We start from the raw sequence: 1153433 nt of genomic DNA, 5'->3' as shown, positions 1-1153433 counted from the left end.
AAAGGGGGGGAAATCATATAACCCCTAAACTCTGAATTTTAAACCATCACTGTTTATCCTCCATATAGAACACAAAAGTCTTCTCTGATTAAGTGTCCAGGGCAAATGGATTTTGAGGAGGGAGTTTCTCTTCATTTCTCTGTTCTCTTAGCTGTACAAATTGTAGCATGCAATTATGTGAGAGGAGCAGGTACTGCCCAGCAGCTGGTAGCCTACTTACAGCACAGTGTCATCTGCCCCCAGTTTCCAAAACCTCCTCTCATCCTCCAGTGGCTTAGGTGATAGTTAAATTGCCCTTTCATGTAATTTTTATTATTTAGAAAAAGGCAGGACACAGTTAGCAGGGTCTCCCAGGATAAAAGTTCTGTCATCTCTATTAATATGATCAAGGCAGTGGGAACAGTGCTATCTGTTTCACTAAAGAAAATAGGTATGGCTTACCGACAAGCAGTGCATCTTGTGCTTTTGCTAATCATGCTACAGTGTTTTCTTGATAAAGTTGCCATAATAATGGCCAGAAGTGTTACAGAAGCTAGTCGGACTCTGAGCTCTGACTTACAGAGCTGAGGCCAGCAGACGGCAAGATGTCGAATCCATCCCCTCCCCCAAACCCGATACATATTGGTAAAGACCAGCAATGCAACACTGGGCACTTTTTATTCAAAACAGTTTGAAAAGGTACCAGACTGTCAAAAGGGACAGATCTAGGAATGGGTATGTGTGAATTTGGTCCCAGAATTGCAGTTGCAGAGAGGTAAGGTTCACAGCACACCAAAAGAAAAAAAATTCACAATGCTTATCGCCTACACACACAAAAAATAGAACAGAGTGGGTAGGGAGGAGGAAGCAAACTTATTGAGACAGATATAGTAGAGTACTGAATATGCAACTGCTAAAGGGGTCATGCTTTTGTGCAAACCAAGCAGGTCACATAGGCAGGTCTGGGAGAAGCTATTTCTGCTGATATTTAAAGCCAACTGTCCATTTCAGAGCATCATTCCCTTGCTCTTCCTTATGCCCGTTTGCACAGAGACTCTTCTCTCCGTATTCTGCACTTGTAATTGTTTGTTGTTTGATATCATCACCTACTCACTAGAAATAATAATAAATAGAATACATAGATAAAAAAAAGCAAGGCTCTTAAACCTGCCAATTTAAATTAAGTTAAGAAGAAGTGTTCCAGATAAGCTAAAAGCAAATTAGATGAAAGCCAAGCTCTGCCCAAGAGATTGCCTCTGCACACTAGAGAAAGGAGAGCCAGCTCACTTCCCCCAAATGAGGAATCAGCTCTTATGCAGTGGCCAATATCACAAAATTTCTTTTTTCTGTCTACTTCTTAGGAAGATCCTCACCACTTCCCACCAGGCACAGATGTAATCAAAGAAGTTTTAATCTTTTCTCATAAGCCAGTCCCTTCAGCAACCACTAGCACTTCTTGTCTTTAAATTCCCTTCCAACTGCTCTGCAACATTATGGTAAGAGGTTGTCCAGCCCTGTACACTGTCTTCTAAGGGCCAGCTCCCTTCTGCATCAGAGGGTCCCAAGGATGTTCGGTAGGAAATATTAAGCATCTCGTGTGATCAACCAAGATTTTTCATTTCACCATTCTTAAACAGAATGGGATTATTGTTCCTTCCTGAATAAAGGTATGAGGGTTCTTCATCTGCAGACTGAAAAAAGAAAATAAAATTCAAAAATGGCTCTTTTGCTGTGATACTGCATTGCAGATTCACATCTAATTTTCTGCCAATATTATCCACTCAGTCTCTTTCAACATTGCTGTTTTCCAAATTTTTCCTCCCACTGAATCTGTATGTTTGATTAATGTTTTCCCAGATGTCTGAACCTGGGGAAAAAAAGCACTTTCAGTCTCATTTTGTTAAGTGCTAGGAATCTCTTTGATGATCCATAACTAATTTTACTGTACTTGTCACAAAGCAGATGCGTGGCGATAGTCCCCTAAGCATGCTGCATTCAATCATTACTAACTCCAGAGTTCTCTTTTCTTCCCCCCCCTTTTTTGTGTTTATTTTTCTTTAGTAATTAACCTTTACAGTTTATCATATTCTTTTTCACCAGTTTAATGAACATATTTGACACATGAGTTATACAGTTGGTCCAACCACATTTTATCCCTCTCTTTTTAGTTTCATCCCTTTGTAGAATATCAGATTAGGATGCAGTTTCAGGAATATAACAAGTCTTCATTTTGGCTGTTTTATCTCAGTCACTTAGTGCATTAACTGTCATTTCTAGTTTAACTGAAAGATTTTTGCATTCAAAAGATGGAGAGTCTTTAAACGTTAAGAAGAGGAACTACTAAAATGAAAGACTGTAAATAATTCCTACTTAAAGAAGGTATACTCTGTTATCTCTCACTCAACATCCATAGTTTGCAATAGCTTTAAAGCTCACCTTTGTTTCAGCTCTCTCTCCTGGAAAGGTAGAAATCACCTCTGAATTGTCCCTCTTATTTCTGATAAGCTTCAGCTATTACAAAACCAGAGAGATGACTGATGTTATTGAATCTGACAATGGAAGGAATTCATGGAACTATCTAAAAAGAAACAACCCCTTTGTGACTGTACAGACAACGCAACTATTTAGAATCACAGAGTAGCTGAGGCTGGAAGGCATCTCTGGAAATTGTCTAGTCCAACCCCTCTGCTCAAAGCAGTGTCACCTACAGCGGGTTGCTCAGGGCCATGCCAAATTGGGGTTTGAATATCTCCAATGATGGAGACTTAACAGCCTCTCTGGGCAACCTGTGCCAGTGTTTAATCACTCTCACAGTAAAAAAAAAGGTTTTGTTTTTTCCTTTTGTTTGAAAAGAATTTTTTATATTTTGATTTGTGCCCATTTACTACTTTTGAAAGTCACATCTCATTACACTGACAAAACAGGTTTCTTGCCAGAGTATTTTCTGCAGGAAAAATAAATCAGCTACAAATATGCATCTACTTTTCTGCAGAAGTTGTCAAAGTGCAATCATAATACCAACCTAGATATTTGTGCTACTAGATGTATCGATGTCCTTATGAAACAAAAGTAGTATCTTATTCACTGTAATGCATATGACAAATACACTGGCTATATACAGAAGTGAAGGAATTATTTGCCAGTGACTGTTGGAATAGACGACACAGAATAATTTTTAGTATAGTAATATCAGTATGTTTTAAGCCAGAAATTAGAGTATTCTTCTTATCCACTCTAAAACTATAAGAGAATTAGCTTGTTTAGTTTTTACTATTAGATTCCATTTTAGTGTATGTGAGAGGTGTGCATGTGCATGTGTGTGGTTGCATGCACGTTAGGTCTCTGAAGAAAACATTAACTGCAAACTTAGATGAATTTTGTGTTTGAATCTCAAAACTGGATGTTGGAGAATCCATCAGGAGTCTATGGTATAGAATTTGAGCAGGAGCATTGTGGTGACTATCAAAAATATTATCTGGGTGACACTCAAGCAATTGCAAAACTAAAACTTCAGTGCTGTCACAGCCATTGCTTCTGGTCTTTTCCTCAGAAAGTCCTTAGTGCCCAGCTGGCCACTTACATAACTTGCATTCAAACTGATTTATGTAAAGGGGGGTTCTCCTTCCTTTAAGGGAGATGAAATACAGAATATTGACCATCTGTCTGATGAAGTGAATTGAACCTGAATTTTTGTCAAGGGTCACTCTGCTGAACTTCCGCAGGTGGATTGCATTGGGCAGATGTTTTGCAATAAATGCCCAGAGATCCCACCTGGTCAGTACCAGGCAAAGTTGTTTTTCTGTTTAAGGTCCACATGAGCTAAAAACTCACTGGCCTCCCTGGGACTGAATACTAGTGATATTCGCTTTCACTGTCTACAAAATTTTCCTTACTAAGGCTTGTAAAGCTATGTCTAACCCGGGGAGCACTGCAGTCTTCTAGCCCTTGGGTCTGACTAGTCATAGCCCCACATTTGGGTAATCCAACAGCCCCATCCTCTACACAGCAATACTTTGTAGGAAGGGAAGCAAGGAGTACTGGCTGTGTTCCCCCGTCTGGATAACAGGGCAGGAGCTGGACTTTGAAATATGCTATCATGTATACCTGTTACTCAGCCCAGACATGGCAAATAGCTGGAAATGAGTAATTGGTGTAACGGGCAATTTAATTTTGGCAAATAAAGTTGGTGCTCTGATGGGGACCAAGGTATCATCTTCAGTTTGGAGATTCGTCAGGTGCAGGATGAAATTTCTCTATCAAATAGGAAAAGCAAACCCACAAAGATGCAAGTGGCTAACTAAAAGATCTTTTTGCCAGAAAGAGACTTGAATTTTAGGTCTCTCAAATCACAGATAAGTTCCTTGACTTGGCTATTTGTAGCTGTGTTTATCCTTATTTCTGCCCTTATTAATACCCTTTACCGTCCTGATATAAAATGGGATTCTTCATGATATCTCAGAAACTATGGTCCAGGATGCAAAAAAACTGTTTCCTGCACAGCTGTGCTCTGAACCTTTTTGACAAAAAAACCTTGAGAGGACATGTTAGAAAGGGAAAGCATTACCACTTTTTGCTGGTTTTCTTCTTTTTTTTTTTTAACAGTGGATTTGACAGTGGGTGGAAAGTGGTGACTTAGACATTGTCACAATGTTGAAACTCATCAGGCTGGAAGGGTGCTCTGCCATGTGCTCTGGGAGAAGGGAATGGCATGAGGGAGGGAAGAGGAGAGAACAAGGTGCCATTTCCTGGATTAGAGCATTTGTAAGCTTCCAGAAGAGAGGAAATTCAGATGTTTAGCTGGCAGCAGTTGGTGGTGAGGGAAGAGCCCTGGCTCAGTTCCCTGTTGGGCGCAGGGAGCAGTTTCTCTCCATCTGTTAGGAGCTTCTGATTAGATGAGGTAGGTTAAATCTTTTTTCCCTCTGCTCCCCTTTCCCAACGGTTGTGAAATCACTTATTTGTGTTGCTGGAAGCAAAGAGAAGAGAAATGAGACCACAAAGCCAGTGCAGGGCTTTTTATGCTCTTTGCAGGCTGCAGAGGCTGGAAGGAGATGATTAGAGTGATTGAAGATTGATGGAAGTGATAAGATGGGTGAAAGGGTACTGAAGGGAGCAAGGAATGATGTATTTACTTAATGGGATATCTTAAGTTTCTCTGTCAGGCTGCCTTGTTTACAATCTGTTTAATACTTGCTCTTACCTTATAAAGAATAACGGTGGCTTATTGTACATTTTCTAAAACTATTTTCAGAAAGGACATATTCATATCTGCAAGTGTGTGAATTGGTACAGGGAAAGAGGAGTTACTACACACTTTCTGTGTGCCAGTATGGCTTGTCTCGAGGCCATGCTGAAGCAAAATCAACTGCATCCTGTTACAGTGATGTTTTCCACCTATAGGCACTTCTTAGCTGACTGCCATAGTGATTAAACTGAGATTGTACAGGATTGGAAATAGAGGCCAGTACAAGCTCTTCAGGCAGCAACTCGCTGACATCAAGCTCTGGCAGGTTTCAGAGCAACAAAACAGACACACGATTACAAAAATAAATAAAAAAAAAGAGACCCTGGGAAAAGCCTTCCAGCAAACCCCAAACATACATAGGCACACAGACCAAATCTGAAAGAAAAGAAAAAAATAAAAAGAATATTAATTCTGAAGGAGAGGAGGAAACTTTCTTCCTTCCTCTTCTAGCCTCTTCTCTCCCTTCACTTTTTGCCTTCTGTGACTAATCTCCTTGAATTCCTTACCTCTCCCATTGTGACATTGATCCATCTCCTGTGAGGGCATTAAATTGCATAACACACCAATACAACAGGCTGCTCTATTTGTGTAGCAGCCCCCTGTTAATTCTTCAATAGCTGGCTAGCCTGGCACAAAATAGTAAAAAAAGACAGCCACAAGCATCCCACAGCCCAGGGCAGCGTCATTTCACTGGGTGTTGCCTCACTGCCTCCCTCTGCTTTGCCAGCCCTGCAGTTTGCATTGCTGAGTCTGCCTGCTTTATCCAGGGGTTATCACAGGAGTGTAAATGACAGCAGCCTCTTTTCTGTAAAAGGAAAAATGAATTCTGTGATGTGGATTCTATATCAACCACTAAACCAGCAGCTTTCCCTTTGGGAGCTGACCAGAAGATTAGGCTGAGATTATACAAGGCCCGGTTAAAGGTGGTTGCTTTTGCTAAATTCAAATTTGTAAGGTTATTACAGAAAGTCACAAGTTTGCTTAACCAGAAATCAGAAGATGCATTTTTTCCTGTCTTAGCGAGTGGAAAGAGGCACTTCTGCAAAGCCAAACACTGTTTTCATACAATCATAGAATCACAGAATGGTTTGGGCAGGCATTGACCTTAAAAATCATCTGGTTCCTACCCCCTGGCCATGGGCAGGGACACCTTCCACTAGATCACGTTGCTCAAAGCCCCATCCAGCCTGGCCTTGAACACTTCCAGGGAGGGGGCATCCACAACTTCTCTGGGCAACCTGTTCCAGTGTCTCACCACCTTCACAGTAAAGAATTTTTTCCAATATCTAATCTAAATCTACCCTCTTTCATTTTAAAACCATTACCCTTCATCCTATCACTACACTCCCTGACAAAACATCCCTCCCCATCTTTCCTGTAGGCTCCTTTTAAGTACTGGAAGGCCACTATAAGGTCTCATAAGGTTTTCAGTTAAACACTCCTCTCCCCCCAGGACTGGAAAAGCAAGATGGCCAAGAAAGCTCCCATGAAGCGTTTTTCAGACGTGCTAATTTATAACCTAAACTAGCTAATTTACATCTCAATTTACATATATCCTACAGTACTTTATTCCATTGATTAGACATCAGTACATTTACATTTCCATCACTTCCACATTAACAGCAGTGGTAGGTCACAGTGACCTTACAAATATCTTGTCAAAGCCTTTTGTGTCAAAACAGCCCAACCTCAGAAATGCACTATCAAAACATCCCCATCATCCAATGTCAAAACAGCTTCATCACAGAGTTTAAGCACATTCAGATCCAACAAATTAACATATCAAGGCTTCATTGCTTTAATATCCAAGTAAAAAACAAAAACCTAATTCCTTCCCTGTGAAAAGAAAATTGTTCTTACTCCCATTTCCCATTGCTAATTAACAAAGTTCCTATCTACTGGGGTGTCTCAGGAGTGATTTTTTTCTGACAGTGCCACTACAGTGACCGACATTTTCATTTAGTCAAACTTGCAAAAGTGGCTGGAAGATGCTTCTGGGGACTTAGCCTCAGTGATGGTCAAGTCAGTACAATTCCTGGCTAGATACAAGACTATTCAGCAAAGTGAACAACACAACTGAAAAATTTTGTAAACAAAACCAATACACAGTTCTGGACCATCCCCCATTGCATTTTAATTATCTCATTGTTCAATTTTCAGGCCAAATCTATCTTAGTGCTTGGCTTCACTGCAAATGACTAAATGAATGGGGAAGGGGGAAGCACACAACACACTTTTTTTTTTTTTTTTAATTTAAAGGAAGTAAGATAAATAATCCCCAAAGATGAAATCTGTTTCTAAATCATAGTCTGAGTGGTTCCCTTGCTCTCCTGCACATCTGCATACAAGGCAGAAAAAGTACCTAACTCTTATGCATAATCGCACAGTTTCACACCAGTGCAACTGAATCCAAGTGAATCCCGTAATTGGAATTGTAATGCCTCCCCACCTCTGCTTTGTGAGTGGGGTGTTTATAAGGGAGGTTTTCAGGGACAGATCCCATCACAGGACAGTGTACTTGAATGTAAACGTACATGACATCCAAATATAAAGGCAGTCAGGACAGCAATGTTTAGTGTATTCTTGAATAAGGACATGCATAAACCATCATCTGAAAATGCAATAATACAGTAAACTAGTCTGGAATGTCAGCACTGTAAATATTCCTGTTCAAGCATCACTCACAATTTCAGGCAATGACTTTCTTAACAGGTAAAACTTTCAAATAGAGAATACATAAATATAAATCAGCCTGTTACATTCTTTCCATTTTTTTTTTTTTTTCAGGATATTAGCTAACAACCAAAGCAATTAAATTTACAGGCCAGAAGAAGGTCATAGGCAATCTGCTCTTAACTGACCTTGTAGTAAAGACATTGTATTCACCCCCGTTTGTACTAGGGCAGGATCTGTTGCATTTTGCTCTGTTTCCCACGAGTTATTTCTGTGGCAGCACAGGGTGATACCATGAATTCAGATTGATTATATCAAGGCAGAACAAATCAGAAGCAGCAGTTGCAAATTTGTAGAAAGAGACCTGACTAGTGTATTACTGTTATCCCCAGGAAAAGCAAGTGGGGACATGACCACATACCTTGATCTTGTATAAATGCTTCCTATTTAATTTTTCAGATTTGGTTCACTCTGAAAGTCATTCTTTCAAAATTCATGATTTTTTTCTTAAAAGATATACAGCAGCTCCCATGTAAGCTCTCTCCTTAAAAAGGGTGTCTCAGTATAGAAGATATTCCCTCTGTTTTAAATGAGAAGACTGTTGCACAATTCATGAACTTCTTAAGTGTGACTGATGTGAAGAGATAGAAAAACAATTCTCTCTGCTATAATTGTGTCCTTTAGTTTATACTTAACTATGCTTTAATGGATCGTTACATTTATTCATACTTTTCTTTCATTTTCTAAAAAGTAAAATACTGATTTCCAATGTGTAGTCTGAGAACTAATCTCAGGATTTCAATGACAAGCTTCACAGTAGTAAAGTCTCTTAATGTTAGTGCTTCTTATTTTCATCTTCTTCTCCAAGTTCTTCACTGAAAACAAGATGTACAAAACCAATTTAAAGTCAAGGGGGGAGGTACTTTAGATGTCTCTGGTAGAAACTTCTGCTGCCTGAGAGCTGGAGAGGAAATAGGAGCTGTTTTCATAGGTTGATGTGACCTAGGGGAATTAGACAAAGTGACACACACATATGAAACAAAAATATATGGAGAAAGAGGAGCACCATGGGGTGCTACAATTACAGAAGGGAATAGAAAAAAAGAAGTGAAGTGGTAGGGTGAAGAATCAGAAGAGAGACATATGTATGAAGGAGGAAAAAGACCTCATGAAGTGGAAAGTGGGGCCAATTTGTTCCTACATAACTTTGATTCCACTCGATTTCTGCTATCCATAGCAACAAGGATGGCTGAGGGACCCAGGCAGGCTTGACATGAAGGACAAGAGGAGGGGCTGCTGCCGCCTTACGGCTGCTTCTGTAGAGGGACTTCCAATGAAGGCAGCTGAAATGGTTGCTGATGGTGGAACGGTAAAAAGCTGCTGATACTGTGGGACGTCCCAGAGGAGTACTGAGAGAAAGGCTGCCTCAACTGGACAAAAACTCAATTCTTAATATATCCAAGGGAGCAAGAATATTAGGGATGGTAGAGGAAGAAACCTACTTAAAATTTACTTGATCACCTAAATTCTCTGAAAATTTACAGTAGGAGTGCCAGTACCCCTCTACAGCTGCAGCCCTTGGGCCTAAGGTTTCAGCACTGTAGGAGTCATTCTGTGACAGCTCTGAGATTGCTGTAGAAACACCAGCCTCACAGTGCTGTGCCAGAGCAGAGAATCAGCCCTTGACATGAGAAGCCTTCTTGGCAGCAAGAAGCCTGGCAAATTGAACAGACATTTCCAGCGTTCTTGTAATTTGTGGTACAAATGACTTCTACCAGAATTTATTCCAAGCAGTTGAGGGGCTCTATACACAGGGCACCTGTGTGTCACCCAGCACGTATATCAATGCTGGCATAAAACACCTTAAGATTCACTTTCCAACTAGAGGTCAGCTGCCTCTGTGGAGCCCGATAATCACCACAGCCGAGAAAGTGGGAAATGACTCTCAGAATAAATGAGCTTTCAAGATCCAGTTTAGATATGTTGTTGCAAATTGCAATTGCTCCTTGATTTGATCATTAAACTGATAACATAACTGAGAAACATAGTGTCATCTTTCTGACCAGTTCCTCTGGATTGCCAAGAAAGTAAAGCACCAGGCAAAAATATCTCAGTAATATAATCCTTTATCAAAAACTTCTCTGCCACGGGAAATAATTCCAGTGGAATACAAAGATGGGTGGTATTTCAGATGACTAGCCTCACGGTAGTAAAATACAGTCCTCTTGTTTAAAGGTGTGGGGATCACACTTTACATAGTGTTATTATACAATGAGCTGTTTGCTATTGCCACTAGTGAAACTCAGTTTGAAGCAGCAGTAACATTACATTATTTCCATGTGGCAGTCCCGAGCAGAGGGAACCGTGCCTGTGCATGCCACTCTTTGAGGGCTAGCCGCTTTGCCACCTCTTTACAGAGCCAGATTGTCCCAAAACACTGGCAATGGCAGCGAGGTGCAGGGATAAACAGTGTGGACTGAAGTAACAAGGAGAAAAAAAACCCACAAAAACTTAAATACAGAACACGTTTCAGTAACATTCAGCCATCATAGCTTTTGCAGGCAATTTCTCTTTTAGTTCAACATTTTAGCTCAACCTGCTTAAGTCTTCAGAGCCTGCACTGACAAGCAAAAAGTCTAATTACCATGTTTAGTTTGCTCTTTTTAGCATGCTCTGCAGGCCTTGTCATCATTTCACTGTGAAAAGAAGTTTGGTTTTTTTTTTCTTTTAGCAAATTCTTCACTACTATTCTTGTTAAAGTAATACTGCACCAGAGATTCCTTTGATTCTTTGGTTATTTTAAAATTGCCGTTACTGTTGTTGTTCTTAGAAACTTCTTCCTATGGGTTTATTTTTATACATCTGGTGGAGAACTTTATTTGCTTTTCTGTTTGTTTACTATCACACACAAGAAAAGCATACATAAATCAAATGCTTTGTCCTTCAGGCTTCACTTCTCTTTTCTTTATGCTGTATCAAAAATTTCAATAAAACCTGTTAAGTAATAATCCTATAAAAACATGAAAGTGGAATGTGGCACACTGACAAATCACTGGGGGCTGGATATACAAATAATCTTTTTGAAAAAGAGATGAATTCTCATTATAGTTAATTTCTTCCTTATTTATTTCTTTTTCTAACTTTAAGTTTAGACAGTTTTTATTTACGGAATCATGTACTTGTGAAACAAAATCTCGTGCACCACAGTAAAGATGGATAAAATCTGTAAGGAATATAAAAGCACTAGTTGTATCTAACATGTACTTTGTTTTTAATCTCTCAGTAATAATTTATTCTTATTACAAAAGAGCTACCTTGACAAACACTGACACTTGCACTGGCAGCAGACAAAGATCATCACAAGACAGATGTCTTAGTACAAAAAATGGAGAAAAAGAACACCTAATTGTATATTATTGCAGATTGCACATCAGTGGGGTACAGAATTGCAGTATGCAAAATATTGTTCATGGAGAAAGGTATGACAAAGAGTATTGTGAAGGGAAGGAAGAAAAAAACATCCTAAACTTTTAAAGATATGAAGTGAGAGAGGTGTGAAATAAGAAGCACTGAAATAACTTTGCATTTTCTTCTGTGAAATCCGAAGACCAAAAGCCTAATCACATTGTCAGGCATTAACCAGTCTAGTGCAACATGGGAAAAGCTGAGATGAGAATGGAAATTTTAACAATGGCACAATGTCTTATAATTTTATGGATCCTTTCAATTCATCCAACTTTCATCTGACTCTGTTCTTTCTAGTCTCTCTACTTTTGTGGGTGTTTTGTGTGTGTATGCGTGGTTTTTCTTGTTCCGAGCATTTTTGCATGAAATGCAACATGGCTTTTCTACTCTTGTTGACTCCTCCATCCACTGCATGTTTCCTGGCTGTACAGTCCCAAACCAATTCAGTTTCAACTTTTACGCAGCACTGTGGCAATGACAGCATATGATCCAAGAATTACAGAGCAGATATGGTAATAGTGACACTACTGTTGTTATTTATTTGGGATAACAGTAATAAACCTTACAGTATCACTACAGATATAACAGGCTGTTTTCTGTGATATTAAAACCACACACACTATTTCCTCTTTGTCTCTGTGGTCACAGATTGAGAACTGATGCAAGGGCATTAAACCCTATACTGGAAATTATGGGAACAATGGCTTCTTTTCAGTTCAGCCATGCCTTTGATCAAAACACTTATATTTGCCTTATTGTAAAAGCTTATTACAAGCCACCACATCTATTGCTTCACTGCCATGCTATACACTTTGAGAAAAGGACTGGGATATCCAACCAAAAAAAGAAATTTTGCATGAAAATATGTTGCAATAAATACATAAACAAGTCAAATGCAACAAAAAGCTTCTAATGGAAGTCAAAGCACTGAGCAATCAGCATCCATGGCCGAAAAGTTCTTTCAAAGTTTCACTCAGATATTTGCAATGAGTTTTCACTGTTTTGTGTATACTCTTTTCTTCTCAAGAGCAGGCAGGTGATGTCTTTGTTTGTTTATTTGTTTTTAAACTAGAAGGGATGTCTGCAGATAAGAGAACTCCCAAGTTCTCTCTGCACCGTTTGGCAAGGTTATTTATTCATTCACTGATTTGGATGTTTGTGTTTGGAGCTCTTGATTGGTCATCCAGTTGTCACCAACAACGCAGTATGAATAAGAAGTGTCAAAGAAATGTCTCAGACAGACCTGTGTGCATGTGTATATATTTTTAAATGGCTGAAATCTTATTTGAAAGCATTCAGCTTCAAAGATCCACTTACCATTCAATGGTTGCATTCATATGAGCACAGTTTTAAGCAAGAGTTCATTCCTTATTTTGATGTAGGATCAGTCCTGCTGTTTCATCTAAACCTTATCCCTTGTCAGGTAGTAAAGTTGACAGGATGACAAAAAAGACTTTAGTGCTAACAAACTTTGTCTGTTCCCTCTTTTGACTTCCCAGAAAACATCTGGCAAGTGTCACTGGTATTTATTTAGAAGTGGAAGAGATCAAGCACATATAAGATATTTAAAACTAACAAGCTGTTAGGAAAAAACGCCAAAAAATGCAACCCTGTGCTGTTTGCAAACACTTTTACCCTGTGAGCTATGAGATCTGGCCTCAAAGGAGAGCAATAAATCATGCTTCTGTGAACCCTTTCACTCTCTGCCTTTGAGAAATGGAAAATTAAATGTTAAAGATACCAACAAATAAAAACAATAGAGAGAATGCTCCCCAGATCTTGCCCTCTTCTCCCTTCTCTGTCTCCAGCCTGGACCCAGCAGAAGAAACAATTGCGCATGCTGTGCTCCTGCTACCCTGGCTGCTGTGGCTGCAGCCCTGGCTTTGGCTGCAGTGATCCCACCAGCTCAGCCAGAGGGCAGCCCCCAGCAGCACCAGGGGCCCTCTGAAAAGGTCTTTCCCTTGGAAAGGAGACACAAAAGTCAGGAGGCACAGCAGTGCTGTCGGCTGTAGAGAGCAGCATGACATGCCTCCTTGCTGAGGCCGAGTGCCTGATCCTTGTTCTCAGGAGACTGGAGCTCAGATGACAGTTTTTGAAAGTTTGAAGGTGTTTTAAACTGTCCACATAGACCAAGACAGTGAAATAGAAAAGAGGTAATGTTCATCACATCAATTGTGTATTACATCTGCTAGATGGCTGTAAGCTCAATGAAATGCAGTGCATCCATCTAAACCTTTAATGGCAAGCCTCCCTCATATTCACCATGGAAAATGGGGAAAAAGAAGCTTTAAAATGTGACTGAGAAACTGCAAGGAGAAATTTCCTTCCCAGCACAAAGTACAGTGATGGTGACATATATGAAAGGAATTAATCCCTATTTCACCTCATCAGTGGAGACCGGTGGGTGACTTCGGGAGCATTTGTTTTACTCTCCTCTAGGTTGTTTCTAGCTGTGCAGGCAGAGAGTACAAAGGCAGATGGTTTTAACAGAAGGAAAACATAACATCATTTGTAATGTTACCTGTGATCTTAGGCACTGCTTTCAAACAGGAAGGTTGATGTCAGGAGCTAATGGATCCAACTGACTGCCCTTAAAGGGGAATGGAGGATATTCCAGCTGCTGGCTTTGTGTCTGGCTGGTGGAACAATTTCTCAGGCCCCATTTTTCTACACTCTACACTATTTGAAAATAGAATATTGTATTGGGTTTGCGTGGCAAGGTTTTGGTAGCAGGGGGGCTACAGGGGTGGCTTCCGTGAGAAGCTGCTAGAAGCTTCCCCTGTGTCCGATAAAGTTAATGCCAGCGGGTTCCAGGATGGACCCGCCGCTGCCCAAGGCCGAGCCAATCAGTAACAGTGGTAGCGCCTCTGTGATAACATATTTAAGAAAGGGGAAAAAGTTACAGGGGAGTTGCAGTTGCAGCCAGAGAGAGCGGAGTGAGAATCTGTGAGAGAAACAACTCCGCAGACACCAAGGTCAGTGAAGAAGGAGGGGGAGGAGGTGCTCCAGGCGCCGGAGCAGAGATTCCCCTGCAGCCCGTGGTGAAGACCATGGTGAGGCAGGCTGTCCCCCTGCAGCCCATGGAGGTCCACAGTGGAGCAGATATCCACCTGCAGCCCATGGAGGACCCCATGCCGGAGCAGGTGGATGCCTGAAGGAGGCTGTGACCCTGTGGGAAGCCCACGCTGGAGCAGGCTCCTGGCAGGACCTACGGACCCGTGGCCCCATGGAGAGAGGAGCCCACCCTGGAGCAGGTTTGCTGGCAGGACTTGTGACCCCGCGGGGGACCCACGCTGGAGCAGTCTGTTCCCGAAGGACTGCACCCTGTGGATGGGACCCATGCTGGAGCAGTTAGTGAAGAACTGTACCCCGTGGGAATGACTCATGTTGGAGAAGTTCGTGGAGGACTGTCTCCCGTGGAAGGGACCCCACGCTGGAGCAGGGGAAGAGTGTGAGGAGTCCTCCCCCTGAGGAGGAAGGAGCGGCAGAAACAACATGTGATGAACTGACTCAAACCCCCATTCCCCGTCCCCCTGCGCTGCTCGGGGGGAGGAGGTAGCAAAAATAAGGAGTAAAGTTAAGCCTGGGAAGAAGGGACGGGTGGGGGGAAGGTGTTTTAAGATTTGGTTTTATTTCTCATTATCCTGCTCTAATTTGACTGGTAATACATTAAATTAATTTTTCCCCAAGTCGAGTCTGTTTTGCCCGTGATGGTAATTGGTGAGTGATCTCCTTGTCCTTATCTCGACCCACGAGCCTTTCGTTTTATTTTCTCTCCCCTGTCCAGCTGAGGAGCGGGAGTGATAGAGCGGCTTTGGTGGGCACCTGGCATCTAGCCAGGGCCACAAATATAAATACCGGCTTCTCTGAAGTTAACAGAAGTTTTGCCGTTGACTTCAATGGGGCCAAGATTTCATAAATATGTTTTTTTTCCTTGTTGACTAAAGTGTTATTATTGCTTTCAACATGGCACTTTAAGGTTGGTATCTGGACCCCTTAAGATTAAATGGGCCTCTGCATTGTACAGAGTATAACTTCTCATTGCTAGCCACACTGTCTACTCTCTCTCACATCAATGATCAGAGGAGTAAGTACTGCTATAGCAAGTTATTTTGCCCAGAATACAAATGCCTTCAACATGGCAAGATCTTATGGGAGAGGGAGTGTGTTTTATTGGGCTGCCATAGCTGAAAAGTGATCAGATTTTGAAGTGCACAAGCTCTTCTGCTCTGATGAGAGCAGACACTTCTCATATTCTTAGACCAACATCACAGCTATGTACAAAACCGTAGCATGTAGGACTACACTCAGGAAGAAGATGATCCTATTAAAAAGTAACAAAATCAAATCACTGTAGATCTGTTGGAAGAATAAAGGGTGCAAAATAAGCTTAAGATTGTGCAATAGCTTTGCAGTTAGAGAAGTCTTAGACTTAAATCTGTGAGCTGAAATTTGGTGACCACCTTAAAGAGAGGCAATAGGTAAGGGAAATTAACCATTAAATTATTGGTTGCTGGGAGGAGCAGTCTGCAGATCAAAGACTTGAAGTTGTTGGAAGAGAACTTTCTTTTACAAACAGTCAGAGAATGAGACAGAGGTGAGTTGCTACTGGCCCTAGTTAGCTTCAATCCCCCAAGAAAATTGCCCAGAGTCCTAAGGACTGAGAGGCACTTGGCAGTAGCAATCAATATGATGCAGTGGTTCTTTGATTGCTAGACAAAAGTTCAATGATTAAACTTTAATGCAGAATCTCAGAGCAAATGTTGTAGAAATTTTGATTGTGTTAAAAAGGATTAACTAGAAATACTGTATTAAATTTAAAAAGCACAAGGATGTAGAAGTAGGCCGGAATGTATCTAAGTCAATTTTATTAAAACTGCACTTACAGGCAACTCATTTACTTGTAAGGACTTTTTTTGGGGGGGACAATGTTTTAAGAGCCACAATTTAATTACTAAGCCACAATACGAGTTAAGTGTTCACTTTGCTTTTCTCTATTATTACTCATGTTGCATGTAGAACATGACTTCATTTGGCACCGGTAACAATTCCTGGAAAGGCTTAGATTCCCAACTGCATTCAAATTTGTTTAGTGGACAATTTATTACATTACCTATGCTAAGCAATGATATTGTATTTGTACATCTGTGTCTACCAAAGGATGTCCTACCTTTTGTTCCTTGTACTTCACTGGGGTCTCAATTATTTTGATGTACATTCTTAACTTTTAATAAATCAAAGAGAATTGTCTACAACCACTAAACCCAGAACAAAGTAATTTAACTTGGCAGTTTCATCACCCATACTGCACATTTCAGCTCCGTTTGCTTCACATTTGTTTCCCCTGGAACTCTCCCATAAGGAGAATGAAAATTTCAAGGAAGCAATAAAGTAATAATCTTATCAATAGTAAAAATTAAATTTTCTGTCTGTGACACTGTGCATGTCATAGAAACATTATAATGCCCAATAGTGTAATTTGATTATCTTGTAAAGTAATTATACTTAAAACTTTTCCTCTTTTTTACCATCCTAACATGCTGCTGATATCTACTCTCTTCATGACAAGGCATATATAATGACAGAAATGATGGCAGTTGTAACTGATAATGATGCCAGTACAAAATCAAACATGACTCCCTGCAAACTCAGGCTGAAGTCCACAGCTGGATCTGTGCAAATGTTTCTGCTGGAAGTTGACAGGAACTTCTTACAATATACGTATCCAAGGACAGAGTTTAGCCCCGGTATTAGTAACTGTGTTGTTTTGACTATCTAGATCCTAATTACAAGTCCTGCCTTTAGTTTTCAGCCAATCTTAAAGCTGCACAACATTTGTCATTTTAGGATGTTGTTTTCATACTCATTTACTTAACATCTCCCAGGCTTTTGTCACTTAACGTGAAATTTTCCAAGCTGCTTGTGTCTCCTTTGGACTAATTTTTGGGGTGTGTAGGGGTCTTTGGAGTGAGAGGGAGAGGATTTTCAGACAAATGATTTTAGCTGTTTCTAGGGGCAGGATAAGGTTTTCTTACTGTTCGGTTGAGAAGCTCTAAGTTTCATTTGCTCTGCAGAAAACATTTGGCAAAGTGGCAGTAGTAGCAGATGGTATAGAGTGGGATGAGAGAGACAGTCACCTTCATGTCATGGACATTTCCATGTTGTTCCCATAAAAAAGACTCATAACTAGACAAATTTTAATATCTGAAAAATCTCAGTTTTGTATAGTCAATGAGCAGTTTTTAAGGGGAGACAAGGAATAGAGGTGGGCAAGGAAAAGAAGACAGCAATAGAGATAGAAAGCACAAAAAGCCTTCAGAGGAGACAGCAGTTGTTAGGTAACAGTGGAAGACAGTGGAGGAGGCTAACAGCGTGGTACTCTAACATAACAAAGAGCCACATGAGCATATTGAGGGTCATCTAATAATTTCCCTTAAAATCTGCTTCACAGATAATGAGAATGAGGAAACCAGAGAGGCGAGTCATGAAAGGATCTACTGGGTGAACTATTTGATGGAGGGAGGTATGAGTGAGATGTTTTATGGCCAAAACCATTTTGTCCTTGACTGATAAACTAAGTGATGCAGAAGCTCTCAGCATGGCAAAAGTAATGGCCCTAAAACATCGCACAACATCTTAGAAAAAGGCAAGCTGACTTGTCTGAATGGGAGGGAGATCTGCTCTGGTGTGCTTGAGTGCCTGATGACTGTCCTCAGAACGCTTGATGAATCCCCATGCCTACCAACACATATCCTCAAAGCATGAGCCCATCTTTACTCCAGACACAGAGGGACTGGGAGCTCCTGAAAAATAGCTGGGGGCCAGCTCAAATGCCTCTCTTTCTGGGCTGTGAACTTCTGTCCAGTGAAATCTCATCAGGAGCCCACACATCTTACCTGTGTTGAACACTCTCAGGAACAAGGTCTGACCCCTTGTGTCAAAAATGTTGGAAAGAGACTCAGAAAAGGTTTTTCCAGCTTCTATAAGCAATACAAGCTCTTGGTCCTTGTCATGGTTTAAGCCCACCTGGCAACAAAGCACCACGCAGCCGCTCGCTCACTCCTCCCCCCCGGTGGGACGGGGAGGAGAAAATACAAAAGGCTCATGGGTCTAGACAAGGACAGGGAGGGATCACTCACCAATTATGGTCACAGGCAAAACAGACTTGATCTGGGGAAAAATAAATCAATTTAATTTGTTACCAATCAAATCAGAGTAGGATGATGAGAAATAGAACCATATCTTAAAAACATACCTTCCCCCTGCCCCTCCTTTCTTCCTGGGCTCAGCTTTGCTCCCGATTCCTCTACCTCCTCACCCGGCAGCGGCGCAGGGGGGTGGGAATGGGGGTTGCGGTCAGTTCATCACACGTTGTCTCTGCAGCTCCTTCCTCCTCAGGAGGAGGACTCCTCACACTCTTCCCCTGCTCCAGCGAGGGGTCCCTCTCACGGGGGTCAGCCCTCCGTGAGTTTCTCCAACTCAAGTCCTTTCCACGCACTGCAGTCCTCCGCAAACTGCTCCAGCGTGGGCTCTCCCACGGAGTCATGACCTTTTCCAGGCCCAGCTGCCTGCTCCACTGTGGGGTCCTCCACGGGCTGCAGGGCAATCTCTGCTCCGCCATTAACCCTTCATGGGCTGCAGGGGGACAGCCTGCCATCTCACCACGGGCTGCAGGGGAATCTCTGCTCCGGCGCACCTCCTCCCTCTCCTTCTTTATTCCTGTCTGCATGGCTGTTTCTCTCACATCACACTCCTCTCTCCGCTGCAGCTCTTTTTTTTTTAGCAATCTTTCCCGTTCTTAAATACGCTATCCCAGAGGCACTACCACCATTGTTGATGGGCTCAGCCTTGGCCAGAGGCGGGTCCGGGTTGGAGCCAGGGAAGCTTCTAGCAGCTTCTCACAGGAGCCACCCCTGTAGCCCCTCCCCTGCTACACAAACCCAACACAGTCCTATGTTAACAAAAAGCATGGTGCAGGGACCAACCTTGGCAGCTTGATAACATGCTGTACAGCAGCAGAGAACCAGCTATTGCCTGGGAGAATGGAGCAGCTCCTATCAACATCTGATCAGCTTCTCTCCAGGCTGTTTGTAGCACTGGAAACCAAGCCTCTGAAAGACACAGGCAGCAATGCAATGCTTTTTCTACTTCATTTCCCTCAGTACCCCAGAAGATGTCTAGAATGTTCTCAAATGCACAGACACCTGTGTCTCCCTGAGAAAGCTTGCTGAAGACACAGATGTAGCCACATGAGATCAAATAGCAAAGACGCTTAAAGTCAGGCCCAAGGTTCTCCTGTAACTCCCATTCTTGAATTCAAAACTGATAGTCTGTTGGCAAGAGTACCTGGTATGCATTCATTATTGTATCATCGTCTTCAATTACACAATAAAATTTTGTTATTTTCCATTAGTTGTTGACGTGAGGGTTTTTTGATTACAGAAACTACTGAGATCATGCTAAAACTGGGTATCTGACTAAATCAAATAAAATGTTCTCTCTATTCTCTCTTGAACTAGAAGTTTTCCATTACTAATTTTTGCCATTTCTTTTCTCTGTTATGCTAATTTCCCCAAAAGCCAGTTCCTTGTAAATTCTTTGAAAATTTAGTTCTTTGAGGTTATGGGAGTGGGACTCACCATTAGCAATATTACAGTTACAGGCCTTACAATAATATTTTCTAATATTATGGCTGTCACACAGACTCAGGTAGACTGAAACGGCTCCGAAAGAGCCTAATTGGCTACCAAAAACAGTTTAAAGTGTGTTTTAAAAGAATTATCTGTGATTTTGTTTGTAGAAGATAGCATTAAAACCATACAATTAAAAAAAGACACATTAAAATGACATCATTTAATGTGATTTATGCGTGAAGCATACATCTTTGCAATTCTTTAAATTAATACACAAGAGGTCTGAGTCCCCATAGACTAGAATGGTCTACAATGAACTAAGACAGTTTTTATGATCATCGCACTAAATTTCTACCTGACTTTGGGTCCCAAATATGTCTCAGTGTTGTAATATTGATAACTCATATCCATGGTTTGACTGTCATTTTTTGATAAAATGTTAGTGTTGTATTGTCATTACTGCTCTGTGGCAAGCAATCACTCGTTGAAAGAGAGAGTGAAATGACATTATTAGGAGCCACTATCTCAGAATCTGTTTCAAATTTGTATACAAAGCCATTTTGTATATGCTCTGACTGATGTGGTAATGTTTTACAGTACAATTTCATCTACGGATGTTGCCAAAGGACAATATTCCGCTAGATTGACTAATGCATTTCTCTGGAAATAACCTTCTGATTTTAGTGGGACTTGATGCTGCATAAGATGCCATTCAGCATGAATAAAGGTGTCAAAATATGGCCCGGAGTTATTATCCGTATAACCTAAACCTCAGTAAAGCAATGAGATACCCAGATTAATGGCTAATGCCTGGGATGACATTCTTAACCCATGCTGTCTGACCGAAGGTTAATAATAACATGTGCATAGTATGTCATCAGACTCCGAAATACAGTCACAATAGTATAAAATTTCAGAATAAATGTCTGCCTTCATTCTCTTTTATTCCCCTTGTGGATTTAAGTCAGTTCCTTAAAATATTGTTTAATATGATTTTAGAGATTTAATAACAGTCTATTGACCAAGAGAGGACAAATGTCAGTTCTCTCCCCAGCTTGTTCTCTGTGGCATAAGTTTTTTTGAGAATGTTTTTTCTTTTGGTCTTACATTAAGAAACATCTTCTCAATTACCTTTGAAGCCATCAGACAGCTTTTCCCAGTTAATGGAAGGTCTTTAATAATACCTAACAACAACACGTTCTATAAAGTATTTTGGGATGCCTTGAATATAAAAGGTATTACATCAAGCTGGATTCTATTTTTATGCTGTCTTGTATCATTTTCCACACCAGCTGAATTGCTAATAACAGCAAAGTCTAACTCACATATGCAGAACATGAAAAAAGTTTGAATAATAAGTGATAATTACATTATTATGTAACTTTGAATGCTATGTGGACATAAAACAAGAATGTATTTTACTGATTCCATAAAGTACTCCAGCACTATGAACTTCCACTCACAGCATATTTCTGAATATTTTAATTGAAAAGAGAATGAAATTAGTTATCATACCTTTGGCACTTCAGAGTCTTTCACCATTGTTTCTATGGCAGATTTTCCATGCTTGCACCATTACTTAACACAACACAAGCAAGTCTGGTAGAAATGATGGTCATGTCCATAGTTCTGCAATCTGGGCTTCTCACTGCATTTCCAGTGAATGTGTACAAATAAAAGGCCAGAACAACCTAGTGCTAAATTTTGTATTCATAAATCCAGATTAGGTCCAAAATTCTCTCCTAAGTGAACAGAGACAACGAGACTTCCAATTAAGAGTGAGATTCATCACAACCCAAACAGCGCAAATGTTCCCAAAAGAAATGCACATTTGAAATGTTGTCTTTGACTCAGGGCTATAATCTATATAAGACTGGGATATGTATCCAGGAAATGTATTCCTGCATTTAGGCGCAAAGTGAGTTTTTGAGGAGGATGACTGGGGTTTAGGATAGTAGGACAAGAAGAAGGCGTATCATCACTACCCTACAGTTATGCCAAGATAAATTTACCTGAGATTAGAAGTACAATTCTTGACCTTCCTTAGCCAGAAGTACTTTAAGTTCATAGCTTTGACCTTCCTGTATGATGTCCTAAGCAGTTGGCTATCTGTTAGACTGAGGCAGAGAAAGACTTCATTGCCACCATACTGAAAAAAAAATCCAGGATTCAGAGGGCCAAACAGACAATAGAGGGAAATGAAGAAAATTGTGATTCTAATCATTAATGAGGATGCTCATCTGGTAGGAAAGTAATATAGGTTTGAACTTTCTGACATTTAAAAAGGTAAGTCTTCCATTTCTCAGCTGGGAGCCCATGTTATTAACTTGTTAAAAAATTAGAGAATGATATCATCTCCTCTGGTTGCATTTTTGACAGAAGTGCCCATCAGTGCTGTGATTGCAAAGGCAATACACTGAATTTGCCCAGCAGAACAGACTTCTCAAAGCATAGAAAATGGTCTTAAGGCATGAAATTGTTGCCATTAGCTCAGGCGTGATGGCTGTGCTACTGGGTATATACATTAGCAGAACTTGAACAGCTGAGAAGGTAAAAGTGTAGGTGCCAAGGGGATCTCACAGACTGAAATGGACATTTGGGGATTTATGGTTCAGATAGATTGTAACTTGCAAGTGTTCTTCTTACATTGCCCTTAAGGATGTCCAGCAGGGTACATGTCACAAAGGCATTTTTTTAATTTAAAAAAAATTGTGAAGAACTTAAGAGAGAAAAATAAAATTAATTCAACTTTAAAGAAATGCACATGTTGACACCTTTTCTTCTGCCATAACTTTATCACAGGAGTGTAGCTCATGCAAATACACATGCAAAAGTTTCCTTTACACTGGCTTCAACTGTGGGAGAGTTGCACTCAAGAACTGAAAGGTCATCCTTCTTTAAAGGTGTAAAATATGCACAGCAATGAACCAAGCATTTAATGAGCATTTGGTTTATATATATGTGCATGTGTGTGCTTTACTATACTTATATGTATGTGTATATGTGTACTGACACACAGTTAAAACTGAAATACAGTAAGCAAATTTGTATATCTAGTAAACAGATGTGTTGGCAGTAGAATTGCAAACCACACAGATAAATAAATAGTCTCCATAATTACAAAATATAAGCAACTCCATAAAAAAGAGTTTAATTCCTGCTAAGCTATCTTTGAAATGAGATGTGAGTGTAATTTGCTGAACGTTTTTGATGTTGATAACAAACAATTGAAATTGCTCTTCAATTGAACATCACAGTAGGAAAGAAAAAATTCTCTTACGTTGCAGATTTCAGCTGCATCTGATATGATCTATAAAGCCTGAGGTTCATTGACAATTGAATACCCTTAATTTGGTGGAAAAGTAACTCAAGGCAGTCCTCATTGACTTTTGATGTAACACATTAGTCGCAGTAGTCACAGAAGGGAATATTTTGGGTATCTAGGATCAAGCCTGATGACTAGTCCAACTAGCTGGGATCACTGACTTGTTAGGGCATATTTCAAGGGATTGGCTCCTTTTTGTTCTGGATTTTTGGTTGGTTTTTTTTTTTTAATTGACTGACTGACAAGATAGACTATTTCATACACTTGAGATACAGAATGAGCTTTTGATGTGCAGAACATGATCACGAAGCTCTGAGGTCTTGTTTTAAAAGTATTTATTTAGCTTTTCTTGAATGGCATTCTGAGAGGGATTATGGAGGAAAATCATTATAAGGTTGCACATCAGCCACGATATTTTCTGCCCCTTCTCTTTGATTTAGACATACACTGCCAAACAAATCAAAGATAACACTTAGGAGATGCACGTTGCTGTGATGGATCTCTGGAGAGGAAGAGAGAAAAATGAAGTTAAAAAAAAGAGGATGAGAAACACGAGGAACAAAAAAAGTTTCAGCAAGTGTTGGCTCTGCTGTCAGTCAAATGAAAGAGAAGGGACAATTTGATCTATTGCAAGCTAATAGCCAAGAATGAAGAAATAGAAGTTCTCCCTGACAGAAACAAACAAACACGCATTAATTTTGGTTCACTCAGTTGTTTGGGTTTTATTGTTCTTTTATAGACAACAGCTTTCTCCTTGTTCTGGTGATATGCCAATGCACCAGCATAGCGTCTTGATCACACGTAATGCACACATTCCATGACACCAAATTATGTCCTGAAATTGGTAAGGCTCAGAAATGAGAAGCAAATAAGGATGCTTTCCATTCATTTCAGAGCTGTTAAAGGATACGATCTCTTAATGCCTCAAAAGACCTGACTATTGAACTTTGACTACAACTACCACTAATTAGAGGTCTGCAATGCTTGGTATGCCTTCAGAGAAAAAAAATTTCCACAAACCAGCTTATTAAAACTGTGATGTTAGCTCACTGCAAACAGCTGCCAGAATGGGAAATTTGGGAGTGCATGTGGAATGAGAGGGGAAAAGCTGCTGTAAATGCAGTCAAAAGAAGGGGATACATCAAAGCAAGCACATTGATTTACCAGAGGGTGAGTTTATGGCAGAGTTTCTAAAACTTCTACAGCTGGAAATGACAAAAGTAGGTAAGACACCTAGCTTCAGGAGTCGCCTCTGATAATTACATGACATTTTCCCCTTGTGTAAAGTTTTCTATAGTGACAGGACAAGCATTACTTCAAGCTGTGCTCTTGGAATTAGCTGACTTAATTGCATAAAACTGTTTTTACCTGTGACCGTACACAGCATACCTTGTACAAGCTTCACCAAAAAATGTTTTATGCTGGAGTGAAGGGGCTGAGGGCAATATGTGGGACAGATACACATACAAGTCATCACAATAGAGTGTAGACCAAAAGCAATGTTTTCCTCAAGATACCTAAATAAACTCTACAAGATCAAAAAATTGTCATTAAATTGCCCTCCAAAACCAATGCAAAACTAAAAGCGATGCTAAAAAATATATCTCAAACTTTACTTTGCCCTAGTAGAGTTGTGATGTTATAGCATGCTCAGATTGATAGTGGAAGCATCTCAATTTCATTTTTAACAGGCTGCGTTATGGAAATCTGTATTTAAGTGAGAGAACTCATTAAAAAGTGTAGCAGAGAAAAGTGTTGAATTAATCTATGAACTTTTATTCATGACTATCTGGCCTCAGAAGATTATTTGACATTGCGTATGGATGTCAAATACTTGCAGACTGAACTCTATTGCATATAACTATCGCTCCCAGCTTGCAGCTATGACCGGCTTACACTTGAATACTTTCCTAACTATACATACAGTTTAACCATACCTTTATACATCTAGACCCTGCATGCAGAAATAACACTATGATATCTTTACGGAAGTGCATGTAAATTCTAATTGAGTACATTTTTTTTCTGCATTTGAACATGTATCTCCCTAAAAGCAGAACATATGCTTTGAAGTTGAAAGTGGTGTTCTCTATGTGTCCAGTGATAGAATAAATAAAATGCTAGTATTTTGTATCTGTGTGGGAGAAAGGAACCTAAGTGAATTTTTAGGTAAGATTATTACAGCTGGTCTAGTGAAATCCCAGATTTGTATTCAGTACAACAGTCCCTGGTAACAGCTTAGTGCAAGAAGTGCCTTTTTTTAAACCTGTGAACCAAACTTCAGTGTGGGATTCAGCTCTCCTGACTGAAGCAAGATTAAAACTGGTTGCAGTGGTGTGGTCTGTTGCATTTTCAGAATTTGTTCACTACATCTAATATCCCTGAAAAATAATATACGCTCAAAACCATGTGTCTGCAAATAAAACTTTACCTGTGTTTTCCTTAACCTGGAAATCTCACTCCTTTAAGTGAGACCAGGGATCTGTAGGATCCCTGTACATGAATCTGCAGGATTCTGTCCCCACAAAACCTAGAAAGTAGAGAAGGATAAGCCCACTGGTGCTTATGAGACCTTCTGCATGGCTGCCTTCTTGTTCCTCTTGCTCCCTCAGGAAGTGTCCCACTAGCTGTAGACTCTGACCAGTAGTGGGAACTCCTGCTGTCGTACATCCTCTGAGAGATACATGAAGTGAATTCTCTCTTGCAACTGTTCTTACTGGTGTTATTGTCACCTCAGAGGTGGATGCCTACTTAAATTTGACCTAACTTTATTTTCTTGGACACAGAAAGTTTATTTCTCCTTTTAAACTTAAAGTGAAATCAAATTTTAAAAGTTTGCCTTAACGAATATCAACCTGCAATGCTTTCTGACCCACCCTTTTTTTTACCTTAAAAAAAGTGAAGATTTCAAGAAGAATTGCTGAACTTAGATGAATGTGCATTTTTGTCAGAAGAAAAAAAAATGTAAAAAAACATTTTCTTAGATCTAGTCTGTGTTCCTTGTCTCCTCAAAAGCATTGTATAGCAAAAGCATGGATCCACTTCCTTCTGACTTTATACTGATTTACAAAACTGAAATAAGGCTGGTAGGAGGCTTCTAGGAACTTGACTGGGATTTTCAAAAGAGGGTTTTTTTAAATGGCTGGTGTTTTATTTACATTTTTAAAAAGTAGATGGGGAAATATAATCTAAGGATTTCTCCTGCATCTAAAACCATGAAGCCTTTATGTATATGTGGACTTAACATTCTATTTGTTCCAACTGTATGTTAGTAATGTACAATCTGGGAATAACGTTGATTTACACACATGTAGTCCTATCTCTTAGAACAAATTTTTGTGTGAATAAGTCTTTTTTTAATCTAGTTTGCATGAAATAAAAAACAACATACCCTAACAATAAATAGAGATTCAATTCACATAAAGACTTCCTCTAAAAAAGCAGACAAGTGGGAGCATTTTATTTACCCAACATCCCTATATGGCTTCACCAACAAAAGAAAACATATTTTTCTAAAGATATCTGCATTGATTTTAATTATATCAGATCACCATAAACCAGTTCATTTTCAATAGATACTGACATTCCAATATTCCACAACCTATTGATTCTGAATTGTTGTTTGAGCAGTTACAAAGAGAAAAGAAAATGCAACAGAGGCATGCAATACAGTCTGGTCTACCGAACCAGGTAAATCACAGTTTGCAAAATCATTTTCCCCTCTAATAGAGTCAAAAATGGTTATTATGCTTTAAGGTTGCTGCACTTTATCTAATTTATTCTTCCATTCCCTAACTGCCTAAGCAGTTTTTTCAAACGTTGCACAGTCTATCATATGTTGCCTCTATTTTCTGTATAAGAGAAATTGTCTTGATTTCCATAACAAAATAATAACACTTTGTGCTATTGCGATAACAATACTGCAACAATCTGAGATACCCACTAGCATTTCCATCTCTGCCTTTGTGCCCAGTAAACTGAGATTTCATCAGCACCATCCTAATCCAGTAAACTAGGGATGAAGCACTGGTCAAACAGTATTTTACATAATAACAATGCTATTCATATGCTAATAACCATTCTGTATAGAAGGACCTCTTTCCTTCTTGCATCAATAACATTTTAGATCAGAAAGATGTGATAACTGATCTCGTAGAATGTGGCTACTGCTCACCTAGCCATGAATAGCCTAGGCAATTTGTTCAGATAGAACTTTCTCAGTATTGCAAAGAGTCAGTAAAGAAAGGAATTGGGCTAGCAAAGTATTTTTCTGGGTTTGGTATCGCATTAAAGCTTGAGTTTTTTGTTGTGAATTGTACTTCCTAAAATGGCCATCTCTGTCTCCCTACCCAGACCTCTCCTTTGTACACTGTCTGCCAGCCAGACATTTTCCCTCTTTCACTTCTCTTTCTTTCTACTAAAACTTCCAGCCTCCAAAACTTCAGTACCTTCTTAGGAACATCAAGTCACTTGGCAGGCTAATTGCTTTTCTGCTAGAAGAAGTTATCAAGTGAATACACTATTTTCTGTAGTAATTACAGAATGACCCTAGGGCAGAATGTGTACAACAATAAACCTCAGTAAGAAGGCAGATCCCTGCTATTGTAAATGGATAAAACTCCTCTAATGTCAATGGGGTGGTATCTATTTCTATGGGCAGATAATTTGGCTTGCATTAGTAGGCCGTTGGCGGATACTTCCCTTGTCTTTTTAGGAAGTATTCCTATATGAACTCCACCTGTCATTGCAGGAAGGCAATTACACCTTTGTTACCTCCAAGGTTATGATGACCAATACTCTCTTAGAACCAACAGTAGCAAATTTAACTCAAATCATTCTCTCCTTTGCCAACACATGGATCAGTCTGCTCACTTTCATTTTGAGAATATTTCAAACTGCTGCTCGATAAAATCCCCAGATGGCAGAGCATTTAGCTTTCCTTCCTCAGTCAATAACAAATGTATGCTCCTTTTATTGTCGCTATTAAAAAGCTCAGGTGCAATTACATTAGAGAAAATTTTGTTCTCTTTTTCACATACTCAGTTAAAGATGAAATTTCTCTGCGTCCGTGGCTACGAGGACAAGGACTTTAATGCTACAAGGGATGTATCAGTCTGTCGCTTGTTCAGACTTGACTGCTTGTACCAGTGTGAAGCAGTAGCCATTATTGGTCAGGTGAGGTCATGAACATAGAAGGATAAAAAAAAAATGCCTGTTACCCTAGTACAGTCCATAATTTATATGTTACATAGCGAACAAAAAGTAATTGTTGTGAATTTTCTGAAATGACAGCAGCCCTAAGAGCTTCTAACCTTGCCCTTCTGCTTTCTTTCTTTTCTCCTTCCATAGTCAAACTGCAAATAACAACTATTTTTTCTTTTTTTTTCTTTTTTTTTTTGAGGAAGAGGCTAGAGGAAAAGGTCTTAAACAATTAGCCATGAGCTCAGGGCAGGACATATATCTGAAGACAAAGCAGGAATGTGTTTTTGTCAAGCAAGGTCTCAATTCTTTCATAGCTATTACCTAATATGTAGCATGACTTGTTTAAAGATGTTTGTTTAATCATTTAATTCATAGCTTCATTTCTTTCCTTGCAGTTATTTTGCCTACAGGAAAAACAATACTGTGTTTTATGAAGGCTGCCATTAACTCTGTCAGTGCCCTGAGAGACAACAGCAACTGCAAAAAGTAAGCTAAAGTCAGAGTTGTTAAGCTGATTATGGCAAGGAGCTTAATCCATAAACCCATCTTCACAGCAAGGGATGAAGGCCACAGGGATAAAGGTGATTGCTGGTGGTCAGATGCCTAAGTGAGATGCCTTGGAAGAAACCCTGCAGGCTGTCAAAAGTAGAGTTAACCCTGAAATTGCAAAAAGTTTTTCTTCTCTCGACTGGTCCTATTTTTAACAATCCTAGAAAAAAGCATCGCCTGGCAAGATAAATGATGACAGAGCTGGATCTCAAAGCCTATGTCATAGTAAATAATCAAATTAACCTGCATATATCTGTCTAGTTTATATCTCCAGAAAACTGTGAAGTGTTTGAAAATCCCATAAGCAGAAACAGAGAAAGATCTGTTGTGTGAGCTCCTAGACTTATAAACAAACAAATCAACTCTTTGAAGAAATAGCAATCAAGGTCCTTAAAGGGAATCTGCGTTGACTGAGATAAGTGACCTGGTGATACTATCACATCTTTTTGACAAGCATTTTTACAAAGATTATAACACTGCCAAGGCAGGTCCCAGTATTCACCATCAGAACCTTGACACATTTTGATGCTTTTTTTTTTGTTTAAGTAATAAAAGTAAAAAATACTTCCAAGGAAGACCCATGGCAGTACACTAAGTTTAAACCAAGAGGTAAATGAATCTTGGCTACATGTATTAAAAGAAATATTAAAACTGAACCTGTACACATTTTCAAACCCATGTTCTTCTAAATTCTAGATTCAATACTGTAACTTCCACTGTTTAAATAAAAGTTCAAAATTTCCCCTATGTCAAAGAAAAGGAAATATTACTCCTGGGTGCTTCTCACTCTACCTCAATATTGAAAAAAATTTGCAGTTGTTTCTAATTATCAAGATTAATGTTGGTAACCATTGCTTCTGAATACATTTGTTGTAGTCAGTTGTCTGCATTTCTGCTTCTCTAACAACAGTCCAAAAATAAGCCTGTTAGATTCATTCCCTTATGTTCAAACAGCTTTTTTCTGTTCCTCAAGTCAGGTGATTCTTGGTTAGTTTTATCTGCATCATGTGTGATCTGATTTGAAAAATGACTTGAAGTATACTATGTCTTTGTCTTTATTTTAGTTTTGAATATGGATTTTTGTTTTTAAGTGACAAAATTATTGTATGTTTTATTGGGCTGTATCTTGTTATTTTAAAGGTTCTCATGTCATTTCAGATACTCTGATGGCCATTTCCCTCAAAGAAAGATGGCATTTACTTGGAAAGAATTAAGTCACTGACAGCTACCTGGAAGACAAGTACAAATCTGCCATGACTCTGACCAGACCTGTTTATTTGTTTACACTTCAATTTCTGCCAGCAGTTCTAGATACATTTACAGTAAAAACACTACCATGGTCACCAGAAACAAAAGGGTGTTGATGAACACAGCTAGCATTAATGAACACCACCAACAAACATGGGCACGACTTGAGAAAAAAAAAAAGAAGTGAGAAGAGAGACTTGGCAGGTTACCCAGAGAGTCAAATCCATATAGGAAGAAAATTCGGGCTAGAAGCCCTTGAGCTCTCCATGAGAATGACTGGTTTCTTCCCTTGAAAAGTTAAGTACATTTACGTCGAGATCCCAACTGCCTGTAGTTGTGAAGTTAAAACTTGGGGAATGATTTTGTTGTCAACACCAAAGTTTACAGCAGAAAAAAGAAGCCCAAAAAGGTGCTCACCAGAAATCCTGATGAGCCATCTTAGGAAGTGTGTTTCCATCATTTTTACATCTCCATAACAGTAGTGTTTATAACATCTTGATCAAATCCATCTATTCAGCATGCACATAGATTCATTGTTCATTATCCTGAGATCACCTTTTAATCTCCAAGTACTTCACAGTCCTGACTATTCTGCAATGACAATATGTTTTGAAAGAAAGACAACAGAGTACTTACTATTTTCATTTTGATTTGCTAAGTGAATTCGATGATAAATAATAGCCCTTTTCTCTATGGTATGAATATATGACTATTAAAACATATCTCATGTTGAAGCAAGGAAAGATTTCAGTCATGCTAATAATATTCCAAGTTTTCGAGCATGCTAGGTAGCAGTTTTCTCAGATATTTGACCCCATAGAGTGTGTATCTGTAAGCAGTACCTGAATTTCTAAGCAGACTTTTTTTTCCCCAGGGAACTAAAGTTTCACTTCAGAACAGCAATAAGTCCTTTAATCTTCATAAACAAAATAAAAAAAATCTAAATGGTTGCCTGCTATTTACATTAACCTTTTAAAAGGTCTTCTATGTTCTATTTTATTCAAGACAATTTTTACTCTTATCCTTTATCTGAAAAATTCAGATTGATACTAAAAGCTGTATATTTCCAAAATGGTATCACTCCTCATAAATTATCCTTTTGCACCAAAACAGCTGTGTTGAGAGAACTGACATTACAGGAACCTTGCCATTTACAGAAAAAAAAAGATCAAAAATGAAAATGAAATTGAGACACTATGGTTACCAATATATATATATCATCCCATTATAAATCACTCCGTCTGAACATCTACATTTAAATACAAAAGTTCCTAAAAATAATGTCCTTGGGCATCAGATGCTTTTAGAGTCCTGGGTTTAAAAAGTGGCTGAGAACAGATACTCCAGGAGATGGGTGTAAATTTCAATTCAGCGTAGTCTGGCATTTCTGAACCTGGGAATAAGATGCCTTTGAAAATTTTATCCATACATTTTTGTTTCCATACTTTCCGTACTTTTGTACCCATACCTTTTTTGTTTCCATACTCGTCATACTTTTGTGTCCATACTTTTTTGTTAGATCCTTCTTTCATACATTTCTTTCTTTTCATTTATATTCTTTCCTTTTTTATATTCTTCCTGTTTTGTGTGGTTAGAATCAGTTTGCAGTAGAGGCTTTAGGAAGAGCTCCTTTGAATACCAGAGAAAAAGAATGTGGCCTTTGCCAGTTCTTATGTGTATGTAAGATAATGCCCCAGTACAAGCACATAAAGCAATTAACATTGCCTCATTATTGATTAGCTTAACTGCTTCTCAGAGAGTGGACTCCTGACATATCAAAAACTTGTAAAGAATTTAATCTGTATTCTAGTGGTTTCCCTAACGGTCTAGAAGCAATTTCTACTTTTCTCCCTTATATCAAGAAGGAATTTCAAGCCAGTAAGTGAAGAGTTCAGAGTAGGAGGCATTACAGTCAACATCACTTAAAAACCATTACACATGCAGTGAAAATGCAGCTTACAGATAGAATGCATGCTTTGAACAATTATAGCCAAGAGATTTTTTTCAGATAGCATATTCTTTGTGATGTCTCATTAAATTGACAGCTGCTTAGACAAGAGAGAGCAATTTGAATTAATATATTATGCGTTATAGATATATTGCCATTTGGTTTCTGTAATTCTTAATGAACTAAAATTAAAAGCTTAGGTTATTTGTGGTTATAGCCAAAAGTGAATTTCAAGAGAAATGACTATGTAGCAAATCCTTTTAAATTAATGAGACATTGTGTGTATGTGTGTGCAAGAAAGAAAATGTATGTTACCAGTAATAGGAAATCTTTCGGTACACTAGTAATTAATTAAATATTTTCATAGACTTCCAAGTGCCTAATATATAGATTCTTTTTGAAATTTCATTGATTAACTTTTGCCTGTAGCAAAGACTGATTGATTGATAAGGATGTGGACTGAAGATCTATATCTCCATGATGACAGCAGAAGCATATGCTCTAAAAAACTCAGAATGGCAGTGATTTAATTTATTGCTTCTGACTAGTGAAATGGTAGGTGTGTCTATTTTACACAATGCATCTCAAAGCAGATTTCTTCAAGCTACTCATGAATGTGTGGTATATCACCAAAACCAGAATAAGCACAGAAGAGAAGGACTTACTTACTACTTTCTCTGAAGAGTTATATTGTTACAACAATTTTTTTATTTTTATTTATTTATTTATTTATTTATTTTTATTTTTTCTTTAAGAACCAAAGTAGCATCTGCAGCCAGCACAAAGCTGAGATGTCAGGACACATCTTCCAAAACGTGATAATTTAATTTATTCCTTCTTGATTTCCTTGTTGTCTGAATCCACAGACTTCAGAAACAATGTCATACATTGTGCTAATGTCTTATCTGATATATGTTTATGCCCTCATTTCTTTCTTTATTTATTCTAAGCCTTTCCCATCTGTAATAAATTTTTGTGCAATGCAATAAATTCCTGAGAAAAATAGGAAGGTTAATTGTTACTTTAACTGCAATGTTAAATGATTTCATAGGACATGTGTCTCTCAGAATTAAGATTACACAGTTTTTATTCAGAAAACAAACAATAGTAGCTTATATTATAGGCTAGAGGAGGAAGTTTATATCTAAACAGAATGGATTCACTGAATCTGTTGGAGTACTAAGAAGAAATATGCTTTTTTAATTTATTAAAGTGGTTTATTTAAAGCAACCTCAGCTATCCAGAAATGAGAGTTTACGAAAAGGCCCAGAGGGGACAAGAGGATCACAAAATGATGATGCTTCCAAAAACCTGTGTATAAGTCTTCTTTTAGTCTCAAAAGGCTGAGGCTTAAGCTGAGACGAGCGCACATTTATAAAGAAGCTCAATGGCGTTATCCTTATATCCCTATACTCTCCTAACATGGAAATATTTTTAAATGTCTCTAGACAAGTCTAATATCCTTTTTAGGGGAAAAAGTTCATTGGTGGTTTTTCCTTTGTCAATCATGCTGTTTTTACCAATGCCCTTTTTTACAAGAGAGATTCCTCAGTAAAACATTGCAAGTCATTGCTGAGAGGGCCCTGCACACCAGGAATTCCCAGAAATTGTATGGGAGGTCACAGAATTTTCTGAAGAAGATCTTTCCCTTTTTCAAAATAGTATTTTCTCCATTGGACCACAACTAAACTAAGTATTTTCAACTCTGGTCTTTCCTTGTCTCCTCGGTTCTTTTCTTTTTCCATTCTTCCACCTCTTTTTTCAGTGATACGGCTCCACTTTCTACACTTCCCTCCCTGCTCTCTTTCTTTGTTGCTCCCTCTTCCCATTTATTTAAAACCAAGGCAGGTGCTATGTAACCCCACAGGAGTACATTTCTCACCGTCCCTGAGTACTCTAATAGCTGTTTCTACCAATGCCTTATTTCTGTGCTGAACTTTTCCTGTGCCAGCAGTCCCACTGAGTTTAGTGCATCTACACACTCAAGTGAAGTTACTGAAAAACATTTTGAAGCATTTGCTGGATGAGAACCTGCAACTAGATCTAGCATTTTTGTAGAAATACTCAGTATGTGTTCCACTCACCGCTTAAATACCAGGAGAGCCCCTCACAACAGGATTTGTTGGACTGAAGTGATGCACAGACCTGTCTCAGGCCTTCTCTCTTGTCTGAGAAAAATGACAGGAAGAGCTGAGCTCTGAACTATGCTCAACCATGTTGGGGTGAAAGTGATAATGACTCAAACATCCTTGGGCAAAATTTGTGAAGACTAATTCAGAAAATTGAAAGTTTATTTATTAAAATTATGAAAAGTACAGAAAATTATAGAAGTACCTGGTATTCCTCAGTTCTGTGCACTTCTATCACATAGTAGTATAGCAGAAAAGTGAAAAAAAGAGGGATATGTTTTTGCCCTTGAGAGTAATAATATGATTACAAGAAGACACTTTCAGATCTATTGAATATTTTAAACCATTCACTTTAATGTGTGTTTCATTAACTTTGGGGTGGGAATGAAAAGAAGGCTCCTTCATGTTGTTTTTCATACTGTTCCACTTCATTATTAAGCAATGATGCCAAGCTGTTCACCAGGATTGCTGCTAGCAGGCTTGAACAGCTTCTGCCAAGTGTGATTAATGCAGATCAAACAGAGTTTATTCAGCAGAAGAGATTGGCAGATAACATTTATCATCTCTTAAGAAAGTTGGGATTTCCAAACTGACGTCAGGCTGGTGATAAACTTAGAGGCTGAAGGATGTTTGACCCAAGTAGTTTGCATATACTTTAGAAGAAAGTTGCATCCATTTTGATTAGATTTGAAACCTGAAGAGAACCTCATTTACATGCAAAGCCTCTTCCAGTGGTTAACTTTGTTTTTAAAAGGACAAGGCATATGGAGACTCTTATCAGGGATTATAAATTTTTTCATAAGCATAAGAACTATGTGTTAGACTATGTGTCACTCACTTGCCCAGAGTAGCCTGCTACTGGCCAAAACAGCATCCTCAGGCTATATGTAGGGTGGGAGAACAAGGCAGCCTGGATTTAATTCCTGCATTTTCTTTCTTACCTTGGGTAATCAGGTCCTACTGTTTTTTCCTCTTTCTGTCTACTTGACAGTATAAACTTTTCAGAGGCCCAGGCTCAGAGGACAGCTGAAATACAAAACAGCAACTTGCTGTCTTAGGTGAACATCTTTTTAAATAACGAGAAGATTTTAATGAGGAAACCGAAAGATGTTTAGTCTTTACCTTTCTCAGAAGTCATTATCTTCAGGTGAGTTTCCTGGGTGCTGAGCAACACAAAAGCTGTGTTGAGAAACTCATTCAGTTTCTAAGATCTATTGCTTGGCCTTGAACCTCTAACATGAACCTCTGCACAAAGATCTTCTCAGAATAACAGTTTTCCACTTCCTCCTCCTTCCTCAACCAAACACAACCCTAATAGCAGTCAGCATAATAAAAAATCTCCAACACATAAAAGTAACTTACTAACTGTAGTCAGCTAATCTCCGAGACACCCTGTGTTGTCTCACCTATTCTGAGGCAGCAAAAAGCTCATTAGTACCAGATGAATCATGTCCCCAGGTTCAGCCAGCTCATCCCGGGGTGGTTATTGCCCATCTAAAGCTGTCTTGGGCAGAAAGACCTTTGCTTCCTTCCCATTTTGGCAGTACATTGACGTAACCTATTCTGCCAGAGCACGTATTTCTCTGCAATGACAAAAGTCCTTTTTGATATCATTGTGACCTAAGACCTCTGTTTCTCACCACCTATTTCCATAGACTTATTCTCTTGAAAGTGTCTTAGTTCCCAAGGCTCCAAATGATAAAGTTTATTTGGTTTGTCTTTTTACAGGAAGGATACTTCAGAAAATAAACAATAATAGTTCAGAACAAGCACAGTTTCTTTTCTATACAGGAAAAGTAAACAGAAAGAAGTCCATTTTCTTATCTCACTGTATAGGCATTTTTAGCTGTTGCAGGTAGTATTTTTGGCGTAGTGGTTTCCTCAGTATGGCTGAGGCTATGGCTTAGATTTTCCATTCCTAAATGAAAACCTTTTAAAGGTGCCCTTTTTTTATTTGTTTATTTTCTGAAGCATTCTGAACATCTCAGTACATTTAAGAAACACTTATCTGCTATTGATAACTCACTTTCATATTGATAACACAAGTTTAGAAATATGTTCTCTCAGATACCCTGTGCTAGTCCTAATTACTTTCTTTGGAGTCTCACCCTCAGCAGTAGCTTCGGCAAAGAGGCATCGTTTTATCCAAGACCAAACAGCAATTTTAAAAGAAAATAACAACAAAACCCAACAGCCCAACACGTATAATCTAACACTGGAGTTTATGCCATGGCTCATCTGGCAGATGTTCTGAAGCGTGCGCCTCTGACTATCAGAGCTCTGGTTCCTGTTCTGTTCACAAATGATCATTTCTGCTTTCAGTGGTGGTTGTATGCCAGATCCCTCTGGGCAATAGCAATATGTTCCACTTTTAGTTTCAGCCTTCACTAGCTGAATATATTTTTAAAGTAATAGTAATTTAGAGTTATGACCAGAGTGGTAATATGGCTGTACCCAATCTGCCCTTGGGGTTGTTTGCAGACAGCTTAGTTTTGCGCTTAGTGCTGGAGAACCTCGGCTCCAAGGCCTCCATAACATCTTCCTCGGTGAGATACTGGAGGATTTGCAATCCTTGTCCTTTGCCTGCCCCCGCACAGCAGCAACTTTAGGTTGCTGGCTCAGGCAACACCACAGTTACACAAGTTGCTGTGTGAAGTTCATCATTCTGTTTTACTTCTTCGGATATCCTCCAGAGCCAGGAGGTGCGACACTGGTCTGCTTCAGGAGCTCAGAAGATAATAATGCCAGCCCTGTGCAATACAACAGCTATTTCTGCCTCTCTCTTGCGAGCTCCTTTCAAAGCTTCCAAATTAAATTTGCTCCTCTTTAGCTCCCTGCAATGCCACTCTGAGAACTGCAGTAGCTCATCTCTCCTCTGGCAGATGTCCAGTGCTCCACAGTCTCCCTATATCATAGTGAGCTGCAGTAAAGCAGCTATAGGATCTTCTGATTTACATTTCAGGATACAACTGGAATCAAGCCAGTTCAAGGCTTTCCAGCAATACAGGCAAAGTCACTTTTGCCACGGGAAGAATAAGGGCCATGAGCCACATCAAGTGGCTCCTGTTCTTGGTAAGGACAACTCAGAAGGTGGCATGGGGCTTGTACAGTGAGGTGGAGTTTTTGCCCCTGTCATCTCCAGAGGTGAGAGTGTGCCTACCTCCCAGTCACCATCCCCACCCTGCCCACACCACTGCGGCAGCTATGCTGGGGGCTGCTGGAGCCCCACCTTCCTCAAAGGAGGCAGCTGAGACCACGGACAACCATTTGCCCCTTCCCTGCACAGACCTACCCTAGGAACCTGCCTGATTTGCCTGTGACTACAACTAAGCCAAGGAACGAACCCCTCACTTTCATCACTAAGCCTGCCTTCAGCGAGGAATGGCTGCAGCCCTTCCTAATGATAAACCAGCACTGAAACACAATTCGAACGTTCATAATCTCCTATATCAGGTTCTCATACCATTAATGCCACCAGTGCTGTGACCTTTTAGCAAGATATCAGGTACTAGCAGCAGGCTCAGAATTGCAAACTTTAATTAAAAACTGTATTTTAAAATAAAACTCAGTTTAGGTGCGCTGATAAGTGATTTTCACCATGTGAAATTTCAGAGTGCTTTACTGAGAAAAAATCATTGCAAGCTTCCTATTAATTTCTGGTCTAGCTGGGTTTCAAGGACAATTTTATTAAAAATGAGCAGAGCCTTATATAATAAACCCTTTGCAGTTGTTATGACCACCTGTGCTACCTCCCACCCTGATCCACCACGTGACATAGCACAGCTAATTTTCCCACTTCCTAGCAAGGAAATTGAGCCGCTCCAATTTCAGACTATGGGACTCACACACACATATTTTAGACTTCATTATTTTTCTGTATGGCAAGGCTGGAGCTGGCAGAGGTTGTGTCTAAACAGCTTTAAGAGCTCTTTCTCTGTGCAGAACAGTATAAAAGTTCAGATAAAACCATTAAAGTTTCTGAGTGGGCGTGAAAGCAAGAAACAAAAAGAGGAAAAAACCTGGGTTCCTAGTTGAAGTGCAGAGCACTGACTGTACAGAAAAGGTCTCAAAGGAGACAATCTTAATGGATTACTGTTAATAAACATTACAGTTTATTAAACAGTTTATAAAACAAACAACAGGATGGCACTCATCTGAACTGAAACACAAACAGGGAAATTATGACTCTTGAGGCTTACTCACCACAGATAAATTGCTTCCTGCTCTCTCCTCAGCCCTAGGTCTAAGTTTTATGAAAACACTAATTGTTCCCCACTGTCGTTCTTAACCACCAATGACTCAGTGAAAAAGAAAAAAAAATCAAAAAAGCATACACCAGCTTGATCAAGTCCCCGTGGATCAGCCTTTTTGGGTTGTGCCCATCTCTTCTTAATTTCATGGGGAAAAACCCTTAGTCTTAGCCACAAACAAACACCAGATGACTGCTCCTTTTCCACACAGGAAGAGCAGGACGATCCAGTTAGGGGAGAAACTTGGCAAGCTGAAAAATGGAAGGTAGGGGAGGAGATTATAATTAATGTATACGGGTAGTTTACATGCTGTCTCCTCTCCATGGTGAGAATGTAGCAAGCTGTCTAATCGGAGCCTGGTTTTTGGCTCCTCTTAAATTCCTCAGAAAACATTGCGCTTCACAGTCTGCATAGTTAGATTTTGTAGGTTTTGGCCACAGGAGAAGCCTAATAAAAATACTAGGATGAAGAAGGCAAGCTATTTCAGGCATAACATTCTGGAGCAATGCAAAGAGGTCACAACTGGTGAGAATCTGCATGAAATTGCATTAGGCACAGATGAAGTGTCCGGTCATCTTTCTGCCCAAACTCATAAATATATTAGCACACACAACCGTCACAGTCACATCCTATTTTTATACCCAGCAACTGTCCTTTTCACTGGTCTCTGACAATTCTGATCAATTATTGCTGCCCTGCAAAAGAATTTTTTATTTTGATTTCAAATCCTACCTGTGGTGTTGCCAGTGGATTTGTGTCTAAAAAGGTGCAGTGACACTGGCAGGACAGTAGGTGGACATCTTTCTTGCATTTGCTTAGAGCCTGTGCAAGACCTACAAGTGAAAGCTTGATTACCCAAATATTTGCAGTTCAATTGGTTATTTAGGTTTGAAAAAAAATTCCTTAAGATTTAATTCCCAATATGCAAAAACTAATGTTAAAACGGCAACAATGCCTACTAGTTTAGCCAAATAAAGTGGATACCTATCCAGTAAATTATGCAGCAAATTGCAAGCTTTGTGAGGCAGATCTTAAAGATGAAAGCCTGGAAGCCCTTAAATTTTCATAGCTGACATTCAGGGGAGTGAATTGATTGAGTGAGGACAACACAGTCACCTGGCAGGGAAATGGAAAGACTAGTCATGAGTGTTGACATGAGCTGTGTCACTGTGGACACCATCCCCAGCTTCATGACTCTCTGTGCCTAGGTGCTCCTGTGGCCTATAGCCAATGAATAAGAATAATTTAGGTAAAATATAGACTAGAAGAAACGTGCATCTTTTAGTAAAATGCAGTTAGGTATATGACATTTCAATTTCAACTTGGTGTTTTAGCAAAAAATGATGCGAGCGTGGTGGATTGACCCTGGCTGGATGCCACGTGCCCATCAAAACAGGTCTATCACTCCCCCTCCTCAGCTGAACAGGGGAGAGAAAATATGACAAAAGTCTTGTGGGTTGAGATAAGGACAGTTTAATAAAGCAAAAGCAAAGGTTGCATGCGAAAGCAAAGGAAAACAAAAGATTTTATTCTCTACTTCCCATCAGCAGGCGATGTCCAGCCACTTCCTGGGAAGCAGGGCTTCAGTACATGTAGCGGTTGCTCCGGAAGATAAACGTAAATAACGAATGCCCTTCCTTCCTCCTCCTTCTCCTAGCTTTTATTGCTGAGCAGATGGCATATGGTATGGAATATCCCTTTGGTCAGTTTGGGTCAGCTGTCCTGGCGAGGTCTCCTCCCAAGATCTTGCCCACCCCCAGCCTACTGGTGAGGGGGGAATGTTGGAGTGACAGCCTTGATGCTGTGTAAGCACTGCTCAGCAGTAGCCAAAACACCGGTGTGTTATCAACACCTTTCTAGCTACCAATACAGAGCACAGCATTATGAGGGCTGCTATGGGGAAAATTAACTCTATCTCAGCCAGACCCAAACCAGCGAGTGACTGCTTTTGAGTGAAGTTAGAAAGTGCAACTACTAATGAAGTTTAAGGAAAGACCACTCAAAGAAAATGGTGCACACAGAAGGGCAAAGCTACAGCTTCAGACACTGATACGGAAGTATCCCTGCTCTGAAACTGTTTACTGAAGTCACAACCTTTATTAACTGCATTCCTTTTCTCCTAAAAGACAGAATTCAACTATAAATTATTTGGAAAGGCCAGAATCTCCACATTAATTTACTGAGTCTTTCATCCTTCTGCACAGCAGTGTATTTTTTAATACTGCTCAAAAGATATCAAGTACCTTCTTTCCAACCTATTCACCAGCTCTAAATGGGATTTGACATTACGAGGTCAGCTTTGCTTTGCCTCATAGATGACTAACAAATTTGCAGAGACATAGGTTCACTGTTCTCACATGGATCACTGCTCAACAGACCACTGGTTTTTGATGGCAAACATTTAACTTTCAGCCATTAAGTAGAAGAGGAAATTCAGGTTGTAACAAATTACCTGGCATCTAAACAATGTTAAAGTTGCCCATTAGGAGTGCCTTTAGACAGTGGAACAGCACATTAGTTTTAAATTGCAAAGTTCAGTCAATGGAGTGATAGAGTTCAGATCTGAAATGTTTTACTGAGCTATTGAAAGCCCTGCACAGTGAAATGTATTTATAATGAACAAGAGTAGAATGGAAATCCATTTCTATAGTCAGAAGAAGATTGCAATCCCCCATGTCCTCTCCTCCCCCCCCCGCCCAAAGCAAACAAAAATACTGAAATGCACTGTAAAGTACAATGGTAGTTATAACTGATTTGTCTATTAAGTTGTCATATTAAACTTATTTCACTGTGCTTTAAACTGTGTGGGCATCCTGAACAAAATATATTTTCACCATGATGATATTATAGTATGTTATTCCTACCTGCTATGAATTACTCTTTTCTCATTTATAATCATGTCGCCTATATGGCCGTTCACATCAGCTTCCAGTTAGGAGTGTATTCCATCTTGAACAAGACTGGAAACCCATATAGGGGAGAGGAATACAAAGAAGGAATATATAAAGAAGGAATACAGATAGTGGTACTGTTTGGGACAGGGGAGTAGAGATGAGATCATTTAACACTTTGCACTTTAAAAAAAAGCTCCATTGAAAACTTTTTTGGAATATTTGGCAAATTTTATTTACCAGTTACTTTTTACTATATCATGGACAAGGGAGCACAAAAAGTATATCTCATGAAAGGTTGGTGCAGAAAAGGTTAAAGGTGCTGGTGAGAACAAGCTTCCGGAACAGATGGGAAGTGTGGATTTGTTAGTGAACTATCTGGAAATGCAGCTACGGGCATGATGCAGGAAGCTCTCAAACAGACCATTTATGGGTATGTGGTTGATTCTTGGTGTTTTCCTCCTCAGCCTTACTCCCTGCTTTGAATTTCTCTACTCCATACTTCCTTGGCTCTCAACAGAAATCTCTTGTATTCATCTCGACTTTTAACCTGTATTGCAGTTGCTTGAATAATCACATCCTTCTGCTGTACCAAAGATCCTAAAAGGAAGAGACCTGAATGGAGAAGAATCTGAGGGTTTTTTAAAAATAAGTGACAAGGTGAAAAAAGAATTCATATTGCCTGCAGAGATAACGAGAGTAAATCATGCTTTTCTGTTTCCTAATGCATGTGTTGAGAGTGTGTGCCTTGAAAGGAGGACAGCTAAACATAGGGAGGCTGTCTTTCGAAGAAACCTGAGACATGCAAAGGAGAAGAGAGACCGATGGAGAAGAGAACAAATAAATGTAAGAAAAAAGAGCATCAGGAATGATATGGAAAGAACCTGAAGGAACTGGAAGGAGAGCATCAACAGGAAGGGAAAAGAGATTAAGGAAATTATGCAATTTATTATTTTATAGAGTTTATTTGGTCAGCCCATCTAAGCTCTCTTTAAATGATCCCATTTTGTTCACAGCGATACCTGGAAATTCACCAGTTTAACTAGGCAATACTTGGTGTAACAAGGCTCATTACAGAGTTGTTTATAAATCTATCATCAGAGACATTGGTTGTAAATGTATCAGAGACCTCTATGTATTTTTACTACTCAAGAAAATTGCATAGTTTAAAAGATATTGCATTCACCCATCAGTGAATGGATGAACAAATATCAGGCAGAAAACTCTGCCAGCTTGGAAGTCCAGCTGAACTCCGCCTACATGACTGTTGTTACTTGCTAAGACTGTTACTTCTCAAGAACGCAGGAAGGTATTGCCACTTGGAACTCAGTGAAGAAATTTACTCAGCTTCACAAGTCTAAAAGCCAAAGGAAATGAGTACCATGAACACCATGTCTCATTCGCCTTCTTCTATAAGGACTGGATAATTTACAGACCTCCTGATCATTTTCTGCAATCATTGTGGCAATCAATCCATTAACACTGAAAAGAGCTGATCACTTTAGATATCCAGTATAAATGTTTATCTTTCCAGAAGTCAATTACAAGAAAACTGCATAAGAAAAAAAAATTCTTAAAAAAACCCCAGATGAGCAAAACCCACACCTGTAATGAAAATTGAATTAAAATTAATTAATTTAAAACATTAAAATTGAGTGCTGTATAACAACTTTTGAAATGAGCCAAAATAACCCCCAAAATGTCAAAAAGTGTAGCTACTACTCACTGTGGTTACTTGATCTGTCATCTTGGAGTATGAAACATTTCACAACTGAAGGCCATAAAAATGTGCTCAGAAGGATATACTTATAGGAAGTGTTCTGGGTCCTCACTGTTGTTTGTGTGGGAATTATTGTGACAGACAGTTCTGCTCTTTGCTTGTAACTACTGTGGCAGCCAGTGCTGCTGAATTAGTGCTCTTACTTTTATGAAAAGAAAAATATTGTTTCAACATTTCTTCAGGATTGAGGACACAATTTCAAATCTATGAGGAAGAAAACTGACAGTTTAAACTTCAACCTCCAACTAACAATGAGTTAGAAGAAGAGAATATACAGCCTAAAGATCATAGAACTTCATTGCTATACATGCAGTCATTATTATTTTACTTTATTTTTGAAATTAAAAGACAATTAAGACATCTTTATTAAGATTATTCTGTGCAATTAGAACAAAACCCATCTACCCTGAATGAGGCATTTCAAAGACTTTAGAATTGTTAGTACAATAATGCTTAAGTACAACATAAACATATCATGGACCAAATCAATGATCTCTCTGTTTTTCTTTTCTATATACCAAGTATTTTGAATAAAGGCATAAAAATTTTTCCTGTCTTGAACCATGAAGCCAAAAAGTCTTCATATATATTTATGTTACTAAAAATAGAAAACAACAATATACTATCTAAATGGGGAACTGCCTGTTTCTTTTTATACTTGCTTCTACATCAATATCTCTCTGTTTATTCATCCTGTGGCAATGAAAGCCAAGGTCAGTTTAGCACTCTGATAAAAAAGCCCATGTATAAATTTAGGATATCTTGTACTTCTACTTTACTGTGTGTGACATTTGTTGACTCCCTAATGAACTTGTTTTTTTCTACACCCATTTTTTAACAAGTAGCATGAAAACTACACAGTGTTTGAGGTGAATAGTCAGCATTCATTCGGAGCATTAGATACTTTTTTCTGTGTTACCAGTTCTGTTTTGCTTTCCATACCTCCTAAGTCCTGTTACTGATTGAGCTGTTCACAACATCACCGAGGTCTTTTTTCTCAGTGGCTACAGGGGCACAAGAAGGCTTAAAAAATTTCTTAACAATATTAGGATGTTCAGCAGAGAACAGAGCAACTTGGCAAGATCTGTACAAGTTCTTCCTCAATCATTTCACACTTGTCAAGGTCAAGTCTTCAATTTCCTAGTTTTCAATGTCTTCTTATTCTTGACATCTTCAAGTTATACTTCTGCCTTCACAATCACATCATGCTACATAATTACACCATTCTCTCAAAAAATACTCCAGCAAGGAATGGGAAAGCACCCAGTCTCACTACTTTGAGGTTTTTCTCCATCTCTCCCTGCTCTGCAAAGACAATTTACATTAGTTCCATGCAGAGGGTGGGAGCAATGAAGTTCTGCACTATGTTTTCCCAAGTGATATCAGCAATGAAGAAGAATGATGGTAACAGATGTGGCAGAGCAATATTCTTCCTATGCTGTTTTCCAGTAAACCTTACAATGGTTGCATAAATTAGAATTGTTTGACAGTGTGTTGTGTTGGGACTGGGTAGCTGAGAGACTGGGTACTGGATCAGCTTTCATCTGGAGTAGTAATTCTAAAAGCAGTCTACTGGAAAATGTTGCCCTAGTGGTAGAGAAATCACAGTTGAGATAGACATAAAAAAAAGAAGCAATTCCTGTACACTTACGAAAATGAGGGGAAAAAAAGGCTTCAGTAGTCAGCCAACACCTAGGGTGAGTTAGAGAAATAACATATTCTCAATATTACCTTGAGGGAATCTTATTTTTGGCAAAGGCAAGGATGTCTTGCCTGAACACCCATTGCATCTAAAAAGTGTCGCCAGCTAGGCTCAGAAGAAGCAAGTGCTAAACTCACCTCTGCTGACCTTGGTATTTACATTTTAAAAAGAAAACTTGTGTCAAATAAGAAACTCATTTTCTTCCTTTTTTTAAACGTTATTTCCCCAGTGGAAGCATTTCAACATAACCCATTTTGACCAAAATTTTCCACAAATTACAGATATTTCAGCAAAATATCAAACACCAAAATATTTCAGTGAAAAGTGGCAAGGTATCAGTTTGCAAAAGCCAAGGCACAGGCAACTTATTGAATAAAACTGGTAAAACCCCAATCTCTCCCTGACCCCAGGAAAAATGCCCCTACTCTAATTTCTTTGTGAGGTTTCTCATTTGAACCAGTTCTTAATATATTTCATCAAAGTTGCAGCTGGTGCTAACTTTTACACGTAACACAAGGCCATATGTCAACTGCTATGGCAGTCCAGTGGGAAATGCAACTTTTAAGAAACTTCCTCTATAATACATGCATTTCCCACGGATTTAGAGTCAACTAACTAATAAAAAGCACTGGAGAATGTAATTTTCTCCATAGGTCTTTAGAGGTCAAAACTGACAACATTATTAATTGTACTACCAAAGAACCCAACTGTATAAGCAATATAAACATCACCAAGCACTAAGTAAGGAAGAAGAAGGTTTCCAGCCAATATCTATTCATCATGAGTCATCTTGATAAGACAGGTGATACTTCCAGAAAAGCCTGCCAGGCCGTTACCTGTGTTTATAACACTCTTGGTTTCTTCACATATGCATTTTCACATGGTGCATTAAAGTTTTGCTGTTCAGCTTTAGAGAAACTCATCTACTACACAGTGGTGCTGTCTCATCTGAGTTAAAGCCATATGGTGTTTCCTTACAGATAAGTTGTACTGTCAGGAAGATAATTGTATGTAGAGTGGCGATACACATCCATTTTGTGAAGTCTCTTAAAACTTACTTGGATATCAATTTAAATCCACCAGGTTAAAACATCTGTGAGAAATTACAATTGTAATCGACTGTCTTGGATAACGTGCTGTTGTCATGAAATCCTAATGCTACTTTCCAGTAGAGTAATGCTTCCCAAAGAGAAGCAAAATGTTGAAATGAATGACGTGACAAAACTATCAATGTTAAAAAACCAAATCCAGAAAATAATAATTTTTAAATTCTTCAAGTAGAAATGTGGTAAGTTAAACATAGGTAATACCAATATACTGAGAGAATATGTACAAAAGGAACATTTGACACGGATATCTAATATTCAAACAACATGCATTTTTGTCCTTTTGAAAAATGTCCGTGTTCAGAGATACAGAATAGTTTTATTTGTACCCAACGTTAATCCAATAAAAAATGTCAGGAAAAAGTATAGTCTGCCTCTCACTCTTTAAACCAGGGACCTATACCTCACTGCGAAGTCAGCTGCAGTTTTAAATTCAATTCATAGAATAATGCATCTCCAAGTTGGAAATTTTTCCAGCTTCTGCATAAGTGTTTGAATAAATAACTCCTTAAACTTATTAAGTCCCTTGTCTAAGAAACATAAAAGCAGGTATTTTTATGTCAACTACTGTTCATGTTTGTATACCGACATATTTGCCAACCTTGAAGTAATAGTGTAAAAATAGCTTTTAAGAAACATTTAGATGAAATGTCCTGTTTCAACCTGTAATAAATATTTTCCATAATGTCTCACAGGTTTGTAAGAAAACTAGCCTAGGTATCATATCTTTCCTTGGCTGCTGAAGGAGATGCGTAAGGAATGTGAAATGATACTGGCAAATGGTCTCGGTAACCTCCCAGGTTGTCAAATCTTAGACTGCACAAGACTAATAGCTCTTTTATAAAGCATCTCTCTTAGCAACACTCCTCAAGCCCAAAGGCTCAGAACACCAACTTTTTAAGGGAAAAGTGATAAGGCTCACTAACATTGATAAGCTGCATTTTGATCCAGAAGCAAGTCACAGAACTCATTAGCAGGTAGAATTATAAAGATAATAGACTAGGACTCCTACGGCTTGGTCATATGGAAGCTTAAAGTATTTAAGTCCATTTTGCTTTATTACAGGGTTTATGGTAATTTGCAGTCATGGTCTGCAGATTTCTTCTAAATGCTGTTTCTCTGCAAAGAACCCAAAGGGAGACACAAAGAGCCACAGAATTTATTTTAGTTCTCTAAGTTGAAAGCAGGAGTGACCACTCTATGGCTCACACACCACGAGGGATGCTATACACTCTCAGCTGTGACAGAACTCATCTCAAAGAGAGAAAGAATTATAAACCAGTGTGGCACTCGCAGAAAACAAACCTGTAAAGCAACAAAATTCAAGTAGCAAATAACCTGAATGAACAATTTGCAGTCAGGAAGACACCCAGTGATGAAAAGTTCTGCATGTAGTCACAGCGGCACAAATCCTTAACAGCTGCCTGCGGGCCTGGCATTGCACAGTACAAGGTTTGCCTCATCTGTGACTGATGACGCTTCAGAAAAAGAAAATGATAAAGGGCAAAAAGCCCTCGGAGAATGCAGCCAGGGTCTCACCTGCCTCATTTTATAAAATAACTTCAAAAGTTACTTCAAATTTTGTTATAAGTGGGTATATTGTGATCATGAACAGGAAGACCAAAACATCACCCCAAAAAAGGAAAAAAAGGATGATGACACAGCAAGGAGGAAAATTAATACAATATGGGGAAGCATGTCTTATTTACAGACTGATTTTCAGCCTGTTTGGCTTGTAAGCCTACACCCACAAAGAAGTCCAATAAAGGGTAGCATTTAATGGAAACCACAAAGAAATTATGCCACAGTGTCTTGGCAAATGTGTTATGTGATCAACTCTCATATCTGAAAGAACAACAACTGCTCAGTAAAACATTCATTTGAAGTTCATTCATTCTATAAACACATGCGCACACACAGATCTCTCTCTCTCTCTCTCTGTACTTTTACACACACACATATATATGGATGTAGATATATAATGGTGTAGGATACAGACACACAAAGACATACCTATACATATAATATATAATAAAATAAAACATAGTCTGTGATGATGACATGAAATAGCCCTAATTCCAATTTACAGGAAGCAGTAAAGAAGTGAAAGAATGAGCCAGCACTAATGAGCATAGCAGTAACCCAGAAAAAGCAGATAACAATTGATGAGACTGTACTTTCACATAATATAATGATGAAAAGGATTTGAGGAGGTGCCCAATGATGTATCAACCCAAATTGCTTTTTAAACAGCTGCATATAAATAATTTTCACTTGCAAGTCATAAGAGTTGTGATTCTACTGCCACTATACAGCTAAGTGTTTTTGCTCAGTGTATGCATGGAAACTGCCATAATTGAAGAACGGCCTTTGCTCACTTTCTTCTACCAACACTGCCCAAAGTTTGTTCAAAGACTCAAAAAAATGTCCTAAAAGTGTAACAGCTATTGGAAATGGTAGGCTTGATTAGACAGTGTATGCTGAAATGGGGCACATACCTTGATTGGTGAGAAGAACGGTTGTGCTGTCTTGCTAGAACATGCAAGAAGGAAGGTTTGTGTTGTCAATATAAGTTTTTCAGATACTATAATGCTATTCACCTAAAAGCCCCATCTAAGTCAAAGACTTGACGTAATTTGTTCATGTTAAAAATTCTGCTCTTTGCTGCATCAACTAGGTACATGCTCATTAAATCACCAAAGCACTCATAACTTGTTCAATGAAGAAGCATGAGACAATATTCTGTTGAAGTGCTCATTGGCTGCCAAAAGGTAAAGCCTTTCAGAGGTTTGGAAACTATCAGGCTAAAGTGTTTGCAAGAGATGTGTGAAGACTTGTTCATTAAGACTGCAACCCATTCAAAGACAAGGCAAGGACTGGTTAAGTGATCTAGCTTTTCTTACAAACTCATATTTCATCTCAACAGCTTTACTGCAGTTTAGATGTCACCACAAACACTTAGGAAAATCCTATACTCCATTGCTTTGTCCGTACTGGAAAGTCCTTAGGTGAAGAAGCCCTGAATAGTTTTTACTTTCCCTTCTATCTAAAATGGTAACTTATCTTCCATGGTGTTACTATGTCTTTGGAAAAATCATTGCTTTTCTTTCCTTCACTGCACTGGATTTTTGGAGCAAATTACTTTCATACCTTGGTCTTTTTTTGACAGTATTAAAGAAAACAAAAACCTCAAATCAGTGCATCTTTCCTTCTCTAAAGTGAGGCATGCCTGGACATTGTAAAACAAAAAAAGAAGGAAGATAAAGAGAGTATTTTCGAAGGAATTCCAGACCTGTGCCATGGGTTACCTCTTACCGATACATAGAAGTTAGGCTGTGTGATTCTGACTTGAAACAAGACTGCTGAAAGATGAGATTATCTAAACCGCTATCCAGGCTCTGAATGACTTTGAATATCTGTTACAGAATGCCTCTACATTAGCATTTCAGTGCAGACCAGCAATTAAATTTTGGTTCTTCCTATTCACCATGACTTGGTCTGCATCACAAAGCAGTCTCAGAGTGCACAAACTGGTTCCTTACGGATCCAGCTAAACCAAAGGATGCAATTTGTGAGCAATCCTTACACACTCAGCCACAACTGGGTGTTCAGCCCATGGGATCAGTCTAGAGCCAGTCCAAAGGAATGCCTGCAGTGTGTCTGCTGGGTCCTCAGCACCATTTGCTTTTCTGCACTGAGCCTCTCCATTGTGCAGCATATCCTGCTAAGATATACACAACTTTGGGAAGGCCTGTAATTTTCCGCTGTGCCTAAATATATCTGGAGAGAAATATAACCAGCTCACAGTTGTACCTTGAATACAATCCAGACTATAACTACAAATAACTTAGACAGCACTGGCTAGAATAATTCAGGATTACCAAGGAAAAGATGAAATTATAGATTTAATTCTGAAATAATGTTTAATTCTGAAATAATTGGTGGATTAAATAAGGACAGCACAATAGAAATCAGTGGAGTTAAAGTTGACTATGCCATCTGTGAACTTGGCTCACAGACTCACATTGCTAGTCGATGTTGGAAATAAAATTGCAATGCACTAATTACCTGCTTCTTAGGATCCCTATAAATACACCGAATATAGCAACAACATGCTTAAGCACCTAGTCCATAGATACTATTAAGAGAAACTATTTTCAGTCAGCTCTGGCCCATTACGTGTGTAAAATAGTGGTCAACCCTGACAACCACAGTACATTAAAAACTCTTGCCAAGTGGCATGTATTGTAACAATGCACAAAATTTCTTAATGTGACTTATTTCAGATTATTACTATTTTCCATAACCTTTTCAGAAGACCTAATAAAACCATTTAATCATTAAAGTTTGGGATCATCAAAATATTTATCAATTTTTTTTTCCTGTGTATAATTTAATTTGTAAACTTTGTAATTTTAACTTGTATTTTAATAATGTAAGTTATAGAAAACAGCATGAAATACAATATTTTTTGCCAAAAAGTTCCAAGACTGATAACTGTAGAGTTAAAAAAGAATAATTTCCTGCCTCTTATTTTATTGTTGATAGACAGATAGTAGAGACAAAAGTATATTACAGTTCCCATTACAATGTTTGCAATGCCACTGAAAAATAATTAGTGTTACTTTAGCATTCATGGAATTCCAGACTCCTGAAGTTACATTAGTTGCTTGCACTGAAAAATGAAGAGCTTTGTGACTAATCCTGTACAAGTGAAGGGTCTCACATTATCTTGTGAATCCAGCTAGCTCTTTCCTCCCTTCCTTATGTATTTCAAGCCAGAATGCTCACAGCCTTTTCCATATTTGGTCTCCAAAGCTTTATAGCGCCTGTGATGTTTCAAATGCATAGTTTCCATTCCATGGGGCCAGATTGCTCTGCCAGGCTGAAGGGCCAGGGTAAACACATTTCCAATTTCAGAGCTGTTTGTTTTGGTAATTCTAGATAGAGAGGTTCTGAAATTGGTATATACTCATCTGTGTGTTTACCAAAAGGCTGTTTCAGATCAGAATTATTCCCATAGCTCTCAACTTGCCAGAGTCCACATGTGTAGCATAATGTCTAACAAAGAACCAGAATGAGGGACTCCAAATATTTTCTAAAGAAAAAAAAAAAAAAAAAATTGGCACCCCAAACTCAACATCCTTAAAACACCACAGACTTCATTCCACTTAAGAAATGGCTCTTGCTGTATCATTGTTTATTGGGGATGAGGGGGAAAGTGTTGTCTCAAAGGTAATTTTAACAAGAAAATTGAGAGGAAAAGGAGCTTTTAAACTGTGTAGAATGGTGATAACTTTGACTCTAATTATCTTTTACATGAAGAGAGCCTTCAAACTGAAGGACGTTTGAGAAACATGGTGGCTTCACATTACTGTGGTAAACTAAACTGAAACTGGGAAGATGCCTTGGATTAGATATTTTGGTTACAAATTTGCAGTGCCTTGTCACAAGTTCTCTGAGGATATTAACATCATTATTATCTTATCTGTATAAGAGTGGTGCCTAGAAGACTCAGGTGAGATCAAATCTCTATCACTGTAGGCATTTTACAAGTGCTCGTGTACTCACTCTCACATAAATACCAATTAAATACAATGCATGAAAAAAGGAAAAAGGCAAAGAATTGGAAAACTAGTTGCTTTGAGTCAAATAGGGCACATCTATTCTGCCTTGCATTGGTCTAAGAGTGGACTCGGGCATGCTGTACCCACTGTACCACACATACCACACTGTCAGGAAGACCATACTGCTAATTCACTGTTTATCCATCTCCTACAACATGACTGCACACCATGGCTGTGTAGAGCAACTCAGTAGGAGATTTATTGAGTCCCCCAGTTGGTGGCAAAGATGTGGAGTTCACACTATAAGCATTTCAGTGGGTTCTACTTTGAGATAACTAGTATAGCCCTGTGGGCTGAGTTCTTTATAGCATGCTGGAGGGCATCCTCCTGCTTAATTTCGTATCAGGGGAATCCAGTTTGTGTGCTCTGAGGCTGCTTCATGGTAAAAACCGAAGTTTCATCACGTAAGTGAGTAAGTGAGGATAACTGGGGGATTTGATTCAAAAGCATACTCCTGACCCAGACTGTGGCACTAATGTACACACATACATAAGTATTGTGGCACTCTAGGAAGATTCTTGCCTGCTATGTCAGTCAGCCCCATGGCATTACGGGATGGGGAGAGGTAGATTCAGCCAGACACAGCCCATCCTCATTGCCAGAGGTGGCACGCTTTGGGCACACTTGGTCAAGGCTTCTCCCTCACCAAGCTCTAGGACACCAACAAGGTCTGCAGCTTAAAACGGGCTTGTATCCAAACACCTTGGATTTGAGCGTCTTCTGGGTCAACCATTTATTTCTGAGAGAACAGCCAGAATGAATAAACCCAGATCCCCTCTCAGCCCAACGGCTTACCATCCAGAGCACATTTTTTTCCTCAGTCAATATATACTCCACAGAAATGGTTGCCATAGCTCAATAACTTTACCATTATAAAGGAGTGAATTCACTCCCCTTCCAACATTTTTGTGTTGTCATAAGTTCATATAAGCAGCTGTATTTTAGAGCTAGCAATATGAAATCTTCAGTGGGACCACTATCCTTATAAAAGTTATTATACAACAGAAGGAAATTTCATTCTCCGGGTAATTCATGTGTGACTTAAAATTTTTATTTTTCTCTTGGTAATTTTTTCCCTCATCAGGACAATATGTTTCATGGGCATATCTTGTATTGTATTTTAAATAACAAATTTTAGTGCATGATATCCAATACCACATTCATTATTTTAAATAAGACTAGGGAATCTAAAACTATAGGAAAAAAAAAGTGTCATGTATGTCTAATCCATAAAAAGAAAGTTTATTAACCACATAAATATTTAAAAATAAGTGCTATATTAGAATTCTGGGAAATGCTGGTTTCTTAAGGTAGTTCTTAAAATCCAAATGGAAGAGCATTGCTCCTGAATACATCAATAGCCAACCATCTGAAACAGATGGTTAACTGTTCCAGAGGAAACCTAACATTATTTTTCAAAGAATCCTACAAATACTTCTATTTATATGAGTGTTTATATATATGTCTACATGCATATTTATGCATACACATGCATGCATACATACCTAAAGTTACTTAATATGCATATACTGAATGTTACATATATGCATAAAAGTGCAAAGCTGGGGCCAAAATGACAAACTGTTATTTAAATATTTTGTTTCAAAACACATTATTTTAGGCTGTACTCTCTGTTGCTGATTTGAGAAAGTCATGCCATCTTTAATTCATATGGACCAAAGCAGCAGGAGATAAATACTTTTTACTTTTACTGAAAACTTTATGACTTGTGTCATTTCTGCCCTAACCTTGACAACACTTAAGAAGCATTTACAATAATATTTAAAACATTTCATGAATTCACAAATACGATCTCTCCTCAGAAATGTGAAAAAGCAATTGGGGAGAACAGAATGGAAATTAGAATATTTACCCTCTTTAACCCAAGCAAGTTCAGCAAGCAGCCAGAGGTGGTAAAATGGCCCATACTGGGGTTCAACAGTCTTGTGTTGCAGAACAGGGTGGGAAAATGGTTTCTAGAACATAACCAACAATGGTTAAAGTAATGAAAACCAGAAAACTATCAGTAAAAAAAATACTTATGCATAAAGATACTATTTCACAGTGCATAAAATTGCAAAAATAATTTCTAATTTGTTCTTGAAAAATAAAAATGGAACTCTTTAGCATTTGTAAGAATAAGTACGCATTTACACAAATGTTAATGAATTTAAAAAATGCGTATCAGTCTAAAATGACTAATGAGAATACCCGGTCTTGTTTACATCTGACTTCAGCACAACTCTATTTAGATGGGAAAAGCCCCATTTGGTATGTGGAAATCAAGGGCACATAAAGGAGCACACACATTTGCATGATGTACAAGACTGCACGCAATAATTGCCTAAAAATATTCAACTTTTCTGAGGGTATCCAGTTCAGCCAATTCATACCTTTGCCGTCGTTGAGCTCTCCAACTGTGATCAACTCAGTGCAAAATTTAATCATTCTGTACTCCAGAATCCTAATACACTACCTTGTCTGAAATATTTTATCTAGTTTAGATAAAATAATCTAGCTAAATTTGTCTACAATACTTATATCATCTCCATTACTGTAACACCTGAGGTCCTCACTGTGTTTTAGTGTGGATATCCATTAAGAAAAGTCATTTTCGCTTGCGGTTTATAGACTGTGAACCTCAGAGCAGAGCTGCACAAGACATTTGGTGAGCTGCTCTGAAAGTCCTCTCCTACCAAAAGAGGAAAGGTGGAGCACAACTTCCAAAAGCATCTGACGAGTACCAAAGTTGTGTATGAAGGAGGAAAAAGTGAGCTCGCGTCCTTTTGGATGAAAGGCACAAGGTTAGCTCAGTCACCCATAAAACCACAGCTTCCAACCCCATGCTGCAGTTCCCAACTTTTAGATTCTTTGCTACCTACTGCAATGCCTTGCTCAGGGTGAGGAGTGCATGCAGCATGTTGGAAGAGATTGGTGCCTATTTATGGGTTTTCAACAACCTCAGCTTGCTGAAGGAGTCAGCTAACCTAAGTAGCCCAAGAGACACAGAGTTACTCTTCTCCAAGATGTGCAGGTGCTTTATGATGAGCTGCAGAGAGGTACCCCTCTTTGATCTCCATTTGGGATTAAGACTCTCTCCACCATCTTGGGATTTAGGTGTCCAGGTCTGCTGTTTGTCACAAGGTAGAGGCTGTGGTAATGGCTGCCCTGTATTTAATGACTGCGTGGTTAGCTGCCAAAGTCCACCACATAGGCTTTCAGAGTCTTCTGCGTACTTAACTCCTTGCATATGCGAAGTCAGGCTTTTGGCATGCCCAGAATACCTTTCCCTTTGAGCTGAACTACCCAGGTTTTCTTCAGACAAATTATTCTTCCAGCCAGCAGAAACTGAGGATTTTGACCATCTGAGCCAGAAATCTGGATGCCCCGAAGTGCCAGACAAATGCCACTGTAGATTCGGGATCAACTTAGAGCAAATGTGCTCCAAGTTCAGCGTGTCTTGGATGCACTGGATGCCACACATTAAACCTGACACATTCTGGGATTGCTGGGCTCAGCAGATGCACAGCCTGGTAGGTCTGCAGACATTTTCAAGTTTATAGACAAAAATAGGGAGAATGTCATTTAAGATTACTTGAACCTGTATTCTCTATCTTCTGAGGAAGGTGTTCTAGCCATGAGTCACAGGTATTCAAGAGTGATCAGAGTCCCTCACTTTCAATGCTAGAAATAGTTCAGTTTGTATTGAATAATTAGCTAGTAACTGGATCACAAAAAGGGAGGGAGGAAGCCAGAGGAGATGTTATTCTTTAGCCTGGTAGTAAGGGAAAATGAAAAGGGGACAGTATGTCTGCCATGACCTGCCATCTTTTGTGTAAGAAAGCGTCAGGTAGATTTTCTTTGACACATGGATTTGGCCACACAGGCGAGATGGGAGGAAACCTTTCTTTGTGGGTTGCAACACAGCTGATCAGAGATAAATCCTTATCAGGATTAGATATTGTGAGGCACACTCACAAATAGATCTTGTTTAAGCAGTTTTACTCATAATAGTATAGACCTCCAATGAGCTAAGCAATGTTTTTTGAGGAGCTGTCTAGGCACCTTGCTCTTACAAAAATAAATGTGAATACAGGATGCGTATATCCTGGTGACTATAGCCACTCACCTGAAAGCATAGAAGATTTCTACAGCTGGGACAGAGCACTGAGCTCGACTGTCTTGAATACCAAACTGGCCCTTAAACAACAGAACTGAATCATGGATCATCTTTAGCTTTGTAGACAGAGAAGTAAAAAACCCAGCAATAAACAAGAGTAATTCAGATGATGTAAGAAAAATATAATAAAATCACAGAATTTATGTCAAGTGGCTGCTATCTTATTAAATTACGTATTAACTGAATTGGATAGCTGTCTGGATTCCCTGCAGATATATTTTGAGCATTTAAAGACAAAAGAAATGAAATTTGAATTAGGTGCTTATTATGATCTTAGTCTCTGATCCATGAAAGCACTGAAACACCTGCTCCAATCCATATTTATTTTACCATAAATTTAAGTATTTGTCTAAATATTATATTGAATGAAGATACTTTCCTAGAATGAGGCATTGGCTTCCCAGGGACACTTTGAAGCTGGCCAAAACTTCCAACTGTATTTGGTTGTATGTCACTTTTAGATCTTTTCAGTTGAATCCTATATTGGAAATAAATTACTATTTAAGGAATATTAAGGATACCAACAGAAGAAGAGGAAAGTCAAAGAGAAACAGGTTAGGCCAGTTATCCTTTCAGTCTTCCACAGTCATGTGAAAGTTGAGATGCATATAGCTGCCCACCACACTCTGTGTATTTAACAAAAACAGAGACCCCCAAGTCCTAAGTCCAAGGAGGAAATTATAACAAGGATAAAAGGGCATTTTTAGTCCCTTTTATCTGTTGCACTGCTTCTCTGTGAACTGAACATAAATTCCTGCGACCATAAAACAGTTTGAGGAGTAAGTTCCAGATCGTATTTCAGCCCCCTGATGAGACATCTCTGTAATTGGAATAGGTAAGTAGTTTTTAGCAAGGGGATTTAACACATCATGCCTCATTCTTTTGGCTTTGAGCTATTAGCTGAGATCTTCAAGTTTTATGCCATAGCCCATTTAAGACATTTCCGTAAAACTCATTTCACATATGAATCACTAAATGCTGGATTTTGAATTTGACTCTTCCCCCACCTTCTTTTATAGATGAAAAGGCTCAAGGCTCCTCAGCTACAAATTCGGTTTTATCCTTCCAAAGATCCTTCAAGCAAATTCAATTTAGCAGCATAAGCAACAGGTGAGATTTGAAGGAGTCACCTGCTGGCAGGTGCGCACAGCGTGGTGATGGAGATTGCTGAAGGGTCAGGAAGGGCACAAGGAGTTGCAAACTGATATTTGTGTGGTAATGGGAATGTAGTAAAATTTTGAGGCTTTCTGTGTGGCAGAAAGGACTACAGGTGAACAAGATGATAGATTTGTAGTGTTATTGGGTGAATGAGAGGGATTTGGGGTCCACAGCAGGTGGGGAGGAAAGGTAGAGCTGGGGCTCTGCATGGAGAAAAGGGAGTGGGAAAGGGATAGAGCATCATTGGTGGGATAACCAGATAAGTGAGGGGAGAAGAAAGCCCAGCTTGGGAATTTCACCTTCATCTTCTGTTGCTCTCCTTCACTTATGATCCAAATAACCCTGTCCCAATCCTTTGCTTACTGCTTCAGTTGCCCCTGGGCCAGGGAGGCAGTGCAGAGCAGAGGCTTCAGGGTAAGAAAGCAATAGCTGCCCTCATACCTCATGCATGTTAGTGTCACCAGAGAGTGAGACTGTAGGAGTACATCCATGCTGACCTACACGTCCTCCAACACAGGTAGGAAAGCCTTTCCCTGCTACAGCCTGCATCCCTAAACTGGTGCCTATGTTTCCTATGCCGTTTGCTGGCTCTGCTCCCAGACGTAAGCTCCAGATTCCACAAATAGATCCACTGCAATCAGTGTGACTACTCATGTGAGTAATGGCTCACAGCTGGATGCAAACAGAGTCATGAGCTCCCTACACTTTCAGTTTTTTAATTTTAGTATTTTTCTTGTGCTTTTTTTTTTCCCTGAGAAATTGGATAAGTAAATTGCTTTTCCTAAGCTCCTCTACGTTTAGGATCACAGTGATCAGCACAGTAAGACAAATAAAAAGGAACCTTATTAAGCAAATTTATCCCAATGCTGCTGCAACTCATAACTTTTTTTGTTGTTGTTCTATCAAGCTCTTTTGCTGATATGGTCTTTAAAAGCACTGAACGACTCTCCTGTGATTTCAAAGCACCCCCAATTCTACTAAATCCAACTGAGGTGTTCAAGAGTTTATCAGTTCAGACGTCTTTTGTGAAATCACACTGAATTCATTTTTCACCAGATATCCCATTGCTGGTAGGATGTGGATTTGGATATGTAGTATTAGTCCCTAATGATAGTGCCCTCGTCAAAAGTGACTAGAAGAAATTGATGCTATTTTATTAGATTCTCTTATTTTAATAAATCTAAAGAAAAGCCAAAAAAAGACAGAAATCTCAGGAGAAAAGAAGAAGATTTTTTGTTGAAGAGCTGATTTTTAAATGCTTGTGACTACAATAGGACACACTTTCAAAAAGTGTTCAGTGTCCAGCCATTACCTCTGCAAAAACGATGTCTGGATTTTTGGAGAATTGAAACAGCGTGCCACTGGCTACTTTACTGATGCCTTAAAATGCTTCAGGTTCTTTTGAAAGCTTGACTGTAAACAGGCAATACTATCTTCTGAAAATCCTTGTACTTCCTAGCAAATGTCACAAAACTCTTTCCTCAGAAGGACATTCCAAAGAACTTCCTCACCGATCCTTAAAAAAGCAAATATCTAAATTAAATCTATTTGAGCTGAAATCTAGCTGAAAATGTATAAAACAATCTTATTCTTTACTGAATTTCTTCTTAAATTCTTTATACAGACATATTGCTTTGTGATTTACTTCTATGTAATTATCTCCCCATCTTCCTTTCCTTGTAGCTACCTTTGTACAGCCTCATTTCCCTAACAGCTACCTCTGTCTCTGGGTTGTATAGCTGATCACTCCTCATTATTCCTGCTGCTAAGCCTGTTCTTTCCTTTGCAATGACTAAAATTCCTCATCCCACTTTCCCTGCTCCTCTCCTCTCCCTGCCTCCAGGACAAGTTCATTTTCCTTTCTTGCTGTAGCTACAGCAAGGTCATACTCCTTTTTTCATGCTCTCCCTCTCACCCCATTCAGTTCATATACTCTACCCTCACATCTCTACAAAACTCTTCCTTTGATCAGAACTGACCTCTTCTTTCCTTATAGTCTCTTACTACACTTGAAGTTCATTGAAGGACAAATATGTGCCAAAAAGAGGATGAGTTAAGAAAGCCACAAAGGCTGCACAGGACAGTCCCACTCCAATTTTCAACATTATCGAGCATTTTTGCTAGTGTCTCCTATTTCAGTGACTCCCTAATTCTGCCCGAAATATGTTTTCAGAACTTTTATTTGTAAAAGTTTTAGCACTGAAGCCCATATGAACAATATTTTATGTGAAATTTTGTTTAAGTCAATAAAGCTATAAAACCTGAAAAGCATAGACACATTTTTTCAGCTATATTCTCTTGCCATAGACGTCTAATCAAATGGACTTTCTGGCAAAACATTTATAAGATGGTGACTTTTAGGCCAATAAGGCAGAAAGATGACTATTTGAAAGTCTTGTGCCTATCTGAAGAGGAAATAACTTTGAAGAGAGGTATGTCCATCCAGCTGGAGGCAGAGGCATGCCACGTGTCTTAAATCCGCATTTACAACACATAGCAGTCTTGCAACATAACAAATAGGTAAGGGTAGGCACACTGGCAAGATAATATCTTCCTTCTTTCAGAGTTTGTACATATCAGGACTGTACTTTTGATGAGGTAATAAGGAAGCACAAGCTGCAAAGATCTGCCCATTGCCTCAGCTGAAAATAACTTCATTTACCACTGTTGGGAGCACCTCAAAAAACCACACTGAGAATATTAACACACACATGCAAACATCAATTGTACTTGTAAACTTAAGTCACTTTCTCTAGGCTGTTGGTTTTTTCTTCATTTTGTTCAGACACAGCAAATAGATGTGTCAGCTTTTTGTTGGTTCAGTAACGGAGAAAAATCTCTAGAATCCGATTATCCCAATTCGTATGTAGTCTGCAGTTATTTAAAAATAAGTAGTCTGGAGATTTAGCTTCGCTTCAGAAATCAAAGTAATCTTATTGTTCCCCAATAAGTATGGCATGAGTCACTCCACTGCAATAGTCCCTCCATATTCCAGTCTTAATTGTCTCCAAATTAAGAAAAGCGTTAGATGCATCTTACTGTGAGAAAATGAATATTTCTGATCCCTGCTGCTAAATAACATGGCAGAGAATTCCTCTGAATGTACATCAGATCAGTTCACTAATATGAAAACTGTCCCTTGAATACATTATTCAATCATTTTTCATTTCAGCAATTATTTATAATTTGTTAAACACGTAGACTAATCTCACAAACAAAAAGTGAATGTTACTTCTTTATCAAGAGGGGTCCCTGTGAGCTCCCAGCCTTTCTTAGCTCTTGACAGAAACTTGATTGCAATAATGAAGCATTATAGCTACAGCTCTGTTAAAAAACACTGCTTTTGTTTTTGAACTAAGTTGTGACAATTGCCTCCCATTTGAATCAATTTTACACAAGCCTCGCAACAATTTTTTACTCTGTGATTATTTATTATGCGTTATTACCTGAGTGCTCAGTGACTCCCATCACTGTGGAGGACTCATCCTGCTGAGAGCGATATACAAATAGATGGGCAAACAGCCTTCGCTCCAAAGCGTTTGCAGTCAAGGGTCCAAAACATGCCATGTGTGGTGACAAGAGGAGCTCCACCACCCGCCCACACAGCACCCAAGGGGACATCAAGGCCAAGGGTGATGGTACAACCCTGCCAGTGACAAGTGCTCTGGTTTTGATCTAGAAGAGCGCAGAGGCACAAGCGTTTACATTGAGTACCAAAGTAGTCCATTTACACCAGCAGCTAACAGGTAGGTAAGTGGTTAGGTAAGGCAGGCAAGCCCAGCAAATATAACTCACCTCACTGGGAGCAGGATCTCCACCTCCACATGTGCAAAAGATCAGACCCGGATGCATAAAGGTTTTCACTTGTTTAAATGGTTGCAGGAAGGAGACCTAGATCTTTATGCAAATGCTTCCCCTCACTTCAAAGAACCCTATTTTTGACAGGTTTTAAGGAAAAGATGTGTTTGTCTTATATTAATGCAGTTTCCACCTCAGTAGATTAATATAGTTTAGGAAATATCTTATTAAAAACAGGTTCTGTTTTTGAATATCTAAGAAACCCTGCCTAACAAATATGAGCTGTATGCGGTTTCTTGTTTTCTTAGCTTATTCTGCATTATCTAACCTACAAAACATTTCAGAAAGAGTATTTTTGTGTAAAACCTGCCAAGAAAAATCAATGCATAAGTGGTAGAAAAATAATTTTGACTACTGCCTGCTTTATCTCCAACACATGAAATTTAACCAGCAGAGCTTGAATTCAATGAAAAAAATACATATTAAAAATTAAAAATAGCAAGTGCAGAAAATTGAATTGAATCAGGATTCTCCTACCACCTGGGAAAGCATGTGGAAAATGTTTTATTGCACAGAAGAGTCCAGACGATATTGACCAAGCCCCTCTTGACTTTCTCTAAAACATTTGTTGCATTAAAAACAGCCCCTAGGAGTAGTGATTTATTTCTGAATTCCCTGGGTGTGCAGAGAGACACAAAGGTCCTAAATCTGCTGACTAAGATAAATTGCAGGTTGGAATGTATTTAACAAATGATAATGCAAAATGCAGGAAAATATACAGAGAAACAGCAGATAGCAGTGGAACGGAGTACATGACCTGCCTGAGAAGTTACTACACACAGCCGAAGAGTAGATATAACTGCAGACGAATTCCCTCAGCTTTCAATCCCTACAGAAATAAACTACTATTAGGAGAACACATATTTCTCCCTGCGAGTGAATCCTTCAACTGCTTAGCAAAGATGACTGGGAAACTGCTATTGCAGTAGGAGAAACAAACTTTTTTTTGAAGCAGAGGAAAGGTTAGGAGAAAGGAAAGTGCTGAAATTCATTTAATGAGTTAAGCTTCCAAGGCAAAAACAAGCAGGAAATAAAAAAAATATAAGCAAGTGGTTATTAATAGACACACCTCCTGCTGCTACGGCTGCCTGCTGCACAGTGCCTTGTTTCACACTTTGAAGCATCTGGCGTTGGCCAGTATTTGAGTTAGGACACAAGACTCAATGGACAAGTGGTCTAATAGGGCATGGCAATTCCTGCGGTCTTGTTTTGTAGACAGGTGCAGTCAACCCTGGGTTTGGTTGGTTTGTTTGTTTGTTTTTTAAATCTCCTCCCCTGTTTCTCTCTGCACATAATGACTGAAGAAGCGTCTCATCAAGCTGTTACTGCAAGCCTCTGGCACACCAAGTCCTACCTCGGGCCAGGGCTCAGCAGCCAAGTAGCAAGTACAGAGCTACAAGAGCAGCTCATGGAGCAAGGCAGGTGAGAGAAAACAGAACCTGCCACTGCCTTGCACTCACCTGCCTTCAATCTTCTCACTTCCCCTACTTCCAGGCACTCAAGAGAGGAATGAGATGCACCTAAGCATCCCTGCGTCCACTTAAGAAAGCAGCTAAGCAAAGTTAATATCAGAGAACTCCAAGCTGAAAATTGACATAGAGAATTAAAAGGGTATATTGGAAGGGGAACTTATCATTGGTAGCTAGGAAATAAGACAGTTTAATTAAAAAAAAAAATCATGCTTATAAATTAATCATCTACTGAGATTCCTTCACATGCTTATTGTTGCATTGTTTGTACAGCACTACCACAGTGTGGTGCACAAACACTAGAGATGGAAATCATTCCACAGAGGATTTAAGGAATTGTTCTGGAATACAGAGCTTAGTTCATCTCCACAGAATCCATGGCAAGGTAGGGATAACACCATTAAAAAAAAAAAAAAGAAAAAAAAGAGACATGAATATAATTTTATCTCCAAATGAGAACTGGCTTCACCAGCTGAGCTGAAAGGAAAAGGGAGGACACAACTAATTCCATGATGAGCAGATCTTTGCAGAGACAGATTTCACTATTCCTCTGTTACCAGAATACTCCTAATTCTGCATATGACTTAAACCCCTATTCCCTGTGCCAACAGGTTCTTACAATTTTCCTTCTTTAGAAAGCCAGCTTTAGCACTCCTCCTAAGCTCTGGATTTACTTAGAGAAGAGGCCAGCGGGGCAATCAACTGTTGACCTGATGCTGTGAATTTTCCTTCACAGGAGCAAGGACTGCAGTTTTTCTCCTGGACGAGTTTTCAAAAAATAGGAATTTCATCTCTGAGATCTCCTAATCCATCTAAGTCTTGGCTGAAGTGGGGAACAATTTCAGAAGTAAGAGGAAGCAGGACTGAGACACAGCAGGATCGTATACTCTTGCTTGCCTGGAAAATCAGGCAAATATTCTGAAATAGAATTATTTAGCCAACTAGAAAGGTATTGATTTCTTCATTCATTTTTCTATTTTTCTAACTTTAACAAAATATATAATCTGTTTTCTCACCCTGGGAAGGTGTGCTTCTGTCAAGAACATGCAGATGAGGAGGGGCTTCCAGACAGCTCATGAAGAAAAGAAAACCAAAAACCTACCTTCTGTAACTAGCTGGATATTGTCACTGACTCATAGGAATGTGTTCCATTAACCCTCCTCTTTTATCTTTCACCAGCTCATGTACTGTTTTATTGTGCTAAAAGAACTATTATTTTTAGCTAATTAAAGTTCAGTGAGGTCCCCATTAAGATAAGTGTCTATCGTCAGATGGGAATGTTCACTCCCACCACACAATTCATGTTTGCAAGGCTATTCACCCACCCACCTATCGGACTGCTAGCTGTGCAGCCTTGACACAAAAACATACATCACAATTTCTTACGCATTCTGTGCTGTAATGACTTACTACACTTCTGAAACACAACAACCATAGAAACTTTCCTGGTACCCATTCCAGGGCAACTCTACCCCTGTGACATGTAAGTATACAGAAACATTAAAGGGCAAGCTCTATATATGCCTTGGTTCTGGCACACAGCTGCATTTAGCAGAGCATTTAGTCGTTTAGTCATGCTTATCTTTCACCATTAAATGTTTTGTGGTATAGACCCCTCACATAGCTCCGCTTAAGCTGGGCTTAATATCAGCAGTCATATCTTGGAAGTCAGAAGGGCATCCCACCAGTGACATTAAGCTTTGCTTTTCAGGGACATGACTAATAGCAATGTCTACCAACTCTTGGCTGTGCAATGCACAGTGGTGATGCTGTAGCCCACCTGCAGCCTCCAAACAGATTTGCCAGGATGCCTGGCAAATACAGCAGACGCAAGTTGAGGTGTGTATGGGGAAAGAGAGGAAAACTTGCAAGGATGTAAGGTCTGCTCTCAGTCCACAATATGTTCTTCCAGGGCTGCCGCTTGATGAGTCCTTTTGGGGTCCGTTAAAAATCCTGTATTTCAAATCATGTCTCAGTTTTGGAAGAGGCAGAGAACAGGTCACTCACTGTTACTCGGGACAACTATAAAAGCACTACATGCTCAGATGTAATCCGAGAAAAGCAGCTGACCTGCTAAAGATGTGATACCTGAAAGTAACAAGTTGAAGAAAAGCAACTGCAACACTCCAGAAAATTCTGAGCAACAAGAAAAAATGAGAGGTCTGCAGTGAGATTGCTCTGATACTTTTTTTTCAATTGAGCTGTACAGCCAACCAGATTTCTCTGCTACCCGTATCTTGTTTATAGATGAGTCATCTTTGTGCTGCCACTGCTCTCAGCTCCTTCCTTCCCTGTCTGTGGCATTTCTTTCATCCTTGCCAATATCTGCTATAAGGTCTGACCAGTCCCAACAATTGATCAAATAACAGATTGTGAAAAATAATCTACAGCCAAGAGAAGATGCTGAAAACTTGTTCTGTTTTACTTTTTCCTCTGCTTTTCTTCACGCATGTTAACTCAGCACCTACACCAAGGCTTCTTGTGCTTTATGCAAAAGACCAGATCCTGGCTACATTTAGCAACATGCTAAAGAAACACTCATTATTTATTGGATATGACATAGCATTTCCTACATTCCTGATTCATTCTTTGATCTCTCTTGACAATTTATTTTAAAGAATTTTGCTATCTTAAAGGATTATAATTGGTACATATTTTCCTTTCAAAAAGGATTTTTTTTTAAAAGAAAATAAATGCCTGAAACATCATTTATGTTCTTTCTACTTTTAAAAAGTTCAACCAAGTTCACACTTACCAGACAGTTAAGAAATATTTATATTTGTTTTCTTTCCCTTCAGCAGCAAACCACTAATGCCTTACGACACCTTTATTACAGCATTCTCCTGTGAACTGCTCCTTTCAGTTCTTTGATCATGAGCCAGCAAAGAGCCTCAGTGTGTCACCTTGGTGTCACTGCAAGTTGTGATTGCAGGGCTGGCTGGTGTTCTTTTGCTCTTATGCACATTTAGTAACTTGTCTTCACTGAAAAAAAATGTTTAAAAGCCTTGCCATCAGATGGGTGGGTTTCTTTTGTTTGTTTTCTTTCCTGGTTGTCTTTTGCTTCTTTTTCTTTTCTTGTATGCTACTCTTTAATAACAAGAAAGGTAAGTTTGATTGATGCTCTTTTACAGGGTGCTAAAACATAAGTTAGCACTCTTCTGTGTATGTAGATCTACATCTCTGCCAAGATCAGCCAAATTTACTTCTGGAAGAAACTTCCAGAAGCTTTATTAGTCAACAGTACTGCATTTTTAGTTGTGCCTGTGCACTTTGGGTGCTCACACTGGCAGTCCTGTATCGTTACTACCAGCTAATAAGCACAACTAAGACTCAGTGCCCCATGACCAGTATCTCTGTGTTCCCCATCTCTTGGGTGGCTCCGTGCCCCAGGATGCACAGGGGTACAGCTGCAGTGTATAATGAGATGCCAGCTGAATGTCAGATACTTTTTTTTTTTTTCCTATCCTACCAGGTTTTCTGAATATTCCTAAAATATTCACCCTTTTGAAAACATCCTAGCATTCCTTCCTACTTTTAGTCTTTCTGCCACCTGCATGGACACTGAACAGATCTGCAGCATTCTTGTGTTTGATCTATAGACATCCTAGGCAATTCTTCTGCATATGCAGAAATTCAACAAGTATAACTAAAGCAGTATTTGAAGACATCAGGAAGAGGATATAGAGTTTACTGAAGTGAACTAGCAAACAATGCTGGCTAGTGCAGGCATCTATCAGCTACACAAGGAAGAATGATACTTCAGGGTCTAAGAAACAAACACTAACTTACAGTACCACTCTTTCATGCAAATCTGGGACTATTGGGAATGGCTGCCAAGCTTTTGGCCGGGAAGGGTTCAATCTAGACTACAACTCAACAGCTCAGAAGCAGAAAGCAAGTTAACTTTGGCAATGGAACAGAGAGTGGTGAACGTCACCAGGAGACTGTAAGTCTAGCTTGTGCCAGGCAGATGCCAGTCACCGGGGAATCAGTTTCAAGTCAGAAAATACACAGAGAAAAGGGCTGTCACTCAAGTATGCAAGGCTACTACTTGCATTTTTCTATACAAAGTCAGAAGGAAATAGCTTTCTGAAGAGCAGTGCAGCCAGAGATAGGACCCACATCCTAATGAGATTTTTTTTCCTATGACTACATAAACAGGAAAGCTGTTAATTTTCTTCAGTTATGTAAGCACCTGTCTCAAGTGGGAACATTTCACTGAATATCTGTGCTGGCTGGTCAAAGGCAATGGGTAACATAACATTTACATCGTTAGGAACGTATATCATTTTCAGAAGATGCAAGCAGGGATCTTTTTTCCTGACGAAGCCCTCCACATTTCTGGAATTGCAATATCAAGGGTAATTATAACCTTTGCTTCCCTCATTTTTGGGCCCATAAAAAAGACATCTGACCAGTACCACAAAGATTCAGCTAACATTTGAGAACATGCACAGATTAAATTTAATATACTTTCAGTTTCCTGAAAGGATATGAAAATGTATTATGAGTCAGACTGATATTAGCAAAGTTAATGTTTCTATTCTTATTGCTGTGTACAGGGTACTGAATCATCTTTGTAAGCTAAGGTGACTATTAGCAGCAGAGGTTAAAAACACATTAAAATTAGAAAATTTGCTTGCTAATTTTCAACATCCAGATACAAAGACAGTTATGAAAATCTACCAAGACTCTGCTTAGATTGGAGAGGCCCTACAAGATCTTAACAGTATGTCTGAGTACTGAATTGCCTGCTTTTTTTACTGTGCATTGGCTAGAATATTGTAATTAAGTGCCACATAAACAAATGATATGAACAGTTTTGGAGAGAAGAGTGCTGTTTGGGCATCTACAATCTTCTAATAAATTTCGTAATAAATGTATGTATTTCATTCAATGCAAGCGTCAGAAAAGGAAACAGTGTCAACATGTGGTGGGTTGACCCTGGCTGGATGCCAGGTGCCCACCAAAGCCGCTCTATCACTCCCGCTCCTCAACTGGACAGGGGAGAGAAAATAAAACAAAAGGCTCGTGGGTCGAGATAAGGACAGGGAGATCACTCACCAATTACCATCATGGGCAAAACAGACTTGACTTGGGGAAAAAATTAATTTAATTTATTACTAGCCAAATCAGGGCAGGATAATGAGAAATAAAACCAAATCTTAAAACACCATCCCCCCACCCGTCCCTTCTTCCCAGGCTTAACTTTACTCCCGAATTTTCTCTACCTCCTCCCCCCTGAGTGGCACAGGGGGATGGGAAGGGGGGTTTGGGTCAGTTCATCACATGTTGTCTCTGCTGCTCCTTCCTCCTCAGGGGGAGGACTCCTCACACTCTTCCCCTGCTCCAGCGTGGGGTCCCTCCCATGGGAGACAGTTCTCCATGAACTTCTCCAACGTGAGTCCTTCCCACGGGCTGCAGTTCTTCACGAACTGCTCCAGCATGGGTCCTATCCATGGGGTGCAGTCCTTCAGGAACAGACTGCTCCAGTGTGGGTCCCCCATGGGGTCACAAGTCCTGCCAGCAAACCTGCTTCAGTGTGGGCTCCTCTCTCCATGGGTCCACAGGTCCTGTCAGGAGCCCGCTCCGGCATGGGCTTCCCATGGGGTCACAGCCTCCTTCAGGCATCCACCTGCTCCGGCGTGGGGTCCTCCACGGGCTGCAGGTGGATATCTGCTCCACTGTGGACCTCCATGGACTGCAGGGGGACAGCCTGCCTCACCATGGTCTTCATCATGGGCTGCAGGGGAATCTCTGCTCTGGTGCCTGGAGCACCTCCTCCCCCTCCTTCTTCCCTGACCTTGGTGTCTGCAGAGTTTTTCCTCTCACATATTCTCACTCCTCTCTCTGGCTGCAACTGCTACTCCCCTGTAACTTCTTTTCCCTTTCTTAAATATGTTATCCCAGAGGCGCTACCACTGTTACTGATTGGCTCGGCCTTGGCCAGCGGCAGGTCCATCTTGGAACCCGCTGGCATTAACTTTATCGGACATAGGGGAAGCTTCTAGCAGCTTCTCACAGAAGCCACCCCTGTAGCCCCCCCGCTACCAAAACCTTGCCACGCAAACCCAATACAAAACACTACACAACAAACAGGAAAAGAGCAATACGTTCTGCAGATACTCTTTCATAACATCACTGGGGAGAACACGCTGCTTGTATAGCATGCGGATACAGGGAATGTCATAGATCTTCCTGATTTATCACTGGCATCCATCTGAAATAGAGAAGGATGCTGGCCATATGTGTCTGTCATAGTAGGGGTAGTACACGGTCTCCAAAAAGTGGTGAGATAATGGCTTTTGCTGATTCTAGTCCATAATAATCTGCAGTACTACTATCCAATGCTTAAGAGTTAGACAGTGTTTTGGTACCTTGCCATCCTTCCCTCTCAGGCCTGCAAAACACATTCATAAGCAACCTGTGGGCAGTACAGGTCCTCTGACTCTTGGTGACTCTTCCAGTAAACAGGGAGGTTACTCTCCTGCCAACCAAATCTACTAGAGGTAACTGTGGAAAGGAAAAAAGTCAATCTTAAATTTCCTACAGCCTTTTCCAATAAATTATTTGAAGAATAGAGAATGTGTTTCAGGGAATGTACCTGAGGAGCCCTGTCACATCAGAGTGAGCCCACAGGAAGGCCAAATCTGCAGAGAAAAAGAAACCTTCTCAAGGGGTCTTAGGTTATCAGGGTGGGAACAGAAGAGCGAATGCCACTAAATTACTCCAGACTTTGATTATGGCTAATGTATTGCTCTGGAGGTTGAAAAGGGCTCAGGTAGGGCAGAAGCTACAAGCAGCTAATGGCACAAGGGTCTCACTGCTGCTCAGGTATTTGCATGAAGGCGCATAAGAGCTAAGGGAAGGATACAGGAAGATATTTGATCAGGATGGAAGAAATAAAACCTTTATTTCTAGAAACCTCAGGAAAAGATTTTTGAGCTATTCCTGGAAAATGCTGTTGTTTAACATGAAGCAAAAAAAGGACATCTCTGTACAGATCAACACAACTATCTCACAAGGAAAGATGAGTTGTCCTTGGCACATAACACTGCAAGACAAAAGAAAGCAGAAGTCACGAATCAAGTACACTGCTATTGTAATTGTTCCTTTACCCTTGTGAAAGTACAGTGCAGGTGTGAGACATTTGAAACTGGCAAAATTGTATTTCTAAATCGGACTACAGCCTTCTGCAATTTTTACATTTCCTGTGTACTAGAGGTTTATGAGAATTTATTCTTAAAAGCTGGGACCTTGGACTGAATCGCCACTACTGTTTGTGAAGTGTGTCTTGATTCAGTCTGTTCTATTTTAGTTACATACCTAGATCTGTACCTTTTTCTTTGTTGCCATGATCTGCATTTTCTGATGTTGTTGCTTTATGACAGCTGAAATTCTACCACTGATATTAAGACATGGTAGATAACTAATGGCTCTAATATTCTCTTGTTTTATTGCTAGGTCTTTAAATAAAAAAGTTATTTTCAAAATCTATTCTTATGTCTTTTGGCCATTAAATGAACACTATTTTTTGAAGAGTGTTTCCAATCTTTTTTGACTGGAAAAATAATCATATGTATTATCTCTACCTTAACTTCCTCCTTTATTGGGCTTTTTCTGGCTTCCCTATGTCTGATCCTGCCAAATTTCAGAGCACTACAAATGCCTAGCAGAGCCTGGATTGCATCCCATGTACCTCTTCTTCCTGGCCTCTGGTGAAGTTATCTTTTTGTGGTACATTAGTGTATTTACAGCTACATCCAAGCAAAAGCATGCTCCTCCTTTTGCATATACAAATATATGTACAGCTATACGTAACTTGCTGTACATACGCAAACACCCCCGTTCACCTCTTCCTTCATATATATATTTAGGTAGGAGGGGACCAGTGGGAGTTAGCAAATGCTGTTCTGGTCTCCTCTACCTTCTGGTAGGCTTGCCAGAGAGCTTTCATCTTAACTTGCTGCTACATCTCATGCCTTTTTTGGCCCTTGACTACTGTCTCTGCAATGCCGTTGACCTGAATATCCCTGTTTTCATTTCTGCCTCGTGGAAACATCTGCTCAGCCCCTTAAACCATGCAGGGAGTAGGATTTTATTCAGGTGTCAGAAAAGCAGCAGGATTAAACTACTTCAAATTTGCACATGGGTGCATGCAAGCCTGAAGAGATAAACTGACAACTTTTTGTGGAATAGAGAAGGGAATAGGAATTAGTGCTTGGATCATAATGCTTTCAGTGCAGGCAACCATAGACCTCACTACCAAAAGAAAAGTATTTGATATTGGGCACCAACTGTGCATTCAAAATAGAAAAGGCAGCAGGCCTTCTCTTGATGAGTTTAAGCATTCAGGGGCACATTCTGTCTCCTTTTGTGCTCACTCTGATTAGTCTCTTACTCCCTTTATATTCCTGCTGTAACTGGGAGGGCAGAATGTGAGCTATACAGTAGCGACGTGGATGGCAGAATGCAGTCTGCAGTAAGCCACAAAAAATACAATACCCAAAAAGAAAACAAAATTACTAGTATGGCAGTGAAGAAAACTGACACTGCATAATCAAATGGCAGGACATAGGTAAAAAAAAAAGGGGGGGGGGGCAAAAAAAAAGCGCCGAGATTAGGTTATCATATTTATCATTTGTTTGCACTCCATTATTTTACTGCACCTCCCTGGTATGTGTTTTATTTCTTAGTATTTGTGGTGAAAAGATTGGATAACTAATCTGGATTTTATCACTAAATGACAGAGTCCTGAATACCTCTTTCCTGTCTTCAGCGGTATAAACAGTTTCCAAGCTCCTCTCCTCCACTTTTTCCAGTGTATTTTCAAAGCTAAATGTTTGTTTTAAGCACACAGAGCTACCTTGCCTGGCTCCTGCACTATGTGGTTTAATGTGCTTTAGCTTTTATGAAGAAAGAATTCTGCAGAATTACTTAAGCTGAAAAGATACTTGCCTGAGCCTTCCCCAAATCTGTTATGACATCGTTAGATACAAATGGACGGGTGTGACAAGAATGTGAATATTCGGGTCATGGGGTGAGTTCAAATAATTTTTAAAGCTCACTCCAAAGTTGTAAGAGCAATCCTATTTAAAAGTGTATGTAAAACTAGGTTACTCTTACAGTGACTAAAACTGTGAGATACAGCTGTCTTTTTAAGCACCACAGGGGATGGATGCCAGCATGGCATCCCAAGGAATGGTAAATTCTTAATGTGAAGAATTGGATAACACATCATTTCCAAAGGTTGGGGGGAGTGATATGAAAGATTGAAAAGCCTTAAAGGACACAACTGCAAAGCCAGCTACTGCATATCCTTGAGATGTTCATACAAGGACTCTGTGATGTACAATGCCAAAGGAAGAGAGATCTGTGGAGTCTGTTGAGACAAGGTACCTCTGTCAACGTTAATAAGAAGCGAGGTTATCTCACTGCTATGTTTGGGTCAGAAAAACACTGAAGTTTCTCAGAAGACACATGGCTAAAGAGATAATGAAGTAACTGAAGAGCTACCACTTTTCCCATCATCTTTCCCCAGTATGAGAAGATTAATGATAGAATGATAAATGGCCTCTTCATCTAAAGGAAGTGAGGGATTCTTTTCTTCTTTTTCCTTCCTCTGTTTTTCTTGCTTAGAATTCAGACACTATTTTAGGAGGCTGTGGAGCTTTCTTGATCTCACTGAGAATGTCATTTTTACGGATGTGTGCAGTGTCCAGACACTTTAAAGTAACACACTTTTTAAAAGTCTAAGTACAGAAAGAAAAAACAACTCATCCCAAAACCTACATGGCTATAGGGATGAACTAAAATTTGCTCAGGACTGAGGACTCTAGTTGGGTCAGACCTGTTTAACTCAGGTCTCCGTAAAAAGCACATGCTGATGGCTCCATATGCTTTATTTTTACGTTTCTACCCATCCTTACCTGGCCTGACTGTGATTTTATTTTTTTTTCTCTGAGCCACGGAGATAACATGGGACACAGAACAGTGGTAGATTGCCACATTGGTGGTTGGATTACCGTTAGCTGAATAATAAAGAGGGTCCCTTCCTCTCACAAAAGAAAGGCAGCAGTGGAGAGACCTCATGAGTGAGCGTGCCTGTTGCAGTGAAACAGGCCCTTTCTGCAGCCACAGTCCAAGTTCTCTTACTCACCATCTTAGCCAAAGCCCATGATGGATAGAGAAAGTATATCCCCTGCTCCCTCTTCCATCTCGCCTCCTGGCCCTTCTTTTTCGTCTCTCTTCTGTCCAGTCTGCCAAAAAGTCAGAAATGTTTTGTTGCATCAGTCAGATCCAGTTTTGCTTTTGGTTTGTTTTTTTTTTTTTTCTCCTTTGTCCCTGAAGGACAGAAATTTTCTATTTTGTTTTGACAGTGTAACCTGAGGTTTTGATTTCATCTCCTGACTTATGTTTTTGCTTTAATACAAGCCAAGACACAGATGATGGTTTTCGAGTGGGATGTAAATTAAAGATGACATTTGACTGGTCCTCTATTTCTGCCCACCAGAACTGGCCTCATCCTGCAAAGTCCATGGGCACTCTGTAAGACCTCTGCACCACAGGGAATGTCTACAAAACAGAACAAAGGTGTAATTGTAGTAAGTGTCAATATACTCCTTGCTAGTTGTATCTGGCTAGAACAGTGATAGCTATGCAGCAGTGATGATGTGCATTTCACCATGCAGTGGCAGCCAAAGTAGGTATAGAAGGTTTCTGGAGCGTTTACAAGCACATACCATTGTACATTGACTGCTTTTTTCAGTAGAGTAAGGGCTGTCAGAGACTGGTCTAGCCCCTTCTGAGTGTCTTGAATCTCCTAAAACTTCAAAAGAAGCACTTTAATTCCTTGTCTTTTAAAGTAGGGAGATATATAAAGAAAGTTTGTGTGTAAACCTTTGGTGTATGCAATATAGCAATATTTCTTCCTTAGCAGAGTCTCTTCTTCTTCCTCCATAAATAATCTGTCCTTTATTCTTCTTGTTTTCCAGGTCAGTTTGACCTAACAGGTTGTTCCTTGTCATATTTTCCTTCCTGTCACACTCCAAATTGCCAGTACCCATTCTCTATGCATCAGCAGAACTATATCTGGAACTTTTATACACCTGGGAAAGACAAGATTAACCATTCTACCTTCTTACTTGCCTACCAGTGACATTATGCCACCTTTTGCCTGATAATCCAACCAATTCCTAATCCTCATTTACACAGTTAGTCAAGAAACTCCTGAACTCTTCCCCTTCCCAAAGCCCTCCTTATGTTCCTGCATCTTCCAATAAATTGTATTTACCCTGCTACAGTTGTAGCCTGCTACAGACTGTGGATTTTACCCCATAAGCAGGAAGAAGAGATCAATTTTTCTTTACTTTCAGCAATTTTTGTGGTTTTAAAAAATATCTTGTGCTCCTCTCCATCTTCTTTTTTTGCTTTTTAGCTATGAAATTCCAATTTGGTCTCTGATCTCAGACGATGGTTTCTAGGTATCTAATCATTCTTGTAACTTCCTTTTAAAGTGTCTCCATCTGATCCAGATCTTTCTTTAAGTGAGGGCCCGAAATTCAATATAGCCCTTTAGCCTTGAGGCCCTTGAATCTTTATCAAAGTTGAGCAGAATGGAATATTACTTCAACTGGCTTGCTGCCTCCCAGTATGGTATTTGGATTCACCACAGCAGTATGACATTTTTAACTCATGACTCATATGTATTAGCTTGTGGTTCAGTACAACCCCGACCCTTTTCTGTATAACAGCTTCCTAGCCAGCTGCTCCTCATTCTTTATTTATGCAGTTGACTCAGCTTGCCTATGTGAAGTACCATGCACTTCCCCCTGTTCCATTTCAGCTCATCTTCCCCAGGTTGTCAAGATCCTTTTGAATTCTGCTGTTGTCATCCAGTGCATATAGCTTCCTCCCTCTCAACTTGCTAACGCCTTGAGGGTGGTGATCATTAATGAATAACGAGCAATACAGGGCAGCTCCATATATCACTCTATTTTGATAGGGAAACTAATAATTACCTTCTGTGTAGAAGTTTCAAACAATTTTGCACACACGTTGTCACAGATCTTTGCAGACCATGCTTTCTTTACTTTTGAGGATGTCAGGAGTGATAGGGTCAGAAGACTTCGCAAAGTCAAGACACAAGCGGTTCAGTGCTTCTTCTCTGGCATGCTGTAGAACAGAAGTAGGTTGGTTTGACACGGTTGTTTCCCCAAAAAATCCATTCTGGAACTATTTATCTCCACATTAACTTCCAAGTGCTTAGAATAGTTGGAGGAGCTTTGGTCTAACATCTTTCTAAAAATTTCGATTACCCAATATAGCCATACTTCACTGGCTCCTTCAATTTTTAAAGAAAGATAGGCATCTTGGTATCCCTCGTGATAACCACCATCTCTGACAACCCCACACTGACCTCATTTCCTACAACAGGATTCAGATCTTGGATACTCAATTTGTATTTACTAAGAGAGAGATTATTGGCAACATTGACTTGAATTATTTAGGGGAACAAAATAAACAAGTCACCAAATTATGATTCTGACGTGTCAGTAATATTAGGAAATGGTGGGAAAAAATCTTTCTATCCATATTCCCTGATGATTTATAATCTTTTTGAATAAAAAAACTCAATTTCAGCTATAGAAATCATCCCCATTTTTCTAAATTTGCCCCAAATTCATTATTATTTTCCCTGAAAAAAGGTATTTTTCAGAAAATCTACCTTTAAGAAAAGAAAAAGAAGCAGCCACTTTTACTCTAGACTGCATAGTCTCAGCACACATATAACTTAATTCAGCATGGATCCACAGTACATTCCAGGCCTATCAAGACAACTTTGTTCATAATGTGATTTTCAGTGTTTGTGAGAATAGGTTATTGGTTAAACAGATGGGGGAAAAGGGGAGTGAAGAGAGCTTTTGAAGTTATGAGATCATAGAAAATTTATTCTGATGGTCGAATCAAGTGAAAACTGGTGATAAAAAAAAGGATTTTGCAATTTCTCATGTCTAGTTAAATTTGTACCTACTCAGGGCATTGCCCTTATACTGCAGCTGAAAAACCTGTAAGACATCCAAGGTTACACTGCAGCAGGTCTACATCCCTGGCTTCTAATAAATTTAAACCAAGAGGCCCCCTAAGATATCGAGACTAAAGCTGAAATAGTCTTCTGTCTGACAGGTTAAGGAAAAGCAAATGATCCTATCTGAAAGGATGCATTTTGCTGAACGGGCACTCAGGATTCACTCTGCTAAAATATATTAAAGGTGATATCAAAACAAATATTCTTATTTGTGTCTGCAATTATGACATACTCAGTACGAAGCACCAGATACAACAGAAGAAAAACGAACTTGAAAAGGTGGGGTATTCAGAAACTGCAGCACCAAAAGGTAACTAAAAGGTTCAAGTCAGTTAACAAATAGCTACAAAGAAAGAAATTAATTCTTTGGGTTTGACTCAGCCAGGTGGCATAATGATTTACTGTGGGCTATCACAGGTCCTTGCATCTAAAAGCCTTTGCAGAGGTCAGCCCCGAGCTCTGTGTCATGGCAAAGCGCCCAGAGCAAGGGGCAGGGACATCGCCACCTGCCCCCAAGATGCTTTGGTTTCAGCTCTTCCCCTGGCTAGCTGTGCACCAGAAACTACAGCTCTCTCCCCCTCAAAGAGGGCCTTTCTCCCTCAAAAGCTGCAGTGGCAGACAAATTGCCTGCCCTCTTACTCCAAGGATTTCCCTTCCTCTCCCCTGGCACAAGGGACATAATTCACATCCTTCTGCATCTGCAGAAGTGCTCATTAAAACTTGCAGTCCACTGTCCCTATGATTATCCCGCTTTTCTAAAATTGAGGGCACACTTCGAGGAAAACAAAGACTGTTCATAGCTTTCCCAGAGCGATAAATACATATGTAAATAAACAGAAAAGACTCCCTCAGTTTCCTTAGGGAATTTCCACAAAGACTAAATGGGTATAATTCTGCTTGCTTGCCCTCAATTAGAAGCAAAATACCCCCCTTTTGTCACAAGTTCAGCATGCTAATGCCTGTTGTCACAATTGTTATCCAGAAACGGAGATGTTAAAAAATGGTTCTAGTTTTGAAAGTGCTGGTATGTGCCAATAAATTTGTGTGTCAAAAGTGACAAGTAAGGGGCTCTGTAAGAGCTATAGAAGTTTAGTATTCAAATATTGCTACAGGTATTTGAATAACTAAATGTGGAGATACATATCTCCCTTTTATCACTTACTTCAACAGTTTTGATGTCAACTATTTCACCCCACTTAAAAAGTCAGACTTGCAAATTTATTTAGCCTCACACATCACATATCCCCATCAACAGCATCAGGGACACATACGTAGCCTGGGCATGTATCCTCTCCAAAACCCAGAGACAAAACTCCTGCTTCTGTCAAAGGGAGTTACACTTCTGTCAAGCTAGTGTTTTGTTTTTTTTTTTTTAGACAAAGAATTCTCACTTCTAGATACAGCTTCACTAGGCCACACTAATGGTAAAACAACAATAATAATAATGATAAAATTCAGCAACGCATAAAAACTTGTAGAACAGTAATAGTAGTGCTTTTGCCATTTTTATGAGGCACTAATCTAGTTGCCTCATAAGGAAGCAGATTATGGTCTCATAAAGCAGCACAACGGAGCTATGGTATAATGACTTTAGTAGGTACAGCAGCAGCTTTACTACAGCTCCTCTTTCGACAAATTGTGTGATGTAGGATGATAAGCATAAATATAAAATCAATCTAAATTTTATTTGATTGTGATTTCCACCTTATCAGGACAGAAAGACATCACAAGAGAGCACGAAGTAGCAAAGACAAATGCAAAAACCCAGCCTACATTAAAAGACAAGCTAACACTTTCAGCTGCCTAACTGTAAAAATATTTCAGCAGATGCCCAGAACACTAAAGGTATTTACACAATTCATACATAGTAACAGCTTTAAAAGCAAGTCGTCAGCTATACAATAGGAAAGAGTAAAAAGGCAGAATTAAGTAAATGGAAGTACTCCTTCAGAAGCTGTCATTTATATCACATCAGTTTGTTTCATTTCTCTGTATGGAAGAATATTAAAAACATACCTTTTAAATGACTATATCACACATTTTATGCCAGCCTAGGAAAAAAGGTAAAATAAGAATTTTGCTTGATTGTATACTTTTTTCTGCTTTGTGATATTGCAAAGGAGTAATTATACATATGTCATTTTATATATTCATACAAAATGAATACTAACAGAATAAGACTCAGTATCCCAGTTATTTACCGTACAAAGACTGATAAACAATATACAGTGGCTGTATGTATTTACCAAGGGCCTGATCCAATGTTCTAAAAGTCCACTGGATGCCTTTTTTCATCAGCTACCAATATAATCTCACAGTACTGCCTCTATTTTTTGTGTGATTTTGAATGTAAAGATCAGACAAGGACCTCCTTTTATTTTAGTGGTTGTACAGTATGTAGCAGTGTGAAATCCAGGTCTGCAATTGCAGTGCCTCAGTTCTAAACACCACTGCACTTCTAAATAAAACCTGAATCTCTCTGATCATCCATGATAGGACCATGAAAATTGAAGTTACTCCCAAATTTTTTTAAACTTCTCATTGGATTTACAGTTCTATTTCAGAGACATTAAAAAGCAGTTTGGAGGGATTGTAACAGAATAGTTATTATTGTGTAGTGCTTCAATAGCATTGCAATTTTTGACAGTCTTATGATGTACAATCTGCAGGTATACAAATATCCTTGCAAAATCAGCCCTACATGGCTCCATTTAAATGCTGCTTTGAGTTTTGGACTCTCCTGCTGCTTCCAAAAACCATTTCCCTTAAACCTCTCCCATGGTTGTATGGCAGGCCCTCATACAAGCCTTGATCAAGCATTCCTCTCCACTCCTCCACTCTGCTAAATTATTGTTTGTGTTCTAGGATTAAGACAGATTAAGACCTGGATTTAGGTGCCAAGAGAACAAATGACAGTACCTGCTCTGAAGAGTCTATAAACTGAAACCTAAGTTTTGCAAATTTCTAATATACCTTGTTCATGCACAACCCTGCGCTCTGAAAATGGCCTCTCAAGCAGCTGAAAGTGCTGCAAGCTTACTCTCCCACATATTTTCTGTCCACACAGCTGCTGCAGGGGTAGCTCCTATGGAAGTGGGCATTGCTTTCCTAAACATGCCAGGTGTTTCACATGGTCTGCAGGATCTCGTGGATGCTCTCTACCTGATAGACAGATAGATAGATAGATAGATGCATAGATGCATAGATGCATAGATGCATAGACAGATAGACATAGTCAACACTTTGTTTCCCTCTTCCATGACTTCATCCCAGCAAGCTCCATGAGTCGACTGCTACCTTGTCTGCTTTCAGCTACACTAGAACAACCATTCACCATTGTCTCCTCGTACTGCCTGATTTTGTCTTCAGCCACAGATTTTTTTTTAATAGCAGCATGAAATTAGTCTAATGAATGAACTGAAACAACAAGTCAACAAGTCCTTTAGATTACAGATGTTCACATCCCCTGCCTCCAGAACTGTGGCTTACAGAGATGAGTAAGATCTGGATTTTTGGAGGGGCTGAATATGGCTGTTCAAGTAGATTTTAGCAAGGGTTTTATTTACTCAGCCTTGCAAAGAATCAGCTTAAAGGTACTGTGATACCTACAGTCATCTGCTACAGGAATTTACCTGAAAGATTTTTTTTTTTTTAATACAGCCCCCTCTGTTGCTGCAGGTTAGAGCCAAAGTGATCATAAAAATGATAGGTGGCAGTTAGGAGGGAACCTTTCAGACATTTTGAGGGTCTTATACTGAGCAGAGTAATGTCAAATAGCATTGTCCCTGGTGAGACTGGGAAAAACAAGACTCCTTAGTTGAAACTGGGCTTGATAACAGCTGTACATGCAGAAGACCTGCTGGAGCAGGACAAAGTGTATCAGGAATGCAAGGGCCAAACATGTGGGATGTTAAAATGCATGTATCCACCAGAATCAGAGATGTAAATAAAAAAATCTGTTTATCAGCAAATAGAAAGCCAGCTAAATATATATATGTCATAAATGACTAAAAGAGTACCTAAAGATCTTTGAGTTTTAGCTGCTGGATTGTCTCTGCCTCTTATCCCTTCCTTACAGTTTCCTTCTCTTTTATATAATCAGAAGTAAGGATACGTCGATTGGGCAGCATGATGTTATTGCTGTGGCTTGCAACAACCAGGCAGCTGTCTAGCAGCAGGATGAACTGACACAGAAGCAAAGTTATCTTACTTTTATGTAAATTCCATCTTTGACCTGCATGCAGCTGGCAGTGCGTATTTTATTGTGTTCACTGGGTTTTCATTACACCCCTTGTCATTTGCTGAAAGGTATTTTAACTTCATTTAAACCTCTTGTGCCTCAGAAATGTCAATAAATGTCATTGTTATCATCAGTTTTGTCCTGGGTTGGCTTTTCTGAGTTTTCTGTCTTTAGATTTGATTAAAATTGGGAAATAAATAGCAAATAACATATAGATTGCAGACTGGAAAAGGTTGCAGATAATTTATTATCTGGTAAGCATGATACTGAGGTTTTTTCTACCAGAATCTTCAGACTAACAAAATTCATTCTGATGGGAAAGAGGGGTTTGTAACTATTCTTTAGTGCAAAGTAGTTTTGCAAGTCTTTGTTTGGTCATCTATAGACCATAAATCAAGTTAAGATCAATGGCAGTTACCCCATACTGTTAGTTTAGCAGACCTTAAAAAAGAGGCTATTAGAGATTATTAAATCTAAAATCAAAATGCCTAGCTTACGGGGAGGGGGGGAAAAGATCAACAGACGTTGTCTGTGAACACTAATCTAAACCATAATTTATTGTATTAGCAGTAATTTCATTATATTGCTTTATCCAGCCTTACAGAAGACTATTTGGAGCTATATGTCCTAAACTGACATTTTTTTGTTCTCCAATACTGCATCACCAGCCAAGAGAATGAAAACTTAACCCGCCAGCATAAGCTTCTGCACTTTTCATCATACCAATGAACCCTCAAGAATCTCCCTGCTTTCAAATCTTTCTGTGACTGGGAAAATCTGAGCGTAACAATGGTGATGATTTAGAGGAAGCAAAATGAGACAAAACTGGGTAAGACATCAGTCAGGTTCTTCAGTCTTTCCTGTTTACCTCTCAAAGAGTACCTGATCTAATGCCCATTTAGTCTAGAGAAGCTCATTCACAATTTCAGTTGTAATTACAGTTAGAGTCTTTGTCTCTAACTGCTGTCACAGGAGTTCCTCTCCTCAGGTCGATCTTATGCCCCTTGTCACTAATGGCAGTGGGAACCACCCTCTGTGACAATTCTGCTCTGATGGCTGCAGGGCCAACATTTTCAGCACGTAGTATGTGGCAGGAGAGCTGCCTTCCACTTGTGGCAGCTCAGGACAATGCCTGGTTCGCAAGTGGAGACTCCAGGTACTCCTGCAGCCCAAATAGTAATCAGAAAACATCTTAATATGTCTGGTGGGCTGAAGAATCACCATTGCCTTTTATTCCCCTGAAATATCAACAGTATTGCAGTTTATTAAGAGTACAAGACAGCTCTGGTAAGCAACTGTTCTACCATGCAATAAGAAATCGCAGAATGCCAGCAAACCCAAGAGGAGCATTACCAGTAACGGAGCTGTTGGTGGAAGCTGGACCTCAACTGCAAACCTCTCCCCACCTTTGGCCCCCTAGAATCACAGTAACTGTTCTGTGGCTCAGATGGACTTACAGACTGGACGCCAATGCATGCCATTGGTGCTAACCCCCAGTAGCACAGGAGAAATATGTGACACTTTTCCAGAAATATCTGAGACACTTACCCCATTTCCATCATCTCTGAGTGCCTGACAATCTTTAATCTGCTCTTTCTCACTCCACTGAAGGTAAGGAACAGTCACAATCCACATCTTCAGGAATAACATTTTGCATCACATGGGATCATTTGCTGAGCAGGTTAAAACAGGTTTTGTGATTACTATAGCATCAAATTCAAGAGACCCTGAATTATTCAAACAATTCTCCAGAGTGGATAGACCTGGCTCCCTGTATGGTAAGTGCAGAGTAGCAGCAATACATAAGCAACTAACACACTAAAAGGCACCAGTTCAGGCACGTTACTCCCTACAAAGCATGCATAGTGTCTGTTGCTGTTGCCTTGTTATTTGTAGAAGGTAGCAGTAATACATATTAATCATCCCATTTAAGAGACATAGATGAACAATACTCAGCAACACTGATATACCCATGTAATAATAGCTAACACACAGTACCTGTCCCTAGCTTCTGATCAGATTTTGCCTGCATCTCCACAGTCAGGAAGGCTGCCACTCTAAAGTGACACTATCAGTCAAACAATGTATTAACAGATGATTAGTAGTAATACGATTTAAGCCATTCAAGTTGTATTGGAAGGCCTGAATTCAGTACCTTTGGAGCATTTAGGACAAAACCAGTATGTGGTAAAATATGAGAAGATTAAACTTAATATTATCTTCTGGGCATTTAGAAAGAATAAACTTGTTTTCATCCACAAACTTCGTGTGTAGTCGGAGAACAGAGTTACCATTTATTACAGGAAATGACTTCTGTAGAAAAGGACTAGCCAGAAGAGCTGTCTCAATGATAACAGAGATAGAAATGAACTGTCTAGAGACAAGATGCCCTCATGTAAGGTATTGAGCTACATGAAATTTGTTCTGTGTTTTATTCATTTGTAATATAAGGAGGTCATGGTGCATTTACTAAGAGCCCAGATGGTTGTATTGCTCTTGAGCTATTGCTTTTTTACTAATGTAAAAACAGAAATACAGAGCATGTAGGAAAAATAGCCCAGATTTGAAAGTGAGCAAAATGGCAAACAGAGCACAGAATCATCCCCTTGCTTCCATTTCAAGCTGAACCATGGCATTAGCCTGTGAACCTCAGTTCCCAACCTCATTGCCTCTGTATCCAGATCCTTTCTTCCACCAGCAGGCTGCTAATGGCGTTGCTGTTAAAGAAGAAACACTCTTACATCAGGTGCAGTCCTTTTGGGAAAGATTTTATAAAAGTAAATAAAAAATAAACATTACTGAAGTTATTCTGTTTCTTGCCCCAAATTATTCAGACAGTGCCAATGAGCCAAGCAACAAAAGACTACTCATTGTCATTTGCAATCAACAGCGAAACATAGACTCTGGAGAGTTATTTAGCATAGAAACATGTCTCATGTTTCATCTTCCAACATTTCTAGCCAAGCTAGAAAGGGATTTTCAAGAATATCTAAGAGATTTCAGCAACACAAATTCCACTGAAACTAATGGGACTTTTGCTCCTAGTTGCTTTTCAGTCTCCTCATTAAGTCTAAGGCATTCTTTTCACCAGATTTGTACCTAGATTACAAACATCTGCAGCATTTCCCAATGTACAATTAGATTTAGTAGCTTCCTTCACTGCCCAAATATTAATACAATCTAGCAACTCAGAAAGATTAAGTCCAGATGCACCAGTTTCATGCCCTGACCACTAAGCTGCCCTCAAGCATTCATACGTGGGGGAAGAATATGTTAACATCTGTGAGAATGAAATCTCACTGGTATGGGCAATACATTTGGCTCATAATAAATACAGAGCATGATCACTAGAATTTCATTTCCGTGGAGTTCACACATATCTTGAACTGCTAGAAATTAGTGTAAGACATCTAACTGAAAAGATAAGCAAGGAAAAATCTTGGAATAAGGGATTTTTACATGAGTATTATTGTTCTGTGTTTCCACTGCAGCTTCTCATTCTTTCCATCATTGTGCTTCAGGCAATGACAAACCCTTTCACCTTAAAAACAATCAATGGGATGTTTGAAATGGTATGTGGGGGAGGGGGATGCATGTATATAATTTTTTTTCTGATTTCCCGTGGCACCCACTTAGCAACGATTCCATGACACTCTATCTATGCACTGGGCAGCATCTGTATTTTAAACTGCAACATTGAACCACTTCAAAGCTAGAATAGATTTGCTCCCTACACTCCCGATTCTCCGCTAATGCCTGCTGCTGACACAGAGGCAATGCCCAATCAACTGACGGAGCAAAGTGTTGACAGACCCTAGGGGTGCTTCTCTGCCCCCTCTGTGATGAGAGGGCAAAAGGAGAAGAAACAGAGTCCATTAACAACTTGAGGGGGATGTCAAGGGATTAAATATTGTTCTGAGTTTCAGTATGAGATATGGAATGAGTCAGAGCTCCAGCTGACCCACTGGGAAGAGAGGAGCGGGCTGCAGAGAGAGATAGGGAGGAAGAGGCTGCAGAGGGAAGGTGAGCAAATGACGCTTCAGAGGAAGAGGGGAAGCCTGGTTCAGTCCAAACCTTTAGGTACAACCCCTGTTGAGAAGAAACATGTAGTCGAGTTGTCTCACACATACCCTCTCCTGTGGCCCTTGAAGGGTGCAATTTGCACTCTTGCAGTCCCCCCTGTGCCCAGCATCAGGGAAGGACTGATCAGGGATGCACAGCCTTCTTGTTTCTCTTGGGTTTCCCTTTGCCCATTGCCAGTGGAAATACCCAGAGCATGGAGGGGCAGCACTGCTCTGTAAGCAAAAGCAGAGTCAGCAGGGGAGGAGAGCTGCACCATTAATCTATCTGCTTGGCTGAGTAACACAAAGTCACAATTTAGTTCCTCGTGACTATCTGAAGCTTGAAGTTCATGTTAGAAAAGGGATCTGGAAAGCCCCTCATCAGGCAGACTGTCTGCTAAAGTCCAGATGTGGCAATGAGCAGAACAACTTTATTACACACTTTATTACAATTAAACATCTGGTTCTTAACACTTCTCTGCCTTCCAGACCCCTGTATCTTTTCATTGTTCATTTCACTAAACCACCTTCTTTTTTAGATAAGTTGTAGTTCAGAAAACCCTTATGCAACTCTGAGCCTGGCAAAGTTTGCTGAAATTAACCAAACTCATTAATCAAGCAGAGAAAATTGCATCATACCTGCACTGTCCTAGTGAATGTCACAGAGTCTACAACAAAAGAAATGTTTAATTACAGTGTCACTAAGGCTTATTCAGCCCCCCCACCATCCTCCTCATCCCAGTACGACACCAATAATCAAGCTAATCAGGAAGTTGGTGTTTATAAATCAATTAATACATCAATTAATGCACTGCTTAATGTGCTGCCTAGAGCAGCTATTATTGGCAGTACGTGTCAGTTAATTGTTTCCTTCCTACCCTACTGGCTCAGTGAGAGTGTATTGGTAGAAGGCATTTCTTATGTTCGTCTTGCTGATATTGAGAAAGATGCTGGACTCTTGCACTTGTGGGTGGTGGGATGCAATAACCAGTATGCCTCCCTGTTTCACTGCCTGAAGAAAAAACTTACTCCCTGACATCCTACCATAAGTAGAGGGTGAAACACATTCCTTTGCAACAAGACATGTAATCAAGGACGTTGCATTTCAGACTGCATCACACCCAGCCCCTTCTCCCCTGGCAGCAGTATCAAGGACTGCTGAGGACTACGTAAGTCACAATACAAGCCTAACAACTGATGCTGTAGGATGTATCTGACATATCAGTAGGGACCCTACACCTTTCAAAAACTGTTAAATGAGTATTCTGTGAAGTAGCTGTGAATGATTGCAACCTGTTTTCCCTCAACACAGCAGCACGCCATGAATCAGAAATTAGCCTCGGAGGTGTAGTCACAGAAGTCACAGAAGAAGTTAATGTCACAGTAAGGTAAGACCTTATGGACTCCTGTCCATCAGTCTCCTATTTTAGCCCTGCTGCTTTTCCTGAGGTTCACTTCCTTTCAATGTTGGTACATGAAACACAGACTTACCAATCAAGATCAAGCTTGATTGCTAGTGAAACTTGACAATACACCTTGTAAAAGTCTATTACTGGTGTAAGATGTTGTCTTGCCTTTTCTCCTCTGATGCAAAGTAGAACAATGACCTGCAGTTTTAAGCAAAATGGTAACAAGTTTTGCACAAAAAATTTTTCACACCACCACACACTTGATTCTTCAGCATTAGTTAGTGCAGCTGTCAGTACCTATTAAGTATAGCTTTGCACTAAAATGGCACGAGGTGAATTATCCATTCAGGTTATAGCAGAGGTTTTTGAAGGGACAAGGTTAGGATTTGGTTCCATCTTGGGCTTGAACTAGAACATTGTGGAAAAAGACTTTTTTCTTTTGGGTTTTTTTTTCTTTGCTGTTGGGTTTTTTGTTTGGGGTTTTTGGGTGGTTTTTTGTTTGTTTTGTTTTGTTGTTGTTTTGTTGTTGTTGTTGTTATCTGTCCATACATACAGAGAAAAGAAACAGCACTGGGTAAAAATAGATTTGTTCAGTTCCAATCTCCATCTTGCTTTCATCTTTCCTTCTTCTGCCTTCCCTTCCTGAAGTATGAAGACACCATCTTAACTTTCATTACTGCTAAAAAAAGGATAAATAAGAAATTTTTCTGCTGTGAGAGGTTATTATAGACTTAGCAATCAACTTCTAATTCTACTTAGCTACGTAATTGTTGTAGTTAAATTATATTACTTTGAGCGTACGACATATCAATTCATGGGCTCTCTATACAATTAGAGTGCAATGAATCAAAGTAATTTGCTGCTATATTACATGCAGACACTTATATGAGGGCTCATTATCTTCAGCTTGCCACAAAAAGTTTTGTACCTTTGTACATGCAAAAAATACATAATAGTATATGGAAATAATTTGCCTAATTTTAAATTCTGGGGTATCTGAGTTTTCACACACATCTTACAAAAGCCTATGTCTTTATAAATATCTCTTCAATAAAAAACAGCAAGTCAGAGACAAACATAAAACAGAGGAGCAACAAGATATTAATGCTGAACATCCTCCACACAAAACCAAGAAAACCTCAAAAAAGCCAAAACAGCAAATGCAAAACAGATAGTGAAGTAAACGCAATCAGTCCAGAAAGTCCTCATATGTGGAGAAACTGACTCCAGCCATCATCAGATAAGGTATTAACTCTGAACACCATCTTCATTAAGTAAGGCACTGAAGAAGAGAAATACATACCACAATGTACTAGAAAACACAAATGGGAAAAAAGAAATTCTGGAGCTGTGAAATTGGTGGTGAATGTGGAATGGATGATACTTTCAAAGGCACTCTATATTGACTGAGCACTGCTTCAAATGAATGGAAAAGAGCTCTCAGCAGCTGAGGGAGCTGAGCTAGTTCAGTGCTCAATACCTTTGAAAAGCTCTCTCTGTAGCATGCAAACCCCAGCAGTTTTCAAACTTGCAAAATATTGAATGATTACATGCACTTCCACTATCCAAAGTCCTGGGTCTTCAGTGCTGGTGCAGTTTGCAGCAGCACTCATGTTTTTAATGAGAGATACCTGCCAAAGAATCCTTTTTATCTCAAGTTAGCCACATAAATACAAAACTATTTGAAACATATGCAGCCTGTGCAATTTCAGCACTGGAAAGAGGGGCAATAGCTCAAAACTGAAGGAGCATGCCATTCCCCAAGCCAAAATGAAGGTATATAGTCATGGTTTGAAGCATGGTAGTTGGCTTCAGATTGCAAGATGTGAAAATAGCTTTAAAGCCCCAACACCCACTCCCTGTTGGGGAAAACACCTTCTCCAGGATTATTTTTTCCAGCTGCAAAAACACAAGGTTGCTTTTAATCTAAAAGGAAACTGTTTCACAGGAATGGACTGTTTTGTATCATGTAGTTTACTTTGTAGTTTTCAAGGAATTTAAACCAAAAGAATTGCCACCTTTCAGAAATACACAAGAGCCTTAAACTATACCAAAAACATCCCTCTGTAGAAATTAAGGCATAGCTATCCACAGATGCACTTCCTAAAGATAAAGATGTAAAGTCTCAGGACTTTACTGTGCAGTGCAGTACCAATAATTCAGTTGAAACCTATGTGAAGAGGAAATGTTACATAGACATTTGCCTTAGATGTCTTGACCCTCTGACAAGGTCTAGAAAGAGTTCATTGCTCTTAAGGCCACGATTCAGCAAAGAAACACGATGAGCTGGAGCATGACAGAATACACAACCAGAAATATTCTGCTCCTCTGTGAGCTTTTCATTAATGGACTTCATGGAAGAGAATTTCCCAAGTCTGGAGATGCAGCTGATACTCAAATATACCGAAGAAATATTGGAGGAGATACTGGGCATGATTCACTGATTGCCTCTGAGCCAAGACACAGAGGGCACATTTCTGAACAGGAACATGAAAGAATGCTAGCAGGGCAATGCTGAAGAACGAGAGCTAACAGAGGAGAAAAGGAATTTGCCATATACCATATTTAGGATGAGAAGCTAGAAGAGGACAGGGAAGAAAAAGGCAAAGAGAAATAAAACTAATTCCAGCAAATGGAGAAAGAGACAACAGTAACCAAGATTAAGGAAAGAAAAGAATGAAAATAAACAAAGAATTGTCACACTTAACTTAGCATGACTATGGGCACCTGTTAGCAAGCCTGTCATCAGTAGAAATGAAAGGAACAGCAACATACATTTTGCTGCTCTGGGGTTAAAATCTACACATAACGCAAACATAAAGAATTATTCAAACAGATTGTGGTCTTAAAAATATTAGTGAATGCTCATAATTTTATAAATAACAAAGTAGTAAGAGATAGGATATGCAGTAAAAAAGCAGACCGATTTATATGCTCCACTGAGAAAGCCTCTCAGTGCTAAGGACAAGAAAAGAAAGCACCAGACTGAAAAAGGACGTGCCAGTTCTATGCAGAAAACATTTTCAGAGTCATGGACCATTACGGTGCCTCCTATGAGGAGAAGCTGAAGTTACACTTTCTTATCAAGCAGAGAAGGTACCAGTCTCCTGGCTGAACTAATAAATTACTTCTGAATAACTCCAAATCTATCACATCACTCTTACCAAGCAGCTCCAAATCCATCACAAGTTACTACTGAAATGTGAAACAGTGAGAGAAGTTTGTTGGTAGAGCCCAGAAGACAGAAAGAAAAGAATGACAGACTGCACTTCCCATCAGCAAGAACCAGTTGACATGTCTCTATAGATGACTACTCAGAGATGAGATCATCAAAAAATACTTCTTCCGGTAAAATGGATCAAGATAATTATACATGGTTGCCTGTTGAAGAGGTTATAATTTTGCAGGGGGAAGAAAAATCCAAACCCACAAACAAAACAGAACACAAGAGCAACAACAAAAATAGCATGTATTAACACTATCCAGAAGGCCCATGGGGAGTTAAAATTGCTTTTATAAATACAGATTGTTCAGTCTTTAATGCTTTAAGCCTGTAAAGCACTATATAAATGCTAAGAATAGATGAGTGGTTGCTCTCCCTATGACACTACTTCTTTCTCCATCAGTGCATAGTTATGCCTAAACACTGACTATACAAAATAAGGTGTTTTTTTCTCCCACTCCTCTTGCACAGGTAATTATCTAGACATACTCTTCAAGGGGATCATCACCATCTCTTATGAAACATCCATTTAGTGTGTTTAAGTCACTAAACACTCACTATTACTGCCACTGGGAAAAAGACCTATTTTTTGTTGTTTTCATTCTTATTACTTTTATTTCTCTAAGTGTTCCTTCATATGGAGAAAGATACAAATAGGAATTTTCTCTGTACTTTTGATTATCCGCTGTTGTAACAAGTGCTCTGAGGATGTTAATTAAAAGCCTTTAAAATGCCTCCTGACCCTGACCAAAGCTGTTAACCTAGCAGAATACACATTATCTTCTGTGTCTCAGAATTGGAAAAGCTGTGCTCATACAACTTTTACTCTTTCTCATTTGTTTAACGCTACTTCTGTCCCCTAAGAAGTGAGTTATTGAAAGATTAAGGCCAATGACCATCATATGTCTATTTTGTGAAGTTGAAAAAAACCCACAAAGAATCCTTGAACATAGCTGCCTTTGACATCTTAATGCAATCTTTACTGTTAAGCTTCCTAACTGATTTCCTATGCAATAGATGTAAGATTTTTATGCAATTCCTAGCTTGTTTCCTACAATACATGAATGACAGCATATCTTAAGTGTTATGTCTACAGAGTGTAAGCCGCAAAGTGTTTTTCAAGTAATCATGAAATCTAAAGTGGGTTGCTTACCATGACTGAGTAATGTATTCTAGAGATATGAGTGCTTTTGTATATTGTGATTTTCTCTTTGATCTCAGCTATCGCATTTAAGAGTATCCTAATAGTGAAGTTGTATAGCTTGTCTTGAAAGTTTATCAAGCAAAGCTTTCTTGAAACATACACATACACTTAGATATACCACATATTCTTATTTCTTCCTTTTGGTAATCATCAGCCTTTTCCTCTCCTTCATGACATTTTCTATCAACTGTCACATCTCTTAACTGTGCTTAAGATAGCTCATTTTAAAAACAGTCACAGTCTTCCTAAACTGTTGTGAATTTTGCAGATTATTTAAGGTAATTAGTAAACAGGAATGGAAAAAAGCGTCCCCAACAATATTATACATATTGCAATACTTTGCTTAAGATACGTGCCGCTATAGAAAACAAGATATTTGCAACTGTTTCAAAATGAAATCTGCTCTGACAAAAGCAGATTAATTGTTTTTAATGAACAAGGAGCATGTCGAAACCACTGTAAATTCAGGGGAGCAGAACCCACATTTCAAACTTTTCTCTCTACTTCTTTTTTTAATGATAATGAGTTGATTGACATACTCCCCAGAGGGCCAGACTTCTGAACACTGATAATATCACCAGCAGCTGAGCAGATTCTTTCACTAACTACTTGAAATTGCTGGAAGATGTAGGGTATTCCTTTGCTAGTGCTGACAGTAATGAATACCTGGTTTTGCACAGCTTCAACCACATGGGGGAATCGCATTTTACTGTCTTCAATTTTCAGCTGGTAATCTCATACATGAGCGTATTTAATACCCTCTTGACTTGTACCAGAACACCCACTAATATCTTCTCAAGTGCACATTTTGGAATCCTTGCACTTGAGGACTTCACAGGTAGGGGGTAAATTGCAAGGATTTGCCTTCTAAAGGTTTATCAGAAGTGCTGTTACCCCCTACATATGTCTCTCTCTGCCCATGCAATATTATAGACCTAGAATTACAGGATCTACCATGAATCTTAATTTTCTGGGCTTCCTCCTGGGAACAGATCTTGCATCTGGAATCCAATACACAGCTCCCTGCAAAAAATGAACATCTTTTCCTCCCCATCACCACCCTGTGTGTGTGTGCGTGTGTGTGTCCAAAGAAATAAAACAATAAACCTCACAATATCTGGCTTGGGGGCTAAACTTAGATGTTTATCCACTGAAGTTTTCACTGCTGTTACCAATGAGCTGCCCGTCCAGGCTTGGTAACTTTCAGTGACATATGCATCATGTCATAACACGGATGGATCACTGAAACTGTAGGCTTGTCTTTGTCACAAAGAACTGTGATGACAGTTTGCATGGGCTCTAGGATCTTGATGACACTTTCAACTCCTGTCAAATCACCTTCAAAGAAGTCATGAGGTCTTATCCATTTCTCCAGACCTGTTTTGACAATAATGTGGCACTAATAGCTGATTTTTGCTCTAACTATCTAGATAACATGTCATAACTTTGTTGGAACATCTGTTATTAATTTACATTGGGAAACAGCCAGCAGGAACTGCGTTTTTTCCAGCACAGTACTTGCAGTGTGGATGCTTTGGAAAAATGATGCAAACACTGCTCACCTGGTGCACATTTAGGCCCTTTTCAGTGACTGAACTGAGAGTATGCAAAGCATCTAATATGAGAGGACAGCACTACTACTTTAATTGCAGTCAACCTGTTAACCACATTATCTGTGGTAGCAGATGGGTTCTGACAATACTTTTTCAAGTCTTACTGAAACGCAACACTAGTCAACACATGAGCGAGGTTGTGATCATTCAGCTATCAGAATGATCTGACTCGTTCACTATCTCATTTGCAACACAAAATCTTGATCTGATGTTAGCTGTTTTTGAAATAATTTGTTATTGTCACTCAAGATACTGTGGCCCTAGAGGTTATAAAAGGTACATCAGAAGCTTGTGATATACTTTGGCCTTTGATTTCTACACAGGCTTATAAAAACATTTGCAAATAGTTCCTCCTGGGAATGTAACACTTGGACTGAATTTTATATATAAGCATCCAAATGCTTTCTTTCAACCACTGAACACAGAAGCAAACATGATGAAGGGTTTGTCTTCTTTGTTATCAACTTCACTCCACAGTTCAGCCCTGAGTTCTGGTACCCTGCTTGTCCAAACTGTATACAAGTTAATTTAATTCTAGCTTCTTTTTTGAAGTCAACAAACCAGTTTCCACCAAACCAAAACTGAGTTGTTCCAAAAACTTTACTCCAGGAACAGTTGCCTATATTGCATTGTGGATAACACTGCACTGCTTTGGTTCTCCTCACCATGTGTAGTCCTCCAATACTACCGCAGTGTCTTCTGCATCCTAAAATCTCTCTATACACTTTCCTGCTGTGTTACAAAGAGTGCAATGCAGACCCTTGGCTTTCATGCTAGAACAAAAATACTACTTTTAGAGGCTGCTTTAACATTATTTCAGACATTTTGAATTAGGCAAGAAACAACACACATAAAAATAACCTTGTTTAAGGTGCAACAGTGGGGCCCAGGGGAGCTCTGGATCAAGTGCTAAGCAGTGCTGAAGCACCCTTAGATAGTGCAGATGTAAGCCATTCTGCACTATTTTGTCTAGAGCCAGAATTATTTCCTGGGATGGAGGACAGTAGCAATGCAAATATAACCAAACACAGCAGTAGATTCTGTAATGTGGCCACATGATGATTTCAGTTTACCTTACACCAACATTAGAAGAGCTGCCTATATAGATTTGCACTATCTTTTTACTTTGGGATTCACGAACTGTCTCCAATCTGACTTCCACAGCAATTCCACATTTTTCTCTTCAGAGGCATCATTACTGTATTGCTGGCTTTAGAACTCATGTTGCCATAGCAAACTGCTTATTGTCTCATTATTATTTGTGCTTTGAATGCTTCCGTATGCAATTATTTCAAAGCTAAGGTATTTGCATTCTTGAGACTGAAATGATGCCGTGGATCTTTGAATTATGATCTCAGTGTGTTTCAGCTAAACCAGTTTTTGCATTTGACCACTGTAGGGGTATATCCTGGTTGCTGGGATGCTCCTGTTGGCAAGATACTTGAGGGTCATTTCTAGAGGAGAGAGATGGTGGGAACTGGGGCCTCCCAGGCCACTTTTGACAAAGAACATGGCAGGAGTTTTTGTCACCTGTGAGAGACAGCAGGAAACCTTGGGATGCTGAACTTCTCAGCTAGTAGAAAAAAAACACACAACAAAGGTATCCAGTTCAGCATGCACACAAGTCAACCCTCCTTAACTCAGCAAGAGTCAATGAATTTAACAGGAGGTTAAGTACCTAATCAAGTGCATTATCATGTGCTGAATAAACTGTGAACAGTGAACAGTTTCTCTGAAGCTAGTAAAGCTACACATATTTTAATAGTAGCAAACAAAGAAAAAAAAGGGGTTTGTGCTTTAGGATTTCCTAACTCTATAACTCCATAAAACTGCTCTTCTCTTGTACTGACTAGAAAAGGACCACATTACCTTGTACGGAGCCTCAGGATCTGCCAATTCTTTGTAACAAAAAACATGGAAATGTGTAAACATCAGGCATTTTCATCATCAGTGTGTTCCCCTCCCTTCCCCCAAATAGCTCTAATACTAATAATTTCTCCAGCTACTCACTTAATATGCAGTGTATGATATACCACAGAACAAGTAGAGTGGTCTCTTTATATGAATGAGAGCAAAAACCTCACCCACGTTTGGTTCCTGTTAACTGTGGCATACTGAACAGGACCACAACTTGGATCCAGCTTAGGTGTTATATTCCAGTCAGACAACATTTTAGAGATGAACACAAGACTAGGAAGCAAAACCTTTTTCCCAGTTCAGTGTTTTTGAAGGTGTTGTGTCATCCACATCAGCTTTAAATACAACCATTAAATTCACCAACAAGTAAAACCAAAAATGTATCAACCTGAGCTTACACCATGCATCATAGTAAAATCCTTTAGATGATCTTCATCCTTTTTTGTTTTATTTCCAACTTTTACTGTGGTGATTTTTCTACATACATTGAGTACAAAACCTATTTTTTATCACTGGATGTGGTTTAGAAAATATTATGATTGTAAAGAGCACCTTAAATTTGTATCTAAAGTTGTTCAGCTGATGATGCAAGCTATTTCTGGAGGGAAATTTGTTACGCAACTTTGCAAGTGACCCATAAGAATTTCTATGTCTATTAGGAAGTGACATGATCAAATAAAATTGCTTTGACAGCTACATACAAATACCTTTCTTTGCCTAAGAATGGATTTATAAATGCTTGGGAGAGGTCCTTAGTTTCACATTTATTAAAATAATCTAAATTCTTGTAGAACTCTTGTGGGGGGAAAAAAAAAAGCTGCTACGCACAATCACTTATCTGATTTCTGCACAAGCTAAGAGTTAGATTTATTTTCTTATTGTATATAATTTCTTGTTAATATTACAATTTTAAATAAAGATACACTTGCAGTGGAAACACGGTTGCTGGGGATTTTTAATGTACTGGAAAGGCTTTGATAGCACTGTGGTTACCTGAGTAGCCACAGAAAAATGGCCAAATTGAAGGCTGGTAGCTAGCAGGAATAATCAAAGACGGACAAAATAAATAACTCTTTAGCACTGATAGACTGTTTGCAAAAGAGAAAACAAGGATACAGGGAGAAAATAAAATTTTAATAGAAGGTTAGTTGAGTGCACTGCAGCAAGGAATTTGAGTGTAAAGGCAAAATCGCATATTGTTTCACTTGGCTTCCACATGCTTTCCTGCCATGCTAATGAGGAAAATGTCTTTAAAATATCAACAGAGAAATATGAGTTTGTACCAGAGAATTAGATTTTGGATGCAAGGTCATAAAATTTAGGTCGCACAGTCCAGTGCACAGAGCAGTGCTGATAAATTCTGACTGAGGTGGTAATCAGTTAGGATGAAAGGAAAATAAAGAATTAAGGAAAACAACAGTTTTCACATGGCTGTAGTGCGCTAAACAGCTTCTATACTCAGATGCAATACAAATAGTTTAAAAGAAAAGGCAACCTGCAGTGTGATGATAGTCATTTAGCCAAATGCTCTGAAAGCTGAAGGGCAATGTTCAGATCCTTTCTGTTTTAATAAATCACTGATATGAAACCTAGGAAAAAGAGGATAACCAGGTGAGACCTATATATGCTTAAAACAAAGATCTCAGATATAAACTAAGCCACCGTATTACAGACTGTAGAGTTTTCAGAATTTGGAGGCTGCTATTTACCAGTATCATGCCAGAGTCAAAATAAGACTACCAATTTCCAGAAAATATATCTGAATTAAAATCCTGGGTAGAATCCAGTACCATCCATGTCCTGCTAATGTTTTCCTTCCTTGTACAAGTCTTCCTCTGTCTCACAGTCTTACAGCCTGGGCCCTACAAGCTTAAACATAATTTGAAATAGGAGGTATGATGGAACATTGGCTAAAGCTGCTGAAATTGTTTTCTGCAAGTACGGATTTTATCAAATAGCAGAGCCTCAACCAAAACAAATATTAAAAGCATGTCATTTTCACAATGAAATACTTACATATACAAACCATCCTAGTCTTTTAAGGTATTTCTTGTTAAAAAACCTTAAAAATAATTGGTTCATCTAAAGTGAAAATGTGTATATATGAAATAACTTTATTTTTTTTTAAGTCATATAATGTAAGAAATTGCTGTATGCACACCATTGGCATGCTGGCAGTGCATGCAAGCAGGGAAGCTGTGCTGAAGGCAGAGGAGCAGCATGTCTGTTAAATCTTGATGTGATGTGATCTGAAAACTCAGCGTTATGATAGGGCTTAGTAAGATAAATAACAAATGCTCTCAATCTAACTACAGGAGCTTGCCCATTTTAGGGCTCGGTAATGTATTGCCTCAGTTTCCCTCCTTGCCAAAAGAAGTTGAGTTGGCAGGCTGTATTAACTGTCTCTTTGAACTTCCTTTTTCCCTACAAAGACTAATTACTTTTTATTTAAGTATTTAAGCTTGAATGGGATTACTTACTATTTCCAGGATCTACTTTGTTTATATAAAATAGCAGCTTATTTCAAAGTCAACACCATTCAGCATATATTCCTATTTTCATCATCCAAGTCCCCCCCTAGGGTTCTACAGTTCTTGTAGTCTTTACCAATCCTTCACAATTCCCTTGGCAACCCTTCTCAAAAACCTATTACAACTGCTTCACTCAGAGAAAAAAATTCTGTGTAGGTTTTTTTTGCTTACATTTCACCGTGACCCTTCCAAGTTCCACAGGAGGTTGGTATCTTCTACCTATGAATGCCCTAGGGTCTCTTATTGTGCCAATGACTAAGATATGATATAAGCTTGTTTTATGTACCTATAGGCAGTCTGGCAGCATCATGAAACAGATCCTGTTCCCCTAGACATCTACATATTCCAGTCTCACTTTCTCTCACAAAACTATAGCTTGAATCAGGCTGGCTGGTCCTCAACTCCCAGTATTCCTGAAATGGACAAGCTGTTTTGTGGCAATAATTTGGTAAACATGCCACAGATCAAGCTGCCAAAAACCCCACACTAAAAAAAGTTAAATCACTGTCCCCATGTAAAGACACCATGAAGTGAGTTAAATATAATGCATTGCCAGAGCACAGTAACAGGAAAATAGAGGCCAAAAGTTTAAAGCTGTGTTGTAACAGGCAGTAGGCACTGGCCAAAGACAAAGCCAGACTCTGCTGCCTCGCTCTGCCTCACTCATTGCTCAGGGAGTAATTTTGACAGAAACAGTGCTGTGACTCACGGCAGAACGTGCTATTTATCATAACTATGTGCAGGAGACTGAGGATCCAGTTTGAATAAAAAGTCTGATTTGCATGTTTAATGTATGATAGTTTATATTTTAAGTTATTAATGAGTATGCTGATCTGAAGAAAGAAATTTGCTAAATATTTAATGTTAAACAAGCATTGGTTAAACAAACTGGAACGGAAGAAATTTCTGAAGTTGCAATCGCAGCATTTTTAAGCCATGAGTTTATCAATATTCAAATACATGTAAGAGATGTCTGGGAATCTAAAACCACATAATGATCTTACATTTCTATAACACCTTTAATTCAAAAGGATGTCAAAGTGTTTAACAAACTGCAGGCAAGGATCATTTCACCTATCATTAAAATGCAGACATGGCTGCAACGAGTTTTGGAAGTGTTTTAGCAGTGCAGAGGATCACTGCACAACAGTATAGGAAAAGAATAAAGAATGCTGCAGCTTCAGAGACTCGGTATCAATAGGGTTTTAATCCTCAAGGTTTATGAACTCATACTGGCATGTCTGCAACTTTAGCTCCCCACACAATTAAAGAAAATACAAGCCATAATAAATTGAGCATATCGAGAGCAACTAATCAAATAGGCAGAATACTGTGGTTAGCCTATGACTATGTTTTGAAAAGCAGGATGAGACTGAGCTCAGTATTTCTTTGTTGAAATACAGCTTTTTCTGTCAGCTGAGAGAGAGCATCTTGGTAACAGACATGTTCTGTCGTTCTGGTCATGGTGTAAAGTCAGTAATAATCCCCCAAAACAGTGATGTTTATCAAGTCATCAACAGCACTTTGATTTTCCTTGCTAGTCTCCCACCCATTTATTCACCCCCCAAAAACTGCTTCTTTAGATTATGAGTCCTGATGGAACAATGTCCTTAGGATATTGGTGCATGAACACTGTCATTGCTTAGTGGCACCCATGGCCCTGAAGTCCTTGAGTACGGTCCTTACAGTCAGCTGGAAAACCAGATACAGAAAGGGCAAAACAGGGATGAATATTCACAAACCATTGCTCAGAAGCAGTTTTGCTGAATTCCACTGGATTTGGTTCAGTATCTAATTTGGCTTGAACTTTTGCTGTTTGAGGTATTTTTGATCTTCACTGAATGGCACTACAGCTCTGTCTTTAAGACTATATGGATTCCTGTTTAAAACCACACAAACAAACCAACAGCAATGATGAAGTAAAAGCACCCACTTCTTCGATCCTTGCCTCAAGGAAGGCTGACGAGAAACTAAGTGGAAGGCAGTCCTTCATAATGCACCCTCGATTCAGTTTTGATTCTAGTCAGCCTATTTTTACCTCGTTCAAAAGAGATTCATGCAGAGCTGTCCCCACTTCTCAGCACTGCAATCTGATCAGCTTATACATTTCACTTAATGATTGAAAAATTCCGGTGCAGTCCCTTGAGCATGGAGCACACCCTTGAACACACTTCTGAGGGAGACCGATCCTCACTGGGTCGGTCACCATTTTCTTAATATCTTTTCCTAGCATCCTGAATCTTTCACTCTGTGGTGCACCCTGTGCCATCTCCCCCAGGAGGTCAAAGTCCATGCTCCTTTCTCAGCCCAGCTACCCAACAGTGTTGCCTTCGCGGCACTCCCAGAGGAACTAGATGAATGGTGAAATGTAGAATTTTTACATCTTTGAACTAGCTGAGTTGCTTTATGAGAACTATTTTATATCAGTCATCTTCAGTAATTCTGTACACTGTATATTAAAATTAAAAATTATTAAGTAAAACAATCAGAACTGAAAAGACCAATGTATTTCCAGTTGCTACCTCAATGGACTTCTGTTGGCTGTAGTTTTGAAAATCACTACCTAACATAACTGACAGATCACAAAAAAGTCCTCTTCTCATAGTTGAAAGTGTGCGACTTCAACTTCAAAAAGTGCTTACTGATGTTGGAGCTTGATCTTTAAGCAACATTTCTTCAGCATGTCAGCGATATGGTACAATTAGTTCCTCATCAAAAAGAAATATAGCATCTCAGAATTCAAATTTTATTATTGCAAGGGTTTGATTTAACATCCTGCATACCTAAGCACTGTCAGGCAGCTGCGATGGAATACATTGCATCGAGATCTATCCTTTTTATTAAAAACATATTATACCTTAAGGGAAGTATGTTTTTCTATAGGGATTGCTCCACAATTTAATTACAGCAGACTATCCTCTCATTTTATGAGATTCATCGGAGCTCAGGAACCACAGTGTGATTTATATCAGCATATCCTGCCCTGTCAGAGCGGAATGGGTAGCTGTGTTCTGTTCAGAAAAATAGTATGGTTGGCAAAAATTCTTTGGACAAACTGCAGAAATGACAGTACACTGTTGCCTCCACAAGGTAACATACATCATCCCACTAACAAACTATTACCCACTAGAAACATCTCAAAAACATGTGCTGGCTGGGGGAATATAGCACCTCACTATATCTTTTTTTCCTATACAAGTCAGGCAACAGCACTAAATTTCCAGGGTGGCTTTTTCTCTTTTTTTTTTTTTTTTTTTTTTTGAGACCATATTTTACAGAAACAGAAACACTGCAGAAACTCTCAGGAGAACAAACCATCCTTTTGACATCTTTAATATGTTTCTTGTTTTTAAATTTCTTTAAGCACTTGTAAATAGTTGTATAACACGTAATATTTTCATTCTCACACACACACACACACACAAAGGGGGTTTAAATACTGCTGAATAAACCAACCCAGCTGAGGAATTCTCATACTATTGCAGTCCTCAACTAAGGAAAGAAAATAGAGAATGTAATCTGGGGAGTACAGCAAAAATTAAATCAAAGTTTGTCATTGCAGAAAACATGCTTCTACTCAGCATTGCATCCTCATCTTATGAAAGGGAACTGACTATGTACACATGTAAGTCACAAGCTCATACACAGAGTGGGGAAAAAGGCACTGGCTGAGAGTGGTAAGAAAGATTTTATTAGTGACATGTTATTTCAAACACTTGCTAGCTAAAAAACTGCCATTCTTGTTTTACAGCTGGGCAACACTTTCATTAAATCAGCAAAAGATTCCAGAAATATAAGCTGAGGGAGCTCAGTCAAGACTGCCGATCTTAGCACCTTGGTGGTCTCAAGGAGTCCAGTTAGTCCTGTTCTTTTTGGTTGGTTGGTTTGTTGGTCTGCTTTTTATTCCTCCAAGTAGTCCTTGGTGCCAGAATTATCAGAATGCATGAATGTATCAGCTATCTTGTTTTCTCTTTAAAACAAATTTCCAGCCTACACATTTTTGAGGACAAGAATAAAAAATGACCATCATGCAAACTAGCAACATAGAAATAAAGAGCAAAGGTAACAAAAAAACAAACCTCAAAATATAATTTTTAAGAAATCGCTTGTGTTTTAAGGTATTCTCAAGATTTTTTCATACTTGGGGTGTGTAAAATTGCTCATTTATTATCTGCCTTATTGTCAGCTATTGTTACTGTCAAGCCATCATCTGGTAGTCGTGTGCCAAGAATCATACGTCCTTGTTTAATACTCTAGCATATCACAACTGACAGATGTTTCTGTCTTCCCAGCAACAGTACACAAGGAAATGCTCTCCCATGCCCTTGTTCTCCTCAAATGGGGCAGCAGGCTTGCAGGAAGGACTGCCTTTACATGTCTTCTTTCTCCATACTGAACATCTCAGACAGCATTTTAAGGATGAACCAAAAGGAAGAAGAGTGAATGCTAGCTCCTCTGAAGCTGGTTTTCTGAAACAAGAAAGGATGTAGTAGGCTGCTGTACAGGTAGTCTTAGCATAGCCAGTAAATAAGTGCAGAAGAGCCGTAGAGAAAGACAGTGGGCTGAGAGGAAACCCCGTTTATCCAGTCCCCCATGACCGTGGAGAACGCATGAAGGGCATAAAGAGTCTCAATGTCCTTTGGCAATGGGACGCTGTGTGGATGGAAGAATTCCTGCTCTTTATCAGGCACAGAGGTTGTGACTGCCCTGCCTTGAACAATGTATCAGGTTAAGGTTCCTTTCACCTGTATATACTTCCCCTAAAAAACATACATAAGGCCCAAAGGCAATCTGGCAAACTTTTAAAGTGATCCCAAAGAAGAGGAATAATTCTTGTGAGAAGCTCCCATGACTTCCATTCCTGCAGCAATAGCATAACTTCTCTACATTTGTCCGTGGGGGCTATCTGATGTGGAATCTGGTCTCCAAGCAATTAAACTGACAGAGGGAAAAATGATGGGGAAATTGCACACACAAAAGAGGGAAAGCTTGTATCTGAGCAGCTGTTTTGGCATCATAGGTGTTGAGCTACAGGCTACTATCAGTAAGGCCTGTGACATGGGATTTCTCTGGGCAAAGACCATGAAATGATTTATAATTTAGTTAAACTTGCATTATTAAAAAGGGACTCTGTCTCTTTTGAAAGATATTTGCGTCTGTCAGTCATTCTCTTGATTTTACAAGGTACTGGCCTAGTTGGAGACCAAGTTATTAAAAAATAATCTTTTTTGTTGTTGTAGTTATTGAACTGATGCTATCAAAAGGACTCTATGATTTATAGCATGTGTCTCTAAGGAGGCTTTAGTCCATATTTTTTTTTGTCTCTCCGTTTGATGTGCATTTAAATTTGCCACTCAGTGAGATTCCATTTCTGTCTTTCCTTGTGTGAATGCAGATGCTTGGGCTACTCTATCATTCACCCTATCATCTCAATTTAAGATGCGTTTAGGCTGTGGTATATCTTTCTTTCCTGTTTGGAATTTTCTAAAATCATTCTCACAATCAGTACTTTGGCGACAATAATTCAACCTAGAAATACATACCAAAAAACTCCATGACTGGTTACATAATCTTCTGTGTTTTCTGAAGCTTTGGAAGCAATGTTTGAATGCTCGGGGCAGTTATTCTGCCTTGTTTCCTTTTGCCACTAACTGTGAAAAGGTCACACGTAGCACGCAGCAGAGCATGGTGAGCACATAGCTGTATTTGCACTGACTGCTGCAAGGTCTGCAATTGGAAAGAGTGCAACTCTAGCAGCACAGCACAGTTAACAGAACAGTGAATCCTATGAAGAGGAAAGGTTTATTAGTCAGAGTGCCTATCACAGCTGCTTGGGTTTTGGGAGCCCAATTAATATCTTTGCATAGCACCATGCCCCATGACGGCTTCTTAAAGCTAGCTCAGGATGTGCAATGCAAGGCTGTTAAGCTGCCCAAAGAACCTCAAAACACAATGAATGTACACACTTCATATGTCCTCAGCCTAAGGGCTAGACATGGAAGGGAATCAACCATTTGCAACCAAATGTCAGTCTGCACTTGAGAGCACAGCAGGACTTTAAAAGTCAGATCAAGACCTAAAATACCTGTAGCTTCGACTCTTGCAGACCTCCACTTTGTTCAACACATGCAAAGTACGGTGGCATTCAATACCACTACCTTCCAAAAAAAAAAAAAAAGTTTTAAACCTTTCCAGGACTACTGCATTTTAAGTAGGAGAGAAACATCTGCAGAAACTCAGAGAGAATTGTTGTCTCGCACAGAGACAGTCAGATAAGACTTAGAGGCCTCCTGAGCTCCCCTGGGCACAGCGAAGCAGGCTGCCCAGAGAACTGCTGATTAACAGCATTTTACTCTGCAAGAGGCAGCCCCTCATGGCTCCCAGTTTCTGATGAGTTCCTGTACCTGGGGAGCTGTTGCCTTTCCTAATGAAAGCTGGCATGTGCTCCTGTGCAAGCCTGTGGTTCTCATTAAACTGGTTACTATACCCTCTCCCCTTTCCCCTAACTGGAAGCATTGCTGGCTGGCCACATACTTACCAATCAAATGGGAAAACAGAAGAAAAGGTCCCAGGGAGACATCAGTCATAAAACTTCTAGTTTCCTGCTCAACTCACACTCCTTTCATACAGTAGGGGAAATACCAATCTCCTCCCAGTGTCTTGCAAAGGAAGATACATGTGGACCACCAACAGTTAAAAGGAAACTTCCTATATATTTTTAGCAACCCAAATAAACAGATGTATGGCATGGATAGTGACTATTTAAGAAAGTCAAAGATGAGAGTCAATATTCAGCTTATTTTTGTGCAACCATCCTACCAGTGGACATTATGTTAGACTTTAGAGTCAACAATCAGTAACTGATTGGCTGATTGGTAACATCATGCACTATATTAAGCATACAGTGATATACCATTAACTAGTTCCCAAACCATTTAAGTTGTTTCACTGTGTTTTACATGTTAGAAGATCTTTGAAACTAATCAGTGCAACGGCAGGCATGCAACTAAGCCTGATATGCACGTGTACAAACACAGCTATTTGGCAATGAACTATACCTCAGTACAGGTCTATATGGAGATGGAATATTCACAGTCAGTGCAGAGAAGCATTTACTTCTAGGCAGTAGCTCCTCTGATCCAGTTTCCGTCACTTAGAATGAATCAAATAATTTCTTATACTGACATTTCTCTCCCTTGATGACAAGTGGAGTCTAGAAAACTAGCACAGATTTAGATATTGTAGAAATCTGAAATTAGATGATTAGATGAAACCCTAATCTTCCCCAGCTTCCTACATAGTCAGTGGAGAAAGTCATGCATATTAAAAGAGTCTCCAAGTTAGGCTCACACACTGCCAAGCACAGGTAAATATTTCTATGGCAGGAAATAATCTAGGCCGGAGACAAAAAGTGAAAAGAATCTTTTTGGAAGGAAAACAGAAAGAAGTATTACAGAAAGAAATACTGTAAAACTAACAGAGTGCTGTGTCAAGCCTTAGGAAGCTCCTCAGGAAACATTTTTCAAAGCAGTCTCATGCCTTTGCCGTAGCCCCGTATCTCTTTTAAGTGTTGCTAACTTAAAGACGAGCCTAAGATATTAACATGAAAAGAAATCCCAGCAGTTCTTGCCACATCAACAATTAATCCTGTACATTATTATGTTCAGACTTTCAAGGTCAATTATCTTGACTGGAAACAACCGATTCATCTCCAAGATTTGTTTTTTAATCTATTTTACAGTATTGGGAAATGTAGTAATATTTTGTGAAGCAGGGACCAAAACCTATATCTCTTTTCTGTCATGGAATGCCTAACCAATAGGCTGTATAGTGATGTTCCTGTCATTCTCTTTTTCTCTGTGGCCCAACAAATCTTACAATCTTTTCTGAAAATTGGAACAGCTTCACCATGAAGCATGTAGCGTGGTTTCTTTCCAGAGCAGCACATAATTGACTCTCCTCAAGGAGATGGGAATATGGAATTGAATTTGTTCAGGCTGAAAAGGAATTGAAATTCTTCCACATCTGGTGCAAAAGCTAGGAAAGAGGTTTCCCAGCTTTCTTTGCTTGGGTATCACTGGCTGTAGCAGGTATCACCACCATCGGCAGTGCTCACTCCCAGCTCTGTGTAGATCTGCAAAAAGGCACAAGAGAAGGCCTTTTTTTTCTCTGTCCTCTCCTTCCCACCTCGCTTCTTTACGCTTCCTGCCAGGATAACCCCTCTCCCTCCCATTATACCTTGAACTGGGGCCCCAAGCTCATGCTACCTCCTGCAGCTCAACCTGATCCTATCCTCTCGAGAGGGACCCTGAAACCAATCATGGGAGAAGCCACAGAGTGAGGTGCTACTGCAGCCCACAGCAGCAACCGGCAGCCGACCAGCTGACCAAAGCGAGCTGCCACTCAGGTATAGCTGCTCCCAGTGGCTGCCTTCACTCCATAGCATAGGCGAGAAACTGCAAGATGTGCCTGTGCGATGGGGCCTTTCTGAGACATGAGGGAGGTTTCTGCACCCAGGCAGGTGCTTCCACAGTCCCTAACCCAGCACAGACAAAAAGAAGCTTCTCAATAAAGTCTACAACTTAGGAAGGACAGAAAATGTTAAAGTAACAGGTGAGAGGCTGAGAATGAAAACCCTACAAAAACTGGGGTTTGGCTTCATCGCTGAGAAACAACCCTCTTATCTACCAAGTAAAATGGGCCCTGAGAGCTCGTCTGTTGGGGTGGGTGAGCACACGGAGGGTGAGGGGCTGAGGAGGGTGGGAAGGTGAATGCTGCTGTCTTGCCTGCTGCACTTTTTTCCACCCCATTCATACTTGAGGGAACGCTTCCATTAATACACGTCTATAGAAGCCACCAGAGGAAGCGAGCCAGACTGTTCCTCAGCAGGAACTGTCTTTAACATCGTTTCCTTACAATACTTTCACTTCATGGTTATTTTAATCTGAAGTTTAACAGAATATAAGGCTGTTTTGGTTAAAAAGCCTCAGTGGACTAGAAGCATGACAAAGGACCTGAGAAAGATTTTTGTCTCCTCACTTCATCTAAAAACTTCTAAGTCTGCTTTTCTACTTCAACATCCATTTTAGATACCAATGTCTATGTCTGAGCTGTTAGTAGTTGATGGATTTGGGCTGGGACCAATACCTATATTCCTTCTTCTTGCCTAAGGTAACCAAGAATTCCTCTTCAATACCAATCACTCCACAGCAACAGCTTCAACAAGCTGATATCAAGCTATTATTAATTTAAATTAATAAAATATTAATTTAACAAACCCTAATAGAGTCTATTAAGTATTCTTAGAAAATTCAGTAAGTTGTACAAAGACAACGTGGATAAAAGGCTGTTTGGATCATAAGAATTATTTGGTATGCCTAAAACACATTGTTTATATTATCTGACATTGTAGGACTTGCAAAACGAATCCAAATCTGATCTGTAATCTTTATGTTAGCACTGCCCCAGTGACCTCCCTAAAGTGTATGGGTGTGAATGGGATAAGCATCAACTCTCCTTTCCAAATAATTCTTAAGTTTCACTTTATCTGAATTACAACATCTACTCAATATTGTGTAAATATATTTCCTCACCTTGACATTCATGACAGCAGACAGAAATCACAACGTCAGCACCCACCCCAAACCATTATAATTCATTGTTTTGATCGAACAATCTGATTTCTCTGCCTTCACTCACTGTATGAGCATGGCTGAGTGCCAGCTGAACCACAATGATGCCCAAGACCCAGAGAGATTATGTGGGTAAAGCACGTACTGCAGCTGTGATGGTATACAGAAAGGGGCTGGATCATGCTGAGAGTCACTTCTGCCACACAGTAATTCAGTAGAATAAACGAATATCCTTTATCTTAAGCTCTGTATGCCCAGTGCTTTCACAGAGATTGGGGGGGAGGGGATTTGGGGGGCGGAGGGTTCTTTGGTGGTATGGGATGGTGCCTTTGCAAAAAAGAGATAAATCAGTTCATTTAAAAGGCCTGTCTGCATCATTTCTGGAAATGTCTTTTGCAACAAAGAAACAAACTGTGCATTGTCAGCACAAATCTGCAAAGCTGTTTCATACAAACAATCACTGTATCTTTTAAAACTTTGAAACTTTCTGATTTCCATTGCCTTTTCTCCACTATTACCTTCAGCAATGCATTCACACTCTGCTCTGAACAGGCAGTTGCTACTACTGTAAATTTGTAAGCAGGTAATGGTAAGAGTCAGCCGTATGGAACATATACATTACACCATAGCTAATAAATGAAAGCAAGGGGATTCTGAGTACAACATCTACAGCATACAAAGGGGCTGATATGTTGCTTATCTGAATCCAAGGCAGCTTTTCTACTGACTAGAAGTGGCTGCTGGCACTTCTGAGCCAGCAGGCAAGAAGGAAGCTATCTGCAGAGCAACTATAGCATCGGAAATCAGTGCAAGATACATCTGCTAGCATTTAGGCTGAAGAAAAGACCATAACTGGAAAAGATTTTCACAGTATGACATTCATATAAAAGTGGGACTACTTTCAGAATTAGTGTTCACTGCATTCGAATGAAATAAGATATTCTTCCGAATAAAGCTGTGAAGTTATAAGAATTATGTATTGATGAAACGTCTAGTGCTGAGAAAAGGAAACAGTCTAACTAAAATTAACAATTATTTTGGGGAGAAACTAATGCAAAACAAAGATTTGAAAATGCAATAAGACAAATATTTTTGAAACATAGAATAGATAAAAATTCATCTGGAAAGAATCTCAGTATTGGATGAACAATGAAGTTCTCAAAAAACCCCATATCTCAATCTCTGTTTTCACTAAGATTTGAAGAATGTCTCATATGTGATCTCCATCAATGCACTGGGCTGAAGGGGCATCTCAGTAGCCACATACTTGTAAAGCACAACACAGGGAATATTTGAACTAATAATAATTAGAGACTCGTTTGGGGACAGAACTCATCTCTCTCTCAGACCTATGTTTTGAAGTTTTCTATTATTACACCCAACTTTGAACACTTTGAAAAATTAACGTGCTGTACAGGGATACAAGGTTCCGACATTACAATAAGAAATTAAATGGCTACACTTTTACAACAATATTAATAGCATCTATCCATGACTTGGACAAGGGCATAAACATATTTGAATTTGCAAAGCACAGAAGGGTTAATGTGTAGCAACGAGATGCAGCAGATTATTAAAGAGTGAAATGAAGTTCTTGGTTAAATAATAGTGGTCCATCAGTATACATTTTAAGTCAGCCAAAAATTCAGGGTAATACCTAGAGACCTGGATTGCAGGATATATGTTAGACATTGGGGGACACAGCCTTGAAAACAATGAGTCAGGTGAAGACGAAGTCAGAGATTGCCTGTTCATGAACTGTGAACACCATATTACTGTTAAAAGGCCTAATGAAGTCCTTGGAGACAGAAGGAGATGAGTGGTCCCAACGTGGGTGAGACAGCTATTGGAATTTATGCACCTAGTTCCAGTGCATACTTCAAGGCAGATGTAGAAATGCTAGAGATACCAAAAGGAAGATGTGTGGGATGTGTGACAATGTTTCACATAAATTTGTTAATTTATTTTCAAAAAGATTAAGTTCTTACAACTTCTATGAAAACAAGAAAGTAAGGAAAGTGATCCTACTGAAGTTCCTGCTGAAAGGCTGCAGCATGGGTTCAAGCCACAGCAGGCTTCCAAGAATTCATATCACAGGACCCCTTGTTTCATAAACTGGTGAAATGCTAACGTCAAGGGATATGCAGGTGGTCAGAGCTGGTGATATAATGAGGTCTTGACTTCTAGTGCAGACCCTGAAGAAGAGAGTTCTAGTGAGGCTGAATAAACCATTTGCTATCAGAACCTGTCCTTTGCTACATTAATTAACTTTTTGAAAAATTACAAATTTCTAGTCATACCTTAAAGATTTTCTATAAAGTTCAGACATGACTGACATATCTGACAGAGATAAAAATGTCTTGGATTTATAGGCTATCTTGAACTGCATTTTAGGATAAAATAAAAGCTTTCCTTGTTCTCTATCCAGCCAGAAAGTAACAGCTGCAAACAGTGTTAGTGGTTCTCCACTGCCTTTTTTACTTCATCATGAACAAAACATTGCTGCCTCAATAACAATATTAATAGTAGCAGCAGTGATAATAATTACAGTCCAATAAGATTCAGTTCTCAGGATGATAGTCAAACTTTTTCATAATTGCAAAGATAATTTTTTTACTCCTCACTATTAACTATAACAACATAACATTGCTTAAAGCTTTTTCTTTACTAATTTACTTTCTCATATTGAGTGTACACAATGGTTAGTTACTAGAGAGCTGCTCATTAGTGCTGAACTGTTGGCAATAATCACTGGAGCATTTGTGTTTTGACTAAAATAAATAATTAGCAACTGTGCTAAAGACATTGGATGTCGGGGAAAATGGAACAAAGAAGGATCAATATGTTAAATCTTTGAGAAGCTCATAGGCTGATGAATGACCTCAGTGGTAGAACACCATTAATCGCCTTATAATATAGCTTGTGCAGATCGGGGCTTATTTGTTAGTGGAGAGAAGGGGGTTTTTAGGAGGGAGGAGCCCACACAAAGTCATGGACAAGTCCCCTTCAGCATTAGGCATGTCATTAATCTGACAGTGTTTATTTTTGTCATAAATATGTATGTCCTGTTTTCTGAGATGATAGTAGTGTGCTTGAATTACTGTTTTTAAGATTAGCAAAACTTGTTTCTTGGCTTCGTTTTCCAGCCAAATATCTGAGAAGAAAGTTGAAATCAGTGCTGAGCACAAGCATTTCTAAACCCCAATCTATTTTTTTTAGATCTCCTAGGTTGAAGTCCTTTTTCTAGACGTGCACAAATCTAGTGTCTTTTCTTCAACTGAAGTCTAGACACTCTAACCTTTTATCCTTCTCTTTGCAACTGATAAGGAACACAGTATTCTCTAATCGTATTCTAATCACCGCAGCAATTTCCATCCACACCTCAGTTAGAGGAGGCTTAGAAGATTATTACTCAATGATCGCATGTATGATCTCCACATGAAAAGGAATGGCAACATTTTGGGGATAATCCAACATTGTCCAATGAATTTTTGCCTTTTTAAAGGGGAAGGAGGACAGCAGGTAAATAATCTGATATACAAAAGCAAAGAGGACAAATTAAGTTAAAGTCCTCTTAAAGAAGCACAGCAAAACAGCTTAAGAAAAAAGAAAAGAAAGTCAAAGCACCTACGAAGCAGCTTTTAGTCCTTTATCCAATGGAAAACCAATATTTGGAAGCAAGTGAATCCCTCCTTGATTGACTTTAGGTTTCTTAAAATAAGATTCTAGTATTTTACGTGCAGCTGTAGTCACAGAATCAATATACCAGGTACACTAAACCTAGTAAGATTTTATGCAGGAAAGGTCAAAACAAGACAGGCAGGTGTTTTGATCCCATGTGAAAAGGAGCACTTTCTAACTCTAATTTGACACTGAAGATATTAAAAAAAAAAGAGAAAGCGAATGTGAGGTGAAATATAAATACACAAGGTTTTCATCAATTCATCCCCCAGGAGAAACCAGTGGGGCTTCTTGGCCGTGACTGGCCTATCGGCCTATCCTCATCCACAGTCTGTGTGAAGGCGACATGAGAACTTTCTCTCCCTCCCACTCCTCTTCCTCTGCCATGTCTCCAAAAATTTAGATTAGTATAAACATGAAATTTGCCTTTTTTGCTGGAGAAGTCAGTAAGCAGCTTCCTCTGAAGCCTGTCAAGAGACTGGGCAGGAGACCACTTTTGAGCACTGAGCCAACACTGCAAGTGAAGCCTCAGAACTTGATTTTCGTAGCTGCAGGTCATCCCAAAAGCATGTGCATTCTGCCAGGCATGGGAGCAAGAGACCTGAGGCCACGCTTCAGCTGAGCACCCCTTCTCCACCAAAGCAGTGCTGTTTGCCAAGCTGCAGTGCCAACAGAGAGTCCTTTTTAGACGAACTGTAGTGTTATCTCTGTGAGCTGCCAATTCTCTGAATTCCTCATTATCTACGCATGAAATCCAATGGGTGCCTAATGCCAGCTTAAACTACAAATCAACACATTACTAGCAACAGGGTAAGTAGGTGCCTTGAATGTATACAAACATAGCATTATAGGCAGGCATCTGTTTATGCTAGTGTGCTGTTCCACTTTTGCAGTTACCTCTGTTACTTATAAAGAAAGTTAGAAATCCAGAGAAAACTATTTTTCCAAGTAGAAATTGACAGCCTGCTTGCTGCTGCCCCTGCATAAGCATCACCAGTTGCACTATTCGTCTTCCAGACAGAAGCACCTTTCCATAGTATTTTAATTAATTCTTATACTTCATATTCTTCAGGAGCTTTTGGAGTGCTGTGTTAACTGGAATAAATGTGAAATGACCTCATTCTTTAACATAACCTTGCAAGAGGACTTTCCATTGAAATGGGACTCGTTCTTGCTCCTGTACATAAAGTTCCAATGCACGTTGCTCCCCTGGGTCTCTCTCCAAGTTGCATTTCAGCTCTTATCTCTTGAATAGCAGAGGAGTGGGGTAGAATTACTCTCTATGAAATATCTATATTTCCTCTGATTTTATGTTGTTCACAGATGCTCCCATTAATTATATGTCTTAAAAATACATGTCCCTAAGATTAACCTGCAGAAATGTAGTTTACACACATACACGAGGCTTCCCTTTACCAATAAAATAAAATAAAATCAATAAAATGCTGTATCTTGTGCCATGTTAGCAGTTAACTAATGGGCACTTCACTGACTAACTGCCTTGAGAGTGATTTTGCTTGTCTCTGCTTCTCTTGCTTCCCTCTGTGTTTTACCTCATTTAAATTTTGCCTCTCTTTCTAAGCAGATTAAATTTAATCCTCTTCTATTATTTGTGCCAGTGTGTGCACAAAGAGAGGCCCATAAATTGTTTTGCTCTGGTATCCCCAGTTTTCTCCCTCCTTTTTTTTGCTGACAACTCTGGGTTTCTTCTTAGGCTTCTAAATAATAACATTGCAAATGGAGAAACCTGGGGATAATCTTTGCCACAGATACTTAAGAAAGCAGAAAATTCATGACCTTGTGACCTTAGCCAACAAATACCTGTGCTTTTTAGGCCTTTTTCAATGCTAATTTTCAAGTTTGATACTACTGCTGCTTAGCTTTTCTTGTGAGAGCAGGAAAAAGATGCCCTGGTAGGAATTAATTATGGGGCAGTTAGGGCTAATTAAAGCCTCTATAGCTCCATTTACAAAACTCATAATGCTTGTGGTAACCACTACACACACGAAAAAAAAAACAGGGACAAAAATGGAGCATCGTGCCACTTACCTATTCCACAGCTGAGAGCTGTGTGGATAATCTTTAGCCTTTTTCCATGTTGCGCAGTGAGCATGATAGCCACTGACAATCTCCAACATGGGAATCTAACTTACTGAATGCCAAAAAATAAGATAAATAAATCTAGTTTTCAAGGTGAAATTTTCTTCTGTGCTGAACAGGGTAGACCTGTGAATGCTCATCTTCATCCCACAGCCAAGATTTTTACATACTTGGGTGCTCAATAATCAACACATCCAAAATGAGTAATTGATGCCATTGTTTACTCAGTAAAAGTTTAGGAATTCACTTCTCATTGAGTAAATTGCCTATTCAGAGGTCTGTAAAGTATCTTTCCTCTATTCTGTTTAAGAGAACAAGTCAAGTAAATGAACAAACTAAGCAAATCTCAGGCTGTGATTGTGGTAGCATTCGTATCTGAATTGAAGAAAACGTCTAGATATCAGACTTAGCCATTCAGATTAGGTAAGGCTCATTAATTTGATTTGGAGTCAAAAGGAGTCTGAACAACCAGCTCCTGTTTGATGTGCTTTTCTGAAAGATGGCTGTAGATAACACAGGGTGGGTGCTGTTGCTACATCCACTCGCATTCCTTTCCTCATTAGTAATGTTGCTTTCAGGACCCTTGGCCCAGTTCTCTGTCTCTTTTTTCCCAGAAGGGACAGGACAATCTTCCTTCCCAGTTCACTTTCTCTTAACCCATCCCCTACTCCAAGAGCCTTTCCAGACCCTTTGCTCCCACAACCTCATCTCATCTCTGGACTCCAGGACTTCTTCCCATCTCCCTTCCCTATTCCCTCTCCTGGAATCAAAATCACAAAACAGAATTTCATTTGCAGTCCTGAGAAATCTTGAATAATTTCTGTAACTGACAACATAATACAATATTCCAATTTACAATAGCCCCCCAAAACAGTGGGAAAGACTGCCCACAGTTAGACCTCAATATGCATTGCATATCTTAGTAAAAAAGATATTGTGTGGAGCTGTTAGAGGTGTCCAATAATTTTTCCGTCATGACAAGACAGGAATTTAACCTTGACGATATTTATCCTCTTTTTATCTTTTTTTTTTAATGTGCGATGAGATGGGTAAGCAACAGAGAAAAAACTGGCATCTTCGCTCTACTTAATTTTTACAGAATCTGCACAATGTTCAGGTTTCCATACGTTAGCTCCTGTGGGGGATCCCCTCTGGAATCCCTCATATTTATAGCAATCGTAGAAGTCTCTGTGGGTCTCCCTTGCTGAATACTTTCCATATCCCTTTTCATTTAAAGCTCGTTTATGTACAGATTCAAATTAACAAGAAATCAGCTGATTATAATTCTAGATACTTTTCACTAGTTCTACTACAAATGGATTAATTTGAAAAAATACGTAAACACCAGTTATAGGCTACTCTATATATCTGAAGAAAGAATTAACTGTTTGTTCAGAATTTGTCAACAGATTACTGGAACAGTCATGGCAACTGGATTTCAAACAAACTGAACGTCCCAAATATCCAGAGCTAATGGCAAAGTAAATATACAGTTTTCTGAAAAACATATAAACCCTCTTAAGAAACACCTCTAAAAGAGCAGGAAGAAGCCAGAATATTTAAACAGTAGGGTTTGGGATATTATAAGACATCCTTCAAATATGCTGAACCCTACTAATGGAAACACACAGACACACACACAAAAATCAAACTGACAGACTCGATACAAACATGCAACAAAAACTAGTAATAAATCCTTCCTCCAACAGGGACAAGAAACCAACAAAAAGCCTGTATGACCAATAAATGATAAGGCTACAAAAAGTACACTCAGAGAAGGTGCAAACATAGCAGAGAAGCCAAATTAATTTTTTACACCATCGTTCACTACGGAAAGTACTATAGATTCCCATGCTGTAATCCTTTTGCCCGGGAGACTTGTCAGAGGATTCATATGAAATTGAAATCATTGTAGAGAAATTCATGACACAAATGGGCAAAACGAACAGTAGGAGCTCACCGGGACCAGATGGTGTCCACCTAGGAGTTTCAAGGGAGCTTGAGGATGAAGCAGACAAATAGTTTGTTATAAATTCCTGCCTAAAACTGTGCTGGTACCTGAAGATAAAAAATATGGTGTCATTAAAAAATAAAATAAAATGAAGGCAGGAAAAAGATGCCAAAGGAACAAGATGGAAGCCTCATACCTGCACAGGGCCAGTTAGTAAAAGCCTTAATAAAAGACAGGATGAATAGAAACTTGGATAAACATGATCTACTTCGAAAAAGCCAACATGTCTTTTCAAAGAGGAAGCAATGCCTTAAAAACCTATTGGGGTTCTCAGTGTTGGATTTCAACAGAAATCTAGATACAGATCATATATAACCTATTTAGTCTTCCAAAAAAGTTTTCAACAAATTCTTTCACTAAAAGCTTTTGGAGAACTAGACAGCCATATGCAAGGGAAAAAATCCTGGCTAGATAATTGGCTTAATGATGGTATAAAGAAGATGTAATATGACCGGGTCTCAAGCAGTGAAAGAAAATCATTGGTGGCGTTTCACTGGGACCCCTGCTGTTCTATATGGTCATAAATTATAATCTCTCAAAGGGAGTGAGTGGTGAGCTGACGAAGTTTGCTGACGATACTGAGTTATTAAAGTAGGAAGGACAAGACTCACGAAAAATTGCAGAAGGATCTTATGAGACTAAGAGGCTGAGCAATAAAATGTCAGATGCTGTTCAATATAGGTAAAAGTACAGTTAGTCAGATGGAAGAAAAATAATCTCGAGTCCACATTTAAAGTGATGGCTGCTGAGCTGAGCGTTACCGCTTCAGAGCGTGATCTTTCGATTGTGATCGACAATTCCATGAAAATGCCTGCTCAGTGCTCAATAGTAGTCGAAAAAGACACATCATATGTTAGAAACTATTTCAAAACGAAGAGAGAACAAAATGGAGAACTTCATTATGCCATTGCATAAATCCATGGTACATACATATCTTGAATGTTGTGTATTCCTTAATCTCAGAACAGATACAGTAACATGAAATATGTGCAGAAAAAATCAGCAGAAAATCAAAGGTGTAGGACAGCTTTTGTACAGAGCACAACTAAGCTCACAACCTCTGGCATGGAAATGAAGTGACTGAGGGAGGATATGAGAAAAATTTACAAAATCATGACTGGTATGAAAAGAGTGGATAGGGATGAACTGTTTAATTTCTCCTCTACAGTATCAGAACTAGGGGGCATCAAATTAAGATAGCAGGAGCCAGACTCCACACACACAAAGGAACCAATTGTCTATGCAGTATCTGGGACCCCTATGATGCTCTGGGTTGCAAAATCTGGGTTCAAGGGGAGACAGAATATAGAAGAGAAATCCACTGACGGCTACTAAACAGAAGGAGATCAGACCTGGCATATAGAATTCCCTGACTGAAAACAGTTCCCTGACTGAAACAGCTCTGACTGAAAACAGTTGGAGACCGGTAAAAATACTGAAGGGAAGCATCCTACATCCTTACTCTGCTTTTACTCTTTCCTAAACATTCACTTATAGACTCCTACAGAGTCAGAATACAGCATTAGATGGACCTTTTGTCTGACCCACTGTGATTGTCTTTATGTGTTTATAGCTTCAGGATATAAGGCAAGTGTCACCTGCAACATACTTATCTTTTCCCCTGTGGATTAAATACATTACAACTGAAGAATGCAAAGTTATTTATAACTTCCTCTTACACTCTTGGTACTGGGTTCTGTCCCATATCCTGTGCTCAACCAGAAGGAGCACTGGGCTCTTCTGCTGTAGTTCCTAATCTGCTATCTTTCTGTCACATATAGCCCAGCAACCTTAATGACAGATCTTTTTAGTTTTTACTAGCAGCAGGAGAAATATATGCTTAATCTGTTATTTTTGCATGGAGTATGTCAGAACATTTTCCTTTCTTTTTGTTATATAATGCAATGGCCATTTAGTACACTGCAAAGAAAGAAAATGCTAGCGATTATGGCTGAACTAGTTTTCAAAAACAGTTGGACAAAAAATATTTATGTTGAATAGATTTCACATTGCAGAGCCTGGAATTTAGCAACAGACATTACAAATCATGAGCAATATAGAGGATACAGAATTTAATTAACAAAGCTAAAGATGGAAAAGAAAGCACACTGATATATGTAATATGGCTCTCAGCTTCAACATTCAGCAATAAAAAAACAAGCCAATGCTTCTAAACCAATCTGAAATGAGTAAAAAACAGAAGCAACATAGTTGGAAGGTTATATTTCAAAATGTAATTAGTGTCAGAATATTTCAGATCTGCTAAAAGCAAATAAGTCACCAAGTTCAATATAAAGGGAAGCACACATGACAAAGAAGTAATTTAGAGAAGGAAACATACCTCATTATTTTTATTATTTAAATCTAATCATCATCAGATTAATTTAGAGGAAATCAAAGGAAATGAAGGTAAAATACTACATCTTCATATTGCCAAATAATTGGTGTCAAAGAAATTTTAATTTACTGGAAACAATCCCTTCTGTGCAATTAAAGAGAAAAAAACCTATTATGTATGTTAAATAGCAGCTTTCACTGTAAAATATAGCTCTCCAAAGATTAGCCATGGTTTAAATGAATGGCCACAGAACATGATTTCCTATGTTCTATCTTCATGAAATTAAAGATGACTCTGAAAAAAGGCCTATGTGGGTATATTCAACAAGAATACTGAACTGTAATTTATTTATTACTGCACATTAAGACATCTTTCGGACAAAGCTAGTATTTTATTGTGTAAAATACTGAGAAGAACTTTCAAAAAACACGTTCCAGCACAACTGACAGGTGGATGTTCACTTTAAATCAGAATCCAAATATTTCCACAATGTTCCCATAAAGCAGCAACGCTGAGCATCGCCAAGATGTCATTTATATGACTGAGCAAGAAGTACCACCTCCCTTTGGCTGTGATATGCAAAGCGGCCACACCACCAAGCTTGTGCAGACATCTGAGCATGATGAGAAAACACTGCAATGGCACACATGGCGATTTTCAGTGCTCCCAGACTAACCTCCTCTACAGAAACTTCACAGACACTTCAAAAAACCTTTCAGGGATAGTGATGTTACTGGCAGTTTTCTCTTAACTGCTACAGGTTGAATACTCTGAAATAGAGATGGGCAAACGTTTGGATATTCGGATATGTGGCTAGATTCAGAGAAAAATGCCTCTTGTCTAGAAACATGTCTGGTGATAGGAAGAGAGACCAAGTGACTTCCTTTCTTTCCAGTTAGCCGGGAAATGTGCCATCCTTGCACTGTCTTTCAGCTGTTTTGCTGCAATCAGGAACTACAGACAAATGTTAATGTGTAAGAGTGAAAATAATAATAGAAGCTTTGTATTGTTTTGCCCCTTCCAAATTCAGGCTCAGCTTGAGGTCTGTGCACAGTCAGACCAGTTGTTGTTTTATCCAAACTAGTTCATCCATCCCTAATCAAGATGCTAGCAACCAGCTGTGTTGATCCTCTTGTATTCAGCACACAGCCTTTCTGTGCTCCGCAGAAAAAAGATCTCACTTTAGACTATGTTCAGTCAAGAGTGTTTTTCCATCAGGAATCCACAGGTGCAAGCTCTCTGGCTTTGGCTTTGCTCCGCATGAAAGCTAATTGCATACCCCTTGGATGACCATTTAGACCTACGCCTCTTAACCTCCGTACCGCTGAGAATAAGCACCGTGTTCAGCACTACAGCACAGAACAGAAGCAAACTCACCTAATTACCCCTCCACGCTTCCTCCTATAATGACGTCTTCCAGCGCACTGTTCCATCCTTGGCGCTGAGCCTGTGGTCTTGCTACTAACTCCTCCCTTCTACCTCCCCAGGGTAAAGGAGGTACCTTTTCCCAGTCCAAAGGAGTCGTTGCATACTCCTCTCCTCAGGTTTCTCTCTTCCTAAACCCTTGGGTGGCTTTCTGGTATAATAGAGTACTGGTTCCTGTCCCAAGGCTTCAGTCAAGTTATCTAAAGGAAAAGCATTAGCAGCTGGGAAGAAGGGGAGGATACAACACCAGTAGGACTACACAGCCAGCTATGTGATTGTCTGAAGGAGTTCAGCCAAATGGGGCTTGGTACCTACAGCAGAAACGTGGAGCACACCAGGGCTGGGTGACAGCTGTGCACTACGGCATGTTCCAGGGTCTTGGTGATTTGTCATGTGGGTGAGGACCTGAGCAGAACACAGTGTGCCTACCATTCAGTCCAGATACCTGTATTTCTCTACCGTTAATCAGGATTCAAAAGACCAATGCACACAGACCCACGATGATGAGAACATCCCTACCCTTCGCCCTTGAGTTAGGCTTAGCTGAGGAGTCTGGGTTTAATGGACTACCTGGTTACACCTAGCAGTAGAAGTCCATCATGGATTCCAGGTCCCCTTGGTGGAGGTATCAGGTTTTGCTTTGCTCTTGCACGTGTGCAGTACTCTACAAAAAAGTAAAATAAATAGTCTTTAAACCACCGCTAGAAGGATTCTTTTCTGGTTGGTGTCAGCAGAACCAGAAAAGTTTTACTACGACAGAGTAAAAGGTGACTGTGCCCTCATCACCCTTTCAATCACAAAAACAGAGGAAAAGGTTCACTACCAGGCCTTTGCAGGGAACCATGCCACAGAAATTAAAGATTTCTGCTTTGCATAGTTACACTGTTGTAAAATTCGTTAAAATAAGCGTACTCTTTCTTAGCACCTATTAAGAAAACTTGACTAACTGACAAGACAGTAACCAACAAGAAGGAAATAAGGGAGCTGGCTGTGAGCATACATATGACGTACATATTATGACGCACATATATAATACAGGCAAGACTGCCAAAAAACAGTGGGCTCAGTTTATCACTGTCTCCTTTTTTTTCTAAATATTAAAAAGCCAGCAGATAGCCTTGTCCAGGGAATTTGCTGATGAACGGGCTTCTCACAGATCTCACAGTATGGTGGGCTCTTTATAAAACCCTGTGATAGCCCCAGCAAAAGGATGTATTGTATTAGTACAGTGAAGGTGGAAATAATGAAAAAACAGGCAACCACAAAGCTGTCTTGGGGCTACAGGCCCTCCGAAAGCAAAAGACGATTTTTTTTTCTGCAGCAGAGCCTAGAGTGGCCCTACAGTTTTGTTTGATTTACCTGAATTTCATTTAGATTCACAAGCATCCACTGCCCTTGAACAAGGGCCATGTCACACCCAGAACTGACAGCTTCCATGGGGGTGTCTGAAGCGCGTTTTGGAGCTCGAGCTCCTCCAGTAATTACACTGTGATAAGAAATCATATCTTGTAAACTTCAGCCCCAAGTAGCTGACCATAGTCCATTTGTGACAGTGTTTGTTTTCCCCACTGTAATTTTTCAGACAGCGTCACACTCTATTTACTCACATTGCTGTAGCTTTTGGAAGACTTAATTTTAATTGATATTTTACTGTTCTAAAGTAATTCTACAGCATTATTCAAATAATATATGTGCACATGGTTTTGTTGTAAATATATAGTCAGATACATCTGTTATAATATTGACTCCTCTCAAATTAATTTTTAGATATTTTTAATGGTAAGAATACCACTGACATGTATTTATGGACAGAAAGGCATAGTACAGCCTCCACCCATCTGAAATAAACCATTATTTATTCCTTAAAACAATCATTCCCCACAATTGCTGTTTAATTAATCACTCAGTGTCTGTGCTCTGGGGATACTTTTATTTCGTTTATTTTATTGAGTAAGCTCTGATATCTCAGTCAGTTTAGTACAATACCAGTAGGTGGAGTAATGGTAAAGCAAATATCTGCTTCAGTTATTTATATTTTTAAAAAGCCATTTTTAATATCTTTTGCCGAGATTTGCATAAACCAGCTGGATATATGTCAGAAACACCTATACATATAAATATGTATTACTTACATGCACACACTTAAAAACATATAGGTTAAAATAACTTAATACCTAAGTGATGAAGCATTTTTTTATCTTAAATCTAACATTCTATGCAGTTTTCCATTTCCATATATTGGGTAACACATATTTTGCAAATTGTGCTAGAAGCCCAAAACCCTACCTTCCCATCCGCTTAAAAAGAACTGATGAGCACCTGAAGGGAGTAAGGACTCGCTGCAAGTTCCACTTTGGTATTGAGGTCAGTTGAGATTTGAGACACAGCTTTGGTTAATAGTGTCATGCCCTTGCCAACCTGCAGTTGTGTAGTGTGCCCAAAGCCTTCAGTACACTGGGTAGGAGCAGCATTAGCAAGACCTTTGTCCTGTGTCAGGGTGGAGGATAGCTGTCATGGATGAATGCACTTATGTAAAGAAAAAGTTTCTACGAATGCAGCGGCTATTCTTCATCCTCTCTGTTGCACAAAATTCTCCTAGATATTCATCTGGACTTCACATAAACACTAGCAACTTCCAAGCATTCAGGTAGGCAACAAAGCAGAGGTATGCAAAAAGTATGCATTAACAAATGCATAACAGCCCAACACCACTGCAGCAGCTTAGTCTCCTAAAGCAGTAATTTTAAGCTCAAATTTAAGTCACTCCCATATGTGCTATCAAAATATAGAAACTTTCAAAAATGAAACAGATATGCACTGAAAGAAATCTCATTTGGACTGCAGCCTGTAGTCTTTGTTCAGGCAAAATGCCTACCAAGGTCAGCTGCAGGTTTTTTTTCTTTCTGATAAAACAAGCAGGCACAAGCCCCTCGGTCACTATAAAAAGAAAAATGATCAGTTAGTATTAAGGTATTTATTGAGTCACTGCGTGCAGATAAGGAGGAGTGCAGTACACTTCTGTATAGCTATCTATCTCAGACTGATGTCTGAACCATAGTGAAGATGATACATTCCCTAATATTAGTGTTAATTTTATAAGTAAGATGGCTGAAACTGAGCTTTGATTGTGAGCAAAAATTAAAAACTTGGTCAGGTTATCACCATCATTCTTTAGCTATGAGATTTGCAAGAAAAAACGTAAGTGCAGGAGCTCCAGTTTGCTCCTAGTCATCATATTAAATTGCAAATACCAATACAAAGGGAAAAAAAAGAGGACAAGATTTCCTCTGTAAAATTAATATAGGTCTAAAGAACTGTAAATATCAGTCTCAATATATGCACTGCTGAGTATAGGTAAGGCTATTATTACCCCTATCACCATTTGTTCTATGCAGCTATGTGGAGATTATTAATATTAAAGAAACTCATTCTCCCCACCAAATCCACAAGTTCAAGAAAATATTTTCTCATATTCATTTTAAAATACTGAATCTGTCTGTACTACCTTCTTTAGGATTGTTCAAGCTCATAATAATTTTGCCATGATTTTGTTTGTAAATTACTTCTGATTCATTTGGGATTTTTTTATCCTTTTGGTATGCAGTATTCAGTAAATCAAAAATATTTGTACTCTTTCCCCTACCAATACAAGCATTGCAGTATGATCATCTTCTACTTCCCTATTTTTCTCTAGGAGAAAGGGGGGGGATGCACAGGATAACAGATATCTCAAACTAACCACCTATTTTCTGTCAGACAAAATATAGTCATATCCCTGAAAACAAACATAACCTCAACTTATACCAGAGAAAGCAAGTGAGCAAAAAATGAGTATAAAATATACCACAATCATTCAATAAAAAGAGCTGTAAGATTAAGGGAGTCGTGAATTAGTGTGATCCCAAGAGATCACGCTTGTAATATCTGACATGTTTTGACACGTATGGAAAGAGTAAATGAGTTTTAAAGCTGAAGAAGAAAGGAACATTTTACAGAGCTGTTGCCTAATTAGGGCTGTATTCTTCGAGCTGCTGTGCACCTCCAGCAGCCCCTGCAGCCTCGCCAGCGAGAGGAGTCGCGGCTGGGGTGCACCCCGCACAAGAGGCGAGGCAGCCTCCAGCACCAGCCCTGTTTGGTAATCGACAAAGCAGAAGATGAGGGCCCCCACGAAAGCTGAGGCAGCACAGGCAGGTGAACGGCTGCGAGGATGGGGCCACAGTAGAGGTGGATGTGTCGCACATGGTCGGCATGCCCTTTTCTCAAAAGGTAACCCCAGTTCACCCTCTGCACTCCCCCTTGCCGGCTAGTACATCGGCTGTTCATTTCTTCTTGCTTTGATGCAGTAAAAAGTATGACTGTCTGGGGAAAAAAACCATACACCTTTTTTAGCAGCTGAGTGCATGAAATTCAGTTCACATCCGAGCCTTTGGAAAAAGGGGGTGTGTGGGGGAGCAAGCTCATATCTCACACACTAGCAGTCATTCTTCTGCTGCCTCGCATCTCATACATCTGGCAGAAAAGGACCTACTACCTGAATTTCAGACTTGTCTTTTCCAAAGGAGACAAAAATGGCTTTCTTCAGTCCTTGTTTCTTTCTTAATTGAGACCAAAATTGTTTTCTGCAGAGGCTTTTATTCCCATCTCAGGAGGATTTAGGCTGAACAGGAATTGCCCCAATTTTCAAAATGATTGCTTACTGTTACTCAAATGTTACAGGTCAAGAGCCAAAGAAACAGAGATAATATTTTGGAAAAATCGTATTCTCTGGTCTAATTTTCTAATTAGTCAATGTATTTGTCCCCTTTTCCTTTTTTTTCTTCCTTCTTTTTAAGCTAGCACAGTTTGGATTTTCACAGATTGTTTGGGAGAAGGGCACTGACCCTTTACTGCAGTCTTCTTTCTACTCACAAGGAATCCTGCCCATGGAAAAAAAATCCTGACATGGGCAAGGGCTTTCGCCACTGATGACAAAAAAGATGAACCACGTCAGTTTTGCACTCATCCTTAATCTGACTACACAGTTTTCAGATTAGGTGCTAGTTTGTCATTCACAGTTATCCACAGTATAAGGTTGGGAGGTCTGACATGAGGGGTTAGGGGATGATTTAGTGTATGAATTTGCCCTTTTGATATGTTTCTTGACATTTCTGAGTCTAGGGAGCCCCTTTGCATAAATCTTAGCTGATGCTGCCTAGAAAGGTAAGTTTACAGTATAGTCCTTTCTGCTGGTGTTATTTTGTGAAACTGCATCCCATTTCGGTGATTGCTAGGTGCTGTGTCTCTGTGTTATGGTTTGCAGCATTTTATACATTACTCCCTGGGCTCAGAGCCACAGAGAAGAGGGAGTCTGGAAAGCAAAAGCAGAAAGGGAAGTGGGTCTTAGTCAGATTTGCTGTGAGGCAGAAATCAAGGGCAAGTCTGGAAGCTCTTGACAGAAAATGAGACAAGAGAAAGTAAAGTGGTGGCAGAGGGACACAAATAAAAAACAGACCACTTCTGAGAACTTGAATATACTGCAGACGAAATCCAATATTTAGCTGAAATGTTTTGCTTCCCTAAAAGGACTGTAAAAAACTAACACAGATGCAAATCTTAGACTTATAGATTAATTCAGGTCAGAAGCGACCTTGGGAGGTCATCTACTCTGACCTCCTGCTCAAAGCACGATCAGAGCTGAATCCATTCCCACTATGCATTTGTGAACAGACATGTAATGAATACTATATCCTTGACGAAGTGTCCTGAACTAAGAAAAAAAAATAGGGTATCACCTCCTAAAATAGCTTGACATCTGAAAGGTAAAGAATGTATCTAGCAGTAACTAACATAGGTATTCATTACACTACCACTTCAAAGCACAGCTTTCACATGTTAGCAGCAGCCTTGTTACAGCTTTGCCTTATCTGCATTAGCACTAAATCTCAAGTAACATGCAGAAAAATGAACTACAGTAATGCTTCAATGGTAGGGGGATCAGAGGAAACCTAAAGAAAGATGTAAGGAAAATGTCTTTAGAGTCTTCCTAAATTTTCTATATAGAATGGCAAAACATGCTATAGCAAGAAATAAGATCCCCACAGAGTTCATGTAAATGAGAGCTCTAAAAATGTGTGCTAGGTACCAGAGGATTTGTTCATTATTAAACTTGTATTGTGTTTACCTGTGTAGTGCAAGATTGAGGAAGACTTATTTGCATACTATGTCCTTGCCCTCTGACCTTCCTGTTAATTACATTTTGCTATAGTAAGAATTAGATGCACCATTTTCTCTTATTTCCCTAGGACTGAGACAGTTATTAATTCCTAATAAGCTTGCTTTTTCCATCTGCAGAAGGCTATATTTTCTTTTCATTGCATGCACAGTACTCCCAGAAGCTTTTAATTTGCATATATTGAAGATCACTTCACACATTTAACACTTCCAAAGTAAACTTGCTTAAAGCCACCATGTGGCTGTGCTCTGAGGTTTAATCTCCTCCTGGTCTGTAATCATAACACCCACAGAAATTAGCAAGATAAGGAGGAGAAGTATATATATATATCTATCTCTCTCCTCACACATATTTTGTGAGTGTGAGTGTGCACAAGGAGCATGGCTGCCTGCTAGCTTCACTGAGGTTCATTTTTTGAAGTGTTAAATGTAAAGACTGATCTTCAATGTATTTCCTACTCTCTCTTCTATGGAGCTGTTATTGCCATGTCATATGGCTTAGTTTCCAACAAAGATAAGGTTCTTCCCTGAATCAGTGAAGATTTTTTTTTAATCTTTGAGAATGTTCTTTTTATTTCAGATGGGATATTAATTGAAATTATATTCTCCTCCCATCCTCACCTACTAGCTTAACAGTCATCACATTGCACAAATTATTTTTAATACCTTGAAAAATTCATTAAGTGAACAAAAGATCCTGACATAAGTCATAAGATTTTTTTTTTCCTCAAATGTGAAGTTAATAAAAAAGGACTCTAGAATATTAAGGTCTACTTTTTAAGCCACTTTTCTTCCCATTTTAAAGAAGGGTCTTTCTGCTTATTTCCAGCAAATTTAGACACTAAGCTCTGACCATAGATAATCATTAAACCAGAGGATTTTAACATGTGTGAACCTTCCAGCAAAAAGGGAGATTTTCAGAACGAGACTTGTTTTCTTTAACAAAGAAAACTGAGCACAGAAAACTGAGCACAGAGACTGAGCGCAGAAGGCAGCAGTTAAGCCTCTTCTCAGATTTCAAGCAGGGTAAAAACTGCCATTTATAAGAGGACTTCTGTCCTCAGAAAAGTCTCTGCACATAGGCAAGTAAGACTGGATGGAGAGGGAAAGAGAAAGTATAGTCTATGTGGTGACAGTGGAAGCATCGTGCCCTGCTGGAGCATGTAGAAGTGCTGGAAGGGCTAAAAATAAGTCGATGTCACAAGCACAGCTCAATTTCTCTGGACTGTCAAGCATGAAGTACGTATCCTGTCTTCCTCAAAGTTCATGGCGGTTCTCCAGTGCTGGGGTATTCAGCTGGGGTTATGTCCATATGTGTTTCATCTCCTCACCCCAATGAGCCAGAATTATTATCAGGCTCCCCTGTTGATACGAAAAGACTTTCTGACTTTTGTTTCAACTTCTCTCACTGTTCAGCGAGATTTGGAATTTGAAGGAATTGATCCAGTGAAAGCCTGCAATAACATGGATTTGGGGTGAGGGACCATTTCTGTTTTGTGGTTATCATTGAGAACAAAGCAGCAGAGTAATGGACAGATCCATTTATTCTCCCACAAACACATTTTGTCCAAGCCTTTCCCAGCACAGAAAGCCATTTTAATGTAGTATCCCACTCCCTAGTCACTGGTACTTCTCGCACTGAAGAGGGTTTGTGGTCAGAGGCGGATTGTCATGCTGTGCAGGTTCACACAGCCAGAAGGAGGTCAGCCGGTACCTGGGATTATTTTGTCCAACAGGAAACAACCGGAGCGATCAAGCTGTGCTCTGACATGGCATTCCAGTGCAACCTTGGAGAAGGCTTTGTGAAAAAGAGCTAAGCCAAGAGAAAGACCAGGGATAAGCCTCACCCAGGTCCCCCATGCACATGATGGCCCTTGGCTCTGGAGCTGTGTTTTCACTCAGGTCCAGCCAGCCCCTTGCTGAAGGGACACTGCCTCCCTGGTCGGACACTAGCCAGGACTGGGGTGGCACCTGGGGGTGGCCAGGCTGCGATTGACCCTGTCACCATCCCCTGCCCAGCACAGCTCGCCTTCCTGGGGGCTGCAGGACAGGGCTGGTCAGGGAGGGAGGGCACCACACCACCTCACCCCCAGGGCCCCACCAGCAGTGCACCTGGCATGGTCACAACTCTGTGCACTATTCAAACCCATGTTAGTTCAAAGTCATTTGTGAAATTACTGACATTGGAAATTTAGTCCAGGTCAAGACTTGACAGACTTGCAATACCAAAAGAAAAAATTTACCTTTTTTAGAAAAAGCTGTTTCCCTTTACAGTTAAATCTGGCTTTGCACATAGCGTAAATATCTAAACCTGCATATGCCTATTTACTAGGCATTTATTTTCTAATTAGTTGAGATTTTCAAAGATGACTACATTGGTCAGAAATCAACAGCGTTCTCCACAGATGGACATGTCAGTCATTATGTCATATCTTCCAATTACTTTTGATGCTATTTTTCTCAAGTTGCTCTAGATTCATCCAGTCTACTTGACTGGTATGTAAAATTATCCAAGAAGTCATGGGCAACTGCAACAGAAAACTGCTCACCCTTCCCAAAACAATGCGCTCTCAGTACATGCTTGACTTGAAGTCTAGTGGGATTGAACATATGTTTAAGTACTGTTTTATGTGAACTGGCACCCTTGGTAGCTCTCAGAGTTTCACGGGCATATACTTGTCTGGCTGTCTAGAGCAGAATTGGTGGGAAGACTAAATAAACCATCTGAAACTTCTTTTCTTTTGTTGCATTTAACCTCCACTAAGATGTAACCAAGCCTTTCATAAGCAATTACTAGTTGGTTGATTCTGACACTGCTGTGAAAATCCTTCTACAGCTCATTTTAGTACAGGACTATCTGTATTCGAGATATTTATCCAACTTTGCTAAACGCCCCATCTTACCATAAATGGTTGATTAACCAAAATCTTTTGTAACACGGTAACATCCCAGACATACACTGGAGGTAAGGCAATACATAATGCATTGCAAGACCCTGTAGAAGAGTTAATGGCTGTTTCCAAGAGGCAGCAAAAATAGCAAGTGTTGGCAGTGAAAAGTTTTTAGACATATAGGAAGAAGTGACATGAAATATAGTAACCTCCCCAGGTTTCTACAGAGTTTACTGAGTAAAATAATGTACTCCAATAAAGAATGATACCTCTTTTTCATTGATAACTGTCTTCCAGAAATTTTCAAAGCATCTATAGTTTTCCATTTAAATCTATGGATTGACAATAAATTAAAAAAAAAAAATTCTACAAGGCTTTTTAAAACATATAATGAATGTACAGGGATTTTAAACCCTACTTGACTGTTGTATGTATATTTCACATTGTAGAGGAGAATCTAGCAACCTAACGTGATAGGATCTTGAAAATTAATTAAATCTTTGGCCTTTCTACTATGACTTCCAATTACTGTCTAATGTAGTGATCATATTCTGATATGTGACTGAAGGAATTCACTATTGTTTCCCACTAAAACAAATTTCTGCATAGTTAATCAAACCAGGTATACTCAAAGCAGTTTGTTTGATTTAGACTGCAGTCCACAATGATCTCTGAAAGCTTAGAGTCAAGAAATTTCATCATGGAAAATAAGGCTGAAGCTACCAGTTCAAATAGGCAAGAGAATAACACAAAGTTTGGTATTTGGTGCAGCAGCATAGCAATTAATGAACATATGAACATACTACTACCATTATCATCTAAGTCCTCCAGGCTTTTTGTTTTGGTTTGGGGTTCTTTTTTTTCAATTCATTCATGGGTGGCATCATAAACTTTGCAGCTGGAGGCCTCAGCACCAGGTTAAGAATTGCATAATGTAACCAAAATTGTCGCTACCTTTGGCATTTACTGCACACAGTCTTAAATCCAAACAGGATTGTTAAAGATTAAAAGCAAAACAAATGGTCTTTTAAAGCCAGATAAGCTAAATTATTACAAATTATACATGTCTCAGTTCAAAATCATTAACGGCTCTCAGAGTAAGAGATTAAAAGACAAAAATAACCTAATTAGAAAGGATTTACAGTGGGGAGTTGAATTATTTGTGCTCAGAGCAAGGCAGGATTGGATCTGAAACACAAGACATGGTGCATTGGCAGTCATGACGATGATCAGGAATGTTAACTAGTACAGTTCTGCCATAAACCAGTCACAATTGTGTGAAGAATCACTGAAAACAATTTGGATACAGTATCTTGGATAAAATATTTGAAAACTTAGCCCACTTCGCATTCTCTGAACAAAAGGAATGGTTAATTATGAGATTTCAGATATTGCTTTCACCATACCTGCAGTATGTAAAGCAGTGAATTTCAACAGCAATTTCAAACTAAAGCATGTATATTTATAAGCAACCCTTACATTACATTTGTGAAGGTAATACTGAATAAAAGGTAGCTATACCACTGGGGTTGGATGATTTCTTAGCCATCAGCAGGGAAGCTGCAAAATAATTTTAACTGAACTGAGCACTCAAGGGTAAATTCAGCTTTCAGTTACCCATGTGTAATGCCAGTGATTTGCATTCAAGAAACTATGGGTAGAATTTGGCCTCAAGGAAGTAGCTTGTGTTAGTGCCATAACCTTTGTTTTACAGGGAGTACAACATTTGGCCCAGAGGAGAAATACACCTCTTGTAAACCAGGTAAGCAAATGGGCACAAACCTGCTCAAGACATCACCAGCATAAATCAGAAATAATTTTATTTCCATTTAAAAGGAAACTAACACTGTATGAAACATAAATCTGCACATTTGTTCTGATTCTGGTCTTACAGAGGGATTTTGAATTGCACTCCCTGGATGGGTGACCCAGGTCTGTCTTCTTCATTCAAATTCGTTTGTGATTTACTTATTAGATGCTGATAGTTGGAATCTAAAGAACTTATTGCTGGATTTCTTTAGAGATTAAATTCTCCAGTAATCTGCTTCACCCACACATGGCTACAGCAATACTGCTCCATGCTAATATCATCAATATCTCCGCCTTCATTAAAAATCTGAGAGTGGTGCCAGAACTTGTCGCCTTCCTGATTTCCTTCAGCTCTCTTGATGAAAGACAAAAAGTTGTATATGTTTCCAGAATAGTATACCTGCATATGTGTTTGGAAAGTATACCTTCTGAGTAGAGGACCTGGTGCAGCTCACACCACAGTGTGGTACCTTGTGTTCCCATTAGCACCGGAGCTCTTCACGCTCCCTCTACCTTCATTTCAGCAAAAGGAAAAACATTTTATATGTACCAGGGGTATGCATAGGGTACTGTATAACATCCAGCTGTGGATTTCAATTAAGTTTCATATTTAAAAAGAACCTATCTTCTTGCACACTAAACTGCTATAGTAAACCACAAAAAACCCCTTTTGCTTGATTAGAATAAGATTTCCATATGACTATCATCAGCCTACCAGTAATGTCCTTGCCTAAAAATTATTTAAATGTGACACTGTCAAATAGAAAAATCTTGGGGAGCAGATAATCATATCCTTAAGATTAACATATTAAATTATCAATGCCAAAAATGTGTTTACAAATATATTTTTTAATTCTATTTTATGCAACATTGCTTACATTTCTGGTAGTGTCTATGCTTTCATCATTATTATTCTGTTCTGCATTTTCATAGGTTCAGTGGGTCATTTGCAGCCCAACTTATGCCCACTGCATAACACTATGGTAATAAAAGACTTACTTAAGAGCAAGACTGAAGAAGCTCAGTGTACTCTTTACCCCTGCCTATAGCCAACTGGCAGAATAACTTGCTGGTCAGGGGACAGCCAAGCCACATTAAATCTATTGTGTATTTTTATTGCTAGTTCTGGCCAGAAGGTGGTGTACGAAGATGACATCTGTTGCCTTATCTAAGTGAAGCTCTGTTAGGAATGAGTAACAGAAATATCCCTGTGGGCACCCTTCCCCTTGCTAGCATGCTGCCTAAAATTCCGACTCAAAATTTAGCTGGTATCACTGTGTTTATTACATGTTAACTACAAGTGAAACACTTATCTAATTATGCTAGCACTTCCTCCTTATTTCCTCTAGTTAAATCACCTGTAAAAAGAAGGTAAAATTTCATTCCCTAATCATTCTCTAGCTTTTCTCTAACACTGCTAATCTGTGCAAGCATATGACTTAACTGTCACAAGGATTTTATGCAACCTTAAACGCTGCTGTGCATATTTGTCTTCTTTCCCAACTCCTACCAGATTAACAGGCAAGGCTTTAGGTACTAACACAAGGAATGAGTTGGTAACCCATTGTAAACACAGGGAGGAGAGTAAATGTTCCAAAGAGGAGTTAATATTCAAACCAGTTTGAAAACAATGGAAATAATAGATCTGCAAATATTGTAATTTTTTGTTTTAGAAAATCTTTGGGCAGCAAACAAATGGACATTCTATCTGAATAGAGCTGAGCAGCCATAATATAGAAAAAAAACCAGAAACTTTGATTTTATTGGTATCTCTGGACTCGCTACTACATTACAAAAAAATAACAATACTTCAGTCCTTCTACTACCATGCTAGAGAAAGAGCAATAGGGTATTTTCAAGTTGCTTTAAAAAAGACCCCAAACTGACTCTGTTACAATAGCTTTAATACTTGTATCCATATGTTCATGAATGACTGAACTTAAGGTAAACAGAAATGAAGTCTGCATTTCAAATTCAAAAGCAAAACTCACAAAACAAATTTTGCATAAAATTGCAGCCTTAGAGGCTAACTAGATGCATATTCTCCTGCTAAGTTTCGTTCCCAAGCCAAGGGCATATCTTGCTTTCAAACTTAAAGTACAAATAAAATACGTTTTCATGAATTCAAATCATAACCATCCAGTCTCTGAGAATTGAGGAAGCATCAATTTGTCTTGTTTAGTCTATTCTAAAGCCATAATATTCCCATTTGAAGGAGATGCATCATCTGTGAAGAGACCATCTAGTCCCCATCTAGTTCATCATTCAAGAACACTAGCATCTTTCCGTTTTCACTAAGTTGCACAGTTTCTCACACATGCCATGTAATGCATTTCTGTGAAAGAAAAATCTACCATCAGGAATCCTGCCCTACTGAAATGGTCGTCTGTCCTCCACTAACAAGTTATCTTTGTACTTGCAGAGGAATACAATTTAGTAGGTTTTTCTCATTTGTACCTAACTAATGCAATCCCACATGCTTCACCACAAAGACTGTGCAAAACAGTTTCAGCTGACAAGGGGGCTCTAGCTTGCCAGGCTGACTGGTTCAGTCAGCACACAGCACTGATCCCTGGGCAGTCAAGTGTAAATTTGGCTAAAGAAGTTTCTTCATGTGTGAGGAGGCAAAAGCATGCACCCACTTTTTCCAAAGCACAGTGAGCTAACCATTTACTGCTCAGCTCCTGCCTTGAGAGCCCAGCCTGGGGGACGTCTCCAGCTGGGGGGGCAACCTGGGCAGCTGCTGCCTATGATGGCACTGAGGGGACACCCTTCCCCTCAGCAGCTGCCTTGCTCAGCAAGGCAGATTAGCCCAAGCTGAGCTCTGGAAGGTTGTAGGTATTGGAGCTGGCTAACTTAAAGCTAGTGGGGGCACCTTTGCCTTGCAGCCCACTCACTTGGCGCCTGCAGAGCAGAAGTTCTCTGAAGATGACTGTGTTTTTCAGGATGGCTGTTATTTTTCTGTTCTGGTCATTGAAACTTAAATGATAATTAAGCATGAGACAAGTCACTTCAAGACCAAAAAAGAAAGCTGTATATCACTTTTATCCAATACAATAAATACAATTAAAAGGAACTATTGCTGTCTCTCTTAGTTTTCCCCCATATATATCAGCTGTCATTCCTTGAGCTTTAAAGTGCTTGAATAATAAACCTGCACAGAATTGAATTACTTCAGTAGCAAGTTGATTAGTTCCCACATCCAATAAAATGTCTGTGGTATCTCATATATTTGGCATTTAATGTTGTAATTAATAAGTCTTGATCATGTGCCTCTTACAGCCACAGGTCAGTGGCAACAGTGACATTCCCTTTCTCAGCAGGAAATTGAGCCTCCAAGACATTTTCCTAAGACACTTTCAATTATGATAAATCGTCAGATTTGCTTCAGTCATTTTGAAAACTACTTCAAGTATATCTTCCCAGGTAAAAGCAGCACAAAGATATAAAGCAGATTTTTTTTTTTTCCCCTCCTTTGTGCAAATCACATTTTGGGGAGTATTTCAGATTTTTTAGGATCATTATAGATTCCCAAGTGAAAGGCGTACTTTGAAATGAACTGATCTCAAGTACATATCTTTCCAACTTAATCTAGCATTTCCAATAGAGGGCCAGATACCAAATTGCTTTAAATCTGTGTGGCTCCATTGATTTCAATGGGTACGTGTTCAATTTATTCCACACAGGGATTTGTCCCTTTAATTTAAAATGTTTAAAAGGCAATGTTGCAAAAGCATTTATACTCCTTTTCTTTTTAATGATGTATGCAGGAGACGATTTTTTTTTTTAACCTTAGTTTATTAAATATTAGGATCTTATTTGCTCTGTTTTTTCATAGTCATGTTGACAGTATGCCGGGCTGATGATGAAAACACTAGTAGACATAAAAATGTGGAACAGGTAGAGTCATTTTTGTGAGTTATCACCTAAAAATGTGAGATGTAGTCTAGACAAAAGTTTGGGAAAAAAAGGAAAGCAAAAAGTAGCAATGCCATGAAACCGACATTACTATAGCTACTTCTTTGGCACCCACAGTAAAGGTACACTGTTTTTCCTGTTCGCGAGGCTACCAAGGTCACCTTGTTTACAGAAATACAGTTTTAAAATAATGCTCCTGCATATCAAAAATTTTAAATACTGAAGGTAAAATAAGGCTATTACTTTCTAATTGCTAGTAAGAGTAAAAGGTTGCAATAAAAAGGGGGAGAAAACTTTGCACCTAACCCTTCTGATGCAATATGCCAAGGGGAGAGGGGGAGGGAGAGGAGGAAATAAAACATCCTTAATGTTTGATTCCCTTGCCTGGAACTTTGTTCAGTTACGTTCTCTGATCAAGAAATGTTTCCTCTGAATTGAAGACAAATAGTTGACAACTCTCTAATTATCAACCTGGCTGCACATACTCAGCATTTACAGTCCCATCTTGCTGTTCACATGTAATGCTGCCAAACCTGACATTCACACACCATGGCTTAGACTCCAAGATATTATTCATTTTAAGAAGTAACATAGTTTGGGTCCTCTTCATTTCTGTCCTAGTTTTTCTTTTAGTCTTCAGGGAGTGACTTTATCAAGGTTTTCTTTCTTTACAACCACAAGAGCTAGAAACTTATTTCAGTTAAAGCTGAAATTTGTATACAGTCATGTGTCTGCAAGAGCTGGGATGTTAAGAGAAAAAAGAATATGAAATATCATGAGACCTGCTGTTACTGCAATAAACAGTAAGAACTTATAAGACAGTGTGATACAACATAAAATAGTCATACTTTCCTCAAAAAGAAGAATCCCCCAAGCTTCAGGAAGCAGGTTATTAGTCTTCTAAGTTTTACAGACTAAAACATTATGATAGAGAGCTTAGTGCTTTGCCCAAAATCATAAAGTCAATTAAAAAAAAAAAAATACTGGGAACTAAAGGTCCTCAGGTTTATCACCTGTTGACTGGGAGTGAAAATGCTGTCTCTAGCTCTCAGCCTCTTGCTTTAGACGTGGAGTCAATACCCCTTGAGGAAATAATATGTTACTTGTTTTAGGAGGCAACCATAGGCAGTGGAGATACCAAGCACTGAGAAAAGGCAAGTGAGGAAATCCAAAGCTTTGTAGCAGAGACTGAGTTACTGCACCCCAGCACAATTTTCAGGCACCTTCACACACCTCTTCTTTCTTATGTCAACACCATGCAGCAGGGTGCCATGAGAAGACCTTTCAGTTAGCACCCGCTGACGCCAGTACCCCCAAATGGCACAAGCCAAGGCTGGACATACCAGCTCAGGTTCAACTGCAATCGATTATTGCCCCAGGCACTGTGCCTAAGTGACAAAACTATTCTGCTTCTGGACACTACATGGGAGACACAGTAATCCCCACCTTTTCTGACTTTGGAGTTAGCTTGTGCAGAGCCAGTTCTGACAGTAAAGATATGTCCTCAGTCTCGTATCTCAGAGGACACTAACGTTTAACACAGAAGCACGTGTATTGCAGCTAGGGTTCGTGCATTTTTGAACAGACAGTAAAAACTTATTTTAGACTGAAGAGTGTCACCACAATTTTCTCATGTGTTTAGTACATACAAAACAGACACAAGTTCTTGTGTCTTTTGCTGGTCTCAGACCCTTCTCTATACTTAAAATACTACACAGTGAAGTTTGTTTTGACATTGTTCTCTAGTGAAAAAATTTACCGGTAATGAGAGTGTTTAAGATGACCTCCCACTTCCTCCAGATTCCACAGTATATTTACCATTGCTCCAGAGACGTAGTCATTGTACTTTATAAATGTGAACTGTAATTCATTTAGCAAATTAAAAAAAAAAAAAAAATCAGTAAATAAGCCTGCTGAAACACTTTAAAAAGAATTATATTTGTATTACGTATTAGTAAGAAAGATTCAGAAAATTTGTAGGAGACTGAAACCAAATATCTCCTTGGAAACAACCAGTAAAGGACATGGACACCAACATTAAAAAATTCCAAAGAAATTAAAACAACAACAAGAATATTTAGAAGGACAATTGTTAAAATGATTAAAAAGGAAATGAGATAAATGTCATAGACTGGATACAATATAGAGAGAGCATAAAGAGATGAAAGGCAAATGAGGGAAAGAGAACAATAGCACAGAAAACATTCACTGTAATAGCAGAAAAACATGAAGAAGAAGCAGTGAAATCTCCTTTTCCACCCTGATTCTTGTAGGTAAACAACCTGACTGTTATGCTAAGATCCTACAATTCTGATCTGCAGGAATTGCACCCAAAGATGCAATTAAAGGAATTTCTATCCTTTGGCTTTATAATGTGCTGCTTTCTAATTTGTATGATTCTTATTAAATTCATATGATAATCCAAGTTGTTTAATATCTCCTGTTTCTAATACACAGAACCAAGTAAATAATTTTTCATGTAACTAAAAGGGTCTCCATCTGCCAACTCTCTAAATATATTGGTTATTTGTTGTTTAAAAAAAAAAACACCCACAAATGGAATGATTTCTTGAAAATGAGGAAAGCAGAAACTATACAGAGGCTTCTGTTCTATCTAAACCAGAGATCTGGCTGTTGCATCCAGACAAGCTCATTAACTTAAAACTCATCAGGTTTAAAAGAAACGTGGAAAGGAGCTACTTAAAAATGTGAGTAATCATAATCCTTGCTGGCTGTGCGCAAGGACTGTCCTTTCTTATACAAAAAGCCATTCCTGGTGTCATTTCAGACACATATACTTCTCACAACAAACTTTGTCTACCGAAGTCATTTCACATCCATTTTGCCCACACCAGAGATGATACCTTCATCACATCAATCTTCACTCACTGCTTTGTCATAAAAACCCTGACTCACTCCTATTCATCTCACTTGTCTGACTCACTGACTAGCTGGGACTAGGAATTTTACTGTGACAAGCATATGCAGTGGAAATCCAAGTGTCTTGCCTAACCCAGATGCTTTATACAGGAAAATCTCTATTATGTCAATGTTTTATGTTTTCTTTTTCAGGATGGAAGGAAGGAAGATTTACTTTGGAAACCATTTGACTTGAAACAAAACAGTGTTGCATTTTTAAACCAAAGGATGCCTCTTCATTTTGGGCTGGATCCACCACCACTCTGTTTTCCAGAGCTGCCACGGCACCTCACAGGAGCAGTAGTTTGCTCCTTCCAGAGCTCACCTTTTCCCTGTAGGCACCTTTGTTGAACTACAGCTACATTTACACACCATAACATCCCCTCCAATTAAACTGTTAAACACACCATCTGAGCCGCAAGACTACAGTGCCTGATGGAGGATGTAGTTTGAGCCCGTATCTGAGCCAAAGGAGACAAAGAGCTAAATCTCAGTTTTCATAAGGTGCTGGTCCCACTCAGGAAGGCACAGTGTAATGTCCAGCCTAAAAACTTTCAAAAGTTCAAGGTTTTTTATCATTTTCCATTCTAAGAAATATTGTATTTTCCTCTCAATCCAGGGAAAAATGAAATATTGAAATCACAGATTTTCAAACTCTTTCACACCACCTTGGTTACCACCCAACTTTCATGTCCCTACTGCCATTCTCAGTGCTCCTTAACACACCCATCCTTTTCTGTCCCTTCTGTCCTCCCAAAATCCATCCATATGCTTCTCCCACCCACCTTCTCGCTCTTCCCAGCAGGGCTTCCTGGGGGTTGAAGCAGCCACAGTCAGCAACTGTGGCTGCCCCTTAGCCTGAGTTAGGGCTCTAAGTCAAAAACAGTTACAAATCTTGGGCCCAGCCTGCTGGGGGAAAAGGTAAAGCTCTTCCCCCCCCCCCAGATTTGGGAAGATGACTAGAATGAAGAGGCCGGAGTACGAGGCAACCTATTAGAGGTACTCTCACGGTGGGGAAGCAGGTGTCCCATGGGCTGAACCTCAGCTGGTTGCAGCATGAAGAGAAACCGGCACAAAGAAGAGGCAGGAAGGATGAAGTAATTGCTGATCTTTACAAGCCCTATGTAAAATACCATTCATAATGGTGATGACAGTCACTTTCTGCACACAGGCACAAAGGGCTTTTTCTTCCATGGCACTCTGACAGTTCAGGCAGGAAGAGAGAGGTGGCTAGTGGAAGTAAATTGTCAGCGATCTGTCACCGAAGAGCAGATTGCTTTTCGCCTCCTGAATTTTCCCTCCTGAGTTAAGATTAGTCTCTATTGAAACCTAGGGTTCTGTTCATCACCAGCCAGCACCCACAGAGATGAAATTTCTTTATCAGATCTCTCTAAATAACCAGTTGAAGCTCAAATCATTCTGACCTTAGGAAGAGGAGGAACGTTTGTTGCCAAAAACTAAAGAACAAAGCATGCTGTAAAATAAAGCTCCATAACGAAAAATCATTAAACCTATTTTTCTACATGCAGGCTGCTGTAGTACGAATTAAACCCAATGCAATCACAAGGGAATTAAGGCCAGTAAAATTATCGTAAATAAATTACTAGTCTTACAACTACTTCGATTAGTCTATATTTAGCCACGTGTACAATAACAGAAAGTAATCTGAGAAGAAAAGATTCAGTTACACATGAAATGCTGCAGAGTACCAGGAGTTTCTGAAAGCAAGGGAAAGTCTCCTTTGTTTTATTTGACTTTGTTTTGATAATCGCTTTGCTGTTTACCCAGGTATAATGTCATTTTCTTTGCAGAATACTAAGATCCATGTGGAAAACAGAAATGTCTGCTAATTATTTCCTTCTAAAAGCAAACAAGAGAATGAAATGTCTTGTATAATTGAATTTGAAAAATGCCAAGAAAGTTTGTTCTCTTTACAGCCAAAGTTAAAGCAAATTATTTTGGTGACGGCTGAAAGAGGGGGCGGGGGGAACCCAAGTTTCCATTTAATTTCCAGGTGCACACACATTTTGTCTTTAGTTGTCAAAAGGCAGCCTTTCCATAACAGGCCACAATAAATAGATGAAAAAAAGCAAAGCCTCTGTCACAGGGGCTCTGCCTTTGTTCTGTATTTGTGCAATGCCCAGAACACTGAAGCTCTGGCTTCTAAGCCAGATATAAATAAACATGGAAGGAAGTGAAAGAATAACATGAGAGAAATCAAATAGATGGGTAACTTGAAAGAAGAAATAAAATTGTATTTTTGCTGTTTAACCCTTACTTGTCTAGCTCTTTATGCTGCCTCAGAAAAAAGCCATTTTATTACAAATCAGCAATATTTGCAGCCTTCTTTACAGCACTTCAAAGATAGCACCAATGGAACATTAAACACATATATATTTATATAGCAATCACACTCTGTAACATAGTAGCTCAGTTTTTTCCTTATGGAGCATGGCCCACTTTTACACAGTGGAGCCCATGAGAGCCCCGAGTTATACAGTTCAACATGTTGAACTTCTCTAAGTATTGACACGGAATCGTGTCATTTGTTCTCGCCAGGTAGCGTGGCAGTCTTTGATATCAACTTATAGCCTCCAGAAACCCAAAATGTCTACTTGATCTCTAGGACAAGAATGAGAGCAAGGTGCCAGCCCACCTGCAGGAGAGGTCCCTGCTGGTGGCCGATGAGCTGCTGCTCACCAGACCCAGCCCAGCGGCCTCTGCAAATACTCTGCCTCACTGAATGGACCCTGCAAAGTTGAATCAGACCCTTGTAGCACAGCACAACTGGGATACACCATCCATGGAAACAAGACTTAACAAGCTTGCCCAGCTGGCTTCTTTGCAGAGGTATTTGCATGGTACGTAACAACATGTGGCAATTAGATACAATACTTAGGTACAGATCTATGCCACCAACCAACGATGATGTGTTGTAATGAAGGAGGGAAAATACACTAACTTCATTTACATTCAACAGGGAATATTATGAACTGATATGTAAGACAGAACAGAAGAGCAAATATTGTCCATCCAGGGCAGAGTTTGTCCTACATGGTGTGATCAATGGCTAGACATGTAAAAAATATTGTATTTATTGGACTAGTACTTTTCAATTGGAGATGACAGCAGAAAGAATTAATGGGATAGCCATGGTCATCTGCATATTTTATATTGCAATATCTTAAGCAGTAGTTTCAGATTTTGCTATGCTTTAGCTGCTTTGCAAAAAAGATAACATGAAAACATAGACAAGAGAATGAAAGATGGCTGCATTCAGAGGGGTGTATAGATGTTTTTGTGAAAGTATGGCAGGAAAACTTTGCCAGGTAATTGTACCAATATTGCCAAGAAAGGACAGAGCTACAGAGTACAAATATATTGGTATTGTGGTTTTACACTGTCATGTCCCCTGACCAAGAAACGCATTCATGACCACATGCAGGAGAGGTGGAAAAAAAGAGACAGTAATATCTCTGATTTCACCAGATGACTGGAAACCTACAGAAAGGAAAGGTTAAAATGTCACAGGGGCTTTTTTTTCTGCAGAGGAACCTGGCAGAGGAACTTTTGCTGTTGGTACAATTGCTGATGTGATCTGGAAAAACTGACATGAGGTTCCAATGGAGTTATTCCCAAATCATTCATGTGCAAAGAAAGCATCTGTGTTCTGTTTTCACCAGACCACAGTGCTAGTAAGCTAGGCGCCAAAGAAGGGAAAAGCTGTAGCATCATCATGTGGCATTGAAGACAACAAGGCTATTTCAGAAGACAGCAAGCCTGATATTAGTTCATATTATAATCAAAACAAATCAAGCATGGACAATTTGGATCACCTAACCAGGCTTTATACACGCAAGAGGAAAATTTGGTGGTAGCCAGTGGTAATACGATTCTGATGTGCTGTGCCGAATGGCTGCATGTGTCATTTAGTATTCAGAGTTCCCAGGCTCAAATTCTGCAACGTCCTGTGATTGCTGATTGTTTCTGTACAATTAGTCAACAACTTAGCTAAATAAAGAGATGATAATCCAGGAGCTTTTCAAGCTACAGCTTGTACTGGATTTCAAGCATTTGGGATGGAAATACCAACCTACTTGCAGCTGTTACACTTGTTGAACAGCAGAGATCAACAAAGAATTAACACGGTCACTTGTAACCACACAGCAACAACAGAAAAGTGAAGATGTCCACCCAAGTGTCATATTAAAATAAAAAAAAAAGGTTTATGAAATTTGTTGCAGAAATATAAAATAGCCTAAAAAGCCTGAATCACGCAATAGTTCAACAGGCACAGTTACATAAACACAGCCGTAAAATCTGTTGTAGAGAAAAAAAAAAAAGACAGATATAAAATGTAGGTCTCTGCATTGATCCCAGCTTAAAGCAAAGAGAATAACCCAATTATTTTGGCCTTATGGCTAAAGGGGAGCATAACAAATGACAACAAAATAATCTATACAAGAAAAAGAAACAGAACTAAGGAAAGAAATTAATATAGACACATAAGAGATGAGAGAAAAAGATGATAAATGAAAGAAAGGGCAAATCAAAAACCTGCACACAGATCTTTTAGCTTAGCAAATTTAATGAATGTCTTTGAGTTTTCTGTGTTTACCAAGGAAATGCTGCTGAACACCTGAGATGAAAAGACTTCTAATTTGAGCATCGGAAGTATATTATAGGACCAAATAGTCTGAAGGAAACAATAGAGGAAGCCAACAAAAATTCACCGAAATGCACACGGAGTCCTGCTAGGAGCTGCTAAATGGAGCTGGAAGCTTGATCTGATGGCTACAGCACAAAGGCCTTAATCCACATTTATTGATGCAAGTCTTAAATTCTGAGTGGTGGAGGCTCAGATCATTTGTCTGGCTCTTTTGAAATTTGCAGTGCCAGGCTGTGGGCCTCTGATCAGTCAGGGAATGGCACTTTTCCCACTGAATCACTAAGCCAGTGACCCATCATCGTGTCAGGAGCAGGGAGGGGCTGGTGCTGATGGAAGGCATGTGTGTTTGGATTAAGAAACCCAGCAATTTCCCCTCAAAATAGATACATTGGCCCAAACGCTCTGGCTAAGTGCAAGTACCACTACGTTCTGCCTACCTCAATTTTCCCTGTGGTTTTAATTGAAAGCTATATTGCTTACTGCCCATCCTGAAATGTTGACTAATTCTGCCCTGCCTCGCTGGACAGCTGCTGTGTTATGGTCCAGAGGTAAGTGATGAAGTGATCCCTCTGTACCCCACACTAGCTGTTTCACTGGGGTACAGAATGTCTTACTTAACGCTTGTAAGGCACTTGGAGATCCTTAAATGAGAGGCAAAAGAGCACAAAATACCATCATCATTAGCTATAAGGGCCACTGCAGAGCAATGGAAAATATTCCTTTTCCCTGCCCATCTGGGGTTTTGCACACTGCCTAAGCAGTGCTCCCATCCCCTGCCAGCTCAGAGAGCAAGAGATCAAATCTGCGCCTCTGGCATAATAGTGCAGAGTGCTAATTACAGAACTACTATAAAACATCTGCTGTAATGCATAACTATAATTCCTTGGCATGCACAAATACAGCACCTAGATGCTCAGAGCATAGCACTGTAAGCAAATCCCAGGAACCGGAGTGCAAGCAGCCCTCAAGTGAGTCTCGTCCCAGAGGAAGGGAGGCAGAAGAGCATAGAAAGGCACCAACCCCTCGCGCACTCCCTTCATGCAAAGGAGTCACAGCTGCAGGCTCTGCACTCAGAGAAACGCAGGAGCAAAGCCATTGAAGCTGCCATCTATCTGCTCCCAGAGCAAGGTCAACTACCTAAAAGGGAAGGAGGACTGTACTCAAGAGCATACAAATAGGCACCTTCCTTTCACAGCCCGCGGTGACACAGAATTAATTGTTTGCGAGACACTGTGAAGCCTCGCCCCACCATGGGAGGCCTCAGAGAGGTTATGTCTGAGAATGGCATCCCCAAGACACAACCTCTCCAAGACCTCCCATGGCCAGGTGTAGCTTCCCAGTGCTTCCTCACTGCCACTGCAGAGCTGTGTATAAATAGGATGTCTTTGTTCCAAGAAAACACTGGCATAGACAAACAGGACATTAAGAATTAAAATGAAGCTTCTGTTCATACTCATTTGGAAAGGACTACTTCTCATTTATGCTTTGAGTCAGCACTTACTGACTGCAGGGACCAAGAGTACTCATACACCAAATACTATGCTTTATTGTTTTTAGGATTGGAGGGATGTACACACTGTCCTTCCAACATGGCGCTCTGTCTTAAAGGACTTGGGATGGCCTGTCTAAAATCTCATCCAATATATCAGGCTTATAAACTGGATGATAAACTCCATCAGGATGGTGTTTCAAGGAAAGTCATCAAATGTTCCCTCATTCCCAGCTGATGTGCATGGACTTGAAAAAGTGACACAAAAGGTGCCTGCGCTCTGCACCAGGGTCACAGGGAGAAATTATCTGCTGGAAACTTTTAGTTAGTGTGAAGCTTCTTTACGCTGCAGCCCTGATGTGTCAGAAAATATGTGCTTCAGTGCCTGTAGGAAATACATGTTCTAGCCTATTACAGCTCTCTTTCCATCAAAGAGGAAACAGTTGTAGTAATCATTGCTATCATTTTAAAATATTATCACATTTTAAGCATCAACATTAAAGTAAACCTATAACAGGGACCAAACCCAGACCTTGCTTTGCAAGAAAGTAAGGGGCAAATGAAGCCATTAATTCCACAATAACAATTTATGTGCTAATGTGACTAGCCCTGAAGACAATCAGGCCAACATGAAAAAAAGAAAAAAAAAGAAAAAAAGCCATAGAATTGCTTTGCAGCAGTTCTGTGAGCAAGTGCTATGGAAATGCAAAAGTGCACTGAGCTGTCCTGCTAATATCTTTACAGTAAAGTTGGAAATGTAGACACTTCACTTATTCGTGCACAAAGGTACTAGAGGAAATGAATAAGAAAGACTCTTCAGCCTGAAATTGATAAATGGACAAGAAATACTGCTTTTGATGCAAGGCTAATCAGACAAATTGGAGGTTTTCATGCTGAGTTGCTTGGATTTGTTTTGTCTGTGTAGAAGCACCTTTAGAAATGTCAATATAAAAATAAGAAGCTTTCACAAACCCAAAATTCAATATCAAACAAGACTGGCACATATGTTCTAATCTCTGTGCTAGCTGTATCGTATTCATCTGAAAAATCTAACTACAAAAATTCTACCTACAAGATCTGAGGAGCATATCAGACATGTGAACAGACCCTTACCTGCATTACACTGTCAGTGCATCTAGAGGGGAGGCACTGTGGGGAAGACAGGAAAACTTCAGTAATAAGTTGAAACTATATTTGCAACTTGATGAATAAACTAAAACCAAGCTTTCTGTAGTTGCTACAGAATGTTCATTATTTTCATTCATGTCTCTGATAAATTCATTTTCACTTGAGAAATGTAATGTTCTCTTTCTCTTTGTTTGAGGCAAAATAATATTCTTAAATAGGAGACCTTCATCAAAAAAGAAATAAATGTGGCTCCTCAAGACTTTTCTACCATCCAAATCAAAAGTATCTAGAAGAAATTAGGCACCATCTTTGTAACAAAAAAAAGCTGTGACATTAATGAAGGGAAGCCAGTAACAAGTGCAGACAGAAAATAGTAAAATATAAATGTATTTTTCTGCTTTCCTGAGAGAGAATTACTGGTGCTTCCTGAACACTTCTCAGTTTATTCTGCTGACACAAAGGTCTTTCCCTTTCGTCTTTTAATATTAGATTTTGGGAGATTCAATTGACCACAGTGCTCCATTGCCTAAATCAGTCAGCAACCTAGCATGAAAGAAGTCAAGAGAAAAAAAGATTTTAAAAGGTGTTGCTTCCATAAAAGCCAGAGATAAAGAGATTTATTGCTTCTGTCCTCACCACTGACCCGATTCTATCAAAGACTGGGTATGATGGTACATGTGTGTACATGAGAAAAGCAAGAAAGAAAAAAGTTCTTAGATAAGTATGTGTAGAAAATGCATTTGGAAATTGTCAGTTGGGACCGTATAGATTCACAGATGTCACTATATAACTTATTCTTTTTTAAATTAACCAGTGAAATTCAGTAAGTTCTTCCAAAAGAAAGAATATACTGAAGAGAAATAAGAATACCATATAAGATGGCTGCATTAGAATGAAAAAAAGGAAATCATTGTTTAAAGTATCTCGTAGGATCTCTGCTTGGTAATAGGATGTCAAACTGTTAAGGCCACAGACCATGCTTTGCCTGAGGTCTTTGGTATTCTTCAGACACAAGGAATTCATCAAAGCCTGCAGAAACTGCATATGCAGCTTGACACTGAACCCTGTGAGCTGTTGAGTATTAAGGAGACCAGTACATTCCTTAAAGTTACTTTTGTGAATTTTTTATTTTCTTTACAGAATATAGAGAAAACAACTAAAATGGTGAGTGTTTTAAATACAACTCTAGCCAGAAAGGAAAAACAGGTAAATAGAAAGTAATTTGGGACAGGATAAAATGGCAGGATTAACTGTTCTTAGAAAAGGAAGGATTGAGAAGAACAACAAAATAAAAATAGCAAATTTCATGAAGGAGGCTAATATATTCAGAGAACTGGTAGACCATATCCTCATAGGGAAGAGATAAGCCTAAAGAAATTCTGGAGAGCTAACAATTCCTTAAAGAAATTACAACAAAGGCACAAAAGAAAACTAACCCAGTGTAAAGGAGGGACAGAAAATTTAATTAGACCCCCATTGGCTAAATCACAAGCTCTTCATTGACTCCATTTTAGAGGAAGCCACACAAGATTGCTAAGGATGGGAATAAAAGAATAATGTTAGTATATAGGGGCAACGTGAAACACAGTTTACTAGCAAAGAATGTAAAAGATAACAAGAAATCATCCTAGAAGTACATTAAAATAAGGCTAAAAAAAAATAAAACGTTGACCTCCTCTTCAGAGAGAGAGGATGTGCACAAAGTTGAAGTACTGCATGCTTTCTTTGCTGTCAGTCTTCACTAGAAAAATGATGCACAACTGATGTCACCAGCAAAAGGCTAGAGTAGGGAATAAACAGCTCAGAGAGACTTAGGATTTGTTTTCAGACTCCATGAGCATGATAAACTTCATCTTGGGGAATTTAAAACATCTGAAAGTTCTTTCACATTAACAGCTGGTTTTGAGAATCTCTGGGAAATGGGTAAAACTCCAGAAAACTGGAAGAGATCAAATATAGCATGTATTTCTGAGACAGAAAAGAGAAGTTGTAGAAATTATACGTCAGTCACCTTAACCTAGTACCTAAAAACTATCAATACTATCAAACAACTTTGAAGAACTAGCAAGGAAACAAGGACATGAGTAATTGTGAAGAACAAGTTTTATCAAATCTATCCAGTATCTTTTTATGGTGGGCTAACAGGTCGTCTGACCTTACCCCTTCTGTGATAGGGAGACTGGTAAACATCATGCACTGACGCTGCGCTGCTTATGAGAAAGTCACAGGCAGCAATGAAGGGAACCAAAGTCTAGATCAACAATACGTATAACATTTCCTGGGCTGTCTTCAGAGTACTTCTCAGGCGTTCACTCTCAAAAATCAAAAGATGAATCAGGATTAGTCCAAAGGGTACCAGTTTTGATTCAATATTTTTATTCGTGGTTTGAGTGATGGAACAGAACTGGTCAATTTGTTAAATATAAAGGTGACACCAACATGAGAGAGGCAGCAAGCACAATACAAGAGACCATGATTTAAAATTATCTTGCATATTGGAGGGCCTCTTTTTTTTGAGAATGGCTTTCCACATACCCAACTACAGTTAGCAAAAAAAAAAAAAAAAAAAGGTTGCACAAATACAGGCTGGAGAGCAACCTGCTAAATACAGACAAATACATGGTATTACAGTGGATCACAGAAAGAACATGAATCAACAGTGTCATTCTCTGGCAAAAAAAGTTGGACATTGAAGCAGGATTATAGACAACAGCATAAACTGTACTGCTTCTGTGTTTCCTAGCTTTCATCAATTTTGCTGTAGTAATGGATTCAGCTTTGGGTATTGCCCACCAAAGCATGTGGGTTGCTTGCAGAGATTCCTGAGGATCAGAGATCTAAGATACATAACCTACAAGGAAAGACTGAACAAATTGGGGTTGCTAACTGAAAAAGTCTTCAAATATGTTAAAGGCTTTTGCAGAGAGAGAGAAGGAATAATTTATCCTCCATGTTCGTGAAGGAAAGAACAAGAAATAACAGACTGAAACTGCGGCCAGGGAAATCCACTTTCCGTCACCAGAATTTTTTAACAGGCAAGACAAGCATTTTGGAGGAAATGCAGACAAAGTTTTTCATGTCATTTTCTGCAGTGTCTTCCCTCAGGGCATCCTGAAATCCCTTTAAACCCTATAATGTATGATTTGAAGTCAGTTCCCTGCCCATTCAAAATATTTACTAAGTCACTGTATTTCCTTTCCTACTCTGAAAAAATGTGGTGGAAACATTTTTGAAAAGGTTATACTTTTTGGTAACTACTCTAATTAGTATGATTGTCAAATATGAATAAGACAGTATTTGCTGGAAGTATGACTTGGGTGTATGGTCTGTTCGTGATGAGACTTTCCATTTCTACTGTGACATTTTCTAGTTGAGAAAAAAAAAACTTCATAAAAAGAAAAAAAAAAAAAAGAAAGCAGCATCTTTCAAACATTGATCTCATTGGCCTCAGAATGCTTTTTGCTCCTTACAAAGGCAAAAGCATTGGCCCTTTCAACTCCTGTAACCAAATATCTGTTCGCTGTTGCAGGAAATAGTTTATAATCAACAGAATTTATTATTTTTCTTACTATTTGAATAAATTTTCCTCTGTTCCAGCCTATGGTAATCACCCCATAGTCCTGAATATTTCATGTAGTCACAGAAGCATTGTCTAAATGGCAGCATATTTTCTCCTTCTTATCATTTAGGTTGAAGCAATACCTAACTGTTCACCTTTTTTTTTTTTTTAAGTTATTCGTATGCAGAAACCTAAAAGACAGGTCCACCCTGAGCACACCACTACTGGCTATCTAGAGATCTGGTAAACAAAACAAAATCAAATTTACAAGGAATGGAGAAAAACAATACACACCATGCCAAATAGTCTACTATATCACTTGCCACATGTCCTTGTTTGAAATTTTCCATTCACAGCTTCTAAATACTACTATTGGGTTTTATTACTAGCATATTGGTCTGTACCATTTTCTTCCCCCTCCCCTGGAATTTGTCTCAATACACATGGTAAACAGCTCAGGAGAGTTTATCCAAAGTATTTCTCACGTGAAAGAAGGAAAACTAAAGAGCTCTAAGAAGAACAGAGCTAGCTCTCTGCACAAGAATGAGTGTCTTTCACACAAAAGCAGATAATGTATACACATGCTTTTAAAGAATTCCTGAATTTAAATGTTCTGGACAAATTTCTCACATGCAATGTTTTCTTAGAAGGTGAAGAGAATATATAATCAGTAACATCAGTATGAAACTTCTTCCAATTCCTTCCTGCCCCAAATGTCTGTTTTAACAAGATGACCTCTTTTACCACAGTTTACCTATGAATATACACCGTTCTTAAAAACATATAATATTTATGTATGTGCAAAGTTTACTTTAAAATGTATCATTCTAAAAATCTTCAAAAACACTTGAACAACAACAAAAAATTCCATTTAATTGTAAGAAAATATTTTGTTCAACCCAAAATAAATGTCCTATGATGAAACTGTCAGTTATTTAAAAGTTTTGATTTAAAGTTGGAGCATAAGCAAAAGTACTGAAAAGAAAACTATCTGCACTCTTCATATTCGCAGCTACAAATGTAGTAGATTGCAAATTCGGGAAACCTACCAGTGTCAGGCAGCTCGTGGGCAAGTATGGTAGCTGTCTTGAGCCATATAAGATGACTCCAGGGTGGTGCTGACTATTGGAAAACTTCTTAACCTGCCTTTCATTGAAATACAGGTATTTGGGGAAAAGGTCCTGAAAATGGTGCACTCCTACACTAAGAAGAGTTTCCACTCCTAGTCGTTAACTGAGCAGCTCTTCAGCTGGTCATTCCAGCCAGGGCAAAAGGACCATCAGGATCCAGAGACTGCGCCTCCTGCCTGTCAACTCCCACAGTGGTACTGCACTGAGGATGTCTCTATCAGAAAGTCAGCCTGGCTTTTTTGATGTTACCGTACCTCATTGTATCTTAAGGCACACGAAGGTTGCTGGAATGCAAAGACATTCAGCAGGACAGCAAAGGTGCTGACAACTGGACTGGGATGAGATAATGTGAAAATTTGTGAAACCAGTGAGTGAGATGTGGTGCAACAACACTGGCAAATGCTGACAGAAGAATATATTTGCTGAAAGGATACGCTTGCTGAAACAGTGAGTGACAGGATTGCCAAGGAGAATTAGATGGCTGGGTCACTGACCAAACAACAGGAAAGTTTCATGGCTATAAGATTACGCATGACTAATGCTGAGACGGGAATGGAATTTGCTCAAAAGGAACAGTGTTAAACTAGCAGGAAATTAGGGAAGACAGCAATGGCACGCACCTGTTCAAGTTGCAGGCTCAGAAAACTATCAACCAACAATTTATTACTTGTTTATATAAAAGATGAAGCCAAATAATAACCCAGAGGTACTCAGATTAAAATCAATTTGCGATGAGTTTCTAGTCTCAAGAAACTGTAGACGAGAAGAAAGAGATGAAGATTGATCTGGCTGCTTTAGGAATGTAAAAGTATTAAACGGAAAAGGGAGATCAAGAAATATCAGACTGCAACTGAAATAGCCTACATCCACCTTTGGTATTAACCACTATTAGTTCTGCCAATGTCAGCATACACTGGCTATGGTGCTCCATTGACTCTTACTGCCCTATAAAGAGCCCATCAGTCAGGCTCTTCTGTTGGAGGCTTGATGCGAGAAAGAAACAGAGGTTCTGGTTTAGCTGCAAAAATTAGGCATATCAGACGCAGCAAGTATATAAAGAACCTGTACTTGCTTTGAGACAGAGGAAATGAGAAAAACTTTGAGCTGGGGACTGTGCTGGTGCTAGAGGTGGTTTGCTTCATTAACCCCTCAATGATGGAAATGGTGGGCGATAGCAGAAAAAAATGTAAGTTGAAACAGCTCAAGGAAAGATGACGAGAAATCAGAATTAAGATGAAATGTGACAGGGAAGATTTCAGAGAAAGGAAAAAACTAAGGAAGGAGAAGATGCAAATAGGAACTGACAGCGAGGAACTGCTTGGGATCGTAAATGAGCTCAGTGGAAAGCAGTGTGGCACTCACTGGGCTGGAACCACTGAATTACAGGATTACACTCCCAGAACTCGGCACCGCAGCATCCTTTCCCAGCTACCCAAGCAGCTCTAGATTTATTATACTGTACAGTTCCCTGCCTTTCCTAGCCTGTCCTTGTAAAAGCATTGAAGTCAATGCTGAATGGAAAATTAACCAACCCCTCTCTCTTCTTGTATTTTTGTTGCTCATTAAATTAGTGAGAAATGTAAATGTTATTTTCTCCCTCTCCGTCTCTCTCTTCACCAATTGTTGACATGTCAGGAGCTAACAGCGAGAAGATTTAATTCAGAGCTTTGTGCTCTTTCTTCAGAAGCCAGTGGCCTTCACAGGTGCTAGTGGGAACTATTAAAACTGCAGCACTTTTACTTCCAACTAGTGTTGTGACCCATGTCCATAAAACACAAAGGAAGAACTTAAAATGAAAGGCAACAGGGTGCTTATGAAAGCATTTCTTTCCAGGGTTGAGTAGTATTCTATGCTAAGCTCATATGAGGGCAAACCTTTCCGAGGACAATTTCATAAAACTCCAACATGGAAACTCTGGAAACACAAATAGAAAATTCACAACGCTGCAGCTGGAGTTTGCTCCACATTATTCAAGAAAAACCTTGGTGAGCCCTTCTCTTTTTCAAGTTGGTGGAAAGAAGGGAGGGAGTTTGGCTTAGTCAGCCTTCAGTGGGTTTCTTTGTTTCAGATTTTTGTTACTGAGTGAGATTCTAAAAATACTGAAACTGCTCAAATACAGAAAGCAGTGGGGTTTTAGGTGCAGTGGGGTTTTAGGTGCAGATATTGAACAGAAAAGATGCAACAGAGATGCGTTTTGTGGAAGACAAAGACCGTGCTCACTTTTCCTTCACCTTGTTTCTGTATTTCATCAGGTCTTTTCTCACAGAAATAAAAAGTATGGACACCACCTGTGTGGTTCTTCTGTTTTAGTATATTATTTGGCCAGGAAAAATAAATGGTATGAGACAAGTCGTTTCATTCAGCTGGCTACCTCCATTTTCACGGAGGTGGGATCATACATTTAGGCGTGTAATTTCGGACCAAGCATTCTCACATCCATTTACTGTTTTAAGGAATCTAGGATTTATTCAATGTCATTACTCTCAGCCTCAGGACTGAGGTTTGTATGATGCCCTGACTCTTCCTCCTCCTTCCCTCAAAGGATCACATGCTACAAGATGTTTTAAAGCAGAAGTAAGTAACTCACCATTCCCAAAGCAAAATCCAACTCTTACAAAAAAGTGCCAGATTTGATTTATTGGAGTGCAGTCTGAGACAACCACAGGGCACAGATTTCTACAGCAGCCTGGCTTTTAGCAGATATGGTACTTGGCTCTGCTGTTGTCTCTCTCTCGCTGTGCAGAGTGCTTGAAGTAGTGCCGTACAGGCTATGGCAAAATATACTTTTTGTTTCACGGCTTTTCAGTGCGAAGGGACCCCAGTCAGAATTCAGCAGGAGCCTCAGTGCCCACCAAGTCCCTGCAAACATAGCAGATCCAGAACTACTGCCTCTGTGGGGGCAGAGGGTCCCAGCCCTGCCAGGGCAAAGCATGCTGCCTTATGCTGGGGCCCATGGTCCCAGCTGAGATGCCTGACCCCCTACCTTCATGTCCCAACTCATCACTGTCTCTGCAAAACACTTTCCTTGGCAAAACACAGCCAAGGAAACCCTGTTTTTTGTTAGAACTCAGAGTCCACCTTGCCCAGCATAGGGATGTGGTTCTTGGCTGTATCAGGATGCTGAAAAATGCCACCTGTAAGAGGCTAAATCCTCCTGATCCAGCTCTCAAGCAGGGAATTGCCAAAGGTGATGGAGCTGGGAACGTCTGGGTGCCACTCTGGGCTGGGCACCCCACATAGGTATGGTTCCTGCCCTTGCCTAGAAATTATGTGGTCTTTTTCTCTCTTCTATATTTTCCTCTAAATTTATAAAAACTTTATTCTCTCTGGTTCCTCCCCAGAGCTCTGGAAGGTCTGCTCCTGTGATGACGCCCATGGAGTGACATTCTGGTACCATGAAAGTCAACAGCAAAACTCTCAGTGGCTAATTAGAATCGGCATTTGATTTAACTTTTACTTTACTTTTAGTAGAGAGTAACTCTCTACTTTTTCAGGGGTGGGGACAGCAGGGAACACAAAATCCCATGTTACAGATACTTACACTATCTTCTTATTGTACAATTTGGCAACAAGGAAAACGTAACTCTTATTTTCCTTCTGTTTGCATTCCCTTCAGATTCATTTAATCTTTTGTTGTTTTGGGGTTTGGTTTTGGCTTTGGTTTTTTTCAGACTGCAAAACCTCTTCTAAGTAATCATAAAAGCTCTTGAAGAGTGAGGCTCTTTATCTTTCCACAGAATTAGTATAGCACAGGTTGCTTTCTTGTGCAGCTGGAGGCATCCACTTAAAACTGACAGAGTGGCTCATTCTCCTCAGCCAGACAGTTCTCAGCCAAGAATCTAACAAAGGGAAATAATTTTTGTGTTTATTTGAAATGTTATTCCCTACGTTGCATCACATATTCACATTGCTGTATAGGACCAATAGAAGACAAACCCTGCCCTAGGGAAATTAAAAACAATGCTTTCACAGTTCTTCTCCCCCTCCCCAAGAATTGCACACTAGTTATTACAGAAAAATATATTAAGAGCTAAACATTACAAGGGGGAGTCAGGTTGAGGAACAATGCTCTTTCATCTGCCCACACACCCTTTTCTGCTTCAGGGGCAAGAATACCTACTCCCATCTCCTGCTGGCTGTGAAGAGAAAAGAAGGGATATAAGAGGGAAATAGAGCCTGTGGGATGAACCGAGCCACTCTTTCTTCCCACCTGAGCTACAGAGGTGATGCTACGCTTGAGAGTTGGGAGGGAGCTGCAGAGAGAGCCCTTTGCCAGCAGGTCTCTGGTCCCTCTCTGCTCCCCCTCTCCCTCTGCCTCTGAGCACTCATGCACTCGTGGGAGCTGGTGCCTGCAGACACCCGCATCAGGTCATTATCCGTGTGGGAACAGGGGCAGCAAATCTGCAAGGAGCAAGAGGGAAATCCTGAGGGAAAGAGAAGGTGAAGAAGAGATTGAGGGCAGGGGAAGGACAGTAAATGCAAAGAGCATCAAGACTTTCAAGATAAAGAGAGCAGGATAGACTGAGTGAGAATAAGGGGAAAACATGGATGAGAATAAGGCTTTTGAAGGGTGAGATATGGAAGAAGAAAATGAGACAAGGCACACCAACAGATCATGAAAATGTTTCAGAGGGTCGAAGGCCTTTCCTCACTCCACCCCCCTCCTCCTTTTTTTTGGTTTTTGTTCAAGAAATTATTACAGGAGGAAAAAGACAACTTTTGGGAGACTGAGTAGGAACAAATTAAAGGTCATGACATAAAAAAAGAAAAAGAAGTAGGAAAGGCCAAAACATGGCTTTCTTAAAGAAGATAGTGAAAAATAAACTTGTGGAGTGCACCAGTGGTCCAGGGTTCTTTTTACCTACTGACTGTATGATACATCCTACTTACTATCCACAAGCATTTCGGCCAAAATCATTCCACTGATGCAAAGTGGTTTGTGTGATAGTAGATGTTATCTGCACTAAGGTCTGACAACACTTTAACATGAGTTAGCCAGCTGCAATCATGCAATGGATAGGAATTTACATGATTGAACCAGTCACTTGAAAACATTGAAAGTACTATGATGGACATCTTTATACTTCTTTTCCTACAGGCTGAGCAGTTGCATATAGTTGCAGAAAGGCATTTTCTCTCTAACTGAAAAAAAACCAACAAACATAAAATCAGTAGGAAAAAAAAATTCATCGTGCATTCTCAGCTCTGCTTGTTTTTGGAATAAAGAGGTAATAAAACACAGTACATAATTTCTGTTCTTAAGAACAGCTTTTAGTCAGACTCAATTCCGTCTCAGGTTGTACAGTCACACAAGGGAAATCATCCTCGAGCTACCTGGCTCATCAACATGTTTAAGAAGAGAAAAGACTACTTGCTGACTCTCCCCTTTGCTTCCCCTCTCCAAATCACTGATGAAAGCAGCTGAACAAACGGGAGTTGGAAGAAAGTTCGCAATTTACTACAATAGGGTAGCAGTAAATCCTTGTCCTCTCCAAACAAGAAAGATGAGCAATGATTCAGAGAACTGTCTAGACCACAGTGATTCCTGGACCTTCTTAGTCATACAGTACTTCAGGCTACCCCTAAGATGTAGCTTTTTTTTGCTGAACATTTAGATCAATTCCATTGTTACTCTCTTGAACTGAGATAGATAGATATGTTCTTTGATTTCTTGCATCAGGCTACTATATAATATAAAGAAACTCTATATATCTCAACAAGCAATGAGTTTGAGGTCATTATTGAGATGCCAGAAGTAACTAAAGAGATTATCGAGTGGGCATGTATCTTTGCCTTATTTTGAAAATCGTAAGCAATTTTGTTATGCTTATTTGCACAATAAGTGAAAGCAAATGTGAAATGCAGTAATAAGTCTCATCTCTCTGCTAAAAGGAATAGTCACTCTTTTTTCCTTATTTGTTCAATCTGTGATTAAGACTTTTGTCTCAAATTTATATTTTTTTTTCTGGATGAAAATTATTATCAGTTGTATTAACAGAACATTCACTGTTACTTGTTACCTGCTGATATTAGGTTTTAAAAATATATTTATGGAGCTTTGGTGAGTAAACAGACAGATTTCCTTTAAAAATAAAAAAAAAAAAAAAAAGGAGAAATCCTGCAAATCAACAATCAACTGCAATTAGAAATATTAACTGGAACCAAAGCAATGAGTCTTCACAACCAGTTAATGTATGCCCTAATGACTTTTTCACAATATTTTTAGTATGCATTACAATAGCTTACTAATGCTGCATGATACTTTTAAATATGAAAATGTATATTGAGATGACAGATAAAAGTGTTACATGACATTTGTCCTTGGATTAAAGGTTCCTTATTTGTTTGCAATGACATGAGAAATGATAATGGCTCCTGAAAAACTGATATTGTTTGTCATGTCACAGGTCCATTGAGATTTTCCTCCTTTCTGTGACTTCTAATACAAAGGGAGACACAAAATTGCATTCAATCAAATCTTAGAGGCTTAGCTTAAACCTTAAAATCAAAATAGTTGACATAAGTCTTGATAAGTCTTTAGATGTGGGCAGAGCAATGCATAATAAGCAACAGGTTTGGATCTCGTATTCAGCTTATAAATGACTTCAAGGTACAGTCCCATACAGAGTACATTAACATTTAACCTTCAAGTAATAAAGGCGTGAAGCCTTATTATTCAAAATCAGCTTGGAAGGCAAACATGGCAGTTGTCATCTTGCAAGGCAGAAGTGGAAAAATTGGTACATTTAGCATGCAGGATCTCCCATTCTTAATCAGCAAAAACATATGCTTAAATTTCCATTCACCTTTCCATGCTGGGAAAGAGCACTCCAATCGCATTAATGCTGACAGGAAAGATGAAAGACTAGTAGTGTCTCACCTGGAAGACCTACACGCTGCAAAAGTACTAGAGTCTGGCATTTTCTTTTGCATAGGAATATGACAATTCAAAAGGAAATGTTAGGCTACTGAATTTGAAGCCAAGAGGACTGAATTCATCTAAACAAAAAGGTTTATTGATATACCTGGAAGACTCTGTGAACATCGTATCCAGTAACACAGAGAAATGTGAGACAAGAAGTTATTAACCCAAATTTGGAACATTGCAAACACCGTCTTAATGGCAAGTCATTCTGGCTTTCTGTCTTTTGCACTTGTTGTTGCTCACTCTTTGTTTTTCTAAACACCCATGAGACTTAGGGCAGACATGTGGAAATGAATGCCAGTGTGCTTTGGCTCAATTCCAGGAATTGTATCCTCTGGTTGCAAGCCTCAGGAGTTGCCCAAAGCACTACCACAGTCCTCACAGATTAATTTTTGGCTAATTAATAATCTTTTATCCAAATCCTCATCTGGACACTATTTAATTCATTCTACTAGCCTAACTACGACAACAACTTGCACGCTGTCATTCCATGTCTGCTCCTGAATGCTCCTACAGCATATTCATCTCTAGCAAGAGAGATGTATTCTGCTGCAACTCCTTGAGAGGGGATTTTCGGAGAAAGGGTGAAGAGTGAACCTTGCTCACAACTGCTTTTGTAGTTTCCCAGGAAGATAAGAATATAAAATAAGAGCTATCAGAAAAGCATTCTTCCAACTCAGCTAACGCAATATCTGCAATAGCACTTACACGCACACAGATAGTGTAAAAAGAAAAAAAAAAAAATTATCAACAAGCTATCCACAAATTGAAAGGAATTAGCAAAACATTTTAGTTTTGTCCCATAACTGCAAAGTTAACAAAGCATGTCATTCTCCACCAGGTCTTTCCATGCATTTACAGGGGCAGGAAAATTAAAGTAATTCAAAAGATGCCGTCTTTGTCCAGGCAAGAATCTTCTCAGTGATGTTCTACACAAAAAAAAAGAGATGTGACAGAGGGCAACAGTTTGCCAGCTTATCAGCATTGAGGCCTGGACCTCATAACAGTTTTTTAAAATCTATTGGTGTACAGTACTCTATGAGGAAAGACTTCACTTCCCCGTTTCAATGGAAGTGGCTATTTTGGTCCCTCTCTCAGCAATTCTGTCTTCAGAATAAGAAGCAAAACCCAACCACGTAGCCAAGCTAATGATAGCAAGGATTTGTCCATCAACCTCTTGGAACAGATGTTATGGTAAAAGCACAAAAACATTTTTGCTTTTCACACAGCCATGGCATATAATTTTTAAAAGCTATCTATATGTCACAGTTGGCTGGAGTCAATGTAAGACCCCCATTGCTGGCACTTTGCTTGAAGTCAGTGAGATAATGGATGTGCTGAAAGACCAACCGTGTTTCTAACTGTTTATAAAGAAAAAAAAATAAGATCAACTGACTATAAAGAAAAAAGGGAACAACATATTTTTCATAATGCCGAACATCAAATTCAAACTAATTGGCTTTTAACAGTGTAGATATCAATAATCAGAAGATCCTCTCTGACGTAAGAGGAAAAAAACAAAAAAGGAGAAAACATGTAAGAACAGTAGTAGGGTTATCTGCATTGTTTCCCGCAAAACTTGTAATGCAGTCAGGCACAGAATTCCACAAGCAAAATCCCACACGTTTCGGCCATACCAGAGATGGTCTGAACTTTGTGTAACACAAGCATACACACACTAATCTGAAAAAACTCTGCACAGTTAGAAAAACTGTTCAATAGAAGTCAATCTGGAAATCAATTATAGCTAAAACAATACATACTGCAGGAAAAATGGCAACATTGTGTCTGGTAATAATTGTACCTGGATGAAAACCATAGAAACAGGACTTCCTTAACCCATAATTCCACAAAAATAAACTTCTCAAAATATGTTTTTTCATACTATATATTATGTTACATACTATAATGAAAAAAACCAAACCTAACTCCAAATAACCAAGACAAGGTGGAAAAAGTCCTCAGTAGTTTGAAATTCATTCTTGATTAAACAGACATTTTGGAGGTTCACTACACTTGTAATTACAGTTGAGGTTGGTAGTCCCAGTTTGTATAAAAACATCTGTGCAATTAAGTGTATTGTTATGATTCCAAAAGTTACATTTTTAGGTTTAAAAGACATGAAATCAAGTCATACAGCCTGGAAAAATAGAAAAAAAAAAAACCCAAACCCAAACACCACCACAAAAAAAAACCCAAAAAACCCAACCCCCCAAAAAAACAAAAAATACCCAAACTTACACTGAATGCTTATTTTTGTTATTGCCTAAGTTAGCTAAGAATTATATCACAGTTATATACATTTTTGCACTAGCTACATGTGATTTTCTAAAACAGAATGAAGTAATAAGGGGAAAAAACCAACAACAGGGTTATGAGTATCTATTTATCAGCCTGACTTGAGATAATATTACTTTCATTTGCTCTCCTTTCCTCGTTGAGGGTTGTTGGGAACAGCCCTAGTTTGTGCCCAAATGTCAATGACCCCTAACAGATGTTTTAGTAACTGAGAACAGCAAGAGCACATTAACAAAGCAACCCAGTCATCTTCCCTGCTGGGGATGCTGATGAATGCTGATATAAAACTACTTTAGTCCCACTTCACCTGAGCAGCACAGAACAACAATACTCTGTGGACTGATCTCAATCTCCTACTTCCTGAGCTCCTAATGCTGTTGCTACATATTTCTATGTTTTTTGAAAGAGCAGAGACCTACCACCAGCTAAAAAAAGAAGGGGGGAGGGGTGCATCAGGAACAGTGGGGAAGGAAAATTAAAGTATTACTCATTCAGACCCATGAAGGTCAGGAGGAGACTTCAGGAGAAAAAGTTTGCTGAATTTGGGATTTGACTGTTGTGGGGTTTTAAGTCATGTGTGTTTCATACAAGGCACAAAAAGTTCCTTGCCTAATGAACAAAATAGGCACAAGTAATGGGACAGAATGTCTTTTCTCAAATATTATCAGTCTTTGAACAGTTTTTGCCAGAAAGGATCTCCATAGGTTTGCTTTCAGAGTCAGTTTGCAAGGACCCTTCTGCCATCCTCAGATCTTTGCTGACTTCTCAACAATATTCAGGCTGCTGCACTGACTTCTCCACTGCACCCAAGGACTGGCTCTGCTGCTGGTATTTGTGACAGGATTTAGCCTTCTGTGACAACAGAACCGTCTTTGAAGGGTGAGGAACTGCTGGGCACCAGCAGGATGCCCCTGGCAAAGTGGGGCAGGCACACCCTGCCTGAATTGGGAAATCCTGAGGGAGTCCAGAGATGAAAAGCAAGCACAGGGGAGGTGGGAGCAGGGAAAGGCTACAAAAGAGAGATCACCCATGTGCAAGGTTGGATTCAGGATGGGCAAATCTTGGCTGGAGCTGAAACAGCTGACCGTTGAGCAGGGCAACAAGGAGGGAGTCTACAGGTACCTTGACAGCAAAATCAAGATGCAGGAAACTGTAAGCTTGTTGCTGAATGGGGAGTTGGCCTATATAAGAAAAACATGGAAAAGGCCAGGGTACTTAATACCTTCTTTGCATCAGTCTTTACTGAGGAGGTCTGCTCTCAGCCTCAGTGTCAGCTGGGGTAAACAGGAACTAGCAGACAGGAGAATCAAATTATGGGATGCTTGAGTAAGCTAAGTGTATACCCGTCCATGGAACAGGACAAAGCATACCAAAGCATGCTGGCCAATATCGCCATGAGGCCATTCTCTATCATCATCAAAAGGCTGTGCTGACTTGCATGGTCCCCAATGACGAGAAAAAGGCGAATGTTACTGCCATCTTAAAAAAAAAAAAAAAATCGGAACAGCAGGACTAGGATCCAGGGAACTACGAGCCACTAAGGCACCCTTAAGTCCCTGGGAAAATTATTTATTTGGCAAGTCCTCATGAAAGACACTTCTACGCATGTGAAAGACAGGAAGGTGATTGGGAACAGTCAGCACAGATTTACAAAATTGCACTTGAGCAGCGTGATTACCTGCTACGATGAAATGACTGGCTCCGTGAACCGGGGGACAGCAGAGAATGTCATTTACTTTCAGTTTCTAAAGACTTTCACCAATGTCACCTGGCAGATAAGTTACAGTGACTGGGACTGAATGGGTGATCTATGAGGTGGCTAGACTGGCTGGACTTTTAGGGTCAACAGTTTGAAGCCTAATTGCCAGTCATAACTTTTTTTTTTTTTTTTAATGACCAGCATATCTTAAGGTTTGATAGTGGAGCTGATAGTGTTAAATACCATCACCTGTGAGCTGGGTGACAGAGGGGGACTGACCCCTCAGGCAGTTTGTGGATGGCACCAGGTGGCAGCAAGGTGCTGGGCTGCCACCGTGACAAGGTGGGAGAAAGGGCCAACAGGAAAACTCAGGAGGTTCAACAAGGATAAAAGGAAATTTCTGCACCTGGGACAGAATAACCCCAGGCAACAGTACAGGCTGGGGGTGACAGGCTAGAAAGCCGCTTTGCAGTGGAGGCGACTTACATTATTTACAGCGTAGCAAATGCCTCTTCCATCTACTACCAATAAAGCAGGCCTACTTCATACACCAGCCTCAACTTTTCATTCAATTTCCCAGCCTAAAAATAAGTTGCAGTAATCTGATAAGGTGTCAGAAGGAAAATGAATATCAGAAAGAAAATCTGTCATAATACAGAATAGAAGCAACTAGAGCAATATATTTCCTAGGTTTTCTTCCTCTCAAATTCTGAGGCTGGTCAGCTGAAGTAGTCAGAAAGGGGAACAAAAAACAACAACCCAAAAAATAACAACAAAAAAATCTGATGACCCGTGACAACCAGAGAGATAGTGAAGAAGAGGTGAATGAAACATTTATCAGGTGCCAAATGGTAGACATGCCAGATACTTATTTGAAAATAGGATCTTATCCTACTGTATTCCGTTGACACCATCACTTTTATAACTTATCATTTCTATTAGACAGTGTATACCTGTCTTTTACTTTTCATCTGAGAATGTTTAATCAACTTTGACATTTAGAGAAAAGAGACTGGGCTGACCAGTTTGCAGTTCATAAGCTCTACTAGGTTTCAGTAGAAATTTTATACAAATTTATACCTATATTGTACTGAATTTTGCATGCTAGACAGGTTAAGTTCATGTTCTGTAAGTTTTCCAAAAAGCAGAACTAGCATCAAAGTAAAAAGTGCCCAGCTTCCTGTTCACTTTGTAGTAGATTTGCATTTTCAAACACAGTGCATAACCATAAGTGAAAAAATAGATGGAGTCAGCCAGAATTATTTTTGTAAAACAGCAAATTATACACAGAATTTCCACTATAAAGAGAGGGGGCGGGGGGCGGGGGGGAAGGAAATATAAGGAAAAAATTACAGGCTCTCCTTATTTTGGAAAAGAGTACAGTATAAGACTTCTTAGAATTCAGCTCTGTAAGATTTTAAGATATCTATGCTTGTCTTTATGAAATGTATCTTAACATGAAAAGAGAACAGATAAAGAGACTTGACCTGGAAGTGCTTGGAAACCACGAACAAAACACATGGCCAAAATGCAAAGCGTAGGTTCTCAGTTCTCCCAATTAAAAACAACTTTTAAGCATTCCCCACTATAAGTACCTGTGCTTTCCAATTGTTTACAAGCCTAGTGATTGGAATCTTGGACACCATCTACATTTGAATGAGTTCATCTGCCCAGATAAACCAACACAGCTCCAATAAAGCAATAGAGCCAAATGAATTTAGAGCCACTGGGGACTTTGTCTCACCCTGCGACAATCAGGAAAAGATGGGTTTTTTCCTAATTATCTTTGGAGGCTTGACCATGCCACCCTTACGAAGTACTTTTTCAGAATTGTTTGGTAATGTCATTTGCTCAAGCAGAGACCGCACCGCATCGAAGCCTGCTGACACCCCCGGCTGCGCACAGGCTTTGGCCAGCGGGGATGGCAGCAGAGATCTCTCCCGCCCTCCCTGACCATGGCCGGCAGGGCAGGGAGCGAGGTTTGCCCACAGGCTTTGCAGGTGCCAGCGGAGGAAAGCAGAGAGTCAAGGGCTGCCGGCTTCTGTCAGGCGTGACTGGCCATTCCCTTCCCTCCCTCTCTCCTCTGTGGGCAGTGGCCATGCAGCATTTCACACCCCGTGAGGCATGGCAGGGGCACGCTGTGGCACAGTGGTGCAGCTACAGGAGGCAGAGGTGGGAGAAGAGGGGAAGAGCAAGCTGCTTTTGCCCAGCGCAGCCTCTCTAGTCACCCAAGCCTGCAGCAATCCCCCGAGATCCTGGTATTCCCATTTCCAGCTCCCCTCCTGTGCGGGGAGGCTGTTCTCTCCCTGCCAACACTCAGGGACCACCGAAAGACATGCCGGGGTCCTCTCCTCTGAGGCCTGACCCTCTGCACACCAACTGCCCAGCCCGGCCAGGGCAGCGGTCAACCGGGAGCGATCAGCCCAGGCGCTGCCTCCTGCACCTTCAGCTCCCGGGGCTTGAGAGGCAGCCATCTGACCACAAGCTGATCTTTTCTGGAGCATCAGCCACGGAATTTAGATATTTCCCCTGAGTAAACCCAGCAGGTTTCTTCCCCTTATCATAGGGGCTCTGTAGCTTCTCAGTGAGGTGCTTGTATTTAACTTACCCAGAGGAAAATCCTGTGTTTTTCCTTTTAGGAACAACATATATCATCTGAAACTTTTAAATGCAAACACACACACACACATTAATCACTCTAAAGCAGATGCAGGTCTTAGAAACCTTCAGTACGACTCCTAAAGTCAGAAGTTATATGCAGGTGAAGACAGGTTTTTCCAGCACAAAGCCATCCATCCAGTTGATGGGCAGCACTACCAGCTCTCCTCAGAAGTCCCATTCCTTTCAGTCTACTTATATTTCATTTCATATGTATTGGGCCAAGTCACATTATTTTAAGCTTCAATTACTCATGTCAATTCTTTATTCGCATAGCCAAACAGTCTTTTTAATAAAAGGAAGGCTTGCAGTCCAAGACACACACTGAATATTTAACAATCATCAGAATCAACCTGGGCAAAAGCATGAAAACAGTTGAGGAAGCACTGCAGTCTCCTCACTGTGTGTTCAGAACAGGAGTTAATAGAAAAGCAGCTAGAAACGCTCCCCGAGCACTGCAGTTATGAGTGAGTGCATAAGGCAGCAGAATGCCAATGCCACTGGGCGGCTGCTGCCGCAGAAGCTCCACCTGTGAAACACACTGCTCAGATTACAGGAGGTCAAGCCTTCGCTAGGCGACCATGTCTTTGGTCAGTGTACATCCTAGTCCTCAGAGACTCAACTTCTAAGACCCAGGTCTACACAGCCCAAGTCATGTTTACTGTATGACATCTTGGCCACTCTTGCCTCAGGCCTGTTTATCTCTGTTTTCCGTTCTTGCCTAAGGAATCAGACTAAATGCTTTCTCAGTAATGGGAGTTTTGAGAGCTTGCTTTCAAACAACTAATAAAATTCAAAACAAGTCTTCCTGATTTGTTTCTTTGGTACTGTATTCCCACTTCAACTCCTGCCAAAGCTCCCCTCCCAAGGCAGGCAAAAGTTTCTTCCAAACTATCTTCCTCCCATATATTAATAAAGCATTACTCCCAGGTCTGTACTTGCAGCAGGCTTTCTTTTTGCTGACCTCAAGGTAATTGTATACAGATTTCCAGTCAAGCACTGTTGCTAGCTTAATTTTTGTTTTCTCCACTTAGGGAGTTCAAATTCACAGAGGTTATGCCATGCCTACCACATTATAATACACGCAGTACACTACAATTATTCTGCTAAAACTTAAACAATATTAGCATATATAATTAGCAAACCCTCATATTACCATGTTGTAGAATTAGCAAACAATGTGTAATCTGAGAAATTTTTTTTTTGTCTGGTTCTTTTCACCCCCTAGGTGTTGCAATTAATTACACCAGTGTTTTTTGTTTTGCAAGTATTATTATAGTTAATGATGATTAGTGTAGATAATTTTGTTAGGTTCCTGTTTTCTAGCTTAGGGGTATCACTTTCATTCTAAAGTGTTGATTGTTTCTTATCTAACTTTGAAATTGAGATTAGATACATTTAAAATGATGTTTCTTATATTGTCTAACTATGCAGATTTATATGGTAATTTAAAATCTGATAAGCTATGAGTGGCATAAGACTGTGTAATAAAGCAATCACAGCAGTTGACACTTCGGAGAGAATTAAATTGAGTTTTGCTTCAAAAGAGAGAGACAAAAAATATGTACCACTACATGCTGGGGACCAAAGTGCTGGGGGAAACATTTAGGGCTAGAGAGTCATTACTTAACTTACATGCAGGGCCCTCATTTTCTCTGCATGACTGGACAGGTGCATCCATTATGTGTTATTTCAGGAGGAAGAATAAAGGAAATAAATGGTCAAATACCAGGAGCTGCCTAGAATGAGATTGACTCGCTGAGGATTTCTGTGATGGAACTTGGATTACAGGCTTCTCCTAATGCAGTTCTCTTTACGTGCTGTTGTACAGGCATGGATGGGAGAATAATAAGGTAGGAGTGACCCCAATCCAGTGGATGCAGTTTCTTCTAGAAGAAATTCAAATTCTCCTCACAGGTGGGGCAAAGGAAAAGGAACTCTTTTGCCTTCAGATTTTAAGGCAGCTTCTAAACCAAAATTGGAAATTGAATTATGCATAAGGACTCTGCACGGAAATGCCCTTTTCAGCATATATGAAAGGGAACCAAGAAGTGAAATGGGTGTTTTTAGGGAAGGATGATGCCCCTGGGGACTGTTAGGTGGCACATGATTTTGCTGGATGGGAAGCTGCACACTGATTTTCTTCTTAAAAGAAGTCACCCTAGTATACATTCTTAGATGTTAACTCAGGGCTGTCATGCTGCAGCAGGAAGGTGGTAGGACAGAAGAGGGTAAAAGTACAGTCCGGAGTGTGCTAGGAGAAATGTCCGTTTGAACTATAGCTCTTGCACACTGGAAACACGATCTTGGAGCCTCCAAGGACTATAGCATGGGTTGCTCTAAATAGGTCTGAGCAGTGCAGTGACACCAGGCCATCACCACTCCCAGACACTCCACCCAGGCACCTTCCTCTCCCAGTGAAGGACACAGACCCCTCTCCTCCCTAACTCAGGGCTTCAGAGAAAGCTGGCTCTGATTACTAGCCCTCTGCATGAATTAGCCTATGGCGTAGCCAAAGCATGTCATTAGGAGGGCAGACTGGTGATTGGAGAAGACTACAGTTGCAATGCACGACCTTCCTGGAATACATATTAGGGGAACTTTGAAAATCTGCATTATGATGGCAGAGGGAGGGATGGGCTTTGCCTTATATAAATGATCTAGTTTTTAGCAAGACAAAAAAGAAATGCAGATACATATGTCAAGCCAATGCACATTTAAGAGCAGCTGAGTCTCGGTCTGAAAAGCAGAGCTGTGATCTACTTGTTTTAGTTATACAATCCATATTTTATGACCGAATTGTGATCAAACACTATTATAACCATTGTTCTTGCAGATTTTACATCTGAATGGTAGACACTGCTGTATCATCAGACAGCTGAGCCACAACACAAGACACTTCCCTTTCCTGGCTGCACAGAATAATTAGCTATCTGAAATAAAGAGGATACAAGCCCTGGGTGAAAGTAGGTGGTGGAGATCCTTTGCTCTGGAACAGGATCGTCCTGAGTTAGTAAGCAGAGCTCCCACGGGAACCAAGAGACGAGATTCGCCTTCGCTTTTAGAAGACAATTTTATGGCATTTCCCACTCTCCTTTTCTCTCCTAAAGTCCTGTGCATGGCTGGAATAATTTGGAAAAGGGCCTGGAAGGTGCTGCTGAACTATGGAGGAATTAATGTGCTCTCCATTTGCTTTAACTGAAACAAAAATTAATCGAGTATCGCAAATGTGTCAAGAGATAAATTAAAAAAAAAATCAACAAAAAAGTGTCTTTTCTATGTCTGAAAGAGTTTAAATGCTTCTGTGCTGCTATCCTCAGTTAACCAGAGTTTTGAGGTATGAATGCCTCTTCTAAAAAGCAAGCGCTAACACAATGTTTTATCAGAGCAAACGCTAGATCTAACAGCTCAGATCTGCCAGTGAGAGACTGGTTGGCAAATCATTTTATTCTTGGCTTCTTCTGCACGCTGTGTCCTCTTAGGCTGGGCTGTTAGCACAACTGTGCTTCTGCTCCCCTAAGCAATCTCCTTGCCTTATTCTGCTTTCTTCCTCTGTCCACCTCTTGCTCTGCCCCCTACACAGTCCATCTCCCTCCAAGCAGCCCTGCGGTTCTTTGGGGTGAAATGGCCTCCCACCCTCCCTCCAAAAACCATCGTGGAGACACAAGGCACCTCAGCCAGGCAAGAGCTAGCACCAGGCACAGGCCTCCCACCCTAACCTGTTCCCAAAATACAAAGTAAAGAGTGAGCAGATAAAACCAATATCCTCCTTCATAGTCTCAAATAGGTTGTGAGCAACCAAAAGATAAAAGACTTCTAGCAGAAAACCCAGAATTAAGAAGTAAATGTTACCCAGAAAGGGATAAGCCTCAACTCTTAAATCACTTAATGCCTTCCCTGAAGTCACAGATCTACCGTGGACCAGGGAAGTCAAATCTAGTCTGCTCCAAGGGATGATGGCAAGGAGGGGCACTACAGGCAGGACTCAACTTCCTATCATGCCCTTTCATCTTTAGCAATCCATGTTTCTCATGTGACACATCTCTGCTACAGACTGCAGTGCCTTTAATACTGGAGATTCAAGCAGGATTTTTTGGTGTCAAACCCACAGCAACAAAGAGTTCTAACCATTTCTGGGAAGTCTTTTTCTATCTCCCTCCCCCCCATCAAACTCTCTTAACAGTATCAGTTAAACAAAGCTGCATAAATCCAATATAAATCAGCTGTTTTGCTGCAATTCAGCTTGGAAATCTTTAACATTATTGTGCTTTCATATTGCTCCAACTCAGCCAAGCAGCAAGTACTATCTGCTAATAAAATGTCTTTTTTGTGAGGTGCTTATAGAATATCTCTGTATAACCAAGAGCAAAAACAGTTACATCCCTTCTTTTGGCAAACGATCAGCTAGGCAAGATACTTAGACTAACCAAGCAACGTATACTAACACCACATGTTCAAAAGTATTCATAATCATGCAAATATCTTTGGCCCATTGACTGAGTTTCTGCAAGTGAACAATTAGTTTCTCCTCTATAAATTTTAATAAGCATAGGGCAAACCATCTATGCTGTAGCTGTTAGCTTTCTCCTCATCTCATTATTACAGAAAAATCCATTTGGCATTTGTCAGCTTTCTCTGTATATCTTCAGAAGAAAATCATTCTCAGTATTCAGCAGCTTCCTTTTTTAATACATTGTCATAAACAAAAGCATGTATTCATTGCTCCTCAGATTTCTCCATAGGACTTGAGAAGAGAAAGTTTTACTTGGCGGTTGTCATACTTCAGGATATTTTTCATAAGCAAATCACTCACCATTCATGAGCTTTATGTGGATCTACTAAAAAAAGGAAGTGCTTGCTCCACTTTTCATCGACACACAGATGCAACCTCATTATAGGTCCAAGGATGAACAACTCTAGATGCATAAACTCATAACCAATTAGCATTATGGGGAGATCTTCTGGACTTTGAAAATACAATTTGTGCAAGTAGTTAGGGAAAACTTCCCTGTGGTTATTAATTAGAGTGGGTAATTAAGACTATTAATCTTACCAACTTTTTGCTACTAATTCAAATTTACTTGGGAATAAATAACTATGATCTTTTGGACAATTCTTCTTCCTGCCTTGAACAAGAAGTTCCTTTTCAGAGCAACAGTTAAGCATGGAAAGTGCATTCTCTATAGCCAGCACAAGCAGCAGAGGGAAACAAAGCCGAATTCAAGCATCTGAATCAAAGACAACTGAAGTAATTTATATTACTTGCACCTGCAGCAGGTCAGTAGGAACCTCTTTACTGCCCTCACATACACACTGGTCTGTTCAGCTGATCCCAGGACAGACACAAATGACAGGTAACGGGGCAGAAAGAAGAATTCCCTAATTTTGTCAGGGGAGGGGGGGCGCGGTAGGGTTGTGTGTGGAATCTGATGCATAAATACACTATACTACGCCTTTAGGTCTGCAACTGCTGCACTGGTATGAGGTTCCTGGTATTATGACAGTGATTGCCACAGAGCCCTGCTGCCAGTTTTCCAAGAGGCCCACCACTGGCTTGTTTTATATATCTAAAGGTCTATTGCAATACCCAAAAGCAAAATTCTTTTTGCCATCTGCATTTAGTGAAAATTTTGCATCTGATTTGTGGTTTTTTTCATACAAGCCTTGTACCTCTGTAATGCTTAGCACCTTTCAGAAGCACACAAAGCACTATCTGTCACAGGCAGCTGTTTCCTTCCTACACCTTCCCAAGAGAGCCCTGAATAGGGATTTTATTAGCTGGCTCAAAATGCAATAGGCCAGGTGTGGAGAAAATATGACAGCAGACACTCACTAATTTAGAGAAACAAACAAACAAAAAATTCTGTGATAATGCAGCCTTCTGAAGAGAAGTTTATTGCTGCTACTGTACCGGCAGGAGGGGTGGCACAAAGGGTCACGTAGCTGTGGCTCCATCATTCACTAAAAAAGGACCAGGAAACAAGTTTAGGCACTGGACCCTGATCATCCAGACTGGCTGTTTCCTAGCTGTTTTGACTATTTCAACTATACCTCTCCATCACAGTGCCCAAGTCCATCTAGACGGATAGCTCACTCCAGAGCTGATATAGATGAGACTTCATACGATCTGGATTCTTTTCTCTACACAGTTATTTATTACCAACCTGGAAGGTTCATGACAAAGGAAAACCACTCTTCTAGGCTGCTACAAAATTTTTGAGGTGATATGAGATGTTTCAAACTGAGAAAACCACACAAACTACTTCATAATAAAGCAGTCTTGGGGACCCAGAGGAATCCCAGGTTCAAGGACCACTTAAGTGCAGATTTGGCCAATCTGCTCATGCAGTCTGGACATACACTGGTGGATACCATACGGCCTTGGGGTGAGGGACTAGTCCCTGTTATTCAGAGCTGTAGATGTAGCATGTACACTCATATGCCATCAGGGTGGATGATGATTACCCACCTGTAGATATGCTCGGTGCTTTACAGACACATATTAAGCCTGAGCTCCATCTCTAAGAGTTTACACTCTGAAAAGCATTTGAAGTTTTGAAATAGAATCCAAATAGCCCTGAGGCTATTTAATTTTTCTTTCAAGGTGTTGTGAATTTATACTTAGGCCCCTTCTTAAAAGACCATTTTTGACCCAATGGCCCATGATGGTTTCTTCAAAGCAAGCTACAGTCTATCAGTCAAATTCTGTTTAGTTCACAGATCATTGATACAATGGAATTTAACAGCTGCTCAGGAGCTATTATAGTCTTTCATGTCAATCTGGTTGTCAAGGGTGTACAGCAAATGTCAAAAATCTTCAAGAATAATTTTAATTGATATTTACTGACCATACAGAAGAAGTAAGCCTTTATGCCCCAGCTTTTTCTCCAAAGGGTAAAGCCAAAATACCTTACAACCTGGGAATTAGAGCTGCCAAAACAAATTGGTCAACACAGTAAACATCAGATATATTCTTAAGCTGTAGGAGCTTAACAGCACATTTACTCAATAAATCCCTGCTCTTCATTTCTCTCCTATAAAATAAAACTAGCTAAACTTCAAAAAGAAGTTAAAAAGGGAATACTTTTTATTAAGACTTCACATCTGTTTTACTATAGGTCTGTTGTTTACAATCAGCACTTAAAATGCTATCCTCAAAATGTCATGAATGTATGAAGCCTCAAGAACTAAAAAAAAGTTGGGTTGTGTAGAGGAACAATCTTTATAGGCAGAAAAAAATAGTTTGTGAGGTCAGATATATCATTCAAAGCTTGAAATATAAATACATACATAAATTAATGGGAGAGAGAAAACCCTTATGAGTCAGATGAAAATAAAAAGTCGCCCTTAAAGATCTCAAATTGCAGCCCTGAAATTCAGCCCTCAGAAATCACCTAAACTTGCAGGCCTCTATATTACATAAAGGTCATACTTTTTAAACTGCCCAAGCTCTAATTTTGCACATGAATTAAAATATGGACAAAGGAACAACTCCTTTGGAGGACGCCCCTTGCCAAGCAGCTAAGCAAGCTCCTCTGCTCCGAAGTAACCACAGTCCCAGATGCCCAGACTGCCTCTACCCCTTTTTTCTCTGCAGATAGAAAACTCTCCCTCCATTCTCTGCCGTGGTTTTGCAGGTCCATCTGGCCACCACCTGGGGCAAAGACAGATCACCCAGGCTCTGCCTGCTACTGGTGCATAGAAAATAAGTACTGCAGGTGCTGGGCAGACTGGAAAGAACCATGAGGATGGGTCATTGTGAAAAAGGTGAGGGAGTGATGCAGTCCCAAGAAAGTATTCTAACTAACTGGCAAACACCATCCTGGACTGAAGACACTTCACACAAGGACACACATGTGATGGGAAAAACAAAGTCTGCAAGTTCCTGCTCAATGCCAAGAGGTCAGTGGCGGTTAACGGGCAAAGAGAAGGGCTGGAACGTGAAAATATGAGACAACAGCCATCTTCCTCTTTTGGAAAGGGCAATACTCAGTTTTGTCTATGTTGGTAACAAGCCTTAAGACAAAAAAAAAAAAAAGTGGTCTCCATTTTCATTACTAAAAAAAAAGGGGGAGAGGGAGAGATGCACTAGACTAGTTGCTAAAACACTCACAAAAGAAATGCTTCCATACCTTCCTTTCAAAAAAAACACAACAACAAAAAAATCCTGTTGCTTCCCTAAAAAGTGTCCTAATCACTAGGCTCTTGGCTAGGCGTTTGCTGAACCTGAGACACCAGTTGGAATACAATACCTGGAGTCAAAATTACAAATAAACAGTACTCTGTCCTGTAATGCTCTTAAGGGATGAACTTACACGCATGTGCATGCGTGGGTAAGCCCATCTGTACTCTGTAGTGGAGGGAGAGGAAGACAATGGGTAATTTGTGTGTCTCAATATTTTCTCAAAAGAGTTCTATATATCATATAATACACATCAAATGGCAAACAGCCGCTGACCAGGAACCTAGGCCTTTTCACTTCCAGGAAACAGTTTCCCACAGAGTGACAGGTTTTTTTTTTTCCTGTCTCAATGGATTTCGGAGATGTGTGGAAAGGAATTTGAAAGGAAGAGTTGCTACTAAAGCAGCATTCTGGTAAAGGGTAGGCATCCATTTTCATTTCTTCGGACAGAGGATGACAATACATACTAAGTTACTAGATAGTAGGGAGTGATACCATCCACCTCCTCCACACCTCTTCCAGTAGATGCCTGTTAAAGTAAGAGCAGTCTTAGTCAAGAACTGTAAACTAAAGGTTTTAAGAAGTTGGGACTTGGTCGTTTGCATATGAATCACCATGATTGCTCCCTCAGGTGTGTATGTGGCACAGAAGGGCTGGGACATAAGGGCTGATCACGTCTTCTGAGGTTTCCATTTGCTAGTAAAAGGCAGCTGCATGTCCAGCATGCCAATTTTAAGTGGCACTAAGATGCACAGCTGGCTCTGTGCACCCTATTTGGAAGACGGTAACCCTGCGTATTCACTTATCTGGGCATCCACCACACGGCTCTAGATTATAAATTCAGAGCTGAGGAGAATATGCTTAATTTTCAGGTATATCAGTTACTTATTTGATTTAGCCCTCAGTTTCCTTGTGAAGAAAAAAAAAATATTGGAAATTCAAGTCATTGCTGGGAGATAGCACCCCTTGCAGAGACAGTGAAGATTAATTAGGTAGCTAGGCCAATTTATTAGCAGGAAACTGCAAGCTCAGTCAGCATTGCCAAGAGGAGAACTTAGAAGAATGAAATGAATTTGAGGCAAAAGAAGAGAAACGAAAGGGGCAAATTTACAGATTAGAAAGACCAGATACAGGAAGGCATTATATATTCTTGATACAAAGGAGTAACTGATAAATTTGAACAAAAATAAATTCTTAAAGCCAACGTTTTTCTAGTTTCAAGGTCTGAGTGGACTATCCCTTGCACTCAGGGGCAAAACTGAGACAAAGTGTCTAAACAGCTGCTTAGGACTAGGAAAGAACATCAACCCACTTCAAAGTATGTCGCTTAAAAATAATAAAAGACTAGCTATTAAAAAAAAATTTCTGTGGGTTTCTATAAAAAGTTTCCAAAGTGTTTGTTCAAGGAGTTAGATTGCCATGGATGCATTACAAAACTGTTGATCTATATTAATTGACCTGTTCTTTTTTCTAAGGTCAGAAAAACTGGGAAGTTTTACACATAAACTTTTTTTTTTCCTTTGCTGGGCTGTTACATCTCTCTTGATCTAGGAGGCAAGAGAACATGCCTGCTTATAAACTTCCGACTGCTCTTCAAGCTTATTCCTGAATAGGCGAGTTTCACCCATATCTAAAATGTCTAGGCTCAAAAATAGAGAATCTTCTGAAACACAGAAATGAATGGAAGTAGACTGATCTTTTCAGTATCAAATCACAAGGAGAAATGAATAAGGAACAACAGCTGAAGACTGAGTAAAAACTTAGTATTCACATGCCTGTGCACAGGTGGATGGAAGCACCAAGTATCAGGTAGCTATTAGATCAGAGCAATCAGTAAGACATGTTAACAGAAATCACTGTAAGAAAGCTGCAAAACGTCTGTTGCTTTCAACTCTATGAAATTTGGGTCTTCAAAACAAGCTGAGCTCCCACTTTTTGGCTCGATAGTTCTTTCCAGAGATGAACTTCTGTATCCCTGCAAAATTAACAGGATGCTTTCATTGTCCCACGTTTGCATCCCATTTTCCCCTAAAGGAGAGACTGTCTGGGAGGAATCCAGGGCTTTGTGCCAGCCCTTTGTTCCGCACTAGCCACTACTCTCCGCAGGCAGGAAACAGCCTTGATGATTAAGTTATTTGTATTCCTTAGAGGTTTACTACTGCCTGGGCTCACTCTGCAGTCCTCTAACAGAGATCAGGAACAGCTGAACAACTGAAAATAGTTCTGGCTGTTATATGCCATTAAGATATAATGATTGTCTTACGAGCACAGAACAGCAGCACACATTTAACTTGAGCAGCAAACTTTGGCCTCGCTTTTCATTACACCAGTCTACCAGAAACAGCCGAGCGGGTTTACAGAGAGAGCTCTGATGCGCAGACAGAAATCCCCAACAGGACACCAGTCCTAAACTCTCACAGTTTACATGTGTCTGTTGCTCCCTTTTGACTCGCTCTCAGCTTTCAGAGATGCCTACCAACTGAAAATATTTCATTAGCGTTTTATAGTGTGAATCAGTACCCAAATATATAAAACTTGGGCTGGAGGAGACAAGGCAGCAGCAAGAATAAGTTTCTCCTCGATCAAATGGAGAGAGGGCTAGGCATTATGTACTACAAAGATATAATGAGACAAAGTGTCTACGCAGCTGCCTAGGACTGACTGCAGCTTGTAAAGCTGACTTTCCAGAACTCTACTTTTCTTTCATAAGGATTCCCCGTCCAACTTAACCAGGTTAGAAATATTTCTAGCTCACTTATGCTACTTCTATTTTCTGCATCGTTGCAGGTAACACGGCTGAGGATCATTGTAAACACAAGTAAGTGCAACTGAGGAAGAGACTTTTTAAATAAAGAAGCAAGTAAAGAACTGCTCGGTGTTCTGATACAAGAATATGATAAAAATGTAGTTTTCTCTCTATCTTGTTACTTAATTTACAGGCCCACCCTGAGAGAATTTAAGTTTAATCAGTACAAGTAAACATGGTAATTCAATGAAGTGAATGAGTAAGAGCGTGCCACTTTCCTGCAGTCCTGTGTTTAACTAGTTTGAAAATACACACCTAAAATGATTTCCAAAATGCCTTTACTTTTGTCCTTGTTCCTTTCCCTTTTAAACAGAGAAAATAATGAACAAATATTATTTAAACTCCAAATACATTCAGGGCAATAGCTAATTCTGTAACCAATTAAAGGAAACTCTGGGGCAGAGAGTAGAGTTTAGAAACTGCTAACCATGAAAAATACATTGTTACGTTTCCCTGCAATACTTTTCAAAAGAATTTTCACATGTGTCATTAGGCTCATTATTTCTTAAACACTGCAGATATTAGCATCACCATAATACCACCATTCATACATCTTCCTTTTTTCTGTCTATTCCTTCTCTAAACTTTCTATCTTCTTCAAAGCAAATTTCTCGTACTTGAAAAAAAAATCATTCTCTCTTGTCAGCAAAGCACTCTCATTCTCTTCCTTCAAATCCCTCCGTATAACCTAAATTTCACTAAGATTGACAGTAGTGCTCTAAATGCTGTCAGTATCACACCCTATCTTACAATTTTACTCTTATCCTGTGTATCATATTCTTCTAAAATCAGATTCTAAATTGCTTGGGGCTTAAAGTTGCCTCTCTACTTTCCTTTATCTTGAATCATTCAAAGGGCCAAGCGCTTCCCACCCTGACTAGTTAATTTGTAGGAGCTATGGGACCGCTTCACGGCAGCTAGAAGAACAGCTGAGGTTACTCTACCCACGAACTAGGAATCAGCTGACCACATAATATTCCAGCTTCATGTTTTCCACTCCAATGGACTACATCACTGGCATAGGACTGGTTACACAGCATTTGGAAAGTAGATCAAGGTCAGCTTGTGTTGTTCATTTTCAGAAAGCTATCTTGACAGAGTTGTGAATCTGCTTTAATATACTTCCATTTTTGTAAGCTAACATTAAAAAAAATTCAGTGACTTTTAATTATGAATCTCACATATATGATAATGTCCTTAAAATTATACAATAAACTGAAAAGTAAAAATGATAATCATAAAGTCCCAACAGTAAAGGATCTAAGCATGGCAAGTGAACTGAGACTGTGGAAAACAAGATGCTCTGTGATAAACGGGGGGTGCGTATTAACTTCACAACAGCAGAGCATGGCAAAGACTACGCATTCAAGACTAAATATAGAACGGATGTCTTCAGACAAAAAAAAAAGACAAAATTCAATCTTGATGTTTAATGCAATAAAATGTTAAGCTTTTTAATGAATAAAGGAAAACCTTTCTTTGGTGCTAATTATATGAAGTTAATGGAACTTCTCCCTGTCAAAATATTAAACCCAACTCACCCCAGGAGTCCTGACTATCTGAAACATACATCTTTCTCTACTGCTTTTGAAGTATCAGTATATACCAGTAAGCTTTCTAATTGACAATTTTTTAAAATATAGAAAGTCTTCATAAACATAAAATGAGCCAATTTAAAACCTTAATGGTCTTTGCACTGAGGTGTTGATGAGATAAAAAGCATATCTGAAATACAGAAAGCATAGGTTTTTAGAGAAGGTTAAGAAGCTAAGAAACTATTCAAATCATTTTTGCTTAGTGATTTCCTATTTCAAGGACAGAAAAGCCGTTTTACACTGGCTTATTGTTTCCATAAGCCAGGGTATCGCAAGGGCCTTGGTCTGCTTTTGTAGCAAAATAGCCACATTCAGCTCAGGCACAGGAGCAAGCAAAAACAGCTTTTAATCACACTGCAGCGTTCTCGTCATCACAACACGGAGACGTTCAGGCTTGTTGTAAGTGGCAGCAGCCACGTGGCTCCTAACGTATCCTGGTGGAAGAACCACAGAGCTCTGTGGTGCACGAGTGAGGCGCCTTTTCTTTTGCCCTGCTCTTAACCGGCTGCCTCCTGGAGGGACTTGCAGGGAAGGGGGACTGAAGCCCTCACATCAGCGCTGCTGGGAGCTGGTCTCTCACCCTGGGAGGACCCCAGGCCAGAGAGCTATGAGCACTGTATGACACTGAGGTGGCACAGGTAAAATGGGAACCAAAGTCTGGTTCATAGTTTTCATAAATTGGAATTCGGAAGAAAGAATCCATTGTTTGGCATCAAAGGAAGAATACACACCTAAGTACAAATTAAAAACTAAAGGCCATCATTTCTTTCAATTAAAAGACACAGCAGAGGCAATTAAAAAAAAAGAAAAAAGAAAAGAAAGAAGAGATAATTGGGACATGCTGTTTGGAGAGTAGCTGGAACGCTGTGCATAGCAGCAAGGACGGCTGCCTCAAAGCAACTGGGCAGCACAAAGCACCAGCGGCCCGTTGCCAGACAAGCAGAACATATACACCCCAATTTGCAGCTCTGCGTTCAGCTCATACTCTGCCTCACAGGAGAAGAAATTTAAAGCCTCAGCCCTCAAGAACTGCAGGCTCTGAATCCCAAATCTGTCCACAGCCACGCTCTAACAAAGATATCTGCCCTGTTGTGGCTGAGCAGGCACCGGTAAACCTCAAGTGCAAAAATACTGGGATATCTTGGAAGCTGGTCCAAAAATAAAAACTTGTGATCATTTTCCTACAGAACGCAACACCTGTAAGGGACGCTTTAAGAAGCGTCTAAAACATGGATCAATATTTGAAGCTCGATATGGCCTTGGGGTTAGCTTGCTTTCCTGTACTTGTCTGCCCTTTTTAATCATGTATTCCAAGCAAAGCTTCATTTCTACAGCAAGGAGGATTCAGGTCCTTGCTGTATTGGGGAGTTACGAATCCGCAAAACAATTTTAATAGAAATACTGTAGCGTAGCATAGAGGTAAGAAAAAAAGCTAACCAAGACACTACATCTGAGATGAAAAGTTACTGATCCTAAAAGAGAAAGCGAGTCAAGAAAGTTACAGTTTAACATTCTCTTTGATCTGTGTATGACTTCGCCGTTTAATTTGCTTAAGCTTGAAAAAGGTGGACAAGGAAGAGAAGGTTTTATGAGAGAAATGGTTTCACAGCAATCCAACTTCGTTTGAGACTTCTGAAAAAGCATTAACTTATATACTATAAATCTGTCTCTCTCTTAGGCTTTTTTCCCCCCACAGTTTAACACAAAGTGAAAAAAAGGTATTTTATATTCATATGGCCCTTGAAGTGCTTAGATCATCACCTTATACAGGAGATGTGTCTCACTAAAGGTGAGAACCTTTTGAATAAGATTACTAATAAAAACCTCACAACTGCAAAATTTACACTTGAAATTAGCTCTGTATTTATGAATTTTGAAACAAATAGATAATGGATGTGAGATGGACTGATACGGAACAATGGTAATGTGGACTCCTTGAGACACACTGCAAACATTGTATAATAGATCCGCACAGTACATAATGTTGTTCAGAGGATTTTCAATGCCCTATTGAGAAAAAGAATAGACAGTAGCATCACAGCCTGCAGGTCAGAAGGATTTGGATGTCTGTCTATGAAGGCACTGGGGTGACCCCATTTTATTGCTTGCACCCAAGCCTGTGCCACAGCTTCGGGACTGATAGAGGGATTTGAGAATGAGACCAAGTTCCCTCCAGCTTCTCCAGCATGCCACTCTCTTGCACACAGACCCTGGCAACAACCATCTTTCTCACTGCTTCGCCACTCGCCCTAAGCACTGGTCAGCACCACAAACGAAGCTGTTTTTCTACCCTAGAGACTGAGAGGTCGCCATGGGCAGAGTGCTCGTGCTTTCTCCTGACCAGTTTCCTTCAATTTGGCTGACTCATTCCTCAAGGTGGGAGGGATAAATGAGATGTAATACAGGAACTGGCCACCACACGGTTGTGGGGCAGTCCACTGACACTGTCCCAGCATCGTGTACCAACCGCCCCCAGTACATTACAGAAGCAATAACTAACTCTGCAGCTGGGGTGCTTTGCTGTGTTTTACCATACATCTTTACAGAGGAAATCACTACCCCGATATTGTCAACTGTTTCTTCAAATATCCTTTCTACAACCTAATGCCAGCACAAATGTTACTGTGAACATTAGGGAGGCATAATTTGATCCCCAGAGCCCCTTGATCCCCTTTCCTCCTTCAGCCTTCCAGATAAAGAGTGCATCATGAGGTGTATTGTGTGCAGTTTTTTCAGAGGAGCCAGTAAAAGCCGGTCCCACGGTCACATTAAAGGCCCAGGGTACATCTTGTTAGAAGAGAATAAGGATTTTTTTTTGTGCTTTCTTCAGCCAAGCACTCTCCTCCCAGGGCAATGTACTAAGTACCTGCCAGCTGTCTTCCATCTAGCAGAGGGAGCTGAATGCTTTTTTGTAATGAAGGCCACTATATACATCTAAGCTATTAATTCAAAGACAAACAGGCACTTCTTTGATGGAAAGATGTGAGTCTGTGAGGTAGAAATGGGTTAATAAATGTGAAAATCAATCTTCTAAGGATAATGTGCCAGTGTCAAGTAGCAAAACAGCTGAAGCACTGTTCTGACATCTCCTCAGGACTCATGATATTCTCATAAAATCTGGGCAGGGGAGAAACATTTGATGTCTGGCCCAACCATTTATATTTTTAGAAGGCTACACAACAATACTCTGACACCCCCTGAGGTATCTAGTGGTTCAACAGTCCTGTACAGCTAGGTTCTGCCTCCTTTCTAAGGCACACAAATCCATAAACCTTCACTGACCTGTAGTGTCGGTATGTTCCTGCCTGCAGCCCTTTTTTTCTGCTGTGTTAGAAAGCCTGATGAGACTGCTTATTGAATTTCTTCCGTTCAACATCAAAGATACTAGCCATGCTCTCCAATTATTTAATAGATTCTGCTACAGTGGAGATCACTGATTCATTTTCACTAGAGATATCCAGTCATTGTAAAGAGCAATTATACATAATAACAGCCTGGCAGTTCTCAAACGTTCTTTTATCAAACACACAGTCCAGTGATTACTGAGATGGGCAATGATCTGATATTGATAATAAAACTTAATGTCTTTGGTGTTAGTTTTACCAAAATATCAACGGCTTTGCTCTGCAGACCCCGGCACTCAAAATGCAGCAGGACTGTTTGGACTGCCTTTTGCTTTAACTGTTATATTTATTTCATGGTCATTCTTTTTAAGCCTCGCAGAAAGGTGTCTCTGATTTGTTTTTTTGCTGCTTGGCAGTGCTGTCTGGAGGAGTGACACAGGGAGATGGGAGATGCTGACTTCTGAAGCCAGCTCTGTTGCTGCGCAGCCTCGGGCAAGATGTTTTGTCTCAGTCTTCCCATCTGTAAAACTTTCCTACTTAACTGCGCACAGGGGCTGAAGATCAATTTGTTAATGGCTGTGCATTAGCACTCTGCACAGCCCTTTGAACATATAATATGTCCTAAAAATACTAACCCTTTTTGCCCTTATTCACAGATTACTTTCCAGATCTACAGATTAAAGTATTCTTTTTCTAAAACTTTCCCTGAAATAAAAACTCGGTGATAGCTACTTACTGAGCCCTGTCTTTCAATGGCTCTGAGGCGGCAAGTCCTCTACTTGAAGTAAAAACTTTTCCTAACCCTTCCTTTTACAACTGTGATAAAACCAGAAGCAAAATTAGAATAGTGAGGTTCACAGGGCTTGCTTGACCTTGAAGCATAAGTTGTGAAGAGCAAAATGAGAGCACCCACCTTCTCCAGACTGGTTTTGAATCCAAACAGTTGACAAAGACTGCGGTGATGAAGATAATCACAGTCTTGAGCAGGTTTTACATCCCCATCGATAGAAGGCAGTGGTATGTGTACAAGTTCCCAGCTCTAGAAAGCTGTTATGTCCCACAGGCAGTTTTCATGCATTTCAAATAATCTTTATTTTAGTTAGACAAAATGGTCCTCTATCTTTTATACCCTGTCCTTATACCCTTCATACCCTGTAAGGCTACACTAGATATAAGTTTCCCTTGACATGTTCTCTTTTTCTGCCTTAAAAATCAGATCCAGGCAGACTGTGGCCATTTGTCTGCTGCGTAGGATATGAGCACGGTTCCCACTGGAACAGGAATTGCAGCCATCACAGATCCTGCCCACAGCATGTGCACAGGCGAATCCTAGGGGCCACACACCATAAGGGTGACATGCTTGTGCATGAAAGAAATTTATCTAGGGCACTTCAACTGCCTAGAGCATGCACTGTTCATTCCCTGGATCTGGGAACTGCTGAACATCTCTCTTCAGGATTTCCCAGGCAGAAGCCTTAAGGAGACAAGCTGACTGGAAGGTGCTACACACAAGTACACATGTTAGCAGGGAATAAAGAGCAAGAGCTCTCCTGGGAAGAGCATGTGGGTGGGTGGGTGCATTTATTCTGTCACGTTATTTCATATCTTGCACTCAGACCAGAGCCCCCCACAGTCTGCATGCTGAGTTATCCTCTGGCTTTAAGCTGAAGCAGGTCAAATCTTTCATGAAGCCTGGCAACCTGGCCATAGCGGGGGGGCCCTGACTCACACTATTCTGCCTCTAAAGGCAGCAAGGCTCAAGGGGGGGATTCAGGAACATGATATGGCTCTACAATCTTCATAAAAAATTCAATCCCACAGACCAAGGAGACTACAGGTATGACCACCAGACACCAATCCCTGTGGGGGGACACTGCAGGGCGCCATGGCCAAGGTCTCTGGCAGTTCAGGGACTCTGCAGTGCTGCCAGATGAAGCACTCCTAGCTGCCACTTCAGCTCTGTCACCCCTAGTTTTGGCAAAGTAACTGGCCTAGTTTACCTATTACTATCGACTGTTCCAGCTCTGCCTTTTAATTGGAATTCATATCCTGCAAAAGCTAGAGCCTGCAGCTAACAGATACAGCAAATTATTCAGCATTAACCAGCATAATCTGTGCTGGTTTTCATGGTGCCTGTTTCCCACTTCTCCCCAGTCACGCACAAGCTCTCTCTGTGGGCATGGTGGAGCACATGTGGAGCAGCCACAGCAGCTGCAAGGGCAGCTGGGGGTGGGAATGAATTTTGCTTGCCCACATGGTCTCTCTACTTCATATTCTAACTCCACATCCATTTTTTTTCCACGCCAGGCAGCTGTGAGGCTTTGTTAATATACCACCTGAAATCTGTTTTCATCTAGCATTCAAAACATGACTGTAAATGGTTTATTGTTGTCATACTTTTAGATTACTTTAACTTTAGGAGCACTGCCTTTCTCCTCTTCATTTTTCCTGGCAATACACACTGCTTCTCTTCTTTGTAAGGTGAAAGATGTATAGACTGCTAGTTGTCAGTGCTTGCAAGTAGCCATTTAAAAGCAGATATTTTTTGTCAGCATTTTTATTTGTGAAGCTTCTATGACAGATTTGGAAATTGAAGCCCTTGATTTATCTCCAGGCTGAAAACTAGACAGAGGCAAGGACACTGTGAGCCTTAGGAATGAAATTACAAACATGTCATTACCTCCTTTAATCTGCTCTTGTTTCTGTGAAATTGCTCCAGACAACCCCAAAAATCCATGCGCTTTTACAACAACAAAAAAAATCCTCTTTTCAAGCTATTTTCCACCCATATTATTTGAGGCCACTCACTGTTCACTTGTGTAAAAACAAAGGCTAGTAAATATACTGCTTTTTAACATGTGTAGGGAGCTAAGCCAACAGACCCAGCAACATACCAAACAGTCATGTCTAAAATCGCCCCTCCCCCCCTTTTTATTTTCTTTTTTTTTATTAAATCTTGTTTTGCTCACAGGAGAAAATGGTCTGATAGTGAGTCACGCTAGCACTCAGTTCAGGCCACATTTGGCATAACATAACATCACATCTGGCACATTGAAACCATGACTGACAGACTCTGATCAAGATTCGCGTGATGGGAGTAGCAGGGGTTATTGCAAAGCAGAAGTGAGAGGCATCGGAGGAGCTATAGTGAGAAAGTGGCAAAAAGCCCAACTCTCCTTTGCCTGCTCAAGCATTTCTATTAGCTGTTATTTTTCCACTGCACTATAATCCTACACAGAAATTAGAAGAATGACTACACATATTAGTCTGTGTTGTTACTCATGTGACAACATCCATGGATGACTGAAAAGGATCTACTGTGATAAGAGAGGCTTGAATGGGGGTGCAAATGGTTGTATAAAGTATAGCCCCTTTCCTGAGCCAGTCTCTAAGTTGATGCTGGCACTAGTTGTAACTCCTAAGCGAGCAGTGCCAAGTGGAAAATTCCAGCTGCCTGAGCTGGGTGTATAAAACTCCCTTCTCGGCAGGCTAGTGTGTTTCCCGTGTGAGAAGTACTCCGGTCACCCTTAAGCTATTCACCACAGAGACGGTCATCCGATGCCAAAAGAATGGATGGCCTTGTGCTTTGTACATTTTGCTGAGGTGGAGAACTGGTGACAGATCTCATTTTGTCTCAAAAATCAGACAGAAAACAACACCAACGCTGCCTTCACATCTTATGTAGGTCTAAATGGGTAAAGAAGTCACCTGCTGTGGAGGAGACCTCATTTTCCTTCAGATCTGGTAGAAGGCAACTCCACTTGGGGTAATTCAAGCCCACATTTTCCAGCACCTGTGCAGCTACCACATAGCTAAATCAAAAGCAGTGCTGGGGAGGAGGAGGAGTGTGTTTTTCCCCTCCTTTGTCAGGTGATTTGACTTTGCAGAAGAATGAGTTATGTCCCTAGCTGTTAACCTCAAGAGTTATTCTCATCATCATTGACCCAGTAAAGTTGTAATCTTATTCTTCCAAGAGTTGGCAGTGGTGACAAACAAACCCTGAAGCAAACGTGGGTGTCTCTGCAGCCACATCACTTTACAGGTGAGCACTCATGCCAGAACTGAAAATGCTGACACTGGGGACCATACAACCCCATTACCCTTCCTGGTAAATCTGCCGTTTGACCTGATTTCTGGAAGAGGTTCAGGTAAAAGGTTCCAGTACTGAGCCCAAATGAATAGCTGATTTATTATAGGCTCAGCTAATTTGGCAAAGCTCCAGAGAAGGGTAGAAGTTCAGACATATGCCTTTTGTAAGCATCTCCTGCTGTCTAACACACCACATCGATTTTAAATGCACCCATTTTCAGCGGACTAAGGCTGAGGATCCACATCCTCAGCACCCAGATCCACCCACGTAGATTTCACGCAGATCTCTGGACTCTGCTCTGGCAGGTAGGCACTAAAGGTTAGATGTCATAACACATAACTTTCATCCTTAAACCCCTTTACCAGTCCACCTCTTTGTGTTCAGATTCCTCTCTGTGACATGAAATCACTACCCACCCTTTATCACAGGCCTCTTGTGAAAATAAAAGCAGTAATCTCTGACAAAATTTGGATGCTGTGCTGAATGCAGGTTATTTATACTCTCTGTCATGCCGCTCAGCTGCCGTTCTCTGTCTTCGGATGTGCTATCACAGAGAGCTGGAAGTGGGGCAAAAGCCCATTAGTCAAGAAGGCAGAGAGTAAAAAGGAACCGACAGCAAAAAACAATACCCAAACCCCAAAGATTCAGTAATGATGTAAAAGCAAAAAAGACACAGGAGAGAGGTCAGGCTCTTCATGTTGTAGAAAGCTGTAGTGAACAGCATTTGAAGAGGAGTGGGCTGTGGGCAGAAGTAAGAACTAAACAACTGCTTCTCCTCCCCTTTCCTGCTCTCCCATACCTGCTGAAGAGTCAGTGAAAAGGGAACAGCTGAGGCCAAAGAGAGCCAGGTGCCAGACAACACCATGGCAAAGGCAAAGCCCTGCCTCCCGATCGGAGAAGCCGATCAGCCAGACGAGCAAGTGATGGGCAAAGCCTCTGTGGAGGGAAGGGAGGACTGGGCGTTACCAGAGAAGAGAAATGGTGCCCAAACTGTGAATTCCCCCCCTTTAAAAAATATCACTATCAGTAGGTCAAGCTTCTTTTGGGAATTCAAATCTGTGATGGAATCATCAGGGGGGAAAAAACTGTTAATCATCAAGGACTAACAAAAGCCACATTGTCATTAGCCAATGGGGCCTTCTTAATGACATTTTCTATTATTAGGTACTTAGGCTGGAAGTTGCCTTCCCACTTAAGATCTGTCTTTCTGATGAATGTATCAATTTGCTTCATAACTTGACCATAACAATGCAGAATTCTAGCTGTAAATTACTGTTTTAATCTTTCACTTATGGCATAAATACTCTTTATTGCACGATATGCATAGTTTTGCATATTAACTATGTAGTGGCATTTTGCTATGGACACATAATTTCACCATTTATATGGTATTTCATATTATTTGGGAACAGGTAAATTTAAAACACATTGTTACATAATGGCCATTTTGGAGGAGATCTTTTGAGATAAATACATCAGACTGTAATTTCAGTACTTGGTGCTAAAATTAAATCTTCATCCACTTAAATGTATGGGTTGTGAGTGCAGCAGAACCATTCTCGTGTCAGTGAGATGAGAGTCAAGTCCACAGTATGGAAAGATTACTTAATCTGAGATAATTTTTTTGTTCTAGAACCTGTGATTGACAGACTACCTTATTACTCTTCCTTTTTTTCTTAACTTTAAGAATATCTAATGAAATTAATCATAGCCTGGAGGAGACAGTTTGAAACCTGCTAAGAATTATATATGTCAGCGCAAGCTTTACAACTCACTTGGACTAATTTGCTACTGGCAAATATATCACTGTCATACACTTCTGTAAACTTTGCATTTGCAATCTTTTGAACTAACCACACGAGCTGAAGCTCTAGTTTTAAAGTCTAAGAGTCTGGTAGAAGTGTTGATGCAAGGTTTCTAATTCGGCAGTAGCTCCAATAAAGAGGTATTGTTACACTCCCATGTATTCTAGTAATACTTATTGTTTAGTCCATATCAGAGACACAGACAGAGTAGGAAAAAATAATTTGACTATTTCTAAATAAAGCAAGGAACAGCTACAGCGAAAAGACAGAGAAATTAGTCTGTACAGGAACTCATACTGTGTGCAACCAGGTTGTACATTAGTATCAGGCACTATCTAAATCATTAATATTATTATTAATTAACTCACCCATTAATTTATCTTTCTTGGATGGACAAAAGGAGTTGCATTACGCTATACCCAGACCATCCAAACCTTTTATAAAAGCAGCAAAAGTTAGAGGAAAGCCTCCAGTAGTTTTTGCCACTTCAATACCTGTCACTACTGTCAGTTTCCTGTAAGCTATTGATTTCTATTTGAAACAAATACCAGGAACAATATCTATGCTATTAAAACTCCTGCGCTAAAGCAAAACCTTAATTACGACCTCCTATTCTCTTGAGTCAAGATATTGACACATCTGACTGTCACACAGCCCATCTGCTTCCAAAGTTGTTTTGCTTTACATTGCTGAAGACGCAGTAGACATTACAGCAGGAGATGAGTTGTCCTGTGGAGGACACGCTTTTTCCAGTGTTAGGATTCAGAGATACTTGCTTATTTCCAGACTAGGCACTGCAGTTCCAGCTCTGTCAGATATCTGAATTGGGATTATTAGCAAATTCGGTAGATCCTGCTGAATTCAGTTTCTTTCCGCATCAGTGGTTGTCACAGACATTTGCTTTCCTGATACCACCTAACACAAGTGCAAATCTAATGGGATTTATAATAGGTGTTAAACTAACATATTAGTAAGAGGCAAAGGCTAATTTTTAACATGACAAACTTTAAAGTACTTTAAAAAAATGCCCAAAGTATTACCTCCATTTCATAGATGGAACACATGGAATGGATACCAGACTTGCTCAAAAAACTAAAAAACAGTAAAACCTAGGTATCTTGGTACTGATTTTGCTCCTGTCAGTTAAAGGGTTTTGGGGAAGAAAACACCCCCTAAAGTAACTCCTCCCCCCCCCAAACATGTTGACAACAAAGTGTATTTGCACACATAGAGTCAGAGACAAAAGGATTTTTCAAAGATGCCTAGGGATTTGAATAAATATATTTAGAGATATCAGTATATGTATCTCGAATACATTTCGAGATCAGATCAGATACGGATCTGTATTCTGTAGCCACGCTGCTATGGGACTTTTGGTTAACAAGAGGCACAGGCACATTAGTAAGTGAGGCAATCCTTGGCCTCATTCATCACAGCTCAAGCCCCATCTGAGATGCTGTTTTGCAATATGCGTTTCGTCTGTGTGAATAGACTTTCTAATTCATTACAGTAGGAAGCGATAAGAAACCCAGGTACTTCCAGACTGTATTTGTGTTTAAAAAACAAACAAAGAAAAAAACAAAGCAAAACTTTGCATACCATTTAAACCCTTCTTTCTTACCTTTTTTCCTGTTTTTTTGAATATCAGATGTTTCCTAAAGAACGTTTCCTGGTACAAATAAATTTAGAAAAGAATAGGGAACATTAAGAAGCTAAAGGATGACCTCAAGATTTTTTTTATGCTTTTATTAGTATTTTTTATCAGTTCCTGGGAAAGAGAAAGTCTCCTGGTGAGAGATGATTTGCAAAGGGACTTTTCACACAGGAGTCTTAGAGAGACCCTTTTGCTTTCAGTTCAAAGCCCAGTTCTCCACTAAGGAAATGCTGCTGTAATCCTGTACCAGCCAGATGAAGTTGTTAGATCAGTCCCATCGTACAAGATTTAGCTGGTTCTTGGTGCCAGCTTTGAACCAGCAAAGGAGTTAGTTTTTCATAGCAAACTGAGCATTAGAGTGGCTGTTTGGCCAGCAAGGAGCAAGGGGACATGGGTTAGTCACACTGTACCGGGCTCTGCATTCTTTAGAAATCAGTCATTTGCATTTCTTGGAGTGTAGCACAGCTACTGAAAGCAGCTGTGCCCAGTGAATTTTATGAGGACATTTAATTCCCAGACCTTTCCCTGCAGGCCCACAATTCACTCATATAACAACTTCTCCTTAGGAATATCTGCTCATGGTTTTCCTCTGTCATATTTGCCAAATCCTCCTGTAGTCTATCACAAAAAAAACCTGCTTTCCCATGACTTCCAGTAAATATATAGGCCTTCAGAGAAAATAAACAAACAAGCAAATACCCAGTCCCTCCATTATTTTCAGGTTGGGTTTTTTTTTTCCTTTTCCAGCTGTAATTGCACATTTTCTAACTTGAAACATGGACAATTCACTACCAGTATATGACTGTGCCAGACACTCATCCTTCCCAATATCTTCCCACTCCCTATTTCTATGCATTAGCATAGAAACAAGCTGTATAGCTGTCTCTGCTTCTTGGAAGAGGTCAGTGCATTAACACGCTACTGATTTTTTTCCGAGGCTAGACAAGGTGTGGGGCAGAGTCAGCAGGACTGTAACACTTCCTGCATTGTTTTTTTGGATGTCTTTGATGCTGCCTAATGAGAACTTTGACATAAGAGGTCATTCAAAGGGGAAAAAAAAGAACAGGAAAAAGAAAAAAAAAAGCCTGAACTAAACCTTTCTTTGGTCCTTGCCCCAGGATGACACTACATCCAGCCCTTCGCAAAAGCAATAATGGGGTTCTATGCCTACTTACATCAGGATGAATCAGGAGTAATTTCACAGAAGTCTAGGGAGTTAGGCTGATTTTAAACTGAGCTAGCTTTGGTATAATTCAGTCTTATTTCTGTGGTTCTCTGTTTCACCTTGTTTCATACGTATGTGATGTCTGCCAAATCATTGTTGGTTATTAGAAAAACTAAATCAAACAATAAATTAGCTCACTTGTTAGGGATATAGGGCAGCAAGGGCTTTCCTTTATCTTCGTATATAATGATCCCAGTTTCTACAGAATACTTCATTTCCATTTGCAAGAGAATTTCATGACTTGTACAATGAACTCTGTGGCTCATGAAACTCTTGACAATGGTCTTCACTCCTTTCTTTTGGTTAATTGTAACAAATTTCATTGCCTTGTTATGAAGGAGATTATTTCTGGGAAGGAAATTCCTGCCTGAGGTATACAAGAAGGTGAGAGATATCCAAGTTTTGTCTCTTGAGCATATTAATAGTGCACCAAGGTTTAGCCTCTTTCAGTATGAATTTAACAGAGGGGTTTTAAAGTTCCTTTTAGCTATCAAGAAGTGAGAATGCCTCTGCCATTGTCAAGAGAGTAACCGTCTGTCTGTCTTTTTGGCAAGCTCCCGAGTAAGTGGGTGGCAGCTGGTGACAAAGGCTCTGACTGCACTTGCCATTTTCTTGTGATAGCTGAAGCAGAGCATTGGCCTGAAGCAATTGCTGCTGAGTTCCTTATGTCTCCAGTACGGTTAGGGAGGGGAGTTATGCAGATTTAAATATTTATATCAAATATGCTTGTTCCAATTGAAGCTGCTAGTATACCTTTACCCCAAAAGAACAGGGAGTGCTTTAGACAGTATCATCACTTCCCATTAGTTATGGGGAGGGGGTCTCTTGCAGCTACAGGAACCTCAAGTGATTGCCTTCTGCTTTGTTGTCTACTACATATTTTATGCTGAAGGTGTTGCCTGTAGGTGACCTGCTCTCTCTTGGACTCCTGAGTTCAGTGTGTGTTTTTAGCAGTACCCTTTGATCAGTTCGAAGGCTGCCTGTGAGTGACAGTGGAAGTCCTTTCTGTCGGGAACCTGATGTGATGCCTCCTCAGTCCCAGCTCTGGGGACTTTAAGGCATATCAGCAGCGCCAAGTGTCACTCTGTCAGTCTGCCTTCATCTTCTTTCAGAGGCCTTTTCCTCTCTCTGCCTTTGCTTTGAAATTTCTTTCATTCTGTCCCTGAGCCCTTAACAGTTTTTGTAGTCTTATCTGAATCTTTAGCTACGTGTCCCTTCTTTAATTGTGAACCTCACGTTCACGTTTTAATTGTGAGACTCATGGTGCTGGGCAAGGTATTGCAGCATTTCCTCCTCCCAACACTCTTCTTTTTCTCGCTTCTGTTGTATTTCTTGTTCTTCTCCACCCCATCCCACCTATACAATTCTCTTCCCCCTATTCCTAGTTCCTTAGAGGACCAGTGATCTGTTAGCTTTGTGCATTAAAGGGAAACACCATATGGTCTGGTTTTGCCCTACAGCAAGGCAGGATGATCATGATTCATTTCCCCGGGGGCATTGAAACAAGCCACGCTATTTCCCTCCCACTCTGAAAGAAATAAAGAATGATGGTGGCAGAGAAAAGTATGTGATTTGGTGGTCAAATGATGCCCTGATCTGGTGCTTCTGCTGACACACACGCTCTACCAGGCTGCAGCAGAGCCAAAAAGCAGTGACATAACCAACAGCTTCCTTCCCATCCTGGGTGCACTGATCAGCAGCTGCAGGGACCGATGTTGAATCACTCTCTTGTTTCAGTACATATGGCCTAGCTGTACCGAGTACAGTGGGAAAATCCACAATGTTTCCCCCCACCCCCCTTTTCATATATTAGGGCCTCCTTTAGAAAGCCTGAATATGCCTCCTGGTGAAAAACTTTCAACTAAAGTTGCTGATCAATGAGTAAACCTAGAGTTAGTTTGCCCATGCCACACAAAGCATTACTGGCAGCTGTACAGGTATAAAACAAACATGAAAAAGAGAAAGCTGTGTCCTGAGAGACTGTGGTAGATATAAAATCATGAGCTTGGAGTAGTAGAGCAAGTAGAAGACATCTACTGGGGTAAGAAGGCGGCATAGAAAAATACACGAAGTAAGTGTTGTGCTTATGTGTGTTTATGTTTCTGTGTGCCCGTGTCTGTGTGTTTATGAGCTCATACAACCTGAAAAATGAAAACACTAAATTATAGCCCACCGCTAATTTCATACAGAACCAGAAAAAGACCCTGCGTTCACGTTTCAGTAACCTGTGATATTAAATGTGAACAGACTTCTTACAGTCCCTAAACCACCCGTCAGAGGAGAAGCTTATGATGTGTAAATGAGACTCTCTGTAATGACCTAGTGACCCTCTTCCCTTCTACTCTGTGAAATGATGTAGCTCTCAAAGAGGTTTTCGTGTGCTGCACAAGGGTTACTGTAAAAGGGGAAGGTACTGACAACGGCTTTTCTGGCATGAGGCACCCAAGGAGTAGTTATGGGAAACCATACCTCCATCTTGCAGCTGTCCAGTCCCAAGGGATTAATCCTCTCCTGCATCAGCTTCAGCTTCCCCATGCAGACAGGAGGCTGGTTGGTCAGATGCAATCATGTGCTAGCTGCATGAAGAGGGCACCAATCTCAATTGCGTCCAGGTAAATAACATTTAGGGGTCAGTCTGCCTCTGGGGAATGCCAAAAACAAGCCCCAAACTGACACAGTGGCATTGCTACCCTCCCAAGAGGAGTACTGCTACCCTTCTCTACAGCAGCCGCCATGACCATTGCTTTTTACCACCTTTAGGCAATAAATGAATTTGAAGGTGGTGGCAGCAATTCATCTATGTCACCTCTCAGGTGGGCTACAGCTGTGCAATATAGCTGGCCATGAAGAATGTCCTCACGCACCCTCAAAGGTGTGCAAAACTTGGATGCATCTTCTTAGTAACAAGCAAGCTCAGCCTGCTCCCTGCGGCCTACATTGGCTTCTTATAGGTTTTGGAATTTAGCCCAAGGTCTTGGACTTTATTTTAAAGGCCAGATTTGAGTGCAGCTGAAAGCTTCCCTAGAGCTCATAAATGTAGACCATCATCAATATCTTTATTCCTCTATCACACTGAAGGTTTTACAGAGATAATTTTCTAAAACTGGAGCACTGAATCTCACAGGAAGAAGGGACCATCACAAACTGTATTGGTTTCTTCTCCAAGTACAAAGTGCTTTTTTAATCTAAACTTCTTACATAAACATAGGGGAAATATGAAAATAGATAGCTAGATAGATAAATAAATAAATAAACAAACCACAATGCTTCATTGCACACACACTCCTCCACAGGGAGTGGATGAGAAAATAAATATGACAGCTCTTAGTCATGTTGCTTACTGCTGTTCTGGAGGGTAATCTCATACTACGTTAGTGAGTGCAATATAATGATGTACTTTAACTGGATCACATCATGGTATATGCACTTTTGTCTCTGAGGTTAGCATTAGATGCTCCAGAAAGAGTGAAAATGCACTGGAAAAATTACAGAATTATACTAAATATTTTCTTTGTCCTGAGACAGACCTGGCTAATACTCTGATATAGAACTAAAAGCCTTGCAAAAGGTATTTTTTCCATTTCAATTGCTTGTACTTTCTATCCAACTTCAGCTGTGAAGGTCCAAATTCTGATCTGCTTGTTTCTTCTTCTTCCTTTCTTTGTATCTTATAAGTCTCTCTCTGTAAGTTCAATCAACTCAAAGCCCTTGAAATGGGAAGCACTGCCTGTTTGCCAGGTGTTGGCATCAGTGTTGTGGAGAATGTTTCTTGCTGTTCAGTAGCTCTGTGATTCTCCTGGTTGGACCAGTTTCTTTTTGCACCCCTTTTAGCTGAAGCTCTAGAACCAAATACAGACTGAAAGGAAGAGTAACAGGCTCCTCTTTGGTCCTACACCTAGAGAAGGACAAAGCTGTCTCCCATGCTCCTGGCATGTGCACAGCTTTGCCTCCTCTCTCCGCTCCCTCTCTCTTTCATCCAGCCAGCTGGCACAACCCAGAGGATGTACTCCCCCACAACACACCAAGCAGGGATGGTTACTGTCCTTACCAGCTGACATTAGTGCTAATTTCCTGTAAGTTGCCACAGAATAAAGAAGAGGCCTCTTTCTAAAAAATCTTTCCGGCTTGCTTAAAAACACTCTCTGTCTTCTTTTCTTCCTGCATGCAGCTTGCAGAATCAATAAGGCCCTAGCCTCTTAGCCTTGAGCAGCAGAGAAGCTATTGCTACAAACTCAGCAGGAGCAAGAGCTAGGGCAAGTAAGTAGCCCAGAGCTAATCAGAAGTGCCCTCCCATGGCTCAGGATGTTGCCAAGTGCTTGAAGCAGAACCAGAAGGCAATGTACTATGACTCTTTTGTCAAGTGAGGAATCATCTTCATTATCCCCACTTGATTATCTCTGAATTTCACTAATTGCACTTACCTTTACCTTACACTTACCAACAGAGCTTGGCCAAGTGTTGCTTTATAACACTACTTTTGAAAAAGTGTGTATATCTTCATATAGGTGCCTGATGACTATTAAAAGGGGTAAATAGACTCTCTTTCACATCAGTGTATAATGCTGTGACAGTCTGGTACAGAGATTGTGTATTCAATGAAATTATTCTCAGTATTCAATGAAATTTCAAGTAGCCTTTACAGTTTAAAAGAAATCCTGTTTTTTCCTCACAGTATTCCTATTGCAAAAAAAAAAAAACCAACCCAAACAAACAAACAAAAAAATCCCCCAAACCAACCAACCCAACCCAACCCAACCCAACCCAACCCATCTGAAACAAAAACCCAGACAAAAAGGGACTCTTGTCTTTTATTACTACAGAAGGTGGGGAGGAGGGCAGGTATTTTATTGGCTGTTGATGAAGGAGATCCCTTACCAGCATTTATAGTTTTAGGACTCTTTTTTTTTAAAGGAATCATGTGAGGGACGTACCAGGTTAGGGTGATCACTGTAAGAATCTACTCTTGGCCAGGGAAAGGCACAGAGCAAAGTGCAGTTACCGTTGGGGAAAATTCTGGCTGGTGAAGGAAAACAGGGCAGTACTAAAAGAATTACAGCTTGAATGCAGAAAACTATAAATCCAGTGGTGGATTGTGTAATTTGCTGGACTGTGTCATTTTCCTTCGGTACACTGTAGATTTTCAGCATGCTTTGCCCTGAATCATGGGCATATGACTTTGAGGATCATGTAGAAATCTGCATTGTTGCTGTATCTAAAAAGTATGTTATTGCACATTAAAAATTGCTTAAGGTGACATATTTTGGTTTAGTGAAAAGAGGTAATAAAGATAAGAACAAATCTGGTGAATCCAACAGGGTTGTACATTTGCCAAATGCATGCTTAGTTTAGGTCATAGGAAAGCTCTGCCATCAGAGACGCGCAACAGCACTGGGATATCCTCTGCACAGAGGTACCAAACTCTGTTAGTGTCTCTTTCTGTACCTGGGACTTGTTTCTTTTTCATAAACACAGACCCTCTCAGAATTTCCTCTTCCCTGTGACATTTGTCTCTCTCCCTTTGAGACCAGTGGCCTTCTTGCCCTTTATAACATCAAACCAAGCACAATAAGTGGTGTAGAAAACCTTGCATGAATTCTCTAGCTCCTTCAGGAGGGCTAAGCCAACATTTAAGTCCCGCAGGCTTAAATGCTTTTTCAGCACTTGACCTCTTCATAAGGATGAATTTCTCCTATAGTGAGGACAGCATCCAAAAGTTGTTACTTTGTCAGTCAGAAGAAACTATAAAGCAATACACAGTAAATAGTACATAAACATCAAATAAAATAATAGAATTTGTAATTATCTGTAAAATACCAGTGTCTCAGAGATTATTTACTTGGATAACTGTTTAAAATCTCAGAATTAATATTTCGAGAAATATATGATTATAACAATTCTACTAGAAACAGCAAAATCTGCTCAGTGAACAGTCTGTATGTACAGCCACTGGTCTAAATCAACTCCACTGCCAAACTGGAAATATATTAAATGAATAGACAATTCAGAAATGTCCAACAGATAACTAAAATTGAAATTTTATTTTTTTCAATAATATTCATCAGACAATTTTCTGACAAGACTTCTCTGAAAGATGAAGTGCAAATGGGAACCCTGTAAGAATGTTTAGAAGAATTGTACATGACATTTTTTAAGCGCCACTAAGTACACATTGAATACTTTGTAAGTATATAGGCATAGCAACATGCAAGTGTCATGTACCTAACATTACAATATGCATTTTGTCTGCTTAAAGTTATTAATGAGGAAATTAAATGAAGTCAATCTGTCTCATCATCAGTGCAATATGTTTAATTCCCATGGATTTTGTTTACAGGTTAGTGGTTGTATTTCCAAACCATTCAGATATATCCTTCCCAAGGCCATAAATTGCCAGTGTAAGAGCAGAGTACACTGGAGTTCCTAGGAGAATACACTTACACTGACTATGAATAGATGAAGTTGTTATAGTCCTTTCACAAATTATGCCTTATTATTTATTCTAGGAAACTTCCTGCTGAACTGAAGGTTTTTTGTAGTTATAAAATATCTAGGCTAAAAGTAAAGGATGCACAAGGATTGCTTTGTAATTCTGTTGGAAAAGAGCTAAATAGCAACTCAAACATGTGCATTAAGGACTTGAGCCTTGTTCTTGAAATCAATAGGCGTATTGTACCCAACTTTTATGGAAGCAGGACATATATGAATCCAGTAATCCATGAGTTCACTCTCTTGGCTCCCTGATTAGGCAGAAGCAGATGATTGTAGGTCATATTTGCATATTTCTATGGAAGCTATATGGGGTATAAGCAAACCTGCTTTCACTGAAAAAGGACCAACATGTGCGACTGCGTATTTACTAACATTAATCAATATGCATAGAAATGAGAGAAAGAGGAAGTGATCAAGAATTCAGTCCAGCAATTAAAGATTTTCCTCCTCTTCATAATCAACATAAACAGTTGATGATCATCATTATTTTCTTTACAAGTTACTACTTTAAAACCCCTCCTTTTGAACCTATTATGAAAACCCTTCAATGATTTCATTGTAGAATAAGACTAAGAAAATTAGCATGTTTAGAAGAAAATAGCATCAGTGATTTTCAGCACTATGCATAAGGGCAGGGTAAGGCTGTCTGTAGCTTGTGCTGAAATGTGAGATCAGACCTCACACATGAAACACTGCTGGCTTGACCCTGAACACAGGGAAAGTGTTAAAGTGCTGACCCCAACAGGCTTGGCTTTGCACCTGAAATCTTAAAAAAAAAGAAGAAATAAAAATCCTTGAACTTTTCTTTAATAGTAACACAGACTGCTCCTTTTAGAGAGACTTTTTTCCCCTACCTCCTTTCCAATTAGACTGCTGCTTTTAGCCCAGCAGAGAATAAACGACTTAAGACACAGAACATGGAGACCAGATCTATAGTAAACACAGAAGCCATGAAGAATGTTTTTTTGCCATCTACTGAGAGGCTCTGGAAGGCCCTAGTACTGTAGAGTCATCATATTGGCTCCACACCGCCTTCTGTCTGGTTGTGAGTACATTAAACATTGCTGAAGAAAATGAACATGGCTTGGCAACAAGATGATTCCTAGATGTTGGAAGAATTCCCTTAAGGGCTGCTGGAAGCGCACAAAGCTTGGAGCATCCTGAGGATGTGGAGTGATACAGAAGTGTGCTGTTAAACCATGTTTGTACCCTTATTTCCTCCTGAGTTAAACAAGTGCAGAGTGCTGGGTTAGATTCATCGATAGCAAGAAGGAACCATGCTAGCTTCTGTTAATGCCAAGTAGACAACTCCCATTTGCTTTAGAGGTACTAGGTCCACTCTGAGAAACCATGTAGGAAGTCCTGCTCTCGATAAGAGTTTCTACTCTGCTCTGTTGACATCAAAGGCTGCTCTATCCATTTAATTTTCTCTTATTGTTTGCAATAGTCCTTCCCTGTCCCCCATGCATTGAGTGTTTTTAATGTAAACATGCCCTGGCAATATTACGTTTAAATAAGTAAGAGACATGTCAGAATATCTCAACAGTATTGGTATTGCATATTTAATTCAAAAGCTTGCATGTGCTTTTAAAAGTTTCTCTTCAAAGCTGCATGCCTTACTGGAAAGAATTGTGTTGCAGTTGGATTGCACATCATTATTTAGTGCTGACTAAATATTGATGTGTTATCGCAGTTTATTTTTAAGCTGTTTGGGATGAATCCCCAGCCAGTCTAAATTGGCCCACATTTAAGGCAACAGAGTGAAGCTGATTTATACCAGCTGAGGCTGTGTCCTTATGCCCTGTTAAAAGCTCAAACTATCCCAAAATTAGTAAAGAACAGAGCAAGAATTATGAACCCAAGCAATATTTTTTTTCTATTTTTAACAGAAAAAAAAATACAGTGATCTCATTTCAAGACTACACCAAAGATTCAGAAGTATTTAAAATGTATACAAATATCTCATAGCTAGTATTTAGACTAAGAGGTAGATGTCATATTCTAGGAATAGTATAGTGTGGAATGATGCTAATGGCAGTAGCTAAATACATGTATTTGCCTGTTACACAGGACACAAAGGAGGGTTATAGCAATGGCAACCACAAGAAGGCTTACGATATTCTTTTCTTCTTTTGCTATTCTATGTTATCTGTCTTTCGGTGCATGCCTTCTGGAAGGGTATGATGGAAAAGTCGCGAGAAGTAAAAAAATCAGTTATACAAAACTTCACGTTTACAAAACGTTAGCTTTATCATTAAAGGCATCCTCTGTACTTTGATGGAAGCATTTTGTACTTACAATTTAAGATTACCTGGCGTTACTGAGCAAGTAGTGGAAATTCCAGGTGAGGTGATTCAGCAAAATAGGGGTCAGAAGAATGCAGCTCTCTCTCTCTCTTTCTCTGTTGTTCATGCTAAAAATACCAGGGCATATGGCAGCATATTTCAGCATCTTAACATACTAGGCTACCTTGAGGACAGAAAAAAAGAGGAAACTTGTGCTGTTGAGCCAGAAATAGATTACAGAACAGTGTTGCCAGACATACAGAGTGCTGGCCGCAAAGCCATTAGCCGAGTCAGTGTCTTACTTTGCCTAAAGGTGTGTCAGTGATATTTAATGGGCCTCAAAGAAATGGAAAGCAAAGCTAGTGAGAATGAGGAGTGGTATAAGCATTTTTATAAATTAGTTGTCATTGTAAGTAGAGGAATTACACATATTGCATTAGGATATCCACTGCTTGTGTATGTACCTTCCATTTTTTCCTTGTGAATGTTAGGGGTCATCCCCCTGCTTGAAATAATCAAAATGCATATTATAATTACACGGTTTTCCAATATCCATACACAGCAAGTACAAGATACTTACATGTAAGTACACTGTATTTACCTATATTTTTGCATAGTTTTTAGTGTGTACTTTGTGCCACTTAATAAAAAGCATTACTCGTTATTTTTGTTGTTGTTTGTTTTTCTCTGTTAGACAGCTTATTCAATTAAAATTGAAGTAGCTGGATTTTTGGTATGTTCATCACAGATTACCAGTTCCTAGGAGTGTAGAGATTAGACACTTGGAGGAGTCTGGGTAAGCGGTGGGGGAAGCTGCAGTGTGAACATGAAGTTTTAAATCACCTCCTTAATTAAGAGATGCAATATCAAATTTATGGTGCTAATTTAGTAGACTTACCTTTAATTTGAATGGAACTGTAAAGGTAAGAACTCCATTTTCCTTTTGGTAACACTTTACAATAAGTGGCACTAAATTACACTATAACTGCTATGTTACAGGGAATTACATGTAACTACACTGTAACTGTTCAAATAGCTACTGTACATGTGCGTACATGGTAACTTCAGTGCTGTTACAATCATGAATTACATAATTACAGATGATTCTGTCCTTTCTTTTCATTGAAATAGTTATATATATATATTATACTGCAATGAAAATACACAAGATGTTAACTTTCATGTCTTATTTAGAAAAGTTGGTTTTCTTCATGTATTCCTTTATAGAGGGAGTCTCAGTGCAAGACGAACCATCCTTAAGTAATGTGGAAACTTTTTAAAGTGTTCTAGCTTAAATTCTGAGCCTCAAGTTAAACATCAGGTTCCTTAAACTGTTTCTTGGTTTGTCAGATGACACTAAAAGAGTGGGAGGATGCACCCCTTGTCTTCTGATGCACTGCTTTCTTGTTCAAATCATGAGAATGTTCTTGAAGCATTAAAAAAAAAAAATCTACATCAAAAAGTTTAAAAATAATCAGCAATCGACACTGTAAACAGTACACTGGCAGAAACTAGCTACCTGGTCTTGAGAAAACTACTCTGCAAGTGCGTGTGGGAAAGGATGTCACATACATTTTAGCGAGGGTGGTTCCCACTCAGAGCCTCCATTTTACACATTCGCTGGATACCTCACGCCATAATAAAAGCGGTATTTCAGAATGAGATCTTGGACAAAGGGAACGGACGACCGGCTTTTAGCCTACTGAATGACATTAGTGTTGAGCCATGGTTCTGCTTAAAAAAAGAAGGATGCCTCTTTACACCTAGTGTAGTAATTTAAGCCCGTGAAGACCAGACAGGCCTGCAAAGTGCTATCCAGGTAGAATGCTCGGTGTGGGGTTTTTCACACCTGCTTTGCACAGATGCAAGGGACATGACCAGGTGCAAGATAATGGAAGATCAACTGCGTTAAAAACAAGCACATGTGAGAAGTTTTAATTGAAAACCAGTGAAATATCCTTTTTTAACGCTACAATTAATATCTCCTTTTGCAAAGTTTAAATGCTGTTTCTATGCCACTGGAGAAAATGGTTTGAAATGGTTACCCCAAGGGCAATCCTGCCTTTGAAGGTCCTGCCTGACCTTGGTTGGGTAATGGTTCAAGTAACAACCCTACTATTAAAGCAAGCTGGAGTTGGAAAGAATGAAAAAAGGCATAAACACCACGCTGGTGGGGAATTCCACTTGAGCAAATAAGGCCCTCATCCAGGGAAGCACTTATTTTTAAGCATATGAATAGTGCCTTACAGTCCAATGGAACTTCTCCGACGCCTGAAGCTGAGCATGTGCTTAAATGCTTAGTTGAACTGGGCCCCAGGTCCTGAAATAAAACCTTGTCGTATGTGATACTGTACTCTAGCTAATGTAACTTACTGTTGTGACTAGAACCCATATTTTTGGTATTAAACTGAATGACTTCCTTTGCCAGCCTTTTACATGTGTATGTTTTGAAAGACATGAATATCTTGTAAACCTATACTAGTTTTCAATGTGTCTAGTAGCACCTACCTGGTTCTCTCAAACTACCATATTATATTAACATATTATTGCATTTTACCACAGATGGGTATGGAGTGAACTGTAAAAACAAGCATGCAATCACATCAATGCAGACTTATTTCTTTAAAATGTCATACTGTATCTGATTTATTATGTTAACACTCAACCACATCATATTATTTATGTCTGTATATTTTGAAAAAAAGTGCTGCTTTGATTGACGTCACCCTTCTTTCTTAGAAATTAACAAGATAAATGTTTCAACAAAAACAATTAAAATACTCTAATATTGTCCTTATACTCTTCTGATAAATAATCTGACACAGCACCTTTATCTTCCATTTTACCATACTACATGATGTCATATTCCAAACTCTCCCTTCCCCACACAAAAATAAAATCCCAGGAGAAAGTCCTTTACAGCAGACCATCATGCTTTTAGGCTTCACAAGTGCAGCAACCAGAGCGAAATACTCTTTTGTCAAAGGTGCAAAACTTAGGAGCAAGACAAGCTCCGCCTAGACTAACTTGCGTTCTCCAGTGTAGAATCATTTCCAAGAGCTGTTATGGCAACCTTTTTATTTCATTGGAAGAGGAAATAAGCCGATGGGCTTACAGTGTTTTGTTGTCATATTTAAGAGCATGTGATTTTTCAGCTGTCAATTACACAAAAAATTTCAGAAATAATCCAAACAGAGACTTTCACTGTGGAGCTAAAAGCATGGCAGGAATTCTCTATCATTCACGGTGACATAAGTTTGTACCTCACAAAATGCATAGACAGGAATTTAATATAAAGAATTAGTCCATTTACTGTATACACAAAACATATATCTTTTGTTTTAACACTTCTATTTTTTTCTTTTTTTTTTTTCTTTTTTTCTTTTTTTGGCAAACCAACATAGAGAGCAGCTCTGGAACTGCCAAATTAAAAATTGAGAATTTTAGCAACTCAATAGTATTTTTTAAGGATAGTAATCAAATGTGGTTGTAATTTAAAACCTGAGGCTGTGCACTGGTTGTTAGCTTAAAACTACCTTTCCATATAACATTGTGCTTCCATTGTATAACAAAGAAAAAATTAACAAGAACTAGAAAAGTTTGCTGCTGAACAGTGCTAGGACATACAGACAAAAAAATACTATTACATGTTATCTATTCAGAATATTGATTTGAGTCATATCTAAAGGGATATAATGGACATTAGAAAATGCTTACTTGTGACTGACGTAGCTACTGCCAAAAAAGTTAAATATGTATCAAATAATGTTTGATTGAATTTATTATATGCACTATATACAGATACTAAAATGCCTTGCAGTTGTGCCCCATGAACACTTCAAATTTGAGTAGGCAGGTGAGTTCATGTGAAGCAAATAAATTATAAAAACAGAAATTACTCAGAAAGTTCTCTAATATTTGCGATCCCAAAAAGCAGTAAAAGGGCAGGACAATTTTGTTTCAAATGAAGCACTATTATCTAACTTTGCAGAATCTGTATAGCTATTCAGCATGTTTTTACCACTGAAACATGGCACTGTTGTCAAGGTACCATTTAAAACATAACAAAACAAAGCAAAACAAAACAAATAATTCAGTGGACTGACAGTTTTTTCCCACCAAATCCAAGCATACAAGAAACTATACTAAAAAGATTTCAGTTTGTGTTTCCTAGGGCATAAGTTTCAAAAACAAGTTGCTTTTTGAATTATAGATAGACATGTATAAAACATTCTTTGTAAATCTCTAATCTTAGACTTAACATTTCATGTAAGTAAATTAGGTCCTTACCTAATAGCGTTTGTTATGAATATTGTTCTATTACACACTAGTAGGGACATGATAAAAGAAAACTGAAAAAGAAGAAAGCTGCATAACATTTAAAATGTAGAAAACTTGGATTAAGATGATGATTAACATTGTTAAGGCTGTATATTCAAGCACTGTATGTTAAGAGAGCAGTGGATATGAATTTTAGGCAATAAGAAATGTCCTGCTTTACACATGATACTGTAATTATAGAATGATGATGTCAACAGCTGATTGCTGGCATAAACTGGCTACTTATAGCAGGTATGTGAGTTAATAAAGATAGCAGAAGATGGCAGAAATGAATTCTGAGAAATGATAGCCAGTTTTCTCCAGCAGTCAGCCTGATAAGTAAAACTCCAAGATTCTAGCTCTGCATCTAAATGAAATACTCTTTTTTCTCCTCTGCATTGACTTGGCTGCCTTCTGCATTGATAATGGCTGTGTCGGCATCAGGTGCATCTTCAGCTCCTTTTGCTTCATTTGTTAAGTACGTTCCTATAGGAATCAGTACAAGAGAAAAGAAAAAAAAAAGAAAGATTAGGGATTTTTTTTGCTTTACACTGCATTATAGGAAGTACATTTCTAACAATGCTCCAACTGCTTCATGCATGGACAAATATTTTTACACAATTTTAGTATACATCATACAGGTATGTTCAACTTTCTGATTTGTCTAACAAATATTTATAGTATTAAAACTGATAATGCACATACACAAATTCCAGTATATCCACAAGAAATTAAGGAAATCTTTTAATAAAAATCCACTTGATCTAACTGCAGTAATATGCAACATATTTTGCGATTACAGAATAAGTGATAAAATCTTGGTTATTTCATGGAACAGCTACCCATAAAAAACAAACCAACTTCGAAGACTTAGATATTCATAAACACTTTTTTTTTTTAAATGGCCACTGATTATTTTTGTATTTCTATTTATTCTTGATCGTATCTATACTTTACTTTTACAGAATTGTATCATAGTCATTTCCAAGAATTACAAAATTGAGGTAGTTTTATTAACTAAACCCACTCACATCATACTATCACAGGTATTTTTATGCTCAGAATATGAATAAAAAGAATTGTGCACAATAGTCAGTCTTCCCTTTGTGAAAAGCATTCTTTATGTTGGCATAAGATGTATAACTGTTCATTCAGGAAAGTAAAAACAAAAGAGACACACTTTCACTAGCTCATTAAAAAAATCTTGTTTTTCCCCCACACAGTCCAATCAAATTAAAAAGATGTTTTTTATCAGCTTATGCCTGCCAGCCATATGATTATCCTATCTAAAATGAGATTTAATGAGTTAATACCAACACTAATCCTCTCTTCACTTTTTTTTGGGGGGAGGGGTGGGTGGGCAGGGAATCAACCAAGTTTTAACAATAGGTCTACAAGCCATTCAGAGGTTAAATCTCGAGAAATTACTTTAGAATTAACTAGGTCAAAATAGGATCATAGAGAAGCTTAGTCAGAAGTCAGTGTCACTCCATCCCTGTTACCTCTAATAGCAAGGGGGATTGAAAATGAAGGGAGTAGAATTCTTAAGGTGAAATCTCTGAATAAAGTAAAGCTTGGCCCAGGAATGAACACCTTATTCCAGTGGGATCATTGGTAAAAGTCACTGATCTGAAAACTCACCATCAGCTTCTAATATTATCTTTTAAATACATACTTAAAGTATTAGCACAATTTATTAAAATGAAAAATGTTGTTCACTCAATAGATACATATTTTCTGCTGAATTGATATACTAGTTAAAACTATGAGATCGTGTAATCAAGTGTCTAGAGCTAATGGCCAAAACCAAGGGGCAATCTTACCTCTTAGTCTCTCTAAATCACTGACTTAAGACATGACCTTGGGCATGTAACTAGATGTCCTTTGCCTCAGCCAGTCCACTGGAGAACTGGGTAAAATTCACAGGGACTTCACTTGCAACTGGACTGAGAACTGAGCTTTCTTGTCCAAATCATTTAGCACATGGGGGAAGGTGAAAGGGAACAGCACTCCCCGGTGAAATCATGCCTTGCTTCCAAAAGTGACTGAACTTCCATGAAATCTGTCCTACCTTTATGTCTTGCCAGGTATCGACCGAGGAGAATTATAGAACATAGTGTTACAAAGACAACTACAGCCACTATTCCTCCTATAAGAGCATGGTCAGGTCCGGTCTGTCCAGCCAAAGCATTTGGATCTAGAGGGAGAAACAAAAAGATAAAGTGGTCCTACACAGACAAAAATTGACAGGAAAATTCACAATACCAAGTTTTATACCGATCATCCTCAAAATAGGGCATTTCCCTCTTTAATATTCAGCATGGTTATTCCCACTTTTACTACCAGTATCTTATCAACAACATAGTGCTGCTTGTATTCCCAGATTGTTAAAGCCCTGAGGACACCACGGTTATGAAAAGTATTACCTTAGTCTTCTTTGGCAGAGGTTATTAAATGGGAAAGGTTTCTGATTTTGCCCTCATCATTTTACAACTGAAAACCTGGCCATAGCTATTCATAGAAGGAAAAACAAGGAACTGAGAATTGGGGATCAGATAGCATCAGCAGAATAGTGTCTGCATAATACATAATTTATAGAACTGATTCTCAGTGGGGAACCCTTATATATTCTCTTCCTCGCATTCCTATCCTATTGCACCAGAAATAAAAAGGCAGATAAAGTGCAGCCGTGCCAAGTTCCTCTGCATATGGCTAGTCTGCATGAATTTGGTCAGATAAAGGTATCAGGCAACCTGAAAGATCATCACTCAGTCTCAAGCGTCAGTTTGTGAATTTACTATGAATACTTGATTAACACCCAACGTGAGCAAGCTGTAATAGATATAACGATGTATTAGCAGGTTCATTTTACTAACTCTGTGCAGAGCGCTAGTAATACTGCCAGATTCAAGCTTTCTGTGCTGGTCATTTGCCTGTTCTGTCGCCTGGTGCTTCACAAAAGTTGCAAAGAGGCAATCATGGGAAATGGCACTACTTAGGGGTGAGTAATTCTTTGGAGCTTTTGAACAATGAACCAGCAATCTGTGACTGTAGACTTACCTGAAATATGCAAAAGAAGGTAAAAAATCAATCTAAGAATCATGGTAAGATTTCTATTTTAATGAAAGTGCCTCTGCTACGAAGTAATAGTAATTCTCTGAAGATGCTATTAGCATGTACTGTATGTTGCAATCAGTCTACTCTCACTGCTTCAAGGGCATTTCCCTTGCAGGAGCTGTTTATATTCTACAAATAATTTGCAAACAACTTCTTTGCTTTGCAAAAGGGAAAGGCAGGAAAAATATTTACACAGAAAAGAGGGCAAGTCTGCAAAGACAATAGAAGGGCCTCTGATAATGCCGAGGAAGTGTGATTCCATGGTACCATAATTACATTCTACTGACCAGGATCATTGTATAACAGTAAGATGTACAGATACATCTACATACACACAAGTGTGCATAAATATAACGTTATATAGATGAAATAAAAGAATCATTTTTTCCCCTCCTTTTGTAAACTGTCAGGCATACTGAAACTACACTTTCAGGTTTGCTAGAGCACAGAGTGGTATGGCCACTGTTACAGATACAGTTCTGCTCTTAACAGTCACTGAACCTGTCAGGCATGGCTTTGTCACTTATTGCTGGCTTTCTGAGCTCCCACATCTTTCTCTTCTGGCTGCTAAGAGGACTTTGGGGAAGCTGGCCACCGCACTTCTGTGGACTTGATGGCAAATAGTGGCCTCAAAAAAGGTAGAAACCCCTTGTAAAGTCAGCTGTGCCTGCCCCCTCCTCTATCTCCTGGCATGGTGCTGCTGTTGGTGGCACTATGCTGAGTACACAGAATCAATCCAAGGGGACATCGGCTCTATTTTGGTGATCAAAAATGACCCCGAGTTCTGTGTGCCAGCAGTCTCGCAGGGAAAAGCAAGACAGCTGAAGTCTTGCCTCCCCAAAACAAGAGCTTGGAGCACGCAGCCATCCTTTCCCACGCCTTGCAGAGGTTTTCCGAGGGGAGTAAGCAGGAGGTGACTGCTCGCTTGAGAAAATGGAAGGTGACAGCTTGCTGCAGGATTGTCAGCCTGCTTGAGCCATCCAGCAAATTCCTCCTTCTGTGGCGCCTGTAGCAATGTTGCCGTGAACTTCCTCCCTGCAGCAAAAAGGTAGAGCCCGTTTGGGCACTAAGGAACACCAATGTCCCCAAGTGCTGCGTGTGACCTGCAGGAGATGCTCTTCCCCAACACTGGACCAGGAGCAGCATGAACATGTTTTCCCACTAAAAGCTAACTCCTGCTAGCATACTAGCAGTAAAATTAAAGAATGAAAGGAGTTATTTTAAGGGATAATATACTTCCTGATGCAGAGAATAATCCAGAGAAGCGTTAGCACAGCACTTTACCTAGAGGCATTTTTTGAAAAGCTGATTGCAGTGTACAGCCTTAGCTCAATACCCAGATTTACAACGTATCTCCTCTGTGAGCTTTAATAAACATTATAGATAAATACTGAGATGAATATGCCTCTGTGTTTTCATCCTCAGGTGATTTCCTATATATAGCTCCTCACTCCTCCTCTGACATACCTGATGTGACTACATGAAGTGACCTAAAGCCAGCATAAATACAAGGTTCCCACCTATTAGTGTGGATTAATGAGATTCTACTGCTGCTATAGGCTGAAATTTTTAACTTTAAAATTAATGTAGGTATTCATTGGAATGCCAAGGTAGTATTGTATTTCTGCTATAATCTCTTAACCTTGGTAGCAAAGCCAGATTATATTGATAAGTATTGCTAGACAAGTTTGTCCATAAAAAAAACTTGTACAGGACCTATTACCATTATATTACCAGTGAACAATTTATTTGTTAAAAAAAAAAAAAGGGAAAGGAAGGAGAGGAAGGAAGAGATGGAAGGGAAGGAAATAAAGAAAGATCGTCACAAGTGGCCAACATTTTCTTGGGAAACAAGCATTCTTTCATCTCAAAATGAAAATCTGTGCAACATAAACAATATTCTGAACAGGAAGTGCACCTCAGAAATATTCTCCTCATAGAAAAATAATGTTAGCATTAAATATAAATATGCTCTACATCATGCATACAGAGTAATGCACTATACTTTTGCTTTTCATGAAATGACCTAAGCCTCATGAGTGAATTATAGATCTGGGGCTATCTATCATTGTATAAATAATTACTATGTCAAAAAGTGCCTGAACAGTATCTGAAAGATAGAAATACAGGGGTTTGGAAACTATGCCATTTTTTTTTTAGGTATTTATACAGTGAACATGTATAATTATCCAAGCGTTCTGGGCATTTGTATTAGCAACTCCCATTAAAGCTCCTGAAAGTGCTAAGTGTGTATTTGGGCACTGACCACTCCACAGTTTGCTTTCCAAAAAACAGAATAGTATTCAGATTATTTTTAGATTCCCATTATAAGCTTCATGGGGATTATCAGGTAAATCCTACCCTGCCACACACATAACTCCAGCAAATGAAATCTCAAGTATGCAACTATGCAATAAATACTTATAATCCAGCTGTTTCCATTAAAAAAAAAAAATTCGATTACTCTGTTCCTGGTTTAAATATAGACTGTTTTTTTACTGCATGAGCACAGGCAGCTACAGTAGTCACGGCCTGAAACAGTGAAATTAAAATTTTGTAATCAGATTAGATCTTCTTCAAAGATCAGTTCTTCTTCTGTTTATTTCATCCTTTGATGAGACTAAGGAAATCTTATAGCAAGATAATGACACAAAAGCTCATAATTCTCTTTTATTTGTTTTTGTCCTAAATTTAGGAAGCCTCTTCAAAGTACTGATTACTGACGCTGTGAAGTTGCACCCATTTTCAATTTCTGGGATTTGCCCATTACTGTTTGTTTACAAACCTATAGAAATAACACACTTAAAATGACTAAGAAGAAAAAAACCGTATCATTCATTAAGAAAGGAAACACATCACATAAATCTTAGGCCTATTAAATAAGTAGATATGTGCTTTTTATGACCTGCTGACAAAGCTTCAGTGTAGAATATGTTTATATGAATTCACATGTTAGTTAAGCAGAGAAATTTTGGAACAGTTTTTCATGCTTTTGCATAAAGTATATGTTAATTATTAATCTAATTTCATTTTCTTCCTGCATAAGTTTCCTTCTTATTTATGCATAGTTGACTTGACTGAGCAGGCTGCAGGAAAGGGTCAGATAACCCTTTCCTGAGCAAAGGGAGAACAAGCATATTTGTGAATGCTGAAATGGCGTATTTTGAGGAATATATGCTCAAGTTGCCCCCTTTATTGCAGAACTTTGTTAACGTATATTTTTTGCTCAGGTGTTGAAGTTTTAAAAAATCACTCTGAGCATGAGATGTACCCAGGTTTGAGGCATCCAACATAATAATTTGTTTTGACCATTTCTACTAAAAGAAAAATTGGAAATAAAGGTCCTAACTTGCTGTGGAGCTTAAATAGCATTCACAAAATGAAGACGTATTAAGCTGATGTATTATTCATAAATTACTGTTCCTTAAGGCTGGGGAAAGAACAGGGATGTCCCATTTCTCAGAGAAGTACTGAAACCACCAGCCTACAGTCACTTTTACTGATTTCATGAATAATCAATTGCTGAGGCAAAGTAGAACCGCTCCAGCAAGGGAACCTAGGGCATGGCTCCATGTTACAATTTCTGTGGCAGAAAAATCTCTTCAAGTGACTCCTGCTTCTTTCCCCATATTCAGGGACTTCTTGTCATCCCCAGTACAACTTTCCAGTACTTCATAGTTTTGCAAAAGCAACTGTTTGAAGGGCCTGGCTCAAAATCGGATTAGTAAAGCAATGTGCATTTTAGGGTGGGGAAACCCAAAAAGCACAAAAATCAAATTGCTCTGTCATATTTGAAGGGCTGTTGAATTGTTGCAGATGATGGCAGGGTGAAAATGAGTGGTGGGAGCAAGTGAATGTTTCTGGAGAAAACCTAGCAAGGAACCACAAATCATGAGACATCTAAATCTGCGCTACTTTTAAGTGCCTTAGCCAGAGGAGAGCAAACTGCAAAAACTATGGGAAGCAAGTAGTTTTGGGTTTTGTGAAGTCCACCAGTGATGTAAGTTAAATTAGAAATATTACCCATTGAAATTTCTCTGCATTTAAGCTTAATTTCCTGAGGAGAGATAACTTGTGTGATCATGCTCTTTCATTCCATCCAAATTACTTAGGAACCATGGATCCATTACAACGAGTTTTAAGAGACAGTAAATATCTCAAGATTATTGTTTTCCTATAACTAACCTGAGAGGACAGGTTGCTGCAGGAGCTCGGACCTTATAAAATATCAGAGAACCTATGGAAAGGATGCCTTTAGGAAAACCCTAGCAGAGACAAAAGCTTCAGTCAAAATCTGTGCCCAAGAATCAATTTTTCGTTAGAGGGTTTTCTCCATTGCGAGTACTTTGGTGTCCAATATGGCACAGATCCTGTTTGAAGCTTTTCGCATGGTTAGGTGACAATAATAACATCTGAGCCCTTCCCACTTCACCTTTTTCCCCTTCCCCACTCTTCCTGCTTCTCTTCCTTCTTGTCTCATAACGGGTCAGCTCACACTGCAGTATTTGTATAATTCAGTTAAAAAGGCAGTCAGCTATGAGGCACAATCTCATTGGAAACCAGAGAAGATTTCTTTCTGCAGCTTATGGAACAAACTTGTTTTTTAAAATGTATTTAGGCTAATATAATTTGCCAGATTTAGCTATAGGGTCCATATAATTTTTAACTGTCCCATAAATGTAAGCTTTGGAAAAAAATTAAAAATTTTTAAAAAAACACCAAAAAACCTCAATGATTTGTCTAACATCAGTAGGAAAAAAAAGACTAAAATAGGAATTTACTCACAATACGGATAGGAGGTAGGACTGAAGTGATAGCTGACAAGGTATTTGCTTTAGGAAAAATGGCAGTAGTGCTGTCTGTGATAAATGCTGGTAAGTAGAATTTACTTATTTTAGCATCTTAATTTGGGCACCCCAGAGTTCAATTTCCCTTGCCTGGCCTGGAGTGCTGAAACAGGTACTTTTAATCTCATTTTGTAATATACTGCTAACCACTAAAATATATGTATGTGAAACTTGTGAAAGTATTGTTAAGGGGGAAAAGAAAGTTTCTGCACCTTCATTTAAATTGCAAAGAGTAGCTGCCCAAAGGGGCTGGTTGTGAAATTTGTTGAAAATGTGTTTTGTTATTAACCAATTCTGAACTTAAAATATGTGACAAGCTTCTTTTTCCTTCAGTGCCTGAAGCAAAGAAGAACAAAACAGTGTACTAATATACAGCGTATATAAACTGCTATTTTAATAGTAGAACATCATCAACCATAAAGAAGACAGGCAGAAAAAAAGTTTACTTGTAAACCTTCAAAGAAATTGATAGCCTTTTCTTCCCGTGTTACTGCAGTAACACATTTGGCCCATTTTGCCTCTAAGTGCTTTTTTTCACAGTACTGAATTATATACCTTCCTATTAAGAAGAGCCCACATCCCAGAAGGATAGAAGTCCCACACTAATGTTCCAGCAGCTAAACCTACAGCTCCTTTTGAAGACTTCATGTTGTCCTCATGAATCTAAGACTTCTTTCAGTGGAGAGAAAAACCCAAATGTCTTCTGATGTGTATTTGTAAGTAGGTGGCCCTTGTCAAAAGTAAATAAAAGCACTACCCATACCGATTTATTCTGTAAATGTATTTTTTGCAATGCTAGTAAGAGAGCTGTATACCTACAACATTAAGACAAAAAGTTTAACAATATTTTTCAGGGTCCTTAGGGCCTCGTTCCAGATTTTGTGCCTTGTGTCATTGACATAGTTTTTTTTAAAGTTTTTTTTCTTTTCTTTTCTTTTTTTTTTCTTAATGCTGCTTTAAACTTTCCAGTTTTCTGAAGGGAACAGTTCCTCTAGTTAGAGCGCATAAAAGACTTTTCTTACTGACAATATTATATTTTTGTCCATCAATAAATTCATTAATTGCCTAAGACTTTGTCTTAGGAAAAAAGAACTAAAATCTGCAAATTTTTGTCTTCATTCTATTTTCTGTAGAGGATAATTAAATCAATTCAGGGTTTGAAGAAATACTGGCAACCCGTTCAGCTATAACTTCTGGCTACTGAAACAGGAGGCTGTAGGGAAAGAGACAACTGGCACAGATGACTGTAGAATTTCACTGTTAAGTTTCTTTCCCCGAATGAGTCGACTGTGGGCTGCAGCAACAGGCAGATGATGCCTTAACTCTGCTTCCAGCATTTTAATTTTCGTCTTCTTGTGAAGTTCCAGAACGCTCAGTGCCTCCATTGCAGAAAACAAAAGAAAGCAGATTGAAGCAGATTGGAAACTTCAGCCTATTAGATAGTTTAAAAAAAAAAAAAAAAAAAAAAAGGAAGAACCCATCCCTACCTAGAAAATCAAGATGCATGACTTCCTACTTTCTGAGAAAATACACATTTCGTAAATGTCATCTTTCTTCTGATGACTTTCCATTAATAAATATAGGAGGATCCCTGCTCATCTTGGTTTTCTTCATCAACAAAAGGACAGGCACCAGCTGGAGTAGGGGGATGTGTGTATGCACAACTCCTTTTCCTGTCATCAGAAGTTAATTTCTATACAAATAATGAACCATTCTCTAATTAACACAGAGACTGGAGATGCACTGTACCCTTCTTCTCCCTTCCTTGTAGTACCTTATAGTTGTGGCTTTTGGTCACTTCCTACAGACTTTGTTCGGTTTGCTAGAGAGAATATGAACTTGATTGTGTGGGAAGGGAGCATGGAGCATGTGCTCAGCAGAGTTTTCTGAGTGTAGGCATCTATTGCTGCCCGCTGTCACAGGGGTTGGGGCCAGGCACTCAGATAGTCTCTGGCAGTCTTATCTTTCGCATACCACGAGAAAGCAATACATTATCACCGCTACTACACATCGTGAACTATGGTGAGATTGCTAAGAGAGTAATTGCTCAAAGCATTTAAGAAAGTTATTCTGCTAACCTTAAGGAAGTCCCAATAGCTTAAGCCTACTAGAAAGTAGTACAAATGTTTCCACAGTGACTTTTTTGCCACTTTGTTTTTATGCTATCTGTTATACAAACTCCCTCACAGATTGCTTCTCAGAGCTAATCAGTACCACTGCAGAGCTCAAATAATAAATACTACCTCAAGTAAGCAGTGCAAGAAAGACATGCTTTCAGCTGAGAAATGGTATGAAACAAATTGAGAGGTTCAGTGAAGTGTAGAGATAGACAAAGCTGTTCCTGACGGCAGAAGCTAGGGAGAAGTCTTTCTCACCAGTAAAGCAGAGCCACTGACATAAAGTTAGCCGAGAACATGTATGGTTGTATAAGGATCAGAGAGGCATGAACAGATTCACAGTTGCACAAGGTGCATTGTACTGAATATGATCATGAGAGTTTTAAAACCAAGAAGGGCAGCTTTAATTTAATTGAAGAACAGCTCTAATTAAAACTTACTCTGTGGTGGAAGAAAACCTATTGTTCAAATGAATTCTTTATGCTTGTCATACTAATTTTTTCTTACCAAATCAGATTAGAATAATTATAAGCCTATAATGACATCAAAACACCCCAGTAAACCAGCCACTTACAGCCAGAATCTGACACCTTATTCATGCTGAATAGCAATTTAATCTGTCGTGGGACTACTCAGTATGAGTAATTGTAACAGAATTTCCTCTTTGGCAGTTAATAGCATATTTTATCTGTCAATATATCTCTAGAAGATTAGCCAGGCATACTTGCGGTTAGGGTAACTGATCCAAAAGAGGCTGTTGACTGACCCAGCTCATCTCAGAAACAGAGACGTGAGAGACATTAGCAGAGACAGTCTGTTGTAATGCACAGAGTAACAGAAAAGAAGAGTAAATTATTGATAGGAAGGTGAGCATCCCTGTTAATATGTGAGGCATCTTTTATAGCTGTTTTAATTAGGGCATAAAATCTTATGTAAATTCTTTGGGACAATGGCAATATCCATTAGTGAAGTTTCTGTCCAAGCAATAAAACTACCTTCAATTTGTTTGATTTTTTGCCTGTGGTTTAATTGAATGCTGTCCATTCTTTACGCCAACTCTGTACTAATGGAAACAACAATATTTTGCTCATTTAACAATGACATGCTTGATGGAATTCAATATCTTAACCAAATTCTCCTCTGGGAACATTAAGACTTTGTTGTTTTCAGATGCCTTAAAGTTAAATACCATCCAGCTATTAGTAAGAGACTGTTTGCTCTTAACACCATTGATTGGTAATGGATTTGCTAAGAATAAGGTTGATCTTTGCTTTCCTAAAGGCTTTTTGTATTCATCAAAAAATAAAGCTACACAGTTTTTGGTTTATGGGCCTATTTTTTTTAACTTGGCAGCATGCATTCATTTCCAGCAGCACTCATGATCTCTATTGTCAGCACCGCTAGCTGCAATACATCCAGATTCTACCAAGGGGGTCACATCCACACCAGTTTGCAACTGACAGATTCATTTCCTACCTTCTCTTGAGACAGCAATGAGGACTGAAAAAATCAGAGGTCCACTGTAATTACTATGTATATTTCAGATTAAATAAACGTGATAAAAGCCTCCATCTGGCTGTTGATCAAACGTGCAGAGGCAGGCTGATTTTCAGTGACATATTACAATATGTCTCTTGTAACAGTCCCTAATGCCATCCTGTAAATTACTTACATTTGGGATTACTTGACTACGGCAGACAGAAATATTACTCACTGTTTAAGTGCTGCCTACTGGGAGTATGGGAGACGCGGTGTAATCTTAAAGTTGTTAAGCAAGGCATTAAGAAATAATGGGGCCATGTTTATTTTACTAAATGTCGATTGTGCTCACACTATTTGAAGATGGCAAACCCAATTTAATAGTAGCCTGAGCCTGTTCCTGATGCTGGAAAGCTGTAAAAAGTCTAACGCTGGGGAAATAAGCGTAAGTGGTGTGCTAGAACAATTCTTGAGGAGAACTTTAAAAATCAGAAGAGTCCTGCAAACTATGTCAATAGTTTCAAATTATACTCTATCTGCTGAAAAAATGCAGGCCTCTCTGAACAGAAATTCAGATATTCAGGGGCTTTCATTAAAGAAAAATCCCAACCAGCTACCCAAAAAAGAAACAATAGAAATTTCATGGGAAAAATAGAAAATGATGCTGTCATTTCTCCATTTACTTTACACCTCTCCTTGCAGTGGTGGTTGCAATATGTGGAGAGTCAAAATTTACTACATTACTGAAGGTCTTTTAAAAAAACTTATAATAAAAAAGAAAGGCTGAGGAAAAATGTGTGTGGGATATTCACAGAGCAACTAATTGTGGTTAGAAGGGCTGTTCTTTCTTATGATTTACAGCTCCTTGAGGTTTACAACTCACGGAACAACAATAAAATTAATTCAAAATTGAAAATACCAATGCTTATTTTTAAAAAAAGACAAATTTCCTCCCCTAGCCAAACTACGGATATTTCTGGTCTACCGTATCACATTTGTACTTCTTGTTGAACATTCATTCTGCCCAGAAAGTGTACCAGGACACTCTGAGTAAATCAAGGTGCTGCCCAGGAAGGAGAGCTTTGGCCCTTTAAATTCTTGTTGTAAAGCCCAGCAGAAAGCCCTTGTTGCTCTACAGCTCTTAGAAGGACAGCATCTTTGTACTGCAGTGGTTAAAATCAGTTTCCTTCTAGCCACTGGTCTGGGAAAAGGTCTTGGAAGCATTCATGAGCCTAGGAAACATCTCATGGCATTTTTTGCTCTAGAAATATTCTGCTCATCTCCTATTTGATTATTTGATCATTCCAACAAGTAACTTTCCCTTCCTTTCCCTATTCAGTTCTTATTCTGTTTTCACTGCATGAGATTTTCCATATAATCCCTTCACCCTAAATTGTCTCATTAGCCTACATCACTTGGCATCCACTCTTACTTAACTGAAGTGGTTCATTAAATGACATTTCCTCTTAAAAGGCCTCTGAAAACTTAGTCCTCTCTTTAGGAAAGCACGAACACAAAATGTGAAAGCAAAAAACAACATTCCAAACAAAGCTGGAATTAACATGACTCTTCCAAATGCCACCTCTGAGCAATTTTTCTTTATCTCTTTCCTTTTTCCCTTCTTTCCTAATAAGACTGTTCCCTTTACATTATAGCCATGTAGGGGACATGATGTTTCTCTCTGAAGCATTCTCTGTGCTTAAACTGATTAAAAATAAAGGTGCACTCAAAAAATGTGATTCTGATCATTATGACATTCTGTTCAATGCAGAAGCTTTTATTAGTCAGCAAAATTTTAGTTATGACTATCTCACATCTATAACAGTATCATTCCCAACATGAAGCTAGTAGCTACTACATTCAGCTGAAAAACAGAGATTCTTTCTCAAAGGTTGAGCACATGAAGCCAAATGTGGATATTTCAAGCCTTCTGGTGTTACAGCCCTTAATTCAGTAAAACAAGTAAGTAAGCAACAAATGGGACTTAAAACAAGATTAAGTGTTTTTGTTGAGTTGGAACTGGAGCGTTAGATCCCAGCTTCAGTTTACAAGACACTGGCTACCAAAGGAGACACAGATAAACTAAAGAAGGAGCTAGGATTCCTTTAGCTGTGACAAGCAGTGTTTTTAGCCTTCCTTGCCCTCTGGAAAGCTTTAGCAAGCTGCTCCTCCTCCTGCGGAGGTGAGATTCATGAATTCAGAGCCCATTGTGACAGCTTCTCTCTGACACCAGCATGTCTGGGTCTGGCGCCAGAAGCAGCAGCGAGCCCGTGGCGCTGGGCAGCGCATAATCAGAGAGTCCCCCTCGCTGGTAGCAGCCTCTCATCAAAGCGCTGCTCTTGTCACCTGGGCCAAGGAGGCAGCATGTGGCCTGTTCCTGCAAAATCTGTTTCAGTACTTAAGGTGGAAAGGGTTTTTTCACACCTTGCAGTCCAGCAAAATCATAAAAATGTACGCTTGCTCTGCTTAGTGATGACTTAGTCTGCTCATAGCAACGCGTAAGGCCTAGAGGTTGGTGAGGTGTCCCTCCAGGACACCATGCTGGTGACACCCCTTGAGAGGAAGGTTAGTTTTTCCAGGGATAAGCATGGAAAATCAGGTTTAAATCCTTGCCATGCAACAAATACCTGGGTGTGCGCTTTGGCAAAGTGTTTTCTTTATCTGTGCCTCAGTTCCCCTAAAATTGAGACTCATGAACAATGAATGATCTTGACTCATAGAATGACTCATAGAACAATGAATGATTTTGAGATACTGCGGTAGTAGGGGTAAGGCAGGTACTTCACCTGTCCTTACAAACAATATTCTATATAATAGTATTTAAAAACATTTGAAATGGCATTTTGTGCGTTTAATTTTTACTAAGCTTTTGTTGGATATATTTTTGTTCTTCGTATAAAAGCAGACTGAGCATCTATTATTATGTGTTTGCGTAATGAAGAAATTAATAGCTGGATGCCTTTATTTCCAAGAGATGAGACTGAACAAGATAGCCTTATACAGCTACGTTACTAAAAGTAATTCACACTAGATAATTGATGAAGACAAAAATAAACAGAAATATGGGAATAAGCCAGAAATAGGATTAATCTACTTCCAGACTATGGAAACAAACAAAGAAGTATTAGGGATGTTGTTAAACATTGTTAAACAGGTCGACATGAACCCTTGGGTTCATAAATAAACTTGAATTTAACAGGCAAAGTTGTTCCATTTCAATAATAGAATCATTGAAGATGTATGTCAGCTGATACAAGAAGGTAGCAGAGTATTAATGTTTAAAAAATGAACAGCTGTAGTCTCCTGGCTTCAGTTTTCTTTTTCATCCCAGTAATGTCTACTTTCTCATAAGTGCTAATAATTTATGCATTACAATTAAACTTAGAAAATTATGATTAAAACTTCTCTATATTTAGTTACACTAACTTCCTAAAATCTCAGGGGAGCATTTAAAGGTTAGTTCCTTTATCTGTATGTTAATCAAATGCAACAATACAGTTTGGAACTTTAAAATTACATGAAGCAAGCAAACCTGTGTCTAGCTGTCAAGGTTTCAGTGAACGGTATTACAAGGTAATCCTACCACTTTTGTGACAACTGAGAAGCAAAAGCAATCACAATAATCACAGTAAAAGATCCATAAAATGTTACTGTTTTAAAATAATGTGTGTACAGGTACAGTGATTTCTCTTAATAACTTTAGTAACTGTTCAAGCACATGAACATGTTAGATATCTGTCGTGGTTTAACCCCAGCCAGCAACTCAGCACCACGCAGCCGTTTCCCCCTCCCCCTCCCAGTGGGGTGAGGAGGAGGAAAGGAAAAAAAAAAAAAGTAAAACTCGTGGGTTGAGATAAGAACAGTTTAATAACTGAAGTAAAATATAATACTAACAATGGTAATAATGAAATATAATAATAATAGTAATGTAAAAGAATATAACAAAAAAAAAGGAAGGGGGGGGGAAGAAAAAAACGAGTGATGCACAATGCAATTGCTCACCACCCGCTGACCGATGCCCAGTTAGTTCCCGAGCCATGATCCACGCCTCCTGGCCAACTCCCCCCTCTTTATATACTGGGCATGATGTTCCATGGTATGGAATACCCCTTTGGCTAGTTCGGGTCAGCTGCCCCGGCTCTGCTCCCTCCCAGCTTCTTGCACACCTGCTTGCTGGCAGAGCATGGGAAACTGAAAAGTCCTTAACTTAAAATAAGCGCTACTTAGCAACAACTAAAACATCAGCGTGTTATCAGCATCATTCTCACACTAAATCCAAAACACAGCACTGTACCAGCTACTAAGAAGAGAGTTAACTCTGTCCCAGCCAAAACCAGGACAATATTTCAAGGGACATTTGTGCCTTTCATTGCTGCCATAGGGTATAAGCGGTTAAATCTTCATGGTACTATAAACTAGTATTGTTCCAAAAGTTACCATGGCTCTGCAAATATAAGTCATAATATAATATATTTCACATATGTTAAGCATGACAATCCTGGTGAATGATACACAAAAATAAAAGAGAACAGCAAATTCATACCCTGCAGAGGTCAGCTAGTTAGTGGCTGCCTGCACTTATAGACAATAAGGGTCAACAAGGTGGCTGGGGGCTGGAGCACATAATGTATGAGAAGATACTGAGAGAACTACATTTTTTCAGTCTTAAGAAGAGACAGCTAACAGAGGAAACATTATTGCTATTTCAGCTACTACATGGGAAGGAGAAGAGATGATCGAGCCAGACTCTTATTAGAGGTGTGCAGAGATGAGAGGCAATGGACACAAGCTGGAACATCGGAAATTCAAACTAGATATTAAGAAATTCTTTTTCACCACAAGGATGGTCAAACACTGGAACAAATTACCTGGAGATGCTGTGGGTTCTCGATCCTTGGACATACGTAAAACTCACCTGAATGAGGCCCTGAGCAACCTGATGTATGGTGGCCCTGCTCTAAGCTGGGCTTGGACCACATGATCTCCAGAGGTCCCGTACAACTCATATTATTCTACAATTCTAGGAAATGGGTCATAAGCCATCAAAACGAAGAATGCATGGAAAAAAATAGATAAAGAGCTTTTCCAGATTTTTGCATCTTAAAATGAACAGAGTTAATAATAAACCAGCATCCAGCAGATGGATGCTAAGATCCTACTATTGCTTTAAGATGTACTGTTCTTTCTGTGTTGTCTTACATTGTTGCCATCACTGTTATATCTGTAGTCAAAAATTCAACAGGCTCTCCAATTACTTTTCTCCTGCCTTCTAGTAATGGACACACTTGAATCAGGGAGCAGGAGTTCACATAAAACCTTAGAAATTATACCACAGAAAGCAGCTGTATGTTGACAGAGGAAAACTCTATGTGATATAAAAGGCCTTGTCTTCCTCCAATAATTTATTTTCTCTTGAAATAATTTTTTTTCTTTATCTCAAAAACAAGGTCACAGCAGGCATTCTGAAAAAAAAATTCCATACTAGATTACTTTAGATAATGTTTTACAAACCATTATACATAATAAGAACGTCAAAGATCAGCAAATTGTTCCAATGGACTTTCCATCAAATTATGTTTACAATTACGGAGAGGTTAGATTTGCAAAGAAATGAGCTGACATTTCAGCATTCTGTGGCAATTGCAGTATTTTCAGTCTGAGGATTTCAGTTTTATTGCCGGCTTGACAAAAATAGTGTAATTCTCTTTTTCTCAGGTATAGCTAGGTTTATTTATAGCAAGGTCGACTCATTTGAAATCTCTTCTATCTCTTTACTCACTAGAGAAATTGTCATGCAAGTAAAACTCTGGATGGTGGTGTTTCTCTGTAATAGCAGAGTAAGAACCAGCAACCACAGAAATTGTTTCTCTGCCTGTCAGACTTGATATTCAATGCACAAAGCATTTTGTAGATAAAAATATACTGCAGCTTATCTCCATGTAATAACAGTGAGCATGCATCTTTCAAAGTACACTGTAGGCCTCAAACACAGCAGGGGCTCTGATGGGACTACCACACAGAAGCCCTCATCTAACAATCTGACAACTAAATATATGGTCCAAATCTTCTCCACAAACCTGCGGAGATAAAATCCTGCTGCAAAAATTCTGATCTGGAATTTTCCTCTGTCCCCAAATTCTGTGGGAAAACATTCTGGAGTGCATCAGCCATCTCTCTTTTCCTCCTGCTCCCCCCAATCCCTTCCTCTTTGGTAATTTGACTTCAAGGAGAGGAAAATTTCTCAGAAAATCTGCTATATATAGTATCCCAACTATAATTAGGAGTGTGCTTCCACACAGTTTTCTGGGTCTCCTGCCTTCCACAGCTCTAGCACCATCCTTCTTCTCTGCTACTTTTTCATGAAAGATGCTCATACAGCTTCAGCAAAACTGTTATTTAAAAGGACTTCCCCAGTGCCACAAGCATCTGCATAAATCCTGTTATTGCCTTGCTATTGTGTTGTTGTTACTTCCTGCTATTGCTTTGGAAATTAAGAAGTTTTCCTTGTCCCAAAAGTAGGTTCCATGAGACCTCTTGCATTTTTTTCTATTCAATGTTACTGTGCACTCAGGATGAGAACCAAATGCACATTTAAATATCCTTAATACTTCTTAGGTCAATTTTGAGCAACAAAGTCATTAAGTGTGTTCACAAAAGTGTGGCTTAAGCTATTTAAAGGACAGTGAGACGAATGTGTCCCTGACGAACATATCCTTGGATAACTAATATGCTGTACTGTGCGTGCCTAGAGGCAGCACTGAGTTTTTGCTGAGCTGATCAACTGCATACCTGCCTGCCCCATAAAGTTGTTTTAAATTCACAAAGCAGGTGTCTCTAGCCCTAAGTTGCCTGAGGGCCCAATTGATTTGTTTTACCTCGAGAATGTTAAATACACACTTGAAAACACTGAATTCAAATCAAATTGTACTAGCCACAGACAATTTTATTCAAGATGCAACATGAAGAGGAGCAGAATCATTATGTCTCACTAGGGGTGTGGAGATTAACAGGGAATATTAAAATAAATACAATTCTGGCATGCATGAAAGAGGGTGAAACCCCCTGAAAATCATGAGGACGTCACCACAACAAAATTACATGCCGTGGCCATGACCACATTCGCACTATGAGACAGAAATGAAGTCAAGTCCCCAGAAATTGATAGTCATGTTATCTCAGAGGTAGGGTTTTGTGACCTTAATTTAAGAAAACACCTCTTTTGAATGGAACTGGCTTGGAGCGTAGGTAGAGTGAACACATGAGTTATTGTATCCAAAGAACAGCTTGAAATGTCTAATTCAGCCTTGACCTCCTCTTCTATAGCTGACTGCCTAACATCATGCACTGAGTATCAGACTGCCTCTTCTTTCGCCTTGTTCTCTGTTGACTAGGTGTCCCTAGAAAGGCAAATTCCTCCTGGGCAAATAATTCAGAAGATGGATGCAGTGACACAGCTCTTGTCTCATCTCCCTTTCATGCATGAGCAAGTGTATGCTGACCAGCAATGGTATGATTTGGCCTTGGGCATGATCAAAATGTTCCAGCACTCCTAATAAGATATAAACTACTTTCAGCTGGGTAGTTCCTCAACAGCACTTCATCTATGAATGAACTGGAACACTGTATTTGAATACATCATATATGAAGGACATGGTGTCACTAACATGTTCTGCTGCTTTCTGTAATGATTAGTTTGGTTCCTGACTGTATGTTCAATAGAATACAGATACTCAGTTAAAATATCTCTCTCTCTCCCCCCACATCTTGCATCTCTTCAGAGGTGTGTACTTCTGACACAGCAGTTGATTAGAACATAATGTTTTTAAGCACATTCACATTTAGTTGATAAGGTACATTACTCATTTACGTTCACAACTATTCAGTTTAAACAATTCCATTTTAGCATTTTACGATAGGAATTTATAGTTCATTGACTAATTTTCTATACTGTTAACATTTTTATGGGAACATAGAAAAATCTTCTTGGAAAGTTTTCTTCTAAGCACTGCTTTTTTTACAGAATTTATTTTTAGTTATTAAAAGAAAATCTGTAGAAGCTAAGAAGCACAGCACAGTTAAACGTATATCACATTGTCTAATGTTGCTTAAATTTGTTCTTTGAAACATCTGCTTTTCAAGCTTTATTTACCTGTCTGGTGATAGTCAGACAAATTACTGCAAGACTTTTTTGCCAGGAGAGATGTCTGTCATTTCAGAGAAAGATGCAGAGAAAAGAAGTTGACTCGCCTTTTCCTGAAATACGCTGGAAACAAAACTTGCCCAAACAAAACAAATGCTTTGGTTTTCCATTATGTCCATGAAGAACTACACCAGCCAACCCTTTAAATAAATACTATCATGACTGAGCCCCTCATCAGAGGCTTAACCATGAACAGTTTAACATTATGTGTGCTTCATGCTTGCTTTACTTCAGTATCTCAGGATGCAGTCTTTCTCCCATCTGACTTAATGCACATTTCAAGCTTTTAAATATTTTAAACAACTTAAAATGACTACTAAGGGTTGTTGGCTGACAGAGGTGTTTCTCAGCCAATACAGACTACTTCTGGGACCTTCTTTGTGTGCAGTATGGTCAAAGATGTGTTTCTTCTTAATACAAAGAATACAGAAACCATTCTGAAAAGCACTAAACAGGTATTTATCTCATGCACATATTTACATCGTGGCCTGACATGTATTTAAACACAGTATCATCAAGAAGACTTCTTGAACCAGATTTATAATCTTTAATGGAAGTCTGTCACATTACCTCAGAGCAGAGAACAAACTCGAGGAAGTACGTGCAGCCTGGCGGGAAAGAACAACCCTTGTGCTGGTACATCCCCAGCGGCCAAACCCAAGCAGTAGAATTTCAGGAAGGATAATATTTATCATTTCAAATCACGTATTTTGGCATAATGCTTTTTTATGGACTGGTGATTTTTTAGAGACCAGACAAGCTTTATAATCAGCTATTACAGAAATTCTTGTCTAAAATGCTGATATGTGAAGGAAAATATTAAAAAAAAATATTTGCTTAGTCCATAGACTCACACACAGAAACAAATACTGAGGGAAGTGCTAAAGAAAGTCTCTCCTTTTAACTTCCAGTTCTCAGAATCTGACTTCAAATTATTCCACCTCTTCATATGCCAACAGCAATATGGATAGGATTACCTGAGGAGTAAAATACCACACAGTGTAAGAACTTCAGAGTATCGTCCTTTAAAGAAGCAGCAATGTGTATGGGATCCATGACACATCGAAAGTACCAGTTCAGGGGGTTGCTTAAAGAGAATAAAATGAATGCTATGTAATACTCCAATACAACACTTTGAAATGTCTCATATGTGCCTTTTGAGGAAACATAAAAAATGGTGGCTGTGATTGCTTTTCATAGCTGACAACAGCATTTTGATATCAGATGTTCCTTTTTGAGGTAGAACCTGTGTGAAACAAGCAGCTGTGCATCAAAGCCAAAATATTCTTCCAAAGACCTACAAGAAAGACCTAAGACATAAAAGGACTGATAATTATAACAGCACAAACATAATGAGCTCTGAGTGTAATTGATGGTGAGTTGAACTGTTCTTTCAAATCAAAAAATCAAACTTCATTTTCAACACGTTTAGGAAGAGTTATTCTAGTGCTAACATTTTAATAGTGTTTTTACACCTAAATTGTACAGGAACCTTTTGTTCCCAGAACACCCTGAAAACTAGATGACTCATTTCAATAGGTTACACCTCGTGAAATATTTTAAACAAACTTGAAAATCAGTTATAATGAAAGAGATGTTATGCTAGTTGTGGAAATTTTGGGAAAAGCAAAGCCATGCTTTTCTTTACAGCATTATGTGCTTATTAACATCTTTGATACAAGAACATAAACAAAATATTTTAAGAAATTTTAAAGAAACAGAAGAGACTGGAAAGACTGGGAAAGGGAGAAAAGAATCTGCCCTATGAACACAAACCTCTTTCTTTCCATTTTTCCCATTTCATTCACTTTCATTCATAAACAATGTTGAATCATAAAGATGCAGCCATGCTCTCTGATTTGTGGTACTTCCTACGTGACAGAATGCTCTAAAATTCAGCAGAAAGAGTTACTGCGCCAGTGGATGAGACCAATCAGGACCAAGAAAAAGTACTGGATACATTTGTTCTCTCTGTGTGGTAGGGATGGGGAAAGGAAAGGCAGATTTTCAGAGGTTCCTTAAAAGAATAATGAAATAAAATGAGCTTGCTCTTCTCTTAGTTATTGCTATTAGTAGTAGTAGCAGGAGTAGGAGTTTCAGTTTTATTTTACATATATAGTTCTCTCTATCATTCAGGGAAATTAGAATTAGTGTTATGAACTGGTCTTGTGCTTGCTTCCTCCAAATGCTGTCTCTTTACACATTGCTTAAAAGAAACTATAAAGGATTCTTTAAATAGTGATAGGAAATAAGATACATCTTTCCCTGGATTGCACTATTGCCCATTTCTATTCTTACAGCGTTGAAAAATAGAAGCATACCAACAGAGAAATAAAATACATGCTTGTATATCCCTGTGCATCTTTGATTTTCTATGTGAACACCACTAAAGGAGAGACTGAGCTTTAGGAAATGCTCCTGTTTCCTTGGTGCACAAAACACAGCCTGCTGGTGCACAGAACTGCTGGGTCCCTTCGCCACACTTCGAGAGCTGCCTCCTCCTCGTAGGGAACCAGCTCTGAACTTTGCCCTGTTCATCAGTCATAACACTTAAAACAGCAATGGTACAACTGAGTTCGTGGGTTCTGCTTCATATTTTGCATGTGTTCCTAAGTATTTAATGTTATCAAAAAGGGGATGCAGAGACATGAAATGACATTCTTTTCGAGAAGAGTAAGGATGGGAATAGCTACAACGGTGAAACTCAGCCCCTATTAAGTCAGCACGAAACTTCAACTAGCAAAAACAGATTTCAAGCCAGAATACTAGCCAATGCTCTATTTACTGTTGTATGATTAGCAAAAACCAGATGGGCAAACAATACATACTTTAGGATGTTTTTTTCCTTTTTTTCCTTTTCTTTCCCCAATTAGTTCGTTGCTTTGCTGTTGCTAAATTCCTTTTGTTTTCAAAGAATCTCATTTTCTGTCCATTGAAGCAAAACTGAAGAAAGAAGTGAGAAAATGATGGGGCAACTAGGCAGGTAAAATCCTTGTAAATCCTACTCCGAACTGCTTAATATTCTGCATCCCTACTTCAGGGAGATGAAAACCCTGTTGGCATAGTCTGAGTTGCACTGATGTCTGAGCAGGAAGAGTTTACGGTAGATTTGGAAGCTTGACTTGTTAAAAACAGGAAAAAAAGAGCGAGAAATTAAGATTCCTCTGTTATGCTGGGGTTTTCTACAACACAAGCCTCACTGATAAACAGAAATACAAACAAACAGAAATTATAAGCATTAGAAGTGGTCACAAACTGCTGAAGGTCTCCATTTAATTAGTATTCAAACTACTAGTGAACCATCTAGCTCATTTTGATTCATTATGAAACATTACTGGAGAAACAGAAAAATAACATAATTCCTAATGATTAAGACTGCCATTATGTATATTTGTATAGGCATCAGATTCTTTTCAAGTTGCTGGGACCAAGCCAGGATTTCAATTTTTGCCTGAAGCAGGCAAGAGACTCTGCTGAAATGAAACTTTAACATCCCTATTGCAAACAAAAGTATGCCTTGAGAGTTTATGCCCAGTTCAATTGCCTGAATATACACACAGGGGCAGAGTCTTCTCTGCATCATCTAGTGGAATAGAAGTGCTGTTATATGTTTGCTACATATTCTTTAATATACTTCAAGCATCTTATGTATTACTCCAGCTGTAGCACTGTATTAAGCTGTGGTATCACTTTTTTTTTTTTTTTTTTTTTAGCAAAAGAAGCTATAATTAGGACATACTTAATGGATGGACCAGGAATCAACTCTATACCTTCTTCACCCACGCACCCACCCTAACTTCCCCAAACAATCCAACTCTGAATATTCCCTCATGTATTCAATGTAACACACACAATATTTCATACATGGAGTAACTCGGTTAGACTCATAGGCCTTGAGCACTGTAAGCTACTGTTATTCAACAGCCTTCGCTGATGTGTAGTAGCAAGGAGCCTGCTCAGGGTATGTAAAACCAGATCATTTGGATGAAAATGTCTATACAGATCATTAACTTCTACCCATTGACGCCTCTCTAGTTGTTTCCAGTGATTCTTCTCTCACTCATAAATGGGTGAGTATTGACAAAGGAGATTAAAATCCAGAAACTTAAATTTTCAGGGCTAAAAGTCACTCTTTCTAATTTACGACTGGATGTGAATTAACTGTGCTTTCTCCTGCCTATGTATCAGAGGGAGTAGGGTAGACTGACCAGGATATGTATGCTCTTAGCAGCTAGATTTTCACACCCAGCATTTCAGTAAAAGCGGAAATTGAAAAAGGCATGCTAGCGAGTGACAAGAACTGCAGCAGCTTCATTTCTGGTCTACAGCGGGGGTACAGCTTGGGACCTAGAGAGCAACATGCCTCTCCTTGCTCTCTGTGGAAAGAACCAGACCACAGCTTCAGTTGGGTGCCAGTTTCCAGTGCTTACTCTTTCAATAAGTTATAAAAGCTCTGTTGATGCACCTCAGGTCTGAACAGCATCACCTTTGCTGCATGATCTTCCTAGGAGTGCTGCTGAACATGAAAATCAGCCTGAAATTTATGTGTATCACCAGAAGAAAAAAGGCCAATGAAAAGTCGCTAATTAGATAGCTCTTTTTCCCAAAGGAAAAAAAAATAACACCACAAAACACCACTATATTAATTATTTTCTTTAATCCACTGTATAAGATCCCTATTTTTATGGCTTCATTCATGGATTTTGTAACTTCTGAATATAGAAACATGTGGGGATTTTTGGCGGGAAAGACAATGCATACATATACATTATTCACAATGTACTTCATGCTCATATAAATCTGCCCTCATTGGTACTACACTCACATTTAGATTTGTGTAATGATCACCAACTTACTCTGATTTCGTAAGAATTGTACCAAAGCTTTTACCTGTGTTTGCTGTGGTAAATGAACTCTGATATGGATAGCAGCATATTTTTGTACATCAGTAAAGTTTTAACAGCAAATTATACTGCTAGAAGATCTAGTTTAACTACACTGGATTAAGGTAGAGGGCTATTACAGTTGTGATTTAATCATCTTGCAATTTTTAGTATTTTTATCTGTGGTTATAAAACCTAAATTTGTATTACCCCTCTATATGCTTTATGTTCCCTATTCCTACCATTACTATAACATATGGTCTTTAGGTTTCCCCTACTGCTTTGGTTAATTGTGGAACCATTACTGCTATTACAACCTTAAGCCACCCGTACAATATTTCTTTACACATACATGGTATTCGAGACTTGTAGGTTTATAGTAGTGTGATTGCCAATTAATTGATAGTCATTTTACCACTGAACTCACACAGTAGCTGGCTGTGGAGAAACATTTTTTCCCTTATAGCAGTAAGAGTCACATCTGATGAGCATTATCTGTGTTATAGTACCTTTTTTTTTTTCTGATAAAGTAAATTATATAGCAGGATGAGTAAATGCCTTTTTCATCTGTAATTTGTATTTGCATTATCAGGAAGGAGGAAAACTCATAACTTGGTTTTTATGATTTTATAATTTCATTGAAACTGTGGGACTTGGCAATAAAGAGTCTAAATTTGTAATTCATTTTGTTAAGATGTGTTACATCACTATTATTTATGGCAATAATGGGGGAATTAAGCTGCACTTTCAAGCACCTCTGTCTCCTTCCTGACCATTAGACTTTTATTGGGCTTGCTTACAAATAAAATCTTAAATTTAGGGGAAAAACTTGCAAATTCTGTAACAGTAAAAGAAAACACACTTTATTCAAAAGCATCCTTCAGGAAAGCACAAAGTACTTTACTGTTATGAGTACATGCATAATAAGTTGCCCATTTATTTTTATGCTTTCAGGGTTGAGGCCTAATTAAAATACACCATGGCACCTTTAAAAAATTATTTTCAGTGACAAAAAGTTCCAGTATTTGCTGTTTTTCACAAGCCTTCAGACTCAGCCCTGTCCTAGTCTTTAAATTCTACACAGGTAGATAAATGTAACTTTGTAAAAATAATCTTTCAAAACATTATAGACTACTTAAACAATCTAGTTTTACTAGTTTAGAGCAAGAAAGACTCCAATTGAAACTGTAACTCCTTTTTCTTTTTACCAGACAGTAAGAGAGCAATGGTTTTGGTTTAGAGTTTCTAACAAACTATGTACTCAAGTCACAGATACATTTTCCAGGTACAGCTAGAGCCACAGCGGGCAGGACAACAAAAATGTTCTCACGTTGCATAAAGACATTTCTCCAGCAGGCTTTGTTTCTCCCTGCTAAACCACATTTTGCCAAAAAATGACAGGAAGCCTCTTCTAAAACTATCATAAGTCAACACAAATTTCTGAATGGCCAGTTCATGAGAAAAACAGGGACACAGTAGTTCTTGAAAATGTTGATGATTTGTGTAATGATCACTGACTTCGTCTGATTTCGTAAGATTTGTATCAAATGATTTTTACCTATGTCTGCTGTGGTAAGTGAACTCTGATAGGGATAGCAGTATATTTACATTGTTCGTACATCAATAAGGTTTTAACAGTAAATTATATTGTTAGAAGATTTACCTTAACTAAACTGGATTAATGTAGAGGGATATTACGGTTGTAATTTAATCATCTTGTGATTTTTAGTATTTTTATCTGCAGTTATTAAATTAATATATTCAAATTTATTTTTCTTAACATTGCAACAAAAATAGCCTTGTAGTCTACAGTTGTCTTAGTCAATAACCTAACAGTTATAAAGACCCATTTTAACAATTTCATTATTTTTAATAATAATTAAAGCTATGATTTGAGGTTGATATGTTTTTATTCATTTAAATTATGATCAATATGAGATTTGTAATTTTCTTCCTGTGCAGAAAAATCTCAGAACATAGGAATGGCTGTACTAGATCGGAAAACACCACCATCTAGCCCAATTTTGTTTACAACCAGATGAAAAATAGAATACATAAAGTTCCCCTTGTCCACTCATCCATTTTCTGACTCCAGAGTCTAGAAACTTTCTGCATTGGTGACGGTATTCACATCATTCACTTTTTTCATGTCATTTCTAATTTAATTTAACTGCTACCACCTCTCTTTCCAGCTATCTCTTTTCCAAGCTGAAGAGTGCTAGTCTGTTTAATCTCTCTTAGCACAGACACCATTTTCAAACACCAGTCATCCTTCTCACTTTTTTTTTCTCATTTCTATTATATCTTTTTGATGCTGGATAACCAGAACTTCATGCAGTGTTTCCAATGCAGAGGTGCAGTATTAAGCATGTAAGGCACCACCATAAGGTGCACTATTTAAAGTGCACCATAGATTTATGCAATGACATGGCAATGATTTCTATTAGGGCTTCTACTCCTCTCCTGCTGGTGCCACCATTTTACCTGCCTTTCTGTATCGTCACTGAATCCTGACTTCTTTTCAAAGAACTAGCTGCAATGATCCAACATGTCTTTACAAAGTGTTATCAGCAGCTCATTCAGACCTCTCATTCACTGTTCAAATGTGTACAGCTGAATTGGTTTTCTAGAACCAATGCATCCCTTGCATTTATTAATTTTAGTATTTTCATTAGATTGCTTCTGCAACTGTGCATTGCGATTCTACAAAATTTTTAAGTTAGTTAAATGTCACATGCCCATAACGATCACGTCTTTTTGTTCAGCAGCCTCCCTGTTCAGTGTAATCCAGCTCTTTCTCCTTCTCTCTCTGCTTGGCAATTGCTCCTTCTCTCCCCAGCAAAGAGGAAGAGCATTGTGGGGTCAAATGACTGTGTCAATGACACAGTAGGGCCCTAGGACTTGTTTCTTGGTAGTGAAATAACTAATACCACTTCAAATAACAAATGAAAGACTTTTGTACTATTCACAGTCTTGAAAAATCTCAAGTTATTTTACAAGTGGCTTGTGAAAATATCACTACTGGGCAGGAGGGGTAGGGGGGGATTATCTCCTTAGTATGTGAAGGAAAAATACACATAATCTCTGGTAGACTTCTATAAATACTCCGACACTGAAAATTAAGAACCTTTCATGATTTTATCATAAAAGTGATTTCAAAGGTTATGTGAATTGCAAGGTAATCACGTATTTTTGTTAAATACTCTCACCATGTAAAAGATCTGTGAAATGAGAATGGAGACTGTTCAGCATATGAGTACATAGTTTTAATTTATTTTAAATTTCTGTCATAAAAATACAGTTGCACTATTGCTGTGTAGTAGCAGTAATATTTAGCATTATCTACTATGGTACTGCAGATGTTTAGATATATATTTTGAAAACAAGTGAAAATTTGAAGTCCCATTACTTTTTCTTTCTTTGAAGCAGGTTCTGTGGACACTTCAGACAGAAATTGGGTCTTATCTTAATATTCACACCTTATCAAATTTGTGAAGTGTTACATAAAATGAGCAAATAGAGTAAATGCTTGATAAGTGCATAACAATATAAATGCTTTAACTTTATCATGAAAATTATTTATCTATAATGACACAGACTGAGTGCCAAGAAAAAAGAACAAACCAAAAACCTCATTTTTGTTCTACTTGTCTCAGTATGCAATGAATAAGTGAAAAAAAAATCGAATTAATGGAATATTTGGGCATGATTATGTTGCAGTGCCTGTTATACAACCTTCCAAATAAACTTTCTTAAATGAAGCTCAAAGAATGGGGTTTAGCCCTAATGTTAAACATGGTCCTAATCTCCCAAAGACACACATGCATTTGACTTAAAAAACAGACGTAGCTTCCCTGGTTTCCATGGGATTGCTCATACTGCACAAAGTGTGCAGGTAAGCTTTTGCAGGATCAGGCTGGTATCTACAGCCTGATTAACGACATTTGTCCAGAAGACAAGAAATCGCAGATCACAGGAAGGCACCTATCAAAGTGCTAAAGTTAACAACATATTGCGTGATTATGTAGTCACAAACTAATTCCATTAACATATAATTATCATGTATGTTTAATGTCATGTAAAACTGATGAAAAGTTCTTAAGATTTCAGTACAGGCCTGACAAAAAGATACCATCTATAAAGTTTAGACGGAGTAACACACTGCTAGATTGCAGGCCCCATTCTTTCTAATGATTTTGCCCTACGATGTACGTAAGCAGTGCTTCCATGCAGCACAGCTCTGCTGCTGATACATCATTTTGGTTTTGATTGCTGAAAGAACAGCTGTGGAATGCAGTCAGGATTAGTTCACATTCCTGCAATGGTTAATGGTCATCATGTATTTAATGGCACTTATTGCCACGATCTTATAAAACCACTTTTTTCAGTGCTACATACTTTTATTTCTATGTTTTTATCTGTATTTTTCTTTCACTAAGATACAGGCAATGCAAAGACAGTAATTAATGCTAATGAAATATTAGAGGATAAAATTGAGAGATCTTAAAATATAAGATGCTGATGGAAATAATAAATTTATTGACAAAGGTAAATTAATTAAAAATTAAATAAGGAACAGGCTTTTTTGACAGAAAAGAAAAAGCATCTCATGATAATCATCTTGGAAAATTCCAATGCATTTACTACATTCACTGATAAATAAATCATCCACAGTTATTTTTGACCAAAATCTGAAGTTAGAAGTTAGGTTTTACTTGATGTTCAGGACTAATAAAGCTGATTTTCGGAGTTTTCAACTGACCAAGACTAACTCTGACAACATTTGACTACCATTTTCATTTTTCCCCTTTCCAGAAGACTTCCTTTTAGCATACTGTTAATATTGCAATATGGCTAAAATAACTGCACTTTTCCAACATTAGTCTTTTGAACACAGTATAAATGATCATCTTCCAACCCTTACAAAGAGAATTAAAACAGCTTTTTGAAGCATTAAATAGCCATGTATTGAAGGAATCCAGCAACAGATGGGAAAACCTATGACTGTAACACCTCTAAATGTTTGAGTGTCTTTTTTAAAAATTCTATTAGATTCTTTCATAACTTGAATCCTTTGATTATAATTTATTTGGAAGGAAAGATGACCTAGATTTTCATGTGTGATATTAAATGTAAAACTTAGATCTTTTCAGCATCCTATCTCAACTGGAGGTTTGTGAGTTCTAGTGCAACATCAGGTATCTGCTGTGGCTACCATGATATAAATCTTAAGGATGAATAGAATAGAATAGAATAGAATAGAATAGAATAGAATAGGAGTAGAACAGAATAGAATAGAATAGAGTAGAATAGAATAGAACAGAACAGTTGAGGTGGAAGGGACCTACAACTATCATCTACTCCAACTGCCTGACTGCTTCAGGGCTGAAAAATAGTTAAAGCATATTATTAAGAGCATTGTCCAAATCCTCTTAAACACTGAGAGGGATGGGGCATCAACCACCTCTCTCTCCAGGAAGCCTGTTCCAGTGTTTGACCACCCTCTCGGTAAAGAATTGTTTCCTAATGTCAAGTCTGCACCTCCCCTGGCACAGCTTTGAACCATTCCCACACATCCTATTACTGGATCCCAGGGAGAAGAGATCAGCACCTCCCTCTCCACTTGCCCTCCTCAGGAAGCTGCAGAGAGCAACGAGGTCGCCCCTCAGCCTCCTTTTCTCCAAACTAGACAAACCCAGAGTCCTTAGCTGCTCCTCAATTTGATGAATTAATGGCAATTCTAAGACTGACTGAATAGAGCAGTTTAAATATGGGCATATCCAAAATACTTCCCCAAGTAAATTACTTCCTTTTTAAAAGCAGGTAATCAATAATAAAAGTGATAAAAATAAAAAGCGTGATAATAACAAAAAGTGTGATAGAGAAAGATAAGGCTGAAATGGACAACAACAGGGAACTTGGAGAGGTTACTATGCACAGAAGATTTTCATGAATATGAAGCCACTCATTTTCTTTCATTTTTCCAGCTTTGTTTCTCCTATTGCCTTCCTCAACCATCTGTTTGGCCAATGACAGATGCATGCAATTTTAGACACCTGTGATTTTAAACACTCATTAAAAGTTTACTGTGGGTTCTCCACTAAAGTTTGTGAAAGCATGAAGAATTAGCAGTACCATTCTGTAGCCATCAAGTCAAAAGAGAGGGAAGGGTTTAACATATGTCCAATCCTACAAAACCCTAATCAGATGATCCCCAATGGAATGAAGACTGTGTTGTATATGATCTCTGTTTAAAGCACGTGCTAGCTGTTGAGCATGTTTAATTTTCATTTACATTGAGATAAAAAAATGTGATTTAGGCTAGTGCTTGAATACAGAACTAAGCTCAAATGCTGCCATGCATCCACCATAGATTCAGAGAATTCTTCACAAAATGGTTTAATATGTTAGGATTTTGAAAGTTGTTCAGACAGACTAGAAACTGAGACAGTATAAACAGGGTTAGTAGATTGTAACATAAGACAACTCAGATATAGCTTCAACAGTAAAAAAAATTAAAAAAAAATTAAAAAAAAAAAAAATCCTGAAAGTATTTGAGCAGCATTAACATCCAAAGCCCTGGAATCTGCTCATTGTGTTCTGTCTTCAGAACATACAGCTTAACAGTCCATCACTTTTTTAATAAAACAGACACATTAGAAAATGTGTTCTAGACTGACTCATGTGTTGTTCGTATTATGAACATTTTTTATTCTGTTATTATATACAAGTGCATGCAAGCATTGCCTATAAAAACAGAAGAAAAAGTTTCCTGCCCTTGAACTTTCCTGATGTTCTTAATTTCTCCACAACACTGCAAATATACCAAGAGCAAGATGTTTCACACTGCATACAACCCATCTATTTTATTATGGTGCTGAAGGCAACCCCACACTACTGTGAATTTCTCTTGTGTATGAATTATTCCCCTGACTTTATTTGGTTGAGAAGGATTTAGAATTATGTAAAAATCCTACAGTTCATTCGTATTTAATAATAAATATAGAGAAGCACATTCTGCATGGAAAATCGAAACTAAAATCTCTGAGTGTCATAGTAGCAATTTGCAGCAAATTATTCCAGAGAAATGATTTGGTAAGAATTAGTGGATACTACTCAAAAGCACCAGGAAGTAAAAAAGCAGACATTTCAATCACACAAAAACAATTAGCACACTTCCCCACAGTCATGCTATAATACAGGGACTTATGACAACAATAACAACAAAAAAGTCCCATAGGGACTGGGAATCTATAAAACGTCTCACAAATTACTTGGCACAAGGTCTTGTGGTGGAGGAGAGCCAACCTGATTGTAATAAAAGACTAATTTCTTCTTAGCATTACTAACTCCAGAAATATTAGGAACAGATGCTTCAGAGATGAACTGGAGGGATAGGGCTCTGGAACTAAGCAACCTTTAAAGACTTAAATAACCCAGGGCTGCTATTGTTTTGTAAAACACACAGCTTATCTGAAAAAAAAAAAAAAAAAGACAATCTGACATATGGATATCCACGTACAATAGCAACCCAGCACTACACTAAGAAAACTGCATTGTAGGGGATAAACAAGTTCAGGATTGATGGCAGTAATTGTGCCAAAGAATCTCAAAGTGTGACCAAGAATGCCATTCAGCCCAGGAACAGAGCGAATTCCTCCACTGGAGACAGTAATTGAGTCAAACTCAAATTTAAACATTAAAAATGTTCCTCTTAGGTCTGTATTGAAAATTACATTAAAAAAAGAAAAAGAAAAGAAAAAGTGGAAACGCTTTACATATTAACCTTTTATGATGTTCCCATTCTCTAACAAATTAATATAGTCATAAAAGCCAGCTTCTGTCAAGTATGTCCAGGGACATGGTCCAAAGTCAATGCCAAAGACCGACAGGGCACTTCGAATTCATTAAAATGAAAGTTGTCTCTTCTCTGTAGGGTGCTGAATGCAGTTCATGACCAGATGTGCATACAGTAGAGACTTATTAGCCACGAGAAAAGATGCATATAAAATAAATAGAATGGCTTCCTTAAATTGCCAATCTTGGGGATTTGTCAGTCTTGGGGATTTTTCCTTTTTTATTTTTTGACTACCCATAACATATTCCCATAAAGATTTATATTCTGGCCTTTGTTGCGCAGGATCCTTGTCTCTTACCCTTTATGCTGGAGAAAGAAACTGTATATTAACGTAAACTGCTACTCCTGATACTTCTTTCCCTTGACTGATGATTTTCTATTACAGGCTTGCAAGAATTCAGGCTGGAAAGAAACCCAAGCATCTTGATTGAAAGGATTTGATGCATTCTTTTCAAATTCATGCTATCTAAATCACAGCAGAATGACTTGTAATCAAAGTTTTTCAAAAAGAACATAAATTTAGGGAAAAGGAAAAGGGCATTCAGCCCATTGCAAGTCATCTTGGTTAACACAGTTCCTCCAGAATAGTATCTCCCTTCTTCTTTAATGACCCCAGTGCCTCCAATTCCAAACTTGGCTCAGTAGGCTATTGAAAAATTGTATTTCTCTTTGAGTGAAAAGTACTTCCTTGTGTTGGTTCTGAATTTCATTTTTTCAGTCACTTCCATTTGTGCTTTCCCGTTCAGTCTTTTATACTCAGCCAAACAGTGAGTCAAGTGTTATTGAATAAGGTTTTCCACCCTGTATTTCTCAGAGTAGTTGAGTTTGTAATTCTCTCTCTTTCTCAATTTTTACGATGAAAAAAGCGAACTCAGCTGTGATTAGGTACAGCCATTTATGATACCGTACACTTCAAACCAGACTTCTCTTCTGCTTCTTTCCTCTAAGGTGTGTTTTAAGCTAATCTTTTAAAACATTGGTATTCGATTTTTTTCACCTTTTTTCACTTCACCTTTGTTGACTCTGCTTTTCTGCACCCAGTGTGATGGCCACACTGCAGCAAAATATTAGCCTTTAAAGATTTTTGGTTGAGAGTCTTAAAGTAATAGAACTATGGCAATGCTCTCTTTGTATTTCTAGTCTCTATCCTTCTCTTAGTCGTAACAAGGAAACATATTTTAACCTTACTGCCAGAAGCACAGTGCAGCGAGACATGCACCACCGCCACAGCAGGTCCTGCACCTTCAGCACTTTGGCATGGTGCGCTGAGATGGGCAAGGCACACACTCAGCATTCTGTTCTAGAAACACATCTGTGTCGTGCTGTTACTCAGCCCTTTCATCATTGTGTCCACTGCGCATTGACAATAACCCACATAAAGTACGACAGCCCATACGGGGGCCCCAGATGGGTCTGAGAGGAGACCCAGGCCAAGTACTAAGCTGTACTGATGCTTCTGTCGGCTCCTGAAGGAGCTACTCCCGTGAAGCGTGCACACAATCCAGCCTCTCCAAACACCACGGCACCCGGTTTTCTCCATGGCGCGGTCTCTGAAGTCAACACAGAACAGACACCCCAAATCACTAATGCAGCAAAAAAGGGGGATGGCTAGGCAACTGATTTCAATGCTCCAAAAAATGCTAAAATATTACCTTAAGAATACCCTTTTTTGTATTCACTCTTTGAATAACCTCACATGCAAAAATTAATAGGTCAGATTAAATCATCTCCAAAGTCACTCTTTGTAGATTTTGCTTTTATTTTATTGTTCTAGGGAATGCTGTAACTTCGAGTTTTACCAAGGTCATCTTTCATCCAAAAAACTTAATATAATTAGTATCAATTCTGTATTTTGTGAGGCTCACACTGGAAGTTATTAACTGTGTTTCAAGTAGAATGTCAGAAAAACCAAGGGCAGAGAGAGTAATCTTTTCAGCTTCAAAGGCACAGTTGATGACTTTAGTTCACTGGTTAGTGAGAGAGACGTGCATTTTTTATTAAAGGTGTTAGCAATAAATTTGAAACTATAAGCATTTTTCTCTCTTTTTCTTTTCTTTCCTCAGTTTTAGACCTTGTCGGCACCATTTCAGTCTTTTTTTAACATCCTACATGACATTGGAACAGTTGCTTTAGTTGTCCTTGTTGTTAACTGTAACGATACTTAGTTGTATACTTTTGCTTTTAACAGTGAAGCACTTCATCAGTATCCTGACAGCACAGAACTTGCCAAAATCTGCCTTATGCAGTAACATCAGAAAAAAAGATCTTGGTTTTTGCTGGTACTATCTTTAAATACCGTAAACATCTCTCTAAATAAAACAAAACTGTTAGCCTTGTGATTTAATATAAATACAGCAACAACGAAACATATTAAACAGAAACTATTTGCCTAATCTTTCTCCTTGTTATAAGAAATGCATTATATTTCCCTTAAAACTCATCATTGAAGATACCCTTGACAGCACCTTTAAAACAAACCAAATCAGCCAAAAGTCTTAATAAGATCCTAAAGATCATAGATTCAATTCTTTCAAATGAAGTCTAGCAATAAATTTGGAAGCATATTTACAGAGTCTTCTTTACAACAAATATTCACTTTTGAGAAGAAAATACATATGAAATGAGAAGCCTTTTTACTGGAGAAAGGTTTAACAAGAACCAATGTATGGTTGTTAACCTCAGAGAAATTTAACTGAGAAGGAAGGCTCAAGTTTGTAACAATGAGGATAGTTAACTGCCAAAGAGAAACACCAAGGGAAATCGTGGATTCTCCATTTCCTTAGGTCCTAAATTAAGTCTACATATGTTCTGGTGGATGCTCTTTAATAAAATAAAGGTTTCTGTTCCTCATTATAAATCTATGAGAGTGGAATCTATACAAGAATTTAGGCTAAATGACCCAGTGGGTCCCTCTGGACTCAGCAGATCACAGATTTTATCTGTGAATAACATACTAAACTACATATAGTCCCACTGAAAATTAATGAGCTCATGTATATGTAAGGTATTACATAGAAGAAAGGACATTACAGCCTGTTCTCCTGTAGAGGAAATTCTTCACATATCTGCAGGTCATTCTCAAGCTTATGGGGCACCGCAGGCAACACTGACAACACACTAAAAGTAGTCTGTCTCTCTTTGGATCGGAAAATCCAGATTCATCCAAACCTCAAAACTACCTATCAGCTAGATGGGATAAATACATTTAACTAATTTGCAAGCCAAACTGCTTGTAGAGCTGTAAATACTTGATCCCAAAAGTCTCTTGAAATCAGTGGAATTCTGGCTTTTAAAGCAGCAGGTATGAATATCTAAAATTTTTTTATTATTATTTTGAAAGTCACAAGATTATTAAGCATGACTGGAGTATGAAGTTAGTATGAGTAATATAGGTTTCATGACTTGTTTACATCTGAATGTTGAAAATGACTACACATTAATAAAATGTAGGAAACGTTATGACTGAGGCCACCACTCAACTAGAGGTCAGATGAAAACGGTCAGTGTGGTTACAGGCTTCAGTACACACCGACTTTGATGTTACACTTTACATAGAGGCGGTGATACCGATGACTTCAGTCCTTCCCACGTACTTTTTTGAAATGCCTGTGTTTCCTTGCTAGTTACAGGCGGAGGCTGGGCAGGAGGAGTGCTAAAACCCTACAGTCTGTGGCACCTGAGGGAAAGTCTCAGGATGAATTCAGAGCAAAGGACGTTCTTTGCAGGCAGTGAGCATGCTGCCAGCAGAAGGGACTCTTAATTTGGAAAACCTCTTGTATTGCTAGCTCACAATAGAGACTGTTAGACTGCATAATTCATATGCAGTAGAAAAAAAACTCAGTGTGATCAGAGCGCAGGTTAGGAATGTTTGAATTCCTGATGCATTGCTGAAGCCTCTCCGGAGCTCAGCTATATAATGGAATCTTTATCAGACCATCAACCAATTGTGATACTTATCTGTACAGCGTTGCATTTTGGGTTAAGTGATAATCCATCAAGGCTGGAAATCATTGTGTACTTTTTAAGTCGCATACTTCATTACTGCGAGCTGACAGCTGGATGGATTTGTTAGCGCTAGAAATATTTGTTCCAGACACAAAGAGCAGGTTCCTAATATATGATATTATGATATTTCCTTTCCTTTCATGTATTCAGCATGCCTGTGTTGTAATCTATGTCTCGTTTATGATGTTCATTTACATGGCAAACTATTCAGAGTATGAAATCTGTCTTTATTTGTTCCAGAATGCAACAGACTCATTTCATGAATAATATGACCAAATAACATATAATAATGATGACAGTCTTCATCTTACATCATAATAACTGTTAAGCAGAGAAAACTGCAACTTTCTAAATTGTGTATTTCTTTGCTTTAGCTTGTAAAAGATAAAAATTGAAAAGCCCAAGTAAATTTCATGGCAATCGAGGTAAACTAGCATGATGTGGGTCATGCTGCCAGAATTTTTTTTTGTGGCTAGACTGCTTTAGTGCTGTGCATGTTGACTCGAGGATTACTCTTGGATTGATATTACAACTTTAAAGCACCTTTTAAAAGTATTTGAGAACCGGGAATTCCACACAGAAATATTTGGATTTGATTTTGGTCTGCTCACAATATAAAAATCAGGATATTTCCATTTTTTTAGCATGTAGTGATAATGCAGTTTCACATTTAGTTTCACACTGCATGAAAAAGTACTTCCTTTCATAACTGCAATCTGATGCTACTTACTACCCTGTTGTCCTATTTCCTCTGAGCCACAGGAAGATATCTTCTGTGGATGCAACAATATCCAAAAATCCTAGCCTTAATTTCAAAAAATACAGATTATTTTCATACTATGTTTGTACAGCCTCTTGCTTGGAGCCAGCATGTTTTTGGTCTATGATCACCATGCATGTGAGCATGTACTGTTTGTCATGATTCTGATTCTCTGTGGACATACTTAGAAATCTGTAGGAATCTAGCCAGTAAAGTAAGAAACTGCTTGAGTTTGGGGGTGGGGGTGTTTTTTGTTTTGGGAGGTTTTTTTGTTTGAGGTTTTTTTGGTTGGTTGCTAGAGGGAGATACCTTATACCATGAGGCTAAAGCATAAGAGGAACACCTGAGGACTCTTAATTTTTTTGCGTCAATCATATCTGTGTACATGATCCGCTGCACTAACATTCTCAAAAGCCACTTTCATTATATTATAAGAAGGCTTTTCCTGGCTGTGTATCTATCAGACCTAAAAAACAAAGAGTTCTTTGAGTTAGAACAGATGCTACAATCTCCTCTGTTGATCTTAATTTTGTGAGCTTTGAGAATTTGCAGCATTAGTTGTACCACCAAGCTGGACTAGCGGGATGAAACCCTAATTTAATGTTGCTTAGGGAAAGGAAAAAGTACTCTGTTTCCCCTAAAATGGGCACTGTGGACTACTAAGCTTCTTGAAAATATACTTGTAGAACTTCAGGAACTCCAAGTCCTGTTCAACACATGAGGAGCCAGAGAAGGCACAGACACATGAGGATTGGGCAGGTACAGGTTAGAAGAATAATTTCTTGAGAAAAAGCTGGCAGAATAGACTTAAGTGTCAACACGATAGAGCTTTTTTTTTTTTTAAATCTGTTTTAATCCTATTGTTTTTCTCTCTTTCCAGAAACACTAGAAATCAGCAAAAGTCATGCAACTTAAACAGCAAGTGAAACCAAATGAGCTGTATATACCAAACGAGTCAGAAGAAACATGGAGGGATCTACAAAGAAACAGACAGAACTAATAACAATTCACCTTCCTTGCTCATGTTGGGCAAAAGTATTCTGGATTCCCTTGCGCATGACAGTTCTTGTGCATTCTGCAAGTACCACAGGAGAAGAGAGGAACACAGGACTGTCTAATTTTTTTTTTTTTTTTAAACTCTGGGTTCTAATTTCCTCGTATTTCCATAAATACCACGTTTGAATCTCACCACAACAGTTATATTTCGATATAAAAAATTCAACTGTTTGATCCTAAAACAACAACTCTCAAATCCTGCCATCTTGCTCTCTGCTCTCCAGGTACATTGGATCTCTGCTTTGGGTTTGTCCTCCCGGTTGCACAGAAGCCTAGGAGCCACATGCCTGCTGATGAGCTGAGGCCATACACAAATACAGCTGTGGAGTTTTTCTTCCAATGTTGGAGCCCTTGGTAGCAGAGAGCACACGGAAAAGGAAGCACACAGTGTTACACTCCTGCATCTCCCCTCTGCACCTGTTAGCTAGTAATGGATCTTGGGAAACTGGGCACCGTTTCTCTTCCTATTCTCCTCTATTTAGCCCATACGAGTGCCAAGGAACGGAAGGGAGCTTTCTGTTCCTGGCCTTTCTATCAGCTGGTTGCAGATGCTGGCTAGGGAAGCTTTCCCAGCTACTGCTCCTCTGTAGCTTGTGGATGTTTCACCTGGGTAACAGATAGCTCTGACCAGAGACAGCCCTGGAGGTTTCAAGACTTAGGGAAAGAGGCTTGGAAAATAGGTTTGGGATTTCATCATGGTCTAACTTAGGTTTATCATGATTTATTAGCATACCTTTTAAACAGCTGGGAAAAAAGGAGAATGAAAAATAAAGGTAATGAAAGAAGTCATTATAAAATCAAGAGTTGGCAGTTCTTGCAAGATGGGTGCTAAAGGCTTACTTGAATGTCTGGTGGGAAAAAAATAATCTAAAGAACTGCTGGTTTGAACCTGAAATTGTTTGGCTTCCTGGGAAATCTAGAAGTTGGATAAGCCAGTAGGAGATTATTCTAAGAGACGGGAAGATGAGAAAGAAGAAATAAAAACCAGAAAGTTGTAATTTTCTTACCTGGTTTGAGTAAAACCTGACACAAATGAGATTTTATGTTACTGCTACCGCTATAAAGTAGTATATAAAACAACTAGCTTTTAGCATGCTGTCATATAAAACTGCTTTTAACATTAGACAATAATATAGACTCCAAGGTAAAAATGGGAGAAAAAGAAAGTATTGTAATTTTTTAGCTAAGATGGTTGAAATTTATGCTATTAGAAACAGTCACACTTAAATTAAATTCACAGTAGTTTTCAAAATGATCACATCCTCAAACCCTTCCTTAATCCACTGTAAACTCTTCTTCTAAATTTAGCTCCACAGATCTCCTTTAAGAAATCTTTCTTTTATACCCGAGTCAAAACCAATAAAAGCAAAGTGGATTATAATAAAGCAGGGATTTCATTCACATATAAATGTGTACATTCATTGGCTTTGTGGTCACCCTGACTATTAAATAAACTCTTGAACTTCATAGTGCAGCTGCCTGGGAGCAGCATCATATCTCTGCTATACGCAATGACTTTTGGAGATGTTTTTAGGCGTTGCTATATAAAGCTTTGAACATTCTGGCACAGTCATTATGCAAGTGAGTCAGCTGAGACTGAATCACCCTGATACGTGCAATCAAACTGAATGGATGTATCTTTTGAGTTTGGGATGTTCTTGCAATGTTAATTTTGTACCTATTTGGGGGGTGGTGGTGAGATTTCAATCTTCAATAAGAAGAGGTAAAAATTACCAAGTTTTATAACCTCTTTGACTTTTTTTTTGACAGGAAAAAGATTAAATAAAAAAATCACAGGGGGTGTGTATGTTGGTGATTAACATAACGTCAGCCTGTGGGAGGGTTTTATGTACATTTGTGTGCACAAGCTTTTCTCCTCTGTGAATCCAGAAACACAGAGCTGTTCTGAATTGAGGTGGCTTCTCCTAGACTGTTAATCACACTCCCTTTCCACCTACCGGACTTTGAAGGATTGGCACAGAACCATCTAATTTAACTTTATGCTAACAAAGAACTTCTCCAAGGAAGGCATCCCTTGTTTCACTACTGGGGGCAAATCCACAATCCTCTTGTGCCTCTTCCCAGTCACAAAAGGGAACACTAGCATGGATCCATGCACAGCTTTCACAAATAACATTACATAAATCTGATAGAAAGGAAACTACTTATACAGTGTATAATTATTCTTTCTGTAGTCCTGTAGAATTGTTTCTTCTTATACATTTTATTCTCATTTTGTCGTACATTCCTCATCATCGTTATTAGGCTTTAAGATACCCTTGACAAATATATAAAGGGCAATACTCTTCCCTGGCATCAAATTGTGTTTAGATTTTTTGAGTTAGCAGGTAATGTACCAGTAAAAGAATAATTAATTCCTGAAGGACTGAGCACAAAAACAAGCATACGTTTGTCTGAGAAAGTGAAAAGTTTGACTAAACAGGATGTTTATGAATTATCATGCTGTCATCCAACTGGATCAGTAGGTTTTTTTCATGTTGTTTACTAAATGCCATGCAAATTAAGACAGAGATGGGTCACACAGTTCCAGAATTAACTGATGATGGTTTGGAGAATTTTTTTTCCCCATTAATTCAGGCTTTTGGTAATGATGAGGTACAATCATCATAATGTAAAATGCCTTAGATTTACAGACTCTCTGAGCTCTTTATATCCTGCATCATATTCCTGTAAAGACATCTCCTGTGACTGGATGTGGAATAACATATCCTCAAGGTGGACTATGTAAAAGTCACAGAATAGAGGAATGTCTTGTAAAATTTACCTGAGGTGATTCATCAGTATCAAGTCATAATTTTGGAACAGAATTAGTGAAAACCATCCAGCAAGACTGTTATGTCAGCTATTGGAAATCCAATTCAAAGATATTATTAATTAGTATGTACTACCCTATGATCTGGTGCAAACTTCTGGTTTTTTAAGGCATGATCAAACAACATCCAATAAAGTAAGATAAAAAGAAATGCTGCTTCCAATGTACCTGGAAGCCAAAACACAACAAAAAAGAATTGTTTTGAAGGTTGAAAATATATGAATAGCTTCTCAACTTTATGTCCTTATATACTCCTTCATGTCAAAAATCTTATTGGAATAAGAAGCAGAAGTGTCAAAGGAAAATATGTTTATATGGTACTTTTTGCTCAGCCAGACACAGATACTACTGAAAATCAGATCCTCTCCAAAATGGCTCTTATGCTGTTTGTACCTCTGGTGTGTAGGTGCTCTGACAATCTAGATAAGGTTCAGTCTAGTATTTCAGGATGGCAGAACTCTGTCTTCACAACATTCACTGTAAGTTTGTGAACATTATTTGTTTATGGGTCCAAGGAAGCTAGGAGAGGAAGAGACCTAAGGAGAGCATCTTGTCCATTTCTCTCTGCCATGGATCAAGCATTTTTAAAGAAAGCAAGGATCAAGGAAGGCGTAGAACTTCATTAGCTACACTGCGTCACTGCCTCCCGTGCATTTAGTCAGTTTCCCCACTAAATGCCTTTGCCACTGATTCAGTGGATTCATTTTCCCCACTGAACTTGGAAAATAACTCTTCATCAGAGTCATACTGACTTTTATTTTTTGAAAGCAAAACCAAACAAACTGACGCCTTCAGCTTCCTTGCAGATCATATCTTTAAACTTCCTGTCCTTGTTCTTTGATCTGTCTCTATTTGTGGTCACCTTTCAGTGTGACACCCCTATTAGAAACAGCACTCCAGTTGTCATCCATTGCTGGATAAAACACCGATTACTTCAGCCTTGCCCTAATCATTCATGAATTGGATCACTGCGTTTCTTTATTTTTGTCTTTCATCTAATGTATTTCTAAACCCTTTTGTTAAATATCTCACACCTTGCTAGTTGCAATTACTTTTGCATCTGGTTGTTTCTGATTTTATGCCTGGTTTCCTGTTTCTTCCACACTGATATACTGATATGACTTATAGTAATCTTCTCTTGTTTTCACATTTTTGTTGGTTTTGATTTCTTAGATTGTTAGATAGACAACTTCATTAGTCAATTACACGTGTCCTATTTTTCCTCTGCATTGGGATAGACTGTCATTTTCCTTTCAATACAAGCTTTTCAAGACAACAGTCTTCGCACACTCCTTTGTCTCTTAGATTATCTGCTCAAGAGACCATATCTACCAGTTCCTTGAGGTTGAAGTGGTCTCATCTTCTCAGCCATTTTGCTGCATTCACTTCTTTTTCTGGGAAAAGTGAGTGCTCATGTTTTAGTGATTCACCACCTTCACCCAGATTTCCTTCTTTTACTTTCTCTTAAAGCGGTATCTCTTTGTTACTGTAGCATCAAATTGCATGCATTCTCATACGTGTTAGAGCTGAAGCTTAGAAGAGGGTTCTTTTCCAGATCTCTCTCTTGATGCTGGGCACACAAATGGTGAAAATGAACACTTCAGAGTAAAGGAAAATGAGGTCCTAAACCACACTTAGGAGGTAACACAATGCCTTAATAACATTGGTACACTAAATATACAATCACAACAGTGACACAGTTTAGTTATGACCACATAACAAGAAGAAAACATTTCATTAAGGACAGCAAACTACACCAACATGTCACACTAAGCACTTTGTCCTTCCAGTATCCAAGCCCTCAGAAAGCTTGGAAGCTTCTGCTGCTTGACTCAAAACACTCTTTTATAAAGACATGATCATTCCTGTCATTCTGTTCCTTTTCAGGGAATGTTCTTCTTGCAGCTACTCAGACCCATGAGCACTGGGCTGTTTTCCATGCTCTATCCTTTTTTTCTGGAGGCAAAGGACTACTATAACATTCTTTCTCTTTTTCACTAAAACAACAATATTTTTTTCACACTATAAATAATATTCAAGCTTAAAAATGTAATTTCATGTTTGATGTCAGTTTATTACATGAAGGCCACAACATTAAAATACCAATGCCCTATGGAGGAACAAGTTGGGTGATCTGATACTATCACAATCTTTATACAATGGACTTACATTTAGCTCAGCTTATTCTTGCAAGTTAGGCAGGTCACTACAACTGACTTGTAATAATGCTTCCAGAAAGAAAAGATTTCATAACTCTGTTTTAACTTTGCTGGGATCATTATACCTCATCATGTGAATACTTGCAGTGTGGTAAGTGAATATTATTTCCTCTCTCCTTGCACAATGAAAGCCTTCAACAGACCACATAGGAACCTTCTGCCATTTCACTCACTGTGAGAGATTACTAGCTACCCAGAAGATGATAATCTGCGAAACCTTGCACACACGTCTTTGCTACTGAACAGTTATCTGATCAGTCACTGAATACAACACTAAAATTAAGCTTTATATTTTGCTCATAACAAAGCAAAGCATTACTAGAAATGTTTAAAAAGGTGTAACAGATGAAAACCCAACAGGATGGGGGGCAGGGAGAGGAGAGAGATATTTCAGCTCATTTACTCTAGTTCTGGTAAGATAAAGACACCCCTAAGTTAGGAATATCTTAAATTGTAAAGGACTAACAAGGGTGATGTAATGCAATGCCTCTTTGTTATCAAGCAAGATTGCACCAACAGTAATTCCAATGCCGAGACACCTATCTTGTTTTAAACATTAGCACCCAAAATAACCAGTCTTAAAAGGTCATGTTTATTTAAAAATAGCTTGCTTGCATTTTACATTAAAGTTAATTTACTAACCTTAAAAAAAATTAAATGCAAATGTATACAAATAATTTAAGCATCCTGTCAAAGTTCACATACACACTGCTAGAGCAATGAAAATATTCAAGGTCATATGAAATCTTTCTTAACCGTGTACCACCCTGTGAATTATTCTATTAAATATATATATTGAACTAAAGTGTTTGAACCCTCTCTTTAGCAATTTCTATCCTTCTTAAAAAACAAACCTATAATTTCCTATTTATAATGTGCTTTTCAGGCCATAACAAAGAAGCATACTGTACCTCTGGCGCTGATGGCTGTTGCCGATGTGGTTGTGCTGGTTGTTAAGGCTACAGTGGTTGTGACTGTTGCAGTGGTAAGGGAGGGGATGACAGTAGTGGGAAGCAAAGTGTTGAAAACATCTGGTGAGTGGAAAAAAAAATATAAAATAAAATCATATCATGCAAACAAAGGAGAACCATAATAGTGGTTTAATTTGTAAATACAAGTATGTCGAAAATGACTAAATTAAAACATGATTAACATAAATTATTACTGGTACAACAGAGTACCTTTAAATTCTTGACATTATATCACTCTCAATTTTTATAGTCAATCTTCGAGCATACGGAATTTAAAACACTGTTAAAATGACCAAGATTCCACAGATCTGGAGAGTGACTGTTTAAGTGACAAGAATCCATTTCTTCACTGAGCCATTTTAAATGTCTCATATAGTAGAAACCATATACGGATGAAACATGCTGTGTCAGAGTGGAAGATGAAAAAAACAACATCATCATGCTAAAATAAACACATACATGTTAACGAGAAATGGCTGTATGTTAAAACACCCACTTTCAGACAGACTCAATGGAAGGAAAAAGGGGAGAAAATGCTACTAACTATAAGAGCTGCTTTTTCCGGATTGCTTTTCTTCTTCCCACACATTTGTTTAAGACACAGTTGTCTGCTAAGATCCAGAGCAGAGTATATTTCAAAATCTTTACCCTAATTAGCAGGCATAGTCATCTTTCAGTCATCCTTAACACTTAAAATTTATTGTTAATACACGCATCAGTATTTCTCTAAAACAGCTTAGAACTAAAAATCAGAAATGCTAATAATATTACTATTAAAAAACCTGTGTATACATGTCAGAAAAAATGCATAGCCCTGATGACAGCATCCTACAAAACCCTTCAGCTTTCAATCAAGTAACTGCAGGTATGCCAGGCTTAGGTGTGCCACTGCTTTGTTGCAGAGGAACCAGCAATGTCTGTTGCAAAATGTTCCAGTATAGAGCGGAACATAACCAGATGTACAGATAGAAAATACTTTGATTACACCGCCAAAAGCAATAAAGACCAGTATCACTTTGCTTATAAGGTGATTGCAGGTTTTAAAGAACAAACAAACAAAAGCCCTGCAGAGAACTAGAGAAAAGCACTTCCATGAGGACATAAAAAGCACCTGACATTTTTCAGAATATTTATATCATGGGTTTAAAAGGAAAGGACTAGTTTCTCAGTAGTTGATGGTGAGTAACCCAATCCACACTGATTTCAGTGAAAATATTCCTGAAGGGTGCTATTCAATGCAATAAAAGAGTAAAAATCTGACCCACGATCTGTCTTCCCTTGCTGTGGAACAAAAATGCAATTGGTCTCTGAGTGCCATCAATTCTGACTGAAATCAATGGAAGCTGAAGTAGCTCAGAGCTTTACAGTATTGGGCCCTACAGAACACATTACAGACACAGGGTCATTGAGTTCAGCATTACATAATTACTCTCTTAAGACTTCAAATTAGCATGCTTACCTTATTTTCATACTGGATGACAGATTATTTTGCCGCTTTGAAAGTCTCCTTGTCAGTTAACTTCTATGAGTCACCTACAATTTTCTGTATTCCTCTGGTTTTGATAAACACCAGCACTATTCTCTCTGGAATCTATACTTGTGGGATTTTCCACTTTTGAAGCCATCAGAAAATGGCATGAGATCCCTCTTTTATCTGTTGTACACTGATATTTAATCTGTTTCTCAGTACAAAATATTCCCAAGCCAGAAAATTTAAAACAGGCTTTTAAAAAACCCCACAGTGTAGCCACATTAATCACCAGGAAAAATGGTAACATTACCTGGAGTGTGAGTACCACAATAATTAAACAGAACTGAGTATAACAAGCATTAGAAATAAATTAACATGTTAAAAAGATATGTCACGTGTACTGATCTATGCAATTGCTTCTCATAAAGGGAAACTCCTTCCCTGATAAGTATCTGCTAAAAATGAAATCAAACAGAAAAAAATCATCTACTTCATAAGGAGAGTAAAGCCTTGTTTATTAGGAAAGTTTTACAAATCAGTCTTGTATGTAAAACCTAATTAGTGTGACTTATGGTTCCATTAATTATCTTTCTTAAATATGCCGTTTACTTAAGACTATGCAATGGCAAGTTAACTGCAACTGGCAAATACAGTTATGGTTTTATGACAGTGCTTTCCATTCTGCAAACACACTGTCTACCTATTTTACCACATAATAGCTTAAATGAGTCAGTGGTGAATTTAGAAGTTCAATGCTTTCCGGTTTCTCTTCTGATTGAAGTATTTCCAACAAGATTTCTTATTTTAAAAGAAAGGCTACCTAGGAAACAGACTAGTTAACAAGAACTAGGATATATCAGTGTTTTAATACAGATGTGATAGATTCATCTTTTCTGATCAGATTAAGAATAATGAAAACTTGTGCAGAAATTAGTTTCCTGATCAAAGTCACAAACTCTGATGCCAAACATCAAAATGGCATCTTGTCAGAAGCCTCAAAGAAAAACATATGTTCTCAAAAGAAACGTAAATACAAACAATAGCATTGGCTTTGTTTCTCTCTTAGCAGAGTAAGGTGAAATTCACCATGCAAATGACTGCAGTTGGTCTGCTTTGCTCACAGCATTACAATTACTTGCTCTCAAAGACTACAGTACAAGATAGCAACCAGGAATCAGCAGTCTGAAGAGCACTGCATTGCCCAAGCAATGAAATCTAAGTCTGCTCTGGACTCTAGAAATGCCTGGTTCATACCTGCTTAGGTTGGAGGCTCTGTCCAGTAGAATCGCTTCTTTAATGACATGAGAGTGTGCAACAGGAATGTATGTGTAAAGTAACAGAATAGCTCACAGCTCTCCAGACAACACATTTTGGAACTCTTGGGCCATATCCCATCCTTAAACCCTATTTTATACAGCCTAAATCCAGGCATAGATTAGCATTCTGAAAAGCACCCGAGCCCCACATTCAAAAGACTTACATGTACGTGCCCCCCCCCAGTCCTACTGAGTCTGACAGAAAGGCTCCTTATCAGTTCTTCCAAGAAGATTTACAGATTCTCGTAAAACTTTACTTGTCTTTGCCTTGAAAATGCTTTTGCATAAGAGAATGTGGAATATGCACTTCAGAAAAAAGAGAAGTAATATGCAGTGCCCCTCATTCTCTCATCATATATTGCAGGTGTAGGAGATAAGCAGGTTTGGTAGTTCCCAAAATAAGACAGACTACAGATATAAACTGATACTCAACAGCACAGGCTTCTGTTTAAGGCATATGAATCACTGTGTTTTAAAGAGGATGTGCTGTTTCATTTGCATGACAGAAAGGGAATTACAATTTGACCTGTTTCTAGTCCTGCAGGACTTTTTGGTCATTGTTTTTACTGCAAAGCACACCGATCTTATACTATTGGCGAGGCACACGTTATGTTATCCAAAGCTCCTTGTTGGCAGCTGCTCAGAAACATGCTATCAACGGGACTACATAGATTTGTCCTCTTGAGCTCTCTGTCAAGAAGGATCTGAACAGAATGGATTTGCAGATTTCTGCCCAAGAAACCTGTGTTGGAGTGAAACTTAATTCCATTTTCTGGCCTTGCAATTTCTGAATCTAGTTGTACACGATGTTCAGCTGAAAACAAATTTTTGTTTATGACTCTCACGCCACTAAATACTGAGGATCATTATGACCAAGAGACCTTGTAGAATGCAACTTTTTAATTCAAGTAGCCATACCCAAATCAATGCACCAGATCACTATTGCAATAATACTAAGGTATTAATCCTTAGCCTCCTGTGAAGCAGAAAATAGCTATATTTTGCAGATGGAGAACCAAAGAAGATAGAAAAGCCATGCTCAGAGATCTAGAAGTCAAGCAATAATTGTCACCATTAATTTTGAAACCTCACTCCTAAAATGAATGTTTGTTGACAGACAGATATTCAGTCAAAAATTCAATAATGTATTTAAGTTGGTATTCATTTCATCACCTCGCTACCTCTGAAGTACAAACGATTCACAGAGAATTAATTGTTTCCATAAAAGATGCTGGAAATACAAAAGGGGTTAGACTTCATGCCAAGGGGAGTTACTGACTCCAGTCCCAACTCTTTTTCATGTATGTTCCCACAGGTTATATAGGTAAGACCTGAACTGGATTTTCAATGAAAGAGATGGGCTCCTAACCTCTCTCTAGTGGCACAGCGGGCTTGAGCTAAGCTGCAAATGCTCAGCCAAGAACTCTCTTTTCAGTAAGGACCTGATGTAATGTCACTGTTCAGTGGATGCAAAGAAAAGTATGGGGAAGGTTTTAGAAAGGCGTTCTTCGTGGCCACTACTGTCTGTTAGCATGCCATCAAGCTACATGAGCACTGGCAAGGTGAAGGCAGACAGCAGGTAATCTGATGGCTGATTGCGAGCAGACAGTGGGAAAAGGAAGAGCATGCAACGCTTGGTTTGGTCTGGAGGCTGCTCTTTAACAGAGGCACAGACATCGTCTGTTTATGACTGGCAGAATAGTGTTGTACAAGATCGGCTCAAAACACTGTCAGGCCTTGCCTGATCGAAATTTCCTGTTCGCCTCTCCTTCTTTCTTGAATTGACGCTGCATTCTTCTTACTAAGGCAGAAGACATTCATCCATTTAAGTGCAGGGAGCCTGGACAATTTACTCTCACTGCCGATTTGGCCCTAAGCATTTTTACTCTCCATTTCCAAAGAAATGAGAAATGGTTCTGTTTGGTTTAGCAGGCTTATGTGAAAGATAGATCTGACCTATTGAAAATATTTGACTTATTTGGTAAAAACACAACCGATAGTCTGAAATGACTGAGCACGATTCAGACAACAATAGCTGCAGTTGATAAAAATGTAAAGGCTTTTGTTTCAAGCTTGACAAAGGCTGACAAAAAAATTAAAGGACAAAGTGATAATGATGGATGGCCCTTGCTGTATTTTGACTGAGAATGAAAGAAATTTTAAGTGGTAAACTGAACTGAGTGATGACCTACCTGGGAAACAATCTCACTACTCTGTGCAAAATTTAATCAGTCTGTGGTATGTAGTACTAAATAATTTAGCAAGGTTTTAAATTCAAAGGGAGCTGCATTTAGCCTTGCTCCGAGAAAATGGGATTGAACAAAAGGATCGTTTGGCTTGAATATCATGTGCCAATAGCTCCTTAGCACTTAGACTGAATGATCATGAAGGCTCCCGGACATGAGGTCAAGGGGTTCTTTTTACTAATTGATTCAGATTTATGAAACTCCGAAATGGCAATTATGTGCTTAACATTTTTGCTAGCAAATCAGATGTCATTAAAAAACATCCAAACCCTTCTAACAAAAGCTCCATGTAGGTCTAGATCCCTAGTTAAAACCATTAGAGACTTCTGGTGGATGAGTTCATAATGCAAGACATACAGCTGGGCTAAAATGGCTAGGCAGCTTAGAAAGAAAAGAAAATAAATTCACATCGTCCCGTGATTCTAAGATTTTTCATGGGTCTGTAGATGATATTAAATGTTAGAAGATGTGGGACAGCTCATTAAAGTTTGATTCAACATGGTTTGCTTACACAGTCAGGACAGAGGAAAAAAAAATCAAGTGTTAAGAGATCCTAGGATTTTTATCTCATTGTTCTTTTTTCCTAAGTTAAGAACTGGGAGGAACAATAGTTCTCTCTTCTCGTAGAAAGTTTGATAGTTTGGTGGGTTTTTTTTTCCTATTTCGAAAGCAATAGGTTTCAGTAGCAAATGAAGGAGGACGAAAACTTCTGTTTTCAAAGAGCCAAGCAAAAAATTGGTATCTACACATACCTGGCCCAAATTCTATCCTTAGAAAGTTAAGAATATAACTCAAAAGAACAAAGCCCATTTCAATATTAGTACTTAGTATTGGCAGCATGGTGTCATCGCAAATCACTTAAAAGTTCATCCTTTAAAATAAGGACCTGATATCACACCATGGCACATTTGACAACACATGATCTGACCAGAGTTGCTTATGACAAAATAAAAAAATGTGATGAATATGAAAAAACAAGGTGTAGTAGCAAGTTATTTCTGATTATGCCATCTCATTTGACATTGAAATATGAAGAAAAAGTTAATTGCCCTTAATTGTCTTGAAAAAACTCCTCTGTTGAATTTCTCATTTATTTCGTGCACCAGAGCAACAGCAGGACTCACAAAGACTAGGGGTATGTGAAAGGCTGATTTTCCACCAGTAAAGCCAGGTCGGGCTCCGGACAGGTGTGCAAGCTGTCAGAAAACAAGGAGCTGTGGCTCTCAGGCAGGTGACAAGAAAGAAGCAATGGGAAGGAAGTGCCTTAATGCGGTAGGAAAAACTTGGTAAAGGAGGACAAGTTCCCAGGGCTGAGACCAGTGACCGCTCTGTGACTTCCCTCCCCCCTGCCAGGTGCGGCTGCCTAGGCACAGGCCAGCTCTCACGCAGTGCTGTGGGGCCCTGGGTCGGGCAGCTGGGGAGGGATATTTAGATAAAACCCACCTCTACCACCTTCTGTGGGGACTCTAACAAGCAGAGCAGGCTGAATGGAGGCAGCCCCCACCCTTCCTCTTGAACCTAACCCCTTGCACAGAACAGAATTTGGGATTTAGTGGGCACTGGGTCTATGCATTTTATAATGCTCATGAGTACTTGCTAAAATTCAAAGAGTAACAGTAAACACACACAAAAAAAGGCATTTTTCATTTTTTTTTCTGGCTAGAAAAACATGACCTTTCTCCACAGCGCAGATGTTGCCACAAATACGGCTTTGTCACCTGGAGACTAGTCTGTTGCACACACAGTTCGTGGAGTTGCACATAGGGACCACAGGAAACCTGAATCAAGCATTTCACAGGAAAGCATCTAACGTGAACATTTAAGGATTGCACTAGTGGCTGATAACTTTCAAAATGTAGGGTTTGACCTTTGAAGCCCTCGGTGCTTACTTTAGGGATCGTTTTGCTCCCCACACCACTCCACTGAATTTGTGATCAGCAAAAGCACTCTAGCTGCAGCTCCCTTGAAACAGAAAGAGAAGTTTGCAATGAAGGTCCTGAGATGCTGGAACGTGCTCCCATTTCATTGTCCATCAGACTCATTGTTTGTCACCAGTCTAGCCATTTAAAAAGCTCACCGTTCTTGCTCTCAGTGAAGTAGAAGAATAAAAGGTGACATAAGTTAGTATCTCACAATACATTTACCTATTGCTGTTCAGTTTTGGTGGCGCAGATTATACGAATTGCAACATTTGTACTGTAGAAAACAAATAGGTTGTAATGCATTATTTCTTAATTTCTAATAGTGCTAAAACCAGGTGATACACAGAGAACATAAAAGGATAAATTTGATAAGATAATAATTTGACCTGACGATTAGATATTGAAGATTATCTTAGTACAAGGAAAACCTAAATTCTCAAGCAGGCATATTCTGTAATACTGAAGAATCTGTTTTCAAGTGCTCTAAGTTTTACTTTATTAATGGTTATTAGTGCAAGATGTACCTCTAAGGACAAATCAAAACAAGTATTCAACAGAAAGATTAATCTTCCATGTTCTGGAGTTATAGGAATACAATATGTACTTCAGATTACTCCTAAAGTATACTGTATGACCTATTTTTTCCCAAAGTTACCATAAGTTTTGCTAGTAGTTAAAAAAAAGTCCTTTCCCATTTAATAGTGGTAATATTAATAAAGCCTATTATTTTAAGGGAGTCATCCTATCTCATATAAAAGCCCATCTTTCTAACTAAAGTAGTTACAAATACTGCACTGAGCAAATCACTGAAGCTTATGCAACTTGCCTGAAAGAAATCAAGTAAAATTTGCAGAGCATGCAATAGGCTAAGAAAAAGAATTTTGTAATTCAACATTTTAAATAAAAAGGTAAAGTTTTAGAGCATTGTTTGAGACTGCAGCCTCCAATGAAGTAGCTTTACTTATAAAAAGATATCTATACACGTCTTGATTTGTTCACCACTCTACATTAACAAATATATATGCAGTAAAGAATGGATCTCCGTCTTCAGGTTTTGTAAGATCATTATTTAGACAGTACAGACCAATTGTTAGGGAAAAGGAAGTAGCATTATTCCCATTTCACAGCTGGGGAAATGAACACAGAAGAATTAAGCAGAATGTCTTATATTTTACAGACTTCTGAGCCTGACAGGGGAGTTCAGAACGGGTCTCCTGAGTCCCATCTTAATCCTCTACTAAAAAAATCAAACCAATCGAAAACACAAAAAACGCCAAAACCTCTTAAAATTGTATTTAAAAAAGCAGTTGTCCTTACACGTGAAGTGCCAGTTTCACTGCATGCAAGACAAAATGTTACCACAAAAGCCACCAAACATCTTGTATGAATAAAGCCAGCACGATTTGCCCCAGAAGTGCAGCATTTTGTCATTATTAGTATGGTGTTCTAGGCCCATTGCCACTGCTTAAAAATCACATTACGGCTGTGATGTTCATTTTTATTCTTTTTAAGTAAACAGACAAGCCATATTTCCTTGTTTCTCCAAGCCATAAAATAGGAGTATTGAAAATTAAATGAAATAAAGCACCGGCAGCTGGCCCTTGAAAACCCATAAGGAAAAGCTAATGTACAATACAAATTCAGACACCAGCAGCCTTGAACAAAGATGACAGTTTTCTCAGAATGACACTTGACTCTTTCTGTGCAAAAAATTTCAAAAAGCTCAGCCAGAACTGCATTAGGAAGAAGAAAGAGGCCAAGAAGAATTTTCTAAAATTTCTCTATTAAGGAGACAAATGTTGAAACTAAATGGAGGTAAACAGATTGCTGATCTCTATTTTATTATGGTTGCTACTTTCATTTCTCTGAGAAATTCAGGACAAATCACTGAAGTTGCTTAAACAACTCAAAACTCACTGCAATAATTTTAAGGTTAGTAAAAAGAGATAACAGAGAATGTTATTTATTTTAAATTACTTCATTTCAAAATAAAATCAAAGGGGTCCAATACTAATCTGAAATGCTTTATCACAGTGGAATAGCTGTATCCCATTGAAAATCACCTTGGGCAAGTTAGTGGCATCTCTGCAACCTAAAACATGGTTTATTGCACTTCTTTGCACCGTCTTTGACTAATACACTTAATTCTCACATTCTTATCACCATAGTACATTACCTGAGAAAACAAGGCCCTATCTTTCTAGCTGTCAATCTTTTATGCTCTGTCTTTTTTTTTGCTCAAAAGAGTTCTATACATGTAGTTGAATTCCCCCCATGACTCTTTGGCTTTGAATAACACACTACTATGAATGGTGGGACACATGCAATATAGTCAAGACTTAATTAAAATTATCCAGCTTCCCTTTAGGCAGGCAGTCATTTGGTACCTTAACTATTAAACCATCAAATAGGACAGTTCACCAATGGAATATCGCAGTATTTGTTATAAAGAATGCTTGGTCATATCTGCTAATTTATTTTAAACAAAATTATATACAAAGCAGTGCAAAGAGATTTCAGTTCCTGCTTGTGAATGATGAAAGCTATCCAGAGCTCTCCTCAATCAAGCAGTAAACTAGCACTTCAACATGTCAGCCTCCTTCATCTCCTCCCTGCCTCCTACCAATCAAGGATTAGGAAACCTGCAGAAAATACAAAACACAGAAACCACAGAGGGAAAACCAAATCCACTAGTGCAATGACCCACAGCAATATCTAAAGAATAAAACACTTTACCCACTCCTACAGTTTTACACTGCCAAACTTTTTTTCTGTCCTTCCTCCTCTCCTTTGGTTTGTTATTTTCCTCACTTGCCATGAGGATTAATATGGGTAGTTTCAGCTGAAAGATATACCCTCCTCAGGCATAAGGTTACCAAGCAAAAGCAATTTTTTTCTTCAAGGGCATATCTGGGGAGTAAACAAGCTGTGTGGATACCAGTGAAGGAAAAGTAAAGGAAATGCACGTCAGAGTATAAAGTAGATAAAGAAAAAAGAAATTAAAACTTTAATTCTTCTGTCTTTACGCCTTCTAACAAAAGAAACGTAATCCTGAAAATTGTTTGGACCACTCTTCTCACAAATGACACGTCACCTTACACCATAATATGACCTCCATCAGTCGTAGCAGGTATCTGGAGACCTGTTCATAGGTACATGCCAGGTAAGTTTCTTTAAAAGGGGGTACAGCTTTCTTAGTGCTAGTGAGGGAACCACAGCCTTGTGAAAGAAGTCAGAGTGTTGTGGGAGATTCCCATATGGCACTGGTCATTCCAACGAACTTTATCAACTTTGGTAGATCCATATTCATACTTGCTAGCAATCTTTTTTGTGGTTTTTTTTTTTTTTTTTTCCTCCCTGCAACTTGAGAATGGTTTTGAGATATACCCTTATTGTCCTCCTGGCTAGTTTTTGCTGTCTCTTCCCCTTTCCATGGGAGTCATACAGAAAGATCGATGCAATGAGCTTTCTTGAAAGCTGTCAAAACAGTTCTGAATCCTTGAGACAAAGTCAAAGTGATTCACAGTAAGGCATAGCAAGACAGAGGAAGATCCAATGCAGAAAGGCTATGATATGATTTAGCAATAAGAAATGCGACTTTAATTACAAAGCAGAGAGAATTTTGTTATACTGGGTCAAGAATTCAAGCAGTAAGAGCTAGAAAAAAGTTTGTGATTGCAGCTTAGAGGTTTCCCTTTTGGAGGAAGGGCCAAAGATGCTTTGGGTCCCACCACAAATTTAGACTGAATCTATGCTGTGAAGAAAGATGTTATGAAGATTTTTAAATTTTGTTCAGAGAAACTTCAAATTTTTGTCAGTTTGATCTGTTTTTTAGTTGGAAGAATACTGAAAACAAGGGGGGGAAACCTTATTTGCTCTAAGTAAAATACTAATAGAATACTGTAAGAAATATTTTATTGAATATTTTCTCCTTTATACAATATAGAAATGGAGGCTAAGGTAAACTCCAGAAAAAGTTCACAAGTCATTAATCATTAAAATTACAAATAGCAAAAATAGAATAATCAGAACTAATAATTATTAACATCAAATTATGGATGTTAGAAATATTAGTGGTTTGAGATGAGCAAATTTTTAAGTGTCTATTTCCCTCTGAGCCTCTATGCTCATGTTCACATGTGATCAGAGACCTTAGATATGGAACTTCTCAAAGCTCTCTAAGGAAGATACGTAATTTTTACAGAAGCTTTCCCTACGCCTCTCAGACTCAGGATGCTGTTTACAATCTCCCCCAAGCATTTATATCTATCTCCATTTGTTCAGAACCAATGATTTGTGCCACCTTCCCAAGGTTTGTAATCTCAGTTGGAACAAAACATGGTACTGATATATCACCAGGCTAGCATCATCAGTTGACGTTTTAAGCAGTATCACTACATAGCGTATCATTTTCCTGTCTTGAATTGAGTGAAAAACTGAGCAGCCTATTCTCAAAAGAAAGGTAAGTTATAGAAGCACCATATGAGAAAGACAGAGACAGGACACCCTTATCTGCATTCCACATAGCACCTAATGGTGCAGGAAAGACTTCAATTTAGAAAATTACTAAGTGACTTTAATAATTTCTTTATGGCTTGAGTTTTGTGAATAATAAATTATCTAGATGGAAACAGATCACTAGCAACTGTTAGACTATAACTTTGTCATCAGTATCAAGTGAAATTCTGTTAACAGTTATATTTTCTTCGTGAAGATTGCATATGATGTTCATAGACACGATAATTTTACATTCTGACCCCTCAAACAAAAAAGTTCGATTGAAGTAAAGTTCAAGAATGTTAGAGGTATAAGCAATAACAAAGCATGAAGTCCGGAAAAATTAGAGAGCAAGCTGTGCTACTACAGCAAATCAGTGATAATAAACTCAACAGCACTGTTTTAGAAATACATGTCACTTAAGATCAGTTAAAACAGTTCTTTTCAAAAGAGCAACAGCAATATATCTAGTATACCTAGTTCAAGAAGTACTTTATTGTAGATGCTCTACCCATATACAAGCATCCAAAATATTAACTTTATGCAATTATAGTGTATGGAGCAAAAAACTCATTATAATTCAAAACTAACACGCAATCTTTTCCTTTTCAGAAATCACATAGGGAATCCAAACCAAGAACTATCACATTAGCCAATTATATATGGACGTAGAAAATTAAATATTTTCAAGTGTTGTGTGTTATTAAAGACATTAACCAAAACTACAGGTTTTTAGAATAAGTACAACTTCTATTCAAATAAGAATGAGCTATATGTGTTAGAATATGTTGTTAAAGGTTGGACCTGGAGAGAGATTCGCTGCATCCACCAGGAGGGGGGGAAAAAAAAAGTAAAACCAGGACAAATTCAGATTTAATTCAACTGAAATACTCTGAATTCAATAATTTAAATGAGGACTCCAGTATGGGGGGGGGGAATTCCATATGTTATCTAACAAAATCACTTTATTTTAAAAGTTTTCTTTCATCAAAAACAGTATTTTAATGTAAAAATGTAGAAGTGTCAAACAGATTCCCCAAAAGCGTTATTGTGGTTTGGAATGTTATTTTCTTGACATTTCCAAAATAATTTTGAGTTTATCTGAAAAAAAAAAAATGTGTATCTTATTTTGTTAAAGTCACCATAAATGAAGAAATATCAGTTCACACAGCTCAACTATAGACCCCACTATTCAAGTATTTATCAACAAAAAGCAATTTCAAAGTAGCTGCCTTGAGAGTGTTCAGGGATAATAGCTGGACAATTCATCCATAAAATTAAGCCAACAATTCCACCATAAGTTTCTTGACAGACTTCTCATACCTGAAAATGTCAACTAAACATTATTCTTCTTTAGTCCAATAATAAAAGCTATATTACACAATGATTTATTAATTCATCTGATTGTGCAGCATTCATCTGCATTGTGCTTTCAGGTCTGGGCCACCTCTTTTAGCATAACCGAGAGTCCTCTGGAGAAGTTAACTTTAATATTATGATAATGATTTAATACCTTACTGTTACTTTAGAACATTGATGTATACGCAAAATCAAAATATTTCAACACAATTTCAAGGGCTATGCTTTGCAGAATAACACGTGAATGAAATTCTCTGTGTGTTTGTAATGCTACCTTTAACATAGGGTTATAATGACTTACTTTCTTAGGCCTGCCACAGTGAAACCTCACTCCTCCACATCTCAGATTTTGCAAGAAAAACATCCAGCTGCTGTGGATTTCAAAAGATATGAAGATGAAAAAAAAAAAAAAAAATCTCTTCCTGGATAAGTTACTAGACTTCTGTTTGTTTGTTTGTTTTTGTTTGGGTGTGCGCGTGTGGGGTGTGTGTGTCTATGCATGCATGCGTAGCAGGGAAGGGGAAGAGAGAAAAAGAAAAAAAGAGATGGTTTGGGGGAAAGGAAGGCTTTTGAGAAGGAGAAAGACTTCAAGAGCATTCTTTTATTTATTTATTTTTCAGCTGAAAGCTCAGGCTCCTCTGTCTGTGAGTTGTCTTCTGTACTTTTTTGTTATTTTTACTTTTTATAAAACAGGAATAGGAGAGACTTTTCACCTCTGTTTTAAGGACTCAAAACTGAGACACCCTCTTTCTTTTAATTCAAACACAGATTAAAAAAAAAAATCTCAAAACTAAAAAGAATAGGTATTCATATGTACATGATTTCAAATGAAGTCCTAAGCAGTCTTCTGAGCCTCATATTCTTGATATGCCTTGATTGCTGTAAAGGCAAGGTTCTTTTTTTACTAAAAACACCCTCTATTGTAGCCGTACATGTTATTATTGTTCCATTACACCACGGGTCTGCTCAATTTTCTTTTCGCCAAGCCCAAGCTTTGTTCACTCAAAGGGTAGGATTTTCCCATAGGCAAAGAAAGTCTTTTCTCTGAGATGTGTCTGTAAATGAAACATTTCAACTCAGGAACTATAAAGGAGGGAACTTTAGAAATTGTCCAGCTACCTCAATGTCTAGGGTCTTAACACCAAAACAGAGGGCAACTAGATTACTGATAAGCGTGCTGCTCCACATGGATGCTGCTTCCTTTCCTTCCCACCTCCCCCCTGCCCCTTCAGTGAATATTTTTATGTGTTTTTTGATATATGTTTATGAGGATAAGGTGTCCAAAAACAGTGCACAAGATTTATCAGAGGCCTGTAGTGAAAATATTTGCAAACCAGGAGATCTATTGCCTATCCAAGAAGCTCAGTTTTCAAAGAAAACAAAAAAATCTCACCTCCTCAGTTTTATTTCAAATTACTGTTCTACCCAGTTTTTACTTTCATAGAGTGAGAGATGTGCACAAGTGAATTACAGAAATGAAGGAAGGACAGGGGCCCCTATGAGAACATCACAACAGAAATGAAACATAATAAAAATGTGATAGTGGGCAAATGAACAGACAAAGATAAAGGAATCTAGAGCAGATACAGGTAATGGAGTTTGTTTCATTTCATATGTGTTTTGGATTCCGCAGAGTTTCTACTAATTTAAAAAGAAACTTGTATAGAAGTAAAAGTGCATGGTGCTGGAATTATGGGTGGCCACAGAAGGTGAACCTCTATAAATGTATTTGGATGCAGGAGTTAATAAACTAAGGTGTCTGGTGCAAATTTGGCATAGTGCTGTTCCAGATACGGAGAACAATCAATCACAGAAATTTACTACTAGACCAAAAATGAAGAAAAAGGTGAAAAAGAGACCACGAAAGAAGGAGAGTGGATACAAGGGACAGGAATCCAGGAAATGTAGAGTCTAAGATCATAATTAGTGAGAAATTGAGTGCAAGGTGGAAATACTTAAGAATCTATTGAAGGGAAGCAGCATGAAAATAAAAGTGATTTTAACTGCATACTTACAGCACAAACAGCAAAAGAGGCCAAATAGATTGGAAAGTTGGGAAGTGAAGAGATCAAGCAGCAGGCTTAAACAAACAAAAGAGAATACTTTTCCCTCAAAGCACATAATTCAATTCAGAAACTTGTTGCCACAGGTTATTGTGAAAGCTAAGATGATAAATGTTTTGAAATGGGACTAGACAAGCAGGTGGAAGATAAATACATTATAGTCCAAAGGAAAGGTGCAGTGGGACCTTTGGTCTTACACATTGTAGGAGATCTTCTGTTTGAAAGTACATTTCAAAATATTAACGAGGATGTAACTCAGTCTTTCAGTTGCCTTTATTTGCAAAAAATAGCTTGTCCAAGAAAAAAATACAAAATAATTGAGAGGCTGAAGTCAAGGAAATATGTTATGCCACTTTTTATTCTCCAGAGATACTGAGTTCCTGGCTCAATTGCTTTCTACTGTATGTATAATTGTGGCACTAAGAACTTCCTTGACCATCCACAGATGCTGATTCATGTTAATTTCCATATTGCTTTGATAGCTAATTGATGCAAGACACATTATAGCTCTGAATAATTCAATTAATTGAATGCATGTCTTTAGACTGGCGAATCAAGATATTTCACGATAGTACTTTATTTCAAATAGGTCTGCAAATTATCAAATGCTGCTGTTTCCACTAAGAAGATTTCCCAATGATGTGGACTTCTGTCACCCACTCAATGGGATGTTGAACTAAGTCTTCAGCAGTGACATCCAGAGGTTATGAACTACTGCTACATACATAACAGCTGTGTCTTCAGTTTGGTTATGATGGACCACATCCTTTCTCAACTCCAGCTAAATCAATGCAGTTATTACCTAAGCTTTGCAAGTAGAATCTATGTTTTTGGGTTGAGCATGATGAGTTTGACAGTTAGCTCTGTTTACTGATGATTAATGACTAGTATTTGGACAAAGGTAAACAAAAATTCTTAATAAATTGTAAGAGAGTGAAAATTGCCTGGGGCCCATTACTAAAGAAAGAGTGTAATATATCTAGCCAGAACGTGCACTTCTAAAGCACTAAGCTCGCCAATTAGAATACAGAAATGACAACAGCTACAGGCATTAAAGCTTGTGCCTTTGTTACTGCATGAGACAAATGTTTGAGCAAACTACGTCTTGCCTTTGTACTGCTGCCTATAAACTCTGACTTTGTGCCCACCTTCCTGCTTCATGCAGTGTTTTCTTGACATTTATTATTAATAATAAAAGTTAAGAAAAATGAAAGTAGCAGCCGTATTGATTCAGCAAAGCAGCATGAGCATATTTAATAGCCCATGCCTTTTACCTGATTCAAATATATTCAATTTCTCTGAAGTCTGATTTCTTTAATTATACTACAAATCTAAAAAGACTTTTTATGTTATCAGATACTAATTATATTAGACGGATTGCCATTCATCTACTTATAGCAATATTTATTTCCACTGCCATCACTTAACATCAAAACAGTATTACCTCATCATCATTTACAGTGGAAAAAATACTACTTTTCTGTATAATTTTGTGTCTAGGTTGGTCCAGTTAAAGGCATGAGACATTCTTTGCTTTGTTTGTGTAATTAATATGTATAAATACTTCGCTCACCCTTAATCTCTAATTATGATAAACTATACCTTCCCTTTTTAGGGAAGCTTCTTTCTATGCTAAAGCTGTATAAATCTCCTCTGAGTTAGGAAGATAACTTCAGAAATTGAGAGAATTAGTAGATTAAGTCCCACTGAGAGGGGGATTTCACAGAGGAAAAAAGGAACAGAAGCCAGATGAAACTTTTACAACCTTAATAAACAGACAGAAAATCCATTGAAGTGAAAAAAAGAAAAAATGTAGAGGAAATCACAGTATGGATAAGAAAAGAAAAGCTGTGAATCAGGTTACACTCCCCTACCTCTGCAGAGGATACCTTCCATTGATGTCCTCTGCCTTCTCACACAAGGCTCGCCTGGAAAAACTGAATCAGCCATAGTATCTCTCTAAACTTGGGCACGTGATTATCATTCTTTCCATCACTGCAACTCCTCTGGGCTCAAGAGTTTCCTAGAAAAACTATTAGTTGTTTAACAACTATGGAGCTGGACTTCCAGAGGCTCCATTAAGGCAGTGGCTACTAGCACTCAGAGCACTTATGCCTTACTCCGTACAGATCTGGTAGGTCATTTTTCCTAGACTTTACTTCCTTGCCCGGCAATTTAAAAGAATCTCCTGTAGAGAGATTCTCTCCTCATGCAGATTCCTCCCCTCTCCTCTCCCACATCTTTGTGAATGTACCCCCCCTTATGTTAAATCTGGCATGTATTTGTATTAGAAACCTAACATTCAAGGTAAGAAGGCATACTTATATGATAAATCAGCTCTAACAAAGGAGTAGGACAAAAAAATTACATCAACACATTAAGCACAGGGGAAGGGATGAGAAATCAAAGGATGCTCCCAGATATATTTAGGAAGATATAGAAAAAAAATACAACCTCTATTAAATGGAAGAATGCATCTCAGAAAATGATAAAAAGTAGGTTTGCTAACCCCCCGAGAGAGAGAGAGAGAGAGAGAGAGAGAGAATATTGTATAATTTTGGGAGGATTATGTTTCACTAGAGACATTTGTGAATGTAATGAGCTAAAGAAGGGGTAAGACACTGCTTAAATTGATCTATACAACTGATTGTGCTACACTTGATAAAATAATTGTGTCAGTCTCTTCTGTACTTAAAATAAACTTAACAACTCTGAAATGCAGTAAGTTGTTAAGCACTAAATATCATCACATACTCTGTCACACTACTCTCATTGTTTCAGAAACCTCGGAAGTACCTGACATTTACCTTCTCTAGTTCTAACACTGGAATTGCAGAAATGCAATTAGGAAAACTCTGGTACTCATAACAGAAAAGGTCAGCAATGTGCAAGCTAAACCTGATAACATGCCTAATGTGCTGCTAAACATAACAGAATGCCTTCCTGATAATGAATGATTTTACAGACTGCCATGAAGTTGTTGCAAGATAATCAGATCAACAGGAGGCATGCCACTATGTGGAAGACACATAGGAGATCATGAAATATTCTTTGATAGAGGTACATTGCAAAGTCACCACTGATGGAAAAATCTACCATTATAAAAGACCATGTTTTCAGAAATAATCACATAAATAAATTGGGCAGAAAACACAAACGGCAGAAGTTTCAACATTTGGTAAGCGCAGAAGCCATTACCTCATCAAAGGCAGTGCACTTTGTGCCTGCAGCCAACAACCAATACACCACCACCCTTGGGATGTATAAGACATTTTTTCTTTTTCTTTTCTTGTAGTAATCAATGTAAGTAGAGGTTAGGGGGTTTAGTTTTTCTGTTTGTCTTTAATATAGAAATACTTACACAGCAGTACAGGCTCTGTGTTCCTCATGCAAAGACCTCCTCCTTACTTGTGCCACTAATCCTACATAAACTAGTAGTGAACTTTAAGAAAAATGAAAAGTAATCTAAGGAGTTCTTTTGATAAATGACATTTCATCAACAGTGCCAAAAAATAGCTCATTACTGAAAGCTGAAAGTAGCACTTCGTAGAAGTTTTCTGCCAAACACCTAAAGGCAGGTTAAACCTTTAGTCAAAAATGTTTTTGAGACCTTACAAACACCAAAGAAACGTATATTTGCTATATCTGAATTCATCATGAGCAAATAAAATCTATATAGTTCACATGTCTATTTACAGACTACAATTTGTATTAGATTGTTTCATTTTATTTTGTCATACTGTGCTGGTTTTGGCTGGGGTAGAGTTAATTTTCTTCATAGCTAGTACAAGGCTATGTTTTGGATTTGTGCTGAAAACAGTGTTGATAATACAGGGATGTCTTTGTTATTGCTGAGCAGTGCTTACACAGAGTCAAGGCCTTCTCTGCTTCTCACCCCACCCCACCAGCGAGGAGGCTGGGGGTGCACAAGGAGCTGGGAGGGGACACAGCCGGGACAGCTGACCCCAACTGACCAAAGGGATATCCCATACCCTATGGCGTCATGCTCAGCATATAAAGCTGAAGGAAGAAGAATGAAGCAGGGGACATCCGGAGTGATGGTGTTTGTCTTCCCAAGTAACTGTTACGCATGATGGAGCCCTGCTTTCCTGGAGATAGCTGAACACCTGCCTGCCGATGGGCAGTGGTGAATGAATTCCTTGGTTTGCTTTGCTTGTGTGTGTGGCTTTTGCTTTACCTATTAAACTGTCTTTATCTCAACCCATGAGTTTTCTCACTTTTACTCTTCTGATTCTCTCCCCCATCCCACCGGGGTGGGGAGTCAGCGAGCGGCTGTGTGGGGCTTAGTTGTCGGGTGGGGTTAGACCATGACACATAGTTGTAAGAAGTTGCATTTTTTTAAAAACTAGAGGGAAAAAAAGTCTTGTCATGAACTACAGTAGAGCTTTTGCCTCTATATTCACTTAGGTTAAAATTCAAATTACAGAATTTATAATCTTCCAGGAATTATCACATACATATCTGTGATAAGAGAACATTATGTTTTGAAATTGCTAGTTCCATATTGCAAAGCTGTATTAAAGGCAAATGCTAACTTTATATTATAGTTTCTCCTATACCTGAGTTATATCAGTCTATTTCATGATCACTGTAAAAGCCAGCTATTCTTTTCATGTGACACATATTGTTGCCTAAGTAATTAAGGAAAACAAATCAACTGTAATTTAATGTGAAACTTCCTATTTTTTTATTTCATTAGAAGAAGTATCATGAATTTAGAACATGACATATTTTTGAGGATTGACTGTAATGATAGGCCAGATGATGATCAGCTAACTTGTATAAGCTGAATTTTCTCAGTAGCAGGCTATAACTTGTGTGAAGAAAAGTATCTGATGTCCTCTCTTTGGCAGTCTATAAAAAAATAAACAAAAAACCTCAACCACCCATCTGTCTGGTATTTCCCTACTTCACTTCATATATCCTTTTGTAACCAGCTTTATCTGAACAGCGTGTGCCTGAGGCAAGTATTTATGAAACAGTACCAACATACTGCAAAACATTTTTACAGGTGCTTACTTTGCAAAAAGTTCGCAACATAAGTGAATAGATTTTGTTTAAACTGTATGAAGAGAGGCATGCCAATAAAAGGGAGTAAACACACTCCCCACAACTAGATGATAGCCTCAATAAAAGTGCAATTATACTTCCAGCTTTTTCTTGCTTTTCTTTCGGTAATGATCATAAGCAACTGATTGTATTTTCTTGAAATGCTACTTATGCATAACATGCACCAAAAAACTAATGAGAACACACTCACCATGTACTATCAGGACATATTCTGTGCTATTTCGGCCAATAGGATTTTTTGCTTCACATCGGTATGTGCCATTGTCTGTTTTGTTTAGGAAACTGATGCTTAGGACCCTGCCGTTGACAACCATTCTCTCTGGATCTGGTAGTTCTCCACCATCCTTTGTCCACAGTACTGGTTCTGGCCTGTTGGATCCAAAGCAATGCATTTAATCAGATACATGAAGCATGTATATGCAACATATACATCAGAACAGTAGCGTCAGAAACTTATGAATAGTAACCTGCCATCAAAGAATATTCAATGATCCTTTGAGTTACCTGATGAACTGTCACTATTAAAACCTTACCATCCTGGATGGGAACTACTAAAGAAAGTGAAAGAACAAGCAGGGAAAAGAAGAGAAACAAAAAAGGAAACAGAATGGTACTGATCTTTCCCAAATTAAAAAATAGTTCTCGCAAGGTTTCAGGGCCCACAGTTCGGCAAGATGCTTGGCAAGCTAAGTGAAAACAGCTTTCCGTTTGTGTGATGAGCAACAAGGTCCTGTGTGGCTGACAGGCATCAGAAATCATGCAAGCAGGCTGAGGTAGGTATATGTGGTTCATAAATGGATTCTAAAAGGTTCATAAATGGATTCTAAAATTATTTAGGCTATTCACATTCACAAGCGCACTTACATGCGCTGAGTGTTTTTCCTGAACCAGACATATCAGTCTCAAAGTAGCACATCTTACACACAATCTAAATTTGTTTCTGCTGCTGCATTGTGTCACAGCCCATCCCTTTTTCCACCCTTTCTGCATCCTTCTCAAATAATTGCTTGTTACATATGTTATCACAAGCAATGTAAGATTTGACTTAAAATGCTGGATTTCCTTCTTCTCTGAAACCTTCCCTCTTGTGCCTCATGAACTCTCATCAAACAGGCCAAAGGCAAAGCACTGACAGCGATAACCCCCTAGGCAAGTTAAGGGCACCGCAGAGAAGGGAACTGACCATCTTACAGATTCACATATACCTTCCCACTGGCAGGTGATACCTAACACTTTCCTAAAGACTCTCAAGAAGCTCCACAGATCATGAGATTTGCCTAACAGACAGCAGGATGTATTTATTACTGGTTTGCAGTCTCTACTTACAAGTAACAAGATCTACTTTCAAATTTACATGAGGGAAATCACCAAAAAGACAGGTCCATGACTGGGAATGAAAAGTTGGCTTACTGAATCCTGACTATCTCATAAACAGACAGAGCATCTCAGGTCCTTAGATACTAGTCACTAAAGCGAAATATGTACAGCCTGGGGATTCACTGCTACATTACTTGTATCTGGTAGCTTTGTACACCATAACCCAAATATCAATCCCTTTCTTTTGGGTACATTACTTAAGTAATTTCAGTCAGAAGCAGTTCTAGTTTTGCACATTTATTTGGTAGGAGAATGTTACATTGTATTTTCCTATTGAAGTATGCAGTTGCATGACTAAGTAATAAAACAAAATATAAAACGCTGTTATAAAATCAGCAGATGCAAAATTAGTCACTAGTCTTACTCCAGAAATACTTAATTTCATTAATTTAAGCAGATGTTTAAAGCCTGTTAAATATAATAAGTGTTAAGAATAAGAATTAAACCTAAATACCTAAGGAGAGGCATTTTGCCAAAAAGTGGCCTCATGCACAGAAAAATAGTCCTAATGACTGCAATGACATGATTTTCTTTTAAGTTAGGCAAGACATGTAAACAAAGTGAATTTTTCTGAAATGCACTTACTGCTATATAATTTGTATTACTTTTTAAAGTAAAAATACTATAACTTCTGTTTCTGTTGAAAGGTAACAGATTTATACACATTTTAGTAATATTTGGATGACACCTTGTTAAATTATTATTGAACTTGTTACCTAGACTAGCTATTCTCTGAAGTTATGATTTTTTTAGAAAAACATATACTCAGGGAATAAAACAAGATTCACATAATTTTAAACCAAGGATTAAGAACTGTTGGTGTAATAGGCCTTATTTATACCTTACTGTAAATATGTCTTAATACTCTTCCTAAGTGCACTTTCAGGAACTGATATCTAAATACACATGACACACAATATACACAACTCCTTTCTGCTTAATGCGAGCAGGGCATCTAGATGTCCATGCTGTTGCAGAAACATTGCCCTACAGAGTTCACAACATAAGGTGCGATTTGCTTTGATATGTTAAGGCAGATTTGTTCAGTTTTCTAGCAAACTCCTCATTGTTCCCCATTTACCAGCTTACTGTGAATCTGTAATCCCAGGAGTGGAAACTCTGAAACACTTCTGCTACAATGTGCACCATTACCTTCATAAATGGCATGTTAAAGCAACTTCTGTGCAGTGATAATTTATGGAACTTACGTTTTAAATTGAAATTAGATGGCACATCCTAGGGGAAAACCCATAGGATAACAAATAAGTATGAAATGGAGCCTTAGATACAAATTATTCAGGGAGCTTTGTCCCATTGTAATATACCAACTCTGGTCTTACACAGAGTGCTTAGCTATGGCTGCAAAATGACGGTGGCAGAAAAATCACGGCTTAGAGAGAGGCAGATCTACATACTCTGGGTGTCAGGGAAGCTGCTGATTAACAGTTAATATTAAGCCATCTTGTGCTGGCTTAGTGGCAGCAGCAGAGCAATTCCTGAGCAGCCGGCCCACGGTCAACACATCATGGTGGCTGGGCACAGCTCTCACTCCATCTCACCGCTCTCAAGGAGGATGGTGCCTAAAGCAGCAATTCTGTCACAGCCACAAAATTAAATTTTGCCTGCACTACTGGGAAGCTTTGAGACACTCTAGTCTAAACAATTCATTAGTTAGGGAGAAGTGAGCTAAGAACATGAGACACGCTCATGCACCCAGGTCAGCATGCTGCTGTGGTCAGTGACAGGGGAGTGGCTGTTTAAGGAAAGCATGTGAGTGTGGCCGTTTTCCATGGTCCATTCCCCCTGTACTCTGTCAGCATCCACAACCATTCTGTCGGGGATGCTGGAGGGCACATCTCTTGTTCTCTTTTTTATCTACTTAGTATTTAGACCTGTTGCCTGTGAACGTCTCTAATATTTTTTTGAACCTGCTTATACTGTCAACCTAGCCTCCTGTGGCAATGAATTCTGGAAGTTCCCTACCTGCTGTGCAAAAACATATTTACTTTTATCTGTCTTACACCGATGTCCTAGCAGTGGCAATGAATATTGCAGGATATGGTAAATAATGCTTCTGCATATTATAACCTTGTTCTAAGTTATGATAGCCTTGTACTTAGTAGGCCTCTCTCTCCCTCTTTCTCTATTTGCTTGAATTTGATACCTTCTGAGATTATTGGCAGGGGGGGAAAAAAATTCACAAGAAAAAAGGGTAAAGGAACCGTAAAGGAACCACAAATTTAGAGCATATTGGCTATTCCTTGATAATTGCTTGAGTACCTTCATTGTCCAAAGCACAAACGCAGCTGAAACACTGACGGGGAAGCTTTCCTTCTGTGACACAAGGCACAGAGAAGTGTGAATTCCCCATAGTTTATCCTATTGAAATATGGTCATGGGTGCAGATCCAGACAGAGGTTCTTCCTCTTACTCAGCATTTTGAAAGGCTTCTGGCTCAACTGGGGGATATCTAGGTTTGACATTCTAAAACACCCGGCAAATATGTACACTCCTAATATTTCACATTTTTCTCCATTGAATACGTCTCCAATATTGCGGAATTTCATCTTTTCTTTACATACTAAAGAGTTGCCATAATGCTATCTATTACTGTGTGGACTGGAATAAACAGGGTATCCCTGTACCTTGCATTTGTGCTTACTTCAAGTTGAATCACACTTACCAGTTTAATCCCCATTTTTCTCAGACAATCCTGAAAATATCTCTCTTGGAGCACAATAGCTATAAAGTTGGAATGAGCACTGTGGCCACTAATGCAATTGCACGTTACTACCTTCACACATTTCATGGCACAAACAACCTCATTGACCTGCTCTGTCCTAACAGGAACACACAGCCTGCTAGTACCAATACAGTCACCCAAAGAACAAGTCTGTCCTCCCTTTTTTCTGATCTTGGATGAGAGGTGCTTTTCTATATCCCTGGTTTAATCCCTCCCATGTGGATGTGGTTAAGTGGAAATGAGCTGTGCTACCACTAGAGACCCTTCATTGGGTTGAGGGAGGTAGCAGAGCTGAAGCACCAAGATGCTGTTTTCTTCCCCAAAACACAGCTCTGCTTCTGGCTTACCTATTCTGATTTGCTCCCAGTGTGACACCTTTTAAAACAAAAGCAAAAAAAATTAAGCATGCTGTACTGAAGAAATTCTTTCAAAGACACAGCTCAACTGTGACAGCGCATGCTATTTCTTTGACTAGTATGTATTGCTCTTACTGATTTGGCAGTGCACACAGCTGTCCACGGTGGCACTATCAGAACTGTGTTGAACTGACAGAAGCCAGAGATACTAATCACAAGCATACTAAAAATCCTTAATTATAACTGATGACTTCTCTGCCAGCCCCCCAAAAGAAATTTGAACTCTATACTCTCTCTGAAGAACCGCTAAATGGGCTTAGATTTTGGTATAATTTATGTTTAATCCTAGTAGAAAGGCCCAGAAGCTTTCAGTAACTGACTTGCAAAAGGGAACTGATTTTTGGTATAAATACATGATTTTGTTAACTGTCTTCATGTTAGCCTCAAAACTTGACATAAAAAGCAAGAGAATTTGGTATTCTTTCCCAGTCAAACTGAAATGGGAGTGCAATGAGCATATCAAAAGACTGGTATCATGTCCAGGATGATTCATGTTTTATAGTGTGGAACAGGAGTTTTCTTGCAAGTAACTTAACAAAGAATTTGTAAATAAAGCAAACTTATTTTCTAATCCTGAGGCTAAGAAACCTTTTCTTCCAAAATACGTCAGAGAGAAAGCTAAGGGAGAGCTGGAATGTGTTGGAAAAAAAATGTTTTAAAAACCACAGTCATATTTGATTAGAAAAGAACACTTAGGCACAGACTTACCTTTTCAACAAGTGTTTATGTAACGTGAAAGCCAACAATTAATATTTAAGTCCACTTTAATATTTTTTATAATCTAGGCCTTTGAAGTTACACAGTAGGATTTTAAAATAAGTTCATTAATTTTCCATCCCTTTCTCCATCCTTAACCAAAGAACTGTGATGTTTCAGTGCTTTCCTATAATCCTCCTTTCTAGCGATATCTTTATATCTAACCATTATATTTATCTTAACTTAGTCTTCATCTAAAAATTATACATAGATCTATTGTATCACCTCTTCTTTCTGAACAAAGTGAATTTAAGCAATGCAATCCATTCTCACTTGAAAGTTCTTGACTCTATTCATTTTTGTTGCCCTTTTCTGATTTTTGTGTACAGAAAGGTCATGTATAAAGTGTTCTTCACTGTGATCTTAGTAAATGACACTCAGATAACTTACTGGCCCATAATACCAGCACAGGATAACCTTTTAATTTCTGTAAGATCACACTCAAAAAACCTCCAAAACAACAACAACAACAAAACCCAGTGCCGGCTTTTTACATACTCAGTCTCACTGAAGACATTATCATCCATTTGGGTATCTAAGCATCCTGCCAAAATTTTGTAGCCAATGTGAGTAAAAATAAGAAAGATGGAAGAAGGATTTGTGGAACACTAACAAGACAAGTAAATTCATTATTTTGAGTATGGCCCTCTTGAACAATGCCTTTTACTTCTCCAAACAGGGGCACACTTGTATTTTCTGAAGTCCATAAAAACATAATCTAGTGGATATGCTCAAATGAGTAATGCAAAAGAGCCATTATCACCACATTTATCAGAGCATTTTTTGTTGAAACCCTGGTGCAATGTTAAAAGTCATCTAAGGGAATGATTGCTTCATTAATTTGAAACTTACAGTTTCTCTGTATTGAGAATCTGGATTTTTAGCTTTGTCAGTTAATCATCCAGTTGAAAGTTTAAATCCTGAGGGAACCACTTGTTTATACAAAGTCTCAGTCTGATGAGTCATATTGGGATGAGCTGGTTTGGGAGCATTTCATCTATCAAAAACATCAATATCCACAGTCACTAGCCTTTCATAAAAGGCTTGAATAGATAGTTTGTATTTTATGAGATAAGAACTCTCTGTGATTTTGTAGTTCTGCAAAGCTTGAGTAACCTTCATAGAGTGTTTTTCTCCCCAGAAGAATTAGTCAAGAATATCCTAAGTACCCTTTATGAAGTTATCTTTTTTCAAGAAGGAAGCTTTGAACATCTTAATTGACTATTATTTGTCTCTACTTTTCTCTTTTAAGCATCTCAGCAGACATAATGTAGCCTAAGAATATTTATGATGCCCTATACCAATGTTTTTAAAAAGGTTAAGAATTAAATTACCAACATATGTTAAAAATGAGGTGGCAAAAAAAATATAGAGTTCTACTTTTTATATCATAAAAATTTGACAGGAATTCTCAGCTATAAAGACAACAGGAACAACAAGAAATGTTGAAGACAGTTGCAGTGTATTATGCCTTTGAAAAAGTTGATTAAATGATAAACTTAAAGAGGTGGCAGGAATTTCAAATGGTGTTAGTATTCATCATTTACAGAAAAAAAAGAGAACACAAAAAATAGGGGAAAAAAAGATAGCAGAAAAGGGAAGAAAACAAACAAACCAAACCAAAACAAAAAGCCAAAACCCCTTCATCCCTTACCTTCTGTCCTGGATACAGATAAAGCCTTTCTTTTGTCCGTCACAAATGCACTTGGGTGACAGGCCTCCCTGCCTGTAGCTTGCTTTGGATAAATCAGGCAGTCCTCTCACCTTCAGATTGGCTCACTGGATTACAGTTGCTAACCATGTTGATACGATAGACTAAATTTGCAGCCGAAAGTCCTTTTCCCTCAGCAGCCTCTGACAGCAACTGATTAAAGTGACTCAAGAAGAGTCTTTTCAAAGCAAAGGTATTTACTCTTTTACTCAAAGATACAAAGTTTAGATTGCTAAGGGGTAAAAGAGTAATTTTTCATATTCATATTTCCCCCATCTATACTGTAATCTTTCCTTGCAACCAATTTTAAGGTTCCTTTCAGGTCAGTTAATACCCACCCTTGCCTGTAAGAACCTGACTGTTCTCTTTCTGCCATAATTCTCTTTCCTTCTGTATGTCCCTCTCATCAGGCTGATAACCCATCTCCCTTTATTATCCTTTAGTATCTTTAGAGTCTAGGAAGCCCTTTGACCTAAGGCTTTCAGCCCTTAACACAGCTGTGTAATGCTGCTGGTCTCTGCTGGATAGCTTTTTCCCAATTGATCACCAACCCATTATAATGTTAACTTCTTTGAAACTATTTACCTGTAGTTTTTCCCTTTGCCTTTTGTGCATTTCTTGTGCCCCCCCCCCATTGTTTCCTTTATGTTAGTCATTTTCAAGAAGGCAAGGCAATATCAAACTAATATCCTGAAAGGTGCATAATCCATATATATATGTATGTATATATGAAGTTTCTTACTTAATTCCAGTATTATTCACAATCTTCCCAAAGAAGTATAAAAAAACCTGCTGTGAATAACATTTTGGAGATTGGCTTTCTCATAGTCATGAGACAGATCAAAAAGAGAACTTATGTGAAATCACAAGATACCTTATCAGTGAATTGCATCAGAAATATCCCTTGTAGTCTACTATTGTAAGCAGCAGGGAGGCTAGAGATGGACAAAAAGATCGTCTCAAAAAAAAAAACCAACTTTGTGAGGGAGACGCCATAAGGATGTAGTCCAGAATTTCATTTAAATAAACTCAAAATCCATTGCCACATGAAGGCAGGTGTGGGGGAGTCCCCTAAGCTTCTTCACAAAGTACCATCCTCCCTAAGGTAAGTTTAATGCGGGAGGAAAAAGAGGACCCCAAACTGGTGTGCTCACTGCTGTGGGTGATCCACTGTCTTCCCATGATCCACATTAGAAGTGAACAAAATAGTTCAGAGAATTGTAATTCATTATCAATAGTCACTGTGTGTGTGTTGGAGAAGCAGTGTTTTGTCAGGGTTAGTTTGGTTGTGCCAGCACCGCCAGCCCTTCAGCTTTGAAGGAAATGCAAAATCAGAGAGCTCACAAATGTGCAATATGGCTGATGGGTCAATGTCAGAAAAAGCTTTGTCGCGATATTGTGCAAGACATCAAAACTGAGGTCAAGTCAGCAGATTTTCTCAATAGTGCAATACATAGGAACCCATCACTGTAGTATGTGATAACACAGTTACTTAAATGATTTCTTATGCCCCCAATACCAGAGCATGCAAACGGCCAACTCTGAATAAATGCAGCGAGACATGAAATCAAACTGTGCACAGTTGGTTGCTAACACCATTTATCACCCCAAGTACCTCTAACTATTCAGAGTCAGGAAAACACTTACCTAAAAATGCATCTTCTTAAAAACTGTTCTTGTTATAAAGATTTCTAAGAAAATACTATAATCATTCAGGTTACATGTTTTATTTTGCCAGTTTCAGCAGTGCTGCTCCTAATGCTATTCATTTCTTTTAAGGCTTTTATCTGAACAGCTTATCTGCTCTCCTCTATCAGAAGGAATCTCTTTCTTGTCTTAGAGTTATTAAACTCACCTTGCAGTGAAATTACCATTGCATGCCATAAAAATAACATGCTAACCTCTTACAAATGTCACCTGTCTTTAAAGAATGCAGACAACCTGTTTTGCCTTACTTTTTTTAGTTAGTTCTGAAGAAGACCTCTGTTAAAAGTTCCTCTATGTGGTCATAATAAACTAGGAAAAAAAAGTCATTCTAAGCAAGACTGTCCTCTTGATCTGGAACAGAAATACGGCCTATTTTGTATTTCTCAACTTTATTGATCATTTCCCCTCCACCCGGCTTCCCTCCTCTCCTATTAGAAGCTACTCAGTATGAGGTTAGGCTTGACTGCCAAACGAGCAAGAGAGAAGACAGTTCTGGCTGCAGAGTCCCTTCTTTCCTTACAGACTCCTATCACTTAGGCCAACACCATTAGCAGAGGTACCAGCAAATCCTGATCTACCTTTCCATTGTGACAGACAGCTAAATCTTGTTCTAATAATGGAAGGTTTGCAGTGATGCTCAGAAAGTTAGCTTTTCTAATTGATATTAATAACTTCAAATCCATATATCAATTTATTTGCTGAATTGTACCTTATAAATTGAAAAGCTTATATATTTTTTTCTGATTTACATGAGAAACCCTATTATCCTCAATTTACACAAGAACTAGAAACCTTTTTGCAAGGTTCATAGCCTCTACAAATCACATGGATCTCCTGTAGAGTGAACAAATTCAGATTTTATGTCTTAAAGAGCTTGATTATTCTTAAATGGAAATTAACTATAAACTCCTGAACTACTGACAAAAGGTCTTAACTGTGTGCCAGCGTGTAAAGATAGATCAGGATTGACAGGCATCTGCTATCACTTAAGGCTTACAGTTCATGCTGACTATTTAAATTATTCAGCCTGTGTTTTTAAGTAATCTTTCTATCTTCTACTTTTTTCTATCTTTCAGCAATTATAATTTCTGCAAAATATTTTCCTTTGAATATGCCACATTGAGAAACTGTTCCAAAAGGTATTGCACCATATAGTATGCTTTATTTCCTGAGTCTAGAACTTCCATGCCACAACAGCTCAGATTATACATTAAAATATGAAAATGCATTAAAATCCTAGCCATCCAAATCTAGTATACATTCTGGAGTGGAGCCCTTTCTGATTCATATGAACAATGATATTTTGTCCATTGATCAGTGAATTACTCTGTCCATGTATCAAGAATTAAGCCAGCACTACCATAATGACTTGAGAGTACTGAAATGAGTAAACACTGAGTGTGATTATATAAAAATCCTTAAAAAAGGAATATTAAGTTTTCACTCAACATACTTTTTGTTAGTACTTACAACAGACCACATGCAGAATACTTTCTGCTCTTGAAGTATTAAACTCGGAATTATATTTAAACCCACTTTGAGGATCAACATCACTAAGAACAAAAGTCCTTCAGTTTATATGACAGTTGCCTGCTTCAGCTACAATTTTTGTAGTAATGCAAAAATGTAATACTTTATATCATTCCAATACATAAAACATATTTTCTAATAGCAAGTTCTAGAGAAGGCGAATCTATGAATCTAGTGTAGGTTCAGACATCTGTGTTTCAGGATAAGCTGTAGCAAAATATTTTTAACTCTCATGGAAGTGCAAAATGTATTTCAGTTTTTATAGCTGTTTTAGGAATGTTTAATTGCTTACTGATTGCCAGTCTTATTTTGGTGCAATGAAATCTCTGAATGATTTCAGACTTCATTTCCAAGTTTGTGCTTTAAAACAAGAAAATAAATCCAAATAATATTCTTCTAAGATACTCTAGTTTTACTACTTGTATATAAAAAAGAATTTAAAAATACTTCTATTTTTATTGTTTTGATGAACAATACTCGCATGTTTGAGTTTCATCATAAGACCTCAGAAATCCTTCATTTCTTTATTCCGGTTCTACTTTTAAACCAATTTATTATGGTACTGAATATTTCCGCAAGTATACATCCAGTACTCTTCCAAGCCTGATACTTTCTCTATAGGCATACTTTTTTTTAAAATCCAAAATTATTTTCAAGTTTTTGGGGTTTTTTTTGAGATCTGAACTCTTCAGATGACTTGTAAAATTTCCTACAGTCTTTAAGTGTTTTATTGTTGTTATTATTATTGGTATCCAACCAATTTGCTAATTTCTCTAATGGAACTTCTTCTTCATCACATTAAGTGGTAGATCTTGTGGCTAATTTTATTCAAGAAATTCAAATCTCATTGTCTTTTCTAACAGATTTTTTTCCTTCCTTTTTTCCCCTTGGTATTTAAAACTCACCACAATTTTCCTTACACTTGCTAGACCCTGCCAATATTTTGATACGGCTGTACTTGTGGGTTGAGCTCTTAAATTCAAAATTGCATTCTTTCTGAACAGTCAGACTAATACCATAGAAATGGTTGCACTTTACATTAGATGTGTGTATGATGTATACACCCCATATGTACACCATTTTTAGGAGGAGGCTGCCAGTTTCCATTCTACAGCAGCTTTTATTCACACACTGATGGGACACTGCCAGTAGGCTTTTTAGGCCAGTCTTAAAAAGGAAAAAAAGAAAAATGAAAAAGGGGGGAAAAAAAAAGGTGTTGCAGATCTGTGTCTCTCTTGCACTGGAGCTGTGCACTCCATCTTGCATGTACACAAATGTTCACAGTGAAAAAAGAAGAGAAGAATCTTGTGCTTATACTCTCCACCTTCTTGACACAAATTAAGATTAAAAACATTGCATGCTTTCTAAGGGGCTGTTGATTTTCTCCACCCTTTTTCTTGGGCATCTGCCTCTGCTACTTCCTCAGTCAGAAAGTGGGAGCACTGCAGATGTGCTAATTTTAATGGGCTTTCATAGCAGAGAACAGTAAGTGCCTTCAGCTGCCTGGTCTGTATAGTGCCCATTCTATAACCTCACCTTCTGGTTTTCCATTTTGCCCAAATCTCTCCCACATTGGTCATACACTCCATCTACTTTCAAACTTTTGGTGTCTCATTTCATCCCCTCTCCATTTTTTTGCTTTCTCTGAATCTGACCAACTTCCCAAACAACAGATTGGACTTTTCTACTCCTTTATACTTTCTCAAGTCTTCAGATGTTTCTGCACCGGGCAGGCAATTGCTCCCATGAAAGGCAAAATTTGCTGAACTACTTTATTTCTGCCTTCCATCAGTTATGAATGTAGAAACACAAAATGGAGGAGAGAGAAAGAGGCTGCCATATTTCCAAACTTTCAGGGCCAGACCATCACTTAGGAGCAAACAGGGAACCGAAGAATACAGGCACACTGATGCATACCATGAACAAAAAAGGCAAACCTCTCTTAAATACAGCATTAGAAGGTCAGGGAATAGGCACTGACTTAATTTTTTTCAGATTTATTCTGAAAGAGATCAGCATATTTTAATGCATTTTTAGTACTTCAAAACGCCTAGTATTTTAGAACATTTTTAGTAGCCAGCTATTAACCACGCTTTTTTATATGTATTTTAAAGTCTGAGGCTCAAAACATCTTAAGTTCAGAGAAAACACTATAACCTATACAACTTACAAACAGCTTCCATAAAACATGCACTTTAAAATCTTCTGTCTGTAGAAAACAATGGTATGTATGGCTCTACTGTTCATTTTGTGTTGCCAGTTTATAAATAATTTACATTTCTTTTAAATTTTAACCAGGAAAAGAAAGTCCTCCACAGAAGCGTAACATCTCTTTCAAAAAGATTCCTGAGGCTAAAAAGGCAGGAGAGGTGTAAGCCAGTACAGCAGCAGGAAAAAAAAAAAAAAAATTAAAAAAATCTTATGTCATAAATCCTGCCTTACTTTCTGGGGAATGGAGGCCTTCCAGAAGTGACCGCCACCGTCAGCTAACTGACATCAGCTCAAGGACAAAGTACTACGTAATATTTCACAGGGAATACTGCAGGTCGGCCTGGACTTGACCACAGATTAGATAAAGTGTTTTCCAATTTCTATAAAGTAGCAAAGATGCTGCTTTTGTATCAGAAGTCTTGTACTGAAGGTCTGATATGGACAGATTGCACAACAATGAGCTGTTCAGGTGGATGCACAATGTATTATCTGCCATACAGTCGTTTAACAGCTCTCACAGGCAATGGATAAGATATCCCTAACGACATACCGATAATTAAGGGCAAGTGACAGCCTTGCTTTTAGGAGACTGGGCAAGAAAATGAAGGGGGAGAGACCTTCTCCATAAGGTGCATCTCCCTTTCTGCTGCAGGCAGAGGGGAAGGCAGACTCAGTGAAGTTGCCGCCTCGTCTGGAGAATGGAAAGTCAGCAGAGCCCGAGCTTCAGACTGACAGCCAGGTAATCTCACACAGGGAAAGAAGTGAGGTGCACTCAGGGCTACAGCAACATTATTCCAGTCAGGCCAATGGGTAAAAGATGAAGCAGAGAAACAGTGATGCCAGTGAAAGCTCCTTTTAAATTCTGGAGCTGGAAGTACTCTGGATCAGTACTGGAGCACATCGGTAATACACGCCCTTCCCCTGTTCTGCCTGGGATCGGTGCCATATATTGATGTGCAAATTAGAAAGACAAATCCCTTTCCTTTCAGCCTCATAAGCTAAGACCTACACTCTCAGATAAGAGCCGGGGTGGCGGGGGGGAAAGGAGAGGAGAAACTATATACAGATAAGTGAATATAAAGAATACTTGTCACACCTTGCTTAAATATTTTATTGCTGTTCCTAGGGGCTTTTTCTTTTCTGTCAGAGTACAGCTGAGATGATAAATGGCATGTAAGAATTTCATTCACATGAAAAATCGTTGATTAAACATTGAAATCTTAATGGCCTGGTTTCACTATAATTCTAGTTCCATAGGTTTCTAATTATGTAGTCTGTGTTCAAACAGCTAAATCTTTGGGCTTCTTATACTGCTGTTTACACCTTGTTGATTCCTTCTTATCCTTTAAGAGCTATTGAGAAATTAGTAGATTATTCTTTTTCATCAGCTGTAAGTAAAGCATGAGTATAAGAACAAAGGACGATAGAAACTGCAATGGATTAAATGGACAATATCTGAAAAAAATGTATTTCAAAGACATGCAAATGTCAGCAGTATTAAGATAATATGGTGCTCAAGTGGATGCATCAGAATGGCTGCTGAAAATTACTGGGATTAACCAGGAACTATGCTCCTAATGTTAATGAAGTATTGCTCAGGATAAGAAAGCAGCAGTAAAGCATAATGATAGGATGTGCATACCTTAGTTACTATGCATTTCATAGCACAGAGGAAAATAACACCTTCTCAACTGGCATGTCTTCAGATCCGTTTATAACATTTTGTTTCTTCATGTAAGTTTACAAGCATACTGCATCCCCAGCCAGGACAACAAGAGCTGGGGAAAATACTGATTTATCAGAAATAACAGAAAAATAGCAGAAAGATCTTCACCACCACTTATTTTAAATGTTTTACATTTTCATATTATAGGATTAAAAAAATGTACTTCTTCTGAAACTAGCTTGGTTTACATAGGCTATGCTAAAGTACCACATAGAGATAATGGTGGAGACTGCAAGAAAGAGGAGACAGGAGGTAAATATTGTCACACTGCATTTTCAGTTCCCTTTTCTCTTTTTCGTTAATCAACATTATGTCTGTTGGTGATATCCCCACTGCCAGTTGAGGCCTGAAGGTTATATCAAGGTATTAATGAGCAAAGATTATTATGAGCTTTTTTTTTCCCTTTGACAAGTCAGGATTTTAGACTGCTTAGATATTTCAGGCTGAGACATGCTGATGGATACTCACATGCCTAACTTGCACTGTTTTCAGTAAGTGCTGTCCCCTAACACTCATAAGAAACTCTGTCTCTGTTATTACAATAAGCTGAGAAATTCCTTCTAAGAAACACCAGCTGCATTTTTTGAGCTAAGATCAAATGCTTGCTGCCACAAGAATAAGAGGAAAATGAAGAGTGGCTGATTCACTTCCACTTTTTCCATTAAGTAAACAGTTGAAAATCTCATTCATGGTTACTTGCTTGTCCAAATACTCTGTGTTTAAAATCATTTGCTATTGATGTAAGGCACAGTCAAGGAGAAGCCTCATTAAACTAAAATTTCTTCATGCACTTGAGGTGCAGTGACAACACCCAGAGAGCTGATAAAAGTACCAATGCTGCAACTTGAATGACAAGCAAGGACTATACAGAGTCTTCAGTACCAACTCTCATTAACCAAGGTATGCACTTCTTGACTTTCAATGCATGTAAGATCATGAAGTTTGGGAGATATAGCAGAATATCTTCTTTTCACCAGATAAGATACCTTTAATACCTAGCATAACAATGACATTTCTAAGATCTTTAGTTGAACCATGGGTTCTTCTCAACAAGTAATCAAATGTTTGTTGATATTTATAACAGTTATAGGAGCACCAAAGGAATGGAAATACACCATCAAATTGTTGTACCTCAGTTATATTTTTTAAGCAGTGTCAAAGCTGATGTTGAAGCACACTGTATTAGATCATAATAAATATTAAAATGCTTCATGCTTTCAAGATAATATAATGAAATCTTAATAACAATACACTGGAAACTTATGATTATTTATATTTCAGAGCTAAGTCCTATACCATGGTCTGTGTCAACTTCTTTCACATCTAAAAATAACTTACGAAACAGTAATACAATAAAGGGAAAAAAAGAGACAAACATTATTTACTTACAGGAGTTTGCTTTTCTTCTCCCAAATGTATCCTTATCTCCAGACAGAGGGGAGTGCTTTAGTTCGCACAAACTTCTCTCACACAGAAAATTATTCATTAGTACCTTCGTGGTAATAATTTTAGCACTGTAAAGGAGATATCCTCAAGCTCTCAATGGGATCCATCTCCATTAGCATCTAGTCCTAGCAAGCCACAACAGTCTATGTTCAGTTCTTAACAGCACAGAAACAGGTGTACTGGATCATACTAAAAGTTCAGCTAGCCCAGTGCCTTATCTCCAACACCAGGGATAAACAGATGTCTAGGGAACAGGCCAAGCACAGATGTTGCCCCTGCAAGCACTCCTCTGACCTACAACTATCTCAGGCACTTCTGACACCAAGCACAGTTGAAAAATATTCTGTAAACCCTAAGGATTTTCCTTTCCATGAACTTATGCAGTTTTCCCTTGAATTACCACAAATTTTTACCATCTGCCACATCCATTGACAACAAATTCCCAAAGTTTACCAGTCTTTGTATGAAAAATGACCTCCTTGCTTTGTGACAAAACTGGTTCTGACTAGCTTAATTTACCCTTAAACATTTCTATTTGAAGAAAGAATGAACCAACAATCCCTAACAACTATATCTTTGCCATTTACAGTTTTGGAAACATCTGTAATATATCAAATAGGCCACCACAAGGCATATTTTCTGTGCCCTTCAAGCAACTCCAATATGTTTATAAGATAGGATTTTCCCTTTGCAAAAGGGATTTCCCTCAGAAAGTTTGTTTTTATTCAGATGTCTGCTAATTGTAGTCCTTTTTATAGTTTTTACTATTTGTGAAGCCCAGATGTCAGTTCTACAGACTTGCACATTCTAGGATCTCTCCTGAAGCCCTGCTGTCCCGAGTTAGCAAGGTGCTTTTAAGCATGAAGTTTCCTGTCACTGTTCATAATTCATCAATCTCATCCTTGAATTCCCTTCAAATGCTGGGGTGAAACCATCTGGTCCTCCTGGCTTGTTACTGCTCATTTTGCCCGTTTGTTCCACAACCTCCTCCACAGTCCATTTAAGAAAATCTTGCTGGTGAGCACCTTAGAAGAAAAGGAAGCAGTCTGTAATATACCCTGTTTCTTCCATAGTAAATACGGATGTAGCAAATTCATCTGGCTTCCTCTTATACCTTGATCCTCAGTTGATCTTAGAAATGTACTGGCACACTTCCTGATATATTTCAAGAAAGATTAACTATTACTTTCAATTCCCTTTGCTAGTTACTCCTTAAACTTCTTTCTTTTTTCTTTTTTTTCTTTTTTTCTTTTTTTTCCTTCTTTTTTCTATTTTCTTTTTTTTTGGTGGTTTGGCTTACTGCATTTTCATATTTAATCTGCCAAAATCTAAGGATCTTCTCTTTCCTTTGGAAAACAACTTCAGCTTTTCAAATTATGGCTTCGCAATTTTTATTACTTTGCTTTCTCTTCTATTTAGCCTCACCACTTTCTCCTTCTCAAGTGTTTCTTCTAGGTGGTACGTATTGACCCTGCAGTTCTAAACTCTTTTTTTATTTTTCTAACATAGTCCTCAGGCTGCCTGGAAAGATTTAATTCTCTTAGCTGCCCCTTTTAGCTTCTTTTTAACAAGATTCTTCATTTTTATGTAGTTCCCCTTTTTGATGTTGATTACCATATAATTGTCTAGACTTTGTTTTTTGCCTCTAGGTGCAAACTGCAAGTAAATACATTTTAAAGAACCATCTGAACGTAGACAGTGCTGAGAGCTCCCTCAGACTATCACTCCCCGGGCCAAACCAACTCAATTTGGAGCATTCTAGAAATTGTATGTATGAGGCAAGAAGATAGGCTAGGGATATTTGAGAGCAATAGAAAGTAAAAAAAAAAAAAAAAAAAAAAAAAAAATCACAATTAAATAGCAATAATAAGTAGAAACACTGACCTGTCTCCCACTTACCTCCCTCCTACCATCCCCTGAGGAGCCACACTCCCCCGTAGCCCGTCAGCTTGCCCAGCTCTGGGGCGAGCACTGCTGTGCACTGAGCAGGCGTGGCTGGATCTCCCCCTCCTACTGTGGGGATATCACAGTCCACTCCACTAGCACTTCTTAATCGTTGCTAATATCTTCAAATTTTCATCTTAAAAGTCACCAATGCAGTATTTCTAAGCAGTAATAAAACAAAGCAACGACAACAACAAAACATGTATGTACCTACGGAAACCTGCCATGTGCTTTAACAAGTGGATCCATACTGTAAAGTGCATTACAGAAATCTTGTGCACACGCGTGCCAGTGCAGCAGCCCTCAGCAAGGATTTAGCTGCCCATCCCCAAAGCTCACTGAGATGCTGTACGGGGTGTGGGTGCCCAGGGGCTGGCAGGGGGGGCTGCAGGGCAGCTTCTGTGAGGAGAGGCTGGGGCTGCCCTGTGCTGGACACAGCCGGTTCCAGCCGGCTCCAACCGACCCGCCACAGGGCATGGCTGAGCCCCGCAGCCACGATGGCGGTGCCTCAGGGAAAGCCTGTGTAAGAAAGGGCAAAACGCTGTCTGGCAGTGAGGGGAAAAGTGTGAGAAAGAGCCCTGGGAGCATCGAGGTAGGAGGAAGAGGAGGAGGTGATCCAGGTGCCAGAGCAGGGGTTTCCCTGCAGCCTCTGGAGAGACCATGGTGGAGCAGGTACCCGCACTGCACCCATGGAGGACCCCACGCTGGAGCAGGGGAAAAGTGTGAGCAGGAAGGAGCAGCAGAAAGGAGCTGTTATGGACTGACGACAGCCCCCATTCCCCATCCCCTAGAGGGGGGACATAGAGGAGCTGGGAATGAAGGAGCGAAGGTGAGCCTGGGAGAAAGGTGGGGGGTGGGGGGAAGGTGTTTTCAGTTTTTGTCTTTGTTTCTCACCATCCAACTCTATTTTAACTGGCAATAAATTAAATTAATTTCCCCGAGCCGAGTCTGTTTTGCCCATGACAGTAATTGGTAAGTGATCTCCCTGTCCTTATCTCGATCCACGTCCTGTTGAGGAGGGTGAGTGTGAGAGTGGCTGAGTGGGTGTCTGGCAGCCAGCCATGGTCAACCCACCACAGATGGGCACGTGGCAACTCCCATTAAGCATGGAAGGAGACGCACAGGAGGAAGTTACAGGGTCCTTTACTAAGTAGTAGCTATTTTTTCCATTTTCCAATGTATAAACACTAAATACTCTCATCTTGTTTGTATTATTTTGATAATGAATAACCTGTGCTATTCTTCCTTTGTATAAGACTGTTCTCTCAAGCCTCTACTGCATAATGCACAAAAACAAGTATGCATGCAGCTCAGCACACACATCTGTGATGAAATTTTCTATTCAGAGCCCCATGAGCCAAAACCCAGTAGACTCACCACTGTCTCCCAGTTAGATCATTCCCTGACTGGGTTATCCACCATTAAGAGCCCAGGTGTGGCTGCTCAGCCCCTCAGCTGCTTATAGCAGGTTCTTAAATGAGGGACAAATCAGGCAACCAGCTATAGCAGTTTCTTGGCAGTTCTCTTCTCCTTGTGGTTCTGCATCCTTCCAGTCCACCGCTTTTGCTCTCCTGTGCAAGACTACAAATCACAGACTCAGTCTTTCCTCAGGTCTTATAATATAAGTTTTGGAAACACTTTACAGTGGTGCTTTAAATACTAAGCCTTGAATCTGGAAATTTCATTTTAGCTAGCCAAACTTAGGTCTGAGAAATCTCTGAGATTTTCCTTGTAATAGAAAGACAAAGGCTATCTAAAACAAACAACAAATAATTTGTAATTTACTCTAGTAATAAATGGTGTTAATTTATTTGTTCTCTTACCTGTTTCCTGCTTTGCCTGTCAGAACCACAATCCCACTTACCTTGTCATCTCCGTTTGTTCTGGGGCTCTGCTCACACACCAAAGAGTAGTGTTAAGCTTACATTTTCACACCTAAAAAGGTTGTTTGGATATTTTTCCAACCTTTGTTTTCCAGCCCTTAGCAGGTGGCTTAATTGACTGGGCTAATGCTACAAAGTTCTGTGTGTGGGGAGATATGCACTTCCTTCCATCCATACAAATACCATATATTTTGTAAATATGCCACCCATTTGGCATATTTGTCAAAATATATGTCACAATAGTACTCTCTCAGAGCACCCGAGAACAACTGCATCAAGTGATTTTTCCCAGCAATAACTCTAGGGAAAGGAGAGCAAAGAGCTTCTTCCAAAAAACAATGAAAAAAAGACCAATAATATATGCACGCGACACTGGGAAATTCAATGGGTTTGTGAACAGGTCTCACTGCCTATTCAGTGACGGGGCAAAATCTCTTTGCTGTGCAGGGGAGCAATTTCATCACCTTTCAAAACAGTTCTCTTGGGTTGTCCTGTAGCAAAGAGAACTGCTGCCAATAGAGACTATGAGTCTCAGTTTTGTGAGGAAAGGAAAACTGCCAATACGGTTTTAGAAAATTATGTAAGCAAGCACTGGATTTACTGAATGGGTGTCTCTGGTGCAAGTGCAGTATGAGTACTAAGTGCAGTATTAGGTAGGAACAGTGCAGGGACAGGCTTTAGTGCACTTAAAAAAAAAAACCACCTGCAACTCACTTGTGGCTTCACCTTTCACATATAAGACAGCCATTCCAGCAGTACGCCGACAGACCCGACTGTATTGTTATCCTCCCATACTCATTCCATTCATACCCCCTTTTAAAATCTGCACACTGACTGAGAATTTATAATTCTGGAGAAGGACGATGAGGCAGAAAGTTACATTCAAGTTTGTCGATTAAACTCTTTCTTCCAGTGTTCATTTTCTGCACCTCATTGGCACATTAATCGTCCATGAGCCTCAACTTTGCAATGACTGGTGCACAGGCCAATACCTACACCTCAATAGTGATTCAGTGATTTCAAAAAAGGTTACACTCTGGGCTTGAGTTCTGCATGCCAAGAGCTTGAGATCATAGTAGATGTACAGAATTGATGTATAATAGACCAAGTCACAGAAACCTGCTTCTCCCTGTTTTGGGTGCTTTAAAAATAGGGAAAAAAAATAGATAATTGTAATTTAAGAAAAAGTATGTCTAACATAGTCCCAGAAAGCTAGGGAAGGGTGAAAAATAAAAGTAATTTTTATATTGAAAATAATGAACTGAAAAAGGTAAAGTAACAGTGGAGAAAGGAACAATACAAATGTCGTGGTTTAACCCCAGTCAGCAACTAAGCACCACACAGCCTCTTCCCCCTCCCCCTTCCCAGTGGGGTGAGGAGGAGGAAAGCGAAGGAAAAAAAGTAAAACTCGTGGGTTGAGATAAGAGTCTAATAACTAAAGTAAAATATAATACTAACAATAGTGATAATGAAATATAATAATAGTAATAAAAAGGAATATAACAAAAAAAGGAAGGAGGGGGGGAAGGAAAAAAAAAAGTGATGCGCAATGCAGTTGCTCACCACCCGCTGACCGATGCCAGAGCCACAATCCACGCCTCCCAGCCAACTCCCCCCTGTTTATATACTGGGCATGACGTTCCATGGTATGGAATACCCCTTTGGCTAGTTCAGGTCAGCTGCCCCGGCTCTGCTCCCTCCCAGCTTCTTGCACACCTGCTTGCTGGCAGAGCATGGGAAACTGAAAAATCCTTGGCTTAAGATAAGTGCTACTTAGCAACAACTAAAACCTCAGAGTGTTATCAACATCATTCTCACACTAAATCCAAAACACAGCACTGTACCAGCTACTAAGAAGAAAATTAACTCTGTCCCAGACGAAACCAGGACAACAAACTGTTCTCAATTGGGGAAAAAGTAGCAATTCCAAAATCAGTGTCCAACTTCATAAAGAAAGGTTATGTCTTCAGAACAGGAGATGTGAGTTTTTGAATGAAAGGACACCAAATACAAGGAAGAAATTAAAAAAAAAATATGAAAGCCTAATTTGATTTTAAGGTGCCCTCCTTATGCTGCTATCTAAATGCACACTTATTTTCCTTTAGAAAGATGGTGTTTTACCCTGCTAGCTTACAGCATGTACATGTTCTCAGGGTACCATGCTGCTATAAATGTGGGTTAAAACTGCAGATATGCAATAAGCTGGTGTTCTCCATGACACTGGGTGTTCCAGATCACATCTGCTATACAGGGAACAAATTTTGTTTCTGTAATTGTGTAACAGATCAAACACCATGAGCATGATTTACACTGAAGGAGTTATACTAACGTGTCTCGTGTTCTACTGCTAATGGTTGATTCAAGACTGCTGTAATTTTACCTGTAAGTCCCTTATCTATAGAAACTGACGTATCTAAAAGACTAAGCATCATAACCTCTCCCCAAATTTTTTTTTCTCGTGTTTTAACTTCCAGTTCAGTACTCAATTAAAATTACTCATGCTGTATTTCAATTTTATCTATTATTCTATTCCATGAGCCTTTTTTATTTTAGAATGTGTTCCCACCTGAGAGCGAGGAAAAGAATTATTTCAAAAGGCATACACATGCAAAATGGATTTAATGAGCACTAAAAATGCTGCATTTAGTTGTTTTTCACACTGTACTTTCTGCACCATTTTATGTGTAAACACTGCAGAAAAGGGACACTTAAAAAAGAGGAAAAGCAATTATTGAATTGAGCCTATTAGGCAATGTGATCATTTTACAGAACAATAAAGGGGAAGTTCTTAAGCACTGCAGGAGGCTTTATTGTAAAGTGTAATTTTCAGACAGGCACTAATACTCCCACCTGTTTCTTTTTGTGTCACACTTTTTATAACACCAATTTCCCTACTCCCTGCAAAATACTGGAAAAAAAAATGCATAGAAGGTCCCAGCTGTGAAAAGAAGATACAACCTCCCAGACGGCCAGGATGTTTAACACAAACTGAAATTTAATCTATTAAATATACATGCTGTATCTCAGCAAAAATGTTACCTGCTTCTTAATATGTTATCTACTACATCACGGCATAATTCCACAGTGAAGGTGTAATGTAAATGAAGTATTGGTGTAGAAGGTTACAAGCTGAATATTTACATAATCCTTTAAAATAATTGGCTTTTTCTTGCAAAGACAGACTACCTATCTGGAAAGTTTCACTAGGAAGATTTTTTCTACAATTCATATGATATTCTTCATACAATTTTAGAACATTTTACTGAAAATGAGCACTCATTCAACGTAGCATATAACAAATGCCTACTAAATCAAGGCAGGAGATATCATTAGAATGAACTCCTTCAAAATGACAATAATTTAAAAATTGGTCAACTATCCAAAGAAAGTAATTACAGCAATGATGGTAAAGTACTGGCAAATGTTGCCAAGTTTGGCTTCAATAGAGATTTGGGCTGGCATCAGTGACTATTAACTAGAATTGTTTTAAAAATAAACTGGGCATAGAAGTTGGATACTGAAAAGGTTCATCATTATTAACAGTTATGTATATTCTAATCTACAAAACTTCAGTCACATGCTATGTGAGCAGTCTATGTTGCACATGATATATTTTCTCTTTACCTTCCTGACTGAAAGAGCTTGAAATGCAGTGTTTAATACTGATAAAGCTTTCTTTATATATACACTGCTGCCTACATGGGTGGAGAATCTAGATGCTTAAGTTACAAGTCTGGTTGATGATAAGACATTTCTATGTGGTTGACAATAACCATGGGATACAGAGTGATTAACATTAGCTGACGTGGATTATATCCCATCAGATCAAGTTAACAGTAGGTTGGTTTTGACTTAACAATCACCTACTCAAATATAATCAGTTCCTCTTGGAGAAATGAAAGTTCACACTTCTCCAAACAGAAAAGAATATAGAGAGAGCCTAAATAGGATAAAGATAAAAAGATGAAAAAGCACTGTTAAAAAAAGACAAAGAAAAATTTGAAGAAACTAGAACAAGGCAGAAGAGACAGACAGGACAGAGAAAACTACTGTATTTGTAGGAGACAGGCTCTATCTAATTGCTGAACAAGCCAAATTCAAAAAAAGATACTTCACTTACTGAGAGATGTTAGAGGTCAATGCTAGTTCTGGGATCAAAGCGAAGGTCACCAGTTTGTTAAATGCATAGCAGTTACGACAAAATTCAAAACCATCCACCTTTCTGCTAAGACAAAGACTGTCCAGATCTAAACATAAAACAGTAGAACTCCAGTATATAACTTTCCTTCTTTCTTTTCACCTACTTGATTTCAGTTGTAGGTGGTCCTTTCCAGACAAACCTAGAAATAGACTCCTACAATTCAGGATTTCTTATGAACAAATATGTATGAACCTTAAGGGAGAAATACTTTGATACCACATTCATATTTTTCTAGAGTAATAGTTCATCCTGGATATGGACAAATTAATCCAATTTTCCAAATAATTAATATTTATTGATACTGCCTGAGCATCTAGCTTGGGTTGTGGATTTGTTCTGCGAGGTGATTTATAAACACAGAAACATGCATGCTTTTCCAGATTCATTATGATAATTCATACAGGCACAGTTGATACTAGCATTCCTTTCTAGGCTGCTACGTATTCATGGCACAATCCAAATAGTATTCTATCTATTTATAGTGAATAAAATTTATGCAGAAAATGAGATAAGTTCTTACAGAACCTCCATCTCACCTGCTAGAGAAGCTGGGAAGTGTATCATGTCAAAGTAGGAAAGAAAGAATTGTACATGGACAAAAAGCTGGCCGTTAGACTAATGATTCAGAATCTAAACCTGCCATTATGATGTAGTTTCAAAGCAATATTGGCAAACTACTTACACCAAAATGTTAACAGCTGAATGTCAAGTGGGTTTCCGCAATTTTCTCTGCTAGTTTCTGATTTCAGACTCTTGAGCATAGATTTGTAGATGTGCTAAGAACTCACTGTTACAATTCAAACCAATGATGAGCTATCTTCTGAGTGTGATGCTATGTCACATCAAATACTCTTGGGAAAATGGGGACTGTGTTCAATGTTAAACATAAAATATACGTGATCTATTTGTCAATTTTGATCTCAGGATTTTTTTCTGCTTCAGTTCCCAGCTGTAAACTTGAGGCAATTGAATACCCTAATTGTCCACAGGTGTGATAAAAATAAACATTTAAATATTTGCCAGGTTCTCAGATACTAGGAGGAAGAAACATATGAACACGTATGAAGAAATTATTTTAATTCTGTGTTCTGAGGGCATGCATCAAATAACACCTGAGTCATACAGATCATTCATAGCTACCATTCAGAATTACTATGCCACTGAAGGAGTCAGGAATCCTCTTCAAAGGTTATATCCTGCCCATAATGCCACACTTTTCAGGAAGCAAAGTATTATGATGTTTCTCATCGTGTAATGAAAAGCAGGAAATCCAAATGTGTCCCTTCTAGCATTTCTCAAAATACCTTCCTTAGATTCAGAGGTCTTTCCACTTTGAATTAGTTTGAACTAAGGTAACTATTCAGAGGAAGGAAGAGATTTTCTACTCTTTTCTTTATAATACATTTTATCCTTGAGCCTGTGACAAAACAATTCATGAAATAAATGTTTCTATAATTTTCTAACTACCAAACATGTGAAAACTCTGAAGCAATGACAGGATCTGTAAGATGAAGAAGACAGTGTATGAGTGACAGATGCATTCGACCCCCCCTTAACCAAACCAGCAGCAGTTTGGTTCAGGCTCCAAAGGAGGTAAAGGCCTGAGCTGTAGCCAGGCCAAGAACTCCACTAGGATACCCACAAAGGAGCAGAGCGACACACTGCAAGTTCTGGGCACAAGGAATCTCGTGCATACCTCTCCCATCATATGCAATTTGACTACGAGCCAAATACTCTATCCCATAAATACGACAGCCTAAGTGAGCCTTCTTTGAGCTCTCCCTGCTAGGCAGCGTGGCTGCATGGCGGTGATCTCCAGCAACAAGATCTTTTACCAATGACAGATTGTTGGATGAGCCCAATTTGAGTTCTCCCTGGATGGCAACTGGACTGCACGCCAGGCAACTCTCCCCTTGACCAGGGATGCCTCTCAATGTTCAGAGATATTAGTCATTTAGCTTAAATAAGTAAGTTCTAAATAGAATGACTCACTTAAAGTTATAATGTTGTGTGATTTAGTATGCTGTTTGCTTAGCTTTACTTACTTAGCATCATTAGCTAGATTTGCTGAAGCCTTAGGCCGCAAGCTGTAAACTTTCACTTAGATTTACTGAACGTGAACCTACTTAGTCAAAACAGGGGCCTCCAGAGCCAGCGTAAATCAGAAGATAAGGAGGCTTCAAGGCTACAACCGTCAACAGCACCTGCAACTGGACAAAATAACTAATGGCCTGTCTGGAGACAGTGAAGGAGTCCAATAAGGAGTCGGAAGTGTCAGGCCAGAATCACTATTGGACCAAAGGGTGCATGGAAGGTACGTGAAGAGAGTGTGAAGAATGCACGAGGCGCGGGTGAATAGTCTGTAAGGGTATAACTGCCCAGGGATTTTTTTTTTTCAGGTCTTTCCGTCCTTCCTCTCCTTCTCCTCCTCCCCTCCCCCTCAGGGGCACCCAGCTCAAGCCGACCCTGCTGTTGTACCACTCTATTAAATTATTTATTTTTAGAAGACTCGATGCCTGAGAGTCTGTTTTGGGAAACCGAGGGCTTGAACTTTGGACCAAACTAACACTGGACACCTGGACTGATTGGTAAGTGATTACTAGCATGCTAAACTTTGAAATCCTAAGTGATATAAAGGATTGATTGTGCACATATAATTTCCTTAGCCATAAACTGTTGACCAAGTCTGGGACCAAGATTGGATCCAGCCACACCTAGACTCCTCTCTGAGAAGGAGTTTAGAAAGCAAGGGGGTCCATGCTGAATCTTGTGACTCAACGGGAGGGTCTCCCTTACCTTTTTGCATCTTCGATCTCTGTGCAAATCATGGAAAATCAATTCTAACTTGATCTTCCTTTGTATGTTTCTTCCATGTAGTAGGTAATAGAGCGAACCTTGCCATTGAACTCAGTTAAGTCGCACTTTTGCAGATTCTTTAAGGATCTTAAATCACTCATCCGTGACAGTATGTTGTCTACCTTAACATTAGCAGGTCTTTGGTCACTGTCTCCAATGGTATTCTTTGTATCTAGGCTGGGATGTTACCTTTGTCCTGGATGTGTGTACTACTCAATGGGTGAAAAACTGGCTGGGCCATTGATTGGGTTGAAGGGACACTCTACCTGGTGGTTGGTTACAAGCAGACTTCTTCAGGAATCTATCCTGGGTCCTGTCCTGTTTAACTGTTTAGTATCAAAGACCTGGCTGAGGTGGTGGAATGTGCTCTCATTAAGTCGGTTGTTTACACCAAACTTTGGCTGTACCAAGTATACTTGAGGGGAAGGCCACTATTCAGAGGGGCCTCCACAGGCTGGAGGAACGGGCCAACAGGTCCCTCATGGGAGGCAGGGAAATTCAGCAAGGACAGATGCAAAATCCAGCACCTAAGCTGAGAAGGACCTGGGGGTCCTGGCTGACAGTAGGCTAAACGTGAGCCAGTATGAGTCCAGGCTGCGCTGCTTTCATGTGACTGAATCCTAGTTAACTCTCTTTACTAAGTTTTCTCTTTTCACCTAGAGCCCTGTCAGGTCCTTCTCAAATGAAGCAGCCGCTGGCTGGGGTCACTGACAGAATAGTGTTGTATATGTCTCTGTTATCATTAGTATTTGTTTCCACTAGCCTTTGCAAAATGTTTGTCTCACTCAAGGGAGTCTTCTTTAAATAGTTACTGGAAAAGACAGAACTTTCTGTGATAATACCATACACATAGCTTACAATAGCTTTATAGTACAAGCTTGATTATTTGGTGTGCCCTCATTATTAAAAGTGATCAATTTTTCTGATACTAAAATGTTTATTGACTACACTTTATATTACTGGGAACATACAGTTCCCAGTTAGTGTTTATTATTGATTGTGCTTTTCTCTATAACTTTTTCATGACCTTACGAATAATGTTATTCTAATGAAGGATACATATATGAGTGTTCTCCTGAAATAAAAATCTTTCCTATTTATTTCAAACAAGGCCAAATATTCACTTTACATTAGTCAACCAACTATACTATGATTCCCCTGAGCTGCATGGAATGGAAAGACATTTCTCTAAAGCACACAGGAGACAGCCAACTCTCTCTTTGTTTTCTGTGCCCTAATTATTCCATTATATTTTTACATCCTTTCAGCTGAAATGACACTGACTTAAAAAAAAAGAAACATATTTCATGCATGCTTTGGTGAGAGCACTGACTAAGAATATTAAATATTGAGCCTTTCTTTCATTATGGGGCAGTTTTTGAGTTCACTTTTGGGTCAGTTTTGAGTCACTAGACTATATTGTTAAGACAACAGTGTGTAGAAGCTACAGCTTGCAATAAGAAAACATCGGCTTTTAAAATCTTTTGTAAGCACAGATGACTGTAAATGATCATTTTGTTCTTTGGTTTTTATTTTTTACAGCTGTCTTTTGTTTACTTTAAAATATTCAAAATATTGTCAGGCAATATGACTTCAGAAAAGTCTACACATTGCATATGAGTTCATAAAAAGGATGTCTGATTTCTGAAGCTTAATTACGTTTCCTTTGGAAAATAAACAAAGCCTAGGTAAAACTATATTATGCTAAAAAAGAAATAAATTTTAAAAAGCCACTGACACCTTACAGATGTATTAGGCAAGTTCATTTACTAAAATATTATAGCTGGACAACTGTCCAGGGATCCAGTCAAAAATATTGGAAAAGACAAAATAGTTCTAAGGATTGAAAAGACAAGAGATTAGCTTCAATTTGGTTTGAAACTATACAATAGTATCTCCAAAAGAGGAATGCTATTGAATAGTGTTGTTAGCTACAGGGTGTCTTGACCTAAGTCATGCAGAGAAATGGCTAAATACGCTTTTACCTGCAATTTAAAAAAAAATGGATGCCAATATTATTAAAATTGTCAATAGGGTGAAAAAACCAGCAACTGAGTCTTGCATAAGAAAAGACTAAGCTGACAAACACACCTACTAGAATTTTTCCAAAAGAAAACTCTTAAATTTAGTCTACCAACTGGGCATCGACCAATCAGACAACAATCCTCACAAATGCTATCTCAAGTTCCCTTAAAATATTACAGATAATAGGGTATGTTTCTATAGTGAGTTATGTTTATAAGGTCTGTTTAAAAACAATCTCTGTGGTAAACTGATGAATATATTTCCTCTTTTTTCCTTTCCACCAACAGAAAATTTTAATTGAAAATGTCATCTCTTTATGCATACAATATTCCAAATACCAGCCTTCCACTGTTGTTTGTAACTGGTGCCTCAAGTGCTACACAAACTGGATCAGAACATCATCAAATCCAGAGGTCTATATCCATAAGTGTAACTTGATTTTTTTAGAGACTACTCAAGCTTTGACACTAGATCCTAGAAGCAATAAATTTAGCCAGAGTTGTATATGGAAGCAAGAGGCAGGTCTTTTGGAAGGCAATGTATGAGGAAGCCTCCTCCCCTCACCATCTTACCACTCCCATTCTGACTCAACACTGTGGTCAGTATGTCATCCCACCACGTGGGACTGGTGTCATGACACATGTCCCATCAGAGCGCCTAAGGGCAAACCCAAGGACTGATGGCTCTCGCAGTAACCTCCCCAGCACCTCTCAGGCAGCCTGCTTCTGCTTGAAGCTGCACCAGCCACAACACATACTCTAGAGGGAACTGTGGCAGAGTCTATAACAATCTGTGACACTTTACTAATCCCCCACACGGCCTGCCTCTGCAAAACCATCGCAGAACAGGCAGGAAACCTGGCTTGCTCTTTTTATTGGTATCATCACACTTCTATAGCAGCAATATAGTGCTTAGCCAGAAGAACAGCTCCTGCCTCCGAAGTAATTCCCCTAATAGCAATAAGCACAGGGTGATGACCAGAGTTGGAGCTATCCTCATCCTCTTCCTCACGGTGATGAGCAGAGAGATAAAACAGCGCAGTTACAAAATTTGTGCATCCCGTCTTACACCCGCTCATGTTGCCTCACTGGATCATTCAAAATGGCTCACCCACATTTCCATCTTCCTCTCCACTCCCTCTCCCACCCCACCAACTTCTCTTCTCCCCCTTAGCCCACTCTCAGGATTCCTGTTCCAAGATTGGTATCTCTGCACCAAGACCACAAATGCGAGGCGACATGAACCCACTCATAGCAACTAGCAACCTCAGAGTCTGGGATAATTCCAGCCCATCTCACAGATTACAACAATCGATGCTGCACATGTCCAAGTGGCTGAGGCCATTTTTTCTCTTGTCCAAAGTCATGGCCATCGGCTGGTCAAGCCAAATCTTATACCCTAAACTATGAAACCTTAGCAGGGCCTTAGTTCTCCAGTTCTAACACCTAGTAAACAGTTGTTCCTCATCTCTCTGGTATACCTCTGGAGGATGCAGTTTCAGCAGGAAATGCAGAGGGCAGTTGATTTCTCAGAGGTGTTGGTCTGAGCAAGGCTTCCCTCCCATTCCCTGCTACAAGACAGTAAGTTAGGTAGGGCTTTTCCTTAGGACTGTGTTGTAGATTTGAAACACAGTATCTGGGTATCTGTGATGCACATGGTTTGAGAGACGGAATCCCTGTAAGGAAGGGCTTGGTGATGAGATGTAAGATGGGGTAAGTACATTCTAGCTTTAGCCTCATTCTGCTTTTCCCTTTTGGGAAAGAATTACTCTGCAGCAGCTATCAGTGTCATGAACGTCACCACAGCCAAAACCTGGCTTCATTCTTTCTCCATTTTAATCTCGAATACCATTTTGAAGCTTGTGAAAATTGCTCTGGGATACAAGAGAAAAGTACCTACAAGTAAGTGTTCATTTACTGGTATGATTCACTGCTGCCTACAGGAAACAGGAGACTGTTGTAACTGTGACATAGAGTTGACAGCATATAGAAATTAACCCGTGGTGTGTAAATTGCTATGAAGGACCATGGTTGGCTCTGAGCTCTCCATGAAGCCCACAGTTCATCACTTATCTTGTGACACTGACATATTTGGGCTCTGTGGACCTCTCCAATTTCTCTCTCTCTCTACGAGCCAGAGGGTAATCATAATGTAGGTTGGGAGCATGACATTACTGTTTCTCATGCTAAGCAACTGCACACTGCTCCCAGGGGGATGCCTATTTATTACTGGCTCTGCGCCATGAAAGACTGACCTAATGAAGCAATACGGAGCAGCTGATGTTGGCAGTTCTTGTGACATGGACAATTAGAGGTGCATTTATTGGCAAAATATTTGTGCCCCAAAGGCTACCACATACAGGTGTCCTGCCTTGATAGTTCTGTGGTGTGGAGTTTTAATTTGGCTGCCCTTTCAAAACCACGTGTAAGGTTTGCATTTGAATCCATTAAGGATGCAACTGAGTTTTATTTTAAAAAATAAATAAATCAGTAAACACCTCAATTGAAGCTCCATTTTAATTATTATGTTTTAACTAGTGTCTCCTAATGGTAACATATAAGGTGTATCTACAATATTACGTGTACCAAATAGAAAATATTGTGCATGTCAAGCTAAAACATACCACTTTTATGGTTTTTTACTGCCTTCAGAAATGACTAACAAATACAAGGGTCTAGAGGAAAACCTGAGAGGATTAATTGTCTCTTTTTTTTACAGATTATAACATCTGTGGCATGTGAAAAAAATGTTGGCCCATTTTCAATGAAGATTATGAAAATGTGGTTATAAGTTGTAGGCAATGAGTGAGATGCATCTGATCAAAATTAAACATAGATATAAAATCTGATATAAATGTCTATATTTAGACATCTATATTTGGTACTCTAAAATATAGAGGTAGATATCTGACTGAATTAACTGTCTAACTTCCATGTAGTTAGTGGAGAGAAAGTAGTGGAAGTATGATCCAGTCTGGCTCTTTCTTCTGTAATTGTGTAATGTAGGGCAGACCAGTCATGTCATAATAGTGCCTAAATCTCTCCACTGAATGCAAAGGGAAGCCCAAGTGAGCAGCTCAGATGTAAATATCTACTGTGCAGATGTTTAAAGACAGTTGAAATGATTCCCATACACTCAGAAACTGAAAAGCATCATGCCTCCTTGTTGTAATACTCAGAGGCAGGTGAAATCATTGGAGGACTAGAACCCCTAGTTGGTATTATACACCTATTCCTCCTTCCTCCCCACATACCGATTACATCCATCTGTCAAATCATCCAGCTGTCTCACAAAACTAAAAAGAACAAAAAGAAATCAACCCATAACCTCCAAACTTTCTTGTTATTTAAAGACTCCAAATGTGAAGGGCCAAACTGCCCCCCCCCCCCCCCCGCAACAAACAACAGGTAATTAAAAATACAAAAATACATAATGACTGCCTTACTAATCTTTATCCCTACAGTGAATGCTAGATGAATAGTGAAAATCAAGCACCTGGGGCTAGGATGCCTGAAGTCTATATGCCAAACAGAGCCCTTGGCATGTAGCTGTCACCTGTTAAGTCATGAGGAAAACACTGAGATAGAGAAAATCCTAAATATCATCTAGCCAACAGCGCACTCGGGGCAATCAGGGCTGACCTCTTTCCTAAAATTAAGCACTTGCACATCATCTGCTGAATTTGAAAATAATGGGGAAACAGACTCTGTACCTCCTGATACCTAGAGGAATGCTCAAAGGGTATTAGGTAAATGGATAATTCCTTCTCCTTCAAGTACATTATAAAAGCAAGAGATGGCTTGCAACTGATTTTTGTGAGTTACCTACAGAAGTATCTATCTCAGAAACACATATTACTTCAGAAGTACATAGGTACACAGAAGACCAATTGCATTGAGCACCACGTAAGACTAATTGGACAGACCCCCCCCAGTGTTCTGGTCTCAAGCAGGGTAGAAGCATGATCTAGATGCTGAGTTGCTCAGCCCAGTCAAGATTTGGATGGAGGAGTTGCTTTAAAATGATACAGACATATAATATAAAAAAGAAAACTACTTATGGAGTTTAAATGATGCTAGACTAAACTCAGAAGAGCTTTTCAAAATAGAAATTTTGGACTTAAATGCCTGACTTGACCTAAATCTGACTTCAGGTTCTTACATGAAGCAATTCCATAAAGTCACTAAAGTTATACCAGGGAGAAATTCAGCCCTAAGTGACATGATTTTTGGCATGTAATTTGCACCTTTTCTAGATCCAAAATATTATTGCATTATCATTTTCAAAGATCATTCTAAAGCTGTGTATCACCACTCCATATAACACTATATACTGATCTTTTGAGCAGAAGGTCAATATCTAAGAAACTTGATTCATATTAACTTAATATTAAGCAATTGGATTATTTATGCATCTTTATGGGTAAATATATAACAGCTCATCTGAGAAGATACTGTTTTAAAGAGTGAAGTCTATTTAAAGAGTAGATTCTGTGCAAGAGTTAATCTCTGCAGATCTGCCTTTAAAAAATATTAATGGCAGAGATGTTAAATTCCCAGTAAAACATTTTATATTCTTAAAGCAGGCTACATCTTTTCAAATTCTGGTAGAAACAGGCAGCCAACTTGCACATATCATTAAACTTCAAATTCCCCTGTAAATGACAGCCAAAGCATCCAGAAAGTTCAATATATTTTCTCTGAGGCTAGTTGATATAGGAAGATTTTCATGAGATGTTTTCTCTTCTATCATCAGTTCAATGATGTAAACAGTGAGTGATTAAGCCTTGCACTCCTTTCAGGTTGATATACCTGACTGAAAAAAAAAAAAAAAACCTCACAGCTGGAATTCTTCCTGAAAACTAAAATAGATGACAAAGTAAAAGACCAGTCCTCTATAGACACTTAATGAACACAGGCTTCAAGGGGTTTTCTATACCAGAGATTACTTCACACCCCACGACGGGACAAAACCAGCAGATTTCTGCAGCTGAAGATTGTAATCACAGCAGAATAAGGAAAATAACAAAAACATATTACTCGTTAAATCACTTACACGGGTTTTCCTTTGGATTCACAAGTCAAAATTATAGATTGTCCTTCTTCAGGCCATGAATTGGAAGAAATGATTTTAACTAAAGGTGTATCTAGGAAGAAAAAAAATAGACATCTTGTTGATATAAACAAAAAAGATTTATTATCTAAGAGTACATTCTTCTCTATTTACAAAAGACTACACCATAGATTTAATTTACACTTGGAGATGCTTTTATATGGAGCCTTGTGCAATTTCCATTGTCTTCAGGAAGGCAATAAAAATGACCAATGGAACTAAACCAGTAACTTTTTATATCCCAAGGAAACACAGATAGAAAGCACGTGTCTACTCAGAGGAAATAACTTTTTTCTTTCTGTATTCAATGCAAATACTCCATATGACTATTCCAAAGTCTGATATCTAACAACAAAGTAAGAAATATTGAGGATGAATAACAAGTACTCTGTGCAATTGTTTCTTTGTCTATTTATAGGTTGATATGATGGAATGCTGCTATTAGAGGAATGAATGCAATAATATACATTTGAATAAGAACACTTTTATTGTTGCAGAAGCTTGAAACTCATAATAAGAAGGCTACAATGGGCTTTCAGATAAAATACCTTGTTACAGGCATTTTACAGGATATTATTTCTGAAATGCAATAATGCCGCCCCTAAAACAGAACATTCTTTTTTTTTAAACAAAATTTACAAAGAGAATGTTTTAAATATCTGCAAAAAGCACTATATAAAAGTCTGTAATCTGTCCTAAAAATTTAAAAATATTTTTCCTATACACTGGAATTAACTTTATAGTTTTAATTGCAAAAAGATACACAATATAGCTACTGTGAATTCATGCAAATAAAACATTTGCAGTAGATCTTTAACTTTTAAAAAATTTTGCCAGCTGGCTTGCCAGGATATATTCTCATAATCAAAATATTTCACATGAGTTAGAGGAGCACCTCTTACAAGGAAAAAAAGACCATAAAGAAAGAAACATCTCTATACAAAACAGTTTTTTCCTTAGGAAAAGGAAAAGAGTTCATAGTCCTAGTGAGGAAAATTTTCAGACTCAATAGGAGAATATAAATTCTTGTTTCCTCCACAGTTCCCTAATACAAAACACACGTCTTCATCTGTCGCACAAGAAATACTTTAACCTGCAAATCTAGGGTATCTAAGTTTTGTCTCATCCAATTTGCAAATCCTATTTTCATTAGCAGTGAGGTAGCAGCAACACCACATATATCCTATTATCAAGCAAATGTGAAAGAGCGTGACAATATGACCCTACAAATTCAAATGGGAAAAAAATGATATGCTGTAACAATATAACTTCTTATTGAGAAGCTAATAGTCCTGTTGAACACTAAATGGCATATGAACAATTAAAAATGTCGGAAGCATTTTTCTAACTTTGATTTGTATTTTTGGCATATCATAATGTATCAGCATGGCACAAGACAAGAAAAGGGGACGGCTTAGCGTAGACTTGTCAAAATTCCACTGAAAGCATTGTCAGCATCATTTAGCTTTCAGTACAGCTGCACTAACCTTACACCAGTAGCAAATCTGTTCCACAAGTTCACATTTTTAAGGACCCTGCAAACCATTATGGAGGTGACTAATCCTTTGGAGGTCATGCTGGCATTTGCTTCATTTTTAGCACATGCTTAAGGCACTGACCTCAAGTGCCTTAATAAATCAGGGCATCAAGTACTTCTGTGATTTCAGTGGTGCTATTGAAGACGAATCAATTACTCTCTTGACTATACATTGAACCAGAGGAAAAAATTAGTATCAGATAGGAATACATGAAGAATTTAACCGAGGGAGGGAGACAACTAGTGCAAGGAGATCAAGAGGTTTCCAGAGAAACATGAAAAAGTGCTAAACTTTGATGGAAGTAATCATGATAGCCACAGGTGAAGAAAGAAATTAAAGGCCCATTAGGCTAGCATTACTGGCTTAAATATTTAAGACATGATCAGAATTTTACACGTTACAGTAAATGACCCACATAAAATAGAAGAGGGGACTTCAGACAATTAAGCTTTCATTTGCATGGATCAATGCAGTGCTTTTTCCCCCACCCTGAAGTTCCCATTCCTACTTTATTTAATGCCTCAGACAGCTCTCTGTTCTCCATGCACTTCTAAACAGAGCTTACTAACACAGAATAAGAAAGGTCTTATATTTATGTTTCACTCTCTAATGCACAATAAAGTAGTGTAGGAAATACATTCCGTTGTGGTTTTCTCTACTAATTGACTTGTACACTAACTACTTGTTTCTTTAAAACAGGAAACACAGGGATTAATTCTATATATAGTTTTTAGGGAAGCTTACAAATGACAATTTTTGTATTTTATTAACAGTTCTTTTTCAAAAACTAGTTAGTATTTTATTTCGGGTGCTTCATTCTCAGTGTTATTGTTTCCACTTTATTTTCAAGCTGTGCTTGATTCCTCTCCAGAATTAAAGTGTACACTTACAAGGGGAAAACTTTTAAGACAAACTTGTCCTCCACTTTCACATTCACATCAATATTTTAAATGAGAAGAAATCTTTAGAATAATTGCATCAAAGCTAACCTAAATAGGTTATTTTAACAAAGATAATAAAACACTGCTGACTGACATTTTTCCAAAGCACAAAACACTGTTACAAAATACTACCTCCTGCTAGGACTGTTCATTTTAGAAGAATTTGACAAGTATAAATGTACTCTATCAATACTGTGAGCTTTAACCTGTCACACTCAGAAGTATTAATCATAACAACTGGAACATCACCTAATCTCCAGCAAACACCACCACCACGAGAAAACAAAGTCTAAAGAAAGAAAAACGTATCAAGAACAGCAACACAGTAAGAGAGGTTGATTTATTTTCAGATATGCTCATCAGCTTGTGATAAGTAATGTAAGTATGTCCAAAAAATCTCTACTTTTACAACCAAAACAAACAAAAAGAGTAGGATCAAGGGTTTTATCGTGGGTCAGATCTTCTGTTGCTCCTCCTTTAAAGTCAGTAGAAGTATACCAATTTACATCAGTTAAATTTACCAGAACTCTAATAATTTGCATCTTTTTTAGGATTTGGCCCAGTAATTTCATGGTAATAAAATATTGTAGGTCAGTACTTCAAGCGGAATTCTTATGAACAAGGGACTGGTGACTAAAATTTCATTACAATACCTACAAATATGGCCTTATCCTGAGCAATAAGGACATTATGGAGGAGATAAATATTCCAAAAAGTAAAAGCATTGGGAAAATCCAATTAAAAAACAAAAAAACCACAGTGGTTTATGTGAGTGTAGGTAATACAGCAAACCTTCACAATAAAACACACTGGTTTCAATACCCAGTGACTTGTTTATTTACATGCATCTCCAACAGCGTGAGAGCTGTTTGGCCCTCCAGTCTTTAGCTTGAGTAATGAGGTACTTATGAGCTGCAATTGATTGCTAGCACCAATCTGAACTGAGACTCAAACATGTCTTTAGACACATAGCAAGACATCTTCTACCCCCCATGTGCCAAGAATCTGCCTTTTTGCTGGAAATAACAGCTTAGCAGCGGTTACAGATAAAAAATATGGCATGGGTTTTTTTTATATATCCTTTCCTGTTTCAGCAGACCAAAGGCAAAAGTTCCACAGAGTGACTCTATTTCATCCGTCTTTCTAGGATTTGTGTACATCTCATTGCACAAGACCAGGGAAGCCATTTCAAAGCTTTGGGAAGATCTATCTATTTTTGATCAGGCAATATCATCTTTATTCAGCAACATACAAAATCAGTGAATGCATGTGGAAAATTGCTTTCAGTTTACACTGGTAATGAATGTTATCTGATATATGAAGACAGGAAACACTTCAACACATGATTTTTGTTATACTCTTAGCAGTAACTAACAGCAATGTTAATACCCTGTGGAACTGCTTTACTGATTGATTTAATCTCTTTGAAGATATTTCAAAATAAAGGTGGTTCTTATCAGTCACCAGACCTTTGCTGTTAATCAGCTCTTCAATGTTAAAAGGTTTGGGTTTTTTTTCAAAATACTCTTGCTGTTTTTACATTGCTTGAAGTAAGAAAGAGTTCATTATGTATTTATACTATTTTATCGCCAAGCCCTTATAAGGTTACATGTAGGATTAAATTTCTTCATATAAATTTCTTGACATAAATTTCCTCACATAAATTTCCTCATATAAAGTAATCACATGGAAGCCGCTGGAAGATTCCCATATGATAAGTTACGTTAAACTAGATGTGTAAACCCTTGACAACCACAGCGTAAAAGCAGAAACTGAATTCATAAAAGTAAATAAATTTCCTTAAGATCATAAAGCAGGTCACCAACAGAATCTGAAAATGAATCTCTACTAGCTTCTTCTTAGTGCCAAGATAGTAAAAAAGTAATTTGGCCTCTTTTTCCTATGTAACTTCACAAGTCCTCGGTCCCTTCAGTCCTTAGCACGCTGGATTACCAGAGCTTCTCTGGATACCTTTTCATGGAACTCCCAGCTACTGGTTGAGTAACTAAATCAAAGTATGACCCCTATGCATCCTAGGGCATTAATCAGCAAAAGGTGTGTGGGAATAACCAGAATTCAGAATAAAAATCATTCTGTGAGACAAAAGGGTAGCATTATGATGATGTTATGATAGCATCATGTTATCTTATCAAAAAATCTCTCCCTAATGTAATCATCTTCAGTTAATGTAATTACAATCCTAGAAACAGAAAATAAGACCACCTCTTTTCTTTGGCAGATGTTAGGGTGGGTGGAGTACATACATTTTGTTGAGACTTTTAAGAAATGACTATTGGAAGTAGGAGACTATTCAGGACTAGAAATATTAGTGATCTCATAGTCATTAGAATTCAAATAGTGCTGTGTGCTGGTTTTGGCTGGGATAGAGTTAATTTTCTTCATAGTAGCCAGTATGGGGCTATGTTTTGGATTTGTGCTGAAAACAGTGTTGATAATTCAGGAATGTTTTCATTATTGCTGAGCAGGGCTTGCACAGAGCCGAGGCCTTTTCTGCTTCTCACCCCACCCCACCAGCGAGGAGGCTGGGGGTGCACAAGGAGCTGGGAGGGGACACAACTGGGACAGCTGACCCCAACTGACCAAAGGGATATATTCCATACCATATGACGTCATGCTAGGCATATAAAGCTGGGGGAAGAAGGAAGGGGGGGAAGTTCGGAGTGATGGCGTTTGTCTTCCCAAGTCACCGTTACACATGATGGAGCCCTGCTTTCCTGGAGACGGCTGAACACCTGCCTGCCCATGGGCAGTGGTGAATGAATTCCTTGTTTTGCTTTGCTTGCGTGCGCTGCTTTTGCTTTACCTATTAAGCTGTCTTTATCTCAACCCATGAGTTTTCTCACTTTTACTCTTCTGATTCTCTCCCCCATCCCAACCGGGACACGGAGTGAGCGAGCGGCTGTGTGGTGCTTAGTTGCCAGCTGGGGTTAAACCACAACATGCTGGAAATGTACCTATTCAAAGATGCACGCATCAGTCTTTTCCCCAGAGAACTGAGAGAGAGAGAGAGAGATGTTTAGCTGTAATATAAACAGTAAATGCCACTGGACTTCTCTGCACATTTTGTTAAAAGGTAAATCTCTATGTTGCTCAAATCTTAGCCTTCATTGGGCTTCCAGTGAAAGGAGGATTAACAGAAAAAGTCTTAGTGGTTCTCCTCTGCAGAAACTTACAAAAGATTATTTTATCAGATGTAGAGATCCAGGTCAGGGCTCCTAATTTTCAAGTTCTCTGCTGATTTATAGATATTTTTTAAAAAAATAAATGCAATAACTTACTATGAAATTTAAACTCAGCACCTGAAATGTCTTCCAATGTGGCTAAAGTTTCAGGAAGCGGAACAGAACAAGAACACCTCTTTCTTTTCACTTACAGAGATAGTGTTATTAATCCCTGAAGAAGGGTCCTGTACTTCAGCATTCTACATTTTAGAGGCCTGCTATACCCCCAAGTCTTAGGAAGCCATTTCTATACTCCCTCACTTATAGGTAATTTGATTTCTATGAGAAGTGGTAATCAGCCCACCAAGACTAGTTCTTTAGACAAGTTCTTAGAGCCCATGCAGCGATTTATGAGAAGAAGAGGTTCCTTACTCCACTGAGTACTGAAGTATTCCTACCAAGTACATCAGATCCAGCAAAATAGTTATTTGACAGTAATTCAGTGATTAGAACATTTAACTTTTCAGAGTCTGTGGATTAAGGGTTTGGTCTGATTCAAAGAGTGCAAGGACTTGTGTGCTGACCTCGCATACAATAGCAGAGGTCTACCAGGTAGTCTAAGGTCTCCCTTCCAGTCAGGTTTTGAACTAAGATTTCACTTTGAATCTGAAAAAGCTTTTTTCCTACCTATGTCCTAGTCTGGATAAATCAGGATTTTCTAACACACTAAAAAAAGAACAGGTATTAGAAAATTCTTAACCCATTCCACATTATGAATTAGAATTCCACAAGTAACTCAGTACTGTGCAAATTGTCCCTATTTACATTCAGTGCTAACATAACATGGAATATACCATTCATCTTACTTACATTTAAGGTTTCTAAAGCCAGATTAGGATATTCATAAAACAAAAAACCCATAAAACTTTAATATTCCCTACACATTTCCTTGGATGCTTAATTGAAAGTTCTGTCAATGCTTAGCATGAAATGTCTTTGGTACATCCATTCTTGGGCTTTACATGTAAAAATTTTACTGAAATGTTTTCAAAGGCCTTTGAGCTGGTGCCCTCAGAGTATCCTTCTCACTTGTCAAAGATGGCAACGTTTTCAATGTTTATACAATTTGAAACATTTAAAAAAAAATTAAAAATCACTAAATGTAACCACAATGCCAGAAGCAGATATTAGATATTTTACTAATACCAGCCCAAATTTAAGAAGACCTTTTCCAAACTTGGAACAGATATATATTCAGCTAGGCCATTTATGTTTGCACATTATTATTTCATATGAAGTGTAGTGTCCCTTCAAGTCTTTGGGTTTTTAAACGTGTTTATTGCATGAAGTCTGTAACTCCTACTTCTCAAAGTAAAATGGCATAACAGAAGATGTGAGTTCTACAAAATTTCAGTGACAATCTCCTGTCATCCTGCATGCTATACAGTGATTTTGCAAAATGTTTGGATCTTCTCTTTGTACCTGGCTACAATGTTTTTGTCATGATCAAATTAGTCCAATAATAAATATAAACCAAGTTATTTGCTGTTTAAGTAACAACCAGTACATAAACTACTATTCGTCTCAACTTATAGTGTTGGGAAGGTTGGTTCACATCATTCTAAGGAAATGGGTGACAGTGTCAAGAAGAAATCACATTTCTCTTGGCTTCCACTGTTGTCCGTTCATCAGAGAATGTATTTTTTCTGGTCTGTAGGATATTAAAAGACCTGGCACAGAAAAAAATGTCCCATTTGGTGACAGTAACATATCAGGTTCAATATATATAAGGTGTATAGAGAAAGATTAATCTCTTGAATTACTTTAGTTTACGAGTCTTTGGGGTTCAAAAGGAAAAATCCATTGGTGATGTTCTTTTCTCTATGCACAGCACACATCAGTGTGATATATGCTGTCTAAATCTCTCTTTCTGAAAACACAAGGGATTCTGTGCTTTTTTTATTTTTCACAATGTCCCACTTAGTCTTCCAAGTTCAAACTAGTACCAAAAGAGCTAGACCTAGTGAAAACGGTAGAAAGAAAGGGAGTCACAGCTGTTCAAATACGTTTGCCTGTTGTGAATAAAAATGTACACCTCTATACAATACAATATTACAACAAACATTATTAAACCTCCAAAACAACGCCCTCCCATCTGATTAGTTTCCATGCAACCAAATTGTCAGGTGCCTATTTCAAAATCAGGGCAAACACAATCCTATCCCTAATCATGTTCTAAATAATTGAAAACAGCTCATTAACATCATTTGACCCTAGGCCTCCACTGGAATACTTTGATTCTGATGCATGTTTTCTTTGAAGGTGATTCTCTCTCTGTAGTTTATGCTATGAACATCTCTCCACCGGCACTAAGAAGCTGAGTTCGTTGTAATGAAGTCTGTGATCCTTGTTGGACTTACTGTTTGAGCGCAAATTATGTTAACAGTAATAGGAAAGACACCAATACAGGGAGGGATGAATACATCGTTGCTGAGTTTGTCAGAGCAAGTGAGTGCTCATAATACATCAGGATGTGCTACGTTATTCAAATCCCTCTTTCTAAAAACATTGATACTGCCTTCTTGTTTAATCTCTTAGGATGATGACTAGATGTTTTTAATTACCTTTTGTGACTAGAAGTTTTCTTCTATACACAATGATTTAAGAAGCCTTAAAAGTACTGCTAGTAAGAAAAGGCTTTGTTTAACAATGTAATTCTGCATTGGATCCAATAATATGAAATATGCCATTGGATCCATTCAGGAAGAGAGCTATGCTTGTGTGACAGAGCAATTCTTCCCACTGTGATCAGTGAGCTTCCCACGAATGCCAGGTTTTACCTTCCTGGACCCTAAGCAACACAAGGAACATGTCTTATTAACTACTCGCCAGTTCGGAAAACACTCACTCGAGCTCCAGGCAGCCCATAGAACAAAATACATAGGCCCTACCTATGGTGTAACATCCATGTCATGGCTGCCAGATCATTTGGCAGAGGCACTGGAATGAGGTTTCTGTCCTTCTCTAGAGGAAATTTTGTTGGGATTTCTAGGAATAACAGGAGGATTCTCATCTTCTCAGCAAGCAGGTTGTGCCTTGTTTTCATATATGAAATTCTGCTTTGGTTGGTTGGTGAGGCTCACTGCACTGTTCTCTTGCCATAACCTGCTGCGTTATTTCTAACAAGAGTCCCAATGGATCATAATATTACTATCCTCCTCAGATGAATAGGTAGGTCTCTTTCACTGAGGGTTATTGTTTCAAGCTGTCTGTGTAGCCAGCAATTGCCACTGCCCAGGAAAACTCAAAAATTTTCCTTTGTCACCAAAAGGGACAGAAATGTATTAGCCCCCCACCTTCCTGCTGTTGCCCACTGACGGTTCCCAGACCACTCTAAGTTCTGACATAATCATTTAACTGTGTGCAGCAGCATCTCCTGCCTGGATCTATAATAGTCAGGTTTACTCTGCCATTTTTAATTAATTTATTTACCTTGTTGTTTAATTTTTTGTGCATTAACTACCATTTCCTCTTTGTATCAGAGTCCAAATTAGTATGATTGATTCATTACAACACACTTTTCCTCTTACAAGTTTAGCTAAATTATGAGCTACCAACAGCATGTCTTTACTTCATAGTTTTATTTTATGACCACAAACCTTCTGAATATTGAAAAGCTTCCATAAATTTCTTTGATATTTTATTGTGGCAGTGAACAACAACAGTTCTGGTGCTATCATTTTAAAAAATGTTATAAAAATCTAACAGTCCAATAATAAAAGATTATTGCTACCTGGTAATAAATGACTGCCAGATGATAAGATTTTTTAAGTATTTCCTGAGAGACTAATTCATTTATTTTCTACCTTTTTTTGTCTGTTTTTTCAAAAAACATGTTTGTGAAATCTATTTATGTCACAGCCTTCTACATTTTTCATCGTGCTTTTTCTCTCTTATTTCCTTGGAACCTTTCCATCATTTCCAGATGCAAAGATAAAATAAGCAGATACCTCTGAAAATGATGATGTATCTACTTTCCAGATTAATCAGCACTGGAGTAAGCATAGGACAGGTTAAGGTATCCTTTTTTTTTTTCCCCGGAAACCATGAGAAGATCATAATTTTCATATATGCATAGCAATTACAAAACTCCTTGAAAATTCTGTATTCCTACATGATTTTATTCCTATTTCTAAAAAACCTAAGTAATTAAGCTTAGGGGAAAAAAAAAGACTTTTAAAGCAAATTCCAAGGATAAACCACTCTAGTATGTACAAAAATAAACATCAAATTGGATATCCCAAATGAGATCTGAAAGAAGAGAGAGGAGTGCTCTAATCAGCTCTGTGAAAGTGCTCACCGTTTTTAATAGCTTTTACACTTACCAGCTGCATGCATGCTACAGCTGTGAATCACATTCCCCAAAATTGGGCTTCTTTTGTAAATGACAAGTAGCATGGCTTCTGCCTGTGCCCTATTGCTTTGAATAAGCACTCGCAAAGCAAGTCTGCATTGGTAAACTTCATCAAACTACCCTGGAAGATACAGTAAGTTTGATGCTCTGCTTCAGAATATAACGAATGACTCATTGCTTAAAGAGATGAGAGAAAAAACTCAGTATTATGAATCTTACAAATTATTTTATTATTAGTATTTGTGGGTGAGACAATCTCGATCAAATGATTGTGTCATGGCATTGGTATTTCATTTCAATAAATGTGTTCAACAGTACTGTAAAATTAAGCTTTATAGTATTTTTTAAATACTTAGCTTTGATGAAAGTGCATACTTGGTACCATATCCGCATGGATATTCCTGTACCCTCTTTTTACACTCCTTTAAAAACTACTTTACAGTCAAGCAGGACCAGAAACAGCATATAGTCCCTTTGTTATCTGAGATTCTTTGATGACTATTATGTCATCCTTTATCTCGTCTCTTTTAATTTAGTTTAAAACGATGTTTGTTGAAGACAAAAGTAGTGAGAGTTTGCACCAGAAGAGTGTAAAAACACTCTCCTGGATGCAAAACAATAAGCCAAATACCAGTGTGGGGGAAAAGAAAGCTTGATCAGTGAAATATTCCCTCCTGACACTCATAATTCATGAGTGCCTGAATTCAAGCACCAACCTTGCAGGAAACCCTTTAGGTTACTAATTCTGTGAACACTGATTATCTGGTACTTTGTTAAAAATATTCATAGTACCTGTTTCAACAACTCACCTGTCAGTCATATTAGACTCCTTCACCACAATTGCTAAAAAGAAGAAAAAAAATTAAAAAGTGATAGTACATAATGTGTGGCTTGGGTTTTTGGGAAGGTGAAGGAGAAGATGGAGGTACACTACCAAAGCTCCATTTAAAATGTATTAAAACCTTACCCTTCCTTTGTCATGTAACGTGTTCATTGATCAGTCTTACCTACTTTGTGCTTGGTCTTAAAACTGGCAGAGATAAATGTGAGCATAGCGTTGGATATATCAGTAGACCCTGCTGTATTAAGCGGTAGACAGAGTGGCACTGTCACCACAGTTCTAAATGTGTGCCACTTCATGAGGATATTTAGCACCAGATACAGCTATTCCCCTTTACATGCTTTTGCAGAATGGGTCACTGGTTTCTTAGTTATCCATTAAGTCTCATACACACATGAATGATATGGTAGAAATAATATTTTCTTTGCAACTCAGTTCTGTTTTCTTCAGTGAATGCAAGTGATGAAGCTTAGTTTTACAACTTTTATCTTGTTTAATCATTTGTCATGCCACTTCTTCAGACTAAACAATCTCCATTTAGCCAGTCTCTGCAGATACGTAAATCTCTCTATCCCATTTAACATCTCCATTGCCTTACACTCTGCTCTCGCCAACTTATTTATATTTTATCTCATTTTTGCCATGTCACCTAAGAGGAGTAAAGAAAAAAAGCAAGAGAAAAAAAAGCCTTCTGCCTAAATCACACATGTTATCAAGAAATGCCTAACTCTGAGTCAGTGCATGACCTTTCAATGTAACTTTATCTACTCCATCCTCAGTTTCTTTTGCTTAAGGCCTTCAGTTTTCTGTTATGTCTGACTCAAATTATCTTGAATATGGCTTGAGAATTGCAGCACATCCAAAACTGTTGAAGGAGTAAATAAGAGCTCTGGATGCTCAGCATACCCAAATACCCTTTCAAGCCTTTCTCTGACATTCACATCAGATACTGGACACTATAAAAGTTTAATCTATATAAAAATAACTAAGCAGTAGTATCAGGGCATGAAAATTTGACTTGTTTCTTATAAATATATACCACACCCTCATGAAGGGCAAACTTCTGTTCCTTGGGAGGTCCTACTAACAATCTCTATATATGTTTTCCTCCAAACTGTCTCACCTGCTTGATAGTCTTTAGTTTTGGAAATAAACAGCCCTCCAAACTGTTCTGTAGGGAAGGCCTGCAACAGCTCTGTCCTTCTGTCATTAGGTTGACTGGCTGAAGGTGACCAGATTTGTAACCTGGAGCGTGAGCTATACAGATTCTGTAATTTTCATTGTCCTTCCAAGATGATCCCATTTGAAATAACACCAAGTCTAGGCTAAGAAAAAAACGAAAAAGATATTTTAAGCTTATTTTCAAAGGCAGCATGGAGCTTAATGGATCTTAGTCATGTACCTGAAAAATTCTTGCTCCAATTGGGACCCGATGTGGAATTTCTCAGACGCTGGGCTGTCATTCAGCCACTCAGTCTTTATTGTCCTGTTAGTGTTACCTGATATAAAGTAGTTATAACAAGTATATTTAAATACTTGCTTTCTATTTTTTCTGTAAATTCAACCTTCCACTACGTATATCTAACATAGACCATCTAATATTTTCACATTATATCCACACAGGCATTCGTCTTATCAAATACAATGCAGAGAAATTATATTTTTAATCCTTTTTATAGTAACTGATTGTTACTCAGATTAGGAGCTTCAAAAATCAGTCAGTCAGTCTTGGGGATACTGCTGCTGGGCTGTCTGTAATAGATCATTATTTCTGGAACCTACCTCCTTCAGCAGAGAAAGGTTTATCATTACAGGAAATCAGCTGTACTGCTTTTTTTACACCATTACACTAGTTGTCTGGTCTTTTCAGGTAGATGAACTAACTTGTTCTCTTTCTTATGTCCACCTAAGAATATCCTCTGGTGGCTTGACTGACTCACTGTGGGGATTTCTACTGATGACAATGGCACGTGGCCAGTCGTGACCAAATTAACTATGCGACCTCAAAAGCCTACAGTGAGCTCTGTAAGGTTCTGTCCCCAGCCTCCCCTCCAGAGAGAAAATAGTTGTTAGCCCACCAGTGCTCATTAATTCAGAAATGTCACCACACTGACTGAAGCTAGCATCTCCACATGGCAAAGCACTGTGCGGTTCAAACATGTATTTGGAACAGGTTCAGGGACAACCTCACTGTGCTCCATTTCCCAGCGTAGCCATGCCCTCATGTCTTTTCAGTCCTTTTACCACAGGTTGTCTCTTCCCTATGCCTAAAGGCTTACTCCTCTGAAATGGAATTATATTTATGTTTATTTCCTGAACATCCTACTTTTAATATTATTAAATGTTCCCTCCCAAACTTCCTTTGAAACCTTCTTGAGCCCTCTCTTAAACACATGACAAACAAATGGAATAACCTGCCCACACCATATGGTAAAGTTTCTATGCAGAATAGACAAGCCACTCTGTGGATTTTCCTATAAAAGATTTTAGAGCAAAATAAATTATATTAGATTATATTTCACTTGTAAACCATATTTGAACATAAACCTCCAGATGGGAAAGGTCAGGATTGTACATTAACCCTTTGAACTAGATATCCCCTTTGAAAGATGAAAGTTTGGCAGTAAATGGACCTACAAGTTTTTGAATTATTTTGCATTTAAATCATAGATTTCTTATTTTCATCCATCATTAACCTAATTGATCTCATTTAAATATGCAAATTGTGGCACTGAACTTTCATGTTCACAGATATCTTTCTATACTGTTTACAGTAACTATCCTTTATGTTTCATTTGTTTCAAGCATTCACTAATTTGAAAAGCTTAAACAAGATAATTTTACTTACTGACATGGTGTTTACATAATTATTGAGCTACATAATTAAATAGAATAACTTCTTATTTACTTTTCATTCAATATGAAGAGGTGTACATGTACTGAAGCAGTATCTTTTAATTTGCATTCTTATTATTACTATTTTTAACTGCATCTTACACTGGTAAATATGGAAATATCCCTCCTGTAAGGGAGACAGAATGGAAAGCTGGTCACCAAAGTATTGAAATAACATTGAGATGTATTTATTGTCCATATTAACATTCACACTGTTATTCAGGGATGAAAAAACCCCAACTGTTTGGGTAAAACACCAGAAGAGTATCTCAACACGGGTGAGTCTTGGGTGGAAACCTGAATGTGTATAAAGGGTAAACTTATCTCACAATATAACAGGGAGTCAGCTGGAAGATCTTGAAATTCTCTCATTCTCAAGGTCACAGCAGTCCAGCAGAATATCTTCATTGAAAGAGAAAAGCAGGAACACCACTCAGACAGTTGACCTCTCAAGGATGGGAGCATCAGCCGCAAGAGACGGTACCTCTCTGTCAGACTCAGGTAGCCATTTAAGAAAACATCTAGCTTTTCCTCATGAGCTTCTAAAGGATTTAAACAGCTGGCAGATTTTCACTGAAGTGAAGGAAATCACTGCTTGCTTAGGGTTACAGAGATTGTCTATGACCAGAGAGGGAGGTTTTGTGAGAGACCAAGGTCCTGTCTGCACATCACAGAAAACGTAGCCCTCTTGCTTTTTAAGCAGGAACAAAAAGTGGCTTTAATCAATAAGACCATTGAAATTGTGAGATGAAGGTCGGATAGAGAAACCCACTTGAAAAGCTGGGATCTAAGAACCTGAGGTCCATGCGTCCTGTTCTGTAGAGGTGGAGTACATCCTGAAAACAATATTGCTATAGCCAAGCCCAGGTGATCAAGGTGCTGGGTGGTATCTTACACTAACCAGCTACTACCCTCCATTAACTCTGGGTGGGAAGTATACTTCATTGCTAAGGATAAAGGACACATGTAAAAAAGATCCCTGGGACAGGCCAGTGCTGGAGCAAAACCCAGCACTCTTTGGTGTCTGAAGCAAAGACATTGTTCTTACAGCACCCACAGTCCCGAAAAATCACTCCAAAAAAAAAAAAAAAAAATTGTTCTGGGTTTCCCTCTTGTGGCCTATTATTCATACCTGTCTTTGTCAGGTATGCTTAACAGAAGGACTGATAAGAGATGACAGTCTCATAATGACTTAGTGACTTCCAAAAGGTTGGGTCTAGGTAGCTGTACGATAATGACAGCAGACTGTTTCCTCAAAAAAAGAACACATAGCCTAAATGTGTCTCGTTCCCGGAGCTGTCTAAGAACTCTGAAGAATAAAGCATTAAAGCCAACAAAAGCATTAGGAGTATATCAGTTTGGAACAAAATAATTCTGTTTCCTCAAAGGGAAATTTTCTTTGCCATTTGTTATGAACTGTATGCAATAGGGTGGGCCATGCCAGAGAATGTGCCGCTGCATCTGCGCCATAACGTTACTCTTGAACGAAGGCTTAAGCTTGAGATGTTGGCCACAAGTACCAGAGGTCTCTGAGGTATCACACTTCCCAAACACTCAAATTATTCTAAGATAAAATGGTTATAACAAGAGAGCAAATCGTGCTAATTTGGAATAGAGAACTGCAAAACCCTGAATGTGCAAATCTTACGAGTTCTTTCTTTTATGGCCCTAGAGAATTATGCCCTTGGAAAATCCAGGTCTTTTCACTGTATCAGAACTTATAGGAGAATTGTATGCTTAAGCTTATCGACTAAAGATATAGTTAGATAAACATTTTGTCTCGTGGCAACGCCAAAACAAGTTTCAGTTCTTACAAACACTCCAGCTATTTTCACTCCTGACTCAACATACAGTCTATCTGTATTTATTTGAGCTGGCTCAGTACTTTGGGGCCCTGTTAAAAAATAAATGAAAAACTGGAAGGCTGTGACACCTCATTATCCTAGTTAGTAAACCATTTCCTGACTCTGAGGATGTATCTCTTGCCAGACTGTCCATACAAAGATTGAGGCAGTGTGTAATCATGCCAAATATTCCCAGATTTTACTTTTAGCCAGTGTGTCTTTGAGGGTGTCACACAGCGTAATGAAGAGATGGTCATAAGAAAATGAGAATGACCAATAATGCTCTTGACTGATCAGAAACCAAAAAAGATCAGCATCAGTGAAGGAAATTTTTTTAACTCTCATATTTTCTTCACTTTGGAAAAACATGTTCTCTGCCTAGATAGTACAAGCTACTTCCAAAAAAGGGAAATGTGCCTTTGTTCTTAAAGCATGGGTACCACTTAACTCCTGGGGAGTTCTAGGAGACATACCTCAAGTAAAAAAAAATAATAATAATTAAAAGAAATAATCCTGAGGCCAAGGAAAAAAGGAGATAACTCATGCCGAAGTGCAAGAGCAAAAAAGTTTATTAAGCACAAAGTTGGGGAAAATAACTAAAGTAAGTAAAAAGAAAGCAGCACACGTTAAAATCTTATGTCTTAGTTGAACAGCTTCAAAAAGACAAATGGTCTGCCTCAGCCACACAGTTGAAAGAAAATGAATGTGACACATTTTATCCATTTACAGTACAGAAGGACCATATGTAGGCAACAGGGAAAACTGTCCCTCCCCCCTCATACTTTATCATAGCTAAGAGGTGTCCAATTTTGTGTGCTTTTGCATGGGCACACATCTGCCCCTTCTGAGTTACAAGAAGACAGCAAGTCCATGGTTGAGACAGTCACTCTGAACAGCCACCATTTAAAATGTAACTAATTCATTAGAATGAAACATTAAGATTTAAGGAAGACACTTTTTTTTTCTCTAAATACTGTTCTGATATGCAACTGTAAGTGTTTTAGGCATTCTTCATACACAAAGTGTCTAACAGTCAACTATGCATGATCCTTTCCTTGCCTCTTTTTATAATGCCTTATTTCATGTAGTACTATATGAATGTATATTATAATATATGCTATATTTAATATCTTATGTTTTTATATATTCACATATTCACACACACACCATATATATTATATTTCACATATTTTCACTGATTTTTGTTCAGAACATGCAATTGTAGAAACTGTGTTCCAACAAAAACTTGAAACCAGCCAAATAAAAATAATGGGCTAAACTTTCTTAGTGAGCATCAGGTAATGTAGCTCTTTGATAAAACTACTCTGCTTTACACCAGCAGAAATTCTAAACCCATCCTGTTGTCAGAGAAACCTCCATTTGTTAATACATCAGAAATCACAGTAGTACGCCGTTCTTAGACACACACGCACACACATGCACACTATTTTCTACACGGCTGCACAAGTGCATTGCTGATTTGCTTATCTGTAGCCTGCTGCATTCGAGGCGTTTTGTTTACTTAATTCAAAATCAATAAGTTTATTTCCCGGACAATAATTCCAACATTCTCTTGGAATAGCTGCCTAATTTTAAAGTCAAGTTTGGATGTTCATTGCAAAAGAATCTAATAACAACCCACAAATGAAGAAACAGCCTATTACACAGACATTGTTGGAATAGCCTGTAGAAGCAAGTTAGCTGATGGCTATAGACTTGTCAGACCAACAATTCACTGCACATCTGTGTCTGCCAATATAGAATTTACTCAAAATTGCCTCTCTAGACACTTCTTTACATAACACATATTTAGCTTATTAGTGCTGTCATTTGGGAGTGTGGTCAGCTTTTGAGCAAAATCTCACTGAGTCCGTTAGCATGGATCACATCACAGCTGCCATTTTAGAATCACGATGATTAGGTTTGAAGTTCAAATGATTTGATTTCACTTTAAAGCTTCAAAAGCAGCCCCTGGGGCAGACTTACACAATTAATTTTTACTGAGGTCTGCTGGGTAATTTACTGTAGTCAGAGAATCTTCACTAAGGTAAGGTAATTACCACTGGGTAATTTTATGGCACTCCGTTCAGTAGGAAGAAACATGTTGGCTGGCTTCTGCTCACATAAGACCTGGAGGAAAGTGAAGATGCTGCTTCTGGGAAACAACACGTGTCTGAGACATTGAGGAGGAATGACCAGAATTCACTCACTTCCCAGATGTGGACCAGGAGTTGTACTTGCCCTCAAAATGTCTTTTCAGGAGTGTGCATGAGGACTTACAGTATACAATCTCGTAAATATTGTACTGAGAAGCTTTAAAAATTGAAGTATTGCACCTGTGATTCTTTGATACAGGAACAAAGATTGCATTCTTAGTTTAGTTTGAACACAGAAGTAAACAATGAAATGAAATATCCCTTTGAGATTTGTATTTATCACTTACAAGAAGCACTTCCTAATAATCAGTGGCAGCTAGGCTGACAAGCAAACTTCAGAGCAAAGCCATGGGGGATACAAGTCTATTTTAGGTTTACTGTTGACAGTAAGGGTCAGGGGAAAAATAAACTCAGTGAGCAGTGTCATGCTACCACAAACCTCTGCTGGCCAAGCAGAAACTAAATTACCGCCAGACCTTTCAGCACGACAGAAAGACTTGGGCAATTGGGCTGCCCTGCAGTGCACAGAGCATGACATACAGATGAACAGGATTAAGCACAAGTGAGACATAACATAAATTAGTGATAAATAAAACTCAAAAGATTGGAGGAGCTAATTATCCCACAGTCTGGAGTGGGGTATAGTATGCTTACCCCAACAGCATCCCTATTATTTTAATATTTGAAGTCTGCAAAATTAATCTGGAAAGCCCTATGAAAACAAGGACTGATCATGGTCGTCTTCAAGATATCCTTCTTTTGGTCAAGCTATAAATAATATAGGTGATCTCTACTTCTGGACCTAACCATTAAAAAAAACAAAAAGAGCAGCAGAAGGACTCAGACATTATTTCTATTACATACACATATATATTAAAAGAAAGTAAAAACTTTCTTATCTTAAAAGTTTAGTCCTCAGCTTCATTTCATGTACTGTAATACTACTGGGGAAAGCTGATTTGATTGCTCTATCACACTAATAAAAGCTAAGATTTGTGTAAGGGGAAGAAGAAGGAATAAAGTATATTCCATATTGATATCGCTGCTGATGGCATTACTGGCTTTCGTTTTGTGAAGTTTACTTCCTATTAAAGCTGATGATAAAAGCAGCTGTGTGGACTCATAAGCACCTCTATCTACATCTCTCCATGGACTCATTACAAATATCTGTTTCATACAGTCTCATCCTCTAGGACAGATTTAATTTTATTCTATCTTTCACTAGGCATAAATAAAAACTTGTCTTTCCAACCATTGCATTGCTTTCCTTTTTCTCTACCTATCATCCACTGGATGCAAACACAATCCTGTAATTCCTACTGTTCTGTTGTTTTCCTTTTCTTTGCTTTTTTTTGTTTTGATGAAGCCACAAATGTTCTGTCCATTGTCAGGGGCTAGTTGCTTGAAACAAAGACAACTCCTTTACTTTCAAGCATAATTATACAGGACAGAAATGGCTAGACAATTTATTATTGCCCTTTTTTTCTAACCTGTGATGATACACTGATAATTCGTAAGGAGCATCCATGTACCACAGATAAAATTCTTCAGATTTGAGGAACGTGTTTAAAAACCAAGTGCAGTTCTAGTGGGTGATGCCCAATCATTGTGCATCCGTTCTCTGCCAAACTGATGCTCATCTGTGCTGTTCTGTTTGACCATTTTAAGGTACTTGCTTATCATTCTCCCATAGCTCTCTGCTCATCTGAAATACCCCTGGGACGTTCAGAACAAGTGCCCTATGGAGCAATGCCACACTACTTGGTTGTGATTTCGGAGCCTACAGGACGTCAGATTAACAAATTCTCCTGACTTTTCTCATGGGGTCCCATAATTCATCTTTTTTGTCAGCACTATTTTTGAACTGCTGTCAGGTGGCATTGAGGATATATTGGGTCAGCTCACATTGGGTCCTGTGAGCATGCCTCTCATTAATACAAATAGGATGTCTCATATATGTTTGAAGTCTTATGGATTGATGGAAAAAAGTCGGCAGCTTCCAGTGACTGCAGTAATACCCACAACAATGGTGAGCAATACCAGGAGAATAAAATCAAAGGGCCCAGTTCCAGTGTGATGTACTCCATTCAGAGTCTTTGGGATTGCTCTAGTAAATTATCTTTCTCCTCTTTTTCCTTCAAGGCTCCCTGCTGAACCACATCATTAGTTCCCTGAATCACCTTCTCTTTTTATAAAGTTTCCTTTAGAAACTTGCCCAGCGTAAGACTTCTGAATATGTTGACCATGGCGATGTAGGTGGTGAGGAAAAGGACAATAATAGCCTGTTCTTAGTTTCCTTGTCACCAATAATAAAATACCGTTTTCACCATGGTTTTAAATGGTATTTCCACCCTCTCTTCTAAATTTGAACTTTTGGCACGTTTCGCACTTATCTTTCCACATATAATGACTCTATACTAGTGCTGGAGAGTATTAAATTGATTGGTGGAAAATTAATGGAGCAAGCAGGAATGATAGAGAATAATTACTTGTGCATTGTGGCTTTTGATAAGCTGGCAGTCCGAGGGGGCAGTAACATAAAGCACATTAGTAACTGTAAACGCCCAGTGCAGTTTGTCCTTGTTAGAGAACTTCAGTGAATCCACAGAAGAGAGAGAAGGATCTTGTTCAAAACATGAAGCAACAGGCATAGAGAAAGGTGCACCCCACTGCTATTTAGCAAGGTAGTGTCTTGCTACCTAGGGTGCAAAATGGAAGGAAACAACAAATATTCAAGAAGCTTTATATATGAGAGGCCACAGAAAGGCTTCTTTGCCTTACGATCTTATGATGCTTACACAACCAGAATCCTGCCTTTACCTTGAATCACATTACACTGCAGCCACTGTGACCCAGTTTAAACCTCGTATAGCTGTCCTATTTCTGTATCTACTGTTCCATTCAATCTGGTTCATCTCCTGTAGTGCCAACATCTTGAGCAGGGCACTGAAGGAAGAGCAAGCAATTTGGAAGTGAAGGCATGGGCCAGCTCAGTGGCTGATGGCTGTGGGATTTAGAATTCAAGGAAATAAATCTGTTAAGGATTCATGTCTCTAGTTCAGATGCCATTTGAACATGTTAGGCGAGGCAGGTGTTTAGTAGCCATTTGGTGAAGAAAGGCTTTGATCTCCCTCAGGAAAATGATGGGTAGAATGTTTCAGAAAACAGTTATTTTCTGTACATATTACTTGTGGATACTAATCCACATCCTCCTCATTTTCAGACTTTTTTGCAGATGGCATTTTTAGCAATGCTGTCAGCTTCTATGCATGGAGTGCTTTTGCCATTACTGCATTTTACATGTGCTACAAGTCTTAGATGCTTATAGAAATATCCCTCTTTAGAAACGAGTTATATACGCCAGCAGTCCTTGACGTGGTATCTCAGGAACAAGCTGCAGTTACTGGAAGCTTGTCTGCTTTATGGACAAGCTTGTCTGCTTTATAACATGTTGATTACATCCACCCTGGAAACAGATTCATGAAAGGTCTCTCCCCTTCCCCTGGTCTGACTATATTTTGCAGATGCCTGTTTTTGCTAGCTGGCAATCAAAAGCACAGGTGTTCTGCAGAAATCCAAACAGCTGTACCCTGAAGAATGGTGGGTATAATGCAAGGGAATATAAAAATGTCAACTGAGGGTGAAAAGGTGTTCTCCTGAGTGTCTCACAGTTTATAAGTGAAAAAAACCTGACTCAAAGGACAACATGAGTTCAGAGTAGGGCACACATACATAGACAGGTTCATTCAACTTTGAAACAATGCACTGTGGAAAACATCAAGTTTCCAGAAATCCTATTTGAAAAAATAAACCAATATATAGAGATACAAATTAACTGAAGTTTGGATTATCTAGAGTAACATCCTGTATAGACAAGGCCTAAAAATAAATGCTAAAGGGCTTTTCCTCCTGGACTTGCGTTATTAACAGCATTACACAGTTTCATTAGCAGGATTCAAAGTTATTGAGGCAGTCTGCTGCAAACTTTGCTTCTTCATACCCTTGTTTCAAGTTTCTCGATACTTTAAAGGAAAATTGTGAATTACTATGATCTTGATTTTTAAGAACTCTTTCACATAGCTACAATGATAAACAAAAAAGATAAATGCATTTCCTCTCTACCATTTCTCAAGGCAAACCAGGAACTCAGTCCCATAGTGTTTTCACTGGTAAAGCTTTCATTAAAATTTTTAGAGTTACTCCTGTAAAAAAACAAAAAACCCCCAACCAACCAACCAACCAACCAACCACAAACCAGAGAAGCTGGCTAAAAGAAAGATGTTATCTATCCGCACAATATTAGAGATTTTTATAATTTTCCCACAACAGAAACTCTGAAACAAAACAAAACTATAAAAGCAAGCATGTGTAACGTGTATTACTTACAGTGTATTTCTAGAACCTGCATTGCTATCTGAGGTGTAGAGTTTAGGGACTCATGATCTACTCTGCAACTTACAACTGCACCATCATCACTGCGATCTGCTAGGAAATCCAGCGTGCTGCTGACTGTGAATGTTTTACGATTTGCATCTTCTTCTTTTAAATATTTAACATCTGAAAGAAAGAATAAACAAACAATTTTCTCTCCAATATGTTTAGGAAAAGTAGTCCAGCATTAGAGAACTAAATTATTTATCACACTTGTTGAAAAAACAGGTCTTTCATATCTGTATTGATCTCTTTAAAACAAAAGTAATTAGAATGTAGTTATTCCCCGGTTTGCTCTGACTGTCAGAGCAGGAGATATATATTGAAAAAGAAAATTTTAAAATTGGTTACATGATACTGCACTCAAACGGAAATTCCTTTCGTCATTATCTCTTATATGTTTAGGTCCAAATTTGATATAAACCTTCTCTGCAATTCATTAGAAACAATGTGGTCTCCTCCCACCCTCACTTACCTTACGTATTCACAGTGTCACTAAATATTAAATTTTCCAAGTCCATGCTTATAATCTTTCATAGTAATGCAATACATGGATATTACTGAAGCCATGTGAACAAAGGGTTGCATGCATGTAGTCACATTATTCCTGTGCTTACTTTATTCATTGTTTATTCTGTTGTTTGGCTAGAATTATGCTAATTTATGAATTAATTAATGGTGATGAACAACTGTAAAAAGAGCATGTCCTAGTATATACTGCAATCTATAGACAAGTCCCAAGAAGATGAAATAAAATTACTTCAAAAAGACCTTCTACTCACTGCTTTACATCATGCTAAATTGGCCTACTGCTTTTGTACAGATTCAGTTAAAAACCTCTTTGACAGTTTTCAGCCCAGACACTAGAGTGCAGGGAGCCTACAGCTATGCTTAAGAAGTATTCAACTCAGCTCCAGGTTAAGGTTCAAATTCAGAAAGTTTCGTTGTAGGATATACATGTTAGATCAGAACTGAAGATCCAAAAGACTGAGCATTTATTTTAAAAAGTTTTAATGTATTAACTGCAACACAAGATCTTCTTACACATACTTTAGAATTGTTTTACTCGGTTCCCAACTACTCATAATACTTATTGATCTTAATTTATTTCAGCAAAATAGTAAGCTCATTATATTGATTTGTTACAATGAAAGCTTTAAAAGACATATATAAATACATAAACATATATATTAAATTACAGTGAGATTGCATATGTCCTCTGTGTCCTAAAAAAAAAGTGAGAGGTTTCAGTTTTACAAATTATACTAAATCCCATTAGAGAAGAAGATGACCTAAATAAAATTTCCATGAAATATCAATTTTAGAAAGCAAATCTTAAATGGCTTAAGCTACATCTTTTTAGATTAAAAATACCTCTGAAATCAGAAAGGTGGTCTTTTTCGTTGTCTCCAGATAGATGAAGACACCGCATAGTTATATGATTTCCATTTTTCCCTAAGAAATAATTATTTCTTGCATACAAGCATTTTTCTGCTCGTTGGTTGCTAAGCTTTAAGAGATTTCAATTTCTGCCATGGTGACAATTAATATTTAGGGATCAGTAGGCGATAGAAATGTTGACCAGGGCTAAAGCAAAGTTATGATAATCAAACAACAAATGTCTTCACTAATATTTAAAGCAAACACATGAGATTTTGTTCCCAGAGTTAGATTTCCAAATTTAATAATAAGCACCTATATAGATAGCCTTCTGCTTATAAGTAATGTACACATCCCTTTGCTTACTGACTTCAGGTAGAGGACAGACAGCTCCTGAAAACATCAACAACTTTAATTTCAGTGAGAGGTTGTGGATGCTTAATCCTTTAGAAAAACAAAAGCAGTTAATTTCCTAAATGGATGTTTAGAAGCCTTTCTCTAGACATCTATTGTTTGGAAAAGTTCAACTCTTAGAGTTAATTACCTCTGTAAAAAGGATGGTGATGCTATTCTATAAACTGTTGACATCCTCATCAAGAGAAACACTTAGCTTGTCCACTTTATCAGCTGTATCTTCTTAGATGTTTCTTCATAGCAAAATGAAGGTGTGATTGTAATATATGCTAACTGAATGTAAGCCCACCTGGATGTAAGAGCAGTGGAGATCAGGTACTGGTATGTTACTGTATGCTAGCATTCAGGATATTTACCCAGGTTTTTTACAGAATTTTTAAATATGTCTACTGCAGTCCATTATTTCATTTATTTCTATGCTACTCCTTCCTCTCCTAAATAACCCCTTGAAAAAAGGTTTAAAAGAAAAAAAAAAAGATCCATTATAGAGGCACTTTCTCTGGAAATCACTATAATGAAACAGGTTGGGGCATGACTAGACAGAAAGTAGCTTTATAGAGGAGGAACTGGGGGTCTTGAGGGCAGGTTGAACATCAGTCAACAGTGTGCTTTTACAGGGTTGAAAGCTAAAAAGTTACTGCCCTGCATTAATAATAGCATAGCCAGCAAGTCAAGGGAAGTGATTCTTCTCCTCTATTCGGCACTTGTGTGGCTGCACCTAGAGTACCAGGCCCAGTTTTGGGCTTTCCGGTACAAGAAAGATGTCGACAAACCTGAGTAGGTTCAGCCGAAAGCCATAGAGATGGTTGGTGGCAGGAGCATACAATGTACAAGGACAGCTTAAGATAGTTGGGTTTGTTCAACCCGAGGAAGACAAGACTAAAACCAGATCAAACTGTTGCCTTCAAGTACCTAATGCACAGTCACAGAGAAGAAAAAGCCAGAGTCCTCTCAGAGGCGTACAGCAAAAGTTGAAGGGCAATGAACACAAGTTACACCAAGGCGAATTCTGATTACATATCAAGAAATATCTACATATAATGAAAATTCTCCACAATAAGGGCTTTCAAATACTGAAACACCTAGCCCAGACAGACTATGGAATCTCTGTCCTTGGAGATTTTTCAAAATTGAATTGGAGAAGACCTTTGGCAACCTGATCTAACCTTTGAACAGAGGTTGGGCCATATGAAATCTAAGGGTCAACTGTGGGCCCGCTTCTATGACTCTAACAGATAGGTGCACATACGGATATGCTTGTATTAACTAATACTAGTTTATATCTCATAAGTAGAGATGTTTGATAGTGAAAACAATAAATAGAAATGATAGAATGTCTATCATTCATTGTTCATTGTCAACTATTTATAAAAGCACATACTTGTAACATCCATATAGAAACACTCATCTTTTAAAAAGACAGTTTTGCTATTTTTACAAGGCAAATATAATTTTTGTTTACATTTAAAAACAAGTTCTGACATGAAATGGCCTTGTTATCTAAAAAAATTTCATCTTTGTTTTAGAGGTTTATCAAGACAAAATGCTCAGTGCCTCTCTGAGTTCTTTGTGTATATTAAAAATATATAAACTAATTCAAAATGTCTTAATCTCTTGCAACAAAACAAATTAATATTATCTTATTTATTTTTGAAGCCCAATTTTGCTAGGGGAAAAAAAAAGAAAATCCATTAAAAAATATTTCTGAAACCTAAAAATAATTTTTTTTACATAATACTGTTGAAATAGCGTGTAAGAAATTTTGTTGAAAAAAAGGATTTTTTTTTTTTACAAAAATTATATATTTAGCTTCTATTTATGCTAAACTGCAGATCGCTGTGTTAATTTGGTGCATATATGAGAGACAAAACACTAAAGTAAAAGGTATGGTACTCAGTGCTTCACATTCAGTCTCTCTCATTACTAACACTTACTCTATCAAACAGATTCCTTTACCAGATGATGATTCCTTTTTTAAGTAATAGCAATGGAGCTACAATTTTAGAATGGCTTTTTCCCCTTTGGTGCAACTCTGAACTCAATGCATCATTTATATTCTTTTGCACCATGTATAATACACTGTAACACAATTGGATTTACTGGTGCTAGACAGACGAACTCCTAACCTTTAATGTCAGCTGCATTAGCATATAATTTCATATCTATTTTCTCAGATTTATCATTTCACCTTTTACAGTGCACAAAGCTAATGTAACTTCTGCTGATGCCACTGCAAACTGGTTAGGTTATTTTATTTCTAACCTTTGTGAAATGGCAATGTGCTCTTCAGAAGACCTAGAAAACTCAGCTGAAATGAATGTGCTCTGTACTTTCCTCTCATTTCTGTTTGTTGGGTTTTTTTTTTCCTTTACTGTTCTTTTTCACACATCTTCTTTGTTCCTTCCCCACTCCCTTTTTTAAAAAAACATCCCTTTAGGAACTGTTGAGAAGAGCAAATTAGTTAAAGAGTCAAATCGCCAAATTGCTTGCTGGCTTCAATTACATGTCAGCTGAAAGAAAGGCAAAGTTACTACACCAGATTGTAAAATATAATTTTTAAAATAACAGCTTTTCAGATGTGTTGCCTTGCTGTTAGGCCAACTGTATCAGTGGTTCTCTTAAAGTATTGACATTGCTTAGAGTGATTTTCAATCTTTACATGTCTTGAATATATATATTCATCCTGTCATCTTTTCTGGATGACAGAATCTATGCTGTGCCATGTGTGTTAGCTGTGCTGTTAAATTCCTCTTTTTAATTACGTTTGATGAGGAGCTGCTTTTCTTTCAGCAATCTCCTCAAATTTCCCAGTGGCTGGAAAGAATGGTTCTCTGTTTCCTTATTTTCTATCCTTGTTACAAGTGCTCAAACACATTTCAAATGATTCCAGCCTAAAATTCCTGTCTCCTTCAACACTATTCTGATTTTCATCAGAAATCTAAAGACATTTCTAGAATGGACTGAGTTCCTTGGACAATCAACTGCAATCGCCTTTATTTACCAGTTTTATATCACAGCTCTGGTTGTGTACATTGAACTGGGGTAGAGAACAGTAAAGGAAGATTAATGGATTCTGTAATTAATGCTGTAACTTTGCTTGAGGCAGTTTATTGAGCTAACAAAATCCACAATGTCAGACAAATATGAGACAAAGCAGATAAAAGTTGTTGGGGTTTTTTTTAAAGCTACACAGAAAAAGTGGATTTTGAATCATTTATTGATCTGGTCTTATAGCAGAATGAATAGAGATGACATGAATAAATACCAATACATTATCCTTTTTATTCATCTGCTCTGTAATGGGCACCTCAGTTGGCTGTGGTAGATGTGACTAAGCCTTCTGTTATAGGAAGCTCTCTCCACCCACTCACCAAAAAGGATTTTAAACTATCCCAGCATTTATGAGAATATGGACTAGAAAACTAAGTTTTAAGTAAAGAACATACAAAGTGAAAGAGAAAAGGAATAAATAGCTTTTATATGCACCTCTTTTCTATGTCACTGCATCCTCAAAGGCAAATCCTTGCTTTCAGGTTCGGTTTTAGTCATCTGATGACTTTTCAGTTACAGCAGATTTTGTCCAACTCCCCCCAGTCCCTGTGAAGTTCTCCTCATCCCCTTTAAAGTCTGTCTTCTCCCTGCTCCTCACCACAGACTCTCAGTGTGTTTGCCTCAGCTGCAAGTTCCCAGTTTCTCAACTGAGATTCCCTCAATTGCTACATCCTGACTCTTCCTCACCAGAGCAGGCTCCGTAGCTCCCTTTCGGGAAGTGCAATCTCCTGTCTCCTCCAGACAGTTCTGCCTCACCCGGTCATTTTACTTAGAGGAGTGTAACATAAAACTGGCAATTGACCAAATCAGGCATATGTCATATTAGAAAGGCAAAAAGAAATGAAAAGGTAAAATATCTGGGGTGAGTGGTAAGGCTGTGATAACTATCCATACAATGTTTCTCTATGAAGCATCACAGTTGAGTTTATTACACTAAACAGAGTTCAGGGCAATTCAAAACATCAGTTTTTACCATTTGAAGAAAAAATAAAAAGATGGTTATATGACCATTCCGGTAACTTACAATCAATTCCTTATCTATGCACTATCACTGATTCATTTAACGATTAAATACGAGAAACTTTACAAACATGAATTAAAAAATATAATTCTAAATAATATATAGTTTTGACAAATGGACCAAGTTACATCAAAGTCCTTTTAAATACCTTTAACTTCTTTGTCGTTCTTGAACCATCTGATATCAGCCGCTGGTTTACTACCAGACGTCTTGCAAGTTAGCTGCATCCTCTCTCCCTCCATAACTGGTGAGGTAAATCCAGTAATTTGTGGCTTATCAGGAACACCTAACAAGCAAACAAGCAAAATGTCTCTGATAGTGTCAGCTGCTGCCATGAATATATGACCAACTTAAAGTTCACTTCTTCATATGCTCTAAATTCTGGAAACAGAATAATTAGTTCCTTGCCTTGTCAGTGAATCCTGTTTCCTATTGCAAATAAACTGTCAATCTGAACTGTAGTTCATTCTAAAGAATTAAGGAAAACAGAAATTATCTAGTTTTCTAAGGGAAACATCATATTTTATAAACTATCTTACCTACATATATTCTGCATGCACATCTAGTCTGACTTGCTATTATAAGGTTTAAACTGGTCTGCACAGCAAGCAGGATGACAAAGTCTATTAGAAGTACATTTGTGAAAATAGAATGTAACTGGCAACAAAATGCTGAACTGATCTAAGTTCAGAACAGATGTTTAAGTATGAATTATGAAGATTTTAATACAAAATCCAGGGAAAAGGGAGGATGAATATAAAAGCAGGAGTTACTTTATCTTCAGAGAACACATAACCAAAAAACCAATAGGTATAATCACAATTCCATTGGCTATGGAGAATTCTTCAGCTGAATCCAAGTTCTTTGGAGGAGGTTGAATGATCATGACATACTATATACATAATATTAAATTTGGAAATAGTTGTTTTTCAATGAACCATATAAGATTTTTTAAAAATTATGAAAAGAATTGGGAAAAAATTGATCACTACATGTATAAATCCATTTGACTTCTGAAAACACAAGAATAACCTATTTTAAAGTGATACTGATAACTGTAATTTTAAAATCTCTGAAAATGTCATTGTTACAACTTGCATCTGCAGCGCTTTGACGCATTCATATTTGTGGCTAGATAAAGGGATGAGTCACAGTAATTGATCCTGTGCCCTATATTTCACAATTTGGTTTGTTTACATCTCTTTTCCAAAATGACAGATTATGTACATAAAAACCAAGCAGCAGTACCTATAGCATAGTACATTTCTCTAATAAATCTATTCCTCTCTTTCAGGACAGAAAATGGTGTCTACTATAATACCTTGACACTTAAATCTTCTAATCCATAACAGAGCAGTCAATAAAGAGATTATTAGTACATAAAAGGATAGTTTATCTGATTAAAAGATGTAACACATTTCAATGGAAAATATGCCCTTCTCAGATAGAAAGTGTTCCAAGAGTTTAAAATGTTACTTTGAAATAGAAAATTAAAAATACAAAATGAAAAAATACAGGCATCTTAAACCTTGCAGCTTTCTTTCTTGGAAGGTAAGTAGCTGATGTTGGGAAAATTTCATTAAACCCTCTCCCAAAATGAAGGTAAAACTAAAAGGACTGTGAAAGATCAAGTTACTTTGGTTAATAAATACTGGCTAGATGGTTTTTTGTCTTTGTAACACCATTCTATGTCTTTATGCCATTTAAAAGGTTGAACTAGTCTACTCATCTATTGTTTAGAACATGAGATGACTCTCTACAGAAAAGAAGATTAACCATAGGCAGTTGTTATTCCAGAATATTCTGCTTTGAGTGGGTATTTTTTGTCCTTAATGGCAAACTTGTGAAGATTTTTGTAAAACAGTGTCACAGGGACTGAAAGGGAGACGTATTTCATATCCTATGCACAAAACCAATTCCCTGGCTGGATTAATGTGAATATTACTGGCGCAGAGAACATCTTACATTAGTCCTATTAAACTCAACTGTCTGCCTGTCTACATATAAAAATAAAACAAAAAGAAAGAAAGAGTCAAGCTCAGGGACAGAAAAAGGAGAAAAGAATAAAAATAAATCTCTAAAATCATATAACCTCTTAGGTACGCAGGTGTGTTTCAATGAACTACAGCAATTTTGGCTGATTGGGCTACTGACATTCATAGAATCATATAAAGCTTCAAGCAGAAACTTTATTTCCTGGGCATCTCTCGAAATGTATTGCTTTTCTATGTGTATCTATAACCTTTGGGGAAAACAGCAGAGCATTTAGAGGATAAAGCATAAAAGAAGCAGCAAACCCAGTGAAAAGATGCACTTTATAGACAAAAAAAGAAAGCAGAATGAGCCAAGAAAATGCACAGCTAAGGAAAAACGGTAAAGCTCAAAAGCCCGTTTTGATTTCATGCTTTCTGATTTTCTCCCCTTTGCCCTATACAATACATTGTTAGGAGATGAACACATGCACCTTCTTCGCACTTCTGGTGCTTGGGATGTAGAGGTTATGTCCATTTTATGGAGCACTCATACCATGGTATTTGTGTGCTCCCTAATTCATTATCCTGCCACAGCGCAAATAGTTAAGAGGCATGTTATTTTTCAGCACAGTAATATGGAACAATAAACTTTAGGGAAACAAGATCAGACATTTACATTTATCTTGCGCCAAGCTTTAGAAAAGTTCATTCTTATCATAATTTGACAAAGCCTGAGAAGTTTAACACTTGCTTCTTTATGCTCAGCTATTTATACTTACCGAGAACGGTAAGAAAAGCCTTGGAAGTTTTGACAGGCATAGTAAATAAGGAACAGGTGTACTGCCCTTCATCCGACAGAGACACATCACTGACACTGATACTCAGTTCATGCCATGAAGCTCGGACCAGCTCAATTCTGTTGTCCCTCAGAGCTGAAAAACAATAATTCATGTTATAAGGTAGGACACAGCACATTAACAAAGCGTGGTATGTTATACAAGAGCCTCTATGAAGTAGTCTAGTGAAATCACACCCTAGAATACAGGGATATGGACACAGCAGTCTTTATGCACAGTAGTTTGTTTTCTCTGTGGAATAAAGTACAAGAGTACAGCAAGTTTCTGAATAGTGTACTGAGTGACTTGTAATGTATATAAACCTAGAAACTAAGGGACTTCAGTTACCTTTGATCTTCCTCTAAAAAAACCAACATTGACTTTGATTTCTGCCCCCTAACAGCTTTGTTCTGTGCCTAAAATAACGCCTTCCTAAACCCATTTTCTTTTTCATGTATTTACAAATGCGGGTGAATATTGAGAATCCTGTTTCATCTACTAACAAACTATATTTTCAACCAAGAAGTCTAGCATTGCATAGCTTGCCTACAGATTTTTCTCACATCCACTACTACTCATATTGAACTGGAATATCAGATTTCTTGAATGCTGTAAGAGTATTTCTTATTATGAATATATTGAAAGTTCCACTTCTACATGAATATATAATACAATTAAAGATTTGAGGTAATTGAGTATAGTGGCTTTACTTTTTTGATTATGACAAAAATCTGATCTTCTATCAGAAAATCCTTCCCAACAAAATTTTGTTTGCAGCAGGCAGATTTACTTAAAATCAAAATGTCACTTTAGCTAATGCTTTGAAAATTTAAATATTTTAAAGCCTATATATAGATTAACCCACATTTTCTATTGAAAAACAGTCAAAACATTCCCAAACATTCCGTTTCTCTGCAGTAAAGCTGTTTCAGGAATCTACATATATTAATCAAGTCTTTCCACAGCATAGAAATACGAGTATCATAAGTAAGTAAACACTGTAATTCTCCTAAGTGAACAATAGAAAAGCCTCTGTAACTCAACAAATTTCGCTGTATACCTCTAGATTCAAATCTTTGACTTGATAGTATTTGAATCTTCAGTGAGTCTATTTTTATAGTAAGCCTCTGAAAGTCAAAAGTAAAATGGGACTATTATAATTACTGGGAGAGCCATGCTTTGATTTGTGAGAAGAACCGAGATGTTCAAGTCTGTAATGCTGTTCTCACTCACCTCTTTCTAAAGTCCCCAAAGGCTCTTAGATTTGTTTCTCCTAATATTTATATCTTCCAATGATAAAACCAAAGTTTTACTGTGGTTCTTTTGCTACTAAATCTAGATGTTTCTGCCCCATTGCAAGGCTCTCCAGGTGCTGTCAGTACAGGAAGATATACACCAAAGTAAGCAGCTACAATGAAGATTCAGCAAAAATGTCACTTGAATTTGTTGTCTTCTAAGGCTACCATTCAGGTTTCTTTACAGCGATCTCAAGCTGAATTTACTGGTTATTTCAGGGTAGGCCAGCTAAAGCTTGACTTATTCTCTGCAGGGTCTGATGACTGAAAGGTGACAGCTTAAGCAGACCTAACACAAGCATGCTATAAACTGCTCCGAGGCACATCAAAGTGACTGAGGTTGTGCATAATGGACACATTCCAAACATAACTGAGACATATTCTGGCCAGCCACAGCAAGAAATAAATAATTATGTAGCATGTAATATAAAATGCATATAATGATGGAAAATAGGTGCAACATTAAAGCAAACAAGCAAGCAAAACAAAAGCCACAAAATGAAAATCTATGTACATACCAACATGCTGATATAACAGCCAAGAAAAACAAGCTCAAGAAAACAAAAAGTACATAGAAGCAAGCTTCTACCAACCCCAAATAGCAGGCAAAGCTGATGACTGTGGCTTTACTAGCCAAAAGTCCTCAACAGTGAAGCTGTTGCTATCTTTGAGGAAGTAGATGGGGAGTCAGAATTCATTTCTCAGCTTTTCAATTCTAGTCAGATGCAAATTGAGCAGACATAAGAATTGTAGTTTATTCACATTACTGACCTTTCAAAAAAAATGATTTTCAAAATGACCCAGTGCTTCCAAATGGTTTGATTACCACCACACCCATATACATAATTTGGAGAACAGCACAGGAAACACAAAAAAAACGAATAAAAAAACCCTCAGCACCCCATAATTTGAAAGTGGTGATTTTTGCCTTCCCTTAATCAGAAATTATTTAAAAAATAATGCAATATATCATCTTAAATCATATCTTATTTTGTTACAATTTTCAATTGCTACTACCTCGTGATAAAGATTTATGTAGCTGTTGAAATATTTTCATATAGATGGGGCAATGTGCAGAATTTCATGCACTAAAAAGAACTGTAATGAATTCCACTAGAGCACAAATGGTCTACAGATGATGCCAATAGCACACCATTTCAATCCTACTGGTAGAGAAAAAAAGCAATTGAAATACAAACCACCTGCATCAACTACATTCCTACTGCTCCCCTCCCTCATTTCCTCCCCTCCACACCTTTTTCAACCTTTGTACAAAATAGAAGCCTGAGCTCAGTCAATTTTCTGGAAAACTGGTAAAAACAACCACTGATCAAGAGCTGAGATCAGATGTTCCATGTTTCAGCCTGGAGTGAATTTTTATTGAAAGAACAGAAAGAAAGAGTTTTGTAATGGAAATACCAACACAGAGCCTTTGCAAAAAATGCTGCAAATAGCACCGACATAATACTCTGTCGCAGGAAAGCTGTTTGTCAGAAGCATTTTTATAAGTGCTAAGTCTAAATGCAATTAATTATCTGTGCCATCAATTTCAAACCTAAACATCTGTAAGCTTTCCTGTCTACGCAGATTTGAGAGCAAACCAATGAGAAAACTCTACCGTTATTGCTTAGCCAAGGCTAGCGCTTACGTGGAGTCTTTTTAGAATCTTATTTTCAAACATTATTCCTACATCTATGTCTATATCCTTATCCATATCTGTTTAGAAAGACACCAATTCCTCTTATGAAATTGATAGCTGTGAGGGATGCCAGAACTGGTTTGTTTCCATTTTCTGTGTTAGGTATATTTTGCTAAAAGCGTGAAGTTGGATCAGAGAAAAAGTGGCTTCCTAACTGCCTAGTCCTGGCTCCCGCATTCTGGGGCAGGGGGAAGCCTCTGGGAGAGGGCGACTGCTCCCTCAGACAGCAAATGAACAGTCGGCGGCACCGGAGAAGCTGGGACTACTTCTAGACTTCTAGCCAGCTAGCAATGTCCAGGCATGGAGACTGAGTGGAGCAGGGGTCTTGGTGAGTGGCAGAGAGTAAACCCTTGCAAAGCCTGGCTGACGGAGCAAAGAAGCCCGTGGAGCCTGAACAGAAGCCAGCTACTGAAAGGCATCAACCGGCAAGCAAAACCTTGAAGGAGAAGACATACTCCTCAAGGAGCTAGTGGATGGGAAGGAGATTTATTTACAATACTCGATCTCTTTCAGCAGATCTGAGTTCTACTTGTTTAAAGAGCGATCTCATCTAGTTTATTATTCTCTATTTAAAGGACATGAGCCTCAAAAGCTTTCTGTAAGCTTTCTGATTGCTCTTTCTTTAAAGTGAGAATTGCCCCAAACAGGGCAATTTTACCACTAGGTTCAAGCCAACTCGAGGCTCTACCATCATGGTTTAAATAAAGTACCATAAAGTAAAATACAATATGTTCTCTCTTATTTAATTAACAGCTGAAAACAAGAAGTAGAACATGTATGGGGACATTCTGCATGAATCTGGAGTTTGGTACACACTAATAAACAGATTTCCTGTATACTGAAATGTCCGTGCATTGTTCAATACAAACAACAGTAAATATTTCTAGTTCCCCACAAAAGTTAACAGGAAACACCAAGCTTCTTTTTAAAGTGTGTCATACTAAAATACAGCTGCTGTATTGTACTCAGGTGACAGTATTTATTCCTCCACTTTTTAAGAAGGTTATACTGATAGCTCCATTTGTATTCCACGGGTAGTTTCTGAATACTATTATTAGTTGTATTGTGGTAGTGACTAGACAGCCCAGGTGAGCACAGAAAAGAAAGCTTTGTCCTTAAAGACTCTACAAGCTCCGTCCTCACTTGACTTGCATGGTCTCCTAGCCTCACTCCTAGCTCTGCCTGCTCTTTCAGAATCTTCTCTGGAAGCCCTTTCTTTTTTCCATTTCACTTTGTTAGAAGCCCAACAGACCTTTTAAGCCTCTTCCTGGGGATTTTCACCTACATTCCGGAATCATTACCTTATCAATAGTTTGCATACCTACAGTTTTGCATGATACAGAGATGCTAGAAAAAGGGTAAATAAGCAGAATATGTATTTGACTTCTGGGAAATACACCTATGCCAAAACAGTAACAAAGAATACCACCACTGACGTCTCCTTCCTGGATTCTTATGTTGCAAGCACTTATAAAAAATGTAAAATGCAACAAGAAATATAATTGCATAGTAAATTCCAATATGCCCTAAGTACATTATTTCAGTTTTCTGTAATTCCCAGGCACATATGATGTAGTTAATTTGCAAAGTATGAAATAATTATGCATAAAATACTTGTTCCTAAGCAGACACACTTCATTTATTTTATCTGTCATTCTCTTTTTCTGTGGAAAAGATTTCCTTTCAGAACGTTTTCTGACACAGACACAAGCAACCTTGATAATTTGCATAGTTTAGGTTATTATGAGTAAAAGATACAGTCATGTATTTCAGCTGCATTAATTAGCAATTGTTGAGACTGACGACCAGTGCAATAAACCGGTCTCCTTGTTCACAATCACAAAAAGCTGTACTTTATTTTTTGTGAAAAATAATATAATGATCATATGCAGTCATGTAGTGAAATCTTGCAATAGGAATTATATCAAAGAGAGAAAAGAAACTAAGAAATTCACTGTCATGGAAAAAAAAATACACATTTCATAGGGGGCAGAAAAGGCAGTTGGACCTGTTAGATGTAGTAGCCAGAGAGCAGCATCTCTAATCTTATTTCTCTAAAATGACTATATCTTACTAGTATTTTGAGTTGTGTATTTGAAGAATGGGGAAAAAGCAAACAACAAAAAATCCCAAATCCTCCAGAGTAATTTGCAGATGTTTTGACAATACTAACTTGACATATGCTGCCATCCTGGGATTCACTCAACAAAATTTTCTTCCTTATATTAGAGCTGTTCCCTCTGTCATGGGAATAATGTAACTATTAGCTGGAACCAGAAAGATTTCTGATAATCTACAGGTCATGCTAAACTCCCAGAAATTTAATGCTTATGAAACTGAAACAATCCCTCAGATTTTCAGATTGGAACTTTCTGAATGCAGTACCATCATCAAATCTGAAATAGATTTCAAGGGATTTATACTGTGTTTCCAGATATACTTGGATATACTTGAGAAGGCCTTTTGCTTTGTTCCTAATGAATTCAATACAGTAAGATGCCTATAGGGATGATCTACAGCACTCACTCATAGTTGTGCATCAAAATCTGTCAGGCCACAGACTACCACCGCCACCACCAGGGAAAGAGAAAAAGAGACGGAAGGGAGTAAATGGAAAAAACCAAACTATTATGGTTATTCTGTGTTTAGTCTTCTAAGCGTTCATACTTTTTTTCAAAACATTTCCATTTCCTTTAAAAAAATCATGTACTCATTAGTCTCTTACTGTATTAACAGTTTGCCCATTTCCAACTGATACACAGTTATTCTATTGATGCCTAACCTATCTAGTAGGTACTTGCATGGTATCTGAACTCCTAATATTTTAAAACTTCTCCATTATTTGTATGTGGAAAGAAAATCCTTTTCCTTCCTCTTTCATTTCCAGTCATGCAATTTGATTACTTTCATACAAGGAGGGATATGAGGCTAGGGTGGCAGTGTGGATATTTGGTAATCACATGTTTTCTATTTCTGTTTCTGCATGCAGTCAAGCCATGTTTACCTCTCTCTGGAAATGAACTCCATAGCATTGTGTCTGTGAAACTATCACTTTTGCTCTTATTACTAGCTGGTCATGATTCCAACGGAGTCCAAAGGTCAGAAAGACAGATGATCTCTTAATCAGTCTAGAGTCATGACAGATTTCAGTACTGGGACAGAAACATTGAAATTGAGTCTACTTTCCCAGGTAACGCTAATGTAGAGGGAAAAGCACTTGGTAATACATTAGAAGTTTGTATGCAACCTATTAGATTGGCTGACATATGTACTGTTGGAGTCCTTTAAAGGTGACATCATTTCTAAGTAAAACTAGCGGAAATAACAAAAACTGAAGGTCACAGTACTATGGACAGATCTTTGGCTAATTGGCTGTGGAACAGTATTCTGGCCAATTTGCAGATACATGATGATTTTTTTCCCCATTAGGAAAGTGATTAGTAACACAGATGAGTTCAAACAGACATTCCAAACAGCGTCTTTCACAGTTTTGTGTCACTCAGATGCTGTGGATACTTCAACTTCACTGAATTTTCCAACCCATTCATGTACTTAATTAATAAATTCAGGGCATCACTGAGTTTCGTAGAAGGTGCTAAGTAAGGTTTTTGAAATGGAAGAACAACATAACAGTCCTTGGAGATTAGCTTTACTTTCATTCCAGTACATTTCTATTTCTCTTTGAACCCTTCTAAAGTACTTTGTAATCAAAAGGAAGAAACAACGGGGTCAATAGGAGTGTACTTCTTCTACCTCTAATCATCTGGTCATCTTCTACTTTATGCTCTGGCTTGCAATCTAGTAAGAAAAGACTAGATTGTTTTCAGCTGAGAAATACTGCTGAAATATTTGATTAGTTTATTTAGAGAACAATGTTCAACAGCAAGCTGCTTTCTCCTTTTTATACTTTTCAGATTTTTTGCATGTTGGATAATGCATATGTCAAGGAGTACAGCAATCTTCCTTCATTAGAAGAGGCGCTGACAGTCTCACTAACAGAGGCATCTTCTCTGTGCTTGCTTACTGCCTTGAAAAGGCCAAAGCACTGGGGACCCAGAACCTGCCCGTACAACGTTATCTATTATTTATCAGGGCGGTCTGTATTTAAAGAACAGCCTTAGGTGCTTATGAGGTAAATCCAAACAGCAAGCTAATTTCTTCAGTGAAACGACAACAATTCCCTGTTTCCTGCAATCTGGATAAAACGAAAACAGTTTAAGGTGACTTACAACAACGTACGATTTTGAACACATCTGTTAAGTGAGGTTTCTCCAACTGTTGCCAACTGACAAAAGAAGGCCAGGACGATTATATGCCCTTCATGAATGGAATAAATATGGTAAAACTTTCCTGCATGCCAGATTTTCTGTACTGAGCTACATTTTCTCTCACAATAATTTTCTGTATTCTCTTCAGTTTCTCTCTTTTTCAGAGCATTCAAGAAACATGGCAATATGCAAAAAGGGAAGAAGAACTTGTGTTCTAGGGTGTTTATAAAGCCTGTTTCTGGTATTAAAGAGGCACTGCACTTATGTTCTGCTGGTCTTTTGAGAATCATAAGGACGACATGTATTGTCTTAGAAGGTCTGAGGGCTGCCTCACTTTCACATAAGAAATTTAAGTTTCAAATCCTTCCAAAACATACAGGTTTTGAACTATGAAGATGTTTTATTGTTTTATTGTGTTGGAGTAATGTTTAACTATACCTCCAAAAAATAAAACAAAAATCAATTAGTCAGGATGAAACGTTGTCTTACAAGGTCTGTTCATCTGGTTCCTTCTGCAATGGGGAATTACAAGATTTCCTATTATACTAACATAACTGGACATGTGCCACAGCACGGTAGCCTAGAAGATCTTTAAAAATCGTACTTCTCAAATATGCAGCTGCAAAAATTAAAATTGCAAAATGATCTGGCAAGGTTAGAGATGGACAGAATTAAAATAAATGAGATTCAATAGATAAAAGTAATTGGTAATCTTATATACCAAGTTGAAGACTGATATTTTGAAAGCAGTAATGCAGGAAAGAAGCCCTGAGGATTACAGAGGAAATTATTTAACTATATGTTCAAATGCAGCACCACTCTAAAAAGATGAATCCTATTCTGGGTTGTACTGATCCTGGCAATTATGGTAAAATGAAAAAATAATGCTACAATATTCCAAAACTGCATACATCATACTGTGTCATATATTGTAAATTACAGATAGAAACAGGCTCTCAGTTGGGAAGGTAATTTCCAAAGGTCTACCGATGGAATACTACTGCATAAGTAATACTACTGCATAAGTAATACTATGAAAATGAAAATAATACAATGGAGAGCTGTAATAACAGTCCACACATACCTAAGAAAATACTAATAGAAGTTAGAAAAATATTTTTTTTTTTCTATAATTTTGAGGGTAATACTGAAAACAGAAAACAGTATGTTTCAGGCTAAGTAAGAGTTCATTGTAAGTGAGAAATATTAGATAATGGCATTATTGAAGTAGAAGGGATAAATAAATACTAATCCTCTTGCAAACTAAAACAAAGGTACACAGATTTCCAAGTTTGTTCTTCTGTGAAGACCAGACCAGGCAATTTCTTCTCATGCTACTGATGTTGATACTAATCATTGTGTTAACAGTACTTAAATGATTGCTGACCAAGGCAGAGTTAAGCTTGTTTAGGTATTAAAAACTGCCTAGCCAAACAGCACAGAGCTCTACCAAGACAGTCTACATATTTTAAAGAACATCAGTTACAGTATACTACTTTTTCCTCTTCAAGAGACTGCCCTTTACAGTCACTGCTGGTGACCCTCATGCACTGGCTTTAGTCAGCTTTGGATGCAAGGAATCCTGAAGGGTAGGGAATATAGAATAACCCAGCCAAATTTTACAATCTTAGCACCACTGGAAATCCAGTTTCTCCTCAAACCTGCCCATGTGCAATATGTTTTTCATATGTGTCTGCAGCTGACCATGTCTTAAGGAAGCTGCAGAACTGAATTATAACTGTATTTCTCAACCTTGTAGATGGTGACATTACAGTTCTGCTCGTTCACTAGCTAAACTTAATAAGCCCATCACACTGAAAATGTTTTTAGTGGCATGAATGAGTAATACTCATGGTAGAGTCACATTTATGGTATAGCTTCGTATTTCTTGGAAAGTCACAGTCTTCTAATTTCTAAAGAGTGCTGTCCTGTTCAAACATATTATCTCAGCAGAATTTGGAGGGACGTTCTCACTTATTAATGATCTAAAAGAGATCTCTCTCTAAGTGAGAACAGCTATAAGATGCCTCTGTTCTTTCTGCACTTCTTGATCATTCATGTAGGTACATAAATTAACATTGTTCTTCCTGTAGCAGATGGCTACATTGGCTAGACATGCAGTAGGAATACTCATTCGTCCTAAATACATTAAGAAGTTAGACTCCCTAAACTCCTGCTACAGTCAGTGAAGCAAGATAGCTTCCTCCAGAGGCCAATTAAGAACAGGTCACTGCCTTGAAAATATTACAGAACCTGAACAAAACAACAAAGAAATCATCAGCGATTGATGAGTGTATCTGCAATCAATCTAGCAATTGATTCCAGTACCAATGTAGAGTCAAATTCTAATGTATATGTCAATACTGAAGATACTAGTGGTGTTAGTGATGACTCGCAGATCTCAGTATTGAGGGAATTGAAATATGGAACAAAGTATCAGGAGAGATCCGAGATGAGTTTAGTGCAATTCCAGAGAGGATTGTCAGAAAGCTCTTTGGTGGTTTTAACATCTTTTATGACAGAGCCCTTTAAAGTTTTATGATGTCTCTCATATAGCCTAGCAGCAGACAATCTGCCCCTGAACCACAAGTACACAGATGCCTCCTCTTTTGCAGGATTTGTCTTAGTTTTCCAGATGCAGGTGTGCTGTGAAGGAAACTGTGAGAAATGGTGATGGAAACAGATAATTAAGGGATTGGAGCATCTCTCATACAAGGAGAGGCTGAGAGACTTGGGATTGTTTAGCATGAAGAAGCAGCAAATCATGAACTTAATCCAAGTTCAAAAGAAAAATTTGGCAGCAGAACTCTCTAGACCTCTAATTTTCTGAGGAATCTGCTCTAACTGGACATAGTTGGAGAAGAAAGTTGGACTACGTGACATCCAGAGGTCCTTTCCAATGTGAAACATTCTGTGATCTTGCGATTCTAGATGTTTTTGGGGTAAAGAATCTGTGTATCACAAAATTCAGGAATGTGACCAATCCTGAAACACCAACAAAAAAAACCTTTGGTGGATATTCACAAAAATTAATCTTCCTTAGCTTTTCCCAATTAATTTTGTCCCTCATGGAGGCTTCCGATTTGAGTCCCTCAGAAGAGCTGCCTGTCTCTCCCCTTTACAGTTAATGAAAAAAAAAAAGGGGGAGAGAGAGAAAAATTAGCTTTTCTAGGCTACACCTAGTTTGTGCAAATACCCTTCTTGTGCAATTATATTCCATGAACATGGTGACTTCACATGTGCAGCAATACAATATTTGGAGTCCAGAGTGGTGGCCAGACATATTCACCAAGTACTACGGAATATCATTTGGAAAAATAAAACAAATATTTGACATACAATGGCATACTAAGTACTGATAGCTGCACTGAATAAAAACTCTGCTATGAATGAATGCGTTATTTAACAAACAGTAGGTACTGACAGTAATAGATGCGTGGAATCATGCTACTATTGGTAGCATTTAACCCCAATATCTGACATTTTCGGGGCCATTCACATACACCAGATATATTTGAGTATACCAGAAGAAACTTGTCCATGCTTAACATATATGTCTAGACAAAAAACAGCTGAATGCATCCTGGCTTTTTCACTTAGACATTTCTTACAGGCACCTTCTTTTTTAAGAGTTGGGGAAAAATATTATTCTGGTTGTTTCTTTCTGCAGTTCAGATTGTAGCAGTAGGTAAAGGATTGAAGACAGTAATTTGAAAAGCAAATACATAGAGTAACTACCTTACAACTACATAGCTAGAGAATGCTACTTACCCTTCACACTTGCAACAGATGTTTAATAATATTGGTTCTCATACTGCACTTTTCTTAACTGGTGTAGTCTGAAGACTCACTAAGAAACCACCATAGCTAACCTGTCTTCAGTTTATTACTTTTGAAGGATAGATTGGTATATCATGATTAACATACCAAAGGAAGCATTGACTATCTAAAAATTGCAAGGAGTTATTCCAACGTTGACTGCTTTTTGTGGCTATTTTTAATAGACTGTAAATCACTTAAGTATTGGAGATACAGCCTAAGAAGAATTTCTGAATTTACTGTGTACTACTGAATTGCATATAATGGATCAAAAGTGACTCCCAATCCTGCTTCACAAGCTGGCTGAGACATGGCACAAGCAAAGATGGTATTTGGCCTTCAGGGCAGTGAATGTTACTGTATTCTTTCTTGGGCTTGTCGACAAAGTGCCCGTCAAAGGACATTAATTGCACATTTGGATGATAATATGTTCACAGCATCAGATGTAATAAAGAGTGCTGCAGTAACAATCTGCAACACTGGATACGTGAATGTTTTTGGTATATAAGTTACAATATCCCATTTTTAATTATACTGTGTCCTTGATTCCTCCTTCTCTCTCCTCTCTTCACTTTAGAGCTGATTCATTTAACTCCTTTTTACCTAGCATTCATTACTTTTTCCTCTTCTCCAGGCATAAAATTTAAGACCTCTATTTTAAAAAATATTTAGAAAAATAAACCTGTTGTCTATACACCTGAATCTCCTTTCCCATCTTACTCAACTCCTGGTAGATTCAATAGCTCTGGAAAAATTCCAGATATCAAATCCACTTCCTCTGGTACATAATGATATTTTAACACTACCACTTTCAATAAAAGCAGCGTTTTTTCTTCTGTTTTCCATTTTGCTTACAAACTCTGTTTGCCAAGTTTGATGCTTTCCTCAGATCCTCCTCTTGCCCTTCTTTAATCAGGGTGTTTCCAAATTCTTCAACCAAAACTTACTAAATTAAATTTTATATTTAATTTCTTTCCCTATAACAGCCTTTAGTATACTCAATATATGTTTATCTTCCAACAGACAATATTTGTCCTGCCTCACTGATCCCATCCTTGCCTCATTTTTTTATTCCTCTCACTCTTCATCTTCCTTCTTTTTCTTTGAAATCTTTCCTGACTGCACACATATGTGGGTGTCGCCAATCCTTGGAATAAGCTGTCTTTGACTCCACTTGTTCCTCCATCTCGTCTCTTCCTCTTCTCCCCATCAATCTTTAATTGATAAAAAAACCTGTTGGCATCCCTCTTAGTAACACTTTTCCCATTTTCTGTAGTAAATAATTTTGTTTCCTCTGTGTGATACATAATTTCTCTATGAGTATGAAGCCGCTGAAAGAAATCAGAAAATAAGAATGGGCTAAACCAATTGCATATGAAATATACATCAGGAATACTGATTAGTAACTCTTTAAAAGAGAAGAGCACATAAAATTAATTTATTTCTTTATATTTCCAAATATAAACTCCAAAGTACACTTTATCTTTTCTGTAACAGAAGTGCAAAAATGTAACAATTGCAAATTTAAATTGCTTTACACTTATCAGCATCCTGAGCTGTATTAGGAAGAACGTTGCCAGCAGGTCCAAGGAAATGATCCTTCCCCTCTGCTCAGCACTGGTGAGGCCACCCCTAAACTACTGTGTCCAGTTCTGGGCTCACCCAGTACAAGAGAGACAGGGACATACTGGAGTGAGTACAACAAAGGGCCACAAAGGTGATTAAGGGAATGGAACATCTATCATATAAGTAGAGGCTGAGAGAGCTGGGACTGTTCACCCTGGAGAAGAGAAGGCTCAGGGGGATCTCATCAATGTTTATAAATACCTGATGAGGGGAGCAGAGAAGATGGAGCCAAGCACTTCTCAATAGTGGACACTGACAGGCCAAGAAGCAATGGGCACAAACTGACAAGCAGGAAATTCAACTTAAGCATAGAAAAAACTCTTTTACTCTAAGGGTGGTCAGACACCTGCACAGGTTGCCCAGTGAGGTTGTAGAGTCTCCATCCTTGGAGATATTCAAAACCTGACTGGACACGGTCTGGGGCAATCTGCTCTGGCTGACCCAGCTTGACAAGGCAGTTGGACTACATGATCTCCAGAGGTCTCTTCCAACCTCAGCTATTCTACAATTCTCTCATTCATACAGCTTTTACCTGTATCATAATATTACAGAAAAATAAAACCAAAAAAAGTTTTCAAGCATTCGTCTCCTCCTTTTTGGCTTTTAAATTGTTTTCTTATAATTAACAATTGATATCCCGAATAGCACTCTGCTGAACTATACTGAAGACAAGCGTTTGAAGACTATCCATCCATAGATATAAGTCTTACCTGGTATTGTTAAAATATTGACAGATTAATGTGATCTCCTCTGGAAATGAGTGCTGTTCTGAGTAGGCCCTCCCATGAACATGTCTTTTCCCAGAACAACAAAGAATTTAAAAACCTTTGATTGCATCAGTGAAAAAGTTTCCAGTTTTAACAACAGAAAGGGAGGAGCTGGAGAGAAGGGAGCCTGCCAGATGTTCACAGTGAGTATGTACAGATGAGCTCTCTCATGCTCCAGGACCATGTTGTAGGTGGTTGTGTTCTCAGCTGCTTTTGCTACTTGTAGGATACCACAAGCTTGAGCCCTCCAAGAAGACTTTTGTATCAACACTGAATTACAGCATCATGGTCAGAAATAATAATAACAACAACAACAACAGAGTTTTGGAAGCTCTGGCAACTTAGATCTTCAGGGTTATTGAAAAGCCCAATAAATTACCTCTGTACCTAGGGTTACTTTCCTCATTGAGAAAGGATGTTACTGCTAGCTAGAAATTTAAAATGTTTCCTCCTCAAACCAGTAATCCCATGGTGTTATCAGGATTCAGCTGGAGCCAAAGAAATCTATTTAAGAAAATCCCTAGTAGACAAAAAAATGAGTTCTATAATCCAGTTACTAAAGGTGCAGTCATGAAGTACCTGTAAATGCTGACTTACTGAATATGCTTTTGAACCCTCTATGCTTGATAGACAAGAATCATACTGGATTACTTTATTTCCAAGAGGTCCATTCTGAGAGCAGGAAAAAAAAAAAATGAAATCATACCACACTTATTAACCTTCAATTAAAAACCTGAATTAAAAAAAAAAAAAAACAACCAATAATGTTGTAGAAAAATGCTCAGAGCTGATACTTTCTCTAGTGTTTCCTAAATTTGAAACTTTCTTTGCAGATTTAATTTTCTCTAGTTGAATCCTGGAAAGTAGCACCGAACAGTGATAGATTAAAACAAAATAAAACAATCCCCCATCACTGCCACCAGAAGAAAAAAGAAATAAAAAAGAACACTCAAACAGTTTTAGCACAGAAAACTACAATCCTATCAATTTAAGAATACGGGCAGATTTCACTTTACAGCCAGGTGGAGAAGGGTAATCCGAACTATATGGATTAACACTAACTCAAAGGCACTGTAAAGTTCTGTAGGAGACCATAGGGAAGCTCCTACTGTAAAAATCTAGATCATGAGCTTTACACCAATAATTAAAAGAGTCTGCAACCAGGTGCATCTCTGGGGGACAAAGACAAAATGAAATCCTCATATGCAAATCCGTCTTCCTAATTCTGCCAACAGACATAAAACATTAAATGGATTAAAGCCAAAAAGAGGCAAAAAAAGCCTTTGTCTCCCTCAATAGCACTTTAGAGGATAAAGTTCCTTGGAGACTGCTTAAATTCAGAGAAAAGGGAAGGGGGGGAAAGACTGTGGAACTACTTGAGGATCTGGCCCCAGCGTATCTATTTAGATCCAAGACAGATAGCTACAGATGAGCCTAGGTGAAACATTACTGACTGCGATAGACAAAGTAGGATGGAATGATGATTACACTGCTCTGCAATGTGAATTGCGGTAGCCAAAGTGATGTCCTGAATTATTCTATGAATGTAGTCGCTGATCATCCATTTTAAAATAAAAGATATATTGTTCCCTGTGAAAATGAAATCAAAGACTTGACGCTGATCTCCCCCATTATGGAACAAATCAGATAATGTAAATCAAGTGTCATCCTGTAAGGTGATCTCTACTGGAATAAATTTGGCAGCTGAGACAGACATGTCAAAAAGCCACTACAACAATACCCGTGAAACTCACTGGCACTCTGCACCATTATTTGGTCTCTGATATCTCTGTCAATTTATTAAGGAACAGTACCTAGCTCTAGTTGTGGGTGAACTTGCCACATAAAACTATAGCAAACATCAGAAACATGAATCCCTGTGCCTAAGGAAAACCTTTGGGCACTGCTGAAGTCCTTCAATTATGCAATGACAGGTACCTAGCTGAGTTGCTGAGCTCAAGTCTCTCAGGACGTACAAATACCTAAGTGCAACTGCCTGAATTCTCCTGGGTCACTTAACTGCATGGGGGGTGGGGGGTAGATCCTGTGTCTGCATCAGGGCAATTCACAAACAAGGCGCTCCTCCGCTTATTTTACCCATGAGCTCACCCACTAGACATCCTCAGACTGACTTGCTAGATCTCCTCTTGCACAAGAGGTGCAGGCAAACTGTGATTCTCCAAAACCTGCCTATTCACTGTCACCCCCAAACTTCTTGTTAGAGAGCCCTGCTCAGAAGGGGCAGACCCCAGAATTTCCAACTCACTTGACCATCCTCATGCCATCGCCACTGGACTTCTGGTCATTTGCCATTAAAAGTCTCCTTTGAAACTGTCCTACTTTGTATGGATACACACTATACACATAAATATAAATACATATTAATTGAAGCAAAGACTTGAACATTATTTTCCTTTGTTTCCTACCTGCTAGCTCATCTTTTTTCTGCTTCCTACTGTGCATATTTGCAGTGGAATAGCTTCAGTAAGTGAAGGTGCGAGCAAAGCCCATTAAGAAAGTACAGTGGCCAGATGGTTAGGACATTCTCTGAGAAGGTTTGTAGACCAAAGGTCTTATTACTGGTTTGTATTAGAGACTGTGACAGTTAAAAAACTTGTCCCTTCCTTACCCATCCTACTAGAAGTGACTGCTCTAACTACCTGGCTACCAGCTAGACCAAGCAGCCTCTTCTCTGTTCTTCCATTTGTGTCTTTGTTTCCGTGTGAGGAAGATCTGACCTGGTTTAAATGCCATCTTTTGGAGAGAAGTGGAGAATCCCAAGAAGCACCAAATACCTCCCTTTAGGCTGAAGTTGCTTGTCCAGGCTCTATTCCCCCTCATTAGGATTTCCTAATATTTAGCTTACATATGTTCTGCTTCAGCTTGCTGTCTTTGGAGAACCCCACTCTTAATTTGTCTTGCTCTTTCCAGACATTTCTCAGAGAGCTTGAACATGTAATTTAAGGCAGATATTTCCTATAGGTACATGTACCTTTTTGAGGAACCAGTCTATTGCTTCCCTCGTGACAAAAAACTGTAGTTTTCATTAAATGATCATGTGCTACAAAGTCACTAACAAAAGCAAAGTGTTGACTCTTCAACCTCCCACCACACCTACTTGACTGTTTTCAAAAGCCAAACGCCAGGTAAGATTCTCTTTTACTTCATCATATAATAAATGATATAATTAAAGTTAGGTACTGGGCACTAGTTATCAACGTACAGTGCCAAAGTCTATACAGATTCCACAAGAGAGGTATACATAATGAACTTACCTAAACAAAGGTTTTTTTTAAAACATCTCAAAGTTCTTGTTACTTGTAATATTAATGCAATTGATGTTTGAATGTATGAGGTATGAAAAGTTCTGTATAGACCAGAACTGATTGAGTGAGGAAGATGCTTTTTTTTTCTAACTTCTATTTTGGTGTACAGGGAAAAAGGGTGACATTTCCATGGTTGAAGTTAAAGATATCTCTTGTCTGAAAAATGGATTCTGGTAACATCAACAATATACAATCTATACAGGGTATGTGTATCAACTTAGAGGAAAAAATGAGGAAAACAATCGTTAAGACAAACAGCAGACTAAACTAAACCTGACAGGCTTGAGTGATGACATAATACCCTCTTACTCTGTGATGGTGACACAAAAATACCAAAGGACACAAAGCTGTCAGTCTTGTTGTTTATCTTCCATCTAAGACTAATAAAAGGAGGTTGGTGATTGACAGAACAGATGTGGGCACAGTCCTAGGCATACAGTTTGCACTCTGTTTGAAAAATGTATTGATGGTTTTAGGGGTGGCTTATTTGTTATCGCCTTTTTCTGCGTTACCTTTGTGATCTTTCGCAAACTTTTGATATAACTATTTTAAAGCTATCATTGCTTTTTAAAATTCATGATTAGTAGTTATAATTGCTGATATTGCAGTGCCCTAGTAATTTATTAACAGTATCTGCTTCTGGACAAGTGTCCAACTTAGTTGAAAACAAAACTAAGTTTTGCATAACCCCTTAGGTACTATCATGGTGAATAATGGAATATTATCAAACATTTCTATTTTTAGTTGTCTCAGAAAACAAAGCCTAAATGCGTCCTGCTACACAAGCTCCTAACTACTAAAAATGGAAAATGACACAGGTCTCTATAGAGCACAACACTGAAGCAGCACCATCTAATTTTAGCACATAAATCTTGTAAGGCAGGTAAAACTACAAAGAGAGAGAACAAGGAACAGTTTACATAGTGAAGCATTGCTGAAAACAAGTGACTTATTTGGTTATTGCCCCAATTACTCTGTGGGAAACAGCTGGTAGAAAATACTCTGAAATGAACCAAGTATCTTTCAGAGTTCTGCAGAATAATTCAATAGGGAAGTCTGTGTTATTAAAAACACAGAAGATAGCATTTTCAAAATCTTCCCCTAAATAAATGTGTGTGTGTGCATGTCAGGATGCAATGCCAGTAAAACTCAAATGATTCTGCTTTATTACTCAAGAACCTCGTACAATTGAAGAAGGAACCCTATAAAGCCACACTGTCTTGCAATTCATTCCTTTCACTGGAGGGGTTGCACAGGCCTGTGCTAGCAAGTTACATGTTTAAGCCTTCCAAGAGATATCTTCTCTTCTAAAAGCAAAGACACATGATAATAAGAAGGGCATTCCGTTCCTGATTCACTCTTCCTCTCATACAGAAACCAACATTGAGAGGCACAATACTGAGGAGCAGTATGTGTGTTTCCCACTGAGGCTGGCCTGCTCCCCTGCAAAGCACTGAACGTATTCCTGGGAAACACATGATCTGCTTCTGCTTTGGATCCTGGTTTGTTGTTTGATCTTGTCTGGAGTCACTTTAGCTCACTGAGCCTATGATTTCTAACCCCACACTGTGGCAGTGACTTTTCCTTCAGTCTAACACTTGCTGTAAAGTGTTATTAGGGCAAAGGCAAGGTACCTGAGAAAGGTAGAGATTCAGTTCTCATTCCAGAGTGGACTGGAAAACATTCCTTTATTGACACAGAAATACAAATTAGCTGAGTTTTAACAGCTCTATTCATCTCCCAGTTGCTGAGCGTTGTGGCAGCAGCAACAAGGACAGGAAGAAAGTCTTTGGCTGGAACAGTTGAACTGAACAGGCATTTCACTATGCTTTTAAGTCCCACCACCGTATGTCCACGTGTTTGCTACCATGGCGTTTGAGACAGAAGTTTCAATTCTGATCTCCTCACTGACTACAAACCAGTGCATCCTCCTCTCCCTTATTTCAGTGATTTTGACTGATGAGAAAAATATTTTTCAGGTTTCAACAAATCATTTTGCTTTAAGGTTGTGCTTTGGCAATATATTTAACACTGGCCAGTGTAGGCACAACAATTCATCATGTGAAGGATAATTAGAAAACTCCCCTCTCTTTCCTGTATTACAACTGCATTAGAATGCAGTTATATATATTATAATGAGACATGTGTCAGTGTGCACCAGCGTGCTACCGGCGCATTATTCCAGCTGTTGAAGTTATTTCTCTTTGACATCATGTCTCAGTACCTGAATCCCCCCAAAGCTTAGAAATGCACACCCTATCATGTCTTATTACTTCAATAATATAGAAAATCTGTCTAGCCAGTGAAGTAGCAGCAGGGAACTCTTCCTCCATCCCCTTGCCCTGCACTCCACTCACATGTTTCCGGTGATAACAGAGTATTTTATTGTTATTTCAGGTGCAGGAATCTGCCAGTGTTTCAGCCATCTTGTCTTCCTTGGGGCAGGATAAGAGTAAAATATGTGAATGAAATACACGAGTGGAACAGAGGGTTTTTTAATTTGCTGAAGTGTACATTAGCTGAACTGCTTCTTCCTATTGCAGTATAGCTATTAGCCTCCTTAAAGAGATCAGTACCTCTTACAAGCACATCCCTAGAAATTTTATATAGAAACCATTGCATTTTAATATGAAGATCTGCCCTTATTTTGTCTGCATTTTTTGTTCAGAAAATAGGCGCTTCTTGCTATTGTTAATAGTATAATAAAAATCATCTGATAACACTGTATCATTTCGGTCTGATATATTTAAAGCAGTAACATGATACATTGACTGTCATTTAAATATACAGCCACAATACCATATCATTACTCCTCTCTCCATGCCACACTCCATAGTGAAACTCAGCAACAATTAAATGAAAACATTTAAACAAATTTGTGGTTTCAAGGGCAGCCTAAAAATATTACAAGATAGCCTGAAAGCACTATGTTCTTTACACTCTGATGTCAGCCTCCTGTCAAAGTAGCTTTATTCTGACTATGAAAGAATGTGATCTTGACCAAAATAACAATGAAGGGAAGCACTCAGTCAGAACTGCTCAGATGTAATTCCTGCTCTAACACATTCCTCGTCATAAACAGATTCTCAGACGACATTGGATCAGTTCAGTTTCTACCTCAAAATTTTAAGTGCTTTGCTAAAGTAACATCCTTAACAACTTTACGATAGTAAATGGAAATTACACTCACACAGCCACATACAACACCCTGAAACAAACACTAGTACTGGGAAGAGAACAGCTCTTAACTGGACTAAAAGACTTTGAGAAAAATGACACATGAGCAAAATGCCTAGGAGGCAGGAATCGCAGATGCTTATCTCAGAATTTATACCAGCCTCTTCTTAGTCTTTAATAAACCAGGTAAACTTTCTACCTTCTACTCCTATTTCAGAAATGCAGATGATAGCTACTAGGAGCACAAGAGATGCTGAGTTCATTAATATATAAAGCATTCTGAGGAAAAAGCTAAAGAACATAACTTCTTATTATATTCAGGAAAATAAGTGACATTCCCAATTCAATTCTTAAAACTACAATATCATTAATAACATCCTGTATTGGGTTTGCATGGCAAAGTTTTGGTAGCAGGGAGGCTTCAGAGGTGGCTTCTGTGAGAAGTTGCTAGAAGCTTCCCCCATGTCCGATAGAGCCAATGCCAGCCGGCTCCAAGACAGACCCGCCGCTGGCCAAGGCCGAGCCCATCAGTGATGGTGGGAGCGCCTCTGGGATAACATATTTAAGAAGGGGGGAAAAAAACCTGCACAACAGCAAGGAGCGAGAAGATGTGAAAGAAACAACTCTGCAGACACCAAGGTCAGTGAAGAAGGAGGGGAAGGAGGTGCTCCAGGCGCTGGAGCAGAGATTCCCCTGCAGCCCGTGGTGAAGACCATGGTGAGGCAGGCTGTCCCCCTGCAGCCCATGGAGGTCCACGGTGGAGCAGATATCCACCTGCAGCCCGTGGAGGACCCCACACCAGAGCAGGTGGATGCCTGAAGGAGGCTGTGACCCTGTGGGAAGCCTGCGCTGGAGCAGGCTCCTGGCAGGACCTGTGGACCCATGCAGAGAGAGGAGCCCACGCTGGAGCAGGTTTGCTGGCAGGACTTGTGACCCCACGGGGGACCCACGCTGGAGCAGTCTGTTCCTGAAGGACTGCACCCCATGGGAGGGACCCACGCTGGAGCAGTTAGTGAAGAACTGCAGCCCGTGGGAAGGACTCACGTTGGAGAAATTCGTGAAGGACTGCCTCCCATGGGAGGGACCCCACGCTGGAGCAGGGGAAGAGTGTGAGGAGTCCTCCCCCTGAGGAGGAAGGAGCAGCAGAGGCAACGTGTGATGAACTGACTGCAACCCCCATTCCCCGTCCCCCTGCGCCACTGTGGGGGAGGAGGTAGAGCAAATCAGGAGTAAAGTTAAGCCCGGGAAGAAGGGAGGGGTGGGGGGAAGGTATTTTAAGATTTGGTTTTATTTCTCATTATCCTGCTCTGATTTGGCTGGTAATAAATTAAACTAATTTTTCCCCAAGTCAAGTCTGTTTTGCCCGTGAAGGTAATTGCTGAGTGATCTGCCTGTCCTTATCTCAACCCACGAGCCTTTCATTATATTTTCTCTCCCCTGTCCACCTGAGGAGGGGGAGTGATAGAATGGTTTTGGTGGGCAGCTAGCATCTAGCCAGGGTCAACCCACCACACATCCCACATTTTAAATCAAATAAATTAGCAATAGCAGACTCAAAGTAGAAAAAAAGTCATAGCATTGCAACCATCTCGGAGCTCTACGGCTTATTTTCTCACAGGTCAAAATACAAAGATGGAACACAAAATACAATTTAGCATATTTTAAGGATTAGCAAACCTGTACTTTTTCTAATAAAAATTGGGAGTAGTTTCCACAGCCTGGAGTTCCTTGGGGAATATCTAGACACTCATATTCCATTTTTCAATGGTCCATGCCTGAGTACAGGCCTGCAGCTGCCACAGGTTTGCATGGTGTTGTCGAACCTGAGCAACACAGCTGTACCCTGTGGAACTGCCATCCTCTGCTCCCCAGCCATAGCAGCAACATCTCATATACACACAGTCCCAGAGAATAGTTTACTTCTTAGTTTGGGCATACTTGGCATGTGAAATCCCCAATATGATGAGAGGGTGGTGACTCTGAAGGCACATCACCTGAGAAACAATTTATTACTATAGACTTTCTTTGTTATCTGGCCAAAGCATGTACCATCTCATGATCCCCTATGGATACGCATGGAGGACACTCACTGCAAATCTGGAATGTCACTGAACATAGTTGAATGCCATTGTATGAGGCTGGACTAAAAAGAAAGCTAGGCTAAGCTGTACCCAGAATTTAAGTGGCAACAGGATATACTACACAATGAACATGTGCTTCTATGTGCATATGTACTTCTTGGTAGTCACTGTTCGAATTTATGACCTTTTGAATAGTCTCAAAGTAAAGCGCCACAAAGCATGCATTATAATAAGGAACAGCAGTATAATCACCACAAAAGGTGATTCTGCAGTGGACAACGTAGTACCACAATAGGAATATCAAACCTAGCATGCAACTAATGGCATAGTGCAGAGGTATCTGAAACCAGTCCAGCTGCATTAGCTGGGCTCAGCAGCAGTAATGTAAGCACAGTGATACGGCTATACCACTCTGGGGACCTGTGCTGGTATTTCTGCACAGTACTTTGCTTGGCTGCATGGCTCAGTCAGTATGTCTGCCTACTGACTGAGATACAGATATTTTTCAAGACTTCTTGCTAGGTTTTTGTTTCCATAACACAGCAATGCTGAAATTGACTGGGGGAAATTTCCAGGTTTTTCCTATTTACTGAGTTGAACCTGATTTTACTGGCACATTGATTGCTGAAAAAATCCCCCACAAAACAGAGAATTGTTTTATTCTTGTAATTAATAAGGTGTAACCTTCATGTTAAGGAAACCTTTTATCCTTCAGATACTGTACTATGCCATTACAAAGTGGATAATAATAATTTGTCCAGCAGGACTAGCAAGAGTGCATCAGAATTCACAGTAACGATTTACAGGACCATTGATTGCCTAAATATTTGATCAGTCTGTATCATTCATCTGTTGCAATATTTATTCTAGATTTAAGTAGTTTTCCTATGCTCATTATCTCTGCAAATCATATTGGGAGTTGTAGTTCTTTGAGTAAGTTTTTATAGCATAGAATAAAAAGTGGCTCTTAAGTCTATAAGCAGAAAGATAAAACAGAAATTATTTTCTATTTTACATTGCAAGGTGATGTTTTTGCTAATCAGACTACCAGAATCAATGCACCATAAAAGATTGTTTGTCACAGAGAATATACATCACAGATAAACTTAATTACTTTTCAAAGGGGAAAGAAAACTGTTCTGTGAAATAGCAGACAGGTCTCATATTGACCTGACATGAGCAGACAGAGCTGATTGCTGCTATACCATAGCTCAGACATGGTTGTGTTTTACAAAACTTCTGCCAGGCGTAGGCAAGTTACCTACTGTAACAATTCTAGAACTAGTGTTGTTTACACAGATGTCTTTTTACTCTGCACTATTAGATCTGGTGGAAGAGTAGGATCAGTGAGAGCCCTCTAAAACTGACACTAGAGATTTACAGTGAAACACTTTTTCAGTCAAGACAGCATCTGTCACTATTATTCCCACTGAGAAGCATCTTAATCAGCAGGAAACCCCGCTGCAATCAATTATGAGGCAATTCCTGCCTGTGGTAGCCTTTGGTCCAAGCACATCACAGTTTAACTCAGAGGGACGCCTTCACTCACCTCCTGCTCCAAACAGGAGAACGTGGTATTTCAGTAAACATATTCTCAAGGATTCATAGCAGATCCCTGGTCATATCAGCACCATGGCGGGTAGCTTTTTGCATGATTTTCCCTTTCTTATCCTAAGGTAGCCTAGCTCACAGAGAAGAGAGATGGGCCATGTAGCCGTTTACTTAGAAATGATAGTTACAAGTGCCTATGTAGCTCTTCATTTAACTGCCAAGATTGTGTTCTCCTTTCTTGAGCCAAAAGGAAGTGAAAAACATACTGATAAGACTGCATCATTTTTACTGAGGTTAGGATAAGGGCACCATATTAATGAGTTGTAATTAGATTAACTGATGGACAAAGAGAATTTGCAAGATCTACCTAGTTTGTATCTAAGATTGAGACCTGTGTGATGCAAATTTGCAGGGCCACTGAGGAAGACAGTGCATGCTTAGGAGAGAAAACTGATAGTAAACATGACATTATCTTCCAAACTGTAAGGCATAGTAGACATGCAATCTCTCAGATGGGTATATAAATACATAAAAAAACCCTCAAGTACTTGTAGGTGTACTCAAAACAACTTGTTTTCTTGAAGTTAATATCATGACTTCCATAGTTCACATTAAGCATTGGTAGCACTGATTCTGCCAAAAATATTCTTCAAAACACACCTCAGAGGTATACTAGACTATATTACTTTCATTGAATAGGAAGTTAGTGACATAAAATCCTTCATCAATAATCTTAGTGTAGTCCTGTTCCATTCCAATCCAATTTACGTGGCTCAAAAGCTTTCGAGCTACTTTCTCCTTGAATAATGATGCTGCTTCTTTTACTTTGCTCTTTGTGGCTTGCACACCATTTCAGATTTGATAAATCAAGCCCTAAAAATTTTATGATTATTTCTGTTGTTTCAAGATTCCTTTCCACATACTATTTTCCTGTCTTATGTTTTCATTCTCTTCTCCTTTCTTACGTCGCTGTACTTCATAAATGCACTTTGTTTTACAGAGTTTTACTAGTCTGTTTTTTATGCTGCCTCTTTATTATATTCTACTTCTTTTATTTCTTGTGTTTTCCCTTTATCTTCTTTCATGTCTCTGTACTGTTATAGTGTGCTGAAGTACACAGTAGGAGCAAAGTTACCATGCATTCTAAGGATGATGTCTGAATTTAGAGGGGAAAGGAATCAGCCCTAATCTGGGTTCAGTTCCCCCCTTTTTTTTTTCTGTAGTAACAAGGTAATTACTCAATTGTGTTTCCAGTATCTAATTATATTGAGTATTATTTCATTAGCCTTTTCATTTTACTAATCATTACAAGGTTTGTAAACTCTTTTGTATGGTTGTACCCAACACAATGATGGCCATGGCTTACACACTCTCCTAAATAAATTGTAAACTGCTATTTGAACACACTAGAGCGACAGGCACATTAAGAGATAAGATAACATGAAGGGAACTAAATAGCAAATTACTCCGTATGCTTTCTGAGACACTTGCATTAAATATTAAACACGTCTGAAGAACACATAACCTGTCATATCTCAGCTCCCCTGTCTCTTTCTCCTCATACTTTCACATGCTCTTTTTCCCTTTATTTCAATACCTGTATTGAAAATACAAATTAATGGAAATACTCTATAACAAGCAACCAGCCAGCTAGAATTTAAAGTGCATGCTTTCAGATGTTAATGAAATTTCTTATAGCATGACATAGGAAGGTTATGGAGCAATGGATTCAGAGCCACACTGCCTGCATGAGATGCAGACATAGTGATGGCACAGTAAGGGAGGATGGTCGGTCTCCTGCTCCATGTAAGAGCATGTAACTGGTAGGCCTGCACTAATGCTGAATTTCCTCTTTAAGGAGCTTTAGATAGTATTACTTAAAAAACTTGTTTCCTAAAACTACTTCATTTTCAGAATTTGCAAAAGCCAACAATTACCTATTTGGCAACTAGAACAGAAGTAAATCATTGCGTGGCAAGTATTTTAATGAACCTTTTCTCCCTCCTGTTTTTCTCCCTCCTGTTTTTCTCCTGCCCTTCCTTCCCCCTCCAAATATATTTCTGTTCTAAGCTGTCCATTTTGTACATGTACAAAATTTGTGTACATGGAACTACCCTCGTGTAGACTGGAAAAGAAGATTTAGTGGCAAATCATTCAGTTATGTCTGGCTGTGATTTCATATTTATATATGAAGTAGCAGGGTTTTTGTTCTGTTTTTTTAATAACATCATCTCAGAGATACAGTTCTACAATCCATATTTAATCTAGCAAATAAGGAAAAAAAATGGTTTATTAATCAGTTTACAGAAGCATTTGTTTTTATTTTTTGACTACTATTTCTCAGGTTCTCAACTATTACCTGTTTTCCTAATGATATATATTTTGTTAATGCTATGAATCTATAGTTCTATTAGAGTATGAAATAACTGTGGGAGGTAAAGTCCCAGTTCTCTCTTATATTTAACTTTTTTTTTCAGTCTTTTTAAAGTTACTGATAAAATGTTATGAGAATTGACAAGTTTTCTATTTCTGATGATACTTATTCTAGTAATCTAATTAGTTCTTCCTGTTCTGTGATTGTTATGCAATTATATTATGTCATGAAAACAGCATGTTCCATCAAATTGTTCTTTTTGTTTCTTCATGAAGTTTTAGTACATTAAAAACAAGACAAAAAGCATTCTCTGTAACAAAGCCATAAATAACCCCTGGCATCTTTTTTTGTATTTATAAAATTCTTATTAACAAATGAGACCTTCAATTTACTGGAACATATTGAGTATATGAAAATAAAATCTTGCATCATAACACACTATCTTTGAAATGTTCTGTGCCAATCATATCAGATCGTTCTCATTGACTCAATCAGGCATAATTTAATCAGAAATAAATCAGACTTCCTCTATTAGAGTAAAAATAAACACTTGATTCATATTCATTCCCTTAAAATATTTGCTTGTATCCGCAATCGTATAAGGATTAAGGGGCTCAGCAGGCCCTCTGGCAAAGTGATGCATTTTCAGCTAATCCTTTGGTCTGTTTTCCTAAGTACACAACATACAAGACATTATGTGTGATAATGGATGTCTTTTTAGCTGATGACACTAAGATTGTATGAAATGACCAGCTGATAATGTCTCTCTCACTGTAACTATATCTGTATCTATATGCCAGTTCTTTGTTTTAGCTAACCATAGCTAAAATGAGGACTATTTTCTTGGATGAACTACATCTTTAGCCTAAGTAAGAATAGAAGTTTTCCTGAAAAAAAAAAGTGAGTTTGACAACAGAATAGTCTCTGTACAAAAATGGCAGATGATGCTTTGTGGGTAACTTTCAAAATTAAACTGAATAAAATACTAGGAAACTATATCCAAAAAAGAACAATCTTGAACCAGAAAGGAGGTAACCTTCAGTGAAGAAACAGATTCATTATCTTTTATCTGAATATCAAAATGTTAAATTTGTGTGGGCAAAGTCTTCAGTCTCACCAAGCCTGTCTGATAATGGCATATGTGTTTGTCTTTGCCTAGCCTCAGCTAATGCCACAGTTTGCCTAAGATCGTCAAAGACAATTATTCAATATACTACACCTTTTCCTTGTGCCTAAGGCTCTTAAAGTAAGACATCACCAGACTAACGGTATAATCCATGAGAATAAGGTGGGGTTGAGAATCAATACTTAGTCATTCTCTCAGATGAAACATGTAGCTGCCTCAGGTCATACAGAATATGGTCACAGCAATCTGCATCAGACTCCGGGATGGGACATTACAAGCATCTATTAAACAAAAGCAGGGTTGAGGCGCAGCCTTAGATGTGATTAAAGAAAACACTGGAATTGCAGAACACTGAATGAACTGCTGTCCTCTGAAATCCTTTTGTGAAGAAACAGCCTTGATTCATTCTATGTCAGCAAAAACTGTCAAATAAATGACACACTTGGGCATCGAGCATTCATGCTTCACATTGCCAAATGAAAGAAGAAGATGAAAAAGTCCATCTCGATACATTCAACTCTTTCCTTAATGGTTTATATAATGATAAGTATTATGTATCAAGTAGATGGGAGAATTAAAATAGAGGTGACATTTGATGCATATGTTAGCATCTCCTCATTCTCCTGTATGAAGTGCTCCACAAGGTGGGAAGAGAAAGAATGAATTCTTTTTGTTTTCCCTAAATTTCATTTCTATGTGAGAAATCCCTTTTTGTACAAGTACTCTAAATGAACAGCTTATTTGCTGGGGAAGGCCATGATGGCTGGGATGAAGAAGCTCACAGTCACTTTCATAGCTTCCCTTTAGCAAGTAATTTGGATGTTTGGTCCTTATCTCAAAACTTTTTTCTAGGAATGGCCCAAGGCCCAGGGATGCATAACGCACCACTGATGCAAAATCTTTGGAAGACTTGCTACTGTTATCTCCCACAAGCTTTATAACCACACTGTTTTACCGCATTGAGAACTACAAAGTATGGACATGTGACTTTTATGTATTTATAAATACCCTGGCTCCTATTTTTGCTATTAACAGCTGTGACAAGGAAAAAATATATATACATTCATCATTCTCTTGTTAGCCTTTGTAGAAATTACAATAACTACTGCAGATAGGCTTCTAAAATAAATAAAAGGCATGCGCTCTTTTATACTGCTTTGTTTCACACAGATTAGCAGAGCTCACCAGCTAAGCTGTTTATCAATTACGATTTCAGTTGGCTACCATTTAATGGCTTATTTCTCTGAGGCAATGAGAAGGCAATTTTACACAAATACTTTCTACCTCAAGTGCTCTCTCATACAGAGCCCCATTCTCATTCAACATACCTATCAATCAATATATCTATATTTCCCTATGGAAGGTGAGTGAGAAGTGAGGGCAGTGGCATTTTACATGCACAGCATTCAGTAAACCCTTAATATCTTGCTTAGTGTAACTACTGCTGCAAAATGCCTTACCTGTTCTTTGGAACAGAGCCTGAAGGTATAGCTCCTGTCTTTGTAGCTCCAGGCAGGCAGAACTGAGGTAACTGTTGTACCCTCTGAGGAGCACCTGGATAATGTCACGAAGATTGTCCTTGCTCGTTGAATGGAGGGGGCTAGCAGCCTTTTGTTGTCAAAGATTACAGTCAAAAAGATTGTGGAGAAACAATATAAAGGGGTGTTTTTTACTTATTCTTGTGCAGCATAGAGTTTGCCAAATTTTCTTACTGACGCCAGCTATTCTAAAATTATGCTTCAAAGATTTGAGACATACATTTTAGAAGTAGTTTAAAGAGGCAGAAGTATCATGCTGATTTAGAGTAAATTTGCAGTCAGTTTACTTGGAAAATCCTAATCCAGATTACTACAACACATACTATGCTGCCTCATACCCCAAGGGAAGAATATGTTGCCAAAACTGCACATAACTGTCCAGGGATCTCCTTGGCTGTTTGCTAATCTCCAGACGGGAGATAAGATGCGGTTTTGAGCCACACAGCTCGAAGTTCCCTGGGATGCAGACAGCTGATACAGTGTATCTTTCCACGCAAGGCTGGGATAAGCAGAAATGCTTGAGCTGGAAACTGCTCAGTGCAGAACAGTCAAAAATGAAGGGAAAAAGCTTTCCGTGCCTGGCTTTTAATTCTGCAGTTGTCCTTGCCTTTGACCAAAATTGCTGACTTTCAGAACGTGCTGCAACAGCCCTTGTTTGCACAGGATGTGGTGCCACATGAGCTGGTGTCTTCATTTTGGCAATGTTCGTTTACTTGTTATTTTTCACTCTCCTGTTAATCACCAGTGTGGGGACTTTTTAAAAAGTAGACAAGAGGGTTAAGATATTTGCAGAGCTATCTTTGAAAAGGAGGAAGGGGAGCTTCTTTTGCATTTGAAATTAATACTGGACTGTTTGAGTATTTATTAAGAAGGTAGAATAGCTGAATCTATGTATAGTCCAACTGGAAACTTTTTTTGTAAAACTGTAACTGTATCTAAGTTTTGGATACCCAGATGTTAGAGCACACTTAATTTCTGTACAAAGGATATATGAGGGTGCAGAGTACTAAAATAAGAGGAGGGACAAATATAAAATATTCCTATTTTATCTGTATTTAGAAGCATAAATTTCCATTAATACAATGGCTGCTACTTTTTAAAGTCATAATGAGTCACCCAGGTTTTATTGACACATTACATAAAAATTTTTGAAGTCCTTACAAAAGTTAAAGTCATTGTTCCTGAGTGCTTCAGGGGCCAGTATTTTCAACTGAGGTACATTAGTGCCATTCATACAATGGAAAGAATGAAGCTTTGGAAAAGCCTATGGAGTAGTCTTCATTTTTAATCTCAGTCAGCGGGGAAGCAAATGTTTTGACAGCTATTTAATGGCAGAGGATAAGGTCCAAGCCAGCTGTGTCAGTCTTTCTAGGCACATCATGCAAACATTTACTCATATGGATGATATCTTGTTATCACTGTAAGAACATGAAAATGGGCACATAAACTTGAAATATTAAAGTTCTAGAAAAAAACACTAGCCAAAGATGATAACTGAGTCACAAAATGCTTCATAGCCCCAGGGCAATAATCTTATGTCACTGTAGCATAGATTTGCCTGCTTTTAATGCATATTAATCTTGAAAGTGACAACAGTCACCATATTTATGACAAAATAACTTAGTAAAAGTGGAACAAACTATAAACAACATTCAGTAAAGCTAAGCAATATTATAACAGCAAATTCAAATTTGAGTAGTAAACTTCTCAAATACCCTTTGTGAGTTATATTACTTTCTTGTATCTACTTTAGTAAGCTTTAGTAACAAATCTTAAGGAAATGCATATCATAAGAAAAGAAAATGGTCCATTTAATTATGACGCTTTTATTCACTTAAAATATTAATGAATGTAAAAGTATTATTCTATTTATATCACTTATTGGAAAATTACAAGAGTGACTCATTCACTAGACAAGAAAAGCCTTATTGTCTCTAAACTGTTGGTACAAAACATAAACTAGTGTTCTGTAAGGGGAAACGCATAAGAGGCAAAGATGAAGTTTCTTTTGATATTTTTTCTTGTATTGGGTTTGCGTGGCAAGGTTTTGGTAGCGGGGGGGCTACAGGGGTGGCTTCTGTGAGAAGTTGCTAGAAGCTTCCCCCATGTCCGATAGAGCCAATGCTAGCCGGCTCCAAGACAGATCCGCCGCTGGCCAAGGCCGAGCCCATCAGCAACAGTGGTAGCGCCTCTGGGATAACATATTTAAGAAAGGGAAAAGAAGTTACAGGGGAGTTGCAGTTGCAGCCAGAGAGAGAGCGGAGTGAGAAGATGTGAGAGGAACAACTCCGCAGACACCAAGGTCAGCAGAGAAGGAGGGGGAGGAGGTGCTCCAGGCGCCAGAGCAGAGATTCCCCTGCAGCCCATGATGAAGACCATGGTGAGGCAGGCTGTCCCCCTGCAGCCCATGGAGGTCCACGGTGGAGCAGATATCCACCTGCAGCCCGTGCAGGACCCCACGCCAGAGCAGGTGGATGCCTGAAGGAGGCTGTGACCCCGTGGGAAGCCTACGCTGGAGCAGGCTCCTGGCAGGACCTGTGGACCCATGGAGAGAGGACCCACGCTGAAGCAGGTTTGCTGGCAGGACTTGTGACCCCATGGGGGACCCACGCTGGAGCAGTCTGTTCCTGAAGGACTGCACCCCATGGATAGGACCCACGCTGGAGCAGTTAGTGAAGAACTGCACCCCGTGGGAAGGGCTCACATTGGAGAAGTTCGTGAAGGACTGTCTCCCGTGGGAGGGACCCCACGCTGGAGCAGGGGAAGAGTGTGAGGAGTCCTCCCCCTGAGGAGGAAGGAGCAGCAGAGGCAACATGTGATGAACTGACCCAAAACCCCCTTTTCCCATCCCCCTGCACCGCCCGGGGCGGGGAGGAGGTAGAGAAAATCAGGAGTAAAGTTAAGCCTGGGAAGAAGGGAGGGGTGGGGGGAAGGTGTTTTAAGATTTGGGTTTTTTTCTCATTATCCTGCTCTGATTTGTCTAGTAATAAATTAAACTAATTTTTCCCCAAGTCAAGTCTGTTTTGCCCGTGACGGTAATTGGTGAGTGATCTCCCTGTCCTTATCTCAACCCATGAGCCTTTCGTTTTATTTTCTCCCCCTGTCCAGCTGAGGAGGGGGAGTGATAGAGCGGCTTTGGTGGGTACCTGGCGTCCAGCCAGGGTCAACACACCTCATTTCTAAAAAAAAAAAAAGAATGAGTTCAGAGGGAAAACTGCATAAACTTAAGTATATTCTGTCCTTATTTGAGCTGACAATAGAGGGAAATTCAGAATTCAAGAACTGTAATTGAAAATGGGCCAGGATTTTATAAGCTATGTTCTCAGGACTAGGGTATAAACATGTAATCCTATTGAGCTTGGTGGATACAGCTTCCCTGGCAGCTACCTGATGAGCCTGTCCAAAAAATTATTTAAAATTAGAATTTAACCATAAATTTTTGAAGTACCTACAGGGTCATTTTGGGCTCTTCCTTTTCCATAAACATCAACTCTTGATTTTGTAAAATGCATTAGAAATATTGACATTATTTAAGTTATTAAAGTGAATACACCATCCAATAAAAGAATAAATATTTATTTTTTAAATAAAATGATTTAAAGGTAATATCTAATATGACCTATATGGTTCACTTAATAACTGGTGTTATCAATCACAGGGACTTTAAAATGGCAATGACACATAAGGCAATAAGTGTTTTCACATTCAGATAACTGTTTTCCATGGCAGAAGAGGAAAAGATTGCGATGAAATAGTTTGTGAGCTCAGGAAAAGATTGGAACTGAGTCCTGCAGTGTGGTGTAAAACTTAAGCAATACTTTGAATTCTCAATTCCAATCAACTTCCAAATTTGAGACAGTTCACCATCTACCAGTCTTGGACAGACGAAAGAACAAACTATTGTGTGATATCCTTTCATTTTTATGAAGGGTTGATAAAATGAAAAATGGTAGCAAGAACATCAGTAAAGAAAACAAATTCTGAACACTGCTACTGTGCATCAGAGTAGACTGCAAATATGACAATAATCTGGGTATTTAAAATGTAGCCCAAGGCATAAACCTACATGAAGTTTTCATTATCACATATTTAAAGGTAATCTAATGTTACTGTCAATCAGTTTAAGAATATTGTAAAATTGAGTTAAAAAGACAGGTAAGCCTCTCTAAACCACTTAAGAAAGAAACCCCGTGATTAACACTTCTAGAGACAGAAACCCTTGTTACTTGCAGCTTTTACTTGTGGAGTTTAACAAGGTCACAATCTACTTACAGCAGCAGCTGGTAGGACATTTCTCCTTTTAACAGTTTCTGTTTTAATTATCACTGTTATCAGAGATGGTACTTTTCACTGTGGCAGCATATAAAATAACATACAATGAAAAAAAAAAAAACAAGCAAATACTGAAAAGGACCCACAGATAAGAATGAAGTGAGTAGGTTTATCAGAATTTTAATAAACTTTTTTTGTAGTAGAAAATGTTGGGGATTATTTTATGCATACTGCATTCCAGCACCTCCAACCAGCCCACATTACTCTTCAAGCCAAAACCAAAACCACAATCCTCTTTAAAGACTTGATTCATTTGAAATAACAGTAGTAGAAGCAATTCCTCTAGGTCCTGCTGACACTTAGTAGGAGGACCAAATATTGAAACTGTTGAAGAAGAGAACTTTTAAAAAAAGCCTGCTCTACTTCATTACTTTTTCAATGAGAATTGGCATACTTTTCAATGACAGAGACTGCTATTGTCATCCACGCTGATGCAGCAAACTTAACTAAGCAGGAATGCTGCCCCTTCCTGCTTCTCGTTGTCCTTTGTATCCAAATCTTCTCATTTCCTTTATCTTATTCAAAGTCCTTTTAAAATTCAAATCTGCAAAATTTCTTACCAGAGGAAAAAGGGAATTTGTCAACATAAGAAGGAAACACGCAACACATGTTTGAGTTTACTGAACTGTCATCTCCTATGGACCAACTTTCTAGAGATCCCATGAATGAATCCCATAAACAGCAGCTGAAAATATCAGGTGTTTGTGTCAGCACAGAACCCTGACATCTTGGAAGTCACTGAGGTTTAATCAGTTTCTGACCATGGACATAGCTACATTATAACATATCAAACTCATCCTTGAAACACCGCGGAGTATGAGCATTTACCCATTTCCTTTACACTCTGCCTCCCTGAGCACATAGCTAACAGCTAACATGTACTGGTTTAGAGGAAGGATACCACGAAAGCTTTTTAATTTTTTTTCTTTTTTTTTTTTTCCTTTTAACAAGGAGCAGCACTGCCGCATTGATGTTTGGTAAAAGTTTAAGAACTACAAGTAAACGCAGATTGCAGCCCTGAAAATCTAAACTGCAAGAACTGGCCTGAGGCTGGCAATTGCTGCTACCACAGTTTTGGCTGAATGAGCTATCATTTGACCCTAAAGCACCTGTCCAGCCAAAACGTATCAAAGAATGGATGACAACAGCTATTTCAGCAGTATTTGCAGAGACAAGAACACATCAAGAGTCAATAGTGAAAGTAATAAAAAAGGCTAAACTTTCCATTACAAAGAAAAAACAAGAAAACCTTTCTGATCCTGTTTGTACAAGAAATGTGTGTAATGCCAAGGCTTAGAAGTGGAGGGGAAAAAATAAACTCCACACATTATGACTGGTCAAAGTAAAAAAGTATGCCACTATAACCCCCAGAAACAGCCTTCAGGAAAATAAGCATATCTTTGTTTGTGTAAATACTTTTGCCACTGTATTTACAGTTTCTTTGAGTATTTCTTATCTCACTTTATTACCCGTCTCAAAAGCATGCTGGAAAAAAACTAGAAAACCAACTACTAAAGAGTTCTTTCAAAAGCACATTTGCAATTACATAATAAGCATTACTGTCTCTCCTCCTGTCTTTTATCATTAGTAAATGACGAGTTGTTGGAATTGAGTGCTCAGTGCAAAGCTCCATTCAAAAGCCTTTAAACTTAGTGTTGGCCAGACAATATGAAAATTTTAGAACTAAAAGTACCATGAAGTTAGGCTTTTAAGTTATGGTTTTGTATTTCAAGGATCACAAGTTTAAGTGTTTGTGAAGAATGTTATTTTATTTAGTTTTATCTGAGCAGTGTTTTAATTGTACTGGATACTGAGGAAAGAAAAAGATGTCTCCACATTATGTTTTAAAGGAATGCTTAGATTGCTATATATTTTAGTGTATCACTCATAGTTCTACGTTACTTGTCAGACAAGACAGCAGTCTGATTCCTTCTAGAGCTAATATGTTGCTGGATTCTACAATATTAATCAATTAACAAGAGTGGGATGAAACACATGTCAAACAGGGCTAACTATGTCCAAGCTTATCCACCTACTGCTGCTGCCGCTCGAAGAGGAACCACAATTGCATGGACGCTGAAGAGCATGGTCCTCTGACATGAACTGTCACGCTATGCTTCAGGTGCTACCTACCTTCTTTTTTTATACTTGTACTCATTGCAATTATTAACAACTATGACATATATCTGTACCGCAATCTGAAGGCAGGCCTGAGCTTGCACTGCAGTCCAGATTTATTTAAGGTTCAACATAATTGGCCCCAAGCACAAAGCTTTGGATGAATCCTAGAGAAGGAAGGAAGCAGCAGCTTGCTGTCACTCTGTCCCTTAGCACAGGGACTACTTGTTCCACACAGGCGTATGGCTGTAAGAGGGAAGGCAGGCAGGCTTTGGGCTTGCCTTAGATTTCAGGAATACTGCCACATCTTAACTAGTGGAGGATGCTAACAAGGACACTGACTGAGGACTGGGTGGGTGCACCACAATCTAGACATACCCTAGTGCTGGCTACCAAATAGGTGGAACACACTACATTTCATTAGCTATCTCGTCTGTACTGCACTGAGCTGCTTTGACGTAAGCTGAAGGTCAAGACAACTACTTGTACTCTTGAACCAACTATTCCTAAAACCCTAAATATATTTTCCGAAAGTAGAACACTAAATCAAAGAATTTTGTATCTGCATGTACAACTTTCAAGTAATACAAACAAGAAAATTCCTTAGCCCACTGCCTTTCCACTTTTTACCCTGTTTGGTTTTTGGGGAAAACACTACAAATAATAATCTCCAATTATAAAATATACACCTTGAGCATTCAACTACTGCTTGATTTGTTTCCATCAAACAGCAGTTTATCCCATAACTAGTTTCCTTGCATGTGACCTGCAAATTTCTTTTTGCCTTGGGAAAATATTTCTTATAGTCAAATCTACAGTGCCTTTGGGAAAGGGAACACTGGTCCGATATGTATATAAAGAAGAAAAATCTCTGATATGCAAGCAGCTGTGACCTTTAACATACATTACAAACTCACAGGAAGCATTGCAATTAATAACTTTATCAAACTGCTGCATTAAGATTGCTACAAATTATTTACTCAATTTCATTAACAAAAGAGAATTTATGCAACACACAGCCAAAATATCTGTGAGAAAAAGACAGCATGCTGTGTCTGGTCAGGCAGCCAATAAGCCCATTTAACAAGGAAGGGGAAAAAAGTAAAAAGTAAGTGAAAAGTGCTGTGACTGAGCCTGGAAATCTTATTGATGGAAAGTGATCACATTTCAAAAAGGCTGTGATAGAGAAACTGTCATTAAGCAATGCCTATGTGGCATCAGGACGCATTAGGAGCTAGCAACCTGGAATTAGAATTCTGAGAAGGAACTTTAAACACATAGTACATCATGCTCTTTTTTTTTTATTATTTTTTACTCTGCTATTTACAGATTTATTGTCATTTTTTTCCTACAGCTACTTGTCAGCTAACTCTGGAAGAACCTACACTGCTGTCAAGCACCATGGAGGTCACTCCCACACATCTGATTACCTCCTCACTTGATTCATAGGAGTGTTGCTAGACTGAAAGCTAGCTGAACCACTATACTGAAAGCTACTGTGAACAATCAGTTCATTTCTAAGACAGATGTGTGTTACAAAATGCTCTTGGACTAATTTTATGGTTTTAACTAACTAAATTTTATGGTAATAGTATGACTTTCAGAATAGCGGTTCTACACTTTAAATATTGGGTCTTAGGAAAAGGTAGGTATTTTTCAGAATAAGTCAGCAATCTGAAACATTGGCAATAATTTTATACGTGGTGTTGCTAAGGGAAAGACTTCGATGGAAACTGATAAATTCGCAAGAAAAAAAGGTTACTTGTAAAGTCTCATATGTGGAATAAAGAATGTATCTTTTCTGACTCTAGCTACAGAAACTCTGAAACAACCTTGATAGGGAAGCAAACCAGTATTATTAAATTTGTTACAGGTTATCCAATATACTACACACTTTCCACTTGAATAAAGCAAAGCAGCCTTAAAGCCTGCTGGTAGGAAAATAACAATTACTACTTGCTCTGGTTGTTATACAAATACCTAAAACCACATCTTTAATTTATAGTCACTGTACACTAACAAAGAGGAAGACACTCTGCCCTCAAAGGTGTAATAAGCATATAAGGCAAAGAAGAGATAGGAGAAGGGAAAACTTAGATCCTCCAAGCCATAGGCAGCATATAGAAGCTGAGAAAGATTGATGGTCATATTTCCAAAATTGCTTATTTGCCAAAATGGAAACCACAGCTGATGACTGTCTCCCTAGACACCTGGAGAGGTAAGGGTTCCTAAACGTCTATCTAATCCCCACCCCCATGCTGAAAACACATAAAAGCTTATGAAAAACCCTGAACATTCATTCTCTCTGGACCACAATTTTATGAGGGACAGATGCAAGAGCACTTGTTACTGAAAACAGACGATATATTTTTTCTTAAACAAATGATCAAAGCCCTCACAAGCTTTTACCTGATGGTCAAGGATCTTATCTGAGAAATTAAAAATGTACTTTTGAAGTCTTTCAGACTGAAGATGGCATTGAATATTAAATCATTGAGGTAGAATTTATTTTAATGCTGACTCAATGTTTGAACAAGGGAAATGTTACAGAAATATGGCTAAACACCGCCATTGCTTCCATTAAAACAAAAAACGGGTGAGACATGAATGCCTCTTGCAAGGATCTTGTTCGTTTATGAGAGAGAGAGAGAGACTGGTTACTCAGAAAACTTAAACCTTGCCTTGGATACTGGTAGGGCTTAGCTGCTGTAGCTGAGGTAGCTCAGGACATGAACAGAAGTAGAAATCAACCCATCTTGTGAACTTTCCAGTAAAAAAGGTGTGCCCCTATCCAATTCTAGACATCTAAAATTCACTAAATGCTATTTTATGGTCTTGCTTAAGTCTTTCTTAAACATTTAACTTGCTTAGATGTCTCTCCTCTCTCAGTACCCAGGTATTTTTGAAAATGATACTCCATCTTATTTACCAAAGGTTACCTAAGAAGCCTTTGACTGAAGAGAAATTAAAACCACATTTCATGAATCCTAACCCACTGCCTTAAGCATAACATTCTTTTTGTAATTACCCATTTCCCCCAAGCCAGTTTCTACCTCCATGGTATCTTACTGAGAAGTCATTCTGCTACTGAAACCTAAAGTACTTGAAAGTGAATTAAGACTATCTCTTTTCCTGTCCTGTAGTGTTTTTTTCGATGTTCTTCTGAGCTGCTTTGAAGCCATCTATGTTCCTTCTTCACTCCTCAGTTCTCTTCCCAGATACGGCTTCTGCCTCCTCTGTCTCTTTGAAATCCCCACCTTCTTCTACAGAGAGAAGCAACGTACTGAAATCTCACCTCTTGATGTTATTCAAGGACCTTTCCGACACTCATTACTCAAAATCTTGAGTCCTACAGAAATCTTCAGTTAAACCATGCAAAAGTGAAGAGAGTAACAAGGAGTACAGAGACTTCCAGATGATGCCAGAAGTGAGACTAAAAAGATATCTTTCCACCATACAATGGGTTAAAGGCAGTTTGTGAAGAACCAAACTTCACCTATAAAGTAGTGAATCAGGAAAGCTAGAGAATGCCAAGGGTCTAATTCCAAGTCTATGCGTTTGAACTTAAGTTACTTAGGTCTAGATTGTTAGGGTGGGAATTGGTGGATCTCATGAAGTGTCCTATCATTCTCCCCACAAAACATGGCCTTCCAAAAGCACCTGATTATACTTAAAGAATAATGGCATGGGCCTATCACTTTCACAAGCTAGCTAAGCAGTTCACTTGCACATTACCCTACCAAGGAAACAGACTTTCATTTTGATGACATTGCTTTTGTTCTGAGTTGCTTAGAAAAAATGTTGCATTTAAAGTTTGCAGCATGTCTTTGTTTGGATCAGAACTGAAGAATTCTGCTCCTGTAAAAACGCACTGTAAATTGCACCATTATGCAATGCCCATTGGTGACCTTTCTATCACACACCACATGTGTACCCTGGTGAGACAGGAGTACTCTCACAGTTCTGGAGAGAGACAGGTTCAATGATCAGAGGTTCTATAATCTCCTTTAATCATCAACATCAGAATCTTTGACTCAAGTATATTCAGAGGAAGAAGCTGTGGGGGAGTGTCTTTAAAAAGAGCAAGCAAAATAGAGTAAGCAAAGCACAAAACTAATTAAACTTGATGCAACAAAAAACTAAAGCATTTTTGATGCAATTTATTAAGGAGAAAAAGCTGTGAAATTAACAGCAATCAAAAACTAATTAAAGTTGATGCAATAGGCGCAGCCAAAGAATGCCTGATAACATTTATTGAACCAAAGAAACATGGCTGTCAAGTTAAAAGAAATCAACCAAACTCTGTTTTTGAATAGTAACGCAAAGATAATTATTCTCTGGGTGACACTTACAGAATAAGATTCAAGTCATTACCTCAAAAGACAAAAGGACTGACATGCTGTGTTAAACTGCCTGTGAAAAAAAGGATCTTAATACAGAAACTTTATAAGTAATTCCTAGGTCTTGCATACAAACAAATATGACTCATCAATCAAAAACAATGCACTATTATTGTTATATCAGTTAATTCTATAAACTAATATTTGACATTTAGAATACCTTGTCTAACAGGGTACTTACAAGCAGAGACTCCTGGTGTTTTCATCCTAGCTTTGAAACTCATTGCCTCAGAGCCTTGGGCAAGTAATTAACATCTAGGAGTCCATTTGTTTTAGGATTTGGATGCAAAACTCAATTCCTGATTTCAAGCACCATTTAAAATATGGCCAACTGCCAGAAATTCTTTTCTTATAGAAAGTCTTGGTGGTAAATAGTGAAGTGGGTCTGTCGCAGTGAGCGTAAGGCACTTGTATTTCCCCTATGTAGTTGTACATCATCTGTATCATGGTCTCAGATTATAAAAATAATTCAGACAAAAATAGATGTTCACAAGGGGTATAATGGAAATGAACATATAAGTACTTTTTGTCAAAATATTCTAAAGTACGTTAAAAGCTTACTGCTTAACTAAAAATCCATCTTGTAACTCCTGTAGGAAGGGTCACAGTCAGGGTCCCAGTTAAGTGAATCTCATCCAAAATACTCACTTCCACCACCTTTATTATGGAATCACGGTTTAAAATCAATTTGAGGAATTCTTCCCAGTAAATCTCCAACATTATCATCATCCTACTAAATCACCATCACAAGGCTTCCATTCATGCACTGAACAAATAAAATCTATCTTATAAAACATGATACAATAGCCATACATAGCATAGATCCCAAGCAAACTATCAGATTTGTTTTGTTATTTTAACCTCACAAAGACAATCTCCTCAGCTGAGAAGTAAAGTTTTCCATAATTCATTTTAATGCTTTTAAGTTCCACTTCCTGTTCTAATAAAAAACCCTACCTGTCTCTGGTGTACACTATGTCAAAAAATGACTGCTGAAGCCCATTATTCAGTTCCAAAGAGCTGCAATCTGGTATTACTGACATGCTTAAGGAAGATGTCCACGTCACATTACTCTAGTTTTTCATAAACCTAGCATTGTTTTTAAGCATAAAATAGTAAGCTAGTCTGTTTAATGGTGTTGATTTTCTTCTTTACTGCATTTTTACCCCCAAGGATTTTTAGCAGTGGGAGCGATCCTCATTACTCGCACAATCTTTCAGCTCTACTTCTTTTTTTATAAAAATGCTCACCCTTATATGGTCAAAATACCCATTTTACTTGTAGAGACAGTTTACATCATTAACATGGATATTTAATGGACTATTTTTTTCTAGTCTGTTCAGAAATTGCTTAAAATTTCTGAATGAAAGTTTTCTTCTTCTTCATTTTGTCTTCTTTATAGTGAGTCAAGATTTTAAACTCCTTTTTACCTTGGGAATAAACACTGGCTTGCAGTGAGCACTTGCTTGTGCTCATTTCAACAGCAGATCAATAAAGTTCCAGTCAAGCTCCAGTAAAGAGAGCATTTTCATGTTTGTGTATTATAGACTTCTGCAGCCTGGTGCAGAACTTCACTACACCTAGAATCGTGGGGCCAAATTAACTCCTTACATAAGCAAGTTAATGTTACTGAAGTGGACAGAGTTGTATCTGCTACACCAGGTCATGACTTGGCCTGTTACGGACAAAAGCTGTCTGTTAGGCAACTGTTGGTATGTATTTATCCTTAGGACCGAGCCTGGAGTTCAACCTGTTATAATTTTATTTCTTGAACACAAAGAAAATTTTTAAAGTGCTAGCTATTCATGATTTTTTAGTTAGTTGTTCAGCAAAGAGCTACTGAAACCTGAACTCCCAAGAAGTTATACCCATTCTGTTTATACCATAGTAATTAATTTGCCCCTTTTACAAAAATTCTCAGCTTCCTTCTCCATCCTTCCCTGCTGGGTAAGAAACAAATGGGACTTACCCTCCTGGTCTGGAGCTCTGCATAAGTTGACTAGCTGCCTTATTCTCCTATCTCAGCTGCCTGGTCAGTCTCTGCCTCTTCGAGTGGAGAAGAACAAAATTCTACCTGCCTTTCTTGCAGTAGCAGAATAAATTTAGATCACTTTTTTTCTACTCCTAATACCCATGAATTTATACATATTTGATACTCACACTTTCTCTCAAATAGGTTGGAACTGGACAATAGATTCAAATATTAATGAGGGAGCATTTGGAGGAAAAGAATGTGAGTTAACCGATAGTGCAATCATATATGCTACCATTCCCTAGGAATACTGGCTAAAAATGATTTTTCTTCCAATATTTCAGATTAAATACAAACATACAAAATTCCAGAACAAGTCTGAAAAAACTACACTGACAGTACACACCTTGCAGGAATATGACTTGAAAATACCTGCTCATTTCGAACCACTGCAGAAGGGAAAATCTTCGAAGATTCTCAGATCGTATTGTTGCCAGTACCACATAAATTACACCAATTCAATTTCTATTACCCTCTATTCCAGGCCTATTAAATCTTTACTAATAGGTCTCCTTCATGTCATGCCCGTATAGTGAGATGCAAGGCCCTTTTTATCATAAGTTAAACGGTGGTAATGGGGGGATGGTTGGGTGACATACTGCTCTCAGACAAGGAGAGTAATTTCCACATTTTATAATAAGAAATGAATCCTTATCTCCTCTATTACATCTTGAAGGACGATTCTGATCTACTGTGCCTTGATCAGTTTGACATAAAAAAAATCTGTTTATTGTTGGTAGTTAGAAGAAGAAATAGGAACTCGCTACAAAATATGACTGCCTGAATATCTTTCTTCAAAATTGTTACAAAGCACATAAAACGAATAAGGACATTTTCATATCACTGCCATTTGCTCTTTTCCTTTGATACTCCCTCGCATGTTTGAGAACATAAACATAGATGTAGGCTATTTGTCAGTCTTAGGAGAAAGGGGAAGATTCTGTCACAATCTGAAAGAGATAATCTATACTAATAGGGGTGTGATTTTTTTCAGCAAAATGGGTGTGTTACTGACCAGTGTGAAAACCATCCTCTTGGGAAGCTGAAATACACTGATAGATTGTATACAGACCCCTTAACTTACTTCATTACAAATTGACAACATCATTGCCAGCACATTTTGTTAAACACAGATGAACTGCACCTCTTAAATTCTTCAGCAGCAAGGCTGACATTTTTTGGACAGTAAATCCTCTCATTTTTGAAAAAGAAATGATACACACTTTAGAGCATATTGATCTGGAGGATGAGTCCAAGCTCATCCAGGCTTAAAAATCTGGGAAATAGCACAAGCTGACCTGAGTTGCATTAGCTTTTCTGAATTCCTCTATAGGCTCTCAAAAGAAGTGGTTCAAACATAACATGATAGGAAAGCGTTTATGACTGTCATTGGGAGCCTCGTCATTGTGTGTTGATGTGGCACTGCATCATCTTGTGGTGATGAACTCCGGCTCGAGTAGCAGAGAGAGAACAGAAAGAAATATGTTTGGAATGAACTCTTCTTACATCACCTTAACTGGAATACACTCAGACAGAGAATAATGTGAGTAATGAAGCAAGGATGTTGTTTGCAAGATTGGGTAAAATATGTCTTTCTGCTTAGCACACTTTCATCTATAAATGGGTAAAAGTATGCACCTCCTTGGTAACTTCAATACTCAAACCAAGCTGGATTTTGAAAGTCTAACATTACAAAAGTGAGCTATTTTACACAAAACCACATGTTTTATATCATAGTTTTCATTTCCTCAGGAGTTAGGAGTAGAAGAGTTCAGCAAAAGAGCAGGGCATCAAAACAAAGACAGATCTTTTTTTTTTACCCTCCTATTTTAGAGCACAGATGTGACCAAGGTCCTAATTTTTAATGAGCAAGGAAAGAAATGGTTAAAGGACTTGTAAACTGTACCTTTCTTTGTCCCTGTTGGTGCTGCTTTCTTTCTGAAAATAAGCAGAAAAAACCTTAAGATGCCCCAGTGAAGAAGCAGCAGCCATCTTTTCTGCTTCTGTTTCTACTAGGAACGAATCCCACCAGAAAATGACATAAAAGGAATCTGAAATGATCCAGTTATACTACTGTCAGACCTTTTCACAACACGAAGTAATGCTATTTAGCAACGCGTTACCTTGTAACGCTATCCCTTCACTATCTACAGACAGGCATTCACAGGTGTGCCCTAGCCCTCAACGGAGCTGTGATGGAGCAGGGAACTGAGCTCGCAGCTCTCAAACCCAACGGCTTGATCTCCCCTCTGCGAGAACTGGATGTTGCTCTGATAGTAAGTTAATGCTTGTGAGGAAGAGCCATGCTAAGAAACCGGTTGGTCTGGTGGCATTTTGCTCTGTGGTGCCAAGGTTCATGCCTTGCTCCTATTTCCCGAGGGATTGAAATGCAGAGTTTTAGGTCAACTCTTAGACATATGAACCTGATTCTTGAAGTGGACCTTTCCACTGCTCCAACACACCACACCTGTCATGAGTGTGTGAAGTAAGATGATAAAACTAAACCCTATATTAAATTTAGTTTTCAATTTTAAGCCAGTGAATAGAGACAAAAAAATGAATGATGCTTTGTCAATAACCTGTGCAGATGGGCTCATGTGTTCTAAACAAAACTAGTAAAAAACCACATTGACAAAAGCATATTATTCATTGAAAAATACACTAATTAATTGACATAGTAACACCTCATTTTCTACTTACTATTTTAAAAGAAAAATTAGTTGTAGTGATAGGATGGAAATGGAGTATTTTCATTTTAGAACAAGTTTCCATTTTATATATATAAAGCTGAACTGAAACAAACAGTTTATTTAAAATTTTTAAAAAAGTGTTTTGTTTACACCAGGCAATTTCTCCCCCCCAATCAAGTTTAATACTTGATGTTGCATTTTGAAAAGAAGAATATTAAAATGGTGACATTTCCTTCAAAATAGCAAGTCCATATCTCACTCCAGTTAAGTTCTGAAGCAGGATAGCTTTAAAAAAGAAATGAAGTTTTCCTTATTAATGCCCACCAGCTTCAGTAAAGAAGCTTGCAGATCATGAATACACAGCTATGCTTGAAAGACAAATAAAGGCAAGTTGGCGTGATGACTAAGGATGCCTGTTACAGAAGGGGAGGTTACAGTAGTCTGGCACTGTTTTTCAAATATTTTCTGTTCTTCACTGTGAAAGATGTTTCCTTTTCACAGCCTTTTACAGATGTTAATTCAGGGTGAAAGATTAGGCATGTGTCGTTCACCTGAAGCCTTGATATTTTGTTTATAACACTATTCATACTATGGCTGGTGAACAACAAATTTACCTGCAAAATGCACAGGGAGGATCCTTGGCAGCTACAAGGAACTGGAACACATGAAGTTTCTCAAATGCTTTACTAAGAACTAGTGAATGGAGGCTGACACAGGTATTCTAATGAGAACACCCTAGATTGCGCTCGGCCTCCTGACTCAGAGAAACAGCAGGTTGCATGATTTCAAGGCTTCTACTTGCCTCAGCTCTAAGGTGATCCTTCCAGCTGAGTGCAAGAACAATTCCAGTATGAAATTGGACACTGCAACAAACAAAGAAGGAATAAGACCTCCCTTCCATGGCTCCCCACAAGCCCCATGCTAACAGATGCTCATCTGCAGGAAGACAGCCATATGAAATGCAAAAAATTGACCAGGTAGCATCAAAGCGCTGTGCATTGCGAGAAAGAAAATGATAAGCAATTTTTTTTAATGTCAATAAGGGGAAAATGAAGCCTTCAACAGGTCTGAAAAAATAGCCATTCACAATCCTAGCTTATCTGCACAGGGAGAAAATTCCGTGTGTGTGAGTCAGTTGCTAAGAAAGCTCTGACTAATGCAGATACAAGTCTGACTTTTTAAGTTGACATTTCTACTTTTCCAGTGGATCAGAACTGTCAGGAGAGCTCCCCAGGCAGACCAGAGGATTGCAGAGGAGAGTTATTCTGTAGCAGTCTAAGAGTTGTGGCGTGAGTGCTTTGATGGAATTAGCAATGGTGGTTTAAGAAACAGCCTCAGACTCTATTCCCAGCACTAGTAATTACCACTCCCATAACAGAATCAGAACAAAGGAACAGAATCAGAAGGAAACCAGCTACAAATTTTCCTATACGGGCAAAGAGCAAATTCCCTTCTGCCGCTGCTTTCACAATGCCTTCAACTAACATCTGGCAGTGGGGCAGGACAGACAGCTGGAGACAGGAGCATTTAAAGTGTTGCTACTAGACTTGCCAGGAGCTCAGCTGCCAGAGTCCTTACACTGTCTTCATGCCTCTTCTGGTTTTCTCACAAGATGTGACTATGATAAACATTTATTCTTCAAAAATTAAAAATGATCAAAAATGTCTTTTCTCAAGTACATCAGCAGAACACACCGTGCATCTGTAGAGTACCAAAATAGGGATTAAATAAAATTTTGCTAGGTAGTTGGGGAAAAGTGTCTTTAAAGATAGCGTTTGGCATGGGTTAATCGCCTCTTTCATTAAAGAAAGGAATACATACTGAGAACATCTTTCTGCCATCTGATTAAGCAATGAGCCAATACAATTGTAAATCTTCCAGAAATTCCCCATGGTTCAACTCAACAGAGGCAATTCTTTACTTCTCAGACCCTATCCCTCATTTTCAGATAATCATTGCATTAATTGTGTACAAAAACTTTCTATCATGCTGTTAAAAGAAATGGAATGTGACTGTTCTGTGATTCTCCTTAGCAACCTTTGACAATTAAGAGATTGAATTATTCATATATATTTTTAATATAATAACAATTTTTAAGTTTGCTCACCACTCAATTGCTCAAACAGCAAGCAAAACCAGAACTGTTTGATTCTAGTATAAACAGTGCAACTGTTCATTTTCTACTGTTTTAGTGGCTGATACAACTTATTCTATCTGTAACTGAGGTAAAAAGGATTTAAGAGTACTATTCTATCCCCACAATTATATGTTATGAATTGCTTTGCCAGTCATTGGAATCTTTTCTTCTTTTGAATAAAGCAGATTTTACATCTTGTCTGCACTTATTTCTATTATTTACAAGTATTATGAGTACCAGTTCTGTGTAATACTTACCCATATTACATATAGTTTCATGCAAGTCCGATCAAGTTTGGTATATTCATTCAACATGGTTCAGACAGGTTTTTTTCTCTGTGTTAGTAAGCAGCACAACCATGGTATTAAAATAGAAATGATGGGATTTGCACTGAGACACATGATAATCTCATTCAAGATGGGAAAAATACAGATGACACCTGCTTTATTTTTAGGCTGCAAAATTGACTGAAAAATCTGAAGAATATCAGAAGGGAAAATATGCTCTGTATCAAGAAAAACAAATACACATGTGCTAAGATTGTACATTGTGATGCGCATTTTATAAACCAAGCTTTTGTTCACTGGTGTAAATTGAACCACGACCAGATAATCTGTATGGGAAGAACGATCTAGTAAGATGACATTGTATTTTTTCCTCTAAATGTTATTTTGGATAATGAGAAATTCTATTTAAGTTGGTTTTTCTTCCATTTAACATATATTTGAGCTGTCAGTGTAGTTGCACGGTATTATTCTCTTAGGCTGCTACTGGACAATAAAGCTACAAATAGAAATAAAATAATAATAGCTTGTGACAGGTTACATTTAAAATGTTTGATCAGACTGATCAATGGGCCTTTGCTTCAAAAGCTAAGTTGAGGTTCAAGGAAGGAAAAGATAATGGTTGTTCCAACAGTTTGTCCATATCTCACCAAACTGGAAGGCGTTTGGGATGCAGCCTCAGTCTTAATACAGCTGCCACATACAAAAAATGCTTTTTTGCTTCTCAGACTCAATGATGGAAATTCACATCTTTTTCTTTCAAAAAATACTTCTGTTAGAGTCTATACACTTAACTTACATCTTGGTTTTATTTTAAATTTCAGAAGCTTTATTTTTCTTCCCAGTCTTGTAATTATTTTATATTCTTTAAGCAGCATTCTGAAAACTTATTAATATTTGACAATTAATATATAGATAACAATAATTATCAGTCAGTTACTGTAGATTAGCTGTTACAGGTGTGGTTTTTTAATTATTTTTTTTTAACATCTGTTAACACATCATGAACTCTCTGTGTGCTACTGGTGTGTTGTGGTTTTTTTCCTTCTCCATTTACACAATTGCCTTTTGGTTTTTGTGTTTCCTCAAGTTCCTCTTACCCAGAGTACATACCTCTGAAAGTAATCTCATTCAGGTTGATTCAGTTCTCGTTTCTGTTCAATTTAAAGTTATTTTCTTTGGCTCACAGCAGAACATCACACAGGCTCTCACTGAGTTATTGAGGATTTTCACCCCATATCAGCAGCTCATCAGCAATTACTTTTCTGCACACAGATCCTTAAAGATCCAGGACATGATGATTTGTTACACTTTCTGTGCTGAAACAATCATGAAGGGAAGCTCCTTAAACCAGTTTCTACCAGAAAGGGAGTGGAGAGATGAGCATTTCTAATAATGGTAGATCCTTCACTTCCACCTCAAAAATTGAAAATAGTAATATTTTTAGGTCCAGGCACTATGAAAGTGTTCACTTACTGTCTTTATTTAAATCTTTGGATATATTAAAAACCTCAGTTTGCCTGACCTTAATACTGTGGATGCTCCTATAAACTAATCATCTACCTTTTGGATTGGCTTCATAACATTTGATGCTAGATCTGGTAAAATTTGTCGTTAATTTGTTTCCCACTGCCAATGGAAATTTAAATAACGTATTCTATTTTTGGTAATATACTGGGATTTATATTCACATGATAAGGTGCAACTGTAATACACAGGAGGTATTAAAAATTTCAGATTTAGTATGCATCTTTTACAAATTTGTTTCAGTAGATATATTGTACATATTTTTAAGAATTTGTTTGTTTGGGGCTTTTTTTTTTTTTTACAAGCACCTCTTGATCCTAAACAAAATTAGGATTTCTCATTTCATTCCTTTATATCACATGGTGCCAGTCAACAAGGGCTTATTTTTTTAGGGTGACTATTTAAAAGAAAAATGGTATTCTGCTTTACTTTAGTCTTTAAACATGAAGTCCAGTCCTTTACCATTAAGTCCTCCTGTGGTATACAGAGTGGCTGAAATTGAGCCTTTAGTAGTGTCTTCTCCATTTTTAGATTAAAGAAAAGCAAATCCATGCTACCAGTGAAAAAGGACCCAAGCTGTCTTCACCCTTGCTAAGTGTGAAAATAGAAGTGAAGGAAAGCATGCTGCAGAGACATTCACACTCACTGTATGCCAGTTAGCTCTAACTCAGAATTTGTCTCCCCTAGCCAATAAACTCTTAAGCCCTACTAATGCAACATCGTGAGGACTTGCCATCTTGGATCACAGGTAGCTTTGGGACTTCTCTACCATATTTGACTGAGCACTGTGGAAACGCTCACACAATCTGGCAAGCCTCCATCTTCTCAGAGAAGCTGTAATTTCACAAGGCAAAGGGCTGAAGTCCACAGGCACAACTATGTTATCAAACTGGCTTCTGGGGCTGGTTTGGAATCCAGTTGTCTCAGGTCTAGTTAATCCAGACTGGGAGTTCTGTATCATGCTGATACAAAAGGCTTTTCCCATTCCTTTACTATTTTCCTACATAGTAGTCACTGTCCTTCAGTCATATCCTCTGGAGTTGTTTTCCATCCAGTTGGGTAATTCTCTAAAAATATGACTCTTCTGGACTACATTTCTCCTTGACCTGTTGTGTTTTTACTCCTCCAGCATATACTGACTGATAGTTAATCTCCACATTAACCCTTCTAAAAGTAGCAAGAATGGCAGTGACTGTACCATCTGCTGTTAGTCTAGGGCTGCTGTGATTATATTCCATTCAATTTCAGTTTCTTTTTCAAAGTCTGCTTTTGATTGATTGTTTCCAGTATCACTAGCCAGTGTGTTGCAGAACCTTAGATTTCAAATGTGTTAAGCCACATCCATGTTTATAAGCCACGCTAAAAAGGTTCTTCTTTTCAGTTGACCTAATTTGCTTGGAGAAAACTTGTGGAAGCTGGACAGACCGGCCAGCAACATCTTAGCTAGCTTAAGTGCTAGCTCAGATGTCTCTTCATGGCCCTGTGCCATGCAGATATTGTCATAGTTTCAGGGGTTTCTGGTTTGTCCTTGTAAGAGTTTTTTCATCCAGATGCAAAGTCATGACTGTACTTGTGGTGTGGATTTTTTCTTATTTCTATATGCAATATATCACATCTTTCTGTCCTGGGAATATCTGGATGTTCCGTGATTGTCTTTCCCTTTTAATTATAAATATTTTTATGCTTTTATCCTAAAGCATTGTCTATTTCTTTATAATCTGATATGCTATTTCTAAATATTTGCACTTCAACTTTTTCCACTGCTGCTGTTTTCCTTTTAGAAGCATAATTTTCACCAGCCCTGCAAATATCAGCTATTCTTTGCAAAGTCAGTTCTTTCTGTTCTCTGAAGTTAAGTCTTCTTGGATCTAACAATCACTTATACGACAAAACATTCAGCTTTTGGTCCATTCGGTAATTCTCTTATCCCTATGACTCTACTGTACTGAATACACTATGATATAACAATCAGCACTCTTGCCTGTCACCTAGTTTCTTCAAAAAAATAACCTTCACTTTCCCTAAGGAACACTGTTCACCGTGTTCCTGATTAAAAACAAAATGTCTTTTTCTGCCTACCTTCATGTGCCTTATGCTATACAATGTTGAGCTCTACTGCTCCTGGATCTACCGCCTATCATCGTAAGCGTATTCTCCCACTTGCCCTTCTCTGCACTCAAATTGTTCCTCGCTATCATTTGCTCTAAGAGTTGTCTGAAAGAAAACAACGCGTTCAGAATTTAATGTAATAGGTCCATTTTCTTCAGAAACCCCAGGAAGTTTTGCTCATCCACGCAAACAACTAGTGCAGAGAGGCCAGGTATATGAAATTTCTCTTTCTACCTTTTTTTTGAACCTCACCTCCACCCCTCCAAAAGATTTCTCACTCCTTAGAAGATTCTTTACCATTCAAAACAAAAATAGCCACCAGCCTGAGTATCATGAAACTTCATAACAGAGTAATCTTAGCAGTGTCATTACAACTACTGCTTCACTTCATCATATTCCAATGTATCAGCTTCATTCTCCATTTAGCTTGAATGCTGGCAAACTTAATTTCTGCACGTACCCACACTTCAGCACAATATAATGCAAACACCTACACTTTCTAACCATCTCTACAATATGCTCATTTACTCCCTTAATACTGCTAAGAAATGAAAAAATAAATGCTGTAAGTGGGAGTAGTTCTACTAATTTATTGCAATGAAATAATATTCTAATGCACTGTAATACATTTTTAAAATGTAATTTTCATATTCATACAGACAATAACTGTCAAGATATTTTAACAGAATCCTGTTCTCTTTTATCATGTTATCTTTTTTAAGATGCATGAACACAAGCATTCTGGCTTTCAAAAGTGGCAACCTGTGTTTGAAACCTTGGTTTTTAAGGATCAAGTGAGACACTTCTTGATCTCAAAAGCTCTAAGACAACTTCTTTTTTTCCTCCGAGCGCTAAGGAACTACTATCCAAAATCTTTTAAGCTTATTTCCTACCCATGGCTCAGAGGTAAGGTGTACTGGGTCTGGTTGGGATGGAATTAATTTTCTTCATAGCAGCCCGTACGGTGCTGTGTTTTAGATTCATGACCAAAACAGTGTGGATAACACAGCAGTGCATTGGCTATTGCTGAGCCTGCACAGTGTCAAGGCCTTCTCTATTTCTCACTCTGCACCCCCAGCGAGTAGGCTGGGGGTGGCCAAGAGGCTGGGAGGGGACACATTCGAGACAGCTGACCCCAACTGACCAAAGGGATATTCCATACCATATGGGGCTGTGCTCAGCAATAAAACTTGGAAGTTGTTTTCCCCAAGTAGGGATTGCTCAAAGACTGGCTGGGCATCGGTCTGCTGGTGGGAGGGGGTCACCTGCTTTTTTTTCTTTCTGTTTCCTTCACTTATTAAACTGTCTTAACCTTGATCCATGAGTTTTTCTCGGGTTTGCCCTTCCGATTCTCTCCCCCACCCCACTGCAGGGGAGTGAGTGAGCGTAAGAACCCATTAGTAAGAAACAAAATTGCAGCTGAGAGACTTAACCCAGGTTATCTATCCCTATATGTCATACCATGGGCCTCAAAGAAAGATAAGATCTGGTCAGACAGCTACTGATAGTTGTGTAGCATAATTGTGAAATCAACAGATCTGACCTACATAAAAAATTAAACTTAACTACATATCTTGGAAGAATTATTCTAAAAGATCTTCATGGAAAGCCCTCTCTGAAAACCAGATTTCTATCTCCTACAATTTTTTCTTTAAATGCCAGAAACCTCTCAAATGTTTTAAAGGCATTTACAAGCTGTTACTATTCAGCTCAGGGAGGAAAAAAAAAAAAAAAAAAGAAAATCCCATCCCTCTGTATACTTTCCCCCCGACCTTTCCACCTGCAAAGTCATAACTTCAATATTTGTCTGCATAGCTTTCTTGCATTTTTCCCATTGCTTTTCATGCTCTGTCATAGGTTTACTACAAGGTATTATCTCATTTAAAGGGTCTATTAAACCCTAAGTAACAGTGAATCTCTAATTTATATGTGTACCCTACAATGGAGTTAAGCTTGGTCATCATCTATTGTCTGATACCATCTCCACTCAATTATGTAATAGGAAGCAGAGCGTATGAAGGTGGAGACATAAGTCCATTCATCATTGCTACTCGATTTCACGTTACTTAAATGCTAACGCTCTCTGTCCTCCCAAAAATACAGCCTGTCTGCCTCCCTGACTGCATAACTAATCTAAAGCATGTATTATTTCCTACTTTCTTTTCTACTGCAAAAAGAAACATTATTTTCTTTGCTTCTCTGACTTTGGTTTTGTACAAGCCTATTCCTTCTGTCTGAGGATTGTTTGTCTACATGTATACCTACATCTTAAATTCAACTGCTTACTAGAATCATTAAATGTCCTACAGGAAGGAAGTTCACCATTTCCCCCCAATCAGAAATATTCTCAAATGATTTCTGTAACTCACAAGTGCCTCTGCTTGTTTATGTAGGCTAGAATCTGAGGCTGAATCACCACAGAATGGTGTAAGCTGGGTTTATACTTAAATTCAATATCCAGAGTCTGGCTTCCACAAAACAAGTCAAAGGGTAAATACAGCTAACTAGGAATAAGTTGCATGTCTACAACATCAGAGAAACAGGATTTTCATGCCTGAAAGTGTCAGCCTTTTGTATGACAATTCTATCACCGTTTAGTTTTGACAGTGTTACAGTAAGAATTAAAGTTCTCTGCACTAATGAATCCTCCTAAACTGACATACATGACACTGTAATTAAAATCCCATACCTTGTGCACTTTGAATTTCAGAGTCTCCCTCTAAATATCTTTATATTGAGAAAGAAAAAGGTTAGGAGTTGTCTTCATGGAGTTGATAGTACAGCTAGGTATGCCAAAAGGCACGACGTTCAGATTAGAGACACGTCCTGTCTTAAACTTACCTGCAAGTTCTAATGTAATAGTGCCACCCCCGAAAGGGAGCAAATGCAGAACCTTATAGGCAGCTGCTATACCCAGACATGTTTCCAGAAGCTCACCTGAGGCATCGTGCCTATCAGGGAAGCTCTCGGGAGCTTTGCAAGTACAGTGCCCTCTCATAACCCCTGCCTAGTGCACCAGTATCTTTGAAAGCTTTCAAGATGATAGGGAGTTACAAAAATGCCAAGTACTCTTACATGTAAAAAATCAAAGGTCATCTAAAGAAACATATTCTGCTGCTGAGGGATGAATAATCCTGAGGTTGAATACGCTTTCTAATTTTTTAGTAAGACATGAAAGTGCTACTACTTGATGAAAGCACAAGGGACATGTACACATCTACGATTAGCATCAGGCATATGTCTTGTCAAAATCTAGTGTGTCAGTTTGTGTCAAACTTATCATGACCAATGTCAACACAGCACTTGTGTTACTATCAACAGACCTTCAAACTTCCCTGTTAAGGTGAAGAGCAGATATTTTACACTTGCACTTGCCTGACTGAGCAAAACTGTTAGGTATGTATACACCAGGTACCGTTTCTCTTCCTTTTTATAGTCTGATTGCACATTTTTATATTGATGAGATTAAACACCTTTGACATCAACAGCCATCGTTCAGTTCTACACGTCTGCTTTATAACTCAATATCCTGCTCCATATGTATCTATATTCCCTACCAAAAGGGAATATGAGAAGACAGCTGCTATAGCAAGCTGAATGAAGGTTCTTTTCAGTCTTCTCTTTATCAACCATCTCTGTGTTTCCATGCTACACCCTTTTTGCTATACATCTGCATTCATATTTATATCTTTCTGTGTTTATTGCCCACTCAAAATCCTTAAGAAGTACCACCAGTGAAGATAAAGTAAAATAACCTATATTAATTTAAAATCATATCTGCCAGTTCTACATTATTGCACATTGTGCTTCTTCCAAAGGCAGCTATATAATTATAGGTACTTGGGTGCATAAAGTGATACGGAGGTTTCTATGGCAATTACTCATTTTAATTGAAAATTGTGTAGGGAAAAACTCGTTTCATGTGCAGCATGCAATTTGCATTTGTTTCCAAAGAATCTGAACTTGCTTAGGGTGAGCTGTGAATTCATATTTTCCAGGAAGACACAATCTTTAAAATTCTGTCTGGGGGGTGGGAAACCAAGGGGGTCTTGGAAAGGTTGTTAAGCCTATTAAAATTTAAGACCATTTATCCATGTATACAACTAGACTATCTATTTTTTACTGTCAGGTAAAGATTTTATGCTTCCAATGAAAGAGGAAGAGTTAAAAATCAAATTGATACACAATGTCCTTGAAGTTACAATGTAGAGGAACCAGAAATAAAGAAGTACCAGGAAGGACAACAGAGAGACAGCATGCTGAAGGAGACAGGTCATCAATGAGACCAAATCCACAAGATCAAACATTTGTATTTTCACATATTTTAGCTACTGTGTGTTAAAATAATAATGAAGACTAAGTCAGTTCCAGCTTTAATATATTTTAGAGTGTCAAAATAAGAGTTGGAGGGAAGCAACTGTTTTACCATGCTTAGCTAATAAAATAAAGCTATAACTTATTTTTCTGTAGGAAAATAGTATTTCTTTCCTCCACAAATTCCCATCACCACAATGAGTCAAACACATTTTAGGCCTAAATTTACAACAAAAATCAAATCAACTACTTCAAGCGATGAGGACCTGGAAACAACCTCTGAACTGCGGTTTCATATTCACTAAATTTATAGCATTGCCTTTTCTGAAACAAAACTCTACTCATTGTCTATCTATATCATCGTAAGACTGGATAGGCTAGGTGCCAAAAATGTCTCAAGTTAAAAATAGTCCTTGTCTCCTTCATAAATATTAAATAAATATTAAATTGCTGGGAGGGCGGGGGAGGAAGTGTTCTTTACTAGCCACAAAATCCTCCTAACTGAGCAAAATCTGTACTTAAAAACATGTGGCCATGGTAGTACGTCAGGAGAACCAGAAGAATAATTTTAACAATGTAGCTTTGGTATTAGTGATTTGGCTCATTGCATTTCCATACTTATTTAGAATATCTAAAACAGAAGAAGGAAGAATATGACTCCTAACTTCAATGTCAATGATTGCATCACAGTTCAGAAGAAAGCAAAATGACATGAACATGTTTTTCATAATATATGTCATCCATTTTGAACAAAATGCAGATTAATAATAAACCCCTTGTTGAAAGGCACGGGACTGAGAAGCAGACATTCCCTCCATGTGACCAAGTGACTCTTTTTTCCTGGCCCATGGCAAGTTCTATTTTGGTCAGAAAATATTTTTGCAAGACAGGGCAACCAACTTGCTTGAGAAAGAAGCGTGAACATGAAAGGGGTCCCACCAAGGACAATCTAGCGGCGGAGGGCTTTTCAACGCGTGGACAATTTGCTCTATTTTTGGCACCTGTTCTGCCATATGCTGACAGCTGTCATCTCCCTAATCTTCTGCTGCAGTCTGGACCCTCCTTTGATACTTACTTGCCTTCCTTCATTTTACTACCTGACTCTCTCATAATTATTAAAATACAGAGCAACGAATAGAAAGGTTTCCTGAATTTTTTTATGCTCCCAGACACAAAAGAAATATACTGTCATTCCTATGTGTGTCATTCTTATGAGTACATATATAGAAAATAACTTACTGAAGGAAAGTAAAGTTAAAGGCATGCAAATTTGATTTAGTTCTGAACATGGTAACATCCACAGTGACTCAGCTCTGACGGATATAAAGGCTACTGGTGGTGCTCCTCTTCTAAGGTTCTGTTTCCTACACAGAACTTAACCCTACACCATTGTGTACTCTATACCTACTCAACAGTTTTCATGAATTTTCAAGGTTTGAGAAACATAGCTATTAAACAGCAGTTTTGATGGTGTTGAAAGGAGAAGTAAGATCTGAAGGTTGGTTTTGGCTAACATTAAGAGACAGGTTTGAAAAGACTCTGGCTGAGGCACTGCTCTCAATAAATTAAATGTAATGACTGGATCTAGTAGAAAGTTGCTTTTTATAATCAAATTGTATGCCTGGCTGGGAGAAGTGGGAAAAGAAAAAAAAAAAAAAAGAGGAAGCCTTTAGAGTTGCACTTGCCATCATTTACTAAGAAAACCACCAAGATATCAGAACCATAAATATCTCTCTCCATTTTGGCTCAATAACACAAGCATCAAGAGCGTGTAAAGGAAATCTCATTCTTACTTATAAGGACACATACATATACACGAAGAAAAAATTGCCAATGAAAGCTGTAACTTCATTTTCAGAAATGGCAGAACGTTTTCCATGTAGGAGTTGGATGCACTGCTCACTCCCCTCGGTATACTCAAGTCTAGAAATGTCAGACAGAATGCAAAGCTTTGCCAACGTAAGAAAGATTGACGAACCTAAAGTTTTTCTTGACCACATGGAGACACTTTCTTGTCTAATAGATGCACAGTAATCCCTCCATAAAATAAATCATCAAGTATTTCTCGAAGTTTTGGGACAAGCTAAAAGTTCAATAAAGAGTGCAGTCCTTTAAATTTACACACTTCAGCTCCTCACATTTCCTGTGGGGGGAATATAAATTGCTTCTAAGTACTTACTATGCTGCATGCCATTCAAATTCTGCTGCTTCAATTCATTATATTAAAAAGTAATACAAACTTCAATTATTCGTTGTAAAAGTACAGATTTAGCTAAAGTACACAGAAAATTCAATTCACACTGAAATGGCTACAAAGTTCAAATTAATCTATTTGCAGTCCTCCCACGTCCCTCTCAGCATCCTTTAAAATGTCACTTATTTTATAAAAGACATAGATTTTGTGAGTATTGATGTGCTCTATCAACAGACAAGTTCTCTCTGTTTTTAGTTTTGCAGACATTATTTACCCAGCCCAAATCACTAACAATTATAGCTAAAATAAAGGGGTCCATATGAGTAAAGGTTACAGGACCAGACTTACAGCTCAAAAGTTTGCACCTTATAAACCTCTCATCTTCAATCCTACATTCAAAAGGTACTTATGATTTCAAAGAAATTGTAAATCAAATGATTACACGCTACAGGAAATTAGATAAAAGAGAAAGGAACCACTTCAACACCATCAAGAGATTCTATTCAGCTATTACATTAATAGCAAAAAACCATATTTTGATTGCAGCTTCTGCAGGTATAAAATGACAGGTTTTAGACTCTACTTTTATTGAAGTGCATAGATCCACAAAGCATTTTCAGTCCTACAAGGTGTTTTAAAATCTTGTAATCATTCAGCAAAGCATTTGGACAGCACTTCTTTAATTTTAAGCAGAGGAATAACTGCACTTGTTAAAATATGTTCTAGAGTATGTAGCACCTTTCAGAATAAATTCTAGCAGTAGAAATAAGTATAAAATACTGTTGAACTTCTGTACCACTGAAATCAACACCAAAGCTTTTGCATTTTTGAAGCCAAGTGATGTATTTATTCCTCATAATTTTAGTTTTAGTTTCTTTACAGAATCTAATGTAATCTTTATGTTAACATTCTATTATGTAAAAAGTAACGCTTTTTCATTTCAGATTAAGATAAACGCCTTAGAAATATATCCTACTGCAGTGATAATGCCCTTCTTTTTGTAAGAAATGGACATTTTCCTGTCTTTTTTCCCTTCTAATTTAACCAAAATTAAAACTGTGCATGGTATAATTGGAAAAATCAGGGCACTAAAAGTGAGCATTTTTATTAGCTGTTAAGAACACCTACCACAGCAACTGAGTATTGCAGTAACAACTAAACTACAGTACACTCTAAGCAAATAGTGGGATTTTCTGTCTCTCTCTCTCTAAATATATATAAAATATATATATGTATACACACAAACACACACACCCCAATAAAAGCAAGTCACAAGGTTTATGGACTACTTCTTCCCTTGCCAGCCTCTCACCACCCATAAATGCCCTTCCAAGATATTTTGCACCAATGTTTTCCGAATTAGCTTGCAATAAGAATTTCAAATACTATTCTTTTCCTTTAATAATAAAATACAGTTTTATAAGCAAGAGAGTACTTCAGCGAACCCCCCTCCAAAAAAGATTATATAATAATTACAGCTGAAAATATATATTCCTAGCAAATATTTTCACATTAAAATATTAAAGGGAAATGGTTTTAAACATCTGTTTCTTAGAAAAAATGATGCAGACCCATAAGTTCAAGAAATGATTTACCTTTCTTGTCATCGAAGTACAGTGTCTGTTGAGCTGGATTTGACCACTGGAGGGAGGTGTTATCATTTTGATCGACCCTGCAGGTCAAATTTGCTGTTCCCCCTTCAACAACCGTGACGTTCTGTGTAAGTGGAAACTGCCCTTGGCTGCCTGAGGAGGGAGGGGAGGGATAGAGAAGGGAAGAGAGTAAGAGAAAAAAAGAGAGGATTTAAGTTGTAGAACTGAATTAATTGCAGCAACTTCCCACAGAGGACAGAGGCTGAATTCAGTGTGATCTATTCTGACCAAAGAAAGGTAATACAATAAATTGAAAAAAATTACATTCACCATATATTCTCTGTATCCAAGAAACAGATAGATTAATTAAGAAATAGGGATTTTTTTTCCCCCTCTTTTCCCCCCGCCCCGTAAGTCATACTAATTAGTTCCAAAGGAATACTCTGCGATTTTATCTCCTCAGACGTACCCATATATCCAGGATATGCCTCTGCATAAGGCTCATGTGCTACATACCTACATAGATGTCTCAGTACAGATAATATAGTTAAATGGCTGTTGAAAACATCACTGAAAGTGTAACATAAAAATCCACATAGGATTTTTAAAACAGAGGGACAAGGCAGCCTTGACTCCCTGTTTCTTTTTATGCTTTTTAAAGAACTCTCAGGACAATGTTTTTCCTGCCAGGTTTGGAAAGTTGTTGGAGAGCAAATGTAGTGTGAATCTAATACTCGATGCATCCTCTGTTGAGGGAATATAACCTGATCTCACATGAAAATGGAAGTGATGATGTAGTAGGTCTCTTTCACATCTGTGATTCTATCCTAGACCATTATGAATCACATTAAGTGCTTACTGAAAAGCCAGTGAGAAGATTTCCAAATACCTCTACACAATACAGGAGCAGTGTCACCCAGGTCCTTGAATCACAAGCATTTTCAATGGCATAGTTAGACTAAAGTGTTTATGTCTTGTGAGAATAGCACATCCCTTGTCAAACAGCACAACATATTCTGACAAAACAGTATCACAACAAGAAAACACAATAAAAACATGGAAGTCATTTTTAACATGGGTGGGGAAAGTAAGTTCTTCAATAATAAGCAAGACATCATTATCTGGGAGATATATTCATTTTTTCAAGCAGATAATGCAAAAGAAAGACAATCTAATAGTCTAAATCAAATATATGCTTCTTTCTTCCCCTCCTTTTATACAGGTTCTATTAATACAAGAAGCACTCAAGGGTAGGCAGAGCTGCTAGCATAAGAAGTATAATGCCAAGATTGACACTCAAGTGGGATGTGTCAGAAGTGAAAAATCTCTCTACAGTCCTACAGGAGTGAACAAGCTCATAGACATGTCATAAGTACATCAAGGAAATTATATATACAATATCCACTAATTATACCAATACAGAATCACAAATCCAGCATAAAACCTTTACAGAAACATCCTAGTTTAATGGCTCTCATCACAGTTGTTCCCAGCTAAGTTAAACTGAGGCATGCCTTCTACATGGAAGGTATGATAATATAGAACAACTGAACTTCTGTTTGACCTGCTGATATTACCAAAAAAGTAATTCTAGCCAGGTTTTGATAGCTGTCCATTTCCCTATGTAAATAATTTTGATGGCCTTAGGCCTGGTACATAAGCATCTATGTCACTGAAACCATTAGCTTTTAGGTAGTCTAACACTCTCCACTGTCTTGGTTTAAAATAAATAAATAAATAAAGGGTTTCCATCAAAACGCAAATCTGAATAACTGGTATAATTTTTGTATAAATATCAACTTCCTGCAGATGTCTAAAGATCAAAATTTACTATGTACTGATATTTACTATAAGAGGGTATTTACTATCAACAGGATAACAGATACAGTAAACAAAAAATAAGGAATATTGAGAACACGATGGCTAATTTAAATGCTGCAAACAATAAATGCCAAAATTCTCATGACATCCTCTGTATCTGACACTTCATTAATCAAACCCTGCTTCTTGAAAACCACATGTTGAGAAATACTTGATGAGTGAAAAATCATAAACAAGGATGGGGAAAAAAAAAGAAAACAGAAAAGATTTGTCATTTCCTTCTATTTCTCCTCTTTCAATTCCAATGTGTCAAGGAACCTCAAGATACTGCATAAATTGCTTATCGCTTAAATTAGAATTTTAAAAATCCAGAAAAATGCACACAGCCTGTTATTACTTCCACTAAATTACAGGCATCTTACCGAAGAAATAACTTTCTAAAGTATGAGTTGTGGATAAGAGGCTATGTGGACTAAAATAGTTTTTGCATACAAGAAGCATTAAACAAAACCTAGTGCCAGAGATTAGCACAGTGAAATCTGTCATTTACATTAAAGACTAGGAATGGAAGATAGTTTAATAAAGAATTGCTGTAATGATTTAGGACCCTATTAACATGATTTGGCAGATCTCCCCAGAATTACCCTATATTGTCTTTCTGATATTATAGTTCTTATCATGAAGGTATCAGTGTATATGCAGTCTGTCATTTGCTAATGATTGTCAAGTCACAGACTTGTCTGACCAGAAAAGTGGTTAGTAGGTAAACTTTTCTGATCAACCATTTAAAAGGAAACTGCAGATGCCATGATCTGAAAGAGGTCAGAAGAACTTTCTTTTCTCTGGCCACTCTACTGTGTGCTGATGTTTTGGAAGCAAGAATTAATCTAGCATATAAAAGTGAAACCAAAGCATTCATCCTATCCCTTACCCATACAGAAGCTGTGTGGATGTGGAGAAGATGCGCATAGCTTCATAGGAAGCTTGGAGTGGAGAAAGAGGTACAGAGAAAACAAGCCATTTAATGTGGAAACTAGCCCAAGTGGAAAGAAGGGAGCCTGTGCGGAACAGAGAAAAATAGACAAAGCAAGACCAAAAGAATGGATACTGCACACCCCTTAATGAAGAACAAAATTAGTAGTAAGTGATGGGAAAACTAAGACAAATTAACATTTATGAGATTTACTTTATTGTTTGTATCAGCATCTAGCTTGGGTTATTGAAGTAGGAACTTTGGGGCTGGAAGGACTGGAGAAGGTTGTAAAAGCCTATACCAGATAGATGAACATTATAGAAAGCATCAACATCGTGCCATTTAACACAGTATTATAAGTGTCAAAGAAGTGGTTTTATGCCACTAAAGATTAGATCTGGTTCCTGGGGGAACTGACAGTATTTTGTGGGAGAGACCTAATTTCTGTTAAATAGGTAGGTAGCATGTGCCCAGGGAGCATGCCAGCAAAGCTGCCAGCCCATGCAAGTGCTCAGTGGGATGAACCCAGAACATCGGTGACGCAGACAAGGTGTTCTCAGCCACTTCTAGGTACCACCATTGAGCTGCAGGGGCAGCAGCCTCCCGCTGCAGCACAGTGACCCATGGCTGGAGGCCACTGACTGGAACCACAACATCATTGCTCAAGGAACTTGCTTTGGAAAAACCCTTATGCCTGGGATAACTTAATACCACTGCAAAAAAACCATTCATACTCCCAGCATTGAGTACTCTGGTTCTGATCCATGTGAATAGTCTCATTAAATCAAGAACGTTTGGTGATGAGCCTTCAATAAGAAGGCAAGCCTAAAGGCCCTGCCAGATTGAGGCCAGTATGTTAAAAGAAACAGTTTTCATCATCATTTCAACAACTGGATGCTACCACTGTGGTTCTCTAGTATGAACGGTTCTTAATATAGTTATTAAACTCCCATTTCTTAATTTCTTCCTTAACTCTGTGAGCAGAGATTGAACAAGACAACATGCTCTAACAAAAGCATTCCACCTTAAGAAGTCTAGCAATGGAAAACTTAGTGGCACCTTCGATAACTTATTTCAGAGAGCAACAGTCATCATTCTTGAAACAAGAAAACAGGACTTTACTCCTAGTCTGAATTTGTATCACTGCAGCACCTAGCATCCACTGGCTCTTGTTATATCTTTTTCCCTCCTCTGAAGAGCCCTCTATTATCAAATTTCTCTTTCTTTTGTAGGCACTTAGAGACTGTGATCATATCACCCATTAACCTTCTCTTTGATAATCTAAATAAACTGAGGTCCTAAGTCCTTCTGTAGAAATTGTATTTTTCTAATCCTTTAATTAGTCTGTGGCTCTTCTCTGTGCCCTCTTCAATTTGTCATCTTTTTTCTGAAGTGTGGAGCCCAGACCTGGAAACCCCACAGTAGCAGTCACAGAAGGAAAAAATACAAAAGTGACGCCACTTCTCTACCAGCTCTTCATATTCTTGTTTGCACACCTAAATGAGTCCCCTTGGCCACAGGGTCAGATGGGGACCCAGGTTTGACTGATGGTCTACCATGATGCTGGTGTTTTTTCTCAGACACCGCTCCAGAGACAACCCCTCATTCCAGTTCTCCTTCTGTAGCTCTTAGATACACATCCCTATGTTTCACTGCACTGAAACATATCTTTCTCTGAGCCCAGTGACCTGTGCTCTTCATTATTTCATACATCCACAGTCTTTGTGGCACCTGCAAACACTGCTGGCAACAATTGTGCTTCCCAGGGTTGGTTTCTAAAAACCAACCCTGAAAACCATCTAAATAGTACAGTATCAACCACTTTTCCCTATGCAGACAAATGCACAGAAATATGACTGTTCAGTGATGAGTTCTCATTTATCATTACACTTTCACCCTATTTTTTCAAACAGTTCTAATCTGCTTAATGCTTGTAAGGTTGGTTTCGAATAAGTTTTGGTTATTACTCAAGTTGTCATGCTATTTCAAGTCAAAGGCCTTACAGCAGTCATAAAGATTTTAAAGATTACGGTTACCTTTTTCCAGACATAACTGTAATTTAACAGGTCATGAAAATACTAAATTCATCACACATTAATTTATAAATATATTCAAAAAATATTGAAAAGAAATTAATTCCTAATGAAGGTTTGTTTTAAAACAGAGCATGATAAAAGTTTCTTTTAAGGCAGAAAATTTAGCTACAAACTAATATCCGTATTTCCTTTAATGATGGTGATGGCAGTCAGACATAATCCCATGAAACTAAGTGAAATCTCAGATTTCAAAATCTGAGATTTTGCAAATATTTGAAAAACATTCCTAAATCTAGCATTGACTTCTCACATGACCTCAGACAATCCATTTAATCTATGCTTTGCTAACCAATCTACACAAAAGAAATAATGATGCTTATTCAACTTGTAAAAAGATTTGGATTAAAAAGGACACAATTTTTTTTTTTTAATTGTTTATATACATGTTTCCACTTTTTCTCATCTGATTTCAGCCCATACTGCTGCTGATATGGGACAGAGAAATGTCCTTATGGGGATCAGGGGCTCGAAACAGTGGTAGAATAAATGCTTTCATTTGAGTTTATGGATGAAAATTTTTATTACTTCATTGAATATATTAAATCACATGTATCTTCTGGTTTGTGCATATATACTGCTAAACAACACTCCTATACTCATCCTTATTCTACAAATGATTTGAGATCATTTCTATTCTCCCCATCTAAACATAGCTCCCTTCTAATCAAGTTAATTTAAAAAATATATAAAAGTCTTTATTTGTGGAATTTTTTTTATATTGGATGTGTAAATTTTGGACACCATCAAGAAGTATAATCAAAAAGACAGTGCATTTCCAAGAATTTTAAGACAACTTCCAGATTTTAGGAATGAATCCAAGTCTACCTAAATTTCTTTAATTTCTGAATTGGACTCACCAATGTCACAAATACAAAAAATTCTTGCATTGTACTTAATTTATCTTGTTGAAACCCAAAAATGATGATGGCAGTAACAAAACTGCACTCATAGCAATAGCAAACAATACTGAACTAAATTGTTCTTTACTCCGGTAAAACTCCTACATGGTCAGTATGTGTGAGCAGGAAGGTATAAAGAACGTAGCATATGACTTAATAATTAATTATATGTTAAATTTCAACATCCAGTGGAAAACCTCTAAGCACCTCCCGCACTGCTCATCAGTGCATTAAGCACTTCCCAGATACATCACCTTTTAGTCTGCATTGTGCTAGCTGAACAAATCAAGATGTTTTATTTGCCTCTCACTGCACGGCCCCTCTACTCCTGAAACAACCTGGCAGCCCTTCTCTTCCTTGAACACGAGCAGCCAGGACACCACACGCCACTCCAGAAACCTTAGCAGTACATTATACAACAGCACTAGTAATTCCTTATTTCAGGTTGCAGGTATGGAAAAGATGCCCAAATTTGGTACTTGTACTAAGGGCAGATACTGATACTTGCTTTAGGAGATGCACCAGGAGAAAAACTATCATATGGGATTACGTGATGATGGGACACTGGGCTTGCAAAGCCCAGGGCTCTCTTGAAAGTACGCACTCACATGCACTCCAGGCTTTTGCTGCCTGTCAGCTTTTAGAGAATGCAGAAAAAAGCATGAGGCTGATCAGTGCCAGGAATATGGGAATTATCCCTGTTTAGCTGAAGAAACAGAAGGTGGGAGTGTAAGCTGGGGGGGGTGGGGACTGGGTAAGAAGGTAAGATGGGGCAGGAGAGGGGGGTGAAAGTTGTATGTTTCACATGCATTTTAATTTGGATCAAAGAGAAATCCCCCCCTCAAATGCTACTTACTAAGTATTAAAGGGATATTTTATTTTTATAAACATCTAGAAAATGCAGAACATGTAAATAATATGTACTATTCTGAACACAGCTTTTTAGGTAAGTTCAGCGCAATTTACTTCCTACCTTACTATTAACTGAGCTGATTGACAGGTCTGATTGAGATATTGAATGTGACTCAGATGATCACTGTTCTACAGACAGGGCTACTCATCCGGCTTGCTTGCTTTCTTCACAACAAATGGTTGGCAATGACACTTCTACCCTCCACCGGCAGGTCAGGTCAATCAGATACATATATATCCACTACGGTATATACGTTCTGTTCCATGATCAAACCTTGAGGCAAGTCAAACAATTTTACTGTCTGTCTGGACTATACTAATAAAGAAAGAATGAAAAAAAAAAGGTACTGATGGCCCACATTACAATTCCCTTGTATCTGAAGAGGAAGCAAGACATTTCATTGGAAAACACTACAAGGTTATACAAAAATAAATTACAATAAGCAATGAAGCTATTGCAAAAAGAAGGTGGCATCTAGATATCACTGTCACCATGCTGTATCCCGGTCCCTCTGCTCATTTTAGGAAGCTTTGTTAGCAAAATTATTTCAACTATTTTGACTAGATGGAGCTATAGTTAAGTATATTCTATCAAGCGTTGTTTTTGTGATGCTTTGTGGAGGACCAATACTGCTTTCCAGTAGAATTGACAGGCTCATATCTCATTAGCCACAAGCTGTTTTCAGTCAAGGAAGGCTTTTTTTTTTTTGCCCAGAAATCATGGCTCAACTGCTTTTACAGATTTTAAAACTGATTTTTATCTCAGTATGTGACAAGACTATGCAGAACAATTATCATTATTTGGTCCAGTTTGGAAACATTCATCTTGTGAGTTCATCTCATGTTTATTTGTTTATGTTTGGGGTTTTTTTTTACTTTTTGCAATTAAAATAAAAGCTTTTCAATGAGTTCAACACTTCCATTTGATGCTTAGGTTATATATTCTAATCTATTTACCAGGCTAATTATAAATGTGACTTGGTGGCTGTAAGCACCGAGAAAACATAATCCTCTCTTTACTTTTGTTTCGGCAGAGGTCTGTTTTCGTAGGAAACAGTTATGTTATAAATTAAGAGAGTTTCACAGTATCAGTGCAGCAAGCTTTGCTTACTCATGCCACTGTATATCAGAAAGCCATAAAAAGAAATGGGTGTGGAAAGAGAGGAGTGACTGGACAAGAGGTGACAGCAGTGAGTTAGCAATCTTTTGGCACATAGGCTCTACGTTATCCTGTGAGCCTGGCTGCCCAGCGTCCCATGCGAGGGAAAGAATAGAGCCTACAGTTCTATTCATTCTTACACAGAAAAGCTATAGCAGAGATTTATCCTTTTCAGTCTTGCACAGAACCACAAAGCCATGGGTCTTTTATTTGATACCTTTACAGCATGATGTCAGCCAAAACCAGAGCCCATAAAAAAAATGCAACACTGTATGAGAGGAAATAAAGAAAATAAATCTTGAGCAAATTATTTTTTAAATCAGTGATATTTTTTAATATTGACTTCAATAGGACCAGGATCTAAAAGAAAAAAAAATACAGAGTAAATATTTGGGTGAGGAGGCAAGTAACTTACTACTTCAAATAGCAGCTTGCATCTGTAGGAAGAATACATTAATTTTGGCCTTCTTTCTTAGCAAAGGAACTAAAACATTAGAAACAAAAGACAGTATGATGAAACGTCTAAATATACAGAATCAGTTTCATGGCTTTCTCTCTTAATTTATATATGAAATAATGCAAACAGCTCTCCAAGGAGATCAAGTGTTATTAGCTTGTCTTTATCTAATTTGAAGAAAAATGATACTGTGAACTGCATTTCAGCAGGCATAAACTGAGGTCTGCATTACTGTGCAACTAGTGTTTCTTCGAACTTTTCAATAGGAATGAATCTCCTTCTCTATTTTTCAGCACGCATATTGTATAGAAGGTTAATGTCCTGGAAATTTTGAAGGAGGAAACCACAGAAGAAGTTGTTGGCCCTACTATTTTATTTCATTTCTAAGAACAGTCTTAACAGTGTGGTAAAATATTGACTACAGATTGAAGAAGATAGTTTAACTCTTGATACATAACTACCTGCTTTGCTTTATTCCAAAGGACAAGACAACAACGTAGCCTGCATGCTAAACTGTATTCATACAGCATTTTTGAAGAAAGAGAAATTTCCCTGAGCATAATTTGATACACAGAGAGTCTCTGACTGGGTTGATTGACCTTTCCTAACTTGCTGTCTTAAATGACAATAATTTAGTCCGATATCTGGATAGCATATACTTTTTAGAGTTTATGCCCAGAGAAAATGTCCTGTAAATTGTTTTCTCACTGAAGAAACATTGTTTAAAAAATAAACAAAACAAAGAAAGGTGCTCTGGTAACTATTACATGCTCCAGTAACAAAACCACTTGCAGAGAAAATTGGAGTTAATGAGAACACTGAAGAAACTTACTACAGAATGACAGAGTTTTAGGAGAAAGAGAAGAAATAACTCAGAAAATAACTGTTACCCCCAAACTGTGCATTCAAGGTCACAGGGCTTTTTTAAATGTTTAAGAATTACTAAATTAATCCAAAGGACAAGATCATGCTGGTACAGCTGCTGATTTCAGACTATAGAATTTATGTTAGACAGCAATAATAGAGGAGGACGCCTTTGTTCCTTCCTTCACTCCGTGTGTTTCAGTTGTATGTTTCTACAACAGCAGTTAACTCAAGATATAATTGATTCAGACTATATTTCAGTGAAAGAGACTGCAGATATAAATTTGAGAAAATTACATATTGAAGTACAATTATTCCATTAAGATAAACAGGAAAAAGTGTGAAAGAGACAATGGAATAAAAAGTACGCACAAATAGTGCTATATCCTAGGAACATCGCATAAATGACTATTTTTTCCTCTTTTCAGACTATCACCATGGTATTATTTGCCTGTGAATGGAGAAGAGTATCAAGTGATTTTATTTATTTATTTATTTATTTAGAAATGGGAAGAAGGCACTCCCCTCCACCACTCTAAATTCCTGATGGAAATTACAAACCCAAAAATAATTAAAGTGAACTTCATCTTCCCACAACTGTGATAACAGACTGCTGAATTTTCTGGTTCTCATAAGCGCAAATATGGTTTAGAGCTTTGTGTCACTTTTTGCTTTGAAGTGCTATGCTCAATTCTTTGTGCCTTAACAAACTGTAAAGCCCTTTTTCTCTAAAAGCAGGAAGGTACCCAATTCTAACATGAAGAATAAGGAATTGGGCACTTTCATTTCTTTGAGGATCTGGACCTCATGGTCACCACATTTCCATTCCTAATCTGTAAAATGAGAATAATGGCGTTTTCTTACTTTACATCAGTGCTCCAAGGAGAAAACGCACAAAAAAATTACACAGAAGCCAGATAATAGGGCAATGGAAGAAACATATAAAGCTATGGTGGAGACAAATATACATACACATACAACCCTATCAAATCTACCTCTTGCTACAAAGTTAGAACATATCATGTGCTTTCTTCTCCCCCCAAATCCAAGCATTTCATCAAACTAACTGGTACTTCTTGCAGTTAACACAACCGAAAAAAGTACGGCAGATCACCTCTCATAAAAGTCAGTCTAGAACCTCCATTGGTTTAAGTCAGTATCAGGCACTATCAACTTCACATCAGTTATGTACTTGGCCATTTGTGCTACTGAAAGTACTTTCTGTCACAATTTTTTACTTCCCTGTTCAATCTTCTCCTCTGAGTAACAAATGAAATGAAGTTCTGGACATGTCTTTTTAAAAGAAAATTAAAGAGCTGTAAACACATGACTTACCAGGCTTTTAAGGACTGACCAACAACCACACTACACAGGGTTCTTGGAGGTGCATAAGCAGGCAGTATAGCTCAGGCTTTGACTTTGTCTTTGCATTAATGTGTTCTACTGCTTAGAGGCAGGTTTAGGACGAAGGTGACTTAGAGACAGAACTGAAGATAGGGCTCCAAGTTTTTCAGAAATTGAATAATATTTAGGGGGTATAAGGACAAAGTGAAATTCATATTTGGAATGTAAAGCACATCAACATAAACAAGGTAAGATCATAAGCTAATGATGATGTTTCTACAGTGAGTAATGAAACAAACATTGATAAGAAATTTAACTTATAAAATATATTTCCAATAGAAATATACATGACACTCAAGGAATATTAGCCCATCTCAGAAAAAGTGACTTTTGCAGAGAATAGAGGAAAGCTCCTATGTAGGAAAGCTCCCAATGTAGGCCTTCCCCCAAAAATATCACACAGATAAAACAGTAGCCAGTCAGTCTGTACTGCTTGTATTTGCTATGTCACGGTTTTGTATTTTAGTTCAGCATCATAATACAATCAGTTCTCCAGACTGCTATCTTAATACTGTGATTTGGGGGCCTCAGAAATTGACCATCATACTGCAACATACAATCTGGAGGCAGCACTCTGCCCGAACATTGCTTTCTGTCTTCTGATTAACTGCTTACCTACAATAAATAATCAGTTAAAAGTATGAAATACTCTGCTTTGGATACTCCTCTCTTTCACTGCGGAAAGTCTCCATAGCATAAAAGTGGTGGTTGCCAGGTGCCCACCAAAGCTGCTCTATCACTCCCCCTCCTCAGGTGGACAGGGGAGAGAAAATATAATGAAAGGCTCATGGGTCGAGATAAGGACAGGGAGATCACTCACCAATTACCTTCACAGGCAAAACAGACTCAACTTGGGGGGGGAAATATTCCCAGTCAGATGAGGGTAGAATAATGAGAAATAAAACCAAATCTTAGAAAAACACCTTCCCCCCACCCCTCCCTTCTTCCCGGGCTTAACTTTACTCCTGAGTTCTCTACCTCCTCCCCACCAGCAGCACAAGGGGATGGGGAATGGGGTTTGTGGTCAGTTCATCACATATTGTCTCTGCTGCGCCTTCCTCCTCAGGGGGAGGACTCCTCACACTCCTCCCCTGCTCCAGCGTGGGGTCCCTTCCACGGGAGACAGTCCTCCATGAACTTCTCCAACATGAGTCCTTCCCACGGGCTGCAGTTCTTCACTAACTGCTCCAGCGTGGGTCCCTTCCATGGGGTGCAGTCCTTCAGGAAGAGACTGCTCCAGCGTGGGTCCCCTGCGGGGTCACAAGTCCTGCCAGCAAACCTGCTTCAGTGTGGGCTCCTCTCTCCATGGGTCCACAGGTCCTGCCAGAAGCCTGCTCTGGCATGGGCTTCCCACAGGGTCACAGCGTCCTTCGGGCATCCACCTGCTCCAGCGTGGGGTCCTCCATGGGCTGTGGGTCCGAGTTGGAGCCAACTGGCATTGGCTCTATCGGACACAGGGGAAGCTTCTAGCAGCTTCTCACAGAAGCAACACCTGTAGCCCCCCTGCTACCAAAACCTTGCCACACAAACCCAATACACCAGGCAAAAGGAATAATCAGCAATTTCAAGCAAAAGATCTGACTCTAGTTATGTGCACACAAATCTGAACAGTTTACCCAGATGGCTACAAAAGGATGAGATGAACATAACGTTGCTGATTTTTCTAAGATGACTGTAAGAGAACCAGGGTTGTCCACACCCAGCATCTCATCAGTGAGCCAGCAATTCTGTAGTATGTGTGCCAAAAAAGTTTTGACACCAATATCATTTTGATGTGCAACAGGACAGTAGGAAAACTATCTGAGCCTAAACATCATGGGAAGACTTACACTTATATTGTCAATTTAAAAGTAAAGCATGCAGCTACGCACGCTATCTGACTTACATTGTGAGTTCTTTATATATCACATCAAAGAACTATCATGCAGATGTTTAGCAATGATAAAATATAATTTAAAATATACTGTCAGTGTAATTTGAATATAATGTATTAATGCAAATGATCCATTAGCAAGTACTTATAACGGTTCTAAAACTGACTGCAATGAAATGCAATCTAAAGCACACAGTTTTCACACATTTTCCATCCTGTCTCCATGCGATAACTCATTGCAAGCCACAGATGTTTGGCACTGTGATGGCATGACCCAGCCATTTACCCTCTTAAAGTTCACTACACTTCAACAAGTGCAAAAAAACCCAACCAAACAACAACAACAAAAAAAGAAATCAAAAAAGAACACAAGTTTTCTGATGCAGTCCAGCCTGGCACAGCACGGTTCTGCTTTGGAGAAATGGTCACAAAGCCTGAATGAATATTTTGTGTGAGTGATTTTCTTTCTAGTTCTGTACACTCAAAATATCCAGAAAATGCTGATAAGCATCCAAAGGCTTACATGTTTATCTGGACGCAATGCAAACCGTGCCTACTCTTTAAAGTGCACATGATTAACCTAAGTTCCTTTTACTTAAATACGAAACAAAGAATTACTTAAAATGAGATCAATGTGGGTCTGTAGATACATATTTTAATACGCTTAACAACAAATCTTTTCAGTATCTAGAAAGGAAATACTGGGAAAAGTGCCCTGAAGCAATGCCCAAAGTTTACAGCAATACACTGATAATCTTCTTTCCAGCACACTCCATCCAGAAGCAGTTTCACAGGTAAATAAGGGGGGTAGGGAAGAATATGAAATTATCAACCACAGTTCTGCAACAATTATAAATGGGGGAATCTAATCTTTCTCAAAGAAGGAATTACTAGAAAGATGACACAAACATGTAACTTCAAGAATGTCCTGCAAGTTAATTATCACAGGCTCACAAAAGCACTTTATCTTGTTAGAATGCCTTTTGAAAGGTTGGTAATCAAGACAAGCAGATGTCTCTTGCTCCCCTAGCAACAAGAACAGTTGAAATGCAAACAGTTAAAAAATGAGAAAACTACAGTCAAATTGAGAGATGTTCACAAGAAGACAAAGTCACTCGCCCAATCCTAGATTGAGTTATCAGCCTAGAGCAAGTGTTCTGAAAAATGCTGCATGGGTACTTGGACTCTTTAGGATTAGTGTGAAGATTCAGCCCATCTAGGATAATGCAGGCTTTGGGGTTGGGTTTTTTGGTTTGTTTGAGTGAGTTTGTTTGTTTGTTTGAATAGGAAGAGGAGACAGCTAGGTTGCCACATCATTTTGTATAAGTTGTTCTTCCAGAACCTACTAGTATGGATCCACTGAGAACTACAAATATTCATATACAGAGCTTCAATATGGAGTACGTCACAAACAACAGCTAATGTACCAAAGCAGTAAATGAATCCTTTCCATAGACTTCCTAAATCAGATCCACAGCTTTTTACTGTAATCCCATATGCTTCATTTTTTCTGTGAATTGAGAATTTGTGTAAGCTATTAAGTGTTAACAGCTGTCACTGCCTGATCAAACTGTGCACTGGACATTTGCAACCGTTGCTGGATTCTACATGCTAAACTCATGTTACTTGTGTTTCCGTACAACTTGGTAGTGCCTAGCATTGTCTCGGGTGAGCGCTTCTCCACAGTGTGCATGTATCACCCCTTCATTCAAGTCAGATTCTCAACCGATCTGCTTGCAGAACCTGGGCTGATCTCACAGATACTTCAGTAGCCTAATCATAGCCTTTCCCACAACTCTACCCTATTTAAATCTTGGCTTGAAATACTCTGGGCATATATGAAAGCATATAACCTTAATATTGAGAGAAGATATTTTGGAAAATAGTAAATTTGTTGGAAAAAAATTAATGTTTAAGGGAGACTGAAATTAGTAGAAATTCAGAAATAACTGAGAAGATAATTTTGGCTAAAGGGAAAGTAGAGATGGACTGAAAACATTAGAAATAGTAATTTTTCCCTAAGTGTTAAAAGCAAACCATTTTTTTTCAGAAAAATCAAAATACTTTGGTTTTCATTTTTCTAAATCAAACATTCCACTGAAAGAGAATTACACAACCAAGAAAAAAATGCAATTAAATCAGTAGATTTGATTAATTTTTTCCTCCTCATTTTGCCACAAGCCCTTTCATCATTTCCCTGCTCACATCTCTGAAATATTTCAAATCTATTGGAAAAAATGCTCTCTCAAGCTTTCCAGCTATTGAGTCATTATAAAAGAAAATATTCTTGCACCTCTCCAGAAATACAGTTTTCCTTCTTCCTTCATCCTTAAAATAGATGATGGAGTTTGAAGTCCAACATGCAGGTAACCCATCTGGCAAGTACATTATTTTTGTCTCTCTGTTTATCTGTGTTCTCTGTTCAATCACTCTTTCCATCTGAGCAGAACACAATCAAGGTTTAAAATCCTTCCACTCTTAGGTTTATCTCACCACCTTCTGAAATTTCATCCAAAAGAGATGCTAAAAGACAGAAGAAGAGGCAGCTATACAAGTCAGCTCCAAGTAGTGCTGTTCTTTGAATGTTTGTAACTTCAAAGAGTATTCAAGAATCCCCAAAATGCACCATCACTGAACTGCTTAACCTTATTTACAAATACCCCTGGCAAAAGCTTGCTCACCACTTTAAACTTCCTGTGTTTAAACAGAAGCTGGAATTTTTCACTGTACCAAATAGGTGACAAAAGTGAAAATGAAAACTGTTCTGGGTTTGCCTTAGTATGTGCCCACACAATAGCTTTTATTCTTGTTAAAATATAGAAGTAAACGCATATCTTGTACATGTTTACACATATATACACAAACAGGAGGGGGGACGAAGAAGAACAGTGATATAATCATCAATAAACCCCCACTTTTTTCTGTGAATTTAACTTCTTTTTACTTCAGACTGTATATTTTAATTAGAATAGAACATAATTAGAGCGTATCTAAACACTGATCTTACTACCTCTGGTTTGGAAACAAGTCTGAATTAGCATCACCTGTCATTGCACTAGTACATTAAATAAATCCTTGCTACCTGGACTTCCAACATTTTCACTGTTCAGTTTGCTTCAGATGATATGCAATCCTCAAAGGTAAATGAAGAAAAAGCAAAGGTAGAAAAAAAAGATTTTGATCAGAGACACTATATGTGTCTCTGTGTTACACTTATCTGTTCTGATTACCAGATTACCAGTGTTTTTCAGTGAAATACTCTGCAGTTGTAAACAGCCCCAATTAAAATATCTTAGTGGTAAATGGGGATCAATATCAAGAAGTTGGATACTTGAGTTCTGTCAATGTAACACAATATGGACAAATTAAACACACTTTCAAATAAAATCCCTTTGATAACAAATACATTTACTGTAAAAACTATTGTGAAGGCGGGTGTGTGTGTTGAGGCAGTACTGTCTTAAAGGCAGGAAATATCGTGCCTGCAGATAGTTTTGATCTGAACAGGCACTCCCTTAATGACTTTGTGTTGATCAATACATAGATGCATCCCAGCCAACTGGGAACATTCCCTGAAGAAAGCAGTTCTGATTCTCACAGAGCAAAAGCCTGAATGATTAATAGAAGGTTTTCCACTTGTGATCAGCTGTATATTCACAAAGTTTTTGTTACTGGTGGTTTCACCCACCATGTCAATATTTACCTTCTTTGATGTTTGACTCCTTTTCTAGTACAGAGGAGATCTCTGAAACACAGCTCTGTTTAAGCTAATGGAAGTTCCAATATGAAACAAAAGTTTTAAAACTTAGTACTTGATTTTTCCCCCCCCCCCTTTCGATTTACACAATAAAATAACACCAGGAATTTGGTCCAGAGAATGATCACTGTATACGGTTCTAGTAGCTCTTTTGAGCCTAAGTGGCACCAAACTATAAACAACAAAATTACTTAGTCCAGACTACGGTGTTAGGCGCCAGAACCCAGGCTGGAACTAAAGAGATGAAAGGCAGTTTACACCAAACGAGGATGTATATTCTGCTCTGTCCTCTACTCTTGTTGCCACAACACTTGCTCTTTTTCTCTGTTGTGTGTCCTGACACATAACGGCAGATTCCCTTTCAACAACCATCTTCACACTATTTGTATTTCAGAAAGACGGAGGAGGCTTCTTCTGGTGCAAGCTTCTGAGTAAAGGGAATATTTTCTCAAGTGACTACTTTTTGTCAAATTTCATCTGGGAAGCTAGGTGACTTGCTCCTTAGCAGGTATTAGAACATTAGGATTGCACCCTGCTATTCTTTCATGTACCTGTTCCCTAATGAGTCTTGCACGCTGATCAGTTGTAGATGTGGCTCTAATTTTGTGCAATTTAGATATCACTTTATATAAAGCTACACAAGACTTTGGTGTACTTTGAAATAAAATCACTTACTCTACTGACTTTCTTTTTTCCTCCCTAAGGTCTATGAAGTATCTATTGATATGGTGGTGCTGATCTGCAGCAGTTCTCCCTGCTGACTTAGGCCAGCAAGCTGCTCATGAATCTAGCAGATGTTTCAGTTGTCTAGGCCAATGGAAACCTTATGGACCCTTTTTTCTTCATCTCCTCCCAGGAGCAAATGTTAGTACAGCAGATACCTGGATGTGTGCCATGTAGCAACAGAGACAGGAAAAAGCTGCTGTGACTTCGCTAAGCATGGTGCTGTATACTGACTGCATTTTTTTCCAGTCCTCTCTAAGAGAGTTATTTACTAATGTCACACTCCTCATACGTAGCCAAACGTTAAATTTGTTTTTTTAAACGTGTCCCTAGACTTCCCCTGTTGTGCTACTGAACCTTAGATTAATACACAGATGTAAATTAGAAAGATACATCCATGTGTTAGACTTCTTTTTCCCTGCCAATACAAATTTAGAAGTGCCTAAATGCAAGTTGCATTTAGCATTATGTCCCTAATAGATTGTACAGACTGTGTCAAGGAAACTGTTAAGGGGATTTAGGTACAAGAATAATTTAATTTTTTAAAATTTAATTTAAAATAGATTAATTAAAAGGAAATGATATGCCTGAATTCTCCAGCAGCCCTCAAAAATAGCTATACGGAAAATAATTTTTTTATCACTTGACCTTGCTTTCACAGCAGAAGGAAGGAACACTCCCTTATTCAAAATCTCTAACTTTTTATTCTAGAGTCTGTTTCTTTTTTTATCGTGACCTTTGGATCCCTTTTATTTGTGAGAATTTAACATGGGGTCTGTCATTTCCAGTGGTCTATGAATAAAAAGCTTCAACCCAAATATCTTATTTGTCTGAAATTCTGGTCCTTACTGTTCTTAAAGGTAATGAGTTGGTATGAGAAAAGGAATCAACAGAAAAATAGTTTCCAAATTTCTTCACTTTATGCATTCATGAGATGTATTTTTAGATACAGGTATTTGTTAATCCTCTCTCATGAGCCAGTTAAATTCTGGCTCCTCAGAAAGCACAAAAAGGGACAGGACGGGTGTACCTGTGTGAAGCCAATGGCAGAACTAGGAACTCAGTTAGAACTGACTTCTGAATTTCTGCAAGAGGCAGTAAAATCTTACCATTACCTTCAATGTCACCTGGACTGAAATCTTTGGCTCTTTTAAACTACTGTATGTCCAATAGGCCAACAGAATAACTTTATTCATCAATTCTTTTCAATTAGAAAAATTGCATGTTTCTTAGGAAGTAATTCCAACTCCTCACAACAACAGGAATGTCAACGCAACAATGTAAATTTTCTGTCTTCCTTAAAATCGTATTTTGGTATGTCCTCTTTCACAAAGAATCCCTTACAGATCTGGAATGGGATTCAGAGTTTAATTTGATTTTTTGCATTTTGAATGCAGTTAATTTATCAGCTCCATATAAACACTCTCGTATTTTTACAGCTAAGCTCTACTTAAAAAGTTATTAATTTTTATTAAAAAAAAAAAAGGTCGACCTAAGGAGCTACAACAGCTGTATAATTGCTTTAGTATAGAAAAGTTTTAGTGAATTTTATAACATGAGAAACACAAGGGCTCTCTGCAATAACATTTTTTTTAAAAATCCACTGAAATGTAAGAAATCAGCAAGTATATTGATATGTGCATTAAAGTAATTTTCTAGATCAGTGAATCCATGTCAGTAATGGTTGACTAGATTTCTTACTTGGCTGTAAGAATATTTTAGTTGAAGCCTTTTATTTTATAATTTACTGAATTATTCTAAAGGTTATTTGGTACCTAACAAAATGTTGACTTGAATGAGTTTCTTCTGGAAAAGAGAGAACGACACTCATTCTGCACATGGTTGAGAAAATGTTTGCTTGTGTCCAATGTGCAGGACAGCCAAAAATTGTGTTACTGGTCACATTAACATTAGCTTACTTCTTGCATTTTACGTAATAAATTGATACAAATATGGTTTTTTTCAGGATTAAATCACATCATTATTTTCTCATGACCAAAAGGCAGGAGTGCTAACATGCATATCTTTAAAGCCCAGCAAGGAAAGTGGCTGTGGAGTGACCATATATCAGGAAAAAAAGTGCAGTGCAGTTGAAGGCTTGCTTGCTGAATGACAAGCATCTTTGGAACAAGCTTTAATCTTGCTAACGTGGGCGTCAGTAGGTCAGATGACATATCCACACATGGTTACTACCTGAATCAGTGCCATACTCACATGCCCATACAAAAATGAAACTCCGAGTTCACTAAGGGGTATTGCAATGAGAGTCAGGAAGAAGAAAAACGATTCAGCAAGTGAGGATAAGCAGCCCCCTCTTTGTGGCTCAGAGAGTAAGAAGCAGCAATATTCATGAAAGGAACATACGGGGCAACCACAGGTGTGCCGTTTCCTTAATCACCCTAAAGGATGAAACATTTGAAAAACTAACAAAAATGCTGTTATGCAATTAGGAAATGCAAAGAAAGGAAGAATTTCTCAATTGCATCTACTACTGTATAGCTGTCAGGTTAGCAGCCTGGCAATTTGTGAGCTGCACAATCACATGCAACATTTATGTGATTCTTCTTGCAGTCGGTTCTACCGAGTGTTTGTTAATTACATTAGTATTGAACGTTGATGGGTTTTAGTCATAAGAAGAAAAGGCAAACAGAGCACGCGTGGATTAAAATGCCTTAAAATATACTACAAATTCATTTTTGAAAATGTAGGGGCTTGCCCACACTCTGGAAAAAGAAAAATCTCCCACTTAGCAAGGAATTCATTACATGGCAGAGGAGGATATCTGATAAAATTCACAAAACTGATTTATCAGCTTCATTATAGAGAATTTTTTTTTTTAATCTCAGCAGTTACCACAACTAGCCTAAACAGGGAAATATATTTCCCCATTAGGGAAATATAAATGCCAAAGACCACATTTGCATATCAGGGGAGGGCAGGAGAGGGGAGGACGAGACACAATGACTAACATCTGTTGCACAGATTGAGACAACTAGACTTTTTCTGGACAGCAGAGTGTGTTTCTCAGGTGAAGAAATGAAAGAGCAATACACTGAATTAATGTGTTTCAAGGTGGAGTAATGTAAGTTAAATGTGAGTTTTTGAACTTTTGATTTTTAAAGTAAGTTTTTAAAATACATTGCATACAACCGACTCCTGGGTTTAGGTCTTCAGAACGAGCGCAATCATTTTAGCAACTTTCAATCACAGTATGTTCTATATCTGAGTAAAATAAGTCAATTTTTTCTAGCTGGTCTTTGTTATTTTTTTTTAAACCTAAACAGTAGAAAATGCAACATGAATATTTCTAAATCTTGTTGCCTGCTTACATTTAACTAATTTTTTTCTTTCTGTTTGCACAAAGCACCTCTTTCTTGGCATACATCCACTCGGCAATTGGAATCCCTGCCTGAAAGACTATATAAGAGAGGAAGGTAAGAGGAGAACTGACCTCCCTCACCAAGTGCCTTTGTTTTGAGTATCAAGACTTCTGTATTCTCAAGATCATGCACTTGTTTATGTACACTGACAAAGCAAACAAGCAAGAACTTAGAACACAATGTGTTTTATTAACATCGTTACTGCAAATTTTATACCCACACATATCTACGTGTTTGCTGCACAGACTCCTTTGACTGCAGCCATTATAGAGTAGCTGGTTTTGCTCTGAAGTAGTTAGCTAAGAATGTAAAGATTTGAAAATTGTTTCATTTGGGAAGGGAAGCTGATGATGTAGTTGGTATTTTCTGTGATAAAGTTATACCAGTTTAAAAAGAGTGCACAAAGTTCTATGTCTCTGAGCACAGAGCACATGAAACAACAGAAAAGGTGACTTTGCCCATGATTCAAATCTTTTCTCAGTCAATACTCAGCCTCAAGGCATCTGTCACACTTAGATTTTTTTTTAATTTTTTTTTTTCCCCAGTCTGTAGTCCAGTGCTCAGTGCTTTCTCTTCAGAACAGGCTGTGGGAAGTAGCTAACTGCTACAGTACGAAGTCCTACAAGGGCTCATTTATGCTGTTTCTCCATTTCTGACCTAAAGCAAGCACAGCTGTCTCCACACTATACCCCAATTTGCAGTGTAACCATCAGTTTTAGTCATCTTCCTGAGCTTCTTTCACAGAACCACAAACACGAAATCATATCAACTAAATGATTCAGGTAAACTAAATTCTATCACCAGTGTGTATCTTCCATGTCTGTCCTTTGGGCCAGGCAGTTGTGGGGTAGAGATCACTGTCCTTTTCAACATTGTTATATTGCTGTTTTAAAACTATCTTAAATTCAATAGTTATGTATCCCCATTTCAAGAAGATACAGCAAAATCCATAACAATATCTTTCTAAACCCTTAGTGAAAAACTAGCTCTTCTATAGGCTTGTACCTCTTGACATTACAAGTGCTGTTTTACTCACTTTTGGATGTTGCTCCTTCTGCTCAATTCTGAGATCAAAGGAACAGTAAGAATGATAGTAACGAAGACATCTTTTAGCATCATGCGTCATATAAAAAGCCTGAATGAGTTCTCCTGAGCACCACGGAATTAGAGTCTATTACATGCACTTATAAATCTTTCTTATAGCATTCGTTGGACTTTCCTTTCTTCAGTTCTCCTAGAATAATATCCACTGATGAAAACGGATTTATCAACACAGTAATGCCAATATGAGTCAAAAGTCAGGAGAAATGTAGTCCACTGTAAAATAATCCACTTCTAAAAAATCAGGGGCATAAAAGAGGATTTGATCTTCTCAATTAATTTGATCTATAATTAAATCATGTCTAATTTAGATATTCTTCCATTTACAATTTATACTTTCTGCCATCAAAAGCCGTTGCCTTGAAGCCTTTTGTCAAGCATGCTTCTCATGTACGACAGACTTGGATCAGTAAGTCTACCTTACTCTTTCATTGGCAGCAGACTCTAGAAGATCTCTGCTGCTTTTCTCTAGATGCTTATTTCCCTTGCCAAGTTCTGCTTACTTTGTCCTGTGTGCTGCTGTACCGCTTCAACTGTCAGGCTGGCCAGACCTTGAACTGAATCTATGAAATGATTTGGTTTCAATAGTCCCAGGCTGGCTGGCAAACAGCTCAATCAGTGCAACCGAGGTTGTGAGGACTGGAAAGAACTTCTCTGATATCAACTCATAAGAGAGAAAACCGGTATCAAATCACATTCCTGTGATTTCCTGTGTGCAAGAGAAACTTATATGCAAACAGCAAATATGCGCTGAATAACAATGCAATATGATTATAAAAGATGACTCAAAACCCAGACGGAGAGTTTTCTTACTTAACATTACGCTAAACTCACTTACAGAAACAACTTACAATAACATTTCACAAAGGAAGTTTACATCTTTAAAAGACCAAGAATAATTGGTTGGCTTTTACTTAAACATAATTCTGCCCCATGTTCTGAGCAGAACAAAACAAGGCGACTGTTACAGTCTCCAAATAAGCCGCTGTTAGAGTGTCTGTTCCACTGAAAGACACTAATGTTATTTACACTGCTTCTGGGCAATTATTTTTAAATAATAAATTCGCTGTAGCTAGCGCATCTCATTCTCCATGCATGGAAACTTTCCTTTCTAGGACTATATACAGGTCCTCAGAAGATGCCCTCCGTAAAAACAGCTTTTAATGGCTTTACTTCAGGGCAGCAGGGGAAGAAAAAAAAAAAACCAAACAAACCAAAACCAGACCCTGCTTATGTTTTCAGCAAGAACTGCTTATATACAGCTGTTGTAGACCTGCACTGGCCCATAAAGAGACCTTTTTTTTTTTAATTTGTCTAATCTTTGCAACAGGCAGAACAGCTCCATCCAAATATACTATCAAGAAAAAATTGTTTAAAATAAATGAACCTGCTCCAAGAGAGGATGAAAATAAGAAGAGAAAACAAGCAATTGAAATTATGATTTGGGATTTGCATAAATATTTCCAATTTTTTATGCAATGCTATATGGAAAAATTTATATAATCCAGCAATTCCAAGAGCTGGAGCTTCAATAAAAAAGAAAACAAACACAACACCAAACAACATGAGACTTGTCACAGGACAGCAGGAGATAGCAACTGTCGCCTTCATATACAAATGAAAATGTGAAAGAAACAATTGCATGTTGCACCACTGCTGCACTCTGATTCTTTTGTTCCAAAAGCCACACTGAATCCATTAAGCTTCTGCTACGAGAGCAGGAAAAGCACGAAAGCTCTATGCCGGTCTATATTTGAGAACTGGTACAGTGACACAGAAAAATCACTTGCTGTTGACTGCTCTAACTACTGCTGTTACAGATACCGTTGCTTCAGGCTTCATATACAGAAGGACAACATCCCAGGGAAGAAAGAAAGAAAAAAAAAAAAAAAACAACAAAACCAGCAACCTCTCTCGCCCCCCAAAGCAATATCACATTTGTTTATATATGGGAAGTTCTGTTCCAAAAGACTGGAACAAAACGTACAGCAAACCCAGTGCTTGCAGAAAGCCCTCTGAGCCTGTGCAGTGTAACCATTCTGTTCACATACAGCTGATGCAAGGCTTCTGGAAAATGCTTAATATGCTGCCTGTGAAGAGGTCCTGCCCATGCTTACTGTGCATGAACGGCAGGTCTGTTTGGGCTTCCTCCTGTCTCTCAAGTGAGATGTGTGGCCTGGCCTTGAAGAAACGTTGAGCTGCACTGTTTTAAGTGAAGCTTAAGTGGAGGTTTGTGGTGGTAGGGTGTTTCTTTTTTGCTGCCTAGAACACAGTAGGAAAAATTGTCCAATATGAATAAATGTCAATACACTTATGCCCTGGTTTCAGCTAGGATAGAGTTAATTTTCTTCCTAGTAGCTGGTATAGTTTTGGATTTAGTATGAGAATAATGTTGATAACACAATGATGTTTCTAGTTGTTGCTAAGTAATGTTTATACCAAGTCAAGGATTTTTCAGCTTCTCATGCCCAGCCAGCAAGAAGGCTGGAGGGGCACAAGAAGCTGGGAGGGGACGCAGCCAGGACAGCTGACCCTAACTGGCCAAAGGGATATTCCATACCATATGATGTCATGCCCAGTATATAAACTGGGGGGAGTTGGCCAGGAGGGGCGGATCGCTGCTCAGAAACTAACTGGGCATCGGTCGGCGAGTGGTGAGCAATTGCATTGTGCATCACTTGGTTTGTATATTCTAATTATTTTAGTATTATTATTGTCATTTTATTATTATTATCATTATCATTTTTCCTTTCTTTCTGTCCTATCAAACTACCTTTATCTCAACCCATGAGGGTTTTTTTTTTTATTCTCTCCCCCATCCCACTGGGTGGGGGGAGTGAGTGAGCAGCTGCATGGTGCTTAGTTGCCGGCTGGGGTTAAACCATGACAACTTATTATTGCAAAAGATAGATTAAATCAAATTTTTTGCTCCCAAATTACAGAAACCATAGACATCTAATGAAAGATACCACAACATCGTAAGAGCTATGGTGAAACTGTTACAATGAGAAGCTCTCTTCCTCTCCCCTCACTACTGCAAGCAACATTTGCTAGCTCTGGCAGCCAAGAAAGTTAGCCAGGAACGTAAACTTCTTATTTGTTCTCCCTCATATGCTTACAGATGACTCAACAGTACCAAAAGTATTAAAATACCAAATGGAGGTAAAAAGTAGAAGGTAATTTTTCTAGCGCACATAGAGCTGCCCAGTGTGGTTGTGCTATTAAAGATGAGATAGAAAAGCTGTATCTATCCACTAAGCAAGCACACTCCTAATAAGCCAGAAAAAGCTTTGCCGGTGTGTGTTCATCCACAGATTAATGACTATAGAATATAAGTCAAAGAGATGGCAAAAGAGCTAGTTCTACCCCATTCTCTATCTTGCATTTATGATGTCTTTGTAGGCTTCAGTTATTATCATTAAAAAATATCCAGAAGACCATATTATGTAACCCCCCCAACATTTAGAATATTAAAGCCTAACAGCAGAAACGAAGGAGGGACTAAAATGATACAATGTCTTGCAGATGACACTACAGAAATTGAATCTGCTGCAGTGAGAGTCAGAAGGCTTGTAGAGTGGGCAGAAAAAAGGAGCAACTGAATTGGACTGCAGACAGAGAGAATACTTAAATCATTGCTTTGGGCAGACTACCTGCAGATGACTGAAACACTGGGAAGCTGGAGAGAAAAAGATTATGACAAGATGTCTGAACAGCAACGAGCAATTTTTAATCGGTCTTTAATATGCCTAACTTGTCATGTATAAAAGAGACCTAGTTTCCAAAGGGCAGATCTTAGTATTTGCTGAAAAACTGAAAACCACTAGTCAATTCTAAAATTTCTTGCTGACATGGCTTGGGTGTGAACAAGGCTTTTAAAAACAAAGAATGATAATAGGTTGAAGTATAGTGATAACTGGAAATGAAAAAAAAAAAAAGGAAATGGTACAGAGAAAATTGGATCAACAGGGAGAAAGGTGAAAGAACAAACTCCATCAGAAAGTGCCAGTATGTCAGCACTGAAACATTTCACAGAAATGCATCAATTCTGATGACATTCTGTTTAGAAAAAAATAACTTTACAGTCTTTGAAACACCAGAGAGGAACATGGTGAATTTTCATTTAGAAATGCATTTTACATTGTTATTTTGTTTTAAAATATTGTCTTTTACATTTGATAATGTTTAAATTCACATATTGTATAAAGAATGCTAAACAAACTAAAGACAAGGTGTAAAAGAAAACATTTAAGTTTTAGCAAACTGAAACATTTTAAACTGACTTTTTTTAACCCTGACACCTTACTGAATTTGAAAGATGGAATGTATTTTTGTCTAATATGGATTATTTTAATGTGGAACGTTCTCACAAAACAAAACCAGCACATTTCAATGAGTTCCAACACATTCATTTACATTTATACATGGTCTCTAGCTGCATCACAGCATTAAAAGAGGGATTCACAGAACACACAGTCTATCTACATTTTCCTCCTACAGGTCACAAGAAATAACAATAAATTCTTTAAGCAGAAGTATAGAATAGACTGTACTAAGGTTTCTAAACCAATTTTCATTCTACTTCAAGTTGGGTGTGGAGGGAATTGGCTAATAAAAAGTCTTACACACAAAATCCATTATAGGAAGGCTCATTTCCCCAAAAGTGGGTCAGAATCAATTTCAACCTTGTTAACGGGATGTGAAAATGAAGACTGTTGAAACAAGCAATGTAGGAAAGAGACTTTAAAGTCTTTGTTTTGTACCAAACCTCTAAGTTTAACAAACAAATTTTAAGGGATCAAAGCTAGCCTATTATGAAGCATAAAACTACCTCTGCTGAAAACCATAAATTATGTATGGAGCAGGCATATTTACTAGTGCTGCTAGTAATGCAGAACATCTCTGAATGAGCACTGACTGCTGAATGCCTCATGTTTTTTTATGATGAATTATGCAGAAAGCTCCAACACCACAACTATGCTAAGGTGCTAGAGTTCATGTACACGAGTGTTTGTGAGTCATTCAATAAGCAGGAGACAAAAATATTACCTTTTTCCTTTTGCTCAGGTCCAACGTTTTGTGATGAGTAATTGCCACTAACACAAAAATGGATATATTGAAAAATGTCAGATAAAATTATTGTCTTCTCCACCTCCCTTCCCTTTCTTTTTTTTTTTTTTTTCCCCTTTTCTTCTCTCCTCCCTCCCCTCGCCACGTCTCCCTTCTTCAAGTGATGCAGCCACATAAAACTCTGAAGTACTGATTGGAGTGATGCACCAAATTCCATGAACAGAAACGGCATTTGAGAATATAACAACCAGCATGTATGTCAATTTGAGTATTTCCTCCATCATGAACAGTTAATTTTCAAAAAAGCTTTTACTTCTTCCAAAACAAGGACAATTTCAGAACAGGTTCATTTATATTCAAGACTCGGAAGAATTTAAAGTACCAGTGAAGTGTGGGGAATGTCTGTATGGCCCAATGAGGCACAACACATCACCTCTTCCCCCCTCCGAGGCAGTGACATCCAGAAGCCATCTGTTACGCTTCTATCAATATGCCTAGACTGCTTTGATGCATAGCTATGCCCTAGCTGTACTATTTCTGATTTGAGACCTAAGTCAGTATTTCTTTCTGGTAGCCTCGCTGAATTCCACGAGTTGGTATGTGTGCAGGGATTTTTAGTAGACAGAATCAAAACCAAAGCAGAACAAGTACAGGTTTTCCCATCCAAATCTGGAGCACATAAGGAGACAGCAGTCTGCTGTGGAGAAATATGTGAAAGACAAGGAAGTAGTCATCAGGCTCGTTCCAGAAGACTGGGAACAAAAGATTAGCCTAAACCCCCCACCCATACAGTCATCGTGAGCCTGCTTGGTTACCTGATACATGTGTGGATAGGCCACACGTGGCTGTGAGCAGTTGACCATTTCCTAAAACAGAATGATAAAAATCTGTAGGCAAGCTATCAGATTCCACTAAAAATATAGTGAAATATATTTCATATGCAACTTGTCTTAATATAGTATGGCAGGAAAATACAAAGTGCTACTAAACAATGCAATTTTCCCCCCAAATACTTAAAGCGGTTCTGATTCCAACTAAAATATGAAAGTATTTTTAGTCCTAGTGCTATTTGCAGAATCCAAAGTATTTTTTATTTATTTAGACCTGTACAGAAGTAAAAATATATAATTTTCTTCCTCTCTCTTTTCACATAGAAGACAGTGGTTTAGCACACTGCATTTTTTCAAACTTCTCATTTAAAGCAGGTGGTTTAATTTTCAGATCTTCAGGGAAAAATATCCATCTTGGGCTGAAACTTTATCTGTCTCATTTCAGCAGAAAGGATTCATTTTTTCCTCTTTAAGAAAGTTATAAACCTCATCTTGAAGTCTTTGAAGATGAAATGTATTTTCCCTATGCTCCTAACTTCAGCAATGGCCTAGAGATTTAACAGGAAACTAGGTCATTAGAGTCCCTGATACTTTCTTTGACATAGCTAAATGACATCTCTTCTGGAATCCGAATGTCATTTTTGCCCTTTATTCTTAGAAAAATAGATGTCAATCCCCACTAGAAAACACTGCGATCATTACCTTTTGATAGAAACTTTAAATCAATGGGAAATAAAATAAGTTTGAGGTGCTGCTTCTCTACAGCTTCTGTTTCAGATCAATTTTCTAGGCTTCCTGAGCTGCCCAAGCCTCTCTCAGCTGGGCAGTCTCTTCTTCCGATCAAGAATGAATCTAGAGGTATACAAATACAAGGCAGCGTCTGTACATTTTGGAGGCCAGCTCAGAGAGTTCAGTATCGGAAAAATTCTGCTTCGTTTCACACTGGTTTAGAGAAAAAGCAAACCTAGCATTTTAGTGAACTTTCATGCTACAGTCTGACTTCACACTGTAATGCATTCAACAGCAATACAAAGCATAATGAATACATTACCATAGTGTAGATAAGTGAATAGCAATGGGTGAAACACAAAGCTCAACGGGTTTTAAGATTAAATGGCTTATTCCAGTCATAAGTGACACTAGTTCAGAAAGCCTTGTCTATCCTTTCATTGGCATCCTCCTGACACCAGCCCAGATTTCTCACTCCTCCAGCACAGCGTTCCTCTTCTAAGAATCCCCACCTCTCCCCCACACATTTTAAGCATGGCTTTAAATTTTATAGATTGACTGGCGTTTTGTGTTTTTCTATTATGCTCCCCCAGGATACACAATTTATGTCTAATAGAAGCTCACATCACGCACTCAAGGGAACAAAGCAGAGAGAAGCAGGGAAACAATGTGTTGTAAGATAATTTGCCATGAACAGCCCAGCAAGTGCCATTACAGAGACCTCTATAGCTGCAAGGCCTTAATACTTGAATGACAGAAGTGACAGAACAACACTAAAAACGGAAAAAAAAAACCCACTGTGGGGCCTTGTGGGAGGCCAGGGGATGGCCTACCAGGAAAAAGTCTGAAATTCAAATCAGTACGGAAGCTGGAAGATCTGAGTAGTAGAAATATGGTTTAGTTTAATCGATATGTAAAATCTGTATTAGCATTTAATTCAAAATTCTCTCCCGCATATTTCAGAGGTATCTTGAGTTCCTCCTCCCATCACCCTTCATACAGGCCCCGAATATATAAAATTCTTGTTGTTTTACCTTGTTTTCTGTAACAGCTTTCAACCCCCAACCCCAGTGTAGAGAAGTGAAACTTTGGCACACAGGCTTTGACCAGAATCCAGGGAAGGGGCTCGGACAACCTCCTCTTTACTTCCAGCAGCACAGAACGGAGTACTTGCAAACAAGTGAACAAGATCCACACAGTCATATGCACTTGTCTTCTGTATAACTAGGATCCTGCTAATGAAAATGCAGGGAAGTCCTTAAAATGCCTCATCTTGTAAGTTCTCTCTTAATGTTGATCTATTTCATGTTCCAGTGCTGAGCTACTAACCTTCTAGAAACTGATACCTTCACCTCAACCCAAGAAGCTAAAGAAATGAAGCCAGTAGCCTCTCAAAGAAATATGCTTTGACATTAGCACAGCAGATGCAAAGATCACACTGGAATTTCAATTACTCATGTCAAGTGTGGTACTGTGGAAGTGTTCAAGTGCTCTGCTTTGCTAAAAACAAAACCTCTTCCCAGCTTTGACTGCAGCAAGCCCAGCTCTTATCTCACCTTTCAAGGAGACTGTGAAATAAGATTCAAGAGAAAAGCACTCCAAAGCAGCATGAAGCTCTTTGGTCAAGGAGATGTGGGGCTTCAGTGCTCCCTTGGCCAAGCAGTTCAAGGGTTTCAGCTGGCTCAGCTTGTGAGCAGCCTCCCATAATCACATCTGTGGGGTTTAAAACACTGGAACTTTTAAGGTGTGGAAATGCTTTGGGAAATCTGTGTATTTAGAGCTTTTATTTTTCACTCTGGACTTTACATACTGAGCTGTCTCCCAAAAATAATAGGTTTATTCTATCAACATGTAGGATATCTTTTAATACTTTGTACCTGATTGAAAACTATTAATACGGGGTAAAAAGTGATACCAAGATGGATGTAGGGCCTTACTTTGCTTGGCCAACTTAGTTTTGTTGCAAATGTCTTCTGCAATACAAACTCCTTATTTCTTTCTCTATTTTACCTTCAACTCTAATTGCAATACAGTGACGATCAGCTGGAAAGGAGAAAGGTATTTGGAGTCTTGACTCTGGCACCTGTAAGACCTAGCCACCCATGTGCCCAGTTCCGTAGCGCATTCCACATTATTTTTTCTCCAGGTTCTTCTTAAATATCTTTAAATAAAAATGTAAATACTTGTAAAATAATTTTTCTTTAGATCTAGTGACTGACTGGACATTTACCTTCCCGTGCTAAGTTAAAAACAAAAGATAAAACAGCACGTAAGGCATCTGTATAATTTTTTTCCAAGACACATAATCTGATTCACGTTCACCTTTCTCCTTAATAGCTTTCATGTTACGTTAATGCCCACACATATTAAAAGAAAGAAATTAGTTACACATGTTAAACAAATAGTAATAAAAATCCTCTCAGAGCAGGTGACAGGCTGAAATCTGAAGGGTTTTTTTTCTTCTTTTTTGCTTTATGTTCTTCTCAGATACCCATACATTCCTGAAATTTTACTTGTGGTCTTTTCCATCTAGAAGTGCAGACTCTTAGTGGAAACATTCTTCAAGATAATCTGGCTGCATCTACCTTTACACTTATAGTGATTTTTTTTTAATCACTTGTATTTTCCTATTTTTTTTCCCCTTGTCATCTATTATTTTTGAATACAGAAACAAAAGAGAGAAATAAGATTCAAGCACACAAAAATATCTCAACAGAGAATAAACATTTTAAAATGTTCAAGGATACATAATTTTTTAAGTATGGGACAAATTTTATTGTTCTCAAGATAGCAAGGAGATTAAAAAAAAAAAGAGAGAAATTATACCACAGTTTTACCAGCCCCATGGAAAACAGGAAGATACAGAATCTGTTTTCCTAGGAAGAAACATGAGAAATTAGAAAAGAAACATCAAACTAGAGAAATTCTAAGACATTAAAAGAAAATTGGTTAAATGTTTAGCTATTAAATTGGACAAGAAGCCTCCAACTGTGAGAAAAAGTAGTGGGATAAAACCAGGAAGACTTGAGAGATATTTCCATAAATTCATTTAGCATAAGAGAGACCAACAAAGAAAAGAAAGTGACAAAAAAGAGTACAGTTCAGAGGCATGTTTTGAAGGCTTAATTCAAGTGCATACTTCTCAGGAAGAGCATACTGTGCTTATCTTACAACCAGGCTATAAAGCTGCCTACTAGGTGACAGGGATTGCAATTGTCACTAACAATACCAATTTAGACAAGACACTGCAATAAGACGTAATTTTATGAGGCAGAAGTGTTTGTTGCAATAAATAGATGCCGCAACCTTGGGCTAACAAGGGAAAACATTTGAGGGTCATTGGAGGGAGGAAAAGACTTTGATGAATTCTGCTACTGCTGTCTGATCAAGTACTGAGATACACACAAATGTATGAGCTGATTTTCTTTAGTGAGCTAAGAAAAAAAATAACCAAGCAAAAACACCCCACCTTAAACTAACTTTGCAATAAACTCTTTCATTGCATGGCTATTTGGAAAGCACATCTTCTGACCATGAGGCTTCTTTATACCAAATACCAAGTAAATTCAGATAATCTTGTGTGAATTCTGATGCCAGTTTGAAGGCTCTCGAACTACTTTTTGAGCCTCTGTTAGTAATCCAACACTAAGTCGCCAAGCTAATTATTATGAGGCATTTCAAAATCATTCTGTATTGTCCTTAAATTGGCCTGGCTTTATTTAAAAAAGAAACAATCAATCCCCCTCAGGCTTCCCAGCCCCCCACCTTTTTTTTGTGCAGGTAAATTCACTGGCATTTTCCAAAACACTGGAAGCAATGTGCAAGAAAACCTATGACCCAAAGACGCTGACAGATGTACCAGTACAAAAGTTGGCTCAGAATCAAGGAGGCCATTTATTTCTTAGAGATGTGATATAATAACTAAGATATTTCAGATATTTACATTGACTTTACCCCCAACTTTAAATACACAAGTGGACTCACTGACTTCAGGAGAATTACAGGCTTTAAGCACATAAGTAAATGTTTACAGGATTAAGCTTCAAATATATAATCCATACAAGCCTGATGCTTCACTTCGCTACATGAGAAAGCGGTAAAACCTTTCTCGAATGAAATTCTCTGCACAGTGTAGACAACTGCAGCACATTACAGAAGGAATTAGAGGATTGCTCTAGCTGAAGGAGTTTGAAGCTGAGAATGGGAAACTATACATGCCTTTGACATAAACACTGACAAACTCATATTAAATGAAGTCAATCATAGTTAAAATCAAACTGCTCTTTTTTCATATGGAACTTGGTTTATGTTGCTGTAATGTAATAATACTTATACCAGAGATAAACAACTTTTCCACGTTATAACACTTTCTACTGAGTAATAACAAAGTATTTGAAAAGTTATTCAATTTCTCTCCTGACAGTGTTAAACAATGAGGAAAAAGATATAGCTCTCCTAAGCTTACCGAATATATTTTAACATGTAATAGTCAACATTCCGCACTACAAAAATTACTTTTCAAAACATTATTATAGCGAACAACCATACCTCTCTGCACCCCTCCCCATGAAACCTCAAGTCTCCCAAAAGCCCAAATTCTTAATCTTTCTCTGCCACCTGTCAGTTCGCTAACAAATCTTTTACAGTACTGCTGCCTTCATCTCCACCATCCTACCCCAATCAACCAACTCAACCCTCAAGCTGCGATTAATCCAATCTGTCACGTCTTGCACTGACCCATGCTTACTTTCTAAGTCTGCCCTACTCCTGCATCACTGTCATGCAACCAGCACCTGGCTCTGCAGTTCAGGTCTTCCTTGGAGTTCACAGCCTTCGCACCCAGAACCTGCTGTGCATCTATATGCCTTGCCTCCTGGCTTGTGTAGCTTCCTGTAAAGGCTTACAGCAAGGACCTGTTTTGGGACTTCGCTGTCCATGCAGCATATTAGGCATGATCTGCTGGCTGGATATGCCCAGCAGCAGGACCTTGCGGCAGAAGAAAGGCTATTATGCTGTGCTGGAGACAGGACTCAAAAAGCTCTCCCTAGAAGGTATTTGCCCATCAACACTATGGGCCACTTCCTTCCCACCGTGTCACTTAATACTCTGCTCCATGCTTCAGTTATTGGGCTTTGCCTCTTATTAGTATTGGATAAAATGAGAGAAGGCACAAGGGTGCAGAGATCACTGAATGTCATCCAGAGTGCTGGGAAGTCACCTATAGCTCAAACTGCTGTTTGGACACCCATTCGTCCACAAAACTATTTTCCGTTTAGGAATCTACATAAATCAAGGGACATGTACAACTCAACTAAAAAAAAAAAAAAAAAATCATGGCCTTACTATTATTAACACATTAACATGACTAATATATCAAAAGATTTGGAGACCTTACAGACAGTGAAGATTGGCAATAGTATGATCCTTTTTTGGACAGATTCATCTTCTGTTTAATTCCCATTTCACCTGTGAGATTAAAACCTATTCACGGGGAAAGAAAAGCACTGACAATTCATAAATGCATGCATTTACAGAGAAGCAATTCAGAATGCTGACCTATACATTTTTGGTCAAAAAAATAGCTTGTAAAATCTGAAGAATTATATCAAAAGCACATGAACTGTATGCTCTTGTTTCTAACAGGACAGTATTCTTGCATTACTTCAGAAGGAACCAGTAGCATGTCCCTATATAATGAACAGATTGTTTTCTTGTTTTTTCTGTGCTTACGCTTTGAGCACTTTTATATTTACATACTGTTGGTAGAAATTAACACACTGTTAAATATAACAAACAATCATGATGAAAGAGAAAAGGGAAAAAAAAACAAAATCCAAAACAAAACCAAAAAGACATGCAAAGATTAAGAAATCTAGGTCATAACTCTTCCTGTTCTTTGTAAAGGAAATACAGGGGAGAAGCAAGGAATATAACAAAGACAACCAACAGAAGTAAATGTCTCCAGGACTAGACAAATTAAAATAAAATTTTGAATGCTTTCACTGGAAACACAACTCTTTCTCAAAGGACAGACTGCCTCAAAACAGTTTTCTATTATTTAGGCTGAACTGCTCAACAGGAAGCATTTCAGACTAAGAAATGAAGAGAGAAGATCGGGAGATTTTGTGTAATCGCCAAATGTTGGTTTAGTACATAGAAGGAAAGCAGTAAGGACACCACAGTAAATTCAGATTTATCATTGTAGCAGTCTATAAAGATGAGAAAAACAGTCCTAAAGCTGGATATGAAGAGCATTCGCATGCATGAGACATGCTGGTGAAAAGATGTACCTAATTCAATTAGTGAACAGATAAGAAACAAGCAAAATATTTGCATGTTAATGCAAGGAATATGGACAGAAAAATGCAGGAACTGTAGACAAGTGCCTTCTGTTACAGAATGAAGAGAAGTAAGATGGAATAGCAATCATGGTCAGAATGCCACAAGAGTATGAATTTTTCATGAAAGTTAAAAATAAAAGTGAAGTTAGCCAGGTCCTAGTAGCAACTGCATGAAAAAAAGAGAGGGCAGAAAAGATTTTTGTTTGGGCCAAATTCATTTTGAAGAAGCTGGTAGATGGGATTTTATTGGGAATTATTCTAGTTCCTTAGAACTAAATTTGGTTGTGTAGTAGACAGACCTTTTTGACAATGCTACAGAAACCGATCTGACTACAAATTTTTGTGCAACGAGATAATGCTCAGAAAGCACATGGTGCTAACAATGGCAAGACCTCTTAGTAACATGATGCTCAGGAGACCCCCTAAAACCAATAGTGGTGTTGATCAGGATGTTCCTAAAGCAAGGCTCTTTATTGCCAGTTTCACTCTGTAGGTATTGTATTCAACACAAAAAAGAGAGGCAAAGTAGCGCTAATGAATCTAGCTGGAAATTGCATTTAACATCTCTCATGATGTGATATATAAGGTTTCATAATATTTTTAAATGAAGGCTGATGATATTAGTGTAAGTCAACAGACTTTCAGAGGTGGGAAGAAGGATATTCCCAGTACCCTCAGCAGTGCTAAATACTGTGCCAGTAGCAAATCTAAGGAAATAATTTTTATTAGAATGAAATAAATAAGACTTTGGCATTCTAGATTGGAACCACCCATAGGACTTGCCAATAGCTTTTGCTCCTGGCCTCTTTTCTGCCCCAGGCATGGGGAAGGCATCTTAAAGACAGTCTAAGCAGGAGAAGCCATATGTCAAGATCATAACAGATTCCTGTATCGCCTATGAGAGAGGCAGACACAGAAGCTAGCTGAAGCAGCTAGTGTGTCTCTCTCACATATATAATGTATCTCAATACGGTATTATGTTTCATCCTTTCAAAACATTGTTTCATAAATGCAAAACCCTATGTTTTTAAGTGAATATACCCTTTTACCCATAATCTTACATTCTGATAAGCTAAGTAAATGATCTGACAAACAAGACATTAATCTCTCCTGGTCACTGGAGCACTGGAACAGGTGTTGAGCTCCCCATGACACTACACCAAGTTATTGACAGGGTAGCAAGTTGTGCCTCTACAGGAGCAGCAAGTCTGGTTGTGAGTGATACTGCACATATTCATCAGGAAAAATCATTCGCTGGCTGTCACGGGTCACTGTGAAAATTCTGCAACAAGGAGCATGTCTGAATCCCAAGAATTCCCAAGGGAAAGCTTTATAACGTAAAATAATGCAAAAAAAAAGAAAAATATATAATCATTTTAAAGGCCAGCACTGAGGCACTGATGAACTAGAGAGTGTGACTAACAAGCATACAGGTAACAAATTATAGAATAGGATTTATGATATATGTAGCAGGTTGGAAGACTATGGAAGATACACTGTCATGGTTTAACGCTAGCCAGCAGATAAGCACCATGCAGCCGCTTGCTCACTCCTCCTCCCCTCTCCCAGTAGGATGGGGAGGACAATTGGGAAAAAGGAAGTAAAACTCGTGAGTTGAGATAAGAACAGTTTAATAACTAAAGTAAAATAAAATATAATAATAACAATAATAATAATAAAATATAATAATAATAGTAATGAAAAGGAATATTAAAAAAAAAAAAAAGATAAATAAAACCCAGGAAAATACAAGCAATGCACAATGTCATTGCTCACCACTCGCTCACCGATGCCCGAGCAGCGATCTGCCCCTCCCGGCCAACTCCTCCCCTTTTATATACTGGGCATGATGTTCTATGGTATGGAATATCCCTTTGGTCAGTTGGGGTCAGCTGTCCTGGCCATGCTCCCTCCCAGCTCCTTGTACGCCTGCTTGCTGGCAGAGCATGGGAAACTGAAAAATCCTTAACTTAGGATAAGCACTACTTAGCAACAACATCAGCACGTTATTAACATTATTCTCACACTAAATCCAAAACACAGCACTGTACCAGCTACTAAGAAGAAAATTAACTCTGTCCCAGCCGAAACGAGGACATACACATAAGGCATTTGTGGAATTACATGAAAAATCGTACGAAAACCAGGAAATGTCCAATAAAGTCCTTTAAAGATACATAGCTTGACCAAATACAATACTGCTGGATACATAGCACAAGAATTAGTATATGTACTTAGTATACAGATAAAGTAACAAGCCAACTACAAAGTGAATGAAAAATGGCCAGCAGAAAATTGTAATAAGAAGGATGCAAAAAAACACCTATCAGGAAATTATTATATATGAAGTATAGCTGTAATTTAGCATAGATTAGATATAATTTCTATTTTTTGAAACCCACTGCTTGCTGTTTTATCACCACTGAACAGCATTATACTTGCTAAATATCAGTTGTCTTGACTAAAAAACCCTAGCTAATAAATCCACCAAGTCATCTTGTGAAGATCGGGAAGGATAAGTGAACTTGTTCCCTGGAAATGAGCAGGAAGAGGTGAAAGAAGGGATCAGAAACTCTGGCATAGTCAGCTGAGACGAGCAAATTAATACAAAGTTAACAAACATAGGTCAGTCGAGTCTAATCTGATCGCTAAAAGACAATAGAAATTTAGTAGCTTAATCTTTACTTAAATGTGTTAGAATGAGATCTCATAAACACAGCTTGTAAATTACGCAGAAGACACCAGCACAGGAAACGTGGGAAACATGAAGAACTTGCTTATAGGAGATGGTGTCAGGCTGGAGCTGAAAGGAACGAGAGACTTGAGGGAAGTCACTGATGCTTGGGATTTTTTCAAGGACTCCACTCTTTCTTTTTTATATTAATAATAATGTTATTAACAGGCAGCATGAGCAAGTTAATGACAAAATCTTTAAAGGTATCATTCATACAGAAGAGGACTGGTACATCTCACAGAAAGTGCTGGACTACCTTTAGGACTGCGGTAATAGAAATGAGAAAAAAGTCTTGTACTTGGGGATTAATAATTGAAACTTTATCTATACACTAGAATCTCATCAGCTGAGAAAACTGAGCAGGAAGAAGACACATTTTCTAATTTATCATATGAAGCAGCTTCAAAGAAAGCAGTCATAAGACAAGTCAGTTGAAGTATTTCTGGTAGATGTAGGAAGGCTTGATAGAAAAAGCAGAGCGAAACCCAGGTAAAACTGCAGACTATTCTGCTCACTGCATTCAACAGCAGCCAGTTCACACTGCGACACAGGGGAAAAATATAATGTAGCCCAGGCCATCCTGGAGAGAATAGACTGAAAAATATCTGGCTGTCTATCAAAACAAAGACTGAGAGAAGACACGATAGTTATCTGTGAATTACTCATGGAGATAAAAAATGAGGAGGAAGAAGATGATCAGTTTACAATTAATGATAAACTTGACATAAGAAAAAGTTATGCGAATAAGCTGCTTCTAGAAATTAGAAGAGCGTGCCTGACAACTGCAAGGGAAGTATGCACAGTTTCCCTAATCAGAAAATTAGCTGAGGAAAACAAACCAAAACCAAATGAAACCAACCAACCAACCAACCAAACACAAACAAAAACCCCCAAAAACCCAACCAAACAACAAAAAAAACCAGCTTTTCAGAAGAATGCATATATAGAGGAAGTAATATGTGATGCCTATAAAAAGAGACTGGACCTGATGATCAAGAATATCTCTTATAGCTGTCCACATTCCTGAATGCCATGCACAATTTGCTTTTAAAAAGCAGCCAAAGGGCTAGAATACTGTACCTCAAAAAGTCAATCAAATTCATGTGCTTTGGAAAACATGTAATATTTTTCAGGTAAGACTGACAAGTTTACAGCCGAAATCTCTGATATGACATCTTATTTTAAGGAATTGTCATGGGAGATAATGCTTTGCTCTTCAAAGAAGCACTAAAGAAAGTAAAATGTATTTTTAAAAAGGTAAAGTTATTAAAATAGTTGTCACTAACCTACACAAACGACTGAATATATTTTGAAAGATATCTAGATCAAGTCAAGATGGTAGCTGAATATAGGAGAAAGAATAATAGAAGATTATGAAACTGCCTCCTGTGTTACTGGGACATACCAGAAGGGGGGAGGGGGGGCAAAGCAGGAGGGAAGGACCAGGAAAACATGCTATATTGGTCGGCAAGCAAGGTGGATACAATTGTACAGCACATTACCTTGCAAACACTGAGATCAGCAGGGGTGGAAGCTGCCTGAAAATAAATGGAAGGGAAATGTTGGCAGAGTACATTTTGAGTGCTTTTCCCTGATGTTGGAACTTGCTTCCTAGCTGGTATCCCAGAAACCAGAAATTTGTTACCTCTCAACAGTGCTACAAGGCCCACTTTTTCTCCTGAACTTCTGGAGAGAGAAAAAGCCAAAGATCAGAGGAATTTTATTATGTCTGCTCTGGAGAAGCATTTGTTTTACTAGTCTGCCTCCTGGGGAACATTTATTGTTGGAGTGGGATGGGCAGTCCATTATGATAATCATTACAAAAATTAAATTCTGTAAGAGAAGCCCAACCATGGGAAGAAAGCCTATTCATCCTATTCATTTCTGTACATAACATTATCTGAAAAGAATGTTGAATTATTAGCTCATTAGTTTTATACACTTGTAAATTCCTAAAATGTAAATGGACATCAATGTAGGGATTGATATTCTCCCTTCACTTCTGAGCTGTTACATGGGAAGCATTAGCTGACACACTTTACATTTCCAGAAATCAGTGACAAATAAATACAATAAATACTATTCCCCAAAACAAGTGAAAACAAATACTTCTGAAGGAAACTAAGAAAAGAAACAAAGGGATTGCAGATGACAGACATCTTGAATCTACTAAGTATGGCATGAAAAGCAAAAATTTCTACCTTGAGAAACGTATAGTTACATACAATTGTTTCTAAATCCAACTACAATAAATCCTTTAAGTACTTCTGCTGATGCACCACATGCAACATGTATTATGTAAACCACGTGAATAGAAAAGCCACCCCTCACAAATGAAAAAGGGTTGCAGTACTCTCAGCAACAGTTAACAAATGAAAAGCGAGCCTGTAGGAGACCAGTTGGATGTATTGTATTGTGCACAGGTACTGATATAAATCAGGAGTCTATAGTCTTATCTTTGCTTACACAATCTAAACCAGCACAGTTAGGAAAGCCAGAATTTGGCAAACTGACAGTGACTTCTAACAGCAGCTGTAAAACACACAGGGACCTGCAAAGTCTAGGTAGAACCTCTACTGCTGGTTGCTGCAAAGGCCCACTGCATTTGTAGCCATCACGCACGATTCCTTTCCATTGCCTTCTTTCCAGTGTTTCCCTCCCTTCTGACAGCTTCACTTAATTTTATTTTGAACTCCTTAATTCTCTTGCTCATTTCCGTTTGAAAGATTTTTGACAAGTTACAGCATTTTAAAGATTTTTATCATATTTTATAAACAACATAATAAACGTAGAAGGTTGTTAGGTTGCAATCATAACTTTTAGTTTGTTATTAGCTCTTCAGGGAGCCCCTGAACAGAATGCTGATATAACAAATGAAAGATCCAACATTTACAATGTTTTTTCTTTATTACTAAATCTTTTATCAGTTTCAGAGATATTGTCATTATAAGTATTCACCATGAAAAAAAAATCATTTATTTATTATCATTACAGTATTTAGCTTCTGGACCTGATTTCATAGAATCAGGCTCCTAAAAAGGAAATCCTAAGATTTTCTCTTTCCTGGGGTACTGCTACTGACATACTTTCAGCTACAGCAATCTGTGAAGAACAGGAACACACTTGTTCATCTGTTTAGCTTTCTGAGAGCCAGCAACAGTTTCCAAAACATAAATGACATAGGTTCCCACTGAAATTTGCAGTTATTGGTAACAGGCCAAACAGAGTTCTGGTTCTTTTACTTGAGCTGAGAAGCTGCATAAAGGCAATATGATGTTGCTAGCTAGTTTTTGTAAGAGATGAAATTCACATTATCAGCTTAATGGAAAAGGAGTTGGGTGTTCTGAGATCAGGTGAGTAGTGAGTGAAGATGTTAATTCAGAATCAACAACCTAATGCGCCTGGCAAGCGAACACTGCCTGTTTCTCTCCTTAATCTCTAATGATCCACAGGATCTTGTGGTCAATAGATCCACAAGAATAATCCCATAATTGTTTCTAATCAGACCAGATTTTTGAGGTAGTTGTGTAAGAACAGCACAGGAACAAAAATCCCTACATAGTACTCTGCTCAAGTGTTTTCCACTACCTTTCCCTCATATGCAGTTCATAATCTCATTAAAATGTGAGGAAGACCTTGAAGTTATTTGCCCTTGAAAGAATCCCAGAGCAATGCAGAGCATAATGCTTACTTACAAAGAACTTATAGAGATCCTCTATAGAACAATGGCAGCACACATGGAAGTCTTAACTTCTTTTCTTCTGTTGCTATGCTTGAACCAAGAAACCAAGCTAGTATTAATATAAAGCACCAAACATTAGCAGCGATAGTGAATCCTCAGCCATTTAAACACCATGTGTTTCACTGACCACTGTCCACTAAAGTAAAACAAATTCTCTGAAGATCTGATCTCACACGGAGATTTAAGAAGCAAATCTTGAGAACTGAGCTAATGTGGAGAATCAATGCAAGTTCTATGTTTTTCAAAAGAGCATTTGAAAAAAAAAAATCTTTCCTTTTATTTAAAAGTACTCCCTCCACTTCCTTTGGTTATAAAAGCATACTGGAACAAAGCCAAGCCTGAAAGAAAAGCCTATGCTTTAAAAAGCATCTATAATTATCAACAGAGAAGTAAAAATCAGTGATCATGGGTTTACTGTAACCCGTACACCAACTGTATCTTTTCTCCAGTCTTTAGGTATTATTATCAAATTCCTTTTCTCTATCAGAATTTTTTTCTCAATAGAAGTTGAGGCATTTAGATATTTGGCACAAAGAGAAATCAACAACATGCTTCAGAGCAGCAGCTCCATCCAACTGCCAGATATTAGGAAATCATGCCCAGCAATTCCACAGCACGTATAAGATATGGTGAACACATCTTGGGTACTCACTATATCCTTTTGATTGTGCTTAAATTAAAAGTCTAGACTCTGAAACAAAGTGTTTTGTGTGGCTAGAATCTAAAAACTGACTTCACTGAGCCAGCACACAGCAGTATGTGTCTGTGTCTCATGTGTTCATGATACTTTCATATCCGAAATGCAATGCACTACCTACGGAAATTCTTTGCAGATAGCCATAAGGGCTCAATGCTCAATACCATGACCACATTTACAACAGTACATCCATTCAGATAGCAAAGAAAGCAACTAAATTTCTAGCAGAGTTCTATTCAAGTATGGCAAGCTCTCCTAATACACTGCTTTTGACACTCTGGTCTCAAATACTTAACAACTTAACAAGGGCAGACAAATTGAAAAAAAGCAATCAGAATTCATATTAACCATTGTGGAGGGAAGAGTCGCGTATCTGAAAGTCGGAGAATAAGAACTGACAAAATGCTTTAGTCGATGATAACTGGGTCCACCTCAAAAGGGAACATCCTCTCTAGAGTCCCTCTCCCATAACTGTGTTGCACTTCACAAGAATGAAAACAAACATTATCTTACTCCATCCCAAACTCTTCTATACTGGTTATTAAACTATTTAGTCAATAAATGACTGACATGTTGGCTCAGTGTATATGTCTCTGAAATTAAAAGGGCACGTCAACAGCAATAGCCTGCCCCTACCGATCTCTTTTTAGTGAGGCTTTGTACTTTCCTTTGCTATTTCTGTGTTGCTAGAGCTGCTTTATTCCATGGTGACCTACAATTTTAATGAGCATGTTACATTACCAAAACTATTAATGGTTGCTTTGTTTACATCTATTCTGGAAAACATACTAAAATAAAATGTATTAAAAGCAGTAAAGAGAACATACAGGCTTGTACAACTGCTGTTTCCAGTGCTGCTAACGTAGTCCCTCAATCTAAGAAAGGAAAAGCTAATTCATGTTTTCACAGTCTCCTTAGTATGCAGCAGAACTTGGGACCTTGAATGGCAGAAGAATTCTGGCTGAAACTACAATGGTGAGCATTTGGACTGTGTACACACAAAATTATGTGGAAATCTCAGCTGTCTCAATATTGGAAAGATCTTACAGATGCTAGGGCCAAGTATTTCCCAAATATAATTGCAAAGGGTAAAGAGCAGTCAGCAACTTTGTTAAGAACTATTATCATCATTATGATTCCAGCTTTCTCCTTCCGAGGATCAGCTAGAGTTTGTAAGGAAAAAAAATATAGCAACATATTTGGTGAATCTTCTAAAAAACCCCTCAAAACTCAGGCAACTCCTTTCTCTTCCAAATGTCTTTGGACAAATGGCATATATAATATACTGAAGTAGATATATATAATATTTTGAGATTCTAATGTAATTATAACGTTTTATGTTATCTGATGGAAAACTGAAACTGTGAAATAACCTATTATCTTATCTAATGTGAACTTCTGCATTTAGGAGGATTTAAAAAAAAACAACAAAACCCAACAGATTTTTGTATTTAGAGACTAACCATTAAATTGGAAATTCCATATTCTTTTCACCAAAATAGAACAAGAACTGGAGAAACACAGTAACAATTGCCTAACTAAATTAATTTCTCAAATACCTGGTCCTGTGTAAGTGTCGACATCAAAAGTGAGCAAGGAGGAACAATATGTTTCATGTACACCTTCACAGTCCTTCTGCACTCTTAATATGGTCATTTTCAAACTTTTTTTTTCTTTTTCTGTGCACTCTCTTCACAGACAAGCATCAAATTTTGTTCTTCATCACCACTTTCCTCCCCATCAGAACCACTGAATATGACAAAACTCTGGCCTTAAGTGTCATGAGAAATCACAGAGGAAAACTGTGGCAGACCTAGGAATGAAATCCAGACCTTTCAAACTCACAGGTTTAGCCATTGGACATGATTTAAGCAGCAGGGAAAAGCACTGGACCTCAGAGTTTATGTACTGGAAGCAGTGACTAAACTACAGGGGAGGGAATACTGAAGAGACAGTAAAGGAATGGTTATTAAGGCTTCATTAGCTTTGTTGTTCCCCCCAAAAAGTACAATCATTTATAAATACCAAAGGTGCTTTTACTACTTTATAGTGACATATGAAAATTCTACCTTTAGAAGGTGAAACTATATTTTGAATAAAAATATCAGCAGAAGATTTTACAAAGAAGAGCTCCTTTATTTCAATAGCATTAGAATATCTGAAAAATTTCAATCAGGCTTCAGATCATGCTATGCTACTACAACAGCCTTGGCAAGTTTTTCGTAATGACCTTGTATTAAAGGTGGAATCTGACAGGTTTTCATTTCTACATGTCTCAGTGGTAAAAGCTTGTAACCATAAATAAATGCTCTTTCAAACTACTGTGAGTTATGGAGTTTCCCTAGGCTCTATATTGGATTCACACTTTCAACATCTATATACTTCCACTAGTTTGTATTTTTTGCCATAATGTTGCAGTGTGTCATTTTTATGCAGATGATACCCTTAGTTATCTATCCCTCAATAAAGAAAACTCTGTGACAGCAGAGCTAATGCCTGACTGATGTTAATAACTGAATAGCTCAGAACTTTGTGAAGATAATGCAAATAAGACAAATAGCAGTATTTGGGTCTCCTTTGTGTACATTTATTTCATCCTGTTCCTAACATGGACAGGTGCTGTGTTACTTGCTTGATTTCAGCATAATTCTACCTTGAATGAGAAATAACCTTGGCTAATTACATGTACTGAAGAAAGGATCTGAACTGTAGGTCTTCCATACAGGGAATTCTGGTCAACATAATTTATGCTGGTTTGTCTGGTTTTCAGTCAAAACAATGGGATGAATTAAACCTATTATTTACCAAGATGACAAATACTTATGTAGAACAATGCAATAAATTTTATCACATGCTGAAAGAAAATCAAAGAGATGGTCTGGTAGAACATGACCATTGATGGAGATCTGGTGAAGTCTCGAGAAACAAATTGATTGCTAACTAAAAGATAACATGAGTCATTGCACAGCTATCCAGGCAATAACAGAGTATATTTGTACAACATTCTTCACACAATCCCTCCCGACTTAAACTTCAAATAAGCTGATACCAATTTCATTGACATAATGAGAACAAACAAAATAAATCAAGTGAATAAGGTCCAGAGTGATCTTTGCTTCTTGGATAAGATGCATTTAGACAGTGTATCAACTGCTATGATGATTTATACTAGAGATTCAGATGTATGCTTTAAGTAGCATTGTTAAAGCTAACTTTAATCTTACGTTACTGGAGGAAAATCAGTCTCCTCTTTTAAAAGCAAAGCAGAAACAACATACCTCTGCATTTGTAGAAGAGATGACTGAAAGAAAAAAGTGCTTTTCCATGGAACTCAAAAATAAGGACAATCTCTTTGGGACACTGTCCTGGTTTCGGCTGGGACAGAGTTAACTTTCTTTTTAGTAGCTGGTACAGTGCTGTGTTTTGGATTTAGTGTGAGAATGATGTTGATAACACTCTGATGTTTTAGTTGTTGCTAAGTAGCGCTTATCTTAAGCCAAGGACTTTTCAGCTTCCTGTGCTCTGCCAGCAAGCAGGTGTGCAAGGAGCTGGGAGGGAGCAGAGCCGGGGCAGCTGACCTGAACTAGCCAAAGAGGTATTCCATACCATGGAACGTCATGCCCAGTATATAAACAGGGGGGAGCTGGCCGGGAGGCGTGGATCGCGGTTCGGGAACTAACTGAGCATCGGTCAGCGGGTGGTGAGCAATTGCATTGTGCATCACTGGTTCCCCCCCCCCCCCCCTTCTTTTGTTGCATTCCTTTTCATTACTATTATTATTATTATTTCATTATTACTATTGTTAGTATTATATTTTACTTTAGTTATTAAACTGTTCTTATCTCAACCCACGAGTTTTACTTTTTTTTTTCCTTTGCTTTCCTCCTCCTCACCCCACTGGGAGGGGGAGGGGGAAGCGGCTGCGTGGTGCTTAGTTGCTGACTGGGGTTAAACCACGACAGACACAGATGCAATACAACTCAAGAAAAAGATGCATCTCAAAAATTTCCTGGATATCCAATGGGCTACAGAAAATAGTACTGTTAATATCAAACTTGTGAGGCAAGTGAAATAGAGTTAAAGGCATTTACAGTACTTAAAAGTGTAGTATTAAGTCAGAAAAAAGTTTGAAGGTATCCCCCCATCAATAGGACATCCACTAGAACCCACAGAAGTACAGCTTTTACAACAGTTTTGGAGAGAGAATATAGCATAGTGTATACATAGACTAAGTGGGTAGTAAAGTAGTACTTCGTTATGAGAAGCAGTGGGACTATGATATGAATGTTATTTCTCCCTGAGAAAATTAAAAATAGAACTTCATACATAGCTAAAATGGGGGAAAGGAGCATGGCAGAAATAGCTACCAATCCACCATGTTTTTATATAGATTAGATAGTACGAATCTTCCAATGTTAAGGCAGTTACATCTTCCCCTCTGCAATAAGTCTCTTCTTGGGACTTGGGAGTCTTCTTTGGAATTTCACCATTTCTAATCTGTGGGCCTCAGGAGTCTTAGGAACAGGAAGGAATGTTATACTTCTGAACAGGCAGACGATAAGAGATCTTTCACGAGGACTTGCTTTCTCCTCCTGCAACAGCAGTTGGCCTTTAGAATCTCCTTTTTTTTAAAGGAAGTTGTCATATTCATCCACACCATTCCCAATACCAAAAACCCTATCAGAAATTCCAATTTAAATTTTGAAGGGTTATAAAGTCAAGTGTCTAACTGCATGAGGTTAGTGGGGCAGCTCTGGAAATAACTTTTTAATAGCAGCTGACCCAGAGTGTATCAAACGAAGTGAAAATGTGGAGCTCAGAACTCCATTCCTCAACTAATTACATTTGAATGAAGACACTTGGCTTCTCTCTTTCACCTGCTGACTGAAAATTGACACATCATTAGCAGCTCTGATAAGACCACTGAGCCTGGAAACCATTGTTAACTGCTGCCAGAAGATATCTGCAACAATATTCTCATCAAAAAGTCACAACAGCCCTTCTTAAGAGGTCAAGAGGTCTTCAAACTGGTGCTTTGACAGAGGAAATGCTCATTTATAGAGCTCAAGTTGAACAAATCTCATCTGGTGCATTAAGGAACAGTCCTTAAAATATTCATGCACTAAAACAACTCTAGTCAGATAGTCTGAGATTTTCAGGTGGCATCTTTGGTTTCTTGCTTCATCAAATTCAGTGCTATGAATGACCATCTTCATGTTTAATTTTACCCTTTACTCTTTCAAATCTTTCTGAACTAGACTTCTTGGAAATGTCACAAGTATTCTGCCCAGATCATGAGTGCCCTTGTGGCAGCATCTGCCCAAGGTAGACCAAAGCAAGATCCTTCCTTCTATGCAAAATCCCAGTATTTACCCTTTCTGGAGACCACCAAAAATTTTCATGCAGTTTCTTCTAGGTAACAGAAAGTATAAACAAGAAATAAGAAAACCATGGTAAAATAAAGCAATGATAGCACAAATCTAACCTGGAGCTGTGGAATCTCTGACCCTTGAGATACTTCAATTTGACTGGAAGGCTCTGAGCAACCAGATCTAAGTGGGCCTTACTTATGTAGTGGCTAGGTCCAGATGACCTGCAGACCAGATGACCTTCCAACCTAAATTGATTCTAAGTGCCACAAAGTAAGGGTAAACTAGAGAGTTCAACAGCTGCTTAATACACCACTTAATACAAACAGCCTTCGACAAAGTCTGAGAAAATACTTAAGGAAAGAGCATTGAATGCAATGTTTGAGAACAAGGGCTCTAATGTACTGCTTATAGACAATCCCACAAGGAAGGGGGAGGGAAGCTGGAGACCAGCAGGAGTTTTCTCATGCTAACAAAGCACAGACAAAATTTCAAGACAGGTGGTCCCACAGAATATCACCTACTAACGTGCTCTGGAATCCTCAGATCTCAGGACAGGCATGAGCATCAACTTCACCTTGCTGAAAATGGCAGCACAAATTCCATACTTTCAGAAAGGAAAGATGAAGATCCATAAATAGGAGCATAGACATGAGTGCTGGATTTCAGGGAGATAAACTTCAAAAGAGAAACTCCTCCTGCAGCAAAGCATTCCCTCAGTTGTGAGTTGCCGTTTCCAATGACGTATTAGACAACTGCTTGCCAGTTAAGTGTTATACTTCAAAAGGAAGAACAGATCCTTCTTTACTGCTTAGACAGAGCAATGTGAAAAGCAGTAAGATGTCAGCTATGTTATGTCTTCCACCACAGGAGATTGCAAGATGGGTTCTATGCTTTTGGTAAAAGACAGAACTATCGCAGGACTGAATTCCTTGTGGATACTGGGTACCGTCATCACAGGGCTGTTCAGCACCAAAGGAAAAGCTGATGGCTTCTTGAAGGCAGTGTGCAACTGAGCAAAAGAACTCCAAAGATAATGCATAGCTACAGATTATGAGATTTTCTCTTATCACAATGTCAAACCCAGTTTACTATATATAGTTTCAGCTGTTTATTCAATATGCATGTGCACTTCTGAAATAAGGGTATGTTAATGTTCACAGAGGAGTGGGGCCCATGAGTAATTCTGACTCATTTTATGATTCCTGTGCCTCCAGGGCAGTTTCTGTTTGAATGGCAATATATGGGTACATGAAGTAATCGCTGAATATTGATGAGATTATGCTCATTTGTGCTGAAAGTTTGCTTCCGTGGATGTGTTTTGGTTTTGTTTGGTCTTTTCGTTGATTATGAAGGTCTTAAACTCTTCACCACTGTTCCACAGCATCACAGCCAAGTACATGACAGTACACAAAAGAGTAAAGCAAACCATAGCATGCATAGACAAATATCTGAATTCGACTTTATCCACTCCCCTCACTCATGACATCCAATGCATGCAAAGTTTCTGACAAAAAGATTTTACAAAAAGCCATGCAAGGGTTTAAAAAAAGAGCTGTATTTTAATTATTGATTTAATTATTCTAATACATAAACACTATCAGTTGGCTGTGTTTTCTTTGATTATTAATATTGTTCTACATCTTCAAGATAGACAATGTATATAATTGAACAAACAAATATTTGCCTTAAAATCTGATGTTTAATTATCAAACAACTCAACTTTATCTACCAGAAATGTTAGATAAATTTTAGTAAAATGTATCTTTTCAGGATTTTCTATTAAAATATATGTTCATATATATACACATACACACATATGTATATATACACGTATGCTTACGTTTATATGTATATGCAAGTAAAAATATACCCTTCAGGTTACATTTGCTACATCACTGCTTCGTTGAAATTCAGGAAATGGCTTAAGGCACAACTGACCTTACATGATTAGTTCTGAAAGGTTTACTTCTTTGTCACACTGATTTGTGACAATCACCTTGCTGCTCTGAAGTCATAAATCTCTGTAGAGATTATAGTATGCCTCTATATATATTGGTATGCTATCAGAAACAGTGATGATCATTTTATACTAGTATGAAAAGCTGGGGAATGCTTAGGAGACACTTATGTTCATTGTTCTCTGTTCAGATATTTATGACTATGTCTAGAGATAAAAAATATAAATTACATTTACATATTTATGAGCATTTTTATGTAATATCTTCATTTCCATTAAAATGCCATCAATATCCCTACATTACTATAATGCAAGTCAGAAATCTAACTACAATGCACTTGGTTTTATCTTTTTCCTAAAAACTTCCTAAATTAAAACAATTAACAAAATACAGTATGAGTAGTGATGATTGATAAACAATGAAAACACTCTGCACTTAGGTGCAACTACGAAATTGTAAAAACCTAATCTATTATACCATAAGATCTAAAAATATCTTTCTCATTTTTGAGAAGCACAAAAATCCTTGTGAGAAAATACGTGGGCTGCAGAACCATGCAATGCAAATTGAAGAGTGCAGGCAGAAACTCACCTCTAGCTTTGTTCTTTGTAGCAGCCACTGGAAGCAAGGAAAAGATTGCACAAGAAGAAGAGAACAAAGATAGATTAGACAGAAGTTTGAGCAAGTAAGAATACAGAGAAACTTTATCACTATCGATTCAAAGCTAACAAACACCGTTTCTAGGATTATTTGACCTATTTATTTGAGACACTGCAGTACTATGAGATAGTTTAGATCTATGATTCTGTCAGAAGACCTGTGTTGAGAATTTAGAAAATATATCACAAAATACACTCAAAAAGCATGGCAAGGAGTGCAGAAAAATCATGGACCATTAATCACAAATAGACGAGAGCATATGTACACACATTTGTGAATTCTAAAACTTACAGTACCATTTGCCTTGCCAAAAGTACATTCTGAAGTACCTAAATCTTACGTCATTCCCTTGCTCCTATTTCTTGAAACAACATTCTCCTGTGAAGCTGACGCAAACAAACATCAGTTAAACTGCAGCTACTCCAATTATTTATAATCTATGTTACATGATCATTTTTTTTGTCCATTGAAGCCTATATCTTCAGATTGTTCTTGCACCCTAACGGAGCATGCAAAGCAAAAGAAGCAGACAATATTTTAACAAACAGTGATCAGTATTCAAACTCAGAGAAAAAGGGGCAGACAAGGTGCAGACACTACAGCCTTCCTTGAGTCTCCTGAAGCAACACAGTTTCATGCTATTAGTTCTAAAGGCACAACAGGGTCACAAAAACAACGACAGGAGCTTAAAATGTTCTATTAACATCTACACTACAGCCAAAATCAAAAGAATCATTATGTTCTGTTTTCTGAGGCTCATGGATAATGTTGCTGATATACAATATTAATCAGAACCCAAACTGAAAATGGAATCACTCCATTAGCTGTAAATTACACAAAAGATACTATCCACAACTCTTTAAACTCTCAAGTGCACTCCGAAAAGGCATTCATTCAAGACCTTCTTCATAAAAAAAGGTACCTCAGAAAAAACCCATAATTCCTCTTCTGCTGGCCCTTCTTGTAAGGCAGAACTATGTTAACAATTCAAAGGCACCTACACTTGAGACCAAAAGACAGAAAAAAAGAAGACCAAATCCCCTTTCTGCACTCTTTGCTTCTTTGCTTTTCTTGTTCACTCCTAAAGGTTTTAAGTTTGGGGGGGGAGGGTTGTGTGGTTGGTTTTTTCCCTCTTTTTTTTTTTTTTTTTTGTCTGGTCTGATGTCTCACCCATCGGTCTTTACTAAGACAAGTAAGGAGAGCATAGCAGTGAAGGCCAAGTTGCCATATATGAAGAAATTGTTGAAAAAATTAAACTTTTAACTTTATGAATGCATTAAAAAATGTCAATTCTCTAGCTTTTATCTTTGGGTTTTTTTAAATTTCTTCACTGATCCCTCCTCTACATCCAGATGCACCATTCTGCATTGACATAATTCTCCTGGCAGTGAAAACAAAATAAAAAAAGCATTCCCATGATGTCTGAAACCAGCATTACTCCATGGAACAGCTCTGCTTTGGGGAGGTACAACAAATGCAGATGCTTCTGCAGATCTCTTTCCATAAGGCTGTTTAACAAGACATATTCACCTGCAAAACAGCCAGTAAATCTTACATGCACTAAAAATTGCTCGTGTAGTAAACAAAATTAATGGTGCCATTCTAATTTTATAATAAGTGAACAGTTTCTCCTTCATGCAAATATAAGTTGATAATGAATGCATTGAGTTCATCAAGCTGTTCATTTTCTTACGCTTCCCCTTCTTTTTCAGTCCTGAGAATTACATCTACATGAACACATTATCACTTCAAGCCAGAATAATCATTTAAACTTAACTAAGGTCTGGAGGAAACACGCCCCCCCCCGGTAATTCAAAAGCAACAGGAGACTTTATACTCACATTAACCATTCAGAATAAAAAGATATATATGTGTATACATATTAAAATATGTATATGAAAAATTATATATGTACTTTAATTGTTCAGAATAAATATATATACCCATATATATGCATACGTAAATTATATATAATCTATGTGTATAGGTACATATATACATGTATATTAAAAGAATCCAACCATTCTATGATTAGACAGCTTTATTCTGAAGCATGAGCACTAGATAGAGAATTATTACCTATCATGTATCAGTAAATAAAGAGAAGATATAAATGAGGTTGTACACTATAATTGGAAGTAGGACAGGTTACTAAGCTTGTTAGACCAATTATAACTCTCTGCAAATCCACTAACAGAGGACTACACGACAGTAACCTTCTTAAAAATGTCATGTTCAATACTTGTAACTTTTTCCATTGACAGCATGGTCCAATTACAAGTCAATTCGTAAAGTTCAAACTGCACAACAGCCAAATTAGCTGAAAATGGTCTTTCAAAATATAATTCTGTCTACTGAAGGGAACTAGCTGGAGCTGTTTCCATCAACGACCCATCTTTTTGATACCTAGCATGAGGGAAAATTCCCGTTCATTGTTATCATTGAGGTCAGTATTTCTTTTTCCAAAGGTGAAAGAATTTTTCTCTCTTTCCTCTTTACTCTCGTCATTCTGTGTAAAGAGAAGACAATTTTCAACCTATATCCAATACGTTTGAAAATTTTTATCTACCTCTTTTTTTTATTACTACATGAAAAGTCATAGGAGGAGACAAGCATAGATAAATGTTTCAAATGAGCATCATCAAGATTGAAATTTAGCAAAGGGAGGCTGATCTCTTGGTTAGAGCACCAGATATGGGATAACACAGCTTTTTATGCCACTGAAGTCAGTGACAAAAGACCTGTGGGTTTCAATAAACAACTTTACAGTCAAAAGATCTACATTTGCTTTACCTCTTCAGCAAGTCAGTTGATTTCTCTGCATTTCACACAACGCATTCTCTTTTTCCCCACCTAGTCTTCCTTGCTTGCTGACTAAAGAGATAAGCTCTTCAAGGCAGTGAGTCTCCCACTTCTGTAAGTAGTATACTTGTAGGACACTGATTAGGACTGGCCAGTAATAATTTATGGGTACAATGTAATCTGAAAACTGGAATTTACTGTATTTGGCTGGCACTTACTTTATTTGGCTAAATTAACAATCCAATCAGGAAATGGATAAAAAGGAAAGGCAATGACTTCTGGTATTTCCCCATTCCTTTAAAAACCAGAACACATTTACAAGGGCATTTTTTCTTTAGTTACTCTGCCTTGTCTTTCTTAGGAAATTGATTCTGGGTAGGGAGGCATACTACAGGAAAGTGTGAACAGTGACCTTTGTTGGAATTTAAGGAAGATTTTAGACCAAAGAAGAAAGAAAGATGAAGAGGGAAGAAAGACCATATTCTCAAAAGCCAGGCTGAAAGGCATGACAGAGCTACCAGATTTTTAGGTAAGACTGAGAAAAAAAAAAATCTCTTCTATTAATCCTTAGTTCTATCAAGATTAAACAATATTTTATTTTCTGAAGGCTCTTCTGGTCACAGCATATGCAAAACAAAAGGGTTGGCTACTAGGGAAAGGTCCGGGAGTGAGGAGATCACAGGGCAGCAAGAAGTCAAGGTCAGAGTCTCAGGGGAGTCCACTCTGAGGGATCAGGAAAGACGAGGAAAATTGTGCCAAGTCCTGAATCACAGCAGTTAATTTTCAGAGAACTAAGGTTTTTAGGGCATTTTTAAATCAGAAAAGCATTTCTGCTGTAGCTGTGCTGCAGAAACAATGTTTTTAAAAATCATTGCCTGAATGTAAAAAGCTGGATTCAAATTTCAAAAACCTTAATATATCCTTGCTTTCAAATATCAATAATATATTGTGCTTTATTTTTCTGTGATATATCTTTCTGACTTCTTGCTTTTTGTATGCCAACAATTGTTAAATTACATTCTTTGATAAATGGTGGCTACAAGTTGTTCAATATTTTCTCCACACTCAGCTGTCTCTATGCTGTTCAATTTCATGGACATTTTTAGACAGATTTGATATAGTATTTATTTTATTTTTCTCTTATATGTGATTTATTATTCGATTTGGGGTTTTGTCTTTTGTCTTTGGAAAAAACCACGTCCTTTCAATTACTTCAATAGCTCAATAAAAATAAAAAAGGGAAAAAGTATTTCCCCCACATGTCCAGCTTACCTAACCTTTTATTTCAGAAAATAAGGAGAAAGAAAAAAGAAAAAGTGAAAGGTTTGAGGTCAGTGTCTTATTCTCATTTCACCTATTACATGTACTAAGAACGCAGCTAGAGGAAAAAACAGTACAATATTTAAATGTTATAATGACTAAATAGCTCTTTTCCAGAAAAGAAACAAGATGAAAGTCACACTCATAAAGTACATTGCATTGATTTTCTGAATACAGTAACCTACAGTTCCAGCAAATCTCGAGGTCCTCTCATCTTCAATAAAAAATTAAGACATCAATAGTCTATACAATGGACATATTTATTAATCTGTGTTTTTACTCCAGTCTTAAAACCTTTTGCGATCATGGAATACTAAAAATTATTGGAGAAGCAGCATACATAAAAAAACCCCAACAAACAACCCAACCCCCCTCCCCAACACCCCTAACATACAATGCAGATTTCCAATTTTCAAAAGAAAAGGAGTTATTTTTACACTACCTAAATTTAGAATTTTCTTTTTAATTTGATGATGATGATGATGATGACCATAACTGCATTTTTTTCCTTTGGATAAACTGATGGATTATCACTGGTCATTTAGGTCACCTAAATGCCAGCTCTGATTCTCTGACTGGAAAAGCTCCTCTGTGTGACAGAAGGCTTAGCAGGATCATTTTCTCCAGGGTAATGCAAATTATTAGGCTCTCACAGACTAAGAGACCCATTCGAAGCAAAGATACCAGTATGTGCTGTAATGCAGCATGCTTCACAGCCTCCTTTGCAACAACAGCATTTTCCAAAAGCCACTGAAGGAGAAAGAAACCACCGTCATCACCTGAAATTCTTAGTGGGATTTTGAGTCTCCTGCATTCAGGAAGACATTGCTGCCTAGTCTTGAAGAGTGGCCAACAGATGACAGAGAAACATGGGAGTTCTTTTAGATGAGGATACAATTTAAAAAACCTAGATACAAACTCATGGCTAAATTTGTTTACTTCTGATTTTCTGACCTCTCATTTGATTGCCTTTATTGATATGCCTTTGCATTTTATAGTGAATATTCTTTTTTATACGTAAGTTCTGCTCACTCTTCTCATGAAGATTTCTAAAATATCAGTTAGTAGCATTCGCAGATATAATCAGAATGCATATATTCCTAGATAAGTCTTCATCTCTTTATTTGTATAACCATTAAAGATCTGTGCAGTCATGCATATGTAATTATACAGAATTCAAACATGCAACCTTCTATTATTTATTCTATCTTTGCATCATTCTATCCACAACACAAGTTCCTAAGATGACATCAAGTAATTTCCCTCAGAAAGAGATACATTTCACTTACTAAACTCATTGATCAATCTTTGAAAAAACAAGAACCTTTTAGGTTCTGAGAATTTAATACATTTTTTTCCTCAGGGTTTAAGAGAAAAAACTACAAATGAACTGGTATGCAAAAAAAGTACGTGATTTTGCAATGACAAAAAAATTGATTAATTTCTTTTATCGCAACTATAACATTAAATGTGTATAAAATATAATACATTTTGAACATATGCTATATACTAGGGATTATGCATCTACAGTGATTTGTAATAATTTTTCCTCTTAGAACATAAAATATATTCTTGAGGACACAATTGAAAAGTGGACAAAAATGCAAATTTGGAAGGGTTATGAAGAGGTCAACTACTGCATCCTCTGGGTTTGAAGCAGCATGAATTATGTTTGGACCTCTCCTAACAGATTGCCTAACACATTGTTAAAACTTTTGGTGACAGGGACTTCAAAAGCTCTCTAGGTAATCTGTTTTAGTGCACAGTTGTCCTCTCAACAGCAAATTGTTTTCCTGACATATAACCTAACCATCATATGTAGGAGACTAGCCCAATTACTTAACCCTTCTCATACCTTCCATGAGTATAAATAACAACAGAACACACTTCTTCAATGTAACCCTTTGCAAATTTGAAGACTTATTATTTCTCTTCTGTGCCTAAACAATCATGTTCTTCCACTTTCTTAATATGTTTTCCAACTTCCTTTTTATTGTCTTTCCTTTTTTTTCTCCTGGATTTTCAACAATTTATCTACACTGATCTAAAATCAGGCAAGATATCCAGCTGAAGTGGCACTAGTGCAAAGTGGAATAATTACTTACGATTCCTTCCACCTAGCTCTTTGGCTGTGCACTCCAAAATAGCCCTTGGCTCTAATGGAAGAGCATCACATTGTGTTCAAGCCCACAATGGTCCCTTAGTCCTCCTCTTCATATTGTTGTACACCTACCTATTGACCATTTTGCTTTCACATAATGATTTTATCCTTTCTGAACACAGGACTTCACTCTTGTCTTTAGAAGATTGTGTTGCTTTAAAGTTACTTCCCTCATTTATTAAGGTCATCTTGAATACTAACACACCCCTCCAATTCCATGAATAAATACTAACTTCACTGTTAATCTATGAAGTACAAACCAACCTCAAAGCTACATGCTGTACCACATTATTTTTTGTATATCTGCTGCTGTATTGAAGAATATAGTAATTCTTGACAGCAGTAGCAGATGTTCAAATCCAAGACTAACAAGGTCATAAAGGACTTCAGTTGTGTTCAGTGTGTCTACATTCAGCCCATAATTAGCAAAAAAACCCCAAAGCCATAAATAAGCAACTTGTTAAAGAAAACAAAACTAATCCATTTTACGAACTGACCATACATCCTAGGCAACAATAGTCAACTGTTCTGTTACTAAATGACAAACAGAAAATCAAAACAGCAGCTGCTGTATGTTTACTGTGCTCTGTGAGAAAAAGCAATGTTTAGAGAAGTTGCTTTTAAAGGAGACTTTTCTGTAAAGGACGCAGCAACTCTAGAAACTCTATTAAATTATATTTTACTTGGTGAAACTTTGAAAGGCAATGTGACAAAGAAGCACAGGTTCCAGCGTTTTGGTTTACCCCCACCCTATTGCTCTAGAATTCAATGCCAGGTAATGACAGAATATTTTCCGGTGTTCAGAATCTTTCCTTTCCAACCCAATAGAATATAGATTTGTAAAATAGTAATTACTGAACCCAGATAATGAGAAGCAATTCATATAGTGGAATGGAAAAGCTAAAATGACTTTAAGCATCTTTCAAACTTCCTAATATGCTGCTAAACACATTAAATATTTTAAAACTGCAACTAAATTATCACATGCAATGACTTTTATTATGCGATACTAATCACAAAATATTGAAGAACATGCTGCCTCATTTTCTTTTTGAAAAGTAGACTATAAATATAGTAATTTTGTTCTCGATACTCATTATAACTGGCATGATGGAGATCAGCAGTAACATCTTATAATCTAAACATCACTAGAGTTCAGGATTCCAGCTGTAGCTGATTCACATTAGCAGCTGGAAACACATAACACAGTATATTACTGTATAGTGAAACTAGCAGATGAGTATAATCATGCCCTAAAGGCTCCTCTTAAAGGCATCCAGGTAACGCGATTTGCCTGTCCCAAAATGCCAACTTTATGCATGTTATAATACAGCTGGACATGTAACTGCTACAAGAAATGCAAGTTGCAAGTAAGCAATTTTGTGATATGTTGGGTTTCCATAAAACATCACACAAATTTCACTTGCAAATAAAAAATACAGTTTGTGAACAAGAGTAAATACAATTTTTATATTTCATTTTATCAAGGTAACAGAATGTTTTAAGAAGTATGTATAAAAACAACTCCGAAGTAGTAGAAGGGGGCCTACAGGAAAGATGGGGAGGGACTCTTTATCAGGGAGTGTAGTGATAGGATGAGGGGTAACAGTTTTAAACTGAAAGAGGGTAGATTTAGATTAGATATTAGGAAGAAATTCTTTACTGTGAGGGTGGTGAGGCACTGGAACAGGTTGCCCAGAGAAGTTGTGGATGCCCCATCCCTGGAAGTGTTCAAGGATGGATAGGGGTTTGAGCAACCTGGTCTAGTGGAAGGTGTCCCTGCCCATGGCAGGGGGGTTGGAACAAGATGATCTTTAAGGTCCCTTCCAATCCAAACCATTCTATGATTCTATTCTATGATTCTATAATGAAGAACTCTACAAGGATGTGAGCATTGTTATGTTAGGCAGAGATACAAGTACTCAGTTCTGCTCTCAGATCTCTTTTACAGTTATTTCAAAACTTAAACCAAATATTTGAAAAGCTCTGATATTCATTCAGCACCTCAGACAAACTATCAAAATTGTTCATCATGCAAAACGTGTGTACACACATACTCACCCAGCTTCTGTGTTTGTGTTAGGTCTCCAGAAAGAGTAGAAAGGAAAAGATCCTACTTGGATACACTTAGCAAACTACTTAGGCACAAATTAGCTGTCATCACGTAACTGTGATTGGGCACAAGCAGCTGTAAGCAGTGAGCTTATGTTTCTTCTCACATCTGCAGATCAATGCATGCAAAACACCTCAAACTATGCCTTGTCCATTTTGTTCAACCCAAGAGCAACCCGTGACATTCATGTCTCATGTTAGGTTTTTATTTGGGTTTTTTTTTATGTATATGCTCTCCTACATTATTACAAATAGACATTTTCTGAGTTTTATATATGGTTATATGCATTATTTTTCACTCACAGTCCACAGCTCTGATAACCCACAAAGCTTTAAGAGTTCTTGTATTTGAAAATAAGCCCTTATACAGCCAGCATGAAATCAGAAACATTATAATCAAGAGCAAGGAGCTAGGTAGGCAGACAAACAGCTAGGTTTCTCCTTACATTACCTCTACATACAACTTATTCATCTACTGTAAACCCTAAGAAGGTTTTGAGAAGGCAACTGGCTTTTATCGCATGGTAACTTTTTTTTTTTTTTTTTTAAATACCACAGCCCATGGGATCTCTGTATAAAAAGTGTTACATCATATCCATAATAGATCATCTGTATGAAATGCTTTCTTAATAAGGTTAAAGTATGTATTAAGGGCCACTGGGACAGCAATTGAAGCACGTGGAAAGACGCACATAACTTAAAGGACAGAGAATTAAAATCTTGAACAGAAAAGTAGGATTTTTTTTAATTCCCCAATTATTATCATTTTAGGCGTTTCCAGACATTAGAAGACAAACTTGGGTAACTGCCAAGACTGATGAAAAAAATACTATAATAAATTAAGTGCAGAGCTCAATTGATAGGATTTTCATAAGTTTAAATGGGTGTCAGTAAATATGTTCTAAATCCAAGCTCTTCTTCAGCTGGAGAATGGGAATTTCAGATGTGACTTTTCAGTGATGATTTTATTCAGCCATTAACAATTCTACACAGAATTTTCTTCATCACCACTTGCAATCACTGCAGTTGTCATGTCAAGAAATACACTGGAAAGCTTTACTCCTTGTCTTGACCTGATACATTATAGCCATTCCTCTTGAGACCTTCTGGAGAGTAGGTTTCAATATTATAGAACATAATGACTCCTTTGGAACTAGTGAGGCTTACAGGATAATTTAAAGACATTAAAATACCTTCACAATTGAGGGACTATATATAATGGTCCTGAAAATAGCTATTTGTATGTGACGATAATTATCTGGTGAAATTTTTTTTAACTAAAAATGGATCATATTGTTATACATATTAAAAATATACCTTCATTTCTGAAGAGTAATGAAACATTTTTTCTCAGCAATTTTTCATTTATCAAAGCAAATTAAAAATCTTTAAACTTATCTATACAGTAATCAAAATATAAAAATATAATTTATCTCTTTATGATAAAAGTGGTGAAGATGTAACAGCAAATCAGCCATGGTGCTTTGTTAAGACCCCTAAAGAACAAAATAAAACTTTTACTGAAGTAGTACTAACCACACTCAAATGACTCAGTTTCAAATACTTACTTAGTCATTTATTCTCAGAAACAAGGTAGGAAGATACATCGCTTTCCGTATGAATTATTTATTGCATCTGCACCCAGTTTGGATGATAGGGAACTTAAGGTGAATCTTTCAACTTGATCATATTGCTATTACTGAAGCAATATTAAAAAAGAACTTGCATTTTTTTCATGTGATTTACTGCCATTTTTTCTACGTTTTTCTGACAGTTCAAGAAATATGGTTAAACTGTAAGGAAAAAAAAACACTAAGACTGTGTACTATACCCAAAGTTCAAATATTTGACTGTAATTTATCATCTGTTATTCATAATCATACCAAAAATAAGGCTAACTACTATCTTTTTCTTTGTATCTGGCCTTACAAAAAAGGACTCCACTTCAATGTTGGAAATAGAAGAGACTCATTGCCACTCCATTTTGTCAACCAATATCCAATTTGATGCCTACTAGTGCTGTTAAGGTGAAAAGTTGCCTTGGCAAGACTTACTGAGCAAAACTTATTTTTGTAGCTTAGGTGAGACATGTAAATGAGGAATTATTTTTATAGAGATGCACTGCCCAGAGATAAATTTTATCCTTACTGTAGATCTTTTTGACCTTGCACCATCTTTCATTGCATGTTTGAAATTTTACCTGACTACACACATTAAATTCACAACTGACTAGTCTCATTAAAAAACATTTAATTTCCTGTATATAGTCCTAATCTCCTGCTATGGTTTTAAATATATATATGTGTTGAATATACAACCTAATGCAGTACAAGTTGTCAGCTATTCTACAACTTTCCCATAGTTATGAGAACTACAGCTGAAAATTCACAAATTCAAACAATTCATAATTCCAGACTTAAGATTTTACACCCACCCTTCACCCTCTTGTATAAAGAAATACAAGCTGATAGTTCTCTATTAGAAAGAGACTGGACAAATGAATATGCAGAATCCACAAGCATATGCCTGAATATTCAGAATTTGAAAACTCATAAAACAGCCATTAGGTTTTTCAGGCAGAAAAGAAAGTAATATTAAATTCAGAATTTAAAACATTGTTAAAGAAGCTTAAAAAAATAAAAATAGTTTTGAAGAAGCTATAACTGTTCCAAATATGATACTCTTAATATTGACCTGAGCCCTAATTTTCTTTGATCTCAGCATTAAAAACATTTCTATTCCACCTTTAATTATATTGCCACTGTACTGAAATTGTTTGTAGCCAAGGTTCATTTAAGAGTTGATCTACATTTACAGCAGCTATCAGTAGTCCTGGCTCTCCATATTACTCTCAGGTTACTACATGCAATAATATGCCTAAAGTGTTGGTATATAAAAAGCTGGAAGCACTGTCTGTGAGGGAATATGTAATATGGAAGCTTTTTGCAGCAAAGAAAAAAAAAGTGATTTTTAACACTGGGTACTAAGCTGATGGGCTGAAAAGCTCTGCTTAGGTGGTCAGCAATTAACATTAGAAAATTACATTGATATTTAAACTCTCTTCACCTTGCATTTCAGCTGAGTTAGTTTCAAAAGGGGTGGCTCACAGCTTGCCAGTCTAACAAGAACATCCACAGACTGTTGACATGAGCTGTTGACGTGCTTGTTACAGCTTTGTTCTGTACTGGTGCCTTTCATCATGTGCCCTTCACTCTTGGTCTTTAGATGTACATGTTGGCTGTACCTCCAAAATAGACCAGATGCATTTCATGAACTGCTCAGTTCTGTCTATGAGTCAATTAAAATAAGGACTTATTAGAGAACATCTTCACCAGGGTGTGTGTACACAGTCAAAGTAGAGTTAGCATAGGCACCTGGCAAGCAGACACACTAATGATGGTACATGGTCCACTGTAGTGACAGCGCCAAATGCGATCTTCTGAGTGACTGCTAGAAATAACTGAAGTGAGAAAAACAACGTTCTGCAAGTTCTGCCACTTTGGTGGAATGACAATGAAAAGACTGAAGCATCGTAGCTTGTAGATAACACAGGATCTTTAAAAACTGAGTCTAGCAGATATAGCAAGTTACTATACTAAGATGAATTAAAAATGATAATGACAAAAGAAAAAGTTCTTCAAAGGTAACAAGAAAAACTAAAAAACAGGGAGGTAAAAAAGATGAAACCAGAAAGAAGAGGAAAAAAAGCCAAGATTAAGTGAAAAGAAGGGGAGAAGATTAAATTCAAAGATCCAGGTCAGAAAGCTCAGAGAACCAAATGTGTATGAGACATACTATCTATTATAGAAATCTGAAAATTTCAAACTCCAGTCATCTGTATTTTCAGCATTTCAATATTGAGAAAGTATTTCTAAAGTGATAAGAGATATAGTATATAAGGAGATGGACTAAGACTCTACAATAACTGTAAATGAATACTTAATATAATAATATGACAGGAAAGTTTTCATATGTTATTAATAATTACTTCCTTACTATCATTACAATGGTCTCTGCTTGTGCTTCTTCCTTCTAACACTGCCACAAGGCTGTTACATTACTCACCTTAAAAAACAAACCCCCTTTTCTTATATATAGCAAATAAGCATGTTTCTTGCACGTCTCATTTCTCATTTCTTTTTGCTTTCACATCAGCGAAAATAATCCCAGAATTTAAAAGAATATGAATGTATACCCATTTTTATATATAATATATGCATATTATATTATGTATTTCATATTATCTATACTAGATATTGTGTATATATTATGTTAATATATTATTTTATATAACTATATTCTAAGTTATATAAAGTTATGCATTCAATATCCATAGCTTTATATAAAATATAACATCCATTATTATATTCTAGAAAAGAATATATAAAGCAATATACACGTGATATATATATGAATGATAAACTGTATAATAAATAAAAGTGTGTGTGTATACACATACATTACTGCCTGTAAAGTGTAATGCATTTTGGTAAATTTGAACGACGAGTGAAATCAAGTTAGAGTAATGTGTACAGTCAATTGAAAAATGAAAGATGAGAACACTTTGATGGAACAGTTTTCAGAAACTTTTGAATAATATTATTTTAGGAAATTAAAGAAACTAAGTATACTCAAAGTGACTGCTTACAGGAAATTATGCAATTCTTGGGGTAATCCTCTTAATTATGACTTCTGAAGTAAAATATTCTTACTAATTCTACAGTTAAAAAAGAGTTATAGTAAAGAAATGATTTGTGAACCCTATACATTTCTGAACTGTACAACAACTGCACATTGAGTCTTTATAGTATTTTGATTCATAATGTGAGTTTTATAACATCCTGGAGGAACATATACCAGACAAATAATTACCAAGGTATTCCTCAGTAATGCAAACTGAAACCCTTCTGAAAAAAAAAGAAGAAAAAAAAAAAGGAAAAAAACCCAAACACTAAACTAGCCCGCAAGGCAGATAAACAAGTTACTATTGGGTATTTCTAACTCATTCCTTGACATCTCTGCCAACATGCATCTTCTAGACAACATTATTACACAATTACAATGAGCTAAACAAGCATACAAACCCCCTTTATAGCAGAATAGTGTTTATATATAGTGTTTAGCTTCAATCATTGCTGGAAATAGAGGAAACACTTTGAAATGTCACCCATTTGTAGCAAAAACATCGTACAATAAAGGATTCTGAGTGAAAGAACGCAAAAAGGAGGGTGGTGTTGCTATTTTTGTTTTGCTGTCGGAGCACAGCCAAAAGAGATTTGTAGTTGAGTGAATGAGCGGCAGAACAGACTCCAGCTGTGAACATGTGCTCTGTGAGACTCAACCAGGTTCCTAGCAGCTAACTGGGTAGCTCACCAAATTATACTGACATGCTCTTGCCTTGCCCACCTCTTGGAGTATGCCAAAGCAGACAGTAACAACAGAAGCATCCTCATTCTTATCCTAGGAAACCAAAGAAACCTTTCAGGGCCATTCCTGAGAAGTTAGTACACACACTTCTTTCATATTCACTACAACTCTTGCAGTTTAGAAGAAGTTTGCACATGCAGTCACTCACAGCATAAATAGAAACTGGCAACACAACTATGACTACTCCTCCTTAAAAACCTCATAAGCCTTCTCTTCAAAGAGATTTATGAATAATGGGAACTAAATAATTCATGGCACTGCAGATGCCAGTCCAAATAGCCTCTTCCTTTTTAAGGTTTCAGTTTGTAGATGTGTGATCAAAAGCCTTCATCAGTCATGATAGTGGCATTTGTACTCAGTCCAAACAAACCATATTTGCATCTGAATGTTCTTCATTGAAATGAGAGATATAATATGCAAGCCAAGTTCCAACTAAAAGGCATTTTATGCTATTTAAATTCAGTCAAATTAAAGGCTGAATGCAACCTAAAAGGTCTACTCTCAGAACAGTAATTTGACACATCATAAATAAGACGCATTTTTTTGTTAGAGTACCTCAGCACTTGTCTGAAAATTTTACACAGCATCTTAACTGTGCTGCCTCTTGAGGAATAATAGAGAAAAGTCCTGCATGTAAAGTAATGAAGTAAACAGAAACTTAACATGCTGCCACCAGTTCAAAGATTTCACTTACTCGTACACAGTTACATGAAACCAAGTAGATAAAAGTAGTTGCTCTGTGAAGGCAACATTAACCTGGAAGAACTTGTTACTACATTTTTGAGCAAACAGATACATGTCTCGTACATCAAATTCTCACTCTGTTTTATTAAACCTGTTTATTAGTAAGGTGAGGATCATTCTTTGCCAAGTCCATTGCTCAGCTTTATTATTACATTTAAAAGTACCATGAACAGTCCCTCAAAAAATAACAGAGGGAAGAAATCAGTCCATAAAGATCTCAATTATTAAATGTGGAAGAAGTCACAGGAATTTCACCTTGGCAAGAGAAAAAGCAGTAGGATCAGATTAAAATTCTTGTTCTTGCCATGGGGAAATAAATACAACTTTCATAAATTCAGGTTAACACTGATTTTAAAAAGACTATTAAGAGCCTAAAATGCCCTTTTCTTATGAACCTTAGTGGGGATAAACAAGATAATTCTTCTTAATTTTCATGAGGGTTTACTGTAAATCCCTTACTTTTTCCTTTTTTTTTTTCTTAGAAAGTCTTCCTATTGTGTTTAGCAATGACATGAGCTGGTCAAAGAAGGGAATTAGATATTAGGTATGATCCCATATTGAAGCATGACACAGGTCAGTCTTTTCATTTGAAGTACATCTGGGTTGGTGGGTTTGGGTTTGGTTTTTTTTTTAATAAAAAATGTATCTGTTTACTTTGCAGAAAACAGAACCCCATGAATCAGTTATCCAAAGTATATTATATTGAGGTCTCAATTTTCAAGTCCTTAAATTTAATTTAGTACTTAGTATATGCACCATACATGAGATATGCTATGACGATCCCAATGATGTTTATATTCATTCATATACAATCTATTTAAATATTTAGAGAATGCATGATTTTAAGGTATCACTAATTTTGACATGGAAAGAGTTCACATGAATAAAAGTTAATAAAAAGAAGAGGAATGTACTCTAGAAAGCAAGGCTACTCCACAGCATGAAGGTACAGACTTCTCAGGAAAACAATAGGGAATGGCTTGTGGCAGACTAGAACAACACAGCACCAACACTGTGAATGCTAATGAGTAAAGCCAAGGAATAATGCTGGAGCATCATATATTGGAAGATGACACTGATGAGGGCAGATGTAGAAAAATGATTATCAACTTCAGACCCCTAGAGCAGCAGGAATGAAATCACATCCTTGTGTTCTGGGAAATAAAACAGGCAACTTGGATAGAAATAAAGACAGCCTTTAATTATCTAAAAGTAAATTGGGAGCAGCCCATGATAATTCAGAAGTGGCGTTATTATAGAACACAATGCAGAGTTAATTCAGAAATCAGTTTGTTCAAAAACATCAACAGCTGGGTTTAATAATAGACACAACGAATCAGAAATGAAGAAAAGCTTGAGACAGAAGATTATTGAGCAATTTCAATCATATTATTAGATTTACAACTAAACAATGGCAAAGAACCTGTATGTTAGAATTATTTAAATAAAGGAAAAAAATAATTTGGTTTGATGAGCTGCAAGAGTGTCAAAAAATGAACTTTTACAGCGTTATTTTGTCTAGTTGTGTTTCAGAGGTGTTTGGTTATGCTTTTACCATGGCAAAAAGTAACTTTCCCATTCCTTCATTATTTTTAAAATAAAATAAACGCTGCCTTGACACAACACCAAAATATCTTTTGAATGAAAGAAGTGCTTTAATATTAAAAAAGGTTTTAATTACACAGTGCTACATTCTGATATTTCTATTCATATTCAGTAAGATCTCCTGTAAATTCTCATTGTTTTTACAATTCCCATGGCATATGATGCTTAAATTCCATTACATTTGGGAAAGCATGGGAAGAGCACAATCAAACTATCAGATGATTAAAGCCAGTACCACTGGCAAAGCAAAAATAGAGGCTGACTGCAAGTTTAGTTAGAATGATTGGGTATTTTATTAACAGAATTATAACGTTGAACATTGTACAACACGTGGTCAAATTTTACATGTAAAAAGTAAATATGCAAAGCAGATACTGTAGTGCCCTATCTTGTTTTGCAGACAACAGAAATGAACATTTTTAAGTTTTTTGTTTTGTTTGGTTTGGTTTTTTTAAGGGAGGAGAATAAGGCTGTGTTGTTTGGGCAAATCTCAGCAACCTTCTATCTTTTTAGTTAACCAGCTAACCGGTAATCTTTCCAGCTATAATTATACTTTAAAAAATGTTTTCCTGTACATATAGTTTAGCTTTCAATTATCATCTTGGTTGAATTGTTGGTGATGTTCTGTAAACTGGCAAATAATAAGGTGAAAAACAAACATTAGCTTTTCTGCATACATGCATCAGGTCTGCCTAACAGAACAGATTAATAAAAACTAGAAAAATCCCTCAACTGGGTTTCATGATATTGTTCTGAAGTCAGAGAATATATCAAGACAGGCATAGCACTGTGATGCACTGCCTGCTAACACATGAAAGATAATTATTTCTCAGAGCGCATGAACTAAATGTTAAGAAACTTCCTGTTTTCAGGCCTCTCTATAATACATCTCTCTCAATCCCACTTTTCTACAATGGCCCTGTATTATGTTCAGATCAGATGAGGTGAATGAGATTCACCATTTCTGACCTAATTAAAAGCTGTCCTTTACTCATCCAATGCAGTCCTCAGAAAATACGATGCTTTCTCCAAACGCTTACAGAACAAGGTCTCCCACTAGGTATTAGCACTTTGACAGCCATTGAGGTGTTCACAGCACTTTGCTGACAAGTACAAAGTGAGGGCTTGGTTCTTCTCTCATTTCACTATGAAGGTAAAATGCTGGTATCAGATCTGTGTGAAGCTGTCAACCAAAAGGTAACCCAAGTATAAATATTTGGGCTCTGAAACAACTTATGACAAACATACAAGTGTTAAAACTATATTTGACTCAATATTTTTCTATTCTGCATTTCTAATATAGGAACTGGGAATGGAAGTATCATTTGCACAGAGGCAACATTGCATAACCTTCCATATTTCATCATATAACAAATAGTTCTGAAGATATTTTCACTACCAAGTATTCCTCTAGATAAGTTGAACTATGTAATATACAAATAAAGTATGTCTCAATGACAGTCCAACAGAAAGTTTATTGGAGGCAATGCACGAATCCATCTACGACGACACATATAAATATACACATTTATTCATTGAAAGTTAACAATTTTATTCAACATAGTTCTTCCTTCTATGATTCAGACATTTTGTTTCCTTTAATGACAGAAGTTTTTTATTCCTTTTTGTTTTGTCTTCTAAGTAAAAAAAAAGTCTTTCCATTGACTTTCCAGGGCTTTCAATCAGAACTGTCATCTGACATTCAAAGAGAGAGGGAGACGAAGGAAAAGGTTTTGGCCTATGCAGCATGAACAGTATTTAGCTTGCAATTGAAAAAGTATTTTAAGCAAAAGGTGTACATGCAAGAAATAATTCAGGCTGGCTAATGGAAAAAAAATCTAACACCCACCCAGTGAATATGACACGGATATTTCTATTGACTTTAGTAGGCTATGAATCAAGCAATAATTATACCATTAGATTACTGAAATAAAATAATAGTGATTTAGGAAAAATAAACGGAAAAATAGGAAACAGCCCTAGAATGATCTGTATAATCTGATATCAACCTTGGCTAGATTAAATTGCATTTTTCAGCATCCTCTAATGCAGCAATTATCAGTAGTCACATGTACGTATTATTATATACTTATCAGCTAAGATAGGTGATTATTGTACAGTGTAAATCATTGATAAAATAAATTAACTAAGAAATTTTATCAGAGAGAGTATTCACAACAAATAAGAACAATTTCTTCAAAGACTTGCTACCCAGACAAAGTGACGACTCATACGATAAGATCTAGGAATCGATATGCAACCAATACAGTCATAGCAAACAGCTACCTCATGAAGTTAATACAATAAGAAAAAAAATAATATGATGTATCTTAAGAAGCAGAGCGAGCAGCCACAAGACGGTCTGGCTCTTGACAGGTATTATGTGTGGTTGATCTGTTGTTCACATCAGTATGTTGAGGATCAGTTCAACTACAAGGGAACTTCCAGGAAGGTGATCACTGGCTGTCAATGCCATGATTATACTCACAAAACTGCCACATGCCATTTCACACTTTCACCCTACAATTCAGTGATGTATTGAGAAGCAGCACGTAGCTTTATCAGGGAATTATGGTTGTAAAAGCTGCATAGTTCATTCAAGTATAGAAAACTATTTGTTCTAGATTTTTGAAAGGGGTAAACCATCTGCTGCTGAGGAATACAGGGTCCTTTATACATATATAATTATACATAAGATAGACAGATGAAGGTCCTCTTCAAGCTTAATGCCAGGCTGAGTGCACAGTCATCAAAAGTCCATGAAAAACGACATTAACAATAATCCCAGGTAATTTAAAAACATGAAGTTCAGAGCACTGGAGAAGACATTAAGGACATAAAGTATAATAGTAATGAAGAGAATTAAATACCAGAAGATAATAATCTTGACATGATACATTTTTTAACATTAAGCCTTTTTATACTGGAACTATAAAATTTTAGAAAGACATATAGATTTATTTAGATCATAATCACATTTTGAATTAAGTGACCATAAATCTAGAGTGAATGTTCCTGTCCTCTGTCCATCCCCCAACCACTTGCGCAACCTGCCCTCACTTTTATGCCAGGTTCAGTACATTTTCAGCTACGTGTAAAGTCAGATGAAGGAACTGATGCAGCTGAAACTAATTTCTTTGCATTGCTGTGTTTTGGATTCAGTTGTGGTTTGGACTCAGTTCTCTTTGTGGATCTACTTACAACCTACATTCCTTCACTGTATGTAACTATAACTGTTTTATACTTCACTCTCATAAAAAGCCATCCTTCCCCTCACATCTTTAATCTAAAAATATTATATAACATGCATTACAGTTAGTATCAGGAACACTGAACAGCTATCAGATATAATCTACACCTTGTGTCATAAATAGAAATGAATACTAACATGAGAAAAACAAATAAAAATAGCACACAACTTGAAACTTTCAGCATCTGCAAACAGGAGATATTTAAGATAATTAACTCAGTGAATTTGCTAAATTTGACTGAAGTTTAAAGTTTTAGCTTTAAAGAACATACTTTAGACAGATCATAAATATACTATCAGTAATAGAGCTACTTAAGATAGAACATAAGATTACTAACATTTATAGGATTATTACGTATTTAATTTTGGACTGAAGTGGTCCAAAAGAAGGTAAGGGGCTGGGGGGGTAGGGGAGGAGGAAGCCCACTTAATATATGCAATCAGCCAATTAATTTATCAACTAGGAAAAAGTATAACAAAATAATGAAGGACATCGTGAAAACCATCCAATTTCTTTTGAACTTTATTCCCTGAGTGTGAAAAATCTGCTTCTATGAAATGATACTACACTTTCAACTGCAAAAAGGAGCCACTTTTTCAAGGCAATGTTTAATTAATTGATGGAGTTACTGCTGTGAAAGTTCATTGAGACAAATATTAAAGCTGCTTTTTAAAAGGGTTGGATAATTTTCTAATGATAAACAACACTGGCAGCTTTGTAAGCAAAGACAATGATGTAAGAGTAATTAAATCTCATGCTTCAGGGTATAAGCAGAATCCCTCTGCCACAAATACAGCATGAACTATTATTAACATTTTCTTCATCCCATAAATGTAAACTCCTAGGTGAATTATGTTACCTGGCCCGCCTCTTAACCTGTTTGCTACTGCCAAGGGCAGCATATGAGACTAGAGAAATCCACGGGTTGACTCAGTCTGGCAGTGCCTGTGTTTCTATGTCAAGTCCTACAATGCCATCAGAAAAGTAAATGCAGAACTAAGTCTCCCTCCAACTACCTACTACCAAATACCCTTCATCTACTCTAACTACAGAAGACTACACCATCATCAGTATTATCCACATAATGCTATGTCATTTGTGATAAATAAAAGTGAGGATGACAAATTAGCCAATACAAGGAAATGTAGACTCAATGAATTTTACATTTTCCACCTGTCTTCTTGAAATTCCTATATTGTTGCTTATTTTTTGATAGTGTAACTGAGAAGAGAGCAGAGAAAGAATATTATGCAAAAAAGGTGTTGGAAAACATGGAAAATGTACATTGCATACCTACCAAATACTTATACTTAATTGCTAAAAAGAATTACAATTTTTTAAAATGTATTTGGGCACAGGCAGTGTAACATGTATGCATTACTTCCTGCTGTAATATTTCTATGCCTTCCTCTGCGCCCAAACACTTCAATAAACTAAAACTTTAGAAAACATGAATAAAAGCCATTGATCCAGCAAAAACAATAAAAGGGAGAAAAAGTGGAAGGAAGCACACATATGTGGAAAGCCATAAAAAAATTGCACGAAATTTGGCTGTCCTTTCATTATCCAGATATTTAGCAGAAAACTTATGGCTCTAGACAACATATTTCAAAGTATTTCACAGTTAGTCTATTATGAAGACAAGAAAAGCCCACAAAAGTTAAGTTTATTAGTGCGTACTTAGTTATAAACAATTGAAGGAGGATGTCAAATAGATTTACATCCTGATCACTTTTTGGCACCTATTTTCATGTATATATACCAAAATATAAAATAGTAAAAATTATTAGCACCTTTTTTGTAGAAGCAGTTTAGCAACGTTGTTTGAAACCACTAAGGCCTATAAATATACCTTCCCACAAAACAGCAAACACCACTACTAAAGGAAATAGTGAGTAAAATAACATTAAGCCAATAAAGTACGTGTACAGAATCATGTCGTATTTCCCAATGAAAATTTTTCATACTTTGCAATACAGTAACTCTGCAAAGAACAGACAGTCTGCAAAGAACTGCAACCAAAAGGCAGCTGACCTACACCTGAAATCCAGGTGGCCACATTATTGATTCCTTCCGCACTGCCACTGGATTCATCATTAAGGAATCAAAACTGAAAATCCCTGACTACTGAGGTGTCACTGGAATTTGTCAGTGAGGCTGCGGAGAATGGGCACACTGCTTCTGCTGCTTCGTTCTTTCCAATTACTGCCAAGAGCGGTCAGGAGAAATCGAGCCGCACTGCCCGCTGCCCCTGCTCATTTTCAGAGCAAGGGCACGCGCTTCCTCAACCTCTCACACTCCTCTGCTCTCGCAAACAAATGACAGCAGCCACACTGACTACAAACAGGTTGCAGAACCCCTATAACCAGGATCTGAGTAAATGCATTTCAAGTTAGATTCAATATTCTCCCATGCCCCCAGGCTTTCAGGAGTTGCCATCTGCAGCCACATCAGTATAATGTGCCTTTCTGAGTTACTTTGTCCACAGTTTCTGTATTCTATGAATAGAAGTTATATCTATATTCAGAGTTCACATAATAAAAATAAAATAAACAGCTTCTTCCTGCAACAATTTTCAACTCAGCTACATAAACAAAAGTAGAAAACTAAACTGAGAGCTTTTCTGAAAGAGTTCCCTCCATTTTTTACTCATGAATTAAAACTAGTTATCTGCAACAAAAAAACCCCAAACGAACAAATCAAAAACCCCAGCTCCCTCTTATTGTTAACAGCTTTGTGTTATTAACGATAGACTTAGTAAAAATAGATTAATAGTCATCCTATCCATTTGGGTTTAAGAGAGATCTCGAGAATTACTAACAGGGACATGATCATAGAAGACAGTTTTCAACAGATACCCAGATTCAGAGCTTTGATCACTCCGTTTACCTGGCTGCAATTCATGAGCTTATTCAAAGTATTTTCTGTTATACCAGCTGATTATTTCATTTTATTCTAAGAATTCTAAATGACTTTTTTTTTTTTAATGCAGAAGGAAAACATACAGACACTTATTTTTAGTGTCTAAATTTAGTATACCTCTAACACAGGTGTTAGCTTCATAGCTTCACAACTGAACATGTTTTGACCAGGGGTTTAGACCAGATGACCTCCAGAGGTCTATCCCAACCTAAACTGTTCTATGACTCTGATTAAGTTCCTGTTATAATGCCAGACAATTTGTAGGTAGAGGTAAAATCTTCTATTAAAACAGTTGGTAGGCATGGAAAAAATAACATGAATCTACCATAAAACAAAGACTAGGAAATAAAAGTGGATTAGTAAAGTGAGAGTAGCTCAGAGTTTCCACTCTTGCTGTTCCAAAGGCTGAGAGGGCTATAAAAAAAAATTACCAGTGTGCAGTCAGCACAGTGTGGTAGAATATCCAGGCTGCTCTGTGGCTCAGCAGAAAACACTGGCATCCATCCATCTTAACCTCAGCTTTATAACCCTTGTTAAAATCTGAGTATTATTTCTCTCTTGCACAAAGTGTGATGGTGGACAAGGCAGCTTCAAGCCTGGCACCATAACACACAGAGCTAGGAAGTTCCTCATTGCCTAAGAGCAGAGCATTGGAGCCATCACTGATGGCAGCTATAGCCTGGTTTCCTTTAAGAAACTGTACATATATGCTATCATGGAATCCTTTGAAGAGTGAGGAGCTAGTCACTCCAGGCAATCATCACCTCAGAAATGTCATTATCACGGTCTGCTCTTGCAGCAGATGGAAAACTTTCTCCATGAAGGTAGTCAAACACTGGAACAGGGTGTCAGAGAAACTGAGGAATCTTGGTTTCCTGGAGACGCTTAAAATTTGTTCAATTAAGGCCCGTAGTAACCCCATCTAACTTCAGAATTGCGATTGCTTTGCTCAGGGGGTTGATCATATGACCTCCAGAGGACTCTTCCAGCCTAAGTTACTCCATCATTAGCTGCATCAAGAATCACTAATGTTACATGCAATAATCTCATCTTCAAGTCTGCACTCCTAAACTTCAGCTTTATCTTGGGTATTTTATAAGAAATGATATGTTGGGTACATCAAAAGACTAAAAGGACTTTTGATCACAGTAGAAAAAGAATGCTTTATCTCACCATACAATTACAGTTCTTCTAATATTTACTAATTTCCCTGATTCTTGAATCACCTAGAGAAAAAAAAGTTAAAGCCATCCCTGAATTATATTAGGAATTAAAGATGTTATTCTTGATGGAATTAAGATTTGAATTGGCAAGGAACCTCAAGTGGGGCTGGGTACAAAAGGAATAAATTTTTTTTCCTCTGATTGTAAATTAAGAATTTTTATAAGAAGAAACCTTTACTCTCGCATTACAAACAGGTTATTAGACAGATGATATACAGTAAGAGACACTTTGAGTAGATTAGAAAGAGATAAGAATGGTATTAGGTCCATAAAGTTGTAAATATGTTCTCTATAGTTAGAATTTTAAAATTACTTATTCATTTTACATGATATTGTAAACTAGTTTATGTTAAGGGTGATTTATAGGTGCCAAGCAAACACTAAGGCATCCCAAATCCAAGAGTCTGGTAGTCTTAAAACCCAAGAAACTGGAACAGTCTTGCAGTGCCCTCACCACCAAACTTTCCCTCAGAGTACCAAAGTATAAAAGGGTGCTAACAAGCCCGTTTGGATTTTGGTAATGGAAGACTCTGCTAGAAAGACAGTCAAACTTAGCCAGGAAAGCTCTACAGCAGAGGCCTGAAACAGCTACAATCCATGACGTAGTAAATAACAAAGAAAGAAAACACCAAAAAAGTTTACCTACTTCCCCTGCTTTAATGGTTAAAAACTCTATCATACTTTCACCACAGAAAGTACTCTCCACTGTTTCAAATGCTGGCTTAATCCAGCCACACTATCTCAGATACCCACAGAGACCAGCCTTCTCATTCCAGATCAAGACTAGCAGCAAAAGTCCAAAACACAACATTGCTTAACAGTGCCTCTTATTAACAATTTTGTAGGATGTTATTATGCTCATCATCAAATACTTCTGTAATATATATAATACAGACTACTCAATTATTTTTTTTTTAGTGTTGCTGTCAATACATTTGCTAAAATTCATCAATGTACTTGATTTCCATAGCCACTTACCAGGTGTATGGTATCCAACATGTCATGAATTCTTTCCCTTTTGCTCCACTTCTGTCTAAAAATACACCCTTCCGCCATAGTGCCAATTCATATTCTCTCTCTCTAATAAATAACATTCAAGTTCCTGACCTTCAGGGCTGCAAACTGTATATTGCACCATGTCACATGTTAGATTACAGGTGTTAAGACCGTGTTTGTCTTTCCATGTAATTGCAACAAAAAAAAATGTTACAGTTTTAAAGGAATTTATAAGAGCAAGTACAACAAGATCAATATTTTACATTGGAGGTTATTAAATTTCTACTAAAGATCCTATTCATCAAAAACTTCTACACATGTATTCTTCCCATTTTTAATCTCTTAAGACACGCACGGCATTATACGAGTAAGTCAGAAAATCAAAGAAAAATATCCCTGCAAATGGTTATGGGTGGCAGTTTAACATTGGTATTGATTAAGCACCTCAAATATATTGGAACTTGACAGAAAAGTCTCCTGACCCTAGAAATCAATGCAAGATGAATCTGCTTAGACTTTTCTTTGCAGATTGTGGAACTGCACTGTTGGGTGTAAAGACAGGCTCTCAGCTCTACCATGGGGAGGGAGCGCTGCCATGTGCGTTACAAAGCAGCTGGCCGACTGGCACTGAGTGCACCCTGATGTGTCTTCACTGTTCGGCTTCGTGCTTTTCCTGCTTCTTACGCATCCCCATGTAGTGCAACTCTGGCTGCTGTGGAGCGAGGTGCTGGGTTTGGACCCTTTTATGTCAGCAGTATGGAAAGACAGGGAAAGGGGAGTGTCAATTATGTAGCAATTATGTACTCAAACTTAGTCACCTCACTGAGATGTCTGACTTCAAAAAAATGGTGTCTTCATCAGTGGAAAAGCAGAGGGAGTCCAGAGCATTTAGGTTAGGCTTCCTCTCTGACTTGCCCTTTAGAGGAGCCTGTCTCTCCCTCTATTCATTTATTATGGAATCTCTTAAAACTGGTGCTTATGGGTAGGTGACATGGATATTTCCCTGCACATATTTTTGGTGTTGAATTAAAGACGTTTTTTTAAAGGCTCTGAAGACTCTACCATTCGATAACAATTTATAGGAAAGAAGAAAGAGAGAACTTACAAAAAAGTCTGTTGCTTAGTGTCCTGGTTTCGGCTGGGATAGAGTTAATTTTCTTCTTAGTAGCTGGTACAGTGCTGTGTTTTGGATTTAGTGTGAGTATAATGTTGATAACACACTGATGTTTTAGTTGTTGCTAAGTAGCACTTATCCTAAGTTAAGGACTTTTCAGTTTCCCGTGCTCTGCCAGCAAGCAGGTGCACAAGAAGCTGGGAGGAAGCATAGCTGGGGCAGCTGACCCCAACTGACCAAAGGGGTATTCCATACCATAGAATGTCATGCCCAGTATATAAACAGGGGGGAGTTGGCCGGGAGGCACGGATTGCTGCCCTGGCATTGGTCAGTGGGTGGTGAGCAATTGCATTGCGCATCACTTGTCTTTTCTTTTCTTGGGTGTTATTTCCTTTTTTTTTGTTATATTCCTTTTCATTACAGTTATTATTATTATATTATTATTAAACTATTCTTAGTTAGTAGTGTATTTATTTTACTTTAGTTATTAAACTGTTCTTATCTCAACCCACGAGTTTTACTTTTTTTTTTTTCCCTCCTCCTCCCCACTCCACTAGGAAGGGGGAGGGAGAAGTGGCTGCGTGGTGCTTAGGGGTTAAGCTGCGTGGGGTTAAACCACGACACTTAGTATCAGTACTACTCCTGAAAATCTGAATGTACAAAACATGCATGCATGCAGGTTAAGTGGTTAGTTAAACTGGGCTGCAACTTTTTAATTATCTTTAGAGCAGCAACAAATAGCTGGACTGTACATTGGAATTTGGATGACCACGTCCATGAAGAGAACAGAGGATGGTAAGAGTCTTACTATGGTTACAGACCTTACTGCATCGTGCATTATACAAACACTGGAACACACACTCCTTGTCCTGAGAACTGTTAAGCTGCTGCACAAGAGAACCAAGTCAGCAAGAAAGTTGCGTAGGCCCTTAGCACGTGTTGTATGGCTTTACAAGAAAGGAGCAGAATGCATGCCTGGGATAACAAGAAAGGTATTTCTGAGAAAAGGAGGAGTGGATAACAGCAGAGGAATGCTACAAAGCAAAGCAGGAGAAGAACAAAGGCAGAGGGAAGAACAAAAGGAAGGATAAAATAAGGAGGATAAATTAGGCTGAGGCTATTCTGGTAAAAGGATTACAATGAAAAAAAAGACTGAATAGTATTCAGATTCAATAGTGACAAAACAAATGAGAGAAAAAAACCCTCCATGAAATCCTTGACTCAGGTTAGAGCGACCAATGTCTGGAAGCTCTCTTCATGTTGAAACAGCTATCCTTCTACCTATAATTATGAAAAGTGTGAGACTGACTCAAGAGAGACTTAAAATCTGTTCTTTATTCTTCTTGGGAGGACAAGGGTGAGGAGGGTGGAAAACAGGGGTCAGAATAATATGAAATAAATCTCCACACCATTTTTAGTTAGCTTCCTGACGATGTCTTCAACTCTTATCAGAGGAAGTGAGGGCAATATCAAAGCATGAAAATACCAATCATCTGTTCAAATATGACCTTTTCTGTGTGATATTGCAGTGGTTTGGACATATTGTACAAATTAACTTACAGAACAGGGGTCATGATATTCTTGAAACTTCTGAGAAATTGTGTAAAAATAATGAATACAAGTGTAGGTGATGGTGATTTCCATATTTTCAAAATCAGTTTTCACCTGACCAGTGTGTTACAGTCTAAACACAACCATAGCTAGCATGCATTTGGTTAGTTAGGCTGCTACTACAAAATTATCAAAAGCAACAGACACTAGCTCAGCTCTGATACTAATCTGCCATTGCTTTATTGAAATTGTTAGGCAGCTCTTCATGCACTATTTTTTCTTCTTCCCACCCCCGAAAGAGGACTGTTGAGTAGAAACTGGGGAAGACTCAGGAAACAAGTGTATATTCTACCTTTGAGGATGTTCTGTCTTATATAACAAATTGTTTCCTGTAGGAGTGATTTAATCAGCTATTATTTTAAAAATAGTGTCATATTACCTAGGAAATAATATAATAAAACTATGCAATAAACACCATAAGCAAGTAGCACACTACAAGGAGAAACTAGCAAGAACAATGTCTCAATTTACTGGGGAACAGGCAAATGACTGACCACCGTCACCTCTTTGGAAGAGGAAAGGAGAGAGGCCAGTATAGTCTTCCACCGGAAACATAACTACATCAACACGTCCAAGGTGTGCTCATCAGCAGGAAAAAACAACTCAGGAAGAATGCTCTCTTTTTCTGCTCATTTAAAAATATTCTGTTTAAGAAAAGTAGAAGTGCTTTGTTTCAATGAGCTGCATTTAGATTTTGTAACTTTACTTAATGTGCAACTCATTTTTATACCTCCACATAATGAAAATTTAAAAAAAAAAAAAAGGTACACGATTCTGTGAGTCCTTGTTTCAGCTGGGACAGAGTTAATTTTCTTCTTAGTAGCTGGTACAGTGCTGTGTTTTGGATTTAGTGTGAGAATACTGTTGATAACACTCTGATGTTTTAGTTGTTGCTAAGTAGCGCTTCTCTTAAGCCAAGGACTTTTCAGTTTCCCGTGCTCTGCCAGCAAGCAGGTGTGCAAGAAGCTGGGAGGAAGCAGAGCCAGGGCAGCTGACCTGAACTAGCCAAAGGGGTATTCCATCCTGTAGAACGTCATGCCCAGTATATAAATGGTGAGGAGTTGGCTGGGAGGGGTGGATCGCTGCTCGGGCATCGGTCAGCGGCAGGTGAGCAATTGCATTGCGCATCACTTGTCTTGTCTTAGGTTTTACTTCTCTTTTTTTTTGTTATACTCCTTTTCATTACAGTTATTATTATTATTATATTATTATTCTTAGTTAGTAGTATGTTTTGTTTTACTTTAGTTATTAAACTGTTCTTATCTCAACCCACGAGTTTTACTTTTTTTTTTCCTCCTCCCCATCCCACTGGGAGGGGGAAGGGGGAAGCAGCTGCGTGGTGCTTAGTTGCTGACTGGGGTTAAACCACAACAGTCCTTTTTGGTGCCCAACGTGGGGCACAAAGAGTTGAGATAACGACAGATCCAATCAGAGTGTGTTAAAACAAATTTGGTATAAGTATTCATTGTGTTGGTTTGATAGTCACTGGTCACAACGTGGACTCTTTTGCTCTCAAAGTTGGTGTGGTTGCTCCTGAAGTTGCGTTATGTAATACCCTACTTGCAGTATATGCTCCCTGTTGTGCTGTTTATCACCTGTGGAAGTGGATTAGAGTTATCATGCTGTTGTTTGTAACGCTGGCTTACGCTACAAATTAAAGTTTTCAGTTGCTCAAAATTACAGTTTTGGGCAAAGTAGGAATGGTATTCATCCTATGCAAGTTGCTTTTTCTAATGTGATTTTATTCTTAATTTAGAGAAAAACCTGTTTTCAGAAAGGTTTAAAAGCAAGGGGAGGAGAGAAGGGTATTATTCCAGTTCAAAGAAAACTAATGGGATTTTTCTGAGATAAACCTTCACAGTTGTTTTGAGGTACTAAAAATGTTTACATCACTTGGAAGCTTTAAGGAATATCCACTTAATGACCCGAAACCGTGTGAACAGACTATTATGGAATATTATGGAGTCAAAATTAATAGTGTTGACAAGAGCAATGTTTGCTTACCGATGGCACTGCAACTTGTACTCAGTGGCACTCTTGCAGCCCCCTGTCAGGTTAGGAGGCAGAGGGAGCAAGTAGCACCTCCTTGCAAAGGTCTACACAGATGCGCCCTTGGACGAGACAGAAGTTGCTAGTCCCAGGATTAAGAACTGTTAAATATAAGCACATCTCCATTTTGTTGGCCGTACTTTCCTTTACTGCACAGCTAGCCCAGAGGTTAAAAATCAATACATGTATGAATAAACTTTAAGACCTTTTCCAAGTATCACATAATGTAATAGAAAAAAAAACCAAAACCCACTTGTTCTAGAAATACACAGCTTTTTATATGGATTTTTAATTTAAACATTTGTTCTATCGAAAAAAAGTAAGCCAACAAAGCCCAGGATTATCAAACAGCTCTCCTTTTCCTTCAGCTGCTTTGTAAGGGTTTGTCAGTTTGTTATTGTGTACTGACTCCTCTTTAGACTCCTACTTGTATTATTTAGTTTTTCTGCTGGCCTGTAGGTAACAAATCTGTTGTCAGCGTGTCTGTATATGTCCATCAGATATGCATAGGGAATAAAATGGTTAGAACAGGAGACAAAGGGCTATTCCTGCCTGAGAAAAATCATATTCACTAGAAGCTGAAGCCAGCTATACCTCTTACAGTGGCAGCAGGTTGAAGAATGCTTTCTAATTACAAGTATTATGTGTTGCATAGAGGGACAGACATGGCATGACAGATCTCTCTAACGGTATTGTCTTTAAAATAAGCTGTTGCACTTTGAAAAACATAATTTGCAGATACTGATATTTTAATCATCCACAAGGAGGAAATTAAAATATATGTATAGAAAAAAAAAGTCTATGAAACTAAAAATATCAAAACCCCCGCCTTGAATATTTTGCACTTGGTTAAAGAGCATCCTCTTCAAGGACTGCTTCGCAATGCATACAAGATGGAGACATCTGACATCTCTTCTTTATAAAGAAGAGCAGATCACCATACTTAGTGAAATCCATTGAACCTCCAGTGACTGAAACTCCAATGTATTCATTAAATATCACTAGAACTTTACATGTGGAAGCTTCTCTCACTTCACCTGCAGCACTTAGCTGGCAAGATTAAATCAACAGCTCACATAAATATGCTTGCAGTGACATTCAGCTTTGTGCTCTTCTATTAGTTTATTTCCCAGATTAATCAGCATTTGTAATGCACTTCTGACACTTTCATGAACACAACATATTGTAATAACACTGACCGTGATTAATATTTCTTCATGTGTGCTTGCTATTAATGCAATTATTTATTAATGATATACTTTTATGAAAAACACTGTTTCATGTATGAACAGCTCTAAATGATTCCCATATGCAGTGGTAATTATTTATGATATTATGAAGAATTATTTAAGATCTGCACTTAGCCAACTCATTTTTATAAGATAATACTCAATGCAAGGTGCAAAAGAAGACACGCTGAATTTGTTAACTACACTGTTAACTAATTTGTTAACTACAATAACAAAGATATTAGTTAACAAAGAAAGAATATTCAAAGCTGGTTTTAATCTGAGGAAAATAGTACATATTCACACACACTCTCATTGACAAGTATCTACAAAACAACTGACAGGTATAAGTAAGTGGCATAAATTAAGGGCCACTCACAAAGGCACTAACAGGTTATCTACCCAGAAAAAGAAACCCATCATAGGACTAGTAATTTTCAGACTCCAAAGGTTTGGAATTTCAAGTAATTCTTACTTCCTTAAAACTGTATAATCTAGAATACATCTTCACCACTCTTAAGGGAGCAAACAAGGATATATTTCTATTTCAATAAATAGGGGAAAATTTATTTTCCTCAGAATAACTATAGTCAGCAATATTTATGAAAACATCTTTTGGGCTGGAAAGAATACCAAGGGCTTTTCATGGGGAAAAAAAACCAAACCCCAAACTAACTGAGTAGCTATCATCACAATAAGTACCAAATTCCATCATTTCATTATATATCCTTTTCTGAAAGAGCACAGAGTTTCAATTTCAGCAGAAACATGTAGAAACATATTATTAAAGAAACACATTATAGAGAAGCAATGTGAGGTAAGAAAGAAAAACCACTGGAGTGCAAGAACCATCAACCTTAAAACAGTAGCAGGAACATCAGCAGAGCACAATGTTAGTCAGAGAGGTTGTAGCCCACAGCCAGATGGAGACCAAGAGAAGCAGCTTTGAAAGATAACAGCACGGAAGCGTTCCAGAGGGGAAGCGAATGCGTGTCCCTTTCCTGTCTGACGGACAGAGGAGCTCGCACACTTTAGCTAGGAGCTTAAGAAACAGTACCTTAAACAGTGCTGACACCACCTCAGCCCATGCACTGAGCCAAGAGAGAAGAGGAGGAGCAAGAGCTGCCATGCAAAATCCGACTGACACCTTAGCAAAATAATTTCTAGTGTGTGCTGAGAAAGCACTGGCAGAAGGAGCTAAACACCACTGGAGCTGAGCCCAGAAAGGAGAAGATGCTGAGAGCAGCCTGTGCCCAAGGCATCAGACTTAACAGCTGACACAGGAGAAACAGTCAGCAGCAATTCCCTGAAGCGGGCAAACCATTTGCTGCTGTCATCTGCAAGGCATAGGACCCAGTTGTCCCACTGTGCCACAAAAGCAAACCAAAGACCGAAGGATCAACTGAGAACAAGGAATCACAGACAACTTGAGATCGGTAAGGATCCACCAAAGTTAAAACACTTCAGATGCCATCTAAAGGTCTCTCTTCATTTATGTGTTTGGACACTAGACAGTAGGGCACGAGATACAAAGGACTCAGGGTTGAGGAAGTCCTTGAGAAGAGACAGAAAATATTAAAGGCTTACCTCCACAGAAAACAACAAATTGATCAAGGAAAATTTTCTTTGCTGAAACTGTCATGACCTATCAGATCATACAGATGATCTGACAATTCACATTTATATTAAAAGATGTAAACAGTTTAGCCCCTTTGTTATAAGCATTTCAAAGACAAGTTTGGAGTTGTTTTTTTTCCCTCTCTTGCTAGATTATGGTAGTCTCAGCACTACTGATACTAAATTCCAGAGCTGTCTGTTGTGCAGTATGGCCAGAGAGTTGGATTGAAAAGACACATTAGACTTTATGGCTCTCACATTAAGTCTTGCCAGATGTGCTCTGCAGAGAATATCACAGGCAGCAAAATGGGGCATGAGTGACTATGTACCAAGTTTACATCAATCACTCTCTGCCTAAATCTTCAGTCTAGCTTGGGTCTGCTGAAATCTGCGCTCAGCTACGCTGGGCGTTTGCACCACTAGGGAGTTTGTGGGTGTCAACAATGATTCCACCATGCAGTAAGAGGGAAGCCTCTGTTGCCCAGATTTAAGCTGCTGTCTGGATTCTTACATGATATTTTGGCCTTATTTCAATATCTCCTAAGAAAGAATAAAATAATTTTTTAAAAGTTTGTTCCATTCCTTTAGTCCTTTGTTCCAAACTGATTTTCAGTGTATTAAATATGAAAAATAGTTGCTCTGCATCACTGAAAACAGGACACTGAAAATTTAGACAGGAAATTTTATGGGTCTTAGAAAAGACAGGATATTAATCAATATAATGATGACATTTATTCAAACAAATGACCATAGTGCAAGGCAAATGTATTAGTCACCCTAACGAGCAAGATGGACACCACTGAATAACCAAAGATATGTTTTGTTCTTAAATATGATTGCAGAATCAGCTGTTCTCAAAGGAAAAGACAAATGGACAGATTTTCCAGATTTGACATGATGAACAGCTTTTATATCTGGTGTCTGAAGAATGGGTGTGGTGGGTTGACCCCAACCAGCACCTAAGCCCCCATCCAGTTGCTCGCTCACTCTTCCCCAGTGGGACGGGGGAGACAAAAGGGTGGGCAAAAGCAAGAAAAAAATGTGAGTTGAGATAAAGTTTAATAAGTAGGAAGAAAAAAAAAACCAACAAACCAAAACCTCTAAGTGAATCAAAGACAAGGGAAAAAAAAAACAAACCAAAAAAACCCCCAAGTGGTACAGGGGGCAATCACTGACCACCTCTCACCAGCAGACCGATGCCCAGCCACACTCTGAGCAATGGCTACCTTGGAAAAACTTCCCCGCTCCCCCCCCCCCCCAGTTTTATTGCTGAGCATGACACTATATGGTATGGAGTATCTCTTTCGTCAGTTCAAGTCAGCTGTTCATGGAGGGGCAGAGTGAGAAACAGAGAAGGCCTTGATGCTGTGCAAGCACTGCTCAGCAGTAGCCAACACACTGGTGTGTTATCAACAATGTTTTGGTCACAAATCTAAGACACAGCACCATACAGGCTGCTATGAAGAAAATTAACTCCATCCCAACCAGACCCGGTACAAGGGGTTAAAGACCCTATCTATAGTCAAACTATACATTCTTTGTCAGGACAAAAGTGAAATGAACAATGAATACCTAAAACTGATAAAATATCAGAGCCTTAACACCGAGGCACCAGTGAAACTTCTCCACCAATAAAATGTCAGCAAGTAAATTAACAGCTTGGAAAGAGATTTCATTGGGTAAAATTTATGAAGGGAACAGGCTATGGTAGGAGGATCTCTCTTTTGTAGAACGGATAATAAGTAATCTCTCATAGTTCCACCCCAAAAATTCTGAAAGGGGAAACCACAGTGTGTATTTTCCGGAATGTTTACTACAGTAAAATTAGGGGAAGACCCAAACTTATTCATTACTGGAAACGAGATGAAAGATAATGGTACACAAATTGAAAGTAACAAATCAAATTACTTGTTGACTTTGCTCTTACTCATACAATGCAAAGAGAAGGAAGATAAGAAATTCAAGGTAGCAGTAGTTTACTACTTCACAAGTTAGTCACTATTGCATAAATCCCATACTAGTAAGAAATATGAGATGGTGATGCTATAATTGCATAATATTTCTCTTCACATTTGAAGTTCAAATATGATTTCCATGCAGTCAGAGATTGAAGATACAAGATTCCTAAATCACTTTGTCATCTTTCAACACTGGTGCACTGTGCTAAGTGAAAAGCCACCTGATCAACGGAAAGAGAGATGATAACAGTCCACTCCATAAAGACTGTTGGGCTCAGAATACAAATTCTACTATTTGCTTTGCCACTCAGGGACACGAGTAAACCAGAGAGAATTACCTTTTTCCAATGACAATATTTACACTCCACTTGCAACACACTTTAATAAAGAAACTTCTCTTTCCCTTAAGGGCAATACCTCCTTCCAGGTGTATGAATTCACTTCTAATCTTAATAAATTCTAATCTTAATCTCATAGTTAGGCTGTCTATTTCTTTATTCAAGATGTCACATAATTTTGCTTCTGATTGCAGCTCTTTACTCAACTCTTCCCAGTATCTTCTGCCTAAGAGATTCCACTATTCTCTTCTACCTTTTCTTCGATGCTATCTATTTGTGCCTACACCAGTACTCCTGCCCCTTGGCACCACCTAGCTACACAGCCCTTTAAATTTTTCATTAAACTAAACCTTTCTGAGACCTACCAAAGAATTATATAATGTCTCTTTCAGCAACCGATACCTTTCATCTTCCCGGTCACCAAAAATTTTGGTTGCTATTGATTCTTCTTCTAGTACCAGGTCAGACAAAAAAGAGAAACTTTTCTCCACTTGTACTTCTGGTACACCAACAGCAGCAACAAGCCAGCAGTTGCAACAGCCTGCATAGAATTTCACTGTGTATAAAATATATTACAGGTTTATAGTTAAAGGTGATATTAAATTGCTTCTGGCAAGGGATCTTTACGTATAGTATATAATTGATTTTTTTTTTTCCTGAAGGAGACCCTAGATTCAAAGCAGATTTTAATAATACTATAAAATCTTTGACAACTATTTGCACAGGATAACCACAGGATTTAACAAAGATTGTAATAGTATAGTATGCTATGAATTATTTGAATTTTTCCTCAGTAAACGGACTACTGATGTAAGAGCTCAAGTCACTTGATAGTTCATTCTGTAACACATTCCTGAGAACACCATTATCATCATGACCTAAATAAGTTCACAATTAACAAATGTTAAAAAAAAATATTTCTACAGGGTGTTACAAAAAGATTTTTGAGAAAAATAATTACAGTTAACCACTGATATTCTCAGAATCCTAGTCAAGGAAATTCAAACTCTGATTTGCACTGGCACTGTCATCTATGGTAGATACCAGGAAACCCAATTACATTTCAAGAAATAAAATCCCTCTCCACCAAAGATCCAGTTGGATTGCTCTTTCTTTTCATCCTGCATTCGTTCATGCTATAACAGGCTTTTGCTAATAGCTATAAGAACTCTGGATCCAAAAACACTAGGTGGACTTGTTGGAGCATCTACAGAAAAGTTTGCTTTTTTTCTCTGATATCAAAATCAACAGGCATCAGATTTTTCTAAGTAAGCCTGACATTCCTGCTCAGGCATCCAAAGCAAACTTTTCAATAAAAAATACACTGATTGAGGATACCCTCAGGAAAAAAATATTTATGAGTGACAGGAAGCCGACTGCTGAAAACATATATCACTCTCTCTCTCTCTCTCATCTATATACAAACATTCAGAAGCTAGAGAGAAGCTATAAAACCTAGTCTGGGTATTAATTTCCTGTTTTATTCTGAAAACTAACTCCTCATAGCAAGTATAAAATAACAAGTAGCATATCTTTTTTCTGCTTGCTCTATGGTAGCCAGCATATGGGGTCCTGGCCAGGCTTGGGCTGAGGGGGACATACACTATCACCACCTGCTACTTGCCCACTAAACAAAGGGTGTGTTTTGCATTCTTCAGTGGCCTTCTTATTCTGAAATCCAACAAATGCATCTCTGAAGCATTATGTTTATAATAAAATTCTTTGAAATTCATACTCAGAACTAAACAAGTACTTTCAGAGTAAACATTTTTATTATCTGAAAGTTTCCATAACCAGTATGAACTTTCACTAACGGAAATAGGAATATTTCAGCTGTAACACTTTCAGAGTAAAATACATTTTAATGAACTCCTAGAGGCAAGAATTATAGCTCTTCTCTTTGTTTTTCTCCTCTAAGTTGGAGAAAATAATTTGCCTGGAGCAGATCTCTTTTGCCCAGCGACAGAGGAAAATGTGACTATGGGCAAAGGAATCGGGCAAATACTGAGCCTCCCTCTTCAGTGCAGTGAAACAGCAAATCACTGCAGTTACAGCAGTGGTTCAGGTCTCCATCCCCTACCAATGGAACAGCACTGCCGTGCTCAGGCTTGGAACCACTGGCATTCAGCAACGGTCCGTATGTGAGAATGCTCTTCCTGTGTTAAGTGAACGAAACTGGAAAAGGCATTTAAATTAATTTTATGAGATATCTTAATCACACTGTGCTTATTAATAAAAAAAATAGGGTTTTCACTGATGGAAGGAAAAAATCTGACATTTCCAGCTCCAGTAAGAAACAAACAGACATCATCAGAAAACTATGACTTGCCCCAAGACAGCATTAGATTATGTAGTAATTTTCATGCTCACGAATCACACTGAATTTGCAAATGGAGGAACAAATTAAAAAAACAGGAAATCTTGGTGACCTGAAAATATGATAACGACGACCCTAAACTGCTGAAAGATTTGGAAAGCAAAACAACACGTTTGAGAAAGGGCAAGGTTCTTAGTAGGGATAGTGTCTCAGAAACCGGTTTCGACGATTTTATAGGAATAACTGAAAACTCAAAAACACTTACTACTAACGTATTACGCCAAACAATTACTTTAACACCAGCAAATCTGCCCCAGCAACTCTGATGCAAAATTGCCTGCTGTCAAAATCTCAGGCAATCTAGATGCAGTTATCTTATGTGAAAAGGCATTCTCAGTTCTAAAAGCAGGAGTTTCAGAAGAACCAGGCCTACATAAAGCCAGTTGTATTGGGGTGCTGGGAAATATTTATCATAATCAAATTTGATAAAAGCATACCTGTTGCCCTTTCCGACAAGTATTTTGGACATATTAACACAAGTTATTAGATTACATGTATATTAAAAATTCAATCACTGTCATACTTCAAAGTACTTTTTGCTGACAGATAAGAACTACAGGCATTTTACATTTATTCATTATTTCAGCTTTGTCTTCTAAAATTCTCACTTTTTAATATCTGAGGTATTCTGGGTGAGAATGCTGAAACATTCACATTTATGAGGAAAGTCTTAGACCTGAAAAGTTGTTGTTTTTCTGTAGTCTTTGTCTTTAAAACATGACAGACTTTTTACACATCCAGTATGCTACATATATATATGTTGCCCTAATGTAAAGACTAACAGTTACTAGATTTTAAGAGCTTTCAGAATAGTGAGTGGTAAATTCATAGCTGGACCCTCACAGCTTTGTAAAACAAATTCTAGGGTTCATTATTATTGAGGGGTTTTATCTGAACAAACTCCATTAAAAAGTGAATAGAAAAACAACAGATGAGAACATCTTTTTTTTTAAGTTTACACAAATTCTATTTAAAACATATTAGATATTATATAGACTTACACATAAATTGGCAAAGCTTTGTGAAATTGAATTTTAAAAGGTTATTTAAAACACTGTAATAGGAAAACAAGCAAATTTCTTATTAGTCATAGCCAAGTTATTTAAAAAAAATCTTTTTATTATATAAGCAAGATTCTTTACAGCAGCTAGAAGGGCTGTGTATAAAATATGCTGCTAATAAAATAATTATGGAAATTTATTAGAAGAATATAAATATTAAATTCAGAATAATCCTTTTGCTTTCTGAATTTAAAAAAAAAAAGGAACTTTGTGGCTACAATCTGCAACATATTTAAAAACTATGTATTATTTAAAAAAATATGAACCCCCCTCCTTATTCCACAGAAAATTTAATTACTTTCTTGACAGGGCCTTAATTCCTTACACATTTATCTTGTTCTTATTTTGAAGAACACAGAAGGCCACCGAAGAGCTCTAATTTCTGTCTCTGGGAAAGGATATTTTATATCTGCAGTCTTCACAGAAAAAAACTCTTAAGTAACTACTCTGTCTCTCTCTCCTTTAGCTCTCTCCTCTCAAACTTCTGTCTGTCCTTTCAAACTTTTTAAAGAACAAATTAAAGACATTCTTATTTGCACTGACTTAACCAACTACTACCCTTTCCCATTTTGTTTTAATTGCAGCTGTGCCCCTGCGCTCCAAGTTTTTGAAGTCTAGCTAATCTAAATTCCAGATTTTTTTTTAAACCTTGTGTCCCCCCTTGTTTTTTAATGGCTTCATTTCCTTCTGTGTTCTAATTTTTCTTTCAGTGACCTTCAGCAGAGCCTCCTCATTTCATCCCAGCTCTCTGCAAGATTACTCAAGACCATTGTACTTGACGTAGGTCTCATAACTGCATAATCCCATCCACAAACTCAAATAACATATATTCATATAACATCTCTAAGCTCCTGTCTCACCAATCTACCTCTTTATTCTAGTTCTTTTCTACCATGTCCAAATTAAAATCTCATTAGCCTCTTCCTCTGGCCTTTTCTTAAGGATGTCTTGCATGCATCTCAGATATATTATGGCTCAACTGAAGCTCTTCATTCTGCACCCTCCCTTTTTTCCCCCCTCCTCTCTGCTTTTTTAAATCTCTTTCATGACTACTGCCTATAGTAATAACCACCTGCAGCTCAGCCTTCTAAACTTGACTTAAATCACTATACTGATTATACCCTCTGCTAAGTCCTTCACCTTGTTAGTCCACAGATGCCTCTTGCATAGCATCTCTAAAAGATAGCTCTTCTCATCTTTTTATACAGAAAAAAACCTCTTCCTGGCTTCTGCATGGCAGCATTCCTTGTTTTGCCCTAGATAAGCGTAGTTTTGCACTGCTCAAATTCATTCCAAATGCGGCTACCACCAAAGAAAAGGTTTATCAACACAGATAAGCATACTGCAGTACTCCATTAGCAATGGCTGCTACAATATGAATCCTCTGGATCATCTCAGGGAAGCAGCACACTGTTGCACAACTTAAAAATGTTTCCATCCCTTTCATTCTGAACTCCAGTACAACTATGTAAAGCCCCAAGGAAGCTCATCTGTACTCCATCAGCACTTTTCTAAAGCCATTTGTATAATTTTCTTTATAGCATAAACATAACCTTTCTTCATTTCCACAGCCCTCTTGTCCTATCCCATTCTCTACCTCAGCGTTAAGATACCAATTTCTACTTCTCAACACAGGCTGGAAGCCTCCAAAGCCCATTTAATGGAGAAGACAATTCTACAAGCTGGTAAACCTAAAGTGTTAGTCTTCTTGAAACAGCCCCTTAAAATTCACCTTCCTCATGATGTCAGAATCACAACAAAGGCTGTTACAACACTGATACTACAGGCCACTGTGCCAGCCAGGATTTTGACACCATCTTACTGCATTTTATTTCTCTGTTTGATTCTGTTTTTTTGCTTTCTAGTTAGCTTTTCTATTCTTGCAAGGCATGGACCTTCTTTTACCTCTGTGTTTATAGATCAAGTAGTACAGAATGGCTTATCACTTACGCAGTGAATGAATGAAAGATACTAATGTAAATGAATTCTAATTAAAAACCTTACTGTGATGATACCTTTTTTAATCTCAATAAAAGATATATCTAGTCTGGGAAACAGCTAGAGCATGACATATTTTAGAACCACATTTTAAAAAAGAAAAGCTTTATCAAAGTCTTAGATACATCTGTACCAGAAAGAGCTGGGGGAGGGCAGGAAGGGGCATAGAGGGAAGAGTTTTTAAAAACCAAAATTATTCTGTAGCAAAATGATTCTTAAACATTTTCATTTAAAAGCTGTGTCTAGCTGAGAATGTACTCAACTCATTTATGCTCATATGAGAACTTTCTATCCCAAGAAAAAAATTTCTTCATAATATATTTTATATTCTGGTCTCTTGATTATTTAGACATTCAGCATCCATAAACAACTAGCTTATCCCTGAGATCAGCTATGTGATACCAAAATTAATGGACCCCTGAGAAATATCCTTCACAAAAAAAAAAAAAAGTTGATTAGTATGCTTATATTTGGCTTAAAGCAAAGCAGACAAATTGTGCAAGAACACAAACGTCTCTTAAGGCCTCAGATTCTGCAATCATATGGATAAAAGCAACATTGTGTATTTTTGGTAACTTTGCTGCTTCATAAAGTACTGCTCACTAAGATGCAAGTCTATGTCTACTATCAGTGACAAAGGTATTATTTCAAATGCGGTAACTGAAAAGAAACAAAAATAACGCAGAAGCTTTAAACAGTAAAGGACAAATCGTTTCACAAGCCATTGTCAAAATACTCCTTCAAAATACGTCAAGCCACAGTTTTCAGTTGGCAATGCTACCCATTTACATGTCTAACTACATACAGAGGTATAAAACCACATCTATCTAGCCAAACTACTCCTCAAATCACAGTCATTTAAAACAGCAAACATGCCAAGACCTTGCAGCACGCTTACCCTTTCAGCTTGTCCTAACTCTGCAGCCCAGTGTTTTCTATATCAAACAGGACATGGCTTTGCTTTCAAAAGGTACCCTTACTGATTCTTTTCACTTTTCCGCAGATTTGCTGCTAGAATTTATAACTAGCACTTCAAGCCTTTTCTCCCCCTCGTCCACACTGGTTTAACTTCTTTATGATGGCAGATAATTGTTTTGGCCTTAGGCAAGGAATGTGCTCTCTGCTTAGGAAGATGGCTGCACAGCATCTTTATAAAGGAGCCAAATGAGGAAAAATGAGATAGTTGCAGAACATTACATTTCTTTATCTTATCAATTATTGAAGAAAGACTTTTTTATTTAATATGGTAAGAATACTAATAAGAAGTCAAAATATAACACTAGGCTCTTGGTATTAATGGTGATAAGAGTCATGATGGACAACAATTCAAAATAAACACTATTTAATGAACACCATAGCAAGACTATGATTGAACTAACACTTCAACTACAGAAAACAAGCATTGCTATTAAAAGAATAAAAGAAAACAGAAATGAATCCAAGTACTTGAAAAACCGAGGGAAGTCCGTCTTCTGTAGAATCTATATTCACTTGTTTACCGAACCATAAATATATCTTATTTTTACTGTAATGAGTATAATCTGAGATGTTACAGCAAGAAAAAAGTTTATAACACATATCATGTGCATCTATACTTAAATGGTATTATTCACTAACAGGGACAATTCAAAGTTCTGTGTATCTGAAATGGCAAGCTCAAAGATTTTTCAACAGAGGTGAAGACATATCAGATCATTTCCCACTTAGATGTAACCAAGAGAACAGAAGAAGCAGATGCTTAAAACCTTCTTTTACAAATTAAACTGAAGGTGGATTTTTTGAAGGCTGAGAGGTAGAGGTGGGGGGGCCTCTGTACATGACCCAGAATTGTATACTTCTTTATTTTGCTTCCTGCTTCTCTTTTTAATATGATATCAATAATTATCAGATAAGCTGGAATTTTTTTCCTGTGTTGAACCCAGAATGAGAAAGAGAAAATGCTGATCACAAAGCTAACACATAGAAATAGAAATTCCCTAAAAGACTTACAGCACTGGAAAAGAAACAGAGGCAAAGATACTCCTTTTCATCACCTTAAGCAGTTCTATCATCACAGCTATAATTCTTTTTCCTATTTCCTGTAAAAGTCTGCACCTCCCACAGACAGCAAATATCATTACAAGAATACTTGGGGGAAATCTCTCCACTGATACTAATGTTTTCATTCTGCAGTGGGAACACCAAAACCTAAACTTCACAATGGTATGTTAGAACACATACAGCCTTTAAGTTTCCTCTATTTTCATTATTTTGCTGTTCCTTTTTTCACTCCATTCACTCAATACTTAGAGCCCTTAAAGTTACTAAAGAAAAAAAAATCAGTTTGATTTCACTCATAATCACAGCATTACCATAGATTTTCAAATTTCTTTCCCAGTTTGTTAAAAAACTACTTACAAATAATGATGCTCATGAAAATGTTAGTTAAAAATTCATAGTATTGTCAAATGTTTTAAATAGATGAGGCTATTCTTGAATCTCTCTTAAGTGCTTAAAAGCCCGCCCTTTTTGCTGGTATATTTTCTATGTTTTTAAGCAGTTTTTAAATCTAAAAGATGGAGGCTTGATTTTACAGAGAACAGAACCCAAATTGGTTATTGTTAACACTAGCTCTTCTTCCAACATCCTTTCTGAACCTTCTCCTGTAGAGGCAAACCCAGAAATATCACACTGGCAGCAGCTGAGGAAGAAAACATGAGCTATCCTTTGGAGATTTCTGCTGGCAGCTGACTGCTTGATCTATTTCCCACTAGTGTTAAGACTACAATATGGCAGCAACAAAACAACAAATCTAATATGTGGCTTTGCGGACATCTCATGCTTTATATTCAGTTTGGAAATTAGGATTTTTTCCAAGGAAATTTGGTTAACAAGTTTCAGACTGATACATAAACAAGTATCTCTGTTTTAGCTTTTGAGAAAGAGACAAAGATGCACAGGATTCATACAGTTCAAAATTCAGGTATTTTCTCAATCACATACATCAGAACCATAATATGCCTAAAGTATTTTAATTAAGAAGAGTGTACATGGTTTTCATTAATTCCTGAATGACTACATAGTAGCTCTAGTATTTAATAAAGGTATGCAATGAAATCCAAGTGGCTGACATATAAATCTCCAGAGGCAGTACTAACCTGAGGCTGGCAAGCATCTTCTCTTCCGCTTTGGTTGAATGACCTTTTACTTGACCTACAAGCATGAGTATCACTAAAGAATACCAATGAGAAGTGCAAGTAGCCAACTCTCTACTACACAGGTTCCCTGGACAGTGGCTGGTATAGAAGGTAATGTTAAAAACAAAATTTAGGCTTTGCTTTATGGGTATCTGCATTTGTTCTTCCTAAATATTGACAGATTTATCCCCTTCTGCCTTATTTCCCCCTCCCCCCCAAGCCTTCTCTTTTGAAGTTAGGCTTTTCTAAAACTACTGCGCAGAGAAACAAAATATTGACATGGCTGCCTGATTGCCGTGGAATTACTCCACAGAGGAGAATTCTGAATTAACATGCACCATCATTTTAGCTTTAACATTTTGTGGTTCAGTCACTAGACCTTGCAGTTTATTGCGTCTGTGAACTGCATTTGCTTCTGCCAGAAAATAACCTTCTATTTAAGGCACTTGAGGTTGGGAAAAAATTATCCTCAAACAGATTTCATTAATTCAGGCAAGAGAAAGTTAATATCCCATGACACAACTGATTTGTTTGTAGGGGTGTTAAATGCATCATTTCCCTAATAAACTAAACCACTAGAGGAATGTGTAGAAGTTGGTGTTCCTTCCCTCAACTCATAAAAAAGCAGCAGTGTCTGCCAGGTGAACTCTGAGGAAAAGTACTGGATGGATCACACACTGATAAGCATTTCTAAGAGACATAAATGGATTTATATACTTATCTCGATAATAGAAAATATTCTGTTTGAATTCTTTTGAGCGGTCTCTTTTCCAGGATCCAGAAGCATCTCGTATACCTATTCACTAATTTCCTATAATGTAATAGTGCTTTTATTGTGCCCTCGAAAGAAAAAGCCTATTCTACCAGTGCGTTACCTGCATTACAGTTTGAGCATCCAGACTTAGAACTCCGAGTCCCTGCATTTCCATGTTTCTGGGTATCACTTTAGAAGCAATGGTTTTCAATTTTTTGATCTTTATGAAATTCCAAATTATCATCTAATCAATACTAAAAAGGAAACAAAATCAGCCATCTGAATAGCACAGATATATGACATGATTAATTCAGCTTTTAAAAAAGATAGTCTTCTGGAATGGGTAAAATTGATAACATTTGCAGAAAAGAATACACACTTATTTGAGTAAGTGCAATGAGAGACATGCCCTCTCACCTTCACATACCCCACAATAAAACAGATTAGGGTCTTATTCCACAAAGCCTTCAATTTAAGAAATGTGTCCCATCTTGCGTGCCACAGATCAACTCACTTCTGAACTACCCTTGCTGTCTAAGAGCGGTTGGAAAGCCTGCAAAGATTTCAAAGCTTCCCAAACTCGTCCTATTTGTATCTTAAATTCTGTGAGAGCTGGCTCTGTTAGCCTTCTGGTATGTAAGGCCAAATGGCTCTGTCAGCCTTCTGGTATGGAAGGCCAAACATATTTGTCGGAAACAAACAAAAAAACCCCACAAACCAAAAACTTCCCAGACTATATACTTCCATGTTGCTTTCCAAAACCACTGTCCTTAGTCCTTTTAATTTAAACAACACATTCTCATGATGGGAAGATCATAGTCCTTCAGAAAGCTGAATAAATATAAGAGGAAAGCTAAATATTTTTGACGTGTCAAGATATATTTGAAACATATCATTAAGCAAGACAATTGCCTAATAGATCACCATAAATTTTAACATTATCACTCAGAAAAATCTCCACATACATCAGCAGGGGAAATATCATGCTTTCTGTTTTCATCTGTCTTTTCTAGGGAAACATGGATGTAAAAACAATCAGCCCTCCTACAGTGCTCTGTAGTCTCTTTGGTTCTCTACTGAGTAAAGAAGCAAACAAGACCCCTAGATTTTACTGAACAACAGCTGAAATACAAATCTAGTTGCCTAGCCAACTCTCACACATTTTAAACAAGTATGTTTCACTGCAAATGCCTATGAAGACCAAAATCTTGTGCCTTTACATGTTCTTAGGAATGGAATACAGGATTGGTCTCAAAGAAACTGGAGACATCATTTGTACCAAAGAATTTTGTATTAGGTAAGATTGGACTTCGAAATTGTTAGGATTCAGAGACCGGAATGGGCATATTACTTGAAAGTCAAGGGACTTCTATCCAAAAGATTATTAAGTTCCACATGTCCAGACTCCTGGACCAACATGCATGATAATAATCTGTAAATTTTTAGGGAGGTGGACTGGAAGTGCTTACAAGTGCAACAACAGAAAGCCAGATGCATAAAAGACCAAGTAAAAAGATTAGAAACATTCCCACTCATTCCAGCCTAGCTGATGCTTCACAGATGCTTCACATGGAATTTTTGCATTACTTGTGAGACTGTCACGGTCAGCTATTTACTTCCACCAACATCACCAGATGTATCACTGGCAGCAGCATCAGATGTCCAACTTTAACTGCGAACAAGGGAGGCTTTCCTCAAGTGTGTCAAAATGTTCTTCAGTGGGCCAGTCTCATCCCAATGCTGAGACCTCCACAGACAGTGCTGATACCACGTCCAGATGCACAGGAATTCTGTGACTGCTCAGGTGCCAACTAGCACCCTTCACTGTACATGGGCAGAGGGGCATTTTAACCCCATATCATTTTGCTCAAATGTTGGGAAGATCTTTGCATCATACTGGTATTTCAGCCAAAATGCATAAGGTATTGTACAGCTACTTCCACTGCTTGAAGTTTGGTCAGGGAAGTACCAGCAACCTGGCTGCTGTGTGAATTCCTTTTGGCCATTTAAAGTACTCCCATTACAATGCCCAAATCATTCACTCTCTCTGAAGGCTCTCAACTTGCAGCAAAGTTCATAAAATAGTGATAATCCAGGAGAAATACAGCTGTGATTTCCATTAGGATCTTAAGCCATGCAATGATACGGAAGGAGTTACTTCGCTCAGGTCCAGTTCACACTGCTTGTGAGAACTCCAGACTATCAGCACAGAGCCACCTCATGTCCTGTGGGATGACAAGGATCACAATAAACAGTCTCTTGTGAAATAAAGACGACATGACAGGACAACATTTTGCAGCAATAGCCTAATAGCCAGTTCACTTGGCCTGTGGTGCAGCCAGGACAACTGTAGCCACAGCATTACTTCCTAAGGATCCTCTCTGATGAAGACATGTATGTTAAGGTCAGTTATGGAAGGGTAAGCATCATAGTACAGATGGGAGGTGGAGCAAATGAAAGGAGCACGGTATGCAGGGAAGCTAAATCCAGGCTCATGAGGTGTAAGATACAGGAGGTGTGAGCATAATGGAGAATATAGCCATATGAGTTGCTGTTTCAGTCCTCAAACTTGGCAGACCATGGATTTTCACCAAAATGTACAAATGTCATTATATTCAAGAGAACCAGAAATTTTTACTCGTCATCCTGCAAAGTACTTAACTGAACCAAGTGATTTTGGTATCTCATGATTACAGGGACTGAACAGACACTTGTATCCACATGTTGAACAAGCATTTTGTTTTAAAAAATATGTGTTTATACTACTTTATAAACACTAGCTGTGATCGTGCATCTAATCTTACTTTAGCTGTATTTGTCCTCCTTTCACCTAGATGACAATCAAAAGAATAACTTTATCAACAGTATTGCAAACCAATACATATTTTGAAAGGGGTGAATTATTTAGCTTGAGTCATAACATAGTTGCCCATGAATAGTGTTTGACAGAATTGTATGATCCCCAGGGCAGCAATCCAACTTTTAATACTGCTGTGTTACCAAAACCATAAATATTTTTCTGACAGTGTCAGGTTTAACATTCAGCATCGCTCTAATTTCTGCCCTAATCCACGAACAGTTTAAAGGATTTGTAGTCTCTTAATATTTCATCTGTTGTAATCACAGTTGTTTTAATGTGCTATGTCTGTTTCTGCAATACAGTAGGGTTCTTGTTCTCCAGAAAAAAAAACCCAACCCAACAAAAAACCTAATGTACTTTAAAGTGCAAATCAAAACTGCTACATAAATGAAGTAAATATTAATTACAAGACTCAGCTGCTCAAACAGAAGACAATCAAAACTTGCAAAAAATAGTTCAGCTCCATGATTATTTCAATAACCACTATTTATCTGACAGACTACTACACTACTACAATCTGTATACTATGTAAAAATAATGGCAATTAAACAGGAAGAAACGCATCAGACCAACAAGCTTAACTGAAAGTGAGGAGATGCAAAAATCTAATTAACTTTGCAAACTAGTTTTGCCTTTGTCAATTATCTTAATTGTACTCGTGGAGTACAGGTTATGATCTTCACTAAAATTTGAATCACAAGAACACATCTGAAATTGCTGAAAGAAAAACAACTTCTGAATGTTTCTTAATTACGGCAACACGTAGCATGAAGCAGCATCACATCTGTTAAGACACAATGCTTCTAAGGTTAAAACCTATTAAACTTTACCTACCTACTCAACTGGTGTAAATATTGGAAAATTGGGATGTCATTAATAAGTATTTTAATGCAACATGTATAAATAGGAGTTTGGTATTCCCCGAACCTTGGGGTTTTTACCCAAGAGTAATCTTATTTCACAAAGACTTCCCACTGAAACAACAGAACAGACAGGGAAAAGGTACAAGGGATTTGCCATGGCACTACTGTAGCAGGAGCTGCCTGACTGAGGGTCAGCAAGAACAGATCAGACCTTTTTGCAAGTACAACTTCATGACCGCAGCTACAGCTACAGCTGGTGCTGACAATGATTAATTTGCTGAAGGGGGACTCAGTTTACATGGTGAAGTACATATTGAAAACATACTAGAATCAAAAAAAGTTGGAGACTCAGGAAAGGAACGCGGAACTGCCTGTCCACATAACCTCTGCACCTATTTCAGAGGCTTGGCAGATATAACTTAGGGATGGGACATAAGAACTGCAGCCCAATATTGAAGAAAAGATCCTAAAGCACAAAACAGTTATTTTCCTTCCAAATTCAACTCCTGACTGTACCTACAGTTTTGTTTCCCAACATTATCAAAAAAAGAGAGGCAGCTTCCCGTTGACATCCTTATCCTCAAGGCCTGTGAAAGACTACCTCCTTTTAAGCCAACAACTGAAAGCAACTTCTTTCACCTCTATCATTTTGCAGGGGGTCGACCCTGGCCAGCAGCCAAACACCCACCCTGCCTCTTGCTCACTCTCCTCTTTTGCGGGATGGGGAGCAAACAGAAGGAAGGCAAGAAGACTCGTGGACTGAGATAATGACAGTTTAACAGGGAAAGTAAAAGCTGCATGTGCAAGAAAAGCAAAATTCACTGCTTCCCATTGGCAGGCAGATGTCCAGCCACCTTCCAGGCAAGTAGGCCCTCAGCACACATTAATGGCTGCTTGGGAAAACAAACATCATATCCCCGAATGCCCCCTCTTCTTCCTCCTTTCCCTGACCTTTTATGGCTGAGCACAACACCATATGGTATGGGATATCCCCTTGGTCAGTTGGGGTCAGCTGTCCTGGCTGTGTCCCCTCCCAACCTCTTGCCCACCCCCAGCCTACCAGCCTCTGCGGGGGTAGAAAAGAGAAGGCTTTGAGGCTCTGCAAGCACTGCTCAGCAACAGCCAAAACACCGGTGTGTTATCAACACTGGTTTAGCCACAAATGCAAAGCACAGCGCCATATGGGCTGCTATGAAGAAAGTTAACTCTGTCCCAGCCAGACCCAGTACAAATTTAATGGAAAATGCAGTCATGACTCTCAAAAAAGCAACCTATATATAAGAGTAATCTCAAAAATCAGCTCTAAAGACTGCAACTTTTTGTGATACAAACAGCCCAAACCAAGCCGCTAAGATACCTGTGAGACAAAAATATTCTTTAGATCTCTCAATACCTTGTAGACCTCTATCACAGCCTGTAAATTTGCTGCCTGCCAAAAAACTTGAGATTAATTCCAAAGATTTCCTGACAATCGGGTTTTTTTTCCAAACAGCTGACATCAGCAAAACAAATATTTTTGATAAAATAATTCTATCAACAAGATCGAGTGCAAGCACGCAAACAATGTAATTCAGAGTAAAAACTGTAAGCAGTTGGAAATATAAGCAAATAAAGAGATAAAAATCATAAGCAAAAGAAAACACTCTAAATATCAAACATAATTTTAAAAATTAATAAGTTTCAGTTATGTATTCCTCATCCTCACTGTCAAAACAGTATCTTTTATTTTTTGACAAATGTACATTTTCATCAAATGTTGCCTGCCCCACTGCAACACTTCCGAGATAAAAAACAAACCTCTCATCCCTTAAGTGAAAACTCAGTTCTCTGTAACTAAAATCAGCCTTGACACCAACACAGTTAGAACAAATGTGTTGCCTTTACAGAGAAAAGATGGATAATTTTGTCCTGCTTATTCCTGTAAGAACCTCAGCTGAAATGATAAAGTCTAATTTTTCCCCTTCTAAGTGTATGAATTCTATCAGCTTGAAGTTCCAGCTATCAGGCACCTGAATTAAGTATTGGATGGGACATCAGAGAGATCAACTTAAGCCCTCCCATATCTCAGAACACATCATATAATCCCATTCATAGAGCTATCGGCCGTCATCTTTGCTTGTCAAGGATTCCTGCCATTGCTGTTCCTCTTGAGCTCTACCTCCTTCAATAGCACATTTTAGTTGAAGGTAAACAGAGCTTCTTTCAAATAAATTGTGCTTCATTGTGTGGCATGGCTGCACTAGAGGAGACATCCTGTGGTGACATGACAGTTCCTGCAAACTGATGGTGGGACCACTCTTCAGTCCCATGAAAGACAGTCTTCCTAATCAGTAGATGTAGGAAAAGGAGATAGGTACCTAACAGCAGGTTGAATCTGCAGGAGGAAAGGAATCAGGGAAGATAAGCGTGGTGCAGTTCTTGAGAGGTCAAAAAAACCTAAATAAAGCTTTTGATAAAAAATATACAACAGTTCATTCAATAGTCTATACAAGTTTGAAAGCCCAAGAGTAATGTTTAAGGCTACTGACGTCCCCTAGAGAAAGGAAAATTTTATGAATTAAATACTTTATCTGAAAGAGAAATAGATCAGCTGCCATACCACAACCTTGCAGCCTGAGGCAGAAATACTCAATATATTAAATTGCTATATAAACAACCCATGTCTGAGAATAAAGTGCCCTAAAAACTAAAGGAAAAAAAAAATCATCCATTGAAAAGAGCATCCATTTTTTTTCTGAAGTTTGCTGGAATATACTCTGAAATGTAGACTATGCGAGGGATCCATTTGGCTTTCAGATATACAAACACAATGATGATTCAATTTTCTTTAATTAGTGTTTCATACGTAGCATTTAAGAGCAGAACTGGGCTCCCTAAATATCAGCATTTCTGCAATACTTTCTACTGTAATATTACGAGGCTTATCTCTATAGTCTTCTGTTTAATTAAACTGTAATTTTTATTTTTAAGATACTGACACAGCAGTTCCAAAAAAATTAAGCATCTCACACTCTGTTCTGAATTTATTTCAAACCTCTTGCTTTTCTAATAAAGCTACCTCCAAAAAGTGCAGCTTTTAAGGTACTTCAATGGGATTACAGCTGGCCTGCTAATTCTGCCATTAAATTAATTCAGAGAAGCTCTCCACTGCAGTTACTTCTGTAACAAATAAGACTCAAGTACAGAAGATGCATTAAAACGTGTCTTGGTCACAATGTAAATGCAGAGAGCATTACAGCCATCTAATCTCAAGGAGAAGACAGACAAGGAAGACTAGCAAATTGCATACTGGAAAAACATATATATTTATTTTGGGCCCCATACAGATAAAAATCTAACATTTTGCATTTGATTTATGTAGCTAGAGGGGCATCTATTTGAGCACTTTAGACTCCAGCTACATTTATTTTTTCCTCAGGAACTCAAAGTTCAATAAGATGAAAGAACAAAATAAATTATACCTGTTCCACAGAAAGGAAAAACAGTATTGCAGAAATTAAGCAAAGGCAAATGTCCCACAGCGAGTAGGTGGCAGAGATGGAAACTGAACTCCAGCACTGTCAAGATAGCTCTCCCCTTTCAACCTTGCCTGTACTGTTACAGCACATGCATCAATTAGATAACTTTATTGCAGAATCACATGCATAACCTTCACATGTTAATAATTCTGTAACAACACTGAAGCACTTCGTGAAGGAAGAAGAGTACTGGTAATGAAAAGTCAGGTTGTCTGGGTCACGCATATCCCAAACTAGTCTCACAACAGCTACTCACAACACATTTACTTCAAAGATAAAAAGGGATGAAGTCTTCGCTTATCCAGCATCACTTTCACTGAAGTAACGGTGCTAGGGTATTGAAGTAGCTAAGTACCATAAGCAATGATTCTCTTCCCTTGCTCCTCTAACACAGAACAGTACGTTATATGTAGAGAAGAGACATTTCCCCTCCCCCATCATTTAAACTGCATAAACTGTAATTTTAGTAAATCAAGCAAAGAGCTAATCAAGTTTTGATTTGCTAATTACTTCTCAATTTGATTAGAGCTGGCAGCTAATCATCTCTGGAAATGTAAAGTCAATCTTTCACTCACATCTGCAAATCAGGACTTTAGTGTAAAGAAACGGGGATATTGTGCATTATTTCCTCATCTTTTTTTTTTTTCATATTTCAGTGGTTTTAACAATGATCTTGATTTTTATTATTGTGGTAGCACTCTTAAAAACTCTGTAGAATTCTATGTAGCCCTGAGAGTGAGCCATTGATAGGAGCTGTGGTATTACTAACATTAAAGCTCAAGGGGTATGTATGCTGCATTAAACAAATACAATGCAATTTAAAAGTATAGTTCATGTAGGAAAAAAGACATCTGAAAAGGACAAACAGACCCACACAGAATTTCAACAACCAACATTTTTAGAATAAACTTGCAGAAGTAGTACTATACCACATGCAGAAAAAAAAAAAATCATTTACTTTATGTAGAATAAACAAGTTCAGCAGGAATCAAGAAATTAGACTATGTGGTTTCATTTTGTTCTGAAGCAACAGTGAAATGGGAAAGAGAATGGAATTCTGCTGTATTTTGTTTCTCTGAAGAGTTCTTGGCATGGAGTATCTACCTATATTTTTCCTCATCTGAGTTGAGGACAAACAGCCTTCTAAAACCACTAATTCTCTGCTGTTCCTCGCTACCTGGCTGCTGCAGTGTCTTCCTACAGTAGTTATGCTAAGGGACAGATGGAAAGTTAATGCCCTGAAAAATGTCTTTGTTACAGATATCACAACAGTAGTTTCTGACCAGAGTAAAGCTTGAGTATACTTTGGTAGACAAAACTCAGATTAGGCATCTCCCTGCATACTCTCCTGGCTATCCCTTCCCTACAGAAGAAAGCAAGGGCAATATTAGGATGGGATGATCCTGCTTCTTGACTATCCTTCACACTGTTTGCAGCTCCAGTATCACTAAGCATGGAGTCCTTTCCTTCGTCTAACCAAGCCTACCGAGACTGGGCCACTGCTGCTTCTCTATAGCTTCCCCAATATGAAAGGTAAGAAAGGAAGTCACTGATGGGCAAGTACAAGGCTCCCTCCAACCAGTGTGGCAGCCTGACATCTCCCCCATCCAGGCAGTGTCCAGCCTCTTCCTGGACGCCATACACTCTAGTGTCACATGTCTGCAGCACTGTCCTAGCTCCACATCTTCCTTATCCCCAAGCTCTTATCCGTAATATAGTCCTTACTTCCTTACTTGTATTTCTTTAGGCTTACATTTGATGCTTAAGTTGAGTACTGGAGCCTCCAGACTGACATTACTCAAGTCATCCACCATCCTCAAGGATTACCACTCCAGATCCGCATCTCCCCCGGCCACACATTACATCCAGTTCCTTGTGTTACCCAGACTCCCTTCAATTCCAACAGTACCCTGACACCTACGGAGAGCATAAGCAGGGAAGCAGCAGCAGAGAGGAATAAACAGCAGGCAGCAACTCTGAGGATTGCTTCAAAACATTTGGGAGGCATCACAGAGAATGGTACGGACATGTTTAGTGACGTGAAATTCAGAGCACAGCTTGCTTCCTTCCTTTCCAGTTTCACACTTCAAGACCTGCAGATCTGCACCGTGACAGACACAACCACAGCTGTGGGGAAATTGGGAAAGGACAAAGTGGTGCGAGATGACAATCCTTCAACTCAAACTAACAGGGAAGGGGACATGCCAACAGTCATTTATACCTAATTTACTAAAAACTAGTCTTGTCTACCTACCCTATTGAAGATACTGGGACAGAAAAAAGAAAGAGTCAGAAACAACTGAAAAGCTGTCTTAAATAAAGTGCAGCTTAAGTTCAAAAAATAAAAAACATGAAACAGGTCAATTTTAGAGACACATTTCAAAGAAAAAATGCACTCAGAACCTGTCAAAAACATTTTACTTGGAGTTTTTCCTACAAAATACTTGGCTTTTTTTCTTTTACCATTACTTCTCATTTAACATTTTAAAACGTCTTGTATTTGTATTATAGACTTTTGAAAGATAAGATTAAACCAAAATATTTACTATGATTCAAAAGAAATTTTATATATTCCATTTATAATTCATTTAATGAAGAAAGTCAAGTGTTGAAGCTTTGTTACAAACTTGAATGATTTTTGTAGATCCTCCATGAAATAGATTATCTAGCCAGCTATATCTAGCAATCAAAAATAGCCAGTATTAAAAAAGGATGTAAAAATTGTCTCTACTGTCTATAATCTGTGTGTCTATCATAATTTCCTCAAATTTGCTGATTTCATTGAATTACTATTAACTCTTTTTTCCCCAGAAAAGGCTGCCATCTATCTATTCTGCTTTCTAGTTGAACGCTGGAACATTAGAAGAGGAAGTGTTTTGACTTACGAGAGTGAATACTAAAGACACTGTTTAACAGTGTCACCAATTCTTTGGTGTGACAGATTTCAAATTTTGAGTACCATCATTGCTTTAGAGTCTCTCATTACAAAAATGACTGATTACTCATAACTGATATTACTGTCAAAAGTTTTACAAATTCATCATCAGTATATTAATTTTAGAGAACAATTAAAATACAGATTTACAACTGTAGCTTCAGCAATATAGTATTTATTATATTTTAATAATAATCAAAATGTAAAAGGTAAGGAACCCTCTATTCTCTTTACCAATTACTATGAAATCATAGCAAGCATATCTCTACTTGCCTGTTCTTCACTTTCCCCCTGTAAAATAATTATGCATAAGATATATTCTTAATTATCCTGAAATTGAATTTGGGACAAGAAACTAATAAAGGTGACTATGAAACCTTCTAAAACATGGAAATGCAGACTTTGTGACATTTGACATATCCCATATTATACTCTACAGCAGAACATCAGCTATCTCCCCGCTGAACAGTGCAACCACCCTTCAATCTAGTTTCAAATGCAAATGAAATGAATTTGATGGAGAATGTTTTCCGTCTGATATAACGTTCTAGGTGTTGCCCATTAAAAAATAAATGTCATATTTAATTTTTATACTCCGTAATCTAGTATGTTTTTACCATCTCCAATTCAGAACACAAATACCAGAAGCTTTCCAAAACATCCTCAAAAACACAAGATAAAAGGACTTTGGAACCAACACCATAACTCCACAGAAATCTTTAATTTTGCTGTTATCACAGGCACAGTCTAAACTTGGCTATTTGTGATTTTGGCAGTTATTTCAAAAGCTGTAAAGCAGTTAGAAAATTACTTAGCTATTTTAATGGAAACCACATGAGAGAGCACCGCTTATTTTTGCCAGCAATGCTCTTCAAAAAATGTTGTGCCTATAAACTCGTTTGTTATGATTCTATTGATGAAACATCCTGCATTCAACCTAACTCCCATGTCTCAACCAACTATCAATAAAATGTGCCATTTCACATTTAAGTTATACTTAAAGTATAACTTAAAAACTTAACGTTTGCTGAAGTAAAACTTCAGTATGAAATACATTATCCATAGAAAGGCACACTTACAGAGTTTTCAAAGCCTTTGAAACATACAGTTGAGATGATATCTATTTAACCAGCTATTTTTCAAACATCAAGAAAATAAAACTAAAGATTGTTTCTGTAGGAAATTATAACAGTACCACTCTTTTCCATCAAAGAGGAAAACAACTCTGCAATTCAGTTTGGGTAGTAAGTGATTGAGTGCCAAACACTCACCGCAAGTCTTTTAAACACCAATGGTTCAAATCAGTCCATCTATTTGATCTCTGCAACTTCATTCCTTCTTTACAAAAACGAAGGTGTTATGAAAACCAAAGACTTCAAACACACAAAGAAAAAAAAGAAAAAAAGGAAAAAAAAAAAAAGAAAATCTGGTGACAAACCAGCAAAACAGTAATAGATAGGGTTTAAGCTTTTTTCTTGTAGAAAGCCACAATACAACAGAAAGACACAGGTTGCATTTCTTGGGGAAACTAATTTTCCTAGCAAATTCCATTTATTTGTTGAGGAAAACAGTTCTCTCTCAGTCTTTGTTCTAGCCATTGCTCCAATAATTGCCTCTGCCAGTTCACGTAACAAATCACTGGAATGATTCGTATCTATAATTTAATAAAAAATTCATAACTTAAATGAACTAAGGAACCAGGATGTTGACAAGCTTACTTTATGAAGAACAAAGAAATTATGCTAAGGCAAGATATGAACTTCAGACACTTTATCATGAATCATACATCAGATTTCATAGGAAAATCAGAAGTAATGAAGCCTACTATAATTCCCTTACCTTCAAATGAATACTCCATTCATTAGCAATCAAACTGTAGTGAATAAAAATTTGCTAGAGAATTAATTTTTATGCATCTGTGGTCATAAAAATCATGGTGGAATGGCTGTTAATCTTCCTGCACATTTTTTGATACATTTTTGATATATTTGCTGAATGGCTATTTCTGGTAGTTCTGAGAGTTCACCTGCATTTCAAAAAAAAAAAAAAATCCAAATTCTTCAGTGCATCCTGTACTTCTTCACGTTACTCTCCCATTGAGCACTTGCACATTCTCTGAGGCAAAGTGACTTTTTCAATTTTGCAAATATAAATCCTTGCTTCCCAATGAACCTTTGTCAAATCCACAGCTAGTTGACAACCAATTTAGTGTTCACAGCCTTAACCAAAAAAGTGGAAGACTTCTAGTTCAAGATATATATTGGTAATATATAGCCAAGGGAAGTACAGAACATACAGGAAATTGATACAAAAACTTTACATTTAATCTGGAATGTTTCAGTTTGGGCACTTGAGGAAAAGCCATGGCAAGGAGTTACAAAAAAATTAGGAAGACATAAAGAATTATTTTATCCAATAGCAATCAAATTTCTAACGATCAAGTTATCAGATTAGAGTAAGATTTGGATAGAGGCAAATTAACATTTTGCTAGGTTGGTTTTTTTTTTCCCACACATGACAATTCTAACAAGAAATCACAGGTTCACTGTAGCAGGAAATTAGGAAGAAAAGTTTAAGTACTTTTACTTCAACTGAAGCAGTTATTTTCCAATAAGACTTCATCCTGTTCTTGTTTACCTGTTATATAGTGTGGCAGAACATGATGCTGTGATATTGAAAGCTAAGGATCTCCTCCTTAAACAGATCTTTACCTCCTTTACAAATTCATTTTTCACCACACTTGTTAACATAGTAAGTCATCCAATTCTTAGTAGCTATATAAATTGCTTGCTCACATTCATGTTAATCTTTCAAGTGTCTAGCAAGATGCCTCATGTCAAAACAATTTGATCATATAATTAATTCCTGATCAAAAATATTACTGAAAACCATCACAAATATTTTAACTTGACAAAAATATCACGTCTTTATTTTCCATTTAACAAACACACAAAGATCTGTATAATCATACTACAGTAAAATAACTGTCCTAACATGTGACAAGATACTCTGAGTTGAAACCTGCTGTAATTATTCCTCTGTATACAAAATATGTAAACAGTCATTGAGACATACATCAAGAGAATGAAAAGGTTTCCTTATTCTGTAGTAGTGATGCTGAAGTAGAAGTTATAACAATTTCTGCTTCATTGATTTGTATCTACAAGAATGTAAAAGTTTTAAGAGAAGATAGATAGATCACCCAAGCTCAGCATACTTGAAAACATGATAGCTAGGGCACTCTCCTAAGAGAACGCAGATTCAGAATTTTGAATAGCTTTAGGAAAGTGAAACCTGAAATTTTGTTTTAAATTGTGCTGTGCATTTGAGAAAACATGTCTTTCAATTCTCATCAAAATTCTCCCAGCCACAACCCTTTGAAAATATTGTATATCTTTAAGATAAGACACAAATACCTAGCAATTGTAAGCAGACTTCTTGCAGAATTAAAAAGTACAATATCTATGCCTTGGTCAGTCTTACCATGTCCTACTCCTTCCTTTTAGGTTTCCATATACATGGCTTGAATTATAGAAAACTTCTAGGGAACCTAGTCTGTGGCAACCAATCGCTCCAAAACAGAAAAATAAGACTTATTTGAGCAGGAAATTGTTCTTGAACTGCAGAAAGAACTATAAGGAACATTGTTCTCCAAACAGACATCTATACTGATCACCTTAAATATGGGATACATTACTGAATTGTCTAGGGTCTAATCTTGGCTATCTCAGAACCTGTGTCCATTTTCTTTCCCAAGCACAGGTACAATTTATTTCTCATTAATTCATTTCCACAATGATTACTGCTTTAAAGCAAAGCTGAGATTCGGCTTCCTTTCCTTTAAGAGAAACCTGTGTTGTTTCTAGGCATGTCAAAAGAGTTGGAAGAAGAGTTCTAACAGATTAATTCAACTACTATCTTTTGCTTCTTTACAATAGCCTAGAATTTTCTATGTAGTACAATCTCTCAATAACAGAACAAGTAAAAAGAAAATTTAAATACATTGCAGCTTATATTAACCTTCTTACTAAGTAGATAATCACTGTTATTTTGAATATGTCCTGCCCCCCATTTTCTCTCCTCCAAGTCTATCAACTCACAGAAATGAAACACTGAACTCCAGCTCTGGACTATGTCTTGGAAAGAATTAGGAAAATTCAGACAGTTTTAAAAAATATAAAGAACTAGATATTTTTGCTCTGTTGTCAAAACCAAATATGATGCTTCAAGGTAAAATTCTTTTTCAGCGACTCCATTAACCAGTTCTCTGGACATATTCTCAGACTCTCCACAACTAGTAGTATTCTCCCAAATACAAAAAGAGCAAAAGAGCAATCAGAGGTAGCTGTCCCATATCTCCCAGTACAGAAGTTAGTAGCACCTAATAACATGTTTTCCTCTTCCCCATTCTGATTCACTAAGGATCCAAGAATAGGTTTAATTTTAATTTAAATTTATACAGAGATTATTTAATCGTATATATTTTTGCAGTTTACAAACCATTCTTAGTTAGGCAACTATTTCTTTCATCATAATTTGACCAAATAATTTAAAGTATATCCCAGCAGGAAGCTGAAAATGAATCTTACTGGTTCCAAGTTGTACTTCTCCCAGCACTCAGAAGGACTGAAGTATTCATAGAAAGGGCTTACAAATAGGTTATAAATGGACAAAAAGCAAAAAATAACTACATGAACAAAGATGCAAACTGGAATCTTGCTTTAACATTGAACATCAGTAAAAATTTCTGTCACAATCTATACTGGAAATCCCACAGAAGTCTATACTTTCAATAGAAAGGAATTTAAGTGCCTTCATAAAATTCACCATAAATAGCACAACTCAATAGTGCAGTGCTGTCAAAACAAACCCGCATTTTTTCCCTTTACATTTGGGATGAGCAACTGAAAACAAAATGCCATGTTCAATTAATAGTTTAAAAAGTGAATCGTTTTCACTGGATAATGATGCAAATACAAAATTTAAAAATCTAACTACAATGACATAGAAGTTCTTTCATGAACTTTCAATGCCAACATTGATAAACCACATAGTCATCCTATATTTTATTTCCCCTTCTCTAAAAATGAGATACTACTATTAATTTCTTCTCAGTTTTGTTTTTTTCTTGATTAAGAAGCAAACATCTTTTAGGGCAGTGTATGGAGATACAGGTGAGCATCCATCACTCAGATGCTAGCACTGACTGTCATTTCAGGAACACAGCAGTTGATGTGATCTCAGTAAAACTAGTCTTGCTTATCAGGAATATTTTGAAGGACAGGTGAAATGTAGTTTCTTAGTTCATTATTCAATTTATTCTTTTTTTTAACTTTATGCTTGTCTTTCTCTAGCTGGTACAAATTATGTAATCTAGAACTACCCTGGTGGCTTGAAAGGTCATTACAAACAACAATATAGCAGCCTAAAGTCAAAGTTGCTTTTCTTCTTCCAAGTGTCTCAGAAAACAGTACATGTCTGAGGAGAAAATGTTCCTCTACGTGGTTCCTCTACATCAACATAGTTTCATGTATGGCACTGATGTTCATACATTTTAGATAAATTAACAGAAAGAGCTGTTATAGCTTTGAGGCTTTATGAGAAAATTATACCATTTTAAAATTATGCTCATCTCCAAATAGCCAGGCCATAATGAAAGTGCTATGAAATGGCTATGAAAAAAGCATCAGGAAAGCAATTAAAGCTGGATGCACAGCATTTACTACAAGACAAGAAGCAGGAAAAACTGCAAACAATGTTAATCAAAGTTAAGTTTCTCTCCTATGTATCTGCAAGTTCCAGAGGGAGTCATAAATCGAAAAGTTTTTTGAAGGACAGAAAAAGAATTTCTTGTAGGAATGAGGCAACCACAGATTGCTTAAGTTGTTAACACATAAAAGTCTGATAATATGTTTGACTCGCTTGTTTAGCAACAAAAAAATTACTGGAGTTATAAGCTGCAAGACTACCTTTTTTTTTTTTTTTTTTTTTTAACCTCATTTGCCCTTTAGGTAGCACTTCAGCAAAAAACAGTAAGTCAGTTGCTGAACCACAACATCCAAATAAAGGGTTTGCTACTCATGCTACTTCTACATTGTTCCTGAGGTGGGATAAATTGTTAAAATAATGACAGAGAAACATGTACTGAGAAAACTTGAAATACATTATCATGAAAGCTTGGTTTATTCGTGCTGAAAATTTGTCTAGACAATTAAAAAAAAAAAGTTTAAAAATAATACCGGTTGGCTCATTATAACAACAGAAGTAGTTTTTGAAGTTCTCCTATCAGTTCTCTTTATCCAAGATAATTTTAAAATGTTTAAAAAATATTGAAATGTTTATTGTATCATATATAGAAGTAGCATCTGTTACTTCACAAGTACGACAAGAAAGAAATCTAGGATGGAACAATAGTTGAGAAAATGAAAGATAATTATTCTTCATGGGTGACATATTTGATCTATTCCACTGAGATTCATTTAATTTGATCATAAATTATACTGTTTAGTTCAATACTTTGAGCACCTAGTATTGGAGGGGACACCTGGGAAGACCTAGTAAGAGAGTTGCCAAAGAGATAGTTAGAACTTTCAGTGAATTACACAGATTAAATACTGTGTTTATAATTATTTGCATTGGGTGAGTTGTTACTTTGATATCATCTGATCTTTTCTGTTTCTGACCTCTTCTTCCTAACAGCAGGCATGTTACAGGCATACAATTTCTGAGAGAATGTTTTTGCAAGAATCTTTTTTTGTTGAGTTTTTGAATCTTTGTTTTCGTTATAGACGTCCAAGGTCAATATTATCAAAGCAAATATATGGAAATCGAGTCTTAAAAAGACTGCTATCAGTTCCCTCCCTTCCATTCACAGAGAAAGAAAAACAAATATATTCAGCTTTAATTTTTCCTTTCTCATGCAACAAAACTGTATTATAAATTACACATGACAGCTGAACACCCTAAAGAATCTCTCTGGGTGCATGACAGCTGAGTTACATATTAGCCAAATGTGATAGAATTAAGTGTCACTTTATATTACTTTCAATACAACTGATGAATAGATTAAATTAAAAAAAATGCAAAATCTCTGTGAAGTTTTCATTTAGATTGACCAAAGGAAGAAATGCAATGCTGAGGATGCCGTTCTACTCATTTTTTCAATACTGCTGCTTCTAAATATTGCAAACTATTTAAAAGTGCATAGGAAAATTTAAACAGTAATCTATTTGGCACAAGATGTATGCATGTTGATTCTACAAGAACACACTCTATACAGTTAAAAATATAAATGTTACCTCATTACAGTGTCCCCCTAAACAAATCTCTATAAGGAAAGTAAAAACACTCAACATGGATTTTGAGGTAGTCAAAGAGCTTCTTGGTTACTCAGGTCCAAGAAAATCCTCAGTGAAAAGGTGGACATTTGAAGGGTTACCTAAAGTTTATAAAAAATATGTGCTGTAATAGAAGAAAAGTAGGTGCCAGAATAAAGGAAGTTTTGGGGAACTCTTTAGAGAAATGTAGGCTAAAAACCTGTGAGATTTGGAGTTAAAAGTACTTAGACTGATTTAGCACTATATATATTTTGTAGAAGAAATATAATAAATTTTTTTGCTAAAACATGAGGCAGCATACAGAATGTTCTAATTACCCTATCATGAAAGGAAAAGGCATCATTCTGCTTTACTTTGTACTATTTCTTACCCTTGCAACAATTATTGCCACATAGAGCAATCCTTAGAGCTTATCAGGCCCTCTGAAAATACTTGGGAACTTTTATTGGTAATTATCTAGGGAGAACACAAATAACATGAAAAATACTAGTAGAATCAGTTAAAGTTCTGAAAGTCATATGCTTCTCAAGTTCTTCTTGTGTTTTTGTGTCCTAGAAACACTTAAGCTGGTGCTAACACAAAATGTTTTAGTGGGAAAATTATATACCAGTAACAATAAAACTACTAAGTGTGAAATACCTGATTCTTATGAGAAATAAGCTACTGGACTTCATTAACAACTTTTTTCATTGCAATTCCTATATTCTAAAAAATTGTTGGGAATATAACATTGGAAGGAAAGAAGCAGTCTTTCCAGAAAAGAGAATCTAACTGATGTAGGTCAAAACTGACATGCCAAAATTTACTTGGAACTCAGTTGCTGTCTCAACCAGTGCAGAATATAAGGCTGGTATGTTCCAGCCATGAAATAGCATACAATCATTATGCTACCCAAGCATTTTCTATGCTGTAATGAAAAAGGTTGGACAACATGTGTTACCGCATACTGCTTTTTAAAAGCTTAAGAGAGTACTCTGCCCTCTTAAACATAGGCAAAAGAAGTCAAAGGTGAAATACTCTTTTGAGTCTCTTGGAAAGAAAGCAGCAAATACTCAGTGACCTTGTCCATTGCTTCAGGGGTTACACACATCAGCCTAACAGCTGCACCTTAGTCACCAGTATCATCAAAAGCATTAATACGGTCACCTCATCTTTATCCATCAATGGATAAAAGCTGTTTGTGTTCCCAGGAGAATTTTCATACTGAACCAAGAGTTTTTAGATTTGGGCAGAGGTACTGAGAAATCTTAAAACACCTCTGAAATACCTCTGTCGTGGTTTAATGTGGTATTCTCACACTAAATTCAAAGCACAGCACTGTACCAGCTGCTAAGAAGAGAGTTAACTCTGTCCCAGCCGAAACCAGGTCAACCTCTCAAATCACTTTTATTCAAATTACAGAGGTTTCAGTAAGAAATGACAGCTAAATAGATTGCATATAAATAAATGCGTTCCCAAGTTAAGAATCTGTACTCCTTAATGTGGTATCTCCAATGATACAAACGGACATGTAAACATCAGTGACAGTCTGTAGTACGTGAGTGCTGAAAAAACAGTCACAAGATGGGAAGATCTAACAGAGACCCAGAACGAGTTTGAACTAGGTTTATTACTTACATACACCTGGTAAGGTGGCTAGACAGGAGCTAATTTTAACTGTTTAGATATGCAACATCATTTGTGTTTGCAGAATTGAGAATAAGCTGTGAAAAGCAGGCCATTACAGATACGGTCACCAAGAGCTGTTTTCAATTTTCTTCAAATGACTTCTAGATAATTTTGGTCTTCTCCTACTTTACACTTGTTGACAACTTAGCCCTAAAACAGCTTAGGAATTTTAGTCAAAGAGGATCACTGTATTCTAGAAGAAATGTATAGAGGAGAGGTGACAACAGGAGTTTGCCAGTCTCCAAGGCCTCGTCTAGTATTTGGCACAGAAGAAATCTCTCCTGAGCATCCACCTTTCTCCTGTGACAGCCCTTGCTGCAGACTATAGCTTACAATAACTATAGAATCTCATATAGAAGGATTTTAGGTTTTTCCCTTTCTAAATGTGAACAACATTTAATGCATAGTCGTGTATTCGCACTAAAGTTACTATCAACATCTCTCTAACATGTGATGAGCCAGCACATTGCTAATAAAATTTCAGCCTCTGGTAAAAAAAGATGTGTTAAATTTATTAGTAGGAAAGATTTTATGGAGAGATACAAAGATAGGAAAATGTCAAGAAAATACCTCCTTTTCTACTTTGAGGTCATAAATTGTGTGTAAACTTAAGCCTATCTAACTGTAACTGTACATATGCTTATTTACTACTTAGAACCTGAAAGTATAAAAAGGGAACAGCTCATTTTAATTAAAAAAGACTCTAAATATAAGCTAGACATTGACAATAAATCCAGTTATTCTGACAGGCTTTAATAATTCAAAATAGGACCTAACAGAAATTTGATGCTTGCAGTTTAATCAACATAGCTGGAAGAATACTTAGAGCACAGTACTTCTAAACAGTAAGGACAATTGTGAGATACCACACAAAATGGTAATTCAATGATTTTCTTTGATGCAATGTAAGTACCAATCATCCATTGATGTCGTGGTTTAACCCATCAGCAGCCAAGCACCACGCAGCCGCTCCCTCACTCCCCCCCTCCCCCTCCCGTCCCCACTCCCAGTGGGATGGGGAGGAGAATCGGGAAAGAAGGTAGAACTCGTGGGTTGAGATAAGAACAGTTTAATAACTAAAGTAAAATATAATACTAACAATAGTAATAATGGAATATAATAATAATAGCAATGAAAAGGAATATAACAAAAAAAAAAAGAAGAGGGGGAAAAAAAGGAAAAAAACCAGTGATGCACAATGCAATTGCTCACCACCCGCTGACCGATGCCAGAGCCGCAATCCATGCCTCCCGGCCAACTCCCCCCTGTTTATATACTGGGCATGACGTTCTATGGTATGGAATACGCCTTTGGTCAGTTGGGGTCAGCTGTCCTGGCCATGCTCCCTCCCAGCGTCTTGCACACCTGCTTACTGGCAGAGCATGGGAAACTGAAAAATCCTTGGCTTAAGATAAGCGCTACTTAGCAACAACTAAAACATCAGAGTGTTATCAACAGTATTCTCACACTAAATCCAAAACCCAGCACTGTACCAGCTACTAAGAAGAGAGTTAACTCTGTCCCAGCCGAAACCAGGACAATTGCAAACAATGTGCTGTTGGATACAGTATACTTATGTCATCTACAACATAAACACCAAGGTAGATTGTGGGCAATCATATTCAGACATTGGCTTCTAGATAGGTAAATTTGCTGTACTATCTTTTGACTAGCAATACACCACTGATTCTGGTGTTGCTCCTATTATACAGGAAACCTGAGTGATGATTCTGATATGGAATTGAATCCAAAACAGAAATCTGGACCAACTGTACATGAGGTATACATATGTATAAGGAACAAGCTCATAGTAAGAACGAAGGTATGTTTAAGGAAGAACCTAGAACCAGGAATTTTACTATAAATAATCTTACACAAAATTGTCACCTGTATATAGAAAACGAACACCCCTGTCCCCCCCAACACAGCCAAAAGTATATTCAGACATACTACTTTATGGACAGAAGAAAAACTAAAGAAACAAGAACCTTGGGGGGGATTAATGCCACTGTAATTGGATGAAACTGTTCTGTTTGTCTGCAATACATATTAAAAAAAAAGAATGTGGGTTTTTTTTCTGATAAGTTATTATTAGAATAAGTATGTATCCATTTTACAGGGAGTGAGAAAGGCTCCTTCAAAAATAGAAAGTTTCCTATAAAGACTAAAATGCATATGTGGCAAGTTAAAGGGGCCAAAATCCATCAAAATTTATATATTAAAAACATAGTTAGCCTGGAAAGCATAGGCTCAGGCACAGCTAACCTACCGTGCACAGCACTGTAAAACAGATGTTTTTCGGTATGTTGTCTGAAGGCAGTGGTGCCATGGAGGCAAACTAATTGGACTTCCTTAAATATGGACATCTTTCATAGCCTGAAATATTAGATACTGAGATCTTTTTGCAGAAATTATTCTCTTTGTGTCAACATTTGTAAAGTTTCCCGCAACCAGCTATAACAGAGCATGTATTCTTGTCACAAAAAGAGTGCAAAGATAGGACTTCCATTGTTTGATAAAGCATTCTCTTCTTAGAAGAGAATGAAAGAGCATTTTGAAGCCACTACCACCAAGACCAATAGAACAAAACAACTAAAATAATTAAAATTGGTGAAAGTTACTTTACAACTCACAGATGAGAAAAAATTAGATACTTGTCGATACGTGTCCATGCTACACACATAGTGCACTTTTTAATCAGGTAGTTAAAGTTTGGAATTCAGCATACTGAAACAGAAACTAGCATTTGTTCAAACAAGAAATTTCAAATTCAGTAGGCTGACACTTGCACCAGTCAAGACAGAAGTGATCACTGAAGTGATCTGGATTCTCAAAGTAGGAGAAAAAAGATTAAACCAGCTTTGAATATTCTTTATTCATGGCTTGCTGACTGTCTACTACCATATGCAGTAAAATATGTACAAACACCTTTAATTTTGACAGCTTTTGACCAACACAGAGCAGACATTTATTTTTTCTATGTGAGGTATGTGGTATTCCTTGAAGAACACCTAACACTCTCTAAACATAAATGTAAACCCACATAGGAAGAAGCTTTCAGAAGTTCATGTAGGTAAAAATGTATGACTTACAACAGAAGGTTAAAGGAAACCTGTTTCTTTGTGTCTCATCAAATGGTTGTTTTCTAGACTTGGGAACATAGGTTTCCAATACACAAAGGGTTGCGAGAACAGTCAGTCAATTCTTCTCCCTATCCTCTGTTGGAGGACACGAAGAGATGGACTCAGTTTGCAGGGAAAGATTCACATTGACTATCAGGAAGGCACGAAAAGGAAAATCCATCTATAAAAGAACTAAAGCAATGGAAGAGATAATCTCAACCAACTGTGCAATCTCTCCTACTGAATGTTCTTGAAAATCAATATACAGGTTCTGCATCTATGCAGGGGGCTGAGATAGATAAACACTTAAGCCTCATCCAACCCTTTATTTTTGTGATTCAGGAAGAGTTTCAATGTTTGGAAAAAACCTCAAGTAATACCAACAGACTTACACCTAAATACCAATAAACTTTGTTATAAGAAAAATGAATGCTAATTAGCCTTCTACCTATATATACCAGGATTAAAAGATGCAGTAAACTAACTTTGTTATTACTGTGGAAAACGCAGCTGGAGAATACACAAAACATTCCTTTTGTTGGTTTTACTTACATATTTTGCAGCTTCATTTTTTTTCCAAACTGAATTATCCGCATTGCAACTACATTGGGATTCCTTTTGTGTTTCAATTGCTCCATAGCGTGCTTATTTCTCACCTTGTTGTTTACAGCATGTGAAAAAGGTGAGGCAGGTGTTGCGCATAAGGCTGACACTCTGTCAACCAGAAGCTGCTCTCTGGTCAGCATCTGTTTTTATATATGCATGAGGTAAAGTATTACTGTTAGAAGAGGGTTCTAAAGAGATTCAGAAGTAAATTAAAGAAGATACCCAGCTGGTGATTTTAATGAATAGGTAAAAATAATGAGAAAGAATAATCAGACACAGAACATGATTTCATTAGAAGTATTTTCTGATTTTCTTAAGCAAATAAAGTATGCATTTTTAAGGTTAAATAACAAACTAGTGTCCAGCATGAACTTAAAAGTAATTTACTGCTTCTGTGATCTAAAACAGAGCATATTGTAATGCTTTTAAATCCACACTGGGCTGGGGGTGGGGGAACCTAACAAAAACCCAAATTTCTCTCACATGCCTGCAGATGATGTTTCTAGAATACAAAGTATGTTCTACCAATAAATTGATAGGATGAAATTTATCAGAAATCTAATTAAAACAAGTCAAATGTATAAAATTAAAACAAAGAACTAGAAAATCTGTCCAAGATCTTCTTCACCAAATTAAACAGGAAAAAAACCAAAACTGACTAGCATTTGTTATTATTTCCTGTATTTCCTGTGTAAGAACAGCATGAATTATTTTTTCGTCTTGAGAATTCTTTTTGCAGTTAAATTGTGCCCTAACACACAGCACCTTATTGAAAAAAAAAGACCTGGGTCCCTAGTGGACAAGTCAAACACAGGCCAGCAGTGTGTCCTTGCAGCAAAGGAGGCCAGCCAAAGCCTGGGCTGTATTAGTAACAGTGCAGCCTGCTGGTTTCGGGAAGTGAGCCTGCTTTCCTCTCTTCAGCCTCTATGAGGCCACATCTGGATACTGTTTCAGGATCCCCAGCACAAGAAAGATATTGACATACTGGCATGGATCCAGTGGCAGGCCACCAAGTCGGTCAAGGGCCTGGAGAACACAACATACAAGGAGACGCTGAGACGGCTGGGACTGTTCAGCCTGGAAAAGCGATGATCAGAGCATACAGAGAAGATGGAGCTAGACTCTTCTCAGGGGTGTACAGTGATAGGACAAGAGGCAATGGACAAGTTGAAATGTGGGAAATTCCAATTATATGTTAGGAAAAAAGAGGTTAGGGGTTTTTTGTTTGTCTGTTTAAACCATGAGGGTGGTTAAATACTGGAACGTGTTACCCAGAGAGGTTGTGGGGTCTCTGTCCTTGGAGGTGTTCAAGACTTGACTGAACATGACCCTGAGCAACCTGACCTAATTAGACATATTTGGAGCAGGCACTTGGACTACATGACCTCTGGAGGTTCCTTCCAACTTAAATTATGACTCTACTATTCTACTAAGGAAACATCCAAATACAGTTTTCCAGAGTGCTCCAATTCACTAAGGATTTAAACAAGTTTTCCTTGGACAGCAAAACTAATTGTCTTCCTACAGATATGTCTTTCTTACCCACTAAATCTCTTCCCTCCAGCATAAAAAATCCCACATCCCTTCCATGAAACATCCACTGGACAAGAGATACAACACATACCATGGTTAGACAGGAGCTGATTTTCTAGCTGGTGTATTTGTACTGACCAGTGAGCTAGCTGCTTTCAAACAGAATACAAATAATCTTTTTTTCCCCACTACAGACAGTTATTACAATTCTCTTGCCACTGCTGCTTTCTTGGAATTCCGGACACTGAATATCTTGAAGACCTCTAACCTTCTGACAAATGCTTTTGAAGCTATTGGTTCACAAATTCCCAGCGACGGTGAAAAGACAAGCAGTGCACACAGCCTCTTAGGAAACCACGTTCGGAATCACTGCTGCCTGATACACAGGCCAAGCAGCTTGAACTATGACTCCACTTACTCCTTGTACTTTCTGACATCTAGTACTGGCTTTGATTTAGCATCTCAGAAGTGGCCTTTGTGCTTCCATACAAGAAAGAGTAGGATGTCCAAGAGTACGATATTTCCTTACTCTTTCTTTTGCTCCTGTCAAGAGCCAGAAACAAATCCTTAGCACCAAGATTTGTCTTTCAAAATCAAGTTAGATCAGGAATCATGAAGACAGTATTACCAAGATTGCTTTAAAAACAAACACCTATTCAAACCAGATCATGTTAAATCACTAACTTCAGGCAAATAATTTTTCCATAGTGCAGGCAGTGAAAGTCTCTAGGATTACCAAAGGATTGAACAAATGTAAGTGAATCAGCCTACTGCAGATCAAAATGTACAAGCATGGGGGAAATTCTGTGTTCTTCCTCTAGCACATTCATACTATTTCATACTTCTAGCTATATTTTTATATTTTCCATGTATACATGGTATTGTTACATGACAGTCACTGGCTGGACAGCAGTTTATTTCTTCAGCATTTTGAAACGGCATAAAACCATTTTTCTTAGAAATTAATCTCCATCAGGAAAGAGGGATAATTTCCAAGAGAAACACGAAATATCCTTTTTGCTTTTAATGCTTGTCTTGCATTCCTACTGCTTCCTGTACTGTTGGTACATTTCTCTGGATTCCCAATTTGAAGAAAGCAATTTATTAGGTAAAATTTTCATAAAACCCCCACACTTTGCAAGATCCTCACTTAAATTTGAGACTGTCACTTCAAGACTGAGAACTGTTCATTGGACTGGAGATTAAACCTTTTCAGACTTCTCCACTGGTCATAGAACAGCTTTGCTTTGCTTTCCCCAGAAGAGGCAAAGAGACACAGATAATTCATCTGGCAGCTGGTCTCCCTCTTGGCAGTATGCTGTACAGACATTTTATCATCAGGCTAAATAAATATATTTAACTTTCACATTATAAACAAAATTACCGCTTCAGGAATAACCACTGTCTAATATTATTTTATTTAATAAAAGCCTTAATATAACCAAAACTAACGAGAGAAGAAAAAAAAATAATGCAAAAGCACCAAAAGTATGTGCACCATATTTGAAAAAAATACAGGCATAAATTTTTAACAAGTCTCGATTTTCCTGACACAATATTTGAAGTATATGTGATGATTCCAAAATTAATCTTTTTACCTACCCACATTTATTTTTTTAAATCTGTATTTGCTTCTGCCTGCAAGTTTGTCTATGCTTGTTTCCTAGTCCCACTGCCATCCCTTGCAATCTGCAGCTGTGATTACTTTTCACATACACACGCAGCTAGTCTAAGATGGCAAGTAAGTAGCTGAATCTTACTAAAACACCAACAAGCTTTCTCAATACCTGTCAGGAGAATCCCTTAAACTTGAGCAACTGAGACTTTACAAAAAGAAAGATGAAAGAAACCAGAGAAAATGGACTAGAGCATCCTTTTTTTTTTTTAGTGTCATTATAAAGCTTAGGAAGCAAATGCAGATTTTTTTTTTTTTTTCCCTTACAAGCTTCCCTTCTATTTTTTGGTACTGAAATTGAGGAGTGAGCCAGGCCAGTAATTAATATTTGCTACATTAGTGATATACTAGTAATTTGTCAGAACTTATTACTTCTCCAATAACAGTTTTTACCTGCAACAGTTTTGTTGGGTTTTTTTGAGCAAGTTGTGAATCCAACAATAGAGAAATTCTGAACTCTGTATATGGTATTTGGTTAAAGACAGCATTACTATAGCAGAAAAAAGACAAAGGAGAATTAAATGTTAAACTTCAAAACTCTTTTCTGGGTTTAAAATGCATTTGATAGAGACGATGAGACAACTGACACTTGCAATTATATTAATATCTGCTGGCTACTTGTTTTTTTTTAAACTTCATTCAAAAGAGAGAATAATAAATTTTAAAATGCTGTGGAAGTGAAATGATTAGTGAAAACCAGGAAACAATACTTACTGGAGGATGAAAAGGCTTTGATGTGTCAAAATTAAAAACTTTTAAATTTGCTACATTTTTGTTTTGATGTAAGCCAGCATATTAATATTGGTTATTGTACCTGTTTTATACTGTCAGTATGTGCTATTCTAATAACCTGACAGCTTAATTTCCTTGATCTTGTAGAAAAGCAATTATATTATGGGTTATTTGCTGAGCTGGTACTTCCAGAGCAAGCTCAAAATCTGTATACAAGGCCTTATTTCTCTTGCCAGATTGCTTTTTAGTATCAAATGCACTTTTAATGCTGTTTTATGCTTTTCAAATTTTCTGGAGAATTGTCAGGATCTTCTAATATGTTCTTATTAAAAATTCTTCGGAACTGTTTTGCTGTTGAAGTATATTCTGCCATTCATCCATTAATAGAGATCTGTCCACTACAAGAACATCTTCTTACATTTTTGTTTTAACTTGAACAACACAAAACTTGGGTAGTGGCTATTACATAGCACAGATTGCACAGAACACTAACTCTACCTCTGTGTAGATATCAACTTTTTAGTACCCTTCTCATTCTACTGCCCTCTCAAATACTCTGTCAGCAAAATAAGTAATGTCAAGGCAGGGTTGCCTGGTGAAGGTGATTCAAGGTAGAGAAGATTCAAAGTGATGCTATCCTGTTGAGTGCCTACATCACACATCACAAAATACAAATTCATCTACTGGAACAATTGTCTAAATTATGTTTATTTTGCAGTTAATGGAATGGTACAATTCACCATTCAGTATTAAGTACTTTCAAATGCAGTGAAACTTTACTAAATATATGTTTCCAGTTCTAATTGCTTGCAATTTCTGTTTCTCTCTTTTTTTTTTTTTTAAGGAGAGCTTTTTGAAGCGCTCTTTACATCCTTCTTTATGTTATCATTATTATATTTGTATGCAAAACTCTACATATTATAAATGCATGTAACACCCAGAAAGATACTTACATACTTTTCTATTCAGACTACAGAAGTTTTTTGTTTAGCACATCCAGCCAATCTCTCCTGCCTTCAAGTGTAAGTAGGTAGACAGAAATATAAGTTAAGACTTTTCCTGTGATCTTTATTTGGAAGAGTCAGGTCACACCGCAACAAATTATCACAAGCTAGTTATACTAAATAGCGCTTTTAAAAAAATCAGATTATTTCTTTTTAACTATTACTTATGAAACAGATCTAACAGTAAATATCTATTCATACAGGGTATCTCTGTTCCTAGTTATTATACTTTTACTAATTTAGAACATGGGTTTTCTAAAAGCAAAGATCATGTTACAACTTACATTAAAAACAGTATCAAGCAAAATTCTAAACTAAAATTGAAACAATTTTTAATTTGTAATTCAGCTCTTCCTAAGCAATTTTTTGTAATATTTGTAATCCATAATGTTAAAATACACATTTACATCATTTGAAAACAGCACATAGTGTCTCATTTGCTTCTGCTGTATTGCAGGAGGATATCTAAGGTCTGCAGTGATGATCTGCACATATAAAATGTTACACCTATGCTCTTTTTATTAATGCATTCCCATTACAGAACCCATTTGCAGGGTTCTGAAACCAACCTTAAGAAGTTGTTGATGGTTAAGACTCATAAAGAAAGTCTGAACCCAGAGGTTTTTGTTTTATTTTTATCTTGTTACTCTGGAAAAAAAAAAAAAAAATCTTTGCTTTGTTTTTTATTTGGGGAAAAGGAAATGCATGCCTTATTGAAACAACCACAATCTCTAATATAACATCACTGAAAGTAATAAATAGCCAGTCTTAAGTTTTAAATAATAAAACTGTTATCAGATCCACCAATAAGTAATTGCATCCTCTAAAAATCAAGAACAAAGGTGGTGGCGAGCCTCATCGCCCCAAGACGTAATTTCTTTCTGTCCCTATGACTGAATGAGTTTCATTCCCCTATACTTCTTTCAAGATTCTATAGCCACAGCTTCCTGCCTTTTTATGATTTTCATGCTGAAGCTTAAGAGGTAGAGATGAGGTATGAGACAGAGATGAGATGAAAAAGGGGTTCCATGGGAGGAGAAGGGAAAGGGAACCCTTTGGCATTGAAATATATTCTTGGCTGTAGCATTCAGAACAAGCCTTTTACTATTGCACCTCTGGTTAACGACATATCACTGTCTTCTTTTTGCTGTTCTGCTATGAAGATCATCCTTCACACTTCTGATTTCATGAAAGACTGTACTCCCAATATGGACGAACACACTGTTCCCCCTAGAACTTGACTTTCAAGGGAAGTCAGAAAAGAGTCTATAGGCCCTAACAGTTTAATATAGTAAGATCCATCTCTCAGTAGAGATAACGTTAGGAAGAACTCTCTGAAGATAAAGGGTCAGGTTTGTTTGTTTTGTTGGGGTTTGGGTTTTTGTTTTGTTTTGTTTTTCCCCTAGATTTTTCTTGTTTTTTTTCCATCTAAGCGTTATAATTTGAAGTTTCTAAAACTTATATACATGCGCAATGAATATACACACACACACACAATATTCGTATACATATAGCCAACACTGATAATCCTGACAAAGATCAAAAACTACTAATGAAGAAAATGGAAGTGATAGCTCTTCAGATCTTCAAAGCAGTGACTTAAAGTTTTCAATATGAATGCCAAGGAGTAATATGACTATACATTTTTACATTTATTTAAAAGAAGAAAGGCAGAGGCTTAAAGTTATTGAAACAGACACTTTATAAGTGGCTATCCCTCTTTTGAATATAATTTCCATCAGGTACATTTTCCACATCCTGTACTAGCAACAGTAACAGCCAGTTAGAAGCAACTCAGCATCAAGCCACTGATAGGTTGCTGCTAACAAGATGCCTGATACATGAAGTTTCTCCCATATGTTGCTGAATTATCCTACAATAAGGATATTCATTTCCTGAAATCTAAACTGAATATTAGTCAGTATGGAGTCAAAATACCATATCTTAAACTTATTTTTCCAGAGGCATTATAGATCATGCAAAATTGTACCTTCCTCCTCCTCTGTTGCAGTTCTCATTTTCTCCCTCATGAGCTGTCCAATATCTGGCAGCTCATCCCAATCCCTTGCCCTGCAGCTCAGAAAGCTGCTCTAATTCAAAAGCATAGAGAAAGCCCAACGCAGCGGCTCTGGGAAAAAAAGGAAGGTCAATGGCCATGTGTCAGACACAATCATCAGTTTTTGTATGACTTTTTTCCCCTGACTTCCATCATTTGGATAAAATGTCATCACCAATCGGGTACACATGTCTGAAAGAACATGTAGTAGTTAGACATTTGCTGTGTGACCAGTGGAAAGGGCCAGAAAGGTAATCCAACATTGAAATACTAGTTCATCAAATAATGTGCTGTGGAAGTTGGTTCTCACCTCCTCCTTTGTTTCACAGAATGTATAGTGTTGAGTGAAGCAAAAATATTAAAAATAACTTTTTTTGCCATTTCATTTCTCATCTAAAATTTCTCTCCCCTTCTCCAACATTTTCTTACTTTATATGCAGCTTTAATTACAGTGCAACTATTGGCACTTCCTCTATAATCATGATACTGTTGCACTGGTATAAACAGCGCAAATGTCACAGGGCTTGAGGAGATTTTGGTCAAGAACTGCCAAAGAGCATTAGAAGCTGCAATGGAAATTGTGCAAAACCATATTACCTATTTGAGATCACACCTAGATAGTTTCCAATATACTGAGCAATTTGGATTAAAAAAATCTGAGGTAATATTTAAATTATGTGTTTCATAATACAACATTGACAGTCAGGCTTTTGCGACTTGTCTGATTATATTGATACTATGCTGGTGCCCCTGAAAAAGATGACATATACTTTTAAGCATCAGTAAAACACATTAGCCAATCTTCTTCTCATCAACAACCTAATATCTTCAGCTTTTACAACAGGAACACATGCTTACCTGAATCAGCATAGAAACCAACTCTTTCAGTATGATACGAGTTCTTATATAAAACAAATTCATTTTCCAGAACACTCAAGTTTCACCTCCTCTAATTACTGAGAGTTCTTTTTATACCTTTAGAGCTAACATATCAGTTGAAGACATTCATGTCTTACATGAAAGTGAAGGCTTTAGAATATTAGTTACACTGACACCTGAAATGAATGCTGCTTCTAACAAGCCATCTCTGCACTTACATTTCATCAGTTATCCAAACATTACTTCATTGGACAGGAGCTGAAAGTGAGTGTACTTAGGAGATGTGAATTTATTTACCACTCAAGCTTTCTACTGATATTTTCATCTAAATTTAAACTATCTTCAGTATGGATAAGCAGGACTTATTAGTATTTTTAAAACTTCTTTGTCTAGTCATAGGAGAGTTCTCAAAAGACTCATGAAACTCACAGTTGAGCCAAACAATTAAAGATTATAGAAAGTAAGAACAAACCCAGTTAATATTAAAGGATTCCCACTGAAGAAAAAGATGTGACTAACTTCCCTGAATTTACATTTAAGGTTGTAAACACACCACCACCAAAAGTTGGTTTCTCCTAGTAAACCACCTCTCCAGCCTCTCTCTTTTCTGTCTGTGTATCCTCTTAACACATTACAAACACATCGAAATTTTAAATGATTTTGACTCCTGATTTTCACAGTGATGACAGGAACATAGCAGCAAATAATAGTCACACTATTGCTTCCTGATAGCTAATCTGAAATATTTGCAGCTCTTGGAAGTTATTCCTTGTAAACATGTGCAATGGCAACACTAGATAGCTAGCAGCCTGCCTCTTGAAGGCTGAGAGACTGACTATCATGATCTTATCTTGATCAAGATACTTCCTGATTGAGGGTGAGCCAGATCTCTGGCAGCTTCCGCACAGTACGTTATCTGGAATAAAACCCTTTCCCTTGCCAGCAGGCACTGTGCTACACTTCTTGCAGCTGTCTTATCTATTCCAGATTATAAGAAGCCTTTTCATGAGTTAGGCAGGGTAGCAATTTGGAAGCTTTCTCAAAAGCTTGAACTTGTAGACCCACTAAATAAGGCTTAATGTTTATAAACGACATGTCTGAGTAACTCAAAGCCTCTGGAAGAAGCTTTCCTGTCTTTTTGTTAGAGAGACAGTGGCTTTTCGGTGCCTGGCTACAAAAAAGTGATCAATTGACTTCACAGTCTGGAATGTGAAAGGGGTTTCTGGTTACGAAAGGGGTTTGTAGCACAGGACAAAAGCCTCAAATATATACTTTTCTTTTAAACACAAACCCCAAATGTTTTTTGCCACTGTAGTTGAGTTATTACCTCAAAGATACTCTCACAAAAGTAGAACACAACACTTCATCTTAAAAGTGTCACTGAATTCAATGGTATACTCTGAGGACCACTGACCTTTGGCCATCTACCTTTGGAAAACAGTTTTTACTCGCATGTTATTGGCAAGAAAAAAATAGTAAACCAGGGCCAAGGCCAAGCCTAGGTCTGCATTTCCATGAGCAAAATATTACAGCTGCTGGCATATTTCCTTTGATAAAAAGCTAAACTGCTCTTTTCTAAGTTCAAATCAACCTTTTAGTATACAAGTAGTTGGAACCGTAAACTGGTATGAATCAATCAATCACCATCATAACATCCTCAAAGTGTGGTGTTGACGTAACAAAGTCTATTTGTCTTGTGTTCAACATCACATGACTGACGGCTTTTTGGACAGGGGAAGGATAAATACCTAACTCTATAGTGCTCGTATAAAATCGTGAGCCACCACATCAAATTCAAGCAACTTACCACACTTCCCAGTAACTAACCAATTCACTAACATTCTGGTCCTCTGGCTTTAAAAAAAAAAAAAAAAGATCTAGAACTGTTCTATTTTGGTTATTATATTTTAAATTAGTATTTTATAATACGTCTGTTAGGAAAAATGCAATGACAAGTGACAAAAAATATTAATGAAAACTGAGCTCAGCGAGTAAAAATCATTAGTATTGCATAATATATTGTAAAGGCTTGTTCGTCATCAGCCAATTTATAGTCACCAGTGTGCATTAGAATTTTAGCCAGTAGTTTTGACTAGGTATCGAGAGCACATATTTTAAAAAAAGACCCAGATAAAATAGTTTGCTCACTGCTAAAGTATTTGTTATATTTTTCAGTATGAGAGAGTATGATTTCCAGGACTCCTGCACTCCAACCTATGTACATGAAATATTGAGTATCTTCTACCTAACTGTACTATTACTAATGATATTTCGTAGTTTCTATTTGTTAGTGCTAGAGGCTTACTCTATACCACACTTTTTGCCCAAACTTTTCTCATTTCTAATGCTGAATCTGCTCTTGCAAATCATCTGCCACTTTTTGCCATCTTTTTGTATACTAGGTACTAAAACATATTCTCAAAAGCAGTTTAGGAAATTATTTGTCACTGTTTGGTTATTTGAGAGAAATTTCTTTATTTAAGCACATCTTGACAATTGGTGACAAAGCTGACCTAAGCCAGTTCAGTGGCTGAACAGTTACAGTCTACACAGAAATTAAGTAATTACAAAACCAAACAAAAGACCCTGTGGTGAACTAGTCACAGAAATAAGACAGGCTTTTGTGGTTTGCCCAGGAGCAATGGGGAAGAAATAAAGGTAAAAGCTTACTAGTGTCATGTACCCAGCTTTGATCAAGGAAGTTCCCCTGTGTTGTTTTGTGCGTTTTCTGCTTGAGTAATGAAACTGGTTCCAGCAAAAATATAAGCAGAATTCTGTAAGCATCATCAGTCCTTTCTGGCCTGGACAGACATGCTTGCAGCTTATGGCCATCAATGGCACTGAAATTCTGTTTATGTCATCCTGGTTCTTCTGATGCTTTACCAAAGCCACTGTTGAAAAGGAGTAACATTCTATAAAACACAAGGTCGGTCTATTCTATTCTCTCTTCTTTTCCCTCTCCCTCTGCTTCTATAAGCTATTTGATCTAAATTTAGTATTTGGATATGACATATAATCACTTTCAATTAAAAAATTAAAGAGCAATTAGAAAGTATAGTTTACTGTTTTCTACGAAAGAAGGATAATACTCTAAGCAGGGCCCATTACACAGTGCCTAGGGTTACCTTTAACGAGAGGACATCAGAGGCAGAAGGTAGACAGATCCTAGAAAGAGTGAAATAGCTGTGGATGGTCTAAATGGCTATATCAGGACTGTACTTCTAAAAGACTTTCAAAAGATATACTCACGACAACACAAAGGGTCCTATAATTGTTTCTTGCCAGCATTTAGCTATTTTTACTCACAATAGGATACTGTCAAAGAAGGTGGTCACATTCAATATATCCCAAGAGTTTTTAAAAATAAAACTGCCTTGTTTGTGTGTTTGCATGCATACATGGATGGTTGTTAGGTTTGAGGTGTTTTCAAAAGAGAAAGGGAGAAAGGCACATCATAAGCTTATAACATGCCTTCAAAATTCTACTACTTACCAAAGGGCATAACCCATTTCTCTGTATCTATTTTACTTATCTTCAGTAGTCAAGGTGTCATATCAATTGCTTTAGGCTTTCTATATCTCCCAGTATTCCTGGTATAGTCTTTTGAAAATAAGGTTTAGATGCACTTCCTCTTCTTTTTTGTAAGTGTGTCTGTAAGCTAACTCCAGAACTGCTGCTGTGCTAGTCAATGAGAATCTTCTTGAATAGCTATTAATGCACATGCAAGTAAATCTACTGGCTATTTCAGTGAAGTAAGAAAATTCAGTTCAAATATATTTTAAGAATGCAAAATGATCTCTAGCAGATTTACTGCACCAACTATCAGAATCTTTATAAACATGCTCTAACTCTGCTTGCTGGTTTGGAGCAAGAACTGAAAGAGGAAAATAGAAGGTTAAGTTCATTAACACATTCACATTTTTGCTGCTGTTTCAAATTGTTTGGTTTAATTGTTTGTCTTGAACTGCTGCTGAATGTAAAGGTTGCAAGTTACTCTTGATTCAGTCTGATACTCCTTATTTACTCTCCGAACAGGCAAAATATTGCCGATAGTAGTGTGATCTTCCTGTTATCCATATAACTATCTCTACCTAAAATTACTGAGATAATTTCTAGATACTGCATTCTTCATTCTTGCCTCAGAATGAGTCTATGCTGCAGTGTAACAAGCTATCCTAGCCTAGATTAATTTAAGTCACTCAAGTGCCAATAGCAGTCTCCTTTAAGCGGCACAGACTTCAGCACTGGATGAATTTACCCCAGTTCGTGCCAGTGCAAGTCAGCCCAGACTGAATGTTTTCTGCTATAGCTCAGTGAATACTTGTACTCAAATAGCTCAGGACTGTATGATGATGCAGCTATCATACTTTAAGTGTCTTATGGACACCCTTTTATTTGGTGCCCATTCACATTTCTGAGCTTAGCTTTCAAGGAAGCTACTTTCCAGCATTAGATGACTAATTAACTGTATTTAGATAAACCTCAAATCTCAAAATATTCAACTTAGGAAACATCAAAAAACAACTAAAGCACTTGTATGCTTGTTACATGTTTCATGGCTCACCTAACAGTTTCAAAATAGATTGAGATTGATGAGACTAATATACTCAGTAAGGTTTATACAATATTTGTATTACTCCATCTGAACAGACAAGCAATCTTCCCCTGCTGCACTGTGTTTCTTTGTGCTGAAACATTGAAAGCAGTTAGAAAGTATTTCTACTTTTATATGAATACTTATTGGTCATATTTAAGAATAACAATCAGTACCATTTTTAAACAGCCTGCCAAATAAATGCATTATAGAAATCAGTGGGTTACGTTGTACAAACCAAAGGGTTAACTACCAATCAGCTTTAGGTTCTCTAAATATACAGTAAGGTAGGCTGGGAAATTATTGTCAATATTGAGGCTATATTAGATAGGTAATTGAATTCAGTTTCATGAGTTCTGAAGGTTTAGCTTGCTACGTTTTTTTATATTAAAGTTTCTTAATGCTTTAGCAAGTTTTAACAGCTTTTGAAATGACTTGAGTAACAGAACTAAAAGCCAAAGAACAAAAATAAAGCAATAGTGCTCCCACAAACACTCTATGAAACTAAGACAGGGAGCGCATTGTTTTTAAAACAAGGAGTTCTTTGGTCCCAGTATGACTCCGACCTCAGCTTTCTGTAGAATGCTTCACTCACCACACATGCAGAATGCACTTTAATTTCATCCTTGGGTTGTATACACATATTCCTGGTATCTTTAGTAGCACTTTAGAAGTATAAAATCTATTCCCTATGCCCTCATCAATTTGAAATTACCATTTTAAGGCTGATTAAATAAGGATTAGTGCCAATGTTCCACTTATTAGTCTGTGTCTTCAACTGGAACTGATGATGTAGTATTTGTCAATAACTAGTTCACAGCCTTAAACTCCACAAAAAGAAACCTCTGCAAGACAGTCCATCTGTCAGAAGATTTTGTAGCAGGCTCCCATGTAGAAGAAAACCATCTATTATAGGATGATACAAGCTGAAAGTGGCATGTATCACAGCTGTTTGATTACTACCGGGAAGATGACTTGCATCCCCCTTACAGCCTTGTATCAGAATCCAACAGTGATGGATTGAATTTCCCTTGCTTTAGCACGATGATGGATTACCTCAGCAGCATGTGTAAGAAAGGTAAAGTCTGGTCCAAAATTAACATCATGACTAAAAGATGTTGGCATAAGTTGTGATTTCTGGCAGATCTGAATAGCTAGTGAAACATTTTGAAGACCTTTCAAAAGTCTAAATTATGAGATTATAATCTGGGAATTCTCCATAGAGATAAAGACCCTTATTACACAAGCACCTGGAAGACACAGATCAGGCAGCAGGTTCAGAAATTCAATGAGTTTGTTCACAAGGTCTGAACTCAAACATGCTCTACTGTCCAGAAACACACCATTTCAATCACTTCATATAAACAGTACGTTCCAACTAACAAAACATCATACTATGAACTGAGATCTAAATTATCCTGTTGGTCTACTAAGTGAAAAACAAGAATATCAAATCAAAGTTGTTAAATCAGTGTTACTACAAACTAAAAGAGAAACAAACAAGAAAACCCCCAATGATTTAAATCTTGCACTGAAATGTCCTGTTTCACCAAAAATCTTGGTGAATACTAGTATTTCACATACAAATACCACTACTGCAGTATGTTCCTTAAACTCAAACACAATTTTGCCTGTGGCATATTTTAAAGCATTTTGGGTTTTTTCTTTACATTTTGGGGTTCTCGGTGCAATGGACCTGTCATAACAATACAGAAAACTTTGACTGGACTCTATTCTCATAGCACTTGCAAGTCATTAAACACAACTAGTTAATTTAAAACCTTCTCTAAATTGTATTGCATCATATTTCGTGTTGTAATTTGTCATAACATTTTATAGTAGTTATCAAGATAATTACATTTTGAGGTAAGGTTCAAAGAGCAGGGAACATAGCAACATAAATTAAAAGGGTTTTAAATAACCAGATTTTATTTAAATCCCCAACTGTACTAGTTAAACAAGTACACCTTTCTATCCAGAGCAGATCTATGCCTATGTTTTAATAAAATCCTAAATTGAAAACCTTTAATTGTAATTGCTTTTAATTTTTAAGTTTGAGTTTATACAAAGCAGCTGAAAGGATAGGGTCTAAAATTATGTCCTACTGACAGTTTAACTTGGCGGGGGCTGGGGTGGAGAGGATTGTTTTGTTTTAGCTGGGTTCCAGCTTCAGGTGATGCTTTACTAGCATTAAGTTCTGATTTCATTAACAGAGTTCTCTATATATAGGTGTGTGAATATGGAACTAGAGGAATTTTAATAATAATTCAATGTGTCCTTTGACTGAGGAACATTTTCATATGCAAAAGGCACCTAAGCAGTTCTTAAAACTGCAGAAGTAAGATGAATTTAATAGCCATTGGGTCCCAAACTTCACTGAATACTCAACAACCATAGTAAGACACTAACACTGTGCTGGAAACATCTTCCTCACAGCTAGGACAAGACAGCAGCAGCTGCCTCCTGCAGCCAGGAGTCATCTCCATGTCTAAGAGGCAACACATTGCTGATGAGCTGCAGGCCAGGTAACACTAATCCATGAAGTAGAAATCATAAAAGCATTATAAACCTCCCACTATTTGGTTTAATAAAGATAAACAAATTTTGCGGAGTTGGTATAGCAAAGGAAAGAAACACATGCAATCCAGCTCACTTAATTTCAGGTGTCTTGCTCAGACAGCTAAAGACCCCACCTTTATAGAGTCCATGGAGAAAAAACAGCATTTTGGTTTCATCCATCTGACTCATTTTAGGCACCTACTCAATATTGGGATGACTTAGACCCTAAATATGCCTGTTTCTTTCCATTGAATATTAAGGGATGGATAGTCTAATAGTCTATAGTCTAGACAACTATATTAACTGGCATATCCATGAGCTACAGGAGGAAATAAGGAATAGTACTGAAGAGTGACTTGCTTTCTCCACTGTTATGTAAGCTTAATTGTGACAGTACCTAACTAGGCAGTACTTGACCACCTTCATGATTTTTTTGGTTTAACACTGAGCTACATTGGAGGGACAAAAACTAAAATATGGCTGAATTGGGCACATTTAGTCTAGAAAAAACTTTTTTTAACAGGCGTTTCATTGGAAAACATTTACAAAAAGGCACAATAAAATAAACGTTTCCTCCATATCTTCTGCAATACCACCTAGCCGTACTACACAGACCACAAAATTGCGGCATTCCTCAAGTAGTTGTAAACAAATTGTTCGGATGTTATAATTTACTGACTTAAGCACATTATAAAACCTATTCTGATCCAGATGCCTCTACAGAAAATGGATGCTACAACCTGCACAAAATATGGATACTCAGTTCTGAAGAAGGGAAATGCACTTGCTAATTGGTAGGTGTTTACTTGAACTCATATCTTCTCTTCTATTTCATCTCAAATTCAGAAGAGCTACCAAGTAAAAAGGGTAGTCAGCTGTATCCGGTATGTTGCTAAATGCATTTTCAGCATTTTCAAAAGTCTGAATAGAAGGGTTAATACTTACAAATTATCTACTGTCTTGCATACTCCTGTGGTAGGTTATGATAGCCCTGGACTACTGAAGTCTCATGAAATTCATCCAGGTATGGAAACCTGCTCTGGAAAAGCTTTAACATAATTAAGCAACCTATGTCCCATTAAGCAGGAGGTAGAAACAGGTAAGAAGTCAAAAACTAATGGACATTTGAACTGTTCCGATGCATCTAACAAATCTTTCTGATAAAGGAAAAAGGGTAATGAGTACTACTGAGAAATGACATAATTGAGTCCAAGAAAGTACTTCCCCATCTATTAGGATTTTTAAATCCAAACACAACTTAAACTCAGTATTCATAACAAGTAATTTTGTAAATAGCAAACCTAATGAAGCCTGCTTTTCTATGCATTATATTCTATAACTCCAAATTACCAGACAGTAAATGTTTTTATTTTATCTCAGGTCAGACAATTTCTATTGCTCCCCTTCGTCTGTAACACTAGAGATAACAGCTTCACAAACAATAGAAAAGCAAATTTCAACAAGTCAGCTGATATGCAGTTTCACTTTTTTCCTCTCTTTCGCTGAAGTGTGAAAAGTCTTCTGCCAAAACCAACTCAGTTTGGGTACCAGGTCCAACTCTGGAAGGCCAGCCTGCCACTGTGCACAATTTTCAGGATTATACTGTGGAGGCTTGCTTACTCCAGCCATTTGGTGGACAGACAGAGCACGATCAACTGATTTGGGATAGCGGCAATGTCCAGACAAAATTGTCTCTCTAGGTTCCTCTTTCCCTCCCTCTCATTTCCCTTCCTTTGCTTAGTCTGCCTGCTGGGCAAGACACACTATACCTGCTAGATGGCACAGAGCTGTTTATGGTAGAATACCAGGTAGCTCACACCACCCCCTCTCCCCTGCCCCAGTGAGGAATCAGCTGGTTTAAGTTACAGTAAAAGTGAGGTGGTTAAAGAGCATATGCTTGTGCAAATACCATGAAGCACATTACACACCATAACTTTTTTTGTGTATGTTTCCTTGGTTACAATTCTGATATGAGACAGGAAAGCTACCCTTGACAAATCTGCATGTATTTCAGCAAACAGGCAACACATATCAAACTTCAGATTTTTTTTGGCATCAACAGCAAACATAATCAATAAAATATTTAAGATCGTTTTCCTAGAGAAAATCTGAGAATTGGAAGGGCTCATCTTCCAGTGATATTTGTCCTGTATTACATGGAAAACAGTGACTATGCTAGCATATGCTTACTGCTGAAATCAAGAGGTTCTGGGCATGTTTCATGGGGCAGCCCATATGCATTTTTCAGTAACAATACACTTGTTAAGTTGGCTACATTCACATCACTGATAATTCTAACAGAAGAAAAGATGACAAAAGCTCTCCCTGAAATTGGAAGAAGCTATAAGTGTTAAGCACTACAATCTAATTTTTCTACATGCATAGCCAGCAAAAGTTATAGTCATTAAAGCATGGTGAACATGTGAGCTTAGAGTGCATCTCAGTAGGTATATGATACATGAGAGGTTCAAATCTTGCTTTCACCTCTTAAGGACGTTTTTGAAAAAGAAAAATAAAGTAATTTTCTTTAAAATACATTTCCCTTACACTTATTAAGTACTTAAATTTCCAGAAAGGAAAAAAAACTTGGCACCTTATCTACCTTATCTATGCTTTCCTCACTTCTATTTGACTATTTCATTTCCATATCTTCTTATCCTCAGAAACTAAACTAGATGCCTTTAGAATCCATCAATGCTTCATGCTTCAATAACCTTTCCAGTAATTTTTTCCATACATTTATTACTCTATGTGTAAAAATGTTTCACTCGAGCTGTCTTTTTCTCAACCTTTCCTAATCTGTTTTGATTTCCCCCTCTCTTTTCTTCCTGCAAGAATAAAGAGTTCATTTAACATTAGCCATCTTCTCCCTAAACATATAAGTTTTGCTAAAATCACCGTAAAATATATTCTTCTTTTTCAGTCAAAATAAGCCTCTTAATCTTTTTTCATAAATTAAATCTTTGAAGCCTGGTATTATTTTTGTTTCTCCTCTTTGACCACTGAAGAGAAATTATCTAAGAATCAGTACTGAAAACTTCAGCCTGGGATTTGGTCTAAACATTGCTTCCAATAAATTAAGAATTCTGTCTTTTGAATGTGGATAATGCTCAAGGGCAATTTTTTTTCCAGTCACAGTGTTATGTTCTTTATATTGATTTTGCACTGTACCAGACAGGCAAAGAGAAAAAAACACTGCCATTTTCTTCAAAACTGCTGCAGTCCATTACCTCTCAGTTAACTATCTCATAGGAAAGAAAAATTTTAAAAAGGATATTCAGCATAATTGTCCCTATACTATCCTGCCAAAAAAAAGTAATTTTGTTCTTATGGGGACCTTAATTTTCAACACTCTTACAGCTTTATTTCATCTTCAAGGAAGTTTCTGTATCCCAAGTCTCTTCCAAAGAATGTAAATATTACTCTTTAAAAAGTCATAATGCAGTTTTGTTAATCTAGAAGCAGTTGTAACTTGAGACATTTCCCCTGGAGCTTTAATTTGATGACACTGTATTAGACGTTCCAGTTGAGAAACAGTTAACAGCAAAGCAACTGTGTTTATATGCATATTAGTACAACAGGTCTTTGATTGTGATCAAGCCCATGGGCACTACCATTATATAAATACTAAATTGCATCCACAAAATCACATAAAGAGATGGTTGCTAAGCAAAATATTCAAAAGGAGGAAATGCCAGACTGAAGGTAGCCTATAAAATCCAGTTCTTGTATATTATGATACAATTCCTAATTAAACAGTAAAATATTGCCTTTCATCATCAGGACTCCTGCATATTGCAGTGAATGAGTTCACTGTGAACTTATTTTCATCCTTATGTTCACTGTATACCCTTGTACTTTAAAACACAAACCAGTATCTAACTAGTATCTGGTATATAAAATATTGTAAAATGTTTCTTTGTGAACATTTCTACCGTGTTCCACTGATGTATTTAATGACTTCACAAACTCCACAAATTTATTTTCAAACTCCCTTTATGGAATTAAATATTATTCTTGAATCTGTATTACAGTTGTGTTCAAAGTCTCAGTGTCTGGCAGCCAGGTTGGAGCAGCTGCAGGGCAATTTACCTTAGTCCAACACTCTCAAGTCAAGACCTATTCAGTACTGAAAGCCTCCTTCATGAGCCACGGCCATCAAAACCAGAAATCCTCCATGTTGGTCCTTATAAGATGCCTGCATGATTAACTGCTTGTATATGTTGATTATCTCATTTTGCCTTCATTCATTCTCTATCTCATTATTTAATTGCAATGTCATGGATGATTCAGTCTTGTTTTAAATCAAATACCAGAAAACAAAATAATTTCAAACACAGAGCATTCAAAAATAAGTCTTACTGCAGAACTCTCTTGAAGTTATATTCTAGATAGTGAAAGAGGACTGTATCAGTCACAATAAACAACAACACATTCATATAAATTCAAAGCACTCCCTTTCCAAGGATTTTGAAATATTTTAAAGCTTTACTGGATCACTCTTCAAGACATACCTATAGAGACAGTACACCACCCTTTTAACCAAAGATGAAAGAAGCATAAACATATGCCATCAGTTTCCGCTACACTGTACCACTGTAATTGGTATTACTTTAACACTTGACTTTGCTTCAATCATACTTCCATTTGCAATGTAGCTGTTGCTACATTGACAATGCACCAATGCCAAACAAACAGGCAGTACCACCTACTGCCTGTACTTCAGTTCGTTTGCTGATTTTTCTACCATTTTTTAATTAATAATTTCTAAAAAAGGGCCTAACATGTGAAACTGATGGTACATTATGTTAAATAAACAGCTTTTATTTTCACTTTTGCTTTTATCTCAAAGAAAAATGCACATATACAGGTACATTGCAACAAATCAGTTACTGCTGGAAACTAACCAACAATTCTAAACTAAATGGAGGTAAATTACATAAAGTGGATTAGATAACTGGATTTTGGGGTATTGATAGCACTTTACTATCCGCTAATAGTGTTATGGATTCACAGATGTTTAAAACAAATGAAAATAAATAAACCAAATAGCATTACTTCTCAATGCACAATGAACTTACTGAAAGATATTCTCATCTTCCATTAAGTTACCTCTTCTTCCCCATAATGCCCCCAGTTTTTATATAGATTCTGAGGAATTTCACTTGTGTGACTGAAGGTGTTATTGCTCCGAACTATCTTGCAGAAAACTTGGAGGAACATGACTGTCACAACTGAGCAGGCAGCAGAAGCGGATGTGCATCTGCTTCTCAAAGGACTATTCTTTGGTATATTAAACTGTGTTAGCCAGCATGCTCCCCTGAGGCAGTAACCCTCAGGAAACAGCTAGCTGCTGGCAATGGATGGTGGCATTTCACATCATCACTGCTAAAGCCATCAGAATTCACAAGTTAGGATCTTTAGTCATGGTATCAACAGCTATGCTGAGCCATGTTAACTTCCTGTGATCAAAGAAGGCAGCATCAGGAGCTAGTGACACTGTGCTAGACTTGAAGAGTCTGGGAGAGTCTTTGGTATATGCTTGGGTCAGATGATAACCTCTAACACAATTACAGACAGGTAGCCTTACTTCACTTTGTGTTTGGTTTCTTCTCTGTCCCTTAGTATGTCTTTCTAGTTTAGACGGGTTCAGTTACTGTTCTAGAAAATATTTTATGGAAATGTTTTGGTAAGTAAAATGGATCACAGTTATATTGGGCAAAAACCAGCAGAGTTTGCGTGGTGGGGATTTGCAGGGTGACCCATGAGGGAGGAGGCCATTAGTTGCTCCGTGCCAGTCGTAGCCAGCTCCAACAGCGGGACAAACACACCAATGTGGCCAGAACTACTGCCCACAGCACCCCAGCACTTGCATGTGTGAGTGACAGCAGCCACCACAGGGGCAGGAGACATGTGGAAAGAGGTTCTTGGGGAGAAAAACTGAGTCGACACTCTGAAGGATGCTCCAGGAGACACACAGAGGGAAAATCTTCAGTTAAAGGGGACACTTGGGGATATCTAAGAGATTCCTGGGGTACACAAGAGAGAACAAAAGCAACTCCAGAAGAGAGAAAGCAAATGGAGATGCCCAGGGGACCCTGCAGCCCTGCATTCAGGCTGAGCACATCACAGCAGAAATCCTTGTGCTGATGCACCCAACTTCTCTGCCAGACCACCATCTCTCCTGCAAGGCACAGAAATCCTTTAACTTGTAAAAGTCAGCACATGTAATTAAAGTGTTTTCACATCAGTCTCCGTTTAGTCTCCACATTATCAATGTGGTCTTAAATCACAACAGCAGCATACACTCCGAAATACATGGAAGGTCATCTTTTAGTATTGGTCAGATTATTTCTAGAGCACACAGGTTTTCACTGATATCCTCATTACAAAATGGGAATATGTAACTTTCTCCCATTTTAATTAGTTACTCTTTCTTGAAATACACTTCTACCTGTATGGTAAATACAGGTTTTATGTACTGAAGAGGCCTTTGCTCTGACACAATGATCATTCTGATGTCTTACAGGCTTGGGGTGTGTTTCAGATACAAACATCTGGCAAGTTTCACCTTTCTCATGACAGAGATACTGCTGGCACTGTCATGCAGCTAACATGGGTGTACTCCCTCCAGATTTCAAGTTGTCTCTGGAGATCACTGTGCTTGTATGCTTCACTGTTTAATATTATTACCCAGCGAGACTGACTTTTTGCAGATTCTTTCAGTCTGTAGAACCAAAATGTGAATATAATGCCTACCTGAAACATGCTCATGCTGAAGACTGTCTGCATACTGTATTCATTCAGAGATACAAGTTTTACACTTTTCTCACAGAAAATTCTTGTATTTGAAGACCTAATTGGAAGAAACTCCATTCTTCCTAAATACTTATGGGTGACACACTAAAGATTGATTTTGAACTTTCCCCAGGATTGTCTCCTCTCAAAGAGGAGCCTGGCCCAAAACTACTGTCATGTCACATGTCAGTGACTGAGTCCTCACATCAGAGGAAATAGTTTCCCATCACACTGAGGCCTGAAGAAATAAGGAAGTATTTGAGAGGCGCTGAGGAATACCCCTAACATAAGCTGATCCCTGTGTCGTATGTTACTTGGAACAACCCTGCCTGAGCCCAGCTTCTGCCCCTGGGATAGGGAAAGTGGGAGCAGACTCTTCTCTGTTATCACACATTCTCTGCTTCCTATGGCCCACAAGTCTTGGTGTAGCCCAAAGTGAGTGCAGAATACAGAAAGTGGCAAAGCAGCCAAAAGCCTCTGCTTCCCTACCTCTGTTCCCGCACTATGCAGACTGACACAGAGTGCAGGGGCAGTGCTTTGGCTTTATCCAGTTATCCTGCCTTTGAGATTTGTTACATATTCGGGGGGGGGACGGGACACAAAACAAAACAAAAACAAAAAAAAAATAAAGAAAACATAAAAAACTCCCAAAACAAACAAGCCAAAAACCACAGCACACATTTCCCACAGCAAAAAATTCTTATTATTTTAAGTTAAGAGGGAGAGAAAGAGGGAATAGAGAAGGGAAAGCCAAGACTCAAAATGGAAAATGGTAGAAAGAATGAGTATGTAAATTCAAATTATTAAAAGTTTAGAAATGCAAGGGGAAGGATAAACCTTAGATTTTAGCTGACAGGAGGAGTGGTTCCCTAATTCCATTAGGACTGTGAAAGTAAAGCCCCCAGAACATCTGAAATAGGTCCAGCCAACCACCAAGACAGTTTCCTGGCAATTGAAACAGCAGCAGATGGAGAAAGGGCACCATCTTTCAAAACTCAGGACGAGCCTCTCAAGTCAACAAGAGTTCATAGCTAACTTGGGCAAAGCTAGGCTTACATCCTTTGTTCTGAGCTTTCTTTGCTAACTGCTCACTAAAAGCATGAAAAAGATCAGTGCAATTCTTATAGAAGTGGTATGTTTATCTAGAGGAGCTGAGAAAATGCCCTAGCTAGCAAGTTACTTCCTTCAGGTATATTTTCCCAGAACATACCCGATGCATAAATTCACGCTCAGATATTTACCTGAAGTTGCTCATTATTAGAATACAGAATTTGATTAGAATCAAATTTCATACATACCTGTCTCTGGGTGGGTCCTGTATTAGTTCAGATGAGCAGCACTTTCTTACAACAAATCTGATCATTCCCGCTTATAATGTTTTTGTTCACATCTTACAGCAATCTTGAAAGGCACAAATAGATTCTTTTAAGGTGAAACTAAACTAGATGTACTCCAAGAACACCTCTAGTGCTCTCCAACCTCTGACAGGCGCTCCAGTCCACAAGACTAAAGCTAATGCAAAACCAAGCTTTCAAAAAGGCACACAGCGTGGGTGTTGGGTCCTCAGCACCAGCTGTTCCAATCTACAGCTCCCTTCCTCTAATACCACACTACTTGCTAACACAGAGATGGCCTTTGATTTCACAGCAATAATGTGCATAAATTTTTAGTTTGGTCTTTCCTACATGATGTTAGAGAAAAGCTTTCCGACTTCCACCTCCTCACTTAAAACATGTGCCCTGTACATTAGAGTTATTAAAGTACACAGTACTGGAAAAACAGAGACGTGGGCTTTGTGATCACCAAAAGGAAGACCCATTTCCCCAAACTAAACCAAGACATTATCCAAAAGGAACTTGCTAATAAAACTAATTCACCTTGGATTATATTAAAAAGATTATTTTTTAATTGTTATTCAGGCACTTTTCTCATAATACATTCAACACAATTTAATTGCTAAATAGGACATAGGACAAGCTATGAAAAGGCTGTACCAACTAATTTGCATCAAAACATATGAATAGAAAACAAATTATTTAAATCCGTCTGGATGAAGGTTTAGGAAATTGTGGAATATCTTAAATTCTGGCAGCCCCTCTGATTTCAGCTACCTGACTGTTTTTAACTATGCCAGTTACAACCTAAGAAAATTCTCCCCTTTTCCTCCAGGAAGATCCATTACCAACTGCTGCCCAGTGACAACCTTCCTGCTCCTCAACAAATTAATATTAAAAAAAATATTCCAGCTTCTGTTGTCTGGAGTCCACAACTGACATTCTGTACTTGAGATGGGCATGAATCAAATCATGCTTGTCATTACGCTAAAATCATTATACTGAAATTAGTAATTTTTTGAACCAGGTATACTACTACCACATTCCATTAGTAAGTTACTGAGAAAGTCAACCTACCTGACCTGGGCAGCAGTGCAAGTGATCAAATATTAATTTCTCAAGCTCACTGAGAGAGCTCTTTCATACGATACATGAAGAGACGGTTACTTTCAGCTCATCATCTGACCTTTGTTGCTATGGTGTCAAGCAAAGAAAGGAACCATCTCAGCCAGCAAGGAACCATTTAAAATCCCACAGGTTTCAGGCAACACCTTGAAAATGCAGCCAGAAATTACAAGCACTGGCTTCCAGTCATGGTGCTCATCTGATCTCTTTGGAAAGCACGGCTAAATAAAGGAGCATTCATTATCTGCATTTGCATACTTACCACGGAAAAAAGAAAATCTAGATGCAAAAAAGAAAATCTAGATGCTGAGCAAGTTTAGATATTTCTTGCAGAGAGTCTATGAGTTTTCCACATACAAAATGAAATAACTATTCCACACAGTTTACTTTTCTTAGATTTGCCTTACTGATACCAACATCTAATCCCTCATCTGTAGAAACATTATCCATTAACAGCTTCAGTTTACAAACTGCTTAAATACTACCCTTTAGGAACGCCTGTAACAACCAGCTAGAAGAATGCAGCAAGCTAATAGCCATATGGTGTGAACATCATTTGGCCACTGTATTTGAGATTAAAGGTGGCAAACATTTGAAAAAACTTTACAGGAAGTTCTAGCAGTAACAGTATTTATTCCTCCTGTAAGGTCACATTATACATTCACTAATTCACATTTGTCTGGGAAAAAATAGCACTCACCATCCAGATTGCCTGGTAAAGCATGACTGAGAAAAAAAAAATCTCTAGATCAACTCTCAACTCCAAAGAACCTTTTGAATAATAAAAACACAGACTAATCAAAATGGAAACAACTCCACAAGATGTAAAAAAAATAGTTTATATACAGTCTGCAGTAAAGACCATCTTGCTAAGCAGTTTTTATTTTCCTTGTACTTCATATTGCCGTTAGACTGTCTATTAGACATCCTAGTAGATGAACAGCCATGGGTGTACACAGAATTGCTTTATTTGCCTCAGACTCCCCCCAGCTGCATGTGTTACTTTACTAAAACACATTTACATTTACTAGTATGCAGTGGTATAACTGACAATCAACTGACAGGTAAGCAGCTTGTGAAGACAAAGATGCTTGCTTCAATGAACTGTGTTTCAAGGTATTTTGTGTGTGTCAAACTATGGTTTCAGAGACAGAAGAAGGTAGGTACACAGTTGCTTGTTCTTTTTCCAGTAACTTCTGTCCACACAAAATCTGGCAGTATTTGAGTATGTCTACATTTCAGAAGTAAGAGAGTTAATACTTGTTTTCAGCAAACCATTGCAGCACTTTCTTTTTCATTTGAAGAGCTGTATGATTGTTAAAAGAAACATCTTTACTAAACTCCTTTGAAAACACTTATCCTCACAGGAAGAGGTTGTAAGAATCATACGACTTTAACAAGTCACCCAGAAGGTACTGTGTGCTTCTGAAGGACATGTTTTCAGGCTCTCAAAGGACACTTCTTCAAGCTCCTGAAACATATCTGACACTACACAAACAGGGAAAAAAACCCACTTGTTCTGTACATAAAGCATTATTTTTAATATTTTCAGTACCTTAAAATCTAGCTATTATGGCCCTATTATTTCAGTTTCTGAAATGCAGATAAAGTGTGGAGGATAGAAGGCTTTCGCTAGAAGTGGTTCTTTTTATTTTCTAGTTGATGTTCTGCTGTCAAGGACAGAAATAACCATTTGTGTTTAGCAATGATGACAACTACATTAAGTGTCACAGCTTAAAACACAGCCAGAACACCACAGCACACTCTCAGATTGTCACTACAGAACTCATCCCCCGAGATCTTAAATCGTCACCACTCATTTGTGTCATTTTCAGAAGCCTTAGGGGGAGGGGGGGGGGGGAATCAGACTTTCCCATCTGCTGCACCCACATTTTAAGCAACTCCAAATTGATAAGAGTGCCCTCAGTCTCTCTCTTTGTTTACAGAGAGCACCATAATAGTAAACTAACTGAGGATGGAGAAAAGCAGAAGTTGAACAGGAATGATGAAAGGGGATTCAACTTAGAAAATCCTGTGGACCAATAATGAAGACAGCCACTTGATGGGTGACACAGACAAACTGAAATCTGTTCTCTCCCAGACTTAGAGCCCAAGTTTGGCACAAAAATTTTCATGTTTCAGGAAAATATGATGAGTAACAGTACTCTGATGTGAGTCTTTGCAAAAATAATTCTTTAGACCAGTGAGTAGGATCCTGCTGGGGAATGGATACTTGATCTCTAGCTGCACCTACACTGCCTCTCCATTTTGTCAGCTGAAACAGGAAAGCTGGAGATGAACCACATTTCATCTTTCCCTCCACCCTCCCTTCCAGGAGTGCTGCGCTTTCCTCTCTCAAGCAAAACAGAGCTAGCTTGAGAGTGAGATCAGTGTTGGTTTATGGTCCTCAGAAGGAAGTTTTGTTGGGATAAACTAACGGTTACTCCAAGGACGTCAAGAAAGGGAAGCAGCAGCAGGTCCTAACCCCTCTTTGTACTAGGGTGTGTCAGGTACTGATCCCAGAACTGCTGTGCACTAAGACTGCCTGGGGATAGCAAGAGGAGAGACGCACCATTAGCCTTTGCTGCAATGCACAGAAATTCACTTATGCTGCCTAGTGTCGCAATAACATTTTGGCATCAATGTGTAAAAGAATCAACTACAATAACCCATCCTGAAAACACAGACAAGTATTAAAAATATACAGATGCATATTGTACTGGCATGTTCTGCAGTCACAGTGCCTGAACATGACATGTCTTTCTATGTAGTGTTCATTCCAGTAATTTTTTTCTTCAAAACAAATTTTCAAAAAAAATTAAAAAATGATCTGTTTAATGCAAAACCATCCACGTGGTACTTATATGGTAAAAACACTAAATGTGTAAAGATGTATATTACAAAAAGCTTTCTGGTGCAAATTGTGACTATAGAAGAAAAAACTAAGCCATATCCTATAATTTGATATTGCAGTTGAAAAAAATACACAACCCCATAATACAATCTTAATATGTGAAACACAGAACAGTATCAAGGGCAAATATCTATGCCAAGGTTGTGGGTCAGTTCAGAGCAGCATTAAGCAAAGAAATAAATGCAGACATGAGAGTTTAACTAAAGCTCATCCCCAGGTTTTCTGTGTTTTGTGGCATGGGCAATTTATTTTTAGAGTGTTTATTTTCTAGAGAGAGAAAAAGACCAAGCCAACGGTAAGTCTTCCACTTACTCCAGCCATGAAGGACATTAACCTTAAGAGTTCCTGACCAGACCACAGCTTGTGGCGCTAAGTTTGCTTTAAATGTGAAGCTTGTTCTCTTTAAGAACTGATAGCAGAACAGTTCCGTAAGAAGGAAAGCTGAATAGATTTGTTAGTGCTGCTTGGCTGGTTTGGGTGGGGGTTTTTGTGCTTTTATATCTCAATAACTATATTTCTATAGCATGCATAAAATCATAGCGGGAGAAATCTGTTCTCCAGCAAAGCAATTTTTCAATAGTTTTGCAGTGCTATGGTTATGCACAAACATAAGCATTCAGGTAGAGTTGGTGGATTTATTATTTCTTCTCCTGGTACCATAATTTCTTTCAGCACAAAAAGGCTAATTTTCTTCAAATAGGACTTCATTGTCATTCACCTAACAAGCTAAGTTGATTTAACAAACTCTGCTTAATCAAAAATTAAATTATTCAGAAGGGCAAAAGAATATATAGTGTGCAGGATCTATTCCTACATCAGCAGCAACTGCACCGCCAACAAGGTCAGAGAACACTGTTCCAGAAACAGAAGCTACATGCTAAACCATTTACCGAGAGTACACTGATTATTACAGATGTATTCAGTATTAATAAAGTGTTTGACAGCACTGCTTTCTTCACCAGTGACATCGTCAGAAATGGAAAGACAGTTTAATAAATAAAACAGAGTTGTTGGGGAAAGTTTGCGGCACAAATTCAAAAGATGCTTTTTAAAAAAAAATTATTATTTCAGCACTTATTTGGCCCTACTTACTTATGTTGCTGGCTTGGATAATTCTGCCCTTAGAGGTTTCTTCCATGCCTAGTGTTTTGTCTTTTACTGGAGCTAGCAGGCATGTGACGCATTTGGCAGGTATAAGATTCAGAGGACGTAAAATTTTGAATCCTTTTTCCCCTGCCCCCCGACATTATAGGTCTGCTGATCCTTCCTTGGCAAATATTTATCTTGTTTGGTGTTTTATCACTGCTCAAAATAATAAAAACTTCTCACAGGCCCAGCAAGTCTTCTGTGATACTCATGGCCTTTTTGCTACTGCATCTTTGCACGTCACACAGACATGAACTCAAAATATTATGGATAAGATTTAATCCCTTTCAGAAAGTCAGTTTTTGGTCTTTGTCACTTTGAACAGTGGCAGGCCAGAATACGGCTCAAAACTTATTTTTTCTATGGGTTACAGAGCTTTAGCTACTAAATAGTTGGCTATTAAATAGACAAGTCGCCTGCTCCTCCTGTTGCATCCTATGTTTCCTCGCTTAACTGAAGTCAAATTTACAGACCTATGTTCTCCTAAACACAGTTGAGAGCAGCCTTAGGATATTGGAGGCTCAAGCCATTAGAATTTTTTATCACATCATCACAGGATAATAAAAGAGAAAGAAAGCAAAACCAACTTTGCTAAGCCACACATGCACAAAAACCATGACACAGTAATGAGCTGTAAGTAACTCAACCTCACTTTCCCTGAGGCTCATTTTCTACTGTGAGGAAATAGTCGTCCATCTATTTGGAATTCATTGAAAGATTAGGGCCAAAACACTCCACAGCCAAGGCAGGGATGCTAATTCTATCCAACTCTTATATATCACGCACAGTTAGCAATTGTTTCTTTGGCCTTTACAAACAGGTCTGGCTAGAAAATGAAGAAAAATGATTTAAATGAAAAATGAAGAAAATTAGTTTCTGGAAAACATTTTATACTCATGAGATCTAGTTTATTTTGATAAAATTAAATTTTAAAGACCACCTCTTTCCAAAAATGAATTGGTTCCTATGGAGGCAACAGACCTAGAGGGATGTCCTTGAAAGGACAAGACATACGGATAGGGGTAAAGATACCATCTGTACACTACATGAGACATTGTAAACATCTTTCAGTTTAATTATATATTTTACTGCAGATTCTAAAAATAAAGATATGAGGCAGAATACTAAGCCTACTAAAACAGAAGAACACTTCTATTTTATCCAATCATATCTTTTACATATTTTGTTTTGCTTTCTCCAGAAATGCTCGTACAAACCATACTCCCCAAAAAGCTAACAAAAAATATATTTAAAAAAAAAGAAGCAGCTTTGTTTAAAGTTCTGACTAAACTAATTTCATTGATTTTGTACAATGATATCCGGTGAGATGAGACTTCCACTTTTGCCTTTCCACAGTGTTTGGACAGCAGACACATAAACACAGAAGTAAGGAACAGTGAGCAGTGAATTACAAGAGACTATATTGCTGGTAAGACAGCTAGCTAGAAGTGATCCACCTTCCTCCCTTCCACATACTCCACAGAAGTCTGGTGACTTGAAGCCCAGGAGCACTGCACACATCCTAAGGTTTTCAATAATTCAGTATCTAGCTCACAGGAAGACCTTACTGAGATTCATGAACTTGGTGTGTCCTACTCATTCCTTTTGAAGAGTTCAGTCTGCAATGTAAAGGTACTTTTTACAGAGCAACCTCAATCGGCTCTGCTCTACAAGCTGTGACAACTGCTCATTTCTATTCAAACACTGCTATGGCCAGTTCATCCAGCTGTTAGAATACTCAACGTAAAACAGATACCTAGACCTTGGAGCAGCAATAGAAATCTAGGTTCTCACCACTCTGGTTGCACAGTTTAAGGGGTGACCATTACAATCTTTTTTCTTTCTTCCCCTCTGACCCAATGACCCTTGAATTTAGAGAAGCTATTTAAGTGGCCCCAGTCCAGTACTACCTGTAATATCTGTTAAGGCTTGAATCCTGGATGTTTTGCCTCACCAACTATTAGGATATTGTAACAAAAAGAGATGCAAAGATCTCCTCTTCTGTGTTTAAGAAAAGCAAGCAACCAACCAACCCCTCAAACCATTGGCAGCAATAACATAAGAGTTCATTGTCAGGGGAGCATTCCATACTGAGAATCCCAAGTGGAGAAACGTATATCCAATAATGCAAAACCACATCCCTAGAGAACAGCTGTGTACAGAAGTTTCCTGCCTGTTGATTTTACCATTCCAAGAGCTGAAGGGTGGGAGACATTAAACCACAGGGACATCCACAGTCCTGGTTTTCCCTTATCTGACCTAGACTACCTTTGTCTTTTTTTTTATTATTATTATCATTATTTTTAATGCTAGGATAGAATGTTAGTAATACTGTACTGTGACGCAAAAGGAAAAATTGTGGTGATTACAAACTTCTCTCCAATGACCTGTTGCATTACACTGTTGTTGCTTTACAGTCTGGAAAGGTACTATAAATTTATTTGACAAGTAATCTGTGTTGCAGAACATGGATAGAGAAAATAAAAAATACTTTTAAGTAAAAAAAGAAAAGACACCTATCTACTGCAATTTTGTTTCCCCCTTGCCCCCCGAGATTCGCATGATTCATGCAGTCAGCAGCATATTCTAAAACTACACGAGGATAAGACAGCTAGTAGTATCAACCAAATAGCCTGTGCGTATTTCTTGAACTGTGATGAAGTGTATTCATGAATAAAAATCTTGCTTCATTGGACTAAGTATGTTCTTAGAAACTAGGTCAAAATCTATTCACTTTGACACACAGCAGCAATTTTCTAAGGCTAGAAATGTCAATGCCTATCTTGATTTGTAATACTCCAGGCAAACTTCTATGCATAAACAGGTATCAAGGCCACTGTGTGAACTGTAGAGCTCTCACGAATCAAGTGGCAGCGGTGATATATTCCAGCAGAAGAATGAAAAAAGTTAATACATTTCAGTTATGTGTATTTGCCATTTTGACTTGTGCGTGACAATGATACGTATATTGTCAGAGTATAAAATAATGATAAAAACTAATGTTTTCATTAATTTTGGACTTCACTGCTTGAGGGAAGGACATCTATTATAAGCTGTTTAGACTTATAAACATGTATGTTTGTAAGTATGAACATACAAACAGGAAGTGAAAAGGGAAATTGCATCATTGTACTCCTGCTTACAGCCTAATGAGCTTGTCTCATCTCCCAGAGTCTTCCCTATTATTTTTCAATACCCCCTAGCCTGCAAACTGCTTTCAATATTTTTTACCTCTGCTGTTGCTTCATCTTTCTACTACCTGTCCTTGTTCGTACAATCAAATATCAGGTTCCAAGAGTGTTTGGGTAGCAGTCACTTCATGTTACATCTTAATTTTTAGCGCTCCCTAATAAAACTGTTTTTCTTTCTAGAAAATATGTCAAATAGGGGGTAAGCAAAGAATCAGTTTGGACACCCTCCTAAACAACAGAGAAGTAGGTGAGGTTCATCAATATAAGCTTCCAGTACAAACGTAATCCGTACAAGCAGAGGGTACCTAATTTCACCTTACTCACTATTCACCTGGAAAAAGAGATATGGGGCGGAGCAAGGAGAAACAACAGCAAAATGTTTAAGTCATTTACTGGCTGACATACTTTGATAAGTACACGTGTCCATTGCATTATTTCAGGGAAAGGTTAGGAAGACTGAGAAATGTGTAAGTTGAAAAAATTTTCAAAATCTATTACCTCAGGCAGTATATAATAATTAAGGACATTTCAATCAAGCAAAGAAAGTGGAAGCCACAGATTTTTTTCTTTCAGGGGAAAGAAAATCCACACATTCTTCTGTAAAACTCTAATTCCAGTTTAGGCTGCTTATGCATTCATAAATTGAGAACTCTCATACAAAGTGAAATTTTAATTGCTTTAGTATTTCCTGTCTTTAAGTGTATTCCAGTACATTTAAACAGTAATTCCATAAAGAATAAATTATATCCATTAGCTGACTTTATTGGACATACATGAAAGATAATATGATTGCTATAATTGATTTTTTTTTTCTTGCACTGTTTCGATGAAAGCCAATTTAGTATTGAATTCTCTCTAAAAGAACTTCCTGGGTTTAATAGTGCACACTTTGATAATTTTAAAACAAGTACTCATTAAGTCCATTTATCTAAGATTTTAATAAAATATGAGGGACTATATCAGCATGATTTATGTTCCTTGTGTTAATTGTCAATTGCATTCTGGCCATATCTACAATACAAGATTCATATTTATATTCAATAGCAAGTATATTCTGTAAAGCTGCATAGATCTACCCACTCGTTACAGACAAAGCCTTAGCATAGAACAAATAATTTCAAAAAAAAGTCAGTCTGCTTCTGTCCCTGACATTCCAGGTGGAAAAGTAATAATAAATGGAACACAAAACAAACATTAAAAAAAAAAAACCAACAAACACCAACATGGGAACAGACAAAGGCACTATATGTTGCATTCATAAAATAAAGATAATATTATGTATTTTATATTGATTTTATTACAAAGTGAAGTTCTGTCAGCAGAACGTGCCATATCTCCTTCAAAGTCTTTCAAGAAATGAGCAAAACGAAAGTAGAAATACCATGCATACAGTATCATGGTGATCCTAAACTCTCTTGGTTCATATAGGATAATGTTGGATAAGTAAGACATTGTACATAACATCACAGCTTGATTCTTCCTCCTGATCTAGCCACCACCACTTTGAAGCCTTAAAAGTTCCCTTTGGTTACAAACAACATCGGACAGTTTCACAGGCAACACGTTACTCTTCATTTACAGGCTTGGGTGGGAACCTAGTGAAGGACACGGTGGGTAATGTAATCCCAAATTCAGTGCCAGAACTAACAGCCTCAGCTTAAAAAAAAAAAAAAAAAAAAAAAAAAAAAGCCCTCAGCACATACACATGCAGCAAACCAGAAAGAACCCCCAAAGCCATTTAAGCACATACGAGCCTTGCTACTTAGAATTGCACAGGTCTGCTGTCTTCCACATAATGGTTTGATTTGGTAACTTTACTTGTCAATCTAACAGAGACTTATTTTATGCTGTGCTTGTGCTAAATTAGAGTTGCAGAAATGTATTCCACTCCCGTAATACTTAAAACTGTAAGTAAAGCCAGTTGAAAGAAAAATTAATTTCTCCAGGAGTTAGTTGTTCAGCAGCCGAATGGCCTATAGCTGAAACGATAGTCAATTTACTTTCCTATGTTGTTGGACATAATACTAGTTTCTTCAAATTGATGAAACTCATTGTAACCAATTTTCAGCTCCTATCAGTCATATCTGGAGCTGCACTAGTATAGTGCTGGGCACTGGAGTGTAGCAAATACCTTGAGATAGTCAGAGAGTAAAAATATTTACTGAACTTATATGAACAATTGGTCAAGCCAACAGTAACATTTCAATGACAGTAGGCCTTGGGTTTTTATTACAAAACAATTTTGAAAAGTTTCTAAAAAAATATTATTTTTATTAACATTTAACACTATACATTTTTAGTTGCTGCCTAATAAGAAATAAATGCTAAGTTCTGTTTTAGTATGCCTACCAATTCTTTAGCATAACAAGCAGGTTAAATGTTTGTGGGTTCTTGTTGTGTTGGTTTTTTCCCCCCATCACACACGCCAACTGAAGTCTGATTTATTCAAATACTCTTCTGTCTACTGTGACCATCAAAATCTTGAAGTGCAATTCCCAAACATATTCAATTTCTGCATAACTTCCCCCCCCTTTTTTCTTTATACAGTTAAAGATTACAGAAGCTGAAAGATACATCAAGGGAAACAAAAATAATTGACTTATTCACTCAATATCTCGCCGAGAAAAATGGTCTAAAAGAATTATCTGCCAGATTACATTCTGTAAGTGCACACAGTTCTGATCAAGTCTATATCCTTATTGTGCTAACAGATGTACAAACACAGGTTTATGTCCTGAATAGACTATAATCTGTTGTAACAGCAATATACAGCAAGTGGTCATAAACAAGCACAGGGAATGCAGAAGTAAGGACAGGTAAGTGAGCAAGTACAAGGAAGGACAAGCAGTAACTATGTATGCTTGCATAGATGATACAAAGTCATTTTTCTTATAGTCCGTTACGATTAGAAGATACTGGCAACTCATACACATCAGCAACCCCTTCATGGAAGTAACAGTTATCATCTTAAGTTTTGCTTAAGATTGCCACAGACATAAGTAGGGAGGAAAGACAAAAGGAAGGGATGTACGGAAGTTGTGATGATGTGTTCACACGTGAAATTATACAATGGCAAAAATAAAGCCTAGAATAGGGGGGCAGAGAGGGGTGTGACATAGTCAGAAGAAAACGCTATGAAAAGTGGTGTCAGCAGTACTGTATGTCTGATGAGATGTGTAAGTGGGCAATCAGGCCAGAAAACTCTGGAGGCAGATGCTGCAGAAATGAGGCAAAAGGACTCAATTAAAAACTTAGATGCTAAGCAGAGAAGCAAAGAGAGAGCTCCTGGGAACCAGAAAATGAGGAGGCATATGTAGATTGAAGCAGGGGCTCAAGCATCAAACCCAAAATTTTACTATTTTTTCAGGCTGTGGAAAACCCCCTATTTCAGCAAAATTTCAGTTTCATTGGCAAATTATGGTGCTCACCAAGACCAGACCCTTTTAGGCTTAGTATTGGATCTCCCTGAAGAGTTCTGGGGATAGCGCAAGCCAGTGGGTGGCAGATATCTTGATTCTGAATAATGCATGTGGCCCCCATATAAGGGATATCATGGCCATTACTCAGAGCTACCTTTGTCACTAGACAGAAGTTATTAAAAAAAAGTCATTTATAAATAAGTGCGAGCTACGAGAAAAAGGCATAACAACATACTAAACCCATCATTAAAGATTATACTTAACAATGAAGATCAACAAAGACATACTTAGCATCTCCAGCAGTGACTTTGCCCAGTAGCAGTACATCTTGAGGAGCTCTTAGAGCTCTGTCTTTGCAAAAAGGAAGCACACACAAAAAAAAAATAAATTATTCCAGCTACCCAAAGCAATTGCTTTTAATGACCTGCCCACTTAGCATGAGGGAACAGACTCTGCAAGCCCCTAGATCTCTGTAATGGGGAACAGGAATATCACAGGTTAACACAAGTAATTTCCACTCAGCTCCAACTCCACACTCAAACTTGTGAGATTTGTAATCAAGTGTATTCAAGTATGTACTACAAGATTAGTACATACTCTTGATTTTGAAAAGGTGCTTTCCTTTATTTACAGATACCTTAAACCAGCAGTTTTAATTAACATTGCATAATTTCACAAACAAAAGACTGTAAGTTATTTGTCAAGGTTGATATAAACTTTTCAACAGTTATAACATTTCGACATTTATAAACCTTAGCTTGTTACAAACTCTGCATGAAGTCCAAACACTTAAGAATCACTTTGCAAAACCATACAGCCAATCGTGCCCTTCCTGTCACTTTTTCCACACAGACACAGGCTTTGTCAGCACTGGCAGCCATGCCTATCTGTGCATGCTGTGAATGACAGCTAGCAAAGGAGGAAAAAAGTTTATTGTCCAGAAAATTAGTCCTTTTATTTGATGGATTAGTATTTTCATTTACAGCCGATCATTTGACAGTTCACACACATCATCTGTAGAAGGCAGTTCATTAGACTAGCTTTGTGCCTAAGCTGAACACACAAAATCTCTGCATACATCTCTAAATATAAACCAGTTTATATTTTCAACAAAATTCTTAACTTGGTATCTATTGCTCCTTCTTGCTTTATTTTTGGTATAAGTAACAAGCCTAAGTAATATGCTGCACATGCAACTGACAAGTTAACTCCTACAGTATATAATTTATTCCTCTAATAATAATTGTCTAAATCATAATTGCCAGCACCGAAACATACAGTAATGATGCCTTGTTACCTAATCACTGTACTGGAGGATTTTTTCTGTTCTCCTGGTGACAGTGAAATCCCTGTCCAATACAGTTAAAACACTGTCTATTAATAAAGACTAGTTCATGTTTTTAATTTTCCTGTGTTTAATATAATACAAACATCAATACTGTACACCTATAACAAACACACAAGTAACTCAAAGTACATTAAAACACAGATGTGGATAATTATTCTTTAACAAGTTCATTGACTGCAGTAGATTCAGCTAATTACCAAAAGGAGGCAGCCCATGGCAGAATAGAAAATAAAATACATGCCTCAAAATTCTTCTACTTGCAATGTTGCTGTACATAAATTTAATAGTATAAATTGCTTCAACCCACATGCATTGATGTGTCCCAGATTACTTAAGAAAAAAATGTTTCTATCCAAGACTTACCTTTGGCAGTCATTTCTAAAATGAAATGGAAACCCACTTCATTAATCTTGCAACAGGTGCCAAAGATTGAAACCCAGCTACTACAGATTTCAGCCCCTGTGAATATTCTGTAAAAGCCTAGAAGAAAGATTCCTTCTTGTTCTTCAGGGAATGGTGGCCTACTTCACAAATGTTTTGTGGAGACATTTTTTTTTTCCTTCTAAACCAAGGGACCCATGCTGTTTCTTTTCAAACAAATAATGGATAATTTTAAGTAGGTTATTTGCAATAATATAGCTCTCATTTATACAGTTATGAGTGAGACTAACATTTGGATACAGGCAGGCAAAAAAGGAAGGGAGCTTTATATCCACATTTCATAAAGTTGAAACTAGAGACAACATTATATGGTGAACATGGCTTCTTTGGAGAGGGAATAAAGGCTAAGAAATAAAGAATAAAGCTTGGAAGACAGTGTAAATATGGATTAAGAAATAAAGAGTGGAGAATCTTAAGGTCTACATTTTTTTCTTCTTGGTGGACAGATACCTCAGCTCCTTTCAGGATAGCTAGCTGCATCTCAATTTTTCCTCCCTGTGAACAAGGAATTGTCAGTCTCTGATACCAACAAGTAGCAAACTGATACAGAGGGGAGGACTGCAAGAATAGCATAGCTTCCAGTAGCTTTCACGTAGTCTGAGGTCTAAGGATTACCCAGAACAAAGGACACTTTTTTTGTGTTGAGAAACCCTTAATAGTTTTCATTGCCATTATCTGTTTTACGCTTTTTCAATGCATCCAGATTTTGGCCATCCACAGTCCTCTATAGCAACAAGTTGTAACAGTGCCACTTTGAATAATCTGAAAAAGTACTCCCTTTTGTTTTTTCCTAATCTACCAATTTCCTAAATTACCAACAAATCACCATTCACCACCTATATATCTGTACTGTAAAATCTAATTATAACACTATTACTTTTTCTTTAGGAGTCATTATTTTAATATTCCTCTATTTTTGCAGTCCTCTATATTAAATTCCTCCCTCAGTCATCTTTCATTTCTAGCCTACTCCACAGAAAAGATATTTTCCAAGTATTTTTCCCATTGTACAGCTTCCTTACTCATAAGCACATAATCCACCTAAATCTATAATTTCACTTACCAAGCCTTAAACCTCCAGAACATACAGATTAATTGCAAGAAATCCCTTAAGATGACAACTGGCTCAGCCCGTGGCCCAACATACACAAAGCAGCTGTGAAAAGAAGCTAATGAACCTCTCTTAAGAGGGCATTGTCCTGTTTTCGGCTGGGACAGAGTTAATTTTCTTTTTAGTAGCTGGTACAGTGCTGTGTTTTGGATTTAGTGTGAGAATGATGTTGATAACACACTGATGTTTTAGTTGTTGCTAAGTAGCGCTTATCTTCAGCCAAGGACTTTTCAGTTTCCCATGCTCTGCCAGCAAGCAGGTGTGCAAGAAGCTGGGAGGGAGCAGAGCCGGGGCAGCTGACCTGAACTGGCCAAAGGGGTATTCCATACCATGGAATGTCATGCCCAGTATATAAACAGGGGGCAGTTGGCCAGGCGGCATGGATCGCGGTTTGGGAACTAACTGGGCATCGGTCAGCGGGTGGTGAGCAATTGCATTGTGCATCACTGGTGGGGTTTTTTTTTGCTTTGTTTGTTTGTTTGTTTTTTTCCCTTCCTCCCCCTCCTTTTTTGTTATATTCCTTTTCATTACTATTATTATATTTCATTATTACTATTGTTAGTATTATATTTTACTTTAGTTATTAAACTGCTCTTATCTCAACCCACGAGTTTTACTTTTTTTTTTCCCCTCTTTCCTCCTCCTCACCCCACTGGGAGGGGGAAGGGGGAAACGGCTGCGTGGTGCTGAGTTGCTGGCTGGGGTTAAACCACGACAGGCATACACCTTTTTATACTGATCATATACAAGGCACTAAGCCTGAGGGCATAGTCCTCCCAAGTGTTTTATATCACATTGTCCTTTGCCAAGCTGTTGTAATTCCCCTCACCATGCTGTACTGGAATGCCTCACACAACTGTGGCTGAATTGCTCACAGATATCTTCTATTAACTTCAAGAGGCACAGAATTAAAGTTGTAAGGACCTATTGCCTTTGACTTTTTATTTCCTCCTGTCTTGGTTTCAGCTGGGATAGAGTTAATTCTCTTCTTAGTAGCTGGTACAGTGCTGTGTTTTGGATTTAGTGTGAGAATGATGTTGATAACACTCTGATGTTTTAGTTGTTGCTAAGTAGCACTTATTTTAAGTTAAGGATTTTCAGTTTCCCATGCTCTGCCAGCAAGCAGGTGTGCAAGGAGCTGGGAGGGAGCAGAGCCAGGACAACTGAACCCAGCTAGCCAAAGTGATATTCCATACCATAGAACATCATGCCCAGTATATAAACAGGCCAGGAGTGGTGGATTGCTGCTTGGGCATTGGTCAGTGGGTGGTGAGCAATTGCATTGTGCATCACTGTTTTTTTTTTTCCTTTTTTTCCTGCTTCTTTTGTTTGTTATATTCCTTTTCATTACTATTATTATATTTCATTATTATTATTGTTAGCATTATATTTTACTGTAGTTATTAAACTGTTCTTATCTCAACCCATGAATTTTACCTTCTTTCCCAATTCTCCTCCCCCTCCCACTGGGAGCAGGGGGGGAGTGAGAGAGCAGCTGTGTGGTGCTTAGCTGCTGGCTGGGGTTAAACCACGACACCTCCTCATGTTGAGTTTTATTGAGCTACACATCCTGAAAAGGCATATGATATCATTGGGCAACTTAAACTCTGTTAGTGAAAGCTGGTTTTAGGATTCTGTCTGGGTATTCCCGCCAAGCATGTCAGAGAATTTCCACAGAGGGAGTTTGGGAGGGGGAGGGGGAGGGGGAGGGCTCTGGCCCATCTGACAGACAGCTTGAGGCAACTGAAACCACTGTGAAGGCTACCTCAAATACCCAATTATTTCTTTCAGGCTCCACGGAGGGACTACCTTTTTCAAGGTATCACAACCATGATTTAGCTAGTAATCTATTAATTTAAGGTAAAACAAAACCAAACCTACCCCCAAAATATTTAAAACACAGCAGACATATTCCTGGGTTGTCTTCCTATCTAGTGTTTTCAGAATAGGATGGGAACAATCCTAATACAACCCGCAATTCCAAATGTAGAAAAACAACACCAAAAATTGCCAACAGAAGGAAGGAAAAAAACTAATTATGTGATTTCATGATGAAATCATATAAACAGTAATACTGAATGGCAACACTGGCTTCAAGTCACTAAGCTGTTGTGCAGCTCTGTAACCCAGCAAAGTTGTTGCCGCTGCTAATAACAGATCACAAGCTTTGTACTAACTCTGCAAGGCCTCAAGACAGGGACTTGTCAGCTTTAGTCTAGACTTGTTTTAGGCTTGCCTAGAGCATTATTTTAGCATAATAAGCTGTAACAGCAACTGTCTAATTATCAGGTAACTCCCACCTGACCTGATTTGGCTTACCTTTGTACAATGGTGTGGTGTAAACCCTACTGTTATTAGAATTTTGATATATTTTTATAACTAATGGAAAACAGTAGCAAGTTGTTATTTTGCATATAGCAAGCTATCTATGAATCTAGCATAAAAATACAGCATAGAGGAGTGCAGGCATGAAACGATAGCAGAGGCCTTCAAAGTACAGATGGAAGATGCAGGACTGTAGAAAAATCTTCAGTAGTCAATTACTGGTCACTAAAAGATGCAACCTTGGGAGCTGGATCATAAGAGAAAAAAGAAGCATCCAATATTTGTAAAACATACCATCTAGGATGTAATGTGGGGCTGTAAACCAGTGAAGAAAGAGCAAAATGTACAGCGTGTTACAAAAAGATGCTAAATCAGCCTCAAAGGAACCCTTGAGTGAGGGGGAAATAAAGCATTTATAACATACTCGTCCTAGTAAAGGACTTAGGATGCTGATGACTCACTGCAACACACACTTACCTCCGTTCCTGCTTGAGCAGGACTGAAGCTGTCGAGGCCCCAGAGAGAAACTGGAAGGTAAGTAGAACGTTAGAGCAGGGAGGAAGATATTAGGTAGTGTATGTATGTAACAATTTTAAATGTATTATTATTGTGACTTTCTCTGTAATATTGTTCTTCTACTTTATTTTTATGTAACAGAGCTCAAATAATAATAACTATTTGATTAGACTTAAAATTTCAGTTAGACTAACAATGAACTCCTTGCTTTGCACATAAGGTGTGGTTCTTTGGTCCACATAAACTGCAAAAACTGCAATGCAAAACTCTTACAACAAATTGGTAGAGATAACCTTGATTTAGATGCAACAACTGCTAGCAACTATAACAGCATCTCACATGCTTCCAAAAGCAGGATAAGTCTATTTCCTCTTTCCTCCCTAGCTTTTCAACAATTCTAGGTGTCTTACAAGTATATTAAACAAATGAGAACTGTAGGAGTTTTGACACCCCACCACCACCACTAAATGCTTAATTAGTCTGTACAAAGCTCTCTGCTATGAATTTTCTTAGAGCACTAGTCTCTTTGGTATGCATTTACCTTGAAGCTGAGCATTAGGCTAAACCAGTTTCATTTTAGCTAAGCATCTCAGATTGAACCAAGTATCTGTAAGGTCGCAACACTCAATGCTTCAATCCCAATGGAAAGTAATGAAGTAAAAAGCATTTTGTTACACACGAGGGATACATTCAAGTGTCAGGATAGCTGTCAGCTACCATGAATCCATACTATGACTAAGCTAGGCAATATTCTTATTTTAATAGCATTATACAGATGTTCTGAGAAACACTGCCCATATCTAACAATCATTTAACAAATTCAAAATTAGACACAAAAGTATTGTCTTTTTTTTTTTTAGCTTTGTTTATACAGATTTTGCTACTGTTATTCTGAACCTAGTCACATCTTGAATAAGTGCAGTGAAACAGATTTATGAGAACAATGCAAAATATAACTCACTTCTGCTCATTGGGTACCCACTGTGGGGATAAACTGAAACCATCTGTTTGTTACTATTCCTGCCATTGTGAGACCACATACATACTTTATTGTTTCCTATGTACAAAAGCACAAAATTATCAGACACACTGCAGCAACGGTTTCTGCTTAGTAGAAGATCAGGCAAGCAGGCACAGAAATTCTTTATTAGAACAGGGGATGTCTGAGATCAGCAGTGGAGCAACATGAGCACGGTTGTGTAGTCTATGCCCTACCTGGCATGTGCAATGAAAAGGCCCCTCATTTTTCATCAATGTCTTAATCTTCACAAGTATAATTACAGCATTCCTCAGTAATGGTAAATACAAATTATACTCTGTTCTGCAAGACAAAGATAAGCTGGTTTTTATGTTTCAACAAAAATGACTATATGATTGGAATAAAAAGATATTTATCCCAGCCTAAACATTAGCATTATATAACAACTTTTAAAATACCTGCACAGAAATTGAATGTTCTTCAGCTCAGCATCCTAACAATCATCTTATAAAACTACAGTGGGACAAAAAAAATGCTTTTTCTCTTTGTTACAATACTCTTTCAGGGCTATGAAAGATCAGCCATAAATCATTTATACTGTTTTGTTTTCCTTATAGTGTATCCTTTGGCTACAGAAAATTATTTAAATGACATCTGTCTGATACAATTTCCCATAACACAAACAATAGCTTGATGAAGTCTTCACTGTGATTTGAAAGTGTGTGTTAAAGACAAATAATAAATTGCAATCTATTTACTAGCTTAATTATTTGAATAGTTCACCTCATATTTTCTTGGTTAATTACTGACTTCTATACTGCTGTGTAATTGAAACAATAAAGAAAAAATATCCAGAGTGTCTGAAATCACCATGTTAGAAATCGGAAGCCTTTTGTACGCAAGATAGAGCAGCCTGTTGCTTAACAGTTTTTTGGAAACAGCACAAGTTCACTATTGCAGACCCAGCTATCAAGTGAGAAACTTCTGAATTAGAAACTCAGGAGTGTCATCCTTCCTTCCAGAATTATTTAAATGGAGATTTGCCACAGTTTACAGTTTATAAACTAAATCCCAAGAAGTCCTACCTAATCCTCATTTTTTTTCTCCTATAGCTAGCAAAACAAGTTTCAGTCGTGGTAATGTGGTTACAATCTATTTGTATATATTGTTTATCACAACAAATAGCATTTATAACAATGCACAGAGCAAGAAAAATGCATTTTGCACTAGTTTTATATGTTTATTCTTGCTGAGACAGGAAGTCATTTACTCTGCCTTGCAGAACATTTAATCCTTTTTACCATTCAGATCCAACAGGATTTAAGGATGTACAGCATCTCATGGGGCAGGACCTGAGAGCATTCCAAGAAAAACCCTATCTTAACCAGCTTTAGAGCCCCAGCAGGGCTCCACTTCTGGAATGATTTTATCTGTTATTTTTAGAACTGATAATTACTCATTTTCACATACTCATTTCTAAAAATGGGCAAAGAAAACTGACAAGTGTATGAAATATTCTATTAAAAATTAGGAGAGGGATACAATTGCTTCCTCTTATTTTCTAATAGCGTAACAAAGTAGGATTGTTTTGTACAGAGGACATAATTTCTTCACATTCACCAGTTCAAACTGTCAGAGCTATATATACCTTATTTGGCCTTGGTATACTTATTCCTTCTTTCTCTACACATTAAATGCCTTGCAAGTTTTTTAGGAGGTAGACACATTGGCAAGGGAAACGGTGCTTTTAAAAAGAACCACCATCCAATAAAAAAAAAAAATCCCAATCTATCTACGGTTTCGCTGTATTTGATATGAACCACCTACTGTGCACCTCCTGTTTCAAACCTTTGGTACAGGCGTTAGTTAATTCTCTGTGTTGCGTGTAGTTTTAGAAAATATTCTATTTGAATTTGGTACTTTGTTTTGTATTCAGTTTTCTAAACCATAGCACTGAATACATTTAATTTGTCTTTATTTTCATTCTACTAAGAAACAGGTGTTTAGTAGGCACAGGCTGTCTCACAAGGGGGGGGAAAGGAGGACAGCCAAATTAGTTTTAGCTCCCTTGTTGAACTGAACAACAGAAAAAAAAGAACTAAGCTAAAATATGGAGAAAAATCAAAGTAAAAATCCTAGTGTAACCTCAGTAAATCAGCAGGTGCTTAATTGCTTAAAAAGAATTAGAAGGTGACAGACAACAAGTTTATACTAGACTTTCCCAGCACGGCACAGAATTTTGAAGAACACCTTGATCAAATCTCTTGTGTCGGGAAGGCCAGCATTAAAAGGAAGAGTGTTAAAGTCTGAGCAGATGCAACAAGAATACACAATCCCTACTCTTTCAAAATGTAGTTTGTTGTAGCAGATGCACGCTGTTGCATCTCCATCCCATAAAGATTATCACATCACAGCCTGACTAGCCCGAGGTCTGGACCTTGCACCATACTTGCTACTGGGAAGGCAGTTGCGAGAGGGGAGTGTGAGGAAGGAGGGCAGAAGAAGAGATCTGTCTGCCCACATACAACAGGTTTGTGCTCTGTTGTTTGTCTTAGAAACCCATACTGGCCTTGCACTAATCTATAAAAGGTTAGGAACGGAAATATACAAATGACGGATTTCCAGCCATTCATTCATCAATTGCTAAACCATTCTTATGAAAGGGACTCAATACACACTGTTCACATTACACTGTACTTATATTCTTTCAGATTTTGAAGTAGAAATCTGCTTCTTTTGACAAAAATCTGTTTGGGTAAGAAGACTTTTCATTCCCACCTTCCTGCTTTATTTGCTCATTACATTAACATTACTATTTTTTACATAGAAAGACAAAAACAAAGCATAAAAGATATTTACATAATACTTTACATAACAAGCTCCTTTTGAGAAATGAGAATATTAAAATTTCAAAAGTACAGTCACAACAAGTGGTAGGCAAGCAACGAAGATAAATCAAATCCTATTTCTTGCCATGCTGTGAAAAGACGGCTGGCTTTTAATCATCATGATATGCTATATGTAAATTCCATCAAAGAAGAAGTTTGGTAAATGTTATATTTCATAACCACAGGGAAGGAAACTATTTATAAATATCAATGAAATGATATAATATAGTCTAAAGCCATTAATAATAAAACTATTCATCTAGGTAAACATTACTCTTGTATGGAATAGTTTTTGAAATATACTTTTTCAAATGCATATTTAACTAAGAAAATGTTACATTTTTTCCAATCAAGGTCATTCTAACCTGTCTCACAGTTTCTGTGATATGAGTAAGTAAATTGTTCCGGAAAAAAATAATGAACAAAGCACTCATAAACCTAGAATCACTTTCTCAAAAAAACTGGGAATGTTTCAGTCAGCACCTATGTTTTATATGTGGACAGAAATCTATATATGTACGTATGAAACTTAAATGCTAATTCATGTTGTGCTTTGCCAGTCTCAGGAAACATTTGGAGATGCAAATGTCTTCAACAGGAGATAGTAGTGACGCCTAACACCATAAGAAATCTATTTGCAAGGCTCCAGTGGAGTAAAGAACCAATCACTAACAATACTATTGTACTAGAATTGTACATCACTCGCATTAGAAGAAAGCAAACTAATCTGAAAACATTAAAAATTGTTAAGTTACACAAAATTCCTAGCAAGGCTGTAATCATCTATGTCATAGTAAGTAAAGCTTTGGCATAGAACAGTTTATCTACCCAGTCTCAAACGAGTATGGTAAACTGAGACTAAATCTTTAAGCCCTAAATACTGGACTATCACCTAAAAATACCCTTCTTTCACAGAAAAGAAGCTAAATACAACAGGTTTCAAACAGACATTCTACAGCAAAGCTTGAGGCATGGCTAATGACAGCTGGGAGAAGCCTTCTTGTAGTAATGGAACTGACAGGCTACCCACTGGATGCCCCAGGGAACACATGAGGATACAATACTTTACTTTTCTATGTAATGAAGGCATGAAGGAATTTATTTCTTCTCAATAGACATCAGGCTTTAGAACAAAATTTCTAAAAGCCCACAGCAAAGCATACTCTTAAAAAAAACCCAAACAAAACAAAACAAACCCCCCCAAAACACCAAACTTTCAAGATATTCTGTACTTCATTTATATTTTTCTTCTATCTATAAAAAAAAATCAAATCTAGTTCACAGTCTCACCAGAAAATTTATAGAACTCTGTGTTTGTTTTCCGTGACACAGGAACAAACATTTTCAGCTACACATTTAAAACCAAAGGTTTTATTCTAATGAGTTTTGTGAAGGGATAAAAAACATCTCCGTATTTTCAGCACACTCAGCAATGTCTGTGTGCATAAACTGAGACCTGTCATATCTGCCTCGTGATTAGGAGAAATTTAATGCTTCACCTCTTTGTAATGTTTGTTGTTTTGTTATAACTGGTGTGTAGATTGAATGGCAGGTGACATTTCATAAGATTTAAATAAGGTAAGAAATTAATCAAATTAATATATTCCTTTTCTAAAGTATAATGAGTCATTTGCATATAAAATGCCAGAGTCTATAAATACAAAATGAACTCCAAATAAAAGAGGACACCATAAACTGCATTTCTTACATTTTATAACATATATGCGTATATGTGTACATATATATATATATACACATCCATCACAGAGACAGCTTTTAAAACCCTGAAACCCTGGCTAATTTATACAGCAGTTTGGATTGAGGAAGTGATAATGCTTACCCCCTCTATGGATCACAGCATGTAATATACCACACTGCAACATTCTGTAGGGGACGTACAAAGCTACTTAGATATCAGCTGCAAAGGCAGCCTCTGATCTGTCCTTCTAGAAAAGGGAAATTACTTACAATGCCCAAATTATATTCCAAGGGTAAGCTCCAGGTCTCATTCTGTAAAAGGAGTTGAGCACATCCTTATTCACACATGGAATGCCATGGAGATCAATGAAAACCTGGTGGAGGGGACACAATCTTACCCCTTGGCCTCTTGCAGAACTACAGCCTTACTGAAATGTAAGGCAACCATGACATGGAGCTCCATATAGAAAAGAAAGAGACAGCAAATTAACAGATCTACCAGGACTAATAAGAATAAAGAATAAAACACTGCCTAGGCTGCATTAAAAAATACCACAGGAAAGTAGCACTTACAAATTAAAGAGTCAGAGTTTCAAGGCTACAGGCTAATTCTTATTTAACGATATTGCCAGTGTATGCAACAATACAGTGAAACAAAATAAGCTGATTTGGTTAGTCAATAATTGAAAATCTATCTGCCTACAATTGATTTACAGTGTAACAGGATTCAGCTACTGTAATTTGTAACTGGTGCTCCTGTCTACAAAAGAAAGGACAATCTTTTATTTATGAACTGAAGAGAGTTAGAACTTACTAAAGATGCAACATAAAGCTGGAAAATAGGAACTTTAACATATGGTATGAATTCACATAAATACAGCAATTTTAGCCAGCTGGAGCTGAGCGGTAGTACTAACTGCACAGGTTTGGCTTTGCACAGAGGATTCAAGAATTATCAGTATTTTAGTTCACATAGGTGCCTAACTTATAAAAACCCAGAATTCCATCCTCAGAAAGAAAAAGAAAAGTTGAGTAAAGAGCTATGAAATACTACAGGAAAGTATAAAAATAAATAAAAAAAAGGTAAGCTTTAGGCAGAGGAATAGTAGGCAGTGCCTACAAGTGCAGGCTACCTGCAGGAAAGCTGGACTTTCAACATCACTTGTAGATCTGAAAACAAATTCCCTATGTTCCTCACTTCTGGTAGCAACTGCGTGCACCACTCCTTGTGCATACACTCTATGCTAACAGGCTGCTTAAAAGTAAGACCTGAGTATATATTACAATTCGCCCCACTAATCCTTTGCTTAAAAAAGGAGCAACCCTCACTTCCCTCCTGGTGGCAGAAGAGGACTTGAGCCTGATACACTAGGGAAAGCACTTGGAAGTTGAATTCCATGCTTACTTTTCAACGTAACCGTTAGTGCAAAGAGTAACAGATCCTCTCTCAAGAATGGTTACAGGAATAGGACCAAAATCAGTCTCCCACACAGAACTGCTTTTTAAGGGTACTTATGGGTGTATGTCTAAGCATAAATGTAGGTATGCACACACACACACACATACGTATGAGATTATTCAACAGTTAAAATAAACTTTGAAAATAGTAACTGAGTGTACTAGCATTGAGGAATTTGCTTATCCATTTGAGCCAGACTGCCAGTTAATACTTGGGGTCTTACAGACGGTTTCTGCTTGGAGGGGAAGCTGAGTATAGAATCAGTATTTCTTTGATACAGAAATCACTGCTATTTACAAGAAGCATATGAAAAACTCTTTTCTGAATACAATAGGAATCTTAGATTTGGTCTTGAGAAAGCATGAACCAGGAAATATTAATTTGAAGAATTCTTTTAACCTGCTTACAGTAATGTTACAAGTGTTTCTGTGACACTTTGCCAGGCTTCTTTACTAGGTCTTTTGTACTTCTTTTGTAGAATTTATATGCCTCTGTCAACATCTGCCTCTACATTTTCATACAATCTCACTATTACCTCCAAGTTGCGTTTTTTGCAGTGCCTATTATTTCAGCTGTCTCTTCTACAGTGAAGCTTAATTTCATTTCAGGTTTCTTTTCAGTGAGGAATGACTCGGTCGATCTTCAAGGAGGCATGAGGAATGTTTATTCTTTGCCTGTGTCTTTACTACTTCCATCCTATTCTTACAAGTACTCACAACTTTGCATACTGCTTGCTCTGAGTTGTCCTTGAAGACTTCAAATTCTTCTTTTATTTTTAAGCATCATTATTCCACATACTTGCTTCTGAAAGCAAAAATATTTCCTATTATGATTTTAATTCCTACAAGAGATATGCAGCAACTGAAGTATATCTCTATTAATCCTAAGGAAAAAGACATTTGGTGGAAAGAAGTGAGTGTAAACAGTAAGGACAGGGGGAGAAAAATAGTTACATGTCAGCACAGCAGGGACAGAAGCTACAACTCTATTAAACTCTTAATAGAGGTGTTTAAATTAAAATACCCCTCTGAGTGAAATTCTACACTAATGTATGTTACCTTAGACTTCCCCTGCCTCCTTTCTCTCATCCTACCAATGAACCCTGGGAAACATTTTAACATCCTGCAGTGTAGTCAGCAATCCATCCCATGACTGATTGACCCATACCAGGACTGAAGCAGACCCTGTGGGTCAGTAGCATGCAGCAAGGGGAATGATGAGGCACTGAATCTGCGCTTGATAGGCAGATGAGATAAAAGATTACAGACAGAATAAGTTGGATAATAGGCTCAGCTTCTGTCACCTCTTCTTGTGAAGATTCTCAAACCAAAATATTGTTAAGAGTTCTTTTCCATTAATTAAATGGGAGCTGAGGGGATATATAACCTGTCAAGGTCTGAACAGCTCAACCTCCAACACTTTCTTCAAAAGAAAAGCCTCACTGAGAAAATGAGTAAACATCCTTATTAAGCAAACTCATGTTTCCTTCTTCCCCTCCTTCCCCACAGCAACAGACGTGCGCACAGAAGGTGCTCATAAGTACCACCTATCCTGGATACTTCAAGAAGTAGTTTAGACCGACAATGAAAAACAAAGAGCGCTCAGGAACAAACAACATTCCTTTCCATTAGAGGACTTTTCACTACAGGAGTCACTTTGTTTTACTGAACAGACATGCTAAACCTACTATTACAAAGTCACATCATTTTTCCAGAGAACAAAGTTGCTGCTTAAGCTCCATGCACCCATGTTTCTTTGATTGCTCACTTTCAGTTTGCTTTTATCATTAACACCTGGTGCCAGCCTTAACACAGAAATAAGTGACTTAATGGATGAGAGATGAATGTTATATCATAAGCAAACTATTCAGTTGTGCAAAAAAGGAGTTCATGGATTTACATGCACGCTTCAGAGCAGGACAGAGTACCCAGCTTCCTATGCAGTGCCACTGTTTCAGGTTTAGGTCAGTACTTGTCAAAGGAGCAGACAAAGTCTGACCAATAAAACACAGATGGGCAAACGCCTGTGCACTTCTGCATGTGCACGTGGGCACTTCATAACCGAAGAAAGAAACTGGCAGTAAAAGCAGCAAAGTATAAAACTTCTTTTCTTTGTAAACCACAGAAGTTCTACTGCCAAAGCTAGGACTTGCAATGCATTAAATGCTCTGCATGTGAGTAATTGATTTCTTCAGTATTTCCAGAAATGGAAGAGTGTTCCTTAGGCCACAGATGGAAAGCAACATCAACAACAAACAAGCCAGGAAACCAGAATGACAAGACAGCTGACCTCTGTTAAAGCCAAACAAAGGTATTTACTAAGAAAACCACATTATCAGCCACCTCTTGAAGTCTTCACTAATTTGAATAATGAAAAAATTACTCCAGCGAAACCTCTGATTGAGGTAAAGCTTGTTTCTATAAGTGTAAGACATTTCTATAATTGTATTCAGGATACCTAATATTTTCTATTATTTTCAGGAGAAACAATTCATTAAGGGAGTTTAATGAACTTCACTCCAGTTTTTATCAGGTTTTATCTTTAGGGGGAAAAAAAAAAGTTTCGCCACGGGCACTTAGCCACCAGCTACTCAATGGCAAGTCCCAGTAAGTTAGGATCTCTAAATTCATTTCTTCAGAATTACATACCTGCAAACAAGAATGACCTAAATCCTTTACAATTTCTCAGAAATTATAGCCTAATTTTCATCTTAACATATGCTTATCTTTTAGTTGCCCACTATTTTAATAAATCACAAATTATAGGTAATAATCTCAACTGAGAAACACTACAAGATACAGATAGCTTCCCAGTGAACACTGCAGTTTTACAGATTCATAGCATGTAACCGTCTCTCTCACTGTGTTGACTAAAATACAATAAAGGAGCATCAGAAGAATCCTGTGTATACTTCATTTGCAGAGCAATAAATTAAGGAGCTGTATTTTTGTCTACTGATCAGTGACTTGGAGTTCATAATACCCAACTTAATTTTAAATGAAAAGTTTAAAACATCAGCAATACTGAGTGTATAGTAAGACAAGCGATGCATCCATGCTTTATGCAGATGACTTGAAAACAAGTTGCTTCGTTAGAATGGTTTGGCCATACCTGGTGCTGCCACTCATCCTCTAGCTTCACTTAAGCTGTGCCAATTAACACTAAATGGGATTTTGGCCTTCTACACTGTTTATGATATGCACTTTAGGCAGAAGCAATAGCATTCAAAAAATCTACCAGGATTTTTTGTAGAAATATACAAGTGTATAAATTGGACAACAGTGTTTATGATTTTGTGTTGAATTAAGAGGCCTTGCAAAGGTAACAAAATTGTCATTTAATTAAATATACTACTTAAACCATGAATTTTTCTCTGAAAAGCTTTTAAATGAAAAGGATTATTAACAATTTAAGCAGCACCCTAAGGGACAACAGTTAGTTGTGCAATTTAAGTGTGTATGACACACGACACACTTCCATACACACATGTAAGTGTGTATGACAGAGCAAATTATCATATTGTCATGTGGATATAGCTCTTTAAAAAGAACATTATTCTTTTGATAGACTTGCATACTCAGGTCACCTACTGTTCCCAAAGGCTCATTCTCTCTTTTTAGACAGCTGCAGATTTGGCAAATTCTCCAGGTTTTGGCAGAGGTTCATTTTCTACACCAAGGAAGCTAAGGAGGAAAAAAAGATAAGAAACAGGAATTTTGGGGGCTCTGAGGAAAAGCAGAGAGTAGTCCATGCCATGGGGAGTTGAACACTCTTGGGAGACTGAGGTCTTGGAGACACTAGTTTACAAATCAGTTAGGCACAGGGGCAAGTGCTGCTGCAGAGCTGTTCTCCTAAGGTGACTGTGGATCTGGCACCATCCTTAGTTCCTAATGGGAAATTATGTGATTGTTGAGGACGCAAGTGCAAGGTACAGTGTGATGGGTGACCAGTAGACTGGGTAGGAGACTCCCAAGTAGACTTGCCTGCATCTACATGTATAAACTGACCACCACTGAATCAAATACAGAGGACAGAAGATGCCACTTAAAGAGCCTGTGTTAGTAATGCTAACAGAACATGCTGTTTTGCAGCATTCTGCATGTCAAATAAAATCACATATTATAGTGAAATGTCCTTCCAAATTCAGCATGCACAAAAAGGCAATCTGTATTTCTTTGCCTTCTCCAGCTTTGGTTATTTTTCATTGCTGATTCTTCCTACAGTTAAGTCTGAAAGTCATGGCACTTTGCCAAAGTGCATATTACACCTAAATCCATTTAGATGCATATTCTATCTAAATAGAGCACCTGAGGTATTTTGTTGTACTTTCTTTACACAGATTATTGCTATTTGGATTCCGTATGTGCCTGTGCAAACATGCTTAGAAGTAAGAGAATGAAAAGATGTGGAGCAAAACAAAGACTTTACACATGGGGACAAATGTGGATCTAATACATCACTCAGGAGAAAACAAGTAATTTGGTTTTTGGCATAGGCTTTTTTACTCATGTATAAAATCAATTTTCAAAAATAGTGTTAAAAATAACTAAATATCTGGATAAAGCCAGGTAATGATAAAGAGAAGGATCTCCGATTACAGGGTTACATACTAACCCTCTTCCAACTTTTTCTGAATATCACGGAATACGCAATTGTGTTTACTGTGGACAGCTTTCAGCCTCTGACAGTTTGCATCATTATCAAAAACTTTACTTCACTTCTACCTGTTATTAATAAATTGAATCACAGCAAAATTAAAATGACAGAAGAAGATAGACTTAAGGATGCAATAGGCAAACATCTGCTGGACTTATGCAAGAACAGTGAGGGCTGCAGAAGTAAAAAGGAAGAAATAAAATTTTATGAGCTGTCTCTAAAACAGGAGATATTAATTAAGGTTGTAGAGTTATATAAAAAGATAAAACGTAGATAACATATCTACAGACATATTAGCCAATGACTATTATGTGAGGTTTTACTATGCGGCCATAAAAACTAAATGTGGACAAACCTGGAACAGATAGTATGGCCTCTAAAAACTCTACCTCATCATTTCTAGTGATTCAAGAAGTCTACTGTAAAAATGTAAACTTAAATTATTGGTGGTTGAATTTAAAACATGGCAGCTCAATGCCAGACTGCCTCATCTTCCAGAAACTTACCCTCTGGGAGGATAAGGGGAGAAGCAGACACGATGACACCTGCAAGGAGTTAGACTCGATGATCCTTATGGGTCCCTTCCAACCTGACATACTCTATGATTCTACAATCTTACATTGACCCACTGAAGCTCATAACTCATAAAGCAAAGGTTTTAATTCTATCCTCACTACTAGACCCCAATTCAGGAAAGCTCTTCAGTACATACCTCCGTCCATTCGGTGAGCATCAAAACAGGCTCAGGTCTTCTATGACTTCAAGGACTTACTTTAATGGGATTAAGTATATGTTAAAATGAATTGTTGCAGCAGAGCCAGCATGAAGAATGCAAAACACAATAGGAGAAACCTGGGTACTTCTTGAAGAGTGTTCCCTCACAAGCTTGATGTTGCCACTGCGATGGAGTGAAAGGTAATTAGACTCATTAACTGAAAATCATTGAGGAACTTTCATTCACTCCTTTGTCAGCACTTCGTGCTGCACAGTGCCAGGATCACCCTGCTTTGCAAATACCAACGAAGAATACTTAATGAAGAAAGGTGAATAGAGGGTGGAACTATTTTGCTTTTCTTGCACCATAATGTGGAACATTTGCTATTAATTCCCAATGCATATTTTTCCTTTTAAGGAATAGCTGCCACCTTCCAAGTTCCAACTCTTGGCACTTCATGTTATGCCGAGACTGAACTCTTTTTAGGAGAATTTCTTTCCAAAGAGAAATGAACAGCATTTTGCAGAACAGTTTTCAGCAGTGAGTATTCCTGTGACTTTTAGAGCAGGACATAAGAGAAGAAAAAAAAGAAAGGAAAAAAAAAAGAAAGAAAAAAAAAGTAATCCCTTCTACTACTACAAGTGGTAATGTGGCAATCAATTAACTCATCAGATTTTCTTCTAACAGTACAAGGATTTCTGGTAGGTTTTCCTGGAGCCTGACATATTTCTGGTCAATAACTGAAATATTTGGCCAATTATTCAACAAACAGCAAAAATATTCTGGAACAAAAGCTCTGGGTATGTAGACTTACATACTGAAGTATAAAATTAAAAAGTTCCAGGTTGGCTCTCTTACAACGTTTAATTCACTTACTTGTTTGCAAGGGTCTCTTAGAGAGTTTAATTCACTTATTTGTTTGCAACTCATTTTATTCTTCAACTCATCTTCCACATGAACAGCAATAATTGTCAAGAAAAACGTCCTTAGACAATACTGCTAAAATATTTTCTGTATTCATCCACAAATTATTTTTATTGATCTAGCACTGAAAATCCCAAATAATGATGGGAACCTCACTGAACTTGGCATTTTCTAAACTACTATATCAACACTTACTGCTACCAAGAGTAAGCAATTAAGGACTTACGAGAAAATAAATTCCTTTGAGGGAACTGATCTTAACCATGTATTTATATTTAGGCATGAATTTAAGCCTCATTCATTATAAAGAGGCATAAGCTCGTAGTTAAAAATCAAACTCACTCATTAAGTCCTCCTGCACTGCAAGTTTCATAAGAAGGCAGGTAAAACATTTGGTGGCAAGATGAAGAAGCCTAAGATGATGATGGGTTAGCATTAATTGAATACAGAACAACTACAAAAACAAAAACAACAAAATATTTAACTGAAGAGTCTTCTTTTAACCTTCAGACACATAGCAAATACTTATTTTTTGATTCCTACCAAAGTTCTAACATCTGTACTTCTATTCAGTGCTAGGCATTTGGCAATGACTTAGTAATAGGTCAGAAGGAGACAATAAATGTCAGTGTCTACATAAGCCTTTTTGGTTTTTAATAAATCTATAAATGGACAAAACAAATCTAGACTTTCTCTTCCACTACTTCAAAAGTACTTTGAAAGAAGAAAAGAAAGCATCCCACAGAAAGAACTTCCCATTACTAATGTATAGGGAACTTGGGTATCATGATTTTTAGAACAGAATAAATACCCATGGGAACAAGTAAGTTATATTAATGACTTACACGGAGGGAGTCAACATGGTTGACTTTAAGGGAACATCCACAGAGTTAAATGAATGTGTGGTGTTAATGTGATTATGCCTTCTCAAATGATCTTTAACCAGCAACAAAATGTCCAGGCACAGACTTTAACATGGGCTAGCAACCACCATCACATGTACCCACATTGCATGTTTGGCTTGAACAGTTTCATCTGAGATCCGAGACTTCATTACTAGTGTCACCTATGCAGGACTGCATTAACAATGACCTGCTGTTCAACGTAGCAAGAGCACTAGAACACACTATAGTACTGTTCTTTTCTACATTGAACTTTGTCAAACCAAGTGTGCAAAAAAAAAAAAAAAAGAAAAAGAAAAAAAGTATCTTTTATGACTGGGTGACAGCAATGGAATTTTTGAATAGTCAAATCAAGGGGAACAAAAAGAGCACTGATGAAAAGTTGAATGTCTCAGATGAGGAAAAGTTAGTTGACTGTGTTCCACCAGAACTTGCTTTTTGGTTTGAAACCTTATGATCTGGAAAGCAACATATTTGCATTTACTTTTTAATGCATTAATAGCAGCTTAATTTTGAAGGATTCTTGTTAAATAATCTAGTTAAAAATTAATTGGTGTTTGATTGATATGAAAACAGTTTTGATTTAGCTTCCTAGCTTTATTTCTACTAAAATTGTATGATTTGCAAAGTAATATATTTTTCTTTAATTATTATCACAACAGTAGACTAATTTTTCTGGCTTTTGTACTGAATAATTTGATTACTATAGAAAAGAGCTTTACTTCAGCTTGCTATTGATTTGTGTGTACATGCATTAAGATTTTATGGTCTGTCATTACAAGCTAAAATATGAGATTATAATGTGTCCCATGTCAAGGACAATGCAACGTGGCATTGCTTTTAGAAGAATTCTGAAGGAGGATTTTGAGTTACTTTGCCAGCAATCTAAGGAGCAGGTAAATAATTTCAGAGTACCGCCTGTCACAGAATATAACGCCATAGTATAAGTAACAGTACAACATATGAATTCTGTGAAAAATATATTTTCACTTTCATATACTAATATTATTTGCATCACAACTGCAGAAGATGCTATATTGCATAAGGGAAGGAGTACTTACTTATTAAAGCCACATAATGATTACTAAATATACTTTTAAAGGATATAATTAATTTTTTCTCATTGTACATGATACCATAGGCAATTTGGAATTTTGTTCTTCCCTTTTTAATTGTTCATCTGTTGTAGGAAAGTCTTGAATTTGGAGATCGATTTAAGAAATATGCACACAGACTATCACACAAGAACATTAAGTTTTGAAAAATAAAGTACAAAAAGAAAATTTGCAAAAAATACGTTTTCCACATGTGTATTTAATACAAGTGCATGCTTTAACAGCTTAATTTTATATTAGTGTTTCTGCACAACTCCCTCCTCATTCATGGCATTAGACAGTTTATGGGGAGAAAAAAAATCAGTATGCTTTTAACCTGATAAATCTACTTATAGTCCTAAATTTCATTTAATCCCTGCACTGGCAAGAAAGCTCTTAGACTGGAGGTATTTTATTTTACTGGTGAAGTCAAGTCTTGTGTTCAATCACTTTTTTCTAGACTAGGGATGCAGAGGTAAAAGGAGGGATTATCCATTATCCCCACCCATTTTTATTACAAAGAGACCATACCTCCATTCACAATAGGTACAGAGACAAAAATCCAATTTGCCCTAATGTAACCTCACATATAAAAAGACTGCTTATAATGTTGTAGTTGTACGTGAAAACGATATGAAATACCAAGAATCTCTGCAATTCATATAATAAATCACAGCACACACTGTTGTCACAACTTAAAACTGACTGAAAATTGCCTTGGAAATTATGGCTAATGGATTATAATAGCCTTTGTCACAAATTATCCAGAGTAGTTTTGGTTAAGCATTATGTAGCTATATATAACACTATACTGCATTAATATTTTTATGATCAGCTATTTCATCAAACTCCTCAGAAACCTCTATTAATCTTAACGGACCCAAAGAAATACATCTCTTAAGAACTTCGATAATGTCTCTTTCAATATAGATGTGCTGGTTTTGGCTAAGATAGAGTTAATTTTCTTCACAGTAGCTGGTAAGGGGCTATGTTTTGGATTTGTACTGGAAACAGTGCTGATAATACAGGGATGTTTTAGTTATTGCTGAGCAGTGCTTACACAGAGTCAAGGCCTTTTCTGCTTCTCACCCCACCCCACCAGCGAGGAGGCTGGGGGTGCACAAGGAGCTGGGAGGGGACACAGCCGGGACAGCTGACCCCAACTGACCAAAGGGATATTCCATACTATATGGCGTCAAGCTCAGCAATAAAACTAAGGGGGAGGTTGGTGGAGAGTCACTGCTCAGGGACTGGCTGGGCATCGGTCGGTTGGTGGTGAGCAATTTTTTTCATTTGTATCACTTGTCTTTCTTGGGTTTTACTTCTCTCTCTCTGTTATTTTCCTTTTCATTACAAATTATTATTATTATTGTTGTTGCTGTTGTTGTTGTTGTTATATTTCAATTATTAAACTGTCTTTATCTCAACCCACGAGTTTTCTTACTTTTACCCTTCTGATTCTCTCCCCCTATCCCGCTGTAGGGGAGTGAGCAAGCGGCTGTGTGGTGCTTAGTTGCTGGCTGGGGTTAAACCACAACAATAGGTATGGTAGACCACTATATAGCCCAAGAAGCTAGACCTTATTACTTAAAATGCATAAGAGTTATACACAGAGAAGCAGAGTTAATGTGTGTCAAAGAAATACCCACATGAAGCCTGGACTGAGCTCTCCCACAGTCAAAGAAATTCTAGAATTTTCTACTTCTCCACAGAACCCTAAGAAAGATAAAATTCTCAAAGCAGGTATTCCAAACATACTACTGACTTGAGACTTATGGGTGAAGATAGAGACAGGAAAAGGAACTGCTACATTGCCTTATATACTTCCTGTGTTCTCTTTGGGTAAAACATAAACATGCAGAGTTATTAATACTAAACATTCTTTCAGTTATTAAAAAAATTAAACAGAAAAGTAACTTCAGATTGCACACTGGTTAACTAGCCAGCATACACTGGTTAACCAGCCAGCAACATGCAAGCAAACATCTACAGCTACCCAAATTTTTTGTCTGTGTTTGTATGACGAATTTTAACAGCATTCAGCAGATGTTGTCATTATATGAGATTCTCTTGATTGCTGTAGTTTTGTAACAGAAACCAGGATTTGCATACAAGTAATAGCATGCCACTCCTTGAAAGAAGGAAATGGTACTTATAAGTGGACTTATTAATACCAAGAAATATGGAATGCCTGCTGTGTAAACATATTTAAGAGCATTGCATTGTACAATATTCTGGGTTTAATATTCCTGCTAGAAAAGGAACATTTTTTACCAAAAACTTTCCTTTGACTACAGAAATGCTTGATGATATCACCATTTTATTTATCTTAAATACCATCACGCACTTATATAAAGTAGGAAACATTGACTGTCTTAAAATTGTCTTTGTCTAGACCATTTGCCAGCATCCTATACATGCAAAGTCAATTAAGTTACAGATTTCATCGCTTTTTTTCTCATCGGACATTTTTCTCATTACAACTCTTCATATGGTATGACAGGTAAAAACACAGTGACAAACTTTGGGAACAGTCTTCTAGTTCTGATAAGATACATGTCCATGCAGTTTCATTAATTCACCAGGAACAAAAAAGGACGGCTACTGGGGGCAGGGAGAGATGGAAGGGAGAGAAGGGGGGGGGAAGAAAAAGCACAAATTGCCCTACAGTCAGAAGAATTCTGTATGCCAATTTGTGGAATAAATCAGAAACTGTTCCAACTGCCATCCTTATTAAACTTAATGATGTTCTGCACAATTTGCAAATATCAATTTGACCAGAGATACACAATTCATGGTTTCAAAACCTGCACTGCAAATTTACTACCATTCATCTGCTACAGGTAACATGCTCCAAGATTAAAAAAAATAGCATATTACATTTAAAGTAAGAGCATCTGCTGGAAGTACATCGCAGAACAACAGATGTTGCTATATCAAGTAACTATCAATCTTATGCTGATCTTATGGCACTGACAAGGCATTCACGATGCAGCTGGACAAGGAAAGACACACCCTTCCCAATGTTACTCATCAAAGAACTCTTGGTGATTTCTGCTTTAGCTAAATAATCTTGAAATCTCTGGACATCTCACCAAACCCTAGCTTTAAAAAGCCATTTGGATTCATCACAGCATTCTGTCTAGCAGTCAAGGATTTATGCTGTTTACTTGTCTTTGTGTAGCTGTAGGATTTTATGTATCTCAGTATCCAACAGTCCAGATACAGGCAACAAAAAATCTCAGTTGCTGAAATGTGAATACAACATTATCAAGGATGCACCAGCACCACCATTCTTTTTAAAGTTGTATTTTAAAGATAGGATGTAATCAAAGAAAGAAAGACTTCAATAAATGTTCTGATTGTTTTCAAGATGCTACACACAACTCTTGCTGGAAAACTACCATATCAGGGACTGCAAAACTAGAGATTATTTGTGAGGGGAAAAATAGGTATCAATTTTAATTAAATTTTCCAGGAAAATCTTAGAAAGCTGTAGGTGACATTCTAGTACTGAATGTCAGCTGAAGCTACTGCTGACTGGTTAACCACAAGGAATGCATTGTATTTTACTTCAATAACCAGGTTGATAAATGACGTTCAGTTGTCTATTCAAAATACAAAACTCTTACAGGAGTCATATCCATAAATCTTGACTAACACCAAGGATTTAAAAAAAAAAAAAAAGTTGTTTTCCTTTTAAGTTGTCCTTATTCAATATTAACTTACAATCAAAGAAGAAAAACAAGCTGGATGAAGACCTGTTTTAGCACAGAAAACACTAAGGAACACAAGAAAGAATCTGGTAATTTATTTTTTTAACTTTTTTTTTTTTTTTGAGACTTAGTAGATTATAACTTGTGGTAATATACGTATTTTGGATGCCTGAGCACATTAGTCTACACAGCATTGTAAACTGTGCTAATCCCACTTTTTAGCAAAATGTTGGCCTACATATACAATCTACAAGCAGAAGCAAGTATGATGTATCCTTCTGGCACACTGGTATTTCAGAATCTTTCTACTTTAATATTGTGAACTACCTATGCAACTCCATACTTTTTTCCTATTTGCATCAAATTTTTTTTTTCCTTTTTTTCTTTATTTTTTAAATCACTTCACAAAGTGACCATATTGTCTTAGTCTTACTTTGCAAACATACAGACATACCAAATACATCCAGTATGGTAACAACATGAATTAAATAGTTTTCACAGAAGAAAAGTAGAACATAACCTAATGAGACTGTAGCACAGAACATAATTCTTTCTATTAGATTTTCAAGGTTTGCTAAAGATGGCTACTTTTCCTTTGGAAATCAAATCTATTTCTGATTCAGACATTTTTCATATGCAAGAGAATCTGATGTCCACATACATGCACACACAATTATAGTCCCACCAGAGGCTTCAGATACCTGAAATCTTTTACCTTGATGTAGTCTGAATATAGTGAGAAACCTGATATTCTCTTACCTAGAACACAAAAAAGAAATTGTTTTAGATTAATTCATAGCATTGTTCAAATCACACATTTTGCAAATTAAAGAAGAGCTACATACAACCAACAAGTTAGGTAGTCTTTTTAGTTGTAAAATGGTCTTTAGTATTAATACAATCCAAGAGATTTGACAGTGTCTTCTACCACAGCCTTGTCATTTCCTCTTCTTGGATGACTATAAACTGAATCTCTTCAGTCAAGTAAGGTCAAAAGCCAAATCTTGCAACAAAAATCCAAGATCCATGTTTGTATATATCTTGGTATGATTCAAGTTCTCATCTTTCAAACTTTGTCCAGTGTGCATGTAACACCACTTGTACAAATGGACATGTGTATATGATTTTTCTTGGAAAGTATGAACTCAAAGGCAGTTTTTATACTCCTCACTCTACACTGATTTTTTGTCTAATGATACTACACAAATGCTTTGGTGTCATTTTTTCTTCCACTTTCTTTTCCAATAGCCAGCCAACAATGACAAAGGTACCATGAGATTTTGTCAGCAGTTTAAAGTGTCTTGAATCTCAAAGAATGTCTGAAGAAGTAGTGGCACCTTCTGTTTATAAAGTGTATATACTAGGAAATAAGTATGTTTGCAAACAATCTACCCTTTAAATGGTACACATTCTTTTAAGCAAAGTAACTTTAACGATGCTAGCAACAGAGAAACTACAAGTTCTTTCAACTGCTTGAACTATGGAATATATGGATTCCTGGGACAACTGAAACTTTGTTCTACAAGCTGTTCAACACTTGTTTGGATTACTGGGGCCTCAACCAAGACTACAAAATTGTTCACTTTTCACCAGAGTTCACCTTATGAGAAAAATAAAACAAAGTATCCTTTAATTTAGAGCTGTAGGCATAAACCACCAGGGCTCACTGTGCTAGAATCTACATTTTAGGGTGAGGGGGATTGGAAAACATCAACAAATTATAAAGTGCCATCATATTTATGATTTTGCAACAACTTGCATGAAATCATACCAAAGCTTTGAATTTAGTTTAACTTCTCATGAACAACACAGCAAGAATTAATACATAAACAGCCAGCTAAGTATGTCTTCAAGATGCAAATGCTTATAGATAATTTCAAATCCACCACTACAATCTCTCTTCCTTCAGGTCTATTGCGGTCTGTTAGGAAAGCTACTTCAACATTTTTCTTTTCATTCACATTGTCATTACCCCTCCATTTAAGCTGACTTCACTGACGCTATGAAATCCTGTCCACCTATGACTGCCTTGCTGCTGGTAATTTTCAGTTCTGTTCACCTCTCTCCTTCCCCATTATATAGCATCTCTACCTACTTAAAGGTATCCAGTATGTTTTAACAAGCTACCATTTATCACAGGAAGTACCTAATGTTGACCAACTGCTTAGTCTGAAGGCTTTTAATACTTTCCTGTCCAACAGCATATGACAGAAGTGTCCTTAACTACCCTGAGAAACTATTACTACTTCTTACTCAAACATGCACTGTCATAGTTTAAGACCACATTGACAGTGTGGAGATTAAATGAACTCTGGTACAAAAACACTTTAATCACAGATATATGTGCAGTTTTATAAATTACATGACCTCTGTGTCCCACAGGAGAGACAGCACAGTCTAGGAGGAAAGGCAAGTGGGTCAGCATAGAGGCTCTGGCTATGCTTGCTTTGTGCAGCCCAGGGGTAGGACCGCTGGGTCCCCTGGATGCCTCCTTCAGTTTCTCTTTTCTTGAAACTTTTGGGTTCTCCCTCGTGTACCCCAGGAGTCTCTCATATAACCCTGAAATCTCTCCCTCGTGTCTCCAAGAGCATCCTCCAGAGTGTCTACTCGGCATGTCTCACTAGGAACCTCTCCACGTCTCCTGCCACTAGTGGCTGCCACTTTTTCTTTAGCATGTCTGAGCAGGTGCACTACAGACTCCCCGACTGGCTGAAGTTTTGGCAGGCGATGGGGTGTTTACTCCAGTTTCAGAGCCAGCTGGGACTGGCACAGGGCAGTTCACTGCCTCCTCCTGCATGGGCCACCAATGCAAGTCCCCTGTCACACACTCCGTCATTTACGTCCAATACATTGCACCCCTCAGCTCTGTGAAACACATATTTTAAGAACTGTTTGAACATATTTCATTTATAAACTCTACTTTTGACATCATCACAATCTTAATATACATTTATTAAACTCTGCCCTTGTCCCTGGGTCCAAATAACAGCGATTAGCAATGTACAATGTGTATACACGCTCAGATTACAGGGGTTAACATCATCATAGTCTGAACTTTTAGCTATTACAAACTCCACCCCTTACTCCTGCGGGCCAGATTAGGTATCGTTGCTGACATGATCGGCACATGTTGGCAATTCGCTCACCTGACAAACTAACACATGTTTTTGTTGCATTGGATGAGCTGCCTAGATGGGCTTACCCCATTTCCATCTGTGTTCCTCTACATCATCCTAGCTTTCCCCACACAGCATCGTCCACAATCCAGTACCATTTTGTTTCCAGTTTGCACTGCAGCTGGAGCACGTCCAGCACCATCCCTCTGACTCTGCCACTCTCACCACCACACCAACCTCACGACTGCTCCTTTTCCCCTGTTTGCCATTTGCACACTCTTCTCAGATCGCACCCTTCTGGCATGGTGTGGAGGGGGAGGAGGGGGAAGACACCTCAGCAGGCCTTACCGCCCTGTCCCACTCCCTCACCCACAGCCCCTGCGAGGGATCCATCTGCCCTCCTCCTGTTCTTCTTCAGTAACTGTGTGGGGGCTCCTCACCCGCGCAGAGGGAACAAGTCCCCGCCATCCTGGAAGGAGGAAGATCAGAGGTCCTCAGAGCCTTGACACCCAGTTGGGAGCAATTTCGTTGTTTCCCAGGTCGTACTTCTCTTCCTCCAGTTTCCACGCTTTTTCCACCACAGGTCCAGTGTGGAAGGGCACAACCCGACATTCAGACCTCCCATCTGTGGGCCAGTGGGTTCTTCTTTCTCATCCCCTTTATTTCTGCACCCAAACATTTTGCTAAGTCTCGTCCACACACTCACCTTTTGGTCTTTGGGGCTTACCCTGGCGTTTGGGGCCATGCAGGCCCTGGCCTCACTGACTGGCTCGCGATCACCCTGAGAATTGCCAAGGCCTGGGGCGACGGCTGCCATGCGTGCGCTCCCACTGCAGCCCTGACCCCGGGCCTAATGCCCGCCCGCCCCAACGCCGCCACATGGCTGAAGAGCGGGGTGGCTCGGCCTCCTCCCACCCCATCGTCTTGCAGTCCCGCCACCCACCCTGGGCCGGGAAAGGGCTCCTATATCAATAAGCCATTGCTCCAAGTCGACACGAATCAATTAGGGATTCCATTTATAAAACCACCAAGCCAAAAAAAAGAGGAGAGGGTCCACTGTTCTCCCCATCGTTGGACCTGAGCGCTGCCACTGGATTTCAAACCAAAGGATTCAGTTAGGCAGTAATGCTGGTTTCAGATCAGCGGGGAGTCTGGGCAAGAGCACCCAGGCCGTCGGCCACCCTGGCGCTTCCGTGGTCCTGGCCCAGAATTGCCAACGCACCCAGCAAGCGCAGGTTGGGGACAATTTCTTCCATTGCCAGCAACTGCGTATCTGCTTATTTCTTTCTCCCCACAAATGCTGCAGTTTCTTCGCATTCTGTTTATGTGGCCATGCACTGACCCAAAACTGCTTTGTGACATTCCCCACTCTAAACTTCAATCACTTAAAAACTGTTCTCCGTTTTCTTTTTAAACAGGATCGTTTAGACAGATCTGGGTTAGTTTCTGGTAATAGCAAAGCTTGAAACAGCACAACAGAGAGTATGATAACTCTCAGTGGGGAAAGGAAACTAGCAGAGGAACCCAACCTTTCCTTTAACCTAATTCTGTTTATCCATTAGGCGATCTAACTGATTTTCTCAGTGAACGGCTAGGGGACAGGAAAGCTAGCTTTTCTCTCCTGTTATTGAAACCTGTAGAACAGAGCTTTCTTTAAAACAGCTTCTTTTACTGCTTCCTCTGTTGAGTTAATAATTTTTTAGTAACCCCTAAAGGACTAAGTATTAGCTCCCAGGATACGTAGGAACTAGCCTAGGAACATTTCTTTTCTAAATCTATTTTTGTGTATTTTCCTTGATAATTGTGACTAAGAGGTCAGAGATGAGTGATGGTCGGGGGGGGGGGGGGGGGGGGAGAAAAAAAAAAAGAAAACTTTCCCAAGAGTAAATGGTTTCTAGTGTTTGTTTCTGTGATTTTATTCTAGAGGAAAGCTGTTTGGCTTCACCCACGTAACTTCCAATAAGGGGTTTATTACACTGGAAGAATTATAGAATATTCTGGCAAGAATATCAACTATTAGATTTTTTTAAACAACAAAGTATTTAAATTTTAAAATGTGAATGTTTTATTTAGAGGTTGCTAAATACTTTGAAGAGGGATGAAAAAGTGCTATAATCTGAAAATATTTCAAGATAAAAAATCTAAAATATTTCTTTTACTTTCATGACTGAAATAAATTCAGCAAAATGACAATGACTGTGGAAAATGGTCATTGCTGGAATATACAGATGTAATCTTCTGTCATCATACTTGGCCACCCTGCACTACTACAAACTCTTCAAATTCGTTATGTCAAATCCACTAATGCTCATAATGATCAAGAGGCAAAAGTTTCTTTGTTCTTTCCAAACAAACTTTTCTAAATTTGTAGAAATCCTGGCATTGTAGATCTTTTCAAACTGCCTGACATTATTGGTTCATCTACAAGATACAAAGAAAATTGCTATTTGTATCTTATACAGTCCTTCTAGAATATAATTACCAGAAACACCCATGATCCACCAAGCTTTTCAGCACACCAGCACCCTTCCAACAGCATCAAAACCTCCATGGCAATAGCCCTACCATTGGCGTGTTAACTCTAGGCTAGTACCTTTCTGAGCCACAGCTGCCCATGCTGGCAAGTCTCTGGATGCTGCCATCAGTGACCCCTCCTTACAGTGAACATTAAAGGGAACTTCCATGCTGGACTCCCATCGGGGCGAGCAGAGCAGGTTCTCAGAAAGGAAGACTTTGTCACCTGAAAGTCCTGCTACTAACAAGTGTCTTCACAGTTCTACACATCTTCCTTATTCAAACAGTGGTCATACCATTCATCTAAGACATAAAATACAGGAGCTCCAGAGAAATACTCTTTCTGTTGCATCCCTTCTACCCTTCCTTTTCTACTCTTCCTATCAAACTGCAGAATCAAAAATGTGTATTATTCTGTTTTTATTAATAACTATCACAACAGCAACCATCAGCACTGTCTTTCATGTTGCGTGAGAGAAATTTTAAAATGGTGTTTGCAAAAGAGAAACAGATTCTAAGAGTGTGTATGGGGATATATTGCTTAGATCTGAAATACCAAAACACCTGCAGTTTTTAGTAGCCAGGACACATTTTATAGAAAGAAAAAAAACCTTAAAGCATAGGATAGAGTATTACACCCTGTATTTTCAGCTGAGAAACTGAGCAGCAGATGTCGGTGAGCAAGCAATTTAGATGTAATAATTAGTAAGGAAAGTGCTTCAGTGTAGGATAGCAAAATGGCACTGACATGCTCTGATTTGACACAGTCAAAGGGAGCAAAGAAAACTAGACTGAGGAAGAATTCTGTGTAATGTAGACTGAAGAAATAGGAAATAGCATGAGGAAAGAGCATCACTGCAGATTTCTATAAAGGTTTAGAGTTCATTTCCATACGATTTAAAGAGATCAGAGCTTTACAACTGAGATGTAAATTGGAAGTTAAGGGTTTTATGATCTACCATCCAGGAATAAGCTGAGCTCAATAAATATCCAACCAGTTAGCAATCTACAGCAGTGCTTATGTCATGGCACAGTATAAATTAGTAGTCTTGAATAAACAGATACATTGTTCTTAAAAGCCCGTTGGGAAAATCCATTACAAAATACTCCACAGTAACGAAACAAAACATCATTTTTAGTTGTGATCACTACTGATGAGTCAAACCACTATAAATCACAAGCTACTCTAAATTACCTTCTCTTCAGACAGATGTCTTAAATAAGACCTTAAAGCCGGTGACACTATATATTGAATGTTAGCAACCTCCTTCTTAATTTCTTACTATAGATTAATCCTTTGAGCTCAAACCCAGAAGACAAAAAATAAATATTTACATCTTCACCACAGTTGTGCAGACTGCATAGATACCAGAATTGCTCACAGTTCTTGGGCTAATCAGGCCTGCCTGCATCATATGAATCCTCCTTGAGCTCGACTTTGGGTTGACTTTGAAGTTTATGAGCTGAAAAGCAGCTAAATTAAGCAGAACAAAACAAACAAATGACAGCTAAAGAAGCATTAGACCCAAGTCTATCCATTCAATTAATTTGCAGTTTTACCCACTCTTCTGTTTAACTGCTTTGTCAAAATTTTGATAGAAGTACCATATGACTGAATCTATGCTATGCACAATAATAAGCTAAATATCTGAAATAAAGACAAAATAAATAATTCCGCACAACAAGACATAGTAAAAAATAAAATCCCACTCAAACTTTTACCATTTGAGTTTACTTTTCAATGTATGCATTTGCTCCTTACTGGCAACTTTAAATTTTGTTATTTTATAAAGAAAGAAATGAAATGAAGACTCATAAAGAGGCAGTAAAATATTCAAGAACTGAAATAAGGAGCAAATGTATGAATTAGAAAAGCCTTCAAGGGCAAAAGGCATATGAGACTTTCAGGATACTGACAATTCTTCTATCTCATTCAAACGTCTGATAGAATTCATCAACCCAAATAACATGTGAACCCAATTAAGATATGAAATCAGTCACAAACAGGATACAGTGCTGTTTCAGTCAGGTCCAGCAGCTTCATCCTCAATTACTTCAAACAACCCCCACTTGCCTTCTCAACCTTTCAATTCACTTTTCCACTTTAAACATTGTTTGAGATGTACATTGATTGAATGAGAACACCAATCAAAGATTGGTACAAAGACAACAGAACCCTTTTATTTTCAGACAGATTTTTTAATGCAATATGTAAGCTATCAGTAGAGATGACACCTACTGTAACTGCGCATTTCTAACAGAAGAATGTGAGAACCCACTTCTCCCCTCACAAAGCTAGCTATAGTAAGAGCAAAAGCAGTAAGATGAAATGTGTTGGGTAAGTTTAAAGAAGATAATCAATAGGCCTTTAGGAGTATATTTATATAGAAGAGTGCCAATCAGTCTTGAGTCCTGTAGAGACAAATATACTTTGCTTTTTTTTTTCCAGAAAGCTATAGCACATTGTCTATATAGGGTGCATTGTAAATTTATGTAGGGCAGGAGGAACATACAGCCCTACTTCTGCAGCTGTATTACCATTGGCAGGGTGAATCTGCTCCATGTATCTGGCTTGCATCTCCCTACGTGAAGACAAAAAACAAACAAACAGGTGGTTTGCATCTTCTTTGTGCATCTCCTTTAGTAAACACATTCTACTTAAGTCTCCACAGAGTTCCTTATTGTTGTGGAGAGATTCTTCCAGTAATCAAGCTAACTTAGTAAAAAAGTATAGCTTACAACTTTGTAAAACATACAGCTGCAGTATGTTAGCTGCATTGCTGCCTCTAGCACAACTTAGTAGGCTTTGCTGCCTGCTAAGTTGATGTGACTATGTACTCTGCACTTTGAACACAAAAAATAAAGAGCTTGAGCTGAAGAACTTCCAATAAACCCATCCAGGTGCTAATTTTTTCCAAGACATTATATTGGTACTAGGTCTGGACAGATACTTACGGAGACAATAAAATATGTCTTTTGGCCCAAATACAGTCCCACTCCTGTTCTCTAAATCATAGAAACCCGAGAACAATTCAAAGAAAACAATGAGGAAAATTGTATTATATCAGCAATGTTATTCCCAAAATAGCTGACTACACATTCCGTTAACTGTATTTATTTTAATGTGATCAAGGTGATTAAAGTATGCTGAGCACTTCATGAACATAGTATTACAAAGCACATGCAATAATGAAATCTTATTTTCCACAATTTAAATTTAAGCACTGACAGAAGTAATTCTTCTTTAGAAAATGATTTTCTGACAAGTTTTGAAAGCTCGGATGCAGATGTGCTTATCTGTCCTCTAAAGCCAAGATAAACAACAGCACAAGCTTTTTTGCATGCGTAGCTGATTTTCAAATCATGCCTTGAAACAAACTAATAATTATATATAACTAGAAACATAGAAAAATGTCCCTAGTTCACACTACTGACGAAAACCATTGCCAATGACTAAATCAGCAGAATAGTAAAAATACGTTAAAAAAAACCCAAAACAACAGCTTTGATATTTGCATCACAATGGTTTGTACCTACAGTTTGACTTCAGCTTAATTTCCTTTACTTAGAACAATACATCATTAGTGTACTAATCAACTTACTATGCCACAGTCTTGCAAGAAGTGTTAGTATAAATCAGAACCATATATATTTTGCTTAAGGACTAAACAAAAAAAAATAGTTGAGAGTATTTTAAAAGCATATGTCAAGTTTAAAAAAAAAATGCTGGGTCAAACCAAAACATCTAATTTGTCCAAAACTACTGAGATTTTTCTCTGTCCAAATTTCACTCTTGTTCTGTTACACAGATTTTGTGTCCTGACAGACAGGCTTGTAGCCTTGTCTCTCAAAGCCAGAAGGGTCAGATGTAGACTCTCAATTGCAATTTGGGGTAACAACCTAATTTATGTGTTTACAGACATCAGTAATCAAAAGCTTATTTGTGAACTCTAAATTCTGGAGGGGGATTTCCATTATTTTCATGCCTAAATTGTAAGGTGGGCAGATCAGAGAATTACAGGCTAGGATAGCTCTGATACACTGGCTAAACATTCATATATTAGGTCCTATGCCATGAGTTACTTTTGAAATAATGTAGAAATGAAAATAGTGATAATTATTGTGTTTCACTTGTAGTATTTTACAAAACTGAAACAAGTTACTTTGATAAATGGTAGGTAGAAAGTCTGACTATTATTCTACATTACACACTATACCTTAAGTTTACTGTAATTGCAAATACTTGAAAAAAAAATAAGAGGAAATACATGTGTGCTAGATATAGGCCTGGATTGAGATGCTATATCAAGACAAAAAAAAAAAAAACATAGAAAACCTGTGGTGGGTTGACCTTAGCTGGCTGCCAGATGCCCACCCAGCTGCTCTCACTCCCCTTCCTCAATAGGACAGGGGAGGGAAAATAAGACAAGAATGCTCATTTTTTGTTGCCACGGGCAAAACAGGCTTGACTTGGGGAAAGTTAATATAATTTATTGCCAGTTAAAATAGAGTTGGATGGTGAGAAACAAAGACAAAAACTGAAGCACATCCACTTCTTCATTCCCAGCTCCTCTGCCTCCCCCCGTACCTGAGCGGTGGAGCAAGGATGGGGACGGGGCTGTGGTCAGTCCATAACAGCTCCTTCCTCCTCACACTTTTCCCCTGCTCCAGCGTGGGATCCTCCATGGGTGCAGTGTGGATACCTGCTCCACCATGGTCTCTCCAGAGGCTGCAGGGGAATCCCTGCTCTGGCACCTGGATCACCTCCTCCTCCTCCTACCTTGATGCTCCCAGGGCTCTTTCTCACACTTTTCCCCTCACCCCTCACTGCCAGGCAGCGTTTTGCCCTTTCTTACACAGGCTTTCCCTGAGGCACCACCATCGTGGCTGCGGGGCTCAGCCGTGCCCTGTGGCAGGTTGGTTGGAGCCGGCTGGAACCGGCTGTGTCCGGCACAGGGCAGCCCCAGCCTCTCCTCACAGAGGCCGCCCTGCAGCCCCCTGCCAGCCCCTGGGCACCTGTACCCACTACACAGCCACAAAGTGGCTTCGTAACCAGGACTGTCAAGACTGCAAAATTCACTTGGAAAGCTGGGCAAAGTCAGTTGTAATTTGTCAACAGGCAGATGTGGCCCATCTCAGTTTCTCTGTCAGTCTCTGTGCTCAAGGTAGGTACACTAAGTTAGTGCTGTGACTGGTCCTGCAGCATGGAAAAAGGCTAAATCTTGCTATTTATAAAGCATTTTGCTTTAAGTAGACCTCTTCATTTTAACTGAGTCGATTATAAAAGTATGTGTATGTGAAATTTCTATCAATAATATTAAACAGATAAAGGAAGAAGTCATACTACCAGGGACATCAAAAGTGTTTTGTTATTGACATACACAATAATTGATTAGGTTTCTCAGCTTCTGTTGCTAGAAATTCTGATGTATTCCACTCAGGATTACTAGTTCGCTTTCATTTCCTTTCAACTTTTGCCTCTGGATAAGCTCAACTATTCCCAAGAAGAAACACTGATCAAGTACATTTGTCATGCGAACAACTATAATAAGGTAATTCATCATAGTCTGCCAGAGTCTTATTCCAGGAAGAGTGCTGCATTTTTATCCTTACTTAAAAATCTGCTGTCACTCCTGCTGAAAATTTTGGTAGACACATTGGACATGTTTAAAAGCCCTTCCAAACTGATAGTGGCAGATAATTAAGTTATCAGCTATCAAAGTCTTTTTTCACTCTCTGCAATGTTTATGACACCATGAACCTTTCTGGCTGGTTTAATCTGACCTGTTCAGAATGTGAGATCCCTTGTTCCTTCCCTTTTCCTTTCTTAATGGTAGCCAGTGACCAATGTAATTCACTACGACAAATGAAGCTCTTCTGGAGAGTCTAATTGAGCAATTTTGTTTTCTTTTCAAGGCCTGAACTCAACAACATCGCGCAATCCATTCTTCAGCACCGCAGTGGCAAAAGAGTTACTTGAAGGCAAAGCAAGCTAGATTTTAGGTTTCCAAACAGAATAAGAATAAACCAACACTGGCTCAGAGTTGTGCGTGGGTGAAGGTGGGAGTTGTTATTTAGGCTGTCAGTCATGCTTATCTTTTTTGTATATTCTCCAGTCAAAGTTGAACAATTTTTTTGTGCAAGCTTGGCACTTCACCCACATGTTGGGTGCAAAATTTCATGTACTCTTCCTGTATTTTCTCTTACAGCACTCTGTGGATATAAATATTCTCTTTCAAAAAAATTCTGCTTTTTGTTCACAAAAAAATAGGGCATGCAGTTTTAGCACTGGTGAACAATCTCACAAATAGAAATGAACTGAAGAGAAAAAAAATACTGGGAAAGAAGCAGGTTCTATTTTCATCTTCCAGAACAGCATTAACAATAGCAAGGAAAATTAACTCAATCTTGCAGATCTATTGCCTCACATACAAACACAAACGGGGCATAGTTTTAATCCTTGCACCTCGTCCATCAGCAACTTTTATCTGTGACTTTTCAATATAGCAATGCAAGCCTAATGACAAAGTGATCTTAAAAAGCTAGAATCAATTTCCACTTCAGTCACAGCTGTCAAAAAGGCAGGGAGAGAAGTTAGATCTGATAAGCAAAATTAAAAGTAACATCAGTTAAACCTACCAGTAGATACATGCAGTAGATTGCTAGCAATATCGTGCAGTCTGTGTGTAATTGGTTTATTAACAGCATTTCATTTATGAAAGATGAAGCAGAATGCCACAAGATTTATCCTAAAGCAAGGCTTCATCAAGTGTGAAAGATGGGGATTCAGCATTGGAAGATAAATGAGCACTATTCCTAGTACTGTGGAAAAGGGAAGGAGCCCTGATAGCTCTAGGTGAAGGAAGTACCATTCTTAATGCTTACTTGATTTCTATTAATAGGTCTTTTGTAGGTCTTAGATGAAAATTACATATATTACAACTAAGAAGTCTAGGTATGCAAGAAGCCAAGTCAGTAATACTTCAGTCTGCAAAAGACTCCACCTTCCAAGCATTGTTTGTATTTGTCTCATATAGAAGAGATAAAATGAATTAAAAAAAAAAACAGAAATAGACTCATACACTCAAAGATTCTCATGTGTTTGGAATTAAGAACATATGTAAACATTTCACTTGGATTTAGAGTGTCTAAAGTTTGGTTACTGAGAAGATTTGAGGAAAGTGAGATTCGGGGTTAAAATAAACATTATTTTCAAAACCCATATTTAAGTAGTATCATGCTTAGTCCTTTTTCCTAGTCTTTTTACATAAATCACACACAGGGTCACTTCTAATTGTGGCTAAAATGTTACAGAAACAAGATTTCTAGTGAAGATCCTCAAGCAATTACACATCAAAGAATGCAGCTCATATTGCTAATATTAATTCCAAATCAATATAACCACACCATCCAGCACTTTAAAAAGTTTGAGGGACAAACTTTTTACCTCAGAGTATCAGCAGAACTTAGTATTTTTGGCCATATATTTTGCCTTGGTCAGTCTCCTTTCCCTAAAACAGTGCTAAAAGGTGAGAAGAACTAAGAGGCCTCTTGATTAGAATTTATCTGGTTGAGGAGAACCCAGCTGAGACAGATCTGCACCATCAGCCAGTGTGATTAGGTGTTCTCCACAACTATCTTCACCACCCCTCTCTTTTGCCCACACAAGAAGTGTGAAAAAGAGAGCTGCTTATGTCTGATGTATACATTGTACAGATTACTTAACAACAGTACTGTGACTAACTGTCCAACTCTCATGCTAAGTTTTCCCCATCCACTGCCCATGTTCTCCCACCACAAGCTCCACAGCTGGATCACTGCTTGCCCACTCTGTGGTTCCAGGCTTGAAGCAAACAGATCTGCCAGACAAGCAGATGTTCTAAAACCCTTGGCTGTAAATCGCACACCCTCTGGTTTCAGCTCTTCCCCATCCAATAGACCACATGCAGTGGCGTACTTCCCTCCCCGGGGCCACTCACTAGGCGAGGAAAAAGTTCAGAGGTGCAAATGAAAGCAGCCCCTGACTGAGTGTAAATGGCCTTAGCCCAGCATATCCATCTAAAAATGGCAGAGCCTCTCATTTTCAATTCAGAGGTTTTTGTTTGTTTGGTTTTTAATAATCTAGTTGCCCTTACCAGTCACAACTAGTCTGAGCTACAGAGAGTGCTAAGAAACAGAATCAGTGATTTTGGGGACAGATTTCAAAAGACTCAAAGAAGAACTGAGTGATCATATTCCACCTGAAGACAATATCTTACTCTAATTTCTTCATATTCTGAATAGAAAATCTAGTGTCTGCTATGTTGTAATTATTTAGTATTAGGAAAAACCTTATTACTCATATGGCTGTTATGAAAATTTGCCAAGACTCTAATGAAGGCAAAACTGCTGGAGTATGTACAATGAGTCAGAATTGTGAAGAACCCCAATTTATGTTTTCAAATAACATTAATTTTTGGTGTAAAAGCCATATCAACGTTACAGCACAGCCAAGCATAATTCCTATTGCCAAAGGGACCTGGGGTCCATGACAACAAATTTCAGGATGCTGGATTTTAAACTGGAGGCACTCCTATCTCAAAACAATCATTCTATCCAGGGAGTTATAAAGACAACCTAAACAATGTGAGGCCATAAAATGTTTGACCTCTTTCCCACATACCGATAAATCAGAGTGCCAAAGAAGCACAACACTATCAAACTGATGAAACTATGAGGCTGATGAGAAGGACTCCGAATACGACTGGGAAGCATTTCATTTCAGATTTCCAGGGGGAATTCTTGATACCAGATAGAATGAATTCCTACCCAACATTTCTCTGTGTGTGGCTATCATTAGTTTTAATTACTTCTGACATTTTGTCTATCATACTGGATCCTTGGAGAAAAGTAATGAGTCTCCTCATGTGAAAGGTGAAAAGAACGAAGATCATATTAAGATGCCAGAAAAAATTAAACCACATTATCTTACTAACTATAAACCCCATAAAGGATCCCATTAAACCACTTGCAACTACCAGTGTGACTGCAGAAATCTCCTCATTAGTTATAAAAGCCAACTAGCAGCATCTTAATTCTAGCATTTCAATTTCATTAGTTGATTGTGTATGCTTGTTCCAGATTTAATATCAGCAATTGTCAATTGTCTGATAACAATGAGTATGTCAGTAACAGACAATTAATGAGGGCTACTTACCATTTCCTCCATTTGGTTCCTACGTACCAAACAGCCATTTCCTAACTGTTTCTTTTCGAGTGGTTGGGAAAGTAGTTTGTTAAAGTTATCTTTAACCTTTTCCTGAAGGTCATGTTTGTACTGTAATAAAACTTACTCAGCTTTTTGGAAAGAATATACCAATCAGTTCAAATCAAAAGCTTTGGAAAGTACAAATTACATTCTCCCTCTTCACAGCTTACTGGGAGAAACACTGTGTGATAGTCTCAAGAAAAACTAAGCAAAGTCGTCTAACAGTCTGTATTTTCTTATCTTAATAGAATTTTACAACAGCAATGAATGCTTCAGAAATACTACTAAGGAGAAAAGCTAATTGGCAGAAGATTATAAATTATATTTCCATATTCAGCAAAATAAGTACAAGATAATTTATTATTATATTCAAAACTATAATTCAGTGGGTAGAGACAGAAGACTGCAAAAATAATTTAAAATACTTTTCCTCTGAGAAATATTGTTTTATGAAATATTAACATATCAATACATTTCATAAAAAACACTGATACATTAAAATAGCCTATTTTCTCCCTATTTCTACACATAATGCATTTACTAAGCAATATTGTGGATATACCCACCCACCTATATATACAAAGTAGTATAAAATAAGCAAATATGTACTCAGATTTCTACTTTATGAACTAAATTCTCTACCTTCCATTAGCAATGTTCATACAATACCTCTTTTCTAAGGAATTAATAAAGGTGCATCTAAATGTAACCCTTTGAGCAGTTCTACTGACTTTGGCAAATTGAGTTGATTGTATCAGTCTTAACTGATGAGTATGATTACTTCAATCTTGTCCCAGACATGATAAAAGGTGGACAAGAAATAAAATGTTGTAGCAAATATCATCGTATTTCTAGACGACATAAGTCTCAGCACCCAAAGAGTGCTGAGTTCATTCTCCATGCTCTTTTACCATCTTTTACCATTCATAAGTTTCTTAAGCGGTACTCCTGTGGATCTTTGTGTCAGAAAAATATATTAAGCAAATTAAATTGTTATATTTCTCCTGAGGCCACCAGTTTTGCCATATATTATAAAGGGGTGATTATGTTGCCACTTTGTTACTGCCAGACTTTGTATTAAAATTAAGTATTATCTGACATATGCTTTCATAAGTGTTTGTTAAAATGAATTAAAATGACACTAAAATACAGGCAGTAGCACACTGGTGACTTCATGTGCTACTTATGACTGCAGTTCTCTTATTGGTACCTAGCACTGTAGTATATACATTTTTGAGATAAATTTTATTTCAGCTGTCAGACATCAAAGACAACTTGTGATCAAATTTGGATGACCAATTCATGTGATATAGACAAACATGCAATAGAACTCCAAGATATTTTATATCTTCCTATCTGTTCTCTTATTCACTTAAGTTGTCAGCAGACACTTGACCTAAATGTTTAGCAGTAGAATAATTACCTAGCCAATACTGGAAGCAGCTTATAGCAATATATAGAGTCCATAATTATGGAAATAATAATAAATTTAAAAAATTAAAAAATAATTCGGAGAAATTATTCTGCAAATTCTCAGGTAGAGGGCCAGCAGCGCACTGCAGAGTAATTTTACTATCAAACCAGAAATGCACAAAAGGCTTGGGTTTGTATAAATATTTCTGACCATGAAAAAAACCCCACCATAAATTTTTGTCAGCCAGCTTCAGCACAAGAGCCAAACTCAGTAATAAGGTATGGGCGCATAAGCACAAAAATCTGAAGTTTATACTAAAATGCATCTGTTTCCTTCCAGTAGTCTTGAGAAAAAACTAAAAAGCCACATATATAAAAATAAAAGATCTGCAAACAGGAAGGAAACAAGCCATTGAGAATATCTTGGATTTTAATATCATGTCTAGTAATTGTTACAGTGCTCAGCAGATACTGTTGCAGTAGTCAGAATTGGTAGTCATAAGCCCTGATTTTGCAAAATTTCCCTTTCAAGAAATTTACTGAAACTAAATACAAAGTCTTACTTACTTCACACTGACATGAACCCATCTTCTGAGCTAGCAAGCACAGTTCTTTGTTGCACTAACCTCATATTTACATAGCTCTTAAATCTCACTTTGAAGGAAGAAGGAGCAGCTATTTCAAGACTAACAAGTATTGCTGTTGTTGAATAAGCTGTTGGTGGCATGGGATATTAATTACAACTTCTCTCATCACATATACGTGTGCAAAACAACTAGTATTTTTATCATCTGCAGTTATTGAGCTTAACATTCACCATCCTAGAAGCTAATGCTTAACTTTAAACTGGCTTTAAATACTTCCTTAATAAAAAGCCCATCTCTTAATTTTTCTTTTTAACTTGAGAACTCCAATTTACTTATTAAGCTGCCCTTGGTGTGACTTCTAAAACATATAATCTGAAAAAATAAAAGAAATGAAATAGACATCTTAAGCTTTTATATATCAGTATGTAAGTATGAAGGCAAGAAGAGCATTAGGTCTTTCCATCTTTGACAGTTGCCATTAAGAGGTGCAATCTTCAGAAGAAAGCAAGAATAAAAAGAAGAGCATGCCCTAATTATTACAAAGCATGTCACTTTAAGATGTGCAATGATAGTTAATAAGAACAGAAAGAAACCCTGCAACATAGTTTATTTAGTATGAATGAACACGCTAAGTGATTCAATTAGAAGAAAAGATCAAGTACCTCCATTCTCTAGACTTTCTTCTTATAGAACGGACTTTCAGAAGTAGTATTCTTATTGAACTATATTTCAAGATCAGAAGGATCTTTACTCTCCTAACTGCAATTTGAGATAAAGAAATTACCAGAAATTACCCACTCATCTGTAAAGATACTGTACTCCAGAAGCTGTTTTATCCAAAGGTAAACATTTATTTTATGATCTGTGCTCCCAACATAGAAAACGGAAGAGTAATAAATGGAAGAGTAATAGTGGTTCTTGAAAACAAATATTCTCATTAAAGACTTAGTTTTACTGAAAATGGATTAGTGGTCAGTGGGAAAGGTGTGTCGTTACCGACTCTTTCTTTGTATTAACTGTCAAGATCTAATTCAGCCATTTTGTAGAAATAACATATAGTTGCTGCTGTAGTGATTAATGGAAAAGGGACTGTCTCTGTGTTCTGATGCTTGATTTATCCTTCTAAATGCACTGAATACCACAAGGGTCTCACTTTGCTTACTAAACTGAGAAGTGCTGTCCTTTCACAGCACAGAAAATAAGATCACCATCTGTTTCTTTGCAAATACTTTACCCGAAGAGATTGTTGTAAAAGCAAAATAAGTTCTGAGAATAAAATAGGAAAAATGTAATTTGAAGTTGTCACAATAAAAATAAATAGAAGATGAAGATGGATGATGGTGGGCGGTCTGGCAGCCTGTCTGAAAACATATGGCTTGATCTAAGACCCACTGAGGTTAAGAGAGGTTTCTGGTTTCCTAAAGAGACTTCAGTTACGGACAAGGACCTATGTAAGTCATTAAGACTGCAGAAACAGAGTCATCTTGTTACCACTGCTTATGGTCTTTTTTGTTATTTATGGGTATGGAAGTTTGTTATTTAAATATTGTGACATTTCCAAATACATTATATGTTACAATAAACTCCCAATTTATAGCAAAACAAACCGCTTCAAGCTGTGCTGGATGTGGCAAATGGAAGCTGAAGGTGTCTAAGGAGTAAATGGATGCCAGCTTGTTAGCTGAGGTAAGAGGCTGAGGCAATGAACACTGTGAACTTGTATAATGAGGAGCTGGGTTTCAGGGAAGGCTGAGACATTCAGGAGGCAGATGAGAAAAAGGAGCAGAAGCAAAGGTAATTTGTGTTTTTGAGAGGGTCTGGACATATTAAGGCAAAACAGGAGCTTATGGTAAGAAGCAGGGTTTATGGAGGCACTGAAGGAGGATAACTAGAGCTGTTGAGTAATTAGGCAGTAGCCTAAATTTCTAAATTTAGGCTCCACATTAGAAAGATGTGGAGGCGGTTCGGACAGCAGACAATAAGGACTCATGGATAACCACCAGTACCAGATTGCCAGACCGCAGGACAAGAACATTTTCAGAGCCCTTTTAAGAGGAGAGAAAAAAGGGAATGCTAACCATAGACTAATTACTATACTAACAACTATTTTTAGTGTGATTGCTGAAACGCTGGAGTAATGTTTCCCCAATTAACTCTTCAAAAGGAGTTGCTGCTGCTGTTTCTTCTTGCCCCCATAACACCACTTACAGTGGTGATACTTACCACTTAAGTGGTAATACTTAAGTGGTGATACTTACTACTTACCAGCATGAGCACTCGCGTGGCTGCACACTGAATATCATGGAACTAATTCAGCTGAAAAGCGAAATTTGCATTCAGTTCACAATCTTGTCATGTAAATACTCACTTTAACTCAAGGCAAGTCATTATGCAGGGTTATAGGTGCCTGAGGCAGCAACCACTTTCCATGGGGCATGCATATAGTGAACAAGTGGGTGTGCAATGACTTGAAGAAGAGCCAAAAAAATCTGAAGGAGTCAAGTGTCCTCTGCTATCCAATAAAGCTAGCATAGACTGTACCTTCTTCAGGACTGAAACATAAGTGACCACAGAGATTCAGTGATCGCCATTTCTACTCAATAGTATTCGCAACACAGGCTTGCTGAAAATTGTCTATTAACTAGAAAATTACCATCAAGAGATTCCTTCTCCTGGTTTTGGTTTAAGGACCTATCTACAATCACCTCTAGAGGAAGTTCTCCAATTTTTTGTTCTATACCTGTCTGTGTGTTATTCATGGACCAAAAGTAAATGAGAACTTCCACGCAGCAAGAGGTACCAGGTTCAGTAGGGAAAATTACATTTCCCCCTTAAAATACTGTCCTTTTAAATACATTGCAGTCATAAATCTTTGGTTCAAACTTGTGTGATCTTATATGTCAGGCAATCTCCACTATAAAAGGTGTGAGCAATTTTCAGATACACGAGCCTGTTTTACCACCCTACCATTAACTTTTTACCATTTACACAGTTCTACTCATCAGACCTTTGAAGATGGCATTATGAACAGTAGGAAAAACAAATGCAAAACAAGCTCTTTCTTTGGCTCTTGCCCAGCTAAGTCACAGAAACCCAGAAGCTTACAGTCCAAGCTTATCAGATTTTCACCACAGGTGAAATATGTTCTTTCCTCTTGCTTCACTTTTCAGTTGTGAACTCTATCATATGTGCAGTGCACAAACCGTATCAGTAATAGGAGACAAAATAATGTTGGCACCATTGTTTAGAATTCCACTCTTCCGTTCATGTGTGTTTTCAATGAAAGATTTCATTGGTGGTAACATATTACAGGCACTCTAAAGCAGCCTTAAGAAAAAGGGAGAAAACTTCAGTTTGCTTACAAAATAAATTAGGCCTTAGTTCATATATATGTATTCTCCCCTCCACTTGAACTAAAAATATACTTGAGGTCTAAGCTGATGACTGCTTTAAGAGAAATGAATGTTATCTTTACCATGTGGCCATTAACCACTCAGTCAACGGTGACCGGAACCCTCTCGAACTTTAGCTGTACATAGTGTCAACTACAACACAAGTTCACATAATGAAAGTGCCCTCTTGTTCTACAAGAGTAGACAGTGCTCAAAAGATACATATATATTTAGACACTTCACTGTCCTTGCCACTTGTCACTGTCACTGAAAAGCATCACTGCATTTGGCATCAATACTCCAGTGAATTACGTCATTGTGTTCACATTTATAATTGACAAAAAAGTGAGGTAGAGAAATACAAAATACAGGGCCTAAAGCTAAAATCCTAAATCCTTATGTTGCCAACTGCCTATCAACAGACCGACTGCCTGCAGTTCTAGTTTGTTAAAATGCAACCTGACTGGCACCTCATATTCTCCTCCCCAGCCCCAAACCAAACAAACCTCAAACCATTTAAAATTACCAGGTCTCTAGTTACACTGACTAATTTCAGCTACTGAAATTTTCAAGTGCTGACCAAAGCACTTTTAACATTATAAAGAGGCAGCATGCATTATTAAATTAGTAGGATGACAGAGTCCTCCTCAGAATGAAGGATGTAGAAGAATTAGTGGCTACGTAATTAGAGCACGGAAGGAAGATCAAGAGAGAGGTCCCAGAATAGCAAGTCAGTCAGTGCTGCGGGAAATTATTCGTCCTCTTCTGGAAGCAGTCTAGCTGCATTAACATGCTGCTGTGCTATGCCAATAAACCTTTTGAGGCTAGACTGCCCTGAGTGTAACTGGATAATAAGTGACTCAGCTCCGGTTGGGAATCGACAAGCCTTAAATCTTGCATTTCTGAATGCTCTGTTCCAGAACTGAAACAAGCGGCTTAATTCCGCTTCTGCCCGACATTAGTTCTAGTAAAGCTTTTCTGTGATCAAATCTGGTTGCGCTGCTATGCCTATCTCCCAGGCAGGATCCATTTATTGCTAAGCTTCCTCAGTGTGAAAAGAGATCAGATGCAGTCTCTGACGTTAGGTTTTCTAGAAAAGCTTTTAGGAAGAAATTCTCTTGGGAAAGGATTCCACAAATGTTTGAGTTTTCACTTTCTCACTGTATCAAAGGGGAAAAAAAAAGGCAATAGTTTTTCTGGACTCTCTGTATTTACTTACAAACCCCACCTACCTGAGCACCATAAATCAGAGCTCCACATTTGTAGTTTACCTTTTCTAAGCCTCAGCTGAAGCAAAAGAGAGTAATTTTCAGAATTTCTTATCTCAGTTGTACTTCACCTAGCCCTAATATGCCGATGTGGTCAAATCATAGCACGTCTATAAGTGCTTCCTTGATGTCACTCGTTACTCTTGATGGCAGTGCCATATGTGGTCAAAATGGCTAAGCCTGTTAACTCTCCTGCTCTTTGTACAGATCCTGGCTTCTCTTCTAAGACAGGAGGCTCTCTTATCACCTGTACCTGCATCCAGCATTCTGCCCTCCCCAAACTGTCAGTGTCCAGCCACTGTCAAATAACTTGGCAAACAGTTTTGTCAAAATGCCTTTTGTCAAAATGCTAGATGATCCTTCAGCTGGTCACAGGCCCACTTGGCAAAGCTGTTGTCTTGCTTGGCCAGCTTCTTTAGTATATCCACTATACTGCCCAAGCGGACCTATTCAAATGTCAATGAGCTTTTTTAATCTTTTCACTGGCCCTAACCAGTTATTGCCTGTCATAAACAATGCCCATGGAAATGGAGAATACCACTGGTAAAAGGTTAACCCTTGGAGATCAGGTAAGAAGCAACACATGTGTGCATGCACGCACAAAATAACTAGGTAAACCAAGTCATGGTATTTCATAAAACTAATGCAAAAATTCTCTTTTGGTTTTGAGGCTTTGGTTATACATAAGGATAAAAATGAGAAAAATCTGGTACAGTTATTCTGTTAAAAAGAACCCAGAAGGCTTTGCGTGCCTTGGAATAAAGGAAGACATAAAACTTCTACATAAACTCTTGGGATACTATAAAAAAGCAAGCTTTCAATTTCTGACCCTGAACACTCTCAGTAAGTATGCCCCACTTGTTCAGCCTATAAATTTTCAAGGTTATTTGGAAAGTGAGGAACAAAAGAAGTGCTTCTCATGAGAACAAACTCCTTCGTAGCAACAAGGAGGGAATTCTTTCTTTTGGAACTCCTCCAGACATTATTACCCACTCAACTTAAAAAGTTAAATAGGCTAAGGCATTATATGTATCATATTTTTGAAATACATTTAAAATTCAGTTTGATTAAAGTCCAGCGTGCAATATTTTGGGATATAGCCATAACTTCTCTTGCAGTTTTGAAAGATGTTGCTAGATATGAGCTATGGAACCAATTAGAGCACCACTTCAGTCTGAGGAAAAATGAGCCTCCATAAATAGAGTACTGGTATCACATAAAAGAAAAAGCAGGCATACCCATAAACCCAAACTAGAACATCAACACAAAAATGAAACTGGATTTTCAAGGAAATATGACATAGCCAAATGAAATACCTGCAAACATATTGTGCAGAGGATTTTACGCTGAGCATTTCAATTATCCAACATAGGCACGCCAGTAACTACTTTACAGATGATACACTGCACAAAATACAACTGAACCATCTAGTACCAGTATAAAAATGAAATTAAATCTCTCTCCCAATTCCTTTCCCCCCCTTTAGGGACTCAAACTGTTCAAATAATTTACCTATACTGACTCTCCACTTATATGCAGCCCCTTTGAATGAAAAAGGGACAGTAGAAAAGAGGGGCAACAAGACTGAATCCAAATATGGTTTTGTTGTTTCTGAAAACACAACAATGTGATGGTGCCACAGTGAACACAAGAAACAAACAAAAAAATGGTGATCCAAGACTATGCAGACTGATTTTTGCCTGAATATCTGTTCTCAGTTCAGTTACCAGTTAGATCACTTCCCTCAGAGTTATGAAATGTTATGCTGCACCTTTTACTTTCATCAGTGGTAGCACTCCAGCATGCTACAAAGACAGAAGGAGCATTGATGTTCTAATCTCTACTTATTTTTTTTTTAGCATTTTTAATCCTTTCCAGCTTCTTTTGAGGTACAACTTCCTTCCAGCTCACAAAGAAGGCTAATGACATCAATAGATTGCTCATGAGGGCACTTGTAATGAAATCTTTGCACAAGAATTCCAGTGTTTTTGAAATAATTCAGTATTTTTCAGGAGACAAAACCAAACTAGCTTCATCCCTCCCCCAATGCAATTGAAAAAAAAAAAAAAAAATACACACACACACCTTTTTGTTGTGGCTTTCTGAAACATTATAAAGCAAAATCTCTTGCTTGTCTTTGTGTTGATCAGTGAGAATGAAAAAGACTTGTACCAAGTTGGAAACAAGTCAAAATGCCCTTTCTGACTTGTTAATGAAATCCTTCTGATGTACAAAAGCCATTTATTCACCACCTTAATAGTCATACTGCAAGTAGATTTTATCTGGCTAGAGACTCACTTATTTGAATGAGAAACTAATCTCTTTTGTGGGATTCACATAAAGGATTTGAATTTAAAAATAAATAAAAGGAATTGTTTACCTGCACATAGCTAATAATACCTTTGGAAATGCCATCTATGGATATTGACTACTGAATCATGAAGCATTAGTCTGGCACATTTAAAAGAGTTCACACTATAAAAATAAAATGAGTCTATGCTCTAGACCAGCACATAACAAAATGAAGACAAAGTTAAAATTAGATTCCAACCGCACTCAGAAAAATTAACAGAAAATTGTAGAAAATATTTTTAGAGAACGAGTCTGAAAATGTACGGAAAAAGCTCCTGCTTGCAGCTTTGCAAATTGCATTTGAAGGGACTGACCTGACATAAGGTTGGCAATGGATGCAACTGGAGCTTTAATTGAATAAGCTCGGACATCTGTCTCAACTGTCAATCCTCCTAACAATAAGATTGATAGATGCAAGCTAATCGCCAATTAGAGGGAGTTCTTTCAGATACAGGCCGTGAGTTGAGAGGCTGGATGAACTCACACGGAGGTGGATGAAGCGAGTGTGCAGAAGAGAGAGCAAGATTTCTGTCTGTTTCCAGACAGAGACCACGAGATCTTCAGACTGAATTCATACAGCAAAGCATCACCGGCACAATAATGAAGGCGAGAGAGAAACGCTGGCTCCACCACTGCGTGACCAACCTCTATCTCATCTTAAGACAATTTTAAGCAAATACCCATATGGTTTTACTTACACGGTCATTAGCATCTCTTTCTTTTTGGAATACAAAGTATTTCAGCATTACATAATGCGACTGCATTAGCTGTCTGCCTTTCTTCCTCCCCCAAATACAAATACATTATCTAGTCCTTGTATCTTTTCCACATCCTTCTTAACAGACTACTATTTATAATAAAAACCATTAGGATTCCTTTTGCTCCTAATACGTTTAAAGTCTTTCTGGACCGTCCTTGCTGGCTGCTGGTTAAAGATTATGTTCTGATTTCCTGTACCAATCTTCGACCATTCCTAGTTTTGGATATATAGCCTTTACGAACAACTTCCTTTTTCTTCCTAGTTTAGCAACTGATTTTTCATTTTCACTGGCCCAGACTTTTAAAAATCTTGTCTCTCCTCTCCCCTTTTCCTCCTCCAGATTGTGGAATTGCGTCTTTGTGAACACAGAATGTGTTTTTTATAGTTTACAGTTACCAATATTTATTTTCTGTTTAAACACTGCATCCCCACCCCTTTGGGATTCACATATAATGCCACCATGGTATACCATAAGAGTCCTTTAAAGAAGTATAATTATTTCTGGGACACAAGAGCAGCACAGTGAATTTATTCTTCTCTCTTCTCCTCTCTCCAGTATTAAAAATTTGTTCCTCTCAAGGCGCATGCTAGTTTCTTTAAATACCACTTTTGCAAGTACATCTGCACAACTAAGTACTTTGATTTGGATTTACGTGCTTGTAGAGCAAAATTGATAACAAATGTGGTGGTTATTGGGAGCAAACATTTGTTTCAGTTCTTGTTTATCTCTCTATTCTAGCCCTCATGTTGATGGGAAACTGCTGGTGGAGGCAATAGTTGAGGTTATAATGACAGTTGCCAGGTTTCAGAAATAATAACTGGCAGCACAAAACCTCCAGCATGTCATAGACAGAACTACCTCCTAATAGCTCCATGTTATTTTCCCCAACAAACCATACATGGTTTCTGGTGTGATTTAGTAGTCTGTAGCAAACACTAACAGGTACACCACATTAAACTTTCCCTAATAAGCTTGCAAGATAATCTACTTCTAAGTTATCCTATGACTTGGAAACATATAGTCACATTAACCACACCCAGAATAAAAAGACGGGCTTTCTGGCTGGCTCATGAGGATGATGTTCCACTTTGACCACTGGAGCTATATCCTTTTCCAGTACCAAATGTTGCTTGGGTATTTCTGTACAGCCTACTTTCGCTGCTCATTGTAGTTGACAGAAAAATATCCTAATTCATTACGCAGTGCTTAATGGCAAAACTACTTTTCGCAGAGGGGCAGGGGAAAGTGAAAGAACTTAGGCTTGTATTTTTATATCTCAGTGGACAGAGGAGTTTTCACCTATCTAAAAAGCCCAGGAAGTGACCTCCAGATACTTATATCTGCACCAAATAAATCCTGTCTCTGGCACACAAATATTTTGCAGTGGAAGTCGACTGTGCAGCTGTTGGCTGGGAATGGAAATGACAGAGGTACCTGGCATTTCTATAACAATAATGACCAAGCCATTAAATGTACATGAATATTTAATTTCAGCTGTACTTAGTTCCAGTCTTAATTGTCAAAACCACTTTGCTAAGAATATGCAAATAAATTATCTATTCTCCTCATTTATGTAACATCTTCACCTCCAGATTTAGGAGAAGGAGTTAAATCCACAAGGAAGCTATTTTAGTGGCTTGTTCTGCCAGTTCATTTTACCATGCTGTAAGAACTAGGACTAAGCACAGTTGTGGCATCATCCATTCTCCTTCCCCACCCTTTCTTTTTACCCTAATTTTTACAGCTTTCTCATGATCTATTGAAAATAATTCCTCCAAAATCACTTGGCTTTCTCACCAATGCTTTTTAGTTGATCCAGAAAAATCTCTGCTGTCCAACTTCAGGCTTTCAAAATATGCTTACATTCAAAGTGCAGGAATAACTCAGGGTTAAAATCTGAAGTGTGGAGTGTAATTTGCTTTAAACATAAAATTATTTTTGAAAGTGCCCCTAAGTGTTCTCCAGAAGCTGTTAAGCCATTCAATGCATCCTGCAGTGTTAGAAACTCCACCTTCTCTGGCCCAATGAGTGACTACTCCATGTGGATCTTTTATCTAGAGGAGGTATATAGCTATGAAAAACAGCAGTGACTGGCACATCACATTTAAAAAATAAAAAATACGATTTATTTTTAATTAGCTTTCTTCTTTTTCTGAAGAAAAATGGCAGTTTTTCTGGTGGGTTTATTTTTCAGGACACAACTGGAAGATTAAAACCATATAAAAAAAGCTGGACAATTAACAACCATTGGAAACAAAACTTTAAAACCAAACTCAAAACTGTGTACTACAGCCATTGGTAAAGAAAGGGGCAGAGGATTAAGCAACAGATGTGGTGTACGTACCCCCAGAGGCATGTGAAATGCACACCTAACAGTTGTGCCTTTAGGCAGAAAGTCTTAATTCATCGAGTTACAAATCTGTTTTCCAATGTTACATCCTAGAGGCCACACAGCCAAAAAGTGTTTTCACACACCTTTTTATAACTTGGCAGTGCAGCTGACTGCTATAATTAAATACATTTTAATAGTGTAAATGAAGTTATTTGTCTGTCATTAGGAGAATTTCAACTTTGCCAAAGCCTAATTATTTAAGATACATTAATTATTTTAGAGTTTCATATAGCATGTTCAAAAAGATGCTTAAATTTTAAAACAAAATACTGCTGCAGATGAGGACAACAACATAGCTGAATCTTTTGCATGAAAGATTTATTATACACAATGTGATTTTACTATATATGAAGGATTTAATTTTATCAAGTTGAATAAGTTGCAAAAATTGGTTTTATTAAGCTGGCTTAGAACTGCGATTAACTTTGGACTAGTGTCATTGAGGTATATAGTGTGTGTCTTAAAAGGAAGTTGAGAAGATCAGCATCTTCCACCTTCACCCCCACCACACATACCTACTAAAGCAAATGGCATGTGGGAGATGCTTCAAAAGGAACAATGTTGAGGGGAAAAGTGGAAACAACACAGCCCTAGAACATTTTTGTGATTATGTGAGTATGAATGTTGTATCTAAGAATATCTGCTTATACATGAATTCAATGACAGACAGTACAGGGAAGATTTTTCAGGAATACTGAACTTTTCACAGTTTCCTTTATGTTAATATATATGTCTAAGTGGTACAAGGGTACACTACCACTATCTTTTTCTTTTCAATCTAGGACACAAAGTGAAATTAATGCAACAAAGAAATATACAATGCCATGAATTATTCCCTCATTTGTTTTCTAATGTTCCTCTGAAGTAAAGCAGGCACAGAAAAAGATACTCCCAAGTTATCCAAGTAATGCATAATTCCAGTGGAAATACTTCTCAGCATTGTCATAAAGTGTATGCAGAATTAGCCTGCCCTAGTTGCCTAAAACTGCCTGCAGCAGATTACATACACGCAATCAAGCTTTGAGAAAGTATGGCACTGATTGTCCTCTTTTCAAAAAGAAACTACCATCTCAAAATGTAAGCATGAGGAATCAGTTCTTGGCCAAGCCATTACATTTCAATATTTTATGTTTTCAAGTTGTAAAAGAATGGGTAGAACATTATTTATGCCTCTATGCACATACTCAGATTTTTCAGGTGTTTAACATTCCTGGTGAAGAGGTTAAAAAAAATGAAAGGTAGACTTGTCACAAGTTATTAAGTAACTTCAGAGAAAAAGTTAAAGGAACTGCTATGAGCTCTCGCCTGAACACTCAGATTTTTTTTTCTTTTGTTAAGAGTTTTTGAAGTTTTGCAAAACACACACTGTGTTAAGTAAATGCCATTAATACCAGAAATCAAAATTTTCTGGAGGATGCAGTTTGTTACCTTATAATCACTATTATTCAGAAGTCTAAATATAAATGTTTAGTTCATAACTCTTGGGACCTATGTATTGTTATATATTTTACAAGTAGTATTTTTGAACAAAAAAATAACATGTTCTCTGGAAAATGATAGTAATGAGTACTTCCTATCAAATGCAACTCACCTACTGTAACTCTAATAATGCAGGGAATTAATAATCAAAATTATATAAAACAGCAGGAAATGAAAGAATGGTAACCTTCCCAATTTCCTCCACTGGCATCACACACACTTATATTTAGCAAAAAGAAAGAAAGAAAGGAAAGGAGAGAGAGGAAAAAAAAAATGGATTGGAAAAATTGGACGTATGTCCTTTTCCCCCATGTGTGTTTTATCTAGCAGGTAGTAAATGAGAATTAAAAAGTTGTCAAAGTTAGTTACTTTAAAATGGCAATAACACACTGATGACCAAACTAAAATCAAGATCACTCTATGTTGGATCCTATAAAGGGCTATTATAGGTGAACCCCTTTTTCATTTTAGCTAGAGCTTAAGGACTTGAAAGTTACTCCAAAAAAATCCACTTATTATGTAGATACGTGTCTCTGTTGCTCAGTAAGAAGGGAAAAGGGTCCTATGGTCTGGATCCTGCTTGTCAATGCTGTTATTCGAAAACACCTTGATGCAAAATAAACATAAACATTCACTGAAGCAGGACTGGGAATCAGGATTCCTCTCACTCCCAAAGGAGCCTAATTCACAGCAGGTCACAAAAGCAAATGCTCTCTGTTCTCCCTCTCACCCTATAAAACTTGCTGCAGAGTGGTCCGGATTCAGTAGCAGAGAGTAGAAAAGCCCAACCCCAGCCTCGCTTAGCTACCTAGCCTGCAGCTTGAGGTTAGGCTACTTATTTGAATCCACATCCTGCTTGCAAATACTGATGTTATGAAATACTTAATGCAAAAATGTCCAACCATCCTCTGAAGTGAGAGGCAGGATTTGAAAGGAGGGAGGCTGAGGAAGAACAGAGCTGCGGTCTGCCGTTGAGCAGTATATGTAGGAAAATACCAGTCATTTTGTAGCAGTGCCTTCACATGACTTTTTCTCCTCTTTCCTCTCATCTGCTTGTCCCCCCCGTCCCCAGGCAGCTCTCTTTTACCTTCTGCATTGTTATTCCCATCCTGGGCTTATACCACTGAGTGCTCCAATGGCTGACTCCAGCAGCAATGGCAGGAAACCCAAGCCAGCTGCTGTAAAAAAACTGAGTCCGGGAGCTCTGTGCAGATGCCCCTAGGCAAGTTAAACTGCCCTAGCCCCACTCAGAAAAGGCTACTAACACTTCTCCTGCCTTGCAAGAAAAGTCCACTCCTTCTGCTTGAGCGCATTACCAAGACATCTGAGCCAAACAGGAGCCTTTGACAATGAACTGCAAGTCTTCAAGTCGACACTTATGCCAGGAAGGAAGAAAAACATCAGAACCTTCTTTATCTTCCTTTTTTCCTATTCCCCTCACCTCTTTCTCATGTTCTTCTCTTCAACACACAGAAATTTCAGTGTTATCCACTGGCTCTGAGGTGTAGTTTATTGTTCAGTATGTTGCTTGCCTTGAATTTTACTCTGTATTGTCCAACTTCTCTATTTAATGTGTAGGGAACTTAGAACATCTTTACGTGGCAAAGCACAAAATTAAATACATTTAATCCCAGAATTCTCTAATCCTAGACATGCACTTTAGCCTTGAAATCTACTATTTTCTGATTTAAGATATACCAATGCAGAATATGAGTAAGTGAAAAGTGAGACCAGTGTTCAAAATAATCTCATGCCAGCCTAAGACCCTTCCCAACACCCATTCCAGTGATTTCCCTTGTACTTTATTCACAGTCTCAAAGAATAAATGCATTGTGTAGCAGGAATAGTAAAGTTAAAACTGAGGTCTGTGGCTACATAAAAAGGAAAAGCTATTTCTAAAACACTAAGATTTTTCACATCCTAAACCTGTCCTAATAACACATACCACATTCTTGAAAACACAGAAAGAATAGATACGAGTAGAGTCAATCCTGCACACACAATATTTACAACTCCCTGTACAGTTATCAATTTTAAAACACTATATAAGTTTTTTCAGTAATGAACAAGCAATGCAGATCACATGCTATGTTCTCTGCAATAAAGAGAACTCTTTACCACTGCAGTAAGAAAAAAGCTACAATATAAATTACCTAAGTTCCTATTATTTTTAAACTATAGCCCCCTGCAGTTCATAGCATTATATCAGAAGAAAGCAGAAAGGAAAAATGAAAAAAAAAAAACCCAAAACCAAAAAACACACACAAAAAATAAAAACAGCCAAAGCCTCTCCAACCCAACTCACAACAAGGTGAAGTTTGCATGCAAAAGTAAAGGTTGTATTCATTCATCCAACCATAAAGACTCTTCTGACCTCTGCTGCTATCTAGACACTAAGAAGAAATCTCCAAATTGTTTCCTCTAATAACAGCAGACAATTCACGTGAGTAAAAAATTCCTACAACTAAAAAAGAAAAAGAGGCATAGACACTAGATCACTATGCAGCCACACTGACGGAAGAAGACAACCTCTAATCATGAGAACTGATCCTGCGTATGCTGTGAATAAAGATTCTCCGGCATACCACTCAGATTCACTGAAATAAACCTACGCTTCAACGTTCACAATTTCTAACATTTCTTATAGGTGCTTGTGAAGAGGGAAAAAAATAAAAAGGAAGCTTGACCCAAGTGATTCTGGACATCTCATTCATTAAAGAAAAAAGTATGCTAGAATTATGGGGGATAAATGTGACTGCCACAAAAAGCATACAGGCACAAAGGACTCTTTTTGTTCAGTATATTTTGTTAGATTTACATGTTCAACTCAAAATTTTACACCAACTTTTGTGTGTCTTTTTTCACAAAAAAACCCACCTTGTTTTGAAAAGCAGACATTTCTGACAACTACAAGGAACATTTAGATATACAAACATGAAGCAAAACAAGATAGGAGATGCTTTGAAAAACGGTGGCTTCCTCCTTTTCTCCACATATATTTATAGCACGAACATCAATCTTCCCCTCAGCAGATGATCTCCATCATCTTCTGCCTCCACACAGCAAGGTTAGGAAGCCTTTCCTTCTCACATGCCTACCAAGCACATTCCAGCCAGTAGGAAGGACAAAGCTAATGAGTCCTTTATTGACCACTGGGCTGTCCTGGGCCGGTGTCTCTAGCCCCAAACCTCCTCGTTCTCTCTGTTTATAATTTGGTCTGTATGTAGGTACTACATGTAATAATGTAGCATATAATGAAAGCCTTGACTTTGCCTCTTTCTTGCAGGCAGCAGGCACAACAGTTTCCAGATTGAATTAACAGTATTTCAGTACAACCACTAAATGCAACTTCTCTCTCAAAATCATGAGCATGAAGCTCAAGGAAAAAGACAAGGGTTTTTTTGGGTTTTGTTTGTTGGGTTTTTTTTTTTTTTTTACAGCACTGATGTTATATTCTACTCTGCTTCTCTGTATATGCATATACTTTCATATGCAACAGTCAATGATTGAGGTTGGGAAATTAAAAAGTTAGTACTAGCCAACTGCCAGGAACTGAAGTACATATGTTTCCAAAAGCAAAAAAACAAACCAAACCAACAATAGTGGGATACAGTGCATTACAAAAAGTAGTGCTACAAAGAACAAATCTAGATTTTATTTAAGTGTAAGTAGCTGATTTGGATTGAATGTCAGATAATTTCTCTTGAAAGAAAAAATCTTCACCAATATGAAGCTGTTGACCATGTCTTTAATTTCTGTAGGCAATCTCAGTATAATTTCTGCTTGCCAGGTGACAAGGCTGCTAGCTACTCACTTGCAGATTAATTTTTATTAAGCACAATATTCTTATACTAAAGGCTAACAATTTTCTACATCAACTGAGCAAAGGTTAGTTTTCTCGCCCTTCTGAATCCTACACACATTTCCTCCCCACAGTAGATGGAGGAATTTCCAAAGCTGAAAGCTACTCTGAGCAGCTTCCAGAGCCTCTCTTTGTAACACCTTCTTAACTGTGATTTCCTAATCACTATGCAGAAGATTTCACTGCCTAATTAAAGGACTGGTGCAGTGATGAAGATAAAGAATACAGAGCAGGGCTGCAAGCTAATCTACAAGCAAAACACAGGAGCTACTTGTCAGGAGTAAGGGCATATTTTATCGACAGCTGTGTCCAATAAGGATGAGTTATGTAGTGAAGGTTTAATATTAATGCATTTCAGTCTTTCCCATTACTTACTCGTCATACATACCTAGGGCATTTGCAATTCTCTCACTCTCCCTTCTTATTGTAATGCAATTAACATTTTAATCGCTCTGAAAACCCTTGTTTTTACATCGTCGCAGACTTTTACAGACAGTGCTTGACAGAGCTGTAGGTCTCAGCAGTTATGGTTTTGGCCCATAAAATGCAGGTTGGGTGTGTAAGTCTTGGTGATGAGTGAATCTGCAGGCCAAATCCACTATTTGCACCTTTGAAACTTTCTTTTCCTTTATATGTCTCTCTCTCTCTATGTACATATGTCAAAGTATACACGTGTATTTATACCACTGTTCCCCAAAAGGATATAAATATTGAAAGAGTTACATATCAATAATATTGTACACCAAAGACATTACTTGGTGTTATGTAAAACAACTATTTTTAAAGAATTTGAGGTTACCAATTTGAACATTAGCATTACGTTTCTTTGTACAAACATGGTTCAGCTCCCCTGAGAGCTGAACAGCCTCCATTCGGGTCGTCCATTCCCCCTGTGGGATCCCGCCCATTTATAGCAGAACTGCCACCTGAGAAAGACTGTTCCTGCACCATCCACATTGCATCTGATATGAGAGCTCATAGCTGTCTAGTGAGGAGGGAAGAGGCAATAACTATAGAAAAATAATCTTACGGCTGAAACTGGCAGAGTCTATCCTACCTATACACTGTAATCAAAAAATGTTAAATCAAATTCCTCCTCATGCCTACTAATTGCCCGTTCCTTATCTGGGGGCAATTAATTTGAGACATCTGGGACATAATCTGCAGACATGGAGCATTCACAACAGCAACACAAACAAGGGGGATGCTGTTATCAGCACATAAACCTCTACAGAACCATGCCCCAGGTGTGTCAAACCAAAGACCCAACTGATGCTTTTAAATTGTTGGACTTACATTATCATGCCTGAGTTTGCCCTATACAACTTAAGAATATTAGTAATATGGCTTGCAATCACAGAGGTGTTTTAAAGCTGAATTTGTCAGTGGTTTACAAATCATTAGGGCTTAGAAAGGTAAACGGACATATATTTTACAATAAAATTCTCTTGCAACAGGAAAGCTCAGGTCTGCTTCCACGCAAGCTTCGAGGTGTTCATGCTCTCTCCTCTCCCTCTTTCTGACACTTTGAAGTTTTTCAGTGGGAACAGAGCAGGCTGTGAGGACCCCAAGCGCATCCTGCCTCCTGGGGCTTTGGCTCTGGGCCAGCTCAGAGCACAGCTGGTGACCTTGAAGACAGCCACTGTGAAGAAAGTGAGAAGAAACCTCAGCCAGGGCTGCCCTCGCTTCCCTTGGGAGCTGCTTTTACGCTGACCCTCTCACCCTGGATCCCTGCCTGAGCTGTGTTGCTGATGCACCACAACCCTGCCGATGCCTGGCCTTGAGTCCTGCTGAGCTGGACCCCAACCCGACCCAGCCTTGGCCCTCCTGGTCCCTACAGCCACAGCAGATGATCAGGACCCTTGGCTGAACGTGGCTACCATCACCAGGCCTGCCTGGCTCACCTCGCTGGCTGCCGTGGGATGGGGCCGTGCTCACCGAGGGCACTGCTGTGCTGCTCCCAGCCCTGGGGCTGGGACCCAGTAGTTCCTCCCAACCCTAGCACCATGGGGCCTGACCCCAAGCCTCCCCCAGACCCTACTCCCCAGCCCACAACCCCATGGCCACCCACAGCTTCACTGCTGCCCCCCACCACCGTACCTACCCCATATGAGGCTGCAAGTAACCCCCAGCCCAGTCCAGGTTTGGCAGTGTTCTCTGGTGGCACCTGGCAGGAGGTGTTGGCAGAGTCCCCACCTCGACATCACCTGCTTGGTAGTTAGAAGATTATCCCCAAAGGACTGTACTTGCAGAAATGAAAGCTCACCCAAAAAAAGGTGAGAAGTAAACCTAGGTGTCCCGTAGTCTGAGTATCTAACTAGGAGCCAGCAGGTAAAAGGTAAGCAAGAGGATGGTGGTTTTACCATCCCAACAGGAGAGAAGCCAGAATTGCCCTCCCTTCCTGGAGAAATAAAGAAAGACTTTAGGTAATCGCCCATGGATGTGTTTTCTGTCAATGAGCCAGGAGCAGCAGAAGGCACCTGGGTTCAGACCTGACACGTACAAGCACCCCTTGTACATACAAGCATCCATGGTCAACCTGTGCAGTGGTGGACTGCCTCCTGCCTGCCGTGTTGGGCACCAGAAGCTATATCTAATGATGGCAGAGTAAATTAGACTCGTGCTGACATGCCTTGACTACTGCAAGTATTCATGTCATCTAAACGGAGCCGAGGGTTCCCCGTTCTGTACAAAAGCCTGTAGCAGCACCACCCCAAGGCGTCTGTGCACTGAAAAGGGAATTTAACTCGGGGTTGTGCAAGCTAAGCTGAGAGCCAGACACCTACAAATTAGGCATTACAATGCTAAATAGCAAAATACCTGTGCCCCTTTGTGGATCTAGTTGTAAGATATAACAGCTGAAATACCTGGGAAAAGCACATGAGGAAATTAATAATTCTGTCTGTGTTCAGAGTGAGGACTGGACTGTGTCCTGTAAATATTACATGCAGTCACAAGTTGATGGGAATGGTGAAGTTGGAAGGAAATACTGAATAGCAGCTCATTCCGTACTCAGCAAGAGTTAAAGGTGGTGCAGTAATACTAGTCTGTAAACAGGTAATTAAAGACCATATTAGTGCACCTGCCTGAAGAGGACAAATCAGCCTTGCATAGGCAATCTTCATCACAGCGTTTCCCAGGCTGCGAGTGCTTGCCTTGCAACCTTGAAGTAGCCTTGGCATATGATATTTTTCATTCCTTTTAATGTCATATTATATAAACAATCCCTGTATTAAGATTGACTTCAGATATTTGTATAAAAAAAAGGAATTATCCTCTTTGTTTTACTTGAAGGATACATTATATCACCTTCCCCGCTCAAAGGACATACTCTAATTAAAGATTGAATTTTCTCAGGATTTTAACTAAATCTGTCACTTAGCTTATGAATTAAAAATAATTAAAGATAGGGTCTCATAAGAATTGTAATTCTGCGCCTGCTCACTTCTGTCTGATTCCTTTTACTAACAAACCGCTAGTTTTCCATTGTTCGCGCTCGCTGCATAATTTGGACTTACTTTGAAATAATTAATGCACATGGGAAAATTATGTTGTCAGTAAAAACAATTTTTTCCCCATTATAGTCAGAATTTTGTCTTTCTTAGAAATAACAGTTTTTCCACTGCTGTCCGCAGTCGAGGAAGGCAATTGCTTGTCTACAGGCAATTTTGTCATGGACTACCTGGTCCCTACCAGAAGATGACGTCCTCTTCATTTCTACTAATAGCTCAGAAGACATAGAAAGCCTTTGGGGAAGATAGCTGCCATTTCATTGACGCTTAGTATGGTGCGTATGCTATCGGTGAGCAGGAATGGCTGATGTTCCCACTTCTCAGAGCCAGACTGCTCTGGAAGATGGCTGCCATTTCATGACGAAGTTCCACTGCAGAGCTCAGTTATTAAACTTTTCTTTCATTTCACAAAATAAATGAATTATGGAACTTCTGAGTTTTACTATGTACCGTAAATAACACAAAACAGATGAATGCAATATCTGCCCTAGATACTTTCTTACTATGTGAATGAAATTCTTTGTTTCTGCATGCATTTTACAGAAATTTCAGCACATTTAACCCAGATAATCTGCCGTCCTAGATACCTGCTACCAGCAGGATAGCAAATGACCTTACTTCAACAGGGTGGACATTCTGATCCACATCACAAGCCTCAGCTCCTCTTGGCTGCTATACTTCCCTTTCAAAACTCAAATATTCCAAGTATTTTATGGTCAGTTCCTTCATCAACTAATAGCAAAAATGAAATGAAATTGTGACAAGAGAAGAAAAAATACGTTTCCTATAGTCTCAAAAAAAATGAAAGAAAGTTTCAATAACAATGACCTTAAAAAGCTAGGAAATATAAAAAATCCCAATTTATTAACAATACAGCGCTTTTGCACTAATAGAGACAAAATGCATATATCCTCACAAGGAATTTCAGCTTCGCTTACCAAAAAAGAAAAAAAAAAAAAGAAAAAAAGAAAAAAAAAGAAAAAAAAGGGGGGGGGGAGGAGGAGCACACTGGCCACACATTAATCACAACACTCTTAACCTGTGCATACAATGTCAATTCTGATGATTTATCAGTGTCTGTAAGGTTGAAATTCAGCTGTGTGTTGTTCTGCAAAAGAAGAAGAGTTAATATCAGGAATATATGTGGAAGTACAACATAAATGCAGTCTCCACTTCTTCAGAGATATTAATCTCAGAATTGCTTATTTATAAAAATTATTTAAAGATTCATAACTACTTGTCGCTCCTTGTTTTCCCAGCTAACAGCAAAAATTAAATATGAAACATAATTCTTGCTCCATTTTAAAGATTAATCCATATGTCTGTCATCGTACAAAGTATGCAATTAGAAAAATATGGAATTCTGAGTTTTTGAAAAAATATACCACTATTCAAAAATGGAAATTATTCTTCTCTCAAGTACTGCCTTAATTTAGAAATGCAGTTGATAAAAAAGTCTTCCTCTCTATATCTCAGTTCTTATCTCTCTCATAAGATGAGCTAATGATGTTTTATGGCAACTCCACTAACTTTTCCCTTCCCTCTGCTAAAATAAGAAAATGCAGTGGAATGAAAAAAACCCCTTGCCTTCCTAAAACTTTATGGCTATTGGTTGATTTTTTTTTTTTTTTAAACTTAACTGTATAAAGATTTTCCATCATCTTTGCATATGCTTATACATTTTCCTCCTTTTCCCAATATGATTACTTCCCATTTCCTTAAAATTATCATCCCAAAACAAGAACAAAAGTTCCTGAGGCAAATTTATGATAGTTCAAAGCTCGCTCCTTCTTTTTGCCTGACTGTCTGTCTTTATGAAACTGGAAGAAACTTAATTACCTTGGAGACCTCTAGCCTTCTGTCAAATTTGACTGAAATCAGCCAATAGCTTCAGATGTTTTCAGAGGAAGAGAGAGTCAAACAAAGTCATAAACACTGAATAATTGTACAACTCTTCCTTTAAAAAACAAAAACAAAACCAAAAAACCCACTAAAAACAAAAAACCAACCAAGCAAACAAAACCAGTGTTATCTTAACAAATAAAATGGAAACTGTCTCATCTCTGAGCTATGTTTCAGAAGTATGAATTTCAAAAATTCTCCTTACTTCAGGAGACAGATTCATTTAAATTCAGTCAATTTTAACGAGCACAATGAAAAGACTATGAACAAGATTCATTTTCATAAACCAGTCTGAACTTCCAACATTTCCTCATGATATTCTAATACTTTTTACATGTGTAATGCTATTTTAATATATGCTTTAAAAAAAAAAAAAAAGCCAAAACCAAAAACAAACGCAAAACCAGCATTCTGGTTGCTTTTAAAGCCAGACTACATGTTACTAATTTTCAAAGAACTTTTTTTTTGTAAATTCGAGTTCCTTATTTCAAAGTTAAAATAATTGGGATGAAACTCCTCCCAAGATTAACCTTTGTTCAAATCATGGTGCTCATAAATGACAGAAACATCCCAAAATCTGCAAAGATAAATTTCGTCTTGGAAATTCCTGAAAGCCTTCATTAAGCCTTAATATATGCTGTCAGTTTTAAACTAAATAATAGATGAGATTTTAACATAATCAGAAGAAAACTGCTGGTACCTGCCTCTGTTACTGTCACAGTTAAATTGACATGGTAATTTTAAAACTAACGCCTTCTCTAAGTCAGTTAAAGACTGACAAGCACCCACAATTTAGAAAACTTTTCTTCACATAGAAGGAAGCACCTTACTATGAATTCACCGGTACGAATGAGCAAATCTCTCTTCTGCTGGTCCACTGTGGGAATAAAACTTGGGTGGCTGGGTTAAATAAATAAATAAATCTGAAAAAGTCATACTAACACCTTTCTCTTGGAAAAATATTCTTTTTTTACAGTAATAATTTGCAAATATTTTATTATTTGATATTTTGTTATTCATGGCTGCAGGGAAAAATCTATCATAATTTTTATTAAATGTGCATTTGGGGATTAGACTATATACTGTGCTTAAAACCTGCTCTTAGTATTCCACGTACTATGAGGATGAGGACTGCATAATGCAGGCAACTAAACAGCTAGAACCTCAGGTCACCCTCCTTATCATCTGGTATCTCAAAGGCCATACATAGTTTAGAAGGGAAACAAAAAATCCTGCTAATCTCTAGCCACTCTGGAGTCCCAGTACACCTATGGGTTTCAGGTATGCTTCTCTCCTTCTCTCCATACTCACATGCAAACCAAGGAGAAAAAACTTGCTGCAGCTTCTTGACGGATGGACTCTGTTGTCCATCACCATATCAACCCAGCCTCTTTAGATTCCTCTGCGTTGGACTGGCTGAGCATTGCCACCCACAGCACAACATCGTATCTGAATCCTTTACAGCAACACCGACTACTGCACGAGCTGATCCTCCTCCGTGGAGATTTCACCACCTCCATGGGTGAGCTGACCAGCTGATATCCCCATGTGCCTCTGCTCTTTCTTTCTTTCCTCTCCTCTGACACCTACTTCAAATACTGCTGGCATTGCCTAGGATAAGAAATGGCTGGCAGTTTCTAATGAGGGCTGGGCTGGATCTCTGTTGGCCCAAAGTCCTCCTAAACTTGTCTTATGCAACAGCCAAGAGCTTTTATCCAAAGTAGCATTGAAAAAGACTTCCTGCATGTGAACTTAATGATGGTGAAATGAAACCAAGTTGTAAATAGTGGCAGAGGAGGTATGCCACCAATAAAAGTTTGATTTAGAAAGTATTGCATTTCTCTTCTGGAAGGTCACCAGGTGATGGTTTCAAAGTATGTTTTAAGATAGTCATGTTTTGTGCCTATCAGCTGTCACTGTTACAGACACATTTCACTATTTTAGCTGCAAAAAGGATTAAAATGGGATGTAATCATTTCAAGTACTTCAGAAGTAGCTCAGAGCTCTAGTTGCTGGATCACTTGATAAGACTAGAGAAAATATTTGAACACTCAAGGAAGGCAACAGCACTATGGATAATAAAATTCCATGACTCATAGCTCTTTTCCATGGTTAGGATTTATTTTCTGGTTTTGTAAAACAAAACAAGAAATTTACAACTGAAAACACCTGCAAAGATTTCAGCTCCTCTGGGTTGAGTCAAGCCCCCCTGGGCTATGTCTATGGAACCTCATTAGACCTTGAAGTCTGGAAATTCTTTCAGATCATGCACATGCGCCAGACTTCTAGGCATGAAGATACATAAAAATACTTTAAATAAAAACAAACTGCACAGTCTACCTATGAAATGAAATTTATTACTCCATCCTCCTGAGGATTTATGGGTGATGACAAAACATAGCACGGACCCATTTCTCTTTTCAGCTTCCAAGGAAAATAAACAGGACTGACTAACTGAAGAGGAAAAAGAGAGTTGTAATTCAAGCATGGGAATAAGGTGTGGATATTCTCTTATATCCAACTGCTCCATGAGCTTAAGAAGCTAAACTCACCATTAACAACCAAGATTCCTCCATGATTAGAGGGCCATGTCATCCCCTTACAGCAGGGAAAAAAAATTGAGTTACTAGACACTCAACTCTTCATTGACTTGACTGATTGGACAGATGGAAGAGAGAGCGCTGGTGTGCATGTGTACCTCTGTGCACCTGTGTATGTACGTGTGTGCACGCACGTGTGTGTAAGTCGAGAAGCCTCACATACGTTATTTGTAATCAATTTTTTTCCTAATTCCATATGTAAAGGTGAAATGGAAGCTATTCTGCTTCTGTTTTGGCCTCCTTATACTGAAGTCTTGATTATTGTTGTTGCTTCATGTCACATCTATCCATGTGGCACGTACTGCATATAGCCAGCATGAATGTTTCATGAATATTGGGGAAGCAATTGCAGTGTGAGACACAATGCATATTTCAGATGACACATGACTGATGTGTTTGGAGATCTGGGTTTATTATGCACTTGCAACATTCATCTACTACCAGAAAGCTGGTCTTTCCCCCTATTGCACTGACTAAAGTCAAAGAAGGAAAACAAATGTGCATTTTGAATGTATCTGATCTTTTACTGAAACAATGAATTAATGTACTGTCATGTTTGTTTTCTACTGTTTTTCCCCAAAGACAGAGCACAGAGATAAAACAACATCAAAACTCTTGCATTTGCTTCAAAATATAAGTGTCTTTTTAAAAAACTTTTCATGCACCACATCATTACTAAGTTTGGATTAATAAAATTTGTTTTAATACCACATTTTTTAAGTAGGACTTTTACTACAGAAATTGTTCTATTCTTTTATTTGATATCTCCAATTCTCTAAAGAGCATCTCTATTCTGTTACTTACTATCTCCAAATGATTAAAAAGTTCAAATTTATAAGCAGTGACCCACATGCTAGTCAGCAAACAGTTGTTAAGACAGGAACCTGGGTGAGTATTTGTTGCCATCTCATTTCTGCTGTAAGAATGCCCAATTCTAGAAAGGTGGGTTCCTTTGATTTCTCTCTCTTTCTTCATACCAAAACAAAACAAAAACAGAAACAACATCCCCCGCCCATACACTCACACATATGATTTTGAAGAGGCTTCATTTGATCCAATGAGGAAAAAATAACTTTTTGGAATCTCAAGAAGTTTCACAGTGAAGAGTTTCCCTCCATTTTACTCAAAGGGTTGTCTTCAAAAACACATCTAACACCGCATCTTTGTTACAGCAAATCAATATACCTGCTTATTTCCTACAAATATTGCATATAGCTAGAGGACTAATAGTTCTATGTATTGCCCAAACCAAAGCAGCCCTAATGATAACTTTTGAGTTGTTTTGAAATATCAAAAATATAAAAACTTTCAAGAGAATGTAGAGAACAGAAATGACAAAGGGAAGACAGAAGTGGCCTTCAAAAGCCTGAGAAAATACAGCTGTCTGCAATCTCATCAAGTTTTTGCTTTAATGATTTTCAAATTAAGAGCCTGCTTTTGTATCTTCCTTGCATGAAAAGATATCTGGTCCATCTATACAGCTTCTCATGGCAACCGGGTGTGTGGATGTGAGGAACTTCCTGGACTTAGATTGGAACAGGCAGCCTGGGAAGAGGCAGTCACTCCCACATCACTGACTCATAAAGATTTTGAATACTTTCTTTTTTCTAACAGCTTCTCTTTTATAGTGCCTGAAACCTATTCCCCACTTGAGGCAAGTCCTGCAAGTGCTGCTGCCTGGGTCTCCAGGGTAGGGAGAAGGTGGGGGGCATCTCCACTGTGCGTTGGTGGAGCTGCGTGCCTTGCAGCTCCTCGCCCACTAATAGCATTAGGAGCCCAAATGTCCCACTGAGTTCAGCCCACGTACGGAGCCTGCCACTCCTCACACAGGAATGCACAAGAAACTGTGTGGGAAGTTTGAGCTGTCTCTGAGTTAATTTAAGAAGCTGATGAAAAAATATGAAATCAGACTCCATCTCAAACTAGCTGTCGCTTTCAGGTAACAATTCAAGCAGGTAATGCAGCTGTTCTACAGTCCCTCCAAATTTTCCCACTGCTAAGAGGAAATTTTACCACCTGGAGAGATGCTTACTTGGTAGAAAAATCTCTGGACCTTGATAAATTACTAAATGTTAAATGGAAAAAACCCAGTGACAACTCAAAACCAAACAAACATATTGCTAAGTCAATTGGTCTAATTGTGAAACTCCCTCATTACAGTTTCTCAAGCTGACCTGTTTCCCATTCAGTGTCATAATTGTGGACATTTCAGCTTCTGTATCTCCATTTTCAGCCCTTATTTAAAGGGTACACTTTGCAGGGTAGAAAACGCTACTTTCTTCTTTCCTCCTTTCTTCCTTTTATAGGTGTTGCAGTGAGAAAAATAGAAAGCATATAGCCCGCTTATAGTTCATTATATTTATTTATTGTATTTTAAGTGTAGTAACCCTCTGAAATGAAACAATTCTGTCACAAGGGGTAGTGTTTCACGGTAAGAGAAAAGAAAGGATTCAAACAAGCTAGCAATATAAGTACATCTCAATTCACGTTATGCAGAGATGCTGCTGAAAAATCAAACCCACATGCAGCATTCAGAGAAAAAAGTTTCTTAATCCTTCAAAAGCAGACCTAGTAAAGGGACAGCACGCATTGATAAACGAAAACAAATTTCAGAAAAATTACACGATGTAACTATCTGTCAGCAATTGTAGAAAAAAGGAAGTAGATATCTCTTGGAATTGGTAAGCACTCCCTAACAAAACAGCTAATTGTAATTTTAAATGAGGCCACAGGTGTTAGTTACCTAAATGCCTTCCTATGTGGCAGCTGCTTGTTGATTGGTTTTGGTGGACAGTTCTTCACACCAAGGAGTCTATCACAATTATCGCCTTTGTTGGCGGTCTTGGCGTAAGCCAAGAACTGAACGGCCATCTATGCTCCCTCTGATGTGTAGCATGTTGATGAGGTTTGCTCACGCTGTTCTTACTTGTTCAGCGGTTCAATAGTTGATTTTAATTCCCACACTTTACTATCCAGCAAACCTACATTCCTTTGAAAATATATATTCTTATCTAATCTCATCTGCCTCAATTAATCAATGTGGCTTTGGCTTTAGATAGCATCCCAGTCCTTGAAACTGCAAATGGGAGGTCAGCATCCACAAATCTCAATTCTTACCTCAGAAGTCAGAATTTTTTAGAAAAGACAATGTGGAATGGCCAGCACAGCTAAATAAGAGATGTGAAGATATTCTTCAAGAAAAGGCAACAATGAATCATCCATAAACGAAAGTGTCATGACCATACAGCTTACATAGTGTTTTCCTAAACAGAGATGCTGTAACACACAATGCAAACACTCACAAATAAGGGAGGGAGGAGAGAAAATTAAAAAAGCTGAAACCTTCTCATTGTCTTAGTTCAGCAATGGAACAGAAAGAATATTGCGGCTCAATCTAGAGACACAAATCTGTATAAAGGCTGACTGATCCCTCTTCTGTATTACTGTTAAAATCACTTTAAAAACTATACTTTTGCTTTCCTAAGTGGTAGCATTCAATCAATTTCCTATACACATTAATAAAATACTGCATACACACACACATATTATGCATACATACACACATATATACTATAGAGTAGCATATGAAGAATTGTGTTATTCCATGGTCTTCACCAATAGTTATTAATTTTGTTGCCTTCAACTGAAATTCATCCTTACCTTTCACATCATTCTACTTACACTGACATCTCCAACAGAAATCTAATTTATGTGTAAATACAAGAACGCTAGGTCACTGTGTTTCGTTTCATAGGTGATTCCCAGACATCACTTTAAGGCATTTCTAATGTTCCCATCATCAGAACACCTCCAACAGTCTATGGCTATTTGAATGAAATATATGAAATATAACAAAATACATTCTTCTGTGGTATTTCTCAAACTTCTCTTTCAGAAGCAAAGAAGGATTCTCAGAATATAAAAAATAAAAAAAATAATTTTAAAAAAATAGTAGGAATCACATGTACTCATATACATGTATTAAAGACTAGCATTATTGATCTCAAGCCTTCACACCTGGTAAGTGATAGTTGTAAAAATGCAGATTCCCTCTCAGCATTCATGCTTCTCAAATCAGGATAACAGCATCTATACTCAGAAACAATGCGGTGAAAACAACTCGGTTGTCACATCTGAATGCTTGAAATATGTGAAGTGTAATATAAGTGGTTAGTATTACTCTGGTGAGAGTCTTGATTTTCCATACAGACAGCTCTGGGGTATACTTTCTTGTTAATGGTACATTTTAATTTACTATGATGGCTTTGGCTGTTGCTTTGTGAGTTATTTTATGATGTTTAAAGATTTCCCATGATAAGAATACTTCAACGCATTTATAATCTTTTGATTTTCTACATGTTAATTTGGTCAGTTACCACTTCTGGTTATTGATCATCCAAAATGGTCACAATTCTAAGCAAGTGTCCTCAATGAAATTGCATTGCAAGAAAAAAAACAAAGACACTAACTAGGAAAAAATGAGACTATTATTGCCATTTCCTAATCTCAAATGTCCAACCAACAACAACAAAAGGGAGTAAGAGGAAAAATTCAGCCATGTTCAAATACAAATAAATACAGTTTAAAATATCATCTTGGGAAAACAAAAAAGTCTGTGAATCAGTAAAAAGAGTATTAATGAAATGGAACATTACTAGAAGGATGAATTTCTGTATTCAGTGTGTGGGATCCCAATTCAGTGGCAGTAGTACTCTGGAAAATACAAAGCTAACCACTTTTAAAAGGCAAAAAACTATTTTTTAGGAGAACACAAACAGACCAGAGGCATGATTCGGATAGCCTGCTTGACCACAGCTAGGCTTTCCTTTATGCTCACTGAATCCTTCCTCTTATCTTCCTGTTTTTTTGCCACAATCAGTCCTTTTCCCTTCCTCTGTTTTCATCCATTCACTAGGGAACTTCTGCCTCTTTTTGCCTCTATGTTAGGCTGCTTTTAACACATCTCTTCAATAATTATCCCAGATTAAAAAGTGAAGTGGTATTCTTGCTTATTTGGTGAAATTTTGTTGTACCTTTTCCGCCTACCAGTAGCTGAGAGCATTTTAATGAGGCCTTAACTTTCTTGACTGGCCCTATGGCACTACTGTAACCAGAGAGAGATCATAGAATCATAGACTGGTTTGGGTTGGAAGGGACCTTCAAAGATCATCTAGTTCCAACCCCCCTGCCATGGGCAGGGACATCTTCCACTAGACCAGGTTGCTCAAAGCCCCATCCAACCTGGCCTTGAACACTTCCAGGGATGGGGCATCCACAACTTCTCTGGGCAACCTGTTCCAGTGCCTCACCACTCTCGCAGTAAAGAATTTCTTCCTTACATCTAATCTAAATCTACCTTCTTTCAGTTTAAAGCCATTAACCCTTGTCCTATCACTACATGCCCTTTTAAAAAGTCCCTCCCCATCTTTCCTGTAGGCCCCCTTTAGGTACTGGAAGGCTGCTATAAGGTCTCCCTGGAGCCTTCTCTTCCCCAGGCTGAACAATGCCAACTCTCTCAGCCTGTCTTCATAGGAGAGGTGCTCCAGCCCTCTGATCATCTTCTTGGCCCTCCTCTGGACTCACTCCAACAGGTCCATGTCCTTCTCACGTTGGGGGCCCTAGAGCTGAATGCAGTACTCCAGGTGAGGTCTCACAAGAGCAGACTAGAGGGGCAGAACCACCTCCCTCAACCTGCTGGTCATGCTTCTTTTGATGCAGCCCAGGATATGGTTGGCTTTCTGGGCTGCAAATGCACATTGCTGGGTCATGTTGAGCTTCTTGTCAACCAACACCCCTAACTCCTTCTCCACAGGGTTGCTCTCAATCCACTTATCGCCCAGCTTGTATTTGTGCTTGGGATTGCCCTGACCCATGTGCAGGACCTTGCACTTGGCCTTGTTGAACTTCATGAGGTTCGCACAGGCCCACCTCTCAAGCCTGTCAAGGTCCCTCTGGATGGCATCTCTTCCCTCCAGCGTGTTGACCACACCACACAGCTTGGTGTCATTGGCAAACTTGCTGAGGGTGCACTGAGTCCCACTGTCTATGTCGCCACCAAAGATGTTAAACAGCGCCAGTCCCAATACCAACCCCTGAGGAATGCCACTCGTCACTGGTCTCCACTTGGACATTGAGCCGTTGACCGCAACTCTTTGAGTGCGACCATCCAGCCAATTCCTTATCCACCGAGTGGTCCATCTGTCAAATCCATGTTGCTCCAATTTAGAGACAAGGATGTTGTGCAGGACAGCATCAAATGCTTTGCACAAGTCCAGGTAGATGATGTCAGTTGCTCCTCCCTTATCCACCAACGCTGTAACCCCATCATAGAAGGCCACCAAATTTGTCAGGCACAATTTGCCCTTAGTGAAGCCATGTTGCAAGTGGGGAACTCTCCCCACCAATTTATCTCCCTCCCAGAACTGGTCATGAATTTTCCACCAGACAGTTTCCCCACCAGACCATGCAGGGCTGTCACAACTGAGCCAAGGTACTTCAGTTGTCAAAATGAAATACAGCGGTGGGCCATTCCTGACAGTTTTCCTCTCTGGTCCTTTGACGTTATGTCTATCCAGCCTCTGAGGAATTTCATTTCCCAGTCTCCTAAAAATCCCCTAGCTCAGCTGACAGCAATAGTGGAAGTTGTCAGTCCCCAAGCTCCAAGCCTCGTACCAGAGCCGGCAGAGGTGAGCTTCCCAGGTCTCCCAGCAGCCTCAATGGGGCAGTCAGGAGCAGGGAATCACTTCATTTTCACAAAAAGATTTCCTCTTCTCCATCATGCTTTCCCCTTCCTTTCCAGATTCTAAACCACAGGGATTAGTGGTTTCGTTTTTTTCTTTAAAATAAAACTTTAAAACAAAACCACACTGAGTGGTCCTGTGTCAATCTATCCACGAGAAAGAACAGAGAAGTCCAGATGGAAGAAAACTTCCTACATTGCACAACTTTGTATGACACCTATTTACAACTAGAAAGAAAGTGGTGTATCTTTCCCTAATCCTCGCCCCCCTCCTTGTTTCAACAGCCAAGTCTTAAGTGCATGAAATTGCTTTACTTCCACACATCTTTTAGCAAATCTAGACAGCTGTCACATAATTACTAGAGGTTAAAATAGCAGGGCTAGCAATAGAGATAACAAACTAAATCTTGTTTGAGAAATCTCTGTATTCCTTCTGTCATGCAGAATCAACTTTATCAATCATTAACTTTGTAACCTAAGCTACTTACCACACCTGTGGGCTTTCAAATGGAACCAAAGGAGTTAGTTTTGACCTTTAAATGACTGGGAAAAGGGTACTTGAGAGACATTTTCTCTGTTGTGTGATTGTGCTGCAGAGAAATTTGTGCTAGAGCTCTGTCAATTTAGTAAAGTGGGACCTCCTAGAAGGGCATTCACTATCAAAGCCCCTTGACTCTGAAATTGGATGCCCCTTTAGCTTCCCAGCCTGGATTTATTGACTCTCCTGTAATGATACTGGGTTGCCTTCTCTACTAGAAAACTGAAGGAGGACTTTCAATATTATAACAGGGGTTGATATTTTGAGCGGCTTAATGAAGACTATTGCTTTGTGATTCTTATAGGCAGTTGAGTCAATTTTAATGAATCTCTGTAATATCAAAATAAAGCACAGTAACATTTAATTATATTCTTTCAGACTCCATAAGCAGAAAATATAGATATACAATTAGAATAAAATTGTCTAAGTTGAAGAAAGCATTTCTTTGATTGGGAACATGGTATGATAGAGAAAGAAGTCCAAAGCTACATGTTTTAAAGGAACTGAAATAAGTCCTGTTGCAAGTTTGGATTTTGGGTCTAAGACGAGATGAAGTGAGTCATTAGGGAAACAGCGGCAAAAGTTCCTGTTGAGGTAGTCTATCAAGTGATGTGTGAACTAGCAAACTACTTTCTAGATGCTGAGACATGTATTGGTATCTGTCCCCCAGGTCCCTAAAAAGTAAATTCCAGAACAAAATTGCTTAAAGAGCCAATTGCATGTCGCTCATTACTTGTGAGTAAATTCTGCATCTCCCCAGCACTAAGACACAGGCAGGAGCTAAAGATGTAAGCAGAAAGCAGTAATTCAAGCCAGATGAACACAGAAATGCCTATCCTTCTAGCCAAGCTACCGGGAGCTAAGCTAAACTTGTCCCCCTAAAAAGTTAGTGTTACGTTCTTTCTCCCTGCTTCCTGAAACAACCAGTTCTTAATCTGTCAATCAATTTGACAATCTCTCTCATCTTGGGATGAGACAGCATTTGATTCCTACAGGTTAGTTTCAAGTTAACTAACTGAAAACACAAAATATAATTTGGGTTAAGGAGGTTTCTCAAATATTTGTCATTTTAAGCTTTACTACTTCTTTCATGATGGTGTGCCTTTGTACCTCCTCACCGATGTTTGTCAAGTGATGTTTTTAGAGACATGGTTTAGTGGTGGACTTGACAGTGTTAGATTTACGGTTGGACTTGATGATCTTAAAGGTCTTTTCCATCCTAAATGATTCTGTGATTCTATTCTGAGTGATTTTAGGTGCAGGTTTCAATTTGACAGCTGAAAAATTTTCTACTTATCAGCTTACAATTCCTCTCTGGAAAGCAGAACAATGGTACCTTCTTAAAGGCTGTGATAAGTGGACAGAATGATGTAACTGCTTACTATTTCATGACAATATACAAACTACATTTTGTCACCTTATAGAAGACTAAATCGAAAAATAATTAAAATAATAAGCAAAACAACAAAATGATATCTCTAAAAAACTTTTGCATCCTCAAATCTCTTTCTTGCTTGAGTGATGCATTTATACCTCTCAGATTCTCCCCTAAAATTAAAGATACCACTAAAATATTTTATATAACTCTCCATATAGCTGCAAATACCGGTAACTTCATTCTGTTAGCTAGCTACTGTTACAATTTCATATCTTCTTTAAGAAATCAACCAAAAAAATCTAAGAGAAGCTAATCACTTCAGTTACATTTAAAATTATTTGTCTTCCACAAATTGATCTAATAAAATGCACACAGAAATGTCTATGTCTTAAATTACTAGAAGCATTTCAAAGACCTTTCAACACTTCAAGTTTACTGTCACAAAGGTCTACCATGAAATCTAATAAGCCCTTATGGATCATTCTGAAAAAGATCAAGGAACTGGAAAATTACGGTCATTTCCTTACAAATGGACAAATCAGAAGGTCTTTCTTTCTTTTGCAGTGTTTTCATTATGCAAGTGTGTATAAAAAGAGACATTATAGTCTTCTTTCCATTCCTTTTCTTTCACTTTGGCTGGATCACAGGTAAAGTGTGGTTAAAAAAATATGCATTGCCTTTTTTATCCACTGTCACTGAAACTTTACCTAAAACAGCAATGATAATGCTTACACTGGTCACAGCTGGATATTCTGTTGAAATACAGTTAGTGCTTGGCTCAAATTCAATTGTTTCCTATTTTACTTACATATTACTATTACAAAAAAACCCCTTACCAATTATTCAGTCATTCATAATATCCTTTACTACACCATTCTACAGTGTTTCCTCAGTGGCTCCAATTCTGCCTCATAGAAAGCCAGACAGATAAAATTCATAAGGAACAGTTAAGTCTTGAATCAAAAGAAACTTTGAAGTCAGTTTGAAACTATAGCTTTAAGAAGGTCTCTGCTTAATACTGTTTCATCTGCAACTGAACCAAAAAGTTCAATTAAAATTTTTGACCAGATCAAACCGAGTTTTAAAAGTTCCAATTTTTTTCTTCTCATCCTAACCTGCCTTTCCAAAGTACAGGCTTAGCCCTTCCTAATATGTTCCAGTTGATATGAAATTAAATGTGAAAAAATGAAAGCAAAGGCAGTGAGGGTCTAGATTCACAAAACTAGAGAAAGATGACATACAATATCTCCAGGGCTGGAGAAATTAAACTGGAGAAATTAAAATCAGAGACAGTTCTTGAATTTCCAGTTAAAATATCATCTGCAAATACCACCTCCTGCTATTTTTTATTCTCAACCCCCAAGAAGAAACATTACTTTCGCTCGTCTTAACATGCATCTCACATCTCTTTCCCTCTCAGAATGAGAAATCCCTGGTTTTACTACTTGTTCTGCACCATATTCCTCATTCCAAAAGTGGACACTGTGAGAATGACTCAGTGAGAAAGTTGTGTGGTTACCTGTTTATAAAGGTCAAAGTTTGTGAAATAACATGTATTATATGAGATACTTGTTTAGTGACAAACCATCTCAAGTTTCCCCTAAAATAAGAAGAAATAAAAGATAATCACAGCTTCCAGACTTTCAAGTTTCAGCTTGGTTTATCAACACTTTTCAGCAATCGTTGGGTTCCTCTATGTTAAAGTTCTTGTAAATGTCCCTGAAGGTACATCTACACTGAACATAAAAGATGTCTAGAAGTGACACGGAGCACTGAATCATCCCTGATCATCAACACTGCTTGTTACTTTGATCCCAGACTCTCTTTTGGAGTGAACAAACCAGCTCTTCCCAAAGTAAAACCTCTGTTCATTTTTGGAGATAATTTACTTCCAGGTCTTCTCTCAAGACACAGTATAGATGACATTACACACAACTGCCTCCCATCACCCAAGACAGTCTCTCAATATTATCTTGGCATATTTTGCTTCCTCAGGCATACTCCAGCCACAGCACAGAGCAACACATACTTTCACATTCATATTACAAAATAACAGGTCGGTCGGTGCAAAAGAGCCTTGATATTTTATGCAGTTTGAACTTAACCAAGAAAAAACAGTTATGTCTACGGACTCAGACACCATAAAGGGCGGAGGAGACCCAGAGCAAAGTGACTTGTGTGGGCCAGTGTGCCCTAGAGGGAACTAGTCTGAACCATTATAAACATAGCCCTGTTTGTGCCGTTGGCCCCAGAGCCTGGGATTGTTCCTTGTCTTTTTCATGTTGCAGTGCAGACCTTTCTTGGAGGGTTACCCAAGAACCGAAACTAGTTGAAGCAAAGTACTCAAACTAAACCACCCCATAAATACTGGCTTACCCCAAGGTTCAGGCCCAAACTGTTCGCCAGCTCTGTTGACTCTTCATCAGCTGAAGGTTCATTTTCCATGGAGTATCCTTAGCTGGTGGGAACAAGCAATTATATTATCCACCCAAATGACTTGAGTGGATCATTTATTTTTTTTTCCTAGTCCACTTACCTAGTGCCCTTCCTATGAAGACTAGGGCAAAAGAGGGCTAGGTCACACACTGCCAGTGGTGTCAAGGAAGGTGAAAAGTTCTCCCAGATTTCACAGATTAAACAAAACTAATTTTGTGTATTAATTTGTCGTCATGGAAGACACCATACAGCATGTACACATGCATATCCATGAGAACACTGCATTAGTATCAAGCTGGGCCTAGCTATTTTTGCAGATAAATTACATGAAAAAGGCACTGACTTTTGCACTGAGTAGTCACCCTTCCGGCACTGGCTACAGCAATATAGAAGTGTTCTCTGCTTTCCAGTTTCAGATGGTCATCTTGTCTTCCATTGAGAGGTAAGTGATATTTCTGGAAGTGCCTACTGATATGTATTTAATCTTCATTTTAAAATTAAATATATTCCCAGCTAGCAATCTACAAACTGCTCTAATTATTTTTAGTTAAGTAAAAGTGTAACATTTTTATTATTTTTTTTCAGCTATTATGACTATATGCATTTTGGAATACCATTGAAAAAATCTTTTTCAGGATCTATTCTTTGTATTGTCAATTTTATATGATACCAGCCTTTTGTGACTGATTATTAGTCCTCACATTGGGTAACTAAACCTAATATTGGAAATCCATTGATAGCAATTTGCCATAAATTCATCAATGACATATTACCATAGCATTATCTTTCAGCAGGGACATAAGGGAAGGATAAACTTCAATAGATTTAATTTTAAACAGTTCTTCTTAAGACTGTGGTAATAGTTTGATGACAGAGAGATTTTAGAAGGAAAAAGGTGTGGAAATGAAATAAAGCTGTCCTTAAAGACTGAAAGCTCACAGAATTTTGAAGAAGAGTTCAGCAGTTGTCAATGCCAATAGAATTTAATGGAGTAGATACAAAGCAAAAGACAAAATCAATATCTAGGTGTTTGTGCTTCATTTCTTTGTAGTTGTCAAACCTTTGAAGTTGTTAAATAATGACTTATAGACTAAGAATAGATGTCTACTTTGACATTTCCTTAATGCCATGTCAAGAATCCAGCTACTCACGTGAAAAAAAAAAAGTTCATATGATATGGAGAAGAAACTCAATCTCAGAACCATATGATGTGAAATTTACCCCGCCTAAGTCTTCGTATTGTCTTTATACAATGCAAACAAAATAATTTAAAAAAAAAAAATCTCTTAATTTCCTAACCTCTGGTGAGAAAACAAAGCTTTCTCCCTGTATAAATATCTTCCAGACAAAGACACTTTAGCATGCATGTACAGAATAAAAGATAATCACTTTGTAGGCTTAACTGGTTCTACGATAGATAGAAGATCATTCGTCAGGGATTCTCTGTTGAAGTGCTTCTCTGAAGCACGTCTCAACCCTGTGAGTGTAAACTAGCTCTTTAGTTAGTTAATAACATAGTCATCTTTTACAAAACTCATACAAATCCACAGTCCCTCCATGAGAACCCAGAACATTCAAAACTATGGGATAGAGACACTGCCCCATCTCTCTATGCACCTGCCCCCCTTCCACTGAAGCTGGTACAAGCTGTGTCCCCCCATCTCCTGCAGGACTGGGATGTGGCATAGGTGAAAGGCTAACAAGTTTTGCTTCATGAGGAAGTTACTGCCTCCTGAGCCAGTGGCTCTGTGCCGTGCAGCTGGGGCAAGTCAACCCAATAGTGTCATGACTGTTGGCAGACCTATGTAAAAGGGGAAGTCAGGGCAGAATAAACCAGAACGTAAATTAACCCCACTTTGCTAACTCCCAGGTGACCAGCTCTATGGCTCCGATTCATGATTCTTGCCTGATTAAGTTGCAGCAGCTGAAGAGGTTACTGCCCCCCCCCCCCAATTTGGCAGTTAAAATAAACCAACAGTTTGTGGGACTTAATTTCTTCAATTGCTGCAGGTAAATCCTGCAGGGATTCTGAATGAGACCTCTCAGGTACCATGACACGTCGTCTCACATATTAAAATAAACTGAAATGTCCTTTGGTTTATGTTAATACTACCGTGGCTCTGGAGTAGAAATGCCACCGTTTCATTGTCCCCGCTCCTGGGGCAGAAGCTTTCAGCAGAGGAACAGGGAGGACGGACACCGGCCAGATCCTCTTCAGCTGCCCAGCAGGAACTAGGAGAGCTCTTGACTCAGGTCTCTTACTCTGACCCAGAAGTACCTTGTCTAGTTTGGGTTAATCTACTTTCTAAATGTAACATAGGTGTCACACTTTAAATTCACATCCTAACTTATTCCGTATTCATCCCATTATGCAAAGATACATGAGAAAGTAACATTAATCATTTGAAATTTACATCAGAGTAAAAACTTAATATTTAAATCTTGTAAATACTACTGTTTCTATTAGCAATTTAAAAAAAAAATCCTTTTATATAGGCATTGTGCAAGACTATCAGAGTAAAGGAATTGAAATTATCGATAAGATTCAACTCTGAACCATCCTGCAGAGTGGAACAAGGTTAAAACCAGCCCCTTCATTCCTTCAACAAGAGAAGGAGGCAGGGTAAAGCAAAGCAGCAAAACCTTTTTTCTGGCTTTCTATGTGCATTTAATATAGCTGGTAGAATCCTGTAACTCTGACAGCCATTTTATTTCTTCACATATTTCTGGAATACTGAGGAGGACAGATTAGGCAGATTTATCTCCCTTCAAGGTCACTCCTTTATTGCTCTGAAGCTAAAGCAAAAGCTCAGACTTCCAGAGTATTCCTGTATTCTCTTTATTTGGATATTTAAGGAATTTAATTGATTTTAATTTAGACAAAACAGGCAGAATTTTGGAAGATGCAAATCTTGTTGGGAAACCAATCTCTTGATACTAGAACTGATAAGTGTAGCCTGTGGTTTATGCTCTCAGTATTAGATCTCCATGACCAGTTAGGCTAGGATGGGAGTTCTTTACATGCACTCTGCAAAGGGTTTGTCAGACGGTCACAAAAATTTTGTCATAATCATGCGTATGTTTTCCACAGCCTGCTTGAGCTGGGATTTCCTAAAACTCTATTACAGGGTTCTGACAGCGGTATTGAAAACAGAATTGGCATAATTGAAATTCAGTGTGGGACTGATTTCGTATTTTGGATGCCTGAATTTCATTAGGACTATTCATTTTTCCATGACAACACATAATTAAAACAAACACTTCCAGACATTGCTGCATTGAAGGAGGGGAGAGGGGTTCTGCTACTGAAGTCTCATTTTCCTTTTAGGAAATTTTGTAGAAATGCAAACTGATGGGAAGGAGACTCCAGAGAATATTTTGTCCTCCAGTAACATGTATGGATGAGATGACTTGCTGAGCAATACCTTGTTAACAACTTTCAGGTTTTAAACAGAAGTAGGATGGGGTTTAGTTTGCATGCTGCTTGTTTTCAGAAGGTACTGTATAATCAAAACAAGGTCTCCCACAGGAGAGATTCTTTAGTAGCAAAGGAAGGAAGGAAGGCATTACCCCAGACATTTGATATAGAGGGCATGACATGAGGAAGAACAAAGGAACAATTCAGTACCGCTTATTCTTGCTGTAGCTGTAGAAAGCGCTACAAGGAATAGCAGGCAGATTAGAAACCACTGCTGCTGAAGCATCTACCTAAGCAAAGGACAAAGGTAGCTAGTACAGGAGATGACAGTTAGTTGCAAGGCATATCCTCATTCCATGCCACCCACTGTTAGACGAAGTTCAGAAATACCCCAGTTTCTCATCTGGTAAGGACAGGTCTCTATTCTGTCTCACAGTAAACAAATCTAATTTTTGCTGCTATGAAAGCTTTGATCATTGAAGCAGTTTTGCAATTTCATGACTGTAGCTTCCAGAAAACACCCCAATACAAATGATAATGTATATGCAAAGATCTCCTGCTTCAGAGACAAGAACAGCCAGTTCAGGGTCACGAATGGATAATTACATTTCCATACTTTCTTATTTCATGCTTTATCATCAGGACCTTGTTTGCCAGTGCCAGGTTTTGGTGCCAGTCAACAGAGAATATCAAGAGTATGTGATGATTCACTTGACCATTTAACTAATCCAGCTTCATTACTGCCGATTAGAGTCCCACATAAAGTTAGCTCTCAAGGGAGTACATGTTCAGTGAGGAAAGGAATATAATTACATCGAAACTGTTACACACAAGACTTGAAAAGTTCCACATTTTGGAAGTGCAAGGAAAGAAGTGCCAGCGGAGCTGCTACTTTCTGGCAGAAAGGAAGCAACCTTATGAATCCCTTGTTAGGCTGTCAAGCACCAAAAGTAAGGGAAGGATTTTGAGTCCTAAACTGATCTATAAAATGCTTGTTCATTAAAGTTATTAACTCAAATAAAATAAACTTGAAACATTGTAAGCTATCTGATCTCTTGCTTTCATCATTGGCTAGTAGCCAGTTAATTACAGTGAATTAATTATATATTGAATTATTTTTGCTGAATCTATCGACAATTTGCATTTGGTGCAAATATTCAAGTTTCGTAGAAGCAGAAGCAGCTATGCTTTATCTTATACCATTTGCAAAGGCAGTAACTGCATAACGTAGTGTGGCTATATTATATGGAAAAACAGCAACAAAAGCAACTCTGGCATAATGTCAGTGACAAACTTTACTCTGTGACAAAACTATGTTTTAACTTACACATCATAACCTATCTTTTTGTAATGCCACAAATAAAATTATTTATATGACAATTTAAAAAGAGAGGCATCTATAATGACAGGTAATTTGCCACTGCAGACAAAATCACTGGAATAGGCCAGAGGCTGAACATTATTTCAGGTAACTGTGCCTAGTGTGACTGAGGACACTGAATTGGAAACATTCTCCCATAACTCTCCTTGTAAAAAGTTTTTCTATATCTCCCAAAAGGGAGAAAACTTACAAATCTGAGAGTTACTGAAAACCCCAGTGGACTCTGAAGGAGAAAATAAGTTAGGTGTCAAGAGAATCGGCTAAACAATAGATAAAAAGGGTTTTATCTGCTCTGCTGGCCAAAACTACAGAACTTTTCTATGCACTTAACTCTTGTTTGAAAACTTATGCAAACACAGAACCAAAACACAATTATATGACATAATTCAGTTCCACAAACAAGCACTGTAATTTGATTCTGGAATGTTAAAACATTTCATTTGTTACTATAAATATCTAAGGAAATAGTGTCATTTGAATATTTTAGAACTTCCAGTGACAGTAACCAACTTTTCACCTGCTCTTTTTGCACCAGCTTTTCATGGGGTATGAATTTTACCATCACTGGTATTTGTTTCTTCCTCCTTTAACTTCCTGAGCTATGATTCTCTGCCTGCCCTAGTGCATCCCTAGTTCTCCTCCTGTCTTGCAGTTGCTCTTGCAGCGTGCTGTTGAGCAACCCCTCCATCTCCCCCGCCTGCCTGCTTGCCAGGCTGCTGATGCTGTCCCTGGTTCCCTTCCTTCTCCAGCCATAACCTTCTCTTGGCTGTGATGAATATGACTACTACCTTCAGACAAATCATTCCCAAATGCACCTCACCAACTCTACACAACCTGATATCTCCAGCTGTCAAGCAGAAAATGTGCATTTGATGATGGCTTAAAGTGTAACATTATTCCGCCTCTGAAGTAAAATAGGGAATGCTAACAGTCTTTCCATTTTATTTTAATGTTGTGTCTGTGTTCAAAAGTCTCATTAAGCAGCGCTGCACTTTTCCTTTGAGAAGGATGCCTGTGTAATGCTTTTTCCTAAGGGTGTAGCAAAAATATACATGAATCACCTTTATTTGTGAGATTATCTGCAGGAAGTTCTTTGTACACTGTAAGTTTAGAAAATAATTTATATTTCATTTTGGCAGATCTGTATTCCACCTGACAAAAAGAGTAACATAAAAATGCATTGTTTGTCCACATTATTTTGGGGTTTTTTTGTCACCACCATATAGCCTTATAGACCCGTGCTCCACTTACAGCAAAAATATGGGTTATGTATGAAGTGAAGATATCTCTAAATATTAAAAGAGTGCTTGATATGATGACAAGTTTGAAGAGTGAAACAGAAGCTTTTTGGTAAGATAAGGTGAGTAGTTGACCACTCTAAGGAGACAGATCTTACTTTACTCAGTGCAAGTATACAGCCTCTGTAGCATCAAAATAAAGCTACTTGGAAGAGAGAGGGATACGTCCTGAAAAAAAATAGTTTAATTTACCTTATTCTTCTTATGATACTAGCACTATAAATATTATTACTATTATTAAGTGGGTGAATACCATGCTCAAACATATTTGAGAAAATTTAAAGAAAGAGACTTAAATTCGTTTGCATTCAGAGTTTCAAACTAACTGCAATCCACTTGTTTATCACTTCTGTGTTAACTAGTCTCCTACCCCCTCAAACATGGTTCCAAAAGCTCATTTTACATTCCTGCTTGTCCTGGTTTCAGCTGGGACAGAGTTAACTCTCTTCTTAGTAGCTGGTACAGTGCTGTGTTTTGGATTTAGTGTGAGAATGATGTTGATAACACCCTGATGTTTTAGTTGTTGCTAAGTAGCGCTTATCTTAAGCCAAGGACTTTTCAGTTTCCCATGCTCTGCCAGCAAGCAGGTGTGCAAGGAGCTGGGAGGGAGCAGAGCTGGGGCAGCTGACCTGAACTAGCCAAAGGGATATTCCATACCATGGAACGTCATGCCCAGTATATAAACAGGGGAGAGTTGGCCAGGCGGCACGGATCGCGGCTCGGGAACTAACTGAGCATCGGTCAGCGGGTGGTGAGCAATTGCATTGTGCATCACTGGTTTTTTTTCCTCCCCTCCCCTTCCTTTTTTGTTATATTCCTTTTCATTACTATTATTATTACTATATTTCATTATTACTATTGTTAGTATTATATTTTACTTTAGTTATTAAACTGTTCTTATCTCAACCCACGAGTTTTACTTTTTTTTCCTTTCCTCCTTCCCATCCCACTGGGAGGGGGAGGGGGAAGCGGCTGCGTGGTGCTGAGTTGCTGACTGGGGTTAAACCATGACACTGCTACCTGTTAATTATCTGTTGAACTCTGTTTTTTATGACCAGCAGGTGATAAAGTGCAATCACATTCATACAGAAGCATTAAATATCTTCCTTTCTTTCTCAGTACACTAGATAAAACAACTTTCCTACAGTGGATGTTTACTTTCATTTTAGGGTAATTTTAATCTTTTGTGTTTCAGCTTCTTTATCACCTTAATGCCCCAGGTCTGTTTTTGGAAGAAAACCTCGACCTCTAGCCATAGACTACTTCTCTGAGAAGTTTCCTGAAGCTACAATTCCTGCACCAAAGTAATATGGTATGTTTATTTCCAATTCATTAAACTAATTTTAAAAAGAGAAGAAAATGGATCAGCAAAAACAGTGTGTCAAACTGTGATTATTTCTGAATCATAAAACTTAAATAAAATTTCCAAAATTATCTAAAATACCATTATACATTATCTTGTCTGCAACAGATATCATGGAGAAGGTTTTTCCAAAATCTACAAGGTTTCCTTTTGAAATAAATACTTAATTTTTTTAATTAGGCTTCTCTGAAAGTCTGTATATGTTTGAAATGATACACGGCTCTGTCTGTGTGCGCTCTCAAGTCAAAGTATGTTAAAGATTGGGAATAATTTCCTTTCTATCTCTAACGACAAGAAACTTTTAAATTATGAGAACAACAGAAAAAGATATTTTGTTGGCTAAGAAATTCTTCCATGTCCCTGTTCAGACGTCAGTCCGATTTAGAAGATGTGAAAATCATGCAGATCATGCTGGAGAAGAGGCAGGCTAAAAATTAAATGATGACTTCAATATTCAGTTCTGTATGTTCCAATTACAATATTTTCAAATGAAAAATATGAATTCAAAATTCAGGTTTATCACAGGAACTCTACGAGTTCATTACAAAACCAATTTCTCTACCCCTTTATCTTCAACACTGTCTGATATAATTTACAATTTTGATGACAAAACCAGTCCATATTAGAAAGGCATTTCTGTAACTTTTTTTTTATTAATAACAAATATTGGTGGAGAATACAGGCAGTATAAATGAAACTAAACTCACATGTATTAAAACTCCTGGAAGACAAGAAAGCCTGACCACAAGAAGAAAGTATTGTTTGTAGTGAATATATAGCTGAAAAAATACTTAATTTTGCTAATTTTCTCTGCCTTTGTGCCTCATGAATCACAACTTGCATCATATAGTCAGATCACCAAAGAAAACATGTAAAATCTCTAGCATCCTCACATCTTCAGATAAAGTAATCAGGAAATGATTTATTTCCATAATGGGGAAATGTGTTTGCTGAAAGTGTGTAAGTTTTAATGTGCGGGGATTCTTATGTGGCAGTTTTGAATGAAACTGTTTAATATATATAGTCACCAGAAAAGCATAGCTTGAATATCATAATAGCTATAATTTGCATTTGTATTACTTAAAGGTGCACTAAAACAGAGGTGACAAAAACAGAGTCTAAATTTGCCACTTTCTTCTCAATTCAATCTCATATTAAAATAAATACAATTAAAATAAAAAGAGATAAACTTTTATGTGTTCTCAAGTGTAAAAGGCAAAACACAGCGTGGCTTTCAAGCATTACTGAATTTCCCTGACAGTCCAGAGATTCGTATACCTCCTAAGCATGCAAAGGAATGTGCAGCCAATCCAAACCCACCATACCCTTCCCACAGAGTGATCCTTTGAGCTAAGATTCACAGCAGATTATAAATACCCAGCCTACTGTAAAACAAAAACAGAAAGAGAGGATGAGAGAGACTTAGAAACACAGAAAAAACATGAAAGAAAGAATGAGAACAAGAAAATGAGAGAAAGAAAGGAAGGGGAAGGAAGGGGAAGGAAGGGGAAAGAAGGGAAACAAACAAGGCAAAGAAAGAAAAGAGAAAGAGAGAACAGAAAAGAAGGGAAGGAAGAAAGGAAGAAAGAGAGAATGATGGCAAGAGGGAAAAGGGAAAGAAAGAAAAAAAGAAGGAAGAAAGATTGAGAGAGAAAAAGACTACAATGAGAAATAAAAAATATCTTATGTATTCACAAGAATCTCATGGTTACATTAGAACTAATGGAAGCTTGCCAAGACTGGCACAAAATTAGTAATGTTATCTTCTTCCCAATAGTGGTAGCCACCACAAGTAAAAGGTGACGAGAACTGGAAGCCTTCCCAGAATTTAATTTTCTCAGGAAAGCACTCAGCAGATAATTCTATTAAATTCTAAAACATTGGATAAGAAAAATATAATCTCAAGTTTAAATTGCATGTCTGCATAGACTGTGCAAGGTGATTTTTTTTTTTTTTTTAAATAGGGCCACACAGAAAAAGAAAAATGGCTTAAGCATCTGAGAACAGTCATTAAGGGTCTCTAGAGACAGAGAGGGAAATCTGGCAAATGTGAGTCCAGCATTCTCTTTTGAACCTTATATTGCTTTTCCTATTTAGAGGTAATTTGTTTAAGCATGCACAGTGAAGGTAACAACAGGCTAAAGGACGCAGCTTCTTATTACAAATGTGCCAAATCGCTTATTAATAAATGCAATATAATAGGAAACTCCTTAATATGTCATACTAAAAGAAAATCAATTACATTTGCAAATCGTAACAAATCTCATTGTTTAACTGCAAGACGTAATACTCTAGAAGGATTCTGCTGAATTTCTTTTACCACTTGGTGGAAACCATTCAAATGGAATTTAGTGTTAACTAATTGTAATTCCTCTATCTATTTATCTTTATATATTTGTGCCTATAAGGTGCTTGGGAACTCTTTAGTAAGTAACACTGAATGTGAATACAAAGTATAAATATCGAGTAAAGCAAGTCACGCTTCCATTGGCAGCAATAAGGTCTGCTATGAGGTGGGGCAGTGGACTTTACCTGTGAGGTGACATGGGCTACTTGCAATGCTGTATTTATATAGAATCAATTATAGGTTATATTTTGTGATAAAACAGAAGTTAGAAGATGAAGTTCCTTAGTCATTTCCGAGTTAAGACTATTTCTCAAAGAACAGCCAAATGTCTGTGTTTATGTCAGGGGATAGGTGAGAGGAGGAATTCATTTTTCTACATTAAGACATAGAAACATCTCTACTAAGTGTAAGATACTCAAACAACCCCAAAAATGAGAATTCTATAATACAGTTTAAAAGAGAAAAAAAAAAAAAAGTCACAATAAAAACCCCAAAAGCCAAAAACTTCTTCCTTAACAACATTCTAGGAAGAAAACATAAATGAAAACACAATGTGCAGACTTACAGTAGAAGCTAGTGGTTTCTTTTTTCCAAAAGAGATCTATTGTCTTTAAAACAAAAATCTATCTCCTCTTATCTCCCACAAAAATTGACTCATTTTCAGTTGAATTTCCTTTCATTCACTCCCAAGAATTTTTTAGTTCATTGTACAATCCTAATATATAAAAATAGTCCTATAAATAAACATATCTGTCAAAGAAAGTATAAAAGAGATGAAGCCTGATGAATAGCTGAAGTTTTTTTGTCCTACCACGATAACTATATTAGAATTTAGTATTTAGTTAGAGGCGTTATCTTTAGAAAAATCCACAAAGAAATTGCAAAGTAAGAAACTATTAACAAATATCTTAAGTCATTGGTTTTGAATTTTGCAAGTCCTCCTATCTAAGCATATAAAAATATTTAATGAATAATAACAAATTGACTCTAAAACCATCCTGTGAGCTAATTCTGTGTAATGACTTACATAAACAAGTACTTTTGCTTTAATTTAGAGTTTGAGGACTAGACCCTCATCGATATTCTTGAAGTATAAAATGACCTCACTGAGGAAGGGAGAGTAGTAGGTAGGGAGAGTAGACAGTGAAATAAAGTTACGTTTTCATGCGACAAAACAACAGAAAAGAAAAAAAGAAAAAAATCATATGGAGATTTATTATATGTTCAATATCACACACATACGCATACATGTACCATAAAAGATATCTATGAAGGAAAACTTCCTTTGTTTCTATAATCACACAAGAGTGTATCAAATTAAAGGCAAATAAACTGCTACTACTTAATTGAGAGGAATACTTTATATTTTCCTGAATTCAAAACTTTGTCTAACTTTAAACCATTAGATTAAAAAGCAAGAGGATATTTAAATATTTGCAGTTACTACAATGTATTAAAATATAATCAAAACAGGAAATACTAAATAAAAGGCTTTAAGAAGTGAAAGGTAATATGATGTTCATTACTTATTTAGGTTAAATAGATGTAGAGTGGTATGCATCAGTTGTCCAGAAAGCAAAGTCAAAGAAATCTGGAGGAAAGGGGGAATTAACCTTTTCCACATCAATACAGGACAAAATTTGTAGTCATTTTCCTACATTATTATAACTACAATACCAGAATTGTGCTGCGTACTGTAAGTTGGTTTGAATTTTTAATAGCAACGTATTGATAAATAGATGAGCCAGTAAAACAGTCTGTGGTTTCTCATTTTTTAAAGACCAATCTGTGCCAAAAAGCACTAAAAGAGAAGCCGGAAAATTACTATCTTATTTTCTAAAGAATGCATAAATCATTTTACACAGTATTATATACAGCACACAGACTGTAAAAAGGTTTCCTTGACCAAATTTTGATAAAACTATCTCTTCAATTCAAGTTCTGCTCAATTATACAGGAAAACTAATGAGGAAAAAGTATCTTCAGTAATAGATGTAAGTTTTGAAACTACAGAAATGTTTTTTACAGTAATATGCTTTCTAAATAGAAAGTATCCCTATAATCCACTGTAAGTGGACAGGCTATTTTTTCAAAACAAGTATACAGTTATGAATTGATAACTTGATTTTGTTTTTTGATCATGGTAAGAAAATGCCTTCCTTAAATGCTGTTTAAAAATTTGATTTTAGGCCTCATAAATGGAAATTTTTATTTGCAAAGTCACTAGGGAAGCAGATGTTTTGAGGACTGTTCTGAACAAAACATTAATAATATGTTGTAGTCTAAAATAACCTAACAACAAATGTACATTATTAATTATATACTCTTTGCCCATAGTGAACCCCCCCAAATGCACGAAGGAGAATACTGCACATTTCTAGTTCCCATGGTTACAGAAAAGATGATATTTGATAGCACAAGTGCTTCTTTATAGTTTTATGTTCTTGAAAATATAAGACCGATAGAATTTACTCTTTAAACGTTTACTTTTTCTGGACCTTTTGCCTTACTTCTATGCTTTATTGTTGCAAAATGTGTGTTCATGAGGGGGGTTTGTGTAAATAAAATGATTAACACAGGTACAGAGAGTACTCAATTTTTTTAAAAGAAGTAGGTGTTTCAATACTGAAACATAGAAGAGTTGATATGGACATTATTTGTCCACCTCAGTATATACTAAAACTAAAAGCTAACACAAGGAAGAGGTAAAAAATACTCTTTCTCCCTCTGTGACTCAAAGAATGGAAACATGGCAAATAAATGAAAAACAGTAATTTCTATAATAATATCTTCCTAGAAAACAGAGAAATTAGAATATTGTAATTTGTAAAGGTGAAATTAGCACAGAAATACAGCCTTTAATATAAAGTATTCAAAAGGTCTCATTGAAATTAATTCAGTATTTCTTCATAATCTTTCCGTTCACTATGCAAGAATGGAAAAGTTTGGAAAAGGTAGTGTAAATCACTTGATTTTACACCAAAAACAGACAAAAAAAAAGTTGCATTTACTGAAAAATTAAATGATAAAACTTCCTAGAGTATTTCTAAAAAGATCACCATCAGGGAGGATCCAGGACACTGGAAACTTAGAAATCTGATATCAAGTACTGTCAGGTATATTTTCTGAGGACAGAAAAGAAACAGTACAGTAATCAGAATGCCAATGTTTCTGTTTTGCTGTATTCACTGCCAATATTGACTTCCTAAAATACTCTTCAGAGCAGTGAGTTGTTGGATAACGTAGAGCTCAGAAAAAATATATTTCATCATTCCTTGCATATCTAAAACCATTCCTTAAAAACTACAAGGGCTAGAGCAAGGCTTATTGCATATATGAAATAAACACCTGAAACATCCCCAAACATGCTTTAAGAAATATCTTCCTACCTTAATAAAAAGCAAGAACTTTGAGGATCAAATAATATCCTTTGTGTGTGTAGCACTTGGGGTTTATCATCGGGGGGTGAGGGAGAGGAGGAGGAGTGAAATGATAAATCACTCCTAAGCAATATAAGTTGGTTTCAAAGTTGACTTCTGCTGGGCAGAGAAAAGTCTTCAATTTAATTATTTCTAATCGCTTGCCTTAGTTAATACTGTTTCCTGACCCTTTACCATCAAAAATTGGAAAAAACAAGTCATCTTGCTGCCAGTGAGTAAAACACACTGTGCACAGCAGAATACCAATTCAGCCTGCAAAGCTGGTTCCATTCCCATTTGTTGTCTTTTTCTTTTTCTGGTGAAGTACATCATTAATGAAGACTACAGAAAAGTACAGTAATTTGTTTTTCATGTTAACCTCTTCAGCTTACTACTACACACAGCAAGACAAACTGCAGCACTACTGGAATGCTGGCATCAAAATTACCCCGTTTCCTTCAGGTCTGCTCACTTTTACAAAAAAATGCTATGCAGACAACTGATAAAGGTCATAATTTTGTCCAAATAATTGATAATTGAACCTACTCTCATTACAGTTTACTGGGAGCTCATATAGGAATACAATTTAAAGAAAATATATTCACTGAAAGCTTCCCACAGCTGGAATCTCTGTTTAGCATTGTAACAATCTGAAGCCTAGGGTTAGGCTACAAAGACTGATTCATTTGCTTTGTTGGAGACACAATTTTAAATTCACTTAATGCACTCACTTAAATTCACTGTTTCATAATGGTTAAAAATTATGTGTATTAATTACCCAGGTAAAACTTATACATATTGCCTCAGTCTTGAAGGAGCTGCAAAAGCCTCCCCTCTGTTTAACACATAGCATTATGTTTACTTTTCAATTTACCTAATAAATCCATTCTCCAAATTCCTTAAGTGGCAGCATAATTTTGAATTGCCTTCGAAAAGCAGAAACTCACTTAGTGTTATCATTGCTTAATATTTCTGAAATAATCGAGAGCACTCCTAGGAGTGCTCTCAATAGTATTTATCTTTTTTTTTCCCTTAGGTTGAAAAGTCGTTCTGGTTGATTTCTTCTTGAGCTGAATTCTTTCAGGCCTCTCCATCAAGCGGTGGCTGTTTCTGGAGAACTCCAAAGCCTGAGCTGGGAACTGACCTGCATCAAATGTATCAGCTACTCCAAGACCCGTCAAACCATCAACGAGCCCTCCCTTGTCACAGCTGACAGCGCCGTGGAACAAAGTTTCCTTCCTATCATTGTCAAAGCCCTTCTGCAGGCTGAGGAAGGAGTTGGACTTTACTGGCCTCACAGTCTGAGATAGTCTTTTTTTGAAAACTGAATTTCTTCAGCGACAAGAGGATTTTCTTGTGTCAGTCCCAGGGGTTGGGGGGCGTGCATGTGTGTGAAGGTAAAGATGGAAAGGTTGGTGGTGTGAAGGGGAGACATCAACTCTAAAAATCAGATCATAGAACTATTATCAGGCTAACAAGCACCTCGGTCCAGAGGAAAAACCCCGTAATCAACAGGGGCTTTACGAGACACATCTTTCCACCCTTCATCGGACAGGTGGAACGGATGGGAGAGAAGCCTCTGCCCCTCATGCCCAAATAACATTTCTCCTTGTGATGATTCCCTCAGCTATGAATGCAATCTACTTTGTAAACAACAATAAAGCTCAGGAAGACCTCCTTCGAGCGTAATTCCTATGAAATCATCTCAATGAGGTTCTCCAAATAATTTTTCAGGCCACACTTGTAACTCCGTACTATGGGGACCCGAGGTGCTGATGCAAACTGAAGCTGGAAGAAAATCATTCAGTTTGAAACTACACATCCTTGGCACTGGTGCTTCTAAGGCCAAAGTGACAGAGGGAGTATCGATATCTATGTTGTTGATAAGGATATATTCTTTTAAAATAACGTAAGAATCAAAAGTCAAGTAACAGTTTATGAAAATAAGATATAAGCTAAGAAATGGCCCTGTTCATCAATCCGAAAACTAGTAAGATCAGAAGAAAGCCATCAGGCAGAAAGGTTTGCATAAGTTTTTTATTTCTCTAGAAAGAAGCACAACTGGTTTTTGTTAGTGCTACAACATTAAAATGGAAGGCATTTTAAAGAAATATGAAGAACTTTTTTCTCTATTCTGTGGAATGCATAATCCATATAATCTTAAAAAAAAAAAAAAAGGAGGGGGACACATTTTCCTAAGCCTTTACATACATATACAGTCTTGCATACTCTTGCATATGCGCTATTTGCACTAAGTTGACTAAAGATGCCAAGCAGGGATAGAATATTCATTTTTGAAATACAAATCATCAAGGGATGGATAGTTTCTGGCATTCCCTTGGGTTTGTATTCTTTGTTGGTTGCCTGTCTCAGTGGTTTCCTGGGATTGATGCTCAGACAACCCACCACTCTTCTATACTTCTCCAGACTTGCATATAAATTTTCTAAATGCATATTTGAAGGTGTCAGAGACAATAATTTATTCTCCCCATTTTTTCGTTCTGCATGAGGAATCTATTATGTTTTCTACTCACATGTTTTCCATTTCAATAAGCAGAATTGATCATTTATCAGAGAATTTATTCTAAAGTAATCTGGAAAATATTTGAGTATATAAAATAAAATAAAAACCAAACCAGACCAAAGGAAAATAAAATACCTGCAAGAGACACTTGAAAATTGAAGCTCCTGCACCTGAGCTGAAGTGAAGGCTTTTGTAGGAAAAACTTAAGTGTGAAACATCTTCCTGGAATCTCCCTGCTCAGATCGGAAGGAGAGAAATACAAGGGGACATTAATGGCTACACATAAGGCAATCTGAAAATACTTTCTGCAGAAATATTACATTTGAAGTTAAAACAGAAAATAAAAATGCTTATTAGATGAATGGTAAATGGTGCAAAGCAGTAATTAAAGAATAAAAAATATAGCTTTCTACTATTTTTTTTTCCTATTCACTGGTATAATTACTATCTATAGTTTGCTGGTTAATTAACTTCCCTTGTTATTTGACTGCACATGATGAATGAAGAATCAACAAAACTGTCAGAGAATAACAGGACAAAGATAGTACCCAAAATGATGCACACACACTCTGTCTCTCACATGGAGACATACATTTGCACCTAGACACACAAATATAGACATTTCTTTACACCCAAGGAAGCAGAAGGAATCATTTAGTATTACTTGGCTTATTTTTAAACAAATTAGAAAATTCATAATGCATGTACTGAGTAGTGTTGCTTCAAACCAGACTTAAGCCTTATTTCTCTCTTCTGAAAATAATAAAATACTAGGGAAGGACACAGTAAGTTCTTATTTAACATGAAAACTTAAAATTATTACAAGAAGAAATATCAGCCTTCCAGTGAATGTTATTTCATCAATATTTTAATATAATATAAAGGGAAAAGTTGAAATATGTTTTAATTTTACATGAGAAACAAATGACAGTTGTAAGAAGAACAATGCCTCAGAAGAAAATGTTTTAGGGAAAAAAAGCCCAAACTTTCATATGAATTATGCTTTGTAGAACTGAAAAACAGATTTATAGTAAGCAATATATTACCTGTAAAGGGGAGGGTAACACATTACAAAGCTTTGAGAAAAGAACAGCTGGATTGTAGTAGAACCTTTTTTATAGGAGACAGATAGTACTCGATATTTAAAATGTAACTGCCTTCAAAATATTTGTCCAAACCCAATTACAGGTCATCAAGCAACCATAATTCATATAACTCCCTTTGCAATAGCCCGATTTTCACGTGTTGAAAAACTGCTCTGACAGTCAGCTATCTACTTTTTGTTTATTGTTCTAGCTCCACTACAGCTAATTCAGATGACGTGTCACTTCTCATGTAAATATATACTTTTCACATGTCTTAACTGCCAGGTACATTTACAACGCTTTCTAGGATACCGAAAGTATTAGGTAATAGGAAAATATTATTCAGCCTATCTCTCACTTGCAAAAACAATAGTTTGGTTTTCACACTGTCAATTAATGAATGAACAACATCATTTAGGCAACACGAAAATTGCCTGCAAAACTCAAATTTGTAAAGTGGATTATGACTGTTTGAAAAGCTGTATCTTCATGGAGATACTCTTGAACTGCTATCTGACAGCAGAAAAGCACATCTTAGGACTGATCCCACTTTTGCAAATGAATAAGCCATCCCCATCACAGAAAGCAATGTTATCCGCTCATTCAATTTTGGTATAGTGTTTGGTATGCCCTTCTGTCCTGATCGTACTGTTTTCCATTGTGTCTTTTCCTTTATCAAAATAGCTCAGTCTATAGCCCTGTTTTCTGAGAAACACAAAGACATCAAAACCTTTTTAAAATTGACTCTGGACTACACAGAAGTGAATGTTAGAATGACATGTTAAAAGCAGTACTCATGAAAAACACACAAACCATTATTTAATATTCTGGGAATTAAATTGTAGAGAATTAAATAAAGGCTCTCTCCTCATTCGATGACTTACAACTTTTAAAAGTTTATAATGAAAATAATAATAATAAATAATAATAATAATAATAATGAAAAAATGGAGCAAGGACACAGTTGTTGAGTTATTCTGGGAGTGGTTTTGTTGCCCAAACATAGGTGTCCTGTGCTGTACGAGAGACTCGAGGGTATCCTGCCTGCTGTCTAGCTGTTAACCCAGACAGTCTCAGGCCTCCCACAGGTCTTGTGTCATGTCTGTCAACCACGTGCAGATCTCTTGGCTACATTAAGGCATCTTACATGGCATTAGATACCTAACTTTAAGCAACTGAATTAAGTTTAAATAAATGCTGCCAAAAGAAAGTTCAGTAACCGTATTTTTTTTCTTTTCTGGGGGACTATATAAACATTTACCATCTACTCCCCTTAAAAAGCAGATTATTTTGTATTTAAACATGTAGTCTATAATTTTTCTTCCTGAACTGTAAAGGTTAGTTTGTTGTTTGATTTTGACCCACAACAATATTCTTAATTGCCAATGTATTTTGCAGTGTAGAAAATATTTTTCTAAGACTCTTGCAATTAGGAATAATTTGTTGTCAAAGAAGGCTTTCTGCTTGATCCAATTCTTTATACACTATTTCCTTTTTCTTAAATTGGAGGTTAGTGAGGATTTTTCTGTTTTCAAACAGTTGTCTAACAACAGACAACACTGGCTAGAAAATATTCATCTGAGGTTAAATTTAGTCTAGTAATACGTGCACAGATTCTTTATAAGATAAAAAAAGGATCAGAGGTGAAATGAAGCCTTGTTTGCCAAACATAAAAAGAGAACCAAAGGACATTGCAAATCTAATAAATTCTTCAAAGTGCCAGATCTTATCCAAATCAAGAAAGGAGTAAAAGGGAATTGCTTGCCTCTTCAGCAAGGATTTATTTCTCACTTGACTTGGTCGAAATACAGACGGGGAAGAGAACAAGATCCTGAACTGATATACATCCTTATAACTCCACCAAAGTCAAAAGAATAAACAGATTTCACAGCATCTGAGGATTAGCCCTCAAGAGATCAAAACTTAACAGATTTTTATCCCTGAAAAAAAAAAAACCCACAACTTAATACCTTTAAAATCTGCTCTATTGGAGTTCCTACTCATAAGACAGACGGTCTGAATGTAGTATCACATCAAGCACTGGTTCGAAAGAACTTCTTTCTTGCAGCAAGCTGATTTGTCCCCCAGTACTGAAACAGTTACACTGAGACAAACCAATTAATCAGAAAACTTCTTTTGCTTTGGGGGTGATACCTCTCCAGCCATTACTCTGCTTCCAGCAACTTTACAGCTGGTTGAGAAGGCATGCAAATTCTCCAATAAGATTGCACTGTAAACATTTTTTAATCTTTTGTGCAGGGCTACACAGACTAAACTACCAAATAAAGTGTTGCTTGTATTGGGAGAAAATAACTTACACCACATAAAATAATCCTTTTTTTCACAGGAAAATTTGCAAGGAGTCTGAGGCTTAACAGCTGTATCATAAATTCCCAGTGAAGATAGAAGTTGTAGTGCTATGGTACATAAACCTATTCATATTCACTACATTATTTCCAATGGGAAATATCCATGAGCCACAAAATGACTCTAACCATTTTTAGTGTGGCTGTTGTATAAAATTATCATAGAATAAGTTCTGAAAATATGTACAGGGTTTTTTTTTGTTGTTGTTACTTGTTTTTTTACTATTTCAGATATCTTTCTTTTTCTTGATTATTTTCTTTTACTGTAGCTTTCTGTTTCCTGGTGTAATTCATAAATTCTCAGGGAAGCATACTTTCAGCTGAATGATCTAAATTGAGACCAGCCTCACCAATTCAGTGGTGGTTGTAGTCAGAGGCAGGGTCTGCTGAAGAAAGCCAAAGATAAACTAATAAGCACACCAAGAGAAGGATTTCCTTAAGCACATTTTTTTTTCCCCTTTCTTACATGATCATGAGTTGCTGAGGGTGTAGTTTACTCCTGACTCAAATGCAGAGATCAGTAAGTTAAGTGATTAGATTACTCCAGGGGAGTGGTTGGTTTATTTCCCTCCTGAAATTAAACCCAGGTTAGCAGATTGCTGGTCCATAGAGGATGTAGCACTTCATTTGTGCGGGCTGGAGGGGGCAAGCAAGCAGCTTATGTGTGCCTTTAAGAGATTTTATTTGAACCTTATCATTTTTGCTGTGGCTAAAAAAGAAAGATGCAGAAAAAAATCAGGTATTTTTACTCCTAATCATTTGCTGTTTTCCTGTTAAAAATGTTTTAGGTTTGTTTTTTTTTTTTTTCCTTTTTGCTTTTCCTTTTAATGAAGTTCGAACTCTTCCATATTATAAACTAACCTGTGTGTCTTTATTACAGTATCTCCTAAAAATCTGATATACTTTAGGTGCATTCATATTTTGAGACCAGTGAAGCTAGTATATATAAGTACTGGCAAATAAAATTTTGTATTTTAAAAATTAAAGTTGCATTTCATTTGTTTGGAGGGGTTGAGAGTGGTAAATTGAATAAATTGACTAAATAGTTATTACAGAAATTTTATGAAAAGTAATTGTGTGAATATTTATGCTCTTTAGAAATAAAGATACTCTAATTGTGGGGCTTAGAGAAGAAGGCTCCATTTTAAATGTTAGCTGTCTGACAGAGTTTTCTCTGCTATGATATCATAGGAGAAAACATGAAGAAAGCCAAACTCAGGAAGGAAGCCTTTGAGCCGTGACTAAAGATGCCCCCAGACCCTAAGCAGTAGGCTCCAAATGCATACACCAGACACCCAAACAACATGACTTCTTCACTCCATGGTTCAGGTTTATAATGAATGTATGTCATCTTCTCTTGAAGCGTTCAAAGCTTTATAGATAAAATAGACAGAGAAATGAGGCAAGCCACCTAAAAGGGAAGGGGTAAGGGATAAACCAGCAGCAGGAAGCATTGGCAGTAGCCACCTGCGCTGCCGCGTTCCACGTGCAAGCAGCAGCAGCAGCAGCAGCAGCAGCAGCAGCAGCAGCAGCAGCAGCAGCAGCAGCAGCAGCAGCAGCAGCAGCAGCAGCACTCGCACCTGTGACTGCTCTGGGGGGCCCGTGGTTTGATACCAGGGCAAAGCTGAGCCCTGCAACATCATCGGTTTTGATAGCAGCTAGCCATGGATCTCAGAGCGTCTGTATTGCCAATTGACAGTACCGTCTCAATATTTATTTCAAAGAAAGGTGGGGGGGGGGTTTCTAATTTAGTGTCCATCTTCTAGTTTGAGGCACGTAACTTGTGCTTGTAATGCCTAAGTCTGGCTGTGCTCTACTGTGTAAATGCAGAAACTGTGAGATAAGACTCAGAGTGACACAGATGCCTCTTGTCTTAATTATTCTATAAAATAATTTCTCCTCCTCTAAGAGAAGTCAACCAAAAGTCTTCGTCAGACACCATTTCCTGATGCTGTTACACAGAACAGATTAGTTGCAAAGAGCATTTGTGAAATTCGTGAGGCTATTTCTTGAAGTAAAAAACACTTCTATGTATGAAATCTAGTTTCAGGTGATTTTTGAGAATACTCAATATAAACAAAACTCCTTGGTCCCATTATGATCTTCTTCCCTTCCAACATTTTTTTTTTTTTAACATAGTCTTAAATTTTAGGTTTGTTTTCTTAGCTTAGCATGTCTTCATATATGTATGTTGCACAGTTTACTGTAATACTATAAAAAGTTCAAAATCAGTTGTTTTAAAGTTCTGTCAAATACATCAGGAGTCTGACAAAGAACTGTTCTTGAATGTAAACAGAGGCATTAAAAAGTTTATAAACTTTAGAATCAATTTTCGAAGTGCAGTAGACTGCTAAACAAGAAACAATTATAACTAAAACAAGAGCTGGATTAAAGAATGGGTTAAACAAAATGTAATTTTCAAAGCCTACAGGTAAACCAGGTTGCTGGTTACTTTCTTTGTCCTCCTTTGCACAGCCATGGCAGGTCATGGCTGTGCAAATAAGAAAACTCATGTACTTCATTATAACATAAAACCCTAAAATGCATGAAGAAAGGAGAAGAAACATCAAAAAATACGAACACAGATCCTGAAATCTACTTGAAGGGTTGGTATCCTTGGTGTTCCATGTGCATCATGTCTTTGTTTTTAACACAGGGTTTTTTGTTGTTTTTTTTTTTTTAATTCACAAACAAAATATGTTTTCTCTAATTTCCAATATAGTGCAAAATTCAATTCAATGTAATCCAATGCAAATGCAGTTTAAGATTTGAAATCAAGTTTTTATCTTTCTCGTTTATGCATTCTTTCCATTAACAAAGACTCTGAACTGGAATACAGTTACCAACTGCTGATCATGCGTAAGCCAGAAAATAACATTATTCATTCTCCTAAATAGAAAGTGTTCAACTTTCAGAAACGAAAATGTATAAAGAAATAAGATTCTACCTTAGATTTTACAGAATTTCACTTCCTAATACGTAATTAAAAACAAACCAACCAAACAAAAACCCATTAATGTAACAGTAAGTATTATCTAGTCCTGTTAATAGATTATTATTGCTGTTCCTGACTTATAAACTCTACGATTTAAATAGAGATTGTATTTATATTTTACAAGCCCTTAGTCATTAGAAATTAAGAGAATTAAAAAAGAAGGTTTTCTGCCTTTTGGTGTTTATACTGCCTACAGAGAAATTACTCAGACCTTAAAATTTACAAGAAAATTACATTTTGTCCTGAAGCTCCCAAATATGACAATGTTTATCTGGTTGTGGGAGAGCAAGATATGATTTCCCTGTCATCAGTTTACCATCTGTCTTAAAAAAAAAAAAAAATTTCAAGGTGGAGAATTTACTTCTGGAGGTCAAAATGAAACCCATACAACTAAAATGGTCCAAAGCCAAATTATTTTTGGAATGGACCATATAATACAAAATGGTATGCATTTCTTCTCTGCTGCTCGAGCACGGGTGATTTTGTCACTGTCCTCAGCCCCCCACAAGCAGTACACCTCAGCTCACTAAGATAAAGCATTCAATGCAATTCCTTTGAAGAAAAACATGAAAACATGCCCTGTCTATGGTAATGGGACTACCTATGCCATTTTTTTGCCAATTTTGATTACTTTCTTCTAATAAGTAGTTTATGTGAATGACGTAACTACAGACAGAATCACTTTCTTATCTGCAGTATCATTTGTACAGATTTTAGAGCTTGTACATTAAGGGTTTCCATAGGCCAAAGTAGATACTCTATTATATTTTATTAAAATGTAGACAACACAACCCTATGAGAATTGTATCAGTCTCAATATGGTGCTGCTGGACTTAATAATTGGCTATAAATTTGCCCAGGACTGACAAAATACTCTACTCCACTATACAAGCAACTATGCTGTTGCATTGGGGAAAAAATTCCACTGCTGTGCTCTCGTATCTTCTTTCCAGACATTAGGTCAGAGGATGACAAAACAGGCTGGTGGGATATCAATATCAGTTAAAGCTCCTGAATGTTAGAGTATTCAGTTATTTGCTTAAGGGTAGAAAAATCTCGTGACAGCAATTCATTTAAACTGCTAGGAAAAAATACATAGGAGTTTCTAGCTGATAATGTTTACCATTTTCTGTCAAATTAAGAGAAAATTATAATCTTCTGCCAGCTGGAAATAATAGCATCCAGGTAATCAAACTTGTGTTAATAGGATAAGAAAGCAAAAAGTAAAAACTAAATATAATTATAGAAAAAAAAAAAAAACAGGAAAACAAAAGAGGCACCCTGAAATTTAGATGTTTCATGTTTTAAATAAGTATCTACCATGATGTGACAGTATAGTTAATAATTATCATTCACGATCATATAAAAGGTAAATGTTTGCCAGAATGTATGAACTTGAAAAAAGATTGCACTGAAAGCCTTTAACTTAACTAATATAGGAGATCAAACTAAATTACTTTTAACCTACTCTCTAGATTTTTTTAGAAAGGAAAATGGGAAAAAGAACCAAAAGATATTAACCAATGAAAAAAGTTCTATTTTACAAAACTAAGTTCAGCAGCAAGATTGTTTTGACAGCTATACTGCATTTCTATTTAAGAAAATGTTCCTCTTAACTAAAAGTTTAGCTGGTTAAGTGGTATTTGATGACTATTACTGATTCACATAGATTATGACAGAACTGATGAGAAATAAGTGACTTACATTTACTGCATTATTCTTTAGAGGCCTCATGTACCTTTAAAGAGTTTTTAAAATATATTTTAGAATGGATTTTTTCTTTTTTTCCCTCAAATTAAGATGAAAATTTAACCTAAGCTGAAAAAGTTATGATTTATATCAACACTCCTCTAGAATTCTAGTGTCTCCAGATTAAATAGACAAAAGTTTTTTACAAGTCTCAAGTTCACGTAAGATGATTTCCTATCATCCTCAGCTGATCCACATTTAACTCAACAAGAACAACATAGTTCACATGAAAGTTTAAATAGAAATGGCTAATAATATAAAAATATATGCATGTCTATTTTGATTTACTAAGAAAACACTGTCTTCAGATAAGGTGGGAGAGGAAAATAATTTCAGGATAATTTCTTGACTTACATTTCAGTTTTTGCATTAAAAAGTGGGAAAGCAGGGGGGTTTTGCCTCCTTTGGCTTTTTTTTTTTTTTTTTTTGAAAGAGACTGACATATAATACAGAACAGAGGAATAGGGTACATACTGATTTTGAGGGCAAAAGATGGCTTTCATTTCATTCCAAGTACCCTATGTGAAAATACAGCATTAATAATAAATGCTTTCTAAAGGCTATAGATGTTATCTACACAATGAAACTGTGCAGATCAATCCTAACTCTACAGCAGGAAAAAAAATGCATAAACCCCATGCTTGTACAGAGGCACGGAGTTAAGAGGGAGCAAACATTCTGAAGAGAGGAAACAAGGTAATGTTAGCATTAGAAAATGAAATAAGCATCTGAATGCATTATATTTTTTGTAACAGCATAAAGGCCAGATGATGTCAAAGCAAGAGGACTTACAAGGTTCAAAGAAACCAGTGTCCAAAGAAGTTGGTATTAGTCAGAAATTGAAATAAACTAAAATTTGTTCTTATTTAAAATACCCTATTTAAAATAAGATTAATTTAGCTCTTAATTCCATCAGCTACAATTTTCTCATTGCTATGAAAATAAAATTGTATTTTCTTCCTCAGCAATATTCCTAAAGTATTTTCATTCAAATATCTTGGCTTATTCTCAGAGATTAACTATATATGTAAGAAAAGAGTTGAAAAAAATTCATGGCTCTGAATTTCTCTAAGATGTACAACAAATTAATAAGCACTTTAGAGGAACTGTGCTTTTTCCAGTGCTTCCTCTTAAAGCCAATAATATGTAAAAGCAGTACTGAGAAACAGGACAAGGATGCAGACTAAAGAGGGTATGAATAAAATGACTAAATCAATATGAATTATCAAGCAAGTCTAGTAAGAAAAAGGGTACTGTACTAAACATGCAGTGCCACTTATACCAGTAGTCTTTATCTTAAAATATACAGTCTTTATCTGAAATTGTAACAATGCTGAAATTATGCCTCCTAACATATCTTTATATTATGCAATGCATTTTTCAGCATGGATACATTTTATAGAGTGAACTCTTTTCTTTGCCCTAGACAAACATCCATTTGAAACTGATTTACAACTCCCTTTACTGTTGGTGAAACACAGTTTCTTCACAAAGATCGCATCTCGAGGGACTGAGATTGATTGTTTCACAAAATATATGGTGACAAAAAGATTTACAGTTTTTGATCAGAGCTACTAGTACAGGCGTAGGCGTTGGGTGGTATTATTTCAAAGACGGTGTACATTTTAAGATGAATTGGGTCCTAACAATGACCTCTGGTGAGATACCAGGCTTAAAGTGTAAAGTCGCAATTTGTTCTGACATTGTTTCATTGCTGTAGTCTGGCTCTTCATTTCATATATTTAATAAAAAGCTGACAGTCATTTTATATCAGAGAGTTCAGCATTTTATTGAGAAAAATATGCTTCTGTGACCAAATAAGCATAAAATATGGAGGACAACCTCGTACAGCACAAACACAAAGACAAAATCCAAAGCTATGGGTTTTTTTCTATTTTTTTCCTCCCAAAAATGAACAAGAAAAGTAATAGGGGTCAAATTATGACTTTTTGTACCAGAAAAAGCTACCAGTTCATTTTATAAAGAGGAAATACATAAAAATGAGTTTGATTGCTACAGGATTAGCTCAGAATTCTGCAACTTTATTTCTGTGTCAAACCCTACCTTTCTTTTGACAGAACTGTCAAAGGAACAAATGTAGTATGCTTCTTTTGGAGAGTTCAGCTGGAAATCAAGCAAATCAAACCGTTCCATACTTTTTTTTTTCTTTTTTTTAAATGTAGAAATATCTTCCTTTTTTCTGATCCTCATCCATAACAGCTAAAGAAGTAATTCTTTCTCTTCAATCATTCCTCATCAGTCCTGGGCCAACATTTAATAATTCATTTATACTTCAGAGACATGTTGAGACTGCTAATTAGTTAAGAGACGGATTTTATGCATAATAACTTAATGTGTGTCTATGCCAGACAGATGTGTACAGAGTTATAATATTCACACCCTTAAAACTGTCATATGCTCTAGCAGCTTCTGCTTAAACAGAATTAAATTAAATAAATACAGAATAAAATAAATAAAGCCTTTTCTTTTTCACAAGCTTTCAAATCAATTTACTTGAGATTGCTTAGAAAACCATTGAAGGCAAATGGACATATTTACAAGCATTTAAAGATTTTCAAAAGAAGGATTTGTTCCAAATATATTAATTGTAAATGACATTTCTAGTTAACATATAGAACTGAAATGTAGTTATGTCAGATATACTCAAAATAGTTCATTCAAAATTCTTTATTTAAAAAAAAAAAGATGATGGAACTTTAGGAAATTATTTCAGAAAATAGATGAGAATAGGTTACAATTTTTCTTTGGACTGGTGCGGTTTCTCTCCTGTAATTATTTTACTCCTGAGTGGGCATCATCACACTGCGTTGAATAGTTGAATCACTTTCAGAGTGCACTTTTCAAATGCTCATACCCTGCCTCTTTCCATAACCAAATTCTTTGGGGACTGAATGCTTCAAATGCATTTTGTTCTCATGCATGCCTGTTTAGAAAGAACCACCTTTTTCTCACTTTTAATTAATTTTATACTCCCATATTCTTGTATTTTGTGTTTTAACATTAAGCTTTCTTCTCCTGTCAAATATCCACGCACCATTTCAAGAGAAACATGTATTTTCATGTATAGCAGCTGTCTTAACAACTGCCAGAAAGACGAATCAGAACCAGTATGATTGTCTTGCCTTTTTAAAATATTTTAGCTTTTCTATAAGTAATTATAGCATGATTATAAAGCATTTTGAATGAACATAAATTTTCAAATAATCTTTTTCCTTATCTTTGTTTTCTGCAATGATAGGCATAATCAATAATTCATCAATTTGTGAATTCATAAGTATGCCTCTCATAATGTATTCTTTTCAAAGTTTTATTTTTCTGACATAATGAAATGAATTCCTATCACACTAACTAGCATATCTGAATGTTCTCCTGCTCTCAGTTTCAAAGCACCACCTGCGTAATGTAAGGGTCTCTTCGAATGAGCTGTTAGGAGTAGACTTGCAAGAAAGACCAGAAGAGACTACCAATTATAAGCAGAATATTAAAGCTATTTCCTTAAAACTGGCACATCAGAATAATTTTTGGTCAGCTAAGTGGAAGTTCTGAACAGAAGCATGACAAATATTTTGCAGAAATAATCAAATTCCATAAACGAAGCATTACCTTCCTTTGACTTTTTCCTGATTCTGCACAGTATGAAGAAGAACCAGCTCAAAATGTCCTCAGCTAAACTATTGTAGAAGTAAAGAAAGCAAAATCCATAGAGAGTGCACTTGTTGCACAGAATTACACTTCTACCCTTGAAGAAAACAAAAACAAGACCATAAATGAATTCTTTCCAAGAGGCCCAGGCATGGTGTATGCCAAGGCCAGCAGCGTGGCAGAAATGCTGCAAGCATAGCACGCAGAGAGCCTGCGGTAGCTCAGGGTCCCAGCTGCCTTCCAGCACTAGAGCGACTGAGAGGAGATAAGCTTACAGGATTAAAAGTTTGGCATGCCACAGCTTCCAGGGTGTACTCAAGACCACCATGTAGGTGAAAGGACCCTTGTACAGCAGAGGAGAAAGCTGAAGATGATGCATCCCAAATGGGAAAAGGAGTCGAAGCTGTTGTGTCAGGGGAGGGTGGCACACTTCACACAGCCAGCGGCAGTAAGAAGGTTAATAATCCTGTCTCACTCTCAAAATTCCCTCTTGTAACAGAACAAGCCTTCATCCCCATCAACGAGAGGGTCAAAGTAAGTTGTGGCGGCAATCATGCTAATTATCGTGTTTTCTTTTGATACAAAAGAAGACATTTTCTCTTATCTCCTGAATGGGGGAATATGCTATTGTCACATGGAGTCACAGTGAGAGCAGCGGGACTCCAGACACAAAGAACCGTATGCCTTCACGCAATCTTGTAGGATCTAGCTTTATACACTTACACAAACTTTGATTTCAAACTTCAAAATAATAACTGTACACATATATTAAGTATAGTTTGATGTCATTACTGTCTCCTTCTCCAAATGGCATTTGTAACTTCCCACCCATTTAAAAAAAAAAAAAAAAAAAGCTGTATTCCTCTTATTCTTGTTGGTTTTTTTGACCATGTTATGCAATTTCATGAAGCTAAGTCTCTAAATGTTTATTTTACATTCATACTTCTACCAGAGATGTTAAAAGCATCTCCACTGATACTGAGAATAGGATTCTTGTAAGATATATTATACAGTAACATAATGAATATGGAAAGTGTATGTAATAACATTATGAATACTGAAATGTAACTATTTTATGAATGTAGTCTGTGAGATAACTATGTGACTATGATGAGGCACCAACATTTTTGGCGTAAATATGTTCTGCTGCTAAAGTTTGTGGGATGCTCACCATATGCCTATAATTCTTAAAATGAATGCAATCTGCTCAGGAAGACACCGCCACCTTTTTCCAGAAAACAACTGACAAGCACAGATTTGAAAGACAACATCATTTTCCTAAGCTATATGTTAAACTGATAACTGTTTTGTGAGATTGAAAGTATAAGGATCAAAAAAGCTTCAAGTACACAAATCCTTGTGAAGGAAGGAGAGTTACCTTTCCAAGGGCATGTTTGTGAGTTTTGAGAAAGGAGACAAGCTGACTTAAAAAAACATTAAAGAAAAGCTTGTAAAAAGCTAAGACTTCGTGAGATGAGAGATGTATTAATTCTAGCTATATTAGGTATCTAACTACCCCTGTAGCCCTGGATTTCAGTTTCTCTATAGTATGTAAAAGAAGGTAGTTATCTAAGGTGTTGGTGTGTATACAGACTGGTTTGGGTTTCCTTGGTTTTTGGAGGTTGCTTTTTTAAGATATGTTTTCTCAAAAAAATATTTTCTTCCTAATACATGGTACTGTCTTTCAAAGAGCTTTTTCAGCTAATGCATTCCTTCAGAGAGAAGCATGTAAATCCTGAACCAAAATTAGATCTGCTGAACATTTTTCGCGTGGTACCTAAGGACCTACAGTCCAGGCACAGCTGGACAGTGAAAGGCAACCTGTGATTTTATTGTGAGAGATGGGTGGTTGATACAGATCCGAAATTAGGAGGATTGCAGCAGCTGGGGAGACAAAGGTTATGCATTCAAGGCAAAGGAGTTACTATTGCTTCAGAAATTACCGCCAGTCACCTAGAGCTCTGAAACTGACAGGGTACAAGATCTTATCCTGTCCCAAGTATAAAATTTATTTAATTCAACAGTTAGAGCAAGCAGAAACAAAAGCACAAGCACTACAGTGGACATTCAGTAATCTGCAAAATTGTGGAAATTCTCATTTGCCTAGTTCTGCTGAAGCAGCACTTCTCCCAGGAACAATGAGAGATGATATCACTCTTAAATACAAGCATGATTTTGATATAAATAACTCCAAGTTGTCATCTTGGTGTTAATCACATTTTTTGCTGAGATCACCTTTGTCTAAAAACAATGCATAATAATATTAAACTAGATAAATTGGTTTTTCAAAAATAATCAAACATATTTTCTTTACACTTATCTTCATGTGATAAAGGCCTTTTCATTTCAAAGCTTGGTATGCTTAACATAGCTTTTTTATATTTTTTTAGAAGTATTTTTAATGCTGAATATGGCAGAGTATATCATCTTTATTAGTGAACAAGTAAGTAAGCAATTCACTATTGCTCACAATGCAAACTAGAAACCATTATATGAAATCATTAAATAATGGAGGGTGGGATCTAGTCCTTTTTCTACACAATACGCAGCCAAACTCTGCAAGTCATTACCATAGACAGCTCTGGATGATAAAACAACATACATAGATTCCATAAGAGAATGAGCTTAAACTCATGGCAGAAAAATCTCTCCAAGACTATGGAGCAGAAAAAAATGTCGTCTGGCTCAGGAAGATCCTAAACTGCAGTATCCCAGGAATCTGAGAATATACACAGATGCAAATCTGACTGGTTTCTTTCCCCTGGTTCTTTGCTCTTTTCCTAAGCATCTTTTACATTTGGCTAAAGGTTTTACCAGAGCAACTACATTTAGGATCCTGCACATTTGGGGGTGGGGGGGAATGTGTAGCAGCCTTTTTTGTTGGTAATATATAATACCTGCATGCACTCATTTTCACTTAGGAACATGTGACTTTTTTCCTCCTAAATAGAACTCTCTTAAATGTGAGTCTCCCTTCAACAGTTATATTCAAACTCAGAAGGACTATTAGTACTTAATTTTCTTTTGTTTTTAATTATTTTGGTTAGCCTTTAGAGATGCATTCCAGAAAATACACAGCAATAGGTACCATAGATGCATAAATATTATTCAAGATCAAATAATCTGAATCCAGCTGAGAAAAAATACACACTGAAATGAAATACAATACGGACAACTAATTGATCACCATGAAAATTAGGATAGCGCTTAGGCTTTAAATAAATGAACTGATCTCAGAGAATTATAGCTGTTGGTTTCAACCAATATAAATCACGACCCTTTATTAGGAGAGAAAAAAAATCCAAGTCTGTCTGTTTCAACCTCCTCACACCCCACAGTAAAAATCCAAATTATAATAAGAGATGTCTTCTGCTTCAAATATTAAATCACAACCAAAGAAGTGTTGACAAACAATAAAATATGGGCAAAGCCAATAAAAATTGGCACAAACAATTGGAAGAAAAATTTTTCTGTGTCTAATGTGATCATGATAAAGTCTTCCCCTACCATCTAGCAAATAAACAACAGTTTCATTAATGTGTTTGTAAGATATTTTTAGACAGCTTTGTTCTTTTGATCTCTCTTAATCTCATTTCATTCTGTTTACAATTTTATTTCCACCAAGATTCCTAAGACATACTGAGATCTCTGAACTGTTTACTGTCTTTAAAATAATTGTTTCTGCCACATAGCACTATGTCCAGCATATACCAAAGTTTTCTACCGTGGCAGTGACCAATGTCCAAGAACTCTAATGAGTCATTAAAGCTCTAAGCTGTAACAATTTAAAATAAGATAAATTGAAAGACATTTCTGAGTGGTTTAAGTTCTTTTTTGTGTCATCGAGAAACTTATGAAACGCATTCCAAGATGTCATCACATTAAGCAGATGGAAATCTGTGTCAATACATTGGAATCTGCTAAGTTTTCTATACCATCTTATCAAATGACAGAAAAGCGTAGTACAATAATGCCTTTGCATATAAACACACAGCTGGTAAAAAAAAAAAAACAAAAAAAACCACCACCACAAAAAAACCCCAAAACAAACCCCACATGTCCTCCAGAACTGATCCCTGCATTCTTCACTTCTACATTAAATAGAAACATGTCCAATATGAGATTTTTAAAAGATGCTTAAGTTTTTGGTTTTGTTTTCACAGGCATAAATGTAACTGAGAAATTCCATCTGGAAGTAACAAAAAAAATTTTCCTCATGAGGACAGTCAGACAGTGAAGCAGGTTGCCCAGAGAGGTTGCGCAACCTTCAGACTGGGAGATTTTCAAGTTCCGACTGCAGAAAACCCTGAGCAACCCGGTCTGACTCTGTAGCTGACCCTGCTTGAGCAGGAGGTCGAACTGGAGACTTCCTGAGGTCCCGCCTCCAACTGATATTGTCCTATAATCCTACAGTAAATTTATTACTTGTATAAAACATCAAAACAAGGCGTTAGTATCAGCTTCTGAAGAACTGTGTGTTACTAAAGATTTGTTTCACTTTCAAAATACAAATTGAAGAGTCAGCTTGGGTTATGTATCTATTATAGCCACTCCCAAAATAGTCTCATGCCTAAAAAGAGTTATACTAAATATAGACCAGAGTATTTCAGTCATTTAGAAGTCTTCATCTTACACCCAATTCTGCAGCCTCTTATCCTCAAATGGTTCATTTGGTTCTGAAAAATTTTTGCTTCTTAATGTGACAAAAGCAAATACATAACTAAATGAAATATGAGCATAGCGTGAGTTACTTAATTTAATCATTGCTACCACAAAGCTTTCTTTAAATTGTAACTTTTAGCAAATTAAAAAGTATTTTATTTTGAAGCAATTTTTTCATAAACAAAAATCAGCATCTACAATTGGTCGCTGTTACTAATATCTGCCATTCAAACAGATGGCAGGAATAAAACCCACAGAGCAGGTGTATTCTTTAATCAGAATCAGAACGTTTTTGATCGGCAGTTTTATACAATCATTTTTTAACAAAAGGTATTTATATCAAAAAGGAGCTGAGTTTGGGCAATGATAGGTTCAAAAACAGACAGAGAAAAAAAAAATTAAATTCCCACTGAAGAACTCTTCCTAATTGGCATTCTGCTCATCCTGTGCACAAAGGAGAATGTTTAAAAAATTTAACAGAAAAGTAAAGTTCAGCACTGTTCCAAGAGTATCCTGGGGAGAATAATCAGAAAAATGTAAGATGCTGTTTCAACACTGAAGAACACTTCCTCTTAAAGAGAATACATCCTACCATAAATGGCAACAATTTGATAATTATTTTGTTCATTCACATATAAGATGTATTTTTTCATTGAGACATTATTTTCCACTCTCATTTGTGTTTAAAAAGTTTGAAAAAAATATTAGTATCTGAAAATTGATGATTCTTTTCCTTTTTCCTCCTCAGTTCCATAAAAAAGTGCTTGAGTTAGCTCCCATGAAAACATGAGTAAAAAACAAATCATGATAAAATGAACTAAGAAATAAGTTTCTTAGACTCCAGTCCCACAAATGGTTTGTATAAACCTCTCCCTGCCTCTCTATTTACTAGCATCTTTTTCCTTTTTATGTAGGAAATAATTTATATCAATACTAGCTTATTGGGACAGAATAGCTTTCCCATCTATTCCACAGCGGGTCAGTGACCTAGCCAAACAAATGAGGAAAGCGAGTACAAGCTTTTCTAGGTTAGATGGTGGCAGGCTTCCACAGAGGCTTCCTTAATAAAGCTAAGGAAGAGCAGGCTGTAATTTATAACATCTTATACAGCAGAAAATGCACTAAAAGCACCATATAACTTTATTCAAAAGAAAGACAGTAAGGTCTCAGGCATGGCCTTAGACCTAGTTGAAAAAGGAAAAGAAATGGCAGGTGTGCTCACAAAACAGACAGAAATGGTAAGAAAGGGAAGATGACATTCATCCTACAATTTACTGCCAAAGTCTTTACCAGATGAAGAAATGAGATCATTTCAAACAAAACCACATTATCTATATCTTGGTTTCTTTATGGAGAAACAGAGAAGGCTGTTACATAAGTAAAATGTAAATATCACCTAAGAGCATTTCTTTCTCTTCCAAGAGTTTGTTTGATACCTTTTAGAAGTTTCTCTTCGAACCATTATTTATAATCCTAATTGAATTAAAAATGGTTAAATAAATGCATTATCAAGAAGCCTATGGACCAACTCCCTCCCTTCTCCCTGTTGAATTAAGATTTGGTTGTATTTTGTTTTTTTAAGATGGTCTCTACAAATAAGTCATAAACAAATACAGCCTGCTGAAATATTAATTTACGTTAAATAATTTTAGCCCATGCTTTTCTGCTGTTCACTGTTACTTGCACTGAGCATAAAATAACAATCAATCTATTACTGGGGGTAACTGATATTAAAATTTCATCTAACTCAGTGTTTTCCTCGTATGCTTCAGTTTCAGGCATAACTAATGTAGTATTAGCACTGACCTTAATGAATTCCTCTTACCATTAAGTTTGAAGTCACCTAGACTAATTGTAACCTGAGAATCTCCCAGCTACCGCATAAAGTCTATTAAGTTAGATTAGAGCAGCGGTAACATTAAAAAAAGCTTATATAATTAAAGAGCCTAAATCCATATTACAACAATGGAACACAAAAGATTTAAGAGTTCTCAAGGAAAGCCAAATTACTTTTTCCATAAACCCTTCAGTCATACGAGTGAGCAAAGTTTAAAAGTCCTCTTCTGTGCTTCATCAGTAGCCATTTCAGTGAAAGAAACAAAGATTGTTGGGGATGTGAAATACAACACAGATTATGGAAATGTTTCATTAAATAATTACCCTTATTAATCCAGTTCATTGGCAGTGACAGAATCAAGTGTTTCCAAGTTACAACAGGGAAAAGATTTTTAAGACTTGAGAGTAATGCCCATTTTGATTTGCCTGTGCTCTGGATTGTAGAGTACCTGGAACCTTTGGTGGCTAAATGTAGTGTGACAAATGCGTTCAAACCTTTTATCTTCTGCTTAATGAAAAAGATTTGTGAGAAACTGTAATAAGACCATGCTAATTCTTCTTGCGGATGGGTATTTTATCAGTTCTCACTATTGTCCTGAAAACTAGCTTTCCAATCCTATCGGAGCACCTCAGGTTGCCCATTCTTACAAAAGACAGCCTAGGACTTCTGTGAGGTCTGTGATTAAATTCCACATGGACTGAAAGATCTGTTTATACCCAAATGATTTTATTTTTGGAAAACATATAACAGCCATTATATTCTGGGTGAATATGATAATCTCATCCTGTTTGCAACGCTTACTAGGGAAAACGGACACATGATTTAGTCATCGGGGAAATCTTTTTCATGGAGTTAGTAAACAGATATATTAGTTATGCAGCAAATTTATTACATTTGTTTATTCTCAGTCACTTCAACCATTTTCTAAGCTTGCTAACTCCAATCATTCATTTCCTAGTCATCAAAGCTCAATAAATAAGCACAACAGACTTTTAATTCTTAGTCATTAGGAATCCTCAGCCCTCTTTATATCAACAAAGAACAAAACATCCTAAGTCAATACTGTCCTTTTTATGCAAGCTGAACAAAGTGGCCTGGATGATCAAAGGTCTTCTACCACTTGGAAAGAAATTACTTCTGCTGTAGGTTTAGATCCATGTCAGTACATGTCCACAAGTGGGGATACTCAACAAAGGATAACTGCAGCTTCCTGAGACTTCCCATTCACCTTCTGTCTAGAAGATTCAGTGTAAAAATCTTAACTGTAGAGCAGCATAGAACTTTCTTCATCTATTCATACTCAGTTTATTAGATAGCATAAAATAACACTGGAAAGAGATTAAAAGAAATGCAAAAGATAGCTTGGCAAAAAAACCCTGAGAAAATCTCAGAAATAAAACAAATCAAAATGAAAATCAAACTGGAACTTTCTATAGGCAAAGCTGACTGAGCCAAATTGATTGTAAATAGCTTGTAGTAAAAGTTTCTATTAGTAACATTTGGTTGCCTTGTATATAAAATTAAGACAATTTTATATTAGTGACAAGATAATAAAAATAGGCTTTCCTTTGATATTCTGTTCCTTCTGCATCAAAGTTAGATTAAAGCAAAGGTTCCCATCTGCAAATACTTTAAGACCTTCTTCGCAATTTAGTCTATCAGTTCCAATGAGCTTGGTATTACTTCTCTCCTAACAGAATGGTCATCTGATGATAATCTTCCAGGTAACATTCAAAGCTTTGAATATAAAGTTTGTATTCTTTCTGATTACATTTGTAGTGATAGATTGCATACTATTACTGTAAGTGCACTCTATATGCTTTACTTGTATTTTATCAGTCTTTACACACTGTATCAACATATTTAAGACAGTAAGTGTAATTCTCTTCTTCTTTGCTATGAGTCTTGTATACAGTGACAGGTTTCCTGAACTCTCTTCCTCAAAGAGAAAAAATCCAGACAATGTTCAGGTGATGGTATAAATCAGATGTTCTGAGTAACTCAGTGGAGAAGGTTCCGTCTCACCACTGACTGCAAAAAGAGTGTAGGAAGTGGCATTCTTGGAGGAAATGAGCCTCTGCAAATATACTCTCACTTCTTGTTAAAGCTAGTTTTACAAATAATGTAAATCTTGGAAGAATGTGTAGATTCAAAGACTGTTGACAGCAAAAGGAGGAAAGTAGAGAACTTTTTTTTTCCAAAACATAAGAATTATATTGTCTAAGTAAAGATTAGATTATGGTTTACAGATGTCAAGCTTACATTGCTCAAGAAAGGCTTACATTGCTTCTGCAGCTGGTATTTGATGTAAGAAAATACCTCAGCAATGGAAGATAACAGCCTTATTTCTATTGTATGAAAATCATCATAAAACAGGCTGTTAAAATGTTAACTCTTAACCCTTTAAAACTGAAGCAACACTCTTGCATTCATAAGAAGTGAATATAAAAAACATCTGTAATAATATATCATGTAAGCAAGCATATTTGTGTGTGTATTTTATCCCATACCTCTCTTTTGCAGTACTGTTTTGTTACACTTTGCCTAGTTAAACTGAGCTGCTACAAGAAAATGTAATACTCGGTCTTTAAAGTTTGCCCTTCAACCAAATTCAAATGAAAAAATATCAGAGATCACTCAATGGAACAAATTCAACTAGAAAGGCATACAACATTAAAGCAAGTTAAGAAATAAATCCTAAACTTTTCCATTTTAAGAAACAAATTAAAGTCTTTCTTTTTTTTCCAACCCCTATTAGAAATATTGTAATGCAAACAGGCAAGAAACATTACAATTAATCTTCATTGTTATGTAGGTGCCACTTCATATACCACAAAATCCTCCACCCTCATGCATCTCTACTATGCCTTTCCCCTCTTGACCATCAAAGCAGCTACAGCTAGCTAGAGACCAAAATTTTATAGATAACTATGCATTATTTATGTGGTTAAATAATACACCTGTAATCGGTTTAAAATAATTAGGAAAAAGAACACAGAACATACTCTGGAGTATTATAATCACCAAACTACAAATACTTGTAAATCATCAATGCTTTAAAACAGTTTCAACTAAAAAAAGGTTTTTAAAAAGGGATAATCAGAAAAAGGTACCTTGTACAAAGGGGATCTCATACCTGGGCACTTTATTCTCTGAGCTGATAGGAAAGGCCCATATACTTCGTACCCACATTGCTGTTTAAATTCTGATGCCATAGGCCTATTCCCTCCGCATAACATTAAGCTCAGAAAGGTTTTGTGGTATGGGCTTAGCTTTTGATAAGGAGCTCAGCTCAGAATATTTCCTATCGTTAGTTTCAGATATATCACATTTTCTCTTTTGACATTACTATAGTGAAAATATCCAAAAAAAGCTCTTACTTTTCCCAGCATATAAATAAGGATCATAGGAAAGTTAGCAGTCTGGACCTCCTTTGGACAGCAGTCATGAAAGACTACTTCTTTTGGACTTTGCTCTCAAAATAAGCATTTTTTAAACAGCTAAAGGATTTTTAAGAGGTCTACATTAACACATATACAAATGTACAACTATTTTTGTTATTCACAATGTTATTTTTTCATTACAAGTTTTCCTTTAAAAATGAGATTCTGTGAAAAGCAGACAGCCAACTTACTTTACATTGAAATGGAGTTTCAGAAGCAAAATACAAGACACACAAAATTTCAACTTTTTCCATAAGTAGAATTGTACAATGAGCCTTTGGCACAACAATGGTGTTTATCATCTATTTTCCACATAAGCACATTTAAACAGTTAAATATTGGACAAGCTGAATGTTGAAACATTCTGTATGGAGATGGAAATGGAGGAGATGCAAGGTACACAAACACATACTTACAAAAGGAGCTCTGAATATGAAGCTCCATAAGGCACATAATTTTACAAGACATTTTGACTGTTTTCAAAAGTAGAGTCCATTGCAACAAGTTGCTAAAATTCTTTTATTCTGAATTGCAGATGTGAGATGTAGAGTTCAAGATTCTAAACTCAAAACTTCCTAAAGAAACCTTAAAATTGATTTTTTTAGCTGTAATTAAAGTGAAAAAACAGTTATAAAATACTAATCTATACTTCTGTTGTACAAATTCTGAAAACATTAGCTTAATCATAAAGAAAAGTGCTGATAGCTATTTTTTCCAAGTATATCCATTCATAGTCTGTCCAGTTCTCCAGTAACATGGTTTTAATTAATCTCAATCAACAAGATTAGTTTACCTGTGCACTTGTCTATGTGAAATGAATATAAATATTACAATATCACCTATGCATTTAAATCACAAAGCTCATCAACTTCTGTGGGCAAGGTGAAAGATAAAAGCCACCGAAGGTCCTTCCCAGCCTCTGTCACTAATGATAAACAGCATTAACTGCTTCTGCAGACACTAATGCTGCTATCTTGGGAACACAGGCAGCCACCACGAGAACTTTACAGCTTCACTAATCATGCTCTTGTTTGTCACAGAACACCAAATAAAATCTCAACAAGAAAAGGCAATAAATATTAACAGCTATGAACAAAGGAAGGTCACATTAATATGTAGATCTTTAAATACAAGATGCTTTCTTCATTAACTAAATAACTTGTTCATTATTATAGAGTGTCAAGGGGGCGTAAGGGAGAAAATACATTAAAAAAAAAATTCCTGATTGAGAGCTTTAATATATTATCTACTCAACATTTAATAATCACAGAATAGGGATTTTTGCTTGTTTTACTTTTAGTTCAAGGTTGCAAAATGTTTATATCATCTATTTTATAACCCATGTATGTTGTTCAGCTTTTGCTTTACCCAGAAACTGATGGGTAAAGTTTGGTTTTGGTCTGCATTTTCCTCTTCTTTTTTTTTGCTCCCCAAAGTTTTGATTTTTTTTTCTAATTAGAAAGAGTGTTGAGGGCATATCTGGATGCCTTCCTGTTTCTTTCTGATCACAGAGCCACAGTAATGGTTTCCATTTTTTTCCCCAAGAACTAGGTGAAATTATCCCTATCATACACTGCCTAATACTCCTTTAAAAAAATAATATTAGGTAGACTTCAGCTGCCACCAGTGCCCCAGCGTCTATGTGGACGTATGCTTAGGTCTTGCAATTCATCTACATCAATAATATTTTTATCATACAAATGCTTGGTGAAGGATTAGCAGGAACAAAAAGAAGTGAGCATGTCCAAATTCCACTCTTCCTTGTATAATGCTACACCTAACAAAAATATATTGTTTACTCCCAATTAGTCCAAAGGCTTTATACCTACTTTTTTTCCCCTTAGCTCCCCTAAGCCCCTGCCTATACCTTGGCAAGCTTTTCCTGCCTTCCCCTCACTCAACAGCAATCACAAGGCACTCTCTGTACCAGACCCTGGGCTACAAGGTCGCTGTGATGTCATGCACTCTCTTGAGATATGAGAAAAATAATGTAAGATTAATGTGACCAGCTCCACCATTATTACCATAGAAAAGTTGCACAGGCTGGTTCCAAAAGTGGTTGTGAAGTATATTAGTGAGGTCATGTATGTAAAGCCTTTTGGGAGTGTAGGAAGAAGGCCCGAGTGAAATAATCACCTCAGAAAATGCAATTGGAGAGCCTCACATCTCAGCCCTCCTTACGCAGGAACTTTCCCCTCCCTTCTGCTGCGGTACCAACCTGGGCCCAAACACTCCTTCACAACAGCCAAGGCATCACTCAATAGCACCACATTTATGTAATCTTTCTTGTACACAAGCACTGAAGATAAAATGAGATTATCAGAAGCTAGTGGCCTGTGAAGGGCACAATAGTCCTTCTGTCATGGCTGAACAATACCCTTAGATATATGACCCCAGACTAAAGTGCATGCGAGAAACCTGAACATTAACAGTATTCAAGACCTGTGGTTAAAATGAAAAATGGTATTTTAATATCACTTTAATATCATACTAAAAAGTCAGAATTCTTAAGATGCAAATACATTTAGGCATATATTCAAATTGATCTTCAGTTGAATGATTCTTTCATCTGTATTACTTCACTCAGAATAAATTAAATCAATTCTATTTTTATATATTGTACTGTAAACAAGTGATCTTTTTATACTTAAAGGCTTAATTTACTTTAAAAGAATACTTACACTTTTAAATTATTTGTTACTGATTTATTATTGGCAAGTAGGGAACACAAGCCAACCTTGACAGTGGTATGAGTTGGTCACACATCTAAAACTAATCCTTGAAAATTAAGCATGCCCAGTCCCACCAACATTACAGATTGCTAGTGATATGAGAAATTTCAGAGATACACACCTGAAAATGTAAACAATATTTTATGTGTGGATCAGAAATTAAAATTGTAAACTTGCAACAGGAAGTCTTCCGAGGCATTAAGAGAAGAAACAGCTGGAATTTATTATTATGAGACCAAGCTCATCTACAAAATAAGCTGAAAACATATTCAGTGCATGAGTTTCACTTTTATTTTACCTATCCTTGATCTAATTCCTTTCAGACTTCAAGTCCTACTAGGAGTTTTAAAAAACAAACAAATGAAACATTTGTTTTTGTGGAAATTGTTTTAATTAACTGAAAAATTGTTTTAATAAACTATTATCTATAGTATAATGGAATGGGATGCAGGAATGAATAACATTCTTTCAGTAGGCTTATTTAGATCTATCCTCAAGATTTTTACACTTCTTATCTAAAAAGTAAGAGAGTATTAATGTATCAGTTTAATTAACATTAAAAAAATCAGTTTGACCTTACTTTAATAAAAATATGGTATAAATATTTTGTCCTGCAGTGACCAAAAGCCACAAGGAGCATTCACAAAAGTCAGTAATGTTTCTTTCACGTAAGGACATAGAAACAACTAGACCAAGTTATAAAGCCAGGTATCATTAGTAAATAGAAGATGCTTAAGGACAAGCATGTGATCAGGGCAAGCAAATATTAAGCTTTCTCAGAATTTTCTGGTATCCTGCAGAAAGGCATCATTCAAGGATTTCCTGTGCTGGAGTTGGTATCTTTCCATCTAATTGCTCTGAATGATTTTTTTCATCTCTAAACCAGTTGTTGCTTTTTTAGCTTACATAAACTTTTTGGCATCTACAACATCCTGTGGCAAGGAGTTTCACAATCCAGTGGTGCGTTGGTTTAAAGATAGATTTCTTCTGGAGAGTTGAAACTCTCAGTTCCCCTTCCATAGCCCATACTCAGGAGAGACCCCTCTGGAGAGTAGAGGGAGATTCTTGAGGAGGAGCCTAAGCTAGATACTCCATTATCTTATGGCCATTCCCCCTTTCTTTTTACTGGTTATAGAGCCTAACGGGCTTATACTTTCTAAACATGTACTTCCTCGACTGCATGCATACTTCATAAACATATCACACATAGCTTTTTTTCCCCCCCACTAAAGTGACAGATATTAACGATGAAATGTTCAGAAAAAGATAGTAAAGCCAGTCAGCCATTCACATAAACACCTGATTCTCTCCTGAGATCATTTAAAGCCAAATTCAAATAGAACAGCAGGATCCCAAAATGATATTTCAGACAAGACGCTTTCAAACAAGACTGTTGTTTGACTTTCAAGCAAAAGACTTTTAGAACTCATTCATCAAAAGATAAACAACCGTAAGAGACCTTATCACACAGGTACAGCAGATATAACAGAAAAAGAAAAAAACCCCATCACACCTTTGACAAAATGGGAGATAAAAGTAGATAACAGGAAGTAAACAGGGAACCATATTAAAGTCACTATCTTGAGAACTTGTTTCAGTTCAGACCTATTCAGCTGAGATCTACTTCGCAGCAAAATCTTTCTTTTAAGAAGAAATCACAAAAAAGCTGTCATACCAAAACATACAGTCACGTAATAATTGAATGCCCTACCCTATTATTCTGTTAGGACATAAGACTTTTAGTGAAGCAATTTACTTTCACTAGTCTGATTGTGAATGAAGGAAGAGTAGGTCTCACTGCTGTAGGAAAAAGGAGTAAAGGCAAGGACTGTGCATGTGAAAGCTTCCTAAAATCACCACTTTGCCTGTTTTGAGCAAATTCAGATACTTTTGGTCATAAATTATAGGCTTAGAAAACACTCGTCTCTCAAGGAAGCTATTAAAAATCATAATAATGGGTGACACTGAAAGGGGCAACAGGATGAAAGTCATGTGCCTCTATTTGAGAGTGAGAGGCAGATCATTAGCAATCACTTACTTATGCGGGACTTTCTTGGCTCTTTCCTTAGTCAGTGAAGAGAGACTGGTTCCTCTAGGGTGTGAGCTAGCGAAATTAAGCACTTACTCCAATTATTCCTCTGGAAGAACCTGTTTCTCTCCCTTGAGGAAGCTTAGGAGTTAGCAAAATTCAAAACTCAAGAAAACAAGTTTGGGAAACCAAAGCCCAGGAATCTTAGCTTTTCACGAGGAGAAAATTTCTTGAGAATAGACTGTGACATAAATTTCTTGTCATTCTGTTGCATTAAAAAATAAAGTTGTTAGACAGTAATCCAAATGGATTATCCTAATACAGAGAAACATTTGAAAAAGTTGTATATATCCAATACAGTAAGTGAGGACAAAAACTTGCTTCTAAGTTCAACCTACATTGTTTTTGGATCTAAAATTCTGAGTTTGGACTTGGCAGGAATGCTCATAGTGCAAACTCTTATCCATATGGTCATGAAGTATCAGTGATTTCAGGTGAGTTCCTGCAAGAAATTCTGTTAAGTACCATAAATAATATTATGGCTCCGTATGAAAGACTTGTCTGAGTTTTTGAAGAGTGATGGATCCTACTGTATTACTAATACAGATCCACTGGGCATTATGATAGATATGGGTATTTATTTCACCACCCTTCCAAGAGACCATATCATTCTTAGTCATCTCAGGATGCAAGAAATCATTTATATCCATTTCAAAGCTGTGTTTGGGATATAGTGTGTGGAAATGACCAGTGTGACAAATAGCAGTTAATTTTAACAATTACAAAATCTCTTTTTATTGGCCTTGCAGAGAAATATATCAACTGTTGTACTACTGATTGGGAAGACCATCTTAGGAAAAAAATATCAAGACAATCATCCAACTTGACAACATCTTTCAGGACTGAGTTTTGGGTAATTTTTCTTCTTCTGATCCCCTCCCAAAGGGATCATGTGTACTCTTCCTCAAAACATATTTACCCCATTCTAATTGTTTCAATATTCTCAACTGAAAATTACTTTAGAAAACATAGAAGTGATCACCTATGTGAGAGCAGGAGCTACAAGTACCTTTGAAATTATGTCATACCCTAGTGTTTAAATGGCCCATGACCTGGTTCAGTGACTGTCTCACACAGGTACTACGATGACATCAAGAGCCATCAGAGGGATTCAGCCAGAACGTAATACAGCTAGATGATGGAAGAAGCTGTCACAGCAGGAGGAATAACAAACAGATGTAGTCAGAGGCAATTTTTCTGTGGTCAGCAGTTCCACTACCACTATGCCAGAAGCAGTGAAAATTTCCTATGGGAACAAAGCAAGAATCTTCAACAGCTGCCTGCAAGGTACCTTTGAAATCTGTAGCCAACAGACAATAGCAAAGACGTGGGAAGAAGTACATTAGAAATTTAATCTTGCAAAGTTTTACTTAAGTGTTCAATTTCAGATATAGTTCCAGTGGAGTAAACTAGGTTACTCGTGTGATTTGTTAATCATGTGCATAAACATGTGCAGGTTAAAGATCAGAATCTGAATCTGTAAATTCTGTTAGAATAGGCCATAAATTATCTGTATTTTCAATTAAACCTATTTCAAAGGAATCAGTCACCCCTGGATAAGTGATGCAGTAACTTAGGAATTCACTAGTCTAGAGGATAAGAACTGTACTTGCATGTATGGCGATATAATAGAAAACAGTACTGTTCTGTTCTAGAACAGCACTGTCACTCCCTTTTTGCAAGTGGCTGAAATGGAGCAGTTTCTTTTCCAGAAAAGACTTCTGAACGCTATTTTACAAAGTTGCTTAAAAACTACCTTCAGAAGTGACTCTTGATACAATAATTCACTTACATAGAGCAGTATGGATACTGAAACTGTAAAAGATACCAGATTTTGTTTATGTAGCTGAGAGCTGTTTCTCTTTTCAGCTTTTAGTAGTGTCATTTCTATAATATACAAGTCCAATATTCTCATATGCTAAAACTGACTACTGTTCAGAAGGATAATAGAATATAGGCCCCCTTCTGTAAACAAGATGTCACTAATTCTATATTATCTCAAGTAGAATCCATGTATTAAGTGGATATTAACAGAGAATTTGAGTGCATTTTAATTTCATATATTTAAAATACACGTTACATATCTCATAGCTGCACTTCATTTTTTTCTTCCTTCATCTTTAAAACAGCATACAAATACAGGACCATTTCTTCCAAGTGAAAGGATCACTTGGAGGTCCCCAATATTTTTCCCCTCCAGTACTATCATAAGTGATAAATTACAACAAATTGCAAGCCTAACAAAACAACACTTTAAACTGTATTGTCATATTTATTATAAAATTCCTGGTTCATTGCATTTTGGCATTTTATACAACTGGTTCTGACAGTGATTAACATGGTTTGGGCTTCTGCTGTTTCACCCAAGAGAAATAAAACACCAAAATCTCTGCAGATGTGTAATGGGCCAGGGATTCACAATCTGTTCTGCAAAGTCAGACTTCAAAGACTTCAAAAACAAAAATCCGAAAGTTGGCATTGCCTCTGTAATCATTTAAAGCTTTTTGCATATTTCAAGGAATTCTAGTTTCAATGTTTTAATCAGCACTGTTATTCAATATTTTTCTGTAACAATTTAACCAATTGCATGACAAATTCTCCATTAGCTTTGAGTTTCACAAACCAAATAACATAACAAGGAGTAGATCTGAGACTAAATAACAGAGCAACCCAAATTATTAAGTACTTATTGGAACTTGAAAGGGGTTTTCACTTATTTGAAGCACACTGTACAACTTATCTGATGCATATGGGTGGTTAGAATTATACAGTAATTACAAAACAGCAATCAGACAGTTGCACCTGCAGTAAAGGAGCCTCAGGACAACATCCCTAATTGCTTCTGTGATTACCTGTCTAAAACTAACACAGAGCTTATTGAAGAACAGTTAGAGTTCAGGCTATAATTTCAAGTCCTTTACAACTGAAAAAAGAATTAAAGATAAACCCCCAAATAATAAATATTTCTAAAAATGTTAATACAAAACCTGTCTTGTGTGTTATAGAAATTTCAGAAACATATTTTATGATTAAATCTCTCTATTAAGAAGTGGAGAAGATAATAATTTGATACATTGTTTGTGTTTTGGTTTTCTTTTAAAGTGCATTTCCTTATATTCAATATACTTGTTTTTATAAGCACTTTAAGAATTTTTTGCTCCCTACCCAAGTGATATTTTTCTTGACATTTGGCATTTAGTTTTAAATTTTGACTTGTTTGTTCTTCAAAAGCATAGTCTCTTAACTATGAGACTAAATATTTCAGTCTTAAAAGACTGAAGTAGTACTGTAGACAGCAAATAAAAATAATTTCCTTTTCACTTCCCCTTCGTTAGAAATTATAAACCTTATTTCAATGTTCACTTATAAACCTGACAGTCAGAGCTGCAAAATATTCATCAGAACAAAATGAGTAATTCTAATACAACATAAACCAATGGAAACTGTTTATATCATTTTGCTGAAGACTCAGTCAAAACCATTGATCTAAACCAAAAATAAAATCATCCTCTTGATCATAATAAAATAACATCATCACAAAGATAATAACATAATCACAAAGATGATCAAAGGACTGGGAAGCCTGCCATATGAGGAAAGGCTGAGAGAACTGGGTTTGTTCAGCCTTGAGAAAAGAAGGCTTAGGGGCGACCTTATCACCATGTTACAGTATTTAAAGGGTGGCTACAAAGAAGATGGAGACTCCCTTTTTACAAGGAGTCACATGGAAAAGATGAGGGGTAATGGGTACAAGTTACTCCTGGGGAGATTCCGATTGGACACAAGAGGACAGTTTTTCACAATGAGAACAATCAGCCATTGCAATAACCTCTTCAGGGAAGTGGTGAATTCCCCAACATTGGACGCTTTTAAGATTCAGCTAGACAGGCTGTTGGGCCATCTTGTCTAGACTGTGCTTTTGCCAAGCAAGGTTGGACCAGATGATCCTTGAGGTCCCTTCCAACCTGGTATTCTATGATTCTATGGTTAGTAGAAGGAATAAGCCAAACAAATCTACCATAAGAGGAAGGTTATAAGAGTTGAATTACCATACAAAGTTAAGCATTGTCCTTACTAGATGAGGGTTAACTCACAAAAAGGACTATTGGAAGTCTTTTTAATTCCTTAGCTGTTCATGACTTAAGGGAGTTAGGTTTGAGTGAGTCATGCAGAATAGCATCATCCTGTATACTGTCCCGGCTCCTGACTCAGCTGACTGCGATGGATTGCTGCCATCTTAATGCCTCTACTTCTCTCTTTGCTTTGTATCAGCTTTTGTATCAGACCTTTGAACTTGAGAGGGGACGTGAAACAAGCAGATTGTCAGATATGAGCAGAAGTCAGAGTTCCTGATTACAAGTTACCTAGTTCAGCATGACTCATGCCAATTGTTATGGCTGGGTTTTTTTGTTTTGTTTGGGGGTTTGACTTTGTTGTTGTTGCTGTTTTGTGCATAAGCATAGAATGGGAGAAAAACGTTAAACTGCATTCAGTAAATCCTTATACCTATGATCAGCTTTTTCCTCCCCATGTGTACTTTAAAATGGAATAACTCTAGAACAGTCCGAGTATTATAAAAATGTTTCAATCCTTTCTTTCAGTAACATGACATGACTGAACTTGGACTCATTGACTCTGTGTCAAGAATGAAATTTACCTTAAAGAAAAAGTGTTCTTGTGTCTTTTAAAGACTTTTTCCTTCAACTGGTAAAGGTATCAATAGCTTTAAGACTCAGATACAATTAAAAGCAGTATCTTCCATTAACTTAAAAAAAAACCCAAACAAACAAAAAACAAAAAAAAGGCCACAGCTTATTCTTTATTAACAATTCCATATTTTTAAATTTTCTTTAAAATTTTAGAACTTTGGTGCTCTGCATCAGTCATAATATTGTCAGCCTGAGAGAAATTAAGAGATAGATGACAAAAGCAATTGTATTTGCTATTCTAGGAGACCCATATACTTCACATAAAACTGTTGCAATTACACTCCACGCAAGGACTTCGTTAATAATAACCATATAGTGCAGTTAAAATACAATACTAAACATGTCTGAAATAAAAGTACTGAGTCTATAGAGAGAGACTACAATATATAAAAAGCACAGCAAAATCATGGTGTAATAGCAAAAAAGGTAAAACTCATACTCTACAGAAGAAAGGGAATTTAATAAAGAAAATCCACCTAGTAGGAGGATATAGAGAGCATTCTTCAGTCTTCTGCAAAGAAAAAGATTGCATACAGATGCCTTGTAACGGGAATTTAAGAAACTCGACATGGAAACTTTAAAGTACTGATACAAACTCCATCCATCCATTAGATAACAGCTGGAAAGATAATATGCATATGACTTTTGAAAAGTAGATTTTCAACGTATCATCATATACTGAATTCTTTCTGATCACTAACAATTCATAACACCCATAGGAATGTTCTGGTAGTCATTACTCGCCATTATTCTTGATGCTGAGGCAACATTACTTCAATGAACAATACATAGCCACGACTGTATTGTGTGGCCTCTGGTGTGCCTGTATTTGAAAGCCTAGAGGTACAACGTACTAAATCAGAATGTGAAAAGATGCTGTGTGCCATCAAATGAGAGCAAAATAATGATTTAACATAACAAAATACAGAGTAGAAGCCCAGGTGATGTCTGCTTTCAGTATGTCCTGTATCTACATACAATCTACTTGGAGAAGTAATTAATAGATGGACTAAGTACTTCAAAAGTGAGTTATTCAAATCTGGACAGCAGAAGTGAACAACCAGCATTCATTAGAATATTCAAGTGTTACAGATTCAAATATCAGAGAATGCAAAGCATAACAAAAATGATGCTAATTTCCCCCCTGTTAAATAACAAAAAAATATTATTAGCATCGTTATCAGCTAAGCATGTGTGGTAAAATATTAATTTCCTTTCCTTTTACATAGAAAAATACGAGAGATGTAGGAGTTCAATAAGGTATAAATATTGGCCATTCACAGAAGGTTTGGGTTTGGTGGTTTTTTTTTTTCTTTTTTAATCATCAGGCATCCAACCAAAGATGATAATGTTAGGTTTCCTTCCACTACTCATATTCCATAATTACAAAATGAAAGGCGACCTTTATAGGTTGTTTGTGTGAATGTTTTTTCAGAGTTGTACTCTCCTGCTTCTAGGTCTGTAATGCTATCAGTTTCTCCCTGACTTGTAATAAGTATAGCATAGAATAAGGATGTTAAATTTGCACATTAATTCAAATGTTGTAATAAAGTATTACAGTGTCTCCTTGATATGAAACTTCAGTGATATTATTCCTATGATTATTAATTCCTTTGGCATACACCCAGAAGTATTTATAGTGTATATAAATTAATAAATTATGCAGCTAGCAGTTAGTTGAAGTCACTCTTTCCAATTTCTGTTAATTAATAATGTGGCTGTCATGTTAAACCAAAGGATTTGTGCAAAAAGTCTGAAATCCTTAAGGCAAAAAAATAATGTTAAACTATTAGTTATCGGACTCTAAAAATGCTAATCACTACTGTTAGCCTGAAGACACTTTTGGCCTTACCTGGCATCAGTTTTCTCAAATAATTATTTTGTTTTATCTCAAAGACTTTCTCTGCAATGCTTTGTTTTCAGAGAAAATGAGAAGCTGGGGAGAACAAAGAACCACTTAGAGAGCTGGTTGTTTGGTATATATTAAATAGCATATATATGATGTTGAGTAATGAAGAGTTAATACTGTAGATTCAAATGACTGTAAACTATCCAAAGGCTATAAACAATCTTGACTGATAATGAGTTATGTCCTTGAAAGTTTCATTTTGATGGATATCTATGAGGTTTTCCACTGATACAAGTCTACTGAGAAAAGACAAGATTTGAATGTGCAGCTTCAGTAATCATTTTGAAGCTTAACTACTATAAATACTTTTCATGTTAAATTTGGGAATGTAAAATAAATGTAGCTTTCCACTATGATATCTATTGTACTTCATTTTGAGATGCGAGTGGCAAAATTCGATTTGCTACAAGTAACACAATTATTTCATAGCAAATAGAAATGTTAATCATCAGTATGAATGTCAACCAGACAATTGGCTTAATTATATCAAGACTTGGGGGTTACTATGTATCCCAGTTTCCTGAGGGTTAAAATTTCCTTCCTATGCAAAGTTGATTCAGGACTTCTCTCCAAGACATATTTTTTAAGTTCAAAAACCAGCCCCCCCCAAAAAAACCCCGAACACCCCCCTCCAAAAAAACCCCAACAACCCCCCCAGAAAATTATTAATTGGGGGAGGTAGGGTGGGTGGGTGTAGTTTCAAACTAGAATGGTTCAAGTACTGAGTTTGATTTCATGAGGATAGCTACTAAAAAAGGACTTCTTTTTTCTTTGAAGTAACCGTACTCTGTATACCCTGCTAATTCTACAAAATTGCTATTCCTGACTAAAACTAAGAGATTTCATTTTAGAAATAACATTTACATAGAAAATGTACATAGAAAATAAGATTTCAGGTGAGTTCTCTTACAGATAGCATTACTGACATAATTAGGTATATTATCATATATCCTTCTGTTAGAGTTATCTCTTACTGCAGTTCACATGGTATTGGCTTTAGTACCCCACACAAAAATGCTTTCACAAAATCTGGAAACCATACACTTCCAGATGATGATGATGACTACTGATGTGGCACTCACAGCAGAAAGCATATTACTTTGCCTTGGTATTTTGTTCCTCTGCTAGTTCTGAATTTTTTAAATATCTAAACCGCAAGACAGATACTTGAAACTCTGAAGCAGGTACCTGGCTAATTACTCTGATTATGTAAGGACAGAAGAAGTTGTTAGCTAAAACAAGAGAATGTACAATATGAAGCTGTTCCGTACGGGAGCCCGAGCAAGCAACTATTTGCCTAATAAGTCCAATGCCTAACACCTTCTGTGCGGCGCTCTGCGAATGTGGCCCAGATACTTCATGAGTGTAGGAGAGAAACCCAGGGGTTAGCTGAATTGTGAACGTTCAGACAAAAAACAGCTGTGGTGCCTCTCTCACATCCAGATTTAGATTCTGTCCATGACACTGTGTCAGCACAGCAGGTTTAATGAGAGTACGCAGCGAACTCAGAAGAGCTATCCTATATATCTCATCAGGAGGAGCTGACCTGAGGCTACTTCTGTAGCCCTACCGAAACAATCTTTAATCTGACTCAAGAAGCATTCAGGATTTTCTCAGTGATGTTTCTTAGCAAGTCAACAGCAGACATTCTAATGTAGCTTGACCTGTAGGATATGAAAAAGAATAAACAAACAAAAAAGAAAACAGGTAGTAGAGTGGATAGAGTAAAAAATTCATCCAATGTGTTTTAAGAGTTCATCATTTAAAATTGCTCTGCAGTTTTTTTTGATAAGCAGACTTAAGGGACAGGAAGAGTGGAGCTAGAACATGCTATTTCTAAACTATCTAAAACCAGAAGAAAATACCCAAACTATTTATTTGTTGAACAAAATAGCACCAATACTTTATTTTTAGCAAGAGCCACAAATGTTCATGATTCATCGTTAGGAGATCAAAGGGCAGCCATAAGACCAAAACATTATTTTGAAATTCTTCTCAGTACTTCTACCAAGGTCTCATAGACGGGAAACGTTGGGATGGAACCTGGTTAGGATTTACATTTCTTCTTCAACCTTAATCTTCCTGGAGTTGAGAGAGGCTTCTCTAAAACCCTTACCTTATACATATTTTTCTAACACCTTTTATTTTTTCTATCTCAGCAAAATCCTTGTTAACAGTATGCATCGGTCACAGAGAGAATGAGAATTCATATGAAATATGGTGGTGTTATAAAGAAAAAAAATTCATCCTTTGAATGACTGAATGAAGTTCTGTCTATTGGTGTTCATAGACGTGTTACAGAATCACAGACTTCTTTTATTTATATATAATTCTGGCAGAAAAATGTTAGAGTACTTAAAATGTTTATTGATACTCCAGTCTAGTTATGCTTTTTCTATGTGTCAGCTTAAGTCTCATCTTTTTTCTCAGGCAACTTTTATATAGTCCTTATGTTTATAAAAGAATATATAAATAAATAGTAACATCTAAGAAGCAATGACATACCAAACTTGGGAAGCTGATTAAATAAAATTGAGAATGTGGCAAAAATCCTCTGTTTCTTCACTTCATTTAAGATCTTTTCCCCCCCTGCTGAAATCAACTGGCTTTCTAATGTTGTTATAATATCATTTCTTTGTCTAATTTTAATGCTGTAAATACCTACTCTAATTGCTTAAGATCACCTGACGTACCGCAGGAGTAAAAGTCCAGGAGAGTGAGTGCTCTAAGGAGAAACAATTGGATAATTCCACCCAGAACAAGTTCCAGTTCTTTGTAAAGGACATAATTCTCCCCAGTGCTAAAATTTTACAGAAGGAGATGCTAAAACATACAGTTCCAATAAATATGACAATTGTCACAGGTTGCACCAAAGCCAAACTGAGATAAACTACACTGGCACAAACTAACCTTAAGCCCACCTAATGAAAGATAAGAAAAGATCTCATAATTTTAATTTTGTCCCAAACTGAAGATTTCCTGAAGCTTGTAGTTTGCCACTTTTACCTAATCTAATGATGTATAGTCTTTTATAGTTCCTGGCACCAAAAATTTAGTGCATTACATATTTGCTAACAGTGAAAAAAACAGTGTGCATGCCTGGTATAAAAACCTTAACTATAAATATTTCACAGCCCATTCTCATTAAAAAGATAAAATATTTCTCATTCATTTATTATGTGCATTTGGACATGTGGCATGTATTTTTTGAAAGCACACTGTAAAAGAAAAACAAAAAAAAGCCCTTCCAAAATAGCTTGAAACATATTGCATAAAACCCAAAAGCACTTAAAAAACCACAAGTTTTTAAGAACTAGGTTTATTTACCTATTAAAAAAATTAAATTTGAGGTTTAAACACAGTTGAAGGAAATAAAGTGGTTGTAATGGAAGACAGAAATTACTGGTTAATTTTATGTCTCTTCAAAGTTTAATAAATTCATAACACTTTCTCTTTTAGATTAGACAAGTGAAGACCTGAGAAAAAGAAAGGAATTTTGATCATGATCCTGCAAGTTACAAAGCATTTTATCCTTAAAAGTGAGAAGCACCTGAATGATTTTTTTTTTTTTTTTTAATTTAGTATCTGAGCAATGTCCCTGAAATCAATAGGAGAAAATAACTTCAAAACCACTGGATTTAATTATTGATTTAATTAGTGGTAAAATTGCTTGCAATTCCATATAACAACTCTCAGCCAGCCTATCTTTAAAAGCATCTTCTGCCATCACTGTCCTAAAGGCCTACACATTTGCAGGAGGAGAACTCAACTGATATGCGAGAATACCTTGACCAAGCCTCCAGCATCGCAGAACACACAAAGGCATCGCAGCATTTTATACTCGCCTCAAAAATCTCCCACTCAGTGATCACTATTGAACCAAATTAAAAATTCAAATCTATAACTGCTATCCTCTAGAACAGATCCACAGCATAATATTAATATGCCAAAAGAGTATATTTAATACTTAGAACATATTCATTATAATTTCATAATTAGACATTTTACACGCCGAGCATAGTGAAAAGAACACGCCATGGCACTTATGAGCCATTGTGTTTGAAATTATGCAGTTCTGTGCAATATTTTAGTATTCGTAAAGCGACTTCTAAATAGCTACAAATGGCATCTTGTAGACATAACTATATATAAAGTCGAACCATTTCATATAAGTTAATATAAAACACTGAGCCTACATTCTGCTTCAATATTTATTCTATACTTCAGAAAGTAAAATAACTGCCCTCCTCTTCATCCAAAAACCTTAATTCAAATCTAAGAATAAACCCCAGCCCTCTGCAAGAAATTAACTCATAAAAATATTTTTCAACAGTATTATCAATACAAAACATCTATGTATTTCAAAGAGGGATTTCAGAAATATGACTGAAGACGCTCTCAAACTGTATTTGACTCCATGTTTAAAAGGAAACTTATTTACTACTTTACACAACCATAATAACAATTTTCTTGATTCCTTTTGTTTGGTTGTGTTTTTTTTTTTTTCTTTTAAGGAGGAAAAGTAGTTTCTTAGTTCAGGTTTTGAATATTTGGATACCTGTCAACTTAATTTCAGATGTTCTTCCCAATGACATAATAGTTATAGCACAAAAATGCCATCCTAGTGTAAGGATATATATTTCTTAAGTTTCATTTTTCAATTGAATCACTGACAATATATCTACAAATGTACACGTGCTGATCATCCTTTCCTGAAAGTTTAGTTCTTTTGTTGGATACACTATTGATGTCACAGTTTAATTGTTCTGATATCACACTTCACAGCTGTGAAAGATTTAAGGAATGAATTATATCTTTGTCACAATTTTTTTTTCCTACAGTGCAAGAGGTTTGTGCATGTTTTTGTCGCATGTACATTGCTAATATTGGAAAGAAATTCAGTGAAGAACTAGAGAAGATTATGAATAAAGTGAAGAGCATCAACACTCTTCAAGAACTGTACAGGCAGGAATCCAGTCATAACTATGTATGTCTCCTGAGACTAAGATAGCGCTGATGAGAGTTACAAGCAAATTCGGTAAGTTATCCTTAATGAACAGAAGGTTACTCTCTGTTTTGCTTTTAAATTTTTTAATCAATTTAAAAAAAAAGGGGGGGGGAAATGGTAGATCTTTTTAAAAATAAAATTTCCTTTTGAAATATTCTTAAATTTATGTTTTAGAAGACAACTGTTCAAAATATAAAATGAAAAATTTAATTTAGGATGAAATGACATTTTTTACTCAAGCAATTTCTTTCTATTTCTTTTTTTTTTTTTTTTTTGTTATTTTTAAGGAAAAACTGAAGGTTTTGGCTCAACCAAAACATCAACTTCACCCCCAGCCCTTTCATTTTTTTTCCCATCACTGCTATAAAGTACTGAATGGGGAAGAGACTCTTCATTTTAGATCACATTTTATTTAAAAAAAAAACAAACAAACCTAGGGGGAAGAAAAGAAACTGAAAGAGGTTGAGACCACAACAGTGACTTAAGGTTAGCTAAAATAAAGGCTGCAAGATATGGTAACAGTAACCAAGTCTTTTTTTCTTTAACATTCTGTAGCAGTAATTTCACTTAAAAGATGCATTTCATGTAGAAATACTCATGTACTGATTAGTAGAAAATAGGTTAAAATACTATCATCAAATTATTCATAGATTTGCATGGATTAGGCTCCTGACTTCACATGTATATGTACACAGACATACACGTTTTAAAGCTAGTCTTCTGTAGATGCTGAGTCACCCTAACTTTCCCTGAAGTCAAAGGAAAACCTAGGAATTTATTAAGTACTTCTAATGACTATAACATTTTGTTACTTACAGTAAGTAACGCTGTGGATAGTGGTATCCGAGTCATACCTCTAACAATTTACTATACTGAAATATGTAGAAACAAATCTAGCAATCTCCTTCCTTTTCTTGTGCAAGAGCCAAAGGGAAATCTGGTACTAAAACAGAAAAACAGGCAATTTATTTGGAACGCCACTGACCATAAACTTACTTATTTAACAAGTGAATGCCGTTGGTTAAGATGGTGAGATACCTCCATGTGATGGAGCAACATTGCTGGAACTATCTCCCCCTCAAATCACTCCTACCCAAAAGTTTGCCCTTTAACTGAATAAAACCATTTTGAATTATACAGAAAATGCAGCCAGCACTATTTTTAAACAAAAAGAAACTCTTCACTGTGGAGATCCAGTAGTACTGAATTTAATTCATAAAGATATGAATTGAGTTTGCATCTAACTTTAAGCACGAGTAAATCTCTGTAGAGAAATGCAGTTAATCCTGTTCATTTAGATATGCCTAAGCAGCTTGTTATACAAGGACAGTGACCCTGTGGTGTGTGTTCCTGTGCATGCACATGTGAACTTCCAGAAAAGAGACTTTTTGGGCAGATGGTTGAGACTAACGTTATCACTGAATTGCACATGACTCTCCCACACAGGGATAAACAAATGATGGGGGCGGGGGGTGGAGATAAGCTCATAAACCAAAGCTCAAGACCAAAGTGTGGATATTGCTTGTGGATAAGTCAAGTAAAAATAGACTACTTCACTTAATTTTCAGGCATTGTTAAATAAAAACAAAGTGTATTTGGAAATGCCATCAGCAAACAGAGGATACTGGCATTCTTGATATCTGTATAGACCACTAGTTACTCACATGGGTTGAACTTATATCCTGAACATTTTCAGATATTTCAACTTTTCAGAATACCGCCTTTAACTTTTTGGCAAAATAATTTGAAAAGAACAGGTCCAATCAATTAACATTTTTGTTGAATGCTGTTTTGGGCATTTTTGGGTTATAGCATATGTTGTAATACATCAGTAAATAGGAGTACAGTAGCATAAAAGCATATAGTATATTTTATTAGTATACTCCTAGTTATCTAGCCTTATTTCTCAATCTCTGATCCAGAAGCAAAATCACTACATTTACAGGTGCTCTTTTCTCTGCAGATGAATTAATTTTCACCTAGGTCAAACAATTTTACATATTCCAACAGCAAACTAAATTTTTATTTCTGGATTTTTCCTCTGAAGTTTTGATTACAAGGACAAAAAGATTCAAATTGCTCAGCCTCAAATTCATTTTGTGACACTAGTTTTTCAGAACTTTTTCTAAAGATACTTGACATTTATCATATTAGCTAAGACCGTTCGAGAGGATTTAAAGGAAAGTTGTAAAATCTCTTGCATACATATTCAGGGGGAAAAAAAAAATCACGAAATTCTAAATGGAAGAAAAACTCGAATGGTCAATGCTGTAATTCTTGACCTTTCTGAGAGTCTTCAAAAGTAGAATGTTTAATGTATTGGCATATAATAATCTTGCCTTCTGCATTTACTACCTAAATAACTAAGGAGAAAGCTGTCATGAGTCTAGACAGTCTTTGTCCAGAGGAAAAAAGTTGTTCTTTATTATTGTGTACAGTTTTTGTTACAGCTTTATATATGGTAGGATAGACTAAGAATAATCTGTTTCTTTTCTTGTCTTACGCTCTTGCTTATTTTTCTCTTTTATAAAAGCAAACACCCAAGAACTGAATCAAATAAATCTGTTGTTTTGAGCAAAAAGTTTCTTACTCTTCCCTTCAATTCCACTATGGCTGCATTACTCATTCACTCTATTCCTTTTTTACTCTGTGCATTACCCAGATCCCTAAAGTTTAAGAAAACTCATTTTCACAACCCCTCACACACACAGACCTGGGGAGCAAAGCCCGTGATAGCTGCTCAGGAGTGCAAATCAAGCATTTCATGCCCAAAGCTATTACACAGAAATGACTGTCTGGGGTTGCATCATCAGCATTACTGCTGTAGCATGAAGGAGAAAAACAAAACAAATATTAATGGAAGAGATGGAAGGACAGCAATGAACACATAAAGACTTGTTAAATCGTTGTTGCAGATTTTCCATTGCCTCCTTGTTTAAGGGAGTTATGCAAATGGACCAAAGTATTGATATGCAGGTGTTTCATCTTGTATATACTATCAAATTACCTATGAGATTTCAGGGGTTTGTCATACATGAGTGAGTCAGGTAATTAAACTATTTGTTGCAATTAAATAGCATGAATACTGTAGAATCTATTCCTTCTCTCCTTTTAACTTTATAATACAAATTTTAAACTATTTTAAAATAAAGAATTTGACTACCTTGCCCAAGAGTGCAAAAAATTTCAGTTTTTCATTTTAAAAAGCTCAAGTACAAGTCTCAACAAGCTACAGTAAGATATATCTGACATGCACAGTGTAAAACTCTTTTCTTCTTTTAGGTTATATGTCAATGATTTCTTAAAATTATATTTAATGGATTTATAGCTTTAATACATACATTAGACATGGAAGAGTTTCACGGCGGTACAGCTTTACCTTTTTATTTCAGATTTGATTAATACGTATTCACAAAAAACCAACCAAAGAGAATGCACAGATCTTGCGGAAAAAAGTATTCGAAGAAGTGGTTTCAGTGAACACTTATGATTTCCCCCTTTTTTTTCATTAAGTTTGACATTTTTGACACTATACTGTATTACAGGCTATTAGCCTAAAGCAATGATTGGGTAGATTAGATTTTTACTGAAATACAGAGTGAAAAATGTGTGAAAAATTGAAATTACAAGCCTATATTAGCAGGTTCTTTTCAGAGGGTAGCTCCATCTTTGTTGTACAATGAAGTATAATAATTTAGACCCTGCAGCTTACATTGGCGTAAACTGAAAGCCATATCCAACGCGCCTTGATAATGAAGACCTCCTCTAGAAAACAGCTCTATTTAAGCAAAATTTATGTCCACAAAACATAGATTTTTTCCTTTTTTTTTTCCCCTCCCCCTAAGACTTTTGATATCGCTTTTGTTTCTTATCCTCCTTTTTCCTTCCCTGTCTTCTCACCATGTCTGCTCCAGCAGCAGCCCCGGGGTTCCTGAAGGGAGCTGAGCCCCCTTCCCTGCCCAGGTGGGACTCAGGCAGCTTACCTGGAGGGGCAGGGGGGCAACATGCTCCCTGCAACCCACCCACCCCTGGTGCAGCCAGAGCCTCTTGCTTGCAGGGGCACTCGGGCACATTCCTTCCCTTCATGCCCTTGAAAAATTTCCCCTTCAAAATCCCAATGTATTAAGTTAGCAGATTGCCTGACTGCTCAGAGGGGTTTTTCAAATGGCTCATTCTCTGCAGAAACTATAGCAACTAAATTTTGTTGCATTTCATATTTATCATACTAACTTGAAGAAAACGTGCTAAAATATTCAGATATACTATATAATATATACTACACAATAAATTAGGATAACACAAAGGTAACATTTTTTGACTGCAAAGAGAGCAGTTGCAGTAGAAATGTTTAAAAATATATAATTGTTTAGGTATATATCAGTGTCTTTTTTGCATCGTGTGTGATTTTAATAAGGGAAAATGAATCAGTAGTTGACAGATGGATACTACTTTCAGAAAGTTGATAAGATGGCAATGATACAGCCACTGAACCATGTCTACCATCTCATAATAATTTTCATTATAAAAGCAGACTTGCTTTAACTTCATGAGGGGCATAACTGTTACTCTTTCTGGCAGAGTAAAAAGGAACTCTCATATTTTTTTAAGCTCTAAGTTATAATCAGCGTACTTTAATTCAGTATATTTATTCTTTTAAATTTGCAGTGTTACGAAGTGAACCTACTTTCCACTGCAGAACAACGACAATCTCTGTTACTTCCAGAAGGTGGCTACAGAAACTCCATGTTACCCTTTATTTTGAATTGCAAAGGAGAACCGGTCAGCCAGGCAGAGGCCAATATTCTGGTCAGCAGAGTCAGAGTGAGGATACTGCCATGTTGGGTAGGCAATGGCAGATGGAAATTATAAAGTATAAGGTAGCGCACCTATATTTTCAAGCAGGGCAATTTTTAATTAATTCGCAATTTATGAAAGTCTCCGTGCTCCCAGGAGTACTCCGAGGGAGCCTTTGCTGGCTAGTATCTGGGGAGGTAAAAAAATGCTTCCCTTGGTGCACTGTGCCTATAGCATGACACTGCAGGCTCTCTATAGGACAGAAAAAAAAAGCCCATGGGGAAGCAATGAATACCTAACCCAAAATATCCAAATAGCACTGGGTTAAAAATGAAATAACAAATTTGAAAGAAACTTCAGAGTAAGAAGTTTGAATAAAAGTTGCATTGCACTGAAGGGGAGCAGACACACCGCACTATAATTAGGCATTTAGCAAGAAAACTCCCCTTCTACAATCAAAGGTAGCAGCTGCTATTTGCTTTTAACTAAAAAGCCTACTTTCCTTGATGCAGTACTTAGTTCTAACCTTTGCCTGAGCTAGTTATAAAGTATTCATAAAATTGGTGTTGCCACTTTAAACAGCATCGGAAAGGAATGGGAAAGATTTTTAACATTAAAAAGTATTTTTCATATTTCTTTCAATTAATTTTAAATGCAGTTAGTCAAATGTAAACATTTTGCTTCACGGAGTGCTTTCCTTGCAGAAGAAAAATACCCTCCAACACAAGGAAGAATCACCATTATGCCAGATTAGATCAGTGGTCCACCAAATTACCCATGACAGTAACTAAAGCCTCACACAATGTAGTCTTTTCTGTTTCTAATCCATAAAAATGACCTTTATATCTCTACCATCACCTTGAGACTGACCTTCATTATAAATTAATCTTCTTCTCCCTTTCCTCCCGTATTTGCAAAATTCTTTTTCTCCTGCTCTGCAATTTCATCTATAACTGCCCTGCTGACTCATTCTTGCATTCCTCTATCGCTTGACTGAAGCACTTACCATTTTCAGTATCTTTCCCTGGGACCAGATTATAGCATGTAGAGAATACTGCTACTTCTTTCCTTACAACAACAGATTGAGTCCTGAACTATTCTCACTCGGATTCTCTTCACTAGTCTCATACTCGTTACTTATTTCTCTTTTCATATATTTCCTCCATTGTCAATACACAAATGTCTCCCTCTGGATATATGCCATCTGGAACAGCCTTTTTGCATTGCTTTGCCTCATCAGCTCCAGCTTCTATTAAAATCTCCTTAAAACTGGAATTTTAAAATATAAATATATTTAATATGAACATTACACTGTAATTAAAGCAATAAACTCTCTTTGCTTCTTGTCCAAAAATTATGCACTGTTAATTTCAAAACCATGACCAACGTCAATGTGTTATGCCTAATATTTCTGAGTTAGTAAAATCCACCTACAATAAAACCTAAAGACAGAACTTAATTTGTAAATATTAAGTCTTACACAGTCTGTGTGCACATACACACGTGTGTACATATATGTATGAGTCAATGAGAAAAGCATTCTCCTGTCTCAGGAGAAATGGAAACAACCAGCCAAACCAGCTTCATTCCTTTTAAATGTTTCATTTGTCTTAAACCTGTGAAGAATGCCATACTAATAAATGTTGATAGCCTGTTTTTGCAGCAGGCAATCTCCTGGTTCCAAGTGAGCAACTAGAACAATGTTTTATCTCCGAAAGGGAGACAGAAGACGTCACTTGGACCGCGGGAATCAGTGTTGACGTTAAGAACATCTTGACAAAGATTTACAGAACAGAGTCTAGTCAAAGTAACACTGAAAAATTTGGAATGACCCAAGGAGTTACCTAAAAAGGACACAATATTAAATATTTTTCGTGTTACTAATGACCTGCAGCCTGTAAGAAACTGGGTTTACTATGTATCGTTTAGCTTCAATCTGAACTGAATTTATGCTTTACAGAGTGAATTATTTGGATATCATCGTAGAACGGGATCATTTTCCCTCTCATCTGCATACTTCTGAATCAGAATATTTTCTACTAAATTGCAGTCCAAGTTTCATCTGTTTCTCCTAAATACTAAATGTATTCCTATTTTGCCATGTGCAAAGCACTCTGCTCTCATACGCATCTAAATAAGTACACTGAAACCAGTGTACATGTATTTGCCTGCTTTGCTGGAGCAGAAACAGAGATGATGGGTTTTTTTACAAATGTTTTTGTCGTTGTTGTGTAGCATCCTCGGTAATATCTGATAGATATTGTATCTTTACACAGTGTTATGCCATTTCAGCTGCTGTAGATTTCCAAGGAGCAAGAGGTTCGAAGAGTAATGACTATCAGAAAAGTCATTAAAAATGTTAGTCATGTTATACATTATCCAAAATTACATTTTAATACATGCAGTATTTTCTTTATAAATTAATGACATGGAAGATGCCTAATGAGATTTGTCTGACTAAGGTTTTAATTAAAAAAAAAACAAAACAAAAAAACCCCAAACAAAACACTGATGATGTACTCAGGTTATACCCAAATTCACTTTACAATATAGTACAATTTGGAAAAAAAAAAAGGGGGGGGGGGGGGAAAGAAGCAGTCTGATACATAAAAACATTCAAAAGATGTAAATACCTACAGTTAATGGAGACCAGTTATTGTTATGACACCTCGGCAACCCTCTTTGATTATCTTTTAATATAGTCAACAAAACAGGGAGAGGGAAAGAGCCAGGGTAGCTCAGCGTCGTAGGATAGTGTCAGAGTGCCAGTTACACTTGATTGTCAGCGTGAAAGATTGTTCTGTAACAAGGCTCCAGTTTCGGCTTCTCCATAACTAAGATCAGTCCAGGCTCCCAAACCACAGGAAAAGCCCTTGAAAAGTTGTGAAGAAAACTTAATGTAGTAGCCTCACAAATCTCACTCATGGGTATGCACAACTTCATTTCTCAGTTATCCTATGTGCGCTACCTTTTAGTTTCAGGTATTTCTATAGCTCAACCAAATTACACCAGTTTAGGCAATATCAGAACAGAAATTTGAGAAAAATTACAAAAGAAAACCAGATGCCACAAATTGCTTCAGTATGGCATGCTGTTGGATCCACTGTATATTTAATTTATGCAATCCAACTTCCCACAGTAAACAGTACAGTTTAGATGGAAAAGATACATATGTTTATAGATTGGTCTAAACACAAAGCATATCTCATCCTCTCTGAAAATCAGATATAGTGATACTGTGCCACATCATTAGACACAAAAATATGCCTACAGAGATAGATCATTCTACAAGTTTTCTTTTTTAAAATCACCCATTTAAATCAAAGGTGACATGTTGATACAGCCTACAGGATTTCTGTCTTGTTGAGACAAATCCAGACATTTTGTACACCATGCAAATAATCCACTATTAGATGGTCCATAGAGTTCAGAGTAATGTTCCTGAAACACATTTATGACAAAAACTATCTACTTAACAGAATAAGTGGAATTTTGTATTTGTTCTTACTCATGTGTTCCTAATCAGGCATTCGCAACAAAATCTACGTCTAACAAGACACTACTGTTTAACCTGGCATCATAACAGCCCAGGTACAAACAAACTTACCCTTAAGAAAATAACAGAGAGTAGTTGTCAGTAACAATTCTAACATTATTGTTAGGCTGTTAAAGATTAACAAGCCCCAGTAGTTTGGGTGAATATCCCCTGAATCGTGCCCATGTTTACTATTCATATCACTCCTGTCAGTGCAAGCAGAGAAAGGAGGACAGGGAAATCTGAGCTCAGCTTCATGCTACAGATCACACAAATGACTATGTCTTCACTAAAGCAAAATCCAACATATGTATGCAATACAGCCCTTTGAAGCCAAAAGATGTACTAGAAGTCTCTGCCTGTGTTTCTCCTGACCATATTGTCCCCAAAGCTCAAATCACTGATAAAGAAAAAAAGCCTCCAGTCCGGCCTAAAGAGTTCTCTGTGTCCTGACCATATAGTTATACACTTCTTTTTCCTGTATGTTCTGTTCAGACATGGTATGAAATAGCATATGGGAAGTCACAGAATAGAGTGCCTGGTGGTGTCTATTTTTCAATTTAGTAACACACGCAAGCAATTGCAAACAAAAATAAATTACTTTTAACCCTTTAGGGCCCAGATGTATCTATTTACTTTCACTTGATTTTTTTACCCTCTGTTTTTTAAAACTCTAATTTTTAATATTCAGTCTATTTATTCCACAACATGAATGCACACAAGTTGATTTGTTACTTCCATTTATACCTACAATAATGAACACTAAATAAACATAAGCATAATTTCCAAAGCTAATGCATGTAATGGGATCATATCTTCTCTCTTCTAAGGGACTGATAATGTTTATTGACATTCTTATTCCAAAGGGATCCAACCCCTATATGGCCAGCAAATTTTATCTAAACAGAAAAAATTACTTGTGCCAGAGGATAGGAAGAGTAATTTTACAATTTTGTACCTTTAGTGATTTTACTGACCAGTATGTCTTTAATATTTCCAAATAAAAACTTTTTTCTTTCTCCCTTTTTTTTAAAGACATAAAATCATTTGAATGTATTTGGTTGCGGAAATGTAGAATTTTTACACTGATGTGTGTGGTATGAAAACTTGTTATCTCCACCATGCACTTTGAAAGTTATACTTGCACCTTTTCTCTGTGAATAGCAGTAGGCGGACAAAAATAAATCTCCTTTGCAGAGATTTCAAGCAAGTCACTGCCTGCTTTGTACCCTATCTGTGACCCCCGTCTCGGTGGAATTGCCTTCACTAGACTGCTTGCCTTGTGCTATGTGGTACGTAATTAATTGAAAATAGGTGACTACTACTTCTTGATTATTCTGCAGTCCTTGCTCTGGACTACAGGAGATGGAGAGAAACACAGCCAGGACCAAATGGTTTCACAGCCACACAGGAGCAGCCCAGCCTCCAACCAACCACTCCCAACATTGTCTTCAGCCTGCCTTACCGTGTACCTGCAGTTTCTAATCTCATGTATGTGGGAAAACAGCCCATATTTCTGTGATTTGAGTGACTCAGAATTTTTACCAGTCAATTACGTCAACTTCACAAGAACTGGATTACCCTTGAGAGCCCGTGGAAGGGAAAATGGAAGGTTATCTACCTCTTCCGGAGTGACTGGGGCACATCCTCACTGCAAAGAGGATCGCATCTAGCCAGGGTTAAGTAGGAACTTTGATTCCATATTACTTTCTCAGCTCAGTTACTAATGACTTAAATGAATTTAAAAGAAAGCTTTTCTTCCCCTCCCCTCCCCCCCACCCCAAACCAAACCAAACAAAATTAAAAAGTGCAAGTGACCTTAGTGGAGAAAGGTACAAATGATGCAACTCAATTTATCAGCCTAATCTACATCACTTGAAATCTGATGAATAATGTGTGGTAGTTCAACAGGGAACATCTCTTATAATTACTTGCTCATGAGCTTCCCACCAGCCAATAACTATTTGTCTTAATTGACAGTGTATATTCCTCAAATAGCTAAACCTTCCTGTTTTGATAAATTAATTCCGTCAATGAACTCTTTGTTAATGTCTTACAGTAAATCCAGAAATTACACATTAGTGGGATATGAAGACAAACAGCACTATACCCCAAAATAAAAATCCTAATTGTCCAAAGCACACAAAAGCAAGTTACTGTATATCTTTATTTAGAAGCTATGGATTTTGTTAACATTAATTACCTCTTTCTTCAAGCTTTAACTCAGGGACAGTTTCTATTAAATTAGATTACTTTCCCTTGGGGTCTTTATGGCAAATACGCAGCTACAGAAACAAGAGCAGATTCTAAATGAAGGTGATAGAGGCAATGAATACTTGTAATGAGGTCTGTATCAAAAAGAAAAATGCTCAGCCTTCCATCCAAAATACAAACCAAAAAAACCGCACAACTCACAAGTCTGTCTGCTCTGAACAGTACCAGCCTTTGGCCACCCAGAAGAGTACAGGAATTGTCAAGAACCCCACAAAACTAAAAGTTTCAGTACCAAGCGAATACAACAATTTTCAAAGGGTCTCATTTAGAGAATACTTTTTTTTTTTTACTGTCTCTGGAGCATCCCTCTAATCCCATCACCCTTTCAGGAATAACAGCTTTCAAGCGCTTCTTTCCTTCTCAGGAGAGAACTCCAGTAACAAGCTGCTGAGCCACATTAGAAAAGCTGTTCAGAAATACAAATTTAGAAAAAAGAGGTAAGCCCTGGCTACAGATAAAATTTTATAAAATACTGATTATAGACCAGTCTATTTCAAGACTTCCATGTGTTTAAATGCAAATATTTTTAAAACTAACAGAAGTTACCCACAGATTAATGACTAGCACTATGTCCAAGTCTCAGGCAGTAAAATTAGTACTAGTAAATTTACTGAAAATATTTATAGCATGTGAGCTTTAAAGCATGTTAATGTACCTATGGTACTTTTTTTTGTTTAAACTGCTTTTCTTTATACGAAGCTATTAAAAACCAAATTTTAGTATATTTTTGGTGGGGATCTTTAGAGTACTGTCCTTACTGTAAGATTTTCAGTAGATCTATGAAAAGTCCATGAGAAAACCCCCCTCTGACCAATGCCTTATGATGAAAGATTTTATGTGTTTATGTTCTCTCATCTGTGAATTATATTTAATGTTCAAAATCAGAAAATGGGCCACATTCTTGACCTTAATTGTTACACATTTTTAGCTATTAAATCTTTCTGGTATTTTCATTACTGTCTGTCTAATATTACCCCACCTAGCTAGCTTTGCGATGCAGCATTGTCTGTAGTCTTTGTGCCTTGGGGAAGGATTTTTCATTTCATATTGTTTGTTCAGACTTTAATGAGATTCTTAAAAGAGCAGTCCCTTGGATTGTAATAGAATCCCACTGTAGATAAGTGACTGGTAGAAAGCGTTTTGACACAACTAGTTTTGCAGAAAGAGAAATTTAAGTTCACAGAAGTAGACTAGATAATAAAAGGGGAAAGAAACAGAAAAGAGAATGAAGCAGCAATGGGCAGTCACACATTATATTAAATGTATAACATGAGAAGATATTAAAAAAAAATCTGAAAAAACTCCACCAAAAATACTACTAGGATAAGAGTCATATTTTAAAATAAAATTGCTTTTTCCTCCCTCCTTTTCAAAGGGCTGTTTTCAAAAACATAGATAATGACAGCTAGAAGTTACAAGATCCACAAGACAAAGACAAGCAAATGGTTTGAAAATCTGCTAGTGACAATTGTACTGGAGTCTATGATAATAAAATTTAATTAAAAAAACCCAACAAAAAACCCCACAAAATAACCCCAACAACAAAACAAAACCCACCAAAAAACCCCCACCCAAATCTTGACTTTCTTTTTTTGCCATCTTCTCTGAAATTGATTATTTCTCTAGCAAGAATCCCGTGGCTATGTCTGGAAACAGAAAATACTTTGTACTGTACTTTGTACAGAGTAAATCTGCATATCAGCAGTATGTAATGTAAATATGTAAAATAATCCCCTCAATATACTTTTTAGGCACTATTTTTAGGCACGCTTTAAAAAATCTAAGTATCTTTTGAGGAAATAGAAATACAGAGTGTACTAGAATAGTTAGGAGAATGTATATATTAATTTACAAAATATATCTCATTCCATTTACTTTTATGCATTCTTTAGTATAAAATATTTAATTTTATAAAAAATAAAAAATTGTGCAAACCTAAAAGAGCAGGCCACCAGTGGATTCAGCAAGACTTGGCAAGACAATAGAAACCACTGATATAAATATTAACTGCTGTGATCAACTCCATGTTCAATCTCTCATGGAACCCTCAAAAGCACAAAAAGCATAGAGAAAGATGAGCAAATTACTCTTAAAGCTAATGTTCCCTACAGCAAGAGGAAAACTGTATCTGGAAGAGTAGTGGGAGAGAGAGTACAAACAGTTGTTTGTACTTATGAACTAATAAGTTCCAGCTGATTTTCATGGTGCTTTAAAATGGAATTCATTTTTTAAAGATAATTATAAACATTTTTATTCTTCTCCAACATATCTTATTTTTAGTAATTATTATTATATGCCTATAATAGTATATAATATTATTATATTATTATGCCTTATGACAGGAAGAATTCAAATCATTAAAGAAATGGAAGATATCCAAGTTTCCCCATCTCCTCATTATTGAAGAAAGTAATGTAACATTCTTATTTGCTCTTCTCTCTATTGACACTCTCCTTTAGTCTGATTTTAAAACTTAAGCTGACGGTTGACCAGTTGACCAAAATGACAAGCTAGATTATTAATTCAACTGAGATAAGCAAAATTTCTAAATCATAGATTTACTGAAGTAATTAAATTACTAAAATGTATCAGAAAGATATGTGAATACTTTAATTCTTACCCAGTACAGATTTAGCAAATTCCACATGAATACACTTTTACTTTATTGATTTTCAAATAGTTTGGAGCAGACAGCTCAGCTGACAGCTCATGACAATATCTAGCTAAGACAGGAAGTTTAGAGAGCCTCCAAAATGCCTCAAACATGACTAAGCAACATGTAGCACACACAACTAGAGACAGGCCTGGAGAAATTATGAACTAATTGGTTAACTAGCCTGCTAATCAGTGCATGCATGCTCTCAGCTCAACCTTCACTGCCCTTTCAGTCAACCAGCAAGCTGCAAACAGGAGAAAGGGGAAGGCACAAAAGAGTCGGAGATCGTTTAGTTGCACAGCTGTTCTTTAAAAACACATTCAGCTCCAAAATATCCATGTATAGTTTATCTGGGTTGTAGATTAAGTGCACCACAGATGCTGAGATATTAGACCTGGCAGTTTGCAGAGGCATCCTTGGTCCAGCAGGATGCTTTAGCAGAGCCATGTACAGATTTCCGAGCCAGGTCAGCAGTGCAGCTGCTTATGGCAATGCTTCAGCTGACTCCGGGGAGCTCCGGGTTCCCATTAGCCTCCGCTTAATCCCAGGCAAAACCTGGCCCTGCAAGGCGATGCACCTGAGTTAATAAGCCCCTTCTGGATCCAAAACACTGAGGAACAGGGGGCTGAGCCAGCCTGGGTCCTGTTGATGTGGAACGGAGCCAGCACTAATAAGCTGGGTCCATATGATGGCTTTCATGCTGGGCTGTGCTGTGCATCCCAACGGTATGAATATTTTCACGGTTTTTTCCATTATCCACTGTTTTCTTGCTGACTGCCTGGCATGCCACCACATTAGCCTGGCCCTAAAACAGCAATTTGTAGGGGTAAAAAATGGAAAGGTCTCCTACACATATAATTTTGCTGCTCCTGACATTAAGAAATAAGGATTTAGATGTAAAAAACCCAGGTTTTTTTTCCTGTGATTGCATCTTTTAGAATTTTAAAAGTTGTTTCTGCCTGTAGTATATGTTCAATACCATTTTTAAAATAAAATATGTAATACTCCAATGTTTGAAAACTATGAATGACATTTTCATTATATGTTGTACTTAAAGTAATCCCTATGATAAATGAATTTATATGAAATATGCTCTGGTGAATTAAAACTTGTGCTGCAGGTACAGATCTGTGAGGAAAGACAGATATTGTAGAAAATGTATCACAATCCTCTCATTTCTTGATTATAAAATACTGTTAAAAACCTGCCATAACTTCTGTTTTGTTTTTTCTTTGGGGGAAAAAAGGTGGGTTTTCTTCATTGGAGTACAAATCCTGAGGTAATTACATAAGATATGCCAACTCATCTTTTAAATCTTATAAGCCTCTATCCGACCTATAAACTTTTCTGTTTTGTGGTGAAGTTTGTCTAATTAATGCCTGGAAATCCAATTATTTTTAGAATACATTTTAGAACTGCTATATTACTTCTGTTAATTAATATGCAACCGAGTCCAAATTTACACTTTTTCCCAATATGGAATTAATGTACTGCATGCTTCACTGCTCAACACTCATATTTTCGTCATGGGGTGGTGCTTAGGTAATGAACAGTAGTGTGGTGGGTTGACTCTGGCTGGATGCCAGGTGCCCACCAAGCTGCTCTATCACTCCCCTCCTCAGCTGGACAGGAGACAGAAAATATAACAAAAGGCTCATGGGTCGAAGTAAGGACAGAGAGATCACTCACCAATTACCGTCACGAGCAAACCAGACTTGACTTGGGGAAAAAATTAATTTAATTTATTACCAGTCAAATCAGAGTAGGATAATGAGAAATAAAACCAAATCTTAAAAACACCTTCCCCCCACCCCTCCCTTCTTCCTGGACTTAACTTTACTCCTGAGTTCTCTACCTCCTCCCCACCAGCAGCACAAGGGGACGGGGAATGGGAGTTGCAGTCAGTTCATTACATGTTGTCTCTGCTGCTCCTTCCTCCTCAGCAGGAGGACTCCTCACACTTTTCCCCTGCTCCAGCGTGGGGTCCCTCCCACGGGAGACAGTCCTCCACGAACTTCTCCAATGTGAGCCCTTCCCACGGGCTGCAGTTCTTCATGAACTGCTCCAGCGTGGGTCCCTTCCACAGGGTGCAGTCCTTCAGGAAGAGACTGCTCCAGCGTGGGTCCCCCATGGGGTCACAAGTCCTGCCAACAAACCTGCTTCAGCGTGGGCTCCTCTCTCTCCATGGGTCCATAGGTCCTGCCAGGAGCCTGCTCCAGAGTGGGCTTCCCACAGGATCACAGCCTCCTTTGGGCATCCACCTGTTCCGGCGTGGGGTCCTCCATGGGCTGCAGGTGGATATCTGCTCCACTGTTGACCTCTGTGGGCTGCAGGGGGACAGCCTGCCTCACCATGGTCTTCACCACGGGCTGCAGGGGAATCTCTGCTCCGGCACCTGGAGCACCTCCTCCCCCTCCTTCTTCACTGACCTTGGTGTCTGCAGAGTTGTTCCTCTCACATATTCTCACTCCTCTCTCCGGCTGCAGTTGCTGTTGCTCAGATTTTTTCCCCTTCTTAAATATGTTATCCCAGAGGCGCTACCACCATCACTGATGGGCTCAGCCTTGGCCAGCAGCAGGTCCATCTTGGAGCTGGCTGGCATTGGCTCTATCGGACATGGGGGAAGCTTCTAGCAGCTTCTCACAGAAGCCACCGCAGCAGCCCTCCCCACTACCAAAACCTTGCCACGCAAACCAAATACAGTTATATTTGACAGGAGAGTAATGCAATCTAAAGACTACCTAATCTCTTGTTGGGAAGAGGAGCATACGGACTTAAATAGAGTATTATAGCATATGCAATATCCATATTGATGGAAGACCTTTTGAAAGGTACAAACATGAATCATCTAAAAATACAAGAAAACTGAACTTTTAAGGGTTAAAAACCCCCAGTTGTATTTCCATTCTCTTGAGTGTTGCATTAAAATTAATATGATAGGCAAAGACAAAAAATTAGTAATATCAACCTATACACTGCTGAAGAAAATATGATCACTTATGTGCAGAAGATGAAATTTCGCTATTAAGGGTGAACAACACAGTTCTACAGAAGACAAGGCAAGTAGATGAGGAATGATAGAGCAAACATTGCAGCCTCCAGCCCTCTGTTAGCCTTCCAATTCCTCTGGAATTATTATTCTGGAGATTTCAAGTGTTGTCATAAATATACCAGGTATATAGATTTCTTCTGGTCTGAATTACATGACTCTCATATTTCATGTTTTTTCTGATAACTAATTTCTTTTAAATATTCAAACTGTTATAAACTTGCTAGTCTCAATCTTTCAATCTACTAATTGTCAAAAAAACAGAAAATGGTTGATACACTTCTAAGCACTATTTGTCTAGGCAAGAAAAAACATCTGACTTTTCTGATTGTTGGACTATATATATCAACATTAGTCAACATAAGTAGTTCATTTTTTATACAATTTATACTGCATATTCAGAATGCTGTCTGACATGTTGTCTGCAAAGCAGAAATCATAATCATATTTCTTACTCCAAAGTTATCTCACCAATACAATTATAAGCGCCTCCATTCAGTCTTCAATAGGCAATTTCCATCCACAGGGCACAGCTCACCCTAAAAGTCAAGAAACACCCCTAGGCATTTATATACAAACTCTCTGCCATGAGGTCTTTTTGAGTAAAGTAAAAATTCAGAAAATCTTGGAGCCAGAGGAGACAACTGCAGTCTACATGGACAGCATCACAGAATACATAGCACAATTGGTATAAAAGGGATGTTATGTCCCCTTGCTTGATAAACTCTGTATATGGAGTTTCTTTAGCCTGCACAGTCAAACTAATTTCCGTTGCTGAAATATCCTGTAACTCCTTTCTGCCACCTTTCCAATTTCTTTTTTGGTTTGTTTGTTTTAAGACCAGATACTAAAATTAGGTATATTATGATAGTGACTGTTTTAGCAAAGTTAACTACAAAATCAGTATTACCCTCCTAATTTCTGTCTACCATCCTTCAGCTTGTACATCATATAATTACAGCTGTGTCAGAGGATCACATTGGGTTATCCAGCAGAAAGCTAACAATCTGCCTCATCAGATGAAACTCTTGACTGAACTCTAAGGTGATGAGTAGCCCAGAAAGGAAGGGAAAGACTACTCAGACATCTGAGAAGTTTCTGTCATTTACTGTTATCTATACCCTTTATTGACCAGGCACGGGAAAATGTGAGATCTGGCCTTTTGTTCTTAGTAATTGCGATATTAAAATGCCGATAACAAACCTTTGGATCTCTGCTCAGGTTTTCTGTGTCTCTCCTCCTACCCCATCTCTTTCAGTAGCTCTACATTAGACTCGCATTAAAATGGCAATCGTGTCTACATTGCCGCTCCTAACTCAGCTGTTGTGAAAGGATATACTCAGCTGAAGCCAAATTGCAAAGCCACATACGGCACCTCAGGGTTTGCCTAGAGCTGTGGAGCATCTGCCTTGTTCATGTTCCTGCAGGACAGTTATAACTTGTGTCCCCCCAACTTGAGCACTTGCAGACCACTGCAGCTTGTTAGGGATGGCTTCCCAGTGCTTGGGTCTCAGTTTTTCGTCCTCAGAGGTACGTATATAGATTGCTTTGTTCAGATTCACTTCCTCCTTAGAGGCTGACCGAATTTCACGTTATCCTGGGGTTTAAGTAACAGGAAAAATCTGTTAAGGAAATTACTGATGACAAACCACATGGGCCACATGACCTATCAGTGATTCGATTTTCAGTGCATGTTAATAAAGTTGCAAGATTACTTTGCCTAGATAGACCAATCCAAGACTTTAATCTCTGTGACCACCGCAAATAACTTCAGTGTGTCAAGGTTTCCAACTTCCACAGTCTTACAGAAGTCTTTCCACTTCTTACAGTCTTAATTTTCATTTGGACTTACTCAGTTTTCTAGACACCTTTATCATCTGTGAATATATGTAATTCAGGCTAATTAAGAAATACAATTATTAGATCAGTTGCTTTTAAATATCCATTTCTGCCACAAATAAATGCATGATAAAAGATCTTGACTCATAGTTCACTAAAAACTACCTATGTGATGGTCCATTCTTTTCCTCTCAGTCAGCCTTTGTTTTTGATGTTATACCTGTCTCTGACTATGCTAGAATCCCACTAAACTACAGGAAACAACCTACTGGTATGAAAGCCAGTGATTAAGAAGTAACAAAATATACTTAGCCTTGAAGACAAAAAAAGATGAAAAAAATTACCTTCACTTTCTGATTTGCTAGAAGTATATATACACAAAACATAAAAATACTTTACATGACATATAAAACAATATTGTTGTATAATTAGGAGGGAAAAAAACTGACTGAGGCTGTCTTTCAATTATGGCACGTTACATGTGGGAGACTACTGACAACGTAAATCCCTGCAGGGAGGGATTTGTAAGAAATTCCCATTACAGCCCATTGTGTACTGCTGTTCACGCAGAGAGGGATTTCATAGAGTTGACATAAAACTACACTTACCTTTGGCTGCCACCGGGGTAAGTGCTAATTCAACATAAGTGATAGTTTGTTTGTTTGGTTGGTTTGTCAGAAAGGTACAGGCATATTACTTACACTGTGAAATACAGGAATTATGCTTCACTACTACACACAACCGAAGGTCACAGCTATTTTAAGTAAAAACAAATAGAACATACCAGCACAGAGGAAAGAATGTGCAACTGACTAACGACTTTTGTGAATGGCATTTTCTCATTTGCAATCCTTATCATAACCATCAATTATAATTTGTTCAAACGATGTCAGGGTTGAAGAGTAGCTGGAAAACATTTCCACCAGCTCAGTGCACTTACACGAAACCACACCTTCCTCTTGCATCAGATAAAGGAAGCCTCGATAAATGGAGCTCAACCATTGCCTGTTGAATTCAAAATGCTAGGATCTGAAGGATAAGGTTTACTATGTATGAGTCATACTAACAAAGCACTTAGGTACGTACCTTACTTAGAAGTAGGTCTTACTGATGTTTGCAGAGAGAGGCATTGCAACAAAGCTACAACTGACTGTACTGCATGGAAACCAACATTTTCCCCCCAGAGATTTTAATTTCATTCATTCATTTCATTCATATTATTTGCAGCCTTGCACTGAAGGGCAAGATGCTAATGTCAGCAGGAATGACAGTCAAAGACTGAAACAAAAGAGCAGGATTGGCTGCTGAAGCTTTAAGACTGTTGATTTTTTTTTTTCCTATTGATTTCTTTTTCCTGGCCTTCTAATGTTTTTTAGAGCATACACTTCCTGTAACATGGAAAAATTTTAAGTCTTGCTAATCTGCCTTTATCTGGACCACTTTATTTTCACCATCCAATCAAGCAACTGATACACTAACAATGAAGGATCATTTCTCTAGCAAACCTGCTTTTCTTCAGTCCTGGTGAATATAATAAACTGCACAACAAATATGAAGTTTAGAATGTGATGCTTTCTCATTCTTTTTGGACATTAAATGGATTGTTTAGTTTATATAATAGCATCACATACTCTAGCTCTTCCCTCCAGCTTTGAAGGACTTCAGGCAAAACTAGCCTGACAAACTTCAGTGAAAACACTGTAAAATTATCTTCTTCCTCAAACTCTTCTTCCATTATAGAAAAGGTATGAAGAAAACTGACATTCTCTTGAATCTAAAAAGTAAAGCAACCTCCTCCTGAAAGTGTAAAGAAATGAATTATAGTGAATCAAAAATCCTGCATATGAACATCTCTCCCTAAACGAAGCAACTACAAGAGAATCCACTATAGATGCTGCTATTACTATCAATTTAACATGAAAGGTACCCAGACACAATAATGACAGATGGGCAACAGTATAGTACCTTTAAATGTATCTTGGAGTTACAATATCCTATTGTGTTTCAGAAAATAAGTGAAACCGTCTACTATCAATGCCATTTTTACCTATAAATATACGTATATCTAATTATTACTTACTGACTTCACGAATCCATAACCCAGATGAGAGCGCTTTGGACACTACAGGTAGAAAATACTAGGTCATCATTTTGCAGTGCCTTTGGGAACATCACTGAGTACAAAGTTTCTGACCATCTAAATTGTCTGTCCCTTGAAGAACGCTCTGGGGGTCACCGTGATCACCACAACTGGTAACTCAGGGGAAGGCTACAAAGCAGCCAGCTTTCACAATGTTTTTCAGAGGCCAAGAGCCAAGACTGAAAGACAGTGAATGGAAAATATCAGGCTAGGGAGGCAGGGTTTGTAATCAGGAGCTGTAAGACAGCATCTTCATCCTGGCATCAATCTTTATGAAGGGAGTCCCATAAAGGCTACAGCCAAGTATCACAGATAAGCACACTGATGGCGTGTTGAAGACTACCTTTTCTGAACAGTGGAGCAAGGTGATGAGGAAGTGGAAGAAATGACAGCTAGCAACCTAAGTGGAGCAAAACTATATTTCCATTGCAGTTACCTGGTCGAAGCACAGAAGAAAGAATGTTTTTTTCACGTAAGGAGGAATTTATGAAGCAACTCTGAGAAATTTGAGATGACCTTGCCAACACAATCAACCTTCTGCTCATTGTTAAACAACAGAAGGAGAATTCTGATATCTGCAGGGAGGAAATGGGATGGAGAAGAAAAATAATGAGGCACCCTTTATGGGAGTGGAGTTTTCAAGGTTGCAATGGGGATTTCAAAGTCTCAAGGTGAAGTAGAGACTAATCTTGTTACCTAAGAAACTATGCTATTATTTCCTGCAGGGAGCCATACACATTAATGCAGTGCCCAAGGTTGTCACTGGATCAGGGTCCTCCACAACACCCATCCTCTTGCAACAGCAAAGGTTCCTTATCCTTCTCTAACATGTTGTGAAGTGCACAGCAACGCACTTTGGGTTTGGCAGCACTCTCCACAGTGGCATCAAGCCCATCTCATAGATGATGCTAAGAGATCTTCAACGCTTGCAGATACGCTAGATGGATGACCATTAACATCGCCCCACTTGGGGACATTAGATGAAAATGTATTTGAGCAACAGCCCTGTCCCAGCTGGGCATGATGTTCCTTTGGATTCTGGCAACAACGTCTAAGACGCTAAGGACAAGAGCAACTCAGTGGCAGAACAAATGGTGCATGGCCTCCTGACAGCAGCAGCCTGCAGAAACCCTAAGAGCTTGCAATAAAGACATAAATAACAGTTTTAGTGCACACTGTGAGGGGGAAGCTTCAGAACCAGCTCAGAGGACAGTGCAGACCTAGCCACTGATTTCTGTTGAGAGATGTTATTTATATGATAATTCACAGTACACAAAAAGATTTTTGATACATCAAACAAGGATGAGTGCATAACACTGAAATCACAAGTTAAATTCACTATCGCCTGGTCATGTATTTTCCTTTTGCCAGTCAAAGGACATTTGAATATGACCCAAATACAAAAAGCCAACAAAATATTTTAATATTTTGAGTTTGCATTAGTTCAATGCCTGGAAAACAGGCTACTCTAGCAATTTGACTGTTGACATTCAGGTGACAGAGGTGAGGGTAATATCAGAATCTCAGCAGACTATAATGACAGAGCTGGCACATAAAATAGGTTTAGCAAAACAGAGAAATTGACCCATCAAGGGAACAGAGACTCTTCTGCAAGTCAACCTGCTAATAAAGTAGTTGAGAAAGCTCACAGTAAGGTTATGCTCTGTCCATGTAGGAAATTAGCACACTGACCTTCTATCTGGGATCGTCAATGAAAAAGTAGAGTGTCACCAAGGTCAACGATTACACATACGCACAGCAGCTGCACTATCATTCTTAATATTTGTTTCCCAGCACAGGAAAAATTAAACTATATAGCAATATAAGAGAGCTGTAGAACTGTATGAGGTTAAAATTACAAAAATGTCTGTTGTTTTTAAAGCCCAAACCAATTAAACAATTATAGCATTTTGAGTGTACAATAATAAACTGGTGATTTAAGTTATTCCATATATATATTTTAAAGAAGTTTGATATTAAAAATAATTAATAATTAACATAAATGCAGCAGCAATTACTTTTCTGCCTCTCACATTTACCATAATAATTTATGATGAGACCCAACAGTGAAAAGTAATAAATATAATCTCATTTCATTTTGGTGATCAACGGCAATCAGGTAATGTGCTATTATATGAGATACAATCAATATAACAGGAAATTTATATAGAGATGTTTACTGCTACTTACTGGGTACTTCTATTGATATTTTAAATGTGTAATTAGAATAATGACTCATTTGCCTTTCATCATAAAAGCAGAATGCTTCAGTCCTTCGGTTTAGACTTCCAGGCGTAAAAGCTATAACTTTGTTCTGACAGAACTTCTAGGAAGAACAATTTCCCCACCCACTTTACAGGGACTTGAAATCGCTCCAAAATACTACCCTTTAAAAAGTGTTCAAATTAAAAAGCATAAAGAGAGATTTCAACAGTGTTAAGCAAAGGAATAAAATGCCAAGCACTAAATGAAAACATATTCTTAGACTGTCCATGCTGGAAGGATTTGAACAATATGTATTTTTACATTACTCTTCATACCATGGACCTTATTCAGGAAGATATTTATGCATGTTTCTAATCTCATTAAAGGCTTACCCACTGATGAGCTCATTGTATTTCAAGATGTGCTTTGTTTCTCCTGCCATGATTCCTTTAGAGTTGTACTTTGCAGATAAAATATAAAAATTACAGCATAAGTACCCTAATAGCATGCTCCATCTGTGACATTGACAGTATAAGGTGTTTCAGAAGACATAAGAAAGCCTCAAGGGGAAATTTCCTCCTAAATCCAGGCAGTTAGCAGATGTCATTTTTTCTCTTCAAAACAAATCAAAGCCAAATTATCTAATTTTTGAAACCTATCTAATGTGTTCTTGGCTGTTTCATTTTCCCTTCAAAACCATCCTTTTTGAATACTTCTATAAACTTGATCAAGTTTAAATTCCATTAGTTAGAACTGCTGGATTTAAAACAAAAAAAAAAAAAAAAAAAAAAAACCAAAAAAACCAAATCCCCAAACAAACCACAAACCCCAAAAGAATCCATAAGATCAGGATTTAAGGACAGTAGATAAGGAAAGAAAGAATCTACATTCATGTGTTCTTTCTGGGAGGGAGAGGTCTTGGCCTCTCCATGGAGCATAAATAGTTAGCATAAATAAAAGGGGGAAAACACTGTAGAAATTGTGTAATTTATTGGATGTGCAGTACGTAAGTAGCAATTAGCAGATAACAACCACCTTAGTACTACTGAAAATAAAAATCACATAAACTGAAATCTAGACTAAAGCTTAAAAAGCTACTCTAATTCTTTCATCATACTTTTCAGACAACATCTTTAAAATCTCTGTTTTTTACAGAAATTCGGCATCTTTTGCACTCTCACTTCTTAAATATAGGTGGTTGAAACTCAAACTTTTTTGTACCAGTGGATCACAAGTAAACATCAAAATGTTTTGAGAACTATCACAAATTCTTTATCAACCTTGGTATTAAACGCTCCAAATTTTACTGTTGAATATCATTCACTGAATGTACTGAGAAGCTTTCACCAAAAATGTCCATGGCCCACAAACCATGGAAGCACATTCCTTGTCTAATTTGCTACCACATACGTTTATATAATCTTTTATACTGGCTCTGAATTTGGCTGCCCATACCAGTTCCAGTCTCGCTAGATTTTTGGGAGGTATTTAGGAATGCTCTGACCTATAGAATTACCAGTACTACATAAAAAGGAGGTGTGAGTTAAGGGACCTCAGGAAGAATTATCAACCACACAAAAATTAGATGCGCCCTAGTCATAGGGAAACACACAGTGTAAAAGAGCCACAGTGAAATGAGCCAGGGCACATAAAACATCTGCCCGTGGAAGTTGTGATCTCTCCCAAGCCTTGCCTGGGAGCCCGCTCAAAGAATTTGAGCAAAGACAAGCAAGAGAAGTTATTCGTTCTCATTTGACCTACTTCATCTTCTAATTAGCACTTGGTAATTGTCTGGAAAAAGTCCAATTTCTTGCCCAGTAGATGCTCTTCAGGTATGCTGACTGCTTTGGGTTAACACCTGGGAATATGGCAATCTGTACTAAGTAATTTAGGAATACAAATCTCACTGTAATTAAGTGGAATCCAAGTACCTAACAGCTAGGGATTTTTGGTAATCCCAAATGTTACACCATATTGCAAAGGATGACATGAAAAAGCTGCCTGTGTAACTCCGAAGAACAGTAAGTAAACAAAGCAGAGAAACCTTGCTAAGCCTTTCTGCTTTTCAGCAGTAATAGATCATCAAATTTGAAAGATTCAGTAAAAGCTTTATAGAGGGGGGGAAAGAAGATAAACTAAGAGAAAATAAATACATTTAAAATCAATTGTGAGCTAAGTACTTTTAAGAATAAGTCTTAATTTTGGGTAAAATAGGCAATAGCAGGAATATTCGGGGAAAAAAAAAAACAAAACAAGGTTAAGTGATAGGAAAAATCCAGATAACAAGATACTACAAAACACGGGCAACTCAGTCAAGTTACACTTCTGCTTTTCTGTATGGAACAATGTTGAAGTAACAACAATTTGCGAAAGTGTTAAATGAACTCCAACTGTCTGCTCTGCAAATCTCAATCTGAATGAGTATCCTGAGGCATGCTATCATGTCTGAAAAAGCTCTAGTTGAATAAAGTCTCATCTGACCCCTGAGAATCGGTTCAGCTGAGAAATAACAATACAAACTATGTGCAGAAATCTATTTTGACACATTTTTCTGAAGGTGGATGATTTATTGTGTTGATCTTTTTTTCACCAAAAACGTCCCAATGCTTAGTCAGGATGAACATCCTAAGACTCCACAAGAAACTTTACAGCAGCGTATCAGTCTCAGCAAGAAACTAATGACTAACAGCAGTGTGGATGCTACCTCCCATTAACTGAATCAAGGTAGGCAGCATTAACTGGTAAACTAGTAATTATATTTTTACACTGAGAAAAAGTAGGAACGCTGTAAAGTCAAATACAAGTGGACTGTAATTTTGATGGCACCAGTCATAAGTTTAAATTTCAGTGAAGCTTGATTTGATAATGGAAGGCTAACTGCATCCTTCCAGTTTCATTAAAGAATGTAAAGAAAGGCTTTACTGGAGACAGAGAAGTGTTTTCTACTGAATCTTATCCACCAAAGTTCTTATTGAGGCTGAGGATTTGAGGTCAATCCTCTAGTTTCAGAAAGTTAATCAAGTGATTAAACTTTGACTAGAAATTTCAGGGATAAAGTTCTTCCAACTGAGCTTAACCTCAGCATGTGTGATGGAATTAAAATTTACTAAATCCTCACTTCCCTGAAAGTCTTGTGTTTGAAACAAAACTGACGAGGTGGTGTTACCATCCCAACCTTACACCATATATAATTAACACAATGACAGGTTAATCATATTCAATTGCTTCTTCTGTTCTCAGTGGCTGTTGTATGATATTTGAGAAAATAAAAGTTAATTTAGAACCTGCTCCTGCAAGTGCAAATGTAAATACTCAGCTCAGTTCTGTTTTGCTCTACAGAGATTAATACATGTGTATTGATCTACCCACATGCATCCACTTGAAACCAAGGCCACTAATTAGATTCTAAATGTGCCAGGAAATTTGAGTTTCAGTTACGGGTTCTGCCACAAATGTGTGATGCACTTTAAAACCCTTGCCTGAAAGATACTGAGTGAGCACAAAAAATACTACTGAGTTCCATTTCACATTAGCTAATCAAAATTTCTGAAAAAAGAAATTAAAAAAATACTTTTCAAGCTTCAGTAAATTCTTCCACAAAATCTTTCTTACATATCCCTCAGATATTTTTTTGTGTTTTTCTCACAAAAATATTCTAGTACACTCATAGCATTCTTATTTCTGACTTAGTTATAATCATACTACACGCAAAGAAAGTTATAATGTTAGGTCTTCATACTGTGACCCATAATGACTAGCATAAGTATGGTTCAAAGCAGAGAGTGGGGAGAAGTGGTTCTGTCCACAGCTCAGGCCACAAGTCAGGCTGTTAAAAATGAGTCATCTCACACACATAGTTAAAATTTTGATGTAGGAGCAGATTTTAGAAAAACTTTCAGATTACACAGATATTGAAAAATGCCAAAAAGCCTTTTGCTTTTGGGGAAGGAAAAAAAAAAACAACAACCAAATACCCCAAATGTGTTTAAATGTCCCTTGGTCACAAATAAAAAGCTTGTAGAGCTTGTTGAAAACAGAGTTGAATTGCAACTATTGCAGCCGTGTTTGCCTGAGCCTGCACAAGCTGGAAGAAAAGTACTGAGTAGAATCAAATAAGGCGCTTTTTTTTTTTCCCCCTCCTTATATCTCCTAACACAAAGAGCTAGACCTTCTGTTCGGAAGTTTGCAGTTAGCTCTAAAAGTTGGATGAGCTGTTGCTGTGCAATGCTCGTACTTGCTGTGCGGGGTCTTAATCCACATAGCTGCTGAAGCTTCTGTGAATTGCAGGCGTTGTCTGCATGCCTTACTGCCAATTCAAGTTCAACTCCCATGTGAGGTCTGTGAGAACGGTCAGGCCACAACGCGATGCCATCTTCAAGTGCCGCTGAGAGAGGTTAGTAAGTCTTGCTGCCAGCGGGGCTACTTAGCTCAGGTTGTACACCGATAATTTAGTCTGAAGCCATAATGTCTGAAGCTATAATGCCTCCAACTCCAAAGCTGTTTTGCAGTGTGCAAGATTACTATATTGAGCTGTCCCACTGTTCAATCCCTGAGCCTCTTGGCATATTTCCTGGCTGTGGCATCTGCCTATTGATATTTGACAGGAAAACAGTCCAAAAGCCAAACTGTTTTAGGACTCCAAGACCAGTGCTGACCTTATTTCTAATAATACACAAGAATTTCTGTTCCACGTGTTCTTTAGATTCACTGTGAAAGAGAACACGATATATGTAAAACATGGTGCAGCTTTACCTAGTAGCATAAAGAAGTACATGGACCTAGGGGAAAAAAAAAAAAGATGATCCCCTCACCCCTGAAAGAAAAAAAAAAAAAAGAAAAAAATTACTTTTGCATGGCTTTCCTCATTGTTCTGGATAGTTTTCCTATGAATCAATACATCTCCAACTTCTCCCAGAGCTTGTAACTTTTCTTGGGATCCTTCAGTCTTAGCATGAGATCTTCCAGTCCTTGCTTTTCTCTTGTTGACAGTTTCCTACAGTTTCCTGTGACTGTCAAGAGGCTTTCCTGAATTCCTGCACCCCCCCCTTCTCTGTCCTTGCATCTTCATTCTCTGCTCTGATAAATACCAGAGAAGACGTGTGGGAAGATCAGACTGGATGTTTAAAGGTGTAGTTGCATGTGCGTTCCCTTTAACAGCAGTATGGTTCGAGTGATGTCTGTTCTCCCTCTTTCCTACCCCCACAATTAATCATTCCTTCTGTCGCGGTTTAACCCCAGCCAGCAACTAAGCACCACGCAGCCGCTCACTCACTCCCCCCACCCAGTGGGATGGGGGAGAGAATTGAAAAAAAAAACCAAACCAAAAAAACCCTCGTGGGTTGAGATAAAGACAGTTTAATAGGACAGAAAGGAAGGAAAAAATAATGATAATGACAATGATAATAATAATAATAAAATGACAATAATAATACTAAAAAAATTAGAATATACAAACCAAGTGATGCACAATGCAATTGCTCACCACTCGCTGACCGATGCCCAGTTAGTTCCTGAGCAGCGATCCACCTGTCCTGGCCAACTCTCCCCAGTTTATATACTGGGCATGTCGTCATATGGTATGGAATATTCCTTTGGCCAGTTTGGGTCAGCTGTGCTGGTGGTGTCCCGTCCCAGCTTCTTGTGCCCCTCCAGCCTTCTTGCTGGCTGGGCATGAGAAGCTGAAAAATCCTTGACTTGGTATAAACACTACTTAGCAACAACTAAAAACATCAGTGTGTTATCAACATTATTCTCATACTAAATCCAAAACATAACACTATACCAGCTACTAGGAAGAAAATTAACTCTATCCCAGCTGAAACCAGGACACCTTTCCCCCTTAGTTATGTTGGCAAAAATATTTTTGAGGCTATAAAATGAACCAGATGAGGAAATGGATCTGAGCTGGAATTTATACTGAAAAAAGTGGGCAGAAGAAAAGAACTAACTGCTAAATGCAAGAGCTGCTTAATTTGATGTTGCTGCAGAGGGAAATGCCGACGTAACTGTTGTTTCAAAGTACTTTTGATAACATACCAGTGAAGTTGCTGTAACTAGAAAGTATGGGTAGCAAAATGTTACCAGAGCACTATGTCTACACGTTACTTTATGCATGCATGTCTTCCAATAGATCGTTATTTTTGTCAAGTGAGTCATTAATGGTCTTAGAACAAAGATGTACATGTGATTAGTTTGTGGTAATGATACATTACTTAGGCTATCAGAAAACCACGCCTTGAAGAAAAACAGGTTTTAAACACAGGTCCCCCAAAAGTACAAACACCAGATAATAGCAAAGGCCTTGACAGTGGGAGCACAGGATGATAGTAAAGCTGCCAGGGCTATAAGCACAAATCAGAAACAGTCAGTCACTAGTCACTAAGGGAGTGCAACCTTGTGAGCTCGGGGAAAAAAAATGGTTTTACCAGTGAATAAAGATCAAGTTAACAGACTGTGTTAGCAAAACAATAAAAATGAATCAAAGCAGACCCCAACTGTGGAGGAAGAAACACACTAGGTCAACACCATACTCTTCCCACCAAAGAGAAGAAAGAAACCATCAACATTAACATCAGTCATTTCTGTGGAGAACTTGAGGTGCTGACCACTCACCATAACTCCACCCTGCTTTTTTGCTAAATAAGACCACTACCATCAGTCTTAGCCCCTGAGAGGCTTTAAGAAAGTAAGGGTAACACCAGAGAAAGGGCTACATATAGAAAGTTTGTTTATATCAGTTCTAACTGTATCATTACTGGGAATGAGCTGTACTAGTTGCATAATTAGGTCTGTAAGTATTAAAATCATTGTAACAAGACTAATAGTTCTTTGAGTAGACTTAAGACTTTAACAAGATTAAGAACAAATTCTTGGTTTTGCATACACAGTGTGTTTCTTTAGGCCACACGAAATACATGGAGTGCTTGATATGTACCTTGCCCTTAAGGACTGACTGTTAAAACAAATATGTAAAGTTGTGGCTTGAGATTAGATAGTTTACCCTGATGCCTAATTCTCATCTTTATCCTTTTGACTCTACAAGTTAATGAATAGGAAGGAAAAAGCTGCTGGCTGTTCTCCAGAACACCTTCCTTATGAGATGGGCATTAGTAACAGTGATCAGGAATTGCATCTCTCCTTTCCTGATGTGATCAGTAATGAAAAAATGAACAGTACTGACTCTAAAATGATCCTTAAACAACCATTTACAAAGAGGAAGCATAGCCCATACATCTCCAAACTACTGTTTTACACTACGTTAAAAAGAGTTCAAAGCTTCTGCTTTGGCTTTCACTATATTATCAATTTAAAGAAGTGTAAAAAGGTACAAATTAATTGAAAGTTTAATAGCAATTGTAAGCAGCTGTGATGTAGCTCTAAACTTAAATATTTCTGCAGTTTTACCTGGTCTCAATACAATATGAAGAAATGGTTACCAACATTGATAGGATTTTTGTTGATATTTTATACTGCATGTCAAATATCACTGCTGTCTTGTTCTCCCTGTCTCCTCACCTAAAGCCCTGCTTAAGACACCATTAATGCTTTGAGGTTTGTACATCAGTTTACCAAAGAAAGAGAATGGAAAGACAGACTAGATATATAAACATCTAGCAGGCTATTTGTAGTTTTACATGTCCCATGGTCCTAAAGCAAAGCTGGGCATGAAAACTTTGCAAGTAATCTCTTCTTCCTTATGTTTTTCTCCCAGGAAATAAGTCACAGATAAAAGTTGATGCACAGAGAGAGCAAGCATTCTTGCCGTTCTTTATTATATTCTCAAACATCACTTGCATAACCAAGCTAACAAAATTACAAGACTAAAAGCTTGGTTATGCATCACATAAAAGAACTTGGAAAATTACATAATAACAATGTTGACCTACTGAGGTGACTGTAAGATCAGGTTGCAAGATTTAAGTGCTTAAAATTTTGAAAATGTTAATTTGACAACTCTCTTGATGCTTCCTCCCAACACTAGGAAAAAAATCTGCGTAATTCATAAAGCACTGAATATGATTATTTGTAGCTTCCAATAATACTTGCTCTGTACTGTAAAAGTGAAACTTTAGCCACAGTGCATACAAGCTATGAATAATGAATGTATGTTAAATTCACATGTAGAGATATTTGTTTAGTATTTCTATAAAATACATTCAAATGACTAAAACGACAGACAAGAACTTTTTGATTAAGAGTTAACACTAGGAAATAATTAAAACAGAAATGAAAGTGAATTGCCTATTCAAAATCATATCCTAATTTGAAAAAATAAATAGTGGCTGATAATTTTTTTTTGTTTGAGTATCTGTATAAATTACTTGTTTGAAAAGTTATCAATAATTACCCTTCCTGATTTCCTGTTTCACATCCTGTTCTATCATATATTTCTTACTGGTCTTTCTCGCTGAGTTGCTTCTGGCAATCATTATCTTACAGCTTTCTCCTCCAAGTGCTGCTCAGCTACTGAGGAATAAAAATGGTTTATATTTAAGTGCTGAAGAACGAGATCAGGCTTACTAGCATCCTCAAAATCATGAGCAAAGCCAGTATTTTAGTTTTTAATTAAAATCTGTGGAGGTTCCAATCTCCTAACCTTCTGCATCATGCTGTTCTGTCACTACATGGTGTGGACTCCAAAGAAAAGTAGTAGTAGTAGAGGTAAGGTAAGTCCAGACGTGGGCAGAAAGGTCAGTCAACCCTGATGTAGTCGCCATCTTGGCAACCACCCATTTTTTTTCACTATACACAGAAAAGCTACCAGAGTTTAATGAATGTAATACAAGTTGAAATAAAATAAAATTTCTGTGACAGCAGTTTCAGAGAACATAATAAATTGTGGTTGCACCTAAAAATGGTAACCTAATTTGTATTCATTTTGTGGCATTATTGACAACCACACATAAAAATGCATCAATACCTAAGCTATCTTCTTTTCCTTTAAGTGATAAAGCCCCGTATCAAGTGTTTTTGTATTTTATAAAGGCAGGATTATTAGATTAAAAAAGCAAAGCTTCTGTGCAGATTAAACCTTTTAACATCTTTGTCATTATAAAAATACTAAAGCTGATATTTGTTACAGTATTATGGGTAACGTTTTCACAGGAGGCTGAAAGTTAAGTCAATTAAAAGCTTCAATCTGAAATGAGAAATGGCTTCAATGAAATGGCATTGATATCGCAACACAAGAAAATATTACACATCTTTACCAGAATTTTTCAATAATGTATGTATCGTGCAATAATTTATCTAAATGGTGCACAGAATAAAATTAGGACATAAAAAAGTTGTAGACACTTATTCCCAGTTTTGTGACAGAACACCCGTAGCAGTTTCTATTTATTAGCTTGAAAGGTTTGTACTAAGAATGAAATATTTCTAATAAAGAACTTAATGAATGAACATACCTAGAACGCTAATAAAAAATGACAAACTACACCTAAAATGCATTAAGTAAAAAACTGATGAAATGAGATACGGTGAGGCTACATCAGACAAACAAGGCAGCAAAGAGCAGATCAGAATGTTTCCAGCCAGCAGGACACTGCATAGCTACCCAAGTGCCACACAAACAGGGGAGCATTTCTCTTGAGTGATTTCAGTCACATCCCATTTTGTCTAAGCAATATGCCTACACAGACACTGAAGGCCTGGATCCAGCTAACCGTGTTTGGGGGAAAAAAAAGGAGGGGTGAAGACAAAAAAGAAAAAAAAAAGAAAAAGGGTTTGATCTGGAGCACCCTGAGAAAAAATGAAAGGACTCATTTAGATTTTGCTGTTATATGGTCCAAGCTCATGAGGACTGTACAAAATGTAAATGCTGGCGACCTGCAAACAACTTCCCATAGAGCTCTGCAGGGCATGAGAACGATACGGAGCATGAGTTTCTAAATGACAGCATATGCACCACTACTGATATATAAGCCTTTTTTAAATGGTTCACAGCCTGGCACAAATGCTGCCATTGCCTGTTGTGATGTAGATGGGGAGAGGGGGGCTGTAGGGGGAGTTGCAAGGGTCTTGCTCTATTCTTGTTACTGGTGAGGAATAACTTACATCACAAAGTGTAAAAATCTTAGTACTTGTGACCAAAATTTAGATGCACATAACATAGCTGATATATTGGAAAATGAGAAAACTGAAATATAAGGACCATCAAACAGAAGGAAGAAAAATAACAGCAGATGACCATAAAAGAAGCCAAGAATGAAAAAGTAATGTGTTCAAAGAAGAGACTATGAATGGTTCCCTAACACCCAATGAAGGCTGAAAACTGTAATAGTGTCAGAATTATTCCAATAATGTGAACAAATACTGTTAAATTGTTAATTTACTTTTTGGTCATCACATCTTCAAGACTCATCTCTGTTCCATTGTGACAGTTTACTGGAGTAGCGAGCCATAAGAAATAAAAGAAAAAAGAATGTAAAAGACAAAAAATACTGAATAAAGAATGAACTTTCTTTTATTATGTCTTTAGGTCACGAAGAAGGAAACACAAGTAGAACTCCAGATTTTTTTTTTTTTAAAGAAGGGTCAGCAAAATACAAGGTTAAAATATATTATTGTGGTAACTAAAGAATAAATGTTAATAGGCAGGAAGTAAAGAAAAAGATTTTTTTCTCTATGTTCTAAGACTTAAGTACTTTTAAATTTCAACCTTTTATTTAAAGCTGTAACAATGCATATATGGCATGACATAAGACGAATCACTCTTAATTCACGATATGAGATTTCTTTCAATATATGAAATTATGCCTGTCCTTGGAGACTGCAAAGTTTAACTAGTTTATATTTTATTTAGTACTTATGATCCTGACAGCAGGCTGCCTTAGGCCTCATTTCCACTTAATTCAGAAAACCAACATTCCTTATTCATGTACTGTCTGATCAAAGGCTTACATTTAGCACAACACATATTAAAAAAAAAGCACATTTTGAGTAGATTTCTTACAGCTAAATGAGAAACTGAGCCCAACTCATGGAAAATATATTAGTTCAGGTCATACTGGTTTTGCAATTTGTGCACAAAGTTGCCTTGCCAAATTTGTAACATTCAAAATAGAAAAGAAAAAAAGTATGGTATGATATGGATACATAATGGCATAAATGCAGGCATAACAATCACTGAATACAAAAATATGAAGTGAAGCTTCTTACTTTTCTTGAGTGGTTCACGTTTGCATTATTTACATTATTTGCATGTTGATTAAAAACACTTTGGGCATAAAGGATTCCAGGCATTCACATAATTGTGTTAGTGCAGACAGATCTTTGGGCCCAGCAGTCATAAGAATGTGCAGACAGAGTGAAATGCCAATTACTCTGCCTTGAGTATTATGGGTGGATTGCTTGTATTTAGACAAGTCTGAGTGTACCATCAGTCACCGCCTGTCAAGGTATGTAACAAAGTTCTACTTTAACCACTGGAGTAGAGTAAGGTCAAGTCAATCACATTCTATTTCTAGGATGTTTTAAATATCTGATACACCTCATACAGCCACTGATAAAACAAATAAATTGTCTGTACAGTTACATAAATTAGTATCTCTTAAATTATAATATTTTCTTGAAATTTGGTGTGACAGTCTACCTGACCTTTGATATCCTCTCAAGAGTTTTGCAATCAAGGTGCCCCAGATCCCAGCAGTGCTCATGGTGTAGGTAAGGCAGAATACAGTTTAAATATTTCACAGATAAACACCAAAACAAATTTTGGCTGGGCTTTTATTCATTTTGCTGTGCTGAAACTAATAAGCAGATGCAGTTTGATCTAGTCAAAACCACAACTGTATGGAAGTGAATAGGTTATTTTAAGGACCTGTGGAACTGACAATATTTCTGGACTAGAATTAATGTCATGGAGCTCAAGACAAGCACCATCCCAGCTTATGGTGTTCTGGTGCCAGCTTTATTTTATTTGTATTTCAAGTTTGTTATGCTTGATAAACTGAATGTGACCAGAAACACTTCATTTGTTTTACTTCAGCTGCTGCAGAGGAGACAGGCAAAATAGCGTTCAATACAGTATTGAATGAGTTTTGTTTGCTTAATTTCTTACTTCTGTTAAATATCTATTTGGCTAAAAAGACAGGGAAATGGCAAAATTGTAAAGTTTCAGTTTCACATATGAGTAACATGAATATAATTTAAAAAACAATTATTGCAATCATCTACATCTTAGATTTCACTGATGATAAAACCAGTAATTTTCTCCATTTTAGAATGTTTCCAACTTTCTGCTTAATAAATAATTATCTCTGCTGACAGTCTGCTGTCCACTCAAGAACAAACATCATTTCCTTAGATATAAGTGTAAAATCTCACTTAAAGCTATAATTTTTGACTAGAGGTTTTTACTCTGGGAATTTCTCTTATTTAATCATTGTCAAAGAGATCCTAGCACAACTTAAGCAACTTAATTTCCAGTATCTTTCAAGTGAGAAATCTGAAGGAGAAACAGCTTGGAGATAAATTATCATTTGGTTCTTAGGGCCAGCCCTACAGGCCTTTCAAAACAGATTTGTCTCCAGATCCCCGATAGTAGGAGCTGGAACAATGTGTCCTCTTCTTTAGTCTAAAGAATGAATCCCTATATCCCAGTCCATTTGGTCCTTGAAGTAGTTTGCACAATCATTGATTCTTTGACAGCCTTTCACTGGTTCTGACTGAGATTCCCTCTTTTTCCAATATTCAGTATATATTCCAGTATCAATTCTGTTAGTTCAGAAAGTCCATTTCACTCTTGCACGTTATTAACTATCCCTTTCTTTCACTTTGTCCTAAAAACTATATAAGATGACAAAAATCCTAATATAACAAAGCTGGACTTTTTCTCCTGTGAAACAGAAGATTCTTTAAACCCCAGTATAAGGTCTTATTATGAAGAAAAAGAAGAGGCTTTCTGAGCGACTGCAATGGAGTTGGATCTCCAATTTTTGTAATAACATTTATCTACAGAAGTAGTCTCCAAATCAGTATTTCTGGCATTGCTTCTGGACAAGCCAATTTTTTTTTTTCAGGCTTTGGTCCTTACTTATAATAATCTCAACCCTGGATCGTGAACCACTGCTTCAGCTTCCCTTGCCGATGGCACACGTGGCTCAGCAGTCACGCAGAGCCAAGGAGCCCGGCCGGGCTGGGCTGCGGTCAGTGCCTGAGTGCCCAGCATGAAGTACTGCAATCTCAACACTATGAGCATCAAGCGACTCCTGCAAGATCCTCTCTTCCTGCCCCTCCCCCCCACCTTATATACCATACATGTTATTGGATATATGCTTCCTCTGGTTGCGTGAACCCGAGGTTGTGCTCCCTCACGTATTTTCTCTGGTCTTGAATCAAGTTTTTAGGTTTACTTCTCCTTCCTATGTTTTATTATTCTGTTGTTTTCACATGCTAATTGAAAACAGAATTAACTTTCTGGTTTGCTTTCTCAGTAAGGCAAACGGAATTCATCACCTCCACCACAAATTAATACAATACAGCTAGAAAAAGCATTTATATATACACTTGGAAAACTTGTAACACTTCATGTTGCTAGTCGGTATATGAATAATTCAGATTCAATTACTCAGTGACAGAGTCACCATGCAAACTGAAAAAAATTAATCGGTTATTTCTTAGTGCAAGGAAAGATAGACCCCTATATTCACCATCCAACATAGTGTAGTAGGTAAAAATAGGAATAGGAGGTTTTAGGGACAATAGGAGGACAGGCAAAGGAGGTTGGGTTTTTTCATGGTTCTGGGTTCCTAGCATTAAAGCTGAACAAAGTTTAAGCAGTAGATGAACGTGCTGATTTTACCTGCAGAGTAGTAATTTGATTTGACCCTCACCCACAGAAAAGATAAAATTCTTAAAGATGAGACATTTCCTAAAATAACTGTAACAATGAAAACAAATTAACAGTCAATTTCACAAATGGTATCTTTTTAAGGGGGGGGAGGTCTACAAAAGGTCCACTGACCCTTGGGAGAAGCTGAAGGGAGACCACATCAGGGCAGGAGACTTCAAACAGACGTTACTTTCATTAAAACTCTGCTGAAAAAAACACTGCACAAAACAGCTCGGGTCTAAGCACCTACATTTCAGTCTTCGCCAAGGGAGGAAGGAAAGTTTGTGTTTCCCCTTCAAATGGGAAAGCAAGTTGATACACCAGTCACTGGAAAACAGGCAGTCACTTTGGAGCAGAGTTGCTAAATCCATCAGGTACTTTATGAATGGGCTCAAAGTCTTATGATTTTATACGAAATTTGATTTTCACTTGCATAGTGAAAACATGCAAGCTTAAAACATTTAAACATCAGATATTAACGAGACAGAAAGGTCAGAACCTCTTTGAAGTGCAAAAAGTAACTTGGGTTATTGTCTAATTTAATTTTTAAGAGAGAGATAAGACTTAGCACAGGTACAGGAAAAAGATAAGAGAGTGACACGTTGACATCTAAGTAATGATAAGCCTACGTGCTATCAAACTGCAGATATGGTAATTATTTGTTACCACACAATGCTGAGTATTTAAGCAAGCAAACTTGCATTTACCCCAAGGTAATCATTTATCTGTTTGGGAAGACTTGCATTTCAATTTTTTTTTATTGTTTTTTTTTAACCAAACAAATATATATAGACTTTGCTTAATTCTGATAAAGGTTTGACTCTAACCACCTTGCCACAGGAAAGAAAAAGGTCATTCTAACCCCAACAACAGACAAATTTTAGCTAACTACTTCAAATACCTAATGGGACAGAAAAGAGTGCTGACTTGTACATGTAAAAAAACAAAAAACGATTTCTGCCCCTCACAGCAGAAACAGTTTTTGCATGCTTGGACTGTAGTCCCTGTTAGTTCTTCTGATACAGTTTGCCAAGGGAAATGTACAGTTAACATTTTCTTTGATGATTGAACTCCACAAGACAACATTTACAGGCAGATTTTTTTTTTTTAAATTACAAATGATAATTCAGCATATTTTACTTTTCCAGTAGTGAATTCTTCAGTGAAAACTCAGTATTCGAGTATTGGGAAATTCCCTTTCACATTTAAATTAATCTCCTTCTAAACTTTATTAACTTTGAGACTAGCGCAAAAGCTTTGAATCAAATGTTCAGTAATTGGATCTGGAAAAGCATTTGTTAAATAGTGAAATCTATTAAAATGAAAGGAGCAATTTCACCTTTAGGAAAGGAATATATGACACAAGTGTTCTGTATGAATACCCTAAAATATGTATTAAAATTATTCAAATTATAGTGATTTTTTTTTTTAAAGCTACAAGTATGCAGTCATAGGTGGCATGGAACCTTACAGAGGTTTTGCTTTTAACGTATTGTTAGTGACCTGCTTCCAAATATCCTACAAACAACTGTTCCAGGAAAATAGGGTTTATTGTGAATTGGTGATTGATTCTATAAACTGCTGGAATAAATAGAAAACATTTGCAAATGAAAAAATATTTCTTGAATAAATACTTAAAAAAAATTGAAAAGTTAGATGTGGCAACAAAATCAAATGCAAATAAAAACAAAGACTGCGCCATTGCCAAGATTATTCAAAAATTATTCAGACTTTGTTTTCTAAGAGGTGATTTTGGTAGTGGTGATAAATTCAACTGAAATGTGATGTATGCAAACTAGAATTAAATGAACTGGATTACCTGCAAATTGGAATACATCTTATTTGTTATTTCCTTGCATGCAAAAGCAAAGATAACGTTTTAAAAGGCATGGACAACATTACAATTTATTACTGCAGCACAATCATGACCTGCTGTATAAAGCAATTACGCAGCTGCAAAAAATGCCTGCATAATTATCCTTTCTAGTCTAGGTTCCTTCATAACTGTACTCCAGAATCTTAGCTTCATCAACCCCAAATTCTCTAGTCCATATGCCGGCGACAATAACCTTCAAAGGGTTTGGTTAGGTTTACAATGATACCTGCAGAGGGCTGCAGACAGGCTGACATAGCTATTCAGAGGCGTGAACTGATCCTATTTGGCAAAACAGGTGCTAATGAAAAAGCAAAATTATAACAATTTAAAAGTCAGTGTTAATTGTTTCACTGCTGAACATTACAGGAGAAAAAAAGGCACTAGTGAATCTAGTTATAATAGCACTAGCTATTATTAAATGCAGCAGCAAGGGGTGATTCCACATTGGATGGAAAGGGCAATATGATACTTCTCTCAAAGGCTGCTGCAGGTGGGAATGAGCTGTGAATAATTTCTCATCTAGGATTTAGAGTAATATCTGTCTTATTCCAAGACAGATACGACAGGAACAGACATAAATTTATGGAACTGCCTCTTAGCTGTGGCATGATAGGACCAAAGGAATCAATGAAACAAAGTCCCGGAAGAAAAAATGATCTCCTCTTAATTCTTATTTACTGTATACTGCTTATAAAATTATGCATGTACTGACCCTCGAGGGTTAGAGCCCAGCCATCGTCCAAACAGGGTGCAAATGAAGCAACAACATGCTGGGCTTGCCCTGGTTCTCCACCAAGTTAAATCCTGTTGCATCTCATTATTTCAAGCCTAGGAGTATTTAACACATCTTGTTCCCCTTTTGCTTTTCTCCTGCTGTTTGCTCACCTCTGGGAGCAGCCACCTCTGACGCAGCACAGCTCTCTCCTCCTGAACCTGGAGGAATGGTGAGCCAGGCCTGGTTCCCCTTGGCCCTCACGGGGCAGCATCCAGGAGGTGGCAAACACAAACTACAGGCTGGAGACTAGCAAAGAATATTTCCAGTCCTCCCCCTGTAAATCAGTGCCTGAGCAGCCTGTGGAGAACATAAGCTTAATTCGTAGAACTTAGATTCTTTCTAAAATGTAGCCTTCGGTTTTTGTCAGTGTGTTAATTGTTATTTTGAAATACCATTATTATACTTCAAGTTCTCAACTGCTCCATAATAAAATTCACCACCAGGTGTTATTAACATTCAAATATCCCATTTGTTTAAATAAGGCGCTGTTTTCTTCCTTATAATACAGTGAGCACAACATTACATAATTTCACAAAATTTGTTTTAGATATTTAAAACTGATTACATTTTTTTTGTTTGAGAAAGCAATTTGTGCAGGAGCTTCATCCTATAAGCAATATTCTTAGCTGAGATTACTCAGTCCCTTTCAAACAATGTGCGGTAAATTGCCAATTATAGTCAATTAAACCATACAATATGAAGTGTTTTTTTGTTATGCAGTTCTTTCAACCGTAAGAAATGACTAGTAAATGCTATCAAACAACAAAACCTATAAAGACTTTTTAAAAGTAACAACATACCTTGCACACAATGGATAAATCATAGAGATTCCCTACAAACAAAACCGTTCTGGTACCTGTGTAACTGCAGTACAAGTCTTTACATTACTTTACATTATGGCAACGATTAAAGCAGTACACTCTATTACCAATTTCAGCTAAAACAGTTTTCTAAATGTTTTTTCTGTTCCCTTTTTGAGGGTTACTTTTACCTCATGTTAAAAAAAGAAAAGAAAAAAAAAAGATAAGATTTCCACATATATAAAACTCAAAAAATCCAACCCACAACTACAACGTCCCCGCCTCTTTGCAGGGCAAAGAGAAAACAGATGGCGTCTTTTCTAGCAACAAGCTAGATAATCCGTATTCCCTTCTAGAGATGCTAGCCTTGTACTTCCTATGTTTCCTTTTATCTGGCATGTTAGCTGTGATATCATCCTGTTTTTACCACCAGTTCTCCAGACAATTAACCACTAATGTTTGGCTTACTTCTTTGTGAATTAAATGCAAAATTAGATGGTTTAACATGTCTTGTGCAAATCTGTACTACATCACTGCTGGGAGTTTTCTGAAGAGTATCTGAGCAGTGTATCTTATTAGTTTTAGCCTTACACGTCAAAGTGAAAGCTTTAAAGAAGGTCTTCAGAAGATTTTACCACTGTAAATGGAAACGGAGAATGGGCTAATCAACCAAGTTCAGTAAATAACTGATAGAACAACAAAGAGCAACAATAATGAAGCAAACAAATGTCTATGTTAATTGATTTTGCCACGTGCCTTTTCATTAATAACAGGTCATACTTCTACAGTATGTCAATAAGTATATGCAATACACAGCCTTCAAGAAAGAGCAATCACTACTTCTAACAAGCAGATCACTCAAATGATCACTTGTCTGCTTAAACATTTTGATAAAACACCCCACCACTGAAACAGGAATAATGCCACTTCATTTCACTGGCTCTCTCTTATCTGCTCTGGCTAATGTTACGCTGCACTGAGACCTGAGGGCAGGAACAGTCTGTGGTGTGCTCTGGAGCGTGCTCCATGGTCATTGCCATCCACGAGGCTCGCTGATTCTCATAACAACCACAGCATGCAAAAGCAGGAGAAGAAGAAAGAGGAGGACTGAAGTGTGCCTAGGTCTCAGCCCAACTTGGAGTCAGGGCACACTCTTAAATCCAGAGGCAGGCAAGTGTTTCTGGGTGCCAGAGTGGAGCCTAGCTCTAGCTGCCTGGAGTTGAGTGGTGTGAATGTACTTACTGCTTTTCTCACTGAGCTTTTGAAAGGATTAGATAGCTAATATTTTAAAACCTTTAAAAGATTAAAAAGTTGCAAAAGACTTGCAAAGTGACCTTGCAAGTTTTAGTTGTTTACAGACCTCACTTAATGAACTTGATTTGTTTATATTTACAGGTGTGACAGATATACTTCAGAAATTAAGATGCATATTATATTTGTCCCCTCAAATATTGTAAATCTATAATACTACTACACAAGTAAAGAATACTTAAACAGAACTTCATTTTCTGATCAAAATCTAATTTCATGCCCAGCTTTTTATTTGCTTATGCCAATGCTATAGTGGAATAAATATGTTCACAGACCGAGTAGCCCCATAGTTTGAAGTTAAATGGAAAAAAAAAAAAATGCAGATTTGCATTTATTTAATCACAAATAAAACCCAGTGTATTTTACTGCAGTCTGGAACTGTACAACGTTACCTTAATCATCAACAGAAGGCAAAAATCTATTTAACAAATGTTTCAAAAAAGCACTCAAAATGTAGATTTCAATGTGCTGACTAAAGCTGGAGCAAACCGCTAAGCAAATAAAACAACTGAACCTTTGTTATTGATAGAGAGCACTCAGACAGACCCAGGTTTCAGTGGCATACTAAACAGATTACCGGAACTGCAACCAACAAAACTTAAAACCGGTGTTGATTTAATTTTCAGAATTTTATAGAAGATGGAAACTTCTATTATTTTTCAAAGAGGTTTAGCTCATAAATGAGTTACCACAAAGGTTTTTCCGCAGCATTTTCTTCTCTAGGTTCTGTTAGCTATTTCACAGAAATGTATGTGTAACAAAAAGTCCTTACAATTACATCCCCACACCCCAAAAAGCCTCGAAGGATGCTACGTGTATAGATCCCATCAGAGGTGACGGACAGGCTTTCAGCTCCTTCTCATTTAAGCAACAGAACTACAATAGGAGATGCTCTCTTTTGAGGCTGCATTTCATATATAACATTGCTACATAAACTGCTTTAAAATAAAATAATGGTTACTGTTCAGCCAGATCAATTTTCCAATATAATTCACCTTTAGTTTCACAAACAATTAATGCAGTAAATGTTGCCCGGGCTATCACTGACTCTTCAAACATGCTCACTAAATGTACAGCTTCAAAATCAATGCAGATGCTTTTCCAACAATGTAAGCTGCTTGGCCATGTCCAGAACAAGCAGTGTGGGCCAACTGGAAGCAGATATGTAAGAATAAACAGCTGGCAAAGAAGATCTGCTGTCCACGTTTCACACATTTCCACAACAAATCTTGCCTCTCTTCAGCTGATAAAGCTGGAAAACCACACTGAGCACTACTAGAGAAATGATGCTTCAATTTACAGATTCCTGTTGCTGCAACTCTGTTTAAACTTCAACTGGTTAGAAAGATTCTTTCAAACAGACAGAAGAAAGAGTAGTTTCTAAAATATTTATGTGATAGATTCCTAACATAAATGGGTTGATTTACTCTAGTGGATAAAAAAGGGTTACAAATAAGGAGGATCCAGAATCCTCGAAATAAGCAATACTTTTGTGGAGTTCCGTGAGAGAAAATAGCCACTCTTTAACAAAACTAAAAGAACAGTGAGAAGCGCCACTTCTATCAAGCAAATCATGTTGTCCATATGTGTGTATAACCAATTATGACAAGATATATCCAGAGGACAAAAGATTCATTTTGCCACCCTGTCAGCAGCAAAACACACAGAAGATCATATTTTTGTATATTTACAAAAAGAATGAAACACCACAACTTTAATGACTCAGGTTTGCTGTATGCCAGAACTGTCTTTAGACCTCTCCACTAGAAAAAAACCCTATTTTTTAATACGGTTTTTTGTTTAAAGTCAGGATGGAGAAACCTCTACAACCAGTTGTAAACTTCATGGCTTGCATGCAGCTTTATGCTCTAACTGTAATCCATTCTTCTTAAAAAGGAAGGCATTGCACTTTTTAAGTTAGTAAATCTTTTTGTTTACTTCTCAGACAAACAGTTGGCATTAACGTACAGCTACTCCAGCTGAAAACAAAGTAGAATTTAATTTAAATCAAAACTAAGGTCTCAAATAGAAGAAATTATTAGTTAAACTATGAATGCATTTACAATCATTTATGCTTTTACATAATATTTGAGCCTCCAAAACATTAGGTTATTTTTCTAAAGTCTAAATACAAATTTTAGACAGATGCAGTAAATAGGAAGAAAGTTACCTTTTTACACAAACACAGTTCAAGTAGGGGGAGATATTGTTTCAAATACAATTTAAAAGACTTGTATTTTTGTACACTGCATACCAAGATTTCCAAAAGTAGTTCATTAGTTTTTGAAGTGATCAGAATAAAGTTTTAAGAAAACCAATCTATTTCTTTAAGAATTTAGTATTAAGTATATCACGTAACAATGACTCAGTCAGCATTTATTATGCTGATATAGAAAGTGTTTATATTTCACTTACATAAATATTGAATTTTTGAGATCTGAAGATGTTTATTTGCTGCTGTATGTGCACTAAATTGGTTTCACTCCCAGAGGTACTCAATAGTACTGTATTTTCCATTATTTATTTGTGATTTGATCCATTATTTAACATTCTGCCAGATATTTACCATTGGTACTTCAGGAATAATAATTTAGTAACATGCCCTTATTCAGTATTAGCTTAAACGGTCATATTTAATAGCTGCAACATTCAAGCAATGTGCCCTTTAGAACATCACATTAGATCCAAAGAAATTAGGAAGAAGGAAGAAAACCCATAAACACTAACCTGTCATTTTATGGCTGTTCCCCTCCGCAGCGTTTACCAGGTGCCTACTCTAACAAACTTAAAAATTTCCAACTTAGGTGCTGAAAGCCTAACGCACAGCCCTAGGGGCTCACGGGCTGCTCCAGTTGCTATTGTCCTCCTTTGCCGCCCTCTTACATGGCTTATGCGCATTTGGTTTGCTGTTGATTATCACTCCTACTTTCAGCTATTTTTCTACATAATTGCTTCCAAGTTTCTTTAAGTATGTTATCCATCTTCCAAATTCTCCTCACGAGATCTAATTGGGCTGCATTTTCTTGAAGCTGAAGCTCACTGTGGTACTTCTGCCAGTGTTTCTAATCTCTCTGTAGGCCCTGCATCTTTTTTTTTTTTTAACTTTCAAGTATTTCTAGCCCCTCACAATTTAGTATTACATGCTAATTTTATTAGCATGTTGTTAACACTCTCTCCCAGATCATTAATAAAGATGTTAGAAATGACTGGTTCTAGCAGTGATCCCTGTGGTACCCTCAAGACACCCTTTGTTTGTAGTCTTTCAGCCAGCTTTTAATCCACATGACACTGCTCTTATCCAAGCCAATTTGAATTAATTTTGCAAGTAAGGCTTAGCAAGGCAACAGCCAACCTTTTGCAAAAATCCAAAATTACTACACTGATGCCTTCCCCACTCCCCACCCCCTCATTTTGTAGGTTTTTGAATCAATTAAAATAGTAAGCTTTATTTGCCAAATTCATTGACAACTATATCCTATGTATTTGTTGTATCATATCCTTTAGATATTGTATACAATTTTTTATACTACATCTGCTTTCTTCTCAGTATTTTACATTTCCTTCACAGCTTGTGGTATTTCAAAAGTAATAGGCAATGTTGTAGTAGATGCTGCCTTTCTAAGTATTGATCTGATGACTAACAAATGATAAGCAATATAGCCTTATGCTCTACGCAGGAAATAAAAATCGGTTTATCTATTAATGAATCTGTATGTCCACTGGTAGGATTTCAGTATATGTTCTACATTGTAGGATACTGCAGTTTTATGGAAATGTGGTTAAGAACAAATCAATCTATTTCCAACATAAATGAGATCCGACCTTCACCATAGAAATCCTAAAGTTAAATATCAAAAGTCATAAACTATGTCATTTGTTGAGTAAATAGTAAATAAGGAATAAATATATGCATCTTCCTGTGTGAACTGTACGCATACTTACACACATTTTCAAGTTATTCCATTTCTTGCTTGTTATTGATAATTATTTTACAGGATTTTAACTTACTTATTGCCTAATTATAAATGCTTTTTCTCAATTTTCCTTGTTAAAGAGTCCTACTTAAAATTGATTTCAGTATCCCAGGCAACTCATCTCACATATTTCATAGAATCATAGAATGGTTTGAGTTGGAAGGGACCTTCAAAGATCATCTAGTTCCAACCCCCCCTGCCATGGGCAGGGACACCTTCCACTAGACCAGGTTGCTCAAAGCCCCATCCAACCTGGCCTTGAACACTTCCAGGGATGAGGCATCCACAACTTCTCTGGGCAACCTCTTCCAGTGCCTCACCACCCTCATAGTGAAGAATTTCTTCCTTATATCTAATGTAAATCTATCCTCTTTCAGTTTAAAGCCAGTACACCCCTTGTCCTATCACTACATGCCCTTGTAAAAAGTCCCGCTCACAGCTTTCTCATAGGCCTCCTTTAGGTACTGGAAGGCTGCTACAAGGTTTCCCTGGAGCCTTCTCTTCTCCAGGCTGAACAACCCCAACTCTCTCAGCCTTTCTTCACAGGAGAGGTGCTCCAGCCCTCTGATTGTTTTTGTGGCCCTCCTCTGGACTCGCTCCAACAGGTCCATGTCTTTCTCATGTTGGGGGCCCCAGAGCTGAACGCAGTACTCCAGGGGGGATCTCACGAGAGCGGAGTAGAGGGGGACAATCACCTCCCTCGACCTGCTGGTCACAGGCCTAAGTAACAGGCCTAGAATTTTGTATGTGTGTCTTAACCTGTAGCTGTGAAATGAATCTCTAAAGATTTTCAGTTTACTTCACCTTATTGTCATGTTTATAGAATACTCTTCTTCATCTAAAGAATAGCAATGATAACCCAGTCTCATAATTTATCAACTTCTTCAAGAATATAAGAATTTTAATATTCTCATGTGCACTGGACTCCTTATTTCTAAAATTCTTCCGAAATAAACTCCTAAACTTTTATGTCCTTATATTATCACGATGCAAAATCACTCTAAATTTTGATGAATGCAAATAGATGACATATTCAGTAGTTCCAAACTCTTTCATTTTAATTTTATAAAGGGTTCTAAGAACAGCTACAAGAATCAGGTCTAAAAATTCCATTTTAGAATGATGGACTATATAGTTTTAACAACATTCACCTTAATAAAGTGAAGGACAAATGTTATCTTGATACCTGTAAGAATCTCTCCGTAATAATTATAATGGAATGACAGACATGAAATACATCTCCTCCTTTTTATTAAAAGCAACATGTTTTCCTCCTCTAGGAGGAAGTAGCCAGTGGATTTTTCACTGCTGCATAGTACTGTGGAAGTTAGAGAGATATGAATAGACATAATAAGGAAACGTTTAGTTCTTAGTTAGCTATTGGAGCTATTGTTCTTCTTAGTTAGCTATTGGAGTCAACACACATTACGGAGAAATAACTAAACCCTTCTTTACAAAGTGCTTCCTTTTAGTCATCATCACACTAAGTAGCCTACTATGAAAAAATTATACTTTGTCTTGGAGGCTGGAGATTTCAAGCTCAATCTTTATTTACTTTTGTAAGGTGTCTTTGCTGGATAATTTCTTGAAGAGGCATGAGCATTATTAAAGAGGGATGCCACTTATTACAAATATCCTTTTTTTTAATCTTAACTAAGGTTCTTCTCAATTTCTACCTGCTTAAGACTCCCATTCTTGTAAGTTTTCTGTTAAAAAAAGGGAAAAAAATGGCTTTATAACTTCTGCTTATCTGTGAGCTTCTGCTAGACAAAGAGTACCACTCTATTTGCTGGTAAACATCTGATCTGCATGTATTTCTGGGTAAAGTGGATGAAGAGAAACCGTTCAAATTATTGCAAAAATGTACAGTTCAAATACATTTGCAATTGTAATTTTTTTATTCTTGTAATTAGCAATTTTACTTAGTGCTTTTATATTAACTATCAGTTATATCCATTCACATTTGTATATACATTTCCCATTATGTACCCCTATCCAGAATATTTTTATTTCAGTGCTCTATGGGAATCCGATTTTATTCATTCCTCCCTGCTCCCTCGACTCCCTCTTCCTCCTGTAGAGCTTTCTGATAGCCTATTCCAAGCCTACATTGCTGGATAATGCCAAGTGCCATTCAGTCCTCACGATCTTGCGCAAATACAGGCAGTTTAAATGGATAGATAAAATCAGGAAGGAATAGATGAAATCAGCAGCAGGGGACTAGTGGCATGATGCCAAGTGAATGGCAATCCTCCTGGTCTTGTTCTTTACAGATCTGCTGGGCCTGATGGCTGTGCTACACCTGAAAGAAGGAACTTGTGTGGGCTGAGAGGTGAGAAGAACAGGATATTCTGGATCTTGGAGATTGTTCTTCTCCATGACTACAGCCACAGGCATCTTTCCCACTCACTGAAATGGAGGAAACAAGTAGCCGCCCCTTTTTTGTTCTCCAGCATTTGATTCTGATGAATCAGAAACTCATATGCAGAGCTATCCTTCCCTCTAACAAAATTAAGTAGTTCAACGTCCTTGCTTTCAAAAGTTCCTTTCATTCTTTCTTTCTCAGGTTATTCTGTATCAAAAGTATATTCTTGTACACTCTTAAAAGCAAATATTACATGATAGAATGTATTATCTTTCACTCACACTCAATAAGCATTTTTACATAGGTCCCATATTCAAATTTCAGGGATTTTTGTCGAGCAATTTATGTAGGTACAAGCTCCTTAAAGTATCCTTTGGGGACATCTGTCTTCCCAATTTCATCATTTCAAGTGAATATAATACTAGTGTCCCCAGGTAGAAGTCATGATGCAATTCTATCAGACTGTTGCTGTACTTTGCGCAGTGTGGGTGTGAGAGCTAATTTTGTCCTTAGATTCAGAGGCTTCATTAACAGTCTTAACACATTCACTGCAGCTTTCTAAATCCTTTCAGGCTTTAACACTTAAGCTACTGTGAAAAAAAATCATAAAAGTTCATATACAGAAAAAGCTATTTCTCTAACCCAAATAAAACAGATCTTTTAGATAATGCTAAATGCCACATTACAGCAACATCATTCCAGTGAAATAAAATTTATGAGAAATTAATTATAGCTAGTAAAGGTTGTAAAACACTATTTTGGACAATTTATCCTGATATAAAATATGTGAAACTCTGAATTGAGATGCATAAAGGAAAAGAGTGGAAATTAGGTGTCAATTATATGCAGGCATATGAACGTCAACATAACGCATATTATATAACTTTGCTGTTATGAGTAGTTATTCATCATGTGACAATATATTGATCATAATATTCCATAATTAAAATATGTGAAAAAATACTTTTTTCATCCCTCAAAGATGGGCATTTTTTCCAGCTTTAAAATGTTTCATGCAATGGGGTAAGTTTTAGCTATTTTCTAAAAAAAAAAAAAAATAAAATAAAATAAAAAAATCTGAAACCCTCAATAATATTTTTCCAGTATACATCACTTACAGGATAAGAGAAAAAGATAAGTTAGTCCTTCATGTGGGTCATGCAAAGCTTCCGTACACAAGAATATTTTCATCAATTGGTACATGTTGCATAGGAAAACATGTCTATTCATTATATTTTTTTCTTAAAAGCTGCCCACGGCAACAAATTATAATACAGATAACCAAACTCCTACATGCTACTGTTTGGAAGCTATGAGAATTAAAATTCTGCATCTAAATTATACAGAATCCAGCTACATTTCAAATCAATGTGAAAAGTTACAGATGTCCTTACAACTTCTGTAAAAAAGGGAAGCTTTACTGTTATCTTGATATTACTTGCCGATTCATTTCTATTCCTTTTTATACTCACTAAGCCTTACCCAAAGTCTGTTTCTTTTTGATTTTGACTTTATGATTGAAATAATATAAGAAATTTTAAATTATGGATGAACTTCGTTCCAGGTAGACTTGCTCCACAACATTACTTCCAACAGTTGCAAAATACTTTGCATACAACTTTCTTTTCAGCAGCAGTGAGGGATGGTTGGAATAACAGTAATTTGTGGAAATTTTGCTTTCCACAAACAAGCATTAATCTGGAGAGGTATCTCCCAATAGTAACTCCTGTTGTTTTCAGACTGATTCAGGAAGCCTTTTATAGAACAAAGGGACCCAAACTGGCCGAAGAACTGAGGCCATTAACTGGACTACATTACACATGAAAAACTATTAAATTATTAATTTTTGTATTTACATTACATATTTAAAATTTTCTAGAAGCTCCCACATTACTCCTTGGGCGTGGCAGGATCCAAACGCAATTCAACGTGAAAGCCAATTTGTTTCAGAATCTAAAGGCCCTTGCTTACAATGAGTCATGTCCACTCGTATGCTTAATTTGCCAATACATTGAGAAAGGACAAAATTGTCCCCTTGTGCAAACTACAAATAGTCTGTGGGGAAAAAAAAAAAATTTAGAATATAACATGAAGGAACAAAAACAAGGCACAAAGACTGGCAAGTTCAAATTCTTTTTTGTTAAATAAGCAGAAATATGCAGACAGAGAGGAGAGAAGCGAGACAAAGGAAACTAAGATTCATTTTTCGTGATCTTAAGAACTAAACCTGTCTGGAGTGAAACTTGAGCAGGAAAAAGGAAAACGCTTAATTTTCCTGCTAGTATTAAGGATTTCTGAATCAGTAAGTTTTCATTATCTATTGTCCTCTAAGCTGCAGGAAGATCTATGCTGACCTCTGTCCTGCAAAGTTGGAAAAATACTTCCCTACCCCCTGAGAACCAGGTATCTGGAAGGACTATCTGTTATATGTGACCTGACAGTTCTGGGGATGTACCTGTAGTTCATGTGCAGGGTTTTCATTTCACTGATGGCAGATTTCAACTCAGGAAACAGGTTCTCATATTCTCGCATTCAGCTGAAACGGTCTAAAATATTTTTGTCTGCATCTCAGATTTTCTTTTGTCTTGTTTTCTTCTCCTCCTCACTAGACAACTGATAGAGAGGTAGGTTAAAGCCTAACTGAATTTGTTTTGGATGAAAGTTATTAATTCCATATAACATGAACTTCATTTGAGAAACTAATCTTTGCTTAAATAGATTAATATTTTTGAATGCATACAATATAAAACATATTGCTTGAATGGATCTTACACATCTTTTCCCACATTCACTGAAATTAAATATATTGCCAAAATGGCAGTAATTTGAGGGATAAACTTTGAAAATATATAAAATAATAATGTATTCTGTGTTTCGGTTTTCAATATTTGTTAGGTTTTTGGTCTCTTAAAATACAGTATCAATTACTGAGTAAACATTTTATAGAAAGGTACTTCCCTTTCTGGGATAGATTACTGTCCTATAGCTAGGGTAAACATGAATATGAATGTAACAATGCTTTTTGTGACTATCTTCTCGCCTGTATTTATGGAAAAGAAGAATTTAAGAAAAGTTGATAGTTTTTACACGAATGTAACAGAGAATGTGAACAACATACACTACTACTGCTGGAAAAGCTGCCTGTAAGAAAGGTAATCCTCTGCTTTATATTACTGAACGACAATATTTTGTTGTAAGTTTTTTTCAGGTTTTGAGAAACACTTCTAATGCTGCTTCTCATGACGTTCTACAAACATTTTAAACCTTTCCCCATCTCAGCTGGTCTCTGAAAAAGCAAAGGTTAAGATAACAGTAAGAAGAAATGTGAACTATGACTGGTCTATTTCGAGAGGGTTTTCTTGCTCTAAACCACTTTGTGGGCAAAAGAATCATCTCAAGGCCTATACTGTGTTTAGGTAACTCCTCCTTTTACCAAAAGCTTTGTAAAACATGACAAGTGAATGGCCAAGTGACAGGTTTGCAATGGGAGCTTCTGGTTCTCCACAAAGCAGTGAAAGATGGTGGCCTATCAGTAGATGCACTACAGTGGTGGGTAAACTAATCTGGTTTACTCCAGGTTGCAGAGAAAGACTAGGGAAAAAGTAAATTCACAATACAGGCTTAAGCCTTGTTGTATGACAGCAACAGAATTCGGTTACTGAAAAGACATTCATTTGTAGTCCCAATGTGTTTGAAGGCAGAAACACTGTCTAAGTAAGTGGATTCAGAGGTATTTTCCTCCATAAAGGACAGCTTTACTCAGACATGGTGGATCAAGGAGTCAGAGTACAGGAATGCAGAAGTCCACAGATGTTGATATGAACTTGATTAACAGCCTTTGTGACCTCTGTCACTCTGAAACTGCAAGTCTAACTCAGCAATAATGTTGAAATCTTAATGTGCAGATAAATGAAAAAAATTGCAGGGCTCACAGTGATTTATCAAAAACCAGCATGATAAGGAGAAAAGATACTGGTATAGCCACTCTTCAAACTGAAACAGAAGGGAAGAAATCTATGAAAGGCAAAAGTGAAGATGAGGCAGATGGGGAAAAAGAACTTTTGGGGAGTATCAATCTTTTGGGGGAGAATCACGGGACTAAGTAGCATGGAGAGTTAACTGTTGCGTAAGGGACACAGCCATATTTATTTTAAACACACTTGCAGAGCCAAAGACAAAACTAAGGATTGTTTAAGAGAGGAAGAAATGACGAAAAATAATCAGAACATAATCTTCTAAAGAAAACTGTTTAGAGAGGTGGTCCTACTTGTGAGACTAGTTCACACTCCTGATCTCATTTTTAGTAATATTGCCTCTGTTTACCAGTAAGTTTGACAGGAAAAGGCTGCTGTCCCTTAAGAATTGCAGAGTAAACATACATTTAATTCCACAAAACTCACACTGACTTGGCATCGGTAAAGGTGGGTCCATGCGGTCATCTGGACGGCTTGGCACAGACTTCGCCCACCTGCCAGCTGGCGTGAGACTTCCCAGTCTTCTTGATGTGGACATCCTTTATAAGCAGCTTCAATCAAGTTGGACAACTTTCTACCCTTTCCCTTCCTCTTCTGGCAGAAGATAAAGCACTTTTACCAGCTCTTCTTAGAAGTGTTGATTCTTTGCCAAAGGTTTAGCAATATTGAGGGCAAAAGCAATATTGCTTTCTGTTAGTTGCTGTGAAAAGCCTTCTTCACTTTAAAGCTTTTCTAGCATGAGGGCAATGAGAATGGTTGCATTCTCATTGAACTCTCCAGACAAAAAGTGCAAAACGCTCTGAAATGAAAAACGCTATGTAATCATAAAATATTACAGGATGAAATTCCACTTCAGTGGATCACGACATATGAAGACAGATGTTTTATTGGGTCATCTTTCAAAAGACTTATTTAGCTCCCTCAGTGTTCGCAGTAACTAGTGTCAAGCACTTCCTTGAATAATAATAAAAAAAAAATATATATAATCAGTCAACATGTATGGTAACTAAACAGAACAATCTGTAAAGATTTATCTTCTAGTGATGTTGGTACGTCAGGAGAACAAGAAAAGAGCAGGAAATGTCTTACAAAGGAATCATGATATTCAGGATAATCAAATCACATTAAAATGACAGAAAGGTAAAATAATGAAGGTTCTACTAATATGGTTAAGATTTTTAAAGAGATAAATCTATACTGACTGTAAAGAAAAATGACAGGAAAACTAACATCTAAGAGTAAGACTTTCCAAGAGTAAGTCAAGGTTTCGTAGAAAATTGAAAGCAAGGAAATAATACAGATATGAGACTGCCAGAAGTTTATCTGTAAAACAGAAAAAGAGAAGCTCAACATCATTAAGTGATCTAATATTGAAAAACAGATCAGAAGTGCTAGCACTAAATGAAAAGTGTGGCCTGACCAGCAAAACAATACACAGCTAGCATCGGGATGAGCTTTGCAGGCAGCAGCTCAGGTGAGGAAACTGAATTCCTAGATCTCCCATGTCCTCCCTTTAAAGGTGAGAGGATGCGTCACTGGCTATAGGGTCAGCTGACCAAAACCCACTCTTGTGTTCACTAGATACAGACCTGACAGAAGTGCACCTCACTGTATCAGGGTAAGAGGTAAAGAGAGTGGGACTCTCCACCACTAAGTTAAAAAGTCAGCCCTACATTAGTCCTGAGGCAACACAGCAGACAATCCCTACCCTTGAATTCAAACCTGAGCCCTTGCCCCAAACTAATACAGATCACAATTAAACTATGTCAAAGTAAAGATGAACATATATTCAAGAAGTTGGATAAAATTAACCATTTTGGTGCAACTATGCTAATAGCTAGTTAGAGGAGGATAAACAGCCAAAAGAACAGAACTGAACCTGACGAGAGAATGAAAATAAATAAACTTTGAGTAATATCAAAAGGGTTTACTATAATTAGCTACCTGAAAATCCTCAGTTTTCTATTGTGATTAAAATTTGGGAAATAAGAAGCAGCAAGTCAATTTGATTAGTTCAGCTCTATAACTATGCAAGAATGATATATAAGGGAAAATAGCATTTATAAAGTAAATGAAAGATGACAAGAAACAAAAAAGTCAATTTATCCTTCAAACACTAAACAGCTCCTGTTAGCGAAACAATTTCTAAACTCCAGTCACATTCACTGCAAACTCAAGTTATCATTTGACGTCTGATTATCATTATACGCAATTTCTTTAACCATTGTGACTATCAGCACGACAGTGACCCTTTCACATTCCCAGACTGATGTAAATTAGTCTTTGAATTGGTATTCACTCCCTATATGCTTATCAAAAAAAAAAACCCGAACCAACTTTCCACAATCATACAACTTTGATTCCTCTGTGGCTACCCTTCACAGCGCCAAATATTCAGATAAAATGAAATCTTGTTTATGGCAGTGACCAACTAATGATGACTTAAAAGTAAGTCATAAAAATATCATAGTGAAGCTGGCAGCACAGTATATAGTGGTTATCTGGAAATAATATCAACTAGTGAACAGTTCTTGTAAGGAAAAAAAATAACACTTGCCATATTCTCTCAGGCATGAAGACAGTCTGGTATTCAAACATAGCCTACATTTGTCCTTAATCACACTGGAGTCTTTTCACCCTTCTGTGCTTCAGTTTTCAGTATTTGTAAAGTTGTGTAATCCCCCTCCAGCACAGAATTTGAGTTGTTAAAATAAATAAGTACCTGTAAAACCTCTAGAAATTGTTTAATGTAAGTAGACATGCCACAGTATTTTAGTGAGCAGTAGTTTTAAAAAATATTACTAGAAATCCAACGAGTCATGCTCCAGAAGAAAGTACTCAGAACCTACATTATTAGTCCCAGTTTCCAATATTTCACTCATCAAATTATTGTACTTATAAAATTAATCATTTCAAACTACAGCAAACAAACTAGAAAAATGGCAGGAATGAAGGCTGATACAATGAGAAGGGATGGTAACACAAACAGAAAAATGAATGGTCTCAGACCCTGGTAACTATGAGTGCTGTAATCCTGAGGTTGTGTGTGACCACTCATTCACCATGGCTAACTGGCTGTGCATTACGAACATCACTACTGTCAGGAATCATCCCACAGCAGAGAAGAGGTCTTAACTCTGAGGCCGCTTTTTGCCACTTAAAACCAGTATTTTTGCCAAATCTCTCATAACAGAAATTCAAGTTGCATGCTGGTAAGGATTTTCTTGAAAGATAGTTCTAGCAGTGCTTACAAAAAGAGCCAACTCCTTAAATAGTCTTTATAAACAAAACTGAATAATTTATACCAGAGAAAGAGCAGAGAGGTGTGTGGTTTACACCTTAGCTTCACAGTCTGATAATTTTCTTGGTATCTTGGCTTGATCTGATTATTCATATTTTTTCGCACAATGAGAAAAAGCTTTCCAAAGTGCTATACATGACAAAAAATCTGCAACTATTCAGCCATTCCCAAGGAGACTTGCTAGCTACAATTTTTAGATAAGAACAACAATCAAGCTAGCATTTGGTGCATCATGTTAAGGAAGTTCCATTCACCTCTTGTGTGTCTTCCCTCCCGCACCCACTGAGATACCAACTAAATCAGAAAGGCCTCCACAGGATGGGCGAAGAGGTCACCCTATCCACAACATCTAATGCTGAATGTACGAACAACATCAGAAAGCTTACATATTTTCTTCTATGACGACTACAAAGTTGTATTATCTTTGTTAGTCAAGAATACCATAGACCTTTCTGTAAATTATGTACTCGTGAGAAGCCATTTTCAGATCTTTAAAGGTGAAAATACATGCTCTGAAACTTACATTCAGAACTCAATTTGAAAGTTGGTCTATGAAAATGAGTAATTGCTAGACACATAAGATCAACGTAGGAGCATTAAGTGCATAAATAAGGACGCTAACAAATACTATGTATAAATACTCAACTTCAAAACTGGTGAAGCAGCTACTGCACAAAGTATGGAATAAAAGTACCATCTATCAGTATAACTTTACTGCAGTAACTTCTTGATGCTAATGTCTTTTTACATTAATCAGGAGCCCACTAAAGACATATTCATTGCAGTAGCAGTATTAGCTACATAGAAGGATATTCTTTTCAATCTAATCTAATTTGGGAGTGTAAGTATATGGAATGCAGATGAATCGTCTCTTCAACAGAGAAACAAATGAATTGGAGCACCTCTCCTCTGGTTTTCTGTGACATGCTTTTTCATACAAGGTTTGTCCTAGTTATAACTTTTTCTCTTTATCTCTATATCCTAATGACACAACTAAAATCAATCATCAGGCTTTCTGTTGCCATAAACAGAGAGATGAATCTGCCACAGCTTGAATTGCTGTTACAATATACTTAGAGTAAATTATCTACTCAGGGATGACAGAAATCCTGCCAATTATACAAAATTATTTTGACCTCTTAAGTGTCATCAGATTATTATTGGAATCATTGACACCCTGGATTTCAATATTTGAGATTTAGAAAGTTTAAGCATGTGTTCTGCATCTAGAACAACTTGGTATACAGCTTCAGCTCTTAATAAATCCAAGTTGTTTCAAAAAGTAAAGATCGTACTGCAAACTGCATGAACTTGGTATAGGATACTTAACTTCTAACCATTAGCATTTTTATCATCCATAGTGTACCACTAAACTGTTACCACTGTAAGGATGGGTTTTGCTTCTGGGTAGCATTTCTCTCTCCAAATATGGCTTTTTCAAATTCTGAACATCCTCTTTGGGTTACTATTAAACCATTTTGCAATAGCAGTATTTCTGAACAAAGCACTCTTATCGTAGAGTAACCGACATTGGTGAGGGTTAGATGACCTTGGTGGTGCCGCAACATTTGTAATTCCCCAGCACAATCAATTATCTCATGACAATGTCTTTTGTCAGAGAATATTGTAATGCAATGAGAACTTGATTTTTTTCTGTGAAAGAAAAGATCTGCTTTGACTGGTATACAGAAACGTTCATACATGGGTCACTGACTGACAAGGGAATTATAAGTTACTCAGTAATAAAAAATAATAGTAGACATTTATATAGCACTGTACCTTACACATAATGACCTCCAGGCTCATAATAATAATTATTATTTGTCAAAAAGAAATTCCAGTGACCATCATATCTTTCAACAGATTTTATTTTAAAATGGTATGTAAAGAAAATCACAAATTTCAAATCTTATTTATCAGTTAAGAGGTAGCCTAGCATATTACAGCAGCTATACTAACCACTCTGTAAATAAAAGTAAAGATAATGAGAAAAAAAGATACAAAACTAAGCATCACAAAATAAATTGAAGATTTTGACCAAGAAACTTTTGTTTCAAGTTTCACAAATTATTAGCAGAGAGGAAAGAGTTGCATGCATACACATGCACAGATATGTATTACCTCATGTTTTCAAGCTTATCCTCAGAGTCACACACAGTCACAGCAATGAAACAACAAACAACAAGCAGTGAAACAAAAATCACAGCAGTGAAAAAACAGCCCCCCAAAAATCTGGAGTGTCCCGACAAATACATCAGAAAATGGAAGTCAAAATGCTAGACATCTAAAGAAGGCTGCAGCTACTAGTGTGCAAACATTTTATGCATTAAACTATGTTATTCCATAGAATTTGGAAAAAATCTAGAAGTGAAAGTAATCATGCTCTTACATGGACTAGATGAAGCATTCCTGCAAGTGTAAGCTATTTGCCTTGCTTTTACTGACAGGAGTGCCTACAAGCTTAAATTCCCTAAGAATTTTGGAAACCATCTGACCACAGAGAATTTTAGAATAGTAGACTAATTAAGTTGGAAGGGACCTTCAGAAGTCGCCTGGTCCAAACTCGTGCTCACAGCAGGGGTGACTGTAGTCATATTGGGAAGTTAGAGGGCTGCATTTTTAAATAAACCAAAGTGCAATGTTCATTCCCACAAACAGCCATTTCTAGATATCAGAGTATCAAGCACTGACATTAAACATGAAAATTAAAAGAAATATTTCAACATAAGCTAACATTTGATAACGTTCAATCTAAAAATCTTCAGAGCAATAAAATATAACATCTCACGAGTAGAGCATGAAACCAATCAACACTAAGACATCCCAGTAAACATGTCACAATAAACTTTACTGAAAGAGGGTGATAAATAAAAAATGATTGATTACTATACTGTGTAAACTAGAATTTGAGGCAAAAAGGGCTTCATTTATCTGTTGTATAGATTTCTTTGCAATAGTATTTAAGATTTAATGGTACACTACTTTTTAAAAATCTATTTAAAATTTGTATTTATTTTCACAGAAGTTATCAAAACCCACTACATATCTGAACAATAATCATATCACGTGAACCAATATTAAGTGTATTGGTTCACATTTTATCTCTGCATCAAAACACACTAAAATTAGGCATAAAAATTCATCAATATCAGGATGAAGACTTAAGACATACTAACATCTTATTTCTGATCCTATTTCAAGGAGTAAATGCTAAATTTCTTTAAGAATAAGGTGGTCCCAGGTAAGTAAAGTCAACCACCCAATTTCATGTGTGAAAGCTTTAAATCACAGATATTCAGACATATAGTTTGAAGTTTTTTATCTTGCTAATACTAACATCTGAAATAATGGAAGATTTTGTCTTTCCAGAAACAAAAGCAAAACAAAAACAAAACAGAAAAAAGGAAAGATATATGCACAACCCCAATATCTGCTTTGAAATCTGATCGTCCAGAAATCCAGAAAACCCTGCATGACTAGTAATTAAATACTGATTTGAGTAATATGGATTATTACTTTTGATTTAACAAGAAAGAGAAAACATTTTTCAGGCTGTTGAGTGTTGCTATAGTTAAAAGATGGTAACATCTGAGAATAATAATGACTAATGAACAATGTATCCACAAGATATTTCATGTTTAACTGGCACTGCTTTTGGAGAGTTAGTTCCTAAACCTTTAACATATCTTATATCACTGAAGATGATCTACGGCCCTACAGAGAAGATGCTATAGTCAACAGCATAAATGCACAAATTACATAAGGAATAGTTCTAGGATCATTTTCATATGTTCTGAAGACACATTTTATTTGAGGTTAAAAAAATACTTTCTTCTATAGCCTGTCAACTACTTAGGCAGTAGGAAACAATAAGTATATGTATGCACGTATATACACTCAGATGCATGTCTATGCACATGCAGAAAATAACTTTATAAACAGCGCAAAGAGCAAACGACTCAAAATAATTTTGAGACTGTTTTTTTCTTTCCTTCTTTTTTCGAACATTATATGAAGAAACCTAATAAACCCCTGTAGCTTAGATCTATTTTCTTGCTGTAAATCTATTTGAAATCTTTCACACTGTAATAAAAAAAAAAAAAATGAGGGATTGTCATAAAGTTCTCATGTGAGATTTCATTCTAAGTAAAAGTCAAACATACAGATTTATCAAATTAAAAGGAACACCTTGGACAAGAAGTCAATGGATTCCAGAAGTCTGGCTTTTCTCCTAAAGATGCTGCCTAACAGCGCAGACATGCTACATTCTCCTAAAGTCCAATATAACTGCAGAAACTCAGTAAGAAAGGACATGTATTCTCTCTCATCTCTCCAACCCTATATCATTTAGACCTTTGTAATCAAACTATTTGTGTAAAACAAAAATAAGTAGCAGCCAATTCCTAAAACATAGCATAGGTAAAATAGCTAGCAACTAAAACTCAAAGATACTTCAAAATATTACTGGGCTCTTCAGCAGTTCTAGTTCTGATCTTCTGCCCTAGTGGCACCTGAACAAGGGATATCTCCCTCTTCACTCACTCCAGATACCATGAAACAGTGGGTGACTGGAACCGGAGGCTAGATTACTTCAATCAACCCAGCAAAATGTGTTTATTTACAACTAAAACTTTGACTGCTTAATTTCTACCATAATATGAGAGACAGATTAAACAAGAAATGCTTCTAGTTGCTTGATTGAATGTTATGTGGGGCAATAAAACTGTCCAAGTTAAAAACTTGTTAGTCTTAACCTTAGCTTCTACTTATTCAACTATAATTACTTTTTTCTGTATGAATAAATGGGAGAAAAACATCCTCCATTGTCACAGTGGAGACAGAGACCTGATGACATTCAAAACTTACTTGACTAAGTCAATTTGACTAAGTCAATTTTCCCTTATTAGAAAATGAAAAAAAAAAGAATTTAACTAAATGATTGACTTTGTCGTACATTCAGAGAAGGTGGAATCCAGTCTGTTTAAAGACTTGTAGTTCAGGGAAGTAACAACAAGGTTTTTCTTGAACTCTCAAAATATACCAAATTTCAACATTCTCTAAAGTTAGTTTATTGACTATAAATACTGCAAAAGCCTGTTTCTTGGTCTGCCACAAGCATTTGCTTGTGTAGTTAAGCAAATGTGTGTCATTGTGTAGTTAACAGGCTCCTGCTCCTCTTTCTTCCCCACTCTCTGCTCTGACCAAAGTCTGGATTCTTATTTTTTGTTCCTTGGTGTTATGACATTTATTTTAAAGCACTTGATTTCCAGTTTCCCAAAATCTGACAAACTATTTCTTTCCCTATAATTTATAACAAAATTAATGCTCTGGGTAGAAAGGATGCCACTCATATCCTCCGAATATGGAGGTAAGTATATGAAAAACTTGAACTAGACATTATCAGTGTATTCTTAATCTATGTTAGGAGCTTTCACACATATGCAAGTACCCTACTGCTAGAGCAACTCACTCACCCCTGTGTTTACATTTTGAATGATTTCACTCTCCTAGCACAAGGGGAAAACTAGCACACAAAAATTAAGCAAGTTTTAAAAATAAAAACCAAGAGAGTTTGATGCTTTTGTAAAATCTGGCCCTCAGTAATTTACCTAAGATCACGAACAAGTTGTGTGTCAGGAGAAAGACTGCACCTGGTTTCCTCTGAATTATCTACTAATACATTGGTAATTCAACAATTAATTCCAGCTTCTGAAACTTGCATTTTTCTCATGCATACTTATAGATTCATCATATACTATTGTCTTAGAGAAGATGAACGTCCGTAGTATCTTGTACTTCTGCCACCTTTCACTCAAGAATCTCAGAGAGCATTACAATGAATAAGACTCACCATCTTATCCTAAACCAGCAGTATGATAAACACTGCAGATGTAAATAGCACATGTAATATCTAAATTATGTGGTTTTAAATCACCACATCAGATTTTATCTGTATAAATCATAGCACTTAATGGCAGTCACTTACTTAAAAACACAGTACACTATGCCGAACAATGGTAAGCAAGTTTATATAACAGATCAATAAACAACCAGCATACATTTAAATAGTACAGACTTTTTTGGCTCCATCCGCAAGGGAACAAAATTGATACTGATCAAAGATTTCTCAAATCATCTATAAATGATATAGTAAAAAGTAGCATTGAATTCAAATAGAGATAAACATACAATTCATTCAAGGAACATATCAAGAATCAAAATGCATCTGTCATGCAAGCAGCAGAATGGGTTTCACTTGGGTTTCCTTCAACCCAAGTGAAATATGTAGAAATACAAACTATGTAGCAAATCAGCTGGTCAGAAACAGAAAAAAGATTGGGAAAATCTCGTAAAGACACAAAAATGAACTCCTAATACAGAAATACTCACAACTTCAAAAAAAAAAAAAAAAGAAAATAGTATCTTATGTATCAGAATAAAAAGCTTACACAATAGTAAAACAAATACTTTTTAATTTTCAAGACAAAAATAAAAGAGGGAGTAAACATTTAGGCAAAGATAGATGCCCTCTTTTAATATGCTTAAAGGTAATGATTCATTCAGCACACATTTAGACAAATTATATTGCGTATTACTTTTTATTGATCCATAATATGTTTTTAATATGCTACTTCATAATCCAAAGAGTGCTTCTTCTTTAGTGACTGAAATTTCTGCAAATACAATTCAATTAGAAATGGGCTGCAATAACTTTGGTTTACTTTTAAACTTACTTTTTATATCATTAACATACAGTTAATGCATCTCACCAGTCAGTCATGCATCAGCTTTGCTCTGAACCTATGTGAAAAGCTGTTCCTTTTTAATCCAGATATGAATGAGAGCTTGGTCATTTGAACTGTAGAAATCAAAGGATGATCATACCACTTGCTTCTTTGGTAGTCCCTATAGGAAATTAACACGCCTTAAGCTCTCTTGTTGAGTGAGCTATTCAGGCTTGGAATAGACTTCTGAATATATTATTTTAAGTAAAACAATTGAACCAAATCTTACTTATTCCCTTCTCAAAATGCTATTATTGAATGAATCTTGTATTCCATCATCCAAATCATGCAATACACTTTTGAATCTCTCACTAGCTTCCCAAAACTCTTCTTTATCCCTGAAATGGAGTTTTTCAATGTCACCTACGTTCTGCACATGGACTGTACCGGACTTCATCTCAAATAACTTTCTTTCCATGCTTTTCTTATGCGTTTCCCAAATGTTTCATTTTCTTTACCTATTTTGCCTTAAGAGCATTGCTCTATGTTTCTAGAAATATCTCTGTCCCTATTCATCAACTCATTTCTCCTTTCCCACTTGCCCCCCAGGGTCAATCTCAGATCTCTTAAAATAGATCTCTTAGAGAAACATTTCCTTTTGTCTTTACTACCTCTATCATGCACCTTTTTTGTTTTGCTTATAAGCTGTTTGTGACGGGATGGAGCAAATTCTGCCATTACTTCAAGTATCTTTCAAAACCACAGCATTAATATACTTCTAAAAGGCATTTATTGGTTCTATGTAAACGCGCATTAATGAAAATAAGATGTTGCTCTGCACTAAAGTACAGAGTGAAATATAACATTGATGTGAATCACTTAGGTTAGATGCATCAATAATTTAATAACATTGACAACCTATAACTATTTCTACTTCTGCAGTGAATACTCCAATGCAGAAAAGTACTTGAATGCATCATGTTTTCATCCTAAATAGTACAAACTAACAACAAATACCTTCCTTGATTTAGCATGAATTTTAAGTAAACACACAAACTGTGCTAAAATTGCTTTATTGGTTCAATTACAGTATAGTACAGAAATATCAGGTTCCTATGCCATGGGATTAAAAATGAATAAACCCCCATATTATGAGACTATTTCATGACAAAAGCACACCAATAAAATGTGCTCTTTCTATGTCCCAGTAAAAAAAAAAAAAAAAAAAAAAAAAAAGTGGGAAGGGAAAAGAAGTAAGACAAAGAAGGAAAAGGTCTGGGAGAAGGAAAAAACAGGAAGAAAATTTAAGTTACTGCTTCCAAATTAATACATGGTTACACTAAGTTTTATCCAAGGGACCTGAAGCAGTTAAACACCAAACTCCATTCAGAGTTAAATGCTGGTTCAGAAAACCTTAATGTTTTAGCACTATGTATTGGTCCTTTTATTTACAAGTACATAATTATAATGCTAAACATTAAAGTTAATACTTTAAACTTCTGTAATGAGAAAAATGCATCAAATATATCTAATGATAGCAGACAGACAGACATGAATCAATTTCTTAAACACAGAAGGATTAAAAACATTTGCTGAGTTAGCAGTAACCTGTGAGATCCAAAATTGTGGAGAAAAGATAAACCAAAAAAGATAATCATTATGATAGATATAACTTTTATTTACAATGGTGGGGTGGTTGTTTTTTTTTTTTTTCTTTTCTAGAAGTATGTTCTGATTTCTAAGAGCTGGCACAAGTTTTGATTTAAAGAGTACTTACAGCTAGCTAATTAAATATTTGTGGTACTCAGAGTACTAAAAAGGAAAATACAAGTGCATAATGAATTAATATATCTATTTTGTTGATGCTATTAAAATGTTTATATGAATTTTGTTAGGTAAAATTCTGGGAGTAAGGAATGGGCACACAATTGCATGGTTAGAACGTAACCATCTTGTACGAACAGGAAGGGGTGTCACCATTAGGATCAAACCTAATCCAAAAGTGTGGAAAAGAGGATGACTCTTCTCAGCTGAAATGATCCCAGCCTTTATCTTCCAAGAGGCTAGCTGGTATATACCACCCACTGTATACCCCAATACAGCCATTCACTCATACTCTTTGGTTTATAGTGAAGGGGAGGAAATTCCTTACTCCTCTTTCCACTGTCTTTCTCTCCAAAGAAGAGAAGGATTTGATAGCAGAACGATACACTAGACACCTGATGAGTCTCTTCCAGCTGTCCTTGCCAGAACTCCAAGGTAGCTATATTTAAGTATCAATTTGAAGCTGGTAAACTTCTGCTATCACTTCTTTAACTATCACTGAGCAAGATAACGGGGGTGAGGGAAAAACAATAAACTATTCTCTAATCAAAACAGAACCAATAAATCTTCTTTCAGAACTAAAACTCAAAGGAAGAGCCCCTCCACCCAAAAAATAAACAAGATCCCCCAAAATCACTTTATACCCACAAAATACACAGGTTCATGGTGGATCCTAGAAGTTCTTTGATAGTTGACTCTTAGGTAAATACAAAAGGAAATGACTGCACAACTATATAGAGCATAAGGTGCAATTAAGGATTTATTGGCATTTAATTGTTATTAATCATGCCACTTTCTGTCACAAATCATCAACTACACACAATATGCTCTGCTTAATAGGTTTACATAAAACGTGTGTGTTTGCATATATATGCACGTATACACACACACGTTCACAAAAATAACTATTTTTCCCCCTTATTCTTAATTAAAACTGAAATCAAAACCACTATTAAAAGGTAATTTCCAATTTTATTTAAAGAAATGTGGAACATATTCTTCCAATTGGGTATTTTGATGAAGGAATTAATACTTTCATAACTAGATGGTTATCTTGCTCCCCTGCCCCCTTAACTGTTTATTTTTTGAAAAGGAAAGGCAGTCCTGCTGAAAACTATGAAACTGACATTCATGGAAACCAAAACCCTCTCTTGATCCTCAGGGCAGCCAGAGCTTGGGAAACTGCAGACGTTTCCTCAGACAACTCCAAAATGCCTCAGCAATGTCCTGGAATGCTGGATTGTCCTTGACCTCTTGCAGAGCCTGCTGAAACCAGTGCCAATTACTGTCAGTTTTGTTGGTTTATTCTGCAGTGTAGACACCTGTAGACCATGAAATGGAACAAGATTGCAATTGCTTTCACACAGGTCACCATGCAGCCATCAGCTGGTAACAACTGTCACTCATTACCTACTGAAAATGTAATCAGATTGACAGCACAGAGATGAAAGTCACCATTTTCCCTCATCATGAATCTGAAGTATCTGTTCCTGCCATTGAAAGGAGTCAGTCCTTCTCTTCTTCAGGAGTTTATATTGTTATCCAAATCCATTAAAAAAGGCCATAAAATACATGTCGATACTATATTAAACAAGTAGAAACACAAAGCAATTTGTCTATGACAATGAATGTTCTCAACCCACTTGTTCCTCAATAGTGAATGAAAAGACTATGTACATGTGCTGGGCAGGAGAAAATGGGGGGAAGAGAAGGGACAGAGTGATTTTTGTAGTGTTCCGGCAGCTTAACCAATTTGGATGCTGGCAGGGTAATGACAGGAAAAAGCTCTAAGTCATATGTCCCTCACAATTCCATCCTGCTATCAGCATCTTTCTAGTTATTTTAAAAGGGCTGTATCTCAGCCGTCTCTGCCGATACAAGGTCCAGAAATACATGATAAGTAGAGCAGCAATTTTTTAGGTGATCAGTCTTTATATAAACTGATAAAAAAAGAACAGTTAAAGTCCTATGAAGAGAGTATTCTGCTAGTGTAATCTCCAAATAACAAGTATGTGGACCATGCTGACAAGACGTTCCCCCAGAAAGAGAAGTTCAACACACAGCAAGACGTGGTGGCAAGGAACACTTGTGACTTGTGCCTTATCTATTGTGCAAGTCACAAGTAGCACAAGACCTGACAACATACTCCGCTGAACATCAGAGAGTTGAACTTCAGTAATTTCCTCTTACCATCTTCTCATCATTTGTCAGGAAATTATTATACCTGTTGTTTATTACTAGCTAACAGGCAGATAGCTCTCTCCAAACCCTAAGCTCACATAAACAGCTTTCTTTTGATCTACTGCCCCAGGAGAGTCTGACAGATAAGGACAGAAATAGATCTCTTCAGCCTGCTGAAAATGTTGTTTCCCATGCTGTCTCCCTAGCTTCCTTAGCAAGAGTGAAACATTCCAGCTAAGGATCAGATAGTCTAACAAAGATAATAGTAGTCTAATAAAAGTCTAATAAAAGATAGTCTCGTAGAAGAAGATAGTCTAATAAAAAATGTCTCATAGTTAAAAACCATCAAAATAAGCGAAGTGATCACAAAGAAAAAAACAAATGAGGTGTTGGTTAGTGGAGATCATCTGTTAAGGCAACAAATATATTTTTCACCCAATTCCTGCCTTACAAACAGATAGAGTTCACAAATCTTGAAGAATGAAATGATTGTCAGAGGGACCTTCCCTCAAACCAAGGAAGAGGAGATGTTTTAGCAGTAAGAAACACTGTTGGTATCAAGTTGTTAACCCTCTTAACAACAGGTTTTAACAATAGATTCTGTAACTGCTAATACCCTTTGTTAACCTCTTAAAAAAAAAAACACCAAAAAAAACCTCATTCAAAAATGAACTCAGTACTCCCCCCTCCTCCGGGCAAACCCAAGCAAAATGGAGAATTTGATAAGTCTGTCTTCTTTTTACTGTATTTCAAAACTTTTTTTGTTTTTTTTTTTTTTGGTTTTTTTTTTGTTTTACACCTATAAAAAGGCTATTTCATTTAGTTTCCCAATTCAGGTTTACTTTAAGACTGTGATACTTGTTCTGGTCATTACAAATAACAGACACATTGTATTCAGACTCTGTTGCAACACGTCTGCCAATGAAAGTCATTAAAATGATGAAAAAGCTAATATTGCTACGAGAACAAAGTTAGTCTTACTTCTCCCCCCAATCAGGTAATTAAGTAATTTACAAGAAATCAAGAAGGGAGAAATCTTTTGGAAAGGAGGTTCAGTATTTGTTATGAATATCTGTTAACATTTAAATATCTAGAAGTCATGAATTTTTACGATTTTGCATAACCTTTGTCATTTTATTTCTTCACAATATGAAACTCATTTCATTACATGGATGCCTTATCTGAACAATGTCACAGGGCTGCAAATCTGTGATTGCCCTTGAAAATAAGACAAACTTGTTATTTAACAAATCTAGTAGCACAATATCACAAAATGGATTAACGTACTGTTTTCATTTCACTTGTGTTCAGATATTTAATAAGAGCTTTTAATTCTAATATTCTCCAGATTTAGCTAGTGTTTAAAATTAACAAAAGAAAAGATGGAGTAAGAACAGAGAAGTAAAGAGCTGTTTCTCTTACTGTTAGCAACTAAAGTAATTCTTGAACGGCTATTAAAAATGGCACATCACCTCAGTTGTTGCTTGCACCCTGAAAAATTCCAGTAAGTTGATTCTTTGTATCTCAAGTTGATCAACATTAGGTCAAGTATCTCATCCAACATTATTTTTCTATTATGCTTTACTCTTCAACACATCTTAGTACTTCAACAATACTAACTGACAACATTGATGGAAACTTTATGAAACATTTCAGGGAAGCTACTCAATAAAAACACCTGAAATATGAACTATCTAGTATTCCTTACTATATTTTAGTTGTTTTAATTAGCAATTAATACCTTTTCCACAAATTAGGCTTATATAAAGATGAACCTTATGAATCTCCTGCAGAGTAGTCTTTACTGAAGAAGGGACATCTAACTAAAACAACAGAAAAAAAAATAAAATCAGAAATATAAGAAGGTACTCAAAAAAAAAAAAAAATCAAAGATAGTGGATACTCCTAGCTAATATACTAGCTACCATTACTATATTGCTGTTTGTTTAGCATTCATATCACATCTTCAACAAATATTTTGTCTCATAGCCATGATTTGTTACAATGCTAAAATGACTTCTGCTTCTCAGCGCTTGTTTTACACTTTCAATAATTTCTTCTCAAGTAGATGTTAGATACAGTAGCTAATTAGATTTAAGCTACTAATTTCTTTAATTCCACAAACATATATACACAGATACTCTAGCATACAAGAAAATACTAATTAATGGAACTATGTAGTGAATAATTTTTTTTATACATAATGCTTATATCTACACAATGATTTAAGAGATCTGAAAAATTTAAACAAACGTATAAGGACATACACAAATTCTATTCACACAAAACAAATGTAATAGTAAGTTGTTTATACTTATCACTGTGAATTACAACCAGTCAGATTAGCCACTGTGATACGAAGCATGTATTACCTTGCACTAAATTCCAGTGTAGCTCCTGAGAACGTATCATTTATGCATTCAGTATCACTTTAACTATCACTGTAATAATTCTATTTTCTTTGAGCCCCTAAAGATATAGAAAGAAACAACTGCTTTTTTTTAAATTCTGGCTCTACTTAGGTATAAAGAACAACCTTTCAACATTGTCTTCAGTTCTGAGACAACAAAAAGAATGTTGGGAAAGTTTTTGTACCATAATATAATACAACTAGTTCTGTCAAAATGAGAGATTTTAATAGAAAAATCCTTCCTTCTGACATTTGCTTTTACAGGCTATATCGTAAATACTGCTTGTTTGCTTTAGCCTGAATCTTATCAGAAATGTTATAATTTTCAATTAAGAGAAGGAACCCTAGAAGTCAAAACATGAAAACAAATGTTGCAAAGCTGAAGAACAAATATTAACAGTTATACAGAAAAGACTAGTATACAAATGAGACAGAGCCCAAATCTTTCTGACTTAAAGCCATGATTAAAAACAACTGTACCTAAAATTAGGCAAATGGATACTTGCAATTTCATCTTTAGATGGCCAACAATAGTTTGAAGCATGCTGTCAAAATCAGATTGACCCAAATAACGTATGTTTTCCCATTAAGTAGCTGGCTAATGCAGAGAAGACAGTCATGAAACTCCTCTGACCATCCACTTCTCTAGCTTACTTCTTCCAATGTCAGACTGAAACAAACAGCATACAAATAGATTTACTAGTGAACATACTAACAAACTGAACCACAGAAAATTTTGGTATCTTCTACAATTTTTGAAATCTTTTCGTCCATAATGACAGAAAAGGAAAAGAAAGACCGTAAAAACCAGCTGAACTGTTTCCACTAAAAGAAATAGTCCAAAATAAATTAGGAAATCTGAATTACTTCAATGGATATTTCACCCTCAGAGTAATATCGCTGATGAAAATTTCCTATGTGTGGATTTTTTCTTTTATGGTTTACAACCTTCTCAGTTTAAATCCAGTTTTTGGTGTAAAAATGTCTCTCTTCCCACTACCTGCACTCTTGTCTTCTAACCTTGCTTCTGCCCTCCACCCCTTGGTAAAAAAAAAAAAAAAGGTAAATGAAGTGGCGTTTGGTTTTTGTTTGTTGTTGGTTTTGTTTTGTTTTTTCATAATACTGAGGTGGCTTTCTGTTCTATTTATACACCAACTCACATGTTCATTCTTCTACAGCAAAAATGTCCAAAACCAATGAATATCTGAAACCTGTGACTCAGAAATTCTTATTTATTCTCAGCTACAGCAATCACCACTGCTTTTATTATAATGAACATTCCTGACCCCCGGCTCATAAAAACACTGTCAATTAATAGCAACTTAATATGGAAATATTGGAAGCAGACAGAAAAATGCTCAACATGTATATTATTTTTATTGCAATTTTTGATGCAGGAACAGCAAATGCTTGTATATGTTACCATGGCAGCTGTTCTTATTGCTTTCTTGTATGTCATTTGCTTTCAGTTGTTGTGACTCTAAGTCTCTGTGTTCCTATGTTCTTGTACAAAGTCTTGCAAAATCCAGTCTTCTGGACAACTCTAAACTATAAATAACGAATACCAAAGCATCATGAAAATTAAACATAAAATTCCCAGCAGGCAACCATAATGACACTACTTTAAAATTACAGTACGTTAAAACTTCAGAAGGTTGCATAATAAAATTCCTAAATGATTAATTTAATATACTAATCGTTGCAACGATGATTGCAGAGGCAAGGTACTAACAGGTGTAGAATATGTAAGTGTCTTCTGACTGATATAGCCAGGTGTGAAGAAAATTTAAGTGAATCGTGATGTGTCCCAAAGAAGAACAGTATGAACCACTACAACTGAAATGTAGGTTTATTTTATTGCCTTTGTTTCCTTGCAATAAGGTCAAAAGAGAAATGTGGAACCATATGTTTTGTATGGGACCATTTATTCCACTATACACTAAATATTTTACTTTTTATCAGAGCTACTGCCTGCAGTTTATTCCTTTGTATATCACCACTGTAGTTATCACCTACAGATAACTTCCATGTTAAATATTTTCATGATTTCTCTGCACCAAAGGATAAGCTTCATCTAACTACATTTTCCAAAGTGGATCTCCATATTTGTTCAACTTTCTCTTTATTATGTGCAAGTTCTGATCTAAGCCTAAAGCACGAAGGCAATCAATGCTGAAGAATGACTAGAAATGGTTTCTTTATTCCACTCCTCACTGAATAGAAAGTTTCCATTATCTCTCTCAACATCTTCACTCTATCAATTTGACAGGGGCATGCAGTTCTACACTCCACTGCCTTCACTCTAGAACTATATACAGCTTTTCTATCTTTTTCTAATATAAAAGAAAAATGATAAATGATAAAGCCTAGCGAAAACTTCTTGTCTTCCCTCATAAGTGTCATCTTCCCTTTCTTTTAATTGTTCTATACTTTATTAAAATGCATATTAGAGTAAATATCCAGTATCAGTCAAAACATATATGCATAAAATACAAAAGCTTATTTGGACAAGCAGAAAAAGAAATCATTACAGCACAATAAATGCTAATCTAGTTAAGTCAGTATGTAAGGTACCTGTGACAAAATTTATAGTATAACATCCTAGTGTTTTTTGACTGATCATTGTACCTGCAAAATATTTGTCTTACAGAGAAGCATTATTTAAGATGCATTGCTCAAAGATAATTGTAACAAAATGGCAAATAGAAAAATGTTCATTCACCTAAACAGGATTTTATCAAGCCTCAGACAGTAAGACAATACACTGCTAATTGTAAAAGCAAAGTACACCAAACGTCCAGGAAAGCACTCAAACTAACAACAGTATTAAAAAAAGGGAGTTCCCTGCCTTCACCCAGGTGGTTCTGGCAGAACTGATCCTCCCCTGCAGTGCAGTCTTTGGTCCTTCCTAAGATGATGTCTCATTTACCTAACAAGGACCCTGTTTCTGCAGGGACCCAAGATACTAAAGATAGTCTTTTTTACTCTTGTTTTTGCCTTACTGTCCCATTACATTTCTGGCTTTCAGGCTTTAATGGAGACATAAAGTTCATTGTAGAGTGCTGATGAGCTGTGGCATTGTCCGGTTAACATGTCCTGTCAACCCTCTTAAACCCATCACCTTTTACATGGTTGCTCATTATGAGTCCCTTGAGGACTTAAGTTTCCCAAATCAAAGTTTGTGTAAACTGAAAAATTACACTTCTTTACATTTTTTTATTCATAATAGCTCACAAATTTGAATCGTACATCTTGATATTAAGGAATCTTCTGGAGAAGTTCTGGGGGAGCATGGGATGTGGCTCTAACCCCCCTTCAGGTCTCATTGGGCAGCAGAAAAGGAAGGATGAAGGTGAGGGTTTGACCAAACACTGTACTGAAAAGTAGAGCTGGGAATCTTCCCTACCACTCACCTCTCCTTCACCCCCACATCCCCTGTTCCAACCCACCTCCTCTCCTTTCTCCCTTCCCACCTCGGGAGTCACCAGTCCTATAAACACACGACAGCTTTAGTGGGACTTGGCATTGTAGAAAAGAAACTGCAACAGCAGCCACAGGCAAGCAATGATGTGAGACCATAGTATCCATCTCTAGCCTCTCGCTCCCCCCCTCATTTTTGCAAATGAGAAGCTGCTGCAGTAATTACTCCAGGTTGGACTGTGGAAAAAAGGAACAAGGCGTTGTCGTGGTTTAACCCCAGCCGGCAGCTAAGCACCACGCAGCCGCTCACTCACTCCCCCCCACCCCTGGGATGGGGGAGAAAATCATGAAAAAAAAAAAACCAAACCTCGTGAGTTGAGATAAAGACAGTTTAATAGGACAGAAAGGAATGAAAAACAATGATAATGATAATAATAATATGACAATAGTAATACTAAAAGAATTAAACTATACAAAGCAAGTGCTGCACAATGCAATTGCTCACCAATCATTGACCGATGCCCAGTTACTTCCCGAGCCGCGATCCGCCCCTCCCAGCCAGCTCCCCCAGTTTATATACTGGGCATGATGTCATATGGTATGGAATAGCTCTTTGGCCAGTTTGGGTCAGCTGTCCTGGCTGTGTCCCCTCCCAGCTTCTTGTGCCCCCTCCAGCCTTCTTGCTGGCTGAGCATGAGAAGCTGAAAAGTTCTTGACTTAGTATAAACACTACTTAGCAACAACTAGAAACATCAGTGTGTTATCAACATTGTTTTCCTACTAAATCCAAAACACTGCACTATGCCAGCTACTAGGAAGAAAATTAATTCTGTCCTAGCTGAAACCAGGACAGGCGTAAAAAGACTAGATGCTGCCAGACATTGGCAATTTAGGCCCAGGATTAGTACTGCAGTTATCTCAAAACTGCAGTGACAATCAAAATTATTAGGTGATAACAAAACATACTTTTAGAATTACGATACTACAGTGTTATTGCTGTGTTGCTCAGTGCTTTCTTAAATGGTCAATAAAACAGACCTCTTTATATTAAATTATCCCCCTAAATCTGAACTAAATTTATATCGACTTCTGTTATCTCATTATAAAAGCTAAAAAAAAAAACGTAGCACAAGCCTCTTCCTCTATGTTCTATCAAGCCATTCTACAAGTACTAGTTTTCAGACAGAAAATAGAGTTTAGAAACTCAAGTTTTCTAGTATTCTGCAGACATTTTCTACAGAAATCCAACTGAAAGCTTTCCTGGTCATGTTGAAGAACTCAAAGAACTTAGGTTTGATTTTAATGAGTAGAAGATTATTTTGGAACTTTGATTATATAAATTGAAATACTTAATCTGCTAATCAGCCAACAGATTCTGCAAAGCAACGGCTTTCTCTCATAGCTTCAGTTTGCTAGTTTGTTTATCTTTAATATAGCCTCAGATAATGGGAAGTGAAGGCACTCATGAACAAAGTATCTCCAAAAAACACCATCCTGTGGCCTTATTTTATCTATGCTGCATACTCACTTTATCTACTTAACAGTACTGCCTAATACTCTAAGTATTCCACTCATATTGGTTACTTAAAGCACTCACACAATAACTGGACTGAAAAACTCAGAAAAGACGAAAGAAGAAATACAAGAAAATAAGACGCATACTCAATGTCTGATTTATGGAATAAGGTATTTCTCATAATTTTATAAAGAAGTGGATGAAGTTTAAGTTCATTTTTGCTATCACCATCGTTTTCAAGAAAAGTTTTCAGTACATCTATGTATGTCTTATATTTGTCATATCAAACACAGGACTTATTTGGTAGAGTTACTTCCTCAAAAACTAACAGGATCTAAATTGATTTTAATTAAAAATATATATATAAAACTGAGCTTCAAAATATAGGGTAGACTCAGAAAATAAACAAAAATAAAATTGTTTGTATAACAAAACATGACAAAGATTTACAATAAAACTTTTTTTCTCCGTGGGAAGTTATTTGTTTAACAGGGACAATGCTCCTAGATGTGGCTAGTGTTTGTTTAATCATTCCATTTTCTTTTCACCCTTGGGCTTTATTTCTGGAACACCATCATCAAATACCCAGTTACGATGAAAAGTTGTTTCAGTGCCCCAGTGTGCAGATCACATTCTCTTATTGAGCTCCCTGCCCTTTCCTACCTGTCCTTCCTCCCTCCCATCTTCAAATAAGGAGTACAGCTTGATCTTTTCCCTGATCTTTCTGTAAAAAGCAATCTATAATATTGACCTGTAAGAAGCTGCTAGCAATTAGATTTCCCAAGGGGCTACCAGAGTGTAGCCAATGTTAGATGATTCAGGAATTGTAAGTATTCCAGGGACTTTTCTGAATAAAACTTCTTCAACCTGGTACAGGTGCAGAAATGAGTTAGCTAAGCAAAAGAGTCACTCAGTGGTGCTAGTCTCTAAGTTACCTCCCCCTACAACTCAGAGGACTGCTCTCTGTGTTGCAAGCTGTCAACCCTTTCTGGAGGAGCCCTTAATTCCTGCAGGCACTACCCCTCAGCCAAAATTTCTACTGCTTATAAAAGCTTTGTGTGTCTCAAATACCAGCCATCTCCTATCGACACATGGTGATTGGAAGTTTTCCTTTGTCTTTCATATTGATGAAAATGTGGACTGCTAAAGAAGACCACCAACACATGGGTCTCAAAGAAACAGAGAAAGAGCAGACAAAGAGTCTTGTATACTATCTGTGTAGAGAGATCATTTTCATTATTCAATAAAAACATTAATTATTCTTTGGAAAGAATGCTCTCAGCCACTTTATTAAGTTTTATTGGAAATTCTTACTTATACTCTTATAACCTTTTCTTTATGAACAATTATTTACAATATAGTACATCTTAGGAGCTTAAAACTACGATTCAGTAGCCATCAGAGGTAAATACTTCTTGACAAGTTTCTCACTTGAAAATTAATTTCCCTACATACCCAAGCTTTGCTATTCTTTAATAAATTACTCCAGAAGAATAATATTAATTTCATTTGTTTTCCCATCTTGGGAGGGCAAGCATCAGTCTTGGGGCCAGACCAGTTTTCAGATGAATCCTTTTGTTGTGTCTCTGACATGTTATGAGGCATTTTTCCAAATGATTTTATCTCCCACATACTATAACAAAGCCTATTCAGGAAACAGAGTCAGCAGACCTCAGGCTGTCCTAATATCCCCTTTTCTTTTGATAGACTGAACCATAGGCTACTGAGGTATAATGACCTTGATACTAAAGGACTCCCCCCAGGCATCTAGAATCTATAAATCAGAAGGATCTCCTGTCTTTGAACTAACTTTCTTTCAGATGATTAGGGAAAAAAGTAGTGAAGTGTATTTTCAGCCATCAGCATGCAAGTCCTTTTGTGGGCATGGCGAATAATGCAACATCTTTTAGAATATAATAGCACGGATTCCTTCAAAACTAAATGTATTCTGAAGTTACTAAGAGGCCTCTGCTATATATTCGTATATAAAATTTTAATTACAGATGGATGTGTCAAACTGCATGTTTGTGCCTGCATGTTAAAGGAAGAGGTCTGCAAGCAACTGCAGCAGTCATTGCTAAGCAGCCTCCCTGGGTGTAGTGCATGGAAGTGATTTACAGAAGGAAGCCAGTTGGTAATTGTATTCTCAGCTTTTTAAAAAACTGAGAAGTCCATTCATGCAGTGGACAGCAATTCTTTAATGCAATGGAGTGGAAGTACAACTGCTGAATTTTGCAATGTTTAAGTTACAAAAGAAAGTTAGAACTTTTTTTCCTTCAATCTTTTCAGTACAGCATTTGCTAAACCATTCAACTTCCCTCCTTTCTCCTTTATTTAAAAAAAAAAAAAAACAAAACACCCAACAAACAATAGAAGACCTGTTTTGGTAGCTGCTAGCGTAAGTTTAGAACACCAAATTAGGAGCGAAAGAGAAGAGACTCAAAAAGCGTCCTTCAAAAAATATGCTTCATATAATCCATTATGTGTACGTACATACCACATACATGTGTTCAAAAGTAAAAACAAAAGCAAAAAAACACACATCTGAAGGTCTTTCTATCAGTGATGGATAGAAATTGACAACTACCTGAATTAAGAATATCAGTTTCCCTCACATTTCCAAATCTAGTGGAATTGCTAAGTAAAAAGGTACCAGAAAGTTGTTTGAGATTTTCCAGTGAGAGCTGGTAGTTATACATTCAGACCAGAATATAGGAGCATGCAAGTGTGCAGGAAACATTTATACAAAATTTAAGAATGAATCATGTCTTGATTATACAAAGAATATTTGATGTCTTACAACTAGTCCACTTTTACTACAAAAACATCCCAATATAAAAAAAAGCAAACAGCTGAAAAGTCTCTTGGCATTACCAACTACTGTATGTTGCTTTAGGGAATATTTACTGAATGTCTAATCCAAAACAGATTACTGCAGCATAAAAGAATAATCTGCTTAAAGAGTTCATTATAGCATGGAAAGCATCAGCCTCCTTTGACTTTTTTATTTGTGGAATAAATCTTAATTTAAAACAAAAGGAAGGCAAGAGAAAGGTATCATTTCTCTCTGGGATGTCACATGAAATGAATGCACAGCATGATCTTGTGTTGTCAAAGCTGGTAAAGAACGTCACTTTACAGAGCCAGAGATCTGGCACGGCTACTTTTAGCCTGCACTATTCAGTTTGGTATTACTCAAAATTCTTCATAACAATCAGAAAAAATAATGATAGACTGAACTATTCTATAGAAACCATTGAGTTCAAAATGATAAAATTAGTGATGGTAACAAAAACAGCGCACTAGCAGAAATCTATTATCCAAGTGTGCAAAAAATGTGGCCTAAATAGTGAATCAAGGGATGAAAGAGTGGGCTGTTTTGCACACTGTGAATTTGGCATTTTATACTAGATGTAAACAGAAAAAATTACTCCACACTAGCATTGATGAAAACAGAACTAAAATTAGAAAGAAATATGACTCTTCTTGCCATTCGGTCAGCTTTTGGGATTTGAGGAACAATTGTTTTGCCTTTGGCACTTCTCTCCTAGTCCAGATCAAACAAACCATAGAGAGGGATACAGAGGTTTTCAAAGCACTTGAAGCTTCCATTGATTGCTGCTGCTTTCTGAAAATGATCTGGAGTTTGACACCAACATTTTTGCCCTTTCTCAGATTTTCCTTGATTTATTTCTTTTTTTTTTTTTTTCATCTTTTCATTCCTTGACTATGTTTCTGAAAAGGATCTTGATTTAGCTACCCAAGACTTTCTATTACAACACTGTCGTGAGCCAATGAGCAAAAAGCCCTGCAAAATCGATGACTAAGGGCACAGAAAGATGAATTCTGGCACAGCTAGCTGGAATGATTGAAAACTTACTGCACCAGATGCTCATTACTGACTCTGTTTAGTCATTTCAGCACAAAGTTTTTTGGATTTGCTAGGAGTCATACTGGGATTTGAAGAACAACATTCAGACAACCCATTAATTCAGCTGCAAAGGTGGTAATCACTAGTAAGGTGGCAACCATTTTAAACAACTACATTTACTGCTAGAGAAATAATTAGTCTGTACCCTAAAATGGATTGATCTTGGCAAGTGTGTGCCTTGGCTTTTGGTGGGCAGTAAAATCCATGTGCTAAGCTTTTCCTACTCTAGCACAACATCTGCAAATAGGTCAGTGCATAAATAAAAGGTACATTTTCTAGTTTTACTTTTCTACTTTTTATGAATTGGTCTTATTTTACCTTCAAGGAAACAAAATTATTCATCAGAAGCAGTAGTAATAAGAGTTTTTAGCTCGTTTTGACTAACTTTTTCCATCCGAAAGACCTTCAAGCAAGACTCTTCTTATATTAAAGAACAATCAAAATCAGCAAATGATCACCTCTACATCCAAAAGTAATAGGAGAAACTTTTCAAATTAGACTTTACTTGACTTGTCAAGTGTCCTAATATTATTGTTGCAGCTTAAATAAATTTTTTAAAAATTAAAAAAAAGTATAATGGCTGTTGCCATTGGACCAAGCAAGTTAAGATCACTTTTAACTTCTTAATTATTTAACGTTAACATGGTTAACACTTCAGCTTTACTTAATCCATGAAATAAGTGTAATATTATACAGCTTTATTCTGTACTGTGAGTTCACTTCTGCCCTCAAAGAATGAGAGAATTGGTTACCGTAGGATCAAAGTCTCAATTACTTTTTCCTACTGTCTAGTGAAGCTACAAAGCAGTCAAGAAAATAAAGCTAACATGTATAGAAAAGGAGAAAGGAAAATTAAAATTTGCAGTGAGAACAATGAGGAATAAATAGTAGAAAGAGAATTGATACAAAGTCTAAAAGATGATGAAGTGGAAAGAAGCAAACCAGAAAGCTAGAAAAGAACATATCAGAATTTGTGGAGAGAAAAGACAGCAAAAGCAGAAAATATGTTCAGTCAAATATAATTTTCCCATTAAGAGTTCCTATTGATAGATTATGGGCCCTGGATTAAGAAGCTACAGCATGTGACAACAAAGTATAATTGCACTACATAAATTTATAATACTGCATCAAGTGCAGTCATTTCATTTTAAGGACAAAAAAGAAATAGTAAATGTCTAATGAAGAGCAATGAAATAGTCTATAACTAGCATAATTTACCTTAAAAGGAGGGGTAATACTCACTCACATAGAAAAGTACCCCCCTCCAACCAATAAGAGTTATAGGTATTGAAAGTATAATCATACAAAATAATAACAAACTAGATATACATGGGGTCACTTACTTAGGTTTTTGCATGTATCTCCCATAAAAACCTCAGAAGTTCCTTATGCTGAATCCAGTTCAGTAAATGCATCTGACTGTATGTCTGTGTTTTTATTCAACCAGACTGAGTTCAAAACAATTTGCCTGAATATATTCACAATCAGAGGGTAACATTTTATTAATAAACCATACACAATATCATCAAAAAGGGCATTGGTTTTCATTCTGTTTAATGGACTATATTACAGAGACCACATTCATGTCTGAAACCTGTTATTACTTCCCTAAAATAGCAGTAAGTTAAATGATCCCATTCATCCAGCTTGTTTAGTAGGGAAAAAAAAAAGGCCAGTAAAACCACCTGGCACAATAAAAGGGGAAAAAAAAACCCCAAACAACCCAAAACCCAAGCAAACGTATCAGAGAAAAACTCTGAACCTTAACCAGGTTTGTTACACATAAATAAAAAGTGTAGGCCTCTCATTCTTCTTAATATTGGATAGTGATTTTCATTTTTGTCCTATTCTAGAAGCTATAATAGACCTAAACAGTAACCTACATAACAACACAAATACGTCATTGATTTGATGACAAATTAAAGCTCATCTCATTGACCATGGTTTTACAGACATGCTTACTAGACAGACTCTAACTAGTTACTTAGGATAAGACACTAACTATCTAACTGCCTGTTAGAAGAGATTATGTATAAGAAATCAGGGACCTGGATGACACTGACCGAACAAAATTAAGTTGCTTATAGTTTTCTACTTTTAGCTCATGGTTACAAGCCTGCAAAAAATAAATCCAATGTATGTCACTGCAAATGTTATGAAAAGTCTAAAATATTTTTATAGTCAAAAATATTTAAGAACTGTTCTAGCATTAAAAGCTAAGAGGTATACAATACTGGACATACTGTATCTATAGTATAGTAGGACAGGAAGATAAAGCTCCACGTAGAATTTTACTAGAGTTGTTGAAACGTGAAAGTGGAATCAATCATGAATTTTCCAGAAAAACAACCCCAAAACTCTGAGAACAAAAAGTATCATTTATCAAAGTCTAATAATTTTTACTGCTGTTAATATTATATTGGAAAATGTAACAGTTCAGAAAATATTTCTCTAATCCACACTATATTTGGCCAATCTCTGGCCAAAAGCACTGAGAACACTACACCACACCGACATTAACAGCACATTGCTTATGATCCTTATGTTGCATTTAGAAGAAACATGTTTTGGCTCCTCTTCTGTTTGACACAGAAGCAGCACTTGAATGTTAGGTCTCCATACACACACAAGTTGCCTGCTACTACTGACTATTCTCCGGAAAGCCTCTTTGTTTCCTGTTGAAGCACTTGGCACTTCCTAAAACAATATTTGTCTCAAAGTTTCCACACGCCGTGCAAAGAAGGAAACTACTAAATTATTTATCTGATCCAGCTTTCTGTGTGGCCTCACACATTTTTAACTATTTATACAAAAAAAAAAGAGGAGACTGACACAGAAATTCCTGGACAGAAATAACCAGAATAAGTCTTCTCTCATTCCTTGCAGAAGGGATTAATTTGTGCTTTTCAAAAAAAAGAACTAAATAATCCATATAAAGTAAGGCATGGGAGGCAGTTGAGAAGGAAGAAAATGGGCTTCCCTAAGAGCCTGGAGTGAGGAATGTGGGAAGAAACAATAGCTCACTCACAAAAGTCACCATCACTGAAATGTGTACCTAAGTAGTAGAGTTCTGTAAATCAGCCAATTTTGCCTTGTACTTGTCTCCACTGAAAAAATATATGAGCATCATGGAAAAGAGCATCCAGGTAGCTAGAGAAGCTGTCCAAACTGGCAACTTCACAAATTAGTAGTTTTCATTCTATCCCGATTCCTGCAGAGTACAAACTGGACTAGAGTTTCTCTGCAAGAACAACAAGCAACTTCAATTCAAGATATTCTGTGGCAGCTCAGTTGCTCAGCTGCCTTTCCTGAGTCAACCCAGGTAGAAGGTTACCTTCTGTCTTCTGGAAGATGTGTATCTTCTGAAGTCAAAAAAACCCAAAGATTTTTACTTATTTTATTCCTTTAACATCAAATCAAGAGCCTTTATATCAACACACTGTTTTACCTCCCAGTGAATACCATCTCAGTGAGCTTATGTTCCCTCCCTGCCTTCTCCTTATTATCACCTTACTCCTGCACAGCACTGTATCTTGCAAGCTGAATGAAAGATAATGTATTTTATTTATATTGGAAGTCACGTAGCATATTTTCTGTGCTATAAGTAATAAAACAAAAACATAACAAGATGTTCAATTAAATTGCAGATCACAGACAAAGTACATCGTGCCCCTAGCAACAGCTTCCATTCACTGCATAGAAATATGCTGTAGACATGACAAATCTTTGTGAAGTTTCTCTTAGTAATTACTCTGCTTAATGCAGGCTGTCATTACATGGTATCTTTGATATGGAAAAATATTTAGTGTCATACACCTATGTGCAAAGCTGCTAGCAATAAAAATGAACTCTTTCAGCAGCGCTATCCCAAACCCTATGCTGTATATTTTCCTCTTTAAACTTGAACTCTGCATGCTCTTTGCCCCTGCCTGGCCCACTTGGCCAACAAGCTGCAGCTCGTCCCATGCCGCTGGCCAGAACCAACCTTCCAGGGTAGCAGAGGGCAAAGACCACTCCAGAGCATGCCGGCTTGCATTCCCAGCCCACCAGGTATGTGAAGCTGTCTCACTCCCTGTTTTACACGGGGCAGCTCACCACTTGGCTTAAGCTTCTCCCTTCTCCCCTCCTCTGCACTTCTACCCTCAGCCCTGCCCCATCCAGCCCCAGTGCCCATTCTTGTTCCTACCCTGGCTGCTGATGCCCTTCCAGCCTCGCTTGCTCCCATTCCTAAGGCTGCCATTAAGGACCTCCCAGCTTTCCAGGCTTGAGCCTTGTCCGTCAGCTGAAGCATATGCATTTTCAGTTGCTATTGCCCCCACTTCAGATCTTCAGCTTGACTAAATGATTCTTCCTAATTTTTTGTTCACAGCGATCTGCTGTACTTAGCTGTTATGCTCTATGTTTCCCATTCCTCCCTGAGCTGCCCTCATGTCATCTATTTAATAGCAGCCAACATGCACAGAAAACCCCAAATAGAACCATTTTCACATACACACAAACAGGTAGTATACCTTATTTAAATGCAGTCTCCGTGCCGCTTAACTTGCCACTGTAAAGGGTAACTTGTCACCTTTCAATGGAACACTACAAAACCATCTGAAATTTGAGGTGTGTTAATCCGCACTGTGAATTACCATTGATGCTAGATTCTATCTGGCATATACAGAAAATTTATCAACTTAATAAAAAAGAATTCAGAGAAGAAAACCACACTTGATACACAAACCAGCAACTGATAGGAACAAAATCTGTGATTTTAAGCACATTACACAGACCTTCTTCTGATTATGTAGATTATGCTTACCAAAAAAGCATTTAAAGAAAATGACAAAAGAACAGTTTTTGTTTAGGGATACTAAAGATATTTCCATAGCTGGTGTCAAGAACTGTCCCCTAAAAAGTGTATAAATAGACAAGCTTCAAGCTGATCTTAGTTTCACAAGATTTGCAGATATTATCGAATAAATCATTTGATTTGTAATTGCTGAGATCTGAAAAATACTCCACAAGTAGTACTTCCATATACAAGAAACTTAAATCTATCAAGTCTAAAGTGTTGGACTTCCTATTTTATTGTCTCACTTTAAAGTACAATGCAGACATTCTAAAGGATTTATTTGCCCTAGGAATAAAAGGGTAAAAAACAGCCTTTGTTTTAAATGAGGGATGCATGTTTGTTTGGAAGAAAAAAAAACCCCAAACCCCAAACCAAAAAATAACCACCAAAAAACAGCTCCAAGAGGAAAAGAATAAGTAACAGGTTACCAAAATACTAGACTATTTATTTCTTTAGTTTTTTCTACCTTCAACCAGAATAAGCCAAGGCACAGTCATAGTGCTCAAAAGCCTACCAAATTCAGATTTCATCTCAAACTGGGGCAAATAATGAAGTATTAAAGTTACCTGCAGATGAGGGAAAATCCTTTATCAAGCTATATTTTAAACACACCTTTTTATTAGACATGGTCCCGACTGCTCAAATTGTTGTGGTACTTCAGAAATTGTGTAGTTTGGCTGTACCTTGATTTCATAGCTGCAGGAGAGAGCATGAATGCAATGCCTCTGTTTTTTGATAGGAAGTTCAATGCCTGCTTTTGTGTCAGCTGAATTTTAAACCTGTTCATGAAAAGATTTGGGAAAATGCTCCTGTTTTCAGCAGTTATTTTTAGATTCAGGTAGTTTATGGTTCAATTCACACCACAAGACAATGTCTAAGGGGTGGGGGAGGAGGGAGAGGAGGAACAGGAGTATGGAAGGATGGATATGCTCTGAAGATCTAATCAGTTTTAACGATAAACTAATGAAGAGTTCATATAAAGTTTTATGTGACCCAAAAAGAAATGCCAACCTGGCTTCAAAAATGGAAGTTACAACACACTTTTTTTTTTTTTAAACAGCGCAATAAAATGTCTCCAATATTTACAAAAGCAAGTGTTTTCCATTACTGCTGTAGTTAGTAACATAAGCCTACTCAAAGAAAGAGATGAAGAATAATTTTAGCACATAAACAAAGCCGATGTAATTAACCAAGATGTCAAAAGATGTCATTCCTGCAGAAACTTTTAAAGGTAGCTATAATTTTAAAATATAGCTCGTCTTATGTACAGAATTCTATATTTAGAAAACACACTGTATTCCTCTAGACATTTAGTAGAGTTACTTAATTGGGTAACAATGAAAACAGCATTGGTATTTTCAAACTGATTTGTTCCTAATACTGTTTATTAACATATCTAAGTTAAAATTTCACTCCCTTTTGCTTTGCTTTTGAGCTTCATTAAATGCAATTCAGATTATTTCTACAGAAGATATAAAAAGAATACAATCAATTCTACATTCAAGAGATGTAAGTCACCAATATTTTGGGACTATTCTTATACTGTCAGAGACTTCTCCAATAGCTAATTAATGCTGCCATAAAAATATCAGATTTTTGGAAATACAGTTTTCATGTTAGAAATTACTGATAGAGGAAGGAACTGTTTTTGCATTCTATATTAATGTTTTTTTTCCTGGACTACTTTTTTCAAATCTAAGTTTCTAGATAGAATCCAACCTAGTATTTAAATGCATGACCTCAATATTTCCTCTTGTGAACCTGCTTTAAGCTTATTTATATATAAAGATACATGCAACTGTGAATAGTTCCCAACAACAGAACTGATACAGAGAACAGACAATAAACTAAAGTTCAGTTACTTCATTTGGTAGATTTACTTATCCAGGTAATTGGAAATGAATATGAAATACCTCTGAAGTCTGCAAACTACATACACATTTGAATCAAGTTTGGTTCAATCAGTAGTCTATATATTGTAGCTATTATCTAAGGAATCACTGAATGAAAATAATACAACACTGAATAATTTCATATGGGGTGAATTACTGACCCTCGAAAGCAAGATTTCCATTCACTTCCATGAGGCTTATCACTTTATTCTCCATATTTCAACTGAAGTAAATAGTCTGAGATTTGATAGGACAAGTTTTCTAAAAAACAAGGTTTTCAAATGAGAGAAAAAACACTGCTTATTGTTTTCACAAGACATCTGAACTTCAAGTGTGTTTTATTAGTTCTTGAAAAGTTAACTTGCTACCTAAAAAAATATAAAACCACACATGCCTGAATACAAAAAATATCTATCTAACCTCCCCTCCATCTTTTGTAGAGGTTGTTTTTTAACATTTAAAGAAAAAGTATAACAGATTAACTGCAGAGTAACAGTCAGGGTTTTGACAAACAATGGTATAGCCAAAATAAGGAAGCCATAACAAAATGACTGCCAGGCATCCTGAATCAGCCTCATTCACTACATTTTTAATATAAATTTTCTACCTTGAGGCTTTGAACGCATGATTATTAAGTGTTTCTGTACTCATGTATTCTTCTTTGCACATGCTGTGCCTCACATGGTACTATTCAGCATTCTTTATATGAACTTTTTTTAAGTTTTCCAGGTTTAAAAAAAATCTCAAAATTCTCATTTCCTAGAAGTATGCTATTTTCACGTTGTATGAATATTACTGTACAAGTATCATTCAATAACTATAACCCATGCTTTTTAGTTTTACTACATAAAGCAGAAAAGCATTACTGGTAGAGCACGTCAGGCTTCCAAGAGAATCTAAGAGAACAATGCCCAAGGCATATTTTAAACATTTCCTTCCTTCTAAAAATATTTAAACCAACAGGGCATTTGAGAATCCAGGCATCCATGTTCACACTACACTGTTACTTTCATAAAAAAGAATCACTAAGTTAATACTGCAGAGTTTAAACATTATTCTCACAAACTAAGTAATTTAACCAGCATTTAAATAAATGCCGATCTATATGAAGTCAGAACTGAGATTGTTACAGGTTTAAAGTGTTTTAATGTATTTATGTACAGCTGTGTTTCTATTAATTTTAATTTCTGACTGATATGAAAGACATTGGAAATGGAAGCAACTGTGGCTTCTGGAGTTGCTGGTAATACTGTACAATGCATTCCAGTAGGGCCGGGATTACAACAAAAGCCTTTACTTCTAGTTTTTCCAATCATACATCCAGTGGTTTATAAAAAATAAATCCAGTATAAGTCAACCATTCTGTTTAAAAGTCTTTTGGAAAAAAAATACACCTTTTTTTTCCCAGTTATAACAAACATATGAAAGATGGAAATGACAACTAAGGAGTAAATAACAACTCGGGAGTATTATAGCACAAACAAAAATTTTCCTAACAACTTCTGCAGAACCCACATAGCCCCAAAGCATAATGTTGACCATTAACAACATTCAAAAATACAACACGCTTATTCATAAAAGTAGTAGCCACAAGCACAAAACAGTTTTCTAAACTTGTGAAATAATTTCCTAAATTAATTTATACAATTGTGAATTTTAGTCTACTTTCATGTACACTTGTTCCTTTAGAAATCAAAACATTTTCACATCTACAAACTTCTCAAAGTTTGCAAGTCTACCCTAAATATATAATTTAAATGACAAAAGGACAGAACAGTTAGAAAATTTTATGAAACTGAGTAACACCTACCATCCAAGCTTTTCCATATAAAATACCTTTTCAAATCTGTTGCAGGTTTTTACATAGTGTTAATATAGTAGCCAGTTATGACGCTGATTAACACACCATGGCAGAAGTTATTACTAATTATTCATTTTTGTTTATGTGCTTATTAAAAATACTAAACAAAATAATATGTAATATTTTTCTTACTTACCCACAGCATACTATAGAAAAGCATTAAGCATACTTGACAACCAGGAATTCTGTTAACCTTCAGTTACTCACCTAGGAAAAAGAAGAAAATGCATAAGCACTCTTCATATGGGGAGGAAGAAGACAGTATTAATTTGTAATGTATGCAATAAGCTTCTATATTTATGAAATTTTTGAAATAAAATATTTTCTCTTTAAATCCAAGTTAAAAGGAGGGAGCTGGAAATATTTCACACAGAGAGGTGGATCACAAAAAACAGTTAGGTAGAAGTTGCATTTGTGTAAAATCCAACCAGTTTGTTCATCTGTAGCGCGGATACAATACTGTTCTGCTACCACAAGAGTAGTCTCAAAATCTTCTAAAACCAAAACGGATAAAGATTCTGTGTTCAGAATGTTTGCCTAAAGCAACATTTTCGCAGAACACAGTTACAAAACTAATTAACTTTTGTGACTACCATTATCACTTTCAAGGTATCCCGTGAAGCCTGGTGGGAGATCCAAAGTTTTGCCTGATAAAATTAGATAACTTTTCTGAACTAGCATATTTATAAATTTTTATCTTATTCTCTAACATAACAGTGAACATACTATGCTTTAGGTAATGCCAAATAAGTATCAACAATGGTATGTTCTTCTAGAGGTTTAATGAATTCAGCATTTATTATTGAGTAGCATGAATAGAAAACAATGATGAATATCAGAATAAAAGGTTTCTTCACCAATGTATAAGCATAAGCCTCATCTGTGTTCAAAAAAAAAAAAAAAGGCTCAGATCTCAAATGTTTACAATAAATAGGAAAAAACCCTAATAAAAGCAAATGAAATAGTACCTTTAACAAGAAAGTTAATGTTTTCCTGTAATATATTAAACAAAAATTGCATTAGCTTTAAGAAAGGCTATGCCTTTTCAAATTTGGGAGATTTTGCCAATGAATTAAACTACAAAGGATGTAATAAAATGGAAGTTGCTAGAAACGGAGCATAAATGAAAAAAACTAACTAACGTACTAGTCCTCTACATGAGTGAAGAAAGTTTACAAGCAACATGATTTTTCCATAGTAGCTTTAAAATGGTAAAAATGTCCATGTAAATAATGTTTTTGACATGTGATTTACTTTGTTTTTTTAATATTGGTATAGAAAGTACTTTCAATTACTTGGGCTCTTGAATGCTGCTAACAGTCACCATCTTCTGTTAAGATTTTTGTGTATCTTTCATTACTCAGCCAATGTGTACAGTCAGAACCATAAGCAATCTAAAATACAGTTCTTCAGAAATATAACTCACAAAACCCCAAAGCATCCCAGCTATTGTCTCAAGGGTGATACTAGTGACGCACTGCTACATTTCAGTGCACGGACGGCCACCGATGCATCTCGCAAATCTCACTTTAGTACCCTGAGGGCTAGATCCAGACTGCTTAATTGACAGTGAGGTGCAAAGCCATCCAGACTGACTAAGTAGGATACCTAGGCGCTTTGCATGATCCACAAGAACTGCGGTCATTTCTACCAGTGTGCAGAGGACTATTAAAACCACTTCTGTTACACCTCTGCCATTTTTCGTTGTACAAATATAAAAACTCAGTTCTCTTACAGAGGTCCTTCAGCAAACATTTTTAAATATTATAATGCCTAGAAGGTTAGACAGGCTTATTGTAGATAACCTAATAAAATTTTGTATTGCAGTATCTCTTAGATGTCATTGTAGGTTCTTATATGCATCCAAGGTTTAGACGAAGCAGTTTTCTTTTTATGTTCTTCTAGAGAGCAACTGCTTATTTGAACAGGCTTTACACTTTTTTAAGAGAGTATATAACAGTGTTGAATCAATCTAAAGAGTACATAACATTTTTCATAACAGAATTTTAAATACTCCTGCAGAATAATAGGCAATCTTTACTCTAACAAGGTTTGAGCTGATACATCTCATGTTCTAGGACCTAAATATATGACTGCAAGTCTAGACTGAGATCAGGTCATCCCTGTCTCACTGTTTAAGAAAAGACTGCAAAAGAAATGTATGGCTGAAGGTCCAAGAGAGAGTCATTAAGCAAATAAAATACTTACAGGAAGAAAGACCCGAACATCTCACTTTAACAGGAAATCCATTTGAGCACAAAACTTGGCCCTATTCATACTGAGAAAGGATTAATTTCTGCCAGTGGCTGCTGGCGGTGGAACTTTCCTGATGTATCAGGTGACCAACTGCACCCATAAACCAACTATTTAATTTTTATAACTTGTTTAATACTGTATGTAAGAAGTCCTTCAAATTTGGTCAGTACCAGTATAATTGTGATCTCCCCCAGTTTACATTCCATAGTAGTAATATTTTGAAACTAAGCTAGCAAGGATAAGGCCTACTTAACTTCAGAAAATGTAAAACTCATGGCAGCAGTATAAAACACTCTCTAGTGAGACAAAGCTCTTTCCTAAGCAAGCAATTGAAAATCAATACCAATAGCATTTAAAATATTTACCTAACATTATCGTGTAGTTTAATGAAATACATGAAATTTCTACTACGAAACCAAACCATGAAGTGTATCTCTCCACATCCAGTTTCCGTAAGGGCAAACAACAAAACCATGTACCAGCAAAGAAAAGGTTTGCGAGGTTCTAATTAGATGCTATATTGTTTTTGTTGCTGCAATATTATTAACAGGAGCTACCTTTTTTTATTGTTTTAAATAAGAATCACTTTTAAAAACAGCTACTATACAGAAGTGTAATTTAGAGACCCAGAAAACTGTAACTTCAAATTATATCAGCATTGCAGTGAAAAAACTTCTAAGCAATTGCATTTTCCAACGTTATGCTTTTGTGATTTCCCAGTGTCAGGCTATTAATGTGACAGCAAATTGTAGTCATTAGTCAAAAATAGTGAGTGTCCTGGTAGCACGACAGTGAATAAAATGGTTTACATGCTTAAAGTGACCTTGAGACTGTCTTGTAAAATATTGATAGCCAAAACAATTGCTTTTTCATGATTGCTCCTGACTAAATGAAATCATACTTCAATTGAAAAACTGAACTAAATCTCATAAAAAAAAATTTAATTCTACACTGGCTTGTTACTTTCAAATGTATATGGGTCTATATAGGTAATCTGAACATAAGTAAGTGTAACCAGTTAGAAATATACCTAAAATTTAAAGATTATAAATCAAATTTACTATGCTACTGGCATACTGGGGTAACTATACATTAAAATTCCTGAGAAATAAAGAATTGTCCACACAATTAATTGAAGTACTGTATAAAAGCCTTGTAATTCCAAAGGCCCTGATCAGAAATGGAAGTCCCACAGTGTTGGGTAAACTTCAGTCTTCTTAACCTAATTTTTTATGTTGGTTGTGTGCCTCCGTGTGATTTTTTTTTTTTTTTTTTTTTTTGGCAGTGGGGGGGTGGGGTGGGGGTTGCAAATCACCAATTTTACTTTTTTCCTTCTTTGGTGAATTGCAAAATAGGCAAAGTTGCCAACAATAAAATAATTGTTTGATAATACAAAAGTGTGTCAGTGTTACTTTTGAGAGAGGTGAGGTGCATTTCGTGACTTCTCTGAAAACTATCCAAAAGTGACATGAGCAGCAACAGTTACTGCTAACTCAAAGATGATTATTATGCATAGAGTTGTTCTGTTTAAAAGCAGCAAACATACTGCTCTATAGTAATACAGTACTACTGACATACAGGTAAGGCAAAAAATACTGTAAATTGACTCTTTTTCTTCTAATCTTTCCTTTTTTCCTGCCCCTGTTCTTTTTACCCCGTTCCATTTTCCAGCTTTCCCATTCCCCCTCATACAGTTATCTCACTGTACACACCCCCTCGGTCCTCTTTCAGATACTCACCATCCTCCTTTTTGAGTTATCCTTAGAGATTTCACACTCTTCTGGTATTTCCAAACTCCTTCTCTTAATGACAATGAATTTTTAATTGCTTTGTATTTTGGGCTATCTAGCACTTCTCTGCGTGTGCCTCATGTAAATTATTAAGTAAATAATACAATTAGCTTGTCTGATTTCACTGAAGGAAGATACATGCGCACTAAACAGCATGCTCTGCTTGGGAATACATACCTAGGAAGTAAATAGCTTCATTCCCAATTATAGTGGCATTCAATTGGACTTCTACAGTTAACCTTATTAATGTCATCGTGAGCATTCCCACTTCCAAAGATATCCAATTAGCTTTCAAATGAAAGGACACATGAAGTAGCTTAAACCAAATATGTCTATTTTCTTAAAATAAAATGAAAATCATTTTACAAAGGTCAGTATTAGTAATTATTGAGCATTTCAAAGGAAAAGTGAAGATATGTATGTTTAATTCTAAGGACACAGATAGTTCCTTTGAGTTTTACATGACTACTTTTATCTAAAAGTAAATATATGCACAGTATTAAAGACTAACATTTCAGGTTTTAATAGCAAGCAAAAAAAAAAAAAATTTAAAAAATTGTCCCATAATCTTAAAGGTTAGGATTTTCAGGTTTTGTTGCTTCTAACCATCTTCTAGCTACACTGTCTTACAATAAAGCTCAATATCCAGGCCAGATAAGACAAGGTATAGTAAAACTATAGAGGAAAGGTATAAGCTATGCAGCAAAACCAATACATAAACGTGTCACAGCAAGGCATGTAGCTCTCCCTCCCTGCTGTAACTTAGGTCAAAACGATACAGTTTTTTGGGTTTTTTTTGTTTTTGGTGGTTTTGTTTTTTGTTTTTTGTTTTTTTTTTTTTTTTTACAGGTAGCAATCTGTAAACTTAAACTTCGCGTAAAGCAAAGTGGCAGTTAAAGCAGTCATGAAAGCACTAGGGTACTTTTTGTAAACATCCGTTCAGTGCAAAAGACAGAAAAATTACCTACTCAACAGATGAGGCAATCTATGTGAGAGTTTAAAGAGAAAATATTCTGTGTTATGTGGGTTTCAATTGTAGAAGATCTAGAATTAAGGTTAGGGTGTACACCTAAAGCCAGAATTGAGCTCTCTATATATGAAAAATCATGTGACAATTGCATTTTAATAGCAGAGGTTAATTCCTGAAAACTTGCTAGTCAATTAAGTATTTAAGAAATCATTTAACTAATTGAAGTGAGTTCTTTATAAGACTGCAAAAAATTGTTAAGAGGTTTATTTCTTTTCTAATTATCTTTGTACAGACTCTTCAAACTTCCAGTACAATTAACCTTAATGAAAACTTTAATGATTTAAAGATAAATGAACATCATTTTGGTTATCCTAGATAATATATATCCTTCACAAAAGGCTGAGCAGTGATATTCTTAACGCAACTTTCCACACACCGATGCTCTTCCAAAATGGATGACATCTCTTAGCATCTCATCTTGGGTCAAGCATAACTTAACTATTGATTTCATTTGCTTGTAATACTAATTTTTATGGTAACAAGTAGCAAGGATGCAGTTTTTTCATTAACTACTGAGTATTTTCTGTCAAACATTAAACATTGGATTTTTTCTGAGTAAATAACAGGTATTTGCCATTATAGATGTATTAACTCTCTCACTCATCCAAGAAACCTAGTAAAACCCCAGTAAAGATATACAATGGAAGAACTATCATATTTCATATGATATTCAAAATCCATGGAATATAGCATCAGTAGAGATGATGGACCACTGCTCACAGAAACAGGAAACCTCCGTGAGCAGGACTGAGGTATGTATGATTGGGTACCAAAAGCCAGAGACTGCTGTGGGCCACGACAAACTACCTTCATTTTGGTGACCTTCTTAGGAAACAGGAAGCTAGTGACTGAGTAATGACAGAGCGATAAATGTAAACTCATTGTTTAGCTAACACATTCTCTGGACAATTCAACTAGTTTTTACAAGGTAGTAGGACAAATAAACACAGATATAAAATAGAAACTCTCTAACTTAACTCTACTTGAAATCAACTGAAAGTTGAAGGTTTTGTATTTGAGCTACATGTAACTCACTTTCTAAACACAAAAAAACTCCCTGCAGCAACTTAAAAGCAATCAGATTTCTTTAGAAATATGATTTTGTGAATAATTAGCTCCTTATATTTTGCATAATCTTCTTCAGAGATACAAGGCCATTTTTGTGCTGTTATTCTTTTCCAAACACAATGTGCTTCTTTCATCTATACACAGTATGGATATGAGTATACTAGAAAGTAATTGCAATTATCAAAAGATCAAATGTATGATAAAATTAAAGTATTGGATCAAAGGTTTCATATTTTTGTCAAATACATTTGGAAACATATGGTACAATTCAAGAGTATAAAACAGCTCATGTATATTCAGACACAGCCAGATGAACACACACACACAATACTACAGAGGGGCTCTTGAAAACGTACTAGATCTGATACTTGAAAGTTTACATTAGTATTCTAAGATCTTCGTATCACTGAACAAACTTTCTCAGTCTAGTGACAATCACAGTAACATCAGCATCAGACCAAAACACACACACAGATTTATCGGTTTCTGCTTTTTGAAATTTGACAGCATTTAAATTCACAAAGATTACAAGGGAGCCCAGGTTTTCTTCCTAAGTTTAGTATTTACCATATAAAATTTCAAATCAAGACATGAAAATAAAACACGCTAAAATTTATGGGTGTTGGTTAAGTATCATCTTAACGGGTTTATTTTTTGACATATCTATAACTAAAACAACATACCTCTTTAGCAAATCCTGTGCTAACTGGAGGCCTGACATGGATGACAACTAAATAGGCTTATCTGAGATGAGCTTTGTCTAGCCATTACTAAAAATCACAACCAATAAATAGCTTGCAAATGATATATTAGACCTTTATACTTACTGCCAATCAAAACTGAGACTACCATCTTAAGATAACCAGATCCTGAGATACTGCATCATACTGTGATAATGAATTGACCCATCTTTACTTAAAAGCTACTTTTTTGAAGTGTGTATGTATTTATAAGATATTCTTTCTTTATTTTAATATAAACCTAACAAGCCTCCTCTATCTTTTCAGTGCCAAGAGCCTAAAAGAAAGACATATTCACTTTAATAATAATAATTTTGGAAGAAGACTCTTTTACTATCATCTTCTGAAACAGAAGATAGAGAAAGTTAGGTGGTATGATAATCTTCCAGATACCAATAATGTCTTCCTTCTTGTTTGTTGGACTCACGTTGGCCCCAGTAAAGTTTGGCACACCTCGTGGACTACTCTATGGTGGCTCTGCATTATACTGCATGTTATGAGGAGCAGAGTCAGTAAAACCATCACCACTGCTCCAACATCAGTCTTTTCTGGCTCCAGGATAGCACAGACACTGGATCTGCAGAGCAGCATAACTTCATTTACTGTCAGACTTCTGAAGCTTCTCCTGACTTAGTTGTTGAACGATGACCAATTAATCCCACTGGTACAGGCCAACAAGGGAAAAACAAAGGAGTTTTTACATATTTAAAATGTTCTATACATATTTAGTGTTGACACATTGCTGTAAAAAAAATAAAAATACATGTTTCTATTTTTGCCTATTGATTTCCACAGTACTTTAAGCTACAGTCAGATGAGTGAGATCGATGAGGTGCAATAAAGGGAAACAAGATCACATTTAAAAATACAGTTTACAAGCCAAAAGGGGTATTTCTTCACTCAGCTTTACATGTAACCCAAAACAAAAATATCCATAGCATATACAGCAGTTGCTTAATTCATCCATATATTAATTTCAAGAAGGCAACCTTTTAAAATCTTTGCTATTGCTTCTGAATTACACAGTTTTAGAATTTATCTCAAATTACACGGGGAAAAGAGAAGAGAGGAATTTGCTTTTCACTACACCAAACAGTTTTCCTTTAGTGGAAAGCTATCCACTGATGCCTAGGAACGTTATTTTTAAGTAACATGCGACATGTTTGTTGTTACAACTGCTCCTAGCACCTGGTGAAATTTGCAGCTGAGAAAGCCTAACAATTTAAGAATAACTGAATCACAGCTTATTTTTAATTTCAAATAATGTAATCACCTGTATTTAGTATTACACATATTTAGACAAGCTGCCTGTCTCTGTTCCCAATCACCTCTTTCCCTCTGTCATCTCAAACTTGACGTTTTTCAATTCCAAATATGCAGATTTTTTTTTCTTGGATGAGTTGTCATTACAACTGTCAAAAACTGTAATTATTTATGTATATCTATTTATTATTAATCTAGCAAAATCTTCACAGACATCACACTGTTACTGTTTGCTCATGTCATTCTGCTGTCAACCCTGATTTTCACTGCTGTTGGTTTGATGCCTTTTTACGTACATCAGTCCCATTTCCTTGCTGACCATTTTCATAGCATGGCAGGCCCAGACATGCTAGCTGTTCCTCTAGTTGCATTTGTTTTTCAAAAGTTTTATAAGGTTCACACCTATTAAAACATTTTAATGCAAGGCCACAATAATTATAAAAAACAAGTTATATAAATATTTTGTATAGATAAGTAGCCTCGACAGATTAAAGTTTTGATTTTTTCCCAATAAGTAACTGTCCGTAACTCAAATTTTGAGGTCCCTACTTTCAAATAGCTTCACATATGAACATTTCAGCTATGTATGAAGTCTTGCAAACACATGACTAAATAGGTCCACCTAAGGTTTAAATAAGACAAAAAAGTAAGGAGAAAAAAAAAAAAAAAGAAAAAACCCTCCTGCCTTTCTGTTGAATTAATTTTCTACTGTCCGTACATTTTGGCAAGCCAGCTAGTAAAAAAGGCAGTTTTGTCTTCATGCCTTTCACTTTACCTTCCATTCCTTATTCTCCAATTTAAAGCACTGCTGTATCTTTCTGTTGTCCAACTTATTGACATGTCTGATATACACCATACAACGATCCCTCTTTCCCCCCTACCCCCACCCCTCCACACTCCTGTTGTTAAAATTTGGTTCCAAATCACTGGCCAGAATATTTTTTTTTAAATGTTGTTCAACTGAAGATCTTCATGGGTGAAATGTAAATATAAATAAAACCGAGTCTTCATTAAGAAGCACTACAGATTGTACATGATGGTTGTTAGCAATAACTCTTGCATCTCCCGTGATTTTTTCAAAACAAATTTGTCACAATGTATAAATTTCACTAGTGCAGAGAGATACAAACATATCAGGAACAGCAGAAAGATTTGCAAATTAAATATATCTTGAGTCGAAAGGAATGAACACTCCACTAAAGAGCAGCATAGGCTGAAATAAAAATCTCCATCCAAAAAAACCAAGCACAAAATAAGAATGTCCAGAAAAATAAACTAAAGCTACTAGAGGAAGAGAATTTAAAAATCTTCTGCTCAGGAAGAAGCTTCTGTCTCCCCACTGCCTGTCACAACTGAAACTCACCACTTAAAACCAGAAAGTGAGGATTCCTTTTTTATTTCCTTCTCTTCCTTTCCATGCATATTTAAGCAGCATCTAAAACTTAGTATTTTCTTCTGCAAATTGCATTGTTTCAACCTTGTTTGGCACTACCACCAAAATTATCTGCACTATCTTTTATAGTTACTGTAAGAACTATCCCTTTTCTTTCTTCCACAGCAATTGCAGCGACTGTTTGGACCAAACAAACTTCTATTTTATTCCCCTGTTTCTTTCTCATGTCAGCCTGCTTCCCACAAAAAGCACCCCATCTGATACATGGTTTGTTTTATTTTATTTCTGCCACAGCACTTCCTCTTCAAAAATGGAACAATTTTCTTGAACTGGATCCATAGGGCACAACGTCTTTTCCAGATTTTTTAATAAACTCTTAAAAGCCATTATTGTAGGAGAAATTAGTTGATTAATAACAACAATTTTTCAAGAGTCACATGAGATCTTTTGCACACAGATTGCATTACCAAAGACTTAGAAGCCTTAGATGAAATTCAATGAAAAGTATGAACCTGTTACTGTTTCCTGCTTCTTTCCCAGATGCCTTTACTCATGGCTTGTTTATTCTGCTGATAACTTCCTTTGGGCAGGAGAAGGTGTTGTGGTGTTGGGGCTGGTAGATTTTAGGCTAGAGGCTCTTAGATCAATTAATGTTTCTTTTTCTTCCCCTTTTTTTCTTTCTTTTTTTTCAGTAGCGCACACACACGGGGCAGGGGTGGGGGAAGGAGTCAAAGCTTTATCCTCATGACAAGTCTGAGAAATGTTGTTCAAAAACTATACTGCAAGATCTGTTTGTCCAGTTGGAAAGTCTTCTGTACTAAATCTGATCAGAGAAGGCTTATAAGAGCTTATATATTACACATAAAATGTGACTTGACATAACCTTCAAGATGCTGCCATGCCAAGGCAAAAAAAAGGGCTGAAGTCAGTTTTGCAGACTTAGTTTTGGAATAGAAAAAAACTCATTGTGAAAGGTATCAAAAAAGAACAAAACAGTAAGCAGATTTTCTAAGCCTAACATCCTGAGGCACTTTCACATCAAACTGATTAATGGGATTGCTAAAATATCCATGTGGAAAGGCTACTTGGCAGGATGGCTGCCTCACTAAATGGCAAAATACAGTCAACAAAATAGAAGACGAATTTAAAACAATTACTCTGGACATACTACTCAGGCTTGAAGTACATTCAGTCAGTAACTGAAGTCACAAACAGCCAAGCTACATGACCCTGCAAGCATAAGAATAGCACAGCTGACCTCTTATTCTGAAGCTGCTGTTGGGTATGCAGATCTTTAAATTATGTGTCCATTAACTGACACGCTGCCTAGTGAACTACTACTTCATTAGATTTCCCAGTGAAGTAAATGTTTATTAGCTTGCCCTTCTATTTTAATGTTATTGCACAAGGTATGATGATTTGATAAACAGTCTTAAAAAATTCAGGCACATTGGAATTTTGATTGAAGTTAACAACTTGTCTAAGATATTTCAAGAGTTCTAGACAGGCAGATAAATTCCATTCAAGTGGGTTTGGGTTTTTTCTTGGTTTTTTTTTTTTTTTTTGGATGGAACTCTTAATGGGACTTAAAGTCAACCAGAACCTTGAGGAGAAAGTGCCTAGAAACTCTCCTTTACTGAGTTACCCCAAAAGATCAAAATTCAGAGAAGCCAGGTTTTATTGGAATATAAACTAGAATGGTTAAGTTTTTACACAGAGAATATGCCACCAACTGGAGTATCAGTTTTAGTTGATTCAGTGACTTCCTGGGTTGTAACAAAACCTACCCCAGGGCCTTTCTGTCCCTGAGAAGCATTTTTCTTCCCGTGCTGCAAAGGTCTAGCTATCTTTTTACTCTCTGTTCATATTGGCAGTCTGCAAGTGTCTGCAAGCACACTGCACACTCCAGATCCTTTCTGCTACTCTTCCCCCTTTTCTTCCCTCTTTCCTTCTGCCTACCCACCCTGCATTTAGGAGGCACCTCTTCATCCCCATGTTTAATTGCTCTTCGCAGGAAGGAAGCAACTCTTCCAGGCATTTTTACCTTATTTCCCCCTTCTTAAAACAATGTAGCTTGCAAACTGAGAACAAATAAATGAAATGCGTGCTCTGATTTATAGGGCCAGTTCAGGCTGGAAACTCGGTCCAACCTGAAACATGAACAAGACTCCATGTATCATGTTATCAGAACACTTTCGTATGTGGCAAAAAAACAGAATGGAAATGTGAATCTAGGTCTTTATGGTGAGTTTCTAAAAAACTGAAATGTTAAATATATTGGAACAAGTCTCTCATTCCCTCAATCACTATCAGTGAAAAACTTCTAGAAGTCCTGGATTTATAAATCCATTTTATGCATACCCAGCCAACAAGGAGAAAATTGTTTATTGATAAAAGGAGGTTTCCCTTTTTCCACCTATCTTAGTCTAAGTAAGGGCTAGAGACAAGGATATGTAAGCACATACCTGAAAGATTACACTAAGGACCTAGCAAAGCACAAACCTGGAGTCATCAAAAAAAGCACGCTGGACCCAACAAAAAGGAAAAAACTGCCTGCAGCTGGCCAGCACATCATCTCTCTGGGGCTCTGACAAGAAGCAAGTAGACACAGAGAAAGCCTAGACATTCACAGCTCCTGTGATGGTGAAGTCCGAGGGAATAGCTCAAGCATATGGATTCCATTAGTTTTGATATGTATTGCCTTACACATATTTTTTGTTTAAATCATTATACTTTGATGTGCCTGATCATTCAAATATCAACATCTTTATCAAGACAGAAGACAAACTTCAGCATCAGCAGCTAAATCAGGCCATCAGAACTACCATATCAGAAATTGGCCAGGGTCCCACCTACACAAGAGCAACATGACCCCATGCTTAGGCAGGTAAGACCTCAACAATTAAGACCCACAAAGGCATGACTTACACAAACCGCAGAGCCAGTGGCGAAGTGCATTTCATCCCTGTGGCAGTTACAGGACATTGTTCAGAATACAATTAGGGTAGCAATTTAAAAACAATCACTCTCCAATTAGAATATTCAAATGTCAATTGCAAGTCATGAATTGCATGCAAGTCACATGCTGATGAACACTCGAAGACAGCATAAAGAGATGTCATATACAGATCTGCATCTTTCAATATAATCTCCACACACAAAAGTATACTTTATACAAAGTATACTTTATTTTAGTACTAATTTTCCAATAGCACATGTGATCACGTCCACAATTCTCCAGTTTAGTATCTCCTATGATATGATCACTGCTTTTGCATCTTCAGATGCCAGGATGTAACTTTTTGTATTTAAAAAAAACCAGTTTAGCTAATTTTGAATTTGGGACTTATAATGGTTATATGTTATACATATGGTTATATATGCATTTATATAACCATTATGTAATGGTTATATATGCATTTCCCTCAAAATGATTTATAATATTGCCCCCAGCAAAGTATCTGTCAAGAACTGAAAATCTATAATTTCAAGAAATACAGAGTAATCTTTAAAACTATCTTGAGACTGCCAAGATATGTATGGGTGTGTGTATATATATAAATATGTATATAAAAAAATATAAGACAAGAATGACAAGCTTCCTTTCTGAAAAGTCTATGTAGATTCTAAAGACACAGAGAGAGAAATAATATTTTTTAAAATATTTAAAAGACAGTAACTTTCTCAACACAGGAGAGATGTCTCTAAATTAGGGTGGAATCCTGCTAGTGGAACAGCATGAAGTACTGCTAGTGTGAAAGTCATACTCATTCTGTGCTAAATTAATTGAAACTTCTTACAAATTTGAAAATCTGAATTGAAAATTCCCTGACACAATACATATGTATACACACACACACAAGATATAAAGAATCAACTGAATTAATAAGTTTCCAGAGTTTCAGAAAAACTAGCATTGGATTTGTGTTTTGGATTTAGTACGAGAATACTGTTGATAACACAGTGATGTTTTAGTTGTTGCTAAGTAGCGCTTATCTTAAGCCAAGGGCTTTTCAGTTTCCCATGCTCTGCCAGCAAGGAGGTGTGCAAGAAGCTGGGAGGGAGCATAGTCGGGGCAGCTGACCTGAACTAGCCAAAGGGAATATTCCATACCATGGAATGTCATGCCCAGTATATAAACAGGGGGGAGCTGGCTGGGAGGTGCAGATTGCTGCTCGGGCATCGGTCAGCGGGTGGTGAGCAATTGCATTGTGCATCACTTGTCTTTTCTTGGGTTTTATTTCTCTCTCTTTGTATCTTCCTTTTCATTACAATTATTATTATTACTGTATTTTATTTCAATTATTAAAACTGTTCTTATTTCAACCCACGAGTTTTACTTCTTTTTTTTGATTCTCCTCCCCATCCCATGGCAGGGTAGAGGGGGAGGAGTGAGCGAGCAGCTGCATGGTGCTAAGTTGCCAGCTGGGGTTAAACCACGTCATCCCAAACAACTCAACCATGAAGTACAGCAATAATTTAATCACTGTCTTTCCCATTCTCATTTCCTTCTACTACTTGAAAAGAGAAGTCCTAGAAGTAGATGCCATAGGGGAAGGGCCAGCTTTAGACTGAATGGATCTGAATCACTGAATACCAACAAATTAATTGAAGTGGACCAATAGGAATTTATTGCCTTTTAATGGTCAAGCCATTTTAGGTTAAGTACAAAAACATGGATTTAAAAAGTAATTTTTATTCCCAGTTTTGAAAATTTTTCTGTTCAATATTTCTCTAAGCTATTAAGATACTCTATGACTCCTAAAGCTAACAATCAAACACCTTGTTCTCCTTCTATGACTGATGAAATCTGTGCAGAAAGAAGTCAATATTTTACACAGAAAATAACTGCTGAAATTAAGGCATATACATACTCTTTTTTTTTTTAATTCAATGGTATTAGAGAAAAATGAGAGAAATTGAATCAAAGATATTCAGAAAGTTACTTTCCCATATGTTTGGTGAATTCTACATTTCTGCTTTTGTATTCCTAAATACATTTTACTATTTTTCTTTAAATTGAACTTATAGTGGAACAGGTTTGTTCTATTCATTCAGAAGGTTTGTGTGTTTAGAGCTACATGTCTAAAGGTCTGAACTGAGATGTTCTTTACTATTTACAGAAAGGTAGGAACTGTAAAAATACCAAGTCCTTAAAAAGTTTCCTCTACAGTTTCAAGTTTGAAAGTTATTTTCCTAATCCAAAGAGGTGAGCAGAACTTTTGTTTTCTTCAAAATATTCCAGATATAGATCTCTAGTCTTGTCTACAGCTCCATACATTACTGAAATTACTTTTATTTACTGTGTTAAAGACAGTGTGTAGGAATTGCGACAGACGTCAGCTGATGTTGCACACACCTTCTATGCAACTGTGCTTTTCATACAAAGTACTTACCATGCTCAAAAGTTAAACTCTATGAATATCATTATCACAAAGTCTTTACACCATTTTGTATGCAGTCATTTAATATATTTCCGGTTTGGTAACTACAACATGTGAGAACAAGCTTCAATAAACACATTTGTTTGCTTTTAAATTAGAAGTTTAACTACATTAACATACTGATTTCACAAAGGATCATAATTCAAAGGATTATTATGCCTAAAACTAAATTCATACTCCTTTAGAGACCTGAGATTCAAAAAAAAAAAAAAAAAAAAATAAAATTAAACCCCCTAGAGTTCTGTGATGAATCATTTCATCTACTACATATCTATGTTTTACACAGAAAGGGAAAAACACGCTACGGACATATTGTAAACTTTAGATTCTTACAGGGGACATTTAAGCCACAAGTATATGCCAGTGTTACTGAGGGCATAAAAGTAAAAAGTTATAATAAGCAATTTTAATACACAAATTAACATCTGGAAGTTCCTAAATGAAATCTGACAATAGATTTCAATTCCAAATCATGACATGTTATAAACTACTTCCTTAGCACAGTTAAGAAAAAAGCTGAACTAGAGTTTTATAACTTTTCTGTTGTTTTCCTACTAAATTACACAAACACTGCTATCTTAAAACAAGGACAATATTTTTAGTAATCCTGTAATGAGTCTGAAAAAAGATCATAAAAAAGAATTTCTCTTTTGTATTTGGATTAGAAATTAAATGCTTAAAATTCGTATTTGTAAAAGACCTCCTGAAATATTTTTAAAAGGTTGTTTTTACTTGGGGGGGGGTGGGGGGGTGTTGTTTGTTTGTTTGTTTTTAAAGCAGCTTAAAATTACCTCATTTCAACTTTCTTCTTGCTACTTCTTTCCTATTCATGCTGCTGGAAAAGAATCCCACTTCCTTTTATAATAAACTACTCGTTTGGTTGATGGGGTCTTTTGTTGTTTTTTTAAAATTTATTAATAAAATAATTTAGATCCCTGTACAGGAATGACAAGTGCAATTTACCTAGATCTTATCTAAAGAGACTGAAGAGATTTATTTAATCACCATATAAAGCAGTAATTAAGTGACACAGAGAAGCCACTTCATAAACAAATGCAAACTATACTTCTCCCAACATGTAAAAAGGTCTTAACTGTAGTTTATGCAGTTTTGAATTCAAATATTCTTTTAAAACTTTTTACCTAAGAGAATTCTGAAAACTTAAACTAGTCAGATATCATTTGTTGACATTTAAAAACAGAACACTGAAATCCTGTAAAATAATTCAAATCCTTGAAAGGGTTCAGTAGGATTTTCTCACCTTTTTCCCGACTATCTAAAATATGTATTCTTCTGTCTGATAGACTAATGAGAAATCTGTGTCAGGGTGGATTTGAAGCTGAAAACTTCCAGTAAATTATACATTTGTACCAAGATTCATCATTAAAATATTATCAGTTCCAAGATTATTTGTGCTAATATTTTTAAATTATGATGATTGACTTAGCAGTCAAGACTCTTCCATTAAATTAAAACCTACAACATGATTTTCGAACTAAGTTTTATGGGAACATTTCCTTGCTTAATTTTTTTTCCAGTTTATTTTAAAAACATTGTTGCTGATAGATTTGGAAGCACTTACTCATGATGTGTGATTCATTTGATGGTTGGACTCAAAATGTTAGAGAAGCAAAATCCATTAACAGGTTTGGCAGAATCATATTATGCCATTGGGTACTTAAGGTCAACCATCGCTTTACTGTTATAAAATCATATAGCACGTAAAGGAGATGTTAATTCCTCCCATGTGCAAATTTCTTCTGTATCTGTTGATAATATAATGATGAATGAATGTCAAAAGTTCCACAGTGTTTACTTTTGAAAAATACGCTATTTTGCCACCTTCCATGAAAGAAAAAAATTTCAAATATAAAAATAGTCCTACATTATGGAAAACTTTTCTATTTAATGATGCTAACTACATGCCATGATTCTGGAAAAGTCTTGAATTGAATGAAGATTATAGTTTGGCACCTGGAGTCCCAACAACCGTGAAGCAATGAGTAAAACTAAATAACGGAAGCTCCCCTATAGTGATAGCTCTGCAAATATTGGAAACATGATTCTAGTGGATGTAGACACTCTCTTCTCCAAGACAATAATTTGTTAGAAAAAGAACAACAGTGTACCATTACTTGTCTGGGTACATTTCTGTAGAGGGGAAGACTACAGAAGAGAATCTTGTGAATGCCAAAATAGAGTTCGAGTTAGAAATTACTAAAAGAAACATTATTCTTCCTCTTCCCCACACTCCCAAATGTCTCAAACTCAAGTTCTCTCTTCCTCATTAATCCCTTCACCATTCTCCAAAGTCTCCTCCTACACAACTGTCTATCCCTCAAAGTGCCTTGCTCACCTACTTCCCCTGGAGCCTCACATCCTTCTAAACCAGTCTCCATACATCTCTCCAACTTCCCAAGCAACCCTCTCACTCATATTACTTCTGAATTCTCTGAAACTCCACCTGTCTCTCTAAAGAAAAAAGGAGAAGCACCCAGAACACCCAAATTGAAGTCCGTTTCACCTCTTCGGTTCGTCCAGCAATGAAGCAAGAGACGTATTTTGAGACAGCATCCAAACCTGACCTGGGACACCCTGCACAATGACAGCTGATCTTCAGAGATGAAAACAGAAATACCCATGAGGAAAGAGGTCATGTGCCTAGGTAAGAAAAGCAGAGCTTGGTAGCTCAGAAGTCTCTACTACCAAATACGTATTCTTTCTGAGGGAGATGAGTTATGAGGAACTGTTTCCAGAACCGCCCTGGAATGTTTTGTATCATGAACAGTGATGGCAAAGACTGCAAGAAGACCAAAAAACCCAAACCCTGTTTCCAGGATCCCTTTTTCATTCCTTTCTTTAAATCTATTTTTCGTAATGTATTAAATGAGTAGTGTTACCAAACCAGCTTATTCAAGTCCACTTGATTAACAGTCAAAGAGATACTGAGCAGCGCAGAATAAGGTATTTTCTGGAGTTTGGCTTTATTTGTTGTGGTGTTTGTTTTTTTTTTAAGAAGTTGGTATTATCTGAATTGTCTTAATTATCCTTGGCAAACTAGGGGATATGATCTTTAATTATTAGCTTGTTTACTGCCAAATTAAATATACTCTGTTCCACTAGCATTTGTATATACCCATTAATCTCGGACATAAAACCAAGGTAATTATAATTTCAAAATATATTTATTGAAATTTTAATATTAATTTACTGTCTAGCATTTTGTATTTTATTTTCTTGAAAATTATACATAACTATAGGTATATGCATATATAATGAAAGCTACCTCAGTTTACAGCTTTTTTGTGAACAACTAGGAACGTTCATAGCATAGAGGATATTTTGGAGCAGTGCTTCTTTTGGAATCATATTGTGACAGGATATTTGACTGAATACTACAATTATGAACAAAACCCTACCCCTATTGAACAAATGTTTTACAGTTTTCCACATGAGTGACATGGCTATTTACGTGCAATGTTCATTTTAATGAGTGATTCTGTTGTGGAAAATAAAAATGTGTTCATGGTTCAATAAATGAGTCTGTTGATTAACGAAACCTGACAGATTTTAACCTCTAATGTTTTAATCCTCTGCCGCTATCAATGATGCAATTTCTGCTAAGCTAAATATTTAAAATTGAAAGAATAATTTTCATTTACATCTTCTTGAAAAAAAGCTTTACAGATTACCTTTTGCAAATCGTATCGCATTAAAAATTTATAACAAACTTGAAACCATGTATTCCAACTACTAGTTTATATAATTCAACTGAATTAATTTTATATTTTTATACAAGAACGCATTATACATTCTAATTATCAGCTCAAAAAAAAAATTTAACCTATCTTCAGGAATGCATAAACATTAAAAATACCTACACAGTCTTATCAGTGATACGTGAGAATTTGCATGCATACCAAAAATGTATGCACATAAAACTTCCTTCATGCTGATAAATCTTTTAATTTTTTTTCCCCTAGTTTCCAATTTTCAACTTAAAAGTCAGGAAAGAAACAACAAGAAAATATTTGTCTATAGTCTACCACATCACATCTGCTATTGGTAGCAATAGGATTTTTATTATATTGAAAATAAACCTAATCATTATAAATACAGACTTATTTGTCCTATTAGAATATAGGCATTATCACAAAGACTGAGGATGAAACCTTAAGCCCACTGAAACTGGGGAGAGCATTTACCCCTTTTGTCCTGGTTTCAGCTGGGATAGAGTTAATTTTCTTATTAGTAGCTGCTATAGTGCTGTGTTTTAGATTTAGGGTGAGAATAATGTTGATAACACAGTGATGTTTTAGTTGTTGCTGACCAGTGTTTATACTAAGTCAAGGACTTTTCAGCTTCTCATGCCCAGCCAGCAAGAAGGCTGGAGGGGCACAAGAAGCTGGGAGGGGACACAGCCAGGACAGCCGACCCAAACGGGCCAAAGGAATATTCCATACCATATAATGTCATATCCAGTATATAAATTGAGGAAGTTGGCCAGGGGACGCCGTGGCTCGGGGATTGGCTGGGCACCAGTCAGCTGGTGGTGAACAATTGTATTGTGCATCACTGGTTTTGTATATTCTATTATTGTTATTATTTTCCCTTCCTTTTCTGTCCTATTAAACTGTCTTTATCTCAACCCGCAAGTTTTACTTTTTTTTTTTTTCCCCTCCTTCCGATTCTCTCCCTCATCTCACCCGGCGTGGTGGGGAGTGAGCGAGCGGCTGTGTGGTACTTAGTTGCCAGCTGGGGTTTGAAGCCCAACAACTTTGAAGACCTTGAAAATCAGTTAAATATTCAAATCATTTAATTTATTCCTTCCTCCATTCTAAAAAGAACTTAGCTGTAAGGTTTATTTTACTCTTGTGAATTCTACTAAATTGCACAAGTTTCCTTGTATGATAAGGCAAGCTCATTTTTAAGCATTTGTAGTGAAGAAGGTCTGGTATTTTATTCTCTTTTCAGAGAGAAAATAGAGTTTGGCTCTCTTACAGCTGCAAGAATTCAAAAAGTCATACTTCTATTTCTGTTTTTTTACCATTATTATAGTTACCCAAGCTAACACCACAGATGCTACAACATTAAAAAAAAAGCACCCCTCCTACTTCTTTTTAATACTATACTTCTAGCTACAGCCCCTTACAATGTTCCTGTATTTTATTAAGCTCTCTCTTATTACTTAATAGGGCAAATATTATTCAGATTTTTCATATTCATATTTTAGGCTTCATAAACATGTTCAGATTAACAAAAAAACCCAACAATATAAAGCACATGTACATTTTTAAAGAAAAAAGAAAAGCTATTTTTAATTATTCAGGAAAAGCCTTCTCTGGATCTCTAGAAGCTATCTAAAAATATATATAATTAAAAAATGAGTGACTATAGATACCTACATTCTGTCAATACTCAAAGTTCCCACTCAGGAATAGAGCTTCTTTCTGCTGTTAGCTGTGTTCTGTACCAGCACAGAAAAGCAATGTTGTGTCTACACTGAAGGGCTCTCTATTTCTTAGCACTTGAGGTAGGTAACTCAGTACTTAGATAACGTGCTTACCTTTCAGTTGAGAAAATATTTTGAAGAGCTGATTTCATGAATAGAAAGATGCAAAGACAATTATGAAAGAGTAAGATTCATAGAGCAGTTAATCTTACTCTGCTTATTATATGAACCTGCAACTGTATATCAATCAACTAAATGAGTACAGAAACCAACCACCTCTTTTCACCTGGCAAACTTCTTTTCCGAGGCAAACTTATTTCCAATGATTCTCTCTTTACAAAATTAATTTTGCAATTTTTCTTTTTACTGCAGCATGTGAAAGAACTATAAAACCTACTGGAGATCTATCTAGTACAAGAAAAACAACTGCTTTTAAGGCTCATTAAGTAATACTTCAAAGACTGACAGTCCTGCTCAGAAGGTTAACTGAATAATGCTGTTTATGTTAATCTCCATCAAATATTTTTTTACCTCAGAAGTATTAAAAAAGACATACAATTTGTTCACAAAGCTACCTATATTTGCAACCAGTGTTGTTTTAAGTACTAATCAACTCAGTTTTTTATTGACAAAATCTGTGTATTGATAGAAATCTTACTTTTGAGGAAAGATGACGCACTTCAACTTAAGGATCTGTATTTTTCTGACTTTGTAATTATAATGTAGTTATCCCTTTCTCGTCCTGGCAGAGTTCTGGTCTGCTATCACGTCAGATTTCCTAAAATATTTTCCATTTTTTTCCAAAAAAGAGATATGTCATTTCTTCTAAGACAATGTTCTATTGTATTTGAACATAATTATCTAGAAGACCTGAGCTAGAGCTTGTTTATCTAACACCCAAATACTTGTAAACATTAACAGCACAATTTAAATGTCAAGTGTTCTGGTATTTCTGCTTACGCCAGGTTTTTATACCAAAATTTATACTAAATCTGGATCAAAAAAACCCCAAAGATTTCCTGTCTGACAGCAACTATTTATTCTGGGTCAGCTTTTAGAAACAAATGATTCATGTAGTCAAATACAGAAATTTTTGTTTGTTTGTTTTTAAACGTGCTGGGGTACCTTTCAGTTATCTTTATGTCACATCTTAATACAAATGTGGAATAAAAAAGTATTACTAAACTAATAAATTAATAATAAAACATGAGTGCTCCTATACAAATGATTTCATAAAACATAAGGAAAATAATAGAGACAGAGAAACATCTGTTTCCTGAGACACAGTTAATGAAAATTTAAAAAAAAAAAAAAAAAACAACAAAAAAACCACACAACAAAAACTCCCAAACCTATCTATCCAGCAAATGCTTCATTTAATGCTTTCTTTTCATTCAAGATAAGACTAATATATCCCCAACAGATAAAAGGGTCTACCGTGGTGGTGGTGGGAAGATTGAGTACTTGTAAGCAGTCTTCTTTCTATCTCAGAAACCACTTCATGTTATTATTTTGCCTTTTGTTTGAAAAACAAATTATGAAAAGAATCTAATTTCTAATTCATTTATTACTAGCTAGTAATGGAATTTGGTTTACTTTTTTTTATTTACATGTACACTCTAACCACAAATTTCTTGAATATAGGAAGGAGAAAGTTTCATCACAAGATTCTTTTTGTCCTTTGCTCTTCCCAACACGACACCCCCTTCCAGAGCAGCTCGAAGCTCTCTCTTCCTGACTTCTTCAGATTTTTTAGCAATTGTATTTGTTTCCAGTAAAAATGCATATCAAGAAGGCTTTTTGAGTTATCTGAAAAGAAGGGAAGCCATTCACTCAGCTATGAAACCATAACAAAAAAAGTTATGTTCAAGTAGGATAAGAAGAAAGAAAGCTTCAGTACAAATTGAACAGCTATGCTATTACAGTTTCGGGAAAAAGCCTGAAGACTGAGCTTTTGACTTGGGAATTTAACAAGTAAGTTTTCTTTGGCTTTCTTGATTTTCCTACACAGAAAATTCAAGCACCACAGTTATACAAAAACTGCAAATATATAATAATGGACAGATTTGCTCTTGAATAGCTTCCAATCTATACTAAGTGGTGAAAGTATGAGTGAAGTGGGAATTTAGAGAAACAGTTATTCTTCTTAAGTAGCTCATTTTCCTCTACAAGGAACATATGACCAGCTGAAAACCAATCTCCACGTACTCAATCATGCCTCCACTGATGGCCAAACAACAAATAAATTAAAAGTATAGGTTTGTTTTGTTTTTTTTTGACAGAGGGCTCTATTATCCCCACTTCCAACAACCTGCAGTTTAGGTACTTTGAGTTACATGTATGTAACTGTTATGAATGGTCATTCAGTAGATGTGTCTTAATTTGTGTAATAGCTTTCTGAGTTCATGTTTGGGCAACTGTAGTATCCTGAATCCATGCAGTTCACAGTCATTCCTTGATTTGTGAATAGGCACTTCCTTCTAATTTTAAGCCAGTTTCCTGACATTTTCATTTTATTATAGCCAAGTTACTGTTTTGTGAACATTTCTTTGTTCCTCTTTTCCATGTTCTTCATAGTTGTATGCTACCATGTTACACCCTTCTCAGTTGTCTCTCTTCCAGGTCATACTGCACTACAGTATATTTAATCTCAACTCAAATGGAAACCTTTCCAAAATTATCATCTTCGTTATCCTGCTGTGTAACTTCCATATTTTTAATTTATGACTTTTCAAGATAGTGTGGCTCATGAATTTCAAACTACATACTGATCTTTTCTCTCTTGTTCTTGATTCCATTTCCCTTCTAAAATTCAATAATAGTAGCTAAACACTAGATTGACTTTTATCAGATGACCACTCATGTCTCCAGGAGCGTTGTTTGGTTCCCCCCCACCCAAAGCAATAATACTTGCTAATTTAGAGACTGTCATTACTACAGTGGTGGATTATCAAGCTTATTTTTCACATCAATATTACTTTTAAAACTTGAATCTCAGGAACTCTGTAAGTAGAGACCATATTCAGTTAACTAGACAGCACAGATCATAGGTACAATTGTCAGCCTCTCACAGTCTAAAAATCATTCCTATCTGAGACCTATTTGGTAGTTATTATAAGTTATTGTAACATATATCAATTCTTAGGAAATACCTGTCCACATCACAGGGTATGGTGGGTTGACCCTGGCTGGACGCCAGGTGCCCACCGAGCTGCTCTATCACTCCCCTTCCTCAGCTGGACTGGGGAAGAAAAATATGACGAAAGGCTCGTGAGTCAAGACAAGGACAGGGAGAGATCATTCATCAATTACTGTCACAGGCAAAACAGACTCAAGTCAGGGAAATCAGTTTAATTTATTACCAATCAAATCAGAGTAGGATAATGAGAAATAAACCCAAATCTTAAAAAAACACCTTCCCCCCACCCCTCCCTTCTTCCCAGGCTCAACTTCAGTCCTGATTTTCTCTACCTCCTCCCCACCAGCAGCACAAGGGGATGGGGAATGGGGGTTGAAATCAGTTCATCATACATCGTCTCTGCTGCTCCTTCCTCCTCAGGGGGAGGACTCCTCACACTCTTCCCCTGCCCCAGCGTGGGGTCCCTCTCACGGGAGACAGCCCTCCACAAACTTCTCCAATATGAGTCCTTCCCACAGGCTGCAGTTCTTCGCAAACCACTCCAGCATGGGTCACTTCCACAGGGTGCAGTCCTTCAGGAACAGACTGCTACAGCGCGGGTCCCCCACAGGGTCACAAGTCCTGCCAGCAAACCTGCTCCAGTGTGGGCTCCTCTCTCCACGGGTCCACAGGTCCTGCCAGAAGCCTGCTCCAGCAGGGGCTTCCCACAGGGTCACAGCCTCCTTCGGGCATCCACCTGCTCCGGTGTGGGGTCCTCCACAGGCTACAAGTGGATATTTGCTCCACCATGGACCTCCACGGGCTGCCAGGGGGACAGCGTGCCTCACCATGGTCTTTACCATAGGCTGCAGGGGAATCTCTGCTCCGGCACCTGGAGCACCTCCTCCCCCTCCTTCTTCACTGACCTTGGTGTCTGCGGAGTTGTTCCTCTCACAGATTCTCACTCTTCTCTCTGGCTGCAGTTGCTGCTGCGCAGTAACTTTTCCCCTTCTTAAATATGTTATCCGAGAGGCACTACCACCATCACTGATGGGCTCAGCCTTGGCCAGCTGCGGGTCCATCTTGGAGCCAGCTGGCATTGGCTCTATCAGACCTAGGGGAAGCTTCTAGCAGCTTCTCACAGAAGCCACTGCAGTAGCCTCCCCACTACCAAAACCTTGCCATGCAAACCCAATACACCGGGGGGTGTGTGGAAGAAGTATCATACTTAGCTACTAGCAGTCTCTGTTGGTCCTTTCTATAGGAAGGCCTGGGGCTAAAGCAGCGTGACGATTGAACCACTTTCTCAAATGTGCAGGCTGTAGCTGAATTTCCTTTATTTGTATGTAGCATCTTTACATTTATTAAAGTTCTGCTTATGTGCAATTGCACTCTATATGGTCAGCTGGAGAATTAGCAACTGGGTGCTCTAAAATTAGGCTTAAGGGCTGCACAGCTCAGTAAAAAATAATCTATTGAGCATGTGTGCATTGTTTCTGCATTAGTCAAACTATTTTAAGATTCCCCTAGTCTGATAATTTTGTAGCTTTCATAGTAGTTTAACTTCATGTTAGACTAAAAATGATAAAATACCAAACAATGGTTTCATTTTTGTAAGTTCTCAGTGTCATGTCTTTTTTTTTTTTTTTTTTTTTTTTTTTATGATCCAGCCTTAAGGCTTTACTGTATACCCAAGGTCTCAACACTAGCAGTATTTACTTTATCTTAGAATGAAACAGTTTTCCCCTTAGGCTTCAAAACTGTGGCATTCAGAGAGAAACTCTCCGGTTAAAAAGATCAGAGCAGTTCTGCCTGTAATTGACCACTTCCCTTGAAGATTACAATTCAAACACACTTTGAAAAGAGATGCCCTGGATTTGACACAGTAAGAAAGACAGAAAATCCCTTTCCAGGACCGCAGACGGAGTCCCATTCAGGGATCCCTGGCACATGCAGGTTACCTCCCACCCACATTGCCTAAATTCTACCCTGCTGGATAATGCAAACACCTATCTTAGTCTTTTATTTGGGTTAACTATCAGGGGGATATTTAATGGAGGAATGGACATAAGGAATCTTACTTTTCTGTGTAGCCCTATTTTGCATGAAACTACTCCTGAAATCCCAGCTTAAATAAATAGTTTTGTATTTATGAGTTCCCTTCACAACTAAGGGTCCCTCTGGTAAATCTGAAGAAAGAAAATTAGAAGCACTTTTGAATGCCTCTTTTATGAAACCAATTCCTAAGAAATTAAGAATCTCAAAACAAGGAAAATTTAATCTGAAACACATAAAGAAAACATTAATTATGAAGCAGCAAGGAAGTCATTCAAAATCAATTCAAGGAAGATTAAAAAAAAAACCATGGAAAGTCAATGTTCACATTAGTGTTGTAATAAAACTGTTCTAGAATGATTTAATTTAATTAAAAAAAAAAATCTAGTCCCCAAAATGAGTTGCTTTTAAGTGAGCAAAGTGTTACGCTAACGTACAATAGATTTTGACAGTGCCTGACACAGAACAGTCAAAGAACCACATTTGACTTTAAATAATAAATCCATGTAACACAAGAAAAGCTGAAGATTGAATAAATATTATGGTTCCATTTCTGCAGTGACATATACACAAGCAGATACCTGCCACAATTCTACTGATGTCAATTCTGCTCCCCAATGGCTCATGGCTCTGATAGAACAATGGAGACCAAATTTGGCATTATCAATCCCTATCAGTCCTGTTACCCGAGCACAGAAGACGACTGATCTAACAAGTTTTTAGCTAGGTATGTCCAAAACTATTTCAATACCTAATGACACGTTTAATTTGCAATAGTAAGAGATGAATCTGCCTCCTATGTGTTTGAAGTTCAGACTTGGACACATTTTTAAATGGAGCTTAAAAGTTATCTGAATTAACCACCCAGCACAATTTCAGTATTCTGACTGCTGTTCTGGAAATATGGGATGTATCATGAAATTATTTTATTAGCTATGTAAGTTCTCTATGATTCCAGAATATTCACAGATTCAGTATTACACATTTTCTTCTGAGACAGGTGAGTTTTCATGAAGGCACAGTAATGAGGATTTCTTTTTATCTTCCAAAAAGAAACTTTTTTCTTTATCACTTACACTTGGAAATATGGAATATGGAAAAGCCATTAACTCAAAATAGGGAGAACACTAATACATCACAACTCCATCCAGAATTCAAATACCTCATTCACACCTGAGTTTAAAAAAAAACAAAATAAAACCAACCACACACCAAAAAAAACCACCACATAATTTCAATTTCTTGAAACTTCAGGGAAACCAAGTATTACACTTTATATATTATTATAAAAAGAACAGTACAGCAAACTATAAGTTATGAAAACCAAAACACTAAAAATTATTATTAAAGAGGCTGTCTTAAAACAAATCATTATGTACAACAGTATATTGTTATGTTCCCATTATATTTGACGTACTGCATGTAGCAACAAGTATAAGTGCACTTAACAGTAGTTAAGTTCCTGTCTGGTGTGGATTTGGCTGTGTTCCTATTGTACATGTGAAAAGGTTTTTAAAAGATACTGAAAGGAAATAAAGGCAAGTAAGATGTACTGTATTCTATGAACAAAACAGCTACACAGTTTCTCAAACAAAGCCTATTTGTGTCAGGAATCCTTTTATATTCAGTAAAATACTGTTAATAAAGTCAAACCACATATCTGCAAATGGTTCAATTCAGTCACTGTCTTGAATACCACACACACACAGACAGAATAGTACGGATGCAGTTTAACTTAAATAACGTACCACATGGAAACAGCAATCAATAAATAGCCTACTGCTAATGCATCCCAGCAAGAATTCTTTCTATCCTTTTCTGCAACTCCTCTGTTCCACTTTGATGGGGGGACTAACAACAGGTCAACACTAATCCATCCAAAATTAGTACTAATTTTGTAGTCCTCTACAATCTGACAGGCAAGGGAACGCAAAAAGGGGCTGCTGTCCTTGTAATATCTATAAAAGGTGTGGCTTCAGTAAAAACAAACTAGCCAAACGGTATTCAAATGTAAAGTGTCATCGTACTGTATGGAGACTCCAGTTTGGAGTTATGAAGAGCAGTCCTCCCCACTGGTTTGTTTACTGCACTAGTACTGCACTTGTAACTAAAGCTCACAGGGTTCCAAGGTTTTTCAAGGATCTTCATACATCAAAGCCTCATATTATAAGAGGGAGGGAAGGAGGGGGGAAGTAGTTTCACCTCCCAACACATGAACTTCACAATGCCTACTGCAAAATCCAAAAGATCTGACATCACCCAATCTCACTATGCAGGTTAGTTAGGAGAGGGGTTTAGAAGGTCTCCTACTGAATTAACAGCAGATTTGGTTTGTTTTTAAAGGCCCCTGTGCCAAATGTTAGTGTTTTTCCTTAAAACCATGAGATGGCTTAATATTCAAAATGAAGGAACATGTAGCCTCATTCTGAAAACCCTCCTGCATGTCACTATAGTCACATGAATTGGGGCCCATTCTCAACATTTTACTATGAATTAACAATTACATGACAAATGCTCTACTGGATCAAGCCAATGGCTTACCTAACCCAGTTCTGTCAGCAGAGTGGGACACTTTAGTGAAAGCACACCAACTTTATCTCTTTCCAGAGTTTGTCTCTCTTATACTCAACTGCTCAGTTAAGGATGCTAGAAGATGTACTAGACAGTGTATCCTTGCCTATTCCTTTTGGTATCCTTTTGTACCCATTACCCACAAATTCATCTAATCCTTTTTTGAACATGCTGGTACCTTCTCCCACAAACATGCTGTGGCAGTGACTTCCAGAAGCTCACTACCCAGTGTAAACAAGTATTTTTCTTTAATCTGTTTTATACAGTTCCGCTCTTTTCATCAAATGTCCCTAGTACTGGCACTGTTTGTCAATCAGTTCTGCATTTCCCTGACCACTTACATGAATTTGTAAACTTCAGTCATATCTCTCGCTCTCCCCTCTTCAGACTGAAATGCTGAGGCTCCTCTGATCTCTCTTCATTGGCAGCTGCTCCACACCCTTGATAATATTACCAGCTTTTCTCTCCATCTTCTCTAATTTTACCAAATCTTCCTTGAAATTAAGAGGACAGAACTACACACTGTGCTCAAGAAGATGTTGCAGGAATTTTTTAATATAACCACAAAACAATGACCTGTGCATTCTTAAAAAAAAAAACAAAAACAAAAACAGAAAACCCAAAACTTTCAAAAAGGTAATCTAACTTGATGTGTTGGGTCTGTGTGGCAGGGGTTTGTGTAGCAGGGGAGGGGCTACAGGGGTGGCTCCTGTGAGAAGCTGCCAGAAGCTTCCCTGGCTCCAAGTCGGACCCGCCGCTGGCCAAGGCCGAGCCCATCAGCGACGGTGGTAGCGCCTCTGGGGTAGCGTATTTAAGAAGGGGAAAAGACTGCTGAAGAAGATGGAGAAGAAGAGGAGCTACAGTGAAGAGAGGAGTGGGATGTGAGAGAAACAACCACGCACACACTGAGGTCAGTGAAGAAGGAGAGGAAGGAGGTGCTCTGGAGCAGAGATTCCCCTGCAGCCTGTAGTGAGACGGCAGGCTGTCCCCCTGAAGCCCATGGAGGTTAACAGAGGAGCAGATTCCCCTGCAGCCCGTGGAGGACCCCACACCGGAGCAGGCCACTGGGCCCAGAGAAGGCCGTGACTCCATGGGACAGCCCACGCTGGAGCAGTTCATGGAGGACTGCAGCCCATGGAAAGGACTTGCGTTGGAGAAGCTCGTGGAGTACTGTCTCCTACGGGGGGGGACCCCACGCTGGAGCAGGGGAAGAGTGTGAGGAGTCCTCCCTCCGAGGAGGAAGGAGTGGCAGAAACAACGTGTGATGAACTGATCACAACCCCCATTCCTGCCCCCCACCCCCCACCCTGCGCTGCTGCGGGGCAAGGAGGTAGAGGAATTGGGAACAAAGCTGAGCCTGGGAAGAAGGGAGGGGTGGGGGGAAGGTGTGTTTTTAAGATATGGTTCTATTTCTCATTTTCCTACTCTGGTTTGACTGGTAACAAATTAAATTGATTTCTCCCCCCCCCCCACCAAGTTGAGTGTTTTTTGCCTGTGACCATAATTGGTGAGTGATCCCTCCCTGTCCTTGTCTCAACTCAGGAGCCCTTCTGTTGTATTTTCTCCTCCCCATCCCACCAAGGGGGAGGAGTGAGCGAATGGCCACATGATGCTTTGTTGCCAGCTGGGCCTAAACCACGACACTTGACTACTGTTGTCACTGATTGTAATTGATAATTAGGGACAATAAAATCAGAGTTCATATGAACTATATAATAGAAGAGAAGGTTACTTTAGCTAGATGGCTTTCTTGCTTCCAAGTCCTAGTAAGCTCTATGGTTTGGGAGAAGGGAAAATACTGTTCTTATTAAAAAAAACAGTAAGATTAATTTTTCATGAAAAAATCTAAAATAGAAATTTAATGTCACTTCTCTAGAGCATGTAAACTTGAGAAAATCCTATCACTCCAAGTTATTTCAGTTCTACCAATAAGGCTCAAACCAAGATGTCACATACACACTTTGTTAAAATGACAGAACATCTCCTGCACAATAAAATCCTAAAATTTAGCCTTTTTAGAATTTGTCACTTTCTGACATATGATGAAGATGCAGTTTTGTAATCACTGACATCTGTTTTCCATTTACTACAATATTTGAAAGGATAAATCTCATGCTTTATGAAGTACACAGTGTTTGAATTGGTATTATATACAACTATTTCATAAATGACGACTTATGGTAAAGCAAATACCACAAGCAAAAATAGCAAATGGTTTTCTATGTTTATTATATGCCCTAAAAAGATAATTAAGTAGATTGTATTGGGATACAATCAACATTGGCGACCCACACCATGTAATAAAGCAGATAGTCTTTGTACTGGTTTGTATGCCAATACAATCTCTATTTATCAGACAAGCATATACAGTAATGGATCAGTTGGTTGGCTTGTTTTTTATTCTTACTTCATGGGGCTTTTTTTCCAATCACAACTTCGTACACAAAAATTGTTAAGGCTCATAGAACTTCACAGCTGCATTGAAGTTTACTCAGCTAAGACAATGAAACAGCAAACAAAAAATTCTGATTAACCAACAACAACAAAAAAAATCTAAAACTACTTCATCAAGGCTTTCTCTTACCTTGAAAAAGAAAAACATAATAAGATATTTTTATGGTTTTTATTAATATGAAAAATAAAACATGAAAGTATAAGAAGAAGTAATTGTCCTTAATAGTGGTATTTGATGTATCTATACAAAAGTTTCTCTACAAATGTTTACCTGGAATGGTAGGTGGATGGTAGATAGTTTGTGCAAGTGAATATTGTAATCCCATTTAACAAATTGGAACTACTCACTGCTGTAAAATTAAGCATATGCTGCAGAGATTATAAATCTATTTTGTTCTCTTTCTTATAACTACTATAAAAAAAGTTTCATTTCTATGGTGATTGCAATCAGAAGAGTAGTGCCAGGGGCCTGTTTCACTATATTTTTTAATTTTCCACAGAGCTACAAGGTCCATCACTAGATTTTTCTTTCTTAAATTTAGGCATCATAATTCAAATGGTATATTTTATCATCAACAACACCATCACTGACAGGAAAACAGGGAAAAATGGATAAAAATAGCAAATTCTCTACTTACTTAAATGTGCCACTGAGCTGTTTGGACTGAACACCACAACTTTGCACATAAGTGCATGGGTTAGGTCAGAACAGTTTGGAACACAGAGAATATCAACACAACAGTTCATAGAATACTTTCCATGCACAGGCTCTATACATATTTCAAGTATTGCTGTCCTTCAGGTGATAAAAGACAGCAATCGCCCTTTGACAGATGGGAAACGAATAAAGATCAAGTGGTTTGTTCCAAGTCAAAGAGACAAAATTATCCTCATTTACATCATATGAAATCAGAGTGGCTTTACTAGATTAAAGCAAATAATCTTAACATATCTGGGCTAGCTATAGCTTTGTTTATTTTAATTGTTTCTATTAAATTCACAAACAATAGAACTGTACTGACTATAAAAGAAACTCAGTGAAAACTTCACATACACAAACAGTTATTAGGAAAGTAAAATCCAAGATGAGTACTCTTGTCTTTCACTGCCACAAATTTGGTAGTGTTTTCAGAAAGAGATGCTAAAACAGTAGTTTATACATACATAACTTCTAGTCACTTTAAATAAAGAATGTGTACCCATTTATGTTTGTGGTAATGTGACCCACATTTATCAAAACCAGAAACTCCTGATTGTCACAGCTACAATATTAGAGCAAAACAGATTCACTCAACAGCACAAAAATGCAATGATAAGGCTCTTCATAATTTTTTTAAAGTAGCATGAATTCACTGTGATCTATGAGATAACTTTAAAGTTTCCAGACCACATTTTGAAGAAATCATTAAGAAAAACAGGTTAGACCTAAAAACTTGCCTGCAAAATTCATTAATACCTGAGATTTTTGTTCTCCTCTCTCCACATTAAAAATAAAAACCAGAAAATGCTACTCCATATCCTAGTTGGCAATCAGTACACTTAAGCATAAGTGAGGAGAATATATCCTTGAACACTGCTATGAAGTTCACATTTCAATAAATTTGTGACTCATTTATATTAATATAAACATGTTGTAGTTAAACTCAGAGCAAATTGAACAGACTGCTTTCTTTTAAGCTTTCCATGCTATTCACGTGCTCTCTGTGCCTCTCTTGCTGCCACACGTTTATAAGAACTAGGACCGTCTGAATAGTCCCAAAGCTTTTATAATGTGCCCACTGACATACAGACTACAACTGCTACAGAGTTATTCCACAATAACTATCACCCAAGTGTAAAGCACAAGAGATCAAGTTTAGCAATCGAACTGTATTAATTCAGCCTTCTTGGGACTTGAATCCTGTATTTCCACCCAAAAAGCCAACAGCTTCTTCTCAGATGAACAGCTTCTTCCACCCTAACACATCTTCACTCCCCCTAACTTCCACATCATCCTCCTCCTTTCTGTTCCACCACCCGTAATCGCACCCTGAGCTGCAGCAACAGCTGCCTGCCACAGTTAATTCAAAAATACATATGTACTCATGGTTGAATCACACATGTGATTAGCCAGCAAGCCAAATACAGCACATAACCATAACCTCTGTTTGTGGTGGCACTAATGGGAGTTTTTCCTTTCCTTCGAATTTATGCCAGTTCACAAAGTGGTCAAAAAACCAAGGAAGGCGGGGAGGGGAAGTGACTCATAAATGGCTGAATTGTATAAACTTCAATTCCAGAGTCATTGGTAGATGAGATTAAGGAAAGGGGAAAAAAAAAAAAAAAAAAAATCAACAGAAGTAAAACAAATCTAAAAAGACTCATTAAAAGTTTCAAAAAATTTCATCTGGAAAACTGGGCTCTGATATTTTCACCTTAAGGAAGCCTGAACATTACCAAAACAAGAAAAAAAACTCAAAACTAAAAATGTCTGTATTACGGACAGCCAAAGTGTTATTCATCCATTTAGTATTTCTGCCTGTTTACTGAATTGGTCTTTATGAGTTGCAACCTGACCATAAATACTTAATTAAAAGATTCTCAGAATCATGTATAAAATTATTATTACATTATGCTGGATCCATGCAAGTAAAAAAAAAAAGCAAAAACAAAAAACCCAAACCAAAAGAAAAAAACAAAACCCCAAAACCCCACAACAGCAACTAAGCAAACTCAAAATCCTACCTCTTCCATATTTTGGGAAAACCTGATTTATAGCTACTTCTCATTAAAGCAGATGCTATTAAAAGAAAAAAAAAAAAAAAAGGCAAGCCTGTCATCTTGTGAAAACTTCCATTTTAGAAAGCTAGGACTCAATTCCCAGCACAAACTCACATATAATTCAATACTAGATCAGCTTCTCAAATGTAGTTTATAGCATTATGACTAAGGGGTAGTTGAATTGATTTTCAATTCAAGTGAGAAATCAAGTTAACCTCAACCTCCCAGCAGACAAGTACATTCTAGTAGGGTACGAGAAAATATCTAAAGGTTTCTGTGGTTAACACAAAACTCAGTTGCTAATGTAACAAAAACAACACTGTAAAAGTCCAATCTTCCTTCCAAAGAGTCTCCAAAGATCACATTTTCCAGGATGAGGGACAGTGTCCTTTTCCACCTGATTGTTGGAGATATGCGGGAAACAAAAACAAAGGATGCTATTTAGTTAACGAGGCGTGACCTTGAGAAGAGAAACAAGATGACACCATAAGTCAGTGGGTAAAGAAATACCAAGATAAGCACAGGAGCAATCAAAGAGCTACTTGAACTTTGAGTGAACTATCCTAATTAACATACTAGAAAACCCACCCTTAGGTAGGGAGAGCCCCCTACCAACAGAAGCCCCTTCCTCACAGAACACGCGCAGTAAAAAAGGAGGACACTGCGACTTTAAGTGGAGATGAGACTTGCGAGAACCAATAGAAACGAGAGTAACTAAGCAAAACTGTAAAAATACTGCTAACTGTTGCTCGAAAGGTATAAAATGCTTTACCGTGTGTTAACCAGGCATGCTAGCTTTGTGGAGTTACCACCTAGCACCCATCTCTGCGCAGACATGAAATAAACAAAGATCTCGACTCTGTGTGTTAATTGGCTTTTTTGCACACCGGGTGAAAGAATCCTGATTTTTGGGACAACATGATGACGATCTAGCTACAATATATTTGCCACTTTCAGACTGTAGTACTGTAATTTAGAGAAATCAGAAACAATGCAGTTACTTCTGACTTCTCACAGTACAACCACCTCCGTCCTTGATGGGTTACCTCAACAGAATCACAACACACTGGTCTGACTCTCAGACAGTGTAATGTCCTCATTAGCATCATCAACAGGGCCACAAACATGTCACGCCCTAACTACAATTTAATTTCCCTTCTTGATCTTTCTCTAGGACTCAGCAAACAAATAATTAAAAGGATGAAAGCCAAAACACACAAAATATTGAGCAACATGTAGGAAACACTAATGTGATCGTGATAATAAAGTGTGATCAAACAATATAAATGAAACCTAATAAATGAAATTACTTTCAAAAAACATCGAAGAAACGATCCTTTTGATACAACCTATCCAAGAGAGTAAAAGATTTATAGTACTTACTTTTTCCTCTTATATCTACTCATCTCTTAGGAAGAACAGCATTGACAGTGAACGGGAACTTCTATTACAGGTCCAATTTACTTAAGAAGTGTGAAGATCACACTGAAAAATGGTAGGTATTTCTATGTAAAATTATATACACAGAATAAATGCTTTTCAATTTCATAATGGCTAGACAGAGTGCAAAAACCCTTTGAAGGCCAGGCTATTCAAAATATTAAGGTTCAGAAAATCCAAAGTATTAGTGGGCTTTCCAATATATTATTACTACTCCTGTTATTTACCTACGGGTTTTACTTCTCTTGAGAAAATAAAAAAGTCGGACTGTGTCTGATCCACGTAACATTTCCAGTGCTGGAAGGTTAAACCTCTGCTCAGAACCAAGGTTTCCACATTGGAAAAAAATGAGCTAGGAAGAGGACTTGGATTATCAGTAAAATATCTCTGCAGAATTAGTTGAATGTTTCAGAAATACATGCTTTCAGAAAATGAATTTCTGAACACAGAAGAATAAAGTAGTTGAGAGGACTGAGATTAATACGCCCTATTCTTCAGTGAAGCTACAACCATGGACTCTAACTTTAAAAGATAAAATAATTGCTGACTATTAAAAAACTTTCTAATTTGCCTGATACAATCTAAATAAACTCAGGAATAAACATTGTCTCTTCTTCTCATAAATCAAACAACCAATGAAAAATGTTTATTATTTGATAGCAATTAAGTTTTAAGAGACAGTCCATGAATGAACAAGAGCTATACAAATGAATGCTACACTGAGTGTAAGTGTTTGTAAAGTAATGTTCTGGGAAGGATTTAATAACTACTCACTGAACAACACACATTCTGATTCAGAGTGAGAAAATTGGTTAATTATTGAGAAAACACAGTAAAGCACCACTTCTTCTAATATATATTCAAATGTATATTTTCTTCCTGAAACAAGTATGATCTCTAATAAAATCAAAGACAGTTTCTTGACAGAGAACACCCCCATTGTAATGTTGTCTACCACGATTTTTCTTAACATACAAAAATACCTCCCAGTGCAAGGCAATATTTTTGACCCGAAATAGATATCTTTGAGTTCACTAGAAATACTGCATTGCTGTATTCTTGGTAAGGGTTCGGGGCTTTTTTTTTTTTTAATGCCAATGTATTAATTTGTTAATTATTTAAAATGGGTGGAAATGGGGGAAGAACTCAGAGATTCAATTTCAGAAAAGAATATAACTACATAGGATTAATTACTTAAATACTTTTTGCCCCCCCAACCAAATAGTTCAAACCCTAGAAATCCAGTCATAATCTGAGAAGTATACTAACCTACAATTAAAAAAAAAACCAAACAAAACAAAAAAAAAAAACCCACACCACCACAAAACACAAACAAACAAACCAACCACCAAAAACCTGATATGGAATTGAATCATATTAAAGACTTCATGTCATTTTACGGCATATTTGAATGTTGGAGATAAATTTAGACTTTCCTGTGTTTTGATGCTTAATTAGGAGATTAACTACTTCATAAGTGTATGGTAATTACCCAGAATAACTGACATGTACTCTCAAATGAGGGGAAAAAAAGCCTCTACCTTAACCTATTTTTTCCTCTTTGGGTAAGACTAAAAGGCATATTGCTACACCAGCACTTACTTATTAACCTTCTCTGAAGGTGTTATTTGTTTGTTTACACAAGAATACCTAGAGCAAAGATACAAGGAAACTAGTACTTGTGGGCACTTCCATTTTCATGCATTTGTATTTGATTCCTGTTACACAGGCTATCTGAAATCATCACACACATTACTGATTATATATGAGCAGACATCTTATCCTTAAATTACAAGTTATGACGACAGTCAACTTATAACCTAAAATTCAAGCACAGAAACATTAATGAAACCTCACAGGAATAAACAGATGAACACAGCATTCATTCAGAGTGTTACCTGATGGTTTATTTCACTTCAATGTATTCTATTAGTAATCTTGGCAAATAATATCAACAGAAAGATGCGTACAAGAAAACAAAATCTATTCTAAAATTCACTTAGAAATTAAAGTTTCACCTTTTATGAAAAATTCTGAAGCATTTTTCTTCACTGCTGCCTAAGGATATCTTCTACTACAAACAATTATATTTTGAAACAAAAGGCAGGACTTCTTAGTCTGGCCTGCATTTTGTAAGCATCTACAGCAAGTATATAAAAATTGCTTCTCCTATTTGCATATACACCTATTTCATTAAGTGTATAACCAGCACTGTATGATTTTTGTGCATTCCTCTGGGATTATACAAATTTGGAAAATCTGTTTTGCTGCTTTTGTTGACAGTACAACTCTATACAAAAGCAAGTACACAAACATAGAACTGATTGTTTCTGTGTAATTTCTCCAGTTGGCTTTGCAGGAGATCTCCTTACATTGATCCCTTAAAAGCTGCTTAGGAAAAAAAAAAAAAGCACCCCTCACCTCGAGTTGTTTTAGACAAATATAACTACAAACTATAACTTTGTGGACTTCTACACAAGCAGCCTGATTGTTGTCCATTTATTCTATTGCTGTGGTAAGAATATTCCAGTTATAACATTATAAGTCAGGTCCTTAAAAACATGGAGCTGATTTCTATTGTGAGCCATACAAGAACTGCTGTACCTTTTCAAATAGGTAGTATGCTGCTCAGCAGCAACATAGAAACGTAGCAGAAACAGGACGCCACCTCAGCCTACCGCCTTTACAACTACTTTCTAGCTAACCTTGTCTGATAATAAGTTTCAACTACCTCATTTTCATCTCTGTGTGATATAGCCTGCAGGACTTTAAAAGGATAAAAACCCTACATATACTTTTTCATCAAAAATGTATTTTTATCAAAATTGGTTTTGTTCAGAACAGTTTGAAAACGTTTTCTATCTTGCTAAGTTTCAACACATTTCACTAGGATTTTTCCATTTTGCTAAAACTTTACTTTTCTATTTTTCTATTTGACTTTCGCTGTATTTCAATCTATAACATTTTGATTTTTCAAAATCAAATAGGAATGACCTAACATCAGTTAGGCAAAAGGCCTTCAATACACCCAAAATGAAATTATTAGGGTGTTATTTCTATGGCAAACGGAGCTTTTGTTGTGAATTGGAGTGAAAATTAAATAGCAGAATTTCCTGTGGAAAAATAATTGTTTTCCAACTCATTGTGCCAGAAACAAACCAGGAGAAATAGTGAGTTCATTTTATGCCCTCCTAAATCTGCCTCCCAGTCATTCATTCCTGTCATCCACATGCCATCTTTGACTACATTCTCTAGATACTCTGAGCCTCCCAGCAGCATCCACATTTTACGATCTGTGGCAACCTTCTTAGATCTCTGTGGCTAAATGCTCCGTTATTTTCTTTTGTTTTCCCATCCTTAATTAGGTACACGAGACAACAATTTTGCCATCTTACAAAGTTATGTGAATTGATTTTGGCTATAGTGGAAAGATTTCATGCTAAAGGACCCAAGAGAATGAAATATCAACTGTTCCTCTACCTAAAAAACAAACAAACCAACCAACCACCACATGACAAAATATAGAGTATATTAAAACTACAGCATGGAAGTTGGCACTGATGCTTTCTAAACACGTTATTTTAGTTACCGGTATAATTAGCAGAGAGAAACAAGTAGTTGTCCTGCTTGTCCTCCACAGAACACACAAAAAGATTAATTTACATTAAAGGGTGCTAAACAAACGTACACACGACAAGAACAACAACAAAAAAAATCTACGCAATATATACTGAGGATTTTTCTTGGTTCCTGGAAGAAATTATAGTTCAGTTGTTACAGCTACATACAATAGCAGCTCTATTCAAGGTGTGTGAAGGGGTGAATGTGGGCTCAAGGAGTAGAGTTAAACAAACTCCTTAGCATGAAAACTGTAGCAGTGTTACATGTTGCAGTGTAGTTGCTGAAGGGTAATAGAGAGCCACGCTCTGTTAATGTGCAATATAGCCATACTTTACAAAAAACTGCATTGTGAAGTTGAAACTTGGCTTTTTTCCCAGTTCTACCTGAAATGACCTTGTGCAAGTTGTCAGTCAACCCGGGTGAATGATACATCCCAAGGCAGGAAACCCTGGTTTATAATAAGGATTGTTAACAGCAGTTCGTGGAAGATCTGGGACTACCATGCATAACCTTTAGATGCAAAGTTCACTGAATTTTCCAGTGGGCTACAGTGCACACTAGGAAAGGGATTGAGTCTCCCCAAAAGCATATGAATACTAGAATGTTTTTATGTCTGTGACAATTATTTTGAGAATGCCTGTGTGACTCTGAAGAGTCCAGAAGTGCAGTACGTGCTGAAGATGGCAACACTAAACCCACCACAGACCTCATTTCAGAAGGCTACCTAGCCAAAGCATTCACGTTTAAGATTTAATCTTACACTTAATCAGCAGTGCACTTTTCTTCAATCACACTTATAGTCCTTAATTCACTTTCTGTACATTTACATTTAACATAAGACATTTTTATAATTAGAAGTCCAGAAAGGATCACCAGATCTGTCACTCTAAACTCCTGCAGACCATAGGGCATCGTTTCACATAAATAGTGTTTATCAAGGCCAAAATGACAGAACGAACAAAAAAAAAATCTTAGTTTTTGGCAAACTATACCTTCATCACAGCCAGGTCATAGAGCAGAGCAAGGCATCATCATGCACCTGTCCCCTCAATCTGAGAACCCGGTGACCACATGGCAGCCCATCCATCTTCCCCCTTCCTCATTCTCTTTTTCCACCCTTACTCCCAGGTCAAATTTGCTTTTAACTGGCCACCAGCATTGCTTTTGCTGATGCTGCGTAACCTGCTACCAGCCATTTTCATTTTCTGCCTGTGCAGTGGACAGAAAACTTAATACTTTATACTTAACTAGTTAACACTCCTCGGACTCACCCTGGGACTCCAGGCAAAAAAAGGCCTTCCCAAGCCTGAACGGTTTACAGACTCGTGCAGGCTGCTCGTGAAATGACAGTGTGCTGTGTGTTCGCAAGCTGCTACTGAGTTTCACTCCCTCTTACATCAGGATTCTTCTCATGTAAAAGTAAAAACCTAGTGCATTGCAGTCTTGTTGCCAGCTGCCATCAGAGCTGCTGGTGGCCACGAGGGCATGAGGACACAGATCGCTCCAGCCAGCGCACAGGCTCAGACATCTTGTACAACACTCCTGCTTGGGACAAAGACTTAAAAGTCCATTGGTCACCCTAGTTCTTATAATCATAGTCTTGCACCCATGTGTAGCTATTTACAGATGCTACTTCACTGTCCCATCTTCCTTTTTGCGGACATATGAGTTTAGTAATTTAGCATCTGACACTCAAACGTGGAGCTTCACTGGGGCTAAACAGATTTTCATACTAACTCCGCACACGGTCTCCAGACAGTACCTCCTGCTTCCTGCTGCAGAGCTGGCCTTGCTGGCTGCAGCAGCCCACAGCTGTAAGGCAGGCAGCAGGCTGGTGAACACACCGGGTCCAGCCTCACTCTGCTCCTGCTTCTGGGCACCCCGACCCTCTCCAGGGCTGCACTCGAAAGCCCTGGCTCTACATGTTACTGTGTCTTGCAGGTTGGAGCTCTGAAAAGCAAGCCTACCGCTGACACTTCACCAGGAAAGCCAATTCACCTTCCTTCCGCCTGTATATAGGAGCTGTTCTTAATCCAACTAAAACAAGAGCTTAGCAACACTACCTGCTATCTGATCTATCTCAGCATATATTGTCTCTCTTCATCCTTCCTTTCCTTCTTTAAGGCACTGACAGCACCTAAATGCACACGTCTTCCATTTTCTGTACGGAGGATTTTTTTTCCAGTTGTCTTAGCTCATCTCTAGTAATAAATTGGTGTTTATATTCATTAAATGAAGAAAGGACATATAGTGGGTGAAAGAGGAGCTTTTTGTTAGTAGATACTTAGCTTGACATATTGGGTAAGTCACTTAATCTCCCCCTTGTCTCAAAATCCTCACCTGGAAAGTATGAATAACAGTGGGGAATGTTTTGACTAGTGTTTATAAACAATTTGAGACTCTCAGTAGGCTTGAAGAAAAATTAAACATGGCATTATTATTAAAGAAAGAAATGTTGAAAGATAAACATCATATTCAAAATTAAAACAGATCTGATATGAAAGCATAGTATTGCTTTGACTAATCTTGATTTTTCTGGACTGAAATAACCACTTCAAAAAAGGCAATGAGTAAGAGAAACAGCTGCAACACAACATTCCTTGTGCATGTACTTGTGCTATTTACTTAATATTGTATTTATGAGGGGAGGGAGACTTATCCAAGAGCATTGCTTTCCAGACAGAAAGAGAAAGTAATAAAGATGATGAGAAATGAAGGGAGTTTACCTAGCCTCAGTGTTTGTTGCCCAAAATCCAAAAACTCTATCACTGTAAACTCTTCCAAAGCAGGAATGTACAAGAGCTGGTTTTGAAAAGGTTTGCTCAGGTTATCAAACTGGACCTACACACTGACTGGAGCTCAAGGCAAGCTTAAGTCTGCTTCTTATGAACTGAACACTTCATGCTTGCTCAGTGAAAGAGTGCATAGGTAGGTAGGTAAGTTACATTGCCATCTGTACAACAGACACATTTACAGATATTATATTTTTCCTTTAAATCCATTTGAGAAGCCTTCAACAATGGAAAAGGCAACCTGTTTCTTTTCCCTAGAAGTCTATCCCACTTGTAAGACATCATGGAATTGGATGAAAAAAGAATGAAATCAAGAGGCATGCTCCTTTCCTTCCATCAGCCTATGAATGTTTTACAACTCTGAGCTAAGAAACAACCTCCTCCTATTTCATGATGAACTTAGGGTTTATTAATCTGAAGTCATGAATTTGGTATACATGTTCCATTAAATGTGCGTTGAATGATGGAACCATGCCGTTCATGTTTTCCAGTCCATTAGAACTAGCCTATCTTTTCAACTTCTTGTTCGGAGAAAGGAAAATTTTTCAATCATTAGGTCATTATCAAAACAATGCACAACATACGAAAGATGTAGGGATATGGTCTAACAGTAAATGCACAGCACCAGGACTTCTCACTAGCTCTGCTAAAGTACTGCTACAGTCTTAGGTTTCCCTCACCTATTTTTACTTTAGTATCTAACCCTATAAAAAGAAAGGAACAATTTGCTAATATGACTGTCATGCAAATGAACTAATTAATGTTCACAAATCCTTCCCATGAACATAAAATAACAGAATTTAATTAAGCAAATTTAGAATGCATTACCATGTTTGCATATGTTCAAACTTCTTCACATGTTTATTCACACATTTGCTACAGTGCTTCTGGGGTCTTTTACAGATTCTCAAAATCTGAATACTAAAAGACTAAGTCCTCTTCAAGCGAGAAATTGTCATAAATTGATAATACTTAAAAATTAAAAGCAATATACTAGTATCTGTTAATTTTAACAAAGCAATAGTTTTCAGTAATTACTAGTTTTAGTCCATATCTATACTACTCAAGTTAAAGAATTCACTAAATTACTCCATTATTCAAACAGACAAAAACCTCACATAGAGAACATACTAAGTTCCTAAAGCTAACAAATGTCAAGGCTACTTGTTCATTTTTTAAAAAAAATCAAAGGCTGGGAGGAGGTGAGAGGGAGGACAGTCTAACTGCTAGGAAATGACTTAAAAACTGCCTGGCCCACTTTTTATCAGGATAAAGAGAGACATGAAGTGTTGTTATTTCTCCTTGTTCATTGTCATTTCTAGTAGCTGTGTCACAGTGGCCACAAAAGACCATCTGCAGCTAAAAGACTGCATACACAGAATTGGAAAAATGCAACTATAATATTTTAGTATATTTTAAACTTGAAAAAAACCACCACCAAAAAAAAAACCAAACCCAAACTATTCTAAATGTAATTTCCTTAGACTTGCTTTCTTTAGAATCAATTTTAGATTTCTTACTCCAAAACTGTTGGGTTGTTTTGCTACTCACTGAATCAAAGTTCCACACACAACATTTATGTACCCTTTCAATACCTAAAGTGGTTTCAGTCAACTGTAGAAAGAAAAGTTATCTCGCAGCTCGGGGGGGGGGGGGGGGGGGGGGGGGGGGCGGCGGGGGCAGGGGAGAGAGAGAGAGAGAGAGAGAGAAATCCATTAGGCTTCTACCTATTTTCAGGAAACAGAAAACAAAATAGGTTTGTTTGATTGTTTTCAGTGTTCTAGTACCCCAATTTATGGAGTAAAAACCTCCAAATCTCATTAACATACAAAATTTTATGGTGTAATTGACCAATTCAGTATTCATGCTGAGCACTGGGTATATCGTAGTAGCTACTATTATACATTTCATACAGTAATAAAAAAAAATTTTCTTCACCAGTCACTGAACTGAGGTAGGAATATTCTTATATATTTTCACATGTGTGGGCATTGTACAATACTAAGTACTCTCTGAATGAAGCAATATACATCCATTTATTCATGTAGAGATTATGGTCAACTATTACCAACAGAAGTAGCTGATGATGTCTTCTTCCAATTAATTTTTATTACAAATTCTCATGGGATTATAAAATCCAATATTCACAAAAGTTTCTAAGCTGGAGACAAAGAATTTCCATTTAGCAGCCTTAATCTCCATTTAAAGCTGTTCTTCACTACAGTTTTGTGCACCTTCCTCCTCAGCTACCTAGGAGTGTTCTTTTTCAGACATAATTAGATCACCATAAATCATATTCTGCTGGTTTAGTACTGCATACGTTGTGAGTCAATGAAAACCCTCTCTCCACCACCCCTGCTTCCATCTTCCCTCCCCCCCTTTTTTTAAAGTATCAACCTTTAGGTATGCCCTACATCTCAGAGCACACTAACACAAACATATCTTTACGATTTTCTTTGAACGTTACATGCTTCCGTGAGCAACACAGCATGACAACACCCTTTCATTTTGTTTGCAAAGAGTGCGTAACAGAACGTGATGCTTCTCAGATAAATATGAATATGTTTAAGCAGTGTGTTATAATAAACTTCTTAGACTATGTTCAACAATGAGAAGTATGCTTACTTATACTTTGTTTTCCCTATATCGCTTCAAGCAAATGACACAGATTAAAATGAGAGTATAGCATACATAAAAACACTGGAACACGTAAGCTAACCATGCAAAAGTATGCACTGTTCAGGTTCATTCCACTTGTATGCGTTAGGAGGACTACCTGCTGGGGAAATTACCCTTGCACTAATTTCCTCCTCATGAACTACAGCTCATTACAGAAACAAGAACCACCTAAGTGTGCCTGCGAAAAAAAACCAAAAAAAACCACCAAAAAAACCAAACCACATCCCCAAAAAACCCACCAAAAGACAAACCTCCAAACAAAAACAAAATCACAAACTGAAAAACCCAAAACTAAAAAACAAACTAAACCACCTCTCCCCCCAAGTTTTGTTTTGCCTTTTTTTGTAGCTTCTGTCCAAACAAAGCCCTTTTGATAACCATTACCTTGGATTTCAGTACAATATGTGGAACATGTTTTGTAGAAGATTTTTTTTGAGTAATCTGCATAAATTTCCTAGGCTGTGATCTTACTGGCAATTCTAGCTTTATATATCATGGCCAATGAAAGTCTGACTAAGAATTGGGAACCTGAAATGCTTCTGGTAGTACTGAAACCCAGTGCATATGCTAAGTAGGAAAACTGAGTTGACATACTCAGCTTGGTTGTAGAAATTACTTAACTATAATGTTTATCTTTTGTCTATGCTGTCTGGAGACTGCATTACAGAAAAGAGTAATTAAAAGTTACCACATACAGAGGCACAGGACCACAGAAGAATTCAAATTCTTTCTTTATGAAAAAGATGGTCATAGTTGCAAGAATCTGAAAATTGTTTACATTTGCTTAGACCAAGAAGAAATTTGAAGTCTTTTCACCTGCGCATAAAATTAATATTCAAATGTAATACAATTTAACAAAACTGTAAGATGATTTTTATGGCTTTTGATTGTAATAATTAATTTTTAAAATCCACAAAAATAAATTAACACTTATTAAAAACAGCCTGATAGATGTTCCTACAGTTCCTAGAAATATCATAAGTTCTTCTTTGTCTAGTTAGAATTATTTATCTGTAACTAAATAATATCAGCCTGAGGTCTGTACAGCGTCACGTAGAAAGTCTTTTGTTTTTCTACAGAAGACACTGTTCTGCAGAACACAGGGAACATTTGTGGGAGGTTGATAACTGAGGAAGCTGCGTACACTTGACTCATTTAAAACTTCAGATGAGGCAGGGTAGTAGATACAAGTGATTTAACAGAGCTTCAGGAAAGCAGCTTTACCCTAGGAAGAAAGTAGTGAGGCTGTGGATCATTTTGCTGGCCTTTTCTACCACACCAGCTTTTAAGAAATTTCTCTAAGACAAAAGCAGATAGGCATTTAATTTTTATGCTTGGCTTGCTCCCAGTGCTCTAGGGCAATCTCATCATAAACCGTATTGAGCTTAGTGTTTCACATTTTTTTTCTCTCCAAGCACTTCATTTTACTTTAATTTTTAAAGACATTTCTTTCAGAAGAGCTGCCTGCTGAAACAGCATCTATTTTGAAGCACAACAGCAGCTGACAACCCTACCAAAATATAGCCTACATGGTTGGTACTTGCTTCGCCTTTTGTAACTCAAAGTGCAACAAGCCTCATAACTGTTCTTAAAGACAGGCCACGCAGCGTTGTTTCCAATGGCGATATGGACATAAGTCTCTGAATAAGAGAGTGTATGCAAGATAAGACGATAAGAGTTGTTTTGGAGCTAAAAACAATAATTTGGGATGCAGACTATGCATCAGACTCAAACACTCTTATTTTGAGCAAGTTTTCCCTATAATATTTTAACTCTTTCATAAAAATTAACCAGAAATTCAGGACAGAGTACAGAAGCTACAGCAAGCATTTGGAGTAAAGGAAATCAGATGCCTGGGCTCAAAGCCTCCATTATGAATACCCTGTATCACATGTACCATATAAAAATATGAGTAGTACTCGCAAAAGTACCAAAATATCTAAGTTGCTTCTGAACTTGGAATTTTCTTTCTTAAGGGTGTATTTGCAGGCACATTCTGCATCTGGTTATCAAGCAATCCCATCCAGGTTTATGCTAGACAATTCTGGTCTGGAAATAACATGACAGAAAGACCACGCCCCAGCTATTCACCTGTCTTTCCAGAACAATAAATACAGCCCAATGTTATGCAGACCTGACCTATACAGCTTCTGCGCTGGATTTACACTCCATGTGAATGGCTTGTAGTCTACAAGCGATGGTCTAGATCCAGCCATGTTAATCTACAAGCAAGTCTGTATGAAACCCAACTAAACAGTTTGAAAAATAAACCTAGAATGGAAGTTTCACAAAGGCAGCGCTACCCAGCAGTTACATGTTCTAACCTTCTCTTTTAAAGCACAATCAAGAGACAGGTCAGAAGAAAAAAATACAGCAGCTGACGTTGCAGAAGTGTCACACCTTTGCAGATGAACATGCTTTCTTGGCTAATTATACACATTTCTAATACTTCAGGGAGAATTGCTACCTATGCAAAATCCTTGTGATTCAAGATCAACCTAGGAGAAACCCAAACAGTGTCAGCAACAGCACGTGCAGGAATCCAACAAAGGTCACATCACTCTGTTAACTAGGAAACAAACCACATGCGAAAAGGGAATCTGCAAAAATCAAATAGTGATAAATTTGTGTATGCCAGAGACCTCTCAAGGAAATCAAACAGAAGAAACCAAATAAACGAAATGCAGCTACAGCATGCAAGTCACCATGTTCCAAAGACCCTGCCAAAAAAATTAATATCTCACTGAAAACTCCAAATTCTAACTAATCATATTAACATAGTCATTAGATGCTGTCAATGGATAATTAAATATATATGCAGTTTTTGCAGCCTTTAGCACAAAGAATGGGCATTCATCCAGGTAACCAAATGTTCGCAGGGGGAAGCATCAGCTTTTTCACAGAAATATCTTTCAGTGAAATTGTTTAATGTAGCCAACTACAGCAGCGATTCTTTTTCACCGCTTGTGTACTTTGCCACAAGTCCTTGAATCTTTTGCTATCTTCTACAGAAATAAAAAGCTGTTTGGGTAGGCGACTTTTTTTAAAAAGACAACATTTAGATGAGAAAAAAACCCAAATAGTGAATGCAGTATTTCCCATGTTCACAGAATGATGTTGCAGTTCTTAAAATTAAACAAGTTTATCATATAAAAAAAGCAGTCATCACATTAACTTTCTACAAATCCTTTATTTATGACTATGGTATTTCAACTATGAAAAGCATTAAAACATTAGTGTTCCTCTTCGTTCCAATATACCACATCTACTGTTCTTGAGGGAAAAGACAAGACTTCTTTTTGATATGCACTACAGACCATGGTTTCATATGAAGCTGTCATTACGAGGCAACTAAAATTTGATTAACAAAATAATGGACTTTCCATTTACACACATCAATCCCAGCAAAATTATCAAGTGTTCAGTTTGAATTCTTCATATCAACAACTTTCAAATAGAATTTACAAAATATGTAGTTGGTTTTACAGGCATTGGTCCCCCATGAAAGGGATTAACACGGAGGAGGAGCAAGGCTATCAGCTTTCAGTCAAATCAATTCCACTCAAGTAATGAATCTGAAGAGAGGAAATCACTAAGGTGTATATGGGCACTACTGCCAATACAAAACAATCAAGTAGATTAAAGCTCTCATGAGGACAAGAATCTGCAAGAGCACCAGAAAAGTACTTAAAGGGGACAGGGAGAAGAGAAACCTATCGCATCTTGGTATACTAGCTATACAATTTAAAAGCTAACCCAGAAGTATACATAGACTGTGTAACAGAGAGAGTTACTTCAGGCATTACAAACAGATCCTGATCCAGAAGTTAAGAAGAAAGGTGAGATATCACCCCCTCAACATACACTATAACAAAGTGTGAAAATATCCCTATTTCATGTGCCCTCTCATTTTGCCTATGCACCCATAAGCTCTGCTGGGACCTTGGCTATATTTTAATGTGTATCTTTCTGTTCTCTAAAAATATTTTGTGGCTGACAAACAGTAGTTGCTTTTATTGTGGCAATCAGAAGATAATCTTACTACAATGTTACAATGAGCATTTTGGCATAATCTAGAGCTGAATGGCTTGCATAATTGCTCTAAGTTCTTACTGAAGTATACATCTGAGGTGCATCAGTGTTTCTGCTTCACAGCAGATCTGACCAAACAAAATTAGTTTGAAGCTCTTATAATGAACTTAAAACATTTTGCATAGAGAGAAAGATTCATCTACACATCAAGCTCTATGGAAATGTTTATATAGTCAATGGTACCTACAATGGAAAGAACATGACGGGGAACTTGCAATGCAGAAGTTTTACCAAGCTTCAGAGAAATGCTACAAAAACAAGCCTTACCAGCATCATTGCTCAAACACTTTTGCTTTTTGTCTTTAACTGCAGAATTCCTCAACTCATATTTTTATTGTGTCTCATAAAAAGAGTAATACTCATTTCAACATGACAAGAAATACCAAGTACTGATAGGCTGTGTACTGTTTTCAATAACTTCAGAATAGCAAGGGAATTTTAAAAAGACATTCTTTGACTATGTCACAATATTTTCATCCTCAAAATAATATCTTAAATGTAATATTCCTTCACCCCCCAAAAAATGTAGGAAAATGAAACTTCTGAAAAAGAAACAAGACTGTAAAGAAGTCTAAGAAAATGTAATTAGGTCCATGCTTCGGGATTGCTGAACAACAGCGACCTCTAAAAAGTAAAACAGCTTATAGTCAAACAGAAGACATTACTAAAATAAAGAGTATTTTACTTGTAGTTTGTAGTGGAACTTAATGTGCACACTAGATAAATACATATAATCAAAATTACTATTAAGTTCTACACTTCTGCCCCAAAGTAAGTTTTGCCTATAGCACTCTTGGACTTGTCTGCTTTCTATTTTCAACTAAAACCACAGAAAACAAAATTTGTAATTGTTATCTGCTATCAGTGATAGTCTACAATTTGCTGTTTCATTTTTTAAGTATTTTTATATGTTTTTTGTTACCTAGAAAACCTGTAATTAAGGATTTTTACATTCCAGCAAAAAGACAGCTTGAAGAAAAAGTGACCATAAGCTATACTAACACTGTGAGCAGTTCTGAGTGAAAACCAATTCATTAGGGACATTATGTTTGTCATTTTTACTCAACTACAGTGAGATATTACAATCTGATAAATATACTGTGGATGAGATAACAAAGGAAAATAAGCAAGCCTGAGGCTTTTTGAGGCATTTCAGCATGTTTTGTGCAGCCCCTTCTGTTTTTAAAAGTAATTCATAATTCATGGCTCATAACTGTCATTCTCAAGCTATTAGTTAGACAATAACAGTGTTAATTAGAATAGAGTGTTCCAGTTGGAAGGGACCTACAACGATCATCTAGTCCAACTGCCTGACCACTTCAGGGTGACCAAACGTTAAAGCATGTTAAGGGCACTGTCCAAATCCCTTTTAAACACTGACAGGCTTGGGGCATTAACCACCTCTCTAGGAAGCCTGTTCCAGTGTTTGACCAACTGACTTCCATTAAGGCAGCCACATTCATACTTCAAGCTTGGAATACCTTAGCTTCTTTCCCCATAGAGAAAATGGTTAACTTAATATTTATCTAGCTCATTATGTCTACAGATAGGTAGGAGATAAATTAAAGATAATAAGTAGGAAAATAATCACACGCTTACGTAGGATACTTTATCCAGTTCCCCCGAAAACTTGAAATAAAGGACTCTAGTTCATTTAATTGCTAAATTCATCCTAACCACAAAAACATATGCATAATGTTCATACCATGTGGACATTTATATTCTTCTTCTTCTCAAAAGCTTGAAATCATTTCCATTTAGCATCACTTCCTTGGCATCATGGAAGGTCATATTTGAAACTATTCTGTTTTTATTAGAAGACACTGCACTTGGGCCCCATTTCCACTGACCTTGCTTCGCTGAGTCAGACATTGAAATTCATGGGCTACCAACAAGGAGCCCTCTGAACTTCATAATCTGAGGTCAGAATGATCAGCTCTAAGTCTAGATTAGTGCAAATAAGTTTCTGTTTGGTAATATGGAAAGGTGACTGGAGAGCTTAGAGCTCTAAATAGTCAATGTAAAAAGCATGGGGAGCTGAGAAATTAAGTTAAACTTCCTGTTGGCTGTTTCAGACCAGGTGAAACCAAAGATAAGCATAAAGTGTGGAAATAACTGGAAGTCCTAACATTTTTTTGGTCTGCACATCATTGTCCTTGGTACTGGCTGTATTTCCACAGCCAGGGGATGCACTGCTCTGTGTGCTCTGACATCAAAAAAGGACCTTGGACCTGCAGAAGCATGTTTCCTCTCTCCTCCTGCCATCCTAGACAAGGACCAGAGCAGTGTGATGCTGGCCTCGTTCTGTCAGAAGATGCAATTAGTACACAGCCTGCAGGAACACCCCAGGGTGAGGACTGGCTGAGGCACCGTACCCTAGAGTGCCCCAACCTCAAGTTTAGACACTGATACCCTGAACTCCTAATATAATCTGTTTTGTATTATTTTGGGCCAACTTCATTCTACCTTGGGAAATGGACTTCAACCATTACAAACACGGACATGCATTTATACTTCATAGGAAATAGACTTTAGAAGAATAAAATAAATATTTAGGAAACAGTAATAAAAAAGTAGTTTTACATATGTGAAACCATAACTCAAGGTTGTAAAAATAGGCTTTTTAAATGATAAAGACTTTTTTTCTATTTACTCTCACTTAGAACAAAGATTATTCATTCTACAACACATTTTAGATACTTCTATTTCATTACTTTTTTTTCAATGGCATGAACTTCAGTCAGTCCTTCTTTTTCCTTTTATAGTTAGCGTTGGATAAAAATGTGTATGCCACATGATCTGGCATTTCCACTTAAAGCTCTGTATTTGAAACTGGAGTCTGAAAGTTTGCAAAGGGCTCACCCTAGAACTTCTATTACTAGATATCAGAGAACATACGTAAACATGTATAATATAAAATATGAAAAAATACACACAGTTCATATATCCAGTTACATTACTGTTTAGTTTCTGCATTAATTCTCTGGTAGTTGAGTCTGAACTTCAGCTGAAGCTTTTTTCCACACAATTAGGGCATTCTTATAATTGCTTAACTTTTAATATATTCTCTGGCATCTAATAAGATGCACAATTAGGGCATTTGCTCCATCTAGATTGTCTGATTTGTACCAAGGTGTGAACTCATGCTGAAGCCATTCCTTCAGTAGGGACACTGACTAAGCACGCTCTACTCATATCTTTGAGACTTCTATCCCCTTCTCCAATTTAGTTCTATTTGAAAAAAACTTTTATTAGTGTCTAGTTTATAAATTGGAAAACAGTGACAACTTAGAAGGGGGGAGATTTTTAGGAACAAGTAAGCCCTTTTACACCTATTGGTGGATAAAGGGAGCAATTTACAAAGGACATGGCTAGGTAACCTTACAAAAAAAAGCCTTATGAAATCAAAGGATGCACTTAATTTTTATATTTGAAATTGAACAGGCAATTCAGTTTTATATTTGAAGTACCTACTTTCCAGGAATTAATGTATAAACAATACAGTATGTAATAGTATTTGTTTTTAGAGTCAGAACTAAAGTCTTTCAACATCCCATTGCATCGACTACATTTTTTTCCAAACTTTTTCAGCTTTGCTTCACCAACATAGTTTGATGGCTTAAGGATACTAGCACTCAAAATAAGACACTGCTACTTTTTAATGCCACCCTGTGGTTGTTTCCTCTGGAATAGTCACTATAGGCTGCTGTCGCTTACCTGTAGATATACCAAAAGGAAATTATAGAGCAGCAAGCTTTAATACAAAAAGACACGGTTGAGAATTATTGATTTCTACTTCAAAATTGGTCAATATTTTTCTTAACCTATATTGGCTCACTTTACTCACTGGAAAAGAAAAAAATCAAACATTTCAACTTCTCTACAACAGAGACATGTTTTTCTTGGTAGAAACCAGTTTATCTTTGGTGGTGCTTGATTCACCCTCAAATATTTTCTTACATTTCACTTTCCTCATAGTTTTTCAATCAATTAAAAAAACCCATGATATTACTTTAAAACCTATTCTTTAATATTTAAATCTCCTATTCTATTTCTCTTGTCCCCTTCAATATCTGCAATTGTAACAAACAGAAGTCCTTTGCTGTGCTTAAAATGCCCTCAAACAAAGGCTTGTTACACAGCTGGACCTTCTTTACCTATTTTTTCCTCTCCTCTCAGAGCCCCCCTAAACATTTAGTAATAATTTTACTTCTTCCCAGCCAATTAATTCCTATTCTACTATTTCTTATTTCTTCATATTCTTCAACTCTTTCAAATATGCAGCACCTTGATCAACTTTCCATTAGATAACACAAGCTTGCACAATCCCAAACAGCAAAATCTAAGATTCCAAGTTGGCAAGGGCCCTTTCTTTCCTTTACAAGCCTATTTTTTTTCTTCACACCTGACATCATCTCTTTAATATGTTGTTAGATCTTCAGTCTAGTTCATTGTCCCTATGGTAGCAGAATTTTTCTTATTTTATCTACTCATTGTTTCAAAAACCTGTCTTTAGCATTAGGCTCCTCCTGTCTTCCTGTAGACAAAGGATAGGAAAAAAACAAAGCTCCCCCTCTCTTATGGCTTACATTGCTGTAACATTCGAGGACTTCACAATTTTTGCAGGTGCTTTAGTATCTTTGAGTTTGAACATACATGATTTGCCAGTGATAATCAGGATGACTCATTTTGCAATTGAGCTTAGTATATAGTTTCTTTTGTACAGGAAAACTAAAATTAATTCCCAAATATCATAAACAATAAATGTCAATAACCAGAAATCCTACATTAAGGTATTTTATTCAGTGAATTAAATGAACTCTTCAAGAACGGAAACAAAAACAGTAAAAACAAAACAAAACAAAACCCTAGTTTCTTCATTATAAGCTAAACTATGACTCACCTGAGCATTAGATATGGGACTATTAAATAAAAAAAATGTTCAAATATTCATACTATGGTTGAAAAAAAGCACACATCAGATCAGATTCAAGAGGATGTTAATGGTCTATGTACTAAATTCTAAATAGAAAATGACCCCCATCAGACATTTTCAGTAATTTATGGAAATACTCAAAGAATTTTAAGAGGGAAAGACATTAAATGTTCCAGAGTACCACAAGACTGCAAGAATTTGACAGTAATTCAAATATAACTGCAGGAAAGCATGCAAGAAACATTACATTGGATAGATGTTAGCAGAGTGGGGAAAAAAGGAAAAAAGTCTCACACAAGTCACGCTTTCATGTTTGCAGTGACTCAGATGCATACCAGAGCATTAGAAAAAAACCAATGAAACAAAAAAATACGCAAACAGAAATGTCAGAGAAACCTTCCATATTTCATGACTCCTGATACAATATTAATTGATTGCATTTTTCTTCAAGTTTATTGCTCTTAAGCGTCAAAGCAATTTTTGTAATATTGCTAGAAGTTTCAAATAAGGAGCACTATGTTTTGCTACTGATTTTTTTTATCTGTACATACCAATTTTGAACTTTGTATGTCTCAGTACAGGTATATGGGAAGCTTGCTGCTAGCATAAATGTAAATTTAGGGATGGAAAGTAAGAGGCATAAGGCTCATACACCACTTTGAAATGAAGATGACTAAGACAGGGTTGTATACATATTTTCTCAAGTCACACAGGGATTGAACTATTCTAGTAGAAAACTCGTACTTCATTTTGTGTTGCTTTACAGGCATACGACTACAGGGTTCTACAGTAACATGAGTTATCAGGTATTTTTAATATATGGGGATGCTGTTACTACGAAAGGTGAACAAGGCCATGTTTACCAAAGCTAAACCTAGTCAAATGGCTGACAGGGTTTGCAGAAATCCATGAAATATTATGACTGGTTTGAAAGAAACAAGTCATTAACCGCATTTATAGATTGACCAAAGGCTGTTTTTTTCTATATAAAAAGCAGCAGCAAGCCTTGAGTAGCACAAGTCGGTACAGGAAGATAATGTGATTTCCATACAGGAAATCTTTAAAAGGCTGTCTGAACCACAGCTGAAGAAAGCTCTCACTCTAATCTGAAATGCAAATACCTAATGCCCCTTATTATAAAAACAAAACATACACGGTTTCCCTTCAGATCAGTACTTGTATACTCTCATACCTTGGTCAAGTCAACATGTGGACACAGATTCCATACAGTGAAGACACTGTTTTGCTCAAAAGAAGCTTTAATCTACATCTACATAGCCAACAAGTTCAAGAATGTTTTCATTCATCCCCAGTTACTTAAAATGAAGATGCTATTCCACAGCCAAGGATTATGTGCAGTTGTACTCAATCTTACTCTCTGCATTCAGGGCTGAGTTACTGTTGTTTGTCTACTACAGTCAGATTCTTTCAGGACTATGGAGAACTAGATGAGCGTTCAGCAGCTGGCTAAATGAACTACACCAGCTTTAGAAGAATACAACTATCTAAATCTTGAAGAAGCAGTAGTGGCAAAAGTATGCTCCATAATATTCACAAGGTCTTTATGGTTGGAAGCCAACTACAGGACTGGGAAACCATCATCAGACTAGGGAAGGTCTATCATCTTTTCTTCTTTTTTTGCAAAGCTTCTTTATATAAAGGATAATGAAATAGTGAATCAGCAGCAGCATCAATAAATTGAAAAGCAACCTGACCTAGTTGAAGACGTCCCTGCTCATTGCAGGGGGGCTGGACTGGATGACCTCTAAAGGTCCCTTCCAAGCCAAACCATCCTATGATTCTATAATCCTAAGATAAAATGAGTATCAAAACAAAAAAAAATGAGAAAAACTCTACTGTTTGTATGATCAGCTAACTAACAAATAACATCTTTTAAAACTGCGTCTGCAAGAAAAGGTTATTGCTGGAAACTACGATACCCTTGAGGTTACAGTTAGAGAAGAAAAATGTAGGACTAGGAGAAAAACTAAAAGGAGAAATACCTTCACATATCTGATATTTTTAAATTCCATTTAAATCACAGAGTTTTAAATTAAAACAAACAAAGCACACACCTAGGGCACACAGCTACCCAGAGACCTACAAGAGATAATACCTTAAAAACAAACATCCTTCCCCCAAATAAATAACACCGAAGAAACAGAAAACAGGGTAATTGAAGAGGACCGTTAAAGAAAGACCATTGTTTTTTATTGGGCTTAAAGGAGGGGTGGGGGAGCATTTGGCCTTAAATTTCTGCTCTCTTATATCCTCCATAATTACTGAAATGGCTAAATGATGACTAAAGTAGCGCTTCATCGTTGTAACAAAAACAGTTGCAGGAAGGGTTATTTTGACTGTGACAGTTAGATAATTTCAAGTGTAAAATTTAATCAGCAAGCCATTGCAAGTAACCATTCATCAGCAAGAAAGAACTTAGCCATAGATAATTCTGGTCTTTCATATTTATTTAGAGATTGAGTTTTCCAAGTTTGAAACTCTTAGTCTGTTCGATTTTTTTTTCTCCTTCACAAGAAACATTTTTAAAAGTGATCTGTAACACATTGTTTTTATGATGCCTTAATGAAAGATACTTAATAATTATTAGTTTATTAATAGCAGCTAACCTCTTATTTCTAATTTTCCTGATTTGTTTTCTCCAAAAACATCATTAACAACTAACGGTGCTAAAAAAACCCACTAAAGTGACAAAAAAATGCAGACTGATATAACAGGCTTTGTATCAATGTGACACTCTGCTATAGGTTGTTTTGCATGTCACACAGAAATAAGATGAGGGAAAAAAAATTACTTATCACAAATCAGAGCGCTTCAAAATATATATTCGCATATACACATATTATAGTTGTACAAAAGCCCTACTGCTCAAGACCAGAGACTCTGTCTTCCACTGAACTCATGCCTTTCCAGTTCACTTTAACTGGTGCCCAAAAATTTAAGGTAGAATGTGCTATTAAAGTTTGTAACCAAAAAAGAAAAAAATAATATATATACATGCAATCTTGGAAGAGTTCTGGGAGGAAAATGAAACGGGGAAAAAAAATAAAATATGAGTTGATGAATTCTAGTAACAGACAGCATAAGCCAAAAAATCCATTTATCATTAAAAGAATGAGGAATGATTTGGCAACATTAAGCAAGGTGGACTAAAGCTAGCTGGAAGCAATGAAGCAGGCAGGATAAGTATGAGATGCACCATAGACCTGGAAATGACATTTACCCCAATATGAAGTCCAACTGAGTTGTGTTGGGAAAGGACAGCTGAGAACCTCCTTGAGAGCTGTGGCAGTTCCAGACATTATGATGCAGTTGAAAAGGGGAAGGGAAAGTCTATGTTGAATACCAACTGCAGCTAGACAGATCCTCTTTAAGGATCTGGTGTAATCTCAGTGTTTGGCTTCCTTAATTTGTGTATGCAATTAAGACAGATTATTACATAGTCAGAAAGGACCGGTTCCTGGTGCTGTAAGTGACTGAAAAAATGACCCACTCTCATTTGAAAGAATTTTCAGAGGATTCATCAATTTCTTATTAAAAGTGTGGGTCTTAAAGACATAGAAAACAGAGCATCTAACTAACAAGCAAGAATCCTCCAATCACTACAAACAGCGAGTGAAGAAACCAGTTAATAGTACCTGACCCTCAGACAGAAAAATTTTAAAGGCGTCGTAATACACAAGGAAAAAAAAAAAAATACACAAAATAATATAATAGCCAACAATCAAAGGAGAAACAGAACTCCGAGCAAAACTGAACTGCAAATACACCTATACCAGAGACCACTCTGCCTCACAAAGGTAACTGAGGTCAAATGAGACAGGACCAAAGAGGGTCCAGTTGATAAATACAGTCATTCTGCCATATGCCTTCAGTCTCTTCAAGTTTACCTCTCCAAAGAAGTGTTTATCTTCCCCTCATCTTGGCAAACTGATAGTGTTTCAGTGAGTTTTAGTCAGCAACTCATAGAATCATAGAACTGTTTAGGTTGGAGAAGACCTTTAAGATCATCAAGTCCAACCACTAACCTAGCACTGCCAAGTCCACCACTAAACCATGTCCCTAATTATGATGTTTGGTTCCCACACATACTGTCCATGAAAGCAGAGATCCCCTAAAAGTACCCTGAAAAGTAATAAGCTGTAAGTATCAATACCAGAATTAATACTAGCCAGTCTTTGCATTTCCTCTGTACTTTCTTAGATAGAAGTGAGATGACTGCAAAATACCTTAGTTTCAAGCACTGTTTAGCTATTATTCCATACCTGATTATCTTTTCGCATTTACAGGTATTTTATTTCTTCCAATAATTTTGAAGAATAAAAGGTATTTTGATGACTTACATCTTCATATGTCTCCCTCCACCCCTAGTTACTTTTCTGTTGTCTCATAAATTGAATTAAAAAATTACAGATAGCTCCAAATTCTATCATCCTGCCTTAAATCCCTTTGGATTAAGTTCATCAGAACTAGCAGCCTTTAGCAACCTATTTCCTTGGCAGTTTGAGGCTTAAATACTGCTTACTCTTACTGATATTAATCATGATGGTTGATCTTTTTGAACCCTTCTGTTAACTATCCTTTACTAAAAAGCCTCTTCCATCTCCCTGTGATTTTATAGATTAGGCTGGTTGATCACATCACTCAATTACCCTATTAAAACATTTCTCAAAGGTGCCTCCAGCTATAGACAACAGATGAACTGATGTTCTTCCCCTCTTAGGCTCATGATTGAACACAAAGCTAGTACCTAAATTTCAAAATAGATCAGATATATTTATCAAAGAAGCATCAGGTTTCTCTGACATGCATATGAAGGCACTTCAGCTTTAAGGAGATAAGAAAGACTTTTGAATTTTAGAGCAAGTAACAGACCAAAATGCATGTGGGTAAAAAAATATCCATAAACCAAAAAAATAACATGCAGTTAAAAATGTTTGTATGTTCAGAACCTAAATTCAGTTTGCCTTTTATAGTCTTGTACAGTAACTGTATCAATGCCAAATAACTCATATCCAGATTTGCATGTGATTACTACTGTTGCTGTATAAAAAACAATGAATCATTCATATCTGTTTTGAATATATGTATTTTCAAATTTATCATCTGCATACACAATGATAGTTTTATTTGTCAAATTTTAGGAGAATAACCACACATCTAGTATCTCCATGATGCCTGCTTTACTGTTGACATTTTACTATCTCCACACATATACACTACAAAGGAATTACTAAACAAAAACATGTTCTACTTTCTCGTAAGGAAGAGATGTAAGTAAAATGGTGAGAATCTTCTTTGATACAGATACTCTTTTTGGGAACAATATTGGATGATTTTTTTCCCCCAGGTAATATTATCCAGACTATGCTCAACTGACAGAAAACTATAAAAAGTGTTAACAAGTGCTCCATTGAGATAAAGATTAACTTGGTCAGCTCTGTTACTGGTAAAATATTATTCCAATCTAATAGATCTTTGTTAACATGGTATGAGGTAGAACTGTATTAGAGTAATATAGCAGGCTATCTTTCAAGTTTTTTGGTTTAACAGCCATTTTTGAGTTAGAAAGAAAAAAATAGCTGAGTATATATTCATTTTCAATGAAAGCAAAGTTATCTGATAATAAATGACCCATTAGTTTGCTCATAATTCTGTCAGAGTTATTACAGTCTTTAGGTTCTGAATGACTGTAATTTACTATAATTGGTTTGCAGGACAAGAGATAAATTTGACTTGCTCAATTGCAGATTCACTAAAATAATTTTGAACATTAAAATGATTTTAAAACATAACAGTCATGACAAAAATCTAACAAAACAAAGAATGTTAATAGAAAAAAAGTTACAGTTTGATTTTCAAAAGCAGACTGATTACTGAAAATTACCACTCTGCCTCAAAGTTTAGTCCTAATGTTGTATAGATTTTGTCTTGTATGTAAATCTTCCCAGAATCAATCTTTACACTGATGTTTAAAAGGAAAAGGTGGCTGAAAAGAGATATACCTCAGATAGTTCTACACACACGGCATGGATATGAGGCTCTGCTGAACATTTAACCTTTCTCTCAAATACTTACTTTTAGACACTAAAATATTAATACAATATAGGAAACTGAGAAAGTTGAAGTTTGCATGGAAACTTTTAAAAGCTATTTCTGTCTTGTTAGGCTGCAACATTTATCCAAGTTTCTAACAGTTCAGAAGTCTTCCAAACCTTGAAATTGGAATTGATTTGTTTTTATTGTTTGTTGGTCCTAATTCAAACTATGAAATTGAAAGCAATATGACGACTGTGGTGCAGAGATTAAGGAGTGTTTTAGAAATCTTTTCCTTAAATTTAATCCTACCACTTTAAAAAAAACCCCAAAAACTAGTAACTACACCGATCTTTTAAAGTGCAAAATGTGGTAACATCTTTGCTGCCTTGACCTCCCTTCTGTTTTACTTGCTATTCAAAAAGCAAAAGCAGTGTAGCCTCAACTTTTATCTTTCTTTCAAAATCACAAAGCACTTCAGGTCAATTTTTGTGCTCTAATTGTTCCTAAGATAACACAAATCAAACTGCTATCGTGCATTTAAGTATAGTAGCCTTTTTTCTTAGGTGGAATACTGATAGTTCTCGCCTTGACTGGTTATTATGTTTTCTCTTGTGTAGTGCTCTCAACGTATCCTGGTCTCAGAAACCTTTGGCAAAGGAAAGCAAATGTACCGAGTGGCAAGCTCAGTCTTTCACAGGTGGTACAGCAAAAAGGTTAAAACTACATTTCAGGTCAAAAATCACAGTCTTATTTCCATGGATAGTTACAGTCTGTTATTGTGATCAAGTCAAAACCTAAAGATCCAGTCTTCTCATTGCACTAGGATTTGGTTTACAGTGGATAACGTTTAGATTAGAATCCACAGTAGTATCTTGAATGGGATGTCTGGAAGGAAAAGAAATGGCAAATGTATTTTTATAATGGTTGATTTCAGCTGGAGCTAGAAAGCATTGATATGTCTTAAATTTCTTTTTCCCCTACTCATACTCTAAAGCTGAACCAGCCAAAGATGCATCTTAAATGAAAGTTTGTTCTTCCAGCAGCTGAGCAGTTTCAAAATAACAAGAACAAGGTACTAAATTATTTCTGCAGAAGAAATAACTAAATAGACTATGACCTTTCAGCCTGGCAAAGACATGATGGGTCAAGGGAGGACATCGCATGATTTTGAGTTTAACATAAAGAATGAATAATAAAATTGCTTTCTCCCCATAAAGAGGTAGGGTGTGTAAAATCACTACACCTTTAAATGAGGAGTCCTTTGACAGCTATAAAATGCAAAGCATTTTTCCTCTGGGAGAGCTCTGCAGAAAAATTAAAATAAAAATCAGAGCCTACAATACATGTGTCACTGAGGAAAGTGACACACATCCCTTTCTGTCTCCCCAGGAACTGCATCAGAGACTGTTGCGTTAATGAGGATGCAGATGTTTGAAAACTCCAGATGGAAGCGCTTGTGCGGTCACAGGACTGCTGATGCCCTGTGCCACCAGCTTCACAGGCACCACAGGTGATCTGCACGTACATGATGTAGTTATTTTGTCCAGAGCTTCTAGTTACCTGAACTTAGCTGGACTAACTGTGCTAAAAAAGCTAGATTACAAGAAATCCTTGACAAGTCATTCATATGCAGACACAGACAAATTTTTCAGCAAAGGCACAGAAAGTCTGAGGGCAGCCATATTAGCTGTGCACATATTCGACAGAGCATGTAAACATATTACTGTTTGAGGGGGGAGGGAAGGAAATAGGGAAATCCTAGGCAAAACTACAGCCCTAGAATCCACTTCATTTAGCAAAACACCACAGTCCCTCCCTTTACTCCATTTTCCCCAAACTTTTAACAAAGATCAAGTTAACACTAACTCTCTTGAAATTCGTTCGTCAGTACACAACAATATTAGCACTTTGAAATAATGCAAGCAATTCAGAAGGCAACTCGAAAAAGACAGAAGTCATTAATGATAAAGTAATCTTAAAAAAAGGTGAAAGGTTAGCTTTGATTTTCACACTCTGAAATAGCAGCTTAAGTGCTTTATAGCTAATTGGAAGAAAACTGAATAGGAACTGGTTAACAACTCAGCTAAAGGTTATCCTCAAGAATTCTAAAACCCTTAATAATTGAGCAATTAGAGTTAGTGTAAACATTTTAAAACTCACATTCCTTTTTATTGCTTTTGTTATTAATCTGCTATTGTCTACCTGGTAATAAAATCTTTCAGGAAAATTCAGATTTTTTGGAAGTTGAATTTCTAGAAAAACTTCAGTGCAGTAAGGAGGAAGAAAGAATGGATGACAATGATCAAGAACATGGGGCTGATGATAACTGAGAAAGAGATCGTGTTCCAGCTCTGTTAAAACCAGTTGAGAATTTTACATAAAGAAAATAATTGAAATGAAAATCTGCAAGCAAAAAATCCCCAGTTTCTTTCTCCCACAAGGGAAGAAAGAAAAAAAAAAAAAAAGATTTACTTTTGCTCTTAATTATGTCAAAAAGGAAAAAGAATACAGTAACATAAAAAGAATGTACAACATTCTGCTAGTGTTCCTTCTACAATAATGGCATATAACCAAGCCTAATTACCCATAGTCAAACTTTTACTTTTTAAGCTCAAATTTACAGAAAAAGCTCTTAAAAAGGCTTACACTTACATTTGTTACATATGACATTAAAAACAGAACACTATCATACTGGAAAATCTTTAAAGTTCATACCATAAAAAAAGATGCACTGGTACTTTTGAATTCTCCTAATCCTTAAATATGTGTTCTTATGCATTATTTATTGAAAAATAGCTATATCTTTCTCCGAATTGAGCACTTATGTGTTTTTCCACCTTCTTCATCAATGTAGTATCTCAGCACTATAGAAACATTAATTTAGTTTTACAAAAAATTCCATTACGTAAAGGTATATACTGTTATATCTTTCTTTAAAGATAGGGAAAATAAAACATCACAGTTAATATTAAAGGATATGTTTTCAGTGGCCCATTAAGATTTCTGTAACCTCACAACCACCAGCTATGCCCCCACACATACACTTCAGAGAACTTACTATTTTCTGTGTTCATAGCAAACCTCTTTTGGGATTTTTTTTTTTTTTAATTATGAATTCTCAACATGTTTGCTGTTGTGTTTGGGTGCAAGTGTGCTAGCATTTCTAACCATGTTTGCTGATAAAAAAAGTTGCTAAACAAAATGCTTTTGTGAAGGTGAGTTCAAAGACATCTAACAACAGCCTGCTTAGTGACATGATACTTTTCCACACACTGATTAAAAAAATAATTAAATTTAAAAAAAATATATATATATATATCACACTGACTGGTTTAAATACAATGCCACTTCACAAAATGTGAGGTTTACTGTCCATTCTTATTTTTCATTCCTTCTCACACTGGGATATCAGTCAAGTCACAGCCAGATTCAATTCAGCCAATATCAGATAAGGATTATGAGGAAGGGGATTTCGTCCTCATTTAGCATGGGCATTACTTTATGCGAGGGCAACAAGTGTCCTATAGCTGGAAAGCCCCAGTGAGATCGGATCCATGTTAAGGAACCTGGGCTCCAAATCTTCAGTGTTTTGGCTCCAGAGGTAGAGCCAAGGAATGGTGCTAGCTAGCCTTTTGGGTTTCTAAACCCAACATTTTGCCAGAAAAGCACAACTACTACACAATGCCAAAGGGATTTTGAGGCACCTACTTTCAGTACATAAATACAACTGCTTATATCATGAAAATGTTGAGCAGTTCACACCTAAGCCTGCTAACACTGACAAGACTAGTCATTCTATCATCTATCTTGCTTTCATGCCATTCTCTGGTAGACATGCTTATTTCACATCAAATACTACACAACCATGAAAAAGACTCTATTATTAAATAAATTACGCAGTGAATAGGGCCTAAACCAGATGGTGATAAAAGTCTAAGATTTGTTTTCCATTTCCTTCCACCGGATTTATACGGAAAACAAGCTCAAGGAGAGGGAGACAGACCAGCCTAGAACATCATGGGGTATAGTACTCTTCTGGGATTTCCTCCAAATTGATGGGAGGAAAAAAAAAAAAAAATAGTAGTAATACAATTCTGGGTTTGAAATCTCTTAAGCCTTCTTCCTTTTTGAAATAGGATACTGATTCTTCAGTGTCGCACAAGTTTAAGACTGATCTCTGGCACAACAAAGCACTGTCTGTAGCTATGAGTTCGAAGAATTTTCTTTCCTTCAGAGTTTCAGCAAGCTAACTTACATCATCCTTCCTCCTTATTGTGCTGGTGTCTGAAAATCTACTCCAAGACAACTACCATGCAAGTGACTAGATATTAAAGTCATTTTTATGAACAATGATTTGGGGTCATATATGAAAAGCTGGTTTAAACAACTTCAAAGTTAGAAGCCATGAGAACAGTCATCTTCAGTACTCTAGAATGGCTTACACTGGAAGACCATCATTTTTCGTCTCCTTCATTTATCTGTTTCATTCACTACATGACTTTCAATTTCTGTACCAAGTTACAGCAGAAACCCTAGAGACAACAGCTTCATTAACTGTACAACTCTCATTCATTCTCCAAATACCATCCATCCTGTGCATTAAATTGAGTAAGAATCCAGTGGAAGAAAGTGTGTGAACATGTAATTAAAGACAATTATAATACCTACTCACAGGGAGAATGGGGGGCGAATTAAAACTGAAGTAGCAGCATAGATTCTGGCATTCCTATCTGATACAAGATTATAACCTACAACAGCTGTGTGAACCAGCAAGAGAGAAATGGATCACGCATTCTCTGTTAGTGGATTTCATGGCTACTTGCCAACATCTAACGAAGTCTGAGACTCAGGAATTCTGGATTCCCTTCCAGATTCTTCAAGCAGTTCAAGACCTCTTTTGCACCTGCCTCTCCTAATAAAGCTTATCACTCCCAACTAATCTTGGTTCAATTCCTAGAGGTTTGCTCCCTTCTATATTATGTTCCCTATTTCCCACTTCAGCTGGGAATAACAGGCCCATTCTTCACCCATATCCAGCCAACTCACTGTGCTAAGCTACCCTACTATCACCTAACGTGATTTCCAATATTAAAGCATATGTTACACAGCCCCGCTTAAGTCCAATTGCTTCCTCTGTTGAACAGACAGCTCAAATATGGCTGGATTTCTTTACAGCAGACGAATGTGACATCCTTCAGGAATCCTAGTACTGTTTAAACATTCAGATCAAGTAAAAAGCCAGCCCCAAAAACAAGAGAGTGCAAGAAAATAAAACACAATCTCCCCCCATGTTTACCTTTCACAGTTTATATCACAACATCTTATGCAATCAAAAAAATGGAGAATTTTTTTTTTTTTTTAACTTTACCTGAAAGCCTAATGGCACAATAGAGATAAAGTTAGAATCTCAGTCCCCAGACTACAGCAAGTGTCCTTACCAATGCAGGTGATTATAGGAGGACTTCCGCTACATTTAGCGGCAGCTGCTCCTTTCTGTATAAGATACTTCATTTACCTGTGTTAGTAAAGCTCATAAAATACAGACCAGGCTCCTACTATTATGCTTACTAAATTAACAAGTATCACAAAAAATTAAAAACAAAACAAACAAATAAAAAAGAGAAAAAAATATCATGCTTGAGGAACAAATACAGAGAAAGGAACAGCACGTCAGGCAGAGGTTTCAGTGTAATTTCACAGAAGCTGAATGAAGATGTAATGACTTGAAACAAGTCAAGACTGTTTTTCCAGGAGTCACTGGCAAAGGATAGTACTTATCTGCAATTGACAGTAGTACTGTGAAGCAGCTTGCTTACATTAATGGAGAGCTGCTCACACATCTGAAGAATAGCGAGGGAGAAAGTTTAGAAGTGCTAACAAACAGGCAATGGAAGCTGGCTTAGTACAAAGGAGCAAAAGAAACTTTGACATTGAACAGGACAGCACAGGAAAGAGATCCCTCAGGGATTTTCAAAAACAAAAGCAGATATGTTTAATTTCATACCATGGGCAGAGATACCATCCTGTAAACAGTTTGTAAGTTACTATTGTGACAATTCTCATTCCAGTTTATTTTTCAGTTCAGCCAAAAGCTGAACAAATTTATAGACAGCAGTAAACCTAAATACACACAAATGATCTAGAAAAGGGGGACAAACAATAAATTAACATGCTTTTACTGATGATATTAGGTTATTTTGAAAAGGAAGTACAATGGGCAACTGTGAAGAATTGCAGATGATCTTAATGAGACTTTGTGACTTGCAATAAAATGGTATATGAAATTCAGAACAAGTCATGTGATACACATGGCAAAAATCCTAACTTCATTTTACATTTATGAAGGCTAAGTTGACTATCACCATTCAGGAGCGAGGCTCTGGTGTAATGCTAGATAATGCTATGAAAATCAAGCCAATACTCTGTTTTTTTGCCCAAAGCTAATGGAATGTTAGTGATTATTAGGAAAACAACAGAACAAAACAGAGGTCATCATTAGACCACAGTATAAATTTAGTTTGTCTGCATCTTGAATACTGTGTTAGGTTCTGATCACCTTATCTAAAAGGATACAGGGGAAAAAAAAAGGGGGGGGCGGAATTCAAAGAGCAACAGCAATGACAAAATCATGCATCCGCTTACTCAGGCATTTAAAAGCCATGACTACAAAGTCTACACAATCATCAGTGCCACAGAGAGAGCAGTTAAGTATCACTGTATACTCTAATATGTGAGCTAGTAGTTATCAAAATGAATTAGTAGAAGGCAGGTTTAAAACAAAAGGAAGTGGTTTGCTTGCAATAGGTGATAAACCTGCTATACTTCCTGCCAAAAGATAAGTGAAAGCTAAAAATTACACTGAGGATTGGGCAAGTTCATGGACTAACAATCCAATGAGGGTAAATAATTATGTAAAACCCCACATCTGGCTTCAGAAGTTCACGAAATTAAGATATACAGAGATATTAGGGGTAGCGTCATAAATACTTGCACTACTCCGTTCACTGCTGGAGACAGGAGAATGGTATATGGTACTCTAGCCTGATGCAGTCCAGTTACGTGTTCTTACGAACCTGGCCTACATAGTCTTCTAGAGTTTGGTTGTTAGGAATCCAAAGCAGGATCAAAAGTTTAAGCTGTCTCAAGTGAAATGTTGATTGAATTACCACTTCAAACCCAAACTCCTCTACACTAACTAGAAATCAAAAAATAAACAATTTTCAACTTTTGTAGTTAGCCAGTGTTTGCAAATCGTCAAGCACTAGCATTTTTGTGCACCAAACAGCTGCTTTCTTAAAGTCCTTGTTGAAAAACAGAACAACTTCAGGTCACAAAGTTTTGTCTGGCATAGCCAAAAGACAAAATATAATTCTATTTGAACTATAAGAAAATGAAGTTTGTCAGTTCGCTTGTTTTCTCTTTCAGAAGATTTCTTTTTGAAATGAGTACCGAACTACTCCAAAACATGTTGTTTGTTGAAAGGAAAGCCCAACAAGCCCTAATTACCTGACTACGTGTTCTTCCACTTGCTTATATCTATCTGTATGGCCTGTGCCATGTTATCACAGAGAGAACCAAGTATGTTAATCACAAACAGCCGAGTAGAACTTTATGTCATATTATTTAGACAACTGACAATGTGCAAAAGTTCAAACATATTTTCCTTACACATTTAAGTATAGGTCTAAAGACTTACGTCATCCTGACTACTTCAGAAATATTGTGTAGGTTCTCTGGAAAAAATGGAAGGTATAAGATTTCTATGACAATATAAGATCTCTTTTAAGTCAAAACTTTATTTAATAGTTCCTACTTTCCCATCTTCCAAATAAAGGTAGCTCAGCTTAAAATCAGGAGAAAAAAATAACACCAAATTTATTGCTTTGATGAATGTTGCATTGTACAATCTACTTTGGACACAGCCAAAGAAACGTCTTTGTGGTTATACTTACCTTATGTACAGAAGACATGTAACTACTTTCCTGTCAAGCAATGATTCCTAAGTGGGAAATTCTTTTTCAACCTGTTGAAGTTATCTTGAAGAACAGAATTCTCAGAAAGATCCATATTGGTAGATAGAAAATATGGCCAATTAAAAAAAAATAAACAAACAGAAAAATCAAAGCTTCCTTACAGCCACTGTGTTGACCATTCACTTTTGCTATATGCGTGTCTCCATTCTAATTGATTGAAACTGGCTGCATAGACATTTGCGATATCATTGGGTTATTCTTCTTCCCTAGGTACATATAGAAGGGCCATGCTGGTTTGACAAAGTTCTGGAATGAGTTGCTGAAGGAGGACTGCAGGATGAACTGCATCTCTGCCCTTCAGTTCCAGTTGCATTGCCAGGTTACACAAAAAATATAGGAAAAAAGAATCAGAAGATATGCTCTGTTAAAGGTTCCCATTATTAGCTCAGTATAATAGAAGAAAAAAAAAAAAACTTAGGGACACCTCAAAAACAAAAGGGAGAGATCAGTCATAATTTATCAGACAAATCTGTTACAGTGTATTTCTAATTTAGTAATCATACTTTAGCTGGTATTGTGGTCACACAGATTCAGAAAAAAGGGGATACCTAAGAATTGCACATTCTTTAAAGAAAAAAACTATTTTCAGTAGTTAATGCTTCACTGTATCCGTACCAGTATTACTTCTTGCAGCAGATGAGCAAAAAATATTTTTATATCATACCCTAAAGTTTGAAAACAGAGAAACCAGAAATAGACTGCAATGGTTCATTTCACTCAGAAAACTTTACCAGATGCTTCTCACGTTTTAACCCTGTTATTTGCCTCAATTGCTATACCTTCTAGTGGGTTTTCTTTGTCTTAGTCACCTGAAACGGAATCTAATTAAGCTAGTTTCTTTCATAGCAAAACCTCCACAATCTTGACAATTCTTCCAGCTATTTTCTTTAGGTATAATACTGCAGTAACTTTTTCAGTGGGTATTTTCTAATAATCTCTAATTAATTCAAGAAAGTTTTCCTTTCTTTCTGCTTAGAATTTCTTGATCTAATTCAATATCTAATATCAAGCAATATGGTTAATTCATGAAGGGTTCCCCCCCTCAGTGGCTCAATGGTGATCTTTTGAGTATTATATAATCACAGATGACTTCTTACTTTTAAGTGAAAAAAGGATGAGTGTGACCTCTTCCCCACTTTTTTTTCAACTGAGACAAATGAGTTAATTACTCTGAGTTTGGCTTTAATCCTTACACATGCCATCACTTTTGCTGCACAACAATCATCAGAAAATGTTGCATAGGGTTTCTTATATGTAAAGTATCTTAGAATTTTTGCTAACTAGGCTTAGGCAACATTTAGATTTCTAGTCAATAAATGCCCATAAGGGAGGCATTTGAAGCATTATACACTGAATTACCCAAAACTACCTGGAACTCTTCATCTCCAAATATTAGTAACAAGCCTGATCAGATAGAACATAGTCAAATTGAAAGTCTTCTGTTTTCTTGTGAGTAACCTCTGCCAATTAAGTCTAGAACTATTATCTAAATAGTATAAATAGTCTAAAATTTATACATAAATTTTAAGAAACAAGTATTTGCTGTGAAAGCTAACTTTGTGCAATTGGACGGAATCACTCTTTTTCATAATTTTTAGTTCAGTAAAACAATACCGCACATGCTATTGTGAAGCTGCTCTCCAGTATGCTGTATCCCATCATCAGAGGCTCTGTTGTACAGAACTACATGCTCATCATTTCCCTTGGTGTGACTCACTTAAATTTCAGATGAAGCAGTAAGTCACTGGCTGCCTCCAAGAATCAATTCTGTCAGTATTCACTGTACTTGCCTGACGTACTAGTGCCAGCACAACTGATCTAATTTTCACTGCAGCACAGATATACAGATTACACAGAGGATGTTATCTGTACCACTGATGAGTAAACAAAGTTTCCAAAGTTTCTCTGTATTTCTCAACTATCCTGAGTATTTCCAGTCACTTTCTAACCACTGCTGCAGCGTAACAGTCAAGAAAACCAACGTGTCTCTGAGCTTGAAGAAGTACAGCCAATAACTATAGCTGAAATACTATTTGTTAGTTATCCTTCAGAATTTTAGTATCCACACTGACTGCTGCTGTTAAGTGTTAAGGTTCAGAGTGGAAGTGCTCTGTCTTGGTAGATACCGTTCATTATACATTCTTTCACAAGTCTAGATTTCAGCAAGTATTTTCTGTCCCACTGCTTCATGAAAATAATCTCTCATTCAGCATAATACTGTCTTTAACAATATTCTCTTTGCAGGAAAGCTCCTACCAAAGTCTTATTTTGAAAACTCTTTGTAGCTCTCATCTCCTGGCATTTCCTCTACTGATACCTGTTATTTCAGTTTGCATCATTTATCTTTTTCCATGTAAGAACTTATTTCCAACAATTAAAGCAGCAACTTGGGCATCCGAACATTGTTCTTCTGAAACAGCCAACATACTTCACCACGTCTTGAAGCCTTTATTCTCTTCCCCAACTCACACTACTGCTCCTATCTTGCTCGATCCTTCTTTCTGTTTCAAAGTATTTCTGATAAATTACAGAAATTAATTTGCATCTTTCCTATTTTTTCCTTGCTTACTCCCCTCTCCCCTCCTAATATTTATACTTAGTCCAGCGCTAGTATGGAAAATGTTTGTGTTTATTTTTAAATTATTGATCAAAAACATGACTGTATTCTACATAAAGACACATGATTAATAGTATTTGTGAGGAATGGTCATACTATAAAATGCAGGTATAAAAAGTCAATTTTTCCAGATACTGTTGCAAAAAAAAAAAAAAAAACAAAAAAACAAACAAAAAAAAACACCACACCACCAAAAAAACCCACAAACAAACAAACAAAAAACCACCAAAAAAACCCAAAAACACACACCCCCCACACCAAAAACCAAACTGGAATGAAACAAATGTTCCTCATCCTTTATTTATATTACTGCAACAACATATTCAAGAACTAGGAAGATATATTATTTTTGAAAAGTTCCTTTATGTCTGGATGAGCTAGAGAGAGAAATTCAGATCCACCTGGGTCACGGCTGACAGCAAGCATGTGAATATATGCCTTTGAAATGTCTGCCACAGTATTGGTACACCAGTCTCCTGAATTTGGAGGTACAGTAAAATTCAGATCCACATTTACGTTACTTTAATTCTTTCTTGAAATGTTTGTGCAGTATTCAGGAGACTGCAATAAAACCCCATTTTAATCAGGTATCATTCTGTTTTCCGGCATATATATATTAATATTGTTACCTGTCAGGACAGAGGACTGTATAAAGTTCTGGAACAGATGTGATAACTGAGAAAACCTGTTTGAAGCTCTTATTTTTCTGCTAAAGACTTAATTTGACTTTATTCTCTTCCTTTACTCTTATTTTAGCAAAGTGTATTTTGTATTATCTACTGTAAGATAAGTTTATCTTACATGATATCTTATATGAAAGTATACATATCTTGAAATTACATGGCAAATACAGTTGCAAGCAGCTCAGTAACCCAGCTGTCTCTGAATAATGCTGTACAACAACTGTACACAGCTAAAACAACTCAAGAAGTCAATGAACGCACAGAGAAGGCATACAACCCTTTGCAGAGTAATAAAGAAACCAACAACGTTACAACATATTAAGCAAAGCAGTCAGAGCAACTGGGTCAGTCCGAATAAAAGTGTAAGGTCTGTATAAAACCCTTCCCTTGATCGCTGTGTCCTTGAAGGCAGATTCCCACTGCCAGTGTGTCAGTTTGGGCAGCTCCCATCTGAGCCGCAGTGCCTGAAGCCCTCTCTTGCACCTGCTGCTCAAGCTCAGAAGCAGCTCCCTCTTCAGGAGCTCTACCTCCCCTCACCTTCTGTGGCAAGTGTAACGCAGTACCATCAATAACTTCCACAGCCATCAAGGGATTTGTTACATGATATATGACTAATTTTGCATAATGGTAATGAGCTTAGGGTACAAAAACCCCAACATTTTAAATCTATTGTACCAAAATTCATTCAAGAAAGAAACACAAGTACACATCCTTTGTTACAGGTTTCAAATATATGTTCTTTGGGTGGTTTAAAAAGAAGACAGAAACTCTTTGTCCTTTCTTTATATCAACATGTCTGTACAATTTACAGAACAACATTCCTCCATCATACCACAAATTTGGGGAATTTTACACGTTTATTAGAACAAAAATCACTTTTACACAAGTGTACACAAATCTGTTTCAGTGAGTGTAAACTTCTTTGTGGTTAAATTTGCTGATGGGTTTCCTGAGTGACCTAAACTGAAACACTCGGGTTTTATTGACTTAAGAGCACCCAAACACAAAGATGTGCTCCTATGAAGCTTAAAGCTCCTATCTGCTTAAAAATCACACACTGAAATTCAGCTGAATTAGGTTTTGTGAGTGAAGAATGACTGAACCTCACCAGCTACACAGTTTGTGTCTGAGTTTCTTTAATCTCCATCATTCTCTTCTCTTCCATCAAATATGGATGTCTGCTGCACTGAGCTTCAGCTCTCAAGCTGCTGCTATATGCAATAGCACAAGCTGTCCTTTATGTTCATAAATTTGCAATAGATCCTAGAATCACTCAATCCCCTCTGCCTCAGCCCACAACTGCAGCATACAAATTTCAAGATAAATCTAATTAAGAGAGCTGTAAGCTGAAAATGGCCATTCATTTACCACATCAAAACCAAATTCAGTATTGCTTTTCTGATACATGTAGGCTACTGGTTACATGGATATGGGTAAAGAATTTAAAATTATTTTTATTTAGAAATGTTGTAGTTACGTAGCGAAAGCAAACTCCAACCTACAAAGACAGGTGTACCTTCTGTCACGATGTCAGTTCTTGACATGAAGTTTAGACAGAGGTAACATTTTATAGATTTATGAACTGTATCAAATTGTCAGCCATGCATTCTCTAAACTAGAAATCATATAATAATTGATTTTTTTTTCCTTAAGGCTTAAGTCCATTTTGGGATTCAAATAACTATTTTAAAAAAACATCCATTTAACTAAGTCCTAGGACAGCAACTGAAGAAATCAAATCAGATTCTCAGACAGAATTCAGCGTCTAAGTTAGACCTGCATTCTACCAACGCAACTAAATTCTTGAACTAATTCAGACAAAAGCAGTATGAAAGAGTACCAAAAAAAAAAAACCAAACCAAAAACCCACCCAAACAGGAAAAACCATCACCTCAGGTCAATGAAATAAGAAACAATCATCTCATCATTCATACTCTCTTGTAATGGTGTCTTTCAGACCTTTTTTTAAAAATACCCCAGAACTAGAAGCCCTTTCTGCTTAAGACGACTGTAGCCACTAACAGGCATGAAAATTTAAAGTGTCTCTTATCACTTGAATTTTATCACATTTCAGATTGAACCATAAAAGACATTCACTGCTAAATTTAACATTCTGCTTCTTCTGAAGTCAAAAGATGGTTCAAAAACTGCAAGATGATAAATGGGGCTAACCTCTCCACATTAAGCCAAATGTGTTTAACAACCCTTTGTATACACGAGGTAATAACATCTTAACATGTATTTGGTAGGAAAGAACTTAATGTTCTGCACTACCTCAGTGTTCCACTTACTGATCATTCCAACAAAACCTCAACCAGAACCTCTCTCTGATAAAGAAAAAAAAATTGTAGAATGTGCTAAATAGATCTACTGACTATTTATACTTTGGAAATGCTGTAAAATACTGTTAGCAAGACTGTGCAGATTAACATCGAACACATGGCTCTTAGCAGAGGGTTACATTTCACAGCTCTAACAAGAATTGCCAAAGTCATCAGGAGAAAACAAATTATGTTATTTAATTTTTCTTTAAAATAAAGTTCCTTAAGGAGCTACCTAGGGACCATAAATAGCATCATGAATTGTGAAAGCCTGTAACCTGAATACATTCTTACAGCGGCTGATGCTCCACACTATTTAACATAAAACATTAGAAACATTTGGGAGTACTTCCCAAACAGCATGGTTCCTTCTCAAATAGCAGCCTACCTGCTTTCATGGAGTTCAAAATTAACAAAGTTCCCATTAATTCAGTAAGGACTGCAGATAACCCAGCAGAGCCTCAGCCCCAAATTTATTTATCGATCTATTTGATCTCAAATTTAGAAAAACTTGGGAAATTCCAACAAGTACATCTCCTCAGTAATGCAAGCTAGTACAAATACATTCACTCCATACTTCAGTATGAAGGTCTGTCAAACTTAACCATCAAGACAGATGCCTCAGCCATTATCCAGGATCGACCCAAAATATACAAAATGCCCCCAAAGCTTTGTGTAAATGTGGTAATAAACCATGACAAACTTTTGCCACAACACTACTCTTAGGACAAAATTAAGGAATCAGAGGAATGTTTCTAGGATTCCTGTTTATGAAGGCAGACAGACTCATAATGACTACCAGTACCATACCAGCTTTGACTCCAAATAAAATATATTTTAACGACCTTTTCTTCAGGAACTAAAATCCACATCTTACTGCACATTTATCCAAAGAACACGCCAAAACATGAAAATCCTCTCAAGTCTACATTTCTCTCCAAGAGGAGGACTGACAGAAGAGTGACAAATATATTCTTATTAACTACAGTTCTTATACTTGACCGAAAGATCAAACATACATGGGGGTGGGTGGGAAGTTATTTGAAGAACTTAAAAGGAAAAATTCTGTTTGTCTACAGAAGTCCTCTAACATGGACAATGTTAGTTCTGCATTTACAGAACTACAAGGCTGGTTCTGTTACCCACCAAGTCTGTTGCTGGCACAAAGGAAACAAGTTTTATAATCAGTGAAACCAATGAATGAAGTGCAAGACATAAGAAAAGACGTATGCATCTGGGTTTGCTCAAGGCTGGAAATGAGGCAGAACACATGGAAACCTTTTAGAAGTACAGTTTACCAAAAGTCTGAACATTTTTGGTTTGCTTTGGTTTTTTTTCCACTAGTAGTTACTAATAAGTTAAGCTGTATTTTCTGCATCACCTAGTTCGTCATTTTTACAAAAGCTGAAATAAATTGTATGGAAGATTACAATATTTATCCATACATTCCTTTTCCCCCAAGGTATTAGTAATTCTGAAAACACAGTTCACATTAAATTGTAAAATATTAACTTGTATTACTTCTAGTTAAGTAGCTTTTAGACTCAGCCAAAAATACATGCTTATTTCTCAACTACCTGTGAAAGTTATACAACTGCTAGTTTGTATTAACTGTATCAGCATAGTTATATAATTTACCTGACAAAAATAGCAACGTGTCAAATACCTTGAAAGATATTAGCTCCATTATTTCAAATGCTCTAGCAAAATTCATTTTTAAACACCCTGAAAATTACAAAAAATGTAATACATTTAACATTCCCTAATGACTTAGTAAGCCTTAGAAAGTCAGTGTGCATGTCAGCTCTCCAGAACTATTCACAAACAAGAGAGACCTTTCACACTAAGGAGCTTGTTTCAAATCCCAGCACTGACAATCTGCCAGAATTGAAAACAGCAGGACAAATAATAATTGGGTATCTGTTTGCATATTAATGACCAATATTCTATCTGCAAAAATGAAACCATGTTATTTCAATCCCAATGGTAGATAAAGATATACTATGTTTAAAGCCTGACAATTTTAGCAGCTGCAGAACAGCGCAAACACTGCAGACACTATGGAGCATGCCAAAACAGCGTTCTGACTGGCACTGCTGAAGATTACTTCAGAAGCTCATAAAGCATTGCTAGATAATGACATAAATTTTCTTTCTGCAAATTCAAACTGCTGGTTCTTACCGATACACAGCTTTGCCAGTGCCAAGTTGAAGAATTCCTATGCATGATCACAGGAAACCTTTGCTTTCACGGTTCTAGTCAGAAGGAGTAAACAAAAGCAAACACACATATACACACACACACTTGTGTTTACCTTCCACAAACTAGGCCTTTAAGATTTGCATTTCTTCAGAGAGTGTGTCCCACATTTGCATAACATGTGCCAACATTTCAATAACAAGAGTATGCTATGGAGTATACGATATAGTTTTCTCCTAATAGATCCAGAAACTTCATGAATAAGCACTAAAAACAAACAAAAATTAATTTGAAGAGAATCTAAACTTGATCTGTAAACTGGTACTCTTTCATTAAAACTAGATGTACTAACGGTATTAGATCTAGGCAGATAGCACAGAGTTTATTTTGTTATGGATTAGGGGGAGAGGTGTCCTGTTTATGGCAAGTTTCACTGACGTTTCCAGAGCTGAGAGAGGGATGCCTACCAAGGAAGTTGCCCTGTTAAGTTAATTCCAGAGTAAAACCTAAAGTATACGAATCATCAGGAAAGTACCTGCCAACTGCTATCATCTCTCTGACCATGAGTAATCACGGCAGGGAAAAAAGACAATGAAGTTACGGGCCTTCACATGGTATCCAAAGCAACTAATTTCCTTAATTTCCCTTCTATGGTATTGAGGCTATAAAGGCTATTACTTAAAGCTAAATAAATGGTATTTTGCCTTTCCATAATTATGAATGGTTTCGGAGGAACTGGTGGATGGATATAACTGACAGCATTTTAGCAGGGTTTCTTTGTAACTTCGGCAAATTCCTCTTTCATGGTTTGGTCTTTTGGGGTTTTTTTGTTTGTTTGTTTTTTGACTGACTTATGACCAAGAGAGCAAATAGAGAAAAGACCTTCCTTTCAGGCTGTAGAAACTATCATTCTCATTAGATTGCACTGGATGTTCTTCCCCACTTATTCAGAGGGAGAAATGTTACATTTGAAATAGGCATTTCACCTTTTCAGTAGGAAACACTCGATTATCTCTTGCTCCTACCATAAACATATCTTTTCCTGCAACTATTTTAATTTTGATGACATAAGGAAGTCCATCCCCACTTCTTCCTCCCATTCTTCATAATGCAGAGTGAGTAAAGAATGCACAATATTATCTAAAGTGTTATTCAGCACACCAGAAAAGCCTGCTTTTCACTGGACATGGTACAAATTAATCTGTCAATAAGGGAAGACGTTGGCAGTGCAGAAATTGAAGTCTAGTTACTTCAGAATTCCTTCTATCTATACATAGCCAACACATGCATCAAATTATTTAGCCACAACCAATAGACCATGCATAATTTACAGAATAATATTAATGAGAGTGAAAAAGTGCAAATGATGTAGGATCAAACTGTAAGAGAGTAAGTTACTTAGGATAAGATCTATTGCATTCCTTTGTATTTTTCACACATTAACATAAGTAACAGCTATAAAACAAGTATTTGAAAATATTTTCAGTGAAATAAAAGGATCTGGCTATGATAAACTGCATTTAGATTATCCTCTTGTCCCTTGCAACTTCTCCTTCCCTCACTACATTGTAACCTATTAGGAAACTGTGGTCACTAAAAGAATAGCAAAAACATGTAAGGACTGATGCAGACAAGTAATAAAGTCCATTGATTCCTTTCACATGCTTATTAGCATTCCAAACAGAGCATAGGAATCCTCAGCATGAGCTGTTCTGTTTTTATAATCCTGTAAAAGAACGCAGTCACCATTTCAAGTCTTTCCAAATGCTCAGTTTATAACCAAATATGTCAAATAGCTTAACAAATCTTTCAGCTCTGTATGAAAATTCTTCTCAATGGTGCATACAGTAAGTAGAACAAAGACAACAGTTAAGGGTGCAAAGGTTTTTTGTTTGTTTTTCTTCTTCTCAAGGCAGTAATTTTTTCCTTTTATGATTTTGTTTTTCCTCTCTGCAAATTAAGCCTATGATCTAAAAGCTAAAGAATCAAAAGGCTCAGATTTTTAAATCAGGCCTTCTTACAAACATCTGCTTAGAAAAAGAGGTTTTATTTGTTTGACATTCAAGTTTTCAAAAGAAAATAGTAACATTTGCTTTGCAAGGTGAAAGGAGTAAAGAGTTTGGTAACATTGTTCTGAGTTTTGGAAAGCCAGAAAGATAAGTTTAAAATTAAGAAAATTAGCCTTAAAGCCTTTGGAAGGTTCAATTAGTGCGGAGACAGAGCACAGCAAAGGTACTGCAACAGCATAACTGTGGGATCAGAGTCAGATTAAGACTCTTGGCAACAGAAGGAAAATGCCTCTTTCAACAAAATAAGCCAGGACATCAATGTAGTTCCTTAAAACTAGGATATTTTAAATGAATTAATGTTTTCAGTCACATTATATGTAGGGAAAAACAAAGCAAATTTATGTTAGAGCAAAAATGTATTTGTAATCTATAGGAGCTTTGACTATTCTTGGAAAGCTATTTCCTTTCCAAAAGGCAAACTGATAAAAGACAAAAATAGGTATTAATTGTGATATTTACATGATGATGCAGGTGATGCTCTTTAGTAACTGGATTTAGACAACTAACTCATTTCATGTAGGCCACTGGACAGATGGTCACAACTTTCAATCATGTCCAACCTCATAGCAGTTCAAACTCATGACCAAGAGGTAAAAAGCTTTGTATGCCATTAATAATCTCCCTGCCATCTGTTCTCTGTAAATGGAGACGTTCTACGACAATTCCCAACATATTTTTTATGATAATATTTATTTCAAATCTTTCCAGAAGCTTACTATTTACCCCATCAAGTTCTCCTCATTTGGCAAACATTAATTTTCCTCATTTGAATTAGTTAAGAAACCACACGAGTCATTTCTATTTAACAAACTTTAGCTGGCATAGCACCCTAAAACTGAATTGCCTTTTGCATGCCTTAGTTAAGAAGTATGTATTACTCAAGAGTTTCTTCAGAATTAAAAAAAAAACCAAAACACCACCACTACATCAAAATATGTATCTTACATATGTGCACAGAGGAGTGTTTTGGCTTCACCTATCATAGTAATGGAATACAAAAGCTAAAAATTTGAGGTTAGAAAATTTTGCTGACCTCACAGGTGGGCTGCACTTGAACGCACAAATTCTGAAAATGCTTTAGCAGAAAAATAATTGAAATTAAACAATTGTGCTGAATACTCTCATCAGCACACATGGATTTCAACTTCCTGGGTCATGATGAGCTGACCTTGGCCAGCTGCCAGACACCCATCCAGCTGCTCTCTCACTCCCCCTTCTCATCAGTGGAAGAGAGGGGGGAGAAGACAAGATGGAAAAGCTTGTGGGTCAAGATAAAGACAGGGAGATCACTTACCAATTACCATCACAGGAAAAACAGACTTTACTTGGGGAAAATTAATTTAATTTATTGCCAATTAAAATAGAGTTGCATAGTGAGAAACAAAGACGAAAACACCTTCCCCTCCACTGCACACCTTCTCTCCTTCATTCCTGGCTCCTCTAATCTCCTTCCTCCCTGAGCAGCGCGGACAGCAGTTTATGGTCAGTCCTCAGCTCCTCGTTGCTGCTCCTTCCTGCTCGCACTTTTCCCCTGCTCCAGTGTGGGCCATTCCCACAGGCTGCAGTCCTTTGGGATAAATCTGGTCCAGTGGGGGCTCTCCACAGGCTGCAGTGTGGATATTTGCTCTGGCATGGTCCCCTCTGCGGGCTGCCAGGGAATACCTGCCCCATCGAGGGTCTCTCTAGGAGCTGCAGGGGAATCCCTGCTCTGACACCTGGATCGCCTCCTCCCCCTCCTCCTCCCCTCGGTGCCTGCAGGGCTGTTTCTCACACTTTCACCCCCTCAATTCCTCTCTCTGACAGTTCAGTATTTTGCCCTTTCTTACACAGGCTTTCCCCAAGGCGCTGCCATTGTGGCTGTGGGGCTTAGCCGTGCCCTGCGGTGGGTCGGTTGGAGCCGGCTGGAACCGGCTGTGTCCAGCATGGGGCAGCCCCTGCTTCTCCTCACAGAGGCCGCCCTGCAGCCCCTGCCAGCACCTGGGCACCTGCACCCAGTACACAGCAGTTAAGACTCAGACATCTGATGTCACCAGCTCAATCTAGACTTCTTTTTTTTTTTCTTTGTCTATAAGTTTAAAACTCATGTCAACAAGAATGAAGTTATATTAAAAGTGCAATGCTAGTTGTTTCCCTTTTCCTCCTTTTTATTTCTCCCCAAGCTTCCGTAGTAGTTAACAATTAGTAGCTTGTTCCTTGATGAGGAAAAAATTTTTGTAGCGATGCCACCTCTAAATCTGAAGCGCAGTGGAAGAAGTACAAGATGGAAAACATTGTCCTATTCATAGGCAAGTGCGGCAGCCTGCCTCCACTCCTCCCGCGAGGCAGGGCCCCCCGTGCATGGCAGTGAGCGCCCAGCCTCTCAGCTTCAGTTCTCCAAATGACTCAAGGACGTAAGCAGGCAAAGGGATTGAAGGGTGGCTCTAACTTGCACAGGTTCGTTTGAACTAAATACTCTAGTAACTGAGGTTTTAACTCCATGTAGCCTTTTCCCTTCTCCTGCTGGCAGTGATCTGAGGTCCTGATCAAGCAGGCTGACAGATCCAAGTGCCATACTCCGTGGATGCTAGCAGCAAAAGCAGAGGTAGAGCTTTTAGGAACACACAGCCGAGCACCACTCCTAGGTCTGTACAAGCGTTCAAATGAGGCAGGATTCTCATTCCATGGCTGCCTTTTGCTCTTTTCATTTCCTGTCATTCCTTGGAAAGTTATTTTGCAATGTACCAAAAACATTGAGAAATAACAAGCCACTTCAAGAACTGGCAGAAGCAAAAAAATCAAACCCATGCATCCAGTACAAAAAGGGTGAAAAACTCCCCACTGGGAAGCAGCTGAGAGAAGGGAGAAAGAGGTTTTTTTGGATTTATATCAAAGAAAGCAAATTACCTCACTATCACCAAAAGCAACTGTCCAATATCAATCAACAACTTATGTAAAATGTATCTCTGAGGACTGAAATATGCTTTGCCCCCATGCCATCCAATAATACGCAACTGAAAAGGCAAGGAAACTATAAAGCAAGATCTTAAACTTCAATGAATACACTTGTTCCCCAACTAACCCTGCCAATTGTAAGTTAGAGTAAAGCCCCTGACATCCTTTGCCTTACCAGATTCTCAGAGATCACTTTCATTGAGAGAGCCTGCATGGAATGATGAAGCCAATGCAATCTTGCTTGTATGGGAGAGTGGGAAAAAAGGCATTGCCAAAGAGAGCAGAAGCAGTAGAATAGTATGAAGAAAAAAAAAAAAAAAAAAAACAAAAACCCCCACATACTGAACTTATTTAGTTTGCTATAAAGAGAACTAGGTATAACAATTTTCATTGAGTTTCAGTGAAGCAATATGAAATATAACTGTCTATCCCTCAACTTCTTGCATTTTAGGTTAGAGTTTTGCTTTTCAGAAAAGCTAATACACAAGATAGATAAACCTCAACAATTTGTATGTAAAATCCAGGCATACTAATTCGTCACGATTACTCCTTTTTTGGAATGGGCAATAAAGCTTCTTGCAAAAAGCTATATTTAAATAACTTTTCATAATGTTTTAGGAACAGCAGATGTTTTCCAAAATGCTGACAAATACAGAAAAAGACGTGGCCATGATACAGACCAGGGGCTGCTACACAGTCAGATGACCTGATGTTTTGGGGTTTTTTTGGTGCCTTCCTGCCCTCCCCACCCCCCACCCCACCCCCGCCATTTCATTTTGGTTTTAAAGACTTTCCCCCATTATTATAGTCACAGCAGATCTTTCTTGTTCTTACCCTCATGGAACTATCCTACACAGAATCATAGACGCTACCAACAGGCTAAGAAAAACAACATACCTTACTTCATGTGTGTTCAGACCTAGCAACTCTACCAATACAATTTATTCCAGCAGTTTTATCAAGACCACCTTTTGGAAAACACCTGGCCACAACCGAGCAAATGGCCACCACACATGATGTTAGCATCTGTGGTACGTATTGAACCTAGAACTTGTGGACATGCTTGTGAAACTCTGTTCTCCAAGTAAGCAACACAGAACAACTTAACCAAAACTCTTATCTCCTCCTTAGTGTTTCCAAAACTATCTTTGAAAAAAAGCCACAGGTCAAATTATACAGCACAAGGGCTATAGCTCATACTGTTTTAAGCTTAATTCTTTCAGTATTCCCACTGAATTACAAGTCTGTTCAAAAACAATCATCAGCAATCTCACTTCCCATCCTCAAAAGGAATTTTCTGTCTCTAAAATGTTTTTCAAACCATAGGTCCTATCTAAACTTTTGATCAAGAGTACTGCTGTATTTAGTATTTTGAACAAAAATAAAAATCTTCAAGTCAACTGTACATGGGAAAGTTCCAGTTAGTAATACAGATGGTCAAAGCCAGAAAGAAATATAGGGAACACATGAGTCCAGATCGACATTAAAGACTTCTTCAAGTATAGATAGATAGATAGGAGTACAAGAACACCTCTGTGCGATACAACTAGTTGGCAGAAGAGGCAATGTAGACAATACTAGAAGCCGGACTGTCAACAGTTTATTACAATCAGTTTTAGTGGCAAAACATATACACTTCACCTGGCATAAGCTTATTTCTAAGAAGATGGGTACAGATGTGCATGAAAAAGTATCCTCCCCAGCAAACCTTTAAGGGCAGACAAGCCGCAAGGCTAAAGAGGGAAAGGAATGAAAAAGGTAGGGAGGCTGATGGTTTCAAACACAGCCAGCTAGAGAAAAAAAAATGGTAGGAGACTATCGAATAAACTTCTTAAAGTAGTAACACTTTCACCAAAAGAAGGAGCAATAGGCACAAGTTCAATACTGAGGATGCCTGAATGTGAACCTCATTTTAAATGCTGCGTGTATCAGCTGGTCCTAGGCTTCTAAGCTATGAATTAATTACAATTTGAAGAAAGTTAACTCTCCTAGCAAGCAGCACTTCAGTTTTCCACCTGGCTTTGAGAAAATGAACCAGCAGCTACTGTTGTTCTCTTCTGTCTGATGTGTAAACCTACATTTTCCAAGGACTCCATGACAGAAGCATCATATCACTTCAGAAAAGCCTGAAGCCCCTTTTGGTTAAAAAAAAAAAAACCAAACAAACAAACAAACAAAAAACCAAAACAGCAAACAACAACCAAAAAAACCTCACAAAAAACGCCCACACCAACAAAGCAACAAAACCACCCACCCACACATCCCTAAGTTTACATGTTATCTCTCCATTAGTATAATGTGAAAATGTCCAGATGTTCCAATTTTTTCCATAACTCAGTACAATACAATACAAAATCCTAGCTGCTATCCTGTTTAACACTGCTTTCAAGTAACGGAACAATTTTTCGGTTTATATAAAGTCTGCAAATTCCAGCTCCCTAATCCTGCTCTTAGTCCAAAGTCAGGCAATACTATCATCACTCCTAGACTGAATAGTAAGAGGCAAAATTTCTGTCAGGACAGCAATTTAAAAAGCACAGAAGGAACACACAGATTGACTTGAGGAGATAACGGCCCATTATCAATGCATACTGCAGCATATGCAGCCCTACTTCAGGGGAGATCATCGCATTCTTGCTACATTGGCTCATTCTTCAGGCTAGGGCTGCACCTGCTGCTGCGGTGCCTTTGTTGATGTATGCTGACAAGTCTGATGCCCAAAAAAGTAAATGCTCTTAATAGATTTATAATCTGAACTAACTGATAGACTTGGACAGAAAATAACACCATGATGTTCTAGGGAAAAGATGCAAATCTAAATAAGACTAATTTTGGATGATGCCTACATCATAGTCTTAAGGACTAGAATTATATAGCCTAACCCAAGTCACTGAATTTAAAATATGATTACTAACTAACATGTAATGGGTTGTGACATCAGGGAGATCAGCCTAGGTGATTTAGTATTCCCTTCCAATCTGAAGCTCCGTGGAGCTACACAGCTGGTTACCTAAATGGCATGGATGGCTAAGGGAACTTGAAACAGGTCAGTTCCATAGAGCTGCAGACAAAACAGCTTGTAGCATGCCAAATACCATGGTAGGGATACCCACTAGAATAAATGAAACTACAGTTTTCCAGCAATTAATATTTTCTGATTCAGACTTAGTAAATACTAAAGCACATTATACTGAAACACTAACTAATCGTAACTTTCTTCCTGTTGCATATTTGCCAGATTTTCTTCTGGAAACATCCACTCCTCCCTCTCTATCCACTAACTGTGGGAAGAGACAGAAGTGATCTTTCATCTTACACAGGTAGGATGGGTGATGTCTACATGCAGAGTCTGCCAGAGACTGTCCTTACGTTTAGCAATCTAGATAATTACAACTACCAAATGACCAAGGTTTTTTGTTACTTGGAGACAAGGCTGCATAAAAACTGTTCAGTCACAGGGTGAGGGTGCAGGAAACAGAAAAGGTGGTCATAATGTCCATTCAAAAATCTGTGGCATAAAGCATTAGGGAAAAAAAAACCTATAGTTACCATGTATGAAATAAAGTTTTTCAAACAGAATTACCAGTAAAATTTAGGTCCGACAATCTTCTTTTTAATTTTACATTAACAGGTAATCTCAGGTTTTATTTTCTATACTTTATTTCCTGAGTCTAACAACTGAAATTATGTTCGTATTTCCATTTAAATTGGTCTCCGTTTAATTCTGACCTGTTTGAGAAAAAAAGAATTCCCCAGAACTAGAGAGTAAAAGTATGAAATATTATCAGCCAGCCAAAACAAAAGGCAAATAAACTATGTTTAGAAAAATGTTAGATTTCATTTTACATAAAACAATGAACCTTCAGGCTTTAAAACATGATAAGAATAATTTTTTTTGTAGAATAGCTACCTTAACAACACTTTATCTTACCCTAAAAAGGGTACTCTCATTAATACGGAGGAACCACACACAAAATCCACCCTGTATTAGCAAGAGAAATGATTTTGCAACTCATTGGATGCTATGAACTAAACCATTATCAACTACACATCACATGATCTCGAAGTTCTCTTCAGACTGTATAAAACTCATGATACCTACTGGATGGAAACCAGACACATCCTGTTTAACATCTTTATCCATGGCCTAGAAGAGGTTAGGAAGTGCATTCTCATCAGGTTTCATGACAATACCAAACTGAGGTGGTACCATCGGTGCACTCAAGGACACAGCTGTCATTCAGAGAGACCTATAGATGCTAGAGGAATGGACCAACAGGAACCTGAGGAAGTTCAACAAGGGCAATTACCAAATCCTGCCCCTGGGACAAACTAACCCCCTGCATCAGTAGAGGCTGAGGAGTAGCTCTACTGGAAAGGCCCTGGGGCTGTGGGATGAGCTGAGCCAGCAGCCTACCCTGGCAACAGAGATGGCCAGTAGCATCCTTGTCTGGATCAAGGTGGTAGATGAAGGGAAGTGACTATCCCCCTCAGCAGTCATTAAATAACACAGAAAACTGCATTCTTGTATTGGGGGACCGAAAACTACAAGATGTTGAGCAACTGAAGCAAGTTCAAAAGGGAGGCTGAGGGACTGGGACTTGCTCTGCCTTGGGCAGAGGCAGCTTCGGGGACGGGAAGGGGACCCAGCAGCCTCCCAGTGCCTATGGGAAGGTCATCAAGGAGATGGAGGCAGGGTCCTCAGCGGTGCGTAGTAGGAGCACAAGAGATAATGGGTATAAGCTGAAACAAGGGAGGTTCAGACTGGCTATAAGGAGAATCTTCCTCCTCATGAGGGCAAGCAGACAGCAGTGCAGATTGCCCAGAAAGCCTGTGCAATCTCAGTCCTTGGAGGCTTTCAAGACCCCACTGGATCAATACCTGAGCAACCTGGTCTGACCTTGCAGCTGATCCTGCTTTGAGAGCAGTAGGATGGATTAGAAACCTCCCAAGGTCCCTTTTAACTGGAATTACCCTATCCTGTGCTGGAATTTTAGAAATAGCATGTATAAAATCTTTTTCTCAATTGAATATCATCTATCCATTAACTTGCAGTTAAGTCTCTTGCAATACCTGTGAAGCAGGACATTTTAAGTATGAGTAAATACAGTAATTTCTTATGTAGGAGTATTAAATAAACTGAAATTACTGACTAACTGAAGGAAGTGACATTCTCTCTGAGTTAGTCTCATTGAAGTGGTGAAAAATGATAGTTTCTTCAAAATGGATCATAAACAAGAATTATTTACTTGTCTCCTTTTTATATTTTCTAAATTTACATTTTTTTTAAATCAAAGTATTTGCAAATAAATATAACCAGGCCAACTTAAACTTCAGATTTCCCGAACCTTAAAAATCAATTAAAGTATTTTTTGTAATTAAACAGATTACAGTAGAAACATCTGCTTCAACTGGATGTTTTCCAAAGTATTTACAATTCAAATTTGGCTGCATTGTTTAAAAAAAAGTAGAAATAATAAAATAAAAAAACCCAAACCAGTAATCAGAGGAGAACATAACCAAGTCCTTACTTATGCCTGAGCAAATGAAAAACTAAATTAACTGCAAGAAGGTATTAGCTGTTGAAATAACCTCTTCAGCTGATGTTTGAAGTTCAAAACTGTCAGCTGCCCCTTCCAGAGAAAAATTAAGTATTTCTTCAAAATCTCCAAGAGCAGAAAGAAATAAAGTTAAGGTGAAATGTAAGCCATTATCATATCTCAAAAGTATTGATATGGCAGATAATCCCCTTTCAGATGGACTTCTCTGTCCCCATTACTTTGTAATTTCACATCAACTTAAACATTGCCAGGAACTGAAGGGAGTAACCCCATCTCTCCCTGTATTCCCATATTGCTTATTTCTGCTGCTGTACCACCTATACTCTTATTGCTGGCCTCTGGACTGTGGAAGGGATCCAAACACAAAATAACCTAGCAGCAGTTTTAATCGACAAGTTCCTAAACCCCATGTCACCACATACACACCTTTTCTGGCCTCATTGTCAGAGCAGTAACCAAAAATTGTTCAGAAAAAACCCTGCACTTTGATAAAAAAAATTAGTATGTTTTTCAAGTGTGGTAAAAAAAAAAAAAAAAAGCAGCTTTATAGATAATATTTTGCAAGATTTCATGTTATGTTTGAACTCAGTATATATTTGGATGGCATTTGGTCTTCCAATGAATATGAGGAAAAAAAGGAACACAAATTTTTACACATTTAAAACTTAAAGCGTATATACAAAGTAGTCAATTTTCTCATCCAACATTTGATGCTCAAATATTTCAGTCAGCATGCTTATACAGTCTAACAGATCTAAAACAAGTATCTTGAAATCAAAGAAACTACTGAAACAAATGGCAATGATAGGTTTAAAGACCTCCAGAGAAATATTCAAGCCAAAGGGAAGAACTGTACAGGTAACCATGCAGTTAAACTCAACACAGACGGAGACACAGTCTTCAAAGAGAGTAACTTACACTGCAACACTACAATGACAGCCAAGAAACAATGGCTAATAAATATGAAATAATTTCATAGAAGATTTTTTTTCTTCAAGACAAAGGCTGCCAGATTCTAAACTTAAGTATAAAAAAAACCTGAACCCTATACCAAATTCAAATACGCATCTAAATGAGGCTCAGGATCAACAAGAGACATATATGTCATAATTACATAGTTACAGTATTAGTCCATTTGAAGGTCTGAGATAAATATGATCTCTAGCTCTCACTACAGAAATGAAGCAGTCTATATTACTGCATGCCTTCATGCATATTCTGAGTTGTACAAGGTTTTACTACACATATACTGAAATACCCACCATTAGAGGGAAACTTAATAAACTTAGAGAAACACAAGAAAATTATATATTAAATAATATATACATATGTAACTATATAAACCACAAATATAGCTTCATTGAGCAGTGACTGTACATAGATTTTACTCAATAGCTGAAATAATGACTACCATTGCTTTAAACCTAAAGAGTTTGTAGAGCAAAAATATTTGGCAAAATAATACAGTATTTTCAGAATCCCTATCTCTGATTATAAAAAAAAAAAGGTAGATTTTCTTGAGATGAGATCTCTCTACAGCTGTAAGGAGGAAGAGGGTAGGTGATAGCAACAAGGAGTTGATGATATAATAAATTAAGAGAGTTTTTGGCATCTCAGTGCATAATAAAAGTCATTCTTTCATTTTCTACTGAAGTTTTCTGAATCTTCCGTTGACCTTTTATCAGAATGTCAAAATTTAGTTTGGTGAATGACTGGTAGCAACAGTAGTTTAACTTCAGTACCTGCTGGCAACAGAACCCTTAATAATTGGTACAGATTAACCTCGAGCAGCAGAGACAGCAATGCAAAGAGAAGCTCTGACGACTACATGTGGAAGAAAAACAAATGAAGAAAAGTACACCTGCTATTGTAAGTAATCCATTTTAAGTAATCCAACTTAAAGTTGGACATAGATGTAGTGAGAAAGGGATGTGAATTGCAATAGGTAACTGAGCACTCAAAAGCAGAACTGTTTGTGATAGACTAGTTTTTACAAGTAGAAACAGACCTTCCTTAAAGTTGCAGTGAGTTTTAATGCTCTTGCATATTTGCTTTAAAACATTTCTTTTCAGAATATTTATGTTTATTCTCAGTTTATGATTTATTCATCTCCTCTATTTCAGGCAAACTACTGTCTCATATGACAAAATTTTTGAAACAAAGTGAACTTTTTTTTAGTTATAGTTACTACTTATGGCAGTTTTGTGACATTCTTCCAAACTTCGTTCTTTTCAAAAAGATCAACAATGAGCTAAACACAAAACTCAATTTCTGAAGGCATCTACCTTAAAAAATGGTACTGCTATAGGGTTATACTAACCTAGACTGATCTATTACCTTTAAGAATGACATAAGGAGCTTGCTTAGTTTACGAGAAAAGATTAAGTTATTTTTAGCTTGCAATCCCACAAACTTAAACCTGGATATTCAGTTAGCACTATTCTGCATTCCTCATGGTAAAAATTTCTTACAGAGAAACTAATTTCCTGCCGCTGCCTGTGAAACCTCACTCTACAGCAAGCTTCTTCAAAAAACAACTCAACAGACATGCCAGTGATGCTCACACGTTCAACTGGTAACAGACATAAAACACTGTTTACACAGACACATCTTTTAGTCAGCAGAGAGAGCAGTATCACAGAAGCAGCCAGGGAAGAAGCCAGCAGAAGGTACCAAGAAGAAGCAGCAGATTCTTCCAGAAATGAAGTTGACCTAGTTAGGCCTTAGAGAATTCAGGCAAAAGTTTTATCAAGTTAAACACTAAAAATAAAGGAAACGGGTAAAAAGGAGCATTATCTTTCAGTTTAACTGTCTTCCATGACTTTTGTTACCTTTAATTCTACATTAATTCAATTACTGATATGTTTGTGCTGCTTAAAGCAGCACACATGCATGTTTTCAGCAGCAGCAACTTTTTCTTTGCACCTGTACACTCTCTCTAGCATTTTCTGAGCATGCACCGATCATGATGCAGAACCCAAGCTTTTTTTAATTACTGCAAAATACAGAAAGTTATTCTTTTACTAACTATGCATTGTCGACTATTACAACAAATTTAAAAGTCAAGCTTATAATGGATTTTTGTAGGCAGATGTGAGCAAACTATTTGCTCTGACAGGGTGAGCTCTGCCCACTGAACACATGGACAATATTGAATCCAAAGCTGTAATTCTTGCTGAAAGACAGGATGCATCAGCTTAAACGCGCATTGCTTACAGCTGACTTTAAGAACAGAGAACATCTGTCTCATATCTGCCCATAATATATCATGTAACTATATTATACAATACAGTATCATGTACAGAATAGAATAATTCAATTTATGTAGTGTTGCTTAAGAAAAAAAAAATTACATAATGGATACTATCCATTAAAAATACTAGTGCTGAGTTTTAAGCTACTGAAACCCTTGCCAGTGTCTTTATGACGAGGAAAACAGTCCCTGCACTGCACTGTCAGAATGGGCCTAGGTAACACTGGAGGTATCATATAGGCTGTATCAGTGCCTCTGCTCACCTGTTCTCAGTAATGGACATCGTTGAACCTGTTGTTCTCACTACTCAGGTAACAGGACTCCATGAATCACACGTTCCTGCTTCTGCTTTTCCCCCATCAGAACCTTTTCTGTAATTACTAATCTCTTCAGAGGTGTCATGCAAAGCTTAAAAAAGCTAAACCAAAAAGAAAAAAACCATCAATTTACATCTAGAATATAGTTATCTTTCTTCACCAAATTATCAGAAGACTCTTTTCATTTATTTAACAACCAGAAGCTGCAAAAATAGACAATGAAAGGAAGAAAAATGAGAGACCAAAATTAATAAACTCATTGATAGTGCTCTGTGAAAGTATGGGTATATGATACATTTTCAGTTAAATTTCTGAAAAGAATAAGTTAACTTGTAACAACACTAAAGCTGATATAAGATCTGCATACTGAGAATTAAAAGCATGCTAAGCTTCAGTATCTGCAGCTTGCAGGTGAGAAACGAGGAAGCGAGACTAATCAGATCACAGGACATGGAATGCTATGCCACTGCTGCTTATTTGCAACATGCACCAGAGAGACAGCACAAGAGCAAGCGCGAGCACCTGTTATCCAGTATATCTTCCCTGATAACTAGAAGCAATCTTTAATACTTGTTCAGTTACTTTAAATCTTAACTCTTAAATCTGTAAAATTCACCAACCTCACTATCAGGGAGCAGCAAGAACAGGGCTACTCCACAAGCAGGGAGCCACAGACGACCCCAGCACAAGCAGTGTCTCCTCGGCAGAGTACAGCCCTAAAGTATCCGAGCAGGTTGAGCAGAGCCACAGGGTGACAATAACAGGTCTCACCAACAGGTCCCAGTGAGCAGTAGACAAAGGAATGAGCCAAGGTCGAGCTAGGAAATCCCACTGACAATTCAGGAGCAGGACTGGAGACAGACACACACAAGGCAAGATCATGTGCCCAGCCTGTGCTTAAATGGAGCTCCAGGGCCCATGGGCAGAGGGGGTGGGCTGGGGTCCCAGGTGATGCTGGTCAGGACAATTAAGGCCTGTTAGTGCCCTCGCGGCCTTGACACTCAGCACTTTTTTTTTTATTCCACTCACCACAAATTGAAAGTCAGTTTTCATAAAATTTGTTAAGATTGGTACTTTTCTATCCCACAGGATTTAATTCATTTTGGAATAAAGTGTCATTTAAATACTTGAACAAGCTTTAAGCAGCTGAACTACAAGGCTTAGCACTGAAAAAATGTTTTACATACATCTTTCATAGCCTTATATTAACAATATTCCTGGTTTTTATGGCTGTTGTGCTTATTTTCAGAGCACTGCATAACAATAAGGATACTTGTCCAAAAAAAGCTGAAAGGAAGCTCAAAAGAGTTCATCTTTGCAGATAGTATAGAGACAGAAAACCCCAAACAATACGAAAGGTCCAAAACAAATTAATATCATTTACCAAAGATGATTTGAGAATGCACAAAAAGATGCTTGGCAGCAGGGTAAACTACAATAGCAGAAACAAGTCATTCTCCAAAATAGCACAAATGAGAAGAAGGAAGCATCATAAAATTTGGCAGGTTAAAGGTAAGAACTCAGTAAGATAGAACAAAGAACATTTGTGGAATAAGTTATAAAAATTAATAGTTAATCCTCTTCCAAGCACAACGGGAGCAGGAAACGTGCCAAGAAGTATGTAGCACCTTCTGAAGAGTGATGTATAAGAGCACATACAGAAGATAAGTCACTAGCTGTCATTAGGGAAGGGAGCTTCCCATGCTGACGTTCTACTTCATGAGGAACTCAGAGGGCTGGGCTCAAACCTTCACAGAGAAGGCTGTGAAACAAACACACAAAGTGAACATTAACAAATGAGCAGGACCAGATGGTTTTCACCCAAGAGCTCTAAAAGAACTCAAGGATAAAATAGCTGAACTACTAAATATAGCACAACATTAAAGGACAAAATATGGCTACATCCAATTCTAAAAGCTTTTTTGAATATTCTATGAAAACTTACAGCTCTGTAAACTTGATGTATTTATTGAGCAAATTAGTAGAAACTGTAAGAACAGGTTAGCAGGCTTGAGGATTATTTGACATTCTGCACAGGAGTCAACATGGCTTTTGTAAAGGGGACGGATACCTCACAAAGCTATTGGAGTCCTGTCAAGGGGTCAAAACAGGGGTCTACTCTGAAATGCAAAAGGCTTTCAACAATGCCCCTTCCAAAGGTGCTTAAAGAAACAAAGCTGCCACAAGGGTAAGATCCAGCATGAGGAAGTAACTGGCTAACGTGTGGGGCAGTAGCACATGGTCATAGTTTACAGCAGAGAGAAGTCACTGGTGGAACTCTGCAAGGATTGGTACTGAAATCGGAGATGTTCAATTAAGTGCTCTAGATATCAACTAGATGGTCCATTAATAAATTATCTCAAAGAAGAGATGAATAGGAAAGTAACCGAGTTTGCTGATAATACTTAGCTATTGAAGATGATAAAGATAAAATGACTGAACAAGACCAAACACCTAATTAAAGAGGAAACATCACCTGTAACACAGGAATTATTTCAATCATAATTTATTGGCGAAGGAGATAATATTCCAGGGAAGTTTTACCAAAGATCTGCACCTTGCTCTTACTTCATTTTGGTATCTTTTTTTGAGTACTGTTGTGGGCACAACCAGTCTTACATTCTGTGGAAAACACACCTACAGATTATGACTAGGAATTCACATCAGCTGGAGCAGCATGAATTCCCAAGTGACTAACCATTAAGCTCAGCTAGAAACATGCATGCTGTTTTAACAAAAGATATATTTAAAAAGGAAAAAAAAAAAAAGTCTCACATTGGGTGAGGCAGGCACCTAATTGCACTGAGACTCTGCTTTTGCAACACATACAGAACTTCAAATTACTCGCATCATTTGGCTATTTATCCAATTCATTTAGACTCAGTTTAAACTGTATATACTAGCAGAGAGGTCACATTAGAATAATGGAGACAGCTGTTATAGCTAGTACATTTAAAAACTGTTTCTGCTGTATTATTTTGTGACAAGTTCTACACTGTGAAGATGACTGCTTCTGTGTTGCTTGAACTGTCTGTGATAACAACCTTTTTCTGATCTCTGCATAGTCAGCACATCATGAACTTTCCTTTTTAAAGCAGATTTTTTTTCCTCCATTGGTCACTAAGATTAGGTAATTGCAGCACACATTTCACTGTGTTATACCTTAAACCTGTTGGAACAGCCTAAAGCTGCTAAATTAGGTAGTGGACTACTTTTTAAGAATCATATTTAGCCAAGAACATACGAATGTTCTGATCAGCACCAGCAATTGATAATGGATCCTCAAGGCAGCCTCAACCATATTTTTCAGTTTAAAAAAAAAAACAACCACAAACCTTTAAGTTGGTTGGGATCTGTCCCCCCAACACAATATATTCCTTGTTGTGCAATACTTCACAGCTGGCATGTTAAACTTGCATTTAAAATTACTTTCCTGTCTATGAAGTGGAAAGAACAGTTGTTTAAAAAAAAAAAAATGGTTTAAAAAAAAATAGTTCCATTCTTTGTTAAGGGAACTGCAGGTCCATATGCCTGATCCCTACATTGAGCAAAATAGCAGGGACCATAACAGACAGTAGAGTTAGTAGAATGTGTGGATAAATATGATTTATATTGGAAGAGTCAACATGGCTTTTTTGAAGAGAAGCCTGGAAACATATTGCAGTTCTGTGAGGAACAACAAGCACATGGTTAGTGACGTTCCATCTAAGGAATTTACAAAGATTTCCAAAAGGCTTTCAAATAAAGCCAAAATCATTCATTATGGTTTTTGGGTTTGTTTTGTTTTAAAAGGAAATCAGGCAACCACCTGAGATAACAAGAAAGGCATAAGCCATAGATTGTAAATCCTTGCAATTCATTTCAAAACATGTAAAAAAGGTCAATCAGGAGCAGTCAACATGGATTTACAAAAAAGCAAATCATGCTCAACCAAACTAATTTCCCCCTGTGACAAAATGACTGTCTATGCAGATAAGGAAAGCGCAGTGAATGCAATATACATTGACTTTTGGAAAGCTTTTGACCATCTCACGCAGCATTCAGATTTGAAAGCTGAAGAAGCTTTCCAGTTGACGAGTAAAAACACTGAATTAAGTGACTCACAAGAGATTCCTCTGGCACTATGAATAAAGCACAGAGGCATGGAAAGTACTCTGTACTGTTTGAACAATGCATTTATTACATTAGATATGACATAAAAACATTCTGAACTTTAAATATATACTATAAAGAAGCACAGCGGCTCAATGGCAAAAAGCATACACATGGCAGAAAGAAAAGCAAATAACTAGATATTAACTTAAGCATTAAAAGGCAGCTCCAGAACAGCAATCTAATTCAGGAATTAGATTAACAGTCATTCTTATCTTTCTCCTGTCTAAAATCCTTCTTTTCACTTATTAGCAGGATCTGCTTAGGAAAGCTACATGAAATGGAGGTAGTTCAGTGAACCTCAGTTTGGTGGGGTTTTTTGTTTGTTTGTTTGAAGTGTCTCCTAATTCTCTGGAGTTAAGCAAGAACATGGCTGGTTGGTTCCATCTGACAATTTACATGAACCAAGGAAGCGTCAGTAAGAATCGTGGCTAGCAAGCCAACTATATCAAATAGTAAGCAACCTGATTACCAATCTTTAATAAAGGTTAAAAACAATGTATCAGGAGGCATATTTATCAAAACAAAGTGTTTTGACAGACCTGAAATATGTTTTCTTTTGAGACTTTGTCTCTTGGGCATTTTCGATTTTCATCTGGAATGGAAATAATAAAAACAACACTTTCCCATAGGACAAAAAAGAAAAGTAAGCTTTGGCTAGGTCTCTAATCAGATTACTCAGCAATGAAGAAAAAAAACACTGTTTCTGATGTTTTCCATCTCCTACTCCACCACTGTCAAAAGGAAGTTAGACAGGAATATACTAGTATTCCCCCAAGAGAAATTATCTGTACCACTTGCCCAGCAGTCCCTCTGAAGCTCCATTTCAAGCACTTTCATTGATCCCAATTGTCTAGACAAACTGGTGTACTGGTGTCTGATAGCCAATTCCCCCATGTCATCTTTTACTTTGTTTTTGTGTAAGTTAATTGTTTACACACAATATTGGCCTTTTCTATTATTAAGCATAGTTTCTACTTTCATAGCTAAATAGAGTTATTCTAGGGTGTGCCAAGAAGCTACTGTATGCTATTCAGTAAAATTAGAACAAACAGGAAAATTTGTCATCACATAAAATGCAGCACTAATTCATTTTTCATGACTGCAAAAATGTAATTATAGAGCATTTCTAATATAAAAGACTTTGCCGCATAAACTTAACACATATTTTGCAAGTTCCAACTAATTAAAAAAATATTTTAAAAGTGAATGGGTTTAGATTGTTGTATGAATTAAGGATGTGAGAAGAGTGACAGAATATTCATTCATACTTATTTTTAATCAACCTACTGGGATATAAAGATATTGTTTATGAGGTTTCTGAATATATCAAGATCAAATGGAATTACATAAAATAATGGCAAAATAAATATAATTTGAAGCCATTTCAGTAAATTACTGAAAGTCACCAGTATGAACACCTAACAAGACTAGAGTTAAGACTCAGTTAAATTATCTTAATTGAAACATAAATACTTACTGACAATTAAATACTCTTTGCTGAAAACATAAGAAGCAGAACAATAATGAAATCAGCCCTCTGAGTTTAGTTCAGAAGCCCACTGACTGCTTCTTTATGCCTTGGCTAGAGAGGGGGTTTTTGTAATCAGCAGTCCAAAAGACTCAAAATGGTAAGAAGAGGAAGAGTAATTCCCAAAGATGGGAATTTCTTCCTCTCAAAGGAAGTTCATATGAACTCTTCTTTATCCCTCATTTAAGCAATTTCAGCTCAATATCTTTCCACTGTGCCCAAACCAGGGTGGACAGCTAACCTGTACAGAATGCAGGTATGGTACCATGAAGAATTTCACGGAAAAGAAATCTCACTTAAAACTGTTTTGTTATTTTTAGGCTGCTAGTACCTATTAAAAAAAAAACCTCTACAAGCAAATTTATCAAAACTATTATATACAAATGAGTTAATCATGCAGCAACATAAGCCTGGAACATTCACTGTGGTGGTCAGAAGAAAAGGATTGTACTCTTCGGGCAGGCTATCTGGAAAATTAATTTGTTTTTCACAACACATCCCAGCTGTGGACTGAATTTTCAAATGCCATTCAGAACTGCCAATATTATAGTTCCTAATTTATCTTATTGTTTCTCTCATTGTACTAGTATTACATGAGGTTTGCATTGAACTGAGCCAATTCTTTATTCTAGCAGCGATGAGTAATCATATCGCTTTACTTGGCAGGTATTCGCTTTTTCAGAAAAAAAAAACCAAAACAAATCTGGACACTGTATAATTTTGACAAAACTATGAGGACAGACCAAAAAACTTCAGAAATTATGAATAACTTCTTAATTTCAAACAAAAAAAAAACCTGTTAAAACTTGCAAAAGCCATCTTTAATACAGTCAGATAAACTATGGTACTTCAGAGCAATGATACTCAGCGTTTACACTGCAATTATTTAACAGTGTGGAGTCCAAGTCAACAGTAAGGGTGCAGTTTGCATAGAGCATTCACAGAAAAGAGCAATTTAAGAGCAGAGGATGCAATTTAAACATACTGAGCAGGAAAATATGCAAGTCGGACGACAGCGAACACTTCATTTCATTCCACAGGTCTCAGAGGTTTAAGCATCTAACTTAGGAATCTAACACTGTCAGATAAACAGGTCTGAAACTTGTTATCACTAGAAATGGAATTGTAAAATGATGAACCTTCCTGTCTTTCAGAAGACCATCAGGGAAAGCAGAAGGGAACAAGGTATTGCTGATCCACTACCATTTAAGTAGGATGCATAGAATTCCGAAAGCGCAGTGGTTTGAATAATCAAAAAATGGTAAAGTACACACTCACTACCCAGACAGAAGAGTTTTAATCCATCTTGGCTCACCAAGGGAATATTAAGCTTTTTTAGCAAGTGAAATAAGTTATTTTACTTCATACTCTTCCTGTCAGAATTGTAATATTGCATAGCAAACACTTTATAACCAGATGGACTAGAGAGGGAATTCATGAAGCAGTATTCTCCAAGCCCTCTGATTAGAGCACTTATCTGAGACAGGTGACATCTATCTATCAATCAGCCCCTGAAGACTTAGGTGGGAGTCTGTTCTCTGATTTGGCATGAAAGAGATGCTGAGATATTCAAGTGGTGGTCCTTTTTCATGTATGATGAGAGATCTATTGGAAGTTTATTTAGTACACACTGATTTTCATTCATTATCTAGGCTCCTAGACAAGTAACTAAAGATCATCCTTCAGATATCTTACTTCCTACACCAGTGTCATTCTAGGAATCTGGGCTTTAGTTTCTTGCCCAGAAAGAGAAGACAGCAGGCGAAACCAAAAGTATATTCATAATTTCCTGATGGCTTTCATCTGTAAAGAAAGATATTTACCCAACCCAGGCAGTCAAGAATTTCTATAGTATCATGTAGTGAGACATCAAAAGATGTTGGCTTTAATCCTCCCCTCTACAATAACTTTTTGGAAAAGTAGCAGCAAATAGGGTTTACAATAGTGACTTAGCATTCATACACTTTACAAAGAGAAAAGACTGATTATGACAGCAAACTATCAGTCTCCAAAGCCAAAATGCAAGTGTAATGCAGAAAATATAGCAAAAATGTAAATTCCTTTTTTGCCTTATGAAGTTCCCCAACATTATACTTTTAGAACTCAGTTGCCCTCTATCAAACTAGATACTCTGTTATGCATTCCAGTTCTCTTCTCCCTCATGTCAATTCAGCTATAAACTCAAAATATTGGGGGGGGGGGGGGGGGGAAGGGAGGAGAAGAGATACTTAAGAGCCACTTTATTTTATAATCTAGCTATCAAGCCAAACTATAAGGGAGCTGTCCCGCTGGGTTCCCCCCCCCCCCCCCGCCCCTTTTCTCTTGGAAAGCTCCTTAGTTCTTTCAGCTTCTAAAATACAGACCCTTAGAAAAAGTGAATGGCCATTAAAGTTACTAAATAAGAAACCTTAACACTCAATGAAACAAAGCTTTGGATTTATCTTTTTTTAATGGAGATTAGGAATACAGACCATATGGATACTAATACACAAAACTTCAGCTCTTACTTCTCTGCAAGAACAAGAAATACCTTTCTGATCCATTACAGAAAATACACTTTTTGTAGCTACAGCATATGTTAGTATCTTTCAGACAATAATATAAAAAATGTAATATAAATTATATTACACTTTGGAGAGACAGATTAGTATCTCATTTTACACAGCTGTAATATGCTGCATTTTCAATATTGATTCTTAAATAGAGCTAGTTATTTTCTAATGGAATTCTGGAAAATGCTAAATACTATCAAAATGTCTCAGAGGTGATTAACCTTTTAGGAAATCATAAACTTCAGGACACACTACCTGGGGAGGTTAGCTTCCACTGCCTGCAACTTCAGGACAGACTGCCATCATGTCAGCAATCATATAACGACTTGGGTGAAGGGGCAGAAAACAGCCTTTCAGTGCCCAGGTTTCCATGTCTCCTTCCTCTGGAATAGGGAGCCTGAATGCACTTTGGAGCACAGGCTCCAAGGAGAAATCTGAGTGCCTCCACCCAAGAGCACATGAAAGCTTTGAGCTGGAGCCTGGTCTATGAAGTTTTCCAGCTCCTGGCTGAAGAACTGGGAGCTTTCTAGAGTGTAGATAACTATGAGCAAACTGCCTTAAAGTTCTACAAACTCTTCAGCATATCACCTTCATCTCACCTGCTGCACAACTGCTATTCATTAAAATACCGACTGCTATTAGCAATGTGAAACAGGCAACAGCATGAATTTCCATCAGTAGTTTCTGATCTCCTACAGGTTTGGGGTTTTGGGTGGTTTTTGTTTGGTTGGTTTGGTTTTTTTTTTTAAGGTATTTTCCATAATATTTTTTCAATTATTGTTGGGTTTTTTAATCCTAAAAGTAAACGTGGGAAAAAAGGTTTTACCCCAAATTGGAAAAACCAAACCAAAACAAAAAACCTTTCAAAATCAGCTATTTACAATTTTTCACATATTTTCTGTGAACTAGAAATAAAGATGCTAACCTGAAACTAGCACCCAAGGCCTCTGATGAGACACAGTTACGTAGTTTAATATCAGTAATGCTTTTCGTAGAAGAAAAATCCTGAGATCTTTGCCTTTTCCCCTCACCTCCCAAGCTGAAGACAGGAAACTTTGTTCACCCCTTCTCTGACTGCAGTCTCTGCACTAATAGCTTGGCACCTTTTTGGACCAGGACATGGAAGCCTTTCTGGCCTGGGTGGAAACATGGACAGCATGTTATCCATAAAAGCTGTCTGCATCCTAAATGACTCTCCGCCATGCTCTATCTGAAAGAGATTAATGAGACAGATTTCCTCTCTGTCTGCTGCTCTGCGTGTTTGTGTTCCATGCTGAAAGCATGAAGAGCTTCAGGGCAGAATTAATAAAAATTGATTAAAACAAACTAGATCTCTATTTTTCTTCATTTGTGCCTGGAAAATATGTTGATACATTACATTAAATTTCATTAGTAAAAGGAACCATTTAGGATGTATTAAATATTCTGATTACTATTATATTTTCTTTGAACATCTTGTATTCTTAATCTAAGATGCAGAACAACTTTTTTTTTTTTTTCCCTAGGAATTCTAATAATAACTACACATTTTCTTAATACTCTTAGTACTGAAAGCATAAGGATAAGGGACTGGTAAGGAGTCTTCCATTGGGAAGACTCAAAAAATTTAACTTTGCTCATTATATGGCATAAGCATTCAATCCATCAACTGAAAAGATGAAGTAGTGAATAAATACTACACCAAAGATAAAAATCCAGAATCTTGAGAAAGTGGGGAGAGAGGGAAGGAAAACTATAGTCATATTTCTAAGCTCGCAGAGCACAGAATCGCAGAGTTCAAGCTGAAGCGATGGCTTATCCTTTCCACAGCAGATTTGTGAGATCAGATTTAAATCTGCTTTACTGCCTTCCCCAAGGACTGCCAACACCCAGCAGCAGCTAGAAGGTGCAGTTGGGATTCTTTGCACATCTCCTTCTGACCACAGGGATTCTCAAGAACTCCAGTCTTCTCAGATCTTCTAACTTTATGGCCTCTAAAATAGGTACGCTGTGGGAATAGGTATTTACAGCCATTCTTTTTCTAACTGTACTTCTTTCCCAAAGACATTTTGAATTTTATTTAGCAAAGATTATCAAGTATCATAGGCATTCTCTCTATTCCCAGAAAGAGCTTTGTCAACTTTGTCATTTCCAAACAGGTTCCTTACAGCCCAAGAGTGAAATTCAATAAATCAAGCTATAGTCTCGAAGCTGATCCACATGTTAGTGAGCACTTCAGTAACCAAGTATTATGCATAGGTTTAACTACTTTTATTTACTTCGATGTTTAAGTTTGTAATGTCAGAAAAGATTTTAAATTCTTCTCAGTATAAAAATACACATATACTGTACTTCTTATTTTTATAAACATGTCAGCACTACTCTCATATTTAACATATTCGTATTAGTTTACATGCAAAAACATCTGTCCTTTAATTCCCCACTCCCAGCACACTTTCTAATAATTCCAGCTGCACAGCACTCCAATCCTATTTTCTCCAAGCCTGATGTTAATCTTAAGTCCAGGATGATGTTTGTTTTCTACTTTAGGGCCCCAAAATGTAAACAAATTTCTTCCAAAAATGTACTCTTTGATAAAGGAACTAGCCAGAAGAAAAGTGATGTTAAATAAGTTACAATTTCTATTTCACTTTAACAGTAGACACGTCCAACCATTACAAGCATTCAAAATCTAAAAAAAAAAAAAAAAAAAACCCCAACAAAATTTAGTCCAACAGACCTATTTAGATATCCAGTATACAAAAACCTATTTGCTACAACATCACACATATGCAGAAATAATAGCATTCTTTCCATTTAGTTTCCAAAATGAACAGCCTTGGAGAAGAAAACACACACTTGTCAGGATGATCTCCCCAATGTGAATGTCAATTTTGCGGAACATAACTCTGTATGCACTAAAGATTATAAAACAGTTTTTCAGGGTCAAGAGAGATTTCAGGGCAAAAAGCTACATTTACCTCATCTGAACAAATGATAAAGAACAGAAATCCATTAACACAGCAAGAAGATCCACATTCCATCTGTTTTCAGTAGACTTGACTGATCTAGACTCCTTTTCTATGACTGGGTATTCTCCATTTTATTGAAGAAATAAATGGCAGATTAGACAGAACCATGTTTAGATTTGCATTGCAACAGACAAGAAAAAAAAAAAAAAGGTTGGTCAAACTGCAGAAGTAATAACGATGAAGTAAGAAAAACTACCAAGGAATTAAGTTGCTAGGATACTGAGCACTAATGTGAAATCAGACACAGCAATTAAAGTAAAACTATACTTTCAGGATGTAAGAACAAAACCATTTATTAGTCTGAGCTAAGTAATCAAATGGAATATTGAAAACAGAAGTAAATGAAAGAAAGCAGTTCAAAATACTACATAGTCGATTTGGTATCAAAAGCTTGAAAGGTCAATTGATATACCATTACAAAGACAGATATCAATTTGACAATAGCAAGTACAGAGTAGAGCCTACATTTTCACTTACACCATCAACATGATCTTCTATTTTGGAAAGTTGCAGTTTAAAAATTTTCTCAATGTTACTGAGAAGCTAGTGGTAGCACAGAATAGTAAAAGCCAAGTGCTCAAACCACAAAAAACAAAACAAAACAAAACAAAAACCTGCTTGGCATCTACCTGCAAAATTACTGTAGGACTCTTCCAGTAGAACTGCACGGATAATAACAAAATAGTCCACCAGAAGAATTCTCTAATAGGGAGAAGTAAATTTAGTCCCTGCTTCTTCAGAGTTTTAATCTCCTTTTATTTTCTAAACTAAACTCAGCTTAGATCTCTAAATCACTACTCGGATCTCCCTCCATCTTATTAGGGTATATACGAGTACCCAAACTCTCCTTCTTTAACAGTACCAAACTAATGTTCATTCAGCAATGAATTTGGATACAGCTATATGAGGTATAGAACGACTATGAGAACTCTCAGCAAATTACCAAAGTATCAATACATTTACTACTATTTTACATACTACTTTTTATTTCCAACATATTTCACAATCTCAATCAATCATTCTCAGAATACACCTTAAGACATGATTTCTGTTTTCTCTGGAAAAAAATGAGTATTTTCAAAATGAGGAAGTCCTCAAAAGCAAAGTTTCTTTGTTTCACTTTAGTTTTCCACTTTTATTTTTTTCCACTTGTATCTTGGCCTACACACTGGAAGTGAGAGATCGAACTATTTGGGAAGTGGATCAAAGAAGCTGGTTTGTATATAAAACCTCAAGTAAGCCTCTGCAAAGTGTCCCTTTTAGTTAGCTTTTATCTGCTTAAATACTATAGCTGTGTGAGAAGAAATTCCTCAAAAGAGTGAAACTAAGTAACAAAAAACAAACAAACAAAAATCAATAAAAGGGAAATATTGAAATACAGAATTTGCTTCAACTTGTAGATGAAACAAGCACATTGGCTTAAAGCAACGATTCGTCTAGACTCTAGTAGCATCAAGCTTGGCTTTGGATGAATATGCAAATTATTCCTGCCACATTTTCTTTGAATCAAGATTTACAAATTCAGCCACGAATATGAGAAATCAATGCGTCTACTGGTATGCAACAGCAAATCCTTGATATATTTCTTTAGGCACTTGTGATTTCTTTAGGTTATGGAAATGTTGGCTTCTACATCCCAGGCATCCTAGGTATACAAGTTCCACATTTTCATTAGCTTAACTGAATTTACTTATCTGTATTTTGTATTTTATTTGACCAACTGATAGCAAGTTGAAGCACTTTTTAAGGGTGGTGAGACTCAGAAAATCTTGAAAGCTTCAACTGAAAACCCTAAATACAAAAGCTACGTGTCCAAAAAGATCATCTACAACCACAGTGGCCCAATAACAAAGCTAATAGTGTTCATTGTCAATATACTGAATATATAGGTAATATATTGAAGAACTATTACAAGTTTTAACTTTAGAATAGAACTTCCTGCCTTGAGTCTTTTAAGTAATTTTTTTGGAAGACTTATTGACTTACAGTCACACCTTGCTCCAGTTTCACTACGATTTTGTCTTTAACATACACATGAAATTCCAACTAACAAATTGAGTTTCTCTCTTCCCTTACTTCACAAACATTGCAGTTCAATATGGCTGCATTTAAAAATAAATTCAAAGTATATTCTGATACTCAAAATCTTCCACAGAATAAGTTCAATATGAGAAATTATCTTTCCCTCCATGAAAATGATCTTTTATGAAATCTATGGTCCATTGAAACAATAAACTATCCACACATAATAAAAGCTTGTGAATTTGAGAAAAAAAATAAAGGGCTTACTTTACAGTAAGCTGTGACTTAGTGATAGAAATCACTACCTTTCTATCAAAAGCCATGATACAGCAAAGCACCTACATTATTACATCCCTCTTCAACAAAGTACATAAAACTGTTATCCCTTCCAAGTAAACCAAAACTGTCTAGGAGCTCAGCCACTGCATGTAAAACTCAGTTATTGGTCTACATTTTCTACAGTTGTTTCACCATGCATCAAAACAATACACGTTCCTCAATTTATGCAAACATACAGCATACACAAATCATTAACCCATTTGCCCTACAGACTAGAAAGTTAAAATATTCTACTTGGAAAACTCAGACATTTTCATAACGAGAACCGCAGATGAAAGAGAAGACAATGAAGATATCTGTCATAGTAAGGGGTAGCATACAGGCTACAGAGTGGGCAAATACTGACTACTGTTTGACCACACACATCTAGAGTTACACTTTATGTATCAAGTGCTAGCCTACAAAGGTTGGAAAAAGGTATTCATACAACTCAAACTCTGGTAGTAATTTATTCAAAACTATTATGGTATGCATTCTGATCTAAGCTTTTTCAGATACATACGGTTTGTCTTTTTACTTAGCTAAGTATATCATGATATATACACAATACTTCCATAAAACAGACACAATCAGAAGACTGAGCTCAATTCTTTTTGGAAAAGGAACAGAGGTATAATTTTTCTTCCTTTACAAATCCCATTTTAAGGAATTTTTTTTTTAAAAGAGAAGGCTGGCCTGAAAGTATAGAAAAGTTGTTACATTATTATTTTAAATGTAAGCCAAGAAGCCACATCACTATCAGCAAATTATGTAAACTTGGTAATATATTTATTTTTAAGGTAACTATTCACATGCTTAAAGTCTTCCTTTCATCCACCCCTCCCATGTTCTAAATATAGATTGAGAACTGACAGAAATTATTAGGACCTTAAAGCTCCAATTTTTATGCTACTGAATTTTGGGAATTAAATCATGTCATTATATACAAGCGTCCAAACCTTAACTTTGGCACAATAACCCCCAAGGCATGCCTTGAGAGTAGTGGAAGCATGCGACAGCCACAGTCCGCGTGCTTCACCTGCCCCTCTTGCAATCTCCCCTGAGGGCCTGATGAAATTCAGGGGTCCTGGGTAGTCAGGGATAAGTGTGGCGTGGGCACCTCAGCTCCCTGGGGAGCTGCCCCTAGCCAGAGTAGATAAGGCTGAGGATCCTGAAGAGATATGCCACATGCCACCTATTTTAATCCAGGAAAAAAAAGTGCCCCAGGGAAGTCCTCAAAAGCAAAGTATTTTTGTGTTGGTTTTGTGTGTTTGAGAACCTTTTGTGAAATATAGTTTCAGATAAACATGAGTGTCAAAGTAAGAATGCAGTTTTATAAGGGGATGTCTGCAGAAGGATCAGACAACAGCCAGATGTTTTAAGTGTTCACTGGAAGCATCCCACTGTTCTAAGCAAATACTAAGGCAACTCAGAAAATACTTTCTATGTGCATACATCTAGAAGGAGAACAAAGAAAACATACAGATAAGGGTGTGTCAGAATATTTTTCCATTTAACACCGTCCTTGAAATTGTATGCTAACTGCACCTTTGCAGTAAAACTATTAACATGATTCCAATGGTTGGAAAATCATGACAAGAAAAGAAAAAAGAAAAACTTTATGACCAAATTTTTTTTAAGTCACTCAGATGCTCCAAATCAGTAGCTGCATTAAAAAAAAATCCTGACTTCAAACGTTAATGTGTTTTACCACACCAGTGAATTGACACCTATGAATAGAGTCTACAAGAACAGAAAATGAAGTGGTCTACTTAGAGGTGCCAGAGAAGACTGAGCATTTAAATTAATTATCTTCACAGCTCCTGAAAGCCACAGGCAAACTTGCTGTCCCCCACCACATTTCACAGCAAGCATATGCTGTATACATTTAGGCAAAAAAAATATTCATTTTTCTACTTCTAAACAGAGAAAGCTGACAAAGAACATACCAAATACAGGTACAGGCATGGGCAAACAAGTGATAAAAACAGCTCAGTCTTATCTTGCAATTTTAAGCACTACAACAGAGTAGTTATAACCACACCTTGAATATTGAATTCCTATTCTCTTAACTTATAACATGTTCCCCATACATGATAATTTTATTAGTAGAGATCAATAACAGCTCTCTGTTTCTATCACTTCTGGCTGTACCTAATTATATGTAACCACAATATTTGCCCTGTATAATCACATTTACCTTTACGAATATGGAGTATCTTCTTAAATAAAACTACTCTGCTGTAGCACTCTTACTGTGCAAAAAAATACTGTTCTCAAAAAACAAATGATTTGAGAGTTTTCGAACCAAGTAAACACTCTTCATCAAATTCAGCACCAATATTAAAATCAGATTATTTCATAAATAAAACTCTCCAGGCCTTGCACTACAGTCTAGTAATACGCTAGCACGTGGAGTTGACAACAGATGCAGCAGAAGGAGCATTGACACTTGCAGTGGCAAAACACCTGTCTGCAAGACCCGGCATGGGTAGAACAGGCGTACTGGGGTTTGGAGTTCCAGTGTGCTGCAGCTAAACTTCAGCAAGATAATCTATGCAATTCATTACATCAGAGAGTGACAGCGAAAACTGTTCAACTTTTATAAAGTTATGGACTTGCTGAATCCTGATGCCCTGAAACTGAAAAAAATATTTTCATTTATTTCTATACGGGATCTTTAAGATAGTAATTATCTGCAAGTATGCATGCAAATGGCTGATTTAGAGATTTTGACAACAGAACTTGGGAAGTTACTTTTCACTGTTTAAGGTCCAGTACTCTGAAAGAACGAGCTCTCAGTGGAATCTGTTACCCCTTCTTTTTTCTCAGTCACAAGTCACTCAAATTCCCTACTCTCCAATATCCATAGTATTACAAAAGCATCTGCAATGCTGCACACGTCTACTCCTTGCACACAACATCCTCCCTGTCCAATGACAGGCTCTGCTTCGAACTGCCATTGAATCAGACAGGCAGCTCTTATAACCCAAGAGAACTTGCTAGCTTGTTTATGTCCAACAGACGGGCCATAAACTTTGAGGCAGCTAAAAGAAGATATAAAACTGGCAAAATAGTTCTGATAAGCCAGGAGGAAGCTGCATTCACAAAAGGATCCAATAAACTGCCCTCTGTCCCCTCCCAAATGCCACACTGGTGGATGAGGGAGAAACCAGCCATTTCAGATTGTTTGGCCAAAGGGGAAAAAAAGAAAAAAAAAAAAAAGAAAAAAAAGTTTGTTTTAACTTACTTTGACATGTAGAAAAGCATGCCCGTGTCTTCTACTGTTATATTTTTCATTTTAACCTGAAAGATCTAAGACATACGAAGAGGGAGAGGGAAGTGTTAGCTTTGGGTTTTGGTTTTGGGCTGGGTTTTTTTTAAAACTTCTAAATTTGACAAATAATTTCAGACAAACTCTAAGGATGGATAACAGAAGAGTATTCGTAGCTCATGTAAAAGCCAGACATGAAGCTGAGAAAAGAGCTAGGCAGAAGTTCTTCCTGATCTTTGCTGCATGACTATTACAAAATCAGGGTTTACTGCACAGTTTAGAACAACATAAGGTCTCAGAATATTATATAAATATATATTTATACAATTATTTTAATATATTTTATATACATATATTTATAAAAATAATAATATTGCTTTCTTTAATATATTAAAATCTTCCAAATAATACGATATCTATATTTGAAACGTTTGGTTCTTTTTTTACTCACACATATTTGGCACATTGCCTTGACCAGCTAAGGTATTTCTAACAGTTACCAAAGTTAAGCATCATACTATCAAAGCAGAGTGTTAATATACCAAAAAAGTCTAAATTCAACTATACCTCTAGTTTGCATTTATTTTTTTGTAGCATGTGTGGTACAGTCAAAGGAGCACAATTTGGAATAATGAAAAAGTATATACAGACATATTAAACTTTTAGCATTTGTAGTTATGAAATATTCTAGAAGTTAATGCATATGTAAAACAAATTCTATGACATTATCAAAACTCCAAATGTTGGCAGTTGTAAAATTGTTCTACGTAGCACAAGAGACAACTTAAGACATCTTAAAATTGCAGCAAAATAATCTTGGTGTCCCAGAACACCATCCAAGTGCAAAGACATACACAGGTCAATAGCACTCCAGCTGTGTCCTGAACTCCAAGCTCATGGATTAAACTTTCAGCAGTGCCAGGGTCATCTGGTTATGTTGCTACATCACTAAAAGGGACAAAGAATACATTTTATTTGTATGTGTTCTTGCTTGAACCATTTTAATGTTGATGATTATAACGATATAAAAATACACAAATGAAATAGGGTAAGTAGTTCTAAGCAAATCATCTGATTGTCTTGTTCCACCTTCTCTAAAGAGGTCCATGGCCATTGCTTTCTCCTCCTCCTTGTCCGTATTCCACAGACCCTTGTCTCCTCACCACACACTGCTGCAGCCTCTCTTCCCTCTTGCTCTGATCCAGTCTTGCTCCTATATCCTCTTCCTCACACCTTCTGGTTTCCTCTCCTGCAGGCACCATAGTGTTTCCTCATCAGTCCCTCTTCCCTACGGCTCCTCTGCTAACCTTCACCACTCCCTGAAGGTGGTTGTGTCACCTCCTCCCTACCTCCTGCTGCAGCTCTATCCATATGGACGAGCGCAGAACCAAAGGTACTCGGAGATGGAGCTACCCACTGCCTCAGGAGCCACTCCACGTTTCTTGGAGCTGCCAGGCACACAAAGGATGCCACAATGAAAACCCCCGTCAAGGCACAAGGCCAAATGCAAAAGCTGAACAACACTGCACGCTCTACCTATCACCCTTAAAAAGCCTACTGGAAGACACAGCAGCTGAAGATGCTGACTAACACTGCCATCCAACCAATCTGTAATTTTCAGAGTATTTAGAGCATATCAAACAGTTTTAAGTTGCAGAACAAATGCATCCTGGCAAAGTCAGAAATGATGAAAAATTTGGTCATTTTCCCAAGCAAAAATGTTTAGAAACAACGTAGGAGGATAGTGATCTTTCTGGCAACTGACACTGTTAAAATAAACAATGATTCAGTCTTTTAATTTGTCATCCCCAGTCTAATAATTTAAATAAGTTAACTTTTTAAATGTGCCCCTGCATTTAGTAAGATTTTAACAGATGTCCTTTGTGGTAAACACAGCAAGTAACCACAATTTTGAACTTTTTTTAGTTATTACTTTCTAGTCTGCTCCGACATTAAAGTGAATCTTCGAAAACAGTCTGGTGGAAATGGATCAGTTACCTGATCCTATTGGTTTTTCTTCCTTCAGTAACTATGATGGAAAGAAATCTTCTCTAACCATTGTCTTGGTGCTTACTGAAAGAACATAACTTTAAATTGACTTGTAGATAAATATGAATCTGTCTGAATACCATATAGTGAGTAGATTTCGTAAGGCAGCCATTCCAGTGTCTAACTTGCCTTAAGCACTCTCTAGTTTCTGATGAAACTCTTCAAGAGATTTGCTCTAATACTCTCTGCAAAGGGAGCAATTCAGAAGTTTGATTAAGCAAAGAGAAACTGAAAATTGTTCCGGAACACCTATTAGATTAAATGTTCAATAACATGCTCATAAAATATTCTAGGAGAGTTTACAAATATATACACACAGAGTATTAGCACACTTAATGCCCATATACTTACTTATACGATATATCTATATGCTATAGAAGAAATGTGAGTACTTAGAGTTATTTAAGTCCACTACCTGCTTTCTAAAAGTTACTCTTATTGAACATTAAACTTTACCGTTGTAAACTTTTTAGGGGAAAAAGTGTAAGTCAAAAAAACTTCCGCCTCAGTCACATTACATGAAACTGCCACAAGTAAAAAGATGCCGGGATATTTTTTCCTTCTTACTGAAAAAAAAAAAAAAAGATCAATAATAATTCAATACACCAGACATTCCTAACCTATTTTTTTTAAATTTTACATATGCATATACGCACTCACATTAATGCAATTTCTGTCATGAGAAGCTTTTATAAATTTAGAACTTACTTTTGTTTAAATAAACAACTATAGATGGTCAAGAATCCATTTCAAAACTATATGCACTAATAATCAATGAAGTCTTGTTAAATGAATGTAATGCCAATATACTGTTCCCAGGTGAAAAACAGCTTTAGTTTAGTAAAAATAATAACATTATATTAAGCAATAATTTCTTTATACTACTGTCAAGTAACTTTACATACTATTCCACAGTCATAAAAAATTCCTGCAAGTCTGCAAAAGCCATATTTTAAAATGTTAGTCAAAGGCAGAAGTAAATGTTTATAAGCAGTTGAATAGTAAAAATAAAATGCCATCTGTCTTCTCTCTTCTGTGATTTTAACCCACAGAAGAATTTTGGAAGTCCTGTAGGAGATCTTCCTTTTTAAGTTCAATCTCTATTGACAACTTTGTGGTTTTGGTCTGTAGGCAGACACTACTAGAAGTTAATTCATTTCTAGAGTTTTCAGCTTTCCAGATATACATTCAAAAACATACAGTACTAGTATTGGGAATAAAGAAATCTGACTGAGATGGGATTTGTGACTTTTTGCCACAAAGTATCAACTAGATGTTATATTATCTTACACATTGTTTTGTTAAGCAGCTAAATCAGAGTGCAGAATATAACCTTGGACTGAACAACTAGAAAGCATTTCAGATTAAGCTAGAGGATAAACAAAACCAAGCCTGAAATAAAGCATTTTCATTTCAGAAGGAAAAAATGAAGAATTAAAGCATCTGCACTAAGCCCACTGAAATGTGGAAGATACTTAGATTCAGCACTTTCACATGAGTTTGTCTGGAAAGAGCATCTTAATCAAAGTGAAGAAACCCAAAAACCTATTGGAGAAGCTTCTGACTTTACTGAATAGATAGCTACATCAAGAGACTACTCTGATCAATTTTCACCTAATCCTGTTGAAAACAAGGACACTTACAAAGAAATGTAATCATAAAAACAAAACAAGGCAAGAGTAAATTCATGCTTATAAGGAGGATAAGAAGAACTATCAACAAGTAAAGTCTTGCAAAGAATATATAAAGAAGATTGAAGAAGGAAACATATTTCCATGTATATAATTTTTTTTATGCAATGCAAATGGAATTTTGATTAAAAAGTAAAGCAAATTTCAAATTCTGCATCAGAAGCTGTAGACTATTTTAAGTGTGGTAATTACCATATTGGATACATTTAAAAAAAAAAAATCACTATCCTTTTTCACCACAAATACAAGGTAGGAATCAAATATTCTCAGATTGTCCCAAGACAACAAATATTGCACATATCATCTAGAAAATAAATTCTACTAGCTTCTGCTTATTTCTGGAGAGCCTCAGATTGATCTTTGGAAAAACTTCATTTAACATTCTCATGAGCAACACTTACCACATAGGTAAGAATGTGCTAATTCAATTTACTGATGATAAATTTAGGAAGAACTATCAGTATAGGGAGAAAGCACAATTTAATATCTAGAAAAAACTTCATGACTTAAAGCACTGGAGCAATAAAACAGTCTGAAATTAGAAATTGTAGCTATTCATTCCTTTTGCATGCTATAGAGAGTTTCCTGTTTTAAGCTGACAGCTTAAGACTTGGAAGCAAAGCAAAAAAAAAATTAAAAATCACAAGTGTGAGCTCCAAATGTGACAGTGCCTGTAAATGACAAATGCAGTAATCCAGCAGCAGTGGACATTAAAAATAAGGAAGGATTAGTAACAAAAAATTCCTAATCTTATTTATAAATTAATTCTTCATAAAAGGGACTATATTATGTGGCAGTTTAGAACAGCAAATTAGTGCTGATATATATTCTGAAAACTATTAGTATAGGGTCTGTTCCTAAAGGGATGTTCACCCTTTGGATTAAGGCTAGTCAAGCACACAGCATTTGGAACAGAAGTATGAGATACTTGTCACTATGTAAGAACTGAATTGAGGAAGTCACTCAAGTTGTTCTGAAATCAGAGGCAGGAAGAACCAACCACAGAAACAAGTAAATCATGATTTAAATCAAGAGGTCCCATATAGAAAAAAAAGTGAGGAAATAAGATAACATAAACTTGCACAATTTTAAAAAAAAATATCAATTGATAACCATACATTGATATTCAATGTTTCACCCTAAAGAATTCTTTTATTACGGAAAGTATGCAGAGCAGAAGCTTGTGCAAAACATGTAATTTCTTAATTCTAATAAAGAACTTCAAAAATATTTTCAAGTTCCAATTTGGTTATGACTAAACTGTATATTGAGGCCAAACAAGCTACACATAGCAGGGATCTCTGCATTTCTTTTCCATCTGAAACTGCTTATGTTGTTTTCCTATACCTTACAGCAGGCAGTCCCCCCTTCATGCCTCAAATCACATGTTCGGTTTATCTCCCTTCTGCCATAGTATTGTACATTACTTCTCTCCCTCTCCTCTCCACCCATCTTTTCAGAACTCTTTGCATTTTCCCATTTCTTAACTCACCATAATATCTTACATTATCATGTGAATGCAGCTACCAAGGAATGGGAGCAAGCTAAGCATCAGGCAATGCTCATCTATTTTAGGCCTTTGTCTATGATCTGCCTGAGAAACAACAGCAAGTGCCAAAAAGATTACTTACATTTGCAGTACCAAATGCATATGCTATGGGTCCAACATTCCTCTTTTACAGTACTTCACTTGGGCTTTTTCCATGCTCAGACTTTATTTCCAAAGTCAATAAAGTTGTGCCTACCTCTACTCAGATAATTTCCTGACGATTTGGAATTTTAGGACTTTAATTGTGTTGGCATAAAGAAAAATGCCACTCAGCCAAATTGAAGCTATGAAACATTGACCAGCTCTACTACTACTTTTTTTCCCTGTCTCCTTGTTTTTGGCTAATTGTCCTCCTCGAATTTTCAATTATTTGCCACTGCTTGCAGTGATCAGCAGAGGGACAGATCTGCCTGCCACCTCAGTATTTCTCCCAAATCTCTCCTCAGCTGACAGAGAAGTACCCATCAGAAACACCAACATGTTTTGTGTAGTTGAGTGTTGTTAGGAAGGTGCAAGAATTGGCAATGAATAAATCTTCTGTCATATTCTAAAGTTCCTAAAGTTCTAAGCTGTGCAAGCACAGCTAGCAGCTTTGTTTCAGATTAAGTACTACTTCTCCAAATTTACAATTTCCTGACTAAAAGGGCAACATAGTAAAGACTTTGGTAAGGAGATCAACAGATTAAAAAACAAACAAACAAAACGCCTCTCCAAGAACACACGCACAGCCCACAACCATTCGTTATACCTAACACCATCCAGGAAGGTGGGGATATTTTTGCAGCTATGTTAAGATCAGTGCCATCATAGGAGGTGCTTTGGCTAGGTGGTCTCTGAGAAACTGCAACACACATACAAAGCCATTCTTCCAAAAAGCAAAAGCCATCAGGCATTTTGCCATAAGGCAAAAAAAAGTTTTATGAGACAAGGCACTGTCCAAGACAACTGAAGTGACATTACAAGGTGCTGGAAGTATTCATGTTCAACCTGAAAATTACAGTAGTTGAACCAAAGTTACAAGAGTACAACTTTACCATTAACAGTTTTGTGACAGGGCATTGCTGGACCTCAGGTGAAAGCCACACCTATAAATAACTAAGGCTGCATACGAAACTCCATTGCCAAATTGCCAGTTTACACAAAAACAGAAAATATGAACAAAAAGATTTTTTCCTCCCATAAGAAAAGATCTTCCAAATGCTTCTAGGATGTCATTATGAATTTAAGCCAACTCCCATTTCAGCTGTTCTTCCACACACACATGGATTTCAGGTAACTGAAATATGTTGCTGCTTATTTTTCAAGTAAAGAAGCTGCAGCTATGAAAACTTCCTGCTTTCATTTGTTTATATTTTTAGCAAAACACTGGGGAAGAAAGTCCAAACTTGAAGCATCTTCTTTACAGACTTTTATTGTTCATGGTGTAGAGTGGTTACAGAAGGAGACAGAAGAATAACGCAAGGTTTTTTGTTTATAAGAGACTAAGCAAAACTGGTTTTATGATCCTTTTTCTCATTGCATCAGATTCTTAAAAACTTTTTTTCATGCAGAAGTTAGGAAAATTTGAGAACAGTTACATAGATATTACAGATAACATATCATCTGAGGAAACTGGGTCCTGAGTTCAAGCTTCTGAAAAAACGAAACAGGAAACAGGTTCAGGACAAGTTTGTTAGAGAATGAATAGCAGCATTACTCTCATGAATTCTGCCTCCAGGAATTTTGTCATTCTGTATCAATCTGTTTTTCTACTCCTTTTTTGTATTACTATAGTTTGCTTACTTATAGATTTTTCCAGTTAACTATCAACAATGAAGCAGATTTCTGAACAGGTGCTCAGAAAGAGTATTTGTCATTTCTTAGAAAGTCCTAGTGCTTACCTAATTCTTTGAATCCTGTTTAAGAAGAATCTAATCTAGTAGTTTTGAGGGTCAAATCATGGTAAGTGAACATTAGAAGAGGGCATTCTTACTTTCATTTTAAAGAGGAAAAATGCCCTTATCTCACAAGGATCAGAGAAGCAGTGTTCAAATGGGATACTCATGTCAAACTCAACTAATTATAGTTTGTTGCTAGCTGCTGAGACCGGTACTGTCTAGGAGAAAGAAAAGGATCCAAGTTTGGATTTAATCTGAAGCCTCCTCCACATGACTACACTGGTGTCTTATAGCCTTGCAAATCTTATCCTTCTCCCCAGATGCTTACTGCATGCACATGTGCACACTCAGGCCTGTAGATTAGCAAGATTAATCTTTAAACTTCAGTATTAGCAAGGTGCATTCAGAAGATCTGGTTTGGCAGCTCTCCTCATTTGAGTCAAAGGAAGCCAATAATAAAAACGATACATCTGCCACTGAAAATTTAGTGGATGTACTTCAAATACATAATAAAATTCATACTATCACATTTTATTAAATGTATTACCTTTTAACCTTGCTAGTAAATAGCCTAATCTTTTACAGGAGAATTACTGCTTAACAAAGAAATCTCAAAGAAAGAAAGAAAACAGTTATTAAACCAAATCCAGTCCAAAACTGGAGGCATTCCAAGTCACCTCCTGGTGTTGTAAATTTTAGGTTGTTTGTGTGAAAAGAGGAGGTTACATCATTAACAGTTATGTTTGTTACCATTTCAAACTACCTTGTTTAGGGTTAATAATCTCAAATACTTGCAAAACAAGTGAAAAGCTTAGAAGTACTGAAAATATTTATTAGACACTTTTATTTCCATTTGTTCAGCTTAATTTGGAGTCTAAGAAATTCACAACTTTAACATAACTTTAATATATGAACTCCTGCAGCTACAAACAATAAAGAATTTAACAGAAGTTAACTAAAACGGTTGCATTTAAAGAATGGCAAGCAGACATCCATCCATTTCATAGAAATTAATTATGTCTCTTCAGTGAAGAACATCTGTTTCATGTACATAGGACAAAGGCTGGAATGTAGTACAGCCTTTCACATCCAGCATTAACCAGATGACCCACGACGACCTGGAACAACATAACTGTGACTCTATTCAACTAGCTGGGAACAGGTCTTCCATAATTCAGCTGTACTGACATCCACACTTAAACACAAATAGTACATATTTTTGAAGTGACTTTTATTTACAGAGAGCAAAAATAAACATTTTCAGGAGAAGTTTTCACTTTTCACTTCCAGACCACTTCAGTTGTTGCACTTAAGTTCTCTTTAATTTTGCCCATTCTTTCTCATCAGAAGATAACTCGCGCATGGACACTTAATTTGTTAACTTTGAATGCAGTGCAAATCAAATGATGAAAAATATGAAGTTTGTTAAAACATGCATATTCAATAAATGCAGACCATACACCATATATTTTTACTTAGATAATAGAAAAAGAACCTGACTCTTTTCAAACTTCTGCACATGAATTTCTGCTGACCACAATGGGTACTGCACTTTTGTAAGCTGGCCTACATCTCACTCAAAACTCTGAATTTCAACATGCATTTTTAGCATTCTGCTACATCACTTTATATGATGACAAATATTATAAACAGAAACCAAGACTAATGTCTAGATCTGGTTTAGTACAGTGATAGCATGATTTGATACTAAAAAATTTCGCTGAGAAGAAAGGGACATGTACTAACAAAAAGTAAAATGGTTGTGTTTGCAACCGCAAGAGTAAGAAAAAAGTGTATTGAAGATGAACTGCACAAGGCTAATTAGCACAGTCATAGCCCCATGACGTTTCTAGTCCCCAGACTTGTTTGGAGATCTCGACTTTCAGCCTCATAACCTAGATACGCTATAAGCTGATGAACTTCAGCTACTCAGAAGATATACTTACTGTAGAGTAAGACAGGCTCAACACAAGAGTTAGTGCAGAATAAAGAACTTTGCTTTACTTCATACTTCATCTCATGGTATTTTGCGATGAGAAAGCCCCAAAACCGAAAATGTTAAAAGATGTTTGCCAGCAGACCCAGCAACAAGACAAAACATTTAAAGGACCAATAGTAACCATTTAGCCAGCATTTTAGGTGGCTAAAAGCTTTATATATCATACCACTTTACTGAACATATTTTAGTACTTCCACAATCTCAACAGACTTTTTTTGGGGGGTGGAGGAAGAGGTTTGGATTTGCTGGGCAAACTGCAAAATAGTAGTACTTATTTAACATACCCATTCTGGGATGCAGGTGCTGACAAATAAGCATAGATAAAATGGTCCTCTTATATGTATGAGGTTTCTATGCAGCAATTACTTAAGATATATAGTTTATGCACTTGGCAAGTTGAAAAAAATGCCAATGCTCTTATGTGACTTTTCACATACTGTGACTGCATCTTTGACTTTTCAGAAACAGTTATACAGCAGGCACATGGACTATATGTACAATTCAAACTGCAATTGCAAAAAATTATGGACAACACACAAGTAATTCCGTTGCAGTAACAAAATCTTGATTTTATCTGAGCATTGATACCAATGCTTATGTATTTCACAATGAAAATAAACAGAATTGCAAATAATACAGTCCCCACAGATGAAAAGAGACAATCATCTTTGATTCAGTTTAGATAACTTGTTTCATGGCAGAAGAGTTGGACTTTAGAATTTTACTTATTTTTTAGGTGCTGCCAGCAAAGTTTTATACACGCTTAAAATTCTTCAGGGGTGAGGGGAGGGTGGGGGGTGGCTGGCAAAAAAACTGAAACAACTTGTTTCCTGGATATTTGGAATATTTACATACAGTCAACTAAACTGAATTAGGTTCATCAAATAACATGTAATAATTGTTCTACCTTCTTGATCATTTATTTTCAGTTTCGGTATAGACAGATGTATGCAAACACAATTCTGTGTCTGTCTTATAATTTCCATTTAATTCCCCTATGTTTGCAATGTTATGCAGATAGAGGTTTTCAAGACAAATTAATCATGACAAACACTATGAAACAACTCTCAAAAAAACATTTGTACCATTATCATAAGCCTGTATAGCCTTAGAGCTCAATTTAATTAGAATTGATGAACCACAGTTAAAAAAGTGAAACCCAAAGGTTCCGAGATCCCATTATCAGCGAAAAGAAGGGGAAAGTACTCAGTTTACTCTAAATATGAAATATTTCCTTTAAATTACATATTTGGAAGAAAGATTTCAGGGTTTTTTTTTTCCCCTTGAGTTTAACAGCAAGTTTAAATTCTCTATACACATCTGTTCAGTTTGAATCTGAACTCTGAAGTATGAGTTGTCTAAAGTTGCACTGAAGAAGCAAATCAGTCATACTCTATACTGAAGTTATACTAAAGAGTTTTGCTTTAACAATATTTGAGTGAACAGTTACTGTAACTGTGGCAACTGAAAAACTATGAAAACAAAGTGAAAGTCTTTGCAAATATCAAAAGAAAGTATATAAGAACTTAAAGTGGTGCAGCCACAGCAAAAGCAGAGATATTGTTATGAAAAACAAGGTAATTCTCTACTGTACCCTTCTCACAACCTATATCCCTTCCATAGGTACAATGGAAGTCAAGTTGTTCTTGGTTGTCTTTTTTACTAAATTAGACATTAATGTTTAGTGTTATCTCCATTATCCTTACACAACTCCAAACAAGAAGAGGAAAAAAAAAAAAAAAAACCAAACAAACCACAAAACTTTACTTTGTCTTATGTCTGAGATAAGAAAACCCTGGTTTGAAGTTTCAGATGAGAGTGGGTTCCTCATGTTTGGGCCTGAGACAGATGGTAATTTCATGTTTATTCAGACTTCCTCTTGTTCAACTGATTTAATACATTGAAAATATAAAGTCTTATGTCAGCACACTGACATAAGAAGAACAAAAAAACCCTAAAAACCTAGACAATGGAGGAAGAAGAGATGAAAGGGTAGATTAAAAGGGAATAAAAGCTGAAAATGGAATACAAAGCATAACAGACTGTGGAAATCAAAGAATGTTGAGAAAAAAATATTGTCTCAAATAAAAATGCAAAATATTTTATGGTTTCTTTCTATTGTGGTATCTCCTTGGATTAGAAAAGTAACCTTATATATGGCATTATCTTGCACTTCATGTATAAATTATTCATTTCTATGTAAACTAAGGGAAAAAAAACCTACAGTGCTTATCTCAATAATTTCAAATAAAAAAGTTACCTAAAACTCAGTACCTAGTTCAGAACTCTCCCCATACTGGTAATACCCGGGGGGAACAAAAAACAACCTAGCGTTATTTTAATGTACTCAGAAAGCAAATCTGAGTTTTACTGATGCTTTTGGAATCACTGTGTTTCCTATAATCCACACAGAACAGATGATAAAAATTCAGCTTTATTTCTTATTTGCTCTTTTTTGAAATAATAATAACCCTCTCTCTTCCTCAGATCTGAGGATCAACTAACATCCATTTTCTAAAAATTATTTTGGAGTGTTTTAGAAATCACAAGACATTTTCAGTGCAACCGGCTTAAATTAGATTCTTAAATAGCACCTGTAACAGAAAAATCTGTCAGTAACACCAGTAGCTCTGACTTAACACCTCACTCCTTCATGTGTTCATACTCAGCTGTTTAGAAAGGAGTGGGCTGGTGCAGAAAGACTTGCAAGGGGTCCTTCATTTATTTATTGACAGACCCATCTAGAATACAGTATACAAACTGTCAATTTTATTTGTTTTGAATCAGAAGAAATGAAAAGATGTAACTACTTGAAATAAATCCTCTCTCTCTTTCCAGCCAAATGCTTCTTTAGGAGGACACTTGCATATAGGAGGACTTGATTCAGGGGCCCAGCACTTTCCTGAAAAGGAGGAAAATACTGCAAAAATGCAGTACTTCAAATATTCATGAGTATGTGCTAATCCACAAGCCAAACTGCAGGTTGTGGGAGAAAGCAGAAACTTCTTAAGGTAGCTAGTTTAATAATTTTCAATTTATAACATGCATTCAGAAATCTTCTGCACACTTGTACCCAATTACAGTTAGCAATGCATAATCTATTAACGCAACCTTTTTAAAAGTAAATAGTCTGCTAACCCATGCAAATTTAACTGCTATCTCTGATAGCATTTGCTTATTGCAGAATTGTGTAAGCACTGAATTAACTATGGCAGTGAGTTTTTATTAATAGCTTTTAATGGTACACACCAAAAAATTTGTAAAAAGTCTATTAACACATACAGTATACTACTTAAATATGGCTTCTGCTTCAGTGCCAAGAATACTTGATTGTCAGGAATGAAAAGGGATTTTTAAAATTATTTCTTTGTGAATTAAGAGTTGGTTTGGGTTTCTTTCCAGTTTCAAAAAAAAAAATCAAAACACCTTTTGGTACTTTTCAAACACTGGAACAACAATAACTACAGTTGTGACACTGAAATCTTACAAAAATCAACTTAAAAGGAATTATTGTTTTTAACCCTGGTAGATATTAATTTGCAATATTATGGGTATTATTTGTCTATTTTACAAAATCTCTAATCTGAGTCAAGTAAAAGCATTTTATGCATACTCATGAACAATCAAAAAGTACAAACCAAACTTTCTGCGTCAGATTCCTCTCTATAGTGCAGCGCTTCAGAAGGAACAGGGGAGAGAAACTGCAAGAATAAGTGCTTTCGAACTCCCCCATTTGTGACTAATAACAGCTACAGCTTATTTTTTGAATAAGTAATTACCTACTTAGAGCAAATATATACATAAGTTTGACCTAGCTAGAGCACATTTTCATCACTTTTTCAGTACAGAAGTACATTTTCCCCTTATTTCTTTATCTTCCATCTTTCTTTCAACATTCCTATTTAAGCAGTGGTCAGAGGCATTCTCTACCAAAGTGCTACATACTGAAGTTGGATTCTAATTAGACATTTATTATTCTGCTGCAACATTGAACACTGACATAACAAATCTATCTAGATCCCAGGCAGTTCATTATAGTCTAGCTTCACTATTTCCTATTACAGCATTAATGGCACTGAGACAAGACAGTGATTAAAACTTTATATTTTTTGTAAATGGAATAAAATTTAATAAATTGGTTTTCTTGCTTAATTAATTGTGGTTTATATACTGCTACTACACAGTTATAACAAATTTCTTCCAGCTATTATTGATGGTCTCATTGTGCTGTTAGCAAATTAGTCTCAAAATGTTTAAGAAACTAACAATGGAAAAGGATTCAAAGGTTCACGCATCTAATCATGCTATACTGATCTGACCAAATAATCCTGAATATAAAGCCAAGTAAAGAGTAAAAAAAATTATTAGAATTCACTCTGAAGTCATTCAAACTGAAAAGAAAAGAAAAGTATATCACCATGCTGAATAAAACTAATCCATTTGTTGGATGCAAAAGTTCTTCTACATAAAATAGAAAGCGCTGTATTGTGCAGTTATCAGCTCTCAAAGTAGCATTCTTAGTGAAATCAGAAGCAATAACTTCTTCAAACATTTAAGAGAGCTAAATTCATTCTTGAAAAGTAGTAGCCTGGTATTCTCAGTCCATACTTAAGAATTCAGCTAAGCTACAAAGATGAAAGAACAGCACCACCTAGTTCTCTATTTAAAAGTTTTCAAATATTATCATCCATTGATTTATTTTTGTAATCTATATTCACATATGCATGTGTATTCTGCAATGAAATCTGTCACATTTACATAGGAAACAATACTAACAAGTCTGTCAGGAGTTATTAAAGCATCTGATGTAGATACTTTACAAGTGTATTCTGTGGGGAAAAAAAAAAAAGCTTGCATATGCGAGACTGCTAGAGACTTGTAATAATACAAATATTGTTCTGAAGCACCATAAACACTGAATGGATTGCTCATCCGTCCCTAATATTTCTTGTGGGACCATTTCTCTAATTTAACCAAAACATTGTATTTGTATTGGATTCCGCCATACAGTAGTCTGACACTTTATAGTATGTGTATGTGTTCCAGATACAAAAAATATATTCATGATATAGACACCACAAGAGCCTCAGTAACATGTTTAAAAAACTAATTATAGCTCATGCAAGTTTTTCATATTTACTTTTCTACTCTGCAAACAGTAGAAACCTTTCAGAAATGAGGTAGATATTTTAGTTGTTAGTTGGACTGAAAGCTTTCACATCAAGAATTTCCCTGCTAGAGAATGAGAGATGTGTATTTGAACAATCCAGAAGTTCACCATGACACAACAGCAGCACCTAAGCAGCTACCTATTCCTACCCTGCAGACATCTTAATCAAGTTTTACTAGCGTATCTGCCTGTGTTTCAATTTGATAAGCACATAACTACATGTTTTCTAGACATGCTAGATTTTCTAAGATCTCACTCACATCAACATGACATAATATCAGTGGAACTTTATTTCTGAAGACATCTTCTGTTTTGACATTGATATTCAACAGCCAACTCTGATTTCTTATACTAATATACATTGCACTAGATATTTTCTGTAAGGCTCTTAATTGAAATAAACCACAAGTGACACTGATACTATAACTATTCTGGATAGTACTGCATTTTACATTGCGATGGCATATCTTGTAACACTGTAGAGAAAATGGGAGTTAACTGCACATACAAAGTGTTTTAGCTGCATTTCATGATTTGCATGTTCAAATCAAATAATTGTTTTATCTAACTTAGAACAAGAAAAATGAAATGCAGCTACATTGAAATGATCTAATGTAGCACATTTGCATCAATCTGCTGAAGTTCATCTAAATTCCTGTTTTTCATATGGTAGCTTTTAAAGTATTTTCAGCTCTCAAATTTGACCCTTTCTGCCAAGGCCTGTAAGAAGTCTTCCATGCTGTATTGATGCAAAAAAATCAGGCTCTTAATGGACGAAAGAGACTAGAGTCTTATGACTACCTCACTAAAAAGCTTCTGTTACAGGTGCCCCTGGCTGGAGTCAGGCCCCAGTGCCAGGGACTGACTCCCACCGGCTCCCCTCCTCACTTCTGTTAGTGCACATTTGAGGAAGGTAGAGAGAAGCAGGGGGAAGAAAAGAAAACAGTAATAACTTAAAAAAAAAAAAAAATCTAAGCCTCCTATCACATCCCTCCCAGGTATTTTCTCCTCCAAGGTAGAGAGAAGGATGTCCTCTCATAGCTTCCACAGAATGTACTTGCCCTAAAACCTTCACTTGTTGCATTTCATTTCCTGGGGAAAGGAAGAAGTGGAGAGTCATAGCAGGAGAAAGATGAAAAGGTATGCTGTATCCTGCAAGTCTGAAGTCATATAGTGTTTTGTTCCAGCCTAATCATCATATATGACTTGGTCATATATGTCTTGGTCTTTCACAGCAAAGGCTTTTGTGGGAACTCTGGAGGGGACGTTTTATTCCTAGAGAAAGTAAGCAGCCCAATTCCCTTTCCCCCTCTACCTACCCACCTACCATCCATGAAGGCCACTTAGGAGTTGGCATGCCATAGCTCACTTGTTGCAGAGTTGACACATTAATGTAAACAGATTATATAGGATCCAAATTTGAGGCCTTTATCCTCACAATCTTAAGAAGGGAAATCCCTTCATGCACACAGAGTAGGGCTATTGCTGTTTCCCCACTTCAAGTCTTGCAGCAGCAAACAGAAGAAACAAAGTTTGGTTTTCTTGACAGGTATCCTAGGCACAAAAGGCCTGCAGGAAGATTACTCTGCATTTATCTGTGACTAGCTAGTCACCTATTTTGAAATTTCTTTCTGAAGATATTTCCCTTCTGGAAGAAGTTCAAATGACAAGAGTTTTAAATGACCAATTAAAAGAAAAAAAAAAAACTATTATATTAACAATTCATTAAACAGCAAATTTTCGTTTGTTCACTTTAAATGATATGGACTATTGGATTCTGTTTTCCTGTTGGGATTTACAGTGTATTTCAGTTTGCAATAGGCATAATCCAATGAACATTATATGCATCTGCACTTCCAAATCCTGCAATACAGATGTCACTGTAAATGAATACCCCTTATAGAACATGTTCAACTGCCTTCTTTATCCAGATTTCCTGTTACTCCATTTTGCATCACTTTAGGAAAAAAATGTGGTTTTGTAGAACAGAAGTATCACTTGCTTTTCTAACAGACAAAAGCAAACCTGTACAAAATCTGATATAATTCTTTTTCTCAAAATCCAAAGATAGTTTGGGAAGTTCTGCAATCACGTTATATTAAATGACACCCCCCCCAAGTATTGCTTACACAAAATATAGAAAAGCCTAGTCACTTAAAACGATCTTACATTCCAAGCTATTTTGAAATTACATTAATCTTGTGTGTTAAACATATGTGAACATTCCATAAATAAGTCTATAAGCCATTGAGGTTTTTATCCACCATAAATAAAAAACAAATGGCCCATATATTTCTATTGATTACGTGCCTTCCCCACCACCTCCAAAATTCACCACTCAGAACACAGCAAAGCAATAATGATTTATAATTTGCAAAACAAAGATGACTTGGGAAGAAGAAAACATTTTAAGTTTAGTCTGATCCAATTTAAAACTCAAACTTATTTTGTGGGGAAAACACTGAAATTATGTGAACTCTGAACCATTCTTTAAGGAGTGAATGAGACTTATTCACTCTAAGAACGGTATACATTTTGCATTTTACATACCAAAAAGATTAACCAGCAATTTGCAACCCACAAACTTTACATTTAGTGAGGAGAAATATGCCAAATACTTGACAAAAAAATTCCAAATAAGGTAAGGAGAATGTTCTGAAGAAGCTAGGCAAATAGTCAAGGTGCTAGCCCATAGTTAACTTACTTACACACTAGTTGTGTTCAAATATACATCATCTTGATTATGTTTATATAAGCAGCAGTCAAGATATATCCTAAGACTGTAACATGTTAGATTCAGGACTCCAGCCTTTAGAGAAAGCACAGCCTATAAAGCTAATTCACTGCTAATTTGTTCTTATACCTCTTTTAATATGTAATGTCCTAGTAATTGTCAGACTTGATATTTAAGTTCTGAAAAGCTCCTGCATGTTACCTGCTGCTAATTTTGCTGCAATTGGTTTTAATTTAAAATTGAAGGGATTCCCTTTTGACTGTACAGATATCATTTTTCATTAACCAAAATGATTATTAAACAAGATGGTACTTAGAGCTTCCTCCATATTAGTCCAAATCTCACCGATTTTTCATAGTATTACAAGGCCACACTATACAAGCCTGGAGACATCAATAACATTATTAGAAATCTGCAAGTGACATGGAAAAGTTAAAAAATGGTAAAGTTAAGAAGAAACTGCAATGCCATGCTTACTCTAATGGACAAGATATTTCACATGTCACTTACTTAAACTCATGAAAAATTGCAATGTTAGTTTAAGGTTTCCTCCAAACATACATAAAAGAAGTTCCCTCATTTTCACTACTATTATTTTAGACGTTAACAAAAGAACTCATGTAAAGGAAATACTACAGTATATTCCAGTATATTATAACATTTTATGACCTGCACAGATTTGACATACTCTGTTAATCCTTGATTAGTAATTAGTTTAGTGAGCAATATGTCTAGTCACTGCATTTATTCTCCAATTTGCAAACAGCTGCAGTTCGACATTTTTGTATATGTGAAGATACAAAAAATTTCTTTCGGTTGATGACCTGGTGTGTGAACAAGTGTTTTCAGGTATCAAAGTTTTACTTTTTATGTATAAACAGTGCAAACCAATGGAGACTTCTTCACTGTTCTTCAATTTATGTCCATCAATGTATCACAATGAAGCACCAACCAGTATGTCAAGATTTAAACTTCACATATAAAAAACATGTTAACACTCAGGGAAGAAGAAAAAAAAGCCTTTGAAAGGGATAAATATAAAATGAGCTTGACACTGGAACTCTGTATTGGGTTTGCGTGGCAAGGTTTTGGTAGTGAGGGGGCTACAGGGGTGGCTTCTGTGAGAAGCTGCTAGAAGCTTCCCCTGTGTCCAACAAAGTTGATGCCAGCTGGCTCCAAGACGGACCCGCCGCTGGCCAAGGCCGAGCTCATCAGCAACGGTGGTAGCGCCTCTGGGATAGCGTATTTAAGAAAGGGAAAAAGTTACTGCACAACAGCAACTGCAGCCGGAGAGAGGAGTGAGAAGATGTGAGAGAAACAACTCTGCAGACACCAAGGTCAGTGAAGAAGGAGGGGGAGGAGGTGCTCCAGGCGCCCGAGCAGAGATTCCCCTGCAGCCCATGATGAAGACCATGGTGAGGCAGGCTGTCCTCCTGCAGCCCATGGAGGTCCATGGTGGAGCAGATATCCACCTGCAGCCCATGGAGGACCCCATACTGGAGCAGGTGGATGCCCAAAGGAGGCTGTGACCCTGTGGGAAGCCCACACTGGAGCAGGCTCCTGGCAGGACCTGTGGACCCGTGGAGAGAGGAGCCCACGCCAGAGCAGGTTTGCTGGCAGGACTTGTGACCCTGTGGGGGACCCACGCTGGACCAGTCTGTTCCTGAAGGACTGCACCCCGTGGAAGGGACCCATGCTGGAGCAGTTAGTGAAGAACTGCAGCCCGTGGGAAGGACTCATGTTGGAGAAGTTCGTGAAGGACTGTCTCCCGTGGGAGGGACCCCACGCTGGAGCAGGGGAAGAGTGTGAGGAGTCCTCCCCCTGAGGAGGAAAGAGCAGCAGAAACAACATGTGATGAACTGACCCAAACCCCATTCCCCGTCCCTCTGCACTGCTGGTGGGGAGGAGGTAGAGAACTCAGTAGTAAAGTTAAGCCTGGGAAGAAGGGAGGGGTGGGGGGAAGGTGTTTTTAAGATTTGGTTTTATTTCTCATTATCCTACTCTGGTTTGACTGGTAATAAATTAAATTACTTTCCCCAAGTCAAGTCTGTTTTGCCCGTGGTGGTAATTGGTGAGTGATCTCCCTGTCCTTATCTTGACCCAGAAGCCTTTCGTTTTATTTTCTCTCCCCTGTCCAGCTGAGGAGGGGAGTGATAGAGCGGCTTTGGTGGGCACCTGGCGTCCAGCCAGGGTCAACCCACCACAAACATATTTTGTACAATCTTTTAATTAAAAAAAATTTGATTGCTTCTGCTTCAACTAGCACAGCTTTTCCCCTTGCTAGGGACTAACCAGAACAGCCTTCCTGCCTTGTAGCATAGCAGGAATAAAAGCAGGTCAAGTTACACTGTTAATCCAGCAGATGTAGGTCAGTTTGGGATAAATATCGGAACAAATGGAAAATACCAAAGTGCCTACTACAACTGCTGCTGTGAAGTAATTTGGCCTTATTCTCTTCAGAGCTGTCAGTCAGTCACAGTTGTGGAGTTCCCAGTGCTGAACTTTGAAAAGCCAGTCTTTTAAGACTTAGATGGGTCAGTACAGCTGTTCTGGCCTATTCAGCTTCTGCCAGAAGAAGTGGCAAAAATGCAATGCATTATGTATTGATGATATACAGAAAGGTTTAACTGCATTTTCATATGTGGTCACAAATTATTTTTGCATGTAATAGCATACTCAGGTTATTTTAGCTAAGATTTGGCAATTGAATTACCATGATTAGAATCATTGTTTGATTAATATTGTGATATATAATAAGTTTAAAATATAACCAGAATATAACCTCTAACATAAGAAAACAGTCTCTCTTGAACTATCCTTCCCATCCAACAAAGAAAAAGACAGGTAGTCAACAAACTGTTTACAGAAAGATGACAATAGAGGGAATATCAAAGCTATGCAGACAACCACTATACCGCATATACGATGATATGCGCTGTTTTACAAATAACCTAAACCTTGCCAACCCCATTCACAGAACAAAGAATAAGCTGGAGAGGAGTTCAGTAATATAACTCTATGTGAACAAAACTTACACAGAGAAACCTTCAGCTCTGGAAGAGCTTTAGGGATTCAAATTGAGAAACACAGACTATACACTAATTATTTTTATGAAACTGAAGAGCAGCTGGCTATGGACAGTTAATATTCTTTAACAGCTATGTAAGAAAAAAGGAGAAATATAAATTGAGTATTAAAAAATAGAAAAAAGTTAAATTTATGAATTTATAGTAACGTAAAACTATATTAAAAGTGATTTGCCACTACTTAAAACGTGAAAGCTATAAAAGCATTCACACTCTCCAAGAGCCATTTGATGAAACTAGAAAGCAGTAAATACAACTCAACTCATGGTTAGGAAGAAATGGTCTTTCCCTCAAAAATCCCAAACTTGTCAGACAACAGAAACACTCCTGGATAAGGCTTATAGATCCCAAGATCTCCGTTTTGCAAATAAAAGGATGGCAAAGGATGCAAGTATGATTTTATTTTTCACATTTCCAGACGTTAGGGAAAGGAGATAGGACGACAAGTAGGCAGACATTGTTAAAGGAAGAAACAGGGAGTCTTCCAGTCCATCTACAACAAAAATAACTACCTACATTCTTCACTAAATCCTTTTTGCCTGTTCCAAGTTCTCCATGTTACAAAGTCCTACTCGCAAAACGTTAGTATTAAAAGAGAGCACTGGAAGATGCAATACACAGCCTCCAGTGTTAGCACTCTGTTTTGTCATTGAAATAAGTGTTCTCTGCTTCTTTCTCTCCCCCCTTAAAATGCTACTATGATAGTGTCCTATGTATTGACATTTGAAGCACCCATCCTGAGCTTACTGTGCATTAACATAAGAGAAATCGTAAACATTTAGACTTTGTCTTTAGTTTTCGTTTATAAAATGAAGGGAAGATCTTGAAATAGGTTCATAGAAAAAACAAAACAAAGAAACAAACCCCCCACACACAAACAAAGACCCACAACATTAAGAACCCTTACAAAGACACCCACACTCATTTTTTAAAATACTCAAGTCTTTTCAAAATTTTTTCATTATGTAGAAAGATTAAGTTGTTCAAGGGCAGATTCCTGAGAGAAATCATGATTTTACAAGTTACTCCTTGCCACTGGAATTTGATATTTGCCTTTCTTTCTTTTAAACACACCTCAAAAACTCCTTGGGAAGAAGGGATATGCTCATTAAGATCATACTTAATATTGATGCAATCCCAGAGGAGACACGTACTAAACTATGTCTAATAGTTTTACCATTCTACATTTGTTTTGGAATGTGTATTTTAAAAAGCATGTCAGTGGCATTCTCTCTAAAGACCCTCCATTGTTTTGAGAGTGTCTAACAGAATAGCCTGCCATCAAATTTATGTTTTAAAACCAAATTGAAGTATACCTTCTTTCTCTTGGAGAAGGCATTAAGAGGACAATGACAACACCTTTTATTTCTACTTTTTAAATATTAGATGAAGGAATCATCGTTCCAACACAGTCAACCACGCTCTGGTTATACTGCTAGTCTCTTGGCAACTACCTGATGTTCATGTCCATGTCTTTACCATACATACAGTTCTTATCAGTTACTTAATCACCATTTGTGATGCATAAGTAAAAAAAAACCAAAAACAAAACAAAACACTCAAAATCCAATCTTGACTTTACATAGCAATATTAAAAGATTAATTATTTGGTGGAAAGAGTAAGGGTAATCACATTCAACACATTTTGTCAATAGTAGGATCAGGCCAGAGTGATGGGAAAGCTAATTATGAGAACTAATGCTTCTATATAAGAACTACGGCTTAAAGACATTTATAGTACATTCTAATGGAATTGCAACTGACAATTAAGTAGATTTAAAAACAGAGGAAGATTCACTGTTTTACATTTCTGAAATTAAAAAAAAATTAAAAGAGAACTAACAAGAAAGTAGACAGGAAAGATTTATTTGTTTCAATGGAGTTGCTTCTCTTGACCAACATTTCTGTGGAGTTACTTCTTCAGTGAGAAACTTCAAAACTGTTTACTGTTGAATTGATGATAGAAACTTGATAAATATTTTGAGTGTAAGAGTGATAAATATTATGAGAGTCAGTGATGCTTATCCATGTATTCCTCAGGGAAGTTTATCCATGTATTCCTCAGGGAAGTTGTGTGAGGTCATGAATGGGAATTTGGATTGTAGAACTTCATGTTCTACAACTGAACGTGAACTGCTGTATGATGACTATCAATAAAAATACATGAAGAAATCAAGCAAAAGAATTCATAAAATATGAACTAACCTGAAAACTAAGCAGCTAATAAGCCTACCAAGCCTTGGTTAGATTGACGGAAGTCATATCAAGACAGCCACCATCAAGTGATACATTTTATGTTTCAACTTGTGTGTAAAATATTCCAAATAAAGACTGTATCAAAACTACTGTCTTCTATTCTGTAATTGCCTATATCCTCACAGAACTTACAGAATTACAACAACATGCTTTTGACTTGCTGTACACTGTATTAGCGTAACAACACTTAGCTGTCAAGACAATCCCTACGCATACAGCATTGGGTTGCCAAGATTTTGCTAACAGAAATCCTACTGAAAATTCAAATCAGAATCTAGATACACAAGATATTGAGTAATGTATGACAACTTCATCTTAAATCAGCTTAGATGATCTGAGAAGTAGCCATTTGCATATTTGCTCTTTTTTTTTTTTAAATGCTGCTTGTAATAGATCTGGGCTTATGAAAAAAAAGAGTCTCACCCATAAGCAATTATCTGTCTTCACTGATTTGTTGCATCAGTGATCACAGTTTCAGACAAATTAAAGTGCCCCTACATTATTTTCATTAGCAGACAGGTTGCAAGCATCTGAAGTATCTGAAGAAACCATGTTGAGAAGATTTGCCTGGTGTTGGCAGAGAACTGAAAGTAGATCATTTGCTACCACATACAGCACTATCCAGTGTCTTCTCAGAAGCAGAGCACATTAAGGCATTAGATGCCATTTGCATTATCACACAGCAGGGGGCTACAGCAGCTACAATTCCAGGATAATCTTAACCTGTATACTATGAATCCAACAAAACTGTTTTTAATATTACAGTTTCTCATATGATAACTCTTTACAATAAAGAACTTACTTTTCAGGTTGCATAAAAACAGCTCAGATGATGTACTTGAGTTATTCTAAATATATGCTGTCCTCCAACTGTTAAATTTTGTCTAAGGAAGGCTAAATTCATGAAGCGGAAAAAACAATCAGAACGAAACAAAAATGTAAGGCTGACTGTAAACATACATAACAGTTTAACCCCTTGGGACATCATTTAAGTACTCCAGAATCATTACAGTGCACAAGCTAACAACAACAGCAGCCAGAGATCCTATTTTCACAGCAAACGCTGGAGAGGGCAGAGCAGACTAATACCATACCCGAAGAACTCAGCTGACAAACTGCTTCTCAGCTCAACATGTCATTACTCCCTCTTTCACCTCCATTGCTCCCCTTTCACAGCAAGCAGTTGACACTGGGCTCTTTTACTTCTTGTTTGCCTCCTTTCTGAAGGGACTGCTTGCTGTTAATCCTATTCCACGCGCCAAGCTGAGAAGCATTATTCTATGTCCTCTTCCCTCAGCTGATGCTTCATCAATACTCAGGACAGATTCCTTAAGCAAGTCTCTCCACAGACCATGCCAGAAAGGCACACTTCCATACAGGACACACATCAGACGGACTCTTTGTCACCTTGTCTTTAAAGTTAATTAGCTTTAGTTTCACTAACAGGAACCATCCGTAGTTACAATCCAGAAGTGCTTCGAATCCTCAGGACAAAGATCTTATTCACGTACAGAGCTGACGAAAAACCTGCGTATCCCAGGGCCCACAAACAGAAAATCGGAGGAGTCTAACAAATCCATTGAGCCACTTCACAACACATTTTGGGGAAGCAAAGCAAGCCAACAGGAAAAACTACTTTTAAATGCAGGTATAAAGCTGCCAACAAGAAATGTGTCTAATATGGTAACTGTGTCTGCTAGTTGTGCCAAAATAAATGGCAGAAACTGAGAAAAGAACATTTACGAAGTAGCACTATAAGGGGAACCAACAGAATTTGATATTTTGTTTAAGATACAGTCACTATTCAGGACAGTCTTCTCCTAGAAAATCCTTACTCATCTTCTTCTCCATTCTCCTTTACCTTAGGAGAAAAGGATAGTAGAAATTATTTCCTCTCACTCCTAATCTGAGGGTTACAGGTTCTTTACTTCTCCCTCCCCTTTTTTTTTTTAAATAGGGCCCAGCAAAAGTGCCTCCTGAAACAGCACTCTGCTGAAGTGCGGTATACAGAGTGCCTAAGTATTTTTGATTGAAATTTTAATCAGGAGCTGAAAAAATAATTGTGTGAGAAACTGAGAAGAGGGAGATGTTTTATACACACGGAGGGCAAGCTGGGTAACATGTTAAGCATCGCTTTTCCCCATCTGCAAGGACAGGCCCAATCTGGTTATTTTCACACAGTCACCGTCAGATTTGTATTACACCCCTTTTCTTGCAACATGCTTTTTACCTGATGCAGTTCACAGAGTTACATTTTGCCTGGCACACTCCCTAAACTGCTGTGAAAGACATCACTGTTTTTAATCACCGGTTTACTCTCAAAACTGCGATGCGCTGAATGCAGCTGATTGCATCTTAGGAAAGATCAAATCCTCCTCCTCCAGCAGCAGCCCCGATTTTATTGGTGACAGAAAGTCAGTCCAGACGCTTCCCCCCCGCCCCCTCCTTTGCAGGGCAATGAATTGACAATTCACAGGGAAATGTAAAAGGCAGAGAGGAGCCAACCCCCAGGTGCAGCCCGCCACACATGCCCCAATAAATAATCTTGTATAGCACCAACACAGCAGCTCCTTGTGCAGTGACGTACAGGGCAACTCATAAACATTGGTAAAGAATACAAATAATCCGCCCGATGAAACTGTCCTTTGCAGTTGCCAAGCGCACTCCCCTTCCCTTCCTTCTCGCCTCCACCACCGGTAACTTCCTCGGGAGGTGGAGCGGGGGGCACTCGGAGCTTTCTGGCCGATGGCGGGGGGGGGGGACGGGACGGGGACGGGGAATGAGGCTCGTGTGTTTCGGGCACCCGGGCGGCTGCCTCCGCTCCCGCTACGGGCCGCCAGCCGCTACTCCCTCCGGAGATCGCCCGACACATGACGCAGCCGAGGGAAACGCGAAATGTATCAAACTTGACGCGAAACGGCACGGCGGAGGCGAGAGGGGAAAAAAAAAGCAAAGAAAAGACAATAATCTTACAAGGTCACTTAGTTTAATCGCCTCTTCGCTGCTCCCTCCCAAACTGAAACACCCCGCAGGCCGAGCGAGGCAAGGGGAGAGAGAGACGCCCCGCCGTCCCCCGGGCCGCCCGCAGCCGCCCTGAGGGAGTGGGCGCCCGCCAGCGAGTTGCTGCGCGGTGGCTCCCCGACCCCCTTCACACCCGCCGGGCCGCGCTGCCGGGGCCGCCGCCGCCGCCTTCCCCGACCCTCGTGCCCGACCGTTACCTCCCCCCCGCCCCGCCCCGGCCCCAGAGAGCGGCAGGGGAAGGCGGGGAGGGCTGCGCCGCCATCCCGCCGCCGCGGAGGGGGCAAACTCCCGGCGGCAAGCGCAGCGCCGCGGGCTTGGCTGCCGGCTCGCCCGCCCCCGACGCGGGAGCGGTCTGGGGGAAGGTCTCCCGCAGGCAGACGCGGCGGTCAGCGGCACCCTAGCAGCGTGCCGCGGGTTGCCCCTCCGCGGCGGCCGCTACGTTTGAGTCGGACGGATAACGTTAACGAGGGGGAGCGGCGGCAGCGGCGGGGAGCGGGGAGAGAGGAATGCATCCAGTCTGGAAACTCGCTGCAGGATGAGCCGCCGGGAGCAGGATGGTGAAGGATCCGCTTCTGAACCCCCGGCTCATCCGACTGATGACCCTACGTATAGATTTCACACCCCACATACAGACAACGCATTGGCGGCGGCGGCGGCAGCGAGGCACGGACCCCTCCCCCGCCACCCCCCCCGCCTCCCCGCCGGGGAGGCACGGCTGGAGCCCGCACGTTTCCCCGGGATGTTGTTGCAGCGCACACGCCGCTGCTGCGGCTGCACTCGCACTTTCGGGGGCACGCTTGCGGCGGGCGAGCGGGGAGGTGACGGGGAGTTGAAGGGGTGGCTGCAGGGGCTGGCGAGCGACTGGCGGCGGCGGGGCGGCGAGCGGAGGGGAGGGGGGAGAAGCGCGGAGGCGAGCGAGGGCGGGAAGAGGCTGACGGGGAAGGGCAGGAAGGGTTAACAGCCGTGCGGCGCTTTAGCGCTGGATAGCGCTACCCGAGCGGGAGGCTGGGGGCGCCCGGGGAGGAGAAGGCGGCGGGGAGCGGGGGGGGCCGGCAGAGGGGCGAGGGGGGGAGCGGGTCAGGAGCGGGGCGGCGGGGGGGATGGGCGGGGGTGGGCAGGGGGCCCGGGATGCCCCGGGCCGCGGCGGTGCCCCCCCGGGGTCCCTCCCCGCGCGCGGGGCAGGGGTGGGGAGGAGGCGGTACCTTGTACGAGGATCCCGCAGAGGCTGTAGAAGCGCAGGAGTGCGCCGGGCTTCAGCCGCATCCTGGGGGCTCCCCTCGGGCTGGGTGGGCGCCAGGCACGCAGATCCGCAGCCTCCCGCCGCTCCGCTCTCCGGGCGCTTCCTTCCCCCCGCAGGAGCCGCCGCCGCCGCCGCCTCCGCCGCAGTGTCTCCTTCGCTGTATCCAGTGGGATGCGGAGGAGGAGGAGGAGGACCAGGGTCGCGGGGGTGGATTGGGGAGGGAGGAGGGGGACGAGGAGGGGGAGCGGCTCGCTCCGCTGGCTCCGGCGCTGCTGGGCAGGTTCGGGTTCCCCCCGCGGAGCGGTGCCGGGTGCCCCCGCTGGCTCCTCTTGCCCCTGCCGGCGTGTCCGTCCGTCCGTCCGCTCGCCTCGCCTCGCCTCTCCGCTCCTGTCCCGTCCCGTCCCGTCCCGTCCCGCTCGCGGGGGGGAGGGGGGGGCTGCGCTGGCGCCGCGGCGCGCGAGGAGGCTGCTCCGCTCCACTCCCAGCCGCTTCCCGGCTCGAGACACAAGGGCAATCTCCGCTTGCGAGGCTCCCCTGGCCTCGCCCCGCCCCCGCCGCCCGCCCCGCCCCTTTCTGCCGGAGCCACGCCCCTCATCCCCGCCCCCGGGGCCACACCCCGGCCCTCCCTGCGCCGTGGGCACGCCCCTGCCACCGCCTTGGCCACACCTCCACCGGTACGGCACGCCCCTTGGCCCCCGGACCGCCCTCTCAGGTGGGTGTGTGACTGGCACCGGCCGCTCTCCAATAGAAAGTCCCCGGGTTCGGCCGGACTGCCAATGAGGCGGTGACAGAGGAGGCGCGAGACGCCAGGTTACAAAACAAACGGGCGTTTCTCAGAGTCTTCAGCCGCGAGCGAGGTGCCAGACCCTACCTCCTGCGCCGCTGAGTGGCAGCCCGCTCGGGCCAATCGCGAGGAGACCCGGCTCCGCGGCGGCTCTCCAGCCAATGGGCGGTGAGCGGCGGGGGGGCGGGGGCGGGCGGCGGGGCGCTGTCCGGACCCGGTTCTGAAGTGGCGGCCGGCGGCGCACGCGGCGAGGCGCGGGGCTGGCCGGCAGCGGCCGCGGCCGCGGCAGCGGGCGCCTGAGGAGAGGAGGCGCCGCCCCGGGGCAGAGCGCGGCAGGCGGCGGGGCGGGGGCGGCGCTCCCGGCTGCCACACCGCCGGCGCGGGGCGGCCCGGAGCCCAGCTCGCCCGGGGGAGGAGCGGCAGGTGCCCTTCGCCGCGCGCCCCGGCCCTCAGCGCCCCGGGCGCCGGCTGCGGCGCGACTGTCGACGCCCGATAGCGCTGCGCGGGCGGGGCGGGTGAGCGCCGGGGGCGGCGAGGCGCCGGGCAGCCTCCCTGCGCGGCGAGGCGGGGCGCCCCGCGGACAGACGCCACCCGCGGCCGGATCGGCGGCGGGGCGGGCGGGAGGGGAGCGCGGGCGGGCAGGACGGGCGTTAGCCGCCGCCCGGCGCCCCCCCCGTCCTGGCGGCACGGGAAGGAGCGGGGCCCGGAGCCCGCAGGCGTGCGGGGCCGGGCGGTGGGGGCGAGGCGCGCCGGCGGCGGGGCCGTGGGATTGGGACACCGACGCGAATCCAGCGTCGCCGCCGGCTGCCCCGGAGGCACGAGTAACTTGCAGGTGTTGCGGGGGGGGGGGGAGCTCGGGCCGCCCCGCCAGGGCCGGCGCCCCGGCCGCCCCTCTCAGACTGCAGGCCGCCACCGGCCAGCTCCTCCGCATGGCCAGCAGGGAAAAACGGGGGGAAGTACCTGCGAGCTGCGGCCAGAGCCAGAGGCTGTGGGAAGGACCCAGCCGGTTTGCTTCGGTCCTTGCAAGGGAGGCGTAAAGCCCCGTCTCCTCCCTCTGCTTTTCCTCCCGTCTCCCTGAAAGCAGCAGATGAAAGAAAGATTGGCTGAGTCACCGGTGTCCTCAGAATTAAACAGGTATAGATACCTTCACCACAGTAGCGATAAAAACAGCTTCTCTTGTGAGGTACCCAGACAATGGCAATCAGGAACTTTCTGGACTTTTCACAGTGTTGCCTGGACTCTGAATGGCTTGGAGAAAGTTTTTTATTTGAAGGCTTTCTTTGGGAGGGTTTGTAGCGTTCAGCTAGTAGTCCTAAATTGCTTATGGTCTAAAATAGAAGACACTGAATGTAAGAAATCCAAGATGGCAGGCTGCTGCTTCATGTTTGCGTATTTGGTGTTCAGCACAGTATCATTCACCTTTTGCCAAAACCTCTTAGTGAAATCACAATACCTTATTTTTAAGTTGCTGGATCTGTCTGTAAATGTCTATGGAGGGAACTGTGCTGCCTTATCTCAGAGAAAGCAGGATTCCCCTGCACCCAAATGCTTATAAGGATCTAGGTGTTTCTCCGTTTCTGGTTCCATCCTTTTTCTGTTGAGATTTGCTCTCCAACACGATGCCGTATGTTTCACATAGTACCTCTCTGAATTTCCACCTTGATGTGCCATTCTTTAACACCAAAGAGCTTTACTGAGATAAACAAACGATGAAATAGTCTTACCTATAGGAGAGGGAGGCTCTTTTAAAGCTCATTTCTCTGAAGAGTGTGTGGTCTCAGATCATTAAGGAAGTGCTAACAGTTGTCAACTTCACCTTAAAGAGCTTGCACTAGAGTGGGTTCTGGGAAGTTATGTATTCTGTACTCATATGTTCCACTTTGTTCGTTAGCAAGTGATGATTATGCCTAGCAATAGTTGAGAGTGCATCAGGATTTACATTGAGTTCCCCCTGTCTCCAAAAGATGTCCACGCACAGTACAGAATCAAATTACAGAAATACATTTTAAAGTTCTATCTAAAGTTGTATGATTTTCTATCAAATGAACATCACGTACGTCTCCATGCCTTTAGTAGGTTACTTGAACACTATCAATCAAAGATGTTTCACTGGGATGTCCCCTAGGACAGGGAAGCATTTGAAATCTGTCTCTGGTGGATGAGTAGATACTTGCTTTACTTGTTTTTTATTGCTGCTGAAAAAAATTCACAGTAGACAAAGGTTTTACCACTGTTCTTAGGGTTCGGTGCATGTGAAGCAGTAACGAACAGGGAATGATTCTCAAAATATTTTAGAAGTCTTAAAAAAAGGAACAAGTCATCATTTTTAAGGCAGCACTAAAAATGTCAACAAATGCTCAAAACTTGCATTCTTTTGGTTGGGGGAGGAAATTAAAAAAGCAATTCTGACAAGTAATTTGAACCCTTCACTAAAGCAGGACTGTAATCCATCCTGAAGTGCTTTTGCATTCATTCTGATAACTGACAGCTCTGTACTTTTGACAAAACATACTTTTGGTTGTAGTCTTGTTCCAGGAAACGTTATAGGAAAGATACAAGTGTCTTCCCAGCTTAGCGATTAGAAACTGTGAAAAGAGGTCCCCTGGCAGGTGTAGGAATGAAGCGCCTGTCTGTACATCATAGCGGTTCCAAGTCTTTGCCACTTCAGTACATTTGGAAAAGCTGATGTGCGTGTTTAGAAACACCGGCTGACATTTTCCTCCCAGAACCCAGTAACATCACATGAAGCATAACCAGAAATGCCGGTTCTCACCATTCTCTTCTGGCTCAAGTGGTTCTGAAATGAGCTAGCAACATGTTGATAGGAAACTCGTTCACGGGGGGGCTTAGCATTACTCCTCTTCATCACACAGCAGAAATCTTTACTAAACATTAGAAAATTGAACCCAAGGTTCAAACCCCACCAATAAACCACTGCAGTGGAGAGGAGTGTCAAGAGGTCTTTATGCTGTGTATGCTGAAGCGACTCTTCTGTCCATTTTTCAAAAAGAGAAAAAAATCCCAACCAGAAGCCCCTGGTTTATTTGACCAACTATATATCTGAAAATTTTGTGATTAAAATCATTAGAAGTGCCAGATATGATGTCATACTTCTTTTCTTCTGATTAATGCAGCTATGTTAATTTGGCAGCTTATGTAAATGTAGTATCACATCTTACAACGTTCAGTGGCAGCTCGTATCTAAGTCTAATGTAAATGGGGCAGAACTTTGTAATTGGTCTGTGGAGCTGGAGCTCATGCACAGAATGGCCAGAAGCCTCATTACTTCCAGACCAAAAGGGCAATGGGGACTCCTCAGGAAAGACACTTCAGAACAGAGTAAAAAGTAATACCCTAAAATATCAACAGGCGATAACGCTGAAAACTAGACGCAGAAGGTGAACATTTTATCAGAATGAGAAAAAAGTTCTTCTGCATTATCCTGATATCCATCAAGGTGATACTTACAAATACTCCTAATGGTAAACAAAGCAAAAGAATTTCATCTCCAAGCACGATTCAGAAAGATTCTGCAAGTTTTTCCTCTCACTGAATTGGTAAATAGCAAGTTGTCCAGCTTCTGCTACGCTTTCAGCATAGATCTTACATTACGTTCTCCTACCTCACAATTTTTTTCTTGTTTGTGTTCACTCAAAAACTAACAGACAAACCCTTCCTCTAGCAGAGCAGCCAGCTTGCTTTGTTGTTTCCTCTCAGTTATTTCCTGTTCATCCTTTTCTAGGCAGCATAGGTTTCACAGGTGTCGGTGAATACTTGATGAAACTGCATGCAGCCCCGATGATAGACAGCTCAGATCACTAACCACTTCATGTCCTGGTCCTCTATATGCTCTGTTAATTTGCTTGCACACTTTTTTCCGCCTGATGAACAAGACTTCGGGCTTCTCTCTGAAAAGCTAAACTCCACCTCCTCTAGAAGGAGCTGTCTGTGTTGTATTGGGTCAGTCTACCTCTAGAGTTTGCCTTGAAAGACAAGCAAAATCTGAAGGGGTAATCATGATTTTACTGATGCTCCTTGATAGCATCAGTGGCCGGTAATTAGGGAGAGGAAATGATATCCGAGGAAGGCTTATTTATTTGACAAAACATTGTGGTTCTGTTGAATTCAGCGAACAGTGGAAGATGTAGAGAGAATTTAAGGAGAGAGAAACTTCCAGTATTATAAGCTGTGAATCATAGCTCTAGAAACACTTGCTCTGTGTTATGTTCTATAATACAGATTTTTAAGTAAATTTTCTATAATCTAGAGGGTAGTGAAGAAGTAGTCAAAATACAATTGCAGAGTTCCAACAACAACAACAAAGCCCCACGGGAAATAAGGTATGGAGAAGGCAAGCTGGTAGTGACAGAAGTTAGAGACAGATTCTATCCCGACTTGAAATACTGCTAAACACTCAGGATCGCATTTAAAATAGTAATTTGGAAAGTGAGACTTATTTACATGGCTCAATACAAAAACGTTGTGACAAAACCCCTGTGCAGCTGCCACCTAGCCTTGAGGAAGTATGTGGTTGGATAACAGCCGTCTCTTGCAGTAGCAACTCCTTAATCCTTACATTTGCCCCCTCCTACCTGAAAGTGGCAGCATGGCTTCCCTAGGGTGGAGGGTCCCTCTCCAGAAGGCAACACGTATCGTCCCAGAAAGTGCGTTTCCCTGCCCAGCGCACCGTTATGGGCCTATGTGGAAGCCAGAGGATCAGATGTACCTCGACTGAAGTCTGTGTATTTGCGTTTTACGTTACCCCTTTACCATACTGCAGCAGCAGGAACAGAAGAGTTGGGGTTTTGTTTGTTTGGGGTGAGAAATTTTGTGTGGTGGAGGTGAGTTGCTGTTGCGTTAAATGATGTGGGTTTCGTTGAAGCCGATTCCTAAAAAAAATTTGGATAACATTTACTTACCAGATGCCAGCAAAAATCCATTGGTTTGAACAAATACTGTAACTACTAATTTAGTTAAATCTATCCAACTGTGAAAATATATTGGCGTGAATAAAAATACATAGACATGAAACGCATTGCATTTTTTTTTGTTTGAAAAAAATTGGCTTCAGTAAAGAGCAATTGAAGTTTGAAAATATGCTCCCGCGAAGAAATGTGTTCATTTCCATAAAACATATTGGTGTGTAAATATACAGTATGTATCAGTTCCAGAGCAATTTTATGAATTCAGTGAAATTTTGTTCTGTGTCAGTAAGACGAACCAAGTAAAAGGAATTGTATACTGCAATTACTACATATAAAATATGTGTGGGATGAAGTCCCATTTATAAAGCAATTATAAATGTGAGATATTTCGCTGGCTTTCGGAGGAGAAAAAAGTCTATAAAACAACACTGTCAATGCAATACCAATGCAAAGTGAACCAAGGTCAAACCAAACCGGTATCATTCTTATTGAAAAGTACCTAATGTACACTCTGAGTTGGTGAAAATAATTGCAGAAGAGAATTACCAATGGTGAGTGGAAGCAGAATTATCTCACTCATTACCTGACCTCTCATCCATATAATTTGTGGAATGAAGACACAGAAAAAATGGTGCTGGTAACATGATTCTCCATACATTCTAGTTAGGTCCTCCTCCTCCTAAGTGTTTGATAATTAGCAAAAGTGTGTGCTTTCCTACGTCTTCTAACCGTCAACTAAGAAGCAACTACTTGAAGAAATTTTAAAGTTACTTACCCCAACCCACAAAATTATAGAGCTATGTAACTTTACCACCTCTTGTACCTTTACTTAGTTATGATTTAAGTACATGTAATGTACATTACAGTTTGCCATAAAAACATATTACTGCATGGAACTAATTAGAGACTAATTGTGTTTTAAATATGCTTGGATGAACATGGCTACATATAGTTTAGAATATATCCTAGCTAACGTCTTTGAAATATATATTTATCCAATTATCTATTGTTTTGTTATTTCTGATGCTTTGTAATTTTTAATTGCTTTGTGTTTTATTACTTATGCACAGATTATGGGATGTGTTGAAAAAACCTCTCTTGCACCCAGCTGAGGTGACAAAGAAATATTCAAAAACTCAGTAAGAAGGAAGTTGGTCATTCTGTAGAGCGTAATGTCATCCATTTTACTTTCTTAAGAGCACCTTCAATTACTGACACCAGTATGTTTACAATGATTTTCTCACACGTTCTGGTAATTTAACAGGAGGCTCTAAACATTTAGATTCAACATTTGTTTTTTTCAGACTAAGGTTTTCACATTAGTGCATCATTAATTGAAAATATTTTCAAATACAAGTCAAAGTATTTTAGCTGATCCAGAGTAAGACTCAAAGAATTGAACAAATACATTGCTATGCCCATACTAAAGAGTCCTAAGATATTTGTTCTAGCACATCCATGCTTTAAAAAAAGATTTTAAGACTTGATAGGACCTTTCCGTCAAGAGTATTTCTTTTGCTGTCTCTATGAAAATCAGCCCAAGGCATAAGCTCCAGGGAAATAAAAAAATGCACATGACTGACTTAATAGATCATAACCTTTAAAATTTCTACACATTCTGTCTCTTCTCCGCATTCTCCTAAGAGTCAGATGATCTAGCAGTGAAATACAGCCATCCAGCCAGACTGGATTACTATTGCTCTTTCTAGCAATGAGAATGAGATTGCAATTTTGTCAGATGGCGTAATGTTAGATACCACAATTAGGAACAGAAAGAGTGGACTCTGCTTAGCTTGTGTCTAAACAGCTCTGATGCCACGATTGTTCTTACTGAAGACGTACTTGATTGTGTCATGGCATGCACACCAAAATTCTCTTTAACAAGAAACCAGGGAATAAGAGAAATCCGTTTTTTGCCCTGACATTCAGTCAGGACGCTGAGGGCATTAATAAGTCTTAATGGTCCTGACGAGCCTCACCTGGGGTCTCCACCCACACCCATGGGCCCAGAAGCTCTATTTAAGCTGAGCTTTGTTAGAAGAGTGTAGGTCTCTAGTTTAGTCCTGTTTCTGCTTGGTCATGGAATATTTTGATCCAGATTTCAATCAGTGGCTTGATCTTAGCCTGCCTCATCTTATAGACCTGCCTGGTGATCAGTGATCGTAACCTTGACCTGCAGATTGACTTCACAGGGTCATCTCTGACTTGCTTCATTACCATGATATTGCCTTATGATCTGGACTCTTGGTTGGACTTTGCTATAGCCTCTGGGTCTGTCCTGGCTTGAGTACTATGGGACTGGGCTGTGGCTGGTGAGGCCTCTGTCCTGGTGACCTGGGCATTCCTGTGCTCCTGGCTTACCTTTCTTAGGGAGCGGCCCCGATCTTGTTGTTCCCTAGCAGGTGGGGTCTGAGAGAACGCAGTACCCAAGAGGTGGGAAATAGATCCAGGTCCTTGGTTTCAGAGATTTGTGTTGTCTTTTGATCTGCTGACACTGGGCAGAATCAAAAGGATGTCACCTGGCTCAAAATAAAAGAAGGAAAAATAGATTCAGACAAATGTTTTTGGGAGACTAGCTCTAGAAAAAGCACAGGTGTGATGGAAGGTCAGTGTAAAAATAGGACTAGATGTTGAATGGATGAAAAAGGCTGCGGTAACACTGAGGTTGAAATCTGAGGGAAGATAAATTGTTGGTAAGGAAAAGCAAAGTAATGGAAAGATGTTGTTGAGACTCCAGGAGGAAAGGAGTGTGTGATCATCCAGGCAAGGAGTTTAGGACTAGCAGAAGATGATTTGGGAAATAAGAAGCATAAGATAAATCTGAAAACAGAGTAGAGCTTCAAAGAGGAACTGAGAATCCTTGAGCACAGAAGCTGGACCAAGGAGCCACAGGATGGGGAGCATGAGACAAGACTAGAAAAGAGATAACAAAGGGAAACTGTGTGGTGATGAAGAACCAGAAAAGAAAGTCTGGCAATAAAAAATTATAAGAGCAGAAAAAAAAGACATAAAGCATGGAAAAAGAAAATCAAGGCTTAAGTAATACAACTGACACAGCATGACCTGAGAAGCCAGAGGAATGGAAAGGGGAATGATAAAAGTAGCTACTGGTGGATGAGACAGGACTAGGAGAGTAACAAAACTTCAGGTTTTAAGACAAAAAGAAGAAATACCTGTACCCAAATTACTTTATAAGGCCTGAAACTCAATGTATCTCACTTTCATAATGCATCTGCTTTTAGTAAATATCTGAGATTCATGATAAAGTGTATATGAAGAGGTTACTCTCTCCTCTAGGGAATAGTAATTTACTATACTACTCTCTAACTGATGAGCTCAAATGAAAAAGTGTAAGGTGGATTTAGAGACTCTAAGCCTTCTGGTGATCTGTATGTATATCAATGCGATCACATTCTTTTTCCCTCATTCACTTTCATAAATTTTAGGGAAATACATGCATGTACTGTATGTAAGGATCTTACAGTTAGGAGATGTTCATAATGAAAGAAATGAACTTGTTGGTTATACAATCTTTATGTTGCTTTTGTTTTTTTTTTATATGGTGAACTGTAACTACGCGATAGCCCTTCCTTCTGTCTTCTTCCGCGCCTTGTCTATCTGTCATCCTGTTCCACCCCTCCTCCACATAACATAGAGCCTTGGTCTCATTCAGCCCAAGGAGTAGCTCTAGGGATGATTCATGGTTTTGGGGAGAAGGAAGACATTGATAGATAGAATCTCTAATTCATTAGCAGAAAAAAATTGGAAAATGTGTAATCAATATGGCAGAGGTCTGAAAGAAGAGGAAAAGACAGTCTTAGAGTAACTGAATGATGCCTTTGAGAACTGGATTATGTTTCACTATGCCACAGAGTTCCTCTGTGATGTTAGGTACGTCACTTAAACCAAATGTTTTTACAGTGGTAATAAATTGATATTAATGCTCATTTTCTCAGTTTCCAACTTCATACCAGAGAGTCATATCTGCAGAAATGTGAAGTACTGCAGACATCCTGAAGCCAGTGTGAACTGGACTAGGAACATGCAGAGCTGTGTAATGAAAATTGGCCACTTGGAATTAGTGGTTACCTTTGACATTAATCTTAATTAAATACTTCATTATAATGTATCTGCAGAACGAGGACAAATTAAGGTTGCATAGGCAATTCTGAATCCTGGCATTTCTTAAGTCTTTGATTTTTCGATTTTAGTGATGTTAATATGGTTTTGTATATCTGTTTGGTCACTTATTAGAATTCAGTTATTTGCTTTTCTTTCTTTTTGTCTTAGCTTATTAGCTTTGATTTAGTTACTCTTTTGAAATATTTGCCTAGCATTTTTTAATCTATCTCAGAAGTGTAATCATCACAAATGAAGTCAGTGAAAGTTACAGGATTTTTTCCCCCTGAAGAGTGCGAATCTATTGTGTTAAGCCAATAAATCACAAATGAACACAGATATTACAATTACTAAGATAAAGAATGGCTTACATTGCTACTTGTTACTGGCCGAAGATATGGAACTGACCTCGCCCACCTTGGAAGAAAAATAGTGGAAGTATATTTGGAAAAAAAAACCCAACCTGAAGGAATTATGCAAAATACAGCAACTTGTCAGTCTCTGTTGAACTGTACTTCTTGTTTCAGAGTAGGTGAGAGGTGTTTATTACTGTAATTGCTACATTATTTTGCAAGTAAAACTTCTAATTGTTTTTAAGCAGAACATTGTTATTTGTGATCATATTGAAATGTATGTGAATCACAGAAATCTATGAAATACAAACGTTTATAAGTTTGCTAAATTTCTTCTTATGAAGTCTACCAGAAGTGAAATTCTGGTTCTAGACCTGCAGTATAACAAGCCCTGTTAATACGTTGTTTAATGAACAAGCAAAGAAGTGAACATGGCATATTTTTTAATGCTGCTCTTCTACATAACGATGCAGTAAAGTGTTTCATTATATCACTTGCCATTGTGATATAGGACAATCAAGTCAGACAATTTGCTGCTAGGTGGAAAATAGAATTAAGAATAAAAGAAAATATATGTTGCAGTGTCTGCAGCCATTAGGAGGTGCATTATTTGTTTTCTCGTAGAAAAATTGTAATGCAGGAGATTTAATGGGTTAGCATCCATAATTCAAGTTTCTATTGCAGTGAGATACAAGAGTTATAAAGGAAAATATTTGTGACAGAAGAGTACAAGAAACTATAAAAAAGTTTTCAAGGTGCTTGTACTTGTTAAAGCAAATCTAAGTTCTCTGATAATCACAAAATTGGTTTGTGGCAAGTGCATTTGGTTGCCATTAATATTTCAGTTGTTAGATGATGGTACTAACAGCACTTTAAAACAGTGACATAAAAAGCAAGATTTTTGCTTCTTATGGGTCTAAGTTATTTCCTGAGTTTTTTATTAATGTCAGAACTGTGTTGTAGCCTATTGTCAGTAATTTCTTAAGTGACAGATGATAAGAGTAAAATGAGTTAGACTGAAAATCAGCCCTTGCTAGAGGCTGTGTATGGAAATACTGTTAAGTAGGGACACATACAAAATGTCATTTTTAAAATTGTTTTTCTGGGTTTCAGTTGTCTGAAATGTTTCACTTACAACAGGGATGATTCTTCTCTTCCTGAATTAATTGGATTAAACTATGTCTCATTTTTTAAGATCAGAGTGATTTTTATAGTACCAAACTATGGAAAATCGCTAAATACAACTATACAGCATGTGTACCCTTAGTTTTTCCTGTGAAAGTATAAAGACTGAAATTAACAAATGATATGTGAGCAGCAGGCTAGCCACTGGAGGCTGATTTCTTGCCTACAGCAGAACTCAATTTGATTTGCTTCTGTATTTATAGCTTTTGCATTTTACAGAGGGCGAAACAGGTTAATTAAATAATTACAATATTTCACTTTAATAGTATACAATAACTATTTATTATATAAAAGGTAAGTTCAAGAGAAAAAATAAGAAAAGTCATTTATGTTCAGTTCACGCATTCTGTTCAGGCACCTGCTACATGAGGAAAATGGAAGGTAAGAATGGATACTTTTCCAATATTCATACTCCAAAGTATGTCTTGATATATGAAAATGCTTCAGTATATCAAAACTAATTATCATTATAGCATTCTGAAATACATGCCTATCTTTCTTAAAAAAAAAAAAATCTTGATTTTTATTTCAGATATTTAAAGAAGATTAAACTTATGGAGTAGGGATTCTTTTTGTTCTTCATAGTTGTTTCACATACAACATTTCCAAAAGTGATGATGGATTGTAAATGGGCACCAAGTTTACTAAATGGTTCAACAGAATCTGAGAAGATGCGATTCGTTCCTTTTGTACCTCCTATATACCAGCATACTCTGAGGTTGTTAACCATGTGTGTATATGAGACAATTTGAAGTTTACAGTAGTTGGAGTATGTGGCGTTACTGTCTCTTCATTTATATAAAATATTATGTATTTTTCTTATGTGTTGTTCAGGTGTAGTTGAGTGTACTCCACTACTGCTGAAGAAATTTTACAGCTTCTTGATTGTTCAAGTACTTGGTTTCAGCCCCTGCACCTTGAAGTAGATTTCTAATGTTGTGGAATCAACTTCAAGAGTGATCTTCCCTTAGGAATGAGCCTAATCTATAATTGTGATATGATCTGTGTGCGTACGTTTGCAGAAGGAAGTGGATGGAGTATTACTCGTGGAAAGTATTGGTACAAACACAGAATTCGGAGGGATTTCATTACCAAAAATTCTCATGCAACTAGTTTGGAAGCCAAGGTAATCATGGAGATGACTATTGCTGAGCATTTCAGACTTTTCAGTGTATGATAGTTATAGTAGTTGGCAATTTGAACAATGGACCTTTCCTCCATACCCAACAAGAGGTCGATGAGTATAGCCATTGTCTTTAATTTCCTTTATAGCTGACCAACATAATACAGTAGTAGATCAAGACCAAAATATCAGTTGTTTCAAGTTGATCCTAAAGTCACTGCAAGTGAAGGCACTAGAACAATCTGGAACAACTGCTAAGCAACTATATTTTCGTGTAGCTGCTAGGTCCAGTTTTCTTTCCAAGCTCATGCATGTTCATGAATTGTCTGGCCTTCACTGCAGTATATTTATCAAAGTATAACTTTTGATCGCAGGTTTTTATGGAGGTTATCACATCCAGCAGTTTTACGTAGTTTAATATAAGTACACCATTCACTGATCTTTTACACTGAGAATAGTACCAAAATTAGAAAGGCAAAGGAGTTTCCAGGGTTTTTAACTTGACCTTATGAGAGCTATGCTCTCTAGTATGTTTTGGCCTGGTTTTCTCCAGGGATTTTAGGGAAATGTTTGTGTGTGTGGTTTTGCAGTTCATACTGTTTAAGGAATCTCTTTAACCTCTCTAACCTGTGGCTGTTGGACTCCACCACTCCTTTGAGAGGTTAGACAGTCTAATTTGATAAAAATTTGTGAGATCTTCATGATGACAATTTTGACAGTATTCTGATAAGGGACGCAGTCAACACATTGCTAATTCCAGTGAGCGTTAGATCTTTAACTAATACTGTGCAACAATTGATTTACATTTAGCTAATGCATTTATCTGTAATACATAAACTAACATATAAAGTCAGCTTAGCTGAAATTCTGGTTGTTATTGTTAGTTATTCACTGTTGGTTACAGTCATGAGTAAGGCTGAAAATTTACAATTTTTATTATGTCATATGATACAGAAATCAAGTGTCTGACACTTTGAATTATGCCAATAAAGTGTTTTGTTTGTCATTGTAGACCGTAAGTTGCACTTCCAAATATGACCATTAAATAGCTCTTTCTCAGTCTTCATTTTCATTTTGTACTGTTTTCATAGTCTCATAGTCTGGCTAGAATGATGTAGCAAAGTTGGAGACATATTCTGTGCTTACAGACATTCACCACAAGGATGTTACCATTTTAAAACTAACTCTATAGGATGAATTACCTGATTATACTCCCTGAGGTCCATGCTAGTACATACTAGTTTATGGATGATGAAAAAACTGAGAAGTAAAAAAAACTTATCTCATTCCCTGAGTTTCCTGAAATTCAAATGTATTAATGTTTTGTGTCTTTAACAGTTTTTGGCATGTCATACGAGAGTGAGATAATCCTTCCACAGGTTTTGTAGAAACAGAGAATATTGGCTTGGTTGAGTGACCCTCAGAACACCATTAATGTTGTTTTTTCCAACCTTCTAATCTTTCTAACATTTGATTACCAAGCCGATGGTATTAACTGCGTATTCATACTTTTATGAAAAGATGAGGAGGATATTGCCATATTCCTTTTCATTAAGACATCTGTCACAGAAAGTACTTCTGTACTGTAAGGGAAAGAAATGGCTAGATAAATGAACTATCTACATAAATATGAAGAAAGTGCAGGATATTTTTGAGTTTCAGAACATATCATTTAGGTTAAAAACCTACATGGATTTGCAATGTAAAAACCATGTTCATAGATTGGTGCTGGGCTGTATTTTAACAAAGCATACAGATAACGAGGTATATAAACTTAGCCAAGTTCATGAACTTAAGAGCCTTTCTACCAAAACCATTGAGACCATTTATGTGCTTAAAACTATGCAGGCACTTAGCTACTTTTCTAAATTCTGACTGGAAACTTCAAGGTGTGCTTACATTGGTGTGTTTTATTTTTGATCCTGTGTGCTGTTACAGTGAATCTCCAGATCATCCACACTTACTGTGCTTTGCGTAGCATCATGGAGTGGTCTTGAAGTGTACAAGCTGGATTTCTTCTATATGAAACTAAAGCATAATGCAAACTTGAGAATATATTTTATGCACTTCACCAGCACATGGGCGTTTAGTACACACAACCGGACTACAGTTAGTCTAAAGAAACCCTCCCCACCCATATGCTTATAATATTTTCAGAATGAACAGTTTTGTTGTACGGAGCCATTCTTATTGTGTCTTGTTACTTGGTACCATATATGTATCCTTATCTACAAGGATTTCTTCAAATTAATTGAATTGTATCAATTTCATGATTGAAAGCATAATAGGGTTTTGGTGCTTTTTAGAAATATAGGAGAGAACAAAAAAAGCATTAGATTTGCAAAGATTTGTGTGGACCTAGAATGACATTTTCCTCCTTCATTGACAACTGAACTTTTCCTTCAGAAGGTTACTTGTACTAAATGAAATTGCTTTCAAAAACCTGTGTTTTCTGTATTTCTGAATTTTTTGCAGACTATGGGACTTTGTAAATGAGTTAAATTCCCCTTATTTTCAACACAGGAAAATCAAGAACTGACAAATCCTGGATTTTCCGAGTAGGAGTTCAAACTCATTTCAGTCTCAGTAGGAAAACAAGCATTTTGCTACTTCTCCCAGTGAAAGTAGCCTAAACTTTTTCCCCTTTTCTCACTGTGCTGCTTGGGTCATCACCACCTGGAAAGACCTATCCTGTTGCCACAACCAAGTTGTGAGTAAGTTCTACTTGGGACCCTGTTTGGAGAAAACTATCACTTGACCAGAAGCAGAGCATCTTGAAAAGTTGATTAAAATTCTGCAAACTGGCAAGGAGTGTTAAGACTGGTATACAGGAACACTAGGAACACCATAAAATAATTGTAATAACTATAATTTAGAGTAAACAAATAATAGACATATGGACATAATAGCTTAATAGAGGGTGAATTTAAGGCTAACAGGTAAGTATTAAATGTTCATAAGAAAAACACACATTCCTTGATGCTGTTTTTCTCCTCAGCATCTTCCTGAAGAGAATGGTACGACCTTGGTTGAACGTTGTGGGATGGAAGTTTTGATATTGTGGCAGTGAGCAGTTTAAACAAAACACTCTTTCTTTAGTTTACCTTTGAATGGAGAAAAGCTCTTTTTCAGTTACAGTGGGAATTTTGTGTTCCTTTGGTTTGGAATCTCATTTATTTCCTCAAAAGAGTATCAGACTGGATCTGCAGCTCAGGCGGTGATTCTCTCTCCTCACTTTGTGTGTCTCTTGTCTCTCTTTCTCTCACTGCTGCAGAAATTGTGGCAATCCTCACAGCAGAGTGTAAGACTGCCGCTCCACTGACCTAGGAATTTGGCAAGAACTTGTTAGGGTACATATTCTCTTCCTGCTTCCGAATTCAGTCCTCTTTCTAATATACTCAAGCTATCCCCACCCATTTAACTTGTAGTGGACCAGCTAACAAGCCCGTAAGTTATTTGTGCTGTTGTCATTTACATTTCATGAAGAAACGTCTATGATAATCCCAACAAGGAAAGATAAATTTATATTTATAAGAAGCAAAATTATTAGAAGATAATAGGGATATGGATAATGAGACAGTTCCAGTTATAGCTTGGTTTTATTCAAAATACAGTCCTTACCTGCCTAAAACTTCATTCACAAAACTAGACAGACTCAGAAGTAGTCAAGCTTATATAAGGATATGTATGATATAGCCTTTTTTCCCAAATCCAGTGTATCTTTTCTATCAAATCCAAAAAAGCTTCATTGAATTAACAATATAACAAAATCTACTTGGATTGTAATTTTTAGAATAATTTTTATAAGTAAAGACAGGTAATGCTTTTTCCTTTTACTGCAGAAAGTACACATTTTTCTTGACAAAAACCTAGCTTTTAAATGTACATATAGCTATCTCTGTTTGTTTCTACTTTTCAAATTTCCAAAAGTATGAATTTTGACATAAAAATGCTCATACAGTAATATGAAGTAAATTCATTGTCTTGAAATATATTGACCTGAGTTTATGTAATTTCTACTGATACCAGTTAAGATTGATAAACTTTCCTTACATTAAAGTAATAACATTACACTTGAGATATTTTAATTTGTAAATTCAGTATCAAATAATATTAATGAACATTTAGTGAATAATAAACAATAAGTAGTCCACGACTGAGCAATTGAGTTGTCCTGTACTTCACTGCTGTTACTGCCAGTTTATATAAGTTTATGCACAAGAAGAATCAGCCTAAGTACATGATATTTTTTTGTGAAGGAAATAATTGATATGGAAAATGTATTTCTGTTTTTAATTGTTAATCATTTGCATTCTTAGGTGCATAAGGCATCTATTACTGTTCATCATTTCAACATTGGACTGTGCAATTCAGTCTTTTGACTATTGTATTGACAAACTACATATTTCTCTACATTGTTTTAAGAAGAACTTCACCTTCTAAGTGATGTCTGTGTGATCTTTTGTTATGGAAGAGTGTTGTTAAAGCATGTCCTGAATATGTCAGTTATATAATACCACTGACATTCAGTATCTGTCCCACTTGAAAAAGGCTTAGCAATATATAGTTAGCGATGTGCAGGTGCATCATCCACCTTCCACATTACTTTGTTGAAGTTCATGCTTAAACAATCAGAAATTTCTCTGAAATTGCTGAGCTCTTCTTTTGGTATGAATTTGTCCATGATCAAGCTGTCATATGGATTTACCAACTTCTCTCCCATCTGGTGATAGTTTTCAGTATTTAACTACTTTTTCCTATGATATTGCTCTTTTATACTTGTCGAGAATTACTCTGCTTTCCATTTGAGGAGCTCAGCATGTGGAGAGAATGTGTTGTGTTCAAGTTCTGATACTGCAAATGATGCATAGGCAGACCTCTGGTAGTCTACATATTCCGTGTCAGGAAACTCATCTTTATTGTGTTCAATGATAAAAGTTGATGTTGATTTTGATATAGATACTACTTTCCAAAAGTTAGAATAATAAATAACCTGTGGCAAATTATGCATTTCTAAACAGGTATACAGTGTTTCCAACTTCAGGAGTCCTATGAGTATGAAGTGGGCTCCTCAAATAGTAAGTGTTGCCTAAAAATCAGGGCCAGTGTCATGCTGTGGCACATGTCAGAAAGAGGAATATTAAAAGAAAAAAACCATCTGTTTTGCTACTACACTAGCTGATACTTGAAATTCAATAAAGTTTTCAGGAATGTAGCTTAGCAACCTTAAAGGTAACCAAGCAGAAAAGGGACAGTTTAAATTTCCCGATGATTTAGACTAACCAAAAAGAATGTGAAATGACAATCTAGAGCTGTGTATGTTTCATGCTTTGGGGAGAAAAATGTTTTTGCTGATCTGAAATTAGTGGGCCGTAGTCTGTCAGTAGTGATGGACACAGCAGGAAGAACAGTCATTAGCAGTCACAGAACTAATCACTATTAGGAATGACTCATAAAACTTCAAGTTATAATTGCTTAGATATAACCATATGAAGAAAAAAAAGAGAGAAGGTGGAATGGTACTTAAAAATTTCAATTAACTTACCAGACTTCTGCATGAAGGTTATGTAGTCAAGAATATTGTTGTGTAGCAGTGTGAATGGCTTGGTATCTGTAGGGAAATCTTATGGAAGATCAGAAAATTCATGGAAATCCAATATTCCCATGCCATTTAAGTCCCTCAAGATAACTAGCTCAAATAATTTCAGTGTTTCTCTTCTTGCTTTTTAGTTTTTTTCCCTAAGTAAGATCTAAATTCTCTTACCTATTTGAATGGAAAATACTTTTGATTCTCTGCATCCCAGTGGTTTCCTTTACAAGTTCTTAGTTCTAGTGAAAGGGACAAGGGCTATACAAAATATTCAAATGCAGTTTTGCTATAAATACTGCAGAGGAATTTCTTCTCTCTTATATGTGATGCATCCATTTATGCAGTCCATAATTCAGTATGGTTTTTCACTCATTGAATAGTATTCTGAAAGGTTTAAAACTTTATACACTGCTTCGTGAGAACTTCTGCTTGTTCAGTGTTGTGCAACGTATTACTGTAGAGAGTGTATAATAGCTTGGCCTTTTTTCCCTTTCTTTTTTTGGCCCTGGGCTTGTTGTCTTACACTTCTCTACACTGAATTGCATAAGTCATTACTGCTAGTTTTTCCAGCACTTTCTGAATTATATTGTCTTTTTTTCATGTTGATTGACCCTTTTTCATTCTGTGTTTTGTTATCAACATGTTTAGCAACTTAGCTCTCATTCTTATATTAATTGAACAAAATAGGCTGTAATGCTCTTGTGGCACTCCTTTAGTAACCTCTTTCCAACTCCAGCTGTTTTCCCAATATGTATTTATTTAGCTGCTGTATATCATTAACTATATGATATTTTGAAGCTAACAAATCAAATAGCATGTGTTATATTGGGGAAAAATGCGCTCAAACTGAAACTTTGCTGTAATCTTTTATTTTTTCTTTCCATATCCATAGGTACTACAGCCAGTTCCTCTCATCCACAGATAAGCTTCTTTTTCAATATAGCTGCTTTTTTGTCTTTCATGCTTATTAATCTTACAGTTAATATAATAACAGTAAAACTAGCATCATAGTAGTTCTCTTCCTAATGATTCAAAGCCTTGGAGGAATGCTGAGGATGCTTTACTGATGTCTTTGTGAAAGTCTATTGTCCTGGTGTCCTTTTCACATCTCCTCAGCATGATGCAAGAACTCCTGGATAGTACAGCTTTCAAAGGTACTAAATGAGTAAAAGATGTAGCATATGTTCAAATGTAAATGTTTTAATGGTCCCATTAATTTCTGTGGCCTTTACATGAATTGTTCCACTGAGGTGGAGTTACGCCCCTTCGCTGTTTCATGTGAGTGGATGTTCTGGTCCATGTGGGATAATATGACGGATTAGGAGCTATGCAAGTTTATTCTTTAGCTGCAACTTGCTGAAATATCTGCTTTATTATTCAGCCCCTGAATAACGGAAAACAAAATACAAGAGAATAATATTTGCTGTTCAGTGTACAGAAACAACAGGTTTATATTTTTTGTCTATTTGTATTGAATCTTGCTATCTATTCACAGAAAAGGAAAATGCTACAGGTGTGTGCTGGCTCTGGACTGTTTTAAATATTGATGTGGTAAACTCTTTACAGCCAGCAACCCAGTATGTAGACTGTCTTAGTTTGAATGGAGGCTCTAGCTAGCTGCTGTATGCCATCAGTGTTTCAACTGGTTGTACAGAGAATCTGACATAAATATTTACAGTGCCTCTCAGTCAACCAACACTTCTCATTTAGAAAAATAAATTACTGTAACAGTTAAGACCATACTCTTAACTCCTTCAAACAAAGTTCTGTCAAGTGGTAGTAGATAGAAAAATTAGATAAAATAATAAATTCTGATTTAATTAATTCTTTTCCTAATTCCCCAACTAGTAATATAGAATAGCCAAGAGAAATGGGAAAAAAAAGTTTACATTTAAAATCATATCAAATCACAAAAATAAGATTACCTCATCATTCAATCACCTTGCTTAGATTTGGGGATATAAATTGAAATGGGAAGATTAGATGCTTCAACTGTTTGCAGATTAAATTTTGCACAAGTGTTACAGCTGCTGTTTAATTTCGTACTACTTAGTACTTTCATATGGGTTGTCTCAAACAGTATTTTTCATTCTGTAGGGAAAAAAAAGCAGAAAAAGCTGATGAAAAGTGAGTATATAGGTTTATCCAATATAAGCAATTTGAATTTATTTTGTTTTCTGCAGAAGTAAAGATGACTTGTAGTGCTGAGTTCCAAATTAGAGCAACTTATGACCAATCTTTCTCATTTTCATTACATGATAGATCACTTAAAGTGGGAAAGCAAATAATTCCAGTGTCCAGATGTCCAGAAAGCAAGAAAACAAAGCCAGTCTAGGATTTGTCTGAGTTTTTCAAGACTGCATAGTCTATACAAGATTACATTTGAAGACCATCCAGAAACTTGGCTTATTACAGAATATGGTTACTGACTTGTTAAGTTTTAGAATAGATCAATGCGTTCTATACCCTGTACTGCTTTCTACTTGATTTTGTTATACAAAGCCCTAATGAGAGATGTAAGTTAGTTTCCTTGTTGCTTTTCCTCCCTGTTTTTGCTAACACATCTGGTTTTAGCCTGCTCATATGAGAGCTGGAAACTGCATAGGAGGGTTCTAAGATGGCACTGAGGTTCCTTAGTAGCATCTAACAGAGTCATCCTTAGTAGCTTTAAGAATCATCCTCTGGGCAGTGATGCTAAAAAGGTCCTGAGATAGCTTGGGAATCAGGTAGACAATAGGTTTGCAATAGGTAGTAGAATTAGATATTTTCTAATGTGGAGATATAGTATTAGTTACAGCGTAATATGCTATTCATATTTAGCAAATAATGGTGAAATCTGTTTAGAAATGTCTCAAGTATTTACAGATAGGAACTATCAATGAGATTTATTAGAAGTTTTATTTAATTGTTGAGTATTATGCATGAACTTAATTTATGACTGTAGATGTAGACAATTTCTCTTGTTTTCAGCAACTGCTTAACCGTACAGTGATGAAAGACATAAGTTGTTAATAAATACAAAATAAAGAAATTCAAAGACCGGGCTTGAATAAAAGCAGCCGATGGAAGAGCACTAACTCTGACTTGTCATGTAGAAATATAGAAATATGGGAATTACTTAATTATGTCATTCCAGAGTTCCATCTATCTCAGTCTCCTGGTTTCAACAACGGCCAGTGGCGAATGTCCAGTGAAAGAACTCAAGTTTGACAATATGATGATCTTTCTTATGATACATTCCTCCATTTCCTAGGAATTAGCAATTTAGGAATTTCCTGAGATGGAAGTTATATCAAAGCCATCTTGTTAACATCCTCTCAATGGAGTTTTTTCTGCAGCTGTCTCTATTCTGTGGCAAAATCATCCAGTTTTGAATGTGTGATACAAGTCATAGTATTTTTATTTGTATTAAGCCTATTTCTTGTTCTTATTTTAAGTCCACCTGATAATTTCATTGGGTGAGTAACACTTTACTCAGTTGTGTTGGGTTTCTGTGGCAGAGTTTGTGTAGCAGGGGAGGGGCTACAAGGGTGGCTTCTGTGAGAAGCTGCCAGAAGCTTCCCCAGCTCCAAGTCAGACCCGCCGCTGGCCAAGGCCGAGCCCATCAGCAATGGTGGTAGCGCCTCTGGGATAGCGTATTTAAGAAGGGGAAGGACCGCTGAAAGACCTGCAGGGGAGAAAGGAGTGGGATGTGAGAGAAACAACCATGCAGACACAGAAGTCAGTGAAGAAGGGGAGGGGGAGGTGCACCAGAGCAGAGATTGCCCTGCAGCCCGTGGAGGACCCCACGCCAGAGCAGGTAGCTGGGCCCAGAAAAGGCTGTGACTCCATGGGAGAGCCCACGCTGGAGCAGTTTGCGGAGGACTGCAGTGCATGGAAAGGACCTGCGTTGGAGAAGCTCACGGAGGGCTGACCCTCGTGAGAGGGACCCCACGCTGGAGCAGGGGAAGAGTGTGAGGAGTCCTCCCCCCGAGGAGGAAGGAGCGGCAGAAACAACGTGTGATGAACTGACCACAACCCCCATTCCTGCCCCGCCGCCCCTGCTGCCCTGCGCTGCTGTGGGGCAAGGAGGTAGAGGAATCGGGAGCAAAGCTGAGTCTGGGAAGAAGGGAGGGGTGGGGGGAAGGTGTGTTTTTAAGATATGGTTCTATTTCTCATTATCCTACTCTGGTTTGACTGGTAACAAATTAAATCGATTTCTTTTTTTTTTTTCCCCCCAAGTTGAGTCTGTTTTTTGCCTGTGACCATAAGTGGTGAGTGATCCCTCCCTGTCCTGGTTGCAATTCACGAGCCTTTTTGTTGTATTTTTTCCTTCCCATCCTGCCGGGGGGCGGGGAGGAGTGAGTGCGCGGCTGTGTGGTGTTTTGTTGCCAGCTGGGCCTAAACCATGACATCAGTTCATCACCCCTTCATGATTTCCTTACACCTTGGACAAGCGTTCATTCCGTCCTCTCCTCCAAGCTAAAAGGTCCCATTCTGTTCAATTTCTCTTTGGTAAGAGCGTACTGTGCTTACAATCTTCCTATGACTTGCTCTGTATTTTCTCCAGTTCTGTATGCTTTTTGAGAAGCAGTGATGAGACAGATAGAATTAAAAATGTGGGCAACCATAGATTCATACAGTGGCATGTTGTGGTTTTGCTTTGTCCTCATTTCCTTTCTTATTATTTTCTAACATTGCTTTGTTGCTACTTAACGCTGACTATCAGTGTTTCAATAGAAAAGCAGGCAGTGACTAGGTGATGCCTGAATGGAAATTGCTTATCTCTGTGTGTTTGTGTACATATGTTGAGGGAAAGGGGAGGAAGGGGCTGTATGTGTATATAATATATAGGAGGTTGTTTTGTTTCTGCCACACATACATTCTTCTGCATTTTCTGATACTGAATTCCATTTTCCGTTTTACTACATTATTTTGTATGAGATTCTTCTGTAACTGTTAGGAATCTGTTCTAGCTTTGACTCTTCTGATTAATTTTGCATCACCAAGGGCTTTGTCACATCATTATTCACCCATCCAGTCCTCTAAGCAAATCATAATCATGTTTTGTTTCCAGTTAGTCCTAGAGTATCCCACTTGCCAAGGCTTCTTTGTTTCTACTATAATACTATTTTTCCTGGGCATTTTTTGTGCTTTCCACTGGTGTTTATCTGATTTTTCATGGTATATTTCTGTATATTTTGTATTGTAAACAATATTTTACTCATTTAAAAAAACATTTTTCCCAGGCCATATCTTCATGCTATGCTTAATATTGTGATAGGTCTTCCAAGATATTGCAGTTTATAACAGTTAAATGACATATTCTTTTATCTCATGACACTTACCTCACACTTATTTTATTTTATTACAGGCTTCTCAGGGAAGTGGTCACAGCACCAAGCCTGTCAGAGTTCAAGGAGCATCTGAACGATGCTCTTTTAGTCATATGATTTAGTTTTTTAAGTAGTCCTGCAAGGAGCAGGGAGTTGGACTTAATGATCCTTATGGGTCCCTTCCAACTTGAGATATTCTGTGATTCTGTTTTACTTGACTGAAGTTTCATACGTATGGCAGCGAGAAGGTTTAGTTTGGACTTCAGCAACACCATTCACAAACTAAACATTGAAATTACTTACCAGTATTTTGAAGGGGGACCTGTCTGATCAAGAGTCAACATTTTTAAGATGGGGAACTCATATCAAGGTTTAATAAACTACTGTGGTTCTACACCTTGCTTTCTCTAGAAATGCTTTCTTAACCTGTTTCAGTAATGTAGGAAAAAGATTAGCTGTGATTTTTTTTCTTTGCTTCTCTAATAGTAGTTTTAAGTATATAATATGCATTATATAACCTTATATAATTACTACTGGAGAAACAAAGAAAATATACTCTGTGTTTTGAAAGTATAAGAATATATAACCTTAAAGAATGCTTTTATTTACATTAAGATATTGCAAATCACCTTATTGTGTCAAGAATAAATTGTTGCTAGAATCTCTTTCCACTTTCACTTATTTTTCTTTTCAGCTGTTTTGCGTATTTATTAGCTTCTTATCAGAGATACTTTGAATATAATTTTAAAACAGGAAAATAAATATTTTCCTACTTTTTTTATCATGATAGATGTAAAGGAGCACATTTTCTGCATGGTGTACAGGGAGTTAGGCAGGCAATTTCCATTAATAATGAACCATGCAGAAAATTTACCCTTGAGAGGTACATGTGTAGGCATCACAAACATTAATCATTAAAGTTGTCCAGCATTCCTGAACTACTTTCTTATCCAAAAATTATAAGATATATAAGAATTTAATTTCACACTGAAACAGTTGGAATTCATCTGATTCATCTTACATAAAGAAATGTCATTGTACAAAGTCAGGAAGACTATCTCCTTTGCTGTATCTGCCATGGAGTTTAGTGGACAGACAGACACTACTACTTCCCTTACATATGCAACTTGTTCAGTACTAGTGTTTACTTTAAGATTTCATACATGTGCTTTTCAAGCAAGTATTATTAGGCCTATTATTTTTCCTGTCAGAAAACAGGTCTGGTGGTTTATTAGGGAGCCTATAAAACTTGGATCTGTCACTTCATATATAAACTACTTCTCTCAGGAATTTGCTAGAATATGTCACCACTTTCTATACCTAGGTATGAGTACAAGGGTGCTTGTTTCCTTCTCTCCTTATCTAACAAGCTATCCCTCTGCATACTTAGGCAACAATCTGTAAAGATTCATATATATATTTTCCACTGTAAGAAGTGTTACTAACTTCAATAGGATGCACAGCAATACAGCTGAGACTACATGTTAAAATTTGAAGGATTAGGGCCTCTGGTTTTTAGTAGACTGGCAAGGTCTGTGAGAAAATCCTGTGACCTTGCTGGAAAATGCTGTTTTCTTTTGATGACTCACATTTGTAGGTGTCCCTTTACTGGGCTCAAATAGAAAGAAAATATAACCAGCTTTTAAGTGAAAGTGTCTCAAAACAGTTTGAAGATCTAATTCCAAAAAGTAGTACATATTATTTTTCAAAATGTCTGCAGATTGTTTGAAGCAAAGCTAGTACCTGCAGGGTCTGAAGAGGTAGCTAGAGCAATCTGAAATTAGTTTATGAAGCCATGTTCTTATTCCGTATTAGTCTTGTTCTCTTTCCATAGGTAAAAGGAAGATGAATACAAATAACCTTTTCTTTGAACCTGTATTAAAAAGTGAGCTTTCATTGTGTTTTGTGTGGACTTGCATTAAACTTCAGTTCTGGAAGTCATGAAAACTGAGGCTTTTGAAAAAGCTTACCATTAGTGTTAATATCGCTTACTTTAATTGTAAAATACAAAGTGTGGGGTTTTATGCTTTACAACCTGTCCTGGTGACATAACATTTGATATCTTACAAACTATGGATTCTGTATTAGACCTCATAGTTTGATTGGTTGATATCTTGAAAGAGAATGAGGTTTCAGCTTTTTTGGAATGTTTTGCCGAACTGGTAGAAGAATTCAAGCAGAAACATGGGTATTTAAGAGTGGATGGTTCTTTGCAAATGTAGTTTATTTGGTGAAAAAAAAACCCCAACCTTTAAACTTTCTTAGGTGAGAATGGTGCAACAATTTCCATAACTGTTCTTGATTTTTAGGGATATCACTCAGTTTAGTCTTAAAACTACTACTTCTCCGCACATCTTTTATTATCTACCTTTTAGACTTTTACTTCAGAATAGAAAAAAGAAAAAGTTATAAACAATGTGCTGTTTTTGAGTGCACCCCCTTCCTCTTACAATGCTGTTACTTTCCCTCCAACTTGGGTTGGTTTTGTTGAGCTAGCTTGGTTGAGTTAACACAGGGGCATACAGTTGCTTGAAGAAGACAACATCAGTCTTTCTGGAGAAGAACTCCCATATGAAAAAGATCTTGATGAGATGAGTGGAACTGATATCAAACAACTCAGACTTGACCTTAACCAGCTTCTTCTCTGGCTAACCACTTTTTTCATACCACAAGAGCAAGCATACATTGGGAATGAGTAATGCCATGTAAGTTCCTAAATTCTGAGCTGGCCATTATTGGAGAGTCAAGCAGTAACAGAGACATCCAGGTAGCATCATTCTCAATTGCTCTGAGACTTATTTAGGAAAAAGTACAAAATAATACTGTTTCTCTGATAGCAGACTAGTCTGAATACTATACCTCCTATTTCAGTGAGTTACAGAATACTACACATGCTCCAGTGAGTCTCAGTGAACAGAAGGGAGAACTAAAAAAGACAGGCGAATAACATTTAGCAGTTTAACTGCCTATAATCTTACCACAGTTTTAACAGATGGCTTTCATAGTGTTACTGTGCGTCGCTAAAAAGCTGGCATATAACCTCAGTGCAGTTAAATTCCAGTATTACATTAAATACATGGTGTATTCACTATGTGGGAGTGTGTATGTAAACATATTACCTGCCTGGAAGATACATCATATGAAAAGTCAGCATTGACAATTCTTTTGATAACATCATAACTCTCTTGGTATTAAATACTAGTGTATCTTGTTAAGACAATAGCAAGATTCCTGTCATCCATTCATACAACTGCTCTTGGTTTCTTACCCATGCACCAGCCCTCATGTGCCTGGCCATTATATCCCAAGACAGACTTGTTTCAGAGAAAGAATAGGGAAAAAATTCTTGAAGAGACCCATCTTTCTACTAGCCATAATGCTGTTTGTATTTGTGCCTCCTGTAAGATGTGTGGTTTAATACATAAATGCTTAAATAAGGGCATATTGTGAGCAGCATGTGTTTTGTGGTCACGCAATGGAGAAGAGGTGATAGTCCTGTACAACAGTTAGGGAATAGCAGGGGCAGTTATGTACATGTTAGTGCAATCACACCGGTTATAGATGTTTAAAGCTTCCCATAGGTGGAAGCTTTAACTTCTGTTATGGTTTCAAAAAAGGGAACTAGAGGCAGTAGGTAAAAGTAGATCAAAAGGCAATAGCTATCTACCTGTCCTATAAGCAGAAAGGAAGAGTATCATCTCATGCTGTAATACTGTATCTAGGACTGAGCAAATGAGACTAAGAAACATTGCGGGGGACATAGACAATAGAAAAACAAATGGGATGGATGTGGAGTTTAGAAAGACACACTGCATTCTTGCTACATATTTTTTAGTTAGAAATACATATGCATTTTTCTGCTTTCTAATTATATGTATATATGTTTGACTCAGACAACATAATTAGCTACACAGAGTTATCAGTGTATTTGTGTATGGGGAAGCTTAGGAAATGCATAGGGGACTTCCAGCCCCAATCTGGTGGATTTAAGAGGGGGGTTCAAACTTCTAAAACTATAGCAGAAGAATCAAGGATAAGCCTGAAGGATTCCCTTTCAAGAAATTGTAGTGGAAATGTCCCCTAGACTTTTGACATCTAGGTGCTGCTTTCCTCCAGCTTTATAGCAAGCCACTCCTGGCAACCTCTCCTACAAAGCTGCCAGCCGTGTTGACAGGCACAGTCACAGAATGTTACTCTTCTGTAAACAGTTTTCAGTGGAACCAAAGCCACCCTGACATTATGCAGAGAAATCGCAACTCTGCTTTCTTTTAAAGGTGTAACTGAGGTTGTCTTGGGAAGACAGTAATCATTTTCCATTGTTTCCTTTAAAACTGAAACTAGATTTCCAGTATTATATTCTGTGTCAAAAACTGGAGACTGAACTGAAGAGATAAAAAATGTCATGGTCAGGGAAAGTTGGCAGAAAAATTAAAGTCAAAGAGGGATTATGTGGGAGTTCAAATATGCTGTAGAAACACCAAAAGAAAAACTGAAGGAGATCATGAGTACTGTTGCTGCTCACATTGCCTTCCATTCATCTGTTTTCCTTTCATATTTTCTTTTCAGAATTTCTCGCTTAGTTTCTGAAGCACAGAAAACCATGACCAGTTCCCTAAATGCCATCTTAATTTCAATCCAGTGAACTTAATTGGAAGCAGCACCCAATGAGCTGAAAAACAAGTACAGCCCCAAACCCAGTGCTAATACCACTGGGGCTTGGTATATGCAGAGAATTCATTGCATGAAGCTCAGCAGAAGATCAAGACTAAAATCATTAGTTAGGCTGACTTGAAGAATTTGGAAACTGATTCTGCAGTGACCCAATTTGTATGAAGCCTGCCCTGTGAAATTTCATATAGGCAGGGAGTAAAGTTATTTGTAAGACTAGACAATTTTCAGATTAGTGGGCCACTTGAATGAAAAATATCATCTTTGTGAGAGAATTTGTAAGTCCAGTGAAATCACCACAAAAGAAAGACCAGAAGATCCAACACAACCTTTTTTTTACGTGTTAAAATTCTTAAAACATAAAACTCACAATAGGATGAAACCTAAATCTAAAATAGTTAGGAATTCCTATTTTTATTAATTTTAAATATTTCTGTAACTAGAAATGCCACTAAATAAAAAAAAGACTAACTTATTGCATTGTATTTTGATCGTGCAGAGAATGTGCTGTCACTGTGTGAGAGGGGCTGGCAAGGATTCATAGGAGGAAAGAACTTAGGAATAAAGTGGAATAATATATTCATCTATAGTTAAAAATCATGTTTGATTTTTTTTTTGATAATTCAATTGTTGCAAACATGAATTCTCACCTTTTGCCAACTCAATATGAGAGAGAAAATGAGAAGCATACCTCCAAATAGAGAATAATGAAAAGAAAGCATTCATCATTCCAAACTGACTAGAAAACAGCGAGAATAAATCAGACAAATCAAGCATTGTGGTAACTGTTTTACAGTGTTATGCTTCTTTACACCTTTTATTAATTGAATGACAATTCCTATTTACGGTGGGATACCCAAGTAATTTGGATTCAAGACCAAAGATGCTTGCAGTAAAGGACTTCGGAATATACTGTTGAGAAGTGACTACTAATTTAAGCAATAACTTACTGCTAAACTCAGAAAGCTAGTTGCTCTTTCTTTCTTTCTTTTTTTCTTCTCTCTCTCTCTCTCTCTCTTTCTCTCTCATTTCTTCCTTTCATTTAGAGTTATTAAAAACTAGTAAATGAATCTTAACTTCCACCCAGGATTTCAGCTGCCATGGTAGCTGAAATCCCAAAACACACTGACATCCTGATTGCAGCAGAAGTGTCACAATGGGGGACCTTTGCTCAAAGGTTTGAAATTACTAACACACATTCTGGTGAACAAATATACCTGTGGCGACATTTATGAGTAGAATCTATTCAACACGAAAAATATCCAACTAAGTTAATAGTATGGCTGACAGAACTTGAATAGTAGTTTTAAGCCTATGTATCTTTGATTTCATTAGGCTTAAATCTTGAAGGATTTGCCATTCTGTAACATATTGTTGGAAGTTATCGTAATTTTAGGTATTGCATGAAATGTTTCTTTTTATGTTGCATGTGTACCAGTTGTACTTGCTCTAGGCATGCTATATAGTCTACTGGTAAGAATTGTATGCATTCATAGAACATTAACTTTGACTTTCAACATAATATACAGATAAGATAATCCTTCACTCAGCTGCATGATCATCATATTCCAGACAACCTGCTATATAGGCAAGAATAAAACATTAAGTATGATTTGTAGTAAACCTACTATTAATCCATTTCTTTTCTTTCACAGTCTTGAAAAATAGCCATGCCTTTGCAAACACTTTTGTTTCTTTTAACGTTTTGTTTCTTTTGGATTTAGACTGTGTGTTTACTCTGCTGTTCACTCTGGATAACAGCTGTTCTCACTGAATTGGTTGTTTTGGTGTCATCCTTCTCTGCACAAAGATTTGTTTGCTGTCTGTTTTCCTCTGGAGGCAGGGTCTTACTCATGATACTCCAAGAAGTTTTTATTTTGTGGATACATACTCCTATCTAGAATTTTCATACAAGTGAGATTGCTCTGTCTCTACTAATTTTACATATGCAAAGAAAATAAAGGAGAAGACAAAATTGCCTTGGTAAGTTTCTCTTCCATTGTAATTCACTGCAAAGTACTATGGCATGCCAACAATAAAGATCAGCAATATCAAGACTTTATGACTAGGTATAGATTTGTATCCTTAAAATAAATTCAAACTTTGAGTGAATGACTGGAATATTGAAATTGAGAAGCACTCAAAGATGAGTAGATATAATCTGTACACAGACTATTACACAGTTTAACAAAAGTGTAGTAGTAGATTAAGATTTGACTGACAATGAAATCAGCTTTACTCTCTGTTCCAGCAGACAAGTGATAACTGAAACTGTCAAAAACTGAAACAAAAACTGGAGGTGTGAGTTACTGATTTATGAAAAATATATTTAAGAAGTCATAAATACTGTGTTAGGAGGCAAAAGGTCATAAGAAGTGGATCGATTTATAAACTTTGTTCAAAATACAAAAGCTATTCAGAAAGAAATATCACAAACCTAAAAGGAGCTTTACTCACTCATTAGTGATTTGATCACAAAAAAACCTGAAAAGACCCAAAATATGTATTTTTAACTCAACTATAATCTCCAATTCAAAATATATAGCTAAAAAAGTGAGAAATTCTTCAGTAGCAGAGACAAATGCCTAAATGTATTAAAAGAAATGCCTTATGAAAATATTAATTATTAAATGGAGAGAAAATATAACAACCCCTGAATTGCTTCTGGGAGTTATCATAGTAATATAGGACTCAAAATTACTTCAAGAGATTATCTTAGTCTATTCAGTGACAAAAAATTAAGTGTATCTAACTTTCCCTGTGGGTTTTTTTCCAAGTTGTGAACTTGTGCTGGTATTTCAACATTTATTGTTAGAAAATATTCCTCTCAATGTCCAATGTATGTCTTTGCTGTAAATCAAAATTATTTCTTGTTCTTCCCCAGTTTCCTGGAAAATGATTGATTATGAACCTGGGTATAGTGCCATTCCTTTATTTTAAAGCAAGTCCTCCTCGAAATCTTCTCGTCTGGACTGAACAACCACTATTTTTTCAGTCTTTATTCACAACCATATATTTTTAAGCCTACCCTCAATGACAGATTTGCTCAGTAGTAAAAGCATATGCTAATCTCTATAGCCTCTGAAATTATTTTAGATCTATTGCATAACAACTAACATTTCTTCTTGTAGTTACTAATACTGTGATATACATTGGAAATGATTGTTTAATTTAATGGGATTTTAAAAGCTAGAAAATCTTCTTTAAGGCTGACATATTAATCTATTTTTTTAAATCTAGGAGGAATAGCTGTTAAATTTAAAATACAGTAGAGATGAAAACTCTGAGAAGTAACTATATAACATCTGAATTCCAATTCTGCAAATTTCCTAACTTTTACAATATTTTAAGCTTCTAGAAATTTGGAAAACAGGTTTGTAATAGTCTTTTATGCAGGAGGATCCTAACAAAACTGACTTGTTCTGGGATTTCCTTTATTTACACCAAAGTATACTAGGTATTTTGAAGTCGATGATATAGCAGTGCATAGGTGAAAGTATTAATTCTGCATTCAGTGCTTACTTTTTATACAACATGCAGGATAACTAACAAAAAGTAAGGAGGGCATGCATGGAGAGAGAATGAGGTTTACCAAACCACAGGATGCAGAAACTGCTTAAGTTCTAGGCATTTTCATTAATTGAATATTGATGCTGTGGCAAATGTCAAACCTTACAGTACAAATTCATGTCACTAGGCATTTTTACTGTCTCCCAAAATATTTGACAAATTGTGGATATACTGGAAAATCTATTGGTTATTTTTCCTTTGATCTTGCTTCATCTCTGCTACTTCTTTCCTAAAATGTTTTTGAAGTGTGTGATTCCCACTTGCTTTTTTATGAGTGCAGATTCAGCTTTATATTGCAAATACAATGGGTTTTAGGCAGTGCTATGAATTTTTTGTTATATTGCTGACTTGTGAATTTATACTTTGGAATTTTGTCAGTTATGACATCCACTCTGTGCAGTCCTTCCAGCACCTCATGTGCTTTCTTCTGGAAAAGTAAAAAAAAATCCCCTTCTGCAGATGAGATGCAAAGGGCATTTACAAGAATCAGCAACTGCCAAATGACATGCTGCAGGTTGGCAGGCTGCTTCTCTAATCCGGTTTCATTTGCCAGTGCATCACTTGATCACCTTATACAGTGAATATAGTAACATGAATATCATATCACCCAGCCTTTAGTGGTGGCTGTAGTATTCCTACAATAGTACATTATTAAGACATTTGGACATATAAAAATTCGGTTTCTTTCCTGTATTTTTCTTTGCTATAGCTATCACTGAGATGATCGATTTGCACCCATTCAGCTTCTGCTCTTCTCCTGATTTGTACTTTGCATAGGAAACATTTCTTCTTTGGTCCTTCTGGTCAGAAGGAGGTGGTGCAATGTAAGCTGGCTGCTGTTTATTCCACAGTGATCCCTAAGGTGCTCCATGCCTTCATCACATCTGCAAATTTGTTTGGTATAGCACCCTAATGATTGTGTGCTTTCCCCAGAGTAATTACAATACGATGAACTTCCGTACCTTTTTGATACTCAGTGTTTTCCCTGCAGTGGTGGTGTTTATATTATGCATTTCTCCCCCACATCCCGTGGCTGCTGTGCATGCACAGCCGGCCTCGCCTGACCCCTGGCCTACCGTATCAGAGTTCTTGCCAAGCTCCATCTGTATCGCCTCGAAGGAAAGCTGTTGAATTGTGCACCTGCACCTGTTTTGAATATCTGAAGCCATTTTGCTGCTCCGGCAAATATTATGGCATAAACCGAATCTTTTTTTTTTTTCTTTCTGTTTTTTTTAAATAGAAATAATTCTGGAAATTGATCGCTTTGTGCCTTTTTCGAGAAATGAGTTGTGCTCACACTACTGTACTGTATCATCGAGTATACTGTTGACAGCTATTTGGGTGATGTAGTCTGAGTTTCAGATTTTACCTGTACTAAGCTTTGGTTGATGTCAGCGTTGCCCCTCTCCTGCTCTTACCCGCCCATTGGTATAATTCTGTGCAATCTCAGCCCAGCCTGGCTTTCTGGCAGCACCTCTGCCATGTCCTGTCGACTCTACAGGTCTCCAGAAGGATGTCAGTCTTCATAGTTGTCTGTGTACTGGGACTGAATTATATTTATTGCCAAATAGTGTCTCCCTATATTCAGTTGTTTCTGGAATGTTTGCTTATGTACCTTCTTATTTTCAGGCAGGAACTTGTTTTCTTTCAATTCTATAGAGATCCATTGATTAATCACTTGTTAATTATCATTGATTAAGCAATAATAATTAAGCAAGTCATAACACACCTTTAAATATTAATCATTTGCATACATGAATATTTAGTCTTTTATTAATATCTAGAGTAGATTAATTATCTGTGGGCATTACTGTTAACTCATATAACTTGTACACTGTTTTTCTCTAATATTCATAATTTGAAATCATTTACCTGTATCTTTTTAATTCATTCCGTGTCAATTTCTTTTTGAGCTGCAGCATTGATACTTTCGAAGTGAAGCTGCTTTCTTTTTTTTTATTTCTTCTTTTTTTCTTTTTTTCTTTTTTTTCTTCCCTGTGCTGCTTAACAGCTTGTGTCTGGGTTGGCTACCCACAGCTCAACCCTAGCTGTCCAGTTTTCTGAGCCACTCCCCTTTTCCCCTTTTCAACTTCTAGGAAAGGCATGCTGAGAAGTAGATGTTTGACTTTTGACACAATACAGTGTTAACATTTAGGCTGTGAACTTCTTTCACAACAAATACACCTTCCTTTTATTTGCTGCCTTAGAGAGTACTTTTGCCATTGAGAATTTGTCAACTTTAATTTGCTGTTTCTCTACTGATTCGTAGTCATACTTAAAATTAATAACAGTCAATATAGTGCTATTTCTTTCCCTCTTCACTCCTATTGTTTTCTTTTCAGACCTCTTACCTGCAGCAGTGTATGCTATTCTTTTCTTTGGAATCTTTTGACCTTCATATTATAATACTGGGCCTTGGTGATTCAAAATCACTTCTTATATTTAAAATGATAGACTGGATACTGTTGTATACCTTCTTGGAACTGCTGAAGCTCTTGGCACACAGCTAGGTCTAGTGGGGATACACTGACATTTCTGCTTTGGGGAAAACATTTATTCTTCCAACACTTTGTCAAACTCTCTAGCTATCATGCTATAGATAGAACAATTTAATTTCTTCCTATGGCTTTTTTGTTTCTTGCTACTCCTTGAAGCTTGTTCCCCTGTTGATGGAACTTCTGCAGCACCTTGTTTCTCGTCCTGTAACTTTTTCTTTTGCCCTTTCTGCTGATATCAGAACCGGTTCCAAGATCCTGGCTTTGATCCTTTCCTTATTGAGCCTGTAGGAGAAGTCAGTGCACAGGATTTGCAACAAATCCCTCTATAATTTTTATTTTGTCTGCTAGGCTTGTGTGATTTATGTACAATGCTGTTCTCTTCCTACTCCTGCTGTCATCATCTGCCTTAATAGCATGGTTATGACGATGGATGCTATTATTAGTCTCATATGCTTGCATAGTATGGAACCATTACCATCTCTGTGGAAGAAAGGGAACTGAATGAGTCAAACATGGGTTTCAGAGGAAGAGGTCTATGAGTCACAGTACTTTATTCTTCTGTCTTTAGCTTCTTAGCCGCCCCTGCCAGTGTAAACTATATCTTACGAAATTTCTGTGCTGCTTTTCCTATTGATTTCTGTGATACGAAACTATTCCTTGAATAGTTCAAAGAGTTGCATCTAAGATTCTTTTTGTTAAAAATCAAACTCTAAATCTTAATCCATGTTAGTTACTGTTACCTAAAGATAACAGCCCTAAATAATGTATCAGTTCTGCTGTGACTGGCTTCTCATGTGGCTTCTCATTTTGACTGCTAAATTCCTTTAGAGTGAATTTCCTCAGATGGATGACTCATTTTAATTCTGAAACTATATCAATGTAATATATATTTTATCTAAATATATATTATATATATTATATATATTGGGGGAAAAAAGGAAAGTGCTCTTCCTGGGACTTAAAAATAGGAATATGGCATTTGATCACTAATAGTGTAATTCCTGTCATATAAGTAGTTTTTCTCTTATGCCTGTTTAATTCTGCATTAGTAAGATCCTATATCAAAATAATGTAAACGACAATGTCCATTAAATAATATATTACCAGGAGTTTCTTTACCACTTTTGGAGTTTTCTCAGATCCGGTGCTAATGAAAATTTGTCCCCATTGTCAATGTTAAGCCAGATACCTAAAAAGTCAATGAAACAAAAACCAAAAAAACCAAATATTTTGGAAGGCATTTGAAAAAAGACAACATGTCTTGCAGTTTATATAGAGAATCAGAGATTTCCTTTGAGACATTTCCAAGATTCAGCATATTTAGATTGGAAAGAACACACAATTAATTTTAGTTAGTTTGAAGGTGCAATTGTTTGGTGCATGTTCTTTGGAAGACAGTGATAGGTGTGAGACTGGTTCCCAAATGAGGAAACACACCTCATCTGTGAAGCACGCTAGCATAACTGTGTGGGATGATAGCCAATAAACTGGGATACTGGGGCAGGAGAAGCAGCTGGGAGGACACACGTGGTCACGGCAGCAACCCAGAAAGAATGGAGGAGCTTAGGTGTGGGGCAGAGGGGTGGTGAAGACCACAGCAGTGAGAGCAAACTTAGGGGAAAAAAATAAGTGGAGAATTACTGTTGGAAGAGGATGGCTCTGATTCTTTGGGGAATATGCTAGAGTTGTTAGAGAAAAGAACTATGGTGTAACATGTTACAAAGTCCACATTTCTAGCATTCTAGTAATGGGAGTAGCTGTTCTTCCAGTAGATTAGGGGATATTTTTTTTCTTTTCCATTTTTTCATCATTTCCTTGATGAGATTGGTTATCTATGTAATACAAAGGCAATTATGATCCATTCAGTTATAGCTGATTTACAGATGACCTAAAATGACTACTCATAATGCCTACTATTTTTATTATTAGAAATATTTTTAATAATGAGCAAATTTCTCTAAGCCTCAAGTCCAGCCTCCTCTCTGTTTCTGTGGTTTGTGTAATCTTGTGTTCAGTAGCATTGTTAACTTTTGGCACTCCCTTCATCTTTTACATACACTTGTTAAATTTTGTCTTAATGTGGAATGTAAGCTTTTTGATCCTATATATGTACACTGTGAAACGGATTTGTAAGAGTAGTGTAATATTTAAAACATGAACTTCCACTACAGAGTTTGCCTTATAACAACATGGACAGGTGTGCTTCAAGTGAGAACCCTAATTTTCTTAGGGGTAGAATTGTAGGATCATAGGGTAATTCAGCTTGGAAGGGCCCTCAGGTTGTCTCAAGTTCAATCCCCTGCTAAGAAGGGAGTTAGCTCAAGGTCAGACCAGGTTGCCCAGAGCATTATCCAGTCATGTCTCAAACCTCCAAGGATGGAGACTGCACAACCTCTCTGGGCAACCTGCTCCGCTGCCTGACTGGCCTCATAGGGTAAAAGTTTTTCCTTATATCCAGTCTGAACCTCTCTTATTTCAATTTATGCCTGTTGTCTTTTGTGCTTCCACCATGCGCCATTGAAGGGCCTGGCTCCATATTCTTGGTAACCACTCCTAGGTACTAGCAGGCTGCTGCTAGGCCAGCCTGAGTCTGTCTCCAGACAAACTGAGGTAGCAAACCAGGTCCAGGGTCCACGTAGCAGCAGGAGATGGGACAAGAGACAGGAGTCAGAGGGGGTTATCCAGGAGACAAACTATCTGCAATGTAGAAGTTCAGCCAGAAAACAAGGCCAAAGACAAGGGTGGAGACAAGGATACATATGATGCAGCTCAGGCAAGAACTAAAGGTCTAGACCTGAGCTGAAATGCAGCTCCTGGAGCAGTGGGCAAAGGAGTGCAGTGGATAGAGACCCCAGGTGAAGGTGGTCAAGGCCATTAAGGTTTATTAGTGCAATGAAGGCCCACAAATGTTCCCACATTTCCCTTATTCACCATTTTACTATGAATGTAGCAGTAGAAGATCTCGTTGCCCTTAACGTGCCTTGGCAACTCTCAAGGTTGACTGAGCTTTGATTTCCTAACACCATTGCTTGTAGTCTGTCCCTGTTTCTACCTCATATGTAGTGCCTTTTTTTATTGGAGCTCTTGCCTTGAGTTTCATGCTTAGCTACGATGGGTCTTCTGATATCTCTGCTTGTTTTCTTAAGTATTGGGATGGACTATTCTTGTACTTGGAGGATGTCGTCTTTAAAGACCTCCCAGTTTTTATGAGCTCCTCTGCCCTTCAGAGCTGTCCCCACCTACTAGTTTTCTGAATAAGGTGGTGGCAGCTACAACTAACTGTGTGGTTTCCTTGTTCTGCACTTTGCTTTGTATGTGCTTTCTTATTTGTTTGTTGTTTATCAATTTTTTGTGTCTTTTAATTCTGAGTAAAAATGCGTGACTTTTTTACCACAAAACAACAAATTACTCTGACTTGCTGGGTGGGAAGCACCATTAGTTAAGTCAAGTACTTTCACCAGCAAAGCACAGTTGTCTAGGGTGCCTACATTTTACTAGCTTATTTTTAAGCCTCCTGAATTTGTTAATATGAAGTTCTATGGTGTTATATATTTGTCTTATTTCCCTCTCAATGCTTTCATTCTGCAACGGAAGCAAGACCCTACTTTTCTGAAGGAACAACATACACTCCTCCATCCCACTTGTCTATGTATACTTTCTGGCATCAGAAATCTGAAGCTTAGAACTTACTTTTGTAATAATAAAACAATCTAACAGAACTAGAGAGTAAACATCATTTTCAGTCCAATGTCATTGCCTTTTCCTGAAATCAACTTTGCCAATGTAACTAATGACTTGGCAAAATAAGGGGATTCTATGAGCCTGCACTTCATTATTATGTGTTGGACAGATGTAAAAAGTTTGTGGTGACTCAGTTTGCTATGGTTTATTTCTAAGTAGGTAGTTTTTTTAAAACTGTGTGGCTGAACCCGAGAAACAACAGATTGTTCCTGGCCCTGATGAATACCCACAGGAATGAAGAAGGCAAAAAGGGATCTGTTGCCACCTGTGTGCATGACACCACTTCAGGCTGTTCTTTATTCTTATTCCCGTTTGATGTTATGGTTGGTTTGACATATAGGGAAGAGCTTGCTAAAATACCAGGGTGTGATAGTATAAGCACATCATCTAAAGAATATTGGGAACTCCTACAGAAATCAAGAAGGCTCAGTGTGTTTTCCCACAAGCAAATATCATTCCATACCCCCTTCAGTGTAGGCCAATGTCACAATCTGGCCCTTCTACTTTTAGTTCTGAAAAAGTTACTTTCTGTCCCTCCTGAGATTTATGCCTTGCATACGTGTATTCTGTGCACTGCTGGACTCAGATTTAGACTCTGTGGGTGATCTGCTGCCACCACAGGCCATTGTACATTTTGTAAAACACAGTGGAACTGATAAAAGGGAAAAAGGGCATCCAGATGAATTGCCAGAAGCAGCCCTCAGGTTTCATGAGCCTCCTGAAAATAAGATACAGATAAGAATATACTTTCATCCCTTGATGCTAGTGTATTGTAATGTGACTACCTGAAACTCCTAAGGTTCTATATTTTCAACATTAGTATCTTTTGTTTAAAGCTAGCTCTTAATTAGGTGAATATTGGTGGAAGTCTATTAAATAAGAAACACCGTCGGCGCCAAAACCCACAATTACATTCCTCCTTACCTAAACAGTGAACTGTTTGGACACAAATGGCTTTCATGTAGTATAAGACACTCTGTGGTAGGTGAACATCTAAATGCTTAGATAAACTTGTAAATGTACATAAATGTTTATATGTTCCTAAATAGATTTTTCAAGGCAAGAAAACTAGGTAGAAATCTATCCTAGATAGAATGCACAATGGAGAAAAGTTTGTTTTAAACTTAGTTCTGTAATTAAATTGGCAAAACAAGCAAACTGCAATTCAAAAACCAGACTTCACGATAAATACAGCAGGGAGAAAGTGCCCTGTCGCCTGGAGAATATTTCAAATGTTGATTCCTCAGGAGGCTTTCTATGTGATACTTTTAATATACTGTCAGATATAAAGTTTTGTTAAAGTTTTACTTATCTCATTGAAAGATTATTTATCTGTTGTCCGTTTATTCTTAAGTAATACTTTACTGGGATGACTTCAATTCCATTTTTGCAAGTTGTTATGTAGATGGGAAATACCTGCTCAGGTAAGCAATGCTTTTTGATTTAAATGGAAATAGCTTGCTTGGGTAAATGACTGCATGGTTAGACCAATTTTTCCTCCGTTTTCTTAGTCTTTTGTTCTGGCTGCAAATCATCAAACGTGCATCTGTTCACTCTGAGATGACTATAGAAAGAAAAAGGTTACGTTCTTCAAACCTGCTGACACAGATTTTATCTGATAGACCATTCCCTGGTTCAGTGGGATTTCCAAATTTGTGAAAATTCAGTATCAAGCCAAGTGCTGAGGGTTGAGGTCTTTACTGAAAGGAAACGAAAAGCTTGTAACTCTCTAATAAAGGCTTAATCGGTGTGTGAATGGCTTTCTTTTACTTAATCTGTGCACCTTGAATTTAAAATATTTTCTGGTTTCCCTCCTGTCCCCTTTCTCAGTCTTTCTGGATGGTCTTAGGTGATCAGACCTTGCTAGGGCTGCATAAGTAGTGGTGACAGCAGAAAATACTTCAAAGGTAACCCTTAAGCCCTTAAGAACATGTTGGTGATGTGAGCAGTAATAAAGGTGGCCTGGTTAGAAGGGGAAAATTACTGGGAAAATGTCTGCTGAAAAATACTGCCAGAGGAAGGCCTGCCAGCCTGGAAGTTGGAGCCTAGGAATTAGCCCTGTGAACCAGAAACATCCTTGAAAAGTGCAGCTGGCATCTTTGAAGTACAACTGGGGGACCTAGAAGCAAGACACACCCTGAGATACCGCCAAGAGGTGCAAAAACAAGGAACTGAAACAGCAACTTATCGTCTGAGAAGGTGGAAAACAGTTTGGAAAAATAAAATTGCTCTGAAAGAACAGAAAACATCACCTGTTGGCTGTTACAGGTGAAAAATCGAAATTAACAGCATCTATTGGCTGCTCAAAGTAGTATGTCCTACGCCCTCTTATGTTATAAAAAGGACTTTAGTTTTACCCCAAATGGAGCCTGCCTCTCTGAGAACATCCTGTGCTGCATGTACTTTTTCTTTTTCCTAAACAGGCTGAATTCTCTGCAGGGACTTTCTATGAGAGGTTGGACTCTCCCTGGGGATGCCCGGCTGACTTCAGACTCTGTGATGCGGATCACCTCTGAAGGGAGGCTCTGTCTGTTGTCTTACTGGGCCTCCTTTGGGCCTCCTTTTGGGGTCAGTTCGGTTTACCGTCCCACCTCTGGGTTCCCCTCTGGGATCAGTTTGTCCTCCCCTTTGGGATGGTCTGGTCCCTTCTGAAATCTAATTCATTTGATATAGATTTTATCTTGTACAGGTAATATGTATCTTGTATCTTTTATAGATATTTCTATATATCTGTATATCTATCTCCATATAAGTAATCTATTATATCTGCTATTATACTGTTGATAAGTTTCTTCAATAATGATAAGTTTATAGCAAACTGTAATGGTATATACCTACTTGGCTGTTGCTATTACTGATTGTCGCTATACAATTGATTACTGCTATTATTGATTGTTCCTATACCTTTGATTGATATTATATTATTACGGATAGTAATTTGTAATAGCTTGAGAGAGAGAGATATATAATATTTGCTTTGCTAGTGGTGATTTTGTGGTATACTTGCTACTGGTGATTTGTGTGGTATTTGTGGTAATCTGTAATAAAATAGAGAAATTTAGAGGATAAAGCTTCTGTGTCCTTGTGTATTACGGAATCTTACGAACTCACGGTGGTGATCTCTGTACACCTGCAGACTGGGGAACCCTTTAGGTCGTGACAGTTGTGCATGATTGCTTGCTTGTTTATAGGAATTTTGTATTCAGATTCAAACTCATGATTTTTTAAAACCAGACATATTGATCTATTTTAATGAATAACTTCTGTGAAAAATTCTTAAAAACCTAATGACTTTATTTTCTCCATTAACAAGGTATTTACTTTTGTTACTTTTTTAAGTGTCTAAAATAAAGTACAGTGAGGTTATTAATAGCATTATGTACCTTAAAGTTATGAAGGGTGTTTCCAGATATAATTTTGTAGTACTGTGAATGAAAGCCAGCGGTGAAGCATCTAAGCAGCATTAAGAATTTTCAGAACTTGTGTTGCAAGGTTCTTCGGAGATTCTATTTCCTTTTCCATTACACTTGAACTCTGTCACTTTTCACCATAATATTTTCACATCTAATGATTTCTTTGACCTATGAAAGGAAACCAGCAGTAACTGTAAACCTTTGTATTGGGTTTGCGTGGCAAGGTTTGGTAGCAGGGGGCTACAGGGGTGGCTTCTGTGAGAAGCTGCTAGAAGCTTCCCCTGTGTCCGATAAAGTCAATGCCAGCCAGCTCCAAGATGGACCCACTGCTGGCCAAGGCCAAGCCCACCAGCAATGATGGTAGCGCCTCTCAGATAACATATTTATGAAAGGGGAAAGAAATTATGGGGTGGTAGCAATTGCAGCTGGAGAGCGGAGTGAGAAGATGTGAGAGAAACAACTCTGCAGACACCAAGGTCAGGGAAGAAGGAGGGGGAGGAGGTGCTCCAGGCGCCGGAGCAGAGATTCCCCTGCAGCCCGTGGTGAAGACCATGGTGAGGCAGGCTGTCCCCCTGCAGCCCATGGAGGTCCACAGTGGAGCAGATATCCACCTGCAGCCTGTGGAGGACCCCACGCCAGAGCAGGTGGGTGCCCGAAGGAGGCTGTGACCCCATGGGAAGCCTGTGCTGGAGCAGGTTTGCTGGCAGGACTTGTGAACCCGCGGGGGACCCACGCTGGACCAGTCTGTTCCTGAAGGACTGCACCCCGTGGAAGGGACCCCACGCTGGAGCAGGGGAAGAGTGTGAGGAGTCCTCCCCCTGAGGAGGAAGGAGCAGCAGAAACAACGTGTGATGAACTGACCGCAACCTCCATTCCCCGTCCCCCTGCACCGCTGGTGGGGAGGAGGTAGAAAATTTGGGAGTAAAGTTAAGCCTGGGAAGGAGGGAGGGGTGGGGGGAAGGTGTTTTTAAGATTTGGTTTTATTTCTCATTATCCTACTCTGATTTGACTGGTAATAAATTAAATTAATTTCCCCAAGTCGAGTCTGTTTTGCCCATGATGGTAATTGGTGAGTGACGTCCCTGTCCTTATCTCGACCCACGAGCCTTTCCTTGTATTTTCTCTCCCCTGTCCAGCTGAGGAGGGGAGTGATAGAGCGGCTTTGGTGAGCACCTGGCATCCAGCCAGGGTCAACCCACCACAACCTTATTTTGTGACTATATCTTTCCTTTCTTTGAATTGTTCTAATCTCTACTTTGCTGTGAAGAACAATGAAATTGCCTGCAAGTCTCCATCAATATCCATGTTAATATTAATACTTATTTTTCAGTCTGGAACTGTAAGACTCACTGTGACCGTGACTCGCTTGCTCCACTTAACTTCAATCTATCTGCTGCACTTTCTGTCCTTTTTATTTTTTTCTGGCTGCTGTGGACACGCCTTCACCTATGACCTTCCTGTAATCATTTTCAAATTTTTATTTTAGACAAATAACTAGGGAGCTACAGGTAATGATAACTATGACTCTTTGATTTGATGTAGAGAGGGTATATTACTAGAAACTTCTGAACCATGTTTTTAAATAAGGATGAAATTTAGCACAAAGATATATCTTTCCAGCCTAGGTATGTTATGTGGTAAGCTAAAACCTTTTACAGAGCAAGTTTTCTGGAAAAGTAATGTAAGATTTCTGCATGGCCAAACAGATAGCTCAGTGTCTAGTCCTCAATTCTCTTATGTGTTTTAGAAAATGCTCCTCTTTGTTAAGGCCTTTCTGGGGAAAAGAGACTAGAAATTCAATCAGAAAAGTTTTCAAGATGTATGTGTTTAGAAGCTCCTTTAAAAAAAAATTCCTGCTGGGTTGGAGAAAAATAGTTAATGTTCCAAGAGCTCTTATCCTGCTGTCATTTAGTGCCTTGAGGGTGTTATTATACTTCCACATGTTCTTTATCCCTGTATCTTCTCTGATTTGGATTTACAAGGTTGAAATGGAAAGCATTTACAAACATGATCTCATGTCAGCTGAAAAGTCTCAAGAGAAGATTTGATCGTATCACATTGAGATAGTCTAGCAAATAAGAAGGAGAATGACTAAGCAAAAAACATTTTCCAGTGTCAATCATTCTTTTATTTTGAAATATGCTTTACCAATTAACATTAATGAGCTAGGTGAAAAGCAAAACTTTAAATGCCACCTCATACCTAAGAAATCAGATTTTAATTTAAAAGATAGAAAAATTGGAAATTTTATCTGTTTCGTGTTAATTTTTTTGAAAAATCAGAGCCAGTCAAGCTTCTGCAGATAATCTTGGTTTATTGTCATTGAAGGGCTATGGTAATAATAATACAAATGGACAGTTACATTTCTCTATATATTTAAATATTTTTTTCCTGGAAGTAGATGCTATATTTTGTCAAGGTAGGTATTTCTCTCTACAAGACCTGAGCTGACTATTCTGTTGAAAGGCACTGGACTAACAGCTGTGGAAAGCATAATTCTCTATTTAATTAGTACACAGAACTCAAGTAATGACATTTTTGGCTTTATTGTACACTGATCTACTAGTGAGTCTCAGCTCTGCTCTGGGGTAACCATCTATATGTCAAGAATTATGGTTTATCTACGTATAACCATCAAGTTTTAATCAACTTGCACTTCGCTAGTGAAGCCAAAGTACTGAATGCCTCTAAAGATAAACTGCCCTATAGTCGTTGGCTTCATCAATGAAAAGGCAAGTTGGTCACAGGTTTTGCTTTTTATAAATTTTTTTAGAGAGACAAAGATTTAACATGAGCCACAAAACAGGCGTTAGAAGACTGCCTTGGTTAAACTTGTCATTTAATTTTGAGTTAGTTTATTTGAAATGCCATTATAGCGAGAATCAACAGGATCTATTATTAAAAAATATCTTCCCACAAAGAAGGATGGGTTGACCACCAAAGACTATTCCATATGATTCAAATAGTTTGGATGCATGTGGTATACTGTGTAGTTATTGATGTACATTTATTTCTTACAGGCATAAGCTTTGATGTGTTTTCTCGCCATTTCATTAACCAAATTCATTCTCATTTTAAATGTAATATGCATAGTAGTCTTTCCACTTCTATGGGTATGCACTCTGTCTTTTTTTAATCCACACAGCTTTTACAAATAAATCTTAACTTCTGAATTAAGAAAGGGGTGGTTTAACATTGCTTGTTTATATGCAGGCAGAAATAAATACCTTATCTGTGATTTTTTTATAATGCTGTTTGTAAGCTCTGGAGATACGAATGCTAATTTCATCTTCTGTTATACTCCTGGATAATCTGTTCTGTGGCTTTGTGCATTGCTGACATACAATGTTCAGAAGGTTTTTTCCTTAGTGAAGCCTGTTGTTTAGTCTTGCTATCACTAAAGCTTGTTATCATTTATCCTGCTCATTCAGCTGCAAGGTTCAATCCCTGTCCATCTAGTTTCCTTAATGCTCCATGTCTTTACTTGCCTGAAACTCTTATAACATAACTTCCTATTTTTATTTAGTAGCATAATCTGTTTTTAGCTTAGAAAGATAATAGCTAGTCATGTGTGTATGAACATTTATAGCTTACTCTGTGTTATGGTGTAGTGTTTAATATTTAGGAGACTGAAAAATAAAGGAAGTTCAAGGGTAAAGCAAAAAGGGAAAACTGTGGAACAGAATATAACAGAAAAAAAAATAGATATTTCAAGCCAAGATCTCTAATAAATTTCCTTTTCTAGGAAGTGAAATAAAATGGACTTAGCTCCTGATTTGGCTTGATCATCTGCACAAAGGGATATGGGAGAATAAGAAACTTCTTTACCTGACTGTGCATGGACTACCTCAACACCAGGCCCCATCATGCAGGAGTAAGTACATGTGATGTAGTCCTTCTTTCTCCCATCTATAAGAGGATGGACAAGCCACCTCTCTTTACCCCCTGAATCATATTGATCAGAACAGCTGAGTTGACAAGGAAGAGAGAGGTCAAGAAACATTGGGATATGCAATGGTGTGAGTTGGAAGCAATCTTCTTAAACTGGGATGAAATGATAGCTTGTGGGTAGTCTTTTCAGAGTCTTTTGAGTCCTCTGGGCCATGAGTTGCTGACAGCTGATTCCAGAAATAATATTCCGTTCCACACTTTCTCAGAATAAGGGGTTAGTTCATGGTACCAGTTATTCAAGTAGGCAAAATAGACATTGCATCCATGAAATGTTCTCTATTTCTAAGAAAGAAATGTAACTCAGCAAAGAGGCAGTTATGTCACCACTATGCCTGTTCAATGTACACTGATCTATAAAAACTGCTTCTGGAATGAAGTATGCATAGCAGAAATAGGAAAGGTTCAATCAGGTGCTCAACTTACAATGCCGATTTTTCAAAAACAGAAGGATGATCTGAGCTTGCAGAGGTGCACACAACTGCATCTGTGCATGCAAATCTGGTATTTATATATGAAATCATTCCATATGTACGTACCTTTTTTGGGAGGCACAAGTCAGTCTCCAAGTTCTTGAATGTATTTCTTAAAACCATTTCCCAATATACAGCTTCTTCAGAAAGAATGACAATTTCTAATATTTTTTCAAGCTAAGCATTTGCTTAACATCCTTTGCTAAAATGGATTTTAAAAAATTGTGTGGTGAGATTGTCACTGTGACTAGATTCTGACTTAACTCTGAAACAAGACTAGAAAGTAGTGGATTGAGAAAATGAGCTTTGTAAACTGGCAACACAGAAAAGAAAAATAATTTATACTGGCATTTCTAAAATGGAAATTATAGTTTTTTCACTGTGTTTATCACAAATATATATTTAATGGTATGCCTTGATTCATAACAATATTTCAGATATCTTGGCTGTCAGGATGTTTCATAATGGCCAGATTATTTTCTGCCATATTTCACCCTTAATTTCAATGGCAGTCACTGCTGACTCTGCTTCCTTTTCTTTCCAGAAAAATATGTCTGTAAAGTAGTGAGAGTTTTATACTTGATTAAAGAGGCAGGAGCTTTGCTGTGCTATCATCATGATTAGCCAGATGACCAGACATAGCTACCACTAGGGACTGAAGGGTTGTCCCAGTTTAGTCCTTGGAGTTCTTAGGTTGAATTTAATGTAAGATCTAAAATAGCTTTTAGGTAGGAACTCTTCATTGTTAGCATCTTAACATTTCATTAAGAGATTAGGCTATGTCTTTTGAGCTCACCATTGGCCTATGTGGAGACTTTTGGGCCCCTTTGTTTCTGTCATGCTTCCTATCTGAAAAACCCAGTGCTGAAAACCAGAGGAAGATGGTATTGCTATTTGAATCTTTTATCTCATGGTAAAGCTTTTCTGTCTGTTATCAGTTCATGTTATTTTTATGTAATACTGTATTGACGAAAAATAAATAAATGATAGGATTTTTGAAAAATAGCCATACAAATTCCAATTATTGTACCCTCTACCTATTCAAAATTTCTGTTCTAGTTATATCCAAGCTGATCTAGTTAAATAAAAAATCACTAAGATCTAATACTCTGAACTTTTTTGTTGCCTATTATATGCTAACAGCAGAAATGACTGCATTTTTTATCATAACGGCTCTTGTTATTGCTCAGTTGGTAAAGGACATGTATGAGAACTGGCATGTAAATGTGACTTGTCATTTAACTGTTGAACTAAAATGTCATCAACTCTATAGAAGTTGCACCATATAAAAAAACCAAAATAGAGTACCAGGCAGGACATGATACATGGGATGTGTCCTTTACATGACAAGAGATTTACTTTCAGCAAGCTTTTTGAGAAAACACATTGCTGGTAAAACTCACTGTTTTGTGCTATTGACAACCTTCCTCTTTCCCCAAATATAATAAATGTTTGGGTTTTTTTCACACAGCACTCTACTGGCTTTGCTCCTGTTAATGCAGCTTAGGGTGCTGTAGGCCTTTTTTGCTGCCAGGGCATGCTGCTGGCTCATGTTGAGCTTGCTGCCTACCAAGACCCTAAAGTCCTTTTTTTTATCCTTTACTATCTTTGTAGGTGCCATGACTTGGAGTAAATTCTGTCCAGAAGAGTTAAAGGAGCATAAGGCTGCACTGTGAAAAGGAATCAGTAGAAAAGTAACACTGAGCTCAGTGTTCCTGTACATACCATAAGCTTCCTTCCTGATACTGATTTTTCTGGAGTCATTTCATTACCTGACAGAGAAGACAAAAGACAGCTTTTATTAGCCTAGAGAATGATGATTTTCCTACCTGTTAGACTGAATGAATAGTTGGGCCACATTCACATAATTTCTGTGAGTTTTGCATTTATTAGGAAATCCCATTTGTGCTGTATCCTGGGATAAGACAGGGAGAGGTCATTTAAGAGCAAAATGCCTAAAAGAATCTGTAATGGCAGAAAGAAGAGAAGAGAAACAGAAGAGAAAGTCTGACCACCCTATGCTTACGGCTGTTTATAGCTCCAAAGTTTAAAGTATCTAATAAATGAACAGTGCTCTGAGAAAAAGTTCTTAAAAAACCCCAAACCAAACAAACAAACAGCCCCCCCCCAAATAAGCAAAACAGTACCTGCCCCAAATAACTATTAAATAAAACAAGTAAGCAATTCTTAATGCTAACACCAATTGATCTGCTGGAAAACACATAGTTCTTTGTGAAAAGAGTGGTGGATTTCCAGCATTTTTGAAGGACAGTATTCAAAATACGGGACATCTTGTAATTTCCCATTTTTTTTTCTTTATTTTTCCTATGACTTTCATGTTGATATGTAATAAATGTCCAAGTCTACTTTAGAAATCAGTTACTTCCTTTCCTCAAATCTCTCAGAAACATGACAGCACATATCTATTCCACATCACAGTACTGAAAAAAAAATGACAACCAACATCCTTCCCACAAGAGACAAATTGTAAATAGAATTGGAGCTTACTCTGAAACTGCTTGGAAGAGCAAAACTGGCAGTGAAGTGAGTATGAATTTGCACTACTTTGACCTTGAGGCAGTACCCCTGAGAGGCAAACACAGTGAAATGTAGATGGACAGAAAAAAAGTCAGTATAAAAGCTGGTGTGGTATTGAAGGAAGTATGACATATTTTTCTATGAGATGTTTTAAACACTTTCTTTAATAACACATGAAGAAACATAGTCTAGAAATATCATTGTAGGATTTCAACTGAATAATGCCAGTTTTTAAAACTTATTTCCTTTTGTATTTAATTTCCAGTTTATTTTGCTGTTTCTCTATTCTTAATATTATGATACACATTATATGTTGCCCTCATTAAGTATTTAATGGTTGTCTTAAAAAACCTTTTATGGTTTTTTTGGTTTCCACATAAAGAACCAAAATCTGTAATAATTGGCTTGTCATGATCCAGACAGGTAATTCAACACGAAAGAAGCAACGCTACATATGCCTTCTCGTGTTTCACAGTTTCAGAACATTAAGATGCACAGAACAACTCAAGATACATTCAAAATTACTTATCTTAAAATGACCACTATCCTCAGTGAATCAAAATTCATAATTCTCCTCTGTGACTGCTCATTTGTTTACTCTCCCTTAAAGTGAAAGCCAGTTGCTGATGAACTACGTACTGGATAGAAAGACTGAAGACTGAAATACCATTTGTTCTGAAAGTATGTACTTGACCTAGAAGGGTATACATGAAGGACTAAAAGGAAAGATGTATATCTGTCCATCCATCCATCCGTCCATCAGTCCACCCATCCATCCATCCATATGCTACTCCCCCTTCTGCCCTTTTCCTGATATGCTCAAAGATTTCAATCTTGGTTTTTAAGTTTGATACTTCTGTCTGAAGGACATAGTGGGATTTTTTTAACACATTCTGCAAATGAGATGGCAGTTTCTCAGTTGTAGTCCATGAAAACTATTATTGCAGATTGATTGTTAACTTTTTCCTAGCAGACAGTTTTATCTCACAGTAGGATCTTCTCCCCCGCTTCATAGACTTGAAGTTAAAAATAAACTGTAGTTTGCACAGTTGTTATTATATTTTCTCTTAGCATGTGACCAATATTTGGGCAAAAAACACATTTCACTCCCCCTTTCATTTTTTCCCAAAATTTCATTTTTGCTACTGAATGTTTCTGAAGAGTATACATTAATCATTTGTTTCTTCTTCTTCTACAGTATTCCTGTCTTTCAATACATTTTTATCAACTCTTTTGGAGATATCAGGAAACCAGTGTTGCATACCTGCCCACTGATCTTTATTTTGCTATACTTATTTATTTGAAAATAAAAGTTAACCTACTTGTGCTGACAGATTTTGCTAGTCATTTGTTTAACGGAGCCTTGGGCTGTTCAACCATTTACTATTCTAGCTGAAGGCAGCTTGTGGCATTTTCATCTGCCAGGCAATAATCACTATTAACTTATTCTGTGCTACTTGTTATCCAGGCCCAATGTGTCGAATTTATTTGTTAATATGGAAAAACTCAAAAGTTATTAGGCCTTTTAGACTATAAGAAAGGTAAATACAAATAAAACAGTAGTCTGACTATCACACTCAAAATTTTTTTGAAATATTTTGAAATAGCATTCACATTTCTGTGAAATAGGTATGACCTAGAAAAATATTCCTGTAAGGTGTTTTGAGTAAAATCTCCAGACCCATGCTGTCTAGAGAGGATTCTGTCAGCTAGAAGCACAAAAACTGCAATGATTAGGCTTTAGTCCCAAACCAATAATGAAGGCAACTGGATTTCAGAAGTTGGCAAGAATGTATTAAATACAGCTAAGAAAGAAATATGTATTAAATCTTAGGTACCTATAAACAAGTTTTTATTCCTTCCTTTATATTATATGGATCTTTGTGTGAAGAGATGATGTTTGTTTTGAAGAGGATGTCTCTGAGACAGTTTAATTTGCTACAGGTTTCCAGAGGAAAGGTCTGGTGACAAAAAGGATAACTTTACTTAGAGTGATCTACTGAACGCTGCATCTAGGCTGCTTACAGTATTGGAATGGCACATTTATATCTATGAGTACCTTTTCACTCCACTATAATCTGTTGTGTAGACATATGCCATTTTCAGATGTTTGGGACCATATGTTCCTTATTTTAGGAGAATGTAGGCAGTCGAGTGTGATACAGAAGATTGCAACACTCATTGTGCAACCATGGCACAGCCAATGTGTATTGTTCTCTTTACACACATGTCTGTGAAACATGGATGTAAGATGTATTTACTCAACTGAGTAAATATTTTGTGTCCCACAGTGAGAGCATGAAACTAAAGCAGTTTTACTGAAGATCCTGCAAGGCTGCATTTGGCTTAAATTCTGTAGAAACATAATATCAGCATGGTAACAAACCTTCCTGTAGCCTAAGCCTGAATAACAAAAGCTATTATAACGTTCTTACTCTGTATGCTAATGTCATTTGTTTAGTAACAGAGCTATAGCAACACATTCTGGAGTTTCTCCACAGTCTCTTGTTTACCTCCTCTTAGACATTGTTTCCATCCCATATTTGATACAATTCTGGTCAGTAATGCACAGAACGGCGAAAGTTGCTCTGGTGAGGAGACTGACATACTGCAGATGTACAAAAGGTAGTGAACTGTGAAAACAGCCAAGAGAGACTAATTGCCATTATCACTGATTTACCAACAGTGTTTCTGGTGATATTATGTCCCTAAATTAATCTATCTGAAAGTAGCCTTCCTTGATACAGCTCTATGAAATTAGTTTGAAGTATTTCCTCTTCTCCAGAGATGCTCCTGCATTTGAATTAATGCAATATAAGAAAGGAGCTTTGTGTTTCCTGATGCCTTTTTGGACCCAAGCTCTTTGGAAGGTGTCAGCCCCGAAGCTTCCAAATCCTAACTTCATTTGGAGCTACTTGCATAGCTCCTTTAGATTCCTCTGGAATCTTTGACTTAAAGAATACTTTCCATGTAGCTGCCTTTCACTTGGTCCCTTCAGGATCCAAATTTAAAATCTCAAAAAATGATTTTTTTTTTTCCACAAGAAACAAAATGATACACTCTAAAAGTCCAATGACATTTTTTACTTCATTGTGATGTATCAAGGGGGAAACAATTTTGAACTATCTCTTTCGAAAAGAGGAGAAAAAAAAGGTCTAAACTTGCTTTCTCCCATGGAAAATTTGAGTTTTGATAAAAATATGTTTTTCTGTGAGAATTTAATTTTGAAAAAATGACAATAGTTTCCCTAATATCATAACCTTTTACCATGACCCAGCTACTAACATAAATTAATAAACTCATCATTGTCTTGTCTTTAAAATTGTTATTTCTTTCTCTGAATTCTAAGCACATGCCATACAGAGAAAAAATACAACTATACGTCATGAAAATGCTCACATTTGTGTAGAAGCAAAACATAAGTCATCAACCAGGCAAAAAAGTTGCATTTTTAATCTTAAGCATAGAAACCATGCTCTTATCTAGTGCCTGGAAATCGCAGTAATGGTCAGAGTTGTTGGAGCCAAACCTTGGGTTTGTATAACTAATGCTGTCTGTTCTGGTAGTAGAATGTTGAAACTAATTATGGGAGTAATACCATTTGTATGTAATCTGATCTTTCATTATCATCAAAGTAAACGTCCAGTTATTTCAAGTTCTACAAGCCATCTATCCAGAGCTTTTAAATTTTTTTTCCCAGCAGTCTGTTTTCTACTACATGGATCCAGATGTTTTAGATGTTTTCAACACAGTCAGACGTTCAGGATGACCAGAAACAGCGTAGTAAAATGTGGCTCTCATCTACAAGTATTTACTGAGCATCCCAGTTCCTTTTGCCATGAATGGTTAGAGCAACACCCATAACAAAATATAGTGGCTTGCTGTACCTTCAGGTTTGTTTCTAATCGTATGTGCTGCCTGCAGATTCTTATCTGTGTCCTTAGGCTCAGTTATGATGACAAAACTTTGATCTTAGATATCCTTTCTGCCAGAAACATCCTCTGTGGAATTTTCAAAGTGTGTTTCTTCTTGAAGAATTACGTTTTGAGATATAATTGAAGATCTGCAGGAATCATCTTCTTCCTGTTGGGAAGGATGCACAGTGCTCTTTCATTGTTTCCTACATCTTTCTTATATTCTATTACACCATCTTCTGTTAGTTTTATTTGTAGGAGGATTTCTCTTTGTGATCCTCTGTGACTTGTACGTGGGGCATAAGATGTCAGTTTTCTTAATTACTGTGGTCAGTTTACTTTACATCAGGAAGAATCTGTCTTCACATTTTATTTTCTAATTAAAATTAATATACCAAATTCAGACCTGCTGTAAGTAAGTTAATTTCACTGGATACGTTAGGCTTGATGATGCACTAGAGTTGTTTTGACTTGACAGAAGGTTTAACACAAAAAAAAAATTCAAAACTGTTTGTATTGCTGCTGTTGGTAAAACTGCTCAGTGTCAAAGATAGAAATGCTCTCATCTATTTAGTAAGAAATTAAGGGTTAAAGAAGCCTGAATTATTATTATATGTATCATTTTTATTACAGAACATATGCATCTCAAATCTAACAGCTAGCTCCCTAGTTGGATACATTTTGTAAAAGCAGCTGAAAATAATTCTTAGTGTAACTGATGAATCTGTTTCTGATCAGGCGACTTAAGCACTGCGTTCTTCCTCTCTAGTGGCCAAAATCTACCCCAAGTTGTAATCCCTTCTTTATAAGAAGAGATATGAAAACCCTTCCAACTGTTCTCCTTGAGAAAAAGCTGAACATAGCCTCCTGCATCCCATAGATGATACAAGATCTCAAATTCTAATTTCTGAAGGCTTTTGGAGGCAATGCATTACTTGGATTATTCTGTACCTTGTTTGGATTGTTCTCTCCTTTGCCTCCTTCCTTTTCCTGGGCAAATTATCTCCCAATGATTTGTATGTATTTTCTATCGTCTAATTAGAACAAATCTCCTCAAACATTTTCTCTCTTCCTTCTGTAAAATGCCATTACCACCTATGGAACATGGGTTCAGCACAGGAGCTATAGATTCTCAAATGGCATATATTTCTGTGGCTCAAAGGCTTTCACACATAGTATGCCCTGAAAATACTTTAGAAGCAATTTAGAACAACAGAACTTTTTACGTCCTCCTGGTCTCATTAATTTTTAACAGAAGTAGAGGAAAACTTAACTGCTGTTTAATGTCAGGCAGGCAAACAGCACTGACACTATGCAGCCTGGGAAGAATCAACATTGCTTTTCAAGGGACCTGTATTTTGACTAGGAACTCCAGTGCTCAGAAATCAAAGCAGAGATTCTAGGCACAAATATTTAATATTAAGGTTAAGTTTATGGCCAGGTCCTTTATTCACCTGTGACAAGGAAGTGAAAGATGACACATCACAAAGATGCATGGATGTGATGCATACAAAGCAGATGTCAGTGAAACTTTGGAAAAAAACGTCTTCTGTGCTTGCTATGATGCTAGAAAATAAAAACCAACTAACCAACATTCCCAAGAATTAAGGTATAATTATTTTTTTTGTGTTAAAATATAGCAATTTTTGAATCACTATATCAGTTCCTAAGATTATGTGGAAGTTAAGATTTTCTAGCCTCAAAAGAAAGTACATGTGTTTAGATAAAAGTAAAATCAATAAACCCACAAGTCAGAATAAAGAAAAAGTTCTTATCTGTTTTTTTCCCCACAGTTCCTTCTCTTACCTGCCTTAAAAGTTCAAGAATATAAAAAAAAAAATTTGAAGGTGTGTTATTGTTTTCTAAGTAGTTACCAAATATAAAAATCCTGTCTTTTTTCCTACCAAAGAATCATTACAGCTGCAGCAACTAAAATAGCTCAGGGAACTTAAGTTTTCCTTACTTCTGCCATGCATAGAAGAAATCTGATTCTTATGCTGACTCTCTTGTAATTATTCTGATAATGTAACAGCTCACTGAGTTACCTTCATGCATTTCAAGACTCTTTTCATTTTTAAGAGAAAGGTAAAGAAAGCTAGATTCAATAATTCAGCCTCATGGTGGATACCTGCTAGGTGCTGAATGCTTTCTGGAAAATTAGAGAAATGAACAGGGGGATTGTGCGAAAACTAGACAAGAACTTACAGCTGTGGGGGAGTCAGTCCTAATTTATGAAAAAGAAAAAAATAATAAAATAACATTTTAAATTAGATTAACTATTATCCTAGGGCACTTACAAAATCAGAACATTCCTAATAAACTGGGTTGTTCTGGTCATCAGTGATCTCTGGCAGGGACCTCAATCTTCAGTTCCTTTTCTACCAATGATGGGTGAAGAACACCCTTTTGTAGCTGATTTCATCTGTCTGTTCAGTCTTCTTCTCCTCCTTTGAAGTCAGAATTATCTAATTTCTCAGTTAAATCAAATGTCAGTTTCTGTCTTTATATTAATAGAATTGTGTAAGACACACTGAACATTCAGTGCTTCAGTAGAGTGTTTAGCTTTTTGTCTCATTGATTTTTTAGACAGTTTTCTCTTCCCTTCAATGTCCCTTTTCTCTTTGAGATGCCTACTGTGTTGTGGTGGTGGGTTTTTTTCACAATGCCAAAATAGTATCTCAGCAAGCTTCAAGATGTGCACTTTATTATAACAGGGAAATGTCTCTCTGTCATGCATGTGATTTTGGATTGCTTTGTCTTAGAGCGATAATGCTTGGGGAATGGAGGTCAGATCAAATATATCACATCAAACCTGCAGGTTCCAGAGAGAATGCCTTAGCTTTGTCTGGCTTTCAGACGAAACGGCCTGTTAATTGAATGCAAAACTGGAATGCCAAATAAAAAATTCTTCTTCAAGGAGCTCTAGATTATGAAGCTGAATTTCTGCACTGAAGATGCAGTATCAACAGAAATCTCACTACATAAACCCCCAAACTGCACTTTACTGTGCTGTATATTATACAATGAATAGTCTCTCATTCTTTGGAACTGTCATTGCTTAGGTGCTTATCTAGGGTATTCTGTGATTCAGAAATCACTGGATGAATCATTAACTTCACAAAGGCCTTTTTTATGTCACCCAAAGTACAGGAGTACTTAATCCATAAACAAAACTATAATCCTTGGTTTCACAATTTCCTGAAGTAACAACTGAACCTACCCTGGTGAGTCAGGGTGCTAATGAGAAAATCAAACAGAAGCTTCAGTGTTACTGAATTGGGTTGAAAATGCTATTTCAGTCACTCAAAGAAAACTACTTCTCCCTCATTTCAAGTATAAACTGGTACAGTATGCCAAGAATAACTTTACTCAGGCTTGTGAATCAGAGTAGAGTGGGCTCGGGGGTATGTTTGGGACCTAGATGAGTTTGGACAGACTGCCCCAAAAATCCTTCCAGCTTTAAGGAACTGTGGTGGGTTGACCCTGGCTGGACACCAGGTGCCCACCAAAGCCGCTCTATCACTCCCCCTCCTCAGCTGGACAAGGGAGAGAAAAAAAAAATATAACAAAAGGCTCATGGGTTGAGATAAGGACAGGGAGATCCCTCAGCAATTACTGTCACAGGCAAAACAGACTCGACTTGGGGAAAAAATTAATTTAATTTATTACCAGTCAAATCCGAGTAGGATAATGAGAAATAAAACCAAATCTTAAAAACACCTTCCCCCCACCCCTCCCTTCTTCCCAGGCTTAACTTTACTCCCGAATTTTCTACCTCCTCCCCACCAGCGGTACAGGGGCACGGGGAATGGGGGTTGCAGTCAGTTCATCACATGTTTCTGCCGCTCCTTCCTCCTCAGGGGAAGGACTCCTCACACTCTTCCCCTGCTCCAGCGTGGGGTCCCTCCCATGGGAGACAGTCCTCCACGAACTTCTCCAATGTGAACCCTTCCCACGGGGTACAGTTCTTCACGAACTGCTCCAGCATGGGTCCCTTCCATGGGGTGCAGTCCTTCAGGAACAGACTGCTCCAGCGTGGGTCCCCCACGGGGTCACAAGTCCTGCCAGCAAACCTGCTCCAGCGTGGGCTCCTCTCTCCATGGGGCCACAGGTCCTACCAGGAGCCTGCTCCAGCGCGGGCTTCCCATAGGGTCACAGCCTCCTTCGGGCATCCACCTGCTCCGGTGTGGGGTCCTCCACGGGCTGCAGGTGGATATCTGCTCCACCGTGGACCTCCATGGGCTGCAGGGGGACAGCCTGCCTCACCATGGTCTTCACCACGGGCTGCAGGGGAATCTCTGCTCCGGCGCCTGGAGCACCTCCTCCCCCTCCTTCTTCCCTGACCTTGGTGTCTGCAGAGTTGTTTCTCTCACATATTCTCGCTCCTCTCTCCAGCTGCAGTTGCTGCTGCACAGTAACTTTTCCCTTTCTTAAATATGTTATCCCAGAGGTGCTACCACCATCGCTGATGGGCTTAGCCTTGGCCAGCGGTGGGTCTGTCTTGGAGCCGGCTGGCATTGGCTCTATCGGACATGGGGGAAGCTTCTGGTGGCTTCTCACAGAAGCAACCCCTGTAGCCCCCTGGCTACCAAAACCTTGCCACACAAACCCGATACATGGAGAAATTTTAAAGGAGAAAATTTGAAGATGTTTACATCTTTCAAAGGACTTAATATAAAGACAGTAAATGAAAAAACATAATGAAATATAAACATGGCACAGAAGCATATTAATATAGCACAATATAGACTTTTATATTGATACTGATCAGAAAAAAAGGAACTCCAATACTGAAGTGGTTTAGTTTTTAAATGATAAGAAACAATAGCAGATCACCAACCTGGTACTGGATAAAAATAACTTTCAGAGGTTAAAGCTTCAGAGACTGGGGTTATGTTTTGGTTCAGTTCAACTACAAATGTTGTATGAGTGTCACAAAGGATCTATCAGTCTCTTGACATTTATCTTACAACTTCATTTTAAGTTAGTGACTTTACTAAAGACCTTTGTATTCAAATCCAACAAGTTAGTGATACTCAGCTAATAATCTGAGAGTGGGTCTATGGTTGGATATTAGCATCCACCACCATTAGCAAGGTGGATGGAAAAAACTCAGGTATCTCAGCCTTTAAGTAAATCTGACAACCCAGCAGCAGCTGATGTAAGCAGGTATCAGGTGAGCAGTCTATTGTTACTTATGAAGTGATATACCCAGTGATCAGTTCAGCAGCACAAAATGTGCTGATAATCTTCTAACTAGATTTATTTCAAATAATTCAAATGAGGTAGAGAAAAATAACTTTAGAAAGTGTTTATCTTAATTTATAGTGTTAATTATACTTCAGCAGATCAACCAGTAAACTGCACCGTTTTACTTTAAAGTACAGTTTAAATTTTACTTGTGTTCATTTTTTTGTTTGTTTTTATATCTACACTTAAGATCACATAGCAGGCCAAGGAAACAGCAAACCTTTCTTTTGTGAGGAATTTTGCATGCTATGGTGTGGAGGGATAACAATGTAAATTTTAACTTACATTTTAACAAGATTAGGAAAAAGCACAAGTAAATGGTCAGAGGGCTAGAATACCTCTCCTATGAAGAAAGGCTGAGAGAGTTGGGATTGTTCAGCCTGGAGAAGAGGAGGCTCTGGGGATACATTACCGCAGCCTTTCAATACTAAAAGGGGACTTATATGAAAGATGGAGGGAGACATTTTATCAGGGTCTGTAGTGACAGGACAAGGGGCAACAGTTTTAAACTGAAAAAGGGTAGCTTTGGACATAGGGAAGAAATTTTTTATGATGAGTGTGGTGAGACACTGAACATTTTGCCCAGAGAAGCTGTGGATGCCCCATCCCTGGAAGTGTTCAAGGCCAGGTTGGACGGGGCTTTGAGCAAACTGGTCTAGTAAAAGATGTCCCTGCCCATGGCAGGGGTGGTGGATTAGATGATCTTTGAAAGTCCCTTCCAACCCAAACGGTTCTATGATTCTATGATTCTATGATAAATGCTGCCTATATGATCTCACATACTTGATATTATGTTGAAAGATGACTGGTACATAGAGATAACTTCTTCTTTCTCTTTCTTAATGTCTAAAAATATGCTTTATAAAAAATGCAAGTGATGAAAATGATGTCATATCTTTTTAACAGATGTAACCAGCCCCGAGTTTATACCTTCAACTAAGAGTCCTTCAGAAAAGACATCTTGATCTAAAATAATTTTAAAATTAATAATGAAATATACTGAAGTGTCTTCTTCAGTGAGAAGCAAAACAGTACTTTGCCATAAAAACCCTACAACCTATTCGCAAGACTTCTAGGACAATGACTCCTGCTGCTAAATTTTCCATATTTGGAGAAATTTTGTGTATTTTCAGACCAAAGGAGTGTAAGAAAATGGCCATGCAAAAAGCATAGGATACATCTCAGGCGGATGGTGCTACTTTAGGTGCAAGCCCTTAGAACTGTGACCTGTAGCATAACATGCAAATATCAGTTGCATTGTTACTTTAACAGGGGATAATCATGTAGAGGTCTTTTTATATGGAAAGTCTCTCTGTTTTTAATCGGCTTGGGGGAAGATACTTTTCCCAGAAAAGCTTATCTAACACCTGTTGAGCTAAATTGAAAAATTACTATTGATCTGAATGAGAATGAGATCAGCCCCATACTGGGGAAAATGACACATATATTTATATAATAGTTAATGCAGGAAAGCAATTAGTTCCTTGCTTGATAATTTGGTATAAATTTAGCAATTAATCACCAACGAGTGAGGTAACTTTTTTCTAGAATTCTATTCTATCTTACATTTTAAAGAAATTTCTTAGTTTGTCTATAGGTATCACACATTGTCATTCTTTTTTTCATGAAATGAAATAATTCTACAAAGTGTTATTTCTCCTTTATGTACTTTAAGGATTTAATGAATCACGTTATGAGTTAAAAAATAAGGAATTACAAGCCTCATTAAAAACAAAAAAAGATAATATTATACTGTACTTGGAGTAAAGGGATAACGCACTATATACATAAAGACATCATCTTAACCAAATATAAGATGTTGCAAAGGTGACCAGAGGAAGTTACTGTTATCACTTGGAATGCCTGAATAGCAATGAATAGTCCAAAGCCAGCTGTATGTCTGTATCTCCCTGGTAAACAGTGAGCTTCAAATGCAATAAACATTACTGTACTGATTGAAAATTAACTTGCTGAAGAAGCATGCAATTGTTGCAGAGGTAATCGCTTTTAAAGAACATAGTCTTCCTGTGTCTACCTTTCCAGCAAGGAATAAAACTAATCAGTGGAAGCAATACTAAACTTTAAAAAATATGGTAAGATATAAATCATCATTGAATGCATATGATCTTTTATTTTGCAAGGTGCTTCCTAAATTTAAGCATAATTTATGCACTATGTTAGGCCTGGAAAATAAAAGAGAAAGTCTGTGTAACAGGAGCTGGATGTCTTCAAATCTGAGAGGTTTCCTATTCTGCTAGACTTCAGTGGACATATGGGGAATAGGGCCTTCTGTCTTCTGTATGTGCTGAACAGATAGAGAACAGATTGTGCTGATAGTAGCGATATCTGCTTCATAATCTCACATACGAGCTGTGACCAGTCAATCACCAGCACCATGTTCCAACAACCAGACAAGAAAAAGGCGGATTGGGAAGGCCTGTATTAACTGCATTATCATCACCTACTTGAGTGACTTAAATCACTGCTGTGATTCCAGCTGACTGCTACACAGGTCACTTGATTTGCTCAAAACTCATCACAACAGTTGTATAACAGTTGCGATTTGAATATGGCAGTAAGTAAAGAAAAATATAAAGCAGGGAAGATTACAAGGAACTGTGTGCTCAAAACCGTTCCATGTTTTGTCTAAAGCTGAAACTGTCTTTCATGACACCAGTAATGAGGAAAATGGCAAGTTTTATGTGATTATTTATGCAAATTATTGACTTTTATCTAGGGGACAAGAAAACTGATTTGATGTCAATGATGACACAATGCAACTTCAGCTGAAAGAGAAGCAGAGTGCTTTACAGGAATGAACTCTTCCTTGGCTGGACTCTGTTATGAGCAAGCTGACTTACAGAAAGCTTTGACATACAGTCTAATCAGATTAACCCAGAGGAAAGATTAGTCATGAAATACTAATGCTGACAAATTGCAGATATGTGCTGATGAAAGCCACACACACAGTTTGCTGATCTTCTTGCTCAATATGATACATGACAATGAAGATCAAGAACAGAGACAAAAACACACAAATCACAGATTGTGGAAGTATAAAAAGGTATTGTACCTTTCAGCATCTCCTCATTGTCAACACATCCAACTCCTGAGGTGTATGAGATCTTGAGATATCTATTTTCACCTTAGGTAAGCTGCCAAGTGTATGTGAAATGAACAGTGCAGTCGTGTCCATCTGGATGGCAAGGCACCCAGTTTAGAAGGCATCTCTTTTAAAAAAAAGAACAGACAACAAAGTGCAAGAACTCCATTGAGTGATTACCCCATCTTTTTTTTGCAGGTTTTCTCCTGGTTGTGTGCTAGAATTAAATCTGCTCGATGGATTAGGTAGGTGCTCTGTATACCGATGAAAGTGAACTTGTAGGAAATACCTAGAAAGATCTTGTTTTAATTGGTAGGTTGCATTGCTTGATACAGACAAAGCATGAGCTCTGCTGTACATGTCTTTCAGCAAATGACTACTGGAGTCTATGTCTGTACCAGTAGGTAACATGACCAGTTGCTGACCCTGAGGGCAAGTGACGTGACACAGCTTGCATCCCTATAGCTCTTTTCCCTCCTAAAACAGGGTTGTCTTATCTACACTGCCTATCAAGACCCTGAATACACCCCTAGGGCTTAGCGGCCTCTGCTCAAGGTCAGTGCTGGTATGCAGCTGGACAACCTTGGTTCAGAGTACTGTGTGAAAGAGCTGTGCCCCCTCCTTCCCTTGGAGGCTGCACTGAAGTTCAGGCCCTCAACCTTGGTCTCCGCCTGAGCTACACTACAGCCCTGCCTGTGCCTGGCCATGCAGCCAGCAGAGCTGGCCCCGACCTCTGCCCCTGCCCCAGTGGCTCAACTTCCCACCTTGACCTGGGTCCTTCCTCATCACTGTGGCCTTGCCTGACGAGCACTGAGCTGTTGGCTGGCCCTGGGTACTGGCACCAGACTCGCTCTGCTCCTCTTGCTTGGGTGTTAGCGGATTGCACCCTTGCTGATCAGATCCCTGTCCTGTGCCTGCCTTGCTGTCATGCTAGCCTCCTGGCTCGCCTTCCTCTATGGAGCAGCTGGTATGGCACATAGAGTGAAAATATAGCCCTTACACATTCAAAAGCCATGGTTTTCTTAGTTTTACATTGCAATTTTCACAAAATATCTAACTAGAATTTATTTTCCATAATATCTCATAAAAATAATGCCAGCAGGTAATTTTCTTAGCAACATGCTATTAAAATAAGTATCAGATTTCAGTATAGATTTTGTTTTTCCTGTTTGAAAGTAATCTGAAAAATGTCCTCCTTTTATTCTGCATATGGAAATGAGGTTGAATACAAGCTTGAACCTTCTCTTTCGTAACTATGTAAAATATAACCCACAATTTCTTCACAGAGTGCCTTCTAGCTGATATCAATGCAGTTCCTTCAAGACATAGAAATTGAAGATACAGAGGCTTTACATATAATTTTAAAACTTTTCCACCTTCAACGAATAGTTTCTGTTACAAGGAGATAAACAGTTCTTTCCAAGGCCTATGTGGTATCCAGAAGAGCTCAGTTACATCCCATGTTTTCTAATACTTTTTTAATTAATCGGGCATGTTTCTGCTGAAGACCTAGAAGGGTTTGTTCATTGCTTTACGCTATTTAGCAACTAATCAGAAGAAAATATCATTATTGATAACATCTGTGGATAGCACAAGGATTAGAGAGCTAGCATGCAGTGAAAAGAACAAGTGTTTTATTGTTAGTAAAATGGCTGCAAATAAACAATATTCTTTTTAGTATGACCAAGTGTAAGTCCATATCTTTAAGAAGTAAAAATGCAGCCATACTTGAAGAATGGAAACTGCAAAAGATTTGGATAATCAGTTGAACCCAAGTTCCCAGTGCAACGCTGTTATTTAGATGTATTCTGAAAGAGAGACCGAGTTGCATTAAAGCCATCTTGACTTTTTTTTTTTTTTTTTTTTTTTGGCACCGAAGTAATTGCTTCAGAAATACTATGTTAATTTCTCATTGATTCCAGTTTTAAAAAAAAGTCAGTAGCCTGGAGAAATTTCAAAGAAGAGCTAAGACAATGATTAAAGAAATGGAAAAATATCTTACAATGAAAGAACCAAGGAACGTAATTTGTATATTTTATGAAACAGAAGTTAAATGGCAATTTTATTAAACAATTTATTAATTGAAAATGCAGGACATTTGAGATTCGTCGAACAGTGAGGTAATGTGTCCCATTGGAATTGAGATGTCTGCTTTATTTATTCAGACATGGTCCGATATAATGTGCCTTCTTTGTTCTTTACTAGGCTTTAAGAAAAGCTGTTGGAGTAAGTATAAGTACAAGCAAATTAAAAAGTGCCAGGGAACCTTATTGAGCACTGGAATCTCAGCTGACTATGCTATTTGTAACATGCCCTTACCATGGTTTTGGTCCAGTCCATCTAGCATCCTCCTGAGCGATCCCCAGGCACAGCTCAGGCACCAACCTGGGCCAGGAAATGTTCTGAAATGACCCTTTGGATGCAGCCAGACTGCTGTGGAGGGTGAGTCTTTAAAAAGTGCAGCAGGGTCTACTCCATTCTTGATGGCCTTAATGCAAAGGAACAGTTTCAAAGATATATAAATTAGTAATAGATGAGTTCGCGTTGTTGAGGCCTCAGGCCTGAAATGTCTTCAGATCAGCTGTCCATGTTTGACACTCTTCTGTTTTTACCATATCATTATACAGGCAGACATATCTAGTGATTAATTAAAAACTAACATCAGCTAGTAAATTGTTTAAGTGCTAGAGCTAGTAACCAGAATTAGTCTTCACTTTACATCATAAATATTTTACATCGTATCTTAAAGCTGAAGGTGAGACATTTCATATCCAAGGCATTTAGAGACACAGACAATTTGGAATCTCAGAATGTGTTTGATTTATACTTTATCAGACCTGGGACGGGGACGGGGGGTGGGGGGGAGAAGAGAGAGAAACCTTTTAGGAGTACCTCTTACAGTGGTCTAAAGATGCATCACGTTTATCTCTGGATGAGAGCTGAAGAGCCAACAGTCACAGAATAGAAATGTGGCCTCTTTTCAGATCTTTGAAAAATATACAAAAATAAGCATATTTTACAAGTTTTTCAGACATTGAATACAATATGGGAATTCTTGGTCCAACGAAATGAGACTGACCTAAGTCTGCTATCATTTTTGATTGTGCAAAGCAAATACTCCTGTTCCCCTAACATGAATCTGATACTGTTAGGATACCACTGTTAATATTGGTAAATGTAGTCATACTAGCATTTTGCCTAAACAGTCAAATAAGATGAACACTGCGTTCCTAGCTTGTCTATGAGGCACACTGCTCAACATCACAAACAACATTGTATCTCAGGTGCGGATTAATTAAACATTCACCTACCCTTAGGAACACTGACTCCATTTAACTCCAGCATATTTTGCGTGCTACAATGACAGAATTGCAGCCACCAGGAAAATGCCATGAGAAAAAAATATGTCAACATTCAGTACTGTCTACTAAAAGTGCTACATACTTTTTATACAATATAACTTTTGACTTATAAAAACAATGGTTTAAAGGTATTGAACCAAGAGCAACAGTGTTTAGGTAGGAACTCTTATTTTCCCAAACATAATGAAATGTGCTGGGATACTTGTCCCTTGATTTGTGACCACTTAAGACAAGAGTGGTAAGGTAACAATTATTTAATTGTATAAAAACAAATTCTTCAGCTACAATGCTTAAACAGGCCATGTTTAAATTGCAATATTGAAATTGTTGTGTAAAAGCTGTGGAATCTGGTAAAAGCACAGAAGCACACTGACGCTAACTGCTCCTGAGCTGCTCTCTGCATGCCAGGCAGACCAAACTGACACCATTCTGGTTTGCTGGGAAAAAATGAGTCTTGAAGAACAATTGTAACAGGCTATTTCTGAAGTAGCAACATTTCTCTAGAATTAGACTGACTAGATATCATTATTTATTCTATATGAACAGAAAAAGTGATGGTATCTGTTCATTACTTTGCCAGACTTGATTTATCTGGGCTTTTATCTCTTATGGGATTATTATGACGGCTAATATTAATATATAATAAATTATGTATAGTTACACCACACAAGTGGATTTGATAATCAAAATACATGTTGATATTTCATAAACACTTATAAGTACCATGCTTTTGAAATTTGTGAGATTTGAAATAAAATGTTTCACTACTTGTTGAAATGTCAAAATTTGCTGTTTTCCCAGGCTTTCCTGTTTGGCTTCAATAAACATTTAATAGCAACTCATATTTCTAATAGAAAGCTTTACATGAAAAAATGCTTAATTACTTTTTTAAAATACTTGGATTAAATTTTCCATTTATAGCTCGGTAGTCGTTCAGGCATCCTTTGATATTGTTATTGTGCACTTTCGACCAAAGATATTGTCTGCAATCTCTTTAAAATATTTAAACAAGAAGCAAACACAAAGAGCGAATATTGGCAAAATGCATATCATAACATACATATTCACAGTATTATTGTTAATAGTGCAAAGAAATGAATTTTTCTCTCAATGAAAGTAATAAAGTAGGTTAAAAAAAATGTAACAGTGACTCTCCCTCAGGGGATAAATCATGGCTGTGATGATGCAGACCCTACTAATTTGCCTACAAGAAACTCCTCTTGTTTCATTATACTACAGGGGAGCAAGCAGATTTTGTAAGGCTGTACTCCTGCCCAGTGAAGCGGTGTGTGTATTAGGAGGAGCTGCCCTATTGTTAGGGCGGTAAAATGCCGAGATGAGTTAAAGATTGATGGTCTGGAGCTCTCCTTGCGAGGTGGCCCAGGAAGGACAGACCAGGAGGAGGTGGCCACCATTAGGAGAGCACAGGGAGGGTAGAGGCCCTGCCCTCCCTCCCTGACCAGCCCCGTCGCACAGCCCCCAGCAAGGCAAACCAGGCTGGGCCGGGCCAGGGGTGGTGACCAGGGTCAGCCACAGCCCAGCCATCCCCAGGTGCTGCCGGGTTAAGTGTCAACAAATACCAAATTCAAAGGTAATTTTTATTTCATTCACACAGAAATTCTTACTGTTTTGGCAAATAAATGATGCCTGATACTGCGGTAGTTACTGCTGTGGTGTCTGTTATTGTGTTGGGTTTAGGAAGATACCTCCCCCAGACTTCTATGTGCCTTGCATTTAACTTCTGTCTCTGAGATAGACAAAATGCAGAGGGAAGGCCTGTGCCCCGCCACGCCAGCACCTCCACATCCGCCGCCCGAGCTTATGCTGGGGGAGATGGGCCTGGGCTGGGACTCCCACTCCACCAGCAGAAGAAAATGCACTTTCTCATTTTCTAGCTTTGCTCCCGAGGACTCTGGCAGGGCAGGAGGTGCCTGGTCTTTAATCACTGAAATTTTTAAGCAGTGAAGCTGAGTGAAGGCCTTAGGCCCAGACAACCACACACCTCATCCTCTTCGGAAACTGACGTGTACATAAGCATAAGGGCGTCTAAGGTACTGCGAGTGTCTTGCCAAGGAATGAAAGGAAAGTACAAGAAGGTGCCCATTAAACAAGCTCTGAAGTAAACTCATAGAACTATATTTTGCTTGCTTTGTTCCTATCATTTCGTCCATCAGCATGTGAATTACATCAATTCAGGCTCCTGAGGCCTCATTGTCATTTATAAGAAGGGCACTTCACATCACTCTGGTAATATAAAGAGGCATTAAAATGGGAGTAATTTATATTTACATTATTTTTATGGCTCTGTTGCTATTACAATGGTGTAAAGTGGCATTAAGAGAAACCACTATCAGGCTCCTTAGGGTCTTTACTTCCAGACTCCCAGGGATTACAATTCAGAGCCTAAATGACTGAGGGAGTGTAAGTGAGCACATCTAAGAAAGGCATCTGTGGCATAAGGTACATATTAGAAAGGCCAGGAAAAAGTAGTAATTTAAATTTACTGAACTCACTCATAAACACCTGGGATGTAAGATCTGCTGGAGTAATGCCTTTGAATTATCTGGAAGCTGTTAACCTCTTTCACAAGTCCAATACTGAAAAAAATGTTGCTAACATCAGAGGGCTGTTCACCAGCCTACTCGAAGTAAATAAATTTGGGATAAATATATTTCCTACTGGAAGTATATTTATTTTATTGTAACACCACAGAAATCTCAGAAAAGTTGTCAAGGATTTATAATAGACACAAAATTAATGAACTTTCTGCTGACCTGGGATGTGCAGATGGAATAATGTTGGAAATGCCTATCCTCTTTTTATGTGTATCTTTTGAATATTTGTATAAATCCAGTATATTCATGAATGTTATACATGTTTAAATAAATAACACATTGATAGAAGTGGCCTAACTGTGCACTTTTTTTTTCTTACAAGTAATATCTCAGCATTAAAAATTAATTTCCAGATCTCAGCCACTACTAAAATCTGTGAACTCTTCAGTTATTTCTATATTGTTGGCAACTTCTTACAGAAAACAAAGAACAAAAATTCTTATGAACACCAACCACTTTTACCTCTAACTTGTAGTGATTGGTGACATGAAAAAGCATTACTAAAAAAGAACTAAGAAAATAAAGTCAAAGAAAATCCACTTGGTCTTGCAGCTTGTTCATATCCTCTCATTCAGTAGCTCTGCTATTTATTTTCTCTCAGTATGTTTTACACTTATTAGGGCCAAATTTTTCATTGCTTGCAGATGCTCTTTCTCCAGTCTGTTTAGGTCACTTTGCAATTTACTGTGTCTTCATGTGTGTCTTCTGTCCCTCCAGCTTCAATGTCACCCATGTGATTAAGAAAGAAAGAAATGGGGGGAAAAAAAACGTAAAACAAGCAGGATGCACAGAAGAGCTCAGTGTTCAGAGTTTGATTGAATAAAAATCCCCAAACCAACACACACAAAAGCCCCTTCCGAAATCCTAAAAATAACTGGACTTTGATATAGCTACATGAACAGTCACTGAGCACTAATAAATCTCCTCTTTCATCAAAAGGCATCCTCATCTTCTGACTATATTGGTCCATGGATCCTACCTATAATTCATGAACAATAATTAAACCATGTAAAAAACCCTCCACCAGTCTGTATGCAATAATTAAAACTTAACGCAGTCCGAGACAGGCAGACTTTCTATAGGGGAAAATGTTGAAACCAAATCATATAATTATCAGTTGCTCACTCACATTTCATAGACATCAGAAACACACGTACGCACCTATGAAACAGCAAGTGAACATGTTTCGACATTTTTTTGAATATTTCTAATGACGTATGTACAGTTTTCTGTCATATGGAGGTTAATAAATTTCTGCATTCAAATCACTTTCACTAACATTCCTATAATAAATGAAGGCTGCTGGGATAATATAAAAGGGAAAAGCCACCCTCAGCTGGTGCTAGAACTGTGAAAACCCTTGACTCCTCATGGCTACCTTCCAGAAGGGGTAGCCTGAGTGGTTTCTGTGTGTTTAGGTGTTTTGCGACATGGATTATGTTCTGCAGCCTAATGAGTACTGTCTGTGGGACTATTGTTAGTGGCTCACCTGTGGGAGCCTAAGAGAACTATTCTTTCCTCAGAAAGAAGATAACGATGCTGTGGTCCTAAATGCAATTAGGATTTGGACTTTCTTAGATTCTCTAATGCTGCTGAAAGGAACAAATTCCCTTGAGACTTGGACAGCGGGCTAATCCTCCAGCCCTTGAACCTCTAGCTGCCAGGATTATGAGCAATAAGTAGGCACATAGAGCATGCTGCTATACTTCAATGGGGAACAACTTCATGATGAATTCTTTCATTTTAAACTATTGCAAGAAGTGTTGTCCAGCTCCTGTAAACATTTTTCACTTTTCTACTCATTGGAAACTCTTGATGTAAGAAAACAGTTACAGCAAAAACTATTCCAGCTCAGCTGAACAATTAATAAACTTGCTCTACTTTTTTCGTTTTCCATCACTATTCTCCAAGGGATTCTTGGACTATTCCACTATTCTCAGATTAAAAATTTAGGACAATAAAGAACTGCAAGTAAAGTTTACGTGTCTCTTGGGAGCAGGTAGCCAGAGATTGTTGTGTCCATCAAATCTCTGCTCACATCAATAGACAGTTGAATGATCTTACAGAAGCAGAAATTGCATTAGCTTTGTTCATATCAGTGTTTCTTGCAGCTTCACAGTCCGAGGCCAACAGCAAGTGATCACTTAAGCATCCATCATCCATAGTGGTTCTTACAGTAGGTAATCTCAACTTCAGCACAAAGATCTTTCATTTGAGACTGCAGAGGCTGGTAAATTCATAACACAATGCCTGCTATTATTGGTTCAGGCTGATAAACATACGATTGTTTGGATCCAGTTTTAGGCCTGATATTCATGTCAAATTCAAATCCTTCCTATTCACCACTACAAATAAAGCTTCTGAAATTAAGTCCTACTGACGTAAAAGGGCCTGCCACACATCAGTTTGTGAAAATTCAGTAACAGGAATGTAAGAAATATAAACATTTTTGTAGGAGCTGTAATTTAGAATAATGTGTAACTTGTATGTTTTAGGTAGATATGAAAGTATTTTCATGTATGGAAAAGTATGGAAATAAGTACTTGCTTCATGTTTTCCTAAATTCCTTTGGGAAACCATTTTTTTTAGCAAAACATAACTCTATTTTTACCTGGAATTTCATAATTTATCATATAAATTTATCTGTCTACAAGTGAATTTGTATAAATGAATTAGCTCAGAAAAAATGGTAAGAAAGTAAACTTGCATGCTCAGCAGTTGTGACGGTGCATTTTACATATGTTGTTCAGCTGCCTGTCATAGCAGCTATCTGTATGAAGCAACTACGAGCTGGATTGGTCCAGTGTATTTTTTCCAAAGTAGTATTTTGCCTTACTATTTTTATTATAAGAATACAATTTCGCATACATTTGTACCAGAATAATAGTTCATTCTTACCCAAAGGAGAAGCTGACATTCTCCTTTTTCCTTCCTTGTGCTGGCTCCAGCATGCTTGGCCCTTTCCCTCAGCTGATTTGACTTACTAAATGAGTAGAAAACCACTTTCCCCCCTCCGTGTGTTTGTTTTATGCCATTTTAGTGAGTTGAATGGACTAGTGGAGCAATCTGGCAAACTCCAGAGCCAGCATAAGGTAAACAATGAGAATGCGCGTGTCTAGAAACAGGGAAAGGATCTCAACTTTTCAGTGGTTTTGAGACATGGTATTTTACTGCATCTGATAAAATTATGTACCAAGGCTCTGACCCTAGGCATTAGTACCGGTTTCAGAAAAGTGGATTGTGAGCTTGGTTGCTAATCTGAATAATTAAGAAAAAAAAACAGTAAAGGCTGAATTGAAGCTTTTTTCCTTTTAAACTAAAAATTTGGGTTTTGTTTGAACTGATTTTTAATTTGACTAAGAATGAAATACTTTGTTATATTTTGGTATTATTTAATATTCTTCAACCTATATTTAAAGCTTGAGGTCAAATATAAACCAAATTTTCAAAATTTTCAAAATGAAAATGGAAAGCTACTACTTAAAAGGGAAAAGAAAATATTCCAAAATTACTGAAATTTCATTTTTCCCTCTTTTTCTTTTTCTGCAAATCTGAACACAAAATTGCAAGTAGTTTGGCTCCTTAACACTTTCCATTTTCAGTGAATTAATTAATTGATGTAAAAATGTGTGCCCACCTTGTGTCAGTATAGTTTACAATTGTACTATGCACCAGGAAGCTGCGAGTATTTCTGTGATACCTTTTATATATGTGTTTTTGTTTGTCTTAAAGCCATTTGTTTGTTTCCTCATTTGCGGAACAGAACACATCAGCTATGTATTTTAAAAAAAAAAAAGGAGCTTAAGCCATCCAGACCATTTTGCCAGTATCACATTTTTGTAAAATCATTTCTTTGAAGCGTGGTTCTTTGGCTTTGCAGTAGGAACCCAAAATTTGGCAGGAGAATAGTCACTGGGTCAAAGAGACTTTTGCTGTCTCTAAGAAAACTCCTCTCAGTTTGGCTGGGGCATAAACCTCTGAAAATCATCATTTACATATGCTCAGTAGAGCATTGTCAGGGGCCTGATAAGATCTTTTTGAGCATTGTATCACCACTGAAGCTGCTCCAGTACCAAAGGCTTTGGTACATGCCAGATTCAGAGAAAATGCTGCCAATCTCCACTAGGCTTCCTATATAGTCTCTGCACAGCTAAATAGTCAGAAAAGGCATACTGTCCCTCCAGCCATTATCCAGATATCCTCTTGGCTAAGAAAATGGACTGTGCTAGTCCCATACTTACAATTCAGGAATTAGGTAGATACAGCCTCCTGCTGCCCTATTTTGCCGATAATTAAAGTGAAAACTTGATGAAGTTATCCATGACAAAGCTAGGAAAAGAAGCAGGATTCTGGTATGGCAGGGCTCCTCCAAATAATTCCAATGCCTTTCAGCATAAAAATGCTAAATCTCTGTCCTTGTCTGTGTTGACTGTAACTCCTGATGTGACTCACTTACCTACAGTGTTATGTATTTACAAAATAGGGCAAATGAAGGCTGCATCGCTATACTTAACTCTAATATTTGTTAGACCACCTGTCTTAGACTCTGATGTTTTGTTATTTAAATAATTTCTAAAATAGGATTATTTTATCTGCAAGTTTTGTGAAAGTGCTAAGGTAACATATATCCACTTCTAATGATAATGCAAAATTCAGACTGGCAGCGCTAATCACCTAGAATATGTTCAATTCAGAGAGGAATATAAATTTTATATGCTTCTCTGTTAAGGGTAATGGAGTTGGGTGGCTCTATATTTCATTTGCTTTTCCCTGAAAATAGAAAAATGGTATTAAAACAAACAAAAACAGACCGAAAAACACATTAGGGCTAGACTTTCTAGCGCTTTCATTTCCTATAAACAGCATTTTTTTTTCCCAACTAAATAGCTCTGTTTAAAATGACATCTAGTTCTCTAGATACGTTTCAGTTCTTCTGAAGAGTTTCTCAGTCAGAGACTTTCCAAGTTTATGAGTGCTGGCATTTAAGACAAGCTTCTTGTTCCGGATAATAGGCCTCCTTTGCAGGAATTCAAACACTTGGCTTACTTCTCTCTCCAGACCTTGATTTGCCCTTCTGTCCTGTGCAAATATATTCTCCTTGTAACATTTAAATTAGCTTCAATGTCTTATTCGTGGGGATGGATCCTCATGTGGCGAAAAGAAGCCTCGTTCGATGGATTGCTGGGAGCTACTTCAGTTTTCACCAGAATGAATCTGGTTGAAAATGTTCTTTTTCCATTCTCTTGCTTAACTCACATTCGTAGAGAAACTGAGAGCGTGTTTTGTATGCTGGCTGCTCATCTGAAGCCAAATCAATATCTTGAAATTTTGACTAATTCATTTACAGCATGATCCTTGTTGAAAGCCTACTAATGTATTAGAGCATTGATGACGACAGTGTTACAGATATATACTGTGGGTCTAAGCAAGTTATCTTGTTATTGCCTGGGACTGGATTTAAAAGACGGTACCAAATATCTGTTTGTGAGGAGGAAAAGCTCAGTCAGAAGGTGAAAAGACAGGGGTGCTTTGAAAGACAGGAGGAGGTTCTGCTCGCAATGCTTAAGATGAATAGTATAATGTACTCTAACGACTGAATGTCAAAAAGCAAAGTTACCCTTGATTCATGCTCAATTTAAAATATTCCTGTTAAATAATTGTTTTAACCAAAGACATGTCAAGAACTGTGTTCTTTCTCTGACAGTGACTGCAAAAGAAAGCTTCCAGGAAGAAGGCCAAGAATAGGTGAATGCTTGTTCTTCATTGTAGGTTATTTGGACACTTACTCCAGGGATTTGTGGACTGGGTACTGTATCTGGAATGCAGCAATATTCCCTACATTTCCTATTCTAGTAACTTGACAGTACATCTGGGACTTCAGCACTATTTCCAAGATGTGCCTTTTCAACATTTATTTGTTTATTTTAAAATTTATTTTGCAAGGAAATGCTCCTGAACTGCTCTTGAGAATTCTGCATTTTAAAACTTGATCTGTTAGAGTTAGAAACTACACTTAGCTTAGGACACGGGCTTGTTTTTACTCTCACTTCCCCTACACCCCCCGCAAAGCAACAGTCAAGATGTCAATAGATTTCTCTTTATTGTTTATTCACATAATAAACTGATTCATAGCTTTTATGTGACTATGAACTAGTTACAAATTAGTATGGCAACACCACTATGTTAGTGAAAGCAATCAAATTCTATTATCTCTTGCTCAAATCTTACATGTCCTTCTTAAAGATATTTAGAATTGCTGGTAAGAAAAGAGGTAAATACCTTGAAAAAAGAAAAAAAGTTCCAGCTCTCTGTACAGGCGTTCTTCTACCTGCTATATTAAAAAAAAAAGTCCACAAGGTTTACAATGAGCATATAGTAAATGACTGGTTCTTTTTTCCCTTTTCTTTATTCGAGCCTGTTGTTTGAATCAAAGTCCACTTAAGGCAGAAAATACCATTATCACACTGTGCAACAATACACATTAGTACTATAATTGAGATTAGCTTTCAATCACTACAATTTGTGAATCAGTAATTTTAAAAGGCTTCACCAGTTTTTCCATGTGGAAGCAATCTACACCCTGCTCACAAAATAATGCTTTTCTTTGGGAACATGGAAGACAGCGTAGCGGTTCTTTAAAAAGTTTTAACCATTGAGACAGAACACATCAGGCCGAATATATTTATGAATGAATTTACACCTGAGATGAATTTGATCCTTATTCTTGAGGCTTCATAAGTAATGTCTTTCTTTGAACTTCAGAATACAAGATAAAATATGTATCTAAATAGATTTTATACTTAGATAAAAGAATATTTTTAATAATGTGGAACTTCTTGATAATATAGGCTCAGGAAATCAGGTGTAAATTGCTATGTCTCCTGTTGGCCTAGTCCAATTTAAACAAGTTAATAGTACAGCCTATATATTTCAGGACTGACTTCAAAGCAAGTAAAGCCACAGCTGAATTTGAAGACACAGATTAAAACTGGGGAGGTAAGAGAGCCAGATGTATAATCGACTTATTTACCTGAAATGGGATATAGGCAGAGTTTAATTTCAGCCCTAGAACTGATTCAGTCTTTTCAGTGATGAGCTAGATAGTAGTTAAATCTGCTCCTGAAAGGAGAAGTTTTCCTCCCTGTGTCCTGCAAGAGGTCTCACCTAATGGATATACTCAGAATAAACATCACATGTTGTATTGGGTTTGCGTGGCAAGGTTTTGGTAGCGGGGGGGGGGACTACAGAGGTGGCTTCTGTGAGAAGCTGCTAGAAGCTTCCCCTGTGTCCAATAGAGCCAATGCCAGCGGGTTCCAGGACAGACCAGCCACTGGCCAAGGCCGAGCCCATCAGCAACAGTGGTAGCGCCTCTGGGATAACATATTTAAGAAAGGGAAAAGAAGTTACAGGCGAGTAGGAGTTGCAGCCAGAGAGAGCAGAGTGAGAATATGTGAGAGAAACAACTCCGCAGACACCAAGGTCAGTGAAGAAGGAGGGGGAGGAGGTGCTCCAGGCGCCGGAGCAGAGATTCCCCTGCAGCCCGTGGTGAAGACCATGGTGAGGCAGGCTGTCCCCCTGCAGCCCATGGAGGTCCACAGTGGAGCAGATATCCACCTGCAGCCCATGGAGGACCCCATGCCAGAGCAGGTGGGTGCCCGAAGGAGGCTGTGACCCTGTGGGAAGCCTGCGCTGGAGCAGGCTCCTGGCAGGACCTGCGGACCCATGGACCCATGGAGAGAGGAGCCCACACTGAAGCAGGTTTGCTGGCAGTGCTTGTGACCCCACGGGGGACCCACGCTGGAGCAGTCTGTTCCTGAAGGACTGCACCCTGTGGATGGGACCCACGCTGGAGCAGTTCATGAAGAACTGTAGCCTGTGGGAAGGACTCATGTTGGAGAAGTTCATGGAGGACTGTCTCCCGTGGAAGGGACCCCACGCTGGAGCAGGGGAAGAGTGTGAAGAGTCCTCCCCCTGAGGAGGAAGGAGCAGCAGAAACAACGTGTGATGAACTGACTGCAACCCCCATTCCCTGTCCCCCTGTGCTGCTGGTGGGGAGGAGGTAGAGAACTCAGGAGTAAAGTTAAGCCCGGGAAGAAGGGACGGGTGGGGGGAAGGTGTTTTAAGATTTGGTTTTATTTCTCATTATCCTGCTCTGATTTGGCTGGTAATAAATTAAATTAATTTTTCCCCAAGTCGAGTCTGTTTTGCCTGTGACGGTAATTGGTGAGTGATCTCCCTGTCCTTATCTCGACCCACGAGCCTTTTGTTTTATTTTCTCTCCCCTGTCCAGTTGAGGAGGGGGAGCAATAGAGTGGCTTTGGTGGGCACCTGGTGTCCAGCCAGGGTCAACCCACCACACATGTGTATAAAAGATTAGTCTCGCTAGAAGATGTAGTGTCCAAAAATGTGTCCAAACTCACATTTTTCCCTTCCAGGCAGTGGTCTAATTACCAGTTTATATATTGTTCTGTGTGTGCATGGGAGAGAGGAAGAGGACACTTTCTATTCTCACCTGCTAAGTTGGTTTGGTTAGCAGAAAAACAGGAAAGTTTTACTAGATCGGAAGACATGGAATAAAAAGTTATAATGACCTTTTGTGGTGGTGAAGTGGTGAAGAGCGAAGACCTGGACTAAATTTTATTCCGTTATTTTACAGTGTCTTCCATATCTTGAATGTATTCTAAATATTTGTCAGTATAAAATGGGCAGGGAATGCTACCACCTCCTCCTCCCATGTAATGCTGAAAGGAGTAAATCCTTAATTTTTATAGAAATTTCTTATAAACCCATATTGCAGCAATTGAGTTATAGACCTAAAGTGGAGGCCGGTTTCTCCTTGTAGCCTGGAATTACATGCTTGAATCTCAGATGGGGTTGGTGAGGAGAGGAGGTGGTAGCATAAAACCTAATTTTTATTTTCCTTTTTGTTTATTCTAGGACATGCTCTGTTAGCATTCAAGTCATTGCTAGTCTCATTCTGAATCATCTAACCCTCTCCATCTATTGTGTAAAAGGTTTTGATGCCTGATTGGGAACGATGCATTCATTCCTCTTTCAGGCCCATGCAAACACAGTCTGACACTGGAGCGGTCAGGGTCTAGCCTTTGGGGACGTGTACAGAGCGCAGTGCAATGCTGCTCAGACATGCTGGCAGGGCTCCTGAAAGCTGAAGGGCCATATTGCTAGTCCAGATTTAATTTGCCAGATGTTTAGTAGCTCTAGAAACCCTGCAAGCCACTGGTGGAGGCACCACTCCCTGCACTGGAAAGGAGTTTTCAAAACTAACGTTGCGCCATCTGCAAAACCTTGAGGGTATTTCTAGCTGTCTCCAGAAATGAAGCTTTCTGCTTCTATTTCAGTTTAGGAAAACAGAACAAAAATAATTTGAAGGGACACCTTTTTTTTATTTATCTCTTGAATCAATTAAAAACTTTTCCTAATAACTGTTTAGATTTGAACAAAAACTTAAAAATTCCAAATAAATGGGCTCACGTAAGTTTCACTTAAAGAACCACCTGTGGAATAATGTGAATCAATAGCTGCTTAAACTACTTTTGAAAAACTAGAGGAATTCTTAAGTACTGTTAGAGTACTTAAAGAGAACATAGACAACCAGGAAAGATTGGCTTGACACATGAGATAATGGAAAGATAATTTATGGGGTCTGTAAACAAAATAAATAGTGACTAGATTATAATTAATGTTAGCCAGAATGGTTTGATATGTTTTCCACCAAGATTAAAGGTCTGATTGATAGAAGCAAATGTGTTGATCTAGTATATTTGATTTTCTCCAGACATTTGACTTGATGCTACATGACATTAAGGTTCAGATGGTTGCATATATATACAGGGAATTGATTAGATGGATTAAAGACTTGACAGATCTTATGATGTAGCTGTTGAGAAGGATGTATAGGACCATATCTAGTAGGGTTCGTGGAGCTCAGAGATTGTTTGCTGTGTGATATTTGTATCAGTGATCCAGATGGTGCTATACAACCCTGCTGGTGAAGCTTAGAGATAATAAAGATCTGTGAGATAAGATATAGTACAAAGGGAAATTCAGGGAAATCTGAATCACTTGGATGGAGGATCAAACCCAAGAAAAAGCCCTTTAATTTAGCCAAATGAAAGCTAATGTATCTGGGAAAGTTATTCTGAGAGGATGGGAGAGTCTGTCTTGGGAACTCCAATAATTCACTGATGGATATATGGGTAATTCTGGATAATCGCCTCAATAGGAGCTCCCAAAAAGTCTTAATAGTACACAGTTGAGTACTTGAATGGTGTTGCTGTAGAAAATGACTCACAATTGCTTGATACCTAGAGAGTGTAAACGTGTATTTTTCTAAGAGCTATTATCTGATTCACCTTTTGGAAGAAACTGTTTCCCATACATTTAAGGTTGTTGAGCTTTACTCCCATATTTGGGGTAAGGGGGATGGTGTTCTTAAAATAATTTAACTGAACTGAGGATTTGCATGGAGCCTAGTCACAATTCTGAGCTTTTAATATACGTGTTTAACTGGACAAGACTCATCAAAGCAACAGTCAAATTAATATCGTTACAACAAAACAAAAAAATCGTCACACTCATTTTGATCAAAATAAGGTGTGGACCACATCATTATCGAAGAGTGAGTGCTAACATTTTAAGCAGGATGGATAGTATCTTATACTGTAATTATTGTGTTCGAGGAGAGAAAATCTGGGATGGTGCAAGGAGATGAGGAAGTAACGGGGAATGAGAGTCACAGTAAGGACTTTATTTTGTTTTTTTTTAAACTTTTCTAATAAACCTGGATTTTGTTTTTTTGGGAGGATCTCAGACTCCAGTCTGATTCACTCTTTTAGGATTATTATCACATGTTGTCTCTGTGTCTAAAAATATAAGAAGAAAAATAATGAATCAAAGGCCATATATTATAAGCTTCAGCAATGTTCAAAGATATTGCCAGGACTTTGTTTTCACATGTACTCTTTCTTGTGCATACGCTTATACAACTGCAATTTTTAAGTTTCAGAATTTGACAAAATTTGGTCTGATCCTCAAGAAAATGGCAAAACTCATCCCTCTGACTCACATTGTCAAATCTTTGTTCCAGTGCATTATATTTGAGGATTTCCTGAATTTGAGGGGCCAGGGAGGAGAAGGATGAGGAAGGTTATTATTTTGTAAACATCTGAACAGATGACCAATCATACAGATTTCAGCAGGTTTAAAGTTCTGAACCCTTCTACTTTTAAGTGGGAAATATGAGGTAGTTTTAATATGAAGTTTGACTATAATTAGCTTTTCAGAATGTGTAAATAAAGGACAGTCAGTGAAACTTGATCTCCTGCGGTTCTCCAAATGGTTACAGTTATATTGATGTGATTGTATCAAACAGACAATTATAAGAGACACAATAGAGGCACAGATTCTACGATATTTTACCAAGGAATTTATGACAGAAAGGAATCTATGACAGAAAGGAATCTTTTGCATTATCAAGTCCAAGTCCCTGGATAATACAGGCAGCCATAATACGCAAATTATTTCAGACACCTTACTTAAAAACCACAATTAAATTCCTATATTTGCAAGAAAGACCACACATCACTAATAAACAAATACTCCTTCATTGTAAGATTTGTTCAGTGGTGATCCATGTTTTATCTGCATAGCTACAAAATGTTTACACTGGAGTTTCCAGTTCATAAATCCTTAGTTTTATGCAAGCTTGATGACAGCCAGTCTTGCCAAAGCTTGCATTTATTATCCATTTTGAAAAATTGGTCATGACAAATGCTAGTTTGTTCTGAGATACCAAGTTTCCCTTCCTTCATTGTCTGTTCTCCTGATTGTAGAAATGGTAGGCTTCAATACAAAGTAAAGCTTTAATAATTCAATGTTGATTAATTAAGGGCTGTTTTTTGACACCCATACTCTTACTGAGAGAGACCTTGTACCTGAGAGGTCCTATGATTTCAAGGTGTTACTCCCAGAATAAAGTGCTAATCAATAAGATAAAGGGTATCAGACTTAAATAATTAACTCTGCTAAGTAGGGAAAATTACTGTATGATTCCCTTAGTACTTTTCTATCTTTAAACAATGGTAAAGACACAGAAGAACATGCAAGGCGTGCAAATCTTGAGTGACTTTTTGAAACTCCCTTCTCTAGCTTTTCTGGTCATCATCTCCTGAAGTTTAGTGCACTTAACTTACTTAAGATGCTGGTTTCTTCTTATTGGTACCCTTCTTTCTACTCATTCTTTTTGGTACAGCTCATGTTTTCTGCAGAATTTCTTTCATATGCTTAAACAGGCCCTCCTATGCATGTAGGAGCTTTCAGCATGAGGACTTTACACCTCTGTTTGGCAAAGCAGAAACACCTGTACTTGGACAGACTCAGCTGGTGTCAACAAGCTCCATGGTTAGTTGGAAATTAGGAATTAATTTGACTAGTGTTTAAAAGAGTGTCATTACATAAAAGTAATTTCTGTATTTGTGATCCTCCAATTTTTGTGACCAAATAATTACATTCCTTGGGTCATTTAGTTAACTTCCTTCTTTCCCTGGCTTTACTCTTTGTTCTGGCTGGCTTTTTTCATCATAATGCTCTTCAAACATCCCTCTGTAATGAGTCTGTACATTTAACTACAATCAATCTTCCATTAGTCGTTCACCAGACTGAGGGTCCCTGATGCTATAGGCTGACAAATAAATCCCCTTTTCCTCTGAATGTACAACACTTGAAGGAAACAAAACACTAATGGTAAGAACACTAATTCCTACTGATTTCTAAGACCTCTAATTCTAGTTAATTTGTTTGGGACAAACGATTACTTCACCATGTATCTTAAAAGGACTGTTCTATCAGGTAGTATTGACTGGAGTAGTTGGGCGCCTGAATAGATGGTTTACAGAAAGTGCTCTTTAACATGATTATTGTTAAGAAGCAAATTTAGATTAGGATTTGTGCCTGTGTGATCAGTGTCTTATGTATCTGTTTTGGAAGCTTAGCATGGTCTATGATGTTTCCCAGACAGATCAACTTGCTAAGATATCCCTCTTGACTGGAAGAAAATATGTCTTCTTACTACTTTCAGCATGAAGCAGGTTTAGTATAATTTACCCACTTTTAGTAATGATAATTTGTAGGTGCTGTACCTCAAAAACATCCCTAGATGTAGACTAAATCCTGTCCCATCTATCCGTCATACTGTTCATATTTAGGGTGGGAAAAGAAGGGAGAAGAAACACGACTTTTCCATGGGAAAATAAATATGGTTGGAAAAAGGTCCCATTGAATTAAAGAAAATGAGGAAAGAAAAGCAGCTGTTCCAACACTGGTGAGTGTTTACATTCTGAAAAGAAAAGCCTTGACAGACAGGGCAGAGTAAGATTTTAGCTGATTGCATTTAATATGTATCCTTGATGTGGTCCATGAGTTGATCACATGATTCTATGATTTATTATATAAATACTCTTGCAATGAAGAGAAGATGGAAAACATGGAAAAGAACTAATGTAGGACTTCTTAAAAAAAACCAAAACCTGTTCTTGTTTAAACAATATTTCAGTTTCTGCATTGTGCAGAACACAGTAGTTGGGTATCACAGGGACATCTGTAAGTACTTAAGATTGACAGGGATGATATTCAAGTTGTAATATATATCAAATTATTGAGGAGCTACTTTAATGAAGGATGAGCAATCTGAGAAAGACAGTGTTAACTGCATTCACATATAATGCTATAATAGGTTACTGCAGAAATTCTCATATGCTGTCCCTCAGCTCTATTACAATGCTCATTAGAGCTGTTGTACTGTGTATTCCACTTTTTAATAGGTCTTTTGCTTGTGAGAAAAATGTAATTATAAGACTCCAAAGCAGGATCTTCCTTGCCATCTCACCCTCCTCTCTGCTGTAGTTACGTCCCCTTCCTAGCCCTAGGTGACACATTGTTTAGGCAGGAGCTAGCCTGGCACAGGTGGCAGCTTGGTCTTTTCATAGAGTGTTCATCAAAAAGGGAAAAAAGAACCATTGACCTCTTCATATCAGATTCCTTAGATGACTTCTTTTTTAGCAAAGTTGGTAAATTCATGCCCACTTGTGTGGACCTTTACCAAAACAGGCTTACACTGTTATAAAGTTGGCAAATTCCCCCTTCCTTAAACACGCTTGACATTCTTCAAACTGTTATACCACAAACTGGTGGTGAGAGAGAATGCAGTTCTGCTGAGATACCAAATATGCACATACAAAAACATATAGGGAATTTGAATTTAAATCAGAGAAAGTGAAAGTAGAATTTCTGATACTGGAAGGAAATACAATTGTCTTGTTAATGCATTTAGTATCAGTTGTGTCCTGATACTATTCTAATCATTCTGATCCTCCCTTCTGTCCTATAACTCCAGTAACAGTTTTTGTAGAGACGTTATTTGAGCAATTGGTGTCTATAACTTTATGAAAACATTCTGCCAAACCAAGCATGCTTAGAAGTATTTCCTTGATTTCACTCCAAAACATTGGCCCATCCTAAGTTCAGAAGGTAGTGCAGAATAATTTTTGTATAGAAAACATATATTCAAAATACAAATTTTCTGTAGAGAATTTTAAACAGAATCTTGGGTTAAAAATCTTTGCTTTGATACAATGTTGATAGGATTTCTTGCATTTCCTTGTAGAAATTTTAGTGCAGAACTCTATGGTATTCAGAAAACTATATTCCAGAGTATAAGGCAGACTAGATTTCCCTCACCCACTCTTAAAATAAATATGAGATGAATTTCAATGTGGTGCTCAGGTCTTTCTTCTACTCTTTTCAAAAGCAGAGCTATGTCAGATAAATTAGATCTTAATCTAGAGGCCTGTCTCGTGTTGTGCTTGACAAATCACTTGTTGGTTTCTAAAAAATCAAGATGTTTTGGAACTTGCAATTCCCGAGTAATCAGTAGACTCAAAGCAAGACTGCCTGGAAGAGGAAGCACATTGTTGTTGACACAGTTGTCCAATAATTGCTTTAGTAAAAATCTGCCTTCCCAGCTCAGCAATGATACCAGGAAAGAAGAGTGGGATATCTCTAGAAACTGAGGGTCAAGGTTTTCCTTTCACCAGCGTGTGAAGCTGGGATTCATAAACAAACAGAAAACATCTGAGAAAGGGATAGCTTCTTGTTTTGGTTGGTGGGATAAGCTAAGCAATAAGAAAGGGAAATTAAAACATATGAGGTACTGACAACGGAAGGAAAAGCGCTGATCAGCAAGAAACTAAAGTAACCAATTTATTTCATAAACCAAACCCTGTCACAATCTCTTAAGGTGCCTGATTATGATGATAACGCAAGAGCACAAGCTTATATTTTTAAACTGTATTACATCTGCTCTTACTGGACAGACAAGAATAAGACTCCCTTTGAAGCCATCTCTGAAGTGCTGTGGTTTCATTGCTTTTATGGTTCAAAACTTGTATCATTATAGGAACATGATACTGATAATCAAATGCGTTTTTTTACTTCCTCTCCTCCCTCATGATCAAGGACCCATATACACATGCCTATGTTAAGTTGCTAAAGAATAGTTTTTGATATTTATCACATCCTTATTTCAGTGACTCAGACAAGTGTGTATATTTTTCATCTGTCAGTTTGCTACCATAAGTCAGTGCTATAGTGACATGAGATGTTAAAGAATCATTTGGCTTTCACATTCTACACTTTAAAGCTGTAGATGAATAGAGTAAATCATGTATATCTCCTTTAAAATACTCATAGTAATCTGTTCTTAAAATCAAAACCCAACTCTTACTTTACCAGAGAGGTGCATGGACACCTAATATTTTGCCTGCATCAGCAAATTTAGACATGCATTTTGTAACTTTTATCCTCTAAACATATCCTTTCTCACTTTGCAGCATGCATTTACCTGTCTGTCTAAAATAGGGAAAAAGGAGAAAAAAATACATGTCATAATTTAAGTTCAGTAATCAGTTGATCTTGTATCCTTAACTTGTGTTACTGCATCTTTTTCCTCCTTTTTATAACAGTGTCAAGACTTTGTAACAAACTTAATTTTTCATTGCCCACTTTTGCCCAGTTATGGCAGAACTTTCATTTTCTCACTATAAGTACTTTATTATTATTATTTACTTCTTTACCAATAGCCTCTTCTGTTGTTTGGGCATATTGCATTGTTTTCCCATTATTTTCAGAAGTTTCTGTGGCCTATAAACTTGGAGGAACCTATTCCATGACTTTGAAAAAGTATCTGTTATGTATAATTTGTTTACTGAATATGCCAGGTGGGGTAGCTACCAGATTCTAGAAGATAATCCAGCAGAGTAGCATTTCTGTATTCGGGGATTTTAGTCCTTTAGTACTGCTGTTCTTTCCAAGATGTGGTAGAAAATTGTCAAAAATTGAGGTGTGCATAGTGTATCAACTGCATGGCAACCATGACACTAATTTGTTCACAACGGAAATCACAAATAATTAAATAAGCTAAGCAGTTCTTAAATTAACATTTACGTAGCTAATGAGCAAGTGTAAATGAGTCAGGTTTTCAGTCTTTGTTTCTGGACTCTCTTCATCTTTCGGTGGGTTGCATTTGAACACTGCATGAACCTGATGCTTCTGGAAAGAGGGGAGTGGGACTGTAGAAAGGAAGAAGTTGGAAGAGGAGCAAAAGAGGGAGATCTTTGTCTTGTGAGTCATCTTGCCTAACCATGAAAAGCATCGGAGTCAAGAATGATACGATACTACAATTTGGTGCTTATGTGAAATCAGTGACAACTGCTGGACAGGGTAATTGATAACACTGTTCCATATGAACTCTGTTAATAATTTAATGGCTGGATTTTCTGCAAAATTTTTATTATGACTACTCCATTCCAGTGGGAGATCATTAAAACAGGCATTTTGCATTGATGAAGGCTAAAATAGAGTTCTAAAGAATTTGTCCTCTGGCAGAGTAGAACTGGACAGGATCTAACCCCATCAAATTAATGAGGACTGAAAGTCAAGGCTATTTATGACCAGGAGGTGTCAGACTAGTAGATAAAAGTCTCTGCTTCCTAAGTGCTACTGAATTATTTCTATTTAGTGTCACAAAGATACCAGATTTTAGCTTGGATCCCAGAGAAAAAAGGACCCTGAGCTGTTCTTGTGTCTTTTGACAACACGTTATGAGGAGCTGAGCTGATGAAGTTCACTGTGCAGTTGCACGTAATGTAACTCCTCTGTAGCTTAGAGGGGGTTTTACATTTTAAGTTTGTTGAGCTTCACTAACACCAAAGTTCACTTTAAAATATGCTGTAACTTGGCAGAAATCCAGTGAGCTGGAATTTAAAAGGGCCTTTAGTAACACATGACAAGGTGGTAATGAAAGATGGGTTGTTAAATCAGAGTCATCAGAGCTCCTAATTTTTTTAGAAGTTTAGCTTCCCCTGCATCCCCCCTCCAATTTTATGAGGTCTTCTTTTAGTCATCTCCAGTTCATCAGAGATGTTAGAAGTCACTGTAGTGTGGGTTTTGTGTGATTATATAAAACTTCTCATACCAGAGTCCTTATTCTGTTCGTTTGCCAGGACACTAGAATGTAAACGGTTCCCTATCTGACAGGCAAGCTGATCTTCTCCATTTCTTGAAACCATAATCTTTCTTTCCTGCCTTCCTTATTTATCCTCACACTCCTTCTGTTCCATAGTGCTTCTGTCTTTCCCATGTTTCATCTGTTTTTTAAAATGTCTTGTTATAAAGCATATGCAGTCAGTGGTTTATGGTCTAATGTGAAGAAGTATCTTACTGAACCCTTCCATCCTAGCCTTCAACCCCGACTCCTTGATCTGTCCTCACCCAATCTTCTCTCACTTGCAAGAAATGACAGTTTTGTTGAATCTTTGAGAACAAATAGTTCCTCTTCATGTGGGTTACATTTCAATTAATAAGATTGTTGCACAGTTACTTCAGGTTATGACCAATGAATTGCAAACAAAAAACCCCAAGTAGTCTCTATAATATAAAATCACGAATCAGACAGATTTTCTAAGGGTGAAAACGCAATTCCACAAAATGCTGGTGTTGATGAATGTGAAGCTTTGAGAATACAATACATGTAGACAACCTTTACACATTTTATCCTGTTTGTGAAGCATACCACTACTGCATATGCAGGAAAATGCACCCTCAAGTAAGGATATTCAGTGCATATTTTATTTCTATTTTTTTTAAGTACTCCTGTTCTATATTTTTTTTTCATGTGGGCCTTCATGCTGCTCCTCAGTTACAGTATGAATCCTAATGACATGTATATTTCACTTACAAGACATAAAGGGAAAAAAGTGTAAACCTTTATGAATATTTTGAGTTATACTATACGGCAAAAATTGTTGCACGTTATATGAAAAGGTAACTAAGGTGAAGGGATAAACATTGATTCTATTATACTGTCCTAGAAATATAACAAAAATTGAAAAGGGTTTTTTGTTTTATTTTTTTAAAAGAGGTTGCCATTGAACTCTTGAAATATGTGGTATTTGAAGATCAAATATATCTACTCATCTACTTTTAGATGCAGGATTAATTGAAAAATCTACAAAGCACATTCTGGTCGCCATTAGGTATTTCCTTGACTTTTGCACTGTTTAGATGTTAAAAAGAAATTAATTCCTGTATTGTAGTCTTCCAAGACACATATTTTCAATAAAAATCAATACAACAATCTGTATATTGTCTGTTAAGTGGGTTTAGATTCATTCTTTCCTTTCACTGATCTGTGAAAAGCCTAGGCACCGTGAAAGTAGATACTGATTTTCTGGAAATAAGGAGTAGGGCTTCAGAGTCTGTATCAGTCCTTCGCCAGGTGGTAGAGCAGCTTGTTGCAGCAGTTAAAAGTCAGAGCCATATGGCTCTGATCCACTGCAACTGCTACAATGGAAAGAAAAGTTTGGAAAACAGAAAAAAAGATGAATGAATGAGTGAAGAAGTAGTCAGTTACTTTGACGAATGTGACAAGGGCTGCTCTGAAAAACAAAATAGTCTCAATCTGTAGAGTTTGATAAGCATCTACTTTGAAAAGAATAAACAAACAGTATCTTCCAGCTCCAGAAAGACATTTAGGCAGATGGACCCTTATGCCTGTGTGACTTCTCATCAAAATTGATGGATATATAAGCATAAAGGTTCATGTGGCCTGATACTCCAGTCTATCATAGGGAATAACCCAGCATGGAACACGTGGAGGCTACGGTCAGATTTTCTTGGCAGAGGTAATGATGAATAGGAGAACTGAACCAGCTAATCGACTTGCACATGCTGGCTGGATTCGAGGGAAGTCAAAAGAATTATGCTGATTACACCAAATAAAAGTCTAGCCCAAATTCAGCATTTGTGTTTGAATTTCATAGATGGATACAGTTTAATATTAGTACCTTCCCTCTTCCCACCCCTCCCAAAGCTTTTACAGTTAATAATTTAACAGAAGAGTATCTCTCTGCCATCTTGCACCATTATAACAGTTTTCTGAAAGTCTTGGCAAATAGCTTAAGAGTATTTTGCTTCTTGGATTTATATTATGAAGGATATAGTCTCCTTGACAAAGATGGAAAGTAAGGCTAAAACATTATATAAAGAAAACAACAAAAATTGTCAAAAATACTGCCTGACAAGATGGTAAATTTGCCCCTGTTTTGAGGTGAACATAACTAGACCCACTAGATCCCCAAGGAAGACTGAAAAGCTTTTAAAATCAGTAAGCCAGGTGTTCTTAGAATAAAGAAGTAGGTTGGTTATCCTTTAAATCTTAAACTGCCCAGATCAGAGTAAAATGGGCTTATACACACCCCTCCTCCTACCCACTGTGTCTGCCTGTGGGTCCTGGCCCTGGTTTTGGTCCTTCAGTGCTGCTGCTTTCTGCGTTGTAGCAAACTCTGCCCAGCCTTCCTGAGTCTTCTTAAAGGTCAGTCCTTCCTGGGTCCCGGCTGCTGGCGTTGGGCTCCTCGCTACAGTCTCTGCATCAGGTGCTGTCTTTCTCCTCTGAGTCTCTTGAGTCCTGCACACCGTAACCTCCTAAAATTTCTCTCAGAGCAGGCTCAATTGCTCGCCAAGGATCCTCTAAAGGGTTTCACCCCGTCAGTTACTTCGTCAAAAGACGTAACAGATAAATAAGAACACACTGAGAAGACAAATATAGTCCATATCCACAGTAGCTGCCCTTGTACGTGGCAGAATTTGTAACTTCATTCTTTTTCCAGAATTCAAATCTGCTAAACTGCTGATGTATTTCTTCTCAGAAAAGTTTATTTCTGATTTGACATAGGAATTTCACCCTAGAAAAACCTGAGTGCTTAATTTTAAATATGTAACTCTGTGTTATTGGCTCCAAACCCCAGTTTCAAAAAACCTCAGGCACCAAAACTTGCATGCTCAAATAAAGTTGAGTATAGATTTTCAGATTAAATGCTGGTAAGATTTAAAAAAACCCAAACAAACACAGATTACTCCATTATTTTGTAGGTCATGTTTAAGTTTCTATGTTTTTAAAATTATGAGTTACTGATCTTACTATCACATTATATATATTGGGTAGAAAACAAGACTAGAAAGTGTTATACCTGTCCTTTTTGCTGGGGTTGGTTACATTTTATGAGAGCAGCTTTAAATTGGTACCTTCATGTGTTCAGAGTTGAGATGCAGAAAAGAATTTTAGAAACTTTTAGGGAGCGAGTTAATTTTTTCAGCCTGTGTGACTTACGCTCCTCCTTGCCCAACTAGTGATATAAATACAATGAAGCATGAGTCTCAGAAAGACTTTCAATTTCTTAAAAAAACCCCAATGTACAACTAAACTTTTCTCCCATTAATTATATTAATCAGATTTTTAGATCAACTACTTAATAAACAATATTATATTATTTACATTAAATGATAGTACTGATTTTACAAGTGTTTTTACCACCAGCAGAGCAGTCATAGGCAACATAGCACGTTTGCTGGTATTCCGACTTGTTTCTCTGGAAATGATCAGACACAGGGCTATGGAATATCAGTCTTTCTTTAAATGACTTGCTAACCTTGAAGATAAAAATCTTACTACATGTTCTTCATTTTTATGAGTCTGTCCATGGCTCATTTAACCCTGCAGTACCCTTTCCAATGCCTTTGGGGAAATCCGGAATAAGATGGTCCTGGATACAGATATTGTTGCCTGGTGAACATGATTTTGTCATCTTTAGGCTACCATAAGTTTTTCTTCTAAACTGACATACCTGGAAATATATTCGACGACTGTGTAGCACTGACTGTGGAAGTTTGTGGTATTGCAAAAGTATTATAACCAAAGAGCTTATGGCTATGTTTGAAGCAACTGAGAAATCTTAAGTGAAAATATTCAGCACTGTTGTCTTACAAATTTACAGGAAGAGGGATTTTATATTTTATATAAATTTATTTTGCGAAGACCTAGCAACATCATCAGATATTCAAAGTTCCTAGCTAACAAAAGTATTGGGCAACATTGGATTTTATTATAGTCCCACAGTCATACCAAACTGGTAATTTTACATCCAAGAAGTCCAGCAACTCTTGAAGAATCTCCCTCTTTATAGAAAAAAACCACAAACAAAACAAGATGAAGTAGTGTATAAAATGAAATGGTTAACATGTAGAAAAGATCAGCATTCCTATATGTGCCATTCCTCCTCTGCCATGATCCACAAGTGGCAGATTTTTAAAGTTTTAGTCCAGGATTTTGAATATGAGTCATGAAAAAAAATAATCCAGAGTTATACAAATTGTGATTTTTACAAGGTCGTGATCTTGCTAGTATTACCTCATTAATGTTGCGTTCATTTGAGAATTGTTGCTCTTAAATTTGTGTTTTATGCTTTGGTTCAAAGCTTGTACTGCACTAAGTGGGCTAAGATCCCAGTAATTTTAATTAGAGAAAATTTGAATCGAATCTCTTCTATCCAAGTGTAAAAATGCTGATTCAACAGGTTCCCAACTGTTGGTTTTGTATTTGCATAATGATTGCAAGAAAAAAGTGCTTTTTTCTCTATCACAAAAATACCTCAATCAAATTTTTCAATAATGCATCATGTAGCTATTGGGCCAACATGAGAAAATTTTGATTTTTAGGTACAAAGGTGCTGGAAAGGAAATATGATAATATGCTGATGATATAATCACTATATTAACCCTATTGAAAATCTCAGACACAGGAGTAGTTTTGTTCAAATAAGAACTTAATTACAATACAAAGGCCTGTTCTTTTGAGAAAGGATAGCCACTGGAAAGTGTTTGGTGAAACAGGTTCTTTAGGGTCTAAAAGTTGGGGAATATCTAAGCCTCTGATCTTGCTAATGCTTATCTAGGGACTGATCAGGGATCAAAAAATTTGCACTGAATACTCCAGGTACTATCAGATGTTCAAATTAAACAAGGTGCCCAAACAGATAAAATAATTGCTTTTTTTAATATTTCTTTTTTCAAATGTTACTTGCTATCAATTTTAGGCTGCTTGCATGTCCAGCATTAGCATATAATAATGTAATTGTACGCTTATATTTTCTATTAAGTGTACTAAAACCTTTCCCAGTTTTGTCTGTGTTCTTATAGGAGCTGATTATCTGATTCTCCATACAAAGATTAAATGAGAAAGTATGCCTTGAAACAGCTTTAATGTACTTTACCTTAGTAACATTTATCTTGACATTACGATCATTATGCAATGCTTAATCCTTTCAGTGCAGTGCAACCATTCAATAGTCAAAAGAAAGGGAAGTGGGATGTGTTATCCTGTTGCTATTGTTAGAGAAATAACATACTCTTCAACTGATACACAGATGAGGATTGTTGGAATAAATGACCTATGCCTAATGTTTTAATATTCAACGTGGGATAAACAGATGTAATGTGAAGGGCACCACAATGACATTAGTGTGTTATCCAAAGTATAATTTGAGAGTAAGTTCATCCACTTAATGTTTTGTTAAAAATGTTTTAGGGAATATAAAGAGAAGGGATATTTGCTTCTTTCTAAGATTTATACAAGCCTTTTCTCTTTCTCCTGAGGTCAGCTGCCTGACTAAATAAATGTACTTTTATAAAGCAAGGTGGCAGCAAGAATCTTCTGACAGCAAAAAATGGTCTACTATGCTCATTTTTCATGAGTGCAGCAAAAAGATGAGATGCTAGCCATGACCACATTCTGCCTCAGTTCCTTCTTTCTACATATTGTACCCACCTTCACCCAGTAGTACTTATTGTCTGAGTTTGTAGTAAAATTATCGAATTCTGTGAAACTCACCAGTGTTTTGTACTGAAGCATTTTAGCTCAGGTGCTGAAGAAAACCTCATGGTTAATACAGCTTTCAATAACTCTTTCATCATGTGTAAGATTTAAATCATATGTGCCTGGGGATGTATTTGTAGAAGGTAGATTGGATCATCTTTTATGTCCATCTAATGTTGTTCAGTGCATATTCTCTTTCTAATTAAAGCAATTTTTATCTCTGCTGGTCTTGCCGGAAACAGAGGTCTCTGATGGAGCCTTTTACGTTAGCAAGAATGTAGATTTTCTTTTAACCATGGATACCAGCCTATAGGAATTACTTTCCTTGATATATTTGCCTTTTTTAATAATAGTGTAGAAGCAAAAAGTATCTAGGAAACATCCTGAGAATAAGACCTCTCTACCTGTGACTGCTAGAGGGGAAATAAGCAATCTTTAAAGTTTTAAAAATAAAAATCAATAGAAAAGCTGTCAGGCACTGGCAACTTACTTACAGGAAAAAAATTGTCTTTCAAAATTTCTTTGGTCTTTACTTGCTTTATACAGGTGACTTTTTGCTTTAATTGATTTTAGGAAACTAAATCTCCTTTAAGAATTTTTGGTTCTTGTTAATTAATGTCTTCAATGAAGGTACAAGTTTTTACACACATAAAGGATTTTCTGAAAATCCGATTTTCTAATGATATTTTAAATTCTTCAGGGTTTTTTTCTGCATTTTTGAGTTTTTCACATGAAGCTAATAGTGTATCATCCACTTTGTTCTGTAACTGACCTCTTTAAACTGTGTCACTGTGTTTCACTCTTATCTAAAGCTAATGCATCTGGGATCCCATCTTGAGACCTAGAGGACTTATAGCTCTCAGATAATTCTGAAAATCTCCTTTTACATTATAAGACCTTGTCTAGACTAGGATTACTGTTATAACTGTGTTTGTTGGCTAATTGTGATGAGTCCTTTCATATCAGTTTAGATAAGAGGTGTGTGTGTTTGGTAATATTTTTCTGCATTTTTCGTAAGAGTTGTGGTTTTGATCCTCCTTTTATTTGTGTGCAACTATTTGTATGAAAAGCAATATATGTCATTTCTATTCATTCATATGTATCACCTATTTTGCACAAATAAGTAAGCTAGCTGCAAGGGGTTGGGTAGTTAAATCCTGTGTGTGTGTGTGTTTGTGTGTATGTGTAGAACATAATTAATTGATCTCTGAAAACAAGACCAATAGAATAGCTATTTTGAAGGAAATTTGGTACTTTGATCCTGGTTTAATAGAAAAGAAACCATGATTAGAAGAGGGAAAGTTTTTAGAATGTTTCAAAATAGTATATAAGTAGAAATGATAATATTACATAAGTAGAAATGATAATATTACCAGAATCACTTTGATGCAGCACAATGTGGAATTAACTAAGAATCCTACTATTAGTAATACTGAAAATATGTATTTCAAGGATGCAAAAATAATTTTGATGTCGTGATAAAAATACGCCATACGTTCAAAATCCTGACTGGGGGCTTGGGTTCCTAAAGAATTATCCAACTCCAGTTCAACTTGAGAAAGGAAGAAGGGAACACAGAAAGAAGAGAGAATTGATGAATTTCTGGACAGAAGTCTGTGCGCCTTAACGCATACACACAAAATTAGACACCACTTTAAAGGCATTTTATGCCACACTTTTAAGAATAAATCTAAAAATATTCGAATAATAATCTTTTTATTTGGAATACATATATTTACTCTTACACCAGAAGATATGAACAGTAAAATATGTGACACTAGCAATCGAGACATGTCTGTGAGGAGGGAAGCTGGACGGGAGGGGAAGAAGTGAGGAGGGCTTACTGAAAAGTAAAATGGCTCCTCTTTGTATCTCCTATACACAGCAGAGAAGACTGGGAATTGTGTTATGAGACAACTTCTTGTCTGGGAAGGGCCAGTGGGTATGCAGGGAGCTGGCTGTAACACCTTCAAATCTCTCACATTTTTATATAGGTTATAGCTCCTATTATTGACACTGCTAGGCCGCTCTTATTCTTAGTGGATCGTGTTCGTAATTGAACGATGCTGACTTGACAGAACAGAGCTATATGCTGTCCTGGTTATACTGCCCCAAAATGCACAGTCCAAGGCAGTGAGCCATCCAGTGCATGCCAGTCCTGCCAGCTTTGTGCCACTAGAGGAAATATCAAACTGGTAGTACAAAAGGTCTGGCACGAGGCAGGGAATTTCTCTCTAGGGGACTTCAGAGTCCATTCATTATTACCTGTAACTTTAACAAAACAACTTTTCTACAGATCTTGTAAAAATGCCTGAATACACTATCTTGTTTATCCTGCCTAAGGAGTGCACCTACTGATGACGTGCAAAGGTGGAAAGCAGACTAATACCACAAAAAAAATGAATTTGAAAGTGAATTTGAAATTTGAAAGTAGAAAGGCTTTCACTGCACTTTCTTTTCTTTATTTATTTTGTAGTCAAAGAGAAGTTGCCAGGGAACACACTCTGCCAGGACCCTACATGAATCCACTCTGACTCCTTTTGGGAGCAAACACAAAACCTTCTTCTAAAAGGCCTTGCTACTGCAAGCACTGTCACCCACTTCAACCTGCAAATTTCAAGCCATCTTCCTCCCCTTTCTCCACCAAATAAATTAACTAAATTTCAAAAAATCTCAAACAAAAGCCTGCTTGACCTCTTATGTTTAAATTGGGAAAAGCCAGACTCTGAAATCCAGTACGTGTTTCCGCTGTTCCTTTTACATGACAGGTGGTTGGCTACTGCTGGGATACTGATACTGGGAATTTTTGTTTGATGTTTGTGTTCTTTTTGTGCCATTCTTTTCTACTGACTAAATTTGTATATGCAGAAACTATTAGAATATGAATTCTGAAATTACCCACTGCAGTTACATGCAAAAAGCAAATTTTTAAAAGTCTGATATAGGAGTCAGATATCTGTGCTTTCTTCTGATATAATCATAATTAATTTGTGTAAGTGCTGGATGATAACATAATGAAGACATTGACATTGGGGAAAATACTCCAGTGGCCAAATTACTTTCAGAATTTTGTCTTGTATAAACTGCTTGAATTCTGGTCCTTGGAGGTAGGATGTTCTTACAAAGAAAAAGCACATATTTTTGCATGTGTCTAGCAATACTAACTCCACCGCGGTGTCAGAACTGCTTTTCAGTGCTCTATAAACAGGCAGAGTTGACAAAAGAAGAAGTAAATTTAGGTCATCCAGGAAACGGGCTAATTCAGTATTGCTTTTTATCAGTTTATTTTGACAGAGATCCTTTAAAAAGTATTTGAACTCCTCTCTGTTGGGTATCTGTCAGAAAAGAAAGGAAGTTATTATAAAACAAATCCCTCAAGCTGAGATGAATCCTTCCTGCTTTTTGATACAGCTGTAATCCTATAATTCTGCACAAACTGGTATTATGATAATAATAATGCAAAATACTCAAAATATATCACATTTGATTTCTTGGAATTTGATAAAGAATGATGGTTTCAGATGAATGATTCTATCATAAGGAACATCTAAGTGTGTGGCAAGATTAACCCAGGAAGCAGTGATAAGTACTACCCAACTGACATTGGCTTCCACATCACAGAATGTACTCATCATTTTTTGCATGTGCCCAAGGCCAAAGACAATGAGTAGGGCTCCATGCAGTGGCCACTGATGGTCGTCAGTGGGTATTGAGTCAAATGAGTTCAGTAGGCATAGGGTCATTCCTGTTGTGCAGGTCATAGTACATGATACTTGTGTGCTCCAAGATTCAATTTGAGAACTGCTTCACTGAGATTTATTTAGTAATAATATTCCCTTCTTTGAATGAGTGTACTGTCTCTTCCAGAAGAGCTTGGAGCTGCAACCTAACCCAAATTATTTTAATCAAGAAATCTCCCTACCCTGCCTATGGCTCAACTCTTTAATAAGGAAGAGAAAGCTGAGAATTGGAGATAAGACTGCATACTAGATGAGATGAATCTGATGGGACCCAGAAGGATTTCATTAGCAAACTCTTAAAGCATGTCTTTGCTGCAGTGATATCTGCTTATAGAATAAAAATCAATGAAGTTTTGAGTGTTGCCAACATGGAGCTTTATGCCACCACAGCTAATTCTCTGAGTACCTGGGGTTATCTGAGAAGTTTTGGAGCAGACTAGGAACAGCTATTGCTCTGCAGATACACCCTGAAACTGGAAGCTGTGACTGGCCACTTGTGTAACAAGAGCTAGGTGCACACCATTTCCCCTACCCTCTTTCCCCACTCCCTTCCTATCCTCTCACAGCCAGGTATCTATTGGAAAGAAACCCTGGGGTGCAGGCACAGATCATCCAGATCAAGGTGGCAAGATGGTAACACTCAGCCCATATCTCACCAAATCTGTAGTTTAGGAGCAGTTGACAGACTGTATGGAAGACACTATGACTTTAATCAAGCCTGTGTTTTGACGGAACACTAATAAAGGGTGTCTGGTCAGGTTTGGCTTTTCCTGCTTGAGTATTTCATGTAACTAAAAATGGTATAAAGAAGCAAAAATCTTGATGAAAAAGGGCAAGTATTGTAGCAATGACCATAAACAGATGTTTGCTTTCTTGCTTTGTTTGTTTGTTTAAATACACTGTATCTTCTCACTGATGCCACAATCAATTTTCATTTGTTTCTTTAAATAGTCCTTACTTTTTCATATAGTTTTATTTTTCATTTAATATTCAAACTTTCTTAGTATCTGCATAGTCTGAAATGCCTGTCTTTGTGCAAGTCTGTAGCTGAAAATTGGAGTGTTGCTGCATTTTTATATCTAATTGAAAATAAATACATAAAGCTGCCAGTTGTGCTATGTTTTTTGCCTGACGAAAGGTCATTCGTAATCTTTTTTTAAAGTTAATGGAATGCACCATTGTGATTATACTGAAATCTGAATGCCTTCAGAAAGTTTGAAAACTAAACAATTGTATGCAAGATAACAGAGAAAAATAATTTCCTTTGGAGAATGACCTTTCAAAAGTGACTAGTCCACATCTTTTCAGTGATGCCAACATGTCAGCTTCACATTGTGTACAAACCTCCCTGTCTTTGCCATATGCAAATATCCTCACTAAAATGGTAAAATAACGCTACCTATTGTAATACTTATTTTTTCACAAATGTTCATCAGATAATAGATTTTAAGGGTCTTTGAATACAAAACACTGTATGTGTTGTCAGCTTAGCCAGTTGATTTTGTTTACAAAATGTCAGCATTTCCTTTTTTCTGAAAAGGACAGATGATAGTGTCTTCTGAAGAAGGGAACCTCAGGCCAACTCTCAACTTACACCATCAGCAGTGACCTCTATTGTCTTATTCACAGTAGCATCAATAACAAAAGGTAATTGTTACATACATGGGAAAAGAAAAAGGTACAAGAATGTCAAGATAAATGAGGTAATCTTATACTAGATCTATTATAATTTTCTATTAAAAGATTGTGCTATATTTATCAGTGCAATTTCTTCAGAAATACTCAAGTTCAGTTATGATCAAATTATGAGTCAGAATAAAACTGGGGATATGCAACCTTGAGGCTTTTCCTTTAGGTGAATGATTTATGGTCACTAAAGCTTACAGTTAGCAAGCATAAAATATGGAAGAAAAATACTTAAGAATTAATAAATCCTCTTAAAGGCTAATCAGCGCAGACTCTTCCTTCCAATTTTATAAATAATTTTTACAACCTACTAAATAAATGCTATTTTCAGAACACAGCCTGCTTCTCAGAAGTCTTTGCATATGACTAAAAAAAAAAAGGAAAAAAATTGCATAGATTCATATTCACAAAAGCATTTATGTGCCTATTGAGCAAAACAGTTAAAAACACATGTTGCTACTGGACCTTTTACAGGTGATTTATGTCATTGGAATGTATGACCAAATGGATGATAGAGGAATTACATGGCTAGGTCCAATAAGCTTATCTTTACATCTTTCTAGCTTTCATTTTCTATTTCACTCTAGAGAGACTATTTTTTGTCCATCATAGAATCATGGATAGAAATCTCTGCTTTTTGGACTTGTGTGCCCATAAAATGTCATCTAGATAGAGGTAATGCAGCCACAAAGGAAGGAAAATGCATATTGAGCCATTGAGACACAAGCATTGACAAGCTCTATTTACTAAAATTACTTCATGAATTAAAAACCACATAAATGCACACGTTGCATGAAAATAACACTGTCCTGTAAATAATGCTTCGTATATTGCCTGTTGCAATATACCAGGCATTAGGTGATCATGGTGTTGCATAGCATTGACCTAGACTGAACATGCCTTCTGGAACCATATTGTTTTGTGGTTCCACAACTTACGATTTTTATGCAGAGAAACCAGTTTATATTAGCCAAATTCTAATCAATTGCCAGGTGCCAGGTGATCTGTAGGACTGGTTTTGTTTTTAATTATGACATATAATCATCTAGAACTTTTTTAACTGATGTATTATGATAATCTAGAACACAGTCTTCTTTCATCTCAGCAACATCTCTTCAGTATTTGAAATCCTTTCTAAGATTTTGAAACAGAAGCCAAAGTATTCTATATCACACTTCGCATCCCTATTATGTTACTTTATAGTCATATTCTGGTATGAGAATCCAGCTGCACACTTTCTTGTTTGAGAAGATTATCTATTTATTTGGGTTCCTTTTGTATACTAACTCTTTTTGTCAACTGTTTCTTCTAGCAGCAGCAGTTTTTCTTTTCCTTTGTTAGTAACACGGAAGTATGAGTCATGTTTTAGGAACTCCTGCATTATTTTAATGTATTTAATTATATTATATGTGTCTACTCATTCATATTTTATTTCAATAACTTTCAAGCTCCTTATCCAAGCCCAAAAGAATAGTTGTCATAATATTTGACTTCCTGTGATTCTAGTCTCAACATCTACAGGGACAAAGGTACATCCTAATAATATATTATAATTGGTCCCTTTGCACAATTAGTAAGTCAAGTCTTATCAATCAGCGACTTTCTGTTTGTGTAACAAGTGCTGCAGATACTATGCAGAGAAAAACCTTCACTGAGAGAGAAACTCTAAAGCCAAGTAAGAAGAATGGCTTATGATTTGAGATTTTTCCTCATGACTTTTGAGGGAAGATCCCATTCACAGAACCGTATTTGACTACAGGGAATTGATCAGGTGAGCCATCAGCTGCTGTACAAAAAGCAACCAACTATTAGGGCTGATCAGAAGCAGAAGAGTAGTTTTGGAAGCCTATGCTACCCAATTGCTTTGCATGGTAAGTAGTCAGTGAAAGTAGCAGTCGTGAATATCTCGGAAATCCTCTCACTACCACAGATCCAGGATGACTGCTCCCAAGCTAAGAGTGCAGCAGTGGCTCCAGCGTTTCTTGATAAAATACATTCTGAGGAAGGCCACTGCAAGGGGATGTAATACACAGCCATCTTGAGGTACTTGAGATGGTCCAGGTTTAAGTTAAATAGCAGGCGTGTGAAGGAGAGGTGGGCAGCTTTATTATTCCCCTTGCCACCTGCAATGCAGCACTAGAAGAGCTGAGGTGCTCCTCAGCTGGGCAAAGAGAGTGGGGGGACTGTTGGTGCTGCCCTGCAGGGGGGACAGCAGGGGCTCATTCAAGGGAAGTTTCCCTCTCTCCTTTTCCACCACTTAGGATGGATGAGGAGATGCAGTTTATCTACACCAAATACAGACATGATTCTTCCCTTCTAGCCTACTTCCAGGATAATGCATTCAAGAGCCAGCTAAGACCATCTCATTTGTTCTCTGCTGCTGAACAGCTGGTTGTCAGATGCAGAAATTGACCTTTCTTAGGCACCCCCTGAGAAAAACCCCATAAAGGTAATAACTAAATAAGTCAAGTGAGGTTTGGAATGAGTGTATAAATTAGGTGAGCAGAATCTTCCACGATGATGAAAGAAATGGTAGCAATGCCACTGCCTCTTTTACTTCTGCCCTTGAGGTTTCATCTGAAGATGACATATTTCTGAAAGTTGTCACTGCTGAAGGTTTTCCAGTTCTGAACAGATTTTGTGTTATGGCATTCAGCAGGCAAGCTGGAACTGGATTATAGCATTTCTAAGGGTTAAATAGTTGAGGATAGCTTTTGGGGAGGAGGGGGGAACACAAGCGAAACCAAAAGCATTATGCAAAACCAACAAATCACATATCTAAATTTTCTGTTTTGTTTTCTGTCCTATGTATTGCCAAGGACATTAAGCAGGACAGACACTTAAGAGTTCTTATCCTGATGTTTTGTTCTGGTATTCATGATCTTTCTTTGGAGCACCCTAGTAATTATCACAGCAACTATTTGTTCATATGTCAGATCAGTAAATGAATGAAACATCACTTTCTGTAGGCTGAACTTAGTGAAAGAAAGAAGCAGGTCTTCTAAATGGTGGTACATAAAATTAAGTTTAAAAAAAAGGGTGATGAATGCTTCGCTTAGAAGAACATACTGATTTCCGTATCTTTTAAATTACTGATTTCCTGTTGGGTTATCGAAGAAAGATAAGCATGACTGTCAAATAAAATGTGATTTCTGAACAGATATCACACTTTGATTTAGTTTTACAATATCTTTATTTGGAATGTTTTTGGTTTTTTTTTTTCATATCTGAGATGCTTGTGTAACACCCGAGTATGGAATCCATCTTGGAATCAACAATAATAAATGACATAATGTTTCCTTCCTGATGAGATAGCATGAACCTTGTCATGTAAGTATAGAGGACAAGTTAGACAAACAACATGTGTGCTGGTTTGGGCTGGGATAGAGTTAATTTTCTTCATAGTAGCCAGTATGGGGCTACGTTTTGGATTTGTGCTGGGAACAGTGCTGATAAATACAGGGATGTTTTTGTTATTGCTGAGCAGTGCTTCCACAGAGTCAAGGCCTTTTCTGCTTCTCACCCCACCCCACCAGCGAGGAGGCTGGGGGTGCACAAGGAGCTGGGAGGGGACACAGCCAGGACAGCTGACCCCAACTGACCAAAGGGATATCCCATACCATATGGCGTCATGCTCAGCACATAAAGCTGAAGGAAGAAGAAAGAAGGGGGGACATTTGGAGTGATGGCGTTTGTCTTCCCAAGTAACTGTTACACGTGATGGAGCCCTGCTTTCCTGGAGATGGCTGAACACCTGCCTGCCGATGGGCAGTGGTGAATGAATTCCTTGTTTTGCTTTGCTTGTGTGTGTGGCTTTTGCTTTACCTATTAAACTGTCTTTATCTCAACCCATGAGTTTTCTCACTTTTACTCTTCTGATTCTCTCCCCCATCCCACCAGGGGGGAGTGAGCGAGCGGCTGTGTGGGGCTTAGTTGCCGGCTAGGGTTAAACCACGACAACATGGAAAAACATGAATGCATCTTAAGTGACATAGAAACAGGCAGAACTTGAATCTCTTGACTCCCAGTCTAATACATTAGAAATCTACCATCTGAATATTTAACACTCAGTTCTCAAGATTTAGAGCAACTTGTGGGCTAAACATCTGGAACAATTTATGTTTCAAACTCGGGTTACTGACATAGCAAAGCAACTGCATATCAACAATAAATTCTTACCTTGTTTTTAAGGGACAAAGCAAGGTGATTTTAATTCCATAATATACGCTATATCATTAAGCAGGACTGATCATTCAATTAAGAAGACGACAGATTTTTCCAGTGCATTAGAGAGTTAATTTGATCACACGAATAGATAAGCTACATACTTACAGGAGCTAATAATGCGTTTGCTAAAATATTTATAGAATTAAATTATTCCATAAATTGTACTGTAGTTCACTGAGATTGTTTTGTTTTAATATTAACATGAACAAACTATGCCAGAGATGCTAAAAATGTTGAACTTCAAACACATTTCTTGATCATTCTGACTTATATAAGTGCTTTTTGGTTTAGGGCATGTTCAGTGAAAGATAAAAGGAAAAACTTCTTGATATACCTTAAGGTGACAGGTGAACAAAGTGAAGACCTATATAGAAATAGGTCACAAACTATCACTTGCATATAATAAATATTTTAATTTAGGTTGCTGTAAAATGCTGTTTGCAGTAACTTTGCAGAGAAGTAGTTCAGTGTAAAATAGCTTTAGAACAGGAAAACTAAAATGATGTATTTTCTGGCACAGTTTTCTTTGAAAGAAGTGTTTATCACTTTAAATCAAAATGAATTCATTTCTTACAAATCATATAGTGGATGTAAAACCATTCCTCTAACATGTGATCATCCCACACATACTTTAGTTTGTCATTCTTCTCTTTCTTTTTGCAGGTGTTGTTAAAAAAATGCAAAAGCCTCCACTTGCCAAGATGCATGTGTACTTAGCTATTTACAGATTTAAATGAGAAAATAAGCCTTCTTAGAATTCTGAAAATGTTGAATTTGTTTTTCCCAGCTGGAGAGTGGGGTTCGCTTCATTTTTACAAATATGTCTATGTCAGAATGTTCTTCAGCTTTATGCCAGGAAACTGTGCTGCATGTTATGGAGTTCAATGGAAGGAAAGAGGACTGATTCTGCCTTTGGCAACTGCTACATCCACCTGATGGTTGAAATATAGACATGGTGATTCTGAAATATGATTATTCCTGTGGAGCAAAAAGGTTGATTAAGCAGTGAATCTTGAGATTTCTCCATGCCTTTTTTTTGTGTATCCCCAACAGTTGCACATGAAAGGTGACCTTCCCTCCGAGATATTTCTGCACTATACTCCTGGGGTTGCTATTTGGATTCATATGAATTCAAGACCACCATGCATAGAGAAAATGAGAATTTGTTCTATAATTTGAGAATTTAGGTTGTTGTTTTTCTTTTTAGAAATCATGTGTGTGTGTGTGTCCCAATAAAAATGAGATTCAGAAAACCAGGACATATTAAAGAAGATGACTATCTTTCAAAGTGTCCACCTTTATTCCTATTGCTTTCCTTTCAGTATGCAAATATCTTAATAGGGAGTCATGATGAAAGCCAAAAAATGCATAGTCACAATTACTTTTCCCATCATCAGTTACTGGCCTTCTTTATCCCACTCTATGCCCATACATATTCGCATTACTTTATTTTGCATTTTTGAAAAGATTACTTTGCATCAGTCCTCTGGTCTATGAGATAGGCTTAGCTCTTGAGATATGCATGATCTGACATAATCTAAAGAGGTATACCCTTACCTGTGCTGATATGAGATAAATAAATTAATATGGGAAGCTGTGATTCAATCTCTTTGGTTAAAGCCATTTTGGTATGATCTTCTATCTTTGCTTGTTGCAGCTTTTCTATACTGTAAGAACATTTTAAAATTCTGAAGCTAAACTCCTGTGAAATACTTCATGTACCTTTTAAGAGCTTTTAAACAATGACATATGAACTTAGTGGCTCACCTTCCCTGTACCAATAGAATTTTAATAATGCTGTGACTTCACTAGTAATAAACACAATATTTCAATAACTTTTTATAAAATTATTCTCCTTTTCACTTACAAAAATCTAGATAATCTTAAAAAATAATGTTGGCAATTTAACAATTAAAACATATCTAGGCATAATTACATACACTGATAGTATAATCATTTTTTTTTTCCTTCTGCTAACACATTTTTTCCTCTAATTTCTCCTGTGATTCTGTCTCCACTGAGTCTCTGTATATAACTGTAAGAACTGAGACAACAGAAGTTGTACGTTGCAAGGTGTTGCAAGAATGCTGTTCGATGTACTGTTTGTGCACCTAAGACAAAGTCTAATGTCTACACAATGGAGGAGGCTGTTGCCATTGGAGAGCTGTAGACGGAACAGGCAGCACACTTTCTGCCATGCTCATAACAATTAACTTTTCATACTTCTGAGATCACAGGCATGCCATGCTCTATCAGCAGTGCCATATTACTTCTAACCAACAGCAGTCTTCAGGTGTTCCTGAAACTTTGACAATGAAACCTGACATCTGATGCTCTTTCTCTGCACTGTGATCAACTAGTAAAATGATATATCCTACACGTATTTAGTCATCAGAATGAACATTAATCTATTTAAGTCTCTCTCAAGCTTGTTAAATCCTAAGCACTAAAGTCGTCAAATTGATTATCACCTGATGTCTCTCCAGGTGGAATTATGTGAGACCCTGAGTCAGTCCCGCAGCTGACCACTGCCAAATGGAGATGTTTCCTCTTATGCGGCGGCAGAGGCAGCTCCCCCTCCTCCTCCCTCTTTCACATGGTGTGGTTCTGCCCCTTTTTAGACTCTACTCAAGATCATCACTGAAAAGATTGATTGCACTAACCCAGCAGAAAACCATCTGAAATTGTCTCACGGAGAGACCTGATGTATGTTACAGCTAAAGCAAGGTAAACAGAGACAGCATGCAGTAGGGAGCAGTGACAAGGTGTTAGATTGGCTCAAGCTGTCTTGTGTAATTTTGTTTTTGAAAGTGAAATGACACAGCTTTTGTAGCTTGGGTATGAAAAGTAGTGTTAGTTCTGGTTGGTGTTTTTTTTGTTTGTTTGAGGTTTTTGGTTTTTTTTTTAAACTGCATGTTAGTGCTAGTACTTCTCATACATTCAGAAAGCATACTTTGGGTTTGAAAACATTCAGGGATGCTGGAATTTGGTTGAAAAGATCTACTAAAATGTTAATGAGGTTTTTTAATGTGATTTTATAACTCCCGTTACCACTTAACCTAAGTTGGCCAGAGCTTTGAGAAAGATATGTTTAGTTCTGTCTCCATTCCACTATAAAATGAATTACTGAAGAGCAAAGGGTTACTAAATATTTTTTAAATTTTTTAATAGAAAATTAAGTAGACTATTTAACCTTTTGAACAGGGAACACTGATCTATTAGGGAGGACAAAACTGGAGTAATAATGGATTATGTACAGCTTTCCCCTGCCAAGTGTATCCTTACTTTCAGGAAATCAATGATTTTCAAGCTCCAGCAAAGTGTTCCCAGCTCCCTTTGATTCCTAAGAAGCTCTTCATGTCCCATTCAAGGCCCTGTTGATACAAGCATCCTGATGTGACCCTGCTCTACCATTTGGTCTCTGAAATCTTCTCTCCCTGAGCATCTTTTTCCAGGTAGTCTTGCCATCAATTTAGAAATATACAGGAATACATGAGGAGTAGCTGTGAACAAAATTAAACTCCCAAACACAATATCCATCACATGCACATTGAAACAGTTTGAGCTGTACGCATAATTGTTGTTTGTTACTGATGGTCGTCACTATGTGCACTTAAAAGCTGTATGTATAAAAACTAATTTCTATGTATAAAACCTAATTTCTATGTCTATTTTTATGTTTCTGCTGAACTGAAAACATGACAAATTTATTTTGGGGCCAAAAAAAAATTAACTTCAAAATAAAGGGAAAAGCAGTCTTCCATAGGTAGAAATTTCCTTCCTTTCTTCTTCCTTCTTTCCTTCTTGTACCCTAAAATAACTATATTATATTTTAAATAGCTTTGAAACTTACTGTGAATGGTTATTTATGCCCTTTTTGATGAAATAAGTAAAAATTTCACTGGAAAAATCATGCCATGTTTTAGTAATGAATATGGCAAACACTTTCATTAAAAGGAACATACAGATCTAGACTTAGACTAAATATTGACCTAGTTAAACTTGTAATATAAGCCCATGTACATTCATAGAGCAGTTAAGTCCAGACACACACATAGGTATTACAGGAAGCATCTGTTTACCTCAGAATCAAAAGATTCTGTACAACAATAAAAAAACCCAAACAAACCATGTCTAACTCAAATAAAATTATAACAAAACAATGGCAATTAAAATAACTACAGCAAAATAAAATAGTAAATATAAAGTATTGACAGAAAAGGTGAGTGCATACTTTTAAAAAAAAAATTGACAAAAGGAGATTTTATGATCCTACAAATATTTACTTTGTCAGTAGGGAAAAAAACCCACAATAAAACCACCAAAAAGAAACAGTCTGTGTTCCTCCTCGTTTTATCTGTGATGACAGCAGTTACTTGGTCTTTTAGAAAAAAAGATCTCTACAAGAATTATTGCTAAGAAGTTAGGGATTAGTTATCTTAATTTTATCTGAGATCATTGACTTTAATCAAGTTAGTTTCAGGAAAGTGCATAATTTCTCTGCTTCCTGCTGGTCTGCTGAACCTTTATAATCTTTTTTTTATGTTAAAAATCAGCTGGAATCTCTTTCTGTGGCCATACTACTTGATGCTGGGAAGGATTTTGAGAAAATAGGATAATGTTATTCACATAGAATCTTTGAACTATTTTTTGTAGGGAACAGACTATCGATTGTGTCAGCTTCCCTCACACTATGCGCAAAGACTCAGCATGGAACAACAACTCATTCTACAACGAAACATAAGACATGATTGCCCTGATTCGATCCTATTAGCCCAAAAAGCACTACAGTACTTTCCTCAACTAATTTGATGTAGAATTCACCCTAATTGATTTCTAACAATATAAATATATGTGGCTGGCATTTTATTTTATCCTGTTCCAGACACAAACCTCTTTTAACGTATTGAGCTTTGCAACTAAATACCTAAAAGGTTAATTGGAAGAAAAACAAAATGCCTATGCTCTGTTTCAAAACCCAACCTTACTGTAGCTTATAAAGCATGTTTTTTAAATAGTATATTAGCACTGAAAGACCTTCTGTATGGAGTTACCTTAAACTAGCCCGTCAAATCTGCCCGCAATTTCTTCCTATGTATTAAATTGAAAGCCTATTTAAAGCTAAGTGTTTAAGCTTTAAAATATGAGCTTGTGGATACTATTTTTTTTTTTTATTTGATGTGCTATAATGAATGTGCTATAATGAATTGTTGCATTAAACTGATGGAAACAAATGTTGCAGTATAATGGCTACTGGTGTTGCTTGTCATATAGGGCTTATTATCTATTAAAGTTACAGATCAAATTCTTCTTTCAGCTAAGTAGTTGTAAGACTAGCACAGCTCATTAGTTTCTCAGGAGTTATAAGCAATGTCTTTCAGCAAATGCACGTCTTCCTTCTTTGAATAAGTTCCTAAATCTGATAGTCAAATTCACCCTAATGCAAGCTGAATGTCCTCTAGTTTACACCACAACGAATTCAACCATTTCAGCCCATTTTTGAAGACTGTCCTTGGCAACTCTTTCATCATATACTGGCTACGATAACTACATTTGTTGACATTTCTAGTAAATCCTACAGGCTAGATATGCCTTCCTCCACTGTGATTCTGGAGGAAATCTATTGAAGTCAGTGGAGATACATGAGTTTAAATAGTTGTACAAGGAGAAATGTATCCTGTGAGTTAGAGTAGACAAGGATGAATCCACTGTCCTCATTTAAATTGCAGCTTAAGCCTGTGCCATTCCCTGAAGTTTCCGGAGGTGGAAGAATGGTGCACTAACTCACTATCATCCTGTCAAGTACATCTGTGTGGCTTTTATTAGGTCTGCAATTTAGGTTCAGTATAAAAAGGGCCAGTATCCTGATTTATCAGTTTTATGACAGTCATGTTCTTTCTGTGCTGAAGAAAGTGGAAAAATGGTTTCCTGGGAGTCCAGCTGCTGAATGAGGCAGATATGTATCTATTGGGATTTCAGGGACAATACTTTTGGGACATTAGACCTTACCTCATCCTAAGGAATAAATCTGAAATCTTTGCAAGATTCTTATTTTCAATTTGCACAATGATGTCATTTAGGTGCAGTTTCAGACTAATGACATGATAGAAGATGAGCGTAATGCCCCATTCCATAATTGCATTAGGCTTGAAAAAGCACAGAGAGAAGGGAAGATTTTATTTGAGCTATATAATCCCAAATACCTAACAGTATTCGTACATAATCAGGAGGCCAACTCAGTGACTTCCTGAGGGCGTCCTTCCTGAAGAGGGCCAGTCCTGCTGAGGAGGGTACTAGTGTGCAAATGGGAGGGATGGAAGAGGGTAGGGGAAATGTATAGCATGCTGGCAGGTGGAATACATGACTTATTTGCCTTGACAGAAAGTTAGGAAACCATACTGCAGTAACTATCTATTGCTTTGGAGACTGACAATTATCAGAGTTTGATCCTCTGTGCCAGGGTGCATAGTAGTGAGCTGCTGTGCAAACACTGGGGACCCAGGGCTGTCAGGGCAATGCAGTGCCCTTCCTCCCCAACCAGCCCTGTCCTGCAGCCCCCAGTGAGGTGAGCTGGGCTGGGCCAGGGATGGTGATGGGTTTGGCCACAGCCCGGCCATCCCCAGGCACCGCAGGCCCTGAGCCCAGCCAGGAGAGCAGCCCCCAGGCTGGAACAGTGTCAGGTCAGTAGACAGAGTCAGACACAGTCCAGCGCTTGGTTGGCAAGATCACAGTGATAAGGCAGATTCAGGGACAAGCTAGTCTGTGGGTCAGGAGCAGAGTCTGAATCAATGGGGAAATGGTGGGGCATGGCAAGTCTGCAACACAGCTGCAGTGTATTGCAGCTGGAGCCAATCTTGAGAGCCTGGCTTAACAGCAGCCCCCAGGGAAGAGGTGTGGACTTTGTTCAGGTTCAGCAGCTTCACTTCCCTTCCCTCTTTCCCAATTAGTCCTGAGCCCAGGTAACCAAAACTTTAGGAAAGGGGAGGATACAGTAAAGGCCTTTACACTGTGTATCTAGATACTATATCTGCATACAATAAGATGGAAAAGATAACAGGCAAATGGCTAGAGTGGATTGCCCCACAGTTTTGAACAACTGTAGCTAGAGTTGTAGAGTCTTGTGGTTAAAGGTTTGCAAGAATAACTTGGACTGCTCCTGGAGATTCTCTCTGGATGAAAACTGCTGTGGACTCCTCATCTGGGAGTAAGACAAATCTGTGATAACAGAACTAAAAACTCTTGTAAAGCATGTATTCATAGAAACACTTTTAAATGCTTGCTTGTGGCTTTTTGTGTTTTCCTTTGATTTTTAAAATCTTTGAATTTGGAGGCGTATAGGCTTAGGATTATTGTTTTAATATTTTTCACCTATTAGAAGTAATGCATTTGTTTAGAAGGAGTCAACTTCTGCATTTTACTCGCTATAATTTTCAAGGTGCAATGACTTATTGTTTCTCCTTTTTTCTTCCTATTTATCCATGTCCTGCATGATACTCGAAATTAGGTTTGGTATTTCTACTGGTAGTTCCTTCAGAACTGGCTGCGAGTTTCCAGTCTGAGCTTTTCAAAATGACCATAGTAGCTGTAACAATGAATTTACTCCTTGCAAATGAGACTGATTTCACTGCATTAATCTGTGAATATCTGTCCTGAGAGACCTTACTTTCTTTGGTACTGAGGGGTACAAAATACTCTTCCCCCTGCAGCATTTCAGAGTGTTTGATGAGCTCCTACTGACACTCTCACCTTAGAATCTGAATTTCTTCCAAATGTGAAATTGACAATATGGATTGTTAATTTACAGTACTTCAGCTGTGCCTACTGATGGTGACTTTTGCCTAAATTGCTCTCCCTTACTAGTTTAACATTATTCTATGAAAACCAGCCAGAGTTTTGTGCCATATTCTGATGACCTTACTTGGGTTGTTTGGTGTCTTAAATATTTAGCAAGCAACTACCTTAAACTTTATTCTTCCCTTTTACATTTAAAGAAAAAAACAAATGTCCTCCAGTTGTTGACTTGACACTGCAAAAATGTTTTGGGATTGGATCCCAGTGGAGCCTTCAGGATATGTATTAAGAAATCTAACATTGCATTTTACCTCAATTGTTCTGTGTGTATTTTTTCTCCTTTTTTTGTCACCATGTTCAGCCTCCTCTGTCCCAATGCATCTATCATCCTACGTGGCAAAAAAGCTCTGCTTGTTACTGAAAACCTCCTTTTAAATGCTGAGTATACAGACTTTAGCATAATAAGATAGTAATCATTTGCATATGAAGATTATACCAGTAGAAGTGGAACTGTGCTGTCCTTGTTTGCTCAAGACACTAACAAAGCAGGTTCTGGGAACTCATACTAAACCCGAGTGCTGTACTTTGTAAAGCACGTCAGCATCTTTTGCACATCAGCATCTACTCTTACTTGTAGCAGCCTGGAAAAATGTTTGTGATCCACAGCTCCTCTATTCCTGATCCTGTGAAAGAGCACAATAAGTGTGTAAAGTCTGTCTATCCACTTGCATAGGTATTCATAACACAGAATATTCTTATTTATGAACACAGCTTACCGGCTTTAGTGTGAGAATAAAGTTGATAACATCCTGATGTTTTAGTTGTTGCTAAGTAGCGCTTATCTTAAGTTAAGGACTTTTCAGTTTCCCATGCTCTGCCAGCAAACAGGTGTGCAAGGAGCTGGGAGGGAGCATAGCCAGGGCAGCTGACCCCAACTAGCCAAAGGGATTTCCATACCATGGAACGTCATGCCTAGTATATAAACTGGGGGGAGTTGGCCGGGAGAGGCAGATCACTGCTCAGGTATCGGTCAATGGATGGTGAGCAATTACGTTGTGCATCACTTGTTTTTTCTTGGGTTTTGTTTCTCCTTTTTTTTGTTATATTCCTTTTCATTACTATTATTATTATTATATTTTTATTATTACTATTATTAGTTCTTTTTATTATTTTACTTATTAAACTGTTCTTATCTCAACCCATGAGTTTTACCTTCTTTTCTGATCCTCCTCCCCATCCCACTGGGAGGGGGGAGTGGCTGTGTGGTGCTTAGTTGCTGGCTGGGGTTAAACCATGACATACTATCAAATGAAAACTTCAGATTCTCTTTAAAAAAAACAAGCTGAAGTTGAATAGTCAAGTCTCTGGGACTGTTACTGTTTGACAAATGATACAGACTTATTAAGGCTTCTTTATGATTTATCAAATGCTAAAGCCCAGATTTTAATCTGTAGTGAAGTACAAGGATGGTAGGTGCTTGGAGACCCCACCTGTACATTGATATCAAGGTAAAATAAGAACTAGTAGGTGAGCATGTCTCCCTGTTCTGCAGAGCAAGAACTGCTCCCTTTGTCACATGGGCCAAAAACCCCAAAACAGCCAAAAAAATGTAGCAAGAAAAAATCCATGTTACCCATTGGGGTAGTCAAGCTGCCTGTGGGTATTTCTAGCTTTGTGTGCTTGCCTGTCATGATGATCAAATGAGCTGTCATAGTGGAGCAAGTTTGAGTGAGAACATTTATAGTAAAAGAAATGTCCTTGGTTAGTAATGTCTATGTTCTGTTCACTACTGTTGAAGATTTGTGCTTTAATCCAGCAGCAAAGCTCACAGCCTATCCTCACAGCTTATTTTCTGCTTGATCCCTTGGTTAAGTTGTAATCCTATGTGTGGCATTGCAGTCATTAAAATTATGTCACAAATCCAGCATAATGTTTTTGCTGTAGGATGAAGCAGTAAAAGGAAAGGAGCTGAGAGAGGGCCAAACATGGTTGATTATAGAAAACGTTGATAAATAGGAAGGTATTTTTTCATTTCTTTGAATTTATGAAATGTTCAGTATGCAGTGTACAGACCCTAGGACTGCTACAGCAAAAAAGGCTTTTATCTGCTATGGTCTGTATTTTCCTCTTCCCCCTTTTTTTTCTCAGTATCAGTCACACTTCGTTTTGTTTGGGAAGAGAACATATTTGAGAGTAACAACTTCATAATTACAGTAGTCAGTCCAGGAAAAAATATAAATGATAGTATTTTGGCTGGAGGACTGATCTGGAACTTGGGAGCTCTGGATCAGTGGATAATAACTTTTCAACCTTATCTACTAATATATGAGGTTATTTTGGAGTGGGTGCTGTCTCTCTATGTGTGTATTTACAGCATATAGTACAACAGGTCTCCTTTGTCAGAAATTGACAGTAAGTGCTACTATAATGTAATAGTACTGTGTAGTAACTATGACACTGCTAATAAGAAGCAGGGCTGAACACTTCTGTGTGCTCAGATCTGCATAGTTCATGAAAATAGTAATACTGCTCCATGTTTAAATGTTCTTTTTATTTACTGCTTTCTTTATAGACAGTTGCAAGATGTTTATCATCAGGTTGTCTTTTTAATATTTAAATACTACATAATTTAGAGATGTCAACACAACCTCACAGAAGGACAAGAATTAATTTAAAAGGCCCAATTCTGCAATTTTTTAGCACAAAGATTGTACATGTTTAATTACATTCAAGTACATTAAAATTGCATTCACTTTAAATCAGAGTCTGGCCCACACTGGTTCTGCACTGAGTTGCCCATTAACAATATAACAAATTATGTCAGCTGACAGCATAGAATGACCACTAGCAGGTCTTGTAGGTATTCAGCTTTCAATTTAAAAAAAAAAAAAAAAAAGGCATCCCAACTTTAATTTATAGCTTAAATTTCCCAGGAATGGTTCTTATTATCTGATGATTTAGATGCAGTATGGAACTGAGAGGATGAAATTTTTCCATAAAGAATGTCCTCTCTTCTCCTTTGGCAATTTGGATTATCACTAGCTGTAATAAATAAAGTGATTTCCAAATGGAGTGTGTCTACGTACTGTGTTTTGATGTAGTGTAGGCATTATCTTTTATGATATTCAGTTTTGACTTCAACTGCATATTATCATAATTTGAGACAGGCATATGTAGCTCTGTTGTAACTAAATGAAAATCCAAAGTCTCCTACTAAGCAAATTTTGCTTCTAACACTTAAATATTTCTCCTTCAAAATGCTGCCCTCAAGACCTTGTATATTTAGGGATTTATACAGTGGCAGAAGCAATTTATTTTTTATTTTTAATAAATGGCCCTTAAGGCACTTTGGACAGTTATAGTAGAATTAGCAGTTTGGTCACATTTAAAGTGTTCCCTTTGAGCAGCAATAACACAAGCTTGTTATTTCATTATGAAATAGTATCTAAGCTTCATGTATGTCTTGTTAGGCTTCAGTGTAAAAACCATAATAATCTCATGGGGCTGATCTTTGTTAATGTACTGTGACCCCTGCTATTTTCAAATTGGATCTAAAGTACTCCCTTAATGCAGCTGTAGTAAAATAGTCCAAAGAGCTTCCTTTTGTAATGAAAACAAAATTCTGTGATACTTACAGATATTTTTGTATGAAAAATTCTACAGTGTGTGTAGGTACTTGTGTGTACATATTTTGCTGGATGATCTCAGAGATCTATCAGGGTTTAGTATTATATGTGTGAAACTGGTCATTCTTGTCAGGGTCTAAGTATAAGCTGGCCTACACTGCTTTTCACATACTAATAACAAATCTCATTTGACTCTATTATGCAATTGGTCAAAATAGTCTTTCTCCTCTTTCTGGGCCTAAGGTGATCGTTAAAAAAGGTAGGCTTTCATCACTTTAGCCAATGCACAAGGAGTCTAAACAAAACTAGGTGTTTCAAGTTTTGCTTTTTCCACTGTAATCTGAAACATGCATGATGTAAACTCTTGGGTCTAGAGCACTGTGTGTCAGATTTTCTCTCAAATATTTCCCTTGGTGTACTGTGTATCATGTAGTTCCCAATGTTTTGAAAGCATTCAGGGCACAGAGGATCCTGTCTGCGTGTCTGCTTGCTCCATATTGCTTGCACTGAATGCTGAATTTTGTTCTAGGAAATCTGGGGAGGAAGCTGACCAAAGACAGTTTTCCTTTTCATGTAGAGAGTGAGAGCGGTTTGCCTCCTAGAATAATCTTATCTGTTGTTTCCAGAGACCTAGACAATATAGGATCTTGCTTTCTTGATCATAGAATGGTTTGGGTTGGAAGGGACCTTTGAAGATCATCTAGTCCAATCTTCCTGCTACGGGCAGGGACATCTTTCACTAGATCAGGTTTCTTGAAGCTCTATCCAACCTGACCTTGAACAAATCCAGTGATGGGGCATCCATAGCTTCTCTGGGTAACCTGTTCCAGTGTCTCATCACCTCCAAAGTAAAAAATTTCTTCCCTATATTCAATCTAAACCTACCCTCTTTCAGTTTAAAACTGTTGCCCCTTGATCCCATGGTACAATTTAGAATGGAAAAAGTAAGAGGAGGAGCAGGATAATAAACTTTAAACCTGTACAGAAATCCTGTACTGGAGATCACTTGAGCTACAGAATTTGCAGGCTGATATGGAAAAGGAACATGCAAAAGCATTGAGAAATGCTTCTAATGTCACTTCATTAGTGTCCATAGAAAGCTCAGACTAAAGGAAAATTGTCCGCTGTTTTCTTATCCAGTGATGTAGGAAGAAAACAACCACTGAAGTTATACAATATTGTAAAGAAATACTCATGAAAGTTCCAACACCACTAGCCTGTAGCAGTTGAGGTTGCCGCAATATAATTAAGTTTAGCATCCTGGGGGATAAACTGTGTATAAGAACAACCTAGCAATATGACACTGGATGTTCAAGAAGAAAAATGAGTAAATATATCTAACCTTAATGGGTTATATCTAACCTAATATATCTAACATCCAGCAGACCCTTAATAAATAGGCTTCAAAGTAAAAAGTGTAAAACTAGAAATCCTTAGATTTGGGAAGGTTAAGCTTATCATATCTGTCAGAAGGTATACAGATTTGATAAAAACTGGAGAAAGAATAAATATATATATAATGTGGTTAAATGGCAAGTTTCAAAAGATAACTTCCTTCAGTAACGTTGTATAAATAATATCTAGCAAAGTGTTGGGCAAAAACTGTATTTCCACTATAAGAAAACTTGAGTAGGAAATACTGAGACATATAAAGTAAACTTTGGCATGCTATGGCACACTGGATGAAGAAAAATTCAAGAAAATTGAGATTAAGTAGAAGAAAGTAAATGAAACTGTTAAGAAGGGTAAAAGCGTTACAGAAGACTTAGCTGATGTGTTGAAATCTGTATACTCAACCGAATAAGGAAGAGATGCTTTTTAGGTGGTAGGATGAGATAGCAGCATTAGAAATGGGAAATTACATATATAACAAAAGGGGGCAGTAGCTTGACAGAATTGCTAAGATCTAAATTAATGAGGCAACCATCTTGCAAATACCAAATAAGTGAGTAAAATCAGCCAAGGGGAAAAGAGTGCTGGGGGGGTGAGTGTGGTACATAGGAAGGACTTGGAAGGTGAAAAAGGGAATATAAGGGTAGCAAATCATGTAGTAAAGAGTGAGGTCGGGGGTGCCTGCCAAGCAGCCCACTCACTGCAGTGCAACAGGACAGGGATCCTGCTGTTTTGACCATGCACATGTCTCTTTGACTGACACCTGCAGCCAGGAGGACTTGGGGTGCTTTTCCAGTATTGGCCGTGGAACACCTGGAGGAAACATACTGTCTCCCTAACACATCTATCTCATCCTGAAAGACGCTTACTTCAAGTAAACTTTCTCATTCAAGTTTTTGAACAAGAAATATTTTAATTTTGAACTGGCTCAAGATCTTCTGATATAAGGCCCTTTCATTTGGTTCCTCATGACAGAAAGAGTCTTCAGATCAATCTTTACATTAGTCATAATTCATCTAAAGGAAGAGTTTGATTGCCTTCCTTGCCTAAGAAGGTGATTGAATGGTATGGTGGTTACTGAACTTCTGAGGGTGGTTACTAAATGCCTGGGTCTATAGGTGAATATTCAGATATCACACCTGACTCGGAACATTTGATGTTCACTTGAAATTTTGCACTTATCTAAAAGTATCTTTTGCAGGATAAATCCCAGTTGCTACTGAAGTTCATTAATCAGCCTGGGTTGTATCTTTTCCCTTGGATGAAGGTAACACCAGCCATTTTGAGACATATTTATGATACCTGGTGGAAGAGATCATATGTGGCAGGCACAGATGTTGCTTCAGACTAACTAGCTAATGTCCATGTTGTTGTTTTACATCTGCAAACCAGTCACAAATTCATGATTTGAGAATAGCCATTTGTGATTGGAACATTGAGGACTAGGCATGCTCTAGTGCTGATCACTCTTTGAATGCCAGCAGTAACTTCTGCTTCAGATCTGGAACTCCCTGTAGTCAAATGCATCCCTTGTATTACAATTAGGGAAACGGATGCAAACTTCCTCTTGACTACTCTACTATTAGGAGTTATCTGCAAAGAAAGGCAACAGTTGGTTTGTGAATATAGTCTGGCAAATGTGGCTTTTGCTGTCAGTAGTAGCAGGCTGTAGGCTTTGTACTGACCTGACAGCCCAGGATCTCAGGCCTTGCCCAGACTTGCTCTGGCCGCCACTGATTTTATAATGGTTTGACAACTGTTAGGGGCTGAGTGACTGTTGCCCAGCCTGTGTGAGTCTGGGTGTGTGAGTGCCACTATGGGGAAGGGCCTGACAACCCCAGGCAGATCCTGCATGACAAACACCTGCCTGTGAACACAGGAGGGGCACAGGACAGCTTTCAGGTGTGACTGGGAGCAGTGAGGAGGGAGCAGCCTGGGGTGAGAAAGCACAGAGAAATAGACTTGAGCATATCAAAGGCTGACAAGGAAGAATCAGCCACCGTGCATACCTTTCTCCTCCTGGCAAAGTGCTCTGGTAGGTGCTGCCTTGCCCTAACAACCCCCAGTCTTCTTGAGGAAGACTGAAGCTATTGAAGCTGTTGACCTTAGGAGCTAGAGGCACTTGAGAAGGGCAAGCCTAACACCAGAGAAAAGGGGTGAATACTAGGAAGTTTTCATACAGCAGTTTTGCCTGTCATATCAATGACTCTTCTGTATTAATTGGACTGTTAATGCTTTAACAGTTTACTAGTCTTACCTGGACTATCAGTAAATTCATAGCTCCATGTATACACTGTGTTCCCTTTTGCCCAGAAGCCAATTTTGAGAGAACCAGGAGGGACCTCTTACTCTTTCCTGGTCATTGTAATTCTGAGCTCTTGGTGAAGATATGGACATCATCATCCATACTTTGTGTCTCACTCTACTGTATGGATGTAATAGTTAAAGCTATCTTGTTTATTGTTGATCAGGCATATTTTAATCCATATCAATATGGATAAGGAGAACATGACTTTAGTTTAGGGATGGTCAAGGGTTCCCATTGAGTAGTGCCTATGATTTTGGCTCATCTTAAAAAATAAAAAAGTTGGGGAGAGGATGGGACTTGCATGCTCCATCTCACAAGCACAGAAATACTATGTGATCTTGAGAACTGAAGTATATAGAGCTGGATTTTTGTGTGTATGTATACAAATGTACTTGCATACATACATGAATGAACAGGCAGCAGCTTCTGAAGAAGACGACATAAAGGTACCTGTCTTTAAAGCATAACAAATGTGGCTTGTATTTGTGCTTTAGATATATTCTTTAAAATTCTATTGGTATAATCATGCGTTTGTTTTAAAAAGTAATTTGATTTTTCTAACTGTTTCAAAGTTAATTCTTTACATGAGACTATTCGGGGAAGACTGTCAAAGAGTGAGAAGTAAATTAATGGTAATGATTAAAAATTAGGAATGAAAAGCAGAAGCCAGACAATGTGAGTGTAAATCAAATCTTTCGTTTGTCCAAAGGCTAACAGTTGTTATATTTTCCATGTCAAATTTTCTACAGATAATTATATGGCATGTAAAAAGGGAAGAAAGGACTTCAGAGAAGCAAAATTTATAGTTGACACTAAATTATTGAGGCTAGTCAAGTATAATGAAGCCTGAAAACATTCTGAAGTAAATAATAAGGTTAGATGAATAGGCAGTAGGATGGGTAATGTGATTCGTTCCTAACAGATGTAAGGAAATGCTAACTGGAACGAGTGATTGGAGTTGTTCATACCTGTGGCATTAAAAAGTAATTGTAACCACTGAGGAAATAAATCCTACTGGCATTTAAGTTTAAACAACTGAATGAAAACAAAAATACACAAACAAACTCTTTTCTTACCACACATTTCAGACTACAGATACTTGATAGCAGCCACAGCGAGAGATACGGCAGTAAACAGAAGGGTGTGCCAGGGTGCAGCAGGGCCAGGGGCAGCCCAGTGAGGCCTGGGGCCCTGCCCTCTACCCCTGACCAGCCCCAGCCCACAGCCACCAGCGAGCCAGGCCAGGTACAGTGACCAGTGTTGGCCACAGCCTGGCCATCAGCAGGTGTCGCCACAGGCCCCGGGCCCAGCCGGGAAGGCATCCTATGGGACAGGCCGCCATTGGGGTTAGGCCTGGCTCATCAGGGCCCAGGGCTGTGCAGGGGGCAATGTCTGGGGCTGAAAGGCAGTTCCCAGGGCAGGGAGATGAGTCTCGGCTTCTCACAGCCCTTTCCACAAGACTCTGCCCCCATCTCTGAACATGCAGTTTCCCCTCTCTGCCTGCTGGGCACTGAGCCAAGGTTGAGCCAGCCCTGCCCCAGCTGCCAAACCCTGGCTGGGGGCAGCAGGGAGGGCCTGGCCCAGAGGTCTGGCCTGATACAGGGATTTCCAGGTGCCTTTACAGGCAAGGGGGTGTTTGATTAACAAAGAGAGGGAAAATCTTTCTCGTTGGTTTCTATTAGTCACCTTAGCTTGATTAAGGTACTTCTCTCTGCTATAGAAACCCCATCCTTAACCCTGCATTTGGTTATAAGCAGCTTTGTAGCTAAAATGAAACAATTTGAGTAGGACTCAAACATTTTCAAATGCTGTGTAGACACTCTTCTGAAATGTCGAGATGAGTTTTTGTCCAGAGAAGCTTCACACATCACCTTCATACTCAAATCCCAATTCCTCAGTTGCCTAATTTAAATAAAACTTTTGCCATTGATTTTTTTTTTTAAGGACCAAAAATTCATTTTTAACAGGAGATGAAAAGTTGACAGTCTCTGCTTTAAATGAGAGAGACTTTTCTACAACCCAATTATGTAAATCTCTAGTATGTTCCTATCGCAATGTAAGTTAATGGAAGTTATCAAAATCTTGGGACAGAGCTTCAACTATTTTGAATTAGCATATAAAAATTGAAACCATTGCATCAGTGCTGATTTATTGGGAATCTAGCTAGAATTTGGCTCCTTAATCATTGAATTCATAGCTGTTTTTTCAAGATAAATTAACTTAGTTAAACTTCACAGGTTCAGTTTTTAAGAGTTAGAGAAATTGTCCTGCAATGGATTTACCCTACAGCTTTGACAGAAAACATTCATTCTTATATCTTTGCATGGGAAACATGCAAATTCATGATATAAAAACCATAAGGAAATTCAATAAGAAAATAAAACTTTGAGTGCTTCACTTCATGTTGGAATTTGTGGTCCAAAATAGACAAAGATGATAGAAAATCAGATAACTAACAATCTGATGGTGATGTGCATTTACTTGGGATGCATCAAACAGATTTCAATTTCTGGACAGATAATTCATGCCAGTGACTTGAAACAGTGTCCTCCATTCTTGTGGATATGTGCAGGTTGCTCTCGTCCTCAGTCCTTGCTGCAAGAGCTATTTTTCTTTCATATAAATACAGCCATATCGATTTGCTCATGGACTAAAATATGCTTCTTTTTTTAAATGGCCAGGGTTTCAGTTGTGTTGCTGCATGTTCTATATTCAACCTGGAAACATGGAAAACTGTGAAAGCCATTTTGCATGTTTTAAAGATGGAAAAATAAAGTATGTCAAATAGTATTGGATAATAAATGTTTATTATCTTGAGTCAGACAACTAATTCCATACTCAACCGACTTAATATTTATCTGAACAATATTTTGCTAATAGGAATAAGATTTGGACAAGTTAATCTTTTAGGGGAAAGCACTGTAGCCTCAAAGATATTTTATATTGAAGAATGACAGACTGTTTATAGAGCCATTTTTTAGCTCCTTGAACTCATGCTAGCAAGTAGTTTAAATCAGCGGAATTTTTTTTTTTGTTAAAGAACTCTTAATCTCCCCAAACAATGCTTTAAAATTTATTTCAGGGGAGTAGATGCTTGTTTTGTTGACTTCAACTTTCTGTTACAAGTATTTTATGTATAGATTTTTGATCAATCCAAGGTACAAATTGTACAAATACAAAAGTGACCAAGAACTTAAAAATTCAAAATTGTGTTGGTGTTTTTTTTCTTGTTCTACTCTATTTCCACAGGTATTTCATAGCATGCATAGGAACAGAGCAGAGTGACTACTTTCCCAAGAGGGATTTTTTTTCCCAGACAGATTTGAATAGTTCATCTTACATCTAGTGAGAGAAATAAAATTACTATAGCTGCATTGCAGATGATAGTATTTCTCAAAGTACTATATAATTTCAGAATATAATTAAAAAATACATAAAGGAATGTTATGAAAAAAACTTTTAATTGTAAAACTAAAAATTTTGGTAGTCTGGAAGTAATTTTTTATAACATGCAACAAGTTATGTCTTACTTTAATAAGATAAGTATGACAGAATATATATTTATATATTCATGTAATATACATACAATTGTATTACATAGTAGAGTTATACATACTTTTACTCTAGATATTGCGTATGCCACTCCACCTGGAAACCTGCAGTATCTATTGTAGCATTGGATTTTATTGGTCCAGTTGTATTTTAGAGCTTGGCTAAAGTGGAAAATAGGACTAGTCCAATGGTTACTTTTTATTTCTAAACTTTTTCACCTATATATATTCTTTATTTTGTCAGATCCAGATAGAAATGTTAAATCAAGACGTTAAGCTTTTCTCCAACAGTTTGTGAAATTTTCCAGGAATTTAGAACAGATACCAAATAGTCATTCTGTACAGCTCCATGAATTTCAGACATTTAGTGGGAATGTCTTTGTCTTCACAGATCTAATCACCTTACATTACTTTTATAGCTCGTGAGGAGAAATATGTACTTTTAGTGTCTGATCTGTCTTAAACATCTGATTTTAGGTGTGATGAGCTGTGCCTTAGACACCACTGGATAAAGTGATCAGGTTGCAATGACTGTAAAGGAAAACTAGGAAGATTAACTCAAATTCAGATGCCCATATTAAATGAAATGATTCCACCTTTAGTGAGAAAGTTTGTATCTCATTTGACTGGCTCACTTGGCAGAAACATATATTCTGTGTTAGCTGCATTTTCTATTGATAGTAATAGAAAAACACAGTAATGTAAATAGGGACCAAAATGGCTCTTATGATTTATATTGCAGAAAAATACCCGAAATAATGTGTTAACTCAAACTCCTTCCATCTCAGGTGAGCTGTCAGCTATTTTCTAATATCAGTTTTGCTAAGATTACCCTATAAATTATGAAAAATAGGAAAATTATAACTTTTAATAACAGTAATCTATAGCAAATTTCCTAAAAATATGACCAAATTACTGAAGGTGAACATCAGCTATTTTAAACCTACAGGAGTTGCAATTCTAAATGGCATATGTGTTTTTAATCTGACTTCTTAAAGCAATGAATTGTATGTGAGCTGATTACATCACGAGTGTGATGCTAGTGCGAATCTCTGAGATGAGGATGCCCATGTCATAGACGCATACATTTAGATGAAATCTACACCAGGTTTCATTAATTCTGTTAATTGTGAAACAATTTATTGTGTTCAAAGCTACTTACTTACTGTAATCAAGCTACAAGCGTGATTGTACTTTCTTGAAGTAAAATTTGAGACATCAGAATTCGTTGCATAATAGAGTGAAAAAGGTGGCAGGAGGGGTGGAAAAAAAAATCCAATTCTTGCAACTCATCTTGCACGAAATCTGGAGATAACTGGTTGTTAATTTACATTTTTCCTTACCTGGTAGCCCATTGCGTTGGAGGAACTATCTGCTTAGTCACAAAGGATTTAATAAAACATCTAAGCTGAAATGTGCTGATATTAATTTGGTTCCAATGAGATTAATGGTGTGCTTAAAATTAAGTGCTTAGGTAAGGTGCTGCTATTAAAGTTGTATCACTCAGCAAAGAGCAAAACCAAAAATAAACATTCATGCACATGCATAAAGGAAAAAAACCAAAGCAGTTTGTGCACTGTGTACAGAAAGTAAAGAATGAATATATATCCATTTGTTCTTTGGCTTGAGATCCCAAACTTTGCTTGGTGTTTTATCAAGCTTTGTTAGATCAAAATTCACATTCAGAGACCATGTGGATAGTCTTATCAATATATACTCTCCAGTCAAGCATATGGAACAAATGTCAAGGTCAACCTTTGTTAAGACCAGACTCTGAACCTCCTCCTGTTCATACCACTGAACACATATTAGTGGAAGTCATTCCCTTGATTCCGTTGGCACCATTGGTATGTTTTCCACTAGTGTCCAAGAGTTTGTAATTTGGTCTCCAGTGTTGAGTAATAGATCTGTCCATGTAAAATAACTTGGTGTATGCCCCATCTATCATCATTTATATAATGTATCAATTTTTCCTTAATAGGAATTTTTTCCCTAATAGTTTCTTCTTGCCCACAGAAGACATTCAATAGTCAGTGCAAATGCAGGTTAAATATATGTGTTTCTATTTCTCTTGTGATTTTTTTTTTTTTGTAATCAAGTAAATACAATTAGCTTAGCCCCCTTACCATTTTAACAGTTTGTCATCCAGCCTGAAGATAATTATTAAGCCAAAGATAAACATTTAAGGTTGTTTTCTTTACGCTGAATTTTACTTGCTGTATTTCTAGCTGACAACTGAAGCCTGATAAATGAGAGTACGTGCAATCCTAATGACTTTAAGAAATTTGTGGTGATTAATTTATTCTGTTTTGTTGTCAAAGTTTTCCAGTCACAAGTGAGAATATATTTTAAGTAGGGTTAAAATGTGTTGCTATAATAGCATTATAGTGGCTGAGGAAAGCAATTTGCAAGGAACAATAAATGCCAAAGATAGAAATCAAGTGCTCTGGCTATCAACAAAACACAACACTAACCTAGCAAAGAGTTCATTTAGCACCATTCCAGATGGCTAGAATTTTCCATAAGAGCACATCTCTTGCAATCAGTATTGCAAACATATGTATTTTTTCCTCTAATAAGACTATTTCTCAAATTATTCCTATACAATTTGCAGATCTAAACCTTGATCCTACATATTTCTAGCAACAAAAATAATAATTCTTCTTGTACGTAGCTAGACAGAAATCAAAATGCGATATAAAAGGAATTGTAGTATATCATGATTTATCACCAAATTGATAATGAATTGTTGAATGGAACTTGATCCTCTAGTGTTTTGTGCAATCATTCTGGAAAGTGGCTAATTTGTTAATATGCTAATTTTCTAATTTTCTATCTTCGTATTGGATACTCTGCATGAAAGTGAAACCCAAATTTTTGTACAAGAGGGATTCTGTTTCAATGCTTCTAAAATAAAATGAAAAAGTTATTGAAGCGATCACAGCATTTTATGAAGCACGATGTAACTCAATTATGGTAGCAAGTGAATTTGAACATCTTTTTGTGTGGGAAAGCACAAGTATATTAAAATTTTTAGGTACTGGATTTCAGAGAATTTCAGGGTTTTTTAAATTATTATTTCAATAGATACTTAAAAAATCTAAAAGTTAGAAATCCACCCAAGGTGGTCAGTATTCAGTGAAAACTGTATACTTTCTCTTTATTTCTAATATGTTTTTCCATTTTAATATATCTTTTTAATAAATAAATTGCATGAAGATTGATGTGTAGTTTAAACTGCATTGAAATGTTCATTAAAGTCTTTGTTTTGACAGTTTCCCCTCAGCAGTTGTGATCATTATTCCATGATGTGTGACACTGTGTATGTTGTCATTTAATCATTTGCATTTTTTTGTCCTTGTAGCAGTAACCTTTTCAGTATTCAATGGCAAAAATGGCCCCCGGGAACTTTCTGATTGACATGCAAGAACAAAGTGTCAAGGAAAGCATGTGCTAAGAGCATTGCATTCTGTGATTTGCAGTTTAAAAATGTGTACCAACTTGAACATACCTGTGCATCACATAAGGAACTACCATAACTCTGTAGGGAAGAAATGGAAGATTAATGTCAAATGAAAAAGTATGTTAAAGCTTTCAACAGGAAAATTAAAAAAAGATGAAAGAAGGAATAAGTTCAGAATAAATTAGTCAAAATAAATTTATTTTTAATAGTACCACTTGCTTTATATAAACTGGGCGTATAAGGTGGAACAGGATGGCAGAAAGAAAGTGTCTTTATACCCTCAGAAGGATGAATTTAACAGAAAGAGTTCTGGTTTTAGATCTGTTCTACTTTTAGACATTTTGCTCTTTGTGCCAGTTTCCTTCATTCTGATCAGCCAAATTCAGACATCTGTCCCTCAGCACCTCTAGCCAGGGAATTGCTCTGAACTACATTGTCTGTTTATATTGAGTTCAGTCACGTTTTGATTTTTCTCCTCTGTTTTCATAGTATCATTCTCCCTACTTCTTTCTCTTTTGATACCAAAGCCAGTTTAAGGCAACCTCTATCAGTGAGATTCAATTACACAAAACCAGAAAAATTCAGTTGTTTTCTAGTCTAGACAATGAAGGTAGAGTTCTGCTGTCTTTGTACCCTTATGACATTATCCTTTGCCATGAAGATTCTTACTAATCTATAACAGTGAAATTAAGGACAGTGCAAGGGAGTCAGAAAACCATGTTTCCTGAGTTTTGATGATAGGAGTGAAATTTTGATCGCCCCAAAGTAATTTGGCCATCCAGAAGTTCACTCAGATTTTAGGATAGAAGAAATGTTTTTAATAGCTTTTTGTGTGAATGGGATAATGAGGGGACAGGCATTGAAAATATTATGGAAAAAAAGCCATGGATATCATGAGGAGCAGAAGAAAAATAGCTGAGAGTTTTTAGGCCCCCACAAACTAGGAACATGTTACAGTCACTCTAGTATTGAAGAAGTTTCTAGTAGTGGAGAAGTTAGAGCATTTAAACTTCCCCCGCCCCCTGGGAAAATAAGTACTTTTGTGATACAGCATTCTTCCCCCTGAGCTGACACTGAACACCTGTGTATATTAACGAACAGCTTTGGTGACACTTTTGATAGGAATGAGCCAGTTGTGAATGCTGAATCAAAGTAGCCAACAGAGACTGCAACTTGTTAAACATTTCAAAAGACACTAGAGAGGGGTTGTAAATTGCTTCTGATGTCACTTTGATTTAATCATATTGAGGTCTGAATTTCATTATGAAAAGTGCCAAGTGCCATTGGCCTTTAGTGTCAAAACCATCCTAACCTTCAAAACCAAAAGCTTGGTCATGGTATGTAGTTTCTTTGATCCAGATATTCTTAAAGAAAAGGAAAAATACAATTTTATTACTAGTATTTAATTCTTTTCAGCAAATGTTTTCTGTGTAAACATGTGCATTTACTCCCAGAATACATTTTAATGCAATTTATTATTTATAAGTGAACTCACAAATCAGTGACATATAAAAGTCATGGTAGATCTGTATCAAGATAGTAGTAGAGGTGAGTTACTTACCAATTGAATGTTCTAGATGACACGCTCATATCTTTCAATGAAGTAGAAACCAAAGGTCGATTTTTATTCCCCCATCCACTATTTCCTGCTTCCAGTTCTAACTTGTACAAGACAGGGGCCTGCAGTCCAGCAGCTGCCTACCATGATTCTGCACTGATCACATTCTGCTGAGAATGAAAGTGTCCTAGGAACCCCTTATTTTGTACTGTGAATTGGTGGGACAGGTAAGTTCAGCTTTCCAGTCTTTACCTTCCTATTTTATTATAAAAAATGGAAAGGTAAATGAAATTTCTGAAAGAATGTGTTTATGAAAATGGCAGTAGAAGTCCATAGTAATATGTAATATTCTATTTTTGGTATCTTGCTCCTCTTTTGTTATTTGTTTCTAACAATCAGGACAGAGAGGTTCTGGAACAAAGTTCTAATGGAAAGTTGAGGGAGGGGCAAACCTAATTATTTTGAATATGAAACTTAATTTGTGTGTGAATTACATGATGGTGAACATGAACTGAGAGGTCCTATGTTTTGGGAGTAATAAGGCAAATGATTCTGCGTAAGAAAATAAATGCATGAAAGGAAAGCCTGTTTTATAGAATTTATATATGCCCACCTACCATTTTCGTATATATGTATATAAGGATGGGATATTTTGTTTATTCAATCAATAATATAATCTAGAAATATGTTCATCACATCAAGTCTCTAAGACACAATATTCTTACAGAATCATGCATCTTTTTACAACTACGTTTTTCTCTGGATTTTAAGGTTTATTACTTTCTTCCACTTTTGAAAATGTTTGATGAATGTTTGACAAATGCCAAATCATTAAACTAAAGTTAAAGTTTATTGACATCAACTTTTGCAAAAAAAGAATCAGTCTCCCTCCAACCCAGGAAGAAACTGTGTTGTGTACTTAACATTATAATTGCGTTCTAAAATTTGACTGATAAATATGCTTTGAATTCAGAAGCAGCATTTAATAAGAGGGTGTAAATAGTACATCTGCAAGCAAGATTTTTCAGCACAGGTAAAAATAAGAGTATGTTACTGTTTTGTAATCCATGGACTATGTAGTATGCTAAGTGTTATATGTTATTTTGCTTGAAATATTTTAGTATAGTCTACATGGAAAGTTATATAGTCTACATGGAAAGTTGCTTTGGGATTAAATATGTGAGTTTAAAAGACAAACTAAACATACAATAGGATTTTTGACCTTTTTTTAGACAGTTCATCAGAAGGACCTTTCAGCTGGGTGTACGTTAGTGAAAACATATTTCAACATGATTTAAGTTTTTGGAAAACTCTCCTAATGCCAGCTGTGATTCTGGTTGAATGATGCAGCTTAGCATCATTGAGGCATTTCAATTTCCCCCTTTCTTTTCATCCCCTAAAATAGGAAGATCTACAGTACATGTCTTGGCTAGATGGATTGACACCAGAAATACTGAGCTTCAGTTAGTGAGGAAACTCTGTTGTGTCATGATTCAAATTCATATCCTCATTGAACAAAAATATCAACATATTTCCTTCCTTTTTGATTAATATTGTCAATCAATTTTTGTTGTGAATTATTGTGCATTTAGTGTATCTGCCTTAGACTGTCGTTCCAGTGTAAATAAGTATCTCCTCTAATGTCGGTGTCCTTGCACGGGAGGATTACTTTAGAAAAAATATTTAAGATGGGTACATTAGGTGTCATATGATACTTGCTGTTTTCCTGGAGCTATTTAGAATGTTATCTCCTTTTCTTGTTTGTAATCTGCAAATAAGAAAATATCTAAAACTTTTCAAGTTTTAGTCAAAAAAATCTGTGTTTTAGTGTTTTGTGTGTATTTCTGCATTGCTATAAGCTTATATGTATTTTTTTTCCACAAAAGAAATCAGGGAGAAAGAAAAGCTCTTACAGCCTTCATACTCTAGTTTACATGGAATAACTTCCTGCTTCAAGTAGGGATTGCTGGCAAAGTGCTAAGTAACATGAGAAAAGGTAGCTGAATGCAGTCTCTTTGTAATTAACATTACTTGTCAAAAAGACTTTCTTTGGGAGTGGAAATTGTTTGAAATGAACAGTTTTAACTTCATTTTTGAGACAGTTAAGTGGAATTTGTTAGTAAGATATTGCAATGAGGAACAGGAAGGGGGGGGGGTTTAGTACTTTTCAAGTGACAGAGGTAGAAGTCAGAGATCTGAATATGTCCTTTAGAGCATTTTGAAGCTTTTTGCCTTCTGTTGTGATATGCCCCTGAGAAGGGTATATAATTTAAGAATCAGGCAGTGCTTTCATCAAGAACTTCATGAAATCATGTCTTTGCTTAAATCTGGAATCTGATATTGCTCCAGATTTGTGTCGACTTGAGTTGCCATTGGACTTGAGTCCTCTAAGAGGAGAATTTGACTAGGTTAATGCATTTGATGAAGATTTTGAGTCATAATCTGTTGGGGCCTTGCACATCTGCATCACGGTGTAAACCACAGGTATCCTCCACAAAATTCTGTCCTTGGAATTTAAGAAGATATATCACTCCTATTCCTTCAGACAGAGACTGAGAGATATTGTAGTGAAGAAGAAAGGGAGAAGGTAGATAAAGCCGTTGCTCTTTTCTGCGTATTGACTGGCCAGCGATGCTATTTTATTCTAAGCAGGTTAAGCAATGTGCCTGCTGTATTAGCATTTATTAAGCATATATTAAAGCACTACACTTTGCTAAGGAAAAACATCTCCCCATACTCCCTGGAAAGCAGTGTAGATTTACAGTCACTCGGACTGCATGTTTGGCACAATTAAGCCTGAAAATTTTGTGTAACTTTGTAGATTATCACAAGGTATTCAAACCCATCTGGACATGGCTAGAAGCAGGTAGATAAGATTGGAATAAAATCTTACAAATGTGTTGGTTATACTGAATTTAAAAATCGTAGGCCCCCCATGTCATATTTTCCTCACTTCAAAGCCATTTTTTTTTCCTTAACACACTTTTATCTTTCCCTGATTTTTGAATCCTAAATGACTTTTCAAAAATTATTGGATTATCTAATTGGCCTAATTCTGAAAAAACTTTGCTGATGTCTACATTGTGTTCTTTCTGAATGTCTCCCTTAAAAGTTTTTCAGTTTAACCTTTATAATGCTCCTTTATTTCTCTCCTAAGTATTTTTACAGTAGATAGCTATCTGCTAGTCTGCTGTTGTGTTGCTCTGAATTCAGAGCTTTATTTCCATTTAAAAGTCCTAGAAAGCAGGCTGTCATTTTGTTCACTATCTCATCACCTATTTACATGCCCAGCCAGGCAAGTAATGTATTTTATTCCACTTCTGCAATGACTGACCCCTCTTTGGATGAGTAGATTCATATAAATCATGTGTTTGATGAGCCTGAAAATATAATGGGCAAAATCTGAATATGTTCTCAGAATTCGTGCAATACAGAACAATCTCTTGGACCCTACCCATAAAAATAATGTAAGATCAGATGTGTATCATATTTTACAGAAATATAGATTCTGACCCCCCTACTCTTCAAGTAAACCTCTTGAAACCATTGGGATACTGTGCCAAAAATAGAAGTTTTGTAGCAGCTGTTGAACTGAATGAGCTGGAGTGCCTGTTGGGAAAAGCATGCAACAGTCATAGAGACAAAAATCAGAACAGCTGAGATGAACAACTAGAACAGTCTAAGAGTCCTGGGGTGTATGAAGAGGCAAAATTGCTGGATATGTTACAAAGGACAGATTATGACACACCAGTGAATAGAAATCTATCCTGTTAAAATTATTAGAACCAATTGCAGAGTAAAGTGCTGCTTAACATGCACCAGCTGCTACTGCTTCCCCTATCGCATGGCATGACACATTCTGGGACCATCAAATTTCCTCTCTGTTGTGTTCTTGTCGATATCTCCATTCTGCGGAACTGCTTTGGGATTTATCTTTTCTTTTCATAACCTTTCTGAGAACCCCTCCTTTGATTTCTCTGGTTATGTCTTTTGCTCTAGCTCCTTCTTTTCTTCCATTCTTCGCAGAAGTCAACTTTACGGTCATTATTTACCTTATCAGCTACACTGGGTGATTTAGGGTGTATAACTAGTGTTAAGTAGTGAGCTAGGTCTTCAAAAAAGCCTGAGCATATTTATTTCATAATACATTTTAATAAATCAGTTACAATTTAGAGGCCTTATGTGTAGAAAAATTTGTGCAGTGGATTCAGCATTAGAAAACCAGATGGCAAAGAAGAAATTGGAAATACAACAGATGGACAATGAATGATATGCAAATTAAATAAGGTTTGAAGGATCTTGGGGTCTAATTGTAATTTTAAAGAGGGGGATACCTATTAAGTTCATTTTATACCTTTCATACCATATTATCTCATTTTATTTATTTATTTATTTCAACTTTCCTCTGCGCATTCAAATACAATTTTCTTGACTTGTAGTTTGGAATATTTTCAAAAATTTTATTTTTAACTGAAACAGCATCACAAAATGTAGATCTCTTGTTATGATGCAGTTTCGTGAAGGACAGGCTAGAAGTTTAGATTCTTCTAGTGCATAAGGACTTAGTGTTGTTCTGTTTAAGTAACAATATTAGGCATTATTCTGTTTTGACATTTATCACTGAATACAAGGCATTAGGAAGAAATTACTCTCTTAGAAATTTGTTTATTTTAACCTCTGTACCTGTAATTTCTGCAGAGAATAATAACTACTACCCAACTTTTCCCCCATAGCTTACACTTACAGTACACTGACCTGAATAATGCATTATAGCAGATAGATTTGTCATAGAGCTCTGTTTACATTACATTTGAAGCTATTTAACTGAAAAATCAGTTTAAGAAAGTGAAGTTGATTTCTTTAAGTGTTTTAGTTGGCTTTTCTTTTTCTAACAACAAGGTCCATATCACAGCAAAGATATTAGCTTCTATTTCTTGAGAGAGAAATGGATTAGCCACCAAATGAAAATGGACAGCTTTGAATTCTTAAAAAAAGCCAAACCAACAAACCAAACAAAAAAACCACCAACAACCTCCCCCTTGAATCTAAACTTTGAGACTGTTCTCCAAGAAACTGAATCATAGAAAGAGAAATATATTTTGGAATGCATTTTCAGTAAAAAAATAATAGTAATGATAAAACCCCCCTATGTCTATGCACACATCAGTGCTCATTTTCAAACTGTTCAAAAGTGGTGGTGAAAAAGTTTCTCTCCTAGACCAGTATCTCTATGGCCTATACTTAAAAGTGACCCAAACTTGATTTTCTTGAGAAGTTTTCTAGAACTTTGTTAATTTCAGACTTTTCTCCTGCCTCTCCTGTCTTTGTGGCACCTCAGTAAAAGTTTCATAAAGGAATAATTATCCTTAAAGAAGAGCCAGAGAAGCACTGCAAAATGATTAATCAGTACATTGAAGGAGCAAAGCATGATTTTATCATGAGTTTAAGGCACAAGCACACTTATGATAGTATTATGACTTGGGGAAAGCTAAAAAAGAAGACAACATGGTTACTACATGGTTAAGGATATCAATAATGAATAGACAGGAAATGCACTATAAATAATAACCTTATTCAAGCAGAAAAGGCTGATAAAAACTTTGTAGTGTACTTTCACTGTGAAGTGGATGAGAAAGCTGATTAAGTCAAGCAGGAACGTAGACTCGTTTCTTGTTTCATGGCAGAGATGGCCTTTACTTTCTGGGATTGGTATACAACAGCACATGTCAAATATGTCAAAAACTGATGGAAGCATTAGAAAATTTCTTTCCAGGTGGCCTGAGTTAACCCACCAAAAGTACCCCAAATCAAAAGCAACCTCCAAGGACATCAGCTGTTATGTTATGGTCACAATTTTTAGCATCCTCCCAAGGTAGCAAGTTGTATATGTAGATATAGCCTTAGTTGATAGTTACGGTCCACTGCAGCAAATAAACATAGGGAAAAAGCCAAGAGTTCTGATGATTATTATAAAGGAGATTTCTAAATTCTTCACAAACAACAGTTTTTTGACTTTCAAACATAATTAGATCACGTAACCATAAAAGTGGCAAGCTCTGAAAAATCTTAATTTATTAAAAGTATGGTGAGATTGAATCACCAAAGCTTTAGATCTGAAAGCTGTTCATAGACATGACAACATTAGTATCTGTGAACCTTATAACAGCAGGAACAGCTATTACTTCATCATGAGCATCAACTCTGATGAGTAGCTAGCTTTGGTTTTGATTTTTAGTGAATTACTTGGTTCAGTGTTTAGAGTGTGGATTGGTTTTATTGTCTTGCTGAATTACAGACTGCCTTTTCTAGATTAGTGTAGGCAGCTGGAATAATTCATTTGAAGCATTGGCAGTTTAATTATATATAAAAAGATCCCTTTTCTCTCAAGTTTCCAGGAGAATAAGTGCATAATGTATTTTTTCTTTATCCATACTTACTGTGGGTTATTTTTTAGAGTTCCAGTTCATGAGATCAGTGCCTAAAAAGGCAAAATAAATATTTCTAGAAGAGTCAGAAACAGAAAAGAAATTAGACTACACAGTCATGCAAAAGTAAAACATGGGCTTAATGAAATACGTTTAAGTAGAGAGGTCTGCTTACTAACACCAAGTTTTCCTACCTTTACCTCAAGAATTTTATTATAAGTAGTCTTGCTTGCATCTGTGAGGGCACATAAAGGCAGGTGGGTAAAAATCAAACTCTAATAAAGTAGTGGTACTCTAGGACTGGTTAAAGTGTATAGTAAGGAAATGTATCAATAAATCTGTTAAATACTGCATGTGTATTATCAAGCTCAAAGATAAATGTCAAGCATTGATATCAATGGTTAAAGTAAAGATGAAAGTGACTTGCTTCTCTTTATGGTCCTCCCCAGATGTGGGGTGGTGCAGTTCCTCAGAGATACTGGTTCAATCTTCTCTTTTGTTTCGAATGAAAGGAGGACTGACAAAGCAGGAGCATCTGCAGCAGGAACAGTAGGAGGTTTTTGGTTTTCACAAATTTCCATCTGGGAGGAAAAGCAGCTGCAGAACTCAATGAGAAGAGACTTTGGGATGGGGGTTGCTGCTGGCCCTGGCTAACAAGTAGCTGATATGGGGGCTGTAGGATGAAGAGTTCAGAGCATTAGGACGCATCACTGACTTTTCCCCACCTTCTTTCGCCGACACCCATGAAATGCTATCCCATCAAATCCTCATTTCAAGATGAAGAGTCTTGCAGTTTCGCTTTACAGAACTTGTCTGGGAGGATATGAAATATTGCTACAACCAATTTACAGTAGTCTTGTAATTTTTTTTAAAGTATGCCAATATTCTACACAAAACGGTGTCTATACTGACTTTGTTTTGTCAGAAAGTACTTCAAATAATGAGGACAGTTGCAGATGTGAGGTTTTTGGAAACTCTTTTCTCAAACTCGTAATTGTCAACCTGTTAATATTTTTTTAATGTATTATCAAACTTCAGCCTGTTTATAATTTGTCATTATGCTACAACCCATCCCACTAATATTTATATATATAATTTGCTAAATTAATATGTAGCTATTGCAATCTCAGAGTTAAAATAATTGTTTGCAAAATCAGATAGATTGTTTACATAGGTACATAAAAAGAAAAGAAAATCTTAAGTAATCTTAATTGTTGTAAGGCCAAAAAAACAACTTTACATTTCAAAAACTTCTATCACAGTGATGAATATGCGCAAGTATGGACAGGGCTAATTTTGCTGGAAAGGTGATACTAGAATTACAACCCAAAGAGAAACTAGAAAGTAGTATGTTGGTATGTATTCATAACTGAATGGTCTGGACAAGTTCGGGTATGTCATTTTGAACTATTCCATTTTATACTTCACTCCTTAGACAGACGTTCTTACCTGAATCCAAGTCTTGAGAAAAGACAATTCCTTCCAATTTGTCTCATGTTATTAAAACAGTATGGAAATACATTTTTGCGTAACGTAAGATTAAATTACAGAACTCTCTGCCCCAGAATCTCATGTGTGTCAAAGTGCACTTTAAAAATGATGAAATTAAGTAATGGAATAAAATACTTTTTAAAAATTCAAACACATGGTGAAGATGCTCTTTTAGCTCAGAAAAATGCCTGTGCCTCAGGTAGTTGGGATGAGAGGCTGCCAATATAGGAAAGATTACTCTATCCTGTTCTTATTCTCCATTCAAATAATCTTTCTTCATCAAATCCTCATTATTAGTCATTTCCAGAGACAGTATCCTAGACTAAATGGACCTTTAATCTGACCAAGTTCAGCCACAGATGTCCTTTCTTGGTAGCTCTGTCTAGATGTCTCAATGTGGAATATGGAAAAGATTCACTTATCACCACATTAGGACAAGATACTTCACACTCCCTGGATATTTTATTAAAGAAGGTGTATCTCCTTATTTCAACTCTACAGATGCTAAATGACGTTTTCTATTTTCAGTTATAAAATAGCAGTTATATTGGCTCTGAGCAGTAAAAGGAATTCCTATTGCTTTTCATCTCCTGAGTTGTGCAGCTGAAAGCTCATATTTGAAACACATCCCCAGTATGCTTTGTGTGGTTATTAGCAAAGCTAAGACCATGAATGACTTTGTATAAAGATGGTAACGTACTTCTATCTACTTTCCCAGCTTATTCCAACAGTGAATTTTGAATCTGTGTATTTCACTCCTAAATATTATGCCATTGTTTGGCTTCTAAGTAAATTTTCATAATTTTATATCAGCCTTTAGACAGGAGCAAAAAATCAAGACCTTATCAAATAGGAGGAAATCCTACTGTAAGACCCTGAAACATTGAAATTTTGATGATCATAGCACCTAGGGGGAATGAGATCAAGTGTGAAGTCTGCTAGTAAGGATTAGCCTTAGCTAGTAAGGACTAGCCTGCTAATAAGCCTGCTAGTCAGGCTAGTAAGCCTGACTAGTTACTTGTTTAAAAGAATAACCAAAAAATCTTGAAATATCTGTTTTATCTTAATTTTAAATGATAGTTGAACTGTAATAGTTCGTATGATCTGAGATTTGGGGATACTTCATATATAACGAAAGCCAGTAAAACACATTTAAAAAATAGTAATTTGAGAATTTCCTAGATGCGTCTGCTATTCTTATTTATTCAGTTGGGGGATAAAATGACAGGTAGGCTTTAACAATCGCTCCATTAAGGTACAGTGGGTACATGACACTTCCTGTGATATATCTGTGGTAGATCCTCCCACAATAAATCAATATATATATATCTGTTCATTAACTAGCCCAGTAACAAGCAGAGACTTGTGCAGAGAAGAGGAGCTATTTTTGTGGCATTTTTAGAAAATGAATGGAATCTTTTTTGAAATCCTGTCATTTATGATTTCCAGGAAATGATACGCATGAGTCATGAAATTATGATCTGCTAACCAATTGGAAAAGTTTGATTATTTGATGACATTATCAAATACTATTAAAATCTTAGAGAAGAAAGACATTAGAGAATGGGAAAAACAGTGATATTTAAGGGGACTCAGGCCATAGGGATTTATACGAGAGAGATTTCCCTTGCTGTAGTGATAGATATGAAGCAGCTTGTATTCACACTGCTCAAGACAAACAAACCCTGTGACAGGTTGGCCTCACCTCCACTGCTTAATCCTAGTTGGCTCAGCACCTACTCCACAATCCTTTGCAGCTAACTAGGGGCACTCCTGTGTAGGACAACATGCACACCGTGTTGGACATTCTCTTCATCCTCCCACTCTGTATTATCAGGATCTATAACAAAAGTCTGTACCCTTCCCAAACCTGTTTCTCTTAATCCTGTGTTTCCATGTTACTCTCTACTGCCTCTCTACTTGTTTTTCCCTGCTGTTTCTCAAGTGGACAGGGTATCATCTTGACCACATCGCTGGGTGCGCTGCTTCCTCCTCTGCTCTGGAGACCTTACAAAATGGGAGGAAATCCTGCTTGCAAGACCCTGGAACGTAGACATTTTGATGGTAGCCCCTAGGGGAATCAGGTTAAATGCAGACAATCACATTTAAGGCTCTGTGCCAGGGTCAGCATCACAAGCAAGATTCAGTGTATCCTTCTCTTAGGCCCTAATACCAGCTGAAAAAGGGTCACTGCTGAACCTCTGAGACTTGTCAGCCACAGCTTTTATTGGCTACTGTGAAATAATTCCTCCACAGGTCTGATCACAATAGAGGTCTGAAAGAAGTCAGACTGTTGGCCCATGAGTAGTCTTCATGAGCAATTTCTCCAGATGCCTTTCAGGGCTTTTGAGAGCTGTGGTCATCAATGGGATTCATTCCCATGTGGCATCCCCTACAAACAGATCAAACACCCCAGCTACAAGGTCTCCCATTATATCAAGCAAGAAGTCAGAGACTGCCATGGAGGAGTCATGGATGGAACAACTGGCTGCCCTGGCTCCGTGTTTGATGCTTGGGTCCTTCAAAATCCTACTTCTTACCATCCTGGCAAATCAGAGATTCTTCTCCTGTGACTGTGTATCAACCTTTCCAAACTCTGAGAGGAAAAAAACCACAGAGTGGGATAGCCATGGAGTGGTAGCCGAACCTCAATTAGATGCTTGTGAGGCTGGCGGGACAGAGAAGAGGTGCCAGAAAGTGATACCTTGGTAAGTCCATAGTGGATGTATCATCAGGAGGAAAAGTAGGGAGAGAATGAAGGACATGTGAGGCAAATGACAGGGTTGTGATTGCTTCTTTACCGGAATGGTGCTCTGTAAAACCAGTAAGCACTGTCTCTGACAGCTGCAGTCCTTTGTTTTAAAATTCAGTGAAAGTGAATGGGTTTTTTTTCCATCTGAGGAGCGGAGTACCACTGTGAAAGTAGTATTTGTTCTCTGACCCATGCAGAGAGGTTGCTGGCAGCTTATGTTTGTGCACCATTTGTAGATGTTTGTCTGTTCTTGATGGTAGTAAATATGTACGGTTTTGGTTTATCAGTCTCACTTTCTGTTTTTGGCCAGCAAAACCCTGAGCTGTGATGCAGCTTTTTGTCATGCAGACCTGTTCTCTGGATGTAGAGTCAGGTGAGCTGGTGATGGGAGGCTGCCAGGTACAGAAGCTGTTGTTCCCCCATATAGCCTGTACCCTGCTTGTTTTTGCCTGCTCCCTGTCATACTTTGTATGCCCCCAAACACAATCAGTATCCCCTGCCCCTTTCCTCCTTGCTCTCTGTCCTCAGTCAGACGTAAGGAAAACTGAGCATTTGCCACAACTGCTTTCTTGTGATGGTCCCAAAGGTCCTGCTCTGGTCATGTATGCCAAGCTGCACTAGACCTCTAGCTGGCAATCATCATTAACAGGCTAGTCTTCAGGGAGATTTGATGTTTGAGTTGACATGGCTGCCAACATGTTCCTACCCTGCAGCATCAGCCAGTCCAGCCACTTCTTGTGAAGCAGAGGTTGGATCCTGCCAAAGGTAAGGCTCCTGGGGACTCCGCTTTCCCCACACAAATGGACTCCAGTGTCTAGGTCTTTTCTGGCTTCCGGGATCCCCTCTGTGATGGTAAGACATTTTTTGCTCCCTTTTTCAGTGAATCAGATGACCTGAAATAATGACTGCTGGTTGCAGTAGGATCGTGGTTTTGTAGCACAATAAAAAGAATGCAAGGTATGTCGCCCAGGGAGTGGTATGGGTGTCTGTGATAGCGCTGAATTGCAGTGCTGCTTTTGGACGACTGTCCCAAAGTGTAGGATTCATTTCCTGTAATGGTCCTATATTGTCTGCACTGAGCAAAACATGAGGTAACCTTGGTCTTGGTAAGGTTTCTTTTCAGAAGAAGTTAAAGGCTCTCTCCAAACGACAGCCCAGGAGCAAACTAGCATGCCTGCAGTGTGGAATATCAGAGAAGTAGGACCAAAGACTAAAACGAGACATTAGCCAAATTGATGGTGTAGACATGAATATAATTTAGAGAATTTTAAAAATAAATTAATATTTTGTATCTTCTAGCAACAGCATTGTTGCAATCTTGTGCCTTCTCACACAGTGCATCTCACATAACAATAATAGAGATAATTATGATAATTATAATAAAAATTAATAACACTTGCCCTTTTTTCAGTGGATTTTAAAGTGCTTTTCAACATTGACTAATTAAGTCTAACAATATGCTGTGAGGTGGGTAGCAGGTGTTTGTTCATCTCTCTGGATCATGTCACCCACCATAGTAATACAGCTGCTTCTACTTAGGTCTCATTAACTTCTAAATTATCATCATGGTTTTCAGTAGATAATTTTCCTGCATTCTCTGCATAATGTGTCAAAAAATGGAAGCCCTTTCTTACATGACTTTTGTTTTGAGAACACTGGAAATTTATATGGAGAGGATTCATGGCTAGTCCTGTCATGGCTACATCCAGCATGATAGGAATAGGAGGCTGTGCAGCCATGTGAACCCAGGCATGCTTGCCATGTAAAAAGGTGCAGAGTATTTTGGAAGGGAGGCATGAAGAGCCCCTAGACTATCCAAGAAAGTCACCTCTTAGATGACTCATCTGGATAATGTTTAGTCATGTGATCAAGTATTTCCAGATGGGCTCCCTAGAAAAATTTTAATCCAAGTTCTGATGGCACTCATACATACACATGAAAAAAACCATAAGGAGTAACAGGAAAAAGTTTTCCTTTTTTATCTCCTTCCCTTCTCTACTTCTTTTCACCTGCCCCCTTAAACATATACGTGCACACATGGTGCATTTATTTTATTTTCAGATGTTAACTGAGAGATTATTCATAGTGAGGCAAACTAATCTGGGATGCAACCTGTTCCTCCTAATAATCATGGCATAATCTGGACTCTTTGCAGCAAAATAAAGGGTTTTGAGAACGTTATGAAATGACAGATGCTTGATTAAATTTTTAAAGGGTGAAGTGGAGGATGTAGGGTAAATTTTCTGAGCAGTGTACGGAAGACTCAACACAAATCCCATTATTAGTTTACAAGATATGTGGGTGTTAAGTAATAACAGGATTCCTACACAGACATTTCTAATATACTGCTGTACAAATTTACACCCATGTATTCAATGAGTTTAGACACTGAAAACTGGAATTGGTCTTTCAGTTCTTATACGCTACCAAAATTAATATTATTCTTCATTTTCTTAAGTAGCACTGCATGATTTTTAAGAATAGCACCACATAAAAGGCCTGGTTCTAACTCTGGCCCTCAGGAAATTAATGATGACAGATAATACATCATGAACTTTGAATATGGACAGCATATCGGGCCCATATTACGCCAGATCACCCAAGTATTTTTGCCCAGGAGAGCACTTGTGCATCTATCAAGTCAGAAAGCACTGAAATAGCATGTAAAAGAATGCTGTTCTGAACAGGGTGAATTTGAGCATGTATGTCAGATCTCTTCTGAACTGAGTGTTTATACAGTCATATGAGAGATTTTTCTTCCTCATAAGTACTGCAAGTTGTAGGAAGAGCAAGGCACAAATCCTCCCATGCAGCCGATCAAAAGAACAAAGGCGATACTAGAACATCTGGGTAATTTTGAATCACCGTGTTTCCAGAGATTGTAGAAGACCAGACAGATAGCTGGCATCTAAAATAGTATAAGCAGAGTTGTAACTTGTGTCCTGGGCATTAGGAGAGTTTCTGACTTTAGCCTTAATAAGCCTTGCTGAAATTCACTTTGACTTTTGGCAGAACAGAAAGGTTAAGAGAGAAGGGCCATGATGATGAATTTTGCTAGTCCTTGAACTAGAAGAGTTCAATTATAACTCAAGGTATATAATTCAACTAAAAAACCCCCTGTTTATCTGTTTATACACATTCAAATAAATAGTTTAGTAGCATAGGACCTTTCTGATAGCCACAGTAAAAAATATCTGATTTGAGATTCTTTACTCTTTAGAAGTTCTTCATCTTCTTTAGGTTGTTGGTTGCTGTCATGGTTTAACCCCAGCTAGCAACTAAGCACCATGCAGCCGCTCGCTCACTCCCCCCACCCAGTGGGATGGGGGAGAGAATTGAAAAAAAAACAAACAAAAAACTTGTGGGTTGAGATAAAGACAGTTTAATAAGACAGAAAGGAAGGAAAATGATTATAATAATAATAAAATTACAATAATAATAATAATAATAAAAGAATTAGAATATAGAAACCAAGTGATGCACAATGCAATTGCTCACCACTTGCCGACCAATGCCCAGTTAGTTCCCGAGCAGCAATCCGCCCCTCCCAGCCAACTCCCCCCAGTTTATATACTGGGCATGACGTCATATGGTATGGAATATTCCTTTGGCCAGTTTGGGTCAGCTGTCCTAGCTGTGTCCCCTCCCAACTTCTTCTGCCCCTCCAGCCTTCTTGCCGGCTGGCCATGAGAAGCCGAAAAGTCCTTGACTTAGAATAAACACTACTTAGCAACAACTAAAAACATCAGTGTGTTATCAACATTTTTTCCTACTAAATCCAAACCATAACACTATACCAGCTACCAGGAAGAAAATTAACTCTATCCCAGCTGAAACTAGGACAGTTGCAGAGCATTAGGAGGCGTCTTTCCAGACATACTGTATTTTTGAGTCAATATGACATGTCTAAGACTTTTCCCTTGTATATAACACCCTTCCCTGTACAATAAATAGCCTAGGCACTGATACGTGAAAGCATCGCCAATCCGAACAACTCTTAAAGCATTTGCTTAATGTTCTGCATAGGAGTGGATTCAAGCATATGCTTATGAGCTTTCAGAATTCAGGCTTGGTACCTAGCCTAGTACCTGAAAGAATAAACCTTCATGTGTCATTAACCTTCCTATCCTGCTCCCATAAAAAAGAAGATCTAACTGATCAATTTAAATTGTGGTGACTGGCAAAAGGTATAGGATTAGAAATGAAGCCAACGGCAAGTTTAATGCTAGAAACTCAATGTAAATCATACAGGGTTTCAGCAGAGTTATGATACGTGTTGTCACAGGGGATCGTAACAGTCATACTTTCAATAGAGGACTGAAGTATAATTTTTTAGTTAGCTGTTATATCCCCTTTATTAAAAGAAGTAATATGAGCATTCTCTGATTCTGTAAAAAGTGTTAGAATGCAGAAAGAGAAATATTGATTTAGAAGGCAGAAGTTTTCACAAGAACATCAGTTATTTTAGTCTGTGAAAAATATATAGCCTGCCTGAAACAACCATATGGAGCTGGATTAGACCTGTTTGAGCAAGTTACCATAGAATATGATTTCAGACATAATACAGAGCTAGGGAGATAGCAGTTCTAGTTTTAATCTCTTTTTCTTGCATTAGTTTGTACTACCATCTTGCCCAAATCAAATGAAGATAAATTTAAACTAGGAAATGTAACTCAACAGTTGCACTTTTTATTTTAAGCTGAACAATGCAGGACATAATATTTAAAAAGTCCAAAATGTGACACAATTTTACCAGAATTCATAAAGTGGGAAATTGTCTTTTGCTAACTATATTGAAAGCAATTAAGTAAATGCCTATATAGACTAATTAAAACATCTATCTGTGAGGGTTCTTTTCCTCTTGCTTTTCTTTTTGAACTAATTTCAGAAGGAACTTAATCCTTTTTTTAAATTTTATTTCCTAATTTCTTGTTAGAAAAAAATATATACAATGTATACAGTTGTCCTGGTTTCGGCTGGGACAGAGTTAACTTTCTTTTTAGTAGCTGGTACAGTGCTGTGTTTTGGATTTAGTGTGAGAATGATGTTGATAACACTCTGATGTTTTAGTTGTTGCTAAGTAGCGCTTATCTTCAGCCAAGGACTTTTCAGTTTCCCATGCTCTGCCAGCAAGCAGGTGTGCAAGGAGCTGGGAGGGAGCAGAGCCAGGACAGCTGACCTGAACTAGCCAAAGGGATATTCCATACCATGGAACGTCATGCCCAGTATATAAACAGGGGGGAGTTGGCCGGGAGGCGCGGATCGCGGTTCGGGAACTAACTGGGCACCGGTCAGCGGGTGGTGAGCAACTGCATTGTGCATCACTGTTTTTTTTCCTTCCCCCCCTTCCTTTTTTTTTTGTTGCATTCCTTTTCATTACTATTATTATTATATTTCATTATTACTATTGTTAGTATTATATTTTACTTTAGTTATTAAACTGTTCTTATCTCAACCCACGAGTTTTACTTTTTTTCCTTTGCTTTCCTCCTCCTCACCCCACTGGGAGGGGGAGGGGGAAACGGCTGCGTGGTGCTTAGTTGCTGACTGGGGTTAAACCACGACAACAGTGTACTACCTTACATGACATTTTAAATATTTATTTACTTTATTCCTTATTCTGTTTCTTTTCTTTGTTCTGATATCCATAAATTTATGAAATCATACTTTTCTCTGTCTTTGCCTAATGTAAAAGCCCTCTCCATCTCAGTCATGTTTTCTACTTTTCCTCAAATCTTTTTCCTTGTTCCAGTGTATTTTGGTGTTGTTATTAATTGCCACTGATGATAACTATGGCTATCATATATGGGGGCATTAACAATTTTGCAGTATTCACAACTGAAGCAGGCTTATCAAAGGAGATAGGTAAAGTACATGCCCGGTGTTACTTAAGCAAAGAATAAATGCAAGGGCAATAGGTGCTAAACTGTTTATAAGGTAGCATGTAAGCATGTAATATAACCATGTAAACAGGCATGTATCTAATCTTTTCCTGTCCATCCGTGAAAAACCAGGAAGCTCAGAGTATCTTAACCTATTGCATTCACCACCTTTTATACCCCTTGAGTATACAAGAGTTGCCCATAGCTGCCTTCTAGCTTCAGCCTGGGCCTATCCTGACCTTCTTTTAAGTTGTCTCGCTTCCTTCAGTGACTTGGTGTATTCTTTTTCATTTTAGAAATCTCTATTCCTTTAGGAAATCTGACTACAAAATAAAAAAAAAACAACAAAAAAACACATGAAAAATTCAAGTACTGCCTCCATGTTCTTTGTCTTCAAGGCTGCTGTTTCTTTGCAACTGGACTTTTGCTTATCTTACTCTGATAGGGAAACCAATTAGCCAAAGGAAGAATTTTAATAATAACGTAACCAGATAGCACTGCTTTCTTGGTGTCAGTGACAGTATTCCCTGATACAGCATTGTCTGGTCCTTTTGTTCTTTTTGTTTTGAATTCATAAAAATGGAGGCTATATAGATTTATTAGATGATTTAATGTGACAGTCTGCATGATAAAGCCATCAGTTTTTATGTAATTACTCCAATATTAGGTTCGATAACTTGTACACAGCAAAACCAGGTTTTCTAGAAGGACTTTGAGACTTGATTGGAAATCGTCAAGACAGGGAAAATCCCTGATTTTGCATAGTAGCTTGTTCTGATGCATAACTATTTCACCATCAATTATATGTGCCTAAATCCTTATTTAAATACGCCTAACCCTAGTATCCAACCACAGCTTCTTGGCATGACTCCTTACTAGAGTAAAAAGCTCACTGTTATCTATCATTTTCCCTCAGCAAGTATTTATGAGCAATCATCAGTCTTTCAACATTGTCATCAATGTTTTCTTTCACATAAATGTATGAGACTGAGCTTTCCAAGATATGTAAGGCATTTTTTTCACTTGTCATTTGTGTAACACGCATTCCATGTTTTCAATGTCCATTTTGAAATCTGGGCAGGCGCAACTGGACATAATCTTTCATTGTCACCTTCACCACCATTATTTATAAAGATAAATTTGCTGGATTAATTCACTCACCGTTCAACTGTTTATGCATTAAATGATTGTATTTATTAGATTTTTTTTTTTGCCAACCATTTTTTTTTGTAATTTTTTAAGTTGTAAAATTGTGTTGAACTAGTTATCTCCTTTAAAATCTAACCCATTTTCAAAGTACCTGGTTTGCAGAAAATAGCATCCCACAATGTAAATATGGTCTGCTTTTTTTTTTTTTTTTTTTTTAAGATCTATAAAAATAATACACTTTCTTGACTGGGTTCATCATACAAACTAATTCACAGTCCAAAATAATTGCTGCTGGGTACAGTGTATCTGCCATAGAACGCTATAATCTTTAAGATTTTAGAAATTTATAATGTTCTTTCACACATTTCTCATATGGATGTCCTGTTATATATTATAAGAAGATAACTGAGGATTAACTCCATCTCTTCTCCAGTTCTTTTTTTGGAGTTTAATTCTGTTCTCAGATGTGTTTGTGTCTTTAGACAATGTTACGGAAGTTGAAATGCATTTTGCATTTCAGTGGTTATACTAAAATATCATCTAATCACTACTACTGTTTCCATTCACTTCATGTAATGAACTTCTGAGTGATTGCATGTGGGAAAAACTATAGCAATATACCCAAGAAGAATCAGGGCATCTGGTCTGGAATCAGCCACAGATGGGTATGTATGAACCTTGAGTGGTTTTTGTGCAATGCTGGAGGAGAAAAGAAGTGTATCACATCCAGACTTGTATTTCAGCCTTGTTATGACAGATAACAGCTCAACTACTAGAGAGGCAAGTCTCTTTTGAGAAATATCCTTTTTGCTATGCTACATGGAACATGAAAATCAACAAACTTTGTACCAGTGTTTGAAAGTATACTGAAAATAACATCATGCTACTTGGGGACTTTCCAAAAACAAAGGTTGAATGTGTCCTTAAAGTAAATTTGTTAGACGCTAGAGCCCTGTCTTGGCGATCTAAATGACTGCATAGAATTGGTGGTTATGCCTGTTCAAATGGGTACATCACAGCAAGAGCAGCTCCTCTTTCGTAAAGTGGTGGCAGAAGGCGGCTATTACAGAATTTGCTAATAGTTCTCACATATCTCCTACAGCTTGAACTTTGTGCTTGTATGCAGCAGTTTTCTGTCTTTCTGTATGTCTAATTAGAGATACCAATTCACATGTATAATTCCTGGCATTTCCATGCTTTTTGTTTCTAAGTGCATATGTTCCTCTCCATCACCATATCTGCCACCTTTATGATGGTAACTACATCCTATAGCACAGCGTATTTGTATGGAACTGACAAACAAGACTTACATTGCAGAAGAAGAGACCCTGAAGTGAACACTGTATGGAATTATGACTTTTTATTACAGATGAATCCATTTTTAATCTATTTTTGATGCCAAATTACAATCAGAGCTGAGATAACAATGTATACAAGTTTTCTATTTCACAACTTCCACATTTTATTTAATTTGCAAATTACAGGTAATCAAAATCATGGGGTTTTTTTGCAAATATATTTGCAGTTCACAATGTTGCACTGAATAATATCTGTAGGGTTTTTTTTTTTCTTTCTTTTAAAATAGTCTTTTTTTTTAGCAGTGTCATTCAGCCACATTGCCTGTACAATATTTTGTTTGGAATGGAATATAACACTTAGATGCAGACCTCTGATATAAGTTAGAAAAAAGCATTCTTTATTATATTCTGCACTGTTTCCTTTTAATTTTCTATTGTAATGCATATTTGTGCTATCTTAGTTTACAAAGATATCCAAATAAATTAAAGAAAATAAAATAAATAAGAACATAACAAAGCATATTCAAAGAAATTCTTTGGCAAAATACATTAGAGAGTCCTAAGTGCAACAGTGTGTCCTAACTGAATTCTGATATCATCAAAGAAAGATGAACCTAAAATTCTTTGGATGTAAATGTGGGACTTGACCAGTTACATAAGCTGCGGAAGTAGGAGCGCAGCAGCCAGTTGTCAGCTCAGTGAATGAAGAAAAATTCAGTTTCAGAGGAAACTAAATAATCATTTAATCAGAAAATGTCAACAGAAAAAAGAACTTAACATAATTTTTCTAAGCCTTTAGTAGTTTTAACACAAACATTTAGCTATTCCTTGCTATCAATTAATTCCTCAGCTCTTTTTTTTTGGCTTATTTTTATTTCAGTTCTCTCATATGGAATATAACTGTTGGAGGAAACATGAGGCAAAGGAGTCTGCAATCAAATACAACAAATGAGGTCGCAATGTTAATGAAATATTTAGTGCAATAGTTCTTAATTTCAGTAAGAAAGCAATGTGTGTCTCTTTTTCTTCCAAGGTAACATATCAGAACAATGGAGATGTCTAGTCCAATGTCTTCAGTCTAAACAATCCTTACACAGCTGTCATCAATAATAATTGCAGCGAGGCAGTACTGAAGCAATAGTCAATATCAGGAGTCAGATAGCAGCAGAAAAAGTTGGGATTCCTGAATATGACAGTATGTTGCAGTAAATACTTAAGAATTGCTTGCATTTTTTAAAAAGAGCTTTATTTTAAAAGAGCTTTTCATATGAGTGAAAAAAATAGTCTAACTTTGGCACATTTGAAAGAGTTTGACGTTTTGTAAAGATGAGCTGAAGACATGAATACAATATATGTTCTGTTCACATACATTTATGACTGAATTTAAATCTCCACTTCCTTGCATCCTGTATAGGTGTTTACTGCATTTCATAGTGAGTGTAACAGTAAAAGTATGATTAAATTTAGTAGCATTTAACACCTGTTTTGCATAAAATAAAAGGTTTTCCAGATGGAAGCGATACAAAATCAATCTGAAAGGCAAAATGATTCATTATTGGAATTAATTTATGGTGCTGTTTGATGTCATAGCTAAGCTAGTGGCTAATAGCTGCCAGGAGTGATCCTGTTCCTCACTCCTCACCTCTGGCCATGCAGTTGTACCCCTCTCTATGCTCTGACAGTATCAGGCTTCAGAGCCTGCTGTCAAGATAGTAAACCAGGAGAAAATAATTCATGTGGGGTTTTTTTTAATATCTTTCTGTAGATTTTTGGATGATACATTTTCTCTCAGTGGCAGCTGGCTGCTAAATTGGCTAGCAAACTGTGTCCTTGGTCTGGATCAGTAATTGTCTATCTGACCATATCAAAGTGAATAAGGTGTGTTTGGAACAGGTGAAACACCTAAACAAAACCACAAAAGCAAGCAAAATGCTTGCTTTTAAGTAAACATAAATGCAGACTGTAAAGCTCTTATTCAATACTACAAGAACTCCTTCTTTGCACCCAGATGTGTATTTTACCAGTACCACACACGACAGATCTCACACAGCTAAGTCTTGTCCATGCAAAAAGGCCACCCTTCCAACCAGACTTTTCAAAACTTTATATCAGAATAAAAGACTTCACTCAGACCTAAAGAAAATGGCTATATAACAAATATTTCCAATTAATTGCCATGCTTGGCGCTTGGGTAACTTCAGGCTATTTATCCCTAAATGAGGCATAGAATTACTTACTGGTAAAAGAAAATTGGTTGAAATTGATCCAGAACAATTATTTAGGAATGAATCAATATTCCCATCTAAAAGTTAAAAAGTACTCCCAACATACTACAATATTGTGATTATATCAACAGAAAAGTTAATTGGTATATTCAAAGGTATTAATAGTAATTCATATGGAAGAAAAACTCTCTGGCAAAATTTTTCACAAAAGGCTATTATGGAAACTTAGCTTCTTATCCTTCAAAGGCTGTTTTAAATGTTCTGTATTGTGAATATGTCGCTGACATCAATAGGCATTAAATTATGTAGATGTGAGATCAGGCCTGTATTTTTTAAATAAGAGGCAATGGATGTTTAAGAGCTAAGAAACTACTGTAATACACAAAGTGAAGTAATAAAAAAAGTGTTGGTTTTTTTTTTTTTTTTAAATATGGCGCAAGGGTGATGGACGATGACCAAATATTTTAAATTTGGTGTCATTCAATATATTTTACAAGATCTGGAAAGTAATGAATAGAAAATGTGATAAAATTTTAGATAAGTGAAACTAGAAGAAATTTTGAGTAGTGTTAGAAGAATCACTGACAAACATAACTGAAATGTTAACTGAAAAAATAGTCAATTTGGTTTTGATAATTCCATGAAACTACCCAACAGCAGGAATAATTTGGTCTACTTGTACAAGTTTTTGTATTACAAAAATAGCTTAGGTCCACTGAGGGGAAAAAAACCCAAACAAACAGATAAGGGAATCATTGCATTCAGTTCAGTAAAAAGCTCTCCTTGATGTATGGTGATGATATAATGTAAATAAAAATAAATATACGAAAACATCAGAATGCTTTAAAAAATAGCATAGAAAATAACAATTAATTATATAATTCTATCATGCACTTATGGCATGTAGACACGATGTATTCATTTCCAGTTTCTCTACTTCAAAAATAAGGATGGTTTAGGGAAAGATTATTAATTAGAAATCTGGTAACACTTCTTTGTAAGCAGAGGGTGAAAAGATTACTTCAAAGGGATGACTAAGACAAGAATTGGCATAAAAATGAGTGACTGCAAAAAGATGTTGTTTTTTTCTAGACTGTGTTATCGTTTCAACATGAAATTAAAAACAAGCAGTTCAACATTTGTTACTTTAAAAGTATTGCTGATTTTGTCCATTATTTATTTTCTAGTAGCTCTTTTGCTCCAAAATTTTTCCTAAAGATTATTATTTCCCTCTGTACCTTTTTCCAACATAAGTTCTTCTATTTGTTGCTGGTTTTATTTTTTAATCTTTACCGTAAAACTAATCTGATTTTATGTATTTACCTTAGGTTTTATTTTTCACCTATTTTTTATTTAGGTTTTACACCTTAGGTGTATTTACTCTTAGCCATTTTCAGTACGATTTTGTTTTGCATTTGAACCTTCAAGTCTTTAAACAGTGCTTTGTGAAAATGTTTTGCCATCTCCTGCTCACTTGCAATTTTTATTTGCTTGTTTTTAAATAATTGTTGTCAGTTGCGGCTTTAAGATCACACAAATACTTCAAGCAATGATAAACTTCATTTTAATGTTAAAAGAATCAAATATGGTTTTGAAACTTGTTTTAGTTTTCACACATAGTGGATTTCTCATGTTTGTGCTGAGTTAAAATACAGTAGGATCAAATTTTAAGGTATTGATTGTCACCACCAGTTGTCACACATTTTTAACTTGTCACACTAGTTATAATAAATGGCTGTGCTCTGTTCTCTTTTATTTTGTTCATAAGTCAGGCAAAATATTTGGGATATGGCGTTTCAAGCATGGAGACAGTTTAAAAAATTCTGATACATACTTTTTAAGAACTCAGCTGTCACACCAGATATATGTAACTATTAAGGGAACAACCATGAGGAAAATTCTTGATCTGAAAATTGTCTGTATTTTAATTTTTTTCTTTTGTTTATCAGTGATCTGTAAAGACTACAATTATGCACAATTAGTTGCTGTAAACACAAGTGTCAATTAATACCAGGGGATTTGAGTTTGGAGTTTTACACAGGAGAGATTGCATGTAATAAACACTAAATTTAGTGACCTTTTAAAGACAGGAAATTAAACTTGTTTTCCAATAGATTTGTAGTATCGGTATCAATATTTCCTGGTATTTTTCTACAGTGTGGCAAAACAGACATACAGGCATTGGGAACTGGGTTGTACCTATCCAAAGACTGAACAGAAATGGAAAGCAGAGAGCTCTCCTCAGTTGAGCAGTGGGCATGAGCCGCCTTCTTGGAACATTCACTTCACAAAATATTGAGCACTTTGGGTAGCTGCTCTATGAATTCCACTTCCTTTGAAGGAAGAACTAATTATGATCTTGCATCAACTAACAGCAAAATGTCCACTTCTTATCTTTCTAAATCCATGGATATTTTGTCATTAATTTTTATTAATTTCAAAGAAAGAAAAATCAAAGTTTGGCCATAATCAAGTTGAGCTGGTATATAGTGCCCTGGAGCAATTCTGGTAACAAACCAGTGATACTGCTGTGACAAGCAAATATAGGTAGCAGTGGTTAGCAGAGCATTGTGTCCGGGTCAGGTCTTGGCTTCGTTGTTTTGGAGCACCTCTCCTGATATTTGGCTCAGACAGGATTTTTTTTTTAACTTTACGTAAGAACATCTTTTCTTATTTTTACCTATTTTTTGGCCAGATTTTTTTGCAGTTTGTTTCTATAGGTAACAGTACAAAGATCCCATTTGGTTGGTCAGGGTAAATATGTAAGTTCATGATTTTAAGCTATTGTCCTCTCATTTTTGTGGTTAATGTCATGTTTATTGCTTTTTCTTCTAAGATAAGATGTAGATATAACTTTTGAAGATGGGATTCTCAAGTGGAGAATCTTAATGTGAGTTGGACACTAATTTTCTGACATCTCTTACATATTTTGCAGGGGAGTTCCTTAGGTGATTACGTGGCAAAAGAAATATCAGTACATTTTGCTGGGAATATTCTGGTATTTCCTATGTCAGTTTTTTTTTTAATATATACTTTGCATTGCAGTATAGCAAGTACAGTCTGACCTCCATAGAAATTTAAGATGAAGAAAACTTGGAAATTGGAACAGATAGGAGAAAAAAGTTAACACAAATATTTCAGACAAGATCCACATGATGGGGTGACCCAGACCCAGTGCAATCCACATTTACAAAATTAATTTTACCATATATGAATTAGCGAACCTTGCTGTTTTACGCTAATGAAGGAGCTGAGGACCTCATTTTTTTCAGGGGACCAAGTCCTAGACCCTTGTTCAACGTTAGCTATATTGGGACATAATTAATAAAATAAGTAAAAATAATATTCCAGCTATGCACTTTAGTGAGGTGTTGAACGTAAACTATACACAGAAAAACAAATTCGATGAACCACCACGATATGCAATTTGTTCAGCACAAGAGATTTTACATATTCTCATCAGCAAAAAGTTGACAAAGGTACACTGATAAGCTTTTATTACAAAAAATCAGCATCCCTGTAACAAAATGCCTCCTATAGGATCTTCCTGTGTGAGTTGTGGCAATAGAGCATAATGTAATCCAGGCTCTCAGGATGTAGATTTGACTCTTCTGTTATCTAGAAAGAGCTCATAAAACTCTTCCTTATATGCTGTGTAACAGCAGCTGCTAACACATTGGTCTTTTCCAATAGTGATACGACCTCCTGCAAGTTATATGAAATTCACTGAAGCTGTTTGAAGGATTCCTCTCTGAAATCTGAACAAAATATTGGAGTACTCATGTTTTGTGCTGCTGCAGAAAAAAATAAGAACACTGAAGAGTAGGTTGCAAAAAGGTAATGGATATATTGTCAAATCCATTATAGGCAGGTTTTTTTGAAGGATTTGCTCTGACATTACTAACATGCATGGTCCCAAAGAGTCAGGAAATACACAGGGCAAATCTTAACAATAGTGTCCTTTAGTCACACAAAGGATGACTTTTAGTATTTTATTCACATTAGATTAATGTTCCCTGTCTTAGGGAACAATCTCATTGAAGACAAGCAAAATAGCTGTAATGACTTCCAATAAAAGAAGAAAAAATGAAAGCAATAGGGAACACAAGGAATAAATGCTGGTTCCTTCACCTAACTCCATGTTTCTTTATCAACATGGATATATCATCTTTAAAGGCAATAATACATTGAGTCAAGTATCTCCTTTGTAAGTAAATTAAATTTAAAGAATATTGTTCTCCAAAATCAATGTATCTCGTCTTCTTATGCCTTAGACAATTTAGCGCAAATTATTCATGGGCAAAAGGACTTTGTTTAATGGTTGGAAAATTCTCTTCAGTTTATAATGAATAACCTAGACAGCGTATAGGTGGGCTAGTGAGCAATCTTATCAAGCTCGCTGTAAGCAAATAAAGTATTTAGACCAGTTAATTAAAAGAAGTCATTAAAGGTGTATATTTGCAACAAGCAATTATTGAATATAAAATAGCCTTAAAATGTAATTAAGTTCAACTATTTCTCTGTTTACCAAGATTAATTTATGTCTCCTTGCCAAGATAATATAACTTAAAGTTTCATAATTTGACACTGTATTTTAAGACACAATTATAATCTTAAATTTCTAATCATAACAGAGTTTCAGTTTTCCGTTAAATTTATTATAAGAAGAAATTAAATCCCATTTCTTTAGCTATGCTTTAAGCATTTTTGTTTCACCAGTGGATGCTGTAGACCAGGTGATTTTGTTGCTGTTGGAAAGTGAAATCTGAAACTTAGCTTTTTAGTATGAACAAAGCTAATGCTGAATCTATAAGATACCAGTGCTGATAATCAGAGGCATTTTAATTTTGAAAATATTGACCTCATGTAATGAATTATGCAAGTTATATGCTTTTCTGCAGTATTTATAATTTGCTGTTGTTGTATAACTTTGGTGTGTTTCTTAATAAAATTCTTAGAAAGGTTTGGAACAGATTTGGAGGTTACTGCCATTGAGCCCTTGAGATTCTGTTGGTATGTACGGTGTTAGGGTTATTAGGTGGGAAGGATATTGTTTTTGCATAAAACACCACTGTTTTAGTCCAGAAAACCACCAATGCTCGTCTCTCCTCACCTAACTCAACAAAGCAGACCAACAAAAAATAAAGAAATGAAAACATAAACACTTGTTTAATACATACTTCCTGAGGGCCACTAAGAAATTGTCTCAGATTAGTTTTGAAAGGAGCAAACTATTAAAAAAATTATAGGAAATGGAAAATGCAATAAAAAAGTGGAAGTGTGGGGTATGATCTAAAGAATTTGTTGTCTGGGATGAAAGTACCTAAACGCCCTTTTTGCACCTCCTGATCAGCACTGATAATGTTTTAAGCTGTTCTAATATCCGAAAATTCTTTGCTTGTTTACAATATGTTGTAAACAGTCAGTGCTCCTGAATAATAAGTACCTGAGATTACCCCAGCCCTTTTGCTCATTCACACCTTTGAAGAGAAGACTAGTGCAGAGCAATGCTGAATGAAACATTGCTGGTGTCTTGCTGTCACTTAGATGTGAGCCTGCAGTGGCCGAGCTGAAAGAAAGGGTGTGGACGTGCTGTCAGCCAGTACTGTAGAGTCTTCTCCTGATTTGTCTGTTTTGCAGAGGATTTTTTGGGTTTTTTTTTTCGTTCTATAATCTCAGGCTCAAGTATGAGCAGCTGTAATGCTTTCATTGGCTCGGTACTTCTGTGATATGGTATTACAAGCATACTTAGCTCATGAATAGGCAAACCATTAGTATTCCTTTTCCTTTTGGGGATGGAACTGTAGAAACATCTTTAATATTTACAGTTTGATTTATTACCTTGTTAAGCACATTTACTGAGGCAAGTCTTTAATTTTTGTTAGAATTCAAGAAAACTTTTATAAATTTAAAAAGTTTACCTGGTCTGAAAATAGTCTTTGATCTTAATTTATAAAACAAGTCATAAACTGTACATAGTCATTCAGGAAGCCCAAACTATACATAGTCATTCAGGAAGCCCTTTTTTTTCCTTAACAATTTTTAGATCATTGTCTTCTGTTCTTTTTGCTTTGGCACTGAACTACTTACACATTTCTAAATACCTAATTAACTCCATAATTAAGATAAATACTTTATGCTCAAACAGCTTCTTTAAACTCATAATCAGTTGTAAAGCGGCCTCTGTCCTATATATTGGAATATAAAATATTTTATTGTTTGCATAACACTGATATTAAGATGTTATTACTAGTTATCTATATTTACACACAAAATGTTTCTAAGTAAGTGCACCACTTGAGAGATTTATTCTATCTTTGAATATTTAAGTATTTGTAATTTTTTCACCACTAAGAGAAAACATAAATTTGCAATAACCAAAATATCTTCCAAAGATAAAAGAATCCCTTAATGTCAAATAAATGGATGATCCACAGTGCCTTTAAAATAAGATATTCTCTGTAATATAATGATTCATATGGGTGTTTTAAAATAAAATCTTTTTTACTTGAAATATGGGGAAAAACTCCTGCTTTTACAGTACTGTTTATGGGTTTTGGTAACATATTCCCCAAATATTATTTTTCTCTGAATTATCCATAGTAAAACCTGCTTGAATTTTCACAAGTACTCTTACTTGAAATAGAAGTACTGACTAAATAGAAAAGAAAAAATTGGGGGGTTTTATAGTTTTTCAAAAGATAATCTCAGTGGTCTCCCTCCCTTTTGATAAAAGGCTTTTAAGATTACATGCTACTGTTTATACCGTTTACCATTTTTATTTAAAGATTGCTTGTCAAATATTCATAAAAAGTAACATGATCAGGACTTATATGTGTATTTCAAAACATGGCACGCAAAATGTTACATGATGTTATAATGCAGTAGAGGCTAGAAAGTGTCTTTTATTTCCTTTATAAGCACATTTACATCAAAGCAAATACAGTTTAGTGCCCAAAGGGAGTTTATTTCCCTTTAAAATGATGGAAACATCCCAGGTTGAAAGAACATCCCAAAAGTTACTGTAATTAGCTCGATGATTCCAGTTAATGAAATAACCGCTCCAACAGATAAGACTATTTTTTCCTCAGTAGCCATCTTAGATACAAAACTGATTGCAATCACTTCTTAACACTTGGTAAAAATACAAACAAATTTGTAATATCTTGATGTTAAAATGCTGATTAAGGCTTATTCATGATAGTTATTAAAATAATTTCTGGATAAACTTTGGAGTGTATAGTAAGAGAAAATAATATTTTAGATAAAGGTAATTGATATATTGATCATAAATCTAAGGAAATTAAGATTACATTTCATTTTAAATGTTTTATCTGCTCACTCAGTGTATGTAATGTGAATTGGTAATGCATCTGCTATCCTAGATCATGCTACTGAAGAGGTTATAATCTTTATATTATTTGTTCTATTCAGTAAATTTACATAATTTTCTCACCATGGGAATTGAATTTCTGTTTAATTAGGTATAAGTTAAACATGTGCTATGTAGTTTCTCCAGTTAAGACTGAAATGTACCATTCTAGCTATTATATAAGCACTGCTTACATTCAAATGGCGGCCACTTCTTACGTAGCATACCAAGCATAAAATCTTCGAAGCCAAGCTAAAAGAGGATATGACACTACATGACTCCTCTTTCACTATTTGGAGACACACCGATTCACTGAACACTAGAGCAAATGTCATGTAAGAGAGAGCACCTTACAGCACGAGCACTGCCTCAGCTGAGGTGCGCATTTCCATTTTATTGAATGTAATAAGGGCATAACGTATGGCTATTTTTTTACTAAAAATCAACTTCTTATATCCCAGGACACTTAAAATAAAATAAAAATACAGTAGGCATTTAGCAAAACAATTCTGAAAATAATGCGCAAAATTTCCATTTTGGATCATAGAAAGAGTAAACGTTAATGCCTCTGAATTGAAACAATATGTATGGATGGCAAGGTCACTTCCAGGATCTGAAAAGGAAAACGGGCTGAGTTCACAACGTCCCAACCTAAAGCTGATTCCATTTTCTGAATTTGTTAGCCTATACAGATCTATTTTGTATGAGATCTGACATTGACAGGAAATTATATTCCAATGAAAATGCATTTCAGTTAAGATTTTTCTAAGAGCTACACTAAGCTGAAGCTGCTAAGCTATTTTCTTTTAGCATTGTAAGAAAACTTAATGCACAAAAACGTGGAAAATAAGTATTTTTCCCTGCTAATGTATGTATTTTGTAGCCATCTCTTCCCACAGTCATTAAAGCAGTTTTAATTACCATATTAAAATACCTTGTTAACTGGCATTTTTATAACGGTTCTTTTAAGTGGTATACATTTTTCTTAATGCATAAGGCCTATCTGCTGAGCAGACAGATTTAGATCATCAATAGAGTAATTTCTTCAATCTTGAATATATGGCTAGAAGACAAAAAGAAAAAGTGTTTCTGTCTTCATATATATAAAAAAAGACAGAAGCATATATCTATTATGTATAATGTATAATTAATGTATAATATAGTATATAATATATAGTATGTAATTATACACCTATCTACATATACACAACTATATACACCTATAATAATAATGTATAATAATACACCAATATAAAGGTTGGATATTTCAGAGAAATTCCTCAAAGCAGGATCTAGGCAGTAAATCTACTATAATATTGTTTTGAATACACAGATGGTGATGCATGATTTTATTGTTGCATTTATTGATTTTATTGTGGTACAGTACAAATCTGCCAGCAATAAAATAGAATATGATGACACCAAAATGTATGAAGAGATATTTCACTTCATGCATAATGAAGGAAGTTGTTGAACTGATATGTTAGAAATGCATGATTTACAGAAAAATAATGACTTGTTATTTCTTACTTATTTGGCCTGTGTGGCTTAAGTTTAAGAAAAAAAATCAAGCATTTCAAGTATCATCATTCAGGTCAGCTTTAACAGTAGGCATTCCTATTCTTGTGTGAAATATTGTTTGTGGATAGTGAACAAAGAACCTCAGGATTTTATTTCCTACATTTTAAATATTCCAACTCAAATGATAAACCAAAAATGTACAGTCACTGAAACACTTAAAACTATGATTACTTTGCATGTTTGTAATACCTGTTCCTCAAAGAGATCATCTAGCCAGTACGCCGTGTCCCCGCCCAACAATTTTCCCTTTTTTTTGCATCACATCTTTTACATTAGCTTATGCAGTAACATTTCATACAAACGCTTCTGACATTTTGTGCTGAGACATAAGAAAATTGATTAAGCTTCTCTAGGAATGCTACCTTGTTTAGCAGCAGTTCTTTGTTTTGCCAACTAAGAAATGTAAACTCCCCATACTTTATATGAGCAAAATGGGGGAAAGATTCTTGCTGATGATCTGGGAGCTGCTAAATCACCCTCCTGCTTCTCCAGCTGACCGATGAGGAAGTAGAATATTATACTAGTATGATTTATATTCATCTTCTTCAATGAGAGATGCAATATATGGATATCTATGACAATGACCAAGCCAGGAGAAGATGTCTTGATTTTACTGTTTAGAAATCCTGCAATGAATTGGCCATTGTCAAGGAGATAGATCTTTTTACTTTTCTGGTTTAATGCTTGACTCTAAAATGAGATTTCTGAAGTTTCATAGTGTGTTCTAATGATGAATTCTTGGTGTGGCTAGCCCTCACAATAAAAACACAGTTTTGCTTATAAAGTGGTGTCTCCCAGCATCTACAATTTTTTAGTCTAATAGTCAAACCTCGATTCCTACCTCCTTATGTCAATTGTTAAGCTCTGAGAAATGACTGAGTGTCTGATACAAAAGTCAATTTTTGCTGGAAGATTTATATTTTAAAGAGAAGGTGAAAAAAAAGTAATGAGTTCAGAGGAAGAATTTTTTGTTCCAGTTTCCCAAAACACACAAGCAGTCTGTGGTTTCTATTTACAGGGCAGGTGTATGTTGGGTGAAGAACAGACTGCAAATAATTTTCTGTGTGTTGTATCATTTAAACACAGACTACTGAAATCCCTGGAGCTTCAAAAAAAGACTTGGAGATACATTTCTCCTTCAGGAAACATTATTGCACGATGACAGACATAATACAAAGGTGACACTGCACAGCTACATTACCATGGTACAGGAAGGAAAGGGGAATAAATGGAGACAAGGAAAACATAAATCTCCTTTATACCCTTTCCCATTCCTCCCCCACCTCCCAGAGGATGCAGCCATACCTTCCTGTGCACTCCCAGAGAATATTACAGTCCCCTGAGTCGCTTCTGCCATCCTCAACCTCTTCCCTGTTGCCCTGGAGGAATCAGCACAGAGCAAGTGCTTTAAACAAACATCCTCTACACAGCTCCACAGTTCTTTTTGTCTTCCAAGCAAGCTGTCATTTACCTTCTGTCACACAGTCATTAGTTGTATTAAATCTGTATTCTTAGTTTCTGCATTTAACTTATCAAGGCACTTTTGTGTATCTGGGTTTATATACTCAGAAGTGGAAGTTAAGTGTTTTGGGCTTTAACCTGTAAGGCAGTGTAAGCTCCTACTCTTTTCTTTTTGCATGAGATGTAGAGATAGTATCTCAGAAATATCTGAGCCTAGGGAATCAAACGCCCAGCTGAGACAGACTGCTGTCTCACACTCAAGCATCATGAGAATCAACAATATTGCATTTCCTGCATGAGATTCCCCCGAGGGATTGAATCCTGTAGGTGTACTCAGAGCATGTAAAACATACCACGACAAGGGCACAGCTCTCATAAAACAGCATGGCAGCTGTCATGTTTGTTGAAAAACATGGCTAGAAGAGTACGTGATACTTGTTTCCGACCCTTTCTCTTCATCCTTAAATTCAGTGGGATGCCTAGATGCTTTTCCATTCTTTTCCTGAATGTTTGTCCACTTAAATCTCTTACCATAGGCTGTGCTAATCACCAGGTTACTGACAAGCCTTGCATGTGGGAATATGCTTTCACAGCCTTTCCTTGAAACTGCTTCACTTTCTAGAAAATAATGTAAAGATTCAGAGATAAAACGACAGAGAAAATGAAAGAAAGAATGGGTAAGGAGCACTGGGATAGGGGTGTGGAGATAGGGCTTGTTCCTGGAGCAGGGACTGATTTTTTGGGCAGGCTCTGAGAACAACTGCTAGCTTAAGCTTTGTGGGTGAGGACAGCAGGAAAGCACCATCCTGCTGGAGCTCTGCTCTACACTCCAGATCAAGCCAAAAGCACATTTTTTTAGTGCTTGGGCAATTATAAAATTGAAACCATAAGGATCATTGGACATAATGTGTCTTTGGGTACAGACAAGAGTTAGTCAGTGATCTTGGTAACTGATATGGAGATAGCAGCTGAAAATTGCAATTATATGTATTAATCCTCCTAAGTCTTGTTACAAAACTGATCCTTGAATCTAAGCCCTAAATGTTTTCCATGTGGATAAATATGCAAGAGTTGATTCACTAAAATACGTTTACCAAAGATTTTGGTATAAAGTGGGTTTTTTAATACTGTATAGAAAGGTGCCAATAAAAGACATTGTAGTATGACACAATAGTTATATTTTGTTTCACAGTGCACACATTACCTTACATTTCTAGTGATTCCCCTAATATATGAAATATGTAATTTGCTACTCTGTATCAAAAGTACTGAAGAATGAGTACTGTGAATTTTATGTAAGCAAAAAGCACAAAAATAACCATTGTTTCAAAAGTCAGATCTGCCCTACAATGACATTTCCTATTTTTTCAGTCCCCTTGGAAGCATTCTACATAGAGACTTGTTGATTTTTTTACAATGTTTTTTTCTTTTCATAGGAAAATGCCATTTAATGAATGCAAAGCTTCTTTTGTGGAAAAATATTGGTACTGATGAAACGGGAGTTGTGAGGGTTTCTCACATTCAAGATGGAATTTCTGCTTATAATGGGAGAGAAGAAGAGACGGATGTATTGCAGAACTGAGCAAATGTTTGGGATAGTGACTTAGTCCTTAAAGTTCAGGTGGACATTATACTGCCCAGGCTAAGAGGTTTTCTAGAACAGAACTACCTGAATTCTTTTTCTATGGCCTATACAACTTTGTAAGTGAATATTGATTGATCTGGAAGCCTAACTAGCACGCACTGTTACAAGATTTGGCAAAAAAAAAGACAAACTCTTCATTCTGATTCAAAACTGGAACTGAACCTCAATTTCATACATTTCAGGTGGATTCCATAGCATGCATAAGGTTGCTGAGAACATTTTTTTTCCCCTCTCCTAATTAATCATTTTGGGTTGGAATTTTAAGCCAAAGATTTTTTTTTTTTGGTGTAGCTTCAATACTAGTATTTTTATGAAGGTTAAGCATTGACTTTACTCCCAGTGAGTAAGGACATGGACTGAAGAAAGGTATTCCACCTCACCAATAAACATTTTATACTTCTTGGCAATTGTAGAGTGGGCAATAGACCTCTCCATCCCATCAAAATTTAAGAAAAAGTGTTAGAAGTTTCAAATATTTGTGTTACAGAAAAAAAATCAGAAGTCTTGAGTAAGTTAACAGAATGGGAGAGCTATTGCCCTCCTGCTTCTCTGCGTCTATTTTTTTTCTCTCTTTATATACACATTTATTTAAGATATATTTTGCTTTCTGATGTTACGATTCTAGCAATACTTGCTATACTTCAATTAGGAAATGACAACTAGCGAGTTAACTTTTTTAGGTCAGCATATGTGGGTATGTACAAACTCATGCATAAACATAAACCGAACTATCCTTGTGGAAAAAAGGCTAATACCTTTTTTAGAGCATAAGTGAAAAATAGCAACCAATGAAAACTGAAGACTGCATGATCCTAATTGCTGAGAGAATGACTTATTTGTCCATGCCACCCATGAAGGCAGAAAGCTGAGGAGTGGGTAGATATGTAACAAAAGATAACTTTACAGTACATCAGCTCTGAGAGTTTAATGCACTTATATTAAAGCAAGAGTGTGTGGAGGCGTGTGCAGTGACAGGCAGAGAGCTATGTCTGTTACGCAAGTGAAATGAAGCCAAGCACAGAAGCTAGGGATTTTTTTTTTCGCCATTGACTTCAAACTCTCAGTTTACATGCACTCTTATAAAAGCGAATTTTCAATTCAGCTAACAGCTACTGCTTACACAGTAACAGAAGTATACACTAAACCAATGTAAATGATCTTAGTATTTAGTAATCGTATTCTTTTTGACCTTGTAAAGGGCGCTCTTGCCTCGCTTACCTTCATCCTGACTTCTGCAGCAAGGATCGCTTTCCTGCCTTGTCATTTTGATTGGTTAGTTGTGAGAACCTTCACATCTCTCCGCTAGCTTCCCCTTTTTAACACGTCAGATACTGTGTTTTGATTCTACTTTCAAGACTCTTTAAGACTCTTTCTTCTCTTCTTATAAACTTGTTTTCCATTTCTGAAAGATCACTTTTGGCCCCCAACTGGTAAATGATACTAGTTGCCATTGCTTCCCTGCTAAGCCTCCAAACAAATACTCTCCTAGTATTTCTCATGATGCCCCTCAAGTGCGGCAGACCTTCTTCATAAACATCAGCAAACTCCACAAAAGTCTCCTTTGCCATGCCGTCTACAAAAAGCTCGATATGTTTGCTAAGATGATTGTGAGTAGCCATTTAGCCAGTAGCGTGATCCACTCAACTTCATTTTACTGATGAAAGGATTTACTGGAGACCTGTGTTGTGGTTGGCTTTGGCTTTGATTAGACATCACCTGCCTTCTCTGGTCTTTTTCACTGTAGCTTTGACACATTGTTGCTTTTCTTTGACTGTTTAGGTTGTGTGAGAATACCGTCTTCCCATTTTTGTTGCTTATTAGAAAAAAGGATTAAACCAAACAATCAAACATCAGCTTGTTATACCCATCTTTGCAACATGCAAAAGTCTGTTTTTGTCAGTAGAAATGAAAAGTATTCACTACTTCAAGGTCAAATGTTGCAAGAGAAATGTCAAAGACTTTTGAAAAGGTTTGAAAGAGCTGCAATTCATTAAGTTTCTCAAAGAAAGGATCACAAAGGAGAGAATAAGCCTGCCTGACTACTAAATGGAGGGAGAAGTAGGCCAGATGGAATTAGGTACAATAAGAACACAGTAAAAATGACAAAAATCTTAAACAATATATTTTTGCTAAATAGATCAAAACCCAGGATAAAACCAGCAGCTGTTCTGAGAATGATGAGTTGGAATATAAGCTACAAATGATGTATGGAGGAGAAAGTAGTAGTGCCTACAACTGTAATGCCTACAGCAGCAGCTATTTTTCATTTCCTTGCCTCTGCACCCCATTAGCATCAGCAGCAGGAGTAACACCTTCCAGGAACCTCCATCATCCAATGAAGAAATTATTTTGTTTGTAGTCTTCTGTGTTTGGGATTCCATTGGTAACTGACAAATCATCTCAAAGAGTGAATAATATTGATAGTTTCTTCCTGTGTGGTTAAAACCAGTCACCTTAGATTATGTGGAAGTCTGTCAATCATAAGACTAGTTGAGGTCATAGTGCTAGTTCTACAAGTACAGTACAGGCAGACCAAGAAATCAAAAGTAAAAGGAAAATGAACTCTAAAGAGCAGGTGTATTAGGAGCATTATTAAAAGGGAAAAATAGAGGTAGAAGAAAAGAAGTAGTAAGTTTTTACATGAACTTCATTGTTTTCAAGTTTCTTGCTGTGTGCATAACTAGAGAGCAATTTCAGCCCTGGGAGGAAAAAAACCAACCAAACAACAACTGTTTAGGCAATTTTATTTTTTACCTGGTCCCACAATGAAATACAAAGGGACATTGAGTAGCTTGGCTCCTATGGAGACTGCATGAAGAGTTAGACACCAAAATGTGACTCTCAGATTATGTTTAAAGTAGAGAAAGCCAGACAATGAGCTAATCAATGGCAAACACTGAAAAAAAAGAAGTCACTGAAATTTCTCCCTCTTCAAGGCTCCTTCGTCTACAGGTTTATGTCCCAAATCCTCTTCTGAAATCCTTTCATTTACAAGTAGAGCTGGATTTGTTCCTTTAAGAGGAGGAAAAGATGGTTCATTCTCGACTGAAAAGAAAGCTCTAGCCAAGTGATAACGTATTTGGGAGCTCAATAGAGAACATAGTTACCATCTTTCCTACCTTTTAAATCTTTCACTTAAAAACAAACACCACAGGATTCAAGGGGTTGAACAGAGAACACAAAAGAAGAAAGGCTCTTCGTGTTGGTCATAAAGACAGTTTGAGTGGAAAAGATCAGCTCCAGTGGCTTTATCAAGACCTGATTATTTGTTTTACCCAACAGCTCTAAAATACATCACAAATAGAAGAAAGTCTAATAAGAGATCTATAACAGGCTATGAATTGACCTGATTGTTTAGTTTGGTCAAGACTCTGCAAAACTTTAGGTCTCTGAGGAACTAAAAAATCAAGTTGAGGTGCCTAGCTGAATCTGCTTGTCCCAAAGCATAGATAACAAATATATAGATATTTTCTTGACTGCAGTTTTTAACTGGAATATCTAAATTCTGCCAGAAGTTCTTACTTTCTGTGTATGGGTAGTGAATTTGGGTTCTGAGAGATGGAATTTCATTGTGTTCATAATGTTTTAATCAATATTTTAATCAACCAAAGGAGATCATAAAAACTTCTAATCCCTTTTAAAACTACAGCTTTTTTACTATCATATAGCTTTGGTTGGTAGTGTTTATTTACTCTAAGAATGATATCAAAAAATTAACTAAAGCCCACTTCATGTGAAACCGCTCTATTTTAAGTTCCTCCTCCTTCAACTTGTTCTGGTAAATAACACACTGAAAACCTCTTCTGGGCTAAGACATCTAATTCTATCGAATATTAAAAATCATAATCTCCTTATTAAATTCATGACATATTTTAGCAATTTTCTGTCTGTTTTTCCTACAGGGGATAAAAATCTTGTTCGAGTAACATGAGAAAGTTAAATTTAGAGTAACTGCTTCAAATTTGTTCATATTTTGAAGTTTCTTCTTTGTATGTTACACCTGGAAAAAGAGTAAAAAAATATTGCAATTATAAGCTTGGGGTTTTTTTTACTAAATAAATTAATTGGTCTTTTAAGAAAAATCACATGACCCTATAAACCTTGACTCGTGTAATATAAGACCAAAAGGGCTACAAAAACTCTACTATGAAAAAACCTCCTGAATGTCTTAAGACATCACAAGAGCCTATCCACCTATTTTTTCCACAAACCAATGGATTTTATATATTATATACTTGATATATGTATGTATATGTATTTTTGTGTGTAATATAAAACATATAAGTATATATCATATATTATACACTTTGTATCTAATGCATACAAAATATATAAATGTATACAAATATGTACTTTAACTTCATATAAACAACATCTAGCATCAGATGTATAAACTGTAAAAAAAACAGTTCATGATAGTCTTTGGTAAAAATAAGAAGAGAAAAAATAAAGGCAGTGGGATAGGGAGGAAGCTGAGACATGACAGTCTTTACCTTAGAGTACGAGGTTCCCTTTGTCCTAAGGTTAATTTTTCACACCTGTGTGCAATTCATTCAGGTTAATCCAGAGCATGTGATGCTTCAATTTGTAACAAACTCAGAGATGATAACTTGCAGCTGTTCTTTTAGATATGCAGTAACATAAAAAGTAGAGGCCTTTGAAATGTAAAGAATTTGAATGTTTCTTAATTTTAAACGGGTAGGTATTCAGAACTGTTATCTAATCATTAATTTGGATGACTATGCTGAAAAAGAAGATGATCTTTTCCTTCTAGTCAGAGGTAGAGCTGTTTTATCTGTAGTACTTATATAGGTTTGTTTCGGTGACTATTTCTGTGATTGTTTCAAGGTTTAGGGAGAGAATTAAAAATTAGATTCTGCTTTTTTTTTTTTTCATTTTTCCAGTTCAAGTAATAAATGATATTTTTGTTTTTTCTAAATTTCAAATTTTAAGTAAAATTCCCTCAAACTGATCTGTTTATTTTTGTTGCTAAATAATCTTCTCACTTCTCAAAGTTTTTAGCACTTCATAGTCTTCAAAGCATGACTGTCAGAAAACAGCTTATGGGGTTTTTTTCCCTCCTCCTTTTCTTATTTTTGGGTGGTAAAAGTGGTTTTCTATTCATAATGAACAAATGTGTTAAAAGTCCTGTCAACTTTTCTGACAGATGTGAAAATCTGATTGATTCCTGGCATGGATGTATTTTTCCCACTGAGGGGTTTTAATTTACTCATTTATTCTCCCTTCCTTAGGGAGCAAGCTGATAGGAGAGAGAGGAGGAGAAGAAAACCTACCACAAATTAAGAAATGTGCAAATATATACTATCTTTCAATTGAGTGTTAAAATAAAAAATGCAAATAGACTAGTTGCTGACATTGCCAGTGTAAGCTAAGCATTTATAAACTCATTGATTTTGGTATGGTGCAAAAGTAGAGAAAAAGACTTTTTACTAAAGTTAATTGTTGGGTAACAGGTTCAGCTTGTCTCAGTACAGGCTCTCTACTGAGAAATGTTGAATATTGTAAAGACCTTTACAACTGTGCAAATTAAAAAGCAGTACTATGAAATATCTGGCAATATTTTAAACCCACTTTAAAACAAGGTGTAACAGAGGGTCTAAAATGTCTAAGTATCTGAGAAAGGGATTGTTTTACAGCTCTTCAAGCTGAGGAAAACAGCAATTGTCCAGAAAGACTTTTAAGAATCCAGCAAGGGGTTTTCCATGGACAGGCCAGATCTATTTAAAGAAGTGCCTACTTGAAGTTTTTATGAAATATTACAAGCCAGAAATAAGTTTTCCTACATAATTAAAGTTTGCTTTTCTGATTCATATTAGCTCTGGATACAGTTTTCCAGTGGTAACCTTCTTCCAGGATTGCCTTCACTGTGCAAAATCCTCAGTTCAGTTAGTGAGCTGGCTGGACAGCCTTGACTAAATTTCACATTTTGTTTGTTCTTGTGGTTTAGCCTGTGGTGCCTATGCAGCAGCAGACATTATGCAAATACTGTTTTGGTTAAAATGGTCTGTGTCTAAATAAAAACAAAGCAAAGAAGCAAAGCTTTACAATTTGGGCAATAATAACTGTTTTGTTACCATGTGTTTGGTTGCATTTTGCCATATTCAGAAAGGATTGGCTTCTTTGGAGAGACATAAAACTTCCTGCAGGATTTCAAAGCAAAGAATGGTTTCTCCTTTGTTGGTGTGGTGGACCTGACTAAAGTTAGGACGTTTCTTTCCTACCTTCTGAGCATCATTGGTATACCATGGAGAACAGGAAAGAGGGTACCTCCCTCCTCTCATTGTGAAGTTAGGTATTTTGGCTTGCCAGAGCTGTAAGGGGAAAAAAAAACCATGATGCTATTTGTTGCTACTTGTCCCTTTTCTTCTCTATAGTCTTTTACTGGTTCCAGCTGTCTTCAGACTCTGTTCTCAGCCATTTTATATCGATAACCTAGAAAAAAGTCTGTGAATACTAAAAGCAAACACTTGATTGCAAGTAGTACAGAGCAATGATGGCAGATTTGTTGGGGAGTTGCACCTAATGACTATACTATATACATTTCAGGAGTTTTACTTCAAACCAGCTCTAGTCAGGATTGTGGACTGAGCATCCACTAGCATTTGGAGCATATTTGAGGTATTCCTGGAGCACATCTTGAGATTTGTTTTTGTCTGAAAGGAATCCAGTTTGTTCACTCCTAGACCTCTCCACGGAGTGACACAAGGCAGAGTACATGGGTGATTGGGAGATACGCTTCAGAAATACTCTCTTGTTCTGGTAAAATGTTTAAGTGGATGGACTCAGTGCAAACCACAGTCTCCCTTTCTATTGCTTCAAATTATAGGGTCTATCTCTCCAGCATGGAAATGCTTTAACTTCCCACCGAATTTATGGGGAAAATGAGCAGACAATGAATTATTTAACACAAGCAAAAGGACTTGGTTTCTTTTCTGAGAAACTGCCAAACCATTTTTAATTACATTTTCTAAAAATCTACAGTCTGAAGCTGACACTAGCATAAGAAATTGCAGTCCATATGGTTGAGTTTGGTGAAATTAATGACAGATGAACTGGTGTAATGCTGGAATGCTGAGCTGTCTTACAGACACTTGTCAGTATCTTTGCTGGCTAAAATACCAGGGGAAGGTGATATTAAAACTGCTATTCCTAAAGAGAAGCCTGGAAAAAATATTGTGTTAATGAACTAAACTTGGCGTCTTGAGTTTAAGTATCAGCTCTCCCAGCACTTGCTGCGTAATTCCGTTTTGCGACCTTTGACGTATTTATCTGATGCATGTAGACAGACCTCGGGTGGTGCTTGTACTGTAGTCACAGCTAGAAATGTCAATATTCATAAGAAGTTAAATGCCATAGCATGAATGTTTTGGCCTCTGCTAGCTCAGTGATATCTTCACTGAACTTGATTTCAAGTTCATATTCATGGCATATATGTCTTCATGTTGCTTGTCTACTTTGTGGAAAATGTCAGGTTTTGGTGACGGGTGGTCTTTCACCAGTGTGCATATGCAGAGTCCATACAATGTGGTCCATATTGAGGTTGCTTCAGGTATGATTAAGTGCAAAATAGTAAGTAAGTAATCAAGACGTATCAGAAATCATAAGCTTTATTGTTCATACTTCAAAATAGTCCTAGGCAATGTCAGTGTACAAATTTTTCAACAGCACAAAGGACATTGTACAGGACCAGAGGTGGCAATATCAGGAAAAACAACTGAACAGATTTTGGAGATAAAACTAATTCCACAGGCCACCTGGAATGAGGTACAATAACGGGTTAGGGGTGACAGTGCTGCCACAACTGAGACTTTATGGTTCTGTAAATAAAATGGATCTCATCCAGCAGACCAGTATCCTTTACAAATACTACATGCATAAAACATTTAGGAAAAAGGTTCTAAAAAAAGAAGAAAATGTAGTGACTTGCAATGATGTGCCTCCTGGCAGTGTGAGTTTCTTTATACTGCAGTACAATAGAAAATGGACTGTCTGGCTATCAAGCATGTGAGGTGTTTAGCACTTCCACTGAAATATCCAGAGGTTGTATCCGTGTGGGAACAAGAACTTAAAAGTAAAGGTATTTGCTAATTAAGTCTGCATCCATTTTGAAACGCTGATTAGTACAATTAATCTGCCTCTGTGCTTGGAGGCTATGGGGAATTGTTGTTTTGATGGCAAAAGGTCTAACAATGGAAAAATAAAAGTACCAAAGGCCTTGTGGAATACACATTGGTGGGATGTGAAAATCTTTTAATAAAGAGTGAAGTGTATTGTCTTTGAAATATATACATCTATTCATTATTTTTATGAATATATAAATGCAGATACACTTACTCATTTGCATTTCTGGAGTATCTTCCATGTGGGGATTTCAGTGCTTCACTATAGTTTAACAATAAAACATGAATGTGAGCAACAGCATATTATTTATGTGTATATTTGAGCAATGCCTAGAGAGATCTTGCTATAAATCAAGACACACCCCCATTCCTTCAAAGGAAGCAAACCAGTTCAGCTCTGTCAGCCATAACACCGTTTGCCTAAGTTATGCCAAACGCTTGATCTAACTCAGCATATTCACAGCAGCAGTTGAGGTACTTTACATATAAACTATCAGGGAAGAAAGCAGGAGAATTCTTGTGTCAGAAAAAGAATGCTTTATTTCTCTTTCTCTCCTAAAACACAATTGACCACAAACTGTTTCTTCTAATAAATAAAATGGACCTTGATGTAAGAAACCTAAACTAAAGATAACTCATGTCTATGGTATTTAACATTATTCAAAATAGTTTAAGGAAATCTTACTCATCATCGATATTATAGTGCAGCTTTTTTCTTCAAGGTACCATTTTCAGTAAGCCCTGTCTATCACTCTAGAAAGACTGAAGTTAGGCCGTTCTGAATCCAGCCTTAAAATGCAAAGGCAGAACCCTCTTTAAGCAAAGTGTTGTAATCTTTTCAGTTTGATTTCTTTCAGTAGTGTTTCCAATGGATTTTTTTCTGCATTAAATTTTTGCCTAAATGCACATTTATTCTTCAGAAGCAAGGCAAGACAAAAAGAAATGTAAGTGTATTATGTTTTTATTTGTATTGTCAGGAAAAGATAACAGGCACACAAAGGCCATCTCTGACACTCGAGTTTTGTGTTCAAGGTTATGGTTTCTTTAGTGTGACTCTGAAACTAAACAATGGAACAGACTGTGCATTCTGAACACGATTAGTTTACGTTTTACACTCCGTTTATCAAAATATTTTTGCTTGTACAAAATTCACCTTTTCTACCAAGTACTTTGTAAATCTAGTTTACTGTATCTCTTAGACAATATATGATTATTTACTATAGAAGATATTTGTCTTACAATTAGAGTCTTTAGAAGCTATTACCATTGCTCCCTTTTGCAAGAAGAAAAGCATAAATCTCTTTAATATTATTGCACATTCTGGATATGTCTGCAACATTACAGAACAGTGAGGACAATTTTCTACATATACACACTTTCCAATTTCAAACACTTTTATATGTTGGTCATATAAAATGTTTGATTCCTTTAATCTAATCAGAGAGTCAACACCATGACACTCATACCTTAGTAGCTGTAGGCCTTCCTTGGTAGTCTGACTGTCCTGCTTAATGTACTGTAGCAAAATTTTGACTTGTAGTTGTTAGTCTCCATTTTACTCTCATGACTCTGTAAAGAACTTGGAAAATGTCAGTTTCGAAAAGCTAGGGATTGGCACAGACTCCTTGCAATTTCTTGTTTGACTTTTAATGAAACTGGAACTGAGAGGGTGAATGCCTTCCCTGAGGTCCAGTAGTGTCGGTCTCGATCACTCATATGTACCTAGAGCCAACAGTAAGCTAGCGCGACGGAAGAGGTGAGACATTTTGAGTAAAGAGTGAATTCTGGAAGTAATTAGATCTTTAAAAAACGGTTTAAAAATAAAAAACCACATATTGCAAGACTTGCAACTTATCAGACTGTGCTGCTTTGCTCTTATCTTCACTGGCTTAAGACTCAAACTGAGGAAGTGCTAGTGCTTGAAATAGAAGATGTGGCCTACGTTCATATAATTTAAGAGTTTTGTTTGATTAGTTAGTACAAGTTTGTTCAATGTATTAATACTGTGGACAAACCCAAAGGAATTAGTGACCTATGGCCCATTTTCCCTTACAATTGGAGTGATGTGACTTCTCTATGTCACCTATTGCAACTGTTATATGGAAGACTAATAGATGGGTTTACAGTGGATTTTAAACAGGACAAATCTAATGACTTCAAGGAAGCTAAGAATTTTTACAACCTAAGAATCTGTGTTGTTAGCAGGAAACATTGAGCTGTTAGCTAACCCTTAAATCAGTCCAGCAGATGTGGAGAGGCATGTGATGGGTTCTGTATAGAATCAATGGATTTCTGGAACTGATTTATGGCCTTTAAACATTAGGACTTCATTAGATTTTACTTTCCTTCTTTCTTTTCCTCTCTCTCTTCTTCTCCCTTCCTTTTATTTCATCAAGTATTTATTGTATCAGCATCATTCACAAATACAGTGTGAAGAATGAAGGAGGGTTTTTTCTTTCCCCCCTGAATTTTTTTTCATGTGAAGGTTAGGCTTTTGAGTCTCTATTTGTTCTTCTAAGTTTATCTACCAAAGTGTTTGGAAGATGAGTGAACTGTAAAAGTCTGAAAGAATTTCACTTTAGAGAATAACATACATTCAACTTGGAAAAGGCTATATTGCTAAAAACTGCCTAATGACCTTCATCCTAATCTGTGATATTTCATTTTTAAACACATCTGCAGATTCAGTCTGAAATAATTTGTTTCCAAAGAGTGAAACAATGTGAAGGCTTAAGTTTCTGCTAATCTTCCTTAAAAAAAAAAAGGGGGGGGGGCAGGATATTTAATTTATTTTATAACCCCAAGCCATGTTTTGTTCACTTATACGGACAAAATGTTCAGAAATCAGATTTTTTAAAATCAGTTTAAGATAACAGTTTCAAGACCGTTATTCTGGTAGTAATATCAAATGAATTTATAAATGTGGTGATTTCAGTTTCACAGTTCCTATATTTATTGAAATCCTGGAACACATATCACAGATTAAATGTTAAAAGCAGATTTTGAAATGTTATATACCCTAGAGAGGCTTAATAAATCTAATATAAGATTTTCATTAACCCTTTCATTTTCTATATTACTCTGACTTCAACTTTTAAGAACTAGTTTGCGAGGATACTAGTCATATGCATAGCAAAGCTTGCATGGAATGGGTGAGGAGTAATGAACTGGGAGATAGAACAATATTTTCTCTGCTTAAAAATGCAAGACACTAGGCATGGCTGATACATGGTACAGTAATAAAGAAGGTGAAATAAAGATAGTCACAGGAATAACTTACAGCCTAGTGGTTACTACGCTTACTTTGGTTGCTTTGTTTAAGTACTTGTGAATCAAGGCAAACATACTTTAATTTGGGTTCATGCTTAATGCACTACCAAGCTGTGAAATAATTCTCTCAGATGAGTTTTTCCCATTGGTATTAGTAACAGTTGAGAAACTAATTTTTTGGTTTTGTTGTCTATGAGCAGATTACGTGCTGAATTTGTTAAACTTACAGAAGATCTTGGCTAAAATGTTTCTGGTTCGTTTATCCTTTTTGCCCTAATTTATAGAATTTAACTAAGAAATTAAATATGAACTTTGGGTAAGGAAATCTCTGGTTTAGAGCTGGAATACTTGCTAGTACCTGACACCATTAAACAGGAAGAACAGTTATAATTAGTAATGAAAACATCAGGTATATGACATAAATCATTATATGTATTTTACAAAGCCAAGTTACAAACATTAATCTTCAGAACTTTTTTTCTTTGTTAAGGGAAAGATTTAGACTACTCTGCCTTAAAAATCTGTTTATAATAGTAGAGATCACTTCTTTTTTTCCCTTTTCAATGAGGAGTAGAGTCTGAAACGTGTGGAAAAGTTAAGACAAATGAACAAATACTCGCATCATGAACCAAAATAATTTTCTAGTTAAAGCTTCCACCCAGGGATTTAACATGCTGAAGTCATGCACTTTGGTTTAGTACATTCAATGGATTTATCCCAACTCTTGTGAATACAGAAAAAGTCCCTGATTACAGACGTCCCAGTATAGCAAATCGATGCTCATTAAAATGTCATAGAGGTTTGTTTGAACCAATTCTGGACAAGGTTCCGGGTTGCCAGATGTAGATATGGTCCTAAAATAGTTATGAAGGCTTTCCCAAGTCTGTGTTAAACACATTCAAGGTTGTCTTGGACAGATAACTTGTCAAATAATATTGAGTGTGGGTTTGTTTCAGAGTTCATGATTTAGCCACATGTTTTAGATTTGGTATATACCATAGATGTTGTCTTAATTTATTTTTTTCTATTCTGTTAGTCCACCTTTCTATTCAGTTTCTTTTGAGGAAGAAGTATTTATATATTTATAAATTGGAGGGGAAAAAAAAAAAATCACCACTATTTATGCATGATACTTATGCCCCCAGTTTCCAGATTTGGAGATGATATGCATTGGTAAGAATATGACATATGTTCTGTACATGAAATTCAATCTGTCTGCCATGTCCCAATCCTAATTTTCATAAACCTTTATATGTTACTGAGCTCTGTAAGTCCTTTACTTATTGAAAACTAAGTTAATAGTGAATGCCCTTTTTTCTGATTAGTACTCTTTTACCAGGTCTAAACTTTGACCTGGCATGTTTAATAGAGACTGGTTGAGGATTGGTGGTTTCCTGACAGTACCTGATACTTGTTCGCCTGATTACTACTTTTGACGTGCATTTGAGTAGCCAGTCCCCCTGGTAGACAGGCTATATCAGTTTATAGACTGTCCCTGTTCTACCTGGCTATTTAAAATAGCATTGTCATCAGCTCAACCTCTATGAGAAACATATTTTATTGTTGCAGATCAGACTCATTCAAAGTGAAACAAAATGATAAGAATCAATACTGGCACTATTAAAAAGTAATCAAGTTATTGTTCCCTAATAGTTATCACACAGCTTGTGCAATAACAGCATATTTTATGCATTTTTTAGAATAGAGAATTCTGTTGGTGATTTAGAATTGCCATTGGTCTTCTGTGCCATTTGTTGGACACTGTTGTCGTTCTTAAGAGTACTTGCTGTATCATACTCTAGACCTGGCTGCAAATTCAGACTTTTGGAATCCAATGTGTAGGTGTGGATTTTCTTCTAAAGTGATTTATTCAAAGTACTTAATATGGTCATTTTTGTCAAATGACTGAGCTTGCAGTATGCTTATTGTACGTTTTCTTCTCCTTCCCTTATTCTGTTATCCTGCACATATATTTTTTCAGATATCACATAAAGGTCAAATTGTGTAACATTGCTCCAGCAGATGTTCAAGGTTCCAAAGGCTCAAGTGCAATCATGGATTGGAAACATGATATTATAATGTCATTATTTAAATATTAGTTATACATTACAAACAGAGGCAAAGTTGGCACTTCTGTTCATGTTGTACATGCCAAATGAAACTCCCTTCATTTCCTCATAGGTGTGCTTCTAAGATATATCTCATTTCTCTAATTTTTATAGACATCATTACGTCATTATAAACCTAGAAATGTCAAACACATCAGAGGGGTTTTTTTTTAACTGTCTACATCATTTAAGAACTCAAACTGCATCCTGAACTTCCTGGAGCATGTGCTAGTATACACAAATTATACAGCAATTATAAATAAATATAGAAGAGTTTTCTTGGGTTGCGAAGGAATTTAATAAATACCTGCCTACCAGCTTTGCTGAATCAGGGCTATGTGTTTTAGGTTCTTTTTATTATTTCTCAACTAAAATATAGCCCACGCCTATTGTACTTATCCTCTCTTGGCCTCAATTATGAATAATTTTAGTGTTGAAATATTATTCTTCTCTAATTCAGGACTTTGTATTTGAGGGAAAAAATATGCAACAGAATATGTAAACTGATAGTATAAAAATGTTCTCAAGAAATGAGAAAAGACCACACTATTTCTTTCTTTTCACAAATTTTATTTTTCTTCCTCATCCAGGACTTCCATATTCTCTTTATCCCCTCTTCCTGCATCTTATTTACTCATTGTGGATAAAACCTCTTTAGCTTCCTTTCAACAAAATAAGTATGTTCTATTCACTTCTGTCTTCTCTATAGCCCAGTTCTGTATTATTCCACTTTGTTCTTACCCACTTCCTTTTCTTTTTCTCCTCTTAGTGTAGCATCCATCAACCCCTATAACCCAAAGCTCACTCTGGATTTTTCCTGTGTTAGTTTAGATTCTGTTCTGTTACCACTTTTTCTTACTGACAAGTGGGATACCTCACACTTTCTCAAGAGGACTCAGCCACCGCAAAATTACGGTCAGAGTATTCTGAAAACGTTGAAAGAAATTATCTAGACAACAGTAGAAGTTCCTCTTATTTCATATGAGAAAGATATAAATACTTTCCAGACACACCTGAACAGCTAAACACTGGATCCGTTTTTCTAAGAGAATTTCTGAATTAGTGGTTTCTGTGGTAAACATTCTCACTTAGGTAAATACTATAAGTTTTGCAGGTAGATGACAGCCTTGAGGTAACAACGGAAGTGATCGATTTCTGTTAAATCAGTATTCAGCAAACTTTTGTCTTCAGGCCTTTATTCCCCACCTTTATTTCCTACCCACACAAACCCTTTTGTCTCTCATAGCACAAGTCCAGCTGCCAGTTTTTCATTATTACAGAAATCCTCAACCCTCTGAAGACAGTGGTTTTGCTTCATTCTCTGTTCATGACTATGACCTTCTCTAAGACTTTTTCATCTCTTTCATGCCCTTACCACAGATATGGATGAAAATCTAGTCTGTTTCTATTAGCAGGATGAATGGAATTGTTCTTCGGTTGTACCCAAGCATTTCTGTATTAGATCAAATTGCTTCATGGTTAGCCAGAACGTCTTTCAATTTTTTTCCTCCCTCTATCACAAGGATTACTGATAGCTCAAATACTGACAGAAGTTCTACTGAGGCTGCTAATTTTTTTCTAAAGTTATTGCTTGTTGATACCTAGGCTAATGAATAATACATTAATTTTTTTTTAGGTGAAATTGTGGCATTTGATTTAAAAAATGTCAGCATGGATTTAGATGGGAATTCATTATGGGAGCTATCTTTCAGCAGTTTGACTTAAAAAAAGGTCTTCAAGTTTTGTGCTTTTTGTATGCTAGTTTTTCTAAAAAGGGATATCTTTTGAAGACTGTTCCTAATGGAAATACAATGCCAACTTTAAGTCTGCATTACAAATATTCTTTCATTCATAATATTAAGTTTTTATAATTGTTTACAAGAGGTGGAGTATTAACAGGACTGGGAATCTGAAGTCAGCCAACTTTGTCAGCTCCAATATTATAGCAAGATTACTGTAAAAGAGAATGCTACATACAGGAAGCTCGGTTTTTAATGAGTGTCTTATTCATATAATTTCCAAGGTCAGAGTATGGCTATGATAGCAGCTTTTAAGGAGGGAACTTTGTTCATTCGGAGTGTGTTACGAGACATAGCAAAGGACTTCAGTGCTCTAGTATTTTAACAGATTTCGTGCAGACAGCCCCCCCCCCCCCAAAATAATCTAGTAGTGTGGCTACTGTAATTTGCCTTTCCACTCAATGGAAAGGAGAGGGAGAAGAGTAACATGAAACTGCTTCCGGCTTTGAGGTATGGAATTAATGGAGAGTTTATACCTGGTCTGTTCCTATGTAGTCAATTCTTTACAGCAGCTAAAATGAGTACATAACAGGCTAGCAGTTGCTGTGAATGGATCATGATCCTTGTTGAGCCTGAAAGTTCTTATAAGCATGTTTTAAGAGTAGTGCATCTAAGCCCAAGACTTCTGCATTCATATTAGCTCAAAAAATAAATGTTCTTATTTATATAAAGTGCTTTTTTCACTGTATTAATTTAATTCAATTCTGTGTCTGTTTTTTTTCCTCTCTAGAGATTCCCTCAGGTTTCACTTTGCTAGAACTTGTTATAATTTATATATTTATATATACTGTTATACAGTCCAGGAGCTTGTGTCATTTCCTACAGGCTTGTACATCTAGAGCATTGGCAGCACTTTCTTCTCCATGGTAAATATTAAAAAAAGAAATATTCCAAAGTTTTCTGAAGTTTAATACTGATAGAATAATTGTCTCCTAATAATCTTTAAATATCACGAGTGTTCTCTTATTTTGATGAAATTTGTCTGATAATTTTGGGGAGAAAGACCATCTCTTTTGAGCCTCATTGTTTTATCATTTTTTGAATTCTATAATGAAAATTACATTTTCAGCTATGAGGAATTCTGAATATGTCAAGTGGTTACAAGGACTCTCACCGATATTATTTTTACTGGTTGTCTGATGCACTCCAACTTTCTGTTCCTAATAATTGAACAAGCCTCCTCCAACCTTAGTACAAATGCTAAAATGAGTCATAGATCATTTGAACCACATGATTTACTCCTGCAAAGTTTTCATTGCTTTATAAACTTTACCTGTCTTGGGCATTTATTTCCTGCTTTAGTCACTCGTTTACATGATTCTCTCTGAAGGCTTCCGTGTCTGCTTGAGGCAGGGAATTAAGCTGTTGCATGAAAGGAAACATAAAAGTAAGCCAGTTCATTAGCAATTAACCTGGATGAATCTGCCACTGTTCTCCCAGATATAAGGCTTTTTGTGTTCTGGCATTGTGCTTTCTACAGGAAACAGTATTATTCAATGTGTTCCCCCCGAGCCAGCACTAGTGACTTCCTTCTTCATGCTTCCCCATAACTATAAAGCCATAATGTATTGGATAATGAACGGGAAGCTTAGTTTTAGCAACATGTACATCTCTATAGCAAATTTATCAAAGCTGCATAACAAGTGGTTAGTCATAATATCAGGCTTTCTTCTCTTTATTTAATGAATTGATTTCCTTATTCAGAATGCTTACCTTCTTGGAAATTCCGGGTGCATCTTGAACTGCCAATTCTCCTTTCACTGGAGTAGTGTGAGAGTATTTCAGTATGCACCTCACTGAAAACAGGTTCAGTCATGAAAAACATATATGGTCATGCTGCTATAGAATTTTTGGGCTGAAGTACAGGAAAAACAAAGGTATTTCTATACCTAGTGCCTACTCCTTCATTTCAAGTGATCCTGAATTCAGAGAATTGGAGCCCGTTTTCTACACCAGCCATGTCTTCTTTGAAAATGAGCTCAAATCTTCAAACAAAGGAAAAAAGTTATGCTTAAAATTAAAAAAAAACAAAAACACAAACCAAAAAAAAACCAAAATATGCTTGAAAGTAGAAAGTATTCTGATGATTTTGGCAGTAAAAAGTGGACACTTTTTGAGATTTACATAGTTTTACAAATTTTTGACTTGATAGTTGTAAAAGATATGTCTATTGCTATTTAGTTTTCTTCTAAGTGTTTCCTTGCTTCTACCACAAAATACAAATCTGTAAACAAATTATAAATCCAGCTAGAGAACGAAGCAATGACGTGACTATGAATTCTTTCATAAATAAATAACTAGATAGGTAGACAAAGACTCAGATTATCAGAAATAGTTGTGTTTTTTTAAACAGTAACTCTGTAGAGGAAATAAATATTTATCTTTTTCATTTTTAAGTAAGAAAAACTGAGAAGCAGAGTTACATATGTCAAATTACATTTGCATAGCATGGAGTAATAAAATATGCATCTATTTGTATTTTATACAAAAAAAATATGCAGGTTTAACATGTAGACAGCCTAAGACTTCTGATGCCCTTTTGTTTTCTTTCTACTACTTGTAGGTGATTGGGTGATGCAAATGATATGACAAAGAACTGCACCACTGTCACTTAGCATAACAGCATTACTGGATTTTTCAAATGAATTTTGTGAGGCTTTACAGAGTGGCGTAAGGATCCACAGGAATTCAAGTCATGGATATGTGACTGGTATTTGGGTAAAAGATTTGTCTTTCAGGATGAAGGAAATGGAATCCTCAAAATTAACAGTATTTTTTTTTTATTGTCCTTGTAGAATTTGCCTTTCATGGCATGTGTGAAAACACCCCTTAGGCTAATCACATAGAAGTGCTAAAAAAACCCAACATACTTGGAATAAAATTATAGTATCATGATCTTTTCATAGTATGCTTTTTGGGGAAGGACAGAGAGGAGAAGAAAGGGCAATTGGCCTACAGAGGAAAGAAGATCACTATTACAAAAAAGGCTGTCATGTTTCTTGTTTTTGTTTGCCTTTTTTTGTCTTATTGTACTACCAGTCCAGGAATAGTGTTATTGAATGATACCAAAGACACGTTATCATCCACCTTCTACTTTCTATTTAACTGAACACATGTTCAAAGGCAAATAATAATATCTGTTTTCAAGTCAGCTAAAAGATTTGTTCACAGAAGTGCTATCCCTTCACATTTATTCCAGGTAAAAAAAATTTGACCTACAACTTTGTTAATGGCCAGCTTTAAAAACAAACACAAAACCAAACAAAAAACCCAACCCCACCCCACCCCCCAAATCCATGTTGATATTCAATCAACTACACATAGAAAAATCCCAATTTTGGTGTTGCATAATATACAGTATATCCTGCATCAGAAGCCTTAGGTAGGATTAGAAGAAATTTATTAGCTAGAGATACTGGGTTTGTCACACACTGGATTTGTCTAGTTTGGAGAAAAGGAGGCTGAGGGGCAACCTCATTGCTCTCTGCAGCTTCCTGAGGAGGGGAAGTGGAGAGGGAGATGCTGATCTCTTCTCCCTGGTATCCAGTGGCAGGACGCATGGGAATGGTCCAAAGCTGCGCCAAGGGAGGCTTAGACTGGACCTTAGGAAGCATTTATTTACTGAGAGGGCAGTCAAACACTGGAATAGGCTTCCCAGAGAGGTGGTCGATGCCCCAAGCCCGTCAGTGTTTAAGAGGCATTTGGACAATGCCCTTAATAACATGCTTTAGCTTTTGGTCAGCCCTGAATTGGTCAGGCAGTTGGACTAGATGATCGTTGTAGGTTGCTTCCACATCAACTGTTCTGTTCTGTTCTAGATTACTCTGTGCCATCAGTATTTTCCCCCCTTTTTATCTGATTATTTTGCATTCACATGCTTTATTTCTGTATGTTGTTAAATTCACTCAAATCACATTTTGTTTGCATTCACATCTTCCTCTCCCCACTTTATGGTATAGTTGAAGTATGTTTTAAACTACAAGGGGGGTTCCCTACGTTATGTTTGTATATGCTGACCATGAACAGGTAGTTAAACAAGTTTTTTCACACCAGTTACTACCTGTACAAGCTGTCTTTGATAAATTTTTAGGGTAAAAGGTCTCCTTACTTCCTGTGTGGAAAACTTCATAATGCCTGTGACGAATGAAGACTGAAGCAAATCAGTTTCCCAAAAGTACTCCTATGTGCAATTCCTTTAACCTATCACAATGAGTTGCTGAGAAATTAAAAACTTGCAGCTACAACTTTGACCTATAATCCAATGACTTTACCAGATAACTTTTTTTTTCCTGATGTGACAATTATACCAGTGAACCTGTTCCACTGAAAAGCTGAGTATTTTGAAAAGAAACAAAACTGCATCTGAAGCTTCTCTTATTCAATATTTGTTGAATATGAGATATTTTCTGGTCACACTAAAATGTTGTCTCCACTGACATGGATGAAGAAATAGTCAACTGAGAACAAATAATAAGCCTTAGTTAAAAGGGTTATAGTTATAATAAAAGAACTATAGAGACTCTGCCAGTTTAATGCTAATGCTTACTTGGAAGAAAAGTGGTTTATTGACTGGAAATTTGTTGTAGGATTATTACTGTAGGTTCACTTTTATTGCTTTCTTGAAACACAGTTTTGCACACCCATGTTCATTTCATCCCATAGCTCTCTTTTCAAGTAATTTAGGAAAAAGAAAAAAATATTTGAAACACTATTAAAGAAAAAAATGGAGGGTGTTGTTTTATTTCTATACTGATTCTGGCATCCAGAAAATGTTATAAATACTATATAAGCAGTAATACCTGGAAACTAAACCTAAACTGGGATGCAGGGATGGTCTCAATAAATGGGCAGATATAATTCTCCAAATTTCTATATAATGGCAGTCTATGATTGTACTTCCAGATATTTCAAAACAGTGCATGCAAAGGAACTTAATATTCTGGCTAACATACTGACTCTTGGCTCATTAATGGAGACATGGAAAATAAGAATTGAAGATATGTATAAAACTGACAAGCCAGTAGCACAGTCCATACTTACAGTAAGAATCATTGATCTCTCTGGCTTATCTGAAAGCTTCAGAAGCTTTCCAGAGACAGTAGTTTTAATGACCTACAAAATCAAGCTTACAATAATTAAAATTTGAGGAATGTCCCTGAAATTCATGATGAGGAAAAATGTAAATAAGAAACCTGAAGAAGTAAAGCCTACGTAAGAAGTAAAATGGCTAAATTTGAGTCCCTTTATTAATCAGGGGGGAGAGGTAGTTCTCCAAATCTGAAGAGTGGGGAGAATTGTGCAAACACAATGTCTTTCTGCTGAAAACCAGAAGTCTAGACAAGTAGCTTAGATTCCATGTCTTATTTTGATGGTTAAAGTTAGGGTAGATGAACGTCGTTGTTTATTAGCTATATTTTTGGTACATTTGAAGCTAATCTAGGATGGGATTCTCTGCAAATTTTCTTTGTGAAAATGTCTTGATTTTATCCTAGTGAGGAATAAGATTTTTTTTTGAAACTGTGAAAATATTTGAAGAATAAGTAAAATATTTTTAGCCTAATTTATACTAAATTTTGACATTATAACTGTTCACAAATGTTTTGTGTATATATCATGTGTATAGAGAGAGAATATGCCATTTATATGTAAAATTATATATATTTTATCAGTCACTTTTGATTTTGCCATAGCAGATTATAAGTCACATTAATTTTCTGTTTATTCTCTTTGTTTAGTCTAATTTTGTTGTTCCCCATTTAGGCTAATTGCTTTTTGAGTTGGAGAGTCAAATACACTCACTATTTGTTCACGACAGCGTAGCTAGTTGTCCTTACTGTAAGTGGCCCTTCTGGAAACCATAGTGTTTGAACAATTGCTGACAGTACTGCAAAAATAAATCATGTAAAATGAAACTCACTGTGTTCTTATTGATTTTTGCCACTTATCCACATGATAGTCAAACTCCACTTTGTTATGATGATGATCTGTTCAAAGTAATTCACACATCAGTACTTTAAAAGTGCAATTGTAATAGAGTAGTACCTGAGGCCTCACAGCTACACACCTAGGAGTAAAACTGGTGCTGATTTTGCATGAACTCCGGTTCATGTCTTTATTAGAAAGAGTCCAGCTTTGTTTCACTTCAACACTCAGAAGCTGAACCTTACTTCAGTAATACAATAACCATTTATGCTTGCTCTCTGTGCATACCATTGAAAGGTTTCATTGAAAAATAACCCAACTATTCAGGAACGTGTAACTATATTATAGTAGACAGTAAGTAAACCTTTATATCATAAAATAAATACAATTGTATGGAAGAGGAATGTGTGTGTACAAATATATATGCACTTACACATGAAAGTGCATATGAGAATGTGATAGTCTGCCTCTAGTTGCATTTTTTATTTGGACAATCGCATATATAAACGAAGTGTTGATACTTTTTTTTTTTAATGCTGTCCTGGTTTTGGCTATGATAGAGTTAATTTTCTTCCTAGTAGCTGGTATAGTCCAGTGTTTTGGATTTAGTAGGAAAATGATGTTGATAACACACTGATGTTTTCAGTTGTTGCTAGGTAGTGTTTATGCTAAGTCCAAGGATTTTTCAGCTTCTCATGGCCAGCCAGCAAGAAGGCTGGAGGGGCACAAGAAGCTGGGAGGGGACTCAGCCAGGACAGCTGACCCAAACTGGCCAAAGGAATATTCCATGCCATATGATGTCATGCCTGGGGAGAGCTGGCCAGGACGGGCGGATCGCTGCTTGGGAACTAACTGGGCATCGGTTGGCGAGTGGTGAGCAATTGCATTGTGCATCACTTGGTTTGTATATTCTAATTATTTTATTATTATTATTGTCATTTTATTATCATTATCATTATTTTCCTTCCTTTCTGTCCTATTAAACTGTCTTTATCTCAACCCATGAGATTTTTTTTCGATTCTCTCCCCCATCCCACTGGGTGGGAGGAGTGAGTGAGCAGCTGCGTGGTGCTTAGTTGCTGGCTGGGGTTAAACCATGACAAATGCTATTTAAGGGACTTCAGACATTCATCTTCTCAATGGAAGGGGACTAAATGTGACTAAATCTCCTCAGCAGCTTTGAAAATCTTAATCATGACTGGTAAATTGTAATAGCTGATTCCTGAATCAGCAAAAATATTAAAGAAGCTAAAATGCAGAGGGTCAATATATTTCAGTGGAAGTAAATACTACTACTGTATAAATCAAATTGCCTAACTGAAAAATTCTCATGTATTTTACTTCTATGAAATTACGTAGCTCTAGCAGGTTTAAATTGTAAGGGCTAAACAAACAGACTTAGCTTGAAAATGCAATCCGACATTACAGCATTGTTTAGAGGATCTTTGACACACCTCAGGGTTTACATTTTCATCCTGTGATTCCTTATGAACTTCAGCAAAAGAATTTTAGAAGTGACTATAAACACAGATTTGTTTGGCAGTATGAATGGTTTAAGTCTTCATAGGTTAAACTGCATCTAGATGCCTTCTGTGTTAACTTCCTACTATTGAATGATTGTAACTCTTTGCAAATAAACTAAAAACTTGCTTTGAAATAAAACATGCCCATTTGTGGTTACTTAATAGACAATGAACTGTTGCTTAATTAATTTCAATTTTCTTCCTTTCTTTTTACCTTAGCATTGTCTCATCCCATCTGTCTCCTGTAGTAAATTGAACAAGTGAAAATCTTGAAATAGAAAGGGAAGTAATGGAAGGACTATGCATACACAACTAAGATTCAGGTTCCAAGTTTTATTTCAACTATTTCTAAAGCCATAACCAACAAAAGAAATAAAGATTATATATGCTATCAATAAAGTGCCTTTACTGCATAGATGAAATACGATATACTGCCAAAATACATTTAGATATTGTAACTCAAGATATAGGGAATAAATATTGCACTAACAAAATGATATAAAACAACCAATATTTTTGTGTAGTGATACACAGAAATAGTAAATAATATTAATGTGTTAATGAAGGAAGATAATGGCTGTTTATTGTGCTTACAGTTACAAGGAAAGATAAGTCTAGTTGCTTTGTATAATTCAGTTTTTGAAAATTTTTCACCTTCTTGATCATAGAAGCAGAGTACACTGAACTGTGATATGTATAGGTCATTTAGTAAAGAATTTTAAACATCAATTTATTTTGACTGTGATGCCTAAATACAGGGATACAAGCCACATGAATAACTTTCCTCATTAAATTTTACTTATTACTAGAAGGTTGTCTCCAAGATCTACCCCTTAGTAACTGCTAAAGATACCATTCACTCCTAAGAGATTTTTTTTGTTTTTTTTTTTTTTTTTTTTTTTTTTTTTTTTTTTTTTTTTTTTTTTTTTTTTTTTTTTTTAAATATTGATTAGAAGCCTATTCATCATAAGTTCCAGTTTGTATAGCTTTCATTTTTTTTTTTTTTTTTTTTTTTTTTTTTTTTTTTTTTTTTTTTTTTTTTTTTTTTTTTTTTTTTTTTTTTTTTTTTTTTTTTTTTTTTTTTTTTTTTTTTTTTTTTTTTTTTTTTTTTTTTTTTTTTTTTTTTTTTTTTTTCATCATAAGTTCCAGTTTGTATAGCTTTCCATTTGCCATATCTGCAGGCAGATATACCTTAGTCACTTAAGCACGTATTTGTTTCTAATGAATTTTTAGACCTGTGAACAAACAAGCACAAAACCCAAACAACAATGACAAAAAAAAAACCCCAAAACTGAAAATTGCATTTTAAGCTCCTTTCAGTACAACATTATTTCTTTAAAATAATGTTTAATTTGAATGATGGTCACAGTTCAGTAAGATATAATGCAGTTCCCAAATAACAAATCTTCCATGGAAAACAAAATAGTACTTCACTGGAAGAGGCAATATACTCTAAAATACAAAATTCTGAACTAGTACTTATGGTGATACTTGGTTTTCTCCCAAACTATGGATGATGTTCAGCAAATCCTTCCTACACCATCCCACATTTTCCTCACTTCTAGTAAAGGAATTATATTTTCCTCATTGTTTTGAAATCAAAGAGTGAAAAATGGCACAGATTAATTAGGTGTTTCAGAATAATTTTTAAAAATCCAAAAGCTAAACTTTTTAAAAATTTGAAGTTAAGAAATGCAAACATATGCTATCTTCTATTTGATGTTTCTTTACAATCATCTCATCTGATTTAGAACTTGTAATTTGCTCCTCTGCTTCTCTGCAAGGAGTTATTCCACTGTGATACAGTCTAGAAAAGGTGTGGAAAAGAAACAAAACACATTTGTATAAATATTTAATACTTTAATTACTAATGATACTTATTTAAAATAGTTGTTTATTAACTGGTTACTAATTTAACAGCAATTATTAATAAAGTAATAACTAGTTTAGTAATTATAATCTACAGTTTAGAAATACAGGAGCTCTTAATGTCATTGTTGTATAGATTGAATTTTTCCCATGTTCTCTTCTCAGTTACTTTATACAGTTGTATAACAGTTAATAAAAAAATGGATGTAGCTGTTTCATAAACACAAAACTCCTCTAAAATTAGTTGTTCTGCTTCCTGGTTACAGATGTCAAAGGTGTTGATCATTCAAAGGTCACTGAAAAGACAGCCTTTATTTATCAGGTTGTTAATTGTACTGTTTAATTCTACTGGTTTTAAATACAATGACCCTCTGCAGAAAGTCTAACTTATGCCAAAGTGGTAAACTTAGATCGTTGGCTAAAATTTTGCTTAGAAGAAACAATTTTCCCAATTTTCCTAGATAGTCATGCATGTGATCTGTTCCAGTTCTTCAGTCTCCTCAAATGCATCTCATGAGAGGATGACTTCTCTTAGTTTTCATTCTACTTGCCTAAACATTGCTTACAGAAATGGAGTAAATCAAAGTATCGTGACCCGAAATGGTGCGGTGGAGAACGTGTGCTAAAGTCAGAATATGTCTGAACCCTTGAATGAGAGTTACTAATGTTTTAATGGTGATTTAGCAAGGATATTTATATCAAATTTAAGTTGCTAAGCTTCTAGTTTCAGAGCTGACTGTGTAAGAAGGATTTTATTACCTTTTGAAATATGAAGTGTCTATATATTTTTATTGTGGCATAATGTTTTTAATGAGATCAAATTATTTAATTTTGTGTATATGTCCTCATGAGAAATGAATCTAAGTTTGTGTTCAATATATCTGATTTACACAAATGTCTACCAAGTTATACAAGACTTTAAGTTAGGTACATACTATTTGTTTCCTGTACTGTTTTAATTTTTGCTAGTCAGGCTCTGTTGGTATGAAATTTGAGATATTAAAGCGTGATTAAAGTTTGCAAAAACTGATACTAAATATAAGCCTGTGTTTGAGATTCAGAAGATAATGATGGTCAAAGGATATTTTTATGGCCGCAAAACTTGTGATACTTTTTTTTCACAGACTTCTCGAGTTTTCTATCCCTGTATTTGAATTTGTATTCATTTTTACCTTTGTGCTGTTTTCGAGGAGGCCAGAAATGTTTTATTTCAACAAAATTTATAAATACAAATTACCAAAGCGTAATTAGCTGGTGTCTTTGGGATATTCTTGCTACAGAAGAGTTAAGTCGTCCAGATGTCCTCCTCATCTTTGTCTATTTGACCTGTGTCTGCTTCCCCCACACCCCAGCATATTTCTTTCTAGGCAATCGCTTTTTCTTGGAGATCTGGCACATTGCCACAAAAGGGCTGAAGAGCTTTTAGATGTAGAGAGACCTATTTGCCCCCAGTGCTGTGAAACAAGCTGTGCTGCAAGCACACAGCACAAGTTATACTACCTCTACATACTATTGTCTGTCTCTTCCCATCTGCTGCTAATAGCTTGATCGCCTTCCTTCAGTCAGGTTAGAAAGGCCTACTACTTAAAATCAAAAAAGAAACAATGTCCAACAGCACTTTTATGTCTATAATAGTCTTCATTTTTTTTTTATAGCTTCTTCCATTTGAAAATTTCAGAGTGTCATAAACATTAGTTAAGTCTGGCAATATCCTTAATAAGTCATTATATTTTTTTTTTTTTCCCCATGGATAAGCAACACAAAGTGACTGTCCCTAGAAACCTAGACAGCTATCAGGGACAAAGTGAAGGATTCTTACTCAGAAAATCCTGACGTGAGCACAAGAAGAACTTGCATCTTTTATAATCTAATTACAGGTTACACGTGAATTAATTTGTGGGCAATCTCTCAATGATAGAGAAGTCTGTCTCAATAATTGCCTTCCAGTCAAGCCCAAGATGATGAACCGAAGTTTCAAAATTTAACAGATCTTTTTCACTTCAGCTTATTAATTATGTCATTGTTTAAAAACAAACAAACAAACAATACCCTCCCAACCCCAAAAAACCAAACCAGTTTTACTATCATAAGGAAATGTCACCTTTTTAGTGTACTATGTGAGCACATACTGCTGGTACTGACATAAGATCAATTCATAGTGTAGGTCAAATAAACAAAGAAAATGACTTAATGGTATTGAAAATATCTCCCTTTGAGAGTTATACAATTGAAGAATATTTCAATTTCTGAATGCTACAGATGATTCTGGATTAATTACTTTTCATTAAGTCTTTTACGGCATGTGCAGATTCTTCAAACTTTATCACTTATCTGGTTTGAGAGTCACATAGTAGCAACCTGAGAGGCAGAACAAATCTGCAAGGAGAAATATGTTCAAAGAGGTTTGGAATTTACAGGAAAAAAGATATACTAATGCAAGTTGCAGTTCCCAGGTATAGATATCTTACTACAGAGTAATATGAAACTGAAAATAGACTATCTGAATTAGAATTATACCAGAAGAAAAATGTATTTTCCATGTGATGGAAATTTATAAATTGAACAAAACTTAAATGAGGAATCAAACTATGTCCATTCATTTAAATGATTCTTGGAAACTTTCTTTAGGATATTAGTGTCCAAGAGGAATAAAAGATCGTAAGTTATATACACAGTAGAGACGTGACAATGTAAAATTCCTATTGATTTCTGCCAAGTGTAATCATCCTATGATTTTATTCAAACATTTTAGAATACGTGCTAGTATAAGATAGCCAAGTGTTCTGCTTTTGGCTGGGATAGAGTTCATTTTCTTCTCAGTAGCTGGTACAGTACTGTGTTTTGGACTCAGTGTGAGAATAATGTTAATAACACTCTGATGTTTTAGTTGTTGCTAAGTAGCGCTTATCCTAAGTTAAGGATTTTTCAGTTTCCCATGCTCTGCCAGCAAGCAGGTGAACAAGAAGCTGGGAGGGAGCAGAGCCAGGACAGCTGACCCCAACTAGCCAAAGGGATATTCCATACCATAGAACATCATGCTCACTGTATAAACTGGGGGCAGTTGGCCGGGAGGGGCAGATCACTGCTCAGGCATCGGTCAGCGGGTGTCTTTATTAGGTACAGTCAGTATGTGAAGGAAATATTTTGCTTATATTTTGCTGACTTCAGCTGAAAGGTTGACCTTCTGTGAGATCTGAAGCTCTAGAAGAAAACATTATGAAACTTTTTAAAGAAGGAAACCTCTTTTGCTTTAGCTTAGCATCACCCTTCCCTGACTGCTGTTTGTTCTGCGCAAGTCACATCCTGGGGCGAAGTAGATCATGGCTGAGCTGCAACCACTCCATCATTCTTTAATTCTCAACTGTTAAAATCCTCTGCAACCCTTAGGCACTTTTTTAAGGAATTAATCCCTTGTCAGGCTCATGTTTTAACAGCTTGGGGTTTCTCTATCCCCATGCTTCGTAGTAGGCAGATTGTTTACTAAACAGATTAAAACTCAAGACAGAGAAAATTAAACCAAACCTCTAGTCTTTGTAATTATACATACTTTTCTAAAAATGAATGCTAAATGTTTACATGGATTCAAAAACAAACTGGACAGATCTGGGGGAGAAAAATCAAATGAAAGCTGCTAAGTACAAAGAGACCACCTCAGCATTAGGAATCCTTTGTGGTGTTGGAGGTTGTAAGAGTACCCTGGAAAGGTATCACTCAGTTTTTGGCTTTATTCTGGAGGAATCCACTTGTGGCCATTGCTGGAGAAAGAATTCAGGGCAGGATGGTCTGACTCCTTTGACCTTTCCTATGATTTCTCTTGTAATTATACATATTCTCACACAAATTTTAACATGATTGAATATAGAAATACAACTTTTGTTGTGTTTTATAACATTTGTAAGAAAGTGGAATCTCTCCAATTCCACCCGAAGTTCAAGTCAGTAACTATATGCCAATATACTAGATTTTAGTTGCTTTAATGTTGTAAGAATTTTGAAGGTTCTGACTTCCAGTACTAACATTGTTCTGAAAAAAATGACATTGATGCTAAATTGGAAGACCTAGTTCTTTAAATAATCCCAATGTATAAACTCATTATTAGACTTAGATTTTCAGGCAGTTTGAACCACACTGAAAAAAAAAAAAGATACTGTAAATTGGGGTGAAGAGAAAGAGAACTCCCATATTAATATCTTTAAAAGTGTTTGAATTGTCTGTGCTGATACCAGATAATATTGATGTGAGAAAAACTGAGAATTTATTAATTTGTTAAACTGTCGAAAATCCTAGCAAGTTTAGAAAGAAGTTCAGAGGTGGGGAAAGAGTTACTGCCCATCTAAAAATCAACTCTATTTGGTGGCTGAAGACAGAGTGAATCATTCAAGACATTCTGGAAAAATCACTGTGATGAACTTTCAAATTCAGTGTTGGATATTTATATTTTCAAAGATGACTTCACAAAAGAGTGTGCTACTAGGAACACATTTACTAAAGAATAGCTTTGAGATTTGGAGAATCTCAAGTTTGTATGACTCCAAGCAAGATTTTATGGGTTCCAAAAGCCAGCTCAGCAATCTGGAAAAGGAAATAAAATCTCTAAAAAGACACTTTGTACACATTACTGTGTAAGGTGGTATTTATATATCAAGTCAAACAAATAATCCATTAAGTTTTCTATATAATCTGAAGTGAACACCTGCAGATGACCCTCTGTGTAGTTCTTGTGTTGCCCTTACAGTGAAGAGAAGTTGTTTTATGTTGCAAAGCGTGTTGTACAACTATATCAAAATCAATAATGTTCTACATGTATATCTAGGTACTTTTCTTTAAAAGTCTTTGATCTAGAATTCCCATCTGTACTTCATTGTACCCTGCGCTCAGCCATTAGACCATCAAATCACAGCTAAGGAGAGCTGAGCATTGTTGAACCCCTGAGAAAATTTTGAGTAGCTCAGTGCAAGGCTACTCAGCATAGGTGTTTGTGTAATTATGATGTATTAGGAAAACTGTTTGTTCAATGGCCTTCAAGCTGCCTAGAGAGTAAATTCCAGAACAAGCAGAATGTTTAACAGAGATGAATACATGTGAGCAAGATTGCAGCAATCACTTTTTACAGGGAATATGGACATCTTACTTTCATGGGTCAAGACACCACTCACTTGAAAGTGCTTCTTGCATGCGAAGTAATAGACAGTAGGGCATCTTTCTCCACCTCCTTCATTAGCAGGCAAGTCAGAAAAGAGCACTCAAGACAGACCTAGTATTGAGCAATTGCTGCAAAAAGACGCTGCAGGAAATGCTACAGTTGCTCCAGCAGCAGAGTGTCTTTGAGACCGTGTGATCAGGATCCATTACATCTCTGCTAAGGACAGGGAAACAGGAGTCTGAAAAACACTTGACTTAAATTATCGTGGGAATAGCAGAATGCTAGCCATTTATTTATATTAAAATGCAGTTGAATTGTGATTTTATAGATTTCTGCATATGTAGCCAGAGGCTGGCCCAAAGACAACATTAACAGCCCTCCCCTCAATAAATACAAATGATGAAGTGTAGAATGAACATGCCAATACAGTTTCCACCCAATGTCGTTCCTCCTAAGAAGTCACTATAACTAGACAAAACTGTCTCCACATTATTTAGAAGACATTTTAAATCATTTAATCATAAGCAAATGTCAGAGTATTTTGGCAATCAAAACTAGAGCCTGCAACCTGTGTACTTTAAGCATCTTTAAGGACATTACAGAAAATCTCAAATCATAACATGCTTCCAAAGTAAGCGTGGTATGTATTTTTAGCCCCATTTCACAGATGAGAAGTAGAAGTGCAATAACAAGAAATAAACTGCCCAAGATCATAAAAACACTTTGACTGAAACTTTCATCTAGCCAATCTTTCTGATTCTGACACATGAGAAAGGACAGAGTGGCACCTCTCTGAGTTTTTCTTCTGCCTTTCCTCACTCTGCGTCTGAGCTAGAGGCTGTTATTTAGCATTGTAAGAGTAGCCTGTCAGGGCCTCTTTTCCATGATGCAGGCTAGTCTGATTTCAAACCCATTTCAGATCCAAAGCATTGTATGGTAATGAACTCCACAACATGAACTCCACAAGATATTCATTGTGCTGAAAAAGTACATACTTTTGTTTTAACGCTTCTGTCTACTAACTTCCTGTTTCTTAATTCTCTCATGAAAAACCATAAATAAAAATCATTCTTGGTTCTCTGTTCATGATTTTAAATACCAAAGAGTTTACTTTGCCAACCCAATGTGTCAGGGTCTGTTTAGTATTGAAAGCAATCCATACCTTTGTTTTTCTTCACCCCCGCCTTTTTGGTAGTCTTGTTTTTTAGTTGAGGAGACTGGAATGAGTTGATAATTCAGGATGTGACTATGCCATGACTGTACATGATGCCATGATGATGGTCTCTTTTACTCTCTGTTCTTGTTCTTAGCTGTTTTTTTCTTATCATTCTACTTAGCCTTTGACTGTCACTGAGTATTGGGCTAGTAATTCTTTCCTAGGATTATGGACAATAACAATTCAATATCTCTTCTGAATGATAACACCTTTTTTAGTGACCATCACTGTGTATTTCTAATGATGAGCTTTTTCCCCTGTGTACATAACCTTACATTTATCAACAGTAATGCTCATTTGCTCCTTGTCCTGTAGTGGATCGGTACCCTGAAATCCGCTGCAACTCTTAGCAGTCAGTTTTCATCATTATTATTTTGAAGAATTTTGTATCATCAGAACACTTAGTCACCTCATTATTCACTTCCTTTTCTAGATCATTTATGTTGAGCAGTAGATATCCCAGTAGAGCTCCCTGAGGGACTCCACTGTTAAACCTCTACTTTTGTTGAAGCTGATCACTTAATCCTACTATTTAAGCTGTTTATTAATTCATGAGAAGACCTCCCCTCTTGTCCCATGACAGCTGAATTTCCCATGAGTCAAGATTTTATCCTAGGCCATTTTGGTTTTTAATTTTTTACAGCTACTGTAGCAAAGCAATTTACTACCTAATAACAAAATCCTAGGTCTTTATATTGTAATATTCATGCAAAAATAAAATGCACGCCCCCCAAAACCACAGCTGCCAACACCAGAAACACATTTATAACGCAAACCTTGTAAGATTTAGCATTTTAAATTATGTGGCAAGAGGTTCAAAATGGAGTTAACTAAGTTACCTACACCAAGAAGAGTCTTCTTGGCTCTACTCCTTGGCTATTTCTGGTTTACAAATGGGACATTTTTCTGCAAATTAGTGATGCAATAAAGTAAAACAGGAAGTTACCAGGCTGCACTGTTAATGATAGTTTGTTTCTGTTGAACTGAGTTCATTTTTGAAAACCCAATTTACTGTTCCTAAAAGCTAGGTTGAATAAGATAATTGATGTAATGCTGTAATACCATTTAGTCCCACTTGAGAGAGAAAACTTAATATTAAAATCTTTTTGACTGATGACATTGCTGTTTATCTTCCTAGCAGGAATCAGGTGAGAACAATAAAGTGAGAAAAGATCTTTGTGCTCCATCCATATCAGCTGCCATCATGCTTAAAACAAATGATGTGAATAACGATAATAAGATTGATTGTGTTCTCTCAGATTTTTGGATTTGAATACCCGTATTGGAGCTTCAATACACTCATAGGATCTGAAAAGTTCTCTAGGTCTGACTCTGTGGACTAGACAGAAAAACCTCAAAAGCTTAGACATCCCAGGTGTCATCAATTCAATCACCAAAATTAGATGGCTGTTATGTAAATTATGCAAATATGTGACTCAACCTCTTCATTCGTATTTGAGAAATGAAATATTTAATGATGTTGACATTTTTAATTATCATCAGGCTGTGAGTTAACTCCTAAGTGGGATCAATGTTATTACAGGATCTCTGCAGATTCTGGTGGACTTCTCTGCAACACCTCAGACTTTATTGCAGCCATATGTGTTAGCTGTATTTGAAAAGCTGAGAAGATGGATAATAAGGAAAGAGCTTTTAAAAAACACCAAACAGGTAAATTAATAGGTGCTGTGAAATTGGTCTGTTCTTTGACAGTGGTCAGAATTTGACCATATTATGATGAATGCTTTTCCCATATCTTTTCCCACACCCCAAAATTACTTATGACGTGGGCTTCAAACAAATATCACCAAACTACATTATTGTAATGGAAATGTTATGAGAACAGAAATATCATGACTGTGAACTTTTTAATTTAAATATATTTGTCTATCTCACATCACTAAACCATATTGTTCCTTAGATTTACTTAGCAGACAGAAAATAAGAGTCAAAAGATAGGCCATTCCTAAAATTTAATTTCAGGTCTGTCATTGACATGCCTCACAGAAATTTCCTGATAGTTAAACTTCAGCTTTTCCATCAGCAGAAGAGGGATAATGGTGCTTAACTAATTCACAAAGCCAGTGATATTATTGCTGTTGTTTGTCCTATTTTGTGAGCAGATGTAATCATCTGTGTTACACAGAACTTTCTAAGAGGAATCTACCTATCTAAATAGAGATCTTAAAATCATGAGGATTAATTAATTTATGTTTGCATAGGTCTTTGAAGCTGTGGAGCACTATATAAATGCTAAATATTAGCCACTCTTAACCATTAACTATGACTTTCAGTAGGTACTGCATATCATAGTGCATACTATCACTACAGCCCAAGCCCTTCTGTAAAACTCATAAAATTATTAATTTCCCTGTTAATATTCTTTCTGTCCTCTTCTTTAACCTTCACACTCTTTGCATAGCCTACTACAAAGCAAAGCTGCCAGATACCTACTCATATAAAACCATTTCAGCCATTTTAGTCTAAGGTTACTTTTACTGCATAGAAACTCTCCTTCTTACTTCAAAGTAACAAAACAACACTGAATGATTTAAGAAAGCTGTCTGTCTATTAAAAAAATCCTCTCTCTCTCCCCTTGAAACAAAGCTCCTCCAATCCCTTTCCTTCAGTACAAGGGCATATGGCTCCCTGTGATGATCGGTGACTTCAGACTCTTGGTGTCTGAGCATGGCAGAGACACAGTCTGCTGGCCTTTAGGGCTATGGCAGGTCATGAGTGGAGCAAGTTCAAGGGTTGGGAGCTACCTTTCTCTGCCTTTGGATTTTTCCTACAGATGCAGCTAGGATCTGTTAGTGAAAGCGCTCCGTGTTGACTTGAGTTTCAGGTAGACAATACAGACCTCATCAGAGAACTACCAAAACTCGATTCACATAGCTGGCCTCTAAGCACTGTGATTCCTGCATGCTGGCTGGTGGTGGAGGGACACAGCATCCGGCAGTGAGATCCTGTGAACACCAAGTCATAATTCATCTGGGACAGTGCCATGCTCTTGTATATTTTAGGGAGAATCAATAGCGTGGCATTGGACTCTTAGAACTGGGAAGGCTAACATTTTGATTTTTATATGTACATTTTGACTAGTTACCACCTCTCTCTGTTCTTCAGTTCTTCATGAACAAAAAAAGAAATAACGACCTTTGATATGTATACTGTATATATATACATATGTATATAATTTTTCAGCTTCTTTTATTCAAACTATGTATTTTTGCAGGAAAATGTACAGCAAAATAAGGCAAGTGGAATCTTTAGATTCTGCTATATTAGTAGAGATAATAGATTTCACAAATTCTCTATTAAATTAAAAAATTGGGAACTATTTTGTAATTCCCAGTTGTACTGAGCATGCAGGATTGACAGAAAGGGCATTTATAGTCCATTAATACAGTAGACAATGAAAATATCACATTTTTATCCTATTTTTAAGAATCAAGTAATTTACAATGCTTGGGTCACTATCCTCCAGACTGTGGGACTATATCTAAACTGGCCACCTCTATGTTTCTGAGGTCCAGCTCCATACCCTAATTATACCCTGACTCCTTCTTGAAGTGAGATCTGGGAATGTGCCAGCCCTTTGCTCTCCTTCTCCCTGTTCCTTCCCTACAAGGAAGTTTGGGCGCAAAGTCTGTACAGGATTTGAGGGCATAGTTCCAATAGTACCAATCTGGGTGATTAGGAATGAGGGTCATGCAGTGACACACACCTATCACTAAGGATATATTTGGTCTTCAGTGATGTTATTTGCTTAAAAACAAGAAATAACAACGACTGGCAATTGCATGTCAGTGACACAAGAGGCCAAGTCATCCCTTAGTAGCCTTGAAACAAGGGATATCTGGAAATGATCCTGTCACACAACCTGGAAAAGTCAGGGTGGAGTTGAAAAATTGTTTGCAACATTTCCAAGGAAAGTACAATGAAAAAAATCCTTTTTTTCCAAAGGAAGGATGGTGCACACAAGTGTAGTTCCCTTTGCTGCAACTCAAGCAATTGTACTTTATCAGTGGTTACAAAGCAATTCACAGAATCTCTGCTGCTAATTGTGACATGAATTTTCCACTCAGGTTTCTTCACAGGGGCATGAAATTGTCCTCTAGCAATGCTACTTGTATGTATCTAAAAACCTAAGGCAAATAGTCTTTTTCTACGAATGCTTCGCTCCCTTGGGATCATCTTCTGACATATTGCAGACCCAGATTTCTTGGTTCATCATTTCCTTCCTCTGATTGAGAAAAAACGTCAGGTTAAAGATTTACTTTATATAAGCCTAAAATACCAGTCCCTAGCATCCTGACTATACAGTGTGTTTCTATCACACCCTTTCAGAAATATACTAAAGTGTAGTTTAATCTGGTGAAAACAGGTACTTTGACCATGGATGATACAGTGTGAAGGGTATCCTGAAAATTTTGATTGCTCCCCATTTTATTTATCTTGGTGGGGCAGATTAGAGGCTTTATAGATGGCAATCATTCTTCACATTAGCTGTCTAGCAAGGAAGGAATGAAATCTGGTCTAGAAACTCGAAGGCCTCCTTATCTGCTGCTGTAACTCAACTTTCTTCTCTCACTACAAAGTTAAGGGGACTCCACTGAAATTCTACAAAGCCAGGCAGAAGAGGAAGGACCTTCATGGGTCCTGTAATAATTCTCAGGGCAATTGTTATCTCATATGTTACGTGACTCCACATAACATTAGGATTTAGTTTAACAACAGACAACTTTTGAATGAGACATATTTAAATAACTACTTTGTGATAATGGTGGTCATTGATGGTGCCTGATAAGCACTGATTCAGGATGAAAAAATGGATCCATATTCTAAAATATATTGCCCTTAATTAAATGCAGGAAATATTTCTTTTTATATTAGAGTTTGCATTATTTATTAAATTCAGTTAATGAATACATAAAAGAATATTCATGTAAAATAACTAGGAAACAATATATTAATGTCTTTTTCTCTTCTACTTTCTAGTAAACTGGAGGGAGAGAAAGTGACATATCAGTAATCAGCAAGTAGATGTCTGTGTTTCTTCACTGGTACTCGTCCTCATACAGTGATAACTAGATAAATTATCCAGTTGTTCTTTCTTGAAATTAATGAGAGCTTTTTATACAGTTAGGATTTTCATCCTGGTGTTTTGTGGTTTCTTTTTTCCTACATATCCTTATTTTTATGTCTTATTCAAAATAATCTACATCCACATTTACCAAATCTGCTGCCACTATATACAAATCTAGCGAGTGATTCTAGTGAAGCCTAATGGTGATGACAATGATATCAATGTAATAAAAAACTTGATCCATAGATTTCTTCTCTATTTAAATCCCTTTAACTTTTTGTTATCTGTGGTTGCAAACTAACACCTTATCTACCGGTTTTGTTTTCCTAATTTCAATGATTATGAATGCTTATACTTGCAGGTTCCAGTTTTGAACTGCAATTTTAACGCAGCTTTTATGTTGTCTTTTTGATTCTTTTTCTTTCATTTCTGTTTTGAAGCTGAATTGCACTGTTAAAAAAATCATTCTGTTCAGAAAGAACAGTACTGAGTTGATATATTCTTATAACATTCATAGCTTATAAAATACTGGCCCTGTTATTACTAACTCCTTGAATAACCACATTCAAGTCCAAGGCATTGGAAGGAAACATGAATCATAGATCTCACTACAGCATTTCAGTGAGTCAGTGAAAGGCTGAGTGGTTTATGCCCCAAAGCCCATGGATTCAATAGATGTCTTTCATTTAAATGTTTTTTAGGTCAGATCTACTGTAGCTGCACAAACACTGAAAAATCAACAACATTCTTTAACTAGACTGAGTAGCCTGCTTAAGATGATCAAGTATTATATATTCTGTAACTAAATCTGTAAGAAATGCCTGGGTTTTGTTGCCTGTTTAAACAAAATCAAAGGTAACTTGAAAGAAGTCAAATGGGCAGAAAGCTGTCTGAAACTACCTGAACATGTTAACAGCAAAACTGAAGACATCAGTGTCACTTTTATCACTGAAGCAGAAATGGGTTTTAGGAAGAGATTTTTAATGCTATATCTATACCTCAAGAACATAAACCTTATTGAAAGACTTTTCTGCTTGGTCACAGATATTTTTATGAAAGATTCACATGGTTTTTGTTAATACATTCCATTTTGCTGCATTAGAGAAAAGCATGGGTTGGGGGGTGCAGGGAAGAAATCTTTCCAAAGTCATCCCTTCCCTAACTCCTCTCCCTGATTTATCTGCAGTCCTTAACTGTTTTGGACATCCTTTTTTCCAACAATTCCTTTCTCCTTATTCCTTAGTAATGCCTCTGTCCTTGATTGCATTTCTGTCTTGGGATCTGTACTTTTTTCTGTGGTCTAAATGCCTGCTTTGTTCATATTACTTGCTCTTCTAGAATTTTTCTGGGTCAGCAAACCTAGAAGAAATGATAAAACTTTGTCTTTGGGGAAAGTTCTGAGTTCTTAGCGCTGACCCTACAATGAGAATATCAAAGTCAGAGACAGACCAAAGGAGTAAAGAAGATACTGTAGAACTGACTTTCTTTGATGGTATAATATAAAAAAGAAAAAAGAAGTTGAACCAAGCACAAAACACTTGCCAAAAAGCTTTGAAAAATCCAAAACTTGGTTCCTTGGAACATTACTTAAATCACCTTTCGTATTTCTTTATAGCTTTCTAAAACTTTCCAGTGATTCTAGTTTTGCTGCTAATCTTCAAGAATGAGGTAGTCTGGAATATTCCACTGTGCTGCACACCATTGTCCCATAGGAAGTCAGGTGGATTTTAAGACTGTTGATGTTCTTTCTTACATTTAAAATGTGTAAGTCTATAAACAATATTGAAGAAAATCTGGGGATAAAGGGACTTTAAAACCAAGTTTTTGAGTGTTCTAGAAAGATGGTGTCAAAGACAGCTGATTAGCCAGAAGAGCAATGCCTCATCATTCTTTTGCAACAATTCCCATGAAAAGCATGTCTCTGCAAGGCGGGAAAGCTGGGATAAATGTGCTCAGGATAAAAGTGAGAACTAAAGAATTAGCTTTCAGGAAGAGAAACCTGTTTTCCTAACAGAGTTGCCATCCTCACCCAATTCCATTGAGAAGCAACAGGCCCATCTTTCTCTCCTCAGACAGCCAGCAATGAGGCTCCAGTTCAGTTTGCAAAGGCAGAAATGAAAGCGAACAATGGTCAGATCATTAGAGAAATGAACTCCACAGTGTAGAAGTGAGACAATGAGGCCAGCTTTTTCGCGGGAGTGGATTCCAGTGTACAAAGACTGAATAACAATCTCAGATCTCAACACGACTAATGGAAACCAGGGCTAGAACAAGCTCGCTGCAAAAGCAAAGCACTTAGTAGCAAAAGTGAAGGATCAAGAGAAAAGATGTTCAGATCAAATGTATGTTGGAGCAAAGGCAGCCAGAACTGACATGATTTCCCTATCAACGATGCTTGACTGACTAAGAAAAGAAGCATCTCCAAGCCCTGCCGAGAGAGAAAAGGAGCTCGTAAAGTCCCGCAGCCAGAACTGCCAGCCAGATCAGGTGTATTACTAACTAAATTGTTGAGTTAGAGTAGGAAATAACAGAATGAGGAATTATATAAACATTGTAATTGCTAATTGGATAAAACCACAGCTCAGTGTTTAAACTCATGGCATGAGAAGTAGGAAAACATCTCAAGTTTGACTCCATCCTCTTTCACAAATCTCTTGTATACCCTGCTTTAATCTTCCTTGTTATCTAGGAAATGGGGACAGATAATAACTTGCTGCATGTGAGTAAATATGTCCTTTAAGTATTATAAACTGCTCAGAAAATAGGACAGTGATAGAAGTGATAAACTATATTGCATGAGGTTTTTGGTACTACAGCATAAGGGACATTCATATCCAAATTCTGAAGAGCGCACGTCATGTTTTTTCCTAAAGAAGGAGTGTGTTTCTTGACCTCAGAATTTAAAATTCTCCCTCCAGTAGATCTAGGATCATGCACAGAAATGTTTAGGGAGTAAGCATCCAATAATGGGTATAAAAAAAGCCCCAAAACATTATCCTGACTCATCCGTCTATATTTTTTTTTCTCTTAAAGATCTGAAAGGGAAATATACTTAGGGCTGTGTGCTTTTTACATCCTGTGAATATTTTTCCAATTCAAGGAGAGCAAATCGGCTTTTTAAGCTACCATAGGGAAAATAATTTCCCTCCACAAGATGGCTCCTACAGTGAGAAACACCAGGCTCTGAAGATTTTATTTTTTGGTTCTGCAGAAAGTAATTCCAATTTGTATGGTTTAATCTTTCTACTTTTAGCTCCTGAGGAGTGATGTTTATTAAAAAAAAAAAAAGGTTGTTTTTTCATGCTGCAATTATTCTGTGGTGCGGGATAGATAACTTTGTTATTGTGATTGCTCACAATATGGAGCAAAGTTCTTGATGCTTATTTTGATCATTTTTACCAACTGTGGTTTTTTTTCTAAAAAATCTAATACAAGTGGCCATTTCATGCCAGGGATGCTTAATGAGATCTCCCCACTGAAATCAATGAAGAACTATGACTAAAAATCAATGGTAACATATGATCTAAGTTGTTTTATGCCAGAATATTCTATGACAGTCTTTTGGGATACAATAGAATAAACCAGTTCTGAGTATTAGCTTCACAGAAACGCCATATTTATGGTTTATCAGTGACAGAATTTCATGGAGCTTACCAGATTAAAGGGAAAAGAAAAATCTAAGAAAAAATATAAAACCAGATCTGTAGAATTAAATATTCTTCTGAATGTAAGAGTGCACCCCTTGTTCCTGATACTTCAAAATAGTTACGTGCATCTTCGCATTAAAACATTATCTACAAGCATGAAACTGTGAAAGAAGATTGAGCCATGCTATATTGTCACTAACATTTTGGTTTGCAGTCTTGAGCAGCACAAACAGATATGACAAAGTTTTGTGTACTTGTGGCTAATAAGGTTTTTGTATACCAGCAGTACCTGGTGTTTTCTGTCATTGATAGAACTGTGTATAGAAGATGCACTTGCAATTGAGTGAACATCTGTCCCAAAACAAAGTGAAAGGCTGAGGATGAAATGCTTTCTTTGTTTACCTGCATCTCACTTAGGCTAAAAGTGCCTAAGTGAGGTGCCCAATACTGGTGCCTTTGCACGTGTCAGCCCATAAACCGCATTGTAAGCAGTTATTCTGTTCTTAATCTCAAGATTATATTTTCTTTTACCTTTTCATTCTTTATGAATGATAACTGTATAAAATAACTTCTTCTTTTGAGCTTATTTACAATCTTCATACAGAATTTTGGAAAATGAAGTCTCATCTAAAAAAAAAAGTTTTTATTACTTATTTGTTTTGTTTTTGCAAAACAATGAAGATGCAAATATTTGCACCTTACAAGAGACAGTTATTGAAAGTGATTGAAGGATATTTACGAGTTCAGGAGGATTTATTAAAAAATGGGTGCTGAAGTTTCCTCTGACTCAAGTTACCTTCTATTTAGCTGGCATATAAATGTGCTTTAATTAACCTGTTTGAAAATGATAGAGAAATAGAGAAAGACCCAGTGCCAATTTAATAACTAATGTCCCTATTATCTGTGCCTGCAGGAAAGCCTGTGGGAGAAAGAAAAAGCACTGGGCACTTTGTAATGTTCACCTTGCAAAGCTTTGTTCCCCCAAGTCTTATGTATTCAAAAATCTGTCAAGCAAAAATGATGCAAATCTCTAGTTTGCATAGGATGTATAACCATAGTGTTTGGTAGAGTTTGGGGAACTTCCAGCAAAACACAGTTTAATTGGAAAATGCCATTTCATTGAACCTACAATCTTTTACTCCAGATTTCTACAGCTGAGCAAATATCCAGTGCTCTTAACAATGAATCTGAAAAGGACATCAGTTTTACTGAAAACTGTACGGGTTGGGAAGGTTTGTAAAAAATCATAAGCTTTTTTTTTTTTTTTTAAATTTTTCTGTGAATGGGAAGTGCTACATTTCCTCTCAGTCTGGACATTGACAGAGGGATCATCTATCACCTGCCTTTCCCTTTTACTTTCTTTCCTGGCTAGCATGGGTCCACATTTGTAAATATTGTGTTCCCCACACAGTACGGGAAAGCTAGAAGCTAGAAATTACTTAATTGAAAAAAACATCAACAACAAATAAACTGGAATGATGTATAATTAATGGGGGGCTGGATGGAGTGGAGGAAAAGACATATGTGTTGTTTCCCTTTCTTTCGTATATGTCACATACATATCAGCTTTTCTGGTATCCTAAAAGCTGAGGCTGTATACTACAACAAAGAAATGGGCTCAATGCATGTCCTGCATTAGACTCTAATTATCAGAAATGTTGCTTCTATGGAGCAAGTAAAGAAAAAAACTTTTGGTAAGATTTTGTTCAATGAGTGTCACTGAAGAAAACCTTACATAAAATTTATTTCCTAATATCTAATGACACTGTCAATAAGAAGCCTTTATAAGGCTTAATATGAAAGATGTGCAAATTTGCTTTCTTTACGGATAGATCTGTCCAGACATTGAATTCAAATCTAGAGTGAAATTATATGAAGGTTATATTCTGAGTTGAAAGTACTAGGAAATAATGAGAGGGGAAAAGGTAAGGCAAGGAAAAAAAGAAAGAGGCAATAGAAAGAGTTCAAACGTACACCTATTACGCCATAAGGCACTAGCTTAAACTAAATAGTTTTAGAGGGTGGAAATATTTTTTTCCTGAATCTATGATACCTGCATTCTTTCAAACACTAAAAACATTATCACAATATTAATTCCTGGAAAGATAAAAATATATTTTCTTTAAATTTTAGAAAACAGTTTCATAAAAAAGAAACTAAAATAAATTGTAATTCATTCAACATCCAACCTCACCTTTTAAAATATTTCTTAAGTTTGTAGACTTAAAAAGGTCAGCAACCTGAAGAAATGAAATGAGTAATATCTAGAAATCTGCACCCATAAAATAAGAGTCTTTAAATCTTACAGAAGCTACATGATAAAAGGCAAATATTTTTCACGAGCAGAGACTCAAGTGTAAAAATTATTCAGAACGAGAGCACCCCTCCATATAAGTAAAACAAAGCCTGCATGACTCCTTACCTTAAAATTTAAAAAAAAAAAAAAAAAAAAAAAAAGAAACCGCTGTTTGTGTAGGACCACTAATAAAGAAAAAGGAACTTGACAGCAGAGAGTGCTATATCTGAACCATTAATTGTACTTTGTATATTCTGTACCAACACCTCCTTGGACACCTCAGGCTTCATTACACTTGGACTCCAGGGAAAAGAAGTTCCCAGGTATTCCAGAAAGCACTTGAGGAAAAATACAGAGCTGTTCCAAATGTAAAGGCTGGGTTTTTAAAAAATTCAAGAGAGATCAGTTTCTCAATAATTTGTAGATTTTGCTGGGAAATATGTATCTGAGGCCTTCAGACTCCTTTTGAATAATTGTCATCTCACACCCCTAACCCCAAGAAAAAATATCATATCAACTAATATGTTGTAGGAAGAGTTTACTGAATTGTAGTTTCATGTATTTCTAAATGAAAGAGTACATCTCCTTAAGCCTTTCAGGGAACTCCATCTTTGTGAATGTTAATGACAGTTTTGTTCACTCAATTGGACTTATAGCTGTCCTACTAATATTTTTAAAGATGGATTAAACACCTGTATGAGATACATATCCTTTATAGGAAATATATGGAGTTCTGTTGAGTTAGTGAGCTACACAAAGTACAGGAGATGCTAGCAGTATCCATTGCAGATTGAATTCATTAATTAATTGAGACAAATCTATGTTTGTATGAACAGGTTCTGATGATGCCCTGAGATCAGTGAACTGTTGGAGAGATTTAAAGATCCTTTATCTGTAGTGGTGGCCCTTTGAGACAAATAATAGACTGTGAGAGAGGAAAAGTATTTTCTCTCAATTTATGCTTAATTAGATTAAGTTGAAATATACGGGAAGTATAAAATAGCTTACTGTGTAGTCTCCAGAGATCAATTAACTAGAAGTCTTGAAAACTTTTATCAAAAAAGGTTATAAAAAAGATGTCCGGCCACACTACAGCTTTTCTTGTCAATCTTCTGCACCAAAGATTTAACATGTATCTCCATAAAACCTGTATGAATTTAATGATCTTTCTCATCACACAGAATGCCACTGCATCCTACTTTGTTGAAACTAAGGTTATTGGCAAGGGTTCAGGCTACAAAATGAACTTAGAGAAGACTCATGAATGCTCCCCCCCGCCCCTTACTGTGTGTATCTATATTTATATAGCTATAAATATATATTTATGTGTATTCATATTTATATATTTATATATACACACATACACACAAATGATGTCTTTCCCTGGCTCATGCATACCTCCCATAGCACACATTTCATAGCTGGATTTCTGTGGAGGGAATAAGAATCACCACTGATTTAAAATACCTTTGTTTTGACCTATAAATCTCAGCTAATTGTACACAGAGAAAAGACTCCTGTTTACCTGGAAATATTCTTCTTATTATAAGGAGATTCCTTCTGTATGAAATAAACTTGTGAGCCAATTTTACACTTGTCCTACAATTTGTCCACGTTGGCAATAAAAAACTCCTTTTTTTAAAAAATAAAGTAGCCCCCTTTCAGTTTATGCATTCTTTTTTTTTTTAAGGTAGAAAAAAATGGGAAAAAAAGGCTCCATCCTACAGAAAAAGACAATCTAAAGTGCTCCCACTTGAAAATATTGTTTTATTCTTATTGATTCTCAGGCCTGGAGGGCAACATCAAAATATTCACATTTCACAATAAAGTAAAGGGGGGGAAAAACCTTTTACCTACGCTGTCGTGAGGATATTATCTGTTAATCCACAATAAATGATACCTAAAAATATCAAGATATCATAGATGAACCAGAAATATGTATTTAACCTTGTCAATGTTCCTATAGAATGCATGCAAGTATTTGAAAACTATTATAGCTAAAAATTTTCAAAACTGTTTATATATTTGTGTTCCTTCCATTTTGAGAAGAATCATTCAAAATATATCAAGTTTTGTAGACAAAAATTGCAACACCCAAAAATAGAAAATAAATTAGGAGATTCATCAATGAACATATACAACAACATCCTATTATTTTTCTGTTTCTTTTAAGCTGGCACCTTTTTAAGTCCAATGTAATAAATGTTCATAATTAACAGCTCATTAAAATAATATTAACAAGTGTACTATTCCAATTTACCAATTATTCCCTTTCTTTCTCTTTTATTGCATATTTTTATTAGGAATGAAGTTTCAAAAATGGAAAACATTTTACAAATCACTCCAGGAAAAAAAATTGCAATTTCTTCTTAGCAAACTTCTTTATTTCCAATTTTGATGTACAGCACAGAAGCTAATAGAAATTGTTGGCAAAGGCAATGTCTAGGTAAATGGAGTTCGATATTGTGATAATTTGCCGAAGCCACTCCCCTGTTTTATTCTCAACAAAGAAAAAAACTGCATCTGATGACAATTGGGTAACAGACTTTTGAAATTGCTTGTTGCGTTTTTTCTTTTATTTATTTATTTATTTACAGCAACCTAAGACATACAAACATGCTATCATTGGATAAAGGGTCCTCAGGAAGCCCCTCATCCAACCTTGTGCTTATGCCAGAGTAGCTTTGAGGTCAGTCTAGGTTGCTCAGGACTTGATCCAGTCAGATCTTGAAAACCTCCAGAGAAGTTGCCTGCACAATGTCTCAGGGCAATGTGCTCCAATGCTTTACTGTCCTCATGGGGAAAAAAAAACAGTTTCTCCTTATATCCAGTTGGATATAAATCTTTTAAAATTGTATATACATTTCAGAGTTCCAGGACTTATTGCTATTTTTCACCAATTGATCACAAAAGCATTGCACATGCAAACTACCTATATACCAGAACACTTCTTTTGGGTACATAAATTTTTTATTGATTGTTTGTAATTGTACCTATGTATCCAGAATTTTATGCTTCATGTCTTCATTTTGGAGAAAGAACATCTAGAAATGGCTATAAAAATGCATTTTAATTATTCAATAGCAATAGGAACTGAAGTACATAATGAAGTAGATGATAACTTCTGAGGACACCTTTTCTTGGAGTATGGTTTATGACCATATAGTATCAAGAGTATAAAGAGATTATTATTTTTTTAAGTATCCTGAGTAGTAGATTGGAGCAATTAAAAGCTCCTCCAGTGCTGAAACTCCTAAAAAAGGAAGGCAACCTGGGCAAGTTCAAATAGCATTTCTCTCAAAGCATTGGCTGATAATAAGAACAACATTCAGAGAGCGGCTTTTTTTTTGACGTGGGCTGGTTTTGATGAATTTGAATTTTTCATGAATTTGATGAATTTTTCAGAGAAGCCAGGCAGAGATGATTACTTATGAAACAGTGGTAAAAGAGTACTGGGAATGTTAAGAGTTGTACTAGACTCCACAGAAGGATGAAACATATGAGCAATTTGGCGTTAATTGCAGATGTTACATGTGGAAACTGAAAAATTTGCAATCCGCCTCAGGAAGCAAAGTTGGGATTTAGCGTTTGTTGCGGGGAGGGGGAGACTAACAGCAGCTCTGCTGGGTTGTTTCAGAGAAACAGTGCATATGACTTTGTCCAAGACCACATGCCCAGGGAAGACTGTGAGAACAAGACACCCCTATAGTATTAAACCTGAGAATTTTTTTCTCAACCTCCAAAAATTGTTGACTCTGGGACTTTCTCAGCCAGAGTTGTTTTAAGTACCCTGACCGGATTTTTCTTCCTTTCACTTGTTCCAACACCCTTTGAAGGCTTGTAAGCTCTCAGCATTCAAAACATCACATGCCAAGGGATATTATCTTCACATATCATGTGAAAATCTGCCACCTAGTTTGACTTTTGCTGGTCCATGCAAGGATATTACAGTTGTTATATAGTGGTTCTTCAAAGGTAGCCTTTTGAATCAGGTCCTGGGCTTGAGAACATCTTCCAAAAGCCAAATGGAGTTGCTATGCTTGAAGCAGACAACACTGCATTTCCTTTTCTTTACATTTTGATGCTGCTTTTTCAGTTTTGGGTGTAGAATATATATATCTTGCTCAAAAGTGCCATATAACTGAGTACTATGTTGTCATATTTTCGGCTTTAAAGACCAATTTGCACTACCATCATCTTAGAAATTGGCCAAAATACTTACAATAGGAGTTGTATGTGATTTATTTCTATCTGTATCTGATCTTAACAAATTACAAATATAAATCCTCTACTTGGAGTATATTGTCATAAAGAGGAGCTCAGATTACACTGACAATGTATTTTCTGTTCAAAAGTATAAATCAAATCAGCTACTCAGCACTAGGAATTTCAGAAATTGACACAATGTCATCTCCAAGGCAATACATTTTATGGCAGGCTCTCTGACACATGTAAACATTTTGGCTCAATGCCATTATCTAAATACAGACATCTCCTAATGTATTAGATCCCCTATGATATCTAAGAAATCCGCAAGAGGCTGGCAAATATCTGCACTGGACCTATGGGGACCGTTCAGGAGATGAAGCCTGAGGCTAGACGGTATACCATAAAGCATCCCAATGATGCTAAATCCCTATGTTTAGGCAAGTAGGGATATCCAGAAACCACGAGGAGATCACACTAAAACACATTTTTCAATAGCAGCCCTTTAAGCAATGACACTGGGATTTTCTGTCCTAGGAGGCTGTGGAGGCAGACAGTATCATCAAGTCCAAAAAGTGATTAGAAAATTAAAGGATAATATGCCCATAAATGGATACTATAGGAAATATGAAGGAATGTACCCTCTAACTTCCACAGAAATTGTTCAGGCTCCCTAATGCTCATTTGCTTTCTTCTTTGTTAGGGAGTGAGTATTGGGTTAGGTGGACTGCTGGTCTGACCAAGTAAGGAATTTGTTATGTTCTTATATCCATAACTGAATCCTACTCTGTAGTGTAGGAGAGGAAGAGAGAGTAACCAGAATATTATTTGAACATTATTTTACCTTTAGTAAGTTTGATCCACTACTTATTTAAGAACTAGAGTTCCCCCTTTTTTTCCCATGCCAAAACTCTTTTATCTGTGAGCTCTCTGGGCTATTCCATATTGTATTGGGTTTGTGTGGCAAGGTTTCAGTAGTGGGAGGGCTAGAGGGGTGGCTTCTGTGAGAAGATGCCAGAAGCTTCCCCTATGTCTGATAGAGTCAATGCCAGCTGGCTCCAAGATGGACACGCCGCTGGCCAAGGCAGAGCCCATCAGTGATGGTGGTAGCGCCTCTGGGATAACATATTTAAGAAGGAGAAAAAGTTACTGCACAACAGCAACTGCAGCCAGAGAGAGGAGTGAGAATATGTGAGAGAAACAACTCTGCAGACACCAAGGTCAGGGAAGAAGGAGGGGGAGGAGGTGCTCCAGGCGCTGGAGCAGAGATTCCCCTGCAGCCCATGATGAAGACCATGGTGAGGCAGGCTGTCCCCCTGCAGCCCATGGAGCCAATATCCACTTGTAGCCTGTGGAGGACCCCACACCGGAGCAGGTGGATGCCCGAAGGAGGCTGTGACCCCATGGGAAGCCTGCGCTGGAGCAGGCTCCTGGCAGGACCTGTGGACCCATGCAGAGAGAGGAGCCCATGCTGGAGCAGGTTTGCTGGCAGCACTTGTGACCCTGTGGGGGACCCACTCTGGAACAGTCTCTTCCTGAAGGACTGCACCCCGTGGAAGGGACCCATACTGGAGCAGTTCATGAAGAACTGCAGCCCGTGGGAAGGACTCACATTGGAGAAGTTGATGGAGGACTGCACCCCGTGGGAGGGACCCCACGCTGGAGCAGGGGAAGAGTGTGAGGAGTCCTCCTCCTGAGGAGGAAGGAGCAGCAGAAACAACATGTGATGAGCTGACTGCAACCCCCATTCCCCATGCCCCTTGTGCTGCTGGTGAGGAGGAGGTAGAGAACTCAGGAGTAAAGTTAAGCCCGGGAAGAAGGGAGGGGTGGGGGGAAGGTGCTTTTAAGATTTGGGTTTATTTCTCATTATCCTACTCTGATTTGACTGGTAATAAATTAAATTAATTTTTTCCCCCCAAGTCAAGTCTGTTTTGCCTGTGACAGTAATTGCTGAGTGATCTCCCTGTCCTTATCTCGACCCACAAGCGTTTCATTATATTTTCTCTCCCTTGTCCAGCTTAGGAGGGGAGTGATAGAGAGGCTTTGGTGGGCACCTGGCATCCAGCCAGGGTCAACCCACCACACATATAATCCTCCTTTTTAAAACAGATTACCTCCAGTCTTTCACCAAAAAGAATTTCCTTCTGTTAATAAAGCTTCTGCCTGTACAGTTAACTCACATATGATGTGGACAAATTATTGGCATTTAACTGAAAAATCCCTTTAATAAAACCATATTCATTCAGTGATGTTCAGTGATTAAGTTAACCAAATGCTTCCAATTAATTTTCCCCTTAATTTGCAATGAACTTCTATAAATAAAGAGCTATACACTTAGACAGAAGAAAGATTTCCCATTTTCACTCGATATGAAGGAGAAAAGCGATAAAAATATACGACCAAACTGATGTTAACTTTAGCATAGTTATACAAGTTTATGCTGGCCCAGCCATAGCTCTTAAAAAAAAGTTTTTCTGAGAATCACTAGTCAGTGGCATAATTGACTTTTGGTGGCTTCAAAAGGCCATGAACACAGCTAATAGTTTTTGGCAGTTCCAAAGGCATTAATCACAATCAATGTGCAATATTAAATAAGGCTCCTTCAAAATGAATATAAATTAAGACTGTAATTCCATCTCAGCCTTCTGGTGACATGAGGAAACCACTCGAGTTTCACTCTCATGGTTTATGATGTCCCCGGAAGCCTTTGATGGAATTATAGCCTTATTAAGTACAGTTGGGGTACATTATTCCTTAAATTATTGCAACTACAAGTCATTATTCCCTCTAGAAATTAGAACTTGCTGTACTTTCATCAGCCATGTAATCTTGAAGTAAGTTGGGGGGAATTTCATGGTGGGAGGGTATCTGCTTTTTAATTTCTGTCACTACTATACATGCACAGCTTGGTAGAGTTGTTAACATCTAATATTAACATCCCTCACACTTTTTTGTTTTGTTTTGTTTTAAGCAACACTATTCACAACAATATAATTGAGTCATCACTGATGTTTATATCACATTTTATAGGAGATTTCAAATCAATTTTTTAACCTTTTTTATATAAGATTGTTTAACCACAAATGAAATAAAATAGAATTAAAAAAGACAGATGAAGGTAGGGGTATACTGGTAGGCTTTTAGGGAGGCATGATGTAAGTATTAATAATATTTCAGTAAAGACACTTGCAATCATATCCTGAGTAAGAAAAAAGTGATATGTAATCTTTAATTCCTCAGAATAGTACAAGCCTTCACCTGAAGTTCAAGAGAGCAAGACGAGAACTTTTTGGTTACCGATCTGTGGCACAGGTAAGAGCGGTGGTTCGGAGGAAGAGCAAGATACATACTATATCAGCCAGGGTGACTATTTGGGAGGTTTCTCACAGTATTACCTGCAGACCATGGCCCACAAGAGCAGTGCTCTTATGGGAGCTGGGAATGCTGGAGAGGATCCAGCTGGTCTGGGACCCTTGCTGGCTCAGGAGGAGGGACTGATCTCTCAGCCGGTACTGTCCATACCAAATTCTATTTAGTTCATAATATCAAAATTAATTTTGATATTTCTATCAATAACAGGAGTAGTGTATGTAGTGCAAGTTAAATATTTTTATTATTGGCAGGTCTGACTTGGCATAAGATGTGTACAAGTTCTGTAGCATTTTTTTAGTTAACAGGAATGAAGCCATCTGGAAAAAATGTATGGTATTTTTAAAGCATGCTTCTAAGACGAGAATTTTTCTTCTCTAATGATAGTTTAAACCATCACAGCCTTACCAGTTTAGTTAGCTTTGTGTATTAGCTTCTTGCAACAGTTTTCATACTGCCTAGGCTTTTAAATAGTGGTAAGTGTTATTCAATGCCACATACTGAAAAGAAAACATGTTAAAGAAAACCCCTAAGTATAGCACATGTATCATTAAGCCTGAAGGAGTTCAGGGCTTTTATTGTCTCTCTTTTTTTTTTTTTTTTTTTTGTCTTTTCTATGTTATTTTGAAGACTGTATCAGGTAGAAAGATTTCTGCACTTTATTCTCCCACAACTTTTCATATTGCAAAAAATACCTAGTTATAACTAAGAAACAATAAAACTTGTCACCACATTGAATAATTCATATAAAATTTTGTGGGCTTCTGACAAAGATGGCGTCTCCCTTTTGAGTGAGTCTTAGAGAAAGAAGAATCCTTGGTTACTCAGAGAAGTTATATAAGGCATTTATTTGCATCTCCAACAATGGGTTAGAAAATGTGGCCTTGTACTAAAGAAACCCATTGAACAACATATTTAAATTTTAAGATGCTATATTATTCATATTTTTGGAGGTGGTGTATTTCTATGAGTGTATCAATCCTGTTACATGCCTGTGAATAATTTTGTCTTGAAAAGATATATGCAGTTCTTTTAGTAATCAGTGTTACTCTTTCCAGTGATTTTGGTAATATATTTCATATTTACAAAATTAAGAGATGAGTACAAATCTCTGAAGAATTACAGTGAAAATGATAACATTTATCAAATATGAGATCTGAAAAATATAGCATGTTGTTTTAGCTTAGCTAAATTGATTATTATTTGAAATTCAAATGCTTACAAATAATGCACCCTTTGTGGTAGTTTGGTTTCTTGGAGTTTCAATTTTTTTATTGAAATAAGGTTTACTTCTTGCAATCAGAGGAAAATTCTAACCTGAAATGGCATTAAAAAAAAAAATATTTTAAGAGTCACAAAAGTAATGAATTCATCCTATACTGAAATATAGTTTATTTTGTAAATATTTTAAAGATTTGTCATTTGGGGTTGTGAATTGCTGAGGACCAATAGTTTTTTTTATTCACATTGACGGCTCGCTTTTAAATAAATGGTGGCATGAAATGTTAAAAAGCAATACACACAAATGGCCTGCTTTTTAAAATCCATGAATAGTTTTCAGATGTTTACAGACCAGGGATGGCTGGCTCAATAAAAATGATGTGTCATGGCTAGTATTAGAATCATACTGAAAGACAGATAAGTACAACACAGAAATTAACACCGCTATGGTGACGTAAGACTTTGTCTTCTTCTATTAAGATAAGACAAATGTGATGAACAGAATTTTTCTAATATGTACAACTCAAAAAATATTTTACATCTTAACAATCAAGAAGTACTGGGGTAATGTCATAACTGCAGCTAATGTGTAAAATCCTGAGAAAGTTATGTTCCATATTAAATTCCATGTGCCAGTTATAAATATCAGCAACGACAGAGAAAGTAGACATGTTTTATCAGTTGCATTTTTTTTATACAATTATGCACTGCTTAGTATTATGAATGCACATAAATTTGCCTTTCAAGACTTATACATTGTAGATTTAAAGCCCACTACAAAACCACACTGAGAGTCACAGGGAAAGATGATGGATAACAGGAAGTATTTAAAACGAACTTTTCTATTTACAGCAGTATTTTTTCTTTAAATGCAATTAATATGTTAAAGAATTAAACATATAAATGCCATCAGATGGTAAAAATGCATCTTAAATAACAATACACAAGTCAATTATAATTGGTCAGAAAACATCCTGAAAGCAATACTCACAGGAGTGACATATTCATAGCTGCCATGGATAATATTTTCACGATAGATTATTAGGACTGTATGTTTTTCACAGCTCTACTTGTCTGTTTAAGCTTAGCCCCCCCTGAAATTCCATTAAACTAACTGATAGAGCTGGGTGAAAATTTATTTGTGTCTTTTAAGAAAAATTTATTTCTGACTTCAGTTTTCCAAGCTAAGGAAAATCAAAGACGTTTCGAAAAAAAAATGTGATAAGTCAGCAAAAAAGAGGGATTCGTTCTGGAACAGCTAAGGTCACCATGACATGAATATTACCAGAGATGTCAAGGACCTAAGTCCAAGACCTTTTTTCCATGACTCAGCACAAGAACTGAAACTTTGTCTTCTGGTCTCAAATATGTGACCAAGCTATGATGCTATTTGCTTTTTAAACTCTTTCTCTTACTCCTCCATAGTACTTTGAGAACATTTCATTAAACAATTCACTAAAGAAGACTTCTGCATATGCCTGACTCAGAGCATGGAAGTTTTTTTGTAAGATCCAGTCTGAGAGAGGTATTTACTTTGATTGTTGGGGAGCTGCAGTAAGACACCAATTTACTTTTATTGTAGTATGGCAGAATTTATGAGATTATTGCTAAGTAACTTCTTCAGGGAGGGGATTTAAAGGATGGATGGATGGATGGGTTCCAGTAACAGCAATCTCACAGGGTTCCCTTGCCAACTTTCTCCATTATCTAAATGTTCAGCTTTTACTAAAACTTAACTCACCTTTTAATTCTGAAAGAAAGATAACCTCTATCACACAGCAATCTGCTTCTTCCAGGCACTGACCCGAAAGCAGTACTGACGATGTTCTTCCTGTCCATGTTCTTGCAGGCTCTTTAGTTCCTTTTGTGCCATTAACAATACATAGATTTGTTAATTTTTAAGTACTGAGAATTGCACATTTTGGCAATGCAAAGGAAGATGTGACTTGGTTTTACATTCCTGGAGTGTTATAGGATTCCTAAAGAGCTGCAGCTTTCCAGAAGTACTTATTGTAGGATTCATACTTTTACAGGGAGAAATTATGGTTGTTCAATTTCCAAGTGCCCCTTCCATCATTAAAGTTTCATCACAACCCAGTATTCTTCAACTGAACTCATTTTGTAAAGTAAACACACAGAAAAAAACCCACCTCTGATTCAACACTGTGGTTTGCTTGCTTATGTGGGTAATGCATTGCAAAATTTATCCCATTGCTTTGTTCTAAGATATAAATATGAAAATACGGTATTTAAACATTGCAGTACTGACGTGAAGGGCATGAGTTTAACATCTTGCATATTAAAAAAGTGAATTTGAACCATGCGGTGAATCTCAGGCATAGTGATAAATGACACATTTTATTTATTTCTAATTTAGCATATGGTTCCATTACAACCACTTTTAGTAGTTTTCACTTTTCTCACTAAATTAAAATAAACTAAAAAAATTACGAATTGCAAACTTAGAGTTGAAATTGCTTCTTGACCAATGAAAAAAGATATTTCACAATAGTGAGATTTTAAAAGCTTCTCAGGTAGTCTCCCGTTTCCTCCCCTGGCTATGCGGTGGGTCCCCAGCTGAAGAGGAGTTCTACAGAAACCTGCCTCATGTCCAGTATTACCAGAAAGGTACACAGCTGGACACTAGTCATCCTGTTCGAAACAAATACTGAAAGAGGCTGATTTCTCTGAAAATTTGGTTCAAGTATTTTCAGTCTGAGTACCTATGGATATTCTTAAAAATGTGTGCTAATGGTTAGTTTAGACTACTATATCCTCAATATGTATAGCTCCAGTGGACCCTACTGTATGATTTTATATATGTAATATGCATGTATATGAGCAAATACAGAAGAATCACTTCACTAGTTAGAATTTTGTCTTCAGTTGCCAAAGTTGAGCCACCTCTGTAGCCCAAGAAAGTATCCATTCAACAGGTTGTGACAATATTAAAGAAAACTGTAGTGTAGAAATTAAGAATATTTGAAGAGAATGACAATTTTTTTACAGTTTTAAGGATTCTTCAAGGTGATAAATTAATGTGAATATTGATATGACTTTAAAATTTTAATCTCATTATTTAATATACTCAGTTCTGTTTAGCTTTTTTCTTTATGAGAGACATCATTGAAATAAGGTGCCCAAAAAGTCATCTCAACATTGGTGCATCACCGTCTACTTGAAGATACACATAGGCTGTATGTACATTTGTACATTTAAGCAGCTCATAGAAACTTCTGGATTTGTGAGCCAAAGTGTAATTATAAGCATATAGTGCATGCAGATTCATTTTATATGGGTTTTCTAGCTTGTGAATATACACCTCTTCATCAACTTCACAGCAAAAGTGAAGATAAAAATCGGGTATAGAAGTTTAGCAGTTTGAAGGGAAGCAAGAAGAAATAGTTAAACAGTGGCTATCTACAAAACTCCTGACAATATGTTCTTTTAAATTACCTTCCTCATTTGTAAAAACTTGTGATTCTGAAAAAAAAGAATAAAAGTGATAAGTCCCTCTTAGCAGAGAAAATGTAAAAGTTGTTATTGCTACCATTTCTTAAGATGTAAGAAAACCTGTGTGAAAAAATATCCATATTAATGAATTAATGTGAAGGACTGAACAGGAGAAATCTTAATATGGTTGGACATCACAATAGATGTGATTCCTTCCAAATCTACAGATCTTGGAAAATTTGCATGGAAGTGAAATTAACGTGGATAGACTGGTCCCTCTATTAATAATCTCTCTACAGTGTCTTTTTGGCTTAAAAAAATGCTAAAAGGGCTGTTCTACATATGGCATCAGTTTGATAGCTGAAATAATTAAATTAGGTTTGCAGAGTGGGGGTTTTGTTTGTTGGTTGGTTTTTTCATGCAAGTCCTAATACTGACCTACTTCCCACAGGTGTTTAGAATCTGTCATCAAATTTTCTGCTGACTTAGTTTTGTTAACTTCAGTGAAATTACTTTGGTGAAAATGTAGCCCCTAAAATATATAATCCAGAAAGCACATCTCTGCAGTACTTTGGATGGGCATTAAGGGCCTCCATGTGGATGAGTAAGACAAAGACTAGACCTGGAACGATGATTGTTTTTCAAATGCCATGATAATACATGCACTTCTTTATTTATTTATGTGTGATCATGGGGTAAAATAGTGGGGAAATTTAAAAAAAAAAAAATTTAGAATAAACGGTAATGGGTTAGAAGACTATGCTTTCCAGTGGTCTATTTATCCCCGCAGTTGCAATTTTCATGTGCTAAATTAATGCTGAGCTCTTTCTTCCCTTATTAAGCTGAAATTTCTGTGTTAGGAAGGGAAAAAAATCAGTCTAGGCATTCCACTCAGTATATTTTAGAAGAGGTTTGAGATATGGTGTGATTTTATGAGATTAAAATAAGAAAAAGAGTGCATTTTACCTAATGAGAATGATTATAATAGCTCCAAAAAAGCACAGATATTGCATGATATAACATCATGTTACGTATGTCATGTTTAGAACATTTAAAGTTCTATTTTATGGATTCTATCAGCAGAGGATCTGATGTTAAGAAATATGTTTTAAAGGACTTGCTGTTGTGCTTCTCTAATGGGGAGATTATAAAATTATAATTAGTGTAATCCTGCCTCTATTACATAAAATGACAAAACTGCCATTTACTTCAATGGGAACGATATTAAGTATGCTGTCATAATTAACCTTCTCCATTCCTCTTTCAAACTTGCTCCTCTCAAATAACCATGCAACACTTCACAGTTGGTAGCAGAGATTAGGGACAGATTAAGCAAAATAAAAGAAGCAGATGTAGTTGATATCAGTTAACAGAGCAACTCTAACATAGGATCCTCAGGAAGGGAGATTAGAAAATAGGCTAAAATGAACTGAACATGAAGGGTGAATATGCTGTTTTTCACAGGTTTTGCAGCATCTCTTAGGAATTGTACTGATAAATTGTGGCCAAAGATTCTTTGTGTGTCTTGCTAGAGTCAGCAAACCATTTTTGTGAAAAATGTAATGGGTGGGGAGTGACGCTGCTGAATAAAAAAAAAGAATAAAAAGAAGTGAGACACCATTATTGATCATTACAGCAATGTTACTCACCCTGCTGCTAAAGTTAACATGTTATTCAGAAATCTCTATTCTGAAGAGGGTAAAAGCAAAGTTGAAACTTGCTTTCAGCGTACATGTTTAGGGAAAAATAGTTTGTAAACATAACAAAAAGTTAGGAATTTTAACTTCAGTTTTACCTCCAGTTGTTAATCCAGGAGATTAATTTTCTTGCACTTCAAAAAATGAACTACCTCCTGTGGAAAATAGATTAAATACAAGATGTACTTAGTGACTGTGAACACTCTGATTTGGTCTTCATCTCACTCACAGGAATACATTTTCTTTGATGTGCCTTCTTTTTCTTTATTTGGATCTCTCTTATAATTTGATCCATACCTTTAAATGCCCAAAGTACTGTAGGATCAACAGGATATTGGAAGTATAAGATCCTTCTGGGATGGAATAGCTAAAGACTTATTAAGGAAAAGCGTACAAGTAAATCCGTGTGCATTTTCTTTTTTGACAAAGCCCAATTGGAATGTGTAATAAACTGAAGAGTGGCCAAAGCAGCGACCTCTTAAACTTAGTCACTAGAGAAACTATGAGGTCAAATCACACACTGACAAGAAAATCAAGCATGGCTTTCACCTGAGGATGAGAACGCTCATCTGCAAGGGGAGAGAATCTCAACGCCAATGAATATTTAACGTCTTGTACAATTATTGTTGAATATAGAACATGATCGTTCATTAGAGTAGGAACTGGAACCCCACTTTCCCGCATCCCAGGTAAGTGTTCAAATCATTAGACTCCAAGGTCATATCCAATCCTCAGTATAGGCAATGAATATTTCACTGTACCACACAAAGTGTAACAACTTCAGCAACAGGGAAAAAGAGGTCTGCACTACTTTGAAACTAAAATCCTCTAAATTCACACATTTATTGTTTTTTTCTTTTTTTTTTCCGAAAACATTTGGCCTTATACGTTTATGCTCATAATTTGATTATTGTAAAATGTATGTGTTTAAATTACATGTAGCTTTTATATTCTGTTTAGCTATCAGTGTCATTATTATTTAAATATGAAAATATATCAACCATATATCTCAACCATTTTTATATATATATATAAAGTTTGACTATATTATATATACATTATATGTGCATATTATTATATGTACAGTATATAGTCTTGGCTACATGGCTACTTTATGACTATGAATTCATTAAAAAATAAATTTGTTTCCTCAGCAGCTGCATTCTTTCTGAACAAACAGTGCAGTTACAAATACACCTGATTATGGGGCCAGTGTAATTACGCATTGATTGAATCAACATACTTCTTGCCTTTATTCAGAATCTTATATTCACAAAAATTAGCTGTGAATTTCTGCAGATCACCACTATTTTGCATTAACTTTGGCAGAGTTATTCCTCTGAAATATTTTATTTCTGTATTTCAAGATGTGAACTTCAGGTTACTTCATGTACTATATTCCAGATTTTGGGGGATTTGATGAGTATTTCAATATTAGTACATTTACAAGAAACAGTAATCATGCAATATATTCCTTCTATTTTAGTAACTTACTTTAGTAAATTATGGAAATATAGACTAGATTTCTCTTATAACTTTGTCTCTTCCTTTTACAGACAGTTTAGGAATCCTTATTTGTTATTGCTTCTTTTAACAATCAAATGTCCAAATAGCTTTGAAACATTTTAAGGGTATTTATGAAAAAGTTACAACCAAAAATACATTTATGAAAATATACATGCACGACTCCATTCATGTATGTTTGTATCAATGCTTATATTTAGAGATTAAAGTAGAATAAAATTAGTGAATAGTGTTTTCAGTTTCCCATCTGCACTCATAAAACTTCATATTAATGCTGCTTCTGAGTCACAGCTTGCGAAAAGTTACATAGGGATGAAACATTTTGGAAACAATAATAATTTGAGAAGCCTCTAACCATGGTTCCTTTTCTATTTAGAAAGCAGTCTAGATAACTTAAAATGCAAAATGTACATGCACCTCCTCTTTTGCTTCTATCTGACATACAGTGAAAAGTTTTTGTTTCATTATTTCTAATCTAGTGAGTACCAAGGAGTACTGGAAATTTTGTGAGTGTCTTTCATTAAATTAATCTCCTTTCTGTTTTATAACCCAAAGGTTTGCTTTTCAGATCTGGCACCTAATATCATTTATTCCAAAACTGATGAGTGTTGTCCAATTACCTATTCTTCCACTTGAATAGTAATGGACTCCTGCTTAAGGACTCTTACACATTGTTTGAATAAGCCTGATGGAGCTCTGCAACATTTCTCAAGGACAGTAACAAGGTACTGTGCTTGTAAGACTGCTCCACAGGTACAAAGCGAATTATGAACCATATTTTATCCAAGCGTCATGGACAGCTGGAGGATAAAGGATCTGATTCTTCTTACACCTGTTTTACACTGGTGGAGTTGCTTGTCATGTAGCTTATTGTACATCAAAACAGAATCAGGACCTTTGTGCTTGAGAGAGCAAACTCTTCTGAGATTTACAGGTGAAATCAAATCCCTCCACCCAAATCCCATAGAAAGATGTGGTAAAGAAGAACACGGTATGGTTGGTTCTTCATGACACTACGTGTTGCTCACATTTATTGTTTTCTCTTCCAATTGTCCTACGTAAACTATGCTAAAACAGCCCCAAATTTTCTTCTTGCCTCTCTATAGTTACACTGAAAACTGCAGGATTAAACTGTGTACCAGAAACCAACCCTGTCCATTGTCTCAGAAAGGGTTATTAACACAGTTAATAACAAGGGTTATTAAGGGTTATTAATATGTAGTGAAATGTTTCAGATGCCATTTCTCATGAAAATTGGACATGACTTTACTTTGCTCTTGGCTTTAAAATCATAGTGCTAAAGCTGTTTGGTTTTCCACTGGTCTTTTGACACCAGACATGATGTCCAACAGCGTATGTGCTGTCAGTCAGTCATATAGAAATTGTCAGCTTTCTTCCAGAGTGGGATTAGTGATCTTTCACTGCATGAAGGGGGCTGACATGACAACACACCTTCTGTATTTTCTCACAATATATACTTTTTTGCTGCTACAGATGTATTGACCTTCTAATCACACAGACATGAGACTGCTGGCAGCGTAATGTGCTCACTATTTTTGTTTCCCACCATTGTCCTTTTTTAAAAAACTTTCCTTCTTAAATTTCACATATATATATAATCACCCAATTGTTTGATAGCTGGCTGTACATTTATTTCTTACAACAAACATATATGATCAAGATATATTTTAATATTAATTTAATGTATTCCGAGAATAGTCTTTGCTTACGTATTGCACAATTTTTACTTGCCCTAGTTTACCACAGATTTCTTTGTGATATTAAATGGCTTAGGTTCAAATTCTCAAACATAGATATACAGCTCCTATCTGGATACATAAACCATCATGAGTTTAAAAGAGTTAGGCAGTTACACTGGATTTTTTTAATCTGCAAAAAGTGGATGCCATGCATGTATGGATTTCAAGGGGCTCCATGCAGGTGTTGTTTCTTTGTGAAGACTGTCTTCAGACTTCTCAGTGGTTTAGGCTAAACTGGCTTTGTTGCCCCAATGACCAAGATGAAATACTTGGAGAAGGATGGAGAAATCATTTTGCTGTGTAGACAAGATAGCTTCCCCACACACCATTTTTCAAGGCAGCGTCCAAAAATACCTGCTATGCACCTGGTCCCATTGTCCTTGCCCCTGCTCTTTGCCAGACTGACCTAGAGCCAGGTGTTACTGAACCCAAGGTTTTATTCCCTCTGTTGTCCCTGACGTGCAGGAAAGGATAGAGCTGGGGATCTTTCCCATGGCCACTGCTGAACTGGGCACTTGGCATTAGTCAGCATCAGACCCAGAGGGTCTTAAAATTGTCTGAGGGGGGGTCTCAGGAGCTACCCACAAGGCTTAGGCTGAAAACTGCTGCTGGTGTTGATATGATCAGTTTTCAGGAGTGGTTCTTCAGCCAAGCAAAAGGGCAACCTTAAAGGCTAGGTACAGGGAAGCAAGTGCAGTGCTCTTCGCACAAAGCTCTCTGCTGCAATTTTTTAATCTATTAATGTCCCACAAAGTTTAACAGAGAAAAATGTGTCCTCTGTAACATATAATAGGATGATTAAAAAGGAAAACTTCAGAAAGGCTCTTTCACTTTGAAATTGTACTGGTTTTTAGAGTTTCTATTTTGCTCCTTGTTAAAATCTGTAGACTCTTACCAGACGTCATCTTTCTGAGGAGGGGAATGAGAGAAGACCAGTCTTCTGGGGAGAGCTGTTTGGCAAAGACATGTTATTAATTTATTCTGCTGTAGCCATTTGCACTGTCTCTTCTCATGTTTGTTGGTTTCTTTTAACCACACACCCAAAATTCAGCTAAGAATAGCCTGCAAAATATGAATTAGTTTTATCGATGTGGTGAAAGAAATGACTAGTCATCTTGTTCTGTTATATATTTCTATATTTTATGCTCTATGTTTATTAATCATCATCCATATGTATGGCTCTTTGCATAGTCATCATGTATTTGTTACTCCTATTACAACACTTTCAGATGGTCATTTCTCTAGTCAAACACTCAACCCACCCGCCCAGCTTAGGTATGCAGATTTGTGCATCACTGGTTCTGATTCTTAGTCAGGAGAGAGTGTTTTTAACAGGAATGGCCCAAATAAATTATTTTAAACAACATATTTCTATAATTCTGGAAATAGCATTTAGATTCTCCTGATTGACCAGTGATTTGTCATTTATACCCTGCCATTTATCAAATATTTCAGAATTTTTTTTGTCAAGTTGTCTTGTGACACAACAGAGAATATAAAGAAATGGAATTTGAAGCAACACTTCAATTTGCAATGTGCCTTTGTACTGGTTTTGGCTGGGATAGAGTTAAGTTTCTTCATAGTAGCTGGTATGGTGCTATGTTCTGTATTTGTGATGAAAACAGTATTGATAACACAGGGATGTTTTCGTTACTGCTGAGCAGTGCTTGCACAGCACCAAGGCCTTTTCTGCTTCTCACTCTGCCCCGCCAGCGAGCGGGCTGGGGGTGCACAAGAAGTTGGGAGGGGACATAGATGGGACAGCTGACCCCAACTGACCAAAGGGATATTCCATACCATATGGCGTCATGCTCAGCATATAAAGCTGGGGAAAGAAGGAGGAAGGGGGGGATGTTCGGAGTGATGGCGTTTGTCTTTCCAAGTCACGATTATGCATGATGGAGCCCTGCTTTCCTGGAGATGGCTGAACACCTGCCTGCCAATGGGAAGCAGTGAATGAATTCCTTATTTTGCTTTGCTTGTGCACACAGCTTTTGCTTTACCTATTAAACTCAACCCACGAGTCTTCTCACTTTTACCCTTCCAATTCTCTCCTCCATCCCCTGGGGGGGAGTGAGCAAGTGGCTGTGTGGGGCTGAGCTGCCTACTGGGCTTAAACCATGACAACCATAAAGATGTTCCAAAACTTTAACTGGATAATCCTGGAGCCTATTTTTCATTTGTTTGAGGAATTTATTTGTCATCTGCTGTCTTTGAAGCCACTCATATTTTTGCCAAGTTTTGCTACAGCCAGCAAAGTTTCCAGGTGCTATTGTTTCCAATGAAGCTGCCGCATTTAGAGGATGAACAGGAAATGCACAAATGTGTGCTGGAGGATCTGTCATATGTGAGATATGAGCTATGTTCTCTTTTTCTATGTTCTACGTTCTCTATGTTCTCAGGATTGGTTTTGTTTGCTTGGGTTTTAGGGGGAGTGGGGGAGGGAAATATCTTCCCTGCATTTTCTCAGCCAGCAGTTTTATAAAAAGCTTTATCCTTATTAGAACTAAAGCTTCTTTATTCCTCCACAGCTTCGTAGAGGTTTCTTAACATGAGACAGTCCTATTTTCAATTTCTTATTGTTCCTGTACTATCTGCTATTGATTTTTCTCTTATTTTAAACTTTTTTTTTTCTTAAATGCAAAGTCATTTTTCAGCTTCAGGGGAGCAATTCAGCCAAACTTTTTATTGGTGGATAATTCCATGCATAGCATAAGGATTTTTTGCTGAACTTGTCTTTAGCATACTTTTGAAATTCTCCATTATTTCTTCTACAATCTTCTTACTATGTTATTTCAGTACTTTGTTTTTGCTACCTTTCAGGAATACCTGTTTGGCTAATCACGGTTTCTTTCTATTCATATGTATTATCCTTAGAGAGGCCCTGATTCAGGAGTTTTCATAAATGAGTACCAAACTTAAATGAAACTAAACTGCTAAACTATATGATTGCAAGAACTAGATATTTATGAATCAAGGCTGCAGTTTTATAATTTCTGGTTTAGAAGCCGCCTTTGGTCATTTCATTTTTTACAATCTTCTATCCAGCTGTGACTATGGATATCAAATTTTGTTGCCTTTACTTTCCTCGGTGCTTGTTTATACTCCCTTTTTAAAATTAAAAGCATTTCTAAAGGATTTGCTTGGATGCTCTTTTTTTTATATTTTTATTTTATTTTATTAGCACAGTACTTAGCATTATGGTGATTCTGGAGTCCAAGATGGAACAACGGTGAATACCTGTCTTTGTTCAACTACTTTCAGCTGTGACTATTTGCACAATAAGATTATTCTGTATCTAACATACTCTGATCTTACTATATCCTGAATTTTCTTTTCTTTTTTTTTTTTCCTGTTTTGAAAGATGGAGGCTTTGAGGCATATATGATCTACACATTTCTGGTTTTCTTCAATAGCATAATTATAGACCTATGATTCATCTAATTCTGGCATGTTAATGGAGTGAACTATCACATTAAAAAGAGTATATATTGTTGGGCTATGTTCAGTGTAGATATCCTCCTATTAGAAATAATCTCCATGAATTTTGATAGGTAATTATAAGATGGTTCACTTCATAAGTATTCAGATTTTTTTGTAACTGTAGGAAAAAATATTGTATTGCTTCCAATAAATATACAGAATATTCATAAATATACATAGTATCTCATATAAATCATAATATATACATGCATGCGTGTGTATGCAACACCTGAATTAAATCAGGTTTGAATTGCTTGGTTGTTTAGTTTCAACAGATTTCTTCACAGATGCAATATAAAATTTTCTAAATTTAAAAGTTAGCCTTAAAAACCCCCTCCTTCAGTTAAAAATACTCTATCAGTTGGGGCAAAACTGGTGAAATACTTTTTGCAGTGGGGTTTCAGCACTACTGTCATTACAGACTTCAGAGAGGCAATCCTACATAATTGTCCAAGAACAGACTCAGAAGAAGCAATTAATCCACTGATAATGTCAGTAGTCAGGGTCTTTTGAAATGGATCCCAGACCTCCAGAGGAATAAATGTCAATATTGAATACCCCTTCATCCTACACTAATAAATCTCTTGTAACAAAAAGTGGAGGATGATCGAATTAGTCTGTGGGTCAAATTCAGACCAGCAAACTAATGCAAATCTCTCATTAAGCATATGCCTACCAGCTTTCAGGATTGGGACACTATAATAATTTCATTTTGGTAGGTAGGTTTGAATAACTTTTTTCAGTTACAAGTTTTTTGTCCTCCAAGTCTCTGAATGATTTTCAAAAGTATTTACTTTCTGCAGTAATAAGACTTGAGGGATTTTCTAGTTAAATGGGCATAAGAATCCAAAAGTAAAAAAGATTTGTTTTCTGAATTCTTCTTATAAGCTCCACAGTGAAAGTGACACTATTTACAAGTTTAAATTATTAGCCAGTGACATAAAAAACAGAGCTTTGCTATAACCTGTTCATAGCTTGGAAAGAATAAACCCTTTCAGATAGAGTTGTGCTTCATTGTACAAATCCCTGTTACTACAGAGATTATACATTAGTTGCACATAGGTTTACAATAGAAATTAATTGCACAGATCAGAATATTTTCTAAAAGAGAAAGGAACAAAGAAATCTTTCTTTATAGGCCTTAAATGCTAAATACATCATTTTAATGGTATCTTCAGAATCCTTCCATTCAGTTTAAGATTCTGGCAATTTATGGGCCAATAGCCATTTCTAAATAACTGGGTTTAAAAACAAATAAAAAAATCATAAAGTGCAAAATGGCTTTGGGGCCACAAAACACTAACGACAGGGCAATCGAGATTCATGGAGACAGTTTAAGTGCTAACATTTTATTTCTTCCATTTCTGGCAGATGCTTTAAAAGACCTCTCCATCCAGCATTGCTACTGCCACTTGCTAAATACCTCACACCCACTTCAAATTTTAACATAAGATTTAATATTTTCAATTGTTCCAGTTCAGTTTTGTGAATTAGAATGGGAAGACACCCACCACTAACAATATCAGTCTCTTTCATCTTCTCCCTTTTTTATTGGGCAGAGGATGTGACCATGTCAGAAATATGACATAAGGCATTGAGATATGGGGATAAAGAGTTAGAACGGGAGACCTCTTGCTGCCCTTCGTCTAATTTAAATAGTGCTCACCGGCTTTTTTCTTTAGCGGTTCTTTTCCTGCAGGTCTGTTATGGGCTCCTTATTATTCTTTTCTGCTGATGTTACGATTCTCATGCTCTGGCATCAGCAGGGATTTTTTTTTCCAAACTGGGAGCAGACCTTTTGGCAGCATTAGGGAATTGGCATTTGTTTGAAGAGTAGAGAACTGAGAAAAAACTTGGAGAAATACTTGCTTTGTCACAAATTATAGCTAATGTGCCGTGAGATAAAGACCAAAGAGACAAAGGAAACCATGGGGCTTTATTGGTAAATATTATTATCTGAAGGAGAAAGGGAGAGCCAATGATTCTGCAGGTAAAGAAGATTTCAAAATGAGCAAAATCCTCTGGGTGGGATGATAAGGAACTATATGATGGATTACTTATTATCTGGGGAGACAACTAACCACTATATCATCCACAAATGCTTATATAAGGGTGTGAGACATAAAGGGTAAAAGGGCATATTACCCTTCCTCACTCTTCAGCTGTCATTATGGGCTACCATTACATCCATTTACCTATGTTTCACTTTAATGAGTGCACAAAGATGAATAACATATGTAACTGAACTGAGGCTACAGTCTTACAGGTAAAGAACAAGATACTTGAAACTTTGCATTAAAAATATCCAAAGAAAGGATTTATGTTCTTATTTGTGGTGGATCAGCTCTCATCTATCAACCATGGGTGACAAAGTGCTACAACTGAAAATACTAATCTGACCTGCTTAATAGGAATATTATTATTATGATCCTTCATAAATTGTCTTTTGCGCATTCTTGCATCTTTCACTCTTTTCTGTTTGCCATATCTGCAGTAGTACTGGATCTATTTTTTACTGCTCTGTCACAGCATTCTACTTTTTTCTTAGAATTCCTTATTGCTTATTTAGAGTTCACTTGAAATTTGATGTTCACACCAAAATTGGAAACATTTAGAATATGCTAGTGTACTGGAATTAGTCAATATTTGTTTCTATCTCTAAATAAATATACAGTAGTGATTCTGTTTTTTCCTTTTTCAACTCAATCAAGATTTCCTCTGTAACACAGGTGAAGAAACTCTACTTAACAGGTGGGAAACTGGCCCAATTTTGACACTGATAAGTAAATGACTGAGCCAGTTCTATATACTGTCAGGCATGCTGTAGCAAGAGACAACCTCAAAGACAACGTGTCAGAGGATTGTTTTGTTGGGTTTAGATGTTAAGAGAAGTTTAAAAACTAGTAGGAAAAAACAGCCTAGCAGCAGTCTACTACTATGTCTCTTGCTGCCTCTTTTCCTGTTTGTCTCTATGAAGAGGTACTAGCACAGTGTCTTTGTTTCACCAATGCAGACATTGAGCCATTTTCAGTCTTGCTTTCCAGCTCCCAGAGCTGCACGCGAAGCAGCTGGGCAGACAGGAAAAAGGAGAACTTCTACCACCAGTATCTCCCCGCTCAGCTGGTGGCTCGCTTACTGAAGTATTTTGTGCATCTCTGGAGCCGGACTACAAAAAGGTAAGAATGAGTGATCTGGAGTCACATGCTTTTGCAAAATATTAGCTATGAACATTTGTAAAGACTCAATTTTACATTCTGTCTGAAATTATTGGATTTTTAGTGTGTCCTTCCATTGCTCCAGACCCAGAGCAGATTTATTATTAGAGGTTAAAAGAGCTTGCAAGCAGATAGGATTTGCAATATGCCATTTGAACAGACTCCTCAGCCATTCAGTATCGAGAGGCTGAAGTGCTGATGCTGCTACTTGTTTTCTGAGCTATAACTTATTCTTTCTACCCTATGTTTCTCAGAGCTTTTGTACCACCTCCTGCAGTAGATTTGAACACAATAGTTTCAGCTGAAACAAAATTACTATGAAAATGAAAAAGGAAGCACCAGAGTTGAAACAAAATGGGACAGAAAATTTTTATTCCACTATAGGTTATATGTATTTGAACTTGTGTAATGTACTTAAAAAGGGATTCCTAGAAGCTTATTACTTCCCTTGATACTATAAAATACACATCTTTGACTTAGAAATACTCGGATACTGAACAATGATAACCACCAGCCACCTTGAATGGACTGCAAATAACTATCTAAATGATTCTTCAAATCCAGCCGATATAAAAATATTCTAATTTGTTAGCAAGAGAAGACCGAGACACCTGTTTATATAACATCTACCTGTGTTTGAGAATTTAATTTGTATTTCTTGGTCTCTCAGACCGCCTGTTAAAAACAACCCAAACAGACAAGAAGAACACAGCAAAATAGGAGCATTCAGGCTGTGCGGTGTAGAATAATGAAAGCAATTTCGATACATCGGGATAATGCGACATTAACTGCATTAGTGAAGCACTTTCTCCCATGACATAATCTGTCAATGGTCTTCTATAACTGACAGAATAAAACTTCTTGTCAATTTCATTTTTGCATATCCATATTTTCTCTAACAATGGCTTTTCTTTGTGAATTTATGCATTACATCACAATCTGCACTCTTACTGCTTCATTATGAAAATTCAGACAATTCACATGCGTTTCATCTGTGCTCTTTCACCAAGCATATTCAGAGAGCTCTTCTATACATGCCTCTACAACCTGCTTTGAGACATAGATAGAATTAGTGTTCCTCTGGTAGGAGAAAACATGGGCTTTGCAGATGTAAATATATAAGGATATCTGACTATTGGAAGGAGAAAAAACAGATACCAGGTTATAGCTTTGCCTTTCTTGTTCACAGGTGGGCTGGAAAGCCAGGGACAACATATGTTATGTCCCTTGTGTTAAACCTCCAGCTATACTCTAAAGCAATGGCTAGAAACAGCTAACATAAATCTGGTCAGAAGCAGGGAGTCAAGATCTCTGTGCAAGCCAGACATGAGGTAAAGAACTGACTCTGCAGCAAAGAGGAGCAAAGGAGGACTGAGAGTAGAGTCAAGCTGGGAACAGGCCGAGGAGTGCTACCTCTTCACAAGCTCTGACGATCTGCCCTCAGAGCCCTTAAATACTTTGAATTCTTTGGCAGAAATCAGTCAAGGCAAGCTCCTGACATCCCCCATGCACTTCATCTAGTGGCTTTGGAGAATCCTTGCAGATGACTGTAAAAATAGCAGGCTGGTAAATTCTGAAAAGCTGAGGCTCTTCTGCCCCTTTCAATGATGCTTCACTGTAAAGGCAGTACTGGCAATTCCAGTTCATCAGAAAGGTATTGCATACAGATCAGTCTTGTCTTTCTCATACCTCTTCTTGACCTTCAGGACATATATCCCTATTGCTATAAATAAAAAAAAGTCATGCAACTGGCAAAGATCTGCAGAAATATTAGCCAAAATTGGGATGTCGTGTCAGTTAGTTCTTCCAATAACATGTTTGCAACACAACCAGTGTGAGGTATGCCCTGAAAAAGAGCATAAAATGCTATGCATCAAGAAAATGCCATTGGGAAAGATCTGCAGCTGTGAGCTGTAATTGGTAAAGTGCTATCATCAAACCCCACATGGTCACATATGCAGAGGGAGACTTATAGCACATCAAGTGTAAAATGAAAGCTGTGATGCAGGCAGACATGAAGCCAAAGGAATATTGGTCAATATGCTGAAGCTGCTGGCTGAAGATAGATCTGTTCAGCAGTCTCCAAAATGTTTGCAACTTTGAAAATAAAAGGAGAAAACTGGAAAAAAGAAAATCAGTTGTTCTAGTTAGTGGGAAAAGCTGATGTAGAGAAATATTCCACAGAAATGAGGTGCAGGTGCTGGAAAGATGGATCATTATCAATGAGTAATACCACAGCGTCAGTGCTCTCACAAGCATGAAAATGATATACATCATCACTAATCCCTATGGATTTATTATGGCACATGGTCAGTCTACATTCCTCCATCTCCATCAGGCAAAGGCTGTGGACACTAACCAATAAAACTGATGTCCTTCAGTCACAGTGAATGGATGAATGAGGAACACAGATCAGTAACATCACAGAGTATAATGGTGGATTAGTAGGCTAAGACACATGAAATATATGCTAGTATAAAATATTAAACTAATTATGAAGAGTGGTTCTGCACAGCCAACACCAGATGCTTTGATTCTGGCTACTAATCTGTTTGAAACACAAGGCTATGTCACATATAAGTGTAATCCTGCACATTGGCAAAGTGCCCAGAGATAGCGAACCTGCGGTAGAATGGTGAAAGTGAGAATTTCTCACTCTCTATTCTAGCTTTAAATAGTAGTCACAGATATTTCCCTCTCTCTTAATTCATTCTCCTACATGTTGAACAAAACTAAGGCTGTATCCCTAAAAGAAAAGAGTTACTCAGATTTGGGGAAGAAGGAAAAAGATCATAGATACCAACTGGTCCTCTGGCATTTCAGGCATCATTCTGCCTCCCAGCAGAGAGAGGGAGGTAAGATTTGGAAGATATATGGAGATTCCTAAGTGGCTAAAGGTAGGGCCCATTTTTCCTTTGTAGTTCCTTTGCTGACTCAAGGAATGAAGATTAACTGAATGTCTTGAAAATGTCTGGTTCAGTGATACTGAGTATAGTTTTCTAGTCTGCATATTCTCTTGGACAGGGACCAACTACTTGGGAATTTTTGTATTTAGGCATAAATCAGCACAATGTGACTTTTGGAAACATCTTACTACACAGAAAGAACAAGAGAATCCAGTTGCTTGAAAGTGCAAATACTTTGGTTCATCATGGTTACTCCTTGATGATGTATCACACTGCATATTCAAGGCTGCCTGGTCAAAACCAGTGAAATTTGCGTGGTTTTGTAGGCAAAAGCCAGAATGTCATTTCTAATGTCACCTAAATGAATTAGATGCTCAGCGGTAGTGATAAGCGGTGAAGACTCCTTAAGTGATTTATTTTTTTTCACCTCTTGTTCCAAGGCTACACTCTGCAGAAAAAGATCCACCACTGCTAATAAATAAAGCAATAGTTTTAACTTCATAGACTCAAGTGCAAGTAACGGTGAGTGTAATACTGGATCATATTCCACAAAGGCTCGTGCTTTGCTTAGATCTAGCTTCTAAGATGATTAAAAAATATTACACTGGTATTTGAATACATCATCCTTCTTTCTTCGCTGTCCACTTTCCTCTTGGATACTTTTCCCATTTTCAAGTCTTAGTTTTCTTGTCTCCTGCAGTATATACAGAGAGAATTAAGACAGAAGTCTGCATTTTTGTCTATGGTATTATATCAGATGAACTGGTGTATTTTAGCGCATTTAGCGTTATGAAACGCCTTGGGTTCACCCTTTTGCAGGTGACCAGAATGGGGACTAGACATCTTGTTTTGATGATTTACTTGAAAAGCAGCTGGGCTTTGTATTCGGGTGAATGTCAACCTTTCTGTCTTACCTTGATACTTCTTTACACTTGCATGGCAGGCAACCAAAGGAACAAAAAGAACTGGAGAGATTTGACCTATATCTCTGAAAAGTAACTGAACCTAAAAACAAGAACCTTCTGATTCTGGCTTAGAGCATTTCTTCAACTAGCTCCCTGCAATCCAATTAAAAAATAAAATTGACGACTCTACAGCTTGTTTGAATTAAACTCATTGTCTGATTAGAAGCTCTGACTAAGCAATTGTAGGAATACAGGGTATATTTAAGTAAAAAAGCTGTTTCTCTTGTTGATTAATCAAGGGAAAGTTTCATGGTTCAACTACTCTATACTTGTTTTCCTGTGATTTGCAAAAAGAGAAGATCATAGAAGGATTTTTTTTTCCTATAAAGAACATGTGTACCAGCTTACATTTGCAATTTTATTTTATTTTTATTTAACTACCATTCATCACCATTTACTCCAGCTTACACCATACTTACCAGCATGCACCATGTCAAGAGTTTTAATTCAGACCCCATGTTTCCTGTATAATTACTGTGACGTATTGATAAGGTCTGTGTTACTGACTTTTTGAGAAGTGCAACTGTATGCTATTTTTTCTACATAATTTTTCAGCACTTTGGCTTGATTGTAAGGTTCTAGGGACATTACAGTTTTCAGACTGAAATGTCTGATATAAACTGCTAGTCTGTATCTTCCCTTCCTTCATTTTATTCTCTTTACTCTCAGGTTTTTGATGATTCTGGCCATTTTGGGGGGCAGCTATTTGCTTTCTTAAGTCCTGTTAACATAACTGTGTGATAACTTGAACCTTTTCTCTTGATATTTCCCAAAGTACTGGTAAAGCTCCCCTACATTTGTTTCTCTTCCACACACTTTTTTTTCTCTGAATGCTGTTTCTTAGTGCCAGCCATAACATATACAGTGTGTAATCTCTTTAAAAAAGACTTCATTTTACACAATTGTCCGGTGATCTGAATTGCTTAATAGTTGCTAGTCTTTTCAGGTCTAGGTTGCATCTTCTACTGGTAACACTGGAGAAGGGGAGGGACTGCAGGGTTTGTGAGAAGAGCAAGAAATCTATGTATGCCTGAGGTGGCAAGGGCAAGGCTGCAAGCCAGTTGAGTTGTTTTGGAGGGCCAGATTCTTGACTGACTTCTTCTGCCTAGGTATGACGATCCAGACAAAAGTCAATGATCATCCAGCTTTTTTCTCAGGATCCCATCCCAGCCAGTGCTCAGGGTGGAACTGTTCTGTGGGTTAACCAGGGCAAGAAGGCCATTGCTCATCCTGACACCTATTATGCATTGTTGCTGGGGAATTTCAAATGAGGCAAGAGATTGCAGGAAAGTAAAGGAAGGTCTCACTATGAATGCAGCTGGATCTTGCCTTGGGAAACTGGAGTTTATTCCTATCTATGACATGGAATGTTATTTTATGCTATCAAATCACTTCAACCCAACTTTTCTCACTTGCTTACAAGGTTCTTCATTTCTCTGGTGTCTTATGTGCAGAAGTGTTTACAAATCAGAGCTAAAATCGTAGTCAATAAAGCCATACTTTAAACATGAAAAGTGCTATCTAATGCTAGGAATGCTGAAAAATCAGTTTCTAGCCACCTCTCAAACTTGACGTGCATAATCAATTGATACTTTTGACCTTAAACTCCCTGTGATCCAGTAACCCCTCTTTAAAATGTATATAATACCAAATACATCCCCATCATTTTAGAAGGGTGAAAGGTTGGGAAAATAAATTGATATTTGGGAAGCCATCACATAGTAGAAATGTGTGAATCATGTTTCTGTTCTCGGAACAGTGTTTGAAGAGTGTGTCACTAATAATACTTGGAACTACACATAGAATATGAAGAGAAGTAAAAAATTGAAAAGCTTTTCATAAACGATTTCCATCCAAGCTGTGCATTGAATGAGGAGGTAGGGGACTCGTTTGCTTTTCATGTTTGTGATCATACTGTTAAAGAGAGTATCATAAGCATGAGGACTAAATTCAGATTGCACAAATGTGATTTTCAAGTAATTAACATTGTAAGCTGATAATGCTTTTAACATTATTTTATGTGTATGTACATATGCATTCGTGCCTGTACATGTATGTTGACAGGCTCAGTTACAAATCGTACTCAGCTATTAGCAAATATCTGTTTAGGACTCTGAGACACTGTTACATGGTTCAGGGATACCTTGAGAATATCAAGCTTCAGCTTTTAATGTATTTGGGGAGACTTTCTTTCTGTTCGTTTTCAGCTTTAATCATATAGTTGGAAGTAGAGTTTCATCTGTTATTGACATGTAATTTACATCAATTGTATAAAATTGTTGTCAAATGACCTTGATAATATGGCAAATCACATATAAGAGAGGGTATTTAAATGAGATCTAAATGTTTAAATAGCTTAAAATCTTAGTATTAATAACATTCAAAATGTTGACTGTGCTACTTGAGTCTTATAACCTTTCTCAAATGGATCCTTAGTTAATTATCTCTAAAACCAGCCTTTTAAAACGTTATGCTGTGTCTAGAGATTGATATTTAACTTTTTTTCTATTAATCATATTTAGTTTTAAGATTTGGAAAGGTAGTCCTCTAAGGTTCAGCTGACATTTAAACAATTATGTTGAGACTTAGCATTGATATATTTTGGTTGCTTAACCCTTCTTGTCAGCAGTTTTGTATTTTATGCAGGCCTTGCTGATGTGACACTGGCATTTATAGTAGAGTGCATTTATTTTAATAGAACAATTCTTGTCCTTGTAGTTATAGTAGTTATGATTATTATCCTAAAACAGTCTGAAGCTGTAATCGATCTATAGGACACAGTTTCACTTGCAGACATATGCATATCCCTTGTGAAAACTGATGCTGATGTGTATTAAACTGCAGACTTTTTATTATGAAACCATTATATGTGCTTCCCAATTTAAAAAAGGAAAGAAAAAAAACCAACAAAAAAACCCGGTAAGTTGAAAACTTATTTTTCAGTGGTTAAAGCTTGATAGCATAGGCTTAGGGCTGACTACAAAAACTGGGTAAGTTACTCCATGATTCTGGCTGTTGAAGGCTACAGGAAGAAATCTTCATGATATGGATTAAGGAAGCTGGGGGTATTTAAGCTAAAGCAATGCTTCTGTCATGCTGTTGCTTATTGCTTCTTCCAGGACTGAAGAGTTTTTATTCTGGCTCCATCCTAACTCACTGTTTCTTAAAGTAATATTGGAGGGGGAGGGGGGGCGAGGAGGGGTGGGAGATAATGTCAATTATGCTCACTGGAGATATGGTACCTGGATATCGGTCTCTTTAATCAAGCTAGTATTTGATTTGAAGGCTGGAGTGCCATGTGCTGTCAATGTGTCTCTGCCATTTAAACAGCAATACGTGTCCCTTCTCCATTTCTGTGCAGTAGTAGAAACATTTGATGGCTGCGCCACGCACTGGAACTAATCTAGCATAAAATAAAATAGAAAAAGTAAAATGAAAGTTGTCAATAAATTGCCGATGGACAGAGGGAGAAGCAACTGCTTGTTCGGTGGAAGTGCTGGTTTCAATTCATCAACTTCTACTCTTATTTTTTTTTTTAAGAGATCAGAAGAAATGGACTGAAAAATGCTCATTTACATATAAAACCATTCTAAGATTAATTAACATTTTAATGCTTCTGAAGTTTGGAAAATAATAATCAGTAGATAATGTATAGAACACATTAATTATCTTTTTAAGATTAGTCACTTTTTCAAGCATTGTCCTCTGAATTTTTTAATGACGGCATCTGAAGGTCATTTATGAACAATTCATGTGACCATTCAAAGCTAATAAACAACCTCATGTGGTATGAATTACCACCTGCTCCCTTTTTGCAAGAAAGTATCTTTCAATATCCATGTCACAGTACTATTTATCACATTTGAGATCGATATCTGCTTTATACAGGAGAACCTAAACAATGGGGTATGAGAATTTCTATCATCTAGTTTGCATTCTGCTCTCTGAAGCTTTTTCTTGAATGCTCCTCATGTCTAATCTGTGTCACTCATAAACATTTCTGGAGGTACCAGCTTCAGGTACTGTCCTTGTCTAGGGAGGAGGGCAGAGCAGCCTTTTCAGCAGGCCACATGTATTTTTCAGCAGTAGGAAGGGCCAAATGCAATAGCATCCTCCTTCTAGAGGACTTGACTTTCTGTGAATGCATAGATTGATGTAATGTTCAGTAGGCCCAGAGGGAAAACCTACAACGTATCAAACAGAAGGCTTAATATAGCTTTGTGATATTTGTATAAAAAGTGCCTAGCTGCACAGGCACAGGTCAGGCTTCTTGCTGCTGCTGAAGGGAAGCCCGGGCTGGGCTGGGCGGTACGTGCTCAGCTCAGTGGTAGCCTTTGTCTCCAGCCTCTCCTACTTCCTAGCAGTCTCTTATCTTCCATCCCAAACAGAAAGGCATCCTTTATATTGCCATTTCTTTTCCCTCCCTATGTCCAGCACAGCAGCCAGACCGAACTGTGCCTGTCCACTCCCCTTCACCAGGATGGCAGCGCTGGGAGGGAAGATGAAGAGGGAGGGTGGGTTGTTGTATGAAGAGATGCTGCTCCATGGATGGGAGTTGCTGCCCACATAGAGGGTACATGAACATGTGTGAGTGCAGAGGCTGCAGCCTCCCACAGGGACAGGAGGAGGGATCCTGAAATCTATATCCAGTTCCTGCAGGCACCATTCCCAGGCCACCCTTTTTTGGGGAAATACTTGGAATAACAAAATAATCTTGTCCTAATGTCATATATGACTGATGCTTCTGTGACTTGAAATCTGATGTTGGGTGGGATTCAGATTTCTGAGAGCATGTCAGGTTGCGTTCAGGGGCACCAGAGAAGAACCTGGCCTTTTGTTTATGTTGCTCACACAATTCAATAGTTGGTATATTCTGTGCTGTGTATATTCTGTGCTGTGTATACCTTTGAAAATAGTAAATGCCTAAATTTATGTGACAGCTAGGCAAACAAGAAAGGATGCAGGGAGTTGAAATATAGAAGTGGTGCCAGGATTACTCATCCTCCTTCCACTCTCTGTTGGTTACACTTTCCTTTAACAGTAGACGCCAACAGTAAATTTTAATGATTTTTTTCCTTCCAAATTTCTATTTTTAGATTTATATGTAGAAGAAAGTGGCAAATATTTTTAAGTTTTAGTGCTCACAGAAAGCTCCAAATTAACAACCTTTGAGAATAAAATCCGTAGCTCAGTCAGCGCACAGCAAAAGCAGGATCTGTATAAGCTTCAGGCCTCTGTGATGTGCTTCAGATCTGGTAGTATTCCCATTGCATGACCTTTCTGCTGAGACTACCAGTAAAAGTATCAATTAATGCTAACAGTTTTATGGCATGGGCTGTTGCACCTTGAGAACTATGCTAAGACCATTTATTCACCTTATCTGATGTTCAGAATAGTCAAATGGACTGGTTTTGGTTGCTTTTTGTGGTTACTGATCCCCTCAATCAGTCTTTCAGCATCCAAAATGACCTTTTTCCTATGGACTGAGAACTAATTCTGGTGACATATTAGCACATTTATTATTCACAACATTCAAGAAAAATGTGCAGTATTGATAGATGGTCATGTTTGTGAGATTCTATATTTCCAGGTTACCAAACCACATTAATTCTTTGTTTGATGCTTCCTTTCTGTATCATTCTCAAGTGCACGAGGTACGTACTTTGTTCGTGCATGTTACAATGCAAGAAGGGTTGGCTGCAGCTACTCCAAGAATTCCATCTGTGCTTGCTTTCAGTCAGTGATTGCTATTTTAATGGACATTTGGGGAAAAAATTCTTCTGTTTTTACCTGAATTGAGGGAATATTTAGTAAGAAAAATTGTTCTATCAAAACCTGAATTTTTTAAAACAAAAATTTTACTTGGAATTCTTTTATGAGCTTTCAAATGACATTTATTGAGGATGGTTGCTGATTTTATTCTCATTTCCTACATCCTGTTGTGCTGTACAAACCAAATTTACAAGTGGTGACCCACCTGCCCAGTCAGCATTAGACATTCTTGGTGGGAGATGCTGTACAATCACATGGGGAAAAAACATTACTGCTAGCAAGGACTTGTATTCAAAGACAAAACAAGCCTGCAAGTGTGACAAACTATATGAGGGAAAGTATGGGTAGCCATAGTAAAAACATAGCATTACAAGCTCAGTTTGATAGCTTTGAATCATTTAAACGTAAAAGGTTTGCTTGTGTGTCTGACCTTGTTGTGATTAATGCTCAGGTCTAGAACTACAAATAATATTCCCCTCTGCTCCACAGGAGGTTTCTTCAGCTTCAGTTTTGGAGGGCATGTGCTAACCAATGCATAATTTCTAAGGGGATGTTGCTTGATCTAGTGCCTTAGACATACTTCTGGCATTAAGGTCCGTCTGCTATTCAGAGAGCATAGGAAAAGAGGCAGGAAGCTAGATGTCATGTATTAAAGACCTTGTCTCACTTTGGATGACAACTCTGGAATGCAGCGTTTGGCACATTTCTTACATCAGTAAAAGGATAATAGGAGAACAGTGTGATCTTCCGATAGCTCATATTACATCCTGACTTTAGGGAGGACAAACAATTGCTGAGTAGGTCAAGGTGTTAACAGTCTTGCATTTTTTTTTTTTTTTTTTTGTCAAGTGGTTTATTTCAAAATGCTACGGGAAACAGTGAAAGCTACCAATTATACTTATTGTTTTACAAGTACCTGAATCAGTTTCTGAGTCCTTGGAGATGATGTATACCTGTATAAGTGCATAATTTGAATACACATTAAATTTTTCTAGAAGTAAAACTAATTTGTTCAAATTTATACTTTCCTCTATATTTTAGGTTCTGGATGACATGATTTGTAACAATGAGCCCTCATAACTACGATACATGGAGTAAGCAAACATATGTTCATAAAGTATTCTACTGAGTTTACCTTTCTTCACAGTACCCTAGTTCTTTGCACAATGTATAATCTACACTAAACATATGATATTCCCAGCTAAACATACGACAAAACCCACCACCCCCAAAGAAAAACAATACTCCCTTACCCTAGACCAACAGCCCGCAATAACAGATGTGTCTCTAGTAAAATTTTGCTTACAGACTATTTCACTATAGCCAGAAACGGTGGCCCTACTTTGTTTAGAAGCGGGTTTCTCCTGAAGGCAAATTGAGTTACTTCATTAGAAAGTAAGTTGCAAATCTGTTTTCTATATCCTGTCAGCCCATATAATGCAGTACACCTTTTATACTTTGTTCTATGCATAAGAATTTTCCAAAGGCAATTCAAATGATGGGAAAAATTAGAGAAGAAAATGGACTGCAGTTTTCTTACCTAAGTTACAGCCGGTTGGATATTTCTGTCCTGTTTTCAGCTGGAATAAAGTTAATTTTCTTCGTAGTAGCTGGCATAGTGCTGTGTTTTGGATTCAAGGATGAGAATAATGTTGATAACACACTGATGTTTTAGTTGTTGCTAAGCAGTGCTTATACAAAGTCAAGGTCTTTTCAGCTTCTCATACTGCCCTGCCAGCGGAGGCTGGGGGTGCACAAGAAGCTGGGAGGGGACACAGCCGGGACAGCTGACCCAAACGAGCCAAAGGGGTATTCCATACCACATGACGTCATGCCCAGTATATAAACTGGGGGGAGTTTGCCGGGGGACACTGTGGCTCAGGGATTGGCTGGGCACTGGGCAGTGAGCAATTGTATTGTGCATCACCTGTTTTGTATATTCTATTATTATTATTTTCCCTTCCTTTTCTATCCTATTAAACTGTCTTTATGTCAATCAACGAGTTTTACTTTTTCTTTTGATTCTCTCCCCCATCCCACTGAGGGGGGGAGTGAGCGAGTGGCTGTGTGGTGCTTAATTGCTAGCTGGGGTTAAACCACGACAATTTCACAGCTAGAAGCTTGGCACTACTGCAATCTATTGCAAACAGGTACATTTTTTTTTTTTTTTTGAAAACTACCTTAGTACTTCTCTTTCATTCCTAAACACATTTTGTTTAATCATTAAGGTGCAGGTTCATTATTCATTTATCCAGATTGCTACAGCAATAAGATGGGGCAACTATCCAAAGATTTGGGTAGCAACATAGTATTTTTGAAATACTGTAAATCTAAGGAAATACTGTTTAGTCATGGTAGACAAAACTGTTAAGGTCTTAAAGATAACTCCTCCACTTTTATCTCAAGTTATTTGTGCTATTCCAAATACTGTCCAAAAGATATTTTAACCTACAATTCCTCTATAAATGGTTAAATTAAAAAAAAAAAACAAAAAAACCCCAACAGTTCTATGTGATTCATTTTTATAGTGCTTTTTCAAATAATGCATTCTAGCTGTCCAAGCATTTTAGTGCAAGAGTTGAGGTTTTGTTAAAAGAATATGCTTTATCTGACTTTCACTTTCATGCTTAAACTCCTGTAAAAGCTTACACATTTCTACAACTAAATTCTACTTAAATATTATAATGGCTGTCCATAAACATTTACTAATTATTAACTTATATTGCAAATACAGTATTTTTAATCAGTAATTTCATGTTGCTCTCTTCCTTTTTTTTTTTTTTTTTTAATTCTTCATAATTTAACCATATTGTGTTAAGCTGATCTTGGCTGGATGCCAGATGGCCACCCAGCTGCTCTCTCACTGCCCCTCCTCAACAGGACGGGGAGAAAATGGGATGGAAAAGCTTGTGGCTTGAGTTAAAGACAGGGAGATTACTTACCAATTATCATCACGGGTAAAACTGACTTGACTTGGGGAAAATAAATGTAATTTATTGTTAATTATTATAGATCTGGATGGTGAGAAACAAAGAGAAAAAAAACATAAAACACTTTTCCCCCAAACCTTTTCCCCAGGTTCAACTTCACTCCTGCCTTCCTAAGTCCTCCACCTCTTCCCATGCCGTGGGATGAAGGGGGAATGGGGGCTGTGGTCAGTCCATAACAGCTCCTCTCTGGTGCTCCTTCCTCCTCACGCTCTTCCCCTGTTCCAACATGGGTCCTTCCCATGGGCTGCAGTCCTTCATGATAAACCTGTCCAGTGTGAGCTCTCCATGGGCCACAGTTCCTTCAGGGAACATCCACCTGCTCTGGTGTGGGGTCCTCTGCAGGCTGCAGTGTGGATATCTGCTCCAGGGTCTGGAGCACCTCCTTCCCCTCCTTCTCTCACCTTGGTGTTCAAAGAGTTGTTTCTCATACTTTTTTTTTCCTCACTCCTCATATACCAGGCAGCGTTTTGTCCTTTTTTACATATGTTTTGCCAGAGGTGCCATCAGCTTGGCTGATGTGCTCAGCTGTGTCCGGCAGTGGGTCTGTCGTGGAACATTGTATGGAATGAGATTGATTTTTTTTCTTCTTTCCTGCCCATAGCTCCAAGCTCTGAGAACTCTATGCCAAAGTCTGACTAACTGTGCCTGTCCTTTGGTAACTGCCCATATACTGTCTGTCCCATCACAGATACAAAGGTATTTAAAAAACTGACTTCCCTTCTCTATTCTTTTAATATGTTATGTCAAACAGTTATTCTGTTTGTTTCAGGAATGAGGGAAGGAGTAGGGACCAGAGAGGTTCAAGCAGCTGCCACCCCTGCAGCCAGTGACACTTTTCTCTGTCACTCTTTTGGGTCAAAAATGTCACTGGCAGTCCTCTTCTCAGCTGGACATAGGCAAAGGTGTAGTTAAATGAATTTGGCAGCTATCCTTTGCACAGATGCAGAGGGGGTGTATGCTTTGCATGGGGTGGTAGCTCCTGTAGTGGGTAAATCTGTGATGACAATAATGTGCGTGAGAAAATGGTAAGAGCACTCGGTGAAGGGAAGATGGGAAAAGGCATGCTCGTGTTGAATGAGGTGAGTGGAAAGTGGTAGGCTGCCTTTCTGCACGTCTAAGGGACCCTAAATCTGGAGCCAGCTCCTGTTACTCCAGAGATTGGAGCACCCTGGAAACAGCCCATAATTAAAATCTTTGCTTCTTATCCCCCAAAATAGCAACAGTTCTGAGATATCATGAGAGATCCAGTCTTAACTAATATTGAACATAATTTTAATTTTTTTTGTTGTTGTTAAGTACTGCTGACATTTACTCAGTTTTTCACTGTTGTATACCAGTATAGATTTCCATCCCCCACGCTCACTTTCTTAAACTGACAGCAGGTTGATAAGAGGCTCTGACCATTTTTACCTACTTATAAATAGCTTTTTGCACCCTTTCCCTTTCTTTTAGAATTGCAAAGATTTTATTTGGATTTTGTGCTTTTGGGAAAGTATCAAATTAGAAATAAATGGCAAAAAATCTCTCTGTATAATTGTTCAACCTTATTATAATTGCAAAATACACAATAAGTGCAAGTTATTTAAAACCCTTACTAGCTAGAAGAATGTAAAATGTGAAGTTAGAATCTGAAATTAAACAGAAAAATATGTAAGATCTAGTGAAATGCTGTTCTGTGTATTTTATGTGATATGGATTTCCATCAGAAAAACCAGAGTGCCCTTTACTCCTTTAGTGTTTATAGTATGTATGATTCTGCACTATGATTGTGTTATCTGTCAGTCTGCTTTGCTTGCTACTTCCCACAGTAATAGTATCATACAGCATTGGCATTAAAATAAAATTCCTTATAAAAAAAAAACAAACTGCAGTTCATCATGCCTGAACTGTGGTGAAATCAGTGGAAATACCAACGGATAAATTTAGCTTGGGTGATATGTAGAAGAAACATTAATTATCAGGAAACCAAAAGAAAACATGTCTTTATCACTGATATTTTTTTCTAAGTGTTTTACAAATGAACACAGAGTCTCTTTTGAAACCAGTACTCCAAAATACCAGATTTGTATCTATTATGGATGAGTCAACAATGGAAATGACTTGGCAATGAATTATGCTTCAATGCTGTTTTGCCATAGTCTTTTCATCTAACTCAAAAATACTTGGACTCAGGATGGCTATACTTCTTTTTAATGTGATTTAATCAAAAAAGTAAATTGTGGTGAAATGCTTAGAGTGAGGTACTCATATTTGGGTGATCACATGTAACTCATTTGCATTCTGTAATGACATGGTTATATTACTTCAGTGTTAATCTTAGGTTTTATTTTGTGCGTGATTATGGAAAAAAAAACCCACTGCCATTTATTCTTTGAATGTTTCCTTTACTATTAATGGTAATTAATCATTTAATGTCTTTAGATGTCACTAAGAATGTGTATTTGACAAGTCTTTTGTTTAATTACAATGTCATGCTATAAAACCTACAATCCATCTACCACTTCAGCTACTGTTGACTTTCTAGTTAAACCACTCAAAACAGTTACTTTTACATTTCTCTTTCTCTGAAATTCTGCTGGTCAACTTATTGGTCAACACACAAGTTTAGCCTTCAAAATACACAAGTCCGCATTGCTTTATACAGTTTTTCAAACTGTGATATAACACTTCTTGAATCCATCCTCTAATAGGGAATACTCTTTCACCTTCAGTTAAAGTTAGGAGATCATATTTCTTACTATCACACTAGATGCACTTCAAATAATTTTATTCATTTAAATTTTCCCAAAAGATTTTTTTTTAATGTAAAATGATGATTTGTTGAAAATAAAACATTTCCAGGAAAGATACAAATTTTGGCAATTTTGTTTTCAGATTTTTTTTTTTTAACATCATTAAGGCCAAAACATTTCATTTAACCTTTTTCAGAATGGAACATGATTTTTTTTTTTTTCCTTCAAGAACAATTTGTTGTTAATTATTTTTATTCTACAGTAGTTTTAAAATGCTCTAGTAACCTTTGAAAAGTCTGAATCATAATGAAAATTTACTGTTTATTTGTTTTCTGAAAAGTATAATGTCAGAATTAAGCACTGTATTAATCTCATTCTTGTTTTTTAATAACATATTTTTCATTTTGTTTTTGTTCTGAGCAGGGAGTAAACATCCCAAAGCCCAACATTTGTCAAACAGATAATTAGATTCCTAAGTAGTGTCTCTTGGTAAAATTCACTTTTAGGAAGATAACTGACTTACAAGAACTCCTAATTTAAGGATTCCACCTGCAAGGGTGTAGATGGTAACTATGAAGGGCAAGAACTTTGATCTTTGTGAAAAGCACTTGTGCATGTCACTTCATGGTTTAACAGGACAATGTGAAAGTGCAAGCTGGTGGGAATAAGCGGATATTGAAGATCAAGAAAAATATTGTCCCAAGCATTTTGAGTAACATTTTTCTAAGAAGACGTCCCACACTCAGAAACATTTCAGTGAGGGACATCCCTTGTCCTTCTATGTTTTACATGGAGCTGAGCACTCACTCATTAAATGCTGTGGACAAATTAGTAGCATGCTTGAGAGATGAAAATAATTAAGATGCCCATTCCTGCCATCATGGAGGTCTTAAAGTGAGACTTCCAAGTCATTATAATCATACCCCACCTTTTCTGCATACTTCTCATATTTGTTGTCATCTTTTATTCCAATGTGCTACACAAGCATCTACACTTTCAGTTCATTCTTTTGAAGGATACAGCTTCTCCTTTTTCATATCTAATTTCAACATAAGTTAAGAGGACTTAGCATCTGGCAGGATTAAGACATGCTAAATTTGCAGCTTTTTACGCAGATGATAAATACTGATATCCGGTGGGGTGAATCTGTGTGGTCCTTTCACTGGATGCTGGGATTGGGCCCTGAGGGATTTGCTTAATTCTGAGGTGAGATACTGAATAAGAGAGATTAAATCTTCTGGAAGATTTTGGTTGCTAAGTTATTTTAAGCATAAAAGTGCCTTTTCTTTTTTCAGTAGGAAAAGTGCATAATAGCTAATTAGGCCCTTAGGGATCAATTTTCAAAACAGTGTGCAGGAAGTGTGAGCACAAACCTTATTTGTTAAATGGGTTTTGTGAACATACCTCCCGTGATTTTTCAAAATTTAGAACAACAAAACAGCAACCTTATTGGAGAAGCACATTTAAATATATAGAATATGATATCTTTTTCTTCAGGGCATTAGATAGATGACATACATTAAGACCACAGAGTGTTTCTGTGGTCATTATGTTTTACTTCCTCAAACCTGTAAACATAATGAAATAATAAAATATTCTCTGCTGCCCTGCAGAAGAAGCCAATCCCACAGTCCTTACCCACCTCCTCTTTGCTTAAAGGAGGAGAAGCAACAAAAGACTGATCCCTAATTTGGGTGATGAAAGTTATTTAAAAATAAAATAAACATTATTAAACATTTCATTGTAAAGATTGTGCAGGGTACTTTTAGAATGAAATAACAGTAAGCATACAGAAAAATTCCACAGCAATATTTGATCTAATTCTCCATTTAAACTGTTGGGAAAAGGTTCCTTATCATTGCACAGGAAAATGCAATAAATGCATGTTATTTTTCAATAATGTTAAACAGAAAAAAAATAATGTGATCCCTGAAATATGGGAATATTAAAGTATGCTAACTGAAGTGATTATTATAATTTATAGCAATACTGAAGGTCATGACTACAAGAAAGGATTTAGAGGTAGGTGGATGCAATTGGAGACAGGGCAAAGCTGATTCAGGGGAGATATAGCTGTAAATTAAATGCATGGCATATTTGTTTGGGTGCGCTGTGACCCTATTCAGCTCTCTGTTCAGAGAAGCGGTGAGGCCTCATTTCTGGCCAGGTCAGAATGTAGGCAGATGAGCTCAAGTTTGTTTGCACCTTCCTATTTCAGTATGCCTTAACAGTTGAAATGAGGATCTGGATCCATGTGACCAGATACTGCTAACACATATGTACATCCAGGAGTATACATATCAAACCCTGCGTGTGGAAAATGAATATTGTATATGCTGTATATATCTGTATTAACTATACACGATATATACCCATATATGTCATCCTTGTTCTGAAAAGTGTGCAAATCGAGAAGGTAAAAAGAAGGAGGAAAGTGAAAAATTACGTTTAAAATACTTACATTTGTATTATGTCCGAAAGACAGTCCATGCACTAAAGTTCTTACAATTTAAATAGAAAAGAGAAAGCATATGAAATTGTTTCTATTTTACTCACAAAAAGCAAACAACAAATGTAAATTGAGTTTGGACTTCAGTAGGTCAATGAAGGTTTGCCATTGATTTCAGTGGAATAAGGATTTTGCCCTACATGACTTTCCCATGGATGCAAAAGAAAATTGTAACTAAGAAAATAAATGTAAGTCTGCTGAACACCAAGCTGGTGTCTTACCAGTATAAGTTCTTTAGTCAGTTTTAGAGAGTTATTTGCTAATTAAAAGACAATCTAAAGAAATCAGCTGCTTCTGTGTTTTTCCAACTCCAAACACATCATTGTAAAATTCACAAATAATGAACAATCACACAATTCCAACCCATCCTTATTAATAAAAGCTTTTGAATTCAAATACTTGCAGCTTCTATAAATAACAACAATTTCTGTCCTGAGCAGAAAAAGATTTTTTTTCTTAAATATTTCATTGCTTAAGTGGCATCTATTATCTAAAAAACATTAGATTTCCCAGAGAATAGAAAAGATATTTAAAAATATGTCAGCATAGATAATCACTATAAATTGGTGATTTTATTTCTCAGTGTTACTGGACAGTAGCCTAAAGTGGCAAGTTTCATTACACTAGAATATAGATTTGACCGAAGCGTGCAATTTTTTCCTTCAGTGCACATTTAATGGAATAGTACAATAGTCTCAGAATATTTATATTGTGGTACATGATTGGAAAGTTGAAAATGTGTATTTGTTGCAGTTATATTGTTTTATTACTGAATATTGAAATTCTGGCTTTCGGAATGCCAATTTAAAATGGTTTGTTATATATATTTACATTCGGTATAACAGATTAAGAAAGTGCTAACAGAAAGGATCATTAACACTAACTAAAAATAATGTGATTAAGTGCTTCATTTAAAATCTTCTACTTTCAAATACAAATCTGTGTCTTACAAATCCCCTACATTTCCAACAAAGATTAGCTAGGATGTCAATTACGATATTGACACCATAAAATCATGAAGTAGGGCTGTACTCCAGTTTAAAGGGGATTCTATTATAAGGAATGATTACTTGAGCTCTAAAATTGCCTGGTATCTGAATAAATACATTTATTTTTAGCTAGATAGTTTTGTACTTTGATAACTTCCATATATAATCTTATAATTAATCTTTTGTTAGTTCTTTTCTGCTTTGACTCCTTGACTGCAAGCACTGAAAGACAATCCCCTCTCTTAGGTACCACATGCACAGACTATAATTGTTGAGCTATGTAAGATTACGGAAGTAGTCTATGTGGAAAAGCTATTCAATAATATGTCTTCCATGCGGACATTGCTATTTCAAGATGGGAGTAATATTTTTCCTACTACAACTACCAATTTTGTAACTGTATTAAGTTTACCTACTAGCAGCTACTCTCCTTCAAAAATAAGAGTTCTTACAGGGTCACTGTTGCATAAAAGGTATTGCAATTTAATTTTTTTCCATACCTTTGGAAGAGTTGCACCATAAAGACAAGCACTGAAAGAAGGATAGTCCTTCCGTCTCTATCTGTGCTTCTGTTAGACAGGGGTGCACACAAAATTTCTACTCTCTTCATACAATTCAGCATAGCTTACAAATGCATACTTAAATTTAATAGAAACAAAAAGATTTCAATGTTTGAAGTGATTTGCCAATAGATGACTGATATGGGTTTAGTTTCCCTGTCTGCAAAATTGAGATGATTATTTCTCCTACGTATCACCCATTCTCTATGCACATTGTATGTTCTCTCTCTTACCAACTGTTTACAGTGCCCAACAGCACGACTCCCAGGCCTTCACATTCCTGAATACTAACAGTAATCCTATTGCAGACTATTGATTTTTTTCATTTAATTTAGTCAAAACTTAAATGGAAAAATGTCTCTACTTTTGCATGCCTGTTCTTTTCTGACTTCTTCGTAAGCCATTTTCAGCATCCTTTCATAGAATCATAGAACCATTTAGGCTGGAAAAGACCTTTAGAATCATCAAGTCCAACCTAGCACTGCCAAGTGCACCACTAAACCATGTCCCTAAGCACCACATCTACATGTCTTTTAAATACCTCCAGGGATGGTGACTCCACCACTATCCTGGGCAACTTGTTCTAATGCTTGACAACCCTTTTGGTGAAGAAATTTTTCCCAATATCCAATCTAAACTTCCCCTGATGCAACTTGAGGCTGTTTCCTCTCCTCCTATCGCTTGTTACTTGGGAGAAGAGACCGACACTCACCTCGCTACAACCTCCTTTCAGGTAGTTGTAGAGAGCGATAAGGTCTCCCCGCAGCCTCCTTTTCTCTGGGCTAAACAACCCCAGTTCCCTCAGCCGCTCCTTGTAGGACTTGTTCTCTAGACCCTTCACCAGTTTTGTTGCCCTTCTTTGGACACGCTCCAGCACCTCAATGTCCGTCTTGTAGTGAGGGGCCCAAAACTGAACACAGTCTTCAAGGTGCGGCCTCACCAGTGCAGAGTACAGGGGGACGATCACTTCCCTAGTCCTGCTGGCCACACTGTTTCCGATACAAGTGTAAGGGACAGGCCCCAAACGACTATACTGTAAGCCTGGGAAACACCTGAGAAAGGGTTAAGTCATGGGGAGGGGCCTAGTGTCACTTCCCTTGACTAGACTGATGGATGTCTCAACCACTCCTGGAGCTGGGGTGAGAGAAGATTCCAGAAGTGGGAGGAAGCCTAGGAGGAGGCTGGTGACTGACTGGTATCTCAGCCACTCCTGAGTGAAGTTCAAGAAGTCCAGGCACTGGGTTAATAAATAAGGGCACATCGGAGCCCCATGTGGGGACTCTCCACACTGAACACCCACTATTGGCTGGTTCAACACTGGATCCAGGACTGGTGATCTGTTTGTCTTTTTCTCTGTTTCTCTCTTTCCTCTCTCTCTCCCCCCTCTCTTAAGGGAGAGATAAGTAGCTTAGAGATAACTTCCCTTAAGTTGTTAACATAAGGCGTACCTTGATTTTGTGCAAAACCGCATAGCTTAGGTATACACACATTTCGTGCATGGGCCAGTGTTTACAGAATACTCGTTTCATGGAAGTTTCTCAAGTTTTGCATTAAAGTTGATGTGTTTGTACGGACCTTGAGTGCTGTCTTACCTTAGTCCAAACCGAGGGGATCTACAAATCTGAGTCACTCCCTCCTTACCACAGGTGGGACGTGACAAAAAGCCAGGATGCTATTGGCCTTCTTGGCCACCTGGGCACACTGCCGGCTCATATTCATCCGGCTGTCGACCAACACCCCCAGATCCCTCTCCACCAGGCAGCTTTCCAGCCACTCAAGCCTGTAGCGTTGCATGGGGTTGTTGTGACCCAAGTGCGGGACCCAGCACTTAGCCTTGTTGAACCTCATACAATTGGCCTCGGCCCATTGATCCAGCCTGTCCAGATCCCTCTGTAAAGCCTTTCTACCCTCAAGCAGATCAACACTCCCGCCCAGCTTGGTGTCATCTGCAAACTTACTGAGGGTGTACTCGATCCCCTCGTCCAGATCATTGATAAAGGTATTAAACAGAACTGGCCCCAATACTGAGCCCTGGGGAAAACCACTTGTGACCAGTCGCCAACTGGGTTTAACTCCATTCACGACCACTCTTTGGGCCCGGCCATCCAACCAGTGTTTTACCCAGCGAAGAGTACGCCCATCCAAGCCATGAGCAGCCAGTTTCTCCAGGAGAATGTTGTAGGAAATGGTGTCAAAAGCTTTACTAAAGTCTAGGTAGATGACATCCACAGCCTTTCCATCATCCACTAAGCAGGTCACATTGTTGGTCTTACTCTGGAGGTAACATGTGAGACAATCTCTACTTTCCTGTCCATATCTGACCACCCCAAAGAAAATCTTTCCAGGATCATTATTATTTTCCTTCCCGACTATTACAAACATCATTCTTCCCCTTTTCCCTTGAGTCATTATTACTTTACTTCTAACCCTCTGAAAATTAGCTGCCAAATCAAGTACCTTACTAACTCATTAAGTCGTTCCACCAGTGAGCTTTTTTTCCCTGCTAGTGTTCCCTTGTGTCCATACTAGTTCTCTAACACTCGTCTCTGATCAGTTTGTCTGCTTTCTATTTCGCCTAAGGTGCCCTCATCAGCTCTTCTCCCTTTCCCACAATTTTTTGAGGTTTTTCTACCTGACCCTATATGCCAGAGGGGCCCTTCAGCAAAACTTATCCTTTCATACTACCTTTGCCACCCGCCAGAGCTGAGCTGGGTTTTGTATTGTGCTTGTTAAAAACTAATCGATTAGTATTATGTAGTACAACCAGGCTTTTAAAGACTTTTGCTAGCCTCAAAGAATTTCTCATGACCTGTATATTCTAAAGGGTTCATAATTTTGTAAAGTGACAATCAAGCTTCCTGTACCTCTTTGAAGCACTCTTTACAATGATTCTTGAAGTTCCTACTTTGTCTTACAAACATAAGCGCATTAGGAAATGCTGATAAGTGCACTCAGATACTTGCCTAAAGGTACCAATGTGTAAATGCTGTGACTGTATGACAAGAACAGCTTGTCAGGCTTACTGGGCTGTTGTTACCGTTGAAATCTCAGTATCTTTCAAAGGAATAAGTATAATAAAATGAGCATTAGGATGTATCAAATGCTAGTTGGGATCATGAATTTTGACAGGGTAAACAGCTGAAAGTCAGGTTCAAATTTATCCTCCTAAATCAGGTTGGTTTATTATAGGGATGCTGTAAGTTTGGCCTAATGTTTATTTATTACTAATGTTTGGGACAAATGGGACCCAGAAGCATTAATTTGTGATATATTGTAGTGACTGTAGCACCTTGGTGCTGAAGTGTATTGATTATTTTGCCCTTCTAGGAAGACATATTTGATCAATTAATCACCTAGCTAAGATATTACTCCATAAATTACAATCATATTTGAATGAAATCCGATAATTATCATAGATGAAAACTGCTTTTTTGTCTAATGACCTCAGATATCCAATGTATAGAAATAGTACTAATGCATTTCTCCCATTACAGAGTTCTATGGTACATACAAACAGCAATAAAGTCAAGAAAATATGAATAAAAAGAAGTGAAAATTAGATGAAAAATTTTCCTATGTCAACTCCTCAGATTTATTGGATGACTGATTGTGGATCCTGAATCTCAATCTTCATTCTCCAGTTAGACTTACCAGCAATAAAATTATTATCTAGTTGATAAACTGGAGAGTGTGTTCAGAAATAAAACTTGATGTTTTATGTCTTTTACAGTAGAGATAATTTGGGGACTGGAATGCAAAACTAGCTGGATCCTTGAGAATTGTTTTAATTGTCCTTATGCAACTAGTGTTTTTTTCTCTCTTTTTTTATCTCTGCCTTTCAAAGGTGTAGATAAGCTATGCATCCAGTGAAGTATGGTGAAAATGGTTATGTTTGACACTGAAATACTGTGTGGATCTCAAGTATATTTCACTATTAGAGAATGGTGTATACAAAGAAAAGGAAGAGTGGAGGAGAGATGAAGGAAATGACTGTCTGATCTTGCAGGGAAATAAACTTCTAAACATAACCCCCGCTTAAATTTTCTTTTAAAGCAGTCACAAAGAAGAAAATGCACCTGTTAATTTATGATATCACAAGCTGTCTAAAGGTATAGTTTGCACAGAAGCTATGTAAAATGTGAGGTGGATCACCTGAGTCACTGCCCTTATAAAGTTTACATTCTGTCTCTTAAGAAATCATGCAGATGTTTTAAATTAGAAAAGGTGATGCCTGCATCACTTTGTTAATATTTTTCTCTTTCTAAAAGAAGATCTCTGTGTAAAATCCTCTGTATGTGTCATTATGTACATGGTAAGTTAGATTTTAATTGATGTTTTTAACGCAGTGGTTAAAAACTTACGATCTTGAAGAATTTTTATGACTAAGTAATGAGTGCAAGCTGAAATTTGTGCCATTATAGTTTATTTTGGTATTGATTCCACTCTTTCATATGTCAGCTTCTGTCAGTATATCCCAAGGCACAGAGGTCTGGTAGGATCAACATCAGAAGAAAAGACTTGAAGAAAGTTGTCTTCACAAAAGATGCCCTCTCATTCTCCAGTTATTTGATTTAGAGCTGGAAAGCCTAATCCTCAGATTATTTTTGCCTCCTGGAGGCAACCTTAATGGAAATAGAGCTAAAACACAAAGATGCTTTTCAGAGGAAGAAGTTCCCTCTTCAGAAGTGTAGTCTTAAGTAAAAGTGAAAGTGATGTGAGGTTGCATGACTTGGGCCAAATGTGCATGAATCAAAACTTAGGCCATTCTGGTTCATGTTTAAAACAAGTTTTGGTGTACAAGGATTGGTTCATTTTCCGCAAGTTAATCTCCAAGAGGGCAAATTGCTCTTGATCCAGTAAAGCAGCTGCCATATTGGTTGCCAGAGGGATGGGAAGTTTAACAGACATTTTAAATGTTAGATTGCTCTGGCTCCACGTAGAAGTTTGAGCTGTAAAACAGTGAAATGACAAAAATGGCATGAAGTCCTGATGTCTTCACCTGGAAGGATGCAGATAATTGAGTTGGACTGAGTTGCTGGAAGCTTATCATCTCAGTGCATTTTACAACAAAATTAATATGCAGCCAGAAATCTATGCATCCTGACAAAACCATGCACTTTTATAATACAATGGATCTAAGCATTTCCAAGGAAGCTTTCAAGCAGGATATAACTTGTATGTAAGAAAGATGTTCTAAGGGCTAGCACATCATACAACATTTTACAGGCACACATTTAGGTATGTATATATGTACATGTATTCAAAGGTAAGAAATGTGCAACATATTAAGTTGTAAGCTAGTGGAAAGGATTTTAGGAAGTCTGTGTCTGAATTTAAGCTCTTGGGATACAGGCAGGAGTACGCAATGTGTGCCTAAGGAGGTTCTTACCCCACGAGCAGATCCCCAAGCACCATGGCAGTACAGGTGCAGAGTGGGTATTTCATGATGTGGTTCACGACTGGCCACTGATCCCAAATGATAAAAGAGGGAGACAACAAAAAGTTACAGAGCTTTAATCTCCTTTAACCCAATAAGATTTTTATTTGCAAGAATTAATTTATAACATAGGAAAGACAAAGAGAAACTAATTAGCTGGTCTTGGATTTAATTTTGGAAAAGTAATTTAAAACAAACATTTGGACTACTACAGGATAAAATGAGCATGAGATCAGACTGAGATCTTGTAACCACCTGCCTTTGTAGAAATTACTCCTTGAATTAATATGAGTGGCTGAAAATTTCTTTGCTTTGTTGTAGGTAAAAGTAAAGTAAAATTATTAGAATATTGTAGTTGCTGCTGTACTGGGGTGATTAATCTCTAGCTAAAGACTTGGAGAATACAGTTAGATAAGTCTCTCTTTTCTCACATTTGAATCAGGAAGGCATTGTCAAACGCCTTCAGACTGCGTAGGGGATAAAAGGCAATGATGGTTTGAAGCTATGTCATGCTAAGTAAACACCCACATGATGGTATGTGAGAAATATCCTACACAGAGTTCTGGAAGTCTTGAGAAGATTTTAGCAGCTCCTGCAGCTCCGTATATGACAAGATCAAAACCAGGAAACCTGTCACAGGTTGTACCTACACAGCAGTGACTGCAATACAGTGAAGAGCTACCTGAGCTACCTTTAAACCATGTACACTGGGTAGAGGTAACGGTTTAGGCCAGAGCAGCATGAAGTTTACCGTGAAGTACTTTACCATGATTTTTGAGGCAGAGGTACATATTGCTACTCCATGAGCAACAGCACTATTTCAAATAATTATATCAGAGCTAGTTCAGATTACACCAGACATAATCAAGTGGTATATAATTTAAAAAAATAAAAAACCACCAGACATAAGGGCATTTCCATCAACCCCTAAGGGAAGGTCTGAAAGAAACAGATTGACTTCCAGGCACATGACGAAAAGCTCCATTAATTTTAGTGGAGTTGCTCTAGAAACTTTTAGCGTAAAGCAGATCAGAATCCAGCCCTTTTTTCAGATATACATTCAACAGAAAAACAGATGCAAAAAAATTCACAGCAGTGATTGAAGGTGGGATGTTTGTTACTGAGGAAAAAGTGTCTCTGGGAAAACTACAAACCAGGAAACTGTTTTTATAATGCCTATACTTGAAAAATCATTCCTAAAAACTTAATATCTTGCAATATTTTTACTAGGGTTCACTACGTAGGAAAAATCCTCTATAAAGGAATTCCATATGACTTTGCAGTCCACATCAGCATATCATTTCCTTTTCAATCTGTTTAGTGATGCATTCATCAAGGATTTAGGTGCTGAGATTTTTTGTCAACCTAGATAACTCTGTGAAAAACTGTTTTCAGATATACACAGCATAGTGCATATGGAGGAAAGGGTATGGGAAAAAGCATGATCCACCAGGTTTCAGCAACAACAAAATTCTGCTTAAGTAGTTATGAAAATTTTGTGGTTTGAAAAAATATAGTAAAAAAAAAGCAATGTCATGTACTGGATTTGCATTTGATATGCAACTTACAGTGCCAGATCATCCTTTGGTTTTCCCATAAAAGAAAAATGTAGACATGATTAAGTATATGCATGGTATCAGCATTAATATAAGAGTAAGTTAAGTGGTTCTGGATCAGGAAATGAGATTATAATGAACTCAGTGTGATTTCATTGAGGTAAAAGAAATTTAAACTTGATAACTATTCATAAGAAGAATAGGTACTATGTTAGCATTCTGTTTCCCTGGAGGTGAAAGAGCCTTGACAGGGCTGTTTCCCTCATTAAAAAGCCAACATGACTTTGTCCTATAGGATTTGCTGGCTTCACTGGAAAATTTGCAGTCGTCTGACACACATGTTCTTCTATTCCTAATGGATGAACAATTCTAATTTAGTATATACATACACAATTAAATCTCTCCGTGGCTCTGTTGGAGTGGAAGTTTGCTAAACTGTTTTTAAAACAGATTTAAATCAGAACTATTGGGCATAGGACCTTATAATTCAAGTTACCTATTACTAAAGGGAAATGTCAAGATACTCCATCAGTTTGGAAAAGGGAGCAGCTACAGGATAATCACACATATTGGGCCAGATCTGAATACGCTATAATTGTACCAAGTCCCTTTATTATTGAACAGATTCTAAATTATTTGATGAAGCTGTTGCAAATTGGATTCTATCTAGACTTGACAGTTAAAAATATTTCTAATTATTTAATTTAATTTTACTCCTCTTTCCAATGAAATAAGACCTATATTGACCTTAAAAACTGAGGTATTAAAATACTGAGTGGATTTGCACATAGACCTGTGGACAGCTATTACTATATCTAAAATTAATTAATTTGGAGTGGTGATCAGTAGGACGTATGTTACAGTTTAAAAATAATTATCAGAACATTTGATTTTAATTCGTATCTATGCACAAAATTATTTCAACCTTAAAATATGTGTTAAAAGTCAATATTAGTGTAAATAAAAAATTCAGTAATTATCTCACCAATTTATATTTCTGTGCTCCCATAGATGACCTTTCCATGGCTCAAAGCAATTTCTTGGGAGGATGCTGTTTGGAATACACAACATGAAAAATGCTTTCTGGATGATCACCTACTCTAAACAGATGAACAGACAAACAAGGAAGAAAATTTCCAAGCATTTTGACAAAAAATTTGAGAAACATTTGAAGACAAGATATAATCGGAAGGGTCTGACCTTCTGCAAATTGTGAATACTTTCCAAGTGTGCAACTTTTATGAAGTCTTATATAGTCAGCTTTAGTTAGAATTTTCCAGTAATATTAATAATCTATCAAAACCCCAAGGGCATGATAGACGAGGTAGTTTTGGCAGCTGAGTTACAGGCTTGCAGGCTTTTCCAGTGGCTGTTCTTTGCACCCTTTCCTCTGTGTCCCCAGACTGCCCACCCATGCTGTCTCCCCAGTATGGCATTCCCAAGGAAATGCACAAAGCTGGCAACAGGGTTAATGGGTAGAGGCATTTGTTAGACACTGTCAAATCTGACTCTGTTTCCTATAGCTATCTTCAAATATAAATGCAGCACAGGGTGAATTTTGTCTCCAGAGCTTTGGACTGAAAACCGGAACTGAACATAGATTGAAGTTTTAATTCCACAAATACACAGTACAAGGAACATTGCATAGGAGCACTGCATATTTGCAGTTTATATAATTATATAACCAAGTCTTTGAGAGAGAGCTATAATCTTCCTAAACATTAATGCTTATAGCTGAGGTTTAAGATACCATAGAATTTGGAGGTGGCAAACAATTCCAGAAGCTGTAGGGAAGCAAAACACGTATTTTCTTAAAGTTGTTTAAGGACTGTTATTTTAGTTTTGCTTTCTCCTCTCCATTTATCTGCATCTTCTTTTCTGTGTTAACATTATCTAACACTTCTGTGGAAAACTGACTACCAAGGACTAACTCCTTACCTTCTCGCCTCCTCCTTTTCCTCATCTGTCTTCTGTTTTCATTGTTTTTCCCCATTTCTACTTTAATTATAAAGACATTTTACTATCTGGTTCTACTTCAACTAGCAATGCTTATGACAATGCGTTCTTTTGAGCATCATTCATGAATAGCACTAGTGTTTTTCTCTAGTGAATGGCTAAAGATTCAATCCAGTTCTTGGAAATAATTGGTTATTCTCATTGATATCAGTGTTTACTGGGTGAGGCTTGAGTCCAGTTAAGTCACTGGACTTCCAGCGGACATCAAAATGATGTAGTAAGCTTCAGGGACAAAAGGACATGGGAAGGAAATGGGTTTTCTGCTTTACGTTTTTTGTTCCTTTCAGTGCTTCCCTAAATGCAGAAGAAAGCTGAATCAGATCTTGTGTTCCCTTCAAGTGATTACACCACAAGATCACATTGCCTTTTATAATATGAAACTTCTCTGTTAGGAGAGATGCACTCCATCCTTTAGGGAAGATAGAGGATAAATATATTACCCAGAAATGTAAATTTCAGGTCACACTTAGACCTAGTCCATAACAAAACTATTCATTTTACATACTTTGCTTAGAATTAATTGCTTGGGTGGGTTTTTTTGGTTGGTTGGTTGGTTGATTTTTGCTTTGGTTGGTTGGTTGGTTGGTTTTGTTTTTCAGTGCAGGAGGTCCTGGTATATGAATTTCCTAACAAGTTTTATTCAGAAATTTCTGAGTAATTTACTAATCAACACCTAGATACTGTGTGAACATCCTTCTAAACTTATGTAAGAAAGACATGAAGCCTATTTTATTGTAGGTTGAGAAAACAGCATTCCTATTTAAGATTAAATCTTTTCAGAAATATTTTTCCTTCCAAGATGTTCCTGTTTCAGTGGTACAATTCCATTTTCTAGCATCTGTATTTTCTCACTTTATTCTAGTGTGGAGGCAGACTTTAAACTAGATGTTGGGATGTCCATTTGTTAGCATAGACTTTCATAATCATAAATAACCCCATTTTAAATCATCACAACTCCTTCTGGGTAGAACTAATCAAACTTCTATTCCATGGGAAGCACCAACATCTTAAAAATGTTTGTTCTGTCCCATCATAAAAAAAAAGAATTCATGATATCTGTCAGAAAGAAAATTCTGAAGAGCTTAAGAAAATTTCAGTCTTCCTATTTTATGTACTGACATGAAATAGGATATCAAAGTTATCCAAATCACTCTGGGACACCCAGGATTTTGGGGTTTCCCAAAACCAGAAGAGTCCCCCATTACTGAGTAGGAAAACTAAAATGTTGAAGCCTAGCGTTCCAGAAATCATTTGTACTCACCTGTTTCACCATTTTGGATACGTGTTACAAACTGTGTTGCCAAAAATTTAAAAAAAAAAAAAAAAAATCTAACAAAAGACAGTTTAAGTTTGTAATTAATGCTGAATATAATATTTGCAAGGCCACTGTACTTTAAAAGTTAATTTGTAATCCTTTGACATTGTTGAGTGTGTTGTCTTCTAAGGGCAGCAAAAAAGCCAACTACAAGGACCACATTTATCCAGGCAAATCTTTCCTGTCAAGAGAAACATTAATTTATATACACTCATACACTTCAAATTATAATTTGAAAATTGTTCATTAATGAATTCAGTATTTTCATGGCACCAGCTAGATTTTTTTTTTACTTTATTATCAGAATTTTTGGCCTTATATATGTATTTCAAGACAAGTGAAGATTTTGTGCAGTAGCACATAGGCCAAACTGGTACTTAAATCCATGGCTATGTTTCCGCTGGGGCTCTGATGTCAAACTTCAAACAAGTCTGAATAAGAGAATCAATTAAAGCAAGTTAGAACACAATAATTTGGAAGCTAATCTCACAGTTTTTATATTTTTTAAAATGAAACTTACCCTTTTGATGTCTTTCCAAACTAGACCTCAGAGGCCTCTAATAGAAGAAGAATCATGTTCTCCTCATTAACATTCATTAAGCATCAGTTATTAAAAAACCTAGCTTGCTAATAATACCTGGCAATTGACTGTACTGGTATAAAATCTTGCATTTATGAAGTTTCAGCGTAACAGACTTAGATTCCGTGGTCAGCATATTCCCTCAGTATCCTTACAGAGATTTCTAGAGGAATAGTATCAATTATTTTCTTACAGGAGCCTTATATCTCATTTCGTCAGTAAGAAATGACAGAGCTAGATCCTGAAAGATGCTTAAGTCCCTACTGGTTTCATTAGATACTGAGAGAGCTCCACTACTCGCAAGACAAAATATATGTACTCTGCCTTCAAACTATGGGGTTCATATCTTCCAGTATTCTGAATGTAATCCATAAAGTAAAAAACTACTGGATCACAAAGTGAATTTGCAGGAGATTCCTAGGCATCGACATGGAACAAAATGAATTATCATGGAGTTTCTACTAGATATGTGATCTCGTAGATGGTGAAGGACAAGTAACAGGATGAACAGTATTTTCTGCCACCAATCGGTGCTGTTGCAATGTTACTCTACTATATTGGCATAGCACAAGGGCTAGAGAATTCCTATCTTTCTTGTAGCATAGCTGTCACGGAGAGAACAGTCAATCCAGTTTCACACTGTGCCTGACAGCCTTGATGCTGCTGCATCTTTTGTGTGCCTGTTCTGATCTCCAAGCTTCTGCCTCATAATGTTTCATGATAGGCCTGAGCCCTTGCATAAGGAAAGAGGTTTTCTAGAGAACTGCTCATGTTTAAAGCTGTCATGTATAAAACTGCGCAGCCCATGTCTTTACTGCCTGAAGGGCACTGTAGACCTGATTCAGCTCCCAAAGTCAGCAAAGTCCTTCTTGTGACTTTAGCAGGAGTTGAGAAAAGTATCTACAGATGATGATACATGTATTGTATAATAACAGTGTCAGCTAATGTAAGTGGTCTTCCTTTGTATATAAACCGGCCGTGTATAGGCTGTGTCCTTTGCAGCTGTGAAATGGGCGATGTGATGCACACAGGAGCTTGGCTTTGGGAGCATAGCAAAAAAGGTATTGGGAACAATTTGTTAGAGTACTTGCCATTAATAGGGTTCTTTGGCTGTGAAGTGGCAATTCCAATCATTTTGAAATTTGCACATAAATATACTTGTCTGTTAGATGCAACATTTGAAATGTGGAAAAGAAATATCATTTCTAAAAATGCAGAAATGTAGGGGAAAAAAAAGAGATCTATTTCCAGAAATGTTTTCAGCATAATAAGTCTATTGGAATCTTTCAACCATAACATGTTATCCATTTAATAATATCTAGTTATACCAACTTCTTGTATAATAGTGACTATGATTTTTTCAAACTATTAAAATGATGCATTTTATAGGGTTTTAGATGACTGATTTTAAATGAATTATATTCATGTTAAGGAGTTTTTGAATACCTGTCACTAAGGAAGTCTTCAAAATAGATTGTCAGGTAAATGAAAGCAGCAGTAAAGCATCTCACCAAGGAGAAATTTCTCTTTCAGTGAGTGGCTACTTTAGAAGTATGTTGAGGAGGGACTAGTTCTGAGAGTGACTTTTCTTATATGTTCTTTAAGTTAGATTATATTTGGAGTCAACTGTCCAAGTGTTCTGGTAATGCAGAGATGATGACCGTGTACAAAGACTTCTAGGCAGTCTGTGACTGAGCTAGATACGGTCACTTTGTTCAGTGAATGAAAAACAATGCATATCTACATATCTGTTTACACGTATATATGTTCTCATATATAATTTTACATAGAAGGTATATATACTTGTAATATATATACACACATATGGGCATTTGTATATAAACAAGGTGTGGATGTGGCTGGGAGAGACCCTGTATGTGTACATATGCTTTCTATACATTTTAAGTACTATTTCTTTAAAATGACACTTACCAGATTATGCACGTATAGTTAAATGTATATAACAAGTCTGAACATAGTAAACTCCCTTCATACATTGTTCACAATTTTTAATATGAAAAAATATTATCTCTCTCTATAACATATTGCTGAGAGACAAATATTTTTGCCGTTAAAAACTAGAAATGGAAATAAAAAATAATTCTAAGTTTAAATTCTGCATATGTGTATGTTTTTTTGGGGGTGATGAGGGAGCAGGGTATACAGAAATATTTTTTATGGAACATAGGAGGTTTTTTTCTAAAGAATGGAAATACTTTAAGTTAGAAACAGTCTTTCAGTAATGGTGAGTTGTTTGATTGTTATTCTGTGCTTCTTAATGCAGAACTTTTTCTGCAGTAAAAGGTTAATTAGTTGGGAAATGAAATACAGAAAACTATCACGAATGAGATGGTATTAAGTCCTCCTTTTTCTGCCTGTCTCCCTGTCTTTTTCTAGAATATAGACTCAAAAAGGGTAAAGGTGCCTGTGTAATTGGACATTCCTGAGCGAACTGCACTGTCTTGATTCATACACACAGTGGGAAGTAAATGGATTTCATTTCCCTATAGAATATTACAAGCTTCAGTGTGTCTCTGGTTTTTTGGGTTTTTTTACAAGAACAGTGCAATTGCTCTCTAGTTAAACTTTTCTAAAGTTGTTTGGTAGGAGTGTGTGGGTGTAAATCATCGACTTTTCTGGCTGCTCCTCAGCAGGTTTTACCGAGAGGGTACTTTCTCAATCCACAAACTCCGTCACAGGAGCTGGTCAGAGGGAAGCAGGTAATCCCTGTTAGCACATCGAGCTTGATACTGTATCAGTGCCATGCAATCCTAGAAAATATAGTATCTAGCGCTTTTCTTTATGGTTCTGTATGAAGTTTCATCACCTCAGCCCATTGCCATATGGCACTAACCTGTGACAAATCTCTCTTAAATGTGATGAAAATGATGAAATTACGAAAGCACTTATAGCCACGAAGTACTTACATAACAGCAACAAAAGTTAGGTAAAAGTTGGCAGAGCTAATACCTGGTCAAATTTATGTCAACAGCTATGTCTTTGTATGTACAGATGTACAGAAACACAAATATATGAACCAGACAAACTTGCACACACACAAGCACACACACACACGCACTATGTATTTAATTTTCAGTCTTAAAATCTCTTGCCTTCACCTTCACTTCTTATCGAACTCTTTGCAGTTCTTTCCAAATTTCTATAGTTTTTTGCCCTCTGTCATCAGTGTTCCCTAGCTGTAACAGGGTGTTAAACAGGAAGAAACTGTAAATTTTAGCTAAATATTAGACAATTTGACAGTTTTTAACTCTTATGCATGTGTATTCTTAATACTCTGAAATCCTTCATTCCAAGTGTTATTTTCATCTGGCAGAGGAGCAGAAATAGGACTATATTTAATCACAATTCAGCTTGAATTTTGAATATTAAATGTTCATAATTAAAGCTTCTAAACAATTTACAGAGCTAGTAATAATTACAGGAATTAATTTGTGAATTTCTTTAATTAAAAATAATTTTGGCAAATTATAACTTGCTCCTGAAAAGTTTAAGAATAGAATTTAAAACAGGGTTTTATACAACTTTTTTCAATGCCTCAAACCCTTTTGTTTCTTCAGAGTATATATGGCAGCTAAATTTTGACTGTAGCAAGAAAATTTTTAGTTCAACACATTTATATTCTGTACTTTCATATGTATTCAAAGTTAGGGGGAGATGGGCAGGAGTACTAAGACATGTCTTACCATCATCTCTTTCTGACGTATTTGGAGCAAAGCAAAATTTCAGTCTAATAGTAGCCTTGGAAAAGGGGCTTTTTACTTTGCATACTTGCTTTTCATATATCTAAGCAGAAATGTATACTGCAATGAAAGGTTCAAGCCAATGGCATGCATATATTTTGTGAGGTACATCTTGGACTAGTCAAGGCACATGACACTCCTGTTGTTACTTTAGGATACATCCTTAAGAAACACTAACCAGTAATTCTAAAAATACTGTGTTAAAAACCCACACCATGAAGGAAATATAACCCCTAATTTGACATTATTTCTTTTTATTTTTCAAGAAAAGACCTTTCAATCTGGAATACAATGAACTTGCAAAATTAGCCCAAACTCATTCAAACTCTCTACTGTGTAATTTTGATGTGTATATGTACAGGAAAGCAGGAAATGTTCTTGAGCTTGTTATCAAGTGAGACAAGGTTAATTAGTGACTAGAATAGCTTTAGCATTTATTTCACTCCATTATATTTTACCACCTGTTCTTTTTACTTCCAATACAAGGTTTTCCAGTTTTAAGATAAGAAAGGAGAAACTGTTGCTTTTCACATTTTAAGTCACTAATGAATGTGTATTTAATACACAGGGTGGGGGGTTTTCAGGTTTATTGCCTATCTAGACCTTTATTTTCAGAAGTGCACAATGATTGATTTTTTCAAAGGTTCAGCACCCAAAATCACAACTGGATTTTCAAGAGCTCTGTGCTGAGCAGCCTTCAGTATAACAAGGATTTTCAAAGGTCTCAAAATGTAGTGTCTCAGTACTTTGAAAATAAAACCATTTATTTGATATTTAAATAAGAAATATACAGTACTAGGTGTTCACTTGTTTGAAGATGGAGTGTACAGAAATACTGTTTTCCATACAAAGGAAAAAACAGAATTGTTAATTAAGATCCAGCTGAGAGTTAAATTTTGAACATATTTATACCTCTTCAGGTCAACACAAGACTATCTGAGTTTTATGCTTTGCATATTGTTTTGTAGTCTAGAATAATGTAATGCCATTTTAATTTTTTTTTTTTTTTTTACCTACCTGTGGTTGTGGGGAACTGAGTTCCACTTGCCACAGAGATTCCCACACAAATTCAAATTCTGTCTTTGGCTTCTGTCACTACTGTGTATTCAGGAAATATTCTATTTATAGATTGTAAGGACTATTTATCATCTAGTCTTAAAGACTAAACTATAGTACAAATTCAAGCTAAATTCCAGATTTCAGTTAAAAGGAAGAATGCAAAAAGCTAATAAAGTGAGTTAATATTTCAATATTCCTTTCTACATTTTCACTTGGTATTTATCTGTAATACTCTTGTTACTTCATGTTCTTCAAAAATATAAGTGAATCATAATTTTTTTTTTCCAAAAATAAAATATGGTAGAGCTCAGATTCCTTGATGATGAGCAATATTTGAAAACATTAGGATAAACAGACACAGATCAAGATGCTACCTTACTGCAAAACCACCTTATAAGAGAGAGATAAGATTGTGAAAAATAGCGTGTGTGTGTTTTCTTTTTGCCTTTTTCCCCTCTCTCTCTATTCTGAAGAGCAGGGATTCCATACTGCCTTTGGAAGAAAGTTCCTTTCTTTTGGTGCAGACACTGAACCCCATGGATAGCTCTATGCTGTAATCCTGAGTCTGTTTGACAGCAGACTCTCCTCCCATCTGAACTGAACAGAAGCCCCGAGTTAGATAGAGAGGGTAGGTGAGCTCAGCAGCAAAGCAGATAAGAAATTTGGTAGACAAAGCATGGATTCTGCGTAAAACACGCCTGCTATCATCCCTGTGCAATCTAGCTGCTGCTGCAACGGTGCTGCGATGTTGAAACTGAGCAGGCAGTCACCTGCAGACTTGCAGCCAAGCTCTGAAGTTATGTACAGCAGGCTCTTAGGGGAGCGTGCACACAGCTTGAAATCCAATTTTACTTTACATAGTACAGTAGTGCTCCATGGAGTAATAGGTTCCCAGTAACTCCTGAGACATGCCCCAAACCAGCCAAGTCCAAGTCAGCTGCAAAAGGAGCTTTAGTCCTTGCTGGCTTTTGGTCTGCCAGGCACCGCAAATGCGGGTGGCTAGGAACAAACAGCGGCCAGCCAGGGGTTTGGGGTCCAGCAGGGATGGTGAGTGCTGCAGGTGCCCACAGCTGCATGTGGCCTCTGCTACTCCCTGGCAGCCCAGTTAACATTAGTGGTTGTATTTGCAATTATTGTATCAATATATAGAAACAACCTTTGCTGTCTGGTGAACTGCATTATATCTTTATCAATGTTTTGTTGTCTAAAGGAAGATCTGCTGGTCCAAACTTTTGCAGTCACCTGCTGTTAATTAATAAAATCCAACCTTTAAGGAAAGTTTACAGTGTTTTATTTTTTTGGGACTCACGGTATTGGATAACCATTGACAACCTTCCTAACGGAGTGGGGCCAGGCTGCTGTTCCCAGCAGCACTGTTACACGTACACTTTGCTCCTCCAAGGCGTTTGGCTAATGAACACATTTAAACAAGGGAACGCTATTGTTCGATCGTTCAATTACATGACTTGTGACAATTATAAGGTGGTTCCCTACCATCTCCTTTACTACGGTCTTAAAAATCAATGAGATTTTGAGACTTCCACTCCCATTCTACTTTGATTTGGTTTGAAGGAAGAAATAAGGCCCTGAATCTCATGTGAGGAATGTATGGGCTAAATAAATGTGAACACCATCACTGTTGCTTTGAAGGTCTTTTTCTTTGCCACAGTGGTGTAATATGACCTTACAGAGCTTTCTGTGTTTATTTTTATATAGGAAAAGAAAATGAAATCCCTTATATATAATATTTGAGTACATCTAGGTTTCTATACATGCAAATTAGGGGTTCTAAATGCAGAATTTATTTTAAAATAAAAATCACCCTCTGTGTTGTAATTTGAATTGTCAGTATTTCAAAATGTAAAGCAACTAACTGTATAATGTTCAGTGTCTACGTCTATGAGTACACTTGCCTAGTCTAGCTAGTGCTAAATGCTGCAGTATGTCCTTTTTTATAGAATCATACAATAATTTAGGTTGGAAGGGATCTCAAGGTCATGTAGTCCAACCTCCTCCATTACAGAAGTCCAGCTTCTTGGTTTCTCTCAGATTAAGGCTTGAGTTTATTGTTGTTAGTTGCAGCAATTCAACAGTTGTCTTCCATCCATGGTGGAACAGGCTTTCAACCCAAAATCCAGAAAAGGAGTGCTTTATCTCAATTTGAAACCTGTCCTATTCTACGATCTGTTAAAAAAAAAAAAAAATCCAAACCAAGATGTATATGAGGAAGCTTCATTTAAATATTTTCAAATAAAAGGGATTTACTTGAGACTGCTGAGGTGGTTAATGTACATATATTGGGTTTTGCAGTTAAGCTTTTCTGTTCTTACTAGTCTGATTTCCTTTTTCTGGTACACTCTTAATAAATATTACATGTACTATTCAAGAATTCAAGTAAGTGGCTTTCCGTGTAAAGAAAATAAATAAATAAAAATTAAACTGCAGTATTCAATCTTTCATATGATGTCCTTGGCAAGCTGGGAGCAATAATGGTTCTGTCTATTCTTTCCTTACAGCCTGATCCACTAAGGGCCATTACCAGAACAGACCCCAAAATTTAATCCAAAGCAGAAAAGCGCACTCAAACTCCATTATAAAAAATTCTACACATTAAATTACTACAGAAACTCCTAGTATGCAGCAGTTATTTCACTCATTCCTCTCTGTAGGCAATCATGAAGTGTAACCAGTATGGAGATGCCTACCTGAAACTGCAAAGTTGAGGCAGTAGATACTAAGGTAGCGTTAATGCATTGTTCAGTGATCATTATGCCTGACATTTAAGCAGCGATGTTACTCCTCATCAATGAAAGGAGCGATCAGTTGCAGCCCTCCTGGCACTGTCAGCTCATCTTGTTGCTACGGATGACAACCGCAAATTACTAATACTTTTTTCCATTTTCTCTCCTACACAATCCTGTCTTCCAACTAGTCTATTCTTCTTCAATCAAGCAAAAGATAAACCCAAAGATCTCTTTGCAGCTCGGGGTCTCATATGAGGCCTCACAAGGAGAAGAAATGCTCCGAGAACATTCACATTCATGTTTTGGATGCTGCAGCGTATGACAATAAGTAGCAGCCCTCTGAAACAATTCATACAGTGAAAGCTTCATGTAATAACATCAGCTATTCCAATAGTTGTTTTAAACAATCAGCCCAGGCTTCAGTACCTGGCCAGGAATATATATGACAAATGATGAATTCATTGAGTTAAAAAGCACTGTCAATAATAGGAAAATGCTCAAAAGAACTTTAGGTAAGGTTTGGAAAATTTACCTCATACTGAAAGACTTCAGTAGTTCTTGCTTAGTGCAGAGAAGGTTAAGGGAAGAGTTGATCATAGATTATAAATGTCCATCTTGGAATAAGATATTGACCACTGGAGGCTAAATAAAGTGACAGACAGAGTAAAAAACCAAGACCCATAGCTGAAAACTGAAGTTTGAAAACAATCAAATTGGAGATAATATTCAGTTATACAAAATGAAGGTTATATTCCACTGAAGCAGATTATCAAGGGAGTAATTAATCTGTTGTTTTACACTTAAGATTGTATATGTGTTGAAAAGATACACTCTAGTTCACCTGCAAGTTATTGAACTTTGTATCTCCCAGTTACATGGAGAGAAGAAAAATTCTTTCTCTGCAGGAACTGTTGAAAAAAATCTGTGGCCTGCTTTATACAGAATGGTCACTCCTGGTTTTAAAATCTTTGTGGTGCCAAACACCTAAAAGTAACAGAATAAATACTAAAAGATTTTAGCAAATGCATAGATCACATCCATTTTTCCTGGACAACCCTTTCATTTGTCATATGGCAATGTCAGAATAATGTCTGTTCAAAAGCGTTATAACCTACAGGCTTAGAATGGGAGAACAGATGAACAATACCATAAGAATAAAATGCATCCATCAGCTCAGTACATCTTTGTTATTAGGTAATTTCTTTATACATGGCATTATTTACTTTGCTTTCCTAAACAAATGTATATATAGTATAATGAAATATTTGAAGTATAATGAAATATTTGAATGCTACCCACAACTTTCAGATGAAGTTCCAATTCTTACATTTTGTATTTATTCTATATTTCATTATTATAGCGTACTCGTTTCATTATTTTGAATTATCTCAGTGCTGTAATGAAAACCATTAGTTTTTTAAAATCAGTGTGAGTATAAACAAAAAGGAAAGAAAAAACCCATGTCATGCCACTCAAACTTGATTGCTTTTTTGATAGACTTACAAAATTAGTGGATGAAGGATATGCTGTAGATATATTTGCACTTTAGTAAAGTATGAACATGCCTTTGAAAAACTTACAAGAAGGATCCACATTCACTTGAATATGATTGCTATTACATGGAGAAAAACCTAGATGAAAGACAATGAATAAAGTGAACTTTAATGTGGGGTAAAGTGTAGATGGATACTTAAAACATACGCATTAAAATTCATTCTGTTCAATGCATTCTGCCCCGATCTGGAAGACGGAGTAAATAGCACAGATGAATTTGCAAATCATAGTCAGCTGGAAAGTAAATTTTAATCAAGATGGGCTGGATCAATAGGGAAGTCTGCCTTTTGCCCCGGTATTATGAATGGGTCATTGTGGTGGGTTGACCCTGGCTGGATGCCAGGTGCCCACCAAAGCCGCTCTATCACTCCCCCTCCTCAACTGGACAGGGGAGAGAAAATATAAGGAAAGGCTCATGGGTCGAGATAAGCACAGGGAGATCACTCAGCAATTACTGTCACGGGCAAAACAGACTCGACTTGGGGAAAAACTAATTTAATTTATTACTAGTCAAATCAGAGTAGGATAATGAGAAATAAAACCAAATCTTAAAAACACCTTCCCTCCTACCCCTCCCTTCTTCCCAGGCTTAACTTTACTCCTGAGTTCTCTACCTCCTCCTCACCAGTAGCACAAGGGGACGGGGAATGGGGGTTGCAGTCAGTTCATCACACGTTGTTTCTGTTGCTCCTTCCTCCTCAGGGGGAGGACTCCTCACACTCTTCCCCTGCTCCAGCGTGGGGTCCCTCCCACCGGAGACAGTCCTCCATCAACTTCTCCAACGTGAGTCCTTCCCACGGGCTGCAGTTCTTCACGAACTGCTCCAGCATGGGTCCCTTCCATGGGGTGCAGTCCTTCAGGAAGAGACTGCTCCAGCGTGGGTCCCCCACGGGGTCACAAGTCCTGCCAGCAAACCTGCTTCAGCGTGGGTCCTCTCTCCATGGGTCCACAGGTCCTGCCAGGAGCCTGCTCCAGCGGGGGCTTCCCACAGGGTCACAGCCTCCTTCAGGCATCCACCTGCTCTGGCGTGGGGTCCTCCACAGGCTGCAGGTGGATATCTGCTCCACCGTGGACATCCATGGGCTGCAGGGGTACAGCCTGCCTCACCATGGTCTTCACCACGGGCTGCAGGGGAATCTCTGCTCCGGCACCTGGAGCACCTCCTCCCCCTCCTTCTTCCCTGACCTTGGTGTCTGCAGAGTTGTCTCTCTCATGTATTCTCACTCCTCTCTCTGGCTGCAGTTGCTGTTGCACAGGGTTTTTTTCCCCTTCTTAAATATGTTATCCCAGAGGTGCTACCACCATCGCTGATAGGCTTCTCCTTGGCCAGCAGTGGGTCCGTCTTGGAGCCGGCTGGCATTAGCTCTATGAGACATAGGGGAAGCTTCTGGCATCGTCTCACAGAAGCCACCCCTGTAGCCCCCCCGCTACCAAAACCTTGCCATGCAAACCCGATACAGCCATCATGTTACTGTGACATCCAAAACTGAATCCAGTTAATGTACTCTGGCTGAACTGTGGTCTCCAAAGCAAAAGGAGAGAAACTAAACTGAGCAAGTGTTAGAAAATTTGCTTACTCAATGATTCTCTATTGAATGCCTAAATGATTCTATGTTTTCTGGCTTGAAGTAAGCAAGAATAATATGTATTTTCCTCCTCTTTTTATGAGTCCTTAATGATTTATTAACAGAAGTAACCCTGTACACTGCAAAAAAAAGAGCATGAGACTGCTAAGTTTTGTCTGATCTGAGCTGGAACACGATTATGTGTTGAGTCTTTTGATAGGGGAATTAAAATGACTCTCCGGCTTTTATAGGAGGACAAGTTTGCACTCTGAATTCCTTAAAGATATAATCTGCTTTACCTATTTTGATTGCTGAGGGAGGAGATGGTCTCTGGTTCTTTTTTCTCACTTTGAGTAAGAAACGTAGAAGTTATAGCTCTAGTGCTGAGAGAGAGGGAAAGAAAGAGATTTGTATTTCTTCATCTCTTTCCTCTCCTTAACAGCAGACAAAGCTGGAAAATGGCAGTGATGGAAAAAAGCTGTACCCACAGCTGCTTGCTGTGGAACACTGATGAGGATGTGCTCTACCCTAATGGGGCAACTCCAGGGACAACTTAATCTCCATGGGGAGTAAAGGGAGAAGCTGTGGGAGGTCTTGGACTATAAAACATCTTTTTTTCTTCAACATCTGCTGAAGTTGGCACTTACGTTAAACTATATTTTGGGTTCATTCAGTCTTCTTCAGAATATCATAACTACAGTGCCTGTGTGGCCCAATAAATACAATTTTGCTGTTAGTAGTAAAAGGCTGTAGGCTTTGTACTGAAGGGCTAAGAAAACACTTTAAAACAACTCCAAGTGGACTAAAGATTGAAGAAACTGCCACTATGGACATGGTATTCCTCCCAGTAAGGACCTCAGGATGCTGCTGATTGATTGATTGATAAACTGTTCTAAGTCCCTCTCTTTCCCAGCCTCATTGAGGAAGACTGAAGCTTATGACCCAGAGGCATGTGGGAAAAGTGAGTCTAGCACCAGAAAAAAGGGGTAAATATGAGGAGGTTTTACATGGCAATTTTACTTGTCTTACCAATGAGTTTTTTTCTGTATTAATTAATTATTTTGACAATTAGACTGTTAAAATGTTAATTGGAATAAGAGTAAATTGTTATTTCCATGTATATGTTGTCTTCCTTTTTGCCCAGAAAAAGATTTCTAGTGGAACTTTTGTTGCAGTATACGGCAGTTATGAAAGGGAGTTCATCCATGCATAAAAAAGAAAAAAGCATGTAATATGTTTTACTTAACAATCAGAGATGTATGATATCACTGATGAAAGAATGCTTAAAGCATTTTATAATTGAATATTAGTTAGGTAATTTTATATATTGAGAAACCCAAAAACTTAATAGAGATAAAACATTTTTTTTCTATTTCTAAACCCTTTCAGAAAGATTTTTCTTTGTCAGCTTTAGCCTGGGTGCTACCATGATTTTGAAAGCATTATCTCCATTACTTGGAAAGCTCTTACCACAAAAAAACCCAAACAATCTAACAATAAGAAATTGTTCTTTTTTGCAATTTGCAGTGGATTTATATTTTGAATCCTTGGAACTGTGAAGTATTACATGTGATAATCTTTTAAGAAATACAAAGATACTGAACATAGATAATACAGATATGTATGTGCAGTTTAATAGTGGGATCTTACACCATCCCTTTAATATATCAGTAAAAATTAATTCATACAAACCATATTATATTATCTTACTCATAATGAGTAACCCATTGAAGAATATAGGGCTTCTCACAAAGTAAGATATTTCTCTGTCTGATTAAAAATGATTGATAAACATCTCTGATACTTTGGTTTTCCTTCTGATAAGGTTAAGAGATGTATTCAGTTTCAAGATTGTCTTTAGGTCAGGTTTGCTGTTCTGATTCCCACTGAGTGTCTTATTCCAGGAGTTATTCACTGAGTACAGTATTTCTCAGTATGATTACAGGATACAGAATCTAGCCTTCTTTACTCCTTCTTTAAACAGAATTTATCGAGGAAAGGCTGTGCTGGTGTTTCTACAAGGCTGAAGCATGTATAGAAATGAATCAGTCTCAATAATTTCATTTGAAATGCTATCTATTTCCCAAACTACAGTTTTGCCTCTTACTTGCTATTGCTTATATGCTCCAAGTGCTTCAAGGCATTCAGTTTTGCTTCTATGGTGCTTACCAGATGGTTTTCTCAAACTAAGAATTATCAGCCTAGACTCACTAACGGCTATCAGGCAGCAGGCTCACTCAGCTATCTCAAGTTAAGTGGAACCCATTAGTTTTGCCATCTTGCAGTGACTTGCATTTTTCATGTAAAGATATTTAAAAATTTACTTCCCACCTTTTTTTTTTATTCTGCTACACCCTAACGCTTATTACTGCTTATATTGAAACATGCAGCTAGTAATATAAGCAAGCATTTCCCTAGTGATTTGCATTGTCACAGGAAAAGTCACAAGATACTGAACTTTATAGAACAATAAAAAAGGTCACTTACCAATGTGTATTCCTTACATTTCCACCTTATTTTTTAAATATAAGTCTAATGAAACAACAACATTTCTCATATTTTTCTGCCTGCAATTTTTGTCTGAGTAGGAAAAAAGAAATACATACAATCTTCCTGTCTCCCAGCATGTCTTTATGTGAGCTATAGAATCAATCTGACTGCAGTGTCCAGGTGGGGCAGCACCTACTACTACTCTCCTAATGAGACCTACTGATTCTGGAAGTCTCAGAGTCACCACACACATAATGCACAGTGAATGCAAGCATATTTCTGCCTGTGAAATGTAAGACAGAAATACACCAGCCCTATTAGGTGTAACCTTGACAGAGCTTTCACTCAGTTAATACTATGGCAAAATTAAAAAGGAGTGGGGGGGAAACCTGCCATAAAGAAAGAGAAAATAATTGCAGCACTCTTCACTAAGGAATAATAGATCATCTTTTCACACTACTAATTTGCCTTGCTGCATCTACTAACAGCCTCTGAATCCTACCTAACTGTATCCCTTCATTCCTTTGCCAGAGCACATTGTCATGTCTGCTTCTCTGGCTGTCTTTTGCTCTCTTCTCAGTGTATTCACTGACAAATGATGAGACGCTGAAGTATGAAGAAATGCAAACTGCATTATATGAGGTCTTCAGATCACTCAAATTAGGCAGTTGGCTGTGGAAACCTTTCTTTCTATGTGTTGTTCCATTACTGAGGAACAAAAGGGTTTGTACAGATCTGGTCAAATGTAGTATTTATACACAATGGCTAAGATTTTTGTCTCCATTAGCTTTTTACAAAAGGAAATATTGACTTTTCCTCTTATCTCATTGTCATTTCCAAACTTCTTTCTAAGGTAGCAATCACATTTTTCCCTTTTTTTTGTACATAATTCCCATTTCAGATTGAAATTTACCAAACACTCAGTACTTTCGTTGCTTGGACCCTCAGGTATGAAATTTGGGGACAGCTACAGTTCTGTCTCTACATAAAGCTCTTGGATCTCAAGGTCCAGCCGTTTATATTCATGTGTACATTAACTTCTTATCTGCAGTTTGTATATCTGGGACTGAGCAAAATCTGGGGGTAGCATTTACTTTGGCGTTTTCAGCAGATCATTGGTGGAAATATTTCCCATCATCTTTCTGATACTGTGAAAAAAATGAAAATATTAATAGAATAGAAAATGATAAGGTAGAAAAAACAGGAAAACTATTTTCCTTCCACCCTTACCTTTTGGGAACTTTGTGCATATCCTATATATAATGCTTTTTAGTATTAATATCTGATCTGTTCATCATACTATCAGCATGTTCAATGATCAACTCTCTTGTTTGCTTATTGTCTTCCAAAACAGGCTGTAAGGCTGTCTTTCAACATATTGTCAGATTCAAATTATAGGAGATAACAAATATTCATGCATGATTTTCTCAGGTCTATATTTTGTGATATCTTTTTACTACAGAAAAGAGCTAGGTATCTGATTCAAGGTTATCACACTTATCTATACAATTTGATCCACATACTAGGAATACCATAAATGTTCTCTGCACAAATTATTCTGCTCTCTGAAATAAGAATTTGCATATGATTCAGGAAGCCTAGAATATAGCTTGCTTTCCATTGGTATGTACACGAATATTTATGTTGATTTTCTGTCCAAAAGCTTTTCAGGTTGTTCTGTTGTGACTTGCCTATCATTTATTTGTCATCAATATAATGTTTTAGGAATTGATTTCCAATTTCTTAGCTGAAGCTGCATTGTAATTTGGAGTCCGACTGTAGCACGAAGGAAGTACTTTTATACAAAAATGAACCTGGACAAAACCCAATGCGATAAAAATACAGTTGTAAAATTATTTTAAATTTTTTCATACTACCAGGAAAATATCTATTTTGATGACATTCAACTATTTTATTAAAAGCCTGAAAAATGAACCTCAGAATTTTGTGTATGCAAGGACTGTACAATGGAAGTTGTCTAAAATATCTTTTTCTTTTACATACTTTCTGTACCCCAGACACAGCCGGTTGGTTCCAGCCTGCTCCAGTGGAGCCACTGCAGGGCACAGCTGAGCCCCGCAGCCACGATGATGGTGTCTCAGGGAAGGCCTGTGTAAGAAAGGGCAAAAAGTGCTGCCCATCAGTGAGAAGTGAGGGGAAAAGCGTGAGGAACAGCCCTGCGAGCCCCGAGGTGAAAGAAGGAGGAGGAGGTGCTGCAGATGTCTGAGCAGGGAGTCCCCTGCAGCCCTGGAGGACCCCGTGCCAGAGCAGTTATTTCTTGCAGCCACTGGAGAGGACCACGGTAGAGCAGATATCCAGCCCATGGGGGACCCCAAGCCAGAGCAGGTGGATATGCCCTGGAGGAAGCTGCAGCCTGTGGAGGACCCCATGGAGGCGCAGGTTCCTGGCAGGAGAGGAGCCCATGCTGGAGCAGGTTTTCTGGCAGGAACTGTGGCCCGTGGAGGAACCACGCTGGAGCAGTCTGTTCCTGATGGATTGTACCTCGTGGAGAGGACCCATGCTGGAGCAGTTCTTGAAGAACGGCAGCCTGTGGGAAGCACCCACATTGGATCAGTTCGTGAAGGACTATATTCTGTGGGAGGGATGCCATGCTGGAGCACGGGAACAGTGTGAGGAGGAAGGAGCAGCAGAGTCGAAGTGTTATGAACTGACCACAACCTCCATTCCCCATGCCCCTGTGCCACTCAGGGAGGGGAGGAGGAGGCAGAAGAGTCGGGAACAAAGGAATGAAGTTGAGCCTAGGAAGAGGGAGGAGGCAGGGGTGAGGTGTTGCAGTTTTGTCTTTGTTTCTCGCCACCCTACTCTGTTTTAAATGAGCAATAAATTAACTTAATTTTCCCCAAATTGAGTCTGTTTTGCCCATGGTGATAACTGGTAAGCAACATCCTTGTTTTCATCTTGACCCATGAGCTTTTCCATATTTTCTCCTCCTGTCCTGTTGAGGAGTGGGAGTTATAGAGTGGTTGGGTGGGCATCTACCAGCCAAGGTCAA

At 37.4% G+C, this 1153433-nt stretch overlaps 1 protein-coding gene and 1 long non-coding RNA gene across 3 annotated transcripts; both read right to left on the bottom strand.

Annotated features, from left to right (window-relative positions):
- Nucleotides 1-196158: 196158 nt before the first annotated feature.
- On the bottom strand, nucleotides 196159-884945 carry CADM2 (cell adhesion molecule 2). Of its 2 annotated transcripts, XM_050891086.1 has the most exons (10): nucleotides 884541-884945; nucleotides 385234-385383; nucleotides 326798-326950; nucleotides 324194-324331; nucleotides 318135-318305; nucleotides 295881-295971; nucleotides 262484-262662; nucleotides 242269-242388; nucleotides 200055-200180; nucleotides 196159-198469 (listed from the first exon to the last, which is right to left on the bottom strand). In XM_050891086.1, exons 1-10 carry the CDS (start codon nucleotides 884599-884601, stop codon nucleotides 198351-198353), a joined length of 1308 nt encoding a protein of 435 aa, XP_050747043.1. In that variant the 5' UTR covers nucleotides 884602-884945; the 3' UTR covers nucleotides 196159-198350. The 2 variants fall into 2 exon arrangements, with proteins under 2 accessions (XP_050747043.1, XP_050747053.1); XM_050891096.1 differs by lacking the exon at nucleotides 242269-242388.
- LOC127012791 (uncharacterized) lies at nucleotides 730755-841882 on the bottom strand. The gene is made up of 3 exons (XR_007766034.1): nucleotides 841667-841882; nucleotides 840993-841147; nucleotides 730755-731325 (listed from the first exon to the last, which is right to left on the bottom strand). It is a non-coding gene; the product is annotated as an uncharacterized LOC127012791 (long non-coding RNA).
- Nucleotides 884946-1153433: the final 268488 nt, after the last annotated feature.

This window comes from Gymnogyps californianus, chromosome 1 (assembly GCF_018139145.2).
Source record: "Gymnogyps californianus isolate 813 chromosome 1, ASM1813914v2, whole genome shotgun sequence".
Taxonomy (NCBI): domain Eukaryota; kingdom Metazoa; phylum Chordata; class Aves; order Accipitriformes; family Cathartidae; genus Gymnogyps; species Gymnogyps californianus.
Note: the sequence above shows the minus strand (reverse complement) of the source record. Positions and strands in the feature narration are given on the sequence as shown.

Coding starts and splice junctions, on each gene's coding strand:
- CADM2 (XM_050891086.1), bottom strand. CDS start 884,601: ATGCGGCTGAAGCCCGGCGCACTCCTGCGCTTCTACAGCCTCTGCGGG. Junction 324,332..326,797: donor GGCTTTTCTTACCGTTCTCG/GTAAGTATAAAT, acceptor TTTGCTTGTTAG/GTGTTCCTGATAAGCCACAA. Junction 200,181..242,268: donor AACAGCCATCAGCGCCAGAG/GTACAGTATGCT, acceptor TTCTCCCTCTAG/ATCCAAATGCTTTGGCTGGA.